The sequence below is a fragment of the Pan paniscus genome, chromosome 3 (assembly GCF_029289425.2).
Source record: "Pan paniscus chromosome 3, NHGRI_mPanPan1-v2.0_pri, whole genome shotgun sequence".
NCBI lineage: Eukaryota > Metazoa > Chordata > Mammalia > Primates > Hominidae > Pan > Pan paniscus.
This window is the reverse complement of record NC_073252.2, coordinates 95375886-96529318: the sequence shown is the minus strand read 5'-3', so window position 1 is coordinate 96529318 and position 1153433 is coordinate 95375886. Positions and strand designations below refer to the sequence as shown.

Genomic DNA, 1153433 nt, shown 5'->3' with positions numbered 1-1153433 from the left:
TTTTAAAAAATTTAAGTTCTGGAGTACATGTGCAGAACGTGCAGGTTTGTTACATAGGTATACACATGCCATGGTGGTTTGCTGCACCCATCAACCTGTCATTTACATTAGGTATTACTCCTAATGCTACCCCTCCCTAACCCCCGACAGGTCCCGGTGTGTGATGTTCCCCTTACTGTGACCCTGTGTTCTCATTGTTCAACTCACACTTATGAGTGAGAACATGCAGTGTTTGGTTTTCTGTTCTTTTGTTAGTTTGCTGAGAATGATGGTTTCCAGCTTCATCCATGTCCCTGCAAAGGACATGAACTCATCCTTTTTTATGGCTGCATAGTATTCCATGGTATATATGTGCCACATTTTCTTAATCCATTCTATCATTGATGGGCATTTGGGTTGGTTCCAAGACTTTGCTGTTGTGTACAGTGCCTCAAACATACATGTGCATGTATCTTTATAGTAGAATGATTTGTAATCCTCTGGGTATATACCTGATAATGGGATTGCTGGGTCAAATGGTATTTCTAGTTCTAGATACTTGAGGAATTGCCACACTGTCTTCCACAGTGGTTGAACTAATTTACAATCCCACCAACAGTGTAAAAGCATTCCTATTTCTCCACATCCTCTCTAGCATCTGTTGTTTCCTGACTTTTAATGATAGTCATTCTAACTGGCGTGAGATGGTATCTCATCGTGGTTTTGATTTGCATTTCTCTAATGACTAGTGAGGATGAGCTTTTTTTCCTATGTTTCTTGGCCACATAAATGTCTTCATTTGAGAAGTGTCTGTTCATATCCTTTGCCCACTTTTTGATTGGGTTGTTTTTTTCTTGTAAATTTAAATTCTTTGTAGATTCTGGATATTAGCCCGTTGTCAGATGGATAGAATGCAAAAATTTTATCCCATTCTGTAGGTTGCCTGTTCACTCTGATGCTAGTTTCTTTTGCTGTGCAGAAGCTCTTTAGTTTAATTAGATCCCATTTGTCAATTTTGGCTTTCATTGCCATTGCTTTTGATGTTTTAGTCATGAAGTCTTTGCCCATGGCTATGTCCTGAACGGTATTGCCTAGGTTTTCTTCTAGGGTTTTTATGGTTTTAGGTCTTACGTTTAAGTCTTTAGTCCATCTTGAGTTAATTTTTGTATAAGGTGTAAGGAAGGGATCCAGTTTCAGCTTTCTGCATATGGCTAGCCAGTTTTCCCAACACCATTTATTAAATAGGAAATCCTTGCAATGACCTTTCTTATGCATTTCCTATACTTTGCACATAACTCTAGTTATTTCCTTAAGATAGACTGTTAATAATGGGATAACTGGATCAAAGGATTAAAAACATTTAATTTGTGATACCTAGAGTTAAGCCTTATTTAAAGCTGTGCAAAATTAATACTTTATCATTGATACTTAGGTTTTAAATTGAAAATTGTTAATTTTGAGTCAAGATTTGCGCCTAGATTAAAAGAGGAAAAAATGTCATTAATGTCTTTTATCTGTTCCAGATTACCATTTCTGTTAACTTAATAAGATATTAAAATGCCAGTTAAAGAAGCCAAAAGTATAGTGATGGAGGTATTTAATCGCCACTGAGACATTTAGAGCAAGGAAGTACCTGTACCCCAAACCTCCCCCAAAATAACTTGATTAGAGGGAATGAAATAAGAAAATGACTCTCAGCTGGGCGCGGTGGCTCAGGCCTGCAATCCCAGCACTTTGGGAGGCCAAGGCAGGTGGATCATGAGGTCAGGAGTTCAAGACCAGCCTGGCCAATATGGTGAATCCCCGTCTGTACTAAAGATACAAAAAATTAGCCAGGCATGGTGGCGTGTACCTGTAGTCCCAGCTACTCAGGAGGCTGAGGCAGGAGAATCACTTGAACCTGGGAGGCAGAGGCTGCAGTGAGCTGAGATCACGCCATTGCACTCCAGCCTGGGCAACAGAGCAAGACTCCATCTCAAAAAAAAAAGAAAATGACTCTAAAGGGTATGTCATGGCTTTTTAGGAAAGATCATCTCAAGACTCTGGCTGCAGGTTCTAATTTAATTTCTACTGATATTTTATTCTGCTTTTTTGAACAATTGCTAGCACTGACTCTCAACACAGGGGTCTCTTGAGCCTCATGTATAGCAAACGTTCTACTAAGTTCTAGGGTGGGAAAGGGAGGTATTAAATAAGAAGAGACAGAGACCACTCATTTATCTGCAGTGCAGAGGATGCTTTGACAGGTGTTGATTCCATTATTGACTCTGTCATGAAAGGAATTAAAGTCAACGGACTGTACATTTGAATGTATGCCTTACTTGGTATCTATGAAGGCTCTAGGAGGTTGTTCACTCACTAAGCCTGAAAAATATTGCACAGACTTTACACAGGGAAAAAGCTCCTTTGGTAGCTTTAAGAAAAAAGGAAACCCATTTGTGGTATATGAGGTGAGTATCCCTAATCCAAAACCCCAAATGCTCCAAAATCCAAACCTTTTTGAGTGCTGATAATGATGCTCAAAGGAAATGCTCATTAGAGATGTCAGATTTTGGATTTTCAGATTATGAATGCTTAACGAAATGGCAAGAATAATGCAAATGTTTTTGATCCTTCCATAATGCAGAAGGTAAAGATGCCAACCTCCTTTTTAGTCAAAATGCCTGTATAACTTTAGACTTCCCCAAAACTTAATTACTGTTGACCAGAAGCCTTACCTATAACAGTCAATTAACACACATTTCATGTGATATATATATTTATATATTTATAACATACTACATCTTACAAGGGAGGGCACCAAGGATGGGAAAGATAAAGTAACTTGTCTAAGGCCATGCAGTAAGCAGCGGCCAAGCTCTAAGTGTCACTCAGGTCTAACTGGCACACAGACTAGTCTGAGACTTTCTTAGGACCAGAACTGTTTTGGATTGTTTTGAATTTTGGAATACAGCTGACCCTTGAGCAACATGGGTTTGAAGTGAATGAGTCCATGTGTACATGGATTTTCTTTCTTCTCTGCCATCCCTGAAACAGCAAGATCACTTCTTCCTCTTTCTCCCCTTCCTCAGCTTCTTCTACATGAAAATGAGGAGGATGAAGACTGAGGAGGGGGAGAAAGAGGAAGAAGTGATCTTGCTGTTTCAGGGATGGCGGAGAAGAAAGGAAATCCATGTACACATGGACTCATTCACTTCAAACCCATGTTGCTCAAGGGTCAGCTGTATTCCAAAATTCAAAACAATCCAAAACAGTTCTGGTCCTAAGAAAGTCTCAGACTAGTCTGTGTGCCAGTTAGACCTGAGTGACACTTAGAGCTTATCCATTGCTTACTTCATGGCCTTAGACAACTTATCTTTCCCATCCTTGATGCCCTCCCTTATAAGATGTAGTGTGTTATAAGCTAGAGATAGTAATATCTATATCATAGGGGTGTTGCTAAGATTAAAAGGGTTGAAATGCTTTTCTCTAAATCTCATTTATTCCTCAGATCTCACCTGAAATGACTTTGAGGGAGGTCCTCTCAGAACTTGGCCCCTCTCCACCCCACTAAGATGTGTTCCTGCAACTTTCTCTTTAGAAGAACTCATCACACCTAAACTAACTTGAATGGCATCTTTTCTGTTAAAATGCAAGCTCCATGGAATTGGCCTGTATTGTTAACCTCTAGGTCTCTAGCACCCAGATGTTTGGTAGCACTATGGACTGAATGTTTGTGTCCTCCCTAAAATCATGTGTTGAAGCCCCAGTCCCTAATGTGATGGTATTTGGAGGTGGAACCTTTGGGATGTAATTAGGATTAGAGGAAGTAATGAGGGTAGAGCCCTCATGATGGGAGCTCTCTCTCTCTCTCTCCTCTCTCTCCTCTCTCTCTCTCCTCTCTCTCCTCTCTCTCTCTCCTCTCTCTCCTCTCTCTCTCTCCTCTCTCTCCTCTCTCTCCTCTCTCTCTCCTCTTGATGTACCCACCAAGGAGGCCATTGAGGTCATAACCAGGAAGAGGGGCCTCATGAAAAACCCAACAATGCTGGCTCCCTAATCTTGGACTTCCCAGCCTCCAGAACCATGAAAAATGTTTCTTTAACCCACCTCATCTACGGTAATTTGTTATAGCAGCCTGAACTAAGACAGCTAGGCTGTTTCTTTGAGCATGTTACAAGATATTGAGAATAACTTTGTTTTAGAGAGCGAACATATGCTCACCTAAAAGACGGACTTCTATTTTGTAAAATATAACTATTTCTGGCCAAACATGGTGGCTCACGCCTGCAATCCCAGCAGTTTGGGAGGCTGAGGCAGGCGGATCACGAGGTCAGGAGATCGAGACCATCCTGGCCAACATGGTGAAACCCTATCTCTGTAAAACATACAAAAATTAGCTGGGCATGGTGGCACATGCCTGTAGTCCCAGCTACTCGGGGGGCTGAGGCAGGAGAATTGCTTGAGCCCGGGAGGCGGAGGTTGTAGTGAGCCAAGATTGCACCACTGCACTCCAGCCTGTTGACAGAGTGAGACTCTGGCTCGAAAAAAAAAAAAAAAAAAGTAACTATTTCTACCTGCCTGTAAGATGTTTTAGATGTGTGTGCATGTGTGTGTGTTTTTGTTGTTGTTGTTGTTGTTGTTGTTTTGTTTGTTTGTTTTTTTGAGATGGAATCTTGCCCTGTCACCCAGGCTGGAGTGCAGTGGCATGATTTCAGCCCACTGCAACCTCTGCCTCCCAGGTTCAAGCAATTCTCATGCCTCAGCCTCCTGAGTAGCTGGGATTACAAGCGTGTGCCACCACACCCAGCTAACTTTTGTATTTTTAGTAGAGAAGGGGTTTCACCATGTTGGCCAGGCTGGTCTCAAACTCCTGATCACCTCGGCCTCCCAAAGTGCTGGGATTACAGGGGTGAGCCACTGTGCCTGGCCGCCAAGATGTATTTTTTAAAGCTGAACTGAGCCTGGCATCTGTCAGTCAACACTGGATGAGCTCAGGCCTACATCCTGAGTACAGCAAATGTTTAACCCTCTGATCTGGTTTGGATTTGTGTCCCCACCCAAACCTCATGTCGAATTGGAGGAGGGACCTGGCAGGGGCTGATTGGATCATGGGGGCAGATTTCCCCCTTGCTGTTCCCGTGATAGTTCTCATGATGGTTTAAAAGTGTGTGGCACTTGCCCCTTACCTCTCTTTCTCTCTCCTGCCACCATGTGAAGAAGGTGCTCACATCCCCTTCACCTTCTGTCATGATTGTAAGTTTCCCGAGGCCTCCCAGTCATTCTTCCTGTGCAGCCTGTAGAACTGCAAGTCAGTTAAACCTCATTTCTTCTTAAATTACCCAGTCTCAGGTAGTTATTTAAAGCAGTGTGAAGACAGACTAATACACCCTCCTAGGGCATCTCCACATTCCTCCACTCCCTAATTATGTTTAAGCATCAAATAGAAAAAACAAATGTGTGTAGAGATTCAACCTTTGAATAAACTATTTTGCTAATAAATTCTGAGTTTCTCCCAGGCTTGAAGGATTCCTTAAATGACCATATTTCGGAATAGCTATGTTACTAGAAGGGGATTCAAGGTTAAGCTGAGAAAACTCTTATGATATTGCCAATAGAGATTCTTATGAATCTCATTAGTTTAGGTTCGAATGGTAGTAAGAATATGTGTGCTGAACTACATGGCTACCCATCAGGGGCCTTGCAAGGGAAAGGGAGAACAAACTTTTCTTTTTAAAACTTTTATTTTAGGTTTTGGGGTACGTGTGAAGGTTTCTTATACAGGTAAACTTGTGTCATGGGGGTTTGTTGTATAGATTATTTTGTCACCCAGGTGTTAAACATAGTACACATAGTTATTTTTCTGCTTCTTTCCCTCCTCCCACCCTCTACTCTCAAGTAGACCCCAATGTCTATTGTTCCATTCTGTATTCATGAGTTCTCATCATTTACCTCCCACTTATAAGTAAGAACATGTGGTATTTGGTTTTTTCAGAGAACAACCTTTTGTTCATTTTTAAAAATTTCAGTAGGTTTTTAAGGAAGAGGTGGTGTTTGGTTACATGAATAAGTTATTTAGTGGTGATTTCTGAGATTTTGGTGCACCCATCACCTGAGCAGTGTACACTGTACCCAATGTGTAGTCTTATCTCTCACCCTGTCCCACCTTTTCCCTCCGAGTCCCCAAAGTCCATTGTATTATTTTTATGCTTTTGCATCCTCATAGCTCAGCTTCCACTTATGAATGAGAATATACAATGTTTGGTTTTCCATTCCTGAGTTACTTCACTTAGAATAATGGTCTCCAATTTTATCCAGTTTGCTGCAAATGCCATCATTTCATTCCTTTTTATGGCTGAGTAGTACTTCATGGTGTGTATGTATACATACATGTGTATATGTGTGTGTGTGTGTATACACCACATTATCTACTAATTGATGCACATTTGAGCTGGTTCCATATTTTTGCAACTGTGAATTGTGCTGCTATAAACATGCATATGCAAGTATCTTTTTCATATAATGACTTCTTTTCTTCTGGGTAGATACCCAGGAATGGGATGGCTAGATCAAAAGGTAGATCTACTTTTAGTTCTTTAAGGAATCTCCATACTGTTTTCCATAGTGGCACTAGTTTACATTCCCATCAACAGTGTAAAAGTGTTCCCTTTTCACCATATCCATGCTGACATCTATTATTTTTTGATTATGGCCATTCTTGCAGGACTAACATGGTATCGCATTGTGGTTTTGATTTGCATTTCCCTGATCATAGGTGATGAGCATTTTTTCATATGCTTGTTGGCTATTTATATATCATCTTTTGAGAATTGTCTACTCATGTCCTTAGCTCACTTTTTATCGGTTTTTTTTCTTGGCTGATTTGTTTGAGTTCCCTGTAGATTCTGGATATTAGTCCTTTGTCAGAAGTATAAATTATAAAGATTTTCTTCCACTCTGTACGTCATCTGTTTACAAATTATTTCTTTTACTGTGCAGAAGCTTTTTAGTTTAATGAAGTCCCATCTATTTGTCTCTGTTTTTGTTGCATTTGCTTTTGGGTTCTTGAAGTCTTTGATACATAAGGACTCAAATAAACTTAAGGTAAAGTGGCAGAAAAAGATGTCCCATGCAAGTAGACACCAAAAATGAGAAGGAATACCTATCCTTATATCACACGAAACAAACTTTAAAGCAACAGCAGTTAAAAAAAGACAAAGAGGGACATTATATAATGATAAAAGGACTAGTCCCACAGGAAAATATCACAATCCTAGATATATATTCACCTAAAACTGGAGCTCCCAGATTTAGAAAACAATTCCTATTAGACCTAAGAAATGAGATAGACAGCAGCACAATAATATTGGGGAGTTTCAATACCCCACTGACAGCACTGGACAGGTCATCAAGGCAGAAAGTCAACAAAGAAACAATGGACTTAAACTACACCCTAGAAGAAACGAACTTAACAGATATTTACAGAACATTCTACCCAACAGCTGCAGAATACACATTCTATTCATCAGCACATGGAACATTCTCTAAGATAGACCATATGACAGGCCACTAAACAAGTCTCAACAAATTTAAGAAAATCAGAATTATAACAAGTACTCTCTCAGACCACAGTAGAATAAAATTGGAAATCAACTCCAAAAGGAACCCTCAAAACCATGCAAATACATGGGAATTAAATAACCTGCTCCTGAATGACCATTGGGTCAACAATGAAATCAAGATAGAAATTTAAAAATTCTTTGAACTCGGCTGGGGGCGGTGGCTCACGCCTGTAATCCCAGCACGTTGGGAGGCTTAGGCGGGTGGATCATGAGGTCAGGAGATCAAGACCATCCTGGCTAACATGGTGAAACCCCGTCTGTACCAAAAATACAAAATATTAGCTGGGTGTGGTGGTGGGTGCCTGTAGTCCCAGCTACTCGGGAGGCTGAGGCAGGAGAATGGTGTGAACCTGGGAGGCAGAGCTTGCAGTGAGCCAAGTTCATGCCACTGCACTCCAGCCTGGGCGACAGAGCGAGACTCTGTCTCAAAAAAAAAAAAAAAAAAAAATTCTTTGAACTCAATGATAATAGTGACACAACCTATCAAAATCTCTGGGATACAGCAAAGGTGGTGGGTGATAAGAGGAAAGTTCATAGCATTAAATGCCTAAGTCAAAAAATCTGAAAGAGCACAAATAGAAAATCTAAGGTCACATGTCAAGGAGCTAGAGAAACAAGAACAAACCAAACCCCAACTCAGCAGAAGAAAGGAAATAACAAAGAGCAGAACTAAATGAAATTGAAACAAACAAAAAAATACAAAAGGTAAATGAAACAAAAAGCTGATTCTTTGAAAAGATGAATAAAGTTGATAGCCCATTAGTGAAATTAACCATGAAGAGAGAAGATCCAAATAAGCTCAATTAGAAATGAAACAGGAGATGTTATAATCCATACCACAGAAACACAAAAGATAATTCAAGACTACTAAGAACACCTTTATGCACATAAACTAGAAAACCTAAAGGAGATGGGTAAATTCCTGGAAATATACAACTCACCTAGATTAAACCAGGAAGAAATAAAAACTCTGAACAGACCAATAGCAAGCAGTGATAAATGGTAATAAAAAGTTACCAAGAAAAAAAAAGTCCAGGACCATACAGGTTCATAGCTGAATTCTATTAGACATTCAAAGATTTTGTACCAATACTATTGACACTATTCCAAAACACAGAGAAAGAGGGAATCCTCCCTAGGTCATTCTATGAAGCCAGTATCACCCCAATACCAAAACCAGGAAAGGACATAACAAAAAAGGAAACTACAGACCAATATCCCTGATAAACGTAGATGTAAAAATCCTCAAGAAAATACTAGCTAACCAAATTCAACAGCATATCAGAAAGATAATCCAACATGATCAAGTGGTTTTCATACCAGGGATGTATTCTGCATCCCTGCATACTTAACATATGCAAGTCAAAAAGTGTGATACACCACATAAACAGAATTAAAAACAAAAATCACATGATCATCTCAATAGATGCAGAAAAAGCATTTGACAAAATCCAGAATCCTTTATGACTAAAACCCTCAGCAAAATTGGCATAGAAGGGAAATACCTTAAGGTAATAAAAGCCATCCATGACAAACCCACAGTCAACATTATACTGAATGGGAAGAAGTTGAAAGCATTCCCCCTGAGAACTGGGACAAGACAAGGATGCCTACTTCCAGTACTTCTATTCAACATAGTGCTAGAAATCCTAGCCAGAGCAATTAGGCAAGAGAAAGAAATAAAGGGCATCCAAATTGGTAAAGAGGAAGCCACACTGTTGCTGTTTGCTGATGACATGATCATATGGAGAGAAAAGCCTTTTCAAGATAAGAGGAAGTCATGCCAGCACATGGAAGGGCTATGAGGTACACATGGGCACTTGGAAAGCTAAGGAGAAAGGCTATGAGCTAACCAAACACACAACCATCCCCTCTGCCTTCTCTAAGAGCTCAAAGTCTCAGACTATCAGCAAAAGACTTTGGATGTCTGAGAGAACATGCTTTTCATAAGGATGACGGGGGTAGGGGATGGTTGTGTCCGGGGCTATGCCCCATATGCTGGGCATGAGGGTATCCTGATGATTAATCCAGAGAATGTGTCAGGCAGGATTCCAGAAAGTTTAGGGGAGCAGAAAAATCTCTGAACCATTCTGGGATATAATGTCTCCTTTACAGCAACATCTGGGAGCTGGGTGGCTCAGGATATCTGATCTCTTTAAGTATGGTGCTTTACTTGGCAAGTGATGATTAGTCTCTGAGTCAGAACTCAGTGGCCTCAAAAAGGATGGACGTTGAACAAAAATCCTGGGGTATCAGTTCAGGAAATGGCTACCTACTTGACCAAACAAGGTGAGGACTCTTGTTGGCCAGGCCACACTCTGAGGACTTTAAGCAAAGTATCATTTCATTGCCCTTGGTTCTAGCTGGCGTTTTTCTACTCTGGCTGCAGATCAGAATCACCTTTGGAGCTTTAAAAAAATTCAGATACCCAGGCCCCAGCTCCAGGGATTTGATTCCCTAAGTGTTGGGAAAAGCACACTTTTTTTTTTTTTTTAGACAGGGTCTTGCTCTGTCACTCAGTCTGGAGTACAGTGGCATGACCACGGCTCACTGCAACCTCTGCCTTTCAGGCTCAAACAATCCTCCCACCTCAACCTTTCATATAGCTGTGACTACAGGCACACACCACCATGTCTGACTAAGCAAACTTTTTTAAAAAATGGATCTATTGTTGGTGTTTCCTGGGGACCCTGAGGCAACACAATGATGTGTGAGTTTAGGAAGTGCCAAAGGGAGCACTGAGGCCTGCGGGGCTCAGTTTGTTTATAGAGCATCCCCTGTACTCATGGCTCAGCTGGAATAAGAACGTGTCCACTTGCCTATCTCCTCCTCAAGATCCTCTAGGCATCTCCAAATGTGTCAAAGCCAGCTCATTTTACAGGAACCCACTTTCCTTTCTGTGTTCCTCCTTTTAGTTAACATCACCACCATCTTCTGCCCAGTCACCCAACTCAGATACTTCAGAATGATCTTCTTTTCCAATCTCTAGCTCCGTAAAAGTATCCCAGACCCTTCCTCTCTAAAAATCCTAGTTTAGGCATCAACAATTGTGAAGTGTTTGAGATTTTACCCTCCTTGCAAGCTAACAAGTTAGCCTGCCACAGGTACATAGATGCTGAGAGAAGGCCTGAGACTCCTGGGTCAGACTGAAAGGACTTTATTATGCATTCACCCCTGGTAAAATGAATCTCATGTTTGCGGTAGTTTCTCTTGCTTCCCAAGTCCGACAGGGAACAGTGGCCCAGATGGATACTTCACACACAGCGGGTTTATGCCCCAGCGAAGGAACTACCAGCGAAGGAACTGAGTTTAGGAAACCCCAGTCTCATAAAGGGGCCTGCAAGTGATCCTGACCAAACTTAGCCCCCGAGGGAGACCTTATCTTGACTTCTGTACAGTAAAAATAAATCTGCCTGTCCCAGGGAGACACTGTCTCTATCTTACAAGGCTATTTGGTATATAAACATTCTTGAAAAGGTAGTTAAAAAGAAAAAGCTGAAGCTGTCTTTCACAGAGGTATAGAAATACAAGACACCCATCGAGAATTGTCTCTCAACATCAGGAATTCATCACAATTACCTATTAATTTCCTTTCTCTAGCCTGCCCCACCCCCATTAGCAATAATTCTGATTCTAGAACAAAACATAAAGCAAATATACCCATCTTTTATGTAGAAACCTTGGTTTTTCCATTATATAATACAAAGTTAAAATAGCTAATGTCTACTCCCTGCTCCTGCCATCTCTTCTGCTCTATTTTCCCAGCCTTTTCTTTTGCTCCCACCCTTCCTTCCTATGTACCCTCTGCCCCAAGATGCCCAGAGCACCCAGAGTCACCTCTACAGAACCCCATAACTCTGTTCATGCCTTGGTTAAAGCCTTACTTGTTTGCTCAATAATCAGGTTCATGTTTATCTTCTTCCAACACAGTGCCTGACATAGTAAGTGTTTAGTAAATCTTTGGGTAGTGAGGAAGGCTGTTGAGTTAGAGAGTCAGGCTTTTTGGTGTATTTTTGAACTTTGAGGGTTAAAACTGGTAGCCCCAGTTGTTTAAATCCTTTGGATTATGTTGTCATGAGTTCTGTGGCCACGGCCTTTAAGCAGAACAAATTGTCCTAGGGGAGATTTTGATACATTAACGACTAGCTTCATGAATCAAGATTTCATTCCATTTGAAATAATGGAAAACCCTGCCTGAGGGATTTCAATGTCAGGTGTGTGTCTCCTGCCATCAGCATGAGGGTTCTCAGCATAGGGCCGCTACTCCAGCTTATTGATGCTCCTGTGGACCCAGGCTGTTTGTACCTCTCTGTTCCACAGTCCTTAAGGTACAGGCCTTCATCCTCAGGTTTCTACCTAATGGTTGCTGAAGGGCTGCGTATTTGAGGCAAGAAGGAGGGGGAAAAAAGGAAAAGGTGAAGGGACAAAACAGCATTTGCCCAGCAGGTCTTTTCCTTTCTATTTACTAAAGGATGCCATATCTGGGGATTTCTATGGAACTGTAGCACTAGCTTGGAAAGCTGGAAAATGGGACTATTTGAAGCTTGGCGTACTAGTCTCTGAACAAAATCGGGGTTCTGTTAATAAGGAGAGCTGGATATTGAAGAAATAATTCATATTTGCCACAAAGACATTTTTTAACACTTATTGATACTATATTCTTTTTTCAAATATGGTAGGGATGTAAGAGTTCTGGCATGTTTTTGGCTATGGGTTGGCCATCCAGAGCGAACGCAAGGTTTGGCAACTATTCCTCTGCCATTGCCATGCTCTAGCTCCCGGTCTATGTAACCCTTGTTAGCTTAAGGCAAGGAGAATTATCTGGTCTTTCTTTGAGCCCACTGGGGCTTACTCACTCTGGGGTATATAGGGAACATGCTGTTCTTCCGTACATGCTGTCATTGAAATATTTAGGAGCAGAATGTTTCTTTTCACTGGAATCTTGGCTGGAATGGAGCAGAACTTTTAATTATATGAGCCCTTTAAAATGAGGAGGCTCATTTCTGTGGGTTTGGCTATAAAGAGGAAATTGTGGTTGATCAGGTTAGCCTGGGAGGTTGGCAGGTAGAGTCTGTGTTAGGAATTCTCCAAAGGGAGGCCTCCAAGAGCAGAGTGCAATAAGCCTGGGTGAGCAGGCTTCCATATTACATAAGATCCCCTGACTCATGGGATAAAGAAGATGATGAAGATGTCTTTGGCCTGAGGAGAAGGGCTATATTCCTGATCCAGCTAAGGGACTTTCTAAATCCCTGCAATCCCACAAGCTGCTGCCAGCCCTGTGAGAGGAGAGGGAACAGGAGGGCCAGCACCAGCTCCCTCCTATCAGCAGGATGTGGTGAGTGCAGGCTTGGGCATGGCTTGCAGCTGTTTTCATGTTCCTGCCACTTGTCAGACTGCAGCTGTCACTGACTCTCAGGATGGCAAGTCTTCTCTGGGGGACTAACGGCAGTGCAAGTTTGCACAGGTCATATAAATGACCTTGGGTCAAATATTTGGATCTTCCTTAAACATGGCCTTTCCCATAGTGCTGTTCTCTGTCCCTAAAAATCCATTTCCCTTTCTCCTGCTCTGGAAGCAGACAGCCTCCATCCACAGGGTCACAGATGCATAGGCTTCCAGGGGCTATGCAGTTTAGGCGAATGGCCAGGTGGGGATCTAATCCAGTAGAGAGACATATCTTGTCCAAAGGGGGCCCCACCCACATGCTCTTCTCCTGAAATGTAGAGTCTCTGGTTTCCAGATCTCCTCATTTTAAAAGAAAAGCCAGAGAAATGGATTTTTATGCAAAATCACTTACATTTTAAATGTTTAAAGCTATTCATTTTTTCTCCTTTTCTTCTTCCTTTTTTTTTTAAAAAAATACCAGACCGGACGCGGTGACTCACGCCTGTAATCCCAGCACTTTGGGAGGCTGAGGCAGGCGGATCACAAGGTCAGGAGATTGAGACCATCCTGGCTAACACGGTAAAACCATGTCTCTACCAAAAATACAAAAAATTAGCTGGGCGTGGTGGCGGGCGCCTGTAGTCCCAGCTACTCAGGAGGCTGAGGCAGGAGAATGGCGTGAACCCGGGAAGCGGAGCTTGCAGCGAGCTGAGATGGCACCACTGCACTCCAGCCTGGGCGACAGAACAAGACTCCATCTCAAAACAAAACAAAACAAAAAACAACAACCATGTGGCCCAAACAACATGTGTGAGGGCCCCTAGTTTGTTTGCCATCCCTAGTCTATAGAGGAAGAAACAGATTGGCCAGATGATAGAATCATGAAGAGCATGAAAAGTGTTTAATGATGACTCTTGTGGAAGAAGAGGCCCTCCACTCCTTCCCTCCCCTCTCCATGTGAGTGGTGCCTGGAGAGTGTTGATCAGCTTGGAAGAAATCAGAGTGGTGGTTCACAGGTTTGTTTAGAGGCACAAATATGTTGCTAGCAGTTGATGGCAGTGCTAAGAGGTGATTAGACTCCAATCAGCTAAACATCAGTTCCATAGGTACTTGTAGGTATGCTCTATACCTCTTCTGATACACTCTGAACCCACTCTGATACATTTGGTAACGGGGTGGTGGTAGATGTTGGGTGGGTGTAAGTGATGTAACGCTTGGATGCCCAGGAGGAGGTGCTGTTGTGGGTTCCCTCGGGAGAGTGGGGAGGGCTTGGTTGGAGCAGAGTGTTCAAGAGGTGATGAAAAGTAAGGGTGCATCAGGAAGGGTTGCACAGAGGCTGGGCAGGGCAGCTCTGCCTCACTGAGAAATTTGATCAGGATCCCTGAGGAAGAAAGGATTGGGGCTTCGATTTAAGAATTAGGGGCAGAAAATAGAGGGACTGGCAAGTCAGATAGTTTTTAATTGAGGAACTACCCTAGCATCTGAAAACACACACAACCTAGCATTTGGGGTTTGTTTTTTAAAACTCAGAATATATCTTGAATGTCTAGATGCAGGAAAAGGTTAAGTAAGATTCTGGTACAGCCATATAATTAAAGAACATGGGGGTATGGTGGCTCATGCCTATAATTCCAGCACTTTGGGAGGATCGCTTGAGTCTGGAAATTCAAGGCTAGCCTGCAACAAAGCAAGACTTCATCTCTGCAACATTAAAAAAAAAAAAAAAAGTAGCCGGGCATAGTAGTGATGCCTGTGGTCCCAGCTACTAGGGAAGCTGAGGTGTATCAGTTGAGCCCAGCAGGTTGCAGCTGTGGTGAGCCAAGATCGCGCCACTGCACTCCAGCCTGTGCAAGACCTCATCTCAAAACCACAAAGAACACAACAAAGAACAAAAAATATGCAGCCATTAAAAAAGAGGTTTATAAAAACTTGAGTTGTTAGTAACGTGAGAAATTCTTAAGTGGGGGGAAAAAGGGATATAGCTACACATGGCACAATGCTTCAACCATGTAAATACACTCTGGGCAACTGCTGTGGGCAAGCATGCCAGAAGGTCATTCTGAAGCTTTGCATCAGACATTAGGCACAGGTATAACAAAGCATGCTTTCTATGAACTAACTGTCAGATCATATTATAACACAAATGCGAGGCCGTTCTCTCATTAACAGGAAATGAATTTTTGTCAGATGGTTTTCTTAGGTCAGTGAACATCTTGTTCTCACTTGTTGTGGCTTAGGGGAAGTCACTGTGTTTCACAATCGTGATAGGGTAACAAGAGGACAAGAAATAGGCGAGTGGGAAGCAAAGGAATTAATAGTTATTACTTTGGGATATGATGAATCTACATGGACACTCTGCTGTGTTACTTCCTCTAACTTCTGCTGGGTACTAGGGGATGAGGCTGTGTGGGTGAAAAGAGCAGAATATGATTCATTAACACCTCTTCTACTTTTCTTACCTACACAAAAAAGGAAGTCATGGTAGGAGAGGCATGGTAGAGAGTGGGTTGCATTCTGGAAACTTGAGAAAAGGCAGGGTGGGGCAACGGAACTGTCTACCTACTGATAGTTGGCTTTAGCCAAAATTAGGAACTATTTTGGGTTCCTCCAAAGATGGGTCTGAAGTCAAAGCTCCTCTGGTTAATATTTCCTCATATCATCTTAGAATTGTAATCAATCATCCCTTCCTTCCTAAGTTCTAAGTGTTTTAGGTATCTGTCTGACATGCCTATGCTAGACATCAAGGAACTAAGCACCAAGATGCTGAGCAGAACCTCCCTGAAGGGAAGTCAAGGTCAGAGGTGCTGACCTTCTCTGGTCCTCCTGCTGGTGGACCAGAGAAAACCACCAGACCAAGAGAGCAAAGGTCAGAAGAACCGCAGGCAGCAGTACCTACCTGGCTTAAGTTTTGTTTGATAATTTGGTTCCAATATATAAAAATGAATTGTCATCATATTAAGTTCCTGTCTAGGGTTATAAATAGGAGACAGATGTGTATTGTCCATTTTCAAAGTGTTAGGGAGAATCTCCGTGGCTACAGCTAAAAAGCTCAATTTCATTAAAAATTTTATTTTTATTTTGGGACAGACTCTCACTCTGTCATCCAGGTTGGAGTGCAGTGGCACGATCTCGGCTCACTGCAACCTCTGCTTTCCAGGTTCAAGGGATTCTCCTGTCCCAGCCTCCCAAGTAGCTGGGATTACAGGTGTGCACCCTGATGCCTGGTTAATTTTTGTATTTTTAGTGGAGACAGGGTTTTACCATGTTGACCAAGCTGGTCTTGAACTCCTGACCTCAAGTGACCTACATGCCTCAGCCTCCCAAAATGTTGGGATTACAGGTGTGAGCCATTTTGTTTCTACATTACAAACTATTAATAGGCATACTGTCTGCTGTTTGGGGGTTGCTTTTTGAATCCTTTTAGTTGGGAATCCTGCAGCAGTGAGAGAGGAGTATATGGGTTAGGCCCTAAGATATCACAATTCCATCTCACCTTGTCTTGAACGTCTAAAAGTTTCAATTGTCATGAAAATCCTAAGGGAAGTAGGGATTATTAAACTTGTCATATTGAGAAATCAGGCCCAAAGAGTTTAAGTAACTTGGCTATGGTCACACAGCTAGTATGTAATAGACCCAGGATATGACTATAGATTAGACAGTATCCAAAGACCACACTCTTCGCACTATATCACCCTTTTAAAGTACATAACTTGAGTCAGACACACCTATAAAACGTACGCCTGTAATCCCAACACTTTGGGAGGCTGAGGCGGGTGGATCACTTGAGGTCAGGAGTTCAAGACCAGCCTGGTCAACATGGTAAAACCCTGTCTCCACTAAAAATACAAAAATTAAACAGGCGTCAGAGCGCATGCCTGTAATCCCAGCTACTTGGGAGGCTGGGACAGGAGAATCATTTGAACCTGGAAAGCGGAGGTTGCAGTGAGCAAGATTGTGCCACTGCACTCCAGCCTGGACGACAGAGTGAAGTTACATGGCATATTATTTATATGTATGTAGGCAAAGTTAGAGATCACACCTGTGAAAAAAGACCTCAGTTTTCCTGGCTACAGCTATAAAGATTCATCCCAAATATTATTACATACTTTTTAATAGACACTTGTGTAATACAAATGTTACAGTGTCCTAATGTTAAGTGGCTTTTAAGCTTACTGATTCCAGTAACAGCTGGATACAAAGGGTAATGCTCACCTAAATGTCTTAATGTCTAGATATCCTCACCCAGTATGTTCAAGAGAATTAGATAATAAGCCTCCTAATTATAACAAAGAGCATTTCTTTTTGAATTCTTCACATGTAGCATTTTTCAGAACACTTCAGACTAATGCTTGCATATGAGAACTGCATTCTATTCCATTCAAGAAATCATTTTAGATGAAAAAGTTTTCTTCTATGTCTCCATTCTTATCAGACAGTATGCTCAAAACATGTTTTTATCATGGAAAACACTGGGTTATGGGCTAGTGTTTGCTTTGAGCACAGTGAGGTTACGGTCTAGGTGGGTGGGCTGGCATGACTCCAAGTTGCTAATGGGGTTGGGGGGAAAGGGGTATATTCTAGTGCATTGCACTCAGGCATCTTCTTTGCTTGTATTCCTGCCCTTTTCATCTATGTTCTAGTACTGGCTCAAGATTGACAGTTAAAGCTTTGTTGTGCTGTTCTTCCCTCCTGTTGTCTCCCTTAGAATGTACTCTTAGTGGGTAGCAAACTAACTTAATAGTGGCCTCTAGGACTAAGATTTAGTAGCAGGAGATAAAGGAGAGTACAGTCTATAGACTCTCCCATCCACTGCAATGGCACATCAGTGTACCATCTAATTTGGTAGCCCCTGTGATAAGGGCACAGCCTTCTGGTCTTTCCATACAATGATGAGTACTTTGAATTGCACTTTATTTTGCTGGAGATAGGAGTTCCTAGCATATTAGCAAATTGATGGCTGGCAGCTGGCCTAGATGGTAACTTCTCTCACATTTACGATTTTAGGATGCTTTTGTTAAAATTTTTTCCTAAAGTCAGACAAACTATCAAATCTCAAACTTTCTATCAGTCAGTCAGTCAATCTTTCGGGAATTAGTTCAGGCAGTCTGGAAACTTCATGGATGCAGGATTCATTCATTCAGTCAACAAATATTTGTTGAACATCAATAGCAAGCCCTATTCTAGGAGCTGGAAATATAGACAAAATATACAAACAAACCAAATGATGCCATTATAGCTTCATATACTATTTATTAAGTTATTAATATGAACAGATATGCAACATTACAGATGTCTTTCAAAGCCTGTAATAAAATATAGTCCACTATCCAGCCCAGGAGAAAGACAACAAACAGTATCATTCTTACAGTAAGTGTAGCATACATACTCACAATAGTCCCTTATTTGGACATCAAAGGGAACAATCAGTCAAGATTCTTTACCTCCATTAGAATTTAACTTTCTTGGATTATAGCTGTTTTAGAGTCAAAAGTCCAACTTAGATTACCCACAGAGATGTGTAGCATCACATGTTGGAGAGGAAGGAGCTACTGTCACCTCCGTGGCAGCCCTTTCTACTGTCTTGCAGTCCTTCTATATCGAAGCCCATCTTGCCTTTTAGGCCAGTAGTGGTCAAATTTGGGTATGGGGAGAAGGCAGGTGGGTCACAGGGAGGTTTTGATTAATTTACAAAGATTGTGTTTCAAAGCTCTAAAAACCCATTTGGTGGTGGCAGTGGCAGTGAAGAGTACACTATATTTCGCCAAGGGGGTCTTCTCATCTCTTGAGTCTTGACTTTCTCATATCCTTTAAAATTCCTGCAGTTCTCAGTGGGAAAGTGGAGGTGGCAAACTCTAACAGCGATTGGTATGGGGCCATCTGCAGAATGAACTGGACTGGCTACTATGGCTTTTATAACCTGCTTTCCTTTCTTTAGTCTAGACAAGCTTATTTCTTCATCTTTCCACCTATGTCCTGCTAGTTCTAACATAAGATTTAAAAGGACTATGGAAGATAAAACTTCTCACTTTCTAGCTGAATGATGAAAAACAGCAAAAAAAAAAAAAAAAAAAGAAAAGAAAAAAATTCCATTCTTCAATGAACTATACTCAATTTCCTCAGTTGAAAACAAACAAGCGCCAAATGAATTTTAAAGACAAGTGCTGGATAATGCTGATTAACTGGTAGAAGTAGTTCCTGAGTGAAACAGCATATGTATCAGAATCTAAAATACAGGCAAAACCCGAAATGCTCTGTAATAGGGATTGTAATAGTGATTCTTCAACCCCTTAGTTTCACACTGAAAACTACAAATGTTTTTCAATATCAGGCTATTGATAATAGTCAATTAAATATGGAATCAGAAACCTCAGAAAGTCTTGCCAAGTTTGTGGCAGTTTCAATAGTCTAAAAAGGAAAAAGGAGAAACCAGAGGTTAAAGAGTAAGAGCATTGGAATTTTATTTAACTCTAGGTACCATGGGTTTGACATTAGTAGGAAAGACTAATGAATAAGCAGCCATACAACTTTTTTGGTCACTGTGCTTCCCAAGCACCAAAAAATGGAGCTATTTTTCCAATTCAGTTTCATCTTTAATAAGCTAGACAGATCCTGCTGCATTCTTTGTTTCTAGTTTACCAGTACATCATTATGTAGTTTACTGCATGTGTGGAGCAAGTCATTATGTAGTACCAAGTTTACGTCATCATAGGACTACAACATGCACATTCTACTTAATGTAGCTCAAGCAACAGGAATACAAGAGAACGGTTATGGGTGGAGACTTGCCTTTGACAAAGTCATGATCACACTAACTATAGGTTTAGAAATCTTATTAGGGAGGTACCTACAGCGGTTCTTCAATTGGTATTAGAACATCACATGCATGCACAAGTGGTATGGTAGAGAATGAAGCGGAAGAAGCCGCTGGATGGAGGACAGAGGGGAAATTAGAGATGGGATGATGCCATGTATTGGGCAGTTCTCAGCTTTCCACAGTAAGTCTCTGCTCTGTGAGAGAGGCCTGCTGGGCAACACTTTTGTTCTCATGACTGCGAAGTTTGGATACGACATCTAGAAAAGCCAAATCCTGTACTTCCTTGTGTAGACATTCTGGAAGACAAAAAAATACAGATATGATTCTGTTAGGTTGTTCTAATATTATTATACAGTCTATCCAAAACATATACCAAAATGTTTATTTTGACAAGACTAAGCTATAAAACTAGAAACAATTCTGGAAAAAGACATAGCAGTAGCCTAGCAATGTCTTTCTTAGAAATGTATTATAATTTAAAAAAATCATAAAAACTTTACTTTTTTTTAAATTAAAGGAAAAAATTTTAAAGATGGGGACTTGCTCTGCTGCCCAGGTTTGAGTACAGTGGCATGGTCACAGCTTACTGCAGCCTCAAACTCCTAGCCCCAAGGGATTCATCCTGCTCAGTCTCCCAAGTAGCTGGGATGACAGTCATGAGCCACTGCACAGCTACTTGCTGCACAGCTACTTGCCCAATTTTTAAAAAGAAAAACGAGACGTCAAGTTCTACAGTGTAAGATTAATTACAATAATGAGTTATAATTAAACACAGCTCACTGTACGATCTCAAGGTTTGGTTACATACAACCCTATCACCAGTTCAAATACGAAGTCCAATGACTTACCAAAAAGCTTAGGATATGTTTCAAATTAATTTTGTGGCAAAAGAAAAGTTTATACTTCATATCCTTCAACAAATTTCTGTGACACTGGACTCCCTTTTAGATTTTTTGTCCTCTTCTTTCTGACTTGCTTTCTCTATTTAACTTCAATTACAAGAAAATATAGGATTCCTGTTAGGACTCTGAGAACTGTTATATGGGATGAGTGAAGTCTAATAAGCTTAATGTAATCAGTACTACTGAAACTGATGTGTTTATTTTGATATGACTGACATAAACCAATGAACCAGTGTTTTTAGTAGTAATAGAAAAATCCATCCTAAAATTCATATGGAATCTCAAGGGACCCTAAATCTCCAAAACAATCTTGAAAATGAACAAAGCTGGAGTTCTCATACTAACTGATATCAAAACTCACTACAAAGCTACAATAATCAAGATAGTGGGGTACTGGTACAAAATCCTACAACTTGGGCCAGGCGTGGTGGCTCACGCCTGTTATCCCAGCACTTTGGGAGGCCAAGGTGGGTGGATCACCTGAGGTTGGGAGTTTGAGACCAGCCTGACCAACATGGAGAAACCCCATCTCTACTAAAAATACAAAATTAGCTGGGCGTGGTGGTGCATGCCTGTAATCCCAGCTACTCAGGAGGCTGAGGCAGGAGAATCGCTTGAACCTGGGAGATGGAGGTTACGGTGAGCCGAGATCGCACCATTGCACTGCAGCCTGGGCAACAAGCGCGAAACTCCGTCTCAAAAAAAACAAAAATCTTACAATTCAACAACAACAACAACAACAACAACAAAACCCTTCAATTCTAAAAATGGGCAAAGACTTGAATAGACATTTCTCCAAAGAAGAATGGCCCACAAACACATAAAAAGATTCCCATCAGTAATCATTAGGGAAACGCAAATAAAAACCACAGTAAGATGCCACCTCACGCTCATTAGTTTGGCCATTACTAAAACACAGCAAATATTGGTGAGGATGTTGAGAAATGATAATCCATGTGTACTGCTGGTAGAAATGTACAATGGTCCAGCCACTGTGAAAAAGAGTATGACAGTATTTAATTAGTAAAAACAGTATTTAATAAAAAAATTAAACATTGAATGACCATATGATCTAGTAATTCCACTTCTGAGTATATATCAAAAATAATTAAAAGCAGAGGCTCAGAGATATTTGCATACCAATGTTCACAGCAGCATTATTCACAAAAGCCAAAAGGTGGAAATGGCCCAAATGTCCACGGATTGATGAATGGATAAACAAAATGTGATATATACATATGATGGAAAATTATTCAGCTTTAAAAGGAAATGAAATTCTGACACGCCTACAATGCAGATAAGCCTTAAAGACCTAAGTAAAATAAGCTAGACAAAAAAGGACAGGAGTTTCTTATTCCACATATATGTGGTGCCTAGAGTTGTCAGATGATGGAGACACAAAATAAATGGTGATTGCCAGAGGCTGTGGGGAGGGGTAAATGGGGAGTTATTGGTTAATGAGTACAGAGTTTCAGTTTGGGAAAATGAAGGTGGTTCTGGAGATGGATGCTGGTGATGATTGCACAGCAATGTGAATGTGCTTAATGCCATTAAACTGTATACTTAAAAATGGTTAAAACAGTAAATTTTATGTTTTGTATGTTTTACCACAATTCTAAAAATGCCTAAACAAATAGAAGAGACTCAAAGTCTCTGCAAGGAAATAAAAGATATAAAGAAGAAGCAAATGGAAATTTTTAACTAAAATATATAACTGAAATAAAAACAGGTTCAACATCAGAATAGAGGGGACAAGGGAAATAATCAGAGAACTTCCAAGATAAAACAATAGAAATTACTCAGTCTGTACAACAGAAAGAAAATAATCTGTGGGTAAAAAAGAACAAAACCTCAGGGACCTACAAGACTATAATTACAGATCTCACATTAGTGTCATCAAAGGTCTGGAAAGAGTGGATAGAATGGGGCTGAAAAGTACCTGAAGAAGTAACAGTCAAAACTTCTCAAATTTAGCAAAAGACATAAACCTATCAATTCAAGAAGCTGAGCAAACTCAAACAGGATAAACCCAAAGAAATCCATGCCAAGACACATCATAGTTAAACTTCTGAATACTAAACGCAAAGAAGTCTTGAGAGACAAAAATGACACCTTACAGGGGAATAAAACACATAAGAACACAATGGATTTCTCATCAGAAACCAGGGAGGCTAGAAAAAAGTGGCACAATAGTTTTCAAGTAAAGAAAGAAAAGAACTGTGAACCCAGAATCCTATACCCATTTTCTGTCATTTGACAATGTCATTTCCCTTTCATTTTGAATGAAAAAAATTTTTTTTTGGCTAAAAATCTGTTGCTAGCAGTATGGCTAAAGGAAGTTCTCTCAACAGAAAGGGAATGATTATAACAAAAATAAGAAATCTAAAAATGTGCGTAAATATGATAGACTTCCCTTCTCTTTCAAAGAGTTTTCTGAAATATGTTTGGTGGTTGAAAGAAAAGTTGTAACACTGTCTAATGTGATTCTAAATATATGTAGAAGAAATATTTAAGAATGATATACGTGAGAGGCTGGGCGTGGTGGCTCACACCTGCAATCCCAGCACTTTGGGAGGCCAAGGCGGGTGGATCACCCTGACGGGTGGTCAGGAGTTCAATACCAGCCTGGGCAACATAGTGAAACCCCGCCTGTACTAAAAATACAAAAATTAGCCAGGTGTGATGTGGCAGGCATCTGTAATCCCAGCTACTCGGGAGGCTGAGGCATGAGAATCACTTGAACCCCGGAGGAAGAAGTTGCAGTGTGCCAAAATCACGCCACTGCACTCCAGCCTGGGTGACAGAGCAAGACTCTGTCTCAAAAAAAAAAATTATATATATATATATATATATATATATATATATGAATAAATGTAAATGATTAAAAAATGTTTAACCCATAGGAAGTCAGAAATAAAGAAGAAGTGTGACAAAGAGAAAACAGAAATAAGATTGCAGACTTAAGCCATATCAGTCATCCATTAAATGTAAATGGTCTAAATACACAAAAGGGACTGGTAGATAGATTAGAAAATGACAACTTTGCGCTGTATACAGGAAACTCACTTCAAATACAGCAGATTGAAACTAAAAGAGTGAGAAAAGATCATGTGAATGTTATTCAAAAGAAAGTAGGATGGCTTCTTGTAGTGGCACATGAAAGAAAATAAAATAGTAATAATAAAAAAACAAGCAGAAGTAGCTATGTTAAAGTCAGATAAAGTTGACGAGAGCAAAGAAAAATACCAGAGAGAGGTACATTATATAATGATAAAAGGGTCAATCCCTCAAGAAAGCACAGCAATCCTAAAGGTGTAGGTACTTAACAACAGAGCTGAAAATTATGTTAAGCAAAAACTGACAGAACTGAAAGGAGAAATAGGTAAATCTACAGTTATGGTGGGAGACTTCAACACCCTTCCTCTCGACAATTGACAGAACAATTAACTGCAAAACCAGCAAGAATAAAGGAAACTTGACACTAGTACCAACAGAATCAAATTCACATTTATACAACAGTACCCAATAACTGCATAATACACACTCTTTTCAGGTGTCCATAGAACATATACCAAGATATGCCAATGTCCATAGAAGATATACCAATGATTTGTTGAAAAAAAATTTTTTTTTTTTTTTTTTTGAGACAGAGTCTTGTTTTGTTGCCTAGTCTGGAAGTACAGTGGCACAATCTCTCAGCTACAACCTCTGCCTTCCAGGTTCAAGCGATTGTCTTGCCTCAGCCTTCTGAGTAGCTGGGACTACAGGCGTGTGCCATCACTCCCGGCTAATTTTTGTGTTTTTAGTAGAGATAGGGTTTCACCATGTTCGCCAGGCTGGTCTTGAACTCCTGGCCTCAACTGATCCACCACCTCAGCCTCCCAAAGTGCTGGGAGTACAGGCATGAGCCACCGTGCCTGGCCTCCTAAACAAATTCCTTAGTTAATATTATGGCATACAAAATCAGAACCTGTGCCTGCTATAAAATAACATTTTAGGGTTCATGAGACTTACTGATTTTGCAATACTGAATGTTGTCTAGATTTGCTATATGATACTTTCTATTGTAGTGAGAATCTTTTGGGAATGTCTTCAGTGAAAAGTAATTCTATCTATTATACAGTTGGATGGCTAGAAAATACCAATGTAGTGTATATTTCAAGACAGCTAGAAGAGAAGATTTTCAATGTTATCACCATGAAGAAATGAGTGTTTACAGTAACAGGGGAAAAAAGTTATAACCTCCATAAACTAATTTCTAATGGCTTTAAAACCCAAAGCCATCATTTACTATTACTCTACATTTAATATTTAATGTGAACCATATGTTTATGGACATCAAATGATAGAAGAATACTTACCAGATCCCATAAGAGCACATATCAGGACCATGGAATTATATTTGATTTCAGGAGCACTTCTCTCATCTGCTAGCAGTCTATGTAAAATCTGTACAAGTTTAGCACTTTCTAGATCTTTCTCAGCAGTGCCTACAAAATAAAACAAAGTATATCTACTGTGTACGAACCCAGTATCCTCAGGATAAACACTGCTTCATTTTGAAGAAATTGACCATACGAAACCTTCTAAATGGAACTGATAAATAATAATGACCTAGAAAAATAATATTAAATTCAGACCACGTGAAAAGAGTAAATAGAATTAGATTTTAGTAGACACTTCAGGTGTTTAAGCTTACTATTTAATACTAACACATTTCTTTTAATATGAGACAATTAAACTTTTTATTATGGAAAATGTTAAACATATGCAAAATCAGAAAAGATGGTATAATAATATACCTTATGCACTTATCACCTTAAAGAATTATGGCCAATCTCTCTCATTCACCTGCTCTCATCCATCTCAAATTATTTTGGAGCAAATCCTATAAATCACATAATTTCCTCCACAAATAAAAGATAAGGACTCAATGGAATTTCAATCAAAATCCTAGCAAGATTTTCTGTAGAAAATAGACAAGCTTATACTAAAACTTATATGGAAAGCCACAGGCCCTAAAATAGCTAAAACCATCTTGATAAAGAAGAATAAAGTGTGAGGAATTCCTCCATCCAGTATTAAGGCTTACTCTATAGCTACAGTAATCAAGATAGCATATTACTGGTGGCAACATAGGCACTTATGTCAAAGGCACTGAATGGAAGACCCAGAAATAGACTCACACATATATGCTCAACTGACTTTTGACAATGGTACAAAATCAGTTCAGTGGAGGAAAGACAGCTTTTCAACAAAAGGTGCTAGTACAATTAGACATCCATGGGACAAAGAAAATGAACCCTAACCTAAACCTCGTACCTTATACCGATATTAACTCAAAATGGATTACAGACTTAAATGTAAAATATAGAACTATAAAATTTTTAGAATATATAAAGAACTCTCAAAACTCAACAGTCAAAAAAAAAATGGTTAAAAGACAAAAATCAGCATTTCACCAAAGAATATACAGTTGACCCTTGAACAATATAAGTTTGAACTGTGTGGGTCCACTTATATCTGGATTTTCTTCTCTTCTGCCATCCCTGAGAGAGCAAGCCTAAGCCCCTTCTGTTCTTCGCCTTCCTCAGCCTACTCAGTGTGAAGACAAGGATTCAAGACCTTCTTGATAATCCACTTCTACTTAATAAATAGTAAATATATTTTCTCTTCCCTACAATTTTCTTAACATTTTCTTTTCTCTGGCTTTATTATAAGAATATAGTATATAATTCATATACAAAATATATGTTCACTGACTGTTATTGGTAAGGCTTCCAGTCAACAATAGACCATTCAAGGAGACAGATATCCTATACACCTTGACTTGATCATTACAAACTATGCACATAAAAAAATACTCACATGAGTGTTTCCTCTTCCTGGAATTGGGGTTGGAGGGTCCATTCGCCCCAGTGTGAGAATTATGGATATAAGTTGTCAGTGGGAATTAAGAGGCTATCAGTTAACAGTATTTACCCAAATGGCTTTGAATTGGATAGGACATCCCTACTAAGTGTAAAGTCCTCTTTTGTGTAAAGCAGCCTTAGGCCTTAACCACAGGCCACGTGACTCTATTACACCATCCCTGGCTGACTGTCTTGGGTTGGCTCCTAAGCCATCCAGCTTATGCTATTCATAAACTAGATGCCTATGGATTAGCTTCTCGTGATGAATTCTGCCCATCAGAAATGCTATATTAGGGCCGGGCATGGTGGATCACACCTGTAATCCCAGCACTTTGGGAGGGCTGAGGTGGGTGGATCACCTGAGGTCAGGAGTTCAAGACCAGCCTGACCAACATGGTGAAACCCTGTCTCTACAAAACATACAAAAATTAGTCAGGCACAGTGGCATGCACCAGTAATCCCAGCTACTCAGGAGGCTGAGGCACGAGAATTGCTTGAACCCAGGACGCGGACGTTGCAGTGAGCTGAGATTGCGCCACTGCACTCCAGCCTCCTGGGTGACAAAGCAAGACTGTTTCAAAAAAAAAAAAAAGCTATGTTAAACTGAAACTAATGAAATTATTTAGTCTCTGCTTTGGGGGAGTTCTGAATGCAAAATACACAGAAGGGTAACACAGAAGACAAGACATTAGAGTAAGGCAATAGAAGTCACGGTGATGGAGAAGGAGAACAGCAAGAAAGAATCAGTAGTAGAGAGAACCAGCAGAGATGGAAGAGAAAGTATGGGTCACTGGGAGAGTAGCAGACTCTTCATATGCTGTCATATTCTAAATATTGTTTGGTTTCTCTGTGAAGCCTGCTGAAAATGTTTTCTCTATTCTCTAAGTGGCTGTAACTTGAGACGTTATTTAAAAGTTAAACTTACCTTAATGCATTGCCCTAAAAATGTTACCAAAAACACAGCCAAAGGGGACAGCTGTAACAATATATATAGAATGATTTTCCATAGATTCAGAGAACGGTACAGACACTAGCAAAATGCTTCCAGTCAAGGTTCTGTCTGACTTCAACTCCACTTCTATACTTCCTTTCATCCAAGACAAAAATAGAAGAAAATAAGTTTGTCACTGGGGTACTTACCCAATTCTAAAGCTGCTATTAATGCCAAAGCAACAAGGGCTTCATTCTGCATTATTACATGTTCACTAGTTGCCATGGTAACTAGATGCTTGATGCCACCACTCTGCACAATGGTTTTAATTACATCCTACAATAAATAATATCAGAGAATTATAAACTTTAATTTTAAACATAAGGAACATGCATTAAAATCAGTCAACTCATTGTTGAGTGGTTTTGCGACAGTGTCCTGTATGAATCATTTGATTTAATCATAGTTTTTTTCTCCACAGAAGAAAAGGAAAAAGCTTTTAGCTTTAAATACATTCATCAAAAGATGACAACTTAAATTGCCTAAGTAGAAAAGACCACTGCAGTTCATATTAAAAAACAGAAGGCTTAGAAGCTACCAAAGCCAAAGAAGTAAAAATGCCACTGCCTTAAATGTTGACCTACCTTAGGATTGACAAACAAGAATAAAACTTGGAATTTAAAAAAGTTCTCAGCTGGGCACGGTGGCTCAGGACGTAATCCCAGTGCTTTGACAGGCCAAAACAGGAGGATCACTTGAGACCAGCCTGGCAACATAGCAAGACCCCATCTCTATGAAAAATAAAAAAATTAGCCAGTCATGGTGGCACACATCTGCAGTCCCAGCTACTCAGGGTGCTGAGGTGGGAGACTGCTTGAGCCAGGGAGCTCAAGGCTGCAGTGAACTATGATCACACCACTGCACTCCAGCCTGGGTGACAGAGTGAGAACCTGCCTCTTAAAAAAAAAAAGTTGCTTTTAAATTTTCATGATAGTGCCAGGTAGTTGTTCTGCAGATGTTCCAGGTAAAGCTTTTATAAAAAAATTTTAAGTACTTTTTACCCCTTGATTTAATCTTACAAATATGAAAACTGAATTACATGCAAAAAGACTGAGCAGAACTTAAAATTCTCCATCTGCCCTCATTTCTCATGGTGCTTAGAGCTCTGTCTTCTCTCCATGGCAGAGGAGACATCAAGCTCTGGATTCAATAAATCCCACTGACTGAGCAAATTACTGAACCTCTCTTACCTCAGTACTATCTCCATGTCACTGGAATGATGTAAGTATATATCTCATAGGTTTTTGTTATTACAAAGTTATTACACAGAAAACACGTAAGACCATCTGGCAAAAGTTAGATGAAAAAAAAAATGTTCACCTTTATTTCTAGTACCCATTTTGGTCTTCATTCCACCAAGGGCTCCGTTGTCTTAGAACTCTTGAACTAAATCTGATTTAGTAGGAGGTCTCAATAATAAAATATTTTAAAAATAATTTTCTCTATTTTCACTATTTTTAATAATTTGAAGGTCTGGACATTTTAAAAAGCCTGAGTCAGCTTCAAAATTAATTGTAGTTGGAAATATTTTCCAAATTTGCTAAAATATTTTTAAAGGGTTTGCTTTATGCTTCCATTTCATAAAAATTTTTTGAGAAAACTATTTTTAGAAAGTATCTTTGCTTTGAGCCCAAACTTGTTTAGTGATCAAACATGCTAAATAGAGTCCAAGAACTAAGTTTTTATGGTAGCTGTGTTCTGGCATCTAATACATTTTTCCCCATCAATCTGTTTTAGAAAGCTTTTTCTAACCTCCCCAATTTACTGTTTACTCAGCAACAGTTTATTTGAAACAGATACAGAATTCTTAGTAAAAAATTTTATAAAAATCACAAAAGAGCTTGAGTAAAGAAGACCATAAGAGATGAACAGATACATATGCAATCATTTAGGGAAGATGCTTGAACTGTCATTTTGTCCTCTATGTTTCTAATCACACTTAAAAGACCAGTGTAGTAGAAGGAAGAGTAGGGAATGAACTAAGGAAATGTGTACATCAGAAATGAACAGTGTCCTCTCTTTGGCCAGGTATACTTTCATCTCACTTTTCCGGAACAGATACCTGAGTCCTTTTTAAAATTTCTGCCCTCCGGGGAACATCACACACTGGGGCCTGTCGTGGGGTGGGGGGAGCGGGGAGGGATAGCATTAGGAGAAATACCTAATGTAAATGACGAGTTAATGGGTGCAGCACACCAACACGGCACATGTATACCTATGTAACAAATCTGCACGTTGTGCACATGTACCCTAGAACTTAAAAGTATGATTAAAAAAAAAAAATTTCTGCCCTCTCACCAACTACTTCAACAAATGTTCATTGAATAGCTATTCTATGAAATCATTTTGCCTTATAGAATATGGGATTAAAAAATAGATAAAACATTGTATTCGTCACATGTGACAGAATAATATTGACGGCAACCCTTTATGGAGCAATAACTACAAGCTGGACATTGTACTGAGTAGCTTATAGATATTAGCAAATTTCTATCCTGCAGAAAATCTCATTAGCTAGATATCATCTCCTGTTCACATAGATGAGGAAATGAAGCTCAGATTAAGTCATTTGCCCAAGTTCAGACAATAAATAAGTGGTAAAACCAAGGCTAAAACCTAGGCAGTTTGGCTGATTAGTGGGTCTTTGTTCTTAAAAATTCTGGAGATGCTTTATGCAGTCTGAAACATGTTTTATTTCATAGTTCTATTCTTATAGAAAGCTAAATTTTGGTATATATAAAACCAAGGCAAATTATCCATGCTAACAATTTCATCTATTTAGCATTTAGTCAATTTGCCCTTGATTAGTGAAATCAACCCAGGTTAAGACTGTTGAAAACTGTATCATGTTGATCACAACGGAATATTTTCAGATAGACTTTGATTTGAGGTAATTTTATAAGATTGCCGGTTGGTATAGCCATTGAGTTGGTGAGCCACTTAACAAAAATTTTCTTTTTCAAGATTGTATCATCAAAGCCTTTTCAGTACGGGATTTAAATAAATGTTTGTTGGATGAATGAGCAAATGACTAAATACATTTGTTTAAACAAGTTTTTAGCCTGGTAACTGATAAAGAATTCTCTACTCTTAAAGGTTAAAGAAAAGTGCTGGCTTTGATAGCAGGGAGTTTTTATATTCCTGGTATAAAGGCAACCTATATTTCTCTTTACATTTTTGATGTCTATAATTGGAAGATCCACTAGTTGGTCAGCAGTCCTAGACTAGGGCGCTCTTTCAAAGAAAGGTGTGACTTTACCTAAGAGCATCAGCACAGGAATACACTGCAAAGTGCTGAGATGACTAAGCAGCATGAAACCTTGTGAGTCAGTGCAAACTTTTGAAGGGTTGAACTCCAAGACGGAATTCAGGGTGGGGTATGATCTTCAAAGTTTAAGAACAACATAAGGAGAGAGCTGTGATTCACACAGCTGGCTAAGGATCTACAGGAATGTAATACATTTGAACCTGGTGTTTAATTATTTTAAAAACTTATTCTAGAACAGCATTTTTCCAAAGTACGTCCAGTGTAATAACAGATGCCACCTGCAGAAAGGATCCATGGTCAAACAGTTTGGGAATCAGTGGATTCAAAATAAAATTAAAGAGGTTTCTTTAGTATTAATGTGTGCTGTGAATCTCAAAGGCAAAGAAAAAAATAATTACTATTTCCATAACTAATCTACCTATGCAACTCTTTCTTTGTAGAAGATTTCTTGGGATTATAATTTGATGAAACAAACTTGAACTGCTGCTCAAAAGCAGTCATGTCTACTGTAACACTGGTTAAGTTAGAAAATAACAGCTCTGACATAGAACTCATGCAATTAACACACTTTATAGTTCTGCTCATTAAAGTGTGAGAATCAGGGCTCCTTGGCTGCTTAGCAGCAGTATACTCTCAATTGTAGGAAAGATATGTAAAGGTATTGAATTGTAATCCTAAAGTTGTAATATGTAACTATAAAGTTACAATCCTATATAATTTCAAGTTGTTTTCTGCTACACACACCCCCATCCACCTTTTCCTAAAAGGGTACCATGCCACAGTTCTCATCATTCAAAGAACCTGCGTGGTGATGGGTATTTGAACTCTTCTTTTCAGGGATGGGCGAGAAGTGGGAGGTTAGATGAGGGAAAGGGGGATCTATGAAAAAAATTCAAAAAGAAAAGCCTCAAAATCTTTAAATTTATTAAATATTATAGCATTTAAGTAGTTCTGGCTCCTAAATTCAGATGTTTCTAAGAAGCTGGGATGTATCTTCCTGTGGACATATTTTTGTGTCCATGAATGGTTTGGTTATGTAATTCTGTTAGTTGATACTGAAGATACTAGATTAATCAAGGTTTCCACGAGCCTTACTACTACATGTAACAGGAATTTATCTGAGAGTTCCAAATTCAGATGCCAGGATCATGTCTGTAAATTAGTTAATACAATTATGGTTTGCCAAAACTCTAAACCAAGCATGTCCAACCTGCAGCCCAAGATGATTTTGAATGTGGCCCAACACAAATTCGTAGCTTTCTTAAAACATTATGAAATTCTTTTGTGATTTAAAAAAAATTATTTCCATAGGTTATTGGGGAACAGGTGGTGTTTGGTTACATAAGTAAGTTCTTTAGTGGTGATTTGTGAGATTTTGGTGGACCCATCACCCGAGCAGTATACACTGCACCATATTTGTAGTCTTTTATCCCTCACCCCCTTCCCACCCTTTACCCCTAAGTCCCCAAAGTCCGTTGTGTCATTCTTATGTCTTTGCATCCTGATAGCTTAGCTCCTACTTATAAGTAAGACATATGATGTTTGGGTTTCCACCCCTGAGTTAGAATAATAGTCTCCAATCTCATCCAGGTTGCTGCGAATGCCATTAATTCATTCCTTTTTATGGCTGAGTAGCATTCCATCATATATATATATACACACATCATAGTTTCTTTTTTGTTTTGTTTTTGAGACACAGTCTCGCACTGTTACCCAGGCTGGAGTGCAGTGGTGCCATCTCGGCTCAATGCAAGCTCCACCTCCCAGGTTCACGCCATCCTCCTGCCTAAGCCTCCAGCGTAGCTGGGACTACAGGCGCCCGCCACCATACCTGGCTAATTTTTTGTATTTTTAGTAGAGACGAGGTTTCACCATGTTAGCCAGGATGGTCTTGATCTCCTGACTTCGTGATCTGCCCGCCTCGTCCTCCCATAGTGTTGGGATTACAGGTGTGAGCCACCATGCCTGGCCCCATAGTTTCTTTATTCACTCGTTGACTGATGGGCATTGGGTTGGTTCCACATTTTTGCAATTGTGAATTGTGCTGCTATAAACATGTGTGCAAGTATATTTTTTGTATAATGACTTCTTTTCTACTGGGCAGATACCCAGTAGTGGGATTGCTGGATCAAATGGTAAGTCTACTTTTAGTTCTTCAAGGAATCTCCACACTGTTTTCCATAGTGGTTGTATTAGTTTACATTCCCACCAGCAGTGTAGAAGTGTTCCCTATTCACTGCATCCATGCCAACATCTATTATTTTTTGATTTGATTATGGACATTCTTGCAGGGGTAAGGTGTTATGGCATTGTGGTTTTGATGTGCATTTCCCTGATCATTAGTGATGCTGAGCATTTTTTCATAAGTTGGCCATTTGTATATCTTCATTTGAGAACTGTCTATTCATGTGCTTAGCCTACTTTCTGATGGGATTATTAGTTTTTTTCTTGCTAATTTGTTTGAGTTTATTGTAGATTCTGGATATTAGTCCTCTGTCAGATGTATAGATTGTGAAGATTTTCTTCCACTCTGTGGGTTGTCTGTTTACTCTGCCGACTGTTCCTTTTGCCATGCAAAAGCTCTTTAGTTTAATTAAGTCCCAGCTATTGACCTTTGTTTTTATTGCATTTGCTTTGGGTTCTTGATCATGAAATCCTTGCCTAAGCAAACATCTAGAAGGAGCTTTTTCTGATATTATCTTCTAGAATTTTTAGTTTCAGGTCTTAGATTTAAGTCCTTGATCCATCTCAAGTTGATTTTTTTTTTTTGTATTAAGTCGGAAATGAGGCAACGGTTTTATTCTTCCATGCCAATAATCGCAGCACCATTTGTTGAATACGGTGCCCTTTCCCCATTTTGTTTTTGTTTGCTTTGTCAAAGATCAGTTGGCTGTAAGTATTTGGGTTTATTACTCGGTTCTCTATTCTGTTCAATTGGTCTATGTGCCTATTTTTGTACCACTACCATGTTGTTTTGATGACTGTGGCCTTATAGTATAGTTTGAAATCAGGTAATGTGATGCCTCCAGATTTGTTTTGTTTAGTCTTGCCTTGGCTATGCAGGCTCTTTCTTGGTTCCATATGAATTTTAGAATTGTTTTTTCTAGTTCTGTGAAGAATGATGGTGGTATTTTAATGGGAACTACATTGAATTTGCAGATTGCTTTTGGCAGTATGGTCATTTTCACAATATTGATTCTACCCATCGGTGAGCATTGGATGTGTTTTCATTTGTGTCATCTATGATTTTCTTTAGCAGTGTTTTGTAGTTTTCCTTGTTAAACTACATCTCCATGGTTAGGAATACTCCTAAGTATTTTATTTTATTTTATTTTATGCAGCTATTGTAAAAGGGTTGAGTTCTTGATTGGATTCTCAGCTTAGTTGCTCTTGGTGATAGGAGAGCTAATTTGTGTACATTAATTTTGTATCTGGAAACTTTGCTGAATTCTTTTATCAGTTCTAGGAGCTTTTTGGAGGAGTCTTTAGGGTTTTCTAGGTATACAGTCATATCATCAGCAAATAGCAACAGTTTAACTTCCTCTTTACTGATGTGGATGACCTTTATTTCTTTCTCCTGTCTGATTGCTCTGGCTAGGACTTCCAGTCCTGTTGAACAGAAGTGGTGAGAGTGGGCATCCTTATCTTGTTCCAGTTCTCAGAGGGAATGCTTTCAACTTCTTCCCATTCAGTATTATGTTGGATATGAGTTTGTCATAGACGGCTTTTATTATATTGAGGTATGTCGCTGGTATGTTAATTTTGCTGAGTTTTAATTATAAAGAGATGCTGGACTTTGTGGAATGCTTTTTCTGCATCTATTGAGATGATCATGTGATTTTTGTTTTAATTCTGTTTATGTGGTGTGTCACATTTATTGACTTGGGTATGTTAAACCATCCCTGCATCCCTGGTATGAAACCCACTTGATCATGGTGAGTTATCTTCTTGATATGTTGTTGGATTTGGTTAGCTAGTATTTTGTTAAGGATTTTTGTATCTATGTTCATCAGGGATTTTGGTCTGTAGTTTTCTTTTTTTGTTATGTCCTTTCCTGGTTGTGGTATTAGGGTGATATTGGCTTCACAGAATGATTTGGGGAGGATTCCCTCTTTCTCTATCTTTTGGAATAGTGTCAATAGGATTGGTACCAATTATTCTTTGAATGTCTGGTGGAATTCAGCTGTGAATCTGTCTGGTCCTGGACTTTTTTTTGTTGGTAATTTTTAAATTACCATTTCAATCTTGTTGCTTGTTATTGGTCTGTTCAGGGTATCTAAATAATTCTTCCTGGTTTAAGCTAGCAAGGTTGTATTTTTCCAGGAATTTATCCATCTCCTCTAGGTTTTCTAGTTTTTGCATGTAAACGTGTTCATAGTAGCTGTGAATGACCTTTTGTATTTCTGTGGTGTCAGTTGTAGTATTTCCCATTTCTTTTCTAAGTGAGCTTATTTGAATTTTCTCTCTTCTTTTCTTGGTTATGGTCTATCAATCTTATTCATCTTCTCAAATAATCAGCTTTTTGTTTCATTTATCTTTTGTATTGTCTTTTTTGTTTCAATTTCATTTAGTTCTGCTCTGATCTTGGTTATTTCCTTTCTTCTGCTGGGTATGGGTTTGGTTTGTTCTTGTTTCTCTAGTTCCTTGAAATGTGACCTTAGATTGTCTCTTTGTGCTCTTTCAGACTTTTTGAAATGCCTATTTCAGGCTATAAACTTTCCTCTTAGCAACGCCTTTGTTGTATCCCAGAGGTATTGATAGGTTGTATCATTTATTGTTCAGTTCAAATAATTTTTAAATTCCCATCTTGATTTCGTTGTTGACCCAGTGATCATTCAGGAGCAGGTTATTTAATTTCCATGTATTTGCATGGCTTTGAAGGTTCCTTTTGGAGTTGATTTCCAGTTTTATTCCACTGTGGTTTGAGAGAGTACTTGCCATAATTTCAATTTTCTTAAAATTTATTGAGGCTTGTTTTGTGGCCTATTATATGGTCTATCTTGGAGAAAAGTTCCATTTGCTAATGAATAGAATGTATATTTTGCAGTTTTGGGTAGAATGTTCTGTAAATATCTGTTAAGTCCATTTGTTCTAGGGTATAGTTTAAATCCATTGTTTCTTTGTTGACTTTCTGTCTTGATAACCTCTTTAATGCTGTCAGTGGAGTACTGAAGTCTCCCACTATTGTGTTACTGTCTATCTCGTTTCTTAGGTCTATTGGCAATTGTTTTATAAATTTGGAAGCTCTAGTGTTTGGTGCATATATATTCAGGATTGTGATATTTTCCTGTTGGACAAGGCCTTTTGTCATTATATAATGTCCCTCTGTCTTTTTGAACTGCTGTTTCTTTAAAGTTTGTTTTGCCTGATACAAGAATAGCTATTCCTGCTGACTTTTGGTATCCATTTGCATGGAATGTCTTTTTCCACCCCTCTACCTTAAGTGAGTCCTTATGTGTTGGGTAAGTCTCTTAAAGGCAGCAGATAGTTAATGAATTCTTATCTATTCTGCAATTCTGTATCTTTTAGTGGAACATTCAGGCCATTTACATTCAATCTTAGTATTGAGATGTGAGGTACTATTCCATTCATCATGCTATCTGTTGCCTGTATACCCCCCACTTTTTTTTTAATTGTATTTTTGTTTTGTAGGTCTTGTGAGATTTATTCTTTAAAGAGGTTCTGTTTTGATGTGTTTCCAGGATTTAAGATTTAGGGCTCCTTTTGGCAGCTCTTGTAGTGCTGGCTTGGTAGTGGTGAATTCTCTCAGTATTTCTTTGTTTGAAACACACTGTATCTTTCCTTCATTTATGAAGCTTAGTTTCACTGGATACAGAATTCTTGGCTGATAATTGCTTTCTTTAAGGAGACTGAAGATAGGGCCCCAATCCTTTCTAGCATGTAGGGGTTCTGCTGAGAAATCCGCTGTTAAGTTGATAGGTTTTCCTTTATAGGTTACCTCGTGCTTTTGCCTCACAGCTCTGAAGATTCTTTCCTTTGTCTTAACTTTAGATAACCTGATGACAATATGCCTAGGCAATGATCTTTTTGCAATGAATTTCCCAGGTATTCTTTGAGCTTCTTGTATTTGGATGTCTAGGTCTCTAGCAAGACTGGAGAAGTCTTCCTTGATTATTCTCCCAAATATGTTTTCCAAAAGTTTTCTTTGTTTTTTTTTTTTTGGAGACAGAGTCTTGGGAGTCTTGCTCTGTCACCCAGGCTGGAGTGCAGTGGCACGATCTTGGCTCACTGCAACCTCCGCTTCCTGGGTTCAAGCAATTCTCCTGCCTCAGCCTCCCCAGTAGCTGGGATTACAGGCACACGCCACCATGCCTGGCTAATTTTTGCATTTTTAGTAGAGATGGGGTTTCACCATGTTGGCCAGGCTGGTCTGGAACTCCTGACCACAATGATCCACCTACTTTGGCCTCCCAAAGTACTGGGATTACAGGCGTGAGCCACCGCACCCAGCTGGTTTTCTAAACTTTTAGATTTCTCTTCTTCTTCAAATGCCACAGGTGTTTGAGTTTTTTTTTTTTTTGTGATTTTTGTTTTTTTAAGCTCATCAGCTATTGTTAGTGTTAGTGCATTTTATGTGTGGCCCAAGACAATTCGTTTTCCAATATGGCCCAGGGAAATCCAAATGATTGTATACCCCTGCAAACCAATGGTGGAGATTCTCTTGGAGTACAGCAAAAAGATTAAGGGTAATGACTCCAAAGAGCATGGGCGAGTGGGCAAGTTTAGGGAGTGTTAGCTGCACCTCTTCCTATCGTGTTTTATTTTGTTGAATGGCATGATAACCCAATCTGGTGGTAAACCCCAAACTTGGAATTAGCTCTAAAACTACCTCCTCCTTTAATTCTACTGTTGAATCTGTCAATTCTACCACCCATATCTTTCTCAAGTCTGTCTCTTCTTTTCCATCCTTGCTGCTTCTAGTTGAATAACCCATATGAAATTTGTTTGTTTCAAAAATGGCTGAATATCAGCAATTTCAAATTGCTCAACTCAAAACCTTAATTCAGTCCTTTATCAACTCTCATATATATTTTTGCAGTAACTGTCCTTTCTACCCCCATTAAACCCTAGAGACATCTTTCTAAATGAAAACTAAATGGCTGGGTGTGGTGGCTCACGCCTGTAATCCCAGCACTTTGGGAGGCCGAGGTGGGTGGATCACCTGAGGTGGGGAGTTTGAGACCAGCCTGACCAAAATGGAGAAACCCCGTCTCTACTAAAAATACAAAATTAACCGGGCATGGTGGTGTATGCCTGTGATCCTAGCTACTCAGGAGGCTGAGGCAGGAGAATCACTTGATCCCGGGAGGCGGAGGTTACAGTGAGTGGAGATCGCACCATTGCATTCCAGCCCGGGCAACAAGAGCGAAACTCTGTCTCAAAAAACCCCGAAAAAACAAAAAAACAAAAAATAAAACAAAAAAACCCTCAAATAATGGCAACTTGCTGCTTAAAACCCTTTAAGTGCTCCCGAATTCTCTACAGAATCAAGTCCATATATCTTAACTTGGTATATAATTCACTTAATTCCCAGTTTTCAACCTCTCTGGCCACTGTCTCTTTCTACACTCTATGTTCTAGCAATACTGCTTTATTTGCAGTTTCTTTAAAAAATTATGCTGTTTTACATCTCTGTGCTTTTGTACATCCTGCTGTCTTTGCCTGAAAAGGCCCTTTCCTTCATTCTCTTTCCCTTTCCTCCTGAGATTCCTAGTTAACCCCTAAAATAGCACTCCTTCTATGGCACCATCCCAGATTACCCAGACAGTGTGTTAGTCTTTCTTTCCTCTGTTACACCCGAATAGCATATGTAGCTTTAAAGCTGTACTTAAGCTAGCTGTTTTTATTTCTGTCCCCTCAACAGATAGTTAATTCCTTTATAGAAACACTGTTTTTTAGTATTTACACTGCAAGAACTCAAATATTAACTGTTAAATGAACAAATGGGCGTAAGAGAGCAGTTATGATGGAGAAGGGGTGAAAGGGGTACCAAGGAAGCCATTTTGCTATTCTCTCCTGATAACTTCCACCTTGCCAACATACTGCTTGGTCCTGTGTCAGGAAAAATGTATGAGCTTTTAGGGTGGTCTGGGTGTGACAGGTAATAGGAAGGTCCTAGTTAACAGCTGCTTTTCCCCAGGGAAAGTTCTCAAGATTTAGCATCTGATGGAGAAGAACACTCCTGAGGCTAACCAGCTGGGACAGCTATTATGGTGAAGCCAATTATTTATATGAAAGAGATTTATACAAGAACAGCTTTAGTTTTACGCTTTTTCTCTTGGCATCTTCTTCTTATCTGTTCTAAAAATAAATGAAAACAGCTGGTGGATTTGAGTTCTAAACTTTCTCCTCATATATAATCACTACTGAAGTTGTACAAGAGAAATGACTGAAAGGGTCACCTTAGAAAACAGTATTAAAGGCTGGGCATGGTGGCTCATGCCTGTAATCCCAGCACTTTGGGAGGCCGAGGTGGGAGGATCATGAGGTCAGGAGTTCGAGGCCAGCCTAGCCAACATGGTGAAACCCCATATCTACTAAAAATACAAAAATTAGCCGAGTGTGGTGGCGCCTGCCTGTAATCCCAGCTACTCTGGAGGCTGAGGCAGGAGAATTGCTTGAACCCAGGAGGTGGAGGTTGCAGTGAGCTGAGATTGCGCCACTGTACTCCAGCCTGAGCGAGAGAGCAAGACTCAGTCTCAAAAAATAAAAAGAAAACAGTATTTTATTTTATTTATTTTTTTTAAGATGGAGTCTTGCTCTGTCACCCAGGCTGGAGTGCAGTGGTGCAATCTCGGCTCACTGCAAGCTCTGCCTCCCGGGTTCACGCCATTCTCCTGCCTCAGCCTCCCGAGTAGCTGGGACTACAGGTGCCTGCCACCATGCCCAGCTAATTTTTTTTTGTATTTTTAGTAGACCCGGGGTTTCACTATGTTATCCAGGATGGTCTTGATCTCCTGACCTCATGATCTGCCCGCCTCAGTCTCCGAAAGTGCTGGGATTACAGGTGTCAGCCACCACTCCCGGCAAGAAAACAGTATTTAAAAAATTTAAAAATCATATAATCTAGATACTAAATCAGCTGCTGAACTGCTGGCCAGGGTACTCACTATTGTGATCTTTAAAATAGCTCATTTGTTCATTTATCGGTTATCTACCATGTGCCAGACAGCGGCACAGCCACAAGAATGGATTTTTTTCTAACTCTGTGAGCTCTGGACATCATATACTATCTAGATACCATTTAATTTCTAAATATCAGTAGCCTGCATGGTCAATGCCTGGCACAAAGAAATGTTTGACACTGATGCTGATAACGGTGGTGGTAAAAGTAATAACAACAATAGCAGCAGCAACAGCAACCCCCATTTACCGAGTGTTTCCTATGTCCCATGTACCAGCTAAGCACATTATATACATGATCTCACTGAATCTTCACAATACTTTCAGGTAAATATTATCCCAGTTGTTAGGACCTACAATGCTGGGTTTCTGAAAAAGACACTCTGAAGTTTTCTAGTGAACAGTTTCCTCTGGAACTTACTTTTGATTTACTGTGTCGTATAAGGGCAGACAGCAGTCTGTTTGACTCCCCCATCACACCAGCATGATCTTTGGCTTCACACCATTCCACCAAACGCTCCACTAACTTAACATTCTTTCCCAATTGTTCAGCAGCTTCTGCTATAGGAAAGAAGGCAAACCAAGGAATGAATCACTAACAGACAATCAGTTGAAATAATTCGTACAGATTTGAGAGTGTGAAGGACGTCTAAAAAAACACAGCACAACAATTTCATTAAAGCTAGAACTGCAAATATTCCTTATGTGATGGGCTATTTGCCTTCTTCTATAACACTGTGAAATTTTATAGAAAATACAAAAACTAATGACTTCATACTCTTTTGGTTAAGCCTGCTAGTCTGTTAGTGCTCTGGCAGACTATAATGCAGGGTTCTTAGAAGGACTCTATGCAATCAATATAGAAAAGGGTTTAGAATTTAGAAATAAGTAAATAAACATAACTCATTCCTAGGAGTGGTTCTGACTGCTGTTTCTGCAAACAGAAAAATGCTCTCCCTGTCTGGAAGACAAATTTAAAAAATTTTTGACTGTCACAATAATGAAATTTGATTTCAAAGCCAAGGTAAAATGGGTATAGAATGCCAAAACACAACACCCCCTCCCGAAACTGATTAATAAAGCAACCTAAAACCAGGACTATAAGTACTAATAAGGAGAGATATGGTATAATTTCTATTTAAAGTCAATTATAGGCTGGACATGGTGGCTCACACCTGTAATCCCAGCACTTTGGGAGGCTGAAGTGGGTGGATCGCTTGAGGCCAGGAGTTCAAGAGCAGCCTGAGCAACAAGCCCCATGTCTAGTGAAATTCCAAAACAATTAGCCAGGAGTTGTGGAGCACGCCTGTAATCCTAGCTACTCAGGAGGCTGAGGCAGGAAAATTGCTTGAACCCAGGAGGCGGAAGTTGCGGTGAGCTGAGGTTGCACCACTGCACTCCAGCCTGGGTGACAGAACAAGACTCTGTCTCAAAAATAAATAAATAAATAAATAATATGTATAAATAAATAATTATAACAAGCACAAAAATTAACAAATGAAGTTCCAAAACCAACTTTTAAATCTTTTATTTGCTATTTTTTATGATTACATAATCCTAAAAGCTAAAAACAAGTCCTTTTTCAACTAGAGGCACATTAAGACTATCATGAAAAATGCAAGTTAGGGAAAACATTTCTTTTACCTTGTGCATCTATTAACATTCTTAATGTTCCCAGAAGTTTGAACTGAACAGGAGGCATTTCAGATTTAAGAAATTTCAAAACTGCCTCTGTGACCCCAGCTGATAACATCTTTGCTTTATTTATAACTGGAGAAAAAGAGAGACTATGGTTAAAATGGTATTAGCATTCCTGTTGATAAACATTCAATTCAATACAGGTTTATTAAGTATCTTTAAGATCCATGTTTTATTTTTCCATTTAGAAACAATCTTGTCACTTTTTTGTCAATTTTAAGAATGGAATTCAGTTGTTTATGTGTGTGTCTGTATCCTATTTGTGTATAAGCGGATAACAGACAATATAATAATTTTTATGACAGTATCATGGCTTTTTAGACCCAATCCAAAACACTTACTTACGTAGTTTGTAAAGGAAATCTGAAAATGTTACCCTCTTACAACAAAAAGCACAATTCCGTTTTTGATCCAACTGTGTTAATATAAATGTTATAGACATTAATAAATGTTACTATCCTATGTAAACCAAATGAATTCAAATGGATTGGATCATCATGTAATTGTACTATTTCATCTAATCAGAAATTTATTTTTAGAAAGTAGAATAAAAGAATAGTTTTAACTATCTTTTGTTGTATTTTCCATAATACTGTGATTTCATGACTTCCAAAGGCACATTAAGGCTATTTTAAAAAAACTGTACATCTGCTTATAGAAAAACAACAACTGAAAGTCATTCTTGAGTGGACTCTGTTAATTGATGTCATTATTCTACCTCAACTAAAGATGCTTAAGGCCTGGTGCAGTAGCTCTCACCTGTAATCCCAGCACTTTAGGAGGCAAAGGTGGGTGGACTGCTTGAGCCCAGGAGTTCAAGACCAGCCTAGGCAACATAGTGAGATCCTGTTTCTACAAAAAAAAAATCAGCTGGGCATGGTGGCACATGCCTGTAGTCCCTGTTCCTCAGGAGGCTGAGGTGGGAGGATAACTTGAGCTCAGAAGGTAGAGGCTGTGGTGAGCGAGGATTGCGTCACGGCACTCTAGCCTGGCTGACAGAGTGAGACCCCTATCTCAAACTTAAAAAAGCTTAACTATAAAACATGATGAAAATCTAAGAGTTCACAAAAGGTAACAGGATATCTGAATGAAGGCAAAGATTATTCTTGTACAGTCTCACAAAACTTATTTAACATATGATCTCCATTTATTAGCATGAAAAAATGTGAACAATGTGAAGACAATTTTTTTTTAAATTTTCTTCATCAGAGCAGGTTCACAAATCACATATAGTAAATAGCTTCCCCAAATGATGGATTTTATTTTGTACACAGCTGCCTTCTATTCTTAAGTCTTACCTGGAATGGCCAGGTTTCTGAGGGCACTTAGTGCTGCATGCTGTACTGTTACATTTCCATCTTCTACATGTCTGTCCAGTAAATCCATAAGTTTTTCTACAATCCCGTTGTCTACCATATGAATACAATTTCCATCTGAAAAAAAAACACACATCTTTTTCTTCCTCTTTAAAATATCTATAAATACTTTATAATACTGATGTCTGGCTATTATCTACATTAGGGAAAATGGAGCTATACAATAAAACGAATTCCAAATCTTTCTCCCATCAGATTTATAGGTTTTTCTGTTTACTGAGTGAGAAGTATTAAAAAAATTCTTAAACTAGATAAAAGTTTTAAAATCAGAAAATTACCAGAAAAATCTTTAGTTTAGAGCCAGATAATATATCAGAAGTAGAAACACATGGTTAGAATGTCCAATATTTTTCATTTATTGTGATGTATGCTTGTGTTCTCCCGATGTTACAGTGATAGTACTCTACCTTTTGCTATCATGGCTGATACCTAAATTATTTTTCAAACACTTACAAAGCAGAGAGAATATTATAATGAACCACTATTTACCCCATACCTAGTTTCAATAATTATCCATATTATGCCACTCTTACCTCCATAATTAGGAAGTCACTCCCAAAAAGAAGGAGTAAAAATGGAGCAAGTAAGCCATTATGATATAATATATACCAACAGTTTGTACTGGAAGATGATTAAACTAAAAAGAAAAATAAACCGTATTTCCTAGACATAGTATATTTCATGAGGAACGTAAGAATGAGTTTCTAGACTGTATTTGAGTGTTTTAGTAGTGCCAGATTTCATAAACATAGAAGTCTGGCGCCCCCTGAAACATTATTAAACTAAATTAAACATTCTACACGAAGCCAGGGGATTATTCATACTTAAGTTTTATGGGCATAAAAGTATATAAGTTGAGGCACAATAATCCTAGAATGAATACTCAGATAATTAGATCCAAAATAAAATCACTAGGCAAAAGAAAGCAGACGTATACTAGAATGGGATTCAAACTTACTAAGCTCTGAAGTGCCAAGTATTCAAAAGAAGCACTTCATGATCTTTAAACTATTAGAATTTAGTTGAATTGCATAAAATATGTAATTTGTTAGGAATGTCACTAAGTATTTCAGATTTCTGAAAAATTAAGTTAGCAGCATATACACATATTACACAACTTCTAAACTGTTCCAGTTTTAGTATATGTGGTGGCAAAGCAAAAATAAACAAATATAGAGTATTTGACTAACAAAGGAGGAATTAATATGCTTACCATTTCTGGCAAAATTTGCAATTGCCAATGCTCCAGCAAGCTGTAGCTGGTGGTTATTTGATGGAATCCAAGAGAGTACCCTTTGAAATACACTACCTTTTCCTCCTTCAAATAACTTCTGCATGGATTCATCTGGAGGTAAATGAAACGAATAGTTATGCAAGAGAAAAATAACTAGGAGTAACAAATTCATATTCTTAGGTGAATATCCAACTGGAAACTCATACCTCACAAACTGTTACATTCATAATGGGAAAAGTAATGATTCTTTTTATAATAAACTTTTAATAGATACTAGACATAGAGTCTAGCATTTTTTCTAGTCCAAGTCCCAGGGAGCCATCTAGCTTTTCTTTAGTCCCTTGGTGCCAAAGCTATCTCTTCTATGTGACAGCTCTTCAAATATTGGAAGATAGTGAAGACACTTCTTTTTCAGGTTCATTATGTCTGGTTCTATCAATGGCATGTTTAAGATGTCAAAATCATCACCTCAATAGCAGGTGAGATAGGAATACGAGAAAATGCCTAGGGTAGTATTTACAGAAGAGACAATAAATTTTAAAAAAATCTGACAACCACATTCTTTGGCTGGCATAAATTACAACTCACCTCCAAGAAGTAATAAAACCATGAGATCTGAACCAGTTTTGAGCTCCGTAATATCATCTTCTTTGTCACTATCCACTTTTTGCTGAACAATCTCTAGTAGACACTCTACTAGGCCTGCTTCAACCAGCTGTAGTTTAATAGCATCTAAAGAACAATGTGAACAAAATAATCAAACTTTGAGATAAAATAGGAGCTCTGGTATAAGCAGTCCATTATAAAGAATTATAAGAAACTAAGAGGGCCGGGCGCGGTGGCTCACGCCTGTAATCCCAGCACTTTGGGAGGCCGAGACGGGCGGATCACAAAGTCAGGAGATCGAGACCATTCTGGCTAACACCATGAAACCCCATCTCTACTAAAAAATACAAAAAAAAATTAGCCAGGTGCAGTGGCAGGCGCCTGTAGTCCCAGCTACTCAGAAGGCTGAGGCAGGAGAATGGTGTGAACCCGGGAGGCGGAACTTGCAGTGAGCCAAGATCGCACCACTGCACTCCAGCCTGGGCAATAGAGCGAGACTCCGTCTCAAAAACAAAAACAAAAACAAAAAAACAACTAAGAAAATGCATGATTTAGATAATACATTTTTGAAACTCAAATCTTCAAAGTAAACTATCTTGACAGTTCATTTAAATATACAAAAAAACTTTATTTCATATTTCCATTTGAAATTGCCAAATTTTTCAGGATGTCTTGCAGCATCTAAACAAATTGATACTCAGCTCTGAAAGCAACTAGTATCACTCCACTATTACTTTAGATATCATGCTCATGTTTAAAGGGCAAGCTATAAAATACTATAAAATAGGGCTGGGCATGGTGGCTTACACTTGTAATCTCAGTGCTTTGGGAGGCCAAGGCAGGAAGATTGCTTGAGGCCAGGAGTACAAGGTTACAGTAAGCTATGACTGTGCCACTGCACTCCAGTCTGGGCAACAGAGTGAGACCCTGTCTATAAAAATAAATTAAATAAATAAATAAAGTCGTGTTTTTAAAAAGGGCTTCAGGTTTTCATTGATTTAAAGCTTTCTTGAGTGATGGGTACATGGTGGTTTACTAAATGCTATTTCTGAATACATTTCAAAATGTTCATAATAAAAGTTAAAAGAAAAAAACAACCTTGAACCTTTCTGATGGCTAAACATAACATAAGGTATTTTAGAGACAGAATTTACATCCCAATTACATTTTTAAAACTGATCTTCATAGGAAACTCCACCCCCACATCAACACTTTTTATTATACTTCTAATATCTTTAAGTATTCTTTCACTATAACACTTATTTCACTGAAGAGCTTATATTTGCCTCCATATCTGTCTCCATCTATCTCCTGAGCAGATATATGTTGTGGGAAGTCAGGGACCCCAAATGGAGGGACTGGCTGGAGCCGTGGCAGAAAAACATAAATTGTGAAGATTTCATGGACATTTATCAGTTCCCAAATAATACTCATAATTTCTTATGCCTGTCTTTACTTTAATCTCATAATCCTGTTATCTTTGTAAGCTGAGAATGTACATCACCTCAGGATCACTATTGTACAAACTGATTGTAGAACATGTGTGCTTGAACAATATGAAATCTGATTGTAAAACATGGGTGTTTGAACAATATGAAATCAGTGCACCTTGAAAACAAACAGAATAACAGTGATTTTACAGAACAAGAGAAGACAACCAAAGGTCTGACTGCCTGCAGGGTCAGGCAGAATAGAGCCATATTCTTCTTCTTGCAGAGAGCCTATTAACGGATGTGCAAGTAGGAGAGATATCACTGAATTCTTTTCTCAGCAAGGAATATTAATAATACCCTGGGGAAGGAATTGCATTCATGGGGGGAGGTCTATAAATGGCTGCTCTGGGAGTATCTGTCTTATGCGGTTCAGATAAGGACTGAAATACGCCCTGGTCTCCTGCAGTACCCTCAGGCTTATTAGGGTGCGGAAAAGATCCCGCCCTGGTAAGTTTGAGGTCAGACCGGTTCTCTGCTCTCAAACGCTGTTTTCTGTTGTTTAAGGTGTTTATCAAGACAATACGTGCACAGCCAAACATAGACCCTCATCAGTAATTCTAATTTTGCCCTTTGCCTTGTGATCTTTGCTTTGCCCTTGCCTTGTGATCTTTATTGCCCTGTAAAGCATGTGATCTTTGTGACCTACTCCCTGTACACTCCCTCCCCTTTTGAAATCCCTAATAAAAACTTCCTGGTTTTGTGGCTCAGGGGACATCACGGACCTACCGATATGTGATGTCACCCCCGGAGGCCCAGCTGTAGAATTCCTCTTTTTCTACTCTTTCTCTATTTCTCAGATGGGCTGACACTTAGGGAAAATAGAACATACGTTGAAATATTGGGGGCTGGTTCCCCCAATAGATACACCTTACTCATCTTTGTATCTTAACCTAAACTGGCCTATCTAAATACTTTGAGTGTAGTTGATACTCCTTAAGATAAATGCTAGTCAACTGACCTGAAAAATACATTTGCAACACAGATTTTTTGTTTAAGAGACAGTGTCTCGCTCCATTGCCCAGGCTGGAGCACAGTGGTATGATCATAGCTCACTGCATCCTTGAACTCCTGCGCTCAAGCAATCCTCCTATCTCAGCCTCCTGAGTAGCTGGGACTAAAAGTGCATGCCACCATGCCTGGCTAATTTTTAAACTTTTTTTGTAGAGACAGGGTCTCACTATGTTGCCTAGGCTGGTCTTGAACTCCTGGCCTCAGGCAATCTTCCTGCCTTGGCCTCCCAAAGTGCTAGGATTACAGGCATGAGCCACTGTACCTGGCCAGAAATTTTTAAATTTAAATTTTATTTTTTCAGTGAATTTTATTTTAGTCATTGGTTTCCCTAAGCTGTATATGCATCCATATATGGCAATGGCAGCTTCAGCTTATCATTTAGGAAAAATAAAGACTTTTAAAAATAAATACTTAAGACTTTCAGGCAATTTTAATGTGTTAAAATTTGGCTTTTTTGAATCACTAGGATCACTGATCTTCTTTTGAATATTATCTCAGAATACACAGAGTATTCAACCTGGAATATTTCTTTAAAAGGTATACTTGTACTGTGCCATGCTAAAAGTAGGGCGTTTCCTTGGTTACAGAATGCTAGGGCTAGAGATGTGTGGTGACTAGAATTAAAAACTATGATGAAAAAGCCTTAAAAATACTAAAATCCTTGAACTATACAAATCTCAACTTCTAATGCTGAAATCACTCTCCTTCGTGTACTGGGAAAATCAAGGATGATACATGCAAAGAATTAGTCCTAAAACAAGCCTTCAATGGTATCATTCTATCCATTGTGCAATTATAAAACAGATGTGAAGGCAGAGGGGAAAACAGTAATAAATATAAACACATTGTTATTTTGAAATACTGCAAGGAAAGTTATAGGTTATTTGATGGCATAAAATTGACTGAAGGTCACAGTAAAATTTTTACTTTGCCAAAACACCAATGAGATAAAAAACAAATTTCTCCCTAAAAAATAGGACCTAAGACATTTAAGAAATTTTAAATGTGTCAATATTGTAGTTTTAAATTTTTAATTAATTTTTTTTTTGAGACAGGGTCTTGCTGTGTTGCCCAGGTTGGTCTTGAACTCCTGGCTCAAGCAATCCTTCTGCCTTGGCCTCTGAAAGTGCTGGAATTACAGGCATAAGCCATCACGCCCAGCCTAAATGTCTCAATGTTATTAAAGTTTACCGATAATCTCTTCTCACAATTTGACTGAAATCAAATACCTGAAAACAAATATATAGGAGGCTTAAACTACCTTAATTAGGATTAGCAAGACATTCTGTCAAAGCAGACAGCCCAGCACATTTACCAAAACCATTCTGTCCAAGGACATGTATCTTTATCACCACTGTTTACACACATATGTATGAATGTACACTTGTATGTATCATGTATGCATCATATATAGGTATTTTAAAACTTTTTTTAAAGAGTGAAAGAAAACCACAAATGCAGAGAAGTGCATAAAATATCCAGGTTAAGTTTAATATATTATTAGAAAGCAAATAACCATGTATCTATCACCTAGATCAAGAAATTCATTGCCAACAACTCAGGAAGCCTATCTCTGCATTTCTGTTTCTGATAACAAACCCCTTCCTTCATTTGTCTCAAATCATCCTGATTATTATGGTAATCACTTCTATACTTTCATCGTTTTACCAAGTAAATAATCATTCCTAAAAACTACAGTTTAGTTTTACTTTTTGTTTTTAACTTTATATAAATTGAATCATACAATAGTATTTTTCAGTGTTGGCTTTTTCCTTTCAACATTATGAGATTTATCCACAGTAATGGTTACAGCTGTCTTCATTCCTTTTCATAACTCTATATTTTTCCATTATATTAATATCCTATGATTTACTCATTCTACTGTTAATGGATTTTGGTTGTTTCCAATTTTTCATTATAAATAATGCTGCTTTGAACATTCCTGTAACAGCTCCTGGTGTACATGTGCCCAAGCTTCTGGGTATATTTCTAAGAGCAGAATTGTTGGATCTATTGCTTCAACTTCAATAGATAGTACTTCCCAATTGTACCAATTTACACTCCCACTGTTCCACACCCTCATCAACAGTTGGTTTATGAGACTTTCCAGTGGGTGTATAGTGGTATTTTATTGTGGTTTTATTTTGTGTTACCTAAGAGTGAACATTTTCATATCTATATTAAGTCTGTTGGACTTAATATAAATTAAATCTTTTGTCAAGTGCTTATTCAAATGTTTTTCACATTTTTAATGATTTTTAAGAGTTTTTATACACTGTATACACAAGCCCTCTGTCAGTTATATGTTATAATTATATTCTCTCATCCAGTTTTGCTTTTCACTCTTAATGGTGTCTTTAAAAAAAGAGTTTTAACTTTTATTTATTTGTTTTTGGTAGAGATGAGGCCTCACTATGTTGCTCAGGCTGGTCTCGAACTCCTGGTCTCAAGTGATCCTCGTCTTGCCCTCCCAAAGCCATTAGGATTGCAGTCATGAGCCACCAGGCTAGCCAGAAGTTTTTACTTTTAAAGTAACCAATGTCTCAATTTTTTCCTTTATGATTACAGCTTTTTGTGATCTAAGAAAAGTATTTCAAGGCCATGATGATATTCTCCTAGCTTACATTTTAAGATAAACCCTCTGAAGTTTTAACTTTCACATTTAGGTCAATCTATCTGGAATTAATTTTTTATATACTTTTTAATAGTCTAGAAGCCTTTTATCTTGAAAACACCTATTATGCCATGAATTCATAGGGAAGAGGTTCCAGCAGCTCAGGCCCCTTCCGTTTGTTCTCACAAAGTGCGCTTCTCTAGGTGGAACAGGCTGTTGCTTCAGTTGAACTCAGGTACATTTCTCTTTGGCTTCCTTCTTTTTCTTTTCCTATCTTTCCTTCATGTGTTTCGGGGAGGTATCTTGGCTCTTGAGTGCTTAATATGCTCATTATACACATTAATTATTTTGGTAGCAATCTTGCCCTTAACTTGTTTGTTTACAACAACACCAATACCATGCCGGGTAACACCGTAGACTCTTGGTTTTCCATGGTAAAATTTGTGGGGCATTCCCTTTTTGAACACGATGCATTCCTCTGATGTCTACAATATCACCTTTCCTGTAGATTTGAATGTATGTGGCTAAAGGAACAACTCCGTATTTTCTAAAAGGCCTAGAGAATACATATCAGATGCTTCTCTTTCCCTTTGTGTTCATTATTTTGTTAAATTACTGGAAGGTGGCAGTTCCAGCTAAAAGGGCTATCCAACATATTTTTCACATTTTATTTTCTGTTTTTTCTTTTTTGGTATATAGAAATTCTTGTTTGCTTTTTTGGCAGTAACCTAACAAAATTCTGATTTAAAAAAAGATCTATAAAACTGATCTATAGATTCTTTTGAATTAAATATGCATAATCACATCATAAATGAATGAGAGTTTTATTGCTTTATCTTAATTTTTTTTCTTTTATTCTCTTTAATGCACTGGATACTTCTTACAATACAATATTAAATGGAAGCGGGGATGATCCTTCTTGTCCCAATCTCAAAGCAAATGCTTTTTTATTTCACCATTGAGTGTGATGTTTTCTTCAGCCTTCTCATAGATATCTTTTTCAGATTGAAGACCTTCCTATCCTGTTTTCCTAAGTTTTTAAAAATAATGAATGAACACTTAATTTTATGAAAAGCTTTTTTTAAAATCTGAGAAGATCATGGTTTCTCCCCTTAAATATTTTAAGGTGATGAATTATACTGGTTGCATTGCAAATATTAAATTGTGTTACACTTTCAGAATAAATGCAATTTGGTGTGATTAATTTTTTAATATATTACTAGAGTAAATTTGCTAAAATTTTAGGAGGAATTTTGGATCTATGTTCATGGTGAGACTAGCCTTTAATTTTCATTCATGTATTGTCTTTGTTGGGATTTGGTGTAAAGGTTTCATTAGACTCATTAAAATAAATTGGTAAGTATATTTCCTTTTCCTATTGTCTGGAAGAATTTTTAAGGTAAGATTACTCAGCTTTTCTATTCTTGTATCAGTCATACTTTAAAATATATTGGCATCAGGCCAGGCACGGTGGCTCATGCCTGTAATCCCAGTATTTTGGGAGGCCAAGGCAGGTGGATCACCTGAGGTCAGGAGTTTGAGATCAGCCTGGGCAACATGGTGAAACCCCGTGTCTACTAAAAATAAAAATAAAAAAATTAGCCAGGCGTGGTGGAAGGCGCCTGTAATCCCACCTACTTGAGAAGCCGAGGCAGGAGAATTGCTTGAACCTTGGAGGTGGAGGCTGCATCCCAGGTGGAGGCTGCAGTGAGCCGAGATGGTGCCACTGCACTCCAGCCTGGGTGACAGAGTGAGACTCCATCTTGTGGGGGGGAAAATATATATATATATATATATATATATATATATATATGCATCAAATTGTTCATAATATCCTCTTAATAGCTGTAAGACCTGCGGTAAGGTCTCCTCCTCTTGCATTCTTAATTTGGTTAATTATGCTTTCTCTCTCTTTTCATTATTAATCTCACTACAGGTTTACCAATTCCACTGTCTTTTCAGACTCAACTGTAGTAATTATATGTTTGTGTTGCACTGTATGTTTTCCATTTTATTTCAGCTCTTTACATTTCCTTCCTTCTGCTTATTATTATTTTTTTAAAATTTCAGTAGCTTTAGTGGTACAAGTGGTTTTTGGTTACATGGATGAATTGTATAGTGGCAAAGTCTAGGATTTTAGGGCATCTGTCATCTGAATAGTGTACACTGTACCTAATAAGTAGTTTTTTACCCCTCACTCCCTCATCTCACTCCCTCCCTCTGTCTCCAAAGTCCATTCTATCCACTCTCTATGCCTTTGTGTACACAGAGCGTAGCTCCCACTTGTGAGAATAGGTGGCATTTGGTTACTTCACTTAGAATTAATGCCCTCTAGTTCCATTTAAGTTGCTGCAAAAGACATTATTTCATTCTTTTTTATAGCTGAGTAGTATTCCATGTTATGTGTGTGTGTGTGTATACACACCCCATTTTCTTTATCCACTCATCCACTGATGGACACTTAGGTTGATACCCTATCTTTTCTTCTGCTTTTTAAAAGAATATATATTACTCATGGATTTTGTTAACATTGTTGTATTTTATTCCAGTTAACTACTTAAAAAATTTTTTTTGTAGATTTAGGGAGTACAAGTGCAGATTAATAAAATTAATAGACTACTAGCTAGATTAACAAAAAAAAGAGAGAAGATTCAAATAAGTACAATCAGAAACAATAAAGGTGACATTATAGCTGCTACCACAGAAATACAAAAGATTATCAGAGACTACTATGAGCATATTCACACAAATTGGAAGGTGAGGGTTGAAAAATTACCTTGTGGTTTTTTGGGTTTATATTTTCTTTCCCCTAAATTCCTGAGATGAATACTGGGCTCATTGATTTTAGTTCTTTTCCTTTTCTAATATAAGCATTTAGAGCAAAAAATTTCCCTCTGAATAGGGCTTTACTTGTAACACGTAAGATCTGAGATATAGCATTTTCATTTTCACTACTAGAAAAATTTCTAATTTCCATTACAATTCTTTTTTGACCTCTGAGGTATTGGAAGTATATTTCTTACCATGTAAACATACAGTGATTTCCTGGTTTTCTTTTTATAATTGGTTACTAGACAACTCACTTAGGTCAAAGAAATACTTTGTATGATAGCAATCTTTTGAAATTTCTTTCTTTCATGACAAGTATACATGTTCTTAAATGTTTCATATGTACTTGAAAGAGCTCTGTAGTTGAAGTGTTCTAAAATAGGTCCATTAAATCAATTGTCTTAATCATTTTCAAATTTTCTATAACCTTATTCTTCTATCTTAAATTATTGAAAGAGGTATTAAAATTTCTCACAATATTTGTGGATTTGTCTGTTTCTCTTCATAGTTCTGAATGTTTTTGCTCCGTATGTTTTGGGATAATGTATAACGGTTATTGTTTTTCTAGGTAAATTGGACCTTTTATTACTAAAGTCACCCTCTTTATCTCTAGCAAGTCTTTTCATCTTAAAATCTATTTTACTTGATATTAACATAACTACCCCAGCCTTCCTTAGGTTTCACTGGTATATTTTTTCTACCCTATTATTCTCAATCTTTTAAATCTCATATTTAATAAGTATTGCTTAAGTAGTATAGTTATTTATTTTAAAACACAAGTGACAAATGGTCTTTTAATTAGAGCATTTAGGCCACATTTAACGTAATTACTGAAATACTGTGTCTTAAAACTGTATTTATGCTTCATTTGTCCTCTATGATTCGTGTTCCTTTTTCTTTCCTCTTTTTTCTTGTTTTGCATTACTAGGGTATTAAAAAACCTTTCCATAAGTCCCTTCCATTTGTTCTGCAGCTATACATCATTTTTAAAAATTACTTTAGTAGTCACCTTAAAAGTTAAAAGTGACTAAATAACCAGAGTCTTCCAGACAACACAAGTGTCTTAGGACTCTAACTCCTTTTACCTTTCTTCTTATTTATATGCTCAGTTTGTGGTATATTTTAAATCATATAAATGTACATTGTAAACTTCACAATAAGTTTTTTTAAAATAATATATTCAATGTTTATAAGATTTACCTACATATCTACCGGTTTTTTTGGTCTTTATTCTCCCCTGCATCTATATCATTTTCCTTCTGACAAACCACATTTATAACATCTGGCTTTCATTGTTGCTGCTGAGAAGGTAGCTGTCAGCCAAACTGTTGTTACTTTGAAGATAATGATTTTGGTCATTGGTTTTCTACATTTTCAGTATGAGGCAACTAGATGTGGACTTTTGTTTATCATATTTTGGGTTCAAAGGGCTTCCTGGATCTTTGCATTTTTCATAATTTCTGATAAATTCTCTGCCAAAATTTCTTCAAATATTGCCTCTGCACACTCCCCTCCCCACCTTCTCTACTCTCCTTTTGGGACTCCAAAAACTGCATATGAGAATGTCTCATTTTTTCCTCTGACCTCTTATTCTCTTTTATGTAAATGGGTTCTTCTTTCCTTTTAGTTCATATTGGATTTCTTTCCAACCCGTTTTCCAGTTCACTGGTTCTTTAATTCAACAGTATCTATTAAATCTGCTATTAAACCACCCACTGAATTCTTAATTTTGGTTGTATTTTTCAATTCAGAAATTTCCATTTATTTCATTCTTAAATCTGCTATGCCACTTTTTAAAAATAGTTTTTAGTTTCCTTCTGAATTATTTAAGCTTGCTTTTACCTCTTTGAACACAATAAGCACACCTGTTTTGAATGAGTGTCTAATAATTCCAGTATCTGAAGATTTGCTGCCTACTCTTGCTTACAGTGTGTTTTGTCTTATGTATTAATATCTGATCCTCTTTGAGTACGTGTTAGACATTATATTTGAAAAATTACTAATATGGAATAGTTTGTTTCTTCTGATTCATTCTTATTTCTATGATGCATCTCTTAAGATTTTTATGCCCAAAGAAGGGAGTGATTAACCAGTATCTTCACTGTTGGCAGGCCTGAGACTCCAACTTTTATCCCCTTTGCCTTACAAGTGTATAGAAGCAGAGCTCAGCCTCTCAGCTGCCTTTTCCAGAATGGCACAAGAATGTGTTAGCTACAGAAGTATCTTTTCTAAGATTTTAAAATCAAAGGAACCTGGAAAGTTGCTTTGGCCAATGTAGATATAGCTATGGAGTAGATAACATAGCTAAAGTTAGAGATATGCAAAATAAAACATATCACTAATAAAGAATGGTTTTGAGTCAAATGGCTGGCAATTAAATAATATTAGGAAAAAAGCTTAAAGCATACATGATCAAAAATCCAAAGGTGCATTTAAGTTTCTCACCATTTTCTGCCAATGGAGCAAGAACTTCAAAAATCATTTCTCTCTTATCATGTTCTATTTGTTTCTTGAAGAGTTTTACTAGCTCTTCAGCAATGTTTGTACTGGCAAACTGTTCTTTACTTGACTCTGTAAAATAAAAAAGAAAAACTTAAACCAAATAAAGTCCAGAAACTGTTTTCTAATACTTTCAATACTTAGTTATTTTGTACCATTACTGATAAATACAAATACTCTTTAAATATGGGAACAATCAAATCCATTTTTAATGTCCCTGAAAAGGAAAAATATCTAAGGCTTTAGAGAAAATGTTCTGACCCAATTATATTTGAGCTATAAAAAAAGGTTCTCTAGTAACCACAGCAACAATAAAATTACTAAGTCATAAATTCATAGTTTTAAGGATTTTAGTCAAAGAAAAATTTCTCATAACATATTCTATATGGATGAATTAAAGGTGACTTATCTTTAGTATCATTAAAGTGGAATGTTTTCTACACTGGTCCTGACATATCTACTATTGAAGACTAATTCTGCATGAGTAATTGGGGTTTCATTCATTCCTGCCTCTCAGCATCTCCAACCTCTCCTACAGCCTCACCATTGATCAGCATTTATATATACTTTGGTATTTCTCACATAAAACAATATTAAAAACAAACATCCTCCCCCTAGTTCACCTCTATCAACTACCATTCAATCTCATTTTTGCTTTTACAAATAAGTTTCTGATAACATTGTTTACATACACTGCCTCTACTCTCTCAACTCACATGCATTACTAAATCTACTAGTTTTGGCCTACCTGCCTCTACACTTAGCAATCTCCTATAATTGTTCCTCCTTTTCCACAAGACCTGTATAAATTCTAGTTCCTTAGGATTCATCCTTTGCTTTACCTTCTCAGTCCTTATTCTCACCTGAGGCTATCCAATGCTCTTCCATAGCACCAAACAGCATCTCTGTGTTGATATTTATACAACATAAATATTCATAACCCTCTTCTGGACATCAGGCTATTTAACTGCCCATTTGACACCTCTACTTGAGTATCTCTCTAGCATTCTAAACTCAATACCAAAAAGGGGCTTTTGACATACTGTGAAATCTTCCTCCTCCAGGGTTCCTCAACTCAGTATATGAACACTCTGTCTATCTGCACAGGCAGAAATCTAGGAGTCATTGCTCATTTATTATCACTCAACTTCCACATCTAATAAATCACCAAGGTCTGTCAATCTACCTCCAAAATCCAACCCAAATCCATTCCATTTCTCTCCAATTCTCCTCTCAATGTCTTTGGTTGCATTAAGTATCCTATTAATTTTTCTACAAGTTTCTTTCAGTGAATTCTGACCTAATCTAATATACACTGGTCTCTCTGGTAGCACAGCTGGCCTCCTGGGTTATCTTTATCATTATCTCTCCTTCCTGTACTAGATACCCTGTTATCTATGCCTTTTCTCTTTCATCTGTTTTGTTTTGATGGCAGCATCCTCCAGCAGTGTCGTGAGAAAGCTACTGTATAATGTGTATGTAGGAGGTAGACATTTTGAAAATACTGATTGTCTGAAAATGCTCTTTCCCACCTAGAGTTGATGCTTCTAATTTAATCCCTTACCTTACTCTATTACTTTCTCATACTAGCAATTATCATAACTTGTAATTATGTTAGTTTATTTGCAAACTATTTTAAAATAAATGTCCATCTTACACACTAAACTATAAGCTCCTTGAGGGCAAGGGCAGTACATACTGCTTCAACCACCAGAAACATAGTGCACAGCATAGTCCCTGGTATAAAGCAGGTGTCCAAAATGAAGTTATTTATGAGTAAATGAACATGTAAATGAATTATCAGGGTTACATTCTGCTCGCTAGTCTCTGGTAAATCTCTTGCGTTACTATCAAGTAAGAAATATTGCAAATTTAACAGGAGAGACACACATTAATATGGTTAAATACAGTTTTGATCAACATTTCATTACACTGCTTTGGTGCACACTGTCAACGGATCTATTCCAAAATGATAAAAATCCACTCCAAGACTTTAAGTATGATTCTTTAATGTAACAAAAAACTACGGCTTTAGCTCTTACTTCACATGCCAAGGGGGAAAAAAAGTAAGGGTAGGGTGTCTTTTCCAATAAGATACTGAAACCCTCTGAGACCACATTCAGCAAATGTCAGCACACTCCAACCAAAGAGGAGGTTTCATTTAGAGATGAGGCCGGGCATGGTGGCTCATCCCTGCAATCCCAACACTTCTGGAGTCTGGGGTGGGCAGATCCCTTGAGCCCAGGAGTTTGAGACCAGCCTGGCCAACATGGCAAAACTCTGTCTCTACTAAAAATACAAAAATTAGCCGGGCGTGATGGCATGCACCTATAGTCCCAGCTACTCAGGAGGCTGAGGCACAACAATCACTTAAACCTGAGAGGCAGAGGTGCAGTGAGCAGAGATCATGCCACTGCACTCCAGTCTGGGTGACACAGTGAGACTCTGTCCCAAAAAGAAAAAAAATAAATAAAAAATAAGTAGAGATGATTTATCCCTGGAACTTTTTTGGTTATCCCTCTGCTTCAGAGAATTGTCCACGTGAGATGGATTTCAAAAACATAAAATCATAGGTAAAGTATATAGACATCATCATTCATCTAGTTACATGTTCTTACTCTTCTTTAAAATAATAGTGTTGGTACTCTATTCCTTCCAATCCACATTCTTTTCCTCCAAACACTTAATAAAAGGAAACCAAATCATTGTTGCTATGTAACTCAGGATCTGTTTGCCAGTACAAGGAAATTATGCACCATTATTAATATAGGAATTATAGAACAAAATCTGTACTTAACCTGCAGGTGAACAGAGTGAAAAGACAGCATGAAGTATAATTTGGACATCATATCTATCAATTAAGTGCCATAGATCCTCAACAGGCCTTTGGCAAGAAGCCTCATTTACTAAGGTTTTATTTTTATTAAAACGCTATGAATGTAAAGAGTTAGCCTAATACTATTATTATCAGCAGACTCCAGTTTCCTCTCCTCCATTTCTTCTTCCTCACAAATACATAAAGCTCTTTTAGCTACTTCATACTGTTTACTTACGTATTATCTAAACTACATATTTGTACTGCTAGTTTATTTAATTGGCATTTCTGATCAAATTTCTACTATGAAAGATGAAACACTAGTTTTCTTTCTTTCCTGTGTTCACCATACTCTCCATCTTTCTAATTATATGTAATTTTGTTTATATCACTAGTTGTCTTTCAGTAATACACTAATTCATTTTTCCTGGAATAATGTTTTCCTCATTTGCTTAGCTATGTGCTTGTTATTAATGCAACTCCAAACACTCCAGCAGTTGTCTAATCTTAATGCATTCACTTTAGATATTAATCAATTTCATTTCCTGTAAGAACTCTCCTAAGCACCATCCCACCAGTTTTTTGACCTAACCCAAACTGGATTGGTTGCTCCTTGAAAGCATGCCACATGGGACGATAACATCACTGTAATACTTGGGATTCTTGTTGGATTTCGTTTTCAGCTCCTATGTAGTTTTTCTTCATTTAAATCCCTTGTTTTGGTGGAACCCAACTTCCAGTGGCTTCCAGAGATAAAGTATTTAGGAAATTTTCTGAGATGTTCATGTGTGACAATATCCTTATTATAATCTCACACTTAACTGATAGTATGACAGAGTATAGGATTCTATGTTGCAAGTCATTTTCCCTCAAAAAATAAAAAAGTTTAATTATTTGACAAATAATAATTGTATATGGGGTACACTGTGATGTTACATATAATGAATAGTAAGCAGATCAGGGTAATTAGCTTATTCATCATCTCAAGTACTTTGTGTTGGAAACATTCAATATCCTCCCCCTACCTATCTGAAACTATGTAATATATTATTGTTAGCGATAGTTATCCTACAGTGGTACAGAACACTAAAGCTTACTCCTCCTATCTAGCTGTAATTTTGTATCTTCTGTATCTAATCTTTCCCTATTATCCCTCTTCCTGCTACCTTTCCCAACCTCTAGTATCCTGTTTTTGTTTTTTTTTTACTTCTATAAAATCAACTTTAAGCTTCCACATGTGTGAGAACATACAGTGTTTAACTTTCTATTCCTGGTTTATTTCACTTAACATAATGTCTTCCAGTTCCATCCATGTTGTTGCAAGAAAACAGGATTTCATTCTTTTTGGTGGCTGAATAGTATTCCATTGTGTGTGTGTGTGTGTGTGTGTGTGTGTGTGTGTATATATATATATATATACACATCACATTTTACCTCTTCATGTATTTAGGGATCTAGGTTGATCCCATATCTATTGTGAACAGTGCTGCAGTAAACATGGGTGTGTAATGTTTCTTCAATACTGACTTCCTTTCCTTTTGATAAATACCCAGTAAGGAGACAGCTGGATCATATAGTAGTTCTATTTGTGTGTTTTTTAAACTGAGATGGAGTCTTGCTCTGTCACCCAAGCTGGAGTGCAGTGGTGTGATCATGGCTCACTGCAACCTGACTCAACATCCTGTGCTGAAGCGATCCTCCCACCCCAGCTTCCCAAGTAGCTGGGACTATACACCTGTGCCACCATGCCGGGCTAATTTTTAAATTTTTTGCAGAGATGGTTTCCCTATGTCACCCAGGCTGGTCTCAAACTCCTGGCATCAAGTGATCCTCCTGCTTCAGCCTCCCAAAGTGTTGGGATTACAGGTGTGAGCCACCACATCTGGCCTATTTATGGTTTTTGAGGAACCTCCCTAGTGGCTGTGCCAGTTGACACTCCCAGTGTGAGTTCTTTTTTCTCCATATCCTCACCATGATTTTTTAACTTTTGTCTTTTTAATAATAGCCATCCTAACTGGGGTGAGATAATATGTCATTGTGGTTTCGATTTGCATTTCCCTGAAGATTAGTGATACTGAACATTTTATCATACATTGGTTAGCCATTTTTGTATCTTCTTTTGAGATGTATCTGTTCAGATAATTTGCCCATTTTAAAAATGGGACTGGGGCAGACACAGTGGTTCACGCCTATAGTCCCAGCATTTTGGGAAGCTAAGGCAGGTGGACTGCTTGAGCCCAGGAGTTCAAGACCAGCCTGGGAAGCATGGTAAAACCCTGTCTCTACAAAAAATACAAAAACAAATGGGGCATGATGGTGCACGCCTGTAGTCCCAGCTACTTGGGAGGCTAAGGTGGCCACTGCACTCTAGCCTGTGTGACAGAGTGAGACCCTGCTGTTGAGATGTTTGAGTTCCTTGGATATTCTGGAATAAATCCCCAGTTGGATGAATAATTTGCAAATATTTTCTCCCATTCTGTAGCCTCTCTTTTCACTGTTGTTTTCTGTGCTTTGCAAAAGCTTTTTCATTTGATATGATCCTGTTTATTTTTGCTTTCGTTGCCTGTGCTCTGACGTCTTATTCATAAACATTTCTTGGACCAATGTCCTGAAGCATTTCTCTTTTGTTTTTGCCTACTAGTTTTATAGTTTGGGTTTTACACGTGGTTCCATGAAAACTTTAAGCTACTTTTTTCTATCTCCACAAAAAAAAAAAGTCATTGGTATTTTGACAGGGATTGCATTGAATCTGCAGATTGCTTTGAATAGTATGACCATTTTAACAATATTAACTCTTCCAATCCATAAGCATGGGATGTCCTTCTAGTTGCTGGTATTCTCTTCAGTTTCCCTCATCAGTGTTTTGTAGTTTTCCTTGTAGGTCTTTCACCTCCTTGGTTAAGTTTATTCCTATATGTTTTATAGCTATTGTAAATAGGATTGCCTTCTTGATCTCTTTTTCAGCTAGTTTACTGTTAGTGTGTAGAAATGCTACTGATTTTTGCATGTTGATTTTGTATCCTGCAACATTACTGAATTCATTTTTTGGTTCTAAGAGGTTTTTGGTGGAGTCTGTAGGTTTTTCTTGATATAAGATCATGTTTGCAGGCACAATTTGACTTCTTCCTTTCCAACTTTGACACCCTTTATTTCTTCCTTGCCTAATTGATCTGGCTTCCCTAAAAATTTTGAAGGCAACATTGCATTTTCTTCTGGCTGCCAAAGTTGTTTTGAGACATATGTCCACGGACTCATGATCTTTTGTATTCAACTTTACTTCCCCCATCCTCTCTAGAAGCTTGTAAGATGTTCTTTGTCCTCAGCATTGTAAAATTTCACATTGATGCGCTATGGTCTGGGTGTATTTTCATTCCTTAGGACATTTATTTGACAGATATTTGCAATGCAGGAAATTTTGTATTTCAGTTCTGTGATACTTATTTGGCAATTTCCTCCTCTCTGTTAACTTTTCTAATACTCTTGGTCTGATCTTCTTATATTTTCTCTTTTATTTTCTATCTCCTTTTTTTTTCCTTTACTCGTACAACTATTTCTCCAATTTTTGTCTTTCATCTTAGCAATTATTCTTAATGCTCAAGCTCTTTTCTGTTCTCCTTAAGAAAAGTGTACTGTTGCTTTTCTCTATTTATCTTCCATGTTAGAGATTGCCCTCACCTCTTGAGCTGTCTGCCATTGATGAAGTTAGGAACTAAAAATAATAATAATAATAAACGGATTAGGAGCTATGAGTACGAGTAGTCTTGTTGACTGCAAGATTCCCTATAGGGTAATCTGCTGGCCTTTTGTAGAGAACCCTCAATATAAATAACTTGAAGTCTACGTTCTGGGAGACAAATGGGGCAATAAAACTGTGGTTCTCGGCATTCAGATTTCACTTAATCTGTTTATGGATTGGTACTGTGGTACCTTTTACTTCAATTTAGTGTGATATCCTCCATCAAGAAACCCTCTTTTTCGTCCATCCTGACAAGAAGCATAGCATTCTCCTTGGATAGGCAACGGGTAGTCATCACAAGGTGTGAAATGGGAAAGAGGGTCTAGAAATCTTGATGCCATCAAATCCCAAGCCTTTTGAAGACTGTGAAATGCAAACTGGTTAGTTCTTGGTTTCTTATCCAGGATTCAGATGTCAAAGGTTTGCTATGTAAGTTATTGCCTTTCTTCCCAGGTCCCAAAATATTCTCGTACAATCCTCTCTCCTGCTTTTCTTTTTTATTCCCTTCCCTTGAGATTGTTCTTATTTGTTTGCTTTTTGTTTTTAGAGAGTGGGTCGGGGGGAGGTCTCACTATGTTACGCAGGCTGGTCTTGAAATTCCTGCTGCAATCAATCTTCCTGCCTTGGGCTCCCAATTCTTGAGGTCTTAAGCCTTTAAGAAGAAATCTCTTTACTGAAGGGTTTTAGTTAGTTTCCAACTAAAATTTTAAAAGAGGCAAAGTCTCATTCTGTTTATGCCATGTTAAATAAGAATGCATACTTTAAAACCATATTCATGCTATGATTTTAAGTATGAAAAATTATGTAAACACATTCATTGGGACTCGAAGAGAACAAAAAAAAATTCCATGGTTATATTAAAGAGTGTTGGGTTAAAGGCCAATTTCTCTTTAATATTATTGTGCCTAAATAACAATCAGGAGGAAAACAATCTTTTTTTCATTATTAGGGAAAAAATGAAAACATCTTTAATCCTGTAAAATTTATGAAACTTATTAAAGCAGAGCTGTATTTTCCTTTCTGTCCCAATTCTGAAATAGATTGCGCTTGTTAAATTATTTCCATTTCATCTTTAAGCTATTACATCTCATCACTAGTCAGCAAAAATACACAAATTTGTTATTTAACACTTTTATTAAAAACATTTTGACAAAAAGTAACTGTAGCATTTAGTAATATGTCATTCAGAAGTATGTGACATGAATTTTAAACACTTGATATTTACACGAGTCAATAAAAATACATTACTTGTTAACAGGCAAGAAAGCTCACTCTGAAAGGAGAAACATTATTCTGGTGCATACATGTTCCACTCCCGTGTTGATGTATACAACCTAGCTATTACATGGGCATAACAGACTCATTATATAAACTCGAGAAGTCTTAGATACACATATTTTTCTCTTATCCTTTCTTCCTCCAAATGGAGTAGGGCAGTAACCACTGAAATTATAGTATGAACCTGGGCTGAACTAAATTAGCTGCATATTTATCTTTTAACATAGACTGGGGGAGACTAGGCTGAATAGAGGTGGTCTACGCAGCCTCTCAAACAAATCTGCTATCTTAGCACAGCAACTTGTATCAAACTGTTTTCAATCGCTTATTTTCCCTGTATACCAGAGAAATCAGCAAGGTAGACAAGGTTGTCTTTGCAACTCTTTACTTACCTCTTTTCTCTCCTACCAGGCCAGGGCTCCCTCAGTATACAGTGCTCTGCTTTTGTCCTCATATTATTTTTCCTTATTTGTCCAATGAAAACTCCCTGATGTGGTTTGGCTGTTTGTCCCTTCCAAATCTCATGTTGAAATGTAATTTCCAATATTGGAGGTGAGGCCAGGTAGGAGGTAATTAGATAATGGGGGCAGGTCCCTCATGAATGGTTAGTACCATCCCCTTGGTGATAAGTGAGTTAGTTCATATGAGATCTGGTTGTTTAAGAGTCTGTGACCTCCCCTTTGTCTCTCTCTCTCGCTCCCTGTCTCACCATGTGACACGCCTGCTCCCTCTTCACCTTCTGCCATGATTGTAAGCTTCCTGAGTCCCTCACCAGAAGCAGATGCAGGCACCACACTTCCTGTACACCCTGCAGAACCATGAGCCAATTAAACCTCTTTTCTTTATAAATTACCCAGTCTTGGGCATTCCTTTATGGTAGTGCAAATGGATTCATACACTCCCATTTCCCAAATGTCACTGATATTACAGTATTGATTGGGTCATTCATATTATTATTCATTTAATAATATGTGGCAAGCACTATCCATTGAGATACTCAAAAGACGCACAGACTGGAAAGTGTAAGAGGTGGATGGTTGATAACTTTGGCTATCCTAAAGAGTATCTATGTTTAAAAAGGGTTGGTTAACAGAGTTGACCGACAGAGCTATAGGGCAAATACTTCTGCTTATTTCTGGGGTTTTAGCTTTTGAAAAACCTTTCACTTTTTTCCCAAATGATAAAATGACTGGATTAAATATTAAACCATTCCCTGCCTTTGACTCTTCCAACAATACTTTTGCAGGTATCTCTGGAGTTCACAGGGCTCAGTAAAAACACTGCTTAGTGAGAAAGCACAGGCTGGCATGGTATACATTATGGAAACTTTAAAACATCAGTTAGCAAGTATATATTTATTATGTAAGAAAAACTTTTATAAATACTCAGCAAAGCAAACATAATCACTGAGAATTTCTGACATATCCATTAAAATTTTTAATTGCCTAATGACTTTTAAAAGTTGAATAAACCAAATGTTTTAATTAAACTTGTGAGACAAGCTATGCCTATTATATACAGAGTAAAAATAACTATAGATACTAAAATCAGAAATTAAACTATTTGAACTATCATCACTTAAAGATGCTTTGTGTGAGAATTCAAGTTCTCTTTTAAAAAGACTGTACATCAAGAATTATTTTTCTCTAATACAAAAGACTGCTTTCCAAACGATTTATGAATAATAGAAATCCTATAATGCTGTATTTTTCAAAAGCCAGACAGAGATCCACTAAGTCATGTGATCAGTTTAGGATCAGAGTACACTGAATATGTTAAGGATAATAAGTATTGTTTAGTTTCAGGTGTGTAATACAATAAGTGGTGATAAGAAGATGTATTTCTTATTATGGGCCATAGTCAAAAAGTTTGAAAACTATTGCCCTAACATGAACAATTTGGAATCTGGGTTTATGCAAGGCACTTTTGGAGAAATGTTAATATATTTATATTATTATAATGTCTTAAACACACAGCAAGAGTTATACCAATATTTACATATTGAAGTATTTGGGTTCAAATATGTAAGTTATTTGTCTTAGAACTCTAAAATACTTCAATATTCATGTGTTCGTAACTTAGATAAATGAATCTTCCTCTCACAGAAGCTCTTGACTGTATGTATGATCCTAAATTAGTATTACTAAATAAATCACAGGGTTGGGTTAACTGTAAGGATTAGGCCCAGTTTACTTCATACGGGTGCTGTAAAGGTGAGTAAGGTTTGATACAGATCCAGGATCTTCTTTTACTGTCAAATATAAGACTCCTTATATGGACATACTACATGGAATAAGTTTCTTAAAGTTTAAAAAAAAAGACTCCTGTAACTCCTGTGACTGAACTCAAAGCCCACCCTCTTCCATTACCACAGTTCTTGTTATGCTCTTTTCATAAGAGGTGGTAATAATGACTAATACTTTTCCTTGACTCTCATTTGAGAAGTGGATGATGACTATTTCTTGGGGTAACAAACAACTCTCCTCTCACGAGGTCAAGCAGGAGTTCTGCACAGTTCCTAATGTTGAAGCATTTACAAGATTTAGACACAAAACCATAAAGGGATGAAATACTCCTCAGCAAACAACTACAATTATATAAGTTCTTATTCAGCACAGCCTATCCAAGGATTATTGTAATTTCCTTACTTTGTACTGACTTTTCCTTAAAGTTAGATGAGATAAATTTCATTAATCTTTGCTTTCTTCTATGTACTCTCCTAAAACTTCAAAAGGGAGGGCCTTAACAGGGTGAAGGATGATTCTGTTGCACTTCATTTTCTAGAGCACCACTGTCCAACAGAAATATAATGAGAGCCAAAAATGGAACCATATATATAATTTTAGATTTTCTAGTAAGATGTGCTAAAAAAGTTAAAAAGTAAACATTTTAATATTTTATTCCACCCAATATATTCAAATTATCATGTCAACATGCAATCAACATATGAAATATTGATGAGATTTTATATTTTTCATATATAGTGTTTGAAATCGATTGTGTATTTTATACTGAACACATCTCAATTGAGACTTCATATTTCAATGCCCATTAAGCCACATGGCTGGTAGCTACTGTATTGGACAGTGCTGTTCTAGAAACTGCTGAACATTAAAATGTAACAGCAAAGTACCTGCACTCTTTGATTTTCATAAAACCGAAGGCAAGTGAAGAAAGATTTGAACCAATCATGTTTCTGTTACACTTTCAGTATCGGATTATAACACAATTTCTGTTTTATTTCTGCCAACCATACTGAACACAAACTCCTACATTCCATTTTAATCACGGAAAAGAATAACTTTGTCAAATACTAAATGAATGTACTTTTATTCTTGGTCTCACTTGAATGACAGAAAAAATGTGTTAATTAGGCTAGTATAAAAAAGAAAAAGCAGATGAAGAGAGAAGATGAGAAACATTCACAAATACTGGGATATGACCCATTGAGTAAGAATGACTTTTACTAAATAACTTTAATAATTTCTATTCCCTTTGCTTGGAAGACAAAATAAAAGTAAAATGTTAAAATCAAGATGAGCTTTCAGTTAGTTAGAAAAACCAAGATTAGTGACTTCGTGCTTTTATTTATAGAATGTGGTACGTAACAGAATTGATATATTTGTTTGTTGTAACTACGGTATTTAGCTATGACAAAACACCATTTCATTTCACTATGCCCATAATAATTTATTATTAACATGATTGTGGGTTGTGAAGGAAGATAAGAAGGTGGGGGCGTGGGGAAGGAGAAAGGGTAATCCATAACAAAGAGAAAAATGAAGAGGTGGAGGTGCTGAGGCCATCCTCCTCCTCTGTGTTATGACTAGGATGTGTTTCCAGCATTGGTCTGGTTTTGTTTGCCTTCTGAATTTCAAGGATTCCACAGATTTTGTTTTCTAATACTATAACACATATATTCATAGAAAAAAGTCCTCTGCCATGTTTTGAGATTTCATGAAAAGAGGATGAAGAACCTTAGTCTAACAGATTCCTCTTTACCTGAGAAAAATGCAATTTATATGAAATGTAATAAATTTCTTTTTTTTTTCTTGAGACAGGGTCTGGCTCTGCCACCCAGGCTGGAGTGCAGTGGCATGATCTCGGATCACTGCAACCTCTGCCTCCTGGGCTCAAGTGATCCTCCTGCCTCGGTCTCCTGAGTAGCTAGGACTACTGGCACCAGCCACCACACCCAGCTAATTTTTGTATTTTTTTGTAAAGATGGGCCCAGACTGGTCTCGAATTCCTGAGCTCAAGCAATCCACCCACCTCGGCCTTCCGAAGTGCTGGAACTACAGGCACAAGCCACTATGCAATACATTTCAATCTTATTTTTACCCGTCGACATACAATTGCCATCCCTCATGTAAAAAGATTAAAGTCAAGTGGAGACAACTGTAAATATTCAACTCTGTTACATAATGTACAATGTGAGCTTTAAACATTAATATGTAAAATTAATTATTAGGGAAATAAAACGCTCTCATTATAAACAATGCAATCGTAAGATCTAATTGGATTTACTTTTTAAAATATTGATGGAAATATCTCAAATGCTTCAAAAAATAAACTAATACAATCTAAATGGATTTCTAGCTTCTTAATATCTCAGAAAAATTTATTGTAAGCACATTAATAAGTTAATTACATTTGTGGTTCATGACTAAGACTTACCAAGTTCTGCTAAATTACCAAATGCAACAAGACACATTTCTGTAAGAGCTGCATTTTGGCAGTGGATGCCCAGTAATTTCACTAAGGTAGGAATAACACCCATATTGATAAGCTGAGCTTGAAGCGAATCTGTAAAAACAAAAAACAACAACAACAGAAAAGAAAGTGTTGACATGTCAAATGAACATTATAAGAAGAAAACACCTCTTATTTTCCCTATTGGAAACTCAAAGTTATTTAAATTACAGTAATAGAAAATGAAGTCCATTCATATGATTGTGTTGAACATTTTAAACATTAGTTCAGAAGAGTTTAGTTTTGAATCCTTTGAATAACCAAAAGGCATTTAGAAATAAAAATAGTTTGAAGACTATATCAAATCATTAGTTTTTTAAATGGGGTCTTACACCATTAAAAAGCAGGCTTTTAGTAAGTATAAACAAACATTACCATTAGTTTTTGAGTGAAAAATTTAGAGTAACATTTGCATTACAGGAAATCACAGAATATGAAAAGCATGAGAAAAGTAGCAAGTTTAATGAAGACCAAGAAAGAAAAAAATCTTAGAATCCTTTAAAAACACTTTTCATAATACAAAATTAAAAATATTTAATAAATACACAAAAATGATTGGTTCTGAATATTTGCAACCAGAGTGTTCTTGATGACTGCTAGGAAGAGATGTACCAGAAAAAAAAGTTACCTAAAATATTTTTCTTTTTAAAGTTTTATTTAATTATAGTGACAGATCATCTCAGTAAGAGAGAGGAAAGTCTGGCTTAGAGAGGTGAAGAGAATGAGGTTAACATGGCCTTGTCATCATTGCTTGCCTTCATTTTCTAAGAAACTAATTGATTTTGAAGTGCTAAACATGCCTTGGATTTCCACAAGGGTTCTTCATGGACAATAATAATAGAATACCTGTAGCAAAGTTGAAGATAAATGAACCAAAAATGAACACCAAAAGTACCACCTCTTAGAATAAGCTAAGAAAGACATACAAAAAATCCTGTGTTTATGCAAAACACTATAACTGTCCATAACTGGTTCATCCAATGATACAGAAATGCTCTTCAAAAATTTTTTTCTCATTAAAATGATATGCCATTTTCAAGCTAATAATTTTCCCCAAATTCTTTTAAGTTATTTCTCTTTGCAATCTAAAGACTAAACAAATTTTTTTCTCTTTAAAATGACATGCCATTTTCAAGCTAATAATTTGCCCCAAATTCTTTTAAGTTATTTCTCTTTGCAATCTAAAGACAAAACTCTTTCTTACAAAAACACGTTCCTCATAGTTCCAATCCCTTGGCAGGGTTGGCCTGCTAATTTTTTTTATTACTCTTTATAGTTCTTAATCTATAGATAAGCAGGTGGGTGATTTTCAGAAAAGAACATACAGAGTTGAGCTATCTCACATGCCAGTTCATTATTGCCTGGTGGTCTTTGTTGTTAATTCTTCCTGCTTTTAGAGTGAAGTATGAGGAGATAGTCAACAGAGGCTTAGTGTCCCTGAAAACTGATGACTGGCTAATTACAGATAATTATCTGGTTTGGTTGTGGGAGCCCATCTATAATAGAAAGGGGCCTATTACCAAAATAAGAATAAAAAATAAACATGGAAAAATGGAAGTTTATGCTTAGAGTTCAAATACTCTAATAAAACAATTTCAAATTTTGTAATGAAGTTATGAAATCTAAAAGGAGATAAGAATTAAAATATACTCAACTAAGTAATCTGTATTTATACTTTTGATGTTAAATTTTTTTCTGAATATGAAATTTAGCAATAATTCACAACACTTAAAGGTAAAATACTTACTTACACAATAGTGTTATATCTATATTATATTGGTAGAATAGTTGCATTATGGTTATAGTATTTGTAATAATCATGCACCAAGGAGCTTTCCAAGTTAGAAATTATTTAGGTTACTTACCAGTAGATAGGGCTCTTTACTAGAGGGTCACCTCTGAAGATCCTTGTTCTTTAGCAGTATTTTTATTTATATATGTATTCATTTTCACTACTTTGTCAAATACTGCAGAGCTGATGAATCATTAAATTTCAGGTATGTAAGCGTGAGCACTAGCGCATGCATTGAATGTGAGTCAAACTCCACTATATGTCTGCATATATGTAAGCATCACACACCCCCTCAGTTCTGTTGGTACAAACTATAAAAAATCCAACAGTCCAGGGACATCAGAGGAATAACACATTTTATGGAGAAGATAACAGAAGAATACCACTTAGAAGATAATGCTCTTCATGTTCTGCTAACTTGGCATATCTATCACTTTTCTGGACTGCTTTTACAATGTTACAAATTTTGGTTCCAGGTAAAAGAGGGGTGAAAAGTAAAGAAATGTTATAGCGCTTAATACAATCTTTGGCATACAAATTGAAGCAGTAATATTTGAAATTATGGCAGATTGGGAGAAAAAGTTAGCATAGCCAAATGGCACATTGTAGGTACTGCCATAATTCATGAAAATCATGTTGCTTCGTGAAAATGTGTCTAACTACCCAGGAGCCAAATTCATTATATACTCACATACAACACACATACCACACAAAAGAGAAAAATATAAAGCCATCCAGTTGGATGAACTCATTGTGGACCAACTGGGTGCTCTCTTTTATATCTATCTACTTCTATGATGCTAACTAAAACAATAATCATACTCAAATAATTCTAAAATTTGTTCACACTGACTGGCAGGCCTGCCATTCTACTTGTATAATGAAGGTCCAGAGGAGGAGAGAGAGAAAAAAAAAACCACACTTTTACAGAAACAGGTTGATATAAATTTCCACTTCATGGACAAAGAAAGAGGCCTCCTAGAATATGGTTCTCAAAAAGTGTCCCTGGAACCCTTTCAGAGGATCACAAAGTCAAAGCTATTTTCATAAAAATCCCAAGATTTTATTTGCTCTTGCCACTGTGTTGACATTTGTACCAATGGTACGAAAGCAATGGTAGGTAAAACTGCTGGCATTTTAGCATGAACACCAGCAATGGCACCAAATTGTATTAGTAGCCATTGTTTTCTTCACCATCACAAATAGTAAAACAAACTGCTATTCTTTGCAGCAATTTTTTTGGGAAAATATTTTTCATAAAAATGTTATTTCTGTTAACATATAATAGGTTTCTTATTTTAAAATGAAACACTAAATAATTTTAAATATTTTCTTCATTTAAATTTCTAATTCAGTAAATATTGACAGACATAACCCAAATACATAAAAAAAGGCTTCTACGTCTTCTATAATTTTTAGACATCTAAAATCATAAGACCAAAATTTAAGAACCAGTGTCAAAGGACTACCTAATTTAAAAAAAAATTTTTTTTGAGACGAAGTCTCACTCTGTTGCTCAGGCTGGAGTGCGGTGGTGTGATCTCAGTTCACTGCAACCTCCGCCTCCCAGGGTCAAGCACTTCTCTTGCCTCAGCCTCCCGAGTAGCTGGGATTATAGGCCCCTGCCACCACACCTAGCTAATTTTTGTATTTTTAGTAGAGACAGGGTTTCACCATGTTGGACAGGTTGGTCTCGAACTCCTGACCTCAGGCGATCCATCCGCCTCGGCCTCCCAAAGTGCTGGGATTACAGGTGTGAGCTACAGCGCCCACCAGGGCTATCTAATTTTTATAAGAGATTGGGAGGTGAGTGGGAAACATGGTAAATATTCTGAAGTTCAATGATGTGCTCAGCAGAAGTGATAACAGGAAAAAAATAAGATAAAAGCTTGGTAGGAATCCTAGATTTTGGCACTCTGATATTTTCAGAGAAATAACACTAATAAAGCTCCTAATATCTCATCATGCTTATTTGAGAAGAAACTCTACTTAAGCCTAAGAGATCATTCCAGATTGAGTCTACCTATTTCAGTTACTATGTAGATGTTACAATTCAGTAGGTGGCGGTGCTGTTTTTTGAAAAGATTAAGTAGGGGTCCTGTTTGTGTAGGATAAGTTGATATTCTTATTGACATAAACAAATGATTCATTTGATCATCTTTTTTGTTTATTGCCCAAAGAAAACTTGCAAATGTTTTTCAAAGGATAATAGCTGACATCCATGGTATCACGAATGTTATCAGGAGTATGACTTTTAAGTGAAAGACAAACAGGAAGAAATTCTGAGAACTAGAAATAGTTCTTGTTCTCTAGATACATTAGGCAGATCAAGTGAAGCAACTGCAAGACTACTACTTCTGCCTCCCTCAGTGAATATCAGCAACTCCAGGAGAATGTTATCAGAGCTCAACAAACACAGCAATTCACAAAAATGTAACCCAGGCCCATACATAGCAAACACTTATGTGTGAAAGACAGTCTTTAGACAGCACAATGTGATAAATGTCCGAAGACTCTGTTTTAACTGCTCCTGACACACATCACAGACAAACACTGACCAAATACAGATTTACGAAATTACATAATATCAAAATGACACAGGCCCTACATGATCTATGGGGAGGAAGAGGAAGAAAGGCACTGAGGGGGTGCAATACAGATGCATATACAAAGAGATATAAGGCAATCAACGCATGCGCTGGTGTGAACACTTACCTACCTACATTTGAATTTCAATGGTTCCAAGTTCTTCAGGTCACACTCATGGAAACTCCAAAGAATGGAGATCTGGAGAGAAGATCTCAAGTTGAGGAACCTTTTCCCCCCTGAGTTTTAAGTTTAATGTTTAAAACATTGGTATAACTAGATTATAGGTCCAGAAAAGTATGCTGAGAATTCCAGTGATTCAACTGAAGTTACTAAAAATAAGTTTGTTAAGAAGATTATAACAGGTTTACCTTATTCCTAAGGCTTTATAGACAATGTTATAAGATTATTAAGCTTTTTGGTAAATAGAACTTAAGAATGAACTTGTAAAAACAAGACAAGACACAATTCAAAATACAGTCTGTACATTAGTACGTAGATATATTATTCACAGTATAATGATATGATATTGCCATTTACAGGCTTGCATTAAAAATCCCATCTACAGTCAAATGAGTTGAGCATAGTTGAAACAGTGAAAGAAGCAAATAAAACTCTTGATGAAAAGTTCTAATACAAATTGGCTAAAAATCATTTGGGCATAATAAAGACTGAAGAAAACTACCTTTGATTTAATGACATATCTGTATTTCCAAAAAAGGATATGAAAATTAAAAATTAGAAACGATACAACTGAAGTAGAGCTTCAAGTTCAAGCAAGTTTTAGCTCTATTATAACACTGCAAAGTAAACTGACTTAAATATGGCTACCAAGAGGATGATTAGTGGTTAAAAACTTTATATACTCAAATGTTTATAAAGTGGAGAACTTTATTCTAAGCCTAGTGTTGAGGATATAAAAACTAGATTACTTACATGTGTTTAAAATTCAATTATTTTAAAGCCTTCTTTATATCAAACATGCATGTGTTTTGCACCCAGATTGTCGCTTTAAGCCCCATTATACATTTCAATGATACACAGAAATTCAAAAAAAAAAAAAAAAGCCAACATTCATTAATATTGACAATATTGGAGGTTTAAAACAATACATTTATACATTTCTTCCTAATCGCTAACAAATAAAAAACTAGAAAAGATAATTCTAAGGTTCTTTCTGGGTTCTGAAAATAAAAATTGTCTCTACATGGCAAAATTTCCCTTTTGTAAAAGTTTTAAATATAAATGGCAAAATTATATGTGTGAAATTGATGTAAAACAGAAGCAACAACAAAAAAATGCCAAAGCAAAAATCAACAGATAGTAAAAATATTTTATTATTCTTAAGAAACTTATTCATTTACTGTTCTCAATATAATGACAACTAGAGTGATTATGCCTTAATCTAGTAGATAATTTTTCCCCATATTTACTACAGGTTAATTATTTGTTACAGATCAACTTTTGTTACAATGAATACTGCTACAAAAAAATTCTATAGATATGTTTATTCTGATTAAAGAAAACTCTACGCTTTCATCTCAGAAAAAAACTGGTCTTTTAAGTTAAATGTGGTCTTTTTTTTTTAAAGAGGACTACTGCCAGCTGTTGCTTAAGCAGCATTTATTAAGAGAAACCAATTCAGTCTCTGCTTTCATACAGCACTGCTGAGATAAAGACCACATCTACAGTAAGTATAAATTTAAGCCTGAATTTTTGTACAGCAAGTTAAGCTAATGCCAAATTAATTTATATCCCAACATGTGTATCTTACAAACATAGGCTTAAAAACATAGAAATCCCTTCTTTTACAAAAGAATATATTAGCTTAAAAAAAACTTTTCTAGTTACCATGGGGCATTATTGTAATTTAGTTTTTACAGTTTAAAATTGCACAGAAGTTATTTGCAAGGCAAAAATTCTGTTAACAAGATACATCTGCATATTCAAAAGCATTTCACTTTCTAGTTTTTCAAGTAGGACTTAAAAATTTTTTAGTAAATAAAACAATATAGGCAGTACAGTGTTAACTGGATTTTACTTATAGTTAAAAAAACAGGATTAATAATCTTTATAAAAGTTAATTTACACATGATGCTTTTCTGGTTTCAGTGCCTCTCTGAATGGACTTTGTAAATGGCCTAAATTAGACATGCAAATACAGATATCTGGCTAAAACCTATTATTTACCTCTGATTTTAGCCTCAGCTTTTCAAAGGCCAAACAGCTCAATGCTTACTTCAACATCATTTCTGGAACCTAAAAATTTGTGCATGATCAATGATTATGTGCCTCATATCATCATATTTCAACTAGTATAGGAACACTTACAGTAAAGACCTGGTCTTTCAGACTTGTTACTATCTGAATATTTATTTTTAAATATAGGTAAGCATTTCATGTAAAGAGAAAATTTGCCTATATGCTTTATATGTTGAAATTCTATCAGTTGAAATGTAAATGCATATTATTATATTAAAATGCACCAATAATTAATGGTGATACACATCTTGTAAGGATGAAATCAAAATCAGAAAACCAATTTTTCCAATTCAAATTTTCACAATGAGAAAAATCTTGAAAATAATATTTGATAACGGCTATGATTAATCTTCAATCCAGACATAAAGCAAATAAAAATGAGAAAACCATACTAGAGAATGAGCAACTCCAAACATATTTTGCCCTTTCACTGCCCTCAGCTAAGTGGGCATCTATGTGGTATTATGATATTAAATGCATTATCATAATCGCAGTAGCAATCTAGAAGCTAACAATGCTGAGAAACTATTATTCCTGTAATAATATAATGCCAAATTTTAAGTATTAGACTGCTAAAATTACTGACAAAAAGACTATAATAATTTTATTTTTCTAAGATAAAATTTCAGCTTCTTACATTCAGAAGTTCATTCTCTAATGGCCAAAGCTGAATATAAATGCCAATACTTGACCATGTGGAATTAGACCAAAATGTGTATTTGATACACCTCTACTGAAAATCAAGCTCTCAGCCTGTTCGTTAAGTAACAGCATTATCATAGAAATAGTCTAGGAAGATTATCACTAAAAGCTAACCTGGTCTAATTGGTCAAATTTAATAGGTTGAATTAGCAAGAGGCACCAGACTAACTAACTGCTCTATTCTTTAGTGAAACAATTTGTTTAAAATAACACTTGTGGTAGAACTTTATGAAAGCAACCTTCTTCAGCAAACTGACTAGAAAGCTGTTGGACAAACAGCAAAAATTCAGGAATTTTTAAAAAAGAGAACAACAGTAAATAAAGAACAACAGTTAGTATAATAAAGAAAGAATAAAAAAGCCTAAGTACTTTTCAGCTGCCCAATAAGTCTTCAACACACTTCATTTAACTCACTGGAGTAAAAAGTGACAAACTGGGCTTCAAAAGATGTGAACTTACATGTACATCTCCCATGTCTTCATAAATAGAGGGAAAAATAAAATACATGTAAGGTAGTATGATGGAAAATTAGTTTCATTAAAAAAGACAGTATCAGAACAAGGATCTCTGAGAAAGAAGAAAAACTTTAAAAAAGATAATAAATTGCAAAGATACAATTTTACCTTTTACATTTTGTTTTGTTCTTTTTCCTTAGAGTAAGGTAAAAATAATTTACTATTTAGGAAATATATAAATTATTAATTAGCTTGTAACCACAGTAAGTAAAGTTTAAAAATAGTTCTTCACTCATGTGAAGCAAATCATTTTTCTAAACATCTAACATCTAGGAAATGCTCTTTTTCACCCGTAATAAAGTATTGTAATACTGAAACATAAGGATAAACATGCAGCTCAGGCCAACATGCTTTTTAGTTTTTAATTACGAACTAAGAAATTGTTGCTATTGACTGAAAGTAGCAGCTAAGATTAATTACACATTAAATAATCTTTAATATGGGGAGAAGTAGTATAGGCCTTTTTTAAACAAGTGAATTTAAACAATGAGCTTAATATTTAAACTCAGTTGTCATGCTTCAATAATATGCCACAGGTGTTACACTTCCCAAATTACATACATGGCCTCCCTTCAACCATAGCTTAATTATCATCAGCCCATGCGACAAATAAATATAAGAATTATCATGTAGGTATCTCAGAGAGATTTCAGGAACTACAAAAAAAGAGAAATTAGTTTTTCAATAATAAGGAGTAATTAAAATATTAGAAAAATCGGCTGTATTTGTAGAAATCATATATACACATATCATACATGTATATATAAAATATAGGTCAGATGAAGAAGCCTAGACTGCATATGTTAATAATTTTAGAAGATACTTTTTCCTTTCCTGATGGCATCTTTCAATTGCCTCTACTTTTCTCTCTTATGGCATAGCTTACGTAAAATAGTAACTTTAGTGTTTAATGCTTATCATTTACCACTTTCTTTAAGAGTTATAATAGAATTTTCCCTCTATTTGTGTCTCTAGCACAACAATACTAAGAGAAAAAGTTAAACCCTCAATTACACCTTCCATGAGATATTTATTGATTAATTACATCTACTTACAACAATGGTGACTACCAATAGATTTGTCAACAAGGTGGTGTTCTGGTCTTTAGTGCTTTGCTTTAGATCACTGGTTTGTTTCTATTCAAACGTGCAATTAATTCAAGTGTACAAATGCAGACTCAACAAGCTTGTGGACCACCTATGGGAAATTTTTAATTACAGATCTGGTACTTGTTACTACCAGTGTGTTTTCAATGCCCCTTACTGCTGCCACCATGTATCATACGTAGATAAGGAACATCAACTAACATAGTGGGAAAGAGTTTGTAATGGTTCTAACTTATTTAATGAAGCAAATGCATTCCAATAACATGTGTCTCTTCCAAGTATTGAATTTGCTAATGAAAATTTTAGACAATAATAAGTATCCAGAAAAAGTCAATCAATGAAAATTTTCCAAACTCCTATGTGCTAAAACAGTGTTATATTTGAAAACAGCTGGATGACTGAACAAAATTTTCAGTCATCACTGCAATGTTTTGGCATTGGGTAACCAAAGCTAGGAAACAGATAACTTAACAAACTAATGAGATTAAAATACCTACAATTAAAGGTTTGAGTTCCTTGGATTATAGAATAACTAAAGTTGTAACAAAATGAAGAAAAAAAAAACAGCAAGTTCAACACATTCCCTCAAACTGAATGTCAAAGTGTCAACAAGCTTTTCTACAGCCATAATTGTCAAATATTCAGGCTATTTTCATGAGCCACAGAATCAAAGAGTGCTTTTTCGCCATGTGAAAAACATGTATATTTTTTCCAAAATGGATAAATTTAAAATGATTTTTACTAAAGTTTTGTGTTATTTAAATATTATTTTATTTATGCATTATTGATACAACTTCTTTGGCTAAGCAATTATAACTTTTGCTATTCAGATTATTCTACACTTACCTGAGTATTAACTGCTTCACCAATAGGGAAACAAAAGTATATATCCAGCTCATAGCTTAGAGGTATAGAGTCTTGAGCTAGTTTAAAACTTTTGAAACTGATAAATTATGAATTATATACAGCTTTAGCAAATGGTACAAAAATGACTTTACTGAATATTTTCATAACATATATGACTTGCATGTGTTTAGGAAACTTGTTTTATTCCTTATTTAATGGGTTTAAAAAGTGGATATGCTCTGAGTTTTACTGTATGAACAGGAAGCTTCTGAATCAAGACATTCTAAGTTTCAATTTTGAGACTAATAAATAATTTGAAAATATTCTCTTCAGGGAAACTATGTTGGTGGATTTTTGTGACCACTCTCAGTACTTTTTTTTTATAAGCACACTTTAAACATTTTATACATACAGCTAAAGAACAATAACTTCCTAACTACAGATAAGGCTTAAGTTATTGGGTCCAAGGCAGTTAACTTTACTACTACAGCAGGAAAAAGCTATTTGTCACTCAATATTTTACTTATAAATTAGCAGAGTCTTGTATACTGATGTTCTACATAGTAAATACATATAAAAAGAAACTTCACTTATTAGTGCTAATAGAAAGTGCCTCCTGAGTTTCAAAAAGCTGTTATTTTTTGTTTCAGGGACTTATCTAGGTACACATGATCAATACCAAACAATCTGAGTCAGTAAAGATGATGTAATATTTAAGTCTTCAAACATAAATTTTAAGGAAAAGAGAAAGCAAATAATGGACAAAACAATAAAGACGCTTTAATAATTATGCCAAACATACATAAAAGGACATAATTTCAGTGAACATTAGAAGAAAAAGAATCACTTCACAAATTAAGACACTCATGACAGACAAAATGTAAAAAGGAAGTAGAGGAAAGATGATGATAGTTACAAGTTTCGCATTTGTTTCTTAAAAATACTCAAGATTATGTCTTTTTTATTCGATAAGTTTTAAAAGCTGCAAACTGCAGCTTTTGAAATAAAGGAAGAAAAAGACCATTTGTCTAATAATATTCAGAGAAAAGTTAATATAGCTTTCTAAAGTCTCTAAGTTATTTCTTGGGAATGCCTGAGCTCTAGAAAAAAGCCTACTCTTCAAAAAATATATATATTATACAGTTAGACTGTACACTCCACATGCTGTTAATTATAATCTTCTTTCTCAGAACACTTCTCTACACACTGGGATACCCTATAATATTATGGGACTCAATCACTGCTTTGGATTGGAAATAGTGATGCTTTTGAAGACCTGCCATCTGATATATTAATACTTCTATACAGATTTTTTTTTAACAGCTTCCTCAAAGAACTAACAGCTAGTTTAGATGCATAACAAGACTAATTCTACTACTTCCAAAACTGGAATAACTTCTTAAAATTTCTTTCATTTATATTTCTAAAACCTTTTCCCATTTAGTGTTCTTCCTACTTTCTCAAATGTCCAAGCCCAAATGCAGTTAAAAGCAAAGAAAACAATATGAAAATCTGACCAATGATTTCTTAATGCAATTCAGATATCTATGTATTGTGGTTAAATTTCAATTATTTAGGAAATATGTATTTATTTTGTGGATTTCTCAGGCTCTGTCCTTTCTGTTTCTCATATTTATATTTAGGGCATTTGTTCTTCAAAATTGATTCCACCAGAAGGAAGGAAAAACAGATGTAACTTATCCTATGAAGACTACCATTTATTATTAGCTCAAGTTTAATATGTAAGCCATTTGATCAATAAAAACTCTATTATCCTAATTCAAAGGCTTAAAACTGGTAGCCCTTGGACAGGATGAGGCCTGAAGATACTTTCTGTTTAGCTTCTATAGTATTAAAAATATGTAATCCAACATTTAAAACTCAGATGTCACATAACAAACTAGACATTTCAGCTTTCTCCCCCACCTCCCATCCCCAAAATATAAAGATTGGGCAGTATTTGGCCAAACCATCATACAGAAACAACTGGCTAGAGAAGAGTAGTGGTTTTCCCCTTTCAATAGGACAAAGGCTCTTCAATTTACCACAGTCCCCACCATTCACTGTTGTCACTAACAACAAGGGCCAAATATCAGTAGCCATTTATTGCCAAGGTTTATCTTCTTTTTTTTTTGAATTATTGAGAATATTTCTTTGGACCCACAACTATCAAATGTGAAAAAAAATAAAAAGTATGCCAAAAGGGCCACGTGTTTCTACAACACATGAAAGTAAAGAATAATACTGCATGTCTAATATGCAAATAAAATGTCTCTGCCAAAATATCACAACTTAAAATGCCATTATGAAACAAACCACAGAAAGACCTTATTTGTGTTACATACCAGGAACATACCAAAATTTGAATGTCTGATCCACACAGTGATTCACATAAGATGATAAAGAAACAAATGGATATTTTGTGACACAAACGTATTGTGAAGCCTTAATATCACAGATTTATATGCATTTAATTAACCATATAGGCTATCTGAAAATTATTCATACATCACTTGTTTCTAGGGTCTAAAAATGTTTTACAGAGAAAAGAAACTGCTGTTTACAATAATTAAATTTCTAAAATGAGATCTCTACAGTTGCTCTGAACTTGTTTCTAAAGCCAGATTTTATTAGAGTTTTAAAAAATTATTCAAAGTAAACCTAGTATCTAGATAAAATAATTTTACTTCTGCAAACAGTGTTCATATTTTAAAGCTACTCCTGGTATATACATAATGAAGATAAAACTATTTTAATATTGTTTATTTTTAAAATGTTCATAGTAAGAATGCTTAAATCATACTATAGGGCTGCGGAGTTTTTGTTTTTGATACTGATCAAAACTGGCAGCCCTTCAAAAATTAGTCCCATTTAGTAAATTAACCATTTTACATTTTTGAAACATTGAAATTTAATGTTGGCTAATTATTAATTTTATATGCCACTTACGAATTCTTTGTTCATCATTTTTCAAATATTTTTGTTTTGCACTATAGTAAAGATAATTTTTAATTTTTCCCCCAGAGATAAAGCAAGTTTTCAGTTTTGTTTACCATTCTCATTGCTATAGTTCATCAGCATGCCACAAAAGACAGTCAAGAGCTTCTCATTGGCGGGATCTGTTATACTGCACAGTGACCTTAAATGGTCAATTACAATCTGTGCACCACCTGCTTGGTCAACTGCACTTCTGCCCTCATCTGTAAAACAAAGAGTTAAATTAAAAATAAAAGAAAAAAGAAATGTACCTTACAATTTCAAATACAAAACATAACAGTGTTATTCTTTATTTTGTGAATAAATAGAAAATAAACCTAGGCAGGACATTAAATATGTCTTTTCAGAAAAAAACAAAAGAAATAAACATGGAAATGGGGGTGGGATGGGGAAAAGAGACAATCACTTTTTAAGCAAACCAAGACTATTCTCATTGGCATCATATAGGAGCTTACAGAACTTCCCTGTGTCCTAGAAGTTTACAATATGAAAACTTTCACTCCCTCTTTCACAAATGACAATGCTGTGTAAGAGAAAAAAACAGAAACTAAGTGATATTCTATTGGTATAAGTTTTTGTCCCTCAGGTTAAAAAAATCACTAAATATAACTTTTTGTCATTGGTTTTCAAAATCAGCTATTATCGAAGAAAACCATATGGGAACGTTATTATGTCTTTGATAATAGCTATTATTAAAGAAAACCATATGGTGTAGCTCTAAATCACAATAGGTAATTCCTGAATATTGGTACTATGGTCTTTGTTAATGGCATTTCCTATAGTCCAGAAGCATGTTCCCTTTTTTCATTCTTGATTTGTTTCTTTTTTCCTTATTCCCTCTCTTCTAGGGCACACCAATATAATTCAACATTACAAAAAGTGGTCAAGTGATGGTCAAACATAACTTCCATTATGTGTCCATCTACATTGCATAAAACAGATGTTACTTAACTGTCAGAACATACAAACAGCTTTAGACTACTTTCTAACTTTTGAACATAAGAATGAAAATAAATTAAAAGAAGAGTATGTGTCATTCTAAATCTGACACCTTAGATAAAATATAACCACCCTCTAGAAGAGGTCCAAGAGAAATGTGTGAGCCATAAATGTGAACCACATGTGTAATTTAAATTTACTAATAGACACATTAAAAAATAACAGGTGAAAATTAATTTTAGTAATATTTTATTCAATTCAATATATCACTCTGATATACAAATCAATAAATTAACAAAATATTTTGTATTATCATCTTCACAATATATCTTCAAAATCCAAGTGTTTTCTACCCTTACAGTTACATCTCAACTCAGACTAGCCACATTTAAATTGCTCAGTAGCTAAATTTGGCTAGTAGCTACCACACTGTACTATTCAGCTACAGAAATATAGCACAAAGATCAGCAAAAGAAATGACTCACAAAGGAATTACAGCTATGAAGTTAGTTACAATTTGAAAGATTTTCATTTTCCAAATATAAGAACTGAAACTAAGGTCACATCTTTATTACTGTTGCTGAATCATATTAGATGATACAACTTAAAATATGTAATTTCTTATGGTATACACACACACACACAATTATATAGTAAGACCTCAGAAATACTATGTTCATAATTTTGAAAATTTTTGAGGAAATCCACACTAAAATGAAACAAAACAGTTTTATCCACTTAGTTTTACTGTATTGTTATAAAGATGGAAAACAGGACTGTATGCTAATCAGCTCATCAGATCACAGAAAATTCTTATACTGCCAGAGTAACTAGCTAGATGAACCAGCCAAGAACAATTGGTCAAATCTCATTTAGAAATCTAATTTCCAAATTTTTGTTTTCCATAACATAGATGTAAATTATCTAAATTACTGGGCAATTTCTATGTGGATGATGTCTCAGAAAACTGAACATTAGGATTACAAATCTAAATGTTCAGACCTTCAATAATATGAAGGTATAGTACATCCCATCCCTAAATTGCAAAGCTCGAATAGTATTTGATTCTAATTCCTGAGTAAACTGGGCTTTTGAAATATAAATCATGTATGCTTAGGACTTACTTAGAAGAAGACATCTTAGAGAATAGCTAAACTAAGCCTTGTATTCATATATTAGGAATTTCATATACTAGGAAACTAGGGCTTAGAAACTATGTGGCACCTATTTGCAATGAACTGTGAATGAAAGCTGGCTTCCTATCCACACTAAGCTAGTAAATGTTCAAAAATTCCATAATTCAATAAATTAAAATACAAACTTATTCAACAAATTTGATGCAATAAAAACACAATACAATTCAAAGCAAATTACCTATTTGTGTTTCAGAGCCACAGTGCTTTTCTTCTCCTCCTCTCCTTCCACCCCCCTCCTCTGAATTGTCTATAACACAGCTTTTTGCTCATGTGTTATTGAGAATTGTTTGCAAGGCATAAACACAATCTGTATACTAGAAATTACGTTATTACCAAATATGAGAAGAAAAGCAAAGCATGTGTTACAATAATAGTGATCTGGGTTCAAAAAATATTAACCACCACTATAGGAATGATTGATTATACAGCTTTTTTCTTTCTTTGGACAAATCAGCCTGAGAAACACACTAAAAGCATTTTTAAAAAAATATTTAATAGAATTTAAGGATTCAAAGGAATAAATGATAATAATGTGTTCCTTTAGCAAAACCAGTGACATAAGTCATCTTTAGAAGTATCTTACAACTGACTTATTTTTCCAGTAGTATTTAGAAAACAAATCATTTTAAATACAACAGCTATCATTGCACAAGTCCATATAAATTGGTTTTCCATAGTTAACTCTATACCTTCATGTTACATTATCATAATGAGTATTATTGTTCACTTAAAAATAATTCTCAAAAGGTTCCCTATCCTAAACTTGTGTATCCCTAAGTGTAAGCTCATCTTTCACTCTTTTCATAAGTAACAGCTAACCTATGAAGCATCCTGAGCTGTCACTTCTAAAAATATAATTTACATCTCAATTTTCCTCATTTAATTATGAAGCATCCAACCACTGGAAAAAGTGCAGCCCACTCTTTAAAGTCCTATTAAATCCTTTAATGATGATCTTTCACACAAAGCAGTTTCCGGCACAAGTATGATCATTCTTCACATTAGCTAAGAGCAGGGCTTTAAATCTAAAGAGTTACTGCACTTCCATTACCCTTCTGTAATCAAAAGCAAGCAGCAATAAAATTTGTGTCATGGTTATCATGTCTCACAAATGAGAAAAAAAAAATGTTACCAAGTTAAACACTATTATCAGGTACAAGTTATACACTAAGGGTGAGGAAAAGACCTAAAATACAGCCACTGAATCTAACTATTGTGACATGTCGTACAGTGCATCCTAACTTTGGATTTTACTACGTTTCCTCCTTGTGTATGGCAAATGCCTAGTATATAGTAGGTACTCAAGAATTTTTTAATGAATGGGGCCTTTTGACAGATATTGATAAATTACTATTCACCTTGAGGATGGATGATTGTGAGAGTGACACACACACATACGTTGGAGTTTGTAAATTTCATATTAAAATGTGATTTTTAAAAACTGTCACTTGCATCTTTAAATTTATCTGAATTGAAAAGGAAGCAAGTATCAAAAATCTTTCTAATATGTTAGTGTATTCTTAGCCTGGCTTCTAATATTCTGTGGTTTAGTATCTTTTTCTATAGGAGATAATGTTACTGATATGAGAGTAATGTTTTTGAGACATAAATGTCATTTCTACTTATCATGGGTTAAGTTGTGTGCCCTCCTTCAATCTATGTTTAAGTTCTAATCCCCAGCACTTCAGAATGTGACCTTATTTGGACACAGGGTCATTGTAGATATAATTAGTTAAGGTGAGGTCCTACTGGAGTAGGGCAGATTTTTAATCCAATATGACTTGTATCCTTATAAGAGGAGGGGGATGCACAGAGGAGAATGCCATGTGAAGACAGAGGCAGGGATTAGAATTATGCTACCATAAGCCAAAGAACACCTGGGACCACCAGAAGCTACAAAGAGGCAAAAATGTCCTCCTCCCCTATAGGTTTCAGAGAGAGGCATGCCCTGGTGAGCACCTTGATTTCAGACTTAAAATCTCTGGAACTGTGAAACAATAAACTTCTCTTATTTTAAGCCACCTAGTTTGTGGTACTTTGTTACAGCAGCCCTAGGAAACTAACACACCACTCCATATAATAGAATATAATACAACACTGTGAAATATTTAAGTTTCTTTTTTGTGTGTGTGAGTATTGTTTAGAAATGGGATTTTGCTCTACAGGCTAACTGTAATAGGAATGTTCCTTGTTAACAACAATTTACCACTGGGAGAGGAGCAAGAGCACAGAAAAAGCCCACAGCTGTGCGGGAACGGGTCCAAGCCTGAAGGCAAAGCAAGAACACTAAGGAAAGTCCTCCAGCACCCATACTCTAAGCATAAAGTAAGAACAGCCGACTACTAAAGGAATTTGAAGAACATACTGCACTCAAGTAAGGTGAGCAACAACAAAACATGAACCTAGTTCGACTCCTGACTAGACTGGCTTGACCTCTACCCTATGCGAACACCCTAAATTAAAAGGAAGTGCGCTCAATTCCAGAGATTAAATACTGTTAATCTGTTTTCCTACAATAATATCCAGCTGCAATAAAAAGTTGAGATGCATTTTAAGAAAAAAATAACTCACTGTCAAAAGATGAAACCAACAAAACTCACAGGTGATCCAGATGTTAAAACTATCATACAGGGACTTTAAAGTAACGATAATGACTATGTTACAGGATCTAGTGGAAAAACTGAATAATATCCATGAATAGATGTGAAATTTTGGAGAAAATGGAGACTGTAAGAAAGAGTTAAATGGAAATGCTAGAAAGGAGCAACACAAAGAATTATTTCAACAGGCTGAATAGCAGACTCAACAAACCAAGAAAAGACTCAGCAAACTCATAGATCAATAGATCAACAGAAATTACACAAACTAAAACATGAACAAACTAAACAAGTGGGAGTGGGATAACCCAGAGCACCCAAGAGCTGAAGGAAAGAAAATAGCAAATGGTCTAACCTAAGTGTACAGTAGTCAGCAGTCCCCCTTCATCCATGGTTTTACTTTCTGCAGTTTGTTACCCATGGTCAATGGTAGCATGAAAATAATAAAAAAAATTCCAGAAATAAAAAAAAATAAAGTTTTAAATTGCATGCTGTTCTGAGTAACATAAAATTTTACACCATCCCATTCAAATCATGAACTCCCCCTTTGCCCGGTGTATTCATGCTAGATACACTACCTGCCCATTAGTCACTTAAGTAACTGTCAGATCAGCTGTCATGGTATCGCAGTGCTTGTGTTCAAGTAATGCTTATTTTACTTAATGGCCTCAAAGTGTAAGAGCAGTGATGCTGACATATGGCTATAACTGTTCTATTAGTTATTGTATTAATCTCTTACCATGCCTAATTCATGGTTTAACTTTATTACAGGTGTGAAAATATATTTAAAAAGACATGATATATACAGGTTTGGTACTACCTTTGGTTTCAAGTGTCCACTGAGGGTCTCAGAATGTATCCCTTGTGGATAAGGGGGCACTACTGTACCTGGAATCTCAGAGAATGAAGTGCTAGAGAACAGGGTAGAAAAATATTTTAAGAGTTAATGACTGAAAAATTTTCCAAAAATGAAAGCCATCATGCTACAAATCTCTTAAAGCTTAGAGAACCCCAAGCAAAGGAAAACAATTAAACATACCTAGACCTATCATAGCCAAGCTGTTGAAAAACAAACAAGAGGGAGGGAGGGAGAGAGAGGGAAAGAGAGAGAATCTCTTAAAGGCAGCCGGAAGGGGGAAAAAAACAGAAAAAATAAGAAATAAAGCAGACTTCTCATCAAAAACTATGCAAGCTAGAAGACAATGAAATAACATCTTTAAAGTCCAACCTAGAATTCTACACCCAGTGAAAATATCTTCCAGTAAGTAAGGTTAAGTAAAATTGTTTCAAGCAAATAAAAGAGATAATTCATTGCAATAAACCTGTTATGCAAAAAATGTTAGTAAAAGTTTTTCAGTTAGAGGTATACTAGACAAAAATTTGGATCTACCCAAAGAATGTAGTGCACTGAAAATGATGAAAGTATGTTAAGACAGTTTTTCTCCTATTTTTAAAAGATAATTGACTGTCTAAAGTAAAAACAGGCCAGGTACAGTGGCTCACGCCTATAATCTCAGCACTTTGGGAGGCCAAGGCAGGAAGATCTCTTGCGGCCAGGAGGTTGAGATCAGCCTGGGCAACACAGTGAGAACCTGTCTCTATTCAAAAGGAAAAAAAGAAATTAGCCAGGCATTGTGGCATGCACTTGTAGTCCTAGCTACTCAGGAGGCTGCGGTAAGAGAATCACTTGAGCCTAGGAGTTCAAGGTTACAGTGAGCCATGATTGCACTACTACACACCAGCCTGGGCAACACAGCAAGACGGTGTCTCAAATTTTTAAGTAAAAATAACATCAATATATTTGGGATTTCTAACATATGTAAACATGAAATAGAAAACAAAAGCATAAAAGATTTAAGGGAGGAAGTGGAACTGTACAGTAAGGTGATTGATTAAATTAATGTGACAAAATATTTGAAGATAAACTGTGATAAGCTAAGAATAAATATTGCAAGCCACAGGGCAACCACTAAAAACTTACAAAGTGGCATCAGAAGCCAATAATGGGCTGGGCACGAGGGCTCATGTCTGTAATCTCAGCACTTTGGCAGGCCAAGGCAGGCAGATCACTTCAGGTCAGGAGTTCCAGGTCAGCCTGGCCAACATGGTGAAACCCCATCTCTATTTAAAAAACATACAAAAATTAGCTGGGCATGGTGGCGTGCACCTATAGTCCCAGCTATTCATGATGCTGAGGCAGAAGAATTGCTTGAACCTAGGAGGCGGAGGTTGCAGTGAGCCGAGATCGCGCCACAGCACGCTAACCTGGGTGGCAGAGCAAGACTCCACCTCAAAAACAAACAATAAAAAAACACAAGAAGCCAGTAATGGAGCTAAATGTGAAGAATCCAAAAAAAGGCGGACAAAGAGGGAAAGAGGAACAAAGAACAGTTCAGACAATTAGAAAACAACTAGGTTCGGAAATAAACCCGCCTTTGTGGGAGAAAAAAAGAAACAACTAGGAAGATGGTAGATTTGAAGCCAACCACAGAAAGATCATATTAAATACATATAATCTAAATGTCACTTAAAAGGGAGAGATGGTCAGATTGGGTAAAAAAGCAAGACCCAACCATGCTGTCTATAATTAACCCACTTTAAGAATATTAAATAATATTAAAAGGTTGGTAAAAGATATACCATGCAAACACTGATCAAAGGAAAACTGGTGTGTCTACACTGTCAGACATAGTAGACATCAGAACAAGCGGTATTGGCTAGGGGTGGAGGCTCGTACCTGTAATCCCAGCACTTTGGGAAGCCAAGGCGGGAGTTTGAGACCAGCCTGGCCAACACAGTGAAATCTCATCTCTACTAAAAATACAAAAATTAGCCAGGCATGGTGGCGTGTGTCTATAATCCCAGCTACTCGGGAGGCTGAGGCATGAGAATCACTTAAACCTGGGAGGTAGAGGTTGCAGTGAGCCAAGATCGCACCACTGCACTCCAGCCTGGGCAACAGAGCAAGACTCCATCTAAAAAAATAAAAAATAAAAAATAAGCAGTATTATCAGGGATAAAGGGGGACATTACATAACAACAAAAGGGTTAATTCAACAAGAAGATACAACAATCCTACACCTGGAATCCCAGGATTTGGGGAGGCTGAGGTGGATCATTTGAAGTCAGGAGTTCAAGACCAGCCTGGCCCGACATGGTGAAATCCTGCCTCTACTAAAAATACAAAAAAAAATTAGCTGGGGATGGTGGTACACGCCTGTAATCCTAGCTACTCAGGAGGCTGAGGCAGGAGAATCACTTGAACCCGGGAGGTGAAGCCTGCAGTAAGCCGAGATCCTGCTACTGCACTCCAGCCTGTGTGACAGAGAGACTCCGTCTCAAAAAAAAAAAAAAAAAAAAAGATATAACAATCCTAAATGATGTATAAATGCCTACAAACAGAGCTTCAGAATATATAAAACAAAAACTGATAAAACTAGGGATAAATCCACACATTCACAATCACAGAACAGATGCTTATTAAGTTTTAACTTAGGCTTTGTGTCAGGTACAGTAGACACAAACAGCAACACAAGACTTTGCTTTCAAAGAGTTTCTATTCCAATGAGGAAGACAGAGTAGTAAACAGAATAAAAGCCTCAATACAGCCGGGCGCGATGGCTCACACCTGCAATCCCAGCACTTTGGGAGGCTGGGGCAGGTGGATTACCTGAGGTCAGGAGTTCGAGACCAGCCTGGCCAACATGGCAAAACCCCATCTCTACTAAAAATACAAAAATTAGCCAGGTGTGTTGGCACGCGCCTGTAGTCCCAGCTACTCGGGAGGCTGAGGCAGGAGAATTGCTTGAACCCAGGAGGTGGAAGTTGCAATGAGCTGGGAGCAGAGATCGCGCCACTGCACTCCAGCCAGGGTGACAGAGCGAGACTCCGTTAAAAAAAAAAAAAAGCTTTAATGCAATTTTTTTATGGTGTGTTACAGAAGCATAGAGAAGAGAATATACCTCTTTTGGAGGAATGACTGGAGAAAAAAGGAGAAAGGAGGTTTATATAAAACTGCACAGGAATAAAAAGGAATAAAATGTTCATAATAAACATGAATACATTCACCTAATATCTATAAATAATGAATCCACAATAGGTAGATTTACATGGTAACATTAACATGTTTTCTCTAGTTCACTTATAATCTAAGTTAAATCCTATTTAATAGGAGTAAAATTTCCTTATTTTAAATACTGATTAATGAAATGTATTACACAGTCAGTTTCATCAATATATCTCAAAATCTGCAACTAAATTAGCATTCTCTCCCTCCTTTATCAATTTTCTGAATGCTCACTATGTTTCATACATTGAACTAGGTCCTGAGAATATAAAGACAGATAATTCACAGTTTTACTTGGGTGAGGGGAAAAAGAGGGAAGTGTGAGGGAAAACATATAATTTAAGCAGCAAACAAAATTAAGTGTTTAGAGTAAAATGGAGGCACAAATAAGGAAATTACTTTTACCTGGAGGAGTCAGAAAGAGATTCATAGCCATGTTTTCCAGAATGTCTTTCAAGCCCTTACTGCAATTTAACATGTATATAAAAAGAAACAAAAATTGTGTACCTTTTTGTTTAGATTCTAATTGGATTTCTTTCCTTATTAGCTCTATTAAGGAAAAATGTAGGTAAAATAAACTACACAGATTTAAAGTGTGTTTAACTGATGAGTGCTGACAGCTCTACATACCTTAGCAACCATCACCACAATCAACATACTGAGCATTTTCATCACAACCAAAAGAATCCTCAAGTCCTTTCGTAAGCCATCTTTCCCTCCACCTCTGGTCCCAGGTAACCACTGTTTTCTGTCAGTATAGATTACTTTGCATTTTATAGAAATGGCTTCATGCAGTAAGTATTCTTTTATGTGTCTATTTTCACTCTAATGATTTTGAGATTCATCCATGTCATCATGTATATAAGTATTTTTTCATTGCTAAATAGTATTCCATTGTTTGGATATACCACTATATCTTTTATCCACTCAAATATACTGATTGACATTGGGTTGTTTCTAGTTTTAGGCTACTGTGAATAATGCTGCATTGAACATTCACGCATAAGTCTTTGGGCAAGTATCTAGGAATAAAACAGCTAGATCATATCATAGGTGTGTATTTGTGAGTATATGGTTATTAAGCATTAAAACAATGATGAGCCACTGAAACATTATATTTAAGAAGTTTTCATATACTGTATGATATGGTCTGGCTGTGTCCCCACCCAAATCTCATCTTGAATTATAGCTCCCACAATCCCCACGTGTCATGGGAGGGACTCAGTTGGAGGTAACTGAATCATGGGGAATTGTTTTTCCTATGCTGTTCTTGTGACAGTGAATGAGTCTCATGAGATCAGATGGTTTTATAAAGGGCAGTTCCCCTGCACAAGCTCTCTTGCCTGCCACCATGTAAGCCTTTACTCCTCCTTCACCTTTCACCATGATTGTGAGACCTTCCCAGTCATGTGAAACTGTGAGTCCATTAAACTTCTTTTTCTTTATAAATTACCCAGACTTGGGTATGTCTTGATTAGCATGTGAAACAGACTAATAAACTGTAAAAATGAAAAATTCTTAAAAGAATGAGTGTATTCCTGAGTGTATAAGAGGACTTCAGTACATGCATATCAAACTGAAGTGGAACTTTAGCTGATTTATATAGGTACATACAGGGCTTCTCCTTCTCCAAAATCAACAGAGCTACAGAAAAGAATAAGCCCTATTCTATGAAACAAATTTTAAATGTATAACTTTTCTAATTAATTTAATAATAACATAATCATACAAATCATAAAATGATGAAAAAAGTTCAAGGCTAAAGGAAATAAGGATTGTTAAATATAGATCTTCATGTAAAAATAATGCAATTGATCTCACTCATAAAAAATTAAAATATTTTACCTGGAGGCTTGGTTGTTAGTCAATCAATTTTAACATAAAGTCACCTTTAAGAAAACTGCTTATCATTCTCATTTATTTATGACTTCCTGAAATATATACCAACTCAAAACAAATAATCTGGCATATCTCCATTCCTTTCTCTTTTTATTATAAAGCAGTGCATAATATGGATCTCAGTTAACCAAGATGAGGTAATACATACAGTATTAGTTTGTTTTCACGCTGCTGATAAAGACATACACAAGACTAGGCAATTTACAAAAGGAAGAGGTTTAATTGGTCTTATAGTTCCGCATGGCAGGGGAAGCCTCACAATCATGGCAGAAGGCAAGGAGGAGCAAGTCACATCTTACATGGATGGCAGCAGGCAAACAGAGCTTGTGCAGGAAAACTCCCCCTTACAGTAACTATCAGATCTCATGAGACTTACTATCATGAGAACAGCACAGGAAAGATCTGCCCCCATGATTCAATTATCTCCCACTGGGTCCCTCCCACAATACATGGGAATTAAAAATGAGATTTGGGTGGGGACACAGCCAAATCATATCATTCCACCCCCGGCCCCTCCCAAATCTCACGTCCTCACATTTCAAAACCAATCATGCCTTCCCAACATTCCCCCAAATTCTTATTTCAGCATTAACTCAAAAGTCCACAGTCCAAAGTCTCATGTGAGACAAAGCAAATCCCTTCTGCCTATGAACCTGTAAAATCAAAAGCAAGTTAGTTACTTCCTAGATACAATGGGGCTATAGGCATTGGATAAACACAACCATTCCAAATGGGAGGCACTGGCCAAAACAAAGGAGCTACAGGCTGCATGCAAGTCTGAAATCCAGCAGGGCAGTCAAATCTTAAAGCTTCAAAATGATCTCTTTTGACTCCATGTCTCACATCCAAGTCACGCTGATGCAAGAGGTAGGTTCCCATGGTCTTGGGCAGCTCTGCCCTCTTGTTTGCAGGGTATAGCCCCCATCCTGGTTACTTTCATGGGCTGGCGTTGAGTGTCTGCAGCTTTTCCAGGTGCATGGTGCAAGCTGTTGATGGATCTACCGTCCTGGGGTCTGGAGGATGGTGGCCCTCTTCTCACAGCTCCAATACGTGATGCCCCAGTAGGGACTCTGTGTGGGGGTCCAACCCCACATTTCCCTTCTGCACTGCCTTAGCAGAGGTTCTCCATGAGGGTCCCACCCCTGAAGCAAACCTCTGCCTGGCCAACCAGGTGTTTCCATACATTTCCTGCAATGTAGGTGGAGGTTCCCAAACTCAATTCTTGACTTCTGTGCACTCGCAGGATCAACACCACATAGAAGCTGCCAAGGCTTGGGGCTTCCACCCTCTGAAGCCACAGCCTGAGCTGTACCTTGGCCCCTGCTCACCATAGCTGGAGTGGCTGGAAGGCAGAGTACTAAGTCCCTAGGCTGCACAGAGTAGGCAGGCCCTAGGCCCGGCCCACAAAACCATCTTTTCTTCCTAGGCCTCCAGGCCTGTGATGGGAGGGGCTGCTGTGAAGACCTCTGACATGCTCTGGAGACGTTTTCCCCACTGTCTTGGGGATTAACATTCGGTTCCTCCTTACTTACGCAGATTTCTGCAGCTGGCTTGAAATTGTCCTCAGAAAAATAGAATTTTCTTTTCTGTCACATAGTCAGGCTGCACATTTCCAAACTTTTATGCTCTGTTTTCCTTTTAAAACTGAATGCTTTTAACAGCACCCAAGTCACCTCTTGAATGCTTTGCTGCTTAGAAATTTCTTCTGCCAGATACCTTAAATCATCTCTCTCAAGTCCAAAGTTCCACAAATCTCTAGGGCAGGGGCAAAATGCTGCCAGTCTCTTTGCTAAAACATAACAAGAATCACCTTTGCTCCAGTTTCCAACAAGTTTTTCATTTCTATCTGAGACCACCTCAGCCTGCACTTTATTGTCCATATCACTATCGCATTTTGGGCAAAGCCATTCAAGCCTGTAGGGGTCTAAACTTGCCTACATTTTCCTGTCTTCTTCTGAGCCCTCCAAACTGCTCCAATCTCTGCCTGCTACCCAGTTCCAAAGTCGCTTCCACATTTTTGGGTATCTTTTCAGCAGTGCCCCACTCCTGGTACCAATTTACTGTATTAGTTTGTTTTCATGCTGCTGATAAAGACATACCCAAGACTGAGCAATTTACAAAAGAAAGAGGTGTAATTGGACTTACAGTTCCACGTGGTTGGGAAAGCCTCACAATCATGGCTTCAAAGGCAAGGAGAAGCAAGTCATGTCTTACATGGATGGCAGCAGGCAAAGAGAGCTTGTGCACGAAAACTCCCCCTTATAATAACCGTCAGATCTCATGAGACTTACTATCACGAGAATAGCATGGGAAAGACCTGCCCCCATGATTCAATTACCTCCCACTGGGTCCCTCCCACAATACATGGGAATTCAAGATGAGATTTGGGTGAGGATGTAGCCAAACCATATCACATATATATTAAATACTTATTAACTGACCCATATTATGTTGAAAAGAGAGTGAGAGAAAGAGAACCACCACTTGTATTTACTTCAAATGACAAACATTCTGAGTAAAGAATCTGTTTGTTTCTGTCCTATTACTTGCTTCTTACTGTTTACGTTACGGTTTCTCTGGTCACTAAAGACTTCTTTTTGGCTGCTCATGGACATGATAATATGGTTTTGCCACTTTCATCCCCATTTTATTTCACTTAAAGCACAGAATTAGAAAATATTTTGTTAGAGAGCTACTAAACTGAAAAGCTTACTTTGCTGTGCCAATAGAGATATTTAAAAGGGTATATTAACAATCAGTAAAAATCAAACAAAAGTGATAAAAAGTAACATTTAAAAAAAGTTAGATGTGTATAAATTCCTTATATCACTATTGCAGGAAAAAGTGAATTTATTCAGAACAATTAGAAGGACAGTATTATTTTATTTTTTTGAGACAGGGTCTTGCTCTGTTGCCCAGGCTGGAATGCAGTGGCACAATCTCCACTCACTGCAGCCTCGATCTCCCAGGCTCAAGCGATCCTCCCACATCAGCCTCCCAAGTAGCAGGGTCTATAGGTGCATGCCACCACAACAGGCCAATTATTGTACTTTTTTGTAGAGAGGGGATAGGGGGTCCCGCCATGTTGCCCAGGCTGGTTTCAAACTCCTGAGCTCAAAGGATCTGCTCACCTCAGCCTCCCAAAGTGCTGGGATTACAGGTGTGAGCCATGGTGCCTGGCCCAATTTTAACTTTTCTTTATACACCTTGTGTGTAAAGAAAACAATACAAAGCAATAGATACTTGTCTGCAAACTTGAAGAACATACCTGTATTTGTCTAGCTGGTTTACTGGGAAGAGTAAAACTCTCAAATTTTTAATTGGGTTTCCTTAGGTATTACTAAGAATCCAATCAAATCTGAACATCCTTTATTCCCAATGAGTTTAAAAGGGAAGTCAGTATTTCACACACTTCTCTACAGAGAAAATGTCAAGAATAAATCAAATATAATAAAGTATGTTTATTCACATACATACTTTTTTTTTCTTTTTTTGAGACAGGGTCTTCTTGCTCTGTCACCCAGGCTGGAATGCAGTGGCCTGATCAGAGTTCACTGCAGCCTTGACTTTCTGGGCTCAAGTCTCAGCCTCTGGAGTAGCTGGGACTACAGGTGTGTGCCACCACGCCAGGCTAATTCTTTTACTTTTTTGTAGAGATGGGATCTCCCTATGTTGCTCTGGTGGGTCTTGAACTCTTGGCCTCCAGTGATCCTCCAGCCTTAGCCTCCCCAAAATGCTGGGATTATAGGTGTGAGCCACCGCACCCAGCCCTCACATCATACTTTTTTTTTTTTAAATAAAGCTTTTATACTTGGAAAAATGTAAAAAGTTTTTCCTCCATCACTTGGTTCTACTCTATGTTCTTTCAATTAGGTAAATTTTATTTTTGTGTTCTTTAAACAAATTAAACAAAATGTTGGCTTAAGAACAGCTTTTAGTAAAATCCTTAAAACATATTCCAAAACCTGCGTGCTCAGAATTATTCACACTGAAGCATAAATGTATTTAATGACAGTGCATTTATGTATTTGACAGTGATAACTTCCTCAGATATATTTACGGAAACAATGAACCTGAGATCTGGTTTTCAGATCAACACTATCACCAATTTAGCTGTTGATTCTGATAAGTCACTTGAATTTTCAGGTCTCAGTTTTTTTATCTGTAAAATTTGGCAGGGGTGGCTGAGATGACTTTTAAATTCTCTCTTACGTAAAAAACTATGATTTCAAGGTAGTTTTATTCACTTAAGCTTTCTAATTTCTCTTGGTTCCCTGAATCTACATATTCCATCTAAGAAACAGTTAACAACATTTTGCTAAATGCAGGAGATTATTTTAACTTTTTGAATATTTATTCCCCAAATGTAAAAGAATATAAAGATATAGAAATCGCCTATGTGCCATTTCTTCTTGTGTCTCTATGAAGAATCTCAGACTTAATAATGCCCGCAGCAAAACAAAATAAAAACAAGCAGCAATGACAGAAAATCCCAGAAACAAAAAACAACCTCTGTTCTTTCCTACATTGGCAAATTGCCCCATCTTCTGTCCAGGTACTCAAGTCCTAGAAATCACTCTTGATTTCTCCCTTTCTCACTTTCCCAATCCAATCCATCACTCCAAATACTTTCTAAGTTCCTCCTCCTTCCACACTACCATAAATTAATCCAAGTTACCATTATGTTGTGACTGGACAATCATAAAAGTCTTTCAATTAGTCTCAATGCTTCCCTTCTTAACTCTTAATTTCCATGCTTCTCAACTCCTTTTCCATGCAGCTCCAAGAGTGATGTTTTTAGAATCCAAATCAGATCATGTCACTTCTTGCCTTCAACAACTTCTCACTACTTTAAGATGATTCATGAGGCTATCATCAACACTTTTGTTTGTTTCTTGAACTTTATCACACAATACTCCCTGTTCACAGTATCTTGCATACCCTGGTTTCCTTTCTGAATTTCTACCAAATCCCTTGCCCTCTCAGGGCTTTACAATTACTACACTTTTTTTTTTTTTTTTTTTTGAGACAGGGTCTCACTGTTATCTAGGCTGGAGTGCAGTGGTGTGATGGCTCACTGCAGCCTAGAACTCCTGGGCTCAAGTGATCCTCCCACCTCAGCCTCCAGAGTAGCTGGGATTACAGACACGTGCCACCATAATGGCTCATTTTTTATTTGGTAGAGACAGAGTCTTGCTGTGTTGCCCAGGCTGGTCTCAAACTCCTGGCCTCAAGCAGCCCTTGAGCCTTGGCATCCCAAAGTTCTGGGATTACAGATGTTAGCCACCACACTTAGCTCAATTACTCTACTTCTATAAGGAATATTCTTCCTCTTCTCTTAGCTGGCTCATTCTCATTTTCCAGACCTCAGCTTAAATAACATCCACAGAGAGAACTTTCTTCACCCTCAAATACACTCCATTATTATACATCATCTTCTTTATTCCCTTGATGTCAGTCATCACAATCTATAAATATCTTTTCTGTAGTATTTACTTGTTTATTATCTACCTCCTCCTGTGAAAGCCTCACAAGGATAGAGACTTCTTGCTCATTCTTTCCCCTATAATCCCCATCACAGGCAGTGCCCCCTAAACATAGTTGGTTCAATCAATATGTGTGGATTTAATTGTAGTATGTATACACCAAAGAATACAAAGACATAGAGTGAGAATTTCCTGGCATTTACTCATTATTTCATATCTTCTCAGTACATACATTTTGTAAGTACAATCATTACTATAAAAATATGTGACCTATATCCTCAAAGGGAGAGAACAATAATTTGTGGTGTTAAAAAGGAAGTTTTCACACTCAAAGAGATTAGAAGTCAGGGATGTAAATCATGAGCAGCAACATATTTTTCTAAGTCTGAAATACTGGCCATTCTGATCTGCATGATTATGAAGGCTTTTTTTTTCCATTTCTATTAAATATACTGCTTTTAATTTTGCCAAGTTCTATTTTAATTTCCTGGAGCAGGGAAATGGTAATAGACATACCTACATTGTGTTAGTTGTTGTCTGTTTTCAGACAAGGTCTTGCTCTGTCACCCAGGCTGGAGTGTGGTAGCACAATCATGTCTCCCTGCAGCCTTGAACTCCCAGGCTTGTGTCATCCTACCTCAGCCTCCTGAGTAGCAGGACTACAGAAGTGCTCCATCATGCACAGCTAAATTTATTTTTTGTAGAGATGCGATCTTGCTATGACGCCCAGGCTAATCTTGCACTCCTGGGCTCAAGTGATCCTCTCACCTTAGCCTCTGAAAATGTTAGGATCACAGCTGTGAGCCACCACATGCAGACCCTACATTGTTTTTCAAGATAAAGTTAAAATGTATTTATGAAGTCTACTAGGAAAGAAAATTAAATTCTAATGCTTACATTTCCCCCTATAATTTTGCCAACAGTGAATTTCTATTATGTACCTTAGACATAATCGAATGTTTTCAGCATTCAAATAAAAAAGCTCATGAATATCGTTTCTAAAACTCAAAACGCAATTTATTCACCTTCCAGATTCAGGCAAAATCCCTGAAAGACTAGATATAAAAGCAAAAGCTATAACATATTACATAAGTAAAATCACAAAAATGAGTCATGAAGAAAAAGCCACCATGACTGTTAAGTGCACACATATCAAAAGAGAAGCATGCAATTTGCAATTTTGTGACATTATATTCAGGTTTAAAAATCTGCATTTAGGTGGGAAAATTTCAAGGTGTATGTACATTTACACTTGTAATGCCAGATCAGGAAAAGTAAATGAATTAAATCTTTCATTTCCCAAAGCACTAGTACCAAGGACACAGCATAAAATAAGGTTATGGCCCAGCATTTGATGGACACAGTTTTTGGTGTGCCTGCTGATACTAGTATTAATTTCTGTAGTCCAACAGATTTCTCACATTAGTTAAAATTGTTCAATAATTCTACTTTTTCAAAAACCCTTTATCTAATAAAGGCTCCATAAATGGCAATACATTTCCTAAAGAAATTACTAAAGCTTTCTTTACTCCCTATATTTTTATATTTCTGTATCATTTTATTAGCAAAAGACTGAATATCTTTAGTTTATACACAAATCATAGTCATTTAACTCAATTATTTCCATAAAAGTTACTTAAAGTGACTTTTACATAGCATTTAGATAATAATGTATGTAATTTATTGTTCCAATTTATTACTCCAATTGTTCAAGATCAAAAGGTTTTATAAATATTTTAAATATAAAAGGTGTTTTTGTACCAAACTATTTCATACTTAAATTATGCTAGACTATATATATATATGTGTGTATATATATATATGTGTGTGTGTGTGAGAGCAAATGTATATATAGTTATTTAGAATTTAATCTGAACTGATGACAGCATAGTTTCTCAAAGGGTAAAAACATTTTACTCAGCAGGAAAAATGTAAATTATTCACTCTTTTTTTTTTTTTTTTTTTTTTTGAGACAGAGTCTCACTCCGTCATCTAGGCTGGAGTACAGTGCTGTGATCTTAAATCACTGCCTCCTGGGTTCAAGCAATTCTCATGCCCCAGCCTCCCAAAGCTGGAATTACAGGTATATGCCACCATGCCTGGCTAGTTTTGTTTTGTTTTGTTTTCTTTTCTTTTTAAAAAGTAGAGATGGGGTTTCACCATGTTGACCAGACTGCTCTTGAACTCCTGACCTCAAGTGATCCACCTGCCTCGCCCTCCCAAAATGATGGGATTACAAGCGTGAGCCACTATGCCTGGCCCTGAATTATTCACTTTTATGTAGCATTTATTTTTCATATTTCCTCACCACCAAGGAAAATGCACCCTACTTGTAGCAAGGAAAAGGCTGATTAAAAGCTGAGAAAGTTCTCAGTACTTCAACTTGGTTACAAATAAGAAAATTTTAAAAATGTAAACAAAACCCTATTAAAAAGAGCAGAGGATAATATGTGTTGATAGGGTTTCAATAAGCAGACTGGAAATCTTATGTTTCACATATCTAAACTTTGACTTTAACAGGTGAAATGAGAGTGGTAAAGGTAAGGGGAAAAAACAGATTTAGACAAAAAATGTTTTTAAACCCCCAACTAGGCCTCTATAATTAGACTTTTCCCACCCTACCTAAGTCCTCTTAATGAGGAAAGGAAAATTCTAAAGCCATTCAGACTTCTGACTCAGAGAATGGGGGTGGGGTTTGGGGGGAAGGCAACCATATATGACTTCTTATTGAACCCAAGAAAAATCATCTAATATTTTTGCCACGTGCAATACTCTCTCACAGGTTGCCTCTACTTTCATATCTATAAAATTAAGAACAATTACTCGAAATTACTATTTCATGTCTTCCCTAAGACATTAGCTTTTTATAACATAGTATTTGGAAAGTAATCAAGCATGGGGAAAAAAGCAGTAATATGTGTTCTTTGTCCTACAATTTTAAGGTAAACTTTATAGAATCTTGGATTTCCAAACACCATTTAATAAAAGAGGGATTTAAATTTAATACCAAGTACAAAAATGGAAAGATCATAGTTTCTCAAAGTGTAAACTATCTGAAGAGATAGAGTACTTTACATTGCTTAAATAAACCTGGTGCAGTGCTACGCAAAAACCAGCCAAACTGATAATAAACTATCTGAGTACTGTCTCTCACTTCACAATATAATTTCGTTCTCTCTGCCACAGTCACTATTTACCACACCACACCCGGCCTCCTGTAATGGCTTCCTGATATCTCTGCCTCACATCTCTGTCCATTCCAATTAGACTATATGATGCTACAAAACTGAAAATATCAATTTCTTCAAGTTACTTTCAGAGGCTCCTTCCTGTCCACATATCAAAGTCAAAATAATTCCTTAGCCTACAGACATTTTAAGCACACTATACATTAATGGATGCACAATCAAGATCTCTACCATAGCATACCTATATTACTATTTGGCTATTTTAAAAAATTGTATCTTCATGATTTACATGTCCTACAGCCCCAATTCTGAACTTTCCTCCAAAACCACAAACTTCCTACCATCATTTTGCTGTTGACTTTTATTAACAGATGAGCCTGACATCTACCTTACTGGGAAGACAGAACTATACCCAGAAATACACTTTTGAGTGCCCTCTTTACTACTTAAAGGTTATTTTATACTTTCATTTATCTTCTGTCTTTTATTCTCTATGGCAGAAATGTCCTTTCTCATTTTAATATCAACCTGTTTACTTGAGTTCATAATTTCACTTTTTTTGGTCTATAATATTTCCCTATCAGTTATTCCCTTTCTACGAAATTTACTCTGCTTTTGTCCCTAGGTCCTAACCCAACAAATACGAATTCCCACTCCGTAAATCTTATTTTAGGGCTGTTAGGTTTTTGTTGATTTTTTTCCATAAAAGTCCAATTTGGAGGGAGAAAAAATTACAGGCAATTTTGTCTTTCACATTAATTGCACAAAGTCATTAAAATTACTGCTGTGAGCTATGCTGTAAAATTTTATGTGTATGCCTGCTGCCCCCACCTCCCACCTCAGGTACTGCTGAAACAACAAGGTCATTTCCCATAGGGAAGAGAATATATATGCTTTCTGGATAGGTGAGGTTTTAAAACTTTTTATTTAGAAGTAATTAGAGGCTCACAAGAAGTTATTTTTTAAAAAAAAAGCACAGAAAGGTCTCGTGTACCCTTTATCCAGCTTCCTCCAATGGTAACATTGCATAACTCTACTACACAATAGCATAACCAGGACACTGACATTGGTACAATGTCAGACCTTATTCATATTTCATCAGTTTTTACATGCATTAGTGTATGTGTATGGGCATGTATGGTTCTAAGCAATTCTAACATATGTACAGATTTGTGTACCACAACTAAAGTGGTATTTTAAAATACTCACTTTCATGCTAGTCAGGTTTCCATCAAACTGATAATGGGCTCAAAAATCAGAGATAAACATGGTTTTTGGTCTCAAGAAATAGAACTTGGATATATCACACAACATAGAGAAAAGGATAAAGTACAATGAATGGAAACCAGAATTGTATTCTGGTTTTAAACTAAACTAGGAAATATATTCAAGTCAAAACTTTTTCAAATTTTTAAACTGAATCCTTTAAGCAAGTTTAACCACCAAAAAACAACACACTCGGGATATACTACCCAAATAAAACTACCTTCTGTAAAGTCCTCAGTATTATTTCCCGGATTCTGTTGAAGATTAGTACAAGAAACAATCACATGGAAAACATCTGGGCAACTTTTGTAGAACCGTCACTAGGTACACTATAATGCCAGTAAATATCCTTACATATTGTAACTAGGTATGTGCACAGAATCATCTAGGGAATTAATGACATCCTGATAAGTCCCTCCTACTATTTTGTCTCAAAAGTTGTTTGATTAAAGAACTAAAATATTCCTTTTTATCATAAAATAAAAATTACAAGGCATATCAAGTTGTTTTTTCACATAGGCTGCCAAGAAGCTCAAGTGAAATCAGTGCTTATACACAGTTAAGCATATTATCCCTGCTTCCCACCAGATTTATCTTTGCCTCTCTTTATATGGCTTGTGGCTTTTATATCTTTATGGAAATACCTTTTGTATGTTACTGTATGTATTACATTGAGTCACACACACTTTTTATATAAATATACTTAATCCACACAAGCTTACTTTACCAAGGAGGAAACTAAAATCAGAAAAATTAAATGACAACTTAGCGAATGGTAGAGCTGGAAATCACATTCATTTGCAATATCCACTTTCTAGGGGTTATATTAAAATTTTATACATTTATAATTCTATTAATTTGTAAACAAATTCTTTTCTAAGCAATGCACTATTTGGTTAATTTCTTAAAAAACAGCTACAGTTAATATTCTTATTAATTTTCATTCTGATAAAAAAACATATTTAGTGTGTGCTCTGTAATTGTCCTCAAGTTGTGTTCCTTTGTTCATTTTATTCTCTCTACCATTTAAAAAGCTCTTTAATGGCATATGCTTGTGTTTAGAGCTTATGATAGTGTTACAAAACAACATCTACTTCAATCTATATTTAGAATGTCTTTATAGTGGAATGCTTTCATGTGATAATAGTCATAACTACTATCTCTAAAAGTAGCAGTAACATATTGTTGTTTATTCTTATACACATGATGTACTTTAATAATAAACTCATAAAACACAACAGATTGATGAAAACTGAAGAATCTTATTTTTACGCTACTTATTGACTGATAATTCTATTTTATTCTAAAACTGAATAACACAGAAAATAGGGTAAATACAAAGACTTGCATGAGACTTTAATAACATATCTAATATAACTCATCAAATAACCTAATTGGTATCACTGAAATAAACATTTATTTTAAATGCTGGATATAAATAGTTCCCTTTTGAATATAACTGTTGCAAATATACTTTGATTACTTTGGCAATTTCAAAGTATGTCTGTATCATATTAATATATACTTTTCTGACCAACTTACATGATAAAATATTGTACAATTATTGGTAACTATTTTTCAGTATTTGCAGTAAGAACTATGATTCCTTCTACACTATTTTTATATAAAGAATTTTTATATTAAAATACTTTATATTAAAATAGTGTAGCACAAGAATCGCCAATATACAAACGGATACATGCATATGTTTCAGCATCCTTCCCATTTATACTTGATGTCAATGAATAAACAATGTTTCACTTCATAAACACTGGCTTTGGCAAGACTGATTACTACCTCATTTTAATATTTACTCATCAGCAAGGAAGAATACAACTTTTTATCTTATGTATGATAGCGTATCATATAAGCTTAAGTGTACATATCTTTCCAATAATAGTACCAGTTATATAATAAGCATTCATTTTATTTCTATAAAGAGGTATATTTGTTTAATTTTAAAACATTTTTATTTGATTTGTACATTATTCTTCCTCGGTGTATAAAAAGGCACAAATATTTAATTTCACGTAATCATTTTCTTCTAGCCTCTACTAATATCTTTTAACCAGTAGATCAAGTAACAATTATTTTCTGACCTCAGGCAGTAATATCCACAAAACAGAACACTAGTCTCAAATCACCAATTTATCCCCAGGAATTATAAATACAGGATGGGAATTTAACATAAAGCTTTTTAAAACTATAAGGCCATTTAAGTATATCAGCAATTTAAAATGTGTACAGTTATATAAACAAATCAATAAAATGAGGAATGCCACAAAGACAGCTATATAAGAACATAATCCTCTTTTTTACAAAACCTTTGAAAAGGAAGTGTAAATAGGCCAAAGGCATGCATTTCTGAAATATAATACTACTGCGCTTTAAAACCACATTCCCTGGTGTATCCCATCAATCGCACATATTTTGATTATTTCTTTCCAAATTGAAATACAACTTTCCTTTCTTCTCTGATCTGAAAGATGTCAAATTTCTCATAAAAAGAGTTATTTTGGCAAAGTAAAAGGGCAGAAGCATTTTAAAATATTGCTTATATCAGAAGTCTGTTCAGATACTTCGAAAGAGAAATCCATAAATGAAGTGCCTTGCAGCTCTCTGGAAGAAAAGAGACCAAGCATTTTAAATGAAAAACGTTCCCAGTCAGTGAGTGATTCTTTCATCTCTATATGCAAGAAGGAGACTGGGATTCAAAAAGTTCATCAGCAACAAAGCTTTACTCCGTCCCATTTAGCAGTGTGCCAGTCTGTTACCTCATGTTAGGATTATATAAGGCCGTTTTCTTCCATTAGGAAAAGTTCCTAAAATGGGCACTGTCAAGGCTGGTAAAACTGAACTCTGACCTAGTTTTTCTCCAAAGATTTCCACGGATTTTATGGTAATTCTTTCTACAGTTGGAGCTCACCTCCTTTCAAATACACTATGCTAACTGAAATACACTAGCAAATGCTTTACTTTTCATGTGTCAAAGTAAAAATCTATAGAACATGTATGAATTTCTCATATTTTTATCTCCAATAGTGAATTCTACACTTGATCTTAGCCAACAGGCCGAGAAGTGATCCAATAGTGAAGTCTTTATACTACTTTCTATTTACATCAACTTTACTATCTACTGTAAGCCTACTATCATCCTGAATAAACCTATGTTAAAAAATTATTCATTTGGAGTACATTAATAAAGTGGAAATCAACTGATTAGCCCCATAGGTAAGTTAGATAAAACACAAATATATGAACTCTTTAGAACATACTTTATTTGAAAGAAAAAGATTCTTTGTATTGATCACAAGGCTATCATGTAGTTTTCTATACTCCTTTTAAAAATGAAGCATTACATTCCCTAGAGTGAAGAAGATTGATGAATTAAAATAGAAGCCACTAAAAACTTGTTTAAAAAGGAAAAATTTCCAGTTGTCACAAAATAAAATGAGAAATGCATTTCAAGTAAATTCCCAAATCAACCACACAACATCACATTTACAAGGCTTTTATATTATTCTTGTAATTCAAGTATAAACACTGTAATTGTCCTGCAATCATTCTAGAAAAATCACAAAGAAATTCATAGAATTTAATTTTGAATAAAAGGGTAAGAAAGCATGCAGTCTATGGAAATTATATGCATATGAAAGCATGGCACAATAAATACATTTTCATCACATGATTTATAGTAAGTAATGAATCACTTCTTACATTTATTCACTTTTAAGACTTCAAACTTCATTTTCCTGAACTAAAGTTTAAAAGTATAAAAATATGGGCTGTATTTACTATGCTTAATCATTTAGCTATGACTTCCATTGAACTAAATGAGGATAAGTTGGTTATAAATATTCATAATAAAATGAAAAAAATTAACTTCATAACTTAAAGGATATCCATAGAACTTTATATTGTATATCCCATAAGATAAAGTAAATAGATATGATAAATACTATAATAATGGACTTCAGTTTCATCAAAAGAATAATCTTGTTAACTAGACATTTATTACCCTAACTTCAAGGTTCTTTAGAATACACAGGAAATAAAATTACTCTATGCCCATAAAAACCAAGGCAATATGAGACAAAATATCACTGTGTGTATTTCTATTTTATTAATAGGAAAAACTCCAGGACAAAAGTTCTCAAAACAGGTAATATTCTCTATGTTCAAACAATGTATAATTCAAGAACAACTAAAATGAACAAGGTTTAAAGAATACTTTTGGTACCCTTAAATTCCAGTAACAAACACAGAAAAGTAAGAATAAAAACAGTAATAATCAGTACTCTCCAAGTACATGCCACTAATCTTTTGACTATTACTCAGCTGAGGTCTAATATATGTTGCTAAAATTAATCATATAAATATATAATAAATGATTCAGTCTTGAAAGTTGATATTATAAACTATGGTGCTTAATAAAAATCCTAAATATGAAAACACAAAATTATAAACATAAAGCAACAGAATTTTGTAAATAAAGCTAATACCCTATGATAAAAAGAACTGGATTGAAGGAGCAGATAAGCAGATTTACAGGCTATATTGGGGACTGAAAACTGAAGTTAAAATTCATATTAAGACATCTATGTCCTCAGATTCATTACTGACATTTCAATACTTATGGCTATTGTAGCTCCTATTTCAGAAAAAGTAAGAAAAGGAGAATAAATGAGGCTAGCTTTACCACTACTGCTATATATGAGTTATAACTATAGTTTCAATCTTTTTTCCTACTTCTTTATCATAAATGAATATATTTATGTCCTTTCTTTCTGGCTTATATGCATAAATCACTTTTTGAAGGACTGCCTATTATAAAAGGGCCATATCTTTTGTGTTATAACAAAATATAACTCATCCGAGTTAAACACTCAATGGGGAAAATAAGCATTAAAAGTTATCCTAGTTATAGAAATAAAACTAAATTCCTAGGAGGCATTACAGGTGAATGATAAAATACATGTTTTGGCTCAGCAAATAAAACTCTAAGGAAAATCAGAATAAGCCTAGTTAAGCTAAATATACTTAAAATTCTTTTCTGTATTTTGTTTATATGTAGAAAGGGGAAGTAGAAATTGTTAACGCTGTTACAATATACCCATACCCCAGTTCTTGCTTTCTTTTTGCCTAGTAGAACAGTATATTATAGAATGTGGTGAGGATGACAATGATATAATGACAAATAGGAATGGAGTCAATGCAAATGTAATGGGCCAATCTAGCTTTTGAGAAGAGAATGGTTTTTATGATTGGTTTTACCGAACTGCAAATAATTAAAAATGTATTTGGACAGACGCAGAAACTTTAAAAAACTGTGTCCATAAGCATTCCCATTCAGAGATAATATTTCAATGAAACCTAATTGAGAAGATGCACATATGTATTTTTTCTAAACTTACAGCCCCAATTTCTTAGAAACTGACTTAATTTCCTCTGAAAATATCATTTGTGATAACAGAGGAAAACATTTCATTTCCTATGATTTCTTTGATAAGAATACAACGACCTGAATCTCCATAAATTCTGCTAAATAAGCAGTGCTGAATCATGCCGGCCCATGTTAGTGTTTTAGCCTAGAAAAGTCACTGCTAACACAAAAGCAGATTAGTCTGAATATCATAATTCTTAAAAATGTATGTGTATTATTGAGATGTCAACACTTACGGCTATCGTAACATATGTTTCCTAGAGCCCTGCCCGTTTGAAGCAGCACTTCCTGGTCTTTGCTATTTAGCAGCTGCACCAGTGGTGAAATCAATCCAGCATCCACACATGGAATTCGCATAAACTCTGAAAATAAGAGACATATTTAATTAAAAATCTAACGATTCACAATTTACATAAATCATCTCCCCTAATAAAATAAATACCTACTTTTAATATGTGGTATTTAAAAGCCACCTTGAAAAGGTGGCTGAATATTTGAAGAGTACATTTCTGTACAAAAGTACCCTGTTACAGCCCTACTAAAAGCTTCATAAAATACACAAAACTGAGTGGGGTCATATTTTTGTTTGCTGACAGTCTCTACCATAAACCAAAGGGATTTTAATTAACTTACATCACAACGAATTTATCACTATCTTCTCATAATAACGATATGCTTTGGAAGCAATATGTGTGATGATGGAAACAATGGCAATGTATTTCTATAACCCTGATAATTAAAGTACTACAGTTATAAACTAAGCCATCATATTGTCTAATTTTTCACTATGTTTTCTAAAAAAGCCTATAAATATAAATATATATATAAATATAAATATATACATATGTATAAAGGTTTCAGTGAACAATTAAAAAATAATATGTCCTTTTTGATTGGTAAGATGTGGTGGAATCATCCTCTTCTTATCTTCACTCCTGTCCTTTATTAAAATCCATTTTATGGCTCACTCATATCTGCTGCTATACCCATACATTTACAGGTCTAAAGAGTCAAATGTTAAGATTTCTTAAATTTCAAACCCATTTTTTCCTTATTTTTATGGTATGCCATTCTTTATGTATTAACTCACCATGATACCACCACAGTCATGATTGGACATAAACTTTTTTTTTTTTTTTCAGTGTCTCATGATGGACCACTACAAAACATAAGGAAGTATGTAACTGATGAAATTTCTCCAATAACCAATAGCTGAATTACCTTTTTGGACATCACAACTCACCATAAGGATGTTCTGGTCAATAAAGTTAGTTAACAAAGAACTAATTTATCCATCTATAACCTGTCCTACTAAAAAAATCACTATCTTTTCACTCTATCAAGATGGTCTACCCCTTGGTTTGTTCCACAGGTACCCTCATAAGCAATCCTCCCTCTCTTTCCCTTCATTTTCAAATTCTTAGAGCATACCATATAGGTTATTCTGTCAGCTGTCACCTCTGAGACAACTTCTTTTCCTCCTAAGATAGCTGTAAATCACAGAGGTATTCCTCTGTCCCGAAATAAATGAATTAATTCCTATCATCTCTTTCTTACTTATTACTCTACCACTAAAAATCCCCTGTAATGTAAACTTCTAAGACTCAGATTATTTCCTATCTCAACAACTAACCTTTGAGCTTATCATTGACGTTATCAAACTCAGTAGTACTAAGTATCCTACTACTCATGTTAAGAAAATGAATTATGCTGTACATGTTCATGAATTCAATGACCATCTATAGGAGATGACACATCAATCTGCTTATCTACCTCTTTAGTTAATGGTTACTTTAGACCCTTCATAGATTTCAAATCTTTTTCTTCTTGAGACAAGGTGTCACCCTATCACCCAGACTGGAATGTAATGGCATGATAATGGCTCACTGTAGCCTCGAACTCCTGAGCTTAAGGGATCCTCCCTGACCTCAGCCTCCTGAATAGCTGGAGCTACAGGTGTGTACCACCAGGCCTAGATAATTTTATTTATGTATTTATTTTTGAGACGGAGCCTTGCTTTGTCACCCAGGCTGGAGGGCAATGGCGCAGTCTCGGCTCACTGCAACCTCTGCCCCCTGGGTTCAAATGATTCTTCTGCCTCAGCCTCCCGAGTAGCTGGGACTACAGGCAAGTGCCACCACAGCCAGCTAATTTTTGTATTTTTAGTAGAGACGGGGATTCACTATGTTGGCCAGGCTGGTCTTGAACTCCTGACCTCGTGATCCACCTGCCTTGGCCTCCCAAAGTGCTGAGATTACAGCCGTGAGCCACCACGCCTGGCCAATTTTTTATTTTTTTATAGACAGAGTTTCACTATGCTGCCCTGGCTGGTGTTGAACTTCTAGGCTCAAGTGATCCTCCCATTGTGGCCTCCCAAAATGCTAGGATTATAGGTGAGAACCACCAGGCCTGGACTAGATTTCAAATCTTAAATTAACATGCTACTAACTCATATTAAACACAGATGTTCATTATCCTTTTCACTGAACTATGCCTGGTTCCCAACAGTAAGATGATTTCATTGACTACTAAAACAATAAATTTAGGAACGGTCTGATTTGTACTCATTCATAAATAAAACTTGTTTATCTTATTATTTTGCTTGTTTTGTTATTGCTATTCAGGCAATGGCAACACTGAAGAATTACTGTGTTTCTTTTATGTTTTGCCTATATGATACCAATCTTTCAAAATTTGGACTCTACAATCAATAGCTTCAAGTATTCTTGGAATAATAGAGGGTAAATAATTATAGAAAAATTGTGGAATCAAAACTCTTTGGAACCATTTTTTAGTCAAAAACATATAAAGATAAAACAAAGCTAATATATTCCTCAGCTTTCAGTCACTGTCAGTCTCTGGATAAAGTAAAAAAGAATTTCTTCTAAAACTCTTTTGCTTTTCAGCTAATTTACTTTTTTAAACAAAGAGTGGTAGTCCTCACTAGCTAATTTTAAAGACATAAAGTTATCATGCTTCAGGCAGATATATTTAAAAAAAAAAACAGGGATGTTTAAGAATCTGTTTAAAATGTGCAAAAATCATAAGCATTCTTATACACCAATAACAGACAAACAGAGAGCCAAATCATGAGTGAACTCCCATTCACAACTGCTTCAAAGAGAATAAAATACCTAGGAATCCAACTTACAAGGGATGTGAATGACCTCTTCAAGGAGAACTACAAACCACTGCTCAAGGAAATAAAAGAGGACACAAACAAATGGAAGAACATTCTATGCTCATGGATAGGACGAATCAGTATCGTGAAAATGGCCATACTGCCCAAAGTAATTTATAGATTCAATGCCATCCCCATCAAGCTACCAATGACTTTCTTCACAGAATTGGAAAAAACTACCTTAAAGTTCATATGGAACCAAAAAAGAGCCCACATTGCCAAGTCAATCCTAAGCCAAAAGAACAAAGCTGGAGGCATCACACTACCTGACTTCAAACTATACTACAAGGCTACAGTAACCAAAACAGCATGGTACTGGTACCAAAACAGAGAGCTAGACCAATGGAACAGAACAGAGGCCTCAGAAATAATACCACACATTTACAACCATCTGATCTTTGACAAACCTGACAAAAACAAGAAATGGGGAAAGGATTCCCTATTTAACAAATGGTGCTGGGAAAACTGGTTAGCCATATGTAGAAAGCTGAAACTGGATCCCTTCCTTACACCTTATACAAAAATAATTCAAGATGGATTAAAGACTTCAATGTTAGACCTAAAACCATAAAAACCCTACAAGAAAACCTAGGCAATACCATTCAGGACATAGGCATGGGCAAGGACTTCATGTCTAAAACACCAAAAGCAATGGTAACAAAAACCAAAATTGACAAATGGGATCTAATTAAACTAAAGAGCTTCAGCACAGCAAAAGAAACTACCATCAGAGTGAACAGGCAACGTACAGAATGGGGGAAAATTTCTGCAATCTACTCATCTGACAAACGGCTAATATCCAGAATCCACAAAGAACTCAAACAAATTTACAAGAAAAAAACAAACAACCCCATCAAAAACTGGGCGAAGGATATGAACAGACACTTCTCAAAAGAAAACATTTATGCAGCCAACAGACACATGAAAAAATGCTCATCATCACTGGCCATCAGATAAATGCAAATCAAAACCACAATGAGATACAATCTCACACCAGTTAGAACGGTGATCATTAAAAAGTCAGGAAACAACAGGTGCTGGATTGGCTGTGGAGAAATAGGAACACTTTTACACTGTTGGTGGGACTGTAAACTGGTTCAACCATTGTGGAAGACAGTGTGGCGATTCCTCAAGGATCTAGAACTAGAAATACCATTTGACCCAGCAATCCCATTACTGGGTATATACCCAAAGGATTATAAATCATGCTGCTATAAAGACACATGCACACGTATGCTTACTGGGGCACTATTCATAATAGCAAAAACTTGGAACCAACCCAAATGCCCATCAATGATAGACTGGATTAAGAAAATGTGGCACATATACACCATGGAATATTATGCAGCCATAAAAAAACGAATGAGTTCATGTCCTTTGTAGGGACATGGATGAAGGTGGAAACCATCATTCTCAGCAAACTAACACAGGGACAAAAAACCAAACACTGCATGTTCTCACTCACAGGTGGGAATTGAATAATGAGAACACTAGGACATAGGAAGGGGAACATCACACACCGGGGCCTGTTGTGGGGTGGGGGTACGGGGGAGGGATAGCATTAGGAGATATACCTAATGTAAATGACGAGTTAATGGGTGCAGCACACCAACATGGCACATGTGTACATATGTAACAAACCTGCACGGTGTGCACATGTGCCCTAGAACTTAAATAATAATAATAATAAAAAAGAATATGTTTAAAATGTTATACATATTATGTTGGAGAGGCTTCAGAATGGCTGACAGTCATCCTTCTTCAAAGGGGTTCCTACTACCTATACCTCTACATTCACACCTGCTATCTTTCACAGCTGGCTGGATTCTGACTCAATAGCCTAAAAGATGGTCTACTTTGAAAGATTTCCTAAAAAGAACAATGGCGATGAACTTAAAAAGAAACAGGCAAAAAATCAGATTCTCTCTCTAGGCAATTTGAACTCGGAGAACTGAAAATTTTGGTTCGGGGAAAGGGGCAGTACTGCAAGGGAAAGAGGCTGAAACCAAGATACATGCAGAATGACAGTGAATAGAAATCAACGTTAGTGGATGCCATTATGCTGTAGAAAGCAGGAGCCATTAAGTGTTTCTGTATATGTGTATTTGCCTACACAACATAGAATTCACTTTTTTTTCTTTGCAAAACACGTATAGGTTAATGTAGAAATTCAATACAGAGGTTTAAGGAATAGGTACTGCTCTATTTCAATATCAATAAAAATAAAAAGTTGATTGCCACCTAAGACTAATGTTTTTCCCTTTGACTGTAGTAATACATTCATTAAATAATTTTCGATTATTTTTTATTCTTTTGTAAATTTAGAGTGTTAACGCTTTACTTTCTTGCTTTTACTTTCTCAAACCTACTTGAATTACATATTCTTTCAGCAGCATCATAAAGTACAGGCTGTGATGAAAATTATTTTCTTTTTATATACACCGAGATTTATATCCCCCTCACATATCCTCGAATATTAAAAAACCTAACGTCTACTTTCTCCACTTTTACCTACCTGAAGAAACTATTTTATTAAAACTCTTTTAAACCAAAATTTTCAAGCCAAATAAAAACACTGAGTAGTAGAGTCCACCTCAGTGTTTATTAGACTAAATCATAACATATTCATGTTTGAATTTTCTCTAATAACTTCCCTGTATTAACTCTTAGCTTTTTATATTTTCTTTTGAAAAACAAGGAAAACTATGAGGCATGAATATAAAAGAATGAGTGACTTTTATATGTGGGTTGTCAAACTGACATTTATATTTTTCACTCACTCTTTGTACTGCCCTTGTTTTTAAAGAAAGTATTGGCCGGGCGCAGTGGCTCATGCCTGTAATCCCAGCACTTTGGGAGACCAAGGTGGGCAGATCACGAGGTCAGGAGTAGACCAGCCTGGCTAACATGGTGAAACCCTGTCTCTACTAAAGATACAAAAAATTAGCCGGGTGTGGTGGCACGTGCCTGTAATTCCACCTACTCAGGGGGCTGAGGCAGGAGAATTGCTTGAACCCGGGAGGTGGAGCTTGCAGTGAGCTGAGATCGCACCATTGCACTCCAGCCTGGGCGACTCCCTCTCAAAAAAAAAAAAAAAAAAAAGAAAGTACTGATAATCATTCTTACAAAATGACGGAGGTTAAGCTTCCAACACTGAGGTCTCGAGGTATACTTTAAGCTACCTGACAATATAGTGCATTTTTCTGGAGTCTCAACTTTATTCAATGATTTTTCTAGGGCACACATGCATTTTATACTAAAATAAACATGTACTACATGTACCTGTTATGGAATAGAGGGCAAAATTAAAATAAATAAAACAGAACAGGAGACTTCTGTATTTCTGGTTAATGCTCTCACCAGGTCCTCTTGGGTGTAAATTTTCACTCTTTTGTTGTTAAGAGCACTCAGGCGGAAGTTTTGATAAACACTTTGCAATATGATAAAGTACACAGAAGAACAAAAAAGCACAATGTTAATCAAAAGTACTGATTCTGTACTGCTTTATACTGAAACGTGGTTCTCAAGCTTTATACTCATCAGCATTACCTAGAGGACTTGTTAAAACAGATGGTTGGGCCCACTCTTGAGTCCCTGATTCAGTAAGTCTGGGTGAGTGGATCCAAGAATTTGCATCTAACAAGTTCCCGGGTGAGTCTGTTGCTGCTACAGGTCAAAGGCAGGGAACTACTTTAGAGGAACAGACATAAAGCAGTTCAACTTTTGCTGGTTTTTATACATTTTCACATCAGTTACCAGCCCAATCTTTCAGGTTACATGCTGCTACCCCTGTACTCAGACCACCTCTACACATTCCACTGCCATCATAAATTCTCATTTACTGAAAAGAAATGAAAGGAGAGAAACAAACTAGTGCATAAAATCCAACTATTATCACTTAAGTGTGATGACAGGTAAGATATTTAGCCTCTATGTTTTCTTATCTGTATAAAATAACTCTATCTCATATGGGATTGAAATAATGTACACAACACTTAAATTATGTGAGCACAAAATCATAGCTGGCATTAAGAAGTATTACTATTATTATTAAATACTTTGAGAGCCCAATTCTGAAATATTCACAGATATGTCATATCTTGCTTATTTGTCCTTTGCCTCATATCAGTCTTAAGTCTATTATATAAGGGAATAATACATTTAAAAGGTCTAAAAAATCTTTTACTATAATTTATGGTCAAAGCTACCCTCCCACATTAAACTCGCCCACGGAACTTCTTACAAATCCTCTAAATTTTGAATGTCAGCACAAAGGTGTGTTAATTTTTAAAGATTCTTTTTGTAAGTACAAAAACCTATTTGGGGTTTATTTGAATGGAAGAAGTATATGCTAATATTTCTCCTCTGTGCACAGCAGAGTAAAGATGAACAAATTAACTTCCAACCTCATATTCTCTGGTTCATACAATCTTTTTCATCGTCAATTTCTAAAAAGAAATACATGCCCAATCAGTGTACTATGTTGTGTCAGGTTGCATTTCTGAAGTTACGTATTTCTTTTGAAAAGAACACTCAAAGGCCAGAATCAGTGGCTCACGCCTATAATCCCAGCCCTTTGTGAGGCCGAGGCGGGAGGATCCCTTGAATCCAGGAGTTCGAGACAAGCCTGGGCAACATAGGGAGACCCTGTCTTTACAAAAAATAATAATAATTTAAAAATTAGCCAGGCATGGTGGCACATGCCTATGGTCCAGCTACTCAGGAGGCTGAGATAGGAGGATTGCTTGACCCTGGGAGGTCAAGGCTGCAGTGAACCGTGATCCTGCCACTACACTTCAGCCTGGGTGACACAGTAAGACCCTGTCTCAAAAACAAACACACAAACAAAAACACTCAACAAGACTCTGGTCCACTTTCTCAGCCAATCACTTAAAAAAGTAATGTGGTCATGGAGTAATAAACACCATACCAATGTATCCTATTTATTTTAACCAGTGGAGGTTAGTGATATGCCCTTTATCAGCCTCTGATTAAAAGTATAAACATTAAAAATTCTATTATGTCTTTAGAACATAGCTGTCATCTACTAGAGTATTACTGTAAGAAACTCTTCAAAGCAGAGTTGTCATGAAATTGTGACAGAGCATTATGAGGAATATTATTAAGTAAGAGAATATAGGAATGGCAATCCGTTTCACAAAAATCTGTTATCCAAAATTTCAGATTTTATACTATAAGAATGCTTAAGAAAAAGGATTTTAAGATAAAAATTGTGGAGTCTCTACCTTGATTTCTGGAAATCTATACTATGACTCTAACAAAGTTAAAAATAAAAGACTTGTTCTTAAAAACCAAGATGCTTGGTATCTAAGAAAATTCAGATAGGGGTTGGTCCAGGTTAACAAGCAATGTCTGGAAAGAATTCATTTTCAAACTAGATCTGCTTCTTAGATGTGACATATAAGAGTGATAAGTGGCCAATTTTCTAACAACCACCAAAAAATGATATACCAATATAGAATCTAACTGGAACTTGAAATGCATTTTGAGAACCTCTACACAAATGACACAGTTTCAAACAATTTTCTTTCTGGCAACACACCTAAAAATACATTGTTTTACCAGCCCAAACCAACATATACTGGTACTTTACAAAGCCACCTGCCATGATGATTACGCAAATTCCTTCACTTTAAAGAATAATATATGAAATATACTACAATAAAAGGCTAAAAAATAATGTAAAACTGACAAACTGAGGCAAACTAAAGGTATTATATATAGTATGGCCTTCTCATATGCTTAAACATTGCTTTAGGAATTCAGTGTTTTTCTCAAACGGACTGAATTAAAACCACATGCAAATATTTATGCTATGATATAATTCATCCAAAGAATCTCTCAGTGTATAAATAGTACACAATCTAAACTTTGTTGTCATTATTGTTTTTCCAGAGTATTCTTACATGGAAACTTAAGAAATATATGTTTTCCACAAAGGTGAGTGTAGAAAATAGAACGATATTCCAACTATACTGTTGAAGTGCCAATGTCGGAACAATAGGCAAAACTAAAAAAGAACAGTGAGTTTATGTGGGTATAACACAAACAAACATAAATATTTAAAAATATATTATCTCTTATGGCAATAAAGATGAATGACTCAGTGGCAAGTTCAAGAATCTTATACCCAAAGTAATAAATAACACAGGTATAGCTGAGGGCAGCAGAGCTTTCCCATAATTCTACTGAGAAGGAATGGGTTATCAGATGGGACAGGTATGAATGACTGTAACTATAGCCATTTAAAACAATTACATGAAGAGTCAAACAAAAGATAAATAGAAATAAAAAATGTCTAATCTACAAAATTAAAACATAAATTAATAAAGCATACTGACAAGTAAGATGTAAAACTGAAGACGTTCCCAGCAGAAAAGTTCTTGAGGTAAACCTCACCATTTTTGGCTACTTCTGCTATGATGTTAGCTACTTTGGCTTTGCAGGAAGACTGTGGAGTCAACAGACTTGCAAACAGCTGAAGTATTCCACTTGCTTGGATTTTTTCACTTGTTTCCGTATCTAAAAGAGATACATACAAAGAGCTTCAATGAAAATCTTTAATGCTAACACTGACAACCATTATCTACAATAAATTCTTCAAGAATTTTTCCCACCCATAATAGAAATTAGTTTTGGTATACATTCAAATATATGTCTTTATACAAAATTACCTTCTGCTCCACAAGCTGCTTTTATTTTGAGTTTTAATCGGCACAAAACACTTGATAATATAATATTTTGTTTATTTACAGTCAGACTATAAAGAAGTTCTTTCTGAATACATCATTTGCATACCAAACTTACTCTCAATGTCAGTTCTAACCCTGTCTATTCAGAATATAAATGCTTTTTTTCTACATCTCTTCTGAATTCTAAGAGCTATCACTTTATATAAACTCTATGGTTCCCTATAATGCCATAGCAACTTTAAAAAATGGCAATTAGATAGGCAAAAAACTCACCTCCTATCATTTTATACGGAATGAAAAGTGATAGTCAAGGGATTACATGGTTCCTATGACTCCTATGTTTTTCATGCAACTCATTCACATCACCATTAATGAAGAAGAGAAATAGTATACTGCAAAAACCCATAGTATTCTGAACTCTATTTGGTGATACAGAAATTCAAGAGGCCCCCACTTCTTTCCTTTCCTTCTTTGTTAAAATACAAATAATGGGCCTATAAAAACAAGCTACTTCATGTATGTTACTGAAAGAATGACCTATTAAAATATAAGTTAAAAATAAAAGCTCAAAGAAATAAAATTATTTGTGAACAATGAAGAGAAATGGCATGTGTTTAAAGCTAGAGGTTATAAAGCTCATTAAAACATTCAATTGAAATTTGTTTCTATATGTAGCTCCTCTATGTCCTTTAGATTCTTGGATATACATACAAATAATAGAGAACCCTAAAAATTTCTTGTTAACTAAATGGCAGCTGATGTGATCAGTAAAGAGGAGGAAAATCATTTTTTATAATTTGAGAAAGTCCACAAAAAAGTACGTAACATATTTCTTTATAATAAGTGCTGATTGTTTAATACAGTTTTTCAAACTGTGGGTCCCAATCCATTATGAGTGCTAAAATCTACTTGGGGAATGAAGACTAGAAACTGGTTAAAATAAAAGAATTAACAACATCTACAACAAAAAAGAAGAGAAAAATATTGCACATGGTAAGGTCAAACATTATGATTGAAATTTTGGTTTGAATTATGTATATGCATATGCATATGTGCCTGTAAGTATATATGTACTGTATGTAAAATGTATTTCCAATCATGGGTTTGAGGAAAGTGAAAAACCACTGTTCCTTGTACCCCCTGACTACCAGGATTTGGAGTTAAGGAATGATAACACTCCAGTTTATTTTACTGGACTAAAAAGTAAGTTTTTAAGGAACTACTTGAAAATGTGACACCTAAGATCTTTTTTTTTTTTAAGCAAAAAGCCATAAAGAACTAAACTTAATTTGCCATGTTAAAATCTTTCCTTTTCTGACCATTGCTACCAGAAGAAATATAACCTTAGAACACTGGGTCATACTGCCCCAGGGGTCTAGCCCCACCATCTGCTGGTACTGGGATGACAGCAAGAGCCTGGCATAAGGCATGAATCATGATTAGATATGAAGCCGAAGCATTTGTTATGTGTGGAGGCGAGCAGTTAACTGCAAATCACCCATGCATGTCTCATTTAACTGTAACTAAAAGAGTGGCTTAATATCATAGTGGAATGTCAGGGGCAAGGGGAAAACAAAACAAAACAATGCTAACTCTTGCACTCCAATGACACTTTCCACAGATTAAATCCAGTGAACTGGGAGAATAGCTGTACTAAACAGGAATCCAGAATTTGAAAATAGTATTTTCACTGCTATTGTCAAGGAAATAAAAGGGAAAAACATAACCTGGTTTTTCACATAAATCTGATTTATGATTTAGAAAAATCTAACAGGAATTATTTTTAGCTGCTAGCATGTAGATTTCTATATAGGTTTAGAATGTAAACGTCTGGGAACTACCATTTTTCTGTGACATAAAAAAGTAAAGAACAAATTTGTACTTTATCACTCAAACACCACTGTCCAATAAATAACTATAAAGTGTATTTTTTTATTTTTTAAACTTTTATTTTAGGTTTAGGGTACATGGGTAGGTTTCTTATATAGGTAAATTGCATGTCATGGGGGTTTGGTGTAAAGATTATTTAGTCACTTAGGTAATAAGCATAGTACCCGATAGGTAGTTTTTCAATACTCATCTTCCTCCCACCCTCCCTCCTCAAGTAGGTCCCAGTGTCTGCTGTTCCCTTCATTGTATCCATATGTACTCAATGTTTAGCTCCCACTTTTTATATATATATTCACATATATACATATATGTGAATATATATTTTTTCTTTTTTGAGATGGAGTCTTGCTCTTTCAACTAGGCTGGAGTGAAGTGGTGTGATCTCAGCTCACTGCAAACTCTGCCTCTTGGGTTCAAGTGATTCTCATGCCTCAGCCTCCCAAGCAGCTGAGATTACAGGTGTGCACCCCAATGCCCAGCTAATTTTTGTATTTTTTAGTAGAGATGGGGTTTTGCTATGTTGGCCAGGCTGGTCTTGAACTACTGGCCTCAAGTGATCTGCCTCAAGTGATCTACCTTAAGTGCTTCCCCAAGTGCTGGGATTACAGGTGTGAGCCACCATGCCTGGCAGCTCCCACTTAAGTGAGAATGTGTGGTCTTTGATTTTTGTTTCTGTGTTAGTTTGCTTAGGATAATGACCTACAGCTTCATCCATGTTGCTGCAAAGGACATAATCTCACTCATTTTTATGACTATGTAGTATTCCATGGTGTATATATACCACATTTTCTTTATCCAGTATACCATCGATGGGCTTAAGTTGATTCCATGTCTTTGTTACTGTGAATAGTGCTGCGATGTGTGTGTCTTTATCGTAGAATGATTTCTATTCCTTTGGGTACATGACCAATAATACAATTGTTGGGTAGAATGGTAGTTCTGTTTTAAGTTCTTTGTAAAATGGCCAAGCTAATTTCCACAATGGTTGAACTATTTACATTCCCACCAGCAGTGTGTAAGCATTCCCCTTTCTCTGCAACCTCACCACCATCTGTTATTTTTTGACTTTTTAACAACAGCTATTCCAACTTGTAGAATGATTTCTATTCCTTTGGGTACATGCCCAATAATACAACTGTTGGGTAGAATGGTAGTTCTATTTTAAGTTCTTTGTAAAATGGCCAAGCTAATTTCCACAATGGCTGAACTATTTACATTCCCACCAGCATTGTATAAGCATTCCCTTTTCTCTGCAACCTCACCACCACCTGTTATTTTTTTACTTTTTAATAATAGCTATTCCAGCTTGTATAAACTACAAAGTTTTAACTTCATTTCATATATACTTTTTGCACTGGCATTACACTGTATCTCAAAATGTATATTGATCTGTGAACTGAGGATGTTCTCAGATATCTGTGAAAACCCTTGAAACAATTTTAAAATGGCACTAAGGAGTAGTCAGGGGTTGATGATTCCATGTCCAAATGAATGGCTACTTGTTAAAAAAAAAATAAAAAACAATGCACTGTGATCAGAAGTCTTGTTTAAAAAAAAAAGGTAGACTCTTCACTATCTGTAGCCAGACTACTATTGACATTTTAACTACACTCCTTTTTAATGTTTGCAGGAATCAATTCAACATCTTTCTCCTCCTTCACATCTAGGTGCAGTGATAAAAATGTTTGAGAATGCCTACAAATTATAGGCAACTGGCAGGTTTTGAATTTTGAGGACCCAGTTAAGACGGACAATTGCTACTTTAAAATAGTATCTGTGTGAGCTGAGGCAGGAGTCATATCCATCACAATAGCCCTTGAAGTTCTTCCAGCACTCATTCTGTCCCTGAAGCCCTGTGTCCTCACTCCACCTGACCTCCTGGTAGCAAGGAGGCAGCTTAGTTATGACACTGCCAGATATAGGAAAGAAAAGGAAAATTGGGCAATCAGGCCAGAGAAACTTGGAAGAAGAGTAAATCAGGAAGCCAGGCTATAATGTCATATGAGCAGAGTTTAAAGCACAACTCACACAAATCCTCAAGGTCAATACAAAGTATTACAAAGGAGGGAGTAAGGAGAACGGGAGGGAACTCATAATTTAAGGTTATAGCTTGAGAAAGGCTCAAGTTCCAAACAAAGCTGCCAAGTAAACATATTAAAATAATTGCCTTTACAGTTAAATACCAAGAGGGAATTTCCAGGTATGCTACTACAATAAACTGTATTTATGATGTTATATTATCATATAGGTTTCATGAGGATAAACTAATGAAAAGCAATTGACCAATTTATAGTAAACTCCAAATTAGAAAAATAAAAATAATGACTACTATTACTAAGACTCTATTAGGTTAAAAGTGTATTTGGATTAGATTGGTAATATAGCTTTAGAGTAATAAAAAACATTTTAAGTTTTACTTAGAGTTATGAGAACAATAAAAAAGTGGTAAAATAGTGGCCTAGGGATCCTTACGGCAGATTGTGAGAAGACAGGTTTTCACTGAAGGCTCAGACTTGGGATTAACTACAAGGACCACAAATATGAATCAAAGGGGGGCCATGGATATCAAGGTTTCTGGAGAATTGTATATTTCTCAAGGGGTAGATTTTAAAAATAGGGTGTAACAAAGAGACTTAGCCCTATGCTGCTTTGGGTGATCTGATCTAAACCCAAGGCTTCATTTACCAAAGAGACAAGTCCCCAATCCTCTCTCCTTTTATGCAACAGAAAACAAAGCATTTGCACTTGGGTATATGCTAAATACCTCAAATTTAACAAAATCAAAATCAAATTTACCCTCTTTCCTTTAAATTCATTTTGGTCTCTAACTCAGTGAATGGTAGGAAACCCATTTAAGCCAGAAGCCCTAGAATAATTGTAAAATTTTCTCTTTTAGTAAATAGCTTCCTACCCCCACATTTAATCAGAACATAGGTCCCATAGATTCCATTTCACTATTGTCTTTTGCATCTATCTTTTTCCTTTCTACATTCATATTACTTCAAGTTCTCAGTTCAGACCCTTGTTAAATGCAATAGCCTCCTCAAGTCTCCCTAACTCCGGTTTGCCTCCCCTGCCCCGTCCGCATCTTTCATCTACAATAGTATAAGAATAAACTTCTGAAAATGCAAAGTTTATGTCATTCCTTTAAATTTTTAAGCAATCCTCCACATCTTTTCATTAAACATTCAAGCACATCCATATTTCCTAATCCTATCTCTTGATACTCCTCCATGGACATCCTATACTCTAGCCATACTAAATTACTTATAGTAATCCATATTAATCATCTTATTTCATAACTCCTTTCTGCACATGATGTTCCCTCTCTGAAATGCCACCCCCCTCACCCTACCATTTTAGCTAATTCCTACTCATTAGACTCACACTGTCCTCATTAAAAGGTACCTGACTGAAAGCTATTCAATCTTTTTAATGTTATCTGACTTCCATAAACACTGTGTCTTAATTTTTTATTAAGAACATTTGTAAAAATTTCAAAGCTTTTTCAAACACATTAATCTCTTCATTTAAAAAGTCATCTGAGATAGGGATGATAGGTCATGTTCTTCATATTACAAATAAGGCCATATAATAAGATTACATTGGAAAAGGAATAAGAAACCAGCTTTTGTGATTTCTTCTCCAAAGCTCTTCCTACTACAACTGGGAAGTTATATGTTGATGACTATATTTTGACCTGATTTGCCAAATCATTATGTGAAAAATATTGTTATTTAACACATTTTACAAGAGTAAGAACTAAAGTAAGACAACTGAGTGAGAAAGAGATGTATAGTATTTTGGGATAGCTAAACTGAGGCAGTGATTAAATGAGAGAAAAGCAACTGCATATACAAAGAATGAAGCAGGCTGAAACAGACTGAAGGACAGGTGCAGTGGCTCACACCTGTAATCTCAGCACTTGGGAGGCCAAGGTGGGCGGATCAGTTGAGACCAGGAGTTCGAGGCAAGCCTGGCCAACGTGGTGAAACCTCATCTCTACTAAAAATACAAAAATTAGCTGGGCATGGTGGTGGATGCCTGTAATCCCAGCTACTCGGGAGGCTGAGGCATAAGAATTGCTTGAACCTGGGAGGCAGAGTTTGCAGTGAGCTGAGATCATGCCACTGCACTCTAGCCTGGGCAACAAAGCGAGACTCTGCCTCAAGAAAAAACAAAAACAAAACAAAACAAAACAAAAAAAAACCCAGAATGAAAACACAGAAGAGAAATATGCTGAATATAAGTAGCTTAAAGTAAGGGCCAGACAAATGAGAAATTAATGTTTCTAAAAGAAAATGAAAGTGTTTGCAGTGGGGGTGGCAGGGATGGGAATAAAAAAAAACGGCAATTCTTTCACTGACGACAAGAAAGTGAATTCTTTCACTTTCTTCCCCCAGTGAAGAAAACTGATTGAGGATCTTAAATAAACAAAAGGAACATGAAATGCAAGAGTTTAAAAAAAGGATACATGAAGTCATGAAAAGAAAGATAGCAGAACAAAAACCCATTTATACCGTGATTCACCATCAGAAACAGATCTCACTAAAAAACTAAGTTGTGAGACTCATTTTATAAAATTACAGTAAATGATTTTGATAGTCTTGTACTCATTTCAATTCCAGGGATCATGTAGGATGTGGGAGTGGGAGAAGTTATGTGTGTGGAAATCATCACTAGAATAAGCAGGGAGATCTGCTAGTTTGACTATTTTCTTTAAAATTACCACTAAGTAGGTCATAAAGCAGTTGCTAAAAAATTTAAGAGTTACATGGTTAAAAAATAAGATATATTTATTGAGAATGTAAACACCATGAGGAAATGTGTTAATGACTGTGGTATAAGCAGAGTATATAACTAGATTGTTCACCAAGAAGTTGAATTACTGAAGATATGAATATTTACCTATAAGAAATACAGATTTCTTACTGCAGACTAAGAGAATGAGGATACAATAAAACATAGTGAAAAAATATTTTCAGCCAAAGATCTATCTCCATTCTATTGTCAGATACCCTGGGGGAAAATATGAAGTAAATAAAGATAAAGAGATTTGGCATCTGCAAGATTTTTTGAAGTCGTCAATTTGCTAATGTTTACTGTGAGCCAACAGGAGTATATACTGTTTATCAAGTAAGTCACTTCTTAATAGGGCATCTAAGAAAATGAGTAATCCAAGGAATCTATTTAAGGAAATACTACTTTATACAAGTATGATATAAAATTTACTCCACTTTCCCAGGAAAACAAAACAACAGAAAGGTACACAGAAAAGTTAAAAAAAAAAAAAAAAAGGTAAGAAGTCACTTAAAATCAACATTAATCTTGGCCAAAGGAAAGAGTGAAGTGGCTCACAGTATCATCTTAAAAGACAACTATCACTACGGTCTAGCATTCTAAAAGAACATTATACAGTCATTAATAATATCATTTTAAAAGAATATTTAATATGATAAACACTCAAAGATAAGTTTTTTTAAAAAGAAGCTACATTTATGTGAAATAATTCAAACTTGTAAAATAAAAAAAAAACTTTTTCATATTTTCCACATTCTATACAATTTGAAAGTTGTCCAAATCAAAATGGAGTCACCTGTGTTTAAAAACAAACAAACAAACAACCCTAATAGAGCCAGAAAAGGTCATGAAGAGAGTGTTCTCATGCATAAATCCCTGATAACAAAAACTGCAGAAGACTGCAAAAACCACAAAGACCATCACAAACTTACAACCTCAGTGAGGACATCTGCCCAGCAACTGCATGACCAACTTGAGACTGGCCTCACTCTTATTATTGATCCTTGTAGCCTGATGGACACAGAATGATTAATTAAAAGCCAGTAGGACAGTCACCAGCACCTAAAACAACAGTCCTGACATACCCTGACAGAATTTATGGGATTTTCCGTACTTTTGAGAGATTAATAAGAAAAGGAATGGAATTCTCAAACATTAAGGCATGTCAGGTTCTAGGGGACTTCAGCAGGCTACATCTTATGGCCTATTCTCATTTTTTAACTGATGGACCAAGTATATCGAGGAAAATCCAGAGCTCAAACGGTCATTATTCAAACTCTCTTTTTAAAAAAACAAAAAACCTGCAAATATGAAGCTGACATGTAAAGCCTTCTACCTTCCCCATCTCTTTTTTTTTTTTTTTTTTTTGCCTACTTTGATTCTGCTGATTTTCCTACTGGTGTTGATATAAAACTCACTGCTTATGGAATTCCAGCCAAGATTTAAAAAAAAAAAGTCTTAAAGGACTTTCAAATTAATAGCTTTACAAAGTATAACAGCTCAATGACAACTAACAACTTAAGTATCTTTTGGAAATGTAAATTTAGGTTTGCCTGACTAACAATTGCTTAGGGTAAAGAAACAGTTAACTGAAGGATTCATAGTCTAAAAGAAAAAGAACTATATAGTGCTCACAAAAGTTAGGATCTCAGATCAAACACTTGAAAGTCTTGAGCTCAAAGAAACAATATAAAGTATCTCTGTCTAGCATAAAAATTCCTTTTTCTGCCATGCGGGGGTGAAAAACAAAAAACCAAAAACACACTAAACGATTTCCCTGCTACGCTGACTAGTCAAGCAAATCAGACTGGCAAACAAAAGACAGACTTGTTACCGAAAATTCAATGCCACTTAGAAATTTTGTTTTTCTCATACAATTCAGCCAGTCCTAGCTAAAAATGTAAACACTGAATATTTAACCCTAAACTCATGTGAAACTGAGTCAAAGGTGGGGGAAGGGTAAAAGAGGTTTTTTTTGTTTTTTTAAACTGCTATAGAAACAGTTTTACCCCAAAATTTTTGTGTGTATGTATATATGCTTAGGTGTGTTTATGCACATGCACATATTTTATGTTGTATGTTATGTCTACATAGTAAAATCTGATGTACTTGGCCAGAAATCCCTTAAGGAATTCTATTCAGATTGGCTTAAATAAATGAGCGCTTACATGAAATATATAGTAATTAAGCCAAATGTCTTTTAGTTCACGTGACTTAAAAAAACTTTGATAAATAAGCTGGTTTTAAAACTTAATAAAAATGTATTCAAAATTATCAGCATACATTTTTGCCTAAGTTTACTGGTCAGACAGGATTATATTTGTCTCTGCTAGATGTTTTAAGGCCATAACACTATAAACCCAACCTAAAACAGAATAATCTTTGTTGGTATAATTCTTTGGTAAGACTAATGTAACACTGTTTAGTTTAATAAAAACAGCTGTGTGTTCTGAGTTATTGGCAAAATACCAATATATTTAAGTTTCTTACTTAGGTGAATGCCTGATATTCACAGTCTATATAAATGGTTAAAAGAAAAATAACTTGAAATGATGACTAGTTTTACCCAGTATCTCAACTTTCATAAGTAATCTAGGTATAATTGTTAAAGATAAACCAGGTAAATGTAGGCAGGATAAATGTTTACCCATGAACTTTTCAGGCAATCTAAATTCCCACTGTTATGTTAAATTAAGTAATAGATATTCATTAAATGTCTGGGTCTTTCCAATTAAGATTCTTAAAAAACATTAAAACATAAATTGCTGAACATAATTGTAAGTTTGCTCTTAGCTTCTTAAATTTTATAAAAAGCCTAAATATGTTTGGGTCTATTTTTAACATAAAAATTATGGGGAAACATTTTCTGAAATTACAAAATGATTCTCATCTATAAAAGTACTGATATACAACAAACAGTTCAAAATTTCTTGCTTCCTATGTTTTCACTAAAAATTAATGTTACTAAGAATTAAAATTCTAATATATATAATTTTGTAAACAAAGTACACAAAAATGTGTTTTTGATGAAAGCATAAAAATGTATTCGCTATTGAGATAATCATTTTGTCTAATTCAGAGGTTAAAGGTTGTTTCAAAATATGATTTAAGAAGGAAATAAGAAAAGGAACCAATAAGTAAAATAAGTAGGAAAGAGAGATATTAAAAAAATTACAGGTATGAAATTATATTTTTGATAAGAAAGGTTAAAAAGAAAAAGAGAATAATTTTGTATGAGAAAGAATCTTGTGGTAAATTTTCATCCTAAAGTAAGATGGTGTGTTATTTAAGAAAGAGGACATATAGGACAAAACAAAAAGTCTAAGCATGTTGTCAAAGGTCTATGCAGCTCATGAAAGGTTTGAGAAAGATGAATTTAGGAAAGAAATGGTGTGTGATCAAGTTGGCTATAATTAGAAGGGAATTATTTACAAGTCTTTCTAAAGATTGAGCTTTGATACTAAAAATACACTGATACAAAACTAAAAATTTGGTCCCCAGTGTTAGAACGAGGTTTTCTTGGAAGTACTGAGATTTTGATTTTTAATTCTAAAATCTCTTAGCCATCTTCTAACAGATTCCATCTAATTTCCCTAGTTTCAAGTTGGAAATGCTGTCTTTTTCATTTAGAATGGTAATTTCATTTCTTGAGGTATAGTTTTCCTCTTAAAGCTTCTCATATTCATAGCTCAGAAGTTTAAATTCTGCTGTGTCTCACTGCACATGATTTGCAGGTCATGCATCATTGCCTTCTGCTCTCCACCTTTCTCCTCTTGAAAAATACAGCTTTTTGTTTAGCTGGGACAATAACTGGGACACTCTCTTTTTAACTTTTTCATCAGTTCCTTTTTTCTCCAGTTCTAACTCTGTTTTTGTGACCTGAAACTGAAATGTTCTGTCTTGAAGGACTAGAAAAGCAATGTTTCCTAGTAAAACTTGATTCTGCACTCTTGTCTTTTCCTGATGTATCTCAATTATTCCATGTAACCAGGAAATTTCTCAAGCTACTGCTAAGATCCATGTGTTCCCCTGCTCAAAGTACTAATTTTATTGTTTACATTCCTCTATAATAAGGTGTAGAGTCATAACCTTAGACACACTTCTCCTTTGTCTGATTAACCTGAAGTACCTTTTTCATCAGGTTCAACTTCCAGGCTATCTAAATGGGTTTACCGTAAGAAGAAGCAATTACACTACAGAAAAATTCTCTTTATCTTTTTGGTAACTGGCCAAAGAAACAAAGACTTTGCATTTTATCAAGATAACTTCATGTGGTCTTTATTAGATTTTTGATTGGTTGGGGAAACTGAGCTTTGTAAGGGTTAAGATTTTTAAAATCCATGTAACTTTCTGTATTGCTTTTGAAGTCTTTTGATTATTACTCTGGTTAAAATAAAATAATAATAATAAAAAATACTGATTTCACAGTGACCTGTGCTACTATTTTGTTCAAGTGTTTTGAACCTTTTGACATCTTTGGCAGGCTTTCCCAAGCTCAAAATTCTAAATTAAGATTTTTTGACCTAGAATTAACTTTGGGATTTCCCCACTGGGCTCCTAGAGAGCATCAAAGAATGTATCTCTCATCTTGTAGAGATATTAAGTGATTAGGGTTATTGGATAAATTGAATAAGAAACATTGTCAAATGGTAGGTGATACTAGATCTTTCAGTTACATGTATGTGTATGTTACAGATAATGAATGTTCCAAAATTATATAAAATGCAGAAATCTAATGTAATCAGTCAGAATTCTAGATAATATGTCATATGCCACAAATATAACTAAATTTTCTTGTCAATTGTTGATAATAAACTTCCATTGGATTTTTAACCATAGCCACTCTTAAGTCTCTGACATCCACAGTTACTGTTTTGAATTTTTCTATAAAAGTATTTACCTTCTCCCTCTCCCTCTCCCTCTCTCTCTCCCTCTCCCTCTCCATGGTCTCCGTCTCCCGCTTTCCACGGTCTCCCCCTCTCCCTCATCTCCGTCTCCCGCTTTCCATGGTCTCCCTCTGTTGGTGAGGCTGGACTGTACTGCCGCGATCTCGGCTCACTGCAACCTCCCTGCCTGATTCTCCTGCCTCAGCCTGCCAAGTGCCTGGGATTGCAGGCGCGCGCCGCCACGCCTGACTGGTTTTTGTATTTTTTGGTGGAGACGGGGTTTTGCCCTGTTGGCGGGGCTGGTCTCCAGCTCCTGACCTCGAGTGATCTGCCCGCCTCGGCCTCCCGAGGTGCTGGGATTGCAGACAGAGTCTCGCTCACTCAGTGCTCAATGTTGCCCAGGCTGGAGTGCAGTGGCGTGATCTCGGCTCACTACAACCTCCACCTCCCAGCCGCCTGCCTTGGCTTCCCAAAGTGCTGAGATTGCAGCCTCTGCCCAGCCGCCAGCCCATCTAGGAAGTGAGGAGCATCTCTGCCTGGCCGCCCATCGTCTGGGATGTGAGGAGCCCCTCTGCCCGGCCGCCCAGTCTGGGAAGTGAGGAGCGCCTCTTCCCGGCCGTCATCCCCTCTAGGAAGTGAGGAGCATCTCTGCCCGGCCGCCCATCGTCTGGGATGTGGGGAGCGCCTCTGCCCGGCCGCCCCGTCTGGGATGTGAGGAGCGCCTCTGCCCGGCCGCCCCGTCTGGGAGGTGAGGAGCGCCTTTACCCGGCCGCCACCCCGTCTGGGAGGTGAGGAGCACCTCTGCCCAGCCGCCACCCCGTCTGGGAAGTGAGGAGCGCCTCTGCCCGGCTGTGACCCCATCTGGGAACTGAGGAGCACCTCTGCCCGGCCGCCCCATCTGAGAAGTGAGGAGCCCCTCTGCCCGGCCGCCACCCCATCTGGGAGGTGTACCCAACAGCTCATTGAGAACGGGTCATGATGACAATGGCGGTTTTGTCGAATAGAAAAGGGGGAAATGTGGGGAAAAGAAAGAGAGATCAGATTGTTACTGTGTCTGTGTAGAAAGAAGTAGACATAGGAGACTCCATTTTGTTCTGTACTAAGAAAAATTCTTCTGCCTTGGGATGCTGTTAATCTATAACCTTACCCCCAACCCTGTGCTTTCTGAAACATGTGCTGTGTCAACTCAGGGTTAAATGGATTAAGGGCAGTGCAAGATGTGCTGCCTAGGAAAACCAGAGACCTTTGTTCACATGTTTATCTGCTGACCTTCTCTCCACTATTGTCCTATGACCCTGCCAAATCCCCCTCTCCGAGAAACACCCAAGAATGATCAATAAATACTAAAAAAATTAAAAAAAAAAAAGAGGAGAACATAAGGAAATATATATGTATCTGGTCACTTGTGCACAATAAATACTGGAATAAAAAAAAAAAGTATTTACAATCAGATTAACAGAAAAGGCCTAATGGGCACTTTGTTTTTTTTTGTTTGTTTTTTTTTTTGAGATGGAGTCTCACACTGTCACCCAGGCTGGAATGCAATGGCATGATCTTGGCTCACTGCAACCTCTTCCTCCTGGGTTCAATTGATTTTCCTGCCTCAGCCTCCCGAGTAGCTGGGATTACAGGTGTCTGCCACCATGCCCAACTAATTTTCTGTATTTTCAGCAGAGATGAGGTTTCACTATGTTGGCCAGGCTGGTCTCGAACTTCTGACCTTGTGATCTGCCTGCCTTGGCCTCCCAAAGTGTTGGGATTACAGGCATGAGCCACCACGACTTGCCCTAATGGGTCCTTTTAAATGCAGATTTCTAATAACTTTAAGATTAATGGACTAAATCTTTTTTTTCTAGAACACTAATAAACTGATGGGTTCAAAAGACTGTTAAGATGAAGCAAAAATAAAACAGATGAGATTAAATAAATGATAAAGATAATGTTTCCATGACTTTTATATGAAACACTATTAGTTCTTTACTTAAATGTTCTGTTTTCCAGATTTAAGGAAACTTTCTCTTTAGGCAATTTAATAAAGTATACTTTTATGAACAAAGGTAGAAATAGTTGCATTTTCTCCTTATTTGACTGCCCCCCAAATTCAAAAATTATTTGTGAGTATTCTTATGGCAATATGGTTAACTGAAAGGTTCAATAAAAATCTATTGTTTTTCTATCAAGATACAATAAAATACACTGGTTGTGTTACCAAGGCTTTAACTGAAATATCATATTTGAGAACGTGCATACGATGCTTGGTTTCAAGGGTTCCCAGCCTCACAGTGAGTGAATAAAAAGTGTCACTTCCCACAAGCTCAGGAACCTTAAGAGTGTAGGTAAAATCTAAAATCTGCCTTGGTTTGGCTTTGCAGCCTTAAGAGTTTTTAAATCTGGGAATACCGTGTGATCAAATCACTTCTTACAGGCAATTATTGATAAAACTTATTTTACAAACAAGTTTGTCTTACTCTGATTATCTTTGATAAAAATCAGGATGACTTGGAGAATCACTTGAACCCGGGACGTGGAGGTTGCAGTGAGCTCAGATCGCACCACTGCACTCCAGCCTGGGCAACAGAGAGAGACTCTGTCTCAAAAAATTAAATAAATAAATCACGATGACTATACAGAGAAAGTTATGTTTATTAAAAAAAACTATAAAACACATCCTTATTATTAGATTGTAGCTCTGTGCATTGTTTTAAAATAGTTCTTATCTACCTGTAGACTAGAACGAATCCTAAATTTTCCTAAAGCTTTATAAACTGAAACTAGATGGATCTGAAGGAACAAGTCCTGGGCCTGATGTACGAGTCACACGGAAAGTTCACCAAACCACCCGATGCCCTAACTAGAGACATTCAAACTGCAAACCAAGACAAGGAGCTGACATTTTTACATGGTAGACGGTTTTTCCCAAGGTGTTGGAACAAGACTTTTATATAATAGTAAGACTCTTACGCACCTCAGTGCTACTTTTTTCACTTGATAGGAGAATGCCATAACTGAAATTTAACAATCAGTGGCTTCTGCTGGTAGTTTGAAAGAATGCAACCTAAGAGATCTTTTTGTATCAACTGGTTAAATAAGAAAATGCCTGTGCTATTGCTAATACCACATGCTGTAACTGGATAAATTCCTATGGGAAAGTTGAGACCCCATATACATAAAATAAGAAAACAGGCCACATGGTTACAATAGGTCTCACCAAATTCTCTATGGCCACTGGAATTATTTAATTAGTTGTCTTTACGCTAGGTTTCATGGCTCAAAACCATTATGCAAACTGGGATTGCCATATTATTATGAATTTTACTTTGTATTTTCCTTTCTTAAACTTTGTATCTGTTACTTGTTAAATTTTTGCAGAAGTACAACTCCTAACAAAATAAAACTAGCTCAGCACTTTGAGATGACAGCAAGCACCTACAAAACAGAGAAAATTAAACTTAATGATGGTCTCCAGATAGGCTTAGACCAAGAACCACTCACCTTCAATCTCCCTTGTTGCTCAAATGTGGCTAGAAGAATTTTAACACTGATTCCTGGTCACCAATCACCCTCTCCAATGTGGGACCAAACCAGTCCATCCCAGCACCAAGGGACAATCAAAACCTAATTACAGGAAGACTGATCATCAATGCCTTCAGAGAAAGATCTTGATCAAAAGGGAGAAAATTAAAGCTGTTGAAATCAAGAGTCACTCGTGTTAAAAACAAAAACAAAAAAATCCTAACAAACAGAGTCAGGAAAGGCCATGAAAATAGGGTTCTCATGAATAAATGCCTGACAAAAACTACCACAAAACATTCTTCAAAAACCACAACCTTACACAAAGGCTGTCACAACCTTACACAAAAAATACTTCTGGAAAGACATCTGCCCAGCAACTGTCTGTCCAACCTCAGACCAGTGTGATCCTTGTAGCCAAGGATAATTATCTCAAAACAATCATGTAATCCTTCTCATTTTTTTCTATTAAAAACCTTTGTTTTCCTGTACTTCTTGAAACATACATAGTTTATCATGGCACATGTATTCCCATGGCAATGCCCTATTCCTAAATATCATTTCTGTTAAGAGAGCCTCTCTCTGTTATTTAGGCTGACCAACAATATGCTTACTGTACTTTAGATTTTTTTAAAAATGTTACAATTTGTATATACCAGTTAGGATATACTGGAAGTAACAGAAACTACTGTACTGTACTCCAGTAGAAGAATTTATCAGCTCAGAGATCACATCATTGTAAAGTCTAGAAGTAGAATGAGCTTCATAAACAGGTTAATCAAGGCTCCTGCTTCATTTCTCTGAGATCTCCTCAACTTTCTCCTCGTCTGTGTGTGGCACTGTCATCAGACTAGCTTGTATCAGAGTAGAAAAACGACTATACTAATTCTAGCTCTTACAGGCACACACCACACAATTCAGAGCAACACAAAAGTCTTTTCTTCCACCTACCCTCCAAAAAAGAAAAAGAGACCAAAATCACCATGGCTCACATGACTAAAACTAATCTGTAGGATTAGTAATGAATCCTGTAACCTAGTGAGTGGAGCTGAGGGTCATCTCACTCTAATCTTATAACTTCCCCAAAGGAGAAGGGTTGTGAAGCAAGAAAAGGAAGGGAAATGGGTGCTGGAGCTGAGGAGGGAAAGAATTTAAGCATTAATAAAGAAAAAATAAATAAATGTAGAAACACAGGGCATAAAAGAAACAGAAGTGATTAAGATCTGTAGTGAAAAAGAAAGCAAATCCAAATAGAATCATGTTGGCTTAAGTAAAGCCAAAAAGTTTTTAAAGTTTAATGGGAATAAATCACAATTTCCTTTCAAGTATAATCCTAGAAAGAAAAGAAATTCAGCAGTTATCGAATGAGGTTCAAGAAAGGGGTTGAGAATGGGGAAGAAAAAAGGGAGATATTACTGACCAAGTAGAAATTTGATATTAATTACCCAAAGGTTAAAAGATGGCCTAATGCTGAAATGACAATGAATAATTTTATGTAACTTTTGGTAGAGGTTTTTGATTTATTGGGAAGATGGCTAAGATACTGGCTGCGTTAACTATGAAATATTTTGAGGAAATTCAATATTTAAAAAGTGTATGTTTGGAAGAGGGAAGAATTAAGTTCTATTCTGAGAAATGAATGAAAGAAATATCAAACCAAAGCACTTTAAAAAAAAGTAATATGCAAGACTGTCGGAGAAAACTGTGATTGTTACTGAACAGATGAGACACTTTGAGAAAAGATAAACAATTATTCATTTTTGTTTAAGACATCAGAAGTACTAATAAAGAACCAAATGGTAAACTGCTGATAATTCCATATAATATATCTAGCACTACAACTGCACTGAATCATTCTGAAAAGAGAATCACGTAACGGGGACATTTTCAAACAGCTCTTCTCCAGATACTCTGGCTACAAAAAACACAAAACCTATCAACACTAATCTAAAAAGAGAAACATACTTTAGGCCACCAAATCAACCAATAAAAATGAGTAAGTATATGTGTTGGATTTAATTATTGCTGATAAAAGAGTAAATAAAGTAAGTCGAAAACCCGCAAGTATCTTTTAACTCCCCCAAAACTTAAGCCTATTGTTGACTAGAAGCCTTACCCATAACAATTAACACATATTCAGTATGTTATATGTATTACATACTATATTCTTGCAGTAAAGTAAGCTAGAGAAAAACAAACGTTATTAAGAAAATCATACAGAAGACAAAATATTTTACTATTCATTAAGTGGAAGTGGATCATCATAAAAGTCTTCATCCTCACGGTCTTTGCACTGAGTAGGCTGTGAAGGAAGATGAAGAGGAGGATTTGGTCTTGCCGCCTCAGAGGTAGCAGGGATGGAAGAGGTGGAGAAGACGGAAGGAGAGGCAGGCACACTTGGTGTAACTTTTATTGAAAAGAATCTGCTTATAAGTGGACCTGTGTAGTTCAAACCCCAATTTCTCTCTCTCTTTTTTTTTTTTTTTTTTTTGAGACATTCTCACTCTGTTGCCCAGGCTGGAGTGCAGTGGCATGATTTTGGCTCACTGAAACCTTCGCCTACCGAGTTCAAGCGATTCCTGTGCCTCAACCTCCCGAGTAGCTGGGATTACAGGTGTGCACCACCATGTTGGGCTGATTTTTGTACTTTTAGTAGAGACAGGGTTTCACCACGTTGGCCAGGCTGGTCTTGAACTCCTGACCTCAAGTGATCTGCTCACCTCGGCCTCCCAAAGTGCTGGGATTACAGGCATGAGCCACCATGCCCAGCCACAAAACCCAATTTTCCAACAGTCAACTATGATGGCTCTTAAAATACACATGAGACTGAAAAAATATCAGTAAACCAATACATATTACATCACAAAAAGTATGAGGAAACCTATACCATATATCTTGAGAAAATTCCTTGCTTTTTCAAAGAAATATATGCTAATAAGGGAGTATGATATTATCACCATTACACATACATTTAAGTTACACTATTAATTTTGAGAGGTTAGCCACTCAAAAGAAAGTTACTAGATTCATGCAATGACTCATCATTAAATACTTAGGTAAGTGCCTAGAACATGCTAAGCAAATGGCTAACAAGACACAGACTCTGCTCTGAAAGAGTTTATAGTTTAGTAAAGGAGACAGATATGTATAGAAGCAGTTTTAATATTTTGACAAAAATTCCACAACATACTTAATGTACAGAGGCACCTAATCCATTCTAGGTTTCTATCAGTCTAACCTTCATGATGATCAGCCATGGTTCCAGAACCTCATTTCCCCCCCAGAGAACTACAGCAGTTGCCCCTTATCTGCAGTTTTACTTTCCATAATTTCATTTCCATGGTTTTGGAAATTTTCACAGTCAACTGTGGTCTGAGAATATTAAATGGAAAGTTCTGGAAATAAACAATTCGTAAGTTTTAAATTGCATGCCGTTCTGAGTTGCATAATGAAATCTCACACTTCCATCTGATTCAGAATGTGACTCATCCCTTTGTCCTTTATTCACGCTGTATATGCTACCTGCCCATTAGTTGTTGACACAGACATCAACATTATCTGCTCCTGAACTCCAACCATCAACATCATCATGGCTCAACAGTCTCAGATCACCTGAAGCAAATGATCTTTGTCCTGACATATCCCCAGAAGGTCAATAGCAGCCTACTGCTACCTCACAATGCCTACATTATTCATCTCACTTCATCTCATCAAGAAGGTATTTTATCATCTCACATCACAAGAAGGTTAAGTACAGTACAATAAAGTATTTTGAGATGGGGAGGAGAGCGAGCACACATTCACGTAACTTTTATTACAGTATATTGTTCTAATAATATTTTATCATTAGTTATTGTTGTTACTCTTTTAACTGTGCCTAATTTAATAATTAAACTTTATCACAAGTATGTATGTACTGGAAAAAACATTGTATACAGAGGGTTCAGAACCACCCACAGTTTCAGGCATCTACTGTGGGTCTAGGAATGCATCCCCTGAGGATCTCTGTACTCTATCCTTTTGTAGGTCCCATGTTAAAATGAAAGGTATTAAGAGACTAAGCTAGACTAAGCAAGATATTTATCCAGAGTGGCTAGATTCAGTGTTCAAGAATATAGTCAGATATCGCTGGGCGTGGTGGCTCACGCCTGTAATCCTAACACTTTAGGAGGCCAAGGCGGGCAAATCACTTGAGATCAGGAGTTCGAGATCAGCCTGACCAACATGGTGAAACCCCGTCTCTACTAAAAATACAAAAATTAGCCGGGCGTGGTGGTGTGCACTTGTAATTCCAGCTACTGAGGAAGCTGAGGCACGAGAATCAGTTGAACCCAGGAGGCAGAGGGTTGCAGTAAGCCAAGATCGCACCACTGCACTCTGGCCTGGGCGACAGAGCAAGATTCTGTCTCAAAAAAATTAAAAAAAAATTATATATATATATATATATATAGTCAAATATCAGGGCTGAGGTAACAGCATAGAGCATCGCATCTGTTAACACCACGAGGATGCTCACCAAAAAACTATCTCCCTCTCCATACCCCACACTAAGGCACGACTCCTGTGGCCACTTAAGGTTCCATGATAGCTTAGGGAATAAAGACACTTAGTGTGGCTTGCAGAATCTTGCAGATGTCAAAAACTCTTCCCACATGCAATATTTCACAATTATCTATCAGTTCAGTCTCATCTTCAAAAACTGCATTTAGTTCCCGTGCTTCACTACACTCCCATACTTCCTCCTCCTCCAACCCTATCACCTTAACATGTGATTACCCCATGACAGTAGAAGCCAGACTGGCAATATGACCTTAGCCCCGAATTTGGAGATGTTTGTGTTCTAAAAACATATAATGTTCTTTGTAGACTGTGGGGATACAGTAATACATAGCAGCCTAACATGAGTGCTGAAAGGTTTTCAGATTGATTCTGGATTTACTAAATATCATGGCACTAGAGTAATTGCTTAGATCTCCCTAATACCTAAGACAAATGCTGAAATTATAAAAATCCTACAATCTGGCATGGGGAAAGGCCAAGGCAAGATGTTCTAAGATAAGAGGGAATGCATGGTATCACAAGCTGGCCTTATTTAAATGATACGAGTAAAAAAGTGTGATGGAGACCCCTTAACAGTACCTAATTCAGGGGAACAAAGAGGGAAATAATATTAGTCAAACCAGAATTCACCCTCTCAAGCAGAGAGGAAAAGAAAAGATTATAATGACAAAATGGATCACAATCTCCCAAACCATACGGACAGAGCAAAGCAACTGGGAAAAGATTAACTGCACGACAGCCAATTAAAGACTTTCCCATCCCATAGCGGCATCCTTACACTGGAATTTCCCCCTCAGACCTAGTTTTGAACACTTTTTACTGTACCCTTTGAATCTCTTAAATCCAGACACTCACAAAACTCTAGCTCCTATCTTTCACTTTTAGCTAGATTATTCTCAGGAGACTTCCCTTGAAGTACTCTCATGCAGAACTTCTCAACTCTCTTTTCTTCATTTTCTACCTCAAGACCCAGGCTTGGAGCTGAAGTTGTATTTTCTTAGCTCAAAAATATCTGAGACATTTTGTCTTCTGCCTTCATTCAAAAACAGCTTCTCTCTTTTCAGCCTCTGCCATCTGGTAACATTGTATTTTCCCCATTCTCATCATTAGTACCACAACAACCCTCCAGTACACTGGAGCTTACTCCCAGTTTGTCTCTCCCCTTCAACTCCTGCCATCATCCTGAACAACTCTGAATCTACATACAGTGGTTAATAACTTGGCCTCACACTCCCTGACTTTAATAATTTCCACTGCTCTTTAACAATCCACCACAATATGACACCCAAGGCCTATCATCATAGGTAGAACTACCCTATGATTGAAAGCTTATATTTGGAAATCACTTTCTGATCAGTCTTCTCTTCTACCATGTCTTTTATATACTTATTAAACATTTTTTAAACCTCATTGAAACCTCTATTCTTTCAACTCCTCCTTCTTTCCCTATCAGCCCTCTTTCCATAATTCATGTCATGCTTACCTACACTGGAAGAAAAAAAGACCAATGATTTCAACAACTCTAGTATTACTGCAGTACCCTAAACCCTATCTATTTATTTCACCTTGCTATTAAATCCTAGCACTGGATGAATCTAGCCATATACTTTGCCTGTTCCCTGATTTTAAAACAGTAAATTATGTTATTAAGTATGTTAGCTGGTATCACTACAAATTCATAATTTATAATCTTAACTGGACCCTTCAACATTGTTCAGTTATCCTTTCACCCTTAGTCATTTCCCTTTCACATTTCCTAAGCCCTGGAACTCTAAAGATTTATTATTCCCTATGTATGCCATATTCCTATACTGTAAACATTTATTACTCTCTCTATATGACATATTCTCCAGCACCGTCAACACACCACCTTTCTTGGTAAATAGGTGTGCCAACATTTTTTTCCTTTCACACTGTCTCCACACGGATCTTTTTAAAACACCAATCTGATTTTTACTTGCTTTTCAAGTAAAAATCATGTTTAGCATGATATAAAAGTCCTTTCATAATATGACCCCTTATGCCCTTTCCACTTTTCACCTCTTGACCCTTCCTTGCATGTACCCTTTTTGCTAGCCATACCAAGCTTTTCAGTTTCTTAATGGACTGGATTCTTTACTCACCACTATGACTTTGTATATACTCTCCCTTTGCTTAGGATGTTCTTCCCATAATCCTCAGGCCCCCACATTTTAGCTGGTTAAAATACATTGTGTTTTCAAAATTCAGCATTCCTTGGTTCTGCTTATCAAACTTACCCCTACTTCAATACTCACACACAGCACTGTAATTGTTTCCAAGTTGTTAGAGCATATTTGGTAGTCAAAGACATGGAGTGGATGAGATCATCCGAGGAAAGTGTATTTTTACTGAGTCGCTACTATCTTGGGAATATAAAATAAAGAGGACACAAATCATATCCTCAGAGAGCTAACTATCCAGTAAGAGACAGAGAGAGGTTAATAAATTATCACAATTCAATGTGATTGATACCACTATGGAGGTTATGTAAAAGCTATAATGAGAAACAATCAAAGATGTATAAATATCATGAAGTTTGCAAATAAGATAACATTTGAGTGGAGTTATTAAGGACAATAAAGCATATTCTAAGCCAAAAAGAAAAATACATTCTACAAGGAAGGAATATGTAAAAGCACTACCAGCTGAAACTACAGACACTACATTTCTAAAAGCAACATTCTCTACCACTGAGTAATTTTCTGACCAACAGCTGAAGGCTACCAGTATTGAGAAGCTGTAAAAAGTAGATGACTGGTATTATCCAAGATTTGAAGAAAAGCTAGATAGAAGGAAAAAACAACAGTATACCTATAAAATGTCTATTTACTCATCAGGACCCAGATAAAATGTCATCCCCTCTGTGACACTTTGAAAGACTTAAAAATGTGAGTTGAATCCGTATCTCTGTTTCTACAACACTTTGTAATCAGCTCCATTATATAATATATTATACTGTATTAAAACTTATATATTACTTATCTATGTAGACCACTAAACTCTCCAGGGCAAGATTACCAACTAATGCATAGTGGTACACAATTAATGCTAGTTGAATAGAACTGCATCCCTCCTCTTACAGAGTTATAACAGAATAAATGAAAGAGGCTTATACAAACAATGAATACACACTGACATAAGTTCAACTGGAGGGATGTATAAACTGCTATGGGAATACTAAAGATGAAGCAAGTTACATGTATTGATGTTGCAGTAGTTATAATTACTCCTAAGAGAAAAGAGGATTGAGTTTACAAAGAGATTGTCTTATATTTTAAGATTCTCTCATCAAGAATCTTGATAAGATTCTCTCACCAAGGAAACTTGATTTCTTTTGAAGTTAAGAACGAAGTTTTTCATATAATTACCAGTCACTAGCTCATGCAGAGACTAAACTTTTCACTTTGCATTAAGCTAATCAGGTCTTGGATTATAGTTTTTTCATAAGCAAATGTATGCAAAAATGTTCTTTAAGCTTTCAGAAATCACTGCAGAAAATTACCTTGCCTTTATATTATCCCTCCCACATGCACACATCAGAATGAAAATATGATCAATCCATAACTAAGTTATTACGAGCCAAATAAAAACATTCTGCTTGCCCCTTTAGTACAATGAAAAGGTGTATAACACTTAACCATGGAAAAGAAAATTACAAGCATCTAAAATGGACTCACCTCACAGAACATTGTGTGCTAAAATCTAGACTATGAATCCTTATGTCTCTTAAGAAACAAAACAACGACCCAATTTCTCTGCCTTTTGGAGCCTCCTTGTGAGGTTTATTTCAATGAATATTAAAAAGTAGGACATGATCGTGATTCTTACTTTTTCTTGAGACACGGTCTTGCTCTGTTGCTCAGGCTGGAGTGCAGTGGCATGATCATGGCTTACTACACCCTCGACCTCCTGGGCCCAAGTGATCCTCTCACCTCAGCCTCCCAAGTAGATGGGACCACAGGCACCTGCCACCATGCCTGGCCAATGTTTTAAATTTTTTTGTGGCGATGAGGTCTCACTATGTTGCCCAGGCTGATCTTGAACTCCTGGACTCAAATGATCCTCCTGGCCTCAGCCTCCCAAAGTGCTGGGATTACAGCTGTGAGCTACCACACCAGGCCCAACTGTAGCTTCTTGTGTGTAAAGTTCTAATGCTAAGGTATTCCTCACTAGCAGTTATCCCAACATATAACTATTGTACAATACAATCCATCCTGATACCTAGAAATGTATATTCCACTTCTGATGGTTAATTTTCTATCAATTAGCTGGGCTACAGTGCCCAGGCATTTGGCCAAACATTATTTTGGATGTCTCTGTCTGTGAAGGTGTTTTTGGATAAGATGAACATTTAAATCAGTAGGTTTTCAGTAAAGCAGATTTGCTCTTTATGTGGGACATTGGGGCAGGCGTTGCCCTATCAGTTGAAGAACTGAACAGAATAAACAACACACCTTGCCCAAATAAGAAGAAATTCTGCTAACAGACAGTCTTCAGACTTGAACTGCAGTATCAGCTCTTCCCTAGGTCTCCAACCTGACAATCCACATTGCAGATTTGGACTTGCAGCCCCCATAATTGCATAAGCCAATTTCTTTTTTTTTTTTTTTTTTGAGACAGAGTCTTGCTCTGTCACCCAGGCTGGAGTGCAGTGCTGTGATCTCGGCTCACTGCAAGTTCCACCTCCCAAGTTCACACCATTCTCCTGCCTCAGTCTCCAGAGTAGCTGGGACTACAGGCGCCTGCCGCCTCTCCCGGCTAATTTTTTGTATTTTTACTAGAGACGGGTTTCCCTATGTTAGCCAGGATGGTCTCGATCTCCTGACCTTGTGATCCACCCGCCTCGGCCTCCCAAAGTGCTGGGATTACAGGCGTGAGCCACCGTGCCCAGCCCTTAAATAAATCTCTCTCCCCCCGCCCATATCTATTTCTCTCTCTCTACGTATATATCTATACGTCTATGTATAGCTACCCAAACATACACATACGCACATGCACACACACATTCCATTGGTTCTATATCTCTGAAGAACCCTAATATACCACTGCTCCTGGAAAAGAGGATCATCTTAGCCCTCCCAACAAATATTTCCAAGTAAGAACACAAACGTACCACACAAATATTAGAAAAAAATAGTATCAACCTCTGCCCTACCATCTACTGTCTCCTTGTCATCATATGAGGGCCAACTCAGGAAATAAGCAATATGACAGTTATCACCAAATACAGAGGATTTGTTAGGGAGAAAGCACATTGTTTGTTTATCCAGGAGCTAGAAATAGGACCAATGAGCAGCAGCTGATGGAAAGATGATTAGGGATCAACATTAAAAAGTGTCTTCCAGTCTTAGGGCTATGAAAAAATGAAACAGATCCCCTCATAAAGAATGATGAAAGATTCCCTCTTCATAAGGGCTATTTGGTAAGGATGAAACAGAATTATTAGCTGGAGACTGGGTTACTAAGGTGTTCATGAATTGCAAAATTAGATGATACTATTATTAAAATGCTTCCCCTGGCCCTGAGAATAGTGAGCTAAACAGGTCTACAAGTATCATAGTAGAAGAAACCATAAGCCTTGTTCCCCAACTTTAGTAAAATCATCTATCTCCTCACTGCTTTCCATTATTTACCATCCTCTATCTTCTTCCTCCTGTCACTCTGATTTCTTGCTGCCTTATCTTACTCCTTATTCCAATTTCATTGTCCCCTGCCTAATTGTTTTTAAGAACATAAAAATGAAGCTAACTGCAGTGGCTCATGCCTGCTAACCCTACGGTTTGGGAGGCTGAAGCAGAAGGACTGCTTGAGGCCAGAAGTTTGAGACCAGCCTGGACAACATAGTGAGACCCCATGTATACAAAAAGTAAAAATAAATTAGTTGGACATGGTGAAGTATGCCTGCAATCCTAGCTATTCAGGAAGCTGAGGTGGGAGGACTGCTTGAGTGCGGGGGTTCAACGCTGCAGTGAGCATGGATCCCACTACTGCACTCCAGCCTGGGTGACAAAGCAAAACCCTGTCTCAAAACACACACATACACGTGCACACACACATAAATATACATATATATTTCTTATCATATGTATCTGTGACAAGAAAATAAGAAAAAGCAAATACTTTAAGTAAAAGATCTCTCTCCAATGTCACACACGATGGGACCTTCATAGGTATGTAAGATTTTTCCTACAGTGTTCTCCCCCTCCTTTGTTTAGAATGTAAGTAAATTCTATTGTCTTGGAAATGACAAACTAGGTCTTACTTTCCCATTTTACAGAGTTATTTTCTTTTCTCTTTACAAGAAATAACAACAAACACATACTTATTTTAAAAAATACTTAGAGTCTTTGACAAAATGCCACATTTTTTCTTCAGAGGCCTAGCAAAATGCTTACATTTATATTCCTCTAGACAGTATGACAGTATCTTATTTACAGATTAGACCCGATAACAAATTGTGTGAAAACTGGTATTGCTTTTGATTCATCCCAGGCAGCATTCTTTTCAACCCACTGAAAAGATACTGTCTACATTAAAACCTTATGGTTTAAAGTGCCATCCATAAATTAGCATATTGGCATCCTCTAGAAAATTATTAGAAATGCAAATTCCTGAGCCCCACCCCAAAACTACTGAATCAGAGTCTCTGGGGATAGGGCCTAAGTATTTACGATTTAACAATCTTTCCAAATAATTTTATGCAGCCTAAAATTTGAGAAGCATTTGTGTGAGCCATGGCTGTCCAAGGGAAATATAATGTGAGCCGCACATATAACTTTATATTTTCTAGCAGCAATATTTAAAAAGGTAAAAAGAAACAGATAAAATTAAGTTTTGATCAATATAAAAATTAAATCATTTTATTTTTTTTTAGCAATAAGTCTTTGAGATTATAGTTTATCTCAATTTCAACTTTGCCGTTCAAGTGCTCAATAACCATATGTGGCTTGGTGGCTACTAGACTGGATGGCATACATCTAGAACTTGTTATTCAAAGACTGGTACATGATCCAAGAACATCAGCATGCATATTATCAGAGTAATTCAGAGTATAATACAATATAAATTAGTTCATTCTGCTTTACATGCAGTACTTCTGGTGTCTTCTAAAACAATTTTTTAAAGAAAGAATTCAATCAAAAATCAAAGATTTGAACTTTTAATAAGCTGAATTAAGTACTGGAATCAGATCATTTCCTTTTGCCCTTCATTATTTTATGATTATTCCCTTTTGATTTGACATTGCAATTTTTACTTTAAGGTCAGTAAATATGTAGTCCCACTAGGTACTGAACATACCTCATTGCTTCTCAGCCGTCTGGCTAAGATCTAGTGTAGACACTGAACATTCCCCTATGATAGCACTTATTATGATAAATTATAATTTAACATTTATCTATCAGTCTCTACCCCACAAAAGAAATAAGCTTCTGTCATTATTGTGAGATAGCACAATGTTTGGCACATACTAAATAAATACTAAGTGTGGAATAAATGAATGAATGAGACCTGAAGATGGAGGGGTGTATAGTCTAAATCTTACCTCATCAAAGCATGATATAACTGTATAAAATGCTCCCAGTCTATGATTAAATGAAGTATTTAACATTTATGTTATACGTTAAACTAAGTATTTAACAGCAGTATGACATAGCACAACAGTATGAGCTCAATTCTGTTTGAATACTCACCAAATATTCTAATGAGTCGACCTACATTTAGTAAGTGAACTTCTTTTTTAAAAAGTTAACTCAAAGACTCTTAATTATATAACCCATTATATATATATGTATATACATATATTACCCTAGAAAATTACACCTGAACTCTACCTTACTAAAAACATGAAATATTCACATTTCTTCAATTATTAGAGATTTAAGAGAGAATAAAATGACCATGAACCACACAAAATTAAGAATATGGCATTTTCAAGATATTCTTGTATAGCAAATAGAAAACAACATAGTATTTTATATTCAATTAAGAAGATATATTTCTGACAACTATATTTCTTCAACTAGAATCTATATATTTTTAATGTGCTTCTACAAATTCTTTTTAAATTTGGGATCATTTCCATTTCTTGGCTATCCTTCCCTTACCTTGACTACTTAGAGCCAAGAGCTAATCTTTTACTCTCTATTTTGTATTTAATATTTCCATTATTCTTCCTATTTCAACAATTTTACATTTGGTCATGCATATTCACATACATTCATAATTCAAAAAGTGAAAATTACAGTACATAAATGAGTAAAAATAAAAAATGAAATAACAGATTTATAAATTTGGTATAAAACAAATTCCCATGGTGTAATATCTCTTCCAATTTAACATAATGGATAAATGACAGATTTGTGTGAATTAATAAGATTCATACAAAATTCTTCCCAAAGGAGAAGAATTTACTTCAATTACCTCTTTTTCCGGTTAAATGTGTTTCTCTTTTCCTTTAGGGCCACAAAAACAGTCTTTAAGGCCAAGTATTTTAAAAATTTTGTTCTAATTTATTAAAAATTTCTATTCATATATTATTAAATCTTGAAACACCAAAATTCATTTGGCATCACGCACTCAATATGTGAATCTGTGTAAAACTACATTTTTTAAAGTAACTGAAATCATAAGCAATTAAGTTCACATTTTCAGGGCTGAATAATATAAACTAACAAATAAATGAATACTTATTAATTTAAAGGCATATAGATATACTTTAAAGGCTGACATAATATGACCTTGTAAGTGTAAACAATTTTCTGGTGGTAAAAGCAATGCTTTACTGAATGTAGCTTTGAAAACTTTTGAAACTATACATTACTAGATTAAGAAATCTCCTATGTTTGTCAGATGTTTTAACAGTCATTTTTTCTAAGATATACACATTCATGTCATTAATTCCAATCATTCTTTACATACTAATTCTCATTAGATAAATATTTGTCTCTGAATACACAAAGAAGGATATAAATTATACTGAACTTCACTAGTATACTACATGACCTTGATTCAAAGATAATAAAACTTTGTTGTATTTTCCTTCTTATGAAAAAGTTCCCTTATTATTGATGCTCTCAACAAATAATTTTATTATAAACAAGCTTTATAGCAATAAAATGGTAGAGACTTACTACTTTCGACACTTATTAATTCGGCAAAAAATTTGTGGTTTAAAATCTTTTTGTTTTTAAAGAAATTGTTCTTTATTTTCCTTTCTCTCTGAGACAGGGTCTTGCTCTGTCACATAGGCTAGAGTGCAGTGGCACAATCATGGCTCACTGCAGCCTCAAACTTCTATGCTTGAGCATCAGCCTTCCACATAGCTGGGAATAGAGCCACACACCACCATGCCTGGCATATATATATATATATATGTGTGTGTGTGTATATATATATATATATATGTGTGTGTGTGTATATATATGTGTGTGTGTATATATATATGTGTGTGTGTGTATATATATAGTGTGTGTGTATATGTGTGTGGGTGTGTGTATATATATACATGTATATACACATATGTATATACCTATATACATGCACACATATACACACACACATACACATACACACACACACACACACATATATATATTCTTTGATAGAGATGCTGTCTTGGTTTACTGCCCAGGCTAGTCTCAAACTCCTCACTTCAAGCAATCCTCCTGCGTGAGCCTCCCAAAATGCAGGGATTACAGGCATGAGCCACTGTGCCCGGCCTTATTATTTTCTTAAAATGAAAAAGAACTTTTACATAAAAGTCAAGAGATGTTATATTTAATGGTGAAACATCAGAAGGGCCATACCATCAGTATCGGAAACTAAAATATGGTGCTAACCATATCACTGTTATTTACTATTTCACTGGAAGCTTAACCCAATACAGTTAAGTCGGCTTTAGTTATAAGGGCAAGAGGAAACAAAAGTATCACTTTGTAGATGTTCTGATTGCAAAACCTAAGAGAATTAGCTAAAAATTCATTTTAATGAAGAACAGAAGGTGGCTGAATACATACAAAAATATAAAAATCAAGACATCTTTCACAATAATCTCTAATAATAATCACTTAGAAGTTATACAGAAAAAATCCATACGCAACAACAAAAATGCAAAATACAAAGGAATATTTTTAAAAAGTAGTGTATGGAAAGCATATGAACCAAACTACCTAATCTTACTGAGACATAAAAAGAAGATTAGAATAAGAGAGATACAATCTATGCCCTTAGGTTGGCAGACAAAATATTGAGAAGTTTTCAATTCTCCCCAAATTAATTTATGACTTATTACAATTCCAATAGGATTTTTCAGAAATATGACAAAGTATTTACAAAATTTCTGATATAACAAACCCATGAAAACAATAACAATTTTTCAAAAATAAATTTATAATAGGAAACTTCCTCCATAAAGCTACCATAATTAAAATAGCATGGTAAGGTAACAGCACAATATTAGACAAACAGATTAATGGGACAGAAAAAAACTCAGACACTGATGCAATTATATTAAACTAAATGGTTATTCCATGATAGAAATATGTATAAGGAACAGATTAAACAACACATTGTATTAGGAAAATTGATTATCTAAAAAATATATATATAATTAAGTCCTCACATGTACCATATGTTAAAATAAATTTTTAAATATAGTACAAATAAATTAATTATAATAAGAAGACATATATTTTACAAAGAAGCTTCCATTCAGAAAAAATGATTCACTAAATTTTATTATTTCCAAAAAATGTCTCATTATAGATTCCAATGTATACCTAATGATGAAACCTAATGATGAAACCTTAATCTTCTCTGTTTTACAATGCCAAGTGGGTATTCAGAAAATCTGAAAAGAGGTAAAAATGAAAGCATTTAGACAATGTAAGAAAGCTTTCTAGAGCGAATAGAACCCACTTGGACTTTCAAGCACTACTGAAGTAAAAAGTAGCATGATACTACCCTTGCCTTTAATTTCAAATTCAAACATCTACAATCACAGTAAAGATAATGAAAACACATTTATCTAATCTATTTATTACTTAAAGCTATTTTCTTTGTATCAAACTAGCTTTCTGTTGAGAATACATAATTCTTATTCAGATACTAATATTAATTCATTTCCAATTCATTGTATCAATTAAAATGCCAATTTACATGTCTTATATTCTTGAACACATTCAGGACATAGTGGGTGCTGTGGTTTAAATGTTGTGTCCCACCCAAAAGTCATGTATTAAAACTTAATCCCCAATATGACAGTAGTATGAGGTGAGGACTTTATAATGGATTAATGCCATTATAAAAGAGGCTTCAGAGAGCTGCCTCGCTCCCTCGCTCTCCTTCCCTTCCACCTTCTGTCATGTGGGAATGCAGTAACAAGGTGCCATCAACAAGGTACCATCAATGAGGTATGGCATGTCACCAGACTCTGAACCTACCAGCACCTTGATCTTGGACTTCTCAGCCTCCATAACAAGGAGAAATATAAATCTCTACTATTTGTAATATAGCCGGTGTGTGGTATTCTGTTATAACAGCACGAATGGACGGACACATTGGGTTACTGCTTATACGATTAGAGAAGACAGTTAACTTCAATCAAGTATATGTCCACAGACTACTCCCACAGCTGGCTATAGGTGCAGTGACATGGAACCCTGATGAAAAATAATGTTAGAAAGACACAGCAGAACAAATTCATCTCTTCTTCCCCAAGTATAATTTAAAGTGTAGTCCTTAGTTATAGTAAATCAGTACTGGTACTATAAATACTGAGACTGGCAAATCTTCTTCAGTATGTATTTGGCATACAGCATCATTTCAAATCACATTTCTCTCTTACACATTTTCTCTGTGTTAGGAACATAAAAAGTTTTTCAAATGTAGCAAACTTAAGAAGCAAAAATGGTAACATTCATTAGCTAATGTTAGCAAACCCAGATCTCCTGCCAAGGCTTCAATCACCAACTACAAATACCAATGGAGATTTATATCCTTCTGGCAACTGCACAACATGAGAGTCCTTTTTTGCCTTTTATAAAGTACAGTGCTTCAGAGCATATCGGAAGGCAAACAGCACCCAGTATCACTGTTATACATCTTGTTTCTGTTACTAATCTCATGGCTTGTGAGAGATTGATTTTAAGATGGTCTTTCTCACTCTCCCAGATTCAAGCCTTTCCATGCTCCCTTTTCTATAAACTCCTAGGTAAGAATATATTTGGATACACACTGTTCTCTCCTTTTAATCTCTGCTTTTAGATTAAGCACATAGGACATATTTTAGACCCTATATACAGCCTTCTCCTTAGAATGTAACCCTAGAATAATGAACCTAAGGTTCCTTTAAAAATGTTCTCTACCAAACTACAAATGACTGCTCAAGGAAATCAGAGAGGACATAAACAAATGGAAAAACATTGCATGCTCATGGATAGGAAGAATCAATTATCATGAAAATGGCCATACTGCCCAAAGTAATTTATAAATTCAGTGCTATTCCCATTAAACTACATTCTTCACAGAATTAGAAAAAAACTATTTTAAAATTCATATGGAATCAAAAAAGAGCCTGTATAGCCAAGACAATCCTAAGCAAAAAGAACAAAGCAAAAAGAACAAAGCTAGAGGCGTCATGCTACCCAAATTCAAACTATACTACAAGGCTACAGTAACCAAAACAGCATGGTACTGGTACAAAAACAGACACACAGACCAATAAGACAGACCAGAGATCTCAGAAATAATACCACACATCTAGAACCATCTGCTCTTCGACAAGGATTCCCTATTTAATAAATCGTGCTGGGAAAACTGGCTAGCTATATGCAAAAAATTGAACCTGGACCCCTTCCTTACACCCTATACAAAAATTAACTCAAGATGGAATAAAGACTTAAAAATGTAAAACCCCAAACTATGAAACCCTAGAAGAAAATCTAGGCAACATCATTCAGAACATAGACAAGGGGAAAGATTTCATAACAAAAACATCAAAAGCAATTGCAACAAAAGCAAAAATTGACAAATGGGATCTAATTAAACTAAAGAGCTTTTGCACAGCAAAAGAAACTACCATCGGAGTGAACTGACCACCTACAGAATGGGAAAACATTTTCAAAATCTATCCATCTGACAAAGGTCTAATATCCAGAATTTACAAGGAACTACAAATGAATTTACAAGAAAAAAAAACCCCATTTAAAAGTGGGCAAAGGACGTGAACATATACTTCTCAAAAGAAGACACTTATGCAGCCAACAAACAGGAAAAAAAAGCTCAACATCACTGATCATTAGAGAAATGCAAATCAAAACCACAATGAGATACCATCTCACGCCAGTCAGAATGGTGATTACTAAAAAGTCAAGGAACAACAGATGCTGGCAAGGCTGTGGAGAAATAGAAACACTTTTACACTGTTGGTGGGAATGTGAATTAGTTCAACCATTGTGGAAGACAGGGTGCTGATTCCTCAAAGATCTGGAACCAGAAATACCATTTGACCCAGCAATCCCATTACTGGGTATATACCCAAAGGAATATAAGTCATTCTATTATAAAGATACATGCACGTGTACATTCACTGCAGCACTGTTCACAATAGCAAAGACATGGAACCAACCCAAATGCCCATCAATGATAGACTGGAAATGTGGTAGATATACACCATGGAATACTATGCAGCCATAAAAAGGAATTAGATCATGTCCTTTGTAGGGACATGGATGGAGCTGGAAGCCATTATCCTCAACAAACTATCACAGGAACAGCAGCCCAAACACTGCATGTTCTTACTTACAAGTGGGAGCTGAACAAAGAAAACACATGGACACAGGGAGGGGAACACCACACAATGGGGTCTGTAGACGGGGTTATGGGGAGGGAGAGCATCAGGATAAACAGCTAATGCATGTGGGGCTTAATACCTAGGTGAAGGGTTGATAGGTGCAGCAAACTACCATGGCACACATTTACCTATGCAACAAACCTGCATGCCCTGCACATGTATTCCAGAACTTAAAATAATTTTTTTAAAAAGTTCTCTTCCTATACTGAATACCCCAATTATATTATATTATATTATATTATATTATATTAATTTACTTATTATTTTCTTCTAACCTGCATTTTCCATCATATCACACTGACTGGCCCAAGTCTTATAAGCACTTTGATCAGCTACTACCCACAATCCAAGAAATGCTGGCCTATAAAGCTTCAGCAGAAACAAAGCATTTGTAAATATTTCACAAAATTTTTAAAATAAGATTTAATATGTAATCAATATTTCTAAAACTATTAATGACTATTTTACATTTTTTAATTTGTACTAAGTCTTTGAAATTTTGTATGTTTTTTAGATGTACAACACATCTCAATTTAGACTAGCTTCATTTCAAATGCTCAACAGCCATGTTGAAGAGTGACTACTGTATTAAACAGCGCAAGTTTAAGAAGATTCTTCTGGAAGGCAAAGAGTACAGTATTCCCTTGATTCTTCTACCTTTAACAGGATTCTTCTACAGCTTTGATTTTTACTGGGCAGCTTGGTTCAATATAAAATTCTTATTCCTTCAGTTACCTGAAAATACTGCACCACTATTGAATTCTGTATTGCTATGTGGACGTCTGATGCTAATCTGACTTTCTTTCCTCTTTTTTTTTTTTTTATTTGAGACCGAGTCTTGCTCTACCGCCCAGGCTACAGTGCAGTCACGCAATCTCTCCTCACTGCAACCTCCGTCTCCCGGGCTCAAGCAATTCTCATGCCTCAGCCTCCCAGGTAGCTAGGATTACAGGCATGCATGACCAGACTCGGCTAATTTTTGTATTTTTAGTAGAGATGAGGTTTTGCCATATTGGCCAGGCTGGTCTCGAACTCCTGACCTCAAGTGATCCGCCCACCTTGGCCTCCCAAAGTGCTGGGATTACAGGTGTGGGTCACCATGCCTGGCCTTTCTTTCCTTTGTAAATAATATTTTTGCATGGAGGCCTTGAGGATTTTTTCCTCTGTATTTGTTTTTATCTTTAAAGTCTAAAAGTTTTCCTACACTATGTCTTTCAGTTGACTGTTTCAGGTCAATTTTCACAAGTATATGGTGGGCCCTTTCAAAAAACAGATTCTGGTCTTCCTTTACTTTTAGAAACTTTGTACTTTTAAATACTATCTCTGTTTCACCATTTTGTTTTCCTTCTTCTGAATTCCAATTGCATGTATGTTGGATCTTTTTGACTATCTTCTGTATTATAATCTTTTCTCTGATCCTTTGTCTTCTCAGTTGCCTGTTTGCATCTCTTTCCTCAATGCCCCTTATTAAATTTTCAATCACCTCTATTCTTCCTTGGGCACCTTGAAATTTAGTCTTAATTTTTAAAACAATTTTGTCATTTTCTTCAATTTCTTCTGGTCAACTCTAATTTCAAGAAACTTGAAGGTTTCTTCTCTTCATATCTGCAAAGGCTTATTTAAGAATATTTAATATAGGTCATGGTGTTCTGTTAATGATAACTGCAACACAGATGGCTTAGACGGAAAATTTTTAATAGCTAAAATGTTTTTATTCTTATTTTCTGCTTTCTTTTTTGTAGCACCTATGTATGTATCTTATCTGAAATTTCCTATTCAGTGTATAATTTTTTATTTTCCTTGACTAGTAATAAAAATTGAATGCAGTAAGGGCAACAATTTGGGATAAATATCCAGGATTTTTAGTTCAAATGTTCCCTCTTCTGAACTGAGACCAAAGTGGGGTAATTAGTATGTCTTCTGATTTTGTGGTTTCCTTATTTCTACAGAACACTTCATTTCTCCCTCTTTCTTCTTTCTTTTCATCACCAAGTATATAAAGGTGAACAACTCCATCCCCAAAGTGGTGCTTTCCTGACCTGTCACCTGGAGTCCCATGTACTTTTAAGTAGACAATGTTAGAATCTAATCTAAGACCAGATCGCACTATTTTCCTACTAGGGTAGGAATTTTTTTCTTTCTAAAGGTAATTTTCATTGTGTGCTATTACCCTTGGGCTCCTGGTTCTCCATTTCCCTCTCCTCTTGTCCATGTGGTCTCTGGAGTCTTAACTCTCCCTGCAGTGGTCTCTGAAGCTGAGTAGGCTAGATTTGGATATTTATTTATCTCTGTAATAATTTGAAGTCTGTCTCCTAGTTATGCTGGAGACAAAGAATATTGTTAGTTGGTTTTATCTCTTTGTGGATCTGTGTGGACTTTTAGAGAATGCATGGAAAGATACAGATTTAGGAGGCCACCACCATCCTATGGCAATCCAGGAGTCTCAACCCATCAGGAATTGTCAATGTCTTTTTAGTTGACACTTTAGTTGAGAATCTCCTATATTCTCCAAATGCTGTCTTTATTTGGTAAAAACTGAATCTTCACTACTTCATAAGGAGCACCAGTGCTAAGCCCTCATGGACAATGAACACAATCACTAAAAGAGGCATACAATATGAAAAAAAGTAAAGAAGGTAAAAAATAATAATAATAATGAATTCAGTTTGCAAAAGAAATACATCACTTCTGTGGAACATTTGATAACACTAGATAAAAAGGTAAAAATCTCTTCAAGATACTACTATGAAAGAATAAAATAATAATTTTTCATCTCTACTAAAACAGCAGGAGTATGTTCAGAGATTGCAAATACAGGAAAAAAAAAAAAAACAGTTGACAATAAGAACTCTCTTACTTAGGAAGTAACTTTGCTACCTGAAAGTAAGTCTGTTCAAAAATAGTAAATGCATAAAGCTGACTAAAGCAAATGACAACAAAAGTTTTTACTGCTAGACAAGACTCATGGAGTAATCTAGATTAACACCTGTACATAAAGGCATACCTCAGAGATATTGTGTTTGGTTCCAAATCACTTCAATAAAGTGACTATAAAGCAAATCACACCAGTTTTTTTTGTGTTTTTTTTTTGTTTTTTGGTTTCCCAATAGATACAAATGTTATGTCTACAGGCTGGGCACGGTGGCTCATGCTTGTAATCCTAGCACTTTGGGAGGCCAAGGAAGGTGGATCACCTGAGGTCAGGAGTTTAAGACCAGCCTGGCCAACATGGGGAAACCCCATCTCTACTAAAAATACAAAAAATTAGCTGGGTGTGGTGGTGGGCATCTGTAATCCCAGCTACTCAGGAGGCTGAGGCAGGAGAATCATTTGAACATGGGAGGAGGAGGTTGCAGTGAGCCAAGATCGTGCCACTGCACTCCAGCCTGCGTGACAGAGCAAGACCCCGCCTCAAAAAAAAAAAAAAAGTTCTGTCTACACTATACTGTAGTCTACTGAGTGTGCAAGAGCATTATGTCTAAAGAAACAATGAACACAGCTTGCTTTAAAAATATTTTATTGCTAAAACATGCTAGCGATCATCTGAGCCTTCAGTAAGTCATATCTTTTTGCTGCTGGATGATCTTTCCTCAATGCTGAATGTTGCTGACTAATCACCACCTCATCAGGGTGCTGGTTGCTGAAGGTTAGGGTGGCTATGTCAACTTCTTAAAATAAGACAAAGTTTATCATCCTGATTGACTCTTCCTTTCACAAAAGATATCCGTAGCATGCAATGCTGTTCGATAGCATTTCACCTATAGAACTTCTTTAAAACCTGGAGTCAATTCTTTCAAACCCTGTCAATGTTTTATCAACTACGTTTATGTAATATTCTAAATTATTTGTGTCATTTCAATGTTCACAGCATCTTCACCAGGAGTAGATTCCATCTCAAAAAACCACTTTCGAGGCCAGGCGCAGTGGCTCATGTCTGTAATCTTAGCACTTTGGGAGGCAGGGGCAGGTGGATCACAAGGTCAGGAGTTCGAGACCAATCTGGCCAATATGGTACTAAAAACACAAAAATTAGCCAGGCATGGTGGCGCGTGCCTGTAGTCCCAGCTGCTCGGGAGGCTGAAGCAGAAGAATCGTTTGAACCCGGGAGGTGGAGGTTGCACTGAGCTGAGAATGTGCCACTGCATTCCAGCCTGGGCGATAGAGTGAGACTCTGTCTCAAAAAAAAACCCAAAGCAAATAAAAAAAAAAACAAACCACTTTCTTTTCTCATCTATAAGAAGTGACTCCTCATCTGCCCAAGTTTTATCGTGAGATTATAGCAATTCGGTCACATCTTGAAGTGCCACTTCTAATTCTAGTTTTCCTGCTATTTCTACCACATCTACAGTTACTTCATCCACTGGTTTTGAACTACTCAAAGTCATCCATAATAGAGGGAATTAACTTGTTCCAAACTCCTGTTAATGTTGATATTTTCATGCTACTATAAAGACACATGCACACGTATGTTTACTGCAGCACTGTTCACAATAGCAAAGACTTGGAACCAATCTGAATGTCCATCAATGATAGACTAGATAAAGAAAATGTGGCACATATACACCATAGAATACTATGCAGACATAAAAAAGGATGAGTTCATCTCCTTTGCAGGGATATAGATGAAGCTAGAAACCATCATTCTGAGCAAACTATCACAAGGACAGAAAACCAAACACTGCATGTTCTCACTCATAGGTGGGAATTGAACAATGAGAACACTTGGACACAGCGGGGGGAACATCACACACCAGGGCCTGTCGTAGGGTAGGGGGCTGGGGGAAGGATAGCATTAGGAGAAATACCTAATGTAAATGACGAGTTAATGGGTGCAGCAAACCAACATGGCACATGTATACCTATGTAACAAACCTGCATGTTGTGCACATGTACCCTAGAACTTAAAGTATAATTTTAAAAAAAAAGTTGATATTTTGACCTTCTCCCATGAATCACGAATATTCTTAATGGCATCTAGAATGGTAAATCCTTTCCAGGTTTTCAATTTAGTTTGCCCAAATCCACCAAAGAAATCATTATCTATGGCAGCTATAGCCTTATGAAATGTATAATAAGGCTTCGAAATTATTCCTTCATCCATGGATGTTGTGTTAACAGGCACAAAAATAACATTTATCTCCATGTACGTCTCTGTCAGAGCTCTTGGGTGACCAGGTGCATTGTCAATGAGCAGTAATATTTTGAAAGGGATCTTTTTTTTCTGAGCAGTATGTCTCAACAGTGGGCTTAAAACATTCAGTAAACCATGCTGTAAACAGATGTGCTGTCATCCAGGCTTTGTTTTCCATTTTCAGAGAACAGGCAGAGAAATTTAGCATCATTCTGAAGGGCCCCAGGATTTTCAGAATGGTAAATGAACGCTGGCTTCAACTTAAAGTCACCAGCTGCATTAGCCCCTAACAAGAGAGTCAGCCTGTCCTTTGAAGCCAGGCATTGACCTCTCCACCCTAGTTATAAAAGTCCTAGGTGGCATCTCTTCCAATATCAAGCTGTTTCATCTATACTGAAAATCTGTTGTTTAGCACAGCCTCCTTCATCAATGATTTTAGCTAGACCTTGTGGGTAACTTGCTTCAGCTTCTCCATCAGCAGCTGCTGCTTCATCTTTCACTTTCAGTGTTGTGAAGACGACTTCTTTCCTTAAACCTCATGAACCAACCTCTGCTAGTGTCCAACTTTTCTTAATGCAGTCTCCTCACCTCTCGGCCTTCTCAGAACTGAAGATAATCAGAGCCCTGCTCTGGATTAGGACATGGGAATGTTGTGGCTAGTATGATCCTCTAACCAGAGCGCTCAAAGTTTCTTCCTATCAGCAATAAGGCTGTTTAGACTTCTTATCATTCATGTTTTCAGTGGAGTAGAACTTTTAATTTCCTTCAAGAACTTTTCCTTTGCATTCACAACTTGGCTAACTGGCTCAAGAAGCCTAGCTTTTGGCCTATCTTTGCTTTCAACCTGCCTCTGCTTTCGACATGCTTTCCTCAATAAGCTTAATCATTTCTAGCTTGTGATATAAAGTGAGAGAGATGTGACTCTTCCTTTCACTGGAACACTTACAGGCCACTGTAGGATTATTAATTGGTCTAAATTAAACATTGTGTCTCATGCAATAGGGAGGCCTGAGGAGAGGAATAGAGATGGGGAGTAGGGGGTACGGCATAGCTAGTTGGTGGGGCAGTCAGACAGACACAATATTTATCAATTAAGTTTACCATCATACATGGGCATGGTTCACGGCACCCCAAAACAATCATGATAGTAACATCAAAGATCACTGACACAGATTACCAAAGTAGATATAATAATAATGTCTGAAATGTTGCAAGAATTACCATAATGTGACACAGATACACAAAGTAAGCACAAGCTGTTGGAAAAATGGCACTGAAAGACTTGCTCAACTTAGGGTTGCCATAAACCTTCAATTTGTTAAAAAAACAGTATTTGTGAAGCTCAATAAAGTAAAGCACAATAAAATGAAGTTTGCCTATAATTACGTATGCTTAGGATTGTAGCCTAGAAGGGAGCCAAAAATCAATACAACAAATGAAATAAAGAACAAGGGCTAGCAAATTACCTTAGGGCTAGAAAATAAACCAAGAATTCAACATGTGAGTGAATATTATCATAGAAGATTAGAGATGTGGAACTAGACATTAAATGCTTTTTTTCTTTAAAGACAAGTAAACACACAGTATCTCACAGAGTTGTTCTATAAAAAATAAACAATTACGTGACTCTCGTATGAAATGGGAATTGCCATCAAGCAAGAAACTAAGTTAAATACAAAAAAAAAAAAAAAAAGAGAACGAGGCAGGGGAAGACAGCTTACTTCTTCAGGGAGAGAGTTTAAAGCTGTATGGCATCACTTTATGGTCCCCCCGGCAACACAAAATGGTCTTCATCCTCAAAATGGAATTAAATGGATAGAATTTTTATTACAAATAGAATGTTAATTTTTCTTGCCTTTGGGACTTTAATTTAAACTAATAGTTTCTCTTGCAAGGTGATTTAGATGCCACATTCTCCAAAGACAATTCCTGTCTTAATGTTTGGGGATGAAAATAGGTGGCCTATTGTTTTACATTTCCAAATAAGCATAAAATAGAGTAACCAACCATACTACAATCAAATAAGCATTTACTGAGAATCTTCTAACTATAATCTGAATCAAAAGAGACCAAAATAAACAGAAGCTGATTTCTTGGCTGGTAGCCTTCACACATTTACTAAAAACATTTTAAAACTGAGATCTGATGTATTTATATGAGTGAATGAATGACTTTATATTAATTTAGATCATAGACTTACACAAAATGCTTGCTTAAACAAAATGTTTTCATAAAATCTAGTAAGTATTCAAATCTTCTTGTCTCTTAAGATAGACACATACAGTATAAACGTTACAGAGAGAAATACTGCCAATGGTAAAAAAAGAAAACCACTCTAAAGCCATACATCAAAGTAAAAATTCTAATTTCAGGTTACAGTCATTTGTAATATGCAATTCAAATGCACTAAATCACACAGTGTAAAAATTTCAAAAGCATTATTTTGTTCCTTTCAGAGATAACCTTTCCAGTAACAGGGTAATAGACTGTAAAATAAAATTTTGTTTATATTTCCATTACATACATTACCATCTTATATTTGTACAGAATGGAGAAATCTTTCTTTCCTCATCAGGTGCGATTATGGTACAGTGTTATTTTTAGATAAAACACCTGACACTAAGGAAGAATTATGAAGCGAGAAGCTCTCTGTGTTTTTGTTGTTGTTGTCGTTGTTGTTGTTTAAAAAGCAAGTACAGATTCTTCTAAGTTAAATGTTTTATAATTTTACATTTAGGAGGACAGAAGTAGCAATGGCTCAATCACCTTATTCAAGGAAGAACTGTAGAAAATTAACATCTCACTAATATATTTTACTTTATCTTGTTAAAAAGGCATATGCTAACTTTATAAAGTGTATCAATAAATGCCTATAAAATACATATATCACTTTATAGTTCAAGAAAAACAGGCTTATCCACGTTAATAAAAATTTAGAACTATTTTTATTATAGAAAAAACAAAAATTTAAAACACAATGTTAAAACCTAGCTTCTTGGAACGATTTCACATTACATGAACTCAGCAAAAAGCTTCACTTTATTCAGATTACAATTTTTTATTTTGCAAATCAAGAGTTCAAATCCAAACTCTGGCTTCTTCCAGAGCAAGGCAAATAAGCTTGTTAATCTGTTACCTCATCCTTTAAATGGTGATAATAATACCTACCTCATGGGACTATAGGAAAGATTAGATAGTGGCTATAATCCCCAGCCCAGTGCTAAACATACAGTAAGTGATCCAATGACAGGTGTCAAAGACTGAACATCTGCATGAACTCCTTTTTCCAATTCTTCTTTGTCAGTAGTCTTAGGCATGAGGGCATTTATAAATTTTGTTTCAGATTGTTAACAAGACATTCCTTTTGTTCCCTTCCTGGGGCATCATTAGTTAAATTGGTGAGAGTTTATTGTTTTAATACCTTGTGGTTACGTGGCCTTAACATTTTGTGATACACAATTTCACAAGACCATTTTCAACAAAAGGTACAGTGAATAAGTCCGCAATGGGCTTATTCTAATGTGAGCTAATTTAATCTAATAATTATGAACTTCTCAGTGTTTCTTAAATCTGTTCTTTTAAAAGCTATACACTTTTTACTCCCTTTTTTCTTGATTTCCCTTCAACTTCATCTCTTTGTCTTCCAGTCTTTCTAGGAGACAAATGGGCAACCTCTACAGATGACCAAGAATATGACCCTTCATGTCCTTCAGTATCTAAAGCAAATGGTCTATTTAAAAGTTTACTGTCTAACAGAGAAAAAAAGTGTTGTTGAAAACAGACGAAGGTTATAATAAAACAACTGTTCAAAAAAATATACTTGAGATACTCAATTTACTTAGGTTAATTATGTTACTGTGTAAAGCTGCCTATACAGGCACATGTAAAAAAAAATCAGGTCATCGTGTGGTTCTTTCTAGTCTCTAGACCAGTGCTATCCATAAGAATTTTCTGTGATCATGGGAATATTTTATATCTGTGATCCCCAAGAGAGTGGTCATCTGCCAAATATAGCTACTGAGAAGTGAGACTAAGGAACTTCCTTTTACATCTTATTTACTTGTATTAAATTTAAATAGCCACATGTGTCCACTAAAATGGATAGCAGGCTTAGACGTTCTCCTTTCCTGTCCTTTTTCTTTACCATTTTGAGCCTTATCTGGATGCTCTTATTGAACTCCTTGTTTCAAATCTCTTCCTGTTATCTCTATGATTAAACAGCATGACAGATGTAATCTCAAAATAATTACTGAAAAATAATTTTAAAAGCTAGCTCTAAAATGTGCTTTTTTGATGAAAACTACTGCAATCAATTATTTTAGATTTTTCTAATAAAGATTTACTAAAAAATAAAAAAAACATATATCAATAAGTGTTGAAACCTTACAATTAAAACCTTAACAATATATACGTTCCCCTCCATTCTTTGTCAGCTACATAATTAGTTTCAGGATAGGACAAGAGCATAATTAAAAACAAGTACAGAAAAAACCACAGCACAACCAAGCAGAATTAAGATAACAAATGAAAATCACTCTATACTGATCTATTAATGGTGATAATACAGAAATTAGTGACTAGAAATAGGATAAATAAAACGCAACACAATGGTCAATGAAGAACTGTGCAGTTTCTATCTCTAGCATTATTTATCACATCAAAGATAAAATCCTACCCCAATTTCAAAAGATTTTTGATGACTTCTAATGGTTCCTTCCAAATTTATCTATGCATACATATTATTTTAACGTACAATTATTTTAAAATATGATAAGATTCCAAAAAAAGTTAAGTGTTTTAAGCTCCCCCTCTGTTTCTCCTCTCTCTCCCTCCCCACTCTCCCCACATATAAAACAATCTATTTTTAAAGCACAGATGTAGGTGCTAAGAAAAACAACTACGATGCTTGACTGTTAGAAATGAAACAATGGCCTCTCTCTGGGACTGGTATTAATGTCATCACCACCCATCAATTCCTCCTTTCTTTGCCTATCAGCTTGGCTTTGAGGATCTTGCGGGGGCGTGGAGGGTAAGTAGGAGGGTAGAACATGTAAAACAATCTCAGTATTCAGGGATATGATTCAAAAGAATTCAAGTTATATGAATACAAAGTTATATGTGCTTAACTACATACCAGTTTCTGAATGACTACTGATTTGATTTTCTTCTTTGGAATTTGAGTAAACATAATGAAACTTACTATTTTGAGCCAGGGCTTGAAGCAGACAATCCAAGCATCCTTCTAAACTATCCTCAGTCTTGTCAACAGCTGTTATCTTCAGCTTCTTCAAGGTATCACTGAGATTATCTGCTTAAAGAAAAAAAAAAAATCAGAAACTCAACCTTATGACCACCATATGTTACATGACAAAAGGATAAACAGTTACCACTAAACTGGAGAGCTTCCTATAATAGCAAATTAACCTCCACGTACATTCCAAAATGGCATTAGACTGTACTATTAAAAAAATTTTAAATGCACTTTGTTCACTTAACTCAGATATGAAATATTCATTCTGCTATGTGTAAGATACCAGGAATATTCCAAATATTATCAAAGAACATCTTTTTTCCATATTCTTATAACTTATTGAGCTTGTTCAGGAAAGCATCTATGGCTTAGAAAAATTAAATGTTCATAAAAAATTATATAGTTTTACAAACATTTTATTTCATTGTTCACTTCCTCTGTTGTACATTAAAGACATAAAAAATGAAGGTTTAGAAAAATTTCAAAATAATATGATTCCAAATAATACAAAGTGTGATAACTACAAAACTTACACTGTCATTTCAAAAATACTTCACATCAAAGTACTGCTTTAAGCCCTAACATGCATATTTTGGATTACAAAGCTATGCTTTCTTCCTAAATTATATGTGAATTCCTCTAGATCACAGATTCTCAAAACCTCTTTACACTATTAAAAGTTATTGAGAATCCCAAAGAGCTTTTGTTTATATTATTGCTATAGACATTTAACATATTACAAAATCAAAACTGAGACTTTTTAAAATTATTTAGTAATTTACTTAAATGTAACAATTATAAACCTACTGCACATTAACATAATTAGCATTTTAATGAAAAAAATTATTTCCTAACAAAAAAATTTAGCAAGAAGAATAGCATTGTTTTTTTTTTTCTTTTATTATACTTTAAGTTCTGGCTTACATCTGCAGAACATGCAGTTTTGTTACATAAACATGTGCCATGGTGGTTTGCTGCACCCATCAACCTATCACTTACATAAGGCATTGTTTTACATTTTTAGAAATTTCATCCAGGCCCGGTGGCTCATGCCTGTAATCCCATCACTTTGGGAGGCCAAGGTGGAAGGATCACTTGAGGCTAGGAGTTTGATACCGGCCCGGGCAACAAAGTGAGTCCTCTTCTCTAAGAAAAATAAAAATAAAAAAATTAACTGCATATGGTGGCACGTGCCTGTATTCCCAGCTACTCAGGAGGCTGCAGTGGGAGGATCACTTAAGCCTAAGGAGTTTGAGTCTACAGGGAGCTAGGATTGCTCCACTGCACTCTAACCTGGGTGGCAGAGCAAGACCCTATCTCTTAAAGAAAAAAAGGAAAAAAAAAATCTCCATAATGTGGTTCAACAGAAGATGACTGGACTCTCGTATCTTCTTCTGTATTCAATCTTGGTTAATATGCTGTTTTGGTTTGAATAGATGAAGAAAATTTAGTCTCAATATATACGTAGTTGGAAAACACGTGAGTATTTTAACAGCCTTTTCAGATAATTGCGGATATTCATTGATATGCTAAAACTGGACACCTGGCAGTTCCTTAAAGGTTAGTTGCCCTGCTAAGCCGAAACAATATGAAAGCTTCCATTCTCCAGAAGAGGAAAGATTTATCTGATTTATCTGATTAAGGCTGGGGACTACTGGACATGTATGGCTCAACCCCTTCTGCATTCCTGTTCTTTTAGAAAGAACAAGAATTTTCTGTTCTACACCTGTGGCTGTCCAGGTGTACCAGTGACAAAATGAGTAAATATGTATAATTCAGCAGTAAATTACTAGTAATCCCATTGTGACTCTACAAATAGAGGCCTTAACTCTAGACTTTATCAATTTTAAAGCAGATATTTTAAATTCTAGCAGACGACTCATATGGTTATATCTCCAGTGGTTCTAAACTTGGGTAAGAAACAGAGGATATTATTTTTGTACTCCTTCAAACCATGACAGTAAATTTCAGTAGTAAATCCTTAGCATCCAAATTACTTTTTGTGTAATTCCAGAGAGCTGTATTTTATATTTCCTTAAAAGCACTGAAATTGTTCTAATGAAAACTTGTCAGCCTCTGGCTGGTAATGAGGCAGTAAGTAGAGATAGAAATGGAGAAGTATTAACAAATAAAATAAAATTTTTTCTTAAAACAACTTCTTTCCTATATATCAACATATGGTCTAGTTCGTCTTGTGAAATATGTGACATCTTCAAAGGGTTAAAGCAAAGTTGACTTGGTCATTAAAATTCTGAGTCTCCCACTTCTTACCCACTCAATCGCTCCTTAAAACCTGATCTAACCAAGTCCTCTAAAAGCCTATCAAAATTACTCTGTCAAAGGTTTTAAATGATATCTTGACAAAGCCAATGAATTTTTCTCAATCCTCTTATTTGATATCTCTGTAGCAATAGACAGTTTTTCCATTTCTGAAACACCTCTTAACTTAGAAACATCAGTCTAAACACTTGTTTTTGGTCTTCTTCAATAGATCTTCCTTCTCTATCTGCCCCTTTAATATTAGTGTGACCCCAGTTGTGCACAGAGCCTCTTCTCTTCCTGAATAATATATGCATGACCTTCAGAATATTAGGATGGTATGCTCTTTCCTTCTGTCCTCCCTTCTTTTATTCAGCTGGACAGACCACTTGCTTTATCTCCCTATCAATATAAAGAATTACCACATTTTAGGCCTTGATACATTTGGATAAAACCTGATGCAACTTCTGGTAACCGTGAACAGCTAACTATCATTCCTCGCATTTCTCAAAAGTCTCTGTTAAAGACAAACAGCTATACTTTCCCACTAAAACCTTCAAACTTTGCCAAGCCTTTTTTTTCTTTTATCTTAGGCACCAGAGGCTCTTTATGCTCCAACCTCTCTTCTATAAACCAGAAACAAATTATTTACTGGTCTGTAAGTACTTGCTGCAATGGAAGAGTTTTCATAAGACCTAAATTTTTAGCTATCAGTTCCTTTCTTAACATCAATCTAAGAAAAACTAATGAGGAAAGTGATGCTGTTTTAATATTTAAATAATTTGACCATAAAAGTACTTAAGATCATCACCAACAACAAAGAATATACTTGACTGTGAAGAAAGGACTGTCCCAAAGAACAAATCTCAAGACAGTGTCATGTTAAACTAGGAAGTCATGAAATTCTTTATGTTATTTGTGGTGGCATTTTTCAGTTTATCTTCCTCACAATATTATTCAGAAATGGTAGCTTTATTTTCAAGGTTATTGGATCTAAAACATCATACTTTTAAATGTTAATCAATTCTATCACTTTACTATATGCCAGTAAGTAGATACATGGGTATATAGATAGATATGTGTTTGTTATCTTTGGACAATTATACCATTGCTGCTGATAAAACCGACAGGAGACAAGTACACAAGAACTGCTAACTGAGCTTGTAAAAGTTCAAGACATTTTTACCTCACTTCAAATGTCACTCAATTTTTTTCTGTATCTATAATTTTCACATAACTAGTAACAAAGCTTTACTTTAAAAGCATCACTATCCACATCAAATCTAAAAAAAAAAATATTTCTGTGCTAATTTCAAGTACCTAGAATACAGCCAATGCATGAATGGAAGAATTTCAAGTTTATCTCAAAATGAATGGCATTAAGTCAATTTGGGGCACCTGGCTTAGCAGCTGGAAATAATAGCAATCTCTCTTGAATATTATGTTTTACTTATCTAAAGGGTTTAGTATCTGACAGAATGAAGCTATTTTTAAAAGCTTCTCTAATGAAGTAGAAATAGTAGTTTCTGTTAGCATGTCAAGTGGAAAGGACTGTGTTTAAAAATTATAATATTTTCAGTTTTACTATATTGTATTTTCAGTTTCCTACTTTTCTTTTTTTTTTGTTTACCAGAGCTGGTCCTAAACCAATCAGAAACTTTTACAACTCACATTATGCCATCTCCCATTACTTTCTCACACAACATCATGTGTGTCAGTCCCACCACATTATTGGCTTTTTCCCAAGCACACTTTCATTTTCACAATTGTGAGAATTAAATTCTTTTCTAAAATTCCTTTCTGTGCATTTTCCACATCTAGCATGGCTACTTACTTGGCGAAGTCAACTAATATGCCAAGTCTTGCATGAAGCTTTCTGTATTCCTGCAGTCAGAGGAACCTTCCTTTTCTAGGCTCCCATATTTTGTTTATACCTTGATAAACATGAAAGTTTCTATTTTCATATAGATTCTTTAATGTTAAATTTATTCCAAAAGATTTTAGAATTTTGTGATTGCTGAGAATTAAATAAGTTGTCCCATTTTCATGGGTAGGTGACATATCTACAGTAAAAAAAGGGCTACCTTGTATAATTATCACATATTCAGTCACCATTCAAATTATCTTACTTCTTAGCAAGCTAAAAAACTTTAAGCACAAAAATCATGCCTCTTGATCTTGGAACATATCCCCGTGGATAAAGGGGGACTACTGTATTATAATCAAATTCTCCAGTTACTCCCCATTTCACTGACTTCTAACGATATGAAAAAAAAAAAATCATGCTTCTCTTCATTGCTGCTGCGGCTACAGATGCTTGCTGTTAAGATATAAACAGACACTTCTCAAAAGAAGACATTTATGCAGCCAACAGACACATGAAAAAATGCTCATCATCACTAGGCCTTAAGAGAAACGCAAATCAAAACCACAATGAGATACCATCTCACACCAGTTAGAATGGCGATCATTAAAAAGTCAGGAAACAACAGGTGCTCGAGAGGATGTGAAGAAATAGGAACACTTTTACACTGTTGGTGGGACTGTAAACTAGTTCAACCATTGTGGAAGACAGTGTGGTGATTCCTCAGGGATCTAGAACTAGAAATACCATTTGACCCAGCAATCCCATTACTGGGTATATACCCAAAGGATTATAAATCATGCTGCTATAAAGACACATGCACACGTATGTTTATTGCGGCACTATTCACAATAGCAAAGACTTGGAACCAACCCAAATGTCTAACAATAGACTGGATTAAGAAAATGTGGCACATATACACCATGGAATACCATGCAGCCATAAAAAACGATGAGTTCATGTCCTTTGTAGGAACATGGATGAAGCTGGAAACCATCATTCTCAGCAAACTATGGCAAGGACAAAAAACCAAACACCGCATGTTCTCACTCATAGGTGGGAATTGAACAATGAGAACACATGGACACAGGAAGGGGAACATCACACACTGGGGCCTGTTGTGGGGTGGGGGTAGCGGGGAGGGATAGCATTAGGAGATATACCTATTGTTAAATGACGAGTTAATGGGTACAGCACACCAACATGGCACATGTATACATATGTAACAAACCTGCACGTTGCGCACATGTACCCTAAAACTTAAAGTATAGTAAAAAAAGAAAAAAAAATAAGAAAACTGAGAGCTTAGAAAAAGTATTTAAAGTTTAATCATTTATCACTACCTTCATAATTATTACTTGGTCCCAATAAAATTGAAAATTAAAAAGAATATGAAACTAATGTGAATGTGCTACTTTGATAAATTAGTTTCCACGATGAAGTTCCACAGATGCAAGATCTAACCGGAATGTACCTAAATACTAAATATGTTTTGTGAACATACATTATGTACACATGATCTGAAAAAAAAATATCTGAGCAAAAAAGTAACTGTTCAGGTGCATGTGTGCAATATTTCAAAGGCAATTCATGCAGTACTTGGATAATTAGAAATATTTCTAATATTTGAAGAGAAACAAAAGAGCTAAAAATTATTCTATTTAATGAAAACTCCAAACTATATTTCATAAATGTTACACACCTAACTTCTACCTTAATCCATGAATTTATTACTTTAACATGTAGTCATACCTATTCATATACATGGTCTTTGCTCCCAGTATGACTCTCCAGGTTGCAATGACATTGTAACTCTGTGCCTATTCACCAGCTACACACACATCTATCCACTAGATACACCTCTTTCATTCCAGGTTAATTATAATTCATTACAAGATTTCATAAAATATAAGGGCTTATATGAATGTAATCAACCTGTCCTATGTGTGAGTCAAGCAGTTTGAACTCTATACCAAGTGGTTAAATCCCAAAACTAAACTTCATCGATAAGTTTGTAATCTATTTATGAGATTATTTTTGTAGAATTTTATACAGTTCTATTTTATCTGTATTTTTCATTTTGTTAGTTTTATAGTTCTAGGTACATAAAACCCTACTTGTATAATTCTACTATTAGATTGAAAATTCCTCTAGGACAGGAAATTATGCTAGGATGCTCACACTACTCACTATAGTGAAAATTTAGTAAATCCTGAAAACCTACATTACTTTTGAGTTACTTGCACTGGCATGTTTTTTTAGAAATTATGACACAAACTGTCTTGATTAAGAAATATTTTTATTAAAATGGGCTATACTAAAAACAATGACTTTATTTCACTCTAAGTCATCTTCTCTATTTTAGAAATGTGATAAAAATTTTCTAAGCAGTAATTTTTCATTCATTCTTTTTTTTTTTTTTTTTTTAAGACAGAGTTTCACTCTCGTTGCCCAGGCTGAAGTGCAATGACGTGATCTTGGCTCACTGCAACCTCCACCTCCTGGTTTCAAGGGATTCTCCTGCCTCAGCTTCCCGAGTAGCTGGGATTACAGGCACCCGCCACCACGCCCAGCTAATTTTTTGTATTTTTAGTAGACACGGGGTTTCACCATGTTGACCAGGCTGGTCTTGAACTCCTGACCTCAGGTGATCTGCCCACCTAGGCCTCCCAAAGTGCTAGGATTATAGGCGTAAGCCACCGCGCCTGGCCTCATTCATTCTTAAATGGAATTAAAAATCTATTTTAGTCTGAAATAGAAACACTCTAGTCTTACTTGTCATGTTTGATTAGAGGGTGAAGAATCTGACAGATGATCTTCACAACTACAATATTAAACTATAATAAATAAGAGCAAAATACAATTTGTAAAATTTTATTTCACACAATGCCTAAAGACCTATTCTCATAAAGTTCAAGAATTATGTCTGTGTATATGTGATTAGGCTCTACACAGAGAGAGCCTAATCACATACATTGTGTCTGGATGCGACAGGCCTACAATACTTTGGCTCCTGGCACTCACGGCAATAATTTCTTTTTTTTTTTTTTTTGAGACAGGGTCTCACTCTGTAACCCAGGCTGGAGTGCAGTGGCACAATAATGGCTCACTGCAACCTTAACTTCCTGGGCTTAAGCAATCCTCCCACCTCAGCAAGCTGAATATATGGGGCCACAGGTGCTGACTACAACGCCCAGCTAATTTTATTTTTCTGGACAGAGTCTTTCTATGTTGCCCAGGCTGGTCACGACCTCCTGAGCTCAAGCCATCCTCCTGCCTCAGCTTTGCAACATGCTAGGATTACAGGCATGAGCCCACCGTGCCCAGCCATGGCAATAATCTTAATAAAATGTGCCCATTATTATAATAAATATTAATATATAAATATATATTAATATATTTATAAATAAATATAAATAATTATATTTATAAATATTATAAATAATTTATAATATTTATAATGTTTATTTACAATTATTTATTATTTATAATTTAAATTTATTATTTATTATTTAAATTATTTATAATTTATTTATAATTATTTATTATAAATATTAATATATTAATAAAACGTGCCCATTATTATAATTATTATATTATTTTAGGAAATCATAATATGTACTACATAACAGAAATCCCTTGATAATTTTATGACAGTTATAATTTTATTCAATGGTGATCAACCTAGAAAATCCACTGTCTTCTAAGAAGTGACAGGAAAGATATTACTCAAACAACTGCCAAATATACTAGTGATGATGCTAATATTTTACATTAACATTAAAATTAGTATCAGGGATAACAATTTTCAGTTGGAGAGATCAGTACAGATATTCCTTTGTTCCTACAAAGTTTTATTAGGCTCCTGTGTTAATAAAAATACTAAACTTTTGTGGAAACTATTCTTAATAATTTAAAAGTACTAATTGACATTTTTCATTAGCCAAACTGGTAAAATTTACCATAAAGCTATGTTGAAACCCACAGCACTCTAAGCATATACATTTCTTTCCTGGCTGCTAGAACAGTCAATTAATATCTCTTCAAGACAATTAATGTCAGAATAAAGAACAATTAAGAAACCAAATTTCTCTAGGCAAACGTCTTTTTAGGCTATCTTCATTTGAAATGAAAGAAAAACTCAGTTAACATTTATTCAGCAGGTAGTTCCTACTTTGATGAATTTCAATAGCAATCTATTGCTCACTGAGGAAATGTATCTTTTCAGTGTTTTATATAAAAACAGTTACTGTTCTTATATAACAAACCACCCCAAATTTACTGGCATAAAACAAAAGCCATTTTATTACGCTCATAGATTCTATGAATCGGGAATCACAAAGGGCACATTCAAGATGGCTGGTCTCTACTTCACAAAATCTACAGCCTTGATGCAGAGTCTCAAAGGCTAGGGGTGACTGGGAGTGACTCAGTGGCTGAAGCTGGCATGATCTAAATCATCTAACAGTTCATTCACTCACATGGCTGGTGACTGGCATGAAAGGACTCAAAGACTAGGATTTCTGACCTGAAATCTGATACCTGAGACTTGGGACCTTTCTACAAGGCTTAGCTTCCTGACATAGCAACCTCCAGGTACTCGGATTTCTCAGGGCTCCAAGCAGGCTGGTATTCCAACAATCAGAGCGGAAGCAGCATTGCCTTTTATGACCTAAGCTAGGAAAGTCACATGGCATCCCTTCTGCTGCATTCTAATGGTTACATAAGTGTGCTCAGATTCAACAGGAGAATTAGACCCCAACTCTTAATGAGTGGTAGGAAGTTTTAAAAAAATATGTGGGGCAAGAGACATTGTTGTGATTATCTTCTAAAAATATAATCAGCTACCATAACTTAATATTCACCACATGGTTTGGTTAAAATAGTACAATAAACAGCATTATAGTCTTTGATTGGTTTTAGCTCTGAATACAAGATAAAGTTTTCTAAAAACGATTATATTTTAAGCTTTGGAAATGGAAATTTAAAATTACTTGGGGTTGAAAAACTACTGTGTACTATTTAATATGTTCAGTACTTGGGTGATGGGATCATTTGTACCCTAAACCTCAGCATCATGCAATTTATCCAGGTAACAAACTGCATAACGTGCCCCCTGAATCTAAAATAAAAGGGGAAAAAACCCTACAGATAACATTATTTTTAAAAATTATATGGATATCACTTTATGTACTATTTCCAACTCCCTTGTGAAATAGATATTATTATCTGACTGTAATAGATGAGAAAGCTAATTCAGAAGCTGAATAACTTGCCCAGAATAAGTGCCAAAGTTGGGTAAATCCAGATATACGTGTGTCTGCAAGTACAGGCTCTTCCTTCTGTATAGGTAGCTGAACTTTGCTCAGTTACATGAAAGTTACACAGATATTGTGCTAATCAGAACTGTGCAAAGGACTGTCTGTACCTTCCTTTATATAGATGGAAGCTCTTCCAAAATGAATTTATAATCCAAACACGTTATCTAGTTGTACTAGGTAACAACTGTCTATGTATCTGAATTAGTGACTAAAAAAAAAAAAAATCACAATGAAATGTACCAGGAAGCAGTCTGCCCCAGTATCTCAAGGGTAGTACAATGCTGAATACACACTTTAGCTTTCGATAAGTGTTTAACTGAATAAATAATAAATTCTAGAAAAAGTTCCAGATCATTTTAAGTAATGAACACTTATATATGTCCAAGAAGCTGTATTAGGGGCTGAAAAAGTAAATATAATCTGTCCTCTTAATTAAATTCTTAGGGGTCTGTGTTTTCTCTTGACAATCTAAATTATGTCCTTTTTTATCGCTCATTTTCTATTATTCTTTATCTACTAGAGTTTAAGCATTTCAAAACTAGAAATATGACTACTTGCACTACTTACTTTGTCACTGTTTATAATGCCTAATATGGTAGTCTTGTGTTGCTGATTTGACTGATGGTGCTTTGTACGCAACATATAAAAGCCAGAAATATGACACACTGGACAGTTTTTATTAGAGCTTACCACCACATCACCATCCGCAGAAATGCATTTCTGCAACTAAAGGAAAATCATCAGCTCATACTATTTTTTCTTTGCTCTAACTGTATTTTGGAGACCAAATGTAGCTTATAATATTAAAAACAAATCAACATTTTTATTTCTCTGAAACACAACTACATCAATGTAAGTTTTGCATTTTGTAATGATCAGTTTCATCTTTCATGAAGTTACTTGAAGAATCTTCAAATGGGAATAATTTTCAGAAAAGTTAAAAAATTGTTTTTAAAATCTGATGAATTTCTTGTCAAAAAAATCTTTGATGGTATGTGTTTCTCACAGTTTTGAAGGCAATTTTTTTTTAACGTTCAATTCCTAGAACAAAAATCACAACAAACTGTCTCTCAGACCACAGTGCAATCAAATTAGAACTCAGGATTAAGAAACTCACTCAAAACCACACAACTACATGGAAACTGAACAACCCGCTCCTGAATGACTACTAGGTAAATAACAAAATGAAGGCAGAAATAAAGATGTTCTTTGAAACCAATGAGAACAAATACACAACATACCAGAATCTCTGGGACACATTTAAAGCAGTGTGTAGAGGGAAATGTATAGCACTAAATGCCCACAAGGGAAAGCAGGAAAGATCTAAAATAGACATTCTAACATCACAATTAAAAGAACTAGAGAAGCAAGAGCAAACAAGTTCAAAAGCTAGCAGAAGGCAAGAAATAACTAAGATCAGAGAAGAACTGAAGGAGATAGAGACACAAAAAACCCTTCAAAAAAAAAAAAATCAATGAATCCAGGAGCTGGTTTTTTGAAAAGATCAACAAAATTGATAGACTGCTAGCAAGACTAATAAAGAAGAAAAGAGAGAAGAATCAAATAGACACATTAAAAAATGATAAAGGGGATATCACCACCAATCCCACAGAAATATAAACTACCATCAGAGAATACTATAAACACCTCTACGCAAATAAACTAGAAAATCTAGAAGAAATGGATAAATTCCTGGACACATACATCCTCCCAAGACTAAACCAGGAAGAAGCAGAATCTCTGAATAGACCAATAACAGGCTCTGAAATTGAGGCAATAATTAATAGCCTACCAACCAAAAAAAGTCCAGGGACAGACGGATTCACAGCCGAATTCTACCAGAGGTACAAAGAGGAGCTGGTACCATTCCTTCTGAAACTATTCCAATCAATAGAAAAAGAGGGAATCCTCCCTAACTCATTTTATGAGGCCAGCATCATCCTGATACCAAAGCCTGGCAGAGACACAACAAAAAAAAGAGAATTTTAGACTAATATCCCTGATGAACATCAATGCAAACATCTTCAATAAAATACTCGCAAACCGAATCCAGTAGCACATCAAAAAGCTTACCTACCATGATCAAGTCGGCTTCATCCCTGGGATGCAAGGCTGGTTCAACATATGCAAATCAATAAATGTAATCCATCACATAAACAGAACCAATGACAAAAACCACATGATTAATTCAATAGATGCAGAAAAGGCCTTTGACAAAATTCAACAGCCCTTCATGCTAAAAACTCTCAATAAACTAGGTATTGATGGAAAGTATCTCAAAATAATAAGAGCTATTTATGACAAACCCACAGCCAATATCATACTGAATGGGCAAAAACTTGAAGCATTCCCTTTCAAAAATGGCACAAGACAGGGGATGCCCTCTCTCACCACTCCCACTCAGCATAGTGTTGGAAGTTCTCGCCAGGGCAGTCAGGCAAGAGAAAGAAATAAAGGGTATTCAATTAGGAAAAGAGGAAGTCAAATTGTCCCTGTTTGCAGATGACATGATTGTATATTTAGAAAACCCCATCGTCTCAGCCCAAAATCTCCTTAAGCTGGTAAGCAACTTCAGCAAAGTCTCAGGATACAAAATCAATGTGCAAAAATCACAAGCATTCCTATACACCAATAACAGACAAACAGCCAAATCATGAGTGAACTCCCATTCACAATTGCTTCAAAGAGAATAAAATACCTAGGAATCCAACTTACAAGGGATGTGAACCACCTCTTCAAGGAGAACTACAAACCGCTGCTCAACAAAATAAAAGAGGACACAAACAAATGGAAGAACATTCTATGCTCATGGATAGGACAAATCAATATCATGAAAATGGCCATACTGCCCAAGGTAATTTATAGATTCAATGCCATCCCCATCAAGCTACCAATGACTTTCTTCACAGAATTGGAAAAAACTACTTTAAAGGTCATATGAAACCAAAAAAGAGCCCACATTGCCAAGACAATCCTATGCAAAAAGAACAAAGCTGGAGGCATCATGCTACCTGACTTCAAACTATACTACAAGCCTACAGTAACCAAAACAGCATGGTACTGGTACCAAAACAGAGATATAGACCAATGGAACAGAACAGAGCCCTCAGAAATAACACCACACATCTACAACCATCTGATCTTTGACAAACCTGAGAAAAACAAGCAATGGGGAAAGGATTCCCTATTTAATAAATGGTGCTGGGAAAACTGGCTAGCCATATGTAGAAAGCTGAAACTGGATCCCTTCCTTACACCTTATACAAAAATTAATTCAAAATGGATTAAACACTTAAATGTTAGACCTAAAACCATAAAAACTCTAGAAGAAAACCTAGACAATACCATTCAGGACATAGACATGGGCAAGGACTTCATGACTAAAACACCAAAAGCAATGGCAACAAAAGCCAAAATTGACAAATGGGATCTAATTAAACTAAAGAGCTTCAGCACAGCAAAAGAAACTACCATCAGAGTGAACAGGCAACCTATAGAATGGGAGAAAATTTTTGCAATCTACCCATCTGACAAAGGGCTAATATCCAGAATCTACAATGAACTCAAACAAATTTACAAGAAAAAAACAAACAACCCCATCAAAAAGTGGGCAAAGGATATGAACAGACACTTCTCAAAAGAAGACATTTATGCAGCCAACAGACACATAAAAAATGCTCATCATCCTAGTCATCAGAGAAATGCAAATCAAAACCACAATGAGATACCATCTCACACCAGTTAGAATGGCGATCATTAAAAAGTCAGGAAATAACAGATGCTGAAGAGGATGTGGAGAAATAAGAACGCTTTTACACTGTTGGTGGGACTGTAAACTAGTTCAACCATTGTGGAAAACAGTGTGGCGATTCCTCAAGGATCTAAAACTAGAAATATCATTTGACCCAGCAATCCCATTACTGGGTATATACCCAAAGGACTATAAATTATGCTACTATAAAGACACATGCACATGTATGTTTATTGCGGCACTATTCACAATAGCAAAGACTGGGAACCAACCCAAATGTCCACCAATGATAGACTAGATTAAGAAAATGTGGCACATATACACCATGGAATACTATGCAGCCATAAAAAAGGATGAGTTCATGCGCTTTGCAGGGATATGGATGAAGCTGGAAACCATCATTCTGAGCAAACTATCACAAGGACAGAAAACCAAACACCGCAAGTTCTCACTCATAGGTGGGAACTGAACAATGAGAACACTTGGACACAGGGCAGGGAACATCACACACGGGGGTCTGTCATGGGGTGGGGACAGGGGAAGGGATAGCATTAGGAGAAATACCTAATGTAAATGATGAGTTGATGGGTGCAGCAAACCAACATGGCACATATATACTTATGTAACAAACCTGCACGTTGTGCACATGTACCCCAGGACTCAAAGTACAGAACTTAAAGTTCAGAAAATATTTTATAATGTCAAAAATATAAATTATGCAATATATGTATACATGTAAGTATATATAAATAATTTACATCTCAAAAAAAATTATTCTGGGTCACAAAAAAAAAGTTCAATTCCTGTTTTTTTCCGTATGAAAAAAAATTTCCAACAATCATTTACTAGTTTTCAGAAACTATATACTTCTTTTTTATATCATTTAAAAATTTTTTAAATGTAATTATTTTAAAATTTTAAAATTATATATCATTTATGTAATTCTTTTGCATATAGTTATTTTAAATAATGTTATAGAACTCATATATTATAAAACACTAAGACATAATAATGTTCCTTAGAAAAAATATAGTGGCCCTATTATTATTGTTTGTTTGTTTGTTTTTGAGACAGAGTCTTGCTCTGTCGCCCAGGCTGGAGTGCAGTGGTGCGATCTCGGCTCACTGCAAGCTCCGCCTCCTGGGTACATGCCATTCTCCTGCCTCAGCCTCCCAAGTAGCTGGGACTACAGGTGCCCACCACCATGCCCAGCTAATTTTTTTTGTATTTTTAGTAGAGACGGGGTTTCACTATGTCAGCCAGGATGATCTCGATCTCCTGACCTCGTGATCCACCTGCCTTGGCCTCCCAAAGTGCTGGGATTACAGGCGTGAGCCACCGTGCCCGGCCTAGTGGCCCTATTATTATACTATGATGACTTTTTAAAATGGAATGCCATCATTTTTCCTAGAAAATTTATTTAATGCTGCAAGGCCAAAAATAAGGAAAGAAAAAATCCAACAGATCTTGGTTTAGGCTAGTGAAGTCCTTATGAGGTAACTGAGCTTGAAAGTTTCCATATTAAAATTTGTATTATTTCCTTATAAAATAGGCCCCCCATTTCCTTCATTTGGAATCTATTCTGTGGTTCTTAATCAATGACAATGATAATATCTTAAGGGTATATATAAAATGAGGATATAAAAGAGCTTAAGCAACTTGCTGAAAGCTATACACAGTTCATGGGAGAGCAGAGAATCTATTCCATATCTCTATGATTTCTTATATCATTCTGATTAATTAAAAATTCAGTTTAACCATGATTAGTGACTATATAGATCATAAGTAGTTAACTGTGCTCTTGACTACTTTTATGATTAAATTTTCACAATTAACTTCTTAATTTTAAAATATTTTCAAAAAGTAATATAAATTCAACTTTACAATAATTTTGAACATAATTAAATCTTTAGCAATTCAGATACCTCCAGGAACCAGATAAACAGGAGTTTTAATGAGTGAAATTTGAAGGATATAAGATAACGAGAAGTAATGAAAACTAGGGGGACCTCATACCCTGCCTAAAAGACAACTACAGATGACTGTTTAATGGGAATGCAGCCTAGGGTACTGTACATTTTTTATTTTTTTGAGATGGAGCCTTGCTCTGTCGCCCAGGTTGGAATGCGGTGGCTCTATCTTGGCTCACTACAATCTCCACCTCCCGGGTTCACGTGGTTCTCATGCCTCAGTCTCCTGAGTAACTTGGTTGGACTAAAGGCTAATTTTTGTACTTTTAGTAGCCGTGTTGGCCACTCTGGTCTTGAACTCCTGGCCTCAAGTGACACATCCGCCTTGGCCTCCCAAAGTGCTGAGATTACAGGCGTAAGCCACCACTTGGCTAGAAAGCGTATTTTCATCAGAAATTTCTTAAGTGTTAACAGTTAATTCCAATTTCTAAAATTTCCTTAACAAAATCCATCTACATGGTATATTTGGCCCACAGGCTGCTGCCTGACAAACACTATTACAAAAATTCCTATTATCACTATAGGATACTGTCGTTAAGAGTAGTAGCATGACCTAAATCTGTAGTGACTTTGTAACATCTACAAACAAGTATTTACCAAATGCCAAAAAGAAATATGAAACACTGAGTGAATAGAACTACATCACTGAATGAGATTTGAAATCTAAGTAGTAGTAGGTACCACAGAAATGAGAGGTCAGTAGAACTCAGAAGCCGTCTTAATGAGTTAGACTACGAAAAATGACTAAGAAGACAGAAGAAAACAGGCTATTCTAGAAGAAATAATATAATAACAGAATCAAAGATGTACTGGTGTTATGACGAAGAATATAGGGGACAGTGAAAGGAAGATGTGTTTCAGAGAGTAATGAGAAATAAGAGGTAGCAAATTTCCGTGGATCTTGAAAGCTCAGCATGGTTTAGACTTGATATGATAGGCAATTGAAGCAATATTAGATTCTTGTATAAGAAAGTAATACAATTGATGTAGTGTCTTTTTAAAAATGTTTATCTGGTCATAGTATATAGAAAGGACTGGGGAGCAGAAAGTCTAGTATCTCAGTACTACAGGAATGAGGTGATTAGTGTCTGGATTCTGTTAGTGGAAATGTCCGAAAGGGTCAACAGTTTTCCATTAACTCACTTACTTGGATGAATCCTTAGTATTAGCTTGTTCATGTTTGTGTGTGTGTATGTATGTGTGCGCTTGCTTTTTTTCAGTAACAAATTGGAGCTAGTCTGGTATAATAAAAAGAACACTAGTAAAGGAGTTGAGAGATCAACATTCTAGGCCTGACACTGCCCCTAACTAAAGGCATGAACTCAGACCTGTCTCTTGACAGGTCTTACTGATCCTCAGTTCCCTAATCTAGCCAAGTAGAGAGAGAACCATAATATCATCATTTGAGGTTCCAGATCTCACAATATTTTTCCATTTCCAAAACCAGCCATCTGCAGATTTCAGACTTAAAAATCTGGTTTCTGACTTCTTTTGAAAAGTCAGAAATGTGACTTCCTTGGGCCCACATTCTTAGGGCAAAACTCATTGAGGTTGCACAGGGAATCCCTTTCCAGGTTGGGCAAATGCTCTAGTTGCCATAGTCCCAGCATTTCCTTCTGTATCCTTAGAATGATGTCCAGTGTTAGATGCCATTCATCATGCTTTTGCTGCTGTCTTTGTTATAGTAGAGAAATGTATTTCTAAGCTGTTCTTTTTTATTCAAAGTAACAAAATGAAAGACAAAAAGAAAGACATACTTTAAGAAAAATAAGAGAAAGCCATCTTCATGGAAATAAAAAATATTCTCTTTTACTCAATATGCAAAAAAAAAGGGTATGTCAAAAAAAAATCACCATTTAATTACCTTTAATCAGTTACATTTGAGTTTGGGAACCCTGCTCTAGGTAATGGAAAACCATTACAAAATATCTCTAAGGAGTAAAACAATCAGATTTACATTTTAGAAAGAGTACTTGTTATAGATGGAATGTTTGTGTCCCCTAAAAATTCGTATGTTGAAATCCTACTCTCAATGTGGATGATATTAGGCGGTAGGGCCTTTGAGAGGTGATTAGGTCATTAGAGTGGAGCCCTTGTGAATGGAATTAGTGCCCTTATAAACTCAACCTCCAGAGAGCTTCCTCACTCCTTCTACCGTGTGAGGTTACATAGAAAAGATGACCTATAAACCAGGAGGCAGGCCTTGACCAGACACTGAATCTGCCAGCACCTTGATCTTGAACTTCCCAGTCACCAGAACTGTGGGAAAAAAAAATCTGTTGTTTATATGCCACCCAATATATAGCATTCTGTTACAGCAGCCCAAATGAACTCAGACAGTACTCTAGCAGCATGTAAAAACTGGTCAAGAAGAGGGATGCCAGGGGAGAGAACATCTGTTAAAAGGGTAGTGTAGTCTCAAGAAGAGGTAATAAGGGCCTAAACTTACATGTTTACAGTAAAGAGGCGGGAGGATTAATTCAAAGTAGTAGAGTTGCTAAAACTTAGGGAACCCAATGATATTAAAAGAATGACTCCAGATTTTAGGAACAGTTGCACGGATGAATGGTGGTATCATTCACTTAGATAGGGAATTCATAGAGAGAAAAAGTCTTGTGGAAAGGTGAAGTAGTGCAGCACTACTCTATAGCAAGAACTGGCAAACTACAGCCCATTGCCCACGTAAAATTTTTGTACAGTCCACAGCCCATACATACTTTTATGTAATGGTGAAAGTAAAAGTAATGCAAAAATAATGGCTTTTACTTCTATAAATGGTTGAATAAAATTAAGGGAAAAACATATTTCATGAAATGCAAATTATATAAAATTTAAATTTCAGTGTCCATAAAATTTTATTGGCACACAACTCATTCCTTTGTGCATTGCCTATAGCTGTGTTTGCATTATGATAGCAGAGTTGAGGGGTTGTAACAGAATGATTCACTTTACAGTTGCTGGATGCACTACAAATTGCAGTGACAGTTATGACTTGTCAAGTGCTTCAAAAACCATAGTATACTGTTATACCACATTTGATCTTCCTGTCAAAGTAAGAGAAGCATGTCACACTTTTAAGGCATTTAAAGTAGTATGTGAATTGTTTTGTTATCGAGTTAGATGGCAAACCATTGTACTATATAATATACATCGATACTACCAGACTAAGCACTCATCACATTCGCAAGACAAAGGAAGTTATCATCAGAGAAATCAGGAAAATATAAAACAAAGTATCTCATCACCGCAGAATTTCCACACAGACACACAGACACACAGACACACACACACACACACACACACACACACACACACACACACACACAGCTGCAAACAAATTAAGCTTCCAGGTATCTCATTTATTATCCAAGCAAGGAAATCCAGTTACCCATGGGGAGTTAATTAAATTCTATTTGGCTGTAGCCACCAATGTTTCCAGAGAAAATAAACTTGTTTAAGAATAACCTTTCAGTGAGAATAACTACTGGAGATGAGGACACTGGGAGCAATACCAACATTCAACTAAAAAACAAGGCAAAAGACTTGTAGAGGTTTTCTTTGGCTCTTGATGAGCTGGCAGATATTAATGATACTGCTTAGTTTTTTCTCAAGAAGTCAATTCCAAGCTTGAAATCACGGAAGAGTTAGACTCTATAAAGAGTCTCCATAAAATAATAATAAACAAGAATATTTCCCAAGTTGAGAAAGCACCAATTCAGTATAACCTGAAGTGGAATCCGTTAAGATGTGTTGCAACTGATGGTGACAAAAATAAATGAAGACCAGAAAAAGGTTTAGTTGAACAAATTTACAAAGTTTGTGAAAGCATAGCTATTTAAAGCTATGGTACTTCACTCTATTATTCATCAATAGGGAAAACAATTTATCATGTATCATTGAACCAGTAGGGAAAACATTAATTTATCATGTATCACTGAATCAGTAATGTCACCAGTGAACTTCATTTATTCTCACAGATTTAACCATCATAAGTTCTGTAAATTTTGATCAGAAATGGAAACAAAATCCGGACTTGCCTTATGACACAGAAGTCTAATGGTTTAGTGGTTACAGAGTTTTATTATGATTTTTTTGAGCTCAAGGTCACAAACGAAATTTTCTGAACAAAAAGAAATGCCTTTAACCACTACTATGGCTTTGGAAATTAAAATTTGCTGCAAATTTGATAGTTTCCTAATGAATCTGACTTAAAAGTCAAGGCAAAGCAGTGCTTACATGAGAAAATACTGCAATAAAGTCATTTTGACAACACTGTTCCAATTACAAGTAATAATGGCTTTATATACTTCCTGTGTTGTCAAATGTTAAAATAAAAAGATCTCCCTCTATACACAAATTTGCAATAGATATATTTTACAAGTTCAAACTATAGTTCCTGCAGTGCTTTTCAGACCTCACTCCAAGTGCAAAGGAAATTTCTATATTTCAAAATCCATTTAACCTTGCAATTGAGGAGCTCCCACCTAACCTTAAATTGGAAGTGGTTAATCTGCAATGTAATTGCATACTAAATAGCAAATATCAAGAAAAGTCTTGGGAACAAAACAAAACAATGTTTTTTGCCAACAATTACAGCTGTACTGAGAGAATTCTATTAGTGCCTTCCATACAATGAATATGCTCATTAAGATCATATACAATTGGCAGTACTTATTTGTGTGGGGAAAAAAATGCCTCAAAGATGAAATTTGTAAAACTGCATTACAGGTCTGCATTAACAGATGAACATCTACAATAAATTCTGATAAGAGGATAACTTTGAATCTTAATAAGTGAAATGTTATCCCAAAAGAACTTTAAAATAAAAAATATAAATTAAAAAAAAGAACTCCAGTCTTTTCATTTTTTAATCACAATAAATTGTGTTCAATTAATGTTATCATATTTCAAATGTAGTAAAAAAAAATGATGGACATTTATGTTCTCTCATATATATTTTTCCCTTTTCTATTAGGCTGGTGCAACATAACTGCAGTTTTTGCATTGTTGAAATTTGCTGTTAGATGCTCGAATACATTCTTAAATAAATGTGGTTATGTTATACATCATTTTAATGCACAGTTCTCTTTACGAGCGATTTTCTTATTTCTGAGTTCAAAATGGGTCGTAAAGCAGCGGAGACAACTAGCAACATCAACAGTGCACTTGGCCCAGGAACTGCTAATGAACATACAGTGCAGTGGTGGCTCAAGAAGTTTTGCAAAGGAGACGAGAGCCTAGATGAGGAGTGTAGTGGAAGATGAGAAGTCGACAATGACCAATTGAGAGCAATCATCGAAGCTGATCCTCTTACAACTACACGAGAAGTTGCCGAAGAACTCAATGTCGACCATTCTATGGTAGTTCAGCATTTGCAGCAAATTGGAAAGGTGAAAAAGCTCGATAGGTGGGTGCCTTATGAGCTGTTTGTTTTAAAGCGTTGTTTTAAAGCGTTGTCTTCTCTCATCCTACGCAACAACAATGAACCATTTCTCGATCAGATTGTGACGTGCAACAAAAAGTGGATTTTATATGGCAACTGAAAAGTGGATTTTATACAACTGGAGATGACCAGTTCAGTGGTTGGACCAAGAAGCTCCAAAGCACTTCCCAAAGCCAAACTTGCACCAAAAAAAGGTCATGGTCACTGTCTGGTGGTCTGCTGCTGATCCACTACAGCTTTCTGAATCCCGGTGAAACCATTACATCTGAGAAGTATGCTCAGCAAATTGATGAGATGCACTGAAAACTGTACTGTCTGCAGCTGGCACTGGTCAACAGAAAGGGCCCAATTCTTCTCCATGACAACGTCCGACCACAGATCACACAACCAACGCTTCAAAAGTTGAACGAACCGAGCTATGAAGTTTTGCCTCATCTGCCATATTCACTTGACCTCTCACCAACTGACTACCACTTCTTCAAGCATCTCGACAACTTTTAGGAGGGAAAATGCTTCCACAACCAGCAGGATGCAGAAAATGCTTTCCAAGTGTTTGTTAAATCCCGAAGCATGGATTTTAATGCTACAGGAATAAACTTACTTCCCATTGGCAAAAATGTGTTGATTTTAATGTTCTTATTTTGATTAATAAAGATGTGTTTGCGCCTAGTAATAATTATTTAAAATGCACAGTCTGAAACCACAATTACTTACACACTAACCCAATATGTAGTATCTTTGATTCCGCCTCATGGCCTACAAAGCCTAAAATATTTATCATCTGATCCTTTATGGAAAAAGCTTGTCAGCCTATGCTTGATGGTGGTGCTGTTCCCAGTGTGGCATCACCTGGGAAGGTCTTGACAATGCAAATTCTCAGCCCACCCCACATCTATTGAACCAGAACTTCTGAAGGTGGGCCCAGTATTTTTTAAAAACAAGCTCTTCAAGTGATTCTATGCAAGCTGAAGTTTGAAAACCATTGCTCTAAATCAGGACGTTGGAGTGTTAGTTGTCCCCTTGGATAAATTATTTAATTCTTTGATTTAGTAAAATGGAGACAGTGTCACCTACTTCATAGAATTGTTGAAAGGATTAAAATTCAGTTTTAAAAATATGTAAAGTGTAGCATAACTGACATCAATAATTCTTAATAAATGGTAATTATGAACTCAATGGTATACAGCCCCCTATACTACCCCATGAGATATAATTATTAAATTTTCAGGATTTTTATGAGGCAGTTATTAAAACAGCCATTATTGAAATTATATAAACATAAATGAGTTATACTAAAACAGAAGAATTAACACTCAAAACCATCACTACTTACTTTACATTTTACTATTATATGTGCTAATGAGATTATGTCTGTATGGTGGATATGGTATATAATGATGTACTACCTCTTATCTCTTCTCAACTCTGCATTCAGTGACACTATTTTAGTAGCTTGAAATGAGCCATGGGGGTAGTATTTACACCACAGGAAATTGACAGCCATCACAAATCAGGGCTATTTTGGAGAAAGGCGTTTAGTTAAACATTTACCAGCACCCCTCTAATTATCATTATTAAAAATTATAAAATGAGTTTTATTTTGAACTCAATGAGTTTTAATTAACTATGCATGTAGAGATGTCTACTAATCTGCTAAATACAAAGATGTAGCCCAGATATTAATAAATATATTTCAGTACCAATAAGTACCTAAAATCATTTTGTGAACAAAAAGGACTTTGGCATTTACAAGTACTGTTGACCCTTGAACAATGCAGGCACTAGGGGTACCAATCCCCCTCTCACTCAGTCAAAAATCCACACATAACTTTTAACTCCCTAAAACCTTAACTAATAGCCTAATGCTGACCAGAAGCCTTACCAATAACATAAACAGTCAATTAACACATATTACGTATGTTATATGCATCATATACCATATGCATCAAATACCATATTGTTACAATAAGGTAAGCTAGAGAAAAGAAAATGGAAGGAAGAGAAAATGTATTTACTGTTCATTACATGGGAAGTGGGTCATCATAAAGGTCTTCATCCTTATTATAGTCACTCTTGAGTAGGCTGAGAAGAGGAGGGGTTCATCTAGCTGTCTCAGGTGCAGCAGAGGTGGAGGAGGTAAAAGGGGAGGCAGGAGAGGCGACTCACTTGGTATAGCTTTTATTGAAAAAAAAATCCACATGGAAGTGGAACTGCGCTGTTCAAATCCATGTTATTCAACGGTCAACTGTACAGCCAATTGTAGCTAAGAGCTCAATTTAACCACTTCCATTTATCACTAACCTAGTCCTTGGTTTTAACTCCTGAAATGCTTCCAGTTACAAAAGCTATATAAATAGAAGCACTGAGAGAATTATTTCACCTGCAATTTGAATCCAGCATCCATATCTTAGCCAGCATGAGAAATGGTTTTTTAGGTCATTTATTCAGACAAAGCTAAAGTTGGTTCAAACCCTTAAGTTGCTACCTCAAGTATACATTACCATTTGAACACTAAAGAAAAACAAGTTATATAGAGATTATATTTAAGATATCAATGATATGGAGTATATTTCAAACTTCAGTTTCAAGGAATCACAGGCTTTTATAACTGAAATAGTCTTTATAACTATATGGTTTGAATGTTTTTGTCCCCTCCAAAACTCATGTTGAAACTTAATCCCCAACACAACAGTACTGGAAGGTGGGGCTTAATGGGAGGTGTTTAGGTCATGATGGCTCTGCCCTCATAAATAGATTAATGGTATTATAAAAAGAGCTTACCAGAGTGGATTTTCTCTTTTGCTTTTCTGTTGTGTGAGGGCACAAGGTTTCTCCTCTTTGGAGGACACAGCAACTAGGCCTCATCTTGAAACCAAAGACCAAACCTGCAGGCACTTGATCTTGTAGTTACCAGACTCCAGAACTCTGATAGAATAAATTTCTGTTCTTTATATATTACCCAGTCTGCAGTATTCTGTCATAGCAGCACAAAATGGACTGAGACAATAACCTATTCTAATATATTCATTTATTATTTACATCTAGGTAAATACAGATTGAGTATCCCTTATGCAAAATGCTTTAGACCAGAAGTGTTTCAGATTTTGAAATTATTCAGATTTTGGAATACATGCATGATACTAACTGGTTTAACATCCCTAATCCAAAAATCTGAAACCAAAACTCCAAATGCTGCAATGTGCATTTCCTTTGAATGTCATGTCAGCATTCAAAAAGTTTCAGATTTTGAAGCATTTCAGATTTTGGATTAGGGATCCTCAACCTGTACTTTTATTTTATTTTAGCTACTGAGTTGTATGAGTTCCTGATTATTTTTACATGTTAACCCCTAATCGGATATATGGCTTGCAAATATTTCCCCTCATTATGTAAGCTGCCTTTTCATTTTGTTGTTTCCTTTGCTATAGAGAAACTTATTAATTTGATGAAGTCCCATTTGTTTATTTTTGCTTTCGTTGCCTGTGCTTTTGGTGCCATAAACAAAAAATCATTGCCAACACCAATCTTATAGAGCTTCTCTCCAGTATTTTCTTGCGCGCATCTTATGCTTTTCAAATTCAAATCTTTTGTTTAAATCTCTGACCCATTTTGAGCTGATTTTTGTATATGGGATGAATAAGGATCCAATGTCATTCTCCAGTATGTGGATATCTAGTTTTAACAACAGTGTTTATTGAAGAGATTGTCCTGTCCCCATTGTGTTTCCTTGGCTTTTTTTTTTTTTTTTTTTTGAAGATCAATTGACTGTAAATTCTTGGGTTTATTTCTGGCCTCTCTATTCTGTTCCATTGATCTATGTGTCTGCTTTTATGCCAGTACCATACTGTTTTGATCACTACAGCTTTGTAACATGACTTGAAGCATGTAGTGTGATGCCCCTGGCCTTGTTCTTCTTGCTCAAGATTATTCTGGCTATTCAGATCTTTTGTGGTTCCATACAAATTTTAGAATTGTTTTGCTATTTCTGTGAAAAGTTTCACTGGAATTTTGATAGGGATTACATTGAATCTGTAGATCACTTTCAGTACTATGAACATTGTAACAATATTAATTCTTCCAATTTATGAATATGGGACATCTGTTAATTTTTCAAATTCTTTCATCAATGTCTTACAGTTTTCAGCATAGAGATCTTTCACCTTCTTGGTTAAATTTATTCCTAAATATTTTATATTTTTGCAGCTACTGTAAATAGGATGGTTTTCTTGATTACATCCTCAGAAAGTTTGCTGTTAGTGTATAGAAATGCTTCTGATTTTTCTATGCTGATTTTGTATCCTGAAACTTTACTGAATTCATTTATTAGGTCTAATAGTTTTTGTCTTTTTTTTCAAGGAGTCTTTAAGGCTTTCTATGTATAAGACCATGCTATCTTTAAACAGATCATTTTACTCTCCAATTTGAATGCTTTTTTATTTCTTTTTCTTGTCTATTTGCTCTGCTAGGACTTCTAGTACTATCTTAAATAGCAGTGACAAGAGTGGGCATCCCTGTTTTTTTTCTCAATCTGAGATAAACCTTTCAGATTTTCACCATTAAGTATGATGTTAGCTATGGGCTTGCCATATAGGACCTTTACTATGTTTAGGCATATTCATTCTACACCAAATCTGTTGAGAGTTTTAAAAATGAAAGTATGTTGAATTTTGTCAAATGCTTTTTCTGCATCAACTGAGATGATCATATGATTTTTGTTCTTCATTCTGTTAATGTGGTGTATCACATTTATTGATTTGTGTATGTTCAACCATTCTTGCATCCCACGGATAAATCCCACTTGATCATGATGTATGATCCTCTTAATGTGATGAGACTGCAAATCAAACCACAATGAGACACCATTTCACACCAGTCAGAATGGCTATTATTAAAAAGTAAAAACAAACAAACAAACAAAAAACAGATGCTGTAAGGCTGTGGAGAAAAGAGAATGTTTTTACACTGTTAGTGGAAATATAAATTAGTTCAGACACTGTGGAACGCAATTTGGAGACTTCTCGACGAACTTAAAACAGAACTACCATTTGACCCAGCCATCCCATTACTGGGTATATTTCCAGAGAAAAATAAATCATGCTACCAAAAAGGCACATGCTCTTGGATCTTCATCGCAGCACTATTCACAATAACAAAGACATGAAATCAACCCAGGTGCCTATCAATAGTGGATTGGATAAAGAAAATGTGACACATATATACCATGGAATACTACGCACCCACAAAAAAGAATGAAATCATGTCCTTTGCAGCAACATGGATGGAGCTGGAGGCCACTATCCTAAGCAAATTAACATAGAAACAAGAAATCCAAATACCACATGTTCTCATTTATAAGCGGAAGCTAAGCACTGGGTGTACACATGGACATAAAGATGGGAACAACAGATACTGGGGACTACTAGAGGGGGACAAATGGAGGGAGGCAAGGGCTGAAAAACTACCCACTGGGTACCATGCACACTACCTGGGTGATGGGATTATTCATACTCCAAACCCCTGGGTGATGGGATTATTCATACTCCAAAGTGTCACATAACATGCCCATGTAAAAAACCTGCACATGTACCCTCTGAACCTAAACTAAAAGTTGAAATTATTTTAAAAAAGGAACTAATACCAAGCCTCCTCAAACTCTTTCCAAACAATGAAGGGAAATACTTCCAAACTCATTTAATGAGGCCAGCATTACCCTGATACCAAAGCCAGACAATGATACTACAAGAAAAGAAACTACAAGCTAATATCCTTAATAAACATAAATAGAAAAATCCTCAACAAAATACTGGTAAACTGAACTCAACATCAACATGTATTTTAAATTAAACTTTTTCCTTATCAGTTATCCAAACATTTGGCTATCTAAAATTACATCAGGTTCCCAAAGGACTGAATCTTCCTCCTTCATTCCTCCTGATGTTCATGACTGGATATTAAAATTTAGGTAATTCTGATGGCTGTTGTTAGTGCCACCAATAACTCCAGAATTGCTATGTTCAATCTCAGGTTCAATCAGGAATTTCTGGAGAGCATCCACACTATTTCCCCAAAGTCACCTAGAAATTCCAAGATTCCACTATGAAAGCAAAATCATTTTGGTTCTTAAAAAGAGTTAAGGCTATTATAATTTTTCAAATAGTAGTAGTACAGACTTCAGAATATGACTACCAAGGATAGTGAATTCAACCCTTCTCCCATATGAAAAAAGATATATACAAAACAGATATAATGCCAACATAAGAAAAATTTTTAAATTTACCAATCTAGCACCTATGCTTTTTTGAAATCATAAATTTTAGTAATTACCAGCTTTCAAAAATATTTTATCACCCTGCCTAGACTTGCAAAGATCAGGCAAAATTAGTAGTTATTATTTAGCTATGAAAACCATTCCTGGACTTGGAAATACAGGCAAAATAAAATGACTATAAGTTTGATACCTATCTACAGAGAAAACTACAACTCCAGGAATTAAAAATATAATTAGAAGCATACCTATAATCTAAAGAAGTCTCAAATTCACAAAGTCTAAGAGTAAAAGTGATAAAACCATTCATCAGTAAAGAGTATTGTTTAGGCAAAATGCCATGCAAAATTATAAAATCATTCTAGACTCACTCTGCATGACAGACATTATAAAAATAAAAATTGTACTATACTAAGTCACAAAGACATTAAAAATGAAATGTCAGAGAAATGTGAGGCACTATGGTGAAATTAAAAATTATTCTTAGACATGAAAACAGCACATGTCCTTCCATGTAAAATGTAACATTAAAATAATTTTTTTAATTTGTAAATTAAAATATATTTAAAATTTTAAAATATTTTCTAAAATGTAATATCTGTCATGCAGAGTGAGTTAAAAATATTTTTAAAAATCTACGTTTTCTCGCAGATCTTTAAACAAGGTGAGAAATACAGCATGACTATACCTAGTGAACTGTTTCCACTTATTATTCACTTAGCCTTTACAACTGACCTCCATATCTACTAAACCTCTTAAAGTGGCTTTTTAGAAAAATACACTGGGTAATATCCTAACCAAAGCACTTAGAGCCTGTTCTCAGTCCTTATCACCCTCCTGACTGTTCTGAAAAAACAGACCTTATTGACTATTCACTCTTTCTTAAAACCAACCATATACCAATTCTAGTCTTTCACTCTGACTTCTGTGTTTTTCAGTGTGAAATCATACCATTCCTTTTTCCCTAACTACAGAAAACTAAGGAACCCCATTCCTCAAGATTCTTACCATGAACAATTTTCCTCTTTTTCTTTGTTGACTCTTGTCCTCTGATCTAACTTCAAATATCACCTCAGGATATTTGTGGATAACTTCCAGATCTCTAATTCAAACTGTACTCTCAAAAGTTAAAATAAATGTTTGTTAACTATTTTTTATCTAGTTTCAGTCAGTCAACACAATTTTTCTATGTAGCTACTATGTGCCAGACACTAGTGTTAGAAATGTATTCAAATCCTAATATGACAACGTCCTTGTTATCAAGGAGCAGAGACTAAAGGACAGACCAAAAAGTCTAATGCAATAGGTCCAAAATTCAGTATCTAAGTTTCCTCTTCCTGTTAACTGAATATGTATCAGGAGATTCTCGTATCCTCATTATCACCCAGGCTAAAACCTGTGTCTCTCAATTCCACACACAAAGGGTTGCCAAGTAAATCCTATTCTTTATTTGCAATATTCTATTCCCATTGCCATAACATGGTTCAAGCCATTAAACATTTTCGTCCAAACTCCAACAATCTTCTGAAGTGTTCTGTAGTTTCTCATCTAATCGATCCTGCACTCAACTGACAAATTTTCCTATACCACAGATGTGATCCATCACTTAACTACATAAAAATGTTTAGTGGTCTCTCAATAGGTAAGTCAGGTTAAAATTCTTCAGCTTGGCATTTTAGATCCTACATTATCTGGTCATTAGCTATTACTGTACTACTTTTTCATGTCTGTTACCCACTATTTCCTTACCTTTTGCTCTAGCCAAACAATGCTGTTTAATCATATCCTGGAAATTCATAAAATGTTTCCTATCTCTCTATCTTCATTTATGTCATTTCTCTTCCAACCCCAGACCAACTCCATTCTGATTAACAGTCTCATTTCTACCTTTAAGAAGTTTAACCCACCTTTGGTTCAAATAACACCATTTCTCTAAAACGTTCTCTCCATTCTCTGAATCTATAATATATGTAAAGGTCTTTTATATAAATTATACTTTTACTTCGATTATAATTTGTGTATGTGTCATACTGTTCCTGCTAAGATTATAAACGTGAAACATGAATATCTTTTTATCTTTGTCCTCCCAGTACGCTGTAATACAGTACACTGCACACTGTTGATATCCAACAAACACTAAATGTATGTTGAATCTGAAATATGACATATACATAAAATAGTAGCTATGGCCATAAAGTTATATAGGAATTTTCTTTCACTCTCTTGTGTAGGAAATTATTGCCATGAGAATATTTTTTTTTTTTTTTTTTTTTTTTTGAGACAGAGTTTCGCTCTTGTTGCCCAGGCTGGAGTGCAATGGCATGATCTCGGCTCACTGCAACCTCCGCCTCCCAGGTTCAAGTGATTCTCCTGCCTCAGCCTCCCAAACAGCTGGGATTACAGGCGCCCACCACCACGCCCGGCTAATTGTTTTTTTGTATTTTTAGTAGAGACAGGGTTTTACCATGTTAGTCAGGCTGGTCTCCAACTCCTGATCTCAGGTGATCCGCCCGCCTCGGCCTCCCAAAGTGCGCGCCCGGCTGAGACTATCTTTAAAAATCAACCTTATTTATTTCTTGAGACAAATTAAAAAGCACTTCTCCCTCCCCTCATCATTAACCAGTATACCTTCTACCTTCTTATGTGTACACGAATTGTTATACTAACTTCCTTGGCTCAGATATAAAACTGTTACCCAAGGTTTCAATTTTAAATTATCATATGTACCTACTGATCATACATGAAACTGCCTTACCATTGAAAAGAGTTTAGAAGGAAATAGATTGCCTGAGGTTGACTCAAAACCTACCTACAGTGTACTGGGAGGCATGGTACAATTATACCTTTCTGTTTCTGCTTATCCCCCAACTAGATAATATGTACCAATCCAAATGTTTGTTCAGATGAAGACTATATCTTCAGGTTCAAAAGTTGAAAATAATAGGTGGCTTTAAGTTCAACAATTTGCCAAAGATCTACTGAATTTCTATTTGAAAAGCACTGTGGGGAACACAAAAAATAATAAGACACTTCATCTTCTGGGACTCATGATTAAATGCACAGCACACACATAAACAACTCTATTATATGGTAGATTATGTAAGTGCTAAAAAGCTTCTAACAAGGTACAAACAGTGCTTATGAAGAGACAGATTAACCAAAGAGTAGCAGAGATGGCTTCAAAATGAGAGATAGGTTTCTATTTGGTCCTTTTTAAAAATCAAGCAATAGCATTCAAGATTTTGAAGATTATTTTTAAGTAGATAATTTCGTTTCTTTTAGGTATTTTTATTCACCAGTGTTGTAACGGAATTGGATTTTTTCCACTGAAAAAGTACAGATTTAACATGTAAGCTAAAATGTTAAATGGATTGTTTAAGGCTCACCTGGAAACATGGGAAAATATATTTTGCAAGCCAAACTTGAACTTACAGTCCAATATCAGATAGGGTTATTGGACATACTGTATATTTCCTTTGAACATACACACATTTATCTGTGTATGTATGTTCAAAGGAATTTTATTTCAAAGTATATTTTATCTGTGTATGTTCAAAGGGAACACACATAAACGTGTGTATGTTCGACGGAAATATACAGCTTGTCCAATAATCTGATATAATACCTATTTAAAAATCTACTTTAAGAGAAAGGGAGACACGCATAAATGGGCCACCCAATTTTTACAGAAATTTGTTCAGCATAACGAGTACTCAAGTTAAAAAGAAAAAACAACTTAACTGAAAATAAAATTCAGAGCCCTAGACCTTTTTTGATTCATACCACCTCCTCCGTCAACCCTGGCCTCTTCCAGATATATGGCCAAAGGTCGGGATCAAAGCCTGAAGCATTTGCTGTTCCAGAAAACTCTATGGACACCATTCCCAGGTTTAGATACTTCTTGAAGATTCTGAGTTGCACCACCTAACTCTGAACGTGTTGAGCACTGTATTAACAGATGAAAGGACCACATTCATCTCAAGCTTTAAATAACTCGCACAGAAGGGGTGGGAAAAGTCCCAGCTGACAGATGCCAAGGGAGCAAATTTTAAAAAGAGGAAATTATGACAGACAGGAGTGGAAGCAAACTGGGGAACTTAGTACAAGTCGCTACTATTAAAAGAAACTTTGAGCTCTTAATTACATGACAGCATTCATCAGACATTTCTGTGATTACTGAATGTAACAGTTAAGCAATAGATGATGTAAAAAAATTAGGTCAAATGTATATATCGTTTTATAAAACATATTTGCTCTTAAATCTCTCATCCAAACCAATCTCTTCAGATTAACTATAAATACAAAGGAACTAAAATCAGATTATGCAGATTAGACAGGGGGAAGCTGGGAAAGAATAACTACCATGTAAGTTCGGTAACAACGTTACAGGGCGCAGTTTCCTGCTACAGAAGACGGACGAAGGAATCCAGAAAATAGGCTGGGCACAGGAATATTGCACACTGTAGTCACCCAGCACTAATTCAACAGCTAGCGGCTCTATCCTGCCTCACGTTCCTCGTGGCCTCTGACAAGTCATCCTTTCAACCTATGAGGCTGTCCGCTCTCCCCCTTGGAAAATAATTTCCGTGCAGGTTGTAAGATCTCCCTCACAAACTACTTGCTTCCACTTCCCCGCCCAGGATAAGGAGTCTCCACGACGGGGAAAGGTCGCACTGACAGAGAAGGAAGTTACACGAAGTGGTCGTGGTCGGACCCGAGCCTCGAGCTCAGTAGACGCGGGGGAAAAGGAAGCGGGCGGCCTCTGGAGAAACGGGGATGGAGCTGCAGATGCGAGCCCGCGAGGCAGGCTCCGTGGTGCCCGGGCACCGGCAGGAAGAATGGAGGAGGGGAGGCGAGGCTGCGAGGTGCCGGGGAGCCGGGCGGCGGTCCGGCCCGCGGCCGACCCCACCCCAGCCCGCGCTCGGGACCCTCCCAGCCCCGGCACCCGGCGTGCGTTCCGCGTGCGCCGACTCTCCCCGGAGGAACAGCCACCGTCTCACACCCGGGGACTGGAGAAATCCGGCAACTTTGCGCGAGAAATGCTTCCCACCCTGCAGCACGCCGAGAAAGAAAAAAATGTCAGGCGATGACGGCGGAGGAAGGATGACTTACCCATGTTGCTCCCCGAGGGTGAGGAACCGGCGGGGCGAGGCGAAGGTCTCCGGTGCGGGCGGCGCGGCTCTGTGTCCTCCCTCTACCTCCGTCTCTCCCGCAGCCAGGGAGGGACCCGCGGGGGGCGGCCGCCGGGGAGGAGCAGCTGGTGCTGCTGCAGGCGGCGCGGCCGCGGCGGGGACGAGCGGCGGGGGGCGGGGCGGGGCGGGGCGGGGCGGGGCTGGCGGGCGCAGCCTGCGGCGGGCGCGGCTCCGAGCGGGCGGGCGGCGGAGGCACGGGAGCCGGCCTGAAGAGCTCCGGCCCCGACTCGCGGCCCACGAGCGCCCCGCCCTCCCCACCGAGCATGCTCAGTGCCTTTTCCACCCCTCCCTCTGTGGCGAGCGAGGCTAAGCGTGCGGGTGGGCGTGTGTTTGCAGACCCGCTGCAGCCGCGGCGGAGGATCTTCATGGCGGCCGTCTGAGAGGCGGAGGGCGGGCCCGGAGAAAGCAGGGAATGGGGATATTGAGCCCGATCTGCTAGCAGAGGACTCACCGCTGCCTTGCTTTCCCACCCTGACCCACCAACCCCTCACCCGGAACCCGGGCCTGCCTTCTTTACGGGACGACCGGGCCGCACAGGCCGGAATTAACCGGAGAAGAGGCTGGGCCGCCGCAGAGCCGGGAGGGGTGGTGGGAAGCCAAAGCTGACGCCCCGACACGAAGTTGGAAAGGACGTGTAGGCGACTAGGCCTGCGCCTCTTGGGGACACCTGCGGACGCCCGCTGGCAGCTGGCTGAGGAGGGGCCGCCGGGAGGGCGCTCGATAGCAGGCGTGTCATTGGGACACTTAAGTCTGCTCTAGCTGTGGCCAGCTTAGAAACAAAGGTCCCGGCAGCGAGGAGAGCGCCCGCCCCAGGATTTCCTCGAAGAGTGTGTCGTTCTCCCTCCCGGAGGAGCGCGGCCTTCCGTTCCCCGGAGGGCGCTGGAAAGGCCCTTTAACCGGGGTGCCGTCGGGCTCCATCCTGCTCTCTGTGAAAGCGGGAGGAACTACGTTCCCCAGGCTTGAAAATAAGCGTCCTGCTGGGTTGGCTGCGGCACTGCCAAAGCTAACCTGGCGGAGGTCCTGTGATCCCGGGGCCGCCGCCCGCTCCCACCACCACCACCTCGGCCTCGGGGAGAACCTGAGCAGGGCTCTCCCACTGAGGGCGTCCTCCCGACTGGGCATGCACGTGAGGCCGGGGCTGGCTTCGGTCCTCTGCCCTGGGGTAGGAGGCTGGAGGAAACCGATTTCTCTGCACCCTAATCTTGCCCTGGCTCCTCCTGAGTGGGGTGAGGAATCTGGTCGCTCTCCAAGGCTACAGCGACCGCAGTCCTTCAGGGGAGACGGTGCAGTCAGCAGTACAACCTGTTGGAGAAAGATAGCTGAATCGAGGTGTCTTTCCCCTGTCAACTTTCACTCGGTCAATCCAATGTTGAGAAAGGGCTTTTTTTGTTTGTTTTTTAAATAGTCGCCTGTTCTCACAGTCATCAGTTTCTGCTTGGTGACTAGTATTTCGAGCACACAAATCAGAAGCGACCCTGTAATTTGTTAAGCAAAGAGCAGATTTTATGTGATTTTTCTACAGCAAGAAACGATAATTAAAAAGGTTTGGTAAAACAGGAAAACACAATTTAACTGCTGAAGTCAAATCTATGGGACTTTTCTGATGCACGAGACTATCAGGCACCTCACTCTTAGGATGTTCTTCTTGTTTGCCTCTTAAAATAATCGCACTACATTAGTTCCCTAGGGCTGCCGTAACATACCACAAATTGGGTATTTAAAACAACAAATTATTATCTCACAATTCTGGAGGCCAGAAGTTTGAAATCAAGGTGTAGGCAGGGCTGTACTCCCTCTGAGGGCACTGGGGAAGGATCTCGTCCATGCCTCTCCTAGCTTCTGATAGTTTCTTGGCATATGGTAGCGTAACTCCAATTTGAACATGGCTGTTCTCCCAGTGTGCTTGTGTGTTCAAATTTCCCTTTTTAATAAGAACAGCAGTCATAACGGATTAGGGGCGAACCATCCTCCAGTATGACCTCATGGACATTAATTATATCTGCAATGACCCTATTTCCAAATCAGGTCACATTCTAAGGTACTAAGGCTTAGGACTTCTACATATGAATCGGGCCAGCCTGGCCAACATGACGAAACCCCATCTCTAACTAAAAATACAAAAAATTAGCCAGGGCCAGGCACAGTGGCTCACGCCTGTAATCCTAACACTTTGGGAGGCTCAGGAGGGCAGATCACTTAAGTCAGGAGCTGGAGATCAGCCTGGCCAACATGGCAAAAACCCATTTCTACTAAAAAATAAATTAAATAAATTAGCTGGGCATGGTGGCACGTGTCTGTAATCCCAGCTACTTGGGAGGCTGAGGCAGGAGAATCGCTTGAACCCGGGAGGCGGAGGTTGCAGTGAGCTGAGATCGCACCACTGCACTCCAGCCTGGGCCACAGAGCAAGACCCTATCTCAAAAAAAATAAAAATAAAAAAAAAGAATCAGGGAGGGGTACACAATTCAACCCATAATACACCAATGCAGACCCCACCCTCAGGGCCCCTCACTGCCCCCACATCTGCCATGTTACACATTCATTTTATTACTCTTCCAGAAGACCAGCCTGGGCCTTTGCATTGCTGCTCATCATTTTTTGTTCATCTCTCCTTAACACTCATTAATCTCTTTCAGATTCTCAAGTTAACTTGCTTTATTTTTCCTACTTCCTTATCTAATTACATATTACAATAATTTCATAGAGTATCTTCTATCATTTATTTGGATGTAAGCGTTGAAATTAGCAAAAGCAGCTGAAGTGGCTTTCTCATCTCCCATCTGACACTAGTTAAAGTGCCTTTTTTGTTCTACTTCAATCTAGAAGCCATCTCCTTAGCCTTCCTGCCAATTAAAACCAAAGGATTGTTCAGGCTTAGTGCATATACTGAGTCCTAATGCACCGGTGTTGTAACCATAGTGAGAACCAATACTGATTGTTATATGCAGAAGTGAATTACTTCCAGACTGGTATATTGCCTACTCCTTGCACACACAATGCCACCTCCCTTCCTCTCTCCTTTCTTGTTCTATTATAAGAATATAATGTTTCTGTCTCATATCTTTACTTTCTTCCTTTATGTCTTTATTCAAAAGTTACCTGCATGATGTCTTCCCTAGTTATCTTTTCTAAAATTTCAACACTGCTTCCCATTTCATATCCCCACTTCTATACTTTATTTTTTTTCCTTAGCAGTTATCAATAAGATAATATATATTTTGCTTTTGGACTGTCTCCCACATTTAAATGTAAGTTCTCCTAGGGAAATAATTTTTGTCTGCTGTATTTACCATTATAACCCCCGTGCCTAAATAGTGCTAGCACATGGCAAGTGCTTAATAAAAATTTGCTAGGTATGGTGGCTCATACCTATAATTCCAGCACTTAGGGAGGCCGAGGAGGGAGGATCACTTGAGGTCAGGATTCTGAGAGCAGCCAGTACAAGATAGCAACACCTTATCTCTTCCAAAATCGATCTACTAATACCCATACTGTATGTTAGGCAATGGTCAGGATTTTATCAGGCCTGCTACAAAACAAAGGAAGTTCTGGCCCAGTGCAAAGGTTTTCAACTTCAATCTAGGAAATGTCATATTTATAAAGTATCACAGATTTATTTGAATAACAGTTTCTGTTGAAAATTGGTTTATGATTACTAAATAGCTGTTATGGGGGAGTATCAAGGAAAATGTCTTTTAGAAAAGATCAGAAGCAGTACATTTTGGCAAGACTTATAACTTACCTCATTGATGCATGTAAGCTTAAAGAGGTTAGAAGGTGATTTAAATTCTTTAGAGGAAATCTATTGGGAGGGGCAACACAACAAGAAGTGGAAAGAGAGGAGAGAATGTTCTTTAAAAGTGTAATAGGGAACTGATTGCCTCCTGTTCACCATAATGTTCTGAATATCATTTAAGGGAATTTCACTGGAGTAGTTAATTGAACTTTGCGGTGATAGAAAATGATTTGGCAGTGAACAGCCTTCTGCCTAAACTGTTTATTTTTCAGAGACTTCATTGGTGAGATCAAGTTAGTCCAGGTTGAACAACTGAAATGTCTTAACCTCAATGTAACCTCTTTCTCCCCTGCTCTCCATTTATTTAATATTTTAGCCATTTTCTAAATGTTGTAAAATCTAAATTGTTTTCATAGGCTGTCACCTCAAACTAATGTCTACATGTTTCAGGCAACAACAGACCTAGATTACATACAGTTTTTAGATGGGATATACCACTTTAAAATCAGTCATGTAGTTATTGAACATTTCTTCTGAGCTCAGCACTGTGCTAGATGCTATAAAAGAACAGCTATAAGGGCCAGGCGCGGTGGCTCATGCCTGTAATCCCAGCACTTTGGGAGGCTGAAGCAGGTGGATTACGAGGTTAGGAGATCGAGACCATCCTGGCTAACATGGTGAAACCCCGTCTCTACTAAAAATACAAAAATAAGCCAGGCATGGTGGCGGGCGCCTGTAGTCCCAGCTACTCGGGAGGCTGAGGCAGGAGAATGGCGTGAACCCGGGAGGCAGAGCTTGCAGTGAGCTGAGATCGTGGCAGTGCATTCCAGCCTGGGCGACAGAGCGTCTCAAAAAAAAAAAAAAAAAAAAAAAAGAAATAGCTATGAGTACATATCATGCAAAACAAGAGAGTAAGAACAATCTCTCTTAAAAGTCTCTTCCTACTAGTCAAAGATAGCTGTATAAGGAGAACATACCTGAAGAATGGATAGAATTTTTCCGAGAAAGGATGAGAAAAAAAGAATTTACTCCAAGACGGGGAAACAGCATGTGGTAAGACACCTATATGCCATATTCATAAGACCATTAAAAAGGGGTACATATTGGCCGGGTGCGGTTGCTCACACCTGTAATCCCAGCACTTTGGGAGGCCGAGGCAGGCGGATCACTTGAAGTCAGGAGTTCAAGACCAGCCTGGCCAACATAGTGAAACCTCATCTCTACTAAAAATACAAAAATTAGCTGGGCGTGGTGGTGCGTGCCTGTGGTCCCAGCTACTTGGGAGACTGAGGCAGGAGAATCACTTTAACCCAGGAGGTGGAGGTTGCAGTGAGCCAAGATCACACCACTGCACTCCAGCCTGGGTGAGGGAGAGAGACTCTGTCTCAAAAAAACAAACAAACAAACAAACAAACAAACAAAAAAAAACACAAAAAAACGATGCAGGGGTACTTATTGTGGCATCTTGGGAAATAAGATTAAAAATTTAGTATGAAGAACAGATTGTGAGGGGCTGAAAAAGCCAGCCAGAGGAATTTAAACTTGTTAAGTTAGGAAATAAACCATTGAAAGTTTCTTGAGAAACGGAATTGCATGGCGAAAACAGTATAGAAGGAGGAGAAATAGTGCATCAAAGAAAGTAATTTTTATTGTTATTTAATATTATAATTTTAGTAATTATTGTAATTTTTTCTTTTTCTTTTTCTTTTTTTCTTTTTTCTTTTTTTTTTTTTTTTTGAGACGGAGTTTCATTCTGTTGCCCAGGCTGGAGTGCAATGGCAATCTTGGCTCACCGCAACCTCCACCTCCTGGGTTCAACCAATTCTTCTGCCTCAGCCTCCTGAGTAGCTGGGGCTACAGGCGCCCGCCACCACACCCAGCTAATTTTTGTATTTTTAGTAGAGATGGAGTTTCACCATATTGGCCAGGCTGGTCTCGAACTACTGACCTTGTGATCCGCCTGCCTCAGCCTCCCAAAGTGTTGGGATTACAGGTGTGAGCCACCGTGCCCAGCCGTAATTATTGTAATTTAAGTAATATTGAGAGATGCATCATTCTGTCTGGGAATTAAGTACACAGGGTGAATTTTTGGTCCTGAAAGAGTATAGTGATAGAGACAGACAGGTAAATAGTTAAAATATAGTGCTACAACTACCACAATGGGGTAGTGTGGAAGAATATGGCTATAACATTTAACTCTTTCATAGAAAGCCTCCTGGAGAAGATGCTATCTGAGCAGAGACCTGAAGAATGAATAGAGTCAACTATGCAGAGGGCTAAATGTACACAGACCTGGAAGCAAGAGTTTGAATCTTTAAGAAACCTGCAAGCAGTGTTTTCTGGCTAGCATGAAGCATGCAAAGATGTAGGGAAAGAGAGAAGGTCATGCGACAAGAATGGAGAAGTTAGAGGGATCAAATCTTGTAGGGCCTTGACATCTGACTTAGGATATTGGACAGCATCCTAAGGGAATCAGGGAGCCATTAGAGGATCTTAAGTTTAAAAGCGACATTGTTAAATTTATATTTTAGTAGTCGCAAAGTAGAAAATGGCTAAGAATGGAGTGTAGACCAGAGACTGAGAGACTATTAAGAGACTCTCATAATATTCCAGGTATGAGCTGAACTAAAATAAAAGCAGTGGGGTTAGACAATAATGGACAATCTTGAGAAATATCAATGAAGTGGTATTGGCTTGATGATTGATTAGAGGTTGTGTGGAATTATTTATGTGTCAGAAATTCTCATATATTACTATTAAATAATATAATAGTGCTATGTATGAGGTATTATTATGTCAGCTTTACAAATAATGAAAAATGCTCAGAGGTTAAATAATTTAACTTAGGATCTATAACTAATAAGTGAAAAAAGCAGAAGTAAAATCTAAGCCTCTTTGGCTCAGATCCTCACAGCAAAAAAAAAATGCAGATAAATGTGTTGAGGGAAAATGCCTTATATTTTGTGTGACCTCCACACATTAAAAAATAATACAATGTTATAAAATACCTTTATTTCAATAAAAATGTTCATGCCTTTAAAATATGATTTATTAATATTTGTTCCTACTTCTCTTAAATTTACAGATATAAGAAGAATCTCTGCATTAATATCATATCATTTTATGAATGGATGTTTAACAAAGATACTTTTAAGACATAGGTTCAGTTATTCTTGAAATAATATTTAGCCTATTTTATAATAATTTCAATTGGCTTTGCCATTCTGCCCACCTCAGTTTTTAAATGGTTCTTAAGAGTGAGATCCACTCAGAGAAGAATGAACTCTCATTTTAAAGAAGCCTGACTGAGTTTTCTCACATCATTGTGTCTTCTACTTTTCATAATAATGAGAAAGTTGTGCCAAAGTAAAATAAGAGGTGGCTTGAGAACATCAAGAAACCTGATAGCTGACAATATTACCATAGAAAGGGAGTCCAAGAAATGAGAATGCTGAGTCTCATTCCACCACTAACTACCTCTGATAGTTAATTTTGTCTCTCTGAGCAGTTGACTTTGTCTCTGTCTCCCATATTTCCTGTTTGTAAAAATTGTGAATTATAGTATCTGCATGTCAAGGGGAGAAGCCATGAATTGTCTTTCAAATGTAAGAAATATATTTCTCATAGAGTTTGGTTCTAGTAGAGGGATTTAGTTCTACCACCTAAAATGATCTCCACTCTCCACCCTCCACCCTACCTACCTACATGTACACATGCTCACAGACTCACTGAAGACATCCTCCACGTCTTAAAGCATTCCATTCTTTCTCTCTGGGACTAGCCTGAGGGAAAACTGGGAAGTAACTAAAATTTGTCCTTGATGCTTTTGGAATTATTTGTGTCAGAAACTTTCATATAATACTAACCACATAAGTTAGTTATGTTACAGATAAGGACATGGAGAATCAAAATATTTTAATTCGTTTGTCTAATGTCACATGACCAATACAATGTAGAATTGGAATTTGAACAAGGTCTGTTTGATTTCAAAGTCCATGGTCTTTCCATTTCATCACCCTGCCTTGGGTGAATTTGTTCCTTAACCCTAAGCTCACCTCCACTGTGACATTCCATGAGAAAGAGAAGTCTATAACTTACCTACTTCTCCACACTGGCATGGTTACCTGTCTGGTTCAGTTTCTATCTAGAAGTGCTTTCCTTTCCAGAGTGATAGGAAGCTAGTCAAGTAATCTATGCCAATAGGCTTATAACCATCTCTTCCAAAGTCTTGTGAAATAGGTATATGTGTTTTAGGAGTGGTCTTTTAGGCAAAAATAAAGTACAATTGACCCTTGAACAACACAAGGTTGAATGTCATGGGTCCACATATACCTGGATGGGTCCACATATACCTGAGATAATTGACTGCTTATGTTATCAGTAATGTCAACAAGTAAGCTATTAGTAGCTAGGTTTTAAGGCAGTCAAATTAAAGTTATATAGAGACTTTTGATGGGGATTTGGGGGACAGTGCTCCTAACTCCTGAATTGTTCAAGGGTCAGCTGTAATTCAAAACGATGTTTCTGATGAGATTATCTTGCTTCCTTCATATACTTCTATGTAGCTCGAGTTGCCAGTAATTACTCATCCTCCCTTCTCTTAGGGTTTTTCTAGATCCTCTTGAAGTCTCTGCCATCTCCTTTTCAAGGATCCTCTTTTATCTCCTTGAAAGTTCACCTGAAGACTCATTTCCTTTAGGAGACATTTTCTAATTTAATCTCAACCAGTCCTGATTAAGCAATTCTTGGTATTTACAAAAGTTCTATAATAAAAGCTGGCTTATTCAGCCTTCTGAATAGGAAAGCCTCATTAACCAGCATGTCTACTTATCTACAGTTCACTAATAATTGATTCTCACATGCCGATCTTGAGGGGCTGCAAGATTCTAAAATATTAAAGGCTGAATAAAGTTTGCTTAATATAGTTGTGTTAGTTTCTTATGGCTGCCATATCAATTACCCCAGATTTAGTGGCTTCAAACCACACAAATTTATTGTCTTACAATTCTGGAGGTCAGAAGTCCAAAATGGATCTCACTGGGCTAAAATCAAGGTGTGGGCAGGGCTGTATTTCTTTCTGGAGGCTTTAGGGGACAGTCTGTTTCCTTGCCCTTTCAAGCTTCTGGATGCTGCCCTCATTCCTTGGTTTGTGGCCCCTGCCAGCCAGCAGTCACATCACTCAACCTTTGCTGCTGTAATCACATCTTTCATCCTCCTGCCTCTTTCTTTCCCTTATGAAAACCCTTGTGATTATATCCAGTCTGCCTGGATAATCCAGGATAATCCCATGCTTCTTAATTTAATCACATCTCCAAAACCCCTTTTGCCACATAAGGTGCCATATTCACAGGGTCTAGGGATTAGGACATGCATGTGGACATCTTAGGAGAGTGGGGCAGGGCATTCTTTTGCTTATCTCAGTAATTACTATCAAGTTTATTTTGTTCCAATTTTTTAAAATTAGTAAGAACCTATATGTATAGATGATACATATGTGATATGTATATGTAAATTTATTTAATAAATGTATTAACTTTCTCTAATCATGCTGGAAAATAGACTTTTCTTACTTTTTATTTTATATGTATGATTTAATCATTTCATTGACATACATTTTTGTCTTTTCAGATGTACCATAAATTTCCTTTTTATGTCCTTTTTTCCCTCCTGAAACTTAATCAAAGTTCCATGATGTAATTTTTTTTTTTTTTTTTTTTTGAGGTGGAGTCTCGCTCTGTCGCCCAGGCTAGAGTGCAATGGTGCTATCTCGGCTCACTGCAAGCTCTGCCTCCCGGGTTCATACCATTCTGCTGCCTCAGCCTCCCGAGTAGCTGGGACTACAGGCGCCCACCACCACACCTGGCTAATTTTTTGTATTTTTAGTAGAGAAGGGGTTTCTCTGTGTTAGCCAGGATGGTCTCCATCTCCTGACCTCGTGATCCACCCGCCTTGTCCTCTCAAAGTGCTGGGATTACAGGTGTGAGCCACCACGCCTGGCTGGTTCCATGATGTAATTTTCAATAAACATCATTAACTTGACCCCTGCATTCTTGAAGTAACATCTCTCTACGGCATTTGCACTTTTGGAACTTGGTTTTTATGGCAAAAAGAGAAACAATTTCTGCTTATGTGGGAACAAAACAATTACTGAAACATGAAAAATTCACATGGAAATGAATTGAAATAAATACTTTGTAATTATCAAGTCAGAAAACCAGGTATTAATTCTAAATTGCTAGTTCCATGTAATCATTCATTTATTCAACAACTACTTATTACTACCTACTGTGATTTAAGTCCTGAAGATACAATAGTGAACAAGAAAGACCTGTTCCCTCATTGAGTACATTTGAGTGAGGAGGACAATCAATAAGCAAATAAACAAACAAACTACAAATAAAGATATGATAAATACTGTGAGGAAAGCAGATAAGGAGCCGTGATTGACAAAAATGGCAGTGGAGAAACACCTTTATGTAACATTTTGTGTGCGAAGGCCACCCTTTGAGCATGATAATTAATGTAAGACCCAAAGATAAGAAACAGCCAATCATGAAAAAGCCAGAGGAGAAACATTTTAGGTAGAGGGAGCTGCAAGCACAAAGCACAACAAGAAAATTGTGGCTATGTTTTAGGAAATCAAAGAAGGCCGGAGTAATTGAAGCCTAGTAAACAGGGGAGAATGGCAAAAAATGAAGTTGCAGTGGCAGAGAAAAGTCAAATTATGTGAAAGTTGGCACTTTAGTGGGTGCCAGTAAATAAAAGTCCTCTGTGTTACTCCAGAATTTGGAACCAAGATGGGAGATGAGACTCAAGAGTTACTAGATGAAGATCAAAATGGCAGCTTTATTACTGAGTCTGCTGATTGGAGAATTGCAGCCAAATGGGCTTCCAAATACTCCTCCCACTGTCATCACCCTGAATACATTTACCTCTCTATTGTCCCAGGCAGAGCGGAACTGCAGGCTTTCCTTCCAGGGGCAGGCTAGTAAGTCACTGGCAGAGAATTAAGCCATTTTCAAGGAAAGAACCCAATAAGACACACATGCTCAATTTCTCTTCCCCTCTCACCAATGAGAGGATTCTCTCTTCCCCTCAGGGAGAGAAAGGAGTACTAAGGGATGAGAGTAGATGAGGCAGTTAATGAGAGGGACCAGGAATGTTTCCATGATCTGCTTCCTGTTGATAGAAAGTTCTCTCCTCTCTATGAAATGTGTGGAGTGGGGGTAAATATTATCCTTACACTCCTATCAGATGGGTCTTTTAGGCCATGATTTGGATTCAGAATTTCATTTTAAATACTAAAAGAAAGCATTGAAAGCGTTTTACCCATAAAGCTACATAGACCGACCGACAATTTGGAAAGATCACTCTGGCAGCTATGGAGATAAGTGGAAATAAGGTGAGCTTCCAGGAGGCTGTTGGAGAGATCAGGGTGAGACATGCAGAGGCTGCACCAGGGCAGTTGTGGTGGAGAAGGAGAAAAACAAGCTTTTCTACAGGTAGAAAAGCTGGGGCTTGCTGATGAATTGGATTTAGAAGAGAATGTAAAGGAGGAGTTTAGGTTAAATATTAAAGTCCTGGTTTAAGTGATTGGATGAATGACCACGTCATGTACTGAAATAAGGAAAACTGGGAGAGAAATAAGATGGCAACAGAATTATACTCTGGATTTGCCAACATGAAAATTGTTGGTGAGTCAGCAAGAATAATTTCTGTGAATACTGGGAAGGGAAGTTAGATTTAGAGTTTGAAGAACTAGTAAATGATTGTGTGTGTACACACACTTTTTAAAAGAAGTTATGCTGTGGAGGTGAGCAGAGAAATGGCATAGTAGGGGAAATATGAGATTTTAAAATATTTTTTGTTGTTGTTTTACACTGAAGGAAATGATCTGTTGGTGACACAGGGTAGACAGAATAACTAGAGGTACAAAACTTTTGGAGAGGCAAGAGTGGGTGAGGATCCTGAGAGAAGGACACCCAACGTGAACCTTTGTAACAGAAATGAAGACCATGCATATACAGGGGGGTTGGTAGATTTGATGTCAAGAAGATGGAAAGTCTCCACTGAATAACTTCGATTATATTTATGAAGCAAGAGAAGGGGTCATTAATGGAAGGTAAGAGAAGGGGCATGGGAGATAGAAGATTTGAGGAGAGAAGAGAGCATGAAGTCGTTGTGTCCAAAATTATGATTGCAAACCTAAGGCAGAAATAAAGTAGTATTTGCTGGGCAGTGTTGAATGGCCATTTAAGGTTTGGAATCATTGATGAAGAGTTTAGTATGTCAGCCTGGTCGTGTTATTTTCCTCAACAATATTTCATTGTTTATTTGAGGTCTTGATGTGGCCAAGTAATGGTTGCAGTGCAAGTAATAGCACATGTGAACTGAAAGGATAAAATGTTTAAAATTTATATTTCAAAGGTGTTTCAGTTTGTAAGTTTTAGGGTGTGACCATGGGAACAGGTGGTTAAGGAGGAGTAGGGAAAAAATTAAGAAGTCTAGAAACTGAGAGAAAGGTTACTAGCTGAGTCATCACATGGGTGTGATGTATTGGGCCTGTAGTAGGTGGGGTGTGAGGGAAAAAGCAGATGTCACTTGAGAGGACTACTGGGTAAAATTTTGTCCTCAAATGGAAAGTTACTTAAAGTCAAAAATTTGAAGGGAAAATTCCCAGAGGATTGAGTATGTAAGAGAGGGTTTTGTTATGTATTGCTGCCCAATAGACCATGTGAAAACTCAGTGTTTTAAAATAAAAATTTTATTATCCCTCAAGATACTGTAGGTTGACTGGGCCCAGCTGGGTGATTCTTCTGATTCACATGATGTTAAATGGAGCTGAAATCACTGGAGGCTTTGATAGGGCTGAAACAGCCAAAATGGCTCATTCACATAACTGGTACCTGCATTAGTGGAGATGGTGGGATAGCTGGGCTCAGGTAGGATGGCTAGTTCTCTCTCTCTCGCTCTCTCTCTCTCATCTCAAGGTCTCTCTTTCTTCACATGAACCTTCCAGCAGTATAGCTGGACTTTTTACATGGCAGCTCAGGGCTTGCAAAAGTGCAAAGGTAGAAGCTGCTAGGCCTCCTTGAGACTTAGACCCAGAATTGGCACAGTATCACTTCTGCCTTTTTCTTTTGATTAAATTGAAGCACAAGGCCAATCCAGATTCAAGAGAAGGGACTCACAATGATATCAGTACCAGGAGATGTGATCCAATGGGAAACATCTCTGGATATTAGCTACAACAGGAAGTTTATTGATCCTAGATCCAGAATTTTTTGAGGGTAGATTGGAAAGGCTGAGGTAGAATTGATGGTTCAGTTTAGAAGATTCCAAAGCAGTATGGGAATGAAAGAGCAAATTGTGGTAGATGACAGAGGGACTTCCACCTTCCAACATAACAGAAGTAAACAGAAATTTGAGGCATGATGGGAGTGGTTCTACTAAAGCAGTGATTTCCAAATTTCTTTATGATCATGCACCACTTACTAAAATTTGTGAACACTCCTCAAATATTATAATTACATAATTATTAATTATATATATTTAATAATATTTTGGCCAGGCTTGGTGGCTCATGCCTGTAATCTCAGCACTTTGGGAGGCCAAGGTGGGTGGATCACTTGAGGCCAGGAGTTCAAGGCCAGCCTGGCCAACGTGGTGAAACCCCGCCTGTATTAAAAACACAAAAGTTAGCTGGGGCATGGTGGTGCATGCCTGTAATCCCAGCCACTCGGGAGGCTGAGGCACGAGAATCACTTGAACCCAGGAGGCAGAGGTTGCAGTGAGCTGCGATAGTGCAACTGCACTACAGCTTGGGCAACAGAGCAAGACTCTGTCTCAAAGAAACAAGCAAACAAATATTTTACTGTAATATATACTTTGTAAAAGAACCAAAAACAAAAATTAAGAATGGTGAGATAAATATTAAATAATATTTTTCAAATTATTTTATATTGCTTATCAATAGTTTAATAACATTTTTGCCTTTTCTGGTGAGAACAATTTGACTAAAAATGCGTCATCAATTAAAAAAATCTTGATTTTATACCTTGTGATACTGTGGCTCAGAAGTCTGGTTCTAAGTTCAGTGTATTCCCATGTTGGTTTTAATAGCTATTTTAGCTGAAAGAGCTATCTCACAAAAATAAGTACAGCCAGATGGAAGAAGTGCACCATTAGTTGTGCTTGCTAAATCATGATATTCATTTTTTCAGTCCCATCCCCAATTATGCAAAGAGTTTTATTGAAATTCAGCTAGCAAATATATATCATCCCCAATATCAGTCACTTTTTCTTGCAAACTAATCAGAAGTTATTGCATTTTTGTATTTGTAAGAAATGGGTTCAAAACATATTGAAACTACTCATTTGGAAGATCTTTTACAAACAGTTCTTAAAACTCTATTATTTCCAAGTTTTTTAATGTGCAGATATTAAGAGTTTCTACATTTAAATTGTTTTCAGCAATAAAATTAGATAATGTTGGAACATTTTCAAGTTTCTATTTTAAAAATTCTCTCTCCATAGCACAAATGTCTTTTGAACAGCAGCCATTTTCTCCTTCATTATTAAAAATGTCACCTTTACCTTGAAAGAACTGATTAAGAATATTATTTTTAAAAAATCTGACAGTCACTTGTATTCACAGAAAAGGTCAGCATACTAGGAACGCTTGTTAAAATGTTTAAAAGATAGGTGTTGCTACTCAGCTTTTAGTTGGATAGTCCTTTCTGCAAGGTAACTGGTGAACTGGTTACTATGTGGTAAAAAAAATGTTCATGATCAGCCCTTGTCTTATTACAAAGTATCACAATGACTGTATTATTATTTCAAAGATCTTACTTTATAGAAAATAACCACATTGACAATGTTCTATGTGGCACATAAATTGTGGTACAGTATAAACATAAACTGTGGCACAGTGTAGTACATAGAAGAGGAATGAATTTATGATGGTCTTGCTGCCAAGCCCTACTGGGGCTACCTTCTGTACTATATTTGACTTCTGGAACATGTGAGAACAACAGTGTTAGTCATTATGTATTAGAAAAACATAAATCCTTCCATATTTTCTAGATACAAAATAAAGTACAAAGTCTGTACTTTATGTGAAATTTATAGAAAATAAAGTTTATACTTATAAAGTATACATTTTCTCCTTGCTTCCCATTGTTTTGTTTTGCACACCCCATGTTAGAAACTACATTCTTTGAGGATGAGGAGAGTGGATATTTTGCTCTAGCAACATGGTCCTATTTAAAACAGTAAAACAGCTCAGTAAAACAGTGACTTGGGTGACTAAAGGTTCCAGGTTCTCAAGACACCTGGTATGATAGAGAATTCATGCCAAAACATCTTACTGCAGTACATTTATTAAGTACCAACTACATACAGACAATCGTTTAAACAATGACTTTTTTTTTTTTTTTTTTGAGACAGAGTCTCACTCTGTCGCCAGGATGGAGTGCAGTGGCACGATCTCGGCTCACTGCAACCTCCGCCTCCAGGTTCAAGCGATTCTCCTGCCTCAGCCTCCTGAGTAGTTGGGAGTACTGGTGCGCATCACCATGCCCAGCTAATTTTTGTATTTTTAGTAGAGATGGGGTTTCACCATGTTGGCCAAGATGGTCTTGATCTCTTGGCCTCGTGATTCACCTGCCTTGGCCTCCCAAAGTGCTGGGATTACAGGCGTGAGCCACCGTGCCCAGCCAATGACTTTTACATTGAAGGAAAGGAACTGGACAGGAGAGAGAAGAATGAAGAAATTGATACTGGTGGTTTATTTTTCTCACACAAAATTTTTAACCACCAAATCAGCGAGAATTAAAGCTCTTAGTATTTGACAAGACCTCTAGATGATAAAGAGATCTGCTCTAACTCCTAGTCTTCGGGTGTATATTACATACATTTATTTATTTGTTCACTCATTTACTTAATGTTTGTCCCAGAACTTCTGGCATACATTTTGTTTTTTGTCTTTGTTTCGTTTTTTATATACAGAATGACATTCAAAACACACATTTTAGAAGTGAGACAAATGTGGTTCAAGGATTCACCAAATTTTACACTAGTAGTGAACAATAAGCTAAGCACCCAGGTTTTCCACCAAAAATGCTTCTTTTAAGAAGTTCTTCAGTTACTGAGATGGAATTTAATCAGGCATAAAATGCTCAAAATAAAACACAGACATCCCCCCAAACAAAAAAGCACAACAGGACTTGTGCCATCAGGGGAAAAGCATGACATCCAGTTGCTGAAGTCAGATAACAGTATGCCGAGTTCAGAAATGACTGGTGGGTGGCTTGCAGCACTAGAAGTATCACTCAAAAGAAGAAAGTTCTTGGAAACGGTTGTCTTCTTAAAACAAATAAGCACATTGGACCAGCGTCTTACAGGCAAATCCTAGAATTTCTACATGCAGTAACATAGGAAAAGAAGATCTTTTTGGTTGTTTGGGAGCAATTATAAAATGGGCATTGGATGTAGGAGTCTGCAGCTTAGTGGAGAAGAGTTCACGCTCTGTTTTTTTCTCATAATTCAGAGGCTCCTTCTCCTCTGCTGTCCTCTAAATACTGGTGGCCTCCCTTCCCTTTTTTTCTCTTCTCTTCTCTCTTCTACACACTTTACCTGAATGTCTCCATTTACTCCCAAGACTATATGTCATCTCTGATCTTGACACTGAGCTCCAGATGTGTATATCCAGTTACCTATAATGATACTTCCTCTTGCATATCATAAACAATTCAATTTTTATGTGATCAAAATAGAAATTTTGATTATCCTCTCACCCTCAGTCTGCTCCTTTCCCATTCCTTACCATCTCATTTTATTTAAACCAAAAACCTAGAAGCCATTGTCAGGTATTTTTTTCTTTTTAGACAAAGTTTTGCTTTTGCTGCCCACGCTGGAGTGCAGTGGCACCATCTTGTCTCACTGCAACCTCTGCCTACTATGTTCAAGTGATTCTCCTGTCTCAGCCTCCTGAGTAGCTGGGATTACAGGCGTGTGCCACCACACCCACCTAATTTTTGTATTTTTAGCAGAGACGGGGTTCACCATGTTGGCCAGGCTGGTCTTGAATTTCTGACCTCAAGTGATCTGCCTGCCTTGACCTCCTAAAGTGCTGGGATTACAGGCATGAGCCACCGCACCTGGCCTTAGAAGTCACTGTTGATTTTCCTTTTTCTTTCTATGTTGCCCTCTCATTCGATCCGTTGAATTTCTCCTTCTTTCAAAACATATTTTGCATCTATCCAATTCTACTGTTATACCACCTTGGTCCAAGCCACCATCTTCTCATGTCTAAACTTTTTGAAGAGCCTCCCAGTTAGTCTTCGTTCCTTTTATCTTGCCCACTTACAATCTAATCTCCATAGAACAGTCAGAACCATCATTATAAAATATAAATCAGGTCCATCACTCCCAAGCTTAAAACCTTCCGAAAACCTCCTACTTCACTGATGTGGTTTGGATTTGTGTCCTTGACAAATCTCATGTTGAAATGTAATCCCTAGCATTGGAGGTGGGAGACGTTTAGATCATTGGAGAATATCACTCATGAATGGCTTAGCACTGTCCTCTTGGTGATGAGTGAGTTCACACTAGATCTGGTTGTTTAAAAGTGTGCAACACTTCCCACTCTCTTTCTCTCTTGTTCCTGCTCTGGCTATGTGATGAGCTTACTCCCACTTCACCTTCAGCCATAACTAAAAACTTGCCGAGGCTTCCCTAGAAACTGAGCAGATACAGGAGCTGTTCTTGTACAGCCTGCAGAATTGTGAGCCAATTAAACCTCTTTTCTTTATAAATTATCCAGTCTCAGGTATTCCTTTGTAGCAACACAAGAACAGACTAATACACTCACTTAAAAGAAAACCCAAATTTTTTACCCTACTAGTAAGACCTCAAGTGATCTATCCTATGCTTGTATTTTTGTCATCATTTTAAATCTTTTCCCCTTACACTTTGTTTCCCGAACATGCCAAGCACATTCCTACCTTAGATATTCTCTCAGTAAGGAATGCTCTTTCCTCAGATATTTCTATAACTGCCTCCTTCTTGTCATTCCCATCACAGATCAGGTATCTTGGAAGAATTCAGTTGCCTCATTTTTATAATGTATACAAACAAACAAATCTAAAATCGTCATTCTATCACATCATCCTATTTTATTGTATTATAGCCTTATTCTTTACTGGTATTTTGTTATTTTGTTTGCTTGTTTGTTTTTTCTCTGTGCTAGAGTGAGACAACAATGAAAACAAGGATTTTGTCTTTCTTGTTAACTGTCACTGTTAGAACAGTGCCTGGCATGATTTTCTTTTAAACATCAATTGCATGCTCTGACTGACTGCAGTGGAAGAGACAGCTTTAAAGATTAAAGAATTATTAAAGAATTAAAGAATATTATAAGCCTCATTAAAAAGTATCTCAAATCTAATGTTACTTAATGTAAGAATGGACCATATTCAACAACATTTGTTTGGTAGTGGGAGAGATGTCTAATGATATACTGTTTTCTAAAATATCTTCATAGCTTTAGACTTCTGATTCAGAGAATGAATGAATAGGCTCAAGGAGCACTTCTGAGCATGTGCCATGCTGGTGACATTGATAGGATTATATAGGAGATACCATTGTGGAATGGAGCCACCTCATTTATCCAGCTTCTTATATTATAAGGGGTTGGGAGAAAAAGACCACAGAAATAGTACTAAAATAGCAATTGCAGTAGTCCCCCCATTATCCAAAGAGGATACATTCCAAGCCCCTCCAGTGAATGCCTGAAACCTCAAATAGTACTGAACTCTATATATACTGCACTACGTTTTTTCCTGTAAATACATGCCTATGATAAAATTTAATTTATAAATTAGGCACAGTAGGAGCTTAACAACTTCTCCTTGGCCTATATTTGGCTTCTCTTTGGCATATCTGAAATGCCAGCAGCATTACTCTTCTACTTTGGGGTCATTATTAAATAAAATAAGGCTTACTTAAACACAAGCATTTCCATACCGATACCAAAACAGTTGATCTGATAACAGAGACAAGCTGACTAAGGGGCAGGTGGGTAACATCTACAGTGTGGGTGCACTGGACAAAGGCATGATTCACATCCCAGATAGGTTGGAGCAGGAAAATGAGAGAGTTCATCCTGCTACTCAAAATGATGGCAATTTAAAACTAATGAATTGTTTGTTTCTGGAATTGTCCATTTCATATTTTCAGACCACAGTTGACCACAGGTAACTGAAGCCGCGGAAAGTGCAACTGTGGATAAGGGGGAACTATGTACAAGAGAAAAACAGGATAGAGCTGGATAGAATTCAAATCAATTGCATAAACAAAGATCAGTTATTATAAATATGATTCATGCCTTTAAGGAAAGTTTCAGTGTAAACATTGAGGCAAACATAGTTAAAAGGAATCACTTCACGTATACCTTCAGGCCAGGCCACTAGGTTTTTAGCTCTTAAATAAACCCAACTGTGAGATACTGCTTAGAAATATAGACTCACTACAAGTTTAATGGGAAAACAGAGGAAGGAATGATATAGCAAACAGCATTAAACTGCTGTTTCTGGGAAGTTTTTCTCATATAATTGCCTTATTTCTTTTGGTTCTGGCTCAGAACCTCCTCAGCAGCCTTTCTAACCACCTTACTGAGGTCCTCCTTTCCCTTTCCCCCTTCTCAAAATCTAGCCACCTTGCATATATGTCTTAGCAAGCAAAATCTAATTGCCAGCCAAACTATGACCACCTATTTTTCCTCAAGTGCATTGTAGGATGGTTAGCACAGGGGTGCGGGTGGGGAGTATGACTCAACTCTTCAGAACATAATATAATAGAAATATATGAACATATTACAGATATGCTCAGAAAATGAAAAATAATCCAGTGCTGTCGGAGTTCAAACTTTATGTTGGAGATTAGTTGGTAATAAACCTGAAAAGGTAGCTTAGAGCATGATCACTCTTGAATGCCACTCCAAGCATTTTGACTTTGTAGGTCAAGGAGAATCTTGAAGATTTTTTAACAGAGATGTTTCATGATCTGATTTGTGTTAATAGGAAGATAATTCTGGGAACAATATGAAAGATAAATTAGAGAAATAGCCCAACCAAAACAGGAATACGGTTGCAGCTATTTTGAAGGTATTCAATGATGACAGTATAAAATAAAGTATTGGAAACGACATGGAGGAGAAAATTTCCAGATACATTTTAAACTCAAGAATCTTTAGAATTTTACGTTTGGTTACATGTAGATGGTGAGAGGTTCTCTTGTTTCTAGTTTTGGCAACTGGTAGGAGAGCGATGCAATTAACCAAGTTAGAGAACGTAGACAATGAACAGCTGTGCTTTTTTTTTTGAGACAGAGTCTCCCTCTGTCGCCCAGGCTGGAGTGCAGTGGCAGGATCTCAGCTTACTGCAACCTCCACCTCCCAGGTTCAAGCGATTCTCCTGCCTCAGCCTCCCGCGTAGCTGGGACTATAGGTGCGTGCCACCACGCCCGGCTAAATTTGTATTTTTAGTAGAGAAGGGGTTTCACCGTGTTAGCCAGGATGGTCTCGATCTCCTGACCTTGTGATTTGCCCAACTTGGCCTCTCAAAGTGCTGGGATTACAGGCGTGTGCCACCGCGCCCGGCAGCTGTGCTATTTTTGTGTATGTTTTATGATTTGTTTCTGTGGGCAGAGATAATGATTTAGATGTCAAACCAGACAAATGTGAGTAGGAACACAACATACCCACATGAAGATTTACAGCATTTGGAAATGCGGGTGTGGGGTTTAAAGTAAAGGTTAAAGTGAACGGAAATTAGCTGTACAGAATGATGGTGAAAGCTGTGGAAAAAGATAAATGTTGCATGAGCAGGTATGGAGCTGGAAGAAAATAGTGCTTAGAACACGTATTGCATTTAAGAAATCTGTGGGAAAGGCTGGGCGCAATGGCTCACAATCCCAGCACTTTGGGAGGCCGAGGCAGGCGGATCACAAGGTCAGGAGTCTGAGACCAGTCTGGCTAACAAGGTGAAACCCCGTCTCTACTAAAAATACAAAAAATTAGCCGGGTATGGTGGCGGGCGCCTGTAGTCCCAGCTACTCGGGAGGCTGAGGCAGGAGAATCGCTTGAACCCAGGAGGCGGAGGAGGTTGCAGTGAGCTGAGATCGCACCACTGCACTCCAGCCTGGCCGACAGAGGAGACTCTGTCTAAAAAAGAAAGGAAAAGAAAAGAAATCTGTGGGAAAATAAGAGCAGAGAAACAGGTTGACAAGGAGTGATCAGGAGAAGGATTGTCAATGAAAAGGAAATTATTACTTTTGAAAAAAGAAAGAACAATGTGAGAACTCAAGGAAAAGAACTGGGATAATTTAGAAGTGGTTAGATTTTTAATCACAAATTTTAATTACCATAAACTGTTTACTTTTGATGTAAATATTCCAAAGTATAGAAAAAAATAAATAAACTATTCACAGTTGTAAGCCTTGATTGTAGTGAAGTGAGGAAGAGGGAGGATAGAGGAAAAGTTTCAGCTCTGAGAGTGAGCTGGATGGAGCAAAAGAATTATCATTTTCAGGGCACTTTTGTGTAGGTCCAGAAATCTAAATTAGACTTCTCTTCTTTCTCCATATCTTTTTTATTAAAGGTCAGTGAACTTTTTCTATAATGGAGCAGGTAGTACATATTTCAGGCTCTTTTGGGGATACACTCTGTCCCCCAGCTACTCAACTGTGTCACTGAAGAACAAACGCAGCCTTAGACAATATATAAACAAGTGGGTATGGCTGTATTCTAGTCAACTTTTGTTTACCAAAACACATGATGGGCTGAATTTGTCCCACTGATGACAATTTGGTGATCCCGGTTATTGATCAGTAACAGCAGAGAGATTGATATCTGGTTAGGTTGGGACATGTTGATCTTGATTTTTCCTATTTAACTCTCAGTCTTCTACAGAGGAGGTTCAGTTTTGCCCAGCTAAAAATCACTTTTATCTTCAGATTTTGATCTCAGTATGGTAAACATCAATCTGGTGATCTCTGAAGATCCAGAAAGTGTGATGATCTTGTTACATGGACAAGATCATTTTGACTTTGTTGAGGTAAAAACCTGTTTGATTAACTAACTATTCACCGGTCTTTGATGTTTCTTGGGATCCTGACAATTACATGCAGTTTTTGTGACTCCTTCATTATCTTTTTAGTCTTCAATTTAATTGATAAATCAATGTATGTTAACAAATAGACCAATCCCATTGATAAATATTAGTTATGTCACAATTACTTGTCTTATTTGTTTGTATTATTAATCAATACATTGCTTATATAATATCTATTGCTGATCACTGCATTAAAATGGGCTCAAAATGCTCAAAATAGGTGACTGTCACTTTTTCACCCTTTGCCAATATTTCCTGTGTGCTTTATTCAATTAGTCTTTCTCTTTTCGTCATAGTTAAAAATACAATATGTATTCATTCATTTATTCATTGAAATCTTGAGTGTGATGTGTCAGGCAAAATGCAATGTGCTGGGAGTACAAAGACAGTCCTGCCAAATTTGTGCCCTCAAGATGTTCCCTGTCAATAGATAATAAAGATTCCAGGAGGAAGGAATGTTCAACAGCATCAAATATGGCAGAAGATTTAAACATGGGAAGTTAACAGAGGCCATTAGATTTAGCAATAAGAAAGTCATAGGTGACCTCAGAGAGAGTTTTAGTAGAATATCAGTGTAAGTGGACATAACTCTTAAATTCTTCATACCCTCACCTATACTACTATGCTCAGATTCCCAACACAGCATGAGAGCAGTCTGTTTTTCAATAGAGCTTGTTTGTTGAACTCTTTCTTTACTTTCCTGGTGGATTGGATCTCAGAGCTGTATCAATAAGAATTCTTAGTTGTAAGCAACAGAAACAAGCTCTGCTAAGAATAAGTAGAAAAGGATTTCGTAAAGGATATTGGTTACCCCCCAGAATCTCTAGAATGGAAGTCAAACCAAGCTTGGAGGTTACACAGGAAACCAACTCTGAAGTCTGAAGCCAAGCTAGTCCCATAAAGGCACCACTGCCCAGATGCTGCATCTCAAATAGCTGCCAACATATAAGAAACACTAACTATGGCTACTATAGAACTGCTACCACTGCAGCTTCTGGATTGGATTCCGCACAGTGCCTGCTTCCTTGCGCCACTAACTCCTGAGTCAAAGTGGAGCCTGGGTACATTTTATTCTACCTGCAAAGGAAAGTAGGAAAGAGAGTATCTAGCTTCTGTGTGGGGCAGGGAGTCTTTGTCTCCCATCAAGATTTATAAGGTAGAGAATTCCCCAAATCCAGAGAAGGACTCCAATGCTGGGCAGTCAAAAGAAATGACAAGTGTCTGCTACAAGAATTCAGAAAGACATATACAGGTATCCTTCACTTCTCTTACTTCAGTCTGAGGCTGAGAGTCAATCTCAAACAATTCGTTCTGTACTTTTTCCATCTCTGTATCTGTAAAACAATAGCATTCCTCAGTCCAAGAGAGAAAACATAGCCCCAGAATTCCAAAGGTCCAAAAGACCCACAAACTTTCTTAGCCCCAAAAGGCAAAATCCTGAAAGCTCACAGGCTAAAAGATTTAAAGCCACAAAAGCCGACAGACCAAAAATCCATGACTCTCTCAGCTTTCTTTAATGCTCCTATAAAAGTTTTAATCCAGTCTTTTTACCCAAAGAGATAAAGGGAGAAGAAAGGAAAATATCTGTTCTTTGCTCTTCTAGGCAAGGTGTTCTCCCCCAGCTTTTCAGGATGTTTTCCTATTCCTCAGGCTCACCTTTACCGTTGTTCCTGGTTTGGGATATTTTATGATGACGCCATACTCCTCTCTCCATACCTTCCTCTACTGAGTGATTTTAATGCCTTCTTCCTTCACCCTTTTCTGAGGTTAATGAAAGGATAGGATGTGGGATGAATAGTGACCACAATATTCATTCAATACAATAGTCAGTGAATACCAATTTTTTAGAAAGGTAGATAGCATTTGTTTTCCCAGATCCTCATCCCCTTATGGTGCAAAGTGAATTATATTGGATTGACAGGATTTTTTTTGTTTTGTATTGTATATAACTTATCCATAGATAGGAGTTTGTCTTTGCTTTGTGTATGAGGTTCCAAACTGGCATCCCTCAAGTCAAATTCTGCCTGCAGATTTGTTTTGTGCAGCACATGTGGTTTTAAAACATTTTAAAATCTGAATACCTTTTGACTGGTGTAGCCTCTTCAATTCTCTACAGGCTGCACCACTCTCTGCTGCTTCACGCATTTATGTTTTCCACTTTGATCTCTGAAAGCCTTTGCATAGAGGCCCCTGCTAATGCTAATCTACAGTGATCAGATCTCACTTCCACATTGCGGCAGTTAGCCTCAATTGCCATTAGATATTAGTCTGTAGCTAACTTGATTTTTTAAATTATCCTTCTCATTCTTGGAGTAATTTGCTAATGAGTATATACAAATGTTATTTTCTTTGTTTCTTTTTATTGCCTTTCCATTGGATTCCAACTGTGGCAACTTTAGATTCCAACTGTGGCAACTTTAGATTTTCTAAAAGTTATTTTTATTTAGCCACATTGTTTACCTCCTTCTGCAAGATAGATACCTTTATCCCTAGATAATTGCAGGTAATGTAGCTGATCGAATGTTATCAACTCCTCCTATGGAGCCAGTAAGAGGTCCAGGCTAAATCTGAACACAGGTCCACCTGTCTTCAGAGCCTGTTCTCCTTCAGCACCTCTTTGCTTCTTGTCATCACTTTGTGAGCACTGTGATCACTTCTTCCAGCACTGACAGCTACTTTTAGATTTCCAACCAATTCCTTCCCATTAGCAAGAATCAGATACATTGTTCACAGAGCCTTCAAAAAAGATGGGTAAACTATGGTTATCTCAGTTGATTTCAGAGGAGATATTTTGGAAGTAAATATATTTTGTTTTTTTGAGACATTAAAAAAATAATTTTCTCCTTCTCGCTCCATCTGCCCTAAAAGAGGAGGAGCTTACATATGGGTCAAGGACATAACTTGCCAGGTGTCAAGTTACTCTAAATGCCCTTGGACTGTGACACTTGTTCCTGCAGCTCTCTTCTGCATTGTCTTCCCTCTTGGCCCTTCCTTTGTGCTTTGCTTTCTTCCTGTCATGTCACTGGAATAATAAAATGGAGACTGAATGCATTTTCAGACCTCCCTGACCTTGAAAGGCAATGTGGAACAGAGTGTTGGCCCACCTTTGATGTGAGCCTTAAGGTAAAGCAGTAAAAGGAGTTTTTGAGGCTTTCACGTGAGTCCAGCATACTCCATCAGAGTGAGAGACGAGATCATACACAATAAAGAGTGCCTTTGCCTGAAATGCACCTCAGGATTTGAGCATGGCAGCTGGCTAGGAAGCGGCCTTCAGGATGCTGGCCATATGTCTGTCTTCAGAGATGGATCTAAAAACACATTCCATTTCCTGGACTCTAAATCATGGTTGATTTGCTTGCTATAAAAAATTCATTTTGTCTTATTGTTTTAGATTTTCTACTCTGCATTTTTAATTTCCATTACCAAATAATAAGGTTACTCCACCATAATTCCAATGTGTCCTAATTGTGTTATTGAGCGTAATTTTCTGATTTGCTATGCTGGCATTGCTATAAATTCTGAGAGACATCGAATGTTTCTTTTATTTCCCCTTAATTGCCTCTTACATATTTTTCTTTTCTTTTTTTAAATTATAGTGGTGAGGCATACTGACTATTTACTTTCATGATAAATTTCTATCTCAAAATTAGACTTCTTTCAATGCAAGTTTTATGTTTTTTATGTTAATCTATATCTAATAAATTTAGGATAAAATTCCCCTCACTATCTTAATTGACTGCCTATAGTGTATGAAACAGTTTGGCTTTGGAAATAATTGTTGTATATATATAAAACTAGATTTTTCTTATTGTAGAAGACTCCTGATTTTAATTTCTGTATCTTTCTACTTTAAATTCATCAAAGATAAGTGTCTCTCTGAAAAAACTGTAACAGCACTGTCCAGTAGAATTTTCTATAGTGATGGAAATGTTCCATAGCTATGATGTTCAATATGGTAACCACCAACCATGTGTGGGTATTAAGCAGTTGGATTGTGGCCCGTGCAACTAAAAAAACCAAATTTTTAACTTAAAATTTTAACTAATTTAAATTTAAATAGCCATATGTAGCATGATTAGACAGCACTGACTAGAACATGCCTTCTAAAGTTGGTTTTGATAGAAGAAATAAGACCTTGTGTTAGATAGATCAGTAGGGTGACTATACAATAATCTATTTGTAATAATCTGTTGTATATGGCAGGATAGCTAGAAGAGAATAATTTGAATGTTTCTGGCATAATATTTAAGGTGATAGATATTCCAATCACACTGATTTGATCATTGGAAATTATATAAGTGTATTCAATTATCACATGTACCTCTAATAACTTTATTATTGGAAATATGTACATCTACTGCATAGCAATGAAAAAAGTAAGTTTTTTAAATGTATGCCTTCTATTTCACTCCTTCACATTTCAAACTTGATACATCAACAAAATATTAACACTTTATTACCCTTGAGCTTGTGTGCACAATGGAAGTAAAAATGTAATATTCCTTGACATTAAAGGCTGCAGTCTAAAAGACCAGTTCAGATCTGAATAGGTTCTTTTGTTTCTCTGTATCCCCAAGAACAACTGAATTTAAAAACATGAATAACTTCGTTTCAAAGTTGAGTGATACAATCATGGTTTCAACTTTCTATCAAACCAGCATTATTTTACTCTTGTGCATGATGTACCAGAAAGAATATTGGCTTAGCGTTGTAAGATTCATGTTCCGTTTACAGCTCTCTCATCTAGTAACTAGGTGACCTTGGCCAGGTCACTTACCTCAGTTTAAGTTTCCTTATCTATAACGTGGAGATAATGAGCCCTATCCTACCAGACTTAGATGCTTGGTGAGCCATTAAATTTTAAATAAATATAAGGTATTATTAATATTGTTTACAATGACTATTATAATTATTAAATCAATCTGTCTGGGAGCTTTAAGGCTCTTAGGTCAAAGCTACTAGATTTTTTTTTTTGGGGGGGCTGGTATTTCTCAAACTATCTGTGGGGACAACCAAATTTTTGAATTTCCAATTAGTTGTGGACCAATACCAACATATTAGAAATGAATTACTTGAAAAATTAAATAAGAAATAATGTTTTTAGATTTAATAGACATAAAATTGTTGTTAAATTGCTATAAAAGTTGCCAAAACTATATTCTGGATTTTTGAGCTTACTACACCGCAACGACTAACAGCTTGTAGATTAGCACCAGTACACAAAACTCACTGTGAGCAGCATCGTTCTAAGCAATCCAGGGCTACATAGTTAATAAAGTATTTAATATAATATATGCATTAACTTACCCATTACATTTAAGCCATCACATTAATTGGTTGGTACAAAAAGTAAGAATTATAGGCGAATTAAGAACTTCTATCCTTAAAAAAAAAGTATTTAGTTCAGAATCTTAATGATTTATTTGTGTGGAATTTGTCATTGAGATGGAGATATATATCCCCATATAATATGAAGAAACGTAAAATCCATAAGATCTGTGGAAGCATGTAGTGATAAATATATAGTCTACTTATTTATCATTTATTTAAAAACACACAATCACACCATATCAAGTAATGTGTTTGTTTACACAGAAATTAATATGCTTTATCATGTACAATTCAAAAGATGAGGCAATTGTTTGTGTAATAGGGCTTAACACAGTTTCTGTTAGTTTATTAAACAGTCTTACCTCCCCTGCATTTTGTAATCCTTCCAAATCTAAATAAGTACTTTCATGATTAAAATTTGTAGCTGGTTTAAAAGCATACATTTTCACTGATTACAATATAGTAAATTAAACATATGTATTTGCCAGCTTCTTGATTTCTTATGAAAAAACTCAGTTCTGATGATAGGACTATACAAATCTTTCTTTTTAATTAAAATTTATGAATTAGACCTCGTTAGAGAAAACTATATATGTGTTTGATTTGAGTAATTGATTTGTCCCCTCTAATTAAGTGATATGGACTGGATACGTTTCTTTTCTTAGATCCTCTTAGTTGTCTACCTCCAAACCTCCTTGCATATAGCCCCTTAAAACAGCTGTCGCTCACCAAAAAGAGATGAAGCCAAGAAACAGACTGGGTGGATGTGCTTAGGGCAGTTCAGCCTTCTCAGATTCACTAAGAAGGCTAGGCTGTAGTTGTGCTTTAAGGACCTCAGGTGAACTTCAGCATTTTAAAAATACTTAAAATGGGGGGCTGAGTGTGGTGGCCCATGCCTGTAATCCCAGCACTCTGGGATTTCAGAGGCAGGCAGATAACTTGAACACAGGGGTTCCAGACTAGCCTGGGCAACATGGTTAAACCAAACCCTGTCTCTACAAAATATACCAAAAATTAGCCAAGTGTGGTGGCGCGTGCCTGTTGTCCAAGCTACTTGGGAGGCTGAGGTGAACTAAGCCCAGGAGGTTGAGGCTGCAGTGAACCAAGATTGCACCACTGCACTCACAGCCTGGGTGACAGAGTGAAATCCTGTCTCAAAAAAGTGAAAATATGTAAAATGTTTTTAGTATGCACAGTTGGTTATTTAGAAAGACTGTAATACTGATTTTGTTGATTTAATTATTACAATATATTCGATAAACACTTAATGTAGATGAAAACTGTATTATATGGCAACTACAACTACTATCTACTTATTTGTTCTTTTGCATATCATTATTCACTTACCAAAGGTACTTAAAGGCTATTTGTTTATTTATAAAATATTTCAAACCTGTGAAAAATAGGATAATGAATACCTTTATCTCCATCACTCAGATTTAAGAAATTCTAACATTTTGTCAGATTTGTATTCATTTTTTAAAAACTTATTTATTTTTCCCTTTAAGCTCTGTTGAACTTGATATTCATTATTTTTTTAAACATCACATTTAAAGCTTTCTATGTAGGCTCCCTCATTTCTTTCCCTTCTCTTCTTTCCTAGAGACAAGAACTCTCATTCCCGTGTCTGCTTTTGTATTTTTACTATTGTGGCTGAGACATCTGGTGGGCTCAGCGCCTTATTTACTCCTTCTGTACATTATTTACTCCTTGGGAATGTGGCCACATGAATAAACTGCATTTCCCAGCCTCCCTTGCAACAAGACATGACTAAATTAGGGACAATTGCACATAAGTGGAAGTGATGATGCAACTTTAGATAACCTCTTTAAAGATGCTTCCTTTTTCTCACCGGCTGGAAAGTGGTAACTCAAACAGCCTTGGAAGCCACATGTGAAGGCAGAGCCACCCTGCCAGTCAACGTCCTTGGGTAACCTCATGGAGCAAAGTGCCTCTATCTGCCCTGAAAAGACAAATAACCTTTGGTTTAATTAAAGAAACTTAGTTTATGTAAAATTTATATATCCATCGTTATATAATTATATGCGTTTTTATTATATATATGCGTCCATAAACAATTTTATGTAAGTATTTTGCATATTTTAAAACTTTACATAAATGGTCTCTGTAGTATCATTCTGCAACTTCTTTTCACTCAACATTAGATTTTTAAAAGTTACCTATGTTAGTTTATGTGGTTCTAGTTTATTCAATTTAATTGATGTGGTATTCTGTTATTTGAATATACGCTTGACTTTTACATTCCTCTGATGAATTATATTGACACTTTTTTCACATTTTTTACTATTACGAAAAATGCCACAATGGACATCCTTGTACCTGTCTCATTTTTTACTATTATGAAGAATGCTGCAACGGACATCCTTGTACATGTCTCCCTGTGCGCATATCTGAGATTTTCTCTACAGGATATAAATAAAAGTGTAATTGATAGGTTTATGCATCTTCAACTTTAGATTTAGCCTGTTCTGCTACCAATCAAGTTTCTGTGATGTGAATTAGATTTATAAATTGGTATATAAAGAAATGATGTCAGTAAGATCGAGTCACATTTTCTCCAATCTTTTAATGTTTTGTGTCATCAAGTAATAGCAGCTGAATGCAAATTACACTGATGCCACTGCACTTACAAACTATGGGAGAATACAGTGTTGTACACTGTGCTCACTCACTCATATTCTTCCCCTTGGCTTACATACTGGCTGTTATTGGTTTTTAGCTTTCTTATTTTATTGGTTTTATTCTTATTGTGTTGTTTTAATTCTTATGTCTTATTCCTTCTAAGATTTTTTTCATTTGAATTACCTACAACTTTTTTCTGCTAAGTTGTTTGTTAAGACATATATGAGTATTTACATACACATATATATGTTTTACATCTATGTATCAAACATTTCCTTCATGGTCTGTAATTTGGCTTTTGATAATCTCTTTCCCTATCCTCTCTCTGTTTTATTCTAAGTTTTGCTTTTCATAGTATTCCTTCTTCAACTTAGAACAGATTTTTCTGTATGTTGTGTGATAATTTTAATTTTCCATATGGATAGCAATTGTACCAACAAACTCACTGACGGGCCCATAACTCCCTCACTAGTTTGCAATGCCATTTCTGTCATAATTAAGTTTCCATTTAGGCATGAAACTGCTTCTGTGATCTTTATGCTATTTCATGATCTATCACTGTGTGTATGGCATGCTATTTAGCATTCATATTCTTAAAAGAAGTTATGCCGGGCGCGGTGGCTCATGCCTGTAATCCCAGCACTTTGGGAGGCCCGAGGCGGGTGGATCACGAGGTCAGGAGATCCAGACCATCCTGGCTAACACAGAGAAACCCTATCTCTACTAAAAATACAAAAAGTTAGCCGGGCGTGGTGGCGGGCGCCTGTAGTCCCAGCTACTCGGGAGGCTGAGGCAGAAGAATGGCGTGAACCCGGGAGGCGGAGCTTGCAGTGAACTGAGATCGCGCCGCTGCACTCCAGCCTGGGCGACAGAGCAGGACTCCGTCTCAAAAAAAAGAAAAAAAGTTATGCTATCTGGGAATGTAAGTTTTCCCAATTTGTCCTTCCTGAAAATTATCTTGCTTAATTATGATCCTTTGCTCTCTGTGTGAAATTTTAGATCAGCTCTCAGGGTCCATGAAAAATCCATTTGGATACTTTCATTAGAATTACATCAAATTTATAGATTAATTGGGCAAGGTTGACATCTTAACAACATTAAATTTCTCTAATATGTGCATGGCATATTTCTCCATTGAATCAGGTCTTCTTTGTCCTCTTTGTTGGTTGTTTTGTGTTGTTGTTCCCTGAACAATAAGATAGTGAAATTCTTTAATAGTTTTTTAATAATCTTCTGCAATTTCCTCCAAAATTATTCTCTATATATACTGATAAATTTATTCTTATATGTTCTTAGGCTAATATGTATTCTTAGGCCCAATATATGTCTTTAGGCTTTTGTGACTACATTTTCAAATTTTTTACAGCTATATGGAATGCTATTGATTTTTATATGTTGCTTTAAAATTTTTTTCTTTTATTAATTCCTGCTGTCATTATTTTATTACTTTTCCTTTTCATTTATTTTTTTGAGACCGAGTTTTGCTCTTGTTGCCCAGGCTGGAGTGCAATGGCGTAATCTTGGCTCACCGCAACCTCTGCCTCCAGGGTTCAAGTGATTCTCCTGCCTCAGCCTCCCAAGTAGCTGGAATTACAGGCGTGTAATTACATTACGCCACTACACCGTCTAATTTTGTATTTTTACTAGAGATGGGGTTTCTCCATGTTGGTCAGGCTGATCTTGAACTCCCGACCTCAGGTGATCTGCCTGCCTTGGCCTCCCAAAGTGCTGGGATTACAGGCGTGAGCCACTGTGCCCGGCCTAGTTTTGCTTTTTAAAAAGTTTACAACACTGTTCTTTCCCTAGCTTCCTGAGTCAACTTAAGGCATTTAAAATCAGGTTTACCTATTTTTAAATAAATGCATTTAAAACTGTACAATTACTGTACAATTATTGTTTTGGTTGTATGTCACAGGGTTTTTTTTTTTAGTATATTAAATTTATTTTCATTTAATTATAAATATTTCATCATTTCCATTTCCATTTAACTTATGAAGAACTTAGGAGTGCATCCTTTAGTTTACAAATGTATATCTATTTTTGCCATTATTGTTGATTTATAATTTAATATACATTATTATTTTGTCACCTAATAGATGCTCAATTTTTGTAAATGTTCTAAGCATGCAAGAAAAGAATATGTAAACCCATAGGGAGCAGGACTCTATACATTACATCATGTTGTTAGCTTTATTGTTCAAATCTTCTATATTCTAAATTTTTTGGCTGTTTGTTGTAGTAGTTTCTGATAAAGAGGCATTGCAATCTTCCATAATGACTATAGATTTTGTTAATTTTTGCAATTCTATTTTACATGTTTCATGGCTGTTTTGTTATTGTAACGTGATTATTTTAACATCCAGGTGGCTGTTTTGTGTTACTATTTTGTTATATCATTTTTTTCTATTAATGTTCTATTTTGTATAGCCCTTTATTTATTTTTTATTTATTATATTGCTAAAATAACCTTCCTCTGGTTAGTATTTGCATAGGGTATCTTTATCTTTTCTTGTTAACTGTGTGTATGGTCTTTATTTTAGTTTAGTGTATTATTAGCAGCCTAGAGTAAGGCTTTGTTGTTTAATCCAATCTAATAATCTTATTTATTATTATTTCTGGTATATTTGTACTGATTTTTACTATCTTATTTTATGTTTTCTCCCTACTTCTTTGTTGTTGCTTTAAAAAATTTTTTCTGTCTTCTCTTGGACCAAAAGTTTTCCATTTTCATACTTTTCCTCTGCTGAGTCATGTATTAGTGATTTTATATATATGTATTACATACAAATTATACTAATTTTATATATGTATTACATACCATACACATATGTATGTTAGTGGTAATCCTTATTCACATAATATTTAACTATAATTTTTTATACGTTTTAAGTTATTTGCCGTTTCTATACTTCTCCAAACATGAAAACATTCTTAGCATGCTTGAGTTATTTACTGACTACACTCTCCCATCCTGTTATGATTGTTATTTTATTTTATTTTATTTTGAGAGTGATTTTTCCTCTTGTTGCCCAGGCTGTAGTGCCATGGTGCGATCTTGGCTCACTGCAACCTCTGCCTCCGGGTTCAAGTGATTCTTCTGCCTCAGTCTCTCGAGTAGCTGGGATCATAGGTGTCCACCACCATGCCCGGCTAATTTTTTGTAATTTTTGGTAGAGATGGGGTTTCAAAAGTAGTGTTTTTTTTTTACAGTCAATACTAATATTAATTAACTTTATTTTTATTAATTTTTGAGCGTATCATTTAAAAAATATATCTTGCATCCCTGCTGGTTTTATTTGTTGCTGAAGGACATTCTTTGTTAGTTCTTTTAGTGAGAATCCATGGATAAAAATCTCAGTCTTTGTATATTTGAAAATGTATTTTAACCCAAATAATAGTTTAACTGGATATTAAATTTTAGGTTCATAATTATATTTCCTCATTGCTATACAGGTATTACTTCATTGCTTTTTGGCACCTATTATCGCAGAGGAGAGGCCCGCAGGAGGACAAAATGTGTTCCTTTTCTCTCTGGTAGCTTTTAATATTTTCTCTTTATTCTTGTTTTTAAAATTTAAGCTTACTGAGGTATAGTTTATATAGAATGAAATTTACTGTTTAATGTGTACAGCTTGATAATGTGATAATATAGAACATTTCCATTGACCCAAAAAATTATTTTATGCTCCCTGTTATTTAATCCCTCTTCTGCCTCCGATCTGTTACAATGCTCTGATTACCATCTCTGTGGATTTACCTTTTTCAGAATGTTATATAAATGGAATCATACAGAACTCAGCGTTTGACTTCTGTCTCTTAGCATGATGCTTTGGAGGTTTATCCATATTCTTACATGTATTGGTACTTTGTGCCATCCTACTGCTGAGTTGTATTTCATTGTATGAATGTACCACAATTTGTTTACCCATTCATTATTCACCAGTTGATGGACATTTGAGTTTTATCCAGTTTGGAGGCTATTATAAATAGACTCGCTACAAACATTCTCCTACAGGAGTTTGTGTAAACATGTTTTTATTTCTCTGGAGCCAGTATTTTGGAATGTGATTGCTGAATCATACAAGAAATGCTTGTTTTACTGTATAAGAAATTGCAAAGATGTTCTCCAAAGTGGTTGTCCAATTTTACATTGCTATCAATGATGTAGGAGGGTTCTAGTTAGGTATGCTAGTAGTGTGCAGTTGTATTTTATTGTATTTATTTATTTATTTATTTTTGAGGCAGAGTCTCACTCTGTCGCCCAGGCTGGAGTGCAGTGGGGCAATCTTGGCTCACTGCAACCTCTGCTTCCCAGGCTCAAGTGATTCTTCTGCTTCAGCCTCCCAAGTAGCTGGTATTACAGGCATGCATCACCATGCCTGGTTAATTTTTGTATTTTTTGTAGAGACAGGGTTTCGCAATGTTGGCCAGGCTATTCTGGAATTCCTAGCCTTAAGTGATCCACCTGCCCCGGCCTACCAAAGTGCTGGGATTATAGGTGTGAGTCACTGTGCCTGGCCTCTATTTTTAATTTTTATAAGTTCTATAATTGTCACATATATCTATTTCTTCTTTTATTTTTGTATCCTTTATTTTTTCTCCTTTTGTTTAAAATTTTTCATTTTTGAAACTTTACCTTCATATCAATTAACTAAGAATTTATTTTAATATCTTTTTTAGACTGTTCTCTAATTTCATCTGAGATCAGTTCATCTGATTTTTTATTTTATTGGGTGTTGCTGTTGGCTACACACACACACACACACACACACACAAATATGTATTTTGAAGTTTCACTTTACATTTCTCTCTTACTCTCTCAACCTCTGTGTTCACATCCGCTTGTCTGGTGGTTGTATGGTTGCCTCTGCTCAGATCCCCTGGCTCCCAGGCCAAAATCAGATATCATATGAGTTTGGAGTCTTTGGTACACAAATATTGACTTGGTAATATTGCAGATTTGTTTATCGAGCCAGCTGGTGGCTTGCTTTGCCTCATATTCAAGGAACTGTGCCTATTTTTCTCCCTGCCTGAGCCGAAAGCTTCAAATGAAGTATGAACAAAGCAGCAGATACAACAATGCTTTGTTATTCCCTTTTAGGAGGTGAGTTCCACCTCAGGATTTAGCTTTGGGCAATGGATGTAGTTTCAGCAATGGATGTAGTTTCAGTCTTCTATCTTGCATGGTATATTTTCTGGCCCTGTTAGCCTTCAAAAACCAAATTCCAGCCACCAGTGCCTATTCTTGGGTTCAGAATCTAGCAGAGGTTGTGGCATTTCTCTTCTGCTTCTTATCCATGGATATTTATCTTGTGTTTGGGTCTGACTAGGTCTTTTTGGTTTTCTTTCTTAATGTTTTTATCTATTACATATACATTTTTGGTGCCGTATGTTGCAATGAACACCTATATTTAGTGTCATCTTAACTATAAATCTCTCAACACTCTTTTAAAGCCTAAAACTTCACGCTTTCTCTGCACCAGAAGGATGAGATGAGAAAGGAAGCACACTTAGAAAGATTCTCTGCATAAACTACACTTTTCACTTGTATAAGAAGTTCTTCTGTCCAACTTTTGTGTGGAAAGGAAATCATAAATTGGGTAGAAATGTAAGGTTCCATAATCTAGAAAGCTTCATTATTTCTTATAAGCAAAAGTTCATTTTATGGCATCCTAATTGTGGCCATTATTGTGTGGCTCTGGAAATTCTAAAAATGTCAAGTACATCCATACAAATTATACTCTACGTCGGGATGCAGTGGCTCACACCTATAATCCCAGCACTTTGGGAGGCCGGGGCGGGAGGATCACTTGAGCTCAGAAGTTTGACATCAGCCTGGGCAACATAGCAAGACCTTGTCTCTACTAAAAATTAAAAAGTTAGCTGGGTGTGGTGATGTGTGCCTGTAGTTCCAGCTACTTAAGAAGCTGAGGTAGTAGAATTACTCGAGTCCTGGAGGTCAAGGCTGTAATAAGCCATGACTGCACCACTGCACTCCAGCCTGGCTGACAGAGTGAGGCCCTGTCCCAAAAAATAAAGTAAATTATATTCTAAAGTTAAAAAACAATATGATTGTCCAGTCCTTAGAGTTATCTGCCATAACTTTCCATAGTACTGTTGAATGGCATGGTAGTTGCCTTCTATCTTTTAATGGTTTTATTTGTAGTTCACTTCAAATATTTGTCCTTTTTAAAAAAGTTTTAGCTTTCTCCTTATTCCTCTATTAATTATAAAAGTAAGTGCTTTAACTGTAAGTACATACGTAAAAGTAAGCAGCCCTCTATATTAACCAAGTTTACTATCAATTAGAAAATTAATGTCACTTTATCTATTTCCTTGTTTGTAAAAGAAGCCATCTTTGTTTTCTATTGCTGCCTCTTCTGCCAGATGCCTATTGACTTCAATATGGATGGCATCGTGTTCGAGAGGCCAAAGAGGAGAGCTGGAACCAGCAAATGAGACATAGGGCTTACTGAGAGGACTTACATACAGGGAAGTGCAGTGGTGGTGGGCTGGATGGGAGAATTGCAACCAATTGTAAAAAGCATGCAGTTCATATTGCACTTTCGCTTAGCACCCTCCCCCTAGCAACCTCCACCAGGAAACCTTCCTTTAACCCAAAACAAAGGGCCTTGATCCTCAGTATGGCCTGTGCTCCATGGAATGGACTGGGGGTTCAGATGTTCTTCATAGAATAAGGAATAAATTTTCAGGTTGGCCACTCCTGGATTCCTTAGCTTGAAACTTGGAACACACCCTCTTCTTAGATTGTAAGGTCATTCTCAGGGTAAGCTTAAGTTAAGCTATTGTTGACAGGTGCATCTGCCATATATTGCCATAACAAACTGCCACAGACTTACTGGCTTAAAACAATACAAATTTATTATCTTACAGTTCTGGAAATTAGAAGTCCAAAGTGGGTCTCTTTGGATTGAAATCAAGGTGTTGGCAGTACTGCATGACTTCAGGAGGCTCTGGGGAGAATCTGTTTCCTTGCCTTTTCCAGCTTCTAGAGACTGCCTTCTTTGCTTCTCTCACGACCCTTGCCCCCATATTCAAAGCCAGCACCATAGCATCTTCAACTCTTTCTCTGGCTCTGACCCATTTGCCTCCCTCTTCCACTTTCAAGCACTCTTGTGATTACATTGGGCCCACTTGGATAATCCAGGGTACGTGCCACATCACAGGTTCATCTGATTAGCAACCTTAATTTTCCTTTGCGACGTGACCTAACATATTTACAGTTTTTGGAGATTAGGATGTGGGCATCTGTGATGTATATCTTCTGTCTACTGCAGAAGATATTATCACTTCAAGTGAGAGGAAAAAAGTGATTATAAATGATATTGAAATAAGTGGCTAGACACTTGGAAAATTAGGGCTATCTACCTTATTCTTAACAACATAATCCAAATAGCTGGATCAAAATCTTAAGTTTTATTAAACAAAATTATAAATGTATAAGAAGAAAATGTGGCTGAATAAGGTAGACTTTTAAAAGAATATCATGAAAATTAGAAGCTACTAAATGAATAATTCTAAAGTTACTACATAAAGATTTGTATGAAAAATAATCTCAAACATAGTAAACAATAATCAGTAAACCACAAACTAGAAAAAAAATTGCCAAACATCTGCTAAACAAAGGACCAGTATCCATAATAAACAAAGAGCTCTTAAAATCAATAGTAAAAAGGCACCAAAACCAGTAGAAGAATAGAAGTGAATGAGGACAGTTGCAGAAGTATAAATGAATATCAAACATACAGTTTTTTAAACTTTTGCTTTGAGCATGTTTGATTTTATAATTCAGAAACAAATTTTTAGTGTAGATTTCAGAGTAGGTAACTTATAATTGTCCTTCCTGGTCTATCAAGGATTCTAAATTTTATAAGTATTCTATGAGATTCCTATTTGTACCAACATAAGAAGATAGTATATACCTACTGAATAATGTATAACAATTTTGACTCCATAAATAATCACAAGTATTTGCATCTTGCTAAATTCATATAACTAAATTTTTATTGAATACATTAAAATACAGAAACAAAGGCCGGGTGCAGTGGCTCACACCTGTAATCCCAGCACTTCAGGAGGCCAAGGCAGGTGGATCACGAGTTCAGGAGATCGAGCCCATGGTGAAATCCCATCTCTACTAAAAATACAAAAAAAAAATTAGCCGGGCGTGGTGGCGGGTGCCTGTAGTCCCAGCTACTCGGGAGGCTGAGGCAAGAGAGTGGCATGAACCCGGGAGGCAGAGCTTGCAATGAGCCGAGATTGCGCCATTGCAATCCAGCCTGGGTGACAGAGCAAGACTCCGTCTCAAAAAAAAAAAAAAAAAAGAAAAGAAAAAATATCACAATGATTACTTTCTAATAGTAATTTAGAAGGTAGCCTAATTACCATATATTAACATTTTAAACTGTAAACTAAGATTAGTGTGAGGATTCCTTATACTTTTAGAAAACTACTTAAAATTAAAAAGCTTTTTTCTATCTTAACTAGTCATTGAGAATATTATCACAATGGTTTGGTAGGCATTCAAGAATTACAATTTAGTAAAGTGTTTTAATTAAATTCTATCTTAATTACAATTTGCTTTATTTTATTGCAATGGCAAAATGCAAATGTTTCTCATAGGAACTTTCATATTCAAATTCAAAAATATTCTCAAATCCAGTGGAATTTATTATAAACATTAATCTTTCCTTATTTTTAGGTGGGTGTGGCCAAAGTAGGAGCTATTTATATACTACTATGCATTTATGGGAGTCTTTTGTTTTATTACTCTTATTAAGCTAAATGCTGTCATGAAAATGATACTGTTTTTACCCAAGGCAGACAAAAGTTTCATTTCAGATAAGGAATATATTTTTGAAAGGAACTACTACAGTTCCCAAACAGAGAGAATGATTTAAAATGATAATGCAAAATAATTTTACTTTCATAATCCAGTATTGCTCTTTTAGCTTTAACATTTTGGTTTAAATTCTTGAACAAAATTCATTTGATACACTTGTTATGTAGATGTTCTTTTCCCTGGAGGATTTTTCAGAATATTACATCAGCTTGTGTTTTCCAAGTTCCCATATCTGGGAATTTGAATAGAGGCTCCCAAATAGATTATAGCTAAGTGAGACCTCATTATCGAAATACATTTGATTTGAATTTATGCCCTAGGATTTGAATCTATTCATCATCATTTCTTTTCTGGCCCCATTTATCAAGGTGGCTCAATATTTTCCACAATTATCATTTTTAATTAACATAAACAATTTTTTAAAAACACACCTATCATCAGAAATGCAATGAATTCTATCTGCATTAGAACTGTCACTTAAAGAGAATAATTGGTGACTTAAACTATCTATTTAATCGTATATATTATACAACTTCATAAAAATACTCAGAATATTTTAATACATAATTTCCCACAACTTCCGAATTAGACATTCACACAAATTAATTACCCTTCTGTAGATGTTCCATAGACCCTGTCTACGCTACAAAGAGATGCATGTGTCTGTAGTTTTCAAATTATCAAGGATGATAGGAAAACAGCATGTCACAGATGCAAAACTGTCTTCATCTTTAGGAGCACCCCTCTTTAATTAAGTTTCCAAAAATTTCTAATCACCTAGGTTTTCTTAACAGAACTACCATGTGTTTGCAGGATGATTGAGAGCTTTATGAATTCGTGGTCTTTTGGTCCTGAGATATTTTTTAAGTGAAGATAGATGTTAAATTTTTATTTCCACTATAGCCTGGATTATAATTTTTTTTTTTTTTTGAGACGGAGTCTTGTTCTGTCACCCAGGCTGGAGTGCAGTCGCGTGATCTCGGCTCACTGCAACCTCTGCCTCTCGGGTTCAAGCGATTCTCCTGCCTCAGCCTCGACTACAGGCACATGCCACCATGCCCGGCTAATTATTATTATTATTATTATTGTATTTTTAGTAGAAACGGGGTTTTACCATGTTAGCCAGGCTGGTCTCGAACTCCTGACCTCGGGTGATCCACCCGCCTCAGCCTCCCATAGTGCTGGGATTACAGGTGTGAGCCACCACACCCGGCCTCTTTTTTTTGAGAGGAAGTCTTGCTCTGTCACCCAGGCTGGCGTGCACTGGTGAGATCTTTGCTCACTGCAACTCCGCCTTCCAGGTTCAAGTGATTCTCCTGCCACAACCTCCTGAGTAGCTGGGATTACAGGCGTGCACCATCACACCCGGCTAATTTTTGTATTTTTAGTAGAGAAAGGGTTTCACCATGTTGGTCAGGCTGGTCTCGAACTCCTGACCTCAGGTGATCCACCCGCCTCGGCCTCCCAAACTGCTGGGATTACAGGCGTGAGCCACCACGCCCAGCCGGATTATAATATTTTAGATTTTTCTATTAAATAAAAGTAGAGTGTATGAGTGTGTGTGTTAACTAGGATTTGCGTCTAGGGGCAAAATGCAGAAGTTCACACAAATTTTGGTTTTTCAAACTGTGAGTTAGAAAAGAGTAGTGATTTATTTATTAAAAGTATATATGAAATACGGTTTTCCAGTGAAAATTGCAAAACATGGAAAATATTTCCCATTTGTCCTGAGTTGATGCTATGACTCCTGGCCAATATTGAGTGATTTGAAGATGCATGTTGTGAACATCATTTGGCCATGTTATAGGAAGAAGAAACTTAATTTATCCATAGATTTTTATAACTCACCAAAGTTCACTTTAGTAATGCCCTCCCTTTTGTTCTGATATTTTTTAAGACTTTATCTTGTTCAAAAAATTGCTCCACCAGCTTTTCTTCACGAGGTACGACTGAGGAGGGAAAGATTCCCTTGGGATATAGTCTCCGTTGGGGTATGAGGAGCATTGGGTAATCTCAGCCTTCCTGTGTACTGGTGTGGGCCCTCAGGATTTGGGCTGAGGACCTGCTAATTTTGCTGGAACTGATCTGCAATTTTGTTAGATTGGGTGTTTGCTTTCCAAGCCTTAGAAAGATTGTTGGTCTCATACAATTTTTGAAAGAACCAACATGAGAGGTTTTTTTTTTTTTTTTTTTTTTGAAATGAGGTCTTGCTCTGTCACCTAGGCTGGAGTGCAGTGGTGCAATCACAGCACACCGCAGCCTCCACCTTCTGGGCTCAGGTGATCCTTCCATCTCAGTCTCCTGAGTAGCTGGGACCACAGGCATGCACCACCACACCCAGCAAATTTTTTCTATTTTTTGTAGAGACAGGGTCTTACTATGTCGCCTAGGCTGGTCTCAAACTACTGGCCTCAAGTGATCCCTCTGCCTTGGCCTCCCAAAGTGTTGGCATTATAGGCATGAACCACCAAGCCCGGCAGTACATAAGACTTTTAAAAGAACAGTTACTCTTATGGCCCTGCTAAGAGTTAGGAGTGTTTGGTAATAAAGAGTCTGAATTTAAACAGGGAAAAAGATTTGTTTTTTTTTTTTCCCCAATGAGTTCAGCTGTGGGCATTTTTTATCTATGGAAGATGTAACAGCTCTGTTCTCCCATGAAAGCCATGATGGATCATAAAGTTTTCAAGCCTTGCTCAAAGATCACAAGACAATGGGTGAGGAAATTGGACAATAGGTCATTTCAATACTTTTTTCAACCAGTGTCGTATCCTACCAATGCAGAGGGACATGAAGAAATATGATTGAGAAACTGGGGAGCATAAAATTTGCTGGTGCCTTCCACTCAAGGATCATCTCTTTACTGCCCAAACATAGATCAGCCTTTCTCTGGATGTCAACTATTGCACTTATCACAACTTCACTAACAACAATTATAACTAGAGAATTATATATATAATTATTGGTAAGTCTTTCTCATTAAATGCTATGTTCCTTGAGGACAGGGAACATGACTGTCTTACTGCCACAGACCCAATACCAGGCAGACAGTCGATAATGCATACTTGTTGAATGAATTAATGATAGTAAATTAGGTGGAAGCAAAATCACCCTGCAGTTCCTTCAAGCTATACGTGCATGAAATTGAATTTAACTTGTCTTCTACCCCCATGTCCTTCAAATCTGGTTTTTTCCTGTATTTATTAACACTATTAATAGCATTATAATTTTTTGGTCTTCTAAGTTAGAAAGCTCAGAGCCATACTACATTCGAAGTCTTCCTGAATCTATGTCTAATTGACCTTTAAATATTTTACATTTTGCTTTAGACTGTCTTTAGATTTGTATTCTTCTCTCCCTTTATGATACCATGATCTTAATCTAGCTTTTATCATCTATTATCTGAAGCACTGCAACAGCCACTGAATGGAACTGTTGGCCATTAATTTCCACGCATTTCAATCTATATGATGCCATTGGTAATATCTTCCAAAACATTTGTGTGTGGACACATTTCTGCTTATCATATTTTCATTGATTCTGTATTAACTAAAACATAGTCTTACATCACTTAAAGAGTAGTCCTCAATGGGAATGATACTGTTCCCTAGGGATATTTGCTAATGTGTAGGGACATTCTTGGTTGTCTCAGAGATTAGAAGTACTACTGGCTTTTATTGGGCAGGGGCTGGGAAATTTAGATCCTGCAGTGTGTGAACAGTCTTTCTCAACAAAATATTGTCCACATCCTGCACAACTTTCAAGTGTCCCCCTAGCAATTAATATAGGTGAAAATCTGCTTCAGCATATAAACAAGAATTTTCTAGAAATGGAAGTATTGTGTAAATTGAGGGAAGCATTTACTTTTCTTTGTTCAGAGTTTTACAAAATTTGTTCACCATTTTGGAGAATCTTGCCACTGGTGGTAGATGCTGCTTGGGATATTTGAGTTGCCAAAAATGTACCTGCATTGTGGCTGTCACATTTATGGTATGTAACTATAAATAGATGCAAGCATCTGACTGCTTCATGTTTTCTAGCATAGCTGTGCCTGAGCATTGACATACTGAAATAAATACTATTTTATTACAAATTACTTTCCTCTCTTTTCTCTTATACAGATATGATGTTAAATGTTATATTGATTATTTTTGAAACTATGCATAGGTTCGTTTTATTATCCATGAATTTCATTTCAGGGGAGTAATAGGAGCAGATATTTGTTAATAGTAAGAATTGTTGCATTTAAAATTATATGTGATAAAAGATCTTAGATTTATTCACATTATATTCAGGGGAGCAAAGAGAATGGAATTTCTTTATTTTCTCTAGGGCTGATCCTATATTTCCCATAAGCCTTCACTTACTGTGTGGTGGGTAAAAAATTTTATTCTAAATCTGTGGACATAATCTAGTAAAACAATTTTAAATATCCCTTTGGATTAATGCATAGTCACTTAAGGTAGCATGCTTAGTCTCTCAGATTTCTTCTTTCTCCACTGTTCCTCTCCAAGAGTCTCTAAGGTGGGAGGAGAAGGTTGTGCACTTCACACAGCCTTTGGTAGTGAGGAAAGAAGTTCCTCACTCCCTGTGTAATTGACCTCATCCTAGGTAATGCTTGGCTTTAAATGCCATTTATATGCTGCAGATGACCTGTAGACTGATCTCCCATCTCCAATTCTAAATTCTTCTTCTCTAGACTTGTATATCTTTCTCCTAACTTGATATCTCCTCCTGGATTAATTAGCATCTCAAACTTAACACAGCCAAGGCAAAACTCTTGATTCCTCTCTGTCTCAAATTCATTTTCTACCAAGCCTTCCATGGCATTAAAGGTCACTGTACCCCATTGCCCACGACAACGCAAACCCACAGTCTCCAGTCCCCTCTTTTTTTTTTATGTGAGACGGAGTCTTGCTCTGTCACCCAGGCTGGAGTGCAGTGTCGCCATCGTGGCTCACTGCAACCTCTGCCTTCTGGGCTCAAGCGATTCCCTGCCTCAACCTCCAGAGTAGCTGAGATTACAGACATGGGCCACCATGCTCAGCTAATTTTTGTATTTTTAGTAGAGAAGGGGTTTTGCCATGTTGGCCAGGCTGTTCTTGAACTCCTGACCTCAGGTGATCTGCCCGCCTTGGCAAAGTGCTGGGATTACAGGCAAGAGCCACCGCACCCAGCCTTGTTTTACTTTTTCTAAGTGCTCTTCCCTCTTATGCCCCACCCTTTACCTCCAATCCCTCTGTGGCCTGAAAGCATGAACTGGAAGGAGAGGGAGACATTACCGATGCCTGCCTTCCTCACTCTGCCTGTTTCTTTACTTTCTGCTGTAATCCACGAAGATGCAAAAGGGCAGCTCTCCCAACTTAACCTTTCTGTCTGGATCAGATCTCCCTCATACAAACTATACAGACTGGCTTTTGAAATATTAAGGGGAGAAACCAAGAAATTTATTAAATCCTTTTCTGTCTCTTACAAAACCTTACAAAACCTTGCTCTCACAATTACTATCCTCTCGTGAAGGTCAAAAAAAGTCTGCTTTGAGACTCAAATCAAATCAAAAGCCACTTTACAGTATTTCCTCTTCATTGGTACGATAAAGCTCATGAGTTGACTTTGAAATGAGAAGAATACAAAGGAGCATGCTTTTACAGAGACATTACAATGCATTAATTTAATATTTGTAAAATATTCTCTCTCCTACATGGATAAAGTACATCATAACTTCATCCCGATCTGCTTTATTATCTTATTCTCATTTCCTAGTATGTTCCATCTGCTCACAAACTCTCTTCTTTTTTTTTTTTTCTTTTGTGACTGAGTTTCCCTCTATTACCCAGCCCGGAGTGCATTGGCGTGATCTCGGCTCACTGCAACCTCTGCCTCCTGGGTTCAAGTGATTCTTGTGTCTCAGCCTCCCGAGTAGCTGCAACTATAGGTGTGCACCACCAAACCAGGCTAATTTTTAAATTTTTAGTAGAGATGAGGTTTCACCATGTTGGCCAGGCTGATCTTGAACTTCAGCCTCAAGTGATCCGCCCACCCCAGCCTCCCAAAGTGCTAGAATTACAGGCATGAGCCACCATGCCTGGCCCAAACCCTATTCTCTAGACACATAAGTTTCTTACCATTTTCTGAACACTACCTACTCCATGAATTAGCACAGCTGTTTATTTTGCCTAGAATATCCTTATTCAACTTACTCTCCTCTTGGCGAAGTCTTATCCTTTCAAATTTAGCTCAAATGTCACCTTCCAGTGAAGCTTTCTCCAACCAACTTGTATTCTATAATGTCATAGCAATATATAAATATCACCACTGTATCACATTACTGATATATTGTAATTTTTTCTCTTTTTTTTTAGAGACAGGGTTTCACTCTGTTGGCCAGGCCAGAGTACAGTGGCACAATCATAACTCACTGCAGCCTCAAACTCCTGAGCTTAAGGGATTCTCTTGCTTCAGCCTCCCAAGTGGCTAGGACTACAGGCATGTGCCATTCCACTTGGCTAATTTTTCTTTTTCTTTTTTTTTAGACTGAGTTTCACTCTTGTCTCCCAGGCTAGAGTGCAATGGCGTGATCTTGGCTCACTGCAACCTCCACCTCCCAGGTTCAAGCGATTCTCCTGCCTCAGCCTCCTGGGTAGCTGGGATTACAGGCATGTGCCACCATGCCTGGCTAATTTGTTGTTGTTGTTGTTGTTTTTGGTTTTTTTTTTGAGACCGAGTTTCGCTCTTGTTGCCCAGGTTGGAGTGCAATGGCAAGATCTCGGCTCACAGCAACCTCTGCCTCCCAGGTTCAAGCGATTTGCCTGCCTCATCCTCCTAAGTAGCTGGGATTACAGGCATGTGCCACCACGCCCGGCTAATTTTGTATTTTTAGTAGAAATGGGGTTTCTCCATGTTGGTCAGGCTGGTCTCAAACTCCCGACCTCAGGTGATACACCCGCCTTGGCCTCCCAAAGTGCTGGGATTACAGGCATGAGCCACTGCACCTGGCCTTGGCTAATTTTCCTAAAAATTTTTTGTAGAGACAGGTGTTGCTATGTTGCCCAGGCTGGTCTCAAATACCTGGCCTCAAGTAATCCTCCCTCCTTGGCCTCCCGAAGTGCTGAGATTACAGGCGTGAGCCACTGTACCCAGCCTATAATTATTTCTTTACCACTAGTTTGTTCAGTCCTTTAATAGCAGGGGCACAGTTTCACCCATCTCTTTGCCAACAGCCCCTAGTATTCTGGTGAAACATATCTCCTCTGTTATTATTTAATATAGGTAGCAGAACAAATTTAAACTTATTTAGGAAAAGGTTACTGAATTCCTGCAATAATGTAATTTTTCCTTTAATTTGCTATGTGAAAATGTGAAAGCAACAAAGAATAATAAGAAAGATAGTTTTATAAAATTACCTCTTTTTTATGCAAACGATAAATAATTCATGTTAGGAAAAAACATCGTGATGAATTTTTAAAAATTCACCATTCTATACAAACTTCAAAAAGAATTATAAACTAATATTTTAAGTCTCACCTATTCTATTCTATATTAATAAACAATCATAATGTTTTAGATAAAATATTCCAATTATGCTTCAATGAATGAATATACAAAACTAGATTAAGAAAGGAAAAATCAAGATAATAACTAACTGTACAATTTAAACATCAATTAACAACAAAATAAAAGGTTTTTGTTTTATGAAAGGAGTCAGATAACATGCCCATGGAATTGTATCCTATCTTCTTTCCTTCATTTTCTTCTTTCATAATGAAATAAAAGCAGGACTTTATCACAAGTAGGAAAAAGTATGTCAAAACAATGAATGTGAAAGTCATTACTCAAGGGAAGGCTATGTTCTCAAGAGGTTAAAGCAGGAGCTTGGAGACATTGACTTTTCTTTGATGTCCTGTGCTGCTTTGTTCAACCAAAGCATTTTTGCTGTAACCCACACCCATTGTGGTCTTGAGGCTGTTATTTTTTTATTTGAGCTTTAGAATCTGAACATATTGCATCTTTACCTTTGTAAAACTCAGCAACTGTAAGAGGTAGCATTTTCTTTAAAAGACTTGAGAGCATGGCCTGCAAAATATTTAGGTTTTTCACATAGATATATGTAGTAGATTGGATAATGTTCCCCCCACATTTGTGTTCACCCAGAACCTCAAAATGTAACTTTATTTGAAAGGGTCTTTACAGATGTAATTAGTGAAGGATCCCAAGACCAGATCATACTGGATTAGGATGGGTCCTAAATCCAATGATAGGTGATTTTATAAGAAAAGGTGAAGATGCATAAAGACACAGAGAAGAAACCTATGTAAAGAGGAAGGCAGAGATTGGAGTGATGCAGCTACAAGCCAAAGAATGCCATGGATTGCTGAAAGTCACCAGAAGCTGGGAGAGGCAAGCAAGGGTTCTTCCCTAGAACCTCCAGAAGAGACATGGCCTGTTGACACCTTGGTTTTGGAATTCTAGCCTCCAAAACTGTAAGAAAATAAATTTATGTTGTTTTAAGCCACCAGGTTTGTGGTAATGTTACAGCAACCCTAGGAAACTAATATAGTAGAGTAGATCATTCTTAGCCCCTACTTTATCTTAGAAAGCAGAGAGGCTCAGGGATTTTGTAGGGAAGAAGAACTCTTCTTTCTGTGAACTTTCCCATCACTGTTCACAGCAATATAGTCCTCTTGTTTTTCCTCCTCTTATTGTTATCTGATATATAGATGACTGTCCCTTGTGAATTATAGAGTCTTTAGAAAACATCCCTGAAGTCATCTTGAACTAGATAATATCTGAGGACTGAATAAGTGGGGTTTCCATAAGTTTTGCTCAACTGTTTTCAGAGATATATAGATGCTACAGTCCATGACTACTGTGTGCAGTAGGGTAGGTTGTACACTGCACAACTCTAGGTTGTGCTATAATTGACATTTATATCAGTGTCAATATGCAGAAGAGTCAAACAGTGCACAGTGTGAACAGACATATAGCGGATGTTATTTATAAATATATATTCAACTAAAAGCATTATTGAGTTAATAGCAATTATTTGTTAAATATTTTTCTCCATCATTGGATTTTTAAATTACGACTATGATCTTGTAGGTGGCTATGAATTTCTTAAAAAGATGTCCTTACATAAAAAATATTTGTTGACTTTGCTACCCTAATAAGCCCAGAATCAGGGAGTCCTTTTTGTCTGTCCCTATCATTTGTTACCCATATCAATCAGTCCAAAAGCTTTGCCCATTCCTTCTTTATAACATTCCTTAAATACTATCTGCCTTCTGCATAATAACCACTTTACTCCAGGTGTTCAGGACCTCTGGCTAGAATAACTATAATCAGATTCCTATATTAATTTTGTTTCCATCTCTTGACTCCTGTTTATTCATGACAGAGTTGCAGATTAATCTTTGCAAAAATAATTTTTTTATTGTGTCAGTTCTCTGGTCAGAAACTCTCACTGACTTCCTTTTACTTGTAGAATTAAATCCAAGTTTCTCAGTCTTTCATTCAAACCTGTTTACTTATTCTGTCTGATCTCTTTTTTTTTTGCCAGTTCCTATCACTGTTCTTTTGAAGTTGGTGAATTGACTTCACAATAAGGTTAAATAGCAGCAGTGAAATTTTGATTTCCCTCTATTGCTTCCCATTTCCATCTTTTGGCCTGTCATCCCTTCAAAGGAAGTTCTAAAAAGAACATACCTGAGTTAAGAAAGAAGACCTGGCTTAAAATTATTTATTCATTTATAGCTTTAGAGAACCCGTTTTATAAAGACATTTGAAAAGAAAACAATGTAATGAAAGTAATTGTTCTTTGTGAGAGCTGATAATATGATATAGTTATTAAAGAAGCAAAAAACTGACAGTTACATATTTATTAGTAGTAATCGATTATTATTATTATTATTTTTAGAGACAAGGTCTGGCTCTGTTGCCCAGGCTGGAGTTCAGTGGCACAATCATAGCTCACTCAGCCTCACTGTAGCTGGGATTACACGTGTGTGTAACTGTGCCTGGCCACATCAATTATTTCATTTGATCACAAAATATAGTGATGACAAAACATTAATTAAAATTAGATTTCAAGGCTGGGTGCGGTGGCTCATGCCTGTAATCCCAGCACTTTGGGAGGCCGAGGCGGGTGTATCACGAGGTCAGGAGATCAAGACCGTCCTGGCTAACACGGAGAAACCCCGTCTCTACTAAAAATACAAAAAATCAGCTGGGTGTGGTGGCAGGCGCCTAGTCCCAGCTACTCAGGAGGCTGAGGCAGAGAATGGCGTGAACCTGGGAGGTGGAGCTTGCAGTGAGCCGAGATTGCACCACTGCACTCTAGCCTGGGCGACAGAGCCAGACTCCATCTCAAAAAAAAAAAAAAAAATTAGATTTCAAGAAACTTCCCATCCAAATTGCATATTGTAGCTTAATTTTAAGAACTTATTTTTAGGCCAGGTGTGATGGCTCATACCTGTAATCCTTGCACTTTGGGAGGGTGAGGTGGGAGGATTGCTTCAATCCAGGAGTTCAAGACCAGGCTAACCAACATGGTAAAACCCCACCTAAAAAAATACAAAAATTGGCTGGGTGCGGTGGCTCACACCTGTAATCCCAGCACTTTGGGAGGCTGAGGCAGGCAGATCACAAGGTCAGGAGTTCGAGACCAGCCTGGCCAACATAGTGAAACCCCGTCTCTACTAAAAATACAAAAAAATTAGCTGGGCGTGGTGATGGACGCCTGTAAACCCAGCTACTTGGGAGGCTGAGGCAAGGAGAATTGCTTGAACCCAGGAGGCAGAGGTTGTAGTGAGCCGAGATCGCACCATTGCACTCCAGCCCAAGTGACAGTGAGAGACTCCATCTCAAAAACAAAACAAAACAAAAAAACCCACAAAAATTAGCCCGGTGTGATGGCACACACCTGTAGCCCCAGCTACTAGGGAGGCTGAGGTGGGATGATCACCTGAGCCCGGAAAGTTGAGGTTGCAGTGAGCCATGATCATGCCACTGCACTTCAGCTTGGGCAACAGAGTGACAGCCCGTCTAAAAAAAAAAACCCTTATTTTAAAAACATTAAAAACATTTTGATTTCTCATCTAATCATAATTTTGAAAGCATTATTGTCACTTTCCAATAATCATTATACTAACCAGTAAAATTTCAGTCTTTTCCTTTTACATCTCAGATGAAAACAGGTCTTCACATGAAAAAATATTTGCAGTCCTTCTAGCTGAAGTTTTTTTTTCTTTTTTTTTTTTTTTTTATCAGGCAGCATCCTGAGCCAGAGTAGGCTCAGAGAGACTCCAGGCTAATTGAGTATTAATTAATATTCTGTTGCTAATAATCCATACTTTCTATATTAATAGTGAGGTTTATTATGTATGAAATGTTACTCATAGTGGATTTCATTCATTACTTAATAAATGAAACTTCACACTTACAAAATTGACAAAATAGGGAGCTAACACATTATCTGAAGTTAAGATATTTGCTGGAGGAATACAACATGTATTAGTCACCTATCTGTTCAGGTCCATTAACATATTTTATTTTATTTATTATTTTTTAACATTTTTAATTTTTAACATTTAAAAAGTATAAAAGGTAGGAGAATTCTATGAAGAACCTGGGCATACTCAGGCAAAACAGGATTCTGCAATAGAAGGAAATAATGAAAGAGCAGATCATGGAGTAGAGAAGGCATTGCTAAGGTCTGCCCAAATGTTCAAAAACCGAAGGCAAAAATTGCTGATCACTAGGTGCCTTGCTCATCTGGAATGCTATTATCTGAGGATAGCCAGCAAACCACAATAATGATCACCATAGCAATCTTTTCCTTCTTGAAAGCTCTGGACTCAGCCAAATGGAGAATTTGTTTTCCATGGTAATACCTCTCCAATTCTGTAATTAAAATAACAAATATCATTTTGCCAAATTAGCTTTTCAGACAGTTATATAGAATCCCATCTGTCCTTAAAGAGTCGGGTGCCTGAATAATCATTTTAATACTGTTTTAATACAATTGCTGGAAAAATAATAATTGTGTTTTGGCTGCAACAATCCACATTTATTAATTGAAGCTGCAATAATACTAGTGACATTGGCAGAGTAGGAAAAAAAAAACCCGTATGTTAGTTAGGCTGGTTCTGAATATCTGTTTTCTTTCCTTGTTAGTGTTTATCCACTTGGAGCTGAATGAAGTATAAAGGCCAAATGAGAATCTGGCAGTTATTCAACCAGAAAATGTCAACAAATCAGGAAGTTTTCATCTAGAAAACTTTGCCCAGAAATAGATGTTAGAAATAATGGCAAAAAATAAAGGTTAGAAAAAGCATGAAATGAGTTTGGACATCAAAAATTGACATGTACACCTATATACATTGTTTTATTCCTTGTGAAAATGTCGGGAATGTCATCATTTATTATTGGCTACATGTTAACAACTCAGGGTAACCTATCACAGTAGCAGAGATGAAAAGTACTCACGCTAGACTTAGGAGGTGGAAGTAATGATCAGGAAAGTAGTGTATAAAAATGGTGAGAGAAAACCAACCATGGGAATGAGGGGTGGGTAAGAGACAGATAAGAAACTCTCCCTTGCAAACTACATATGACCCCAAGTCTATGCGAAACAACATTCCCATATATTCTCTGACCAGGGTTGCACCAAAAATGGGTCCATTGAAGACCAGTAAGAAAAAAATTACCAACTTCAGCTACTATTTTGCAATAATGCATGTTATATGGCGTAAATCTGAACTAAGCGTGCATCTGCTCACACAGCCTTAAAGCATATAAAATCCATAATAATATTACCATTCCACAACAAAAACATGGCCTGGCACAGTGGCTAACACTTGTAATCCTAGCACTTTAGGGCTGAGGTGGGAGGATCTCTTGAGCTCAGGAGTTCAAGACCGGCCTGGGCAACAAAGTGAGACCCTGTCTCTACAAAAAAATTTAAAAAATTAGCCAGACATGGTTGCATGCACCTGTAATCCCAGCTACACAGGAGGCTGAGGCAGGAGGATCACTTGAGCCCAGGACGTCAAGGCTACAATTAGGTATGTTTATACTACTATACTCCAGCCTGGGTGAGAGAAAGAGACCCTGTCTCAAAAACAAAAACAAACACAAAAACAAAAACAAAAACGTGACAACTACCACCAATTCTAAATTGGACGTAATGCAGTTATTGAGCATCTTAATGAAGTCTATTTCCATAAAATATTACAGTAGCATTTTCTGCATGATAGTGTTGCCTGTATTGGGCAGTTTTATGAAAGTTTTTTCTTACTCCCTTTTATGGAAGGCCAGGTTTGGGTGCTAGTTAAGCAGACAGATGGACTACAGGTTAGATTATGCAATGGTTACCTGAAGTAGGAGGAACAGGAGCCAGAGTGAAAGCAAGTGGAGTCTCAGAGAACTGAAAATAAAAACCAAGAAAACCAAATTTGTTATCCTTTTCAAGAGATAATCCTAGGCCAGGAATAGGAGACAGGCCTGGGGACAAAAGTTCAGGGCCACTAGTGTAGGGATCACTTATAAGATGGCACTGGTATTCAGGAAGATTCTCTTGTTTTAATTTAAATTATTAATTTTATAGAAAATATGCACATGATAAAAATTAAACAAGTACATAGAGCTATGAAATAAAATGTGAAGTCCCCCACCCCCGTCTCACTTCTACATCCACTCTGCAAATCATTGTTACTAGTTTCTTACATATCCTCCCAGGAATTTTCTATCCACATGGAAATATGGACTTTTTACTTTAAAAATTATTATATTTATGATGAAGTTATATTAAAGTGTAAATGTAAGTCAGGTAATACCTCAACAAACAAACAAAACAAAAAACAGAACAAAACAAAAAAAAAACCAACGAAAAGTTCCCCAATAAAAATCTACAAAATAAGCATAGTCCTGAGAATCAAAATCCAAACAAAATGGAGCATTCATTACTAATCATTTTTTATTATGGTCAATGAAAATTATAGGGAACAAACCAGTTAATTGAAACCAGATATAAAGACGTTGAATATCCTTAAAGCAAACATCCATGTGCCTTTTAAATTCTTTTAAATAACAATGGAATCATGCTATAAGCTGCTTTTGTACCAAGCTTTATTTTCTTTAACAATATTTTTTTTGGAGAATTCCATATCAGCCTATATAGATTTAAAGTTCTTGATTACTGAACCATTTCTATTATATAGATTTGCTGTAATTTCTACAACCAGTTCAATATTAGTGAACACTGAGCTAATTGCAATTTTTGCTTTCAATGTTGCAATAAATAATTATATATATATTTTGCACATTTGTGTGAGTGTATCTGTATAAGTTCCTTTTAAATGTAATTACTGTATCAATTTTTTTTTTTTTTAAGACAGGGTCCTGCTCTGTCACCTGGGCTGGAATGCAGTGGCTGGATCTTGGCTCACTGCAACCTCCACCTCCTGGGCTCAAATTATCCTCCTACCTTGGCCTCCCAAAGTGCTGGGATTGGGCATGAACCTCTGCGCCCTGCTGGCCTACTGTGTCCATTTTAACACTTAAAATTTTAAATTCTAACAGGCCTGCTGTGGTGGCTCATGCCTGTAATCTCAACACTTGGGAGGCCAAGGTGGGAGGATTTCTTAAACCCAGGAGTTCAAGACCAGCCTAGGCAACATAGTGAGACCCTGTCTCTACAGAAAATAAAAAATTAGCCAGGTATGGTGTTGCATGCCTATAGTCCCAGCTACTCAGGAGGCTAAGGTGGAAGGATTGCTTGAGCCCAGGAGGTTGCAGCTGCAGTGAGCCATGATCACACCACTGCATTCCAGCCTGAGCTGGAGTGAGATCCTGCTTCAGAGAAAAAAAATTGTCTGGGCCTGGGGTGGCTGATGCCATTAATGCCAGCACTTTTGGTGGCCAAGGTCGGGGGGATGGTTTGAGGCCAGGAATTTGAGACTAGCCTGGGCAACATAGTGAAACCCTCTCTCTACAAAAAATACAAAAATTAGCCAGGCATGGTGGCACATGACTATAGTTCCAGCTACTTGGGAGGCTGAGGTAGGAGAACAACCTGAACCCGGAGAAGTTGAGGCTGCAGTGAGCCGTGATCACACTACTGCACTCCAGCATTGGTGACGGAGTGAGACCTCATCAATAACAACAAAAAAACTAGATAGATGATAGATAGATAGATAGATAGATAGATAGATAGATAGATAGATAGATAGATAGAGAGAGAGAGAGATTGACAACTTGTCCTTCAAAGAAATTGTACCAATTTACATCCATTAATGCAGAGGAATGTGCCTATTTCCCGAAAGTTTCCCCATGACTGGGTATTTCAACTTCGAATTCTTTGCTAATGTCCTAAGTGAGAAAGGTGGTATATCAATTTTTAAAAGTCTTTCAAATTAATTGCAACTGGTTGATTATTTTTTAATAAGATTCTCAGCTATTTTTATTCCTTTTTTAAAATAGAGGAATAAGATAGACCACATCCATCTTCTCTCAAAACCCTCCTATGGTTTTCCATTTTATTGAAAGTAATGTTCATAGTTCTTACTGTGTTCTACAAGACCCTAAAAGACTGGCTCCTGACGTCCTCTCTGACCTTATCTTTCAATCCCACTCCTTTTCCCTCTGCTCCAACTTTACTGGTTTTCTTACTATTCATCAAGCATGTCAGACATGTTCATGTCTCAGGTTCTTTGCTTTTGATGTTCCCTCTGCCTGGAATTCTTTTCCCTCTGTAGCAGCGTGGCTCACTCACTTCAGCTCACTGCTCGGTGCCAACTTTTCAGAGAGTTCTTACCTTGCCATCCCACTGAAAGTTGCCTATGCCTCCCTCATTCTGTCTCTTCTCACCCACCTTTATTCTTCTTCATAACACTCTACCTGAAATGTTATCCATATATCAGTGGTTGTCAACAGGGAGAGAGGTATTTGGCAATATCTAAAAATATGTTTGGTTTTCACAAGTGGTGAGGGTGATTGCTACCATGGGCATCTAGTGTGTAGAGACCAGGGATGCTGTTAAACATCCTACAATGCACAGGACAGCCTCTCACACAAAGAATTATCCATTCTTAAATGTCAACACTGCAGAGGTTGAGAAACTCTGCTATACATTCTTATTGGTTTATTGTCTGCCTACACTCTGCCGGCAGTGACGATACCTAAAATATTTAACAACTAAAAGGGGCGTGGGCATTGACCAATAAGAGTAAGCACAAGTCATAAGCAACTAGTATGGCTATACAAGTATTCACCAGCTAACTGTTAGCCTCCCTACTAGAATTAAGACTCATGAAGGAGACTTTTCCTGTGCCTGCATCATTTCTTAGTGAAGTAAGTATTTTAAATTGATCTACAGGTCTATAGACCATGCCATTTATTTTGTCTATTTGATTGCCTTTTTTCTTATTGATTAGCAAGTCTTATTTGTATATTAAAGAAATTAAGATTTTATTGTCATATGTTGCAGATAATGTTTTCTTCAGGTGGTTTGTTGTATTTTGTCTTTGTAGTAAGATTCTCTTTTTCTTACAGGCACTTAGTCTTACAGGAGATCTTAGTTTTCATGCAGTCAAATGTAAACTATTCCTTAGTGACTTCGGATTTTCAGTCTTCCTGTTAAAAGCCTCCTAGTCTAAGGTTGTAAAAAAAAAATTCTCTGTTTTTTCTTTAAGTTCTCTTATTATTTCATTTTTACAATCCATATTTACATATCTGGGATTCATGCCCAGTTTTTCAATATTGGTCTGTTGAACAACTGATTTTCTCTCAGTAATTTAAGGAGATATATTTATTAATGCACTGAATTCCTATTTGTTTTTGGGCTTACTTCTGAATGCTTTAGTTTCACAAATATGTCTGTTCTTTGGCTATTAATAACATTCATTAATATTAAAGCTTTACACATATTAATACCTGATAGAAATATTTTCCCCATATTAATTTTCTTTTTAAGAAATTTTCTGTCTTTATTCACACATTTATTTTTATAGGTGAGCTCTAGTATTATTTTTGCAAATCAAAAAATAAGAGAAGACAACTCTTTGGAATTTTGTTAGGGATTACACTGAATCAACTTATTAAACTTTGGGAGAATTTTCATGTTTATAAGATTGGTCTTTCTATACCAGATCAAAGCATATCTCCATTTATTTAAAGTTTTAAAAATTCCCTAATTTTTTCTCCAAGTAGATTCTCAATTTTTACTCCTAAGTATTTTAATTATGAAATCTGATTTTGTAAATGGGATGCTTTCTTTCATTTTATTTTCCAACACATTTTTGTCCAGAGGGTTTTTTTTTTTTTCTTTTTTTTAAACTGGGTACCAGGCACATATGGAATAGAAGTGTGAAACTGATTTAAAAGCACAGAGTTAAGACATCGGTTTACGTTTCTGGCTATATTTGATTTTTTTTTTTTTTTTGGTCTAGATCTCATCTTACTTCCCAGTTCCCCATTCCAAAACTAAGAATGCCTTATCTTACCATTCAGCCAATCTTGTATCTCAGCATCTTTCCCAGTTAGCCAACTTCCTACTGGCCACCGAAATACTTTCAGACTTGTAAAACAGGCTACATTGTTGTGTTTTGGGTTTTTTTTTGAGACGCAGTTTCGCTCTTGTTGCCCAGGCTGGAGTGCGATGGCGTGATCTTGGATCAACGCAACCTCCACCTCCCAGTTTCAAGCGATTCTCCGGTCTCTGCCTCCTGAGTAGCTGGGATTACAGGAATGCGCCACCATGCCCGGCTAATTTTATATTTTTAGTAGAGATGCAGTTTCTCCGTGTTGGTCAGGCTGGTCTCGAACTCCTGACCTCAGGTGATCCACCCGCCTTGGCTTCCCAAAGTGCTGGGATTACAGGTGTGAGCCACTGCACCTGGCCAAACCAGGCTACATTGTAAATCTACATACTGATTTCTATGTTTTAATTTATTTTGTTTTCTAATACTTCGAGTTATGTGGATTTTTAAAAAATAAATTAACTCTATTTTTCTGCTCAATTTTTATGCTAGCATGGAATCAACAGAACTCTTATCTAAGTTTTGCAATATATGCAGCTTATACTCAGAGACACAAGAATACAGGGAGTCTGCTGAAACTCTAAAACTGAGCAGAGCTGGAAACCACAACTTTTATTTACCAGTTTGGTCTATATCTATTAGCAATCTCATTCTTGTATTTGCAGAAACGTCAATGTCTGCCTACTGTGGCCTCCCCACAAAAAACTATTCATAAAAAGAAGTGAAGAAAAAGAACTGAAAATTATATGAAAGCCTTTAGCATCAGAGGTTTTCTGTTATTGTACTTGGTTTTTCTACCAAGCACTTGTTTTGTAGTCTAAGGAACGCCTATTTATTACTGCTGCAATGATATCCTTTCTTTGTTCAGATCTCTTCAGCACTGTACAGTTATACTATAGCTTGGTTTCAAGTTTATACAGACACACGTTTAGCCTTGGATCTCCAAAACTGACCATGTGCTAGTTTCTTAGGAATTGAAGTAGCTTAGGAACTTCCCACTTCTCACATGTGCTTTAACCAAAACTGCTTATTCTGGATGGCTAGGTTCATGAGTTGGATGGGTCTTAAGCCCAAAGCACTGAGGGAGACTTCTATTTCAAAACCTTTGATGCCATTTCCCAATTAAAAATCTTGAGCAGAACCACCTCAATCTGTCAGAAATTTTCTAACGACGTTAAACCTCAAAAGGGAAGTTAGTTGTTCAGATCTTGACTCATTTTTTTCCCCAAGTGGCTCCTTCATTAGTATGCAAATTTTCCACACCCTACCCTAGAGGCAAGCTCTGCATACCAAGAAATCTTGACAAACATCAGGTTATGAGACTTCCCCCCAAGAGAACAGGTGCCTAACATTACACAACTAAGAGCAAAAGAGAGAAAATCTCCAAGAGGACAGGCTACAGGTACGTAAAGCAGTACATGCTGCCAGTTTGTCACTCAGCATTCTAAATTCAGCCTCACTTGGAACTCTATTACACATGCAGGCCATCAAAAATCAGAGCAGGCCAGACGGAGATGAGAGTTTCGAGAGAGAGAAATGGAAATGTGTGGAGGTAATTGCCTAAAACTTCTCTTGGTGCTTTCACTTTGTCTTTATGGTGTGTGGGAGGATCAGCCAGGTGTAAAAGATAACAGACAGAAGGGACACTATGAAACTGTAATGGGCCTAGTGCACAAGTTTTTAAAACAGTCCACATAAGCTCTGTTATGGTTAGAATACAAATGCCACCTTTTTTTAGCATTAACATATTTATATTCTAACTCCACATGTTGTTTTAGGCATCTCATTTACCAACATACTTGGACATCAGATAGGCATAAATTACAGTATATAATTTGTAGTGCATAAAAATCACAGAAATGCTTATTGATTCCTAAATTAGGATAATATATTTTCACTGGTGCAGTCTTTTTATCAATAAATCGTAATTGAATTTCCAAGTTAGAGCCTGCAGGGCAAATGTGCTCTAGTTTTTTTAGGTTTCCAGAGACACTGAGCCTAAACATGAATATTCCCTCACTAAATGTAACTGGATCACTTTGCAAGAAAGATGCTTCAATTCTCTTAATTTATTCAAATGAATATCATTCACATATTCTAAGTCCAAGATTTTCAACTACTCTGTAAATGTAATTAGCTTTTCTTATAAGCTATATTCTAACCAGTAGAATATTATTGAATATTATTGTTTCTCCTTTAAATGCATTCTCAAATTTCAGTCCTATTTTTAGTACAGTCACACATTAAACCTTTACCTGTGTGTTATAAATAAAGTTTCGGTGCCGCAAAAGAAATAGCACTTGAATATAAAATTTTCTTTTAATTCTCAGCAAGGCAAGGTCCTTCTATAGAAGGGTGCACCCTTACAGATGGAGCAATGGTGAGCGCACACTTGGACAAGGGAGGGAAGGAGTCCTTATGCCTGACGCACGTGGCCCCTGCTGCTGTGTCATTCCCCTATTGGCTCGGGTTAGGCCGCACAGGCTAAACTAATTCCAACTGGCTAATTTAAAGAGAGTGATGGGGTGCATTGTTTGGCGGGAAAAATGGTTATGCAGAGTAGAGAATGAGTTAGGGCAGAGCAGGTAGCAGGTAATCGGAATGAGTCAAGGTGGGGCAGGTGATTGAAATGAGTCAGGGTGGAGCAGGTAATCAAAAAAGGTTGCTTTATGTGGAAGTTAAGTTTAAAAGTAGAAGGCAAAGAACTGAACATACTGATATATTGATTCTTTGAAAAGAAATTTAGAACTCATATTTAACATGTGGGATAAACAAAAATTAAAAAAAAATTTAAATGACTATTCCCTTTAGGGAATTTTGCCAACATTTTTTAGAAAATAAAAAACATATGCCAAATACATTAATGGCATAGAAAGCCATTGGAATAATCCCAACATTTAAAAAGTAATATTCAGTATTTTAATATTTTGACTAGAAGAAAACAATGGTTGATGCAGTCACTTTGGAATTTTAGTTTTAAATGCCTCTTTTTATGGGAAATATTCAAGGTTAATATATAATATTCTTAAAATTGTGCTTCCATTAATATGGTCTATTTTCATTGTATTTCCTCAAAAACAGACCCTGAAACAAGAGCTTAGGTGCAGATGGTATATTCAGGAGATAATTCCTCATGGCAGGGAAATTGAGGAAACCAAACTGAGATAGAGAAGCAGGGAAAGCCAATAAAAGGTGCATGAATGAGCAAAGTACAGTAGTGGGCAACTGGGGCTTAATTTTGTTGGGATCCCCAGAGAAAGTGTGTACGCCATATATGGAAATAAATGAAGACCAAATGAGAACAGACAAAGCATATATTCAGACCTTGATATAGCAAGAGAGTCAGGCATCATCACTTGTGTTTTGGTAGAGACTCATCACTTGTGTTTGGTAGAGGCAGGCATAGGAGTGGAAAGCTTTATAGTGGAAAAAAGAGAAGGTTTCAGGTATGCCCTGATTTGAAGCTGTTGGCTTAAGAAAGCTATAGGTAGGCTAAACAGATTTGGGGCTTTCTGTGTGATTGATTGGGGTGCATATTTGGCTTTCTCTGGCTGGTCCTAATTTGGAAGCAGGGACAAAAATTAGGGAAGCTGTCAGTTATTAATCGAGTCCTGGCCATTTTGGGCCAATTGTTATAGGGATTATTGCTTGACTTACTGGACTGATTTCTGGAGATAGTGGTCTGACTTCCTACAAATCTGACTTACAGATAATATCCTAGCTTTCTGTAGATATGGTATGATTTCCTAGGGTGCTTGCTACAGATTGTAGGTCAGAGTTCTATTTTCATATATGGTCTGGCCATTGTCTATATATATATATAAAGAGAGAGAGAGAGAGAGAGAGTCTCTCAAATGCTTTAAAACTATCCTGTGGGAGGTTAGAAAGCCTGGGGCATTTATCCATCTACTTCAAACTCGTATTGATTGTTGTTGCTTTGAGTGACTTGTGTGGAGCAGACTCCCACAGTCAGTCCCAGAAAAAACCCTAAGGCAGAGAAGAGACACACAACATTTGAGGTGGTAAGCTGTCAGCATGTTGAAACTGTCTCCTACAGGTGACCTATTCATAAGTTGATTACATCTGCACAGACCCTATTTTCTTTTTCTTTTTTTTTTTTTTGAGACAGAGTCTCACTCTGTCACCCAGGCTGGAGTGCAGTGGCACGATCTCAGCTTACTGCACCCTCTGCCTCCCAGGTTCAAGCAATTCTCCTGCCTCAGCCTCCCAAGCAGCTGGGACTACAGGTGCGTGCCACCACGCCCAGCTAATTTTCTTGTAGTTTTAGTAGAGACGGGGTTTCACCACATTGGCCAGGCTGGTCTCGAACTCCTGACCTCATGATCCACCTGCCTTGACCTCCCAAAGTGCTGGGATTACAGGCATGAGCCACCGTGCCTGGCCTGACCCTATTTTCAAATAAGGACACATTCTGAAACTCCAGGTAGACGTGAATTTTGGGGGAACACTATTCAACCCAGTCCAGGAGGTAAGAATTAACTTGCCCAAATATGATTCCCCTGTGGCCTCCAAAAAAAGAAAAGGAATTGGCCTTCTACAAAGCTGTATGAAAACTGGCCACAGCCAAACATCGAGGCAGTGAATCCTGGTCAACCATAAGACCTCCCCTTAGGCTCCTGATTATGCCAGGGGAAGGGCTCATGTTTGCTGCAAATATGAAAGCTGAGTTCACAGACTAGGGCTGGAGCCAAAGTTTTGCAATGTCATCTTGTTATAGTATCCTGGTCCCTGATTGCCTGAGAGTAGGAGCCAATGCTTCCAATCAGGCAAAAGTCCGCACACCGGGGATTAGGGGCCCTAACCCAGAATGTGACATTAGACCATGCTAGCACTCTGTGTTCCACTTTACAATGCAACAGGGGACTGCATGCTTGTTACTGCTCCTGTCTTCATGAATTTTCCCCAGTAAATTTTGCTGTAGCAGATCTGGTATGTGTACTGACTGGCCATTGGTCCTTTTTTGCATAACAATATCTTATTCTGTTTAATTGCAACATCAGTCTCTGAGATAAATATATAGTCATCACTTTTTTTTTTTTTTTTTTTTTTTTTTTTTTTTTGAGATGGAGTCTGGCTCTGTCGCCCAGGCTGGAGTGCAGTGGCGTCACCTCGGCTCACTGCAAGCTCCGCCTTCTGGGTTCACGTCATTCTCCTGCCTCAGCCTCCCAAGTAGCTGGGACTACAGGCGCCTGCCACCACGCCTGGCTAATTTTTTCTATTTTTAGTAGAGATGGGGTTTCACCGTGTTAGCCAGGATGGTCTCGATCTCCTGACCTCGTGATCCACCCACCTCGGCCTCCCAAAGTGCTGGGATTACAGCTGTGAGCCACCACGCCCAGCCTCATCACTCTTAATATTACTTAACTGAAGCTAACTCTCTTTAGCTGATGAAGCAGAAAAGGGAGTTTTGAAAAAAAGACTATTGGTTAGCTCACAGAAGCATTTGGAGGCCTGGAGAGCTAGACTTGAAGTTAAGCTCCTAGGAACAATTCTGAAAATCACATGGCAAAGTTGGCGCGGAGAGGAAACTGCTGCTTCTCTTGCTGTCCCACAGAGCACTAGGGAAGTTGTTGCCAACTCTCAACTCCCTGCCTGGGCCACATCTGTGCCTGGAACTTGACCTTGAAATCACTGAGAAACTAAACTGCATACAGTGTTGTTGCTACCACCACAAGACGGCAGCATTGTTGTCCACCGTACCAGAAAAATGGATTCTGACTGGAGCCTTCTTCTTGTATGCAAGATTTTAAAACAGTCCACATAAACTCCGTTACTTACCTGTCAAATCCTTACATGTGTGAATCTCATAGGAGAAGTCAAAGTCACTGTCATATTCCTAGGCCCAGCAGTAAGAGAGGCTGAGAATTCAGTTTTCTGCATTCTACTTTGTGGAAGCGGGACTCTAAAGACTGAGGATTTTCCAGTATGGTAAAATTGTTTTCAAAATATGCTGGGTAGTCAGAAAACATGACAAATATCCGTGTCCAATATAGTAAGCAACTTTATTTTACCTGTGAGGAATCTGAAAATCAGGAAATTTCAATAACATGTCTAAAATGTTACACAGCTAGAAATGGTAGAGTCAGGCTATAAATCCAGGTCTGTCTGACCTTAAATCTCGCATTCTTATTCATTGCTTTTTTGGTCCAAACCAAAAACATATAGACAGGTGTACATCCTCATACACGGAATTTTCAAATAAGAACAGTTCTGTTATTATTACCAAAGAGTATTGACAGTGTTGTTCAAATGGGAATTCGTAGTGTGCCTCTGCTTTTTGTGTGGGCTTTTTTTTTTTTTTTTTGGTGAGGGGAGAGGGGAGTCTGCTCATAATCCCTTCTTTATTCTTCTGGTAATAGCAACTCTTCCTTTGGAAAGCCATCCCTCTCCAAATACATATAGACCCAGTGGGACCGTTGTCACAGCATTCTCATTACATCCTTCAGGAGTGGTCATGCAAATTAGGCTGTCTGACCATCAACATCACCCCCTTGGCCATAGTGATTGTCTTGGGGATGGGCAGATTACCCAAGCTGGGCCAATAAGAATTCTTCCAGGTACTTTTGCTAAAGTTAGTGTTCTAAGAGACCCTCTGTGTTTGGCTGAATAATCACCTCCGCAAATATGTTGATATCTGAATCCCTAGAACCTGTGAATATGTGACCTTACACCATAAAACAGATTTTTTAGATATGATTAAATTGAGAATCTGGAGATGAACAGATTGTCTTGAAGTATCTGGATATTTCATTTGGGGTGTGCTTGATATAATCATAGGAGTCCTGACAAAAGAGAAATAGGAGATCAGAGTTAGTTGAAGGCAACATGACCATGGAAGCAGAGACAGGAATGATGCTGCCACAAACCAAGAAATGCTGGCAGCCTCTAGACCATGGAGAAGTCAAGAAATAGATTCTCCCCTAGAACCTCCAGAAGAAACCAGCCCTGCCCACATCTCAAGTTTTAGCCCTGTAAAGTTCATTTTGGACTTCTGACTTCTGGAACTTTAAGAGAATAAATTTTTGCTGTTTTAAGTCACTAAGGTTGTGGTCATTTATTATAGCAGCAACAAGAAAACCAATACCTCTTCTTCCCAGAACAGTAAGAGAAAGAGGCACAGAGAGAACAATAAATATGATAATAATGATGGTGATGATACTGTAGTTTGAAACCCTTGATTTAGTTGTGTCTGAGCTAGCACCGTCTCTGCATATTGCAGTTAGTTGGCCTATACATTTCTTTTAAGGGACAAGTAATTTGTATTATATTTCCACTACCTAGAACAAAAAGAGTCTTGACAGCACAAGGTAACTATTTCATTTTCAAAGTTTCCAATTTGTAAAATATAAGGATCATCACCATAAGAGACAGTGAAAAAAAATATATATATATGAGGAAAATGAGAGTATAAAGCAAACAATTTTCTTCTCTCCCTTGCACACAAGTAAAATGGATTAATTGAAAAAAGAATGTTTTCTGAATGCATTAGTACATTCAAACTAAGAACATTCAGATGGAGACAGTATTAGAAATGAAAAATGCTAAAAAGATTTCTAAAGGCAAGAGAAAGTAAAGTCAATGTTTCAGTTAGTACTGAATTGAACTTGCTTATTGTCTTTGGATAAAAGAGCAAGCACTTACCTTGTGAATCATTAAGAATCACTGACTTCAAGAGTGAAGTTGGTATCTTGGCCAAATACAAATTTTGTTCTTGGTTTAGGAGAATTCATTTCCCAGAAATATTTGACTGATGTGGAATTTAAAAAGGAGAGTTATGTAGATCTTTAGGTAGCATGATTGATTGCAGCCCAACACATGGTAAATACAGGATACAGTTTTACATTAATAAGTCACTTTAGATAATACAACTTTTATCTAGTTTGGAAGGCATTTATTACTTTAGTTATATGTGCAAAAGCAATTCAAGCAAAGGAACACAGGTACATATTTACTTTGACAAAAAGACGGTTTATTTCTATGTGGGAAGTTTGCATTTATTTTTATTTTGGGGGGCAACATATAGAGAAAGAAAACATTCCAGGTTGAATCAGTTTTGGTAATCAAAAGAATGAAAAATATTACAACTAGATTTACTCTGCCATTTAAACATAGGTAAAAGGTGTTTAAAACTTGAATTCAATAGTGATTTAAATGTTCATATTAATTTTACTTTAGTGTAATTTAGCTGGTCTGAAGCTATATAACTTTTCATATTTATTGATAGTTTATTATATGCCAGACACTATGCCAAGAACTTTACACACATTATTTCATTTCATTGTCATAGCAACCCAATGGAATAGGTATTGTTTTTATTTTTATTGTATAAATAATAAAATTGGAGCTTTGAGAGATTAAGCATCTTCCCTAGTATCACACAACTAGGAAGTAGAAAAGGTAGGTTACAAATGTGGGCAGTAGGATTCTACAGCTGGTACTTCGGAGCCTACTCCCTAAATCAGTAATACCAGACCAACTCCAGCCTGAATTACGTATATTACCTTTGTTTCATTTATATCCTTCTGGTGTTTCTGCTGTATGTTCCAGATATATACATCTTTGTGGAAATACATGACTAATGACTGTCTTATGGACCTATAAAAATACGAATTTGTTAAACATCATAAAGGACCTAATATGCCCAAGTAATTATTTTTCATGGAATAATTTTTAAAAATTGGACTACTTACCATTTTTCTATATAATTAATTGAGATTGATTCTAAACTGATATTTATATACCTCCTTTCTCTTAAATATTTGAGTTTCTCAGAGGAGTGTCCAAGGCTTGTTCTCATATTCTACTTACAGAATGCTACCTGCATGATTGCATCTGACTTTATAATTTTAACCACCACTTATATTCAGATAACTTACAACTCTGTTTCAGTAGCCCAAATCTCTCCCCCGAATCCAGTTGCTTAATGATCATCTCTGCTTAAAGATCCACAGACACCTTAAGCATGATTAAACCAGAATTCATTATCCCTTCCCCCTTGACCACATCCTTTTTGATTGTGAACCCCTTTTTTTTTTTTTTTTTTTTTGAGACAGGGTCTTACTCTGTTGCCCAGGTTGGAGTGCAGTAGCCCAGTCTCGGCTCACTGCAGCCTCAACCTCCCAGGCTCAGGCGATACTCCCACCTCAGCCTCCCAAATAGCTGGGATTACAGGCGTGTGCCACCACCCCTAACTATTTTTTTGTATTTTTTATAGAGACGGGGTTTCACCATGTTGTCCAGGCTGGTCTCGAACTCCGGGCCCCAGTGGTCCTCTCACCTTGGCCTCTCAAAGTTCTAGGATTACAGGTGTGAGCCACTGCACCTGGCCTTGTGACCCTCTTAATCCCTTTTTATTTTCTGCATGCCTTGTTCAGCTAGTGCGGCCACTATCTATTATCTAAGCATCTTTGATTTCTCTCCTCTCTTTCACATCTTTCTTACATATCCAATCACTAAATTCTAATAATTCTACCTTCCAAATGTGTCTCTTATTTTTCTATTTTTTTAAATCTGAATGGAAGAAAGTTTAGTAGTTCATATTTTCATTATCTCTATAGTAGCTCTTCTTTTCTGGTTTCCTCTTCTTCACAGACATCCTGCACAGAGATAGGTCTGGAAGATTTTTTACTTCTGACCAGGCAGAATCATCTTGTGTTTGTTGTTGTTTTTAATTTTGAAAGGAGAGCTTTATTTCTCATAAAAGATTGTAGCTGGCAGGGTGGCCATTCTAATAGGCTGGGAAACATGCACAGCCTCCAGGCAAAAACCAACACTTGGAGGGAGGGGAAAAGGGAACGGGAATTCATGCCGAACTAGGTGGCTGAATGGAACGGGAATTCATGCCGAACTAGGTGGCTGAATATACATATTCAATAAGTTATTGGACTCATGAATAGTTATAAAAGGAGAAACGCACATGCGCAGTTGAGCTTCATTCATCTTCATGGGTAACATGTTTAAAAGATGGCGATGTTAGCATAACTCAAGGGTGGAGTTTTCCGCCCTGTGATGTCAAAAAGTGAGGCAGAGGACATAAAATCCCTTACTACACATTCTCACATTCTTCAAAGACTGGCCAGAACCACTTCTTAGTCTGTGGTCTCTTAAGCAAAAAAGAAGGGCAATCTCAGGAGGTTGTTTGAGATCAGCGGTGCAGCCTTTTGAAAGGGCTGGTTTTTGTTTACCCCTTAGGGAAGAAAAGGCTAATGGTGGTTAATGAGGGAGACAAGGTATAAGGAGGTGTGTCTGACCTCCAATACTATCATGGCTGAGAACTCAGTTTTCAAGGTTACTCTGGTGTCTTCTTGGCCAAGAGATCGTCTGTTCAGTCTGTTGGGGGATTAGAATTTTATTTTTATTTCTCATTTTCCCCCTTTGTCTGAGATTTGCTAGAGGCAGCATCTACAGCTAAAATTTATTTTTTCCCGTATTGTTGCCAGGGTGGTGTGGCTACCTATCCTGGTTCCAGTCCGTCCCTCAGTGGCCTGGAAGTTCAAGGGACTTAGAGCTAAAAGATTTACAGCAAATTAGACATTCTAGGCTAGAAGGGAATGGAGGTGGACAGGCACTCATGAACCCTTAAAACCTTTTAAGCAACACAGGAGTCAAAAACTAAACCCAAAAGCAGGATTACAAAGTTGACTTATCTATAAACTCTATGCATTGAGCTACTGTAATCTTGGTTTTAGTTAGATTTGTAGCAATTAGCTATATAAAACATATACGTTTTGCTAAAACATTAAAGCTAAGGAATTTAGAGACTTTTGTTGTGCTGCAATGTTTTTTGTGGTCTCTTTAGCAATTTGTCCTAAAGTGGTCAATAAAATATTTTTTGTCATCTCTATTTGCATAAACTGCACAATTGGGAACAATTATACCCAGAAGGCTCTGCCACTGTTGTGAAAAGTAAAAAGTTCCTCTTCAAAGTTTCCTTTTTCGTTAAAGAATAAATAATGTGTTAGAAATAATAGTTTCTTTTAAAAACTAACTTCCTTCAAGCTTCCTTGCTTTTTGCTAATAACTCTTTGCTAAGCCCTGTGTAGCTGTTACATATAGTAAGGGAATAAGTACATTCTATGTCCTTGTACTTTAACCAAGTTATTTACTCTGGCCTATAACCTGCTCAGACATATCTGAACATGCCCAGGCATTTCCTGGCTTACAGCCTACGCCCCTTCCTTATTTGGAAATGTTATTATTCTCCTAGTCTCCCATAAACAACCCCCTTCCTTTCCTTGTTCTCTGTCGCACATTTGCCTATTTAGGAAAGTTTTAAGTTTTTAGCTAATCAGGATCAGTCTAGATTGCGCAGTCCAGCTCCAGCCAATGGAGATAGGACACAGCAGTAAGGACCCAACGCGTCAGGAATAAAAACCTCTGCTTTTCTTTGTTCAGGGTGCTCTCGTGATAATCAGGCTTCCAAAAAGCACCCTTTCTGCAGAAAGTAAAATTGCCTTGCTGAGAAAATTCTTTGAGCGCTAGTTCTTCTTTTTGGCACCAAGGAACAAGCATTTGTTTCTAACACTAGGTATCTTGATATCCTCTTGGTAATTCTCTTTTAAGCAAATAGACTAACTTTTATCAGACCTACCCCCAATGTCAACAACAGCTTTAAAAGAAACTGAATGAAATAAAAAAATTTGGTTTGAAAATATCAGAGAACTAGGCAACTGGGAACTAGGAACCCATCAACCAAGATCTTGGAAAGAAGACACAGAAATTGAGATGATCCTAACAGTCTTTGTTATTTATCCCCTCAAGGAATTTGCTGATTGTGGGTGGTATAGAATGAGGGGATTAGAAATTAAACAGAAAGCCAGGCACAGTGGCTTACGCATGTAATCCTAGCACTTTGGGAGGCTGAGGCAGGCGGATCACCTGAGGTCAGGAGTCAAGACCAGCCTGACCAACATGGAGAAACCCCGTCTCTACTAAAAATACAAAATTAGCTGGGCATGGTGGCACATGCCTGTAATCCCAGCTACTCAGGAAGCTGAGGCAGGAGAATCACTTGAACCCTGGAGGTGGAGGTTGCAGTGAGCCGAGATCACGTCATTGCACTGCAGCCTGGGCAACAAGAGTGAAACTCTGTCTCAAAAAGAAAGAAAGAAAAAAAAGAAATCAAACAGAAAGCATTGACCAAGAGATTCATTAAGCAGAATTTTTATCAGTCTTATGATACTGGGGAGACAAAATTTGGAGTTCAGCATCCATCCAAGGCAAATGACTCTTGTAAACACTCCAGATTTTTTAGTGAAACCTATGGAAGGTTAATCCTAGGAGTGGTGTAAACTGAAAATACAGAGCCATTGCAAAGACTAAAACTCAGCTGTTAGGCTGGGCATGGTGGCTCATGCCTGTAATCCCAGCACTTTGGGATGTAGAGGCGGGAGGATTGCCTGAGGCCAGGAGCTTGAGACCAGCCTGGGCAACATATCAAGACCATATCTCTACAAAAAAATTAAATTAAATTAAGTTTAATTTTTAAAAAAGAAACTTAGCTTTGAATCAGTACAATCACAGAATATATTCAGGTGATCTAGCTCTGTTCGACTGCCTACCAGAAAAATAAAAAGTAATCTCCAGAGAAAGAAAACATCATTGAAAGCTTCAAGTTATTACTATAACTTTTCATACACAATGTCCAATATTTAGTAGAAAATTGTAGGCATACCAGGACACAGAATAAATGACATCACAAGAAAAAAACAAAAACCGGCCAGTTACGATGCCTCATACCTGTAACCCCAGCACTTTGGGGAGCAGAGGCAGGAGGATCATTTGAAGCCAGGAGTTCAAGACCAGCATGGGCAACATAGGAAGACCCCACCTCTGAAAAAAATAAATTAGCTGAGTATGGTGGCACATGCCTGTGGTCTCAAATAAATAAATATATAAAAAGAAACAGGCGGCCGGGCGCAGTGGTTCATGCCTGTAATCCCAACACTTGGGGAGGCCAAGGCGGGCAGATCACAAGGTGAGGAGTTCGAGACCAGCCTGACCAACATGGTGAAACCCCGCCTCTACTAAAAATACAAAATTGGCCGGGCATGGTGGTGTGCACCTGTAATCCCAGCTACTCAGGAGGCTGAGGCAGAAGAATCGCTTGAACCCAGGAGGCAGAGGTTGCAGTGAACTGAGATTGTGCCACTGAGCTCCAGCCTGAGCAACAGAGTGAGATTCTGTATCAAAACAAACAAACAACAAAAGAAACAGGCAAACAAACACATAGAGATCCACATATTGTGTTTATTGCACATGGGCTTCTTTTATTTTTATTTTTTATTTTTGAGACAAGGTCTTGATCTGTCACACAGGCTGGAGTGCAGTGGTGTGATCATGACTCACTGCAACCTCTACCTCCTGGGCTCAGGTAATCCTACTGTCTTAGCTTTCAGAGTAGCTGAGATTACAGACACTCACCACCACTCCCAGCTAATTTTTAAATTTTTTTTATAGAGACAGGGTCCCACTCTGTTACCTAGGCTGGTCTCACACTTCTGGCCTCAAGGGATCCTCTCACCTTGGCCTCTCAAAGTCTTGGGATTACATATGTGAGCAAACGCACCTGGCCCTATGATCTTTAAAATAACTATCAATTAATATGTTCAAGAAAAAAATATGAAAAGATAAGGAATTTCAATAGAAAACTGGAGTCTATTAAAAATTTTGTGGAAATTGTAGAAGCAAAAATTATAGTAACTCAAACAAGAATTTGGTAAACGGGCTTAATAGCAGATTAAACATGGTTTAAAAGAGAATAAATAAACTGGAAGAAAGGACAGAAAAGAATATCCAGATTGAATTATGGTGAGAAAAAGAGGTTAGACATGCGGAAAACAGCATAAGAAAATTGTGGGACATGGTGACACATTCTGAGGTACATGTAATTTGAGTCCCAGAAGAAAAGGAAAGAGAATAAGCAGAAGCAATATTTGGAGAGATGTTGACCCAAATATTCTAAAAGTTATGGAAGATATCAGGTCACAGAATCTAGAAGGGTTATGAACTCCATTCAGGATAAATTAAAAGAAAACCATATATAGGAGCATTACAGTCAAACTGCTGAAAACCAAACACAGAGAAAAATCTTAGAAGCACCCAAAAGATAGAAAAAGTCTTTTTAAGGAAGCAACAATATGACTTCTCAACAGAAATAATGGAAATGACAAACACTAGAATAGCTTCTGTAAACAAATGAAAGCAAATGCCTTAGAATTCCAAACTAGCGAAAATGTCCTTCAAAATTAAAAGAAGATGAATCATAGACCTAAATGTGAAAGTTAAATAAGATTTCTAGATTAAGTTATAAGAAACTGTCTTAATGATCTTGGGATAAGCCATTATTTCTTAAACAAAACATAATAACCAGAACAAACAGACTTTGAAAAATTAGAAAGTCTGTTTTTTAAAATTACATTTAGGAATTTTAAAATTAGACTTTTTAAAAATGAAGTACTTATGTTCAGTGTAAGACATCAAGGAGAAAAAAAAAGCCAAAAATCAGAAGAATATGTTCACAATACATATCCTCCAAAAGACTGTTATACACCAGAAAAGCTAAGAATAAAAAACCTTACTATCCCAAACTGTTAAGTGATGATGTGGAGAAACTGGAACTCTCATCCATTGCTGATGGGAATGTAAATTGGTACAACAACTTTGGAAATTGTTCGGCAGTATCTACTAAGGAGTTTACCATGAGACCCGGCAATTTTATTCGTAGTATATTGAGTGCTTGTGTTCACCAAATACATGTACAAGAAAGTTCATAGCAGCTTTATTTATAATCACATACATCTGGGAACAATGATACAGCAATGTGATACTGGAAAAACCAACTGTGGTGTATTGATACAATGTAATATTATTCAGAAAACTACTGCTACCTGCTACAAAAATGGACAAATTTCATAGACATAGTGTTGTACAGAAGAAACTAGGCACAAAAGGGTACTACAAAAATGGACAAATTTCATAGACATAGTGTTGTACAAAAGAAACTAGGCACAAAAGGCTACTGTATAAGCCTGTTTATATGAATGCCAAAAGAAGGCAAAGCTAATTAATGTTTATAGAAGTCAGGATAGTATTCCTTTTGGGGAAGTATTCATTAGAAGAGGCGTGAGGGAGCCTTTGATAGTGCTGAAACTATTCCATGATCTGGGTTGTGGTTATGTGAATATGTTCATATGTAAAAATTCACTTAGCTGTAATGAAAGACTTTAAGAAAAACAAAAATTGAGAGAATTAATCAATAGTAGGTATGCAGTAAAAAATAATAAAGGGAATTCTTCAATCAGAAAGAAAATGATTCCATATAGAAGCATGAAAATTCAGGAAGCAGTAAAGACAGCAACGTAAAAGGTCAAATGTAGGTGAATATTAGCGATATAGAACAATATTATTAATGTCAAATGGCATGTATAATTATAGAATTAGAATACTTGAGGTCAGGTATGGTGGTTCATGCCTGTAATCCTAATCCAACTGGGAAACCTAGGTGAGAGGATCTCTTGCGGCCAGGAGCTGGAGACCAGCCTGGGCAGCAAAGCAAGACACCCATTTCCACAAAAAAAAAAAAAAAAACAACAAAAAAAACAGAAAGAAAGAAAAAATTAGCCAGACATGGCAGCATGTCTGTAGTTTTAGCTACTCAGGAGGCTTAAGTGGATTGCTTGAGCCCAGGAGTTTGAGGTTGCAGTGAGCTATGATCACACCACTGCACTCCAGCGTGAGTAACAGGGTAAGACTTTGTCTCTGAAAACTAAACCAAACCAAACCAAAAATGCCTTGACAACAATAGCACAAAAAGAGGAAAGGAATAGTTAACAGAGTTAAAGTGAGGTGTTCTAAAGTTCTGTTTTTTTTCAATCATATTAAGTTTTCAAAATCTAGAGCTTTTTACCTTTTATAACATATCTCAATTTATACTAACCACATGTCAAGGTCTCACATGTGACTACTGGCTAACATATTGAACATCCCAGATCTAGAGCAGTGGGTCTCAAGAGAGGACATTTTGTCCCCCAGGGGACATTCATTCATGTCTAATGACATTTTTTATTATTATAATTAGGGGAGGGAGAGTGGTGCTAGTGGTATCTAATGTGTAGAATCCATGAATGCTGCTAAAAATCTTACAATATACACAGAATGGCCCTCCCCAAACCCAAGAAAGAATTATTCAGTCCAAAATGTCACTTGTAACATGGTTGATAAACCCTGCTTTAACATAACCCATGAAATAAGAAAAAGCATATAACCAATAAGCAAATAGTGGGAAGGGGGAAATAAATAGCAACAATCACTTCATTAATTCCAAAGAGTAAAAGAATGGAAAGAAAAAATAAATATAGAACAGGTGGGACAAATAAAAAATAAATCATAATAATACTGGTAAAATTACATTAAATATTAATGGATAAATATTCCAATTACAGACTAAAATTTTTAGATTGAGGCCGGGTGCAATGGCTTATGCCTGTAATCTCAGCACTTTAGGAGGCCAAGGTGGGCGGATCACCTGAGGTCAGGAGTTTGAGACCGGCCTGGCCAACATGTGAAACTCTGTCTCTACTAAAAATAAAAAAATTAACCAGGGATGGTGGTGCGTGCCTGTAATCCTAGCTACTCAGGAGGCTGGGGCAGGAGAATCACTTGAACCCGGAGGCAGAGGTTGCAGTGAGCCGAGATCGCCCCACTGCACTCCAGCCTGTGCGACAGAGCGAGACTCCATCTGAAAAAAACATATATTATTAGATTGAGGAAAAGGTTTCTAACTATTTGCTGCAAAGATGAAGGTAAAATGGTTAAAAATTCTAGAACATGCGGATTCTAACCAAAACAAAACTGGTAAAGCTATACTATATCAAAAATATTTTAATGCTAAATGTACTACTAGAAGCAAAAAAAAAAAAATCATAATGATGCAAGGGTCTTCCATCAGTATGATAAAAATGATTACTTAAATGCCATATGACCACATGACTTCACTGATATATATTTTTCAGTGTCTCTCCCAATGACCTTGGATAAGGCTCAAACTACAATATGGCCAAAAAGATCCTCTGTGAATCACCTGCTTCATCTCTAACAGCTCATGTCATTTTTTCCTCAAAATTTATGTTTAGGAGTGTTGAAGAACATGCAATTCCTCAAAATCACCACATTATTTTATATTCTCTATGCTTTTGCTTATATTGCTCCCTCTGCCTGGACTGCTTTTCTTTGTGGAAATTATCTGAAAAAGTTCTATTTATCTTTCAGAGATGTATTATGCTATATCCTATGTAAAGCTTTTCTGATTGACTCCTGCATATAATCTTTCACTCTTCTGTATACCGCTTTACCTCATAAGCATTTTTTAAAAATCATTTTTTGTAATATATTTGCTCCTGTATTCTGGTTTTCTTCTAGACAGCAGGAAGTATCAGACAGTCATTAACTTTTACAGAACTCAATTTATTTGTGATGGTAAATTGCAGTAACCTTAGAGAGATACTTACTATAAAATTGTCTGAATTGTATTTTGCTGAGAAATATATTTCTTTTAGATTCAGCTAAGATAACTTATAAATCATTTGTCTAATGATTTCAGTTAGTATTTTTAAAACTGAAACCTCATTATTTTTTATTCTTCTCTCATTTTATTAATTTTATACTTATGAATGAAGTCATGAGAGCAGTTAATACAACTAGTTATGCCAGTACAATAACTGAGAAAGAGTATCTATTTATATTGCTCTTTTGTTATGGATTACTTGACTTTTTTCATAGCAGTGTTAGTTTTCTAGACTGATTTAGCCAAATTGTAATTTAGCCAAATTGTAAATGAATTAACTTGAAAATTTTGCATTTGTATGTATTTTTATAAAATGTATGAATCCATACTATTTGAGAATTTATAAAAATTGTTTAAAGCAGAACTATTAACCGGGGTGCCATCATTAATAAAAGCTGCAATGACAAGGTTTGAATTTCTGGATGTGTTTTGGCTGATTCTACAGTTCTTTCTGCTAGACTTGCAAATTAAAATAGCCAAAGTAATTTCTTAGATGAATTGATTTATAAGCAGGCTAATGATTTTTCATGATTTTAAAATAGAGGACTTTCAGATTCATGTTGTAGGAGATTGGTTAAGGATGAAAAATTTGTGTCAAACTGCCTAGCTCTAAATTTAAGCTTTGCCACATTTTGCCTTATATAATCTTGAACAATTTGCTTAACCTCCCTAAGTCATAGTTTTTTTTCCATCTGTGTAATACAGATAATAATTGATCTATTTCATAGATTATTTTGAGGTTTAATTGACAATATAAGTAAGATATTTAGCAGTTTCTGTTACATAGTAAATACTCAAAGATGAGCTAATATAACAGATATAGCTAAGTAAAGTCAATAAAACATATAGTTAATTTAAAGACTATTTTACAACTACCATGTATCTAAGTACTATTTATTTATGTATTTAGGTATTTATACATAAATACCTGCCATCTTGACCTCCTGGGCTTAAGTGATTCTCCCACCTCAGCCTCCTGAGTAGCTAGGACTACAGGTATGTGCCACTACACCTGGCTAATTTTTTTTTTATTTTCAGTGGAGATGAAGTCCCAATATGCTGCCTCGGCTGGTCGAAAACTCCTGAGCTCAAGTGATCCTGCCACCTCGGCTTCTTAAAGTGTGGGTAGTACAGGTGTGAGCCACTACACTCGATCTTAAGTACTATTAATAAAAGCTACCATATAGTGAGCATTTGTGCTAAATATTTTATATACATTATCTCATTTAAACTTTACAATAACTTTGGGAGTAGTTATAATGTCCTTATTTTATTGACAAGTTAACTGAGGCTCTGAGAGTATATGTCCAAAGTTATATATTTGGTAAGAATATTTTGACATGATCATTTGGAGCAGACATTTTAAGGTCAGGAATATTTTGGTGCAGTCTATAGGAAAAAATCTCTAAACTTTCTACTTTCCCCTGCCAAATCAAAATAGCTTTATTATGCTTATTTCCAAATTTTTTTTAAAAAAGAACATATATTTTGAAAACAACTCAGGCAATGCAATAAGATACAAGAATCACTTGTAATTTCACCACTCAATGGTAGTCACAGTTAATATATTTGGTAAACATAAATTGTAGACACTACTCGCCTATCAAATATCCATTCTCTTCTTATTTCTTAATAAGAGATCCAAATTTTTGTTTGGATCTAGCTAAAATACTTACCTCCCCAGACAAGCAATGGCCCCGAGAACCAGTTCTGGCCAAGGAGATGCAAGCAGGAATCACTGAGTACGCACTACTGGGAAGGCGGCTGACTTGCCTAGCAACCACCTCTTGTCTACATAGTGTGCAAATATGCTAGGAGTGCAGTCATTTTTTTTTGGCCCAAAAGACAAAAATTGCATGCAGTCTGGCATAATGAAGCCTGAGTCCCTCATGGCATCATGAAGCCCTTTGATCAGTCCTGAACTGCCTACTGTGGAAATTCTTGTTATAAGGAAAAAAACCTTTCTGATTAAGCATTTAAATTTTAACCTGGTTTCTGTTACATGCGATTAAAAGCAATCTTAACTGATACACTATCATTCCGGAGTGCTTTTTCCTATTTAATTACATTAAACATTAAAAGATAACCTTCAAATAATTCCTATTATAAAAGGTAACCTTATTATATAATTATGATTTTGCAATAAACAATATTCATTTGTATGTCATTCAGGCAGACTCTTGGCTGCCAACCCAACAACCATGTCTCCTACATTTATGTTAACAGAATTCTAATTTTGTTTAGATAGCATTTTGTTCAGCCCCTGGGATAAATCTTGATTGGTGTATATAATAATTATAGCTATCCATTCTCTCTTGCCAGTAATTTGTCTAGAAATGACAGTGTAATGCCACTCTGGTCAATGATACCTAAGAGGAAGTCTACTGGAAGACATCTGGGAAAGATTTACCATCCTGAAAAAAGACATGTAAGAGCACTTTTTTCCCCTCCTTCAATTTCTTGAGGTTGTATTGTATGAAGACGTACTGTTTGCAGCTACAGCAGCCATCTTGCGAAAATAAAGAGAAATATTATTGGCACTGTAGTGATGACCTAATGTAGACAATCTGTGACACTAACCAGGTTTTCCTGTAACATAAACAATAAGTGGGGCAGGCGCAGTGGCTCATGCCTATAATCCCAGAACTTTGGGAGGCCAAGGTGGGCAGATCACCTGAGGTTGGGAGTTCAAGACCACCCTGACCAACATGAAGAAACCCCGTCTCTACTAAAAATACAAAATTAGCCCAGCATGGTGGCCCATGCCTGTAATCCCAGTTACTCGGGAGGCTGAGGCAGGAGAACCGCTTGAACCCGGGAGTCAGAGGTTGTGGTGAGCCAAGATCAAGCCATTGCACTCCAGTCTGGGCAACAAGAGCGAAACTCTGTCTCAAACAAAAACAAAAACAAAAACAAAAAACAATAAGTGTATTTATATGCTTTAAGCTTCTGTTAATTTTTTTTATTTGTAGACAAAAGCATTCCTATTGACATGTTTATTCAAAAAACATTTATTATTCATCTTCCATGTGTCAGGAACTATTTCATGTGCTTGGAATTTATCAGTAAACATAATCAATTATTTTGCCTTCATACAGCTTACTTTTGAAGGGAAAGTAATATTACATAAATAAATTATATCATAAGTAAGTTATAGTATATATTAGAAAGCAATAGGGGCTACAGAGAACAGGAAGACAGGAAAGACACGGAGTGTGCAAGTGTTGGTTGGTCAGGGAAGGTCCACTGAGAAAATAATGTTTGAGGAAAAACTCAGAGTTGGTAAGGGAGTTATCTTTGTGGATTTCTAGACAAAGAGAGTTTCCGGCAGAGAGAACGGCAACTGCAAAGGAGCTGTGATGGGATGGGAGAGTGCCTGGCACCTTCAAAGAGTGCCAAACAGACCCCTATGGCTACAGCGGAATGGGAGAATATGAACAGAAACTGGCCAAACAGACCTGGGAGGACAAGATTGCCTGGGACCTAGTTAAGACCTTGGCTTTTATTCTGAATAAGCTGAACGGTCATTCAAGAATTTTGCATAGAGAAATAACATGATTCAACTAACATGATTCAACTAGAATCATATAAACTACTGTTTTGAGAATAAATACAGGGGAGTGTATTGGGGTCATGGCAGTAGTTATGCTGAAACAAAGAGACCTGCCAAATTACAGAAGCTTGAATAAGGTTTACTTCTTGGGATGTTGGTAGTGTGGTTCTGTTCCATGTGGTCAGTCAGGGACCAGATTACATCTGTTTTGTTGTTCCCTATCCTTTCAATCATGTTTTTATCTTGCTTGTGTTCACAGGATCATGACATCTTGCAGAAAAGAGGAAGAGAGAATTTCTAGGACAAATGGCTTGTTTTTTACGTTAGAGATGAACCAAAAGTTGCACACTTCACCTCTGCTCACATCCCATCCTTCTTAATCATATAGCCACAACTTGCTTCAAGTGAGACTGAAAATACAGTCCCTAATGGGGGAAGAGGTGATGACCATGCGTACAGCCTAAGTTTTTTTTAAGAAAAAAAAAAAAAAAAGGGCCGGGTGTGGTAGCTCACACCTGTAATCCCAGCACTTTGGGAGGCCGAGGCGGGCAGATCACAAGGACAGGAGATCGAGATCATCTTGGCTAACATGGTGAAACCCTGCCTCTACTAAAAATACACAAAATTAGCTGGGCATGGTGGCACGTGCCTGTAGTCCCAGCTACGCGGGAGGCTGAGGTAAGAGAATAGCTTAAACTTGGGAGGAGGAGGTTGTAGTGAGGCGAGATTGCACCACCGCACTCCACCCTGGGTGACAGAGTGAGATTCTGCCTCAAAAAAAAAAAAAAAAAGAAAAAAATTAAAAAAGAAAAAAAGAGAAACAAATTGGTTGGAGGCCTATAAGTTTATGCCACAAGGACTAAAGATAGAACCAGAGGGAGCCTTGGACACCATTGCAATAACATCCTAGTACATGACAGTGTCTTGGACCATAGTGGTAGGAAAGGAGATGAGGAGAAGTGGTAAGATTCTGGATACATTTTGAAGGTATATCCACTAGGATTTGCTGATAAATTGCATGTGATATATGAAAAATATAGAGGAATTAGGAACCTGTCTACTGTTTTTAGTCTGAGCAACAAAAACAATGGACTGACTAAAACTGAGATGGAGCAGAGTATGGGTGAAGCTGGTGGCTTAAGGAGGAAAATTATGGGTTTTAGATATAATAAATATATGGCTAATTCAATATATAAATGAAGATGAGAAGTAGAAAGTTGAATATTATATGTTAATGAATATATATAATTTTTTTTTGAGATGGAGTTTTACTCTTGTTACCCAGGCATGTGTGCAATGGTGTGATCTCAGCTCACTGCAACCTCTGCCACCCGGGTTCAAGCAATTCTCTGCCTCAGCCTCCCAAGTAGCTGGGATTACAGGCACCTGCCGCCACACCTGGCTAATTTTGTATTTTTTTAGTAGAGACGAGGTTTCTCCACGTTGGTCAAGTTGGTCTCGAACTCCTGACCTCAGGTGATCCACCTGCCTTGGCCTGTCAAAGTGCTGGGATTACAGGTGTGAGCCACCATGCCCGGCCATGAATACATGTTTGTATTCATTTGAGAGAGCTATTTTTTTTTATTTTATGGAGACATAATGTGTTATTTAATAAGCACCTATTAATGGAAATATAGTTTTTCCCCAGTTTTTAGAAAAACTAGTATTAAAAGTGCTCTGATTAACATTTTTCAACATTTATTTTTGATATGTGCCTTCCTGAAAATAGTTAATATAACAGGACTGAATTCCTGTCCTTAGAAAGGCCTGTTTATAAATTTGACTTTTGGTTGATGTCTGGTAACAGATTTTGCAAGGGTTCCTATTATTAACTGATAATAGTAGCTCACTATGCCTAACCTTTTTGTATAAACAATATGGTTTTTACTGAACACCTATTTTCCTTGTGTGTCTGGAATTTTGGTACATGCCAAGCAAAGGTTGCCTATGTGATCCACCCCCAGTAAAAACCGTGGGCATTGAGTATCTCAAGAGCTTCTGTGGTTGGTGTTTCACATAAGTTATTGTAACTTGTTGCCGGGGAAATTAAGCATATCCTGTGTGACTCCTCTGGGCGAGGACTTTTGAAAGCTTGTGCCTGGTTTTCCCTGGACATTGCCACATGCACATTTTCCTTTTGCTGATTGTGCTTAGTATTTTTTCACTATAATAAATTATGAGTATGAACATATGCTGAGCCCTGTGAGTCCTCTCAGTGAATTACTGAACCTGAAGGTGGTCTTGGGGATTCTCCAATTATTTCCTTAGGCTACATTCTCGATGCTAAAATTGCCACTCATTTAAAATCTGATATACAATGCTAATCTACTACCAGCAATGTTGGCATTATCAACCTTTTAAATGATCTATCTAATAGGTGAAAAATTATATTTTTGTTGTTTTAATTTTCATTTTAAATTTCTATTTGAAACCTCTTCTTTGTACCTATTAACTAAATTTTTTCTTTAGCAAAGATATATACTTTTCCTGTTTTAAGCTTCATTTAAAACTCCAATTAATGTTTTTAATCCTATTATTTAGCTTATTATTTTTCTTCAAGGATATTTAGGGCTCAGGAAGAAAGTTAGAAGCCATTAAGTTCTTTAAAAAGTGCTTTTTAGGCTAGACATAGTGGCTCATGCCTGTAATCCCTGCACTTTGGGAGGCCGAGGCGGGCGGATCACCTGAGGTCAGGAGTTAGAGAACAGCCTCGCCAACATGGCAAAACCCTGTCTCTACTAAAAATACAAAAAAAATTAGCAGGGCGTGGTGGCATGTGCCAGCTACTAGGGAGGCTGAGGCAGGAGAATCGCTTGAACCCAGAAGGCGGAGGTTGCAGTGAGTCGAGATTGCACCACTGCACTCCAGCCTGGGTGACAGAGCAAGATTTTTTCTCAAAAAAAAAAAAAAGTGTTTTTATTCCTCCTTTCATCTACTGCTATTTATTCAAGACCTAAATATAAAGATGCAAGACAAAGGGAAGTTAAGAATCTTCTGATTCTTAACTTTGTGTTGAGGAAGGATGCCATAGTTAATTTTGTCCTGCTATAAAAGAGTACCTGAAACTGGGTAAATTATAACGAACATAAATTTATTTTCTCACAGCTCTGGAGGCTGGGAAGTCTAAGATCAAGGATCTGGCATATGGCAAGGACTTTGCTGCATCATCAGATGGAGGGAGACAAAAGGACAAAGAAGCAAAAGAGGTTCAAATTTGCCTTATTATAATGGCATTAAGCTGGCTCGTGTAGGCAGAGCCCTCATGGCCTAATCACATCTCAAAAGTCCCACCTCTTAATACTGTTACAATGGCAATTAAATTTCAACATGAATTTTGAACAGAACAAACATCCAAACCACAGTAAAGGAAAAACTATTCTCTATTTCTATTTCTATTGGTATTAGGATGAATTTAAATGATTTTCTGTGCTTCTGGGTAGCTGAGAAGGTAACAGGTATGCTCTTTAGGAATTCCAAGTGAAAGGAGTTAATGAAGGTGCTTTGTCATGGAGCAGTTCTCCCAAAACTTTGCTGCTCCAACAGTTGTGAAGTGGAAAGTACTATATGAAAGTTTGAATTATTGGTCCCAGCTTTTAAACCCTCTGCCCATGATGAGAGTATTAGCCTTCTCATCTGATCTGTTGAGTCTCCTCAATTCTCCAACATGCTGACCCTTTCTCAGTTCTCCAAAACAATGGATAAGAATAGGCTGTATGTTTTTAATGTTTGATTCTGATAACAACACAGATAACTTAACACTGGACAACTGGCAGGTCTCAAAGTAAGTAGGCTGAAGCCCTTTCCTAAGTATATCCTACTGAGCTCCTTTTTCTGATATCCTGGCTTAATTATTGTGGCAGATGTTTGTTTTCTGTCCCACATCTAATTAGCCTGCTCTAATTCTGCAGAAACAGTTTACTTCTCAACAGAAACCTGCTGCCCCTTTCCAAAGCCAAGTCCCCTAATTTCTGACTGCCATAAAAGAAAAACCTTTTCCTTTCACCTCTTCTAAGAACTACTGTTTCAGTCTTTTCCTTTGTCATGATGGCCTGTTCCCAGGAAAATTAACAATGGGAACATGGTGCAGTAAACCCTACCCTCTGATATGTGGTCTTATTCTTTGGCTTTCCCAAAATGAGTACTCTGTGGTGGAGCAGGCAGTACAATTTCCAAATGTGGGTTATTTAGTCTTGAAAAATAACTTGTGTGAGACCACATTACTACATTACATCAGTGTGGGTCAAACCCAATCTAGCTGCTTTACAGTCTTGTTGAAATGGGAAGCAGTCTGCACAAATTTCCAGATCTTGCTTTGTCTTCCTGACTTCTTTTCATTTGAGCAACATAAGCTCTCTCTCTCTCTCCCACAAACACACACACACACAAACACACACACACAAACACACACACACAGAACTAGCAATAATATATTTGGTGCAAGTTTATCTCATTGGAAACAATCTGCTGCAGGCATAGATTTGTCAAAAGATATAGCCATTTACATTACAAACAGAACTCCTAATTTCTCAGGCTGAGGGCTTTTACTTTCCATCTCTTAGTAGGTAGAAACTTATTGCAAACTTTAATGAAGTAATTCTCAAAAGGTACTATCCTAGAAAGTATTTAGAATTTGTGAGAGATGTTTTTTCGTCACAATGATTGGGTGGCACTACTGGCATTTAGTGATTGGGAGCTATGCATCTTAAATACCCTGTACTATGAGAAACAGTCTCATTAAACACAAAACTGCTCTGGGTCTTGCACCACTTTTAGATGTCTCACTGCATATTTATGACTTGGAAAGCCTGTTCATAATTTTCTGAGCCTAGAATCCAATACCATTCTACCTATGAACGAAAGTATGTTCAGAAGATTTTTATATGCTTGAAATTTTTTAGGAATGCAACTATGGGGCAAATCTAGGGAAAATTGTAGTTTTTTCTTGTAAATCTTTTCAAGAGTTGTTCACCATTTTGGAAAATCCTGTCACTGACATCCAACTCTACCCCTGGTATTTGAATTGCTGGTATAACTTACTCTGATCAGTTAGCATTTATTGCCTCTCTCATGGTGATTTCAAATGTCAAACAAATATAAAGAAAAGTATCCACATTTCAGCTGAATATTTTCTTATGTCTTTTAATTGCAAACTTTTCATGGTAATAGGTGCAAGAATCGACCTACTTTATAGGTCTTCTTGTTTAGCTGTGCTTATAAATTTACAACAATAAAATGTATTATTTTATTTTAAACTTAATTCCTTTTTTTGTATTATAGACAGGGTACTAAATTGTCTTTTTATAGTGAAATTGTATGCTTCTTCGTCATGCCAACAATGAGTTGCATTTCAGGATAATAAAATGGTTACTTCGAAGCATTTGTTCTAAACACAGCGTGTTAGGTCTGATAGGCTTAAGAAGCACTGGTTTGAAGGATGTTTTTTCTCGTCTGTATCAGGAATTCTAAATAGTCTTGGTATCCATTCTCAACCTAGAATTATTTCATCACAAATGTAAAACATCTTAAGAAGTTTGCAATCTAGTTGGGAAAGTAAAACAAAGACATGTAACATTAGACAACAATGAGGTACTCATGACATACTAACCTAGGCTTTCTCCAGTTTTGGGTTTTTGTTTTGTTTTGTTTCATTTTACAACTGTGGGCAGATTTAAATCTTGACGAGATTTCAGAACTAAGCATCAGAAGCACATAGAATTTGCAAAAGTAAATTTGACACGTACTTAATCATAATGCATAATTTTTATTGTCCTGAATGATAATTAGGAATCTGTAGTAAGACATTTTTTAATGACTGCAATTATATTATTGTTATAAAATCAAACTGTTTTTCTCTCTTTTAAAAAGTTAGTTTTCCTGATATTTTTGAATATCAATGATAAATATTAAGTTTATCTGACTCTATAGGCAGTTTAAATTTGATCACACTCATACCAACTAACGCATTTAAAAATCCAAAATCTTGGATTTCTACTTTACAGACTTATAAGGATTAAATTGTTCAAGTTTATATCGTTGAAGATGAATTATGTCTCTCAAACCTTTTCTCTTATTTTTGAGCCACAACTCAGGACAAGCAAGACCACACTGCTCCTACCTGTCTCCTCTGCCCTAAGTGACCTCATCACATGAAGAATAAGAGCAGAGTGAACAAAGTGGTTAAGGGGAAGGTCCAGGGTTAGGGAACAATGCATTTGGTACTTTTATTCATGTCTTCATTCACGAATATTTGTGTGTCCTTCTTGGTGCTAGTGGACAACATGCCTGTTCTTTCTTTCCTTAAGGGCCTGTCTGAGAGTACAAGGGAGCACAGATGGGGCTCTGAAGCTATGGATATATGCCCAGACTTGGGATAAAATATTTTTTCAGCTTTTCACATACTGCAAGTGCTAGCTTTTGTTTTTAGTTGTCAAGTACGTTAGTCAGGTTACTGGTCAACTCCCATCACTTCTTCTAGTGGCAAAGGTTATCTCCTTGGGTGTATGGCTCAGACCAGGTCAGTGAGAATACCTCTCCCTATGGTGAGGTAGGTCATGTGACCCAAGTCAGTATTTTACCAGGAATGTTGTAAATGGAACTAACTTTTGAATACCAGAGTTAGAAATTTATGAAAATAGATGCCAATAGTTTTTTTTCTTGATCTTGTGGAGAATGCCTATTTGCAGTAGGAGATAATAAAACACCAGAGAGGGCATAGATCAAAGGAAAGAGAGAGAGAGATAATGGGAGAAAGAGAGAGAGAGAGACAATTGCGGGGGGGGGAGAGAGAGACAATGGGAGAGAGTGAGAGAGAAAGAGAGACAATGAGAGAGAGAAAGGGGGGTAGAGAGAGAGAGGGGGAGAGAATGCATTGAATACCATTTCCAGGTCTGAGGTTCTAAAACCTGACACTCCTTAGTGTTAGTGTATTAAGGATTCTGGACAGAGGAGGCTGCCTCTTCAACTCAGTATCACACTTCACCATCTGGAGCTCAAAGCAGCACTGTTCATGCCCAGGGCACAGAATGTGTCTTACATAAGCAGTTCCTTCAACCTCTGGTCCCCAGGTCCTTATCTGATACCAGCAATGTCCTCAACTCACATCTCCCAAGAAAGGCAACCATTTTCAGGTTTAGAGGAGTCTTAATATCAGGAGAGACATTCCCTCAAGGGAACTAAATCTGTGGAAATGCAATTCTTGTCTACCAAGTAAAAAAGCTTTTGCATAACTAAACAAAATCCTGTCTTCTTCTAATTCTGCCTTTGCTGTACATTTACATAACATTCAAGAGGTTTAATCAGAACAAAGTAGCCAGTTGTCTCTGATCTATTTCCATGTTTTTGTGAAACAAAAAACTGTTGGCGGTTTTGAAATGGCAGTTCTTTCAGCTCTTACTCTTCTAAAGCAAAGTGTCAAGACTCAGTTCAAGCTCGAGCTCAAGGTACCATCATGCCCCTTTCTTCCCCTTAGGAGTTTGTGCAAGGAGTTCTTCATAGCTTATGCTCTACAAATGGGAACTGAGCCCATAGGGATGGTAGTGTAGGTGACTTTCTTTCCCATTTTCCTCCAGATATCACTGTAATGTTCCTGGGAAGATGATGAACATCTGAGTGGGGTTATTCTGTGAATAGTTAGAAATGTAATACTGAAATATCATGAAATGCCAAGGTAAGAAAGAGAAATTTAAGAGCAAATGCAGTGGAGGTAAGAGTTGAATTAATCTGTCATGTGGTGGATTCAGAGTGCTGTGACTTTAAGAATAATTGTGGCACACTTTTGGGGACAGATCCAGAAGCCTTTAAATGAGACCAAGTTAGGGCATAATGTAGTTCATTAGTTCTCCTTGGTTGGACTTCAAGGCCTCCTAATTCCTTGTCTCACCTCTTCATATCATTGCCAAATAATAGCTGCAATCCTGATCAGCCCCTTTCAACTTGAGTTCTCACAATAGCCCTCTCCTCAGTCTTTATGTTTTTGCCACTTGCCTGGGTTCCTGAAATGGCCCTACTGCTCTTTCTGCTTTTGCTATTGACATTAAGAGCATAGAGGAGATTCTGGCATGACATATGACACAACACAGCTTTAATATTAGGTTTTTATTTCCTATGATGAAAAGCAATGGGCATTTAAAAGAAAGATGCATAATAACTACAATTAGGTTTATTTTAGGATGTCACTGGAAGGGAAGCTTAAAATACACTGGATTTCAATTAGAGTGTGAGAATTAATAATGGAATTGACCTCAGTCTTTCCTCATTATCATCTCATTCTTTAGTAAGAGGCTGGGAGCACACACTGAGGTAGATTCAGAGTTGGGTGTGATGCCATAGGTACATTGCATGGTTAGGAGAATCTAGGGTGTAGAACTTCTGCTAGGGATGGCTGTATTAAATATTGCCATTTTGGAGTTGTGGTGTGTCAGATTCTATATGTTGGTTCCTGTGTTAGGGTTCTCTAGAGGGACAGAACTAATAGGATAGATATATATATAAAGGGAAATTTATTAAGTAGCATTAACTCACATGATCACAAGGTCCCACGATAGGCCATCTGCAAGCTGAGGAGCAAGGCAGCCAGTCTGAGTCCCAAAGCTGAAGAACTTGGAGTCTGATATTCAAGGGCAGGAAGCATCCAGCACAGGAGAAAGATGTAGGCTGGGAGGCTAAGCCATTCTAGCCTTTCCACATTCTTCTGCCTGCTTTTAATCTGGCCATGCTGGCAGCTGATTAGATTGTGCCCACCCAGATTAAGGGTGGGTCTGCCTTTCCCAGCCCACTGACTCAAATGTTAATCTCCTTTGGCAACACCCTCACAGACACACCCAGGGTCAATACTTTGCATCTTACAATCCAATCAAGTTGACAGTATTAACCATCACAGCTCCCATAATGCCCACTCCACTCCCTCCATTTCCCACCTGCCTTTTTCTTTACTTTATTAGGGTGTCTGTAAAACCTAAAGACTCAATTGCTCAGCCTTTCTTGAAACTATGGTGGCCATGTGATATGTTTCTAGCCAATGGATTATAAGCAAATGTGATTTGGTGCCATTACTTTCCCTCTCTTCTTTTTGCCTGGTTTGTGGTTTTGAGGCCTAGAGGCACTGATGTCATTTGGTACCATGAGGCAAAGAGTAAAAGAAAAATGACAGTATAGTAAGGATGGCAGACCAAAAAGGTAGAGAGTGCATGGGTGCCCAATGGCATTGTAAGTATCAGCCCAGAACTTTTACCCTGGGATTTGTGTCACCTTGTGGCAGGCCAGGTCTCACTAACACAGGCCTTCATAACAACTGTTTCAGTACTAACTGAGTGGTTAAGTTAAATATTAAAAGCTGATAGAGCCAGTGCCCTTATACAAAGGCTGGAATGTAACAAAAGCCCACTAAGAGTTTTGCCTAGGCCTTTTCTGGGCCTTAAAGCATGGTAAGGTAATGAAGGAATTTCTTAATGGGACCCATTTAGGATTAAACAAGTTTTATTGGGGGTCTGAAGAAACTCCCCAGACTTCCACAAACAAGTTTACTGGGGACTAAAGGAACTCCCCAAACCTCCATGGCTTAGCAGTAGACAAAATAAGGATAATCACCCCAGGATCTAGACCCATTTAGATTAAGTAAATTTACTGAGGCTCCAGAGGAAGGTCTTCAGGATTCACATCTTAGTTATAGATTATAAGAAGTTAATCACTTTTGTCTTTAGATGAATATATATAAGCTCTGGAAAATTTTGTAATTTTGATTTGGTCGGTGACAATTTCCAGGCCTTCTCCCTGTAACCGGTTACAGATATAAACTCTCTTCTCTCCCAGTTCATCTGCATCTTGTTATTGGGCCATGAGAATAAGTAGCCCGACCCTCGGTTTGGTCTGGGAACAAAATGAGCCAGTAAACTCCTATTTCTTTAGGCCAGTGCTTCCGACCCTTTTCCGTGTCTCACCACACATACTCATATGCTACATGTGGGTAGCTAGACAAAGCTGCTTAGCACTGGAGACAATCTGTGCCTCAAGCGACTACCCAAGACTAAATGATAAATATCTCAGCTTACTTTTAACCATTTCCTATTCTCAGAGAATTTTGATTTGAGCCACTTTTTAAAAATTTTTACTTATTTATTTTTTCTTCTTAAAATCCAGTCCAATTTAGCAATGGGGGTTATATACCAACTTTAGTGACAACAGTGTTAATAAATTCTGATAACCCACTACCATCAGACTAGCCTGGTTTAAGCCTCTTTTCGTTATGGTTTCTCTTCTCTGAAGCTGAACACATCACAAATACACTGGAATTTGAAGAGGGTGTTGGGAGGCAAGGAGGTAAAGGTTAGCCTGAGAAAGAGGGAATGGTTCGGTAACTTAAAGTCATGATGAAGGTGACTACCTAGTTAATCTTTGTGAGGTAAAAGCAGGAAATGTGGCATGTACAAAATAAATTATCTTAAAGGATAATTTCTTAAAGGATTTCTGATTTAAAGAATTCAGGGGTCAGTTATTGTGAAGAGAAAAACAAAGTAAAGGCTCTGCAGGAGCTTGGCTAGTGGAATGGGGATGAAGGTCTACAGAGTCAAGGAAGGAAAGAAATATGAACTAAAGAAACTGGAGCTGTGAAATGCCCTCAGTATGTAGAAGATACTGGTGTACAGAAAGAATATGCTGTTGAAGGATGAAGGTATCAAAGGAGAAGGAAGAAGATTTTGCTAGAGGAGAACTATAATGCTTTGAAGTGGGAGAAGAGATTTGGACTGAAGATATATATTTCTTTTTTTCTTTTTCCTTTTTCTTTTTTTTTTTTTTTTGAGACGGAGTGTCACTCTGTCGCCCAGGCTGGAGTGCAGTGGCGAGATCTTGGCTCACTGCAAGCTCCGCCTCCCGGGTTCACGCCATTCTCCTGCCTCAGCCTCCTGAGTAGCTGGGACTACAGGCGCCCGCCATCTCGCCCAGCTAATTTTTTTGTATTTTTAGTAGAGACAGGGTTTCGCCGTGTTAGCCAGGATGGTCTCGATCTCCTGACCTCGTGATCCACCTGCCTCGGCCTCCCAAAGTGCTGGGATTACAGGCTTGAGCCACTGCACCCGGCCAAAGATATACATTTCAAATGATGAGATTGGAAGGGAGGGTGCTGGCTCTATTATCTGGAAGTAGCATTGGGAATATAGGAGAAAACCAACCATATATTTTTCCTTTTCCTACCCTTGTTCTCCCAGTTACTCACTTGACCTTTTCTTGCTCCTCCTGTGGTCAATTTAGTTCAGATTGCAACACTGGAAATAAAATATACGGATGAGTAGATTTCTCTGAACTGTCTTTCCTGATTAGGAGTTAATAACAATTAAAAATAATTATTATAATTATACATAAATAATTAATATATGTATAATATATACCTATGTACCTATAGATAATTTAGGTATTATGGATAATACATTGTTGAACATATAATAGGTGTCTGACACCATTCGAAGTGCTATACGCTCATGTATTAACTCACTTAACCCATCAACTTTGTGTTAAAGTGGCATTGAGCATTATGATTTGGTTTGTGACAAGGAATGCTGGACAATTAAGGGGATGATTTTATTTGGGCAATTGCAATAGGGAAAACACTCATTAATGAAAAACATTAAAGCATCTCAAAGAACAGGGAGAGGCTTGGGGTTTTATAGATGCAGATAAACAAAGGAGCCATATGGGAGTTATGAGGAAGGATGGAGACAGCTTCAAACATGTGAGACCAAGGTTGTATTTTGTAGTTAGCCATTTCCTCAAATACAAAATGGTACAAGGATTTCTTTCTTTTTTTTTTTTTTTGAGTTGGAGTCTTGCTCTGTCACCCAGGCTGGAGTACAGTGGCATGATCTCAGCTCACTGCAACCTCTGCCTCCTGGGTTCAAGGATTCTCCTGCCTCAGCCTCCTTAGTAGCTGGGACTACAGGTGCACACCACCCCACCCAGCTAATTTTTGTATTTTTAGTAGAGACAGGGTTTCACCATGTTGGCTAGGATGGTCTCGATCTCCTGACCTCATGATCCACCTGCCTCAGCCTCCCACGGCCTGGGATTACAGGCGTGAGCCACCGCGCCTGGCCCAGTACAAGGATTTCTTAACAATTGCTGCTTAGAACACAGGGCTCAGAACACTATCAGGCAGTGGAAGAATGCAATGAGTGTATGAATGTAGCATACAATTTAATGAAAACTTTCAAACTCTACACCCCTAACGCAAACATTTTGACTTAAATTAAGGGTTATTATTCTACAAGTTAACTAAAATTATCTACTTAGGGTCATCCTCACTGCTACATTTTTTTAAAAGCCAAATAAAATTGAGAAGTTATTATAATAAAAAATGACTACTTAAAATTTTTAGCTAGCCTCCCAAATGGTCTATTTTTGGTAATAGTGTCAACAGTGAGAGGCACATCAAGAAATTATCAGTAAGAAAAATAAGATTGCCTTCTGAGAAAGCTACTCTTAGTGGCTTAAAAACAAAAAACCAGGAACAGTGTCTGTCTAAGTCATCCCTAGACCTAAGCAATAGTTATCCCCAGTTAGGTTATCCCCATACCTAAGCAATAGTTGAGTACCTACTCTATGCAAAGCACTATTTGCATAAATTTGTGACCTTGTAGGAATCGACTTGGAGACTTTGTAGAATTGCAGAGCTAAAGAATTTGAGAATACTCCAAAACTCCAATCAAAATAACCTGGCCGCAGTCTCAAGAGGCAGGTCTAGAATATGATTAACATTTAATAAGTAAAACCCTAAGCAGTGGTATTATGCCTTATTTGGAGAGACTGTATAAACAAAAAGGTAAATTCTATCTGGAGTAGAGAAAATGGAAACCCAAAATGAAAAGTGGCTAATACCCACTCAAGCATTGTCAGGGCAGAGAATGATCAGGCTGATGAAAGTGTCCTGGTGAGGTGAGAGCGCCGAGCTTCTTTAACCTGATTCCATTAGCCATTTGAATTCTATAACTAATGTTCCTATTCTAATTCCATGCTTATTAAGCAACATTGTAATTCTAATTTGGCTTCCTGTGGCTGTCAGAGCAACAAATCTTGGACTTAGTGAGATTTGTATTGTCTGTACTAACCATGGCAAAATTGAACTGCAACCATGCATTTAGCTATTTCTTTACAGATACATTATTAACTATTCCACCCTGGAAACTGAGAGACTGAGAAACAGAAGCAGTAAAATGGCTAGAATTATATTTCAGGTATACTGTATATCTCAGGCTGCAGTGTGAAGATGGGATTTAAAAAATACAATACTGTAATCAGGCAGACAAGTTAGAAGTGTGTTGCTGAGATTGTCCAGGCAGGGGATAATGAGGGCCTGAACTAGGGGTGTGTAGGATTATAGGAATGTGGAGCCAAAACAGGAAATATTTCTCTGCACCTGATGACCAGTCCTGGATACTATTTTCTAAATCTACTCACTTGATAAGTGAGCAATATTTTCTCATTATTTAGATTTTAATCACTCATTACTTATGAAGATGCAGGTTTATTACTTGATTGATTATTTTGCTTAACTACTATTTAACTTTTTAAAATTTAATTTTTCTTTCATAAAATTCTTTAGATTTTGAATAACAACAGATTCAAACTATTGAGAATAACCAACAATGGCAATAGGGGCGTTTAAACACTGAAAACCAAATAGAACAAATTGAAATACAAAGCAATCCTATTTTACTTTAATGTAATGCATTAATTTTGGTCTGACCTTCAGCTTTGATTTACACAAAGTTGCCTGGGAGACAGAATTTACTGACTCAGCATAGACCAAAGGACTTGTGTTGTAAGAATCTGAAGATTTAATTCTAAGGAATAGAATAAATTCCTCCAGAATTCAATCAGTTCAAAGGCTCAGAAAAATAATTTTTAAAATAAGACTAGAAGAGCAATTCATAAGCAAACTCTATGGAAATATTTTTCTTCCTGGTGTTTATTTATTGTACAGTAAGCAAAGATAATAGCAACAAAGGACTTACAATTTTTTCCATGGACCAAAGATTTTTATAACCCAAACTCAAATTCGAATGATGTACAACTAGCATCTTTTAATTACCTTACAAATCATCTTTTTCTCATTTTCTTTTCTTTTGTTACTCTCAAATACTTCTTAGTATGAAAGTAACATGTAAGCACTATAGCACTGTGAAAAGGATTCTGAAATCAGATCTGGGCTTTTACAGTAGCCCTGTAACTTACACATCGCATGTTCATAGCATTTTTTTGAACTTTAGTTTTCTCTTCCATAAATAAAAAATTACATGATTCTTCTAAGGATTAGATAGGGCCAAATTATACATTAAGCACACAGTGGATGTAATTCTCTCTTATTCCACAAGTTGTTTTAAAATATGATAATCATTTACACTGAATTTTGAATTGATTTTACAGGTGTGCTCCAAAAGATCAATGCAAAAAAATCCATACTTGGGCCAGGCACAGTGACTCATGCCTGTAATCCCAGCACTTTGAGAGGCTAAGGTGGATTGCTTGAGGAGTTCAAGACCAGCTTGGGCAACATAGTGAGACCCCATCTTTACAAAAAATAAAAAAATTACCTGGGCCTGGTGGCACACATGCCTGTAGTCCCAGCTACTTGGGTGGTGAGGTGGGAGGATCACTTGAGCCCAGGAAGTTGAGGCTGCAGTGAGCCATGATCAGAACACTGCACTCCAGCTTGGGCCACAGAACAAAACCCTGTTAAAGATATAAAGAAATAAATAAATAAACAAATCCATGCTTACTTCAGCTTTCCTGAGCACATGTGAGGCTGCCCTTTCATTAAAGTCTATAATCTATACCTGAAATATCTTTACCTTTTTGTTCAGTACTGCCTCCAACTCATAGGAATGCTTAATTAACTGCAGACCAAAACCAAAACAATTTAAACCTTATAATAAGCAAAGGGGAATTTAAGAAATTACAAAAATTCTTGAAAACGACAAGTACTAATTATCCCTAAAATTTCTTACAGTCTTCTTATTTGTGTTATCTGTTTTTTGTTTTCCAGCACCATGCTGTGCCTAACACAGTGGGTATGACTTGAAGGAGCCCTGTAAGTAGGCAATTTGCTGCCCATCTCATGGAGGGAAAAGGTGAAGAACATCCAACACTATTTGCAAAAGTAGATTCTCGCAGCCTGAGATGAATTTTGGGTCCCACTCCTGCTAGAACCAATAGAATCCTTAGTCCCTTGCAGACATCCCCTTTTTCTCTCTGAGCACAAACCACAGATGGGCCGCTTCTCAATCTAGGTCAGAATCATACTGGCCCTAGACCTGTGGTCACCTTGTTTTTCTTTTTTGGTAGATGTTAAGGGTCAGAGCATCTTAAGCTAACACTTGATCTTAGTATGTCTTCTGTTCTCTTTGATTTGCCTCAGGAATATTCTTTAGCCAGAGGCATATGTGAGTTTTTTTTTCAGGTAGAGTTCAGCTATTTGAACAACTGATTTAAACTAGTGTGTGAACCTCTTCTCACTAATGGCCAAATAGCCCATAGTAGCAGCAGGTTCTTCCAAATTTGAAATGTTTGCTTCCTTTAAAATCTCCAGCATAATTCTCATTTTTGGTCTGCAGGGAATGGTTCCTAGAGTTCTCAGCTCAGCTGTCTACCAGAGACAGATGATATACCATGAATTCAAGGAGTCTCTGACTATTGCCTCTTTTAATTATTTCTCTGCAATGGAAAGTAAAAAGTCTATTATTAGGTGACAATTGATTCAGGTAATCAATTGGATGCTAAACTATCCCATACACAACAGGAAACTTACATGGTCTCAACTTATCCAGTCACAAATTACCAATTAATTATAAAAGGAAAACTAGTAACTTTATAGGGGAGCAACCTGGCAGACAGCACCTTAATTGAGTGATCAAAGTTAACATCACCAATAATGGGACTGAGTGGAGAAAACTCAAACGGTTTTCCTCTGCTTTCACACTGCAACAACACAGAATATTTCTGTGACCAGATGTATGGGTTCCCCCTCTCCCCGCCACACCAAGCAGTTCTGTACCGGACACCACCTGGATATCCTCTAATTCAATTCAATTCATTTCTGAGAGTATCTTCCTGGAGATCCCACGATTGAGGGCTCAGTCTCCAAGACTGCCTCCCACTCCCCACTTCAGATGTCAGTCTCAAGTCCTAGGTTGTTTTACCTGTGCTTCTGACAATTGGTTATAAATTGGGGTCTCATGACCGCCTCCTCAGATTTGGTTAATTTGCTAGAGCAGCTCACATAACGCAGGGAAACATTTACATTTACCAGTACACTATAAAAGATATTACAAAGGGTATAGATGAAGAGATGCATATGCTGAGGCATGGGAAGGGGATGTGGATGCCCTCCCCAGGTGAGCCATCCTCCAGGAGCCTCTATGGTTTTGGCTACCTGAAAGCTCTCTGAACCCCGTCCTTTTGGGTTTTTATGGAAGCTTCATAACATAGGCACTATTGGTTAAATCATTAGCCATTAATGATCAACTTAACTTTCCTCTACCCTCCTCAGAGGTGAAAGTCTCAACCTCCTAATCCTGCCTTAGTTTTTGCAGTGACTAGCCCCCATCCTGAAGCTACCTAGAAGCTGCCAACCATCAGTCAATCATTAGCATACAAAAAGACTTTGGGGATTCTAAGGATTTTAGTTGTATGGGTTGGAGATCAAATAAAGCATGTACTTTATAATATCACAGTGACAAATAGTCATCAAGTGCCTCCTGATGAGAAATACTGCTAAGAACAACATGACACTTATATAGTATTTCTGCCAAAAATACATAACCTTATTGAAACCATGAGGAAAGCTCAAACAAATCTAGAGGGAGGGATGAAGCAAAATGGCTGAATAGAATCCTCTACGGATCATTTTCCCAACAGGAACACCAACTTTGACAACTATTGACACAAAAAAACACTTTCATAAAAAACAAAAATCAGGTGAGTAACCAATCAATACCTAGTTTTAACTTCATATCGCTGAAAGAGGCACTGAAGGGGGTAGGAAAAACCGTCTCGAATCACTGATATCACCCCTCCCCAGTCCCCTGGCAGTAGCTTCATGGCAAGGAGAGAGAATCTGTGCTCTTGAGGGAGGGAGAGCACATTGAATTCAGTGTTGCCCTGTTACAGTGGAAGGCAAAACTGGGCTGAACTCAGCTGAAGCCTACCTACAGAGGGGACATTTAGACCAGCCCTAGCCAGAGGGGAATTGCCCATCCCAGCAGTCAGAACCTGAGTTCCAGCAAGCCCTGCCACTGTTGGCAAAAGTGCTCTGGGACTCTAAATAAACGTGAAGGGCAGTCTGGGTCATTGGGACTGCAGTTCCTAAGCAGATCATAGTGCTGAGCTGGGCTTGGAGCTGGCAGACCTGGAGGGCATACAACCTACTGGGACACCAGCCAGGGTGACTAGCGGAGTGCTTGCATCTCTCCTCCCCCAACCCCAGGTAGCACAGTTCTCAGCAAATAAAGTAAGTCCTTTCTTCTGCTTGAGGAGAGGAGAAAGAAAAGTAAAGAGGACTTTGTCTTGCATGTTGGACATCAGCTCAGTCATAGCAAAATAGGGCACTGAGCAGAGTTGTGAGGCCCCCTTTCTAAGCCCTAGCTCCTGGATGACGTTGCTAGATGAGACCCTGGGCCAGAAGGGAACCTTAGGCCTTGAAAAGAAAGACCCAGTCCTGGTGGGATTCATCTCCCGCTGACTAAAGAGCCCTTGCACCCTGAATAACCAGCGGTGATAACTAGGGAGTATGCCATGTGCGTTGGGCTGTGAGACATGCTGACTTTAGTGGTGACCCAGCACATTCCCAGCTGTGGTGGCTGCAGTGAAAGACTCATTCTGTTTGAGAAAAGCAGAAGGAAAAGTAAAGTGGACTTTGTCTTGCACCCTAGATACCAGCTCAACCACAAAGGAGTAGAGTAAAAAGCAGGCTTTTGGGGTTCCCGCATCTAGGCCTAGGCTGCTGGACAGCATTTCTGGACCTTCCCTGGGCCAGAGGGGAGCCCACTGACCTGGAGGGTGAGTCTCAGGCCAGGTAGCATTCATCATAAGTTAACCGAAGCTAACCCTTGGGCTTTAAGGGGACATCGGTGGTAGTCTACTCCAATCAGTTGCAGGCTTTAAGAGAAAAAGACAGAGGTACCTCATAGAAGAGAGAATTCTGGCAGCAGACTGCCTTTGGACTCCAATTCTTCCTTGCCAGTCTTCCCTGAGTCTCTAGCCTGCTTGCCTACCCTGAAGATTTTGGAGGTTATAACCCCCACAACTGTGTAGGCCAATGCCTCACAATAAATCTTTCTCTTTCTCGACACAGACACAGACACACACACACACACACACACACACACACACACCCCTATTGCTTTTGTTTCTGGAGAAACCTGACTTACATAGTTCTCTCAACAGGAATAGCCTTGCCAGCAAGACAAATGTACACACCCAGTGCTTAGATGGGCTTACCTGGGTGATTCCTCTTTTAGTCTACTTCTGTAGCCAATCAATATCTCCCTTTCCTTTTTCTGGATACATTCATTCATCAGCTATATTAATATAGTTAATAAGGAATAGTCAACTGTTGCTTACTTGTCTTGGCAAGAAGTCTGTCTTTCGAGTGACTTGACCTATAAATTGACTATATGTAAACACATAGTTTACCTCTTTAAGGACAATCTTATTTACCCAATATTCAAATTCTTGTGAGATCATCACTGCAGCACTTTGTACTAATGACAGTAGAAAGTAAATTAATGTTTTACTTATAGCTGCATTTGAGGTTGGTATACTAGACATTTCCTAGACATCAATGGCTAGTCCAATTGTGTAAGATGATGTTTGGGAAATCTCTTAAGCATTGTTCTTCCTTGTAATTATTTCACTTGAGCTTAGGTATCCTGCTGTTGTATTATTTCCATGTGCCTGCATTTGCATATTTCCATTGTGATAAACATCTGCACTCATCTTTACTTTCTTTTCTCCTGTCTCAGAAAATGAAGTGTCCCTCCTACTGCTCAACCCACTGCCATTGCCTTTTGCCTTTTCCCCACCTAAAGACTGAAATGATCTTTACTGAAATAATGTATTAAAATTGCCAAATTCATTGGAGTCTTGTCAATCTTTATCTTACCAAATCTCTCTTTATTTCTGATTGTTGAACAAGCACTTTTCAGAACTCTATCCTTTCTGCTCTTGGCTTCCCTGACATTATTTATTCTAATTCTAACCACATATGCCTATAAGCCCTGGACAATTTTATTATTTTCCTTGATAGGCTCCTCCTCTTTTGCTGCCAAATCATTAATCACGATTTGTTTCTGTCTTCAGGCACTGCTTTTCTCTCTTTGTCTCCTCATGTTGGATGACCACTAACATGGTTTTTATTTATTTATTTACTTTTTTGGGGGGAGACCGTATTATTATGGATTTGAGTTTTATTATCACTCAAATCCGTCTCCCTGAGCGTTCGAGGACAGGAGTTTTTAAGGACAACTTGGTGTGTGACAGGAAGCTAGTAAACCGGGAGTGCTGATTGGTCAGGTCAGAAATGAAATAACAGGAAGTCGAAGCTGTCCTCTTGCACGGAGTCAGTTGCTGGTTGGGGGCCACAAGATCACATGAGCCAGTTTATCAATCTGGGTGGTGCCAGCTGATCCATCAAGTGCAGGGTCTGCAAAATACCTCAAGCACTGATCTTAGGAGCAGTTTAGGGAGGGTCAGAGTCTTGTATCCTCCAGTTGTGTGACTCCTAAACAATAACTTCTAATCTTGTGGCTAAATTTGTTAGTTCTACAAAGGTAGTCTAATCCCCAGGCAAGAAGGGGGTTTGTTTTGGGAAAGGGCTGTTACCATCTTTGTTTTAAACTATAAACTAAGTTCCTCCCAAAGTTAGTTCCGCCTATGCCCAGGAATGAACAAGGACAGCTTGGAGATTAGAAGCAAGATGGAGTTGGTTAGGTTAGATCTCATTCGCTAAGTTATAATTTTGCAATGGCCGTTTCAATCCCTCCCTGTGGGTTTTATAACACTTTAATCTCAAGGTGTTGGCTAAAGAAGATGAAAAACAGGCAGAGACCACCCTAACTTCTTCCTGCTGATCAGGGGCATAGTGGTGGTAGGCGTTGACCCCAAGGTAAGAGGAGTGGAATGTCTTTGCCACTGTCTGAGCATACTCACTTAGGCCTGGCTGTGGTTCCAAGGCTTGCATGGCAAAAACGTTAGTATTGTCACCTATAGTTTTAGCACCACATTTAAAGGAAAAGCATACTATAAGATAAACAATGGGTATGAGGGTAAAGAGTGCAATTCCCAGTTTTAAAGTAAAGATTTGAAAACATTAGTTTGGGGACTTGTAGTCCACAAAGAATTTAGGATTTATTCCAAACTGCAGGGAAAAAACAAACAAACAAACAAACAAAAAACAACCCAAGAACAGCTAAGAATGTATATTATAGTTTTTTTAAGCACAATTTTTCTCTCTCCAGTCCCCATTTTTATTAAAAGCAAGTCATGATAGGATTGATTCATTTGCAAACTAAACTTCAGTCTTATACTTGGCCTGATTATTCATATAAAGTGCAGCAAGAATAATTATTTTTCACCTAGGCTCTTTTTAATATTGGCTTTGCTGCAACTTTGTTCTATAAGGAATCTGAGGTTGTACTTTTTTTTTTTGAGATGGAGTCTCGCTTTGTCACCCAGGCTGGAGTGCAGTGGCATGATCTCGGCTCACTGTAACCTCTGCCTCCCAGTTTCAAGTGATTCTCATGTCTCAGCCTCCTGAGTAGCTGGGATTACAGGTGCGTGCCACCAAGCCTGGCTAATTTTTGTATTTTTTTTTAGTAGAGACGGGGTTTCACCATATTGGTCAGGCTGGTCTCGAACTCCTGACCTCAGGTGTTCACCCACCTTGGCCTCTCAAAGTGCTGGGATTACATGCATGAGCCACCATGCCTGACCAAAAAAAAAAAAAAAGTACTTTCTAAAAGCCTTGAAGCCCAGCTACAGATTTATCTATGCCTGCAAATGCCTGTGAACTCCTCACTTTAAGGTCCCAAGATAACCTGGGACTTCTGGGCCTATCAGAAAGTGACATTCCTCACTTATCACAGGTCAGGAACCCTGTACAGGGACTGTGTAGACAAGGCATGAGGCCAGTTTTCCTGAGGGGCTTTTATTGGCTCTATAAGTCCACTTTGATTCCTTAAAGAATGAATGACATTTTAGTGAAAGCCTTGCTAAAATAACCAGTTTCTCCAATTGTGTCCTGTTAGTAAAGAAGACAGATTCTTATTGCACTTATGCAAATAATCATACTGCCATAAGTTGAGAATACTCGCAGAAAGTTTCTAAATCCTGAAGAAATCAGATAGAGAGAAAGCAATATGCTCCAAATTTTGTTCCCAGGAGTACACTTTACTCACTTGTTAAAAGTTGCAAATAGGTCAAAAGAAATAAGTTCTCTTGAGTCTGAAAACAAGAGGATTAGCAATGTTTAACACATCAGCTCTCCATGAGAGTCCTAGAAATTCCATTTATTTCCTCTATTCCAATAGCACAATTTTTAAAGGTATCAGAGATCTGCACTTAGAGTCCTATATCTGATTATAAACCACTTTTTGAAAAGGACCAAAGCAAGACAAAATGTCTGTGGATGACAAAAGTTTTAGGACAGCCACTATTAAAGCTACAATTGACTAGGAATTTTGGTTACTTTTGTGACATACAACAAATTCACATAACTATAGCTGTTAATAATGTACACTAAATCATATCAAAATTATTGAAGTTTCCCATAATTTTGGAACACGTTCTAATAACATATTTATACAAATACAGCCCAAAGAAAGCCAAGCACCATTTCATATTTGACAATGCTTCCTGTATAATTTTTATACCAAATAAGCCAAACATATCATTTTTGAACTTCTGGGGACCTAATGTCTAAAGGATTAATTAGGTCAGAAAATGACACACTATATAATTTGATTTTAGAAAATCTGTCAACTATCAAAGGTTTAAAACACTGAATATCACAAAATAGAATAACAGGTTATTCATTTATCCAAAGTGGTAACTCAAAAAAATTTTTTTAAAAGGCAAAAACCTTTACTCTGATAGAAGAGACTTAGTTTTCCAAACAAGACCCAATGAAGACAGAATGAGGCCAACTGAATGTGTCTCTTCTCTCTCCTCCCCTTTTTTCCTCTGCCATTTACCCAAAGGGGCAAACAAAAACCTTTCATTTTCTTTTAATATTACATAAAAATCTTTTTTGAAAGAAAAAACCAGATTTTTTGTTTGCTTTAGTGCATCTTTAATGCTAAAACGAGTTTCTAAATAAAATTTTGTAACCCTATCCAGTTTTAATTAGTTTGACTGCTGGGCACAGTGGCTCATGCCTGTAATCCCAGCACTTTGGGAAGCCAAGGTGGGTGGATCACCTGAGGTCGGAAGTTCCAGACCAGCCTGACCAACATGGAGAAACCCCGTCTCTACTAAAGATACAAAATTAGCCGGGCATGGTGGTGCATGGCTGTAATCCCAGTTACTCAGGAGGCTGAGGCAGGAAAATTGCTTGAACCCAGGAGGCAGAGGCAGTAGTGAGCTGAGATCACGCCACTGCACTCCAGCCTGGTGACAGAGTGAGACTCTGTCTCAAAAACAAAACAAAACAAAACAAAACAAAACAAAACTAAACTTAGTTTGACCGTAAGGTAAGATTTTCGTAAAGTTTTTGGAACCCTTTACAATTTTTCTGTTAAACAGTAGAACAATTTTCTAAGAAAACCCTGTTATTCAGACACATGGGCCCAGGTTCTGGCCCTGCATTAATGTGCTTGTACTTTAATGTTCAACCTATGGAAAAAAATTAAATAATCCCCTTAAAATCTTAGCCAAATTGCTCATATCCACCAAACTTTCTTTCCAAGACCAATCCTTCACAAACCCTTTTCACCTTGCTTAAACTTTCAGTTTTGTCCCATTACTCTTTTAGGTTAAGACAATCTTTAAAACCCTCCGAACTAGACAAAATTACATTTTAACAAAAGCCACATTCCCATGCCTTCTTACACGCTTTTACCAAAAACACATTCTACTTTCCTTATGCACCTTGTATGTAAAACTGTCTCTTTAGCAGTCTCAATTGCATGTTACAATGTTAACTTTTAACAACTTTTATTTTTGGGGAAAACCTGATAAGTAAGCTACTTTAATTATGTACTAGGTGTGGAGCCTAGGATGTCAGACAGAAATGAAGATAAGGTTTGTCTCTTTCCAGCATAGCCAGGGGGCATGGCTAACTCCACATGTCCTCAGGCCTCATCTAGAATCTAATGCTCTAAAGGAGGTAAATGGAACAATTTTCAAAAGTCAAAGAAGCAGTTTATGACCTTAAAGCATTTAGCAAATCTGATATCTGACCTTAATTTAGACCAAATGTCTACATTTGGAAGACATTTTCATTTTGTCAATAATCTTTAAAACTGTCTTTATTTCCAAAAGATTACTAAAGTCACATGAACAAAAAGGCATTAAAGTTTCCATTTTTCTGACAAAATATTTGACTTAAGTGCTTATTTTTCTAAGCCAATTAATCAGAGCTCTTTTTATATAAACACCACACACATAACACATATTAATACATAGACAGAAAGAGAGAAGATTCAGCACTTGTAAGATTTTTCATTTACCAGTTTCTGTTTCTTTCTTTTTTTTTTTTTTGAGACTGAGTTTTGCTCTTGTTGCCCAGGCTGGAGTGCAATGGCGCAATATTGCCTCACCGCAACCTCCGCCTCCTGGGTTCAAGCGATTCTCCTGCCTCAGCCTCCCGAGTAGCAGGGATTACAGGCATGCACCACCACATCTGGCTAATTTTGTATTTTTAGTAGAGACGGGGTTTCTCCATGTTGGTCAGGCTGGGGGGTCTTGAGCTCCTGACCTCAGGTGATCCACCCACCTCAGCCTCCGAAAGTGCTGGGATTACAGTCATAAGTCACCACACCTAGCCCATTTAGTAGTACCTTAATTGGATTACTGGCTTCAGGGTGGAGCCCTTGGAGGAACAGGGTCAGGAAAGTATGTAGTTTCTAGGGCCCAATAAGCAGGCACAGCTGGAAGGCAAAGACAGATCCCCAAAATTAAGGGTGCCATTTTATACTGGATCCTGGATACCCCAAAAGGAGGGAAATAGTATGGGAGAAAATAGTGCAGTGCTTCTACCATGCATTGCATTGCAAGGCAACCCAAAGCTAAACAGTCCATTTTGTAATCAGCTCATCCTCCATTGGAGTCTCTTTCAGTGGGGATTGGGGATGTTTCCATATATTGTAGGTGGCTAAGAGCATGCTTCTCTAATGGAAACATCAAAGAGCTGAGTATCCCCCCATAAATGCCATTAGCCATCCCCAAAAGTATATTTCCTGCCTAGTTAGTACACACCAAGTTTCCCTTATAATGTGAAGTAATTTCTGATACCCACAAAAGTCAAAAGCATCAGTTAACACAATGCAAAACAGAACAGAGCCTTAGATTTTGAGAGGGATCTATTCTTGTTCAATTTCTGGGCTTCTGTGTGGAAAACAGAGGTTTTTCCCAGAATGGGGTCTGTGGTGCCTCCTCTGCTTTTCCCCAGGAGTCCCAGGCTGTTAGAATTTATCTTAGTTTCTCTGATGTGGGTATCAAGAGTGGCAAGAAGACAAAATGGAGAAGAACAATTTAGTCTTCTGAGTAGAAAAAACTTTTTTTCAGAAAAACATGATTCAAGAAGAAAAGAAAGATAAAGTCCTCTTAAATAGATATAGCTTGGATATTTGTTTTTAATTAAGCTGATATTTACTATAGAGCTCTGTTTCTAAAAAAAAATTTATTTTAAATCTCTTATTACCAGACTCTAACCAGGGCAGCCAATATTTCTGGCTTTTGAATTCTACCACAGGTAACTTCCCACATGAAATTAATAAGTTTTAACTAAGGTTATAACTTAACCATGCACACATAAAGTGTCTCAGAGAGATGGTAAGCAGTTTCTTTTTTTCTACAAGATTTAGAATCTCCCCAAGGGTTGTTTAGAGAAAGGAAAATCCAAGACAGAAAATCAGAAGCTATCCAAGGGGGAAAAACCCTCAACAAATGGCAAAGTTACACAAATAACAAACCAGAAAGGATTCATTCCAGTAGCCAAGAATTGAACCCAGGCCACCATTGTCAAAAGACAAAGGCTTAGCTACTGAGCTACACAGCATGGAGCAGTTTCTATTGCTCTTCCCAGAAAAAGTCTAGAGCGGCCAATTTCAATCTTGCAAAGTCTCTTAACTGCTCAAGACAATTTTTAGGGCTATGACGTGAACCCCCAAATTCTTGTCCTCTGGATGGCAGAAACCAAGAGAAAGTATCCTCATATGGTCACAATGTTAAGCTCTTAAAAACACAAAACTAGACAGAGAAATTTCATTCGGTATTAGTTTCAGGGACCTGGAGAAAAAATTGTAACTGATCACCTTTCTGGGCTGGATGGAAAGCAGGCTTATAGAGGTCCTAAGCACATGTTCTATCCTGTGATATCCCTGTCTCCATTACAGACACATTCTTAGCACAAAGTAAACCAGATTTGCTACAGCCTAAGACTAGTCTCACAAATCCTTTTATTTCTATTAATCAAACCCTTGCAGAGGAGACAAATAATGATGTTTATCATTACACACACACACACACACACACAGACACACACGAGAGAGAGAGAGAGAGAGAGAAAGAGAGAGAGACTAGAAACTTGGCTGGTAAGAATTTCTTACCCTTTTTGCTGGCACACCAGGTTTCTGGGTTTCCTTTCTCTGCAGTTTCCAGAAGAATGGAGCAAGCTTTTGATGGCCCTGCTTGCTGTGCTCAAGCCACCTTACAAAATGAAATTACCCTTTTCTGTTTTATGAAACCATAGGCAAAAGATTCTCAATTTTGCAAGATGCTGCCCAATGGGCTGCATGGGGCATTGAATTAGCATTTTCCATCCCAGTCAAAGCAAAATGCACATAACAAAATGGACACTAGTCACCTTGTTCAGCACCCAATATGGACTTGGCAAGGCTCATACTTTCTCCTGTTGGTCCCTGTTGTCTTTGATCCACTCCAGGTGGGGAGGGATGATCTCTGACTGGTAATTCAATAGGTGGCCTCTGGGCAAGATGAAGAGCAGATACTTGCCCCAACTCAGGCCTGTTGAACTTTCTTCAGGGCTCACCAAATGTGACTAGACAAGTAAGGAGGGTTCTCTGAGTTAGGCCTGGTGGAGTTCTGTCAGTAATTTCTTTTGAAATCCCCTCCACATATGCAAACACACACAAAGACAAAATAGAGAGAAGGACTTCCAAATCAAGATCCTTATCCAAGAATTCCAAGAGTGTCCCTTCCAAACTATACTCCTATTCTCCATTTGAGAAATCTCCCTGAAATCTTCCTGACTGAGAGCTTTCCCAAGACTCTTACTACTAATTAGAGAGAGCCAACCAAGACTCCTGAAGGAGCCAAACCGAGACAGACACTCTACCATGGGGGAGCAGAAAAACTGAGACACCCGAAGGGGCCAAAGTGAGACAGACACCCCTGAATGGGGCCACAGACAGACATCTCACCATGGGGCTACAGAAAAACCAAGATCTCTGAGGGAGCCAAATCAATTGGGAGGAGGAAGGAGGCATTGGCAGCACCTAAAATACTCACCAAACCAGACACCCCATAATGTGGCTACAGCTATAAACACTCCGTGACAGGGCTATAGACACGTACCCTGTGATAGGACTATAGTTACACATACTCCATTGTGGGGCTACAGACAGACACCCCACCATGGGGTACAATTATGGGATGTCTCCCAGGACTATTTCTCTATATCAATGAAGCCCATGCACACTGGGTCAGCAGCACCCTGCCAGAAGAGACATTACCAGAGTCAACCTTAGTCCAAGAGAGCTAGGCCACTTAAGGAATGCACTAGTTGTTCTGAGACTAAAGAGATATCACATCTTAAAAATAACCAGTTATGAAGCACCTGCATGCTTCAAGAACTGAGTTGCCAGCTATCTGTATTAGTTTGCTAGGGTTGCTGTAACAAAGTAACCACAACCTGGGCAGCTTAAGCAACAGAATTTATTGTTTCACAGTTCTGAAGGATAGAAGTTTAAAATCAAGGTGTCAGCAGGGTTGGTTCCTTCTGAGGGCTGTGAGGGAATAAGTTCCAGGCCTCTGTCCTTGACTGGCAGATGATCCTCTTTTCCCTGTGGCTCTTCACATCATCTTCCCTCTATGTACACCCGTGTCTAAATTTCCTCTTTTTATGAATACCCCAGTCATATTGGATTAGGGACCACTCTGAATGCCTTATTTTAACTTCAGTACCTCTGTAAAACCCCTCTCTAATTAAGGTCACATTGTGAGGTACTGGGAGTTAGGACTTCAACATACAAATTTGGGAGGACACAATTCAACACATAACACTATCTGAAACATTCTCTGGAAAGCTCCTCAAGGAGCTTTCAGCCTAATGTGTGATATATACATTTATTCTCTATCTTCTATTCATTCAACTTTGAATTTAAAGAAAAAACACTCAGTTGCTTTCGTAATGATGATAATATGAAGTTTTCTCATTGCACTAATTGTAGTTTCAGGTGTGTCTGAAACTACATTGCACTAATTGTAGTAATTGTAATACATTGCACTAATTGTAGTTTTAGTGTAATTGTAGTGTAGTGTAATACATTGCACTGATTGTAGTAATTGTAATACATTGCACTAATTGTAGTTTCAGGTGTGTCTGTAGTTTCAGGTAGTGTCAGAAGTGTCTGGCAGTTTCAGGTGTGTCTAAGTTGGTACTTTCTAAAAATAATGATCTTAAATACATGTCTCAATCACTTGAGCTGGCCTCTGGATCCATCACTGGAGGGAGGCTACTGAACCATGGGCAGGTAGCCACAAGGGCAATCCTAGACAAGTCACCAAATTTGCAACTACCCAATGGGTTCACCTTGCCTGCTGCCTAGACAGCTGATTTATCAAGATAGGGGAAATGCAATAAAGAAAGAGTAATTCACACAGAGCTGGCTGTGTGGGAGACTGGAGTTTTATTATTACTCAAATCTGTCTCCAAACATGGTTTTTATTTTTATTTTTTTGAGACAGAGTCTCGCTCTGTGGCCCACCCTGGAGTGCAGGAGGGCAGCCACAGCTCACTGCAGTATCGAACTCCTGGACTCAAGTGACCCTCCCACCTCAGCATCCTGAGTAGCAGTGACTACAGCCATGTGCCACCATGGCTGGCTAACGTTTTTTATTTTTTGTAGAGACAGGATCTTGCTATATTGCCCAGGCTGGTCTTGAACTCCTGAGCTCAAATGATCCTCCTGTCTCGGCCTCCCAAAGTGCTGGGCTTACAGGCATGAGCCACTGCACTCAGCTCCTGCTAACATGGTTTTTAATATATTTTGTGAGCTGACTTACAAGTCTATATCTCAACCCTGACCTTTCCTGTATTTATACTTATTTAACTAACTAGATACAAATTCCTGAGTATTGGCAATATTTTGGCATTTCACACTATGAAAATAAAAATTCACCTTTGTTGACCAAACTTTAAATTTTGTAACCATATAAATTGGTATTAGGTAGAATTTTTTCATGTCATTACAGAGATATCTTCCTTATAATCTTTATTGAATTTGTTCAATTTAATTAGATATGCAGATTTAAAAGGGAAGAAAATTAGATACATGTGTGAGAAATTAAATAAATATATAACTACAGCTGGATATATCAGATTTAAATCAATTCCCCAATATAAAGGGAATAATAATTGAATTCAAGCAAATATTCAGACATATATTTAAGATAATTATTTTTAGAAAGTACCAACCTGGTATTATATGAAACACAACTGAAACTACAATTCATGCAATGTGAATACTTCATATTATCATCATTACAAAAGCAACTTAGTGTCTTTTCTTTAAATTCAAAGTTGAATAAATAGAAGATAGAGAATAAATATATATATCACACATTAGGCTGAAAGCTCCTTGAGGGCAGAGAATGTGTTTCAGATAGTGTTTATGTGTTGAATTGTGTCCTCCCAAATTTATATGTTGAAGTCCTAACTCCCAGTACCTCACAATGTGACCTTACTTAGAGAGGGGTTTTACAGAGGTACTGAAGTTAAAATAAGGCATTCAGAGTGGTCCCTAATCCAATATGATTGGGGTACTTATAAGAAGAGGAAATTTAGACACAGGTGTGCATAGAGGGAAGATGATGTGAAGAACCATAGGGAAAAGAGGATCATCTGCCAGTCAAGGACAGAGGCCTGGAACTTATTCCCTCACAGCCCTCAGAAGGAACCAGTCCTGCTGACATCTTAATTTTGGACTTCTATCCTTCAGAACTGTGAAACAATAAATTCTGTTGCTTAAGCTGCCCAGGTTGTGGTTACTTTGTTACAGCAACCCTAGCAAACTAGTATAGACATCTGGTGACTCAGTTCTTAAAGCATACAGGTGCTTCATAACTGGTTATTTTTAATTTGAGATATCTCTTTTAATCTCATAACAACTAGTGAGTACTTTAAAATTTAAATCAATCAGATGACATGATGGAACAAAATAGTCAATGTAAGTTGGTTACATTAATTGCTTTGGTTGCAAACTGTATTTATGACTTTAAGACAATCTTTTATCTTTCCTTTAACATTAGTATTTGGTTTGTAACATAGCAAACATATAATCTTTTAAAATTGTCTCTTTCTGAAAGTTTTGTATACTTCAATAATAAATCATACCAGACAATAAAACAATAAAATTAGATTACTTGGCTCTCATATTTAACATTCTATGCATTTATCCTTTACCATACCTTTAAGAAAAAAACCTTTTAAAAAAACTTGTCATTTTTCTTGATTAACTTTTTTCTTCCTGAACAAATTTTTCTCTTTTGCTTTACATATTATTTTAGGACAAAGACCCCTTATTGAATAATTATGGTATTCCAGATGCTATGCTACATAACTTCATATTTTGTATCATAGATAATTCTCACAATAACCCAGTGAATTGGGTATTGGTACTTCTGCTTTTTACCTGAGGAAATACAGGATCAGTGAGACTAGGTAACCTGCCCACGGTTATACAGGTAATAAGCGACCACACCACCAGACCATGGTGTTATCTTGTGTCTCGTTTCTATGCCCAGTGTTCTTTCACCTAAAACTGTGTTTCTAGATATAATTTGACTAGTTTTATGTCAACAAGCCCATCAGTTAAAATATTTTGTCTGTAAGTAATAGAAACCCTGACTCAAACTCATGTAGACAATAAAGAAATTTATTATCTCACATATTAGTAGCTCCAAGGTTAACCTCTTCAATGGCATGAGGATCTAAAGTTGCCCAATTTCTATTCTGCCTACGTCCTATACATTATTGCCACATAAAGTTTATTCTGTGATTGTAGGGTGATCTAGTTTTCAGAAATTCTGTCAACATAATCCTCTACATCGACAAGTCAGCTCTAGCCATTAGGTCTAGACAATGCAATATCTAGAGAAAGAAGAGACAACATTTTGTTCTGTGGCTCTTTCTTAGAAATAAGTAAAATAAATACTTAGAAATACTTACTTAGAAATAAGTAAAATTTCCCTAGAACTCCTAGAAGGCTCTATTTTACAGCTCTTTGGCTACTGTGTTAGCTTTCTACTGCTGTCATAACAAATTACCACACATTTTGTAGCACCAAACCACACTTATTTATTATCTCACAGTTCTGTAGGTCAGAGTCCTGGGGGGCACAATTGGGTTCTCTATTTAGTGCCTTACAATGCCCAGTCCAAAGTGGAGGCTAGGCTGGGCTGGGAGGATTTGAGGAAGAATCTACTTCCAAGCTCACTAAGTTCATTGACAAAATCCTGTTCTCTGTGGTTGTAGGATTTTGTCCTTGTTTCCTTGTGGGCTATCAGTTGGGGATTCCTCTCAGCCCCTTGTGGCTCTTTGCATCCCTCATCAGGTGGTTCCCTTGAATCCTTCTCATGCTTCAACTCTCTCTGACTTTCCATTCTGCCATCAGCTGAAGAACCTCTCTGCTTTTAGTGCTTATGTAATTAGATGTGGCCCACCTGGATAATCTCCCTATTTCTAGGTAAGCTGTGCCTTATAACTTAATCACGAGAGTGCCATCTCATTATATCTGTAGCTTTTAGGAATTTGAATGGGAAATCTCTGGGGAGCCATTTTAGAGTGATGCCTACCACAGCCACAGTTGGGTCCTATGTCCTTTTCTGAACTAATCAATGACAAAGGGAATGAATTACCATAATTTACTCACATAGTCTTCTGGGATGGAATGGAAATGTTGGGGAATAAACCACAATGTCCATTATGTAACCACATTATAATGCTTCTCTTTAAAGTGTTGAATGGGTTCATATATTCTCTATACCATATATTGATATTTTATTTTTACAAAGAATACTATCATCTGGATAGTACTCTTTTCCTCATTATTTTTCATGATGCTTAATACATGGTGGTTAGAATACTGGTTAAAAATTATTTTAGGAGAGACAAAAAAGAGGCTGTGTAAGTACAGGTTTAGTATTCAAAAACAAAAAATTCTCCCCATCCTATCATGGTAAATTATCTTAAAAAGAGAGAGCTGGCCGTGCACGGTGGCTCATGCCTGTAATCTCAGCACTTTGGGAGGCCGAGGCAGGCGGATCATGAGGTCAGGAGATTGAGACCATCCTGGCTAAAACGGTGAAACCCCGTCTCTACTAAAAATACAAAAAATTAGGCGGGCATGGTGGCGGGTGCCTATAGTCCCAGTTACTCGGGAGGCTGAGGCAGGAGAATCGCTTGAACCAGGGAGGTGGAGGTTGCAGTGAGCAGAGATCATGCCACTGCACTCCAGCCTGGGCGACAAAGCAAGACTCCGTCTCAAAAAAAAAAAAAGAGGGAGAGATTGCTGATTAACTTGTTGAGCTTATAGATAACAGCAGCATTATGGCTATAATTTGGGTTTCTTACAAGTCTTTCTGTAAACCATTTAATAGGATTATGGCAGATATACAGAGAATATTAGTCCAGCTGTCATAGATAAGCTGCCTTAGGTACCTGGCAACAACTTCCTGTAAGAAACCGCTGCCCACTTAGTATTACCATTGAGAAACCGTTTACAGACACAACCTTCAACAGTCTCCGGTACTTCTTTAAGAGTTCCTCTGTAGGAATTGTAACTTCTTTTCATTCCGCCTCCCCTCCACATCCACCACCCTGCTCTTTCTAGTTTGTTGCAATGTAAAAGAAATCTAGCTGTATACCATGTCCCTCCATTAATATGTAGAATAACTTGCGACAGTGTATTTAGCAAGGTAGCTGTCATTTTCTCTACTTCCTCTTTACATGTGAACTTCTAGAAGCTGTTACTTTTGCCCAAGATGATGACTCTCCTCCTAAGAGAAGAGTTTTTCATCAGGCAAGAATATCTAAGTAGGGGCATTTCTCTCTTAGAACCTCTTTCTACCGCTGTTGATTGCACCACCTAGCAGGAGTGTTTGCCATCTAATGGCAAGGCAGGACTACTCCAAGAGCCTAAGCCACAGTTGGAAGATGGTCCAAGTGCAGTGTACATTCTGTTTGTTTGGCTGATGTGCTGTGTCTTAAATGTGAAAATGTAGCTTAAGGACTGATAAGTTTTCTGAACTATAAATAATCTCAGGAAATGAAGTGATAGTAAAAACACTGGACAGATCTGGGACTTTTGTGGTAAATATGGTACTTTAAAGGAATAAGAGGTCGACTGAATGCTAAATCAAGTAGACCTTAATCATTTCTGATTGTTTCTAGATCAACTTTTTCATTTTTAGGCTTGAGGAAACTAAGGTCTAAGGCAAGCAGTTAGTAAAAATAAATCAGACTTGTGAGCGTTTAGTCTTTCTAGTACCTTATTTTAAGCATTTGTAGTCAATGGAACCACCAGTTCACTTTATTGTTGGATAGAGTTTTATTATATTATCAGTAATACTATAAAATGTACATTTGATACAAATTAATGTTCAATATCTGTAAGTTTTTGCTGCATTTTATTATAGAGAGATACCTATTTACTTTGGGTAACTTAAATTATTCATGCAGGGTTGGGATTCTGGTTATTCTGTTAATGAATAAGGATATAAAATGTGGTATATTAGAAATATTATATTTTCAAGAACTTTTACCTTTGTTATATAGGTTTTCTGTCAAATTATTTAAGTGTAACTATAAAGTTAAATTATTTTATATGTGAATAAAAAGATGAGTGACTTTATTAGCATAAATTGGTGGAATTGTGCCATCTAGTGCCCTTTACTAAAAATAAAAAACCTTGTTTTTTTTTAAGATTTATTTTTCAGTTCTAGAATCTCAAAGTTTGAAAATTAAAATAAGTCTAGACATCTATTTGTCTATCCTCTAATATTACAGATAAGAAATATGATTACAAAAATAAAAACAAAATTAGGACACATGTTACTGGAAGAGTGTATTTCAGGCACAGGAAAATATTCTAGCTAATCCCTAGGAATTAGTGTGGTCATTCCAAGCATTTCCTAAGATTTGTTTGCTTCATCTAGCATAACATTCTCTGCGGAGTGTACTAGTGAGGAGGGGACTGAGAAGAGTTGTAAGGAGGCTGAAGACTACTAGATTATGAGATTCTTATTGGAAGGGAGGAAAGATCCACCGGAAGGGACGAAAGATCCCTTGATGGCTGAAGCCTTTTCTTCCCTTCCTTGCCTTTCCCCTGTCTGCTGTATTGTTACCCCAGACCCAACTATGAGAACTAGGAGAATCAGGGTTGTGTGTGTGTTTTGATAAGAGCAGGAAAAGAGAAGTTAAAGGTTGCATTATGATAAATAGGGGGAATGTGAGAGAGAAGGTAGAGAAAAAACATTTTATTTTAGTATATTGGTAGCTGACACTAATTGGTAGAATGCTTTGTACTTACATATTCCAAGGTTTGAGTTTGCGTGAATTTGAAATTACCTGATTACTTTTGAGACCTAACCTTTATATGTTTTAAAAAAAAAAGGTGGGGGTGGGAGCAAATAAGGGTAAATTTGAGTACCATATATAGAAGAGTTGTGCAGAAACCTAATGATGTGTAATGAGTATCAATTCTTTTCAACTACAAATATGTTAGGAAAAATTTCTGCAGCTACCTACCCATATACGTAGGACATATGCACATCACTTATATTAGTTATTACACCTGTTAAATTAGGCTAAAGATTTATCTAGTAACCTTCACTTAACTATTAATCATATACTGTGCTGTGACTTCTATTATGTTCTTGACAGTTTTTGTCTCTTGAATTGTCATTTAATTTATGTTTTTGGGACTTGTGTCAACAACTATATATACATATCTACATTTCTATAGAAATGTTATGCATAACTCTCAATGTCTTGTTCATAGTAGGCAATTAATAAATACTTGTTATTTACTGGGCTTCAATAGAATTTTCCATTACCCTGGAAAAAACATGTTGTCAACAAATCCTTTATATTACAACTGTGAAAATAAAGTATGCTTTATCAAACATCAGAGATTTTACAAGCACTCATGTAACTTAAGGTAATTTTTTAAAATTTTTAATTGTGACAAAAAACACATAACATAAAATTTACCATTTTAAAATGTGCAGGTGACTAAGGTTATGCACATTTACGTTGTTGTGCAATGGATCTCCAGAATTTTTTCATCTCATAAAACTGAAACTCTATACTCCTCAAACAGCTCCTCATTTCCTCCCCCACACACCCTGTCCCCTGGCAACCACAATTCTACTTTATGTTTCTATGAACTTGACTACTTTAGATACTTCATATAAGTGGAATTACACAGTATTTGTCTTTTCGTGACTATCTTATTTCACTTAGTGTAGTGTTCTCAAGGTTTATGCATGCTGTATCATGTGACAGGATTTCCTTCCTTTTTAAGGCTGAATATTTTTCAAGGTAATTATTTTTAAAGTACTTAGCCTGAAGTCAGGCTATCCTTAGCCTCTAAATCAATGAGAACTACAAATCAATTTAATATGGTTTGTATATTTAATAGAAAAATATAGCTACCTATATTTAGTGAAACACTGTACCATGCTGAGACAGAATCCCAACAATTCAGAATCTCCTAAAACTATAATAAACTCCTTTGGGACCATTATGCAAGACAGTAGCTTTTTACAAATGCCATGTAAATATATTCTTAAACTTTGTTGTCAACAATTTATAAGTTGAGCTACATGAGATTTGAACCTCAATATAGAGTTTCCATTTTTAACATACTGAATTAAAAGAACGAGAAGTGCCAAATTCATCCATTTTCAGTTTCTAAAAGCACACACCATACTTTAAAAAGACTTTTTATTTATTATTCATTCGACGTTCTTAGAAAGAAAAGTAAAATGCCTTACCATTCCATTCATATTTTTAAAAAGAAAGTACTGCATTTTTTATTGTTTTCCTTATTCTCATACCATTACAAAAATGCTTTTTACATTCTTCAGTGGTTGAAAAGATTTTTTTAAAGAATAATATTTCATGACATGTGAAATCATATGAAATTCAAATTTCAGTGCCCATAAAGTTTTATTGGAAGATAAACACACACCACACAGACTCACACACGAGCAAATTAACATACATACACTAGAAAACATTTCTGGATTCTTTCTTTAGTTCTCCTGATCTATTTGTCTTTTTCTATGCCAATGCCACATTGATTTGATTATAATGGCTTTATAGCCACTGTATCTTCTGATTCATGGAAATCAGAGTTATTCTTCACTATTCTTTTTTTCATAATCTCTATTCCCCCACATTATTATATCAAAAAATCAGAGGGATTCTAATCGGAATTATATATTAATTTTGGGAGAATTGATATTTTAATATTGTTTTCCTATTTAACTTTGATATCTTTCCATTTGTTCCTATCTTCTTTGTTTAGTTTCTATGCCTTTCCTTTGCATAATTCCGTCATTATTTTTGTCTTTATTGAAAATGAGATTTTTTTCCAATTTCCTTTTTAGGTAATTGTTAGGATAGATAAAAACTACTGTTTTTTATATATTTAATATGGTCACTGCACTTAATTCTTTTATAATCCTAGGGTAATTTATTACATTTTCCTGTACTGTTTTGGCATCCAATTACATCATAGGCAAAAAGAGATATTTTTATATCTTTCTTTCCAACTAATATCAGTTATTTTACTTAATTTTGTTGTATTCAATGGACACACCAGTATTTTAGTATATGTACTGTTGAAGCAAGCATGATACACCATTATTAGATAATAATAATAATGATAGAGGCATTTCTATTTATTTTTTATTTTAATTGAATTAGTTTTAGTATTTGCTGGTTGGGATAATACTTTATTGATTTTAATTTTTAAGGTTTTTTTATTAGATTAAAATAGTATTCCTCAAATTCCATTAAATGTAGAATTATCATTACAAATTGCTCTTTAATTTTATCAAATGCTTTTTCTTTTTTTTTTTCACTTTGGGAGGCCTAGGTAGGAGGATCACTCAACTGTCCTTTCTTCATCTATTGATATGAACATATATTATTTTCTTTGATAATTTCTTAATGTAGAAGATTATGTAGTGGTTTTCTAAAACTGAATTATCCAGGCAATTAGAGAATTTACTTATTTGGTCTTAATATATTATCATACAAAAGCATTGCTAGATTCTGTTTGCTATTGTTTCATTTTATTTATTAGATACATATTTATGGTAGAGATTGATTGTATTATTCTTTTTTGGTGGATTCTTGAACATGTTTTAGTATTAAAGTTATATACATTCATGAATAAAATGGAAGGAATTCTTTATAATATGGAATATTTTAAATAACATTGGAATTATCTCTTTTTTAAGTTATGTAAGACTTAGTTGTAATTTTCATCTGGTATTCATGCCTGTTTTTTAGGTAAAATTTTATTTCAGAAAAGTTTTAGATTTTTAGAAAAATTATAAAGTACAGAGAGAAACCCATTCTAGAACCCATAGAGAGTTTCTGCTATTTGCTCCTATAGCAGGCAGGAGTTTGAGATTACAGTGAACTATAATGGTACCATGGTATTCCAGCCTGAAAGACAAAGCAAGACCCTGTCTTCAAAAAAAATTTTTTTTTGTGTATGTGTAGATGGAATTAGCAAATAGGAAGAAACAATGAAGCAATATTAATACATTGTTATTAACTAAACTCCATACTTTATTTGGATTTCTTTAGTTTTTACCCAATATGCTTTTTCTCTTCTTCATTGCAGCCAACATATTCAGTATTGAATCAGTTTAATTTCTTGGACCTTATTCTTGTTCAAGCTTCATTTTGAAGTTTATTCTGGTATACGCCAGCAGGGAGAAATGGAAAGAACCTAAATTTTGAACTCCAATAAATCTTAGCTCAAACAAAAATTCCATCTATGGAATTACTAATACAGTAAAATGGTTATATAGTGTGGTTAATTAGCATTAAAACTTTTGGAGGAATTGAGAAATGCTGAACCAAATTATTTCATATTTATATGTAATTATAATTCTGTGTTAACATATTTATTTTTTTAGTATACTAATTCCAGACTATTGAAGAAATATTTACAATGAGAGATAATGAAAAAGATTTATTTTTCTCATTAAAAAATATTTTCCAATCTTGAAATACTGTGTACCATTCTCATTACTGAACCATAAGGAGGAAATAATAGCTGGGAAATATAGAGAGTAGCCACAGTCATCAAGGAAATAGAAATTTTCATACTATTTGAATAGTTTGAAAAGGAAATTCAAACAATTTTCTTTTTTTTTTAAGTTATACTTTTAGTTCTAGGGTACATGTGCACAACGTGCAGGTTTGTTACATATGTATACATGTGCCATGTTGGTGTGCTGCACCCATTAACTCGTCATTTACTTTAGGTATATCTCCTAATGCTATCCCTCCCCCCTTCCCCCACCCCACGACAGGTCCCAGTGTGTGATGTTCCCCCTCCTGTGTCCAAGTGTTCTCATAAACAATTTTCTTTTAAGACAGGGTCTTGCTTTGTCTTCCAGGCTGGAGTACGGTGGTACCATCATAGCTTGCTGTAATCTCAAATTCCTACTTGGCTAATTTTTAATTAAAAAAAAATTTTTGTGTGTGTGCAGGTGGAATCTCCCTATGTTGCCCAGGCTGGTCTTGAACTTCTGGCCTCAAGCAATCCTCCTGCCTGGGCCTCCCAAAGTGCTAGGATTAAGGATTACAGGTGTGAACCACTGCACCTGGCCTCATAGAAACTTTTAAAAGAAAGATTTTTTTGTTAAGAATGCAGAATTTTGAGAGACCAATTATTACCAAATTATGAAGAGTATATAGGTTGCACTTCAGTGTGTAATATTTAGGTAGGATCTGGCCATTGATCAGCTGGCCATCAATGGCCAGCCATTGGATTATACGTCTCTTTCCCCATTAGAGAGAGAACACCTGAGGGCAGGGACTTTCTTATGCCTTTGTATCCTCATAACTTAGCAGGGATGGAACCTACAGTATATGCCAATTCGTGTTTTTTAAGTGCATAAATAATTTAGCTAGCTATTGAACAGAAAAAAAGGTATTACAGATACATCCTTGAGAAGCATATAGCCTCGCAAGGAGAGGGTTCCGACATATATGGCACAATGAAGCCACAGTAAATGTTGCACAGGATTGAGTGGCAAATCGTGTATTACAGAGTATGAAAACTATAAAAACTTGTAGTAGGAACAAATTAACGTACTGTAGACCATTTGGAGGTGAGGTATGATCAAGGTAGGATTTGTCTAAGCCTCTGAGGATATTTAGAATCTGGACAGAATTCTTGCTAGAAAAAACAGCCTGCGAGAAGCAGAGGTGGATTCTGACATAGATTCCTTAAGCCCCAAGGACAAGCTAGGTTTCTTTTGCCCAAGGTTCAGACCCATTGGTTTGGTGGGGTGGACTGGGCTTTTTCAGTGCCTTCGCTTTGCTTTATAAATATTGATGAATCAGTATTGTGGTTACCTGGCATCCGACAAAAGAGGCAGCTTTCAGTCACTTCCACGGCTTCAGTTGGTGAGCTTTTTGCCTCCTTGCCTGGTGTCCTCATTTCTTTTTTTTTTTTTTTTCTTTTTTACCCTTATCTTCTTTGTGATTTTTTTTTTCTGGGTTCTCCATTTCTTGTCACTGCCCTGAGCCCTGGGTTTGTCTTAGCAGTTTGGACTATCTACAGGTTAAGATCAGAGGTGCCTTTTCTCTGTGAGTACGAGTGGGGCTGCAGTAGAAGCGGGGGAGAGCTTGCGGAACCCCAAGCTCTCTGCTTCATGCTACTGCATTTTTCTTTACTAGGTTCTGTTGAGTCGGGAAGCAGATCAAGGTCAAGTTAGTCCTCACCCTTCCTAACGCGTTTTCTAAGGTTCTTCTGCACACTTAAAAAAGTTCGGGACCTAAGTAGTTACCGGGACCCCAAGAGCTACGAGGTTTAGGCCTGCCTTCTTCAAGGCGCGCCGGGTTCCGGGTAAAAAGAGCCGGGAAAGGGTGGCGGCTCGGTGCGCATGCTCCGAGGGCTCGGCCCAGGAAGGCACCTCCACTTCGCTCCCTAGAGACTGGGCCCGCCTCCTCCCCAGAGACTGGGCCCGCCTCCTCCCCAGGCTTCCGGGCGGAGAGAAGTGGGCGGAGTCAGGGCCGGAAGCACCGGGGCGAGCGTCTAATCCCTAATGCCCAATTTTGGTGGCGTGCACCTGGCAAACTGATGATTGTGTGGGACGTCTAATCTCTAGTCGCTCACCCCTCTACTTTACCACAGAGCTAGAAATCGATTTGAGGAAATCTGGTATCAATGAGCGGGCGGGGAGACAACCCCACCCCTAATTTCCCTGTTTACGGAAGTTCTGTCCCGGCCTCCTCAGACTGGTGTCGGCTTCCTTTTTCTCCACACCTCTAGCCGCCTTGTTTTTATCGTTTTCGGCACCTGCCCTTCCCCAGCGCCCCCACCACCCCGAGCACTATGTATGATCGGGCTCCCCGCCTGCTCAAATTGGCTGAAGGTGGCAGCACTGAGGCCCATGTGGGTCCTGGATCCTACCAGGTACCTTTCCTGAAGCAGCAGGCGACAGGTAAGATGTAGGAAGAGGCAGAGCTCCTGTGACAGGCATCCTATCTTCAGCCTGCTCCGCTTCTGCGTGCTTGTGAGTTAAACATAGAGCGGAATAGTACCATTTTGTAAACATAACAAAACATGAAGTAGGCAGGGAAAACACTATACTTTTATTTTACAGATGAGACTGATAGTATCACTTGTCCCATTTCAAAAGGCTGGTGAGCATATGGCTAGGACTTTTGATTCCACAATAGTTGTCTACATCCTACTTTTGATTGTGCAGTTTAGGTCTAGGATTTTGATTTCCTGGCTGTGTTGACATAATATATTAGTCTCCAAATCCTGTGCCTTTACCTCCCGCTGTCTCATTGCTTTGTAATCCTGCCTGCCTCACATCTTTCCTCCCATTAACCAGAGACATTTATTTACTAAGATGTAGCTTATATTTCTATTTTGCAGTATTATTTAAAGATAGTTCCGTTTTTTTTTTCAGACAGATTTTTCTGACCGTCCTCATCTCTTTTAACACACTTCAGGGGAGCCCCTTTTCTCCACATTCTGTAAAGAAAAATTATATTTTTGACCAGTGGAGTGGGGATGGATAATTTAAATAATATTTGCTCTCCTCGTTTGTTTGCAGTTAGTGACTTAGTCAAAAATAAATACATCAAGTTTGCTTTCTACTTTTTCTATTCTGATGATTTTCTGGAGCTTAATACCGTCCAAATGATAGTTTTTCTTAACCTACATTTTCCCCATACCTACACTATGTATTTTCAAGCAAATGCCAGGATCCATTATTCTGTTACATAACTGATCAGATAAGGAAAGGTTTAGGTTTCTTGGGGTGGAGTACAAATTTGACTTCTGTCAGTGTTTCACATGTTGAATTGTACTGCTTCACAGCATCTGGTGTCACTATTCTTGCAGCTTATTCTATCTTTATTTTAATGGAGTTGGGCATTATAAGCATTAATTCCCCTAACAATGGCTAACAATGACCCCCTATGACACTTTGCAATCCTTAATTTTGACATAACTGACCACTTTATTCTTGGAAACACTTCTTTCCAAAATGTAACATCATTTTCTCCTGTTTTTTTTTTTCCCAACTACTGTCTTGGAAGAGTGTCTGGAACATGATTGGGACCTAATAAACATTTGTTAAATGCCGAATCAGGGCATCATCTTCTCCCCCTCTCCAAGCAGTCCTTCATGGCCTTCTTTAAATGTTTTTATGTTTCTTGTTGATGAAAAGAGTCAAACTCTGTAAAATATTTTAAGAGATTTATTCCGAGCCAAATATGAGTGACCATGGCCTGTGACACAGCCCTCAGGAGGTCCTGAGAACATGTGCCCAAGGTGGTTGGGGTACAGCTTGGCTTTATGTATTTCAGGGAGGCATGAGTTATTAATCAAGTACACTTAATAAATACATTGGCTTTGTTCAGAAAGGCGGGACAACTCAAAGTGGGGGCTTCCAGGCTATAGGTAAATTTAAACATTTTCTGGTTGACAATTGGTTGAGTCTATCTGAAGACTGGCATCAAAAGAAATGTTCAGGTTAAGATACAGGATTGTGGAGACCAAGTTTTGTTGTGCAGAGGAAACTCTCAGATAGCAGACTTCAGAGAGAGGGAGCAGGTTGTAAAATGCTTCTTATCAGACCTAAAAGAGTGCCTGGCTCTTAGTTGATTATCTCCTGGATCTGGAAAGGAAGGAAAACGAAGGGGAAAGGGTATTCTCTATAGAGTGTTGATTTTTCCCACAAGACACTTTGCAGGGCAATTTCAAGGTATAGCAAGGAAATATATTTTTAGGTAAAACATTTTGATTTTTTTTCCTTGTCTCATAATGTTATGCCAGAGTCAGATTGGAAAGTAAGCCACTATATATAGGATTAAATAAAATCCATCTGATAAGAATGTATAGTTTGTAGGGCGTGACTCCCTAGATCCCTTAGATAGGAATTTGGGCAAAATAAAAAAAAAATCAGAGCTTAGTCCTCATTTGACACATCTTTAAATGTTTATATACTGTACTTCCAATCCTTTGCTTGTTACTTTTCTCATGTGTACTTTCTCTTTTGCTATCCATATTCTGATTCTGATGACTCCCAGAAGGAAATCTTAAGAGATACAGGTGATTTATGTCTCTAAGGTGAGCTTTCTCCTAATCTTTCGGCTTTCAACACTGCCAATCACTTTTGTTTGTTTTTCTCTTCTTTTTAATTCTTTTTTTGTTGCTGTTGATGTCCTTGAGTCATAACCAGTTACTTTTTTGAACATCTCTACCTAGATGGTCTCCGGTATCTGAAGTTTTAAGTGTCTGAGCTCATAATTTTTTCCAGCAATACTGGTCCCTTTTAAAATTTTTTTCCAGCAATACTGGTCCCTTTTTAAAAATTCCCTATTATTCTATAATAAACTTTTTAAGTTTTGGAATTATTCTAGACTCTTTTCTCCTTGACTACTCCTGTTCATCATTAACACCTAATGATTCTATCTTCTCAGTGCCTGTTTGATTAGTTCCTCTTTTCCATTTAGCTGTCCTTGACTTAGTTCAAGCTCTCATTATTTCTATTTTGAATTAAACATATAAAATATTACTTGTTTTTCCTTATTTCAGTCTTCAATCCATCTTCTATCTTGTGGCAAGAGTGATCTTTCTAAGATATATTACATTATTTGTGAAAAAAAATCCTTTGTAATATCAAGGTTAACGTCTAAACTCCTTAATGTTGTTTATAATGTTCTTCATGTTCTGGGCCCTGACCTCATCTCCCACACCTCCACCTCCACCTGACCTACATTTCAGCAATTTCAACTTTACAGTTTTCCTAAGTTCATGCTCACTTACCTCTGTGCCTCTGTATCTGCTGATACATTTGTCCAGTACACTGTTTTCTTTCTTCACTTGGCTAATTTGTATTTATTCTTTGAGATTCAGCTAAAGTGAAGTTGTTCACTGACTACTCTTTCTCAGGTTTTTCTTCTCTGACTCCTTAATGACCTTTATAGCACTTTGATTCTATATTGTAATTAATGTTAACTTATCTGGCAGACCCACTAAAATGTGAGCTGCTTGAGGGCAATAACCACGATCTTTACTCCATTATTCCTAGTTTTTAGCTGAATACCATAACACATAAGTTCAAAAACAAACAGTAATCTTGAAATAAAATTAAAATATAATGAGCCACATATAGCATAATTTAAAACTCTTGTAACTTGTAACTTTGCTTAGAGAGAAGTAAGGAGCGTGTGGTAAAACCCTTTTACTGTTTTATAGGATAGTGTCTTGTTGATCTATGAGATAAAGTAGGAAATTCCATGCTGGGGAAATTTGAGCAGCTGCATCCTATACATTTTGTTTTAGCAATACTAAGAGAGAATATGCTGATAATCAATAGAAGGAACAGGTATCTCTTTAGTGATTTCTCTGCTGGATTCTCTGAAAGATAATTTAAAAGTAGCTACCATCTCTTTCCTAGGTACAAACTACCTCACCTACCTTTAGGACCAGTAACACGTTGGACTATGCAGAAGTGTACAATTATTTCAGCTAAGGGTCAGGTTCATTTTATGGAGTATGACGTGAGAAGAACAGATGTAGGGACTTTATATAACTTACTTGTTATTTTGAATTTCACAAGAGGAAAAGACCTTAGAGCCTTAGATACAGATACTCTTTATTTCCAACCGTTCTCTCCTAACTGCTGTTCTCCCACTGTCCCCTCACTGTAGCCTGCTTGGCCAGGCCAGTCCTTCAGGGTATTGTCTCTACATTTTCCCCAGGAAATTCTTTTTACCTTAATTGAAACTCGATTTCCTTGGCTGTAGGCCATTTGATCAGGGAGAATCTCTTCTACCCAGGAATTTCTACCTGAAGGGACAGGACTAAGCTGCTTTTCTTTCTGCTTTCATGAGGTAGGAGAGAGTGGATACTCAAATTCGAGATTAGTGAGAGCTATGCCTGAATTTCTTAAGATTACCTGAGAAGTAAACATCTCTTATTAAAGTAAATATTCCCCAGAGACAACCAGCCTAGTATAATGTGATAAAAACATACTCCTTTTACTAATGTGACTACTCCTGGCATTATCGTGCCAAGGAGTATTTCATTGCTTTTTGGCTTATTTATGTAATAAATATCAGCTGTATATCAGTTATATCTATTGGTTCTCTATTAGTTAGCTAAGCTGGGTGACATCATCTCCTAAAAATATTCTTTCCCAGATTTCTTTTTTGGTGGGGGAGTGGTTAGCTTTATCTGCCACAGAAGGATAAGCTGGCTATGGTCTCATACCTGTGCCTATGTGCTTATGCCAACAATGATAATTTTTTCTTATTTGCCTATCAGAATATAGCTGCATCAGGGAATGCAATCTATCTTTTTTAAAGTTTAGATAATAATATGTATGTGATTGCTGTATATGTTGTTGTCCTGAAGATGAGTACATATTTCAAAGATCTAATTACTGCTTATATGTGAAAAATGCCGTTTTCTTTGTTTTGTGGCTGTAGTTGTGACTATAGAATTGGTCCTTTAATCACATACTGCCCACCTTCTTTCTCAGCGTAGACTGACTTTTATTGCTTCATACCAGTTTGATTTATCTTCCTCTGTTGGTGCCTCAAACTCAATATATCCCGAACTGAACTCATTTCTTTCTTCTCAAATCTCCTCTTCTATACACTTAATTTCTTCTTTCTGTCAGTTTGATTTATAATTTGTAGTTAGCACTTCACTTGTCAATATATCCATATGTCCCATATCAAACTCTACCATCTCTAATTCCCCAGAACACTCTTCTAAATTTTATATTTTAATTATTGGCAGTGATTTTTGTAGCATAATTGTCTATTTGTCAGGCTTACCCACTACTTGAGGGCAGAGTTTTATCTTATTCATTATTGTACCCTCACTGCCTATCATACATGCATGTCTCCCATACATAATAAAACATTCACTATTACAGAATGGATGACTAGTTTAGAATATCATTTGTTAATTGGTCACCCTCACTGTAAACATTAGGCACACAGCTATGAATAAATAAACAGGTAAGTTCCTTCTCTCATGGAGTGTATCATTATAAACATTTAAATTTTTTGTAGTTTTACTTGTGCTCAATATTTCTCGTATACTTTTATTGACAAAAGATTCTATATAATTAATTTTGGAAAACTTCAATGAAGATTTTATGAGTACCAGCTTTCTTGATTCTCTTTATTGCCCAATTATTTCATATATATGTGTACTCTACCATTAATAATATTAATAATATGTTGAGTACATGGCTAGTGTATTTTTTTAACTTTTATATGAATTTCAGTACTCTGCAACTAATTTTACATTTGTTTAAGTTAGATTCATTTAGGGGCCCTGCTGTGTTCTGATGCCAACTACCTCAGAAGTAGCCTGGGTTTCACTTTCTTAGTTTTCATATTTATCTCAGATTACCTTAGTGTTCATATGAACCTAAACTTAAAACCCTTTTATTGTGAGATAGAATACTTACATAGAAAATCACATAAAATATAAATGTAGACCTTAAAAAGAAGATATTCAGTTAAAAAATAGATCTGCCATCAGTGGGAAGAGGAAAACAAAAACAAAAAGCAAAAGAAAACAGAAATAGAACTTTGCCAAAATTTTCTTTTTGGCCTTTTTTATTTCAATGTTTTCTTTCTGCCCTACAGTTAAACACTATCCTGATTATTATGGTAATAACTTCCTTGCTTTTCTTTATGAATTGTTAAATACCGTTGATGAAATGACCCCTTTGTCATTATGAAGTATATCTTTTATCCCTGTTATTCCTTGTTCTAAAGCCAGCTTTGTCTGATTTTAATATAGGCACTCCAGCTTTTTGGATTCATGGATGCATGTTATAACTTTTTCCATCCTTTTAATTTCTGTTTTTATGTCTTAAGAGAGTTTCTTATAGACAGCATAAAGTTTGGTCTTACTTTTTTATTCAATCTGACAATCTCCGCCTTTTAACTGAGGTGTTTAGAACTTTTATAGTTAATTTCACTATCAGTATCTTCGGGTTTTAATATGCTCTTTTGCTATTTGCTTTCCATTTATCTCATCTGTTCTTTTTCCTTTTTCCCTACTTTTGTTGCAGGAATAAAGGTTTTTAAAAAATAATTCTTTTTTTATGTCCACTATTGGCTTATTTGCTATACCTCTCTTGTTTTATTTTTAAGTGGTTGCCTAGGGTGTACAATATGTATTTCTAATTTATTGCAGTCTACCTTCAAATAACATTGTACCACTTCATATATAGTAAATAAGCCTCACAAAGTATGCTTCCATTTCTCCCAGCTCACCCTTTGTCCTATTGTGGTTGTACATTTTACTTCTACATCTGCTATAATGCCTCAATAAATTGAGACTATTTTTTGCTTTAAGCAATTGCAGACAGTCCTTTACTTATGATGATTCAACTTACATTTTTTTAAAATTTTGCACAATGGTGTGAAAGTAATATGCATTCAGTAGAAACCAAACTTCCAGTACCCACACAACCATTCTATTTTTCACTTTCAGTACAGTATTCAATAAATTACATAAGATATTCAACATTTTATTATAAAATAGTCTTTATGTTAGGTAATTTTCCCCAACGTTAGGCTAATGTAAGTGTTCTGAGCATGTTAAGCTAAACTAATCTATGCTATTATAGGTTACGTATATTACATGCAGTTTCAATTTACGATATTTTCAAATTACAATGATTTTATTGGGAAGTAACTCCATCACAAGTCAAGGAGCACCTTATTTTTTAAAGGGATTAAGAATTGAGAAAAAATGTATTTTATTAATCCACAAACATTTGTTATTAATTCCATCCAGTGTATTTTTCATTTTGTAAGTTTGATTTGGGTCTTTTTTATGTCTTCCCTTTATCTTCTCATCATGTTCATCTTTTCTCTACCTTGTTGAATATGTAAAGGATATTTATAATAGATTATATATAGTATTCTTGTCTGCTAATTCCGCCTTTTCATTTCTCAATCTGTTTCTTTTCATTGACTTTTCTCCTCTTTATGGGTCATATTTTCCTGAGTCTTGAAAGTACACTCTCTGGTAATTTGTATGATTCATTTTATATGTAGTTTGAGTGTGTATGTGTGTGTATTTATATATGTATTTGGAATGAAATCTGGTTCTTGTTCTCTGGCTATTTACCCTGAGTAAGTAGAATGTTTCATTGGTGTCCTGAATTTCTCAGCTCTACCAGACAACTGTTGCCTTTTCAAAATGAACCTTGGCTTACTTTTAAGGATTTCTGGTCTTGTGGTCTTTGTAACTTATTTGAAGGTCAGTCTGCCTTCTTTCCTCCCTTTCCCTTCCTTTTACCTTTCCCTCTCCTCTTCCCTTCTTCTCTGATTTGGGATAACCAGCTAAAACCATCAGTCACTAAATTAACACCTTGAATTTTAACATCATCCATGAAGTTTTTCCTGATCATCTCAATGTGGATGAGAACTTCTCTTCTTTCTGAATTTGCATGTGTCTTCCATTATGGCATTAGAGATGTTTTTCCTTTTTTAAAATTATTTCAATACTTTTCTCAATGCTTCAAGATATTACTTTTTTAGAGGTAAGATCTATATTTTGCTCACCTCTTTTATGTTGCAATACCTAACACAAATAAATAATTCTTGACATTGGTTGCATTTTAATACATGTGGGCCTCAAAAGAAACACATTATTTTATTTTAAATAGAGTATCTTTTATTATTAGTCCAGATTAGCAAGATTTTTTACTATATTGATTATCACCATACATTCTTACAGTAGCACACATTTTCCTTTAGTATACAAGATTTAGTGTAAAAGTTTTGAGTCTTCACTTGCATTCCTTTATTACCTGTTTGAATATAGCTGCTGCTCTATCCCATCTCTTCTTTGATATCCACATTGCTTAAACACTAATAATTTTTCCAATACAGATCTTGAATTTTTTAGTATCAGTTTTTCAGTAGAGTGTTCAAGTTTGTATAATCTTATGATTACTTGTTCCAAAGAAATTTGTGTCTTGTATTTGTAAACCTTTGTTTAGGGTCAGCCAAACAAGAAATATTTACTGATACAAACTATGTGCCTAGGCAAGGAGACATGACCAATTATCTGCTGTAAACCCACTTTAAATTATTTCCATCTAGGGTGTCTTTACAAGTTTATATATGATGTTTTCTGCAAATAATATATGCTATTTAAAAATATAAAACAATGGTCTTCTGAGGATGAAAATGTTTTATCAGCTAAATATAATTGCCATTTTCATCCCCACCAAAAGTGATTAGAAGATAAGAGTGCTTTATTTTCTTTAGTTTTTTTTTTGTTGTTGTTCAATAAGTCAAGTTCTTTAGGTTCTTATATTTAATATATTAATAAAAATTCTGATCTTATATCAGATTTTAAAAAATGTAATAACTTCTCTGACTAGACATTAGTTCTGAAAATAAAGTCTTAACAATTGAGGATACTCATGATTATATATATTTTGAGTGTTTTTCTCTGAAATCCTTGGACTCTTATCTTATCTGCTGGTCATATGATTTTATTTTTATAGGTAGTAATGCACCATTTCTTTCTTTGACTGCCAGAGAAAGTACTTTTACCATTGCCTCTAGCATTGAGAAAGCTGTTCCAGGTCCAGGACACTATAATGTTTCAGAAGCACAGGTAACTTTATAGTTACTATAATTGACTTAATAAAATCATGTTTTCTTCCCTGAATAGACCAAATGTCATTTGTTGTATTTTATTTTCTGCTCATATTGTCTCCTTTCACTTTCAATTTATATTTTATAATTTGAATAATAGAAAATAAATTTATTCAATGTTGGTTGCATGATTGGGTTGGATGTTTTTCATTATTCTACATATTCTATAAGACACAAAACATTGTTACATGCTATATGGTCCTTGAGAATGAGAGAATAGGACTCTTGAATGAATTATGGCCCATGGAAGTTGTGCAGATAGTAAAAATGCGTAGAAGAGGAATGGCATTAGAGTGAAAGAATTGGTTTTTGTGCCATGCTTTAAAGCTATAGCCATTGCCATTGTCTCATCTGTCTCCTGTTTCTGCACAGTCTCAAGAATCTGTGACCAGATTATCTTCAATGGTTCATTCATGTTTAGAAATAGTAGATATAACTCTGATATCTTCATAGTCATGAGTATCACCTTTTGCCATTTTCACATAAATTTTGCATTTATATGTATTGGCTCCTAGCTGATCCCAGCAGACCTTTAACTCACCTGTTGGAGGCTCAGATAAAGTCCTTGTTGAAGTGATCGATATAGATGCAGGTTGCAGTTTGATTTGTATGATCATAGAGCCTATGGTAATGGCTTTTAAATTATCAAAATTTGGAAAGTTCTCTTTTCACAGGATTTTACTTTTTGTTCAACTTGTTAGTGTTTTTGTAAAATAAATCATTAAAGTTATTTTTATACATCTATTCTTTAAACATAGAAATTCTGATCTTTTTAAAATAGTAATCAAGTAGTGAATTGCCTATTTAAAAATAAAATTTGACTCAGTTTTTAAAAGAAGGCCTCCTTGGTATATTTCTTAAAAGCTGAGTGAAGTTGAATAAGGTACCCGCTAGAGATAGGCTCTGTGAACGGTGACTGTGAACAACTGGACATGTGAAAAGGGCTATTTGTAGATCAATGACTTAAAATCTTAGCTGATCAATCAAATGCCAGCCACTGTTATCATAAATCATCTTTTTGAAATGATTGCACTGTAATTGTTTACAGGAATCTTTATGATGTAATTTCACCCAAATTAATTGGATATTAGTCAATTGATAATTTTCAGATTCTGGAGAATCCAAATAGGTAGCATGGAGAGCCCTGGAAGATTCCACTCAAATGTTTGCTCTGTAATAAACAATGTTTAAAATTAATCTGAACATAAAACCAAGCTGTTGCTAATAAGTCTTTATAATTTTTTCTGGAAATGACCAAAATGTTATTCATGAAAATAATTAACACTAAACAACCTTGGAAGGTTTGCTTTTTCCCTGCAATATGAATGCCAACTTTTTTTTTTTTTTTTTTTTTAGTTCATTTCAGGGGTAAAAATTTTTCTAAGGGCCTTTATTCTTGCTCTACAGCTTTAGGAATTCCCATCTCTGATTTCTGTTTTAAAAACAGTTTTCTTGCACTCTCTCAAAGTGCTCCAAGTACAGCAAATTTTAGTTTTGAGTTTCAAGTTAAAACTGACAACTATAATTGCTATCTTCTCTTACTATCCCCTTTTACTAGAACTATATCCTCAGTCAATAGTAAACTTTCTTAGCTTGCATTTTAAAAATATTTTCTGATAATGATTAATATTTATCAAGTAGAAATTAATTGTAAAGTGCTTCTTTTATATATCAGAAGGTTTTTTTCCCTCCATTTTAGTGTAACATAAAAGGAGGCCATAGTCTACAAAACCGGGAGAAACGTTTTAAGAAGTTTATTTCAGATAATCCAGGACCAGCAAGCTATGATCAGTTTTATCCTAGAACACAAGATATCATGAACAGAAAAGTATTAGAGACCAGAGAGCATCTTCAGTCAGTACGTTTATATTTTAAATTATACTTGTTAATGACATTTTTTAGTTAAAATAGTAAAGGTTTAATATTTTATGTGATATGAAGTACATTTAAAAAGCCTTCCTATAAAAATTAATTTATTAGTGTTTACATTTTAGTTATTTTATAAGTAAATAAACTTTAGTTTTTAACTGTATTCATATCTAACTTCATTTTTTGCTCCTAACAAATCTATAGTCACTTTCAATATCTGTGGTGAATAAAAAGTAAGGGAAATTTTACAAACTACCTGAGTGGTTTACCTATGTATAGAGGAAACTCTGTGTTAGTACTGTTAATAATATATTTCCTTCCTGGTGGCAAGGAAGGAAAAAATATAAATAATATAAGTTAAAAATATGATTCCTGAAATAAAAAAGCTTAAAATTTATATGGGAGGCAGACAAATAGGTAGCTGCTAATTCAAGACAAAATGTGACAGTTGCTAAATGAATGATCATGTAATGAAATGCCATAGGAATTTAAAGGTGGACTACTATATTATGTGAAGGCATAATTTATGGAAGATTTATAGAGGAGGTGGGTTTTGACATGGCATTGAAGAATAGAGTTGGAATCTGGATCCCAAACTGGAGTATTACATGAGTGAAAATAGAGAAGTGGGATTTTTATGGAAGGTAGTGAGAAGGTTATTTTAACTGAAATGAAGAATTTGTGCAGAATACTAGTATGTGGTATGTTTAGAAAGGTACATTGGGTGCTATATAATTAATAATTTTTACATCAAAGGCTACCTCTTTGAAATAAATGCTATTATTGAGCAGATTTGGTCACTGTTTGTTTAGAGTGGTTCCTTCTCTTGTCATAACTTTTTCATGTAGCTCATATTACATTTTAATCAGCTTTTTGCTTAGGAAGATATATTTTAAGGCTAAGTACTTTGTTGAATAATATCAGGGCAATGACAATGAGGTTAAATTTTGTAAGTATATTTAAATTGCAGATATTTCGTGTGTGGGGACAAAGTAAATGTTCATTTACTTAGGGAGTTTATCAAATATATTTTGAGTGACTGTGTGGCCATACATAATGCTAGATGTTGGTAATACATAGAAAAAATCATTGCTTCCTGAGATGTATAATTTTAACAGGAAAATAACGAATGAAATTCAGTATAATACTGTTAATGAAATGCTATCTTAGAGCCATAATACAGTGTTCACTAGTAGCTCAAAGTAGAGAGTCTTTGGAGGGAATGGGGGAAACAAATTGGACCTGATCTTGAAGAAGGATTCACCGAGTAGTTAAAAAGAATGGGAAAAAATAGTAGTTAAAAAGAATGGGAAAAAATATTTTTTCCCACTTTATGTGCAGAAAAAACCACATGAATAAAGACACTGAAGTGTTTGATAGTGTGATATATTCCAGGAAAGAACAAAGTTCTTTAGAATGGAGTACAGGAGCGAAGGGAGAGTTGTAGGAATAGAGACTGGAGGTAGGGGCTATATTTTGGAAAGTCGTTTTTTTTGTTTTTTGTTTTTTTTGTTTTGTTTTTTTTTTGAGACGGAGTCTCGCTCTGTCTCCCAGGCTGGAGTGCAGTGGCGCGATCTCGGCTCACTGCAAGCTCCACCTCCCGGGTTCACGCCATTCTCCTGCCTCAGCTTCCTGAGTAGCTGGGACTACAGGCACCCGCCACCATGCCCGGCTAACTTTTTGTATTTTTAGTAGAGACGGGGTTTCACCGTGTTAGCCAGGATGGTCTCGATCTCCTGACCTTGTGATCCACCCGCCTCGGCCTCCCAAACTGCTGGGATTACAGGTGTGAGCCACTGCGCCTGGCCTATTTTGGAAAGTTTTGACATCACACAAATTCTTTTTAAATATATGGAAAGGAGGGAAAGCCGTTCAATGGTTTCTTATTTTAATTTGGTAATTAATCCCATAGGTATTACTGAAACTACTTAATGGTTGTCTTTAATTTGATAAAAAATAAAATTCTGGCTGGGTGTGGTGGCTTATGCCTGTAATCCTAGCACTTTGGGAGGCCAGGGAAGTGGGGGCAGATCACTTGTGGCCAAGAGTTTGAGACTAGCCAGGCCAACATGGTGAAACCCCGTCTCTACTAAAAAAATACAAAAATTAGCTAGGCATGGTGGCACATGCCTGTAATCCCAGCTACTTGGGAGGCTGAGGCACGAGAATCACTTGAATCCGGGAGGCAGAGGTTGCAGTGAGCCAAGATCATGCCACTGTACTCCAGCCTGGGCAACACAGTGAGACTTTGTCCCCCGCCCTCCAAAAATTATATTAAAAAAGAAAAACGACTGGGCACGGTGGCTCGTGCCTGTTATCCCAGCAGTTTGGGAGGCTGAGGTGGGCGGATCACCTGACGTCAGGAGTTCAAGACCAGCTTGGCCAACATGGTGAAACCCCATCTCTACTAAAAATACAAAAAAATTAGCCAGGTGTGGTGGCATGTGCCTGTAATCCCAGCTACTTGGGAGACTGAGGCAGGAGAATCGCTGAACCCAGGAGGCAGAGGTTGCAGTGAGCGGAGATCATGCCACTGCACTCCAGCCTGGGCAACAAGAGCAAAAACTCTGTCTCAGAAAAAAAGAAAAAGAAAATTCTGCCAGTGATAGTACGTCTATAACATAATTCTACATGGGCATGTGAACATGCAACTATAGCATTAATTTATTCATGCAGAAACTTCAGGAATCAATATATTCTTAATAATTTCAGTGTCCCAGTAACTAAATGCTTTAAATGCCAGTACTTTTATTTGATATATTTTATATTAATATTTGTAATATATATTACACCTTCATGTTTTTATTTAAATTATAAAATATTTTCCATTAAACCAAATTTCGATAAAAGGATAATCACCCTAAAACTTCTGACTCTAACATTAATTTTCTGTTAACTTTTGTATAGCTTCTTTTGGTATTAAATTATATATGTATGTGACTTTATACATTTATATATAATTTCACATAACTTAGCTATATTCATAGTTCACTTTTATATTTTGCTATTTCCATTTAGCATTACATCATAGATATTTTCCTGCTATATAGCTTGCATACTTAGGACATTTATACAAGACTCAGGAAATGTGGAAACAAAAAGTCAGGAGCTGGGAAGGAATGAAGCCAGAAAGTATTACTGAAAAATACAAAGTTTGTTTTTGCATAGCAGATAGTATAATAGCATGATTGTTGATGTGAATAGGATTGCCTGTTTTTAGAATTAGTAATGATGGCTTTACTAAGCAAGATAAATAACTGACCCAAACGAGAAAGAATCCTTGCTTCTTATGATGACTTTAATAGTTATCTATTCTATTCTATTCTAAATTTAATAGAAATACATTCTCGGTTTAAAGGTGAAGCAACAGACTTGAATTCACTCCTTTAAATTACTTTTACAAAACATTTTTGGCCAGGCACAGTGGCTCATGCCTGTAATCCCAGCACTTTGGGAGGCCGAGGCTGGCAGATCATTTGAGGTCAGGAGTTCGAGACCAACCTGGCCAACATGGTAAAACCCTGTCTCTACTAAAAATACAAACATTAGCCAAGCATAGTGGTGCATGCCTGTAGTCCCAGCTACTTGGGAGGCTGAGGTCGAGGGGAGAATCACTTGAACCCAGGAGACAGAGGTTGCAGTGAGCCAAGATTGTACCACTGCACTCCAGCCTGGGTGACAGAGTGAGACCCTATCTCAAAAAAAACAATAACAAAACAAACATTTTTGTTTTATATCATGAAACTCATTAAATCAATATTTAATAGTTGCCTTTTAGTAACTTTTAATATTTGGTTCTTCATTCCCCTTCCTCTTGCCTTGGAATAAATAATATAAAATGTTTTCCTTGCAGAAAATTTCAAGATCACCTACACTTACCAGAAGTGTTGATGTTCCTTCAATTCCTTCTTGTGGAAAGTCATATGGTTATCATATTAATGATGATGGCAGTATTATAAAATGTTTTCCACCTGCTTGTGACAGTACACTTGGTCCAGCATACTACAAACCTCAATTTGTAAGTATAATGTATTTCATATTGACAATTGGAAAATTGTTTATGATTTACATATGGGTTTCTTTTTTTCCTGGCTTATTTCTCCAAGAAAAAAATGATTACCTGTTTTAGTTAATGGAACACTAATTGTGGTAACAAATAGACCCCCAAATTTTAGTGGTTTAATACAGTAGAATTATTTTTCCTCATTCACATGGACATTCTCGTTAAGTGACTTTCCTTCATGCTGAGATTCAGGGACACAGGATTATTCCAGTTGTGCTTCTGTCATCCTCTAGGGCCTTGTTGTCAAGTGTATCAAGCTGGCAGAAGAGGATGGGGAATTATGCTTGGAAGTTTTTGTAGGCCAGGCTTGGAGCTATAGCCAGTCACATGGCCATACTTAACTGCCAGGGAGAATGGGAAATATAGTCTGTGTATCTCAGAAGAAGAAGGAATGGGTGTAAATTATTAGGAGTCTCTGCCACAGTGTATAATCATAAATAATACATAGATATTATTTTTCTTAATTTGAAAAGGAAAAACATTTTATTTTTAAAAGAATTTGAATCTGAGAATGTAAACATCATTTATTCCAGAAATGATTATTAAAAAAAAGGAGCTTCTCTCTGACTGAAATATCAGTTACAATATAGCTAATTCATTTCATCCAGAGTTTAAATTTCAAACCTGACCAGAGTTGTCAAGATTTCACTGAGACAGTTGAAATGTATGTGTTATCCATGAATACAGACAATGAAGATAGATGGTATGTCTGATTTTACTCAATTATAAGACAGAAATACATAGTACTTCGAACCTATGGTATTTTTGTGCTTTAATGAGATGTAGAAGAAGTAATTCTAGTGAGGAAAATTCTAAAACTAAACTCTTAAGGAAAGGCTGAAGAGACACCTTGGGCAAAGAAAAGGCATTCTCAGTATTTATCTTGATCTTTATTCCCAGTATTCTATAGTTATTTGTTGGTATGTGACTCCATCTTTGGGCTTAGACATAAGCACCTTCAAAAACCATTTGGTTTGTGGCAGTAGCTACACTGGGAAGTTTTTGGGGTTTTAGATCCTTTGAACCATTAAAATCTTTTTTCTTAAAACATTTTAATTGTAACATATTTCAAACACATAGATACTGTGAAAATAGTAATGGATACCTATGTACCCATCACACAGATAAAACACAGGTTAAAATTTCGTCACATTGGAATGAGCTTTATTTTAAAAGAAATATGTTATTACGATGTTTGCCCCATTCTCCTGTCTTCATTCCTCTCCCTTTGCCACAATAAACATTAAACCTTCATTACATATTCATATATGAATAATAATATATATTGTTTTATGATTTTAAAAATTTAAATAAATATTATCTGGTGTATATGTTGCTTGGTTTTTTGCTTACTGTTATATTTTCCAGATTTAACCGTATGAGCATATTAGATCTAATTCATTCATTGTTCCCAGTTAGATGTTTCTTTTTAAAAAATAATTTAATATTTTGAAATAGTTTCAGACTTATAGAAAAACTTACAATAATAATAATCCTATCCTTCACTCAGATCCTGCAGGTGTTAACATTTTATCACATTTGTTGTATCATTTTTTCTCCCCTTATATTTATATTATTATTTTTATTAAATCATCTGGAAGTACATTTTGGACATGACGCCTCTTTACCCCTAAGTAGTTCAGTGTAAGTGTTCTAATAACAAGACATTAAACACTAGCTGAAGATGGCCAATTAGAATGGTCTGTGGCTCTCACTGAGAAGAATGAAAATGGCAAGTGAATTCACCTTCAACTAAGGTATCCAGGTTCTCTCATTGGGACTGACTAGGCGGTTGGTGCAACCCACAGAGAGTGAGGAAAAGCAGAGTGGGGTGATGATGGCCCACCTGGGAGCTGCATGGGGCAAGGGGAGCTCCCTTCCCTAGCCAAAGGAGGCAGTGAGTGATTGTGTTACCCTGTCCAGGAAACTACACTTTTCTCATGGATCTTTGCAACTCATGGACCAGGAGATCCCCTCGTGAGCCCACACCACCAGGGCCTTGGATCCCCAAGCACAGAGCTGTGCAGGCTGACGGGGGCCACTCAGGTTGGCAGCCACTCAGGCATGTGGCCACTTGGGCAGGCACTGAGATGCAGGAGTTGTTTTTCATACTCTGGCCCAGGGAATACTGGTGAGGCAGGAGATCATCCACTCCTGTAGGAACGGGGCTGAAGCCAGGGAGCCAAGCAGCATCATTCAGTGGGCCCCACTCCCATGGAACCTCACTAGCTAAGACCCACTGGCTTGGAGTCTCTGCTGCCTAGCAGCAGCAGGCTGGAGACTGCCTAAGATGACTGAGTTCCCCAGGGGAGGGGTGGCTGCCATCTCTGCAGCTACAGTTGGCTGTTTTCTTCTGCCAGTGCCAGAGAGACTGGTCTGTACTGGGAAGAATTCCCCACACCACGGCACAGTGGGTGTGGCAGACTGTAGCCAGACTGCTTCAAGTGGGACCCTGATCCATCCCTCATCACTGGTCAGGGCCTCCCCATGGGAATTTCAGCAACTCCAGCCAGGGGTTTATGGACAGGACTCTGATCTCCCTGGGACAGAGCCCCTGGCGGGAGGGGCAGCCACAATCTCTGCAGTACACTGTATTTAGTCTTTCCTGCCAGCTGGCCCTGGAGAGTCTGGACAGTCTAGACAAGGGGGATTCATCCCAGTTCAGCACACCTGCTCTGCCAAGGAGTGGCCAGACTGCTTCTTTAAGCAGGTCCCTGATCTTGTTCCTCCTGTCTGGGTGAGACCTTCCAATAGGGGTTGCCAGACACCTCATACAGGAGTGTTCCAGCTGGCATCAGGTCAGTGCCCCTCTGGGACAGAGCTTCTAGAGGAAAGAGCATGCTGTCATCTTTGCCGTTTTGCGCCCCCACTGGTGATGCCTCCAGGTGGGGGAGGGACCTAGGCGAATAGGGTGTGGACCCCCAGAAAACTGCAGCAGCCCTACAGAGGAGGGCCCTGATGTTAAGAGACAAACAAACAGCAACAACAACAACATCAACAAAAAGACCCCACAAAAAACCCCATCCAAAGGTCCAGCAGTCTCAAAGATCAAAAGAAGATAAGCCCACAAAGATGAGAAAGAATCAATGCAAAAATGCTGAAAACTCAAAAAGCCACCATGCCTTTTCTCCTCCAAATGATTGCAATACCTCTTCAGCAAGGGCACAGAACTGGGCTGAGACTGAGATGGATGAATTGATAGAAGTAGGCTTCAGAAGGTGGGCAATAATGAACTTCACTGAGTGAAAGGAGCATGTTCTACCCAATGCAAAGAAACTAAGAACCGTGATAAAACTATAGGAGCTGCTAACCAGAATAACAAGTTTAAAGAGAAACATAAACACCTTGATGGAGCTGAAAAACACAACATGAAAACTTCACAGTGCGATCACAAGTGTCAATAGCCAAACAAACCAAGTGGAGAAAAGAATCTCAGAGTTGAAGAGTATCTTGTTGCAATAAGACAGGCAGACATGATTAGAGAAAAAGAAATGGAAAGGAATGAACAAAACCTCTGAAAAATGTGGGATTATGTAAAAAGACTGAAGCTATGACTGACTGGCATATGTGAAAGAGATGGGGAGAATGGAACCAAGTTGGAAAACATACCTCAGGATATCATCCTAGAGAACTTCCCCAAACTAGCAAGGCAGGCTAACATTCAAATTCAGGAAATCCAGAGAACCCCAGTAAGATACTACATGAGATCAACCCAAAGACACATAATCATCAGATTATCCAAGGTCAAAATGAAAGAAAACATGTTAAGGGGCAGTCAGAGAGAAAGGCCAAGTCACCTACAAAGGGAAGCCCATCAGAGAGAGAGTGGACCTCTCAGCAGAAACCCTACAAGCTAGAAGAGATTGGGGGCCAATATTCAACATTCTGAAAGAAAAGAATTTCCAACCCAGAATTTCATATTTGGCCAAGCTAAGCTTCATAAGTGAAGGAGAAATAAAATCCTTTACAGACAATCAAATGTTGAGGGAATTTGTCACCACCAGGCCTGCCTTATCAGAGCTCCTGAAGGAAGCACTAAATATGGAAAGAAAAAACCATTACCAGCCACTACACAAACACACTGAAGTTCACAGGCCAATGACACTGTGAAGCAACTACATAAAGGAGTCTGCAAAATGACTGGCTAGCATCATGATGACAGGATCAAATTTATACATAACAATATTAACCTTAAATGTAAATGGACTAAATGCCCCAATAAAAGACACAGAATAGCAGGCCACATAAACAGTCAAGATCCATCGGTGTGCTGTATTCAAGAGACCTATCTCAGGCAAAGACACACACAGGCTCAAAATAAAGGGATGGAGGAACATTTACCAAGCTAATGGAAAACAGAAAAAAGCAGGGGTTGTAATCCTAGTTTCTGACAAAACAGACTTTAAACCAACAAAGATCAAAAAAGATAAGGGCATTATATAATGGCAAAGGATTCAAGTCAACAAGAAGAGCTAAGTATTCTAAAAATATATGGGCCCAATACAGGAGAACCCAGATTCATAAAGCAAGTTCTTAGAGACCTACAAAGAGACTTAGATTCCCACACAATAATAGTGGGAGACTTTGACATCTCACTAGCAATATTAGATCATCAAGACAGAACATTAACAAAGGTATTCAGGACCTGAAGTGAGCTCTAAATCACCTGGACCTGATAGATATCTACAGAACTCTCTACCCCCAAACAACAGAATATACGTTCTTCTCGGCACTACATCTAAAATTGATCACATAATTGGAAGCAAAACACTCCTGAGCAAATGAAAAGAACTGAAATCATAATGAACAGTCTCTCAGACAACAGCGTAATCAAAATAGAACTAAAGATTTAAAAAGTCACTCAAAACCACACGACTATATGGAAATTGAACAACCTGCTTCTGAATGACTCCTGGGTAAATAATGAAATTAAGGCATAAATCAAGAAGTTCTTTGAAACTAAAGAGAACAAAGAGACAATGTACCAGAATCTCTGAGATGCAGCTAAAGCAGTGTTAAGAGCGAATTTATAGAAATAAATGCCCACATTAAAAAGCTAGAAAGAGCTCAAATCTGCACTCTAACATTACAACTAAAAGAACTAGAGAATCGAGAGCAAACAAACCCTAAAGCTAGCAGAAGACAAGAAATATTATCAGAATGGTACTGAAGGAGATAGAGACATGAAAAACCCTTCAAAAAATCAATGAACCCAGAAGCTATTTTTTGAAATTAATAAAATAGATAGACTGATAACTAGAAAAAGAAGAAAAGAGAGAAGAATCAAATAGACACAATCAGAAATGATAAAGGAGATCTCATCACTGACCCCACAGAAATACAAACAACCATCAGAGGATACTATAAACACCTCTGTGCAAATGAACTACAAAAATCTAGAAGAAATGGATAAATTCCTGGATGCATACACCCTCCCAAGACTGAACCAGGAAGAAGTTGAATTGCTGAATAGACCAATAACGAGTTCTGAAATCGAAGCAGTAATAATGAGTTCTGAAATCGAGGCCTACTAACCGAAAAAAGCCCAGGACCAGACAGATTTACAGCTAAATTCTACTAGAGGTACAAAGAGGAGCTGATACTACTTCTTCTGAAACTATTCCAAAAAAATGAAAAGGAGGGACTCCTCCTTAACTCATTTTCTGAGGCCAGCATCATCCTGATACCAAAACCTGGCAGAGAGATAACAAAAAAAGAAAACTGTAGGCCAATATCCCTGATGAGCATTGATGCAAAAAATCCTCAAAAAATACTGGCAAGCCAAATCCAGCAGCCCATCATAAAGCTTATCCACCATGATCAAGTTGCAAGGTTGGTTCAACATATGCAAATTAATAAATGTAATTCATCATGTAAACAGAACTAAATACAAAAATCACATGATTATCTTGATAGACACAGAAAAGGCCTTTGATAAAATTCAACATCCTTTCATGTTAAAAACTCTCAATAAACTACATATTGAAGGAACATACCTCAAAATAATAAGAGCCATATATGACAAACCCACAGCCGATATACTAAATGGGCAAAACCTGGGAGCATTCCTTTTGAAAACTGGCACAAGACAATGATGCCTTCTCTCACCACTCCTATTCAACATAGTATTGGAAGTTTCGGCCAGGGAAATCAGGCAAGAGAGAGACATAAAGTTTATTCAAATAAGAAGAGAGGAAGTCAAATTATCTTTGTTTGCAGGTGACATGATTCTACATCTAGAAAACCCCAATTGTCTCAGCCCAAAAGCCTCTTAAGCTGATAAGCAACTTTAGCAAAATCTCAGGATGCAAAATCAATGTGCAAAAATCACAGGCATTTGGTCGAGTGTGGTGGCTCATGCTTGTAGTCCCAGCACTTTGGGAGGCTGATGTGGGTGGATCACGAGGTCAAGAGATTGAGACCATCCTGGCCAACATGGTGAAACTCCGTCTCTACTAAAAATACAAAAATTAGCTTGGCATGGTGATGCACACCTGTAGTCCCAGCTACTTGGGAGGCTGAGGCAGCAGAATTACTTGAACCCTGGAGGTGGAAGTTGCAGTGAGCCGAGATCATGCCACTGCACTCCAGCCTAGTGACAGAGTGAGACTCTGTCACACACACACACGCACAAAAATCACAGGCATTCCTATACACCAACAAGAGACAGGCAGAGAGCTAAATCATAAATGAACTCCTTTTCACAATTGCTACCAAAATAATAAAACACCTAGGAATACAGCTAACAAGGGAATTGAAGGACCTCTTCAAGTAGAACTACAAACCACTGCTCAAGGAAGCCAGAACGGACACAAACAAATGAAAAAACATTGCATGTTCATGGATAGGAAGAATCCATATCATGAAAAAGGCCATATTGCCTAAAGTAATTTATAGATTCAATGCTATTTTCTTTAAACTACCATTGACATTCTTCACAGAATTAGTAAAAGCTATTTTAAAATTCATATGGAACCAAAAGAGTCTGTATAGCCAAGACAATCCTAAGCAAAAAGAACAAAACTAGAGGCATCATACTAGCTGACTTCAACCTATATTACAAGGCTACATTAACCAAAACAGCTTGGTCCTGGTAGAAAAACAGAAATGTAGACCAATGGAACAGAATATAGAACTCAGAAATAACATTGCATATCTGATCTTCAACAAACCTGACAAAAACAAGCAATGGGGAAAGGATTCCCTATTTAATAAATTGTGCTGGGAGAACTGGCTAGCTATATGCAGAGAACTGAAACTGGACCCCTTCTTTATGCCTTATACAAAAATTAGCTCAAGATATGGATTAAAGAAATGTAAAATCCAAAACTATAAAAATCCTAGAAGAAAATCTGAGCAATACCATTGAGAACATAGGCACAGGCAAAAATTTCATGACAGAAATGCTAAAAGCAATTGACACAGAAGCAAAAATTGACAACTGGGATCTAATTAAAGAGCTGCTGCACAGCAAAAGAAACTTATCATCAGCACAAACAGACAACCTACAGAATGGGAGAAAATTTTTGCAATCTATCCATTTGACAAAGGTCTAATATCCAAAGTCTATAGGGAACTTAACCAAATTTACAATAAAAAACAACCCCAGTAAAAAAGGGACAAAGGACATGAACAGACACTCCTCAAAAGAAGATATTTGTGTAGCCAACAAGCATATACAAAAAAGCTCATCACTGATCATTAGAGGAATGCAAACCAAAACCACAATGAGATACCATCTCACACCAGTCAGAATGGCGATTATTAAAAAGTCAAGAAACAACAGATGCTGGCAAGGTTGCAGAGACATAGGAATGCCTTTACACTGTTGGTGGAAATGTAAATTAGGTCAATCATTGTGGAAGACAGTGTGGTGATTCCTCAGAGATCTAGAAGCAGAAATACCACTTGACCCAGCAATCTTATTACTGGGTATATACCCAGAGGAATATAAATCACTCTATTATAAAGATACATGTGGCCGGGCGTGGTGGCTCATGCCTGTAATCCCGGCACTTTGGAAGGCCGAGGCAGGTGGATCATGAGGTCAGGAGTTCAAGACCAGCCTGATCAATATGGTGAAACCCCGTCTCTACTAAAAATACAAACATTAGCCAGGTGTGGTACCATGCACCTGTAGTCCCAGTTACTCGGGAGGCTGAGGCAGAAGAATCGCTTGAACCTGGGAGGTAGAGGTTGCAGTGAGCTAAGATTGAGCCACTGTACTCCAGCCTGGGTGACAGAGCAAGACTCCATTTCAAACAAAAACAAAAACAAAAACCAAAAAAATGCATGAATATGTTCATTCCAGCACTATTCACAATAGTAAAGCCATGGAATCAACCCAACTGCCATCAATGATAGACTGGATAAAGAAAATGTGACACATATACGCCATGGAATACTATACAGCCATAAAAAGGATTGACCATAAAAAGGAACAATGTCATGTCCTTTGCAGGGACATGGATGGAGCTGGAAGCCATTATCCTCAGCAAATAACACAGGAACAGAAGTCCAAACACAACATGTTCTTATAAGTGGGAGCTAAATGATGAGAGCACATGGGCACAAGGAGGGGAACAACACACACTGGGGCCCGTTGGGGGTAGGTTTGGGGGATGGAGAGCATCAGAAAAAAATAGCTAATGCATGTGGGGCTTAATATGCAGCAAACCACCATGGCACATGTTTACCTATGTAACAAACCTGCACATTCTGCTGATATACCCTGGAACTTAAAAAAAAAAAGGCATTCTTTTTTATAACCATAATGCAGTTATCAAAATCAGGGCATTTCATTCATTATTATGAAAAATATTGCTAATTACCTCAATTGTATCTTTTATAGAAAGGAAGATTTTTGATTCAGAGTTCAGTCTGATATTACATGTTGCATTTAGTTGCATGTCTCTTTAGAATCTCTTAATTTGGAACAGTTCTTCAGTATTTGTCTTCTTTAATCTTTACTTTTTTTTTGAAGAGTACAGGTTATTTATTTTGTAGAATATGCTTCAGTTATGGATTTGTATATATTATGAATATCTGAAGGTTTGTTTAATATTTTGGCAGGAGTACTATAGAAGTGATAGGTTCTTAATATATCATGTTAAGAGTAACAAGGTATTTATCTCATAAATGATTATGTTAACTTGAGATGGTGACTTCTAGTTTTAACTCATGTAAAGTAAATATTTTTTGAGGATTACTTTAAGACTAAATAGATATTTCATTCCTCATCAAACTCTTACCTATTTCTCATCAAACTCTCACTTAATAGTTTTAACATCTATTGATGATTCCTGAACCAGTTTTACCATGATGCTTATCAAATGGTGATTTTCTAACTCTATTTTTTAACCTTTATTTGTTGGCATTTTACTATAAAGAAGAGCTTTATTTTTTCCCCATTTATATATTTATATCAGTATGGATTTATGAATTCCTATTTTACTCAAAGTGCTATAATTTATTTCTTTATTGTTTATTTTGAGGCATTAGTGATTCCAGATTTGACCCTTGGGAGCCTTGTAAGCCACTTCTTGTGTCCTTTTGACATGTTCATATCATTCTTTGAAAATTTCCTTACTTTCTGGCATAAAAAGATATTCCAGGTTCATTTTATTCATTTGCTTGCCTGAGCCTTGCAATCAGCCACTTCTTTAAGGAGCCCTACTTCCATAGCAGCAGAATGTATTTCAAAGTAAGATCTGTATACTAGGTACATGCATTGTTACTGGGTGTTATGGCTTCTAGGTCATCTCAATGGACAGAGTAAGAAATCTATACTTCTTATTTGTCTGTTAAAACCTGTGAGTTTATACATATACCTCCAATTTCAGTCTAACACTACAGGTTTATTCTAGACTTTCTCTTTCCATATTTGACTCGCTGCTTCCACAGTAAGAAACCTAGCTCCCATTATCCAGAATTATGTACCTATTTGCTTAATCCCATAGTACATTGAAAGTAGTTTTAGAATTGGTAAACTATCACTGCAAAAAAAAGAGTTGAGATTCTACAAGCTCTTACCTTTGGGTGACCTTGAGGCTCTACACAAGCAGGAAGTGATGGCTAAACACAGATTTGTAAATTGACCACTTGAGCATTAAAATTATGCCTCAACACATGTACAGAGGGCCTTGGCAAAGGTTGGAGATTTATTGGTTCAAGGCACTTAAGAAAATTTTTGTCCAGACATTACCTGACCACTCAGCTAATTAGGCTGAGATTTCAGTGTACAAAGAATACAGAGTTTAGAGAATTAGTCTTGGAAAATCACTGAACAAACCCTCAGGGTAGGAATTCTGATCTTCATAGTTGTCACATTATATCATACAAAATATCTGGTTTCAGCAAAGAATTTTGAGACATGCAAATAATAAAAAAATGGCCCATATACAGAAAAAGAAATTGTTCTTGAGGAAGCCAAGGCATTAGACTTCTTAGATAAAATTTTTAAATTAGCTATTTTAAATATGTTCAAAGAAATAAAGCAAACTATGTCTGAAGAACTAAATGGAAGTATAAGAATAGTGCCTTACCCAATAGAGAGCATCAATAAAGAGATAGAAATTATAAAAACAAACCGAGTAGAAATCTGGATTTGAAAATTACAATAATGGAAATGAAAAACTTTCTAGAGGAGCCCAAAAGAAAATTTGAATTGGCTGAAGAAAGAATCAGTTAACTTGAAGACATGTCAATTGATATTATGCAGTCTGATGAACAGAAAGAAAATAGGATGAAGAAAAGTATTCAGAGCCTCAGAGATCTAGGGGACACTGTCGAGTATACCAACATACACATAATGGGAATCCCAGAAGCGGAGGAGAAAGAGAAAGGAGAAAAGAGAATATTTGAAGAAATCATGGCTGAAAACATCCCAAATTTGATGAAAAAACATTACAGAAAGAAGAAGCTCAACAAACTCTAAGTAAGATTAATGCAAAGAGATGCACACCTAGACACATCACAGTCAAACTGTTGAAAGCCAAAGACAAAAAGAAAATCTTGAGGGCAGCAAGAAAAAAGTGACATATCATATAGAAGGAATCCTCCAAAAGGTTAATAGAAATCATGAGGTCAGAGGGAGGGGGATGACTTATTCAAAGTGTTGAAAAAACAGACTGCCAATCAAGAATTCTAGAATCAACAAAGCTATTCCTTGAAAATAAAGGAGAAATTAAGACATTTTCAGATAAATGGAAGCTGACAGAATTTGTTGCTTGCACACCCCCTAAAAGAAATACCAAATGGAGTCTTCAGGCTGAAATGAAATGTTATCAGACAATAACTCAAATTCACACAAAGAATTAAAGAACAATGATAAAGGTAAATATATAAGCCAGTATTATTTAATTTTTGATTTTTAAGTTTTTAGAAGAATTCCTATTGATTATGGAACTAACTAGAAATAATACATTTTGTGTTTAAATACAGTAGTAGGCAGATATTTTAAGACTAATGGATTATTTCATGCTATAAAACTTTTGAAGAACCAGATTAATTCTGGTAACATGGAAAGTAAGGATAATATAAGTTACATGTTTCCTGTTCTAACCATAAGAATTCCCATTTCTTTCTGGCCATGGGAGTTTTTGTCTCAAGAATATTTCATTCTCTCTCTCTATGACATACCTGGTCTTCCAGGCCTTGACTGTCCCATCATCCTATTAATAACGATGTGACAATTAATCTTCATTAAGATATTTAAGTATCTTAAATATTTGAGTAAGATATGCTTATGTGAACAATAGGTTCAATTCTGTAAAAACTCCAGTGAAATGGTCTTATGATTTGATATTAGGATATTCTCCCCAAGGTGACGGACAAGTTATGCAAAGAAGTGTAATGGAGCCAGACTTCCTGGTTATGTGTCCTGACTCTACCACTTAATTGTTATTTGTCCTTGGCCAAGTTACTTAATCTTTGTGCTCAGTTTCCTTACCTAAAATATCCTGAGAAAAATAACTATGGTCTAACATATTGGAATAAGTATTCTTCACAATTAGTCATAGATTCTTGGCTTTAGCTTAATAATTCCCTAATCACTCATAACTTACATCTGAAAATGTAATTCTTGCTTTAAGCTATTTTTTTTTGTTTCAGAATAATGTGTCATCTATTAGAAGGCCACAATGATGCCTCCAAGCTTCCCTGCATGTATAAAATCCTTTCCCCACATGAATAAGCATTACTTAGACATATAAAACTTGATCACTTCCTGGCTAAATTATTATTTATAGAAATAAGGAAGAAGAAGAAGACATTTATTTGATGACCTAATTTATTTGATGGCCTAATTTAATAAGTATTGAATCAATATAACTTATTATTTATTTATTGGAATAAAAATCTAGATGTAATTTAAAAACATGTTATATAAAAACATAGTTTTCTATATCAGTTAAAGACATAGTTCATAATATTCAAGAAGATTCAGCAAAGTTTAATACAAACGGAATTGTGATATTTTTTGAAATCCTCATCTTGTATTTGAGAGAACTAGAGATAGCGTGGCAAAGCTCAGTAGCTGAAGGCTTTATTTTCTTCTGTTTCTCCTGCAGAAAAACACAGGTTCTTCACAAACTACTGCCAAATTGATACTGTAATAATGTTAATTCAAATCTTATCCAAATTTTCGATAATTCTGGGTAACTCTTTGCTTGCTTTTTGAAATAATATTTAATACTATATGTGGGTTTAGTTTCCAGAGGTGCATATTGATAGAAAATTAAGAAAATAATCCAATAGATGTGTAATTATTGTGATTCTTTCTTAACTGGTGAATCACATCTGCTGAAGCTGTCTAATAAAGCTTAAATACAGAATTAAGAGTTGTATAAGACTCTAAGTGACAAATGTTAAACTTTAGCTAAATTTAATTTGTGAAGAGAAATTCTACAAAAAAGTTATTTTATATAACATTTTGAATGATAAAATTTAGCTTCTTTCTTCTTTTAGAAGAGCCCAGGTAACTATTAGAAATCTATTTTTCAGAGGTGTATTTCACAAGCAAAGTTTGTGATTGGAATGATGATACTGACATATTTGCTAATGATAACATGCTGGGAACTACCTGTGTGCTGCCACACTGGAAAACAGTTCATTAGTGTTTGAGTTATTGCACTTTGGGCCTTTTAATTCTTCACAAATTCTATTTCCATATTTAATTATGGAAAGACATGGGGGAAAGTTGCATAGCCCCATCTTCATTTATTTAATTGTCAGTGAGAGTGGCAGTTAGTAATTCTTCTTCAAATTATAATATAGCATTTACTTAAAATAATGCAGTTCCATGCTGAGTTTGCTTCAATTAAGTCATATTTTATTTGCTAATGATTTTCAAAATTGACAGTGACCTTGAAGTTGGTATTGCCAACACTTCTTGACATAAAAGAAACTGTAATTTAGAGATAAGAGTGCATCAATTTATCCTTTGTTTTCTGTCTGTATTTTTAAAAGCCTTTTAAATTTCTGATTCAACATCTACCTGAGTACCGCAGAGGTTAATGAGTTAAGTACTTGTCAATTCACGTGGTTTAAATGAAATGGATATTATTGTAGACACACACACACACAAAAAAAATGGATATTATTGTGGGGTCTTAAATTGTGTGTGTGTGTGCGCATGTACACATACATAATCTTTCCTCCTACTGGATTACCATTAGCATTGTGAAACAATTGAATCATAAAATCTCAATAATGTAAATTCACTTAAAGAAAGCTTCTTCAATAGAATCCTGCTCAAGGTCTTGAATCCTTGCATTAAAAGAGTTAATACAAAACCTTAACATGATTTTAGGCTATAAAAATGTGATGTAAAAGATGACATCAAAATGCTGTATTTTAAAATACTGATTTTTTGACGAATGTATAGGCTATAGTAAATCAACATATTAGATATGTTCTTGTATGAAATATATACAATGTCTAAAATATCCAGCATGACTATATTATATTAGAATGTAGTTTCACATTTTGTACTTCACTGTCTGTTATGGTCATAATATAGTAGAAAAAAATATGCACAATTATGATGTTCTGCTTTATTTCTGAGTTAAAAATAAACCCTAACATAAATGGGAAATTTCATTCTTTCTGCCATCAAAACTGCCTATGTACTTTAAAATCCATGGTTGTATTAGGTAATTGCATTTGAAAGGTGATCTGGAGCACTTACTTTAGCAAGAGAAAGTGTTGTTTGGCTAGGTTCTCTCTCTTCCTGAAGTTCTGTTTGGCACAGCAGTCTTTGGAATTGCCACTGACCCTATAAGAAGAGGAGTGTTTTCAGCTACTCTAGTGGATGCTAGGGTTTCTCCGTGCTCTTTTACTGGCATGTACTGCTGTGCTGGACATGTCAGACTCTGCCACTTTTGTAAGTCATTCTGCTAAGTTTTATAGCATTTGTCTCTGCCCCCCTACACCCACCAAACCCAATGCCTTTGGATGGTCTGACTCCCTTATTTCCTTTTGTTTTATACTTAGGAATTCCAAAGTAGTGTATATATACCCTATGTGTTACAGAGATATGTGGGATAGCTCTTTCAGTTTTTATTCATAGCTTTGTTCCTTCAAGGACATGACAAGGGGCTGGGCTTTGGAATTGTGTATCAAACTAGAATCCCTACTTGTAATAATAATAATAATGCTATTAAGAATAATAATATATTACTTTGAGATAGTGCTTTATAAGACTGTCACTCATCACTCAGTGTTAAAGCTGAATGTCCATAGTGAAGAAGGGCAAATGCCTTTCTGCTCTTTGTGTTGCAACAGAAGGGATTTGCAGATCAATAATTCAAGCCCACTGAGACCACGTACAGTGCTGGAAGTATTCCTAGAGGAAATAAGGATTAATCCTTTTTATTTATATAACACATTTTCCCAGGCTTCATTGGATTGGAGTTACTAAAGAGAGTTGCAATAATGTTAATAACTTAAATACCATTTTTTTTTGTCTGTAACTATCAATGTAGAGGACATATAGCCTTTTGCAAAGTTCCTCTACCCATGTATTTCTAGACATCCCTGGGGGCTGTCTCAGCTATGCTCCCGAATAAGTCTCTTTCCATTGAGTACAGCTGCTGTTCCACCAGGCACTTCAGTCTCTTGCCATATGGTGCTCTCTGCTGGGCGTTTCCACCAATGTTCTCTTTCACAGCTAAAGCTGCCGGATTAGCTGGGATAAAGTAGGGGGAGGATGATGATGTCTTTCTTCGTGTTATACTCTATTAGAAAGGTTCAAAAGTAGTGCAGGTTTTTTTTTTTCTTTTAGCCAATATTTTAATGAAACAGTTGTTTTAGTTTTTTTTTTTTTCATAGTTTCTTCACACTCAAAAGGATATGAGGCATAAAGTCATTGAGGATTGTCTGTGTTAGAACGCAAACCCAGTTGACAGAAAATCCCCAGTATTTAGCATTGCCACTCTTTTGACACTAAGATTTTCTTACTAGGTGTGGGGCATCATGATTTTCCCCTTCTTCTCATAGGATTAGTTTTTACATTTGCCTTTTGGTTGTTTTGCTTTGTTCACCAGGTATTCCAAAACATGTCTGAATTCTACTTGGACATAGCAGATGACTTCTTGTTTCTCTCTTCTCAGCTCCAATATTCTCTACCACTAAAGAAAGAAACAATCAAGGGGATTTACTAAAATCAAAGCAGGATAACTCTTTAGAAAAACTATAATTTTCTGTACACGTTTGCATCTATGAAAAAAGAATCAACACAGGTCTCATTTTACTTCATGCAAACATTAAAGTTCTGTCAGAGGTTGTGTTAGTCTTTGTATTAGGATTCTGCAGAGAAACAGAACCAATGCTTACACAGTCATGTGTCAATCAATGATAGGGATACGTCCTAAGAAATGCATTGTTAGGTGATTTTGTCATTGTGTGAACATCATAGAGTATATTTACACAAATCTAGATGGTATAGTCTATGACACACCTAAGCTATATGGTATAGCCCATTGTTTCTGTGGTTCAAGCCTGAATAGCATGTTATTGTACTGTCTGGTACAGATTACAAAGATACAGATACACAATGGTATTTGTGTATCTAAATACATCTCAACATTGAAAGGGAACAATAAATATATGGTGTTATAATCTTACGGGCTCACCATTGTATATCTGGTCCATTGTCATATATGCAGTCCATCATTGAAACATCATTATGTGGTACATAACTATATATGTGAGATGGGGTTTATTCTGGGAATTGGCTCATGTGATTATGGAGGCTGAGAAGTCCCATGATATGCTGTCTGCAAGCTGGAGAAATAAGGGAGCTGGTGGAGTAGCTGAGTTCAAGTCTGAAGGCCTGAGAACCACGGGAGCTGATGGTATAACTCTTAGTCCAAGGATAAAAGCCTGAGAACCTGAGGGGCTGCTGGGGAAAGTCCAAGAATCCAAAGGCTAGAAAACCTGGAGTTCTGATGTCTGAAGGTAGGAGAAGATGGGCATCTCAGATCCAGAAAAGAGAACAAATTTACCTTTCTTCTGTCTTTTTGTTCTATCTGGGCCCTCAGCTGATTGAATGGTGCCCACGACATTGGGTGAGGATGGTTCACTGATTCAAATGCCTATCTATTCTGGAAACAGCCTCAAATACATACCCAGAAATAACACTTTATCAGCTATGTGAGTATTCCTTAACTCAGTCAAATTGACATCTAAAGTTGACCATCACAATCCGCATTTAATTTTTTCAGGCCAGGCAGATGTAGAAGGGAAAGTTAATTCTATTGTGCTTATATATTATAATGTGTGGGGGCTAGGTGTTAGTGGTAAGTTCAAGGAATTTTAGTGTGCGCCAGCTTCTTTTTGGATTTTGTTGTGGCACCTCAAAGCTTTCTGGAGTGGTGCCTCTCTAACTAGAAAGTCACTAGGGGCAGGGGAAAGTGCTTTCAATTTAGTTTCAACTACATCTGCCAATAATAAAGTGGAGGTTAGCATTCTCCTCATCACTTAATGTAATGGCACTGGTGCACATCTCCAAAGGTGCTGGTAGTTTTGAGAATTGCCCCCTACTCGCTACCTAAGAGTTTATCTCCAGTTTCTGTTTTTTTGGGGATGTTAAGAGGGTTCAGCTGAGACTCTTTTCAAATGTAATGAGGTCCTTTTCTGGTTCTGGGGATGTTAAGAGGGTTCAGCTGAGACTCTTTTCAAATGTAATGAGGTCCTTTTCTGGTTCTGGGGATGTTAAGAGGGTTCAGCTGAGAGTCTTTTCGTACGTAATGAGGTCCTTTTCTGGTTCTGGGGATGTTAAGAGGGTTCAGCTGAGACTCTTTTCAAATGTAATGAGGTCCTTTTCTGGTTCTGGGGATGTTAAGAGGGTTCAGCTGAGACTCTTTTCATATGTAATGAGGTCCTTTTCTGGTTCTAGTCTTTGCTGTGCTATATCTTCCAGAAAGTCCTTTAAGTTTCTGGCATGTGAAGTTTCTAGCACTTACTTGTGTCTATTTGATATACTTCTTTTGAAATTTTGGAGTCGGGTGGGGCAGGTATGGATTTGATTCACCATTTTGTACTGAAATTATGCTTTTGTCACTAATGTTGCTACTTACTGCATTATTATTGCTTATAATGGTAACTGAGAGAGGTTGGTTCCACTGCTGTAGAATAGTAATAGCCACCTAGAACAACTTAGCGATTACAAATCCTTATGGGTATGCAGCCAGCTCAATTCTTGCCTCCTCATAAGAGAGAATTCAATCGAGGGGCATAAGGCAGAGTGAGAGACCGAGGCAAGTTTTAGAGTGGGAGTAAAAATTTATTAAAAAGGAAGTAAAGAACACTTGGAAGAGGGCCCAGCAGGTGATTTGAGAGATCAAGTGCATGGATTGACCTTTTAACTTTGGGTTTTGTATGTTGGCATGCTTCCAGGGTCTTGTATTACTTGTCCCCTGAGTCTTTCCTTGGGGTGGGCTGTTCACATGCTCAGTGGCTTTCTAGCACTTGAGAGGGGCCACGTGTGCAGTGTGTTTACTGGAGTTGTACACATGCTCACTTGAGGCATTCTTACCTTTCCAGTTGAATGCGCCTAGAGGGTCATATGCTGGTTAAACATGGCCATTTTGCCTTTTAGTGTGCATGTGTGAGCCCATTCACGCAACTCCTGAGATGTTATCTGGAAGCTGCTGATCACCAGCTTCAGGATTTTTCTCTTGGGAGACTGCCTTTCCCTGGTGCCAGCTGCAATGAATTATTATTTTAGACTGTTAACAACTGCCTGACCATCACCTGATGGTCGCCTGACATTCTTGGTTGGGGGGGCTCTCTCTTACCCTGCTCATGTCAGGCTGTCTACCTGCTGTAACAACTTGACACATTGTTAAACTATATGTTATGGAAATTGTAGTAAATACCATTAGCTTAAAAATATGTTTTGAAATATTCTTAAATGATTTCTCAACTAAGAATGTTTTAGGTCAAGAGGATTCCTGTAAAAAAGAAGCTACTGTTGTGTTATGCTTTATTGTTTTAGTTTCTGGTGAAACAGTGTGCTTAAACTTTTTATGGTTCATGCTTAATTTTAACATTTATTGTAGTGGGTATAAAGGAAAGATGATTATTTCTCATGTCACAAATAATTTCTCTGTCATTAAAAGACTGATCCTGTCTTTAAGCATTAGCAATAAAATGAACTAGGGTAGTGTTTAATTTATTGTTAAGTATTTCTAACTCTGTTTAAAGGTTACATTAATATGAAGTTATGTAATGACCATTGGTGATGTTTGCATTTTTTCAATCTGTTTAGTTAAGGTAATTTTTAATAGGTATTTCTATTTCCCAAATAATGTTATCCCCTCTCTCTTTTTTAAATGATGAGGAGCTAATTTTCATTTTTCTTAAGGTTTTAGATTACTGGGTGTACTGCCAAGAGCAAAGCTGTTCATATTGGTTGAGAATATGCTAATGTTAGAGGTACTTCTCTGGGAACCCTAGCTGACTCAGGAGTGGAATGGGAACCAACAGTGACAACTTAGCCTGGGATCTATCCAAGAGCACTTTAGCATTTACCAGTGGAACCCCCTTACTGAGGCTATCCTTGCTTTAGATTTAGACTTAGGTAAAGCCAAACATTGTTTCATGACTTATTTAAACTATGTTTCATCCTCACTTTTTAAAACTTTTTATTTTTTAGGATGTTTCCAATGCAACTTTGAAATACAAAGGTATACATTTTGGCAACTCTTCAGGAAGACAAGAGTTACCTAAAAAGTCAGGTCCTGGTCCAGGACAGTATGATATAGTCCAGTAAGTAAAAAAATATAGTATACCTTTAATGTAGCTCTTGACTAGAAAAGTATTTTAATAATTCAGACTAGGCTATGCTGTAAAGAAAGGAAAAATTAGTATGAAAAACTCCAAGAAGTATTACATTTTGGTGTAATGTATATGAAAGTTATTGACTTTTTAAATTATACTTTAAGTTTTGGGATACATGTGCAGAACATGCAGGCTTGTTACATGGGTATACATGTGCCATAGTGTTTTGCTGCACCCATCAACCCATCATCTATATTAGGTATTTCTCCTAATGCTATCTCTCCCCTAGCCCCCCATCCCCCCAAGTTAATTGTTTTTTTATAAGCCAAATCTTGTGCTATCTACTATATATGCATTAACTCATTTAATCTTCACAGCAAGCTTTGCATAGTTAATATTGTTACATCTATTTTATCAGTAAAAAATGCAAGGGTTAGAGGGGATAAATAACATGTTCAAGATCATGCAGCTATTAAATGGCAGAGCTAAAGTTAAATTGAAGCCTGTTTGATTATACAGCACATGTAGCCATGTACTAAAATATACTGTCCTTAATTATAAAGTAGATAAAAGATCAGAGAAAATGTAAAAGAAGGTGACCCAGAATTCTCCATTTTATCCCTGGCTCTCATCTTCAGTCCTCTGACTACATGATGGATTTAGAAGGCATTCTCAGTCAGTGTAAGTCCGAGAATATTTATGAAGAAATACATTTCTGGCAAAATAACTCTATTTTCTCCTACTCCCACAGTGAGGTTTTAGACATGAGTTCATGGAAGGCAAAACTGAGTAACAAATACCACGTTGTCCTCAGAATCTACTACCCTTTCTTATAATTAATTTTTTAAGGGTCCAGCTTATCTGCCTGATTCTTTTTCTTTCATAGCATAAATTTTCTCCCAAGAAGCCCCAGAGTGATTACATACTCAATTAATTTGCTAGACAGATCAGATATTTCTGTTTACTAGCAGTGGATATATTTTAGGATCTTGCTTGGACTCCCCTGCTACTGTTCATTCATTGAGTAAACATTGTTTGAATTCTTGCTATGTGCCAGTTCTGAACTTAGTAACTGAGAATAACAAGAATAAAACATGGCCTTTGTTTTTGGGAATTTATACTCTAATCCATTATGCTGTTCACTTTTTCACTCTCTTAATATGGAATATATACCTTTGTATTTTTATTCTTTTAGTAGTTATGCTAGAACCTTAACATGCATATTTAGCTTAATTAAGTCTTTACTTAATATTATTATTATTGTTCCAAGCAAGACAAGGTCTGTAGAATACTCTAACACATATCATAGTCTTCTTGACATATGCTTTTGTTCTTCAGTATTTTAATCCTATCCTTTTCTTCTGCCATATTGGCTGATTTGTGCTCATGCTCTCTCTCTCTCTCTCACCGTCTCTCTTTCCCCTCTTCTCAGTTTTATTGAGGTTTAAATAGCATAAATCAAAATTCATCTTTTAAAATGTATATCATTCTGTGATGATTGTTTTCATTCCATTTCACTATACTTCTGCCTGAGTACCCCAGGCATACCCGGGACTGTAAGCAGTGTTAACTGATTCTGCTTGGTGGTTTTTCCTACCAGTCTGTTTTACTTCCTCAACCTTGTCCCACTCTCATTCCTCCCCCATTTGTTGTGCTGTTGCTTTATTTGATCTTTGTTATTTCTCCTGTTTTTCCTCTTCTTCCATTTGTGTTTTAACTTTTACCTGAAGAAATGTATGAATATGGATTGCATTCCTGACTGCTTCAGTTACTTCACCATTTTTGTAATTTGTTTGCTCTTTGAGTTAGCTGCTTTCACTGTATCTTTGACTTGTAGTTGTCTCAGTTCCTTCTGGCAGTTGATATTTTCTACTTGTTTTTTTCTTTCTTAGACTTTTTGTTTTATTTAGTGAGTCAGAATTATTCTTGGAGGCTTGATTCAGTATAAAAGTGGAGATATTTGGTTACTCTAAATGAAAGATAAGTGTATAGGTCTCTTTTTGGTAAAGATACAGACCTAAATGATATGTGACATTTCTGATATTCCACATATAAATTTCTTATCCATAAACCTTTCTGAGGTTTGAAAGTGGTTTATTTGTTGAGTTTTTAGCAAATAACAATCAGTGAGGAGGTGAGCCTTTAGCAGTGAGCGGGGATGGTAAGTGCATATTAAATCATAGCACTGCTGAACAAAGAAAGTAATAGCAATTACATAACTTTGTATTATATATTTTTTAATCTGCATATGTTTGGTATAGTTTGTTGGAAATGTTGGGTATCAGATTTTTTTTGAAATTATCTTTACAAAATAGAAAAAATAGTAGTGTGGTCTGTATAGCCTGTTTAAATGTGATTCTTGCAATAATAATAGCTAACAGTTACTGTGTGCTTATTATGAGCCATGTATGGCATTAACCACCTTACATATATTGTCTACTTTAATCATTGCAACCTTGAGAATTGGTTATTACTATTTCCAATTACCAGTTTCCAATCACCAGATTCATTGGGCGATGAATCTGAAGCTTAGAGAAGTTAGTTTGCATAAGGTTATATAACCAATAGGTAGCAGTAGGTAGCAATGCTGGGATCTTATTAGGCTGTCTAACTCCAAAGCTGGGGCTCTTGCTCACTGCTTATTTAGTTTCTGATTCTTTCTTGAGGTTGTCTGAATTTCAATGAAAAGAAGCTTCCTTTTTGTTTTCATAGATCTTTATGCCCTTTTCTGATTATTTTATGATATAAATAGCATAGGGCTATTTTCCTCTTATTTTGATAATAGTTGATTTGGAATTTTGGACTTTTAATGGTACATAGACTACACAGGAAACTTTTTTTAGGGTTAGCTTTTTGTTCAATAAATACCAGATCTTATTTTCTTTTTGTAATAATTATTCAGATAGGTTTATAATAATGCTCTGAATTGGAAAAAAATCATAACTAACCAAGAAAACTAATACATTTTACAAAATTTTGAATATATTGGTCTAATATACCTAGATAATCTTATTATTCCATAGTTTAATTGCAGGACATGTTGCTGTAGAAAGAATTTCTTTGCTTACATAAATATTTATAGGTTTAAAATTGAGAACTCTTAATTTCTATTTGAATTTTCTGAAGGAAAAAGACATCATATTATGAAAATGTTAACGTCAAGAGAGATCAACAACAAAATTATTGTTCATTTATCCCACGACTATATGAAATAATAGTATTGCAGGAGAAAAAAAAGGTAAGTTGAAAAGTGGCTAATGCATATATTTTCCCAATTTTAAGATCATTGAATCCTGTTATCACAAGGTTACTGTGCTCTTTGATCTAATGTGCCTGATAGCTAATCGTCATTCAATGAATATTGTAGAAGGAAGTATTTATTATTTCTGTCAAGTGGTTGCTGTCTCTGCTTGAAAACCTTCTTGCAAAGAACTCATGACTCCTAAGTTGGTTTTTTAAATGATTTAAATGCAAGAAAAATGAAACAAAGGGTAGAACACAAAAATCCCTGTGAATTTTCAAAAGCCAAATTTTACAATCCCTACATTATTACCATTTACTGCTGTTTTTTTTCTGACCCAGTCAGATGTAAGAGGCCTCTAACTGGATCCAAGCCTGTTAATTAGGGGATCAAATCCCATCCTGGACCCAGTCCCATTTCTGTTAAAACATCCAAACCCAGTTTGGGAGAGAAATTTGCTCAAAGAAACTCAGAGAGCTCAAAACACAAATCCTTGGAGCTCTGAACTTGGGAGAGAGAACTTACCACAACCCTCAGCCGCTCTGAGGAATCAAGGACACAAGTGGGTCCTTGCAGGGTCCTTGCAGCTACCTTGCTTGTTCACTCAGCATTCCTGGGGTCATTAGAAGCTCTACGTTGGACCCCGCTTCTGACACCATCTGTTAAAAGAAAAACTTTAACCAAATTTAAAGGAGTGTGATTGAGCAATAAATGATTTGTGAATTGGGCAGCCCCCAGAATCACAGTAAATTTAGAGAGACTCCAGGGATGCCTTTTGGTCAGAATAAATTTATAGACAAAAACAGGGAAATGACACACAGGAATTGAAAGTGAGATACAGAAACAACTGGATTGGTTATAGCTTGGCATTTGCCTTATTTGAACACAGTTTGAACACTCAGCAGCGTATGAGTGGTTGAAGTATGGCTGCTGGGATTGGCCAAGACGCAGCTATTGTTACAGGTACATACTACTAAGTTAGGTTTTCAATCTTGTCTGCCTATTAAGTTAGGTTGCAGTTTGTCCACAACAATGGTAATACTAGATATCTTGGGGTGTTGGGGAGTAGATGGGGAAACATGTGAATGTTCTAAAAAGCTGAAGATTTGATTGCTTCTTAGTGTGTTCCTTTCTAGTGAGATCTAATGTACAGTTTAAATTTGACCTTACATAAGGGTAATTTACCTCTAATTACATATATGCTCTGAAATACATAATTTAAAAAATGTGAGCTTACCCAGAGGCTTGTTTATTATTAAATGTAATGTGACTCTTTCTTTTGAAAATCAACTCTGTGAAAACAAGTCTGATAAAATAAGAATTTTGAAGTATCAAAGAGAATTTATAATTAAAGCAGAAATGTGAAAGTATTGTTATTTTTGCATATTTAGTATAATATAAAATAAACGCTTTGCTTAAAATTGAAGATTTGTACAATCACTTTTTCTATCACAGTATCTTAAAACTAGAGAAATAAAAATCAGAAGAATCACTTTTTATTTCTTTACCTTATACATAGTAAAAAGAATAAGGAATTAAACTGAATGAACTGGTTAAAATATAGGGGCTTTATTGTATGTAGCATTTTCTCAGTGCTTTATTGTCATAGCAAATATTTGTTCCTAAGGTGTAAAAAATTTTAATTTAAATTTTCAGGCAATGAGGGAAGATGGAACCTTATTCATTCCCTAAATTCCAAATTTTTTGGCTTATAAAATGCTAAATGGTAGTTTCTCCTGATTATTTTGACATGGAACCATTAAATTTTCCATTGTTTTGTTATATACACAACTAAATGCTGACACTGATTGTGCATGTTTGCATGTGTGTGTATAGGCAAGCGAGTAGGAAAAGGCAGGGATGATTTAAAAGTGAATTTGGATGACTGTGTCACTAGCAGAGGTGGTCATCACAGAAGCTACTCATTATGATGAGCAGATAATGAGTTCAGCTTCAGACAATTGAATTTGGAGAAAAATTACCAATGGACAGTAGAAATTTGAAAATAGAATTTGTAATAGAAATTATGGGTAGAGATACTGATTTGGCAGTCATACTCATGAAGGTGATAATTGAAGTAATGAGGTTGCTGTAGAAGAGAATACAAAGATGAGAAGAAAATTAAGAACAGATCCTGGAGGAACACAGATTTTGAGAGTGAGGCATGATAGAAGAGCTAGAGGAGAGATAATTAGTGAAGTAGGAAGTGAATTAGGGAATTTAGATACCAAGGATAGAGATTCAAAAAGGAAAGATTATAGAAATATTTTTATTTTTATTTATTTTATTTTATTTTATTTTTTTGAGATGGAGTTTTGCTTTTCTTGCCCAGGCTGGAGTGCAATGGTACGATCTCGGCTCACTGCAACCTCCGCCTCCTGGGTTCAAGTGATTCTGCTGCCTCAGCCTCCCAAGTAGCTGGGATTACAGGCATGCACCACCATGCCTGGCTAATTTTGTATTTTTAGTAGAGACAGGGTTTCTCTGTGTTGGTCAGGCTGGTCTCGAACTCCTGACCTCAGGTGATCCACCCACTTCAGCCTCCCAAAGTGCTAGGATTACAGGTGTGAGTCACCACGCCCAGCCCTGAAATATTTTTATAGAAAGATGGTCATGATAGGTTAGTAAATAAAAAAGCAAATGCATAATATGATTTTTATTACTATTAATAAGTGTATGTACATTTAGTCATAGTAAAATATTTATACTGTTTAACTCAAAGTGGTGAAATTATGGGTGACTTTTATCTTTTCTGCTTAGTTGAATTTTCTATTGTTTTATAATGAACATGTTAATTAAAAAGATAATGAAATTGCAATAACTGTAAAAGAAGAGCTCATGGAGAGGAATGCAGGACAAGAACAAGGCTTTATATTTAGTTAATGAAAGGTATTGAGAGAGTATGTATTTTAATTATTGTGAGTATTGAGAGAACAGTTTTTGTAGCAGATAAAAGTTAGATTCCATGGAATAAGGGAAATGGGACCAGGCAATAGAAACATTGAATATATAATATCTATGATTATAATTATTTGTTATATATTATATTACATGTTAATATATTACATGATATATTCCATATTAATATACATTATGTTGTATTGTTATATATTATATTAATATATGTTATATATAATGACAATATTATATATAATATTCAATGCCTCTACCACCTTCTACCACTAGAACTTTGATGGTAAAGGGAAGAAGAAAAATCAGATGGTCGATTGAAAAGATAACAGAATGAGAGACATTTTAATTTTGGGGGCAGCATATTCTTAGAATAGTTGAAGGATCCAGTGGGAATAGAGGAGCTACAGAAATGCATAGAACTGATAATTAATAGAGTAATGTTCAGAAGCAGATGATCAAAGGGACCCAAGGCATAAACAGCTAGTTTATATTAAAGAGGAACAGAAATACCTCTTTTTTTATGAAAAGGAAGAAAGAATGGATGATGAAAGAGATCAGGGATTAGAAAGCTTTTTCTGTAAAGGGGCAGATATTAAATATTTAGAATTCGTGGGTCATATAATCTCTTCCACAGCTACTCAACTGCTGTTGTAGCACAAAAGGAGCCATGGACAATATATGGATGAATAATATTCCAGTAAAACTTTCATTTACAAAAGCAGACAGTAGCTGGATGTGGGTTATAGGCCATAGTTTGCAGATCCCTGAAAGACAAATATAGAGGCATATAGGAGATCCAGTAATTTTATTTGGATAACCTATGTTGTTCTGGTGATGTATTCAATGAAGTCCTCTTCAGAGGTGAGGGAGGTAGGTATTCAGTAATTGAGAAGAATGGAATACATATCATAATGAATCATAAGGAATGTGACAAATAGTTAAGATAAATAAAATAGTTGCAGGTGGAAGAAAAAGGTCCCATTTTATAGTGGTTAGCACAAGCTCATTATTGACAATATGAGGGCAAGAGTAGAAACCTGTATTGTAGGGCTAAGCATTGCCAGAGGTTGGAGCTATAAAGATTGTTAAGTGGCAAGGGTTTCAGAGAATCAGAGTTTCCAAGGCCAGTATGGTTAATCTTGGAATCAAGGCTAAGGTGGTGGGGGGGGAGATAATGAAATCATAAGGGGATTCATGGCTTCTAAGAACAGGGAAGAATTGAGAATTGTGGTCACTGAGGGTAAATGTTAGAGTTCAATGTCATGGAGAAGAAATTGTTTCTAGTGGTCACAAATCTTGAGTGTTTTCTGTCTATAGGTAGCTGAATTGGAGATTAAATTTGTAATCAGGTGATAAGGGAACTGTAAAAATTTTTTTTAGTTCTGTTTACAAAGCTCTCGCAGGAATTGCTACGCTGCTGCTCTTGCATTGTACTGGGCTATATTTAAGGTTGGGTGATTCTCATGACTGGCCAGTTTTCTGGCTGCTACCTAGAAAATGAGGCTCAAGCTCTTTTTCTTTCTGGGAATCACAAGCCTATTTTGGATAGATCACTCCTTCACACCTCTCAACTTAGCACTTAGCCTTGGGATGGGCAAGTAGAAAACTTAGGGCCCATTCTCAAATTATTATGTTTAAATCTTTTGCTTTTCTTCCAACTCCCTTACTCATGGGATCTTTCTCTAGGCAAGGAGAGAAAATGCATGGGAAAAATGTCTCTCCCATGTTGCTTTCTTCTTTTGCTTTCATACTTGATCCCTAACTTTTTATGATTTCTGGAAATTGTCTCTTATTCTGTATATCTTTCATAGTCTTAGCTGCCTAAATGCAGCTGAACAGAAATGAGAATATGGGAAGAGATTTCAGTGGCAAAGTGCTGCAGAATTTTCAATAGCTGCTATGAACAAAGAAAAAATCTGGTAGGCCAACTGGAGAAATGTCTTAATGTGGGGTCCCAGGGGTGGTAAAAGAGGCAAGAAGAAATAACCAGTTTTAAAGGTCCAAGGAAAATAACACTTTGGAGTACCTCTCCTGCACATTAAGAGCAGCTGAAGGAGGCGGGGTGCAGTGAGTGGCTCACGACTGTAATCCCAGCACTTTGGGAGGCCAAGGTGGGCAGATTGCTTGAGGTCAGGAGTTTGAAACCAGCCTGGCCAATATGGTGAAACCTCATCTCTACTAAAAATACAAAAATTAGTTCAGCATGGTGGCACGTGCCTGTAATCCCAGATACTCAGGAGGCTGAGGCACGAGAATCACTTGAACCTGGGAGGCAGAGGTTGCAGTGAGCCGAGATTGCACCACTGCACTCCAGCCTGGGTGACAGAGCAAGACTCTGTCTCAAAAACAAAACAAAACAAAACAAAAAAAAAAAAGAAAGAAAAAGAAGATATGACTTGAGAAGGTTGGTAAATTTGGTGTGTGATAGGCTTAATAGCTTCACTCCATTTCTTGGCTCTTTAAGTTCGGCAGATGCACCCTTACAATAGATGGTACATAAAAATGAGTTATAGGTAGTAAGTCCTTGAAATTGTCTTGGAATGCTCTTTGCTTATATTGAACCCATTCCTCTTTCTCTTGTTTCTCAAGATTTCAGATTTCCAGGTTGTTTTGACCCTTAATGCTTAATGGTGTTTTTGTCTGAACTTATGATTAATTTGAATAATATTATTTCTTGTATATGGAATATTTTTTGATATATTTATCTAACATCCTCAATTAAACCATAGTTCTTAGAGGACAAATATCTTACATTCTCTTTTTAAAACATATAGTGAAGTGAGGTACCTATGTTTAGTAATGCTTTCTGAATGAATTAATTACAGATCTGAAAAATGGGCAGTTTTATTTAAAATTTTGAATGTAGAGAAATAATTCTTGGGTTTTTTTTCTTTCTTTGTATTTATCCTATTGCCTAAGCAGTATAGTTTTAAAGTAGTAAAATAGTTTAAAGAGTAAGTGCTATAGTGTCATCATTTTTTTGCTTATGTTTTTAATTTAAAATTTTTGTGGGTACATTGGTATATATATTTATAGGTACATGAGCTATTTTGATATAGGTATGCAATGTGTAATAATCATATCATGGAAAATTGGGTATCCGTCTCCTTAAGCATTTATCCTTTGTGTTATAAACAATCCAATTATACTCTTGTAGTTATTTTAAAATGTACAGGTCAGTTGTTATTGACTATAGTCCCCCTGTTGTGCTATTAAATACTAGGTATTTAAAAACATTAAAAAAATTTTTTAGAATTTATTTTGATTTTTAAACTTTGCAGGTACATAGCAGGTATATATATTTTTATGGAGTACATGAGATGTTTTGATACAGGCATGCAATGTGAAATAAGCACATCAAAGAGAATGGGTTATCCATCCCCTTAAGTGCATATCCTTTGAGTTACACAATCAAATTATATTCTCTAAGTTATTTTGAAATGTACAATTAAGTTATTATTGACTCTAATCACCCTATTGTGCTATCAAATAGTAGGCCTTATTCATTCTTTCTATTTATTTTTCATACCCAGTAACCATCCCCACCTCCTTGTGAGCCTCATCCCCTGGCCATCCCAGCATCTGGTAATCATCCTTCTGCGATCTATCTATGTGAGTTCAGTTGCTTTGATTTTTAGATCTCACAAATAAGTGAGAACATGTGATGTTTGTCTTTCTGTGCCTGGCTTATTTCAGTTAACATAATGACCTCCAGTTCCATCCATGTTGTTGCAAATGACAGAATCTCATTCTTTTGTATGGCTAAATAATTCTCTGTTGTGAATATGTACCACATTTTCTTTATCCATTCATCTATTGATGGACACTTAAACTGCTCCCAAATCTTAGCTACTGTCAAGAGTGCTGCTGTAAACATGGGAGTGCATATATCTCTTTGATATATTGATTTCATTTATTTTGGCTGTATGCCTAGCAGTGGGGTTGCTGGTTCATATGGCAGCTCTATTTTTAGTTTTTTTTTTGAGGAACCTCTAAACTGTTCTTCATAGTGGTTACACTAATTTACATTCCCACCATCAGTGTACAAGGGTTTCCTTTCCTCCACATTTCCACCAGCATTTGACTTTTAGAAAAGGCATTTTAATTAGGGTGAGATCATATCTCACTGTAGTTTTGATTTGGATTTCTCTGATGATCAATTATGTTCATCACCTTTTCATAGGCTTGTTGCCATTTGTATTTCTTCTTTTGGGAGCTATCTATTGAAATCTTTTGCCCATTTTTAAATTGGATTATTAGATTTTTCCCTATAGGGTTGTTTGAGCTCCTTATATGTTCTCGTTATGAATCCCTTGTCAGATGGGTAGTTTGCAAATATTTTCTCTCATTCTGTGAGCTGTCTCTTCACTTTGTTGATTGTTTCCTTTGCTGTGCAGAAATCTTTTTAACTTGATGTGATACCATTTGTCCATTTTTGCTTTGGTTACCTGTGCTTGTGGGGTATCATTCAGGAAATCTTTGCCCAGTCCAATGTCCTGGAGAGTTTCTCCAATGTTTTCTTTTAGTAATTTCATACTTTGGAGTCATAGATTTAAGTCTTCAATCCATTTTGATTTGATTTTTGTGTAAGGCAAGAGAGAGAGGTCTAGTTTCATCCTTCTGGATATGGATATCCAGTTTTCCTAGCACCACTTATTGAAGAGACTGTTTTTTCCCCAATGTATGTTCTTAGCACCTTAGTCAAAAATGAGTTCACTATAGGTGTGTGGGTTTTTTTTCCGGGTTCTCTATTCTGTTTCGTTAGTCTACATGTCTGTTTTTATGCCAGTACCATGGTGTTTTGGTTACTGTAGCTCTGTAATATTGAGGTTAGGTAATGTGATTCCTCCAGTTTTGCTCTTTTTGCTTAGGATAGCTTTAGTTATTTGGGTCTTTTGTGATTCCACATACATTTTAGGATGTTTTTTTCTTTTTGTTTCTGTGAAAAATGTCATTGGTATCTTGATAGGGATTGCGCTGGCTCTGTAGATTGCTTTGGGTATCATGGGCATTTTAACAGTATTGATTCTTCCAATCGATGAACAAGGAATATCTTTCTATCTTTTGGTGTCTGCTTCAATTTCTTTCATCAGTGTTTTATAGCTTTCATTGCAGAGGTCTTTCACTTCTTTGGTTAAGTTAATTCGTAGGTATTCAATTTTATTTGTGGCTATTGTAAATGGGATTACTTTTTTTGATTTCTTCTTCAGATTGTTCACTGTTGGCATATAGAAACGCTACTGATTTTTATATGTTGATTTTTACCCTGCAACTTTACTGAATTTATCAGTTCAAATAATTTTTTTTGTGGAGTCTTTAGGTTTTCCGGAATATAAGATCATATCGGCAAACAAGGATAATTTGACTTCTTCCTTTCCAATTCGGATGCCTTTTATTTCTTTCTCTTGTCTGATTTCTCTAGCTAGGACTTCTAGTACTATGTTGAGTAACAGTGGTGAAAGTGGACATCCTTGTCATGTTCCATGTCTTAGAGGAAAGGCTCCCAGTTTTTCCCATTCAGTATGATATTGACTGAGGGTCTGTCATATATGGCTTTTACTATGTTGAGGTATGTTCCTTCTATACCTGGTTTTTTGAGGGTTTTTATCAGGCAAGTATGTTGAACTTTATCAAATGTTTTTCCAGCATCAATTGAAATGACCATATAGTTTTTGTCTTTCATTCTGTTGCTATGAGGTATCACATGCATTGATTTGCATATGTTGAACTGTTCTTGCATCCCTAGGATAAATCCCACTTGGTTATGATGAGTGATCTTTTAAGTATATTGCTGAATATGGTTTGCTAGTATTTGTTGAGGATTTTTGCATCTAAGTTCGTCAGGGATATTGACCATCAGGCATAGTTTTGTGTTTTTGATATGTCCTTGTCTGATTTTGGTATTGGGGTAATACTGGCCTCATAGAATGAGTTTGGAAGTAATCTCTTCTTTTCTATTTTTTGGAATAGTTCGAGTAGGATTGATATTAGTTCTTCTTTTAATGTTTGGTAAAATTCAGCAGTGAAGCCATCACGTCCCAGGCTTTTCTTTACTGAGATACTTTTTATTATGGCTTTGATCTTATTACTTGTTCTGTTCAGGTTTTGGATTTCTTTGTGGGTTAACCTTGGTAGGTTGTATGTGTCTAGGAATTTATTCATTTCTTCCGGATTTTCCAATTTAGTGGCATATAGTTGCTCATAGTAGCCACTAATGATCCTTTGAATTTCTGCAAATTCATTCCTTTGAATGATCTTTGAATTTTCTTTTTTACCTCTGATTTTATTTATTTGGATCTTCTCTTTTTCATAGTTAGTCTGGCTAAAGGTTTGTCAATTTGTTTATCTTTTCAAAAAATCATTTTTTGTTTCATTAATCTTTTGTATAGTTTTCTTCATTTCAAATTCATTTATTTCTACTCTGATCTTTATTATTTCTTTTCTTTTACTAATTTTGGGTTTGGTTTGCTCTTGCCATTTTAGTTCTTGAAGATGCATCATTAGGTTCTTTATCTGAAATTTTTCTACTTTTTGGTGTAGGGGCTTATTGCTATAAACTTTCCTCTTCTTAATGCTTTTGCTGTATCTCATAGGTTTTGGTATATTTCCATTATCATTTGTTTCAAGATTTTTTTTTTCTTTTTTTGAGACAGGGTTTCACTCCTGTTACCCAGGCTGGAATGTAGTGGCATAATCATGGCTCACTGCAGCCTTGACTTCCTGGGCTCAGGTGATCCTCCTACCTCAGCTTCCTGAGTAGCTGGGACTACAGGTATATGCTGCCATGCCTGGCTAATTGTTTTTGTGCTTTTGTAGAGACGAAGTCTCCCCATGTTGCCCAGGCTGGTCTTAAACTTCTGGGTTCAAGCAATCCTCCTGCCTTAGCAATCCTCCTGCCTTGGCCTCCCAAAGTGCTGGGATTACAGGTGTGAGCCACCATGCTCAGCCCATTTCAAGATATTTTTAAACTTTCTTCTTAATTTCTTCATTGACTCACTGATCATTAAGGAGCATATTGCTTAATTTCCATGTGTTTGTATAGTTTCAAAAATTTCTCTTGTTATTTATTTCCAGTTTTATTCCATTGTTGTCAGAGAAAATACTTGATATGATTTCATTTTTTTGAATTTTCAAAGACTTTTTGTGGACTAACATATAGTCTATTCTTGAGAATGATCTATATGCTGAGGAGAAGAGTGTGTATTCTGCATTGAGTGAAATGTTCTGTAAATATCTCTAGGTCCACTTGTTCTATAGTGCAGATTAAGTTTGATGTTTCTTTGTTGATTTTCTCTTTGGGAGATCTGTCTGGTGCTGAAAGTGGGGTGTTGAAGTCTCCAGCTGTTGTTGTATTGGTGTATATCTTTTCTTTAGCTCTTATAATATTTGCTTTATATATCTGTGTTCTCCCATGTTGGGTACATATGTATTTATAATCATTTTATCTTCTTGCTAAATTGACCACTTTGTCATTATATAATGACCTTCTTTGTCTCTTCTTACAGTTTTTGTTTTGGAATCCATGTTGACTGATGTAAGTATAGCTACTCTTGCTCTTTTTTGGTTTCCATTGGCATGGTGTGTCTTTTTCCATCCTTTTACTTTCAGTCTCTGTGCATCTTTATAGAAGTGTGTTTCTTGTCGGCAGCATAACACTGGGTCTTTAAAAACATCTGTTCAGCTGCTCTATGTCTTTTAATTGGAGAGTTTAGTCCATTTACATTCAATGTTATTATTGATAAGTAAGGACTGACGTCTGCAATTTTGTTATTTGTTTTCTGGTTGTTTTGTGGTCTTCTGTTCCTTTTTTCATGCCTTCCTGTCTTCCTTTTCGTGGAAGTGATTTTCTTCGGTGGAATGCTTTAATATTTTGCTTATATGTTGTATGTTTTTTGATTTGAGGCTACCATGAGGCTTCCAAATACTATCTTGTAACCCATTATTTTAAACTGTTGTAATTCTAATTATATAAGCAAATAACATGCAGAAAGAAACTAATAAAAACACTACACTTTAACTTAATTCTCTGTTTTTTTAACTTTTTGTTGTTTTTCCTTATGTCCTATTGTACTACCTAGGTCTTGTAGTTGTTATTTTTGATTGGTTCATCATTTGGTCTTTATACTTAGTCAAGTATAAGCTTATTTTAACAAGCATAAACAACTATATACTTTGTTAAGTATAACACTGTAATTTAGTGTTTGGGAATTTACCTGATGTTCTATTATACTGTGGCTAAGCTAGCACTCAAACTATAATATGAAGTCCTTCTTGACCTTCACTCCCCTTTCCACAGGCAGAGGAGCCTCTCCCTGTGTCCACTACCACCACTGGTCCATGGGGGGTTGAGGTGGAGGGGTTGTGCTAGGCCACTGCCAATGTTCACTTAAAGCCCAAGGGCTCTTCTGTCAGTTTGTGATGAATGCTGCCTGGCCTGGGACACACCCTTCAGGTCAGTGGGCTCCCCTCTGACCCAGGGCAGGTCCAGAAATGCTGTCCAAGAGCCTAGGCCTGGACTCGGGGACCCCAAAAGCCTGCTTGTTGCTCTACTCCACTGGTCGAGTTGGTGCGAGACAAAGTCCCCTTTACTCTGCTTTTTAAAAACAGAATGAGTCTTTCACTGTAGCCACCACAGCTGGGAATGTGCTGGGTTATCACTGAAGCCAGCACATTTCAGAACCCAAGGCACAAGGCAAACTCCCTAGTTATCACTGCTGATTATTCAGGGCCCAAGGGCTCTTTAGTCAGCAGGTAATGAATCATGCCTTTGCTTCAAGGCAGCAGGTTTCCTTTTGGCCCAGGGTGTGTCTAGAAATATCATTCAGGAGCTAGGGCCTGGAATGGAGGCTTCACAACTCTGCTCAATACTCTATCCAAAGTCCTCTTTACTCTTCACTCTCTTTAAGCAGAAGGAAGGAGTCACTTTCATTGCTATAAGCTGCACTGCCTGGGATTGTGGGAGGCATGGCACAAGCTCTCCTTTAGCTGCACCAGCTGGTATCTCCCTAGGTCCTGTGCTATCCTAGCTTCCTGGCTCTAAACCCAGTCTACTACTATGAATTGCCTAGAAATTGCAGTCCTTCTGTCCTAGACTGTCTTTCAAGTTTACCTAGGACCCCAGAGCACTTCACTCCGTGTAACAAGACTTCCTGAGAAACTCTAGTTCCAACCACTGGGATGGGTGATTCCCCTCTGGCTAGGGCTAGTCCAAATGCTCCTTCTATGCATAGGTGCTGGCTGAGCTCAGCATGGCTTTATTTTCCACTCTGACAGGGCAGCACCAAGTTCAATGTAAAGTCCCCCAATTGCTGTGCTTTGCCTCTCCAAAATGTACTGATTCTGTCTCTGTGCTGCATGGCTACAGTTGGGGGATGGGGAAGGAGTGACATCAATGATTCAAGACTATATCCCCTGCCTTCCTCAATGCCTCTTTTAGCGTTATGAAGTCAAAACCAGGTACTGTGATTGCCACCTGGGTTTTGGTATTTGTGACGGTGGTTTTCTTCATGTAGATAGTTGTTAAAATTTTGTGTTCCAGCAGGAGAGATGAATGGTGTAGGCTTCTATTCCATCATCTTTCTCCCCCTCCTATAGTATCTTTGGATTTAAGCATTTTCTGATATTGCAACAAAATGTGTAATAATATGAATATAATATTTTAATCAATGTGTGTTTTTTAAATCATAACTGTCCTTGAATTTACTTAATTTGTACATGTAGTGTTGTTTTAATATATCTTTTGAATATTTATGACATTATAATTTACTGAGAATTCCTGTTAAAAAACACAAATATTAACTTTTATGCAACCTGAATAGTTCACTAAGGAATGTCTTGCCTTTGGCAATGAAAAATTTTTTAGTATCTTTCTTAATATTAACAAAGTCTTTAAGATAAATCTTTACTATGCAAAAACATTTGGTAATTGTTTCTATTGAAGTTCTTTAATTTGGTAATACAAAATATATGAAGTTGCTGTATTAGCTTTGTATTAGTTCAAATAACTGAGTACAGTTTCACTAGGTGGCGCCAATACTTTGGCTCTTTATTGACATAACACCTTATTTATTCGTTCATTTCTCAAATTCATTAAAACAAATGCCTAAAAATTATGTGGCAAGATACGAAAATTTGCCTTGAAGTTCATTTGAGCAAATCCTAAACTGGAAATTTTAGTTCTTTTGGCAGTTCTGCCAAATGAAAATACCTTGGAACTATTTAAAAATATTATTTAGATTCTAGCTGCAAACTAAGTTATTTCTATTCATCTATATAAATTTATCAAAATTATTAGACTTTTAAAAGTTATATTAAAAGATGTTATTTATAGACTAGGTTATTCTCTTGATTAGTATAAAATTTTAGGTTACATAAAATAATTTACTAATATAGATCTTAAATAGAAAGTTTTAGTTTCAAATAAGTAAAATTATGCTAAACAGGTTAATAATAAGGACATGAAAGGCAGAAATAATTTAAAACTTTCTGTGTTTTTTTCTTTAATGGGTGGATTGTTCCATTAATTTCGATGTAAACATTTTTACTTTCTTCCTTATCATTGTTAGTCTTTAATATTTATTAAATTATGTGGTTACTTGGCTTTATAACAGGCACTTGGCAATTTATTACTGTTAGTAATATGTGGTAGTGGCCTTGGTTTTGAGGGTGAACAGAGACTTAAGAAGACTTGCACATAATTAAACACGCTTTTCCCCCCAAACCTAAATTAGTTGTTCATGTTACAGTTACTGTATCTCAAATTCTGATTGCTCACTTTTCCCATTTTCTAAGGAAAGTTTTTCAATTTTTAAATTATGGATTTTAAAGAAGTGAAAAAAGTGTCAATAAAGATGGAAGGGTTGAATTATTAAAAGATAAATGGACAAAATTATATGTGAGAGAAGGAGTGAGGAAGAGATTGAAAACATTTAGTTATTGCTTTAACAATAATTCAGTATCTTTTGGGAGAGCACCTTATCTCTTCAAGTCTTATTGTAAAATAGTTTGTACTGCACTGAGTGAGTTTTATATACCAAAGTCATACTCATTCATGGTAAAATTTTAAGATGTGTATAAAATAAATAAAACCTTTTGTATATATTTATGGTTTAGTGGTAAATAATTCAGACTTTGGAATCACACTGCATTCAATTTCTTGCTCCATCACAAAGATGGAGGCTTGCTCTTCAAAGCCTCAATATTCTTCCTTTTAAGTCTCTAAAATATGAATAATAATACTCTACAAAAAGGTTATTGTGAGAATCCAACGATATCTGAATATATGTGTATATACACACAATGCTTAACACAGTGTCTGACATTTGTTAATATTCAGTAAATGATAGTTATTATTATTACTCAATGAACAATTAATTAAACACCTATTATATGCTGTGGATAGAAAGATGATGAATAGGGCAAAGCTTCTTGAATCAAGGCGTTCACATTCCTCAATGGAAGATACAAATATCTAAACAATTATACAATGAGATCCAAATAAAGTCAATGAGGCTTAAAAGGAGAAATGCGTTGATTTTGCTTGGGGAATGATAGAAATCAAGAAAGGATTCTAAAGTGTGTTAGAGTTATATTTTGAAGGACAAGTAGCTATTTGTCAGACGGAGTACAACATTCCAGGCAATGAAGATTTGTAAAGCCATGAAGGTGTGAGAAAGCAACTTGTATTTTTATCTATAGGAGATTTTGGGCCAGTAAACATTTTAAGCAGTTGATTCATGAACAGATTTGTAATCTCAGAAAGTTAGAACAGGTAATTGTTAGGCAAATGGATGGGATCTGAGAGTAGAGAGAGAGAGGGAAATCATGAGGTAATGCATAGTGGTTCACATAGTGAATGCCTGTATTAAAATAGTTAAATGAGACTGATAATGAGGGGAAAGTACAAATACTTAGGTGTTAGCATTGATTTTATCTAGTGATTAATTTGATGTGGGAGGATGAGTGAGAAAGGAGTATTGATGATGACTTTTAGATTTTTTGCTTAGAATACTAGGTAAATGATGATATGGAGATTTGGACAGAGAGGATATAAGAAGCATGTGACATTTTGTGTGTGTGTGTATGTATTTGTGTGTGTGTGTAGCTGTGTGTAGTATTGGAGAATCAGATTATTTTTAGCATCTATTATATAGGCATAAGTGTCTTGAAGGCAGTCAGAAAATTGAGGAGGATCTCAACTAGAGATTTAGGAACCAGCCTTTGCGTTAAATTACACAATCTATAGGGATTAGGGACTTAATCTGGGATATTTAGTGCTAAGTGGAGGAAGGGGGACCTAAGAAAGAAATAAAGAAGAAGGATTGAAAGTGTCACGATTAATAGATGACACAAACAAAAGGAAACATATCCCATGCTGATGGTTGGGGAGAATCAATATTGTGAAAATAACCATGTTGCCCAAAGCAATCTACAGATTCAATGCAATTCCCATCAAAATACCATCATCATTCTTCACAGAATTAAGGTAAACAATTCTGAAATCCATATGGAACACAAAAAGAGCCTGCATAGCCAAAGCAATACTAAGCAAAAAGAACAAATCTGGAAGTATCGCATTACCAGACTTCAAATTATACTACAAGCCTATATGTACCAAAAATAAAACATGGTACCGGTATAAAAATAGGCATGTAGACCAATGAAACAGAATAGAAAACCCAGAAATAAAGCCACATACTTACAGCCAACTAACTAATCTTTGACAAAGCATACAAAAACATAAATTGGTAAAGGACATTCTATTCTATAAATGGTGCTGGGAAAACTGGCAAGCCACATGTAGAAGAATGAAATTGGATCTCCATCTCTCACCTTATACAAAAATCAACTCAAGATGAATCAACGACTTAAATTTAAGACCTGAAACCATAAAAATTCTAGGAAATAACATCAGAAAAACTGCTTTAGACATTGGCTTAGGCAAATAATTCATAACTAAGACCCCAAAAGCAAATGCAACAAAAACAAAGATAAATAAATGGGACCCAATTAAACTAAAAAGTTTCAGCACAGCAAAAGAAATAATCAGCAGAGTAAAGAGAAAACCCACAGGGTGGGAGAAAATATTCACAAACTATGCATCTGACAAAGGACTAGTATTCAGAATTTACAAGGAAGTCAAACAAATAAACAAGAAAAAAATAAATACTCCCATCAAAAGGGGGGCAAAGGACATAAGTAGAAATTTATCAAAAGAAGATAGACAAATAACCAACAAATGTGAAAAAATGTACATCACTAATTATCAGGGAAATACGAATTAAAATCACAATGAGATACCACCTTACTCTAGCAAGAATGACCATAATTAGAAAGTAAAAAAAAAAAAAAAAAGATGTTGGCATGGATCTAGTGAAAAGGGAATACTTTTTCACTGCTGGTGGGAATGTAAATTAGTACAACCATTGTGGAAACAGTGTGGATATTCCTTAAAAAGCTAAAAGTAGAACTACCATTCAATCCAGCAATCCCACTACTGGGTATCTACCCAAAGGAAAAGAAGTCATTACATGAAAAAAAACACATGCACATGCATGTTTTTAGTAGCACAGTTCGCAATTGCAAAGATATGGAACCAACCTAAGTGCCCATCGACCAACGAGAGGACAAAGAAAATCTGATATATATACACCATGGAATACTACATAGCAACAAAAAGGAACAAATAATGTCTTTTACAGCAACCTGGTTAGAGCTGGAGGCCATTATTCCATGTGAAGTAACACAGGAATGGAAAATCGAATATTGTATGTTCTCACTTATAAGTGGGAGCTAAGCTACGAGGATGCAAAGGTATAAGAATAATATAATGGACTTTGGGGACTCAGAGGGTAAGGTTGGGAGGGGGGTCATGGATAAAGACTACCTACTGGGTACAGTATACAATGCCTGGGTGATGGGTGCACCAAAATCTCAGAAATCACCACTAAAGAACTTATTCGTGTACACAAAATCATCTGTACTCCAAAAACTATTGAAATTAAAAAAAAATGGCAGGATTAGAATGAAGAAGGAGTGATCTCACAGGAGCCAGAGGGGGACTGAATTTCAAGAGAGTTGTTACTACCTGTTTTATGTATTAATACCTTGGGTTAGTTAATAAAAGTGGGATCCAAAGGCATCCAATGAACTTTGCAGAAGTTCGATATTATTGGTTACTTTAGCAAAGCACTGGACTAAGTTGAAGACAGCAGATAGCAGTGGATTGAAAAATGGATGGATGGAAGAGAAAAATGGTTGGATGGAAGAATGGATGGATGGTAGAGAAAAGAATTCTATGAATATAAACAGCTCACTCTTTCAGGGAGCTTGCCTGAGATGGAAGGCAGAGAATAAGCTCTTGAATGGCTAGAGTTTTTTTTTTTTTTTTTTTCCCCTAAAGGAGAGATTTTATAGTCCTTACCAGTATAATTTTCTACGTATATTATTTACCGTTTGCTAATTTAGGAATACTGCCAAAATAAAATCTAGGTTTATGATTTTAAATAACTTAATAATAATTGAATTATTATTATTTAAATTCAAGAAGCATTTATTGAAGTGAGTATTTTGTTCAGCATTACACTAGTTTCATTAGGGTTTTAGAAGCTAAAAAGAAACTTTGTTTTTATTTGTCACCTAGTTGGAGACATACATCACATACAGGAAACAATTAGAAAAAATACATAGTGTCTCCTTTAAACATTTGGTGAATGAATGACATAAATCTCTAAGGTTTAAAAAGAGCATATATATGAAATATAGGGCTATATTGAGTGAGAGAGGCTTTAGTCAGAGAATACTTCTTATCATGAAATACTAAACTATTGTAATCGGATCCTAATTACCTCCCCAACTTCTTGTTTCAGTTTTTCTGTATGCATCCTATACTTTAGTCACATTGAACTACCTTCAGTTTCCTGAACTTAGCATTATTTCCCTCATCCCATCCCTCTCCCTCTGCATAAGCCAGTCTTTGACCTTGAATGCTCCCTTTCTTGTCAGGTGGCTGATTCCTGCTCATTCTTTGAGATTCAACTGCTGGTATTCTACATATATTCCAGTCATGGCATTTATGATGTTATATTATTATGGTCTATTCCCATGTCTGTTTCTGCCACCAGATCATTCCATTCTTGGAGTCAGGGATTAGGGCTTATTAATTTTAAATCCCAAACACAAGATGGATTAAAAGAATTATTGAAGGCCGGGCATGGTGGCTCACGCCTGTAATCCCAGCACTTTGGGAGGCCGAGGCGGGCGGATCACAAGGTCAGGAGATTGAGACCATCCTGGCTAACACGGTGAAACCCCGTCTCTACTAAAAATACAAAAAATTAGCCGGGCATAGTGGCGGGCACCTGTAGTCCCAGCTACTCGGGAGGCAGAGGCAGGAGAATGGCGTGAACCCGGGAGGCGGAGCTTGCAGCGAGCCGAGATTGCGCCACTGCACTCCAACCTGAGCGACAGAGCCAGACTCCGTCTCAAAAAAAAAAAAAAAAAAAAAAAAAAAAAAAAAAAAAAAAAAATTACTGAATTAAGGGATACAATTATATTGATCTGAATTTTAAAGGAAATCTTGGATTGATGGAGACAGTGGATGAGGGCATTTTGAGTAGAAGTAGAAAACATAACGTGTAGCTGGCAGACTAATATGGTTGGCTAGTGAGACTGTCTTGGTGAGTACTGAGAACCCTGATTCAATAAATAATGGAGGGCTTCTAATAGAAGCTGGGGATGTACAGATTCTATATAAATTATTTTAGTCATTCTTAAGCAGGAAAACGTGAAGTTTTTAGGTTATTCTAATAGTTGTTCATTTTACAGAACTCTCTTGTTGTTCAAATTTAATGCATTCTTGAAAACATGTTGGATAGCATATTTTTGGGTAGCGGGAACCTGTATTCTATTATCTTAAATGAGACGATAATAATATATCCAGCCCATGCAAGATTCTGGGTTGATTTCTTAAATAAAACGCTCTTATATGTCTGTATAACAATCACCCAAGGATTTCTGAAAGTTATTTAAGACATGTTATTTAATTTTTCAAAAATGTTTATTGAGCTCATTAGTATGTTTGTGTGCTGTTGACAATGATACTATTCTATATCAGATATTATTTTGTAATTTGCAAAAAAATTCTATAATGTAAGTAAACAAAATAGTATGTTATAGATAGTGAAAGTATCTGGATTGTTTGGGTTGGTTGTATCCTTAGTCATTTGGCAGACCAATAAAGTGCTAAGCCTGAGGAGCAGGGAAAGAATGGGAGGAGGAAGAAATATGATAAGATGGTTGCAATAATGCACTATACTTTAAACAAAACCAGTGGCAATATCATCAGGACAATGGTTAAGACTGCAAACTGCTTAGATTTGTGCAGGGCACCTTTTTTTTTTTTTTTTCTGGCATGCATCTGTGGATTCATTATAACAGGTTTCTATTTGTCTATTAAGTTTTGGATGTTTGGCAAATCATTATTTAAATATTTGGATTCAGGTAGTGAGAATTTAGATAGTGATGGAGACCTATATTTAATGATTTTCTTTTAAAAATGAAATGAATTTGTTTTGGTGGAGTTGTAGGTGTTTAAAATTTGCTAAATCTTATTATATGTACATTTATATATATGAAGCAGAGTGCTTTCTTACTATTGTGTATTTTTAAAAAATATTTCTCTTCCTCTTTTTTATTTAAAGTCATCAGCACTGGAAAACTATAGCACGGACTTTATGGAAGTCAGATTTTGGTTTGAGTTCTGCTCTAATTTTACCTAGCTGTGGGCCCTTGGGCAAATTACTTAACTTTTATAAGGCTCTTCTGTGAAATGAGGATTATCTTATAGCTTGTGAGAATTAATTTCAACCAGTGCAAATGTTCATACTTTAGTATATATTATAGTGATAAAGCTTACTACTTTATTCAATAATTTATATTTTCTACAATTCTGCAAATATAGCAAGTTTAAATTAATGGTACATATAATACTTTTCTTTTGGATTGTACTCCACTGATATGCATTCATTTAACTGAGTCAAGGTGATACATTTAAATTGTTTTAAATTTTTTTATGTGTTCATCTGAGCCGTTGCCTACCTTAACACAAAACTGTTTCATCTTTATACTGGAACAAAATATTTATAAAAGGAACATGAGGACTGTGATAACTACTGATTAGGCTTGATCAATATGAATGGATGTGATAATTTTAATACTCTTGAAGAACCCATATTATAGACTCATTTCCTTGGATTCCTTTTTTAATTTAATGAAATAACATATTATGATTGCTTAGAAAAAAGCTACCAGAACTAATAAGTGAGTATAGGAAGGTCACACAATACGAGATTAACATAGAAAAATAAATGGATTTCAATATTCTAGTAATGGAAAAATAAAATAAAAATACCATTTAAAGTAGCACCTCAAAACAAAATACTTAGGAATACATTTATCAAATTATGAACAATGCCTCTGCACAAAAAGTATAAAACATTGCTGAGAGGATTCTGAAAAGATCTAAAAAAGTTGAGATATATGCCATATGTTTATGGATTGAAAGATGCAATACTATAAAGATGTCAGTTATTTCCAAATTAATCTACGGATTCAATGTAATAGTATCAACCCAATCAAATTCCTAGCAGAAGTTTTTGCAGAAATAAACTGATTATAATGTTTAGATGGAAAGTGGCAGATTTATACTACTTGATTTCAAGATTTATAATCAATCAGGTAATCAAGATAGTGTGTTATTAGTATTAGGATAAACATATAGACAGTAAAAATTAGAGAGTACAGAAATAGATGCACACATACAGGTTAACTGATTTTTGACAAAGGTACCAAAATAATTCAAAGAGGATGGAAAGTCTTTGCACAAATAGTGCCAGAACAACTGGATATCCAAAGAAAACAAAACCAAACCAAACCTTAAAACATAATTCATCCCATACAAAAAAATTAATTCAAAATGGGTCATAGATCTATGAAACTTTTGAAAGGAAAAATATTGGAGAAAATCTGTACAATTTTGGGGTAAGAAAATGTTATTTAGATAGGGTACAAAAAGTATGAACCATAAAAGGAAAAAGTTGATAAAGTGGACTTCATCAAAATTAAATACTTATGCTCATTGAGTCATTATTAAGATAATGAAAAGTCTAGCCAAGACTGGGAGACAATATTGCAACATATCTATCTGACAAAATAATTGTATCTAGAATAATAAAGAATTCTTATAACTCAATACGAAGACTAAGAACTCATTAAAAATGGGCAAAATATTTGAACTGGCACTTTATAAAAGAAGACATAAGAATGGCAAATAAGCACAACGAAAGTTGCTCTAAACCATTTGTCATTAGGAACATGCAAACAAAAATGACAGTGACATACCAAGGCACCCCCATTTAAATGGCTAAAGTAAAACAGACTGGAAATATCAAATACTCATAGCAATATGTAGCAACTAGAACTCTTCATACATCCCTCATGGGAATGTAAAATAATAAACTCACTCTGGAAAAATGTGGACAGTTTCTTATAAAGTTAAAATATACATACTGTGTGGTACCACAATTTCACTCCTATTCATATAACAGAAATGAAAATATATGTTCACCGAATACTTATACAAATATTTTCATGGCAGCTTTATTTGTTATTATGACTATTTCCCCAAACTGAAAACAACCCAAATGTTAATCAGTAGGGGAATGGATAAACATAAATTGTGGGATATTCATACAATGTAATACTATTTAGCACTATAAAGAACTACCTATAGAATGACTCATTCATAAAACCACATGGCAAATCTCAAAAATATACTCTTGAGCAAAAGAAATCAGACATTAAAAATACTGTATGATTTCATTCGTATAAAATTCTAAAAAAGACAAATCTATAATAACAGAAAACAGGGCAGGCAGATAGTTCATGCCTGTAATTCAGCACTTTGGGAGGCTGAGGCAGGAGGATTGCTTGAGCCCAGGAGTTCAAGACCTGGCCTCTGCAAACAAACAAACAAACAACAACAACAAAACAGCTGGGTGGGGTGGCTCATGCCTGTAGTCTCAGCTGCTTGGGAGACTGAGATAGGAGGATTGCTCGAGCCACCCAAGAGTTGGAGGCTGCAGTGACCTGTGCTCATGCCACTGTATGCCAGTCTGGGCAACAGAGTAAGACTGTGTTAAAAACAAAAAGGAAAATAGATTAGCTGTGGAAGAATTGTCTGAGAACTGGCACACGGAAACTTTTGAGGTGATATTAACATTCTATATCTTCATTACGGTGATGGTAATAGAAATTATGGATCTGTCAGAACTCATATTGTTTGCAAATTACATTTGTGCTGTATGTAAATTGTATGATATGTATAGAATATAAGTGGTGAGAAGGCATAGATTTTTGTTTTTCATATTTTGTTCACTGTGGTATCCCCTCTTCCTAGAATACTCCAATATTAATAGAATTGTATATTTGAAGAATGAATTGATAAACATGATGGAAATTTGGGTTGGATAACCTATAAACACTTGCTTTTTGGCAGTATTTTTATTTATTTATTTATTTATTTTTTTATTATTATACTTCAAGTTTTAGGGTACATGTGCACATTGTGCAGGTTAGTTACATACGTATACATGGGCCATGCTGGTGTGCTGCACCCACTAACTCGTCATCTAGCATTAGGTATATCTCCCAATGCTATCCCTCCCCTCTCCCCGCACCCGACAACAGTCCCCAGAGTGTGATATTCCCCTTCCTGTGTCCATGTGATCTCATTGTTCAATTCCCACCTATGAGTGAGAATATGCGGTGTTTGGTTTTTTGTTCTTGTGATAGTTTACTGAGAATGATGATTTCCAATTTCATCCATGTCCCTACAAAGGACATGAATTCATCATTTTTTATGGCTGCATAGTATTCCATGGTGTATATGTGCCACATTTTCTTAATCCAGTCTATCATTGTTGGACATTTGGGTTGGTTCCAAGTCTTTGCTATTGTGAATAATGCCGCAATAAACATACGTGTGCATGTGTCTTTATAGCAGCATGATTTATAGTCCTTTGGGTATATACCCAGTAATGGGATGGCTGGGTCAAATGGTATTTCTAGTTCTAGATCCCTGAGGAATTGCCACACCGACTTCCACAATGGTTGAACTAGTTTACAGTCCCACCAACAGTGTAAAAGTGTTCCTATTTCTCCACATCCTCTCCAGCACCTGTTGTTTCCTGACTTTTGAATGATTGCCATTCTAAGTGGTGTGAGATTGTATCTCATTGTGGTTTTGATTTGCATTTCTCTGATGGCCAGTGATGGTGAGCATTTTTTCATGTGTTTTTTGGCTGCATAAATGTCTTCTTTTGAGAAGTGTCTGTTCATGTCCTTCGCCCACTTTTTGATGGGGTTGTTTGTTTTTTTCTTGTAAATTTGTTTGAGTTCTTTGTAGATTCTGGATATTAGCCCTTTGTCAGATGAGTAGGTTGCGAAAATTTTCTCCCATTTTGTAGGTTGCCTGTTCACTCTGATGGTAGTTTCTTTTGCTGTGCAGAAGCTCTTTAGTTTAATTAGATCCCATTTGTCAATTTTGTCTTTTGTTGCCATTGCTTTTGGTGTTTTAGACATGAAGTCCTTGCCCATGCCTGTGTCCTGAATGGTAATGCCTAGGTTTTCTTCTAGGGTTTTTATGGTTTTAGGTCTAACGTTTAAGTCTTTAATCCATCTTGAATTGATTTTTGTATAAGGTGTAAGGAAGGGATCCAGTTTCAGCTTTCTACATATGGCTAGCCAGTTTTCCCAGCACCATTGATTAAATAGGGAATCCTTTCCCCATTGCTTGTTTTTGTCAGGTTTGTCAAAGATCAGATAGTTGTAGATATGCGGCGTTATTTCTGAGGGCTCTGTTCTGTTCCATTGATCTATATCTCTGTTTTGGTACCAGTACCATGCTGTTTTGGTTACTGTAGCCTTGTAGTATAGTTTGAAGTCAGGTAGTATGATGCCTCCAGCTTTGTTCTTTTGTCTTAGGATTGACTTGGCAATGCGGGCTCTTTTTTGGTTCCACATGAACTTTAAAGTAGTTTTTTCCAATTCTGTGAAGAAAGGCATTGGTAGCTTGATGGGGATGGCATTGAATCTGTAAATTACCTTGTGCAGCATGGCCATTTTCATGATATTGATTCTTCCTACCCATGAGCATGGAATGTTCTTCCATTTGTTTGTATCCTCTTTTATTTCCTTGAGCAGCGGTTTGTAGTTCTCCTTGAAGAGGTCCTTCACATCCCTTGTAAGTTGAATTCCTAGGTATTTTATTCTCTTTGAAGCAATTGTGAATGGGAGTTCACTCATGATTTGGCTCTGTTTGTCTGTTGTTGGTGTATAGGAATGCTTGTGATTTTTGCACATTGATTTTGTATCCTGAGACTTTGCTGAAGTTGCTTATCAGCTTAAGGAGATTGTGGGCTGAGACAATGGGGTTTTCTAGATATACAATCATGTCGTCTGCAAACAGGGACAATTTGACTTCCTCTTTTCCTAATTGAATACCCTTTATTTCCTTCTCCTGCCTAACTGCCCTGGCCAGAACTTCCAACACTATGTTGAATAGGAGTGGTGAGAGAGGGCATCCCTGTCTTGTGCCAGTTTTCAAAGGGAATGCTTCCAGTTTTTGCCCATTCAGTATGATATTGGCTGTGGGTTTGTCATAGATAGCTCTTATTATTTTGAAATACGTCCCATCAATACCTAATTTATTGAGAGTTTTTAGCATGAAGGGTTGTTGAATTTTGTCAAAGGCCTTTTCTGCATCTATTGAGATAATCATGTGGTTTTTGTCTTTGGCTCTGTTTATATGCTGGATTACATTTATTGATTTGCGTATATTGAACCAGCCTTGCATCCCAGGGATGAAGCCCACTTGATCATGGTGGATAAGCTTTTGGATGTGCTGCTGGATTCAGTTTGCCAGTATTTTATTGAGGATTTTTGCATCGATGTTCATCAAGGATATTGGTCTAAAATTCTCTTTTTTGGTTGTGTCTCTGCCCAGCTTTGGTATCAGAATGATGCTGGCCTCATAAAATGAGTTAGGGAGGATTCCCTCTTTTTCTATTGATTGGAATAGTTTCAGAAGGAATGGTATTAGTTCGTCCTTGTACCTCTGGTAGAATTCAGCTGTGAATCCATCTGGTCCTGGACTGTTTTTGGTTGTTAAGCTATTGATTATTGCCACAATTTCAGCTCCTGTTATTGGTCTATTCAGAGAGTCAACTTCTTCCTGGTTTAGTCTTGGGAGAGTGTATGTGTCAAGGAATTTATCCATTTCTTCTAGCTTTTCTAGTTTATTTGCATAGAGGTGTTTGTAGTATTCTCTGATGGTAGTTTGTATTTCTCTGGGATCAGTGGTGATATCCCCTTTATCATTTTTTACTGAGTCTGTTTGATTCTTCTCTCTTTTCTTCTTTATTAGTCTTGCTAGCGGTCTATCAATTTTGTTGATCTTTTGAAAATACCAGCTCCTGGATTCATTAATTTTTTGAAGGGTTTTTTCTGTCTCTATTTCCTTCAGTTCTGCTCTGATTTTAGTTATTTCTTGCCTTCTGCTAGCTTTTGAATGTGTTTGCTCTTGCTTTTCTAGTTCTTTTAATAGTGATGTTAGGGTGTCAATTTTGGATCTTTCCTGCTTTCTCTTGTGGGCATTTAGTGCTATAAATTTCCCTCTACACACTGCTTTGAATGCGTCCCAGAGATTCTGGTATGTTGTGTCTTTGTTCTCGTTGGTTTCAAAGAACATCTTTATTTCTGCCTTCATTTCGTTATGTACCCAGTAGTCATTCAGGAGCAGGTTGTTCAGTTTCCATGTAGTTGAGCGGTTTTGAGTGAGATTCTTAATCCTGAGTTCTAGTTTGATTGCACTGTGGTCTGAGAGATAGTTTGTTATAATTTCTGTTCTGTTACATTTGCTGAGGAGAGCTTTACTTCCACGTATGTGGTCATTTTTGGAATAGGTGTGGTGTGGTGGTGAAAAAAATGTATATTCTGTTGATTTTGGGTGGAGAGTTCTGTAGATGCCTATTAGGTCTGCTTGGTGCAGAGATGAGTTCAATTCCTGGGTATCCTGGTTGACTTTCTGTCTCGTTGATCTGTCTAATATTGACAGTAGGGTGTTAAAGTCTCCCATTATTAATGTGTGGGAGTCTAAGTCTCTTTGTAGGTCACTCAGGACTTGCTTTATGAATCTGGGTGCTCCTGTATTGGGTGCATATATATTTAGGATATAGCTTTTCTTGTTGAATTGATCCCTTTATCATTATGTAATGGCCTTCTTTGTCTCTTTTGATCTTTGTTGGTTTAAAGTCTGTTTTATCAGAGACTAGGATTGCAACCCCTGCCTTTTTTTTGTTTTCCATTTGCTTGGTAGATCTTCCTCCATCCTTTTATTTTGAGCCTATTTGTGTCTCTGCATGTGAGATGGGTTTCCTGAATACAGCACACTGATGGGTCTTGACTCTTTATCCAATTTGCCAGTCTGTGTCTTTTAATTGGAGCATTTAGTCCATTTACATTTAAAGTTAATAGTGTTATGTGTGAATTTGATCCTGTCATTATGATGTTAGCTGGTTATTTTGCTCGTTAGTTGATGCAGTTTCTTCCTACTCTCGATGGTCGTTACATTTTGGCATGATTTTGCAGTGGCTGGTACCTGTTGTTCCTTTCCATGTTTAGTGCTTCCTTCAGGAGCTCTTTTAGGGCAGGCAAAATCTCTCAGCATTTGCTTGTCTGTAAAGTATTTTATTTCTCCTTCACTTATGAAGCTTAGTTTGGCTTGATATGAAATTCTGGGTTGAAAATTCTTTTCTTTAAGAATGTTGAATATTGGCCCCCACTCTCTTCTGGCTTGTAGAGTTTCTGCCGAGACATCCACTGTTAGTCTGATGGGCTTCCCTTTGAGGGTAACCCGACCTTTCTCTCTGGCTGCCCTTAACATTTTTTCCTTCATTTCAACTTTGGTGAATCTGACAATTATGTGTCTTGGAGTTGCTCTTCTCGAGGAGTATCTTTGTGGCGTTCTCTGTATTTCCTGAATCTGAACGTTGGCCTGCCTTGCTAGATTGGGGAAGTTCTCCTGGATAACATCCTGCAGAGTGTTTTCCAACTTGGTTCCATTCTCCCCATCACTTTCAGGTACACCAATCAGACGTAGATTTGGTCTTTTCACATAGTCCCATATTTCTTGGAGGCTTTGCTCGTTTCTTTTTATTCTTTTTTCTCTAAACTTCCCTTCTCACTTCTTTTCATTCATTTCATCTTCCATTGCTGATACCCTTTCTTCCAGTTGATCGCATCGGCTCCTGAGGCTTCTGAATTCTTCACATAGTTCTCGAGCCTTGGTTTTCAGCTCCATCAGCTCCTTTAAGCACTTCTCTGTATTGGTTATTCTAGTTATACATTCTTCTAAATTTTTTTCAAAGTTTTCAACTTCTTTGCCTTTGGTTTGAATGTCCTCCTGTAGCTCAGAGTAATTTGATCGTCTGAAGCCTTCTTCTCTCAGCTCGTCAAAGTCATTCTCCATCCAGCTTTGTTCCGTTGCTGGTGAGGAGCTGCGTTCCTTTGGAGGAGGCGAGGCGCTCTGATTTTTAGAGTTTCCAGTTTTTCTGTTCTGTTTTTTCCCCATCTTCGTGGTTTTATCTACTTTTGGTCTTTGATGATGGTGATGTACAGATGGGTTTTTGGTGTGGATGTCCTTGCTGTTTGTTTATCCTTCTAACAGACAGGACCCTCAGCTGCAGGTCTGTTGGAGTACCCTGCAGTGTGAGGTGTCAGTGTGCCCCTGCTGGAGGGTGCCTCCCAGTTAGGCTGCTCGGGGGTCAGGGGTCAGGGACCCACTTGAGGAGGCAGTCTGCCCCTTCTTAGGTCTCCAGCTGCGTACTGGGAGAACCACTGCTCTCTTCAAAGCTCAGATGGAAATGCAGAAATCACCCATCTTCTGCGTCGCTCAGGCTGGGAGCTGTAGACCGGAGCTGTTCCTATTCGGCCATCTTGGCTCCTCCCCTCTTGGCAGTATTTTTATACAGTCTTTTTCTGCTTGTCAATCTTGGGTATTTTCCCCATTATAATAGTGTTTTCATATTTTCCAAGAATTTCTGTGTATGAAAGGGTTAAGCTCCACCAAAGATTTGCTTGGCTTATTTACACTAAAGGAAAATTTATATCAATGTGACATTCTAATTATTTGGAAAAAATTAATTCTGATATACCTAAATTCTTATTTAGTAGTGAATTCCAAAGTTATCTTTCCATCAGAATTTAAATTCACAGAAGATTTACCATTTATTTTTCAGGATTTTAGTGTTTAAGAGCCATTATTACATGTGTTAGTTTTCTGAGATGGGACTGATTAAGGTCTTGAGAGAAGGCTAGTGGAAGTGGGGTGAAAGAGAAGAAGAAGTGAAGGAGAAGAATGGTACAGGATGATATTGGGAGGTAGACAGAGGCCAAAATAGGGCTTTGTAGGTCTTGATAAGAAATTTTGATCTAATTCTTAGGACAATAAAGGGTTTTATGTAGAAGAGAAACATGATATTTATACTATAAGGGCACTAGAATGGAGAGATCCAGAGTAGAAGATTATGGCAATAGTGGCAATACAGATGGAGTAGATTTATTTAGAGTACTATTTGGATTGTGGTAGAAGGGCTTTGTGTGCCAATGTAAGGGCTTTGTGCTTTACTGTATTGGCAAAAGGGAGTCAATGAAGAGTTTATCAAGAGAGTGGCATGATTAGATTTGTTATTTAGGAAATGTTTGACGTATTAAGAGTGGACCAGCCGGGCGTGGTGGCTCACACATGTAATCCCAGCACTTTGGGAGGCCGAGGTGGGCGGATCACGAGGTCAAGAGATGGAGACCATCCAGGCCAACGTGGCGAAACCCCGTCTCTACTAAAAATACAAAAAAATTATCCGGATGTAGTGGCGGGCGCCTGTAGTCCCAGCTACTTGGGGAGCTGAGGCAGGAGAATGGCGTGAACCCGGGAGGCAGAGCTTGCAGTGAGCCGAGATTGAGCCACCGTACTCCAGGCTGGGCGACAGAGTGAGACTCCGTCTCAAAAAAAAAAAAAAAAAAAAAAAAAAGTGGACCTGCACATGGGAAAGATGGGAAGAAAAGCGACCAGGTACACTTTTCTTTAATAGTCCAGATAAGAAATGCTGTAGCTCTGGGTCTCCTGTCTGTGGCAGTTGTTTTCTCATATTTCCTTTAAAATAAACAAGGTCTTGAGGTGCTCCTTCTGTGTAGGGGTTATAAAGTGGGGTAGGACTAAACCGAGATGTATCCTGGCTTGAGCGCTGTCATAAGGTGAGTGTCTCTTAATGTAGGAAGTGGCTTCAAAATAAAGGCCTAGAGAAATTCCCTGAGGCACTAGAGTAGAACATAGTTGCAGGGGGTTTGCATTGGGTTCAAGTGACCACATTGGTGGGTTGGAAGTATATTGGTAAGGACGTCTGACTGTCTTCATAGCTTTCTCATAAACTTGCTTCCTCCTATGAGACAATGCTTCTCAGTTCTTAATACTTAATTATTGTATTTCTTGGTAAGGGCTTTTAGTATTTACTGCACTTAAACTTTTATCATAGCCTCTATTGAACTAAACTATTTGTCATGGCCCTGTTTATCAGTCTTGGGCTGAACTAATTAATAACTTCTTTTTGCTTCGTTTGCTAAGTTTATAAAGCTCAAGCTTTAATCCCTACTCAGTCTCCTTTATCTTAGTGTTATGCATTAGAAGAGTTTGCAGCGTTCTAGCCATCCTCAAGATTGAAATGTTTTCAAGGATTGAAAATACTGACTTTTAAGACAGAGAATCTTGCCCTGCTGGCAAAGATATGGGGAGCCATGACCCATGAACACAAGTCATGCCTCTAAGCAAAATTAAGTGTTTAGCCACGTCTTTAACTTTCAATAAAATCTGATGCCATGTCAGAATAATAGTTCTTGTAAAGCTGAATCAAAGCTATCCAGAAATTCTCATGGTTATTTCCATTGCTTATTCTGGGATTCTCCAAATAATGGTCTCCCATCAGTTTTTTTTAAAATTTGTTTTGAAGAAAAATTGATAATTTTTTCACTAGAGAACCCCATTAGCTTTTATCTCTCATTTTCCCTTGACTCATGCATCTAGAAATGGAAACTCAATGGACAATGACTACCTTGTATTAGGAAAAAATACACCGTATCTTCTGACTTTGAAGGAGTTGTCAGCCAGGGATTACTATCAGGAGGAGGGCTCAGCACACACTGATACTCCAAACTGACCTCACAGATAAATCAATATCGTAGTTCCTTAAAAAAGTTGAAGTATTTGCTTTTAATCTAGAACACTTAATTCTGTGTCAACACCCTTGGTTAGCCTCCAGGAGACTTGACCCTCACAGAATACCTTTCATTTCAGTTGATTCTCTTATCTGGAAGTTTTACAATCATTAATTTTTCCCTGCTCTCAGAGCTGAGGGGACATGGTAGAGGGCAGCAGCTTTGAGAGGCAGGACAAGGACATAAAAGTGGCCAAGGCAGCATCTAAAATGTAGATAAGGATGGAGGGGAAAGCTCAAAGGTAGAAGCTGATTATTGAGTCTGAGGAATAAGGTTAGATTATTAGTAGGAAAGTGAGGAAATAGTTTAGTATCCAGGAAAATCAATAATTGGTTGGTAAACATAATAAGAAGTGGCTTAGGCAAGGAGTCAGAATGGAGATCATGAATCGTGTAAACATGTTGAGTCCCATTTTAAAGCACTGCTGGATGCATGTTTTGAAGATGGGCATTATGGCTTAAAGGCTAGACTATATCACACCACTGAACTTGGCACTTCACCTTTTTCTTTTTTTTGAAAAGTACAAAGACATCAACTTATTTTTTCAATGTTTCCAACTCCATTTATCATTTCGGATGGGCCTCCCTTGTTGATAGCCTGCTACACATACATGTAGTATATATGTGTGTATGTATGTATATTTGGTGCATATGTTCACATGAATTGTGACTGTTAATTATTGGCAGGTAATGAAGTTTAGTCATGGGTACCTACTTCAGTAAACTGATTTGCTATAAGAATAAGTGGTCCATTTGTGACTGAAGCAACAATAGGTTATCTTAAGTCTTTACATAGAAAGTGAAACTGGCCAGATGTGGTGAGGCATGCCTGTAGTCCTAGCTACTTGGGCAACTGAGGCAGGTATATTGCTTGAGCCTCAGGAGTTTGAGTACAGCCTGGGCAATGTAGCGAGACCCTGTCTCTAAAAAAAAAGTTAAATAAAGTAAAATTTATAACAATATAGTTTATAAACTATAAGAACTTTAAACTTAATTGAAAATTATTTTACATTAAACAAGTTTTACATAATTTTCTTTATATGTGAAATGTGCTTTTTATGTTGTGTTTTTACTTTTGGATTTTATATATTTACTTTTTATACATACTAATTTTTCTAAGGACCTATTTTAACATTAGATTTTCTTTAAGAGCTTAGGTATAATGTAATACATACTTTATTCTGAAAAACAACTGCATAAGTTATGATTCTTAAGTATTACCCACAGCATCTTTCAGAAAGTAAAATGACCATCTCTATAAATTTTTAATAGATATATAAATTTTTCATAAATTAGTATCTGTAAGTGAATATTCTTTTTGGAATCTTGAGTAAAATCATTTTATATTGACATTTAAAAATATTTTAAAAGCAACATTTTAGAGAGATTGATATTGATTATAAAATTACATGTAAATGTACTTAAAGAGTTTTATGACATAGAAAATATTACCTTTTTTGTTTCTCATATGGAATATTGCTATATCACATTATGAAGTTGATATCTTGTGGGTCAGTGGAGAAGTTTTGGAGGAATTAATTTCTCGAAAATGCTAGCAAGGTTATTTTTAAAGACAATCTAATAAACAATAGTAATATTGTTTAAGAATTAATAAAGAGAAGTAGTAAAGAGTGAGTATGTAAGTGAAAGTGAAAAGAATGTCTTGGTAGGACAAATGAGTACCTGAAATACTCATCTTTGCTTTTCAAATTAAACCGTTTAGGTTATCAGTCAGTCAAAAGTGGCAGGTAGTGACCATTAGGAGGATTCATTAACACCCTGCAGCCAGCTTATACTGGGTGACCCACATCTGTCTTCATTAGAAGTTTTATCATTGCCAGTAGTGAACAGATGGATCATTATTGCCAACACTGCCATTTGGGCCTACCTGGAGGACATGCAAAGTCATCCTATACAGGATACATATCCACATTTGCCTACTATGGTGTGAGAACAATATTTTTTATAATGGTGATATATTGTTTATTTTAATCAACAGGCTGCCCATGTTGATTAATATTTGTAAACAGTTTATGCAAAAGTATTATTTTGGCAGAGGGAGAAATTATTTAAATGTATATATATAATATAACTATTTTGAGCATCCAAAAAAGCTAGGATATAATTAACTTGTAAATTAGGCATAGGCCAATCATAAATTTTCATTCAGATAATCTGAATTTAGTAGTATATTGAAAGGCTTTAGTAGAAACATAGTATGCAATAATATGGTTATTATTCATGCTTCTACATCATAAATACAGTATATTTCAAGATTTCCTTCCATTATCTAATAGACTTACAATACCTTTTAACATATGATATTAAATTCCAAATTTAAGATATTTAAAATCTTAAAGACCTATGTATATATAATCAGTCTAATTGGTTAATATGAAAGGGAAATCATTCTCTTAGTCTTAAAATATGCAATTTTAGCATTGAATTATATCTTTTGAAAGATTGTCTATTTCTTTCTGTGGTGGCAAGCACTTTTGTAAGAGCAGATTAATTACATTTGTTGTAACATCCTGGGTGTAAATGATGGGAAGATATCAACTGTGCACATTTATCTTTGCACTCTTTGCACACCTGCTTTTCCTTTTTTTTTTTTTTTTTTTAAATCTATTGCAAGGCTTTGTTCATTAACGTTCAGGGTCACCACAAGTGCCAGCCACTTGTATATACTTTAAACACTGAAATCATGAAAACTATTCTATGAGATAGTTACTCTTTACATAATACTGTAGAATATTGTTTTAAATATAGTATGTTTTATTTAGAAACCTGAAGACTAGGGTCCTGGGGAATTGGAATACTTAGCTATTCAAGGAATTTATTTTTTCCTTAAATGTTATCTGCTAACTAGTGGTGGAATTTATGTTTTTTCATATAAGTTTCCAAGAAAAATATATTATGAAAATTCCCAAATTATAATGATAACAAAGGACCAGATTTCCTTTAACAGTATCCATAGGTGAAGATATTTGCCTAAGGAGTTTAATGAGTGTTTAGTAGAAACACAGTTCCCTACTTTTTGCTCAAAAATGTATGTTTTCTTCATGAGCGCTCTCTTTTGCTCTTTTTTTTCTCTCTCTCTCATTTTGTGGTAATCAACTTGCTTTACAGTTGGAGAGAAACAAACATTTTTTAAGGATCATATTTGAAACGACATTCAAATTCTGTGTCTGAGATAACATTTATTTTATTTTGGGGAAACTGTCCTTGTATTGACATTCAATTTATCCAGGAACAAAGAGAATGAAGGAATTAAGAATATGTTGGAGGGCACTTGCACAATATATTTTTTCTACCATAGTGATTCTCTCTGAAATAGCTAAGTGTAATAGGAGATCACATCAAGAATATGAAAATCTTTAGCGCTGTGGGGGTAGGAATTTTAGCATTGGTGAACTTTGCTTTTTAACTTCTATGATATTTGACTGGTATAATTGGACACTTAGGATTTATCAACGCAACATGTAATACATTTTTAGCATTTTTATCTTGTGTGATAGTTTTAAAAATAATTCTACATATGTAGTAACATTTCTTTGTTTATCATTTTTCTGTCTAAATTTATCTTTTAGGTTGTGGGGCACTAATTCTCAAACTTTTTGGCTTCAGGATCTTTTTATACTCTTAAAAATATGGAGGGCTGGGCATGGTGGCTCACGCCTGTAATCCCAGCACTTTGGGAGGCCAAGGCAGGCAGATCACCAGGTCAGGAGATCCAGACCATCCTGGCTAACACGGTGAAACCCCGTGTTAAATATAAAAAATTAGGTGGGCGTGGTGGTACGCGCCTGTAGTCCCAGCTACTCAGGAGGCTGAGGCAGGAAAATTGCTTGAACTGGGAGGCAGAGGTTGCAGTGAGCTGAGATCGTGCCACTGCACTCCAGCTTGGGCGACAGAGGGGGACTCTGTCTCCATCAACAACAACAACAACAACAACAAAACTATTGAGGACTCAAAAGAACTTTATGTGGATTACATCTAGTGTTTCTTATTGTATTAGAAATGGAAAATGAGAAACATTTAAAATACAAAAATACACAAGTGTTTATGAGAGAACAAAAGTCAACTAGGCAAACAAAATCTTAGTATTAATATGAAAATAATTTTGATCTTGAGGATTATCTGAAAGGACATCAGGAATCTCGAGGGGTCACTGAAGATACTTGAGAACCATGATTGTAGGGTGTTTGAAGTTAGAAATAGTATCATTTTGTTTGTTGATTTAATGTCTAGACCAGAAAGTAGTTAATACATATTAGTAATAGTAGCAACAATTCTGTTACTATATTTGTTATAAAGTTGTAGTTTTAATGTATATGTAGGTTTTAATTGAACTGTTTTTTAGTTAAAAATGTAAGATTGTATCCTTTCTTTAAACATATAGTGAAGTTGTAATTTGGAACAAGAATAGCTTTTCTAACTATACCTGTTAAAATTATAGTGACCTTTAGAGATATTGCTGGCATTTGTGACTCTTACATCAAATGTCTTCCAACATTATACTGTCAGCAGGGAACATGAGGATTGACTAGTTTGAAATGGCAGTCTTAGGGAAGGACATAAACTTTGAAATATCTATAACTGCTTTTAATGTCAAAAATCACACATGACCAATCTCAACATTTATTTTAATTCTTCTAAAATCTCTACAAATTTTAAAAATTATCAGTTTAAGGATTATCTTCTTACTTAATTTACATCAAATGTTTATGTGGAAACAAACATGTTGATATTTTCAATTGTGATTAAAAATATGAGTCAGAAAGTAGCAAGCTGTTTATGAGATTAAAGTTACATCAATTTTAATAAAATTTTGAAAGACTTTTCTTTTACAGATTAATCTGGATTTTAAGTTCTTTCAGTTTTTCATATTGGATTACGTGGATGGTTCACTACTCATTTGCTTCTTTTTTTTTTTTTTTTGAGACAGAGTCTCGCTCTGTTGCCCAGGCTGGAGTGCAGTGGCATGATCTTGGCTCATTGCGAGCTCCGCCTCCCAGGTTCATGCCATTCTCCTGCCTCAGCCTCCTGAGTAGCTGGGACTACAGGCGCCTGCCACCACGCCTGGCTAATTTTTTGTATTTTTAGTAGAGATGGAGTTTCACCATGTTAGCCAGGATGGTCTCAATCTCCTGACCTCGTGATCTGCCCGCCTGGGCCTCCCAAAGTGCTGGGATTACAGGCGTGAGCCACCGTGTCCAGCCTCATTTGCTTCTTTAACTCTTTTAAAAATTGTATGGTCTTTTCTTCTCGAAGATTTTAAAGGTGCCCTCAAGGGTTTCAGACTTCATAGTTAAACTCCCTAAAAAATATAACTTTATGTGATATTATGCAGGATAGAGTACTTTTCTTAATCTCCAGAATATATTCCTATTTTTGAAGCTGCATTTTATTATTATGTAACTATTTTTTTCCTTCTCATTTAATACTATTCAGTCACATACTTAAGTATCTTAAAAAGAATGGTGAAGGTTTTTGTTTTTGGTGATGTTGGAGTAGCTTGTATCAGACCAAATATCCCACTGAGAACAACTATAGAAGCTGGATAAATTATATGACTGCAAAATAGCTGAATGCAGCAGAAGCAAATAAAGGAGATAAGACTTAAGGGATAAAGATTCTAGAGAGGAGGGGACATGCATTGATGTTAACCTGACATTCTCTGAAACTTTTTCTATCAAGGCATCTTTTTATTTGTAAGTGGCATTGGACAAATGGTTAAGATACTAAGCATAAAAGGCTAGTAAAATCTTTCAGCAGTTTCACAGGGTTAGGAAAGCAAAACTTGAAATTTAGTCAATGATTCAGGAACCAAGAGTATTAAGTAAAGGGAAGCACAGAAAAGCAATCCTCACATGCTGTGCTGCTTTTCCCCTTGGGACATTTGTTTATTTCTAAGCTAGGCAGGCAGGAAGTTACAAATCCAAGTAGAAAGAAAGTGGGAGCTAAAAATGTAGGCTAGATTTGGTGGTCTCATGGTGCTGCTGGGAAGACAGAAAACGGGATGAGGCACTACCTAGAAAGAGGGACGCTGGTAAACACTTCAGATTTTCAGGAATAAGAACAAATGGGAAATACATCAGCAATCACAAAGATTTAAACTCAGTGTAAAAATTTCTCAATCCGTGATGGACCTAAGATGTTCTGCCCCTATTTAACCTCAAGACAGACATTAAATCCTCTCTGGAGGTAGATAACATAATTCAGAGTTTATATTTTTTTCTGTATATAATATACAGCACTTAATTATAATCCAGGAAGACACCAGAACCCCTAGTTGATCAAGATATTTAACTTCTCAAACTTTAAGATAATTGTGATTAAGCTGCTGAAGAATTAGGAAAGAGATGAAGAATTTAACAGATAACTGAGTTTATAAAAACATCAAACAGATTTTAGTAATTATAATACATAAAACGAAGAATGCCATTGGTGGTTTTAACAAAAGATCAGAACTGGAGACCTCTTTGTCATTTCACTAATCCTAGTGCAAAAGAGAGAATTAGTAAGCTTGGAGACAAGTTCAGTGGAAAATATTTAGACTGAAAAACTGAGTAAAAGAATAGAAGGTATAGAAATGACTGCAAGAGACATTGGAACATATGTGTAATTAGAGTCTCAGAAGGAGAGAAGGGAGAGAATGGGACAGAAGTATGATGTGAAGATACGGGATGGTCATACCCCAAAAGGGATGAAAGACATCAACCTTTAGATTCAAGAAGTTCTACAGACTTTAAGCAGGATAAATACAAAATAAACCCCATGAAGGCACAACATATTAAAATTGCTAAAAACCAAATACAAAAAGGAATTCTTAAAAATGATTGGAGAAAAGAGACAGCTGTCTTCAAAGGAGCAAATATAACCTCTAGATGACTATTCAACTGAAATGATGGGAGACCAGAAGACAATGGAATATTATTAAAGTGATGAAACCAGCTTATCATTTTATACCCAGAGATATCATTCAGAAATGAAGGTGAAGTAAGGATGTTTCTTTATCATGAATTACATTTTAATAAAGTAATCTAAAGAACTATAACAGGCAAAGTAATTTCAGTAGGAAAGTTATTTTTGTGTCAGTTGTTTTCAGCGGGAACTGAAAGAAAAGAACATACCAAATATATACACACAGATCCTCAGCACCTCTAAATAAAAACAAAAATTATCTAGGGGAGCAAAGATCTGAGGGGAGAGGATTTCTATAGTTTGAAAGAGATTTGCCAGTGATTCTGATATTATTCTCCTTTACTCCTATTTTAGAAGTTGATTTTTTCTCTTATAAGCAGTGATATATATTGTCTCCTTCCAAATTTTACTTAAAATATACTTGCAATGTGCCTATAACAAGGCAATAATGCTTTAAAATATGCAGTGCCAAATTTGTGTTGTATTTTATCCTTAATTTTATTATTATTATTACTATATATATTTTTTGAGATGGAGTTTTGCTCTTGTTGCCCAGGCTGGAGTGCAATGGCACGATCTTGGCTCACTGCAGCCTCCGCCTCCCAGATTCAAGCAATTCTCCTGTCTCAGCCTCCTGAGTAGCTGGGACTACAGGTGCCTGCCACCACGCCCAACTAATTTTTTGTATTTTTAGTAGAGATGAGGTTTCATCATGTTGGCTAGGCTGGTCTTGAACTCCTGACCTCAGGTGATCCACCTGCCTCGGCTTCCCAAAGTGCTGGGATTACAGGCATGAGCCACCACACCTGGCCAATTTTATTATTTTTTTCTATCATCAAAATTATTTATTGAATTATCAATGTTATGAACACTGCTGTGATATTTTGAGTATTAGACATACATTGATAATACACAATATGAAAATTCTAGCATAGTGCCTGTCATGTATATATACTATGTTCTAACTCAGCTGAGTTAGAATCTGTGTATTAGACACTATGACTGGATTACAAAGGAGTAGGAGAAATAATTTTTAAATATGTGTTTTATATTAATGTACAAGACAGGACAAGTGGAAAAAATTCTAATACCTCTTTTATCTAGCAGTATTAACTATGTGAAACATAGCAAGACATCTGCAAATAAGTATAAAAAAACTCCTTAAGCAGCATGAATGAATGAATGAATAAATAAATTATAATACCTGTGATAACCACCATGTTTTTCAGGCATTTTAACCACCTGAGTCTTATATATAGCATTCATTCTTCACAGCAGTCTTTTGAGGTATTATTGTACACGTTACAAATGAGATTACTTGAGATAAAGAGATTAAATAGCTTGCTCAACCTCGCACGACTAATAAGTGTGGAACTAAGGTCAAGCAATGAAGCAGGTTCAAAGTAGTAGTGTGTTTAGAGCTGCTAGGTTGGCTTGCTACTCTTCCACAGATTTGGCTGATAAGGAGATAATAAGCCCAAATGGATTTAGACAGTTTAATACAGCAATAGTAACATCTTGGCTCTGGTTTCCTGATCTCCTAGCCTAATGGGACAATGTGAATAGGGTCAAATGTTGTCTGCACACACAGTTGGGGATGCATTATAGGAGAGAATTACTGAAATTAGTGGACTCTTGTTTTGTTTTATTTTATTTTATTTCATTTTATTATTTTCCCTTCAACTTTTATTGTAAGTTCTGGGGTACATGTGCAGGATGTGCAGGTTTGTTACATAGGTAAACAAGTGGTTTGCTGCACAGACCAACCCATCGCCTTGGTATTAAGCCCAGCATCCATTAGCTGTTATTCCTGATGCTGTCCCTCTCTCCACCCCACAGGCCCCAGTGTGTGTTGTTCCCTGCCATGTGTCCATTTGTTCTCATCGTTTAGCTCCCACTTGAAAGTGAGAACATACGATGTTTGGTATTCTGTTCTTGTGTTAGTTTGCTGAGAATAATGGCTTCCAGCTCCATTCATGTCCCGCAAAGGACATAATCTCGTTCCTTTTTATGGCTGTGTAGTATTCTGTGGTATATATGTAACAACGTTTTCTTTATCCAGTCTATCATTGATGGGCATTTGGATTGATTCCATATCTTTGCTATTGTGAATAGTGCTGCAGTGAACATACACGTGCATGTGTCTTTGTAATAGAATGATTTACATTCCTTTGGGTATGTATCCAGTAATGGGATTGCTGGGTCAAATGGTATTTCTGCCTCTAGATCTTTGAGGAATTGCCACTCTGTTTTCTACAATGGTTGAACTAGTTTACACTCCCACCAACAGTGTATAAGTATTCTTTTCTCTCCACAACCTTGCCAGCATCTGTTGTTTTTTTGACTTTTTAATGATTGCCATTCTGACTGGCATGAGATAGTATCTCACTGTGGTTTTGATTTGCATTTCTCTAATGATTAGTGATGTTGAGCTTTTTTTCATATGTTTGTTGACTACGTGAATGTCTTCCTTTGAGAAGTGTCTGTTTAGGTCCTTTGCCCACTTTTTAATGGGGTTGTTTTGTTCCTGTAAATTTAAGTTTCTTGTAGTCACTGAATATCAGACCTTTGTCAGATCGATAAATTGCAAAATTTTTCTCCCATTCTGTAGGTTGTCTATTCACTCTGATGATAGTTTCCTTTGCTGTGCAGAAGCTCTGTAGTTTAATTAGATCCCACTTGTCAATTTTTGATTTTGTCTCAATTGCTTTTGGCATTTTCATCATGAAATCTTTGCCTGTGCCTATGTCCTGAATGGTATTGCCTAGATTTTCTTCTAGGATTTTTATAGTTTTGGGTTTTCATGTAAATCTTTAATCCATCTTGAGTTAATTTTTGTATAAGGTGTAAGGAAGGGGCCCAGTTTCAATTTTCTGCATATGGCTAGCCAGTTCTCCCAGCACCATTTATTAAATAGGGAATCATTTCCGTCATTGCTTGTTTTTGTCAGTTTTGCTGAAGATCAGTTAGTTGTAGGTATGCAGTCTTATTTCTGACTTCTCTGTTACGTTTCATTTGTCTATGAGTCTGTTTTTGTACCAGTACCATGCTGTTTTGGTTATTGTAGTCTTGTAGTATAGTTTGAAGTCGGGTAGCATGATGCCTCCAGCTTTGTTCTTTTTACTTAGAATTTCTTTGGCTATTTGGGCTTTTTTTTGGTTCCATATGAATTTTGAAATAGTTTCTTCTAATTCTCTGAAGAATTAGAAGAACTTCTAGAGTTCATTGTTTGAGTTTGGACCCAGAGAGCCCCTAAACATGTAAATGGTAGTTTAATGGGAATAGCATTGAATCTGTAAATTACTTTGGGCAGTATGGATGTTTTCATGATATTGATTCTTCCTATCCATGAGCATGGAATTTTTTCCATTTGTTTGTGTCATATCTGATTTCCTTAAGCAGTGGTTTGTAGTTCTCCTTGAAGAGGTCCTTTACTTCTCTTAGCTGTATTCCTAGGTATTTTATTCTTTTTTGTAGCAATTGTGATTGGGAGTTCAATCATGATTTGGCTCTCTGCTTGCCTGTTGTTGGTTTCTAGGAATGCTAGTGAATTTTGCACATTGATTTTGTATCCTGAGACTTTGTTGAAGTTGCTTATCAACTTAAGAAGGTTTTGGGCTGAGATGATGGGTTTTTCTAGATATAGGATTATGTCATTTGCAAAGATAATTTGACATCCTCTCTCTGTATTTGAATACCCTTTATTTCTTTCTCTTGCCATATTGCCCTGGCCAGAACTTCTAATACTATGCTGAATAGGAGTGGTGAGAGAGGGCATCATTGTCTTGTGCCAGTTTTCAAGGGGAATGCCTCCAGCTTTTGCCCTTTCAGTATGATATTTGCTATGGGTTTGTCATATATTTCTCTTATTATTTTGAGGTATGTTCCTTCAGTATGTAGTTTATTGAGAGGCTTTAACATGAAGGATGTTGAATTTTATTGAAGGCCCTTTCTGCGTCTGTTGAGATAATCATGTGGTTTTTGCCTTTAATTCTGTTTGTGTGATAAATCACATTTATTGATTTGTGTATGTTGCACTAACCTTGCAACCTGAGGATGAAGCCAACTTGATTGTGGTCGATAAGCTTTTTGATGTGCTGCTGGATTTGATTTGGTAGTATTTTTTCGAGGAATTTTTGCATTGATGTTCATCAAGAATATTGTGTTATATCTCTGCCAGGTTTTCGTTTCAGGATGATGGTAGCCTTATAAAATGAGTCAGGTAGGAGTCCCTCCTTTTCAATTTTTGGAATAGTTTCAGTAGAAATGGTACTAGCTCTTTTTTGTACCTCTGACTCTCGTTTTATATGAGAGCTGCTGGCAAACCTGCCCATCCTTACTTCCAGGGAATGACATACTATCTTTATTAACCTGGAATGTAGCACTTCTACCCTTGGAAGTGGAGGTAGGTATTTTTACTTTCATTACCCTTAAATGCTTTTGGTGGAGGTGGTGTCTCTATATTTACTATCTGAGAACATGAATAAATATGTGCCATAAGTTACTGTCTTCATCTTTCTAGGGCCATCTGCTTATACAAATCTTGAAAAGAAAATCCTGGAGCATGTTGACTGTTAATGTCTAGATGTGTATGGAAATGTGAGAGATTCATGGAGAATTGTCTCTCAACAGTTAGAACTCAAACTCTGTTCTGTAAGCAGCACATGTTTTTGCCTCTATTTTTCATGCTCTTTTTAGCTTAAGAGGGGCCGTTAGGACTTACTGCTCTTTAGGCATCTGTCAACAAACTTTCTGATATCCCAGCACACAGACAATTAAAATTGCTGATTAAGGGCACAATAATTGCAACAAATCATGATGACAGATGGGGAAAAGGCAAAACTTTATAAATAATATATACAAAAATTAAAATATAGTTTCCTACAGTTATTTATTGTGGCGTAAAAGTTTGCATATCAGTCATTTCTAAGATAATTACTACTCGATGTCTAAAAAAACTTAAATAAAAACAATTATTTAAATGATTCTTTTCAATTATGTATAGAATATATGTATGTGGAACACCAAATTCTCCTATGAAGAATAATAAATTAGATAGTACAGTGCAAGTGTTTTACAACTTATGATCAATATATTTATATAGATGATCCATTATACTAAATTGCACAAACATACTCATATCTTTATTTATACATTTTAATACATTTTTAAAAATGTAAAAATGTTTGGTTACTTAAATTCTGAAATTCAGTGGCATAAAGTGGTTGTCACCCTACAGTCTTGTGCTGCATAATGATATTTTGGTCAACAATGGACTGCACATATGATGATGGTCCCATAAGATTATAATACTGTATTTTTACTGTACTTTTTCTATGTTTAGATATGTTCAGATACACAAATACTATTGTGTTACAATTGCCCACAGTATTAAGTACAGTAACCTGCTGTTTGGGATTATAGCCTAGGAGCAATAGGCTATACTGTATAGCCTAGGTGTGTAGTAGGTTATACCATCTTGGTTTGTGTAAGTACACTCTATGATGTTTGCACAATGATGAAATCACCTCACGACACATTTCTCAGTAAGTATTCCCATCGTTAAGTGATTCATGATTGTACTTACATGCCTACACACAACTTCTGGAACACATTGTTTGAGTCTGGACCCAGAGAGCCCCTAAACATGTCTAAGGGAAGAAATGGATAATTTTCTTCTCCTGATTTTGGTTCATTTTAATATTATCATGAAACTCAGGAGCAATTCAGATTAGTGGTCATTTTTAAATACTTGCGTTTCATTCAATAATTTATTCAACAGATATTTAATAAGCTTCTAACAAATCCTAGGTACTCTGTTAACCTCTGGAGATACAATGGTGAACAAATGTACATGTAGTCTCTGTCCTTAGAGGTTTATTGTCAATCTAGCAGAATAGCATCACAGAAACAAATGCTAAGAAGGGATACTCTAGGGTTTTTAGAGTTTAAATAAAGAAATTTGACCTAGTCAAAGAAAAGGAAAAGAAAGCTCTTCTTTAGTAGTGATGTTTGAACTGAGATCTCAAGGAGAACTTGAAATAGAGGAAGAGGTAAGGAAAGTGTGTTCCAGGTAGAGGGAACATCAAAGGCCCTGTGGTGGCAAGGGGGATAGGATAGCCAAGGGAGCACAGCCTGGATGTTACTTGATGTTCATACAAAAAGGAGGTATACAAAAGATTATGAATTACTTTGAAAAACCAACAACTTTTTGTGAAATAAAGATTAGGTTTGGATGCCTGGGTCATCTAGGATACACAATCAGGAAAATTTATCAGAGAAGTAAAAAAAACAACCCTGCTTTTGTTTTCTTCTAACTCAATGATAAGTGACAGATGGGATTTGGGATAATGATAGAAAAATATCTTACTACAGAGACTTAAGAATGAGAGGGTTCTTTTTTACAATAACCAATAAAGCATGATATGAGCAAGACTTCAACCACCAAAACTAAGTTTAAAGATACATGTTTATCAGGAAACTGCTTTTGTTTCAGTGCTTATTGTTGAAACCTTTAAAAAACATATTAGCCCTATCCTTCATCTCTTTTAACTTTATGCCTAATAATTTAGTACAAACAATACATTATCTGGGTGAGAGTTCTTTCAAGATATAAAGTAAGACATTAAACATATTTTTCATATTGATATTGCATTCCTTTCCTGCTCCAAAAACTTTATGAAGCAAATAAATCTTGATATTATCTGAAAGCCTGTTAAGACATTAACTTATTTTAGTATCAGAAGCACAGGCTCTCTGGCTTCTGGCTGTATAATAATCAGCAATACTATTCAAAAGGTTAAATCATTTAAATACTTATCTTTAATAGCTAAATAACCCTGGTTGGCTCATTGGATTGGCATTTTCTTTAAAATTGAATATATAGGAGCTATATCCATATTTCTGCTGTAAGTTTACTTCAAGCTCAAATAATTTTTTTTAGTGTTTACATTGAGGAGTTTCAGAGCTTTATCAATCACTCTTCTAAGGTACAGTTCCAGCATTGCTTTCCATAAAAAGCCTACCTCTCTCTAATAACCACATACACTTTTAATTTTCCATTGTGTAAGTGTTTTCATATAAAGAGAATGATTGACTCTTAGAGAACTACACTAATTGTTTAGATTCCTAAAAAGGAGAGGGGTGAGAAGGAAACATTTTCTGAATGTGTTGTTTTAGTTGATGAGGCCATGTTTAAATGTTAGAAACATTTTCTCAATGTGTTGTTTTAATTGATGAGGCCAAGTTTGAATGTTGAGTCTTTTGACATCCATAAATGCCAACCTCTTAAAAAGAGAATTGGATTTCTCTATGTTTCTGAATACATATTATACATTTAATAAAAAGAACCATAACTGATATTGATTGTCAGAAATAATAAGCTTGTAAATAAATAAAGCAGTCACTTGAACAGTTACAGGTAGAGAAAATGAATTAGGCAATTTGAATACATGCAATACCCTTAATAGTGAAAGTGATTTATGGATATTACATCTTTTTGACTCACGAACAACAGTAGTTGCTCTAGTAGAAAGAAGTATATATTTACTGTCATTTTTGCCATCTTTTTTCAGTGTTCCTACAGATTAAGATATATTTTCTTGTTAGATATGGGTAAGGGAATGTGACATAAGCTCTTTTTTTATTTTATTTTTTTTAAAGATGGAGTCTCTCTCTGTTGCCCAGGCTGGAGTGCAGTGGCACGATCTCAGCTCACTGCAACCTCTGCCTTCCAGGTTCAAGCGATTCTCCTGCCTCAGCCTCCCGAGTAGCTTGGATTACAGGCATGCACCACCATACCCGGCTAATTTTTGTATTTGTATTAGAGATGGAGTTTCACCATGTTGGCCAGGCTGGTATCAAACTCCTGACCTTGGGTGATCCACCCGCCTCAGCCTCCCAAAGTGCTGGGATTACAGTTGTGAGCCACAATATCCAGCCAAGCTCTTTTCCAAATAGAATAAATATTAAAGTGTGACTTTTCTCTTTATGTTTTGACAAATAGCTTATGCATTAATACATACTATATCCCATACTGAATTTTCCTTTTATGAGAGTCAGGTTGGATGACATTTGCTAAATATGTAATTTTGTAAAATTTTTAGCCACTAAAGTACTTTACGTACTTAGATAGGTTATATGTTTAAATATATTATAAACAATATATTTTTGATATATGAAACAAACTTCTCTCAGCCTTGATAGGTATATATAATATACCTATTTGATATACCTACTTGATAGGTATATCATTAAATTATTAAATTTAATGATGTTAAATTATTAAAATATGTATTTACTTTATTAAAATATGTCTTTTCCTACTTAATTTTGAAGCAATTTTCGAAAGTTCTTCCTAGAATATACTTCTCTAGGTAGGTGTATCAAGATATATACTTGGTAGGTGTATCAGGTGACAGTGAAATGAGCTTAGTCCGTCTTAAATATAAAGGAAATTTATTGGTAAATTTTTGGATAAATTTAGCTCAGGCCCTGTTTCAGGACCCGAAGAAGTCATCAGGATCTGGGTTTTTCTCTTTCACTTCTGGGAACCTCTTCTGTACTTGTTTTATTCATAGATTGGATTTTTCCTTATGGTGGCAAGGTGGTTGTTGCAGTGATAGCCTCACAGTCTCTATTGTTCAAGTATAGTTGAAAAGAGTGAGTCTGGCTCCTGGCTAATTCAAACAGAAGTCAATTTTGAATAAGTTAATATCTTATTTGTTTGTGATGTTCATTCACATGTATTAAACTCTCATATACATTAGGATCAGTTTCTGGGCTATTTGAATTGTTCATGCAGTGAATATTGGGCAGGGCTATTGTGGAAGAAATCTATTTTTTATTGTCGTTATAACTTCTAAGTGGCTATAAGTGGTATAGAAAAAAGATTTTATTTTATATAATTATCCAGTTACTGGACCCCTTACAAACTTTTTTCTTAATTTTAAGAAATATTTAAATTATTATCTTAGCTTTTCTAGATAATCCTGTCATTAAAATGGTAATTTGCCTTCCACCCTTGTCAGTATTATGTTTGGTTTCCTATTTTGTTGCCTTGAATAGAAATTATAGCATAGATAATATTAAATAATAATGGTGTTATCTGGTATTTATTCTCTTTTTTATGGGAATGCCTTTAGTTTTTCCCATTAAGCATAAGGTTTGCTTCTTGTTTCAGATGAATATCCTTCCTTTAAAAAATACCTTTTCAAATTAGCTGGTCTTAGTGGCATGCACTTGTAGTTCCAGCTACTGGGGAGGCTGAGGTGGAAGGAAGGCTTGAGCCCAGGAGTTTCAGGCTGCAGTGAGCTATGTTTGCACCACTGCACTCCAGTCTGGGTGACAGAGTGAGACCCTGTATCTAAAATAAATAAATAAATAAACTTTTAGTACTGATTTTATAAAATTTTTTAATTTGGAATGTATGTTTTGTGTTTTTTTGTTATCTAATAAGGTCATCATGTGTTGAATCATGAATCTCACTAAACCTACTGACAAGACAGATACATTGAGAAATTTTCTAACGTTAAGCCACTCTTGAATTACTGAATGATGGTAGACAATATACCGCTGAATTTATTTTGCAAGTATGCAACTTTCTTGAAGAAGGTCTGCCAGGTTATTGTTTTCCCAGTAGAGAATGCCTCATGTTTATGGATACCTGAAAGCCATATAATGTATATCCTCTAAACCCAATATGAAGTTTTAAACAAAATGATGTGCAGGAAAAGGAAATTGTTTGAATATAAGGAATCTGTTTTAACATTTTACATCTTAAATATAGTTTGTTATATATAGGGTCTTAGTTACTACACAAAAATGTAGGTTTCAGGTTGATGTATGATAGATTATAACTGTTTTTAGCACAGAACATTTACTTTTTAGGAAAGAATTAATGATGTTATGCAGCTGAAGCCTGTGTTTTATTTGGATTTTTGCACCTGTGATATTAGTCTGTAGTAGCGATAACAAGAATGTCAAACTATGGTATCAAAGTTGTTTATTTCATAAAATAAATTAGGTAACTTCATGAACATTTCAGAGAGCTTCGTGGCAAACTTTCTTACTGAAATCATTTTTGAATTATTTGTTGACTTTTATAATTTAACTTTTACATCTATTTTTTGTTTAATCAGATTTTCCTAGTTAATTTTGAAGCAATTTTAGAAAGTTGTTCCTAGAATATTCAATTTAATATATTCATTTTTATTAGCATAGCTTTATATAGAATTAGATGTTTAAAAACTTCCATATCTTTTATTATATCACCTTTCTCATTCCTAGAATTGTGTTTATTCGTGGTTTCTGTTTTCTTCTACTTGTCTTTTTTTTGAGGCAGGGTCTCACTCTGTTACCCATGTGCACACCACCACACCCAGCTAATTAAAAATATATATATATTTTTGTAGAAACGTAGTCTCACTGTGTTGCCCAGGCTGGTCTCAAACTCCTGGACTCAAGAGATCCTCCCACCTCGGCCTCCCAAGGTGCTGGGATTACAGGTGTGAACCACTGTTCCTGGGCTTCTTGTCATTTTTTTATTGTTATTTTTGTTATTATTATTTTATTTTGATATAGACTTGTCTATAATTTTTCCCTCAAAGAACAAAGTGGTGAATTTACTTACCAATTGCTTAATTTTAGAGATTTATTCTTATCATTTTCTTTTTCTTGCTTTAAACATCTTAACTTGAATGCTTTTTCATTATTTCCATAAAAGTACAATTCTATGATTTAATGTCTTGGAATAGTTTTGGCTACATTGTATAAAATTTGATAGGTTGTGATTTTATTTTCAGTGTTATTTAAATGTTTTACTTTAGATTGACTTTTTTTTTTGGGACGGTGTCTTGCTCTGTCACCAGGCTGGAATGCAGCGGTGTGATCTCAGCTCACTGCAATCTCCGCCTCCCGTGTTCCAGCAATTTTCCTGCCTCAGACTCCCGAGGAGCTGGGACTACAGGTGTGTGCCACCACGCCCAGCTAATTTTTGTATTTTTAGTAGAGACGGGGTTTCACTGTGGTGGCCAGGATGGTCTTGATCTCTTGATCTTGTGATCTGCCCACCTAGGTCTCCCAAAGTGCTGGGATTACAGGCGTGAGCCACCGTGCCCAGCCTAGATTGATTTTTTTTAAACAATAGATATATATAAGACTTTTTCATTTTCAAAGAGGTTGTATTTTTTGTTATTAAAAAGAAACTTTGTTATTTCTGGTTTTACTGTGTTAGAAGATGAAGCCTGGTGTGCTGGCTCATGCCTGTAATCCTAGCACTTTGGGAGGCTGAGGTGGGAGGATCACTTGAGCTCAGGAGTTTGAGACCAGCCTGGGCAACATGGTAAGACCTAGTCTTTACAACAAATTTTTATAAAATTAAAAAAAGAAGATGATAACTATATAATTACTGCTTTAGGCAGTTTAATGAATTCTTCTTTGTGGCTTGAAATATACTTAATTTAATTAATATCCAATGGATGCTTGAAGTGGTATATTATTAGATTAGTACAAAAGTAATTGCAGTTTTTGCCATTACTTTTAATTATATAGTTACCATCATCTTCTTTTAATTCAAAGTAACGGCAAAAACTGCAATTGCTTTTGCACCAATCTAATAATTTAATCTTATTTTTTATATTATAAAATTTCTAAATTGTATCTGTGAAAGGTTGAAAAAGTTGTGGATATCTCCCAAATAATCTTGTATATGTGAATTTTCTTTTGTATTTCCAACAGTTTTTGTGTTACCTATTTTGAAGTTATGTTTTCCCCTGTGAAGGATTCTTGACTATTATATCTTTATTCCAAATACAAGTTTTTTTGTTTTTTTATACAACTTTTATTTTAGGTTCTGGGGTACATGCGAAAGTTTGTTACATCAGTAAACATGTCATGGGGGTTTGTTGCATAGATTATTTCATCACCTAGGAATTAAGCCCAGTACCCAATAGTTGTCTTTTCTGCTCCTTTCCCTCCTCCCACCCTCCACCTACAACTAGACAAACAGCAGTGTCTGTTGTTTGCTTCTTTGTGTTCATAAATTCTTATTTTGCTCCCACTTATACGTGAGAACACATGGTATTTGGTTTTCTGTTCCTGCATTAGTTTGCTGAGGATAATAGCCTCCAACTCCATCCATGTTCCCACAAAAGACATGATCTTGTCCTTTGTTATGGCTGCATAGTATTCCATGGTGTATATGTACCACATTTTCTTTATCCAATCTGTCATTGATGGGCATTTAGGTTAATTCCATGTCTTTGCTATTGTGAATGGTGCTGCAGTGAACATTCATGTACATGTGTCTTTATGGTCGAATCATTTATATTCCTCGGGTATATACTTAGCAATGGGATTGCTGGGTCAAATGGCTGTTCTGCTTTTAGCTCTTTGAGCAATCACCATACTGCTTTCCACAATGTTTGAACTAATTTATATTCCCACCAACAGTGTATAAGTGTTCCCTTTTTTCCACAACCTCACCAACATCTGTTATTTTTTGACTTTTTAATACTAGCCATTCTGACAGGTGTGAGATTGGAATCTCATTGTGGTTTTGATTTGCATTTCTCTAATGATCAGTGATACTGAGCTTTTTTCATTTGATTGTTGGTTGCATGTATGTCTTCTTTTGAGACTTGTCTGTTCATGTACTTTGCTCACTTTTTAATGCTTTTTTTTTCTTGTAAATTTGTTTAAGTTATGATATGGTTTGGCTCTGAGTACCCACCCAAATATAATGCTAAACTGTAATTCCCAATGTTAGGGGAGAGATCTGGTGGAAGGTGATTGGATCATGGGGGCAGATTTCCCCCTCGCTGTTTTCATGTTAGTTCTCATGAGATCTGGTGGTTTAAAAGTGTGTGGCACTTTCCCCTTCACTCTCTCTCTTCCTCCTGCTCTGCAGTGTGAAGAAGGTGCATTCTTCCTTTTTGTCTTTCACCATGATTGCAAGTTTTCTGAGGTCTTCTGGCTATGCTTCCTGTACAGCCTGTGAAACTGTGAGTCAATTAAACCTCTTTTCTTCATAAATTACCCAGTCTCAGGTAGTTCTTTATAGCAGTGTGAGAACAAACTAATACAGCATCCTTATAGATGCTAGATATTAGACCTTTGTCAGATGTATAGTATGTAAATATTTTCTCCCATCTGTAGGTTGTCTGTTTACCCTTTTCATAGTTTCTTTTGTTGTGCAGAAGCTCTTAAGTTTAATTAGATCCCACTTGTCAATTTTTGCTTTTATTGCAATTGCTTTTGGCATCTTCGTCATGAAATCTTTGCCCATTCCTATGTACTGGATGGTATTGTCTAGGTTGTCTTCCAGGGTTTTTATAGTTTTGGATTTTACATTTAAGTTTTTAATCCATCTTGAGTTAGTTTTTGTATATGGCAAAAGGAAGGGGTCCAGTTGCAGTCTTCTGTATAAGGCTAGCCAGTTATCTCAGTACCATTAATTGAAAAGGGGAGTCTTTTCCCCATTGCTTGTTTTTGTCAGCTTTGCAGAAGATCAGGTGGTTGTAGGTGGTGCAGTCTGATTTCTGGCCTCTCTATTCTGTTCCATTGGTCTATGTGCCTGTTTTTGTACCAGTACCATGCTGTTTTGGTTACTGTAGCCCTGTAGTATAGTTTGAATTTGGGTAGTGTGATGCCTCCAGCTTTGTTCTTTTTGCTTAGGATTGCTTTGGCTATTCAGGCTCTTGTTTGACTCCATACCATTTAAAAATAGTTTTCTCTAGTTCTGTGAATAATGTCTTCGGTAGTTTGATAGGAATAGTGTTGAATCTGTAAATTGCTTTGGGCAGTATGGCCATTTTAACAATATTGATTCTCCATATCTGTGAGCATGGGATGTTTTTCCATTTGTTTGTTTGTGTTTTCTCTGATTTCCTTGAGCAGTGTTTGTAGCTCTCATTGTAGAGATCTTTCACCTTCCTGGTTAGCTGTATTCCTAGGTATTTTATTCTTTTTGTGGCAGTTCTGAATGGGATTGACTTTCTGATTTGGCTGTTGGTTTGGCTGTTGTTGTGTATAGGAATGCTAGTGATTTTTGCACATTGATTTTGTATCCTTAAAGTTTGCTGAAGTTGTTTACCAGCTAAAGGCAGTTTTGGGCTGAGACTGGGGTTTTATAGATATAGAATTATGTCATCTGCAAACAAACATAGTTTGACTTCCTGTCTTCCTATTTGAAGAGAGGATGCCCTCTATTTCTTTCTTTTGCCTGATTGCTCTGGCTAGGACTTCCAGTAATATGTTGAGTAGGAGTGGTGAGGAGAGGTCATCTTTGTCTTGTGCTGGTTTTCAAGGAGAATGCTTCCAGCATTTGCCTATTCAGTATAATATTGGCTGTGAGTTTGTCATAGATGGCTCTTATTATTTTAGGGATGTTTCTTCAATATCTAGTTTATTGAGAGTTTTTAACACAAAGGGGTATGGAATTTTATCAAAAGCCTTTTCTGTATCTATTGAGATAATCATATGGTTTTTGTCTTTCATCCTGTTTATGTGATGAATCATATTTATTGATTTGTGTATGTTGAATCAACCTTGCATCCTGGGGATGCATGGTAGATTTGCCCTTTGATGTGCTTCTGGATCCCATTTGCCAGTATTTTGTTGAGGATTTTTTTTTTTTGCATTGATATTCATCAAGGATATTGGCCTGAAATTTTCTTTCATTGTTGTGTCTCTTCCAGGTTTTGGTATGAGAAACCAAATTGGCCTCATAGAATGATTTGGGGGAGGAGACTTTCCTCAATATTTTGGAATAGTTTCTATAGGAATCGTACCAACTCTTCTTCGTAAATTTGGTAGAATTTGGCTGTGAATCCATCAGGTACTAGGCTTTTTTTTATTGGTAGGCTATTTATTACTGATTCAGTTTTGGAGCTCATTTTCAGTCTGTTCAGGAAATCAGTTTCTTCTTGGAGGAATTTTCTTCTTGGAGAAGAAAACTCCAATTTCTTCTTAGAGAATTTCACCCTCTCTCCAGTCTTGGGAGGGTGTGTATGTCCAGAAATTTATCCGTCTCTTCTAGGTTTTCTAGTTTGTGTGCACAAAGGTGTACATAATAGTTTCTGATGTTTATTTTTAATTCTGTGGCATCAGTGGCAACATTGTCTTCATCATTTTTAATTATGTTTATTTGGATCCTCTCTATTTTTTCTTTATTAGTCTAGCTAGCGGCCTATCTATCTTACTAATTTTTTCAAAAAAAAAACAAGCCCTGGTTTTACTGATCTTTTGAATGGGTTTTCATGTCTTGATTTCCTGCAGTTCAGCTCCGATTTTGTTTTTTTGTCTTCTGCTAGCTTTGTGGTTGATTTGGTCTTGCTTTTTCTAATTCTTTCAGATGCGATTCTTTAGGTTGTTAATTTGAGATCTTAATAAACTTTCTGATGTGGGCATTTAGTGCTATTGGTATGATTTTGGTTTTTCTGAACTTGCTGAGGATTATAAGTTTTATGTCCAATGATATGGTCAATTTTAGAGTATGTGCCATGGAGTGATTAGAAGAATGTATATTCTGTTGTTTTTGGGTGGAGAGTTCTGTAGACATGTACTAGATCCATTTGGTCCAATGTTGAGTTCAGGTCCTGAATGTCTTTGTTAATGTTCTGTCTCAATGAACTGTCTAATACTGTCAATGGAGTGTAGGAAGTCTCCCACTATTTTTATTTGAGAATGTCTCTGTCTCTTTGTAGGTGTCTAAGAACTTGCTTTATGAATCTGGGTGCTCTTGCATTGGGTACCTGTATATATAGGATAGTTAGGTCTTCTTGCTGAATTGAACCCTTTACCATTATGTAATGTCCTTCTTTGTATTTTTTGATATTTATTGGTTTGAAGTCTGTTTTGTCTGAAATTAGGATTGCAACCCCTGCTTTCTTCTGTTTTCCATTTGTTTGGTAGATTTTCCTCCATCCCTGTATTTTGAGCCTATGTGTGTCTCTGTGTGTGAGATGAGTCTCTTGAAGACAGCATACCAATGGATCTTGCTTTTTTATTTAGCTTGCCACTCTGTGCCTTTAAATTGGGCAATTTAGCCTGTTTATATTCAAGGTTAGTTTATGTGTGCAGATTTGATCCTGCCATCATGATGTTAGCCGATTATTTTGAAGACTTGTATATGTGGTTACTTCAGAGTGTCACTGGTCTGTGTACTTCAGCATGTTTTTGTAGTGGCTGGTAATGGTCTTTCCTTTCCATATTTAATACCAGAGGAGCTCCTTTGGGTACTCTTGTAAGGCAGGTCTGGTGGTAACAAATTCCCTCAGCATTTGCTTGTCTGAAAAGAATATTATTTCTTCTTCACTTTGAAACTTTGTTTGGCTAGATATGAAAATCTGGGTTAGAATTACTTTTCTTTAACAATGTTGAATACTGGCCCCTGATTTCTTATGGATTTTAGAGTTTCACCTGAGAGGTCTGCTGTTAGTCTGATGGACTTCCCTTTGTAGATGACCTGACTTTTCTCTCAAGCTGCCTTTAACATTCTTTCTTTTATTTCCACCTTGGAAAATCTGATGATTATGTGTCTTGAGGATCTTCTTATGAATATCTTACTGGGGTTCTCTGCATTTCCTAAATTTGAATATTGGCCTCTCTAGCTAGGTTGGGGAAGTTTTCATGGATGATGTCCTATGTTTTCCAAGTTGGTTCCATTCTTCTTTTCTCTTTTGGGGACACCAATCTGTCATATATTTCATTTCTTTACAATATCCCATATTTCCCAGAGGTTTTGTTCATTCCTTTTCATTCTTTTTTTCTCTATTCTTGTCTGCCTGGCTTATTTAGAAAGCAAGTCTTCAAGCCCTGAGATTCTTTCCTTCACTTGGTCTATTTTCCTATTAATACTTGTGATTGCATTATGACATTTTTGTAGTGTGTTTTTCAGCTCTATCATGTTGGCTATGTTCTTCTCTATACTGGCTATTTTGTCTGTCAGCTCCTGCATTGTTTTATTATGGTTTTTAGCTTCCTTGCATTTGGTTTCAACGTATTCCTGTTGCTCAGTTAACTTCATTCCTATCCATATTCTGAATTCTAGTTCTGTCATTTCAGCCATCTTAGCCTCAGCTTCGTTCTGAATCCTTGCTGGAGAGGTGATCTGGTTATTTGGAGAAAAGAAGGCACTCTGGCTTTTAGAATTTTCAGCATTCTTGAGCTGATTCTTTCTCATCTTTGTGGGCTTACCTACCTTCAATCTTTGAGGTTGCCTACTGTGTTAGTCCATTCTGCACACTGCTATAAAGAACTACCTGAGACTGGTTAATTTATGAAGAAAAGAGGTTTAACTGACTCAAAGTTCCACAGGCTATCCAGGACACATGGTTGGGGGGGCCTCCGGAAACTTACAATCATGATAGAAGTGTGAAGGGGAAGCAAGCACCTTCTTCACATGGTAGAGAGGCGGGAGAGAGAGAGAGTAAAGAGGCAAGTGCTACACACTTTTAAACAACCAAATCTTATGAGAACCTACACACTATCATGAGAACAGCAAGGGGGAGGTCTGCCGCCATGATCCAACCACCTCCTACCAGGCCCCTCCTCCAACACTGAAGATCATAATTCAAGATGAGACTTGGGTGGGCACACAGAGCCAAACTATATCAGTTGCTGACCTTTGGATGTGTTTTTTTGTTTTTTTTTCCTTTTTGATGACCTGGAGGGTTTGATGGTATAAGGTAGATATGGCTTCATTTATGGGAGATATTAGGGGGCCAGCGCACAGCTCCCAACCTCTGGACGGTGTGCTGTAACTCTGGGGAACTTGTATTGGTCCCCGACTTTGTTCTCTGGCTTTGTGAGGCTTAGAGTTCACTGCGCTGGGAGCACCAAGGTGCAGCAAAGTGCTAGCTGATGCAGGAGTTCCTTCTTCCTCGTGGGCATTCACCACAGTGGTTGAGGCCTGGCAGCTGGCGGGGAAGCAGGGGGCCTCTGCTGGAGACTGTGTGCTGTTGCACTGGAGGTGGTGTTGGCTTGGGGATGGGTACTGGCTGGAGAGCTCTGGGTGCCTTCTCTGTCCCCACAAGCAGGAGTGATCACTCAAGGTGTGGGAGTTCTCTGTGCAGTGTTAGCACTAGGGTGTGGTGCTGGTGGTGGTGGGGCTTGTTGGCTCTGTGCCTGCCAAGGCTTCCTCTGCAATAGCTGTTTATTTGGGGGAGGGCAAAGCCGACTTCACTCACATGTGCTGGTATTGCAAGTAAAACAAAACCTGCCTGTGCAGACACATACCAGCGAAGTGACGTGGGGAGTTGCCATGGGCTCTGGGGGAAAGCTGCCGTATGGGGAGGGAGTATGTGGGCTGGTGTATGGCTGTAAGGGCTGCCTCTCTGGAGCTATCCAGTGTTCGGGCACGGTCCACCTGTGCAGAAGCTATGGTGTGGGCTCCCAGAGCATTCAAAACTGCCCTGTTAACAGGCATGGCCAGGCTGGGCCCTGAGAGAGGCCAGCAGACCAAGGGTTGCTCAGGTCAGACCAGGCCCGTCTGATTTCCAAGACTGCCCTGAACAGATCAAGTCTGACAGTTCTCCTAGGGCTAAAGTCTCTTATGGGAGCAAATCAAGCCTAGAGGGATGGCTGTCCCTGGCTGTGTTCTACTACAGATGCTCTGGCATCAAACCCTCTGGGCTCTACTTCAGCTGGCTTGCTGCCCCACCACTTCTCTAAGCAGCTCTCTCTGCCACCTCAAGTGTCCATAGTAGTTCAAGGGTCCCTTCCTGCCATGGTTTCAAAGGCCCATGGTGAGAGTGGGTTGCTCCTTGCCAGTTCAGCTCACCCATTTCCTCAGTGCTGTTGCGGTTCAAAAATGAGTCTGGTGCTCAGTAGCCCATGTGGAGTTCCTAGCTTTCTCCCCGTTCAGCCCAGCTTCTGGGTCTTTCCTCCATACACTTTCAGCACCTTCCCTCTGAAGATCTGTTAAAAACATGCCAGTCATCTCAGTCCCTCCATGGGAGCTGTTTCACTTGTCTGCATCTAGTTGGCCATCTTGCCTTCCCCATGCAAACACTTAATTTAAATCTCCTCCACTGCTGTCTTGAAATTCTTAGTGAGTTTTGAACAAGGAATTCCACATTTTCTTGTTGCACTATGCCCCAAAATTATATTGGCAGTTCTCTTTTGGTTTCTCTGCTATAATCTAGGATTCTCCCATTGGCTGTTTCAGGTCTTCATGATCTAGTCCTCTCCCAGACTTTTTGTGATCCAGCCTAGTCTCAGCTTTCCCTACCTCAGCGTAGCTTCTAGGAACATTCCAGTAGGAGTGCCCTAGCTGTAGACTCTATTTCTGGAGAGTGAAGGGCTAACAGCTATACATTTTTCTGGAGAGTAAAGGGTTAAGTGCTATACACTTAATGTAGGACATTAGTTTTGTCCTAGCTGTAGACTTCAGAGGTTTTTGACTATAAGACATTTTGCTCAAAATTATAATAAAAAATTTTATTAAATATTTAGCATGTTTCAGTCATTTTATGGCTGAACTTATAACTTATTGAAATATTGTGAAAGAAACTCCACCAAAGGAAAATTGCATCAAATCACTGAATAGAATATACACAAGCCTCATTATTTTAATTATTTTCAGAGCTAGTGATTTGTTAATATTTTCAATAACAAACTTTCTGGATGGATGCAAGATGGATCTCAGTTATAAGAATTTTATTTTACAGTAAATGTAGAATTTATTAAGATTAAAATTTTTAATAACAATTTTTGAGTTAAAACATTAGCAGATAAAATAAAGATGATTTACCAAAGAATTTTGAGCTCTAAGTATCTTGAGTGGTCACATTTAATAGTCTGTAACAAAACAAGCTTGTTATATTAGTTATTTTTGCTCACAATTATAATCCGATGCAAAGGTTATTTTTCCTCACATTCATAATAATTTAGGGGTGTTCCTTTTGAAGAACAACTGTCCTCATTTGTATTTTGATTCTTTGGAGTAAATTGTAAAAAATGTAAATTGCAAAATTAAACATTATATGGAGTAACACCTGTGCTTTTTGTACCCTGCTGCATGGGGTTATGCATTGTGATTTGATTATTGCTAAATCCCAGCTGTTTTGCATGAAAGTTATAAAAACATAGTGATCATAAAGTGATGGTGAAAAATAAAAATTGGAGCATGACCTAAGCTGTTTTTCTCTTTAAAAATTTATGTTCTGGAACTATGATATTTTCCCCTGTATCATAAAAATTTATTGTATTTGTAAGGAATATGTCTTAAAGAGACCAGAGAAAGATTTAGCCAGAAGTTAGAGGCTTCAGGATAAACCAGATAAGTAGATAATAAATTTGGTTTGAATTATAATTAAAGCTCAAAATGGAACTGCTACAAAATTCAGGACTAATTTAAAAGTCTTTAGTAGTTTATTTATTAGAAGCATATCATCCAACAAATGAATTTGCGGATTAAAGCCTCTGAAAAAAATCATATATAACTATCTTTGTTTATTTTGTGAAATGAGATATATACACAGGATTTATATATCTTTAGCTTTCAGTGAATGAACATTTACCATAAAATGTTGCCAAAAGAAACCAGTTAATGTTTCCACGATTATGTCTCAAGGCAATTAATGCAATTCTTGTGAAGGACAAAGATAAAATTATTGGTCATCTAAACTGATGTACAGAAGAAAATGGAAGGAGGAAGTACATTTGAAGACAGGCACTAAATAAAAGCCTAAAGTCAGAGAAACTGTGTTTACTTTTACTCCAATTTAGATTTTTTTTTTATTATTTGCTTTTATAAGTATTTAGAGATTGATTCTTAAAGGTTTTATATAGCTATAGTTAATGGCTCTAATAGAGTTTGTCTCTGCTGGAAGTGTCTATAGAATCCAGAATATTAAAGGATATGGAATGACTATGCCTATACTCTAAGCAAGGGATTCTGAACGTATGATTAGCAACAGATGTGTTTACATGAAGGGTTGAGAGTGGATCTCTTGTTGCATGTTTACATTAAGTTCTCATAAAAATCAATTATATTTTTGGGAGACTATTTTGATGTTATTTTGGGGGTTAATGGAGACTAAGTCCTATTAATTATGATATACCTATATTTTTATACCACTTTAATTATTTTTTCAAATTCTTTTTGATCATTTTGTTGTAAGAAATTGGAAAGGTATGGTATAAATGGGCCTCAGGCCTTCTGTCTGGCCTAACAAACTGTCAGGAAAACTAACCAACTAGCTAGCCATTGAGAACTACTGTTGTCTAATGTTTCATCAGTCCTTTTATATTCCCCAAAACTTGAGAGGTAAGGTATATCTTGACGTGCTTTCTTTCTGAGAATAAGACTGTATTTTCCCTTTCTCAGTGAGGTTAGGGAGGGAAAGGACAGGATTCAGTCACCGAATTTACTATCTCTTTGAAAGCCAGTCAAATTTAGCATCGGGTGGTTGTTACTAGCTATCTTTTAATAGGTGGTACTTATTTATGAGTATATAGACATACTATACAGATTCTTCTCCAGAATGGGTCATTGGTTCAATGCCTACTAAGTAAGTGATAGCCACTGTGTTAAGCATTTTAAATATGTGATTTTATTTAATGCTTTCTAGTCACCAAACATTTGCTTCTGTTAATTATCCTAATTACTGCCTAAGGTATATATTTTTAGCCTTTCATATTTTCACATTTATATTGATGTATATTTATTAAAATGGAGTGCTAAATGTGAAGAATGTATTATTGAACTTTAAAAAAGTCACCAACAAAACATAAAAACATATTTAATTTAAAACTCTATCATACCTATGTGTATATCCTTAGACAGAGATCTGAAAGGATGTTGACCAAAATATTAACAGTGGCTAGTTACCACTTGGGGTGGAGCAGGAGGCAGGTGTGAGAACTCAATTAATAGATAATATTTTTAAAATGAAAAAAACTAATGAGCTATTTTTATTGTAATACAAGACTAAAGTTAGTGAATATTAGCTTTGACTTGATAAGTTCAAGTATATTCCTCATCTCAAGAGATAAACAAATAAGAGCCATAAGAAACTTCTCTCCAATAAATGCCTTAAGCAATAAATTACATGGATTGCCAAAAAGAAGGGCTTCTGGGGATAGAGGGTTTCAACCTCTATCATATCCTTTTTCCCCACTTGAGAAATTTTTGGGAGATAATAGGTTTTATAGTTGAATGTGAATTTGTTTCCTTTTTTTTTTTTTTGAGACAGAGTTTTGCTCTCGTGGCCCAGGCTGGAGTGCAATGATGCAATCTCAGCTCACTTCAACCTCCGCCTCCCATGTTCAAATGATTCTCCTGCCTCAGCCTCTTGAGTAGTTGGGATTACAGGCATGCACCACCACACCTGGCTGATTTTGTATTTTTAGTAGCAACAGCGTTTCACCATGTTGGTCAGGCTGGTCTGGAAATTCTGACCTCAGGGAATCCACCTGTCTCCCAAAGTGAGGCTTGAGCCACTGCGCCCAGCGTGTTTCCTATTTATATATATTGGCCAGAGCTTTTGTTCCTCTATGATGCTCTCAAGCAATATGTCCTCTCTTCTTCTGCTTGACAATATGCAGAACCTCCAAAATCTTTGTCTTAGGTTTGTTTCCCATTGCTATAACTGATTATTACAAACTAGGTAACTTATAAAGAAAATAAGTTTATTTGGCTCATGATTCTGGAGACTGGGAAGTCGAAGAGCATAGCACAAGCATCTGGCAAGGTGTTTGTGTTATATCATAATATGGTGGAAAGTATCATGTGATGAGAGCAAGGGAGCATGTCAGCTCAGGTCTGTCTTCCTTCCTATAAAGCCACTAGTCCTATCATGGGGTTCCCACCTTGATGACTTTATCTAATCCTAATTACCTCCCTAAAGCCCCATTTCCCAATGCCATCAACATATGAATGTGGGGATTAAATTTTCAGCAGAAAAAATTGGAAGGACATATTCAAACCATAAAAACCTTCATTTAGTGATAGTTTTTCTTCTGTGCTAGAAAAAAATTTTGCAAATATTGATAAGGTAGCATCAGTATAGATGATCAGGTAGGTACTTCAGTTTTGTTAGAATCATCTTTAACTTTGATAGAATTAATTTTAACTTTGGCAGATTAGGGAACTAACTTCCTTTGGCATTTCTAGCTAGCTACCTAAGGTGGGATCTCTCATTAGTTAGGCAAAGATGTGAACAGGATTCAGCAATTGTTTGGATTTCTGTTGATGGGGAGTGAAGACAGAGAATTCCTATTCTGCCATCTTCCTGACATCACTTTTTCTCCTTTTTTTTTTTTCTTTTTTTTGAGACGGAGTCTCTCTGTGTCACCCAGGCTGGAGTGCAGTGGCGCGATCTCAGCTCACTGCAAGCTCCGCCTCCCAGGTTCATGCCATTCTCCTGCCTCAGCCTCCCGAGTAGCTGGGACTACAGGCGTCCGACACCACGCCCGGCTAATTTTTTGTATTTTTAGTAGGGACGGGGTTTCACCATGTTAGCCAGGATGGTCTTGATCTCCTGACCTCGTGATCCACCCGCCTCAACCTCCCAAAGTGCTGGGATTACAGGCATGAGCCACTGCGCCCGGCCTCCTTTTCGTTAAAAACATTGGTATGATTTTTCTCTTTTATTAGCCTCACTTTTTTGATGATTGTCTTTTAGCAGATCTAGCTCAAGGTGGAAACCTTAGAGATGAGCTTTTGTAGGAATTCAGGCTCTCCCTTGGATTCAATGTTCCTCAACTCCTCTGAGTATGGTCAGAGGCTGTAATGAGCTCTCTGTCAGATGCCTTCTCACTGAAAAGCAGCCTGGCCAGTATAAGCAAGGATTCAGGAAGAGAGAGGGGCAGAACCCTCTTTTTTTAAAAAAATAAAAAACTTAATGTGAATAATGCAAAACAAACACAAAAGTGGAGAGACTATTATCATGAATCCTCATGTGCCCATCACTCAGCTTTAATAATTTTCAATTCATGGTCAACCACGTTTTATTTCTACTTTCCTTCTTCAATTATTTTGATGTAAATACCAGATATATATTTTAATCTGTAAACATTTTAATATGTATACCTCAAACATAATCACAATGCTAATATCATACTTACAAAATGAAAATAGTTTAATATCCTCAACTAGCTTCTTTGTGTTCAAATTTTCCCAATTGCCTCATATTTTTAATAAATTTTGTTTTAATCAGAATCCAAATAAGATCCACACATTGTAATTGGTTGATATAGTTCTTAATTTGTAAAAATACATATGCTTCCTCTCTATCTCTTCATTATATTATATTTATCAAAATAAGTTTATTATTCTCTTGAATTTCCTAGTCTGGCTTTTCTGAGTATTTCCCAATGGTGTCTTTTAGTATGTTTCTTTGTCTTTTGTATTTTCTATAAATTTGTAGACTAGAGGCATAATCAGATTAATGCTCAATCCTTTCAGCAAGACTGCTTTGTAGATGGTATTGTGTACTAAAAAAATCAGGAGGGACATAAATGTTTGTTTTCTCTCTCTTTGTAATATTGGTGGCCATTGATGATCAAAATCTAGACCTAATTATTTATTAGGAGTTGAAGAATGGCCATAGCCTATAAATTTTAGTCTTATTAGTTGAAATAAAACTGTTTACTGTTGTAACTGTGGTATAGTACATATAGAAAAGGCAAGATACATGCTTGATTTTTAAAATTTATTGCTTTTCAAAAGATAAATTGTTGCTTAGCATCCTCCAATGTGATCATTTATTTTTTAAAAACTATCATTATGGATTCATAGAGTTAAATATATGTGTTTCAATAAGTATTCTTACTGCTGCTCAATATGTTCTATTTTTGATAGTTGGGAGCCTTTGGATTTAGCTCCTGGGTTCTTTTTACATAAACCAAGCAATCTTTGATTCCTTCCTTGCTTTCTGGTATAATAAAATGTTTAGTGTTATCCTTAGTGTTTACTTTTATTCTGAAGCTGAGGAAGCTCAAGCTCATGCAGGTTAAGTAATTCAACCAAAGTTTTACGGGTAGTAAACAACGGGCTTGATATTCTGATCCAGCTACATTTTATTCTAAAACTTCAAGTCGAGTGTTCATTAGAGACCCTTCTACCCCACAAATTTAATTCTTATTTAGCATTATTTAACTAATTATAATTTTGACAAATTCTGCTTTAAAGGAAAAAGGAATTAAGTTTTTTTGTTTTTCTTTTTAAGCAAAAACTCTTTACTTTTAAGAAAAAGGTATGGCCGGGCGCGGTGGCTCACGCCTGTAATCCCAGCACTTTGGGAGGCCGAGGCGGGCGGATCACGAGGTCAGGAGATCGAGACCATCCTAGCTAACACGGTGAAACCCCGTCTCTATTAAAAATAGAAAAAATTAGCCGGGCGTGGTGGCGGGCGCCTGTAGTCCCAGCTACTCGGGAGGCTGAGGCAGGAGAATGGCGTGAACCCAGGAGGCGGAGCTTGCAGTGAGCTGAGATCGGGCCACTGCACTCCAGCCTGGGCGAAAGAGCAAGACTCCGTCTCAAAAAAAAAAAAAAAAAAAAAAAAAAAAAAAGAAAAAGGTATAATTTTTTCATTTACTATTCTTGGCATAAATTTTGATTTTTTCCAGTGAAACCAAAATCTCCTGAACCCCCTTCAGTATCATCCAAGTCTTGAATATCTCTTTATGTATAAAAAATTCATTCATAAATGAGCTGTGCAATCCAATCATTGTTTTGACTTCAAACTTTTCTTTGCCAAAATTAAACATTATATCACCAAAATTTCCTCTGTAGTCTTTATATGACACCAGCTCCTACATCTATAAAGTGTTTTGCAGCCAAGCCAGACCATAGAGCAACTATTCCATAACATCCAGATGCAAGACGTATCTGGATGTCTGTTTTCACAAGAACTTTGTCCATAGGTAGTATTGTATAATAATAGGCACTGTATAGGTCATAGTCTGTGGTCCCTATGGATCCCTGAATTGAGTCTGGGTGTGCTCAGGGAGCCAGGCAAAGTGGGGCTGCATGCCACTCTCCTCCGCAGGCTGGCCTGCTTCTTGAGGGAAATGGCAGGTGTCTCTTCAGAGCAGGGCATGGTAGAGCCAGAAAGCAAGCGGAGGAGACAGCCCAGGGAACAAGAGAGCACAGGATGAGCACTGCAGCAGGGAACCCACCAAGATCTCTCAAAATTTTTTATGTGTACTTTCTTTTGTTTTCTACATCAAAAAGCCTACATATAACATTAACTGCGCTTTCTAATTTAAGATAAACTTGGTTCTTCAGATAGGATTAGTTGCTTTGCTACTTTCTCTAATTATATGAACTCTAATCCAGGATAGTGTCTTATTATTCTTGAAAACCTGGAGTTCCTCTGTAAATTCTTTTTCCTATTTTATCTTATTTTATCTTGTAGATTAAAAGAGAAAGCCAAGAGAATCTGGGGCAGATTATAATACATTGCTTCATCCTTTCCAACCTGGAAAGTTATGCCTTCTGCCCCCTTGGTCTGTACATTCCCCAGGATATTTATGTGCACTAGAATTACACTTAAAAAAACCATACTTTTGTCCCTAGCATCTGAGTCAGTAGGGTTGGTAGTCACTTGTATAGTTTTAGAGTTCTTCTGGTGACCTTAATACTACGTTTAGTTGAGAAATACTGTCTCCGGGCTCTATAATCTCTGTGAGAGTTTTCTTTTTATCAGGAAAAATGTCATCTACATTTATGTATCACGTATCCACTTTTTTTTAGCTCGTGTTTAATCCATACTTTATTAACATTTTAAAATCTCAGAATAAATTCTTGAAAAGTTTGCAATGCAGAAAAATATGAAGAATAATATAAAAATTGTTGTATTTAAATACAGAAGTTTCCTTTGGTTATTTTTAAAAATACAAGACCTACCTTTTCCTTGTGGCTGGTTCTAGCAATAAAACCAGGTCTTCAGCTTGTCTTTCAAAGGAGTTTGTTCACATATTGAGTGCTCCAACTTTTATAGCTCCTACATGAGGGATTGGCTTCTAAATCATCTAGCTGTGGGAACTGATAGGCCTCTACACTTGTGAGTCTTCTAGGACCACAGAGAATAAAGATGTGGATTTAAACAGGCGCATGAGCACTTCCAGCAGCTATCCCATGAATTTAATGCAGAGTGAATAGGCAGAAACTCCTAGATCCCCGTTTCTCCCTGGAAGGGATTTGCCTGCACACTTTCCAAGCTGCTGCCTGTGGGTCAGGTTCTAACTTGCCTGCATCTGGGAGCTGATGAAACAGGTAGACCTCTAGGGAAGTTTAAATGAGTGTATGGGCGTTCCTCATGCTTTTTATCCCTGTCCTGCTTCAGTGATAAAATCAGGTCTCCAGCTTCTCCTTGTCAGTTTATCCACACATAAGCATGCAGCTTTTAAAGCTCCTACTTGAGGGGCTGGCTACTTGAATCACCTAGCTCTGGGGCTGAATGGTTCTTGGCATTTGGGAGTTCCCTGAGACCACATAGAACGAAGAGGTGGGTTTAAATGGATGTGTGAACATTTCTAGTGGCTACTCCTTCTGGCTCAGTGCAGAGCAAGAAGGCTACAACAGCTAGCTCCCAATTTCTCCCTGGAAGGGGTTTGACTACACACCTAATGTCCTAGCATTACCAGCTGCTGCCTGTGGGTCAGGCCTTTAATTAGCTCACATCTGGCAGCTGATGAAACAGGCTATTTGTATTTCTCTGGGAGACTAAATGAGTGTGTGGGAAATTTCTGTAGCTCCTCCTTGTGGTTCACTCAAGAGATAGAACCAAGACTCCAGCTATTCCACCTGTTTCTGAGAGCAGATGGAAGCCAGGGGTGACAAAAAGCAAAGCAGTGGGTTGAAAGAGTGTGTGGTCTGAATGAGAGTGGAGATGTTTGCCACTGATCCTCTCTCCATCTTAGAGCAGAGTGAGTGAGATAAAATTAGCTACCAGTTTCTCCCTGAGGAGAAAAGGAACTGGAACACATGTCTAACTCCTCAACTTTTTTGGCCGCATCTTGAAGGACTTAATTCCATACTGACTTTCTAGGGGCACTGAATGGGCTTGGCACACCCTAATCTCCTGGGGGATGGTAAGAGCAAAGATGAGATTTTGGACAAGCTCAGTGGTTTCAGAGGCACCCAGAATCTCTGGCCAGGCTGATTGGTTAGGTTCATCTCCTACACATGGCCAGTCTGACGAGACTGGGAGAGTTATAGTCTAATATGCCAAAAGCAATAAAGAGAGTCAAGGAAGATGAAGAAATAGGGAAATATGTTCCAAATGAAATAACAAAGCTCCAGAAACTGGCCCTCATGAAATTTAGATAAATAATTTATCTAACAAAGAATCCAAAATAATGGCCATAAGGATCCTTACTGAGTTCAGGAGAGCATTGTATGAACAATGTGAGAATTTCAACAGAGATAGAAAAAAGTCAGACAGAAGTGATAGAGCTGAAGAATCCAGCAACTGATCTGAAAAATTCAGTGGAGATGTTCAATAGCAGACTAGAGAGAACAGAAGAAATGATCAGTGAATTTGAAGACAGGTCATTGGAAATTTTCTAATCAAAGGAGCCAAAAAAAAAAAAAAAAGAATGAAAAAACTATGAAGATCGCTTAAGGGACTTATGGATACCACTCAGCAGAACAATGAAAAAACTATGAAGATCACTTAAGGGACTTATGGATACCACTCAGCAGAACAATGTATACATTATTTGAATTAAAGAAGGAGAGAAGAGAAAGAGGAAGGGATAGAAAGCTTATTCAAAGAAATAATGGCTGAAAAATTTCCAAACCTTGGGAAGAAAATAGTAATCCAGCTCCAGGAAGCCCAAAGGACACCAAATAAAATGAATGCAAAGAGGCACAACATATACAAGTGGTCAAATGCTAGAGAATTTTGAAAGCAGCTAGAGAAAAGCAACTTGTGTACATGGGAGCACCATAAGACAATCAGCAGATTTATTAAATTAAATAAATAAATAAATAAATATTTTTAAGCAAAATCTTGCAGGTCAGAAGGGAGTAGGGTAATATAATCAAAGTGCTAAAAGAAAAAAATGGTCACCCCCAAATACTATATGAGCAAACCTATCCTACTAAAATGAAGGGGAGATAAGGACTTTTTCAGGCAAATAAAAGCCAAGGGAGTTTATCACCACTAGACTTGTTTTACAAGAAATGCCAAAGGGATCTCATTGTTCAATTCCCACCTATGAGTGAGAATATGCGGTGTTTGGTTTTTTGTTCTTGCCACAGTTTACTGAGAATGATGTTTTCCAGTTTCATCCATGTCCCTACAAAGGACATGAACTCATCATTTAGATCACACGGACACAGGAAGGGGAATATCACACTCTGGGGACTGTTGTGGGGTGCGGGGACAGGGGAGGGATAGCATTGGTAGGTATATCTAATGCTAGATGATGAGTTAGTGGGTGCAGTGCACCAGCATGGCACATGTATACATATGTAACTAACCTGCACAATGTGCACATGTACCCTAAAACTTAAAGTATAATTAAAAAAAAAAAAAGAAAAGAAAAAAAAAAGAAATGCCAAAGGGAATTGTTTTTTCAAGTTTGGTGTTAAGTTTATTCTATTTTCTGTATAACTTTAAGTACATGAAGTTTATTTCCACAGGCCTCAGGAAATGGATAGAAATCACAGGACAATCTCTCTTCCCACCAAAAAACGTTGGATATTTTGGTGTTTGTCTTAGAGGGAAAAAACTGAAATTTACATTAGCAGTGCTATGCAAGATTCTGACATAAATCAAGACCTAAAACCAGCCTGCAGTGGAGGTTCTAGTCCTCTGTTCAGGTGCTTGGACAGAAGCCATAAGCTGATGAGCATGACAGGGAAAAGGAGGCAGTGAAGACAGGTGACAGGCACCTAGCAGGGAAGGAGGATTCAGGAATGCCAGACTCCTTGGAATGGGGTGTTGTTTTTCCTTTTTTTTTTTCCTTTTAAAGTCATCTCTGTAGGAAGGTGCTGGGCAGGGATCCCAGAGAAAGAAAGGGTCCAAGACTCCTTTAGCTGCCCTGAATGAAGGGCACTGCTACAGCAGCTAGTACCGGAGGCTTTCCTGTCTCATGGTGAGGCAGACCTAGGATAGAATAGAGAATAAAAGGAATGCTTATGGGAAACAATTTTGTGTGGAATGCTAGATGGCCAAGCCTCAGCCTTCTGTTCAGTGCAACCCTTGCCTCACTTGTCAACAGTGAAAAATTAGTTTGATTAGAAGAACCATCTGGAAACATACCAGCTTCTGCTACCTTCATGCTCATTGTTAGAAAAAGATTAACCAGTGTGAACATTCTGATCTGTTAATTCCTGGGACTGTTTTCTTCCCAATAGACTGTTTGTTGGTAGAATAACCCCCAAAAACTCAAAGCTAAAATGCATCATCATCAGTCCTGGTCAGCAGTTCCTTAAGAATGGACTGGCGGCATGGTTGAGCTGATATGGAAAAGCTGCACCTTCCTGCAGAAGATGAACTGACCTGCTCTCCCAACCCAAATCTCTCAGCCCGAGGTATATTTCAGTGAAGGCAGGTAGCTGTGCTTCTCAGAGCAGAAAGGTAAGTGCAGGAAGGTAGAGGAAATCTAGAAAAGAACCATCTTGATACAGATTTATCCCAAGGTGTGAAGGGAGGGCAAAGAACCCAGTGGCACTTCGCTTATCCAGCAATTTCTGTCACTGTCGTGACCAAATTGCTAAAGAGAATTTTAAAAGTTGAGATGAAAGGATGCTAAACAGAAACACAAGAGTGTAGGAAAGTATGAAACTTGTTGGTAAAGGTAAATACATAGGTCAAAAGAAAGTAGTATATTACTATAATAGTGATGAGTAAATCACTTTTAATTCTACTATAAAAGTTAAAAAGTATTAAAGACAATGGTAACTAAATTATGCTAATGTATACATAACAAATATATGTAAAATTTGACATCAATAGCATATATTGTGAGGGGAGGAGAGGTAAATTGTAGCTGGAGGTCATTATCCTTAGCAAACTAATGCAGGAACAGAAAACCATATGTCCTCACATATAAGTGGGAGCTAAGTGATGAGAACTCATGAACACAAAGAAGGGAACAACAGACACTGGGGCCTACTTGAGGGTGGAGGTGGGGAGGAGGGAGAGGAACAGAAAAAATAATCACTGGGTACTAGACTTAGTGCCTGGGTGACAAAAAATAATCTGTACAACATACTCCCATGACATGAGTTTACCTATATCACACACCTGCACATGTACTCCCAAACCTAAAAGTAAAAAATAAAAATAAAATAAATTCATAAAAGAATTTAGACAAATAATCCTAATTGTTTTAAGTAATTTTTATTAAAGAAAAAAGATGAAAATATTAAAGACAATGATAACTAAAGTATGTTAATGCATATGTAATATAAATACATGTAAATTTTACATCAATAGCATATAATATGCGAGAGGAGAGGTAAATTGGAGAGTACTTGGATGCAAGGGAAGTTACATTGTTATCAGCCTAAAATAGACTATTATAAAATATTTTATGTAAGCCCCTTGGTAACCACAAGGAAAATACTTATAAAAGTTACACAACAGATAAAGAGAAAGTAATCAAAACTGTCAATACAAAAAAACACAAAAGACAGCAAGAGAAAAAGAGGGACAAAAGAACTACAAGACAAATAGTTAATAAATAGCTAAGAAAATAGCAATAGTAAATCTTTATTAATAATTATTAAAGATGTATATGAAATAAGCTCTACAATTAAAAAGATAACGGAGTGATGACTAGATTAAAAACAACATCCAACTGCGTGCTGTTTTAAGAAACTCACTTTAGATTCAAGGATACACATATGCTAAAAGTGAAAAGATGGAAAAGGAAATTCCATGCAAATTGTAAATGAAATAAAAGAGGAATGGCTGTAGTTATGTTAGAAGAGTACGCTTTAGTAAAAAAACTATCTTTAGAGACTAAAAGGCTACTTCACAATGATGAAAGGGTCAATTCAGTAGGAAGATATAACCATTGTAATATATGCACCCAACATTTGAGTCCTTAAATATATATAGCAAATATTGACAGATCTGAAATGATAAATTGATAGCAATATAATAATAGTAGGACACTTCAATACCCTTCTTACAATTTGATAATAGTGGGGGACTTCAACACCCCACTGACAACACTAGACAGATCATTGACACAGAAAATCAACAAAGAAACACTGGACTTAAATTGGACTTTAGACCAAATGGACCTAAGAGAATATTCTACTCAATAACTGCAGAATATATACATTTTTTCTCATCAGCACATGGAACACTTCCAAGATAGATTTTATGTCAGGTCAGAGAAGAAGTTTCAATAAATTTTTGAAAATCAAAATTATAATACATATTTTCTTAACCCGTATTGAATTAAAAGAGAAGTCAATAACAATAGGTGCTCTTGAAACTTTACAAATACATGGAGATTAAACAACAGGCTCCTGAAGAATGCAAAATTAAGATAAAAATTGATTTTTTTTGAAATGAATAAAAATGGGGACACAACATACCAGAACATCTGGGACACAGCAAAAACAGTGTTAAGAGGGAAGTTTATAGTGTTAAATGCAAACATAAAAAGAAACACCACAAATTAGTAACCTACTGTTACACCTTATGAGTCTAGAGAAGCCAAAGCAAACCAAACCCAAAGCTAGCAAAAGGAAAGAAGAACAAAGATCAGAGTAGAACTATATAAAATTGAAGTAAAAAAAGTACAAAAAAATCAATGAAATGAAAAGTTGTGTTTTTGAAAAGACAAAGAACATTGATAAACCACTCACTAGACTTACCAAAAAAAAAAAAAACAGAGAAAATCCAAATAAAGAATCAGAAATGAAAAAAGACACACTTATGAATGATCTCATAAAAATACAAAAGATTATCAGAGACTGCTATGAATGACGATATGCCCACACACTTAGAAAACCTAGAGGAAATGGATAAATTCCTGGAAACATATTATTTCCAGATTGAACCACGAAGAAACAGAAATTCTAAACAGAGCAATAACAAGTAGTGAGATTGAATCAGTAATAAAAAATCTCCTAAGAAAAGAAAGCCTAGGACCAGATGGATTCATAGCCAAATTCTACCAAACATACAAAGAAGAACTTGTACCAATTCTGCGGAAATTATTCCCATGTGTTGAAGAGGAGGAAATCCTCCCTAACTCATTTTACAAAGTCAATGTCACCCTGATAGCAAAGCCAGACAAGGATATAACACAAAAAGAAAACTACAGAACAATATCTCTGATGAACACAGATGCAAAAATCTCCCACAAAATACTAGCAAACTGAATCCATGAGCACCTCAAAAATGTAATACACCACGACCAAGTGGGTTTTATTCCAGAAATGCAAGGAGGGTTCAACATATACAAATCAATAAATGTGATTCATTGCATAAACAAAATTAAAAACAAAAAACTATATGATCATCTCAATAGATGCAGAAGCAGCATTTGATAAAATTTAGCATCACTTCATGATAAGAACCCTCAAAAACTAGGCATAGAAGGAACACATACCTCAAAATGATAAAAGCCATAGGCAACAAACCCACAGCCAACATCATACAGAATGGAGAAAAGTTAAAATATCCCCTTCTCCCACAAGAAGTGGAACAAGACAGAATGTTCAATTTTACCACTCCTATTCAACATAGTATGGAAAGTTCTAGCCAGAGCAATCAGGCAAGAGACAGAAAGAATACATCTGAATTGGAAAAGAGGATTTCAAATTATCTCTGGTTGCTGATATGAAATTGTGCATAGAAAACCCTAGAGCCTTCTCCAAAAGACTCTTAACATTTGATAAATGAATTCAGTAAAGTTTCAAGATATGAAATCAGTGTACAAAAATCAGTAGCATTTCTATATACCAAAAATAAGCTGAGAACCAAATCAAGAAATCAATCCCATTTACAATAGCTACAAAAATAATAAAATACCTAGGAATATATTTAACCAAGGAAGTGAAAAATAAGGAAAATGGTGAAACACTGATGAAAGAAATCGTAGATGACACAGACAAATGAGTAAGTATCCCATGCTCGTGAAATGGGAAGAATCAATATTGTTGAAATACTGATTCTTTTGATTCAATGTTGATTCTTAAAGCAGTCTACAGATTCATTGCAATTCCTGTCAAAATACCAATGTCGTTTTTCACAGAAGTAGAAAAAATAATTCTAAAAACTCATATGGAAACAAAAAAGAGCTCGACTATCCAAGGCAATCCTAAGCAAAAGGAACAAAGCAGGAGACATCACATTGTCTGACTTTGAATTATAGTCTTAATACAAGGCTAAGTAACCAAAATAGCATGGTACTGGTATAAAAATAGACACATAGATCAATGGAACAGAATAGAGAACCCAGAAATAAACCCACATACCTACAGCCAACTTATCTTTAATAAAGTCAACAAAAACATATATAGGGAAAAGGTCCTTAGTCAATAAATGGTGCCGGGAAAATTGGCTAGCCATACTAAAAGAGTGAAATTGGACCCATATCTCTCACCATATAAAAAAATCAACCCAAGATGAATTCAAGACTTAAATATAAGACCTGAAGCTATAAAAATCCTAGAAGAAAACCTAGGAAAAATTTTTCCGGACATTGGCCCAGGCAAAGAATTTATGACTAAGACCTTAAAAACACAAGCAACCAAAACAAAATAGGCAAATGGGACTTAATTAAACTAAAAAGCTTCTGCATAGCAAAATAAATAATCAACAGAGTGAACAGACAACTTGCAGAATGAGGGAAGATATTTTCGGACTATGCATCTGACAAGGGACTAATATCCATAATCTACAAGTAACTCAAACAAGAACGACAAGCCCTAAAAGCCCCAATAAAGAGTGGGCAAAGGGCATAAAGAGACATTTTTCAAAAGAAGATATACAAGTGGCCAACAAAGATATGAAAAAATGTTCAATGTCACTAATCATCAGAGAAATGCAAATCAAAACTACAATGAGATATTATCTTACACCAGTCAGAATGGCTATTATTAAAAAGTCAAAGAATAACAGATGTTGGCAAGGATGCAGAAACAAGGGAACAGTTATACACTATTGGTAGAAATGTAAATTAGTACAGCCTTTATGGAAAACAATATGGAATCTTCTTAAAGAAATAAAATTAGAATTAGCATTTCATCCAGCAATCCCACTACTAGATATCTACCCAAAGGAAAATAAATCATATATAAAAAAGATTCCTGACATATATTTATCACAGCACTCTTCACAATAGTGAAGTCATGGAATCAACCTATGTGTCCATCAATGGATGACTGGATAAAGAAAATGTGAGATATATATATATATATCTCACATATGTAATTTTAAGGGGTGCAATGGCAATTTTGTTACATGAATATACTGCACAATGGTAAATATTGGGCTTTTAGTGTAACAGTCACCCAAATAATGTGCATTGCACCCATCCCTCATCCCTCTTCCACCCTCCACTTTTGTGTATACATATATACACAAAAGAAATATGGTATATATATATGTATTTCTTGTATATATATATACACAAAAGAAATATGTATATGTACACAGACATTGGACACTCCCAAAAGTGGGAGGGTGGGAGAGGGGTAAGGAATGAGAAATTACTAATGGGTACAATGTACATTTGGGTGATGGTTACACTAAAAACCCCGTCTTCACCACTGTGCAATATATCCATGTAACAAAACTGCTCTTGTACCCCTTAAAATTATACAAATAAAAAAAATTAGGATATATCTTCCAGTACACCTTGTACATTTTTACTGGATAGATATTTATTCACAAATGATCTATTTGGAAAGTTAAATAAATGGTCATATTTTAAATATTTTTAAAACGTTTTTTTCTCCCACGGGGGATTTATTCACATTCATACAGGTAGGATTGTTTTAATTAGTTTTCCTCCAGTGTAGAATTCTATTGTATGACTAGTACAGTTCATTTATATATATACATACTAATATACATTTAGTTTGATTCTAATTTTTTGCTATTACAAATAATGTTGCACTAACCATCTTTGCCTGTGTCTTTGATACACAAGGGTATATAACCAGTCAGCTATTGCTGGTTTGTAAGGTATGTGCATTTTCAACTTTATTAGCTATTACCAATTTCTTTCCTAATGTGGTTATACTTATTTATTATTTTAACATTGGGCAGAGTTCTTGTCTCAGCAATCCTCATCAACACTTAGTATTTTCTGACTTCAGAGTGATGGGTATGTGTATCTCTTAGGTTCTATTTCTCTTTTTTGTAAGTTGACATTGTTTCCTATGTTTATTTGCTGTTTCTATTTCCTCTTCTATGAATTCCTGTTCGTATTCTCTGCCTGTTGATTTTTAGGCGGTTGTTATGTATTCTGGATACCAGTCCTAATGTCTTTTAGATGTGTTTAATATTTTCTAATCCTTGGCTATTTGTTTTACTTTGTTCATGGACTTTCTCTACAGAATTTTTAAAAAAATGATCAAATTTATTAATTTTTTTATTCACAGGTTTTATTTTTTGGTATCTTTTTTGAGAAATATTTTTCCTACCCTGTTGAAATAAGGCTATTTTATATTTTCTTTTGATCTTCTTGCTGAGATTTGACATTTATGTGGAACACTTTTTTGTGTGTGCATGGGATGTGAGATTCTCTTATTTGTGTTTAAAAGCAGTTACCAAAATATGCCTACGTTACATACTCTTTTCTCCACTGATTTGTAATGGTGCTTCTATAATATACATTGTACTAGTAAATGAAATAAAATAAAAAAAATTTGTTTCCACTTCTGAGATTTCTATTTGGTTCTACTGATCTGTTTCTAATCTCAAACCAATACCACACTATTTTTAACTTTACAGTTTAACAAATCTTGTATCAAATGGACTAAGATCCCCTATACTGCCCTCACCTTTAATTCTTCCATATGATATATTTCTTGGTTTTTCATAGACATATGATCTTCCATTATTAATTTTAGAATCTGTTTGTCTCAGTCAAAAAACCAAAACAAGCCAGGTGCAGTAACATGTGCCTGTAGTCCTAGGTACTTGGGAGGTTGAGGTGGGGAGATAGCTTTAGCCCAGGAGTTCAAGGCTAGCCTGGGCACTATAGCAAGACCCTGTCTTAAAAGAAAAATTAAAAAAATAAAAAGCAAAAGCAAAAAACAAAAGCTTCATTTGGATCATATTTATTATACAATCGTCACATCTAAACCATGCTATATCTCTCTGTTTAGATCTATATTTATCTTCTTTCATGATATTTACAAATTTTTCCTCAAAGGTCTTGTACATATTTGTTAAATTTATTTCTAGACACCATGTAGGCTTTTATTTGCTGTTGCAAATTACATCTTTTTAAATCTGTATTTTCTTATGAATTATTGTTGGTATGTAGGAACAATGTTGATTTATGTATTTTGTTCTTTGATCCAGCAACTCTTTAACTTGCTTATGGTTTTTCTATAGGAAGAGTTCCTTAAAATAATGACTTTGAATATTCTTTTCTAATTCTTTTGTGTTTTCCTTGAATTGTCTTCCTCTTTGCTTCCTCACTCCCTTACTCCTTTCCTCTTTCCCTTTCTTTTTTTCCTTTCATTACATCCACTAAGACATACTATGTTGCGTATCAGTGATAGACATCTTTGTCTTCCTGATAAATAGAAATGCTTATTAAATTTTACTTATAGGTATGATGCTGTGGGTTTTTGGGACATATCTTTTATTATCTTCTAGCCTTAATTTTGCTGGCTTAAAAAATACTCATTAGTGTGTGTTGAAATTTATTAATTTTTTATATACATTAAGATGTTTATAAGATTTGTCTCCCTTAATTTGTTTGGGTCATAAAGTATGTGAATACATTTTTCTTGATATTAAAGCATCTTGCATTTGTTATATATTAGTAGTTTTTAAATTTACTGGTACGTTTGCATCTGTGTTCATAAGTGGGATTGCTACATGCTTTTCTTGGGTTCTCCATTTTTGGTTTTGGTATGAAGATTTTATAAGTGTTCCCTCTTTTTTTCACTCATTGGAAAAGTTAGCACAAATAGGGAAATTTTCTTCCTTGAAGAATTATTAGAAATTGTTTATAAAACTACCTGGGCCTGGGTGTTTCTTCTTGGGAGAGATATTTGTCTATTACTTCAGATTATTTAATTGACATTGATTTATTCAGGTTTACTATTTTTTAAAGTTAATTTTGCTAATTCTAGTTTGCATAAAGTGGTCAATTTTCGCTAACATGAAAAATTTTGTGGCTTAAAGCATACAATTTTTATGACTAAGAAAACTATATTTTTAGTTGTGTTGATTTTTTATTCTTAAAATAATTTTTTATACCTTTAATCTTTGTGTCTCCTTTTTTTTTTTATTATACTTTAAGTTTTAGGGTACATGTGCACATTGTGCAGGTTAGTTACATATGTATACATGTGCCATGCTGGTGCGCTGCACCCACTAACTCGTCATCTAGCATTAGGTATATCTCCCAATGCTATCCCTCCCCTCTCCCCCCTCCCCACCACAGTCCCCAGAGTGTGATATTCCTCTTCCTGTGTCCATGTGATCTCATTGTTCAATTCCCACCTATGAGTGAGAATATGCGGTGTTTGGTTTTTTGTTCTTGCGATAGTTTACTGAGAATGATGGTTTCCAGTTTCATCCATGTCCCTACAAAGGACATGAACTCATCATTTTTTATGGCTGCATAGTATTCCATGGTGTATATGTGCCACATTTTCTTAATCCAGTCTATCATTGTTGGACATTTGGGTTGGTTCCAAGTCTTTGCTATTGTGAATAATGCCGCAATAAACATACGTGTGCATGTGTCTTTATAGCAGCATGATTTATAGTCCTTTGGGTATATACCCAGTAATGGGATGGCTGGGTCAAATGGTATTTCTAGTTCTAGATCCCTGAGGAATCGCCACACTGACTTCCATAATGGTTGAACTAGTTTACAGTCCCACCAACAGTGTAAAAGTGTTCCTATTTCTCCACATCCTCTCCAGCACCTGTTGTTTCCTGACTTTTTAATGATTGCCATTCTAACTGGTGTGAGATGGTATCTCATTGTGGTTTTGATTTGCATTTCTCTGATGGCCAGTGATGGTGAGCATTTTTTCATGTGTTTTTTGGCTGCATAAATGTCTTCTTTTGAGAAGTGTCTGTTCATGTCCTTTGCCCACTTTTTGATGGGGTTGTTTGTTTTTTTCTTGTAAATTTGTTTGAGTTCATTGTAGATTCTGGATATTAGCCCTTTGTCAGATGAGTAGGTTGCGAAAATTTTCTCCCATTTTGTAGGTTGCCTGTTCACTCTGATGGTAGTTTCTTTTGCTGGGCAGAAGCTTTTTAGTTTAATTAGATCCCATTTGTCAATTTTGTCTTTTGTTGCCATTGCTTTTGGTGTTTTGGACATGAAGTCCTTGCCCACGCCTGTATCCTGAATGGTAATGCCTAGGTTTTCTTCTAGGGTTTTTATGGTTTTAGGTCTAATGTTTAAGTCTTTAATCCATCTTGAATTGATTTTTGTATAAGGTGTAAGGAAGGGATCCAGTTTCAGCTTTCTACATATGGCTAGCCAGTTTTCCCAGCACCATTTATTAAGTAGGGAATCCTTTCCCCATTGCTTGTTTTTCTCAGGTTTGTCAAAGATCAGATAGTTGTAGGTAAGTGGCGTTATTTCTGAGGGCTCTGTTCTGTTCCATTGATCTATATCTCTGTTTTGGTACCAGTACCATGCTGTTTTGGTTACTGTAGCCTTGTAGTATAGTTTGAAGACAGGTAGTGTGATGCCTCCAGCTTTGTTCTTTTGGCTTAGGATTGACTTGGCGATGCAGGCTCTTTTTTGATTCCATATGAACTTTAAAGTAGTTTTTTCCAATTCTGTGAAGAAAGTCATTGGTAGCTTGATGGGGATGGCATTGAATCTGTAAATTACCTTGGGCAGTATGGCCATTTTCACGATATTGATTCTTCCTACCCATGAGCATGGATTATTCTTCCATTTGTTTGTATCCTCTTTTATTTCCTTGAGCAGTGGTTTGTAGTTCTCCTTGAAGAGGTCCTTCACATCCCTTGTAAGTTGGATTCCTAGGTATTTTATTCTCTTTGAAGCAATTGTGAATGGGAGTTCACTCATGATTTGGCTCTCTGTCTGTTGTTGGTGTATAGGAATGCTTGTGATTTTTGTACATTGATTTTGTATCCTGAGACTTTGCTGAAGTTGCTTATCAGCTTAAGGAGATTTTGGGCTGAGATGATGGGGTTTTCTAGATAAACAATCATGTCGTCTGCAAACAGGGACAATTTGACTTCCTCTTTTCCTAATTGAATACCCTTTATTTCCTTCTCCTGCCTGATTGCCCTGGCCAGAACTTCCAACACTATGTTGAATAGGAGCGGTGAGAGAGGGCATCCGTGTCTTGTGCCAGTTTTCAAAGGGAATGCTTCCAGTTTTTGCCCATTCAGTATGATATTGGCTGTGGGTTTGTCATAGATAGCTCTTATTATTTTGAAATACGTCCCATGAATACCTAATTTATTGAGAGTTTTTAGCATGAAGGGTTGTTGAATTTTGTCAAAGGCTTTTTCTGCATCTATTGAGATAATCATGTGGTTTTTGTCTTTGGCTCTGTTTATATGCTGGATTACATTTATTGATTTGCGTATATTGAACCAGCCTTGCATCCCAGGGATGAAGCCCACTTGATCATGCTGGATAAGCTTTTTGATGTGCTGCTGGATTCAGTTTGCCAGTATTTTATTGAGGATTTTTGCATCAATGTTCATCAAGGATATTGGTCTAAAATTCTCTTTTTTGGTTGTGTCTCTGCCCGGCTTTGGTATCAGAATGATGCTGGCCTCATAAAATGAGTTAGGGAGGATTCCCTCTTTTTCTATTGATTGGAATAGTTTCAGAAGGAATGGTACCAGTTCCTCCTTGTACCTCTGGTAGAATTCGGCTGTGAATCCATCTGGTCCTGGACTCTTTTTGGTTGGTAAACTATTGATTATTGCCACAATTTCAGCTCCTGTTATTGGTCTATTCAGAGATTCAACTTCTTCCTGGTTTAGTCTTGGGAGAGTGTATGTGTCGAGGAATGTATCCATTTCTTCTAGATTTTCTAGTTTATTTGTGTAGAGGTGTTGGTAGTATTCTCTGATGGTAGTTTGTATTTCTGTGGGATCGGTGGTGATATCCCCTTTATCATTTTTTATTGTGTCTATTTGATTCTTCTCTCTTTTTTTCTTTATTAGTCTTGCTAGTGGTCTATCAATTTTGTTGATCCTTTCAAAAAACCAGCTCCTGTATTCATTGATTTTTTGAAGGGTTTTTTTGTGTCTCTATTTCCTTCAGTTCTGCTCTGATTTTAGTTATTTCTTGCCTTCTGCTAGCTTTTGAATGTGTTTGCTCTTGCTTTTCTAGTTCTTTTCATTATGATGTTAGGGTGTCAATTTTGGATCTTTCCTGCTTTCTCTTGTCGGCATTTAGTGCTATAAATTTCCCTCTACACACTGCTTTGAATGGGTCCCAGAGATTCTGGTATGTTGTGTCTTTGTTCTCGTTGGTTTCAAAGAACATCTTTATTTCTGCCTTCATTTTCTTATGTACCCAGTAGTCATTCAGGAGCAGGTTGTTCAGTTTCCATGTAGTTGAGCGGCTTTGAGTGAGATTCTTAATCCTGAATTCTAGTTTGATTGCACTGTGGTCTGAGAGATAGTTTGTTATAATTTCTGTTCTTTTACATTTGCTGAGGAGAGCTTTACTTCCAAGTATGTGGTCAATTTTGGAATAGGTGTGGTGTGGTGCTGAAAAAAATGTATATTCTGTTGATTTGGGGTGGAGAGTTCTGTAGATGTCTATTAGGTCTGCTTGGTGCAGAGCTGAGTTCAATTCCTGAGTATCCTTGTTGACTTTCTGTCTCGTTGTTCTGTCTAATGTTGACAGTGGGGTGTTAAAGTCTCCCATTATTAATGTGTGGGAGTCTAAGTCTCTTTGTAGGTCACTCAGGACTTGCTTTATGAACCTGGATGCTCCTGTATTGGGTGCATATATATTTAGGATAGTTAGCTCCTCTTGTTGAATTGATCCCTTTACCATTATGTAATGGCCTTCTTTGTCTCTTTTGATCTTTGTTGGTTTAAAGTCTGTTTTATCAGAGACTAGGATTGCAACCCCTGCCTTTTTTTGTTTTCCATTTGCTTGGTAGATCTTCCTCCATTCTTTTATTTTGAGCCTATGTGTGTCTCTGCACGTGAGATGGGTTTCCTGAATACAGCACACTGATGGGTCTTGACTCTTTATCCAACTTGCCAGTCTGTGTCTTTTAATTGGGTGTCTTCTTTTTTAACTTTTATTTTAAGTTCAGTGATACAAGTGCAGGTTTGTTACATAGGTAAACTTGTGTCAAGGGGGTTTGTTGTACAAACTATTTTGTCACCTAGGTATTAAGCCTGGTACCCGTTAGATATTTTTTTCTCATCCTCTCCCTCTTCCCACCCTCCACCCTCTGAAAGACCTCAGTATGTGTTGTTCCCCTCGGTGTCCATGTGTTCTCATCATTTAGCTCCCACCTATAAGACAGAATACGTGGTATTTGGTTTTGTGTTCTTCTGTTAGTTTGCTGAGAATAATGACCTCCTGCTCCATCCATGTCCCTGCAAAGGACAAGATCTTGTTCTTTTTTATTGCTGCATAGTATTTCATGGTATACATGTACCACATTTTCTTTATCTAGTCTATCTTTGATGGTCATTTAGGTTGATTCCACATCCTTGCTATTGTGAATAGTGTTACAGTGAACATATGCATGCATGTATCTTTATAATAGAATAATTTATATTCCTTTGGGTATATACCCAGTAATGGGATTGCTGGGTTGAAAGATATTCTGTCTTGAAGTCTTTGAGGAATCACCATACTTCCTTCCACAATGGCTGAACTAATTTACAGTCGCACCAACAGTGTATAAGTGTTCCTTTATCTCGAAAACTTCACCAGCATCTGTTTTTTTTTGACTTTTTTTCTCTTTTTTTGAGTATTATGTTTTTAAAAATTTATTTATTTTTATTTTACTTTAAGTTCTGGGGTATATGTGCAGAACATGTAGGTTTGTTACAGAGGTATACATCTGCCATGGTGGTTTGCTGCACCCATAAACCCATCATCTACATTAGGTATTTCTCCTAATGCTATCCCTCCCCTAGCCCCCACCCCTCGACAGGCCCTGATGTGTGATGTTCCCCTCCCTGTGTCCATGTGTTCTCATTGTTCATCTCCCACTTCTGAGTGAAAACATGCAGTGTTTGGTTTTCTGTTCTTGTGTTAGTTTGCTGAGAATGATGGCTTCCAGCTTCATCCATGTCCCTGCAAAGGACATAAACTCATCCTTTTTTATGGCTGCATAGTATTCCATGGTGTATATGTGCCACATTTTCTTTATCCAGTTTGTCATTGATGGGCATTTGGGTTGGTTCCAAGTCTTTGTTATTGTGAACAATGCCGCAATAAACATATGTGTGCATGTGTCTTTATAGTAGAATGATTTATAATCCTTTGGGTATATACCCAGTAACTGGATTGCTGGGTCAAATGGTATTTCTAGTTCTAGATCCTTGAGGAATCACCATACTGTCTTCCACAATGGTTGAACTCATTTACATTCCCACCAACAGTGGAAGAGCGTTCCTATTTCTCCACATCCTCTCCAGCATCTGTTTCCTGACTTTTAATGATCGCCTTTCTAACTGGCATGAGATGGTATCTCATTGTGGTTTTGATTTGCATTTCTGTAATGACTAGTGATAATGAGCTTTTTTTTCCTATGTTTGTTGGCTGCATAAATGTCTTCTTTTGAGAAGTATCTGTTCATATCCTTTGCCCACTTTTTGATGGGGTTGTTTGTTTTTTTCTTGTAAATTTGTTTAAGTTCTTTGTAGATTCTGGATATTAGCCCTTTGTCAGATGGAGAGATTGCAGAATTTTTCTCCCATTCTGTAGGTTGCCTGTTCACTCTGATGATCGTTTCTTTTTCTGTGCAGAAGCTCTTTAGTTTAATTAGATCCCATTTGTCTATTTTGGATTTTGTTGCCATTACTTTTGGTGTTTTAATCATGAAGTCTTTGCCCATGCCTATGTCCTGAATGGTATTGCCTAGGTTTTCTTCTAGAGTTTTTATGGTTTTAGATCTTACATTTAAGTCTTTAATCCATCTTGAGTTAATTTTTGTATAAGGTGTAAGGAAGGGATCCAGTTTCAGCTTTCTGCACATGGCTAGCCAGTTTTCTCAACATTATTTATTAAATAGGAAATCCTTTCCCCATTTCTTGTTTTTGTCAGGTTTGTGAAAGATCAGATGGTTGTAGATGTGTGGTGTTATTTCTGAGGCATCTGTTCTGTTCCATTGGTCTATATATCTGTTTTGGTACGGTAATATGCTGTTTTGGTTACTATAGGCTTGTAGTATAGTTTAAAGTCAGGTAGCGTGATGCCTCCAGCTTTGTTCTGTTTGCTTAGGATTGTCTTGTCTATGAGGGCTCTTTTTTGGTTTCATATGAAATTTAAAGTAGTTTTTTCCAATTCTGTGAAGAATGTCAATGGTAGCTTGATGGGGATAGCATTGAATCTATGAATTACTTTGGGCAAGATGGCTGTTTTCACAATATTGATTCTTCCTATCCATGAGCATGGAATGTTCTTCCATTTGTTTGTGTCCTCTCTTATTTCCTTGAGTGATGGTTTGTAGTTCTCCTTGAAGAGGTCCTTCACATATCTTGTAAGTTGTATTCCTAGGTATTTTATTCTCTTAGTAGCAATTGTGAATGGGAGTTCACTCCTGATTTGGCTCTCTGTCTGTTATTGATGTATAGGAATGCTTGTGATTTTTGCACCTTGATTTTGTATCCTGAGACTTTGCTGAAGTTGCTTATCAGCTTGAGGAGATTTTGGGCTGAGACGATGGGGTTGTCTAAATATACAATCATGTCATCTGCAAACAGAGACAATTTGAGTTCCTCTTTTCCTAATTGAATACTGTTTATTTTTTTCTCTTGCCAAATTGCCCTGGCCAGAACTTTCAATACTATGTTGAATAGGAGTGGTGTGAGAGGGCATTTTTATCTTATGCAGGTTTTCAATGGGAATGCTTCCAGCTTTTGCCCATTCTGTTTGATATTGGCTATGGGTTTGTCATAAATAGCTCTTATTATTTTGAGATGCATTCCATCGATACCTACTTTACTGAGAGTTTTTAGCATTAAGGGGTGTTGAATTTTGTCAAAGGCCTTTTCTGCATCTATTGAGATAATCATGTGGTTTTTGTCGTTGGTTCTGTTTATGTGATGGGTTACATTTATTGATTTGCCTATGTTGAATCAGCTTTGCATCCCAGGGATGAAGCTGACTTGATTGTGGTGGATAAGCTTTTTGATGTGCTACTGGATTCGGTTTGCCAGTATTTTATTGAGGATTTTCGCATCGATGTTCATCAGGGATATTGGCCTAAAATTTTCTTTTTTTGTTGTCTCTGCCAGGTTTTGGTATGAGGATTATGCTGGCCTCATAAAATGAGTTAGGAAGGATTCCCTCTTTTTCTATCATTTGGAGTAGTTTTAGAAGGAATGGTACCAGCTCTACTTTGTACCTTTGGTAGAATTCGGCTGTGAATCCATCTGGTCCTGGACTTTTTTTGGTTGGTAGGCTATTAATTACTGCCTCAATTTCAGAACTTGTTATTGGTCTACTTAGGGATTCAACTTCTTCCTGGTTTGGTCTTGGGGGATGTATGCATCCGGAAATTTATCCATTTCTTCTAGATTTTCTAGTTTATTTGCGTAGAGTTGTTTATACTATTATCTGATGTTAGTTTGTATTTCTGTGGGATCGGTGGTGATATCCCCTTTATTATTTTTTATTGCATCTATTTGATTTTTCTCTCTTTTCTTTTTTATTAATCTGGCTAGCAGTCTATCTATTTTGTTGATCTTTCCAAAAAGTAGCTCCTGGATTCATTGATTTTTTTGAAGGGTTTTTTTTTGTGTGTGTGTGTTTCTATCTTCTTCAGTTCTGCTCTAATCTTAATTATTTCTTGTCTTCTGCTAGCTTTTGAATTTGTTTGCTCTTGTTTCTCTAGTTCTTTTAATTGTGATGTTAGGGTGTTGATTTTAGTTCGTTTCTGCTTTCTCTTGTGAGCATTTTAGTGCTATAAATTTCCCTCTACACACTGCTTTAAATGTGTCCCAGAGATCTGGGACATGTGTCTTTGTTCTCATTGGTTTCAAATAACATCTTTATTCTGCCTTCATTTTGTTATTTACCCAGTAGTCATTCAGGAGCAGGTTGTTCAGTTTCCATGTAGTTGTGTGGGTTTGAGTGAGTTTCTTAATCCTGGGTTCTAATTTGATTGCACCGTGATCTGAGAGACAGTTTGTTATGATTTCCGTTCTTTTGCATTTGCTGAGGAGTGTTTTACTTCCAATTATGTGGTCAATTTTAGAAGAAGTACGATGTGGTGCTGAGAAAAATGTATATTCTGTTGATTTGGGGTGGAGAGTTCTGTAGATGTCCATTAGGTCTGCTTGGTCCAGAAGTGAGTTTAAGTCCTGGATATCATTGTTAATTTTCTGTCTCATTGATCTGTCTAATGTTGACAGTCAGGTGTTAAAGTCTCCCACTATTATTGTGTGGGAGTCTCTGTCTCTTCCATTATGACTTGTGTTAGATGGTATCTCGTGATTTTTAAAATTTTTTATTTTTTCATAAGTTATTGGGTTACAGGTGGTGTTTGGTTACATGAGTAAGTTTATATACACCAGAGTTTCTTTTTCCACTCGTTGATTCATAGGCATTTGGGTTGGTTCCATGGTTTGGCAGTTGTGAATTGTACTGCTATAAACATGCATGTGCAAGTATCTTTTTTGTATAGTGACTTCTTTTCCTCTGGGTAGATACCAATAATGGGATTGCTGGATCAAATGGTGGATCTACTTTTAGTTCTTTAAGGAATCTCCACACTGTGTTTCATAGTGGTTGTACCAGTTTACATTCCCACCAGCAGTGTAGAAGTATTCCCTGTTCACCACATCCATGCTAACATCTATTATTTTTTGATTTTTTGATTATGGCCATTATTGCAGGAGTAAAGTGGTACCACATTGTGGTTTTGATTTGCATTTCTCTGATCACTAGTGATGCTGAGCATTTTTTCATGTTTGTTGGCCATTTGTATATCTTCTTTTGATAATTTTCTATTCATGTCCTTAGCCCACTTTTTGATGGGATTGTTTGTTTTTTGCTTACTGACTTGTTTGTTTTCTTTGTAGATTCTGGATATTAGTCCTCTGTCAATTTTATAGAGTATGAAGATTTTCTCCCACTCTCTGGGTTGTCTGTTTACTCTGCTTACTGTTCCTTTTGCCACACAAAAGCTCTTTAGTTCAAGTCCCAGTTATTTACTTTTTTTTATTTTTTATTTTTTTTGAGACAGAGTTTTGTTCTTTTTGCCCAGGCTGGAGTGCGGTGGCATGATCTCGGCTCACTGCAACCTCCGCCTTCCGGTTTCAAGTGATTCTCCTGCCTCAGCCTCCTGAGTAGCTGGGACTATAGGCTGGGACTACAGGCCACCACGCCCAGCTAATTTTTTGTATTTTTAGTAGAGACGGGGTTTCACCATGTTGGCCAGGATGGTCTCCATCTCTTGACCTTGTGATCCGCCCATCTCAGCCTCCCAAAGTGCTGGGATTACAGGTGTGAGCCACCGTGCCTGGCCCATTTACTTTTTTTAAAATTGCATTTGCTTTTGGGTTCTTGGTTATAAAATCCTTGCCTAAGCCAATATCTAGAAGGGTTCCTCCAATGTTATCTTCTAGAATTTTTAGTTTCAGGTCTTAAATTTAAGTCCTTAATCAATCTTGAGTTGATTTTTGTATAAAGTTAGAGATTGGATCCAATTTCATTCTCTACATATGGCTAGGCAATTATCCTAGCACCATTTGTTGAAAAGGGTGTCCTTTCACCACTTTATGTTTTTGTTTGTTGAATATCAGTTGGCTTTAAGTATTTGGGTTTATTTCTGGGTTCTCTATTCTGTTCCATTGGTCTATGTGCCTGTTTTTATACCAGTACCATGCTGTTTTGGTGACTCTGGCCTTAAAGTATAGTTTGAAATCAGGTAGTGTGATGCCTCCACGTTTGTTCTTTTTGCTTAGTCTTGCTTTTTGGCTATGCAGGCTCTTTTTTGGTTCCATATGAATTTTAAATTTTAAGTCTTTAATCTATCTTGAGTTAATTTTTGTACATCGTGTAAAGAAGGGGCCCAGTTTCAGTCTTCTGCATATGACTAGCCAGTTATCTCAGCACCATTTAATGAATAGAAAATCCTTTCCCCATTGCTTGTTTTTGTCAAGATTGTTGAAGATCAGATAGTTGTAGGTGTGTGGTCTTATTTCTGGGTATTCTATTCTGATCGGTTGGTCTATGTGACTATTTTTTTGTACCAGTATCATGCTGTTTTGGTTACTGTAGGCCTGGACTCTAATTTGAAGTTGGGTAGCATACTGCCTCTAGCTTTTTTCTTTTTGCTTAAGATTGCCTTGGCTTTTCAGGCTCTTTTCTGGTTCCATCTGAATTTTAGTTTTCCCTAGTTCTCTGAAGAATGTCAATGGTACTTTAATAGAAATAGCATTGAGTCTATAAATTTATTTGGGCAGTATGGCCATTTTAACAACATTGTGGAAATTTCTCCCTTGATAATGTATAAAGCCAGATACAATACTGAATTTCTGGGGAATTGCATAGATTATTGCCACCACCAGAGACTTGGAAGACTCGGGAGTAGAGATAGTTATCACATCTCTATGTAATTTGCCTATGTGAGCTGTGCAGAAGTCAGATTAATTTTGGGAGGTGACTGTGGATCATTATAGACTTAATCAGATGGTGGTGATAGAGACTGCAGCTGCTATCTCAGATACAGCATTTTTACTGGCGCAAAACAACATAGTCTGGTATATTGATGGCATTATGCCGATTAGATTTGAATAGCTGTAAGTAGGAAGAATCTTGCAAACCGGATAATGGAAGATTAACCCCATGAAATTTCAGGGGCCTCTTACTGCAGTGAAGTTTCTGGGGTCCAGTGGCCTGGATAATGTCAAAATATCCCCTCCAAGGTGAAAGACAAGTTGCCATTCCTTCCACCATCTACCATGAAAAAGAGTTACAACTCTTGGTAGGTCTTTCTGGGTTTTAGAGATAATATATATTGCATTTGGGTGTATTACTTTGGCCTTTCTACTGAGATACTGATAAGTGTGCAGTTTTGAGTGGGAACCAGAAGAAGACAAAGCTCTATAGTAGGTTCAGGCTGCATTGCAAGCTACTTTTTCATTCAGGCCTTATGATTCAGCACATCAAATAATACTTGAAGTGTTCGTTGCAAACTGGGGTGCTTTAGAAAGCCTCTGGAAAGTACCAATATGAGAATAAGAGCACGCAACCCTAGGATTTTGTAATACTTCTATGTCCTCTTCTGCAGATAACTAATATAAAATATAAAAGCATGATACAACTGTGCTATTTCTAATTAATATACTTTGAATATGTAGATACCCATGGGCTAAAAGTAAAAGCATGAAAAGTGATATATTGTGCAAGCATCAATAAAAATGCTGTAGTGTCTATATTAGTATCAGATAAAATACATATAAGAATAAAGAGTATTACTAGAGATAAAGAGGGATATTTCATAATGAAAAAGAAAGAGATCATCGAGAAGACACGGTAATCCTAAAGGTATATGCATGTGTAGAGATTCAGAATGCTTGAGGGAACAACTGACAGAATAGAATGGAGAAATAAAGAATTAACAATTATGGCTAGCTATTTCACTACTCTGGTCTCAATAATTGATAGAGTGAGACCTCAGTGAGGTTATAGAAGATTGAACAGGACTATTAGCCAAGTGTGACCTAATAAGCACTTATAGAACATGCCACCCAATATGTTTAAATATGCATAATACACATATTTCTACATGCACATAGAACATTTACCAAGATAGAACATTTTTATTAATAAAACAAGTTTTAATATATTTAAAGTATTGAAATAATAGCAAATATGCTCTCTGATCACAACAGTGTTTACAAAAAATAAATCACAGAAAAATGTCTGGAAAATTATAATTTGGAAATTGAGCAACATACTTCCAAATAAACCATAGGTGAAAGAGGAAATTATGAGGAAAATCAGAAAATATTTCAAGTTATGTGAAAATGAAAACATAGCATATCGACATTTGTAGGATAAAATCTTGTATTTAGTGGATAATATATAGAATTAATGCTTATATTAGAAAAGAAGAAAGATGTAAAATCAATGTACTCAGCTCTCACACTTAGGAAATAGAAAATAAAAAGGACAAACTAAACTCCAAAGAGGAAGAGAGATAACTGAGTGGAAGTAGGTGAAATAAAATTCTGTAGCTCTGTTCTCCACAACGAAACAAGGAACTATTAAATGAGGTTCAAAACATCTACTATAAGAAAATAAAACTAATTTATTCATATCTCTAAAAAGAAAATTATCCTAAACAGACTGTTGGTAGAAATATGGACGTTAAAGGTACTTACTGCTAGTGAAGGATCAGAAGAAAATGAGGAAGACATTATTTGAAACTATGGGAAAGGGGATTCTTGTTATAGAGTGGTAGAAAGTGTAGCTAAATTGTGTCCTACATGATTATGTGGAAACTAGACTTTGTAAGGAATGTCCTTGGATTTGGATAAGGAGATTGCCAAGTGTTGAAGGTGTGCTGAGGTTTCTTCTTTCTGCTTATCGTAAAATGTGACAGGAAAAGCACAAATTGAAGGAAGAACTGTTAAGCCAAAAGAAACCAGGACTTGATGATGTGGGAAATTTCCAACCTATCCAATTTGAAAAAGACACTCAAATTCGAAGATTCACTTTCAGGAAAGCGAGTTCTGGGGAGAAAACTGAGGTTGTGGTTGAATTATCTTTTGCTAGTGCCTTGGAAGGATCTAGAGCCAGAGTATTCAGTCACACAGAAGCTCTTTGAAGAAATCAGGTGTATGACTCATGGATCCCTTCAGCCATCTCTGAAGAGGCCAAAAATAGACCTGCATTATCTAGGAAAGACCTGTAGAAGAGCTGTTGTGTGGAGTGAATTCCCATGACAGATGTAGGAGACTCAAAATGTTCATGAGATTTTATATCAATAGCAGCACTGCCAGCTTAGACTGAAAGGGACAGAAAGAAGGATACATGAAGGAAGACTATTGAGACTCTGGAATTCTAAAGGCAGGAAGCAGGCTGATAAAACTACTTATGCTGAAATCAATGCTACTCTTCATGAAAAAGGAAGATTGAGTCCAAAGTCAGAGCCATCCTATTCTCTGAGGGTGAAGCTGTGAACCACACAGGTTATTCCTAGGCCTTGAAACTCAGTGGAGTTTTCCTTACAGGGTTTTGAGTTTGCTTGAGATGGCTGATTTCTTTTTTCTTCCCATTTTTCTTTTTTGAATGGAAATGTTTGTCTGGTGTGCTACACTTATTCCATCTTGTATTTTGACAGCTGTTAACTTGTTTTCTAGTTTTGCAAGTCTACAGATGGAGATGAATTTTGCCCTAGATGGATCATATCCAGAATTTCATCCATATCTGATTTTTATTTTTCAGATGATGTGAATTTGGGTTCTTTGAGCTGATGAGATATAGATTAGATTTCAGACTTTGAGCTGCTGTTGTAATGAGTTAAGACTCTTGGGAATATTAGGATGGGATGAATGCATTGAATGTGAGATGAATGAATCTTTGTGGGCTAGACTGCTTACTGTGGTAGAATTACATCCCCCTAACGATGTTCATGTCCTAATCCCTGGAACTTGTGCATATGTTATTTGACATGGTAAAAGAGACTTTCCAATGTGATTAAGTTAATAAATGTATGTTATTTTAAGCTACTAAATTTGTGGTATTTATTAGAAGAGCAATAGAAACAAATACCTCTTGTCTTTGGAATTGCCTTTCCCCTGGGAACACTGGCCATTTTCAAAGGAAGAGCCGTCTGCATCTTACCAGTCTGAGAATCTGCCTGATAAGTTTGACAGACTCATGTGGTCCAGAGGGCACAACCTGGTGAATGTTCCTTGTATATCTGATAAGATTCAGGCAAGAGATAGAAAGCACACCAATAATGTGAATGTTGATAATTTAATATTTAAAAATTAGTTAAAAATGGTCAACTACTTATAATGGAAAACTAGACTCTATACTAAAACAGCTTATGTAGGAAGCCTCTACAAATGTACTGTCTTTAGTGGGATTGGGTAAAGAGAATGAGAAAGAGAGAGAGAGAAGGGCAAGAAATACACTAAGAACTTGGAAGAATCACCTCCCGCTCCTAAGACTGAGATCTCACTGGAGAGGGCATAGCTATGGTTCACTGGGTGGCAAAGAAGTTCACTGGAGTCAGTGGACCGGAGTTTATCTGTATGTAGTTATCAACTGAAGTAATGGCAGATTGGGGCTTGTCTACAGGAAGCTGTCCTTGAGGGTTCCTGAGAAACTCAATGGGCCTCCAGCATGTCACTAGCAGGCACACCACAGAAGGAAGAAAATACACTAGAATTAGGAAGTGAAACCCCTTCCTTTACCATGACATACAATGTCCATCTGGTGCCCTCTCTTGCCAACTAAGATTAGACAAGCTGGCAAAAGAAATTTGTACAGGGTCCAGATCCAGTAAAACCTAGGCCAAGGAGGATAAATGTCGAGGGAGAGGAATAAATCGGTAACTAACACGGTACACTCCATTTTTTTTTCTGTCCATACTTTTATTGTCTTTATCTGAAAATCTTCATAGAAAATTGTTTGGTTTAGCTCTCAGCAGCCTGCTCCTGAGCTCTTGAGGGGGCTTGCCTTCTTTTGAGCTACCCGATCTTTCTTCTGAGCAAGGGACATTTTGGGACGATTCCACCTCTTTTTAACTTCTTTCTTGGGCTTCTTTTCATAGACTGGATTCTCTCGTATAGCAGCATGAGCTTTCCTGTACGTCTCCATCATGTCTGGAGTTACTCTGTTCTTTATGTATTGAGAGAACTGTTTCTTGTAATTATCTTCATCTTACATGTAATCTGCAACATTCTGCAACATTCTGGCCCACAATGTGCTTCACGTGTAGTTCTACATTAAATTCCTTGCTTTCAGAATCATAACCAGGGAATCATTTGGTACTGTGAGGGATAGACAAGCCTCCATCCACAGCTCCCTTCAGGGTGCCAAAAACTTTATTGCCAGTGGTAGTTCTGGCAAGGCCTGCATCCAAATAGCAGGTAAAGGCACCCGGCAGACCATCAATGCTTTCCATATTGTATTCATCGCCAGTTGCCTCCACTTGGCCTTCATAGATCTTGTCCATGCCCAACCTATTGAGTAGCCTGCAGGCCAGCAGGAGGCCAGTACAATACGCTGCAACATAATTTGTCAGGCCAGCGTTCATACCATATTTTGGCAGTTCGTGTGCATATGCTGCACAGACTATTATATCCCTGTCTATACGGGCATAAGCAATCTGACAAATGATATCTCTGTTTGTTACATGAACTATCATCCTGTATTTGGGTGTTTTATATTTATTTTTATCCTGTATCACTAAGTGTTTCCAAGGATGGTATTCAGTTTTACCCTTTCCTCATCTTCTAAATTTCACTTGGTATCTCTTAAAGCAGGCCTTATTCTTAACAACTTTAACAAACTGTGGAACAAAGACCTGCAGGCCCAGCAGCACTAGGGGGTGGAAAGGGCCACAGCCAATACACTCCTTTTATTAGTCAGCTTCTGTTTCCTTTTACACAACAATGAAACAACTCTGTTTCCACCTAACAAAGCAAAGCTATTCTTTATACAAGTAAAAAAGGTTTGACACTTTCCTTACGAGGAGATATACATTTCCAGTAGTTGTTGTATAAATTACTTGCCAGCTGTATTAATTAATCCTTAAATTCACTTGAACTGCAAGTGAATACTCTTAAAGAGTAAACTAAAGTAATCCTTGATAATAAGGAGAGCCTTTTTTGCTATCCTCCCCATTTTTATTCTTATACCTTTTGGAATACAGATGGGGGTAATTACATTTGCAATAGTCATTTTATGACCATGATATAGCAAAAACAAAAGATGTTCAAGAGAATCCTAAAGACCTGAGTTTTGACATTGTTGAGTCTTGAATTAATATTTACATAGCGTATTTCTGGACTTCTTGCTTTATAATACAGATAAAACTTTATTTTTAAAAACAATATTGGGTTTGTTGATATTTGTGGCCAAATGCATTTCTTCTGGATAGTCTTGTAAAACAAACTGAAAAGCCAGTGAAAGTAATTATATTGAGAGAAAGCACATTGAAAGTAAAATTCTGTCATGAAATGATGCTATCAAATGTTATACAATATCAGTGGCATATGTTTACAATAACATTTACAAATATGTCAAATATCTGTACAAAAATGTGTAGATACTTTGGTTTATTCTTGTATTAAAATACTAATTCAGAGTATAAATTAACCCTTGCTTATGTGTGCTACATATATATGTGGAGATGACTTTGGCAACATTTGGTTATATTTATCATTGAAAACACAAGCAATGGGAGAAGTGGTGTTTCGTTGATTTAATTTTATAGGACATATGGATTTGAAAACTTTCACTGAGATCAGCAGTGACCTATTAATGTTATGGAAGGGTGTTATGTAAATAATAGGTATTCCAGTTGGGTAGCTATCCACACTCTGATTTGTTCATGGAAAACATTTGATAATCAGCAGTGAAACTACTAGACAAGAGGAATGATGACAGCATGATGGGAGAATAGGAGTTTCCAATGCACACCCCTCTGTATTAGTCTGTTTTCACAGTGCTATAAAGATACTACATGAAACTAGGTAATTTATAAAGGAAAGAAGTTGGTAAGGAGCCAAGATGGCCGAATAGGAACAGCTCCGGTCTACAGCTCCCAGCGTGAGTGACACAGAAGACGGGTGATTTCTGCATTTCCATCTGAGGTACCAGGTTCATCTCACTAGGGAGTGCCAGACAGTGGGTGCAGGACAGTGGGTGCAGTGCACTGTGCGCAGGCCAAAGCAGGGCGAGGCATTGCCTCACTTGGGAAGCACAAGGGGTCAGGGATTCCCTTTGCTAGTCAAAGAAAGGGGTGACAGACGGCACCTGGAAAATCTGGTCACTCCCACCCTAATACTGTGCTTTTCCAACGGGCTTAAAAAATGGCACACCAGGAGATTATATCCCGCACATGGCTCAGAGGGTCCTACGACCATGGAGTCTCACTGATTGCTAGCACAGCAGTCTGAGATCAAACTGCAAGGTGGCAGCGAGGCTGGGGGAGGGGTGCCCGCCATTGCCCAGGCTTGCTTAGGTAAACAAAGCAGCCAGAAAGCTCGAACTGGGTGGAGCCCACCACAGCTCAAGGAGGCCTGCCTGCCTCTGTAGGCTCCACCTCTGGGGGCAGGGCACAGACAAACAAAAAGACAGCAGTAACCTCTGCAGACTTAAATGTCCCTGTCTGACAGCTTTAAAGAGAATAGTGGTTCCCCCAGCATGCAGCTGGAGATCTGAGAACGGGCAGACTGTCTCCTCAAGTGGTGCCCTGACCCCTGAGCAGCCTAACTGGGAGGCATCCGCAGTAGGGGCAGATTGACACCTCACATGGCCAAGTACTCCTCTGAGACAAAACTTCCAGAGGACTGATCAGGCAGCAACATTTGCGGTTCACGAAAATCCGCTGTTCTACAGCCATCGCTGTTCTGCAGCCACTGCTGCTGATACCCAGGCAAACAGGGTCTGGAGTGGACCTCCAGCAAACTCCAACAGACCTGCAGCTGAGGGTCCTGTCTGTTAGAAGGAAAACTAACAAACAGAAAGGACATCCACACCAAAAACACATCTGTACTTCACCATCATCAAAGACCAAAAGTAGATGAAACCACAAAGATGGCGAAAAAACAGAGCAGAAAAACTGGAAACTCAAAAAAGCAGAGCTCCTCTCCTCCTCCAAAGGAACGCAGTTCCTCACTAGTAACAGAACAAAGCTGGATGGAGAGTGACTTTGATGAATTGAGAGAAGAAGGCTTCAGAAGATCAAACTACTCCAAGCTACAGGAGGAAATTCAAACCAATGGCAAAGAAGTTAAAAACTTTGAAAAAAAATTAGATGAATGTATAACTAGAATAACCAATGCAGAGAAGTGCTTAAAGGAGCTAATGGAGCTGAAAGCCAACGCTCGAGAACTACGTGAAGAATGCAGAAGCCTCAGGAGCCGATGTGATCAACTGGAAGAAAGGGTATCAGTGATGGAAGATGAAATGAATGAAATGAAGCAAGAAGGGAAGTTTAGAGAAAAAAGAATAAAAAGAAACGGACAAAGTCTCCAACAAATATGGGACTATGTGAAAAGACCAAATCTACGTCTGATTGGTGTACCTGAAAGTGATGGGGAGAATGGAACCAAGTTGGAAAACACTCTGCAGGATATTATCCAGGAGAACTTCCCCAATCTAGCAAGGCAGGCCAACATTCAGATTCAGGAAATACAGAGAACGCCACAAAGATACTCCTCGAGAAGAGCAACTCCAAGACACATAATTGTCAGATTCACCAAAGTTGAAATGAAGGAAAAAATGTTAGGGGCAGCCAGAGAGAAAGATCACATTACCCACAAATGGAAGCCCATCAGACTAACAGCGGATCTCTTGGCAGAAACTCCACAAGCCAGAAGAGAGTGGGGGCCGATATTCAACATTCTTAAAGAAAAGAATTTTCAACCCAGAATTTCATATCCAGCCAAACTAAGCTTCATAAGTGAAGGAGAAATAAAATACTTTACAGACAAGCAAATGCTGAGAGATTTTGTCACCACCAGGCCTGTCCTACAAGAGCTCCTGAAGGAAGCACTAAACATGGAAAGGAACAACCAGTACCAGCCACTGCAAAAACATGCCAAATTGTAAAGACCATCAAGGCTAGGAAGAAACTGCATCAACTAACGAGCAAAATAACCAGCTAACATCATCATGACAGGATCAAATTCACACATAACACTAATAACTTTAAATGTAAATGGGCTAAATGCTCCAATTAAAAGACACAGACTGGAAAATTGGATGAAGAGTCAAGACCCATCAGTGTGTTGTATTCAGGAAACCCATCTCACGTGCAGAGACACACATAGGCTCAAAATAAAGGGATGGTGGAAGATCTACCAAGCAAATGGAAAACAAAAAAAGGCAGGGGTTGCAATCCTAGTCTCTGATAAAACAGACTTTAAACCAACAAAGATCGAAAGAGACAAAGAAGGCCATTATATAATGGTAAAGGGATCAATTCAACGAGAAGAGCGAACTATCCTAAATATATATGCACCCAATACAGGAGCACCCAGATTCATAAAGCAAGTCCTTAGAGACCTACAAAGAGACTTAGACTCCCACACAATAATAATGGGAGACTTTAAGACCCCACTGTCAACATTAGACCGATCAATGAGACAGAAAGTTAACAAGGATACCCAGGAATTGAACTCAGCTCTGCACCAAGCAGACCTAATAGACATCTACAGAACTCTCCACCCCAAATCAACAGAATATACATTTTTTTCAGCATCACACCACACCTATCCCAAAATTGACCACATAGTTGGAAGTAAAGCAGTCCTCAACAAATGTAAAAGAAAAGAAATTATAACAAACTATCTCTCAGACCACAGTGCAATCAAACTAGAACTCAGGATTAAGAAACTCACTCAAAACTGCTCAACTACATGGAAACTGAACAACCTCCTCCTGAATGACTACTGGGTACATAACAAAATGAAGGCAGAAATAAAGATGTTCTTTCAAATCAACGAGAACAAAGACACAACATACCAGAATCTCTGGGACCCATTCAAAGCAGTGTGTAGAGGGAAATTTATAGCACTAAATGCCCACAAGAGAAAGCAGCAAAGATCTAAAATTGACACCCTAACATCATAATTAAAAGAACTAGAGAAGCAAGAGCAAACACATTCAAAAGCTAGCAGAAGGCAAGAAATAACTAAAATCAGTGCAGAACTGAAGGAAACAAAGACACAAAAAACCCTTCAAAGAATTAATGAATCCAGGAGCTGGTTTTTTGAAAAGATCAACAAAACTGATAGACCACTAGCAAGACTAATAAAGAAGAAAATAGAGAAGAATCAAATAGATGCAATAAAAAATGATAAAGGGGATATCACCACCAATCCCACAGAAATACAAACTACCATCAGAGAATACTACAAACACCTCTACGCAAATAAACTAGAAAATCTTGAAGAAATGGATAAATTCCTTGACACATACCCTCTCCCAAGACTAAACCAGGAAGAAGTTGAATCTCTGAATAGACCAATAACAGGATCTGAAATTGTGGCAATAATCAATAGCTTACCAACCAAAAAGATTCCAGCACCAGATGGATTCACAGGCGAAATCTACCAGAGGTACAAGGAGGAGCTGGTACCATTCCTTCTGAAACTATTCCAATCAATAGAAAAAGAGGGAATCCTCCCTAACTCATTTTATGAGGCCAGTATCATCCTGATACCAAAGCCAGGCAGAGATACAACCAAAAAAGAGAATTTTAGACCAATATCCTTGATGAACATTGATGCAAAAATCCTCAATAAAATACTGGCAAACTGAATCCAGCAGCACATCAAAAAGCTTATCCACCATGATCAAGTGGGCTTCATCCCTGGGATGCAAGGCTGGTTCAATATACGCAAATCAATAAATGTAATCCAGCATATAAACAGAACCAAAGACAAAAACCACATAATTATCTCAATAGATGCAGAAAAGGCCTTTGACAAAATTCAACAACTCTTCGTGCTAAAAACTCTCAATAAATTAGGTATTGATGGGACATATCTCAAAATAATAAGAGCTATATATGACAAACCCACAGCCAATATCATACTGAATGGACAAAAACTGGAAGCATTCCCTTTGAAAACTGGCACAAGACAGGGATGCCCTCTCTCACCACTCCTATTCAACATAGTGTTGGAAGTTCTGGCCAGGGCAATTAGGCAGGAGAAGGAAATAAAGGGTATTCAATTAGGAAAAGAGGAAGTCAAATTGTCCCTGTTTGCAGACGATATGATTGTATATCTAGAAAACCCCATTGTCTCAGCCCAAAATCTCCTTAAGCTGATAAGCAACTTCAGCAAAGTCTCAGGATACAAAATCAATGTACAAAAATCACAAGCATTCTTATACACCAATAACAGGCAAACAGAGAGCCCAATCATGAGTGAACTCCCATTCACAATTGCTTCAAAGAGAATAAAATACCTAGGAATCCACCTTACAAGGGACGTGAAGGACCTCTTCAAGGAGGACTACAAACCACCGCTCAATGAAATAAAAGAGGATACAAACAAATGGAAGAATATTCCATGCTCGTTGGTTGGAAGAATCAATATTGTGAAAATGGCCATACTGCCCAAGGTAATTTATAGATTCAATGCCATCCCCATCAAGCTACCAATGACTTTCTTCACAGAATTGGAAAAAACTACTTTAAAGTTCATATGGAACCAAAAAAGAGCCCGCATCGCCAAGTCAATCCTAAGCCAAAAGAATAAAGCCGGAGGCATCATGCTACCTGTCTTCAAACTATACTACAAGGCTACAGTAACCAAAACAGCATGGTACTGGTACCAAAACAGAGATATAGATCAATGGAACAGAACAGAGCCCTCAGAAATAATGCTGTGTATCTACAACTACCTGATCTTTGACAAACCTGACAAAAACAAGCAATGGGAAAGGGATTCCCTATTTAATAAATGGTGCTGGAACCTGGCTAGCCATATGTAGAAAGCTGAAACTGGATCCCTTCCTTACACCTTATACAAAAATTCATTCAAGATGGATTAAAGACTTAAATGTTAGACCTAAAATCATAAAAACTCTAGAAGAAAACCTAGGCAATACCATTCAGGACATAGGCATGGGCAAGGACTTCATGTCTAAAACACCAAAAGCAATGGCAACAAAAGCCAAAATTGACAAATGGGATCTCATTGAACTAAAGAGCTTCTGCACAGCAAAAGAAACTACCATCAGAGTGAACAGGCAACCTAGAAATTGGGAGAAAATTTTCGCAACCTACTCATCTGACAAAGGGCTAATATCCAGAATCTACGATGAACTCAAACAAATTTACAAGAAAAAACAAACAACCCCATCAAAAAGTGGGCAAAGGATATGAAAAGACACTTCTCAAAAGAAGACATTTATGCAGCCAAAAAACACATGAAAAAATGCTCATCATCACTGGCCATCAGAGAAGTGCAAATCAAAACCACAATGAGATACCATCTCACACCAGTTAGAATGGCAATCATTAAAAAGTCAGGAAACAACAGGTGCTGGAGAGGATGTGGAGAAATAGGAACACTTTTACACTGTTGGTGGGACTATAAACTAGTTCAACCATTGTGGAAATCAGTGTGGCGATTCCTCAGGGATCTAGATCTAGAAATACCATTTGACCCAGCTGTCCCATTACTGGGTATATACCCAAAGGATTATAAATCGTGCTGCTATAAAGACACATGCACACGTATGTTTATTGCGGCACTACTCACAATCCCAAAGACTTGGAACCAACCCAAATGTCCAACAACGATAGACTGGATTAAGAAAATATGGCACATATACACCATGGAATGCTATGCAGCCATAAAAAATGATGAGTTCATGTCCTTTGTAGGGACATGGATGAACCTGGAAATCATCATTCTCAGCAAACTATCACAAGGACCAAAAACCAAACACCGCATGTTCTCACTCATAGGTGGGAATTGAATAATGAGAACACATGGACACAGGAAGGGGAACATCACGCTCTGGGGACTGTTGTGGGTTGGGGATGGGGGGAGGGATAGCATTAGGAAATATACCTAATGCTAAATGACGAGTTAATGGGTGAGTACACCAACATGGCACATGTATACATATGTAACAAACCTGCACATTGTGCACATGTACCCTAAAACTTAAAGTATAATAATAATAAAATAAAATAAAAAAGAAAAAGGAAAGAAGTTTAACTGACTCACAGTCCCACATGGCTAGGGAGGCCTCAGGAAACTTACAATCATGGCAGAAGGTGGAGGAGAAGCAAGTATTTTCTTCACAAGGTAGCAGGAGAGAGAGAGAGAGAATGAATGAATGCAGGCTAAACTGCCACTTTTAAAACCATCAGATCTCATGAGAACTCCCTGACTATCATGAGAATAGCATGGGGGAAACCACCGCCATGATCCAGTCTCCTCCCACTAGGTCCTCCCTCAACATGTGAGAATTACAATTTGAGATGAGATTTGGGTAGGGACAGAGCCAAACCATATCACCTTCACAGAAACATCAGTTGAAACAACCATCTGTGCATAAAAATATGTTCACAAGTGCTAAGGTTTCCAGATAAGAGATTACAGTATCTACATGGAGCACATAAATAAGAAAAGATGCATTAAAGAGGGTAGGAAGGACAGTTTCACCTTACTGGCATAACCCCTCACCCCAACCTGAGCAGGATAGTGCAGAGAAATGTGTTGGGAAAGGAAGATGAAGTAAGGACCTCACTTTGCCTCAGAGTCATGTCACCAGGCCCAACCCAGTGAACCCCAGTGCCAGGATGTACCCAACAAACCTACACTTCAAGCTTGTCATAGCACCAGGTCACCCTGGCAGATCCAGGCTTCAGGCCAACACCAGTGGGTACAGGCTCCAGTACTGCCCTTACAGGCAAGTAACTTTTGTCTGTAGCACTGTCTGTAGCAGGGATGGCTACAGACTCTAGTATGGCCACTGAAGACCCAGGCAAAAAGCCGGTACTTGCAGATCCACGCTCCAGGCCTGTCCCAACACCAAGCCATCCTCAGTAGACTGAGGTACCAGTCTGGCCCTTGCAGATTCAGGCTCCAGGTCCAACAAAGTGCTAGGCCAGCCCCTGCAGACTCAGGCTTCAGGCCAGCACCTGTGGACACAGGCAACAGGCCCACCTGCCCACTGACTCAGGAACCTGGCCAACCTGACCAAGGATTCAGCAGTAAGCCTACCTGACCTGTGGACCTCACCAGTTTGCCTACCAACTGAATATCTTGGTGGGCTGAGTAATGATGGATGTTCCCTGCTGAAGCTTGTATGTAAAGAGTAGAATAAGAGCCTGTTCCTTCAAATGCACAGACACCAATGAAAGACAGCAATTATGAAAAATCAGGAAAAAGTCACACCACTAAAAGAATAAAATAAAGCATCAAGAACTAACCCTAATGAAATGGAGATCTATGAATAGCCTGACAAAGAACCATTGTCTTAAAGAAGCTTAGTGAGCTACAAGAGAACAGAGATGGGCAAGTAAACAAAATCAGGAAAACAATACATGAAGAAAATGAGAAGTTCAACAAGAAGATAGAATGTATAAAATAAAACCAAACAGAAATTGTGGAGCTGAAGGACACAATGACTGAACTAAAAAATTCCACAGAGAACTCTTAATGGCAGACTTGATCTAGCAGGAGACAAAAATCAGTGAACTCAAAGACAGGTTATTTGAAATTACCCAGTTAGAGAAACAAAAAGAAAAAATGAAAAAGAGTAAAGAAAGCCTGTGGGATACAATCAAACAGAACAATATATGAATAATGAAGTTCCAGAGGAGCATAGAAAAAGAATGGGACAGAAAACTACTTAAAAACATAACTACAGAAGAATTCCTGAATTTGGAAAGGAACACAAACCTCCAGATCCATGAAGCTCAAATAGCCTAAAATAGATTAAACACAAATGGATAGTCACCAAAAACATTATAATCAAATTCTTTCTGTTTTTAATTGTACTTTAAGTTCTGGGATACATGTGCAGAGCGTGCAGGTTTGTTACAGAGGTATACATGAGCCAAGGTGGTTTGCTGCACCCATCAACCCGTCATCTACATTAGGTATTTCTCCTAAAGCTATCCCTCCCCTAGCCTTCCACCCCCACACAGGCCCTGGAGTGTGATGTTCCCCTCCCTGTGTCCATGTGTTCTCATTGTTCATCTCCCACTTCTGAGTGAAAACATGCGGTGTTTGGTTTTCTGTCCTTGTGTTAGTTTGCTGAGAATAATGGTTTCCAGCTTCATCCATGTCCCTGCAAAGGACATGAACTCATCCTTTTTTATGGCTGCGTAGTATTCCATGGTGTGTATGTGCCACATTTTCTTTATCCAGTTTGTCATTGATGGGCATTTGGGTTGGTTCCAAGTCTTTGCTATTGTGAACAATGCTGCAATAAACATATGTGTGCATGTGTCTTTATAGTAGAATGATTTATAATCCTTTGAGTATATACCCAGTAATGGAATTGCTGAGTCATATAGTATTTCTGGTTCTAGATCTTTGAGGAATTGCCACACTGTCTTCCACAATGGTTGAACTAATTTACACTCCCACCAGCAGTGTAAAATGTTCCTATTTCTCCACATCCTCTCCAGCATCTGTTGTTTCCTGACTCTTTAATGATTGCCATTCTAACTGGCATGAGATGGTATCTCATTGTGGTTTTGATTTGCATTTCTGTAATGACCACTGATAATGAACTTTTTTTCCTATGTTTGTTGGCTGCATAAATGTCTTCTTTTGAGAAGTGTCTGTTCATATCATTTGCCCACTTTTTGATGCAGTTGTTTGTTTTTTTCTTGTAAATTTGTTTAAGTTCTTTGTAGATTCTGGATATTAGCCCTTTTTCAGATGGATATATTGCAAAAATTTTCTCCCATTCCGTAGGCTGCCTGTTCACTCTGATGATAATTTCTTTTTCTGTGCAGAAGCTCTTTAGTTTAATTAGATCCCATTTGTCTATTTTGGGTTTTGTTGCCATTACTTTTGGTGTTTTAATCATGAAGTCTTTGCCAATGCCTATGTCCTGAATGGTATTGCTTAGGTTTTCTTCTTGGGTTTTTATGCTTTTAGGTCTTACCTTTAAGTCTTGTATAATCAAATTCCTAAACGTAAACAACAAAGAGAATTTGAAAGTAGTAAGATAAAAACAACTGATTGCGTACTAGGGAACAATCATAACATGGTCAGTGGATTTTTCATCAGAAAGTTTGCAGGCCAGGAGACAGTGGGATGATATATTTTAAATGCTGAAAGAAAAAAAATGTCAACCAAGAATATTATACCTTCCAAAGCTTCCTTCAGAAATAAAGGAAAGGTAAATAATTTCCCAGGTGAGCAAAAATTATGGGAGTTCATCACCACTATACCTGACTTAAAAGAAACACTAGAGGGATTTCATCAAAGAGAAATGAAAGCAATAAGTAAAAATATGACAACACATGAAAGTATAACATTGACTATAAGGAATATAGTCAAAGTTAGAATATTTGAATATTATAATGATAGTGCATACATCACTTGTAACTCTAATAATAAAGAGGTTAAAAGTATTTAACAATAGCTACAACAATTTGTTAATGATATATAATATCAACAGTTATGTGCACAGGGCCAAGATGGCTGACTAGAAGCAGCAGCGGTGATGGGAGGCTCCCATCCAAAAAAACCAAAACAGCAGGTGAATTTTGTACTGGCAACCGAGGTATCCAGGTTCTGTCATCAGGACTGACTAGGCAGCTGGCATGACCCATGAAGAGGAAGGAAGAGCAGTGTGTTGCCACAGCCCACCTGAGAGCCACTGACTCAGGACTGATAATAATAGTCTCTCGGACCACAGTGTAGTCAAATTAGAACTCAGGATTAAGAAACTTACTCAGAACCACACAACTACATGGAAATTGAACAACCTGCTCCTGAATGACTCATGGGTAAATAATGAAGTTAAGGCAGAAATCAAGAAGTTCTTTGAAACTAATGAGAACAAAGAGATAATGTACCAGAATCTCTGGGACACAACTAAAGCAGTATTAAGAGGGAAATTTATAGCACTAAATACCCACAAGGGAAAGATAGAAAGATCTCAAATCGACACCCTCACATCACAATTAAAGCAACTAGAGAAGCAAGAGCAAACAAATCCAAAAGCTAGCAGAAGACAAGACATAACTAAGATCAGAGCAGAACTGAAAGAGATAGAGACATGAAAAACTCTGCAAAAAAATCAATGAATCCAGGAGCTGTTTGTTTTGAAAAAATTAACAAAATAGATAGACCACTAGCTACACTAATAAAGAAGAAAAGAGAGAAGAATGAAATAGACACAATAAAAATAATAAAGGGGATATCACCACTGACCCCACAGAAATACAAACAATCATCAGAGAATACTATAAATACCTCTGTGCAAATAAACTAGAAAATCTAGAAAAAATGGATAAATTCCTGGACACATGTACCCTCCCAAGACTAAACAATGAAGAAATCATATCCCTGAATAGACCAATAACAAGTTCTGAAATTGAGGCGGTAATTAATAGCCTACTAACCAAAAAAAAAAAAAAAAAAAAAAAAGCCCAGGACCAGATGGATTCACAGCCGAATTCTACCAGAGGTACAAAGAGGAGCTGGTACTATTCCTTCTGAAACTATTCCAAACAGTTGAAAAGGAGGGACTCCTCCCTAACTTGTTTTATGAGGCCAGCATCACCCTAATACCAAAACCTGGTGAAGACACAACAAAAAAGAAAACTTCAGGCCAATGTCCTTGATGAACATTCATGCGAAAACCCTCAATAAAATGCTGGCAAACTGAATCCAGCAGCACATCAAAAAGCTTATCCACCACAAGTAGGTTCCATCCCTGGGATGCAAGGCTGCTTTAAGATATGCAAATGAAGAAATGTAATCCATCACATAAACAGAAGCAATGACAAAAACCACACGATTATCTCAATAGATGCAGAAAAGACATTCAATAAAATCCAATATCCCTTCATGTTAAAAACTCTCAATAAACTAGGTATTGATGGAACATATCTCAAAATGATAAGAGCCATTTATAACAAACCAACAGCCAATATCATACTGAATGGGCAAAAGTTGGAAGCATTCCCTTTAAAAACCAGCATGAGACAAAAATGCCCTCTCACATCACTCCTATTCAATGTGGTATTGGAAGTTCTGGCCAGGGCCATCAGGCAAGAGAAAGAATTAAAGGGTATTCAGATAGGAAGAGAGAAAGTCAAATTGTCTCTTTTTGAAGATGACATGCTTGTATATTTAGAAAACCCTATCGTCTCAACCCCAAAACTCCTTAAGCTGATAAGCAACCTCAGCAAAGTCTCAGGATACAAAATCAGTGTGCAAAAATCACAAGCATTTCTATACACCAACAATAGATAGGCAGAGAGCCAAATCATGAGTGAACTCCCATTCACAATTGCTACAAAGAGAATAAAATACCTAGGAATACAGTTAACAAGGGATGTGAGGGACCTCTTCAATGAGAACTACAAACCATCACTCAAGGAAATAAGAGAAGACACAAACAAATGGAAAAACATCCCATCCTCATGGATAGGAAGAATCAATATCATGAAAATGGCCATACTGCCCAAAGTAATTTATAGATTCAGTGCTATCCCCATCAAGCTACCATTGACATTCTTCACAGGTTTAGAAAAAACTACTTTAAACTCCATGCAGATCTAAAAAAGAGCTGGTATAGCCAAGACAATCCTAAGCAAAAAGAACAAAGCTGAGGCATCATGCTACTTGACTTCACACTATACTGCAAGAATACAGAAACCAAAACAGCATGGTACTGGTACCAAAACAGACATATAGACTAATGGAACAGAACAGAGACCTCAGAAATTACACCACACATCTACAACCATCTCATCTTTGACAAACCTGACAAAAACAAGCAATGGGGAAAGGATTCCCTATTTAATAAGTGATGCTGGGAAAACTGGCTAGCCATATGCAGAAAACTGAAACTGGACCCCTTACTTATGCATTATACAAAAATTAACTCAAGATGGATTAGACACTTAAATGTAAAACTTCAAACCATAAAAGCCATAGAAGAAAACCTAGACAATATCATTCAGGACCTTGGCATGGACAAAGATTTCATGACAAAAATGCCAAAAGCAATTGAAACAAAAACCAGACAAATGGGATCTAATTAAACTAAAGAGCTTCTGCACAGCAAAATAAACTATCATCAGAGTGAACAGGTGACCTACAGAATGGGAGAAAAATGTTGTAATCTACCCATCTGACAAAGGTCTAATATCCAGAATCTACAAGGAACTTAAACAAATTTACAAGAAAAACAAACAATCCCATCAAAAAGTGGGCAAAGGATATGAACAGACACTTCTCAAAAGAAGACATTTATGCAGCTAACAAACATATGAAAAAAGCTCAACATCACTGATCATTAGAGAAATGAAAATCAAAACTACAATGAGATACCATCTTATGCCAGTCAGAATGGTGATTATTAAAAAGTCAAGAAACAACAGATGGTGGTGAGGCTGTGGAAAAGTAGGAATGCTTTTACACTGTTGGTGGGAAAGTAAATTAGTTTAACCATTGTGGGAGACAGTGTGGCAATTCCTCAAGGATCTAGAACCAGAAATACTATTTGACCCAACAATCCCATTACTGATTATATATTGAAAGGCATATAAATCATCCTATTATAAAGACATATGCACACATATATTTACTGCAGCAGTATTTACAATAGCAAAGACACGGAACCAACCCAAATGCCAATCAATTATAGACTGGATAAAGAAAATGTGGCACATATACACCATGGAATACTATGCAGCCTTGAAAAGGAATGAGAACATGACCTTTGCCGGGTCTTGGATGAAGCTGGTAGCCATCATCTTCATTAAACTAACACAGGAACAGAAAACAAAACACCTCATGTTCTCACTCATAAACAGGAGTTGAACAATGAGAACTCATGGACATAGGGAGGGGAAAAACACACACTGGGGCCTGTCTGGGGATAGAGCACGGGGGAGGGAGAGAATCAGGACAAATAATTAATGCATGTGGGGCTTTAAAACTAGATGATGGGTTGATCAGTGCAGCAAACCACTAAGGCATGTATCAAACCTGCACGTTCTGCACATGTATTCCAGAATTTAAAGTCAAATAAAAAAATTACAAAGTTATATAACATCAATAATATAAAATGTGGGGGTAGGATAACTTAAAATATTGAATTTTTATATGCAGTTGAGGTTATGTTCTTATTAGCTTAAAATAAACTGTTATAACTTCAGACATTTTATGTAAGCCTCATGATAACTACAAAGGTAAACAGATGTACACAATATAAAGCAAAAGGATTCGAAGCATAGCACTACAAAAAATCATCAAATCAAAAAGAAAGCAAGAGAGAAAGAAACAATGGATTCTACAAAACAACCAGAAAAAAATCAGCAAAATAGCAATAGTATATTCTTACCTATCAATGATTACTTTAAATGTAAGAGTATTAAATTCTTCAACCAAAACACATATAGTGTCTGAATGATTGAAACAAAAAACCACAAACCAAGATCCAAGTATATGCTGCCTACTAGAGGCACACTTTAGGTTTAAGGACACACATACATTGAATGGGAAGGGTTGGAAAGTATAATCCATGCAAATACTAAACAAAGTAGAGCAAGAGTGCTCTCTTTATATCAGGCAAAACAGACATTAAGTAAAAAACTGTCACAAGAGACAAAGAAGGTCATTATATAATGATAAAAGGGCTAGGTCAATGAAGAAATTAAGAAGGCAATTAAAACGTTTCTTGAAACAAATGAAAATGGAAATACAGCATACTAAAATCTATGGGATACAGTGAAAGCAGTGTCAAGAGAGAATTTTATATCAATAAATACCTACATCAAAATAGTAGAACGACTTAAATAACTTAAAAATGAAGCTCTGGGATCTAGAAAATTAAGAAAAAAACCAAAAGTTAGTAGGAAAGAAATTATGGAGATCAGAGGAGAAATAAATGAAATCATGACTAAGAAAATGCAGAAGATCAATGAAATGAAATGAAAAGTTGGATTTTTGAAAAGATAAAATCAACACACATTTAGCCAGACTAAGAAAAAATGATAGGAGACTCAAATAAATATAATCAGAAATGAAAAAGACATAACAACTGAGACCACAGAAATCCGAAGAATCATTAGAGGTTATTATGAATAACTATATGCCAACAAACTGAAAAACCTAGAAGAAATGGATAAATTCCTGCACACATACAACCCTGAGATTGAACTATGAATGATAAAGGGGCCAACTCATCAAAAGGATGTGATAATAGTAAAATTATCTGCACTCAACATTGGAGCACATAATTTGATATTAACAGATATCAAGGGAGAAATAGGCAGCAATACAGTAATAGTAAGGGACTTCAATACCACACTTTCAACAATGGATATATCATTCAGTCACAAATTCAGTAAGGAAACATTGGATTTGAACTGTACTTTAGGCCAAATGGACCTAACAGACATATACAGAACATTCCGTTCAACAGCAACAGACTACATATTTGTCACAAGCACACATGGATAATTTTCCAGAATTGATCATATGTTGGACTACAAAACAAGACTTAAAAAATTAAAGAGTGAAACTATATTAAGTATCTTTTTGAATCATAATGATATGAAAGTAGACATCAATGACTGGAGGAAAACTGGAAAATTCACAGATATATGAAAATTGAATGACACACTTCTGAACAACTAACAGGCCAAAGAAGAAATTAAAAGGGAAATCAAAAGATATCTTGAGATAAAAAAATGAAAAAAACTAACATATCAAAATTTATAAGATGCAGTGAATGCAATTCTAAGAGGAAAGTTTATAGCAATAAATGCCTACATCAAAAAAGAATGATCTGAAATAAACAAGCCCAAAGTTAACAAAGAAAGGGAAAGTAAAGATCAGAACAGGACACTGAAATAGAGACTAGAAAATTAATAGAAAGGATAAATGAAAATAAGAGTTGGGTTTTTAAAAAAAGATAAACAAAATTGACAAACCTGGGCTACACTGAGAAACAGAATGTACTCAAATAAAATTACAAATGAAAGAGGAGACACTATAACTGATACCATAGAAATTCAAAGGATCACAAGACACTATTGTGAACAGTTGTATACCAACAAATTGGATAACCTAGAACAGATTGATAGCTTCCTGGAATATACAACTTACCAAGACTGAATAATGAAGAAATAGGTAATTGAACAGACCAATAATGAGTAAGCAGCACACAGTTGGTTCATGCTTTTTTAATTCAGTCCACCAATTTAAGTGGAGAATTTGGTACATTTATATTCAAGGTTAAAATTGATATGTGAGGCTTTATTCCTGTCATAATGTTGTTACCTAGTTGTTTTGTGGAGTCTTTTTTTTCTTGTTTATCTTTGTGGTTTGGAGGAGTTCTGTCATGTTATAATTTGATTTCTTTATCTTTCTCCTTTGTCTAGTGTTTTATAAAACCTGTGAGTTTTTATACTTCTGTTTGTTTTTATGATGGTGAGTATTGACTTTTTGTTTTCATGTTTAGAACTCCTTTGAGCATTTCTTGTAGGACCAATCTAGTGGGGACCAGTTCCCTCAACAATTGCTTCTCTGGGAAGGACTTTTTTCTACTTCATTTGTGAAGGTTATTCTGACAGGCTATAAATTTATGGTTGATAGCTTTTTTTTAATTTCAGAATTCTGAAAATAAGTTCCCAATCTCTTCTAGCTTGTAAGGTTTCTGCTGAGAAGTCTGCTGTTAGTTTGATGGGCTTTCCTTCATATGTGACTAGATGCTTTTCTCTTGCTGATTTTAGGGATTTTTTCTCCACAGTGACAGCCTGATAACTGTATGGCATGATGAAGTTCATCTTGTAATTTAATTACTGGTGTTCTTTGGGCCTCTTCTATCTGGATGTTTACATATCTTGGAAGTCTAGGGAAGTTTCATCAATTATTTCTTTAAATAGATTTTCCAAACAGTTTGCTTTATTTCTCCCTTGGGAATACCAAGGATTCTTAAGTTTAGACACTTTATTTAGTCCTATACTTCTCAAAGGCTTTGTTTATTGTTTTTATTTTTGTCTGTCTGGATTAATTCAAAAGACCTGTCTTCAAGTTCTGAAATTCGCTTCTGCTTGATTTAGCCTATTATGGAAGTTTTCAACTATATTTTATAATTTTTTAATGCATTTTTTATTTCCAGAAGTTTTATTTTTTTTCCTTAAAGGATATCTATCTGTTTGGTAAATTTCTCATTCATATTCTGAATTGATCTTCTGATTTCTTTGTATTGATTTTAAGATTACTCTTGGATCTCATTGAGTTTCATTAACATCAATACTTTGAATTCTTTATCTTGCATTTCACAAATTTTATTTCAGTTAGGATCCATTGCTAGAGAGTTAGTGTAATCCTTTGGGGTGTGTCATAACACTCTGCTTTTTCATATTCCAGTATTTTTATGCTTATACTTCTCCTCTAGAGAAACAGTCACTTCTTATTTTTGAATTCATTTCCATTGTGACAGGACTTTGTTTCCTTTAGGGTGTGATTATAATGTATGCTGAGTAGGGGTGTTTGGCTTTGCTTCTGGGTATGTTTGGTAGTGAAGAATCTATGAATTTTTTGATTATAGGTAGACTTAGTGTGATGGCTTTCTCAAATATTGGTTGTAGTGGTGGTGTACCAGGCGGGTGAGCAGGCTCACAGCTTCCTGAGAAGCTGGAGTGGCAGAGGTCACTGGATTGTGTAGACTGACCTCCAGGACAGTAGGTCACACTTGCAGGTAAGATCTGGCTGCAGTGGTGCAATAGGTTTTATGTTTGATCTTTGTTTATCAGAAAAAGCGCTCTGGTGTCCCAGGCATAGGCTTGGCTGTGGAACACTCAGTGTTTGGGTTTTACATTCAGCCTTGGAGCAGGGGGTGAAGCTGTACAGAGCTGGACCAGGCAAATCCATCCTCGAGTTCCCCAGTGGCAGCTGAGGGAACTGGCTCTGACAGGGATCTGGGGGGCAGTTGCCAGATGCCTGGAGATAAGCCTAGGTGAGGACTGGAGAAACTGCTTCTGCACCAATTTCTTTGCACAGGAAGGGAAGGATGGCCCAAATGCATGGTCCATGTGAACAGGTGTGGGACCCACCTTTTTCTCACACTTCGGAACTGATTGGGCTCAGTTCCCAGTCCTGACCAAGGGAGTGAGTTGGGAAGCTCAGTAGAGTCATACACAGTCTGGCTTTAGATCACAAAGCTATCCTTGGCCTCAAATCTTGCTACCTAGGTAAAATCAGAGCTTGTCAGCAAATCTCTTCCTGTTCTTGTCCTGTGAAGTGGTAGAGTCCAATTACACTGTCACAGCTGGAATCCATACTCATCTCTCAGTTCTGAGTGTGGAGTCCTCTCCCCTGCTCCAGACCCAGCACTCCAATCTCCAGCCTGAGACTCTAATGCCAGTGGCAGTTGCTGATGCTAGGTTGCTAAATTCTTCCCAGCTTGATATGAGGCTGGATTGAGAATGATTTCCTCCTATCAGTTTCCAGATCTGAGAACATGCATAGGGAACCTCCTAGTGCCTTCACTTCTCACAGTCTCTCACAGCCTTTACTTCTCACAGCCTCTCCTCATGTTAGCTTTAGGTATTGGGAGAGACAATGTGCTTTCCCGTGGCCTGGGTTGCACTGTTCCCCAGTGGAAGGGTGAATCACAGAGGGACACTCTCTTCCTCTTTCCTCTTTGGAACTTTACTCACAGTTCTCAGCCATATCCTGTCATGCGGGCTGTCTGACCAACTTCTCTTCCCCGTGATGTGAAGTGTCCTTTACTTTTTGGTTGAATTCCCATGATCCTTCATGCATAAAGTTTCACAGTGTGAATCACTACACTACCAGGTGGGTGAAGCATGCTGGAGAACCTTCTAATCTGCCATCTTGGAAGAAAAACAATATTGAGTAAGGAAATTGAATAATTGATTAAAAACCTCTTAACAAAGAAAAGCGCAGGACCTGATGGTTTAATTGGTGAATGATAGTAAACATTTAAAGAGTTAACACCAATCCTTCTTAAACTCTTTCAAAAAATGGAAAAGGAGGGAACCATTTTCAACTCATTTTGTTAGCCCAGAATTATCCTGATAGCAAAGCCAGACAAGGACACTATAAAAAAGAATATTACAGGCTAACATTTCTGATGAACAGAGATATAAAACTTCTCAACAATATACTATCAAGTCAAATTAAATAACACACCAAATGAATTATTCACAATGAACAAGTGGGATTTATTTTGGATGCAAGGATGGTTCAACATATTCAAATAAATAAATGGGATATATCACATTACAAGAATAAAGGAAAAAAACCACAGTATCTCAATAGATGCATAAAAAGTGTTTGACAAAATTCAGCAAAAGTCTCAGCAAATTAAGTATAGAAGGAATGTACTTCAACATAAGAAAGGCTATATATGACAAACTCACAGCTAACATTATAGTCAATAGTGAAAAGCTGAAAACGTTTTTTCAAGATCCAGAACTAGACAAGGATATTCATTATCATGACTTCTATTTAATGTAGTGTTGGAAGTCCTATTCAGAGCTGTTTGTTCTTTAGAGCATGTGATGATTAATACTAAGTGTCAACTTGATTGGATTGAAGGATGCAAAGTATTGTTCCTATGTGTGTCTGTGAGGGTGTTGCCAAAGGAGATTAACATTTGAGTCACTGGACTAGGAGAGGCAGACCCACCCCTAATCTGGGTGGGCATCATCTAATCAGCTGCCAGTGTGGCTAGAATAAAGAAGGCAGAAGAAGTTGGAAAAATTTTACTTGCTGAATCTTCTGGCCTTCTTCTTTCTCATGTGCTGGACGCTTCCTGCCCTTGAACGTCAGACTGAAAGTTCTTCAGGTTATTGACCTTGGTCTGGGCAATAATTTTTTTTTTAGCTATTATCCCCTAAACACGAGCAAACAAAACCAAAAATAAGCAAATGGGATTGCAGTAAACTAAAAAGCTTTTTTTTTTTTTTTTAACAGCAAAGAAAATAGTCAACAGAGTGAAGGGACAACCTACAAAATAGGAAAAATATTTTTAAACCATACATCTGATAAGGGCTTAATATCCAAAATATAGAAAGAACTCAAATTGATGGCAACAAAACAAATAACCTGATTTTTAAAATGGGCAAATAACCTGAATAGACTTTTCTCAAAAGAAGAAATACAAATGGCCAACAGTTATATGAAAAAATGCTTAACATCAGTAATCATCAGTGACATGGAAATCAAAAGCAAAATGAGATATCAGCTCCCACCTCTTAGAAAAGCTATTATCAAAAAGTCAAATGACAGCAGGTGTTGGGAAGGATGTTGAAAAAAGAGAATGCTTATATGTTGTTGTTAGGAACATAAATTGGTACAGCCGTTATGGGAAACAGTATGGAAGTTTTTTAAAATATAAAAATCGAACTACCATATGATCTGGAAATCCCACTTCTGAGTATATAGACAAAGGAGATGAAATCAGTATGTTGAAGACATATCTGTACTCCCATGTTCATTGCAATATGATTCACAATAGTCAAGATATGGAATCAACCTAATGTTCATCAATGGATGACTGGATAAAGAAAGTGTGACACACATACACACACAGAGGAATATTATTCAGACTTAAAAAAGAAGGAAGTCCTATTATTTGTGATAAGATGGATGAACATGGAGGACATTATGCTAAGTGAAATAAGACAGACACAGAAAGATGCATGATCTCACTTACGTGAAATATTAAAAAGTTCAAGAAGCAGAGAGTAGAATAGTGGTTGTTAGGGGCTGGGAGGTGGAGAATATGGGTCAAAGGATACAACATTACAGGTATGCAAGATGAATAAGTTCTGAAGATCTAATGTTATAGTATAGTAACTCTATTCAGTTTACACTTGAAAGTTGCTAAAAGAGTAGCTCTTAATTGTTCTCACCACACACACACATACACACACACACGTAGTTATGTGAGGTGATGTACATGTTAATTAGCTTGATTATTATAATCATTTCACAATGTTTTCATACATCAAAACATCACATTGTACATCTTAAATGTATAGAATTTTAAATTTGTCTATTATACTTCAATAAAGATAGAAAAAATAATAAAAACTCCAAACCTATATGCCTTCTGATTTTAAAAATTGAATTTGAAACAAAAAGTGAAAAGTATGAATACATTCAGATTGCATTCAGTATGTTGGGGTTTTAAAGTATGGATAATGAATAAATGAATAATTGATACAACCATTTGACCACATTGAAGTAAGCATGTTGTCCAGAAAACACACGATCATATGAGCTTTTGAAATGAAATATAAATCTAATGCCAGTAAGAAGATTATGATTTCATGTAGTCTTTTTAAGTGGCATATATTATTATCCTGAGTGGCCTGAACTCATTACCTCCAAGCCAAAATATCGTGCTTTTTAATGTTGAGAATAGTTTCTCAGGATTTTTTAAAACAATCAAACTCTAATACAAATAGCTTGAGTCTGGAATTTGGACTTTTTCCCAGCTCAATGTGTTTTTTTCGTCTTTGGAGAAAAAAAAAAAACTGATGATGTATTATTTAGCTAATTTGTAAGCCAATTCCAAATGTTCCAACAGAGCATGAGCAACTAATTTCCAGGACTGAAAACCACTTAAGAGTGGATTAGAAATGTAGTCAGTGTTATCTTCCAAGTTGAAACACCCAACCTTCCAGCTTCTGCCTGTAAAATATTACAACTTTTCATCTGTTAGAGTGCTGATAGTAGTCTTTGAGCCAGCACTCCATAATTTCTGGGCCATTTATGTTTAATATGAATATCCAGACTTATCAGACAGCCATTAAACTGTTGGCACTATTTATAATGATCAATGATTGTGAATTCAAAATTTTCTAATTAAGTAGAAGCTAGCAAGAGAAATGAACTGCAAATATAACCTAAATTATAAATTAAGCTGCCCACCATTGAGTTGCATATAGCTGCCTTCGTGAAAGACTGCAAACAATATTATCCTTCTCATTGAAATAAAACTTATTTTTATGCTAATTTAAAAATGTATGGCTGGTTTTTATTATCAAAATTAAGAAACATTTTTTAAAAAGTACTTAAATTGATGATCTTCGTGTGCACTAATTACCCATTAATGAGTGTGCACTTTAAAAAACTTTTAAAAATGCTGTTATTAAAGACATAAGCAAAGAATTTCCTTCATCTTCAGTGTTAATTGCCTTGTTGTTTGCCTTAATGTTCTTAGGTACTTACAAGTAGTCTCAATTTAGGGAATGAGAATTTCTCCATCATTTTCTTGACCCTACATCCATATGAAATCCATATTGACATTCCACCACACAGAGTCAGAGAAAGTTCTTATTCTGGTACTTTTATTACTTGATGACCTCATCTTCATTTTAATAAGATGAATAAGATGACCTTATTCATCTGCTTGAGGGGTCTATACATCTGGCCAGCTGAGCTACTTTCCTACTCCTTTTTCTGATTGCCATTGCCCATCCTCCGTATACTTCTTTGAGCAGAAGATATGGGAAATTCTAATTTGTTATGTTCACTAACTTGTGAATATAATAGGAAGTTAGGTATTATGTTTTATAACAATGAGAATTGCAAAGACAAAATCAGTCTTTTTACGCTATCAGGTATTATTTGATGTCACTCAGTAGTCTTATTACCACATAATAATTTACTTAAATAAATATGAGTAGTTGGGCCCTTTTCCTATACAGCACTTCAGAGATTTCTTCAGACCAATGCAATCCTAGTTTCAGAGCTATCAGTGTGTGTAAAGATCATGAAACCCTGCTACTACTTATAAACATGGACATTATAATTTCATCATGATAATACTATAACTAGGCTTAGAAAATGCCAACTCATTGATCAAACCTCTTTTAGACTTTGATTTCACTAGATCTGGAGTTATGTATATGGAGTAATATATATTTTTTTGTCAGCCCTTATGTCATCCACGTAGAAGAATATTTTTAAATATATTTATACTCTAAGATATTAAAGAGCTAAGTGGGGAATCTGGTGGCTTATGGGCTGAATTTAATCCACAAGGTGTATTTTTATAGTTATTTCATAGTTGCTAAAAATTGAGTTAGTTGCCAACGTTTGTAACTTGTGAAATTTCACATACAAATCCAGACTTCCAGTTTGACTTAAAAGTGAACAAAAGAATCTAATAATAGCCAGTTGGGGCTGATTAAATGCTGCTCCTGAGGATAAGCATGAGTGATTTCCTGTAGGCCGTTTTCCATTTAGCACTTATTTGCCTGCCTTGCCCTAGCAGGCATTTGAATTCTCTATCTTTGCAAGTGTAATAATAATTAATCTTATATGGGTACTTTAGCTTCATTTGAGATTTATAACCCTTAACATTATTTCATTTGGATGTGTTTAATTGTCTGTGTATTATTCATTAAGTGATAATGTTTCTTTTCCTTTTAAAAAGAGGAATTTGGACTTGTAAAGAGCAGGAAGACTATACTGACATTAAGTAACTCTGTGGAAGTTCACGTTGCATTGCATAGTAATAAATGTTAATGAACTCCGAACATTTACATAGCACCAATTTACCAAAATAGACATTATAAATCTTGACTGCTACTAGATAATGTACCACATAGGGTATAGTAATTACAGGAAACCTATACAAGCTATTTGTATAGATTTCCTCTTGGTGAAAAAATTTTGAGTACAAAAGCCTTATGTAATTCTTGATTATTGTGGTGAGATTTTCAGGATGGCCACATTTACTCATATTTACTTTACTTCAGAACTTGGGAGTGTAGCTTCAGATTTACGATATTAAATTTTTGACTCAGCTGAATTACTAATACCAGTGGTGACACGAATTGTTACTCAGCAGATGTAATATGGAATCAAAGTGGCTTTTCATCAGTTTTACTCAATTTCATGTTTGGTTAAAACTGCATAAGACAACCATCAACTCCAAAGCAATACTAATATACAGTAAAACCTAGCAGCTTACACTTAAATTCTGCCTTTCTTGATTTACTTGCCTAAATTTATATGGAAAAGCTACTTTTGGTTTCCATTTCTGTTACTGAACATATAGTCAGCTAACTAGTATATGATTTATCCTGCAAAACGTGCCCTGTCACCAATTAAATTTTTCTCATTTGAATGGCATATACCCTAAGTGCTGCATCTGAGACCCAGTGACACTTGCAATGGTATGATTAATACAAAGTTAATTTTCAAATTATTTATTTTTACTTAGAGTTTTCCTTAGCATGTTTATGTGATTTTGTTTAAATTTAATCAGTTTAAAAGGAACCACATAGAGCATGTTTGTTTACTGAGAACAGAAACAAAGAATGCATTATACTTTCTAAATTAACCAAAATTTATGTTGCAATTATGCAAACAATTGTAATAGATATATGTTCTTTTCTACAGTTTCAAGTCAAATTTATATATTTCTGTATTCAATCAATCATGAGGATTAGATCACTTAAAGAGTTAACTGTATTTAGCACATACTTTTAAAATATAGTCCATTTAAAATAAAAGAACTATTTTCTTTTGTTAAGAAGATAGTGTCAAGTATAATCATATAGCAAAAGTTAGGTTGATAGAAGTAGCCTGAAAATATTGTAAGTTTCAAACTTTCATTTTAAGTTGCTTATAAGTTTGTTTTTCCTTATTATAAGATGACATAACAGAAAGAGGATGCTGAATATTATCTTGTTTTTAGGAATTAAAATTGATATATTTTCATTAGCTCTGGAAAATGGAATAGTTATCAGTCTGATGAAAATATTCAATCTAGATGTTAGCTGGAAAATATAGTAAATGATATCAAGATTATATTAGAATGAGTCTAAAGATTAGAATGATCCACAGGTTCATATGGGCCATTATAAAGAGATTAGTGATATTAACAATATAGTATTAAAATGGATATAATACTGAGAACCACATAAATATTACATATTATTAGCCGTTTTCACTTTTTCCTCCACAGAAATATCTCTGGACACCACATTTAATTTCATGGCCTCAGATGCCATGTATATACAGTAATCACTTCCAAATATACAGATCACTTCCAATGTGTATTTACATCCCTGACCTCTCCACTGAGCTCCAGACCTCCATGAATTATTGTCTATATGACACCTGCCCCTTGGTTTACAGGAACTACAAAACTAACATTTCAAAATTAAATTAGTTTTTCTCCCAACCTTGCCCTGGTTTCTTTTTTGTTTTTTGAGACAGAGTCTCACTCCGTCACTTAGGCTGGAGAGTAGTGGCATGATCTCAGCTCACTACCACCTCTGCCTCCTGGGTTCAAGCGATTCTCATGCCTCAGCCGCCCGAGTAACTGGAATTACAAGCCCATGCCACCACGGCTAATTTTTGTATTTTTAGTAGAGATGGGGTTTTGCCATGTTGGCTAGGCTGGTCTCCAGTTCCTGACCTCAAATGATCTGCCCACCTCGGCCTCCCAAACTGCTGGGATTACAGGCATGAGCCACCGTGCCTGGCCTTGCCCTGGTTTCTCTTTTCTCTATCTGATAATTGCTTACATTCATTAGCCAGGAGTGTGTCATAGTCACCTCTATGTGAAAGATGGCTAGGAAAAGGGAAGTTGGTAACTAGGATTGTACTAGAAACCAATACTATCTGTCCCAACCACTTGCAAGCTATGTTGTTTTTGAAATAATTTCTTTGTGGCACAGTTTTTAAAAATCTGTGAATTGAAATGTGCCTGGCAAATACTATGTTCTTGGTAAATATTGTTTCAGTTATTTGTTTCTGCATAGCCAGTCACTCCAAAATGTAGTGCCTTAAAACAAATTGTTATTTTCCATGATTGCCCCAATAATGTCAGACAGGGTTCGATTACTAAAGCAAAATGACAATGCTTAAATCTATAGTTTATTACAGAAAAAAATACAAATAGAAAGAGCACTAAAGTTAAGAATATTCTTTATAGTCAAAGACCGTAGGGTTTCAGAGAGGCCAGCGTGAACTTTTTCTCCCCTCTCTAAGGCCATAACAGGACATGCTTTCTGTCTTGGATCAGGAACCACTGACATGTGCATGGAACACCACAGAATCAGGGAGCACAAAATGGAGTCTTGCCAGGGTTTTTTACACTTTGCTGGACATTTAGGTATATTATTACCTAACTAGCACCAACAGTAGAGCCCTCCATGGGTCTCACTGAGACCAGGTACAAATAATCACTGTCACTGTTATTGATTAGCAGTGCTCACAAGCTGATGCAAACCACTCCAAAACTCATAGGACCCATACTTACAAAACAATAATATTAATTAGTAGTTTCATATTTTGACCAGGGATCAGTGCCTTTTAGGTACTTTAGGAAAATGGCTCATGCTGATTCCAAACTTACTGGAGTTAACCTTCTCAGTAGAATGCTTCTCTGGGTTCACTGGGCTTAGGTAGTTTTTCTGATGCATGTAGTATTTCTAGTCCATGTCGTATCAGCTGGGGTGACTCATTTGGCTGCATTCATTTGGTGCTGGGGCTGGAATATCCAAGATATTTACATGTATGACACCTCAGAGGGGTTGGCTGTAACAACTGGGAGTTGGCTGGGCCTCATTTTTTGTCTAGGTAGTTAGACTACTTGTAAGGATGCTCTGGGCTCTGAGAGTGCAAATGTGGAACATATGCATGTTAAGGCCTAGGCTCAGAATTGGTGCTACATAATTTTCACTGTGCCAGTCAGATTCAAGGCGAGGGAAATGGATTCCATCTTCTAATTGGAAGCATGGGATTACAGGGATAAGAGGCATTTTTGGTGACAACCTTTGTAGACCATCTATCATGACTCATTATTATTCTAATTATTATTTTATCATCACCGAACTATTTTCTAGTCAAAGAAGATATTGTCTCTTGACCGCATTTTTGAAATAGCCTTTTTACTGGTGTCTCCGCTTCTTTTCGCACTCCGTTCTTTAATATCTTCTTCATAGGCAGTCGGATTTATCTTTTTAAAAAATTTTTCATTTTAGGTTCAGGGGTACCTGGGCAGGTTTGTTATATAGGTAAATTGCGTTTCACAGGGATCTGATGCAAGTAGACCCCAGTGTCTTTTGTTCCCTTTTTTGTGTCCATATGTATTCAATGTTTACCTCTCACTTACAAGTGAGAACATGTAGTATTTGGTTTTCTGTTCCTGTGTTAGTTCATTTAGGATAATGACCTCCAGCTCCATCTATATTGCTGCAGAGGACATGATCTTATTCTTGTATTGTATGGCTGCATAGTATTCCATGGTGTATATGTACCACATTTTCTTTGTCCAGTGACATAGTTTCGATATGCATTATCACCCAAATCGCATATTGAAATGTAATTTCCAATGTTGGAAAGTGGGACTTGGTGGGAGGTGATTGAATCATAAGGAAGGATTTCTCGTGAATAGTTTAGCACCACCCCCTTGGTACTGTCCTCACGATAGTGGGTGAGTTCTCGTGAGATCTGGCCATTTAAAAGTAACACCTTCTCCATTGCTCTTTTGCCCCTTTCTTTTGCCATGTAAAGTGCCTACTCCCCCTTTGCCTTCTGCCATAATTGTAGGCTTCCAGAGTCCTCCTTAAAAGCAGATGCTGGTGCTATGCTTCCTGTATAGCCTGCAGAACTGTGAGCCAATTAAATCTCTTTTCTTATAAATTACTCAAGAATTTCATTATAGCAATGTGAGAATGGACTAATACATCCAGTCCACTACTGATGGGCATTCAGATTGATTCCATGCCTTTGCTATTGTGTATAGTGCTGCAATGATCATATGCATGCATGTGTCTTCATGGTAGAATGATTTATATTCCTTTGAATAGATACCCAGTAATGGGATTGCTTGGTCAAATGATAATTTTGTTTTAAGTTCTTTGAGAAATTGCCAAACTGCTTTCCAGCAATGGCTGAACTAATTTACATTCCCACCAGCAGTGTATAAGCATTCCTTTTTCTCTGCCACCTTGCCTGCATCTGTTATTTTTTGACTTTTTAGTAATAGCCATCCTGACCAGAGTGAAATGGTACCTGATTGTCATTTTTATTTGCATTTCTCTAATGATTAGTGATGTTGAGCATTTTTTTCACATGCTTGTTGGCTGCATTGTATGTTTTCTTTTGAAAAATGTCTGTTCATGTCTTTTGCCTACTTTTTAAAGTAGGCAAAAGGGGTTGTTTGTTCTTTGCTTGTTAATTTGTTTAGGTAGGTTCCTTATAGATTGTGGATATTAGATCTTTGTCAGATACATAGTTTCCAAATTTTTCTCTCATTCAATAGGTTGTCTGTTTACTCTGTTAATAGTTTCTTTTGCTGCACAGAGCTCTTTAGTTTAATTAGGTCCTATTTATTAATCTTTGTTTTTGTTGCAATTGGTTTTGGTGTCTTTGTCATGAAATCTTTGCCAAGTCCTATGTCCAAAAGGGTATTTCCTGAGTTATCTTTCAGGAATTTTATAGTTTTAGATTTCACAGTTAAGTCTTTAATCCATCTTGAGTTGATTTGGTGCAAGAAAGGGATCCAGTTTAAGGAAGGGATCCAGTTTCAATCCTCTGCGTGTGGCTAGTTATCCTATAATCATCTATTAAACAAGGAGTTCTTTCACCATTGCTTGTTTGTGTTGACTTTGTTGAAGATCAGATGGTTCAGATGGTAGTAGGTGTGTAGCATTCTTTCTGGGCTCTCTATTCTGCTCTATTGGTCTATGTGTCTGCTTCTGTACCAGTACCATGCTGTTTTGGTTACTGTAGCCTTGTAGTATAGTTTGAAGTCAGGTAGTGTGATGTCTCCAGCTTTGTTCTTTTTGCTTAGAATTACTCTGACAATTCAGTCTCTTTTTTGGTTCAATATAAATTTTAAAATAGCTTTCTTTTTTCTAATTCTATGAAGAATGTCATTGGTAGTTTAATAGGAATAGTACTGAATCTATAAATTGCTTTGGGCAGTATGGGTATTTTAACAATATTGATTCTTACTATCTCAGAGCATGGAATTTTTTTTTGTCTGTTTGTGTCATCTCTGATTTGTTTCAGCAGGGTTTTGTAGTTCTCATTGTAGAGAAAGAAATCTGCCTCCATTATCCAGTTACCTCCCACCATGGCTTCCTTCAACATGTGGGGTTTACAGTTCAACATGAGATTTGGGTGGGGACACAGCAAAACCATATCTGGTGGGTTCAGTTGACTGGCCTCATTTCTGTTTCCTAGGAGTCACTGGGGACCAGAAATGAGTCCTGGTGTGTGGTAACCCCATGCAGGGTTCCCAGCTTCCTCCCACTTTAGCTCAACATCTGTATTCTCTATCTGTTCATTTTTAGTGCCTTCCCTTTGAACATCTACTCAGGGTGTGCTAGTCTCTTCCCAATGTCCTGGTTTCTCAGTGGCAGATGTTCCTCTTGGCTGTGTCTAGTCAGCCATCTTAGTTTCCTATCAATTTATCTTTTTAAAATGTAACCTGACTTAAAAAAGACAACCCAAAAGGAAAATGGTGGATAGGAGGCAGGACTAACTTGCAGCTTCCACTTGGACAGACAGAGCCGTGTGGGGAGACCCACATTGTATACTTTTCCTCCAAGAACTATCACAGAAACATACCGTGAAAGCCATGAGAATTCACAGACACATTGAAGGAGGTGATTGCCACTGCAGGCTTTGTGGGACAGCCAAGGAACTGTGAGTCAGCTTGCTTTCTCAGCTGGGAGGCTTGTAGCCTTGGGCAAGTTCTCATCCCTGTTCACTGGCTTCCTGGAAATAAACTCAGTGCTATTGCAGGGGGTGGGGGGGTGAGGGGGCAATGGTGGGAGTGAGACTGGCCTTTCGGGGTGCAGGCAGCATGGGGGAGTAGGGTGAGACCTGTGGATGCCGGCTCTCTGCCACTTTCCTGGTGACCTGTGTGATGCAGCAAAGACAACCATAATCCCTCTGGGAACATAACTCCATTGGCCTGGGAACCACATCCCTATTATCTCACAGCAGCCACAGCAAGTCCTACCCAAGGAGAGGCTGAGCTCAGACACACCTAACTCTGCCCCAACCTGATGATCTTTCTCTACCTGCCCTTATAGCTGAAGACAAAGGACATAATCTCTTGGGAGCTCTATGGCTGCATCCACTGCCTGATCCTCCCTATGCAACTGCAGCTGATGTGCTCTTGAAAGTGCCACCTCATAGCTTGGGGCCAACCAACACAAAACCAGTACACTTAACAAAAATACAATCAAGGACCCTTACAGAGTCCACTTCACTCCCCTGCTACCTCCACCAGAGTAGGTGCTGGTATTCATGGCTGAGAGACCTGAAGATGGGTCACATCGCTTTGCAGATACTCCCCTGTACCAGCCTGGAGTTCAGTATCTCTGCCGGGTGGCTAGATCTGGAAGAGAAACAATAATCACTGCAGCTCAGGTCTCAGGAAGCCACATCCCTAGGGGATAGGGGAGGCAATAGACTTAAACTATACCCTACAACGAATGGACTTAACAGATATTTACGGAGCATTCTACCCAACAACTGCAGAATATACGTTCTATTCATCAACGCATGAAACATTCTCCAAGGTAGGCCATATGATAGGCCACAAAACAAGTCTCAACAAATTAAAACAAAATGAAAATATTGCAAGTATTCTCTCAGACCACAGTGGAATAAAATTGGAAATCAGTTACAAAGGGATCCCTCAAAACCATGCAAATACATGGAAATTAAATAACCTGCTCCTGAGTGAACGTTGGGTTAACAATGAAATAAAGTTGGAAATTAAAAAATTCTTTGAACTGAATGGTAAGAATGATACAACCTCTCAAACCTGTGTAATATAGAAGTAGAAGAAAAGAAGTAACAAAAATCAGGGAAGAACTAAATGAATTGAAACAACAACAACAACAAAACAATACAAAAGATAAATGAAACAAAAAACTGGTTATTTGAAAAGATAAATAAAATTAATAGATCATTAGTGAGATTAATGAAGAAATGAAGAGAGAAGATCCAAATAAGCTTAATTAGAAATGAAACAGGAACTATTAAAACTGATACCACAGAAATACAAAAGATCATTCAAGGCTATTTTGAACACCTTTACGCACATAAACTAGAAGACCTAGAGGAGATGGATAAATTCCTGGAAATAGGTGACCCTTTTAGATTAAACCAGGAAGAAAGAGAAACTCTGAACAGACCAATAACAAGCAGCAAGATTGAAATGGTAATTAAAAAGCTACCAACAATAAAAAGTCCAAGACCAGATAGATTCACAGCTGAGTTCTGTCAGACGTTCAAAGAAGAATTGGTACCAATCCTATTGATACTATCCCACAAGATAGAGAGGGAATCCTCCAACAATTATTCTATGAAGCCAGTATCACCCTAATGCTAAAACCAGGAAAGGACATAACAAAAAATAAAAAAAAGAAAAGAAAAGAAAACTAAAGACCAATATCCCTGATGAACACAGATGCAAAAATCCTCAACAAAATACCAGCTAACAGAATCCAACAGCATATAGAAAAGATAATCCACTATGATCAAGTGGGTTTCATACCAGGGATGCAGGGATGGTTTGACATCTGCAAGTCAATAAATGTGATATACTACATAAATAGAATTAAAAATCACTTGATCATTTCAATAGACACAGAAAAAGCATTTGACAAAATCCAGCATTCCTTTAGGATTAAACCCTCAGCAAAATCGGCATAGAAGGGACACACCTTAAGGTAATAAAAGTCATCTATGATAAACCCACAGGCAACATTATAGTAAACAGAAAAAAGTTGAAAACATTCTTCCTGAGAACTGGAGCAAGACCAGGATGCCCACTTTCATCACTTCTACTCAACATAGTACTGGAAATCCTAGCCAGAGCAATCAGACAAGAGAAAGAAATAAAGGGTATCCAAATTGGTAAAGAGGAAGTTGTCAAACTATTGCTATTTGCTGATGACATTATCATATACCTGAAGACCTGAAAGATTCATCCAAAAAGCTCCTAGAATTGGTAAATGAATTCAGCAAAGTTTCAGGGTACAAAATTACTGTACACAAATCAGTAGGTCTGCTTATACCAACAGTGATTAAGCTGAGAATCAAATCAAGACTCAACCCTTTTACAATAGCTTAAAAAAATACTTAGGTATATACTTAACTAAGGAGGTGAAAGACCTCTCAAAGGAAAACTACACTGCTGAAAGAAATCATAGATGGCACAAATAAATGGAAACACATCCCATGCTCTTGGATGGGTAGAATCAATCTTGTAAAAATGACCATATTGCCAAAGCAATCTACAGATTCAATGCAATTCTCATTAATACCACCATAATTCTTCACAGAACTAGGAAAAACAATCCTAAAATTCATACAGAACCAAAAAAGACCCACATAGCCAAAGAAAGACTAAGCAAAAAGAACAAATCTGAAGGCATTACATTACTCGACTTGAAACTATACTACAAGGCTATAGTCACCAAAACAGCATGGTACTGATACAGAAATAGGCACACAGACCAATGGAACAGAATAGAGAAGCTAGAAATAAACCCAAAAACTTACAGTCAACTGATCTTTGACAAAGCAAACAAAAACATAAAGTGGTGAAAGGACACCCTATTCAACAAATGGTGCTGGGTTAATTGGCCAGCCACATGTGAATGAATGAAACTGGATCCTCATCTCTCACTGTATACAAAAATCAGCTCAAGATTCATCAAAGACTTAAATCTAATTCTTGAAACCCTAAAAATTCTAGAAGATAACATTGGAAAAACCCTTCTAGACGTTAGCCTAGGCAAAGACTTCATGACCAAGAACCCAATAGCAAACGCAACAGAAACAAAGATAAATGGATGGGATTTAATTAAACTAAAAAGCTTCTGCACAGCAAAAGTAATAATCAGCAGGGTAAACAGACAACCCATAGAGTGGGAGAAAATCTTCACAATCTATACATCTGAGAAAGGACTAATATTCAGAATTTATAAGAAACTCTAATCAGCAAGAAAGAAAACAAACAATTTCATAAAAAGTGGGCAAAGGACATGAATAGACAATTCTCAAAAGAAGATATACAAAGGGCCAACAAACATATGAAAAAATGCTGAACATCAATAATTGTTGGGGAAATGCAAATAAAAATCACAATGTGACACCACCTTTCTCCTGCAAGAATGGCCATAATAAAAAAAATTTTTTAAATTAGATGTTGGCATGGATGTGGTGAAAAGGGAACAGTTTTCCACTGTTTGGTGGGAATGTAAACTATTAAAACCACTATGGAAAACAGTGTGGAAATTCCTTAAAAAACTAAAAGTAGATCTACCATTTGATCCAGCAATCCCACTACTGGGTATCTACCCAGAGGAAAATCAGTCACTGTACGAAAAAGATACTTGCACACACATGTTTATAGCAGCACAATTTGCAATTGCAAAAGTATGGAAGGAGCCCAAATGCCCATCAATGAGTGGATAAAGAAAATGTGGTATATATACATATATATATATATACACACACACACATATATATATGTACATATATACACACACACACACACACACACACACACACGCACTGAGTAGTATTCCATGGTGTATATATATACACACACACACACATATACATATATACACACACACACATATATATACACACATATATATGTATATGTGTGTATATATATGTGTGTGTGTGTGTATGTATATATATGTGTGTATATATACACCATGGAATACTACTCAGCCATAAAAAGGAACGAAATAATGGCATTCACAGCAACCTGGGTGGAATTGGAGACCATTAATCTAAGTGAAGTAACCCAGGAATGGAAACCCAGTCTCACTCATAAGTGGGAGCTAAGCTATGAGGACTCAAAGGCATAAGAATGATACAATGGGCTTTGGGGACTCGAGAGAAAGGGTGGGATGGAGGTGAGGGATAAAAGAATACACTTTGGGTAGAGTGTACACTGCCTGGGTGATGGGTGCTCCAAAATCTCAGAAATCACCACTAAAGAATTTACTCATGTAACCAAATAACATCTGTTTCCCAAAAACCTATTGGAAGAAAAAAATGATAGTAATAATCATTACTGATGATGGTATAGGAATGAAGTTTAAACTGTATGTTTTTTCCCCAGTTTTCCAATCCCTGCACATAATGTGATCAAATGGAAGATTATACTTCAGTTTTTAAAGAAAGAAAATCATTTTTTGTTAGGTTACAGATGAAAAGATGCCATAAATAACCTGTTTCAATAAATTCTAAGCTTTGTTTCCACGGCAGTATACTTTCAAGGTCTGGGTCTTTTTCCTTAGAATAGATGTGATTACTAAAAGATGCTATGGTAGTGATGCATTTTGTGCCAGTCTGTGGTTCTTTACTGTGCTTGAGAATCATCTGTGGGGCTTATTAAAAAGTAGATTCCCATACTCAACAAGATTCTGATTCATTAGGTCTAAGATGAGAACTGGGGGGCTATGTATTTAATAGGTTGATATTAATGCAGGTTGTCTTTTGGTCACAATTTGGAAAACAGGATGAACATCACAGCATTTTCAACTTTGAGGGTTGGTCTCCTCAAAGTGTTTTTTCCTTCTTTATAATGTCATAAGTGGAAGCCTGCCCTTTAGTGGTCAGTTGTCACAGACTTATTTTGGAGCTTATTTCTAAGTGGCTTATTAAATCCGAAACCTAGCTTTTTAGAAGCAAGGACCTCATTTGATTGTTCTATGTTATTTTAGTGAAGGAAAGTTCAATAACATTAGGATCTTTACAAAAAAGCAGAAGAAAAGAAAAAGGAAGTATTTCTTGAAGGATTCAAGATTTCATTTGTCCCTTTATGCAAAAAATTCTTCTTAAGTTGAAGTATATTCATTTATAATTCACATGTAATCTTTTCCCTATGACCCCTAGTAGTGACCACTTACACAACTGTTGAAAATAGTAGAAAAGTAATTCTGGTTTGTTAGTAGCTGATTGTTTTGACCATGTTGGCCTATATAGCACTGTCCCTTTATCTGCACCTTCACCTCCTGTGGTTTTAGTTACTTGTGATGAACCACAGTCTGAAAATATTAAATGGAAAATTCCAGAAGTAAACAATTTGGTTTAAAATTGCATGCCATTCTGTGTAGTGTGATGAAATCTCTCAACTTCTTGCTTTGTCCCACCTGGTAGGTGAAGCCCATTAGTCACTTAGTAGCTGTTTTGGTTATCAGATTGACTGTTGGGGTATCCCAGTGCTTGTGTTCAAAGAACCCTTATTTTAACTAATAATGGCTCCAAAGTGCAAGAATAGTGATGCTAGCAAGTTGGATATGCCAAAGAGAAGTTGTAAAGTGCTTCCTTTGGAAAGGTGAAAGTTATTGACAATAAGGAAAGAAAAAAATTACATGTTGAGGTTGCTAAGATCTGCAGTAAGTATGAATCTTCTGTGAAATTGTGAACAACATTTATTATAATTGTTCTATTTTATTATTAATTATTGTTATTAATCTTTCTGTGTCTAAAATATGTTAAACTTTATCATAGATATATATGTATAGAAAAAAACATAGTGTATATAGGGTTTCATACTATCCTCAGTTTCAGGCATTCACTGGGAGACTTGGAACCTATCCCTTCTGGATAAGGAAGGAGTACTGTATAGGGAGAAGAAGAATACGGCATATCTGTATAGCTTCAGAAAATAGGCTAACGCTATGTATTTGAATTTATGCTCCCCATATTTCTATATTTATTGCATATTTTGCAGGTTTATATAGCCACAGAATTGTGTAGAAGTTTCTTTTCTTCTGAACTTAACTTACTACAAGTTGATAGATAAAAAAAATCTTACATATCATTGCTGAAGTGCCTCTTTTCTACCAGCCAGCAAATAATGGCAAGAATCTGCTCATTTAAGCCAAGGTGTCATGCACTTTTGGATAACTTTTTAGAATCTAACCTATTTAAAATAAAAGATACTTCTGTATTAGTTTCTCATAAATTTTTAGTTTCTCCTAATTTTTTTTTTCAAATTATTATCAGTTTAAAAAAATACATAGGATTTACATATTTTATCATAATTAGAAATGGCTGGCCAGGCGCAGTGGCTCACGCCTGTAATCCCAGAACTTTGGGAGGCCAAGGCGGGCAGATTGCTTGAGCTCGGTTCAAGACCAGTCTGGGGAACCCAAGATCAACATGGCAAAAACCCATCTCTACCAAAAAAACAAAAGTTAGCCGGGCCTGGTGGCGCATGCCTGTGGTTCCAGCTACTCAGGAGGCTGGGGTGGAGGACTGCTTGAGCACGGGAGGCGGAGGTTGCAGTGAGATGAGATTGGACCACTGCACTCCAGCCTGGGTAACAGAGTGAGACCCCATATCAAAAAACAAAATATAAGAATTAGAAATGGCTAATGCACTTATTTGGAGCCACATTATTTTCAATAGGAACCCATCATCAAATTCATAATGTAGTCAGTGAAAATGTAGGATTCAATTCATGTACCCATCCATTCTTCTTGCAAATATTAACTGAACCCTACTGTGTTTCAGGTACTCTTCTATACTCTAGAGATATAGTAGTGAGCCAAACAGAAAAAGAAAATGACTTGGTCTTTCTGGAGCTTAGAATATAGCAGAAAATTTTATTTTGGATAGTAATAAATAATAAGGTTAAAAAAAGCAGAGAAGGGGACATAAATTGTTTGGAGGTGGTAATGAAATTTTAGATTAGGTGGCCTGGAAATGACTCATTGAGAAGGTGACATTGTGTAGTGACCTGATTATAATGAAGGCGTAATCTGAAGAGAACATTTGAAGCAGACAGACTGCCAAATGCCAAGGTCCTGAAGCAGATATATGCCTGATCTGTTTGAGGAAGATATGTAGCAAAGTGAATGAGGGGAGACGGTAGTAGGAGATGAGGTTAGAGAGGTAATGTGTGTGTGTGTGTGTGTGTGTGTGTGTGTGTGTGTGACATTCAGACCATATTAAGGATTTGACTTGTGTTCTGAGATTGGCAACCACTGGGTGGGTTTGAGAAGCGGAGTGATACAATCTGACTCGGATTGTGGAACAGCTGCTTCACTGGCTGCTATGTCAGTAGACTGAAGATGGACAAGGATGGGAGCAGGGGACAGTTAGGGGACTTTTATAATAATTCAGGTAAGAGATGGTAGTGGCTTTGATCAGAGTAGTAGTTGTGGAGGTGGAGAGAAGTGGTTGGATTTGGAAATATTATAAAGATAGAAATGACAGGATATAATGATAGAACTTCATTATACATCTAATTTATAAGCCAATTATTCAATTAGTAAATCAAGGAGTAATTCTTTCAGACAAAGAAAAATAGTTTAGGTATGTATGAAGCAGAAGATTTGAATCTAACTTTATTTTTTAGTATAAAAGGTACTTTACAACGTAATTAAAATATTTGATGATGAAAAAATAGTACTTCTTAATATTTATTTATATGACTAAGAAAATAAAAAACTCAACCTCAGAACTTACTGAATTAATTCTTATCTGTTATAAAGTATCTAGTTAAAAGCTTAATTTCTTACAATTAACATATGTAAACTATTTCCTAAAGCCTATTTGTTGGAAAAAACACATTGATTTACATACATTTAAAAAGACGGTACAAAATTTTTTAGACAAGCTAGCTGTATACTTTTAAATGGAAGAACTAGAGAAGTCATTTTTCATTTTTCTTTCTTCATTTTAGTATTTAATCATGTGAAGAGCTGGATAATTTTTTCTGAGCTTTATCAGTAGAGGGCAGCAAAGTTTCAGGTAGTGTGTTTTCAGGTTCAAGGGCCGCTTTGCTAAGGAAATTTTTTTTGCTGCTCTTAAGTTTGTTCCAGCTTGCCTTTTAATGAAGTGCTTTGGTAATATTATATAGGAATTCACTTAAAAACTCTGTGGCTGTGGTTCAGATATTTAGCCAACTCTTCCCTTAGGTGCTATAGATCCTTTCTTAATGAGAACATGTATTTCTTTTTGTGATTTAGGGAGTACCAGGGCCTGGAAAATATGACATTAAAAGTCAATTTCAGAAGATAGACAGTATGACACCAAATGCAAATGATGCATCTCCTGCTTTTCTTTCTCAATCCCAGGTAATGGTCTACAGCCATTTTCATATATAGAGTCTAATAGGCATAGTGTGAGGCCAGCAACACATTCAATGATGTTTAAAGGTTATAAGAAGAAAAGTGATATTTAAGCAAATTGGAAATAGACATGGTCTAGGAAAAATATATTGCCAAAACATATGGGTAAAATGAAGTGAAATAAAATTAGAAATACACAGATGAATATTTGAATAGAACCATCTATTAAACATTTTCTATTAAGCAAATTTGCATATATGAATGTTCAGTTCAGTTTATAAGAAATGTCTTCTTTAGTCTGTTTTAAAATATACTTTGCCAATGAATGTGTGGAGTGTTAACATGTAAGCTATATAGGCTTGCATCTCTTTCTGAAAAGGTTCTGCAGGCATTCTGTGGAGCCTGGCCATAGGTCATTTCTACAGCTGCCACTGGGACCTTCACTAGTGATACAACAGTCATAGAATATATTTTGCAATAACCATTTCACATACTCCCAGGAATATACTAAGAGGAACTGAAGGTATCTAACATATTTGTAAGGCAAGACAATTATAATACTAGCAAACCTTTATTATGTGGCAGCCTCCAGACCAAAGTGATTGTGATATTTATCCACCTGTGTTATGTATGGCTCTGATTATCTTATTTAACTTGGGAAGATTATTAACCTTCAGGTGACTATAGACGACTACTTTGATTTTATTGTACTTAAGAGACACCTCCTTGGAGACAAGTAGATAGATTGCAAGTATATTTGGAGATAAAATTAACATGATTTTTAATGGGCTAGATGATGTTATAAGGGACTGGGAGGAATCAAGAATGAATACTAGATTTCTGCATCAAGCAACTTAATGATGCTTAAGGTACTACAAGAGATGGATGTGGGGAAGACAGGATATTTTCTGTGTATGTGTGTGTGTGTGTGTGTGTTTGTGTGCGCTCACGTGCGCTTGCACATGTGCCTGTGCATGCATGTGTGTGTATGTGTACCCTTGATTTTTTAAAAATACGATTTTTACAAATAAAATCTCAGGTTTCATACTATTTCTGTTAATCTGATATGTAGCCCTAACCTTACATCACTTGACACCAATCATATTTTAAAATATATTTTTAGAAATAGAAAAGAATATGATATCAATTTGGTTTAAGGGGATAATGGGGAAAAGAATAATGGTTCTGCAGTAAAAGATATGGAAGAGTTTAAACAGGATAACCTGCTAGGGGTAATGTTAATGTTTATTTGAATATGAATAGATACATATAAGTGATTATGATAGAAAAAGAAATAACACAATTAACAAAGTAGACTTAGAACACAGAATTTCTGGTTTGTAGGAATAAAGACAGATACATTTCTGAGATGCTTATTTTAGTCATTGATTTAGGAGTTGTCGGGCATTTTATCTAAATGCATTGAATTGCCTTATGTCTTCAATTATTAATTTTAAATACATAATATTTCCTTTATGGCAATGGCTCTTACCGCTGGATGCATATTAAAAACATCTGAGGAATTTAAATACATTCTGATACCCAAGTGCCAACATGCCCTTTGCTCTTCCTTCCAGAAATTGATTCCGTTGGTTCAGAATAGGGCCTAAACAGCAATATATATATTTTAATTCCTCAAGTAATTCTAATAAGCAGCCATGGTTGAAAACTGTCATTTTATAAACATTATACTTAGCATCTAAAATAATAAGATAGTATTTAGGATAATAAATTTCAGAGTCCTTTTAGTACTTCCAATAATAAATTATTATTTTAGTAGTGTTAATATTTACCTACTTTACACAACTCAAAAGAACATATATGTTGTACTATATTTTTGTCTAAAAAAGATAGGAAAATAGGAAAACATACACGTAACTACTTGGCTATATAAACACGATGAAGATAAACCAGAAAACAATGATGTTAGTTATCTACAAGGGATGGTGAGGAGGTAAAGTGCAAGCACTGGTATGCTGCTGTTTATTTGTACTGGCTTGCAAGACCCAATTGTTAAGTTTCCAGGAGTTTTGCAAGCTGGCTGACATTATGTTGGTAGTGTGAAATTAGCCACTGTTGTGGGTGTATTTACACCATGGAAATCAGCAAATGTTGCAAATTGAGACTTTTCTGTCCCAAGTGGCGCAGCATCCCCAACAGGGGGCGTAACACTTCTTTGACTACACTTCAAAAAATACGTATTTATCTTTTGGAAAGATTTCAATGTTTCATATATTAAAAAATAAAAATAAATCAGTAAGAATGGGAAAAGTTAAAAACTAAACTGAAAACAAATGGAAACAAATGAGCAGTTTTATTTCAAATGAATGCCCTTAACTACACTGAAGGGAAAAAAAGAAGTAATAATCCAGGTAACCATAGTATTTGACTATATCAGTCTTCGATGGGGGCTGGAATTGGAGGGTGAGTGGGTAGTGAATGTTAGAATTGGAAACAGGGCGGGTGCGGTGGCTCATGCCTGTAATCCCAAGACTTTGGGAGGCTGAGGCGGGTGGGTTACTTGAGGTCAGCAGTTTGAGACGAGCCTGGCCAACATGGCAAAATCCAGTCTCTACTAAAAATACAAAGATTAGCTGGGCATTGTGGCATGTGCTTGTAATTCCAGCTACTCAGAAGGCTGAGGCACGAGAATCCTCTGAACCCAAGAAGTGGAGGTTCCAGTGAGTCGAGATTGCGCCTGTGTGATGGAATAAGACTCTGTCTCAGAAAAAAAGAAAAAAAAAAGAATTGGAAACAAATTCTTAATTATTTTTAGTAGGTTGGTTTATTGGGATGGTATGGGTAAAGCAATTATAAAACTATCTTAGATATATCACAAGTTTGAGCAAAAAAGTTGATAATCTGAGGTATGGTTTTCATTGTTAAGGAAGGTGCATACAAATATGGATTGGAGGAGGTGAAAGAGGACCTTGTGGGACGGATTTGAATTGAAGGCTTTTATGTGAACTCATGATTTTTAATATATATTTATATGTATGAATATATGCATATATATGTGCATATGTAAATGTATATATGTTCACATGTCTATGTATGAGTGTATATATGTATGTGTGTGTTTCTCCCTCTCATTCTCTGTGAATGTGTGTATGTCCTAGCTCTGTCTGCTAAATGAACTAAGAAGCAAAGATACCCCAGTAGCAAGGGACACATCAAGTGCCCAGATCTTGGTCTCTAATTCTATTCCTACTGAAAGAAAAAGGATTCCTCAGAGAAATAACTGATTCCAGGGTAGGTGGAAGAGGACAGTGTAACATTTTATTTCAGAAAGTAAGTTCTAAACGAGATAATGATGAGAGCATATCACAGGGACATAGGAAACAATATGAAGGGCCCCCCACCTGCTCAGTAATGAATTATAAATTGTTAACATTGGCATTCATGAGTCAATGTGGATAATAAATAGATAACTAAGTACAGTTGACCTCTGAACAATGTAGAGATTAGGGATGCCAACCCTCCAAGCATTTGAAAATCTGCATGTGGCTTTTGACTCCTCCCAAACTTAGCTACAAATTGGCTATTGTTAACTGGAAGCCTTACCAATAACATAGTCAAGTAACACATATTTTGTATGTTATATGTGTTATGTACTGTATACTTACAATAAAGTAAGCTAGAAAAAAGGAAATGTTATTAAAAAATCACAAGGAAGAGAAATATATTTACTATTTATTAAATGGAAGTAAATTACTATAAAGCTCTTGTCATTCCATTCAATAGACTAGGAGGAGGAAGAAGAGGAAGGGTTGGTCTTTCTATCTCAAGGGTGGCAGAGACTGAAGAAAATTTGTGTATAAGTGGAACCACATTGTTCAAACCCCTGTTGTTCAAGGGTCGACTATAGATAGGTAAGTAGATAGCTAATGAAATAAATAATTGAAGGAGAAGGGAGAACACTTGCTTACGGTGGAATGCTAAGTACTTATTATAAATATAGAGGCAGTGTTGAATTTGATCAAAATTAAAATTACCAGTGAAGACCAGCAGACATCATATCTCCAGATATGATATCCTGGGAAAGCCACACATCACCCACCTAGTAGTATGTCCAGAAATGTATAACCTGGATATAATTATGAGGAAATATCAGGTAAACCTCAAGTAAGTAAGGTTCTATTATACAAAAGGGTGATTCTCCCAAAATGTTAAAATCACAAAACACAAAGGAAGGCTGTAGAAATGTTCCTACATTAAAGGACATAAAAGAGACACGATGACTAAAGCAATATGTGACTCTAAACTAGATTATGTACTGAAGGGGAAAAATGCAATAGAGGCCTTATTAGATCAGCCGACGAATTTGGAATACGAATCCTAGATTACATGAAAGCATTAGATCATTGATACATTTACTGAAGTTGATAACTGTACTGTGGATATGTAAGAAAATATCTGCATTTTTTTTTGTAAATACATACTGAAGTATTTGTGGGTGAAGAGCCATGAAATATGTAACTTTCAAAATCTGTGTGTGTGTGTGTGTGTGTAGAGTAAGAGAGACAGAGAGAGGAAGAGAAAGACAGACAAAACAGAGATAGAGTTGGCAAAGAAAAAAAGGCAAATGAGGTAACATGATAATAGAGGAATCTGGGTAAAGGTTATACACATATTTTCTGTATTATTTTTATTCATGCATCTTCTCTGTAAATTTGAAATTCTTTTCAAATGAAAAGTTAAAAAGATTATACAATGCTAGCTCACATCTGTAATCCCAGCACTTTGGGAGGCTGAGACGGGCAGATCACAAGGTCAGGAAATTGAGACCATCCTGGCTAACACGGTGAAACCCCGTTTCTACTAAAAATACAAAAAAATAGCTGGGCATGGTGGCGGGTGCCTGTGGTCCCAGCTGCCTGGGAGACTGAGGCGGGAAAATGGTGTGAACCCGGGAGGTGGAGCTTGCAGTGAGCCGAGATCGCACCACTGCACTCCAGCCTGGGCAACAGAGGGAGACTCCATCTCAAAAAAAAAAAAAAAAATGATTATACAGTGCTATATCTCATGAGTTTATAGTTTTTTATATATATATATATATAAAACGTTTTATATATATATAAAACGTTTTATATATAATGTTAATAAGTTTAAAAGTTAAACTGAATTGATAAACCACTGAATCTAAGATTTTTTTGAGATATCTAATGATACTGTTGAGTTAATTGAATATACATGTTGAGGAACTTTTTCAATAAATGTAATTTGATCACAGAAAATAAAGTGTTAGATCATACAGTTTTTTATTTATATTAACTGGCAGAATATTTTAAGTATGATCATTATCCCTACACTATCATCTAGAGTCTCATGTTGAGATTATTTTCTTCTAAAAGTCTGTCTGCCTTAGTAAGGCACATAATACATTACTATATTAGTATACAGGTGATTTTACTAAAAGCTATATATTTTATGTTTTGATGGGTACAAGATCTTAGTTCATCTACATTTTCTTCACTCCATTAAGAAATAAATTAACTCCAGATGTTATATTACTCAAAAGGCAGCTTTTAACTCATGAAGTATCAAAATGTACTATACTTTCTTATTGGCATATTTTCCTGTTCTTCACTAGAGATTTTTACCTATGAAATCAATCACCCCGGCTCCTGGCACATATAATGAACCTCGAACTGCTCTCAAGTCTTTGAAGAAAACATCAGGACTGAAAAATATTCCATTTGGTCAAAGTGCTGTTCGATTCACACAGGACATCAGGACAGAGGAAATGCCAGGTTAGCAATTTATCTATATATGTCTACTCTTCGGCTTTATAAAGAAACTTAATGTTCTTAACAAGATGGATACACCAGAGAGTATGTTTTCTTTTTTGTCCTATGGTTGGTGTCATTTTAAGTCAACATTTTTTAAAGCATTCACTATACATTAAACACAGATAAATCAAAATAATATACAGTTTTAGTAAGATTTCAGTTTAACATTCTGCACATCCTAATTATAATTTTCTGTTGTTTTTCTTTATTTGGCAAATTTTCTGATTTTTTTCTTGGCAGATGAACAACATAATATATCAACTATGTGGTCACCATTAGTAATATAATTTATGATGTTCAGTTTTGTTAAACTTTTTTATTTCAGAGGTTTTCAATCATGTATTCTGGTATTCTCAGTGGATATTTTAGTGTTCAGAGCTAAGAATATAGAACCAAAATAAATTATAAAATTGCTGACATACAGTTCTGGGCATCTATTGCTGTTCAACAATCTTAGTCGCTTAAAACAACAGGCTTTTCTATTATATCTCATTATTTTGTGGGATGGCTAGAAGGCAAGGCTCAGATGGGTCTGTTATTCAAAGGAGGTACTTAGCTCCAGCATGGCTGCCTGAGGGCAGCCTAACATTTAACATGGTGGCCCAGGGTTCCATGAGACCTGACCAGATGCTGCAAGATTTTTTATGACCCAGCCACAGAACTCCCAGGATATCATGTCTTCTGCATTCTATTAGTTAATTAAGTCACTCAGGGTAGCACATATTGATTGGAAGGACATGAAACTTTATCTCTGAGTGAGAAGAGTAGCGAAGAATTGATGGCCAACTTTAATCTACTGTATGATCAATTCCCTGGCTACAAAAATATTTACATTGTTCCTACATGCACCTACTCCTTCTCAAGGACCCAAAAGTTTCATGTAATTATGTCATAATTTCAAAGTCCAGGATCATTTTAAAAAAAAATTTTTGAGGCATGATCTCTCTCTCTCTGTCATCCAGGCTGGAGTTCAGTGGCATGATCATAGTTCACTGCAGCCTCCAACTCCTGGCTCAAAGGATCCTCCTGCTTCAGCCTTCTGAGTAGCTGGGACTACAGGTGTGTGCTACAATGCCTGGCTATTTAAAAAAAATTTTGGCCTGGCACGGTGGCTCACACCTTTAATCCCATAACTTGGGGAGGCTGAGGCGGGTGGATCATGAGGTCAGGGGATCGAGACCATCCTGGCCAACATGGTGAAACTCCATCTATACTAAAATACAAAAAATTAGTCGGGTGTGGTGGCGCGCATCTGTAGTCCCAGCTATTGGGGAGGCTGAGGCAGGGGAATTGCTTGAACCTGGGAGGCGGAGGTTGCAGTGAGCCGAGATCGTGCCACTGCACTCCAGCCTGGAAACAGAGCAAGACTCCGTCTCAAAAAAAAAAAAAAAATTGTGGAAATGAGGCCTCATTTCGTTGCCCAGGCTGGTCTTTAACTCCTAACCTTAAATGATCTTTCCACCTCGGCTGTCAAAGTATTGGGATTACAAGCATAAGCCACAACTCCCAGCCCGGGGTCTTGTCATCTAAGTCAGGTATAAGTGCAGATGAGGATTCTTGTGTGTGGTTCTTAAGATACAGCTCCTTCTCTATAAGCAGAGCTGTGAACCAAAGAGAGGGTTGTTTCATCCACCATACAGTGGTGGGAGAGATATAGGATAATCAGATCAGACACTCCTGTTCAGGAAGAGGGAAAACTGGAGGCCCACAACAGTCACAGTACCATAGCAATTCTGAAAATCAGCTGGGCACATGTTAGCATTTCCTTGATGAGGATCCAGTAAGGCTCTCTGGGGGGAATGATTTTCTGTGGTTGTTTGTTCTGCCTTTTAGGCTCTTGGTTCTGCTCTCAGTCATCCTTTTTCTCTATGAAATAGGCTGTGTTTGCTGCTGTAGCTTTCTCAGCCTGCTTCTATCAGCTTCTTTTCCTTTTTACTCTCATTGTCCCTTTTATCCCAAGATGATACGATTCTTATAAAACCTTTGAGTTTCTTATTGTTTTAATTTATAATCAAATCCACTAGACAAAAGCCACAGTTACATTTTCTTAGAAAAACTTTTTTAAATCACCTGTGAGGCTGTTACATGTTTTGTGTCACCTTTGTCTATTTTGTATCACCTTTGAGGCTACTATGTTTTTAACACCCTTAAGTTGTTAGGGCACCATTGTCTAAGTGAAAAGGGCCCAGGATAAAGACCGTAAGATTCTTAAGGCCCTTTTTTGAGAGGTTCTATGAGGGATTACCATAAATATTTCTAAAGGTCTTACAGCCAAATCCTGCTTTACATCTTTTCCTTTAAGCCACTTCTTACTTTGAGAGATTTTTGTTATCTGGATAGACTGGGGATGAAAAACAGTTTATTTTCAAATCTAGGAAATTCTAGTTCCTTTTTATTTCCTATACATTCTCCTTGAAAAGTTAACACTGTATTACTTTTTATTTATTTTTAACTTTTATTTTAAGTTCAGGGGCACATGTGTGGGATTGTCATATAGGTAAATTTGTGTTGTGGGGGTTTCTTGTACAGACTATTTCATCACCAGATATTAATCCTAGTACCCATTAGTTATTTTTCCTGACTCTCTCCCTCCTCCCACCCTCCACCACTGGTAGGCCCCATTGTCTGTGGTTCCTCTCTATGTGTCCATTTGTTCTCATTATTTTGCTCCCACTTATAAGTGCAAACATGTGGTATTTGGTTTTATGTTTCTGTGTTAGTTTGCTAAGGATAATGGCCTGTAGCTCCACTCATGTTTCTGCAAAGGACTTGATCTCATTCTTTTTTATTGCTGCATAGTATTTCATGGTGTATATGTATCATATTTTCTTTATCCAATCTACTATTGATAGGCATTTAGGCTGATTCCATGTCTTTGCTGTTGTGAATAGTGTCTCAATGAACATACACATGCTTGTGTCTTTGTAACAGAACAGTTTATATTCCTTTGGGTATATACCCAGTAATGGAATTGCTGGGTCAAATGGTAGTTCCAGAAAACTGAACACTTTATACACTCTTTTCCTTCTATCTATCTATACCTTCTCACACATGGATGAAAGGAACTATTGGCACTTTGAAATTCAGCCTGGAAATTTCCTTAGTTAGAATCCAGCAGTTCATTAGGTATTTTCTTCATTACCTCAAGTATTAGTGTTGCTAAAATTTCTGCCATTGCATAATACCAGTTATCATTTCTCCATGCTCTAATAACGTTTTCCCCACTGTCTTTCAAGTCATCACCAGCAGTCTCCTCAAGGCCTTTATTCTAACTCATCAGGTTGCTCTAGTTTCTGACCGATTGCCTGATTCCAAAGTCGCTGCCACAGATTTTAGAGTTTGGTTATAGTAATACACTTTGTATAATTGTTTGCTACTCATTCCATGGAGAGATTGAGTCTCACTCTTCTCCCCTTCAGTCTTGACTAGCCGTGGTGCTTTATTGACCAATGCATGGAGTGGAAGTGATATTCTAGCACTTCTCAGATAAAACCATTTTCTTTCCAGATCGATCTGGGCCTCTTGAAACAGTTGGTCTTGGAGCCCTGAGCCCCTATATTGAAGTATGACTACTTTAAGAATGCCATTTGAGGCTAGCACAGTAGTATTTTTCATTGTAAACTTGAAATAATCAAAAGGGTCAGAATCCAGTTTAAGAGAGTTTATTCAGGTGCAAAGGCTAGAATAGCTATTCAAATAACACAGACTCCAAAGGAATGGGGTCAGTGCTCCAAAGGTGAAAAGGTCTTGCTCTTATAGTCAGAAAATAAAGAAATTTAATAGGATTATAACATTTTTTTAAAAAGCTGGTTTATGAGTTATAGCAATTTGATTAGTTATAGCAGTTTAGCTATAGCTGTTTTCCTTTTCCAATTTAAAAGAGTGCATTTAATATTCCATCTTAGACAATGTGATAGTCATGAGATCTTTGTGTCAGAGAAGTAAAAGGGAAGTTAAGCTATAATGAAGATCCATAGTGGAGAGGCAAGGGGTCTTCTCTGGCACTTTTTAGTCTTTTACAGTATTTTAGAAAACAATGTGGATAAAGAAAAGGTCAATCTATAATCAGAGGAACAAAAGTTACAGCTGCCTGTCATGTGATTCAGGTTGCATAAGCACAATCCTTTAAGGCTCAAAATAATTTAAAGTTCCAACAGCTTTGATTTTGAGTTGCTTATTTATATATCATGAATCTGAAATCCAAATTATTTCTAAGTATTAACTTATTGAGTGGCCCAGTTACTCTAAGATTGGGTCTTACTGTCAGTTTGATGGTCTAGTATATTACAAATAAAATATTATACATCCTTCAAAGTTAGTTTATTTATAAAGGGCAAGTTAAATTAAGAATGACCTCTAAAATGTAATCTAGAATCTTACATATTTTAAGGATTAGTAAGAATGGCCGTCATGGAAATTTGATTTCTTTTCATGTAATTATTAGATTAGAGTAAAGAATTGGACTTGTAAAGCAGTCACAGAGCAGATTTGACCACCTAATGTGGAGCTCCAAAATGTCTGCAAGTTACTATTATAAGGCACCCCTAAACCTTTTAACTCTCCCATAGCAGATCTGATCTGGGGTTCCTGGGCATTTCTATACTTAATGACTCTAAGATAAATATAAGAAAGTTCTAATGTGAGTGAACCATATGATCAGAATGGCTTTGCAAGTCAGATTAAGGTAGTACCTGAGATGTGTATGTCTGAGGTCCCTAGCCCTGAGGATGCTATATTAAGTACTTAAGCTCACCTGCAAAGTGCTATGTTATGCTCTTGAGCCAGAAGGGAGATAGATTTGACATAGTTACTTGTTATTTATATATCTTAAGTGGTGGCTCAAATAGTTTTCATTATACTTTGTGTTTATCTTTTTCCTAAACATTACCACTGGAAGAATGTTGAACAGCAGCAGGAATAATATATATTAGCACTTAGGTTTTCTGAGAGTTGGCACAACAGAATTTTCATGGATATTTTTAGGGAATAGACTAGAACTGGAATATTTGAAAAATTGGGAAGAGTTTGTTTACACTTAGAGAGAAATCTTATATGTGTCAGAAGTATGAAGTATATTTCTATGCAGAAAGATTTAATCACTTTTAGATCTGGAGTGAGCCAAAGTAACATCTAACCTAGTACTACCCAGTGACACTCTTTTGTCAACTGTTTCTTGCCTATGATGAGAAAAGAGATTCTACCAGAACATAAATCAACACAACCCTCTCTTCATTCAGAAGGACTAGTTACAAAATGCTTAGTGAAATAGTCAATTTACATTTAGTTGTAAACCCCTTATCTTGTAGATTGTTCTTGGACAAACACTGATCTAATCGATTCCTATTATTTTTAGATGAGGAACTTGAAGCCCAGAAAAACAAATGAGATTTAAGTGAAGTTTCATATCTATTTAGTGGCAGGACTAATTTAGTAGAATGCAGATAACATGAGTACAACCAAGTTAAGTGTTCTTTAAGTATATCATATTGAGTCTGATGGATATTGCTGCTCACTAGAATTGATTTTTTAAACAACATACTCAAATGTTTAAGTATTTGACTGTCTTGATAAAAACTTTTCAACAGCATAGAAAGTTGTATTATTTTAAATGAAAAATATATGAACCTAAATTCACTCAGAACTACCATTGTGGAAAATATTCCAGGTTATGAATATGCACAGAAAAATAAAAGACAAAAATTAAAATAACTTTTGTGACAAGGAGGTCAAATGATAGGATATATTAATTTTTTTGTGAAATGTATTTTATTGCTGCTGTATTATTTGAAAACTTTTTAGTGTTGAGATTTGTTTATTTATTTCTGCTCTATTGAGGTATACCTTATACATAATAAATATTATTCATTTAAATGTACAATCTGATGAGTTTTGGTAGATGTATGTAGTCAGGCAATCACAATTACAGTAATGTTTTGGAGCACTTTAATCATTCCTAAAAAGTTTCTTCATGTTCCTTTTCAGTTAATCTCTATTCCCACTTCTGGCCCTAGGAACTGTTTCTGCTGCTATGATTTTATCTTTTCTAAATTTATATATAAATGGAATTATACATTATTCAAGCTTTTGAGTCTGCCTTTTTTTACTTATGATATTCTAGAGAAACATTTATATTGTTGCGTTTGTCTTTCTTTTTTATTGCTGAGTAGTATGCCATGGTTTGGGTGTAGCACATTTTGTTTACTTATTCATCAGCTGATGGACACTTGAGTTCTTTTCATTTCTTTTGGGAAAATACCTAGAAATAGAATTTCTGGTCATATGGCAAGTGTATTAGCCCATGTTCATGCTGCTGATAAAGATGTACCCGAGACTGGGCAATTTACAAAAGAAAGAGGTTTAATGGACTTACAGTTCCACGTGGCTGGGGATGCCTCACAATCATGGTGGAAGATAAAAGGCACATCTCACATGGCAGCAGACAAGAGAAGGGAGCTTGTGCAGGGAAACTCCAGTTTTTAAAACCATCTGATCTTGTGAGACTTACTCACTATCATGAGAACAACACGGGAAAGACCCACCCCCATGATTCAATTACCTCCCACCAGGTTCCTCCCAAGACACATAAGAATTGTGGGAGCTACAGTTCAAGATGAAATTTGGGTGGGGACAGAGCCAAACCATATCATTCTACCCTGGGCCCCTCCCAAATCTCACATCCTCACATTTCTAAACAAATCATGCCTTCCCAACAGTCCCCAAAAGTCTTAACTCATTCAGCATTAATTCAGAAGTCCACAGTCCAAAGTATCATTTAAGACAAGGCAAGTCCTTTCCACCTATGAGCCAGTAAAATCAAAAGCAAGTTAGTTACTTCCTAGATACAAAGGGGGTACAGGCCTTGGGTAAACACGCCCATTCCAAGTGGGAGAAATTGACTGAAACAAAGGGGCTACAGGCCCCATGCAAGTCTGAAATCCAGCGGGGCAGTCAAATCTTAAAGCTCCAAAATAATCTCCTTTGACTCCGTGTCTCACATCCAGGTCATGCTGATGCAAGAGGTAGGTTCCCACAGTCTTGGGCATCTCCATCCCTGAGGCTTTGCAGGATACAGCCTCCCTCCCGGATGCTTTCATGGGCTGGTGTTTTGTCTGTAGCTTTTCCAGGCACATGGTGCAAGCTGTCAGTGGATCTGCAATTCTGGGGTTTGGAATATGGTGGCCCTCTTCTCATAGCTCCACTAAGTGGTGCCCCAAAAGGGACTCTGTGTGGTGGCTCTAACTGCACATTTTCCTTCTGCAACCCCTTAGCAGAGGTTCTCCATAAAGGCCCCACCCCTGCAGCAAACTTCTGCCTGAACATCCAGGAATTTCCATATGTAGCTGCCAAGGCTTGGGGCTTGCACCCTCTGAAGCCACGGCCTGAGCTCTACATTGGCTCCTTTCAGCAATGGCTGGAGTGGCTGGGATGCAAGGCACCAAGTCCTTAGGATGCACATAGCACCAGGAGCCTGGGCCTGGCCCACAAAATCACTTTTTCCTCCTAGGCCTCCAGGCCTGTGATGGGAGGGGCTGCCATGAAGACCTCTGACATACCTGGAGACATTTTTCCCATTGTCTTGGGGATTAACATTCAACTCCTCATTACTTATGCAAATTTCTGCAGCCAGCTTGAATTTCTCCTCAGAAAATGGGTTTTTGTTTTTCTATCATTGTCAAATTTTGCGAACTTTTATGCTCTGCTTTCCTTATAAAACTGAATGCCTTTAACAGCACCCAAGTCACCTCTTGAATGCTTTGCTGCTTAGAAATTTCTTCTGCCAGTTACCCTAAATCATGTCTCTCCAGTTCAAAGTTCCAAAAATCTCTAAGACAGGGGCAAAATGCCACCGGTCTGTTTGCCAAAACATAACAAAAGTCACCTTTGCTCCAGTTCCCAACAAGTTCCTCATCTCCATCTGAGGCCACCTCAGCCTGGACTTTATTGTGCATATCACTATCAGCATTTTGGTCAAAGCCATTCAACAAGTCTCTAAGAAGTTCCAAACTTTCCCACATTTTTCTGTCTTCTTCTGAGCCCTCTAAACTGTTCCAACCCATGCCTGTTACCCAGTTCCAAAGTTGCTTCAACATTTTCAGTTATCTACAGCAGTGCCCAACTTTACTGGTACCAATTTACTGTATTAGTCTGTTTTCATTCTGCTAAAAAAGACATACCCAAGAGTGGGCAATTTGCAAAAGAGAGGTTTAATGGACTTATGGTTCCGCATGGTTGGGAAGGCCTCACAATCATGGCAGAAGGTGAAAGGCATGTCTCACATGGCAGCAGACAAGAGAAGAGAGGTTGTACAGGGAAACTCCTATTTTTAAAACCATCAGATCTCATGATACTTATTCACTATCAAAAGAACAGCATGGGAAAGATCCACCCCCATGATTCAATTACCTCCCACTGGGTTCCTCCCATGACAGTTCCTCCCATGGAATTGTGGGAATTACAATTCAAGCTGAGATTTGGGTGGGGACACAGCAAAACCATATCAGCAAGTATATGTTAACTGTATAAAAATTTGACCAAATTTTAAAATGCGACTATGCCATTTTACATTTATGCCAGAAATATGTGAGGGTTTTTTATTTAGAAAAAAACCCTTAATTAAAAATTACTCAGTTCAAAAGGTGCATATAAAAGCATGCTTATTCTTATATATGATACTTTTAATAATTTTAGGTCCTGGATTTTATAATGTCTTGAACAATACTATAATTGCCAGTGTTAGAAATATCTGCTCAAAGAAACAGAAGAAAAGTGCATTTGGTTCTTCTGTTCCTCGGACTTTCTTCTGGGTTCAGAAAGAAGCTTGTGCTACCCCTGGACCTGCTGATTATCAGGTAATACATTCATACCAAAATAATATTCTTTATGTTGAATATCAAGCTCTTAGGGTTCTCTTGAAATTACATGTTATAATTAATAGAAAAGGATGTAAAATATTTATTATAACCATGTTCCATATGTTAAGGAAAGTAGGAGAAATATTGAACATATTACATAATAGAGAAATGGCAGAAATAAAAAACACAAATTGAATTTCTAGAGATGAAAAATATAGCGTTTGAAAAAATATGCTCTGGGGATTTGTTCATGGGAAGGTGATCAGAATGGTGAAGGCACATAAGTTTAAACCATGTAGCACAAAGAACATTTGAAAAAAATGAAGATGCTTAATATAGAGAAGTAAAGACTTAGGGAGAATAAACCAGACAATTGGTTTTGAAATGGAAAGCTTTCTAATATGGAGAAAGTTCTGTGTGACATACGGGATTCTATTTTTTTAAATTATGATTTTATTTTATTTTGTTTATTTTTTTTTCATTATACTTTAAGTTCTGGGGTACATGTGCAGAACGTGCAGGTTTGTTACATAGGTATACATGTTCCATGTTGGTTTCCTGCACCCATCAACTCATCAGTTACATTAGGTATTTCTCCTAATGTTATCCCTCCTCCAGCCCGCCACCCCATGACAGGCTACAGTGTGTGATGTTCCCTGCCCTGTGTCCAAGTGTTCTCATTGTTTAATTCCCACCTATGAGTGAGAACGTGCGGTGTTTGGTCTTCTGTCCTTGTGTTAGTTTGCTGAGAATGATGGTTTTCAGCTTCATATCCCTATAAAGGACATGAACTCATCCTTTTTTATGGCTGCATAGTATTTCATGGTGTATATGTGCCCTTAATCCAGTCTATCATTGATGGACATTTGGATTGGTTCCAAGTCTTTGCTATTGTGAATAGTGCTGCAATAAACATATGTGTGCATGTGTCTTTATAGTAGCATGATTTATAATCCCTTGGGTATATACCCAATAATGGGATTGCTGGGTCAAATGGTATTTCTAGTTCTAGATCCTTGAGGAATCGCCACACTGTCTTCCACAATGATTAACTAATTTACACTCCCACCAACAGTGTAAAAGCATTCCTATTTCTCCACATCCTCTCCAGCATCTGCTGTTTTCTGACTTTTTAATGATCGCCATTCTAACTGGTGTGAGATGGTATCTCATTGTGTTTTGATTTGCATTTCTCTGATGACCAGTGATCATGAGCAATTTTTGTGTCTGTTGGCTGCATTACTGTCTTCTTTTGAGAAGTGTCTGTTCATATCCTTTGCCCACTTTTTGCTGGGGTTGTTTTTTTCTTGTAAATTCGTTTAGGTTCTTTATAGATTCTGGATATTAGCCCTTTGTCAGATGGGTAGATTGCAAAAATTTTCTCCCATTCTGTAGGTTGCCTGTTCACTCTGATGATAGTTTCTTTTGCCATGCAGAAGCTCTTTAGTTTAATTAGATCCCATTTGTCAATTTTGACTTTTGTTGCCATTGCTTTTGGTGTTTTAGACATGAAGTCCTTGCCCATGCCTATGTCCTGAATGGTAATGCCTAGGTTTTCTTCTAGGGTTTTTATGGTTTTAGGTCTAACATTTAAGCTTTTAATCCATCTTGAATTAATTTTTGTATAAGGTGTAAGGAAGGGATCCAGTTTCAGCTTTCTACATATGGCTAGCCAGTTTTCCCAACATCATTTATTAAATAGGGAATCCTTTCCCCATTTCTTGTTTTTGTCAGGTTTGTCAAAGATCAGATGGTTGTAGATGTGTGGTGTTATTTCTGAGGGCTCTGTTCTGTTCCATTGGTCTGTATTTCTGTTTTGGTACCAGTACCACGCTGTTTTGGTTACTGTAGCCTTGTAGTATAGTTTGAAGTCAGGTAGCATGATGCCTCCAGCTTTATTCTTTTTGCTTAGGATTGTCTTGGCAATGCAGGCTCTTTTTTGGTTCCATATGAGCTTTAAAGTAGTTTTCTTCCAATTCTGTGAAGAATGTCATTATTAGCTTGATGGGGATGGCATTGAATCTATAAATTACCTTGGTCAGTATGGCCATTTTCACAATATTGATTCTTCCTACCCATGAGCATGGAATATTCTTCCATTTGTTTGTGTTCTCTTTTATTTCATTGAGCAGTGGTTTGTAGTTCTCCTTGAAGAGGTCCTTCACATCCCTGTAAGTTGGATTCCTAGGTATTTTATTCTCTTTGAAGCAATTGTGAATGAGAGTTCACTCATGATTGGCTCTCTGTTTGTCTGTTATTGGTGTCTAAGAATGCTTGTGATTTTTGCACATTGATTTTGTATCCTGAGACTTTGCTGAAGTTGCTTATCAGCTTAAGATTTTGGCTGAGACGATGGAGTTTTCTAAATATACAATCATGTCATCTGCAAACAGGGACAATTTGACTTCCTCCTTTCCTAATTGAATACCCTTTATTGATTTCTCTTGCCTGATTGCCCTGGCCAGAACTTCCAACACTATGTTGAATAGGAATGGTGAGAGAGGGCATCCCTGTCTTGTGCCAATTTTCAAAGGGAATGCTTCCAGTTTTTTCCCATTCAGTATGATACTGGCTGTGGGTTTGTCATAGATAGCTTTTATTATTTTGAGATACGTGCCATCAATACCTAGTTTATTGAGAGTTTTTAACGTGAATATTGCGGGATCTGGCCAGCAGCCCGCAATGCAACGGGGCTGTCTCTTTGTTCCCAGGTGGATTGGCAGGTCAAGAAATAAAAGAAACACACAAAATAGTGAAAGCTTGGTCCAGGGGGGTCACTGCCTTTTGGTCCTGTGATGCTGCCAATGCACTGGATATGCCAGCATTTGTTATTAAGTTTAGTGAGGGCAGGGGTAGGTTAGTGAGAGATTTAGGGTCGTTTGATTATGAGGTGAGATGTTCACATGGGGATGAAGTAATTCTTTAATATAACATCTGTGCAGAAGTACAGCATACAGAAATAAGAATTTACAACATAATGTGTGCATCAGCAATTCCTAACAGCCTTAAAACAGAAACACAGTCTTTCCATAACCTATGATTAGCACGATATCAATCAGCAGTAACAGTTGCAGCAAAAGCTGGTTACAAACAATCCGTAGATACAGGACCTGAAACTAGACAAGTGGTTAGACCAGAAATTCTCAGAAGGGAGTATGTCTTAACCCTAAAAAGACCTAGAAGAGCCGTGGCAGATGAGGGCGTTTATAGCCCTATCTTATCCATATGAACAGGCGCCCTTCATGCGTCTGTTTATAGGCTCTCCACAAGGGTTGCATTCCATTCCCAGAGCTATGAACCTCTGCTTTTTTGGGATAGGAATCTTGGTGATGTGAAACCTCCCTGACTGCACATCCGTTCATAGGCTCTCTGCAGGGGGAAGCACATCACGCGCTGTTGGCTCATTCTGGCAGCCCAGCCTGGCATTGTCTTTACACAATCCTGCATGCAATTTTGTATTTACAATAATCAGTTGCATTTCATCTTTTATTCCATAGCAATAGTTTCAGGGGGTCTCCCTACACATGAAGGCTGTTGAATTTTGTCGAAGGCCTTTTCTTCATCTGTTGAGATAATCATGTGGTTTTTGTCATTGGTTCTGTTTATGTGATGGATTATGTTTACTGATTTGCATACGTTGAACCAGCCTTGCATCTCAGGGATGAAGCCAACTTGATCTTGGTGGATAAGCTTTTTGATGTGCGGCTGGATTTGGTTTGCCAGTATTTTACTGAGGATTTTTACATTGATGTTCATCAGGGATATTGGTCTAAAATTCTCTTTTTTTGTTGTGTCTCTGCCAGGCTTTGGTATCAGGATGATACTGGCCTCATAAAATGAGTTAGGAAGGAGTCCCTCTTTTTCTATTGATTGGAAGTTTCAGAAGGAATGGTACCATCTCCTCTTTTTACCTCTGGTAGAATTTGGCTGTGAATCCATCTTGTCCTGGAAATTTTTTGGTTGGTAGGCCATTAATTATTGCCTCAATTTCAGAACCTGTTATTGGTTGATTCAGTGATTCAAAATTCGTGTAGAGGTGTTTATAGTATTCTCTGATGGTAGTTTGTATTTCTGTGGGGTTGGTGGTGATATCCCTTTTGTCATTTTTTATTGCGTCTATTTGAGTCTTCTCTCTTTTCTTCTTTATTAATCTTGCTAGTGGTGTATCAATTTTGTTGATCTTTTCAAAAAACCAGCTCCTGGATTCATTGATTTTTTGAATGTTTTTTTGTTTCTCTCTCTCCTTCAGTTCTGCTCTGATCTTAGTTATTTCTTGCCTTCTGCTAGCTTTTGAATGTGTTTGCTCTTGCTTCTCTAGTTCTTCTAATTGTGATGTTAGGGTGTTGATTTTAGATCTTTTCTGCTTTCTCTTGTGGGCATTTAGTGCTATAAATTTCCCTCTACACCCTGCTTTAAATGTGTCCCAGAGATTCTGGTATGTTGTGTCTTTTTTATCATTGGTTTCAAAGAACATCTTTATTTCTGCCTTCATTTTGTTATGTACCCAGTAGTCATTCAGGAGCAGGTTGTTCAGTTTCCATGTAGTTGTGCGGTTTTGAGTGAGTTTCTTAATCCTCAGTTCTAATTTGATTGCACTGTGATCTGAGAGACAGTTTTTTTGTGATTTCTCTTCTTTTGCATTTGCTGAGGAGTGTTTTACTTCCAACTATGTGGTCAATTTTGGAATAGGTGCAGTGTGGTGCTGAGAAGAATGTATATTCTGTTGATTTGGGGTGGAGAGTTCTGTAGATGTCTATTAGGTCTGCTTGGTGCAGAGCTGAGTTCAAGTCCTGGATATCCTTGTTAACCTTCTGTCTCATTGATCTGTCTACTATTGACAGTGGGGTGTTCAAGTCTCCCATTATTATTGTGTGGGAGTCTAATGTAGGTGTCTAAGGACTTGCTTTATGGATCTGGGTGCCCCTGTATTGGGTGCATATATATTTAGGGTAGTTAGCTCTTTTTGTTGAATTGATCCCTTTACCATTATGTAATGGCCTTGTCTCTTTTGATCTTTGTTCATTTAAAGTCTGTTTTATCACAGGCTAGGATTGCAATCACTGCTTTTTTTTTTTTTTTTTTTTTTTTTTTTTGCTTTCCATTTGCTTCTAAATCTTCCTCCATCCCTTTATTTTGAGCCTATGTGTGTCTCTGCATGTGAGATGGATCTCCTGAATACAGCACACGGGTAGTCTTGACCCTTTATCCAATTTGCCCATCTGTGTCTTTTAATTGGGGCATTCAGCCTGTTTACATTTAAGGTTACTATTGTTATGTGTGAATTTGATCCTGTCATTATGATGTTAGCTGGTTATTTTGCCCATTAGTTGATGCTGTTTCTTCCTAGCATTGATGGTCTTTACAATTTGGCACGTTATTGCAGTGTCTGGTAGTGGTTATTTGTTTCCATGGTTAGTGCTTCCTTCAGGAGCTCTTATAAGGCTCTTGTAATCTCTCAGCCTTTGCGTGTCTGTTAAGAATTTTATTTCTTTTTCACTTATGAAGCTTAGTTTGGCTGGATATGAAATTGTGGGTTAAAAATTCTTTTTCAGAATATTGAATATTGTCCCCCAGTCTCTTCTGGCTTGTAGGGTTTCTGCTGACAGATCCGCTGTTAGTCTGATGGGCTTCCCTTTGTGGGTAACCCGACCTTTCTCTCTGGCTGCCCTTAACATTTTTTCTTCATTTCAACCTTGGTGAATCTGACAATTATGTGTCTTGGGGTTGCTATTCTCAAGAAATATCTTTTTTGTGTTCTCTGTATTTCCTGAATTTGAATGTTGGCCTGCCTTGCTAAGTTCAGGAAGTTCTCCTGGATAATATCCTGAAGAGTGTTTTCCAGCTTGGTTCCATTCTCCTCATCACTTTCTGGTACAGCAATCAAAAGTAGATTTATTCTTTTCACATAGTCCCATATTTCTGAGAGGTTTTGTTTGTTTCTTTTTACTCTTTTTTCTCTAAACTTGTCTTCTCACTTTATTTCATTAATTTGTTCTTCAATCACTGATACCCTTTTGATTGAATCAGCTATTGAAGCTTGTGCATGCATCATGAAGTTTTTGTGCCATGGTTTTCAGCTCTGTCAGGTCACGTAAGGTCTTCTCTACACTGTTTATTCTAGTTAGCCATTCGTCTAACTTTTTTTCAAGGTTTTTAGCTAGCTTGCTTGTGATGGGCTCAAACATGCTCCTTTAGCTCAGAGAAGCTTATTACTGATTCTTATTACTGATCTTCTGAAGCCTACTTCTGTCAACTGGTGAAAGTCATTCTCCACCCAGCTTTGTTTTGTTGCTGTTGAGGATCTGCAATCCTTTGGAGGAGAAGAGGCACTCTGGTTTTTAGAATTTTCAGCTTTTCTGCTCTGGTTTCTCCCCATCTTTGTGGTTTTATCTACCTTTGGTCTTTGATGTTGGTGACCTACAGATAGGGTTTTGGCATAGATGTCCTCTTTGTTGATGTTGATGCTATTCCTTTTTGTTTGTTAGTTTTCCTTTTAACAATCAGGTCCCTCAGCTGCAGGTCTGTTGGAGTTTGCTGGAGGTCTACTCCAGACCCCGTTTGCCGGGGTATCACCAGCGGAGACTGCAGAACAGCAAATACTGCAGAATAGCAAATATTGCTGCCTTATCCTTTTTCTGGAAGCTTCGTCCCAGAGGGGCACCAGCCTGTATGAGGTGTCTGTTAGCCCCTTCTGGGAAGTTTCTCCTAGTTCGTCTACATGGGGGTCAGGGCCCCATTTGTGGAGGCAGTCTGTCTGTTCTCAGAGTTCAAATGCCATGCTGGGAGAACCACTGCTGTCTTCAGAGTTGTCAGACAGGGACATTTAAGTCTGCAGAAGCTGTCTGCTGCCTTTTGTTTCACTATGCCCTGCCCACCAAGGTGGAGTCTATAGAGGCAGTAGGCCTTGCTGAGCTGCAGTGGGCTCTGCCCAGTTTGAGCTACGTGGCCGCTTTGTTTACCTACTCAAGCCTCAGCAATGGCAGACACCCCTCCCCCTGGCTGGCTGCAGCCTGGCAGGTAGATCTCAGATTTCTGCACTAGCAGTGAGCAAGGCTCTGTGGGCATGGGACCCACCGAGCCAGGCACGGGAGATAATCTCCTGGTCTGTCGGTTGCTAAGACTATGGGAAAAGTACAGTATTTGGGCTGGAGTGAAACAATTTTCCAGGTACAGTCTGTCACGGCTTCCCTTGGCTAGGAAAGGGAAATCCCTCAACCTCTTGCACTTCCTGGGTGAGGTGATGCCCTGTCCTGCTTCGGCTTGCCCTCTGTGGGCTGCACCCACTGTCCAACAAGTCCCAGTGAGATGAACCAGGTACCTCAGTTGGAAATGCAGAAGTCACCTGCCTTCTGCCTCAATCACACTGGGAGCTGCAGACCAGAGCTGTTCCTATTCGGCCATCTTGGAATGGCACTACATATGGGATTCTGTCAAGACCAATAGGTGAAAACTGTAGAGATTCATATTTCAATTCAGTACAAGTAATAACTGAATTTTGTGTAGTACAGTTTTAAGATGTACAGTGTGATTTTAAGAGAACAACAACAGAAGGAACAATGAAAAGCAAACCAGAAAAAATATGTGTAACAATTTAAAGGTAAGAATTGTTATATAACTACTTTGAAATCTGTTGCCCTTAATTGCTGATACATGAATTATTTATTTTATTATACATAAAATTTATATTTGTGGGATTAATTCTTATAATTTAGATATTAGTTTTTTCAGGCTTTTAATGTTTATTAAAACTTATTTTTCTGAGGGTTTTCTATGTAAGTGTGCTCAAATAAGTTTATATTCTGTGCAAACATCTATTTTTATTCTTTTTTTATCATTAAGAGACAATTCTCTGTGTGTTTTGTGTTTCTACACACCTTTGCTTGCACCTCCTTTTTAAGGATGATTGTACATCCTTTTTAAGGATGATTGCCTTCAAAGATACAATGTCTCCCTCCTCAGCAAAGGGTGTGCTTACTGCTCATTATAAAAGATCCACGTTCCCAGAACTCACAGTTTTTCTCCCATTTTGTTTGCTAGTATTTATTTTGCCCCATCTGCCTTGTCCCCAGTAAGACTTTAGGGCAAGGAGGACTGATGCAAGTGTGCTGTTCTCATGCTGTTTGTTATGCCATGAGGAATAAAGTCCTTTGTCTCTGACTCAGGAGTTTTGCATTTTTCTGTGAAACTGTGGCAGGTCACCTTTGTAACTTGAAGTAGGGCAAAATTTCAGACCCATCATAGTCCTTCCTATTCACATATCATTAACTTACAGACATTTTTCTTTTATTATATTTTGCTCCCACAGGTCCCAGTAGTGCATCTGATAGCCTCCTCAAAATAGCTCTCTAGTTTCTGTCAATTTAATTTATTTTTCATTAAATTTAAGAACATTAAATATAAGAACAAGTTTAACATACCTACATGTACTCTAAATTAATTTTTTTAGATTGCTAGATTTCTAGACTTTCAGTTTGAGTTTCTATCTGTTATCAACCTTTGATATTTGTCTTTAATTTCTATTGTTCATTTAGTCCGATATAAGTATAAATAAATATATATGTGTGTATATATATTTCAAATACATATATATGTGTGTATATATATTTCAAATACATATATATGTATTTATATATATAATATATAATATATATTATATATAAATATATATAATATATAAATAAATAAATATATTTAATAAATAAATATATATAATTATATAATAAATAAATAAATATATATAATAAATAAATAAATATATATAATAAATAAATAAATATATATAATAAATAAATAAATATATATAAATATAAATATATATAAATATATTAAAAAATATATATATATATGTATTTGAAATAGGGTCTCACTCTTTTGCCCAGGCTGGAGTGCAATGGTGCAGGTATGGCTCACTGCACCCTTGCCCTCCTGGGTTGAAGTGATCCTCCTGCTTCAGTCTTCTGTGTAGCTGGGATCACAGGCATGGGCCGTTACACCTGGCTATTTTAAAAAAATTTTTCATAGAGACAAGGTCTCACTTTGTTGCCCAGGATGATCTTGAACTCCTGGCACAAGTCCCCCTGCCTCTGCCTCCCAAAGCATTGGGGTTACAGGGGTGAGCCACCACGCCCAGTATATATTTTTAATTGTGGTAAAAAAATAATATTAAATTTATTATCTTAACTATTTTAAGTGCTGATATAAGTATATTTTAAATCCATCATGAATGTTAATAATTTTTGGAACATTTCTGCTATATTTTGTTTAAAATGTACTAACAGTTCATTATTCTTAGTAACCTGACGTTTAGATAAAAATAATTAGTTTTTTTTTGTTTGTTTGTTCGTTTGTTTTTTATTGAGATGGAGTGTTGCTCTGTCGCCCAGGCTGGAGTACAATGGTGCGATCTCTGCTCACTGCAATCCCTGCCTCCTGGGTTCAAGCAATTCTCCTTCCTCAGCCTCCTGAGTAGCTGGGATTACAGGTGTGCACCACCATGCCTGGCTAATTTTTGTATTTTTAGTAGAGATGGGGTTTCACCATGTTGGTCAGGCTGATCTCGAACTCCTGACCTCATGATCCACCTGCCTCAGCTTCCCAAAGTGCTGGGATTACAGGCGTGAGCCACCACACCCAGCCAGAATTATAGTATTTATTCTTTACTGTAGATATTGAGAAGCCTAGCACAGTGATTATTAGCATGATCTCTGGACTTAGAGTGTTTGAATATACTTTTTTGCTCTGCCACTGATCTCGTGCAAGTTATTTAAACTCTTTGTACTTAGTAAAATGAAGATCATAGTAGTACATACCTAAAAGTATTGTTGCAATACTAAGTGAATCAAAAAACACTTTGAATATCTTCTGGCACGCAGTAAGGACTCAGTAAATTTGCTATTCTTGTTGACAATTTAAAACTACCTACAGGTATAACTAAGACTCAGTTTATAGAATATTTGACAAAATCTAAAATCAAGAGTGAAATATAAACCCTAAACATGTCTGATTTTTAAAAATTCAGTCTGGTAAACCTTGTGTTTAATCGTAGTATCGATTGACTTATGTTTAATTTGATTATCAACATGTTTGTGTGTATATGTATTAGACTATTTTATGTATTGTATTGGTCCATTTGTTTTGCCACTTAATTTTTTTTTAAATTTCCATAGGCTATTGGGGACCAGGTAGTGTTTGGTCACATGAATAAATTCTTTAGTGGCGATTTGTGAGATTTGGTGCATCCATCATCCCAGCAATATACACTGCACCCAATTTGTAGTCCTTTATTCCTCTTTCCCTTCCACCCATTCCCCCCTGAGTCTTCAAAGTTCATTGTGTCATTCTTATGCCTTTGCTTCCTCATAGCTTAGGTCCCACATATGAATGAGAACATAAGATGTTTGGTTTTCCATTCCTGAGTTACTTCGCTAAGAATAATAGTCTCCAGTCTCAACCAGGTTTCTGTGAATGCCATTAATTCATTCCTTTTTATTGCTGAGTAGTATTTCATTGTAGACATGTATCACAGTTTCTTTATCCACTCATTGATTGATGGGCATTTGGGTTGGTTCCACATTTTTACAATTGTGAATTATGCTGCTATAAATATGCGTATGCAAGTATCTTTTTCGTATAATGACTGCTTTTCCTATGGGTAGATAACCAGTAGTGGGATTGCTGGATCAAATGGTAGTTCTACTTTAAGTTTTTAATGAAATCTCGATAATGTTTTCCATAGTGGTTGTACTAGTTTACGTTCTGACCATCAGTATAAAAGTGTTCCCTGTTCACTGCATCCACACCAACATCTATTATTTTTTGATTTTTTGATTATGGCCATTCTTGCAGGAGTAAGGTGGTATCACATTGTAGTTTTGATTTGCATTTACCTGATCATTAATGATGCTGAGCATCATTTTCATATGTTTGTTGGCTATTTGTATATCTTCATTTGAGAATTGTCTATTCATGTCCTTAGCCCACTTTTGGATGGGATTGTTTGTTTTCTTGCTAATTTGGTTGAGTTTGTTGTAGATTCTGGATATTAGTCCTTTGTCAGATGTATAGATTATGATGATTTTCTCCCACTCTATGGGTTGTCTGTTTACTCTGCTGACTGTTCCTTTTGCCATACAAAAGCTCTTCAGTTTAATTAAGTCCCAGCTATTTATCTTTGCTTTTATTGCATTTGCACTTGTTTTTGGGTTCTCCTTGGTCATGAAATCCTTGTCTAAGCCAATGTCTAGAAGGTTTTTGCTGGTTGTATCTTCTAGAATTTTTATAGTTTCAGATCTTAGATTTAAGTTCTTGACCCATCTTGAGTTGATTTCTGTATAAGGTGAGAAATGAGGATTGAGTTTCATTCTCCTACATTTGGCTCGCCAATTTTCCCAGCACGTTTGTTGAATAGGGTGTTTTTTTTTTTCCCCATTTTATGTTTTTGTTTGCTTTGTTGAAGATCAGTTGACTGTAAGTATTTAGGTTTATTTCCGAGTTCTCTATTCTGTTCCATTGATCTATGCACCTATGTTTATACCAGTACCATGCTGTTTTAGTGACTATGGCCTTGTAGTGTAGTTTGAATTCAGGTAATGTGATGCCTCCACATTTGTTCTTTTTGCTTGGTCTTGCCTTGGCTATGTGGGCTTTTCTTTGATTCTATATCAATTTTAGGATTTTTTTTTCTAGTTCTGTGAGGGTGATGATGGTATTTTGATGGGAATTGCATTGAATTTGTAGATTGCTTTTGGCAATATGGTCATTTTCACAATATTGATTCTACCCATCCATGAGTATGGGATGTGTTTCTATTTGTTTTTTGTGGTCTATGATTTCTTTCAGCAGTGTTTTGTAGTTTTCCTTGTAGAGGTCTTTCACCTCCTTGGTTAGGTATATTCCTAAGTATTTTATTTTTCTTGAAGCGATTGTAAAAAGTTTGAGTTCTTGATTTGATTCTTAGCTTGTCACTGTTGGTATATAGAAGAGCTACTGATTTGCGTACATTAATTTTGTATCTGGAAACTTTGCTGAATTCTTTTATCAGTTCTAGGAGCTTTTTGGAGGAGTCTTTAGGGTTTTCTAGATATACAATCATATCATCAGCAAACAGTGACAGTTTTATTTTCTCTTTACCAATTTGCATGCCCTTTATTTCTTTCTGTTGTCTGATTGCTCTGGCTAGTACTTCCAGTACTATGTTGAATAGAAGTGGTGAGAGTAGGCATCTTTGTCTTGTTCCAGTTCTCAGAGGGGGAATGCTTTCAACTTTTCCCCATTCAGTATTATGTTGGTTGTGGTTTGTCATAGATGGCTTTTATTACATTGAGATATGTCCCTTCTATGCTGATTTTGATGAGAATTTTAATCATAAAGTGATGCTGGATTTTGTCAAATGCTTTTTCTGCATCTATTGAGATGATCATGTGATTTTTCTTTTTAATTCTGTTTATGTGATGTATCACAATTATTGACTTGCATATATTAAACCTTCCCTGCATCCCTGGTGTGAAACCTACTTGATCATGGTAGATTATCTTTTTGATGTGTCTTTGGATTCAGTGAGCTAGTATTTTGTTAAGGATTTTTACATCTATGTTCATCAGGGATATCCGTTTGTAGTTTTCTTTTTTTGTTATGTCCTTTCCATGTTTTGGTATTAGGGTGATACTGGCTTTATAGAATGATTTAGAGAGGTTTCCCTCTTTCTCTATCATTTGGAATAGTGTCAAAAGGATTGGTACCAATTCTTCTTTGAATGTCTGGTAGCTTTGAATCCTTCTGGTCCTGGACTTTTTTTTTTCTTGGTAAGTTTTTATTACCATTTCAATATCACTATTGGTTTGTTCAGGGTATCTGCTTCTTCCTGATTTAAGCTAGGTTGGTTGTATCTTTCCAGGAATTTATCCATCTCCTCTAGGTTTTCTAGTTTTTATGTATAAAGATGTTCATAATAGCCTTGAATGATCTTTTATATTTCTTTGGTGTCAGTTGTAATATCTCCCATTTTGTTTCTAATTGAGCTTATTTGGATTTTCTCTCTTCTTTTCTTGGTTAATCTTGCTAATGGCCTATCAATTTTATTTATCTTTTTGCTTTTTGTTTCATTTATCTTTTGTATAGTTTCAATTTCATTTATTCTACTCTGATCTTGGTTATTTCCTTTCTTTTACTGGGGTTAAGTTTGTTTTTTTCTTGTTTCTCTAGTTCTTTGAGGTGTGACCTTAGATTGTCTGTTTGTGCTCTTTTAGACTTTTTGGTGTAGGCATTTAGGGCTATGAACTTTCCTCTTAGCACTACCTTTGCTGTATCCCAAAGGTTTTGTTAGGTTGTGTTACTATTGTTCTGTTTGAGTAATCTTTTGATTTCCATCTTGATTTCATTGTTGACCCAGTGATCATTCAGGAGCATGTTATTTAATTTCCCTCTATTTGCATGATTTTGAAGGTTCCTTTTAGAGTTGATTTCCTGTTTTATTCTACTGTGGTCTGAAAGAGTGCTTGTAATAATTTCAGTTTTCTTAAATTTATTGAGGCTTGTTTCATGGCCTATCATATGGTCTATCTTGGAGAACGTTGCATGTGCTGATGAATAGAATGTATAGTCTGCAATTGTTGGGTAAAATGTTCCGTAAAGATCTGTTAAGTCCATTTGTCCTAGGGCATAGTTTAAATCCATTGTTTCTTTGTTGACTTTCTGTCTTGATGACCTGTCTAGTGCTGTCCGTGAAGTACTGAAGTCCCCCACTGTTATTGTGTTGCTGTCTATCTCATTTCTTACGTCTAGTAGTAATTGTTTTATAAATTTGTGAGCTCCAGTATTAGATGCATATATATTTAGGATTGTGATATTTTCCTGTTGGACAAGGCCTTCTTTGTCTTTTTTAAACTGCTGTTGCTTTAAAGTTTGTTTTGTCTGATGTAAGAAGAGCTACTTCTCCTGGCTTTTGGTGTTCATTTGCATGGAGTGTGTTTTTCCACCCCTTTACCTTAAGTTTATATGAGTTCTTATGTGTCAGGTGAGTCTCCTGAAGGGAGCAGAGACTGCTAGTTGGTAAATTCTTATTCCTTCTGCAATTCTGTATTTTTTAAATGGAGCATTTAGGCAATGTACATTCAACGTTAGTATTGAGATATGAGGTACTATTCCATTTATCATGCTATTTGTTGCCTGTATACCTTGGTTTTCTTCTTTACTTTTCTTTTTTTTTGAGACACATCCTCACTCTCTCACTCAGGCTGGAGTGCAGTGGCTCAATCTTGGCTCACTGCAATGTCCGCCTCCCAGGTTCAAGCAATTCTTGTGCCTCAGCCTTTCAAGTAGCTGGGATTAGAGGCACTCACCATCACACCCGGCTAATTTTTGTATTTTTAGTAGAGACAGGGTTTTACCATGTTGGCCAGGCTAGGCTCAAACTCCTGACCTCAAGTGATCTGTCCCCCTCTGCCTCCCAAAGTACTGGGATTACCAGTGTGAGCTACTGCACTGGGCCATTGTTTTTTGTTTTTAATTGTATTTTTGTTTTGTAGGTCCTGTGAGATTTATGGTTTGAAGAGGTTCTGTTTTGATGTGCTTCTGGGATTTGTTTTAAAATTTAGGGCTCCTTTTAGCAGTTCTTGTAGTACTGGCCTGGTAGTGGCAAGTTCTCTCAGCATTTGTTTGTCTGAAAAGGTTGTATGTTTCCTTCATTTCTGAAGCTCAGTTTCACTGGATACAAAAGTTTTGGCTTATAGTTGTTTTGTTTAAGGAGGCTGAAGATAGGGCCCCAATCTCTTCTAGCTTGTAGGGTTTCTGCTGAGAAATCTGCTCTTAATCTGATAGGTTTTCCTTTATAGGTTACCTGGTGCTTCTGCCTCACAGCTCTTAAGATTGTTTTTTTCCTCTTAACTTTAGATAACCTGATAACATTGTCCCTAGGCAGTGATCTTTTGTGATGAATTTCCCAGGTGTTTTTTGAGCTTCTTGTATTTGGATGTCTAGGTCTCTAGCAAGGCTGGGAACGTTTTCCTCACTTACTTCCCCGAGTATGTTTTCCAAACTTCTAGATTTCTCTTCTTTCTCAATTATTCTTAGGTTTGGTCATTTAACATAATCCTAGACTTCTTGGAAGCTTTGTTCATATTTTCTTATTTTTTTTCTTTGTCTTTGATTGGGTGAATTAAAAAACATTGTCTTCAAGCTTCAAGTTCCTTCTTCTGCTTGTTACATTCTATTGCTGAGACTTTCCAGAGCATTTTGTATTTCTATTAGTGTGTCCATTGTTTACTGAAGTTTTGATTGTTTTTTATTTATACTGTTTATTTCATTGAATATTTCTTCCTTCATTTCATATATATATTTCATATATATTTCACATATATATTTCATATATATTTCACATATATATTTCACATGTATATTTCACATGTATATTTCACATATGTATATTTCACATATGTATATTTCACATATATATTTCATATATATATTTAACATATATTTCACATATATATTTCATATATATATTTAACATATATATATTTTTTATATATATATATATATTTATTTCCTTAAATTGGGCTCTGACTTTCTCTGACGTCTTTTTGATTAGCTTAATAACTTTCCTCTGAATTCTTTTTCAGGCAAATCAGGGATTTCTTCTTGGTTTGGATCCATTGCTGGTGAGCTATTGTGATTTTTTGAGGATGTTAATGAACCTTATTTTGTCTTATTACCAGAGTTAGGATTTTGGTTCCTTCTCATTTGGGTAGGCTTTGTCAGAGGAAGGGTGTAGGACTCAAGGCTGTTTTCAAGGGAAACAAGATTAATTTGTCCCATGGGGTGTCCCCTTGCTGTATTATTCTCCCCCTTTTCCTAGGGGTGTGGCTTTCTGTGAGCCAAGCTGTAGTAATTGTTATGTCTCTTCTGGATCCAGCCACCCAGCAGGTCTATTAGGCTCTGGGCTGCTACTGGGGGTTGTCTGCACAGAGTTCTGTGATGCGAACCATATGTGGATCTCTCAGCCATGGATACCAGCACAATATTTGGGGTGTCTCTTGGCTCCTGCAGGAGCAATCTGCTTTTTTCAGTAGTTCTGTGTGTTCTCTCAGCTTTCTTGATTTATTTCTGTGGTAGGTCTGGAGCAAAAGTTCATGGTCTGAGACTCCACACACTGCTCTGTCCTTCCAAGTGGGATGCCATCTAGTTCTGCCTCCTGTCTGCCATGATTCCCATTATCCACTTTTTCTTATCTCTTTCTGTGTGGATTAATCAAATATTATAATCAAATAAAATATTAATCAAATATTTTATTTCATTTCATCAATATTACTTTTTTAGTTTTTTTACTATTCTTTGAGTTTTTGCCATGAAAATTACAATAAGCATTCATGTATTGCAATCCAATAAGAAGGATGACCTTTATCACTTTCTCAATAAGACTGACTCAGAACATTTTAACTCCATTTTGTTATCTTGTATTTTGTTTAATTATTGTCAAACATTTTAAATCTACATATTTTAAGTTTTTTGAATATTATTATTTTGTTGTGTGGATTACTTTTTTATTTATTTTTCTATTGTGCTTCATTCCTTTTTGCATTTGCATTTTTATGAAAAATGGAATCGTTTTTCTTCTGTCTGAAAAACTTCCTTTAGCATTTCTTCTGGTCCAGGTCTGCTGCTGAATTATTACTATTTTTGTTTGTCTGAAATGTATTTTGTTATTTTTGAATGATTTATTTTTGATTATAGATTTTTAGGCTGGTGATTATTTTCAGCACTTTAATAATATTTTGTTTTTTTAGACTTTCCATCTTTTCCATTGAGAAGTAAGCTGTCCAACTTATTGTTTCTCCTTCCAGAGATATTGTCTTTGGTTTTTAACCTCTGATGTGTCTGAAGTGTTGTTTCCTTTTTAATACATTAGCCTGAGGTTTGCGGAACCTTTGAATCTGTGGGTTTATGTCCTTTATCGGTTTTAAATAATTCTTGGCTATTATCTTTTATGTATTTTGTCATATTTTTTCTTGCTATCTTTCTGAGACTCTCATAAATATATGTGTTAGAACTATTCACCATGCCTCGAACACTCTTAGAATTCTTCTGTATTAGGCCGGGTGTGGTGGCTCACGCCTGTAGTCCCAGCCCTTTGGGAGGCCGAGGTGGGTGGATCACGAGGTCAGGAGATCGAGACCATTCTGGCTAACACGGTGAAACCCCGTCTCTACTAAAAATACAAGAAAATTAGCCGGGCGTGGTGGCAGGCACCTGTAGTTCCTGCTGCTCAGGAGGCTGAGGCAGGAGAATGGCGTGAACCCAGAAGGCAGAGCAAGCCGTGAGCCGAGATCGCGCCACTGCACTCCAGCCTGGGCGACAGAGTGAGATGCTGTCTCAAAAAAAAAAAAAAAAAAATTCTTCTGTATTACAACTTTTTTTGCTTTCATGCTACAGTTTAGATATTTTCTACTGAGTTATAATTTAATTCACTACTTTTTTTCAACTATTTCAACTACCATTAAATCAATCTATTGAGTTCTTAATTTCAGATATTGTGTTTTTTAGTTCTAGAATGCCTGTTTAATTCGTTCTTAAAGAATTCATTTCTCAGGACAAATTATTTATGATTTCAACTATTTCTTTTCTATTTTTCATCTGTTTTATTGAACACATTAATCATAGTTTTAAAAAAGTTCTTGTCTGCTAACTCTAATATCTGGATCATCCATTAGTCTGTTATTTTATGTTTTTTTCCTCTTGATTTTTGATCATGCCTTCTGTTTTTTGGCATGCCCTATAATTTTTAATAGCTTGCCAGATAGTGCATATAAAACATTGTAAAGATTCTAAATGATGTTATTTTCTACTAGTGAAATTTCACACTTTCCTCTGCAAGGTAGATACAGGTGGAGATAAAATTACATTAACCCAATTATGAACTGTGCTGATTACATTTTTGCTATTACTTAATTTACCTCTTGGTTGTTTCATTTTCTTAAGTGTAGTACTATGGGGATATCAAACATGAGCCTGATGTTTTTGAGGGTCCTTCTATCAGGTTCTTAACTTTACTCTTTGATGCCTCTGTATTTCAGTTTTTTGGCTTAGATTTTTAGCTTCACACTGCCTTTACTCCTTACAAATACCTTGATCAAGAAATAGGCCATGTGCTTTGAGGCTCCTCAAATGTGCAATTTTGTCATTCTGGCCCAAGAAGACACAGTTGCTTAGCAGCATTTCTCTGCCAGGCTAATCTCAAATTTTTACTCTGTTGCCTTTATCAGAAAATGCCCTGAGGGAGAGTGCACCTGCACACCAGTAGCTCACCTCTCAGAGGTCTACCCTCATCAGAATCGTAGGCTTCTGGTCTATGGTACTTCTACAACTCAATGAGGTCTTTAAAAATAGGATCTTGTTACATTTTGCCTGAATTTCTTTTTAATTATTCATGTAGAAATGTGGTCTTTTGTAAACTACTCATTTCCTCTAGAGCCAAAGCCATCCAATGAGTAATTAATTTCTTGGTAATTTCATTCAAAGTTGGTAACTTTTACCTCCTAAGCACTAAAAACTGCAAAATGTTTTGGAACTTTTTAATGTAATAATTTCTAGTACCATATATATGACAGTAATAAAATTATTGTAGTTTCTTTTTTCCAAGATGGCAGATTGGAGGCAAGTGTTACAATGCCTATTCTATTTGGAAAGACAAAATAGTGTATAGCAATTCTCACTGTGAACTTTTTTTCTGAGAAGCAATGCAGGAACTTAACAGGAAAACTGAAATAAATCACAGACCCTTTGAAAGAAGTGGCAGGCTGGCAGCCCACATTGTGAGCCATGTGAAAAACTTCGTCCTCAGAGTGTGAAAGGCAGAGAGAATGCCTCCAGGATACACACCCCAGCTGGGGAACCTGGCAATCTGCCCATGGGGGAACACCTTAACTCTACCCAGTGCTAGAACTGATTTAAGGAGCAATGGGGAATATGAAGGCAGGAGCAGTGTGGGAAGAGCCTTGCAGGCATTTTTGGTCTCCAGTGTGAACCGAGGGAAGCCATTCCTGATTCTGTGTCATGGGGGATCTCACAAAAATCTGCTAGCTAACTCAGGCAGGGAGCAGGTGGGAAGTGTGCTGCAGCCACAAGTGCAGGAGCTGCACACCCTACCTTTACAGGCAGACTGGGAGAAGCATGGCCTGAAAGCTGTGGTTGCAGTCTCTGTGAGGAAGGCTTATGGCCTGGGGCATTTTGAGTTCTGAGCATTAAGTGCCTAGAACTTAGACAGCTGCTGCTAGCAGGTGTGAGTTTTGCTTTGCCAAGTGCATGGGAGCTGGACGGGGTTTACTGCCACCTGCTACTCCTGACTCCCTGTACAAACTCATTTGTACATCAGAGGCAGATATGCTCCTCCATAGAACATTACTCTAGTGGCCAACGAATTCCTCTGATGCTCACTGGGGCCACTGCTGCCCTGCATGGGTAGAGTCAGAGCGTGGAGCTACCTGATGGAGCCCCCACCTGGCTTTGCCCCTCCGCTTGCCCTAATAGCTTAACACAAAGGACAGAAATGTTTGGGAGCTCTATAGCTCTGCCCGTCACCTGAGAAACCACAGTATCTCCCCTGGGTAACATAAGGCAAGTACAAATCCCACCACTACTACCACAACTGGGACTCTTTTGCAAGCACCACCTCCTGGCTGGAGGCCGACTGACACAATGCATTACAGTATCTCCAAGTAGAACAACAATGTGCCCAGAAAGGAGAAAACTTGTGCATGACCTCTGCTATCACTATTGTCTGTATCATTCTGGCTACCAACCTGGCTAACCAGAGGTCCTGAGTCTGTCCATGTGACCAGTTCATTACTACTACCACCAGCATTTGAGAAAACCAACACACTAAGGCTATTTATAACGAAGGAATCTCATAGAGTCTATGACCCTCCCCTGCCATCCCCATCAGAGATGGTGCTGGTACCTGATGCTGGGAGACTTGAGGAACTGTTACATCAGTGGATCCCTTGCAGACTTTCCCAGCACCAACCTGGAGTGTGGCAACTCCACTGGGTTACTAGACCCAGAGGAACAGCAGCATTCATAGTGGCCTGGCTCTCAGGGACTCCTGGTCCTAGGGGAAAGGAAAGTATGCCACATTAAGGGGACACTCCATGGGACAAAAGAATCCAGCTGGCAGGCCTCGAGTCCCAGATCTTTTTGCTGTTGGGAAGTTTCTTTCTTCAGAGGCACAGTTGCAGTACTGGGTTCAGCAGGGAAAGTCTGCAGCTGTACCCCAACAGTCAGGCAGCTCTGGTGCTCATGAAGGGTCTTGGAGAAGGGGAATTCTTTTTCCTCCCATCCACCACTGCAAGACACAACTGGGTCTTCTCTTACAGGTGTTCAGCATGGGTGCACCTAAAGACAACCTTTTTCAAACATTTCAGGGTGACTGCATCCTGGAGGATGCACCTTTCAGGTTCAGGTGTGGTTGAGAGGTAGAGTCACAACTCCTCTATACTTGGAGCATCAACATTCCTGAAGGTGAAAATGGGTGCCTCTCTGATGGAATAGCAGGAATACTGGAACACTGGGTCATGAGTGTGTCTGGAATGTGGATTGCTTTCCTGCTGCCCTGACACAGGGGCGGAGGTAGCTCCCACCCTTTCCCCTGATAAGACCTCAGTGTACTTCTCTGAGAGCTTCTCCCAACCTCCAGCCAGCTCTGTCAAGGCTGGGACCTCTGCCTACCATTACATATTGCATTTACCCACCTGCTTTAATCACAACCAGTTTCTTCCCCGGGACACCTATCCTACTAGCCTGAAGCCTGAGTTGTTCAACCCAGTAAATAAAATACTGGGGAATAAATAAATTAATTAAAAGCACACATCATGGGGGAATGAAGTAGGCTTCAAGAGACCTCTGCTATTCCAACTCCGTAGGATACAGTGAACTTGCTCACACACTGAGCATGTTGCTGCCGAGAAGCATCTGAGAAGGTTATCATGCAAAGAGTCTCTATAACTAAAGCTCTCACACAGGGTCTTCACTCCTGAATGCACCAATAACTGAATTAGGCTACATTAAACTATAAGCTTTAAAGTCACAGCCATAAGGGGGGAAAAAGAAATAAAAAAAAACGCAATCAAATAAAACATAATTTCAAGAATAATTAGAAGAAATAGTATACCCAAATGAGAAGGAACCAGAAAAATAATTCTGATAATATGACAAAACAAGGTTCTGCAATACACCCAAAGGTCACACTAGTGTAACCACCCAATGGGTTCTCCTTGCCTGCTGCCTGGAGAGAGCCAATTTATCAAGACAGGGGAACTGCAATAGAGAAAATGTTATTAATGCATAGCTGTCTGTATGAGAGACCAGAGTTTTATTATTACTCAAATGAGTCTCCCCCAAAACTTGGAAATTGGGGATTTTAAGGACAATTTGGTGGGTAGGAGACAGTGAGTCAGGAGTGTTGATTGGTTGGGTCAGAGATGAAATCATAGGGAGTCAAAGCTGTCTTCTAGTGCTGAGTCAGTCCCTGGGTGGGGGCCACAAGACCAGATAAACCAGTTAGTTGATATGGATGGTGCCAGCTGATTCATCAAGTGCAGGGTCTGAAAATATCTCAAACACTGACCTTAGGTTTTACAATAGTGATATTGTCCCCAGGAGCAATTTGGGGAGGGTCAGAATTGTGTAGAGGTAGCATGAGAGGAGTCCAGCTGCATGACTCCTAAACCATAATTTCTAATCTTGTGGCTAATTTGTTAGTCCTACAAAGGCAATCTAGTCTCCAAACAGGAAGGGGGTTTGTTTTGGAAAAGGGCTGTTATTGTCTTTGTTTCAAAGTTAAACTATAAACTAAGTTTTCCCAAAGTTAGTTCAGCTTATGCCCAGGAATGAACATGGACAGCATGGAGGTCAGAAGAAAGATGAAGTTGGTCTTTCACTGAAATAATTTTCTCAGTTATAATTTTGCAATGGCAGTTTCACTAGCTCTCTAGCAATAGATCCAAACCAAGATGAAATTTTGGAAATACCAGAAAATGAATTCAAAAGATTAATTACTAAGGTATTCAAGGAGATACCAGAAAAAGGTGAAAACCAACATAAAGAAATTTTGAAAAAATCCGCATATGAATGAAGAGATACATATTTTAAAGAGAAAAAAATCAGAACTTCTGGAAATGAAAGACACATTTAGGGAATTACAAAATGCAGTGGAGGTTTTAACAATAGATTAAAATAAGTAGAATAATATTTTGAGGAAATTGAGGAAAACTTCCCTGGCCTTGCTAGTGATTTAGATATCCAAATACAAGAAACTCAAAGAACTCGTGAGATTCATTGCAAAAACAGAAAACAAAACAAAAAACAAAAAACAAAACACAAAGGCATATAGTCATCTAGCTATCTAAAGTCAATGTGAATGAAATAATTCTAAGAGCCATGAGGCAAAAGCAACAGGTAACCTGTAAGGAAAAACCTTTCAGACTAACAGCAGACTTCTCAGCAGAACCCTTACAAACCAGAAGGGACTGGGGTCCTATCTTTAGCCTCCTTAAATAGGATAACCATCGGCCAAAAATTTTGTATCCAGCAAAACTACGTCATTTTCAGACAAATAAGTGCTGAGAAAACTTTTTACTACCAGACCAGCCCTACAAGAAATGCTAAAAGGAGTTCTAAATCTTGAAACAAAAGCCCATTATGCACCAGAATAGAACCTCTTGCAAGCATAAAACTCACACGGCCTATAAAGCAATAATACAATGAAGAAAAAAATGTAGGTAACAATTCACATGTTGATTGGAACAGTATCTTGACATTATGTTGAACGTAAATGGCGTAATGGTCCACTTAAAATATACAGATTGGCAGATTAGATAAAAAAATCACAAACTAGATATCTTCGGTCTTCAAGAGACTCACCTAACATTGAGGGATTTATATAAACTCAAGGTAAAAGAGTGGTAAAAGTTAATCCATGCAAATGGAAACCCAAAGTGACCAGGAGTAGCTATTCTTATATTAGATAAAACAACAACAAACTTTAAAGCAACAGCAGTAAAAAATGACAAAGAAGATCATTATATGATGATAAAAGGATCAATTCAACGAGAAGATATTATAATTTTAAATGTATAAGCACTTATCCCTGGAGCTCTCAGATTTTTAAAACAATTACTACTTGACTTAAGAGAGGAGATAGAAAGCAACACAATTATAGTGGGGGACTTCAACACCCCATTGACAGCAGTAGACAGATGACTGAGACAGAAAGTCAACAAAGAAACAATGGTCTTAAACTCTCTAGAACACATGGACTTAACAGATACTTACAGAACATTCTACCTAAGAATTTCAGAATATATATTCTTCTCATCAGCACATGGAACATTTTCCATGATAGACCTATATGACACACCACAAAACAAGTCTCAATAAATGTGAAAAAATAAAAATTATAGAAAGTATCTTCTCAGATCACAGCAGAATACAACTAGAAATCAACTCCAGAAGAAACCCTCAAAACTATACCTATACATAGAAATTAAACAATCTGTTCCTGAATGATTTTTGTGTTAAAAATGAAATCAAGTTGGAAATTAAACAGTTCTTTGAAATGAATAATAGTGACATGAGTCATCAGAACTTCTGGGATACAGCAAATGCAGTGCTAAGAGGAATGTTTGTAGCACTAAATGCCTACATCAGAGCCTGAAAGACCACAAACTGACAACCTAATGTAACACCTCAAAGAATTATAGAAACAAGAACAAACTAAGCCCAAATCTAGAAGAAAAGAAGTAACAAAGATTAGAGTAGAACTACATGCATTTGAACAAAAAATCAATACAAAATATCAATGAAACAAAAAGTTGGTTCCTTGAAAAGGCAAATAAAATTGATATAACTTTAGCTAGATTAACCAAGAAAAGAAGAGAGGAGATTCAAATAAGGTCAATTAGAAATAAAATTGGAGACATTACAACCTACACCACAGAAACACAAAAGATCATTTGAGATAGCCATGAACACAAACTAGAAACACAAACTATGCACACAACCTAGGAAATCTAGAGGAAATGGATAAATTCCTGGAAACCTACAACTTTTTCAGATTAAATCAGGAAGAAATAGCAACCCAGACCAGACCAATAACAAGCAGCAATATTAAATCAGTAATTAAAAATTGACAACAAAGAAAAAAAGCCCAGGATCAGATGGGTTCACAGCTGAATTCTACCAGGCATTCAAAGAATTGGTACCAATCCTACTGGTGAAACTATTACAAAAGATTGAGAAAGAGGGAATCCTCCCTAACTCATTCTGTTAAGCCAGTGTTACCCTGATACCAGAACCAGGAAAGAACATAACAAAAAAAGAAAACTACAGACCAATATCCCTGATGAATGTAGATGCAAAAATTCTCAACAAAATACTAGATAGCTGAATCTATCAGCACATCAGAAAGATAATACATCATGAACAAATGGGCTTCATTCAAGGGATGCAGGGATGGTTTAACATAAGCATGTCAGTAAATATGATTCATCACATAAACAGAATTAAAAACAAAAACCATATGGTTATCTCAATAGCTGCAGAAAAGCATTTGATAAAATCTAGCATCTTTTTATGATTAAAAACCCTCAACAAACTAGGTATAAAAGGGACTTAGTTCAAATTAATAGACACCATCTATGACAAACCCACAGCCAACATTATATTGAATGAGGAAAAGTTGAAATCATTCCCACTGAGAACTGGAACAAGACGAAGATCCCCACTTTCACCACTTTCCATTCAGCAAAATACCAGAAGTCCTAGCCAGACCAGTCAGGCAACAGAAGGAAATACAGTGCACTTAGATTGCAAAAAAGGAAGTAAAACTATTGCTGTTCACCAATGATATGATTATATATCATAGAAAACCCTAGAGATTTCTCAAAAGTGTTGACTGGATAAGCCTAGAGATAAGATTAGATTTGATAATCAAATTCAGTAATGTCTCAGGTTACAAAATCAATGTATGCAAATCAGTAACACTGATATACACCAACAGTGACCAAACTGAGAATGAAATAAACTCAATCACCTTTAGCTGCAAAAAAGATAAAATATCCTGGAATATACTAACCAAGGTGAAAGATCTCTACAAGGGGAACTACAAAACACTGCCGAAAGAAATCATAGATGACACAAACAAATGGAAACACATCCCATTCTCACGGATTGCGAGAATCAATATTGTGAAAATGACCATACTGCCCAATGCAATCGACAGATTCAATGCAATTCCTATCAAAATACCAACATCATTTTTCACAGAATTAAAAGAAACAATCCTACAATTCATATGGAATCAAAAAAGAGCCTGCTTAGCCAAAGCAATACAAAGCTAAAAGAACAAATCTGGAGGCAGCACATTACTGGACTTCAAATTGTACTACAAGGCTGTAGTTATCAAAATACACAGTACTTATATAAAAGTAGACATATAGATCAATGGATCAGAATAGAGAATGCAGAAATAAAGCCAAATATTTACAACCAACTGATCTTTGACAAAGCATAGAACAGCATAAATTGGGGAATGGACACCCTATTCAATAAATGGTCCTGGGAAAACTGAATAGCTACATTTAGAAGAGTGAAACTGGATCCCTACATCTCATTTTATATAAAAAGCAACTCAAGATGGATTAAAGACAAATCTAATACCTGAAACCATAAAAATTCTAGAAGATAACGTAAGAAAAACTCTTCTGGACATTGGCTTAGGCAAAGAATTCATGACTAAGTCTCCCAAAGCAAATGGAACTAAAACAAAAATAAACAAATTAGACCTAATTAAACTACAGAGCTTCTGTATAGCAAAAGAAATAACCACCAGAGTAAACAGACAACCCACAGAATGGGAGAAAATATTGCAAACTATGCATTGGGCAAAGGACTAATATGCAGAATCTACAAGGAACTCAAACAAACCAGCAAGAAAATAAAACAATTTCATGAAAAAGTGGGCAACTGACATGAATAGATATTTATTAAAAGAAGATATACAAATGGCCAGCAAATATATGAAAAAATATTCAACATCACTAGTCATCAGGGAAATGCAAATTAAAACCACAATGAGATACCACCTTACTCCTGCAAGAATGGCCTTTATTTCTATTATTATTTTTTTGAGACAAGGTCTCACTGCCTCACCCAGGCTGGAGTGCAGTAGTGTGATTATGGCTCACTGCAGCCTTGATCTCCGAGGCTCAAGGGATCCTCCTACCTCAGCCTATCCAATAGCAGGGACCACAGGTATATGCCACCACACTCAGCTAATTTTTGTGTTTTTTGTAGAGATAGGGTTTCACCATGTTGCTCAGGCTGATCATGAACTCTTGGGCTCAAGTGATTTGCCTAATTTGGCCTCCCAAAGTGGTGGGATTACAGGTGTGAGCCACTGTACCCATCCAAGAATGGCCAGTGTTAAAAAGTAACGAACAAAAACCAAAAAACAACCCCAAAAAAACAATAGATGTTGGGATCTTGAAAAGAGAATGCTTATACATTAATGGTAGGAGTGTAAGTTAGTACAATCTCTATGGAAAACAGTATGGAGATTTCTTAGATAACTAAAAATAGATCTATGATTTGATCTAGTAATCCCACTACTGGGTATTTACCCAATGGAAAATAAGTCAATACATTAAAAAGACACCTGCATGTGTATGTTTATTGTAGCCAAATTCACAATTGCAAAGATATGGAACCAATCTTAGTGCCCATTGACCAATGAATGGATAGAGAAAATGTGGTATATATACACCATGGAATACTACTCAGCCATAAAAAAGAATAACATAATATCTTCTGCAGCAACTTGGATGGAGCTGGAGGCCATTATTCTAAGTGAACTAACTCAGGAATGAAAAACCAAATACTGTATGGTTTCACTGATAAGTGAGAGCTAAGCCATAGGTACGCAAAGACACACAGAGTGATATAATGGACTTTGGAGACTCAGAAAGGAGAGGGTGGGAGGAGAATGGGGGATAAAAAACTACTTATTGGGTACAATGTACACTACTTGTGTGATGGGTGCACTAAAATCTAAGAATTCACCACTGTACTATACATCCATGTAAGGAAAAACCACTTGTACCCCAAAAGCTATCGAAATAAAAATTATTATAAAAATTAGTTATTTTTCAGCTTCAAACAATTTAAAAACTATACAAAAATAATAATGCTGGCTTAGATGTTCTATATTCAAAGGCTTTCACATTTTTAAAAGATGTGACTGTGATTGTTCTATTTTTGAAAGTGATAGAAGCTACCTATATTATCTGGAGTGGATAGGTTGGAATAATATCATGTGGAAAAAAGTGGAGAAGTGCCATCTTCAGCATTTTGGGTAGAGGCAGATCATGTCACAGATACATTAAGTGGGTAATGGATGTTTTAGTAAATTAATGTTATCAAAAAACGGGCCAAGAAAGAAATATGTCTATTAGCTACTATGTGTCAAAGTCTGAAATATTAACTGTGAATATCAAATTCTCAAACAAAAACAGTAAAATGTGTAAAAAAATGGGAAAATAGATTCTTACCCCTTTTGCATATACAAAGGATGTTGCTGCTGTTTATTCTATTTAATTAAATTAATACAAATAAATTGTATGACAAAATAGAAAGTATCACAAAGATTAATTGCTCATTGAAATATTACATTACTAGATTCCTCTAGGCTATTAATTTAAATCTTCAATGCATATAAAGAATTATGATATTTAAGAGAGTGAGTGGATCATTTTGCTTAGAAAATATATTAACCCAGAATTCCCACATAATTAAATGGTTAAATGTAAATATCTTTTTATTAATAATAAATTGTTAAATAATACTATATAATTGGCTAAATATCTTATACTAATATACTATTGAGACAGAACTTGCTGGTTATGAAATAGAACATAGCTAATATGTTTAAGTAATGTGTGCAGATCCATTATACTTACCTAGAGGTTCATATAATCAATTCTTTTTCCATTTTAATATTTCATTGACTTACAGCTTTTTCTTTCTGTGTCATATTTTGAAAATTTTATTTGTTTATGAATATGTGTCTTTATTTAATGCCAGATAATATTGATGAACTTCATTACAAACTTATTATTTATAGTGCCTCTTGTATTGGTAAAAATAAATGATGTACTCTTTTTAACCCCTTCTTTCAACAGGAATTTTGGCATTCACAGGGTGGTGGAATTTCTGATGAATTACCTAACTTGACTAACAAATATGCTGCTTTCTTGTCAAGCGCCAAAAGAACTATGAAAGTACCAGATATGGTAAGAATACTCCTACAATCAAATATTTTCATTATCTAGAAATCATGGAGGAGGCTGCATAACATAAACATTATATTAGGACCTGAGTGAGGTAACTGGTAGCGTGCTGTAACCTCCTTGGCTAGACCGATACTTTTATATTTTTAAAGTTCAACAAAATTCTTCAAGCTATGCCAAAGTCCAGAATTGCTATATGAGAGATTATTACATGCAACATCCCTTGTAGGGTCAGAGAACATTCATTCTTAGGACATATATGAAAGCTGAACTTGCTGTGTTGTATATGGAGCAAAAGATTTACTAGGTTCAACTCATTTTATTCATAGTGCAAATGTTTTCTCTTTTCAATGTGAATTCGTCTTGAAATCTAAGACTCCTGAGTGATTTATTTTTACTCCTGTTGACCTGTATGTTAAGTGGTATGGCTATAAATTTTTCTGAATTTCCATTTTTAAAAATAAATACCTAGTAGTGAGTAAATTGAAAAGAGTAAAGCAGATTAAATTAAAAAATTAGTAGTTGAGTAATTCAGATTGAATTTACAAATATATCAAAGTAAAATTTAGAGTTAAAAAGTTGGACCCAGTGATAATGTTGCTAGAGTCTAAATGTTTGTATCCTCTTAAAATTCATATGTTGAAATCCTAACTCCCAAGGTGATGGTATTAGGAGGTGACACTTTCTGGGAGGTGATTATGTCATGAGGGTGGAGACCTCATAAATGGGATCAGCACTCTTATAAAATAGGCCCAGGCAGGCTCGTTTGCCCCTTTTACCATGAGGACTTAGAGAAGGTACTGTCTATGAGGAAGCGGGGCCTCTCCAGATACTGAGTCTGCTTGTGCCTTGGTGTTGGACTTTCCAGCCTGCAGACCTGTGAGAAATAAATTTCATTTACAAGCTACCCAGTTTATGGTATTTTGTTATAGCACTCCAAACAGAGAAAGACAAATGTTACAGTGTAGCCTTTTGTGAACAAGGTGTTATTAAAATACATTTTTGTAGAAATTGGACTATCTTGAGAAGATATTGTTAATAACAAATTTCAAAACAGGATTATTAAACAAGGTTTAAAATGTAGCTAATCAATGAAAACAGAGTATAACTTGCTGAAATAAAATTCTGCTACGTGAGATAATGCCAATAGTTGATTTGTAATATTTTTGATTGTAAAATAACTGGTACAAGATCATGATGAACTAATTTAAGGGAATGACAAATGGAATGCTAGTTAATATAACTCTGAATGTCTTGGAAATCATAGGAATTAGATTAATTTGGTGAAAGCTATTCAGGAGTGGACTTATTATTTTTTTTTCTGAGGCATTATTGGAATCTGAGATGTAGTCAAAATTAGCATCAGGTTCTATAATTATAATTTAGAACCTGATGCTAATTCAAATTATAAATTTGAATTATAAATTCAAAAGACAGTTTAAAATCATCTAGCAATATTCTTTACATGTAGTAGATTCTGAGTAATTTTTAACTCATAGTGCTGTTTTAATGGATTATTTCTTCATCTTGAGGAATTTTAGAGTTCAACTGTATTTTTCAAGTGAGTCATTGTTGTACACACCTCAGGATCCATTGTGAAGTATGCCATGACTAATTTATTACTAATATAATGCTTTTATGCTTAGGAGTCATTGAATGGATTCAAAGTTATTTCTATCATAATATCACAGGTAGTAGGAAAAAACAATGGAAATTTCTGAAAGCATCCATAGGAAGCATCCATAGGAAGGCAGTATGTGTATATATATGTATAGATACATTATATATATATATATACACATACTGTATATATATATATACACATATGTTATATATATAACGTATCTATACATATATATGTTAAACTTTATGTTTGTAGTAAAAAAAGATGGTGCACATCTGCTCTAAAGGAAGACAAGTTGCTTCACCAATATTTTTGACTTAATTTACATATTTTTCTTTTAACTTTGTCCCTCTTTAGATCTGAAAACTTCTTTTTAGTGTTCTCTTTTCTGACATGAAACATTTGCAATTAAAATTATTCAGTGGGACTCTGGTTACCCAAGAAGCAGAATAGTTTAGTCACATAGAAAGCTTGGTTTTTAAATCTCTTTTGCAAATGACAATACACTTCAAACAGGCAGGTGTATAATGTGTATGTAATGAAAAATCCAAATTATTGATCTCAAAATAAAATTGAAATAATATCTCAAATGTATAAAGTAATGGAATTAATTTTATTATTTACTTTAAATAAAAATAAAATTTACCTCCCAGGTATTTTACTTATGGATATGCTGCAGTCTTAAAGGATGATTTGATAGCTTAATTTTCCAAGTTGTATCTTTGCATAAAAAATATAGCTCCCTTCCAGACTTCTGGTTTCATATGAAAGACTTATTTCTTTTACAACATCCCAGGGAAATATTTTTTATTCTTTTAAAAAAACCATGACATAAGCATTAGATGATTATAAATAGAAAATGTGACAAATGGAGGATGAACATAAACCAAACATCTGTTTACTGAGCATTCTAGAAGCAGAATGTTGAGACAATAATTATTTGATATAGAAAACAGAACGTTGTTTCAAGCTGAATAAAAACATAAGTTACTGATTTGAGGAGCTTAACAGAATGCCAAGGAGGATAAATATAAAAATACCTATGTCCTTTTCACTTTTTTTTTCATTTTCAGAAGATCCTAACTAAAGCAAATATCCTTGAAGCTTCCACAGAGTAAAGTCACTGGGTAACCCACAAAGGGATGAGAAATATAACTTATGTCAGGTACTAGCTTAGCAACATTAGCCGCATATCAAGGCTAGGAGATGATGAAGTAATATTTTCTTAAATTTCTCAGGGGAAATGATTTTGGATATAGAGTTCTCCCTCTACCTAACGTTTCAATTAAATGAATCAAGAAAATAATTTTCTGACATGCAATAGTTCAGAAAGTTTAGTAACTCTATGTCTTCATATGTGGAGTTGCTCCAGTGAAATAAAAAAAGGAAACAAAAGAAGGGTGACATAAAGACAAAGATGAATATGAACCGAGCATTTCCTAGACAGAGTAAAGTGAAAACTAATTAATGAAGAAGTCATTTTAGCTCATGTATGACATATTCTTCAAGAGGCAGGAGTTTGATGACATAAAATTTGTTACTTGTGTATGGCCACACTACTTGGCTCTGTAGGGAATAATAATGATAATATAAATCCTGCTTTAAAGTTGGTTTATTTTAAAATCACAATAAAGTGATACAGGAGCTGAAGGATGAAATAGCTGGTATAAAAAAGAACCTAACAGGTCTAACAGAGCTGAATAACACAATACAAGAATTTCACAATGGAATTGCAAGTATTAATAGCAGAATAAACCAAGCTGTGTAAAGAATCTTAGAATTTGAAGACTGGTTCTCTGAAATAAGACAGTCAGACAAAACCAGAGAAAAAAGAACAAAAAGGAATGAACAAAACCTCCAAGAAGTGTGGGATTATTTTAAGAGGCCAAGTCTGTGAATCACTGGCATCCCTGAAAGGGAAGGGAAAAAAGCAAACAACTTGGAAAACATATTTAAGGATATCATCCATGACTACTTTCCCAATTTTGCTAGAGAGGCCAACAGTCAAATTCAGGAAATACAGGTAACTTCTGCAAGATGCTACACAAGAAGATCATCCCTGAGACACAGAATCCTCAGATTTTCCAAGGTTGTAATGAAAGAAAGAATGTTAAAGTCACCTAAAGAGAAAGAGCAGGTTACCTACAAAGGGATCTCCATGAGGCTAACAGCTGACCTCTCACCTGAAACCCTATAAACCAAGAGACTGGGGGCCTATATTCAACTTTCTTAAAAAAAAAAATCTTCAACCAAGAATTTTATATCCAGCTAAGTTAAGATTCCTAAGTGAAGGAGAAATAAGGTCCTTTTCAGATAGGTAGATGTTGAGGGAGTTCATTACCACCAGACCTGCCTTACAAGAGATCTTGAAAGAAGCTCCATGTATAGAAAGGAAACACCACTACCAGCTAATATGAAACACATTTAAACACACAGGACCAGTGTGACTGTAAAATAACCACATGAACAAGCCAACATAATAACCAGCTAACAGCACAATGCCAGGATCAAATCCATTCATATCAATACTAACTTTGAATGTAAATGGGCTAAATGTCCCAGTTAAAAGGCACCGAAAGACAAGCTGGATAAAAAAGCAAGACCCAATTGTATGCTGTTTTCAAGTGACCCATCTCACATGTAATGACTCTCATAGGCTCAAAATAAAGGGATGGAGGAAAATCTACCAAGCAAATGGAAAACAGAAAAAAAGCAGGGGTTGCAATCTTAATTTCAGACAAAACAGATTTCAAACCAACAAAGATCAGAAATGACAAAGAAGGGCATTACATAATGGTAAAGGTTTCAATTCAACAAGAAGACCTAGCTATTCTAAATATGTATGCACCCAACAAAGAGAACTCAGATTTATAAAGCACATTCTTAGAGACCTACAAAGAGACACAGACTCCCACACAATAAGACTTCAACACCCCACTGACAGTATTAGGCAGATCATTGAGTCAGAAAATTAACAAAGATATTCAGGAGTTAAATGCAACATTGGACCAAATGGATCTGATAGACCTTTTCAGAACTCTCCACCCCCAAAGAAGAGAATATATACTCCTCTTATTGCCACATGGCACATACTCTGAAATTGACCACATCATTGGACATAAAACAATCTTCAACAAATGTAAGAGAACTGAAATCATACCAAACACATCCTTGGACCACAGTGTGATAAAAATAGATGTCAAGACTATAAAAAAAATCACTCAAAATCATGCAATTATATGGAAATTAAACAACATGCTTCTGAATGACTTTTGGATAAATAATGAAATTAAGGCAGAAATCAAGAAGTTATTTGAACATAATGAGAACAAAGATAACACATACCAGAACTCTGAGATACAGCTAAGGCAGTGTTAAGAGGAAAATTCGTAGTACTGAATTTCCACATCAAAAAGTTGAAAAGGAGGGGCAGACCCAAGATGGCCTACTAGAAGCAGTGGTGGTCAGAGGCTCCCACTGAGAAGAACCAAAACAGCATGTGAATCCTATACTGGCAACCAAGGTATCCAGGTTCTCTCATCAGGACTGACCAGGTGGTTCGCATGACCAATGGAGAGCAACAAAAAGCAGGGTGGTGTGTCGGCCTACCTGAGAGCCACATGGGGTAAGGGGCACCTCCAGCACCAGCCAAGGGAGGCAGTGAGTGAGCGTGCCATCCAGCCTGGGAAGCTCTGCTTTTTCCACAGATCTGTGCAACCCACAGATCAGAAGTTCCCACTTGTGAGCCCACACCACCAGGGCCTTAGGTCACAACCACAGAGCTGTTCAGATTCTCAACAGTCAATTGGCTGGAATCTGGCTAAGAGTTCCTGCGGGGGTGGGTGGCCATCGTCACTATGGCTGCCTGCTGTCTAAGCCTTCTGAGCTCCCTGGGGGAAAGGCAGTAGCCATCACTGCGGCTGCTGACTGCCTAAGACAACTGAGCTCCCCGAGGGAGGGATAGCCATTATCACTGCAGCTGCCGGCTGCCTAAGACAGCTCAGCTTCCCAGGGGAGGGATGACAGCCATCACTGTGGCTGCTGGCAGCTTAAGACACTGGACTCTTGGGGGTGCTGGGCAGCAGCCATCGCTATAGCTCCAGGCAGCTGTTTTTTTCCTGCTGGTGCCAGGGAGACTGGACTACTTGGTTCCAGGAGATATTCCCCACAGCGCAGCATACCAGCTGTGGCAGATCATGGCCAGGCTGCCTTCGTAGGCCAGATCCTGACCCATCCCTGCTCTCTGGGTGGGGCCTCCCTGCAGGAACTCCAGCAACTCCAGCCGGGGGCTTAGGGACAGAACTCTGATTTCCTTCAGTCTGAACCCCTAGGGGAAGGGGTGGCCATGGTCTCTGTGGACCTGCATACTACGTCTTCCTTCCTGCTAGCTCTGAGGAATCTAGGAGCCCAGATGAGTGGGTTTGCCCCAAGTGCAGTACACCCCCTCAACCAAGCGACAGCCAAAGTGCTTCGTTAAATGGGTCTTGGTTCCTGCACCCACCCCAGTTGGGCGAGAGCCCCCAACAGGGGTCAGCAGACACCCTATACAGGAGTGTTCCTACTGACATTAGGTTGGTGCCCCTCGAGGTCAGAGATCCCAGAGGAAAGAGCAGGCACCCATCTTTGCTGTTCTCCAGCCTCCTCAGGTGACATCTCCCTGTGCAGGAGGGACCCAGATGAATAGAGCCTTAAGTGAACCCTCAGCAAACCACAGCAGCCCTACAGAAGAGTGACCTGACTATTCAAAGGAAAACAAACAAACAAACAGAAAGCAACAATAACAGCATCAACACAAAAGTTCCTACAAAAACCTCATCCAAAGGTCAGCAGCCTGAAAGATTGACACTAGACAAACTCACGAAGATGAGAAAGAATTAACAAAAAACCGCAAAAATTCAAAAGGACAGAGTGCTGCTTCTCCTCGAAATGATCACAACACCTCTTCAGCAAGGGCACAGAACTGGACAGAGGATGAGATAGATGAATTACAGAAGTAGCCTTTAGAAAGGTGGATAATAACATACTTTGCTGAAGTAAAGGAGCATGTTTTAACCCAATGCAAAGAAGCTGAGAACCATGATAAAAGGTAACAGGAGCTTCTAGCTAGAATAACCAGTTTAGAGAGGAACATAAATGGCCTGATGGAGCTGAGAAACACACCACAAGAACTTTATAATGCAAACACAAGTATCAATAGCTGAATCGATCAAGCGGAAGAAAGAATATCAGAACTTGAAGACTGTCTTGCTGAAATAAGGCAGGCAGACAAGTTTAGAGAAAAAAGAATTAAAAGGAACAAACAAAACCCCCAAGAACCTTGGGACTATGAAAAAAGACTGAACCTATGACTGATTAGAGTACTTGAAAGAGAAAGGGAGAATGAACCAAGTTGAAAAACACACTTTCAGGATATCATCCAGGAGAAATTCCCCAACTTAGCAAGACAGGCCAACTTTTAAATTCAGGAATCCAGAGAACCCCAATAACGTACTCCATGAGAAGATCAACCCCCAAGACACATAATCATCAGATTCTCTAAGGTTGAAATGAAAAACAAAATGTTAAGGGCAGCCAGATAGAAAGGCCAGGTCACCTACAAAGGGAAACCCATTAGACTAACAGTGAAGCTCTCAGCAGAAACACTGCAAGCCAGAAGAGAGTGGGGGCCAATGTTCAACATTCTTAAAGAAAAGAATTTTCAGCCCAGAATTTCATATCTGGCCAAACTAAGCTTTATAAGTGAAGGAGAAATAAAATCACTTTCAGACAAGCAAATGCTGAGGGAATTCATCACCACCAGGCCTGCCTTGCAAGATCTCCTGAAGGAAGCACTGAATAGGGAGAGGTAAAACTGGTACCAGCCACTGTAAAAACACATTAAAGCACAAAGACCAATGAAACGATGAAGAAACCGCATTAATTTGTGGGCCAAATAACCAGCTAGCATCATGATGACAGGATCGAATTTAATAACATAACAATGTTAACCTCAAATGTAAATGGGCTAAATGCCCCAGTTAAAAAGCACAGACCCGCAAATTGGATAGTGTCCCCAATCATCAGTGTGCTGTATTCAAGAGACACATCTCATGCAGAAAGACACACTTAGGCTAAAAATAAAGGGATGGAGGAAAATTTACCAAGCAAATGGTAAACAGAAAAAAGCAGGGGTTGCAATCCTAGTCTCTGATGAAACAAACTTTAAAGCCAAAAAAGGTAAAAAGACAAAGAGGGGCATTACATAACGGTAAAGGGATGAATTTTATAAGAAGAATTAACTATCCTAAATATATATGCACCCAATACAGGAGCACCCAGATTCATAAAGCAAGTTCTTAGAGACCTACGAAGAGACTTAGAGTCCCATACAATAATAGTGGGAGATTTTAACACCTCACTGTAAACATTAGACAGATCATCAAGACAGAAAATTAACAAGGATAGTCAGGACTTATGCTCAGCTCTGGATCTAGTGTAACTGATACGTATCTACAGAACTCTCCACCCCAAAACAACAGAATAGACATTCTTCTCAGTGCCACACAGAATTTACTCTAAAATCGATCACATAATTGGAAGTAAAACACTCCTCAGCAAATGCAAAAAACAGAAATCATACAAAACAGTCTCTCAGACCACAGAGCAATCAAATTAGAACTCAGGATTAGGAAACTCATTAAAAACCGCACGACTACATGGAAATTGAACATCCTGCTCCTGTATGATTCCTGGGTAAATAATGAAATTAAGGCAGAAATCAAGAAGTTCTTTGAAACCAATGAAAACAAAGAGACAGTGTACAAGAAGCTCTGGAAAGCAGCTAAAGCAGTGTTAAAAGGGAAACTTCTAGCACTAAGTGCCCACATCAGAAAGCTAGAAAGATCTCAAATCAACACCCTAACATTACAAATAAAGCAACTAGAGAAGCAAGAGCAAACAAATCCAAAAGCTAGCAGAAGACAAGAAATAACTAAGATCAGAGTGGAACTGAAGGAGATGGAGATGCGAAAAATTCTTCCAAAATCAATGAATCCAGGAGCTGGGTTTTTGAAAACATTATTGAAACTATGAAGAAACTGCATTAACTTCTGGGCAAAGTTAATGTAGCTAGCATAATAAAGAGGAAAAAAGAGAAGAATCAAGTGGACACAATAAAAAGTGATAAAAAGGATATCACCATTGAACCCACAGAAATATAACAACGATTAGAGAATACTATAAACACCTCTATGCAAATAAACTAGAAAATCTAGAAGAAATGGATGAATTCCTGGACACATACACCACACCATACTACAGTAGGAAGAAGTCGAATCCTTGAATAGACCAATAACAAATTCTGATATTGAGGCAGTAATAAATAGCCTATCAACCAAAAAAAGCCCAGTATCAGATGAATTCACAGACAAATTCTACTAGAGGTACAAAGAGGAGCTGGTACTATTTCTTCTAAAACGATTCCAAACAACTTAAAAGGTGGGGCTTCTCCTTAACTAATTTTATGAGGCCAGCATCATCCTGATACCAAAACCTGTCAGAGACAAAACAAAAAAAGAAAACTTCAGGCCAATATCCCTGATGAACATAGATGCAAAAATCCTCAATAAAATATTGGCAAACCAAAACCAGCACATCAAAAAGCTTATCCACCACGATCATGTCGGCTTCATCCCTGGGATTCAGGGCTGGTTCAACATACGCAAAACATTAAGTGTAATTCATCACATAATCAGAACTAATGAAAAAACTGTATTATTATTTCAATAAACACAGAAAAGGTCTTCGATAAAATTCAACATCCCTCATGTTAAAAACCCTTAATAAACTAGGTATTGATGGAACATATCTCAAAATAATAAGAGCCATTTATGGCATACCTGCAGCTAATATCATACTTAATGGGCAAAAGCTGGAAGCATTCTCCTTGAAAACTGGCATAAGATGAGGATGCCCTCTCTCACCACTCCTGTTCAACATAGTATTTGAAGTTCTGGCCAAGGCAATCAGGTAAGAGAAGGAAATAAATGGTATTCAACTAGGAAGAGAGGAAGTCAGATTGTCTCTGTTTGCAGACAATATGATCCTATATCTAGAAAACCACATTGTCTCAGCCCGAATCTCCTTAAGCTGAAAGGAACTTCAGCAAAGTCTCAGGATACAAAATCAATGTGCAAAAATCACAAGTATTCCTATACACCAACAATAGACAAGCACAGAGCCAAATCATGAGTAATTCTCATTCACACTTGCTACAAAAAGAATAAAATACCTGGGAATACAGCTAACAGGGAATGTGAAGGACCTCTTTTAGGAGAACTACAAACCACTGCTCAAGAAAATAAGAGAGGACACAAACAAACAGAAATACATTCCATCCTCATGGTTGGGAAGAATCAATGTCATGAAAACAGCCATACTGCCCAAAGTAATTTATAGATTCAATGCTATTCCCATCAAACTACCATTGACATTCTTCACAGAATTAGAAAAAACTACTTTAAACTTCATATTGAACAAAAAAAAGAGCCCGTACAGCCAAGACAATTCTAAGCAAGAAGAGCAAAGCTGGAGGCATCACACTGCCTGCCTTCAAACCACACTACAAGGCTACAGTAACCAAAACAGCATAGTACTGGGACTAAAGGAGACACATAGATCAACGGAACAGAATAGAGATCTCAGAAATAAGACCACATATCTACAACCATCTGATCTTTGACAAACCTGACAAAAACAGGCAAGGGGGAAAGAATTCCCTATTTATAAATGGTGCTGGGAAAACTGGCCAGCCATATACAGAAAATTGAAACTGGATCCCTTCCTTACACCTTATACAAAAATTAACTCAAGATGGATTAAAGACTTAAATGTAAAACCCAAAACCATAAAAACCCTGGGGGAAAATCTAGGCAATAACATTCTGGACATAGGCTTGGGCAAAGATTTTATGATGAAATCACCAAAAGCAATTTCAACAAAAGAAAAAATTGACAAATGGGATCTAATTAAACTAAAGAGCTCCTGCACACCAAAAGAAATTTTCATCAGAGTGAACAGGCATCCTAGAGAATGGGAGAAAATTGTTTTGATCTATCCGCCTGACAAAGGTCTAATATCCAGAATTTATAAGGAACTTAAACAAATTTACAAGAAAAAACAACCCCATCAAAAAGTGGGCAAAGAACATGAACCAAGAATTCTCAAAAGAAGACATTTATGTGGCCAATAAACAAATGAAAAAAAGCTCAACATCACTGATCATTAGAAAAATGCAAATCAAAACCACAATAAGATACCATCTTATGCCAGTCAGAATAGTGATTATTAAAAAGTCAAGAAACAACAGATGCTGGCAAGACTGTGGAGAAATAGGAACACTTTTATGCTGTTGGTGGGAATGTAAATTAGTTCAACCATTGTGGAAGACAGTGTGGCGATTTCTTAATGATCTAGAACCAGAAATACCAATTGATCCAGCAATCCCATTACTGGGATATATATCCAAAGGAATATAAATAATTCTATTATAAAGATACATCCACACATATCTTTATTGCAGCACTATTCACAATAGCAAAGACATGGAATCAACCCAAATGCCCATCAATGATAGACTGGATAAAGAAAGTGTATTATTTATACACTATGGAATACTATGCAGTCATAAAAAGGAATGAGATTATGTCCTTTGCGGGGACATGGATGGAGCTGGAAGCCATCATTCTCAGCAAACTAACACAGGAACAGAAAACCAAACACTGCATGTTCTCACTCATAAGTGGGAGCTGAAAAATGAGAACACATGGACACAGGGAGGGGAACAACACACACTGGGGCCTGTTTGGGGCCCAGGGGGAAGGAGAGCATCAGGAAAAATAGCTAATGCATGTGAGGCTTAATACCTAGGTGATGGGTAGATAGGTGCAGCAAGCCAACATGGCACACTTTTATCTATGTGACAAACTAGCATGTTCTGCAAATGTATCCCAGAACTTAAAATAAAATTCAAAAAAAAATTTGGAAAAATCTCAAATTAACAACCTAACTTCACAACTGGAAAAATTAGAGAAGCAAGGATAAATCAACCCCAAAACTAGTAGAAGATGAAAAATAGCAAAAATCAGAGCTAAACTGCAGGAAATCAAGACACGAACAAACATTCAAAAGATCAAAGAATCCAGGAGTTGGTTTTTGAAAAAATTAATAAAATACATAGGCCACTAGCTAGACTTACGAAGCAAAGAGAGAATATTCAAACTAACACAGTTAGAAATGACAAAGGGAATGTTACTACAGATCCCACAGAAATAAAATCAGCCATCAGAAACTACTGCAAACATCTCTACACACAAAGTACAAAACCGAGAAGAGATGGGTAAATTCCTGGGCAAATACATCCTCCCAAGACTTGAGCCAGGAAGAAATTGATTCCCTGCACAGACCAATAACGAGTTCTGAAATTGAATCAGTAATAAATAGCCTACCAACTAAAAAAAAGGACCAAGACCTGATGGATTCATAGCTGAATTCTACCAGATGTACAAAGAAGAGCTGGTTACAGTTTCTACAGAAACTATTAAAAAAATTTGAGGAGAAGGGACTACTTCCCAACTCAGTCTATGAGACCAGGATTATCTTGATGCCAAAACTTGGCAGAAACACACACACACACACACAAAAATAAAAAAACAAAAAACAAACAACAACAACAACAACAAAAAATCAAAAACCAAAAACAAAAAAACTTCAAGCCAACATCTTTATTGAATGTTGATGCAAAAATCCTCAACAAAATACTTGCAAACTGAATCCAGCAGCATATCTAAAAGGTAATCCACCCTGATGAAGTAGGATTTATTTCCAGGATTCAAGGTTGTTTCAACATATGCAAATTGATAATGTGATTTATCACATAAGCCGAACTAGAGACAAAAACCACATGATTATCTCAATAGCTTCAGAAAGGCTTCTGATAAAATTCAACATGCCTGCATGTTAAAAACTCTCAATAAACTAGGTATTGAATGAATATTTCCCAAAATAATAACAGCCATTTAGGACAAATCCACAGCCTACCTTATACTGAATGCACCAAAGCTGGAAGTATTCCTTTTGAAAACTGTCACAAGACAAGGAAGCTTTCTCTCACCACTTTTATTTAACATAGTATTCGAAGTCCTAGCCAGAGCCATCAGGCAGGAGAAAAAAATAAAAGGCATCCAAATAGGAAGAGAGAAAGCCAAACTATATCTGTTTGCAGATGACATGATCCTATATTTAGAAAATCCCATAGTATTGGCCCAAAAGCTCCTTCAGCTAATAGAAAACTTCAGATAAATTTAAGGATATAACATCAATCTACAAATGTCATTAATATTTTCATACACCAACAGTAGTCAAGCTGAGAGCCAAATCACAAATGAACTCATTCACAAAGGCCACAAAAAGAATAAAATACCTAGAAATACAGCTAATCATGGAGGTGAAAGGTCTCTAAAATGAGAATTACAAAACACTGCTCAAAGAAATGAGAGAAGACAGAAGACACAAATAGAAAAACATACCATGCTCATGGATAGGAAGAATCAATATTGTTAAAATGGCCATACTGCCCAAAGCAATTTGTGGATTCAATGCTATTTCTATGAAACTACCAGTGACATTCTTCCCTGAACTAGAAAAAAACCTTTAAAAAGTCATATGGAACCAAAAAAGAGCCTTAATAGTCAAGGCAATCCTAAGCAAAAAGAACAAAGGTGGAGGCATCATGTTACCTGATTTCAAATTATACTACCAGGTTGCAGTAACCAAAACAGCATGGCACTGGTACAAAAACAGGCACATAGACCAATGGAACAAAAGAGAGAGACCAGACATGAGGCTGTACATCTACAACCATCTGATCTTCAACAAATCTGACAAGAACAAGCAATGGGGAAAATATTCCCAATCCAATAAATGACACTAGCATAACTGGTTAACCATATGCAGAAGAATGAAGCTGGACCCCTTTTTTATACCATATACAGAAAACAACTCAAGATGATTAAAGACTTACATGTGCAACCCAAAATTCTAAAAACCCTTGAGAACAACCTAGCCAATACTATCTTGGACATAAGAACGGGTAAAGATTTCATGACAAAGACACCAAAAGTAATTGCAACAAAAGTAAAAATTGGGTTGGGCATGGTGGCTCATACCTGTAATCCCAGCACTTTAGGAGGCTGAGTTGGGTAGATTACGAGGTCAAGAGATTGAGACCATCCTGGCCAACATGGTGAAACTTCGTCTCTACTAAAAATACAAAAATTAGCTGGGCGTGGTGGTGCTTGCCTGTAGTCCCAGGTGTCGGGAGGCTGAGGCAGGAGAATTGCTTGAACCTGGGAGGCAGAGGTTGCAGTGAGCTGAGATCATGCCACTGCACTCCAGCCTGGTGATAGGGTAAAACTCCGTCTCAAAAAAAAAAAAAAAAAAAAAAAACTGAAAAATGGGATTTGATTAAACTTAAGAGCTCCACAGTAAAGGAAACTATCAACAGAGTGAGCAGACAGCCTACAGAATGGGAGGGAATTTTTGCATCTACCCGTCTGACAAAGGTCTAATATGCAGCATCTATAAGGAGCTTAAACAAATTTACAAGAGTAAAACAAAACCCCATTAAAAAGTGGGCAAAGGACATGAACAGACACTTATCAAAGGAAGACATACATGTGGCCAACAATCAACTGAGAAAAAGTTCAACATCACTGATAATTAGAGAAATTCAAATCAAAACTATACTGAGATACCATCTGACACCAGTGAGAAAGGCTATTATTAAGAAGTCAAAAAATAAAAGATTCTAGTGAGGTTGCAGAGAAAAAAGAATGCTTGTAGAGTGTTGGTGGGAGTGTAAACTAGTTCACCCATTGTAGAAGACAGTGTGGCAATTCCCCAAAGATCTAAAAACAGAAATCCCATTCAACCCAGCAATCTTATTACTGGGTATATTCCCAAAGGAATATAAATTATTCTACCATAAAGACACATGCATGCAAATGTTTATTGCAGTACTATTGACAATAGCAAAGACATGGAATCAACCCAAATGCTCATCAAAGACAGACTGGAGAAAGAAAATGTAGTACATATACACCATAGAATACTATGCACCCATAAAAAATGAGATCCTGTCTTTGTGCGAACATGGATGGAGCTGGATGCTATTATCCTTAGTAAACTAATGCAGGAACAGAAAACCAACTACTACATGTTCTCACAAGTGGGAGCTAAATGATAATTACTTATAAACACAAAGGAGGAAACAGTACACACTGGGTCTACTTGAGGGTGGAGGGTGGGAGAAGGGATAGGAGTAGAAAAGATAAACAGTGGGTACTGGGCTTAATACCTGGGTTGTGAAATATCTGTACAGCAGATCTCTGTGGTACGAGTTTACCTATGTAACAAACCTTCACATGGACCCCCAAACCTAAAATAACAGTTAAAAAAAATAAAATTGGTTTATTTTAAATCAACTACACAAATAAAAGAAGACTTAATTATAAGACAGAATATAAACTTTAGAAACCTTAATATAAAATAATAAAAAGATTAGGAGATAGTATATGTTCCATATTTCTCATTTCATAATGCAGAGTTAACAGATGTTAAAAATTCACAAATCAGTATTAGGCCTTATATTAAACTTGTAATGGTACATGCAACAAAACTAACCCAAACAAAATAAAAACAAAAACAACCCCACAACAAAAATCCCTTAAAGACCTAATTACGTAAAGGAATTATTTCTTAGAATGGACCCAGGGAGAAGTCAAAGGAGGACATTTTTACTGTTTATTTTAGACTCTTGTATTCGATTATATTTTTGTTTATGAAGTGAAGGTATTTTAAAATAAAAGTAGAAGTAGTACTCAAATGATTTAATATGCATTTGGAATGGCACTATGATGTACTGGTATCTGTATTGACCCACTCTCTGAAAATAACAAAATTTCTACACAAAAGAAACAAAACATATTAATGAATTTTTCCAAGAGTTAGAAAGTAAGGAGTACACAATACACAGGCTAAATTAAGGAGGAACCCAGAGTGGCAAGTAAAGTTCTAAAGCTAACTTTCACCGTAAGGGCATTTGCCCTACCAGATGAGTTTAGGTTTTAATTTTTATGGCCAAGGAGGGCCTCTCAGATGGAAACCAAGTTTAAGACTCTTGTAGTGGGTAGTCTCAAAGAAAATTCATTAATACACTAAAACTCTAGTGGTCAACCTATGCAGGTTAAAAGTGAAATGCAAATAAATTTACCCTTTCTACTTACCAGAGGATTGAAAGGAAGATTGCCCGTGTTGAATGTTTTGGTTTTGAGTATGTGTTAGGGGAATCACCCTGAGAATATGTTATATTTCACTTTCATTTAATGAATTAAATTATTAAAAACCACAAAACACTGTGTATCACAGTCATTGGTGACATTAATTTTATTAATGAAAATAAGAGCTAATGCTTATATAGTACTTATTCCATGCCAGGCACCATTCCAAATGCATATTAACTCATTGAGTACTATAGTTATGGTAATCTTTAAAAATGAAGAAATGGAGGCACAGAGTTTAAAGTTTAAGTTGCAGAGCCAGAATTCAAACTGAGGCAGTCCAATAGAAGTCACTCTCTTTAGGGTGATTTCATGGCATTTTCCTCTGGCTTGAAAAATTAGGGTTGACTAAAATGAATATGATAGTATTATAAACTTTTTTTGTGATTTTTAAAAAATCTATATAAGCATAAAGATCTCAGATGTTATTATAAGGTATATAACTTTTTAAAAAAAATGTAATCACTATTGTTTAGCATAAACTAAGAGAGGATTCAGCATCATAAACAATACTGTTGAAGTTAAAACTTTAGTTATTGAGAAACTAAAAGTTGACTATCAGGTTAGTGGGAAAGGCAGTAGAAGAGTTTGATATACTTTCTTAGGTCAATTTATGGCTCAGAAAGGGCAATCATTGGCTAGTGACAACTCATAATAAAATATATCACAAAAATTATACCAACATTTTCTAAAAGTTAACAAATGACTTGAAATTTGTTAGAATTATTTAGTGAACAATTTGTGCTACATTTGTTTCACTTATCAGTTATAGTACATAGAGTTGAGAATGAAAAGTAATTTAAAAATAAATTTTGATTTATATATTAATTTGTTAATTTGAGTTGTTAAATATTTTGTGTATCATCTCAAACTAGGTTAAAGTTTAACAGCAAAAGCTTTGGAATTAGAAAAATACTTTTAAAATCTCAGCTCCACTGCCTAGTTGCATGAATTTAGGCAACTTCTGTAAATTTCAGTTTCCTTAACTATTAAGTAAGGATAACAAGACGTACCTGATAGGGCCATGGTAAGAATTAAGTGTGTTATTACAACATTTATTTCACTGTGTTGCCTATAGTAGGCTATAAGTAAGTTAGCTATAAAAATTGTAAAAATGGTAGAGTTATGTTTCAAAGCTAAGTTAATCTCATGCCTGTGGTCTCTTTTCATCCTTCTATTAATATAATATTAATGAAGAACATGTCTCTTTTCATCATTCTATTAATATAATGTTAATGAAGAACATGTTAAAATTTAGCGATGTCTTTTTGTTTTTCACACTTCTTGAAAGTGAAACTCATCTTTTTAAACCAGAAGCTCCTTTGTCTTGCAGAGGATTAGGATTTCTATGTCAGAAGTGCAAAGGCATGGAAAGAATAAATGTTTTACTTCGGAAACATTTCTTAAAGCTCATTTCAGAGACAATAGTTGTGGGGAGCCATGACTTTATAATGGCTCTTGGGACCAGCAGGATAGGTGGAGCATGTTCTTCTAATGGTGATGGCAGAGATATAAGAGCATTTCTATGAGAAAGAGAATAGGAAAAGTACAAGATAGGGGAAGTCTCCTGGTAAAATGAAAGAGAGAGCCCTTCCTGGATGGGAAGGACATGGAAGGATCAAAAAGAGTAGAAAAGCAACGGAACTGAGATCTGAATTTGAGGTCTGTTTTATGCTCTCTCACACTGTGGGTGAACCCTGGTAAGACTGGAGTTTGGGAAGTAGTGGTAGGATAATCACAGACTTGGGTCTAGAAATCCCAGGGATGATGAAGTATGAACTTCATTTTCTATCTCAAAGTCTGGAAAGGTGTTAGAGTAACACCCTCCTTGTCTCATGCAGTAGGTGGCTACTGCAGATCAAAATGCATAAAGATACATTTAGGTAGAGAGGGCCTATGATCAGTCAGGATCTAGTCAGAAGACAGAACCATACTAGTAGTTTTGAGATAAAATTGTATAAGGAATTATGGATATTGGAAAGCTGAAAAGGTGAAGGAACACTAAGGTATCATGGAGGTAGTGATACAGGAAATGCCACCATCATTAAGCCTTGAGGAATAAAAGGTATAGGTTAGAATTACTAAAATTTGAAAGCTTGCAGAGATCTTATGGAGCTGGGATTCAGAATTCAGACTTCTGAAGAGGTGTCACAGGTCAGCTGGTAAAAGTGTCTCAGGAGCTCAAAATAAAGATCCCCTGGGCCTGGGACACAGATCCTTGGGATCCTGAAGATAGTAAAAACACATTAGAAATGAATTTCAGCTGAATAAGAATCAAAGTTATTCTGACTAAAAACTGTATTTTGTTACTCTCACTTCTTTCTTTTGTTATACTTTCTCACTGAATATGGAAAATTCTTAGATTCTTGGACAGTTTTTAGGGTTTGCTTTGTTGGTTGGTCTGTTGTTATCTTATTATACAACTAACCACTGATGGGAGAGAGCACATTATAATAAATTTTCTTACTGCAGGCCCATCAGTACAAGTAAAGGATTTTAGATAAATGATTTCTGACACACTGAAGAGTGAATTGGTCATAGTGCACTTATATACTTCCTGTACTTCCATTACATTTTAAACTTTTTATAAATTTTTTATTTAATTGTCTAACTTCATTAGTTCAGAAAATGGGTTTGATAAGCAAACAGCAGGAATAAGTGCTGATAGTTGCCATCTTCATCAAGGCCGAGAAGGAACAGTGAAGGAAACTGCTGAACATGATGCACTGTGGTAAACCAGATTCTAACAACTTAATTCCTGATTGAGTGCTATTGCCTGTCTGGTTATATAGATTGTGAAGAGAATGCAGTTCAGAACTTCTAGGTTAGAACTTTTAGTTCTGGTTATTTTTATTTGCAGTACATAAATCTCAGAAGTAATAGATTTGCAAAAAAATAATTTTATCTTTACTCTTTGGTTGATAAAAACATTTTCTCATGTGTTTTGAGAATGCAATCTGTTCTAATTTTGAAGGTGCCATATTCATTTAGAATGAACAACAACAAACGATTCATATTCTACATAATCTTTGAGAAATAAATTCTGCTGCTGCATCTATGGCATCCATCCAACATTTTGTATCAACAAGTCATTGTTTGGTAGAAAATGTGGGAGTGAAAAGAGGGACAATATATTAAAAATGATACAGAGATGATTAGCCAGGACTTTTAACTCCATAATTTAAGGTCCCTGATGCAAACATGACTTATCTAGTACCTCTACATATGTTATAATATGGTATTATTATCATTAAAACCTCTTTATATCAAATTTATGATGAATAAAACATGACATTTAAAAATTGACTTCAAATGTCTAATCATCTTAAGATGAACATATTCATGGAGAGTAAACCTTGTATTAGTATATTTAAACATTTAAGAACTCATATCCCTTTTCAAAATTACCTCCACTAATGAAGAAGGCTGTCATCTTTAATGCTGGATTTACATGTAGAAATATGAGTCACTGATATGCTTAACATAGTTATACTTTGACCAATTCAGAATATTAAAATTTTGAGCATCTGCTCCTACTTATATACAAAAGTATGTACTAATGACCTTCCCATTGGGAGTTTTTAGGGGCAGACAAAAGTCCTATTGTATTACTACAGCATGTGTAGAGGAAAAGGCATTTTCCATCACATATGTTTAAAATGTTTTTATTAAGTAACATCCTATTGTGTCTGGAATTGGTGGGTTCTTGGTCTGACTTCAAGAATGAAGCCGCAGACCCTCGCGGTGAGTGTTACAGTTCTTAAAGGCGGTGTGTCCGGAGTTTGTTCCTTCTGATGTTCGGATGTGTTCAGAGTTTCCTCCTTCTGGTGGGTTCGTGGTCTCGCTGACCTCAGGAGTGAAGCTGCAGACCTTCGCGGTGAGTGTTACAGCTCATAAACGCAGTGTGGACCCAAAGAGTGAGCAGTAGCAAGATTTATTGCAAAGAGTGAAAGAACAAAGCTTCCACACTGTGGAAGGGGACCCAAGTGGGTTGCCACCGCTGGCTCAGGCAGCCTGCTTTTATTCTCTTATCTGGCCCCACCCACATCCTGCTGATTGGCCCATTTTACAGAGAGCCGATTGGTCTGTTTTACAGAGAGCTGATTGGTCCATTTTGACAGGGTGCTGATTGGTGCATTTACAATCCCTGAGCTAGACACAAAAGTTCTCCACTAGATTAGCTAGATACAGAGTGTTGATTGGTTTACAAACCCTGAGCTAGACACAGAGTGCTGTTTGGTGCATTTACAAACCTTGAGCTAGATACAGAGTGCCGAATGGTGCATTCACAATCCCTTAGCTAGATAAAAAGATTCTCCAAGTCCCCAACAGATTAGCTAGACACAGAGCACTGATTGGTGCATTTACAAACCTTGAGCTAGACACAGAGTGCTGATTGATGCATTTACAAACCTTGAACTAGATACAGAGTGCCAATTGGTGCATTCACAATCCCTTAGCTAGACATAAAGATTCTCCAAGTCCCCACTAGACTCAGGAGCCCACCTGGCTTCATCCAGTGGATCCAGCACTGGGGCCGCAGGTGGAGCTGCCTGCCAGTCCTGCGCTGTGCGCCTGCACTCCTCAGCCCTTGGGCAGTCGATGGGACGGGGCGCCCTGGAGCAGGGGTTGGCGCTTGTTGGGGAGGTGGGCCACGCAGGAGCCCATGGCGGGGGGATGGGAGGGGGAGCGCTGCACACAGCCCCTGTTCCCACCTATGCCTCTCCCTCCACACCCCCCAGCAGGCTGAGGGAGCTGGCTCCGGCCTGGGCCATCCCAGAAAGGGGCTCCCACAGTGCAGCGGCAGGCTGAAGGGCTCCTCAAGCGCGGCCAGAGTGGGCGCCCAGGCCGAGGAGGTGCCAAGAGTGAGCGAGGGCTGCGAGGGCTGCCAGCATGCTGTCACCTCTCAATATTATTATTATCAACACAAGTACATAGGAAACCAGTGTGGAAAACTAACAGTTTAATATAGTTGAAATGACTTTGGTAGAAAAATAAAATGACATTTGTAGAGAAAAGAGGGGAAAGGAAAAGGCCAGAGATGCAAGGAGGAGTATAAAGAAGGAAAATAATGAGAGAAAGAAATACTCATGTTATAAAGTTTCATAGGGTACATAATGACACCGGGAAAAAAGCAGAAGCATGTTGGAAAAATTGCAAGTGGATTTGGAAAATTGCAATTATGGGAAGGAACTGCTGCTTCCGGAATGTAGAAGCCTATTGAAAAGGGGAAATCCCTTCTTCCCCTAACCTTGCATATGCTGTCTAGCATCTCCTGTTTGCAGGACCTAACAGAGAGCCATCTGGCAAAGCATAAATATGGTTTGCAGATTCCTAGGTTTGGAGCTGAGAGACAGTAGTTTAAAATTTCATACATTTCACCCCTTTGGCTATTCAGCATACCTGTGCATTTTTATACATATTTGAACTTCCACACAGCACTACAAACAACTGTTTTTCTTAGTAATAAGATACAACCATTTTTTGTACAACAAAGGCATTCTCAGTTTCTTCAAAATGAGGAGACACAAGTTTTTAACAGTCATTTTTTTCATCTCTGGCCAAATTTAGTCAGGCCATCTAAATATTCTGTTACTTAAATGCTGAATTATACATTTTAAATTTATGGTTGTTGTTAACTGTTACATTATTTTTTCCTTTTTTTCTCCAGCTTTTTTAAGGAATAATTAGGAAATAAAAATTACATATATATATATATGACATACAATGTGATGTTTTGATGTATGTATTCCCTGTGAAATGATGTAATAAAACTAATTAACATATTCATCACCACAAATACATTTTTGTGGTTAGAACATTTAAGATCTTAACAATTTTTAAGTATATGACCTATTATTATTAACTTCAGTCATCATGCAGCTTATTCATCAGAACTTACTCTTCCTATCAGAAACTTTGTAACCATTGGCCTAAATCTCTCCATTTCTTCACCTGCCCTCCAGCTCCTGGAAACCACCATTCTACTCTCTGCTTTTAAGAGTTCAATTTCCTTACATTCAACATATAAGTGAAATCATGCAGAATTTGTCTTTCTGTATCTGCTAATTTCCCTTATCATAATGTCCTCTAGGTTCATTCATATTGTTGCAAATGACAGGATTTCCTTCTTTTTAAAGGTTGAATAATATTACATTGTATATATGTGCCACTTTTCTTTATCCATTTATCTGTTGATGAACACTTAGCCTTGTCGATCTGGATGTTCATTTTCTACTCCAGATTTGGGAAGTTTTCTGTCATATTTTTCAGTAACTTTTCTATCCTTTTTTTTCTCTGCTCCTTCTGGGAAGTGCATAATGCATATATTGATTCAGTTGATGATGTCCCATATATGTCTTGTAGGTTTTTTGCTTTCTTTTTGTTCCTCTGGGTAATTTCAAATAACTTGTCTTCATGCTCACTAATTCTTTCTTCTGCTTGATTTAGTGTACTATTGGAGCTCTCTGTGGAATTTTTCAGTTTTGTCATTGTGTTTAGTTCCAGAATTTCTTTTTGGGTTCTTTTCCATGGCTTCTATCTCTTTATCGAACTTCTAATTTTGTTTCCATATTGTTTTACTGATATTTGCTTAGTTGTCTGTGTTCTCTTGTAGATCACTGAATTTTCTTAAGACAATTATTTTGACTTGTCAGGCCACTTTGGAAACTGGGGTAGGTCTGGACTATGAGTCTGCAGGAATTGAGCTGGATCCTGGGGCTGCCGGAGCAGGATTGGTAGTGGAGTGGGCCTGGAGCCTGAGGCCATTAGTGCCTGCTTGGTCTGGGGTGCATGGCAAAGTTAGGTGATCACTTCACTCTCCTTCCCCCCATGAGGAGACTATCTCTGCCCACAGTATGCTGCCTGGGCTTGGGGATGGGAGTGACACAAATAATGTAAACCCGTACTTTCTAACCTCAATGCATCTTTTCTTATTTCTGTGTTACACCCAGGTGCTGTAATGTCTCGCCTGAATTCTTTAGCTCTTGTTAAGGTTATCCACAACATTTTGCTTGTGGACAGTTGTTCAAGTTGATGTTTCTGTAATGAGATGAGTGTTGGAAAGTCCTATTCTCCCATCTTGCAGGTATCACTCTTCGTTGTTAATTTCTTGTAAGACTTTTAGAAAATAAAAAAAGGAGGGATAAGAGGAAAGATGAAAAAAGTTAACACACACACTAGGTAAAAAAGTTAATATGCATAGTTGCCACAGTCCTTATGTGTTAACTGGTCAAAGACCATAGGTGATATTTCTTACTTCTCATGTCTATGGTCCTGTCTATGTTTCCTTTACTCTCAGCCAGGTTGTCAGCTGTTCAGGGTTCTTTATTTGTTGGAATAATCTACACCCTTCATTTTTGAAGGATATAAATCTTCTGTGGCACTGCTTTTTTTTTGGTTGATTTACATTTTCATTAACTCTTAATAAGGAGATAAAATTATTAACAGGAACCTCAGAGAATCCACTGACACCTGCCCTCACTATGTAACATCAACCCAATTTCCACTTGTTAATTGTGATAAGTCACCCCAGTCAGTAGAGTAACTTTTACTTTGGTCCAGTGGCATGAGTAGCATAAAATACTAGTTGGCAGTCTCAACTTTTAGTTTTGTAGAATCGGAGTGTGGAAACATTCCTTCCTTGAGAACCAAGACTTCTAAACAAGTACAGCTCAAAGTTGTAGAGACAAGAGGCAAAAATTTTGTGAGTGTGTGATAAGGCGAAATAGTGAGAAGAGCTATTTGAACTTCTACTCCTTGGTTGCTGGACTTCTGAGTTCTGGATATGGGGAAAGACAGCACTAGATTGATGTCTGATACAAAGCCTGTTTTAAATTCTGTAAGCCAGAATCCTGTCCTCTCAGTGTTTTGTCTGTCAATTGGCACCATAATCGAGTTTTTGGAAGTCCTTTCCGTTCTTTTAGGCCAGCTACTTTTAGCTGATGAAGATGTGTTAGACCTAGTAAATTCTATGGACATGAGTCCATTGTTACATTTCTTTTCCTCTGAAATTGTTCCTTGATGGGAAATAATGTACTGCCTAACATGGCAGTACATAGGCTATTCAATAAATTCAAGGAGGGCAGTGTTGGCAAAAGTAAAAAAAAGTTATAGACAGGGAATGCAAATGTCCTTTCTTATAATGACTTTTTATAGGTTTGGGGGTCAAGGTTATTCTGGGTTCTTAAAAAAGAGTATCCCCCTGAATTCACTGGAAGAGTTTTTACTAGTTTTTTTCCAAGATTGAGTTATTCTTTCTTAAATATTTATAAGAATTCACTGTTAAAGTTTCTGGACCTTAGATTTTTCTCTGTGAGAAGGTTTTTGAAAAAAATATTCAGTTCCTTTAATAAATATTGAACTATTTCTTCTTTTGTCTACTTTTATTCATTCAATTTTTGAGAAATATATCCATTTTTCAAATTGTCAAATATATTTGCTTAAAGTTAATCATAACATTCTCTTCTTTTTTTTGTATTTATGAAAACTATAGTTAAGTTCCCTCTTTTCCCTTTGATGTTGGTGATTCGTATTTTCTTTTTTTTCTTTAATTTTTCTGTAATAAGTCTTACTAGGAGTTTATCAATATTTATACTCTTTTTAAAGAAAAACTTTTGACTGTTGATATTCTCTATTATATATTTAATTTCTATTTCTTCATATTTTTTCTTTTGCATTTCTTGTGATTTTCATTTGTTTTTTTTCTAGTTTCTTAAAATGAACCCTAAATTGATAATTTTCAGCTTCCTTTCTTTTTGATTATGTATATATTTGAAGCAGAAATTTCCTTAATGTGCTACATTAGCTGAATTCTACAAATTCTGTTATGTTGGTTATTTTCATTTAGTGTAAGATGTTTTTTAATTCATATTTGTTTTTCTATTTTGACATATTTAGAAGTGTGTTTAATCCCTATGTAGTTTTATTTTTCATTATTTGTTATTGATTTCAAGCAAACTTCCATGATTGAAGTAGAGCATACTCAATTATTTCAATCTATTAAACCTTGCTTTTAATTTTTAAAAATTATTTCAATAGTTTTTGGGGAACAGGTGGTGTTTGGTTACATAAATAAGCTATTTAATGGTGATTTCTGAGATTTTGGTGTACCCATCACCCGAGCAGTGTACACTGCACCCAGTGTGTAGTCTTTTTTCCCTCACCTTTCTCCCACCCTTCCCCCGAGTTTCCAGAGTTCATTATATCATTCGTATGCCTTTGTGTTCTCATAGCTTAACTCCTACTTATAAGTGAGAACATAGGATGTTTGGTTTTCCATTCCTGAGTTACTTTATTTTGAATAATGGTCTCTAACTCCATCCAGGCTGCTGTGAATGCCATTATTTCATTCCTTTTTTATGGCTTAGTAGTATTCCATGGTGTGTGTGTGTGTGTGTATATATATGTGTATATATATACACATACACATATATTTATTTCCTGGTGAAAATTAAAAAACTAGTTTTTTATTACACATACACAGCATGGACCTATGGATCAGCATGTGACCAATGTGTGTGTGTGTTTGTGTGTGTGTATGTGTGTGTGAAAGTAATGACCCATCATCACTTTGTGATATATAGAGCATTCTCCTTAATGCATAAAAAATTCTTAACAGTATACACAATTTCCTATGCTGGCTTTCTCTGTATTGTTACAATATCAATTCAGAATCCTGAATTTATCTGGAACATCTTGGTTATCTCTGACAATTGTTTTCATCTATTTTGAAGTCTATTTTTATGAACTAGTTTTTTATTTTCACCAGGAAAGTTACCTTTTGATGGAAAAGATAGGTATAATATAGGAGTTTAGTAATTTTTCTCTCTCAGTCTAATAAGTCTTTTATGAATATAATTACTCAAGAATTTTCACAAATTTACTGAGGAACATTTGCCATGAGATTTAGTTTTTTTTTAATCTTCCTTATATACGCATGCCTTAATTTTAGAAAGATTGTTTATTTGTTAAATGCAGAGTTCTCCATTGTAGTTTTGATATCATGCTAGGTACACAGTAGGTTCTCAGTACATACTTTTATATTTAAGGAAGAATGCAAGTCAACAGCCACTCTTTTTTTTCCTATGAGTAGTGTCCTACCTCAACAGTGGAATGGATATAGTTATGAAATATTTAATAAGCCTAAAAAGATGAAATTTAGAGGATGTAGTCTAAGAGAAATCCTTTATCTTGTCTAAAAAAAAGTGTCCAGAGAGTGGGTTTTCTTTGACATTGTATTCTGCACCTATTTTAGTGTGCTTTTGTCCCCAGAGTTTATGAGATTAACAGCTCTTTGAGGTTATTTCTATCCTCTATATCAAGGTAGCTTTTAAGATATATTTTTACCTGAATATATTTTTAAAAGCTTAAGTTTATTGTATCTATTTGAAATTGCTACTATATTATTTCAAGTTTTAACCATTATGTTTTGAATTTTTTTTTAGCCAGGGGTAAATTATGTTCTTACATAAAAATGAAAAAATATGAAAGTCATTTATTGTTTGCTGGTGTTGAACCCGTATTGAGACCTTCTCAATTTGTTCTCATATTTTAAAAATCTTTTGCTTGCCCCTCGCTCGGCCTGGCTATGGCGGTAGTGCTCTGCAGGCAGTGCCTCCCTCAGTTGTTGCTCTGCAGGAGAGAGAGGCAGGACTGCGGCCGGCACTACCGTGCTGTGATTTGCACAGAGCTGAAGAAGCTCCTGACCGTTGAAGAGGTGGCCCCCTGCCCCGTCAGGCCTCACGAGGTCACAGTTGATGTCCATTTCTGTGGAGTTAACTTTGCTGATATTTTGGTCTGCCGTGGTGAATATTAGGAAAGGCCCCATCTTCCCTTCATACCTGGAATGGAGTTTTCTGGGACAGGATTGGAGACAGACACAGATGTCAGCACAGTTAAAGAGGGAGATAGAGTTATTGGCATAAGAAACTTTAAATGTATGGCTGAAGAATGTGTCACTGATCAGAAGAACCTGTGGCAGATTCCAGAAAAGTTCTCCCTACAAGAAGCTGCTGTCCTCCATTTATCTTATGGCACTGCTATTTTTGCTCTTGAGCATCGGCCCATACCCAACCTGGAGAAATTGTTTTAGTGACGGCAGCAGCTGGAGCCACAGGCCTTGCAGTGATAGATGTGGCAACAAATGCTTTTCAGGCCAAGGTAATAGCTGCTGCTGGAAGTGGAGAGAAGTGCAACCTGGTGATGCAGAGGGGCACACAGTTCAGCGTGAACTATAGTCAGAGCAGCCTGAAGGATGCAGTGAGGAAGCTGGTGGGCGAGGGTGGGATGAATGTGGCCATCAACGTGGTGGGAGGAGACGTCTTCCTGGAGGCTCTCCACAGCCTGGCATGGGAGGGCAGGATTGCAGTGGTGGGATTTGCTGGAGGGAGCATTGTTTTGGTGCCAGCCAACCTTCTGCTCCTGAAGAAGGTCTCTGCGATGGGCCTGTACTATGGTCAATACAAAGAAATGAACTTTCCCGTCTTCTCCAGGAGCCTGTCTTCAGTGCTTCAGTACTGCCAACAAGGGCGCATCCAACCATATGTTGGAATGGTTTTCAAGCTGGAGGAGGTCAGTGATGCCTTCCTTCATGTGATACAGGGGAAATCCATGGGCAAGGTGCTTCTTGCTGTTAAATAAATCCTCACCTCAGCAGCAAAGTTAACATGTCCAGATCAAAACTCAACATATTTCCCCAAAACCTGATTTCCCTTCTGTGTTTCCAAAGGCGTTACCACTTTCCTTACTAATCCAGGTTTAAAATCTTGGAGTCACCTTTGATTCCTTTTACTCATTGCTCCTAATTAATATGATAATATAGCTTATTGTCCAAACGTGGACCTTTTGGAGAGTAAAAGGGTGCCATTTGTAATTACACTAGGAAAACATATCCCAGGCAAATCAGGATATATTGTCAGCCTACTTGATGCATTATGAAATGCAATGATTGCCGAGTTCTGTCATTCACACCTCTAAGATATCTCTCACGTCCATATCCTCTTTTCCATTCTGACTAATTATGCCCCATCTGCTATCACCAGTGACCTTCTAACTGCTTTTCCTACCTTTAAATTACTCTCACCCCCTCCATCCTTGCAATGCATTATTGCCATGGTGATCTTCCCGAAGCATAGCTCTGACTATGTCCCATCTCGAAAACCTACAGTGGCTCACCATTGCCTGATGGTGGAGTTCAGACTCCTTGAGCTAGCATTTCATTATGACCATGATTTTTCCCTGCATCACTTTCCAGCCTTATGGTCCACAATTCCACTGGGCCCTAAGTATGTACTGAACTTTCCTGCCTCCCTCATTTTGCTCTGCTTGTGCAATTTTTTTCCACCCTCTATCTCTGTCAAACATAAGCCTTCCTGACCTCTAAGACCTACCTTTGTCATGTGCCTTTACCCTCAGGCAAGGGGCAGTCTCTTCTCTTCCTCTTCTACCGTCCTGGAGCTTCCCCAGGATTTGTCACATTCTGCCTTGAATCATAGGGAACAACATGTATAGTGGAATGAACACAGGCCTCTGAATCCAAGATGTGTGTTTAAATCCCAGCTTTGGAGGTGGTTACTTAAGGTCTCAGTGCCTTCATTTTTCTCCCTATATAAAATGCATGTTACAGTATCTACCTCACAGAGTCATTGGGAGCTATATATGCAGTGATTGGGTAAAACACTTGGCACATAGCAAGCAATTAGTAAATGCTGGTTACTTCTACTTCCTTTTCTTCTCTTTTCCCAGTGTATCATAAATTCCTTAAGAGCAGGCACCATGTCTGATTTACCCTTGTACTTCCCACAGTACTTCCCATAGTGAGTTACCCTTAGTAACTACTCAGTAAGTTGAATTTAATTTAAATTACCTGTAAGTCTTAAACTGTGGGATTAAATTAAGAATATGTTGTCCTGGAAACACCCAAATATCTATCACTAGATGAATGGATAAACAAATTGTGGTATACACATAATGGAATATTATTCAGCCTTAAAAAGGAATGAAATTCTGACGTGCTATAATATGATGAACCTTGAGGACATTATATGTGAAATAAGCCAGACAGAAAAGGACAAATACTATATGATTCCACTTATATGAAGTACCTAGAGTAGTGAAATTCATAGAAACAGAAAGTACACGTTGACATCCCAAATCTGAAATGGGAAATGCTCCAAAATCTGAAACTTTTTGAATGCCGACATGATGCTCAAAGAAAATGCTCATTGGAGCATTTCAGATTTTGGATTTTTGGATTTGGGATGCTCAATTGGCATAATGCGAGTATTCCAAACTCCAAAAAAATCTGAAGTCCAAAACACTTCTGGTCTCAAGAATTTTGGATAAAGGATACTCAGTGTGCAACTTGTAGAATGGTGGTTGCAAGTAGGGAGGAGAGAACGGAGAGTTATTGTTTAATGGTACAATGTTTCTGTTTGGGAAGATGGAAAGTTTTGGAGGTGTTTGGTGGTTATGGTTGTGCAACAATGGTAAGGTACTTAGTACTGCTTAACTGTACACTTAAAAATTATAAAAATGATACATTTTATGTGTCTTACAACAATAAAAAAGTTAAAAAAAATATTTTCATGGCCTAGTATTTTATTTTCCTGGTGAGCTATTTGATGCCTGTTTTCTTACGTTTAGTTCAGTATGCTGATTCTTTTTTTTACAGTGATGGTGGACCACTATTACAATGTTTTCAATTGGGCTTCAGAGAATCCTCAGATTAGTTGTGTTTACCTTAAAAGAAATTTCTTGGAATATATGATGAGCAATCAGTTTAACTTGGGGTAATAATTTACTATCAGACAAAGAGTACTCTGAAAACAGCTCTATAGAGGGAGATTTTCGTGCTTGTTGGTGTCAAGCACTGTGTGTATCCAGTTCAGATAAATCATTTCAAAGGTTTGATTGTATTGCATGTGTAGGTCTATGTTTCATAGCTGTTACGTATCGTAGAAATTTTACTTTTAGTACCTTATTCTGAATGTACAGCTTTGATTTGAGCTTGAATATTCTCAGGGTTTGCAATTATAATTTTATGTTATTTCTGATTGAAATAAACACTCAAAATCAGGAAGTATCTAAAAATTATATTATTGTAAATGTTAAAATTTTTCTTCAACTTGCTCATTTAAATTTGCTTATTAAATTTAATATATTCACAGTTAAATTTCAAATTTAGCATCAGATTATGTAGAACATTTTGGGGTTTATGTATGCACTAGAAAGTTTTAAAATTTGAAACCTATTGATTCTGATATTTGTTTTATTTATCAACATGATGAAGCCCTTATAAGGAATGAGGATTTTTACTCTTTATTCCATAATGTGGAGGTGTGTGTTCCACTACTAATGACCCTTGGGAATATTGCCAAACTTGGAATTACCTATCACTGTGCACTGTAATCTTAATTGATAATTTAAAGCTATACTATCATTATTATATGCGCAAGGAGTAGGAGCTGTTCTATAGGTTAGGAACCCAATAAATTATTTATGTCTATAGCCTATCGTCTTTCTTGACTTCAGACATATTCATACTTGTCTCTCTGATGTCTCAACTTGGATTTCTAATTGGTATTTCTAATTTTAATGCATCCAAAACCAATCAGTTTTTGTAACTTCTTTATTTGCTCTAATTCCAAACAAACAGCATGTAAGTATTGGAAAATACAGCTCAAGTGATGGATTAGGCAGATACCGGTTTTGAGGGAAGTAAAATTTGAGCTTGTTCTTAAAGTTAATAAAGTGATTGATAAAGATGAAGAAAAATAGAATCATTTGTTAACTTCCCAGGACAGCTTATTTATTCTCCTTCATTGCCTGTTTCTGTCTCTGTCACAACTCTCTGAATTTTCCTTGAAGCTTATATTATACAAACTATTTTCAGAATAAAGCTGAATTTTAGCACAATTATAAAATACCTATTATGTTGTTAGCATTCTTGGAAGATAGACATCAGTGTAAATTTGTTCTGCTAAAAGAACTTTTTGTTAGAAGCTATCAGGTCCTTCTAAGCTTTATCATAAAGGTATCTCTTTCCTCTTTAGAATTGTATTATTGGGTCATTAGTACAATTAGATGTCTCCATTTTATGGTAGGTCAAAATTATTTGTCACTTATTTAGGCCAGCGTTTCTCAACTCTTAAAAAGCTTCTTAGAATCACCTAGAGAGCTTTACAAAATGCCAATGCATGGCATCTCCTAGATGATATCCTGCAGTATGCTTTCCAACTTGATTCTGTTCTTTCTGTCTCTTTCAGGCACCTCAATCATTCATACATTTGGTCTTTTTAAATTATCCCAAATTTCTTGGAGGCTTTGTTCATTCCTTTTCATTCTTTTTTGTTCATTCCTTCTCACTCTTTTCTCTCTATTCTTGTTTGCCTGTCTCATTTCAGAAAGGTCGTCTTCAAGCTCTGAGATTCTTTCCTCCACTTGGTCTATTCTGGTATTGATACTTGTGAGTGCATCGTTAAGTTTTTGTGTTGTATTTCAGCTCCATCAGGTTGGTTATGTTTCTCTCTAAACTGGCTATTGTGGCTGTCAGCTCCTGTATTGTTTTATCTTGATTGTTAGCTTCTTTGCGTTGGGTTACAACATGTTCTTTTAGCTCAGCCAAGTTAATTATTATCCACCTTCTGAAGTCTACTTCTTTCAATTCAGCGGTCTCAGCCTCAGCCCAGTTCTGTGCCCTTGCTGGAGAGGCATTGTGATCATTTGAAGAAGAGGCGCTGTAGTTTTTTGAGTTTTCAGTGTTTTTGTGTTGATTTTTTCCCCTCATCTTTGTGGGCTTATCTACCTTCGATTTTTGAGGTTGCTGATCTTTGAATGTTTTTTTTGTAGGGTGTTTTTTTTTCTTTCTGTTTTTCTTCTAACAGGCCCCTCTTCTGCAGGGCTGCCGCGTGTTTTGGGGGGTCCACTCCGGACCCTAATCGCCTGGGTCCCTCCCACACCTGACGGTATCACCAGTGGAGATTACAACACAATAAAGATGGCAGCCTGCTCCTTCCTCAGGGAGCTTTGTCCCAGAAGGGTACGAACCTGATGCCAGCTCAAATATTCCTGTAGGAGGTGTCTGGAGACTCTTGTTGGAGGTCACCCAGTCGGGAAGAACGGGATTAGGGACCTGCTTAAAGAAGCAGTCTGGCTGCCTCTTGGTGGGGTGACTCCGCTGTGCTGGAGAACCCTTCTCCTGCAGACCACCCAGACTCTCCACAGCCGGCAGGCAGGAAATGCTATGTCTGCTGAACCGCGAAGACCTTTGTCGCTTCTCCCCACCAGGGGCTCCCTCCCAGGGAGATCAGAGTTCTGTCTGGTAAAACCCTTGCTAGAATTGCTGAAATTCCTCCAGGAAGGACTTGCCTGGTGAGGAGGGATGGATTAGGGTCCCACTTAAAAAAGCAGTCTGGCCACGATTTGCCACAGCAGCTGTGCTGTGTTGTGGGGAATTCCTCCCAATCTGGACCACCCAGACTTCCAGGAGCTGCAGGCCAGGATGGCTGACTCCAGCTGCACAGATGGCAGCTGCCCCTGCCCCCCGGGAACTTGGTAGTCGCAGGCAGTCTCCAATCTATTGCCACTGGGCGTCTGGAGTTCCAAGCTAGTGGGTCTTAACTTGTGAGGAGCTCTGGGAGTGGGGCCTGCTGAACGACCCTGCTTGGCTCCCTGGCTTCAGCCGCTTTTCTACAGGAATGGACGGGTGTCCTGCCTCATTGGAATTCCCAGGCACGGAGTATGCAAAAACTCCTGTGTCTCTGTGTGTGCCAGATCAGCCGCTGACAGTCTGCACAGCTCTGTGCTTTTCACCCAAGGCCCTGGTGGCCTGGGCTTGAAGGGATCTTATTCGTGGGTTGCAAAGATCTGTGGGAAAAGCCTGGTTTCCCAGGCAGGGTCGCACAATCACTCACCCCCTTTCTTGGCTGGAGCTGGGAGCTCCCCTTGCACCATGCGGCTTGTGCTTCCAGGTGAGCTATTGCCCCACTCTGCTTTTCCTCTCTCTACATGGGTCACGCCGATTGCGTAGTCAGTACCAAGCGAGAACCTGGATACCTCAGTTGAAGGTGTAGAATTCACTTTCCATTTTTGTTCTTCTCTGTGAGAGCCGCAGTTCGCAGTTGCTTCTAATTGGTCATCTTGGCCTGCCCCCTAATTTTTATTTTTTTCCAAGAATTTGTAATTGCTTGTTGATAGTTTCGTATGATACCTGCTTTAAATGTCTTGTCAGATACTTCTAGCATTTGTTCCATCTTGGTGTTGTCATCTGTTGACTGTCTTTTCTCATTTTAGTTGAAATTTTTTCTTTTTGTTGTTATGATGAGTACTTTTGAAATGAGTTCTATACATTTTCAGTATCGTGTTATGAAATTACAGTTTCTACTTACATCTTCTGTTTTAGTAGAAAGTCAGATTATTTGGGTTTAAAGCATATATTCTGGACCACTTTTGTGGGCTGTGGTTCAGATGTCAATTTGGTGCTTAAAAACGCCACAGTACTTTTCTGTTCTGTTTATATGGTACCCAGTGGACTTTTTGAAACATGGACAGTATTCCACATGATAATTTAATTTTCAGAGCTTTTGCTATATTGATTTTAGTTTCACCTATGAGTCTTTTGGGAGTATATGCAGGATTTCATACACAGATTTGAACATTTCCTTTATTTTCCCCGACCTTTCCATAATCTACCACTTCTCAACTATTATCTAGCTGGAAAGAGGCAAGGTGCTGCCTTTTGCTGTTATTTACTTAGTACAGGATGAGTTCGATGACATGGCTCTGCCCAAGAGTTTCTGCAGCACCCAGTGGTGAGTGGGAGGAATGTCACCTTGTTAGTACAGTACCTAGGGAGTCAACAGGACTCTGCATAACAATCTCTACAAAACTTGGTGGGGAAGGGGCAGGATGAAGTTCCTTTTGTGGTATTTCTGTGGAGCAGAGAGGGTATAGTCACAAGTTTTTCTGCAGGGACTTACTTCAGAATATTTACATACAAAGTCATATAATCTATGGAAAGTGACTTTACAAATCCTATGAATATTATTATTATTATCATGTTTTAGTGTAGTGGCATTGGCATCATCAGTAGGATGCTGGATAAAACTGGTGCAAGTGAGTATCCTTAGCTTGTTTCTGGGGGAAAGTTTTAATAATTCACTATACTGTATAATATGCTTAGTAATTTAAAAATATTATTTACCATTTAAAGAAGTCTGCTTCTATTTCTAGTTTATCAAGTGTTATATTAGGAATATATTCTAAATTTTATTAAGCATTTTTTCACATCTATTGGGTTACTTATGATTTTTTAATTCTCTTATCTAGTAAATTATATTGATTACTTTTTAAATGCAAATTTATTTTTGCATGTGTTGAATAAAACGTAGGTGTTTTTGATGTATCCTTTTAATATGTCACAGCACTATTTATTAATATTTTATTTAGGACTTTTGTTTCTATGTTTGTGGGATGCATTGGTCTGTAATTTCCTTTTTAGTAATTTCATTGTTAGGGTTTGATGTCATGGTTATGGTCACCACATAAAGTTGGTAAGTGTTGCCTGTTTTTCCATTTTCTGAAAGAATTTGTGTGAGATTGTTGTCGAATTTACTAGTGTAACCATTTGAGGGTAGATTCTTTATGTAAGATAGCTTTTAATAACAGATTAAATTTGGTAGATTTGGTAGATTTAGAAATTATTTTTCATTTTTTCTTCTGCCAATTTCTTTTCATTTTATTTAAATTTTCAAATGTATTTGCATAAAGTTGTTCGTAATGTGCTTTTATTATTTTTAATATTTCTAGGATATATAATTAACAATTGCTTCTTAAAATTCCTGATTAGCTTATGCTTTTTCACTCTTTTTTTTGTTTGTTTTTGTTTTGTTTTTTTTGTTTGCCTTTTGATTGTTTATTGGGGCTTGATGGGTTGTTTATTATAGCAGCTGCCACAACTTATTTTTATTATTATTATTATTATTATACTTTAAGTTTTAGGGTACATGTGCACAATGTGCAGGTTAGTTACATATGTATACATGTGCCATGCTGGTGCGCTGCACCCACTAACTTGTCATCTAGCATTAGGTATATCTCCCAATGCTATCCCTCCCCCCTCCCCCAACCCCACAACAGTCCCCAGAGTGTGATGTTCCCCTTCCTGTGTCCATGTGATCTCATTGTTCAATTCCCACCTATGAGTGAGAATATGTGGTGTTTGGTTTTTTGTTCTTGCGATAGTTTACTGAGAATGATGATTTCCAATTTCATCCATGTCCCTACAAAGGACATGAACTCATCATTTTTTATGGCTGCATAGTATTCCATGGTGTATATGTGCCACATTTTCTTAATCCAATCTATCATTATTGAACATTTGGGTTGGTTCCAAGTCTTTGCTATTGTGAATAGTGCCGCAATAAACATACGTGTGCATGTGTCTTTATAGCAGCATGATTTATAATCCTTTGGGTATATATCCAGTAATGGGATGGCTGGGTCAAATGGTATTTCTAGTTCTAGATCCCTGAGGAATTGCCACACTGACTTCCACCCACACTGACTTCCACAATGGTTGAACTAGTTTACAGTCCCACCAACAGTGTAAAAGTGTTCCTATTTCTCCACATCCTCTCCAGCACCTGTTGTTTCCTGACTTTTGAATGATTGCCATTCTAAGTGGTGTGAGATGGTATCTCATTGTGGTTTTGATTTGCATTTCTCTGATGGCCAGTGATGGTGAGCATTTTTTCATGTGTTTTTTGGCTGCATAAATGTCTTATTTTGAGAAGTGTGTGTTCATGTCCTTTGCCCACTTTTTGATGGGGTTGTTTTTTTCTTGTAAATTTGTTTAAGTTCATTGTAGATTCTGGATATTAGCCCTTTGTCAGATGAGTAGGTTCCGAAAATTTTCTCCCATTCTGTAGGTTGCCTGTTCACTCTGATGGTAGTTTCTTTTGCTGTGCAGAAGCTCTTTAGTTTATTAAGATGCCATTTGTCAATTTTGTCTTTTGTTGCCATTGCTTTTGGTGTTTTAGACATGAAGTCCTTGCCCATGCCTATGACCTGAATGGTCAGGCCTAGGTTTTCTTCTAGGGTTTTTATGGTTTTAGGTCTAACGTTTAAGTATTTAATCCATCTTGAATTGATTTTTGTATAAGGTGTAAGGAAGGGATCCAGTTTCAGCTTTCTACATATGGCTAGCCAGTTTTCCCAGCACCATTGATTAAATAGGGAATCCTTTCCCCATTGCTTGTTTTTCTGAGGTTTGTCAAAGATCAGATAGTTGTAGATATGCAGTGTTATTTCTGAGGGCTCTGTTCTGTTCCATTGATCTATCTCTCTGTTTTGGTACCAGTACCATGCTGTTTTGGTTACTGTAGCCTTGTAGTAAAGTTTGAAGTCAGGTAGTGTGATGCCTCCAGCTTTGTTCTTTTGGCTTAGGATTGACTTGGCGATGCAGGCTCTTTTTTGATTCCATATGAACTTTAAAGTAGTTTTTTCCAATTCTGTGAAGAAAGTCATTGGTAGCTTGATGGGGATGGCATTGAATCTGTAAATTACCTTGGGCAGTATGGCCATTTTCACGATATTGATTCTTCCTACCCATGAGCATGGATTATTCTTCCATTTGTTTGTATCTTCTTTTATTTCCTTGAGCAGTGGTTTGTAGTTCTCCTTGAAGAGGTCCTTCACATCCCTTGTAAGTTGGATTCCTAGGGATTTTATTCTCTTTGAAGCAATTGTGAATGGGAGTTCACTCATGATTTGGCTCTCTGTTTGTCTGTTGTTGGTGTATAAGAATGCTTGTGATTTTTGTACATTGATTTTGTATCCTGAGACTTTGCTGAAGTTGCTTATCAGCTTAAGGAGATTTTGGGCTGAGACGATGGGGTTCCCTAGATGTACAATCATGTCGTCTGCAAACAGGGACAATTTGACTTCCTCTTTTCCTAATTGAATACCCTTTATTTCCTTCTCCTGCCTAATTGTCCTGGCCAGAACTTCCAACACTATGTTGAATAGGAGTGGTGAGAGAGGGCATCCCTGTCTTGTGCCAGTTTTCAAAGGGAATGCTTCCAGTTTTTGCCCATTCAGTATGAGATTGGCTGTGGGTTTCTCATAGATAGCTCTTATTATTTTGAGATACGTCCCATCAGTACCTAATTTATTGAGAATTTTTAGCATGACGGGGTGTTGAATTTTGTTGAAGGCCTTTTCTGCATCTATTGAGATAATCATGTGGTTTTTGTCTTTGGTTCTGTTTATATGCTGGATTACATTTATTGATTTGCATATATTGAACCAGCCTTGCATCCCAGGGATGAAGCCCACTTGATCATGGTGGATAAGCTTTTTGATGTGCTGCTGGATTCGGTTTGCCAGTATTTTATTGAGGATTTTTGCATCGATGTTCATCAAGGATATTTGTCTAAAATTCTCTTTTTTGGTTGTGTCTCTGCCCGGCTTTGGTATCAGGATGATACTGGCCTCATAAAATGAGTTAGGGAGGATTCCCTCTTTTTCTATTGATTGGAATAGTTTCAGAAGGAATGTTACCAGCTCCTCCTTGTAACTCTGGTAGAATTCGGCTGTGAATCCATCTGGTCCTGGACTCTTTTTGGTTGGTAAGCTATTGATTATTGCCACAATTTCAGATCCTTTTATTGGTCTATTCAGAGATTCAACTTCTTCCTGGTTTAGTCTTGGGAGGGTGTATGTGTCGAGGAATTTATCCGTTTCTTCTAGATTTTCTAGTTTATTTGCGTAGAGGTGTTTGTAGTATTCTCTGATGGTAGTTTGTATTTCTGTGGGATCGGTGGTGATATCCCCTTTATCATTTTTTATTGCATCTATTTGATTCTTCTCTCTTTTTTTCTTTATTAGTCTTGCTAGCGGTCTATCAATTTTGTTGATCCTTTCAAAAAACCAGCTCCTGGATTCATTAATTTTTTGAAGGGTTTTTTCTGTCTCTATTTCCTTCAGTTCTGCTCTTATCTTAGTTATTTCTTGCCTTCTGCTAGCTTTTGAATGTGTTTGCTCTTGCTTTTCTAGTTCTTTTAATTGTGATGTTAGGGTGTCAATTTTGGATCTTTCCTGCTTTCTCTTGTGGGCATTTAGTTCTATAAATTTCCCTCTACACACTGCTTTGAATGCATCCCAGAGATTCTGGTATGTTGTGTCTTTGTTCTCGTTGGTTTCAAAGAACATCTTTATTTCTGCCTTCATTTCGTTATGTGTCCAGTAGTCATTCAGGAGCAGGTTGTTCAGTTTCCTTGTAGTTGAGCGGTTTTTAGTCAGATTCTTAATCCTGAGTTCTAGTTTGATTGCACTGTGGTCTGAGAGATAGTTTGTTATAATTTCTGTTCTTTTACATTTGCTGAGGAGACCTTTACTTCCAAGTATGTAGTCAATTTTGGAATAGGTGTGGTGTGGTGCTGAAAAAAATGTATATTCTGTTCATTTGGGGTGGAGAGTTCTGTAGATGTCTATTAGGTCCACTTGATGCAGAGCTGAGTTCAATTCCTGGGTATCCTTGTTGACTTTCTGTCTCGTTGGTCTGTGTAATGTTGACAGTGGGGTGTTAAAGTCTCCCATTATTAATGTGTGGGAGTCTAAGTCTCTTTGTAGGTCACTCAGGACTTGCTTTATGAATCTGGGTGCTCCTGTATTGGGTGCATATATATTTAGGATAGTTAGTTCTTCTTGTTGAATTGATCCCTTTACCATTATGTAATGGCCTTGTTTGTCTCTTTTGATCTTTGTTGGTTTAAAGTCTGTTTTATGAGAGACTAGGATTGCAACCCCTGCCTTTTTTTATTTTCCATTTGCTTGGTAAATCTTCCTCCATCCTTTTATTTTGAGCCTATGTGTGTCTCTGCACGTCAGATGGGTTTCCTGAATACAGCACACTGATGGATCTTGACTCTTTATCGAATTTGCCAGTCTGTGTCTTTTAATGGAGGATTTAGTCCATTTACATTTAAAGTTAATATTGTTATGTGTGAATTTGATCCTGTCATTATGATGTTAACTGGTTATTTTGCTTGTTAGTTGATGCAGTTTCTTCCTAGTCTCGATGGTCTTTACATTTTTGCATGATTTTGCAGCGGCTGGTACCGGTTGTTCCTTTCCATGTTTAGCACTTCCTTCAGGAGCTCTTTTAGGGCAGGCCTGGTGGTGGCAAAATCTCTCAGCATTTGCTTGTCTTTAAAGTATTTTATTTCTCCTTCACTTATGAAGCTTAGTTTGGCTGGATATGAAATTCTGGGTTGAAAATTCTTTTCTTTAAGAATGTTGAATATTGGCCCCCACTCTCTTCTGGCTTGTAGAATTTCTGCCGAGACATCCGCTGTTAGTCTGATGGGCTTCCCTTTGAGGGTAACCCGACCTTCCTCTCTGGCTGCCCTTAGCGTTTTTTCCTTCATTTCAACTTTGGTGAATCTGACAATTATGTGTCTTGGAGTTGCTCTTCTCGAGGAGTATCTTTGTGGCGTTCTCTGTACTTCCTGAATCTGAATGTTGGCCTGCCTTGCTAGATTGGGGAAATTCTCCTGGATAATATCCTGCAGAGTGTTTTCCAACTTGGTTCCATTCTCCCCGTCACTTTCAGGTACACCAATGAGACGTAGATTTGGTCTTTTCACATAGTCCCATATTTCTTGGAGGCTTTGTTCATTTCTTTTTATTCTTTTTCTCTAAAGTTCCCTTCTCACTTCATTTCATTCATTTCATCTTCCATTGCTGTTACCCTTTCTTCCAGTTGATTGCATCGGCTCCTGAGCCTTCTGCATTCTTCATGTAGTTCTCAAGCCTTGGTTTTCAGCTCCATCAGCTCCTTTAAGCACTTCTCTCTATTGGTTATTCTAGTTGTACATTCTTCTAAATTTTTTTCAAAGTTTTCAACTTCTTTGCCTTTGGTTTGAATGTCCTCCTGTAGCTCGGAGTAATTTGATCATCTGAATCCTTCTTCTCTCAGCTTGTCAAAGTCATTCTCTGTCCAGCTTTGTTTTGTTGCTGGTGAGGAACTGCATTCCTTTGGAGGAGGAGAGGCACTCTGCTTTTTAGAGTTTCCAGTTTTTCTGCTCTGGTTTTTCCCCATCTTTGTGGTTTTATCTACTTTTGGTCTTTGATGATGGTGATGTACAGATGGGTTTTTGGTGTGGATGTCCTTTCTGTTTGTTAGTTTTCCTTCTAACAGACAGGACCCTCAGCTGCAGGTCTGTTGGAGTACCTGGCCGGCCGTGTGAGGTGTCAGTCTGCCCCTGCTGGGGCATGCCTCCCAGTTAGGGTGCTCGGGGGTCAGGGGTCAGGGACCCACTTGAGGAGGCAGTCTGCCTGTTCTCAGATCTCCAGCTGCATGCTGGGAGAACCACTGCTCTCTTCAAAGCTGTCAGACAGGGACATTTAAGTCTGCAGAGGTTACTGCTGTCTTTTTGTTTGTGCTCTGCCTCAAGAGGTGGAGCCTACAGAGGCAGGCAGGCCTCCTTGAGCTGTGGTGGGCTCCACCCAGTTTGAGCTTCCCGGCTGCTTTTTTACCTAAGTAAGCCAGGGCAATTGTGGGCGCCCCTCCCCCAGCCTGGCTGCCGCCTTGCAGTTTGATCTCAGACTGCTGTGCTAGCAATCAGCGAGACTCTGTGGGCGTAGGACCCTCTGAGCCATGTGCAGTATATAATCTCCTGGTGTGCCATTTTTTAAGCCCGTCAGAAAAGCGCAGTATTCGGGTGGGAGTGACCCGATTTTCCAGGTGCCGTCTGTCACCCCTTTTTTTGACTAGGAAAGGGAACTCCCTGACCCCTTGCGCTTCCCGAGTGAGGCAATGCCTCGCCCTGCTTTGGCTCCCGCACGGTGCACGCACCCACTGACCTGCGCCCACTGTCTGGCACTCCCTAGTGAGATGAACCCGGTACCTCAGATGGAAATGCAGAAATCACCAGTCTTCTGCCTGGCTCACGCTGGGAGCTGTTCCTATTCGGCCATCTTGGCTCCTTCCCCTCTTTTTTTGTTAATCAGTCTTACTACATGAGTTTTATTGGTCTTTTAAAATAGCCTTTTGTGGCTTTGTTTTTGATTCTATATTTATTGTACTCACTGTCTATTATTTTTCTCCTTTGTTTATTTACTTTATTTAATTTGCTGTTTTTTTTTAGATTTTTAATTGTATGCTTAGATACTTGATTTTTGGCCATTTTTTAATTTTAATTTTTTCCAGCTATACTGAAGTGTAATTGACAAATAAAAATTGTGTATATTCAAAGTGTACAATGTGATGTTTTGAGATACACACATATATGCACGTACATTGTAGAATAATTGCCACAACTAATCAAATTAACATATCCATTATCTCATATAGTTTCCTTTTTGTGTGTATGTAATTAGAATAATTGAGATCTATTCTCTTGGCAAATTTCAAGTATACAATACACTGTTATTATTACAGTCACTATGCTGTGCGGTAGGTGTCCAGAATATATTCATTTTATAACTTCGAGTTTGAACCCTTTGACCACCATCTCATTTTTCTGATATTCTGACTCCTAGTAACCATCCTTCTACTCTGTTTCTATGAGTTTGACTTTTTAAGACTATATATAAGTGAGATCATGCAAACTTTTTCTTTTTAAAGGCTGAATAATATTCATTCATATAAATATATATATCACATTTTCTCTATCTGTTCATCCATTAGTGGCCACTTAGGTTGATTTCGTATCTTGGCTCTTGTGAATAATGCTGCAATGAAAATGGAAGTACTGATAGCTCTTCAACATACTGATTTTATTTCTTTTGGATATACAGCCAAAAGTGAAGTTGCAGGATCATACAGTAGTTCTATTTTTAATATTTTGAGGAGCCTCTATACTGTTTTCCATAATGACTGTACCAAGTTACATACCCACCAAAATATGTAAGAGCTTTCTTTTCTACACAACCTCAGCTACACCGGTTACCTTTGAGTTTTTTGTTGATAATCCTTCTTAAAGATGTGAAGTGGTATCTCCTTGTGGTTTTGATTTTCATTTCCCTGATGATTAGTGATGTTGAGCATTAGTTCATATATCTATTGGCCATACAAATGTCTTCTTTAGAAAAATATCTTATTCAAGTATTTTGCCAACTGTTAGTTATTTGTTTCTTTTTATTGAGTTTATGAGTTCTTTGTATGTTTTGAAGATTAACCCTTATCGGGTATGTAGATTGCAAATATTTTCTTTTATTCTGTAGGTTGCCTTTTTGTTTTGTTGATTGTCTCCTTTGCAGTGCAGAAGCTTTTAAGTTTTATATAGTCCCACTTGTTTAATTTTGCTTTTGTTGCCTGTGCTTATGGTCTCAGATCCATGAAATTATTTCCAAGACCAGTGTCATAGAGCTTTCCCCCTCTGTTTCCTTCTAGATATCCTGTGGTTTCAGGTCTGACATTTAAGTCTTTAATTGATTTTGAATTGATCTTTTTGTATGGTGTTAAGGATCTGATTTTATTCTTTTGCTCATGGATACTCAGGTTTCTCAAGACTATTTATTGAAGAGAATATCCTTTTTATATCATTCATTTTTGTTGATTTTGCCAAAGATTTGTTGATAGTATATGTGTGGGTTTATTTCCAGCCTTTCAATTTTGTTCCATTTTTCTATGTATCTGCTATGTCAGTACTATACTGTTTGATTATTATAGCTTTGTAATATATTTGAAATAAAGATCTGTATGCCTGCAACTTTGTCCTTCTTACTCAAGTGTGCTTTAGTTATTTGGAGTCTTTGCGGCTCCATATGAATTTTAGGATTTTTTTTATTTCTGTGAAAAATGTCGTGAAATTTTGATAGGGATTGCATTGAATCTGTATATTACTTTCAGTAATGTTTTGACAGTATTAATTCTTTAGATTCATGAATATAGGGTATCTTTTCATTTATTCGTATCTTGTATTTCTTTTATCAATATTTTATAGTTTTCAGCATACAGATCTTTCACCTTCTGTTAAATTTATTCCTAAATAAAATTTTGATACTATAAGAAATGAGATGGTTTTCTTAATGTCTTTAACAAATAGTTTGTTGTTAGTGCAAGCATGTGATTTTGGTATGTTAATTTTGTATTCTGCAACATTACTGTATTATTAGTTCTAACTTTTTTTGGGGGGTTAGTAGTCTTTAGAGCTTTCTATATGTAAGAGCATGTCATCCTCAAACAGAAACAATTTTGCTTCTTCTTTTCTGAGTTGGATGCCTTTTATTATTTTTTTTCTTGCCCAATTGTTCTGGCTAGAACTTCTAGTACTAGATTGAAGTGGCAAAGTGGGCATCTTTGTCTTGTTCCTGATCTTAAAGGAAAAGCTTTGAACTTTTCCCCATTGAGTATGATGTTAGCTGTGGGCTTGACATACATGGCCTTTATTTTCATTTTGAGGTACATTCTGTAGTTATGGGACACAATGATATAAATATGTCAATCATCCTAAATTTGTTAATTCTGTTTTTCAAGTCTTCCATATACTTATGTAGGTTTTATTTGTTTATTCAATATGTTACAAGGACAATTGCATTAAGATCTTGAACTTGCAATGTGGATTTGTTTTTTTCTTTGAGTGTTGCCTGATTTGCAAAATCAAAACAAAATAAGAAAGTTTAAAGGTTATTTTCACCTCTAATGTTTTAAAAAAACTTTTATTTTCAGTTTGAGGATACATATGAAGGTTTGTTACATAGGTAAACTTGTGTCACAGAGGTTTGTTGTAAAGATTATTTTGTTACCCAGGCATTAAGCCCAATACCCAACAGTTATCTTTCTGCTCCTTTCCTTCCTTCCACCCTCCACCCACAAGTAGACGCCAGTGTCTGCTGTTATCTTCTTTGTGTTCATAAGTTCTCATCATTATCTCCCACTTAAAAGTGAGAACATGTGGTATTTGATTTTCTGTTTCTGTGTTAGTTTGGTAAGAATAATGGCCTCCAGATCTATCCATGTTTCTGCAAAAGACATGATCTCGTTCTTTCTTATGGCGGCATGGTATTTCATTGTGTATATACACCACATTTTCTTTATCCAATCTGTCATTAATGGTCACTGAGGTTGATTCCATGTCTTTGGTATTGTGAATAGGGCTGCAGTGATTCATTCATGTGCATCTGTTTTTATGGTAGAATGATTTCTATTCCTCTGGGAATATACCCGGTAATGGGATTGCTGGGTTGAATGGTAATTCTGCTTTTAGCTCTTTGAGGAATTGCCATACTGCTTTCCACAATGGTTGAACTAATTTACACTCCCACTGACAGTATATTAGCATTTCTTTTTCTGCAACCTTGTCAGCATCTGTTATTTTTTGACTTTTTAACAATAGCCATTCTGACTGGTGTGAAACACTATCTCATTGTGGTTTTGATTTGCATTTGTATAATTATTAGTGATATTCAGCATTTTTTCCCCAAATGCTTGTTGGCTGCATGTATGTCTTCTTTTGAAAAGTATCTGTTCATGTCCTTTGCTAACTTTTTAATGGGGTTGTTTTTCTGTTGTAAATTTTTTTAAGTTCCTTATAGATACTGGATATTAGACCTTTGTCAGATGCATAGTTTGCAAAAATTTCCTTCCATTCTGTAGGTTGTCTGTTCACTCTGTTGATAGTTTCCTTTGCTTTTGTTGCGATTGCTTTCAGTATCTTTGTCATGAAATCTTTGCCCATTCCTGTGTCCAGAATGATATTGCCTAGGTTGTCTTCAAGGGTTTTTATAGTTTGAATTTTTACATTTAAGTCTTTAATCCATCTTAAGCTGATTTTTGTATATGGTATAAGGAAGGGGTCCAGCTTCAATATTCTGCATATAGCTGCCAGTTATCCCGGCACCATTTATTGAATAGGGATTATTTTCCCCATTGCATGTTTTTGTCAGGTTTGTTAAAGATCAGATGGTTGTAGATGTGCAGCCTTATTTCTGGGTGCTCTATTCTGTTCTGTTGGTTTATGTGCCTGTTTTTGTACTAGTACCATGCTGTTTTGGTTACTGTAGCCCTGTAATATAATTTGAATTTGGGTAGTGTAATGCCTCCAGCTTTGTTCTTTTTGCTTAGAATTACCTTGGCTATTTGGATTCTTTTTTAGTTTCATGTGAATTTGAAAATTTTTTTTCTAGTTCAGTGAAGAAAGTCATTGGTAGTTTGACAGGAAAAGCATTAAATCTGTAAATTGCTTTGGGTAGTATGGCCATTTTAATGATATTGATTCTTCCTATCCATGAGCATGGGATGCTTTTTCATTTGTTTGTGTCTTCTCTGATTTCTGTGAGCACTGTTTTGTAACTCTCATTGTAGAGATATTTCACCTCTCTGGTTAGTTGTATTCCTTGTTATTTTATTCTTTTTGTGGCAATTGTAAATAAGATTACCTTTTTGATTTGGCTCTCAGTTTGCCTGTTGTTGGTGTATAGGAAAGGTAGTGATTTTTGTATATTGATTTCATATCCTGAAAGTTTGGTGTAGTTGTTTATTAGCTGAAGGAGCTTTTGGGCTGAGATTATGGGATTTTCTAGATCCAGAATCATGTAATTTGCAAACAGAGATAGTTTGACTTCCTCTCTGTTCCTTTTGGATGCCCTTTATTTTTTTCTCTTGCCTGATTGCTCTGACTAGGACTTTCAATGCTATGTTGAATAGGAGTTCACCTCTTAAAGTTATCCTTTTCAAAATCATTCTCCCATTTCCTTTCATTTTCATTATACAAATAATAATTGAATTTTTATATGTGTAAAGTGTAATTTAATTATAAAAGATATGAATTTTGCTCATCATTTTTCTCTCTTCCCCATATCCTTTCAGAATTTTAAAATTTTAATTTATCAGCATTTTGATTCTAAATATATGATTCTTTCATTGCACTTAAGTTGTTTGTAATCTATTAATTAAAGATTTTAAATTATATGGTAGGCAGTGTCATGTAAAACTAAATGCCTCCTCATGGAGATTATGTTAGACAAGGGCTAGATGATGGTTACTGAGGGTACTGTGAAGTGTTTTCTTGTATAGAAACATTCGAGATATTGATATTTTCATTTGTTTTAAGCATTGAAATAACATACCTTTGACATTTATACAAAGAACATTCACACAGATTTTATGATTAAATATTCAATTACTGGAAAAAAAATCTAGAAGTTCAAGTATTAAAATGAAGTGAAGGATTTTTAAGAGTTTCTTATTTTCCTCATTTCCAACAATTCTGTAATTGGACAACTTATTGGTAATTAAGATTTTTTAAAATTTATAAGAGTAACACATGATCATTGAAGAAATTTTTGAAGATAGAAAAACGCAAAGGATACAAAAGCAGACACATATTCCAATGGAACAACTAGAGAGTCCAGAAAGAAGTCTGGATACCTACAACCATCTGATCTTTGACAAAGCTGACAAAATCAAGCAATGGAGACAGGACTCACTATTCAATAAATGCTGCTGAGATAACTGGCTAGCCATATGCCGAAGATTGAATCTGGACTTCTTCCTTACGCCATAATCAAAATTTAACTCCGGATGGATTAAAGACTTAAATGTAAAACCCAAGACTATAAAAAACCTTGAAGACAACCTGGACAATACTATTCTGGAATAGGAGTGGGCAAAGATTTCATGACAAAGATACTGAAAGCAATTACACAAAAGCAAAAATTGACAAGAGGGATCTAATTATACTTAAGAGCTTCTGCATGGCAAAGGAGGCTATCAACAGAGTGAACAGTCAACCTACAGAATGGGAGGAAATTTTTGTAAACTATGCATCTGACAAAGGTCTAATATCCAGCATCTATAAGGAACTTAAACAAATTTACAGGAGAAAAACAAAACCCCATTAAAAAATAGACAAAGGATGTGAACAGACACTTTTCAAAAGAAGACATACATGCAGCTAGCAATCACATGAAACAGAGCTCAACATCAGTGATCGTTAGAGAAATGTAACTTGAAACCACAGTGAGATACCATATCACACCAGTCAGAATGGCTGTTATTAAAAAGTCAAAAAATAACAGATGCTGACAAGGTTGCAGAGAAAAAAGAATGCTAACACACTGTTAGTGGGAGTGTAAATTAGTTCAACTATTGTGGAAGACAGGGTGGTGATTTTTCAAAGACCTAAAAACAGAAATACCATTGAACTCAGCGATCCCATTACTGGGTATATATCCAAAGGAATATAAATCATTCTATTATAAAGACACATGTATGCATATGTTCATTGCAGCACTATTCACAATAACAAAGACATGGAATCATCCTAAATGTCCATCAGTGATAGACTGGATAAAAAATGGGGTACGCATATACCATGGAATACTATGCAATTATAAAAAAGAATGAGATCATGTCCTTTGTAGGAACATGGATGGAGCTGGAGGCCATTATTCTTAGCAAACTATTGCAGGAACAGAAAATCAAATACTGCATATTTTCACTCGTAAGTGGGAGCTAAATGATGAGAACACATGGACACATAGAGGTGAACAACACACACTGGGGCTTATTGAAAGGTGGAGGGTGGGAGGAGGGAGAGGATCAGGAATAATAACTAATAGGTACTAGGCTTAATACCTGGGTGATGAAATAATTTGTGCAACAAACCCTCATGACACAGCTTTACCTATATAACAATCCTGCACATGTACCCAGAACTTAAAATAAAAGTTAAATAAAGAAAAGCAGAAGGAAAAAGATAAGTTTATATAGTCTTCCCAACTAATTGTAGCAACTGTTAATGTTTTAGTGAATTTTTCTTTCATTGTAATACTGTGAAAATATCTTTTTTTGTAGTTTTTCTTTAATAAGACTATATCATACACATTTTATGCTATAAACCATTTTCATTAACATTTAATTTTTACAAAATATAAAAATATTTATTTGATGTGAAATTTGCATTCATAAAGATGTCCCATAATTCAACTCTCAATTAAATTAATCATTACTTTTATGTAGGAATAAATAGATAGTGATGGGTGTATTTAAATTCGGCAACCATCCATTATAACTTAAGAATAGATTAGTAACATAGATTTTTTTAGCCATATCTCTCACAGGTTTAATTTTTTAAATTTTCTGTCATCCTTACCTACTTATGTAGTGCTTTTTGCAAATTAAACATCTGCAGCAACTGCACTTGTTTACTTTTGACACTGTTTACTTGGGGTTTTTCTCTTATTTTCCATTTGTGTTCTAAATTATATAGGCATCCTTAAGGGGTAGTTGACATGTTTGCTTCCGTTTGTATGTAATAGGTTTCATTCCTTCTAGACACAAAATTTTATATTAATTCTATGTTTCTTCATTTGGGTTAGTTATGATGATTACCATAATTCTGTCTCTCTTGCCACAGTGATTAGTTCAGGTGGAATAGGAGCTATGTTGGCCCAGAGAATAACCCCAGATCGTGTTCTATGTTTGGAGAAAAAGCTTGATCTTTTTCTGAATTGTGTAACATATGGATTTAAGGCTGCAGCCATTATACTATCATGAAGAAAGCCTTCCTGCAGGAGATGACACTTGGAAGGAAATTGGGCTTACAGACTCAGAGAAAAATGGAATTGAAAAACTTTTAAAGTCACACCTGAAGCCTCTTTACTTTCTTCTAAAGCAGGGATGTTTAGCCTTGTGTTCACACTTGATGTTATCTGGGAACTTGTGAAATTATATTTTAAAGTACCCAAGACCACTTAACTAATTTCTGGGAAGGATGCCTTGGGATATGGGCAAGGGAATTATTTTATAAACCTCTCCAAGTGATTCCAGCAGACAGGATTGAGAACCATTGCTCTAGGTTTTTCAGTAACATGAGCCCGTAACTTACTGTATTATTTAAGTCCATTTGTTTCTTTGTCTGTTTTATGCAACCAGAAGAAATCTCACTGATAGACAAGGGAAGGGGATTTTATTAGAAGAACTTAGGAAAGAAAGCATCACTACAGAATTCTTATACCAGCGTGTAAAATCTAGGTCTAGGATTTATTAAAAATTCTGGTAGCTATTAAGTTCAATTTGTTAGCAAAATTGGGAAAAAAAGGGAATCATGCAAACCATTGCTATGAGATAAGTACATGTCAAGCCATATTTCAGAAGGAATAATTATGACTTTATAAAAGGACTTATTTTATATTGGCTAATTAATGGAGTGTATACAGAATCGACATACATGCTCCATGCTTTTTTCAGTTGCATAGGAGATACTTTGCAATAAATTAGACTATATCTCTTGAAAGTTTATGTGATATCAGTGTTGATTTATAATTTCTTACTCTTTACGTTATAGACAGAGATTGCCTTTTTGTTTCCTTTGTCATGTTTTAGGTGTAGATTAGGCAGTTCAAAGGTAATATCTTAGCAACAAGCCCTGTTTTTACATTTTACTGGCACAATGGTAGATTTCTTCTATTATTATTATTATTACTGTGTCATCACTATCATACTTTATTGCAATTGCTTGGCCCTATATCTAGATTTAATTTTCTTTCTGGGTTATACCTTGAGCCCACAATTATTGTGATTCTTGAAATAAACACAGTATTCTTATGTTCTGTTTGAGCTGTGTGATTTTATTTAACATTTGGTCGTATTTATTTAAAAACTTTAGAGAGTGGTTGAAAATCATCAAATTGAGACTGCAAGTGATAGATCAAATATTCTTGCTAATTTTTAAATATTTTTCTTTGCACTGTCACTTGAATAATTTTTAAAACAAATTTAGAAATCCATTTCTTACTCTTTCTCTCAGCTGCTTTTGCTCGCTAGCCTCAGGCTGACAGCTATTGTTGAGACCCCAGTCTCTGAATTAGGATACCAGCATTTGGAAATTTGTGCAAGCTTCCTGAACTGACATAAATTTAGATCAAGGAAGATTTCAATTTAGACACGTAAACTAGTAGGGACAGTGACAACTGAAGATCATATTGAGCATTTGAATATGCTCAATATTAAAATAAGCTGACAGCTGAAGAGCATGGTTAAGATTGAGTAGAGCAGTTAATTGGGAATCCTGAGATAAATGAACTGAGGAGAGAAAAGTTGAACCCGTCAGAAATGATCATAAGAAATGGGAGTTGCTAGAAGACAAAGTTACAGCCAAAGTAGACAGAAGGAATTTCTTATCTTAGAAAGGAAATTTTCTTCTATTTTTGAAACTAGGAGGCAGAAGCAGTTGCTTTTGTTTGAATAACCTATATTCAGAGTAGTTACAATGGGAAATTGTACTACATTGTATTTTTTCGTAGATGAATGTTGTGAGGAAAATTGTAATATTTTAATGTAGGAATTTAACACCTTAAATTTCATTTGATATAAGGTGATGTATAAATAAATATTAAAGTTACTCATGAGTCACCTATATTACAAAAAAGGCATGTGAAAAATGGATTTCAAAAATGAATTCATATTTAGAACTGGATTCATTCCTACCACAAATCTAGAATATGGTTCATCTTTCATAGTTACATAAGGCCAAACTTTTATACATCTAGATTTCTGCAAAGTACCTTATACTTTTGTTTCTAAACGCATAGACCTTTATACTCTATATAATTGAATAGCTACTTTGTTGTTATTGGCACAGGAAGAAAACATATTTTAATTTTCCTCTCTTACATTCTGTTTTATACCCCATCGACTTTTACCCTTTCTGTTCCTGATACTAGGGTCCATTATCTTTGCTTTCCAAATTTATAAATAATAGATTTTAGGGGACTCAGACAAATGTAACACAGGTGTCTAGAGATTGCCACCTGTCTCCCTCAACATCCATTCTTTCCTTTCTTCTTATTGGCAGAACCTCTGAATCTTCTGTTATAATAATGTACCATTTGTAACTACATGTAGTTGTAGACTAAGTTTTGGCCGATGAAAGGTAATTTAATTTACTTCCTAACTCTGAATCTGATTTTCTCTTTAGTAAAATAGTCTCCTTCCTTACATTTTCCTGACAGCAGTAAGTTTTTTTACTCTGAGAAATTTCTTGAAAATTGAGGGGATGATTTTTCTTTTCCATTGTTTAGACAATGAGGACAAGGGCCTCATCTAGGGACTGCAAAGCAGTGAGTTGGAAGAGCTTAAATCCCTTACAACTTCTAGGAGTGTTATATCAGCCCTGAATTTCCTACCCCTGGAATTATTTTAAACGAAAGAGAAATAAACTTCTATTTTACTTAAGCCACTGTATTTTGTATTTCTATATTTAATGAAATCTATATTTGATTACCAAATGTTTCAGTGTGAGTCATGTTTTAGTCAAAGTGCTTCAGTCCAAAAATATCATTTTGATCCTTTTTTTGGATCTTTTTTTATGGTTCCAAATGAATAGTCCATTATAATTCTTTATATAATCCCACTCATCCTCCTACTCCCAGAAGAATTCTCTCTTTCACCAACACCCTCCGTATAGCACTTAGGATATAGGCCATGCAGTACCCCTGCTATGAGGAACCTAATGAGGAATGTAGTTAGTTTCCCTCCCTAACTGGAAGAAGCTAAGCAGGTGGTATCTGAATGTTATGGTCAAAGGAAAAGGGTAAGGTTGTGGACTTTCAGACATGAATAATTTGATCTTTCCACCAGTTATCTTTTTAATTTAATTCTCTGTTGAATACTCATCTCTTTCTGTTGTTTTTGGATTGGTTCTGGTTCTTGATTTTGCTGTACAAAAGAATTTGAGAGTGAGTCCAAAGTAGAAGTAGGCAAAGAAGTTTATTGGAGAGTGAAAGTACACTCTGAGAGGCAGAGTGGGCTATGCAAAGCAGGTGACAGCCGCTAGTGCCTTAGGGGGATTCTCTTTATGGGAGCTGTACATACATATGCATAAAATACTGGTGAGACCAAATATGCAAAGGCAGCCCTGTGGTTGGTGCATGTGCTCAGCATCTACATGCCCTAACACACATCACAGGTATCATTAGCATATGAAATTTCCACCTAGGTTGTTTTTTAAACTATTAAATGAGGAAAAGGTCACTATAAGCTAAACCTTAAGCTTAGCTGTGCATGTGGGACCTAGGAGAAGTCCCTAGCTCCCCCAAGACAGGAATTTGTAACTGATAGCTTATGCGGTCTTTGGTACTGATTGACTGGAGATTAGGGAAGTGATAACATAAATAAGGCATTTTGTTCTCTTTCCTGGGCCATATAGGGTATTAGGAACTTGTAACTATCTGGCAATAGACTGTTATTCTGTAGGACTGCTTATCTTGCAAAATAATTAGGTGCTGATGCATGAGAGTGCAAGTGATGTGAAAGGAGCTCACAGGGCTTCACACAAGGGGACAAGTCAGTATGGACTCCTGACCTTACTTATCTGGCCTCATTTTTTCATCTTCTTAAAAATGGACTTATTGTTCTAAGGGTAACTTGCCCACATTTTTACACTGAGTAAATGACCAAGTCAGAGCTTGAACCTGCATTTGTCTGATTCTAAAACCCATGATTATATCTCTATATTTTATTGCACAAAGATTATAATAGGGTGTGATAAGTACGTTGGTAGAGAAAATTTTAGAGAAAAGTAGATACCTGAGTGGAAGTTATGCAGATGACTTCTGGCAGTGAGGAGCACTGGAGTGGGGTACCATGGGAATAGAAAGGTAGTTCAGGATGAGGAAACCTCTACTACATACCAGATAGCCAGCAATGGGGGATTGGCTGATTTACTGAAAAAGATAGACATAATGGTTTCTGACTTCATGGAGTTTAAGCATTTTTTCTGCTTTTGTAATTAAATTTATTGTTCTTTCCATTCAAATGAAATATTGCTGTATTATAGTTAAATTTATTCTTCCTTTAGAGATTTAGGTAATTCCAATCCAGAAAATTCATCCTCTTCTTCAAAAAACAAGACTAGAAATGCAGTGCATGCAAAGTTTTACATTATTTTTCTATATTTTCTTTAAGATTTTTTTTCTATTTGTAGGAAAATGAATAAGAGCAAGATATATTTTTGGCTTTCAGATAGGACTGAAAGAAATACCTAAGCAAATTTAAAAAGACCCCAAAAAGCAATACGTTTATAATTTTCATAAAATAACAACGTACTATTTATTTATCAATTGTTCTTGCTATTTAGATATATCATTTTTTTTAGTTACCTGCTTTGGTAAATAAAGCTTTATTTCTTAAACATGCACTCAGGAGAATATATGAAAAGTGAGAGATATTACTGTTCTCAAAATGTCTGTTACACAAAGTTCTCTCATAACCTTTATAGCAGTGAGAATTTGGCATGTGTTTTTAGCTTCCAGCTGATTGAGTTTCTCACATTTTTCTTTTATAAAAGTCAATTTATTTATTTACTTATTTTTAAGAACTTATGTTCTTATACAGATAAACTTTTAATGATCACAAAGTGAGATTAAGTAATAACTTTTTTGACATTTAAGTAGGTTTTGCTTATTAAAAGTTACTCTAGCAAAGTAATGCGTGCACAGAATTTAGTATGTCTAATAGTTGTACAATGCTTTTTATAAAATCAGGCAACCCCTGTTCTGTTCTCCCTTGACTTTCAATTTTTAGAGACAATTATTTCTAGCACTTTTTGGTTTCAGTTCTCCTACCAATATATTTCTAAATTATATGCCTATAATACTAATTCTTAATTTTTTTCAAGAGTCAGTATTGTGTACTGACTTATTTCTATGAAAAACGTGAGTTTTGATTATTTTGTTTTTATATATTAATTTGTTTATATAGTTTGTACATATGCTGATGTATATTTCATATCTTGTCATAAGTTTTTTCACTCTCAAAAATTGATATGTAGTAGTTGTACATATTTTGGGGGCATATGTGCTATTTTGATACCTGTATATAGTGTATAATGATAAAATTAGGGTAACTGGGATAGCTATCACTTCAGACATTTACCTTTCTTTGTTTGTGGAACAATCCAACTCTTCTTTTAGCTGTTTTTTGAAATATATAATAAATTATTAACTATAATTCCTTACTGTAGTATTGAATATTAGACTTTATTCCTTCTGTCTAGCTGCATTTTTGTACCCCATCACCAACTTCTCTTCAGTTTTATTAACTTTGTATTAAATGTGGGTTGCCTTTTAAGCTAATTTTATCATTTCTATTTGGATTTTTAAATAATAATTAAATAATTTTTTAAAATTTATGCAACATTTAGAAGTTCTGTCCTCCAAAATAATCATAAGGACTTGTTCTTTTGCTAGCATGCTTTTCACTCTTTTACAAAATAATTTAAAAAATTTTTTTTTAAATTTGGTGTTGGCAAGTCTTGTGAGTGGTAATGCTCTATTTTGTTTTTTAGTTTTTAGATATGATAACATTTTTACAGGCCCTTTTAAGATACCTTCACCCATCAATCTCTCTCCTAGTGATCTTGTTATGGTAATCCTGGTAGACCTGATTTTTGCCACATTTCTTTATTTTGTGGGAAACATTCAGGATTATCATGGTAACTCACAGGAACTCTGTGACTAGTTCTTGGTTTGAGAAGCTTAGAAGAAAAGTTAGCTAGAAACAGATTACTCTTTTGAGAATTATGCCACCAATCTGGAAAAACTGATTGCCTTTAATAGCTCCTTATGTCTTTAATTTTCCTTTTATCTTCTAATGTATTTCAAATTAATTAGATTTCTGAAAATTTTGTCTTCCAGCTCTTTTTGAGGGAGGGCAAGCATTGCTTGAACTACTTTTAAGAATAAAACAACAAAACTCCTATCCTGTAGCTAACTAATGTGTAGTACCTCACATCATTATCATTTTCGTACTGAGAAAATATTGTATGTCACTCTCTTAGGATTTTTCAAGAATAATATATTAACTATAGTCACCATGTTATACAATAGATCTTTTGAACTTTTCCTACTGTCTGAATGAAATTTTGCAGCATTTGACCAGCACCTCCCCAAAACTCTCTTTCCCCCAAACTTTTTCCCTTACTACCAGCCATTAGTAATCACAGTTCTACTCTCTATTTCTATGAAATCAATTTTTTCAATTCCACATATTAGTGAGATCATGCAGTATTTGTATTTCTGTGCCTGGCTTATTTTGTGTAACATAATGTCTTTGAGATTCATCCATGTTTCTGTGAATAGAAGGGTTTACTTTTTATGGCTGAATAGTTTTCCATTATGTATATATACCACACTTTCTTTATCTGTTCATCTGCCGATAGATACTTAGGTTTATTCCATTTCTTGACTACTGTGAATAATGTGGCAATAAACATGGGAATATAGTTATCTCATCAACATACTGATTTACTTCCCTTTGGGTATATACACAGCAGTAGGACTGATAAGTCATATGTTAGGTTTAATTTTTTGAGAAACCTCTTTACTGTTTTCCATAATTGCTATACTAATTTACATCCCCACCAACAGTGTGCTAGGTTTCCCTTTTCTCTGTATGCTTGCAAACACTTAGTGTCTTTTGCCTTTTTGATAATAGATGTGTATTAGTTTGTTCTGGCATTGCTATAAAGAAATACCTGACACTGGATAATTTATAAAGAAAACAGTATTAATGGGCTCACAGTTCTGCAGGCTGTACAGGAAGCATGATGCTAGCTTCTGTGGAGGCCTCAGGAAACTTATAATGGCTGAAGGTGAAGGGGAAGCAGGCTCATCTTACATGGCTGAAGAAGGAGGAAGGAGTGGAGGGAGGTGCCATACACTTTTAAATAACTGTAACTTGTGAGAACTTTATCATCAGAATAGTACCAAAATGGGAAATGTGTCCCAATGATCCAGTCACCTCCTACCAGGCCCCACCTTCAACACTGGGGGTTGCAATTTGACATGATATTTGGGCAGGGACAAAAATCCAAAGCATTTTATTCCACCTCTGTCCCCTCCCAAGTCTCATGTTCTTCTCACATTGCAAAGTACAATAATCTCTTCTTAACAGTTTCCCAAAGTCTTAAATCATTTCAGCATTGACTCAAAAGTACACAGTCCAAAGTCTTATATGAGACAAGGCAGTGTCTTCTGCCTGTGAGCCTGTAAAATCAAAAACTAGTTACTTCCAATATACAATTTTGTTCTAAATCTCCTTTTGTTCTAAAAGGGAGAAATCAGCCAAAAGAAAGGTGCTACAGGCCCTGTACAAATCTGAAACCCAGCAGGACAGTCATTGAATCTTAAAGCTCCAGTATAATCTCTCTTGACTCTATGTCTCACCTCCAGAGCACACTGGTGCAAGGGGTCTGCTCCCAAGGTCTTGGGCAGCTCCACCCCTTTGGCTCTGAAGGGCTCAGCCCGCATGGCTGCTCTCAAGGGCTGGCATTGAGTACCTATAGCTTTTCCAGGCTGAGGGTACAAGCTGTCGGTGGATCTACCATTCTGGGGTCTGGAGGATGGTGGCCCTCTTATCACAGCTCGCCTAAGCAGTGCCCCAGTGGAACCTGTGTTTGGGGTCTCCAACCCCACTTTTTCCCTCTGCACTGCCCTAGTAGGGGTTCCCTTTGAGGCTCTGCCCCTGCAGCAGGCTTCTGACTGGACACCAGGGCTTTTCCATATATTCTCTGAAATCTAGGTGGAGGTGCCCATGACTCAACTCTTGCACTCTGTGCACCCACAGGCTTAATACCATATGGAACCTGCTAAGGCTTATGACTTAAATCCTCTGAAGCAGTGGCCTGAGCTGTACCTGAACACTTTTGAGCCATGACTGAGGCTGGAGTGGCTGGGATGCAGGGAGCAGTTTCCCAAGGCTGCACAGGGCAGTGGGCCCTTGGGCCTGGCTCACAAAACCATTCTCTTCTCCTAGGCTTCTGGTCCTATGATGGGATGGGCTGCCCCAAATGTCTCTGAAATTCCTTAGAAGTCTTATTTTCATTGTCTTTACTATTAGTACTTGGATCCTTTTTGGTTATGCAAATTCTGCAGCCTGCTTAATTTTTTCCCCAGAAAATAAACTTTTTTTTTCTTACCACATGATCAGGCTACGAATTTTTCTAACTTTTAAGCTCTGCTTTTCCTTTAAATATAAGTTCCAACTTTAGGTCATTGATTTGCTCATGTATATGAGTATAGGTTTTTAGAAGCAGACAGGCCACATCTTGAATACTTTGTTGCTTAGAAATTTCTTCTGTTAGATACCCTAAATCATCACTGTTGTGTTCAAACTTCTATAGATCCCTAGGGAAGAGGCACAATGAAACCAAGTTCTTTTCTAAGGCATAACAAAACTGATTGTTACTCCAGTTCCCAATAAGTTCCTCTGCTCCATCTGAGATCTTGTCAACCTGACCTTCACTGTTCATTTCACTACCAGCGTTTTGGTCATAACCATTGAACCAGTCTCTAGTAATTTCTAAAATTTCCCTCATCTTCCTGTCTCCTTCTGAGCCCTTCACACTCTTCCAACCTCTGCTCATTACCCAGTTCCAAAGTTGCTTCCACATTTTCAGGTATCTTTATATTAATACCCCACTTCTGGTTCCAATTTTCTGTATTGGTCTGTTCTTGCATTGCTATGAAGAAATACCTGAAACTGAGTAGTTTATAAAGAAAAGAGGCTTAATTGGCTCACAGTTCCACAGGCTGTACAGGAATCCTAGTGACTTCTGCTCCTGCGGAGGCCTCAGGAAACTTACGATCCTGGTGGAAGGCAAAGGGGGAGCAGCTGGCTTACCTTATGTGGTGTAGCAGGAGCAAGGGAGAGAACAGAAAGGTGCTGCACACTTTTAAACAATCGTATCTCATTATAACTCACTATCACCAGAACAGCACTGAGGGGATGGCGCTAAAGCGTTCATGAGCAACCACTGACATGATTCAATCACCTTCCACCAGACCCTACCTCCAATACTGGGGACTATAATTTGACATGACATTTGGGCAGTGACACAGATCCAAACCATATCAATAACCAAATTAGTTGATATGAAAGAGAAGGAAAGTAATTACCTAAAAAGCAGATTGATAGTACTTGTTTAATAGTTTGACGTGAAGAGTAGAAAAAAGAAGGCATAGTCTTTTCCTTAAAATTATTCTTTAGTTTGAGTTCTTCCAGAAACATATATTTACAGGTTTCCATTTAGTCATATGTGGATATATCTCCATTCATTTTGGCTTTTGGAAGCTTGTTCTTCAGTAGATTTCTTTGAAAGTGCTCACAGGAATTTTGTTCCCTTAGATTTTGCATGTTGACAACACATTTTATTGCCTTTTTACTTTAAAATAATATTGGCTGCATTTAAAATCTTTGGTTCCTGTTTTCTTTTCTTGACTATCTTAAATATGTTAGTCTGTTTTCTACTGGCATAAAGCATTACTGTTGAAAAGTCAAATAAATGTTTTATTTTTTCCGTTTTAATTGATTTAGTCTTTTTTGCCTCGATGCCTAAATTATTTTTTTTCTATAAAGTTCAGTAATTCTACTAGAATACACTTCGATTTTGCCACTCTAGGAAGATTTTCCCAGATGAGTACTATGCTCTTTACATATGTAGCTATAAATTTTTTTCCTCAAGAAGATTTTCTTGAATTATAAGTATTAGTATGTATTCTATTCCACTGCTTTGATTATTTATTTTATACATACACTTTGATCTTTGCCTATTGCATATTTTTGTCATTTCACCTTGAACACTTGGTCATTTCTTTTTAATTGTGAAAAATTGACCTCATTTTAATCTTAGAACATTTTATGACTTTTATTTATCTTTGTGTTTCTTTAAGTTTATTCTTCTCTTCTTAAATAGTTTTTATCTTTGTATTTTTCTTGAGTTTTCTCAAGTTGTTTGTGAGTTTTGCTAATTTTGATTTACAGTTGTACCACAATATGCATGGGGGATTGGTTCCAGGGCCTCCTGCGTATACCAACGTCCATGGATACACAATTCCCACAACTGACCTTCCAGAAACTATGTTTACAAATGCTGGCCCATTGTATTTGTGGAATTCACATCCATGAATAGTATTTTCAATTTGTGTTTGGTTGAAAAAAGTCTGTGTATATGTGAACCTGTGCAGTTCAAACGCATGTTATTCAGTGGCCAATGGTATATTGTTCATTTATATATTATGCCATTTTCTTCATCTTTAGCTTGCTTTGAAACACTAGGTATCCTGGATTTAATGTGGTCAACTGAATATCACCAATATTTTCTACTAGGTTGGAAAATACATTTTTCACAATTCTATTTTCTCTTTGTCTTTAGGTAAGAGTTTGACTATGGTAACACATGATATTTAGAAAGTGGAAGTAAAATAGAATTTGTTATTCTGGGGATGTCATGATGCCCAGTTGCAGTGGCATTAGAGATCTTTTCACATACTATTTTATAGTTGTGGCAGCTGGACCCAGCAGTCTCTCACTTTTAAATTCTTGTTCTCACTGTTCTGAGTTCTGGTATCTTCACCAACTCCAGGGTTTCAGGCTGAAGTTGTTAGTTACTATTTCTCCAGTTCACTGACTGGAGTCTTCTAAATGTACACTGTCTAGACTTTCCCACATTGATATAAGCTCTAATTTCTATGTTAAGCGTTACGTTTCTGTAGTACCTTTAGTAGCTATTTTTTTTAATCAAACCCAGACATATACTGAGGTACAGTTTTAAATTGTTTTTATAATTATGTCTTTCCTAGAAGGCTATCTTTGTCTGTAGGGATGCTTTTCTGCATCTTGTTTTCTTTTGTTTCATAATATCTTTGTGTAGGTTTCTGTAACAGGCTGGTTTTTTTTGGTCATTATGATACCAAATTTGAACCGTGAGAAGGAAAAGGTAGGTCAGAAGAGCTTTTCTAATTTATAACACTAAGGTTCCTCCTCTGGTTGTTTTTTAGAAGTGTTTAAAACTCTTCCTTTGTCTTTTCTATAATTTCTTAGCTCTATAACCCTTCTTTTTTCTAGACCCCTCTTTTTTTGGCCCTTACTTTTTCTTTGCTTCTTTTTTTCTTTACCCAATGTAGAGCTATGTCCCAAAATGAAGCTTTGTTTGTGTATTAGTTTGCTAGTGCTGCTTGAACAAATACCACAGAGTAGATGGTATAAACAAAATAAATTTATTTTCTCACAATTCTGGAGGCTAGAAGTGCAAGAGCGAAGTGTGGTCATGATTGGTTTCTTCTAAGACCTCTCTTCTTGGCTTTCAATGGTCATCTTTTTCTGGTGTCTTCACATGGTTTTTCTGTAAATTGTTATCTGTGTCCTTTTTCTCTTTTTATAAAAAGAATCTCAATTTGAACTTATATTGGATTAGGGCCTTCCTTTACAACGCCATTTTAACTTAATTACCATTTTAAATGCCTGATCTGCAAATATAGTCACATTTTGAGGTACTGAGGGTTAGGGTTAAGTTCATCATAAAAATTTTGGGAAGACACGTTTCAGCTCATAATAGTTTGTTTGTTTTGAAGAGTTTATTGGACCCAGTCTGATTCAGTTGCTTATAACTTATTGTGTACTCCTTGCAATTACCTGTGAATGTGCAAAGCAATTCTCCCTTCCTTTTCCCCCCTCTCTTCCCATAATAGTTTGGTTTGTTTTGAACGAGTTTATTGGGCCTGGACTGATTCAGTCTCCAGAACGTATTGTGGACTCCTTGCAGTTGCCCATGAGTGTGCAGAGCACTTCTCCCCACCCCCGCAAAAACTTCTTCCCCATCTTTGCCTCTCAGCCACCACATCCTCTGTTCCTATCTGCCTTCCTTTCTTCCTTCCTTTTCCTATTTATCCTGCATGGTGTTCTCTGAGGTTCTTTGATCATTACTTTTTGAAAATTCTTGATTATTCTCTCTTAACTATTTCTTCTGAAATATGACGAGAAGGCTTCTTTCTCTCTCTTCCCCTTTCTAAGAGGATTTCAATTACATGAGTATTAGAACATTGACTATTGTCCAGCTCTTGGATTCTGTCTAAAACTTTTTTTCTTCTTCTTGTAATTGACTTGGAATAATTTTTATTGATCCATCTTTAATGCAGTGATTCTTTCCTTGGCTCTGTCGAGTCTAATGATGAATTAATAGGGTGCATTCTTTATCTCTGTTTCTGTTTTTTTTCATTTCTAACACTTGTTTTGTTTATAATTTCATGTTGCTGCTAAAATTCTTCATCTGTCCATTCATGTTAGTCACCTTTTCCACTAAAGGCTTTATCATTGGTTATAGTTATTTTAAATTCCCTGTCTGAAAGTTTCAACATCTGGGTCATAACTGTATCTGAATGCTTTCTCTCTGTCTCTATTTTTTTTTTCTTAAAAATTTTAGACAAGGTCTTGCTCTGTCACTTAGGCTGGAGTGTACTGCCACAATCACTGCTCATTGCAGCCTTGATCTCTCAGGCTCAAGCAATCCTCCCACTTCAGCTTCTCGAGTAGCTGGGACTACAGGAGCACACCAACAAGGCCAGTTAATTAAAAAAATATATACATATATGTATGTGTGTATATGTATATTTATATACATATATGTATATATGTGTGTATATATATATATTTTTGTAGAGACAAGGTCTCCCTATGTTGCCCATGCTAGTCTCAAACTCCTGGGCTCAAGCGATCCTCACACCTTAGCCTCCCAAAGTGTGGGGATTACAGTGTGAGCCACCATGACTGGCTTGCTTTCTCTCTTGATAATTTTGTGTGTACTTGTGTGTGTGTGTGTGTGTGTGTGTGTGTATGTGGTATGTATGTGTAGATTCTTTACAAAATTTATGTTTTGTAAATTTTGGTTGAAAACTAGACATGGTGTGTAGCAGAGTAGAGAATAAAGTACACAATAATTATGCTTTGATTTGCATACCTTTGCCTTACCTTTTCTTCTGATAGGGCTTAACATGGAGGGTTGTGTCAGTCTTGTTCAGGATTTGAGTTGATTTGGAGGCTTGGCTTGTTGCTGGAATTTACCTCAGTGCATTGCTAGTTTCGTGTTTTTTCATCATTACCTTATGTTTTGGGTGGCTGTTCATTGCCAGAAGGTCTTTCTTCAGTATTTCTTTTCCACCCTCAGTTTATGCCTCATATTACTTCTTGCTTAGGTCTTGCTAGTGGTGTGAGGGGCATTGGGTAGGTAGTCTACATTGTCCTAGCTTAGCCATAGCTTTAGTCAGATCCATGACCTTGGGTATCTGGCTGGATCTTTCACAGTTGTTTTGAACTTCTGCAAAAATGCTATCATTTCCCAGTCCTCCCTCAGAGGAAAGTTTTCTTTCTCCAAAAGTTACCTTCCCCCAGCCATAAGGGATCTGCACCTGTGCCCTTGAGGCAACATGGTTTACTGCCTTTCTTCCTGTAGGTTGAGTCTTTTATATCACATGGGAGAATGACCTGGGTGGAGTTTTTGCTTGTTTCACAGTGGCAGCTGTTTCCCTCCCCAAGGTCTACACAGTAAGAAATGCTTTCTCTAGTTTTCTACCCTGTCCCTTAATATTCCTTGTGAACATATAGTCCATAGTGTAGTGCTAATTCTCTTTGTATCTTCAGGTCCCCGGCATTCCATATTCTTACACTAGCTAGCCCACACTTAATCTTAAGGAACCCACTGAAAATTTCTCATACCAGCTTATGTGGTGTTTCTCATCATCCTCCTGTACTGCACTCCAGATAAACAGGTGCTTGTGACATGGTATTTTTTGTGTGTGTGTGGGGAGGGGGGCACCTGCCTTTCATTAAATTTCAGGCTAATTTATTGCTCTTTTATAGGTTTGAGAAACAGAAAAGTCAATTAGATTTTGTTGTTAGGATGGTAGTGACACTCATTCCAGCTTTCAATACCCTAAATAGATGCTGAAAATCAGTTTTGACATTAAAAACATTAAGTCTGACTAACCAAGGGTGAACAGATTTGGAGATTATGATGGAGTACTATTAGGATATTGTTTCAATAATCTTTATGTTGGACAATGATGGCTGAAACCAGAGAAATGGGAAAAGTATGAAAGTCTGAGGAGTTTTTATGATGTAGCATTTTAAAGTGCACTTAAGTAGGAAATATTTTAGTCTAAATCTTCTCTGATAAAGCCAGTCTTTTAAACCATACAATTTGTTTCTGAATGTTATTTTATCATGGTAAATGAGGCAGAATATTATTTATGTCATTTCCCAAAGAATCATCTAAGTCATTTTATTTATGACTATAGGAATGTTTTAAACCCTGAGATATTTTCTTACTTGCCCATTTATGAGTTTGGTTACTTCCTTAAAGAATATTAGCCAAAAGTATAGAAAATGCTTTTGCAAGATCATATTAATGAGTATTTAAGGGAAGAATAACTACTAAAATAACAGCATTTTAGAGATAGAATAGACCTTAGGGAACTTTTAAAGTAACATTTTTACCTTTTAGAGATGAGAAAATTAAGGGGTGAAAAGGTTAAGTGACTTATGGAAAATATTGGAAAAGGATTTCTTGTAAAAAATGAGAGGGTTGGCTTAGATGAGCTCTGTTAGAGAAGGAGCTTTTTGTTTTGTCTTTTAATTTTTAAGACTTAGTGGCTTCTTCTCAGATTTATTTTATTCACTTTGCACTCTTTACTAGTTTTTACCAGATCCAGGGGACTAGATCCCATTTTTTTTTCTTTACATGTATGCCCATTTCCTTTATTTCCTGGGCCTTCTTTGTGACTGAGATCACCTGTTATCTTCTCAGTTTTGCTCTTTTTATTTCTTCAAAATTGGTAAATAAATCCTTTCCTCATTAAGAGTAATTTTTATAGGAGAACAGTTTGAGAATAGCAGCAATAACAAAGAATATTTGAAGCTCTCAAATATTAAAATTATGTTAACAAAAATGCCAGCATCCTTCTGAACTGGTATTGGAAGTCTTGGTGGATGTATAGCTCAGTTACTCCTAAGTGTGTGATATATTCAATCCTGCTCTTCATTTTGAGTATATTCCCTTTCTCCTTGGAGGCTCCTCTTACCAGCATGCAAAAATGCAAAAATCCTCAGGAAAAAAAATGTTCTTTAGCTGAAGTGGGTAATTTGTATTTCTTAGAAATGACTTCTAGTAATGTCAAGTCTTTATCTACCTCATATATGATCAATTCTTAAAAGACATATTTTCTTAACCACCAAGATCATTTTTAATGTAGGATTATCTAATTTGCGGACTTCCCTAGTGTTCCAGTTATATTGTAAGGGACTCTGAACTAGAAATCAGGAATTCTGATACCCTTCTCAAGGGTTTATTTTCTATACTCTGCTGCTTCTAAATGAAATAGATCTTGCCATTTTTTGTGATGTGTGAAGACAATCTTCTTTCATTCTGTACGACTTTCTATTTGGGCATACTTGCTCTGTCTTTGCCAGTTGCTATTTTGCTTGCTCTGCTTTATTATTATTATTATTTAAATATCTATGCATGCAAAATGAGAAGCTTCAAATGAACCTGATCCCATTGAAACAAAATGTAAAGGATCTTTTTTATATTTCACATGTAAGTGAGATCATACATTATTTGTCTTTCTGTTTCTGGCTTATCTCACTTAGCATAATATCTTCCAGTTCCATCTGTGTTATAATGAATGACAGAATTTCCTTCTTTTAGAAGGCTGTACGGTATTGTATTCTGCATATGTATCCCATTTTCCTTATCCATTTGTTCACTGATGGAGACATAGGTTGGGTCCATAATTTAGCTATTGTGAATAATGCTGCAAAAAGCATGGGCATGCAGATATTTCTTCAACATAACCATTTCAGTTCCTTTAGATATATACCCAGAAATGGGATTGCTGGATAATATGGTAACTCTATTTTTAGTTTTTTGAGGAACCTCAACATTATTTTTTCATAATGGCTGTACTAATTTATATTCCTACCAACAGTATACAGGGGTTCCCTTTTCCTCACCTTGATATCATTTGTCTTTCATTTGATTACCATTCTAACAGGTGTGAGATGATACCCTATTGTGTTTTAATATGCATTTTCCTGGTGATTAGAGATGTTGAGAATGTTTATATGTATCTATTGGCTGTGATGTGTATGGCTGTGTCCACAACCAAATCTTATCTTGAATTGTAGCTCCCATAATTCCCATGTGTTGCAGGGGGGACCTGGTAAGAGACAATTGAACCATGGGGGCAGTTTCCCCCATACTGTTCTCATGGTATAAGAATAAGTCTCATGAGATCTGATGGCTTTATAAGGGGAAACCACTTTTGCTTCATTCTCATTCTCTCTTGTCTGCTGCCATGTAAGACATGCCTTTTGCCTTCCAGCATGATTGTGAGGCCTCCCCCAGCCATGTGGAACTATGAGTCCATTAAGCCTCTTTTTCTTTATAAATTACCCAGTCTCAGGTATGTCTTTATCAGCAGCAAAAATGGACTAATACAGTAAATTGTTACCAGTAGAGTGGGGCACTGCTATAAAGATACCTGAAAATGTGGAAGCAACTTTGGAACTGGGTAACAGGCAGAGGTTGGAAGAGTTTGAAAGCCTCAGAAGTAGACAGGAAAATTTGGGAAAGTTTGGAACTTCCTAGAGACTTGTTGAATGGCTTTGGCCAAAATTCTGATAATGATATGCACAATGAAATGCAGGCTGAAAAGGTCTCAGATGGAGATGAGGAACTTGTTGGGAACTGGAGTAAAGGTGACTCTTGCTATGTTTTAGCAAGGAGACTGGCAGCATTTTGCCCATGCCTAGAGATTTATGGAACTTTGAACTTGAGGGAGATGATTTACGGTATCTGGCAGAAGAAATTTCTAAGCAGCAAAGCATTCAAGGGGTGACTTTGGTACTTTTAAAAGGATTCAGTTTTAAAAGGGAAACAGAGCATAAAAGCTTAGAAAATTTGCAGCCTGAGGAAGCAATAGAAAAGAAAAACCCATTTTCTGAGGAGAAATTTGAGTTGGCTGTAGAAATTTGCATAAGTAATAAGGAACCAAATGTTAATCCCCCAGACAATGCAGGAAAATGGGGAAAATGTCTTCAGGGCATGTCAGAGGTCTTCAGAGCAGCCCCTCCCATCACAGACCCAGAGGCCAGGAGGAAATAATGGTTTCATGGGCCTGACCCAGGGACCTCCTGCTCTGTGTGCCTAGGGACTTGGTGCCCTGTGTCCCAGCTGCTGTAGCCATGGCTAAAATGGAGCAAGGTACAGCTTGGGCTGTGTCTTCACAGGGTGCATGCTCCAAGCCTTGGCAGCTTCCATGTGATGTTGAGCCTATGGGTGCACAAAAGTCAAGAATTGAGGTTTAGGAACCTCTGCCTAGATTTAAGAGGATGTATAGAAATTCCTGAATGTCCAGGCAAGAGTTTGCTGCAGGGGTGGGGCCCTCATGGAGAACCTCTGCTAGGGCAGTGCAGAAGGGAAATGTGGGGTGTGAGTCCCCGCACACAGTCCCTATTGGGACACTGTCTTGTGGAGCTGTGAAAAGAGATCCATTGTACTCCAAACCTCAGAATGGTAGATCCTCCTACAGCTTGCACTGTGCACCTGGAAAAGCTGGAGACAATGCCAGCAGTGAAAGCACCTGGGAGGGAGGCTGTACCCTGCAAAGCCACAGGGTTGGAGTTGCACAAGACCATGGGGACCCACCTCTTGCATCAGTGTGACCTGGATGTGAAACATGGAGTCAAAGGAGATCATTTTGGAGCTTTAATATTTAACTGCCCTGCTGGATTTCAGACTGCATGGGGCCTGCAGCCCCTTTGTTTCGGCCAATTTTTCCCATTTGGAATGGCTGTATTTACCCAATGCCTGTATCTCTATTTTATCTAGGAAGTAACTAACTTGCTTTTAATTTTACAGGCTCGTAGGTGGAAGGGATTGCCTTGTCTCAGATGAGACTTTGGACTGTGGACTTTTGAGTTAATGCTGAAATGAGTTAAGACTTTTGGGGACCGTTGGGAAGGCATGATTGGTTTTGAAATGTGAAGACATGAGATTGGGAGGGGCCAGGAGTGGAATGATATAGTTTGGCTGTGTCCCCACACAAATCCCATCTTGAATTGTAGCTCCCGTAATTCCCCCATGTTGTGGGAGGGACCCAATGGAAGACAGTTGAATCATGGGGGCAGTTTCCCCACACTGTTCTCATGGTAGTGAATAAGTCTCTTGAGATCTGATGGTTTTATAATGGGAAGCCCCTTTCACTTCATTCTCATTTTCTCTTGTCTGCCACCATGTAAGACATGCCTTTGCCTTTCACCATAATGATAAGGCATCCCCAGCCACGTGGAACTGTGAGTCCATTAAACTTCTTTTTCTTTATAAATTACCCAGTCTCAGGTATGTCTTTATCAGCAGTGTGAAAGTGAACTAATAACATTATTTATGTGTCTTCTTTTGAGAAATGTGTGTTCATGTCCTTTGCCCATATTTTACCAGGTGATTTGTTTTCTTGCTATTGAGTTGTTTGAGTTCCTTGTAATGAATTTCATAGAAATGAGTAAAGAGGTGGTTACCAGAAGCTAGGGGAAAAGGGAGAGGGTTGAGAAAAGGGAAGATGTTGATTAAAGGGTACAAAGTTTCAGTTAGACTGGAGGAACTGCATGGTGACCATAATTGTAAATGTATATTTCAAAATTGCTAAAATAATAGATTTTAAATGTTATTACCACAAAAACATGATAAATTGTTAAGGTGAGGGATTTGTTAATTAGTTTTATCAATGTTTCTACAATGTATACATAGATCAAAACATCACATTGTACCCCATAAATATACACAATTATTATTTGTCAACTAAAATAAATAAAAATAAATTGAAAATGCACAATATCTTTTATGGAAGATCTTACCTATATTTTAAAATTCTGCTATGACATGGTCCAAATTTTTTCTATTCTCTCTTGCTTATTTCCAGGCTAAGAAAACATAGAGTCTCTTTGCAGAAAATAAATATATTCAAAATTCTCATCGATATAAAATGCAACCTTTAATGAAATACTGTTTATGTAGAAATACTAAGAAAAAATGATATTTATGCATTCTATTGTTTCATCTTCTTTTAAATAATTAAAAAAAACTTTTTAAAAAATGTTTTAAAACTTACATAGAGTAGAATATCCTTAGCTTTTTATGTATGTGATGATTAGTATGGAAAAGATATTCAAAGAAAATAAAGCAGTTCCCTAAACTCTAGAAAACAAAGGAAGCAGCATGTAATTTAATGATAAATATCTCTGAGGACTTTATAATTACCTTCTAATATGGCATTTATATTTAGAAAATTAATTTACTCCTTTTTATGGTCCCACATCCAATTCTATAAATATGCTTTTAAGACATCATTGCTTAATTATAAAAGAAGCATTAACAAAGTAGACTTTTAAAATCTGAATTTGCACATTTGAGCATTTCCACTAGGGTTTAAGACCTTTTCTAGACCTTTGATTTGCTATATAAAAAATCGTATATTAAACATTTGCCAACAATTTTCTAATGTGAATTGTAAATACATGATTACATCTGTTTCTTCATATGAGTCTCATAGTGCATACTTAAGGGGATTTTCTTCTACTGATATTCAATTGATTTAATTAGGCAAGTTCCACTAATGTCCTAATTGGAAGACAGACTTTTTAGCATTCGCTTGAGATTAGATTGCATTCATGGGATCATAATTATTCTGATGTCTTGCCACAGTTCATACAGTAGACGAACTGGGTACTGGCTGAATTTTTAATGAAGTCAACTTTTTACTTTCATTTTCCTGAAATTTTTCTCTTTATTTTGCATGTAAGGTTGTTTCTCAAAGTGCCTGTTGTTGGTTTTATATTTTTTTCAGTGGTAACTCTCTTTCTAATATGTCCCATCACAAACACTTTAATAACATTTTGTTGTATATTTATGATTGTGAAATGAAAAAAAGAGAAATCAATCTTGATCTGAAGATAATGTTGGAAAATAGCAATAAGAAAAATTATATATTAGAGCCCAACTGTGGCATAAAACATTTTGTTTTATAAGTTCTTAATATTTTGCATACTAATTATAATTTTTGTCCAATTGTGTCTTATACTAGCTCATCTAAATTTATAATTCTAAAAAACACTGTTATGACCTTGCTATGTTCTAATCACTGTGTTAACACTGGGGATATAAGGATAACTATAATTTTTCCTCTGGAAGAATTTCATCCAAAAGTGGAATTAATGTCTTAAAAAATTCTGTGGAAAATAACTTGTTTTTTAAAATTATTATTTGAAATAATTTCCTTTTTCATTTATATGTATATTCTACCTATAATTTAATGTCATGATGAATTCCCAGTGTGTTTTTTTTCCTTACAAGTCATTAGGCTCTGATCTTTTTTTTTCTTAGCCCAGCATTTCAGAGGTCTTTGGCCTTTAAAAAATATATAAAATGATGTATGTAGTTGCAATATACATAAGTATATAAAGAGACAATTATGTACAGCCGCTATGGAAAAACAGGCAGTTTTATTCAAAAGTCCAACAGTTAAAATTTCGCCTACCAAAGACCCAGATATTCTACTCCTAAATGTTTATTCAAGGGAAATGAAAGCAAATATCCACAAAACATCTAGGTGAACGTTTATGGCAGTCTTATTAACCAAAGCCATTATTATTAACCAAAAACTGGAAACAATCTAAATGTTCATTAACTAGTGAATGATCAACAGACTAGCATATCCATATGATGGAATACTAATCAGCAAATAAAATAAATGAAATATAATGTCTTATTTTAGGCTGCTATAACAAATTACCTTCAATTGGGTAGCTTAAATGACAGGCATTTATTTCTCACATTGCTGGAGGCTGGGAAGCTCAAGGTCAAGGAGTTTTCTTGCTGTATCCTCACATGGCAGAGAGAGTCATAACTTTTCTCATGTCTCTTTTTTTTAAATGATCACTAGTCACAACATAAGGGCTCCACCCTCATGACATAATTACCTTTTAAAGGCCCCATTTCGAAATACTGTGACATTTGGGATTAGGGCTTTAATGTACGAATTTTGGGGGGGCACATTGAGTCCATAGGATATACATATATACAAGAACATCAAGAACATGAGTGAATTTCAGCATCATAATGCTGAGTGAAGGAAACCAGAAACAAAATACTATGAAATATTTGAATCTGTTTTTATAAAACTCTAGAAAATGCAAACTTATATATAGCCCTAGAAAGCAGATCACTGTTTCCACGTGGATGTCTATGGAAGGTGGGATGGATTACAAAGGAACATAAGGAAACTTTTATTAAAAGGGGTGAAAATTTTTATTGTTTGATTGTTGTGATTGTTTCATGCATGTGACATATGTCAAAACTTAATTGTATACTGTAAATATATGAAGTTTACTGTATGTCAATTATACATGAGCAAAGTTGCAAAAAAAATTACTTGGGAGGTAAGAGAAATTGATGTATGTTATAAAAACACAGAGAAAACCACAGCAATGACAAGCAAAAATAAGTTATTGAAATGATAATGAACATGAATAGTCAACCCCAGGAAATAATGGATTCCCTAAGTTTCCAGTGGAGTTTTAAATAACTAATTTTCATTTCAGTTGATCAAAGCTTTAAAATTAACCCTTTATTTTGATTGATAAAATTTACTTTTGATATCTGCCTTTACTATTTTGTTTCTGATGGAAAATTCTTCACTGCAAAAGAGGCTATATTAATGTTTTAAGCTTCTCTTTCATTATGTCCATTCTACTTATCCATTGTTTTATTTTAATTACATAATTAGAGAAAAAATATAAAGAAAATACTTCGACTTTTTTTTCAAAAATACAATTTTCTTGGCCAGCTTCAGTAATAGAAACTTTCAAAAAATAAAAAATAAAAAGGTGCTGTGAATTTATTAAAGCCCAAGGCTATTTATTGACTGAATAGCTCCATGTATTTAATATAATTAATGTGTTAAGTTACTAATTGGAATTTTAATTTTGCAAGAGATGAAAATATCTTCAGTTCAAACATGGTAAGGGCACTGGAGTAGAATGATTTTGTTTTTGTTTCTGTTTCTGTCTCTGGGAAAATCAATTGGATCTAAGGATATGAGGATCTTAGTACTAGGATACTTTTGAGTAGTTTGAAATGAAAGAAAAGGCATGACACATTGACATGTTGTTTCTTCTATATGATATGATATTTTTTAGGATTGTACAACATTACTTATTAAAAGAGAAGATACATATGAGAGAAAGCTTTCATGTTCAATAGTGCTTTTTGTTGTTGTAGTGTAATTTTTCTACAGTTAAAATGTTATTAGTAATAATCTAAAACTTTTGAACACTGTGTTTTCAGACTAAAATAAAAAAGAACTATAAACAAATGTTGAACTGTATTTAGGAGGTCTGGTTTTCACAGTGGTTTAGGTTAGCAATTTTAAGCTACTTTCTCTGTGATCTAGGAATAAATGAAAGAGTAAATATTTTGAAAATAATGGAAACTGTTTCTTCTTATTAGAGAAAGGAGTTATAAATGTGGAAAGGAGAAAGAAGGGAAGGAAAGGAGGAAGGAAAAAAGGAAAGAAGGAAGGAAGGGAGGGAGAGAGAAAGAAAGAAAACTAGAATTAAATTGAAATTGGAGATATAATTTGGTTGTATGTGTGGGTACGTGGGGATATAGATATAGGTAATAGGTGTGTACATATGTATATGTGTATTATTTTTTCCTAGCTCTGTGTGCTGAAAGGGTCCCAGTAGCAATGAACATACCTAGTTCTTAGACTTGGAGTTCTGAAATCTATTCATAACTTAAAAGTTTCCAGAGATCCTTAGAGAAATTACTGCTTTCATCGCAGGGACAGGAATATCTGGCTATGTTAAAAATTAGCACACATGAGAAAATAATTAGAATATGACAAAAGGACACAAGAATTAGCTTGAAGGTGCCCCCAACTGACTATATCTGGGGTAATTTGAGCATCAAAATTAAGTAATAATTGTAATAAGTTATAATATAGAAAAAAACAGGAATCTGTGAGTCAAAATGTGTAGATTCATAAAAATGATTGTTTTTATTAAATTTATTAATTAACCTATGATCTGTCATGTTTATGATGCCCATTTTATACAGATTAAAGATATCTTTCCATATTTTGAAATCTAATTTTGCATATTTCAGAAATATTTTAATTTTTGTGTGTGTTTTCCAGATATTTTTGAATACTTATTCTTACGTGTTTTTTCATCTTCTTTGTTGTTATTATACATAGGGGTTTTCTACTTAGAGTGTCTTCTAATTAATAATTGTTTGTGTATGTGAAGGATATTTGTTTCTGTGTGTTAATTTTGTATCCTTCTACCTTACTAAATTATTTTATTATCACTGAGTCTTTAGGATTTTCCAGATGTGCTATTATATAATTTGCAAATAGATACAGTGTTACTTCTTTAAAAATGTTTAAGCCTTTAGTGATGTCTTTTGTTTTCCTGCACAGGCTAATACTTTCAGTACAATATTAAATATTATTGGAGGTAACACTTACCTTTTTTCTTCCTGATGTTAGTGAAATACCCCTAGCATTTCCTGATTGAGTGAAATCAGTAACTTTGTAACTAAGCATATATATTTTTATCAATAAAGTATTTTATTATTCTCATTTGATTGAATGCTTTGTTAAAATTGTGAGTAGGTGTTAACCTTTGTTAAAGGTCTTTCTAACATTTATGAGATGATCATATGACTGTTCTTTTTAGAGATATTAACATGGTGTATTATGATAAATTTCATAATCTTAAATAAGCATTACATTCTTAGAATAAGCCCCATTTGTTCATGGTTTATTATTTTCTTAATGTTGTATTGAATTCTGTTCACAATTATTTTATTTAGTATTTTTGCATCATTTTCATAAGTGTGATTGGTCTCTAATTTTCTTTTTCATATCACATTTATAAGATTTAAGAATCAATATTATATTTCCTTTATGAAAATAATTTGGAAGTTTGTTCTTCATTTTCTATGCCTTAGAACAATTTATGTAGCTTTGAAACTAAGTTTAACAGTAATAACAACTTCGTAGTTAGAATTCCCCAGTGAAATCTGGGTCTGATGCTTTCTTTGTAACTGTTTTTTCTTTTTCTACAAAATTTGACATTTTTTAGCCTTGTGTTTCTAACAAAACTGATGTTAGTAAACTGTATTTTCTAAAGAAATTATTCATGTTATCTAAGTTTTCAAATTTATTTAAATCAAGGTCTGAAAAGTAGACTAGTATGACTTTTTTCATTTCTTCTGATTCAATAATTATTTCCCTGTTTTCAACTGTCAATCCTTACTTTTAAAAAATTATGATTCCCCCCCTTTTTAAAAAAAATTAGATTAGCTACTGGTGTGATTATTTTGTTAATTCTTTCAAAGAACCAGGATTTTGATCTTTTAAAATTAGATTTATTATTTAAAAAATTCTCTACCTTCAAAATTCCTGCCCTTTTTCTTTATTTCCTTTCTTTGCTTTCTTTTGCTTTATGTGATTGTTATTTTCCTACATCTTTTATATGAGAATTTAATTTATTTTTATTATTTCCTTTAATTGAGTTTTTAAGACTTTAATCACCACTTTTTATATTCCATACATTATGATAAGGTAGTGTTTTCATTATCATTACTGTTTTCAGAAATTCTATAATTTGAATTTGTATTTTCATTTTCACTCGAGCTATTTAGTATTACGTTCTTTAAATTTTGGATGGAAAGGTCTTTATGGCTATTTTTTTCTATTTTAAAATTTCTTGTTTTATTTCATTATGATCAGGAAGTGTCATTAATATTTCTATTTTATGTACCTTACTGTAGGCACATTCTTTGTGACATAAAATGTATGATTTTGGGGGGTGAATTTTTTATATGTGTTTGAGAAGTTGTATTTTAGAGTATCAGGCTGTAAAGTTCAACATATATCCTTAAGATTTACGTTATTGGTGTATTGTTTATTTCTACATCTCTGTTTATTTTGGGACCATTTGAACTGTCTTGAACTGAATATTTGAGTTTAATGACTCCTACTAGTATGCTTCTACCTATTATTCTCAAGTCTCCTGCAATTTTTGTCAATGATACATTATTTAATACATGAAGTCATACTTTTATATCTTCATAGTAGATTGCCTTTTAGCCCAGAAAATGTTCTTCATTACAATTAATACTTTTTGGATTGAATTGTAATTTTTATAATATTATGATCACAGACTTTTTATTATAATGTTGATTACATTTGCCTGGTATACATGCTTCATCTTTACTTACCCTTTTATTTTTCCCAGACTTTTGAAATCCCTTTGTTTCATATATGTAGTTTTGTTCATATAATTGTATGTATTTTACTATTTTGTTACCTATATGAAAATTATTTTATTTTAACAAGTGAGTTAAGTTTATTCACATTTATTTCTGTGAGTAATATATGTAGTTTCTATTCTGTCATAATATTTTGTTATATCATATTTTCATGAAAATGTGTAGGCAGGAGCTTTCTTTTTCCTGTCCATACCTTTTGGCTTAGATATTCCTTTAGCTATGAATGTATTATCAAGAACATACATATTGTGTTTTCTGGGAGAAATAATTTTAATCCCTTAGGATATGACATGATTTTAAGAGAGGACAGGGCAGAAGTTATCATATTTGAATAGGACACATCAGATTATTTTGATGATGTTAAATATAAATTAGCACATAAGGAGAAATAATTGTGTGCTGGTTGAAAGAAATACCTGAGCAGAATTTTAAATGAAGGAAGATGTAATTTACAGAGCACTGAATTGCAAGTGGAAGACCCGGGTTCTTGTCCTGACTCTGCCAAACAGTGATGTAAGCAAGTCATATTATTGGTGAGAAGATGACCTACAACTTGTAGACAAATATTTGAGGCTCAAACCATGACTAGATATGAAAAGAAATTAAAAATTATATTATCTGAAATACTCTCAGGAAATTACTGAATACTACTTCATTAGCTTCTTTTTGGAGGGCAGGGCAATACTTCTAAAGGTTATGTTTGACTAGTAGTAGATAATGACAGAACTGCTTTCTAAAGTGGCAGGGTCTGGTTGACTATAGTAGCTTGGCTGCTGAGTAGACTTATATAAGTTTAAGGTTACAGATGCATCATTCTAGATGAAAAACAAAGGCTGAACCCTGCTAATCAAGGGTTGTCTTTTCCATTTATCTCCTATAACTGCATTCAACTCCTAATCTAAATAAATATTTTTTTAAAAATCTAAATGTATCAAAATACCTAAATGCTGAAAATGTCAAAAGCTTATCTGTTTAAAAATGCACCAAAATATTTACCTTCTTGTATTGCTAAATAGTTAGTCTACCTGGGCTCTGTAGAACTCTGTAACTTACCTAGGCTCTGACCTAGGTAAGTTAACAGAGCCTTTAACTTTTAGTTTTTTCATTAATAAATAAAGATGACATTTTAGAGGGCATTTTAGAGCTAATTTTAGTTTTAAAATTATAAACTAATTGAATATAGATTATTCTATTCTAATTTACTACTTATTAAATTTTTGAAAATAATATTAAGGTGTTTTGTGTATCAACTGAGAGTATTGAGGACTTAGTAACACTTTTGACGTTAAACTCATCAACAAACAATTTAGCAAAATAACTTATGAGCTCTTCAAACTTTCTTTGTTTCTGGTCCTAACATCTGTTGACCATAGCCATATTTTTCAGAAAAGTCACATGCTCAAGATACAAAACTAATTAACATTGAAAACTATATCAAAAGACTTCTGGTTCTGGCATAATGTGAGATAAGATAACTCGAAATTTCTCTTACTGCAAAAGCTTTGAAATACTTGATAAATTATAACAAAAAATGTAAGGATGACCTTTTAAAAGAAATTGAGAATATTTATCAGGCAACAAAAAAGGCAATTAAAAATTGGTTTGGTAAACACATGGTTTGACACTGTGTTTATCTTTGTGTTTGGAGGGAGTAGGAGATTTACAGATCTCAGATATACATTCTAACAGCTGTGCAGAAAAAAAGATGTAGACTTGGAGCTGTCTGAGATGGGGAGTTGTAAATGAGACGGCACAAACCCAGAAAATGTAAAGGAGTACACTCTATGTGAGAAAGCAGACCGGCAAAATTTACTAGCCAAAACAGAAATTTGACAGGAGAGCCTTTGGTTGCAATCTGAGCTCCAAGAATTAAAAAATAACTTCCCTGAGAATTATAACCGTGGGCCTATGCCTCACACAGGCTTATGATCTTAACTTATGCTACCTCTAATGTCTGGGAATCCGTATGCTAAGAAATTAATATAAGAATTGTCCCTGAAAGGAAGTTCCTGTGATAAAAATATGCAAGTCTCCTGAAAAGACATGACCTCAGGCCTGGATGCCTAAGATTTCCACAGATGAACCTCCGCCAAAGATGAACTCACCATCAAAATTACAATATCAATGAGGAAATAATCCACCATGAATTTGATTCAGATGGTACAGTAAATAGCAGAGATAGATAGAAGAATCAGATAAAAACTATGCAAATATTTTTAAATGGCTAAAGGCATAAATAAAAGAACTGAAATATAAGGCAAGCAAGACACTATGAAAAATGAACAGGGAAATTGAAGACAAATCAAGTAGACCTTAAGAATTAAAATATATGGAAATTATAGTAATAATGTTTTTAAAAAAGTTCAATGAATATGTGTGGCAGATACTTCAAGTTGCTTTTACAATACCCATTTTCTCTTTCTTTTAAAAAATAAAACCCCTAATTTTGTTTGGGTTGGCAATATAATTATTAAACAAACAGACACTGCATTGCTTGGCATCCTTCCAGCAGTGTATCCATGTGATAATGTTTTGGTCAAATTGCTATCCATGATTCCTTCCTCTTTGTTACTTTATTCTTATTTCCTGAAAGGCAACAGAAGGAGTAAAATGAAGTATCCATTTTGCTATCATAAGGCAATCATGAGAATCACCACATGTTAAGGTTGGCAGAGTAGAAAACAGAAGAGCTTGGGAACTGATATTACTATGGGACTGCTCCATCAGTCCTGGACTGCCAACTTTCCGTTGTCATGTTGTGTGATAAAAATAAATTCCTGTTTGGTCAATACTGTAATAAGGCTTCTGTTATGTGTAGCTTTATAACATCTAAAATGGGTAAAACAAAAAGACAAGGAGAAAGTTAATATACTGGAAGATAGATTTGAAGTAAGTTCCTAAAATATACTAGAGATAATCAGTTGGAAAATGTAATGGAGACATTAGGAGAAAAAAATGAGAATTTACAGAATGCATCTGATAAGAATCTCACAAGGAGTTAATTGAAAATTTGGCAGAGATTATATCTGAAGAGGTCATGGCTGACATTTTTCCAATATAAATGAAAATGTGACTTCTCAGATTCAGTGGTGCTGAATCTAGTTCCAACAAAGATAAGTAAAAAATACACATCTAGATGCAGCATAATGAGACAGCAAAATACCAAAGGAAAAGGAGATTATCTATAAAAAAGCAGCCAAAGATAAAAGATTATCAACAGTTGAGGAGAAAATAATATAATCTAAAAGGCTTAAACAGAAAGTTTATTACAGCATATTACAGGCTTGTGTCAGTACTAAATGGATCAATAAACAGATTCTAGGCTGCACTTTCAGGAATGCACCCAAAGCTACTCCTCAGATCTGGGCTAGCATGGGAACTGCTTGCTGCTCCTGCACAATTAATTAGTTACTTGTTTAACTGAGAGGTTGCCAGTATAGCTGCTGGCCCCCAGACCTAGCTACTGCTGCTTGATCAGGAAGCCAAATGCCCAAGTTTTTTTTACCTTGCTGCAACTGTCAGTTTGGGCCACACTGCCTTTAATCTATTCTCCCCAGCAAAGAAATTCTGATACCCTGCCTCCTCTTTCACATAACTCAGTTCCAAATTCAAGCTTACACAAATGCATTTGAATACCAAAAAATCTTATTTAGATCACTAGCTGTGAAAGTTTCCAGGAAATACAGTTTTCAGCTTTATAGTCTCCAAAATACAGCAGGACAGAGCAGAAGAAAGTTGAAAAAAAAGTTTATGATCCCATCTATATGCTGTATCACACATACCAAAAAGGGATAATTAGCTCAACATCACAATTTGCAGTACCAAAAACAAGCCAGAAGACAATGAGATAATACCCTCAGAGTGCCAAGAAAACAGATTTTTTTTCAAAAAGAATTTACCCTAATAGACCCTTTCTGAAAGAACTACTAAATAATATACTTCATTAAGAAGGATATCAAACCTAGAGAGGAAGAGAAACATGTAAGGATAAATGATTTTCTTTTAAAACATTTTTTAGTTTTTGTGGGTACGTAGTATGTGTGTGTATTTATGGGGTATATGAGATACTTTGATACAGGCATATAGTGCATAACAATCAAATCCTAGTAAGTGAGGTATTTATCACATCAAGCGTTTATCCTTTTTTGTTATGGACAATTCAATTATACTCTTTTAGTTATATTAAAATGTACAATACATTATTGTTGACTGTAGTTACCCTGTTGTACTATCAAATACTATTATAGATCTTATTCATTCTATCTAACCATATTTTTACCACTAACCATTCCCCCTTCCCTCCACTCAGAACTACCCTTCTTGGGCTCTGGTAACCATTGTTTTACTCGAAATCTCCATGAGTTCAACTGTTTTAATTTTTAGCTCCCACAAATAAGGGAGAACATGCAATATTTGTCTTTCTGTGCCTGGCTTCTATCATTTAACAATGACCTCCAGTTCCATCCATGTTGTTTCAAATGACAGAATCACACTTTTTTATGGCTACCTAGTATTCCATTCTATATATGTACCACATTTTCTTTTTTAAATATATATATATTTTTATTATACTTTAAGGTCTAGGGTACATGTGCACAATGTGCAGGTTTGTTACATATGTATACATCTGCCGTGTTGGTGTGCTGCACCCATTAACTCCTCATTTACATTAGGTATATCTCTTAATACTATCCCTTCCCCCTCACCCTACCCCACAACAGGCCCCGATGTGTCATGTTCCCCTTCCTGAGTCCAAGTGTTCTCATTGTTCAATTCCCACCTATGAGTGAGAACATGTGGTGTTTGGTTTTTTGTCCTTGTGATAGTTTGATGAGAATGATGGTTTCCAGCTTCATCCATGTCCCTACAAAGGACATGAACTCATCATTTTTTATGGCTGCATAGTATTCCATGGTGTATATGTCCCACATTTTCTTAATCCAGTCTATCATTGTTGGACATCTGAGTTGGTTCCAAGTCTTTGCTATTGTGAGTAGTGCCACAATAAACATACGTGTGCATGTGTCTTTATAGCAGCATGATTTATATTCCTTTGGGTATACACCCAGTAATGGGATGGCTGGGTCAAATGGTATTTCTAGTTCTAGATACCTAAGGAATTGCCACACTGTCTTCCACAATGGTTGAACTAGTTTACAGTCCCACCAACAGTGTAAAAGTGTTCCTATTTTTCCACATCCTCTCCAGCACCTGTTGTTTGCTGACTTTTTAATGCTCACCATTCTAACTGGTGTGAGATGATATTGTGGTATTGATTTGCATTTCTCTGATGGCCAGTGATGATGAGCATTTTTTCATGTGTCTTTTGGCTGCATAAATGTCTTCTTTTGAGAAGTGTCTGCTCATATCCTTCACCCACTTTTTGATGGGGTTGTTTGTTTTTTTCTTGTAAATTTGTTTGAGTTCTTTGTAGATTCTGGATATTAGCCCTTTGTCAGATGAGTAGATTGCAAAAATTTTCTCCCATTCTGTAGGTTGCCTGTTCACTCTGATGATAGTTTCTTTTGCTGTGCAGAAGCTCTTTAGTTTAATGAGATCCCATTTGTCAATTTTGGCTTTTGTTGCCATTGCTTTTGGTGTTTTAGACATGAAGTCCTTGCCCATGTCTATGTCCTGAATGGTATCGCCTAGGTTTTCTTCTAGGGTTTTTATGGTTTTAGGTATAATATTTAAGTCTTTAATCCATCTTGAATGAATTTTTGTATAAGGTGTAAGGAAGGGATCCAGTTTCAGCTTTCTACATATGGCTAGCCAGTTTTCCCAGCACCATTTGTTAAATAGGGAATCCTTTCCCCATTTCTTGTTTGTGTCAGGTTTGTCAAAGATCAGATAGTTGTAGATGTGTGGTATTACTTCTGAGGGCTCTGTTCTGTTCCATTGGTCTATATCTATGTTTTGGTACCAGTAGCATGCTGTTTTGGTTACTGTAGCCTTGTAGTATAGTTTGAAGTCAGGTAGTGTGATGCCTTCAGCTTTGTTCTTTTGGCTTAGGATTGACTTGGCAATGCGGGCTCTTTTTTGATTCTATATAAACTTTAAAGTTGTTTTTTTCCAATTCTGTGAAGAAAGTCATTGGTAGCTTGATGGGGATGGCATTGAATCTATAAATTACCTTGGGCAGTATGGCCATTTTCACGATATTGATTCTTCCTATCCATGAGCATGTAATGTTCTTCCATTTGTTTGTGTCCTCTTTTATTTCACTGAGCAGTGGTTTGTAGTTCTCCTTGAAGAGGTCCTTCACATCCCTTGTAAGTTGGATTCCTAGGTATTTTATTCTCTTTGAAGTAATTGTGAATGGGAGTTCACTCATGATTTGGCTCTCTGTCTGTTATTGGTGTCTAAGAATGCTTGTGATTTTTGCACATTGATTTTGTATCCTGAGACTTTGCTGAAGTTGCTTATCAGCTTAAGTAGATTTTGGGCTGAGTCAATGGGGTTTTCTAGATATACAATCATGTCATCTGCAAACAGGGACAATTTGACTTCCTCTTTTCCTAATTGCGTACCCTTTATTTCTTTCTCCTGCCTGATTGCCCTGGCCAGAACTTCCAACACTATGTTGAATAGGAGTGGTGAGAGAGGGCATCCCTGTCTTGTGCCAGTTTTCAAAGGGAATGCTTCCAGTTTTTGTCCATGGAGTATAATATGGGCTGTGGGTTTGTCATAAATAGCTCTTATTATTTTTAGATACATCCCATCAATACCTAATTTATTGAGAGTTTTTAGCATGAAGGGCTGAATTTTGTTGAAGGCCTTTTCTGCATCTATTGAGATAATCATGTGTTTTTTGTCTTTGGTTCTGTTTATATATGCTGGATCACGTTTATTGATTTGTGTATGTTGAACCAGCGTTGCATCCCAGGGATGAAGCCCACTTGACCATGGTGGATAAGCTTTTTGATGTGCTGCTGGATTTGGTTTACCAGTATTTTATTGAGGATTTTTGTGTCAATGTTTATCAGGGATATTGGTCTAAAATTCTCTTTTTTTGTTGTGTCTCTGCCAGGCTTTGGTGTCGGGATGATGCTGGCCTCATCAAATGAGTTAGGGAGGATTCCCTCTTATTCTATTGACTGGAATAATTTCAGAAGGAATGGTACCAGCTCCTCCTGTACTACCTCTGGTAGAATTCGGCTGTGAATCCATCTGGTCCTGGACTTTTTTTTGGTTGGTAAGCTATTAATTATTGCATCAATTTCAGAGCCTGTTATTGGTCTATTCAGAGATTCAACTTCTTCCTGGCTTAGTCTTGGGAGGGTGTATGTGTCAAGGAATTTATCCATTTCTTCTAGATTTTCTAGCTTATTTGCGTAGAGGTGTTTATAGTATTCTCTGATGGTAGTTTGTATTTCTGTGGGATCGGTGGTGATATCCCCTTCATCATGTTTTATTACATGTGTTTGATTCTTCTCTCTTTTCTTCTTTATTAGTCTTGCTAGCGGTCTATCAATTTCATTGATCTTTTCAAAAAACTGGCTCCTGGATTCATTGATTTTTTGAAGGGTTTTTGTGTCTCTATCTCCTTCAGTTCTGCTCTGATCTTAGTTATTTCTTGCCTTCTGCTAGGTTTTGAATGTGTTTGCTCTTGCTTCTCTAGTTCTTTTAATTGTGATGTTAGGGTGTCAATTTTAGATCTTTCCTGCTTTCTCTTGTGGGCATTTAGTGCTATAAATTTCCCTGTACACACTGCTTTGAATGTGTCCCAGAGATTCTGGTATGTTGTGTCTTTGTTCTTGTTAGTTTCAAAGAATGTCTTTATTTCTGCCTCCATTTCGTTACGTATGCGGTAGTCTTTCAGGAGCAGGTTGTTCAGTTTCCATGTAGTTGAGTGGTTTTGAGTGAGTTTCTTAATCCTGAGTTCTAGTTTGATTGCACTGTGGTTGGAGAGACAGTTTGTTATAATTTCTGTTCTTTTACATTTGCTGAGCAGTGCTTTACTTCCAACTCCGTGGTGAATTTTGGAATAGGTGTGGTGTGGTGCTGAGAAGAATGTATATTCTTTTGATTTGGGGTGGACCGTTCTGCAGATGTCTATTAGGTCTGCTTGGTGCAGAGCTGAATTCAATTCGTGGATATCCTTATTAACTTTCTGTCTCATCGATCTGTCTAATGTTGACAGTGGGGTGTTAAAGTCTCCTATTATTATTGTGTGGGAGTCTAAGTCTCTTTGCAGGTCTCTAAGGACTTGCTTTATGAATCTGGGTGCTCTTGTATTGGGTGCATATATATTTAAGATAGTTAGTTCTTCTTGTTGAATTGATCCGTTTACCATTATGTAATGGCCTTCTTTGTCTCTTTTGATCTTTGTTGGTTTAAAGTCTGTTTTATCATAGACTAGGATTGCAACCTCTGCCTTTTTTTGTTTTTCATTTGCTTGGTAGATCTTCCTCCATCCCTTTAATTTGAGCCTATGTGTGTCTCTGCACACACACATAGGCTCAAAATAAAGGTGAGGTGGATTTCCTGAATACAGCACACTGATGGGTCTTGACTCTTTATCCAATTTGCCAGTCTGTGTCTTTTAATTGGGTAATTTAGCCCATTTACATTTAAGGTTAATATTGTTATGTGTGAATTTGATTCTGTCATTATGATGTTAGCTGGTTATTTTGCTCATTAGTTGATGCAGTTTCTTCCTAGCATCGATGGTCTTTACAATTTGGCATGTTTTTGCAGTGGCTGGTACCAGTTGTTCCTTTCCAGGTTTAGTGCTTCCTTCAGGAGCTCTTTTAGGGCAGGCCTGGTGGTGGCAAAATCTCTCAGCATTTGCTTGTCTGTAAAGGATTTTATTTCTCCTTCACTTATGAAACTTAGTTTGGCTGGATATGAAATTCTGGGTTGAAAATTCTTTTCTTTAAGAACGTTGAATATTGGGCCCCACTCTCTTCTGGCTTGTAGAGTTTCTGCCGAGAGAGCAGCTGTTAGTCTGATGGGCTTCTCTTTGTGGGTAACCCGACCTTTCTCTCTGGCTGCCCTTAACATTTTTTCCTTCATTTCATTTTCTTTATCCATTTGTCTCCTGATGGACGCGTAAGTTGCTTCCAGATTTTGGCCATTGTGACTAGTGCTGCCATAAACATAGGAGTGCAGATATCTCTTTGATATACTGATTTCTTTTCTTTTGGTTACATGGGTATACACCTAGCAGTGGGATTGCTGGATCATGTGGTAGCTGTATTTTTAGTACTTTTTAAGAACCTCCAAGCTGTTCTCCAAAGTGGTTGTACTAATTTACATTCCCACCAACAGTGGCCAAAGGCTCCCTTTTCTCTGCATCATTGCCAGCATTCGTTATTGGCTATCTTTAGGATAAAACCCATTTTAACTGGGTTGAGATGATATCTCATTATAGTTTTTTATTTTCATTTCTTTGATGATCAGTGATATTGAGCATTTTTTCATATGTCTATTTGTCATTTGTTTGTCTTCTTCTGAGAAATGTCCTATTCAAATTTTTGCCCATTTTTAAATCAGATTATTGTATCTTTCCTATAGAGTTGTTTGAGGTCCTGTATCTGGTTATTAATCCCCTAACAGATGGATAGTTTGTAAATATTTTCTGCCATTCTGAGGGTTGTCTCTTCACTTTGTTGATTGTATCCTTTGCTGTGGAGAAGCTTTTTAACTTGATGTGATCCTATTTGTCTATTTTTCCTTTAGTTGTCTGTGCTTGTAGGGTATTACTCAAGAAATCTCTGCCCATTCCAATATCCTGGAGAGTTTCCCCAAGGAAACATCATGTTGAATGGGGAAAATCTGAAAGCATTTTCCCTGAGAACTGGAATAAGACAAGGACCCACACTTTTACCACTTCTATTCCACATAGTAGTTGAAATTTTAGCCAGAGAAATCAGAGAAGAGAAACTAATAAAATGCATCTAAATTGATAAAAAGGAGGTTAAACTATCTGTTTGCTGATGATATGGTCATGTATCTAGAAAACCCCAATGACTCATCCAAAAAGCATGTGGATCTGATAAATGAATTCAGTAACATTTCAGTATACAAAATCAGTGTACACAAATCAGTAGCATGGCTCTACATCAACAATGACCAAGCTGAGAAGCAAATCAAGAACTCAATCCCTTTTACAACAGTTGCAATAAAATAAAATAATAAAATAAAATAAAATAAAACTTAGGAATATACCTGACCAAGGAGGTGAAAGACCTCTACAAGGTAAACTACAAAACACTGCTGAATAAAATCATAGATGACACAAAGAAAAGGAAACATATTCCATGCTCATGGATGAGTGGAATCAATATTCCGAAAATGACCATACTTCTCAAAGCAATCTACAGATTTAATGCAATTCCCATAAAAGTACCATCATGATTCTTCATAGAACTAGAAAATACAATTCTAAAATTCATATGGAACAAAAAAAGAGCCTGCATAGCCAAAACAAGGCTAAGAAAAAGGAACTAATTTGGAGGCATCACATTACCGAACTTTAAATTATACTACAAGGCTATGGTTAACAAGACAGCATGCTACTGGTGTACAAATTGGCACGTAGACCAATGGAACAGAATAGAGAACTCAGAAATAAAGCCAAATTCTTTCAGGCAACTGATCTTTGACAATGCAAACAAGAATGTAGAATGGAGAAAGAAGGAACCCTGCTCAACAAATGATGCCAGAATAATTGGCAAGTCATATGTAGAAGAGTGAAACTGGATCTTCATCTCTTACCTTATACAAAAATAAAGTCAAGATGGAGCAAATACTTAAATCTGAGGCCTGAAACCATAAAAATTCTAGAAGATAACATCAAAGAAACACTTCTCAGCATTGGCTTAGGCCAAGAGTTAATGACCAAGGACTCAAAAGCTAATGCAGGCCGGGCATATAATCACACATATAATCCCAGCACTTTGGGAGGCCAAGTTGGCGGATCACGAGGTCAGGATTTCGAGACCAGCCTGGCCAACATGGTGAATCCCCATCTCTACTAAAAATACAAAAATTAGCCAGGCATGGTGGCACGTGCCTGTAGTCCCAGCTACTTGGGAGCCTGAGGCAGGAGAATCACTTGAACCTGGGAGGCAGAGGTTGTAGTGAGGGCAGATCGCCCCACTGCACTCCCTGCCTGGGCGACAGAGTGAGACTCCATCTCAAAAAAAAAAAAAAAAAAAAAAAAAAAGAAAAGAAAAGAAAGAAAGAAAAAGTAAATGCAACAAAACAAAATAAATAGATGAACCCAATTAAACTAAAAATTTATACACAGCAGAAGAAATAATCAGCAGAGTAAATGTACATCCCACAGAGTGGGAGAAAAGAGAAAATATTTGAAAACTATGCATTCAACAAAGGACCAATATCAAGAATCTACAGGTAACTCAAACAAATCAGTAAGAAAACAACCCCATGTAATCCCATCAAAAAGTGACCAAAGGACATGAATAGACAACTCTCAAAAGAAGATCTACAAATAGCCAACAAACGTATGAAAAAAAAGATCAACATTGCTAATTGTCAGGGAAATGTAGATTAAAATTACAATGAGATTCCACCTTACTCCTGCAAGAATGGCCATAATTTAAAAATTTAAAAGTAGATGTTAGCATGGATGTGGTGAAAAGGAAACACTTTTACACTGCTGTTGGGAATGTAAACTAGTACAAACACTATGGAAAGTAGTATGGAGATTCCTTAGAGAACTAAAAGTAGAACTACCATTTTATACAGTAATCCCACTACTGGGTATCTACCCAGAGGAAATAAGCATGTGAAAAAGACATTTGCACACACATGTTATAGCAGCGTAATTCACAATTCCAAAAATATGGTATCAGCTTTAATGTCCATCAACCAATGAGTGGATAATCAAAATGTGGTGTACGTACACCATGGAATACTACTCAGCAATGAAAAGAAATGAAATAATGGCATTCACAGCAACCTGGATGGAGTTGGTGATCATTATTCTAGGTGAAGTAACTGAGGAATGGAAACCAAATGTCTATGTTCTCACTTATAAGTGGAAGCTAAGCTATGAGGACACAAAGGGATAGGAATCATGTAGTGGACTCTTGGGACTCGGAGAGATGGTAGGAGAGGAGAGAAGGATAAAAGACTATTGGGTACAGTGTATACTGCTCAGGTGATGGGTACACCAAAATCTCAGAAATTACTGCTAAATAACTTCTTTGTGTAACTGAAAACCACCTGTTTCTCCAAAACTATTGAAATAAAATAAAATAAAATAATAATATGTCATGCTACTCTTTCATGGCCTGTAAGGTTTGCACTGAAAATTCTGCTGTCAGACATACTTGAGCTCCATTCTATGTTATTTGTTTTTTTTCTCTTGCTGCTTTTAGGGTTCTTTCTTGATCCTTGACATTTGGGAATTTGATTATTAAATGACTTGAGGTAGTCTTGTTTGTAGTAAATCTGCCTGGATTTCTGTATCCTTCTTGTAATTGAATGTTGTTATCTCCTCTAGATTTGGAAAGTTCTCTGATATTATCACTTTTATTAAACTGTCTACCCTTGTCTCTTACTCTACCTCCTCTGTATGGCCAATAACTCTTAGATTTGCCCGTTTGAGACTATTTTGTAGATCTTGGAGGTATGCTTTATTGTTTTTTATTAATTTTTTTATATCATCCAACTGCATATTTTCACATAGCTTTTCTTCAAGCTCACTAATTTTTCCTTCTGCTTGATCAATTCTGATATTAGGAGAGTGTGATGCAATCCTCAGCATTTCAATTGCATGTTTCAATTCTAGAAAGTCTACTTGATTTTTTAAATTATTATAATCTCTTTGTTAAATTTATCTGATAGAATTCTGATTTCCTTTCCTGTGTTCTCTTGAATTTCTTTGAGTTTCCTCAACTCAGCTATTTTGAATTTTCTGTCTGAAAGGTCATATATCTCTGTTTTTCCAGGATTGGTCTCTTGTGCCTTGTTTTGTTTATTTGGTGATTTTCTTTTATCAGAGCATAATTGAAGGAGATAGAGACATGAATAACTCTTGAAAAAAATGAATGAATCCAGGAGATATTGTTTTGAAAAAATTAATAAAATAGACTGCTAGTTAGACTAATAAAGAAGAAAATAGACAAGAATCAAATACACACAATCAGAAATAAGGGGATATCACCACTGACCCCACAAAATATAAACAATCATTAGAGAATACTATAAACACCTTTATGACCATAAACTAGAAATTCTAGAAGAAATAATTAGATTCCTGGAAACATACACCCTCCCAAGACTGAAACAGGAAGAAATGGAATCCCTGAATAGACCAATAGTGAGTTCTGAAATTGAGGCAGTGATAAATAGCCTACCAACCAAAAAAAGCCCAACACCAGATGGATTCACAGCTGAATTCTTCCAGAGCTACAAAGAAGAGCTGGTAACATTTCTATGGAAACCATTACAAAAAGTTGAAAAGAAGAGACTCCTGTCTAACTCATTCTTTGAGGCCAGAACCATCCTGATACCAAAACATAGCAGAGATACAAGAGAAAAAGAAAACTTCAAGTCAGTAACTTTGGTGAACATCAATAACAAAAATCCTTAATAAAATACTGGCAAACTGGATCCAGCAGCACATCAAAATCTCATCCACCACTATCAAGTTGGCTTCATTTCTGGGATGCAGGATTTGTTCAACATACACAAATCAATAAATGTGATTCATCACATAAAGAGAATAAAGACAAAAACCACATGATTATCTTAATAGATGCAGAAAAGGCCTTTGATAAAACTCAACCTCTCTTCATGTTAAAAACACTGCATAAACTAGGTATTGAAATAACATACTTCAAAATAATGAGAGCCATGTATGACAAACCCACAGCCAATATTGTACTGAATGAACAAAACCTGGAAGCATTCCCCTTGAAAACCAATCAAGACAAGGATGCCCTCTCTCACCACTTCTATTCAACATAGTATTGGAAATTCTGGCCAGGGCAATCAAGCAAGAAAAAGAAATAAAGCATATTCAGATAGGAAGAGAGGAAGTCAAATTACCATGTTTGCAGATGACATGATCCTATATCTAGAAAATCTCACTGTCTCAGACCAAAAGCTTCTTAAGCTTATAAACAACTTCAGCAAACTCTGGGGATACAAAATCAATGTGCAAAAATCGCCAGCATTCCTATACACCAACAACAGGTAAGCTGAGAGCCAAATCATGTGTAAGCTCCTATTCACAATTGTTACAAAGAGAATAAAATACCTAGGAATACGGCTAACATGGGAAGTGAAGGATCTTTTTAAGGAGAACTACAAATCACTGCTCAAATAAGAGAGGACACAAACAAATGGAAAAACATTCCATGCTCATTGATAAGAATCAATATCATGAAAATAGCCATTCTGCCCAAAGTAATTTATAGATTCAATGCTATTTCCATTAAACCACCATTGACATTCTCCACAGAATTAGAGAAAACTATTTTAGAATTCATATGGAACCAAAAAAGAGGTCAAATAGCCAAGAAAATCCTAAGCAGAAAGAACATAGCTGGAGGCATCATGCTACCTGACTTCACACTATAGTCCGGGGCTACAGTAACCAAAATATCATGGTACTGATACAAAAAATGGACACACAGATGAATAGAACAGAATAGAGAACTCAGAAGTAAGACCACACACCTACAGCCATCTGATATTTGACAAACCTGACAAAAACAAGCAATGGAGAAAGGATTTCCTATTTAATAAATGGTGCTAAAAGAACTGGCTAGCCATATGCAGCAAATTGAAACAGGACCTTTTTCTTACATCATATTCAAAAATTAATGGAAGATGGATTAAAGACTTAAATGTAAAACCCAAAACTATAAAAACCCTAGAAGAAAATTTAGGCAATACCATTTAGGACACAGGCATGGACAAAGATTTCATGATAAAAACACTGAAAGCAATTGCAACAAAAGCCAAAACTGACAAATGAGATCGAATTGAACTAAAGAGCTTCTGCACAGCAAAAGAAACTTTCATCAGAGTGAACAGGCAACCTACAGAATGGGAGAAAATTTTTGCAATCTATCCATCTGACAAAGGACTAATCCAGAGTCTACAGGAACTTAAATTTACAAGAAAAAAAAAACAACCTTATTAAAAAGTAGGCGAAGGACATGAACGGACACTTCTCAAAATAAGACATAAATGCAGAAGACAAACACAAGAAAAAAAGCTGAACCTCACTGATCATTAGAGAAGTGGAAATCAAAACCACAATGAGATAACGTCTGTTGGGGGCAGTATAAATTAGTTCAACTATTGTGGAAGACTGCGGCGATTCTTCAAAGACTTAGAGGCAGAAATACCATTTGACTCAGCAATCTCATTACTGGGAATATACCTAAATGAATATAAATCATTCTGTTATTAAGCAGGGAAATACATGCATGCGTATATTTGTTGCAGCATTATTTACAATAGCAAAGACGTGGAATCAGCCCAAATGCCCCTCAATGATAGACTAGATAAAGAAAATGTGGTACATATACACCATGGAGTACAATGCAGCCATAAAAAGGAATAAGATTATGTCCTTTGCAGGGACATGAATAGAGTTGGAAGCCATTATATTCAGCAATCTACCCCTGGAACAGAAAACTAAATATCGCATGTTCTCACTTGTAAGTGGGAGCTGAACGATGAGAACATGTGGACACATGGTGGAGAACAACACACACTGGGGCCTTGTTGGAGGCAAGAGGTTGGGGGAGGGAGAGCATCAGGAAGAATAGCTAATGGATACTGGGCTTAATACGTAGGTGATGGGATGATCTGTTCAGCAAACCAAAATTGCACTTGTTTACCTATGTAACAAACCTGCACATGCTGCACATGTACCACTTAACTTAAAAGTTGGTGAAAAGAAAAAAAAATCTAATAAAATTGGTACCTGCCTTTTGTTTGGATTGAATGGACATACATTCACATGTAATGTCATTATTGATATGGTAGAATTGATACCTTGATACCTGCCATTTTGTATTTTGCTATGTTTCTCATGTCTGTTTTATTCCCGATCCCCATGTTTTTAAAAATACTTTTTATTGAATGAATATTTGCTAGTGTAAAAAAAGAATTAAATAAATGAGGTATAATAATTATAAATAATATATAAATTATATATATTATATATGATACATTATATTATATTGTTATTATTTAATAATAACTAAAGTTTAAGTAGTGCTTATCTATGTGCCTTGTGTTATACATATTTTAACTCATTTAATCTTTACAACCCAAGAAGGTAGGAACTATTATTATTATTAGACTCATTTTACAGATGAGAAAATTGAGAAATATAATTTGACCATGGTTATATGGTTATATAGCCAGCAAAAAAGCTGACTCGGGGCTTGACCCCAGCAACACAGCTTCAGAGGCCATAACCTTTACTACTGGTAGACATTAACTCCAGTGCATAGGAAAGACTATAAATGTTTGTTGTTAGGCTGATAGACGGATGCTAAAATAGAGTATCATTTAAGAATAGTGGCTCATGCCTATAATCCCAGCACTTTGGCAAACTAAGGCAGGAGGATCACTTGAGCCCAGGAGTTCAAGACCAGCCTGGGGAAGATGACGAGACGTTATCTTTAAAAAACAAACAAACAACAACAACAACAAAAAACACACAAAACTCCCCACAAAAAGCCCCAAATTAGTTAGGCATGGTGGCCTGTGCTTGTAGTTCCAGCTACTCAGGAGGCTGAGGCGGGAGGAGCTCTCGAGCCGAGGAGTCTGAGGATGCAGTGAACTGTGATCATGTCACTGCACTCCAGCCTGGGTGAGAGAATGAGACCCAGTTTCTAAATAAAAAAATAAAAACAGTATCGCTTCCATAGCATTTTGTTTATACAACAGGGGAAACAGCCTACCAAATTCTTCAAGAGAAGGGAAGGAAGAAGTAAGGATATTCACAATTTTTTTAGATGATCTCTTTTTGATTCGTATGAAGTTAAAAGTATTTTGGATGTTTTTAGATAATTATAGCTTTTAAATGTGTGATGCTGGGAAATAGTAATAGTGCCCTTGGAGCCTTTTTATTGAATGTTTTATTCTTTTTTTGTTTATTTAATCAAGAAACATTTAGTGTCACTAAAAAATGTGCTATTGAATTTGACATGAAATGTAAGCTAACTTGCACAATTCTGTTTTTTCAGTATTCTTTTAAAATTTTTTTATTTTACTTTCAGTTCTGGGATACATGTGCAGAATGTGCATGTTTGTTACATACGTATACATGAACTATCACAATTTTTTGGTGTCACATAAGCACTATAAATCTGGCAACAGATGGGAGTATTGAAAATATATTTCATTCATTAGAAAATATATTTATTTGGCGGGGCGCGGTGACTCACGCCTGTAATCCCAGCACTTTGGGAGGCCAAGGTGGGCGGATCACGAGGCCAGGAGATCTAGACCACGGTGAAACCCCGTCTGTACTAAAAAAATACAAAAAATTAGCTGGGCGTGGTGGCGGGCGCCTGTGGTCCCAGCTACTCAGGAGGATGAGGCAGGGGAATGGCGTGAACCCGGGAGGCAGAGCTTGCAGTGAGCCGAGATCGCGCCACTGCACACTAGCCTGGGTGACAGAGTGAGACTCTGTCTCAAAAAAAAAAAAAAAAAAGAAAATATGTTAATTTATAGGAACATTAGTGTAGAATAATTAGATTTCCTACAATTCAAATGTGCAATTTGCCTTTTTCTATTGAGATCTACAATCTATGTGTCATAACATGGAAAACATAGTTACCTTGGGAGTGTGGTAAATATTATTGGGGATCTATATGTCTCTGTCTAGACAATGTTGCTTTCTTGTTGTTCCATACCTTGTCTTACTCATCTTGATTTTTCTCCTTTCTCTTTACCTTTTGCATAGTGTATTTTTCTCTGTTATCACCATTATTATTCTCAGTCTCAATATAACTACATAATTGTTTTTGAAGTAGGTAATGGGATGCTGAGATATTTATAACTTAGAAAAGCAAGGCTGGATCATCCTGCCCACCATTACCCTTACTAGTTTGGAGGCAGCTTCCAAATATGAATAGTTCTACAATTCATCTCACTGACAATCTCACAGGATAAAGAATACAGAGAAATGCCTTGTGCACAGTGTCCTTCCACATACTTCATGGTGAGGGGTGTAAATGAGCAGGTGAGGTTCTTGAGGGCCTCTTAAAATTTAATAATAAGGCTATAAATATAACCCAGCAATTCTGACTTCAAGTTCTGTGGTATTTTAGTAGCACTACCTTAAAATGGTCCCTATTTATATACAAGGGATAGTTCTTGCCATACTGAACCAAAGTAGATGACGTTAAGATTCATTTGATTTTAAAAAGTATGAACATAAATTGATTGGAATCCTACTTGTAGACATTTCTCTAGGGTTAATGAATAATTTTCCTAACTCTGCTATTTAAATTCACACATCTCTCACAACTCATGTTCAAAATTTACTTCAAGTTTATCAAGGTGATTTTTAATGCCATATCCAAATCTGTTCAACTGGTACTAGGAGCAATTATGTCCTTTTTAAAGAATTTCTCTGTCTTTACATTCAACATTGCAAAAGAATTAACTTTTAGACTAAAAGTAGAACTCTGAAGAATGGATATTATGTCAATTAGAGCTATTATAATTGGAGATAATCTGCTTATTCTCTGCCTCAGTAGCATTAGCATTTGCTGGAAGAGAAAGGTTATATAGGCCATTTCTGTTCTTGTATTTTACTTTAATATGCTGAGATACACATTTTTTTCTATGAAACTAATGTCAAAAGTGGTCATGAAAACTTAAGCATTAAAAGTCAAAGTCTACTTTTTGATAGCAAAGAGAAGAAAATGCATCTCACATTAAATATTAATCAAATTTAACTACCTGGAGACACTCTGTAATGATTTTGTGAAAGTTAGTACTTGATCACGGTTTTAATGGACATATTTCTACTTCTATATCGTTTCTGAGATTATAAATTATATCCACCTTTATTAGAAACAGGAACATCTTTAGCAAAAGCAATATTTGAAAAATATTTATACAACACAGAAAGGTGAACAAAAGTAAAAGCCAGCTTTGTATTTTTAGGCTTTGCTAAATAAAGAATATAGAACTGATTACATGTGACGTAAATTTAAGCACTGTATGGGTTGAAAATACTTTCAAGGCATAGTGTCAGCCCTACTGTCATGGAAGAACTTAACAACAAGGCTAAACAAAAAGAAAGCCTCAAGGTAGACAGATACTGTTAGACTCATTCATGCACTTATAACTGACATATTCATTCATTGATTAAAAATATGTGTCAATCACTTACTGTTTGCAAAGACATTTACCATTCTGGGAGATACAATGGTGTGCAAAATAGAGGCTTTCTGAACACTCAAGGAGCTCTCTCATTCCTATGGTGATGGGTGATATTAAACAAGTCATTAGAGACTTGTTTAATTGCAAATGTAATAACTGCTACAAACTTAAGAGCTGTGTATTCTGAGAACATATCAGAGCTGAAAGAGCTAATGAATTCAGGGAAGATTTGAGACCCAAAGGATTAACAAGAGTTAGAGACTAAAGTGAATGAATAAACCCTGGTCAGAAAGCTTTTGACAAAGATAGTTCAATATTACACATAGTTTCTGAAGTGAGTTAATTTTTTACAGTTGTAATGACCTCAAAAACAGAGAGCTATTATGACTGAGATTATTAGTTTCTTACCCAGTATTCATTCATTCTTTCTTTCTTGCTAACAGAACCCAATTTTATTTAGAATATCAATGTGCCCAAGTAAAGCAACTACTTTTTTGGGATTCCCTTGCAGCTTGAGGGTAGTTATTTGGCACAGTTTTAACCAATGCAAAGAAAATAGAAGTTACTAGATTAGGCTTTCAGAAAAGACTTCAGAAAAGGCTTTTATAGTTGTTAAACAATTTTTGATTTTTACCCTTTCTCTTCTTTATTTTTGAAATAAAAACATTATGACAGAAGCTACAGTCTTGAGAGAATATAAGGATGAGGGTCACAACCTAAATACGATGCAGCAAAAAACATGAAGGGACCTATAAATACTTGATGATATTATGGAGCTTGTATACCCCTAGATTCCTACTGTCATTTTTCACTAATTTGAGAGAATAATGGAAAAATTACTCCATAAATTTGAAGGGTAGATTGAATCTTATCTGAGGAAATTTTGTCTTCCTTCTCATCAGACAGCTTTATCTTTTTCTTGCCCTTATGTAAGCAAACTAGTAAATTTCAAATATATATGGTATATTTGTTCAGTGTGCTATTTATGTTTATGTATTTATGCAAATAATGAATAATAAAATAATTCAGAAGAGTAAGATATCACTTCTAGCTAGGGTTCTCAAGAATGCTTAATGAAAGAGATACTACTTGAACTGGCTTTTACAGTTGTAAATTTGCCTTCAAATTGAAAAGAGGCTTTGGATGCCAAGGAGAGTTTCCTGAAAGTTTTTCCCATAGGCACTGGGGATCCAATGAGGGTTTTTAGCAGTTTATGTCATTTTTAGTACAACAGTTTATTGGCTACTAGCATGCAAATGGTTGGGGACTAGAAGACCTAAAGCTAAAATAAGCAGTTAGTACAACTGCCACGTAATAAGTATTTTGGAGCTCATGCCAGGATCTTTTTGGTAGTAAAGGACAGAAAAGTCTAAGGTGAGAGAGGTTACAATAGATATAACCTTGGTCATTTTTAGATATGCGAGAGAAAGGTGAACAAAAGTAAAAGCCAGCTTTGTATTTTTAGGCTTGGCTAAATAAAGAATTTTTGTAAGTCAATGAGGAAAGAACACATCGTTTGGTAGTTGCAGGTAAGGGAAGATAATAAGTTTTATTTTAAGGCTATCTGAGGATAATGATGTGCAAATGTCCAGAACACAATTGAAACTTTGTGATTCATATATGACTGGTATAATGTTATGCTGCGGGAATTAGGTTAAGTCTGTTGTGTTATTCCCTATGTGATTTTGACTATCAGCACTTTTTGTTATTATTTTACTGAGCTTTGAAGTATCATGTTTTCCAGTCAATTCTAATTCCTTTCATAAAACAGCATTGGCCTAAATGGTCTTTTCCAGTGTGCCAGGAGAAGATGGAAATAAAGTCAATATTTTCCATTTTTACGTACTACTTACAATTAATACTATAATTTTATATCTATATTAAAATACTTTTTCCTATCAAAATAACACATTCCTTTCTAAGTCATGTATTTTACGAGGCATATGTTTACAATGATGAATATTAGAGATGCTTAAAATGGCAAGGATGACCTTAGTAATTATAATTTGCAACATGTAAAACAAAGATAATTTGATTATCATCTGAAATGCCTTTCTTCTTTATAGAACCAAATTTAAGTAATTTGGATAAGCAGATTGGCAAATTGCTTAAACAAAGTTTTCTGAATATTTAGGCAAACATAACTATATTTATAGCCTATAAATTTTTTCACCATATATATTTGGTTAAAGATTTTGCTTGAAAGTTTTGATTGAAAGTTTGAAGTCTTCTTAAGACACTTCAATGATAATGACAAGTTTCATTATAAAAGAAGTTCTATATGACTTAAAATTATGTATTTAAGAATTTGAAATAAAATTTTAGACTAGAATATACTTAACTATGAAATAACAGCTAGAACAAGTTATAAGATATATATGCACAGAAATGGAAGAACATTTATTTCATAACTTGAAAGAGGAAGTAGTTCTGGTTTAATTGCTCAGAATTTTAACTCTAGTGTATTGCAAGAATTTCTTTCATATACCTCTTGCTATTAGACCTAGACCTACTGCATATTGTCGCAGGCCCTTCTCTCCAGTAAGAGTTTGTCTCCTAAGCAAAGACTGAGATTTCACTCTGCCTTTGTGGTCCTGTGCCCTCCATGTTGCCTTCCTGTTTTTTTTTTTTTTTTTTTTTTTTTGAGGTGGAGTCTCACACTGTTGCCAGTCTGGAGTGCAGTGGCACCGTCTCGGCTCACTGCAACCTCTGCCTCCTGGGTTCAAGCGATTCTCCTGCCTCAGCCTCCTGAGTAGCTGGGATTACAGGCACATGCCACCACGCCTGGCTAATTTTTGTATTTTTAGTAGAGATGGGGTTTCACCATGTTGGTCAGGCTGGTCTCGAACTCCTGATCTCGTGATCCAACCGCCTCGGCCTCCCAAAGTGCTGGGATTACAGGCATGAGCCACCGCACCCGGTGGCCTTCCTGGTTTTTTGATTGAGAGTCTAAAGTTCCCTTTCCCTTCTTTCCCGTATATTCCACCCTTCAGTGTTTTCTACTTTAGCTTTGTATCCCATTTAGATTCAAAATATGGCAACTATCTTGAGTAAGAAGCTTGTATTTGTTGTCAGTCATTGCTCTGGTGTGACTTTGTCTCCTAGGCATCACTAGATTACAGGAGATTTTACTCTGTCTTTCCAGTCCAGACCTCTATCCTTTTGCCTGCTTCAGTATTCAATAAATACTTCATAGTAAAGAATCAGTGATGATGAGTTCAGGCTCCTCTGAGTTTAGGCTGAGGTTCAGGTTCAGAAGTTCAGGCTGCCTTCTCTCAGCCTTTATTCTCTCATAGTCATGCTATACTATGTGACTTTCAAAAGCCCCACAAATTCTTTCTTTTTCTTTTAGAATAATCTGTGACAATACCAGTCTTTAGTCCTTGCCCAGACTTAGTAAATGGCTATGCAAATGGAACACAGCTTGTAATCTCAATTTACATAGGAAGGTCTCTTCTACTTTTTGGAATTTAGCATAAAAATCCTCCTATTATTACCAATCTCTGTTATCTTTCAAACAATAATTTTAAAATTTTACTATTTCTGAAATTTAATGCAGAGGTTTATCAAAATGTACTGTTTATCAGTAATAGTTTATCAAGACTTACTCATTGGTGTAGCTATTTTGATTCCAGATAAAATATGTTAAAACAAAAAGCAATTTAGAAGTAAATAGTCATGGTCGGTCAATAGTTTTAAAATGTTTAATTAACCAGAATAATATGATAATTTAAATTTGTATGCACAGCTCCACATATATGCAAAGCAAATATTGACATAAATAACTTTAAGGAGAAAAAGACAAATTCAAATGTAAAGATAAACCTATTCTATTTATTTAGATAGATCTATTCTATCTTAAGAGATCGAATAGAATAAACCACCTTATAATGTTACTTACTAAGAAAAAATGAGAAATGGCTTAAATGAAAAATTTCAGAAATGAAAATAGACATCTCTACAGATTCTGAAAGCAAAAGGCAAACAGTTTGCATTATTAACAAATTTGAAATTTGAAAACTTAGGTGAAATGGACAACAAATCTCATTAAAGAAAAAAATCCAGAGTTGCTATCTTATCTTAAAATGTCCACTTTTCAAAAAAACTTATTAGATATGTAAATATCAGCTATTAATTTTTTTCAAAGAATTAATGGAACTTATGATTAAATAATTAAAGAAAAACATGCTAGCAGTGAGCCAATAGAGAATCTTAATAGATAATAGAAGCAAGCAAAGAAACAAAAGAACAAAAATAATTCTAGAGTTGTAAAGTACAAAAACATAAATAAAATTTTACTAACTTGACTCAGGAGATTTGAGAGGGCAGAAGACATAATTAATTAACTGAAAGATAGATCAATAGAAATCATTGAATATGAGAAACACAGAACAGGATTGAACAATACGAGTAGTTTGAGACCTGTGGGTCAATGTCAAGTATTTTAGCATATGGACAATAAAAGACCCAGAAGGAGAGGTGAGAAAGAAAGGAGCAGAAAAAATATTTGAAGATATAATTGCTGAAAACTCTCCAAATGTAATAAAAAAACACTATATCTATGAATCCATGAAGTTCAGTGAACTCCAAGGTGAATACATTTAAGGAGAATTCACACTTAGATACATTATAGTCAAACTAGTGAAAGAGAACAAAGGTGACATCTTGAAAGCAACAAGAAAAAGGAAACTTATATAGTGGAAACAGTATCACTAATTGTAGGCTTCTCATCAGAATCAGTGGAGGTCAGAAATTAGTGAAAAGACATGCAAAAGGCTGAGAGTAAAAAATTTCAAGCAAAAAAATCTATATTTAGTAAAACTATTATTCAAAAATGAATATGAAATAAAAATATTTCCAGATCTTTTACCATTGCATGGTAAAGGAAAATTTTTTTCTGAGACTAAAACTTGAGGTCAATCTTTATTTGCAATATGCTACAACATGGGAGACAATTTAGGGATTGAATGCTCCATTCCTTTCTGTGGCTGAGGGGTTTACTTGTTGCCGTTTTGTAACCAAAGTTTTTGAAGATCAGAACCTACATGCAGTTTCACATGTCTGAGATCAGAGAGTATACGAAATTTCATATGTCAAAATAGCAGGGAGCCTTGAATGAAATTGAAAAATTCTGAATTTGTATGAAATTAGGAGGTTTCATGCCTCCTGAAACCTCTTGATTCTGGAAAAATTCTGAATTTGTATGAAATCAGGAGGTTTCATACCTCCTGAAACCTCGCGATTTCATACAAATTCACAGTTTTTCCAATTTCATTCAGTTGGAAATTCTGAATCCTTTTCATACAAATTCTGAATTTTGTATGAAATCAGACCAAGAAATGTTAATCTCTTGGTCTCTGGGGTTACAGGTCAGTCAGGCTTGAGTTTTAAGTGAGTTATTGCATGGGTATTGAGCAAGTAGAATTTTATAGAGACTTTGACTTGACAGAAATGAATAAAATCACAAAGTATGTGAAATGGTTTTGCCAAAATACAAACAGGCTGACCCACCTTCCTTTGAAGTAGGTTGAAACCAGTGAATTCTTTTTAAACTTCCTGGAACACTGTCTTTATGTGATTCTCAACAACTTAACTACTTTTGATTTGTTTGTAGCTTAAAATACTAGGGAATTCCCTTTTGATATCCCATTAGCATCTCTCTTCAGGCAAGGGAGATATCACTGAGGGGTTCATAAGTCCTATACCTAATAAAGATATTAATGCCAATGGCAATGATGATAGCAATGAAAGCCAACACTGCTACTCCTTATGTGTCAGAAAACATTTTAAGAATTTTATGCACATTAATCATACGAATTCTATGCTTCTTTATGTTATTTTAGGGTAGGGCTTTGGTTTTCCAGATGAGGAAGTCAGGACACTAAGCCTATGACCAGGATTCATGTTCTAGCTAAAAAATGAGACCAGGAAGATGAGAGCCAGACATTTTTAGCTTTTGTGTTGGGACCCAGATTCTCTGCTGTATAATGTGGAATTTCCCAAATGCAAGAACAGGATTTAAATATTGGTATGAGAAAAAAGTCATGCAATAAGCCAAAAAGAGAAAAAAAAAACCACCAAAAAACCATGAGAAATGTCTATTATATCCACTCTTCATGTCCCTTCTTTATTTTCTATGATGTATAAAGAATCGCCAACAAATTTGATGATCTCATCTACAAATACTGTTTTTCCCTGACAATGGTATTCAGCTCATTTAGGGTACTATACGGTATATAGGTGTTGTTTAAATTATTGTTATTAGACAGAGTTTCAGATTTGTCCTATTAATCATCAGCTTAGGATATTTACTTGAAATGTTAATCTCTTGGTCAGATAAAATTAGAATTTAAGATGAGTAGGAAGAGGAGGGAACATCAGTAAAGTAGACAAGAAGGGAATAAGTTTCGGAGAAGAATAAATATACATAGCAACAGGTGGTCATGAACAAGGGTAGTATACATTGGATTGGTAAGAGAGGCAGTGAATCTACTGGAATTTAAGGAACTAGTTTGACAAACTTTTCCAGGTGTGAACAAACTATTGTTGAAGAACACTGATCACTGATGCAGTTTCTTGTCTTTGCTTCAAGTTATTAAAAAAAATAGTTTCTGTGTGGCAGTAGCCAAACTTATCAATTATATCCAGTCTAGGCACTGGAAGAAGAAATAGATGGTGACACCATGTAGGGTGTTACAGGAAATGGGAACAATAATGTCTTCTGATAAGAAAACTAAAGTGTATAGTAGGCACAATCAAGATCTTCGCAAAGCTTTCCTATTTACACTAGGCATATTGTATGCACAGGATCTCTTTGTGTTTTTATAATCTCTTCCAGTTTCTTTTCACATACCATAGAGGCAGCCCCAAAAGATACACAAATAATCCATGGAAATATTGCCTCTGTTGCTTATTTTCAGCCTAGTTTTACTGTATATACTCTTGATGCAGACAAAAAGAAAATGGCGTCCAGCATTTCTTAGATGACTTACCTATCATGACATTTCATGTTTAACATGGGACTCAAACCAGAAGTGGGGTTTTCATGTAAGAATCCCCTCCCCTAGTCATGATCTTACCATATTTTGTGATTCTTTGGAAGTGGAAGATAATGTTGTTAGCATATGCTTGAGGGTGATAATATGGATGTAAGGAACAAGAAAAAATGTATTTTCTAAAATATGGCTCCTAGAGGGACTTCAAAAGTATGCTTTCTCAGTATCCAAATTTGTTTGACTTATTTGAAACTTTAAAATACTTCCCTGTTAGCTCAAACCCTGATTGGTCAGGCTTTGTTTTTGCATTGAAATTAGCTTTTCTAGAATAGTAAGATTCACTTAACCCTTTTGTAGAAACAGGTACCAAGCTAAGTACTTTACTCATTTTAACTAATTTAATCCTCAGAATAATATTATAAAATAAGTACTATCATTTTTCTCACTTTTCACATGCAAAAACTCAGGAACACAGAGGGTAAGTGGCTTGCTTAAGGTCACATAGCTAGTAAGCAGCAGATATTTGGAACCTAGGAAGTCTAGTGCCAGAGTCCACATGCTTAGCCATAACACTTTCCTGCCTACTGGGAAATCATTAACGCTTAAAAAGTTTTTGTCTTTATACATAATCTAGGTGAATAGATTTCAAAGGAATATGTTATAATTTGAGGAAAATGAGTTTAAAAAAGTTTTCACTGAGATAGTTAGCTAATTGTTTAAGGCATTACTTGTCCAACAAATATATGGCACTTATATTTCATTTAGTTTAGAATTAATTATTATTATATTTATTAATATCCATGTGGGTTCATGTTGATTAAAAATGTTACTATGACTGCAGTTCATATAAAGAACCATAAATGATGAAAGAGGAAGCCTTCTAACTTAATTGTAATCTATTAAAGATGAAATAAGCAGTCTCATTTTGTAGAATAAGTAAAACAATGTTCACTTACAACAATAAAGCAGGAATAGTTCTGCTGCTTAGGAAAACAGGTAATCATTGCTCTCATTCTTGTAAGCAATTTGATTTTCAGGATTAAATTGAATATATTTGATCTATATCATGAAAGCTATTTTTTAAAGAATATGATCCTAAAGTTCATACTTGTGTTTATTTTACTTTAATTTTGGCAAGTAAATTTACATTTTTATTAGGCTGGCTAGATTTAAGAATTCCTTTTTAAGTTTCTATTTTTAATGTTTAATTAATAAAAGTATTAGGATTTTTCTATTCATTGCTTACTGTAACCATCCATCTGGTATCTTCTTGGATATTTTCTGTATAAGATATATTTATGCTCATCTATTAAATTTTTTTTCAGGTTATTCCAGCGCCAGGCAGCTATGATGTTCACAGATCATATGAGATGTCCCAAGTTAAGCATAAATATATGCCACCTCGTAGTTTAATGGCTAAAAGAAAACATGCCTCTTTTCTTAGTGCAACTCCTCGGTGCCTAGAAAAAGTGACTGATGGGCCAGGTAAGTCTAGAAGTCCTTATAAAGCTATGAGGAAAAAAATTCTAAGGTTTCCATATTAAAATATCTAGAATCATTGATAGGTTCTTGGAGACTGAAAAGTTAAGCAAAATAATGTATAACAAAACCATTTTTCTCATCAGTGCTGTAACAAAATAACATTGAACTAAACAACATTATTTGCGGACCTGCTGTGTTGTACATCATTTCGCTTAAAGTTGCAGTTTCCGAGAAACCATCCATGATGTTATGTGAGGACTTACTGTGATTGTAAACAACATTTGCATTTACCCTGACTCTCTTAAGTGTGTAGGTCAAAAACGAAACAGGAAAATACTTATTCAGTAAAAGATTTAAGTTATTTTTTTCAAACGTAAGAAGATTTTGGGGGAGGGTGGGTTATGTCTCTTAATTTTACCAAATACAATTTTACCAGTTTTACTAAAGCTAATAAAGTCATTCAGCATTCTATTAGGGAAAAAAACAGAACTCATAACATGCTAAAGTTGTTAGAGGAGAAAGGCACTTTACCCTGATTTGGAAAATCAGTCATATAGAAGATATACATCAAGGCAGTTGTACAGAATTATTTTTATTTTTTTCAAATATAAAGAAAGAAGCTATATTAAAAAGATAAACATTTATTTGAGCATTTACAATTCCAAAAATAATTTTAATTTTTAAAATTTGGATGGTCTTAGCTATCAGTAACAGCATTCTTGTTCTAAAGCAGTAACACTTGCTGGAAATGAAGATAAGTCAGTTATTATGCTATTTTACACAGGAAAACTAGATAGAGAACAGGAACAATCATTTTCAACAATAAATTACAGGTGTATTCCCACTAAACAACCATACCATTGTAATGAATTTTTATGAGAATATGGAGAAGAAAATGAAACAGAATGAAGAAACTCTTTTTTCCAAAGTTTTTAATGAAAAACTAAAACAGGAGAATATAACTTATCCAGCAAATAATACTTGGACAGCCCGAGATCCAGAGGTTTGCTTTGTTTCTCATTGCCTTTTAAGAATCAGGCATATTGCCAGCTTATAGATCCATTTTAAGTTGAAATTTCACTTTTTATTTTCTTTTTCTTCTCTTGAGTTATTACACCATGTTGATTTTGTGAGGTTTTAGCTTTGCTGTGAAGTAGGATTCAAACTCCTGTAGTGTGTCCCTGATTACACTCAACTGTGATCACCCAGGGATATAAGTTCTTTGAAGTTTCAGCACCATCACCATCATCAAGCACAATCAATTAAATAAGAAATAATATTAATCTCAGGGTCTTATGAAGTAAATTATGTTGAGTATCGTATTTCCTGATATTTTTTGTCTGTCTTCCTTTACTCTCCTCTGCATAAAAATTCTTACCGATGGAATGCAAAATAAGAGTTTCAGTTAAGTGCTAGGATTGACACTATGACTTTTCATTGCTTCAGTATTTAGCATAGGGCAAGTAAATTAGCTAACTGTTTCATTAGTTTCTGTTTTTCACAGTTGAGATATTTGCCACCTACTTGCCTCATGAGAATACAAAAGATTAATGAGAAATATATTTCAGAGTCATTTTCAGAACCTTTGAAGCTCCTTTGAAGTATAAGATCTTATCATAATATGAAACATGTTTCTTCCTAATGTTAAGCCAACACTAACTTCTAAAATAATTTGAGAGGTAAGGGAAATGTATTCATTTGGAAGACAGTTATTATTTGGAAGTCAAAGACATAGTGACTGTCAAAGTCACTGTACAATTGCAGAGTAGACAGCTTGTGAAATGAAAAGAGTTTATCATGTTGGTTAATACCAGTAATTCATGAAGTTTGCTATCGTGCATCTTAAAGTGGCCCATACTTCAAAGGGATAATAACAGAAACCCCACGTGCCTCTATTATCAACACATTAGAAAAAGCCATATGGACCTCTGAAGCTATTATCTGATACCATGATATATGAAATTTTGTATCTTCTGACATGTAGATATTGTAGTAATTATGGAATTATCCTTTTAAATTTAATCTGCTACCTTAAGGTATACCATCCAAAATATTGCTCTAAAATAGATTTAGTAGATGCCCAGGGCCAATTCAATTAATATCATGCCGTATTCTGGTAATTGAAGATTAACTTTCCTTTGTCTAGACTCTGTTACATTGATCTAATCAAGGACAAGATGTAAGTGCGATATTATCAAGTCTCTAAATAGATTCCTAATTTTTAAATAGAGTTTTACTTTTTTTTGATCAATATAACCAAAAAATTGTCTATTCTTTTTAATATTAATATATACATATTAATATTGTTTTTGCTTTAAAATGAAAATAGCCCGTTTCTGTTTGTAATTTACACCCTAACTTTTGCTAGGGACAACTAATACATGACATCATTTGATTTTTAAAACGTCATTGTATAATCAAAAGATTCAGTGATAATAATTCTATTTGCTATATGGTGTGGGGAATGTTTATCTTATGAATGATGGCCTTTCATATCATAATGTTCTTAGTAACAAAATAAGAAAAGAAGTTTCTTTACCCTATTATTTCTCTTTTAAAATTGGTAATTTTGTTTTGCTTTAATAGCAATGGAAAGACCTTTTATGGTTGGATGCAAAATTTCTTATACATCAGATAAAATTATTTAGTATTGTCATATGTATATATGTGTGTACACATAAATAAAACTATAACATTGTCTGACTTAATTTGGAGAACATGATATGCATATTTGTTACTTGGGTCATGACATTACTAGAAAGAATGCTGTGCCTCATTGAACTTAAAAAACGCACATTGTTTTCTTTCTATCTATATAGAGAATTATTGGAAAATTAAAATTGATTACTGGATATCTTACATTTGTAGGTAAAAGTGTTAAGAACTGAAGTTGATGCATACGTGAATAATTGTAATCTCATGGGATTTATGGAACTTATAAGACATTCAATAACTCATGTTATAGCCATGTATTTATTTCAGATTATTTTACATCTTTATTTAGAAATATGAAAATGGTTTTATTTATAAGTAAAGTTTTTTGGAATATACTTAAGAGGGATAAAACTCATTTTCATTAGTCTAAATTAAAGAAGGAAATAGTACATCTAGACTCAGTATATTGTATACCCTTTAGTGTTGTGTGACTAATAAAACATGTTAGAATTGTCTAATGAAGAAATAATTAAATGAGGCATATCACAGTATAAAGCAGTCTTTTCTTATTACACCAAGTTTTAATTCATGGATATGTAATTGATTTTGTGATTGATCCAACTCCGGTAAGTGAAATTGTTAAGTGGAAAAGTATTTAAGCATCACTTTATCTCTCACATTGACCTGTTTTTAGTCATGGGTTGGGGGCAGGGGTATGCTCAACAAATTTAAAAAGAAAATAGATATAAACATTGTTGAGAGTGTGGAAAATTGAGGACCCTCATACATTGTGTTGAAAGTATAAATTTATATCAGTGTTTCTTAAGGGCAGGTTGGCAAAATGTTTCAAGCATTCATGCCATTTGACCCTAGAATTCTGCTTCTAAGATCATCCTAAGGCTATTATTTATACCAAAACTTAAACATCAAGGACTTCATTAAAAAAGTAATAAAAAGTCCAAAATGTCCTAAATGGAAAGAAAAGTGGAGTTTAGTTAATTTTGATATATCAGCTGACTAGAGTCCTATGAAAATATTAGAAATGTTATATGGTTTTTTTAAACATGGGAAGATCTTGGTAACAAGATAGGATTAATCTTTTCAATCAATTAACAAATATGTATTGAGACTATCTTATGTATTAAGCACTCTTCCAGGGACTTGTGATACAGTAAATATTCTTGTTTCATAGAGCTTAATATTAATTTTAATTAATAATATAATTTATTAACTAAATATTAATTTATTGTTATTAATTATCATTTATTAATTAAATATTGTTAACATTAATTATTAATTAATGAATAATATATGCTGTGATACAGTAAATATTCTTGTTTATAGGGCTTCATTTCAAGTATAAGACATTTAATAAATGAAGAGGTAGATTGACAGATTAATAGAGGAAGAAGGAAAATCAAGCATTTTTAAATTCCATGGGGACAAACAAGAGGTAAAAGGATTGAGAGTTTAGAGTGGATAGTGAATCAATTCCAAATAATGTTAATGGGGAAGGCTTCACTGAGAAATTAATAAAGGCATACCTTGGCAATATGGCTTGGTTTGGTTACATACCACTGCAGTAAAACTAAGATTGCTATAAAGCGAGTCACATGAGTTTTTTTGATTTCCCAGTACATAAAAAATATGTTTAGACTATACTATAGTCTATTAAGTGTGCGATAGCATTATGTCTGAATAAAACAACGTAAATGGCTTAATTAAAAATACTGAATTGCTAAAAAAAACTGCTAACAATCATTTGAGCTTTCAGCGAGTCTTCTTTTTCTCCTGGAGGGCCTTGTTTTGATGTTGGTGGCTGCTGAGTAGTCAGAATTTTGGTTACTAAAGGTTGGGGTGGCTCTGGAAATTTCTTAAAATAAGACAACAATGAAATTAACCACATTGATTGACCCTTCCTATCATGAGATTTCTCTGTGGCATCTGATGTGGCTTGATAGCACTTGACCCACAATAGAACTTCTTTAAAAATGGGATTAATCCTCCCTAACCCTACAACTGTTTTATCCTCTAAGTTTAGCTAATATTTGAAATCCCTTGTTGTTATTTCAGCAGTGTTCACAGCATCTTCACCAGGAGTAAATCCCATTTCAAGAAACCACTTTCTTTGCTCATCCACAAGAATCAACTCCTCATCCTTTCAAGTTTAATCATGAAATTTTAGCAATTCAGACATCTTCAGGCCCCACTTCTAATTCTAGTTATTTTGCTGTTTCCACCATACATGCAGTTATTTCCTCTTCTGAAATCTTGAACCCCTCAATTCATGAGGAATGGAATCAACCTTTTTCAAACTTCTGTTTGTGTTCATCTTTTGACATCTTCCCATGAATCATGAATGTTCTAATGATATCTATAATGGTATAGCCTTTCCAGAAGGTTTTAAATTTACTTTGCCCAGATCCCAGAGGAGTCACTCTGTATGGTGGCCATAGCCTTACAAAATGTATTTTTAAACTAAGACTTGAAAGTTGAAATTAGTCTTTGAACCATGGGCTTCAGAATGGGTGTTGTATTAGCAGGCATGAAAATAACACTAATTTCCTTGTGCATCTCCATCAGAGCTCTTGGGTGACAGGTGCCTTATCAACAAGTAGTAACATTTTTATTTTGTAAGTGAAAGCAAGTTTATTAAGAAAATAAAGGAATAAAGAATGGCTACTCCATAGACAGAGCAGCCCTAGGGGCTGTTGGTTGTCCATTTTTACAGTTATTTCTTGATTATATACTAAACAAGGGGTGGATTATTCATGCGTTTTCTGGCATTTCTTAGAACTGAGAATTCCTTCCATTTTTAGACCATATAGGATAACTTTATGACATTGCCATGGCATTTGTAAGCTGTCGTGGCACTGGTGGGAGTGTATCAGTGAGGATGACCAAAGGTCACTCTTGTCACCATCTTGGTTTTGGTGGGATTTAGCTGGCTTCTTTACTGCATGCTGTTTTATCAGCAAGGTCTTTATGACCTGTATCTTGTGTCGACCTCCTATCTAATCCTGTGAATTAGAATGAGCAACTTAACTGGGAATGCAGCCCAGCATGTCTCAGCCTTATTTTACCCAACCACTACTTAAGATGGAGGCACTCTGATTCAAATGCCTCTGACATTATCCCCCTCCCTTTTATAAGAGAACCCTTAATCCTAAGGGTTTGAGAGGAATGAAGATCCATCTTCTGTAACTTCAGGCTGAACAGGGGCAATAATATTGCTGCCTAACTATTGGGTCTCTTGCATTCAGGGTAGAGAGGAGCTCAGTCAGAAAGTGTAGGTATGGTCAGGGCAATACATAACTCTTCAGTACCAACAAAAGGTGAGATCCATCCCTCTTGTTTCTTCTGAGCAGCAGCCAGAGATCACTGGTTGAACACAGGAATAAGCAGGGTTAGTCTAAATTGTACAAAAAACTCGAAAACAACTGATGAGACTAGCATCTAATAACATGTGTACCATATTTCTTGAAACATATTTTTTTCTCTCTCCAGTCTCCCATTTTTAATAAAGACAAATCATAGTACGACCAATTTGCTTTATTATATTTGGCCTGATTATCTGTATAAAGTGCAGCAAGAATAATAATAATTTTTTATGATACTTTAAGTTCTGGGGTACATGTGCAGAGTGTGCAGGTTTGTTACATAGGTATACATGTGCCCTGTTGGTTTGCAGCATCAATCACCCCTTCATCTACATTAGGTATTTCTCCTAGTGCTATCCCTCCCCTAGCGCCCCACCCCATGACAGGCCCTGGTGTGTGATGTTCTCCTGCCTGTGTCCATGTGTTCTCATTGTTCACCTCCTACTTATGAGTGAGAACATGTGGTGTTTGGTTTTCAGTTCGTGTGTTAGTTTGCTGAGAATGATGGTTTCCAGCTTCATCCATGTCCCTGCAAAGGACATTAACTCATTCTTTTTTATGGCTGCATAGTATCCCATGGTGTATATGTGCCACATTTTCTTTACTGAGTCTGTCATTGATGGGCATTTGGGCTGGTTCCATCTTTGCTATTGTGAAGAGTGCCGCAATACACATACGTGTGCATGTGTCTTTATAGTAGAATGATTTATAATCCTTTGGGTATATACCCAGTAATGGGATTGCTGGGTCAAATGGTATTTCTGGTTCTAGATACTTGAGTAATCGCCACACTGTCTTCCACAGTGGTTGAACTAATTTACACTCCCAACAGTGTAAAAGCATTCCTATTTCTCCACATCCTCTCCAACATCTGTTTTTTTCCTGACTTTTTAATCATCACCATTCTAACTGGCGTGAGATGGTATCTCATTGTGGTTTTGATTTGCATTTCTCTAATGACCAGTGATGATGAGCTTTTTTGTTTTACATATGTTTGTTGGCTGCATAAATGTCTTCTTTTGAGAAGTGTCTGTTTATATCCTTCACCCACTTTTTGATGGGGTTATTTTTTTTCTTGTAAATTTGTTTAAGTTATTTGTAGATTCTGGATATTAGCCTTTTGTCAGATGGATATATTGCAAAATTATTCTCCCATTCTGTAGGTTGCCTGTTCACTCTGATGATAGTTTCTTTTGCTGTGCAGAAGCTCTTTAGTTTAATTAGATCCCATTTGTCAATTCTGGCTTTTGTTGCCATTGCTTTTGGTGTTTTAATCATAAAGTCTTTCCCCATGCCTATGTCCTGAATGATACTGCCTAGGTTTTCTTCCGGGGTTTTTATGGTTTTAAGTCTTATGTTTAAGTGTTTAATTCATCTTGAGTTAATTTTTGTTTAAGGTATAAGGAAGATATCCAGTTTCAGTTTTCTCCATATGGCTAGCCAGTTTTCCCAAAACCATTTATTAAATAGGGAATCTTTCCCCATTGCTTTTGTCAGGTTTATCAAAGATCTGATGGTTGTAGATGTGTGGTGTTATTTCTGAGGCCTCTGTTCTGTTCCATTGGTCTATACATCTGTTTTGGTACCAGTACCACGCTGTTTTTGTTACTGTAGCCTTGTAGTATAATTTGAAGTCAGGTAGCCTGATGCCTCCAGCTTTTTTTCTTTTTGCTTAGGATTGTCTTGGCAATGCGGGCTCCTTTTGGTTCCATACGAAATTTAAAGTAGTTTTTTCCAATACTGAGAAGAAAGTCAATGGTAGCTTAATGGGGGTAGCGTGGAATCTATAAATTACTTTGGGCAGTATGGTCATTTTCACGATACTGATTCTTCCTATCCATGAGCATGGAATGTATTTCCATTTATTTGTGTCCTCTCTTATTTCCTTGAGCAGTGGTTTGTAGTACTCCTTGAAGAAGTCCTTCACATTTCTTGTCAGTTGTATTCCTAGGTATTTTATTCTCTTTCTGGCAATTATGAATAGGAGTTCACTCATGATTTGGCTCTGTTTGTCTGTTATTGGTGTATAGGAATGCTTATGATTTTTGCACATTGATTTTGTATCCTGAGACTTTGCTGAAGTTGCTTATCAGCTTAAGGAGATTTTGGGCTGAGACGATGGGGTTTTCTAAATAATCATGCCATCTGCAAACAGAGACAATTTGACTTTCTCTTTTCCTATTTGAATACCCTTTATATCTTTCTCTTGCCTGATTGCCCTGGCCAGAACTTCCAATACTATGTTGAATAGGAGTGGTAAGAGAGGGCATCCTTGCCTTATGCCAGTTTTCAAAGGGAATGCTTCCAGTTTTTGCCCATTCAGCATGATACTGGCTGTGGGTTGGTCATAAAGAGCTCTTATAATTTTGAGATGCGTTCCATCAATACCTAGTTTATGGAGAGTGTTTAGCATGAAGGGTGTTGTCAAAGGCCTTTTCTGCATCTATTGAGCTAATTATGTGCTTTTTTTTGGTCATTGGCTCTGTTTATGTGATGGATTACATTTATTGATTTGCATATGTTGAACCAGCCTTGCATCCCAGGGATGAAGCCAACTTGATCATGGTGGATAAGCTTTTTGATGTGCTTCTGGATTCAGTTTACCAGTATTTTATTGAGGATTTTTGCATCAATGTTTATCAGGGATATTGGCCTGAAATTTTCTGTTTTTGTTGTGTCTCTGCCATGTTTTGGTATCAGGATGATTCTGGCCTCAATAAATGAGTTAGGGAGGATTCCCTCTTTTCTATTGTTTGCAATAGTTTCAGAAGGAATGGTACCAGCTCCTCTTTGTACCTCTGGTAGAATTTGGCTGTGAATCCATCTGGTCCTGGATGTTTTTTGGTTGGTAGGCTATTAATTGCTGCCTCAATTTCAGAACTTGTTATTGGTCTATTCAGGGATTCAACTTCTTCCTGGTTTAGACTTGGAAAGGTGTATGTGGCCAGGAATTTATCCATTTCTTCTAGATTTTCTAGTTTATTTCTGTAGAGGCATTTATAGTATTCTCTGATGGTAGTTTGTATTTCTGTGGGATCAGTGGTGATATCCCCTTTATCATTTTTTATTGCATGTATTTGATCCTTCTCTCTTTTCTTCTTTATTAGTCTGGTTAGTGGTCTATTTTGTTGATCTTTTCAAAAAAGCAGCTCCTGGATTCATTGATTTTTTGAAAGGTTTTTTTGTGTCTCTATCTCCTTCATTTCTGCTCTGATCTTAGTTATTTCTTGTCTTCTGCTAGCTCTTGAATTTGTTTGCTGTTGCTTCTCTAGTTCTTTTAATTTTTATGTTAGGGTGTCAATTTTAGATCTTTCCTACTTTCTCTTGTGGCCATTTAGTACTATAAATTTTTCTCTACACACTGCTTTAAATATGTCCCAGAGATTCTGCTACATTGTGTTTTTGTTCTCATTGGTTTCAAAGAACATCTTTATTTCTGCCTTCATTTCGTTATTTACCCAGTATTCATTCAGGAGCAGATTGTTCAGTTTCCATGTAGTTGTGCGGTTTTGAGTTAGTTTTTAATCCTGAGTTCTAGTTTGATTGCACTGTGGTCTGAGAGACTGTTTGCTATGATTTCCATTGTTTTGCATTTGCTGAAGAGTGTTTTACTTCCAATTATGTGGTCAATTTTAGAATAAGTCAGATGAGGTGCTGAGAAGAATGTATATTCTGTTGATTTGGGGTGGACAGTTCTGTAAATGTCTTTTAGGTTCACTTGGTCCAGAGCTGAATTCAAGTCCTGAATATCCTTGTTAATTTTCTGTGTCATTGATCTGTGTAATATTGACAGTGGGGTGTTAAAGTCTCCCGCTATTATTGTGTGGGAGTCTAAGTCTCTTTGTAGGTCTCTAAGAATTTGCTTTAGGAATCTGGGTGCTCCTGTATTGGGTGCATATATATTTAGGATAATTAGCTCTTCTTGTTGCATTGATCCCTTTACCATTATGTAATACCCTCTTTGTCTCTTTTGACCTTTGTTGTTTAAAGTCTGTTTTATCGGAGACTAGGATTGCAACCTCTGCTTGTTTTTGCTTTCAATTTGCTTGGTAAATCTTCCTCCATCCCTTTATTTTGAGCCTACGTGTGTCTTTGCACGTGAGATGGGTCTCCTGAATACAACACACCAATGGGTCTTGACTCTTTATCCATTTTGCCAGTCTGTATCTTTTAATTGGGGCATTTAGCCTGTTTAAATTTAAGGTTAATATTGTTATGTGTGAACTTGATCCTGTCGTTATGATGCTAGGTGCTTATTTTGCCCCTTAGTTGGTGCAGTTTCTTCATAGAGTTGATGGACTTTACAATTTGGTTTGTTTTTGCAGTGGTTGATACTGATTTTTCCTTTCCATGTTTAGTGTTTCCTTCAGGAGCTCTTATAAGGCAGGCTTGGTGGTAACAAAATCTCTCAGCATTTGATTGTCTTTAATGGATTTTATTTCTCTTTTGCTTATGAAACTTAGTTTGGCTGGATATGAAATTCTGTGTTGAAAATACTTTTATTTAAGAATGTTGAATATTGGTCCTCACTCTCTTCTTGCTTGTAGGGTTTCTGCAGAGAGATCTGCTGTTAGTCTGATGGGCTTCCCTTTGTGGATAATGCGACTTTTCCCTCTGGCTGCCCTTAACATTTTTTCCTTCATGTCAACCTTGGTGAATCTGAGGATTATGTGTCTTGGGGTTTCTCTTCTCGAGGAGTATCTTTGTGGTGTTCTCTGTATTTCCTGAATTTGAGTGTTGGCCTGTCTTGCTATGTTGGGGAAGTTATCCTGGATAATATCCTGAAGAGTGTTTTCCAACTTGGTTCTATTCTCCCCATCACTTTCAGGTACACCTAACAAACGTAGATTTGTTCTTTTTACACAGTTCCATATTTCTTGGAGGCTTTATTCATTCATTTTCATTTTTTTTTCTCATTTTCTCTTCTCGCTTAATTTCATTAAGTTGATCTTCAATCTCTGATATTCCTTTCTTCCACTTGATCGATTTGGCTATTGATACTTGTATATGCTTCATGAAATTCTTGTGCTGTGTTTTTCAGCTCCATCAGGTCATTTATGTTCTTTTCTAAACTGGTTATTCTAGTTAGCAATTTGTCTCACCTTCTTGCAAGGTTTTTAGCTTCCTCGCATTGGGTTAGAACATGCTCCTTTAGCTCAGAGGAGTTTGTTATTACCCACCTTCTGAAGTGTACTTCCGTCAATTCATCAAACTCATTCTCCATCCAGTTTTGTTGCCTTTCTGATGAGGAGTTGTGATCCTTTGGAGTAGAAGAGATGTTCTGGTTTTTGGAATTTTCAGCCTTTTTACGCTGGTTTCTCCCCATCTTTGTGAATTTGTCTACCTTTGCTCTTTGATGTTGGTGACTTTTGGATGGTGTCTCTGAGTAGATGTCCTTTTTGTTGATGTTGATGCTATCCCTTTCTGTTTGTTAGTTTTCTTTGTAACAGGCCACTCTGCTGCAGGTCTGCTGGAGTTTTCTGGAGTTCTACTCCAGACCCTGTTTGCCTGGGTATCACCAATGGAGATGGCAGAACAGCAAAGATATTGCTGCCTGTTCCTTCCTCTGGAAGCTTCGTCCCAGAGGGGCACCCACCGGATGCCAGCCACAGCTCTCCTGTATGAGGTGTCTGTCGACCCCTACTCGGAGATGTCTCCCAGTCAGGATACACAGGGGTCAGGCACCCAGTTGAGGAGGCAGTCTGACCCTTAGCAGAGACTCAAACGCTGTGCTTTGAGATCTGCTGCTCTCAGAGCCATCAGGCAGGGATGTTTAAGTCTGCTGAAGCTGTGCCCATAGCCACCCCTTCCTCCCAGCTGCTCTGTCCCAGGGAGATGAGGGTTTTATCTATAATCCCCTAACCAGGGCAGCTGCCTTTTTTTCTGTTCAGAGAGGAGGAATCTAGAGAGGCAGTCTGGCCACAGCAGCCTTGCTTAGCTGTGGTGGGCTCCGTCCAGTTCGAACTTCGTTTACACTGTGAGGATAAAACTGCCTACTTAAGCCTCAGCAGTGGTGGATGCCCCTCCCACGATCAAGCTCGAGCATCCCAGGTCAACCTCAGACTGCTGTGCTGGCAGCAAAAATTTCAGGCTAGTGGATCTTGGCTTGCTGGGCTCTGTGGAGGTGAGACCCACTGAGGCAGACCACTTGGCTCCCTGGCTTCAGCCCCCTTTCCAGCGGAGTGAATGGTTTTGTCTTGCTGGAATTCCAGTTGCCATTGGGATATGGAAAAAAAAAAAAAAATCTCCCGCAGCTAGCTTGGTGTCTGCCCAACCAGCTGCCCAGTTTTGTGCTTGAAACCCTGGGCCCTGATGGCATAGGCACTGGAGGGAATCTCCTGGTCTGCGGGTTGCGAAGGTCTTAGAAAAAGTGCAGTGTCTGGGCCAGAGTGCACCATTCCTCACAGCACAGTCCCTCATGGCTTCCCTTGAGTTCAGGAGAGAATTCCTCAACCCCTTGCACTTCCTGGGTGAGGCGATGCCCCAGCCTGCTTTGGCTTGCAATCCGTGGGCTGCACCCACTGTCCACCCAGTCCCAATGAGATGAACTGGGTACTCAGTTGGAAATGCAGAAATCACCCACCTTCTGCATCGGTCTCACTGGGAGCTGCAGACCAGGGCTGTTCCTATTTGGCCATCTTGCCATCAAATCCAAGAATGATAATTTTATAGAGGCTTTTTAAATTGGCTTTGATGGAACTTTGTTCCATAAAAGGAATATCAGATAAAATTTTTCTTTTTTTTAAAGCCAAGTCTGGTCACGGGTTTGTACCCTTAAATACCTATAAGTTAGGTAAATTCCTCTCCTCTTGAGGTCCCAGGATAACTTGGGGCTCCCGGGCCTGTCAGAAAGTGACATTCTTTACTTACCACAGGTTAGCAACTCTGGATAGAGATTGTGTGGGCAAGGTATGAGGCCATTTTTCTTAAGGGTCTTTTATTGGCTTTATAAGTCAAGTTTGATTCCGTAAAGGAAAGTGTGCCATTCCAGTCACAACCTTGGTAAAATAACCAGTTTCTCCAATTGTGTCCTGTTACAAAAGAGAAAATATTCTTATTGCACTTATGCAAATAACTATATTGCCATAAGTTAAGAATACCCATGGCTTGTTTTCCAATTTTGGAGAAATCAGGTGGAGAGAAACAAATATGCCTCAAATTTGGTTCACAGGAGTATACTTTACTTGATTGTTAAAAGCTGTCTAGGCCGGGTGCAGTGGCTCATGCCTGTAATCCCAGCACTTTAGCAGGCCCAGGTGAGTGGATCACGAGGTCAGGAGATTGAGACCATCCTGGCTAACACGGTGAAGCCCCGTCTCTACTAAAAATACAAAAAAAATCCGGGCATGGTGGTGGGCGCCTGTAGTCCCAGCTACTCAGGAGGCTGAGGCAGGAGAATGGCATGAACCCGGGATGAGGAGCTTGCAGTGAGCCGAGATCATGCCACTGCACTCCAGCCTGGGTGACAGAGCAAGACTCCATCTCAAAAAAAAAAAAAAAAAAAAAGCTGTCTATAGCTCAAAAGTTTCCTTAACTCTGAAAAACAAAACAAAGGATCAGCAACATTTTAAGCAAAGAGTCAAAAAGATTACTTTAGACTTCTATCTTAATTTAGTCCATGCAGTTTAACCCCTGTTTGATGTTCAGGAACATTTCAGCTGTGCCTAAGATTCCTCTAAGTTTTTTCCTCTATTTTACTGTTATAATCTCCAATGTTATCAGAAACCTGCATTCAGGATCACCTGTCAAATTCCTATAGCTGATTTTAAAACCTCCTTTTGAAGGGGACCAAAACAAGACAACAATTGTCTGTGAATGACAAAATGTCTTAGGGCAACCATAGTCAAAAACATGATTGACAAAGAAATTTGGTTACATCTGTGGCATACAATGATTTTATGTAACAATTACAATTATTACTGATAATATACACTGTGTCTTATCAGAATTATAGGAGTTTCCCATTATTTTGGAATACATACCAATAACATATTTATACAAATACAGCCCAAAGAAAGCCAAACACCATTTAATATTTGACAATAGTTCCTGTATCATTTTTATACCAAATAATACAAATTTCACTTTTGTGTTAGTGCATTATTGATGTCAAATTCAATTCTTAATAAAACCTTGTCGACAAATACATTCAATCTTAATCAGTTTGACCATAAGGTAAGGTTCTTATAAACCTTTTATAACCTTTTACAATTTTTTTAAAGAGCAGATCAGTGCTGTAAGTAACACTTGTTGTGCTTTTATTTCTATGTTCAATTTATGGAAGAACTGAGTAATACCCCTTTAACTTTAGCCAATATGTTTGCACACAGAATCTCTTTTACAATTAATTTTTTATAAACCTTCCACAACTTGTTCAAACCTTTATATATATTTTTCTATCTCACATAAAACAATCCTTTAACCCTCTAAACGTAGACAAGAAATTCACATTCTCATGTCTTCTTATAATCTTTTACCAAAAGTACATTCTACTTTCCTGATAGGCCTTGCATGTAGAACTGTTTGCTTAGTAGTCTCAACTACATGTTACACTGTTAACTCTTAGCAACTTTTTCTTTTGGTGAAAAACCTGGTTAATAAGTGATTGTAATTATGTACCAGGTGTGGAGCCTATGACATCAGACAGAAGTGTAGATAAAAGCTGACTCTTCCCTGCATAGCTAGGGGGCAAGGCTCTCCACATGACCCCAGGCCTTATCTATTATAGAATCTGATGCTCCAAACTAAGTAAACTGAATAATTTAGAAAAGTCAAAGAATCAGTTTATGACCCTAAAGCATTTAGCAAACGAATACATCACCTGCCTAATTTAGACCAAATGTCTACATTTTGAAGACTTTTATTTTACCAATAATCTTTAAAACTTTATTTATTTACCAAAGATAAGTTACATGAAGTAAAAGGCATTACACTTTTTATTTTTCGGATAACATACTTGATTTAAGCTCTTATTAATTTTAAACCAATGAATCAAAGCTCTTTTATATTTCACATACACAATATATATAAATAGCCAGCCAGACAAAAGATTCAGTAGTTGTAAGATTTTTCATTTACCAGTTTCTTAATTGGATTACTGGCTTTAGAGTGGAGCCCTTGGAGGAACAGGGCCAGGAGAGCATACAGTTTCTAGGGCCTAATAAGCAGGCACAGTTGGGAGGTAAAACAGATTTCTAGAAATTAAGGGTCCCATTTTTATACCAGATCTTGGATCTCCTAAAACAGGGAATCAACCCATCTCCCACAGGAGTCTTATCTCTCAGTAGGGGTGGGGTGGGGACATTTCCATAACTTCTAGGTGTCGAAGAGCATGCTTCTCTGATCAAATGTGCAGAGCTTAGTATTTCCCCATAACTGCCATTAGCTATCCCCAAAAGTAAATTTCCTATCTAGTTATTACACACCAAAGCTCTCTTATAATGTGAAGTAATTTGTGAACTAATTTCTGACACCCGCAAAAGTTAAAGTTGTCAGATAATGCAATGCAAATCAGAACAGAGCCTTAGATTTTGAGTGGGCTCTTATCCACTTCTAATTTCTTGGATTTCATGAGGAAAAGAGAAGTTTTTCCTAAAATGGGGTCTGTAGTGCCTCTTCTGTTTTTTTTTTACCAAAGAGTCTCAGGCTGTTAGAGCTTGAATATCCACTTTCAATTAAGCTGACTTTTAAACATAGCACTCTTAAAAAAAAAAAACTTTTAAATTTCTTATTACCTGATTTTAGCCAGGCCAAACAGCCAATATTTCTGGCGTTTGAACCTTACTAAAGGTAACCTCCGATATGCTCAGAGAAAGGACAATTCAACATGGTTTTTGGAGGGGAAGAAAATTAACAAATGGTAAATGTCATGCAGGTATCAACCCAGAAAGGACTCATTCCCTAAGCCAGAAATTGAACCTAGGCTGCCCCCGTAAAATGGCAAAACTTTAGCTGCTGAGCTACAGCATTGGGCAGTTTCCAATGCTCTTCCCAGAAGGAGTCAAGAGCAGCCAATTTTGAGCTTGTAAAGTCTTTTAGCAAGATAATTTTTAGGGCTAACTATTTCATGAACCCCCAAATTTCTGTCCTCCAGATGGCAGAGACCAAGAGAAAGTAGTGCCACGTGGTTACAAGGTCAAGCTCCCAAGGACATAACTGACCAGTTTGCTGGGCTGTCTTGAACAGAGGGCTTATGGGGCCCTAAGCCCCTGTTCTATCCTAAGGTACCCCTCTTTCTGACAGAAAGATACAGAAAGACAAATTCATAGCACAAAATACAACAGATTTGCTACAGTTTAAGGCTAGCCTCACAAATCCTTTTTCCAATTAATCAGAACTTTACAGAGGAGATAAACCATGATTTTTACCATTCATTCAATTTTGAATGATTTTCAAAGTTCATTCATTCAACTTTGAATGAATGGTAAAAATAACTGTTTATGAGAGAGAGAGAAAGGAAGGGAAAGGGAGAAAAGCATTGCCTGCAATGGGATGGGGAAGTCTAGAAGCTCAGGGAGGCCAGAGAAAGACCCATTCACTGCAGCCACACTGAAAAGTTTAGGCAGCTGCTTGTCAGTCACACAGGGATTTTTCCCAGCAGCCCCGTCAACTCTCAAATTTCCCCTTTTAGGGAGAAAAACTCCCCATGTCCCATGATCCTGTACATGCCTAATTCTGCCACCCATAGCCATCAGCAAAGAGTGAAAGACAGATTAATCCAAAGAGAATAGCAATTAATATCCCATAGTACCAAACCTGTTGTTAGCCAAGAGGGACTTTACTGAATGGGGCCTCTCATCCCCTAAATCTTAGGAAGGACTCTCACCTCCCTAAGTTGGGTCTCAAACCCAGGTTCAGTCAAGTGTCCTTGCCTTTTAGTAAGAGGGGCCTTTAACTCTCTCTGTCTTAGGAGAGACTCTAACTTTCCTAGGTTGGGCCTCGGATCCAGTCCCATCTTTTACCTGGGTAAATTCATCCCACTTACCCGGAGTTAGCCAATTGGTGTTTCACACAGATGATTTTCCTTTGGGTTGGGTGTCTCTTCAGTATCATCCCTTCTGTGGTTCGCCAGAAAGATATTACCAGAAAGGGGTCCAAATCCAGACCCCAAGAGAGGGTTCTTGGATCTCACACAAAAAAGAATTCAAGGTGAATCCACAGAGTAAAATGAAAGCAAGTTTATTAAGAAACTAAAGGAATAAAGAATGGCTACTCCATAGGCAGAACAGCTGTCAATGAGTAGTAATACTTTGAAAAGGAATCTTTTTCTAAGTACTAGGTCTCAACAGCAGGCTTAAAATATTTAGTAAACCATGCTGTAATCAGATGTGCATTCACCCAGGGTTTGTTTTTCTATATCTACAGCACAAGCACAATATATTTAGCATAATTTTTAAGGATCCTAGGATTTTCAGAATGGTAAATGAGCATTGGCTTCAACCTAAAGTCACCAGCTGCTGTATGAGCTCTAGAGTCAGCCTATCCTTTGAAGCTTTGAAGCCAGGCGTTGACTTCTTTCTAGCTCTGAATGTCCTAGATAGCATCTTTTTCTATTATAAGACTGTTTTGTCTACATTGAAAATCTTTTGCATAGTGTAGCCACTTTCATAAATGATGTTAGCTTGATCTTCTGAATAACTTGTTGCAGTTTCTGCATCAGCACTTGCTTCACCTTGTATTTTGTGTTATGAAGACAGCTTCTTTCCTTAATCTTTGTGAACCAACCTCTGCTAGCATTCAGCTTTTCTTCTACAGCTTCCCCACCTCTCTTGGCCTTCAAAGAATCAAAGATAATTAGGATCTTTCTCTGGGTTATGCTTTGGTTTAAGGAAATATTGTGGTTGGTTTGTTATTTAATTTAGACCACTCAAACTTTCTCCAGAGATGTAATACCCAGTTTTGGAGATGGTGCCTGGTGGGAAGAGTTTGGGTCATGGGGGTAGAGCCGTCATGGCTTGGTGCCATCCTTGTGATAGTGAGTGATTTATGAGATCTGGTCATTTAAAAGTGTGTGGCACCCTTACCCCCTACTTGCTCCTGTACTCGCCACATAATGTGCTTGCTCCTGCTTTGTCTTCTGCCATAAGTAAAAGCTCCTTGAGACCTCCCCAGAAGCCAAGCAGGTATCAGCACTATGCTTGTACAGTCTTCAGAACACTGAACCAATTAAGCCTTTTTATGTATTACCCAGTCTTAAGTATTTCTTTATAGCAAGAATAGCCTAACACAGAAAACTGATACTAAGAAGTTGGGCATTGCTATAAAGATAACCTTTAAATGAGGAAGGAACTTTGGAACTGAGTAACAGACAGATGCTGGGAGAGTTTGGAGGGCTTAGAAGAAGACAGAAAGATGAGGAAAAGTTTGGAACTTCTTAGAGACTGCTTAAATGGTTGTAACCAAATGCTGATAGTGATATGGATGGTGAATTCTGGGCTGACAAGGTCTCAGATGAAAATGAGAAACTTATTAAGAACTGGAGCAAATGTAACTCATGTTATGCCTTAGCAAATAACTTGTCTGTATTTTAGGGTATCTGGCAGAAAAAATTTCTAAGCAGCAAAGCATTTAAGAAATGGCCTGTTTGCTTCTAACAGCCTATGCTCAGATGCAGGAGCAAAAAAATAACTAAAAATTAATTTGAATTTACATTTAAAGGGGAAGCTGAGCATAAAAGTTTGGAAAATTTGCAGCCTGGCCATGTAGCAGAGAAAGAAAAAGCATTATTAGGAGATGAATTCAGAGGGGCTATGGAGCAACCACTTGCTGGAGATATTAGCACGGCTAAAAAGAGTCAAGTGCTAATAGCCAAGACATGGGAAAAAGGCCTCCAAGGCATTTCAGAGATCTTTTTGGCAGCTCTTCTTAGAATGACTTGGGGGACCAGGCCTGGGGCTTGGCTGCCTTGTGCAGCCTTGGGACACTACTCTGGCATTCAGGCCACTCAGACTAAGCCTCAGCTCATAGGGCCTCAGGTATAGCTCAGGCTGTAGTTCCAGAGGGTTCAAGCTGTTAAGTCTGGAAGCTTCCACGTGATGTTAAGTCTGTAGGCACACAGAGTGCAAGAGTGAGGGAGGCTTGGCAGCCTGTGCCTAGATTTCAGAGGATATATGAGAAAACCTGGGTGCCCAGGCAGAAGCCTGCTATAAGGGTGGAGCCCTCACAGAGAAACTCTACTAGTGCAATGTGGAGGGGAAATGTGGGGTTGGAGGCCCCACACAGATTCCCCACTGGGGCACTGCCTACTGGAAATGTGGGAAGGGGGCCATTGTCCTCCAGATGCCAGAATGATAGATCCACTTGCAGCTTGTACCCTGCACCTGGAAAAGCTGCAGGCACTGAACTCCAACCTGTGAGAGTAGTTGCAGGGGCTGTATCCTGCAGAGACACAGCGGCAGAGTTGCCCAAGGTCTAGAAAGCCCACTCCTTACTGCAGTTTGCCCTGGATTTAGGATATGGGGTAATAAGGGATTATTTTGGAGCCTTAAGATTTTATGACTGTCCTGCTGGGCTTCAGACTTGTGTAGAGGCTGGAGCCCTTTTCTTCTGGCCAGTTTCTCCCTTTTGGAACAGGCATGTTTTCTCAATTCCTGAACCTCCATTGTACCTTTAAAGTAACTACCTGTTTTTGATTTTATAGGCCCATAGGTGGAAGGAATGCATCTCCAGATGAGACTTTGGACTTGGGGCTTGGGACTTTTGAGTGATGCTAAAATGAGTTAAGAGTTTGGGAACCTATTGGAAAGCATGATTGTAATTTGCAATGTGAGAAGAACATGAGATTTGGGGGGCAGAGGGCAAAATGCCATAGTTTGGATGTACCCTCCAAATCTTATTTTGGAGGTGGGGCCTGGTGGGAAGTGTTTGAGTCATGAAGGAGGATCCATTCTGGCTTGGGGCTTTCCTTACAATAGAGAATGAGTTCTCATGAGATCTGGTTTTTAAAAGTGTGTGGTAACCTCTCTGTGCCACCTTGTGCTGCTCCCACCATGTGATATGCCTGCTCTTGCTTACCTTCTGCCATGAGTAAAACTACCTGAGACCTCCCCAAATTGAAGGAGATGTCAGTGCCATGCTTCTGCAGCTTGCAGAACTGTTAAGCAATTAAGCTTCTTTTCTTTATAAATTACACAGTCTCAGGTATATTTTTATAGCAATGGAAGAATGGCTTAACAACTTTCTTTTGATTTGTGTATTTACTGCAGTAGCATTTTTAATTTTCTTCAAGAACTTTTCTATTGCATTTACACTTGGATAACTGTTTGGTGCAAGAGGTCTAGCTACTGTCGTTTTTGCTTTCAACATGCTTTCCTCACTGAACTTAATCACTTATAGCTTTTAATTTAAAGTGAGAGACCCCTGACTCTTCCTTTCACTTGAACACTTACAGGTCATTGTTGGGTTATTAGACTAATTTCAGCACTGTTATGTCTTATGGAATAGAGAGGCTGGAGGAGAGGGAGAGAAATGGGAGAGTGTCTGGTCAGTGGAGCCATAGGAACACACACCACATTTATAGATTAAGTTTGCCATTTTATATGTGCATGGTTTGTGTTGCCCTCAAAGAATTACAATAGTAACAAAAGATTGCTGATCACAGTTCATCATAACAGATATAATAATAATAATGGAAAAGTCTGAAATATTGAGAAAATTACCAAAATGTGACGTTGAGACATGAAGGGAGCACATACTGTTAGAAAAATGGCACTGAGAGCTGATAGACTTGCTAATGCAGGGTTGCCACAAACCTTCAATTTAAAAAAAAACAAAAAACAAAAAACCAATCCCAACAGTATCTGTAAAGCACAATAAAGCAAGACACAATAAAATGAGGTATGCCTGTATTTGAGTAACAGCCTTAGGCTTACTAAAAAGTTATGTTTTGGTTTTTCAATTTTTTCATTGTGTTCTCTATGTGAACAAATACTGCTTTATAGTAAGCCAAAAATATATTAAAAATTTAAATGTTTTAACAATAAAATTAAATAATTTAATTTAAATAGTTTAAGTGGTTTAAATTTTACAGCAAAATATTTAAATGTTAAAATATTAAATTATTTTTAGATTTTAAATAAATGAAGAAAAACAGTTGATGTTGACAGCATAATTTTTATTAGAAACCAAATATTTAAATGAATGATAGACTCAGCAATGCATAGCATATAAGACAACATTTGTAGGCTTAACCTATCAGGTACTGAGACTTACTTTACTCAGTAATGAGTAGATCATTACTCATGAAAATAACATTGTGATTTCCGTATCACATTCCCACAGGAAATTATTTTAGGAAACAGGTATAATTTATCTTAGAAGTTAATTGAACATATCTCATGAAGGTAGTTTTGTTCACTTTTTCAATAAACATAAATAATACCTTTGATGTAAAAATCACTGTTGTGTAAAAATTATTTATTCTGTTTTCTCAGTGACTTATAACATTCTAGCTTCAGAAGTACTAGAAAGTGTTTCAAAATGCAGTTCATCACTCTTGCTGAGTGCTGTTAACCTATTGCAAAAATGTGTAACTTTTTTGGTCATTTTTCTATAGCTGCCAGAAATGCTTCTGAGGTGATAAAATGCAGGATAATTCTGAGTGTGGGCAACAGCTGGTCAGATCAGTTTTGGGGATTTGTGGATTCTATATCTTTATTCAAAATGATAGAAATTTTATTATTAAACGTGAACTAACTTTATGAATTTTCAACCTCAAATTATTTTTGTTTCTTTGGACACTTTTTATATATAATATATATTTATTTATATTATATATAAATATGTATATTTATATAAGAGATACATAAATATATATACAGAGAGTAAATTCTCTACACATAATTTGAGAATGATTATATTTGGGAAGAAGCATATATTATAGATAAAATTATTCCATGTATAGTATACAGATTATTAGTTTTCTGATTTAGAATAAAGTAATTCACTTTTTGAGTACTACTAAAGAACTGAAGACTGGGAAAAGCTTCATTTGAGGAGAGATTGAATATGCAAGGTGGAGTGGGGAGGAGAAAACTGATGAAGTGGTATTTTAGAACATAAATTAGGATAATAGAATTAAAGTCTAAAATAGAGTGGTAAGCCTCAAAGCAGAAAGTGGACTTTGTTTATTTACTGAGATGGGAAGTTAAGTGCCAAGAAAAATTGAAAATACAGCAGTCTTCTTTTTTTTTAATGGTTTCACTTTCCATGGCCTCAGTTACCTGCATCAAGTGCAGTCTGAAAATAGGCGAGTACAGTAAAATAAAATATTTTGAGAGAGAGAGAGAGAGACCATATTCACACAACTTTTATAACAATATGTTGTTGTAATTGTTCTATTTTATGATTAGTTACTATTGTCATTCTTACTATGCCTAATTTAGAAATTAAACTTTATTATGAATATGTATATATAGGAAAAAACATAGTATTTATAGGGTTCGATACTATCCTTGATTTCAGGCATACACTGGAGTTCTTGGAACGTATCCCTGTGGATAAGAAGAGACTACTATAAATAGGTTTTATATCTCTCTATATAGATAATACATAGAAGAGAGCTTTTCTCAAACATCTTGTGGTGTGGCTTTGCATAATGGAGTGATTTATAAATCAATAAAAGCTCACATAGTTTTAAAAATAATAGGGTCAGCTTGGCCTAAGAGATACAAACAGTATATAAAATGAAAAGAGGCCTTTGGACTCTCAGATTTCTACAGGAAGGAAATGGCCAAAAAAACTCTTTAGCTGTAAACATGGGCTACTTTTTACGGAAAAGGAAGGATGACTCCGAGGACAGAGTATATATATATAATTCTGAGTAGATCTGATGCATATAAAAGACAGCTCTTCTACTGACCTTCAAATCTGAATGAAGCTAGTCAAGTTAAGTCCTAAGAAAAATGTGGGGAAATTAGGAAAATAAAATTTTAAGAAAATATAGAAAATTTTAAATAGGCTTGCCTTTTAATGGAAGAGTTGCCTCTAGAGTTAAAAGGCTTCTTATCACTAAAATTATCCAAGTATAAGCTATGTAATTTAATTTTCAGGAATCCTCTGGGATAGATTTTCTGCAGAGAGTGAGAAGCTGAACTTCAGAAACTTTAAGCACATTTCACCATGTCTAAAGTCTAATAATCCTCTAGATAATGGGGAAGCAGCCAGTGTAAAATGCAACAGTAAAAACTGTGATAGACTATAATGAAATAATTTATTCTATTTATAAGGAAAATTTGGATTTATAGAGAACAGTTCAAGGGGAAATGGCACCATGTCTAACCAAGTATTCTAAAGTTAAGAAATGTTTTTGCTAATTCTTACAATTTTATCATGACATTTAAAATAATTCAATACCATTTTTATTACTAATGTAGTTTATAGTAATAGATTGTGAAGAGTAATCATTATTAGTAAAAACAATAATTTATCAGATAGTTCATAGTGCCAGTAGGATCTTTAAAATAAATTTATATTTATTATATGTATATATCATATATATACACACTAATTGAATCTTCATAACAACTGTATAATTACCATGCTTTACAGAAAAGATAACTGAATCATAGGGAAGTTACGTAACTTGCTAAAGTCACACATTTCCAAGGTGGAATGTAGCTGGGATTCAAATATAGGCAGTTTGGCTGTGGGCCTGTTCTTTTAACTTCTGTTCTTTGTTAAGTACACCCTGTATTTGTCAGAATTCTCCAGAAAAACAGAACCAATAGGAAATATATATATATATAATAATATATAATATATAAAATATATAATATATATTTTCTACACACATGTGTATAAATGTATATTTATATTTATGTATGTGCATATATGAGAGAAATAAAAAAGAAAAAGAAAGAGTGAAAGAGAAAGAGAAAGAAAGAAAGGAAGGAGGAAGGAAGGAAGGGAAGGAAGGAAGGAAGAGGGTCAGAAAGAGAGAGAGACAGAAAGAGAGTGAAAGAAAAAGAAAAGAAATGAAAAAGAAAGGGAGAGAAAGAGAAGGAGGGAGGAAGGAAGGAAGGAAGGAAGGAAGGAAGGAAGGAAGGAAGGAAAGGAAGATAGATTGATTCTCCCTTTCTCTGCCTTTTTGTTCTATTTAGGCCCTGAAAGGATGCATGATGCTCATCAGTGGTGAGGAGGGCAATCTGCTTTACTCAGTCTACCAATTCAAATACTAATTTCTTCAGAAACACTCTCACAGACACATCCAGAAATGATCTTTAAACAGGTCTCTGAAATAGGAATGCTTTTACACTGTTGGTGGGAGTGTAAATTTGCTCAACCATTGTGGAAGACAGTGTGGTGATTCCTTAAGGATATAGATCCAGAAATACCATTTGACCCAGCAATCCCATTATTGGGTATATACCCAAAGGATTATAAATCATTCTACTATAAAGACACATGCACATGTATGTTTATTGCAGCACTGTTCACAATAGCAAAGACTTGGAACCAACCCAAATGACTATCAATGATAGATTGGATAAAGAAAATGTGGCACATATATACCATGGAGTACTATGCAGCCATTAAAAAGGATAAGTTCATGTCCTTTGCAGGGACATGGATGAAGCTGGAAACCATCATTCTCAGCAAACTAACACAGGAACAGAAAACCAAACACTGCATGTTGTCACTCATAATTGGGAGTTGAACAATGAGAACACATGGACACAGGGAGGGGAGCACCACACACTGGGGCCTGTTGGGGGTTGGGAGGCTAGGGGAGGGATAGCATTAGGAGAAATAACTAATGTAGTTGATGGGTTGATGGGTGCAACAAACCACCATGGCACATGTATACTTATGTAACAAACCTGCACATTCTGCACATGTATCCCAGAACTTAAAGTATAATAATAATAATAATAAAAAACAGGTATTTGGGAATCCTGTGAACCAGTCAAGTTGACACATGAAATTAGCTATCACAATTCTACCTCTTGTCAGCTTGGCATTCATATGAATCTACTTAAACCATACTTAATCTCCAAAGAAAGATAACAAGATCATACTTCTGCCTAACATAGTGCAGCTATCCTGTGTGCAACCAAAAATGCACTAACCTTTTCCCAGAAGAGAAGGTAAAGTCCCTGAGTGATATTTACCCTTCTTCCCAACATCTTGTTACTTAAATGGTATTATGTAAAATTAACAATACTTAAATACCATAATATAAAGTCATTACATCTTATGTTACATGACAAGAGAGTAAGCGAGGAAAGAAAACAAAAGATTTTATATATACAGGTTGAATATCCTTAATCTAAAAATCCAAAATCCAAAATGAAAAATATTCGGAAAGCTGAAACTTTTTGAGCACTGAATGACGCTCAAAGGAAATGCTCATTAGAGAATTTCAGATTTTGAATTTTCTAATTAGGGATGCTAAACCACTAAGTATAATGCAAATATTCCCAAATCTGAAAAATTCTGAAATCCAAAACATTTTCAGTCCCAAGCCTTTTGGATAAGGGATACTCAACCTGTATATACAAACGTGTGCACACGCATGCACACACATACACACACACACCAGTAAATGTTTCTGTAACTGGTCACATAGTCATAGCTGGTATTTGTAATTTCTTCCTTTCGCTACCATTATGTTTTCTCTTTGCCTTTAGCAAAGCTGACTTCAGCTAGTCATGGTTCTTTACCTGGTGATATGACCCATACCTTCGTTTCTGAAAGGTGCAGGATGTTGGTAGTCCTGCTTGAATTGGGTGGTTGTGCTTTTGCGTTGACCTTGATAACAAGGCACAGTAACACCAAAAAATACCGTTAGGGATCTCTTATACTCCAGAGATGCTCTTCCTTACCTCCACTGTGGAGTAGTACCTTTGGTAGCCAGCAGAGTAACTTCCTACTTAGCCTGTTGATTCAGAGGGATGAGGAGCCCAAAGTGGTTGGGTGGCAGTTTTACCTTCCAGTTCAATGGAATTGTTATTGTGCCTCCTGGTGGAAGCATTTCTCCTTCCAGAACTAAGACCTCTCAGCCAGCAGAGCATATGGTCTCAGGAACGGAAAAAAAATTGCTAGGGGTCACTAGGGGTAACAGTGAGTGGTGCCACTTCCATTTCTACCCCTTGATTCCTGGACTTGTGAATCCTGGCTATGGGAGAAACAGCACCATATATTTGACACTGATTCAAAGTATATACAGCCTCGTGGAGTACCTTACCTTAGACTTGCAAGGTGTTGCCACCTACTGGCACTGTAACTGAGGCTTCAAAAGGTCATTTCACCATTCTGTCAAACCAACTGTTTTAGGATGGTAAGAGGCATGGTAAGACCAGAGAATATCATGTGAGTGGGCCTATTGCCACACTTCAGTGCTGTGAATTGAGTTCCTTAATCAGAAGCAATGCTGTGTGGAATGTCACAGCAGTGGATAAGACATTTTGTAAGTCCATGGGTGATAGTTTTGGCAGAAGCATTGCATAAGAAAAGGTAAATCTGTATCCAAAGTCAGTGACTATTTCATTAAGAACAAAACACTGCCCTTTCTATGATGGAAGCAGTCCAATGTAATTAACCTGTCATGACTTACATGGCTAATCATCTCAGGGATTGGTGTCGGTCTCAGTGTTGGTCTGTGGTTTTGGTCCCAGGGACTTAATGTTAGTCTCTGCTGCCCACCGACTGGGCATTCAGCAGTGGCCATAATCAGATTGGTCTTGGTGAGTAAAATGTATTTTGCTGAGCCCCTATGTAACGTTCATTCCTGCTACCATGGCTGTTTTGATCATGAGCTCATTGGGTGGCTAGGAGAAAAGTGTGGCTGCTGTCTACAGAACAGGTCATCCTATCAACTTAATTACTAAAATCCTTGTTTAATGAGGTGACCCTTCGGTGAGCATTCACATGGGCCAAAAATATCTTCACTTTTTTGCACATTCAGAGAGGTCTATTCATGTATTTCTTCCCCAACTTTCCCTGTCACAAATTTTTAAATTATGTTCCTTCCATGTTGCTGACTGTATTAGTCAGGGTTCTCTAGAGGGATAGAAGTAATAGGATATATATATATATAACTATTAGGATATATATATATATATATATATATACATATATATATATATATATATATATATATATCTCCTATTGGTTGTACTTTTGCATTGACCTTAATAACGGGGCACAGTAATGCTAAGAAATACTGTATTAGTCAGGGTTCTCTAGAGGGACAGAACTAATGGGGTGGGTTTATTAAGTAGTATTAACTCACATGATCACAAGGTCCCACAATAGGCTCTCTGCAAGCCGAAGAGCAAGGAAGTCAGTCCGAATCCCAAAGCTGAAGAACTTGGAGTCCAATGTTCAAGGGCAGGAAGCATCCAGCACAGGAGAAAGATGTAGGCTGGGAGGCTAAGCCAGTGTAGTCTTTTCACGTTTTTCTGCCTGTTTTATATCCTGTCCATGCTGGCAGCTGATTAGGTAGTGCCCACCCAGATTAAGGCTGGGTCTGCCTTTCCCAGCCCACTGACTCAAATGTTAATCTCCTTTGGCAACACCCTCACAGACACACCCAGGATCAATACTTTGCATCCTTCAATCCAATCAAGTTGACATTCAGTATTAACCATCACACTGACCATTTAGCCTACTATTGTCCACAGCCCATAATAAAAATTAAAAAATTACCCAGGTGTGGTGGCATGTACCTTTAATCTCAGCTACTTGGATGGCTGAGGCAGGAGAATCACTTGAACCTGGGAAGCAGAGGTTGTAGTGAGCCGAGATTGCACTACTGCACTCCAGCCTGGGTGACAGAGTGAGACTCTGTCTCAAAACAAAAAACAAAACAAAACAAAATGTATCTTAGAAAGTCCTAAATTAATAGCCTAAGCATAATGGCTACCAGAATAACCAATTATTTGACATTTTGACATTTAAGGAAGGTATTGTTTTGGTCATTTCATCTTTCATAATAATGTAAGTCACTAAAGTGAAATTAATAAAATATATCTCAACAATACAAACAAAATACATTTGTTATAAATATATCAATAATGTTATGTCTGTTTGGAGGAACTATCAGATCCCGTTACTGTTTTTGATTTTTCATGATCTCATTAGGTATATTATCATTGTAATAATTTAATGGTGTGAGTATATGCAATTCTTTTTAGAGTACATTCTACTGAAAGCAACTTGATATACTGGAATAAAGATGGACTCTGGATTCTAACAGAATGCATTCTAATTGTGACTTTCTGATTACTTGAATGACCTAACCTTAGCTGAATTTTGCTTATTAGCAGGATTCTCAATTTTCAGAGCTGTAGTTTCTCAACCCATAAAAGGAAATCATTAATATTTGTTTCATAAAGTTGTTGTAATGCTTTAATTAAAAATATATTAAATATATTTTAAAAATTTAAATGAAATAAAATCGTGTACATTTTTTATTTATAAAACATGCTTTTTTTTTTTTTTAAGAGACAGGATCTTGCTATGCTGCCCAAGCTGGACTTGAACTCCTGGGCTCAAGCAATTCTCCTGTTTCAGACTCCTGAGTAGCTGGGAGTATAGGCATGCACCACTGCATCTGACCTAAACAAATTTGAAATCCGTATACTTCATGGAATAGTTGAGTCAAGCTAATTAACATCTGTATGACCTCACATACTTATTTTTTAGGTAACAATAAAAATGGATTTAAATCTCCTAGCATAGTACCCATGGCATAGTAAGTGCTCAGTAAATGTTACTTTCTTTTTTTAAAAAAATATCAGATTTGGGAGTACATGTGCAGCTTTGTTACACAGGTTAATTGCATATTGTTGAAGCTTGTTGCACGAATGATCCTATCACTAAGGTAGTGAGCATAGTACCTGATAGGTAGCCTTCCATTTTATTTTATTTCATTTTTTTTACTGTTTTTACTTTGACCCTGCACAGTTATACCTAGCGTTATTCAAGGAAAGATTCTTATAATAAGAGGTAGGAGGCTTAAGTGGAAGCAGGGAGACAGATGAGAGACTAGTGCAGAAAAGATAGGATGATAGTTTGCAAAAAAGCAGTAGTGGTGAAAGAGTTAAGATTGGGATATTTTTGAAAGTAGAGGTAACAGAACTTGATAGCAGATTGTATGTGTATGGAAATGAGGGAAAGATGACTCCAAGATTTTTGACTTCAGCAACTGGTATTGCCATTTAAGATAGCGACAACTGGTGGGGAGGATGTTTTAAGATGAGATGTAAAAAGAGAAAGATTTTCTGTTTTGGACCTGTTACATGTGAAATTCTATTTGAATTGTAAGTAGTTATTTGGACATACAAATACAAAGCTCAGGGAGAATGTCTGGCCTGAAAATAAAAAGTAGGGAATCATTAAATACAGATGCTATTCTATCCATGAGATTGTAGGTGATCTTCTGTGGGGAGAATATTGATTAGGAGGAAAACGGGGCGTAGAACTAAGCTACTGGGGCATTACAATTTTCAGATGTTCAGATAGGGAGGAGGAACTAATATAGACTAGATGTATATTTTGTTCTATAGTTTTTCTTTTAAAACTCTTTTTTAACTTTCAAAATCAAATCAATTAACATTTTAGTGATTTGGAAAACATATAACTCAACATGTTCAAATTATTTCAATTCATTATACAAAATAAGTATGAAAAACCTCTTAGATATACTGAATTAAAATTACTTTATGATATCCAATTTTAGAAGTAAATGTGGAACAGGTTATAAATGTGACTTACTTTTCAAAAACATTTCTGTGAGTTTGAAGGAAATGCTTAGAGAATAGTCCTAATCTGTCTGAACACTAGTATAAAATATTCAAGTAGAGATAAAAGACTTGAAAATTATGACTCATAATCTAACAGATCATCCATAATTTTTTGAATCTTAGGCCATTGTAAGTAAGATCTGGTAATATGTAAGAAAGTAAAAAAGTACAGAAAAGATAATTTGATTCAAATTTGCATTCTTAATTATCACTATGTTATGGTTAGAAAGATAAATTCGTATTTATTTTTATCTTTTCACACTGCATTTAACTATTTAGCACTGTGACATTTGTTGGTATTGTATTTCTTCAATCTTTGATTAATTTTCTAATTTACTAACTTATATTTACATTTGTCAGTCTCTAAAAAGGCCTGTACTTTTTTTTCTAAAAATATATTAATGAAAAAGTTATCTTTCTGTAAACATTTCATTATACTACAAATGAAACATCTGAATCCATTGCAGAACACTTCTGAATTCTGAAAAATCAGAAAACATACTGAAGTTTTAAAGTAATTTTGAATATTTAGATAGGCTAACAATCCTTCCATTACCCTTGCACACTGGCATGCTTATTCACTAATTTGTGATTTTACTGGAACTCCAAGAGATACTGTCAATTAGGTTTCAATTTGTGACTATTATATACTGGAACTCTTAAAACCAAGCCTATTTCAGTTAGTTACTTAACAAATATACTTTATTACCACATATTCTCCTTTAGGACGTGAGTATAAATTCAGCTTTTTTAGAAGTGTAATATTAGAAGCAGTAACCTACAAATTGGTTTAACAAAATCAGTTAAATCTGCCCCAACCACTTATATAACATTTTTTTTTTACTGCTGCTACAACTTATGAGAATACTGTATTTTTTAGAAGTGACAATGGAACTATGTTTAAATAAAATAATTTTATTTCATAAAAAGAAATGAACTAGAAAGAACAATGCCCTTAAAAAATAAAAATGTTTGCTTCACTAAAACCATGTTATAAAGGAAATTCATCAAAGGCTGTTACTTTATTCACCACATGTGTAGATATTGGGTTCTGATATAGATACAGAGCCAACCAGTCATTTTCTGAGACTAAACACTGGCAGACTGCTTTTTCTTGTAGGGAACTGATAATTTAGAAACTAGTTTGCATTTTCAGTATTTGTCTCCAACGGATTTTTTTTTTAAGTAAACTAACTGCCTAAATTGTTAAGCCTTTTTGGGGCAGCAAAAACAGCCCTTATTACCCATCAACAACCTGTTTGAACAGTAATTCGTATTCTTTGGGAAGATGTCTTTTTACAAAGGAGCACTAATTGGGCCCCCACTGCTTAACAGATGAACCGAAACAAAAAAGGAACTAAAGGCCTGTACTTTTAAGAAGTGAACAAAATATATAATCTGATCCTTGCCATCATAATTCCTGATGAAAAATTCTTAGGAAAAATGTGTGTTTTATGCCACCATTTACTAATGTTTGTAAAATTTGTTGGTGATTTGTAATGCTTTATAATGGTTTTAAGTACCTGGTTTCTTAAAGCAATAAAATTGCTTGCTTATCCTGTGATAATTTTTGTAAAGAATAGCTTTCTGTAACATTTTATATAAATGTGGAAATAGCATAATATTCAAATTATGGCCTTTATCACAGTGTATTGTCATTATGAGATGCATGTTTGCTTTCCTATTACACTTTATTTAGAATTCATTAATTTAACATAGGCTTATTGAGTAACCTGTGCTGTGCCAGGCACTGTGAGTTCCTGGAAGGCAGGATCTCTATGTCTGTTCATCTTTGTGTCCCAGAGCCTGACTCATGGGAAGGCTTTAGGAAATATTAGAGGAGTAATAAGTACATATTCAGATAATTTTTTCCCAATTTTTAAAATGTGAGCATTGCTTTCTTTCTTTTTTTTTTTTTTTTTTTGAGACAGAGTCTCACTCTGTTGCCAGGCTGAAGTGCAGTGGTGCAATCTTGGCTCACTGCAACCTCTGCCCCCTGGGTTCAAGCGATTCTCCTGCCTCAGCCTCCTGAGTAGCTGGGACTACAGGCGCACACCACCACTCTCAGGTAATTTTTGTATTTTTAGTAGAGATGGGGTTTCACCATGTTGGCCAGGATGGTCTCGATCTCTTGACCTTGTGATCCACCTGCCTTGGCCTCCCAGAGTGTTGGGATTATAGGCCTGAGCCACCCTGCCCGGCTTGCTTTCTTTCTTTAGGTATTAGGATTTAGTCCATATGTAAATATGGGCAGCAAAAAGAACATTTTTTGTTAATTCACCAACTATGATATTTAATTTATGTGTTATTTCTGTTTTTGAGTTTTGAAAATTAGTTTTGTTTGATCTTTAATTATGCTATATGTACAAATAGTCATCTTAAGATATATTATTATTCATGACATCTGTGGGTCAAAATATAGCATCATACATTACTATTGTATTAGTTTTTTTATTTTTTTAAATACTAGTGCATTTTTTTTATTGCTGTGTAACAAATTGCCACAAATACAGTGGCTTAAACCAACACCCATTTATCAGCTCACAGTTCTATAGATCAGAGGTCTGGGCAGCTCTGTAAGGTTCCCTTCTTTGTCTCTCAAAATGTTGAAATCAAGATGTTGATCAAACTGGGTTCTTATCTGTAGGTTCTAGGGAAAAGTCAGCTTCCAAGTTCAACTAGATTGTTGGCCGAATTAAGTTCTTTAGGACAGAAGTCCATGTTTTCTTTCTGATTGTCAGCCAGTGGGTCTCTCTGAGCTCATAAATGCTGTTTACATTCCTTGAAATATGGCCACCTCCATCCTCAAGCTAGCCAAGGCACATCAAATTGTTCTCATGCTTCAAATTCTGACTTCCTTGTCAAAGAAAAATTCTCTGCTTTTAAAGGGTTCACCTAATTGCGTCCAGCTCATTCAGCTGATCTACATATTTTAAAGTCAAATGGACTGATAGTTTAATTATGTCTACAAAAATCATTTCAAAGTAGTAGGTAGATTAGTGGTGATTAAAAAAATCAGTGATGGGAATCTTGGGGGGGTTTCTTTAGAATTCTGCCTGTCACAACTAGTTTACTCAGTTTTAGTTAAAACGTACTGCTCTCTCTGTCACCATTATCCATTCCTATAGTCCTTCCTTTTTACAATGTGTTTTCAATTTCTAGTTTCTGTGTTTATAGGACTTGAGATATTTCTATCTTAGTGCTAGTTAGAGCATTTTTATTATTTAATTTTTGTTTATTTCCTTCTTCCATATGTCACTCAACAAGTTTTAAATTTAAATTATCAGTTGTAGATGTTTCTTATTTTCCAATCATGTTGTCTAATCTGCATTTTAAAAACATTCATTGTCTTGTCTTTTCTGTTACTGAGAGAAGTATTTTGAAAACTACTACTTTTTTTGCCCACTTGCCTATTTCCTAGTAATTCAGTCCATTTTTCTTTATATATTTTGAGACTGTTATTAATTATTTTAATTTCCTGGCAAAGGAAGTTTGAAGTATCACTTTTTAGTTTTAGCTTTTTTGCTTGAGAGTCTGTGTATTCATGTGTGTTTACGTATGTATTCTGGTATCAATGAAGCTATATAAACTTTCTTTGGTTTAGTGTCTTTTTTGACATTTTTATCTTCCTTTTACTTTCAACCTTTCTGTATCCTTGTGCTTTTGTTGTTTCTGTGGGTTTTTTTTTGTTTTTGTTCTTGTCTTTTTATATCTAATTTAAAAATTTTTATCTTTTAATTAGAACTTTTTAGTAAATTTAATAATTTAAGTGTTATAGTTGGGTTTAAATCTTCCACTGATGAAGTGTTTCCTATTTCATCTCGCCTGCCTATCTTCTATTTCTGCGTTTTTATTGCCTTTATGATTTGAGTATTTTTAGGATTTTGAAAAATTATTTTAAAATATTTTTATATTAGCTTGGAAATTATACTGTTTTATTTTTATCATAGTGGATAGTTAGCGATTACCTCTTTCACTTATCAAAGTCAGGTATTAGTTGATGACTTTTATCTTATTCCTCAGTAATGCCAGAACACTATAACATTTTAATTTCGTTTATTGTTTTCCTCAATTTCTGCTATTATTTTCATATATTTTGATTTATTTATACCTTAAAACCAAGAACATTAGTATTGGTTTGTATAGGCAGTCAATTGTCATATAGATTTGCCCATTTATACATTTGTTATTTCATTGCTCTGTTTTCTTTTCATCTAAGATACTACCTGTGTTAATTTACCCTCTGTCTGAGGTATACTCTTTAGTCTTTTAGTATGGTTCTGCTGGTGAAGAATTATCTTTTTCTTTTTATTGTGTCTAAAATATTTAAAAATGCATTTTTGGATTTAGAATTATATGTTGGCAGCCATTATTCAGCACTTTAAAATATTCAATTATATTTGGCTTCCGTTGTTTCTGTGGAGAATTCAAAAACATCTAAATACTGTCTATTTAAATATTGCTTGTTTGATGATAGTATATATTTGTTTTCATGATGCTTCTAAAATTTTCTCATTGTCTTTGGTTTTCAAAAATTTTACTATGATGTACCTAGCTATTTTTTTTTTGTATCCTGATCCTGCTTGATTTACATACTGCTTCTTGAGTCTGTGTCTTGATGTGTTCTTTATTTTTCCAGTTTTAGAAAGTTCTTAGTCAGTATATCTCTTCTTTTGCCTCATACTCCTGCCCACTTTTCAATTCCAAATAAATACTTCCTTTTTTTTCCTCTTACAACTTTTTCATTTTCTATCCTTTTGTTCCCCCATGTTTCATTTTGGTATTTTATTGAACTACTCTTCTAGTTCAGCAATTCTGTCTTCTGTGTATAATCTGCTGTTTGAATAATGCATTAAGTTTTTCATTTTAATTATTTTATTTTTATTTCCACGATAGGCAGTATATCACAAAATGATCAACATTTTGGGGCAGTCTGTTCAACTGGGAATCTGTTGTCTATTCATAATGCTTAGTATAACCACAAGGATTTAAGGATTGTTTTTAGATAGAGTTGTAGTATGTAAAGGAAGTAAAATAAGCATATTCTTTCTTCTTCAGGAGCTTAAAGGCAAAAAACAGAAAATAGGCAGAAGTAAATATTAAAAATGCATAAACAAATTTACATATTTTTTAAATGAGTAAATAAATGTATTAAAGGAATTAAGTCATTTTGAGAATGAAAGTAAAATTGGTGAAAATCTGAATTATATTATTAATATAATATAATTAATATTGACTTAATATTATTCCAATATTACATCAATGGAAGAAAATAAAGTACAATATCATTTATATTATAGAAAAACATTGGAAATAAATTAACTAATAATAATGGAATATGTAATATAACACAGAAAATCAAGCAACTGGAATATTATTTGATGATAAAAATTGAACAGTTTATTCTACTGCCATGCTTGCTTCTTTAATGTGAATTAGCTCACCTGTTATTTGAGAAAAGGAGAAAGAAGTCAGTAAGGCTCAGAAGTTGTCTTGGTTCATATGCACTTATGTTTTGAGGCAGCAATCTTTGTGATAAACAAGGTTTCTTATGATTAAAGATAAAGGCTTAGCAATTTATGAAGGTCTTAAGAAGAGCACAAAGAAGTGCAAAGATATTTCTTTTTGTATTAAACAAAACAAAACAAAGCAAAACAATGCCTCTCCTCCACAACTACCCATTGATTGATAAAATCTACCTCAAATGATATTTTTATCATTGATGAACCTAGTTTATATTAGGGGTGAATGCGCTCAGGACCTAGTTCCTGTGAAAGGAGGCATAATTTCCCAGCAGAGGATGGCATGGTTGTGATGTCTGTGGAGACTGACTTTTTAAGAGAGCTTTTTAATTTATTATTTATTTTCAACTTTCATTTTAGATTCAGGGGGTACATGTGTAGATTTGTTTTATGGGTATATTGTGTGATGCTGAGGTTTGGGGTATGAATGATCCTGTCACCCAGGTAGTGAGCATGGTACCCAAGAGATTGTTTTTCAATCCTTGTGCCTTTCCTTCCCTCCTTCTAGTAGTCCCCAGTGTCTATTGTTCCCATCTCGATGTCCATGTATACCCAATGTTTAGCTTCCATTTATAGGCAAGAACATGTGGTATTTGGTTTTCTGCTTCTGAATTAATTAACTTAGGATAATGGCCTCCAGCTGCATTCAAGTTGCTACCAAGGACACGATTTCATTCTTTTTTATGGCTGCATAGTATTCCATTGTGTTTATGTACCACATTTTCTTTATCTAATCCACTGTTTTATCTAATCCACTGTTGGGCATCTAGGTTAATTTCATGTTTTTTTTATTGTGAATAGCACTGCGTTGAACATACCAGTGCATGTATCTTTTCGGTAGAACAATTTATTTTCCTTTGGTTACATACCCAGTAATGGTATTGCTGTGTCAAATGGTAGTGCTAATTTTAGTTCTTTGAGAAATCTCCAAACTGCTTTCCACAGTGGCTGAAACAATTTACATTCCTACTAACAATGTATGAGTGTTCCCTTTTCTCTGCAGCTTTGCCAGCATCCATTTTTTTTTTTTTTTTTACTTTTTAATAATAGGAATTCTAACTGGTGTGTGATGGTATCTCATTATGGTTTTGATTTGCATTTCTCTGATGATTAGTAAGCTGCTGTAAAGTGAAAAAAAAAATTAACAGAGTAAACAGCCTACAGAATGGGAGAAAAGTTTCACAAACTATTCATTCAACAAAGACCTAATATCCAGAATCTATAAGGAACTTAACAAATCAACCAGCAAGAAAGGAATAACCCCATTCTTAAGTGGGGAAAGGACATGAGCAGACACTTCTCTAAAGAAGACATACAATTGGCCAACAAACATATGAGGCATCTTTTAAATAGATTAGAACAGGCTGGGTGCGGTGGCTCACGCCTGTAATCCCAGCACTTTAGGAGGCTGAGGTGGGCAGATCACTTGGAGTCAGAAGTTTGAGACTAGACTGGCCAACATGGTGAAACCCCATCTCCACTAAAAGAAATAGAAAAATTAGCAGGGTGTGGTGGTGCACGCCTGTAATCCCAGCTACTCAGAGGCTGAGGCATGAGAATTGCTTCAACCTGGAAGACGGGGAGGTTGCAGTGAGGGGAGATCGCGCCACTGCACTCCAGCCTGAGCAACATAGTGAGACTCCATCTCAAAAAAGGTAAATAAATAAATTAGAAGAGTATTTATTAGTGTACTGGTTATGAAGTTCTTTTGGTTTTGAGGAGTTCTGTTTCAACCCAATATTTCCCACAAACACTGTTATATTTACTGGAAGAATTTTTAAAATACAGAGATTTTCAGGAACACATATAGTCATGTGTTGGTTGGTGATGGAAATATGCTCTGAGAAATACGTTTTTAGGTAATATTGTCCTTGTATGAACATCATAGAGTGTAATTACACAAACCTAGATGGTATATAGCTTACTACACAGCTAAGCCATATGGTATAGCCTATAGCTCCTACATTACAAACCTGCATAGCATATCACTGCACTGAATACTATAGGCAACTGTGACACAATGGCAAGTATTACCCCCATAGTGTATCTAAACACAGAAAAGATACTGTAAAAATACAGTATAAAAGATGAAAAAATGGTACACCTGTATAGGGCACTTACTGTGAATGGAGCTTTTAAGACTGGAAGTAGCTTTGGATGAGTGAGTGAGTACATGTTGAGTGAATGCTGTATCCTTAGGCTACACTATATTTATTAAAATTATTTTCTTCAATAATAAATTAACCTTAGCCTACTCTAACTTTTCTACTCCATAAATTTTCAAATTTTTAAAAACTTTTTTGATTATTTTGTAATAACGCTTAGTTTAAAGTACAAACACATTGTACTGTGTACAAAAATATTTTCTTTATATCCTTATTCTGTAAGCTCTTTTTCTATTTTTAAACTTTAAAATAGAAAAAAAGTTTCAACTTTTTTTTGTTGTTGTTGTTAAAAACTAAGACACAAACACACACGTTAGCCAGGGCCTACACAGGGTCAGGATAATCAGTATGTCACTAGGCAACAGGAATTTTTCAGCTCCATTATCATTTTATGGGGCCACTGTTGGATGTGTGGTTCATCATTGACCAAGACATTGTTTTGCAGCTCACGATTGTGTATGTTACTCTAGCAGAAACATCTAACTTAATAAAATTATTAAAAGCATGCAGATTACATTAGATTAAAAGAAGGTATAACATTATTTTATGATGAGAATTAATTGGAAACTATGTTTTATGCATATGACAAAGACTGGAAAATAAAGGCAGAAATAAAAACATTTGGATTTTCATGTTTAACAGCATCAGTATTGTTATTGTGTCAGAGATAACTGCTACAGATAGGAACCTCTCCCTCTGTGGCGCATAGTTGTCTCTGGAAAGCAGCCTCCCAACCAGTGACTGCCTTTTTAAATGTCTTGTTTAGGTGGGGTACTGTGATTTGCTCTTGCCCACAGAATTGAAATAACGTGACATCGGAGATGAATTGATTAAGAAGTCAGTATTCCCAAGAAGTCAGTGTTCTGGCCAGGCGTGGTGGCTCACGCCTGTAATCGCAGCACTTTGGGAGGCCTAGGCGGGCAGATCATTTGAGGTCAGGAGTTCGAGACCAGCCTGGTCAACATGGTGAAACCCTGTCTCTACTAAAAATACAAAAATTAGCCAGGCATGGTGGCACGCACTTGTAGTCCCAGCTACTCGGGAGGCTGAGGCAGGAGAATCGCTTGAACCCAGGAGGCAGAGGTTGCAGTGAGCTGAGATTGCGCTATTACACTTCAACCTGGGTGACAGGGTTAGACTCTGTCTCACCCCAGGAGAACTTGGGAAGTCTCCTGTAGAAGATGGCAAAGCCATTGACAGCCTGGGTCCTAAATACCTGCTTGGAATAGATCCTCCCCCACCTCCACCTCCACCCTCACTGACCTGAATCATGTGGTAAAAAGTTAATATTTTATTGGGATTTTAAAATTTTTTGGTCAAGAACCTAGTATTTTTCCTTACAGATACAATCACATTGTTTCTAAAACTATTTAACATCTATTTCTCATTTTGAAATACATGGAGTAACTTGTATCAGTGGAATATCTTTGGTGAACATGTTTTAAAGAGAATTTGAAACAAACTTCTTATCAAGTGACTGAAAGAACCCCTCTTCCCCCTCCATATATATTTTGGAGGATGGTGGCCATGGTTACATTAATAGAGCTTTAAATAATAATGGATTTCAAATATTGGGTCTCAGTATTGAGTAGGCCTGGAAGCCAAACTGAAGGTATATTTTTCAATAATAGGCTTATTTCTTATTCCTGGCACAATCCGAAAACAAAAACAAGAGCATTATATTTTATGGGGTGGTGAGGGCAGGTGAGTCAGATTGTTAGTTGAAAGGAAGTGACACTGTTATATATAACTAAGTTCATTGTAATAGAGGTGGCTTTGCAAATTATAAAGGAAGTTCATAATATTTGAGTTGATCTTTTTTTACTTCAAATATATTACTGTCACCTAGAATTTATGTTGGTGATGAAAGTGTGTATGTGGTCGTGTGCATGTGTGTGTCAATATGTATACGTGGTTTAATATTTACTTGATAGGGCCGGGCGCGGTGGCTCACGCTTGTAATCCCAGCAATTTGGGAGGCTGAGGCGCGTGGATAAACTGAGGTCAGGAGTTTGAGACCAGCCTGGCCAACATGGTGAAACCCCATCTCTACTAAAAATACAAAAACTAGCCAGGTGTGGTGGTGGGTGCCAGTAATCCCCGCTATTTGGGAGGCTTAGGCAGGAGAATCGCTTGAACCTGGGAGATGGAGGTTGCAGTGAGCCCAGATCCCACCATTGCACTCCAACCCAGGCAACCAGAGTGAAACTCTGCCAAAAATATATATATTTAACTTCATATATATATATGTATATTTACTTGATAGAAAACTAGAAGGAAAATGAGGAATGTTTATAACTCCTTGTCAGTGTGGAGAAAACACTGAAGGAGACCAGAATGGAGTACTTCTGACATCCTTAGTGTGTGCTTTGAGACTGATGGGAGAATGCCATATACAGTTGTCAAATGTTCTCTAGAATATGTTTTGAAAGTAATTTAGATATGCAGAGATGAATCTGAGGTGAAACCACATCATTCAAAATGTCTCCTAAAGGATAGTGGTTTTGAAGAAGAATGTGCTCTTATGGAGAGATGTGGGCCTGAGGATAGGGCACAAAATTAGACTAAAACAGTGTTTCTCAAAGTGTGGTTCCTGGAGTAACAGCATCAAAATCACCTGGAGCTTTATTAGAGATTCAAATTCTTAGATGCTTACCTGACCTAAAGATTCAGACACTCTAGAGGTGGAGTCCAACCAACCTCTGTTGTAACAAGTCCTCCTGATGATTCTAATGCATGCTAGTTTGAGAAACACTGAACTAAAGCTTAGTCTGATTTGATGTAAAGTTAACGTTACATTGTAATTCCTGTTATGCCAATCCTTTATTAAAGTTTGAAACATCTGTTCAGTTGTAATTGATGGCATTGCAGAGAATAAAGGGATAGGATAGGAAAGGTGAAGCAAGTGAATAAGGGACTAGTGCAAAACTGAGAGTGGGTCATGGGCTGCTATGCTGTGAAGAAGGTAAAAAAAGGACTGTGAGACAATCCCCATACTGCCTTCCCCAGTGTATATTATGGGGAAGAAGAAAGAAAAAAAGAGACTTTTTTAAAGGGTTTTAATATGAGCTACTTTCTGCTGTAATTTTATTTCTGAACAGCACCCAGCCATGTCATTGGCCAAAATACTGCCCTAGATTTGTGCCTGGTTTGCATACTCACCATAGCTTCTATATTACTGGCAAAAGAAATCGTTGTGCAAGTTCTTTAAATACCACTTCAAACAGAAAGGTTTTTGTTTTTGAGAATGATGTGATAGTAGTATTAGGGTTGATGAAGGGATGTAGAAAGGATGAAAGGGGAAGTAGGAAGGGAAGGAGATAGATTTTCTTAAGCTGGGTGGATGATAAAAAAGTGTAGAAATGGGGAGGTTCCAAGATGGCTGAATAGGAACAGCTCCAGTCTACAGCTCCCAGCATGAGCGACGCAGAAGACGGGTGATTTCTGCATTTCCAACTGAGGTACTGGATTCATCTCACTGGGGCTTGCTGGACGGTGGGTGCAGGACAGTGGGTGCAGCCCACTGAGCATGAGCTGAGGCAGGGCGAGGCATTGCCTCACCTGGGAAGCACAAGAGGTCAGAGAATTCCCTTTCCTAGCCAAGGGAAGCTGTGACAGATGGCACCTGGAAAATTGGGTCAGTCCGACCCTAATACTGCACTTTTACAATGGTCTTAGCAAACGGCACACCAGGAGATTTTCTCCTGCACCTGGCTAGGAGGGTCCCATGCCCACGGAGCCTTGCTCATTGCTAGCACAGCAGTCTGAGATCCAACTGCAAGGTGGCAGCGAGGCTGGGGGAGGGGTGCCCGCCATTGCTGAGGCTTGAGTAGGTAAACAAAGTGGCCAGGAAGCCCAAACTGGGTGGAGTCCACCACAGCTCAAGGAGGCCTGCCAGCCTCTGTAGACTCCAACTCTGGGGGCAGGGCATAGCCAAACAAAAGGCGGCAGAAACCTCTGCAGACTTGAATGTCCCTGTCTGACAGCTTTGAAGAGAGTAGTGGTTCTCCCAGCATGGAGTTTGAGATCGGAGAACGGACAGACTGCCTCCTCAAGTGGGTCCCTGACCCCTGAGTAGCCTAACTGGGAGGCACCCCCCATTAGGGGCAGACTGACACCTCACACGGCCAGGTACCACTCTGAGACAAAGCTTCCAGAGGAACGATCAAGCAGCAACATTTGCTGTTCAGCAATATTCGCTATTCTGCAGCCTCCGCTGCTGATACCCAGATAAAAAGGGTCTGGAGTGGATCTCCAGCAAACTCTATCAGGCCTGCAGCCAAGGGCCCTGACCGTTAGAAGGAAAACTAACAAACAGAAAGGATGTCCACACCAAAACCCCATTTGTACGCCACCATCATCAAAGACCAAAGTAGATAAAACCACAAAGCTGGGGAAAAAAACAGAGCAGAGAAACTGAAAATTCTAAAAATCAGAGCACCTCTCCTCCTCCAAAGGAATGCAGCTCCTTGCCAGTAATGGAACAAAGCTGGACAGAGAATGACTTTGACGAGTTGAGAGAAGAAGGCCTCAGACGATCAAACTACTCCGAGCTAAAGGAGGAAGTTCAAATCCATCACAAAGAAGCTAAAAACCTTGAAAAAAGATTAGACGAATGGCTAACTAGAATAATCAGTGTAGAGAAGTCCTTAAATGACCTGATGGAACTGAAAACCATGGCACGAGAACTATGTGACAAATTCACAAACTTCAGTAGCCGATTTGATCAACTGGAAGGAAGGGTATCAGTGATTGAAGATCAAATGAATGAAATGAAGCAAGAAGAGAAGTTTAGAGAAAAAAGTGTAAAAATAAACGAACAAAGCCTCCAAGAAATATGGGACTATGTGAAAAGACCAAATCTATGTCTGACTGGTATACCTGAAAGTGACGGGGAGAATGGAACCAAGCTGGAAAACACTCTGCAGAATATTATCCAGGAAAACTTCCCCAACCTAGCAAGGCAGGCCAACATTCAAATTCAGGAAATACAGAGAATGCCACAAATATATTTCTCGAGAAGAGAAACTCCAAGACACATAATTGTCAGTTTCACCAAAGTTGAAATGAAGGAAAAAATGTTAAGGGCAGCCAGAGAGAAAGGTCGGGTTACCCACAAAGGGAAGCCCATCAGACTAACAGCTGATCTCTCGGCAGAAACTCTACAAGCCAGAAGAGAGTGGGGGCCAATATTCGACATCCTTTAAGAAAAGAATTTTCAACCCAAAATTTCATATCCAGCCAAACTAAGTTTCATAAGTGAAGGAGAAATAAAATCCTTTACAGACAAGCAAATGCTGAGAGATTTTGTCACCACCAGGCCTGTCTACAAGAGCTCCTGAAGGAAGCACTAAACATGGAAAGGAACAACCGGTACCAGCCACTGCAAAAACATGCCAAAATGTAAAGACCATCGATGCTAGGAAGAAACTGCATCAATAACGAGCAAAATAACCAGCTAACATCATAATGACAAGATCAAATTCACACATAACAATATTAACGTTAAATGTAAAGGGGCTAAATGCTCCAATTAAAAGACACAGACTGGCAAATTGGATAAAGAGTCAAGACCCATCAGTGTGCTGCATTCAGGACACCCATCTCACATGCAGAGACACACATAGGCTCAAAATAAAGGGATGGAGGAAGATCTGTGAAGAAAATGGAAAACAAAAAAAGGCAGGGGTTGCAATCCTAGTTTCTGATAAAATGGACTTTAAACCAACAGAGATTAAAAGAGACAAAGAAGACCATTATATAATGGTAAAGGGATCAATTCAACAAGTAGAGCTAACTATCTTAAATATATATGCACCCAATACAGGAGCACCCAGGTTCATAAAGCAAGTCCTTAGAGACCTACAAAGAAACTTAGACTCCCACACAATAATAATGGAAGACTTTAACACCCCACTGTCAACATTAGACAGATCAACGAGACAGAAAGTTAACAAGGATATCCAGGAATTGAACTCAGCTCTGCAACAAGTGGACCTAATAGACATCTGCAGAATGCTCCACCCCAAATCAACAGAATATACTTTTTTCTCAGCACCACATCACATTATTCCAAAATTGACCACAGGGTTGGAAGTAAAGCACTTCTCAGCAAATGTAAAAGAACAGACATTATAACAAACTGTCTTTCAGACCACAGTGCAATCAAACTAGAACTCAGGATTAAGAAACTCACTCAAAACCACTCAACTGCATGGAATCTGAACAACCTGCTCCTGAATGACTACGGGGTTCATAACGAAATGAAGGCAGAAATAAAGATGTTCTTTGAAACCAACGAGAACAAAGACGCAACATACCAGAATCTCTGGGACACATTTAAAGCAGTGGGTAGAGGGAAATTTATAGCACTAAATGCCCACACGAGAAAGTAGGAAAGATCTAAAATTGACACCCTAACATCACAATTAAAAGAACTAGAGAAGCAAGAGCAAACACATTCAAAAGCTAGCAGAAGGCAAGAAATAACTAAGATCAGAGCAGAACTGAAGGAGATAGAGACACAAAAATCCCTTCAAAAAATCGATGAATCCAGGAGCTAGTTTTTTGAAAAGATCAACAAAATTGATAGACTGCTAGCAAGACTAATAAAGAAGAAAAGAGAGAAGAATCAAATAGACGCAATAAAAAATGATAAAGGGGATATCACGACCAAACTCACAGAAATACAAACTACCATCAGAGAATACTATAAACACCTCTATGCAAATAAACTAGAAAATCTAGAAGAAATGGATAAATTCCTGGACACTTACACCCTCCCAAGACTAAACCAGGAAGAAGTTGAATCCCTTAATAGACCAATAACAGGCTCTGAAATTGAGGCAATAATTAATAGCCTACCAAGCAAAAAAAGTCCAGGACCAGATGGATTCACAGCTGAATTCTACCAAAGGTACAAGCATATAAACAGAACCAAAGACAAAAACCACAGGATTATCTCAATAGATGCAGAAAAGGCCTTTGACAAAATTCAACAGCCCTTCATGCTAAAAACTCTCAAGAAATTAGGTATTGATGGGGCGTGTCTCAAAATAATAAGAGCTATTTATGACAAACCCACAGCCAATATCATACTGAATGGGCAAAAACTGGAAGCATTCCCTTTGAAAACTGGCACAAGACAGGGATGCCCTCTCTCGCCACTCCTATTCAACATAGTGTTGGAAGTTCTGGCCAGGGCAATCAGGCAGGAGAAGAAAATAAAGGGTATTCAATTAGGAAAAGAGGAAATCAAATTGTCTCTGTTTGCAGATGACGTGATTGTATATGTAGAAAACCCCATTGTCTCAGCCAAAAATCTCCTTAAGCTGATAAGCAACTTCAGCAAAGTCTCAGGATACAAAATCAATATGCAAAAATCACAAGCATTCTTATACACCAATAACAGAGAGCCAAATCATGAGTGAACTCCCATTCACAATTGCTTCAAAGAGAATAAAATACCTAGGAATCCAACTTACAAGGGATGTGAAGGACCTCTTCAAGGAGAACTAAAAACCACTGCTCAATGAAATAAAAGAGGACATAAACAAATGGAAGAACATTCCAGGCTCATGGATAGGAAGAATCATGAAAATGACCATACTGCCCAAAGTAATTTAATGCCATCCCCATCAAGCTACCAATGACTTTCTTCACAGAATTGGAAAAAACTTCTTTAAAGTTTATATGGAACTAAGAAAAAGCCAGCATTGCCAAGACAATCCTAAGCCAAAAGAATAAAGCTGGAGGCATCATGTTACCTGACTTCAAACTATACTACAAGGCTACAGTAACCAAAACAGCATGGTACTAGTACCAAAACAGAGAGCTAGACCAGTGGAACAGAACAGAGCCCTCAGAAATAATACCACACATCTACAACCATCTGATCTTTGACAAACCTGACAAAAACAAGAAATGGGGAAAGGATTCCCTATTTAATAAATGATGCTGGGAAAACTGGCTAGCCATATGTAGAAAGCTGAAACTGGATCCCTTCCTTACACCTTATACAAAAATTAATTCAAGATGGGTTAAAGACTTCAATGTTAGACCTAAAACCATAAAAACCCTAGAAGAAAACCTAGGCGATACCATTTAGGTCATAGGCATGCGCAAGGACTTCATGTCTAAAACATCAAAAGCAATGGCAACAAAAGCCAAAATTGACAAATGGGATCTAATTAAACTAAAGAGCTTCTGCACAGTGAAAGAAACTACCATCAGAGTGAACAGGCAACCTACGGAATGGGAGAAAATTTTTGCAATCTACTCATCTGACAAAGGGCTAATATCCAGAATCTACAAAGAACTCAAACAAATTTACAAGAAAAAAAACAAACAACCCCATCTAAAAGTGGATGAAGGATATGAGCAGACACTATTCAAAGGAAGACATTTATGCCGCCAACAGACACATGAAAAAATGCTCATCATCACTGGCCATCAGAGAAATGCAAATCAAAACCACAATGAGATACCATCTCACACCAGTTAGAATGGTGGTCATTAAAAAGTCAGGAAACAACAGGTGCTGGAAAGGATGTGGAGAAATAGGAACACTTTTACACTGTTGGTGGCACTGTAAACTAGTTCAACCATTGTGGAAGACAGTGTGGCGATTCCTCAGGGATCTAGAACTAGAAATACCATTTGACCCAGCAATCCCATTACTGGGTATATACCCAAAGGATTATAAATCATGCTGCTTTAAAGACACATGCACACTTATGTTTATTGTGGCACTATTCACAATAGCAAAGACTTGGAACCCATCCAAATGTCCATCAATGAATGATAGACTGGATTAAGAAAATGTGGCACAGATACACCATGGAATACTATGCAGCCATAAAAAAGATGAGTTCATGTCCTTTTTAAGGACATGGATGAAGCTGGAAACCATCATTCTCAGCAAACTATCACAAGGACAAAAAAACCAAACACTGCATGTTCTCATTCGTAGGTGGGAATTGAACAATGAGAACACTTGGACACCGGAAGGGTAACATCACATACTGGGGCCTGTCGTAGGATGAGGGGAGGTGGGAGGCATAGCATTAGGAGATATACCTAATGTAAATGACGAGTTATTGGGTGCAGCACACCAACATGGCACATGTATACATATGTAACAAACCTGCATGTTGTGCACATGTACCATAGAACTTAAAGTATAATAAATAAAAAAAGAAAAATTAATTTAAAAAGTAGAAACACATGTGTTTTGGAGCAAGGAAGTGCTCTTTTCAAACCTAGGAAATATAATCATAGAAATTCAGAGAATCAAGGAATGAAATGTCATTAACTAAATGACAAAAAGTCATGGTTAAAGAAATAGGGTGAGATACAAAAACTGAAGATTGTCATTATTATAGTGGCTGTATTTTTTTTCTGTGTATTATTACAAGCTTTGTGGCCAGAAATTATCATTTTTGCAACCATTAATTTAGTCAAGGAATTACAAAACCTGGTTTCTAATTTAAGTTTAATCATTTCCATGTAGTGCACTGTTGTAGTTGAATTAAACAAAAATATGTTCCAGTTAGATATAATATTCTTTTCAAGCAAGCCATGTCTAATTTTGTAGAGCCAATCTTTGGAAATACTGCACTATTGTTCTAAAGTGAAATTAAAAATCAAACACTTGGAACACAGAAAGAACTTCTTTTATAGTAGAAGCTATAATAAAGGTTTTAAAATAGTTAAATATAGGATAATTGTTATATAAAGTGCAGCTAGACAATGCTGCACATTTATTAAAACTCAACACTGTATGGTATGGTAGTTTCATATGGTAGCTTTAGAGAAGGCTCATATTATCCAATTTGTTATACTTATTGGAGCTGCATTTCAATTAAAACACTTTGCAATTTTCTTATTCTTTTTGAAATATTTTAAAACCCATTAGTGTGTCAGTGACTTGGCATTGCACTCTAATTGCAATAGATTTCAAGTGATAAAAATTGATTTTGGTAGCATACTTTGTAGAGTCAGCATTGGTTACCTGAATACATTACAGTTCTCTATAACTTAAAACATCATTCTGTTTTGTTAGAAGCTTTCATTGTCTGAACTTGAGATTATGTGGGCAGTTTATTCTTCACTAAGAGAGGGATTTGCATTTAGAGGAAATGTAATAAAATGTGAAATTCTAAGAAATGCAAAGATATTGAAAATATATTTTAAAAGTCTTTTTTTTACACATAAAGAAAAATTATATTAACTTAGATTCAATATAGCCATCCCTTAAAGTATAGCATTTGGGGAATGTTATTTTATATGTAACTTTTAATGATAAATATATTACAAAGCAATAACAGAGAAGAGCTCAAATTTTATATTGCTATGAAGCTTTGTGGCTTTACCTATTAGTTACAGTCAACAACCTCCAAGCTATGCATTTTTTTAAAATAAAAAATTATTGCATTAAAATATATATGGAAAAGTATATGAATTATTAGTGTATATCTCTTTCTTTTTATAGAAATGATTCAGGTCTTTGCCACAATTCTACATCTCCACCCCTATTTCACCTGTTTGCTTTACTGATTTGGGACATATAAACTCTACTTTTGCTTTTTTAGTAAATACTATTGGTGTTGCTACATGCACACATAATGAAGTTTGTATTTCATCAATATCCATGTTCTTTGACTGAACAGTGCTTTAGCTTTACTTTTACTTGATCTTATAAATTATTTTATATAATATATTGCTGTTTGGATTCATGTATATTTATTATTTTCTTCATTTATTGTTTCTTTTTGCATTAAGACCTTTCTAGGGTCATTTTCATTCTTGAAGTATATCTTTTAGAAACCCTTTGGTAAAAGATTTTAGTAATAAGCACTCTTATTCACTCATTCATTCAAAGCAGTACATATTGTGTACTGGGCATGAAGTTTTATATGTATGTAAGTGCATGTAAATATACACATAGATATATACATATGTAACTTTAATAATTTATATGTATGCTATTTCTCTGTGTGTGTGTGTGTATATATATATAAATATATAACTCTAATTTTATATGTATAAATCCCTGCTTTCATGGAGCTAAAATTCTGAGAGATAGGCAAAAAACACAATAAAATATAAAATACATAGTATGTAGTATGTTACATAGTTGTTAGCAGAAAAAATAAAGCAGAAAAATGTGAAAACGAAACAGATAAAATGACAATTTTAGGTAAGGTAGGCAAGGAAGGTCTTACTGCGAAAGTGACTTTTTTTTTGAGACGGTGTCGCCCAGGCTGGAGTGCAGTGGCATGATCTTGGCTTACTGCAACCTCTGTCTCCCAGGTTCCAGTGATTCTCCGGCCTCAGCCTCCCAAGTAGCTGCGATTACAGGTGACTCCCCACCAAGCCTGGCTAATTTTTGTATTATTAGTAGAGATGGGGTCTCACCATGTTGGCCAGGCTGGTCTCGAACTCCTGACCTCATGCAATCTGCCAGCCTGGGCCTACCAAAGTGCTGGGATTACAGACGTGAGCCACTGTGCCCAGCCAGGAAAGTGACTTTTGAATGAAGACCAAAAGAATTGAGGGGATATGCAGGTATATAATGAAAAAGCACTGCAAAGAGAACACGTATTGCAAGAAGGTCTGGCAAGTTCAAGATAATATAGCAAGGAAGCTAGTAAAGTTACAACAGAAAGGAGATTTGGAGATTAGATGTGCCTAGACATGTAATGTATATCTAGATATTGTATGACTTGGTAGGCCTTGCTTCACAGTGGGATGGAAGGCTTTTAGAGGGTTTTGAGTAGACCATTGATAAGATCTGATTTATGTTTTGGCCAAGTCACTCTGGTTACTATAGATTATAGACTGAGGTGATCAACAGTAGAAGCAATTAATATAGGCTAATGTCATAACAGTGAGAGATGATGGTGGCTTCAAGTAGAGTGCTGGCAGTGAGGGTGGTGAGAAGCGTTACTGTCTAAGTATTTTTTGAAAGGTAAAGCACGGAGTATATGCCAATGGTTCTGATTAGACTGAGAAAAGGGAGAAGTCAAGGATTAATTAAAGTTTTAGTGTCTCCCTAGCAGGGGAGATTTGCCATTATCTGAGATAGAGAAAAACATTAAGAGGTGCTGATTTTTGAGGGATTATCAGGAGCTTATTTTTGGACAATTTAAATTTGAGATAGCTAGAACTATATAGTATATACTATAGCTTTTTAAACATAAAAAATCTTAATTTCATCCTTATACTTGCAATATGGTTTTGCTGGCTTTATCACTCTATTTAACATTTAAGTTTTCTTAGCACTTTAAAGAGTCATTCCACTGATTTCAGACTTCCATTGTCACTTCCATTGTTACACTTTAATTGTCATCTCTTTACAGGTGATTTGTCTTTTCTCTGCCTGTTTTCAAGATCTCTTTGTCTTTCATATTATTTATTTGTCATCTTGCAGCTTAGGCTGGTATTGAGCATTCTTCTACCAATGTAATTTTTTTTCCTTTTGCTATAATCATTTGGGAAATGTTCTTTCTCCTCAATTTTCATTAGCTTGAATAGCTATGGTGGTTTCATCAACGTACTTTTTTTTTATTTGTTATGCTTGGTTCTAGATGCATCATATGTATATTTGCAGAAAAAATAGGCTCCTGTATATTGAGATCATCATAAAATAGTTTTTATATGATTACTGTGTCATTAACTTCAAAACAGTTCTATATATGTAATAATAATCCTGATAATAGTAGAGGTATTGAAGTTTGCCTAATCTTTGTTAATCAAAATTGAATACAATGAGAAAAAAATAACACTGCTATATTTGTAAAAAATTTGTAAGGAAAACATCAGCTTGAGACTTCAATGCTTTAATATATAAACTATATTTCACAGGGATTATTTGTATTCTAAAGTATTTCTGACTTTGACAACTTTAAAATTTCATTTAGTGCTAGGCAGAAAAATGATGTTACAAAAAATTGTAACATCAGTGTCGTATATGAAGTAGAGATTATAGTCATACTCGTAGCAATTTTATTTCACTATAAATGAAATTCATTGTTCAGCATGGCCTCCTGAACTGTGTTTTCCAGTCAAGTTGTTTTGTAGAGATTAAATTAAATTCATTGCAGGGTACGTGCTTTCAGAGATTGTAACAATTCCTATATGTTTGAACTATACAATATTTTTTTTTAGTGTGGGAAAAAGTTCAAAAAGACAGTTTTCCATCTCATTGCACCTTTTCCAAAAAGCTCTCATACCTTACCCACAAGGTTTTATTAAATACAAATTGAAATGAACCTATGTCAGTAAGAAATAATGAAAACACACCTTCAGAAGTCTGCTTTGCTTTTTCAGAGTAGGGACATAAACTGAACTCCCAGGATTACTTAGAGAGTATGCAAAAGTTTGGTAGAATTTGAGTAACTGATGGAATATTAGGAATGCTGAAAAACTGAATGCTGTAAGCTTTTGGTTTTGTAGAAAGAATGGTCCCCCTCAACCTCCATGTTCATATCCCTGGAACCTGTGAATATGTTAATGTTATGTGGCAAAGGGTTTTATAGATGTAATAAAAAGTTGCTCACCAGCTATGCTTAAAATAGGGCGATTAACCTGGACTATTCAGGTGGGCCCAATCTAATCACATGGACACTGAAAATTAGAAGAGGAAGGTAGAAGAGCAGTGAGAGAGATGCAACAGAAGAGGGAAGTAGAGGAAAGATTGAAAACACGAGAGAAGCTTGACCTTTCCTTGATGGCCTCGAGGAGGGAGGAGGGGAGTCAAGATCAAAGCAATGAGGGCAGCCTCCAGAAGCTGAGAATGACTGCTGGCCAACAGCTACCAGGGAAATTAGGGCTCCTATGTCTTCATGGAACTCAATCCTGGCAAAAATTTGAATGTCACTTCAAACGCATTCTCTTCTAGAATCCAGAAAAGGAACAAAGACCTGCAGACACTCTCATTTTGGCCTTGTGAGACACAGGCAGAGAAACAAGCTGAGATCACCGGATTCTGACTTAAACAACTTTGAGATAATAAATTTGTGTTATTTTAAGCCAGCAAATTTGTGGTAATTTCTTACAGCATCAATAGAACACTCATACAATTGGCAATATTTTATTTTTCAAAGATAAGGGATCTCTGGAAAAGGCAAAAATCTCATCATGCAAAGTAAATAGAAATGATAGGGAAATAATGCACTGAGCACTTTGCTCCAGATGTGCCCTGTTGTTCCAGATGTAATCGTGAGCAAAATCAGAAAAGATCCCCGTCTACATGGGTTTACAACTAGTGGGAGTTACAGACACTAAGCAAATAGAGGCATAAATGCAAAGTCACAAGTTACTGTAAAGGCTGATAATTATTTAAATTTTTTTTGTTGTTTAAACTTTTCATGTAAGGCCTCCTTTCATGGATTAAGTGCCATCATTTAAGTGGAATATCAGTTATTTCTTTAATGATCTGAAATGTTTACATTTTTAGAGGCAAAAGGAGAGAAGACTAAAAAGAAAGAAAATTTGCGAGGAGATCAGAAAAGATTGCTTGCTGTCTTTGCAAAGTTCAGTATCTTAGTGTAATGGGTACAGTCCTAGCCTGCTTTGTACAGTAAGTTGGCTGATGTTTTCCACGATGGTCTTTATTAGTAGTTTAGGAGAGAAACACGTTAGAGAATTATGACATCTAACAAGCCTTATAAAATGTTTGTAAAAGTTTTCATTCAGTCAGTCTTAAAACTGAGACTTAATTTTAGTTTTTATATAAATAGTTCTTATATAATCATTTGTATTTTCAAAATTTGAGAATTAATAAAATTTGAATATAGTAAGTGTATGGCACTTACAGTTTATCACTGATAGATGTGATGATGTAAAATGTAGATTGAAGAAAAGACTATAACAATTGTAAATTGATTTTCCCTAGTTAATGGAAACTAAGAGGCAAAAGGAGAGAAGTCTTGAAATAGACTGAAATTACTCTTAACTTTTTTATGTTTGGCTTTAGAAAATGTTATGTTCTAGGTGATGAAACACCTGCATATTGTGAATGCTATATTAGTTGTGATTTCTCCTTCATTATATTTTTATTAGTATAAAAATTAAGAAAATTGATATATGAGTATTTTAGTTTTTGATGTGGCACATTTTATTTGAATACCATAATCAAAATAACTAAGAAGCTAGGTATACCTCTTTTTTTCTCTTAATTTCCCCAACTATCCTATGAGAAAGGTAACATTTTCACCATTTTATGATGAAGAAAGCAAGAAATAGTAACATAGCTATAAACTAGTAATATCAAGCTTGGAACCTGGGTCTGTCTTAACTTCAAAATCAGTGATTTTCCCATGCACCATTCTGCATATCATCAGTTTTTAACATTTGTATTAGAAAAGAAAAAAAAAGTTTGAAACCCAATGGAACAAAAAGTGATACTGAAAAATAAAATGAAAGACTAATTATTTTTAAGAGTTAGTAAAATTGTTAAATCTTTATTTAGGTTCATCAAGATAACAAGAAGACACACACTAAAAAGATACAAAGGATATATAGAACAAAACATGTCTGTATTTCCATATAACAATAAATATTTTAAAATTGAATTAACAAAAACTATATAATATCAGGAATTAAAAAGTGGGCATCTTATATGTTCTGCACACATTAAAAAAGCAAGAATGCTAGCAAGGATATAGAGAAAAGGGAACCCTTGTACACTGTTGGTGGGACTATAAATTAGTATAGCTACTATGGAGAACGGTTTGGAGGTTCCTCAAAAAACTGAAAATAGAACTGCTATATGATCTAGCAATCCCACTGCTGGATATATACCCAAAAGAAAGGAAATCATTATATCAAAGAGATATCTGTACTGCGATGTTTATGGCAGCACTGTTCACAATAGCCAAGATTTGGAAGGAACCTATGTGTCCATCAACAGATGAATGGATAAAGAAAATGTGGTACATGTACCTGATGGAGTACTACTCAGCCATGAAAAAGAATGAGATCTTGTCATTAGCAACAACATGAATGGAGCTAGAGATCATTATGTTAAGTGAAATAAGCCAGGCAAAGAAAGACAGACTGCATGTTGTCACTTATTTGTGGGAGCTAAACATTAAAACAATTGAATTCATAGAAATAGAGAGTAGAATGATGGTTACCAGAGGCTGGGAAGGGTAGTGGGTCATAGGGGAAGCGGGGATGGTTAATGGGTACAGAAATACAGTTAGATAGAAAAGATCTAGTTTTTGATAGCACAACGAGGTGATCACAGTCAACAATAATGTATTGTACACTTTTAAAATAACTAAGAGTCTAATTGGATTGTTTGTAACAAAAAGGAAGGATAAATGCTTGAGGTGATGGATATTCCACTTACTCTGATGTGATTATTACACATTGTCTGTTTGCATCAAACTGTGTTATGTACCCCGTAAATCTATACACCTACTATGTACCCAGAAAAATTAAAAATATAATTAAAAAGATAAGAATGAATATTAGGAATAGCTATATGTCAATATCTAGTTGCCAAAGAATTTGACAGCTTATATAAAATAGCTAAATTCGTCAAGATACATAAGTTACTGAACTATCTCAAAAAAATTAGAAAATCTGAGTAGTTCAGTTCTATATTTACCAAATAAATTGAATTCTTCATTAAAAGTTATCTGACAAGAACATATCAAGCATAAACATTTAAGAAGCAAAAAATAGAGATTCTACTAATTTTTTATAAATGACAAAGAAGAAAATATTACTTAACCTTTTAATGAGGCCAGCATTTCCTGAATAATAAAGCCATACAGATAGATTACAATATAAGAAAACTACAAATTAGTATCTCTCACGAACAGACACAAAATCTTTAACAAAATATCAAGTTGAATTTAGCTAAATATAAAAAGGTTAAACATATTCACATCAAGTCATGGATCCCTGAAATGTGAGGTTGTTTAACAATTGAAAATAAATCAATGCAATTTAACATACTAATGGAGTAAAAGAAAATAAAAACCGATGAGCCTAGGGGCGAAAAAGGCATTTAACAGAATTCAACTCTGATTAATGTTAAAAATTCTCAGCAAATTAGGAATAGAAGTAGTTTTCCTCAATATGATAAATTGGGAATATGGCAGGAATGCCCACTGTCACCATTGTTATCCATCATTTTATGTGAGGGTCTAGCCCAGGCACAAAAGAAAAAAAAAAGCACGAAATATTCACAGGATGATTAAACTGTCTTTATTTGCACATGATACAATTTTGTATGTAGTAAATCTCAAGAGATCTAAAAAGAAGCTGCTAGAACTAATTAGTAAATTCCACAAGTTCACAGGATGAAAGGTCAAATAAAACATCGGAATACAGTAGTCTCCTCTAATCCAGGAAGATACGTTCCAAAACCTCCAGTGGATGCCTGAAACCATGGGCAGTACTGGAATGTACCTATACTATACTATGTTTTTTCCTATAGATACATACCTATATATAGTTTAATTTATAAATTTCCACAGTAAGAGATTAACAACAATAGCTAATAATAAAGTAGAGCAATGCTGCCATAGTCAATTTGATAACTGAGATGGTTACTAAGTGACCAACAGGTGAGTGGCATATTAGCCTGTGTAGCATGAATGCATTGGACAAAGAGATGGTTACTAAGTGACCAACAGGTGAGTGGCATATTAGCCTGTATAGCATGAATGCATTGGACAAAGAGATGATTCACCTACCCTGGAATGGAGCAGGATGGTATGAGATTTCATGCAAGAGTTCTTTAAACTCTTTCACCCTACTCCGAACAGTGTATGATTTAGAATGGATGCATTGTTTATTTCTGAAAATTTTCATGTAATATTTTCAGACTACACTTGACTGCAAGTGACTGCAACCACAGAAAGTGAAACTGCACTAAGGGAGAGGTACTGCATTTGAACTTGCTAGCAATGCAAAGACTGAAAACTGAAATTTAAAATGTGACTTATGACAACACCAAAAATGTCGACTCTTTAGAGTAGAACTTAATGAAAAATATACAAAATCTGAACAATAAAAACTAAAGAAGATCACTGAAAAAAATTAAGAAAGTAAATTAGTTGAGAGATATACCATGTTATACATTGGAAAGCATAATATTATTAAAATGAAAATTCTATTCTAAATTCAAAGCAATTTGAATCCAAATCCTGGTAAGATTTTTTTTTTAATTGGCAAACTCATGTCTATGGCAGGGAAAGGGTGATTGGCTAGAAAGTGACACAAGGAAACTTTTTTTGGGTGGTAGAAATATTCTGTATCTTGATTGTTATATATAAGCTTGTCAAAACTTATTAAAGTGGCAAATGTTTTATTGTGTGTAAATCATAGCTCAGAGTTGATTTCTAAAAACTGAATATTAGACACCTGTGTTCTTAAATGTTATTTGATTCTTTAGCCACAGCTATGGTAGCAACTCTCACCGACACTAAATTGAGTAGCTCCTTTCTTGGACCTTCACTCCTTGCTCTTCCTGCTAATTCTCATGCTCCACACATCCCTCTTAAACTCACATAGTTTTTTTTTTTGCCATGTCTTCTTTTTATGGTCTTCATAAAGATTATGCCTATTGAGTTTTCTCTTTCCAACTCTAAGCAGCTAATCAAAGTATTTCTATAACCTAAAGCAGTTATCGGAGGTCTGGAGCCAGGTGGGAACGAAGATATTTTTGTTGTTGTTTTTGTTTTGTTCTTGTGTTTTATTTTTTATATCCTGATACATGTTTTACTTTTATCTTCTTCCATTTACTTCTTCACATTTATCTTTCTGTCATAACCACTATAACATTTGAACAAAACTTTTAAAGAGATCCATTCTCCTAGTCATCACCTTCTTCATTGTATGAACACAAACGTATATACAATTATATTTTACTACAAATTATTGTATAATTTGAAATAGAAGATGCTTGGGGAAACTTATATCAATGACATGAAATCATTCTTTTAATGGTGGTAAAAGTAAGTGGTACGACACTGTAAAGGGAAACCCTCTAATAAAAATAGACTGTAATTACTTTCTGGTGTTTTGACTTAGTACATCTTTATAATATATTAAAATGACTTGGAATTATTATTGCATTTCACAATACCTACTGTCTAGGGTATATATACTTCTAGGTGAACAGTTTTAAAATATATGCCAAATTTGGTTTTCATTTAATTTCTATTATCAAAAATTTCTTACTGGAAAAATATTATATGACAGTATAATTATAACATACTTGAAAGACTAGTAAAATTATGCTGCTTTTATTTTAAAAGATATATATTTTTGTTATCTAGGCAAGGTACAGAAAAGTATAAGAAAATTGTAGCACCTCTATCTTTTCACATGTAAAACATTTTATCTTTAATTAGAAAGCTCAAAAGCATCTCAGGCAGAATTCTTTAAAAACACTTTTATAGTTGGTGGTTCTTTGAAGAGACACAGAAAGATTAAATTTTGTCAGAAATTATAGATGTAATTCTCATAAGACTTCTCAGTCTCAGGTATGTCTTTATTAGCAGTATGAGAACAGACTAAAACAGCTAACAAGAATTCATGCATAGATTAACTCATTATATAGTTCTCTTTAATCATTTCCAATTGATTATAAGACCAAACTTATATAAATATTATTTTCTATGTTAATTTTTAGTGTTTTTTTCTTTGTAATACTATAGTAATATTAAGCAACATGTATCATTGAATAATAGGGCAAAATATCCCAGAGTCAAGTTTCTGCTGTATTCCTGCTGATTCAATATAGAACTATACTTTTCTACTTTTTTTTCTTTTTTACTACTACCATTTATACTTGTTTCATTTGGGACAAAAAATATTCAGAAATGATGAAGGAAAGTTTTTTTGGCACTGTATCTTGGTGTCTTAATTCCCTTAGTGATTTTTTCCCATATTCAATATCACAGCATTACTATAGCAAGATAAACACCATATTCAGATCTCTAATAGTGAAATATTATAAATAATTGGCTAGGGCAATTTGAAAGTGAATCAAGAAACTTTGGTTTAGAAAAAGTAACAAATAGTCTTTTAGTAAAAAGTAGAATTTTTTACACTTAGAAAATATTCCAAACTATGGAGCTGTTCTATTATTTTAGACCTAATTTAATGCAATTAAATTTTAATTTTACAAATGAGGAATAGGCCACAGATATAGCATATAATCTTCATTTTTGGCTGATTGATAGATTCTTTTTTGTTGTTGTTGTTGCCTAGGCTGAGTGTTTTTATTTTTATTTGGTTCCAGATACTTTCTGATTTCCTTTTTCTTTTTCTTTTTTTTATTATACTTTAAGTTCTAGGGTACATGTGTACAACCTGCAGGTTTGTTACATATGTATACATGTGCCATGTTGGTGTGCTGCACCCATTAACTCGTCATTTACATTAGGTATGTCTCCTAATGCTTTCCCTCCCCTCTCCCCCAACCCCATGACTGGCCGCAGTGTGTGATGTTCCGCTTCCTGTGTCCAAGTGTTCTCATTGTTCAATTCCCACCTATGAGTGAGAACATGCGGTGTTTGGTTTTTTGTCCTTGTGATAGTTTGCTGAGAATGATGGTATCCAGCTTCATCCATGTCTCTACAAAGGATGTGAACTCATCCTTTTTTATAGCTGCATAGTATTCCATGGGGTATGTGCCACATTTTCTTAATCCAGTCTGTCACTGATGGACATTTGGATTGATTCCAAGTCTTTGCTATTGTGAATAGTGCCGCAGTAAACATATATGTGAATGTGCCTTGATAGCAGCATGATTTATAATCCTTTGGGTATATACCCACTAATGGGATTGCTGGGTCAAATGGTATTTCTAGTTCTAGATCCTTGAGGAATCGCCACACTGTCTTCCACAATGGTTGAACTAGTTTACAGTGCCACCAACAGTGTAAAAGTGTTCCTATTTCTCCAAATCCTCTCCAGCACCTATTGTTTCCTGACTTTTTAATGATCGCCATTCTAACTGGTGTGAGATGGTATCTCATTGAGGTTTTGATTTGCATTTCTCTGATGGCCAGTGATGATGAGCATTTTTTCATGTGTCTTTTGGCTGCATAAATGTCTTCTTTTGAGAAGTGTCTGTTCATATCCTTTGCCCACTTTTTGATGCGGTTGTTTTTTCTTGTAAATTTGTTTGAGTTCTTTGTAGATTCTGGATATTAGCCCTTTGTCAGATGAGTAGATTGCAAAAATTTTCTCCCATTCTGTAGGTTGCCTGTTCACTCTGATGGTAGTTTCTTTCACTGTGCAGAAGCTCTTTAATTTAATTAGATCGAATTTGTGAATTTTGTCTTTTGTTGCCATTGCTTTTGGTGTTTTAGACATGAAGTCCTTGCCCATGCCTATGTCCTGAATGGTATTGCCTAGGTTTTCTTGTAGGGTTTTTATGGTTTTAGGTCTAATATTGAAGTCTTTAATCCATCTTGAATTAATTTTTGTATAAGGTGTAAGGAAGGGATCCAGTTTCAGCTTTCTACATATGGCTAGCCAGTTTTCCCAGCACCATTTATTAAATAGGGAATCCTTTCCCCATTTCTTGTTTGTGTCAGGTTTGTCAAAGATCAGATGGTTGTAGATGTGTGATATTATTTCTGACGGCTCTGTTCTGTTCCATTGGTCTATATCTGTGTTTTGGTCCCAGTACCATGTGGTTTTGGTTACTGGAGGCTTGTAGTAAAGTTTGAAGTCAGGTAGCATGATGCCTCTAGCTTTCTTCTTTTGGCTTAGGATGGTCTTGGCAATGCAGGCACTTTTTTCGTTTCACATGAACTTTAAAGTAGTTTTTTTTTGAATTCTGTGAAGAAAGTCATTGGTAGCTTGATGGGGATGGCATTGAATGTATAAATTACCTTGGTCAGTATGGCCATTTTCACAATATTGATTCTTCCTATCCATGAGCATGGAATGTTCTTCCATTTGTTTGTATCCTCTTTTATTTCGTTGAGCAGTGGTTTGTAGTTCTCCTTGAAGAGGTCCTTCACATCCCTTGTAAGTTGGATTCCTAGGGATTTTATTCTCTTTGAAGCAATTGTGAATGGGAGTTCACTCATGATATTGCTCTCTGTCTGTTATTGGTGTATAAGAATGCTTGTGATTTTTGCACATTGATTTTGTATCCTGAGACTTTGCTGAATTTGCGTATCAGCTTACGGAGATTTTGGGCTGAGATGATGGGGTTTTCTAAATATACAGTCTTGTCATCTGCAAACAGGGACAATTTGACTTCCTCTTTTCCTAATTGAATACCCATTATTGATTTCTCCTGCCTGATTGCCCTGGCCAGAACTTCCAACACTATGTTGAATAGGAGTGGTGAGAGAGGGCAACCTGTCTTGTGCCAGTTTTCAAAGGGAATGCTTCCAGTTTTTTCCCATTCAGTATGATATTGGCTGTGGGTTTGTCATAAATAGCTCTTATTATTTTAAGATATGGCCCATCAATACCTAATTTCTTGAGAGTTTTTAGCATGAAGGGCTGTTGAATTTTGTCAAAGGCCTCTTCTGCATCTATTGAGATAATCCTGTGGTTTTTGTCTTTGGTTCTGTTTATATGCTGGATTACGTTTATTGATTTGCCTATGTTGAACCAGACTTGCATCCCAGGGATGAAGCCCACTTGACCATGGTGGATAAGCTTTTTGATGTGCTGATGGATTTGGTTTGCCAGTATTTTATTCAGGATTTTTGCATTGGTTTTCATCAGGGATATTGGTCTAAAATTCTCTTTTTTGTGTGTGTCTTTTCCAGGCTTTAGTATCAGGATGATGATGGCCTCATAAAATGAGTTAGGGAGGATTCCTTCTTTTTCTATTCATTGGAATAGTTTCAGAAGGATTGGTTATGAGCTCCTTCTTGTACCTTTGGTAGAATTCGGCTGTGAATCCATCTGGTCCTGGACTTTTTTTTGCTTGGTAGGCTATTAATTATTGCCTCAATTTCAGAGCCTGTTATTGGTCTATTAAGGGATTCAACTTCTTCCTGGTTTAGTCTTGGGAGGGTGTATGTGTCCAGGAGTTTATCCGCTTCTTCTAGATTTTCTAGTTTATTTGCATAGAGGTGTTTATAGTATTCTCTGATGGTAGTTTGTATTTCTGTGGGACCAGTGGTGATATTCCCTTTATCATTTTTTATTGCATCTATTTGATTCTTCTCTCTTTTCTTCTTTATTAGTCTTGCTAGCAGTCTATAAATTTTCTTGATCTTTTCAAAAGACCAGCTCCTGGATTCATTGATTTTTTTGAAGGGTTTTTTGTGTCTCTATCTCATTCAGTTCTGCTCTGATCTTAGTTATTTCTTGCCTTCTGCTAGCTTTTGAATGTGTTTGTTCTTGCTTCTCTAGTTCTTTTAATTGTGATGTTAGGGTGTCAATTTTAGATCTTTGCTGCTTTCTCTTGTGGGCATTTAGTGCTATAAATTTCCCTCTACCCACTGCTTTAAATGTGTCCCAGAGATTCTGGTATGTTGTGTCTTTGTTCTCGTTGGTTTCAAAGAACATCTTTATTTCTGGCTTCATTTTCTTACATACCCAGTAGTCATTCAGGAGCAGGTTGTTCAGTTTCCATGTAGTTGAGCAGTTTTGAGTGAGATTCTTAATCCTGAGTTCTAGTTTGATTGCACTGTGGTCTGAGAGACAGTTTGTTATAATTTCTGTTCTTTTACATTTGCTGAGAAGTGCTTTACTTCCAACTCTGTGGTCAATTTTGGAATAAGTGTGATGTGGTGCTGAGAAGAATGTATATTCTGTTGATTTGGGGTGGAGCATTCTGCAGATGTCTATTAGGTCCACTTGTTGCAGAGCTGAGTTCAATTCCTGGATATCCTTGTTAACTTTCTGTCTCGTTGATCTGTCTAATGTTGACAGTGGGGTGTTAAAGTCTTACATTATTATTGTGTGGGAGTCTAAGTCTCTTTGTAGGTCTCTAAGGACTTGCTTTATGAACCTGGGTGCTCCTGTATTGGGTGCATATAGATTTAAGATAGTTAGCTCTTCTTGTTGAATTGATCCCTTTACCGTTATGTAATGGCCTTCTTTGTGTCTTTTGATCTTTGTTGGTTTAAAGTCTGTTTTATCAGAAACTAGGATTGCAACCCCTGCCTTTTTTTGTTTTCCATTTGCTTGGTAGATCTTCCTCCATCCCTTTATTTCGAGCCTATGTGTGTCTCTGCATGTGAGATGGGTCTCCTGAATACAGCACACTGATGGGTCTTGACTCTGTATCCAGTTTGTCAGTCTGTGTCTTTTAATTGGAGCATTTAGCCCATTTACATTTAAGGTTAATATTGTTATGTGTGAATTTGATCCTGTCATTATGATGTTAGCTGGTTATTTTGCTCGTTAGTTGATGCAGTTTCTTCCTAGCATCGATGGTCTTTACATTTTGGCATGTTTTTGCAGTGGCTGGTACCGGTTGTTCCTTTCCATGTTTAGTGCTTCTTTCAGGAGCTCTTTTAGGGCAGGCCTGGTGGTGACAGAATCTCTCAGCATTTGCTTGTCTGTAAAGGATTTTATTTCTCCTTCACTTATGAAGCTTAGTTTGGCTGGATATGAATTTCTGGGTTGAAAATTCTTTTCTTTAAGAACGTTGTATATTGGCCCCCACTCTCTTCTGGCTTGTAGAGTTTCTGCTGAGTGATCCACTGTTAGTCTGATGGGCCTCCATTTGTGGGTAACTCGATCTTTCTCTCTGGCTGCCCTTAACATTTTTTCTTTCATTTCAACTTTGGTGAATCTGACAATTATGCGTCTTGGAGTTGCTCTTGTTGAGGAGTATCTTTGTGGTGGTCTCTGTATGTTCTGAAGTTTAATGTTGGCCTGCCTTGCTAGGTTGGGGAAGTTCTCCTGGATAATATCCTGCAGAGTGTTTTCCAACTTGGTTCCATTCTCCCCGTCACTTTCAGGTATACCAGTCAGATATAGATTTGGTCTTTTCACATAGTCCCGTATTTCTTGGAGGCTTTGTTCATTTCTTTTTACCCTTTTTTTCTCTAAACTTCTCTTCTCGCTTCATTTCATTCATTTGATCTTCAATCACTGATACCCTTTCTTCCAGTTGATCGAATCGGTTACTGAAGCTTGTACATTTGTCATGTAGTTCTCATGCCAGGGTTTTCAGTTCCATCAGGTCATTTAAGGACTTATCTACACTGGTTATTCTAGTTAGCCATTTGTCTAATCTTGTTTCAAGGTTTTCAGCTTCTTTGTGTTGGGTTTGACTTTCTTCCTTTACCTCGGAGAAGTTTGATCATCTGAAGCCTTCTTCTCTCAATTCATCAAAGCCATTCTCCATCCAGCTTTGTTCCATTGCTGGTGAGGAGCTGTGTTCCTTTGCAGGGGAGGAGGTGCTCTGATTTTTAGAATTTTCGGCTTTTCTACTCTGTTTTTTCCCCATCTTTGTGGTTTTATCTACCTTTGGTCTTTGATGATGGTGACATACAGATGGGGTTTTGGTGTGGATGTCCTTTCTGTTTGTTAGTTTTCCTTCTAACAGTCAGGACCCTCAGTGGCAGGTCTGTTGGAGTTTGCTGGAGGTCCACTCCAGGCTCTGTTTGCCTGGGTATCAGTAGTGGAGGCTGCAGAACAGCAAATATTGCTGAATAGCAAATGTTGCTGCCTGATTGTTCCTCTGGAAGCTTCGTCTCAGAGTAGTACCCGGCTGTGTGAGGAGTCAGTCTGCCCCTACTGGGGGTGCCTCCCAGATAGGCTACTTGGGGGTCAGGGACCCACTTTGGGAGACAGTCTGTCCATTCTGTGATCTCAAACTCCATGCTGGGAGAACCACTAGTCTCTTCAAAGCTGTCAGACAGGGACAGTTAAGTCTGCAGAGGTTTCTGCTGCCTTTTGTTCAGCTATGCCCTGCCCGTAGAGGTGGAGTCTACAGAGGCAGGCAGTCCTCCTTGAGCTGAGGTGGGCTCCACCCAGTTCGAGCTTCCTGGCTGCTGTTTACCTACTCAAGCCTCAGCAATGTTGGACGCCCCTCCCCCAGCCTCGCTGTCACCTTGCCATTCGATCTCAGACTGCTGTGCCAGGAATGAGCGAGGCTCCGTGGGCATGGGACCCTCCGAGCCAGGCATGGGATATAATCTCCTGGTGTGCCGTTTGCTACGACCATTGGAAAAGCACAGTATTAGGGTGGGAGTGACCTGATTTTCCAGGTGCTGTCTGTCACCCCTTCCTTTGGCTGGGAAAGGGAATTCCCTGACCCCTTGTGCTTCCCAGATGAGTCGATGCCTCGCCCTGCTTTGGCTTCTGTTCGGTGGCCTGCACCCACTGTCCTGTCCCCACTGTCTGATGAACCCCAGCGAGATGAACCCAGTACCTCATTTGGAAATGCAGAAATCACCTGTCTTTTGTGTCGCTCATGCTGGGAGCTGTAGACTGGAGTTGTTCCTATTTGGCCATCTTGGAACCACCCCCCTGATTGATAGATTCTAAAAGCAGAACACTGATAGATAGTAATTTGATATCTCAGTTTGATACTTTATCAGAGATATAATATGAGAAATAAAGTAGAATGGTTAATCCACTATGAATGAAACAACTGAAGAGCAATGATTTTTATCCTAGTTAAAGCAAGTATTAGGGCTCAAAGTATCTAATCTAAAATAATGAAATCTAGAATAGAGAAGTTAACTGAATATATTTTTTATGCAACAGAACGGTAGGGGTTTATAATACTTCATACATTTGACTGTAAAACCAACCAAGGAGTAGCTTTTATATGAAATAAGAAGGTAAGAAACTGAAAGTTTTTCACTGATTTTGCAATCCTTTTGCCCATTCCCTAGAGCTAATAGAACCAGGTATAGCAACATGGCTGGGAAAATCTTGTGGTGGTCCAGAAAACTGCATTGCTTTACTTATAGCATAGAGTCTGTATGAGAGATTCCTGATAGGAATTGGAATTTTTGGCTCAATTTTATGCTGCCTGGGAGGCATGCTTAAATTTCCCCTTGGATCAGTTTTTAAAGTCGCATCAGAATAGGACCTTTCTGTCTGATTTAAAGAAAGAGCTGATTTTATGGTATAATGTTGGCTAAAAATTGACAGAGAAAAAACTGACAAACCTAAACAAGCTGTTGTTGTTACAATTTAAGTATAAGCTATAAGCTGAAGGCCTAACAGTATTCTCTCCTTTAACTAAATAGGAACATCTGTTATTGCATTTTTGTGAAGTTTTTCTTGGATGGATTTTTCAGTATGAAGTGCATTTTAACCATCCTGTAACTATTATTTACTGAGCTCCTGTATAATAGTGATTAATCATCACAACCTAATATATTTGTATAGTACTTAATAGTTTTCAAAGTACTTAAAATCTCTTTTAATTCTTAAAAGAAACTTGTGAGGTAGGCAGCATACATTGACATTATTATTCTCCTATTACTCCTAAAATTAGTAAACGGAAGGAAACCAGCCAAAAATTGTAGATTTTTGGCATGCACTGCAGTGCTCTTTTAGTTTCACAGTGTTGCTTCTTCAAATCCCACTATACTGAAAAACAGAAGGCAATAGTAATAAAGAACATTTTCTAGTTTTGGAGATTTTTCAGAGATTTTCTGTGATTTATCCAATTTTATTAAAGTATATAGTAGATATTAATGGCTTTAGTGCTTTTTAAGAATATTTGTCTTTCCTATAGGCAATGTCCTTCTGTCCACATTTCCTATTAAAATTTCACCTATCATTCCAATACCATATTAAATGCCACTTCTTCCGAACACTAGACAGATCTCACCAAATGGAACTTTGTTCTCTTTACTGTTCTCCCTAATCCATTCATCTTGCTGTAATATTTTGTTTAGAGAATAGCCTCTTTATAGCTCCTGAGGTTAAAGAATATTTATTTCTAATAAAATTAAAGTAATGGGAGTGGCAAATAAGTTAAAGGAGACAATGAATAGGCAATGGAGGGGAAGCATAATGAGTTGGTTACAAGTACAAACTTTGGAACCAGACTTCCAGAATTGAATCTCAGCTTTGTTACTTATTGGTTGTGTGACCATGGGCAAAGTTATTACCCAATAAATTGTTATTCAATATTGTCATCTGTAAAATTTCATGATACTATTAGTGCCTGCCTTATAGGTTTAACTTATAATAATGTTCATAGTACATTTAAATATATATGTGTAAAAGTACAATTTATGTGTATATACATACATGTAAAATGAACATAGTTAATTCCTTTTTAAAATTTTTACTGAAATACAAACAGCATTCAAAAATTAAAACCATCAATAATATTTTGCATATTTTAAAACAGTAATAATTAGCTGGATGCAGTGGCTCATGCATGTAATCCCAGCACTTTGGGAGGCCAAGGTGGGGAGATCATGTGAGGTCAGGAGTTCGAGACTAGTCTTGTCAATATGGTGAAACCCCATCTCTACTAAAAATACAAAAATTAGCTAGGCATGGTGGTGCATACCTGTAATCCCAGGTACCCAGGAGGCTGAGGCAGGAGGATCACTGGAACCTGGGAGGCAGAGGTTGCCATGAGCCAAGACTGTGCCACTGAACTGTAGCCTTGGAGTAAGACTCTGTTTTAAAAAAAATAATAATAATCAATACTGATTTCTTTACCATATTGCTTCCACTAGCAATTTTAAAGTCTCTTCCTCTGCTAAAGTTTTAGTGACAGTTTGAGGATTTGTTTTGCTTTGTTGTGAATATTTTAAAATATTGAGGCCAATTTATTCTGTGACTGGTCCTCCAACTAACAATTTAGACACATTGTGCTTTTATTGCTCTCAAAGTACTAGAATATGAATTTCATAGAGGCAGAGATTGTATCTCACTTGTTTGCCATTGTACATTCAGTAACCAAGTGTAGTATTTGGTAAATAGAAGGTGAATAAATAATTGCCTCTGTTTTTATTTTATTTTTATTTATTTATTTATTTTTGCATTTTTAAATTATACTTTAATTTCTAGGGATAGCATTAGGAGATTTACCTAATGTAAATGACAAGTTAACGGGTGCAGCACACCAACATGGCACATGTATACATATGTAACAAACCTGCATGTTGTGCATGTGTAGCCTCTGTTTTTATCCTATTCTCTTCACCTTCATCCCTCAGTTAATTTCTCTTTACATTGCAATGCTACTCTCCAAGGGCCATATTTACTTTCCTTCATCTCTTTTTATTATTCCCAGTAATCTACCCTTTCTCTCTCATATGCTTTACATTCCTTTCTATTTATGAGCCCTTTTTATCATAACAGGATGGTAAATAGGATAGACTGACTACATTTCAATTTCCAATAATCAGAATTTAATTCTATCCAAAAGACTATTCATCCAGCTAAAAGACTACAAACGTAGTGGTTAATCATAGCCAGGTGTAACCATTGCCTGTGTTTGGACATCACTGAGCCGGTCGTACGGGAAGACTCCTCAAAGTGGAGACAGACAGCTGGCAGAGGATGCACTTTGCACCTTCCACCTCTTTTTTCTTCTCCCTGGAACCTCAGTAGCCATTTTTACAGTCTTATGTGGTTTTGAGGTTAGAAGATAAGTACTGTGTATTGTGGGAAAGGAGGATGGAAAGGAGATGGGTTCTTCACTAGTGTGGAGCCAACACTATGATCCTATACTGCTGATTTTGTGTGTGTGTGAAAATGAGCTAAAATTCACTTTTCTTCTGGGTTTTCAGATATATTCACCCAAACCTAATCCTAACTGTTAGAGTGAACAAAGTACCACCAAGAGAAAGCAAAAGACAGCAGTGAAGTTGTGGACAACAGCAGGCACCCTGATTTGCATCCTACTCCTTACTGTAAACCTCACCTAACCATTTTAGCAAGAATATAACCATGATATGCTTGGTGTGAGTGAATTTCTTAGGCAAGCCACAGAATGGTACAACCGAGTTGTGGTCAAACTGTTTACTTGTTGGTTTTGACTTGAGGAGGAGGAGTGATGAGGCTGAAGAAAATAAAATGGTTCACTGGGCCATAAAAACAGAATTATAAGGAATTAAGTCCTAAAATTTCCAGAGATGGTAAGAAGGTCCTGTACCCCAGACATTGTGAAATATGGTTTTATGCCAAATTTACTTAAAACTCAAAAGGGTAGGTAATCCACAAAGTAATATAAAGAGAACTGTAGTTACTCCAAGAATAAGTTACAATTACTATATCATATGTAATAGAATACAAATCTTGAGGACTGCTAAAAAGTGCTTAATAAGCAAAAGCTTATCTTTAAAGAAATTTTTGTAAATAAAAGACCAGTTTGCTTAAAATGGGAGGAATATAATTACTGAAGGTCCACTGTGGCATTTATTGCAGTCTTTCTGACACACACACACACACACACACCCCCTATATTTTAGAGGCAGAGTCTTGCCATGTTACCCAGGTTGGACTTGAACCCCTGGGCTCCATAAATCCTCCCTCCTCAGCCTCACAAGTAGCTGGGACAACAGGCATGTATCATCATGCCAAGCTTTCTGATGTTTTTAATAGTTTATTTGTGCCTATCTTTCCTCAATGGGTTGTGAGAAATTTAGGGGTGGGGCATTGTGCTATATTATTCTTCCTTGCATTTCCTACATCACCTTGCAATGCTTAATATTATATAAATGTTTATAAAATTGATGTTTTGGCTCTTTAGTTGAACTTTTCAAAGTATAAATACAGTATAGTAATTTTAGGATAAAATGTGACTATTTTTGCCAACATATTTTCTATTTATTTAAAAGCAGGCTGGGTGTGGTGGCTCATGCCTGTAATCTCAGCACTTTGGAAGGCTGAGGCGGGGAGATTACTTGAGCTCATGAGTCTGTGACCTGTCTAGACAATATAGTGAGATTCCAGCTGTTAAAAAGAAAAAACATTTAGCCAGGCATGGGGGCATGCACTTAGCTACTTAAGAGGCTAAGGCAGAAGAATTGCTTGAGCTTAGGAGTTTGAGTCTGCAGCGAACTATGATTCCACCACTGCACTCCAATCTGGGCAACAGAACAAGACCCTGTCTGTAAAAATAATAATAATAATAATAATAAATTATACAGTAATTTCAATGTACATATTAGAAATAGCACCAATAATGTAATTTGGTTTTGAATCCAATAAATTCATGATTAAAGGTACAGTCAATTTCTCTCTATCATGGAGTTCACTACTGTGTTTTATAAAAAAGAAAATAGGAAAGAATTATTTCTGAAAGGAAATTAAAAGTGAGCTTGAAACTAAGAAAGCATAAAATAGAAAAGGCATATAAAAATGTTTGTTGACCTAATATAAAAGGAGTGATGATACAATTTCATTAATGTAAAATACATAGCTCTTTTTGAATATTGTTGTGTAGGCAACAATTTAAAATTTAAAAGTGTTGCCTACACCTGCTACTTCAAAATATCAGTTGAGAATAAATTATCTTTAACCTTTCCACCCTTGGATCTAAAAATACAGCAATGGTACAGGCTTCCAAAATGACAAGTTATCTCTGAATTTCCACCTGTCTCTCTAACATTTTATTTATGTTTATATCCTGTGTTATGTTTAGTAGAATACAATTGAAAATAGATTAATTTACTTTTGGATGTTTTCTTTTTGATTAAATTTTGAGGTAGCAAAGTTGATAATTCTGTTTTTATTTTATTGTTATAATTTTGAGAAGAATTACCAGATAGAACTTTTTCTTGTAGGACTCATGGTCTAAATAAAATTAAATGACTACAAAATAAATATATACTGAGAGGTTATTTGATTAATGTTTTGAAGCTAAGACAGCAAACATTTTACAAAAATTACAATGTAAGCTTATATACAAATACTGTTTTTTGATTTATTGTTTAAATTTTGATAAGCCTTTATTGTTAAAAAAGGATTTATTCTTCCTAAAGTTATCTGCCTAACAAACTCTCTGGTAAAAGGGGTATTGACTGTAAGTATATTCACTATTTACATTAAAAACTGACAGTTCTTAATAATTGTTTTGTATAAACCATTACAAATTGTACAATCATTTCTTACTCTTTCAACAATAAACATACAATTAAATTTTGATTGATACGATTTCAACATATGTTACACATAGTGAATTTTACTAAAAGTTATTTCTAGAATGCTTACCTGAGAGTAGCCATTCAGATATTAATTATAAATCTTAATGGCATATATCCCAGCTCTCAATTTTTTGCCTCTTAGCTCCAAAATGTACCTTTTAGTACATGCTCTTCAAATGGACCAAATTCCTTTTAAGAATTTCTCCTTGACAATGAGCATGATGTTGTGTTTTCTCAGCAGAGGGTGCTGAAGGACATTTCAGGAGGAAGGGGCTCTTCAGTTTCTGGCTGCTGCATGGTGGGTCAGTGGTATGGCTAGTGTGCATCTGCAGCCATCCATTCAGAATGTACAGGCCCTCAGCAATCTCACAGCCCTTTATGGTTCTGGTGATTAGTTTCCTGCTGCCCTTTCAATATAGACCACCACAAGATCAAGCCTACTTTTCCACACTGACACTCTTATTTCTCCCTTTGCACATCCATATCCCAGATCTGTTTCCCATGGTACTCCTGACATAGGCACTTTGTGCTCCAGGGCCTTCTGCCATGCCATGGCTTCTTTCCCTCTGCATGCCCATTTGTCTAGCCCCACTATCTGTCATTAGTCTGTGCCCCAGCTCCCCATTCTCTCTGCATGTCTGCATACCTTGCTCTGGGCAGTGGCTCACCTCATGGGCAATGTGGGCTCCAAGCCCTCTCCTGCATCGGAAACCCCATTCCTTCTACATGCTCACATGCCTAGCTATGCTCACCTATGTCCCACCTGTGTCTCCTCTGTGCCCTTCCTGTACTCCAAAAGGATGCTTCCTGCTTGCCCACCAACTACAGACCAGCTCTGGTCTGGGCAAACTGACAAACTTCTTTGTCATCCAGTAGACTGAACTTCACTTTCTCCACAAAGGTCTGAATCCCAACCTTAGGAAGGAGAGTCCCCCTTCCAAGTTTGTCCTTCGTTAGGTACTCTATCTTAGTCCTAGAGCATGGCACAGAGTTTTCTTATATCCTAGAGTTACTCTTTTATCATAGTTTAATAATTCTTCATATTAAACTTTTTCTGTTTAAACCCCTGTGTGCTTCCTATCCCTCTGGATTGACCTGATATTGACACAGTGTGCCTTATTTTATTACCTTGTTATGCCAATAGGATTTGATGGCAAATTCCTTGTTCACAAGTACAAGAAATAATGGCAGCATTCAGTATATTCACTTTTCCAAAGTTGAATAATAGAATTTTCCTCAAAACCAAAGCTTAAGCTGAACTTTAGGGCACTACTACTATTAGCTTTCCATTCCAAATGTATATATACAGCATGCACTTCTTTCCTGAACTTCAGACTTGTATATCTAAGTGCCTATTAAACATTTTTGTTTGGGTGGTTAATAGGTCTCTCAAAAACACAAATCAAAACACAGACAAAAAGAAAAAAGAGCTTCTAAAAAATCAACTGCCTGACTCATCCCATCCCTGCCTCTTACATCCTGATCTCTGCCTTCCATGTCTCAATAGTGACAATTCCATTCTTCATGTTTCTTAGAACCTTCAGTTTTAGTTCCTCTGGTACTCTCAATCACAAATCCCAGTTCATCAGCAAGTGCTGTGGAATCTGTCTTCAAAATACATCCAGATTCCAAGAACTTTTTAGCACTTCTAATGTTAACATTTGGTCTAAAGATCTTAGCTGGATTTCTGCAAGCTAACCAGTATACTTGCTTCTTCCCTTGCTTCTACAGTTCATTCTCATGTTAATTTTTTCTCAAAACCTCTAATAGCATGCAATCTTGTTTAGATTAAAAAAACAAAATCCTTATCCTAGCCTGCAGCTGCCTCTCTGAACTCATTTCCTTCTTTTCTCTCCGCTGCTCATTGCACTCTAGGCACATGGCAGTTCTTTGTGCTTGCCAAATGAGCTTCACCCTGTAATGTTCTTCCTCCAAACATCCACCTGACTCAGTTCTTGATTTCCTTCAGGTCTCTGTTCAGATCTCAGCTTACAGTGAAGCCTTTCCTGATAACTCCACATTTAGAACTCACAGTCCCCTTTACCCTACTTTATTTTATCTGTGGTACTTTTTTCATGTATTTTATTTTATTTTTTGAGACAGATTATCACTCTGTCGCCTAGGCTGGAGTCCAGTGGTGTGATCTCAGCTCACTGCAACCTCTGCCTCCCAGGTTCAAGCGACTTTCCTGCCTCAGCCTCCTGCGTAGCTGGGATTACAGGCACCTACAACTATGCCCGTGTAATTTTTGTATTTTTAGTAGAGATGGGGTTTTGCCATGTTGACCAGGCTGGGCTCAAACTCCTGACCTAAAGTGATCTGCCTGCCTCAGCCTCCCAAAGTGCTGGGATTATAGGCCTGAGTCACCATGCCTGGACTCTTATTTCATATTTTATGTTAATTAATTTATTATTAGTATGCCACCCCCAGAATTTCAACTTTATAATGGCAAGATGTTGTCTGGTTAGTTCATTTCCATATCCTAAAATGGTGCATGGGATGTGGTAGATGCTGTCTATACATATAAATATGTACGTATTCATAAATTTGACATATCTATGTATTCACATATATATACAGACATATATATGTTTTCATAAATTTGACATGTTCATATATGCATGAGAAACTCTTGTGTTTTCTATATATATATATAATAATTGAAACTAAGATGATTTTTTTAATAACTTTTTTTGTGAGGGTAGGCTCTTTAGTGCTTAAGTATTAGGTCTATTTTATTGTAATAAGGGTACCAGTTGTACTTCAGAATATCCAAAAATTATATCTGATAATCACAAATTATCTGCTATTTTTTTTTACTTTTACTACATAACAAACTACCCTAGAATTTAGAGGCATGTGTTTATTGCCCTTTTGTCTGGGAAAAGCTGGGGGTTGATGAGGAAGTTCAACTGATCTTGACTGGGCTTGCTCACATGTCTGGGAATCAGCTGGCTGTTGGCTGATTGAAGCTGCCCACTGCTGCAGCAACTGGAACACTTATATGTACTCCATGTGGCTCTCATTCTGTACTAGGTTAACCTGAGTGTGTTCTGTCATTGGCAAAAGTGGAAGAGTGCAAGCTACCTTGTGCATACTGTAAACTAAGTATAAAACTCTAAGTCCCCCAACTGACTGAACAAACCATCTCTTGGCCATAGAGACCCCAGAGTAACCTTGGAAACTGAGTTCTCTGCCATGTCAGGATAGGAGGTTGGACACACCTCATTATTCCCTCTCTGCAGCTTTGCTGACTGCTGTTAGGCTTTCTTCTCTAAAGGCTAAACAGAAACTAGCCCTTTCAAATAATGCCACCACTGTTATCAACCAACTGCCTGACACTGCCCCTCCTTTTTTGCCTGATAAGAGACCACCATCGAGACCAGCCTGGCTAACGTGGTGAAACCCCATCTCTACTTAAAATACAAAAATTAGCTGGGCATGGTGGCGCATGCCTGTAGTCCTAGCTACTCTGGAGGCTGAGGCAGGGGAATTGCCCGAACTCTGGAGGTGGAGATTGCAGTGAGCCGAGATCGTGCCACTACATTCCAGCCTGGGTGGCAGAGCAAGACTCCTTCTTGGAAAAAAAAAAAAAAAAAAGAGAGACCACCAAATTATGGAGTGGTTCTGGCCAGTCTATGAGAATGTGCAGTAAAGGTTTAATGTCCTTTACTTTACCTTTTGACATCAGAGGGCCAAAAACTACACCTTCCTATTACTGCCAGTTTTGAACATGGAGAAGCATGAAGCACAATTGCACATGTGCACGTTTCTCCTTTCATAAATATTCATGACTCCTCCTATACCTTATTAAATAAGTATATGTGGCCACCCCACTCAGCATAAATTCCTGTTCCCTTTGCCCACCACTGTCTCCCAATAAAATATTTGTTTCTGGCTTCTGGCCAGAGGCTATGCTTCTCAGCCTGTCAGAATGGCCACCTTGCAGGCTGTAACACTATAAAAAATAAAGTCTCCTTTTCTCTTTTTTCTAAATTTATAAATTGGATTTTATTTAAGTTAACAATATCCACCCATTTTAAGTCTTTGCGTTGTGTCTTTAAATTCTCATTGGCCTGGCAAGTCATTTGCATGAACCTAGTATCAAGAGGTTAACTCTTTTTTTTTTTTTTTTTTATTATACTTTAAGTTTTAGGGTACATGTGCACATTGTGCAGGTTAGTTACATATGTATACATGTGCCATGCTGGTGCGCTGCACCCACTAACTCGTCATCTAGCATTAGGTATATCTCCCAATGCTATCCCTCCCCCCTCCCCCCTCCCCACCACAGTCCCCAGAGTATGATATTCCCCTTCCTGTGTCCATGTGATCTCATTGTTCAATTCCCACCTATGAGTGAGAATATGCGGTGTTTGGTTTTTTGTTCTTGCGATAGTTTACTGAGAATGATGGTTTCCAATTTCATCCATGTCCCTACAAAGGATATGAACTCATCATTTTCTATGGCTGCATAGTATTCCATGGTGTATATGTGCCACATTTTCTTAATCCAGTCTATCATTGTTGGACATTTGGGTTGGTTCCAAGTCTTTGCTATTGTGAATAATGCCGCAATAAACGTACGTGTGCATGTGTCTTTATAGCAGCATGATTTATAGTCATTTGGGTATATACCCAGTAATGGGATGGCTGGGTCAAATGGTATTTCTAGTTCTAGATCCCTGAGGAATCGCCACACTGACTTCCACAATGGTTGAACTAGTTTACAGTCCCACCAACAGTGTAAAAGTGTTCCTATTTCTCCACATCCTCTCCAGCACCTGTTGTTTCCTGACTTTTTAATGATTGCCATTCTAACTGGTGTGAGATGATATCTCATAGTGGTTTTGATTTGCATTTCTCTGATGGCCAGTGATGATGAGCATTTTTTCATGTGTTTTTTGGCTGCATAAATGTCTTCTTTTGAGAAGTGCCTGTTCATGTCCTTTGCCCACTTTTTGATGGAGTTGTTTGTTTTTTTCTTGTAAATTTGTTTGAGTTCACTGTAGATTCTGGATATTAGCCCTTTGTCAGATGAGTAGGTTGCAAAAATTTTCTCCCATGTTGTAGGTTGCCTATTCACTCTGATGGTAGTTTCTTTTGCTGTGCAGAAGCTCTTCAGTTTATATAGATCCCATTTGTCAATTTTGGCTTCTGTTGCCATTGCTTTTGGTGTTTTGGACATGAAGTCCTTGCCCACGCCTATGTCCTGAATGGTAATGCCCAGGTTTTCTTCTAGGGTTTTTATGGTTTTAGGTCTAACGTTTAAATCTTTAATCCATCTTGAATTGATTTTTGTATAAGGTGTAAGGAAGGGATCCAGTTTCAGCTTTCTACATATGGCTAGCCAGTTTTCCCAGCACCATTTATTAAATAGGGAATCCTTTCCCCATTGCTTGTTTTTCTCAGGTTTGTCAAAGATCAGATAGTTGTAGGTAAGCGGCGTTATTTCTGAGGGCTCTGTTCTGTTCCATTGATCTATATTTCTGTTTTGGTACCAGTACCATGCTGCTTTGGTTACTGTAGCCTTGTAGTATAGTTTGAAGTCAGGTAGTGTGATGCCTCCAGCTTTGTTCTTTTGGCTTAGGATTGACTTGGCGATGTGGGCTCTCTTTTGGTTCCATATGAACTTTAAAGTAGTTTTTTCCAATTCTGTGAAGAAAGTCATTGGAAGCTTGATGGGGATGGCATTGAATCTGTAAATTACCTTGGGCAGTATGGCCATTTTCACGATATTGATTCTTCCTACCCATGAGCAAGGAATGTTCTTCCATTTGTTTGTGTCCTCTTTTATTTCACTGAGCAGTGGTTTGTAGTTCTCCTTGAAGAGGTGCTTCACATCCCTTGTAAGTTGGATTCCTAGGTATTTTATTCTCTTTGAAGCAATTGTGAATGGGAGTTCACTCATGATTTGGCTCTCTGTTTGTCTGTTGTTGGTGTATAAGAATGCTTGTGATTTTTGTACATTGATTTTGCATCCTGAGACTTTGCTGAAGTTGCTTATCAGCTTAAGGAGATTTTGGGCTGAGACGATGGGGTTTTCTAGATAAACAATCATGTCGTCTGCAAACAGGGACAATTTGACTTCCTCTTTTCCTAATTGAATACCCTTTATTTCCTTCTCCTGCCTGATTGCCCTGGCCAGAACTTCCAACACTATGTTGAATAGGAGCGGTGAGAGAGGGCATCCCTGTCTTGTGCCAGTTTTCAAGGGGAATGCTTCCAGTTTTTGCCCATTCAGTATGATATTGGCTGTGGGTTTGTCATAGATAGCTCTTATTATTTTGAAATATGTCCCATCAATACCTAATTTATTGAGAGTTTTTAGCATGAAGGGTTGTTGAATTTTGTCAAAGGCTTTTTCTGTATCTATTGAGATAATCATGTGGTTTTTGTCTTTGGCTCTGTTTATATGCTGGATTACATTTATTGATTTGCGTATGTTGAACCAGCCTTGCATCCCAGGGATGAAGCCCACTTGATCATGGTGGATAAGCTTTTTGATGTGCTGCTGGATTCGGTTTGCCAGTATTTTATTGAGGATTTTTGCATCAATGTTCATCAAGGATATTGGTCTAAAATTCTCTTTTTTGGTTGTGTCTCTGCCAGGCTTTGGTATCAGAATGATGCTGGCCTCATAAAATGAGTTAGGGAGGATTCCCTCTTTTTCTATTGATTGGAATAGTTTCAGAAGGAATGGTACCAGTTCCTCCTTGTACCTCTGGTAGAATTCGGCTGTGAATCCATCTGGTCCTGGACTCTTTTTGGTTGGTAAACTATTGATTATTGCCACAATTTCAGCTCCTGTTATTTGTCTATTCAGAGATTCAACTTCTTCCTGGTTTAGTCTTGGGAGAGTGTATGTGTCGAGGAATGTATCCATTTCTTCTAGATTTTCTAGTTTATTTGCGTAGAGGTGTTTGTAGTATTCTCTGATGGTAGTTTGTATTTCTGTGGGATCGGTGGTGATATCCCCTTTATCATTTTTTATTGCGTCTATTTGATTCTTCTCTCTTTTTTTCTTTATTAGTCTTGCTAGCAGTCTATCAATTTTGTTGATCCTTTCAAAAAACCAGCTCCTGGATTCATTAATTTTTAGAAGGGTTTTTTGTGTCTCTATTTCCTTCAGTTCTGCTCTGATTTTAGTTAGTTCTTGCCTTCTGCTAACTTTTGAATGTGTTTGCTCTTGCTTTTCTAGTTCTTTTAATTGTGATGTTAGGGTGTCAATTTTAGATCTTTCCTGCTTTCTCTTGTGGGCATTTAGTGCTATAAATTTCCCTCTGCACACTGCTTTGAATGCGTCCCAGAGATTCTGGTATGTTGTGTCTTTGTTCTCGTTGGTTTCAAAGAACATCTTTATTCCTGCCTTCATTTCGTTATGTACCCAGCAGTCATTCAGGAGCAGGTTGTTCAGTTTCCATGTAGTTGAGCGGCTTTGAGTGAGATTCTTAATCCTGAGTTCTAGTTTGATTGCACTGTGGTCTGAGAGATAGTTTGTTACAATTTCTGTTCTTTTACATTTGCTGAGGAGAGCTTTACTTCCAAGTATGTGGTCAATTTTGGAATAGGTGTGGTGTGGTGCTGAAAAAAATGTATATTCTGTTGATTTGGGGTGGAGAGTTCTGTAGATGTCTATTAGGTCCGCTTGGTGCAGAGCTGAGTTCAATTCCTGAGTATCCTTGTTGACTTTCTGTCTCGTTGATCTGTCTAATGTTGACAGTGGGGTGTTAAAGTCTCCCATTATTAATGTGTGGGAGTCTAAGTCTCTTTGTAGGTCACTCAGGACTTGCTTTATGAATCTGGGTGCTCCTGTATTGGGTGCATAAATATTTAGGATAGTTAGCTCCTCTTGTTGAATTGATCCCTTTACCATTATGTAATGGCCTTCTTTGTGTCTTTTGATCTTTGTTGGTTTAAAGTCTGTTTTATCAGAGACTAGGATTGCAACCCCTGCCTTTTTTTGTTTTCCATTTGCTTGGTAGATCTTCCTCCATCCTTTTATTTTGAGCCTATGTGTGTCTCTGCACGTGAGATGGGTTTCCTGAATACAGCACACTGATGGGTCTTGACTCTTTATCCAACTTGCCAGTCTGTGTCTTTTAATTGGAGAATTTAGTCCATTTACATTTAAAGTTAATATTGTTATGTGTGAATTTGATCCTGTCATTATGATGTTAGCTGGTGATTTTGCTCGTTAGTTGATGCAGTTTCTTCCTAGTCTTGATGGTCTTTACATTTTGGCATGATTTTGCAGCGGCTGGTACCGGTTGTTCCTTTCCATATTTAGCACTTCCTTCAGGAGCTCTTTTAGGGCTGGCCTGGTGGTGACAAAATCGGTCAGCATTTGCTTGTCTGTAAAGTATTTTATTTCTCCTTCACTTATGAAGCTTAGTTTGGCTGGATATGAAATTCTGGGTTGAAAATTCTTTTCTTTAAGAATGTTGAATATTGGCCCCCACTCTCTTCTGGCTTGTAGGGTTTCTGCCGAGAGATCCGCTGTTAGTCTGATGGGCTTCCCTTTGAGGGTAACCCGACCTTTCTCTCTGGCTGCCCTTAACATTTTTTCCTTCATTTCAACTTTGGTGAATCTGACAATTATGTGTCTTGGAGTTGCTCTTCTCGAGGAGTATCTTTGTGGCGTTCTCTGTATTTCCTGAATCTGAACGTTGGCCTGCCTTGCTAGATTGGGGAAGTTCTCCTGGATAATATCCTGCAGAGTGTTTTCCAACTTGGTTTCATTCTCTGCGTCACTTTCAGGTACACCAATCAGACGTAGATTTGGTCTTTTCACATAGTCCCATATTTCTTGGAGGCTTTGCTCATTTCTTTTTATTCTTTTTTCTCTAGACTTCCCTTCTCGCTTCGTTTCATTCATTTCATCTTCCATTGCTGATACCCTTTCTTCCAGTTGATCGCATCGGCTCCTGAGGCTTCTGCATTCTTCACGTAGTTCTCGAGCCTTGGTTTTCAGCTCCATCAGCTCCTTTAAGCACTTCTCTGTATTGGTTATTCTAGTTATACATTCTTCTAAATTTTTTTCAAAGTTTTCAACTTCTTTGCCTTTGGTTTGAATGTCCTCCCGTAGCTCAGAGTAATTTGATCGTCTGAAGCCTTCTTCTCTCAGCTCGTCAAAATCATTCTCCATCCAGCTTTGTTCCGTTGCTGGTGAGGAACTGCGTTCCTTTGGAGGAGGAGAGGCGCTCTGCATTTTAGAGTTTCCTGTTTTTCTGTTCTGTTTTCTCCCCATCTTTGTGGTTTTATCTACTTTTGGTCTTTGATGATGGTGATGTACAGATGGGTTTTCGGTGTGGATGTCCTTTCTGTTTGTTAGTTTTCCTTCTAACAGACAGGACCCTCAGCTGCAGGTCTGTTGGAATACCCTGCCCTGTGAGGTGTCAGTGTGCCCCTGCTGGGGGTTGCCTCCCAGTTAGGCTGCTCGGGGTTCAGGGGTTAGGGACCCACTTGAGGAGGCAGTCTGCCCATTCTCAGATCTCCAGCTGCGTGCTGGGAGAACCACTGCTCTCTTCAAAGCTGTCAGACAGGGACATTTAAGTCTGCAGAGGTTACTGCTGTCTTTTTGTTTGTCTGTGCCCTGCCCCCAAAGGTGGAGCCTACAGAGGCAGGCAGGCCTCCTTGAGCTGTGGTGGGCTCCACCCAGTTTGAGCTTCCTGGCTGCTTTGTTTACCTAAGCAAGCCTGGGCAATGGCGGGCGCCCCTCCCCCAGCCTCGCTGCCGCCTTGCAGTTTGATCTCAGACTGCTGTGCTAGGAATCAGCGAGATTCCAAGGGCGTAGGACCCTCCGAGCCAGGTGTGGGATATAGTCTCGTGGTGCGCCGTTTTTTAAGCCGGTCTGAAACGCGCAATATTCGGGTGGGAGTGACCCGAGTTTTCCAGGTGCGTCCGTCACCCCTTTCTTTGACTCAGAAAGGGAACTCCCTGACCCCTTGCGCTTCCCAGGTGAGGCAATGCCTCGCCGTGCTTCGGCTCGCGCACGGTGCACGCACCCACTGGCCTGCGCCCACTGTCTGGCACTCCCTAGTGAGATGAACCCGGTACCTCAGATGGAAATGCAGAAATCACCCGTCTTCTGCGTCGCTCACGCTGGGAGCTGTAGACCAGAGCTGTTCCTATTCGGCCATCTTGGCTCCTCCCCCAAGAGGTTAACTCTTATGTTTTGTTTTTTTTTTTGAGACGGAGTCTCGCTCTGTTGCCCAGGCTGGAGTGTAGTGGCGTGATCTTGGCTCACTGCAAGATCCGCCTCCCGGGTTCACGACATTCTCCTGCCTCAGCTTCCCAAGTAACTGGGACTACAGACGCCCGCCACCACGCCCGCTAATTTTTTTGTGTTTTTAGTAGAGACAGGGTTTCACCATGTTGGCCAGGATGACCTCAATTTCCTGACCTCGTGATCTGCCCGCCTTGGCCTCCCAAAGTGCTGGGATTACAGGCGTGAGCCATCGTGCCTGGCCAACTCTATGTTTTATCTTCATTATTTCAGATTTTCTCTTCTCATCTCTTGACTCTTAACCTCTGTTGAGTTTCAATCAATTTTTGTTTTCTCAAAAATGCCAGATTGTTAGGAAAAAGCCAAATCAAACACTAATTTTTGTGTGGGCTTGTTATATATATAATATGGATAAACTGATTAAAATAACATATTCAAATACTCATTAAGTAATGCAGTCTTCTAATTTAGAAGACAAAACGAATCATTATTTTTATTAAAAATTGCTTCCAAAATTGCAATTTTATAAATGCCAAATATGAATAACAAACTGCACAGAAACATAAATTATGTAATATTTATTTCCTCCCTTCCCTTTGTAATTAAGTACAGCAAATTGTATTTATATTGTAAAATTTAAACTCTAATAGAAGCCAGTTTATTATTAAAACATGCCACCATGTTTAATTGTCAGAGAGATTCAGACTCTCTGTATTATTGTTTCCTATCAAGTGAAATCTATTTTGTTGAGGATAAATGGTAAAAATCTTTAAAAAATTAGCAAGGATGGGACAAAATGAAATCAAATCTTCCCTGTTTCAGTGACTGCACTTGTTCATGGGGTTGTTATAAATATAAAATGAAGGAGCTGATTAAACAAACACATTGTATTTGGCATTTAATCAACATTTTGGTAGAAGAGAAAAATAAACATAATTGGTAATGGGATAGACACTATAAAGCTTCTTTCTCAAATTATCAACAACTGAGTTTCATTTGCCTTTTAAGTCATAAAATAACTGTGACTTCTAAATTTGATGCCAAAAAGTTTTCTTATGACTCATCAAAAATTGCTTGTGTTGCTTATGTTGAATATTTTGAAATTTCAGACATATGGAAAATCTTGTTCAGATTTTTAAAATACTGATTCTTTTAGTTATTTTAAATTCATTATTGGGATTTAATAAATGTTTACTTATTTATTGGTTGTACACTACCTGCTTGAAAAAATAAATTACAGTGGGTGATACAATTAAGCATATGTTATAATAACTAAAAATTAAATATAATAAAATTAATTAGAAGAGATAGAGGAAACAGATGCTGGCAGCCACAGTTTGTATGTTAATTTTTAAAATGACATTGAATTTATTTATTTGACAAAAACAAAAGCAAAATAAAACTTACTAAAGAGTTATTTTTCTCATAAAAGCAAGCATGAAAATTCTTCTGAAGATGTGATTCATTGATTTTTAATTAAAAATTGGCTTATCTTGCTATTAAAACTCTTTAGTTTTACAAATCCTATATTGGGTGGAAAAATTAATATTACTCAAATGTCCCATTAGTTGTTATGATAAGGCCTACAAATACACATAGACTCTAGATAGATAAGTAGAAATTATGTTGGGCTCACATGCAATAGACGATCATTTCATAAATCTTTGTGTACTCGTTAGTATTTTTATTTTTGAATAATGTTTGGGATAAAAGGAATTTTATATTTATTATACCCTATTTTATTTTAAATGTTTAAATCTTTGGGAATAACATGTTTCTCAATATTTGATTGCCACATCCAGTCTGAGACTTAATTTTTGAAGCCTCTGACTTAAAAAGAAATCCTTTCCTCCGTTTGCCAATTACTATTCACAATGGTTGAACAAGAACAGAATGAAAGAAGAAAACCAAGACATAAAGGACAGTTGGTCTACAGGACATGGGGAAAGTCTTTGGTACTTTGTTATAAATTTTGTGCTTTGTTTTAAATAGAGATCATATTAGTTTATTGACCCAACCAATATTTGAATCCTCTTAAACCATCCCTGACTAAATATATTGAGCTATCAGTACCTCCCAATATCAGTAAACCCTTTAAAGCATCCTACAACTTCCAATTTCATCTTTGACCACCTCTGCAAGTTAGAAAGTTCCCTCTAATATTGAGCTCACATAGGTTTCCCTAAAGCTTCCAGTAATTGGGTCTAATTTGACATGATAAGAATACTCAGAACAGTTCTACTACTCTTATATTTGTCCACTCATTAAATATTTAAAGGGTATTAGTGTCTCCACATCTGTTATTTGACAAATAGAACATCCCAGTTCCTTCAACTATTCCTAATATGAAGTTCAAAGTCTTTAATTGTTCAGGTTGTCTGACTCTGAATTAGTTTGTTTGTATGCATTAGTCAGTTTTCTCTAAGCATTGCTGTAGTAGTAAAAACCCCATAATCTTAGTGGTTACAACAATATTTATTCTCGTTCACATAAAACATCAGCTATTGGTTTGTTGAAGTTCTTCTCCATATATCTTCATTTTAGGACTCAGTTGGAAGGAGTACCCCCTAAGTTATGCCAATCTAACAGAAGGAAAAAGTGCAAAATTTGTTGAGGAAGGGCATAAATCACTTTTACATATTTTTTAAGCTAAAGCAAATCACATGTCCAAATCTATCATTGATGGGGTGGGAAAATATAAACCTCCCACTGGGATTTACTGTCACATATTAAGTTAAGACATCTACAAGCCTCTTAGAGGGAGGACAGCACATAATTAGGAATAATAATGCAATTTTGAACAGCCTCAAAACATGCCCTATCTTTCTCAGTATATCACTTAAAGTGGAGTTTCCTGGATTGAACAGTACACCAAGAGTGTTCTGAGCAGTTCTGAGTAGAATGTGCTTATTATTGTTTTTGTTCTACACTCTGCATTATTCAGTCCAAGATTTTAACATCTCTTCAGCAATTGTATTGAATATATCTGTTACTGATCATGGCTAATCCTCATGACCATTCCAAAAAATATTCCTGTATTATACATCAGGTAATTTTATGTTAGCTACATCCTCCATGCTAAGTCAATTGAACACAAACACAGTACCCACTGAGAATTATAATAGAGTATCAGCACTTATAATATTGATATTAAAACTAACTTCAAAACTATGATGGGGCCCTGCATAGTCATTCTGTATGGAGGAGGTTCTAGCACCCCTTTTTCTGGATTCAGCTATGTCTAGGATGCAAAGAAAAAGAAAGTGATGCTTTTCCAATGCCATGTCCTTGGTTGCTGGCTGAGTCTCCATGGAATTTAGATTCTGTCCATCATATGAATTAAATAACATACTTTTTCTCTTGTGGGGAGGAATAAGGGAAAGGGTAGAAAGAAAAAAACAGAAATATTTCTTACTATTTTGGTAAAAAAATCCTGTCACCAACTTTTAAACATATATATACTTTTAATTACTCCACCCTCTTCTTGTATAATTGTTTCTTTGGTTTAAACTGGGGGATCTAAAATTTATCTCTGCTGTATTTCATTTGTTGTAGGTTACCTCTCTAATCTGTGAAGATTATTTTGATTACTAATTCTCTCATCTAGTATATTCTCATCTTTCCAGCCTTGTGTCCTTTAACCTTCAGAAAAACAATTTTTATGCTGCATTTCCTTAGTAATAGACACTATGCTGAGTGTATCAAATACAATAGTGCATGAAATTCATATAGCCCCAACCTAATGTATCTTATAGCTTAAAGGGGAACATCAGCTATTATACAAATATTTTCTAATTGCAAACTGAAGTAAGTGCTATAAATAAAAAACAAGGTGTGCTGTGAGAGTGTATAAGATGGAATCTGTTCTAGTCTTGAGGTTAAGGTGGTCCACCCTAGGCAAGTTCCATTTGAGTTGAGGACTCTAAAAGTAAGTTCACTCTGCATGTGCATGTGCCTGTGTGTGTGTCTGTCTGTCTGTGTCTCTGTGTGTTTGCGCGTGTGGTGTTGTGGAGGTTGGATTTGAAGAGGGATCCAAGCAGAAGCCTACCATGTTCTGTGATTCTGAGCATGGAATTCAAATAACTAAAAAAGGTACATGTGGCTAAAATAGGGAGGGGTTAGGAAGGTGGTGCAAGATAAGGATAGAGAAATGAACTTGGGCCGAATTTTGTAGGCCTTGAAGACCATATTAAGGATGTTTGATGATAATCATTATGCAATAAAAATGTGGCTGATATTATCATCTTAGAGTTAAGAAATGTTGAACCCAGCAATGTCAAGAAAAATCAATAGAAATATCCATACTGGTTGCTATTGATAAGTAATCAGCAACATTTGCATAATATCACATGGAATGAATTCCCCTTGCTGGTAGGGCTGGTCATAGTTTCCCTCCATGGGGCTGGAGTCTCAGGAGGGAATGCCTCTCTCTAGAATGCCAGAAATGTCTTCATTAGGGGAACAAGACCCCAAAATAAATTGTGAAGCTGTGTTCTGTTAATGATGCCCAGACAATAGACATAAAATAAGACTATCCTGACCAAACTGGAATATTTGGTCCCTACTTGTAGGTTCTCTATTTGCCTTAGTTACATGTCACCTATCATAGAAATTTGTGCTGAAATCCAGTAAACTAAATACTAGAAACATGTTGGATGAATTGATATTTAAATATGCTCACAAACTTTAAAATCCTTCCTGCTAGATTTAAATTGTTTCTTGTTTTGTAGACTTCTAGCTTATTTTTTTATATAAAATCATTAGTCTCTTCTGTTTTAGAATCCAAGGTGCCAAGATTAGGGCAGCATGCTTAAATTGACTACTTACCACCTTTATGCTACACAAGTAACTAACGCTATATAGACAACTGTATGCTGGGCTTTATTTCATACTGATCATGGCTAATCCTCATGACCATTCCAAAAAATATTCCTGTATTATGCACCAGGTAATTATATGTTAGCTACATCCTCCATGCTAAGTCAATTGAACACAAACATAGCACCCACTGAGAATTATAGTAGAGTATCAGCACTTACAATACAAAACAAATTTGTCTTCTTTTAAGCCACTATATTTGTGGTAGTTTGTTACGGCAACAATGGGAAACAGAGGTATGTTAAGATTTGTATCCAAAATATAACGTAGATTATTTTATATTCTGAAGGTCAAATTGAAAGAACATTAGGGAAGATTTAATCAGGAAGCTTTAAATATCAGAGAAAGGAGATATAGTGACATTTATGCAAACACTATAACTGATTATTCCTCTTTTTCAGCCATATAATTTTAGGAATAATATCTTTTCATAATCTGATAGTAACATCTCAGGAAATGAAAATATTTCACAAGAAATCAAAGCATTCTTGAATGACTTATTTTATTGTTTTGAAGCTTTTTTTGCTTCTAATTTGGAATACTTGAAGTTAGTGTGGAATACTTTCCAAATAGCAGAGAGGCAATAGCTTTGATTTTCTTTTCCATTGCTGTTGTAAAATAAGATTTTCTCCCTATATGTTTTCCCCTGGGGCATTTTTAGCTACATGTGTCCCATAATTGAAGTAAGTGTGCATATTTGTTAATGGTGCGCACATCTCTAAGGCAAATCGGATTCTTTTCATAGGGAGGAAGCATCCTGTTAGGCCAAAAACTCTCATTCTTTTAACCGTCCCCATGAACATTCTCCTGTCCCTTGTTTTATCAGCTACTAGTTGTGTGGGCAGAACAGGTCTGAGTCTAATGTTCCCGTAAAGATTGGTCACTAGGGAACAGCACAGAGTGTGCCTTATCTCAAAAGACAAATGTGTTAATCCTGCTCTATTAAGAAAGGAAAAAGATAAATCTGACAGAACAAAAAGATGGAAAATGAGTCATTTTGCTTCTGTGAGGTTAAAAGATCTTTGGAAATATATATTTCTTTCAAAATAAGGAAAAGGAAAGAACTCCTGCCACTTTTAAAAGTATTGTTTGACATTAGCTTCACTGAATACAAATTTAGAGATGACTTTAAAACCTCCAAAAATAGAAAGCAGAATCTTTTCTTTTCCTTTCTGAAAACTCAAGGACACTGAGCTAGCATAGATTTTTTTTTCCCAGTTCACTTAGGCTCTGCCATAGTGACTAGTCTATGCTTCAGCTATGCATTTTCCATTTAAATCCCATGTTTGCCTAAACTGAACTTAAAATATCCACACATATGAGGTAAGCACTTAACATAATAGTAAATCAGCAAAAAAAGCTGTGGTTGAAAATTGTTGCTAAGTGATCTGGAATACTTAATAGAAGTTCCAGGAAGATAAAAGCCTCAGGACAGTATGTAAATTAAAAGGAAAAAAGATCATCATTTCCATTTCTTCAGAAAGAGATTTATCTTGTTCTTTCTTAATTAGAGGGCAAAAGTCCTCTATTTTTATCACTTCTCCCACTGACTATGGCAGGCAGAATAGCTTCCCAAGATATCCATGTTCTAATCCTCAGAACCTGTGAATATGTCATGTTATATGGTGTATTGGTTTGCCAGGGCTGCCATAACTAAGTACCATAAGCTGGGTGGCTTAAATCAACAGAAAGTTATTGTCTCACAATTCAGGAGGCAAGAAGTCTTCAATCAAGATATTGGCAAAGCTTTGGTCACTCCGAAACCTATAGGAGAGAATCCTTCCTTTCTTCTTCTAGCTTCTGTTGTTTGTTGGTTATCCTTGGTGTTTCTAGATGCGTCAATCTCATCTCTGCCTCCATCATCACATGGCCATCTTCCCTCTGTACGTTTGTGTCTTCCTTTCTCTGTGTCTTCTTTTATTGTAAGAACACCAGTCATATTGGATTAAGGGCCTGTCTCACCCCACTGTAAGCTCATCTTAACTAATAACATCTGCAATAAATCTATTTCCAAATAAGGTACATTCTGAAGTACTGTGAGTTGGAATTTCAAGGTATTTTTTTGGGGGGCACAATTCAACCTGTAATATAAGGCAAGGGATAATTAAAGTTGCAGGTTGCTAATTGGTTGACTATGAGATGGGGAGATTATCTTCAACTATTGGAGTGAGTTTGATGTAGTCTCATGGGTTTTTATAAGTGAAAGAGGAAAGAAGCAGGGTCAGAGCCAGAGTGATGCATTGTGAGAAAGACTCAACCTGCCACTGCTGGCTTTGAAGACTGATGGGGGCCGGTAGCCCAGGAATGTGGGTGATTTCTAGAAGCTGGAAAAGGCATGGCATGGATGCTGTCCTAGAGCCTCCTGAAAGAAATGCAGCCTTGCAGCCATCCAGATTTTAGCCCATTAAGACCCATTTCCATTTCTGACCTCCAAAGCTGTAAGATAACAAATTTGTCTTGTTTTAAGCCACTATATTTGTGGTAGTTTATTACAGCAGCAATGGGAAACTAGCATGCTGACCCTTGCTAAGAGGTACGCACATAGACAGTAAGGATTTGAGTTACAGTATCTTCTCTTCCAAGGTGACCTTCTTTAGATGCTTAGTATTATATTTCCTTTCTGATTCTCATCTGTTTCCATTTCTAACTTATTAACCACAGAATTATTGACTTGTAGGGTTGGATGGAATTTTAAAGACTATATATTTCAACCTACTGTTTTAAGCTTGTGGCCTCTCTGTATAATCCTTGAGAGATTATCATATTTCAACTTGTATATTGTATAAACTGAAATTTACCTTTTCATGAGAATTATATATATCCAGATATGATCTTTCCTTGGCTCATTTACTTACCAGAATAAAGGTACTTATAGCACAGTGGTTCATTTATTTAAAAACATTTACTGAACATATACCTAGAGCTAGATTCTGGGAAGGGTATGGAAGGTAGGCTGGATATGTAAAATCTAAACCACAGTTCTTGTCCTTGATCTTTTAGTCCAGTGGGGAAATCTGAACTTCAGCAGCTGGAGCTATTGTGATAAATTTGCTGATAAAATAAATTGGAAACCATCATTCTCAGTAAACTATCGCAAGAACAAAAAACCAAACACCGCATATTCTCACTCATAGGTGGGAATTGAACAATGAGATCATATGGACACAGGAAGGGGAATATCACACTCTGGGGACTGTGGTGGGGTGGGGGGAGGGGGGAGGGGTAGCATTGGGAGATATACCTAATGCTAGATGACGAGTTAGTGGGTGCAGCGCACCAGCATGGCACATGTATACATATGTAATTAACCTGCACAATGTGCACATGTACCCTAAAACTTAAAGTATTAAAAAAAAAAAAAAAAGAATTGCATAGGGCAAAAAAAAAAAAAAAAAAAGCTTTAGGAGTAGTACATTCTATTTAGATGTGCGAAAATCAATAGATTAACATGAAAGAATTTTCCCGTTTGAGCGATAGCCCATAATATAATATGTTAAGTGGTGGTGAGAGTGGCAGAAGATTATACTATAACTATATTGGCTTAAATCATGAATGATCTTGGTGTGCCATGAGAGGCTGTAAATAAGGAAGTGACACAATCTGATTCATACTTGAGGAAACTTATGTTAATTTTAAGAATAGATTGGAAAGAGGAACAGTGGAAGCAGATTAATAGTTAGGAAGCTCTTGCAGTAGTTCAGTTGCCTATAATTCCTAGAGTCTCCAAAACTGGCATCTCTAAAACTCTCTGGCTTATTATAGGTAGAAAAAGGAATGCCGCCTCCTTCCTTAGGATGCACTTTTAGACTGCACCTGAAACTCCAGCAAACAAGTATTTTGCTGGCCACCTTAAATATTTTTTATATTTCCTATGAGTACCTAATTTTTTCAGTTTTATATGAATTCCCCAAATATTACCACCTGGGAATTGCTAAATCCTCCAACCTTCTTTTTACATACATTGAAACATCCAACCCCTTACTTCCTGACCTTGCAATATTGCTAAAGGTTCTTGATGGCTTACATTCTTTCTGACCACCTCTTGTTTTAATTTCCTCTTTCTGTTCAATTCTTAATATCTCACCACCTGGATTATTTTTTCTTCCCTCTATTAAATTGGTTAAAACATAGAATTTAACTCTCTTTTCCTTCAGTTCTCTCAAAGTACCTTATACAGCAGAATTTACTAAAGGTGGATGGTAAAAAGAAGGGGGATTATTTCAGAGACAAGTGACAATGATATTTTTTTTCCTGAGCCCTGCGTTGTGGGAAAGCAGTGAAAGTTAAGATGTCCTCCCAATTTTTGTGTTCAGAATAAAGGCTAGTGGCAAAGTACCACCACACTGCCCTTACATACTCTAACACCAGTCTCCATTCTTTCTCATGACTCCCATAAGACTTGTGGATGACTTTGTTTGCCTGCCTCTATAAAACTTCTGGCACCCTTCCTTTTCTTTGAGACTTCCCTCACTAATGACATCATCTCTGTAATAACTTGAATAAAACATCTCATTATTTGTTCAGTGCATTTTGTCTTTCTCATCAGCAAGAATTTAATATAAATATTACATGTTCATTTTTTTCTGTCTTTTGCAGGGCTTCCCTGGCATCTTCATTATCCCCAGCTTCCTGCCATCTTGCTAAATTCTTTTTTTCCTGTTTTTCCATCTAAAATTTCCTTGTCTCTTTAATTATTGGGTTCTTTACCCTTTTCATATCTGAAATGCCAGAGCAAAATAAAACCAAATGTCTGTCATTTTTTAAAAATTTTACTTTAAGTTCTGGGATACATGTGCAGAATGTGCTGGTTTGTTACATAGGTTTACGTGTGCCATGGTGGTTTGCTGCACCTGTCAACCCATCATCTAGGTTTTAAGCCCTGCATGGATTAGGTATTTGTCCTAATGCTCTCCGTCCCCTCTCCCCCCACCCCCCCGACAGGCCCTGATGTGTGATATTCCCCTCCCTGTGTCCATTGGTTTTCATTGTTCAGCTCCCACTTATGAGTGAGAACATGTGGTGCTTGGTTTTCTGTTCCTGTGTTAGTTTGCTGAGGATAATGTTTTCCAGCTTCATCCATGTCCCTGCAAAGAACATGAACTGATTCTTTTTTATGACTGCTTAGTATTCCATGGTGTATATGTGCCACATTTTCCTTATCCAGCCTATCATTGATGGGCATTTGGGTTGGTTCCAAGTCTTTGCTGTTGTAAATAGTGCTGCAATAAACATACATGTTCATGTGTCTTTATAGTAGAATGATTTTTATAAATGTCTGTTATTTTATAAGAGTCCTTTTGCTCCTCCCACTTTCCCTTTCCCTTTTCTTTTACACATTCCTTGCAGAATGCCCTCTAGGGCCTTTCTATTCTTACATAAATGACCCCTTAAGGTACTTTAATAAACAAAAATTGTTTTTCCTGAAATACCTGTCACTACCTCTTAATATACCATTTTTATTCCAATTAAAAGACTGTAGGCCAGTAATTCAGAAACCCCTAGAACCTAGACTAACCCCTTCAAATTATGTAGGAAAATAATAACCATAATAATTTTAATTAAAATTGTTTAGTATTCTACAATTTATCTCATTTAGCCACATTTACAAGCAACTTTGTAAAGCAGAAATTTCATTCATTGTAGGTGGCTAAGTTTCAGAAAGCTTAAGTGTCTTTCTCTAATTTTGTGTGGTAAATTGGGGCTAGTATAGGACCAATGATATAGTCACACATTTTAACCTCACAACTTATTCAAGCTATTGTCTTCTATCTACAACTCTATTAAATATGTACAAGAAAATGACAAAGAAAACATACACCATACAGAAACAGGATGAACTTACTGACCGTTAATAATGCATGAATACATTTGTTTGGAAGCTTGATGTTTTTGAGCTAGTGGAGGTTTTAGTGTATTTGTATATCAGAGGTGGTTAATATTAATCAGAAGAAGATCTATTGTTTTGTGTTAGGGATATATGTTCAGATTAGGAGTAAAAATAGAAAGTGTTAATTCATTGAATTCTGGAATGCATTGAGTGACCTAAAGAAGATTTCAAGGACTTTGCAAAGTGTTTATACTTTCTTGTGACCAGAAACCTGAGTTAAGACCATATTGCACTTGAGACTCAATCTCATGGAACAGAGCGTTCACCTAATTGTTAATCACAGTATCTCATCTTGGTGTTAGTGATAATAAAATGAGAAAATGCATTTGTGGTTGAAGTAAGCTTAATTAGAAGAGCTGCTCGTGATCTAATTAACTTTATATGGGGGGAAGGTCTGGGAGGCATTTGCAAAGGGTTTTGGTTATAAAGAAAAGATGAAAAGGATGAGATAATGAGGAGATGGACTTGAATTGTAAATAAGAGGGACCATACCAAGTTTTCAACTTCATGGGCAATACGTGTAATATGGCTGTCATCAGTGTAAATACAGAAAATATCTATGAATTCATATTTCTCATATCTTTCATCTGGTGTTTTTACTGCTTGGAGGGAAGTTCAGGGGGCTTTAAATGATAGAGTGCCTTCTTACAGTGGCTCTTACACATGACTGGTGTAGGGTACAATCTACAGTTGTAGCTTGCTGCCTTGATTATTTTTCTGCAACTTGCTGATAGCAAAGAGGGGTGCATCTACCAAAAGAGAATGAGATAACAAAAGAGGGAGTCAAAGTGATGAGCACATAGAAATTTAAGCAGATGTATATGAAACATTCTTAAATATGTTTTACCTTTTTACCACCGAAAATCAGTGGCCTGCAATCAGTTTTTTTTTCCATTGAAATAAAAAGGAAGAAAATAGAAATAATAGAAATGCTCCTATGCTTCTTGGAGTGATAGGAGGGGACAAGTAATTGAGGGAGTTCTTGCTAAAAGACACTAATTTCCCCCTTGAAGTAGCAGGCAAAATCATTTGTTGAAACTACAGGGAGGCCGGGCACGGTGGCTCACGCCTGTAATAGCACTTTGGGAGGCCGAGGCAGGTGGATCACCTGAGGTCAGGAGTTGGAGACCAGCCTGGCCAACATGGTCCAACCCCATCTCTACTAAAAAAATACAAAAAAATTAGCCAGGCATGGTGGCGGGCACCAGTAATCCCAGCTACTCGGGTGGCTTAGGCAGGAGAATCGCTTGAACCCAGGAGGTGGAGGTTTCAGTGAGCCAAGATTGTGCCATTGCACTCCAGCTTGGGCAACAAGAGCAAGACTCCATCTCAAAAAACAAAACAAAACAAAATAAAACAAAAACAAAACAAAACTACAGGGAATTGGGATAATTTATTAAGAAACGCAATCTCATTTTTTCTCTTTCAATAATTTTGTTTATCTAATGGTTTCTCAACAACAAAACATCATAATGTACCAAAGTAGAAGATGTCATTGAATGACTCATTGATGTCCTTCAACAAGTAGAAAGATTTGGAATAATTCTAGTTGGGGGGAGGAACAAGAGAAAGAGAGGAAAACAACAGAGAGAGAGAGAGAGAGAGTGAGAGAGAGAGAAGAAGGGAGGGGGAGAGTTAGAAACAATCAGAAAGATAGGCAATTTTGATTGGTCCAATCGGAAGCATAAAACCTGAATTTGAAGGGCTTATCTATGTCATGGTGACGGCTTTTTGTCACTCCTGTGACCCATGCTAGTGCCATGAATATTTATTCTAACTCTTTAGAGAATTTTTCATCAGGCTGTCTTTCCTAAGACTTCTATCCAAGGACTTTTTAAAATTCAAAACCAAAGAGCATGGAATAGATACAGGAACCCATAAAATAACATGAATTTTGCACATCTTTCATAGAGGGTCATTTTCTAAGAAAATAAACTTAGAGAGAGCTTTTGATCAGTCTGTAGCCTATTCAGGGAGCCCAATAAATACAACTTAATATAAAGGTTTAGCTCATTTCTTTAAGAAAGTATTGGTCAAATTTGGGTATGCACACAATTGACAGTCTATTCTTGAGAGCCAGATAGTTTATAAACATATCAAATAAAGTTGAAGAGAAATGAAGGCAGTATGAAGTACATCTTTGCTTTTTTTCTTAAAGAAATTGGCAATTTATAGTCCTAGAGATAAGAAAATGAAGGATGTCTGTGGAAAATAAGCATATGTCAGTGTAATTAAAGGTAACTCAGTTGCAGAACATGGATGAATTCTTACAATAGAAAATAATACTAGAGCTTGCAAAAGAGCCCAGTTTTCCCTCTTTGAACCAGGGTTGCTTTCTATGAATGAGTAATTCAGGTTGAATGTTTTTCAGAGTTTTACATGTTAGACTCTGCTTGCAGTTACAAGTATATTGTTAGTGGGCATGCTTGAATTTCTGATAGACATGGCTAACCATTCTCTGCTAGATTTTGAAATACTTTGTATCTGACAAAATATAATTGAAGATGCCTGTTTATTAGTTATTTATTAGAGAAATGAAGTCGATAAATGCGAGAAAGTATGCTCTTTCCTCCTCCAAACTTACCACAAAAGGATTTTGTTGAAGTTTGAAGATAAGCAGAAAACTTGATTTAAGTTTATTTTCTGTTTTTGTTTTTTGCTTTATTTGACCTCGTTAACCTTAGTCATCCATTCACCAGAGTGGTGTTTTGAAAACTGTGGTCAGCAAAATTAGTCAGAATTTATTTCTGTGTCATGGTTGTGGTTCGTAGGTTTCTAGGATGGCCTCAATGATTTCCACCTCCTGATATTTAAGGCCTTGTATAATCCCTTATTCTTAACTGTGAATATGAAGTATGTGCAGATGCTGGTAGTTGGGAAGATGGCAGTGGAGGTCTGTAGAAATCTCCTCAGATTGCCTCAATTTTTTTGACAAGATAGGAAGTACTGTAATTGGCTGAGAGTGGTGATTTATGGGGTGAGAAGAGAGAAATTGTGAAATAGTCATTTAGGAGAGTGGGCATGTACATAGACCAGACAGATATGTATAATTGACTAACAACATTTGGAGTTCATAGAAGTGGGAGTTAGCTACCTGAGTATGGGGATTCAGACTCTCATGCAAAATTTAACTCCAAGACTGCTAAAACACATAATTATAACAAATTTAGTTCAAATACCTTAATAGACTTTTATTTGCAATTCTAGAATCCAGCAACATCTCATTCTATAACATAGAATGAGTGTTCTGATGAGCTGAGCATAGGAGCTTGGCTTTATAGACAGAAAAAGGCTGAGGAAAGCAGCAACAAAAAACAAAAGTGGATTGGGCATTACAGAGTTTTCCTTGGAAAGATTATAGTAGAGTAGACTTTCTTAGCATTCCAGCTAAAACAGGGACTGTTTGAGGATTTGGCTGTTATCTCTTTCAATTTCTTGGAAGGTCAGATAAACCACTCAGTTTTAGCTTGGTGGTGTGGAACTTCTGCATGAGAAACTCCATTTTGGTTTGGTTTATTGAACCTAGTGCAAGAGCTCAGTCCAAACCAATGGCCTCCTATAAAGTTTATTCAAGACCTAAACTTAGTTAAAAAATATAAAATTATTAGAAGAAAACACTATAGGAAATCTTGATTGCGTTGGCAGTGATTGCATGGATATGACATCAAAAGTGCAAACAAGGAAAAAATTGATAAATGACCTTCATTAAAAGGCAATCTACTCAATGGGAGAAAATATTTGCAAATCATATATCTGATAAAGAATTAATATCCAAAAGATATAAAGAACTCTTTAAACTCAAAAACAACAACAACAACAAAAACAACCCAATTTAAGAAAATGGGCAGGAGACATAAATAAATATTTCTTCGAAGTAGATATACAAATGGTTAACAAACACATGAAAAGATCCTGACCATCATTAGTTTAGGGAAACACACAATGAGAGAACCACTTCACACCTACCAGGTTGGCTATAATACAAAAAATGGAAAATAGGTGCTGGCTAGGAGGTAAAGAAGTTGAAACCCTCGTGCATTACTGGTGGGAATATAAGATGGTTAAACATAGAACTACCACATGTCTCAGCAATTCCATTCCTAGGCTTATATCCAATAAAATTGAAAGCAGGAACTCAAATAGATATTTGTATACCAATGTTCATAGCCAAAAGATGAAAACAATTTAAGCGTCCATCAATAGATGAGTGGATAAGCAAAATAAATTATACACATTCAGTGAAATGCAATTCAGCTGTAAAAGGGAGATAAATTTTGATATATGCTACAACATGGATAGAGCTTGAAAATATGATGCTTAATGAAATAAGCCAGACACAGAAGGACAAGTATTTTACAGTTCCACTTGTGTGAGGTACCTAGAATAGGCAAATTCATAGAGTCAGAAAGCAAAATGCAGGTTACCAGGGTCTAGGGGGGAGAAAAGGTAGGTTATTATTTAATGGGTGTATAATTTTTATTGGGCATAATGAAAAAGTTTTGGGAGGTGGTGGTGGTGATGGTGATAACACAACATTTTGAATGAATTTGATGCCCTTGAATTGTGCATTTACAAATGGTTAAAATTATTAATATTATGCTATGTATATTTTACCACAATGAAAAATAAGAACCCATCTGAGGTTTTTATTTATGAATTTGAAGTGAGTCTAGTCAGTATAGTTGAATATTTTCTTTGCATCACATTTGCAGAGGAGATTGACATGGCAATGAATAATTGAGATAGTTTACATCTGATGGGAAGACACTCTACTATTCATATGGAAAAGGCTTTATGAATTTAGAGAACTAAGAGTTTAGAGTGAGTTATGGTGGTTGGAAAAGGCTTTATGAAGGATGTAGAATCTGAATAGAGCCCTGAAGGGTTTTAGTATTTGGGCATATGAGAGAAGAGGAAATTAAATCTTGGCGAGGGAAACAAGATATGTAAGTCTTGGATTCTGTAATTAGCATACTATATTCCAGGGTAATGGTATGGGCTAAGTATAAGCAAATAATTAATGTAAAGTGGTATGGGATTAGGACATGGAAAGTGATGTAAAGCTGATTTGTAAAAGACCTTGAATACTAGGGTGAAGAGTTTGGACATTTTCTTCTATGCAGTTGGGTGCCTGTGTTCTAAAGCACAGAGGTGATATGATACGTTCAATATTTTAGGACAGTTATATGAGTGGCACTATACAGGGTAGATTAAAGTGAAGTAATAAAATATTAAATAAGAACTTTAGAGAAATTGTTTCTCTTCCTAAATCTAACAAAACTAGCTCTGTGACTTTGGAGAAGTCACTTAACCTCTTTAAGCTTCAGATTTCTCATCTGTAAAATTAAGGGATTGAATGCTTCATTATGACAGAATATTATAAAGTCATTTAAAGGTTATACCTTTAAAGCATATTTAGCATTCACTGGTAATATGCTTATAGTAAATATTAATTGAAGGAAACTGTACACTAAAATTTCTGTAGAGGAGTCCCATTAAAAATTAAAACTGTAAGTGTATTTGTAATTTAAAATTTGTATTTTAAAAGGGATGTAAATAAATGCAGCAAAATCATAAGGGTTTTGTATAAGAAGTGATTTCTTCATTATATTTAATGTTTTTAGTTTTTCTAAATATAATGAGTATGCACTATTTTTTAATTAGAAAAAGTAGTGTTTTTATTGCAGATTAGAGCTTGGGAGTCCAGAACATTATCATATTATTGTCAAGGTGTGGTAGGGACCCAATGTGGGAAGATGGTTATATGTATGCCTAGAAAGAGACCTGAAGAAACATCTGAGGGCTATCGGCAGTAATTAGAAGTCCTAATTAGTAATTAGGTGAGAATTAAAAGTCCTCTCACAATCTGCTTTCCTTTCCTTTCCTTTCCTTTCCTTTAGTTCCTTTACTGAAGAGGACCTCTGGAGAAATTTCCATTTACTGAGCATATCTGACTCATTCCAAATTGATTCTCATAAATCCAACTGGGCTCTGACCACTCTTTGGCAATTCAGTTATGTTTGTCTATTTGACACAGTGAATACTCTTCACACTGTCTATTCCAAAGTTTTGGCTCTCTCCTTAAGATACCTAATTATCTACTAAATTCTTTTGTCTTTATTTTCACTTATGATAAAAATTTCCTCGTAAAAATATGTTCAATTTGAACCTTAATCTCCCCCTTATATTGCATGTAACTATTAATAGTGCCTCATTTCACTCTGAAGAGTACATGCAGTTTGGAAAATGAGTTGCATGTCACCATAACTTTAGGAAACATATAAAACTATTTTGTAGTTGTATTGGGGGTTCCCAAGAGCAATTTCAATACTGGTGATTCACTAGAAGGACTCCTATGCCTCAGAAAAACTGTTACACTCAGTTACAAAATTATTTATTTATTACAACAACAGGATATCGACTGAAATCAGCAAAAAGGAAGAGGGAAATGGGGCAAAATCCAGGAGGAACTAGGCACAATGTTCCAGGTGCTCTCTCCTAGTGGAGTTTCCTAGATGTACTAATTTCCCAGTAATCATGTGTGACAAGGAAGAAGTGTTGTTAAACAAGGAAGCTTACTTGAACCTCGATATTCAGAGTTTTTATTTGGGGTCAATCACATTAGATAGGTCTTTCTTGGGAATGTGCAGGGTTTGAGCAACTCAGACCTGCTGTGTGAACACTTTTCTGCATGACACTTTCTGTGAGAATTCAGTTTTCTAAAGTTCTCACCTTGTAGCATCTTAAAGCATTTGTATTATTTTTCTCATGGAGGAAGGAAAGACATGGTGAAAGTAACTGTGATTATTAAGTGTCCGCAAAGCACCATGCTTAGGGTTTGCATGAGTTATTTTATTTAATTTTTACAATAATTCCATTGATGAAGTGTTGCCTGCTTCAAGAGATTATCCTAAGTCTCTCTTCTTTTCTTTTCTCTCTGCTTCTTTTCTGCTAATTTCTTCAAATTAATACATTATATATTTTTCAGGGATCACCACCTAAAATATTGTTCTGAAGTTACTTTCCTAAGTTCCTAGCAGTCATTTACATGAAGCTAATGCTCTTTTTCTCACTTTTTATCTTTCTTGTTACTGCTGCAACAGGTGGTTGATCAGGTCCTTCTTGGAAATCTCTCTTCCCTTAACATCAGTTACATTCACTATTTAGGCTTTCTTCTTACCTCTCCAACTTGTCCCTTGCTAGTTTTATGCTTTTGTTTCCCATTTTTATTCCGTTTGATTCCTGGAAATACAGGATATTAGATCATTTGAAACTCCTCACACTATAAAAATGCTAGATAATATATGGCAAGCATCCTTTGAAATGAAGAGATGAGTTTTCTAGAAAGCAAGAACTTTCTAGAGGTGTCCTCTCTTGAGGGCTAAGTAGTTGTTAATGCTTTGTCTTGTGGAATGTAGACTGTTTGGGTTTTGATAACCATGTCAGCTAGATGCTGGTGAGTAGAAACTGATGCCTATATATAAAGCAAAGATTTTCTAAGGGCTCTATCAGTGAAAGCACAGGTTGGCAGAAAAAATCCCATGCACCAGCAAAGAAAAACTGCAAGAAAGCATTCTATTTTGGCCTGGATTTAAAATATAATTCTTTTCTGATAACTCATAATAATAAATCTGCACTTATGCAAATAGCATTTGTATTATATTCATGGTTTTGGAAGACTTTAGCCTGAGAAAATAACATATAAAGTAGTTTTATGGTGGTACCATCCCTAGGATGCTTGGCAGAAGCAAAACCTGTCTGGATGGGAACTGTCCTCAACCAAGGCCTCACAAGATTCTCAGAAATAAATCCTACTGAACGTGAGTTCATATTCCATAATTCAAAATTTCACAAGTAAATAGCATTTCTGCAGAAAGAACAAACATCAGAATTAGGCTCTTCTAAAAACTTTAGAAAATATAATGATCAGATAGACACTACAAAATAGTCTCTTATGTTTCCTAAAATTACAACCACCATACAGTTTGTTATCCATGTGCATGTGCTTTTCAAAATGAAATGGGGCACTTATTAATAACTGTACACAGGACAAGTGTTCTAATTTGGCATTGTTCCGGGCCAAATGAGATCTATGGTTACTCTAAAATAAATCACTCAAATATTTTTTTACTTTGGCCTACTTATACATTGATAAAATAATAAAGTATATTCACTTAAATTATTCTATTTCATTTATAATTTTCATTAATTCAGATTGAGATGTTTCTTAAGTTGGTAAGTTCTTACTATCTTGCTATTGCTTCTTTGGCATACATATTTTTCTTAAGATGACTAGATAGCCAAATATACAGAATAAAACAGTGAATAATGGGTGAGTGAAGCCACTCTCATGGTGATATCAAATAATAAAAAGTAGTGGCAACTTATACTCTATGGTGTTAGTATGACAAAGATATAAAGGGTGAAGGCGCTTGCCTCTTTTGCTTTATTTTGGCTAAAAGTTTCCAAATTTTTAGGTTTAAGTAAAGCAAGATACAATTAGTAGTGGGAAGAAGAATGGAGGATTCTTGAGTTTTTTCCATGTAACCATGAATCACTTTATTTATTTTGTCCATAGACATTGTTTTATGCACACACTAATTTGAAGTCCCTTGTCATGAATCCTCTAGCAACTGATTGGGAACATCTGCTTTATATAAGAGCTTTCCCTAGAGAACAGACACCCAAAACAGATTTCTCCAAAGCCCAGGGTGTATATGAAATTTGATTTATTTTCATGGTAGTGGGGAAATAGGTGAAAACAAATTGGACTACAAGAATTATTTTTCTTTCTCCAGGAGTTGGCAAACTCTAAAGGCTGCAAAACAAACCCATTTTTGTACAAATCTATTTTTGTACAACTCAGGAACTTAACATGGTTTTGAAGTTTTAGATGTTTGAGAAAGAACAAATCAAAATTAGAATACTATTTTGTGTCAAATTATATGAAATTCAAATCTTAGTGTCTATAGATAAAAATTCTATTGAAATATAGCCATGCTCATTCATTTATAATTGTCTATGGTGGCTTTTGTGTTACAATATCAGAGTTGAATACTTGCAACAGAGACCATATAGTCTGCAAAACCTAAAATCCTTACTATCTGACCCTTTGTAGCAAAAGCTTGTTGGTCCTTGATACATTTAGTCAGGAAAATGATATGTTCCCTTTCTCTTTTTGTTCTATGACTTTTATAATCAGAAATTTTTACAAATCTGAAGTGAAGTTAGTCTTGTGAGAAAGCTTTGGGTTAGTGTTATAAGTCAGTGAGCTATTCAATTTTCTTTCAATGCACTAACCTTTCTGTTCTTTCTAACTTATAGTTCTAATATCTGGCATCTGAAGTACATTTTAATAAGATTTCCTTTTCACTAAATTGTTTAAATAATGACAAAATAGTAACATTCACGTGAAAACTATGAGACACATCTTAACATTTGTATTTTTGAAGAGTTTATCTTACTCATAGCAGTAATACTGTAAGTTTGTGCTTCCAGTTTCACATGATTCTGCAGTAAGAATAAAGGAGGCAGGTGCTTTCCCTCTTTCTGATCTGTCAACCTCAGAGGATTGAATTATGTCCTGAGGCCTTTAACTTCACGGTAACAAGGAACAGAAGCAGCTCATTTTCAGTTCTCACATGAAAATGAACAAATGTAGAAATGGGGAGGACTTAATTCGTGTAACTCTTTTATGAAGGATAAGACTTGCTCAAATCATCCTAGAAGATTTCCTCTTATGTCTTACTAGCCATGGTTTTAAAAATGACTATATCTAAATGATCCACTGGGAAATACTAAACAGAACACATCAAAGGTCATCCACTTGGATATTCAAACGTCTGAATAAAACCAAGAATTTCTAAGCAAAGATGAAAAACTAGCAATGATTGTTGAACAAGAAATCAAGAGTATCTGCCCTAACTTTTAAATTTATATTCCTATTTCAGTAAATTTCCATGTAAAAATGCACTCTGTGTCTTGAAGTAAAAGTAGAAATCATGCACATTAATAAAATATGAGCTTTATGAAATCCTAAAAGAGGTAAAATCTCATGAGTAAAAAGATACTCCCAAGTATGTACAAATATGAAACTGATCCCAACAAAAAAGAAAAGGAAAAGGAATGTTAACATATTTGTATGGCCAGAGAACTGGCAAAGAAAGGTCCTTAAATTTGTAAAAAGTTCAAGTAAAAGGATGTAAAGGAAGGCACACAACCAAAAAAATTGGGACAGAAATTAAATTGTATGTCTTGTGCTGACCTCTTTGATTCTCTTAAAAAATGAGTGTAGTCGTTGAGAGTAGATAGGAGTTTGACAACATGGATTAAGCTCCATTGCCACTATTCATAATTGTGAGACCTGAGAGAAGTTGCTTAATAATCTTAATTTTTGAGTTACGCATTCAATAAATGGGTGTAATAAAAATAACTAATATGAAGTTTTGAAACTTAGCTGAAATAATAGATTGCAGTGCATGGAAGTTTCTGTTGGTTGGTTGACATGATACTTATTTCCAATGTCTCTTATCCCTTGCTGTCTCCACTATAGAGATTAGACAAGCTAAATACTCTCTTTTCCATCCTTTCTTACAGCTAAGGTTGGTTCTATAACTCTACTTTAACTACGAAAGCTAAAGAGAAGACTTTTGGGGATATTACTGTAAAAGATTTTTTTTTTTTTGTATAAAAACAGATTGCACATGCTATCCTTCCCACACTTTTCCTGACTTCAAAATAGATTCATTTATGCATTTAGCATATATTTACCGAGTGCCTACTATTAGAAAGGCACTGTTCTACATACCTGGAACATGGTATATAGCAATAGACACTGTAATCAGAAGATGCAGAGGGATATTTTAGCTTATGAGTTTCTCATTGCTGTGATTATTTCTGGGATACTTTAGAGGTGCACAGAGAGCTGAATCTGCTGTTCCCTTTGCCATATTTAGGTAAAGAAAAGTTATTTAACAGCAACAGTGCTGTCAGTATAATTAGTTTAAACCTCTTAAACCCCTCCTTTCTTTTATCCCACTGCTAGTTATTAATACCTTTGTGATTTAGCTGACTAGATTTTGGATATGTGCTTATCTCATGATTATATGCACTCTCTACTAAATCCTGACACAACTGTGACCCAGGACTTTGTCTTTTGTATGTACTCCATGACTGAATTAAAGCTACATCTCAGTATTATTCTTTAATGAAAAAGTTTTGTCCCTTCTGTTTCTGTCAATTGGAGAAATTATTGGAGACGTTCAACTGTTAAGTCAGATAATCACATTGTGAGTATGTTGCAGAGGCAGTCTCAGTGGATAAAACAGGGGAACAAATAATTTTTCAGTACTTTTAGCTTTAAAATTCATGGACTTAAATATGAATATCATTCCAGCAAAGTTATATATAGCTGTGTTTTTAATTTTTTTAATGGTGTCTTTTAATTTAGTGAGTTAAAGATACACATTTATATGTTTTATGTGTATACAAGGTAATAGAATATATAGAAGGCTTAGCAATAAAGTAATTATACTGTCTGTAATTCTTATGAATCTGTGTGTTTCATAACTTTTTATTCAGACATGCTTCATCTATCATTATCAAATGACCATCTGTGGAGAGAAAAATAAACCTGATGTAAAGGTTATAACGTTACACAGAAATCAGCTATTGAAACATCTAAAAACCTTCAGAGAAAAAGATGAGATACTTAAGCCTGAAAGATAAATTAGCTCAAACAACTCTCATCTTCCATTACTACATCTTATGTAGAAAACTAGAAATCCAGATGTTAAGATTAACTCTTTATTTTTCTACAAGTATTGAAATGCAATGACATTTGAGAACTTTTATTTTGTTAGTCTTCTAGCTGCTTTTTAATTGACTCAGAGAAATGTTTCATGAAGATAAAATCATAAGCACATATGGTATGAGCTTTCCTCAGGTTTTCTCAACTGAATTTTAATCTAGATTCATTGAAAAATATAGTCCTATGTAAATCAGCATAGCACTGTTTTATTCACCCAAGGTTTTACTAAACTCTAATGGAACACAGAATGTTTTCTTATAAGTTAAGAGAACAGTTTTTTAGACATTTTATTTATGACTATTAATTTTACTAAAGCTCTTTCATGGTAAAAATGTTTATCTTAATGGAATATATGAAGCTGTGATATTTCATAATTATAGCATAGTTTAAAGTCCATGTGAATGAATATAAAAAATGATTTTCTAAAATCAATAGACTAAGGGGGAAATGAAGAGGAAAAAGTATCTTTAGTTTTTAAGGCTATCTTCTGTAGAGAGATTAACACAGAATTTTATAGATTGATTTAAAATGGAATAAAATTAAATATGTCATAATTGCTTTTTACTGATTCGAATTTGATTTATTGGACCAATTTAGAGCACTTTTCTGCAATTGTTTTTTTTTTGTTTTTTTGTTTTTTTTTTTAGTTTTGTGCCATGGTTTCTGAAAGAAAGGTAATAATGACTTAAATTTGACTGAAAGTAGTTCTGGCTTAGACTCATGTTTTGAAGTATCAATACAAGTTCATAATTTATACCATATTATAGGCAAATTTTTCAAGCCCTTCTTACAACATTGGTGGCCTATTTTTAGATTGACCAAATAGGCAATTTTATAAGAAACTACTTTTGGAAGTACCACTCAGTATAACCAAGAAAAATGAACATCTCATTAGTAACTGGAGTAACACTTTTTAAAGCATTGCAGTGTTGTTTTATGTGAAGAGCAGATGATAAAGAAGAGAAAGAAATTTACTGGAGCCTTCCATTTGAGCCTTGTAATTTGATTTAATTTTCTGAATACAGTAGTCCTTCCTTAACCACTCTTTCACTTTCTGCGGGTTTCCGTTACTTGTGGCCAACAGCAATCTGAAAATATTACAGTATATTTATAGAGAGAGACAGACAACATTCACATAGCTTTTATACAGCATAGTGTTATCATTGTTGTATTTTATTGTTAGTTATTGTTGTTAATTTCCTGCTGTGCCAATTTATAAATTAAACATTATCGCAGCTATGTATTTGTAGGAAAAATCATGGTATGTACAGGGTTCTGTAGCATCCACAGTTTCAGACATCCACTGGGGGTCTTAGGAAGTATCCCCTGAAGATAATGGGGGGACTAATGTATAGTAATAAGAATCTAATAGTAAGGAAAACCAATTAAAACTATTATTAAAATTAAAAAATTATATTGCCGAATGTTTAATAGAATTAAACACCTTTATTTAAATATTTATTGGAATTGAATACACATGAGTAATAGGATACTTCTATTCCTCAACTCCTCCCTACTTCCTCCCAACAATTAAAAAGCCATTTGACATCAAGATAAGACCACACAATAATTACCTAGGGGCTTATTTTCATCACAGCTTATTCTACATTACTCAAAATACTACATATTATATATTATGAGTAATATAAATGAAATTATTTTTATAGGAAATAATGTTACAGAAGAAGAAAAGAATATTGTCATCTGAGAAACCATTGTTTCATTATTCTCATATATATGTGGAAAGATGTGATTTAAGAGTCTTCTATAACACAGCTCTGATCATGCCATTCCCTAGCTCACCAGCATTTCAAGGCTCACTATTGACTATTATATAAATGCAAAGGCTTCGACCTATGTATTATAGTATCTGACTTTCCTTTTCAGTCCTATTATTTTTTATTCTTCATTCCCTCTGTATTCTAATCCTCTACTGTATCCTCTACATGCCTTATGCTTTGCTATGTAAGAACTTCACTTATGCTCTTTCTTTCACCTATGCTCTTTCTTTCACCTATGAATACTTGCACCTATTTAGCAAAATCCTACTAGCTTTTCTACTCCTATCTAAAATGTCCTCTTTTGGGAAGATTTTTCCCATTCTTCCAAGCAAATGAACTTTCTCACTATTTAGAGCCCCATGGAATTAATGGTACTAATCTTCTATCTTGCATTGCAGGCATATATGTGCATTTGTCTCATTTCTACTTTCCATTCCATTGAAATTTCTTTGAGGTAGAACTTGAATATTTTTCCTCTTTGTATCCCCTCTAGCACAAAGATGCTAAATAAACTATGCTTTATTGAACAGATGATATGAGATATGGCATCTTCTTTAACTTGTTTCCTCAGATTAGTCCTCCAGAATGTAAAATGAAAGATCAACTATTGACAGGTGATTCAATTTGGACCAAAATGATTACATTTTTTGTTTATCATACTCTTCCAGAAGAAAAGTGACTTAAAATTCAGATGTCTTTGGTTGTGTAAATAACAGTAAATCTATGTAAGAGAAAGAACGGTCAAAATGTAAACATTTCCCTAAAACCTGGAGCTGAGTGTATTTAATGTAATATATCATCCCTTTGCTTACTCTGATAATATTAAAAAGCAACTACTCTGAACAAAGGCACAGTGCTAGGTGTGGAGAATAATAAACTAACCTATTGGGCAACATCACTCTCAAAAATGACTTGTTCACAGTACAACCAAAATCTTCCAGATCTTTGCTCTTGACACTCTGTGATGCATACCTTAAGAGGAAACAAAATAAAAGAAAAATAGAATTGCTTTTCTTACTGTCTCACTGTATACCTGAAACAAAAGGCACTTTATGTTTTTATGACATAATAGCTTTTTTACTTTTAATATATTTCTATTATATATATTTAAGGTATACAACATGATGTTTTATATGCATATACATAGTGAAATGATTATTACAGTGAAGCCAATTAACATCTCCCTCATTTTACATATTATTTTTGTGTGTTATAAGAACCACTAAAATCTACCCTCAGCAAATTTATAGTATACAATGCAATATTATTAACTATCATCCTCATGCTGTACTTGAGATCTCAAGAAGTCTTCATCCTATATCACTGAAACTTTGTACCTTTTTGCCTACATGTCTCCATCTGTACCCATATCTCAGGTAACCAACTGTTTTACTCTGTTTTTTTTTTTTTTAATATTCCACACATAAGCAAAATCATGCAGTATTTGCTTTTCTGTGACCAGATAATATTATTTGGAATAATGTCCTTCAGTTTCATCCATGTTGTTGCAAAAGGTAAGATCTTTTTAAAGACCTGATAGTATTCCATCTATCTATCTATCTATCTATCTATCTATCTATCTATCTATCTATCTATCTATCTATCTATCTATACACACACACACACACACACACACACCCCCCACAGTTTATTCATTCATCCATTGATGGACAATTAGGTTGTTCCCATATGTTGGCTATTGTGAACAATGCCAAAATGAACATGGCAGTGCAGCTATCTCTTTAAGAGGTACTTATTTTATTTTCTTTTTATTATTATTATTATTATTTTATTTTATTTTATTTTATTTTATAATTATTATACTTTAAATTTAGGGTACATGTGCACAACGTCCAGGTTACTTACATATGTATACATGTGCCATGCTGGTGTGCTGCACCCATTAACTCGTCATTTAGCATTAGGTATATCTCCTAATGCTATCCCTCCCCCTCACCCCACCCCACAACAGTCCCCAGAGTGTGATGTTCTCCTTCCTGTGTCCATGTGTTCTCATTGTTCAATTCCCACCTATGAGTGAGAATATGCGGTGTTTGGTTTTTTGTTCTTGCGATAGTTTACTGAGAATGATGATTTCCAATTTCATCCATGTCCCTACAAAGGACATGAACTCATCATTTTTTATGGCTGCATAGTATTCCATGGTGTATATGTGCCACATTTTCTTAATCCAGTCTATCATTGTTGGACATTTGGGTTGGTTCCAAGTCTTTGCTATTGGGAATAGTGCTGCAATAAACATACGTGTGCATGTGTCTTTATAGCAGCATGATTTATAGTCCTTTGGGTATATACCCAGTAATGGGATGGCCAGGTCAAATGGTATTTCTAGTTCTAGATCCCTGAGGAATCGCCACACTGACTTCCACAATGGTTGAACTAGTTTACAGTTCCACCAACAGTGTAAAAGTGTTCCTATTTCTCCACATCCTCTCCAGCACCTGTTGTTTCCTGACTTTTTAATGATTGCCATTCTAACTGGTGTGAGATGGTATCTCATTGTGGTTTTGATTTGCATTTCTCTGATGGCCAGTGATGGTGAGCATTTTTTCATGTGTTTTTTGGCTGCATAAATGTCTTCTTTTGAGAAGTGTCTGTTCATGTCCTTCGCCCACTTTTTGATGGGGTTGTTTGTTTTTTTCTTGTAAATTTGTTTGAGTTCATTGTAGATTCTGGATATTAGCCCTTTGTCAGATGAGTAGGTTGCAAAAATTTTCTCCCATTTTGTAGGCTGCCTGTTCACTCTGATGGTAGTTTCTTTTGCTGTGCAGAAGCTCTTTAGTTTAATGAGATCCCATTTGTCAATTTTGGCTTTTGTTGCCATTGCTTTTGGTGTTTTAGACATGAAGTACTTGCCCATGCCTATATCCTGAGTGATAATGCCTAGGTTTTCTTCTAGGGTTTTTATGGTTTTAGGTCTAATGTTTAAGTCTTTAACCCATCTTGAATGAATTTTTGTATAAGGTGTAAGGAAGGGATCCAGTTTCAGCTTTCTACATATGGCTAGCCAGTTTTTCCAGCAGCATTTATTAAATAGGGAATCCTTTCCCTATTGCATATTTTTGTCAGGTTTGTCAAAGATCAGATAGTTGTAGATATGCGGTGTTTTTTCTGAGGGCTCTGTTCTGTTCCATTGATCTATATCTCTGTTTTGGTACCAGTACCATGCTGTTTTGGTTACTGTAGTCTTGTAGTATAGTTTGAAGTCAGGTAGCATGATGCCTCCAGCTTTGTTCTTTTGGCTTAGGATTGACTTGGCGATGCAGGCTCTTTTTTGGTTCCATACGAACTTTAAAGTAGTTTTTTTCCAATTCTGTGAAGAAAGTCATTGGTAGCTTGATGGGGATGGCATTGAATGTATAAATTACCTTGGGCAGTATTGTCATTTTCACGATATTGATTCTTCCTACTGATGAGCATGGAATGTTCTTCCATTTGTTTGTATCCTCTTTTATTTCATTGAACAGTGGTTTGTAGTTCTCCTTGAAGAGGTCCTTCACATCCCTTGTAAGTTGGATTCCTAGGTATTTTATTCTCTTTGAAGCAATTGTGAATGGGAGTTCACTCATGATTTGGCTCTCTGTTTGTCTGTTATTGGTGTATAAGAATGCTTGTGATTTTTGTACATTGATTTTGTACCCTGAGACTTTGCTGAAGTTGCTTATCAGCTTAAGTAGATTTTGGGCAGAGACAATGGGGTTTTCTAGATATACAATCGTGTCATCTGCAAACAGGGACAATTTGACTTCCTCTTTTCCTAATTGAATACCCTTTATTTCCTTCTCCCGCCTAATTGCCCTGGCCAGAACTTCCAACACTATGTTGAATAGGAGTGGTGAGAGAGGGCATCCCTGTCTTGTGCCAGTTTTCAAAAGGAATGCTTCCAGTTTTTGCCCATTCAGTATGATATTGGCTGTGGGGTTGTCATAGATAGCTGTTATTATTTTGAGATATGTCCCATCAATACCTAATTTATTGAGAGTTTTTAGCATGAAGGGTTATTGAATTTTGTCAAAGGCCTTTTCTGCATCTATTGAGATAATCCTGTGGTTTTTTTCTTTGGTTCTGTTTATATGCTGGATTACATTTATTGATTTTCACATATTGAACCAGCCTTGCATCCCAGGGATGAAGCCCACTTGATCATGGTGGATAAGCTTTTTGTTGTGCTGCTGGATTTGGTTTGCCAGTATTTTATTGAGGATTTTTGCATCAATGTTCATCAAAGATATTGGTCTAAAATTCTCTTTTTTGGTTGTGTCTCTGCCCGGCTTTGGTATCAGGATGATGCTGGCCTCATAAAATGAGTTAGGGAAGATTCCCTCTTTTTCTATTGATTGGAATAGTTTCAGTAGGAATGGTACCAATTCCTCCTTGTACCTCTGGTAGAATTTGGCTGTGAATCCATCTGGTCCTGGAGTTTATTTGCATAGAGGTGTTTGTAGTATTCTCTGATGGTAGTTTGTATTTCTGTGGGATCGGTGGTGATATCGCCTTTATCGTTTTTTATTGCATCTATTTGATTCTTCTCTCTTTTCTTCTTTATTAGTCTTGCTAGCAATCTATCAATTTTGTTGATCTTTTCAAAAAACCAGCTCCTGGATTCATTAATTCTTTGAAGGGTTTTTTGTGTCTTTGTTTCCTTCAGTTCTGCTCTGATTTTAGTTATTTCTTGCCTTCTGCTAGCTTTTGAATGTGTTTGCTCCTGCTTTTCTAGTTCTTTTAATTGTGATGTTAGGGTGTCAATTTTGGATCTTTCCTGCTTTCTCCTGTGGGCATTTAGTACTATAAACTTCTCTCTACACACTGCTTTGAATGTGTCCCAGAGATTCTGGTATGTTGTGTCTTTGTTCTTGTTGGTTTCAAAGAACATCTTTATTTCTGCCTTCATTCAGGAGCAGTTGTTCAGTTTCCATGTAGTTGAGCGGTTTTGAATGAGTTTCTTAATCCTGAGTTCTAGTTTGATTGCACTGTGGTCTGAGAGACAGTTTGTTACAATTTCTGTTCTTTTACATTTGCTGAGGAGAGCTTTACTTCCAACTATGTGGTCAATTTTGGAATAGGTGTGGTGCGGTGCTGAAAAAAATGTATATTCTGTTGATTTGGGGTGGAGAGTTCTGTAGATGTCTATTAGGTCCACTTCGTGCAGAGCCGAGTTCAATTCCTGGGTATCCTTGTTGACGTTCTGTCTTGTTGATCTGTCTAATGTTGACAGTGGGGTGTTAAAGTCTCCTATTATTATTGTGTGGGAGTCTAAGTCTCTTTGTAGGTCACTCAGGACTTGCTTTATGAACCTGGGTGCTCCTGTATTGGGTACATATATATTTAGGATAGTTAGCTCTTCTTGTTGAATTGATCCCTTTACCATTATGTAATGGCCTTCTTTGTCTCTTTTGATCTTTGTTGGTTTAAAGTCTGCTTTATCAGAGACTAGGATTGCAACCCCTGCCTTTTTTTGTTTTCCATTTGCTTGGTAGATCTTCCTCCATCCTTTTATTTTGAGCCTATGTGTGTCTCTGCACGGGAGATGGGTTTCCTGAATACAGCACTCTGATGGGTCTTGACTCTTTATCCAATTTGCCAGTCTGTGTCTTTTAATGGAGCATTTAGTCCATTTACATTTAATGTTAATATTGTTATATGTGAATTTTATCCTGTCATTTTAATGTTAGCTGGTTATTTTGCTCGTTAGTTGATGCAGTTTCTTCCTAGCCTCGATGGTCTTTACAATTTGGCATGATTTTGCAGTAGCTGGTACCTGTTGTTCCTTTCCATGTTTAGTGCTTCCTTCAGGAGCTCTTATAGGGCAGGCCTGGTGGTGACAAAATCTCTCAGCATTTCCTTGTCTGTAAAGTATTTTATTTCTCCTTCACTTATGAAGTTTAGTTTGGCTGGATATGAAATTCTGGGTTGAACATTCTTTTCTTTAAGAATGTTGAATATTGGCCCCCACTCTCTTCTGGCTTGTAGAGTTTCTGCCAAGAGATCTGCTGTTAGTCTGATGGACTTCCCTTTGTGGGTAACCCGACCTTTCTCTCTGGCTGTCCTTAACATTTTTTCCTTCATTTCAACTTTGGTGAATATGACAATTTTGTGTCTTGGAGTTGCATTTCTCAAGGAGTATCTTTGTGGCGTTCTCTGTATTTCCTGAATCTGAATGTTAGCCTGCCTTGCTAGATTGGGGAAGTTCTCCTGCGTAATATCCTGAAGAGTGTTTTCCAGCTTGGTTCCATTCTCCCCGTCACTTTCAGGTACACCAATGAGACGTAGATATGGTCTTTTCACATAGTCCCATATTTCTTGGATGCTTTGTTTGTTTCTTTTTATTCTTTTTTCTCTAAGCCTCCCTTCTCAATTCATTTTATTCGTTTCATCTTCCATCACTGATACCCTTTCTTCCAGTTGATCACATCAGCTCCTGAGGCTTCTGCATTCTTCACATAGTTCTCGAGCCTTGGCTTTCAGCTCCATCAGCTCCTTTAAGCATTTCTCTGTATTGGTTATTCTAGTTACACATTCATCTAAATTTTTTTCAAAGTTTTTAACTTCTTTGCCTTTGATTTGAATTTCCTCCTGTAGCTCAGAGTAGTTTGATCGGCTGAAGCCTTCTTCTCTCAATTCGTCAAAGTCATTCTCTGTCCAGCTTTGTTCCGTTGCTGGTGAGGAACTGCGTTCCTTTGGAGGAGGATAGGCGCTCTGCTTTTTAGAGTTTCCAGTTTTTCTGCTCTGTTTTTCCCCATCTTTGTGGTTTTATCTACCTTTGGTCTTTGATGATGGTGACATACAGATGGGGTTTTTGGTGTGGATGTCCTTTCTGTTCGTTAGTTTTCCTTCTAACAGACAGGACCCTCAGCTGCAGGTCTGTTGGAGTTTGCTAGAGGTCCACTCCAGACCCTGGTTGCCTGGGTACCAGCAGCGGTGGCTGCAGAACAGCGTATTTTTGTGAACCGCGAATGCTGCTGTCTGATCGTTCCTCTGGAAGTTTTGTCTCAGAGGAGTACACAGCCGTGTGAGGTGTCAATCTGCCCCTACTGGGGGGTGCCTCCCCGTTAGGCTCCTCAGAGGTCAGGGGTCAGGGACCCACTTGAGGAGGCAGTCTGCCCATTCTCAGATCTCCAGCTGCGTGCTGGGAGAACCACTGCTCTCTTCAAAGCTGTCAGACAGGGACATTTAAGTCTGCAGAGGTTACTGCTGTCTTTTTGTTTGTTTGTGCCCTGCCCCCAGAGGTGGAGCCTACAGAGGCAGGCAGGCCTCCTTGAGCTGTGGTGGGCTCCACCCAGTTTGAACTTCCCGGCTCCTTTGTTTACCTAAGCAAGCCTGGGCAATGGCAGGCCCCCCTCCCCCAGACTCTGCTGCCATCTTGTGGTTTGATCTCAGACTGCTGTGCTAGCAATCAGCGAGACTCCGTGGGCGTAGGACCCTCTGAGCCAGGTGCTGGATATAATCTCCTGATGCACCGTTTTTTAAGCCCATTGGAAAAGCGCAGTATTGGGGTGGGAGTGACCCGATTTTCCAGGTGCCATCTGTCACCCCTTTCTTTACGAAAGGGAACTCCCTGACCCCTTGCGCTTCCCGAGTGAGGCAATGCCTCACCCTGCTTCGGGTCGCGCACGGTGTGCTGCACCCACTGTCCTGCGTGCACTGTCTGGCACTCCCTATTGAGATGAACCCGGTACCTCAGATGGAAATGCAGAAGTCACCCATCCTCTGCGTCGCTCACGCTGGAAGCTGTAGACCAGAGCTGTTCCTATTCGGCCATCTTGGCTGCTGTCACCTTCCTGAATTTATTTTCTTTGGGTATATATTCAGAATAGGAATTGCTGGGTCATATGATAGTTCTATTTTTAATTTCTGAGGAATTGACATTTTACTTTTCATAAGGGCTGTACCAATCTACATTTCCACCAACAGTGTATAAGGGTTCTCCTTTCTGCACACCCTCACTAACACATACCTTTTATCTTTTTGGTATTTGCCATCCTAACAAGTGTGAAGTGATATTTCATTGTGGTTTTGATTTACATTTCCCTGATGATTTGTGATGTTGAGCATTTCTTATATATCCGTTGGCCATTTGCATGTCTTCTTTTGAGAAATATCTACTTAGGTCCTTTGCCCATTTTTAAATTGAGTTATGTGTGTTTTTGCTATTGAGTTGTATGTGTTCCTTATATATTTAGGACATTAACCCTGTGTCTATATATAAGGTTAACATACATACACACACACACACACACACACATATATTTAAGGATATACACGTATCCTTATATATTGTAATGATATACACGTATCCTTATATATTGTAAAGATATACACGTTTCCTCATATATTGTAAGAATATACACATCTGTAGATATGTGTGTGTATATATATGCATATAAATGTATAAATATAAATATATACATATATAAATATAAATATATATATATAAATATTTTCACCTAATCCATATTCTGCCTTTTTGTTACAGGGGTGAATTATATAGCAGTGAATTCTGAGATTTTACTGCATCTGTCACCTGAATAGTGTACATTGTACCTAATGCGTAGTTTTTGATCCTATTTCCCTCCCAACCTCTCCCTTCTGAGTCTCTAAAGTACATTGTATCACTCTATTTGACTTTGCATACTCATAGCTTAGCTCCCACTTATAAGTGAGAACATATGGTTTTTGGTTTTCCACTTCTGTGTTATTTCACTTTGTGTATGTATATATATATAGATACACACCTATTAAATCTGTATATATACACATTTTTATATCTATATATATAACCCTGCATATATGTATATGTATATAGAAGTATATATATGAACTATATATAAATATGTAGTTCAGAAATATTTTCACCCACTCCATATTCTGCGTTTTCTTTTTATTGATTGTTTCCTTTGTTGTGCAGAAACTTTTTTTTTTTTTTTTGAGATGATGTCTCACTCTCTTGCCCAGGCTGTAGTGCAGTGATGCCATCCCAACTCACTGCAATCTCCGCCTCCTGGGTTCATGCCATTCTCCTGCCTCAGCCTCCTGAGTAACTGGGACTACAGGCGCCTGCCACCATGCCCAGCTAATTTTTTTGTATTTTTAGTAGAGACGGGGTTTCACCATGTTAGCCAGGATGGTCTCGATCTCCTGACCTTGTGATCCACCTGCCTCGGCCTCCCAAAGTGCTAGGATTACAGGCATGAGCCACCGCACCCAGCCGTGCAGAAACTTTTTAGTTTGATGTTGTCCTACTTGTTTATGTTTGCTTTTACTGCCTCTTCTTTTGGTGTCCTATCCAAAAAAATCATTGCCAAGGCCATTTTCTTAACTTTTTTTTCCTGCACCACATTTGATCCTTTTAGATTTATCCTTGGGATACATGGATGGTTCAATAAACACAAATTTATCAATGTGATATACCATATTAACAGAATAAAGTATCAGAAATATATGATCATCTCAACAGAATCATATGGTCATCTCAATAGAAAAAGTATGTTCTCACTTAATAAGTGGGAGCTAAATGATGAGAACACATGGACACATAGAGGGGAACACCACACTCTGGGGCCCATTGGAGAGTGGAGGTTGGGAGGAGGGAGAGAATCAGGAAAATTACTAATGGGTACCTGGCTTAATACCTGAGTGACAAAATAGTCTGTGTAACAAGCACTCATAACACAAGTTTACCTATGTAGCAAACCTGCAACTGTACTCCTGAATTTGAAATAAAAGTTAAAAAATAATTAGCTAATTGATAAAAAATAAAGCCTATGAGAAAATTCAATATCCTTTTATAATTAAAAATTCTCAACAAATTAGGTATAGGAGGAATATTCCTTAATACAGTAAAGGCCATATAACTCAAGTACACAGGTAACATTATACTCAATGGTGAAATGCTGAAAGCTTTTCATTTAAGATCAGGAACAAGACAAGGATGCCCACTTTTGGCACTTTTAATCAATATAGTGCTGGAAATTTTGCCCAGAGCAATTAGGCAAGAAAAATAAATAAAATGCACCCAAATCAGAAGGGAAGAAGGGAAAATATCTGCTTTCAGATGGCATGATTTTGTTTATAGAAAACTCTAGAAGATGATCAACTAGACATAGCCAGGAACTGCCTCTCCCACTGAGAGAAACCAAAATATCGAGTAAACCGTCACACTTCAAACAGATCCTTTGAGAGCAAATATTGAAAGTGGATAGAGCAGTGATGCTGACCCTGGGGTAGAGGAGGGAGGGAGCTGGGAACCCTGCATGGAGTTGCTGAGCAACCGGACCAGCACCTGGCCCTGAATAAGTTCTAGGGAAGGGGTGAGTGAAGGAACTGCAGGACAACATACTCTCACCATGGGCCTCTGGGATCCTAGCTACAAGAGCTTCCATGACCTCCATAGACATTTTGTTAAATTAATTTTTGTTTTAATAGCTTTTGGGGTACAAGTGTTTTTTATTTTTTGTTACATGAATGAATTATATAGTAGTGAATTTGTGATTTTATCTGTCACCTGAGTAATGTACATTGTACCTTACTGTACAATGTAGAGTAGTTTTTGATCCCTAGTCCTCTCCCACCCTCCCCCTTCTACATTCTAAAGTGCATTATATCACTCTGTATGACTTTGCATACTCGTAGCTTAGCTCATACTTGTAAGTGAGAATATATGATTTTTGATTTTCCACTCCTGTGTTATTTCACTTAGAGTAATTGCCTCCAGCTCCATCCAAGTTTTTGCAAAAGACATTATTTCATTCCTTTTAATGGCTGAATAGTTTTCCATGGTGTATATACACCACATTTTCTTTAGCTGCTCATTAGTTGATGCGCATTTAACATTGGTTCCACATCTTTGCAACTGTGAATTATGTGGCTATAAATATACATGTGCAAGTGTCTTTTAATATAATTATTATTTTTTTTCCTTTGGATAGATACCCAGTAGTGGGATTGCTGGGTTGAATGGTAGATCTACTTTTAACTCTTTAAGGAATCTCAATACTGTTTTCCTTAGAGGTTGTACTAATTTTCATTCCCAAGAAGCAGTGTATAAGCATTTCCTTTTCCTCACATCCAGGTCAACATCTATGGTTTTTGTTACTTTTTAATAATGACCATTCTTACAGGAGTAAAGTAGTATCTCATTGTGGTTTTAAATTGCATTTCCCTGATGATTAGTGATTTTAGCATTTTTTCGTATTTTTGTTGGCCATTTTTATATCTTCTTTGGTGAAATGTCTATTCATGTCCTTCACTCACTTTTTAATGTGATTATTTTTTTTTCTTGCTGATTTGTTTGAATTCTTTGTAGATTCTGGATATCACTGCTTTGTCAGATGCATAGCTTGCAAATATTTTCTCCCATCCATAGTTTCCAAATATTTTCTTGTGGGTTGTCTGTTTACTCTGCTAATTATTTCTTTTTCTGTGCAGAAGCTTTTAACGAGGTCCTGCTTATTTATCTTTTTTTTTTTTGCATTTGTTTTTGGGGTCTTATTCTTGAATTCTTTATGTAAGCCAAATATATATAGCCAACTGATCTTTGATAAAGCATACAAAAACATAAATTGGGGAATGGACACCCTATTTAATAAATGGTGTGCTGGGAAAACTGGCAAGCCATATGAAGACGAATGAAACTGGATCGCTATCTCTCACCTTATAAAAATATCAATTGAAGATGGATCAATGACTTAAATATAAGACCTGAAACTATAAACATTCTGGAAGTCAACACTGGAAAAAACCCATAGAAATTTGAATGGGCAGTGGGAGCTTCCCAGAGAGGAGATGGAGGGAGAGCTCCAGCCTGTGCCAAGCCCAGATTTTGTGAATGGGGCAGCTGTGGCAAAATGCGACCATAGGTGCCTGTCCCTGGAGGCTCTCCATCTTGCTCTGAGCAGCTCTGGCCCCTACTAACTGCAGGGCTGAGAGAGAGCAGGGCTGTCTTTCCTATGGGACTGGGGCCCATCTAATCTTCATGCTTACCTGTCTGTGGGCCCCTCCCAAGGACCCTGCCTGGCTGCTCCTGTAAGAGCATGCACAACCTCCACTGCCCTGCCTTAGTGCTATGCTGAGGCATGGGAGCATTTTGGCCCCATGGGGGCCAAAGGACAAAGGGACCAGAGGACAAAAGGGCCAAAGGACAAAGCCACAGGCCTGGTCCCAAACCCCCAGGTTTGTGCACACAGATCAGGAATATCTAGCTGAGATCTGTAGATGCAGCTTAAGTGGGGAAGGAGCCCCCATCCTCAGAACACTGAGAAGAGTGAGTCCCAGGTTTCATGGACTGGTGTGGGAGCTGGACGTGCCCCTCTTCTCAAGAGCAGTCTATGAAAGGTGAACCCTCTTTGCCAACTGCAGCCTCTGCCTGAGGGAACCCAGCAGAACACCTAACAGCCCAGGCATCTGGGCACAGAAGGCTTGGGACAAAACTAGATGTTCAGGCCAGCCTTTGGGGCAGACACCGGAAGGAGACCTGGTTGGGGAAGCGTGAGCTTCCTAGGCTTCATCTCTAGGCTTCCCAACCTTCCTCTCTAGGCTTCCCAACCCTCACCCAGGAGCATGCTGAGAACGCACTGAAATACAGAAGAGGCACGTGGCTAAAAATCTGTCTGTTGGCCCTTACTCTTAAGTGTAATATACTGGAGGTAGCCTAAATGACACCACCAAACAAAAATTCTTTGAGGATACATCACCTGTGAAACCCAATGCAGGAATCTAGCCACAAGTGAAGATCCTATAGAGAGGTTTGGCCCTCTGAAGCACCCAGAAACAAAGCCAATTGACTATACTCAACGTACACCACAGTCAAACCCTCAAGGGAATTAAAGAATATAAAAACAAAAAGCTCCATCTCAATGACAGCAACTTGAAAATGATAGAGGAACACTAGCCCTCTCAGATGAGAAAGAATCAGTGAAAGAACTGTGGCAACTGATAAAGTCAGAGTGCCTCCTTGCCTCCAAATAATCACACTGGCTCCCAGCAATGGTTCCTAACCATATTGAAGTGGCTGAAATGACAAATACAGAATTCAAATCTGGATGGCACAAAAGCTCAAGATTCAGGAAAAAGTTGAAATCCAATCCAAGGAAGCTAATAAAATGATCCAAGAGTTGAAAGATAACACAGCCATTTTAAGAAAGAAGCAAACTGAACTTCTGGAGTTGAAAAATTCACTACAGGGATTTCATAATGAAGTTGGAAGTATTAATAACAGATTAGAACAAGCTGAGGAAAGAATCTAAGAGTTTGAAGACTGATCCTTTGAATCAATCCAGTCAGAAAAAAATGTTCATTTAAAAAAAATGAACAAAACCTTTCAGAACTATGTGATTTTGTAAAGAGACCAAACCAATGACTTATTGGCATTTCTGAGAGAGGAGACAGGGTAAGCAATTTGCAAAACATATGTAAGGATATATGGCCACTGTGGAGAGCAGTTTGGAGATTCCTCAAGGAACTAAGAGTTGAACTACCATTTAACCCAGCAATCCCATTACTGGGTATTTACTCAAAGGAAAACAAATCATTCCACCAAAAAGACACATGCATCCATATGTTCATCACAGTGCTATTCACAACAGCAAAAACATGGAATCAATCTAGGCATCCATCAGTGGTGTATTGGATAAAGAAAATGTCATACTTATATACCATGGCATACTACACAGCCATAAAAAGAATGAAATCATGTCCTTTGCAGCAACATGGATGCAACTGAAGGCCATTGTCCTAACCTAAGTAATGCAGAACAGAAAACCAAATTCCTCATGTTCTCACTTATATGTGAGATTTAAACACTGGGTACAGGTGGACATAAAGATGGGTCAGTAGACACTGGGGAATACAAGACGAGGCAGTGAGGGAGGGAGGCAAGAGTTTAAAAAACTGCCTACTGCTCACTATGCACTCTACCTGAGTTATGGGTTCAGTCACACTCCAAACCTCAGCATCACACAACATATCCATGTAACATCTGCATATGTACCCCTGAATCTAAAATAAAAGTTGAAAAAGAAAAGCCCTAAAGACTTCACCAAGGAACTCTGAGAACTAATAAATGAATTCAGTATAGTTGCAAGATACAAAATATACATACAAAAATCAGTAGTTTTTCTAAGCAATAACAGCAAACTATCTGAAAAAGAAATCAAGCAAAAAATCCCATTTACAATAGCAGGAAAAAAAGGCACTTTAAAATAAATTGGCTTTATGAAGTCTATGCTTCTAAACACTTGTGACAAATTGTATTGCTCTTGTCTGGGTCCTTTAGTATTTTTCCTATGGTCTTTTACCTTAATTCCTTGTTACTCTTGTTAGGAGGGTTTATGATGTTGGATGCAGCCTGGGTTTGAATCTTTTATCTGTGGGCTAGTTCCAGTCCCCTTTACTCACCTTGTACAGTTTCAAATTCCTGATTGTGTAATAGGGGAAAGAACTCCTCCCTCAAAATTCAGAGTCTGCAGAGACAGCATTATCAAAGAGACATGCCAAATTCAGTTTCTAACATATTTCTATTTTGATAACCATTGACAAAATTAATCTGATTCCAAAGTTCTGACTAAATCACTCATATAGGTGGCTTCACCAAAATAAAAGAAACTGTGCCATGAGTTATTAGACTGATGCAAAAGTAATTGTGGTTTTTGCTCTTGCTTTTATTCATGGGAATTAAAGAATGGCAAAAAACATGATTACTTTTCCACCAACCAAATACATTCTATTCTCCAAATCTGAAAGATAGCAAAAGTCATATATTCTTCCCTAAAGTCTACCAGTGTCACTCAAAGCTCCTCCAAAAGTTGATAATAGATGCTTTTTTTTTTCAACAGAAATTAGATGAGGGCATGAGTTTTAGAAATTGGATGAGGATTTTAAGATCTAGAGTTATGACTCTTTTCTCTTTCCTCAGTGAGCCCTGAGAGAGAGAGAGAGAGAATGTGTGTGAGAGAGAGAGAGAGAGAGAGAGAGAGAGAGAGAGAAATTCTTGGGGCCTTGTCATCAGTGGAATGAAAAGCCATTTTTTTCCTCTGTCTTTGTCTCTGTCTCTTTCTTTCTCCCACTCTGCTTCTTTCTCTGTCTCTCTTTCTTTGTCTCTCTGTATCTTTCTTTCTCTCTCTCTCTTTCTCTCACACACACACATACATGCACATACACACAAACACACAGATTTCTTTGATAAAAAGATTTCTGGAGATATTTGTAGGGATAAGTTAGTTTTTCTTTGCTTGTTTGTACTTTAAATAATATTTTCTGTAGCCTGATGTGGATGTAGTATTTCTATAGGATCTTCTGAGTGGTTTGATCAGGTTAGGTAGGTTGTATGACTCCAGCTGAGCAATCTTCTTATGAAACTTTTTTTTTCCTCAGCTCTGGGTCAGACACTTCAACAGGTATGCTCAGATTTGAAAGTGACTCTCTTTCTGGGCCAAATAAGGCTTTCACCAAGGTTGGATCCTAAATTTTCTTCTGTTTGTGATGATCAGGAATAAATTACTCTGGTCATACAAGAGAGGAAGTAAATACATCGTCAAGAAAACAACAACTTGAAAATAATTCTGCATATAGATTTCTTCAATCTAAAGGAAATAATTTCTACCGAGTTACGTAATATTTTTTGCTTCATAGGAAATTTTAAAAATACTATTAAAGGTAAATACTGTCATCAGTAAAATGGAAGGTCTTTTTACTAATACTTAGAAATAAATGAACTCCTTGACATCAAAATTATCTCATTTCTTTGGTTATCAATATTTGCTTTTATTGTGTAATTCTATCATACATGTTTCAGATTTACCTCAGCCACTATGCTGCTGAGATTTTTTTTTTGATTAGAGGAGAAAGAGGTTGAAGATAACATAAATGAATAAGTTTCTTGCAGCTGTGGCCAAGTATAGACAATACCATTCCTATTAACAGAATTCTTTGGTTCATACTTTATGGCCATCTGAAGTTATTACATGCTGAACTGATGAAGCTATTGTCTGATTAGATAATATGCATTTGCTAAAGATGACAGATTATGCAAACTAGGAGAGCACAGTTCCATAATATCCAAAACCAAAGATGATATAAATGGCTTTTTGATGTGAACTATTTAACTATAATTTACTCGGAAATTTTTTAATAACAGTAGAAAAAAGTATAATGATTCTATCTCTGCTTTCATTTGTGCTTCTTAACTAGAATCATAGCTAAAATTTAAATTATAATTTTAGAATTAGTATGTTGAAAACACTAATGTGGCTATCCTGGAAATCAAAGAATTTTTAAATTAATTTACACAAACACTAGTTTTATAAGAAAATTGTGAAAAAAAAAAGGAATCCATGATCATACGTGTTGGAAATGCACAAGCTGTATTTTTTCTTTATGTGTGAATTAGCATATCACAGGCTCTGATATGACCTGTAATAAACCTGTTTGAACCTTGTTTAATCTAACCTTCCCCAAATTTGACCACAGAATGCTTTATAGTGTGTTATATCAGCTAACATTCTGTGAAAACTTTCATTCTGCATAAAAAACCTGGGGGTATATTGTTTCAGTGCTTAGAAAAGCTAGTTTCTGTTTTTTGTGTATGGCTGATAAAATAAACGTTGTCATCTTTACCTGTTTTATCCTATTCATATAGTAAACATATCAACTTTTCACTGATATACAACAAGACCCATGATGGAAAATTAGGTATAGATAATCATACTCATAAAAAAGGTGATTTATTTTAATTTCTAGATGGTTTTATTAAGGAAAATAAATATTAGGAAGATAAATATAATAATATGGAATCATGAGATAGACACATTATTAATTTATAAATATATTTACATATACACATTATATGCCTAATATATTTATTTACATAATTCTACATTTTCAATGACGTTTTACTGTAGAAGCCAAACTATAAGTAATTATGTATCTAATTTTCACCTATTCCTTCTGATGACTTTGTGAATTTCAGAATACACTTAAAGACTCAGATATTTCAGAATGAAGTATAATTCCCTTCTTATCAAAACCTTGTTTCTATCTCTACAGAACATATAGTTTTAGAAACAGAGGCTATAGAGATAGAATAATGCTTAACAATAATTTCATTTTCAATGAAACATCACAGCAGATGGAATGAAAGGAATCAGTTGGAGGAGGCCTCTTGCCAACATAGGTATATTCTGTGTGTGTGTGTGTGTGTGTGTGTGTGTGTATGTTTGTATTATGTGTGTGTGTATGATATATGCACATAGTACCAAACCAACTTGTATAGAAGAGCTTAGAGAAAAGCAATAAACTTTTCCTTATTCCTTCAAAGTCCCAGAAACAAAATTTAAAAATTACTCAATGATGAGTGAAGTAGAATGCAAGGATTAATTTTCTTTCTGTGGCACCAAAGCCATCATCTTTAATATTCTCAAAGTAGAATATTTTGGCATAAGAATCACTTGGATTTCCACTTCTGCATGTCATTAGTTGCTTAAATTTTGTCACTTTTTAATTTAGTTTCAGATCTAGATCATTACTTTCTTACACAGTTATCTGGAATTTTATCTTTTTAAAAATTGTAGCAAAATACACGTAAGAGAAAATTTACCATCTTAATCATTTTAAAGTGTACACAGTGGCATTAAGTACATTCACATTGTGTGCTGTCATCACCACCATCTATCCACAGAACTCTTTTCATTTTGCAAAACTTGAAACTCTTGTCATTAAACAATAACTTCCTCTCTAGCCCCTGACGACTACCATTCTATTTTCTGTCTCTATGAATTTGACTACTTTAGCCACCTCATATGAGTAGAATATCATACAAATTGTCTACTTTTTTCTTGAGTTGATTCTCATTTTATCCAAAGTTTCAACCCCTCTGGAGACCTCTTTTCTGGAGCCCATTGATCTGTTTTTGTTTGGATTGATTTTTCTCTAGGCCTGATTTGTATTAAACCTGGGCTTTCATTTTATAGAGGTGGTGGCAGGACTTTATATTTCAAGATATCTTCATTTTGATCTTACTTTTTTTTCTTTTGCTTCATTGTCTTCTAGAATCTGGTTTTGCTGATGCCAATACGATCAGAAGGCATTTTGATTTTTTTTTTCCTTTGTGGGGGACTTAAGACCTTCCTTTTTTTGGAAACATTTAGAATTTTAAAAAATTCTTAATATTCTACAGTTTCACAGTAATATATCTATGGCTGAATATCTTTCAATGCCTGGACTCAGGTCATTTATGTTTTATAGTGTCCTTTTACATTTGAAGAATTCTATCTTTTTTAAGCAATCTGTATTTTGTAATTTGTTTTCAGCATTTTAATTTTGTCTTTCTGGAAACATGGATTTTGGTTCCAATAGAATTTATTTTTTAAAATATCTTTTCATCTTTCATATTTTTTTCTCTCTCTCTGCCTTTTTACTCTAAATTCTGTAAGGGTTTTTGTAAGCTATTTTTCTTATAATTTTCTATACCAACAGTTATGTGCTCCTGGAGTACATTGTTCTCAGAATGCTCTTTGTTTTATAGATGCAATATTATTGTGAATGTATTTTATCATACTATTCAATTTTGAAAGTTACATATTTTCTATATTTTCCTAAACTATTTTTTTTTCCTTCAGGGTCAGTTTTTCTATTTATTTTGGTCTTTGTCTTTCATGTGGCTATTTCTTATCATACTTAAGAAAACAAAGACTAAATATTTATCTTGTTTGGGTGCTCTTTGGGTGCACTAAAAAAAAAGTGGTACTATTCTCTTCTTGGTCTCCCTTTTAGCAACAGTTCTGACTTGCAACTCTGTGTAGGTTAGCAGAGGAACGGATGTATGTATTATTGGAATTTAAGATGAATTTATTAGTGGACTTTAGGATGAATAAGTAGAACACCCGACTGCCTTCCCACTATCATACCTCATCCTCATTTGCACATGCTCTTTTCTTGTAATAGCAAGTATTAAGCATAGTAGGGGGAGATAGGCAAAAATATATTGCATTCTAAACTGCCTAGTCACCTAAAAGCAAAGATAAATCAACAGGATTTGAGTCAAGAAGAGTTCTGGGAGCAGTGTTTTCTAGGGTATTCTCATATTTCTGTACTGTACTCTTTCAAGAAGTACTTGAATAAAGACCTGCATAAGCAATTTTTAAATTAAATATACCTATTGTGATTTAAAAATCTCAGAAAGTTATGAATATAAGTAACTTTCTTAACTTCATAAAGGCTATAATACTAAGACATTATTCTTAAAGAAAGGAAGACAAGGATACCTACTATTACCACACCTTCTTAACAAAGTATGTGGTTCACATCAATACCTAAGGATAGAATACCTAATAACACAAAAAGAAGGAAGTATTGGAAGAAAAGATATAAACCTACTTTAAATTGCAGATTATAGCATCATATAGCAAATTTAAAAAATATCCAGAAACTACTAGAACTGATAAGAAAATTCACCACACTTGCTGGATAGAGAATGACTTACACAGCCAGTAACAGTTCTCAATACCAGCAGTGATCATTTTCAAAAGAGTAATGAAATAATGTACAACTCACTGTAAAAATAACGTTCCTAGGATTAAATAAGAAAAAACAATTTCATAAAGAGAATTTTTAAACTAATAATAGACATAGATAGTGGTCTGAATAAATGAAGAGCTATTCTAGGCACTTGAATGTGATGACTTTATATAATCAAGATATCAGTTTTACTTTTCTTAATCTATAAATGTAACCCCACTTAAGATTCCAGTTGGATATTTTGAAGAAATTAATGATCTCATATAAATGTGTGTAAAAATAAAGGTATATGAAGAGCTTAAAAAAAGGAATCGAGAAGGGGCGAAATTCCAATACCATTTATTAAGACACACTGCAAATCTATATTAATAAAAACTTCGCGGTTTTGTCACAAAAGCAAGACAAATGGATAAGGAAACAGAAAATTCAGAGACAGATTAATGTATATGTGAAGACAATTTATTGTAAAGATGTCACTGCAACTCAATAGGTAAACAAAAATTATTTAGTTGACATACTGGGAAAACTGACAAACTTACTGATATGGTTTGGCTCTGTGTCCCCACCCAAATCTCATCTCAAATTGTAATCACCACGTGTTGAGGGAGTGACCTGGTTGGAGATGATTGGATCATGGGAACAGTTTCCCTTATGCTGTTCTCATGATAGTGTTATCACAAGATCTGATGGTTTAAAAGTGGCACTTCCCTCTTCATGCTCTCTCTCCTACTGCCTCGTGAAGAAGCGCTTGCTTCCCCTTCACCTTCCACCATGCCTGTACATTTCCTGAGGCCTCCCTAGCCACGTGGAAATGTGAGTCAATTAAACCTTTTCTGCTTATAAATTACCCAGTCTCAGGCAGTTCTTTATAGCAGTGTGAAAATGGACCAATACATTTAACAGAGAAAATAAGATTAGATCCTTACAAAATACCATGCACAAAAATGGAATCTATATGGATTAAAGACCTAAATGGAAAGTTAAAACTACAAAGTTATTTGAAGAAAATATCAGTGAATACTGATTTTTTAATTAAAAAGAAATCAGATTCAGTGGGTACACTTGCATGTTTGCTGCATGAATATATTGCATAATGGTGGGGTTTGGTCTTCCATTGAATCCGTCATCCCAATAGTGAACACAGTATCCAATAAGTAGATTTTTAACCCTTAACTCCTCCCTCCCTCCCGCTTTTTGGAGTCCTCAGTGTCTAAGAGAATACTGTTACAACCTAGAAAGTGGGGAAATACTTCTTACTAAAAACTCCAAAAGTAACGACTATAAAAATAATAATCTGAGCTTAACTGTTTTAAAACGAAGCATTTCTCTTCAACATTTGACATCCTAGGAAAAGCTCAGTAGATGACAGAAAGAAGAAATATCTGCGATATTTAAAATTGGCAGGGACTCCGCTGGGCGCGGTGGCTCACGCCTATAATCCCAGCACTTTAGGAGGCCGAGGCAGGCGGATCAAGAGGTCAGGAGATGGAGACCATCCTGGCTAACATGGTGAAACCCCGTCTCCACTAAAAATACAAAAAAAAAAAAAATTAGCCGGGTGTGGTGGTGGGCACCTGTAGTCCCAGCTACCCAGGAGGCTGAGGCAGGAGAATGGCGTGAACCCGGGAGGCTAAACTTTCAGTGAGCTGAGATCGCACCACTGCACTCCAGCCTGGGCGACAGAGGAAGGCTCCGTCTCAAAAAAAAAAAAAAAAAATTGGCAGAGACTCAAATATGGACTAAAGAAATTTATGATGTAAAGGAGAACAAAACAAGATATCTCAAAAGAAAATGAAAAAAGTATACAAAAGTATTTTATAGGTCTATTAATTATTGCTTATTTTATTATTTTCAATAGAAATTCAACTTATTCCGGAAAGACTCACATTCCCTCTTAAGACTCATCTATTTGTTCATTTTTATATTCAGAATATAAAAATGAATATATGTAGAATATAAAAATGAATGTTAACATTTTAAACCCTAAAGAATGACAATTATTCTAACAGACACAAAATAAAACCCCTCAAAAAGTGTGGCAATTATGTGACAAACACATAAGGCTCTAATTTTAATGATGAAGTTCTCTAAAAAGACTCACTGGAGTTACAATTATCAAGTCATTTTTAAGGAAAGGATAAATTCATTTTATAAAACAAATTGGCATGGGAAATAATGTAGTATCAGATTTCATCTAAGTGTAGAACTCACCATTTCCCCTCGAGGCTTAAGCAAATATTACATGAGTGAGGGCTCTTGTAAAATGTTATGTTTTGAAATAGATTTCATTAATGGCTTCTAGTGATAATTTATGTCTCATTTATACACAAGTCTTTTCTCATACTAATCATGGATAGCTTATTTGTATATAAATAGATTTCAGTATTTGCTGAAGCAAAGACCAAATATGCTTCTTTTTTTTTTCCCTTCCTGGACATTGTTAAAAAGAAAAAAAAAGGAGGGGAGGGGGACATTGTAATAATTAGCAATCAGGATATATAATAATTTTCTTAATAAAAAATTTTTGTAGGCAACATTCTTTGGTGTTTTTATTGATATATTTCATGTCAAAGGTTGTGACCTCTATTAAAATTATAAAGAAAAACAATCTGCAGAGTTTTTGCAGTGATGTATGTTTTAAAAAGAGTATTTTGATATTGGTTGTTTAAATGTTTACTCTGAGTCTCTGGATACCTTCTCCTAATTAGGTTTTACAGTTTCTGATGTGTACCATGTTCTGTTTTAGAGAAGGTAAATGTAATTTTTGTAACTGTATTACTTAGCTAAATAAATTCTTTACTTCTGAGCTATAACAAGTCATATGTTTATTGTATAAATATGTTTTGTTTATTTCAGTTAATAGTGTACAAATGCTAAGCTTTCGGTCATCATATAGTTAAAAATACCAAAATCTTAATTTTTTTATTATAGAGTATACTTCCTTTCAAAATAAGTCTTATAATAAGAAGACCTTTTGAGTCTACTTTTATTTCAACTAACAATGGACATTAGTGAAGAAATAACAATTAACTCAATGTTTGTAAAAGATATCCATTTGATATTTGCTTCTTGACTTTCAGTATTTGAAATAGGATATGTTCCTGTATTGTTGCACTGTAAGTGAATAACCAACTTCCTCTTATGACACACAATATATCTGAGTAATTACTTGGGGAAATTAAGATAACAGCTGCTTTCTGGTAGGTATGATGTCCATTAATATGTGTCTTTCTGACCAGCAGAGGTCACTCAGTGTAAAGTGAATAATGACTTCAGCTTTCAAAAAAGACAGCAAACATGACTGTTCTTTTTGAGTAATTCGTTTTTACTTGATTTCTGTTACTAGCAAAAAATGCTGTTTTCATCTCTTGCTATACGTGCTTGCCTAAATGAGTGAGGCTGTTCCTTGCAGTTCAAAGATTTTTCTAAACATGAAGGCAAAAGTATAATCCTGAAAGAAATGGTTAAGGCACTGTATTTAAATCTGTATGTTTTTGAATATTATACAGATGATTTCTAGTTAAAAATATGAAGGAGAAGATTGTCTCTTAGGGAAGACATCACATTGCATTCTACCACAGAGAGGCAGCCTTCACCCAAAGATAGGATGTAGTGCTATTGGATTCTAGAAAAATAGCATTTAACTCTAGAATTTGTTTTATTGTTGTTTATAACAGGCTTTGAAAGTAGCAGTGTGTGGTAGCCTTGACAACTAGCAGTGTGGTAATATGGAGATTTGAAGACAACTTGATTTTTAGAATTGTGATATCTGTGCTTTCCTTAAATGTGTTTATACTTACAACTTTTAAAATATATGGGTAAAACAAAAATTACCTCTATTTTTGGTATGCTAGTGAATTAATTAGTAATTAATTCAAGAAAAAAATTCCCTAAATTTATCAACTATGCTTATTTATTCCATCTCCTAGACCCAGTTCACCTTTTAGAGAATTGTCATGCTGTGGTAAAAGCATAACATTGTCATTTGATTAATATGATATTTGTTTGGCAAATTTGATGGTTTTGGAGGTGCTGAGACATCTAATGGAGATTAAGAAGGCAGCATGAAGTAGTAAAAAGAGCTGTTAAAACCATAAAGTGAAGCCACAGCTCTGCTATTTAACTCTGTTTCCTGTGAAGTTTAAATAATAATTTTCCCCTTTCTACCCTCTCAGGGATATTCCAAGGATGAAAAGCAGGTACTTTGATCCTTACTCATTTTATAACTTATGAAAGTTGTTTAACTTCTCTGAGCTGTTTTTTTTTATTTCTGTTACAAAAGGGAAGACTAAAGGTGAGCATGATTTAGAGAATTAATCAAGGTCACATGGCTATAGAAAGCTTGAATTTCAATTTAGGTTTAAGATTTATTCTAGAAATAATAGGCTAAAATAACATAGAGATGAAAATATACTTGCAAGCATTGCCTCTTCAGTTATCATGAAATAAGTTTGCCAATTTGGTCCAAGATTAAAATAGTATGACATCCACATAACAGAATTCATACTGTAGTGAAGAATGTATACTGAAAAGAAAGTCTTTTTCCTAGCTTAATACTGCCAGTCTCATGTTAATCTCTTTCCTCCCAGGTAACAATTGCTCTAACATATTTACAAATATTTATGTGATGTATCATCTAAATGCTATTTGCATATTATAAATAGAAATGCGACTTCAATCCATCTATTTCTTTTCATGGACAATTACTAAAAAGAAAGTAAAATGACAAGAAAATGGTTAAAATGCTTAAAGTCACAGAAGTAGATTCTAGGTAGCTCATAAATTGATTCTTCCTTTCTTGATTCAGTTCAGTTCAGCTCAATAAGCATTTATAGAGGCTCTACTGTAGGCAGGCACATAAGATTCAGATATATTTCAGAGAAAATTATAGTCTCATCCAGAATTTCGGAAGGTTTATTCTTTGTCTGGATCACTGGTTACCAAGATTATTTGAGAGAAAACTGATTTAAAGTATAAATATTTTTAAGAACAACAACACACTAAATTGTAGTTTAGAGGTCAAAACCAATGGGTTTTGTTGAAATTGTTTTCTTGGTCCCACTTTCAGAGAATATGGTTTATTATTTTGGGATGAATCCAAGGAATCTTCATTTTTACATTAATTGGGATGATTCTGATGTCTGTGGTCCATGAACAACATAAAATATATGATGCTGCATATGATTGTTTTTGTTTTTTAGTCTGATATGTCATGCCCTACAACAAGTTCAGCCAGAGACCAGTGGAGTAACATCTCTAAAGCTATAGAAGGGTAGTGAATAAACCCTGTGAGCTGTAGGTACTAAAGCCAGATGAGGAATCCCTTAATTATTTGGAAGTAGACATTATTAATGTAAAAAATTCCACTGTTAGTAGTCTTGATTGTAATTAACCAGTGGTAGTCTTTTCCAAAATGATTGGGACCAGAAGTGTTTCAGATTTCAAAGTTTTTGGATCTTAGATTTGCATTACTTATACTCAACAGTTCAACATCCCTAATCTGAAAATCCAAAATCTGAAATGTATCAATGAGTATTTTCTTTGAGCATCATGTTGATGCTTGAAAAGTTTCAGATTTTGGAGTACTTTGGATTTCAGATTTTTGGATTAGGAATATTCAGCCTTAGTTGATGAGAAGCTTTGAAAGGGAAGAATGCTGCTGAAATCTCACAGTAGTCTGCTGTCTCTTATTCTAGTAGGACATAGGAACAAGGTTAAGAATATTTACATTACACGATTACAGGATCATAGTGACCAGAGAATACTGTAAGGGTGAAGAAAAGCATTCTTATTTAGATTTAAATCTATATATAGATTTTGCTTCACTCAAAAGGAGGACAAAGGTTACTGAAATATTCAATGGTTAATCTAATAGTTCTTGTTTAATATCCAATGAATGTAAAAAAATTTTGATGACATCAAAGCATGAAAAGTATTGTATCATTCATTTCATCTATAACATATATTTGCTTTAGGCTAGAGAATTTGTTCATTTAAGTTGTAAATGAAATATTAATCTTTGCTTAATTGGCTTCTCACTAAATAAATAATGTAGGCTCCTCTTTCTGGAAACTCTAAACTCTTTGACTCTAGCTTTTTCCTAGCAGACCTATACAGGTAAAGATGTTAGCAGCAGATTCAAATCCAAACATATTTAGAAACCTTACAATTTTTAACAAGTTGAGAAAATGGAAAATAGTCACAATTTAAATGGTATAAATTAGTGATTTTCTTTAATGTTTGTGAAGAATTTAGTTTATTTAAATCAAGTGTTTTAATTATTTTTAAAATAAAGTTGGTATTTTATTTAAAGGACTTTATGTGACTTCATCTGTGATGTGACATGTTTTAGCATTATCCTGATTTGTACATGTAATATTCCCAGAGATAAGTATCAGTCTTGACAGAGGGAATGCCTTGCTAAATAGAGTGGTGCTAATTTAGCCCTGATAATGGTGATCTAAGGGAACTTCAAATATATGTTGAGACTTATTCTCCTTTTTTGCCTTGATAATTTTCTTGGCAGTATGGCTCCAAACCTTTATGTAAGAACTGTGAAGTATAAAACCAAAATTTAATTATGAGAATTTGCCACTAATATTTCAGGACAATTGTGAAGTATTCTGTTTACCTCGAAGACAACTTCATATTTTATTATTTGGTAATTCTGTTCATTCTTAAAAATAATTCATGTGTTACATATTTATGTACTGCCTACTCAAAGTGGTTTTAGGTGAAGGGTGATTATCCTTCCTTCCAGTTGGTTCCTGTAATTCACACAGAAACTGTATTACACCAACATTTATGACTGGTGAAAGTCATTCAAATTTACCTACAATGTACTTATGTTATCACAGAGTGGAAATATCTTTTTTATAGCAGCAGTTGAAAGACTTCACTTGACAGGGCTTATGGATGTACATTTTGATAAGTATGTATTAGAGGTACACAGATAAACAGACATTGCTGTCTGAAGAGATATTTCAGTCAAGCCAAATCCATATGACTTTGTATTTATATGTCATAACAGTGACAGCCCTATAGCTTAATCAGTGCTAGGAACACATGTTTTAACAGGTGCATGCTTTAGGTAGATGCCAGGAGATGAATTTCTCAGTCTACTTAGTTTGGAGTACATTAAAATAGTTCATTTCTTAGGGGCTTTGTACACAATAACTTCCAGATACTCTATAATAACTTTAAGATATCCTTGAACATGTAAAATCTTATTTCTTAAAATATGTAATACCCTTTTGGTTTTTGAACGGATAATTTAAAGGGATGGCAAAAATAAACATGGACATTTTGTTTAAAATTCGTGTAGTATTGGGACTCTTTTTTCTCTTGTTACCTATAGCTCAATTTAATAGACTGTGCAGTTCTATGGTCATCTGAAGTGCCATTTAATCAAATCTAGTCTTAGAGGTAGTGGAAGAGCATTAAACCTAAATGTGTCTCTGGCATTGATGATGATACTTCTTTGTGTACTAGTCTTTTCTCTTTGCTATTACTTCATTTGTAAAGCTGAAGAATAAAATCAGTATGAGAAAATGTGTTCCATAAATGTATAAACTTTCTAAATGACATTTTAAAACCATGAAATTTCAATGAACAATTTCCTAACTGATTTTTAACCCCTTTTTAAAAATTGTACTTTAAGATCTGGGATACATGTGCAGAACGTGCAGATTTGTTTCATAGGCACCACCATGGCACGTGGCCATAGGCACCACGTGCCATGGTGGTTTGCTGCACCCATCAACCCGTCACCTACATTAGGTATTTCTCCTAATGTTATTATCCCTCCCCTAGCCTTCCACCCCCCACCCCCACAGCCTCCAGTTTGTGATGTTCCCCTCCCTGTGTCCATGTGTTCTCATTGTTCATCTCCCACTTCTGAGTGAAAACATGTGGTGTTTGGTTTTCTGTTCCTGTGTTAGTTTGCTGAGAATAATGGTTTCCAGCTTCATCCATGTCCCTGCAAAGGACATGAACTCATCCTTTTTTTATACCTGCATAGTATTCCATGGTGTATATGTGCCACATTTTCTTTATCTTGTCTATCATTGATGGGCATTTGGGTTGGCTCCAAGTCTTTGCTATTGTGAACAGTGCTGCAATAAACATACGTGTGCATGTGTCTTTATAGCAGAATGATTAATAGTCCTTTGAGTATATACTCAGTAATGGGATTCCTGGGTCAAATGGTATTTCTGGTTCTAGATCCTTGAGGAATTGCCACACTGTCTTCCACAATGGTTGAACTAATTGACACTCACACCAACAACGTAAAAGCATTCCTGTTTCTCCACATCCTCTCCAGCATCTGTTGTTTCCTGATTTTTTAAATGATCACCATTCTAACTGGCATGAGATGGAGATGGTACCTCATTGTGGTTTTGATTTACATTTCTCTAATGACCAGTGATGATGAGCTTTTTTTCATGTTTGTTGGCCACATAAATGTCTTCTTTTGAGAAGTGTCTGTTCACATCCTTCACCAACCTTTTGACAGGGTTATTTTTTTCTTGTAAATTTGTTTGAATTCTTTGTAGATTCTGGATATTAGCCCTTTGTCAGATGGGTAGATTGCAAAAATTTTCTCCCATTCTGTAGGTTGCCTGTTCACTCTGATGATAGTTACTTTTGCTGTGCAGAAGCTCTTTAGTTTAATTAGATCCTATTTGTCAGTTTTGGATTTTGTTGCCATTGCTTTTGGTGTTTTAGTCATGAAGTCTTTGCCCATGCCTATGTCCTGAATGGTATTGCCTAGGTTTTCTTCTAGGGTTTTAGTATGCTCATATATGGGATATTTAATTTTTAGTAGATTTGTGTCACCTTCACATGAAAAAAAGTATTCATAGTAAGAATGATTACATTATTTATAATTTTAGCTCATTATAAAGCAAACAACTTATGAAATCTGAGATTTTGTAGCTTTATTTATAGAAGTTGTTTTTTTCTGAGGCCACTCTAATGTACCAAGATGTTCATATTGAAGGGACAGAAACATAGGTTTTTATTTTAAATTATTCACTGTTCCTGTTATGTTCCATTTTTGCCCTGTAGCATTGGTTGACATTTCATAGAGACTGAGTTGTCACAGGGCTGGAAAATATGCAATTATAAGAATCACCTACTCTTGAATTTCCCATTATACACTAGCCATGATTCAGGCAGACTTTTCATAGGTGTTTGATTTGGAATGAGAAGTTTTCTTCCTTATTACCTGTGATTAAAATGTGACATTTTGGTATCTAAAAAGAAGATAGTTTCTGCATAATCTAGCTATGAATGAGAGCTGATGAAGCAATGTAAGTCTTTGACCTGTATCATATAAGCAATAGCATATGTAATTGAAAATGTATTTTAAGACTAAGTATGATAAGGCTTTGTTTTATTTAAAAAATATTCTGTAGCTTAAAGCAGGCTAAGTGCTAAAATGGAGCAAGATGCATATTGAGAAGTTTTGCCTCACTCAATGTTCCTCAAAGGAATTCCAATAAAAAGAAATCTACAATTACATTTGAATAATTTCTTTTCTTTTAACGAGTTATAGCTGTGAATGTAAATATTTATCAGTTGCTGTAACCTGATGGTAAGGATAGAGAATAGACTATATTTCTTCATAATTGAAAATGAAAGTTACAGTTACAATAGTGTTTGGATAATAGCCTTACCTGTTGCATTAAGCTTTATATATCTTTATGGTTAAAACTACAATTTTCAATTAACTGACTATGGAATTATGATGTACCCAGCTTATGATAATAGTTTGTGTTTTTTTAATTCTGAATACTATGGTCGATGATATATTTTCCCTTACATAGTTTGTGTTTGAATGTCTGTCAGTAAAGATGTTATGTATGTATATGTGCATTATTCCTCTGCACTATAAATATAAATTATATTATTCCAAAGTTGTGCATGCTATTGTTTTATAGTAAGATGGCATTTGCAAAAACACTTTCCTTATCACTTGGTATATCAAAACACATTAGCTTCCCACAAGGAACTTTAGATAGCTATATCTTAATTGAACTAATATTAAAAATGACTGGGCTAGAGCCTGGATGTCCTCCCTTATTTTAAATACCAACTTTTCACTTGATATATCAAAACACATTAGCTTCCCACAAGGAACTTCAGATACTATGTCTTAATTGAGCTGATATTAGAATGATTGGGCTAGAGCCTAGATGTCCTTCTTTGTCTTAAATTTTGAAATGTCCTATATTAATGAAGCTAAAAACATTAAAAATGTTCCATACTAACCTATTAATTTAAAAATATTTTAGATTTTAAAGCATCAACAAGAATGTATTTGCCAAAGTAGGTAGATTGAATTGCATGCTTATTAGGGAAATACAGATAAATTAGTTTTGTATTTTATTAATATCATTATATCTACTCTTCTATTTCACTGTTTATATTTATTGTCAATATTCTGTGGCCAAAGGTTTTATTTTCTCTCCCCATACATTGCCTCTCTGATGCCACCAATCTAATTTCATTCACTACCATTCTTCTGAAATTATATTCCACATATTCTACAGTGTCCTTCCTAAGTCTTCTCTCCTCTTGAAACATTTGATATAGTAGACCTCTAACATTCTCTTGAAACACAAGGTTTGGCATGTGATAGACACTCAATAGTATTGTTTAAAATATGAATGAAGAAAAAAAATTACCTCTCCCTATCTTCTCTCTGTGAAGTCGTACTAGCTAGGTTCCATTCACTAGACCACAGGTCCCGTACCCTGGGCCAAGGACCTATACCTGTCAATGGCCTGTTAGAAATCAGACTGCCCCGCAGGAGGTGAGCAGAGGGCAAGTGAGTATTACCGCCTGAGCTCCACCTCCTGTCAGATTAACCTGACATTAGACTCTCATAGGAGCTCGAACGCTACCTGAACTGCACATGCAAGGGATCTTGGTTGTACACTCTTCATGAGAATCAAGAATCTGCCAGAATTTACTTTCTAAACTACCACTTTTCATGACTATTTAATCTAAAACTTTTAAGAGCTACCCATTGTCTATGAAAGTGGTTCTCAAAAGTTTTTAGAGATATTGTGAATAAAAATAATTCAAACCTTTTCAACTTGGGCTTTACCTACAAATTATCCTGTGGTCACTTCTGTAAGAATTTGGGGGCATTGAAGAATACAAGTTGGAACCCACTGGCTTAAGTACAAAAATCCTTATTTAGGGTTAGGCCTTGTTCCATGCAAACCATCTGTTTACTACATTTGATTGCTCCATGTGCATTCCATCTTTGCGTCTTGATTTCCGTAATGTTTACTGCCCAGAATGCTATTAAAGCACCTCTCTGCTTCTTTAAATCCCATTTGTATTTCCAAATGCAGCTCAAGCCCTAACTCCTCACTGAACATGTGAATGAATATTTAGGATATAAGAATTAAGCATCTTCATTCATGATGTAAAAGTATATTGAGGGAGTACTGTTTTCTCTTTTTTGGAAATTATTGCTGTAATATATTTAATTATTAGGTAAACAGATGCCACTATCTTATGCTTATCATATTTCAAAGACATAAACCAAATGATTTTAAGCATTCAAAAACAATGGGTTCAAGATTGTTTCATGCTAATTTTATACATTAAGAGCACAAACCTAATATTCATATGACCAAAATCAACAATTTTAAAATATACTTTATCATAATTTTTCATTTGTTGTCTCTCAGGTCCTGCAGCATACAATCCTGTTTTAAGGAAATCTTGCCCCATACCCTTATTTGTGAAAGCATCAAAGCGCTTTGAAGAGTCCAAAGAGATTACTCCAGGCCCAGCAACATATGAGGTTTGTCAATATTTCCTTCTTATCAGTGACACAAGAATAGAATTAATTTCCAGAAAGTACTACAAATGTATATATTAAAGTCCTTTCCATATATTTTATTCACATTGCTGATTAATGAAAATATTTTGACTAAGGAGATTTTTGAAGATGTGGTCTGACATTTAAAAAGAATTATTTAAGAATTTAAGAATTATTTAAACAACTTTTCTATCTCTAAATATGCTTTGCAGTATTCATATATATAATTTATTTATATTCCTACAAATATTAAAGTTCACTTGTTTACATACTTGTTTGTATTCATACATTGAAATCTCTTAGTATTTATTGAAATAATTATTTATCAGAGAGCTCACAAGAAAGCCCTGTGGATCAAATAAAATTGTGTGTTGCTCTTTTATTTTCTTTTAATGAACATGGATGCTGTATTTAAGTTCATAATAAATAAAGGTGTCTTTTAAGCTATGGACCTTCTGATGATAACCTGAAAGATTTTAGAAACTGTGTTCACAATAGCCCTTTATTGCCCTTTAGAGAATTAGAATGAAATAGGTTCCCCATTCCTACCCTACTAACTATTGAAAGTAAAATATTTTATAGTGATTTGTAACAATTAATTTAAGAGTTAATTCTGAGTGCAAACCAAAATGAATGTTCTTTTTGGGGCTAATGACAAGTTTATTTATATTGAATACATGTTTTTCTCCTTACTTAAAATGTCACAATCTAAGGCCAGGCACAGTGTCTCATGCCTGTAATCCCAGCACTTTGGGAAGCTGAGGCGGGCAGATACTTGAGGTCAGGAGTTTGAGACCAGCCTGGCCAACATGATGAAACCCTGTCTCTACTAAAAATATAAAAATAATCCAGGCATGGTGGCATGCACCTGTAGTCCCAGCTACTCGGGAGGCTGGGGCAGGAGAATCGCTTGGATCTGGGAGGCAGAGTTTGCAGTGAGCCAAAATTCCACCACTGCACTCCAGCCTGGGTGACAGAGCGAGACTCCTTCTCAAAAAAAAAAAAAAGTAAGTAAATAAAAATAAAATGTCACAATCTAAATACTTTTCAGCATTCCATCAAAGGAGAAAATAAAACAAATGAAAATGAGTAATCGAAGAATTGTTATCTTGTTGGCTGTTGATTCCTCCAAAAGACAAAGACTAATGCCTGCTGGTTAAGCAAAGCTAATTTTATTAGACTTACTTCAGAAAGGGAGAATCTCTTGAGAGTATTAGTACTATTTTCGAAGGTGGAAGTCAAGGGAGGGTATTTATATGGTTTTAGGATCTGTGCTAGGTGACTTCAGGCAAGTCTTTTAAGTGGGGAACTGATTAGGACTGGGCAAAGTTTATGATGTTTGTTTACTTTAGATTGATGAGCATAGTGAGGGAAGGTCTTTAAGTATTGAGTAGTAAGGTATTGGTCTTGATAAGTTGGGTACTTTAGTTGTTCATAGTTTGATGGTATTAAATCATATTACATCTTTAGTTGAGGAATTTCTCTCCTTTAAAAAACTCATTTTAATGGCATCCACAAATAATAAATGTCAGCCAATCTAATGGTATCCTGTTTCATTTTGTGATGCATTCTTCATAAAGGATGTTCCCACTAGTCTTTCTAGTATTTAAGATATTCTTGCTTTTTCTTTCTTAAGATTTTATAAATTTAATATTATATATTTATACTTTATGATAGACATTTATTATGCAAAATTATTTCCCATGTCAGAGAAAACATTTATGGGTTTTATATTGTTGTTTGTTAAGGTATTCTTGAAATTTCAAACTATTACATCCTATATTTACTGAACTTCAAGGTAACTTTTCTGTTGAGAACTGAGTCTGTAATTTTTTTTTGTCTTCTCAACACCAATTTATTTCCTTGAATAATTAAAAACCTTTTTCACTAAATACTTGTATCATAATTTTCCTTCTTTAAAGAAGTTACTTTTAAGTTGATGGGTTGATAAATTACTAGGTCTCTTTATTATTAACTTGTTCTTTTATTTTAATTTGACACTCTCTCATGACTTTAAGAAGTTTAAGTTGGTGACTCTTGAGAACATATTTGCCGTAAACTTTTTACTTTTTTTAACAGAAAAAGATAATTCTAGAAATGCATGATATTGATTTAGAATTGCAATTCAGTTATACTTGAAAATTATTTAACTGTATGATCTGCCATTGAGATAGTTATACATTTTTAATGTCTTATGTCCACAAAGGATCCCCAACTGTCCAATGCTGGTGGTCCATACAATTATATTTGCAAAAATCTGGAGGCTTCTTAAATTGTACACCTATATTTGTAATGTGTGCTTGCTATTTTCATTTTTTTGTAAATTCTCTCTGGAGTTCCCCAGGTAGATTTAGTTCTCTCTCCATTTCTGATGGGTGCAGGAAGGTCAGAGTTGCTTTTGGAATATATCTTACTTTGCCCATCTTATTTCAATTACTAGCTAAGCTGTTTGTCTTTGCTCCTTTTAGTTATTGATATTTATTGGATTACTATCATTGACCTTTTTGAAGATCTAATAAAAGCTTGGGAGAAAATGTGTGTATACTCATAAAAAATGTGCATACAATTTTAGAAGGTTTATTAATCTATAAAAGTTCCCCCCACACTTATAATTTCAACTGAGAACTCTCAATATTACATTATGAGCTTCATGAAGGCAATGATTTATTTAATTGTATATGATTCAGGTTCCACCCACAGAATCTGGCACCTAATACTATATTAATAAATGTTTATTGAATAAATTAGCAAAATGGAAAATCAGGATTTTCTTTTCATAAATCACTAATTTTTATCTAGACATAAATTTTTCCTCATTGACTTAGTTCTCAGTGAAAAGAATATGTGTATATTCATTTAAAATAACAGTAAATTTTATTGATTCATTCACATTCTCTTGTTGAATCAGTCTCTTGACCAAAAAAATGTTTTTTTAAGGTTTAGATAAGGCTTCAAATACAATGATCGAGTCAAATATACTGATTTTTTATTTGCTTCAAATATATTGATTTTCTGAAATTTAAATTATACAGTGACTATGTGAGAATATTTTAAAAAGCTAAATAGAAGAAACTTCAATGAATTTAACATTATAAAATCCTTTAAATATTAGAAAAGATTTAAATATATCTCTTAAAAAAGCAAACATTCTGCTGAAATTAATTGAAGTTCAATAACAGAATTCATTTTATGAGTATAATTTTTAATTTTTGCAGGTTACATAATTGCTTGAAAAATCTCAATTAGAGATTAGTTTCAGAGTGAATTTTTAATAGCAGAATTGGGTAGGACAATATAAGTGAGATAAAATATTAACATGTATAAATCCAGAACATGTTGAGAATTGGAATCACACTGTAGGTTTAGTTTATTGCTCATTTTCAGTTCTAAATTTAAAAATTGAGATTCTTATTGTTTATTACTATAGATTAACACCTTTTTGTTAAAGTCAACTGTATTTTTAAAAAAAGACTTATTTGGCTGTGATTTTATAAACTAGAAATTGATGCATGTGTGTGATAGTACTAATTAATTCAATTGAGTCATTTACTTTCTATTACTTTGAAATTCTTTTGATGAAAATTGTGCACTTAGAAGTTTGAATTCAGACTTCACATCACATTTTAGATTGATAAACATCCCATGAATATGAAAATTTAGAAAAGGCACAAGAGAACAATCTGTAGTGCAATTAGTTTCATTTAAATATCTATTCAAGTAGTACAGAAATTAACAAAGATATATTTTTATGAAAAGAAAATTTTACTCAAATGAAAAAATTATAAAGGAATTTATTTAGAAAATCCTTCTGTTAGCAGATTACCCACTTGTCTAAAACCCTCATTCTGGGTAATTTTAAAGAAGGAATTAGTAGGTTTTTTTTAAATTATGGGATAGAATAATTTTATACTATAGAAATGAGAAAATGCATTAACATATATGTAATTTAATTATATTTTCACCAAAAATAGAAAAAAGTATTTTCTCTGTTGCATATTCTCAGAAAAATAATGTTAAATGGCAGAAAGATATTTTATTGGGAGTATAGCAAGAGATCTTTAAAAAGTTTTCAATTTTTCTATTATTATAAATAGCCCTATAAAGATAGTTTTATACCTGATCTTTGTTCCTACCTTTGATTATTTCTTAAGGAAAAATTCTTAGAATCACTGGCAAACAAGGCTTGCTTCCTATTTAAGCCTAATACCTCTAATTACATGCTAGAACTCATTTACTTCATCTGCTCAAAGAGTGGTGCCAGCCATATTTCCCTTTACTTCATTGGTTTGGATATTATAAGGCATTTAATACATATCTGTAATTTTTTTAGAAATTATTTTTAGTGTGGTAATACTTTAATATCTTTTCATATTTCTTAAATAATTATTGGTCTATTTATGTTGTTTCCTTTGCCAAGTGAATTTTTATAGATTTTATTTTTCAAAAAAACCATTTGATTATGAAAAGAGGTAATATTTTAAAAAAAATTCCCACATTGCTTTAGTTGTGTTTTTGTCCCTTTCACATCATTAGCTTTAGATGAGTTGCACTTTCATGTTTGTTTTTGCCGTGTATCAAAGACATCAATCTTGGAATACCCTTTATGTCATTAGCTTAGAGTATACATTTAAGAGAGTAGAAAGTCAGACCAAAGTACTTGTATTTGAATTTCAACATAACCACTCATTTGCTGTATAGTAATGGTTACCAACTTATCTAAGAAATTTTACCATGTTTTGCATGCTTGTTTGGTAAAATCTATTAAAAATTGTCTTTACTTTTAAAAATCATTTTCTTAGGCTTAGTGTTTCTTCATACCTAAGTTAATTTATTTAATGCCTTTATATTTTCTTTTGATTTGGATATGGTTTTTATTTTTGTCTTCGATTCTATGCTACCTTATATTTTTACTTTGGTATGAGGTTTAACACATCAATCTTTCTTTCCTTCCTTTCACTTATAATTTGGACTATCATCTTTATTATTCATCCAATTACTATTCAGAAGGCCCTTATTGATGCCCACCAGTCAATATTTCTTTCTAGTGCAGTTATTCTTATACTCTCATAGGTAACTCTTTCATACCTTCTCTGTTCTAAAATCTCTAGTACTTCCCCCCACCCTCCATCCTCTTTTATTTATTGAAATTATTTTCATTTTTTTGAGACAGTGTCTCACTCTGTTGCCCAGGTTGGAGTGCAGTGGTACAATCACAGTTCACTGCAGCCTTGACCTCCTAGGCTCAAGTAATTCTCCCACCTCAGCCTCCCAGGTAGCTGGAACTACAAGCACGCACCACCATACCTGGCTAATTTTTTGTATTTTTTGTAGAGATGGGGTTTTGCCCTGTTGCCCAGGCTGGTCTTGGACTTCTGGAAGCAATCCAGCTGCTTTTGCCTCCCAAAGTGCTGAGATTATAGGCGTTAAGCCACTGCGCCCAGCTCTCTCATTCTCTTTTAGTTAATACTTTCAGACATTTTACTTAACATTTCCACATGGTCCTATCAGCACATCACTTTCCCCAACAGCATTTCTACATATTTACTCCACTTCTCCTCCTGATGTTGAACTGTCTTGCCTCCTACTTAAGCCTAATACCTTTAATTACCTGCTAGATCTCATTTGCTTCATCTGCTCAATGATGTTGTACCAGCAATTTCTCCCTTTACTTCATTTTTTCCTCTCTGCCAAATCATTCAGGTAAACATACAACCATTTTGCCTATCGTCCCATCTAAATATATCTCTCAGCCTCATTTTTCCTTCAATTAAACCCCTGTTTCTATATTTTCTTCTTTAAAAAGCTACTCAAAGTACTAGCATACATTCATTGTTTCCATTTTCTCTTTTCTTATTCTCTTTTAATTTGACACTTGTAAGGCTTTCTCCCCAACTACTCCACAGAAATGGCTCATCAATGACTCTCATAAATCTTTTGCCCAATCCTGTGGTAGATCCTGTGTCGAATCTCCTTATTTTACTTAACCTAGCAGCAGCATTTAATATAGTGGATTATTCTTCTTGGAAATGTTCATCCTGCCCCAAGTTGGGTTTTCAGACTACCATTCTCTCTATGTCTGAGTTGGTTTTGGCTGCTTTAACAAACTAACAGAGACTGGGGGGTTTATAAACAACAAAAATTTATTTCTCGTAGCTCTGAACACTGGAAAATCCTAGATAAAATTTAGTGTTTTGTGAGGGTCTTCTTCCTGATTCACAGACAGCTGTCTTCTTGCTGTGTCCTCACATGGCAGAAGGGCAAAGGAGCTCTCTTTTATAAGGGCCTAATTCCATTCACGAGGGCTCTACCTCAGGACCTACAAATGCCAACTTTCTAATACTATCACACTAGGGGTTACTATTTCAACATATGGATTGACAGTAAGTAGAGATGGAAACAAATTTTTTAGGGCATTAGTCTCTATATTGGTCCCTACAAGCTATTCGCAGAGGATAAGGGGGTGCTGAGTATATGTGTCTAGTCCTCCGTTATCTGCTTTTTTCAGAAGGGCTACATTTCCTATGTTTTATATATTATATATGTTAGAAAAAGAGTTCCACTACTTAGGAATAAAAAGAAAAATTCAAAGCTACAGTTATAAGGAAAAGGTAGATTCATTGGATCAAGAGAAAATAGTATAAATTGCACTTTGATCACTTGATAGCTCAGATACAAGGATAAAAACTGCTATAAATGTAGTACAAATCTATACTGAAAAAAGCATGTATTACAGTACTTGATATACAGTGGGACCATATGTTATAGTTATTATATATTAGATATGTTATATATGTTATTGTTACTGTTACCTTTGTTTCATGGCTATATTCATTTATTTCTAGTTTATAAATATGATCCTAGTATGGTATAGGCTCTGAGTCCAAAATGAAAAATCTCTATTCTCAACTATATAGCAATCTAGTAAGGAGAAACTATATATAAACATTTTAATTATAATAAAATAATTATTGTTTGTTAATAGGTGAAAGGTACCAATATGATAAAGAATTTCTGGGCTGGGCGCAGTGGCTCATACCTATAATCCCAGCACTTTAAGAATTTCTGGGCTTGGCACAGTGGCTCACACCTGTAATCCTAGAACTTTGGGAGGCCGAGGTGGGCAACTCATCTGAGGTCCAGAGTTCAAGACCAGCCTGGTCAACATGGTGAAACCCTGTCTCGACTAAAGATACAAAAATTAGCCAGGTGTGGTGGTGTGCACCTGTTGTCCCAGCTGCTTAGGAGGCAGAGACATGAGGATCGCTTGAACTTGGGAGGTGGAGGTTGCAGTGAGCCGAGATCATGCCACTGCACTCCAGCCTGGGTGACAGAGTGAGACTCCATCTCAGAAAAAAAAAAGAATTTCTAAGTTAGACAAAGGGAGTAAGACTTCAGAAAGTATTTTATATGAAATATAAAAGAGTAATGGGAGTTTTTTACTTAGACAAGCCAATGGGGCTTATTCTAGGCAAAGGAAACAGTATATGCAAAGTCAAAGAGGCACTGGAGAATAGAATATCCTTGTCAAGCTTATTGTTAGTATTACTAAAATATAAAATGAATAGAATGATATTAGATATGTAGATAGTATTAGATCACAAAGAGTATCAAAATATGCAGTTTTAATTTTCTCCTCTGAGCTATAGACACCAAAGATTTCTGAGTAGAATTATAGTGTTATATATTAATACAAATCAAGCAACACCCAGTGTTTTATTTTTTAATATTTTAAGATATTTTTTCCATATTTTTTCTTGATAAATTGCTTATAAGGAATGATAAAGCATGATTTAAATTATATATGCTTTTTAATATTGAATGACAGTTTCTAAGTTTATTTCTAATGTTCATATTATCTTTGTGGAAAATTTTCAATTGTAGCTATGAAATATATTTTAGAATGTGACTTAAACTTCTCCTTTTACAAACTCAGTTTTATACTGTAGTTTTAATATTTGTGGGACAGTATTTTATGTTATTTGAAAATGTGATTTAAACTTTTGGTTTTAGAAATTGGTTTTGCACTTCAATTGTAAAGGTCATGGCGCATTACTTAATACCCCAAAGTGAATGTTTAAAAGCTACCTGTCATTTGCCATTCTAAAAAGGTCTTTGACTCTCCATGGACTACAACCTTGCTTTAATTCTTTTCCTTCATTTCTTCTGACAGAACTCTTGATATTCCTTTGAACTTCCTAGGTCATTAAATTTTAGGAGACATATTATGTTCTGTCTGGGAAAATCTATTTTCAGCCTATGGTATTAGGCCTTGGGATATCTGTCAGAGGTATGATCTTCTCTGGGTTGTGTTGAGAGGAATCCAGACATATTATGGAAGTATGTCTTGTATCGGAATAGAGAAAGATCTTTGTATCTTAAGGATGGCTTTCAGCCCAGAAAGATCATTTGGATAATTATATGTTATGGATCATTTACATGGAGTTCATAAACTCTTTCATGGTGTGATGGTTAATACTGAGTGTCAACTTAATTGGACTGAAGGATACAGAGTATTCAAAATACTGATCCTGGGTGTGTCTGTTAGGGTGTTGCCAAAGGAGATTAACGTTTGAGTCAGTGGGCTGGAAAAGGCAGACTCACCCTTAATCTTGGTGGGTACCATCTAATCAGCTGCCAGCACAGCTAGAATATAAAGCAGGCAGAAAAATGTGAAAGGATAAGACCAGCCTAGCCTCACAGCCTATATCTTTCTCTCATGCTGGATGCTTTCTGCCCTCAAACTTCAGACCCCAAGTTCTTCAGTTTTGGGACTCAGACTGGCTCTCCTTGCTCCTCAGTTTGCAGACAGCCTGTTGTGGGACCTTGTGATCATGTAAGTTAATACTTAATAAATCCCCCTGTGTATATATGTATATATACACACACACACACACACACATATATATACACACACACACACAAATATACTATGCTAATATAATATATATACTATAATATACTATATATACTAAATATATATACTATATATTATATATATGTTTTATTTATATATTTTTTATTTATATATTTATATATAATATATGGTATATATACTATATACTACTTATAGTATATATATACTATATATACTAAATATTATAGTATATATATACTATATATACTAAATATAATAGTATATATATACTATATATACTAAATATAATAGTATATATATACTATATATACTAAATATAATAGTATATATACTATATATACTAAATATAATAGTATATATATACTATATATACTAAATATAATAGTATATATAGTATATTATAGTATATAGACTTATATGTAGTATATAGTCTATATACTATATACTGTATATACTATATATATATACTATATACTACTATATATAGTGTGTGTATATATATAGTATATATCATAATATATATAGTTTATATATGTAATAGGATATATATATATATATATATATATATATATATATATATATCCTATTAGTTCTGACCCTCTAGAGAACCCTGATTAATACAGATATTGGTAACACAAGTGGTTCTAGAAGAACAGAATATTAAGGATCGAGTTCTTTTGCTGGTTTTGGGGTTCTAGAGTTGGCTGCTTAATATGATTAGATCCCAAAATGCTAAGACTCTACTTCTAATAATATGGAGAACACTGATAGTCTTTGGCATGAACTGTTTAGAGAGCTGTGCAAAATAAATGCATTTGACACTCCTGATTCACTGCTCGTGAGAAGCAAGGAGTCTAGTCACTCTATACCTAATACTTTTGACTATGTGTGGAGAACCAAGGAACATAATGAAGCTGGTTGGTTGCTCCAAACTTCAGTGAACAAAGTAATGAAAGAAAATGATGAATCTACGGATTCTAACTCCCAGCTTCAGAAGCAGATACTGAGCCTCAAATCTGCTAAGATTGCCCTGAGTCAGAGTCTTACCTCCTGTAGAGAAAGACCTGAAATTGTGGAAAAATAGACACAAGCTCTTATCATGCAAGTGGCTGACGTGCAACGAAAGGTGCAGGCACAGCCTCACCAGGTGTCTACTATTAATGTGAGGGCATTGATTGGAAAAGAATGGGACCCTACAACTTTGAATGGAGATGTGTGGGAGGACCCTGATGAAGCTGAGGACACTGAGCTTGTAAACTCTGATGAAGCTTTTTTGCCAGAACAAACAGCTTCACCATCCCCAGTAGTGGCAATATCTCCTTCTTGACCCATGCTGCCATCAGCCATTCCACCTTTGTCTGAGGAGATAAACCCTGCACTACCTGAGGCAACAGTGATGGCCTCCAGTGAGGCAGTTGCCAGGCAAGATAATGTTGATTCTCTTCAGGAGCCACCCCTAATGCCCCCATTTGCTTCTAGACCTATAACTAGATTAAAGTACCAGTGGGTCCCTAGAGGTGAGGTTGAGGGTTTGACCCATGAGAAGGTGTGTTACACTTGAAAAAACTGCTTGAATTTTTAACTTATATAAACAGAAATCTGGAGAACAGGCATGGGAATGGATATTAAGGATGTGGGATAATGTTGGAAGGAACATAGAGTTGGATCAAGCTGAATTTATTTATTTGGGCCCACTAAGTGGGGACTCTGCATTTAATGTTGCAGCTCAGGGAGTTAAAAAAGGTTCTAATAGCTTATTTGCATGGTTAGCTGAAATATGGATTAAAAGATGGCCCACTGTAAGTGAGCTGGAAATGCATGGTATCCCTTGGTTTGATGTAGAGGAAGGGATCCAAATGCTTAGAGAGATTGGGAAGGTGGAATGGATTAGTCTTTAGACCTACTCATCCCAGCTGGGAGGATCCAGAAGACATCCCCTGAACAATGCGTTGTGAAACAGATTTGTGAGGGTAGCACCTGCATCTTTGAAGAGCTCTGTAATTGCTCTTCTCTGTATGTCACATCTAACAATGGGAACCACCGTCACTCAACTACAAAATTTAAATATAATGGGAGTAATTGGATCCCAAGGTGGCAGGGGCCAAGTGGTGGCACTCAACTGTCAAAGGCAAAGTGGTCGTAGCTACTGTGATGGACAGCAGAGACAAAGCAGCAGTCAGAATAGTCTGACTTATGTAGAGCTATGGGATTGGCTAATTAATCATGGTTTTCCTAGAAGTGAAATTGACAGGAAGCCTACTGCATTCCTACTTAATTTATATAAGCAGAAACCTTCTAGGTTGAATGGACAAAAGACTAATTTGAATTATAAAAACAGAATCACGGCCCCTCAATCAATTTCCAGACCTGAGCAGGTTTACAGACCCAGAACCCCTTGAATGATGGGGAGGCTGGGTCCCCTTGAAGGAGGACCCCACTACACTACCAACAATTTATGCTGTTAATCTTTTTTCCATCCTTCCCCATAGAGACCTCTGGTTAACTGTGCATTGGGGAAAGGGAAATTATCAGACATTTTGGGGACTACTGAACACTCGCTCTGAGCTGACATTGATTCCAGGGGATCCAATATGTCTCCACTGATGCCACACTGCCTCGTCTCCTCCAGCCTGCACTGATGGCCTCATGGGGAGTTCCTTATGATTAGTTGACAGAGAAAGAGAAGACTAGGGCCTGGTTCATAGATGGTTGTGCATCATAAGCAGGCACCACCCAAAAGTGGACAGCTGCAGCACTACAGCCTCTTTTAGGACATCCTTGAAGGACAACAGTGAAGGGAACTCTCCTTAGTGGGCAGAACTTTGAGCAGTGCACCTGGTTATGCACTTTGCATGGAAGGAGAAATGGCCAGATGTGCGATTATATACTCATTCTTGGACTGTAACCAATGGTTTGGCTGGATGGTCAGGGACTTGGAAGAAGCATAAGAAAATTGGTGATAAAGAAATTTAGGGAAGAGGTATGTGGATGGACCTCTCTGAGTGGTCAAAAATTGTGAAGATATTTGTATCCCATGTGAGTGCTCACCAATGGGTGACCTCGACAGAGGAGCATTTTAGTAATCTATTGGATAGTATGACCCATTCTGTGGATACCACTCAGCCTCTTTCCCCAGCCACCTCAGTTATTGCCCAATGGGCCCATGAACAAAGTGGCCATGGTGGCAGTGATGGAGGTTATGCATGGGCTCAACGACATGGATTTCCACTCACCAAGGCAGACCTGGCTGCGGCCACTGTCGAGTGCCCAATTTGCCAGCAGCAGAGACTGACACTGAGCCCTCAGTATAGCCACATTCCTCAGGGTGATCAGCCAACTACCTGGTGGCAGGTTGATTGTATTGGACCTCTTCTGAAAGGGCAGAGGTTTGTCCTCACTGGAATATACACTTACTCTGGATATGTGTTTGCCTATCCTATATGCAATGCTTCTGCCAAGACTATCATCAGTGGACTCACAGAATGCCTTATCCACTGTCATGGTATTCCACACAGCATTGCCTCTGACCAAGGCACTCACTTTATGGCTAAAGAAGTGTGGCAGTGGGCTCATGCTCATGGAATTCACTAGTCTTACCATGTTCCCCATCATCCTGAAGCAGCTGGATTGATAGAATAGTGGAATGGCCTTTTGAAGTCACAATTACAACGCTGACTAGGTGGCAATACTTTGCCGGGCTCTGGCAAAGTATTCCAGAAGGCCATGAATGCTCTGAATCAGCCTCCAATATATGGCATTGTTTCTCCCATAGCCAGGATTCACAGGGCCAGGAATCAAGGGGTGGAAGTGGAAGTGGCATCACTCATCATCAACCTTAGTGATCCACTAGCAACATTGTTGCTTCCTGTTCTCACGACATTACATTTTGCTAGCCTAGAGGTCTTAGTTCCAGACGGAGGAATGCTGCCACCAGGAGACACAACAATGAATCCATTAAATTGGAAGTTAAGATTGCCACCTGGACACTTTGTGCTCCTCCTACCTTTAAGTCAACAGGCTAAGAATGGAGTTACAGTGTTCGCTGGGGTTACTGATGCAGATTATCAAGATGAAATCAGTCTACTACTCCACAATGGTGGTAAGGAAGAGTATGGATGGAATACAGGAGATCCATTAGGGCGTCTCTTAGTATTGCCATGCCGTGTGATTAAGCTTAATGGGAAACTCCAACAGTTCTGCCAATCCAGGCAGAAATACAAATGGCCCAGACCCTTCAGGAATGAAGGTTTGAGTCACTCCACCAAGAAAATAACCACGACCTGCTGAGGTTCTTGCTGAAGGCAAAGGGATGCTGCTGAGACCAGATCGGTCATGGAGACCCTAACCCAGTGGTGCTAGAGGAATTAAAGACACACACAAAGAAATACAGAGTGTGGAGTGGGAAATCAGGGGGCTGACAGCCTTCAGAGCTGACAGCCATGAACAGAGTTTTACCCACATATTTATTGACAGTAAGGCAGTGATAAGCATTGTTTCTATAGATTATAGATTAACTAAAAGCATTCCTCACGAGAAAAAAACGGATGGACTGAAACAAAGGGATGGGTTCTGGCTAGTTATCTGCAGCAGGAACATGTCCTTAAGGCACAGATCACTCATGCAATTGCTTGTGGTTTAGGAATGCCTTAAGCAGTTTTCCACCTTGGGTGGGCCAGGTGTTACTTGCCCTCATTTCGGTAAACTAACAACCTTCAGCGTGGGTGTCATAGCCATCACTAGCATATCACAGTGCTGCAGGGATTTTGTTTATGGCCAGTTTTGTGGCCAGTTTATAGCCAGATTTGGGGGCCTGTTCCCAACAAGTTCCCCCTTTTTGTTTTTGCAAGACAATGAAAGCAAAGGTGGCTTTATCACAGTGAGCTACTTCTCGCAGGAATCAGGATTTGCATCTGCAGACTATACAAAGACAAACAACAGAGATTAAAAACACAATCATCATTGAAATCACAGAGCCTCCAAGTGTTTTTATCCATTGTAATGGGTTACTAGCTGCTAATTCATCTGCAGCTCCTTCAAGCACTCCAGTTCCTGGCATTAAGGTCAGGGGTGCCTGGGATGCTTTTAATATTTGTTCTTTTAATTTTGCAACATCCAAAGACAAGTTTGTAGAGTGTCCTTTTAGATGCTTTTTAATTCTTTCCCAAATTTTGATCTTATTAAGAGCCATTAATAGTTATCACAAATCTTATATTTAGCTCCCAGAGTGGGCCATATTATTTGAGGTTGAGGTGCCACTATACCACCATGTTTCCAGATAATAAGGTCTTGCTGTACTTCTCACCATTTCTACCATCTGACCATTTTGTTTAGACCAGCTGAACATAGTGTGGCTGTGGCATGCAGACTGAGAGGTGCAATTCAAGCTAAACATTCCCTTAGGGGACCAATCAATAATGATTCCACAGGAATCCTTGCACAGCACCTCTGCCTGTTCTGCAATGCAATCTTCCCAAACAAGTATGTTCATTTTTTCTGGCCAGGTCCAATCTTGTTTACAAATAGTTTTTTGAGGGTGGTATGCCTCAATTATAGGAGCAGAAAATTAATTTTTTTGATTATGGGCATTCTTGCAGGAGAAGGTGGTATTACATTGTGGGTTTGATTTGGATTTCCCTGATAATTAGTGATGTTGAGCATTATTTAATATCTGTTGGCTATTTGTATTTGTATATCTTCTCTTGAGAATTGTCTACTCTTGTCCTTTCCCCACTTTTTGATGGGATTGTTTTCTTTTGTCTTGCTGACTTGTTTTAAGTTCCTTGTAGATTCTGAATACTAGTCCATTGTCAGATGTATAGATTGGGAAGATTTTCTCCCATTCTGTGGGTTTTGTGTTTACTCTGCTGATTATTTCTTTTGCTGTGTAGAAACTTTTTAGTTTAATTAAGTCCCATCTATTTATCTTTATTTTTATTGTGTTTGCTTTTCTGTTCTTAGTCGTGAAGTCTTGGCCTAAGCCAGTGTCTAAAAGGGTTTTTCCAATGCTATCTTCTGGAACTTGTATGGTTTCAGGTCTTAGATTCAAGACTTTGATCCATCTTGAGTTTATTTTTCTATAAGGTAAGAGATGAAGATTCAGTTTTCTTCTGTGTGTGACTTGCCAATTTATTACAGGACCATTTGTTGAATAGGGTGACCTCTCCACACTTTATGTTTTTGCTTGCTTTGTCAAAGATCAATTGACTGTAAGTATTTGGCTTTATTTCTGGGTTCTCAATTATGTTTCATTTGTCTATGTGCCTATTTTTATGCCAGTAATATGCTGTTTTGGTGACTATGGCCTTATAGTATAGTTTGAAGTTGGGTAATGTAATGCCTCCAGATTTGTTCTTTTTGCTTAGTCTTGCTTTGGCTATGTGGGCTCTTTTTTTGGTTTCATATGAAATTTAGGATTTTTTTTCTAGTTCTATAAAGAATGATGGAGTCTCCACACACAATGCAGTTTGATGGGAACTGCATTGAATTTGTAGATTGCTTTGGCAGTGTGGTCATTTTCACAATGTTGGTTCTATGTATCTATGGGCATGGAATGTGTTTCCATTTGTGATGTCTTTCATTACTTTCAGCAGTGTTTCATAGTTTTCCTTGCAGAAGTCTTTCACTTCCTTGGTTTGGTTAGATATATTCCTAAGTAGTTTCTTTTTTTTTTTTTTCCATCTATTTTAAAAGGGGTTGTGTTCCTGATTTGATTCTCAGCTTGATCAGTGTTGGTGTATAGCAGACTACTGATTTGTGTACATTGATGTAGTATCCTGAAACTTTGCTTAATTCATTTTTCAGTTCTAGGAGCTTTTTGGATGAATCTTTAGGGTTTTCTAGGTATACTGTCATATCATCAGCGAACAGCAACAATTTGACTTCCTCTTTACCAATTTGGATGAAGAAATAAATTTTCTACTCTTATCTAATTACTCTGACTAGGACTTCCAGCACTATGTTGAATAGAAGTGGTGAAAGTGTGCATCCTTGTCTTGTTCCAGTTCTCAGGAAGAATGCTTTCAACTTTTCCCCATTCAGTATAATGTTGGCTGTGGGTTTGTCATAAATGGCTTTTATTACCTTAAGGTATGTTCCTTCTATGCTGATTTTGCTGAGGGTTTTAATCATAAAGGGATGCTGGATTTTGTCAAATGATTTTCTGTATCTATTGAGATGATCATCTGATTTTTGTTTTTAATTCTGTTTATGTGGTATATCACACATATTGACTTGCAGATATTAAACCATTCCTGCATCCCTGATATGAAACCCACTTGATCATGGTGGATTATCTTTTTTATATGCTTTTGGGTTTGGCTAGCTACTATTTTTTTTTTTGAGGATTTTTGCATCTATTTTCATCAGGGACATTGGTCTATAGTTCTCTTTTTTTGTTATGTCCTTTCATGGTTTTTCTATTAGGGTGACATTGGCTTCATGGAATGATTTAGGAAGGATTCCCTCTTTCTCTGTCTTTTGCAATAGTGTCAATAAGATTGGTACTAATTCTTCTTTGAATGTCTCGTAGAATTCAGCTGTGAATCTGTCTGCCTCTGGAATTTATTTGTTGCTAACTTTTTTTTTTTTTTTTTTTTGTGACAGAGTCTTACTCTGTAACCCAGGCTGGAGTACAGTGGCATGATCTCGGCTCACTGCAAGCTCTGCCTCCTGGGTTCACGCCATTCTCCTGCCTCAGCCTCCCGAGTAGCTGGGACTACAGGCACCCGCCACCACACTCAGCTAACTTTTTGTATTTTTTTAAAATAGAGACGGGGTTTCACCGTGTTAGCTAGGATGATATCGATCTCCTGACCTCGTGATCCACCCGCCTTGGCCTCCCAAAGTGCTGGGATTACAGGTGTGAGCCACTGCACCTGGCCTGTTGGTAACTTTTCAAGTACCATTTAATCTCACTGCTTGTTACTGATCTGTTCAACATTTCTATTTTTTTTTTCTGTTTTAATCTAGGAGGGTCTTATATTTCCAGGAATTTATCCATCTCCTCTTTATGCATGTAAAGTTGTTCATAGCAGCCTTGAATGATTTTTTTTGTATTTCTGTAGTATTGGCTGTAATATCTCCCATTTCATTTCTAATTGAGCTTATTTGGATCCTCTATCTTCTTGATTAATCTCACCAATGGTCTATCAATTATATTTATCTTTTCAAAGAACTGGCCTTTTGTTTGATTTATCTTTTGTTTTCTGTTTGTTTGTTTGTTTCAGTTTCATTCCATTCTGCTCTAATTTTGTTCTTTCGTTTCTTCTGCTGGCTTTGGGTTTTGTTTGTTCTTACTTCTCTAGTTCCTTGAGGTGTGACCTTAGATTGTCTATTTGTGCTCTTTAAGACTTTTTGATGTAGGCGTTTGATGCTATGAACTTTCTTTTCAGCACCACTTTTGCTGTATCCCAGATGTTTTGATAGGTTGTGTCACTATTATCATTCAGTTCAGAGTCTTTTAATTTCCATCTTGATTTCATTGTTGACTCAATGATCATTCAGGAGCAGGTTATTTAATTTCCATGTATTTGCATGGTTTTGAGGGTTCCTTTTGGAATGTATTTCCAATTTTGTTCCACTGTTGTCTGAGAGAGTGCTTGCTATAATTTGATTTTCTTGAATTTTTTTGAAACTTGTTTTGTGTTCTATCATATGGTCTGTCTTTGAGAATGTTCCATGTGCTAATGAATAGAATGTATATTTTGCAATTGTTGGGTAGAATGTTGTATAAATATCTGTTAAGTTCATTTGATGTATGGTACAGTTTAAGTCCATCTGTCTTGATGACCTGTCTAGTTCTGTCAGTGGAGTATTGAAGTCCCCCAGTATTATTGTATTGCCAGCTATCTCATTTCTTGGTCTAGTAGTAATTGTTTTATAAATTTGGGAGCTCCAGTGTTAGTGCATATATATTTAGGATTGTGATATTTTCCTTTTAGAGTAGTCCTTTTATCATTATATTTAACTGTGTTTCTTTAAGGTTTGTTTTGTCTGATATAAGAATAGCTATTCCTGCTTGTTTTGGTGTTGATTTGCATGGGATACCTTTTTCTACCCTTTTACCTTAAGTTTATGTGAGTCCTTATACTCACAAGCAGATACTTGGTTGGTGAATTCTTATTCATTCTGCCATTCTGTAACTTTTAAGTGGAGCATTTAGGCCATTTACATTCAATGTTAGTATTGACATGTGAGGTACTATTCTATTCATCATGCTATTTGTTGCCTGAATACCTTTCTTTTTTTTTTTATCATTGTTATTGTTTTACTGGTCATGTGAGATTTATGCTTTAAGGAAATTCTATTTTGGTGCATTTTAAGTTGTTTCAAGGTTTAGAGCTCCTTGTGTCAGTTCTTGTAGTGATGGCTTAGTAGTGGCAAATTCTCTCAGCATCTGTTTGTCTGAAAAATATTGTATCTTTCCTTCATTTATGAAGCTTAGTTTCACTGGATACAAAATTCTTGGCTGATAATTGTTTTGTTTAAGGAGGCTACAGATAGGACACCAATCCTTCCTCGCTTGTAGGATTTCTGCTTAGAAATCTCCTGTTAATATGACAGGTTTTCTTTTTTAGGTTACCTGATGCTTTTGCCTCACAGCTCTTTAAATTTTTACTTTTGTCGTGACTTTAGATAACCTGATGAACTATGTGCCTAGGCAATGATCATTTTGCAATAAATTTCCTAGATGTTCTTTTAACGTCTTGTAGTTGAGTGTCTAGATCTCTAGCAAGGCTGGGGAAGATTTCCTTGATTATTCCCTCAAATATCTTTTCTAAACTTTTAGATTTCTCTTCTTCCTCGGGAATACCAATTATCGTTAGGTTTGGTTGTTTAACATAATCCCAGACTTCTTGGAGGCTTTGTACATTTTTTTAAAATTATTTTTTCTTTGTCGTTTTCAGATTGGGTTAATTTGAAAGCCTTGTCTTTGAATGTCTGAATTTCTTTCTTTTTCTTGTTCGATTCTATTGCTGAGACTTTCCAGTGCATTTTGCAATTCTCTATGTGTGTCCTTCATTTCCAGAAGTTGTGATTGGGTTTTATTTATGCTATCTATTTCACTTGAGGTTTTTTTTTTTTCATATCCTGTATCATGTTTTTGATTTCTTTAAGCTGGGCTTCACCTTTCTCTGATGCCTTCTTGATTAGCTTAATGGTCAACTTTCTGAATTCTTTTTCTGGCAATTCAGAAATTTCATCTTGGTTTTGATCCACTGCTGGTGAGCTCGTGTGATCTTTTGGGAGTGTTAAGGAACCTTGTTTTGTCATATTACTGGATTTGTTTTTCTGGTTCCTTCTCATTTTGGTAGACTATATCAGAGGGAAAATCTGGGACTTGAGGGCTGCTGTTCAGATTGTCTTTTTGTCCCATAGGATGCTCCTTTCATGCAGTGCTCTTTCCTTTCCCCAGGGAGGGGGCTTTCTGAGAGCATGTTATTTCTCTTCTGGATCTAGCCACACAGTCAAGCTACCAGGCTCTGGGCTGGTAATGGGGATGTCTGCAAAGAGTCTTGTGATATGATTCGTCTTCATGTCTGTCAGCCATGGATAGCAATACCTACTCCCGGTGGAGGTAGCCAGGAAGTGAAGTGGACACAGGGAGGGTCCTTAAACCTTGTTACGTGGACTGGTTTTGTATCGTTTTGCCTCCAGCCAGGAGTTGGTGATTTCAAGAGCATATCAGCTTTGGTTGTATAGGGAGGATTCAAGCTTGCCCTAGGGTTAGGTGGTGGGTAGGGCCATAGAACTTTCAAGGGATTAAGTCTTTTTTCTTGTGCTACCAAGACAGGTAGAGAAAGATCATCAGGTGGGGGCAGGGTTAGGTGTGTCTGAGCTTAGACTCTCCTTGGGCGGGGCTTGCCCGGTCAGCTGTGAGAAGTGGAGTTGTGGTTCCCAGTGCAATACAGTTATGTTCCCAGGGGGATTATGGCTGCCTCTGCTACATCATACAGGTCACCAAGGAAGTGGGGGAAAGCTGACAGCCACAGGCCTCACCCAGCTCCCACACAGCCTGTACCCTGAAAGGCTGGTATTACTTTCATCATGCCCCCACAACAGCACAGTTTATTTTGAGGCAGCTGGTGAACAGGGCTTAAAACTTGCCCCAGGCCATAAGACTCCCAGCTGAGAAAGCAAACTGACTTACTGTCCCATGGGACAGTTCCTCAGCTGTCCCATGGAGCCTGCAGTGGCAATCCACCTCCTTCAAAGGGTCTGTGGATTCTCTCAGTTTTCCTGATAGCTTCCTGTGGTAGTTCTTGGAGAAAAAGTTCATAATGTAGGTTTCCATATACTGCTCTGTCCATCCAAGTGGGAGCTGCAAGTTAGTCCTGCCTCCTAACTGCCATTTCAAAAGTCACACTAATTACGTTCTTACAGGATATTGACACTCGGGTGCAATAATGTTTCATCTTCATGGATTCTGTCATTGATATTGACCTAGTCATTTCTGAGAGGATTGATTCAACCTGTTTAAGTGCATGGTTAACAATTCTACTCTTGAAGAACAGTGGGTATGGCAACAAAATAATATGTTCTTCTACTCACAGTTTTTCAGAGTCCCAAGTTTTGCTATTTGCCTTTCTGTTTCTTTCCTTTTTTAATGCAGCTTTCTTTCTTAGCTTTAGAGGGAGTTGAAAGAAAGAAATATTAATGGAATCATGTAAATTAACAGCCACAGATCTAAATGAATAGCACCTATATTCAACCAGGGTTGCTTAAACAAGCTTGAACACCTAAACTCTCTTTCTCCCGAGTGAGTTGTTTGCTAGATATGTTATGGAGAGAGATGTTAGGTGATTGCTTTTCTCAGTACTGGTTAAGAATATTGGACCTTGGAGCAGATTGTCCCTATCAGTTTGTATAATCATTATACATCAGGAATGGTCCTCAGTTTATATACATAGGACCTATTGCCTACTCTTGGTGGTACTATATTAGTACTGATTTGCCCATATAGATTTCTGGTTTTGCCCTGAGGACTAAAAGTGGCTACCTTCTGGCTACCTCCTGTTGTCAGTGGCCTACAGTTTTGTAACATAGTCCATTTTGTGTCCTGGAAAACATTAATTTCTTGATAATTGACTCGGAAATGATAGCTTGAACTTAATTATAATGAGTCTGAAATATATAAGTCATTTTGAGTAGCTGTTGTCAGTAAAATGTAAAAAAAATCAATTACTCTAATTTACTGAGAAAAAAGGTGATGACAGTTTTCACCTTGTAAAAGTAAAGTGCTACTTTTGTATCTTTAATTATTGGAAGCTGTATTTAGAAAGTGCTGGTCTAGATAAAGTGATATTGCTTCAGTAACTGCTTTATTGATTTAAATATGCTTAAAGTGTAAAATTAGTTTTCAGTCCCCTGAACTCTGAAATATTAGTGAGGAGTTTAGAGAAATTATTTCCAATTATAATACAAAAGAAAAATGGAAAATTTCTTTTGAGTATGATTTTATGCAACATAAAATTATGCAGAGAGAAGATATATATTGTTTTAGAGATCTCTATGCTTGTAAAATTTTAAGGTAAAAAAATTAAGACAATCTTAATTATCTTTCTAATTTGTTTTTATGAAAACTGAAGAATTTTCAAGTTAAGACTTCCTTTTGAGAGACTTTTGTCTTAAATAGTATTAAATGATTAAAAACTAAATATGGTTCTTAAAGATTGTTTATTATGAACAGTTTATTTAGAACATTTCTACAATTAGAATTATGATATCATTCATTCTCTTTATTGTGCCTTGTGTTATTATTAAATTTTCATTAACATTTGTTTTCTTCCAAAGAGGAGAAAAAACTTTTCTAGCAAATGCACCATTTAATAGTCATATAAAATGTCAATCGACTTCCCTATTTGAAAGTTATTAGTAATTGTTTTTGTATACAAAATTGCAAGTATCACAACCCTGATCAATTGTTGCAACATTTTCCCCTTGTAATTAAAATAAACTGTTAAGAGAGAGTAAGAGAGAGAGAAGTAAATCTCCTAAATATACTTCCTGTATATATGACAGTTTTAAATATCACTTTTATCTACATGTGACACATGCTGCTTTATATTTAGTCAAAATATTTATTGTGTTTATTATAAAAAATAAACAGCAAAATATTTACTATGTTTATTAGTTTCTTGATGAGAAGGAAGATAAGGATAAATAGATTTTTATAAATACAAAAAGTTTTACATCATTTCTTTTAAAACCTTAAGTGCTTTGCTCTCAGTTTTGTATTATTTTCTTTTTTGTGACCAAAAAGTTGACTAGACAAGTAAAACCACCTCAGACAGCACATTCAGTTGTATGTAAAGGTTATTTAGCCTCTTTTGTGAGAAAGTATAGCGCTCAGTACTGAAGTAACAAATAGGGTTTAAAATTATTTTATTTCTATAGCAGAAAATAGGTTAGTTGCAAAGATTAGTGTTTTAGTTTATTTTTAAATTAATTTCTAAAAATGCTATGTATATATCTTTCTGATCTCTTTCCAGAGTGAAGGAAAGACCTTAAATTGGTAAATTTATTATACCAGAAAATAATTTTTAATTATTATTTGGTGAATGAATACATTTGCTGTCAGTTTATCCTGTAATAGTAAATCTTTATTTTCTTCATTATTCTATAAGATTCTTACTATATTCATTTCTGTACATCCACTAATTTCATTTGACTGCTGAAAGATCAGAGAAACATGTGACCTGAACTTTTGACATAATCTGATACCTATTGGACATAAGTAAGACCTAAGATCTTATTAAAAACTTTGGCATGTGGATCACAAGATCAGGAGATTGAGACCATCCTGGCTAACATGGTGAAACCCCATCTCTACTAAAAATACAAAAAAATTAGCTGGGCATGGTGGCGGGTGCCTGTAGTCCCAGCTATTCGGGAGGCTGAGGCAGGAGAATGGTGTGAACCCGGGAGGCAGAGCGTCCAGTGAACCGAGATTGCACCACTGTACTCCAGCCTGGGTGACAGAGCCAGACTCTGTCTCAAAACAAAACAAAACAAAAAAACCTTGGCATCATTATGATTTTCAAAAAACTCTGAATTGTTTTCTTAAGAATCTAATGTTTTTGTATTTATACATTTATTTTCTTTAATGTGAACTTGCCCTAATTGAACTTTATTATATTTAAGATATTTGATGAATATTAATAATTCCACCTATATATAAGCTACTCAATAACTTGGTAGAAGTAGTACATTTTAAAAAGCAGATTTTCAGATTTCTTAATTTTCTAGCTAAACTCACTTTTAGAAATTTACTAAAGATTTTCATCATTTGGGTTTTAAATAAATATTTGTTCAAACTCTATCCTAGTGTTTGAATAAATGTTATAAGTTAAACTCAGAAGTACTAGATATTAAGATTGAACAACTTCTCGGTTATATACATTTATGAAGATTGCGTTTAAGTCATAAAATTTGGGAGTTTAAGAATACTTAATTTTATCCTTTAATATACTCTCTAATTTTATTCTTTTATTGAACATCCATGGCATGCAGAAGACTAAACTAGCACTGTAAAGGAAGTGCTTCCAAAAAATTAATTTAGAACATATACAGGTTCTTTTCCTTTTATGTTATATATAAATTATAATATATTCTAAAGTTCCCTTTTTAGTTCTAATTTTGTCCAGCTAATTTTTTAAGAAGTAAATTCGTCCTCAAATCTCTCTCATTTCACACAGTCAGGTGGAATAAAAAGGCTGAGAATCTTAAGATTCAATGCATGGAGCTGGGTGTGGTGGCTCATGCCTGTAATCCCAGCACTTTGGGAGGCCAAGGCTGGTGGATCACCTGGGGTCAGGAGTTTGAGACCAGCTTGGCCAATGTGGTGAAACCCTGTCTCTACTAAAAATACAAAAATTAGCTGGGCGTGGTGGCATGCGCCTGTAATCCCAGCTACTCTGGAAGCTGAGACAGGAGACTCACTTGAACCCAGGAAGCAGAGGGTGCAGTGAGTCGAGGTTGCAGTGAGGTGAGATTGCACTACTGCACTCCAGTCTAGGTGACAGAGTAAGACTCTGTCTCAAAAAAAAGAAAAAAAAAAAAAAGATTCAGTGCATACACTTTTACTTATTCTGTTGGTTCTGAACTTAAATCAGAGAGCTTATTAAAATGTTAGGGCCGGGCACGGTGGCTCATGCCTGTAATCCCAGCACTTTGGGAGGCCGAGGCGGGTGGATCACGAGGTTGGGATATCGAGACCATCCTGGCTAACACAGTGAAACCCCGTTTCTACTAAAAATAAAAAATAAATTTAGCCAGGCGTGGTGGCCAGCGCCTGTAGTCCCAGCTACTCGGGAGGCTGAGGCAGGAGAATGGCGTGAACCCGGGAGGCGGAGCTTGCAGTGAGCCCAGATCGCGCCACTGCACTCCAGCCTGGGCGGCAGAGCGAGACTCTCTCTCTCAAAAAAAAAAAAAAACCAATAATAATAATAATAATTAGTAAAATAAAATAAAATGTTAGCTATGTCATTTGAGAGAAAATGAAAATTTACGCTTGGGAAATTAGTTATAAAAAAAAATAATTTTAGAGCAAAAGTAAATATTAGTTCATAACACTAAGTGCAGTGGATTTACTACCCTGATATGTTTTATCAAATGGGGTTTCAGAATCCTTAGCTAATGAAAAAATGATTTTAAATTATGATTTTAAAATCATCCAGGAAATAAAAGTATTATTTGTGAACAAATAAGTTTAACATTGTCAAAATTTAAAGGGGAGGAGTCACGTTTCAAAGATTGGGGAGTATGTGAACGAATACTCATTACAACTTGAGAATACCAGCCTTCTCCCAGTTTGCCTCTGGAAGGCTGGCATTCCAGGATTCTAACCTCCAGCAGAAGAACGGAAAATTCTTCTCTGAGGAAGTGAACAGCCCTAATTAAAACAAGAAGCAAAAACAAACTGAAAGGTGTTAACATTGAGGTTTTTGCTAATGAAATGGCTAAGCCACAACATCCAAGATCAGGCTGAGAAGCCTTAGCCATGCCCAGAGAGTTTCTAATCAACTTTTAGTTTCCTAAGTGTGTGGGGCAAAAAATCAAATGAGCCCTCCAGGATCAATAGACAATTGAGTCCAATATGAAAGACAGAGAAAGAGAGAGAGAGAGAAAGAGGAAAAGAAAAAGGAAAGGAGCATCTTGGAAGACATACATCTTGAAAGGAGAAGAAAACTTTAATCCAACATTAATAATTTTCAGACAGGACACTGTGTTCATGACATGAGAACATTTAGTGGATTTCCATTTTATAAGGAGTGCATGTGAAAACTGAGTGATGTTATCTGAAATAAGTAACATGCTTTTTCTTGCCCCTAAAGAATCCACATTCTCTGACCTCATCTACAATTCAATTATACAAATCGTATGACATTATGAATTTTAAGGGTCAACCATGTTAAATATTGACAATTTAATATAGTCTGACCTAATACTATTCTCTATTCTTTGTGTTACACACTGTATTAGTCAGACTGTTCTCCTTGCCTTTTTACAAAAATGGACATTATTTTTAGAGCAGTTTTAGGTTTACAGAAAAATTTTGCTGAAAGCACAGTCTTCATATTACAACCCCAGGTTCTGCTGTTATTAAATTCTTGCAGTAGTGTGATAGTTTTGTTACAACTGATTAACAATATTAAAACATTATTATTAAATAAATTCTATAATTTACATTAGTGTTTACTCTGTGTTGTAGAGTTCTATGGGTTTCTACAAATACATAATGTCCTGTATCTCCCATACAGTATCATACCTACTAGTTTTACTGCCTTAAAAAAGCTCTATGCTCTATCTATTCATGCCTGCATCCCTTCCTCTGACCACTCGGCAATCATGATCTTTTTACTATCTCTGTAATTTTGCTTTTTCAAGAATATCATACAGTCACACAGTATATAGCTTTTTCAGACTGGCTTTTTTCACTTCATATGCATGTTCCCCCATGTCTTCCCATAGCTTGATAACGCATTTATTTTATCACTGAATAACACTCCATTGTGTGTATGTTCCATAGTTTATCCATTCACCTATTGAAGGACATCTTGGTTGTTTCCAATTTTGACAATTATGAATAAAGTTCTTATAAACATTCATGTTCAGGTTTTTTGTCTATATAAATTTTCAAGTTATTTGGGTAAATACAAGTGTGATTTTTGCATCATATGATAACACTATATTAGCTTCGTAAGACGCTACCAGATTGTCTTCTAAAGTGGCTGTACCTTTTGCATTTCCATCAGCAATGAAAGGATCCCTGTTGATTCACATCCTCATCAATAATCTTTATTATCAGTGTCTTGGATTTTGGCCATTCTGATAGGTATGTAGTGGTATTTTATTATTGTTTTAAAATTGCAATACCCTGATGCCATATAATTTTGGGCATCTTTTCATATGCTTACTTGCCATCTGTATATCTTCTTTAGTGAGGTGTCTGTTCATATCTTTTTCCTATTTTATAATTTTTAAAAAATTGTATATTTTGGATAAAAGTCCTTTGTTTATGTATGTTTTGAAAATGTATTCTTCCAATTTTTGGCTTGTCTCTTCATTCTCCTAATAGTGTTTCTCTCAGAGCAGAAGTTTTTAATTTTAATGAAGAGCAACTTATCAAATTTTTGCTCATATGTGTTGTTTTTAGTGTTGTATCTAATATTCATTGCAAACGCAAAAATTTGCTCCTAGACTTTCTCCTATATTATTATCTAAACGTTGTATGGTTTTGTATTTTATATTTAGGTCTACGACCCATTTTGAGTTACTTTTTGTAAAAGATGTAAGGTCTCTGTCTAGGTTCTTACTTATTATTTTTTGCGTGTGATTGTCCACTTTTTCTGGAACCATTTTTCTTTGTTGAAAAGATTATCCTGTCTGCACTGAAATGTTTTCTCCCTTGCCAAAGATCAGTTGGCTGTACTTGTGTTGGTCTATTTCTGGGCTCCCTATTCTGTTCCATTAATCTATTTAGCTGATACCACACTGCCTTGATCACTGTAGCTTTATACTTTATAGTTAGACTTGAAGTAAGGTAGTATTAGTCCTCTGACTACTTCTTTAGTATTATGTTGACTATTCTGGATCTTTTTCCTTTCTATACAAACTTTAGAATGTTTATTGATATCCACCAGGTAACTTTCTGAGATTTTGACTGGGAATGCATTGTATCTATAGATCAAATTGGGAAGAATTGGCATCTTAATAAAGCGTTTTTACTCATGAACTTGAAATATTTCTTTGTTTATATCTTTGATTTATTTCATAATGTGTCATAGTTTCCCTCATATATCTCTTGTACCTATTTTGTCAAGTTTAAATGTAAATGTTTCTATTTTTGCAAGCTAATATAAATGGCATTGTGTTTTAATTTATAAATTCAATTGTTTATTGCTGTTATATAGGAAAGCAACTGACTTTTGTGTATGTTTTGTATCCTGCAACTCTGCTATAGATGCTTATTAGTTCCAGAAAGATTTTGTTTCTTTGAAATTTTCTACATAGACAATATATAATTTTCCAACAAAGAAAATTGTATTTCTTCCTTCCCAATTTATATACTTTTATTTAGTTTTCTTTTTTATTGTATTAACTAGGACTTATACTATTATATAGAATACTAGTGGTGAGAAGAGACATTCATTTCTTGTTCCTGATCTTACGAGAAAAGCATCTCGTGTCTCAACATCAAGTATGAGGCTATCTATAGATTTTTTGTAGATGTTACTTTTCAAGTTGAGGAGCTTCCCATTTATTCCTAGTTTTCAGAAAGATTTGTTATAAATGGATATGGGTTTTGTCAAATGTTTTTCTGAATATATTGAAATGATCATATGATTTTTTTCCTGATCCAAACTCTTTATAAATATGTTAATGATAGACATCATTGCAATCACACTAGTGGTATTTACTAGGGACAAAGTCCTTATCTACGTAATGCTTTTATAGTAGAATGTACTGTAGCTGTTTGTCATTGTTGCTAATTGTAAATAAATCTGAAATTATTGATTCATGAAGCATGACTCTCTGGAAATGTCACTTAATTGATGCAATTAGAGGAGTATAAAATACAAAGCTTTAATGACTGAATAGCTTCCTTTTGTGTATGTAATTCTATGTATGCATCATTTAGAAACCACTTACTTTAAATCTGGGTAAGGGCTCATTGTAATGTGACAAGAAAAGAGAACTGATACAAATATACTTTTGACCATACTGCTTGCTGTGCTTTCAGTAACAAAGTTAATTTGTATCTGACCCAGGAATCTCTTTTTCTTTTTGCCAGTATCATGAAATAGTAACCAGTTAACTTACTAGCTTATAGATAGGGTAAAATGAAATCCTGACCCAATACATTTCTACATGACAATGCTTGGCAGGAACTGCTTAGCAGCTGCTTCTTTCAGTGAATCATATAGTCTCCAGTTTCCCGTGGTCCTACTACTCTGGACCACTGTCAGTTACTTTTCTTTTCTAATTGAGTTTTTATTTTCTTATTGTAAAATTAAGAGGGATGATAGAGTAATGGCTAGCACCAAGGACTTAAACTATGATGCCCATGTTCAAATCTGAATTTCACTACATAAACCTGTATGACTTTAGACAAGTTACTTAAGGTTTATATGGCTCTGTTTCCCCATCTGATAATGGTGATGGATATAATAATAGTGCTTTCTTTATAATTACTGTTAAAATTTACCAAGTCAATTTGCATAAGTACTAAGGATAGTGCTGGACATATATTACAGTAAATGTTAGCTGTTACTATTATGAATTATGTCCCTATTAAAAATGAGAAAGTAAAAGAGAAATATTTGGGTCAAAAACTTCAAATAGGATATTATTCATGGCATAGTTCTGTGTGCTTATGCAAAGTGTATCTGTATTGGAGAATTAGGTTAGTAATATTCCAGATGGTTACAGGAAGCTAGAAACATAACATTACATGGTTGTCTTTGTGATGTAATTTTTGTAATTATTTTTAGGTTTCATGGAAGTTGGCAATAGAAACCTTAATTTTGAAGAAACTTAAAGTAACAGAAACTTAGGTGTAATCTCAGCAATGAGAAAGGACCATCTTATAGAATATTCTAAGCTATCACAGTATGTTATCTTGACTCTCTTGGCTGTGTTCTTTTTTAAATGACATATTTTTTGAGGTTAATAGATCTTTTGTATGCCTAGTAGAGAGTTTACTGTGACCTATATAATTCATTAGATTTGGTAGCATATAACTTTCTGCTTTTAACACTAACCTGTGGGAAAAAATACACAGAATAGACAAATATCAAGCAGACACATGTCTATATTACAGAGATACTGGGGATTTGATCCTAAACATTTTCAATAATATTGCTTATTATTAATAATCATTTAGAACAATTGTAATTGATATAAATGTTTCTTCCTCAATGATTGCTTGATTCAGATTGGATAGTTGATTATATCAGCAGAACTAACACCACAAATGCTAAACTGGTAACAGTGCTGTGTGCAGATCATTATGTGATTGTATTGTTACATCACAGAAGAAAAAGACAGACATCAACAGGACATAAAAATACATTAAATAAACAATAATGAATAATATTAGAGCAACTCTGCCACACCTAGAAAATTTATTTTAAATAATCTTCACATAATGCTATTTTAACACATAGGTTGGGTTTCTAAAATGAATATGATAACTGCCAATTTGATTAAAAACAAAAGTCATGTCTTTTGTAAAATGTTGAGTTGCTTATACAATTAGTTCCAATTGACAGGAAGGAGTTTCCCCTGTCGTGCTATCATTTACCATAAAAATATTTTAGTAAATTTCTTCTTCTTGTTCTATATCGAACATAAAATGAACCTCTTCACCTCTAAGGTCAGAGTTACTACTCATTTCAACACTCAATATCATTCAAAATTTGTATTTTATAGTTAAGAATAATTATTTTCTTAGACCTTTCACTTTTAAAAAAATTTTCATCATCACTAATAGGTTTCTTTGTACATCTGTATTTCACCAGGATATTCAGTTTTAATAATTACTGTGTTAATACATATGCAGTTTGAATTGAAATGCAGATGCCAACAGCTTAAAAATAAGTAATATGCTGGAATAAAATCACAAATAACATAAATAAAAACTCATAGATTTTTATAAATTTTCAAAGTAATTAGAACTTTATATGGTAAATTCATTAAAGTCATATTCCTATTTTAGTTGTTTCTTCCTTTCTATTATTAGCTGAGTAGGATATGATCTTGGAGGGGAAGAAGGCATAAATAAATGCAACACATTTTATATATTGTTATTATTCAGGTCTTCATGGGTAACATAGTGTAATGGTTAAAAATTTACCTTTCCTGATAAGACAGACAAAGGGGGTCCACCTGGCTATTCCATTTCTTCTTACTTTACTCATATCCAGAGAATATGAGAACTGAGCTCCAGATTCCTCACCTTTAAAATGGGCATGATATAGTGTTGGAAGTTCTGGTCAGGGCAATTAGGCAGGAGAAGGAAATAAAGGGTATTCAATTAGGAAAAGAGGAAGTCTAATTGTCCCTGTTTGCAGATGACATGATTGTATATCTAGAAAACCCCATTGTCTCAGCCCAAAATCTCCTTAAGCTGATAAGCAACTTCAGCAAAGTCTCAGGATACAAAATCAATGTACAAAAATCACAAGCATTCTTATAAACCAATAACAGACAAACAGAGAGCCAAATCATGAGTGAACTCCCATTCACAATTGCTTCAAAGAGAATAAAATACCTAGGAATCCAACTTACGAGGGACATGAAGGACCTCTTCAAGGAGAACTACAAACCAGTGCTCAATGAAATAAAAGAGGATACAAACAAATGGAAGAACATTCCATGCTCATGGGTAGGAAGAATCAATATCGTAAAAATGGCCATACTGCCCAAGGTAATTTATAGATTCAATGCCAACCCCATCAAGCTACCAATGACTTTCTTCACAGAATTGGAAAAAACTACTTTAAAGTTCATATGGAACCAAAAAAGAGCCCACATTGCCAAGTCAATCCTAAGCCAAAAGAACAAAGCTGGAGGCATCACACTACCTGACTTCAAACTATACTACAAGGCTACAGTAACCAAAACAGCATGGTACTAGTACCAAAACAGAGATATAGATCAATGGAACAGAACAGAGCCCTCAGAAATAACACTGCATATCTACAACTATCTGATCTTTGACAAACCTGAGAAAAACAAGCAATGGGGAAAGGATTCCCTATTTAATAAATGGTGCTGGGAAAACTGGCTAGCCATATGTAGAAAGCTGAAACTGGATCCCTTCCTTACACCTTATACAAAAATTCATTCAAGATGGATTAAAGACTTAAACGTTAGACCTAAAACCATAAAAACCCTAGAAGAAAACCTAGGCATTACCAATCAGGACATAGGCATGGGCAAGGACTTCATGTCTAAAACACCAAAAGCAATGGCAACAAAAGCCAAAATTGACAAATGGGATCTAATTAAACTAAAGAGCTTCTGCACAGCAAAAGAAACTACCATCAGAGTGAACAGGCAACCTACAAAATGGGAGAAAATTTTCACAACCTACTCATCTGACAAAGGGCTAATATCCAGAATCTACAATGAACTCAAACAAATTTACAAGAAAAAAACAAACAACCCCATCAAAAAGTGGGCAAAGGATATGAACAGACACTTCTCAAACGAAGACATTTGTACAGCCAAAAAACACATGAAAAAATGCTCACTATCACTGGCCATCAGAGAAATGCAAATCAAAACCACAATGAGATACCATCTCACACCAGTTAGAATGGCAATCATTAAAAAGTCAGGAAACAACAGGTGCTGGAGAGGATGTGGAGAAATAGGAATACTTTTACACTGTTGGTGGGACTGTAAACTAGTTCAACCATTGTGGAATTCAGTGTGGCGATTCCTTAGGGATCTAGAACTAGAAATACCATTTGACCCAGCCATCCCATTACTGGGTATATACCCAAAGGACTATAAATCATGCTATTATAAAGACACATGCACACGTATGTTTATTACAGCACTATTCACAATAGCAAAGACTTGGAACCAACCCAAATGTCCAACAATGATAGACTGGATTAAGAAAATGTGGCACATATACACCATGGAATACTATGCAGCCATAAAAAAGGATGAGTTCATGTCCTTTGTAGGGACATGGATGAAATTGGAAACCATCATTCTCAGTAAACTATCGCAAGAACAAAAAACCAAACACCGCATATTCTCACTCATAGGTGGGAATTGAACAATGAGAACACATGGACACAGGAAGGAGAACATCACACTCTGGGGACTGTTGTGGGGTGGGGGGAGGGGGAGGGATAGCATTAGGAGATATACCTAATGCTAAATGATGAGTTAATGGGTGCAGCGCACCAGCATGGCACATGTATACATATGTGAGTAACCTGCACATTGTGCACATGTACCCTAAAATTTAAAGTATAATAATAATAAAATAAAATAAAAGAAGTCAAAAAATAAAAAATAAATAAAATGGGCATGATAGTAGTGTCTATTCCTGTGATACTATGGGTTACGAAAAAAGTATCTAGGCTGTATGGTGCATGGTAAGTGCTGATTACATTGTTTAATACTTTTCTTTTTATAATCAGTAGGTACCTTTTTAAAAAAGAAGACATTTGAATATGTCTACCCTAAACTATTAATAAATAATTTTAATTTGATTGTACTTACATATGAATAGTTTTTAAATGTTTTGTTTGTGTGCTAATTTTATTCTTACTAAGTGGATCCTTCTTTAGTTTCTCTTCTGTGTTAGTAGAGAAATCTGTAATTTAATGTACATCTATTAATTAGCTGTGTGTGCTCATTACTGGCCTGATTTCATAGTGATCCCAAATAGAAAACTGAAAAAAACCCTCTAAGTGTAAATTCTAAATCATGTGTTGAAATACATATGATTAAAATGAACTTGGATATTTTTGTTGAAGCATGTATTTCCTTTTAGCAATTTCATTTATTTTTTTTCTACTGATATTTTCACACATATAATTACTAACATCTACAAAACATTTAAAGAAACAATTATATAGCTTTTTTCCCCAAAGAACAGTATTTAATGATGTATATATAGGTTTTTCATAATTTTTTAAAACAATTTATACATGCAATTTGAATGAGAACTACAACAATCTCCTAATCTTGAAAATACCTATGCTGAATAAGAGTAGGCTCAGTTGCATATAAAATCAAGATAAAAGTAACTATAGAAATGTCTTCTTTGTAACAAGAGGTAGGGAGCTTAAAGCTCATATGGAGGCTCCATGAAGTCACCAGCATCATGGGCTTCAGCCAGCTCACCATTTAGGAAGCCTGGCCATGTGTCTTCACCCTTCCGGTTCAAGATGGTTATTCTCGACATAACATCTAAGTTCTATATGCCAGGAGGGAGAGAAAGGAAAGGGTTGCCCTTGTCCTTTTGAAGGAAATAATCCCAAATTTGCCATAAAAATTATTTTTGTAATTGGATAATAATTTTCTTTACTTGCTAATGGCCAGTACTTAGAGATCCATAGCCACCATCCAGCTGTAAAGGGGCCAGTTAAAAGCTGGAATATTAAAATTAGCAGTCTCTGCCATATATGTTTTGGAGAATACAGGTACACATTCAAAAGTGTTGCAGACATCTATTAAATCTGGCTTTATAAACTATCAGAAATTGGTCAGACTATTACAACCCAGTCATCATTTTTTTCATGATTAAATTGTTATAATAGCTATAATTGGTTCTGCATCATCTGCTAAGAAAATGGTAGAGCTATTAAAAAACAGTAAATGCCGTGTCATACTACTCAATTGTTCAATACATCAAACCATTTTAGAGTTCTTTTAAAGTGTTTTTACTGAATAGGTAACAATCTTCAGTTTCAAAGAACATTTTATGGTTTATGAGCAGATAGTGCCTGACTGTCCATTAGGAGCATTGCTTTAGAACAATATTTATACTGAGTAAAATGCTTCAGTAACTGACTTTAATTTTTTTTTACCTCATACTTTTAATTTTGAAAAAACAAAAAGTAAAAACTACTACTATAAATTTGTTAAGGCTTTAAATTGACATAGCTATCTAATTCAGAAAGTTGTTCATATGAGTACCTGTCTGCCTCTTCTTACTCTCTGATAAAAGTACTAAGATATGGGAGAAGCCATCAGAGAGTTTAAAAATGCAGGTTTTTGTCTGTTCTGGTTATAAGCGAAACAGGTCATTTGCCTTGGGATTCAAGAACCTCGTGGCAGTGCAGCTAATGATTTAAATTTAATTAATTTATCAAGGCATAGAATTTTAGAATTCACAGAAACCATTGAGAATACATCCTCCAATATTGTCATTTTATAGTTGAGGCACTGAGGTCTGGAAAGTTTAAGTGACTTGGTAAGGTCATATTAATGAGTTAGTGGCAGTACTGAAACCAGGGCAAGGGTTTTACTGCCTTTTAATCTAATACAGTCTTGCCCATCCCCCCCCCTCCTTTCCTTCCTTCCTTCCTTCCTTTCTTCCAACTCTATTTTCTGCATTTTAGTAGTATAAGCATAAAAATAGTTGTGTATCACACAGGTTTCAGATGTGGAAAAAGAAAATCAATTTGTTTGGGCAAAAATTAATTTAATACAGGGAATAAGGTGCTTATTATCTTGTTGGAAAAATTGATGTAGGGGACTCCAGGATGGATTTTCAGAAATAACTTGCAAAACACCATGATATAGTCCAGCAGAGGAGCTGAGGCTGCTGCCACACATTTTCACATTTTTAAAACTAGTGACTGGAATCTGAAATAGCTGGTAGGTAAGCTACTGTCACTAACTTCATAGCTGTCGTTTGACATGCATAAAGCTTCTGAATAGTCTCGAATCATACAGCAGAAAACTCCATGTATCAACTATGTGTGCCAGTAGAGCTAAGCAAAAAAATATATCTATATACTGCATATATATAGTATATATTTAGTATATACTATATACTATAGTATATCTTTAGTATATATATTTTAGTAATTATATATACTAAATTTATAATAAATTTAGTAATATATATAGTATATATATGTTTTTTATATATAGTATATTGTCTATATATAGTATACAATATATATACTATATATATAGCATATACATATATGTATATATATACTATATATATAGCATATACATATATGTATATATATACACACACTATATATATATATATATACCTATACTGTATATACAATAGTGGCCTGTATTTCAATGTTACTACTCTCCCACATGTGTACATTTAATTGTTGGGACCCTATTCCAGAACTCCAACTATAAGAAAGTCTGATAAATGCTGTCTTTAAGTTTGTGACCACTATAGTGCAAAGTCAACCCAGGAGGGAAGGTGGCTTCATATATAAAGCACACACGCGCGCACACACACACACACACACACACACACACAAATGCACCCACACATGGAAACAAAACAGAACAAAGAAGAAAATAGAGCTGCAATTTCAGCTGGAGAGCCTTCTCTTATTCTTGGCACACTCAAGGAGTACCATTTTAAAAGCAGTGCAGGGCACCGCATTCAAATTTGGAATATGTTGCTTCAAAGTTCAAAGAGGCCTGTCAAGCTGTGTATGATAGGGAATACAGAGTGTTTTTCTTTTCTTTTCCTTTTGGACTTTGCCCCAGGTCGGTGGATTTTCAGGGCTTTCATAAATGTAGCAGGCCTTGAATTTTTATGAAGTTTCAGGCTTGCAAATATAATTAATTCATATAATCATAGAAACTTATACTTCATAGAAATCTTGGAGAATGTATACTTCAGGCCAGGCGCGGTGGCTCATGCCTGTAATCCCAGCACTTTGGGAGGCCGAGGCGGGTGGATCACCTGAGGTCAGGAGTTCGAGACCAGCTTGACTGACATGGAGAAACCCCATCTCTACTAAAAATACACAATTAGCTGGGCATGGTGGTGCATGCCTGTAATCCCAGCTACTCGGGAGGCTGAGGCAGGAGAATCGCTTGAACCCAGGAGGTAGAGGATGCGGTCAGCCGAGGTTGCACCATTGCACTCCAGCCTGGGCAACAAGAGCAAAACTTCGTCTCAAAAAAAAAGAGAATGTATACTTCAATATTATCAATATATACTTGGTACATTTGAGGTCAAAAGGGATTGCATGGCTTTACCTTAGGTAATAACAGTTAGTAAGAGGCACTGTAGAGGGTAGAACTAAAGATTTCTTCCCTCAAATGCTTTTTTATAGTACCGTTTCCCCTACATGTATTATTATTATTAATATGGTAAGAATTTTATGCAACATTTTAATTTCAGGACTTAGATCAAAGTTATTTGAAAATACATATTTTGAATATGAATAATGAATACTTGCTTTGGTTAATCTCTTTAAAACTGGCAATAATGTCATCAATAGCAATGCAGTGCTTTGTGGTTTTAGGCAACTAGTGTTGAAAGGATTGATTGTTTGAATCTAGGGAAATTTGAGAGTTCATGCATTCTAGAACTCTGAAAATATTTTAAGGGTTTGATTGTAGAGGATTCAGCACCATCTTTTTTTATCATGCTGTTCTGTTTAACAGTGAGGAAAAATTCAGTTTGGGCTCCAGAAAATTATACATGGAATAAACATACCCACATGACCATTGCTTTAGCACTTTGGATTATTTTGACCAATTTACTGCTCTTTTGTATCAGGTTTCCAAATACCACCTAGATTTCTACTTCCTCTTATTCTGAATATTATGAATCACATTTAAAATTTACAATATCCCTGAAATAATACGTTGAAAAATTTTCTGCTTTTGTTTCTTCTCTTTTTCTTCTCTTTTTTCAGTATCATCAATGACTCAAAAAATGTGTGAACCTCTGTTATGTGAAAGACCTATTACTCTCACTCTTGCCCTCAAAAGAGCTTTTGATCTGATTAGAGGGACCACACATACACTTGCACAGAGTAGTTAAGAGGAAAAAAGAAGGCTTGAATGGTAAGTAGTAGAGAAGATCAGAGAAGGGAGAGATCACTAGTGAGTGCTTAAGGCAGGTAACACATTTCAGAGAATATTTCAGTCTAGACTTGAAGGATACATTATAATATGCATAATTTGTGTTAAACCCTTTAGGTCAATGTTAGATTCCCAAGGACATTTTAAGTAAATTTGTGATAAACTGCTTGACATTTTTAATTTATGGTGATATAAATCATCTTTTAAAGAAAAATTAAATTTAAAACATAAAATGAGAAATTTCATTGCAATGATATAAACCACTTACAAAAAGATACACTTAGAATACATACATATATATAGCAAAATGCCAGAAATATTTTATACACCAGAGTAAAGAAGTAAGATGTGATAGAAAAATCACATATGTTTCTGAATTTTTATTCTTTTCATATTTAATTATGGGACATTGCCAATGCAGGAAAAAAAAACAATGTAAAGCCTCATATTCTTTAATTTAATCCTGGTAGAAAATATAACTGAAGCCAGAGGCTACAAGCCTCAGTTGACAATTTAATGAAGACTTTTGAAAGAAGGGGAGATTCTGGGTGCTTTGGGAAGACAAGCCCTGAGTGAATAATTACATCAGTTTAGACAAAGAAAAGGTCAACAAATACTTATACATTGGTTACTAAAATATTTGTTAAATATATGTTTATTTTTTATCTAATTATGATGAATTTGAATTTTTCCTTACATCCATTTGCTGTGAAGGCAAAAGATCTTTTCAGTAATAATTGAAACATTTATTTTTTAAAGTTCTAATGGCTGTTAACTTGTTACCATGAACCCATAAATATTCTCTATAGATGACAAAAATGTTTGTTGTGGAATACCTACTTTTTGTTTAAAATTGTTAAGTGCTGTTGTTCATTGGATGCAAGTTTTACCCACCACACTTGTAACATCAACTGACATTGTAAAATCACTGACATTGTTTCCTGTAATTTTCTTAGCACATGTGTGGCTTGAGTTGGCTTGTTAGCAGTTTGCATCAGGGTTTTCTCCCTACAGGCTTATTTATAAAAATGTAATGCTTCTAATGCATTCACTTCTGGAAAAGCAACACAGATGTACCTTTCTCTCAGACATTAGGATGTGTTGTACACAATGTAGGTCATTACTCAGGTTCAGGACAAGAATCTGCTGCTAACGTAAAGGGAACTGGGGAAGTTCTAAAAGCCAGTGATTTCCTGATTTTAAAAACAGCACATAGAAGGAAGTAACAAGAAGCCTCCAACTGCCTTTTCTTTTGGATTTTAATGTGAATTTTACATTCTGTTGTCATCTTACAGTCAACATTATCATGTGCCTTCGTGTGACAAGAGAAAATAATGCTCTCCTTCCCCCTGGCAGTTAAATGCATACTGATCTCCTTAGAATAAACTCAGTCATGTTCTCCCGAGATGCACCCCTAAAAGTCCTTTCCTTTGACCCTATGTATCTTAATACCTCTGGAAAGTTTCATTGTATTCCTATCTTATGTCATAGCTATTTGTGGATATATACCCACATAACTCTCCTTACTGTATTGGAAGGTTTTTGTTAATAAATAGCTTGCATTAATTTTTACATCCCCTGGAGTTCTTAATACTGATGTAAAGAAAATACTTTAGAATTACTAGTTTGTGACCAGGCGTGGTGGCTCATGCCTGTAATCCCAGTACTTTGGGAGGCTGAGGTGGGCAGATCACCTGAGTTTGGGAGTTCGAGACCAGCCTGACTAACTTGGAGAAACCCTGTCTCTACTAAAAAAATTACAAAAATTAGCTGGGTGTGGTGGTGCATGCTTGTAATCCTAGCTACTCAGGAGACCGAGGCAGGAGAATCGCTTGAACCCGGGAGGCAGAGGTTGCAGTTAGCCAAGATGGTGCCATTGCACTCCAGCTGGGGCAACAAGAGTGAAACTCCATCTCAAAAAAAAAAAAAAAAAAAGAATTACCAGTTTATGTGAAAAATTTAACTTTTTTGAGACAGTTTTTTACCATGTAAAATGGGAATGAAAACCTTCTGTTTAATTTTTTTTGTGACAATCAAAATAATTGAAAATACCTTATAGTGCCTGGCATGTAGTATAGCAGGAGAAGCAGCAGCAACAGAAATAATAGTAATGACAATAATAGTAGTAGTACCAGCAGCAGCAACAGCAATAGCTACTGGATAGAGTTTTTATTTTTTAATGTTTTAAAGAATATATTTTCACACTTTAGTTTTTAGGAATATAGCAATAATAAAAAAAATTCTTCAGGGTTTTCTTTTTGTGAGGCCACTGGTCTAGGTTCTCCTCATAACAATCCTAAGAGATGGATGTTGTTACCATGCCCACTTACAGAGTTGAACTTGAAGCACAGAGAATTTTAGTAATTTTTTCAAGTACATGTAGGTGACAAAGTAACAAAGCAAGGATTCAGCCTCCTTTAGCCCAACTCCTCCAGAGGCCATCTGACACTAAAAGGGTACTCAATAAGTATTCATTGAATGATTGATGTCTGCATGTTTTCAAATTATGTATTTGACTTTACTCTTCTAATTTCTTTGTATATGGGTGCATTTACAGTCTTACACTATACATTTAGTTGTTTTGTGGAGAATAACTAGTGCAACACAAAAACAAGATGCATAATTTGTTGCTAAAAGGCATTATTGTTTTATTGCTGGGAAGCACTGTTATTACACAGTGCAAAATTTAAAAAATGTTATTGGTAAATACGAGGCCTACATATGTAAGTTTATAAGCATGTAGCCATATATTGCTGTTGCTTGTATAATCCACCCAAGAATAACAGTCTCATTGCTTTTCAGTCACATTGCCTATCTAAATATTGGTAGATATATATGACATGAACTAGGAGAGCAAAATATGTGAGATGTTACAAAAATATTAGTTGCTTTTCTAGTGGAATCCTTTGATCCTCTTTTAAAATCTCAATTGAGTCCATTTTTAGAAAAGCTGAAAATAAGAGGTTGGGGTATTGTATCTATTGTTTGGTCTTATTACAGTCATTAACTGTAGTCAAGGTGCCTTTCAGGATGAGAGGATGATAGATAGGCCACATTCTCACGATCACATTCACTGTCATGGAGAACAAAAGTCAGGGAGGTGGGAGGTAGCAGAAGACAGAGTGCAGTGGGATACAGGTGCACCTTTTCCAGAGAAGAACAAGATGAATGTTCCCATTGTCACAGCTCCCTGCATTTCCTTAGTCATTAGTGTGACAGGTCTGTTATTGATGACATGACATGGGACCTGTTGTGAAGCTTCATTCCCCTTCTTTGAAGCTACTCCTGTGTCCTTTAAACAGTATATGGTTATCTAATGTGTCAGTACATCTGCCTTCATATCCCAATCTAAGCTATCTTGGTAATGACAGAAAATCACACCACTTGTAAAAAGGGAAGATGATATTAAAGTTTCATAGCTGTGTTAACTGCAATTCTTAGCAGTGGTTTCTTATGTAATAATAGGCAAGGTCAAGAATAAATTTATCTGAGTAAGAGAAAATAGCATAATTTGAGCTCTCAATCTGCTGCAAAAGAATGCTTTGTAGTCTAAAGCTCATCATTTTACTTATATGCTTTCTCCAGTTGCACTATTGAGATTAAGAAACAGTTTCAAAGTTCTGTTTCAAGACATACTGCATGATATAGATCATTTGAATGGATTATTTAAATTAACTACTTGAGAAAAATAACTGAATGTCCAAATCATGACCAACCACTATTGATTCCATTTTAATAATTATTTGAAAATTATGGAATCTTTTTGGAACTGCTAGGAAATATATTTGATTTTAATTATACATTTAGGCTTATTTTATAATCACTTATTAGATAATCAATATTGTCCCACTGAGAATGTATGGGGAAAATCACTCTGAGAAACCACAGAGGTGAAGCATATATACCATTACAGGAAATACATGTTAATAATTTCTAATTTGAATCCTTAAGATTGAAACTTTATTGCTCATCAAAAAATGTTATCAACAATTTAATGAAGTTTATTTTTCTTGGATAGGGTTTTTTAAAAATTATACTTACAGTTTTTTTAAAAAAGGATACCTTTTTACCTTTGTTAGGAATATAGCAATAATAAAAAAATGTGCTTTTCAGAGCAATTATCTATAATGAGAAGCCCTTCACATTGGGAATAAATCCAATTTGTTATATATTAAATTTGGCTACTGTACATGCAGAGTTGCTTTACTGTAACTCTTTTAATATGTATAACCTCATTAGCATTATAATGACTTCATGCTGAAACTTGATGCAATAAACTTTCAAAGAAAAAGTTAAAATAAAAATAGAACAGAACATCAGTGGTGATGCAAGTCAAAGCTACATTTTGTCAGTACATTACTGGTTTTCTTATTATTCTCCAAACTAAACCTCCATGTTTGATTCTGCAAGATTGTGTCTTCAATAGAAGCATTATTAGTCAATTCCTTCATACATATGCCTAACTTTTAATATACTGGGTATGAGACTATAACATATAACATCCATGCGACATCCAGGTGGCCTTTAGGAGTCCCAAAATATACATGAGTATGTATATTTTTGCAGACTAATTAGGTCAGAGTTTGTAAAGTATTACCTTAATAAAAATAAACTCAGCCATCAGAATGTTTGAAAAGATCCTTAAAATACATTTGGCTAGTCTCTTCTCTATTTGCCAAGTATACATTTTCTTCCCTTGTTTCTGAAACACGACTTCTTCCTGATTTTTTTTTTAACCTCTCTGGATCATTGTTCATGTCCTCTGTAATATATCTTTCTTCTTTACCTGCTGCTTAAATGCCAGCCTATAGCAGTTCCTCAGAATTCTGCCCTGTCCTATTTTCTTCTCAAGTGCTATACCTTTATTATCAGTTTTATACCACTTAATCCAAACAAATTTTTATATAATTTCATTTTTCTTATGAGGATTGGATGTTTCTAGTCTACTAAGATCAGCTTCGGAATGACCCGCTGATAATGTAAACTCTGCTTCCCCCATTAAATCTACTCTGTCTTCCTATACATTATTTCAAATTAGAAATCCTGATATCAACTTTAATTTCTTTCTTTTCTTTTGTTTTTCTTTTCTTCTTTCTTCCTCCCTCCCTCCCTCCCTTCTTTCCTTCCTCCTTCCTTCCTTCCTTCCTTCCTTTATTCTTTGACCATGTTCTCATTTCTGTTGACCACTAAGCCCTGTGAATTCAGTCTTTACAGCTATTCTTGAATTCATGCTATTCTTTCTATTCTCACAGTCATTTTTAATCTTTTACCTGAGTTACTGCACAGGCTTCTCATTCTGTAACAGATTTCTCCATCTGACAGTCACAGTTATCTTCCTAAGCCATAGATCTGATCATTTCACTGTTCATTGAAATGACATTTGTATTTCTTTAGTTCAAATATGGTTAATCCCAAATTCCTTAGCCTAGCCATCAGGATGTTTCACAGTCTGGCCACTTGTCTATCTTTCCAGTCTCATTTCCTAGCAATTTCCTATGGAGGACTGCTGGCTAATTCCAGAATATGGTATCTGTCTCTGTGCCTATCTTCCTTTATTTTGGCTTTGCCTGTTGCCTTGAATACCTTACCCACTTTTTCACCTGACACTCTTCTTATTCTTAAGTGCAGTCCTTAAATACTCATTATATATTGCTTTTTAATATATTTAATTAGTTACGTGAATTGACTCATACTATAAATAAACTTTTGCAGTTGGCTCTTTTGAGGCAATATTTTTGAGATATAGTCATGTAAAACATGTAGATTTTATTAATTTAAATTACTGATAATATCCTGTTATATAAATAAATCACTGTTTTCCACTCTACTGAGGGACAAATAGATTATTTTAACTTTTTTCTTTTGTGTAAAAAAGGCTGCAATGAGCAATCTTGCCATTGTATCTTTGAGCATATGTGCACAATTCATTAAGTAATTAATGAATTAGTTTCAAATGACTAACCTGGGAACTTTTGAAGAGTAATGAGAGAATGGCAAAATGTAGACACCTGCCATCATTTTCCAAATTTTCTTACTTGAAATGTCCTTGTGTGAAGTATGATAGTATCAAAATACCCAGGTTATACTTGGTTTGACATGTAGTTATATGATGCAAATAAATGTAAGGAAGGAAGAGTTTGAAAAAAATCTCAATATAAGTTTTTTTGTGCCATATTAAAGTGTGAGATACCATCTTACCCAACTCTCGTTAACATGCCTTACCTGCAGGTAAAAATACAAAATTTGGAAAGTAAATCCATAGCTTTCTTTGTTCTAAGTTATGGAGATAAATTAGTACTTTGGGAATCATTCCTTCCTTACAAATCAAATTGTTTTAACCTCAAGTCTTACTATATACTTGCTTGAAAACTGCACTAGGTTCTACTGTTCCAACTGTCACAAAATACAAAAAAGTTAGCAATTGCATCTGTACTTAAAGTAGTAAGTTTATTCTTCTTTGTTTATGTTTTTATAGCCTTAAAAATGTTTGTTGAAGTATTTTAGTTATTGAAATACACTGAATTAAATTGAAGCCCTATTACATATTGTCGTGGTCCTTTCACTTTACTTTGTATAAGAATTGCCTGAGGAATGTGTTAAAGTTTATATTTCTAGTTTCCACTGTGGATGATTCTGATTCAGTAGTTTGGGGATATTTATTTTCAATTTTTAACTTCCTTTATTTACCACAACTACCACCACCAAAGTGTGCACTGGAAACTGACTGCTTTAGAAACATAGGTTGAGGGCAAGAAGTGGGATGGTGGTAGTGATGATGGTGGTGGTGGTGGTGATAGTGGAGGTGGTCACAATGATGTCAGTGATAGTGATAATGGTGGTGGTAGTGGTAACTATAAAGGTGGTTGGAGTAATGGTGATTTAGGAGGTGGTGGTTCTGGTGGTGGACAAAATGAGCTGACATAGTTCAGGTCTTTGGAATCAAATAGTCTTGAGTTAGAATCCCAGCTCTAATAATATCTTTATGATCTTGGTCAGATTAGTTAACCTCTTTAAACTTTAGCCTTCTTGCTTGTATAACAGATATAATAATTTACCAAGTTCACCAGGCTTAGCACGATACCTGCCCTCTAGTAAGTACACAATAAATGTCAATTGTTATATATCCTAAAGTGGCTTTGTTCTTTTCTCTGATTTTGTAAACAACAGTTTGAGGATGGATTATCTATGGAAGAATGGAAATATGTTTGAAACTCAGGGTCTCTGAAACTCATAAACAAAAGCCAAGAAATATGTGGGCATCTTCTTATCCTAATTTCTGTATATATTACTTATTGATCCTTTAACATCAGAAAATCTAAAAGGCATTTCTTAAAGAAGTATTATTTATTAGGTGTCTGTTTTTTGTCCTGAATCTTAAATCAATGAGAGAGTTGCATGATAGCATTGCATGTTCTAGGAAATGAATTTCATCTTCTCTTGCCACTCTATAACTGATGGCAGTGGTGGGCATCCCATCTAGAGAGGCCACTGCCATGATGCTGGCTGTAGTGTGGGAGGAGTAGCAGGGGCTGCATGGTTCATGGAGCCAATGGGAGCCAGGAACAGGTGGAAGCTCTGACCCCTTCTGAATTTGCAGGGTTGGAATCTTATGCTCCCTGGGTGCAACTGCAGCCACCTAAGCTATGGCTGTGGATCTGGGCATTCCTGTGCTCTTGGGGGCTGGGAGCAAGCAGAGGCCCTGCCCTCTGGGTACAACTGCAGCCACCCATGCCATTGCTGCAGACACAGACATCTCTGCACTCTTGGGAGCCCAGGAAGGCCTCCCCTACCCCCATAGGCTTGTAAGTGCCTGCTTCTGCTGCTTGGCCTCTCCCTACTCCCGGTATGTACCTGCTTCAATCTTGGAGCAAAGTTGAGGCTGAGCCTGGGCACTGTCTCACTCCAGCTGGGTGTGTGTGTGCTCAGGGCAGTGATAACAGGCCAAACCCCTGCCACCTCAGCCCCTTCAGGACTTTGGGCACTAATGAGCATGGGAGGGAAGCTGACGGAGTGCTGAGGGCAGCTTGGTGCTGGTCTGCAGGTACCCCTCCGCATGAACAGCCTGGGCACCATGAACAGTGCCAGGAGGCAGATAGGCCCTGGCTGGAAAAGGGTGGGTCCCAGGTGGTCTAGCCTGAAGCCTAGGGGCCAGGATTCCAGCCCTGTGGACTGGAGTAGGAACTTATAGTACTTTTTCTGGGCCTGCCCATGGCTGTCCATGGACCGATAGCATGTAATTCCTCTCCTCTGATGCCCATAAAAACCTTGGACTCAGCCAGACTCAAAAAGATGACAGGACGACCAGCTGCAGAGGGGAGCTACCCACCCCAGGGTCTCCTCTCTGCTGAGAGCTGAACACTTGTTGGGACATCCTCACCGCAGAAAGGAGCTATGCACTGTTGGTCTCCTCTGAGCTGTTCTGTTGCTCAATAAAGCTTCTCTTCACCTTGCCTACCCTCCACTTGTACCTGTACCTCATTCTTCCTGGGTGTGAGACAAGAACTCAGGAACTGCCGAATGGTGAGGCTGAAAGAGCTGTAACACAAACAGAGCTGAAATACTCCTGTTGCTTGCCATGTTGCAGGCAACAAGAAGAGAAGAGCTACAGACCTTTGGGGAGCCCAGACCTAGAAGCTTCCCAAGCCAGCACTGTGACACCCTCTTTGGGGCTCTGCAGTTCCTGGCATCTCCGAGCTTCTGGGCACCGCTGCATTCTCTGATGCCAGCTGTGGAAGCTGCTTACAGTACACCTGGTCCAGCCACAGCCTCACAGGGAGCCAGCACTCATGCAGGCACCTGGTGCTATCCACCCTGCCGCAGCCAGCCTCCCTGCCTGTGTGCAGTGGCTGGACCCCACACTTGCTCACTCACACACCCCTCACCACTCTGCTTGCCCTTGGCAGGCATGGGATCCAGGCCAGTAGCACAAGCCAAATACAGCCTGCCCAGCCGAGTGGGCCCAGCAGACCTGAGCAAAACTTGGGCAAAGGTGCCACTGGCCACAGAGGTTTCTGGCTGGTGAAGCATCACCCCAAGGATCCCGTGACATAACTATCCTGCTTTATCATAGGAGATACTGAGGTAAAAAAATAGCTTCTTATCAGAAACACACACATACACAATTGAAAACTGTGGAGTACCTCACAAGGAAACTTCTTAAAAATGCCTTGCCTAAGATGGATCAAACCTGTAATCTGGAACTAAAGCTGAAAATCTGACCCTTTAAATAGTGTCTGGTGACTGAGATGGGTAGTCCATTGGCTATACTGTAATAAACACTGAGGAAATAGAGAAATAACTCTGGAGCTTTAGCACTTACAAGTAACTTAACCTCTGTGAATTTCTTCATCTTTGAAAATGAGAAAGTATGTGAAGTGCCTGGCTTATATTAGACTGTCATTAATTGTATTCTCCTTGTGAAAGGCAATATGCTTAGTGGTTAAGAGCATGAGCTTTGGAATCAGACAGAATCAATCTTAAATTGTATTGCTGCCACTGCTGATGTCAGTGAGTTTAAGCAATACTTAAGCTCTATATGTGTAGGTTTCTTATTTGTGAAATGCAAGTAATAATTGCATCTACATTTTTGGGGTTTTGTGAAGATTAAATGAGATAAAGGATAGAAAACACTTGGAAAACAAGGACTGCTATATAGTAATGCTTAATAAGTTATACATATCTAAGAATCATAAAAATTACTATCATTTTCTATTTTACCATATGAATATCTATGCCATGTGTATATATACCTACTGTCACATCAAGCATACCCATGCATATAAATAACTTTAATTCATGGTATACTATTTTAATAATAACTTCAGGAAATTTTGCATGTAGGGTGCATTATATCATCAGTAATTTAAACTAAGTATTAACATAATGCTTTTGATTATTAACTATAGAATTTGTGTCAAATTTTAAGATTACAAATTCATCATTTGGCAAGGAATTTCTTATTGTTTTAGTTTCATCGCCTTTGCTGGCCGTTTGAAATAGCACAGCAGGCCTACAGATAAAAGGCTAACTTCAGATGAAACAGCTCTCAGATATAGTGAAAAGCTTCCAGAAAAAGTCCAATGACACAGAACTGCCTTTGGGATTGGCAATGATTTGTATCTGTTTTTGATGATTATTATTTTCAATATTAGAGTTAAATATGTCTTAAGCTTTTCTATGTGTTATTTTCAGAAGTTTTTAATTCAGCTATAAAAGATTGGTTTGATAATGGTTAGAGAAGAAATAAATTTCAGAAGCCCTTATAAGCAAGAAAAATTTACTTTTTTGTTATAAAAATGCAATATTTAAAATTGTAACAATTGGCTATTTTCTCTTATAAACAAATTTTAGGATATTTGCTGAATTGAACTAATGATTGCAATATTTTGAATTAGTTTTTGATATCTGTAATTATTTGTTTTTTAAATTTTATTTTACTTTTGAAAAATTCCTTTTTCTTTTTCTGTTGTACCAACTCAGATTTTAAAACATGGGTTTATATTTCCAGCCCAAGCTCATATTAACAATAGCAGTTGTGATAATAGTGACCTACATATAGTGAGTATTAAATACGCTTGGGCATTAAGCTGGGACTTCACCAACTTTTTCAGTTTATCATCTCAATAATACTATGAGATAGATACAATTATGATCCCATTTGGTATGATTTACAGTGACAGAACACTTATATGATTGCATTATTTAAAATGACAACATGAAATGTTAGTAGTTGGTAAATCATAAAAGATAAATTTTTCTTCAAGATTTGCATATTAGTTCTAGTATTTTATTTATTTTTAAAATAATTTCAACTTTTATATTCGGGGTACATGTGCAGGTTTGTTACATGGATATATTGTGTGATGTTGAGGTTTGGGGTACAGATCCTGTCACCCAGGTAGTAAGCATAATACCCAATAGATAGTTTTTCAACCCACAGTCCCCACTTCCTCCCCACTCTAGTAGTCCACAGTGTCTCTTGTTCCAATCTTTATGTCTGTATGTAGTCAATGTTTAGCTCCCACTGATAAATGACAACATGCAATATTTAGTTTGCTGTTCCTGCATTAATTTGTAGTATTCCATGATGTATATTACCACATTTTAAAAATCCAATCCACTATTAATGGGGACCTAGGTTGATTCCATGTCTTTGCTATTGTGAATAGCATCGCAGTGAACATACGTGTACATGTGTCTTTTTGGTAGAATGATTTATTTTTCTTTGGGTGTATACCAATAATCAGATTGCTGGGTTGAATGGTAATTCTCTTTTAATTTCTTTGAGAAATCTCCAAACTGCTTTCCAGAGTGGCTGAAATAACCCACATTATATAAGCATTCCTTTTTGCAACCTCACCAGCATTTTTTATGTTTGACTTTTTAGTAATGGCCATTTTGACTCATGTGAGATGGTATCTTATTGTAGTTTTGATTTGCATTTATCTGATGGTTAGTGATGTCGAGCATTTTTTTTCATGTTTGTTGGCTGCTTGTGTGTCTTCTTTTGAGAGGTGTTTATTCATGTCCTTTGCCCAATTTTTAGTGGCGTTATTTGCTCTTTGTTTATTGATTTGTTTAATTTCTTACAGAGTCTGGATATTAGACCTTTGACAGATGCATAGTTTGAAAATATTGCATTCTGTAGGTTGTCTGTTTACTCTATTGATAATTTATTTTGCCATGAAAATGCTTTTTAGTTTAATTAAGTCCTATGTGTCAAGGTTCATAGAACTGATAAATAACTGCAGTAAAGTTTCAGGATACAAAATCACTATACAAAAATCAGTAGAACTTCTGTACTCCAATAATGTTCAAGCTGAGTGAGCCCTCCTTATTCAGTTTTAATTCAAGGTCTTATAATCCACCATTCTTGGCAATGCTTGCCAAAGCTCTGTGGAGACAACTAATACTCGTTCTTGATAGATCAGGCCTAGGAAAAGTAGCATTGGATTGGGAAAAGTAAAGTGTGGAACGTAAGTCTAGAGTGGAGAAGTTCTTTTTTTTTTTCTTTTCTCTATCCATGGCCTTTTCTCCCCTATTAATATGACTTTTCTTTTCACTTAAAGTACTTATTATGGAGAGCATTCCCCTTTTAGGAATTAAGATTATAAGGAGTATAGAGAATTTCAGCTATACCCTTTTTATCTCCATTTGTAGAGATATTGATGGCCAATATCCTGTATCTTCTAATTCAGTGTTCGCAAATTGTTTGAAATCCTAGGTTGTTCTTCAAACTTTCAGCCCCAGACAGTATAGCATTGTTTTGATAAAATTTATTTTAGGAAATGATATGATGGATATGGATTGTGGAGGACTGGCCATGTCACAAAGGCCTTAGGACACAACTATGAATCCTGAAACAATCATGCAGTTCAAATACTGGGATCCTCATTTTATTGATAATGTAATGGGCTCAGAAAGGTTAATTAACTTGCCCAAATGTATTCATCTCAAAAACAGCAAAGCCAGGTATCTCTAGTTCAAAGCCCATTTTTGTGTTTCTTTTGTTTTGCTTTTTTACTATATGTAACTTTTTCTCTTGTTATAAATTGTTTTCCTAAACTATCAAGGATGATTCTATATTACCCAGGGAATCATTACTGTATTTGTGCTGGCTATAAGTGCATTTTATCTGGGATTTCTTTCATCATTTACTATTAGTTGGCATTTAAGTCATTTGTGTCTTGATGGAAACTTTTTTTTTTTATATCGATTTTAGAGAATAATCTTTCTATCCCAAAGCATGTTTTTGTTTATTATTAGTGACTTAGCCAAGTGTGCTCATTCATGCTAGGACTGTGAACCCCAAATCTGAACAAACCTTACTAGCTAGAATATAGCTAATAAAATAATATATATATGGATTATGAAATTATTGTGATTGAAAACTTCATCAATCTAAGCTCTGTAATTTACTAATTTTGTGACTGAAGGCAATTTATTTAACCTTTTGGAGCCTGCATTTCCTTGTCTATAAAACTGGGATAATGACAGTAACGCATTTCTAAAGTTTTTTGGGGATCACATGAGATAATACATATAAACCACTTTGTACCATCCTTGACCCAGACTAAGTGCTTAATAAATCTTATAACCAGATTATACTTGCCTTGCGTGTGAATTGAATGATTATAGCAAAAATCCTAGATCTGGAAATATTGCCATTTTTTAGTAGTCATATTTCAGTAAAGAGTTATCAAGAAAGAACTCATCCTTTCCCATTCATTCTAGAAAGTGTTTAAGAAGTTTCTAATAAAATGTGTCACATTTCCTCTTTAATTCTGATAGGATTGTTACAGTATTCTGGTTCTAGTCATTGTATGTGATGAAGCATACAATAATTCTTGTCAAGGCAAGAGGGGTATCTTAGTAGTTCAGTTGCTCAATAGCTGCAAGGCAAAACCTAATTTAACAGATCCGTCAATATAATATAAAGATTCATCTACAGGCCGGGCGCGGTGGCTCACGCCTGTAATCCCAGCACTTTGGGAAGCCGAGGCGGGCGGATCGCGAGGTGAGGAGATTGAGACCATCTGGCTAATACGGTGAAACCCCATCTCTACTAAAAATACAAAAAATTAGCTGGGCTTGGTGGTGGGCGCCTGTAGTCCCAGCTACTCAGGAGGCTGAGGCAGGAGAATGGTGTGAACCCGGGAGGCGGAGCTTGCAGTGAGCTGAGATCGCGCCACTGCACTCCAGCCTGGGCGACAGAGCGAGACTCCGTCTCAAAAAAAAAAAAAAAAAAAGAAAGAAAGAAAGAAAGATTCTTCTACAAATGTCTCTCTCTTTTAGGAGGATCATGTCCAAACTACTGACCAAAGGCTGGAAGGAACTGTATTGTGATGAATTGTTGTTGAAGTGATGGATGTACTCTGTCCCAAGTTCACAGAACATACACTAGTGGGCTGTAGCTTATTTTTCCAGTTATTTTAAAATATGTGTCCACCAGGTCAGCTAAGCTTTAGCAACTCAACGTTTTCTTGGCCACTTACTATTTATTATGTAACAAAAAGGGAGTTATGTCCAATCTCACAGGCAAACTGTTCAGAAGCCCAAAATAGTCATTATTATATCACTGAACTGGTACTGAAACCTACAAGGATTATGTAGTGTGCCAAAGCACTTTGCTTTTTCTCTCCTTATTGCACAGGTAAAGCTTTATCTAAAATAACTACTTCAAAAGTAAAAAGGTCATTTGTTCCCTAGCTTTCCAGCAAGGTTCATGAGCTGACATAAAGTGTGAGAGTGTAAGAACACACTACCATCTGAGAGTCATCTTATAAAAGACTACTTTGCTTCTTTTTATGAAGTAGATCCCTTTCCAGTTCTGTAGGGATCTAAAGTCTATTTTTGTAAATGAAATGATACAACTCCTGAATTAAGCTGTAATTCTATCTTCAGTGCTTTGTAGAAGTTGGTCTAGAGCCTGAATATGCTCAATCCAAGCCAAATAAGATGAAAATGTTACACATACACTGAAGTTATTTTGTTTTTTTACATATATAAATGGCTAATGGATTTATATTTCTGAGGTACAGTCTCTACAAATCATCTTTAGTTTCACCCAAATAAAGATATGGAGTCATCTTGATTCCTGGAGAAGTGATTCCAACAAAACAAATTTTGTTTTCATGGTCACTTTATACTCTTAAAAGCTATTGAGGACCTCTAAGAGCTTTTCTTTATATGGATTATACCTATTAATATTTACTGTAGGAATCAAAACAGAGAATTTTTTAGTATTAATTAATTGTTTTCTCCCCAAAGGAACATGAGATGCCTAACCAAATAAGTAGGAGAGAGGCACCTGGGGTAGAAGAGGATAATAGGGACAGAGAACTGTAGGATTTATATTCTTAAATGATATTTCTATAGCATATGCATTTATTTTTCAATGTTTGTGTATATTTCTTTAATACTCTCACTGGCTACAATAGGCCCTGCTATGTTAGATTTTAAATTTAGTACGTATGCCCCATATACATGTGTATGTAACTTTTTAAAGAAAATTTAATTTCTTAGAAAAAGCAGTTTTCTACACAAATCAAGTACTCCTTGCAACACAAAGTGTCCCACTCATGTCCACATCCTCTTAGTCTGGCCTGGTACCCAGTCTCTCTTGGCCTCTTTCTTTATGCAGGAAATGTGACTACTGCTGAGATATCCTTTGCTACTTCCAGCTTTTTGAAGAGTCTAAACTCTTTCAACAAAACAGCTGGGATAGTCACTCTACAACTTACCCTGCCCTGAGAGTTGAGGGATCTATTTCTAGGTATTGGTCCTTCACCTATGTCACACTTTCCTGCAGCCTACTAGGCCACGCCTGTCTCTTTACCAAAGTATGACATATTTTCTGCATATTGTCAAAAGCATAAATTATCCTGCTTTATCTTTAAAATGTTTTCAATTGAACTTAATATATTTGGAGCTAGTGTTGTAAAGTTACTAATGATTCATCTACTAGAGGACAATGGCTGAAATTTATTGTACATTTTTCTTTAAGAACACAATTTCAAATTTAAAGATTGCAGGCATATATCATATTTAATCCTGACACAAGAAACAAAGCACATTATAGCAGCTATCTTCAGTTTCTTTATCACTTGAAATATTGACACTCTAATTGTTAGAAAACATACCTGTGAAATGGGAGGAAGGAACTGATAAAATCTGGACATTTTAGAAAAATCCATCATCATAGAATTCTCCATATTGGAATGGAAAAAATTAAACAAATCACATATATTCTTCTTGTAAAATCTCATCATTTTATGCAAGTCACATTTTCTGAAGAAGGAGCAGTTTTGACCACGTTTCTCACACAGTCTTCAGCAGTTTACATGGTACCTCTACAAAGTGAAAACTAATAGATGTTCATAGACGTGTTCATGGATGAGGTTTTCATTATTTTAGCAAGTTCATTTTGAAATCATGTCTTTGCATAACATTCTATTTACAAGTGATCTAGTTCACAAGTTTTAGATTTAAATCAGACTCATGGAATACCATAAAAATAAATGACTTGAACTGGATTGGCTGGAGTAATACTTTGAGTTCACATCAAACAATGTTCTAAACCTAAAATCTGTAGGTAAACCACTGCAGTGACCTATTAGTTGAGGAGTAGATATCGGTCGATTCTTGAGCAAGGCAGACTGAGGCAAAGTACCCTAAGGGAGTTCACCACCTGAGACTAGGATCTTCAGGCCCACCCCTGTGTGGGGATTACAAGTGGAGGCCAATATTCCTTCTTTCTAAATATTTTAAAGTTATACATCAAGCTAGTAAACTTCTAAATAAAATATTTTATGTCATCCTGCCTTAATAGATATTCCCTTATACTCACCAAAATAAAGAAGAAATATGTGTAAAGCTATAGTTTTATGTTTTAGAGTTGGCATCATAGCAAAGATGATGGAATTTAATTACTCTGCCTATCTGAGTGATGATTGGCCAGTAGTATTTGCATGAGTAATAAAATAAAGATATACATAATTCATAGTTACTAGAATTGGCAACTCAACTTTTTTTTGGCCACTTACTATTTATTATGTAACAAAAAGGGAGTTATTTTATTTTTTTATTCCATTAAATTTATTCCACTTATTTTATTCCATTATTGCATTAAATTTATTCCATTAAATTTATTTTTCTTCTTATCATTTTGGCAAATCACTAATTATGTTGTTATAATCAACATCTTTCACATTATTTTGTTCCTTTGACAGTAACAGTTTAAACTATGATTGAAAAATAAACTGCAATTGCATTAAAAATATACCAAATATGGCTATGTTTTCAAAATTTTAAATCATGTGTAACAACTCATTAAAATTATTTTTCATATATATTTTCAAAAAAGTTTCCTTCTAAACTCATTTAAATTATTTATTAAAATTACAGGGCAAATACAACTTGTAGCTAATTAATATTTACAAATTTAATGAAATCTATAGAGCTGAATTTTCATTTAGTAATCTTAAAATTTAATTAAATCTCATTAAATATTTCCATAAAACTAAAACTATGCACAATACTAGTATTCGATGTCCATCTAGTTGCCAATCTAAAGAAATAATTTCATGCCACATGCATGTTATGTCATATATTTATATTTAAGAGTAACATGAGCTGTTAATACTCTAAAATGTTCCTGAGCCACCATGTGATGTGAAACTTTTGTGAAGACCATGCTAATTTGTGGTACACAAAGAGAAGCAAGAAGGGGAATGCTCAGTGATATTGAGCAACAATGACTTGTTATATAAGACTCTATTGCATTTGTCCTAATGGAGAGAAAAGATTTGAAAGGGAATTAATATGTCTTTTCTCTTACTTAAGTAATTACATTACTCAAATCCTTCCCACACTCTGAAGCACATCTCTGTTCAATGTTGTCAACAGTACATGCCACAAACCTTCTTGGCATTTGAATGGAATCACCTTTTATTTTGAAGACACAGGGAAAGAAATGTGAATGTTTTCCCTTGGGCAAATGGTGTTAGTCATGAGTTGGTTTGTGTTGTGTCATGAGTCAGGATGTGGCAATACTGCGACACTGCAACCCAAGTTACTGAGATACCCATGTGTTCTTTAACACATGTATTTGTAGACTTGAGAAATTCAAGGCCTCTAAGCATAGGGCTTCAGGCAGAGACCCTTCTTGTTTGTGTTTCTACGGGTAGTCCTAAAGATTTGTGTTAATATTACATGGTTGCTGTGACCACTACTTACAGATCCCTGATCTCATAATATGTTTTAAGATATACATTTATGTAGCTCTTGTGATTACTATCAAATGTGGCATCTTAAAAATATGAAATAACAGTATTACTTAATAATTTAGAACAAAAGGTGTGTCCTAAATTATGTTCTAGCTTTGTATCACTACTTGGTCTTAAAAGTGTCTATATTTGTATATATTTATGTATTTTGTTAAAATATGACAAGGCATTAAGAAGCTACATTAATTTGAAGAATTGTATAATTCCCAAATTTAAGAAAAACTAGCTTGTAATAGTGCAGCAAGATGAGTCATGGATATGCTATTAAAACTGAAATAGGAAATAAATAATTCTGCCAGCTCTTTCAAGTGAATACTTCAAATCTCTTGTTTGGTGCTGTAGGCATTATTAAAATATAGTTATAGTGGTTTTATACATTTTTGATCTCAATAAACAGTGGAAATGTTTTCTTGGGCTTTTATTTCATCTCTTCATCCAAAATAGTAATGAAAAAAATTGACATTAATATGAATCAAGACACTAACCAAAGTGAAAAGTTCTACTTTTGTTTAATAGTTCTATCATATCCCTGAAAAGATAAAACACAACAACTTAATTTTAGTGTTATCTACAAAATATACATAAGTAGATCCCACTAGAGAGCTTTATTTGGTAAAACTACTTTAGTCCCTTTCCCACCATTTCTGCACCTCTAATATAGAAAGTCTAGGTCACCTAAGAATTCACGAGGTAGTACTATCAGATAATATATACAAACGTTTGGTCATTTTCAAATGTTTTCACTTTGGCCAATTCACTATGTTCTAAAAGTTTAAGATTCAGCCCTTTAACCACAATAGATTTTCTGTATTAGACTAACCATGTTTTATCAGTGAAAATAGCTTCATAATTCATTATGAGTGTAAAACACATACTATATAAAATGCATAGTAGAAAGTAGTGAAAATCATTTATAATTCTATCAGCCGGAGATAACCAGGGTTAATATTTCTCTGTATATTATTCCAGGTTTAGATTTATACTAAAAATGTATTTTTTAGCCAAAATTGAGTCATACTGAATATGCTGTTTGTTAAACTGTTCTGGTGACAATGATAAATCATGTATAGTTTTTCATGCCCAATATATAGATTATATCATTTTTAACCTGTACAGTATTTATGTATATTATATATACCACATCATTTGATTATTACGTTATTTATGATTTTTTTTACTATTGTAAACAACATTAAGATGAACTTTATTTGACCATTTTTTCTGTTGTTGTCTAATGATACATTCAAGAGATTTTATTGACTGTCTGTTGTGTTCTGGCCGCTCTTCTCAGTTCTAGGTGGCAGTGAATAAAGTAGACAGAAGTCATTGCTCTTATGTGGCATATGTTCTAGTGAAGATAACTAATAATAAACAAAATAAATGAGTGAACAAACATGTGGTTAGTACATAGTGATGTGTAATGTGGAGAAAAGGATGCATGGAAGGGTAACAGAAGTGTCAAAGGGTAGAGTTGCAATTGTAAATTGTAATCAGGATGGTCAGGAAGTGGAATTGTCGGATTGATGCATATCAAACCTTGTGAAACACCTTGGCTTATTATTTCTCGGAAGTCTTTTACCAATTATATTTCCACTAATAATGTATGAGAGTGTATTTTTCTCACATCATAAAAAATCACTTTAAAAATATAATTTTAATATGCAAAGTCCAAATATTTTAAAATGTGTATTGCTTGGTGATTTATGATGTTCTTTATTTTTTCGTGACTATTGAACATTTGTGCATTTTTAATGTATATTACCAGTTCATGTCATCTGCTCCATGTAGCCGATGCTGTAGATACCTTCCGTTTGTCTGGAGGTGTACCATTTTAGTGAGTTCCAGCCAACTTTCAGCATCTCTTTCCTTAAAGATATTCTCCAAAGCTACTCTGCCTTCTCACATAGTAAAACACAAGCACCCTGGAATGAACATTCCATAGGGGCTGCTTTGCAGCAATGGCAGGCAGGACTTGGTGATAAAAACCTGTCTTCCTTAACCCTTGCATTTATATCTCTGAGGCCAGAGTTCTACACCATTTCCCCAAGTTTCCCTGTGGGATCAAACTGTTACCACCTGCAGTGGTAGCCGATATGATAAAGCTCCCTTTATTAGCGGTCTTTCTTCCCTTCACTATCTCACTTTCCCTCCCCTGCCATTGCTTACAGCACCTCCCACATAAATTACTCACATGTGAATTCTTTTCTTAGGGTCATCTTCTGGACACTAAACACCATTCTCAGTCAACAGTCATTCTACTTGTCCTTAACTGCTACAAACTTTTTCCATTATCAATAACATAATTTTGTCAGTTTCATAGCTTAAAGATATTTTTCTAGTTTGTCCTTTTTTAAAAGTAGTGTTTTCTTGGAGGGAATTTTTGCATTTTTGTTAGATCCAATGTATGTAATTGTTTTCTTTATGTTTTCTGGCTTTAGAGTCATTTTTTGAAAGCTCCCATTTAAAACATAAAAAATAAATTCTTTTGATGCCTTTTAGCACTTTATTGTTTTGTTTTATTTTATTTTACTTTCCATGTGGAATTTTGGTAGAAGAAGAGAGACGTAGAGTTTCAAGGTTTTTTTTTTCTTCCATATTGATAGCTATGTGTTCCACTACTGTTCATTGAGATGTTACATTATATAAAGTCAAAACTAGTCTTTGGATATGTTGTTAAATAACAAAATTAGACAAATAAGGAAAACTAATTTATCTTTCTTTTCTCATTCTGTGCTGCTACGTGGTTCCCTAATACCTGAGTCTACAATGCCTTTAATACTTGCAATACCTCAGTCCCTAATACATAATACCTGCCTATAGAAGTGAATCTGATAGTATCTGTCTGTCTATCTATCTATCTATCTATCTATCAATCATCTATCTACCTAATCACTTTGCTAATTTAGGTTACCTTATTACTAAGGTCTCTACTTTTGTTTACATATTTAAATTTAACTCCTACTGTTGAAAAAATTTCTATCTCCTACTAAGGGTATATGAGGAATCACTGCATTATATTTGGACAAAAACTCCTCTCTTAGTACCCAGTAACTCATACCAAATGATGATGATTTTAGTCTATCTAAGTTTAAGGGCAACCTTAGTAACATTAGTAAACTGAGTTGTTGTGTAATCTACTTAGCTATGGCTAATCTCATCTTTGAAAATTTTCTTGTCTTTAAAACTTTTCATGTTCTTATGAAACTTCACTTATTGTCTGTACCATTCATTAAGGTGTTAATGATAGAAGAATTTCTGCTACTTTTTATGTATATGTGTATTACTTCTCCCATGATCTACTGGTATCCTTTAGGGCATAATTTCATTTTATTTCTGATTATATCCCCAGTGTACAGTGCTAAGAATGAGGTAGGAAAATTATAATTTTTAGGTAAAAGATGTAAATTTAAAAGATTTAAAATCATGTTTTATAAAATATCATACATCATAATCTAATTAATTTATGGGTATCAAATTGTAGTACTTTTTTTTGTAAGAACATATACTAGCAAGTTTCTCTTTATTTTTTAAATCTTGAGGAGAGCACTCAGTGGTCAGAGACAAAAAGGACTGATTTTAAAGGTGAAATCTCTTAATATAAGGAAAACAAGGTGCTTGATATTGTCCATAGTTTCATTGAATTTTCATTTTTCCCTTAAAGTTGTAAAATAGCTCTAAAATAAAGTGTATTTGTAGGACATGTTAGAGGACATGCTAGCACTTTTAACTGTCTTTTCTATGCTTTGCTTTCTTCGTTACAATGTGTAAATAGAAATATTTTTTATAAACTCCATAAAACTTTTATCATAAGTGATGTTTCAAGGCCTTTAGATAAAAGCTTTCCTTTAGGCTTATGCAAATTTTTGATACTAGTATTACTATCAGAGTATCTGTTTAAGATTCTACAGCTGTTTTTATTATATGTCAGGCAGTGCAATTACATTAATAAGCATTACCAAAAATTTCACTCAAGATATTTTTAGCATAACTATATTCACAATATGTGAGTATTTTCATATGGCAAGAATAATTTTCCATGAATTTACTAGGAATCATTAAAGACACTTCAAATGTATTTTATATTATGCAACATCCAATGTTTTCAAAAGTGTGGAAAAATCTTTTAAATAATGTGAACTTGTTTTTCATTTCTTGTTCATTTACTTTTCATATTCAAACTTCTCTTTTTTAGTTCATACAACCTTCATCAGTTTGCTCTTAACTATGTCTCATCTTTTACTATCCTGTCAACCATCTCCTATCTTCTTTGCTTTTATCATGTTATCTGTAAAGTGATAAAAGAGGGGAAAATGTGCTTTTGTTAGTTGGAAAATAAAGAACTTGTAACAAAGTCTGAAATGTAAGTTTATTTGATCAAAGTGTGTTATTCTGATGTTTAAATTTTTATTTTCAAACATCTGCATCATTTAGGTATTTAAGTTCAATTCAAATTCTACCTTGATGATATTAATTTTTAATGTTCCAGATAGCTTAATTAACAATGTAAGTTGTAGCAAAATAATTTATTTTGAAATCTCATGATTTTAAGTTTGGAGCTATTTTACACTCAAGATTGATTTTTATAATAACAGTTTAACCTGTTGATACTCTGAGGCTGAGCATTTGTCATAATCTTTTTCAACTGTAAGTTTTCTTCATATTTTTAGATTTAGAATTTTTTTTTTTCAAATAAAGACATACAAACAATAATGTCTGCTTTGTATTGGGAAATTATACTGGTCTAACAGGAAAACTGGTCTAACACAGGTAGTCAAGAAACTTATTGATATGCAGGGTTTAAAAATTGAAATGATTTTAAGGCCTCTGTATCTCTACATTTTTAGGAAAAAGTGATGGGAGTGTCTTGTGCCTTTTGTATAGTCTTTTGCGTATATTCAGCAAGAATGGTTTACTATACTCACTGAAGGCTAAGCTCTGATTTTTTTTTTTAATCTTGCCCAAATTCCTATCTAAGGGGCCTGGGGAGCCATGCCCTACAAACCATAAATTCTCATCAGATGGGCTTTATTTAACCCTATATATCGTGACTTGCTTTCCAATTTGACTCTGACATAACATTACTTGACAAAGAAGAAAATCAAAATATTTTACCTGAAAACATGTTTCTTCTCCATATTTTGAAATGGCCCTACAAAGCCATCTTTCGTGGGAGAAAATACGCACCTGTAAAGAATCTCTATTAACATAGCTGGATCTTATTCTTCTAGGCCCTCCCAATCCTGAAGAGATTAACTGAGAGTCTAGTACCTTTTAAAGGTCTGAATAGGAAACATGTGTCATCTATTGTCTCTAAGGGCAGCCACTATGAGACTTCAAAAAACTTTGGTCTCCACAATCTTTTATCTCAGCCTGAACATTTCCTTTTTATTGATCCCAGGTCTTTAGACAAACTCGACCAATTGTCAACTAGAGAATGTTTAAATTTACCTATACCCTGGAAGCTCCTGCTTCAAGTTGTCTCGCCTTTCTAGACCAAACCAATGTATTTCTTAAATGTATTTGATTGATGTCTCATGCCTCCCCAAAATGTATAAAACCAAGCCTCACCCTGACCACCTTGGGCAGGTCCATGGTCACTCATATTTGGCTCAGAATAAATCTCTTCAAATATTTTACAGAGTTTGACTCTTTTCATCGACATCTGTTTGGTCTTCTAGGATAGAGATCCCCAACTCCTGGGCCACGGACTGGTACTGGTCTCCCTGTTAGGAGACAGGCTGCATAGCAGGAGGTATGTGGCAAGCAAGTGAGCAAAGCTTCATCTGTATTTACAGCCACTCCCCACTGCTTGCATTACTGCCTGAGTTCTGCCTCCTGTCAGATCAGCGGTTGTGTTAGATTCTTGTGGGAGCGTGAACCCTATTGTGAACTGTGCATGTGAGGGATCTGGGTTGCGTGCTCCTTATGAGAATCTAATGCCTAATGATCTGTCACTGTCTCCCATCACTCCAACATGGGACTGTCTAGTTGTGGGAAAACAAGCTCAGGGCTCCCACTGATTCTACATTATGGTGAGTTGTATAATTATTTCATTATATATCACAATTTAATAATAATAGAATTAAAGTGGATAATAAATGTAATGTCCTCGAATCATCCTGAAACCATGCCGTCCCCCCTGGTCTGTGGAAAACTTGTCTTCCATGAAACCGGTCCCTGGTGCCAAGAAGGTTGGGGATCGTTGCTCTAGGAGTAGCACACAAATTTAGATACAATTGAACTGGTCTGTTACAACCATTTTCAATTTCAAATGGTTACCTTGGTTAACTTCCTATCTCAAGACAGTGATCTGAATGTCTGCTCCAAACTACATACTGAAACATCTTTTAAGCTTCTTCACTCCCCATTGGTGGCCCATCCTCATCTGCAGGCAAAGCCCAGCAAATCCCTCTGCTGTTTTCAGCTTCTACTGGCTAGAGATTAATCTTCCAACTTTGATAATATGTCTCTTTTACATACCTCTAAGGCCATCAATAAGTTAAAAAATCTTCAAGACTATTTTTTTGCCCTAAAAACAGCCTGTGACAGCTAAGACTATTTCAAATTAAAGCCAAAACAAGAACTAAAGAGAAAGAAATGTTTCAGAAAGCAGAGTGTTAAAGAATACCTGTTTTTCCCATTAAATGTTAATATTATTATAGAAACAAAATAACTTTTTCTTGAAGCATTTAACCTGGACTCTGGGTCCACAGGTCTACAAGGTGAAATAATTACCTGACTTATAGAAAAATACTACACATAATTAAGATAATAAATGTTATTGCTCTGTAGTAACAAGAATGGTCGGGATGCCTGGCAGATCAGCAGGATATACATCAGAAAGCATGTTTTTCCTGCTCCTATTCTTTCCTCAAAGCATTTTCTGACAATTAGTGAGGAGTTCTGTAATTACATCTAGCTTTTAGTGAAAAAAGAAGTCAAGTACCATGTTCTGAATTATCATCAGACAATTAGGGTTTGGTTCTATGTATGCAGCAAGTTTATAACCTGGATGTGTAGGACGGAAAGGAAAACCAGAATTTAGCTAATTAAAGTAATGGGAGCTTGACCTGAGTATTAAGACTTGTCTTTTCCAGAGAAGGAGATGCTGACAGTATAATACATTGTATTAATAACATCAACAATAATAATAAAACAACAATAACAAGGACTACTTATTTTTTATTTCTAGTTATGAGTTTACTAAGTTTGTATACATTTCCTTGATCTGTCAACAGCATATAAGGAAGACATTATTACCCTTAATTTTGAGAAAATGAGTCCCATTGTCTCATAACCTCAGAAAACATAAATTATGTGTCCATGATCACTAAAAATGGTAAGAACAAAAACTGGAATTTGATGTATGATGTATCTGACTTCAAAGCCTATGTTCATTTTAGTAGTAATAAATTTCATTGTTGCTGAGAGAGTGTTCAGCATACCTTAAGCATAAGATCGATTCAAGTAAACACAAACACTGATAGTAAGTGGTCCAAACCTTTCAGGAAGTTAAGACAGGAAAAGATTTCTTTCTATAGGTACATTTATTCATTCACTTATTCGGCAAATATCTGTTGAGCACCTTCTATTTACCAAGCTATTTTAAAGCCAGGTAGATACCAGCATTACAATTCTTTGAGATCTGCATATTGCAGCAGATTACTAGCCCACGACTGAGGGATGGGAGAGTAGTGGAAAGCACATGCTTCATCTAGCTAGGACTGATGTTTAGCCACCACACACTGGGATGGCTTTACCTGTTGTTGAAATATGTCTATATCTGTTGAAAAGTGCCATTGTTGCAAGCTCACTTTACTCCAGGGCCTTTGCCACCCAGCCTTCCCCTAGGACTACTTCAGACCACGCCAGCAACTAAAGGGTTAATGCCTATCTTAAGTGGGGAGACTTTAGGACCCTGCTTTTTGCCTAAGCTATTATAAGTGGTCAGTCAGTGCCATTGCTGACCAAACTCTCAGATTAGCTCTTAGGTAACAACATGGGATCTCCCTCCTGGTAATGCCCAAGGGTCTTGCCTATCCCATGTTCCAGGGACCTCAGAGTGAACACCATTTAGACCCACACTGGCCCCTGCCAGCCTGCTGGACTCCCAGATGGCTCACTGTAGCTCTTTGACTGGCCCATTCACACCTGTTTCCCTCTGCCCAGAACAGACCTAAATACCAAAAGGAAAGGTGGTATTCCTACAGACAGTGCTAGCATCTTGGCGGACAAATGCTTAGTGTCATTTTGGCCCCATGAGGTTGTGGCCACCCACCACTGCTTGGCCCTTCCCTTACCATCCTCAAATTGTGCTTGAGTAGACTGTAGCCCCTTTTGGGACCTTGACTCCAAGAAAGCAGATAGAGAATGGAGCAAACTAGAAGATAGGGGATAATGGGACAGCCTCAGGCAAAGACCAGGGACTGCTGAATCTCCTGGCAGGGTGGGGATTCTAGCAAAGGAGGAGGAAGCAGAGGATGGAGGTAGGCTGCAGTAGTAATATCAGGCCAGGAGGTGTTAGAAGTGCAAATTCTTGCTTTCAGCCTTCTCAGTTAAATATCATCTCTATTTAATTCACTACATGAAAGCAAGTCACAGGCATTAATAGCAGTGATATTAACAATAAATCCAGGATCAGACACAATTCTAAGACATTTGAGTCTTGCTCATTCAACAGGAAAGGAAACTGAAGCATTTGAGTGCTTATTTATAACTTAAATGGCAGAGCCAGAACTTTAACTCAAGCAGCCTGGCAACATGCCCATGCTCCCAACAAGCATTTATGCCACTTCTCATCTGACCAGAATGATTCATTTAATCCAATTAAATGTGAGATTCAGATTTATTATTGTTATGTTTTAGTGGGTGATAGAAAATTGAATATATAAGGAACTCAGACTTGGACTAGAAAATATTTACGTGCCATTGCTATTTAGTTGAAGCTGAAAGAAGAGTCAGCACTATGAACAATGTTATTGATCTGAAGAGAAATTCTCTGCTTATCGAGACACCTAATGACTATCCAGATGGCACCTAATAACTGTCAATTTAATGATAGAAATTTAATGTCAGAAAAGTTTGGTGCAGTTCTCTATGTCAAATCATAGACTAGACAGAGGCATTACTCAGTGATGGTCACATCAAACAAAATATTACACCAAATGTTTATAAAAATTAACAAATGATTTTGAAATTATTATAACTTACACTATAATGTATATCACTAAGCAGTTGAAAACATTTTCTGTTAATTTACAGAATATAAATCAATAAACTTTATTAATAAACAGTATATGTATATATTGGTTCACATAAAGCATCAAAGCTTTTGGAATCTGTGAGTGCTTAGGGTGGGGAGTTAGAAAATGCTGATATGAATTATATGTATTGATGCATATGGGAATTTCCCAAAGGTCCTAATGTTCCTGGTTTCCATTATAGATCTATGTTCAGTTAACATCAATGTATAATTCACACTTTATATAAAAGACTAATTTTTCAAAGTAATAGGATATATTACATTATTGATTTCCTTCATGAAATGAAAGAAGATATACTAAAAAAGAAAAATATTAAGTGGCTGCTTTGCAACCGTAATAAGACTGATAACAAGAAGATAACATGCAACTACATTGATATACAAATGGTGGATAGAGGGCTAGATTTTCTTATAATAAATCCTACTTTCCTGCATATAGCCTTGCACTGTGTGCAAATAAAATTTGTTCCTAAGCAAAACTAAAAATTGCTATTTGTCATAGAACTTCAAGGACTCTCACAAATCTTCAAAACCACATATTTTAATTTTTGAAAGCCAAGTTAGGGTCTACTTAAAGCAGCATAGAGCTTGTGATGGATTACACATGGGAAGACTTAGAGCCCATGGGCTTCTCTAGTTGGAAAGAATCAGATCATTGAGCCCAATATTTATTTATAAAGATGAAGCAACTGAGTGAGAGTGATCTCTGGGCTCAAGGAGTGTGTTTGTGTCAGAGTTTGGACTGGAATTTATGTATAATGGAGATAACTTTTTGTAGTATACTGTGTTGTCTTTTCACTAAGTTAAATATAGGTGAGAAAACTAAACTATTTACAGTACTAATTTTTATCTCAGTGAAGTTTTAGAGGGAATCTATAAACAACCTATGCAGTTAGAACTAATTAAGTAAAACTGTAACTAATTTAACTACTGCAGAAGCCATGAAGTTGGCCAAAAAGGATTTGAAAGTGTCCTGAAAAGGATGTCTTCCACATTGCAGTTTGGTGGTAGGACATACCATCTGGCTAATTTCTCAGAGTCTGGAATGAAAGCAACAAAGGGTTGCCAACCCCCCATGATCATAAATGAGAATCTCTGACAATGCCTATTAATTATGTCATAAAATTCACTAAACAAGCCACATTCATATGCCACGTGGCAAAGGTTAAAAGGCAGCTAGTGAAGTCTAAGATTCTGGATAGAGTATTTGCAACTCTGATAGCCGCAGTCTCTTAGAATATCAATGGCAAAATAAAAAGCCTTCTTGATACTATTTTATGAACTCTATCTTTAAAATTCCAGCTTCACGTCCTTTATCTGAGGAACACCATAGAGCTTAACTAATCACATTGCTGTACTGCTGAATTCTTTTTTTTTTTTTCAGCAAGATACTTTCTGCTCACCCTAGTCAGCAGCTGCCATGTAGCAGAGGCTTTTTGCCTTGTGAGTGGGGATTTTTTTTTTTTAAACCGTAGCTATAAAAAACAATTGGCCATGCTCAGTTCTCCATCTGTCTTTTATGTCCCTCTGCATTACATAAAAAGGCAACAGTTTATTTATAACCTCCAAGTTATACTCTAAATAATATTTGATTAAGGCTAGTTTTTAAAGTTATCAGAGAAATTTCATAATTGTATGTTTAGAATATGAGAAAAAGCACATCGCAGCTTCCTTTAGCTTTCCCAGTACTGCTGAGCCATGCAATTTGCTTGTGCACTTTATCCAATTTTGAGCATGACATTGTGAAGGAAAAAATAACAGCATCCAAAATCTAGTGTTGTCACTGACAAAAGCTTTAATATCTCTTAAATCTGTGTTTGAGAAGAGGGAAGCAAGGTAACTTTACCTATCTTGACCAAAAGTTTAAAGTAAGGAGGCTTTAGAAAATTAGAATACTAAAGGATATGTTACTGGTCTGTTAATTATGCTCTGGTAAGTCACTTTGGTTGTTCTTAAAATGAAAGAATATTGAACATCATTGCACCTTTCCCAAGTGAGATCTGCCTAATTGAAAAATAGATCATGTTATGTTTCGGGTTCCCAAACTCCTGAAAATCAAATGTCCCCTAGTAGTTCCCATGAGTGGTTAGAGCCATGCGATGTTTGCTTGCCTTCTGATTCTTTCTTTCCATTTGGTATTAAAAGGTAGGACACGTCAAGTCATTGATCAGATAATAAAACATTCCTCCAGCACAACTTCCAGACAGTTTGTCACAAAAAATGATCCATTTGTTGAGTGTTCATCTGTTGCTTTTAAGGTGCTTATTTGTTTGGCTGGGGACTAACAAAAGGTAATTCATTTGTCAAAAGCAGTGACATGGGAGAGACAGAAGACTTATTTTCTCCATGAGTTCTTGTAACAATTTGTGTTTGGTTTTCTTTGAAAGGGAAAGAAACTAATGTATCCTGATGCTGTATGTGTTTGAGATGCTTTACAAACATTTTTTTTCATTTTATTGTCAAAAGAAATATGTCACTCAGGTACTTCTCTTAAATAATATATAAGCATGCCCATTTTAAAAGGAAAGGTTTTCCTAAAGCTCTATTTGTTTTTCATAGGTTTGTCAAAAGATCAAAGGTTACATCAAATAAGCATCAGCCCCTCTTTAAATTTCACTGGACAGGTGGCAGGTGAACTTTGCCATATCAATTCAAGTCTAGACTTTCAGAATTTAAAATACTTGAGATTAGAAAGATTGACAATCATGTTTAAAAGACATTCATCTCCTTCCTTGAGGTAAATTTACTATAACTTATTTCCTGGTGATTCCTAGTTTGTAAGGCCCAGTTTGTAGGCTATAGGTATTGTTGGAAAAGTAACTATGCCCGAAAATAAGGTGAATTTTACCAAAATTCTCTTTATAATAATCTCAAATTCTCTTATAATATCAGACACTTGTAATATAAAGTCCCTTTTGGAAAAGACACAATAAGACAACTTCAATCACTGCTAGATATGTATGCTTATAGAAGTAAACTGAAAGAGTTCTTTCAACAAAGAAGGAAATTAGTTTAAAGTCAATTTAATATTAATAAGTATGTCTGGATATATAGCCTCACAACTGTATATTTAATGTTGTTGCAAATAAGCCCTTTAAAGTAACTTACAGAGCTAAAGAGTTAAATGGTTGTATTTTGGAGATTACTTATATATGCAGAATAAATGAAATAAAACTATTGTACTATGATGCCATAAGAGTATCAAAATCTGTTTCAAAAAATGCTGTGCTTAAACTACTTAGGTGGGAATTAAGATGATATGCTTCAGGAAACTGCTATATGACTAAAATGTGACTGTACAAAGAGGAAGTTATTAATGCCTAAATGCATGTATAGAGTTTGTTTCATCGAATGTGAGAGCAGCACCAAAGAATTTCTCCATAATAATTTAAATAGCCTGTTAGAAAATGGAGATAATTTTGGCAATATCTTTAAAAGGTTATTCACTGAAATTGAACAACCTCTTTTTAAAAATTTTTCCATTAAAATTTCTACTAGATTAAAAGCTCCATGAGGTTACATTCTAGTATTTCTGGCATATAATATGCATTCAGTAAATGTCTGTTATATAATGAATAAGGAGTTATTTTTAGCAGTTCCATGAAAAAATATATAATTATTCCAAGGAAAAATACATAATCACATGATTGATTGATTCATTCATTCATCAGATATTTATTAGTATTCTGGTCTAGGCATTTTTCAAGGTCGTGGTTAATATTGCTTTACTACTGAAAAGTTCCAGAGCTCTTCAGCTCTTTTGAATTTATTTGGCAATTGTTCTCTAAGGCTTTTCTTTTTTTGTTTTGATTATTTTTTTCTAAAATTTCAGTTTACATATTCCATTGCAGTCTAACATATAAACGTGTAAGAAAAGTTAATATATAACATGAATTTTCTTATATTTTATTGGTTGTGTGATATTTTCAATAAGTTCAGCAATTCAAAAATGGAGAATTAACACTGTGCCTACATTAATTGTTTATAACTAAAATCAGTAAAATAATTTTGTTACATTCAGTAAAACAACTTAAAATTTTACCATGATCTTTATGAAAACAAGTTATATGCTGCTTTGATTTTTCTAGAAAATGATTTAACATTAGATAGAATGCGCATTAAATATTTTCACTTCCTTAGTCCTGAGAAGTTGATATAATATGTAAATATTTCTATCAGATTTGTTATAAATAATATTTATAGATCAAAATTTATGGCAAAGTACATTTTATATTTTTTACCAAATGTTATTTATCATACATGCTATCAATAGTACTTCCTAAACCTTAAATATATCAATGTTTATCACAGAATATGTGATACTAAAAATATTAGTATATTTTCAGTTTATAAAGCATATTCATTTCATAAAGCATGTTTAATGGCATATACTACATATAAAATGTATGAATTATGAGATTTATTGATGTTAATGTAGACAAAATAATATATTATATGGGAGCATTTTATTTTTATTTTTATATTTATCTGCAGTTTCCATCTTCCTATAAAACACTCCACAAATAGGTCTAATGTATTTTCTTCGGATCTGTTTATGTTGCATAGTAAAAGTCACAAGCAAGTCACTTTCATTTGTCATTATTGCCAATACAATAATTTGGAGAGAAAACAACTTTATGATTTATTGGTTAGAGCATAATAAGTTAAATGCCAAATAAACCATGGAGAATAAAGAATAGGTGTTATTATTTTATGCATGTAATCATGCTTTGATCAAAAACAACTATGCTTACAACTTTCTTATGTCATATTTGCTCCAGGTATTGATGACAGTGAACTATCAAATAAAGAGATAAGGGAAGAGATATTTAGTAGGCATTATTTCATCTTTTAGCAAACACTTCTTAGGAGAAAAATAAGAAATAAAGCAATATAAAATATTGTTTAAAAGACATCAATGAATTTCCTTTTTTATTATAGTACTATATATTTGTATGTATGTTCAATTTTTTTTTTCATTTTTTCCATTTGGACATACAAAAGTTGAAAGAAGTGAGTTTTAGGTTTTAAAAAAATCTGTGTATAACTGCTGTGCTGTCATGGTCTTTGATAAAGTGAGATAATAAAAGTTATAATGAATTCAAAAATTAGCTAAAATTATATTCTATATCTTTCTTTGATATTGGTTACAACATGTTCTGCTTCAGACACAATAGAAATAACTAAAATAGAACTGATAGATATGAATGTTCATATATGTCTGTGTGGGTATGTTTATATATATGCATATGAGTATACATAAGTGCTATGATGTATCATTAATGTTGAAGGATTGATTCATATGATTAATGCATATTATAAGTAGAATTATTTTATTTTTAATTATTTTCTGATAATATAAATATGGCCTATTTGTGTATGTTGATTTTAAATTTTACAGTCTAACTAAATTAACTTATTAGTTCTAGCAGTTACATTGTATATTCCTTAGGTTTTTTACATTGATAATAATGTGTGCTAAAAGAGAAGCTTTGCCTCTTGCTTTAAATATTGTGTGGCTTTTATTTCTTTTATCTTTCTTTGTTGTCCTGGCTATCATGTTTAGCACAATATCAAATAGAAAGGGTGAGAGCTTTGCCCTTCCTCCAATTTTAGAGAGAAAGATGCTAATATTTTACTTTATTTATTGAAAGTAGGTTTCACATAGACATTATATATTCATTATAAGATTACTTCTTTTATAAAACTGTATTCTTTTGTTCCTCATAATTCTTTATCTTGCAGGATATGTAGTCTATGTTTATGCCTAACCTTGTTTTTAACCTATTTTCTTGACTGTGTCTCTTTTTTTCCCACCCATCCTTTGACTATATCTGTATCTAAATTTTACTATTTATTCTCTCTGTTTTTTTGACTTAAACATGTGTTTTGAAACGTATCTAAATCTTTAATTTTCAATACGAAAGTTTAACAATTTTATATGTGTTGTATTTAATATATTATAAATTTTTTGTTTATATTTACTTCTTCATGTTCTTTTACCTTTTGAATATTTTTGTGTTTGTTTGGCTCTTTTATCGTCTAAGTTAGAGTTTTGAATGCCGTATATCCTGTTTTTCAATCTACTAGTTTTAACATTAACTATTTGAACATGAAAACACTTGAATCCATATTTGTCAAATTATCAATATCAATATGAAATCATATGATTTATCTCCCTTATTAAAGGTTAAAAATTATTGACTCATTTTAAATATTTATTAAGTAATTCCTTATTGTAGAGAATGTTCACTTTTCTGTACCAATTTTTGGCTTGTAAATTAATTAGTCCTTTAAAGTTAGGTTATTTTCAAACTTAAAAAAATATATATGTAATATAGCATCACTTCTTTCAACAATGCATTTTGACTTTGGCATTCAGTTTTGCAATTACAGACTTATTTATGATTTCACTTTAAGTAATTCAAATGCTGATCATTGTTCCTTTGAAACCACAGTTTCAACTCTAGTTCTTCTCTTGGAAGAGTGTTCATTTACTCAGTGAAGTTATTTGGCCAATAAACTTTCTGGGCACATTCTATATAAACATGCCTTTCTACTGGTGTCACATGTCAATGGCAAGCTCATCTTTAGATTTCCTACTAAGCCCATAGTAAACCCTAAATAACCATTTTTTATTTTTACATTATATTTATGTCTTGTACTATATAATTAACGTTAACAAAAAATGAACCTATCTCATACGGTTGCTACAAAATGTTAAATAAGTTACTATATGTGAATATTAGAGCTCCTGGCGTAGAATAAAGGCTAAATAGTTATTAACTTCCATTATTATTGTTATCATTAGTATTATTTATTGTTATTGTTAGTTTTATTTTTATTATTATCATCATCATATTCCCAAATGGTTCCTTTTGGGAACCAATAATTGATAGGGATTTAAAAAATATAGATTATATGTATAATCACTAAACGCATGTTTTCCCAAATTCGCTGTCACGGAAGAAACCCTTAAAAATTCTGGAAAAACTTTGGAATAATTTGCAATGTTAAATATTATATATTTATAAATGTTTGTATTCCTTTCAACCGTAATATGTAGCTATGCTTTGTTTAAACCATTTTAATTCATTAAATATCAAAGAATTCTACAATTTTGTCTTAAGACTTTTGAAGTTCTTACGTGAATCAGTTTTTTTTTTAATTTATTTTTTTTAATTATACTTTAAGTTTTAGGGTACATGTGCACATTGTGCAGGTTACATACGTATACATGTGCCATGCTGGTGTGCTGCACCCACTAACTCGTCACCTAGCATTAGGTATATCTCCCAATGCCATCCCTCCCCCCTCCACCCACCCCACAACAGTCCCCAGAGTGTGATGTTCCCCTTCCTGTGTCCATGTGATCTCATTGTTCAATTCCCACCTATGAGTGAGAATATGCGGTGTTCGGTTTTTTGTTCTTGCGATAGTTTACTGAGAATGATGATTTCCAATTTCATCCATGTCCCTACAAAGGACATGAACTCATCATTTTTCATGGCTGCATAGTATTCCATGTGTATATGTGCAACATTTTCTTAAGCCAGTCTATCATTGTTGGACATTTAGGTTGGTTCCAAGTCTTTGCTATTGTGAATAGTGCCTCAATAAACATACGTGTGCATGTGTCTTTATAGCAGCATGATTTATAGTCCTTTGGGTATATACCCAGTAATGGGATGGCTGGGTCAAATGGTATTTCTAGTTCTAGATCCCTGAGGAATCGCCACACTGACTTCCACAATGGTTGAACTAGTTTACAGTCCCACCAACAGTGTAAAAGTGTTCCTATTTCTCCACATCCTCTCCAGCACCTGTTGTTTCCTGACTTTTTAATGATTGCCATTCTAACTGGTGTGAGATGGTATCTCATTGTGGTTTTGATTTGCATTTCTCTGATGGCCAGTGATGGTGAGCATTTTTTCATGTGTTTTTTGGCTGCATAAATGTCTTCTTTTGAGAAGTGTCTGTTCATGTCCTTCGCCCACGTTTTGATGGTGTTGTTTGTTTTTTTCTTGTAAATTTGTTTGAGTTCATTGTAGATTCTGGATATTAGCCCTTTGTCAGATGAGTAGGTTGTGAAAATTTTCTCCCATTTTGTAGGTTGCCTGTTCACTCTGATGGTAGTTTCTTTTGCTGTGCAGAAGCTCTTTAGTTTAATTAGATCCCATTTGTCAATTTTGTCTTTTGTTGCCATAGCTTTTGGTGTTTTAGACATGAAGTCCTTGCCCATGCCTATGTCCTGAATGGTAATGCCTAGGTTTTCTTCTAGGGTTTTTATGGTTTTAGGTCTAATGTTTAAGTCTTTAATCCATCTTGAATTGATTTTTGTATAAGGTGTAAGGAAGGGATCCAGTTTCAGCTTTCTACATATGGCTAGCCAGTTTTCCCAGCACCATTTATTAAACAGGGAATCCTTTCCCCATTGCTTGTTTTTGTCAGGTTTGTCAAAGATCAGATAGTTGTAGATATGCGGTGTTATTTCTGAGGGCTCTGTTCTGTTCCATTGATCTATATCTCTGTTTTGGTACCAGTACCGTGCTGTTTTGGTTACTGTAGCCTTGTAGTATAGTTTGAAGTCAGGTAGTGTGATGCCTCCAGCTTTGTTCTTTTGGCTTAGGATTGACTTGGCGATGCGGGCTCTTTTTGGTTCCATATGAACTTTAAAGTAGTTTTTTTCCAATTCTGTGAAGAAAGTCATTGGTAGCTTGATGGGGATGGCATTGAATGTATAAATTACCTTGGGCAGTATGGCCATTTTCACGATATTGATTCTTCCTACCCATGAGCATGGAATATTCTTCCATTTGTTTGTATCCTCTTCTATTTCCTTGAGCAGCGGTTTGTAGTTCTCCTTGAAGAGGTCCTTCACATCCCTTGTAAGTTGGATTCCTAGGTATTTTACTCTTTGAAGCAATTGTGAATGGGAGTTCACTCATGATTTGGCTCTCTGTTTGTCTGTTGTTGGTGTATAGGCATGCTTGTGATTTTTGCACATTGATTTTGTATCCTGAGACTTTGCTGAAGTTGCTTATCAGCTTAAGGAGATTTTGGGCTGAGACAATGGAGTTTTCTAGATATACAATCATGTCATCAGCAAACAGGGACAATTTGACTTCCTCTTTTCCTAATTGAATACCCTTTATTTCCTTCTCCTGCCTAATTGCCCTGGCCAGAACTTCCAACACTATGTTGAATAGGAGTTGTGAGAGAGGGCATCCCTGTCTTGTGCCAGTTTTCAAAGGGAATGCTTCCAGTTTTTGCCCATTCAGTATGATATTGGCTGTGGGTTTGTCATAGATAGCTCTTATTATTTTGAAATATGTCCCATCAATACCTAATTTACTGAGAGTTTTTAGCATGAAGGGTTGTTGAATTTTGTCAAAGGCCTTTTCTGCATCTATTGAGATAATCATGTGGTTTTTGTCTTTGGTTCTGTTTATATGCTCGATTACATTTATTGATTTGCATATATTGAACCAGCCTTGCATCCCAGGGATGAAGCCCACTCGATCATGGTGGATAAGCTTTTTGATATGCTGCTGGATTCAGTTTGCCAGTATTTTATTGAGGATTTTTGCATCAATGTTCATCAAGGATATTGGTCTAAAATTCTCTTTTTTGATTTTGTCTCTGCCTGGCTTTGGTATCAGGATGATGCTGGCCTCATAAAATGAGTTAGGGAGGATTCCCTCTTTTTCTATTGATTGGAATAGTTTCAGAAGGAATGGTACCAGTTCCTCCTTATACCTCTGGTGGAATTCGGCTGTGAATCCATCTGGTCCTGGACTCTTTTTGGTTGGTAAGCTATTGATTATTGCCACAATTTCATATCCTGTTATTGGTCTATTCAGAGATTAAACTTCTTCCTGGTTTAGTCTTGGGAGAGTGTATGTATCAAGGAATTTATACATTTCTTCTAGATTTTCTATTTTATTTGCGTAGAGGTGTTTGTAGTATTCTCTGATGGTAGTTTGTATTTCTGTGGGATTGGTGGTGATATCCCCTTTATCATTTTTTATTGAGTCTGTTTGATTCTTCTCTCTCTTTTTCTTTATTAGTCTTGCTAGCGGTCTATCAATTTTGTTGATCTTTTCAAAAAACCAGCTCCTGGATTCATTAATTTTTTGAAGGGTTTTCTGTGTCTGTATTTCCTTCAGTTCTGCTCAGATTTTAGTTATTTCTTGCCTTCTGCTGTCTTTTGAATGTGTTTGCTCTTGCTTTTCTAGTTGTTTTAATTCTGATGTTAGGGTGTCAATTTTGGATCTTTCCTGCTTTCTCTTGTGGGCATTTAGTGCTATAAATTTCCCTCTACACACTGCTTTGAATGTGTCCCAGAGATTCTGGTATGTTGTATCTTTGTTCTCGTTGGTTTCAAAGAACATCTTTATTTCTGCCTTCATTTCGTTATGTACCCAGTAGTCATTCAGGAGCAGGTTGTTGAGTTTCCATGTAGTTGACCAGTTTTGAGTGAGATTCTTAATCCTGAGTTCTAGTTTGATTGCACTGTGGTCTGAGAGATAGTTTGTTATAATGTCTGTTCTTTTACATTTGCTAAGGAGAGCTTTACTTCCAAGTATGTGGTCAATTTTGGAATAGGTGTGGTGTGGTGCTGAAAAAAATGTATATTCTGTTGATTTGGGGTGTAGAGTTCTGTAGATGTCTATTAGGTCCACTTGGTGCAGAGCTGAGTTCAATTCCTGGGTATCCTTGTTGACTTTCTGTCTCGTTGATCTGTCTAATGTTGACAGTGGGGTGTTAAAATCTCCCATTGTTAATGTGTGGGAGTCTAAGTCTCTTTGTAGGTCACTCAGGACTTGCTGTATGAATCTGGGTGTTCCTGTATTGGGTACATATATATGTAGGATAGTTAGCTCTTCTTGTTGAACTGATCCCTTTACCATTATGTAATGGCCTTCTTTGTCTCTTTTGATCTTTGTTGGTTTAAAGTCTGTTTTATCAGAGACTAGGATTGCAACCCCTGCCTTTTTTTGTTTTCCATTTGCTTCGTAGATCTTCCTCCATCCCTTTATTTTGAGCCTATGTGTGTCTCTGCACGTGAGACGGGTTTCCTGAATACAGCACACTGATGGGTCTTGACTCTTTATCCAATTTGCCAGTCTGTGTCTTTTAATTGGAGCATTTAGTCCATTTACATTTAAAGTTAATAGGGGTATGTGTGAATTTGAGCCTGTCATTAGGATGTTAGCTGGTTATTTTGCTCGTTAGTTGATGCAGTTTCTTCCTAGTCTCGATGGTCTTTACATTTCGGCATGATTTTGCAGCAGCTAGTACTGGTTGTTCCTTTCTATGTTTAGCGCTTCCTTCAGGAGCTCTTTTAGGGCAGGCCTGGTGGTGACAAAATCTCTCAGCATTTGCTTGTCTGTAAAGTATTTTATTTCTCCTTCACTTGTGAAGCTTAGTTTGGCTTCATATGAAATTCTGGTTTGAAAATTCTTTTATTTAAGAATGTTGAATATTGGTCCCCACTCTCTTCTGGCTTGTAGGGTTTCTGCCGAGAGATCCGCTGTTAGTCTGATGGGCTTCCCTTTGATGGTAACCCGACCTTTCTCTCTGGCTGCCCTTAACATTTTTTCCTTCATTTGAACTTTGGTGAATCTGACAATTATGTGTCTTGGAGTTGCTCTTCTGGAGGAGTATCTTTGTGGCGTTCTCTGTATTTCCTGAATCTGAACATTGGCCTGCCTTGGTAGATTGGGGAAATTCTCCTGGATAATATCCTGCAGAGTGTTTTCCAACTTCGTTCCATTCTCCCCATCACTTTCAGGTACACCAATCAGACGTAGATTTGGTCTTTTCACATAGTCCCATATTTCTTGGAGGCTTTGCTCATTTCTTTTTATTCTTTTTTCTCTAAACTTTCCTTCTCGCTTCATTTCATTCATTTCATTTTCCATTGCTGATACCCTTTCTTCCAGTTGATTGCATCCGCTCCTGAGGCTTCTGCATTCTTCACGTAGTTCTCGAGCCTTGGTTTTCAGCTCCATCAGCTCCTTTAAGCACTTCTCTGTATTGGTTATTCTAGTTATACATTCTTCTAAATTTTTTTCAAAGTTTTCAACTTCTTTGCCTTTGGTTTGAATGTCCTCCCGTAGCTCAGAGTAATTTGATCGTCTGAAGCCTTCTTCTCTCAGCTCGTCAAAGTCATTCTCTGTCCAGCTTTGTTCTGTTGCTGGTGAGGAACTGCCTTCCTTTGGAGGAGGAGAGGAGCTCTGATTTTTAGAGTTTCCAGTGTTTCTGTTCTGTTTTTTCCCCATCTTTGTGGTTTTATCTACTTTTGGTCTTTGATGATGGTGATGTACAGATGGGTTTTTGGTGTGGATGTCCTTTCTGTTTGTTAGTTTTCCTTCTAACAGACAGGACCCTCAGCTGCAGGTCTGTTGGAGTACCCTGAAGTGTGAGGTGTCAGTGTGCCCCTGCTGGAGGGTGCCTCCCAGTTAGGGTGCTCGGGGGTCAGGGGTCAGGGACCCACTTGAGGAGGCAGTCTGCCCGTTCTCAGATCTCCAGCTGCGTACTGGGAGAACTCCTGCTCTCTTCAAAGCTGTCAGACAGGGACATTTAAGTCTGCAGAGGTTACTGCTGTCTTTTTGTTTGTCTGTGCCCTGCCCACAGAGGTGGAGCCTAGAGAGGCAGGCAGGCCTCCTTGAGCTGTGGTGGGCTCCACCCAGTTCGAGCTTCCTGGCTGCTTTGTTTATGTAAGCAAGCCTGGGCAATGGTGGGCGCCCCTCCCCCAGCCTGGCTGCCGCCTTGCAGTTTGATCTCAGACTGCTGTGCTAGCAATCAGCGAGACTCCGTGGGGTAGGACCCTCCGAGCCAGGTGCGGGGTATAATCTCGTGGTGCGCCGTGTTTTAAGCCCGTCAGAAAAGCGCAGTATTCGGGTGGGAGTGACCCGATTTTCCAGGTGCCGTCCGTCTCCCCTTTCTTTGATTAGGATAGGGAACTCCCTGACCCCTTGCGCTTCCCGAGTGAGGCAATGCCTCGCCCTGCTTCGGCTCGCGCACGGTGCGCGCACCCACTGACCTGCGCCCACTGTCTGGCACTCCCTAGTGAGATGAACCCGGTACCTCAGATGGAAATGCAGAAATCACCCGTCTTCTGCATCGCTCAGGCTGGGAGCTGTAGACCGGAGCTGTTCCTATTCGGCCATCTTGGCTCCTCCCTCAGGTGAATCAGTTTTATTTTAAATATCTTTTTATGTTTCATTTATAAACAAATGAAATTTGAATTAAATTTCATTACTTTATTGAGTGTTTTTTCATTTTTCCCTTGAATTGCCACATTAATATAGGGACATATAATTTTCTCTTGGGAGCTTGTTTGTAGCAAACAATATTCCAACTTTTTAATTTGTATATTTAATTAAGTCAATAAAAATTAAAAAGTTAATAAAACGTTAAAGTTTTGTATTTGACACTTAGAAGCATCAAAGACTGTCATCCAATGGTAAGTCCTTCTATAAGTTTTAGATCAATTCAATTATTATATTATTTTAAGAATGTAAATGGCAGAGAAACTAAAAAAGCTGATGTGTGTATACATATATACACATGTACATATACACATGCATGCATATTGTAACATGGTTGATAATATTTTCTTAAATATTTGGGAGAAATATCTATCTCTGTCTATCTATTGATCTACCTACCTACCTACCTACCTGTCATCTATCTACCATCTTTCCATCCCCCTTCTAAATATAATTAGAACAGTGCATGGCATATAATAAGCATCCAATTGAATTGTTGTTGAATGAATAATTGATAATTTCTGAGGTCATGTTTAATAACCTTCTAATTATAGGATATATGGTTACTTACCTTATTCTGATCACTTCAACATTTTAGCACCATATTATTGATGGAGAAATTAGTTCTATTTCCACTTCCCTTCCTGGTCTCGGTCACATTGAAATTACATTCTGTATCTCACTGCAGTCTCATATTGTCATTCTTTAGCATGGTGGCTGGTACAGTATTTTTTGTTGGCTCATATTAATTATGAATGTATAAAGCATATTGATATCTGTGAGTCAATAAATGTGTTACATTCTTTTTGAAAACTGCATTTGGTGTATATGTACATTACATTTCAGAGCAAGAACTCAGGATTATAAAAAAAGGTATTTTATTGAAACATGTAAGGCATAAAGTCATTATTAGGTATTAGAATTTCTTCTCACATTATGAGTAAATAGTGATACTAATTGATGATTTTATTAGATTTTTTATTATTATGAACATTAACAGATATTTAGTCTTTATTGCAGCTTGATAGTTTTTCCTTGTAAAACATAGCTGTGATCTATTTTACTTTTCCCATGCCAGTGGGAAGCTCAGAAAAAAAAAAAAAAAACCCAATAAGCATGTTAAAATTTGTGTGAAATTTTAGTAAACCTAAAAACAAAAAAATCTATTATTACTTGTATATTTTAAGTTTGATAGTGATTTTAAGGATGAAATGGAGTTTATTGTCATAAAAAGGATAACTTACTTTTAACTTTAACCTTTTTTGAAGGTATCAATAAGGAAAGAGAGATTTTATTCTTCCTAAATGCCTAGATTAAGGAGTATTTTAATGTTTATCTCTTTTGAATATAGACTAAATCTATGTGATATACTTTATTAATGTATTCTGATTTGGGAATGTGTTTTTGCATGTGATGGACAAGCATCTACTATTCAAGATAAGCTTTTTCTGACTGTTTCTGTCTTTCATTAAAACATTTAATCTATCTTTTCTTATTTCTATTATAAATTGAGAGATAGAAAAGAAAAAAGTAGTCTACTTTTTGCACAGCACCTACCCTTGCATTGTCAAAAATGTCACAGGTTAATGGTACTGCTCAGCTCCATTTATCTTATTCTGACAACTCAACAACCTAGCACAATCTAACAAAAACATTCTTGCTAGACCAGGTGACATTCTCGGCCTTTGTTCCTTTAATATGGTGGCTGTGAGAGCATTTAGTGTGTAATAACTTTGTACAGAAACTTTTTGCTTTAGGTGTCTTCAATATTTTCCATTAAGGGCAAGGGCTTTTAGAATTTCAAATCACTCATCAAATACAAATTCACAGAGTTCTGTTTTACTTTCAACTAACCTGATGATTATCTAAAACTACAGAGATCTTGAAAATTTGTATCAGTTGAGAGCTATAAAAATTACAGATTATATTCTTAATTCTCAAGCTTTTTGTTTGCATGAACCTAATATTTTTTAATGTTGAAAAAGCTAATTTTAACTTCAGAATTGTTACGAAGTCTTGTAAGCATTGTCCAAGTCATTTGGTAAATGATTCTAAGTGTCTGAGGAATATTTTTGCACTGTGTTGATGGAAATTTAAACAAGTTATGACACTTGAATATTTCTAAACTAATTTCTTTCTTCTGAATTTAATATTGAATAATGTCTTGCCTTCTTTGTCAAGGAAATAATAACATTAAGATAGTGGTTCTGTAATACTTTTCTTCTCTATTTGTAATTGCTTAGCCTTGATAGAATCTTTTTCCCAATGTAATAGAAAATCAATTCTTTAAAAAGGAAAGCAGTGTCTCGTTTCAGAAACAATATGTACATAAATGTGTGTGTGTGTCTTGTTATCATTTTCAGAGTAGTTTTTAAAATACTTTAAGACTATAGTTCAAAAAGTCTTTGCTTCTTATCTGATCACAGAACCACAAACATTTTATCACTTTCTGCATTCATTGCTTTATATAGTCCATTTTATAAATGTTTTCATGTTTTATTTTTCATATGAATCATGTAGTCTATTAACTGGAGAAATTGCATTTCTGAATCAGTTATTACATAATATTATTCTTTGTTGTATTTTAAATGATTTTTTAGATTAAAAAAACAAACATGAGAAGTCACCTTGAGATTGACTACCTCCTTTAATAGAGCACTCTGTCATATCTATAATATTTTTACAATACACTTAATTTAATTGTTTTGATATTTCTTCTTTCAATCCATTTGTTTTATGTAGAAAGCTAATATTTATTTTTGCTAAAGGAAGAATGTGTTTTTCAAAATCTGAATTTCAGATTAATCTTCTGATAAGATGTGTGAGATGCAATGTGTTTTAAATGTATACATAAATAACAGATGCTAAAATTATTTTCTACGATTAACAATAAATATCAGAAGAATATAACATTAAGCTAAGAAGTGGAGTCAGTTTTCAGAATACTTTATAGTAATTTATGTTGTTTAAAAAAATTGATCTGATTTCATCTTTGCTACATTGTATGTAATAGTGCTTTTTAATATAATGGAAGTTGGAAGACAGTAGCTAAAATTGCTTCAAGTATACTTTTAAAACAAAAAGTATATTAAAAATAACCACAATTGTTTTGTTTCAAAATTAATAATAACTCTAGGAAATTAATAAAACAAAGCAAATAGAGCCCTTGGACTTTCATCTTTTTGGTAAATCTAAGCATTATTTTGTAGTTCCACAGCAAAATTTGCATATCCTACTGCATCATCATTTTGTGTTTTTAAAATTAGGCAATGAGTCCCATTATTATTTTGCACTGATAAACTTAATTAGTTTTGTCTGAAAACTGCTCACATATTTATATGGATTATAAACCTAACAGCTGGTGCTTAATACATGGATAATTGTTAATTTATTTAATAACAACTCAGTGTCAGGAAAGATTGGTTTCTTGTCTGATTAACAGTTTGATATTGTCTATGGAATAATGGGCATATCAGTTTCACATGGAGCTTTCCAAGGTTTCTGTGCCTTTGCAAATTCTATTTCACTTACAAAATTTCCATTATCTTGGCCATGTTAGTGATTATTCCCACCTTGTCAATTTTGCAATCCTAATTTCTAATCCTACTTTCATTCCTTCTATTACCCTAACATATTTCAAGATGCTACTGCTACTCCCAGATTTTACACATGAAATTAGATTGTTGTCAAGTATTTTCCTTCTTTTCAAGGTTAGTGTTGTAACTTTTACTGTTTCAGACATTCATTCAACCAATAATTATTGAATACCTACTTTGTGAAAGTTAATGTGTTCATGAATTCACTGTATTGGCTCAAATCATTCTTATATTTTTTTTTGTTATGTAATATGAGCCCTGTCATTCTTAAAGTGCATGTTCAAGATTCACAACTGAGTAAATGTTGGAACAAAGCCATTCCTTCCTGTTATCTTCATCTTGTTCTGTTTCTAAAGGAATCCACACTTGTCTATCAAAAGTCCTATAGTGCGTGCACGCACATATGTGTCTGTTTAATCCAGTTTTTTATCTTAAGTAGCAAAAGTGATACTTTTTTCTGCATTATTAAAAGTCATTGATTGTAAATGCTTTTTTTCTCAGCAGTTTTTACTAATACTACCTTCATAAAGTAGTTTGCTTTCTTATATAAAATTTGCATGTTAAAATAATTATTTGGCTCTTTCAACAACATATGATATTGGTGGCTTTTCAAGGTCTATTACTATTGCTCTTATTATTATTATTGGAAAATTCTGTCTCCAATTTTTTTTATATCTTTGCAACCTATGCTACAGAAAACTTATTTAAGGTAGTTAACCTACTGAATTAAAGTTTATGCATATACAAATAAATATGGGAAATCAAAGTCAGATAGCAGTGTGATATTTAAAGATTTAAATATCAAGCTGGAGACAAAATATACTCAAAGTCTTTGCTTTGGAAAGCTTAAATAAGACATTTCCTTTAAAAAATGATGAGCAATTGGGATTGCTACCCCTCAGGTTGTGTATAGATTCCACTTACCAGCACGAAGTTAATCAAGAGTCAAATTGACCATGAGTGACAATATTGTAAAAATCAATATTATTTTATCTATCAGTAAGAACAAAAATATGCTACCAGTTTAACTCTGGTACTTAGACTGTTGGTTGACTGAGGGGTTTTATTTTTGCAGTCATGCCATTAAAAATAGCGATGTTTGTGTGTACACAGGCTGTAATAACTGAATTCTGCTATCTGTAATTGTAAGGTAAATACATATTTAGAAGCATTAAAATATAAACATAAGCTTCTTGCAATTGATGAAATATAGTAACATTAATTGCTAAGCACAGTGATAAAATAAACATTTAATAAATATTAGAGTATTATGATTTTAAAATACAAATCACAAATTATAGGAGTGTATTTAGTTTCCATTTCTTCAGACTTTCAAACTTTCAGTTTAGTTTTGGTAATATTTATTGAGAATGTTTGCAAAAATCTAGGCTTGTCAATCAGAACTATGTAGTTTAAATTATTCACTCTGGCACAGCTTTATTTTTTGAGCGAGGTAACATGGTTGGTGAAAAATAGACTCATGCAATCAATTTATTATCCACCTTTAAAAGGAGATGTTACGATGTCTTACTCAGTCTCACAGGATTCTTATTGATAATCCTGCTAATATCAGGAGCAATACCTCTTTACACACAGTTCTCCAAGAATACTGTTTGCCTGACTATACTACACACTGAATAGAATGCAAAATTATAATGGCTAATTTTATGTGTCAACTTGACTGGGACATGAGGTGCCCAGATTAAACATTATTTCTGATGTGTCTATAATAGCGTTTCTGGCTGAGATTAGCATTCGAACCTGTGGTCTGAGTAAAGCAGTTTACCCTCCCCAATGTGGGTGGGTCTCATTCAATCCTTTGAATGTCTGAATAGGACAAAAAGACAGAGGAATAGGGAATTCACTGTCTGCCTGAATGCTTGAGCTCAGACATCAGTCTTCTCATACTCCCAACTAAAACTTATCCATCAGCCCCCTGTTTCTCAGAATTACATCAACCAGTTTCCTGGGTTTCCATGTTGCAGACAGCAGATCATGGTACTTCTTAGCTACCAGTGTTATGTGAGCTAATTCCTTATAATGAATCATTTTCTATTGGTTTTGTTTCTCTGTGGAACTCAGATTAATGCCAAAATTCTCTATGTATCTGTAGATAATTCTATCCTTTAAACATTTTACTATAGAAAATGAAAAGAGAAAGGAAACCCACTTTTGGAAATGTTTGGCTAATCACAGACTGTCTCTCAATATGTATGTATAGGAAAACTATTCAAGATACTCTACATTTTGTACTATCTTACATGAGAGCTTCAGAAATGCAAAACTCTCCTCACATCAATACTTTTCTTTCAAATATAGCTTAAGTATGTTAAGTATCCTAGTTTAACTTAATGTGTTAGCATGGAAAAATTACTTTGCAATTTCATTTTTTAAAAACAGTTTTGTAACACCCAATGCTTTACTAAAATAAATATTTTTTATATTTTTAGAATTCCATATTGAGCAGCACTAGGCAATGAATCTCAAGGTGATGCAAATATTAACTCTTAGAAGATCAGTGATCTTTTATATGTTTTGACTGAGTAGGGAATGCCTTTAAATGTTCTTAAATTCTCCAAATACAGACTCTTCAATTTACCAGACATCTGTTTTTTAAACCTTTCTTTATAACTTAATAAAGATTGGAAGAGAAGGACAGGTGGCATTTTAAAGAACAAAAACTGTGGCTAACAAGGTTATCAGATGCATTTTAGTATTTGAAAAACAATGTTGGTAGATGTTGGATTTGGTAGAGCATGTGAGAAACATTAGTGATAGAACATAGAAAATTAATAAAATGAAAGAATAAGTCAACAACTGGTATTATTTGAAGATGATGTCGACAACATAGAAAAAAGGAACTTATAGACAATAAAATGTGTAAGAAATTTTGCCAACCTGTAGTCATAAGATCTTTATATAAAAAGCAATTGTATTTCTGTATCCCAGTAGTGATTAGGCAATGTAAAATTACTTAAAAGCTACTATGTAAATAGCAAAAAATATGCGGTACATAGAAATAAATCTAACACAAGAATTATAAGTAAAAGTATATGGTAAGACATTAAAATTATCTAAAAATGAAAATGGAAGAGGAGGATAAGGAAAAGAAGAAAAGGAGGAAGAGAAGGAGGAGGAAAAATCCAATATATTTGGTTAAAATATCTACATATATTTGAAAATATTGAGACTCCCAATAAATACTAGAATATTTTGGAATATTTCAAATTCCAAAATGAGTGAGACAGACTTTGCCCTGGGGAGAAGTGTACTTAAAAAGAAGACTAATTACCAACTTATGATATAGCAGAGGTGTGTACAAAGGGGTGAAGTGTACCAAGAGGTTGAAGACGCTAATTATGTTTAGGTGGAAACAGGAGTTAGTTAAGGAAGACTCCATAAAGGAGATGATAATTTGAGCCTTGAAGAATAAGTAGGTGTTTACCAATAGAGAAGAAGAATATATTTCAGGAAAGGAAAGAAAGTGTAAAGTCTGAAAGAGCATTGTGTATACTGGGGACTGCAAGTAAATCAATATTACAGCTACATATGGCCAGGGTCATTATGGTATATCTGGGTCAATGTACTCAAGGATTTCTGGAAAAAGAGAGTTTATGATATTTTTCTTGACAATAAATAAAAATATTATTTTATATTAAGACACATGTAAATATGTTATAGAGTGAATAACATTTATGGGATTTCATGTAAATTGTGTACTTGAAGATGACTACTTTGCCCATATGATAACTTCAGACTGTGTAAGTAAATGTTAACTTTTCACAGCAGTTATGGATAATTTGCCATCCAACTTTAAGAAGCTCAACTGTAGGTGATAAGTCACTTTCCAAGTATTATAAAATCATCATTTGACCTGGGATCAGTAATATCTGTGGACCAGAATTTGGATAACAGTATCTAATGGATGTCCACAAATGGCTTAAAAGCTAATGTTTCAGGCTGGTGGGAGGCTTGGTTCATGGAATCACAGTGGTTATCACTCTAGTCATCTCCACTCCAGCTATAGGAAAGAAGAGAAGAAATCCTTAGTTAGAGATTCTTTCTTGCACCCATTTGTGTCATTCATATTTCACTGGAGAGAGCATAGACACATGGACCATATTTATTTATCAGATAGACTGAGAAATACAGTCACAGCCTTGTGCCCAATAAGAAAGGAAGAGGCGGCCAAGCATGGTGGCTCACACCTGTAATCTCAACACTTCAAGAGGCTGAGGCAGGCGGATCCTGAGGTCAGGAGTTCAAGACTAGCCTGGCCAATATGGTGAAACCCTGTCTCTACTAAAAAGAAAAATACAAAAATTAGCTGGGTGTGGTGGTGCACACCTGTAGTCCCAGCTACTCAGGAGGCTGAGGCAGAAGAATTGCTTGAACCCGGGAAGCAGAGGTTGCATGGGCCGAGATTGTGCCACTGCACTCCAGCCTGGGCAACAGAGAGAGATTGGAAGAGGCCAGTTTGCATCTATATACCTCCAAAATGCATTTACTTTAATTATTATAAAGCCCTGTTTATTGCAGCCAAATTCATTCAAGTATATCTGCCAGCATTATAAATGTTTTTCCATATTGAAAAACATAAAGCTGAATTTTCTAAGATGTCTATTACATTAGTCTGTTTGGGCTACCATTACAAAATATCTCAGACTACATGGTTTAAACAATAGAAATTTGTTTTCTCACAGTACTGAAGGCTAGAAGTCCAAGATCCACGTTCTTTCCAGTTCAGATTCTGTTGAAGGCTCTATTTCTGCTTTCCATATGGCCACCTACATTCAAACATGGCCTTTTCTTTCCTTTTCTTATAAAGGCACTAGTCCTGTTGGATTAGGATCATGACCTCATTCAACCTTAATTATCTGATCTTTGACAAATCTGACAAAAACAAACAATGGGGAAAGGATTCCCTATTTAATAAACGGTGCTGGGAGAACTGGCTAGCCATATACAGAAAATTGAAACTGGATCTTTTCCTTACACTTTATACAAAAATTAACTCAAGATGGATTAAAGACTTAAATGGAACATCCAAAACTATAAAAGCCCTAGAAGACAATTTCAGCAATACCATTCAGGACATTGACACGTGCAAAGATTTCAGGATGAATATGTCAAAAGCAATTGCAACAAAAACAAAAATTGACAAATGGGATATAATTAAACTAAAGAGATTCTGCACAGCAAAAGAAACTATGAAGTGAACAGACAACCTACAGAATGGGAGAAATTTTTTGCAACCTATCCACCTGACAGAGGTCTAATATCCAGAATTTACAAGGAACTTAAACAAATTTACAAGAACAAAACGAACAACCCCATTAAATAGTGGGCAAAAGACATGAACAGATACTTCTCAAAAGAAGACATTTATGCGGCCAACACACATATGAAAAAAATCTCAACATCAGTGATCATTAGAGAAATGCAAATAAAAACCACAATGAGATCAGAATGGCAATTATTAAAAAGTCAGGAAACAATAGATACTGCCAAAGCTATGGCGAAATAGGAATGCTTTCACATTGTGGGTGTGAATGTAAATTAGTTCAACCATTGTAGAAGACAGTGTGGTGACTCCTCAAAGACCTAGAACCAGAAATACCATTTGGCCAAGCAATCCTATTACTGGGTATATACCCAAAGGAATATAAATCATTCTATTACAAAGATTCTTCCACATATACGTTCACTGCGCCACTATTCACAGTATCAAAGACATGGAATCAACCCAAATGCCCATCAATGATAGACTGGATAAAGAAAATGTGGTACATATCTACCATGGAATACTATGCAGCCATAAAAAGGAATGAGATTATGTCCTTTGCAAGGACATGGATGGAGCTGGAAGCCATTATCCTCAGCAAACTAATGCAGAAACAGAAAACCAAACACTTCAAGTTCTTACTTATAAGGGGGAGCCAAACAATGAGGACAAATGGATACAGGGAGGGGAAAAACACACACTGGGGACTGTCAGTGGGGGTGTGAGGGGAGGAAGAGCATCAGGAAAATAGCCTATGCATGCTGGGCTTAATACCTAGGCGATAGGTTGATAAGCACAGCAAACCACTATGGCACATTTTTACGTATGTAACAAACCTGCACATCATGCACATGTATCCTGCAACTTAAAATAAAATGAAATTTTAAAAAAATGAGTACCTTTTTCTCCACTACCTCTCCAGCGCTGGTTATTTTTTGACTTTTTAATAATAGCCACTCTGACTGGTGTGAGATGTGTTTATGATTTTCATTTCTTTAATGATTAGTGATATTAAGCATTTTTTTCATATGCTTGTTTGCCACATGTATGTCTTCCTTTGAAAAGTGTATGTTCATGACCTTTGCCCACTTTTTAATTTTTTTTCTGTTGTAAATTTATGGTTCTTATAGAGTCTGAACATTAGAACTTTGTCAGATGCATAGTTTGCAGATATATTCTTCCATTCTGTAGGTTGTTTTTTTCATGTTGTCCATAGATTATTTTGCTGTGCAGAAGCTCTTTAGTTTAATTAGGTCCCATTTATCTGTTTTTATTTTTGTCACAATTGTTTTTGGTGTCTTCATCATGAAATCTTTGCCAGGTCCTATGTCCAAAGCATATTTCCTAGGTTATTTTCCAGAGTTTTTATAGTTTTAGGCTTTACTTTTAAGTCTTCAATCTATCTTGAGTTGAGTTTTGTATATGCTGTATGAAAGGGTCCAGTTTTAACCTGCATATGGCTAGCCAGTTATTCCAGCACCATTTGTTGAATACAGAGTACTTTCTCTATTGCTTGCTTTTGTCAACTTTGTTGAAGATTAGATGGTTGTAGGTGTGTGGCATTATTTCTGAGCTCTCTAATCTGTTCCATTTGTCTATGTGTCTGGTTTTGTACCAGTATTGTGCTGTTTTGATTACTATAGGCTTGTATTGTAGTTTGAAGTCAGGTAATGTGATGCCACCAGGTTTATTCTTTTGGCTTAGGATTACTTTGGCTTTTGGGGCTCTTTTATGGTCCCATACAAATTTTAAAATAGTTTTTTTTTTTTAAATTCTGTAAACAATCTCATTGGTAGTTTGGTAGGAATAGCATTGAGTCTGTAAATTCCTTTGGGTGGTATGGCCATTTGAACATTATTGATGCTTCCTATCTGAGCATGGAATGTTTTTCCATTTATTTGTGCCATTTCTGATTTCTTTGTGCAGTGTTTTGTAATTCTTGTTGTACTGATCTTTCAACTCCCTTGTTAGCTGTATTCCTAGATATTTTATTCTTTTGTGACTATTGTGAATGGGATTACATTCTTGATTTGGCTGTCAGCTTATATGTTGTGTATAGGAATGCTGTTTTTTGTACACTGATTTTGTATCCTGAAACTCTGCTGAATTTGTTTATCTAATCAAGAAACTTTTGGGCAGATACTATGGGGTTTTCTAGGTATAGAGTCATATCATTGGTAAACAAGGGTGGTTTGACTTCCTCTCTTCCTATTTGGATGCCTTTTATTTCTTTCTCTTGCTTGATTGCTCTTGCTAGGACTTAGAGTACTATGTTGAATAGGAATGGTGAGAAATAACATCCTTGTCTTGTTCCAGTATTCAAAGGGAATGCTTCTAGCTTTTGCCCACTTAGTATGATGTTGGCTGTGAGTTTGTCGTAGGTGGCTCTTATTATTTTGAAATATGTTCCTTCAGTGCCTAATTTGTTGAGATGTTCAATATGAAGGGATATTGAATTCTATTGAAAGTGTTTTCTGCCTCTATTGAGATAAATAATCATGTGGTCTTTTAAAGTTCTATTTATGTAATGAATTACATTTCTTGATTTGCATGTGCTGAACCAAATTTGCATCCCAAGGATAAAGCCTACTTGATATGGTGGATTAGTTTTTTGATGCACTGGTGGGTTTAGTTTGCTAGTATTTTGTTGAAGGTTTTTGCATGTATGTTCATCAAAGATATTGGCCTGAAGCTTTCGTTTTTTGTTGTGTGGCTACCAGGCCTGGGTATAAGGATAATGCTGTCCTCATAGAATGAGTTAGAGAGGAGTCCCTCCTTCTTAAATTTTTGGCATTGTTTTAGCAGGAATGATACCAGCTCTTCTTTATACATTAGTAGAATTTGGCTGTGAATCTGTTTGGCCCTGAGCTTCTTTTCACTGGTAGGCTTTTTATTACTGATTTAAATTTGGAACTCATTGTTGGTCTGTTCAAGGATTCAGTTTCTTTTTTGTTTAGTCTTGGTAGGTTGTATGTGTCCAGGAATTTATCAATTTTCTCTAGTTTTCTAATTTGTGTACGTAGAAAGTATTAATAATAATGTCTCAGCGTTCTTGTATGTCTGTGGGGTCAGTGATAACATCTCCTTTGTCATTTCTGATTGCATTTATTTGAATCTTCTCTTTATTAGTCTAGCTAGTGGTCTGTCAATCTTAGTAATGTTTTCAAACTACCAACTCTGGATTCATTAATCTTTTTATGTTTTATTACATCTCAATTTCTTTCAGTTCAGTTCTGATTTTAGTTATTTCTTGTCCTCTGCTAGTTTTGGGGTTTATTTGCTCTTGTGTCTCTAGTTCCTCTAGTTGTGATGTTAGATTGTTAATTTTAGATCTTTGTATCTTTTTGATGTGGGAATTCAGTACTATAATAAATTGTGCTCTTAACATTGCCTTAGCGTGTCCCAGAGATTCTGGTATGTTGTATCTTTGTTCTCATTAATTTCAAAGAGTTTCTGGATTTCTGTCTTGATTTTATTACTCTCCCCACCCTCGGTCATTCAGGAGCAGGTTGTGTAAAGTCCATGTAATTATATAGTTTTGAGCAATTTTCTTACTATTGATTTCCATTTTTATTACACTGTGGTCTATGAGTATGCTCATTATGATTTTAGGTTTTTTTAAAAATTTGTTGAGGATTGTTTTATGTCCAATTGTGTGGTCAATTTTTGATTATGTGCCATGTGGTGATGAGAGAATGTATATTCTGTTATTGTTGGGTGAAGAGTTCTGTATGTCAATTATGTCTATCGTTGAGTTCAAGTCCTGAATATCCTTGGTAATTTTCTGCCTTGATGATCTGTCTAATATTGTCAGGAGGGTGTTGAAGTCTCCCACTGTTACTGTTTGAAAATCTAAGTCTCTTCATAAGTGCCTAAGACCTTGCTTTATGAATCTTGGTACCCTATGTTGGGTGCATATACATTTAGGATACTTAGGTCCTCTTATTGAATTGAACTCTTTACCAATATGTGTTGCCCTTCTTTCTCTTGTGATCTTTGTTTAAAGTCCCCTTTATCTGAAATTAGACCAGCAACCCTTGATTTGAAAAAAACATTCTTCAAGTCTCAAACTGAGCCAACTAAATAGGGAGAATCTTTGTGGAAATATAATGTGAAATCAAAATATTGAGGCCTTGTGTTTTCTCACTCATTAAGTTTTTAAAGCACTACATAATTATAGATTAGTGCTCAAAAATAATTTCTTTGAAAAACCAACCAAAATATCACAAAGAAGGGACTTTTCCTGCAACTTTTATAACTCTTTCAAAAATATTTATTAAGACTTTGTTATATGCCAGTTATTATCCTAAGCATTGATAATATTATTTCGGAACCTACCTTTAAGAAGCTTGAAGTCTAGTGGGTGAAATGGTATGTGAATAAGAAATTATAATAATGTGGCTGGGTGCGGTGGCTCACGCCTGTAATCCCAGCACTTTGGGAGGCCGAGGCAGGCGGATCACAAGGTCAGGAGATCGAGACCATCCTGGCTTACACGGTGAAACCCCGTCTCTACTAAAAAATACAAAAAATTAGCCAGGCATGGTGGTGGGCGCCTGTAGTCCCAGCTACTCGGGAAGCTGAGGCAGGAGAATGGCGTGAACCCAGGAGGTGGAGCTTGCAGTGAGCCGAGATTGCGCCACTGCACTCCAAACTGAGAGAGAGAGCGAGACTCTGTCTCAAAAAAAAAAAAAAATAGAAAAAGAAATTATAATAATGTGATGAAGACTCTGATGTGAAAAGCACAAGGCACTTTAGTAGTACTTAGGAAGGGCAAGAGAGAAGAACTTCAAGGGGTATTCGAAGCTTCTTGGAATGACTAACAGACAGCTTCTGAAAGAGAAATGTTTAATCTGGAAATTATATGTGTTGAGTGGAGGGCATGGGGTGCATTTTGTGTGTTAGGAAAAAGATAACAGGGTACAATTGTTTTTATCAGAGAAACAGCATATGGGAAGGCCCTAGAGGTGCCCAGAGGTGAGAAAAAAAAAAAAACACTGGAATCATGTCAAAATATTATCTTCCTATCAGCCCTCAAATCAAAACATATAATAGTTCTCTAGTTAATGTTTCAAAAATTTAAAACCCATATTTAGGTTTGCATAAGCTTATGAAGTTGAGTAGGTTACCATGATAAAGCTTCCAGATAGAACATGAAAGTAGTGTCCAGGTACTGCTTTTTTATATTTTCTCTTGGACAAAATGAGGTTTTCATTTGAATTTTGAGATAATCAGATAATAGGCATTAAATACACATATAGATACACACACACACACACACACACATACACACATACACAACCTTTAAATTTTTTCTTTTATTCCAACCATTGACCACTATTTGAATAGGGATACTTTGACATTTATGCAAAAACAGCTTTTCAGATGATCTTCAGCACTTACTGTTTTATCCTTAATAGAAGGGGTATATGTAGTTTTAGGGGAAATGAGAAGGAGCATCTGTAATCAGCCTAGGAAATAAGAAAACAAGAACAAATAACTCCCTAGTTAGGTCCTGTGCCAAATTATATGTCACTTTTGAACTGATGTTTGTAAGTTACTTAGTAATAAATCATTGAGCTATGTTATGTATCTCTCATATGTATGAAGATAGAAATTTACACCCCACTTATATCTAACACCACTCTGTTGATGAATGTCAAGTAACAACTCATAACAATAAAAGGCTTACTAGTAATGGGTGCTATTGCTGCTGTTCTACTTACCTAACAACAAAAGAGAATATAAAATACACAGCAAAACAGACACCACAGCATGAGTCCTCAAATTGAACCTAGCAAGTAAACTCCTTGTAGTGAATGAGAAGTCTTGATTAACAAGAAAACAGCATTATATTGAGAAACACAGTGCATCATGTATTTATACACAGGTCACTCTTCTGATGATATTAAAATGTTATGGATGAGCTATTTTCTGAACGAGCTAGAACCATAAAAGGACTCATTTATTCAAGGTTTGTCATTTTCTGATCTATTTTATATTTATGATGTGTTAAAAGCACTATGTTTCCATATCTATTACCTACTGCTATATATTTAACAACTCAAATGTTTTGTGGCTTAAAACATTTTTTTTTTAATTTCCCATGATTCTGGGAGTTGACTGGGTTCAGTTGGGAAGTTGGAATTTCCTACTGTGTTGCAATAAGATGTGAGCTGCAGCTGATGTAATCTAAAGACTTGACAGAGTCAAGAAGGATCACTTTCATGACTGGAAGTTGATGCTGGCTTCTCACAACATAGCAACTGGGTTACCAGAGGAAGCTTCCCAAAAAGGCGCATTCTAAGAGACCCAGGCAGAAGCTGTAGATTTTTTACAGCTTAGCTCTGGAAGTCCCAAAATATCTTGTCTGCGACATTCTATCAGTAAGACAGGCCAAGAAAGCCACCCTAGATTCAATGGCAGGGGAGTTAAACTCCAACTCAGTGGAGGATTGACAAGTTCATATTGCAGAAGAGCATGTTGGATGCTCTTTGGAAAATATATTCTGCTGAAGTTCCTTAGGGTTACTTACTTTGGTTGATAAGTCTAGACTTTTACAATAAAGATTAACTGCCATCAATGCTGATTCAACAAAACTGAATAATAATAGAGACCTATCTAACCACTATTCTTAAAGACTATGATGTATATCATCATAATGTAGTATAGGGTTTCCCAGTTTCTAGCATATGTATCTCCCTCTATTATTCTGGCACTCTTTCTTAACACTATCTGGACTATATCCGGTGCTGGTATCTAACTCACATTTCTTTCCTGGGCCAACTTGCTAGTGTATCACTTTCTTTTTCACTTAAAGAAAGTTCCATTGCTCAGAAAAGGGAAAGGAACAGTCTGTGTATCTTACTAGCATATCCTTATTCTGTCTGGTTCTTCACTTAGTGAGAAAAAAGAGAGGGAGTGCAAAAAATATTTTGGTTCTGGGAGTTGTCTCTGCTTAACCCTTGAATCTCTGTCAAACCTACTAACGCCACCAAAGCATAAAATCTTAAAAAGTGTTTGCAATGCAAGTGGATCTTCCAGAAAAGTGGGAAAGTTCCTGTGTACTTCCCGGCAAATATAGTTCCTTTTAAATATTAGGGAAATGTAATTGATTGTAATTCTGAACCTTAAACTTGGCCACAGAATAAAACATTTCCAATCTGAGAGCTAGTATTTTTCTTACAAGAATTCAGAAAATTGAATCCAACAATAAAATATGTACCTTTTTTTTAGGCTTGTAATGGGGTTGATGACACTTTTTTCTGCTTGTTATTTATTAATGTGTGCACTTAATTAATGCCAGATATTGGGTATACAGCTTTAAACAAAACAGACAGAAGTCCTTGCCTTCATGAACAACAGTTTAGATTTACATACACACACACACACACTTTAAATTATATAGTTAAGTGTCCACATTTTACCTAATTCTTTCTAGCCTTCATTTTCTGCTACAAGAGAAACAAATATAGACTAATTTGGTTAGTTAGCTTTATAAACTAACATACGGGGACAATATACAGTGGCATGCATTTTTAGAATTTGAGAAAATTTGATAGGATAGATTAATTGTATTTATGTTTTTAAACTTCATGAATTTAAAATAATATGCCCCCTTTCTTCCTGAAAACAAAATCATTTTTACCTCTTGCTTATTTTATAACCTGGTAAGGGTCTTTAGAGGGCACATATACATTGGCATACATTGGTTAAATTTTGTTAAGAAATAATTCACTAAAATGTAACCTCCATTATTGTACAAATTTCAAGTCTTTTTGGGGAGAGGAAATTTAGATGTAACATATAGTTGAGCCAAAGTTAACCAAGCCATACTGACATCATCACTAGTGATGTTTTTGACAAACAACAAATTAAATAATCAGTTATCATGCAATTCTGTGTTCCAGCATAAATGGAGTAGAAACAAACCAATAATGCCAAATAGAAAAAGATAAAAGCAATACTAAAATAAAAGTGATATCCTAGTCTCCAAGAGAATGTTACAATGAAAATGAAACTCTAAAGCCTTCTGTTTCTAGATAGATACAAAATCATGTTATTTTTCAAAATCTGTTGTGAATAGTTACAGTTCTAGTGCTACTTTGCCTATGAAAATTGAAGTATAAAAGTTGAAACCTTGGTAGGAAAGAAATGAAAAGTTAGACAGGAAGTATTGATCCCATTCTTTCCTTGCTAATTAAGGTGACATTGCTTAATATTTTTTCTTCTTGATCTCACTAAAAGCATATAGGAAATAATATGGAATATTTCCAAAAACAAAACATTGGATACTTTAATCATCATGACTTCTTTAGGAACCTTCATATTTCTCTATGGTTTTCCAAATTATCTCATCTTTATATCACCTTCCATGAAAACTGCACTTAACATGGCTTTATTTTGTCTTACTATTAAATATACATATATATATATATATATATATTTTTTTTTTTTTTCTTTTTGAGACAGAGTCTTGCTCTGTCACCCAGGCTGGAGTACAGTGGCGTGATCTCAGCTCACTGCAACCTTTACTTCCCAGGTTCAAGTGATTCTTCTACCTCAGCCTCCTGAGTAACTGGGATTACAGGTGTGTGCCACCACACCTGGCTAATTTTTTGTATTTTCAGTAGAGATTGGGTTTCGCCATGTTAGCCAGGCTGGTCTTGAACTCCTGACCTTAAGTGATCACCTGTCTCGGCCTCCCAGTATTGGGATTAGAGAAGTGAGCCACTATCTTTTATTTTTGCTCTGCTCAATGGTACACAGCTTTTCATTGTATAATGAAATTCATGAACCATTCCAACATTTCTGCAATATCTGGCCACAAACAATTGATATATCGGTAAAAATATACATTATATATTGTATCTATCATATCATGTACCATGGTAAGTTTTGGGATTTTAAAAATACTATGATTAAGCCAGATGCAGTAGTCATCCTCGCTACTTAGGAGGCCAATATGGGAGGATCTCATGAGGCTAGGAGTTCAAGGCCAGCCTGAGCAATACAGCAAGATTTTGTCTCTAAAAAATTTTTTAAATTACTATCATTAAAACAGTGAATGGGAAAGATTAGTAAATGAAAAATTTTATTATATCAAAAATGCCAATATATTGTCAAATCAAAGATTAATTCTCTACATATGAGGGATTTTCAAAAAGTTTATGAAAAATGTGTATTTTGAAAAAACTATGCATGGATCTTTAAAAAAATACATTCAAATAAATTCATGCTAACTTGTTTTAATATGTCTGAACAAGATCTAGTTTGAGGCATTAAAAAAGATAAGTCATCAGTTTAAAAAGAGACCCTTTCAAAGCAACATGCATTCTGCTAAAATTGAAGCAAGAACAAACATCACATTCATGGCGATGCTTGAGTGGAAGAATGGTGAAACCATTAATGCTTCACAAAAGGTTAATGGGGACAGTGCCCCCAAAGAAATCCGCAGTTTACAAATGGAGAACTCCTTTTAAGAAGGAACAAGATTATGTTGAAGTTGAAAACTGTAGTGGCAGAGTATTCACATCAATTTGCAAGGAAAAAAGTTCACCTTGTTTGTACCCTAACTGAAAAGGACTGACAACAGCAGGAACAATAGCCAACACCATAGACATTTCAATTCGTTTAGCTTACACAAGTCTGACTGAAACATTAAAGTTGAGCAAAAACTTTCCATGTTATGGGTATCAAAACCGTTGGACCCTAATCAGCTGCAGACAAAAGCAGAGCTTTCAGTGAAAATTTTCAACAAGTAGGATTCTGAAGCATTTCTTTGAATAATTGTAACAGGAGATGAAACATGACTTTACAAGTATGATCTTGAAGGTAAAGCACAAAGTGATGACTATGGAGAGGTAGAAGTGGTCCAGTCAAAGCAAAAGTGGATGACTGGTCAAGAGTGAAGAGCATGGCAACAGTTTTTTGGGATGCTCAAGGCATTTTGCTTGTTGACTTTCTGCAGGGCCAAAGACTGATAACATCTGTGTAATATGAGAGTGTTTCGAGAAAGTTAGCCAAAGCTCTAGCAGAAAAATTACTGGGAAAGCTTCACCAGAGAGTCTTCTCTACCATGACAATGCTCCTGCTCATTCCTTCTGCAAGAATTTCTATGGAAAATCCTTAGCCATTCACTTTATAGTCCTGATTTGGCTCCTTTGACTTCTTTTTGTTTCCTAATCTTAAAAAAAAAAAATCTCTTTAGAGGGCACATATTTTTCTTCAGCTAATAATGTAGAGAATACTGCAATGACATGGTTAAATTCACAGGACCCTCAGTTCTTTAGGGATGGACTAAATGGCTGGTATTATCACTTTAAAAAGTGAGTTTAACTTTATGGAACTCATATTAATAAATGAATTTTATATTTTTTATTTTTATCTTTTGATTCCCTTTTTCCATGAACTTTTTGAAATCCCCTGGTATACAAGTATATACACATAATACACATTCATTTGAACTAATTATCATTGATGTTATATTTTATTTCACCATAATGAACAATAAGCCATTATTAGTTGTAGCTGTAGATGAAGCTAGGCTTGACCCAGATCTTATTTTCTAAATACCATTTTTTAATAAAATAAGCCAGAGCTCATTGGGAAAATTATTGATTCTAGGACTTGGGCAATACAACATGAATCTAGAGCATCTTACATAGTGCCAGAAAATAAGAAAGTGGTAGAAAAAAACCTCAAAAGGATAGAAGCATCTAAATGGTCAAAACTGGAGAAACTTGAGCAATAAATAATAATATAGATTATATTTTTGTATTGTACTGGAGTATAATCCATAATATGAAATAAATATACATCAGTTCAGACTGACACAAATTAATGATTTAACAAAAGAAGCAGAAGAGATAAATTGTCAATAGAGAAAAATTTAAATATTCTATATAGAAACTTCCACCTCCAGGAGGTGGAATGTAAACCATGCCCCCCATTCCCTAATACACACACACGCACGTGCATACACACACACACACACACACGGGTGATGACTAGACTTAGTGGCTCACTTCCAAAGAATAAAGTTATCATGTACTTTCTTATACAGTGTGATAATAAGGGCATTTCACCTTTTTATTATTCTTCCTCAAAACCCATAACCCCAGTTTAATTGTAAGAACATCACACAATCACGCAATCACACACTGAAGGACATTCTGCAAAACACCTGACCAGTACTCTTCAATACTGCCAAGGTCATGATAAGGAAAGACTGAGGAACTATGACAGACCAGATGAAACTAAAGAAACTTGACTAACTGCACTGTTATATTCTGGATTAGATCCTTAAAAAGGAAGAGGACATTAGTGGAAAAACTGTTGAAAAAGAAAATTCTGGAGTTTAATCCATAGTGATATACCAATGTTAACTTTTTAGTTTTGGTAAATGGTATGTAAGATGTTAACATTAGGAGAAGTAATAGATCAAACACAGGAACTGTGTACTATTTTTGCAATTTTTATGTGAATTTAAAGTTATTAAAAATAAATGTTTATTAAAATTGGCTTGGTAAACTTTTCTCAGTATGGATTATTATTATAAAATATATTTTTAATTATCATTATATAAATAGTTGAAATAACTCATTGTCCTAAGGCTCATGACATCATTTATTATTACTTTGGAGTACTGCTCCCTCATTATTTTTTGTTTTATTTATGCTGTAGTGTAGTTAAGTATATTTGCATTTACACTATCTACACTTGACTACTTATAATTGAGATCCATGGTGTGGCAGATTTTCCTCTGTCTTAACTAAAATCTGTTTGATCCTTTTTCTGGGCACACGCCTGGGCCATATTCCCCAGCCTCCTTTGTAAGTGAGACTACATGACTGCCTTCTGGCCACAGTATGGTCAGAGGTAATAAAATGCCAGTTTTACACAAAGGCCATTGAAACTTCCCATATATGTTCATCGTTCTGTCCCCCTCTACAAGCTGAAGAGAGAGGACACCAAAGATTTAGAACTGTTTACTTTGGTACACCTATTTGCAAGAGGATTATAGGGTCAGTCGTCTGAGTATTTATAGTGTAATTTACATACATTGCCAATTTGTTTTCTTTTTTTTGCCGAATTATTTTCTAGAATGGTTATACTGATTCCTTCTGGCCAGCAGTAAATGAATCCTTCTGTTTCACAAAATCCACAATGTTGACAATTCTGTTTTCCTTTGTGTGCATGTTGTGTTTTTTTTTTTTTTTTTGCCATTTTACACATTTTACAACAAGAAAATGTATCTTGTTTAAGTGTGTGGTATTATGGGATAAATAATGATGCCATTCTTAAATATTTATTAACCAATTTTATTTTTTTTGTATGTGAAATGTCTAGTCATGTATTAGTGCCATTTTTCAATTATTATATTCTTTTCTTGATTTTTAAAGACCTTCAGATATATTAAGCAGATTAAACCATTTGTAATCTTATGTTTTGCAAATATTTTATAACTTACTTGAATTTTATATTGATTTGTAATATATGATTTACATAATTTCAGAGATTCACTCTTTCTCTTTGTGAGTGCTTCTTCTACTTTTGTTCTTACAAAGACCTTTCATAACCTGAAATTCAATACATATTCATTTACATTTTCTCCTCTTTTTAATATTATACTTTTTTTGCATGTAACTATAATCCATATGAAATTTATTTTATTTTGTACTGTGAGGTAATTAATTTTCTTTTTGGTAATAAATAATTAATAGTCTCATAACTGATTATTTACTCATATTTTCCCCCACTGATTCATGTCACCTTTATTGTAGGCTATGTTAGATCTATTTATTCTATATTTTTAAATGCTCAGTTCTTACATTATTACTTTTGACACCTTATTTTCTGCAAATTCTAGCTAATTCTAGTCATTGCTTTTGCATATTTAGCTTTCCTAAATCTATTTTACTTCTTAGCTAAACACATGGTTAGCCTAAATGTAATATATTTTTTAATATTATACCACGACTTTAATATTGGAATAAACCAAACTTGCTTTTGGTATAGTCTTTTATTATAAAAGCCTAGATATTGTTTACTGGAATTTTTATTTCCCAAATTAGCATCTCTGTTCATAGGTGAGTTTTATCTGTTTTTTTTGTGTGTGTGTTACCATCATCTGGCTTCCTTTTTTTGTTTTCTGTGCTCTGAATCTGTGATCTCTCCACATACTAGATTTGCAATTTCCATGAGGTTAGGGATCATGGTTTTCTTGACCACCACTTTATTATTAGTGCCTAGCAGCCTATCAGCACCTAGTAGGTAACACAGAATGAATGAATTTGTTGTTTGTACTTTATCTGTTATTTGAAAGATTAAAAACACACATGTTTGAAATTCTTATGTGATAAAAGCCTTGTGAAGGCAGAAATTCTATGACATTAAAAAAATTCTTCATAAATGTTTACATTTTATCTGAGAATTGATTTTTTCCCAGAAAATATTTTAATTCAAATTTTAAAATATCTTAGTGGATACTTATAAATAGTATTATATTATGAATGGAAAAATATTTCACCTATGTGTTTTCTAAAATTTACTTTTATTTTACTGTAGTTCCAGTTACTCAATAAGAATATTTTTATTCTCACAACGCAGTTGCACTATTTTCCTTCATTTATATTATAACAACTGGCATGTTATTGTTTTTGTTCCTACTGTTTAATGGAAATAGTCGTATTTGCCAGTCATCAAGTATATTGATCTTACTTGCTCTGCCTCACTAATATCCGGTTGTCATTACAATCTTCCTGCCTGATCTGAAACTAAAAGACTCTGCTACTTAGTCATTACTTTAGTGAGATGTGCTGGACTGGTGCTGGATCTCCTGCTTTCACTTCCTGATCAGCTATGTGACTGTGTAGATTGGAATTAATTTTGGATAATTTGAAGTAATCATGAAAACTATAGCCTAGAAAGTGTGCACTCTTCCCATGGCTACTCTTGCCTTTATTTCCCTCTGCTACTGGCTTCTTTCTAGTAATTTGTTATGTCCAGTACAATTCTGTTTTGAGCCCTGCTAATTATTGGTTTTGTAGTCTCAATTGTAGTAATGGTGGTCAACAGAGAATGGCTTTGAGTTGCACAGAACACTGTTGTTACTCATTAAAGCAATGAATTGTTTACTTTACTTAGTGATAGTTCCATGTCTCTGAGGTAAGAATATGCATTAAGATTTGATTGACATAATTTATTTCCTTCTTTCTAAAGGATTCCACTTAGTGGCTACATGTAAGCTTTAATTATCAGACACTCCCTTTGAAATCAGACAGATGCCTGGCCACTCATCCTAATTTTCACTGCTTTGTTGGTTTTGTTTTCTTTCTTAATTTTTAATATCTTTCTATGGAAAAATTGAGGAAGCAAAATTAGGACTTCCTAGCTAGCCAGCATTTAAGCCTGAACCTCCTCAGGAAAATTATCTTTTTTCAATGGAAGATTTGCTTAGTGAACTGTAAATGGTCCTATTATATGATGTTATAGGTGTATACACATGTATAACATCAAAAATACATATATAATATATATATACATATACATTTTTGCTCAGTTTTTACTGATGATAAATCAAGATAAAAATGTATATATGATCTTTAATATAAACCCACTTAGGGACAGACGTTTGAATTTGAAATGAATTCAACATGTACGTAACATTAATTCAAATATAAATTCTTACATGATTTAATCTGAATTATATTTGTGATCCTCTAAATTTTTAGAGATCCCTTGAAGAGAAAAATTTAATTTTAATTTCGAAATACATGGAAATTATAAGTAATTTTATTAGAAGCACTTTTTATAGGGCATTACAAACATCCCCATTAGACAGATTCCATGGACAAGAGAGATCATAAAGCTGCATACAATAAAGTTCTTCCTTTCATCTGTGAACTGTGGTTCTTTTGAGCCTCTAGTTACTCACTGATATGCTCAGGATGTTATGATGATACTTACCTTAATGGACATTTGCTATTTCTGTCTTCTACCTCTTCCTCCTTTCTTATGACAGCAGAGTCTCTTCTCCTGAATAGGGAAATGATCTATGCTTGGTCAGAGAACTACAATCCCTTGGCCAGAATGATTAAAGTAGGGATGACCAAATGACTTGGGAAGGTTCTGTGAGACACCACACTGGGAACTTTCTATTTCAGATAGTGGGAATACTATCTACTTCCACTACCGGAGTAGATAAACTAAGAAGATATACATATAGCTAACATGCTAAGAAAGCACAATGTGTGGATTTTTGTCTTTTACTGTCAGTTTAAACTTAATCAGCAACAATATTCCCTTGCCTCTAGATTAAAAACTCAAAAAGTTCTATAAGTTTTTTAGGTATTAAAACTTTGTTTTGAAATTTAGTTAAAATATATTTGTAAACATATAGAATTAAGGATAAAAAAATGCTTATTTTAAAATGTAATCATTTCATATTTGCAAACCTAAACAGATGGTATAAAATCCATACCATTAAAAATGTTCATGATGCAGTGTTGTGCTCATGGAATATACCTTGCTGTAATTCTAGAGTTTGTTGTCTCCATATTTCAGGGAGCTGAGAATCTGGTACACTGAAATTCATGAGAGCGACATGCCAAAGCAGTAATGCAGCATAAAAAACCTTTTAGAACACATATTTAAAAAATACATTTCTGCAGGAATGCCTAGATAAAAGGGCAATACAATTTTTCTTTTTCCTGGCTCAAAATGAATGATATTGCAGCTTAGCATTTTAAATGAAGATTTTAAATACAAAACTGAGAGTGAAACATCACATATATCTCTCCTGCTTAATTTTCTGAAAAACAGACTCCTTAAAGTCCCAGCCCACTCTGGTCAGTGTTCTCAATTACAGCTTTTGTAAAGCCGAGGGAAAGTTGCTTTACCCTGTTTACATTTCAACATTTTAGGCACTTTAAAATACAGGACACTGTTGACTCCAGAAGATACTTTGAACACAACCGAAGAAAACCAAAGGTAGGCAAGAAAGACACGTGCACAGCAGCAAATGTACAGCAAGGATGCAGTGATTCCTCCCTTCTCCTCACCCGGGCTCAGCTCACTTATACCTGTGCCACTGTTCATTCCTCTGAGCATTACAATGTGATGGCCAAATTTTTTTTTAATCAGTTAGGCACCTTCAATTTTATGCTACATTATTAGTAATACAATGGCAAGTACTAGCCCATGAATTTTCTGCCCACCTTTAGAAAACAGGCCATGTTACAATGTAGTCAGTTTATCCTGAAACAAGCCTCCAAAGAGAGATTAAAATGTTCCAGTCCCATTTATAATCCCAAAACTGTGAAACTGACTCGACTGCACTTGTTTTTCCTTCCTTTCTCCAGCAGTGTGAAGAGGATATTGTGTAGTTGCTCTCTCTTTTCCTTTAACTTGAGCTTCTCCTTGCCTCCTTTCCCCCCACCTTTTAACTGTGGTTTGGACTTTATAGGGATGGGAAGTATGGACAGGGAAAAGAGAATAGTTCCCATGTGTATTGAATAATTAGTTGGCTTTAAGCCCTCTGGGCTGACAGATGTATAAAACTGAACCTCATGTGTACTTGTGTGGGGTCTAGGGGCTCTTTCCTAAACCTCTATTTTCATGACCCAGGCAGATACCTATTTATTCTCCTCTGCAGCAACTGGGTAACATCTAGCCTCTTTCTGCTGATGTCCACTTGCCACTCTAGATGGCTGTATTAGACAACAGTCAACACAATTCTATTACGGTTTTCCATCTCTTCTGACACATATTTGATTTATGAGAAAAACTTGTGCATTTCTAGTCTTCAAGGTCTGGCAGTACATGCCAATCCCAATATCCTATCTAGGCATCTAGTTAGTTCTGGCAATGTATTTCCAAAACCTCTAAGTCATTTTCCTAAGGCTCCTTTCTAGACTTGTTAAAAGGATAGACCCCTAACCTTTCTCTAAATGGATGGAGTGAGGGATTTATAGAACAGTGATAGTTCTTTTAACCAATATTTTCTTCCACCCTCTGTGATGCCTTTTACTATCTTTGATTTGGGTGGTGAATCCAAGAGTTATGGAACAAGTTCTTCAACAATGTTCTTGTAAATTCCTTACATCTACAAGATGGTCCCAGGAAGATCCGCTCCTTATATAAGTCTGGGATCCTAATGAAAGAGAGAGAAATTGAGAGAAACAGTTGCAGAGAAAAAGAGAGGAAGAGAGAGAGAGAGGAAACACAGCTGAGATAAAATATTCTGAGGCATTGGATTCTGTAGCAGCAGCAGCAGCAGCTGATTTTACCATTTTTATTGTGGCTGCTGCTGCTATTATTGCAGTAATACAAAATTTTAAAATAATGTATAGCAAATTCTGGGCAAAATCAATACCTTTTTAAAAGGAAAATCTCAATGAAGTTATTTATTGAAGGCTTCTTTCTGTTTGAAGGAAAACCAGAAGTATTTCCAAAATTTTTAAGTTATAATTATATCTTAGTTTTATTCCTATTCTTTTATCATGTAGAATGGAGATAACTGTAGTTCCATGTCAGTACATCTGATATGAATTTTAGCCTATAAGTGCCAGTACATTTGAAATTTAATTTAAAATATGTCCAACTGTTTTTCATTTCTCTTAGCACTATCTTTGTAAATTGTATTTATAGAATTATAGGCATTTTTTACATAACAAGAAAGATGGTAAAATGGAAGTACTTAAAAACACATATGTTTAGAGGTAAAAGACAAAATAGCATAAAGAGTCTTAAAGCTAAATAATCACCATCATTAACAATTCATTTGGACTCAATAAAAATAATTACAGTATATACAAAATAACACATTGTGATTTTTAAAGAATATCTTTCACAAAAATTGCTATGCTAGAAATAAAAACAGCCAGTGAATGACTCAAACTTGTATTACATTTAATTAGTTTTCTTGTTGAAGCACATCTCAGAGAAAATATACACAGAATTTTTATGTATCTCTGAACTTGATCTATCTCTCTCTCTCTATATATTTTTTTCCAATAAAATATTTTTACACTTTCTGTATTTTTGGTACAATGCAGCTCACTGATAGAGAGTACCACTTATAGGATTTGCAGAAAATATGTATTCACAGGACAGCAGGCCTCTTAAAGTCTCATGGTTATATTCATATTCAGTAAGGAAACCAGTTAAAGTCTAAAATAAAATAAACAAAACTTACTTAAAAATAGGAATATTTAACAGAGTCTTTATTTAGAAAATAGTGTTCATTTTAAAGAGCATTGCTATGCTTAAGAACACATACAATGATGCAGCCAAAGGTCATGCAATAAAATCACAAAATGCCCCACGTGATGGGAAAAGCACACATTTAAAAATAGGCATCATCAGCATCCTGTATTTTGAAAGGTCCTAAATCATTTCAAATCATTCTAAAGAAGGTGAATAGAGCTCAGCTGCTGCTTTGAAGTAGTTTGTTTTTCAGTTCTTATCTAGGAATAAAAATTAGATCTAAAAATTCCGTAGCAGGAGGCTTTATGACACCTATAAAACTCACAGCAATTAAATTGCCATGGCTTTGAACTAGTTTTTTAAATAATTTTTTTGTGGAACGTTTTGAGATGAGACTGAGGAACTTGTAGTGGGTTTGTTCTTTGTTTCTAAACACAGATTTTTTTTTTCTTTTTTTTGTATTAATGCAAATATTATTGAAATCCCTGATTTGGCTTTGAAAAATGTCTAAATTGTCTGATAGGTATTGAAACTCTCTAAGTTTATAAATACAACCTGATTACAGTATAGGAATCATAATGATTCTAGTATATTTACATATATTGTTATTAATTTCCTATTAGCATCAACAATTTACTGTTAAAACACAATACCTCTATGCAAAACTTCCAAATCACAGTCATTTCCCAATTATTAATTTAATTGTTAAAATGATATTAATAATAAGTGGCAACATATTTTATTCAATATTCAAAGTGCAGGTCTTAAAACCATGAACTGGATCTTAGTCCCAAATCTATCTATTCATATTTTTGCAATTTTAGACAACTAGCACAAACTTTTTAGGCTTCTGATATTTCCTTCTTAAATGTTTCATAGAGATAGTGTGTGTTTCAAATGCATGAAAGCATATTTTAAACTCTAAATGCTTTCAGCACTACTAGGTATATTGTATATTGAAGTACTTTATGTAAATTTTTCACTAGTTTGGGAAGTTTCCTATGATTTTGGAAATTCTTTACTTTAGAAAAGTATATTTGATATAGAAGTTCACATCCCTATGCTTGTAAAAGCTAAAACGGTAATGAAATACAGTGTAGAGCTGAATGTCGTTTCTTTTTATGAAGAAAGAAAAGAAGCAAATGGGTATAACTGTCAAACTAAGTAAATGCATACATGATAGAATTAAGCATGGTTCTTTAATGGGTTATTTTCCGTTACTGAAGGCAGTTTAAAGGTTAATACAGCATCTTAGGCCAATGGGAGAAGCTTTGGTTTATTTTTTAGAGAGTGTAAGGATATATTCTAAAGTTCTATTTTATTTACTTTTCCTTAAGAAGACGAGGGAAAAGGAGAAGATATTTGCTGTCTGTAGTATTTCTTAAAGAATACTAGACAGATTATCTTGCCTTTGAAATGGAGAAGGGAAAGGCATATTAAATATGATTATGCTCAGATACTTAGTATGTTTGGTTTAGAATGTAAGATAAATCAGAAGCAGCCTTTTTGGCAGCCAGACCTGGCCATTAAAATATTTCATTTCTCAAGTATTATTAACAAATTTATCTCTCTTCACATTCTAAAGCCTTATTTCTTTGAATTTTCTAGAAAAAAATGAGTCAACGAAATATGAGCTTTTACACTAGAGAGAACCGGTAAAGATTGGGCTCTTTTCTTATGGGTAGCAGAAGGGTAGAGGAGAACTCTAAGAGGATTAAACTCATTCAGATGATATTTTGACTCTCAGTCAAATAATTGCTCAAGAGGGCATCCTGTCATTCAACATCACATCTGTTTTGAGACAGAATGCTCAGACTGTGCCTTGGAACTAGGTATTGGAAACTAGAAACCTAAATTGTTGGTGCCACTACATCTCTTTTCTCCTTTTTCTTTCAAGGAGCACTCTTCAATTGTCTGTTTAGACATATGCTTCTTTTTTAAATGCCAATTATTAAAGCGTTCCCAGTTCAATTCAATGTGGATATACTATAAAATATTTTTGAAATGTCATCTTCCCTTTTCCAAATTTCTCCCTAAAACTCAGATGACTTGAAAGATATGAGGCTATCCTTCTAGAATATGGATTACTAGATTACTATTTCAAATAAAGGGCTGCCCTAGAGTAAAACTGAGTCCAAAAATTAATATAAAAGCATACCCAGATTCCGAGTTTCATGACTAAGTCTTTTCAACTATGGAAAAGATTTTCCCATATAAAGTTTTCAGAAATGGAGAGTATATTTTAAGATTAATTTTCACTTTTATTTTCAATTGCGGTGCAATATATACAACATAAAATTTACCCTTTTAACCATTTATAGTGGTTTAGTAATGTTAAGTACATTGACATTTTTTGTGCAACCAATCTCCAGAACTCTTTTCATCTTGCAAAACTGAAACTTTATATCCATTAAGCAACTCACCATCTCTCCCTTCAGCCAGCTTGTGGCAATCACCATTCTACTATCTGTCTCTATTAATTTTACTATTCTAAGTACTTCACATAAGTGAAATCATACAGTATTTGCCTTTTTGTGACTGACTTATTTTACTTACCATGAGACCCTCAAGGTTCATCCATGATTTAGCATGTATCAGAATTTCCTTCCTGAATAATATTGCATTATATATATATAACGATATATATATGTGTGTGTATATATATAGATATATCACATTGTGTTTACCCATTCATGTGTTGATGAGCACTTGGGTTGCTTCCACATTTTAGCTATCTTGAATAATGCTACTGTGGAGGTACAGCTATCTTTTTGAGACCCTGCTTTCAATTCTTTTGGATATATACCCAGAAGTATAATTGCTTGATCTTATGGTAATTCTATTTTTAATTTTTTAAGTAACAGCCATACTGTTTACCATAGTAGCTACACTATTCTACATTCCCAACAGCCATGTACAACTGTTCCAATTTGTACACATTCTTGCCAAAATTTGTTGTTTTCTATTTTTTTGATAGTAGCCATCCTGTTGAATGTGAGGTGGTATCTCATTTTGGTTTTGATGTGTATTTCCCTGATATGTAATATTGAGCATCTTTTTGTGTGTTTGTTGGATATTTGTATATCTTCTTTGGAGAAATATCTATTTAAGTTTTTTGCCTGTTTTTTAAATTGGTTTGTTTGTTTTTTGTTGTTGAGTTTTAAAAGTTTTTATATATTCTGGACACAAACTCCTTATCAGATATATTATTTGCAAATATTTGTTTCTATTTCATAGGCCATCTTTTCTGTTCATTGTGTTCTTTGAAGCATGCTTTAAAACTAATTTAATGTAAACTGTTGAAATTGATAAACCAGCCAGAAATGTAACAGAACTACATTGGTTATGTCTAGATGATGTTATGTATTTCTATTTTGTTTTTTCTATCCTTATGATTTACATTTTCTGGTTAAAAATGGCCAATTGATTATGTGCACTTTAACTTCTCTCAATTCCAAAATTTTACTATGCAATAAAGGCGTAAAATAATGAATCCCTGTACAGACTAAGATAATGGAGGATTAGAAAATACATTTGTGCATTAATATGTTAGAAGAAATAAGAGAAAATAATGCAATAATCTCAGTAGACGCCAAAAAACCATGACAAAAAGTGTCCCATAAAACTCAACATACATTTTTAATAAAAATTCCTAGGAAATCAGTGTTAGAAGGAATTTTTGTTAATGTAATTAAGAGTATCTATCCAAAAACATAGAGTAAACATTGTATTCAATGTTATAATGTTAGAAGCATTTTATTTAAATTCAGGAAAGAGAAAAAGATGCGTGATATTTTTACTTCTACTTAACAAAGTAATAGAGGCACTATCTTGAGCAGTAAGAAAAAGGGAAAATAAGTGTGTGTGGAGATTGGTATGGAATAGGTCTATACAGATTGGAGCAGGAGGATGGATGGAGTTTTAAAGAACAAAGACTGTCCTTTGACTGACAAGGTCATCAGATGCATTTTAGATTTTGAAAAATAAAATTGATAGCTATTAGATTTGGTGAAATATGGGAAACATTAGTGATAGATACATAGTACATGGATAAAATGAAAAAATAAGTTCAACAACTGACATTATTTGAAGATGATGTTGACAACATAGAAAAAAAGTAAAATAATCTATGGGCAAATAATAAAATTTATAAGAGATTTTGGCAATCTTCAGTCATAAGATCATTATATTAAAAGCAATTGCATGTCTATATCCTGGTAGTAATTAGAATATGTAAAATTATTTAAAACCTACTATGTAAATAGCAACAAAATATGGGGTACATAGAAATAAATCAAACAAAAGAAGTATAAACATATATTTAAATGACCAAAATAAATGGAGAAATGTGCCATGTTCATGAGTAGGAAGATTCTCAAGTTTCAATTCTCCCAACTTGATCTATAAATTTAGTAACTAAGGATTTCTCGAGGAACTTGACAAGTTTGTTTAAAATTTATTTGCAATTATAAAGAATATATAACACACTCCTAAGGAAGAACATTCTGGAGAAATTTCCATACCACATAACAAGATTTTATAGTGCAATAGTAATTCAATCAGTGAGATATCAGACCTATGGAATAGAATTCCTCAAAACAGATGTATGCATATATGGATCCTTGATATGAAACAGGGACATGGAGCCCTTCCTTACACCATATAGAAAAATCAGCTCAAGATGGATTAAAGACTTAAATATAAGTCCCACTTACAGATCAGTGGGAAAAAGATGGACTTTGAGAGTTATACCACAAAAAATTCAATCACCCATACGGAAAAAAAAGAAATTGGATTTTTACAACATGCCATATGCAAAAATCAATTCTGGTTAGATGAAATAACTTGAAAAGCACAATTTAAAAACTTTGATAAGAATATGTAGAATCTATACTTATATAAGATTCTTTTTTTGCTTAACATATTAGAAGAAGTCTGGGATACTAAATATCTAATATAAGCTTTAGAATGAGCAAATAAAATAAGGAATTTAACAAAGAGACAATATGAAAAATTCTCCCTTGACTTAAAGGCATTCATCTCTGGAGTGAAAGAACCTACCAATGTCCTGGTACACTTAATGGAAAAGCAAGCAAAAACAAAAGCACAAATAAATACGAAGGCACATTATTTTGAAGTTCCTGCAACAATTGGAATAATGAAACCATGAAAAAATCTTAAGGTCAATTTTGTCTTCATCTCATCCATCCCACTCCTATCCCAATCACTTTCATCACATTTTTTCACATCATCTTTTCCCTTCTATTTCTTCTTCTGATATGTGATAGTTATCCTCACTTTGCTAGGTTATTTCAATAACCTCCAAAATAACCCCTTTGGCTAAAATTTCTCTGCATTCCAATTTATGAATCCTATGTGTAGACAAATCCTAGGATTTGTCAGTCCTGGAAATTCAGATTAGCTGTGCCCCAAAGTACTGACTGACTTTCTGTTACTCTTTAAACTAAGTCTAAATTTCTCATTTTAGGCTTTAACGGTCTATATAAAACTATTGCGCTATTTTTGAACTTTCCCCCACTATGCATATGCATAGCCTGTGCTACAGCTATTTTGTATGTGTGTATGTGTGTGTCTGTGTGTGACTATATCTTCTAGACACTGCCTCATTAGTTTGCTCACACAGTGTCATCCACAGAGAAATATTATCTGCATAGATCTGTAAAAATCCAATCTAAGCTTCAAAGCCCAATTTAAATGCTGTTTCTTTTATGAAATCCATTATGAGCCCTCGCCAATGTAAAATAGGCATTAATGTCATTGGAGATCAATATTTATTTGAACTCTTTCAAAACATTTCCTTTTTTCTGGTTTTTGCTTTGTAACTATATGTATGCTTATTTTATACATAGTATTTTATTTTAAGCCCTTTGAAGAAAGGACTTTATTTTAGACATGTTTATATTCTAGCACCTAGCATGTTCTGGTACAAGGGAAAAATGATTTGATAAATACTTGTTGCATTGAATTAAATTCTTTTTATGTGTGCTATTATTATTTTTTAATTTTTATTTTAGGGTTGGGGCACATGTACAGATTTTTGCATAGATAAATTGTGTGTCATGGGGGTTTGGTGTACAGATTCTTTCATCACCCAGGTAATAAAGCATATTATCTGATAGACAGTTTTTTGATCCTCACGCTCCACCAACCTTCCACCCTCAAGTAGGTCCTAATATTTGTTGTTTTTCCCTTTGTGTCCATATGTACTCAATGTTTAGCTTCCATTTATAAGTGAGGACATGCACTATTTGGTTTTCTGTGTCTGTGTTAGTTCATTTAGGATAATGGCCTCCAGCTCCATCCACGTTGCAGCAAAGAACGTGATCTCCTTCTTCCTATGACTAAGCAGTATTTCATGGAGTATATGTGCCACATTTTCTTTTCTTTTTTTTTCTTTTCTTTTCTTTTTTTTTTTGAGACAGAATCTCGCACTGTCACCCAGGCTGGAGTGCAGTGGCACGATCTGCACTCACTGCAAGCTCCACCTCCGAGGTTCACGCCATTCTCCTGCCTCAGCCTCCCGAGTAGCTGGGACTATGGGTGCCCGCCACCACGCCCTGGTAATTTTTTGTATTCTTTAGTAGAGACGGGGTTTCACCGTGTTACCCAGGATGGTCTTGATCTCCTGACCTGATGATCTGCCCGCCTCGGCCTCCCAAAGTGCTGGGATTACAGGCATGAGCCACCGCACCCGGCCTACATGTACCACATTTTCTTTATCCAATCTACCATTGATAGGCATTTAGGTTGATTCCATTCTTGCTACTGTGAATAGTGCTGTGATGAACATACGTATGCATATGTCTTTATGGTAGAATGATTTATATTCATTTGGGAACATACCCAATAATGGGATTGCTGAGTCAAATGGTAGTTCTGTTTTAAATTCTTTGAGGAATCACAAAACACTGCTTTCCACAAGGGCTTAACTAATTTCCATTCCCACCAGAGGTGTATAAGCATTGCCTTTTCTCTGCAACCTTGCCAGCATCTCTTATTTTTTGACTTTTTAATAATAGTCACTCTGACTTGCATTTCTCTAACGATCAGTGCTGTTGAGTGTTTTTTTCAAATGCTTGCTGGCCACAAATATGTCTTCTTTTGATAAGGGTCCTCTGCCCACTTTCAATGGGGTTACTTGGTTTTTGCTTGTAGAATTGTTTAAGTTACTTATAGATGCTGGATATTAGACCTTTGTAGAATGCATAGCTTGCAAATATTTTCTCCCATTCTGCAGGTTGTCTGTTGAAATCTTTTGCTGGCAGAAGCTCTTTAGTTTAATCAGGTCCCATTTGTCATTTTGTTGTTGTTGTTGTTGCAATTGCTTTTGGTGTCTTTGTCATGAAATCTTTGCCAGGTTCCATGTCCAGAATGGTATTTATTAGGTTATCTCTCAGGGTTTTTATAGATTTGGGTTTTATATTTAAGGCTTTAATCCATCTTGAGTTGACTTTTCTATATGGTGTAAGGAAGGGCTCCAATTTCAATCTTCTGTATATGGCTAGTCAGTTATCCCAGCACCATTTATTGAATAGGGAATTATTTTCCCGTTGCTTGTTTTTGTCAACTTCTTCAAAGATCAGAGGGTTGTAGGTGTGCAGCTTGATATTGGGCTCTCCACCCTGTTCCATTGTTCTATATGTCTGTGTTTTTTTTTTTACCAGTACCATGCTGTTTGGGCTACTGTAGTCTTGTAGTGTAGTTTGAAGTTGGGTAGTGTGAAGCCTGCAGCTTTGGTTTTTGCTGTTGTTGTTGTGTGTTTGCTTGTTTTTGCTTAGGATTGCTTTGGCTATTTAGTTTCTTTTTTGGTTCCATATGAATTAAAAAAAATTTTTTTTTCTAATTCCATGAAGAATGTCATTGGTAGTTTGGAATAGTGTTGAATCTATAAACTGCTTTGGGCAGTACTGTCGTTTTAACAATATTGATTCTTCCTATCACTAAGCATGGGCTGTTTTTCCATTTGTATGTTTCATCTCTGATTTCTTTTAGCAGTCTTTTGTAATTTTTCTGTAGAGATATTTCACCTTCCCTGTTAGCTGTATTCCTACGTATTTGTTTCTTTTTGTGGCTATTGTGAATGGGATTGCATTATTGATTTGACTCTCAGCTTGGATGTTGTTGGTGTATGAGAATGCTACTGATTTTGTACATTATTTTTGTATCTTGAAATTCTGCTGAAGTTTTTTTTTTTTAAATCAGATCAAGGGGCTTTCAGACAGAGATGATTGATTTTCTAGGTATAGAATCATATCATCTGCAACCAGAGATAGTTTGATTTCCTCTCTTCTCTTTGGATGCCTTTTATTTCTTTCTCTTACCTGGTTTCTTTGGCTAGGGTTCCAATACTATTTTGGACAGGAGTGGTGAGAGTGGGCATCATTGTCTTCTTCTGATTCTCAGGGGAAATGCTACCACCTTTTGCCCATTCAGTATGATGTAGGTTGTGGGTTTGTCATAGATGGCTCTTATACTTCCGATGTATGTTGTTTCAATGCCTCATTTGTTGAGAGTTTTTAACATGAAGGGATGTTGAATTTTATCAAAAGCCTTTTCTGCATCTAGTGAGATGATCATGTGGTTTTTTATTTTATTTCTGTTTATGTAATGAATCACATTTATTGATTTGCATATATTGAAACAACCTTGCATCCCAGGGAAAAAGTCTACTTAATCATGGTGGATTAGCTTTTTGATCACTGCTGGATTTTCTTTGCTAGAGTTTCGTTGAAGGATACTGGGTAAAAGTTTTCTTTCTTAGTTGAATCTCTGCCAGGTTTTGGTATCAGGATGATGCTGGCTTCGTAGAATGAGTTAGTGAGGAGTCCATTCTCCTCAATTTTTTGGAATAGTTTCGGTAGGAATGGTATCAGCTCTTTCTTATACGTCTGGTAGGATTTGGCTGTGAATCCATCTGGTTGTGGGCTTTTTTTCATTGGTAGGATTTTTATAACTGATTCAATTTTGCAACTCATTATTGGTCTGTTCCGGAATTCAGTTTCTTCCTAGCGCATTCTCAGGAGGTTGAATGTGTACAGGAATTTATCTGTTATTTTAAGTTTTCTAATTTTTGTGCATAGAGGTGTTTGTAGTAATCTCAGAATTCTTGTATTTCTGTGCAGATGGTGGTAATGACTCCTTTGTCATTTTTTCTTGTGTTTATTTGGACCTTCTCTGTTTTTCTCTTAGTCTAGCTGGGCATCTGTCCATTTTATTTATTCTTTCATGAAAACAAACTCTTGGATGTATTGATCTTTGTGTGGTTTCTTGTCCCATTTTTTTTTCAGTTCAGCTCTGATTTTGGTTATTTCTTGTTTTCTGCTAGCTTGGGGATTTGTTTGCTCTTGTTTCTCTAGCTCCTTTAAATTTAATGTTAGGTTGTTAATTTTAGATTTTTCTAACTTTTTGGTGAGGGCAGTTAGTGCTATTAAACTTCTCTCTTAACTCTGCTTTAGCTATGTCCCAGAGGTTCTGTTATGTTTTATCTTTTTTTCTCATTAGTTTCAAACAATATTTTGATTACTGCCTTAATTTCATTGTTTATTCAAAAGTCATTCTGGAGCAGGTTGTTTCATTTTCCTGCAATTGTATAGTTTTGAGCAATTTTCTTACTATCTATTTCAGTTTTTATTGTGTTATGATCTGAGAGTGTGGGTGGTATGATTTTGGCTTTTTTGAATCTACTGAGGATTGTTTTATGGCCAATTATGTGGTCCATTTTAGAATATGTGTTATGTGCAAATGAGAGGAAAGTATATTCTGTTGTTTTGGGTAGAGAGTTCAGTAGATGTCTGTTAGGTAGCTTTGGTCAAGTGTCAAGTTCAGGTTCCAAATGTCTGTATATTTTTAATTTATTTTTTTCTGTCTCAGTGATCTGTCTAATGGTGTCAGTGTAATACTACTATTATTGGGTGGAAATCTAGTCTCTTCTTACATCTCAAAGAACTTACTTTTTAATCTGGTGCTCCTGTATTGGATGCAAATATATTTAGGACAGTTAGGTCTTCTTGTTAAATTGAAGCCTTTACCATTGTGTAATGCCCTTCTTTTTTTCTCTTTGTTAGTTTGAAGTCTGTTTCATCTGAAATTAGAATAGCAACCCCTGATTTTTTTCTGTTTTCTGTGTGCTTGGTAGATTTTTCTTCATATATTTACTTTGAGCATTTGTGTGTTATTGCATGTGAGGTGGATCTCTTGAAGAAAGCATATTGTTGGTTTTTGCTTCTTTATTGAACTTGCCAGTCTGTGCCTTTTACTTGGGGCATTTAGCCCATTTACATTCAAGGTTAATATTGATGTATGTGAATTTGATTCGGTGATCATGTTGTTAGCTAGTTATTATGCAGACTTTATTGTGTAGTTGCTTTATAGTGTCAATAGTCTATGTACGTAAGTGTGTTTTTGTGGTGGCAAGTAATTGTCTTTCATTTTTATACTGAGCACCTCCTTCAGGACCACTTGTAAGATAGGTCTGGTGGTAACAAATTCCCTTAGCATTTGCTTACTTGAAAAGGATCTTTTTTGTCCTTTGCTTATGAGGCTTACTTTGTCTGGATATTAAATTCTTGGTTGGAATTTTTCTTTTTTTTTTCTTTTTTTATTTTTATTATACTTTAAGTTCTAGGGTACATGTGCACAACATGCAGGTTTGTTACATATGTATACATGTGACATGTTGGTGTGCTGTACCCATTAACTCATCATTTACATTAGGTATATCTCCTAATGCTAACCCTCCCCTCTCCCCCTACCCCATGACAGGCCCCGGTGTGTGATGTTCCCCTTCCTGTGTCCAAGTGTTCTCATTGTTCAATTCCCACCTATGAGTGAGAACATGTGGTGTTTGTTTTTTGTCCTTGCGATAGTTCGCTGAGAATGATGGTTTCCAGCTTCATCCATGTCCCTACAAAGGACATGAACTCATCCTTTTTTATGGCTGCATAGTATTCCATGGTGTATATGTGCCACATTTTCTTAATCCAGTCTATCACTGATGGACTTTTGGGTTGGTTCCAAGTCTTTGCTATTGTGAATAGTGCTGCAGTAAACATACGTGTGCATGTGTCTTTATAGCAGCATGATTTATAATCCTTTGGGTGTATACTCAGTAATGAGATTGCTGGGTCAAATGGTATTTCTAGGTCTAGATCCTTGAGGAATTGCCACACTGACTTCCACAATGGTTGAACTAGTTGACAGTCCCACCAACAGTGTAAAAGTGTTCCTATTTCTCCACATCCTCTCCAGCACCTGTTGTTTCCTGACTTTTTAATGATCGCCATTCTAACTGGTGTGAGATGGTATCTCCTTGTGGTTTTGATTTGCATTTCTCTGATGGCCAGTGATGACGAGCATTTTAAGAATACTGAATATATGCTCCCAATCTTTTCTGGCTTGTAGAATTTCTGCTGAAGGGTCCTCTGTTAACCTGATGGGGTTCCCTTTGATGGTGACCTGCCCCTTCTCTTTATCTGCCTTTAATGATTTTTCTTTAATTTCATTCGTGGAGAATCTGTGTGTTGGGGATGGTCATTTTGTATAGTTTCTCAGAAGTCTTATCTGGATTTCCTGAATGTGAATGTTGGCTTTTCCGGTGAGGTTGGAGAAATTTTCATGAACAATATTCTGAAGTAGGTTTTTCAACTTGCTTGATTTCTCTCCCTCTCTTCCAGGGATGCCAGGGAGATGTAGATTTGGTCTCTTTACCTAGTCCTATATTTGCCAGAGGTTTCATTCTTTCTTCTTTAATCTTTTTTTATTTTTGTTTGGCTATTGTGGAGAACCAGTCTTCGAGCTCTGAGATTCTTTCCTCAGCTTTGCTGATTCTGCTGTTAATACTTAGGATTATATTTTGAAATTCTTGACATGAGTTTTTCAGCTCTATCAGATCAGTTAGGTTCTTTCTTAAAATGGTTATTTTGTGTTTTATCTCCTGCATCATTTTATTGTATTCCTTAGAATCCTTGAATTGGGTTTTCACTTTCTTCTGAATCTTGATGATGTTCATTCCTATCCTTATTCTGAATTCTATTTCTGTCATTTCAGCCATTTCAGCCTTGTTAAAAACCATTGCTGGGGAACGAGTACAGTTTTGGAGGTTAGAAGCCACTGGCTTTTTGAATTTCCAGAGTTATTGTGCTGCTTCTTTCTCATCTGTATGGGCTGACGTTCATTCAGTCTTTGAAGTTGCTGGCCTTTGGATGGGGCTTTATGCTTTTATCTTCTTTGCTGTCCTTGGGAGTTTTGATTTTGGGTTCAGTTGACTGGCTTCATTTCTGGAAGAACTTAAGGCATCATGGCTCGGCTCAGCATTTCTGGGCTACATGCTCCAAATCTTGGGGGGCGGTTACCTAGCCCCTGGTTTTGTTCTCTGGCCCCTCAAGGTTGTGAACCTTCTGCATTTGAGGGGCTGAGGTGTTCTTGTACCACTGGCCACAGCACTCTGATGTGTAGTGCTCGCTAAAGTGCTTCCTTAGAGCAGTGTCAGTGGGATCCATGCTCCTTCATGCATTCCAGCATCAGTGACAGTGTGGTGGGGTACAGGGGCATTGGCTGGGGTGGTGTAGCAGTGGGTCTGGGGCTGCAGCATTTCTGCATGTGCTCATGCCCACAGTGGCAGCAGGGTGCTGACAGGCGTTGGGCTGCTGAACTCCATGCTCACCTATGCAGTGATGGTGGTGTTGGCATGGGGAGGTGGGGTTGTTGGCATCCGTGTACAAATTCTCACGTGCAATGGTGGCATATCTAGGCAAGAACTGCGGTTGGGTGTGCGGGACCCAGGATGCGCTGACACCAGGATGCTAGCATCAGTGTCATGCAGGATGTGCACACACACACACCATTGTCGGAGGGGAGGTGACGTCTGCCCATGTACACTGGCAAAGCAGTGGAGGGGGTGGCTGTGGACAAGTGCTTGCTGGCAAAGTAGCATGAGGAGGCTACTGTGGGAGAAGAGTGGGGGTGGGCTGGTGCCTGTCGGCAGGGGCTGCTCTGCTGGAATTCCCTGATGGTCAGACATAATCTCCCAGTGAAGGAGCTATGATGAGGACTCCTGGGAAGCACCCTAGTTGGGCATCTGAGGCTGCACTGCAATAGGTGTGGCCAGGCTGGGACCCTGGGGAAGGCCAGCAAACAAGGGAGTGCTCAGATCAAACTGGCCTTGTTTCAAAGGCAAGACTGTTCTGTTCTGTCCAGGTAGTCCCTTGTGGTTAAAGTCTCTTAGAGGAGCATGATGAGCCTTGGGCATCCCTGGTAATGCTCTACTGAAGACGCTCCCACCACAAACACTCTGGGCTCTACAGAGGCTGGAGTCCTGTCCCTACCACCTCTCTAAGCAGCTCTCTCTGCCACCTCAAGTGCCCTTGGGGGTTGTGGGGTCTCCAGCTGCCAGGATTCCAGTGGTCTATGGTGAGAGGGGATCATCCTGCCTATTTAACTCACCCATTCCCCAGGAGTCACTGGTGGCCAAGAACGAGTTCTGGTGCACAGTAGCCCCATGGTGTGTTCCCAGCTTCCTTGCCCTTCAGCCCAGCACCTGTGTCTTCCCTCTGTTGACTGTTAATGCCTTTCTTCCAAATATCTGCTTGGAGTGTACCAGTCTTCCTGATGTTCAGGTCTCTTAGTGGGAGATGTTCTTCCTGGCTACAGCTAGTTGGCTGTTTTGAATCTGCCTTAGTTAAACTCATAACTTTGTTTAATTAGAATATACTTTTAATATAAGAAAGAGATTTGATTAAAATTTTCATAATAAAAGTAGGCTTTATATGTGTGAATTAATTACTTGAGCTTGATGTATTGAGATCTCAAAAAACATATTGGCATGGGCCTAGGTATAAAAAAATGTGTATAATCATTTCATTATCATAATACATAAACAACTGTAATGAAGCAGACCTTTTAAGTGATAATTCTAATATTTTTTGGCTTTCATTTATTAGATTTTAGGAGTGGATTGATATATTCTTTTATATAATAAATAAAAAATGAGTATTAGTTTGGGTTCTCCAGTCCCAGTATGGTAATTAAAAAATTTTACCAATTTTTATGTTATTATTTAAGTGTTAATTATATTTATTAAGATGGTGATTTTTCTATTGCCCTTTCCAATTACTGTTTCTTCTCAACTTTTGTTAAATGCAACTTACTTATTAGAAGACTACATGTTAATATATTTCCTTTTTATACAATTCACATGTTTTTAGTTTTAGGCATATCATTTAATCACAAAAATGATTTTCAGGTACTGGGATATTTTTCTAAATTTTTCAAAGATATACTATGTGCAGGGAATTCATAAAAAGAACATCTAGTTAAGAGCATATTTTTTAGCATTTCTTATGAATCGCAACAAATTCTACTCTGGAAATCTTAATGTACCTCCTCTGAGAAGGCATTTTGGGTTAGCTACCAACATCCTGACTGATGACATTCACAGGATTAATGAGAAGGTTAGTGTATGCCTTCTGAGGAAACCATGATTTGGATATTGATGCAAGAAGAGAAAACCAATTTGGTTGCAGTGAACCATGGCAGACTGGGGTACAACATTGCTTGAAAGAAATAAAAAAGTACACTGGTCAGAATTTTATCCCTCTATCTCTTATTTCACATCATTTTTCACCTTCAAGTGTGGTGATCTGTGGAAGAATCAGGTTATCCAAAAAGGGCACCATTTATTTATAACTACAAAAATTCTCCAAACTGCTAAAACTTCCTTTCCTTTTGCTTCAGAAATCAAGCAAGTCTGCTTATGGAATGATTCACATGGAAATAATATATAACTTAGCCTTTATTATTATGTAAACTGATTAATGTTAAAGAAAATTGAGCTACATATATTCATCCATTGCTACCAGAGTAAACCCTTATGTTATATATTCAACTATTTTTTTCTGGCTTAATTTCAAATCCAGGGTTTACTAATGGAAATTGATTTATAAAATAAAAATGTTAAGTTTTTATTTAAATTCATTTTAAGTAATCTGATAAATGGATCCTTTCTCTTTAGTTTTAAATTTCTTTATCATCATACAGTTATTTGTTAGTTACATGCTTATCATTTCATCAACTAATATTAATATCTTCTGTCTTTTAACTATTTTTACTGTTGGTCTGTGAAGAACTTGCAGGGTTATTCTGCATGCTTTTGATATTGAAGTATGCAACTAAAATAAATATTCCAGAAGCAACTTCAATATAATTGTTTAGTGAAGAATTCACTTCTTGGTTTTGATATGAGATGTCTTGTACTTATCAGAAAATAGCAATGGCCTATTTTCCTGATGCATTTTAACGTCAATCCAGAAAGCAATTAATTTGCTTTACATTTCCATCCCCTCTTTATGCAAAATCTGAGAATAAAACTGCATCATGTTTTCTTCTCTAATTTCTTGTGTTGTAGTAACTTATTTGTGCAATATATAGGCATTAATATTATTAATTTCTTTATCATTCTAATTTTTACACCTGCATTTTTGTTAATACTTGAGTCAGGTATACTTCTTTGTTGGTCCTTTAATGTTTCTCTGTGTGTGTGTGTGTGTGTGTGTGTGTGTCTGTGTGTATGTAGGCCAAAGCAACTCCATCTTGGATACTAATTCACCATATTGACTTCTGAATAACCCTAGTTCAAGAAAGACCTCTAAGATTTCCAGTTTGTCTATCATTTCTTGTGTAAGAATAGGCACTGACTGTAAATCCTGCCCTTAGGGCAAACAACCTCGATGTTATCATGCTTCAGTTGTCCTACACATACCTTCTAATTTACCTTTTCCCTATAGTATATAATCCCTGGATCCAAGGAATAATGATACAGGCATCCCCCATCTTGTCTTGCTGCTGACCGAGACACAGATGATTGCTTCTGTTCGTAAGTCTTTATTAAATGTTTCCAAGAAACTGAATTTGTCAGCTTCTTTCTTCAGCCTTTCAGCTTCTTTGGACTCTTGGGGGTAGGTTGCATAGACCTGCCCTCCATGGAACAGTGTCCCCTATGCATATATAAATTATATGAGAATGTTTTCTATATAAGTATATGTATTTATTGTATTTTTAGGCTAAAGACACCTAGACAGACCAAATTTAAGCACCTATAACAGGAGTTAGCTGACTATGACTCATGGGCTAAATATGATCTGATGCTAAGTTTTGTAAATAAAGTTTCACCACTTAATGATGAGCAAACATTCTAAGAAATGCATCCCTCTTTAGTCAATTTCACCACTATACAAACACCATAGAGGGTTTAATAAACTTAGATGGTATAGCCTAGTGCTCCTAAGCTACAAACTTGGATAACATCTTACTGTACTGCATACTACAGGCAATTGTAACACAGTGGTAAGTGTTTGTGTGTCTAAATAGAATTAAACAAATGGAAAAATAGAACTACAGTATAAAAGATTAAAAAATGATACACTTGTATGTGCACTTAATATAAATGAAGCTTGAAGGATCACAGTCACATTTGCGAACCGTCATTGCCGGGAACATTCATGACGTGGCACATTACTGTATATTGCCTATCGTGCATTTGCACTACAAAGGCTGAGTTGAATAGTTATGACCAAGACAATAGGATTTACAGAGCCTAAAATATTTGCTATTTAGCCTTTTACAGGAAAAGCTTGCCAACTCCTGACCTAGAAAATTGTCGTATGGTTAAGTATTTAATAAATATTTGTTAAGGGAATGAATTATTAAATTAATATATGAATCAATGAATTTAACAATTGTTAGGTTAAAAATTACTGATCATGGATTATTAACATTGCTTTTATTACTTTAAAATATAATATTTATATATTTTTTAATTCAAAAAACTACAAAGATGTTAATAAAAGTAGGCTATTCCCTACTATATAATGGCTTTCCCATATAATGGCTATTGATGTTGCTAAATAAAAACAACACACATATATAATGCAAAAACTGGGTAATTGGTTTTTTTTTTTTTGGTGATTTTATTCAGCAAATAAACTTCATGTATAATTATATGCACATACAAAAACATACAAGAGAACATACCTTTCACTACATTTTATCCCTTATTTTTCCTCTTGGAGATTTTTCCATATTAACACATAGATATCTATCTTCTACCTGTTTTTAACTGCATCGTATTTACTTAAGAGTAGGCACTCTGGAATCAGACTGCAGTGGTTTACATCCCATTTCTACCAATTCAGAGTTGTAGAACACTGGGCAAGAACTTCCCATGTTTGCATTTTTCATCTGCAAAGTAGAGGTATAATTCCAAAATTTTGTGTGGGTTATGTAAAACTATACAAATTAAATGCTAAGAAGAGTAGGTAGCATAGAAAATGCTAAGTGCTAGCTGCTGTTTTTGTTTTTGATAGTATTTTTGGACACTTTAATTGTTCCCAGTATTTTTGTTATTTTTGTTTTGCAAAAGATATCTTTTAAAATATATCTTGGAAAACTTTGATAATCATATCGGTAAAACAAATCCAAGTTGTGGGTTTTCTGAGTCAAAAGGGATATCCCTGTCAATTTTTAAAAAATATTGCCAAATTATTTTTCAGAAATCGTGTTCCAACTTACATTCTCTCTGATGATATGAGCTTCTTTTTATTGCACTCTTGCCTGCAGTGGATATCATCAGACTTTTTAAATTTGCCAATTGGATTGGTGAAAATGATTCCTTTTTAATTTCCTTTTTGTAATAAAGGTAGAATATCTTTTCAGGTATTTATTATTGATTTGTACATTTTGGTCTGTAAATACCTGTTCATATCTCATATTCAATACACACTAAGATAGTTTATCTCCTTCCAATTGGATGTATAAGCTCTTCATAAATTAAGCAAAATACATCTGCCTTGTGTAATATAAATAAGCTTTCCTTGGATAATGTATTTTTTTCAGTTGCATTTATGGTATTTTTTTCCTGTACAGAGTAGTTAATTTTTTTAATCAAATTTATCAGTCTTTCGGGGAAGCTGGTTCTGATTTATTTCTCTAGAGATGGGGTTCGTCATATTGGCCAGGCTGATGTTGAACTCCTAACCTCAAGTGATCTACCCGCCTTGGCATCCCAAAGTGCTGGGATTATAGGCGTGAGTCACCATGATTGGTTCTGATTCACTTCTAACACACATACTTTCTGTGTCATATTACTATTTGTAATATCATACATTTGATTACCTAAGTTGAGAAAGCAAATTTCAACCTAATTTCAGAAAGCAAATCTCAGGGTCATCTCTTCCTCCTATCACAGCCATGATGAAAACTACCTGAAGATGAATGGGATTCTGAAATTAATTTTTATTTAGGGATCCCTGTAAATACACTGATGCCCACAGCTATCAGGAATTCATTCAGACTTAAGGAGGGTCAGGATTACCCCTAATGTTTAATTCCTAGTTTCTAATTCCTTTAGAAAATAAACACTAATCCATTTTAATATTCTGTAACATGTTGGGGCCAGAGTTATAATAGGGGTGGGGCCTTGAACTGGATGTGAGAAGTATGAAACAGAAATTTAAGACATTTTAGGACTACAAAGACTATTCTGTAAAATACTTCCAAACTTCTACAGCTCTCAGACAAAGGAATGGAATTGGGCCACTATTAAAAACACCGTAAGTTAAAAATAAGGCCACAGGACTTGTATGCTAAGTCCTGTGACCCACCTCAACTGTTAATGTTACCTATATTATTAAACTTGAAGGTTCTTATTGTTTTTAAAATTCTGGATATTTTTCTCATTTCTGAAATATCCTCATTGTACTTCTTCAGTTACCAAGAAGCTATAAAGCCACATATCCATGGAATATTATTGAATGTTATCTTTAGAATAGTATAACACAAAGAAACCTGTTGGTCCAAAGTAATGTGGGCTACAATGGTACCTAATTATAAACAATATAATTTCTTAGGAAATCACAGCTTTAAAAAATGCTTTGCATAATAATTACTTTAATATTTGAAATATTTAACTAGTTATTTAGAGGAAGAGGGAAAATAATGGTAAATAAAAATTTACCCATTTCATTCATCCATTTACTAAATATTTATTAAACACTAATATGTGTTAATCATTCTGAAAAATACAATGGACATATTAAGATGAGTGAATTATGAACTTAATTCTCTAGATACTTGTTGTGTTTTACTAGCAAAGACAAACATTACCTATATAGCCACTTTGATAATTGCCATACGTAAGAGTGGCATAAAATCTGAATGATATTTGTTATAATTTTTGTTTTAATCATCAAGTGTGATTTATAAAACTCATGAGAAAAAGGAAAGTCTATTGAGTGTATCCATATTTCTGCTCTGTGGTTTCTTCTTCCTTGCTGATGCTCCAAGATTCTTTTATTATTTCCTTTCTCTCTACAGAACTTCTGTTACATGATGTTTAATGGTAAGTTGATTAGCAACAAATTCTTTTAGTTTGCCTTCACCTGAGAATATCTTTAGTTCCCCTTGATTCCTGAAGGATAATTTTTCCAATATAGAATTCATGTTGATGGTGTTTTCCTTTCAATACTTTAAAAAGATTATTCTATTTCTTTCTGGCATCCTTTGTTTTATAAGACAAATCTGCTGGCCTTCAAATTGGTGTTTCCCCATAAATAAGATGCCTTTCTCTCTAGGTGCTTTAAAGATTTTTATTTTGTCTTTCATTTTCAAAAGTTTGATTAAGATTTGACTTGCAGTAATTTCTTTGAGTTTATCCTGTTTGGAGTTTACTCAGCTCTTTGAATATGTAATTATGTGTCTTCCATCAAATTTTGGAAGTTTTAAGCCATTAATTATTTGAATATACTTTTAACCTTATTGTCTTTCTCTTTTCCTTCCAGGACTTAGATGATATAAATATCGGTTATTATTATATAGTCTCTTGGGTCCCTTAGACTTTGTTCTTTTTTCAGTATATTTTTCTTATTGCTTAGTGTTAGATGAATTGTATTGGTCTGTCCTCAGTTTCACTGATTGTATTGTCTGTTATCTCACTCTATTATTGTGTCCATCCAGGGAGTTTTCTATTACTGAATTTTTGGGTTCTATAATTTCCATTTGTTTCTTTTAAATAATTTATTTGCTGAAATTTTATATTTTTTATTTGTTGTAAGAGAATTTACAATTGATTGTTGAATCATTTTATGATGGGTCTCTTAAAATCCTTACAGATAATTGTGACATCTAATTCTTCTCAGTTTGGCATCAGTCTTTTCTCTTTATGGTTTTGAACATCTTGGTTTTTGGTATGATGGGCGATTTTTAATTATATCTTAGACATTTCATCTATTTTTTTCTATTTTGTCTGGGTTTTATTTAATTTTTTTTTTTATTTTAGCAGACAGTCACTCTGTTTAGGTTCAGCGCACAGTACCTGATCTGTTTTTGAGGGTTAAGGCTCTAATAACAGTTTAATTTTTAGATGCTTTGCAGTGTTACATTAAGCTTTTTGGTTTATCTGGTATCACTGGATATTCTACTTGTGCCTTCTGTTTCTAAATGAGAAGATAGGAGCTGATTCCTGGACTAGGCCATGAGCATTCTCCCAGAGTGATAGGGGAACCTCAAACATATGAAAACAGTGAGGCTCCCTTGCTGTGGCACAGTTAGCTGTCTGAAAGATCTAGAAAACTTTCCAGTCTGGGTTCTTGCTGTGACAAGATTCTCTCTACCAATACACTTTGGCCACATTAGTTTTTTTTAGATGGGCAAGGGAGGGGAGTGTTAGACCCACAGGATCAAAGAGGCTTCTGTGTTGGGCTTCTTGTTGTGGCTAGATTTTTCTTGCTAATGCTACCTCAGCCACCTTGGTGTTTCTCACTGGATGAGGGAAGTTTTGGATCTGGCAGTGAAGGAGAACATTTTCCTGGTTGCTTAATGTTGATAAGGTTCTTGATTGATCCCATTGATGGTGTTCACTGGATATCCTGCATTTATGATTTTTGTTTTTAATTCTGTTCATGTGATGTATCACATTTATTGACTTGCATATGTTAAACCATCCCTGCATCCCTGGTAGAAATCTACTGGATCATGGTGGATTATCTTTTTGATAATGCTGTTGGATGTTAACTTGTAGTTTTTTTTGTTTTTTTGTTTTTTGTTTTTTTTTGAGAATATTTTATGTCCTTTCCTGGTTTTAGTATTAGGGGGACTTTTATGTCCTTTCCTGGTTTTAGTATTAGGGGAATAGTGGCTTCATGGAATCATTTTCAGAGGATTCCTCCTTTCTTTATATTTTGGAATAGTTTCAGTAAGATTGGTACCAATTATTCTCTGAGTGCCTGAAAGAATTCAGCTGTGAATCCATCTGGTTCTGGACTTTTTTTGTTGGCAATTTTTGTTATTACTATTTTAATCTTGCTACCTGTTATTGGTCTGTTCAGAGTTTCTATTTTTTTCCTGATTTAATCTAGGAGGGTTGTATATTTGGAGGATTTTTTCCATCTCCTCTAGATTTACTTGAGGTCTTCATAGTAGCCTTGAATGATCTTTCGTATTTCTGCTGTATTGGTGTAATATCTCCTGTTTCATTTCTAATTGAGCTTATTTGGATCTTCTCTGTTTTCTTGAGTAATCCTGCTAATGGTCTATCATTTTTGTTTATCTTTTCAAAGAATCAGCTTTTTGTTTCATTTATCTTTTGTATTATTTTGCTTCAATTTCATTTAGTTCTGCTCTGATCTTTGTTATTTCTTTTCTTTTGCTGGGTTTGGATTTGGTGTGTTATTGTTTCTCTATTTCCTTGAGGTGTGACCTTAGATTGTCTGTTTCTGCTCTCTCAGACTTTTTGATGTAGGTATTTAATGCTATGAACTTTCCTCTTTACACCACTTTTGCTGTATCCCAGAGGTTTTGATAAGTTTTGTCACTATTATCATTCAGTTCTAAGAATTTTTAGATTTCCATCTTGATTTCATTGTTGACCCAAAGATCCTTCAGGAGGAGATTATTTAATTTCCATGTATTTGTATAATTTTGAGGGTTTCTTTTGGAGTTAATGACCAGTTTTATTACACTGCGTTCTGAGAGGGTAGTCAATATAATTTTGATTTTCTTAAATTTATTGAGACTTGTTTTGTGGTCTATCATGTGGTGTATCTTGGGGAATGTTCCATATGCTAATGAAAATAATGAGCATTCTGCAGTTGTTGGGTAGAATGTTCTGTAAATACCAGTTGAGTCCATTTGTTCTAGGGTATAGTTTAAGTCCATTGTTTCTTTGTTGACACTCTATCTTGATAACCTGTATATCTAGTGCTGTCAGTGGAGTGCTGAAGCCCCCCACTACTATTGTCTTGCTGTGTATCTCATTTCTAATGTCTAGTAATAATTGTTTTATAAATTTGGGAGCTCCCATGTTAGGTGCATATATATTTAGGATTATGATATTTTCCTGTTGGACTGATTCTTTTATCATTGTATGATGTTTCTCTGTGTCTTTTTTAACATTGTTGCTTTACTGTTTAATCTGATATAAAAATAGCTATACCTGCTCACTCTTGGTTTCCATTGCATGGAATATCTTTTTACATCTCTTTACCTTAAGTTTATGTGAGTTTGTATGCATTAGTTGAGTCCCTGGGCAGTGTTTCCTGTCTTTTTCTCCAACCAAATAGTCCTAAATGGCCCATTGCACTGGGAATAATTTTTCCTACACTCTAAGTTGACTATGAGAAGCAGTGATTACACTAGGATGTTTTTCTGTCAGTTCATGTGAAAATAGCAGGAACTCTTGGTTAAGCAAATATATTTTCCAAATTTGTAAAGTGAAGGCTCAATGCTGCTAATTTTTAAAGGTTCTGTTAATTCAATTTCTGTTAATGGCTGCATCATGATGAGACTAGTTCTCTACTTTAGTGTAGCATTGTAAAGGGCCTGCTAGTTAACTGATAGTGTACAGTTGCTATTCTTTTAATTTGTTCTGAGGGATCCTAAAAACACCTCTTCCATTGCTACTTTAGAAATTTTTGTAGTTGATAATGGGGTGGAGCTGGTAGCTGGCTATTGTGAAAATTAGTGTTCTGGACACTTATCTCTTCTTCTAGTGGTTAGAAATTTCCTATAAGTCTGTTTGCAGTCTTGGCAAGAAACCATGACAGCTGAAATCATCAAATCTACATTTGCTTACAAGATGACAAATGATGAGACTTAACAAGTAGAATCACAGTAATAATGTAAAGGCATTTTCATCAGTAATGTCAAGAATTTTATGTTTCTGCAAAAAAATACATTTCCCAGAATGTTTTACCGATAAGCAAACTACAGTGTTCAAAAAGATCAGGAAATTGTCACATTCTTGGTAATATTTGGCAGTTTGCAGACCTTTTTTCCTCCCAGCTTATGATAGCATTTCACATAGCACTGACCTCATTTATCTCCACTCTGCAGTGTAAATAATATAGAGCTTGCTAGTGAGTCAGTTAACCTAAAATTTATATTTTGATAGCTTTTAGGATTACTACTGGCATTTGTTTGCATTCAGTAAATACAGCAGTTGAACTTATAATTGTGCCACAAATTTACTTATCATTCTAGCCTATATCTTTTGCTCAGTTATGTGGACTGTGTTCTGATTTAGGCTTTTTCTTTCCCATATCTCAAAAATACTCTTTCTGAGAAATCATATTTCATATTTGTCAGAGAAATAGATTTATTGATGGTTGACAAAAACATAATCAGAAAGATAAAATTATGAGTATGATTAGCAGATGAAAGAGAAACATTAGAATATATAGGCAAACAAATTTTTATTATAATAAAGATAATATCTTCTACTTATTACTGAATTGACTCACTTTTGTCTTCATTCACTATTGCTTGCCATGACATTTTTACCAAAAAAGTGTTGTTTATATTGCATCATGATGTTTACTATTTTTTCAAGCTTATCACTGAATTGATTTTCTAATCCACTAACTGATTCAACCAACAACGCGTATTTGACAAATACACTGATTAGGTGTATGCACATTATATAGATATTGGCAGTTTGTTGTTTAGAAAACATTTGCAGAAAGTATTGGTTCTAAAGTCAATGTCTGACTTCTTGCATAATGAGAGGGAACCATAGGGCAGAAGTAGGAGATGGGGTTGGGGCAGAGGGGGTGGTTCTAGGAGCCAGTGTTGAATGTAGCTGCAGATGCTTGGCAAAAAGAAAATTATTTTAAGGTTAAATTTCTATTTAAAATAGTTATAAAATAATAAGACCAAATAAGAAATAATTATAAACTCGGAACAGAATAAGTGGAATAATTTTTTTCCCATTGTGGACACTGGAAATATTCTTAGAGCTACTAGATGTAGGAAACAGGAATTTATGGCCAGGCTGGAAGGATAATGTGAAGCTTTCAGATCAGATCAGCCAAAATACAATTATAATTCTTTGGAACTTTAGATCCTTTGACAGATGTTTTATAAAATAATCTCATTTTCTGAATATTTTCTAAGCACGTTATAGCTATTTTGAAAAGAATTTCAAGGATCTGGTTTCAGAGCATACAGTTCTCCTGTCCCATTTGTGTTTGACCATAATATTACAATAATCATTTTTCTCCTGGCTGAACGGCAAGGTGAAATTTAAAAACAATTGATGAGTTAAATGATAAATGTTCTAATAAGATGCTAGATATTTAGACTTTATAGTGTAATTAATAGTTCCAAATTATTTTTGAAAGTAGGCTGAGTCCAGACTTACATGTAACTATCATCATTAGTTAAGTATAAATTAATCTAAACTTACACTGCCTAATCTGCTTTTAAATGATTTCTGCATTGTTCTCCGTAGCTACAGAGTTAGGCCAAATATAATTTTTAGTAAGTGTTATAAATTTTCCTAAAACTAGTTGGCTAATGGGTAAAAGCAGAGACTCCAGAGATATGCCTGGGTTTGAATCTTGGTTATGTTACTTAAAAGTGCTAACTGCCCAAGCTTGTAATCCTTTCACTCTTTGTGGTGCTTCTGGAGTGGCATTGCTCAAGAAAACTTTCTGAGAGAATGGAAATATTTCTTATTACCTGTCAGTTGAGCAACTAAAGTGTGTTTAGTGTGACCAAAGAAATGAATTTGTAATTTATTTTAATATTAATTCATTGAAATGGAAATAGCCACAAATGGCTAGTGGCTACTCTATTAGACACCACAGCTCTAGAGTGTAAAAGTGAAAAATTAACCATCATTACAATCACATCCAAATAAATATAAGTAAATAAATGAAAAACCTTAACTTTTAATCAAAATTTATAATTGTATTTTTTCTGATTAGAAAACCCTGAATTTACTCATAGGAAAATGCAAAGGAACGCATATTTTTTACAAAGCAGGCTTTAAAATGAGCCTTGATGTTTATTTGAAATACCTGTATCTCCATGAAAATTTAATTATATTTCACATAATGAATCAGACTCTTCATCAACATACCTGAAAAATTAGTGAGAATAAAGTATTTTGTTAACTGACCCAACTCACATCAAATGGTGGTTGTCTTGCACTTAAATATTTAGCTAGGATAGAGTAGGATTATAGTCATAAACTTTCCTTTTTCTTTAAAGCAGTTTGTTGTTATTTGGAGGCTGGAAGTTTTCTTGATTAGTAATTAAAATAGTATTTATTTCAGGAATTTAAATAATTCTCTTTGTGTGTGTGTGTGAGAGAGGGAGAGAGACAGAGACAGAGAGACAGAGACAGAGAGACAGAGAGGGTGAAATGTTTACCATGGCTTCTAATAATCTATGTAGGAAACCATTCATGATTGATCCTTCTTAAACAGTCAAGTAAATAAGTAGGAGAATCTTTAAATTTCCTTTAGAGATACGTGTACAAAATTTATTCTAAGTAATAGTCTGTCAGATAATCTTTATGTCTTGTTCTATAGCAGTGATAATATTATTATATCATATAATCATTATAACTTGTATTATATAAATTATATGTGTATGTCACCTGGTGATTCTGATAAGGTATCTTCTAAAATGAGTGAGTTAACGCTGTCTTATGACTTTATTGCAGAATAAATACGGACAATGAGTGTCTTCATTTTGACTGCTGCTGAAGAGCTACCTAATTCTTATAGTGTAATAATTGGCTATTTGGAATGGTATTATTTTGACTTCGGTTAATTAGTATAGTTTATTACACACCAGTGCATTAAATACCCACTGAAAAAGTTAATATATTTACCAGAGTGATGAAGATCATGAGTAAGCTGTCAATCCAAGCTTTCTTTCATTATTTCTATTTTCTGTCAGTTAGATTGGGCATTTATAATTAGTGATAGATAAATAAAGTGTTGATATATAACACTTAATTTTGATGGTTATATGTATAAGTCTACAACTTATGGGATTAGTGGTTTCAATAAAAGATTTGGTCAATTGTAAAATATAATTGGTTTTTTAATTGCACAGTTTACCTCAATTAGTGTGCAAAATTTTATAAATCTGATTAAATGAGAGAAAATCAAGCTCCATTATTGGAGACCAGAGCATGAACTTAATGAATGTAGATCACCTTAGTGTGGTACACTTTAAAACACAGCCAAAGAGAGATCTATGCAAGTAAATAGATGAATTAAAAGTTTGTTTCTTTTGTAAAGGTGGCAGAAGTTCCAATTTAGAAGATGAAGGGCCAGAATTTTGAAGTTTCACCAGCAATATTTAATTTTAATCCATTCTTAACTTTGTGATTATTTTAAAATGGAGTTTAAATATAAATGGACCTTGTAAAATTATGTAATAAATTTAGCAGAAAATTTTTCAAACAAGATAAGTATTTTATTCACTCCAAAACTCCTATTTAGATATATTTCAAATTTTGAGATTAAATTTTTTCTAAGATGCTTAGAAAATTTTTTAAGATGCTTTCCTGAATAGGATAATTAGTCAAAATAGTTAACATTTTAACTCCCATAGACAATGTTTTGTATATTCAGGGTGTGTATGTATGTGTATTCACATATATACTATAAAGCTCCTGTGTATCTCAATATGTACTTTTCTACTAATAGGAAAGCAACATTGAACACACTTAGATATCATTTAATAGCCATAACTAATGATTATTATTATCAACTTACTAAAAATTCATGCAAGTTCTTTGCAGAAGTAGGTGTTTTGTCTAAAAGTCACTTGCAATTTAAAGATTGATTATTGTAGATATTTTCTTCTTTTCTCACTTAAACTTGAGTTCTTAGCTGAAAACAGATGAATGATTTATTTTTTAGATGGCACTGATATTGTTCGTTTGATGCTAAATGAGTAGGAAAATTTAAAATTCTTAAATCTTAATTAATTCTGCTCCCAGACATTTTTAAATTTTCAGTTCCTAGCCAGTGGAGGCCTGACTATGCCATAGCTTTGAACCCAATACCTAAGTAACGAGGTACTTAATATAGGTAAGATCAATTTTAGATTTCTATAAGAAGAAGAACTACTCTCACAATTAGAACTTCTGATTTAGTTAATATTTACTGGAACCCTTTCTTTTTGGTTTAAACCATTGTTGAAAATTGCAGGGAAATTGGCTATTATGTGGATAAAGGGGAAAAAACTCAACAAACCAAAACTCTTGGTTTTTCTCTCTGCTATGTTCATGCCAATAATTCTGGCAAAAAAAAAAAAAAAGTGTGGGTTTGTTTTCACACCAGGTAAGTCTCCAATTCTGTGCAGACATCAACTGGGTGTCCTACAACTCAGTTCAATTCTGACGTTATCTACCTGGAGTTAGCTTTAGATTCCATGGATTAAGGGCTCAGTTCCATAAGACTGCTCCCTTCTTTAGATGCAATTGAAGTATTGGATCCTCAGGCTACCCACTACTTCTGTCTCAGTTGGCTACATATTGAAACTTCCCATGACCTCCTCTTTAGGCCAGATAATTTGGTCATAGAAAACAGTAAAACTCTAGTTTCACTCACTAGAAACCCCATATTTACCAAAAATACACAAATTTAGCTGGGAGTGGTGGCACACATCTGTGGTCCCAGCTACTCGGGAGGTTGAGGTGGGACAATCGCTTGAGCCTGGGAGGTGGATGTTGCAGTGAGCCTTGATCACAGCACTGCACTCCAGTCTGGGTGACAGCATAAGAGACTCCATCTCAAAAAAAAAAAAAAAAAAGAAAGAAAGAAAGGATAAATTATTTTCCTTTGGTAAACTGAGAGGTTAATTAAATCTAACAGGAGGTGTGCTTTATTCGTAATATCTTCTTGCCAGTGTGTAATTCTATAAATTTCTGAAAATGGATATATGTCTGCAAAGATAATAACTTTATTTTTTGAGGACCTTTAGTATATTTTGGATTATAATTTTTGAACATCCATGATCATTATTAACTGTATTGTATACATTACTGACAGTTATTGTTGAAATTAACAATTAACAATTAAAATAGTTTAGTTAAGTACTTTATAATTAGTGTTAAGAGAAATCTGTCCTGGTTAATAGATGTGAAAAGAAAGAAAAAGATGAACTATTCATTTTTATATGTTTGTTTTAGATTCAGGAATACATGTGCAGGTTTGTTATATGACATATGGTATGAGGCTGAGGTTTGGGGTATGATTGATCCTGTCACCCATGTACTGAGCATAATACCCAATAGGTAGTTTTTCAGTCCTTACCACCTCCCTCACTCCCCTCTCTAATAGTCCCAGTGTCTGTTGTTCTCATGTTTAAGTCCATGTATACCCAATGTTTAGCTCCCACAACTGAGAACAGGCGGTATTTGGTTTTCTGTTTCTAGGTTAATTCATTTAGGATAATGGCCTCCAGCTGCATCCATGTTGCTGCAAAAAGTGTGATTTTTTTTTATGGCTGTTAGTGTTCCATAGTGTATATGTAACACATTTTATTTGTCCAGTCCTCCACGTATGGATACCTAGGTTGATTCCATGACATTGCTATTGTGAATAGTATTGCAATGAACATAAAAGAGCATATGTCCTTTTCATAGAATTATTTCTTTTCCTTTGGCTGTATACCCAGTAATGGGACTGCTAGGTTGAATGGCAGTTCTAATATTAGTTCTTTGAGAAATTGCCAAACCACTTTCCACAGTGGCTGAACAAATTTACATTACCATCAACAGTGTATGAGTGTTCCCTTTTCTCCTCAGAGTTACTAACATCTGTTTTTTTTTACTTTTTAGTAATAGCCATTCTGACTGGTGTAAGATGGTATATCATTGTGGTTTCAATCTGCATTTCTCTGATGATTAGTGATGATGAGCATTTTTCATATGTTTATTGGTAGATCTTCTTTTGAGAAGTTTCTGTTCATGCCCTTTGCCCAGTTTTTAATGAGGCTATTTGCTTTTTACTTGTTCAATTGTTTAAGTTTTTTATAGATTTTGGACACTAGACCTCTGTGAGATGCCTTATTTGTGAATGTTTTCTCTTGTTCTGTAGGTTATATATTTTCTATGTTGATAATCTGTTTTACTGTGCAGAATCTCTTTAATTTAATGAGGTACCACTTGCCAATTATCATTTTTGTTGCAGTTGTTTTGGAGGACTTAGTGATAAATTCTTTGTCAAAGCCAGTGTCCAGAAGGGTATTTTCTAAGTTTTCTTCTAGGATTTTTTATAGTTTTAGGTCTTTAATTTAAGTCTTTAATCTATCTTGAGTTAATTTCTTTAGATGATATGTAGGGGTCGATTTCATTCTTCTGCATATGGCTAGCAAGTTATCCTAGCACCATGTATTGAAAAGGGAGTCCTTTCCCCATTGCTTATTTTTGTCAACTTTGTCTAAGTGTGTGGCTTTATTTCTGGGTTCTCTATTCTGTTCCATAAGTCTGTGTGCCTGTTTTGGTGCCAGTTGCATGCTGTTTTGGTTACCATAGCCTTGTAGTATGGCTTATAGTCAGGTAATGTGATGCCTCCAACTTTGTTCTGTTTTGTTAGGACTGCTCTGGCTATTGGGGCTTTTTTTTTTTTCATTCCATATATATTAGTATAATTTTTTTCTAATTCCATGAAAAATGACCTTGGTAGTTTGATAGAAATATCATTGAATCTGTAAATTGTTTTGGGCAGCATGGCCATTTTACCAATATTGATTCTGCCTATTCATGAGCATGGATTGTTTTTCCATTTGTTTATATCATCTATGATTACTTTCAGCAGTGTTTTGTAGTTCTCCTTATAGAGATCTTTCACCTCCTTGGTTAGATATATTTCTAGATTTTTTTATGCATGTGGCTATGGTAAATGGGATTGCATTCTCTATTTGACTCTCAGCTTAAACATTGTTGCTATACAAAAATGCTAGATTTTTATATATTGATTTTGTGTGCTAGTACTTTACTGAAGTTATTCATCAGTTCTAGGGGCTCTTTGGCAGAGCCATTAGGCTATTTGAGGTATAGAATCATATTGTCAGTGAAAAGAGATAATTTGACATGTTCTTTTCCTGTTTAAATGCCTTTTATTTATTTGTCTTGCCTGATTGCTCTGGCTAGGACTTCTAGTACTATGGCAAATAAGAGTGGTGAGAGTGGGTATCCTTTTCTTGTTTTAGTTCTTAAGGGCAATGCTTTCAGCTTTTGCATGTTTACTATGTTGTTGGCTGTGAGTTTGTCATAGATGGCTCTTATTATGTGTCCCTTTGATGTCCCATTTGTTGTGGGTTTTTATCATGAAAGTATGTTAGATTTTTATCAAAAGCTTTTTCTGCATCTATTGAGATGATCATGTGGTTTTTGTTTTTAATTTTGTTTGTGTGGTGAATCACATTTATTGACTTGTATATGTCGGACCAACCTTAAATTTTAGGAATAAAGCCTACTCGACTTTGGTGAATTAACTTTTTGATGTGCTGCTGGATTTGGTTTGCTAGTATTTTGTTGAGGATTTAGATATTGGCCTGTTGTTTTCTTTTTTCATTGTGTCTCTACCAGGTTTTGGGATCAGAATGATGCTGACTTTGTAGAATGAGTTGGGGAGGAATCATTCCTCCTTGATTTTTTCAGAATGGTTTCAGAAGAATTGGTACCAGTTCTTCTTTGTATGCCTGGGAGAATTGGGTTCTGAGTCTATCTGGTCCAGGGCTTTTATTCATTGTTAGGTTTTTTTTTTATCACTGATTCAATTTTGGAACTCATTAGCAGTCTGTTCAGCGTTTTGATTTCTTCGTGATTCAATCTGGGGAGCTTGTGTGTTTCCAAAAATTAATTTTTTTTCTGAATTGTCTAGTTTGTATTCATAGAAACATTCATAGTAGTCTCTAAGGATCTTTTGTATTTCCGTGTGATTTTTTTGTAATTTCACCTTAGTCATTTCTGATTGTTCTTATTTGGACCTTCTTTTTTCTTTGAAGATTAACTATTAAATAAAATTTTTTACATATACATTGGAAACTTTTTAGAGTTCTTAAAATAGTGATGAAGTGGGATGCAAAAAACACTATCCCAAAATATGACATCTTAGCATACTTAATCATTTAACCCGAAAGAAAGTTAAAAATCCACAGAAGCAGAAAGGTCTTTCTGACCTCCTCCCACCACTTTTTTGCTGAAAAGGATCATGAAAACCAGAATTCTACCAGCCCCTTTCACCCTGAAACAAACCATAAAACCTGGGAAGGTTACTCTCTGATGTAATCCCTCTCTTCTCCTAAAGGCCTTCATGTGACAAGTGTCTGTCCTAAACCCAGAGAGATGGAGTTTGACACAGAGATGCCAAAAAGAATCTGAACAAGCAAGCCTTGCTGAGTTCCCCTCAGTTTATTATCATTAAGTCATACTCTTTTGTCTGCCAATCATACTTTTTTTTTTACAACTGTCTATAAAGATAAATTGTTTTCTCTGGGTCTTTTCTATCTTCATTTCTGAAGGTTCCTATGTCACATAAAACTTATATAAATTTGTATGTTTTCCTCTTGTCAATCTGTCTTTTATTTTAGGGATGTCAGCCATGAACCTTGCAATGAGTGAAGGAAGAAATATTTTCCCTTCTACAATAGTTGTATACTTCAGCTCTCTAGAAGTGACATTTTTTTTAACAGAGGGTTTCACGAGTTTATTTAAACACATAATTATTATTTCTTAGAGATTAATAATTATGTTCCTCAACTGCAGTCACATGAAGTACTCTGTGATAGGTAGAATAAAGTCCCCTCAAAACTATCCATGCCCTAATCCCTGGAATTAGTAAATGTGTTACCTTCCATGGCAAATGAAGATTCTTCAGATCCATAAGAAAACTTGTTGAATCCTAGAGGGGTCCTGTTAACAATTCCTTCATTATCTTGTCATGCTTCAAGGCCCAGGAAAAGCCTAGGCAAAACTCTTGGTGGGCTTTTGTTACATTCCAGCCTTTGTATAAGGGCACTGGCTCTATCAGCTTTTAATATTTAACTTAACTACTCAGTCAGTGCTGACATATTTGTCACAGAGGCCTGCCATTTCAGCTGTTAGTGAGACCTGGCCTGCCACATTAGCTCATAATGCTTTATAATTTCCACTAAGCCATGCTTCCTATAGATGAAGAAAATGATAATTAATATATGTGGATACGTAGATACTGAGGACATTTTAAAATTTATTTATTCATTTATGTTTCAAATATCATTGTTTTAAATTGTCTTTTTCTCCCCATAGAAGAGTGCAGACAATTTCAATTAAAGTTCAAAACTTTAAAATTTGTTTATATTTCCATTTTTTATATTATAATTTAAAATGATTACTATGTTAATAATAAATATATAATAAATCCTTGTTTCTACCATGCAGCCTTTATAGCTAACACTGAATGTTTCCTTCTTTTCTCTTCAGATTTCACACATGGTGATTTAAAGCTATCTCTTGTTTTATTTGACTTTAGGCATCTGACAGAATTGCCAGAATTTGTCTGTTACTTGTGCGGTTTGGGTGAATAAATATGCTATTGAGTTGTAGAGCTTATTTAAAACCTTATATTAGCTATAGTTTTTATTTTATAATACATATAACAATTTTCATTTTATCAAAGTAAGTTTTATATAACGTGTATAGTTATTTTCCAATTATAAAAAGTTTGCTATAGAAATTAGGAAGAATTACAGAAAAATAATAAATTCAGAAACTTGAAGTAAAGAAGAAAATTAAAAATTACCCATATAGAAGAATGAAAATGCATATTGTATTTAGGCTTAGAAAATGTCTGAGGCATTTTTATTAAGCCACTGCAGAGGGACGATAACAAACTAGGCTTCTGTCTTAACAACTACAAATTACCCTGAGGATTTTTCTAGTGTTAAAGATAAAATACCTAACTCTAAATGGGATAAAACTAGTTAAAAGCCTATTGAATTCATTTTGCATTCATTTACATATGAATTTGAATAATAGTAGGTAAAATTTATTAAAAAATTATCATCTCTAATACTAACCATGTTTTCTTATTTCTCCTATTTAAAGTATGTTTCACAAAACCTTGACATCCATATAAACCAGAAATGAATGGAAATTGGGATTCTGTTTTAGTGTTCAGTGCTAAATGTACTATTCACCTTCAACTTCAGGTCTCACAGTTTGGAGGATAGAATGGGAAAATGCTGATTGCAAGTTATTTCTGACATCCTTGAACTTACCTGTGAGTAGCAGTCATGGGATCATGTGGGTTTACAAAAGCACACTATCATTTGCATAAATAAGGCATGATATTTCCCTTATGTTAATAACCGAAGATTCATTTTCAAATATAAATAAACATACAAGATGTCATTTCGAATGTGCATTATATTTTGAAATTTTGTCATGACTTTAGAATTTCAAAAACTGTTCTTATATGAGATGTTCAACTTATACAAGATCTTCAACCAAGATATAATAGCTACTGCATGTAAAAAGGTTACTTGAAAGAAAGAGAAAATCTTAACAAATCTATGATGACAGGAATGAGTAATAAGCAGTGGTTACTAACAGAGAAAATAGTTTGTTGGAAACTGCTGAAGTAACTGAATGGCTGTACCTTAAGAGTACAGGTATTTCTTACATGATACACAGTCCACAGATCCTCCTGCCATTTCACTCCATGGTCGTACTGAAAAAATGAATCAAATGAAAACTGAAATGCAGACAAGTGATTGTGTAAACAAGCAAGTGCATGCAAAAGTATTAGAAATAAAATATATAGTTAAGACCAATAGTCTGATGAGAACCTTAAAATTGTTCAGAAAGCATTTTATTCAAGCAGTGTACAAAACTTCATTTTGAGCGATTATTTCACTTAATTTGCCACACCATTGTGTAGCAAATGGTGAAGTCCAGGAGTTAAGAAGAACATAGATATATACCTTGGATAGTTACTAATCAAGTAATAAGCTTGGTGACAATGTCATACATATACTTGCAGAAAAAGCCAAAAGATATGTCAACGAAAAGAGTCAAACTAAAATATTTGAAGAGATTTATTGTGAGCCAAATATGAATGACCATGGCCCATAACACAACCCTCAGGAGGTCCTGAGAACTTGTACCCAAGGTGGTCGGGGCGCAGCTTGGTTTGATACATTTTAGGGAGGCATGATACATCTATCAAATACATTTAAGAAATACATTGGTTTGGTCCAGAAAGGTGGGACAACTCAAGACAAGGACTTCCAGGCTACAGGTAAATTTAAATGTTTTCTGGTTGACAATTGGTTGAGTTTATCCAAAGACCTGGGATCAATAGAAGGGAATGTCTGGGTTGCTATAAGAGGTGGTGGAGACCAAAGCTTTACCAGGTAGATGAAACTTTTAGCTGGCAGGCTTCAGAGAGAATGGGTTGTAAAATGTTCCTTATCAGATTTAAAGTCTGTGTTGATGTTAGTGCCGTAGAGGTATAATGAGGCACGTTCGACCTCCACTTCCCTTCATGGCCTGAAACAGTCTCTTGGGTTAAATTTTAAGAGCCCTGGCTGTCAGGTGCTGCATTCAGATGGTTGGGGAGCCTTAGAACTTTATTTTTGGTTTATGGATACTAGTCCTTCCACCAGCTTCAATCGAAGGCTATCATCTATTGAATTTCACATATTTACAGTAACAAGACTAATTATTTTACCTGTGCTATAATGTCAAACTTTTAATAATTAATACTTATATTTGGGGAAATAAAAATTTAAAAATAATTAAAATTATTTTAATTACATTTAAATACTATACCATCCAAGAAGTTCAACTTTAGCATTATATTAAATGTTTTAACAATGTATTTTTAAATATTTTACAGAAAGATGGCAACAAAAGTAGAAAGTTTTTGGAACCAGTTGAGATTAAGTTCTACAGGGGAAAAATAAACCCCATAGGATTGAAATGAACCCCTGTAATGAAAGACTGATTAACACAAGAAAGACAAACAGAAGTTTATGAATGTGTATATTTCACAGATATGTGGAAGACACCCAAGGAATGAGTAGTTCTCAGATGGCTTTGGATTCCAGTTTACATAGCATCTTCAATAAAAAATAACAAATTTTTAGAGAAGTGAGAAATCAAAGGAAAAAAACCTTTGAGTCTGTTGAGGCAGCAACTTGGGGGAAGGCTAATAAGTGGTAGATAAAGGTTAGTGAGTAAACCTTGTTAATGTAGATTCCTCTGTACCATCTCCATTTCCATAAGACTCCAAAATTGTCTTCAGTGGTTAACCTTTGTTCCCCCTGGTAGCAGTGGGAGTGGGGGCAGGAAAAAAAAAAAAAACTTTTGTTTTTGCAAATCTAGAATACCTAGAGTGGGCCAGGATAGCTAGAGTAGAGAGTGGTATCTTTTATCTTTGGCCTGCTTTTAGGCAAATTGAGGACGGGCAAGGAGATTTCCTGTGTCTTCTTGTTAGTTGTCTTCAGCTCAACAATCATTTATATTTTGGGGAAGTAAATCCTGACTTCCCATAGTTGTATACATCATGCCACCCCAATGCCTTGAAATTTTAGTGTGCATTTCCAAAGAATAACAATATATGTATTATAAAACCGAGTTTAGCTATCAAATTTAGAAAATGTAACACTGATAGAATAGCTTTAGGTAATTAATAATTCACACTTTAATTTTGTCCATTATCACAATAATGTTCTCTGAAGCATTTTTGGGAAATACAATATTCAATCCAGGATCTCATACTGCATTTAATTTTCATGTATCTTTAGTTTTCTTTAATCTGAAAGAGGCTTTGTCTTTCATGACAGTGACAATCCTTAAAAAATTGAGAAATGTTTCTCAATTTGGGTTTTTCTGATATTTCCTTATGATTAGCATCAGATTATGTACTTTTTGTTGGAGTAATATATAAGTAATGTATGTACTTTTCAGGATATATTACATATGGAGGCACATAATTACTATTTGTCTCTTTTTGATGAGATTAATTTTCATCATTTGGTTAAAATTTTGCTCATTTTCTCCACTGTATAGATATCATTTCCTTTTATAATTAATAATTTATAGGGAGATACTTTGAGACTGTGTAAATATTCTGTTCCTCATTAACCTTTCCTTACCTATATTTAGCATCAAGTAATGATTTTTATCCACTCCAATCCTTAATATAATGGTTGTCAAATAAAATCTTTTCCAACCCTGCCACTAATTTCAATTATATTATTAGCTATTTACTATAAAGAAGAGCCCTCCCTTCTACTTTACTTGTTAATCTACTATCAATTTATTATCAGTATGAACTAATGGATTTCTGTTATATTCAGTTGATTCTAATCCATCACTGTGTCAGAGGCCTTTGAATCGAGGCGATTCCATCTTGAATAGGGGCTGGGTTAAGGCTGACACCTGCGCTGCATTTCCAGGAGGTTAGGCATTCTTAGTCACAGGTTAAGATAGGATGTCAGCACAAAGTACAGGTCATAAAGATGTTGCTGATCAAATTGATTGCAGCAAAGAAGCTGGCCAAAACCAAGATGGTGACAAAAGTGACGTCTTATTGTCCTCACTGCTCATAGTACACTAATTATAATGCATTGGTATGCTAAAACACACTCCCAGGAGCACCATGACAGTTTACAAATGCCGTGGCAATGTCCAGAAGTTACCTATGTGGTCTTAAAAGGGGAGAAAACTTCAGTTCCAGGAATTGCCCACTCCTTTCCCAGAAAACTCATGAGTAATCCACCAATTGTTTAGCATATAATCAAGAAATAACTACAAGTATACTCAGTTGAGCAGCCCATGTCTCTGCTCTGCCTATGGAATAGCCATTCTTTTATTCGTTTACTTAATAAACTTGCTTTCACTTTATGGATTTGCCTCAAAGTCTTTCTTGCACGATGCCCAAGAACCCTTTTTTGGGGTCTGGATTGCTACCCCTTTCCAGTAACAACTGCAAAAACAACAACAACAACAAAAAAACAAAACAAAAAACAAAAGAAAGAAAAGAAAAGAAATTAATGTTCATTCACATTTGGCCAGGGCTAACCCCTTCAAACAACTGCTAGGATATTTTGACATGCCTCTACCCATCATTTGTTGTTGTTGTTTGTTTGTTATTAGCACTTTTTGGGAATGTAATTTCTGGTACAAGAGAATGTTTGGGATCATTTTGTATCTTCCTTGCTCAAGTTCTGGACTCAGTCATTTGTTTGGGGAGCCTGTTTTTTTTAATTATTATTATTTATTGTTGCTCTTTGCTCCTTTGTTTTTTAGTGGGTAATAGTATTTAGAAATTAAGATCTGGGTGCTAAATACGCTCATTGCTACTGCAGTATGTATGGTTGTTTCCAGCCCTCTCAGCAGAGTGCATGTGTGTGTGAGAGAGAGACACACACACACACATATATATGTCAATACTTGTCTCCATTCACATGATCACCCACTACAGGGCTCTTGTCTTTCTCCCTTCCACTATTACATACTCATAACTTGATTCTTCCAATGTGAGATGTAACATCAACACATTTACTCATTTGCTTAACCATGTCCTGAAATCAACACATTTATTCACCTTATCAACAGTACCATGCACAAAAAAAGTTTCAGAATGGTAATACCCAATATGTCTGTGGAAAAGAAAAAGAAAAAACAACCTACTAAGACGAGTTCAAAATTTGTTTATGTTTTCTTTTCCTTTGGACTAATTTTTTTTAAAGTATGTTCAAACGCTGGGCATTAGTTTTGTTTATGTTTTTGTTTTTCCCTCTCAGTGTGGCTATGTTATTCATTTGAAATGAAAGTTGGTTCATTTGTCACTGTTTGCATCCACTGTGTTTCTAATATGAAAAACACTGATGTGCTTCTAAAAGTCAAAACTATGCAACAGTGTATACTTAGAGAAACTGTATTCACTCCAACCTTTTCCACCTGGTTCAATAGGGCTCCTACTCTTTGTAGGTAAATAATTTCTTGATTTCTGGTTTATCATTCTTCAGTTTCTTTTGTTAAATGCACATATACATCTATATATTCTCTTGCTCCTATTTCCTTACACAAAGGTCATATAATGTACATATGCTATACACATATACAACATGCGGTATATCTTTTATTCTTTATTTTATCTATATGTAATACACAATATATCTTTTGTCCTTTGATGTTTTACACATGTTAATGAAGAACCCTCCATATCAATTAATAGAAATCTTCCTTAGTCTTCTTACAGCTACATGGAACTTCAATGTGTAAATCCAGCATAGTTTATTTAACCAATTTCCTATATTTGGACATCCCAGTATTTTGCAATTGTAAATATTGCTGAAATTAATAGCCTTGTGCAAATCTCTTTTCTTATTGTTGGCCTAATATGTTCAGGATAAACTCCTGAAAGTCAGATTATGGGGAGAGGGGAGAAAGGGAATATATATATACATATATATATAAAATTATATATATAGTATTGTTAGATATTGCTAAATTCCTCTATTTCAGGATTGCACCAATTTGCATTCTCACCAGCAATATATGGGAGTGCATATTTCCACACAGCCTCACCAACAGTATGTACTGTTCAGGTTTTAAAATTTCCCAGTCTGGTAGTTGAGAAATAGTTTCTCAGTACAGTTTTAATTTAACAGATATGTAATTTAAAGGGTGTGTGTGTGTGTGTGTGTGTGTGTGTGTGTGTTACAGCTATGACTACCTTAAAGTAAGCTATTGTTTTGGGATATGGGGCAATAAAAATAGTGTAAAATCCAGCCTGATAAACTATGTAAGGATTAGATTAATGTTATGAAATTTTAGGGGCCATTTCTTTCTTTTATTTATTTATTTATTTTATTATTATTATACTTTAAGTTTTAGGGTACATGTGCACAATGTGCATGTTAGTTACATATGTATACATGTACCATGCTGGTGTGATGCACCCATTAACTCATCATTTAGCATTAGGTATATCTCCTAAAGCTATCCCTCCCCCCTCCCCCCACCCCACAACAGTCCCCAGAGTGTGATGTTCCCCTTCCTGTGTCCATGTGTTCTCATTGTTCAGTTCCTACCTATGAGTGAGAATATGCAGTGTTTGGTTTCTTGTTCTTGCGATAGTTTACTGAGAATGATGATTTCCATTTTCATCCATGTCCCTACAAAGGACATGAACTCATCATTTTTTATGGCTGCATAGTATTCCATGGTGTATATGTGCCACATTTTCTTAATCCAGTCTATCATTGTTGGACATTTGGGTTGGTTCCAAGTCTTTGCTGTTGTGAATAGTGCCGCAATAAACATACAAGCCAAGATGGCCAAATAGGAACAGCACCAGTCTACAGCTCCCAGCGTGAGCGACGCAGAAGACGGGTGATTTCTGCATTTCCATCTGAGGTACCGGGTTCGTCTCACTAGGGAGTGCCAGACAGTGGGTGCAGGACAGTGGGTGCAGCGCGCCATGTGCTAGCCGAAGCAGGGTGAGGCATTGCCTCACTCGGGAAGCACAAGGGGACAGGGAGTTCCCTTTCCTAGTCAAAGAAAGGGGTAACTGACGGCACCTGGAAAATTGGGTCACTCCCACCCCAATACTGTGCTTTTCCAACGGGCTTAAAAAATGGTGCACCAGGAGATTATATCCCGCACCTGGCTTGGAGGGTCCTATGCCCATGGAGTCTCACTGATTGCTAGCACAGCAGTCTGAGATCAAACTGCAAGGCGGCAGCGAGGCTGGGGGAGAGGCACCTGCCATTGCCCAGGCTTGCTTAGGTAAACAAAGGAGCCGGGAAGCTCAAACTGGGTGGAGCCCACCACAGCTCAAGGAGGCCTGCCTGCCTCTGTAGGCTCCACCTCTGGGGGCAGGGCACAAACAAACAAAAAGACAGCAGTAACATCTGCAGACTTAAATGTCCCTGTCTGACAGCTTTGAAGAGAGCAGTGGTTCTCCCAGCATGCAGCTGGAGATCTGAGAATGGGCAGACTGCCTCCTCAAGTGGGTCCCTGACCCCTGACCTCTGAGGAGCCTAACTGGGAGGCACCCCCGAGTAGCGGCAGAATGACACCTCACACGGCCAGGTACTCCTCTGAGACAAAACTTCCAGAGGAACGATCAGACAGCAGCATTCACAGTTCACGAAAATCCGCTGTTCTGCAGCCACCGCTGCTGGTACCCAGGCAACCAGGGTCTGGAGTGGACCTCTAGCAAACTCCAACAGATCTGCAGCTGAGGGTCCTGTCTGTTAGAAGGAAAACTAACAAACAGAAAGGATATCCACACCAAAAACCCATCTGTACATCACCATCATCAAAGACCAAAAGTAGATAAAACCACAAAGATGGGGAAAAAACAGAGCAGAAAAACTGGAAACTCTAAAAAGCAGAGTGCCTTTCCTCCTACAAAGGAACGCAGCTCCTCACCAGCAATGGAACAAAGCTGGACGGAGAATGACTTTGACGAGTTGAGAGAAGAAGGCTTCAGATGAACAAACTACTCGGAGCTACAGGAGGAAATTCAAACCAAGGGAAAAGAAGTTGAAAACTTTGAAAAAAATTTTGATGAATGTATAACTATAATAACCAATACAGAGAAGTGCTTAAAGGAGCTGATGGAGCTGAAAGCTAAGGCTCGAGAACTGCGTGAAGAATGCAGAAGCCTCAGGAGCTGATGTGATCAACTGGAAGAAAGGGTATCAGTGATGGAAGATGAAATGAATGAAATGAAGCGAGAAGGGAAGTTTAGAGAAAAAAGAATAAAAAGAAATGAACAAAGCCTCCAAGAAATATGGGACTATGTGAAAAGACCAAATCTACGTCTGATTGGTGTACCTGAAAGTGAAGGGGAGAATGGAACCAAGTTGGAAAACACTCTGCAGGATATTATCCAGGAGAACTTCCCCAGTCTAGCAAGGCAGGCTAACATTCAGATTCAGGAAATACAGAGAACGCCACAAAGATACTCCTCGAGAAGAGCAACTCCAAGACACATAATTATCAGATTCACCAAAGTTCAAATGAAGGAAAAAATGTTAACGGCAGCCAGAGAGAAAGGTCAGGTTACTCACAAAGGGAAGCCCATCAGACTATCCATGGATCTCTTGGCAGAAACTCTACAAGCCAGTAGAGAGTGGGGGCCAATATTCAACATTCTTAAAGAAAAGAATTTTCAACCCAGAATTTCATATCAAGCCAAACTAAGCTTCATAAGTGAAGGAGAAATAAAATACTTTACAGACAAGCAAACGCTGAGAGATTTTGTCACCACCAGGCCTGCCCTAAAAGAGCTCCTGAAGGAAGCACTAAACATGGAAAGGAACAACCAGTACCAGCCACTGCAAAATCATGCCAAATTGTAAAGACCATCAAGGCTAGGAAGAAACTGCATCAACTAACGAGCAAAATAACCAGCTAACATCATAATGACAGGCTCAAATTCACACATAACAATATTAATTTTAAATGTAAATGGACTAAATGCTCCAATTAAAAGACACAGACTGGCAAATTGGATAAAGAGTCAAGACCCATCAGTGTGCTGTGTTCAGGAAACCCATCTCACATGCAGAGACACACATAGGCTCAAAATGAAAGGATGGAGGAAGATCTACCAAGCAAATGGAAAACAAAAAAAGGCAGGGGTTGCAATCCTAGTCTCTGATAAAACAGACTTTAAACCAACAAAGATCAAAAGAGACAAAGAAGGCCATCACATAATGGTAAAGAGATCAATTCAACAAGAAGACCTAACTATCCTAAATATATATGCACCCAATACAGGAGCACCCAGATTCATAAAGCAAGTCCTGAGTGACCTACAATGAGACTTAGACTCTCACACAATAATAATGGGAGACTTTAACACCCCACTGTCAACATTAGACAGATCAACAGACAGAAAGTTAAAAAGGATATCCAGGAATTGAACTCAGCTCTGCACCAAGCAGACCTAGTAGACATCTAGAGAACTCTCCACCACGAATCAACAGAATATATATTTTTTTCAGCACCACACCTATTCCAAAATTGACCACATCGTTAGAGGTAAAGCTCTCCTCAGCAAATGTAAAAGATCAGAAATTATATCAAACTGTCTCTCAGACCAGAGTGCAATCAAACTAGAACTCAGGATTAAGAAACTCACTCAAAAGCACTCAACTACGTGGAAACTGAGCAACCTGCTCCTGAATGACTACTGGGTACATAACAAAATGAAGGCAGAAATAAAGATGTTCTTTGAAACCAATGAAAACAAAGACACAACATACAAGAATCTCTGGGACTCATTCAAAGTAGTGTGTAGAGGGAAATTTATAGCACTAAATGCCCACAAGAGAAAGCAGGAAAGATCCAAAATTGACACCCTAACATCACAATTAAAAGAACTAGAAAAGCAAAAGCAAACACATTCAAAAGCTAGCAGAAGGCAAGAAATAACTAAAATCAGAGCAGAACTGAAGGAAATAGAGACACAAAAAACACTTCAAAAAATTAATGAATCCAGGAGCTGGTTTTTTGAAAGGATCAACAAAATTGATAGACCGCTAGCAAGACTGATAAGAAAAGACAGAAGAATCAAATAGACGCAATAAAAAATGACAAAGGGGATATCACCACCGATCCCACAGAAATACAAACTACCATCAGGGAATACTACAAACACCTCTATGCAAATAAACTAGAAAATGTAGAAGAAATGGATAAATTCCTTGACACATACACCCTCCCAAGACTAAACCAGGAAGAAGTTGCCTCTCTGAATAGACCAATAACAGGATATGAAGTTGTGGCAATAATCAATAGCTTACCAACCAAAAAGAGTCCAGGACCAGATGGATTCACAGCCGAATTCTACCAGAGGTACAAGGAGGAACTGGTACCATTCCTTCTGAAACTATTCCTATCAATAGAAAAAGAGGGAATCCTCCCTAACTCATTTTATGATGCCAGCATCATCCTGATACCAAATCCAGGCAGAGACACAACCAAAAAAGAGAATATTAGACCAATATCCTTGATGAACATTGATGCAAAAATCCTCGATAAAATACTGGCAAACCGAATCCCACAGCACATCAAAAAGCTTATCCACCGTGATCAAGTGGGCTTCATCCCTGGGATGCAAGGCTGGTTCAATATACGCAAATCAATAAATGTAATCCAGCATATAAACAGAAGCAAAGACAAAAAACACAGGATTATCTTAATAGATGCAGAAAAGGCCTTTGACAAAATTCAACAACGCTTCATGCTAAAAACTCTCAAGAAATTAGGTATTGATGGGAAGTATCTCAAAATAATAACAGCTATCTATGACAAACCCACAGCCAATATCATACTGAATGGGCAAAAACTGGAAGCATTCCCTTTGAAAACTGGCACAAGACAGGGATGCCCTCCCTCACCACTCCTATTCAACATAGTGTTGGAAGTTCTGGCCAGGGCAATTAGACAGGAGAAGGAAATAAATTGTATTCAATTAGGAAAAGAGGAAGTCTAATTGTCCCTGTTTGCAGATGACATGATTGTATATCTAGAAAACCCCATTTTCTCAGCCCAAAATCTCCTTGAGCTGATAAGCAACTTCAGCAAAGTCTCAGGATACAAAATCAATGTGCAAAAATCACAGGCATTCTTATACACCAATAACAGACAAACAGAGAGCCAAATCATGAGTGAACTCCCATTCACAATTGCTTCAAAGAGAATAAAATACCTAGGAATCCACCTTACGAGGGACGTGAAGGACCTCTTCAAGGAGAACTACAAACCACTGCTCAATGAAATAAAAGAGGATACAAAGAAATGGAAGAACATTCCATGCTCATGAGTAGGAAGAATCAATATCATGAAAATGGCCATGCTGCCCAATGTAATTTATAGATTTAATGCCATCCCCATCAAGCTACCAATGACTTTCTTCACAGAATTGGAAAAAACTACTTTAAAGTTCATATGGAACCAAAAAAGAGCCCGCGTAGCCAAGTCAATCCTAAGCCAAAAGAACAAAGCTGGAGGCATCACGCTACCTGACTTCAAAGTATACTACAAGGCTACAATAACCAAAACAGCATGGTACTGGTACCAAAACAGAGATATAGATCAATGGAACAGAACTTAGCCCTCAGAAATAACGCCGCATATCTACAACTATCTGATCTTTGACAAACCTGAGAAAAACAAGCAATGGGGAAAGGATTCCCTATTTAATAAATGGTGCTGGGAAAACTGGCTAGCCACATGCTGAAACTGAATCCCTTCCTTACCCCTTACCCAAAAATTAATTCAAGATGGATTAAAGACTTAAATGTTAGACCTTAAACCATAGAAATCCTAGAAGAAAACCTAGGCATTACCATTCAGGACATAGGCATGGGCAAGGACTTCATGTCTAAAACACCAAAAGCAGTGGCAACAAAAGCCAAAATTGTCATATGAGATCTAATTAAACTAAAGAGCTCTTGCACAGCAAAAGAAACTACCATCAGAGTGAACAGGCAGCCTACAAAATGAGAGAAAATTTTCGCAACCTACTCATCTGACAAAGGGCTAATATCCAGAATCTACAATGAACTCAAACAAATTTACAAGAAAAAAACAACCCCATCAAAAAGTGGGCAAAGGACATGAACACACACTTCTCAAAAGAAGACATTTATGCAACCAAAAAACACATGAAAAAATGCTCACCATCACTGGCCATCAGAGAATTGCAAATCAAAACCACAATGAGATACCATCTCACACCAGTTAGAATGGCAGTCATTAAAAAGTCAGGAAACAACAGGTGCTGGAGAGGATGTGGAGAAATAGGAACACTTTTACGCTGTTGTTGGGACTGTAAACTAGTTCAACCATTGTGGAAGTCAGTGTGGCGATTCCTCAGGGATCTAGAACTAGAAATACCATTTGACCCAGCCATCCCATTACTGGGTATATACCCAAAGGACTATAAATCATGCTGCTATAAAGACACATGCACATGTATGTTTATTGGGGTCATTTCTTTCTAATGACAAGAATGAGTCAAACACATTTCCTTATAGATTTGCTTTTCTGAGTCGTTCCCCCCTCCCCTCAATTTTACTCATTCATGTTGTCACCTTCTGAGAATACATCTTGGGTAGAGGTCTCTGATCTTCTTTACTATGTTGTACTGACTCTTTTGAAACAAATGTTCCATGCTACCAGATGTTGAATCTCTGGATTCATGCTTTCTCATTGTTTTGTTTTGTTTTACTTTGATTTTTGCCTATGGGTACTTCTCTCTTCTCTGGTAAATGGAGAAAAGGAGAATTTAGATCTATGGCTTTAACAGTGGACACTCATCTCCTTCAATCCAGTGTTAAAGAGGAACATATTTTCATTGCTCGTGTCTGATAAGCCCTCTCTTTTTAAATATTCCCTTACATTTACAAAGAGTACCTAGTTCTTTCCCTCTCTTAAAGGGCATGGAGTCTCATTAAACAGTCATGTTCTTCAAATGAGGTTTATTTGCCCTTGTATAGACACTTCTAGTACTCCAGGAAGGAAAGGAGAGAGTCTTGTGGCTGTACCCAAAGTTTTACAGTATGATTGATGACAGAGCACATTAGATTTTCTATTTAGCCAATATTCCTAGTTATATTTCAGCAGAGAAGGGTACTATTTCATAGTTAGGAAACAGAGTAATTTTCCGATGATGTCATAACTCCAAAATGTTGCAATAAGAATTTTGACTCAGACTCATCTGCCTCCAAGACCAATTTCCACTGTACTACACTGCTTTGGAATAAAAATTATCCTAAGGGTCAGCATGGGAATCTGTAGCCTGGGAGGATATCAGATATTAAGGCCTGATCAATGAGAGCAGACACTGTTTAAATATGATCACCCTACCGTTCAGATTTGTCTGTTAAGTAGAAAAGATTGAGACTTGTGGAGGACAAATGACTTGTATCAGTTGAGGAAGGCTGGAGAAGGAAAAGGCAAGGAAATTAAAGAATTGAAAATGCTTTGCATACAGTAGGCTCTTACTATATATTTATTAAATATTTGTTATTGAGTAATGAAGTGTTGGTTAAAATATTTTGATCTTTTTGTCAAAAGCACATTAGGAATTGGAAATAGCATAGAATACTTACAGGTAAGATAACTTAGGCAGGAGCTGAAACTGAATTGGTCAAAACTCCAGAGTAGAAAAGAGAGAATTGAAGGTTAAATATACTGTAGTAATCAGTGCAAAATAACTAATGTTCTGGAAATCAGAAAGTTAGGACAAAGGTCAGTGAAGTCATACTTTAGAGTAGTCAAAAAAGCCTGGAAATTAATTGAAGCTGAACAGCTTTTGCAAATTTCAGAGGAAAAATAAAGAACAAAAAGAATTGTAGAAAGGTTTGACTTGAATTGAAACAGTTTCATCTATAAATAGAAACACCAAGTAAGCCATATCCTATTAGGATAGGAATGCCTGACCTTCACTCACTTGATGCTGTTTGCTACATGTGTGGGCCTAGACAACAGACTGTTACAAGTAAATAAGTGCACAACAGACCTACTTGAAGTAAAAAATAAAAGTACTAGACTTAGATGTAAAATTAATATTGATTATATTCACAACACAATTAATTTTTGAACGAAGTAATAAAACAAGCTCTATCGATGTAAGTAGATTATATCATTTTATATATTTAACTTCTAATTTTGTAAGAATCGTTATTCTTTGGTAATGTTTAAATAATGAATATTATTTTTCTTTTTGTAAGTAGATGTTTTCCTCTTTTTTTTCTCATTCTTATTAAATAGATATCCCAGGAGAAAAAGAAAGGAAATCTCATTGTTGAAATGGCTGCTGATATAATGTGACATAAATTTATGGCAAAAACTTAAAAAACAACTTCATGAAAGTCAGTTTATTTCTTTGTCATTTTAACAAAATTTATTCCAAATATAGGAGTAATAAAAGCATAATTTTCACTTGTTCAGGCATTCGCTCAGGCTTTAGTGACTATATGACACAACCACGGAGAAATAAACCTTGTTAAGACAAAATTCTTTAAAAAGTCATATTGTATTATTTATCTGTTATTGCTTAACAGTTAACCCCAACATTTTTTGGCTTAAAGTAACATTTATTATCTCATAGTTTCTTTGGTCTGGGAATTTAGGTGCAGCTTAGCTGTGTCATCAGGCTCAGTCTTTTGCAAGTCTGCAATCTAGGTGTCTCCTAGGCTCAGTCACATGGAGGTTTGGCGGGGAAAGGATGCCACTTCCAGTGGGAAGGATTCACCTCCACACGGGCTGTCAGACTGAAGCTTTAGTTTCTCCTTGGCTGTTGGCTGGAGGTTGTCCTCAGTTCCTTGCCATGTGGATCTCTCTATAGCGTAGCATACAATAAGGCAGCTGGCTTCCTTCAGGGGAAGTGAGCAAGAAGAGCCAGAAAGAATTTGAATAAGTGAAGTCAGGCTTTTTTGTAATGTATTCTCAGAAGTGAGATCCTATTCACCTTTTTCCTTAAGGGCGAGTCACCAGGTCCAGCCCACACTCAAGGAGGGGAAGGTTGTAAATACAGATGGGAGGAAACTGTCTTAGAAGGCTGCCTACCACCTATGTTTCACTGTTTCCTCCCCATTCTGAGATTTTTACTAATTATCAAGTAGGATTTATATAGTCCACAAATCAGTAAGTAACATTTCCCAGACTGGCACATTCATTCTCAACTTTATTAATTAAATATTTGTTGGAAAAACCTGAATCCATACAATGTCACTGTATATGCTACTGTGTGTATTTTATCATAAGGGTATGTATGAGAGTATATGGATGTATTAGGCACAGATATATGCAGCCACTCCGAAAGATATACCAGAGGGTTCTTATGTAAAGTGACAACTATTCCTTGTTAAGAAAATGCAGGAAAGGCTCGTTTGGCTTAGGAAGTAGTCTGTGTTCTGCTTTAATCTGGATTTCTCATTTGTGTATGTCACTTTGCTCTTGTTTCTATGCCTTTCTTCGTTGGTGTTGATATCTCTTATTTCAGGATCCTTATTCTGTTTGCAAGAAACTCTTAGTATCTGCTAATGCAATTGCTGAAAGGTCATTTTAAGTATAGTCTTTATAAATTGATTTCTGCAGTCTTTGCTTCCTTTGCTCCAATATGCCCTGCAAAATCCTTTCTGCCTGCATTAGTTGTTAACCTCAAGAATAACTTTTGTCTATTTGCTTGGCCCTGTAGCTGTTTCTCTTGCCTGAGAAATCTGTGCCTACCCTTATGTCTTTTCTGCCACCTTATTTCTTTTTGTGATGCTAAGATTAAGGGTATGTTTTACATCCCATTCATTTTGGCCAGATGAGTCAGTTTTTCAGTGGCTGAGTTGAAATGTGACCCTGCCATGTTTGCAGTACCATGATATCAACAAAAATTTAGGAATAATTTTCTTCACAGTGTTTTATTTTCACTATTTTGTATGCTACATGATGATGATAAGATAGAAATGATAGATACTATACATCTTATTTGAAAAAATTCTGAAAAACTTTTATTGTTTATCATTATGGCAATATCAAGGACTGTTTTGACTCCCTTTCTTTCTCTCTCTGATCGCTAACTAGGGAATTACAAATCAAGAGGCCTCCTTTATAACTTTAATTTTCTAAATGAGTAACTGTATCCAGTTTATTCAATTTCGTTTTATGCTGGCACAAACTTCCTAAGAAGGTATGACAGTATTTTGTTTTTTTTTTTGATGGAGTCTCGCTGTATCGCCAGGCTGGAGTGCAATGGCATGATCTCAGCTCACTGCAACCTCCGCCTCACAGGTTCAAGTGATTCTCCTGCCTCAGCCTCCTGAGTAGCTGGGACTACAGGCGTGTGCCACCACGCCCTGCTAATTTTTGTATTTGTAGTAGAGACAGGGTTTCACCTTGTTGACCAGGATGGTCTCGAGCTCTTGACCTCTTGATCTGCCTGCCTTGGCTCCCAAAGTGCTGGGATTATAGGCATGAGCCACCACGACTGGCCAGGATTATTTTTTAAGGAAAATTAATGTACTCTATTGGTATATAGGTCTTTTCTCTTTGGTCCTCTTATTTAGTAACTTTAATCCTTTTATTCTTTCAATCTTATAAAAAATAACTATAAAGACAAGGAGAGACTTTTAATTTTATTCCAAATATAGGAGAGAAATTATTATAGTTTTTTATAGTTATTTTTTGTTTCTCAAATAGAGCTAGATGTTTTATCATTCTATTTTAGTTTAATGAAGTAAAATCTTCAAGTTAGTGTTCTGGCTTATTAAATACTTGGGTTTTTTTTGTTGAGAGAACAGAATAAAAATATGCAGATTGTGTGAATTCAGGTGTGTGATGTTTTCAACAGCCTACAAATCATAAAATGCAATTTTCTCCTTTTAGTGCCTGGTTCATGATACTAAATGGCTTAGAAAATTGTATTAGGTAATTTTCTCTAGTGCATTTGATGCACATTGCACTAATATTGTGAAGTGCCTTTGTTTTAACACATTTTCTTATAAGTTAGATAAATTAAAATTTCTGAAGGATGGAATTGGATCAAGATGATTATGATTAGGAAGATGGCTCATTCCTCTCCAATAACATTAAATATGGTTAATTCCATGCATTACTGATGTAAACCTAAGTAACTTCACCATTTACTCTAATGACCACTTTCTTGCTTATATATTAGTAGATGAAGAGTGCTTTGTCTAATATTTATGCAACAAAAGCTCTTTATTCCTGCGAATGTATGTAGGAGATGTTACCTATATCTTCCATAAAAATATTTTTATTACTCAAAGCAGCTATTTTCAGAGACACCTAATAATGACTCCATTCATTTCAGGGGTTTTAAAAATTGTACTCAAATCTTAAGCAAGATAAGATTCTTTTATGCCTTCTAATGCTCAGGTAAATGATATGTGTTATGGTAAAACATTTATGGAGTGATAAAGACCTTTGTGGAATGATAAAGACCTTTGTGGAATGATAAATATATGTAGCTGATGGAATGATACAGGCAGATAAGAATGACTTACTCAGAGCAAGAGCTTATCTTTGTGTCTTCTATTTATAAAGATGAGATTTCTATTGTATTTACCCATTTCTAGTAGATTATTTTCTTCATGCTACTCCCAATCTGTTCTGTACTACCTATTTTGGGTTTCTGTTTAGGTGGGACTTGGCATATGTTGAGTGCTCACTCAATACATGTTGATTTTACAAATTAATCTATGGAATTATTATGTCCCCTTACTCTTATGGTAGCACAACCATAAATAATTGTTCTGAGTTACCTTTTAGGTTAAAAAATTAGCATTAAGTTATTAATGACAGATAATGTGATGTCTCACCATCATTCTTTCTACAGTAATCTTATTTTACAGGGAAGAAAACTTAACATGGTAATTAATCTTATAGAAATTTCATCCCCTTAGGCAGATTGAGGTTTAAGGAGATCCTACTGGTATCTTCAGTAGGATCACATTACCCAGTATAGGAGAGGAAAAATAATTTTCTCCTCCCAGTTCTTTGCTGGGACTCCCTGTAACATAAGATGGACTAACAAGGCAAAAACAAATGGTTGAATTACATGTATACTTCCTGTATACATGGGAAATAACCCAAAGAAATGAGTAAATATGTAGAGTACATTTCAAAGAGTTTACTTATACTTCAGGCTTAATTACCATAGTTCTCTGAAACAAAGAAAGAAGGGTATGGGGGAAGATCTGGTTAAGACAAGCATGCCAGAAAAGCACCATAGAACAAGGGAGAAGTATGTTTTAAAAATTTAAGTGGATGCTTTCTCCTTTGATTAAGAGGCTCTAGTGATTTATTGCTTTAGAGAGACACCATCACAAATGGATATTTACTTTATAGATGTAAATTTTACTTGTAAAAGGGTGACTTTTCAGAGCTTCTTTTGTGTCTGCAGCTTCTCAAAATAACCAGCTCAAAATAATTCTTATTCCATAAAGGCCTATTTCAAGTGACATATTCTGGCCTCTTACAGTCATACTTTAGGATGGCATATTCTGAGCCCCATCACTAGCCAGTGTCTTCTGTTGAGATGAAATGAAGTTCAAGACAGTTTGCAACCACACCTATTCAAAGCAAAAGTGACAAAATCATTAAAAACAGATGTTGGGTAGCATAACTATTTATAGTATTAATAGTATTATCATTGGAGTTTTATACTCTTCCTTTTCCATTCCTGAAGTTTAGAAAACATAGGCTTAGATATGAATGTTGTTTATAGCTCAAAAAATTCTATATTGTATCACTTCATTGAAAGAGAATTAGAAAATAAGACAGACAAGAAGCTTAGATTTAACAGTAGAGAAATGAGAGAGTAACCTAATGGAAAGGCTCCTGCAACTGCGGCGATGGCAAACCAGACTCACCAAAGCCAGAAAGAAGGTTCAGGACACACTTCTGCCAGAATGCCTACCCTGGCACAACAGTGTACAATCAGAAAAAGATATCCTACTTTCCAGCCTCTCTCAGAGAAGGGAAGAATTTGGTTCAGGACTCCCCTGAAGACCGGATTCTTTCTTGTCAGGTTTGGGCCTCTGACATGATTGGCACAGTCTAGCTGTCAAGGGGAGAGTAGAGATGATGATTTGTACTGGTAGATGCCATAAGTCATACTCACTGCTCAGCATAGAGTGAGCTGATGAGAAACCCCAGCTCTCACCTTTCTTTTGAGGAGGAAGAAGTTGCTCTGTTGTCCAACACTCCAACTTCTCTGGGACTGCTCAAAGGATAGAAAAATGAAACTAAAGCAATTGGAAACATAGGTTTGGAAATGGAAACATAGGTCAGAAGTTATTTATAATGACACTTTAGAAGAGTTAAAGATAACGGTAAGAAATTAAATACAGACCTTAGAACTGTTAGAAAATAAAGAGTTGAAGTTTGAACTTGAATATATTAAAGTGTCTGTCTGTATGGCAGGACTCAATAAATCAAGTCTTAAAATTGAGATAATGAGATTGAGCCAATACTGAGAAAAACAGCTTATCATTGTCACTCTCATGAGGTTCGGTTTGCAAATACTGTTGAATAGACTAATCCAAAGATTGAATAGTCCAAACCAAAGAGAGGGCTATACCCATAGTTAATCAGAGCTGCCTGCTGTTGTTAGACAGACTTGGGCTAAGACAAAATAGTCTTACCAAGTTGAGAATGTGTCAAGAGAGGTAGAAGGATTTTCCTAAGATATTGCAGATCTTGAGAAGCAGAGTAAATTTGACCCCAGTTAGGTGGCACCCAGTCCTCTGTTCTTTTCAATATGTCTAGAATACTTTTTTTTTACCTAAAACATAAGCAGATACTGAGAATCTGAAATAGAAAAGGAGACTCATAAATGATGTGTTTAAGTGAAAGCAGTCCTAGGAGACACTGACAGTTGTCACAATTTAGAGCCTACATTCATAAAACTGCTTGCATAACTTATATCTCAGTTTCACAGGAAGAAATGTAGTAATATTTAACAGTGATGAAAAAGGGATGACTTGTCCTCATAGCATCTACAACAGTCTGATGACTGTTTTCCTGAGCTTTGCAGCAACATATTATTATGTAACAAAAATAAAATGGCCATGATATACCAATGTGAAAGCAAGTAGAAAAAAACAAAAACAATTTCATTTTCTGCCATAATAGGAATGTGTTCAACAAAACCACTCATTGCAGTTTAGCCACTTATCTCCCAGATCCTTGCTATTAACATTCATGTCATAAAGAAATAGAATGTAAGCCATTAACTGCTACCATAGTAGAGAAAATTAGAGATGTACTTGAGAACTATAAAGAGGAACATTGCCATCTCCTTCTATAATGGGTGTAGATTATTCAGAAAAAAGGATCCATGGAAAAGAGTCTTGTGATTGCAAGTTATTACTCTAATAGAAAGTGATTAAGTGTTAAGACTACCAGTCTGGTTTGATTTGCTTTAAAACAAATAACATGGCTTGATCTTTCTCAGGACTCAGGGCCTAGTATTAGTAATGTCAAATAAAATGATTTCACTGAACTACTAGTATCGTGGAAAATAACTGCTCGTATGCATTGAGAACTTGAAAAAAGTGTTCTTGTATTTGCTCCACAGTTAGTATTTGTATCTGTAAACTCAATATCTTTCATTTTCTTCTTTACATTAGAGTTTGCCATCAAAAGTATTACACTTCAGTGTATAGTTTTCTTGAATTTTAAAAATTAAAATTATAAAAATATTTCAAATTTCAACATATATGTTTTGTGTGTCCTCTAGCATATATATTCAATTCATTTTTTAGGCTTACCTTTTCTGAAAAGAATTCAGCAGCAGAAGAATCACATTTTGGTAATTGAAAATTATCAAATATGATATGATATCTAGTTCCAAAAAGTATTACTTAGAAATTAGAATTAAACCTGATGAAAACATGGCAAAGAAGGGACAGAAGTGAGCACCAATTAGCTAGAAAAATTACTTACTGTCCCATAAATTTCTAGACCCATCATGATTCTAATTGCTAATATAATTTTTTATTTTATAAACACTTTTTTGGCACTTATCCTATGTAAGAACTATTATGTTTTTCATATATTTACTCACTTCTCACAACAACTTTATGTTGTAAGTTCCTTTATTATACATATTTTATAAATAAAAAACTGAGACAAAAGGAGGTGAAATAGTTTGCCCATGTTCTCCCTGATATGGTCAGAGTTATACCGAATAGAATGAAATACAAATCTGTCTTGATTTGAATATTGGCTATACAATATGTTTTTTTCTATTTATGTAGGTAAGATTAGATTATCTTTTTGGTCACTTCCAGTATTTTCTTGGCCCTAATAGGACTTGTAGACAATCCAATCTCCAACCCTTTTTGAAGTGAACTGAACTAATTTTGATATGTATTAGGTTTTATTTGTGTTTTTTAAAAAGCATGTGTCTTTACATTTATCCTCATTGAATTTTGCATTATGTGTATCATCTCATTACCTAAGGACCCATAAGCACATAACTAGGATGTGAGACACTCCCCAGTCCTAGGTACCAGCTTGAGTGCTTCCCTGAATCTCTGTCTGTATACTTAACAATTGTCAAAGAGATCTAGAAAAATATTTTTGTAGCAATAATAAGTGTTATTTTTTCTATGTACATGAGCGAGAGCTCCTCATCTTGATATTATAATTTGCAAAATAATAACTACAGTCATATAGTTATCAATTAGAAAGCGGAGACTAGAATTTAGGTTTCCCTTGATATTCAATAGAGATGAAAATTTCTTTTGTTCTAATTCAATCCGATCAACAGAAGATGATGTTGATGAGAAGTAATTATGAAGCCACATTCTCAGAAGAAATTTTAAGTAAAATCTATCAGAAATGGCATAATGTTGTATTTAGTTGTGTGAATGATCTGAGTAAACTGAAAGCCCTATTTCATATAGATAGAGCTTTTTACACATTACTCAGTTTCAAAATATCTTTAGTTACTACTTTTATTTGACAATTACAGAAGTATTTGGATGCTTATTAATTTTCTTTTTTTCTTGGAGGCTTATTAATTTTTAATTATACTGACTTCTCTTTTAGAAATCATGAGATACTCTATTTTTGTCTGTAGTCTTTATGAGAGGTGAAGCCAGCTGGGCTTCCTGGGTCAGGTGGGGACTTGGAGAACTTTTCTGTCTAGCTGAAGGATTGTATATGCACCAATCAGTGCTCTATGTGTAGCTAAAGGTTTGTAAACGCACCAATCAGCACTCTGTAAAAACGGACCAATCAGCACTCTGTAAAATGGACCAATCAGCAGGATGTGGGCAGAGCCAAATAAGGGAATAAAAGCTGGCCACCTGAGCCCACAGCAGCAACCCAGTGGGGTCCCCTTCCACGTGTGGAAGGTTTGTTCTTTCCCTCTTCGCAATACATCTTGCTGCTGCTCACTCTTTGGGTCTGCACTACCTTTATGAGCTGTAACACTAACTGTGAAGGTCTACAGCTTCACTCCTGAAGTCAGCAAGACCACAAACCCACCGGGAGGAACAAACAACTCCGGAAGCACCACCTTTAAGAGCTGTAACACTCACTGCGAAGGTCTGTGGCTTCACTCCTGAAGTCAAGCGAGACCACGAACCCACCAGAAGGAAGAAACTCTGAACACATCTGAACATCTGAAGGAACAAACTCTGGACACACCATCTTTAAGAACTGTAATACTCACCACAAGGGTCCGTAGCTTCATTCTTGAAGTTAGCGAGACCAAGAACCCACCGGAAGGAACCAATTCTGGACACAGTTATAGTAAATAATCTTAATAACATAGGTAATTAAAACTAAAAGTGTTATAATATTCCATACAAGGTAGTAAATATATGTAGAACTAGCATAAGATTTTTCTAAACTAGGCTATTCCGTATTATAAGCCCAAACCACTCTTCCCCGTATCCTTTTTCACTCCACACATGCCACTGAATTTACTTACAAGATTATAATGTATTACTCTAAATATTTTTTTGTGTTTCTTGATTCTTTTCTTCACTTATTTGTTAGGTACATTATATGTTTGCCCTACTAGATTACAAACATTAAGACACTATTTTTCTTCATTTATACATATCCTTCTATACAAAATACTTTTAAGACCTCATACCACAGATCAGACAACATAATAAATCTTTAGTAGTGAGGAGCACTTCATAGTTAAAAATACTTTTGTACACATCTTTTCATTTAAAAGTATCATTTAGAAGGGAGATAAACCAAGATAAAAGTATTTTTATATACATCTTTTAACTTTTGAACTATGAAGTGCTAGTTTATAGTTAAAAATACTTTAATATACATCTTTTTATTTAATTGATATTAAATGTGACAAGATATAATTTTATTATTTTATTCAGAATAAAACTGAAGCTCATATAGCTTAGATGGCTTATTCAAAGTCATAAATATACTGTATTAGTTTCCTAGGGATTCTTTAATAAATTATACCTGAAACTTGATAGCTTCAAACAACAGAAATATTTTCTTTAACAGTTCTGGAGGCCAAAAGTACAAGATCAAGGTGTCAGCAGGGTCACACTGTCTCTCAGTGCTCTAGAGGAGCTCTGTCTTTTTCCAATTTCTGGTGGCTTCCAGAATTCCTTGATTTATGGAAACATAACTCCAGTCTCTGCTTCCATCTTTACATGACCTTCTTCTCTGTAGTTGCCCTTCTTCTCTTAACAAGGAACTTATTGTTAGATTCAGGGGCCACCCTAATCAAGTGTCATTTCTTCTTGAAATGCTCACCTTAATTATACCTGCAAAGACCCTTTTTCCAAATAAGGCCGATTTCACAGGTTCCGGGGGAATGTATCTTTTGGGAAGCCATAGTTCAACTCATCACCCCTACATATACTAATAAGAGACATCTCAGGACTTGAATCTAGGCATTTGCACTCCAAATCTATTTACAGGCCTCAAAAGCTAATTATGGCAAGGGAAAACATAATATTTTAGAGTGACTATGAAAGTGAAAGACTTAGATATAGTGAAACTAATTTTGAGCAAGTCAGAGAAAATTTACATTTTCTTTAAACACTCATTTAGTTTTAACTAGGTCTAAGCAACAGGCTAGAGAATTAAATATATATAAGAAATATTATTTTATTTAATTTTCACAACAATGGTGTAATGTATACCTTATCCTAACTGCAGATGGAGACATTGAGATTAAGCTGGGCTAAATAACATTTGAAGGCCACAAGTTGGTAAATAGCACTGATGAAACTGGTACTCTGACCTGTTCACCACAAAAGTCATTCAATACCATGTCTGAACTCATTTTATTCCATCTCGTAGGCTGAGTACAATGATATGTTAGATATCTCAGAAGTTCTCAAAGTCAATTTGTCCACAGAGGCAACTGACTGTGGACAAACGTAATGTCTTCTAGTGGTTCCTAGCTCACTTTCCCTTCATCTATCCTCCTGTTTTCTGTACTCTAAAGTCTCTTTCAGTTCCTTTGAGCACATCATGCACCTCTTGCCACAGGCTCATTTCACATGCTTATTCATCTACCTGACTCTCTTTATTGAATTCTGTTTTTAATAGAGACAGAGGTTTCTCAGAATCTGATAATAGAAGTTGTGTACCATACTAGTATCTCATTCAACATTATTGTGGTGGATATAGTTTAAACCATAATAAAATATCACAATAAAAATGAGTTTTCAGGTATTAAAAAATACTTTTTATAATCTGGTATAGTAGGGCAATTTTAATACATGGATATTTTAAAATAAAATTGTCAATAGTTAAGTATAGCGCAATGTCAGAAATTGTAAATAAAAATATGAAATTTTTTCTAACATATCTTGTGTATCTTTTAGTAGTATCATCAGAATTTGCAAAGTGACTTTTTTCTGTTTAGAAACAAAGTATTTTCAAATTCTAAACAACTACATAAATCAGTTTCCTTTGCAAAAATTGTACTACTATTATAGCAAGAATTCAAGAATAAAAAGAAAAGAATTCAAGAACTAAATCAATTTAAAATATAGACTCCAAATAAATGATTAATTAAATAATGATGTTTTATTATTTCATACTATTATTATTTCATACTAAGTTTATTATTTCATACTAAGTAAATGCTTACTCTCTTTGGCTTGGTCCCAAGCACTGGGAATGTAGTTGTGAACAAGGCAGACTAAATAACTGACTGATGGAGCTGACATTCTGGTGGAGAGACAATGACTTACTTCACTACCTGACTCTATAATTGGCAATGCTGATGCTCCATTTTTTGTTTTGTTTCGTTTTTTGTTTCAGCTTTCATGACATCAGTAGCACACTCAGCTGATTTTTCTTCTATCTATCTGCCTGTTTTTTCTTAGTTTTCTTCTCCACTTCATACTAAAAAAGTTGATATCTCCCAGAGAGCTCTTTTCTAGGCTCCCTACTCTTTTCACGAGGAGTCTGTGCAGACTACTCATGTATTTTGTTTTGTTTTGTTTTGTTTTGTTTTGTTTTGAGACAGAGTTTCACTCTTGTTGCCCAGGCTGGAGTGCAATGGCGTGATCTTGGCTCACCACAATCTCCGCCTCGAGAGTTCAAGTGACTCTCCTGCCTCAGCCTCCCGAGTAGCTGGGATTACAGGCATGTGCCACCAAGCCCGGCTAATTTTATATTTTTAGTAGAGAGAGGGTTTCTCCACGTTGGTCAGGCTGGTCGTGAACTCCCGACCTCAGGTGTTCCGCCTGCCTCAGCCTCCCGAAGTGCTGGGATTACAGGCATGAGCGACCGTGCCCGGCTCATGTTTCTCTTTATACAGCTAAATCTTTGTGTTCAATAGAGCTCCCTTCCTCGAATTAGAGTACGACAAATTTAACTGCCTGGACACATCACTTGGAATGCTTTATCCTCACTACCAACTCTCCTATTCAATCAATTGTTAAGCCACCTAGTAAACGTTTCTCTAGTTTGTCTGCTTCTATCTATCCTCAACGTCAACACCTTACCCATAATCACCTACCTGATCTTTATAAACTCCCAGCCTTCAGTCTTTCTCCGCATCACCCACCTTCAGTCTATGTTTCACGTTGCAGGCAGAGTACTTTCTAAAATTAAAGTTTAAAAATATGCATCTACTGATTTAAAGCCATTTAAAAGGCCGGGCGCGGTGGCTCACGCCTGTAATCCCAGCACTTTGGGAGGCCGAGGCGGGTGAATCACAAGGTCAGGAGATTGAGACCATCCTGGCTAACACGGTGAAACCCTGTCTCTACTAAAAATACAAGAAATTAGCCAGATGTGGTGGCGGGCTTCTGTAGTCTCAGCTATTCAGGGGGCTGAGGCAGGAGAATGGTGTGAACCCAGGAGGCGGAGCTTGCAGTGAGCCGAGATCGTGCCATGGCACTCCAGCCTGGGCGACAGAGCGAGACTCTGTCTCGAAAAAAAAAAAAAAGTTTCTCGTCTTTCTCACAATAACGTCCAACTCCTTATTATGGCATGATGACTGGGCCTTGGTTTATCTCTCTAGCTCTTTTACCCTTTTCATTTTTAGTTCGTACGTATTGAACTTCTTTCATTTGTAAGAATCTACACATGCAACTGCTTCTAGCTCTTCTAACTCTTGCCCTTCACTTGAAAAATATTTTTTTTAAAAAAACCTATATTAGGAATCAGGTATTCCAGAAAGCTTTACATAATGCCCTAAATTTGGATTATATGTCTCTTCTATATTTATTGCATCATATACTCATATGCTTCCTCTGTTGTTTCACTTCTCACATTGTAGTATGACTGCCAGTGAAGTTGGCTTGATGAAGTCAAGAACAAGAGCTTTTCTGTTCATCAGTTTAGTTTCAGTATCTAGCAGTTATTGGCATACAGTATGTATTACTTAATTAGTGATTATCATATCTTGATTTCAGCTTTTCAATGATATCTATTTAATTTTAAATCTATTTCCTTTATAAGATTTGGTTCATGAATTTTTAAAAGTGTTTTTTAGCAACATTAGATGCAAATAATTAGATCCATTCTGCTTGTCAGGTTGAATACAGCAAGGTTTTTCTTTCTCCATTTTCTTTTTCTACTCTATTCTGTGAAGTATAGTAACAAAGAAAAATTTATCTTCCTACTTCTAACTTATCAGATTACTGAATATACTCTATAGCATCTTCAGCTATCACTATAGGTCATTATTTTTAAACAATGTCTGCCAATCTTATTCTGTCATTTTATTTACCTTGATAGTATAATACCCTTTACAATGGATTTTTCATGGAAAAGCATTGTTAAGAACCAATATACTCTTTATCTGTAATATTTGTCTACTTTCTAATATAATTGGATTATTTTTTTCTATTATTAGAAAATGGCCTTTAGAAATGTAGGTAAATTAAAGTGCTCAATTGGTTTTGTCATTAGTATTCATTATTTTATATATAATTACATTTTCTTTTTAATTTTCCCTTTTTCAACTAAATGTGCCCTTCAGTCTTTTTATCATAAAGTATGCCTCATTTTCCTTATGAGTGTAGTACTTCTCATTGCTTTTCTGGTTCTCTATTTTTTTCTATATAGCCTCCTAAAGATGAGATGACTAAGTTGACTACCTTAGTATTATATTTAAGATAAGAAGATATTATTGATTCAAAATTGAGGTATTAAACTATGTGTGTCCTACTTCTGGCCTCTTTTAATATGGCTTAATACCTCATTCCATTTTTATTGCCTCTAGGTAGTGAACAAATGTCTTCATGGAATTGCACAAAGAGATACATAAATCTTATTCCTGAGAAAATTACATTTAGTGCAGAGCTCATCAATGTGTATGAGTAATTTAAATTTATTTTTCAAATGTGCTTTGCCTTTACATATTTTAAATGGATTTTATCAACCTTTGTGTTTCTTAATTACCTCATATTGTTAGTTTTTTTTGGAATTCAACCAATTTCCCTAATCTCAAGAAAATTAAAATAATTATTTTTTATAAATTTTGAAACTTCACCTTCTTTCCAGATCATTAACGAAAGTATTGAATAGGAGATACACAGTTCTGGGTCCTAGACTAACCCTGGTAATTAACCTCTTTGCTTTCTGAGGATTTGAAACTTATTTCCACTCCATTCCTACCACTTAACTTATTTTTAATGGCTTAGGGCCATCACCAGGGGGGTTGAGGGACCTGAGCTAATCTTTTTGCAATCTCATTGCTTAACATTTTTATTCATATGAAATCCTTTGAAAATTAACATCAAGGGTATTTCTTAAAGTGAAAAGCTCCTGGGACTCCGTGTGAAGAAGCTTGTTTATAGTTTGCAAACCCATTTCCAAAGCTTCCTCCCAGCCCTTTTTTATGAGCCAATGCTTCTCTAGTTTTAGAATTCATAGAAAATCACTTTATGTTTAAAATGTAGGTTTTTATGCCCCTCCTTGGATGCACTAAATCAGAATATATCATGATTTGGTTGACTCACTTTACCTTTTTAAGAAAAAAGCCTAGCTGAATCCTAGTTGTCCAAGCTTTACTTCTCAGAACGTAGTCCAAGGATCAGAATAATCAGCATCACTTGGGTGTTTTTTAGATATACAGACTTTCAAGCCTTTGAATCAGAATCTGAATTTTTGACAATAATCTTATTGATTACTTGCCCGTTAAAATTGGAGAAGCACTCTCTAGAGCACACGTTGGGAAGCTACAGTGTAAGAAAACAATCACTTATGTCATTCGTAGTACCAGATTTTAATTCTTCCTTAACTCCTTTCTCTCCCTTAGCATTTACCAGTTTACCTAGATTTAGACTTTGAAATATCTATGATGTGTCTGCTTTCTGCTGGGTAGTAAGCTATATACTGGAAATAAATAATTCTTGCCTGAAAGAACGTAATATCTGGGACAGCATGTTTAACTTTCTGTTTTAATTTCTAAAAGGTTTAAGTAGAGATTAGGCACTATGTCACCTTTATCCTGGTGTTTTATATGTATTTTACAGCCTTTAATATGTTGGGAAATTTTTTAAGCCATGTTAATTTCCTGCTTTCATAATATTCTGGCTACTTAAAAATCACCTTGTCTTCATTTTTGTAAATATTTTTATATGATTTTCTTTACTGGATTGCTCTAATTGCTGAAGGCTATTTATATTACACAATTCCCTTCCTTATAACTTTCTTTAATTTTTCTATTCCTCTGGAACATTTTATATGGTTTCTGTGTTTCCCTCATGAATGTTTTTGAGTGTTTGAAGACACCTGTACTATTCCTATGGTCCATTTTTTAAATCACTTAATCCATTTATCCTAAATTTCTTTTAACACATAAATCCCACAATAAACACTATAGCATATACAACATAAATATAATCTGCAAAGCCCACATACTCAGTGGCACCGCTATCTGAATCTGGTCTGTATACTTTTACGGATATCTCCATGGATTGCATTAACTTTGAGATCATGCATTCTGAGATACTTGTAATGTAATTAACTGGAATTGTATCTTTATAATTTTGTATGCATACAGTTTTCTTTCTTAATTTACTTCCTAATGAAGTGTTTTTGCTTAGTTAAATTTGTTAGGAAGCTATTTTACAAATATGTTTAATTTTAAATTAAACTTCCCATGACCTCTCTGTACAGTTTTCTTTTTGTTGAACCACATTCTATTATGATTAAAGTTTTTCAATATTCGTACCTTTTGGAGGTGTTTCTCACTGAAGTATACTAATGTGTGGTAAGTAGATTACATGTGTCAAGAGTCTGCTAATCATGCAAATATTTGAGCTCTACCAGGATCTACTGAAGCTAACCATCTATGAGTTTAATAAGTTCCCCAGGTGATTCTTACCAAGATTAATGACCTTAAAAGCCTTTATTTATGCTCTCAAAAAGACTGGATCAAAATTAAGGGTCATATAATCAATTTATTGTGCTGTAGAATAAAATTATGTAAATCTTAATGTATCTGAAAGCATGAAAAGAATGATGGTTTTAGTAAATCATACATAATTTTGATTATCACATAAATCTAGGCAGGATATATTTTCTTATCAGAATTTTGCTATCCAGTATAGTGACCTAAATAAAAAATATCCAAATATCTGGCAAAATAGAAGCTTGTTTAATTGTTTGGCGTGTTTCTTCATTTATTAATATTTAGGATTATATAATTTTTAAAGTTTCTTTAAGCTTAGCATTTTATTTTTTTTCCCGTAAGGAAAAAATTAGCATGTTATTATTACATTAAAACTATATTCTCAGAGCTAAAGCAGAAGCTACTTAGGTAGGAAAATTGACTCCATAGACTTATGTGCCTTTCTCTTTTCATAAGCGTATTTCTAAACTACAAGTAATCAGTTATTCTCTTTAATAATAAGTCAGAAAAATTTATTTTTTCCCCATGTTTCTGCCATAGGGAGCTTTTTCTTTATAAACGAAATTTCTTTTCCAGGCAACTATGTCTCAAGTGGGTATAATAAAGCCCCAGACCATTGATGTAGGATTTATTGGTCTTTATTTTTTTATTATTATTTATATATATATTTTTTATTACACCTTAAGTTCTAGGGTACATGTGCACAACGTGCAGGTTTGTTACATATGTATACATGTGCCATGTTGGTGTGCTGCACCCATTAACTCGTCATTTACATTAGGTATATCTCCTAATGCTATCCCTCCCCCCTCTCCCCACCCCACAACAGGCCCTGGTGTGTGATGTTTCCCTTCCTGTGTCCAAGTGTTCTCATTGTTCAATTCCCGCCTATGAGTGAGAACATGCGGTGTTAGGTTTTTTGTTCTTGCTTCCTTTAGTTTGCTGAGAATGATGGTTTCCAGCTACATCTATGTCCCTACAAAGGACATGAACTCATCATTTGTTATGGCTGCATAGTATTCTACAGTGTATATTTGCCACATTTTCTTAATCCAGTCTATCATTGTTGGACATTTCGGTTGGTTCCAAGTATTTGCTATTGTGAGTAGTGCCACAATAAACATACGTGTGCGTGTGTCTTTATAGCAGCATGATTTATATTGCTTTGGATATATACCCAGTAATGGGATGGCTGAGTCAAATGGTATTTCTAGTTCTAGATCCCTGAGGAATCGCCACACTGTCTTCCATATTGGTTGAACTAGTTTACAGTCCCACCAACAGTGTAAAAGTGTTCCTATTTCTCCACATCCTCTCCAGCACCTGTTGTTTCCTGACTTTTTAATGATCGCAGTTCTAACTGGTGTGAGATGATTATCTCATTGTGGTTTTGATATCCATTTCTCTGATGGCCAGTGATGATGAGCATTTTTTCATGTGTCTGTTGGCTGCATAAATGTCTTCTTTTGAGAAATCTCTGTACATATCCTTTGCCACTTTTTGATGGGGTTGTTTGTTGCTTTCTTATGAATTTGTTTGAGTTCTTTGTAGATTCTGGATATTAGCCCTTTGTCAGATGAGTAGATTGCAAAAATTTTCTCCCATTCTGTAAGTTGCCTGTTCACTCTCATGGTAGTTTCTTTTGAGTGCAGAAGCTCTTTAGTTTAATTAGATCCCATTTGTCAATTTTGGCTTTTGTTGCCATTGCTTTTGGTGTTTTAGACATGAAGTCCTTGCCTATGGCTATGTCCTGAATGGTATTCCCTAGGTTTTCTTCCAGGGTTTTTATGGTTTTAGGTCTAACGTTTAAGTCTTTAATCCATCTTGAATTAATTTTTGTATAAGGTGTAAGGAAGGGATCCAGTTTCAGCTTTCTACATATGGCTAGCCAGTTTTCCCAGCACCATTTATTAAATAGGGAATCATTTCCCCGTTTCTTGTTTTTGTCAGATTTGTCAAAGATCAGATGGTTGTAGATGTGTGGTATTATTTCTGAGGGCTCTTTTCTGTTCCATTGGTCTATATCTCTGTTTTGGTACCAGTACCATGCTGTTTTGGTTACTGTAGCCTTGTAGTATAGTTTGAAGTCAGGTAGTGTGATGCCTCCAGCTTTGTTCTTTTGGCTTAGGGTTGACTTGGCAATGCAGGCTCTTTTTTGGTTCCATATAAACTCTAAAGTAGGTTTTTCCAATTCTGTGAAGAAAATCATTCGTAGCTTGATGGGGATGGCATTGAATCTATAAATTACCTTGGGCAGTATGGCCATTTTCACGATACTGATTCTTCCTATCCATGAGCATGGAATGTTCTTCCATTTGTTTGTGTCCTCTTTCATTTCGTTGAGCAGTGGTTTGTAGTTCTCCTTAAAGAGATCCTACACATCCCTTGTAACTTGGATTCCTAGGTATTTTATTCTCTTTGAAGCAATTGTGAATGGGAGTTCACTCATGATTTGGCTCTCTGTTTGTCTATTATTGGTGTATAAGAATGCTTGTGATTTTTGCACATAGATTTTGTATCCTGAGACTTTGCTGAAGTTGCTTATCAGCTTAAGGAGATTTTGGGCTGAGACAATGGGGTTTTCTAGATATACAGTCATGTCATCTGCAAACAGGGACAATTTGACTTCCTCTTTTCCTAATTGAATACCCTTTATTTCCTTCTCCTGCCTGATTGCCCTGGCCGGAACTTCCAACACTATTTTGAATAGGAGTGGTGAGAGAAGTCATCCCTGTCTTGTGCCATTTTTCAAAGGGAATGCTTCCAGTTTTTGCCCATTCAGTATGATATTGGCTGTGGGTTTGTCATAAATACCTCTTATTATTTTGAAATAAGCCCCATCCATACCTAATTTATTGAGAGTTTTTAGCATGAATGGCTGTTGAAAACTGTCAAAGGCCTTTTCTGCATCTATTGAGATAATCATGTGGTTTTTCTCTTTGGTTCTTTTTATATGCTGGATTATGTTTATTGATTTGCATATGTTGAACCAGCCTTCCATCCCAGGAATGAAGCCCACTTTGTCATGGTGGATAAGCTTTTTGATGTGCTGCTGGATTCAGTTTGCCAGAATTTAGTGAGGATTTTTGCATCAATGTTCATCAAGGATATTGGTCTAAAATTCTCTGTTTTTGTTGTGTCTCTGCCAGGCTTTGGTATCAGGATGATGCTGGCCTCATAAAATGAGTTAGGGAGGATTCCCTCTTTTTCTATTGATTGGAATAGTTTCAGAAGGAATGGTACCAGCTCCTCCTTGTAACTCTGGTAGAATTCGGCTGTGAATCCGTCTGCTCCTGGACTTTTTTTGGTTGGTAAGCTATTAATTATTACCTCAATTTCAGAGCCTGTTATTGGTCTATTCAGAGATTCAACTTCTTCCTTGTTTAGTCTTGGGAGGGTGTATGTGTCGAGGAATTTATCCATTTCTTCTACATTTTCTAGTTTATTTGCATAGAGGTGTTTATAGTATTCTCTGATGGTAGTTTGTATGTCTGTGGGATTGGTGGTGATATCCCCTTTATCATTATTTATTGCATCTATTTGATTCTTCTCTCTTTTCTTCTTTATTAGTCTTGCTAACAATCTATCAATTTTGTTGATCTTTTCAAAAAACCACCTCCTGGATTCATTGATTTTTTGAAGGGTTTTTTGTCTCTGTCTCCTTCAGTTCTGCTCTGATCTTAGTTATTTCTTGCCTTCTGCTAGCTTTTGAATGTGTTTGCTCTTGCTTCTGTAGTTCTTTTAATTGTGATGTTAGGGTGTCAATTTTAGTTCTTTGCCACTTTCTCTTGTGGGCATTTAGTGCTATAAATTTCCCTCTACACACTGCTTTAAATGTGTCTCAGAGATTCTGGTATGTTGTGTCTTTATTCTCATTGGTTTCAAAGAAATCTTTATTTCTGCCTTCATTTCGTTATGTACCCAGTAGTCATCCAGGAGCAGGTTGTTCAGATTCCATGTAGTTGAGTGGTTTTGAGTGAGTTTCTTAATCCTGAGTTCTAGTTTGATTGCACCTTGGTCTGAGAATAGGTGCGGTGTGGTGCTGAGAAGAATGTATATTCTGTTGATTTGTGGTGGAGAGTTCTGTAGATGTCTGTTAGGTCCACTTAGGTCTATTAGGTGCAGAGCTGAGTTCAATTCCTGGATATCCTTGTTAACTTTCTGTCTCATTGATCTGTCTAATGTTGACAGTGGGGTGTTAAAGTCTCCCATTATTATTGTGTGTGAGTCTAAGTCTCTTTGTAGGTTTCTAAGGACTTGCTTTATGAATCTGGGTGCTCCTGTATTGGGTGCATAAATATTTACGATAGTTAGGTCTTCTTGTTGAATTGATCCCTTTACCATTATGTAATGGCCTTTTTTGTCTCTTTTGATCTTTATTGGTTTAAAGTCTATTTTATCGGAGACTGGGATTCCAACCCCTGCCTTTTTTTGTTTTCCATTTGCTTGGTAGATCTTCCTCCATCCCTTTCTTTTGAGCCTATCTGTGTCTCTGCATGTGAGATGGGTTTCCTGAATACAGCACACTGATGGGTCTTGACTCTTTATCCAATTTACCAGTCTGTGTCTTTTAATTGGAGCATTTAGTCCATTTACATTTAAAGTTAATATTGCTATATGTGAATTTGATCCTGTCATTATGATGTTAGCTGGTTAATTTGCTCGTTAGTTGATGCAGTTTCTTCCTAGCATCGATGGTCTTTACAATTTGGTATGTTTTTGCAGTGGCTGGTACCAGTTTTTCCTTTCCATGTTTAGTGCTTCCTTCAGGAGCTCTTGTAGGACAGGCCTGGTGGTGACAAAATCTCTCAGCATTTGCTTATCTTTAAAGGATTTTATTTCTCCTCCACTTATGAAGGTTAGTTTGGCTGGATATGAAATTCTGGGTTGAAAATTCTTTTCTTTAAGAATGTTGACTATTGGCCCCCACTCTCTTCTGGCTTGTAAAGTTTCTGCTGAGAGATCAGCTGTTAGTCTGATGTGCTTCCCTTTGTGGGTAACCTAACCTTTCTCTTTGGCTGCCCTTAACATTTTTTCCTTCATTTCAACTTTGGTGAATCTGACAATTATGTGTCTTGGAGTTGCTCTTCTCGAGGAGTATCTTTGTGGCATTCTCTGTATTTCCTGAATTTGAATTTTGGCCTGCCTTGCTAGGTTGGGGAAGTTTTCCTGGATAATATGCTGTAGAGTGTTTTCCAACTTGGCTCCATTCTCCCCATCACTTTCAGTTACACCAATCAGACGTAGATTTGGTCTTTTCACATAGTCCCATATTTCTTGGAGGCTTTGTTCATTTCTTCATATTCTTTTTTCTCTAAACTTCTCTTCTTGCTTCATTTCATTCATTTGATCTTCGATCCCTGATATCCTTTCTTCCAGTTGTTCGAATTGGCTACTGAAGCTTGTGCATTTGTCACGTAGTTGTTGTGCCATGGGTTTTCAGCTCCATTAGGTTATTTAAGGAGTTCTCTGCATTGGTTGTTCTCATTAGCCATTCGTCTAATCTTTTTTCAAGGTTTTTAACTTTGCGATGGGTTCGAACTTCCTCCTTTAGCTCGGAGAAGTTTGATTGTCTGAAGCCTTCTTCTCTCAACTCGTCAAAGTCGTTCTCCGTCCAGCTTTGTTCCATTGCTGGTGAGGAGCTGCATTCCTTTGGAGGAGGAGAGGCAATCTGATTTTTAGAGTTTTCAGTTTTTGTATTTTGTTTTTTCCCCATCTTTGTGGTTTTTTCTACCTTTGGTCTTTGATGATGGTGACGTACAGATGGGGTTTTGGTGTGGATGTCCTTTCTGTTTCTTAGTTTTCCTTTTAACAGTCAGGATCCTCAGCTGCAGGTCTGTTGGAGTTTGCTGGAGGTCCATTCCAGACCCTGTTTGCCTGGGTATCAGCAGCGGAGGCTGCAGAACAGCGAATATTGTTGAACAGCAAATGTTGCTGTCTGATCATTCCTCTGGAGGCTTCATCTCAGAAGGGTACCTGGCCATGTGAGGTGTCAGTCTGCCCCTACTGGGGGGTGCCTCCCAGATAATCTACTCAGGGGTCAGGGACCCACTTGAGGAGGCAGTCTCTCCATTGTTAGATCTCAAGCTGCATGCTGGGAGAACCACTACGCTCTTCAAAGCTGTCAGACAGGGACAGTTAAGTTTGCAGAGGTTTCTGCTGCCTTTTGTTCAGCTATGCCCTGCCCCCAGAGGTGGAGTCTACAGAGGCAGGCAGGCCTCCTTGAGCTGAGGTGGGCTCCACCCAGTTTGAGCTTCCCAGCTGCTTTGTTTACCTACTGAAGCCTCAGCAATGGTGGACACTCCTCCCCCAGCCTTGCTGCTGCCTTGCAGTTTGATCTCAGACTGCTGTGCTAGCAACAAGCGAGGCTCTGTGGGTGTGGCACCCTCCAAGCCTGGCACAGGATATAATCCCATGGTGTGACATTTGCTAAGACTGTTGGAAATGTGCAATATTAGGGTGGGAGTGATCTGATTTTCCAGGTGCCATCTGTCACAGCTTTGCTTGGCTATGAAAGGGAATTCCCTGACCCCTTGTGCTTCCCAGGTGAGGTGATGCCTCGTCCTGTTTTGGCTCACACTCGGTTCACTGCACCCACTGTCCTGCACCCACTGTCCGACAGGTCCCAGTGAGATGAACACGGTACCTCAGTTGGAAATACAGAAATCACCCGTCTTCTGCATCGCTCACACTGGGAGCTGTAGACTGGAGCTATTCCTATTTGGCCATCTTGGAACTGCCCTAATGGTCTTTATTAATAGAGAATTCTAAACCTGGAAACAGTTTTCCATAGTGAACTTCTAGTAAATATATTTACACAAGCTCTTAATGTGACTTCTAGGAAAATAGAGGCTAGAAACCGATGATTATGTATGAAACACTTGAGCTAATGTCCTCAGAAGAGAAGTTGAATAAGGACACCCTTCATTGTTTATAGCAGTGTTACAGGTGGGCAGATAATTCATTCTCCATTGTGAGATATTTACGATGTATGAGTTCCATGATGGAGCACCCTTAAGATTATCAGCAGAGAGACTGGCTGTGAAGGGCCAAGCCAGGTCCTTTGATTCAGCCACAGGCCTCTTCCAGCCCATGTTCTTCCTAAGAGGAAGCTACAGATTAGAATAAAATGCAACCTTTCTAACATGTCTCTGAAGCCTTTACATCATCTGACACCCACCTAGTTTGGGACCATTCTCTTCCTTGCTTGGTATGCACTAGCCAGTGATGTTTGAATGTCTTTGTCCTTTAATTCATAAAGGAAATAGGCTTAATTGACTCAGTTCTGCATGGCTGGGGAGGCCTTAGGAAACTTACAATCATGGTAGAAGATGAAGGAGAAGCAAGTACCTTCTTCACAAGGCATCAGGAGAGAGACAGAGCTCAAGGGGAATTTGTCACTTTTAATCCATCAGATCTTTTGAGAACTCCCTCACTATAATGAGAACAGCATAGGGAAAACTGCCCCAATGGTCCAGTCACTTCCCACCAGCTCCCTCCCTTGACATGGTATTACAAATTCTGATGAAGTCTGGGTAGGGACCCAGAGCCAAACCATGTCACCCATAGATCAATGAACTCAAGAAATCATGTTAAGTGCAATGACACTGCAGAAGGAAAGATCAGTGACATTGAAGATGAAGCAATAAAAATTATTTCATTTTGCAGGCATGGTGGCATGCACCTATAATCTCAGTTGCTGGGCAGTCAGAGGCAGGAAGATCATTTGAAGTTAGGAGTTCAAAGCTGCAGGGTGCTATGATTACACTGATGAAAACCACTGCACTCTGGCCTGAGAAACATAGCCAGGCCCTGTCTCTAAAGCTAAAAAATTCAAAATTCAAAATAAACTATTCAACTTAAACCTAGAGAGAAAAACACAGATGGTGAAAAATCACAGACTTCCAGTGACTTGCAGAGCAATATCCAGCAGTCTAACACATATGGAACTATAGCCTCAGATGGAAAAGCAGTGGGGGAGTATAAAAATATTAAAATAAATAAACTGAGAATTTCTGATTTTCATGAAATATAAGTGCATAGACCCAAGAAGGTCAACAAATCTGAAGCAGCATTGGCATAAAACACCACCAAGTGCATGATAATTATTTTAATCAATGTAAAAGAGAATATCTGAAATCAGTCAGAGAAAAAGGGTCACACTTTATACATCAGAACAAGAAAGAGGTAACTATCAACTTCTGAACAGAGACAATACAAAATAGAGAAAATGGAACTGTGTTTTTACCATGCTAAAAGGAAAAGTCACTCCAATATTCTATATAGGGGGATAATACTCTTCAAAAATGGAAATGAAATAAAAGACATTGAAGACAAACAAAAGTTCAGAGAATTCACTGCCAGCAGACTCAAAGATAGGCTAAATTAAGTTCTTTAAACTGAAGTTCTTTATAATGATTGTGGATGGAAATTTAGATTTACACAAAGGAAGAAAGACAGCACTACATATCACATGGACTTGCTTTAATACACAAACAACAAACTTGGTGGTGGTACTGGTGAGAGCTGCAGAGCAACTGGAATATTCATAAATTTTTAGTGGGAATTTATCATAATACAGCCACTTAACAAAAACAGTCGGCAGTATTTTATAAAATTAAATATCTACTTACCATACAAACTAGCAATCCATCCTAAGTATTTGCCCAAATGAAATGAAAAGCTATGTTCATAAGAAAACCTTTACATAAATGTTTATGAGCCTTACATAAATGTTGTTCATAATTTCTCAAACTTGTAAACAACTCAGATTTTCTTCAACCAGTGAATGGATATACAAATTGCATTACATTCATCAAATAGAAAAGTATTCAATAACAAAAATGGATCAATGTTTGAAACATGCAACATCATGGATGGATTTCCAATGAACTATGGTAAATGAAATAAGCCAACTTAAAAGGGCTACATACCTTATGATTCTATTTATAAAACATCTGGCAAAGGCAAAATTATGAGCACAGGAAGCAGAGTAGTGGTTGTCAGGGCTGCATGTGTACAGAAGGGTTGTTTGTAAAAGGACACAGGATTTTTTTGGCCAATAAAACCACTCAATATCTTCATTCTGGTAGTGGTTACATGACTGCATACATTTGTCAAAATTCGTAGAATTATGTATAAAGGGTAAAGTTTAATGTATGTAACTTATACTTCAATAAAATGAAAATTTTAAAAAGAGAACAGAATACAGTAATAGTCCTATAGTTGATTTGTGCAAATAGTACAAAGGAAATTCCATGGGAAAAAAAAAAAGTCTTTTCAAAAAATGTTGCTGGAGATACTGAATATATATCCATATGGAAGGATATGAACCCAGATCCTTGATTCACACTATATACTTAATTTAACTTGAAGTGGATTATAAACTTAAATGTAAAAGTTAACAGTATATAACTTCTAGAAGACATAGGAGAAGATGTGTAAGTCTGCATAGGGTAAGATTTCTCCAGACTTGAAAAACCGCATATAATGGAAATACATAGAGAATTCCTGTAATTCAATAACACAGAATGTAATAAAAATTACACATAATATTTGAACAGATACCTCATGACCATGTATGACCAATAAACAGTATAAAATGAATATAAACAATATGAAATATGAAATGATGCTCAATATACTTAATTGCAGAAACATGCAAATAAAAACCACAATAATATACCATTATACACCCACTTATATGCCTAAAATTTTAAAAAGTAACAAATGAAGTGTTGGTTACAATGTGGAAGAATTGGAACTCTCATATGTTCCTTGTAGGAATGTAAAATAGTTCAACCTCTTTGGAAAATGATTTTTGCAGTTTCTACTTAATAAAAAATACTTATTATATAACCTAACAATTGCATTTCAAGTCATTTATCAAAAGACAGGAAAGTATGTATTCAAAATATTTATTCATTCATCTTATTTACAAAAAGACTTGTATACAGATTTTCACACTGTTTTGTTAAGATACCACCAAATTCAAAGTAACCCAAAGGTATGTCAACAAAAATAGGTATCTTAATAAAATTATAGTAAGTTCACACAATGGAGGGTTACTCAGCAATAAAAAGAACTTATTGATACATGCTATAATATGGAAAAATCTCAAAAATTTGACATAATAGTACATATTTTGTGATTTCATGACACTAATCTATAATGCTAATAATCATGATATCAGAAATTTCCTATACCTGGAGGCAGGCAAGAGGAACAGACTGCAAAGGAGTATGAGAGAATATTTTGGTATGAAGGAAATGTTATATATGATTCAAATGATGGTGATACGGATGTTTATATTTGTCAAAACATCAAACTATATTTTAAATGTATTTTATTATATATAAACTACACTTTAATAAAATGAATTAAGAAACAATAACGACAACACACAGAAAAAATGTAATTTGATAAATTTTAAAAAAATTCATTCCATAAGGAGTTTGATATTTCAGGATAATAGAAATACTAAGTCAAAAATGAGAGTTTATTCTTTCACTAATTATTATTTTTATTTTTTCTCTGAATAGTATTATGAGTCCCTAACATGTGCTTTTCTGACTCTTGATGTAATTATATTTCTAAATTCTATAAGAAAATATGCTAAGTAGGCCGGGGGCAGTGGCTTATGCCTGTAATCCCAGCACTTTGGGAGGCCAAGGCGGGGGGATCATGAGGTCAGAAGATCGAAACCATCCTGGCTAACACAGTGAAACCCCGTCTCTACCAAAAATAAAAAAATTAGCCAGGTGTGGTGGCGGGCACCTGTAGTTCCAGCTGCTTGGGAGGCTGAGGCAGGAGAATGGCATGAACCCGGGAGGCAGAGCTTGCAGTGAGCTGGGATTGCACCACTGCGCTCCAGCCTGGGTGACAGAGTGAAACTCCATCTCAAAAGAAAAAAGAAAAGAAAATATGCTAAGTAAAATGGGCTTTTCTAAACCATTGTTGAACTGTGTCAAGCATTCATTTTTAACGTTATGAGTGTTTAAATGTGTATCTTCTCTTTAAAAATTGAATCTGCTTTCTTATCCATTGTTTTAGTAGGATAAGCACATCTATGCCTATCTATATCAATCATATCTAACCAGTATAAGCACATTTTAGTGAAACAAATCATTTCTGTCACCCCATTAAGGCACTTTCCATTTTCCTCCTGAACCGCCATGAATACAGTTAATTTATATTATAACTCAGGATGTCTTTCAAGAAGCTATCTTTCCACTTGGTTTTCTTAATTTGAGGAAAGCAAATTCTTATTTGGGTTATGTGTCTGATGACATTGCAATTCATTTCATTTTCTTGTGTATGCCACTTTATATCATCAAGTAGAAGAAAACTTTTCTGATTTTTTTTGAAAATATACAGTCAAAAAATCCAAGAAAAGAATTTATTTAAAATTAAAAGGAATACAATGCTGATTTAGTTGGGAGCAGAATAAATCAAATGAAATAATATATTTCAAATTCTTTTATAGGTTGTGTGAACATTTTAACTGCAAATATAGATATAGTAAAATTTAAGAAATCTGAAGTATATAAAACATATATTGAACTATGAAAAAATCACTAAATATATTTCTATATGATAAGGTAATTGCATTATTACTACTGGATTAAAATAACATAAAATTCTATTTAACCGCAGGGCTAGAATTTTCTTATGTCACACATTACATACAAAATTATTAGAAAACACCTAGATAAATATTTCCTAATGAATTCAAATTGTTAAAATTATTGTTGGGCTTTTTCTTCTTTTTTAACTTTTAATTTGTATTTTTTTGTGGGTACATAGTAGGTGTTTATATTTATGGAGTACATTAGATATTTTGATACAGGCATTTTATGTGTAATAACCACATCATGGAAAATGGGGTATCCATCACCTCAAGCATCTATCCTTCTGTTACAAATAATCCAATTATATTCTTTTAGTAATACAATGTATAGCTTTAATGCACAATGAAATTATTCTGACTACAGTCACACTGTTGTGCTTTCAAATAGCACATATTACTCCTTTCTATTTTTGTACCCATTGACCATTCCCACATATCCTCCAATCCCCCCATTACCCTTCCCAGCCTCTGGTAACTATACCTCTACTCTCTTTCTCCATGTGTTCAAGTGATTTAATCTTTAGCTCCCACAAATAAGTGAGAACATGTGATGTTTGTTTTTCTTTGCCTGGCTTATCTCACATAACATAATGACCTCCATTTCCATCAATGTTGTTGCAAATGACAGGATCTCATTCATTTTTATGACTGAATTGTACTCCATTGTGTCTAAGTACCACATTTGCTTTATTATTTCATCTGCTGATGGACACTTAGGTTGCATCCAAATCTTGGCTATTGTGAACAGTGCTGCAACAAGTATAGGAGAGCAGATATATCTCTTCAGTGTACTAATTTCCTTTCTTTTAGGGATATACACAGCAGTGAGATTATTGGATTGTATAGTAGCTCTATTTTTAGTTTTTTAAGGAAACTCCAAACTGTTCTCCATAGTGGTTGTGCTAATTTACATTCCCACTAACAATGTCCAAGGGTTCCCTTTTCTCCACATCCTCACCAACATTTATTACTGCCTATCTTTTGGATAAAAGCCATTTTAACTGGGATGAGATGATATATCATTGTAGTTTTAATTTGCATTTTTCTGATAATTTCAATGCTGTTGAACATCTTTTCATATACCTGCTTGCCATTTGCTTGTCTTCTTTTGAGAAATGTCTATTCAGATCTTTTGTCCATTTTAAAATCAGATTATAAAATTTTCCTAGATTTGTTTGAGCTCCTTATATATTCTGGTTATTAATCCAGTCAATGGAATGGGTGATTCCCCTCTGGCTACTTCTAGCCCAGATGCATCCTTCATGTATGAGCACTGGCTAAGTCCAGCATAGCTTTGCTGTGAGTTCACTGTGAAATCTCCAGTCCCCCGCTCTCCCTCCCCAAAGTGCACAAACTCTGCACAGCTCACCGCTGCTGGGAAATGGGGGAGGGGTGCCATTGACAATTCAGCACTGTCTCTCTGACCCTTCTCAATACCTGTTTCAAAAACATGAAGTTAAAACCAGGTATTGTGATTGCTCACCTGATTTTGGTTCTTGTAACAGTGCTTTTCTTTTCAGTGCAGATAGTTGTGAAAATTTGGTGTGAGCTTCTACTCCACCATCTTACTTTGCCATGCCTTTGATTTTTAAAAAATATTGATCAGTGAATGATATTCACTTTTTTAATCCATCCATTTGAAATACAAACACACACACACACACACACACACACATTTTGGTTTTCAAACAAAATTTCCCTAAAAGATTTAAAATGTTTAGAATGTTTAAGATTACCTAAGCATTGGCTTTCATGTCAGTGTATAGACTCAGTGATATAAAACATATTCATTCCTTCGCACAGTTATTTACGCAGTACAGCATAACCTTTGCTTTCTCAGACTATCACAGATAAAAAAGTAAAAGAATGTGACAAACAATAACAATGTCACAAAATAATCACTTATTTCTGAAACTATCTGTATTATCACTAGGAGAATTCAACAGAGGATTCCAAGTTCCTAGGGAATGGCAGAGCCACAAGTTGCAAGCAGTCTAGGTCCCTAAATCATCACATGGAAGACCCTCCTACTGACCAGAAATATCACATTGGAATATTGTAAAATCAAGGATTAAATTTTTATTTTGTACAATACGTTATACTATTTGTTTGATTTGGAGGTTTATTTCACAGAAGTTAACTAATAAACTTGCTCTCACAAATCTTAAGTACTAGTGAAGGGGGAAGAAAAAAGAAAATAATAGAAGTAAACAAATAAAAAATAAGTATAAATAAATATTACAGAATGACATAATAGCAGCTACTTCAGATTGAGTTAAATGAAAAGTCTCTTTGAGGAATTGATAGTTGAGACACTAACACTTTAAGGAAACAGCCTGGAAACATCCTGGGACGAACCTATGAGAGACCAGCTATTGCCGGAACAAAGACACCTCTACTCAAATAAACTAGAAAATCTAGAAGAAATGGATAAATTCTTGGATACATACATGCTCCCAAGACTAAACCAGGAAGAAGTTGAATCCCTGGATAGAACAATAACAAGTTTGGAAATTGAGGCAGTAATTAATAGCCTACCAACCAGAAAAGCCCAGTAGCAGATGGATTCATAGCCGAATTCTACCAGACATGCAAAGAGGAGATGCTACCGTTCCTGCTGAAACAATTCCAAACAATAGAAAAAGAGGGACTCCTCCCTAACTCACTTTATGATGCCAGCATCATCCTGATACCAAAATCTGGCAGAGACACAACAAAAAAAGAAAATTTCAGGCCAATATTCCTGATGAATGTCAATGCAAAAATCCTCAATAAAATACTGGCAAAACGAATCCAGCAGAACATCAAAAAGCTTATCCACCATTATTAAATCAGCTTCATCCCTGGGATGCAAGGCTGGTTCAACATATGCAAATCAATAAATGTAATCCAACACATGAACAGAACCAATGACAAAAATCACATGATTATCTCCATAGATGCAGAAAAGGCATTCGATAAAATTCAACAGCCTTCATGCTAAAATTTCTCAATAAACTAGGTATTGATGGAATGTATCTCAAAATAATAAGAGCTATTTATGACAAACCCATAGCCAACATCATACTGAATGGGCAAAAGCTGGAAGCATTCCCTTTGAAAACTGGCACAAGACAAGGATGCCGTCTCTCACCACTCTTATTCAACATAGTGTTGGAAGTTCTGGCCAGGGCAGTCAGGCAATAGAAAGAAATAAAGGGTATTCAAATAGGAAGAGAGGAAGTCAGATTGTCTCTCTTTGCAGATGACATGATTGTATATTTAGAAAACTCCATCATCTCAGCCCCAAATCTCCTTAAGCTGGTAAGCAGCTTCAGCAATTAATGTGCAAAAATCACAAGCATTCCTATACACCAATAATAGATAAACAGAGAGCCAAATCATGAGTGAACTGCTATTCACAATTGCTACAAAGTGAATAAAATACTTAGGAATACAACTTACAAGGGATGTGAAGGACCTCTTTAAGGAGAACTACAAACCACTGCTCAAGGAAATAAGAGAGGACACAAACAAATGGCAAAACATTCCATGCTCATGGATAGGAAGAATCAATATCACAAAAATGGCCATACTGCCCAAGGTAATTTATAGATTTAATGCTATCCCCATCAAGGTACCATTGACTTTCTTAACAGAGTTGGAAAAAATTACTTTAAATTTCATATTGAACCAAAAACAGCCCTTATAGCCAAGACAATCCTAAGCAAAAAGAACAAAATTGGAGGCATCATGCTACCGGACTTCAAACTATACTCCAAAGCTACAATAACCAAAACAGCATGATACTGGTACCAAAACAGATATATAGACCAATGGAACAGAACAGAGGCCTCAGAAATAGTGCCACACATCTACAACCAACTGATCTTTGACAAACCTGACAAAAACAAGCAATGGGGAAAAGATTCCCTATTTAATAAATGGTGTTGGGAAAACAGGCTAGCCATATGCAGAAAACTGAAACTGGATCCGTTTCTTACACCTTATACAAAAATTAACTCAAGATGGGATTAAAGATTGAAACGTAAGGCCAAAAAACATAAAATCCCTAGAAGAAAATGTAGGGAATATGATTCAGGATGTAGACATATGCAAAGACTTCATGACTAAAACGCCAAAAGCAACAGAAGCCAAAATTGACAAATGGGACTAATTAAACTAAAGAGCTTCTGCACAACAAAAGAAACTAGCATCAGAGTGAATAGGCAACCTAAAGAATGGGAGAAAAATTTTGAAATCTCTCCATCTGACAAAGAGCTAATATCCAGAATCTACAAGAAATGTAAATAAATTTACAAGAAAAAAACAAACAACCCCATCAAAAAGTGGGCAAAGGATATGAACAGACACTTTTCAAAAGAAGACATTTATGCAGCCAACAAACATATGAAGAAAAGCTCATCATCACTGGTCATTAGAGAAATGCATATCAAAACAACAATGAAATACCATCTCATACCAGTCAGAATGGTAATCATTAAAAAGTCAGGAAACAACAGATGCTGGAGAGGATGTGAATAAATAGGAACAATTTTACCCTGTTCATGGGAATGTAAATTAGTTCAACCATTGTGGAAGACAGTGTGGCAGATTCCTCAAGAATCTAGAACCAGAAATACCATTTGACCCAGCAATCCCATTACTGGGTATATAACCAAAGGATATATCATTCTACTATGAAGATACATGCACATGTATGTTTATTTCAGCACTGTTTGCAATAGTGAAGACTTGGAATGAACCCAAATGCCCATCAATGATAGAGTGGATAAAGAAAATGTGGCACATATACACCATGGAATACTATGCAGGTATAAGAAAAGGATGAGTTCATGTCCTTTGCAGGGACATGGATGAAGCTGGAAGCTATGATCCTCAGCAAACTAACCCAGGAACAGAAAACCAAACCCCACATGTTCTCACTCGTAAGTGGGAGTTGAACAATGAGAACACATGGACACAGGGAAGGGAACATCACACACCAGGGTCTGTCAGTTGGTGGGGGGCTAGGGGAGCGATAGCACTAGGAGAAATACCTAATGTTGATGACGGGTTGATGGGTGCAGCAAACCGCCATGGCATGTGTATACCTATGTAACAAAGCTGCACGTTCTGCACATGTATCCCAGAACTTAAAGTATTAAAAAAAAAAAAGCTTTGGCAGCATCTATTATTTCTGAACTTTTTAATAATCAGCACTCTGACAAGCAATGGGGAATGGATTCCCTAGTTAATAAATGGTGCTGGGAAACCTGGCTAGGCATATGCAGAAAACTGAAACTCCATTCCTTCCTTACACCTTATATAAAAATTAACTCAAGATGGATTAAAGGCTTAAATGTAAGACCTAAAACCATAAAAACCCTGGAAGAAAACCTAGGCAATACCATTCAGGACATAGGCATGGGCAAAGACTTCATGACTAAAACACCAAAAGCAATGGCAACAAAAGCCAAAATTGACAAATGGGATCTAATTAAACTAAAGAGCTTCTGCACAGCAAAATAAACTAGTATCAGAGTGAACAGGCAACCTAGTAGAATGGGAGAAAATTTTTGCATTCTACCCATCTGACAAAGGGCTGATATCCAGAATCTCGAGGAACTTAAACAAATTTACAAGAAAAAAACAGCGCCATCAAAAAGTGGACATAGGATATAAATGGACACTTCTCAAAAACAAACAAACAAAAAGAAACAAAACTCATTTGCTTTATTTTTCTACTTTATAGTAGGCCTGACAGAAACATACTGAAGCAATCTGGGAGACAACCTGTGGTAGATTTTATGCTAAATGTTAATGTTACCTCTGTTGATTAAAAAAAAATGTGTTTATATATCATAGTTGAAATACAAACTTTAACACAGGCTGGAATAAGGAATTTTACAAATTCTCTTTAGAGAAACTAACTCTAAAGTTTTAGAGTTGAATTGTGCTCTGTTTCAACTCCCTTACCTCTCTAGTTTTCAGTTTCTATTAGTTAACTTTTAATAACTTTGAAGGACCCTGCAAATTAATAATCTACATGAAGTATATTATTAGAGGGAAACTAATCTTACTGCTAAGCAGTGTGTTGAACTACATAGTGAATATTTGTGTTTTGGAATTTAAAAATTATTTAAGGTAATGGTGTTATGAATGATTTAAGAATGTCTGGTGACTTGCTTATTTTAAGTTAGAAAAAATGTATTTGTAAGTGTTTCTTAAATTGCCTTTTGAACATTTTTAAACAGTGGATTTAAATAATGCATAAAATAAATTGCCATGTTCCAAAAAAAGAAGACATTTATGCGGCCAACAAACATGAAAAAAAGCTCATCATCACTGATCATTAGAGAAATGCAAATCAAAACCACAATGAGATCTATTTACTTTTTTCTTTCTTTTTTTGAATATACTTAGAATTGCTCCTTTAATGTCCTTGTGGGCCAAATTTATCAGCTTAGACATTCTGGGTTCATTTCTATGAACTGATTTTCCTGAGTTATGGATCAGAATTTCCTGCTTATTCACATGTACAATAGTTTTTGTTTGGCTCCTGAGCAGTATGAATATTACGTTGTTTAATACCTTGATATTGTTATTTTTCTTCGAACAGTGTAGATGTTTATTCTGGCAAGCAACTAATTTGCTTATAAGTCAGCTTCTTTTGGGGTTTTTTTGAAGAGTTTTGAAGCCCTTTTTAGATTACAATAGCCTTTGGTTTACAGTTATTGTTCCTGCTGCTGAGTCACAACCCTTCTGCATTGTACCAAATATCCTAGTTGTTCAACGAAGTATGTAGGCTCTGGCTTGTCTAAATGTAAACTTCTCTTAGTCCTGTATAAACTCTGGGTACTATTGAGATTATAGCTGCCCCATAAATTTTATTTTGTGATGGTTCTTTGCAATCATAATTTTTAAAATAGCAGCAAAACCTGGATATTTTCAAGTGAAAGTTAAATATATTAAATTAAAAATATTTAGATAAAAATGAATTTAATATTTATGGTTGTGCTTTTGAAAGCATATCACAATACAATTAGAGCAAAATGCTAGAGTGGTCCAAATGTTCATTCTTTTATAAATAACATCTTCAAATAATCACTCTGGTAAATTAGAGAAAAGTGGATCATTTCAATAATGTGAAATATAAGAAGGTCTCTATGAAATATAGTATGTTTTGACTGTTAAATGTTGAATCTTTAAATAATGTTCAGGTCCTATATTAAAACAATTTTATACTTTAAAAGTCAACTTGATGTTTCAATCAGTTTGAGGCACTGAAGTTGAATTCTTGAAGAGAAAAGACAGAAACACAGGCCACTATTTAAGAAGAAAAATTCTCAAGTGTGAAGAATCATTCTCAGAATATTAGCTTGCTTTTGCTCAGAAGACCAGTTATTGGTTGTACAAAACTTTTCCAAGAGAAACTCAGGACTGGAGACCAGATGACCCACACTAGGAAGAAATTCAGAAAAATTATTCTCCAAAAAAGAGGATTGCTGTAGGATGAAAGATATGTTAGTCCTTCCGTGAAAAATAAAATGAACTGGCTGGTTCAAATGCCATAAAAATAAGATGGCTGGGATAAGAACCTTGATGATCCTTTGGGTTTCAATGAAACTACAAGAAGCAAGGTATCATTAATGTGAATAGAAGGCAATAAGACATTAAGGAAATGAAACAAGCAGCTGTCTGTTTGTTGAGAAAAAGAATCACAATAATAAAACAGCAAATGAATCCGCTCATCAAGATATTTTAAATTTGCTTTCAAGAAATTTAGCACTATAAATATTTGTACTTTTTGTTTATTTACTCTGCATTACAAAGTTCAGACCACCAACTAAAACGAAACAAGTCTGGCATAACTGTAGTGATAAGTTGAGGAATTTATTGAAATAATTTTACTATAGGGAGATCATATCAGTAAAAATTATAAGTTGGACACATTAAACAGTAGGTAGCCAAGTTTATCTTAATTTCCTTTGCTCCCTATTTTGCTGGCTTTTATATTGTAAGATAGACAGACCTCTTACATATTTTGCTATAGTTCAACTTTCCAGTATTTTGGGATGTGTATCTGGGGTTTCCATTGTCTACTCCTGTCACGAAACTTTATAACTTTGTTGGATGCCTGATCAGCAAAAGTCTCTTCATTCAGAAATCTTCCATGTCCCTTGAACCCAGGTCTGAGTCCTCCTTCAGAGATTCAGTTATCTGAGGTTTTAATTCTGTACTCATCACTGTGATTATTTTAATCCTGTTTGTGTCTCTCACTTTACTGAAAGTCCTATGCCCTCAGGATCTGTAATAATAGATATTTATTTGGCATTGTTTTGCCAGCATTAAGTGCTGCAGTGACTGCCACATAATAGGTGCTAAATAAATAAATTGTGAATTACCATAATTTGTTGTTGGATGAAATAAGATAGTTATTTCAGCTTACAGGGGACACATTCACTGCCCAGTGTTTTTTGCTTCTGATGCTAAGGAATATTTTTCTAACCTTTCCAGTTTTACAGTGGAATCTGGTGGAAAATCAAGTAGTTGCATAGAAAACCATGTTGTTACCTTATAAACATTTTTTTCTAATAAACACTCATTCCTTGAAGACTGTCAAATCTAATAAACAATTTTTAACTGTTTAATCACCCTTCACTGCTACTAATTTGCTGATAATCACAAATTACATTTTACATAGCCTTGCCTTGAAAGGGTTTTGAAAAAATAGTAAAGTAAGAGAACTCATATTTATTGAGGATCTATTATGTGCTTGCTAGGCCTTTATATAATAATTATACTTAATCATTATAACTACCCTAGAATGTGCAGATATGACCTCTCTTTTTATAGATGATAAAAATGAGACTACGTATTTAAAATATTTATCCGGCTTGGGGGTAGAATAGACTCTATTACAATCCAAATCTATCTGATATCAAAGCTCCTAAATGCTCGGTCCACTCTTATAGCATAGTGCACTAAATTTTTGTTCAAATTATGCTTCCAAGCTATAAAATAGTAGAAAAATGTCAAATACCATGTGCTATTTATACAGTGGATGAAAATGCTTTGCAATATACTAAAGGTGTAACTTTAAAAATCATGACATTTTAAATTGTTTGACTAGCTGGCTCCTTTCAGGAACTACTTCAGGATAGTGGAAGAAACTCTCCCATTCACATGTGACAAATGTCTTAGGTGGTACAGAAGTACATGACATTTCAAAAAATTAAAATTGTAATATCATAGCTGCGAAGACTTATGAATGATTATTCTCTCCAAGCCTCTACCTTGAAACATGAATTTGTTTAAGTTATTCAATATAGATGGTGAACCATTGTGCTTAAGTTTAAAACCCCTCCAGGACATGCCAGTATTTCATTTATTCTTCATCTGCCCAACCAAAACATTTGCCAGTATAATTGAAACCTTTTCCTTGTCCATATGTAAGACAACTTCCTAACATCTCTGTGTGTCTGCTTAAATCAGTAAGACTATTACTTAAGATTAGACAAAGATGCACATACTCTGCAGGTTGGTTTGTCAGATTAACCTAGTAAAATTTGTGTTATTATAAATGACTCAAGTCCCACTAATGACCCTAAAAGTAAGTATATATTAACATATTGAGTTCAGATAGCTAAGTGAGTATTACTTGCATAGTGAAAAAAATAATTAAGTTTACTAAAATTATTTCATTTCTACCATATTCCATTGTAAAACACTGGGAAAGGTGTCTTAACTAGTTGAAATTTTGAGTTTAAAAACCTACAAAATAAACCTTCTAAACTCTACACTACAAGAAAAGTAGTAATGATTATAACAAAATAGCAACATTTTCTTCTTACTCCTCAATGGAAGAAAAACACATGTAAACTCTAATGATAATGCCAGCAATGCTAAGATGTGTTTTAATGCTGACATTCTTTCCCTATTTTAGTAGTAGCATCAAATTATTAAATGAGACTCTAATGTATTGAACTAATTATTTGTATAAATATTCAATTAATTTAATATTTGTAATTATCAAGTTTTACTATCTTTTCCGCACTCCCACGAATGTAGGTAGAGTCAGGTTTAAGAAAAAATTGTATATTTGGATTATAGGAAATAGCAAAATTCAGGCTTTATTTTTAAAGCATATTTACTTTGGCATTTTTGTAGTACTGGTAGCTATCTCATTACCACTAATATTTTTAATAAGATATACTTGGATTTTTTTTAAGAGATAGTATCTTGCTATGTTGCCCAGACTAGATATGAACTCCTGGGCCTGGGTTATTCTCCTGCCTCAGCCTTCCCAGTAGCTGATACTACAAGCATGCATCACAGGGCCCAGCTTGGGTATCTTGTTTTTAACCTCCCTATTTTTAATGATAATTAAGTTGGGACATGGAAGATATTTTTCTTTAAAGTGAATTTCAATTCATCCTGTTTTTAACTTCAGGATTCTATTTTACATATTTTAAGTTGTATATGAACAAATTACTTCATAGGTGTATTTCTGTTGAAGATGAGATTCTTAATCATTTTTCAAAAGTTCTTCCAAAGAGAGCAAAATAATGTAAAATAAGTAATGGGTCTTCATTATCATTGTTGTTAGTACCAGTTTCACTGTCATATTTGCGTCATCTTGTCTAAAGTACATTTCTGAGTATCAGTTTACGCATTTGTCAGTTCTGGGTAATGATCCCGAATGATCTACAGTGGTGCGCTGCTCTGGGCATTGGGAACCTTCTAATACTTGTTTCTTATCCTAGCTCTGTCTCTAACTGTATCAAACTGGATAACTGGCTCAACAGAATATGAGTAGTTTCCAATCAATTAAATTAGAGATTGACCCGGCAAATTTCTTAAGTTTCCTTGATTCTTAAAATTCTTTGATCTTCTGCTGTTGATTTGTTGGTCCTGTGTTAAGTCATTCATTATTTTTTTAAGCAAGCATTAAAGATCAGCTCAAGGTAAAAAGGACTATTTCACATGACACACTGATCATGGAATGATCATGGAATATATGAGGAAATGATATGTTTTATTCTTTGCAATATACGGTTTAATAATGTACAATAGTAACAAACAGTGGAGTATTTTTTATCAGAATGTACATATTATAACATCACATGTGGAATATTTAAAAAATTTAATAACATAAATATCAAAAGTCTGAACTTAATTTTCAGACTCCTTTGTTTTAAAGAAAAATTTGACCCCACATTTATCTAATCAAACCAAGAGTAATTTTAATATTTTTCTTTTATATTTTCACATACTCTATAACCAAAAAAACCCCCAAACTCTGTTATTTGCAAATACATTTACCCTTTACACTTAAATACAGCTGAATTATCATTAGCTTTGTATTCTCCATGTAAGATCATTTTTTAAAGAGAAACAATATTTGTGTTTCTCGTGAGTGCCTATAAAGATTAATTTAATTTTATAACAGATCTGTGAAGTGGAAATATTTTGATCACTTTTTCTGAAATAGCATCTTCTCTAGAGCACAAAACTAAAACTGTCTTGGCAGGGTGGGTAGCATTCTTTAATATTCTAGACCAGGAACTTAAAAAGATTCTATAACCAGTATATACACAGAGGAAATTTACAAGAGCCTGACTTAATTACTTGTGACTAAATGTTATGGTAAAATCTGAACCTTTTTTTATTCTCGTAAGAGGATCCAAAGGTGGTTATTATTTGAGTTTTTCTGACTTGTTCACTTAATCATACAGAGTTCACAAGTAGAGACTGGTAAAAGCTATCATACTGTTGACTTGGTGATTGGTCAAGGCTAGTTTATAGTGTACAATTAATAGCCATCATTGACATCATTTGTTCATGCATTGAATGCATACCTCCTTGTACTAGACTTTCTGCATGTAGACTACTGAGGACGTAATGCCAAGTCCTTGTCCTGCCCCTTTAAACTCAGACTCTAAATACTCCATACTTAGGTCATTTTCTCCTCTATACAATTATTTCCTTTCCACCAACTGTCTTTCACTGTGGCTGGAAATACCATAACCATTCCATTGTCCTTGGCCAGAATGTCCTCTCCACTTACACAAAAGCTTTACTCTTCTTATGGTTTTTCCCCCACTTTGTATGTATTGATTCATTTAATTTTCTAGCATCCTGATAGAGTAGGTACTATTTTTATCCCTATTTTACAGATAAGGACACTGAGGTACAGAAAGACTAGGTAACTTACTCAAGGTTACACAACAAATAAGATAAAACTGGGAATTGAAATTGACATTTTGACTCAAGAGCCTGATCCTTCAACTAGTTTATTTCAGGAATTACCTATCCCTTGTCCTTTCTCCTTTTTCTTCATCTCTCCACCTCTTGTTCCCTCTTCCTTCTCTCCTCTTCTCCCCTTTTAATCTTCCCTCATTTTTTTTTCTGAAATAATCTAGTTCCCACCAGTGTTGTGTCCTGGCTAGAGATGTAACATGATATTTGCTTAAATGCCATCCTCTATTCAGAGCTATCATTTACTGAGTTAGTACATTCTTGACCAGGATCATCCCTCTATGCTAGAGTTTGCAGAGGTGTCTGCATCTGTATTTGATCCCACTTTCCTCTACAGTGTCCTTCATTATGATAACAAGGGTGCTTCAATATCTGCTGGATCTATGTTTCATTTTTTTAAAATTTTTCTCACAATAGGGGAAATTTGGCAGTCCTTCCATACCTTGCTGGAGTTCTGGGTATCTCAGTGGGCTTGCCTATACTGATCTCTCCACATAGCTATCTCAATTCTGTTTTCCTGTGACATGAAATTCTGGGGAACTTTCTAGACCTTGACGCCTTCTGGGGCAAGCAGATGGGAAGACAGTACTGATGTCCTCCACTCTGGATCCTCACACTTATCAGAGATGATAAGCACCCTTCCCACCATCTTTGAAGATTTCCCTGTGGTGGATAGTGAAAAGCAGGGTACAGGATCTTTATTGATTTCTGTTTCACTTTTCTATCTCTTCTATGCTCAACTTTTTAATTACTTCTCCCATCTGTATTGGCAGCTCTGTAATTATTATTATTTTAAATTATTCGGTCTTAAATCTAAACCACTGTTTTTATTAATTTATTGGCTTTACATTTTTTAAACTTGAGAAAATATCTCGATTTTTGGTTCTACTGTCCCTTAGAATCTAAAGTTCTACAAATAGTTGGGTCATTCATAGAATAAGAAGAAAGTGAAGGTGAAAAGCACTTCTATGAATAGTTTTGATAAGGTAACATCAAAACTTGTTAATGTTCCCTGGCATTAGCATCAGATTGGAAGTAAAAAAGGATGGTGTTGAGCCTGAGCTGGTAGGGAGCCAGGATGGTGAAAATGTTGTTTTAATGTGACAAAATAGATAGTGGGAAGGCATTTATTATTTTTGACAGAAGTAACGTAACAGGCAGTTCATTTGGAGGACTTTTGTTCATTTAACCTGGTATGAAATGGAGAAGGGAGAATAGAGAAAGCAAACTAAGTACTTTATTGTCAATAGCCAATTTTTGTCGCCCTGAATGGATCGTATTTACCAATTTACATTAATACAGTATTTTTATTTTTCATAAAAAATTAATGTCTATCTTCCCACCAAAGGTGAAATTATTTTTGAAGGCAATTTGATTTTTCCCATATTATATACTTCTTAAATGTATACTCATTGCATTTAAAACTGCCAGTAAGTCATAGGGTTTTAGTGGGTGATTTGTGTTATCATGTCATAACTTTTAACCTTGTTTTATAAAAAGAAAATGAATACTTGAATGTACCTGCCCTCATTTCTAAGTGACTGTCTCTTTTATTCACGGTTTGTTTCCTCTGATGAGGTTCTCAGCAGATAGTTTTTATCTTGGTGTTTTTATAGTTTCTTAATTATTCACTGTCATTTTTAAATGAATGCTTCAGGAATACTTGAGTATTTACATACTCTTTGTCACCTTGCTTAACTTTGCATGTCTCATAGAAGGGTCTTGATAATTATTGTAATAGAACTAGAGAGAAGTTATGTCAGCCTGCACATACCATTAGTGCATTAATGTGTCAAAATAGCAGTGAATGACACAGCTCTAGGCAGTCTTAAAAGCTACTAATGGCAGACCAACTCTAAGGAATTGATTTGTAAGCAATACTAAAGCTATAAAACTTTCTCCTTGATATATAGTTTTAGAAAGCCTTTATTATTCGCCTTATTTTTAGTAGATGAGTAATAGCTATTTGAATAAGTGAGCAATCCATAAAGACAACATGGTTGATATTCTTTTTGTTAAAGTCGCAATAGAAAATTTCAAATAGGAAAATGAACAAGGTAGCAGCATATTGAAATTAATTCAGTTGTTAACATTTAAACTGCAATTTAATCATGGGTTGAGTCTTTTAAGTTATTGTTTTGTGGTTAATAGGAATGGATTTAGTAATGTGGTTTGTCAAATCAATAGCTTTTTGACACCTAGAATAATTAAAGAGAAAAATATTTGAAAAGTGAAGGAAACTTTATAAATAGAAATTTATGATAAATAATGTAATAAATAAAATTTGTTGGTTTTAAAAACTGAAAAAAAATTGAAACTAAGAACATACAAAGTTTAAAAGCTAACTGACCTGATATTTTGTATGTGGAATTATAAATAAAAACATACTGGTATTATTCTCCAAATAGCAGTCAGAGATTCTTATGGCACTTTATTGTCCTTAATTGAGCCAAGTTGTCTCACTCCCAGGCAGCTCTGTTAGATCAGGAGCCATTTCCTTCATGTTTGTCATTGTAGCTTCCTGAATTAATGTCAATGTCCAGAACAAATTAGAAGCCCAGTAATTTTTTTGATACAGGGTCTTGCTTTGTTGCCCAGGCTGGTTTTGAACTCCTGGCTCAAGCAATTTTCCTGCCTCAGACTCTCTAGTAGCTGGGATAAGCACGAGACACTGCAATAAAAACAGCCCAATAAATATTTTTAAATGGGCTGGGTGCAGTGGCTCACTCCTGTAATCCCAGCACTTTGGGAGGCCGAGGCGGGCGAATCACTTGAGGTCAGGAGTTCAAGACCATCCTGGCCAACATGGTGAAACGTTGTCTTTACTAAAAATACAAAAATTAGCCAGGCATAGTGGCACAGGCCTATAATCCCAGCTACTCAGGAGGCTGAGGCAGGAAAATCACTTGAGACCGGGAGGTGGAGGTTGCAGTGAGCAGAGATCGCCCCACTGCATTCCAGCCCTGGCAACAGAGTAAGACTCAGTCTTAAAAAATAATAATAATAATTAAATGAATGTATGAATATATGCTCTCTCCAGGGCCAGACCATATATATATATATATATATATATATATATATATTGTTGTTGTTGTTGAGATGGAGTCTTGCTCTGTCTCCCAGGCTGGAGTGCAGTGACACCAGTGGCACAATCTTGGCTCACTGCAGCCTCCACCTCCCGTGTTCAAGTGATTCTCCTACCTCAGCCTCCAGAGTAACTGAGATTACAGGTGTGTGCCACTATGCCTGGTTAAATTTTTTTTGTATTTTTACTAAAGACAGGGTTTTCCCCATGTTGGCCAGACTGGTTTCAAACTCCTGACCTCAGGGGATCCACCAGCCTCGGTCTCCCAAAGTGCCGGGATTACACGTGTCAGCCACAGCACATGGCCTAAAATTTTAATAAAAATAATTTCTTATAAGTGTCGCAAGAAGGGCACAAAGGATAATGCAAGTAAGAACATATGTTTTGTGTCTCATATTTCCTAAAGCTTGCTCCAAGTTTACAGCTATTGAAAGAGCAAGCGACAATGTAGTATGGTACACTGTGCATTACAATTGACATTCAAATTTGCACTTAAAATGAATGGGTTAGACGAGTCTGTTTCCTAGGTTACTTTTAACCTTAAAATTTATGACTCTGATTTAGTTCATGGCCAAAGTTACTGCAAATATATAAAATGAAAATTGCTACAAAAATTGATATTTTGAATGAACCTGGAAATAGTTCTTTCACTGAAAAATGAACTGACCTCAGAATCAGGTAGCTCCATAGCTCAAGGATTTTATTCCACTGTGAATGACAAGCGAGGGAAAACAAAAGGGAGACCCTAAGGAACTTTGAAATTTCCCTGTGTGCACTTAGGGACAATGCTGGACAAAAAAATTATGGGTTGCTTCATTTAATTTTATTTCTTTCCTTCACTACCACTTGCATCTTCTGTTTTCATTAAGTGTTAAAAATATGGTGACTTTTTGAAACAATCTCTTTAATCGGGCTGAAAATATAGTATTACAATGTAAAAACAAAATGTAGAAAATATTCGACATAACATTTAGGTGTCAAGTGTGCTGTGTGTGTGTACATATATACATACCTCTCTCTATATATACACACACACACATACACACATAAATATATGTGCATAAAAGTTTGTCTGTATAAAGGAAACATAGTTTCTAATATGTTCTAGCTGATGGAATTCATAAGGAACTTTATACTCAGTAGTACAAGTACCTTTTTTAAAAGTTAAAAAAAACAATATGGCATAGTTCTAAATTTTTTCACACCTTAAGATTACTTTAAATTTCTTATTCTAACTTTACAATATTTTAACTTTACAAACTGCATTATATCCTAACTTCCTGTTTTAAATTGCTCCCTCAACTTATAATTTACTACTCTGGAGACAGTGGTTGACTTTTTATGGTGTGATTATTTTCTAGTTGTTTCTTATTTCAATTCCCTTTTCTGCTTTCCCACTCTAAGCACCCACAAACACATGTATATATCTTTTCTCATTTACTTGATATGTGGTCTTTACAATGAGGCTGTCTTTCTGTGAAAATGAAATTTTATATCTTGTTAAAAATTCCAGAATATTGTTTCCCAAATGGGTATACATTTCTGAATACAAGACCCTAAATCTGAAAAGCCAGAAGGAAAAATGACTTACTTGTAATATCCATAACTACTTATTATAATGCAACCTTATAGATTTACTGAGGTCATGATTTACAAGCGTGCAAATTCTTATAAGTAAGGTTTTCATCTCTGAAAGTGTTTTACACCACAACAAAATAGATTTGTAGTTCACTTAATTATAACTGTATATCTTTATAGCACTTATTAGTCACGTCTCACGTTCATCTTAGGGAGATCATATTCCAGATAAATTTTTGATTTTGTCAGAAGTTCTGATTATTTTGCATTTAGCTTGATTTCACTAACATCTTGGGCTTAAAGACCCATGCATGTTTCAAACAATTCATCCTCAGTGTTGTATTTTAATGTTTCTATTCATCATATTTTATGAACTTTTAGATAAGATATACCAATTGGTACCCCCAGGACTTTGTGAGGTAATGTTAAGTTCAGGAGAAGCCAACTGCAACTAAAGAAATTCAGACTTGACTGTGTATATGAGTTCTGGTGGTAATAAAAAAGATAAAAGTACAAAGTAATTGAAGGCTGAAAAAAAAAATTGAGCCAACTGGCACAAAGAACTGTGATTTTAACTTTTATTTAAACATCTACAGCTAGCATTTTCAAGTATGTAAAAGCCTATACCCTTGAAGCTAATAAAATATAAGGATATATGTAAATGATTCAGTTGTGTTTACTCTTCATTTAAGTCATACTAAATCATATGCTTTATGAAAAATACTTTTATTACTAATAAAATGCAATTTACTTTTTCTTCTTCATGAGGAATTAGAAGTCTTAGGAAGAACTTCAATTCCTCCTTTTATAAACATTCTTTGGGCATCTACTTCCTTAGCGAGAAGAAAATCACTCCTTGGGTTTGAGGACAATACTCAACTCAGTCCTCTAGACATGATCCCCCTCCAGGTTCTCACACTTTATCAATTTCCTCTAAATTCTGTTTCTTCAGACTCCTTTCTCATTCATCTCCTTTCTCTTATTTCTGTAATCTCTCCAGCTGCTTACTCTCTCTCTTCAGTAATGCAATATATTCATTACTCTGGGACGTTTAGAACAAAAACAAAACCTCCTTTCATAGCATATTAGGAACTCTCAACCTCTCTTTCCTCAAGGCCAGGCCTTAGAGAATAGGCCAAATTTACCGTCATTATCTGTTTACCTTCCAAGCTTGCTTAAACCTGTTGTGGTCTGTCTTCTACCACTCAGTGGCAACTGATTTTGTCAAAGCCAGCAGTGATTCCTAAATGCAAAATCCAAAGACCATGTTTTTGAAGCATTGTTTCTGACTTTATATATTTTGTTTGTTTTATTTTGTTTTTACAGCACTAGGCACTGTTAATAATTTCCTCAATTCTTTTTTGGGGACTCATTTTGGCCTAGATTTGTGACATTGGCTAGGTAGGCACTACTGCATAGTTTCTTATCATGAAACCTGTCAGAAATATCTGGATTTAGTGCCCTTGTTTTGCTGCTTATGGTCTAGATTACTTTGGTCACATTAATTTCTCTAAACTCAGTTTCCTTTTCTTTGAAGTGAAGATGATAATCATATCCACTTCATAGGATTGTTAGAATTAAATTTTTGAAATATTAAAAGGCTTTGAGATATGATCTATAATAAGATATATATGTATATGTGCATATGTATATATTTGGACTTCATCTGGTTCCCTGGCACACAGTAGAACCCTTGGGATCTCTGGAGTGATAGGAGAGTCTTCTGTATGTGAATGAGATGACTGGTGGCTGGGGACCCTAGATCGCTTCAGGATGGGAGCTGGTCACTTGAAAGACCAATGCATGATTAGAGGGTTGGGAATTTCAGTCCCATTTCCCAACTTCTGGGAAGCATGGGGAGGATGAAAGTTGAGTTGATCACCAATGACCAATGAAATCAATCAATCATGCCTATGTAATGAAGTCTCCATAAAAACCCCAAAAGACAGGATTTAGAGGGGATTCTGGATAACTGAACGAGTGGCAGTTCCTGGAGGGTGCCATGCCTAGAGAAGCCATGAAAGCTGTCTGCCCCTTCTCCCCTTCTTTACCTTGCCCTGTGCAGTTCTTCCCTCTGGCAATTTATCCTTCGTAATATTCTTTATAATAAATGGTTAAATGTAAGTAAATTGTTTCCCTTAGTTCTGTGAGCTGTTCTTGGAAATTAATCAAATCCAAGAAAGGAGTCATGGAAACCCTAATTGATAGCTAGTCAATAAGAAGCACAGGCCACAATCTGTTCTTGCAACCAGCATCTGAAGTAGGGGCAGTCTTGTGGGACTAAGCCCTTAACCTGTGGAATCTGACATGCTCTCCAGGTAGATAGTGTCAGAATTGAATTGAACTAGAAGACATCTAGCTGGTGTCTGCTGCAGAATCATCTGCAGAATTGTACGAGGTGTGTGTGTTGTGGGGAAGCTCCACACATCTGTAGTCACAGAATTATTCTGTATTGTGAGAGTATAGTATGAAAAAAAGATTTTAGATTTTCCTGTATCACAGGATTATTTTAATGTCTGGTGTACGCTAAGCCCTCAATGTGATAGCTATTACTAATATTTTTAAACCATGAAGATACTCTTTCATCCCCCTTCCTTCTTCTTCCTCCCACCCGTCTTTTCTTTATTTTTGCTTTCCCTTCTCTTCCATTCATTTTCCTCTTTTCCCTCCCTTTCCTCTTCTCTCCTCTGTTCTCCCTTCTTCTCAGTTTCTTTTCATTAACACTCACATACTTCAAACACAATCCTAGCTTTAGCTACTATGATATCCCAAATCTGTTGATCCAGACCACATCTTTCCCAAGTGCTTCCAAGCTACATATGCATTCCATGCTAAACATTTACAGCCAGGGATTTCATAGGCACCTTAAAGACAGCATGCTCCAAACTGAAGTGAACGCTTCTCACAATTACCCTCTCATTTGCTCATTGCCTACCTTTCCTATGTTAGTTATTGATGCCAATCATGTAGTCCTGGTAGTTCTTTAATTTTACTATGTGTCATCTTTTATATGACCATTCTTATATCCTCTAGTTTATCATCTCCTTATTTTTCACCTAGATTTTTATAATGGCCTGTTATATGGGCTCACTACCTGTGGTTTTACACACTTCTAATTCAATGTTCAAACGGTTGCCATTTTGAAACTTTCAAAGTGCAAGTCCAATTTTCTTATATGACTTGTTAACTTCTTACATTTTCCTTATACAATTTCAAGATTATAAGAAAAAAAAGTTGAAAAAACAGCAAAGCATACAGGTCCTTTCGTAGTAAAGTCACTACCTATCCCTCCAGCCTCATCTGTCACCACCTTCCACATGTAACAGCTGCTCTTTAAGGAACTTGCAGCTCTCCAAATATGGCATGCTTTTCACAGGTATCTCTCTACACTAGGAATTTTTTTTCTTCCTTTTTTTTCTTGCAAAATCGTACCAGCTCACAAACATTTTTTTTTTATGTAGGAAATTAATTATGTTAATTACATAATTGCTCTGTTTTCTATATATTTTTATTTTGTTTGTTATTATCTATGTATGGTAAGCGATCCTCAAGTAATACATTTTGATAAATGCTTGACATGCTTGAAAATAATTTTTATTCTGCAGGTATTGTGCATAATGATGTTTTATATATACCAATTAAATCAAGTCGGTTAATCATGTTTAAATCTTCAAAAGTGTTACTGTTTTTTTGTTGTTGTTTATTTCTGTTTATTCTACCAGTTACTGAGAGAGGTATACTAAAATCTCCTACTATGACTGCAAATATATGGATTTCTTCTTACTCCTCTGTTAAAATTTTCTTTATATATTTTGGAACTTATTATAAGTTACAAAGAAACTCAGGATTGTTTTACTTTCTTATTGAAATTATTATTGTATCCTTATGAATTATCTTGCTTTTTATCTTTAGTTTTTTTCACCATAAATTCTTCTTAATCAGATATTAACATAACCATTCCTCTTGATTTTAATTAGTATTTTGTAGTACAGTTTTTTCTATTCTTTTACTTTCACTTTTCTGTGTCTTCATAATTTAAGCATGTTTCTTGTAAATAGCATGTACTTTGGGTCTTACTTTTTAAACCTATTCTGATAGTCTCTCTGTTTTGATTATAGTTTTTAGTACTTTTTGAATTTACATAATTACTAAAATAGTTGTGTTTAAATCTTACTATACATTTTCTATTTCTTCCATGTACTTTGGCATTTTCACTCCTCCCTTTTCTCTTTCTTTTGGATTAATTGAATATTTTTATTCCAGTTTTTCTCCTTTGTTAGCTATTATTATTATTAGAGATGGGAGTTTGCTCTGTTGCCCAAGCTAGAGTGCAGTGGCATTATCACAGCGATGTACAGCCTCAAACTCCTGGGCTCAAGCTATCCTCCCGCCCCAGCCTCCTGAGTAACTGGGATTACCGGCGTGAGCCACTGTGCCCAGCAGCTTTAATTATATATTGCTATATATTATCGATTCTTCCCTGTATTCCTTTTTAGTGTTTATACTTAAGATTTCAACATACAGGGGCACAAGCCCTATTGTGAACTGCACATGTGAGGGATCTAGGTTGTGTGCTCCTTGTGAGAATCTAACTAATACCTGATGATCGAGGTGGAACAGTTTCATCCTGAAACCATCTCTCCCACCCCCAGTCCATGGAAAAATTGTCTTCCATGAAACTGGTCCCTGGTGCCAAAAAGATAGGGGGCTGCTGCTCAAGACTATAGAGTTTCTAGGTTCAGTAACCCCAGCATTATATCTGTGATGTATAGAAGGTAAAGTGTACATGTGAATGAATCAATGATTTGCAGTTATCTACACACTACCACACAGATTATTAGATAATTTAGAATCTTATGTTCCACACTTTTACTTCCTTTTCCTTCTATTGTCCTAATGCAAGCCCTTATCAGTTGTTGCTAGAACAAATTAAAATGGTTTGTTGTAATGATTTGCTATAAACACTTTCTCCATATCAATGTAAAATTTAGGGCCAAAGATGCAATATTGAGCCTGACAAGAATGTATCAACTTACCCTGGTAATGTTAACCCTTCTTCATATCATATCAAAGGAGTAAAACTGTGGAACACAGATTCTAAATTCTCTAATAATCTGTGTGCTAGTGTGTAGATAATTTCAAATCATTGATTCATTCACATGTACACTTCGCCTTCTACATATCACAGACATAATCCTGGGGATACTGGCTCTAGAAACTCTATAGTCTAGAGCAGTGGTCCCCAATCTTTTGGCACCAGGGGTCAGTTTCATGGAAGACAATTTTTCCACGGATTGGGGGTGGGAGTGTTGGTGGGGGTGCTTAGTAGAGTGTTCTGTTCTTACTAGGCACTTAATGGTATATGTAAAGTCATTGCTAAGGTTTCAATGTTCTTAAATTTTTGAAAATTAATTCTAATAATCAATTGAATAACATTTGTTACCCGGATTACCTTATTATGAGATGTTATCTGTAATTCTGAAGAACAAACCACTATTTTTTCCCCTTCAAAGTGGCTGCCTCTTTTCATCTCTTTGAAGTGTGACAAAAATAGAGAAAGCCTTGTCAGTATTTTTTGTTTTCCCTTATATTCCATAATGTTAAAAGTGCATATTTGTCTTTATTTAAAATCAATTTCCATGAGTAACTTTCTAGTGTTAACACCTAAAAAAAGGCTTTGTTTTTAGATTTTTGTATATTGTATACCACAAATCCTCATTAAGCTATGCTTTATCACACTTTTCTTTCTCATTTGTAACTTCTCTATGATTCTCTGAACAATGTGCTAATGAAACTTCACTGTTCTTTGTGGTTTATGTTAAGGCAACACATTATTACAATTTCTTGTAAGATTTTTGTGAACCTAATTGAAATTTAGAACATCAGTTGTCATTTTTATAAATTGGGTGTCTAAAGCTCATAACAATGAATAAAGTTTTATCTTGAAACCTTGAATGGAAACTTGCTGTATTATATAAATTTCCATCTGAAGTTTCCACACTGACCTCTTAAGAATTCTGGGGAAAAAAAAAAGTCAAATTCTTTTCCACCTTTGGGAAGGAGCCACAGACTGTCAGGAGTGCAAAGACAGAAACGGACCAGGTTCAAAATCGAAACCCAGGAGAGACATAAGCCCACAGGAATATGTAGGGGCCAGATTGGGCCTAACAGTGAGGGCGATGCTGTAGAGCAGGAATTTAGCTCTAAGTACATTGGTAACACATTAAAGAACTCAAATACACAACAATAGGAAAATAGGAAAATGGTTAATTAATTACAGTTAATTCACTCAGAAGAACATTATGCAGATTTTAAAAAGACAATGAAAACAGTGTAGCAAAGGGAAGAATTTTTATGATGCAAGAGATGGGTAGTTAGAGTGTTTGCTTCTCTACAGATAATCAGAATACTTTGGCCCTCCAGTATAAAGCACTATTAAAGTATATTTTCTGTGCTGATTATTTTTAATAGGTAAATTTTAGTTCATAATCGTGGATTTATATTTTGTATTTTCATGCTATAATTAATAAAAATTATTTTTTGTTCAAACAAATTCTACTGATTTTGATAACATCATTATGTCGTTATAATTCTAAACATACTTTTTATTAAGTTAATGAAATGGTGAACAATAAACTATTTTGAATAACACAGTAATACTGAATTAATAATTAATATTTGTTGATATGGTATGTTGCATTTTTATTCTCAATCCAAAATGTTATCTAATTTGCATTCTGATTTTTTTACCTGTACATATATTGAAATGTGTTGCTTAATTTCAAAACATTTGAGGAAAAGAGTCTAGTTATTTTTTATTGATTGATTTCTATATTCAAAGGTAGTGAATAACCATATTTTGAATAATTTTTGTAGTATGAAATGTGCCATAGATGTGTCATGTGTCCATTATCTGTCATGAACCAATATATGGTAAACTCTGGTGAATGTTCCATGTACACCTGAAAATAGTGTGTGTCTTTTTTTAAATAGACCAATTCAGTATTCTCAATATTTCAGTCATGCCTATTTCATAAATTATTTTGTTTGGATTTCCTATACCCTTATGGGTGTATTTGCTGTATTGGTTACTATGGCATAATAAAGAATTTGCCTGGTCTTTGTTCCAGGTTCCTTCACAAACCTCTGGAACTTTCTGAATGATAGAAATAAGGTGACTCATAGTGGGCTCCTATATAGCTTCAACATGGGGACAGGTCATGACACAGACCAACCACATGGTTAGAAGATAGGGACTTTTGGTCACAGGACCTCTGGGGCTGGGGAGTAGCGGGCGGCTAAAGTTTGAGCTTAATCATGTGACTGATGATTTAATCAATTGTGCCTATGTAATACAACCCCAATAAAATCTTTGGATGTTGAAGCCCAGTGGAGCTTCCTGATTGGCAAACACTTTGATGTGTGGCAATGGTAACATGCCCTGACTCTTTGTGGGGAAGGCATGGAAGTTCTGCATTCAGGACTTTCCTAGACCTTACCCTATGTGTATCTTTCATAATATTAATAAAACCGTCATCATATGTATAGCACTTTTCTGAGTACTATGAGTCTTTCTAGCCCCTTATCAACCCTGAGTGAATCATGGAAACCCCTGAATTCATAGCCAATTGGTAAGAGTGCAAGTGGCATGGGGACCCACTAGGGCTTGCAGCTGGCATCTGAAATGAGGGCAGTCTTATGGAGGATTTTGCCCTTTAACCTGTGGGATTTGCACCAACTTTGGCTAGTTAGTGCTGGAATTGTATTGCAGTTGAAATTGGATTGTAACACAACTGAAGTGGAGTAGTTACTGAGAAAGATGTGTTAAGAGCTGCAATCAGTTTTGGATTCATTATTTTCGTTTTGTCAATTTGTTCTGCCTATATTTTGAAGCTATGTTAGATATATACCAATTTAGAATTGTTGTATCTTCCTGGGGGGGAGTGATTCTTTTATAATTATGAAATATTCCTAGTTATCTCTAGTCATAATTCTGGTGTTAAAGTTACTGGCATATTTTGGTTTGTGTCCTCGTGGTTTAACTTGTTCTAACTTTTTTCTTTCAATTTTTGATGTCCTGTTTGTTTTGTTCTGTTTTTGTTTTTTTAGAGAAGGGATCTCACTATGTTTGACTACTTCAAACTCTTGTGCTCAAGTCATCCTCCTGCCTCAGCCTCCCAAGTAGCTGGGATGATAGGCACATGCTACCACACCCAGTCCTATGTCCTTATCTTTAAAATTTGTCTCTTATTAGCAGGATATAGTTGGATTGTAAAAAAATTCAAGTCTTATGATTTTCAAGTTTGGATTATATATTATATTATGACAATATATTTACTGATATATTTGCATTTACATTCTCCTTTGTATTGTTTTTAATGTATTGCTCCATCTGTTTTGTCTTTGCTTTCCTTTTTTCTTGCTGCATTTGAAATGGTCAAGTTTTTTTTTAATTCATTCTCTCTCTCTATTAGCTTATTAGTTATACATTTTATACTACTTTGTTAGTGATTTACAGATCATAACATGCATCTTAACTTACTGGAGTCTAATATAACTTAGTCCATTTGCCATTTTCTAGGCAATTCTAAGAGTTTAGAATACTATGGTTCCTTTTATGATTGGTATTACTTTTGTCATGCATTTTAATTCTCCATGTACATCATTATTTATTATAGTCATTATTTATTTAGATTTAACTATATAAAACACTTTCCATTTGTGTTTTCAACTTGGATAGTTTTTTTTTAATTTCTGCCTAAAGAATGCCTTTTAATTTTTCACTTAGTTTATTGACATCAATTTTTTCGGTTTTTATTTGTCTGGAATTGCCTTTATTCTGCCATCGTTTTTGAAAGCTATTTTCTTTGCATGTGTAGAAGTTCAGGTTGGCGCCTCCAATCTAAACCTCCATGTCCCAGCTGTAAGCCTTGTCTCTAATGTATCTTTGTACTGTTGATCCTATTTCTTGATCAGCCTATTAACTTTTTGTTCATCCAGAGATTGCCCACAAAAATTGTAGAGTCTCTAGATAACAATTTTCTTTCTTCAGAGAAAATTTACACTATTCTATTGTAGGCAGCTAAAGTAGGACAGATTACCTCAATCCAGTCAGTGTCTAAGCTGTCTTGAAGTGAGTTTGCAGTTTTTGTAAACATAGGCTATGTTTGGTTCACACTCACTCCTACATTTCCACAGATCTAACACAGAGTCTGAAGCCTTTTTTTTTTTTTTTTTTTTGGTCTCCTATTTTCTGGTCCTGAATTCTTGCTGGTCCTCAGACCATGAGACTGCTGAAACTATGTAACAATAGTAGCTAGTCAATTTTATATAAAAACCTCTTCGAAATGAAAATACATAGGATAGCCATTGTACAACTAAATATCCATAATAAATAATAATTAATTAGTTGATAAGCCACTAATACATCCACTAATAAATTAATATACATGGCACAATGTCAGGACCACCACTTAGGATACCACATGCCTCCTGGAGTTGCACAATATAGTAGTACTGACCTGTAGTTAGGTTAATTTTACATTTTGAGAAAAGGAATAAAAAATATAAAGTACTTTATTCAAAATACATGCAACTGTTACACACTACGTGTCAAAATTACATATTCAAAGTAGATAACTCATTATAAGGACAATATCAGTGCACAATTTCAATGCATAGCAGTCCAAACAATGCCATTGAGAACTTAGGACCTCTGCATTCTCCAGCATGCATCCAATTAAATCTGCCTTTGTCATCCTATACTCCTGTTTGTATCTGAGTCCCTCTTTCCTTTTTCTTCTCTTTTCTCTCTATTAATTTTTCAATAATCAATATCCCCAGAAATCTTCAGCCAAGGACTATCAACTTCTATTTTCATATTCTGGGTTAGATAAACTAAGTTTCTTAAAAAGTACATATTTGCTGAAGTTGTTCATTATTGGGACAATAGTAAGCAAACATCACCTGAGGGTACTCATGATAAAAATGGTAGGAATGCCATTTGCGGTGATTTGAGTCATTTTAAACACAAGGATTTTCCAAACTATGAAAAGACAAAGGAAAAAAATGAAAGCATTAGCTCCTTCACATATCTTAGAGGTCATCTTCAGTAAATGCTTTGACCGCAAGTTGGATTGGTATTTGAGTTCAGTCTTATTTTATTAGCTATTTCTAGGCTAAAGATCCTACTTAGATTATCTAAATGAAAAAAAAAAATACCACCGTAACAGACAACCATTTGTGACTGTCCTTTTGTGCCTGGTCTTCAGATTTCTACTTTTTGGTTCTTTCAATTTGGGCAAGCCTAATTCCAACAAATGTTGAGCTTGCCTTGTCTGTACCATGGTGACAACAATAACTTTTTTTCAGAATTGTAAAAACAAACCGTTTACATCACAGTTGCCATTGAATAGTCCCTGGGACATAGTAGGTTTCTCTTTTGACATTCTGGTAAAACAAAAGGATTTCTAAGTACCATGTCAAGCCCATTTCTTTTTGCTTTGTGTGCATTTTAACAATCCCATAGGAAGTTCCTTATAAGCACTTTCATTACTTATCTGCTGCATTGTGTGTGATTTGGGTTGTTGTTTTCCTATGTTTCAGATGTTATAGATGGAGAAAATAGAACATTCAGACTTCAGGATTTTAAAGAGTGGAAAGTTTTATAAGAAAATATATTTTTCAACTGAATATAATAATTGGTTATATGGAACATAGCTTAGAATTTAAAAACTACAAGAGATGTTATTTTTCTCACATTATTTCCCATAGGTACTATTTAAATTTTTCTCATTTTCCAATGCTGTTCCTTTCCCCCACATTTTCTCCCTACCACAAGTTCTATAAAGTTTATTTAATTGCAGAAATGTAATTTTGATGTCAAGATTAGAATCAGTTGAGTAGACTATAAACTATAGATGAGTTTTAGTTATATATAACAAAAACTTTAAAAGAATTACTATTCCTTTCCCATGTAATCCAAATTCTATGATACATTTTAAGGAAATAACCAGAAAAGAGGGGGTAACAGGTAATAATTATTGAAAATATTTAAATATATTTAAAAAATATATTTATATGAATATGAAAATATATTTTAAAAATATTTAAATATTCTATAAACTCAGGACAATTTGCACACACTGTTATTTCCATGTAGTGGATTAGCTTATTAAAATGCTACTTAATGTATATTTAAACATAAGGAGATATTTGCATTATAATTTATAGTATAAAAATCGGAATTACAAATTCCATTTTAACTTTTAAAAACATACATACTAGCCAGGCACGGTGGCTCATGCCTGTAATCCCAGCACTTTGGGAGGCTGAGGTGGGCGGATCACTTGAGGTCAGAAGTTTGAGACCAGCCTGGCCAACATGGTGAAACCCTATCTCAACAAAAAATACAAAAAAATTAGCTGGCCATGGTGGCGCATACCTATAAACCCAGCTACCTGGGAGGCTTAGGCAGGAGAATCGCTTGAACCCAGGAAGGGAGGCAGAGGTTGCAGCGAGCCAAGATGGTGCCACTGCACTCCAGCCTGGGTGACAGTGTGAGACTCTGTGTCAAGAAAAAAAAAAATACTAAACACATATAAGGAAATACACTAGAATATTGGCTGCAATAAGAATTAGTTGGTACATTTTGAAATATTAAATATATTTTCTTTTTTCTGATATTTTGTTTTCAAATGAGTACTTTTTAAAAAGTAAGCATTATTTTAAACTATGCGGTCTTCTCACCGGAAACAAATTTAACTTACTATTAAATATATTATCCATAAATTCTGTTCATAGCATTTGACTATTTCCATGGTGTAAATACTTCCACAATGGCTGATTTTAAGCTACCAATGTTTGAATAACTAGCTTATAGAGATTCTGAAAATTTAATAATTGGTCCGTGAGCCAGTATGAGCCATTCTAACACACTATTTCAGGGATCCCATTAATCATCCTGAAAACTAGGTAAATAAAAGGAAATAATCAAATATTTATAATCCTAGTATAATTGAACTATCCCTTGGGTAACCAAATAGTATATAGGAAGTATCTCTTTATAAATGATTACTTTATAAATAAAAACAAGATAATAAAATTAAATATCACAAATTTATATCCTCAATGTATTAATGGATCTAGGCTTCGAGCTTCAATGGGAGGAAATAAGAGAGTGAATGAGAGAGAGAGGAGATTGCTATTCACAGCATAAGGGGCAAGAAAACAGTGATTAATTAAATGTTTTAAACTGTGTGTTTCAATTTAATCTGCATGCAATTATTCCCTGCTCTATAAATTGTATATTTAACTATTCCTCCCACTTTCCAGTCTGTTCCTATTGTTTTGTTTGTCAGGGTTTATATTAAAGACTGCCTTGCAACTCTATTTTTTTTTCTAGGTGGATTGCTCTAGTTTCCTAAATGAATTCAATATTTACCACCATTTCTTTACTAAGTGTGGCTATTTCATTTTTCAAAATTTTTGAATTCTTGATTTTTGAATCATCTTTTGTTTGTCTGGATTTCAATACTAGTTTGCTTTTTAGCCATCCAAGCACCCATGCATACTCTTTTAAGTTGTCTCCTGTGAATGATTGCCATTTGCCTTTATAGTCGGAAGTCAACATTTTGGATAACAATTTTCACTCACACATTGTTTTCCCCATCAGAAAATTGAAGACAGTGTTTCACTGTATTTTGGAATTGAATGTTGCTGTGATGAAATTTAAGGCCATCTTGAATAATTTCTTTTTGAAGTTGACTTGTTTTTTCTGCCTGTTTGCCTAAGGTATTTTTTTTATCAGGGACACACAATAATTTAATTATGATTTGTATTATTTCTGAATATTCTGTTAAAGTTTTTTCCTGATATATAATATAACCTCTTCATATTCAGATCCTCATGTCTTAGAAATATTACTTTATTATATTCCTTAAACTTTTTATTTCACTCCTGTTTCTAATAAGTAGTTTTTCATATATTCAATTATCTTTGTGTGTCTATTTATCATCTCTCAGATGATAAATTCAGAGAAAAGAGAATCTATTTCCCTTTTCTCTGAATTTCCTATATTTGCTTTGAATCTTTTCTTTATGTCACTTATTTGACTTTTTATTTTGTTTATCTTGTTTCTTGCTATTTCTAATCTATCCAATCAATTTGACTATTTTGGTCCTCAATTAATTTTCTTAGTTGTGAAATCTTATATTTCAACTCATTTTTGTTCTCTTTCATCTCATCTCTGTGATCCACTTTATTGACTTCTACTTACTCTTATCAAATTATTTTGTATTTCAAAATGATCTCTAGAGTATGCTTTTAGTTTTTGGATTATGTTTCATGCAGGTAGTTCTTTGTCCTTATTTTGTATATAATGTTATTGTTTACTCTTTCCTTTTTTTTTTTTTTGAGACAGGGTCTCACTTTGTCACCCAGGCTGGAATGGAGTGGCATGATCTCGAACTCACTGAAGCCTTGACCTCCTGGGCTCAAGCAATCCTCCTGCCTCAGTCTCAATGTAGCTAGGACTACAGGCATGCGCCACCATGCCCAGCTAATTTCTTTTGTGTATTTTTTTTTCCATAAAGTTGTGGTCTCACCATGTTAAGCTCAGGCAATCGGCCTACCTGGACCTCCCAAAGTGCTAGAATTACAGGCATGTGCCACTGTGCCCTGCCATATATAATGCTTTATTTTTTTTTCTTCCACCTCTAACCTTATCCTTCTTTTCCTTTTTTTTCTTCCTATTGCAATATGTTTACATAGTTCATGTATGCTATTTCTTTGAATTTTTTAAATGAGCAACTTGGCTCAGATCTTGTATCTGCACTGACTTTATGTGACTGAATTATCCTAGACACATTTTCCACCTTTTAAGACGATTTTCTCTACACTACTATATTTAAAGGCTAGATATTTTGATCTACATATTTTCTCTAACTTGTGTATTTGGTAGTATTCATGAACCTTTCCTGTACGTATCCAAGGTCTCTCTAGTTGTGAACTGGATCAGGTCCCAAAGACATCTCTTCAGCATTTCCCACTCTCCCTCCATCATCAACATTTTCTATCTCTTCTAGATGATCCCAGCAGTAGAAAAACAGGTTCTTACATGCCATAGTTTTGAAAGTGCTTGATTGATCACCTTTCTCTCCAGTCATTGCTGCATACCCTTGTCTCCATTTACTGCAAACTTCCTTAAAATATTTTCTATATTTAGTTGCCCCAACTCTTTCCCTCTTATTCTCCCTGCAACTCAGTAGGCCTTCACTCTTTACATTACATAGAAACCACTCTTGTCATGGCCAACAGTAATCACCGTGTGGCTAAATTCAGTGGTCAATTCTCAGTCCTCATCTTATCTGATTATTAATTAGCAATATTTAACATAGCACGCGACACTCATTCTTACTTGAGTCATCTGCTCTTGACATCCAGGACACCATCCTATCTCACTGACCAGCCATTTTCAGTTTCCTTTTCTGGTTCCTTCTGATCTTCTTAACTTATTAAAGCTGTAATGCTCTTAGGCCCTGCCTTTTAACTTCCTCTTTTCTATTTCTCACAACCTTGGTGAGAGCTTTAAATGCTATCCATATGTTGAGAAGACCTTATATTTTATCTCCAGTCAGGCTCTCTTCACTAAACTCCACACATCAAATCTCCATTTGGATGTCTAATGGGCATTTCAAAATTTACATATCCAGAGCCAAACACCTGATCTTTTTCACAGTTTCTGCTTCTTTAATATTCTTCCCCATCTCAATTAATGGCTACATTTTTATTTTCCGGGTATAATTTTGCAGACATACTTGACTCACTTCTTTTACACCCTCATCTAATCAGTCAGAAAATCCTATTAGCTCTACTTTCCAAATACATCCACATTTCAGCCTCTTTTTATAACCTCTTTTGCTACCACTATCATCATCTTTTCTCTGAATTATTGATATATCTTCCTAATTGGTCCCCTTGCTTCTGTTCTTGCCCCTCCTATTGCCTATTTTTGAGACCATAGTCAGAATGGCCCAATTAAAATATGTTAGATCAAGAGTATTCTGTGTTTGAAACTCTCCATGGCTTCACTTCTCACTGCATGTAAAACTTAAAATACTCTACAATGATATGAGGCCTATGCAATAGACCTGCCTCCAGGCCCAGCCCAATTACTCTTTTATCCCATCTTCTATTTAATACTAACCTCTACCTAGCTTATCCCATCTAAGTGGCCCTGTCTAGCTGGCTGTTTCTCACGCCTGCCCTTGCACCAGCTGTTTCTGCTGCCTGGAATCTCCACCTCCACCTATCTACATGGTTCATTCTCTCACTTCCTTCCAGCCTTTGTTCATTTGCCACCTTCTCCCAGAGGCCTTCCCTGACCATCCTATTAAAAATTGGAACCCCTTTCCCCTCAGGACTTTTCTATCTCTTTTTTCTCCTTTAATTTTCTTCATACCATTTAAAATATTCTAATAAGAATATGATATCCTATAAGAATATTGAATATAAAATTTGTATTAGAACATGATCAATGCCATGAAGAAAATTAAAGGAAATTTACTTGGTTTGTTTTTAATATCTGTCTCTATTTTAGTGTAAATTCCATAAAACTAGAGATTTTTGTCTGATTTGTTCACTCGTATTTCTTCAGTGCTTAGAACAGTGCCAGATACATAATAGTTTTCCAATTAAGAATGGTTGAGTAAACAAATAAATCAATGAAAAAATAAATTGCGGACGGGTGATGCCTTAGCTGCAGCTGAATGTAATTCATGCTATGAGACGTGGGCTTTTTCATATTGTTTCATAAATTGCCATGTCAGGGCACTCTCATCCCATCTAAAAGTCTGACAATCCCTTGATTTTTTGCTCTTTCATTCAGGCACACTTATTACAGTGTGCCTGAAGATAGAAACTCTTGATGATACTTTCTCACTGATATTTCCCTGTATTACCTAAGTTGTTTGTAGTTAGACTTATCCTGATTTTCCTAGGGCTCATGAATCACTCCCTCAGTTAGGTTCACTCAAAACTACAGAGTATTGATGAGAATTTACAGGATTTTTGTGACTCATCATTCCTTAAGTACTGGCTTCTTGAGAGATGGGGCAAGGCGTGATGGTGCTGAGATCATCTGTTTTCTTGCTTTGGCATTCTACTTTTTCTGGCTGCGTATTCTGTTGTACTCCTTTCATAATTTGGGTTGTGCTTGTGAGTTTTGTTGTTATTTTTACTTTTTTTTATTTTGTTAAATATTGTGGGAGAGAGATTTTTCACTTCTGTTTTTATCCTATCTTTGCAAGAAATCCAGATATTATTTTTTTAATGAAACAATAGTTAAAAATAAATCAACAATCCGTGCTATTGTTGTATTTTTGTTTCTTTTTTTTATTTTAGTTAAAATGTGCAACTATTTGTTGCAGATTTCAAGATCATTATTTTTTTTTTTTCAGGTTGCTTTTTACCTTTCCAGCTATAGATTTTACTGTGGAAATTTCTAAGTAACATTTGCCTAAACTGTATAATCATGCACTTTTCTTTAGTTTCAATGTGAACATCCTTGTTTTGTGATATATAAAAGCTTTTATAATTAAATAACAGCAAAATTCAATAGTATTACATATAATCAAGAAAAAAGTAAGTTTTCTCAAATGCTAAAGCAGATCTTTATGAGGAGATTTTTCTAAATCTTAAATTTAATATGAAATTTGAGGAACATGGACTTTGTATTAAAATTCTTTTAACATCTTACATAAAAATGACACATACCTTTAAATATTTCAGCCACTCTAGGAACATGATGCCTCATTAACAAGTTCTCTCTTTAAAGGTGGTCAGCATGGTTTGCATCCGAAATAAAAACTGAGTCATTATATGAGAGCCTACCTGACCCACAGTGGACTCATGGGGACTAGACTATGTTTTTCTTTCTTGAAATTCTTCAATTTACGAAACAAATGCCCTAATCACACACCCTTGTTTTCAGGAAAGAGAAAAGTTCTTATTGAATTTTCATCTTTCACTAGAGCTCACTTAGTAAGGGCTGTCTATAGCTGCTTGTTCCTGTTCCACTTCCTGCACACAGTCAGGGGAACTGGTTCTCAGGCTGTCATCATTAAAATTTGTTAAGCCTCAGCCTTAGTAAGTTATATTGAGGCAATAACATAAGAATGGAATAAATAATAGAAAACCTAGGGATAATGAAAAATGTAGGCATCAGAAGAATGTGTATGTAGATACGAAAAGGATGAAAAATGTTAGTGATAACTTGCTAATTTATGTTTTCCTTATTAATATTTTGAAATCATATGCATTTCTCCAATAGATTCTCTAAAAGTGTTGCAAACAGAAGGCAAATAATGGAATGAACACTTACAGTATTACCACCCTTTCTAAAAATTCTAACTCAACATAACAATTTTTAAATCATAGTTTCCAAGTAATTATCTGATATTGAGTGTAGGATAATTGAAAGTAATTTTAGCTAACAAAATGAAATTGGCAGAAATGTATGCTTATTTTAACTAAAGATTTTAAATAACAGAAGTATAACTTCCTCTACTAATTGGGAGATTTCTGTTGGTAGATGATTTCTCAAAATTTGAAAAATAAGTTAGAAAACACAATGGGGAGAAAAGTATTGCCTTTTTCTGTCATACTAGAACTTAACTGAAGCATTTGTATTGAGGTCACATATTTTGTTTATGTAACATAATCAATAATGTTAAATAATTGACATTTGTTAAGTTACTAATTCCCTTACACATTATAGTGAAATGATTATAATTGGGCATGTAGCAAAGGATGTATTTAATCAAGAGTTTTGCTAATTATTTTTTAGCTTTCTTAGATTGAGATGGCAAGTAGTCGTTAGTGTATATGCTGCCTGCTTGTGTTATTTTCTGTTTTGATTTTCTTTAATGCTTGAGAAGTAAAAGGAATAAATAAATTTTAAAACTATTTCCTCATTTGTATTTTAAAGAAGGCTTATTTTTCTTATACAACTCAGCTTTAATAATACTTCTTTTTTTCCTGTGTAAAATGCTCACAGGAACTCTGCTTTTTAAAAAAAAAAAAAGGAAAAGATGGAACTAACCAGGAAAATTGATTATTTTTAATAGCATTTTAATATGGATATTATTTTCTCTTTTTTACTGGAGTCATGAACTTCTGTCTAAAGTATAACAGCAGAAAAACAAACAACTCCTGAAGAAATACTTGGCACACAAAATGAATGCCCCATGGTGAGTCTCACCTTTCAGCAAAGTCAAAGCATAACCAAAGGTACATTTGTAGGAGATTATTAGATAAGAGAAATGATTCACACACTGCCGGGATACACATATTGCTCTGTGGGAACTTCCTTCAGAGTTAGGATGCTTCTGAGAGAATGGGCTAAGCTGTACAGATGCCTACACAAACATAGGGGGTACGCGTTATGATTTTCCAACAGAAAGATCATTTTATTTTCCAAACCTAATGTTTTCTTGCTACCTTCTAAGTTATGCAATCTATTTTGCTGGGTAACCATGGCAGTGCAGTAATTCTCAGGTTAAAGCTTTTCATGAAACAAAGCTTACATTTTTTCTAGCAGCGGGAAACATTTGACTGAAAAGCAAATCACAATCTTTTGAGACTAGATGCATGCTGTGTAATTTTGAGTTCAGCATGTGTCTTGGGGAGTGTGTTTAATAAATTCTTTTCCCTGAGGCAGCTCTATTTTGTCTGCCTAGGGATACAAAGGACATTCTGTTCAACTGTTAGAACTCCATATTGACCTAGGCAAGTACTTATAATTGCTAAAAAGCAAATGAAAAATTGCAAGTTATTTTTGCTATTCTCTTTACGGTATATTCTTATTGAAAATACTTTTGGGGGGGCATATAAATAGGTTATTTTAAGATGTTTTTAGGTTTAAGGCAATACAATAAAATTGCTGAAAATGATATTACTAAATATTTTGCCTTTATTAAAGTGTTAGTCATCTAATTTTTAGGACACATTGGTTGTCATTGATTTTCAACATATTTATGCATGTTTGTGTGTGTAAATCATTTTGGAGTATTTGTTTAATGTACTCATGAAACTTGGAAGCACAAAAAACAATTCTTTCTTCTCACAATAGTAAAATTTAAGGAAAAAACAGCAAATATTTAGATTCATGTGGATAATAGCTACTTACTGATATATACAGATGTTAATAAGCTCAATAAATTAATTCAGCCATTTATTTACTTATTTTATTTTATTATATTTTACCAAACTTCTTATGTAGAATTTATGTAGAATTTCAATGGAAAATTTAAATTTTAGAATTTGGCTTACTTTGTAGTTCTGTTTTTTTTTTTGTCTTGACCATCCCTTTCCCAAACATTTAAAATTATAATATTTGGCAAAATAAGTTGCTTGACTACCAAGAAATTGAGTTTCCTTTGAACACTGTAAATACAGATAATTAATATAGAGTTTACCTGCATTTACTTAGTTTTTGAGATCAATTTTTTTCAAACTGAACTGCATAATATATTACTCCCTTATATTGCCTTATAGAATCTGAACACTAAATGCGATACTAGAAAGCAAATTCAGAAAGAGTAGCTTGTCACATAAAAACGAATACTATACAAAAACTTTGTGTGGGTGGTTTTAAGGCTAATATTTCATTTCTAATATTTAATTTGATATTTGAGCATTACAAACTGATGTCTTGTGTTTTTAGATATTAGGTTTTATGCTGTACTTTAGCTTAGGCAGAAATAGAATTGCATAAATAAAATTTGGTGACTTAAAAAAGAAAATAGGAATAAACTACTAGGAATAACAGGATAACGGAAAGGAAAAATAAAAGCAGAATAAGAAATATTCTATGTACAAAACGAAAAGGACTCAACCAGAAGAACTATATGTTCTGTCACAATTAATTTGCCTTTTAAAATGTTTATTATATATCTATATTCAATGTAGATATTCAATTGTTCTCTGAAACACTAAAATATGAGTTCTGAAGATTTATATTATAGAGATTAATGGAAACACTGTCATTTTTTAGCTACATCAGAAACATTTGTTAATTATTTTACATTATCATTTTTTCTTTTTTATTTTATCAGCAATAGGTGTGGTTTAATTTAGGATTTAGGAAGACAGTGTAAGTGTGTGGCGTATATATTTTCTTAATGTTGCATCATTCCATACATTTAATTATTATGATGGCAAAATGCTAATGTCACATTGTGTAAAAGCTTGTGGAATAAAAGATATTGTTGTAGCCATCTTTGACCACTGTTTGCTTCCTGGTCATAAATATTCAAATATGTCCCACAAAAAAAAATCCTTACTCCTTCCTCAAAACTCTCATCCCATTACAGCATTTGCTTGAAGTCTATCATCTCATAATTTAAGTCATATCAATTTCTGAATGATGCTTCCCAGGGCTGGTACCTCAGGATCAGCTACTTGGACGTAGCTTCTCTTAGTCCAAAGGCAAACCAGGAAGTTAATTTATTTGCCCTCCATTTATCAAACATATAATGTGGAGACAAAGACAAGATGACTTCTAGACACATATAAGTAAAAGAGAGCAGAGCTGTAGGCACATAAACATCACAGGTCCACAGCAATTCTAAAATTCAGCCAGGCAAATGAATTTGTGAGTTCAGTTCTTTGATTAGGGCAATTCTTTTCCCCTGGATTGCTTCTTTGTTGTGCTTCGCTCTTCCCACTAAGTAAATGTTCAATTTCTGTGAGGAAGGCATTTATGAGCAACTGAAAAGCTTCTCAGCATGTTACCTGCCTGAAGGAATTTGGAGGCAAAAAGGCAACTTTTTAATTTTAAAATGTCTGTATCTCTCCAGCTCATGGATATATAAGTTATTTTAAAACCTCATAGGTTTTCTAGATACCAAATTATAAATTTACTCCATTTGACATAATTCATACCCCCAAATCTCTTTGAGATAAGCTTGTCTCTGCTATACTTCAGAGTTCTGTGGGACAATTTTCTTAAAAGTTTTTTTTGTGTTGAATCAAAGATGAGTCATTAAGAAATTCCTTAGGACTGATAGAAGCCCATTTGTCTAGCTAAAATGTAGGGCACCTTGTTAAATTTGTTTAACAACTTATCAAAGGATTTCACAGTAGACCTTTGGTTTGATATTTATTCCTGAAACATTATGGATTCCATCTTTGCAAAGAGTCCTTTTTCACTAAGGTAGTTGTTTATTAGGGGGTGACCAAGGAGGAAAAACAATTTCATCTTTGATCTCAGCAAATACTGGCTTTTTAATATTTTCACCAAATTCTGCTTGAAAATGGAACAGTATCTCCTTTAGTACATCTCGTTTCTTATGTACTTTGTCATAGGAATCTAAAATAAGACAGTTGGCACTTACAGCATTTTGTATGAAAATCTTAGCCAGAACTAAGTACATTGGGTACACTTTTAATATTCCATGTTATTCCTGGCCACATTTTTGCTAATTTTGCTGTGCTAGCAGCATATGATAACTTGTATATCCCTTTTTTTCTATAATTTTATCTGTTGCAGGCAATAGCAGTTTTCTCACTTCCCTTAAAACTCCACTAATATTCTCCTTGAGTAACTTTAGACCTGTTCCCACTAACAATTCCCAAAGTCAATGCTACATGTTTTAGGTTTCTATTACAGCAGGATCCTGCTTCCAGATATTAATTATGTTTTAGTTATCCATTGCTGCACTACAAACTACATCAAAAGTTAGTAACTTCAAACAATAACAATAACCAGTTTATTTGTATACACTTCCTCAGTAAGGGCTCGGCTGGGTTCTGTTTTGTTTTGCTTTTTCCTCAGGGTCTTACCGGTGTTATTCTTGTGGCTGCGTTTCACTCTTCAGTTTGGAGGCTGTAATAATCGACGTTTTACTCTTTCTATACAGACTAAATGTCTCTTGGTCTCTAGGTGGCCTATCCTGCAAAGTAGCTAGACATATTATAGGATGAGTCAGTACTACTGAGAACTGAAAAATGGATGTTTTCAGGCCTTCTTAAGGCCTGGGATCAGAAATCTCAGGACATTACTTTTGCCATGTTCTTTGTCAAAACAGTCCCTGAGGGCATTCTAGATTCAAAGGGAAAAACAGACTCTACCTCTTGACTGGAGAGTGCTAAGGTCACATTTCAGGAGAAGATTAGGAATGGGAGATTTTGGTGTGGCCATTTTAGAAATACAATCTTCCAAAATATATAGTATAATACATTAGTATAGATATTTGAACTTCTAACCTCATTGGGTGTTATAATGATATAGTCTCATAAGTTATTCAATTTAGTATCCTATACCTTGCAAGAATCTCTTCTTCTGGTGGAAATATAATAAAATATAAAATCTGCCAACCCCCAAATTTCTCCTCACAAATATAGAGAAAAAAAAACTGTTTTTATCATTGAATGAGCATTCAACTGACTACAATTCACATTCTAGGCAATCCCTAAAGAGATGGCAAAGAACAAAGGAATCTAACTATTTTCTATAGCCAAGCTGATGCATTCCATTACATACATGTTGGATTCTATGTTTAAATGTTTCCATTCAAAGGAAAAATTAAACTTGCATGTTTTCAACAAATAGGAAGTTACATCTTGGAGTCAAATATCTAGGCTTAAACTTCTGAGGAGTCAGGGAGAAAGAATGCCCCTCTCCTTGATGTTTATATTTCAAAAAAGATGTTTTCAGAGGTCCCCATGAAAGACATTCCTGGGATCAAAACTGGCAAGAGGCTCATTGAATTTTAGAAAGATTTGCATATATCTCAAAGAGACAGAAAAAAACATTTACAATTTCCGGTGTTCTAATGGAAGACAAGTAGTTCTTCGATGGGTGGGAAAGGAGTTCTCTTCCCTTTGGCACCAGGGAAAATTTTTAATGTAAATATTTTTTAGATTTGTATCTACCCTATATTCAGCACCATTCTTACGAGATGACCATCTAGGTGTGCACTGAGTGCTTTAAAGAGAAAATTGCTATAGCATTGTAAATCGTACTTTATTGGCTACTAGTCATCATGAAAGTATTCTTTACATGTAATGATAAAGTTGGTACAAATTTTACCCATTTATCCTAGGGCACCATTTATTCTCTTCACTATCCCCTTGCCTTTTAATTGCTTGCTTTCATTATCATTGCCCCATTGAGTTCATCTTTATCACTGCCACTCAAGAGTTCTTTGCAAATCTGATCATGTTACTTTTCTTCTCAAATTGTCCATTAGGGTTTCTGTGCTTTCAGAATAAATTTCACATTTGTTTTCACATTATACAGAGAGTATTGTAAGCTTTCTTTTGCCTACCTATCTGACTTGCTTCCTTACACTTGCACCACTCTTTAGCTGTAAGTTAAAATCTTTAGTTAAGGGCATCATGCCTTCTTAAGTCTCTGTGCCTTTGCATGTACTCTTGCTTTCATGCTAAGCATCCTCCTATCCCTTCTTCATATAAACTAATATAATGCCTGTTTATTATTCAGAGATTCAGCTGATGCTTTATCTCCTCTAAGAGGCCATTTCTTTCTATGTATAGCTTCTGCCAAGTGACCCTTTTTGATACTCTCTACCATGTCTTCTGCATTTCTGTAAGTCTGGCACCAAGTACAAAGCATTTGGTGCCCAAATTTTACCAAATAAATATTTGATAACTTTAAAAAGGAATAAGTTCTTTGAGGTAGGTAATCTAATGCTGTTGGGGGGGGGGTGAGGTAAGAAGAAGCTGGAAATTTATTTAACATCTTTTGGATTTTAAAGAGGAAAATTAAGAAGCTGAGGGCAAGTTGTTTTCTCCTTGGGTAAAAAAGCCCAAGATTGCCAATATGTGGGCTTTCTGTGGAGTAACTTTCTTTTAAAGTTACTCCATCTCAGGGAGTATGGATTTGGAGTAACTTTAAACGAAAATTTTCTGCCAGAATTTGAAATGGTGGACTTAGGTCTCAGTCAAGATGAGGTTAACACCTCACCAGAGTTAGAATATGTTAAGAAAGACAGTAATCCTAAGTATCAAAATTAGGAAAAAATAATCCAAAAAATTGCAAGTTAGTGAATCAGAAAGAGAATAAAATAATGCATTTGCTGAGTAAACTGAGGTCATATTAACTAAATTCCTTATGCTGTAAATGGGTTTAGCTACATATTTACTTGCCTTTTAATAGGTTTAATTGTGTGCTTTTTGCCAATGACTGGTGTTTAGGAAATGGGAACTTCAACATCAGAAAAGAGAAAGGATATGGGAAGTCCTAAATCTAAGCTCTTTGAAGGAGAGATGTTTAGAGGTGTTAAAGGTTAGGAACACAGAAAAGGGGCAGTGGAAATTGGCATGTTAGTTTTCATATTTCATGCTGCATATGTTGCCTATTTGGTACCAACCTGTACACGCAGACAGTACTTTAACTGTGAACTGTTTTGTGTTGTTACTTCAGTTATAACAGTGAAACCAGGAGGTACACGGAAGCGAGTACTCCTTCACTGAGTTTTTAAAAACTGTTATCCTAGTGTCTCTATAATGTAACCAATTACTTAGTGGGAATGTAGAGATAGAGGCTGAGAATGGCTATCATTTTTGGGAGGGATGGAGGAAGAGAATCTAATAAAGTGGCAAACAGAGTAGTAGAATATAAGTAATGGCATGGAAATTAGGAAGAGAGAGAGGGAATAATTAATATTGCCAATGGCTGAAGAGAGGTTAAGTAGAAAGAAGACTGAAAGAACTCATTGGCTTTGCCAAGTAGGGAACTATTGGTGATCTTAGCAAGAACAGGTTATGTAGAATGATGAGGGTGGAAAATGTGGAAATCAGCCTGTCATAAATTAGAATAAATGGGGGGAGGGGTGGGACTATCAATATCAACACTATCATATTTATGTATCCATAACCAATGTGTAATATTGGATTGTATTTTTAAAAAATTTACAAATTATATTTCTAGATAATACTATACTAGCTGCCATTGAAATCTATTCTTTTCTTCTTGAGCCAACACAGAGGTGGGAAAATAAATCTTCCCTGGATTTCTTGGTGTTGTTATGAGATCTTGACCATCTAAAAGACAGACATTGATACACTATGAAGATAACGTTTGCTTTATTTCCCCCAGAAAAAAAAATTGTTCTCTTCATATAGTATGGATACTAGATCTGCAATCTTTTGTCTCCTTAATTGTAGTCAGTTGATCCCATCTGGAGATTAAGATTTCTCCTAATTTACCCAGAGCGAAACACTTACATTTCAGGGTAGGGACCTTCACCCTCTTCAGAAGGAGACCTTTGAAGGAAATAAGAGAATTATTTCCCTGTATGTTTACATTTCAAATGAAGAGAAAACCCTGAGTGGTAAACTTAGAGATGCTAGTATTTTTTCCATCTAGAAGCATATTTACATTCAAAGTATAAGAACTCAAAATTCTTTCCCTTTTCTTCCCAAGGTGAATATGCTTACATTAGGAATAAAAGGTTGTCCTCCCTTCATTTAAGAGGGAAGGAGAGACAACTGTCGCTCTACTATATAAGCCCCTAGATCCATATTTTCAGAGTCTCCCTTCCACAGTACAATCTTGGCATATGTGTGGAACTATCTCTTTTGACTATATGTAGCCTCTCATCTGGTCACCTAGGTGGTACTAGCCTTGGGGGACCAGTGCTATGTTACTCTGGCTGCTGTTATTGTAAGAAAATAAACCTCTGATTTCTGACCCAGATGCCTGATATTTCTACTAGTATCGATTTATCTGTCTCTCTGTCTATCTAATCCATCTGTATTAGTCTGTTTTCACAATGCCAATAAAGACATGCCTGAAACTGGGCAATTTATAAAAGAGGTCTAATGGACTTATAGTTCCAAATGGGTGTGGAGGCCTCACAATCATGCTGGAAGGCAAGGAGGTTCAAGTCACGTTTTACATGGATGACCCCAGGCAAAGAGAGAGAGCTCGTGCAGGGAAATTCTTGTTTTTAAAACCATCAGCTCTCATGAGACTTATTCACTATCATGAGAACAGCATGGGAAAGACCCGCCCCCATGATTCAATGACCTCCCACTGGGTTCTTCCCATGAACTGTGGGAATTGTGGGAGTTACAATTCAAGATGAGATTTGGGTGGGGACACAGGCAAACAATGTCACCATCTATCTGTCTATTTGTCAATATATAAATGTGAAAGTAGGGTGACATCTCAGACCCATCACAGTTTCTGACTTACCATCAGCTAGACCATGTTATCTTGACCATCATGTAGTTACCAGAGATGAACAACTGAATTCTAGTTATTGTAATGTGAGTGGAAATGATGTCTGTCACTTCCAGGCCTGATTCTTAAACATTATTTGTTTTGTCCTCTATGTGTTGTCTCTTTCTGTTCAACTGGGATTGCCAGAGATCTTGGAAGCCAGTTTTTGAAAATGGCTGATTTGCTATGAGTCTGGGTTTCTGAAAGACTGCCTACTTACCCACTCCTCTCACCTACTTTACCTTGCTGGCCAGAAACATTGATTCTTCACTACTATTTGAGTGAGACATAAATTTCTATTTTGTCTATTTGTTAGAGTAGTTAAGAACAATACTATATTTACACATAATAGAGTGGGTAAGAGTTTATTTTAGGGACAGATTGCATGTAAATAAATTACTAACTGTTTGATCTTCAGCAAAATACTTAATCTTTCTGTTCCTCAGTTTTCTCATCTGTAAACTGGGATAACTCTTAGGACTTTTCTTGAGTTTAAATTAATGTATTTAAAGTGCTTAGAACAATGTCTAGCACATGGAAAATAGCCTGAAGTACTTTGTTATTGTTATTATTATACATTCATTACTTGATTTTTCTCTTAAGGTAAGTTTTCAAGAATAATCTCTGTAGATAAATGCAGATATGGTTCATTTATTTTGATGATTAGATTGTATTCCATTATATTAAGGCCCATACTTAGTTATTTCTTGAATACAAACTATAAGAACATAAGTGTGAAGAACATGTAACAACTTCAGAATTATAGTTATTTCTGTGGGAAAAGGAAAGAGGGGAGGGGATGGAATTGTATATCTTTTTCTAGATGGCAATTTTGATAATTATGGGTGATAAATACATAGGTTTCTTTTATATTACACATGTATTTTCTCTAATTTTGAAATATTATATAATTAAAATGAATTGCAAATTATTTTTTATGACCTTTTACTAATAAACAAAACACTTTCCTATAAATTGGTGCATCTTACTCATTTATAGCTTTTTTTCTAAGTCATTTATAAGATTTGTGTTTTTATGTACCATTAATGGAATAGTGCAGTTTTGAATATAGCCCAAAGTATTCAATTCTTAAACACGGATGGTATAAACATGACATAGTAAACTTAATCCAACCATTAGTATTGCTATAATTTATTGAATCTAATATACCATCAAGTGTAAAAAGCCTCATTTTACATAGCATTCAGAAAGAAAAATATTCTGATTTTAAGAAACCATGAAGTGTAACATGCATTCTAATTTTAGAGATGTTAAGATGTAAAAAAAATGGTGTGTTGGAAATAATAAAATATATTTTTTTCTAATAGCAGTTTTCATTTCTTCAATAGACATAAATATCATCGAAGAATTTAGTTTGTTTCTTAGCTTTATTGAAGTATGTTTTATATAAAATTTTTAAAACTAAATTTAAAGGTTCAATTTGATTGAATTTTGATAGTTACATTGTGTAATAGATCATTTTCATCTCCTCTTTACTATAAGTTTCCTTTCTGTGACTCCTTACCTGTAACAGCCACTTCTGGTTTCTATAGTTATATTTTTCCTTTTCTAGAAGTTCATTTAAATGAAATAATACCATATGTAGTCTTCCTGGTCTGGGTTTTTTTTTTTTTCCATAGGTTATTGGGGTATAGACAGGTGGTATTTGGTTATATGAGTTAAGTATACACTGCACCCTATTTGTAGTCTTTTATCCCTCCCCCCACTCCCACCCTTCCTCCCAAGTCCCCAAAGTCCACTGTGTCATTCTTATGACTGCATCCTCATAGCTTAGCTCCCACATGTCAGTGAGAACATACAGTGTTTGATTTTCCATTCCTGAATTGCTTCACTTAGAATAATAGTCTTCAATCTCGTCCAGGTCACAGAAAATGTGTTAATTCATTCTTTTTTTATGGCTGAGTAGTATTCCATTGTGTGTGTGTGTGTGTGTATGTGTGTGTATACATACATACATATATATATGTGTGTGTATATATATATATATATACACACACACACACACACCACAGTTTCTTTATCCACTCATTGATTGATGGGCATTCCATGATTTTGCAATTGCGAATTGTGCTGCTATAAACATGCATGTGCAAGTATCTTTTTCATATAATGACTTCTTTTCTTCAGGGTAGATACTCAGTCATGGGATTGCTGGATCAAATGGTAGTTCTACTTTTAGTTCTTTAAGGAATCTCCACACTGTTTTCCATAGTGGCTGTACTAATTTACATTCCCACCAGCAGTGTAGAAGTGTTCCCTGTTCACTGCATCCACGCCAACATCTACTGTTTTTTGATTTTTTGATTATGGTCATTCTTGCAGGAGTAGGTGGTATTGCACTGTGGTTTTGATATGCATTTCCCTGATCATTAGTGATGTTGAACATTTTTTCATTTTTGTTGGTCATTTGTATATCTTGTTTTGGGAATTGTCTATTCATGTTCTTAGCCCACTTTTTGATGGGATTGTTTTTTTCTTGCTGATTTGTTTGAGTTAATTGTGGACTCTGGATATTAGTCCTTTGTCAGATGTATAGATTGTGACAATTTTCTCCCATTCTGTGGGTTGCCTGTTTACTCTGGTGACTGTTCCTTTTGCCATGCAAAAGCTCTTTAGTTTAATTAAGTCCCAGTTATTTACTCTTTTTTTATTGCATTTGCTTTTGGGTTCTTGGTCATAAAATCCTTGCCTAAGCCAATGTCTATTATCTTCTAGAATTTTTTGTTTCAGGTCTTAAATTTAAGTCCTTAATCAATCTTGAGTTGATTTTTGTGTAAGGTTAGAGATGAAGATCCATTTTCATTCTCCTACATATGGCTGGGCAATTATCCCAACACAATTTGTTGAAAAGGGTGTCTTTTCACTACTTTATGTTTTTGTTTGCTTTGTTGAAGACAAGTTGGCTGTAAGTATTTGGGTTTATTTCTGGGTTCTCTATTCTGTTCCATTGGTCTATGTGCCCATTTTTATACCAGCACCATGCTGTTTTGGTGACTATGGCTTTAAAGTATAGTTTGAAATCAGGTAGTGTGATGCCTCCAGGTTTGTTCTTTTTGCTTAGTCTTGCATTGGCTATGCAGGCTTCATATGAATTTTAATTTTTTAAATAATTCTGTGAAGAATGATGGTGGTATTTTGATGGGGATTGCATTGAATTTGTAGATTGCTTTTGTCAGTATGGTCATTTTCACAATATTGATTCTATCCATCCATGAGCATGGGATATGTTTGTTTGGGTTGTTTATGATTCATTTCATCAGTGTTCTGCAGTTTTCATTGTAGAGGTCTTTTGCCTCCTTAGTTAAGTATATTCCTAAGTTTTTTGTTTTTTGCAGCTATTGTGAAAGGGGTTGAGTTCTTCATTTGATTCTCCACTTGGCCGCTGTTGGTGTATAGAAGAGCTACTGATTTGTGTACATTAATCTTGTATCCAGAAATGTTGTTGAATTCTTATACGAGTTCTAGGAGCTCTCTTGAGGAGTATTTAGAGTTTTTGAGGTAAACAATCATATCGTCAGCAAACAGTGACAGTTTGACTTCCTCTTCGCTGATTTGGATGCCCTTTATTTCTTTATCTTGTCTGATTGCTCTGGCTAGGACTTTCCAGTACTACATTGAAGTGGAGTGGTGAGAGTGGACATCCTTCTCTTGCTCCAGTTCTCAGAGGGAAGGCTTTCAACTTTTCCCCATTCAATATTATGTTGGCTGTGGCTTTGTAAGAGATGGTTTTTATTAAATTGAGGTATGTCCCTTGTATGCTGATTTTGCTGAGAGTTTTAATCAAGGGATGCTGGATGTTGTCAAATGCTTTTTCTGCATCTAGTGAAATGATCATGTGATTTTTGTTTTTAATTCTGTTTATGTGGTGTATCACATTTATTGACTTGTGTATATCAAACCATCCCTGCATCCCTGGTGTGAAACCCACTTGATCATGGTGGATTATCTTTTTGATGTGTTGTTGGATTTTGTTAGCTAGTATTTTGTTAAGGATTTTAGCATCTATGTTCATCAGGGATATTGGTCTGTAATTTTCTTTTTTTGTTATATCCTTTCCTCGTTGGTATTAAGGTGATGCTGGCCTCATAGAATGAATTAGGTAGGGTTCCCTCTTTCTCTATCTTGTGGAATAGTGTCAAAAGGATTGATACCAATTCTTCTTTGGATGTCTAGTAGAATTCTGCTGTGAATTCGTCTGGTCCTGGACTTTTTTTGTTGGTAATTTTTAAATCAGCATTTCAATGCCACTGCTTGTTATTGGTGTGTTCAGAGTATCTAATTCTTCCTGATTTAAGCTAGGAGAATTGTATTTTTCCAGTAATTCATTTATCTTTTCTAGGTTTTCTATTTGATGTGCATAAAAGTTTTCATAGTAGCCTTGAATGATCTTTTGTATTTCAGTGGCGTCAGTTGTAATATCTCCTGTTTCATTTCTTAATGAGGTTGTTTGGATTTTCTCTCTTCTTCATTAATCTTACTAATGATCTTTCAATTTTATTTATCTTTTCAAAGAACTGGCTTTTTGCTTCATTTATATTTTGTATTTTTTTGTTTCAATTTAATTTATTTCTGCTCTGATTTTCATGTTTCCTTTCTTCTTGTAGGTTTGGATTTGACTTGTTCTTGTTTCTCTAGTTCTTTGATGTATGACCTTAGAATGTCTGTGCTCTTTCAGTCTTTTTAATGGAGGCATTTGGGGCTATGAACTTTCCTCCTAGCACCACCTTTGCTGTATCCCAGAGGTTTTGATAGGTTGTGTCATTATTGTCGTTCAGTTTGAAGAATGTTTTAATTTCCAACTTGATTTAGTTTTTGACCCAATGCTCATTCAGGAGCAGGTTATTTAATTGCCATGTATTTGCATGGTTTTGAAGGTTCCTTTTGGAGCTGATTTCCAATTTTATTCCACTGCGGTCTGAGAGAGTGCTTGATATAATTTCAAATTTCTTAAATTTAATGAGGCTTGTTTTATGACCTATCATATGATCTATCTTGGAGAAAGTTCCATGTGCTCTTGAATATAAATGTGTATTCTGCAGTTATTGGATGGAAAGTTCTGTATATATCTGTTAAGCCCATTTGTTTCATGGTATAGTTCAAATCCATTGTTTCTTTGTTGACTGTATGTCTTCGTGACCTGTCTAGTGCTGTCAGTGGAATATTGAAGTCCCCCACTACTGTTGTGTTGCTGTCTATCTCATTCTTAGGTCTAGTAGTATTTGTTTTATAAATTTGGGAGCTCCAGTTTATGTGCATATATGTTTAGGATTATGATATTTTCCTGTTAGACAAGGCCTTTTTACCATTATATAATGTCCCTCTTTATCTTTTTAACTGCTGTTGCTTTAAAGTTTGTTTTGTCTTACATAAGAATAGCTACCCCTGCTGGCTTTCAGTGTCCATTTGCAGGAAATGTCTTTTTCTACCCCTTTACTTTAAGTTTATGTGAGTTCTTATGTGTAGTCTCCTGAAGGCAGCAGATAGTTGGTTGGTGAGTTCTTATCGATTCTGCAGTTCTGTACCTTTTAAATGGAGCATTTATGCCATGTGTATTCAATGTTAGTATTGAGATGTGAGGTACCATTCCATTCATCATGGTATTTGTTGCCTGTGTACCTTGGTTTTTGGTTTCTGTTTTTGCTTTTCAAATTGTGTTTTTGTTTTATAGGTCCTGTCTGATTTATGCTTTAAAGAGGTCCTGTTTTGATGTGTTTCCAGAATTTGTTTCAAGATTTAGAGTTTCTTTTAGCAGTTCTTGTAGTGGTGGCTTGGTGGTGGCAAATTCCTCAGCATTTGTTTGTCTGAAAAAGACTGTATCTTTTCTTCATATATGATGCTTAGTTTTGCTGGATACAAAATTCTTGGCTAATAATTGTTTTGTTTGAGGAGGCTGAAGATAGGACCCCAATCCCTTCTAGCTTGTAGGGTTTCTGCTGATAAATCTGCTGTTAATCTGATAGGTTTTCTTTCATAGGTTACCTGGTGTTTCTGTCTCATAGCTCTTAAGGTACTTTCCTTTATCTTAACTTTAGATAACCTGATGACAGTGTACCTAGGTGATGATCTTTTTGCAATGAATTCCCCAGAAGTCCTTTGTACTTCTTGCATTTTGTCATCTAGGTCTCTAGCAAGGCCAGGGAAGTTTTCTTTGATTATTCCCCCAAATATGTTTGCCAAACTTTTAGATTTCTCTCCTTCCTCTGGAAAACCAATTATTCTTAGTTTGGTTGTTTAACATATCCCAGACTTCTTGGAGGCTTTGTACATATTTTCTTATTCTTTTTTCTTTGTCTATGTTGGATTGGGTTAATTAGAAGATTTTGTCTTTGAGCTCTGAATTTCTTTATTCTACTCATTCAATTCTATTTCTTAGACATCCCAGAGCATTTTGCATTTCTATAAGTGTGTCCAATGTTTCCTGAAGTTTTTGTTTTTTCTTTATGCTATCTATTTCTTTGACTATTTCTCCCTTCACTTTTTGTATCATTTTTTGCTATTAATTAAAGAAAACAAGAGACCAATATCTTTTTTAACGTAGATCCAAAACTTTTTTTTCAAAAACTGTTTAAATCATATTCAATAACATACAAAAGAATAATACATTATGACTAAATGGGATTTGTCCAAGAATGCAAGAATTGTTTAACATTTGAAAAATCACTCAGTGTAATTTACCATAGTCATAGATTAAAAAAGAAAAAAATGATTATCTTAAAAGATACCAAAAAAAACTGACAAATTTAAATACATTTATGATAAAAATTAGCAGCCAACTAGAAATAGACTCATTTTCAAGCTGATAAATGATTTATACAAAAAGATTACAGATCAATGTATTTGTTGATGAAAGACTGTTTTTGCCCTCAAATGAGAAGTAAGACAAGGATGGCTGTGTTCACATCTCCTATTCAACATAGCACTGGAGTTCCTAGCCACTTTAATAAGGCAAGAAAAATATAAGCATACTGATTGGAAAAGAAGTAGTAAAACTGTCTTTTTTTCACAGACAAAAATAAAAGTCTATGTGGAAAAATAAAACAAGCTTACAAAAAGGACACTAGAATTAATAAGTGAATTTTTCAATGTCACAGTTATAAGGTCAATGTTCAAAAATTAATAGTGTTTCTAAATACTCATCAAGAATTGTTGAAATTTGAAGTTGAAATTGTGCCACCGATAATAGCATCAGAATGTATAAAAAACTTAGGGATACATTTAACAACACATGTTAGACCTGTATGCTGCAAAATATAAAACATTGGTGAGAAAATCTTTAACATTCCTAATAAATCTTTATACTTTATTAATAGATTAGAAGATGCAATGTGAATTCTCTCCAAATTGATCTACAGATGAAACACAATAGAAAGACCAGCAAGCTTCTTTTTCAGAAATTGCCAAGCTGATTCTAAAATTTGTGTGGAAATACAAATTACTCAAAATAGCCAAAACAATTGTGAATAAAATTCCAAAGATTTAGGACTTAATTTCAAGAATATACACTATAATTACAGATATCAAAATAGTTTGAATACATGTAGATAAGGGAAGCAGAATTCAGGGTTCAAAAATTGACTATTGTAGATGGTCTGTTAATTTTTTACATAGATGCTAAAGTTATTCAATAGAAAATAGAAACATTTTCAACAAATATTGCTGTAATAACTTTATATTGGTATGCCAAAAAATGTGTTTTTTCTCTATGTCATGCCATATAAAACAATTAAACTTGAAATAACTCTGAGATGTAAATGTAAGTACTAAAACTATAAAACTTACTGAAAATAAAATTCTAGTAGGAAATCTTTGTGTCCTTAGGCAAAGCCAAAATTTTGAACCACACAATAAAAACTTGATAATTTTGACCACATTGAATTTTTAGAAATTCTCTTCAAAAGAAATCTTAGAGAAAATAATAAAACAAGCCTTATCCTGGGAAAAAATGTTTTAAAAACATATAGCTTATTCAGATTGTAACCAGAGTATGTTAAAAATACCTATAGCTCAATAATAAGAAGGCAAAAACTAATTAAAGTAAGCAAAATATTTGAATAGGCATTTCACAGAAGGCTATAAGCAACAAATAGGTATATAGAAATGTATTTAACATTATTAGTCACAGGGAAATGCAAAATTAAAACCACATTACACACCTACTACAACAGCTAAAATTAAAAAGAATATATCCAGTGTTAATGATTAGTAGCAACTGATACTCTCATACATTTCTAGTGGGAATTATAATGTTTTTATAATTAAAGAAAACTAGAGACCAATATGTTTTTTATAATGTTTTTATCTGGTTTTGGTATTGAGATATTACAGGCCTCTTAAAATGAGATAAGGAGGTCTGTCTCCTTCACTTTTCTAAAGAGTTTCAGTAGAATTGGCATTATTTTCTATTACACGTCTGATAAAATTCATCACTGAAGCAATCTGTGCCTCCCATTTCATTTTTTGTTTTCTTTTTTTAAATGGGTAAACCGGAAAGACTTTTAAGTGATATTCAATTTCTTTAGTAAACTGGGGTATTCATGTTAACTCAGTCATATTGAGTGAACATTGGTGGTTTGTATTTTTCGTGGAATTTGTCTATCTTTTATATATTGTCAAATGTATTAACTTTGCATAATTTTCCCTTATTTGTCTAATACCTATAGATCTGTACTGAGGTTCTCTTGCTTTATATTATTTTTGTCTTTCCTATATTTTTGATCATTTTGAAGTTTGTCAGTTATACTGATCTTTTCAAATAACCAGTTTCATTTAACTTGCTAAGTATATTTTATTACAAGTGTGCAAAATAGTTTTTCAGCTCTATGCTTATTTGTGCAGCTTCCTGGATCTACAGAATTATAGTTTCAGCAAATATGGAAACAAATTATCCATTACTGCTACAAAAGAATAAGCTAGTTCAATTGTAGGAATCACTTTGTTTCCCTTTTCTTGAGTATCATAGTCCTGTGCCTTCTGTTGTTCAATAGCTGAAGACAATTGTTTCATATATTTTGCCTAGTTTTCTAGGAGTTGAATAAAAGAGAGTAAATTTTGTCTTTGTTATTCTGTCTTGATCTATAATGGAAACCTTAATCTATTTACATTAGTCACAGATATTCAATTCTAAAATCTTCCTAAAGACTCTAAAATCTGGTTAGTGTAAAATCTGTGGAATGTCTTAATGACTCCATTTGAGAAATCTAGATGCTAATCAATTCTACAGCAATTTCTATTGTGCAATCCAGTATTTAATATAGAATGTCAGATTCGAAAGGACATTTATAGTCCACTAAATTATTTATCTTTATGTAGTATTCTTTGAAGACTATTTTAATCAGGGATTTTGGATAGATTTTGAAAGCTTCTTATCTTTTTTGCAGAAGAGTTTGTACTTTATACCATTTATAGTCTGGTGCATTTTGGTGAGAATAAGGTTGTCATGCTAAGTGTAATCTGAAGGATATTCAGAACAATCTTTCTCCCATAACCTTAGAGTTGATAAAAATTAACTATTTGTATGCATATATAGACACACATACATATATATGATCAGTGATTTGGCAAATTGGCAATCTCCTTATTCATTGTAAGTATTTTGATTCCTGTTTGAGTAATCATTATCTATGCCTAAGTGTGTGTGTGTGTGTGTGTATACACATGCATAAACACACACACATTCTGCTATATGTATCCTTCTAATAGTTTCAAATTTTTTGTTTTTGTATTTAAATATTTAATCAATCTAATATTTGTTTGAGTGTGTTTGTATGCTGTTGTTGTAGGGATCCAATTATTATTAATGTGGATGAACAATTGTCTTTGCATCCATTATCCAATTACTTATATTGCCTGGTCTTTCATATATAACGTACACACACACACACACACACACACACATATATATTTGGCTTGGTTTCTAGGGTTCATTTTGTGTTTATCATTGGGATACTTGTACATCAATTTAACAAATTAGTAATGGATGGTAAGTCTAGCGATACAGTTGACAAGCCCTTCCTCATTTTTTTTAGTCGTGTTGAATTATTAGGCAATCGTGATAGCATAATGAAATTAAAACTTTAGCAAAAGAGAAAACCTAACAAACTTATCATAGAGTTAATTTCATTAGAACTAAACTATAACTAAATGAGTACAAAAATAATTAAAAAGTAGCATTTAAAAAACAATCTACATAATTTAGAGACTATGTTGAAATAATTTAAGATTCAGGAAAAAATAGTATACAAGATAAAAACAAATACTGCCCTACTAATTGGCAGTCATCAAGGTTATCATAAGAAAATTACAGGGATCGTCTATTATTAATTTTTCCAGTTCATATTTCAAGTTGCTGTCCTTTTACTCTATCAGAAATAAAATGATCAGGTCACTGTAAAAAGTAAAAAGTCTTAATTTACTCTTAAGCCCTCCATTTTTCTGATTCCAATGTGCTTTTTAAATATGACTTTCTATTAGTTCGTTTTATATTTATAATTTTAGCTTAATAAAAGTACTTGTGATTCTCCATACTACTTGACTCAGTATTTCCGCTTTATTTACTTTGTGTATTCTGTTTACTCTGCTTTGTGTATCACTTACCTATCATTTCCAAAATCAATCCATGTTTCAAAACCCAGTGTAAATGTTAGCTTGCCTGTCACTCCATGCAGAAATACCAGCAACCTCATTTGAATCTGTTTAACGTTTTCATCCTTTATATCATAAATGTGTTAGTTGCTACCTTGTATTATTACTTATGCGATAGCTTAATCTCTTTAATTAGACTTCCTGTTCTTCACAAGCCTTACCTGTGCATGATGCATTTTTATTTAGTTAACATGCTAGTTTTTATCACGTAGTAGCTGATTTACAAATATGTGTTGAATTAATGTAAACTAGGGATAAGATTTGTCAAAGGATATAGAGCAGCAATAGTAGATAATGACAAAAACAAGGAAATGAGGAGGTTTTAATCATTTAAAAAGCGAGGCCAGGCGCGGTTCCTCACGTCTGTAATCCCAGCACTTTGGGAGGCCAAGGCAGGCAGATCACGAAGTCAGGAGATTGAGACCATCCTGGCTAACATGGTGAAACCCCATCTCTACTAAAAAAAAAAAAAAAAAATTAGCCGGGCATGGTGGCAGGTGCCTGTAGTCCCAGCTACTTGGGAGGCTGAGGCAGGAGAATGGCGTGAACCTGGGAGGCGGAGCTTGCAGTGAGCCGAGATCATGCCACTGCACTCCTGCCTGAGCAACAGAGCGAGAGTCAGTCTCAAAAAAAACAAAAAACAAAAAAAGAAGGTAAACTATCATAAAGAACACCTGATGATTGGGGATAGATTACAATGATATAAAATTTTTCTTTGCATACTTTTCTAGGAGGATAAGGACAAATAAATCCCTAGAACTAATGGCATCCACTCAGGTGATTAGGAGTTCAGAGCTGAAAATTGGAAACTGTTATGCAAAATGATAAATTGTCATTATAAATGACCCCTGTGTCAGAGAACAAATGTGACTGGTATAAATTAATAGAAATAATGACAGTTACTTTATAAGCTACTGTAAAATAAAATAGTAACACCAAAAAAAAAAAAAGTTAATATTTACTGAGGGGTTACATACCAATATGTGCATGCATGTGCACACACATATACACACACACTCAGAGGACTCTAATAGAGTAACTGTTCACAACTCAATGACAGGACCTTTAAATTGTTATAGGTTGGTCTACTCCATGCTGGTGATTCCCAAATACTATCTCCAATCTGGCTGTGGTTTTGTCCCCAAACTCCGAAATTAATTATCCAACTGTCTTTTTGATATATCCATTTGAAGATGTCATTTGGAAAAGTGTCAGGTGTCTACTCATGATCAGTAAATATTTACTGATTCAGAAAGAGAATAATATTTGCAACCACTTAGAGTTTATTGTTGGGATGAAAGAAAATATTCCAGTGTAACTAATTCCAATAGTAACTTAAGTGATAACAACAATGTAATTATTTTAAAGGATGCTGAAAAACTGCTTCCAAAATTCAGGGACCTGTCCTAATAATAAGCTCAACTAAAATATAATTTGATAGCACACTAAAACAATTTAAAGATTGTATGGAAAATGTTCATAGCAAGCATAATATTAAATGTTAAAACACTAATCTTATTTCCATTAAAATCTGGATGGATACAATGATATCCTCCAGAATCACTATCATTCAATTTTGTTTTAGAGATTCTAAACAATGCAATATGGAAAAATAATCAAATAAGCAGAGAAAATGTTACAATGTGAGATATGAATAACATGTATATGGCAAAAAGAAAAAAGAAATGGTATTAAAACTATTAGCATTAGTAGGAGAATATTGCAGAGTCAGTTGAACAAGCTACACATAGAAAAATTTTTTTAAGTTAAAATAACAAATTAGGAAATTTTGATTATGAAAGTATAACTAGGCATTATAATGTCCCAAATAAAACTAGATATATTAGGAAGTAAATTTACTAAGTTACTGGATACATATGAAGAAAACTATAGAAGTTTGTTTTAGGATACCAAATAAAACCTGAACATATATGGAAAGCATGCCACAATGCTGTATAGGAAAACTGAATATTATTCAATTATTTACCACATTAAAAATTAAATACAATATATTAATTCATACATTCATTGATTTAACAAATTTACTAAATGCCCACATGTCTTTAGCACTAGGTATACAGGCATGAGAGAGATGGACAATATTTCTTCCTCCAAGAGCTTACATTCTAATGGTACAGAGAAAAAATAAACATATAAACAAGTTAACTTTTTTTTTAGATAGTAGTAAGTGGCGTAAAGAAAAAAGAAACCAAAATCACACAGGAATGAGCCTGATGGTGGTGGTTGGCTGGCCTTTTAGATAAGCGGCCAGGGAAAGTCTCTGTGAAGAGGACCTTTCAGAAGAGGCATCTAAGCAGTCAGCGGTCATTCCAGGCAACAATCTGAAGAAAAAGCCTCTGTTCAACAAGATCAACAAGTGCAAAGCTCTAAGGTCAAAGTATTCATGGTATGTTAGGGGAGAGCAGAGCAATTAACAGTGAAGCAGTGTGAACAAGGGTGATAGTATGACAGAAGATGAATTTTATGGAATATTGAAAAGAAAACCCATGTAGGACCTGTACACACATACCAACCATACATATGTAATACACAGTACACAATATTATATGGAGTGTAACATACGTTGAATATGGTACATATATATTATATACATATTTTACATATATGCATATATTATATATGTATTATATATAACATATATACATATATGTTAGATTAAGTGAAAACTTTTTGATAAACATTGTATACAATATACATTGTAGTTAAAGAGTGAAGATTTCTAAGAAAAAGTCATAACACACCTAATATACAAATATGCAATTCATTTGGAGGAAGGGTAAATGACCTATAAACATAAGAAATTCAAATTATTTGGCAAAGAAATATTAATCAAAACAATTATATACTGTTTTCAACAAAAGTTTGGCAAAATAAAGAATGAAAACATTCAGTGCTAAAGTATTTTTGGAAAAACTATTTGCCCCCAGCAAAATCTATGTTTTAGAAACTATCCCTAATAATTAAATTATATATGAGGCTCTATTTTCAAAGATGTTTATTCAATATTTTTATAAGCAACACCCTCTTATCCATAGGCAAGATTTGAATAAATTACAGTAGTATATTTTTAACAAAAAATATGCTAATAGAGTGAATGAATAAGAAAATGAATTAATGCTATATGAATTAACTTGTAGAGAACCATATATATCACTAAACAAGCATGTTAAAGAATTATATATACTACATAATGCCATATATTTATATAAGTTAAATCTTTATGTGTATATTTGTTTTAGTAAGAGAAAAGTATGGGTCAACCCACACAAAAAGTTATTTGCTACCTGCTAGGTAAGAATTTTGTATTTGAGGAGAGTTAGTGGTTTATTAACTTTTAAAAATACAGCTCTGTGGGGTTTTTTTTCTACTGGCTTCAGTGAGCATTCTTCTTTATAATTTTATAAAAATTCAATAAAATAAATTAAAAAGAAAGTAATGACATTAATGTAGGCTTTTCTCTCTAAAAGTCATAAAGGATTCTGGCTAAACTTCCTCCTTCCCTGTAACCATCTTCCTTGTCCCTGATATATACCAAGGGGTAGTATGGAAAATTTGCCTTACATGCAAGCAATAAGTGAGTATATTGTAGAAAAATTTAAAATCATGTTCAAAGCCACTAAAAGTTAGTTGGATTATTATCACCATGAGCTGGCAATTCTAAGTAATACTAGTGATAAAATGACCATCCCACAGGAATCCTTACTATCCGCCCCCCAACCTCCACCATTATCACTTTTTTGTGTTCTCATTTCAGCCTTGACCATTGCTTTTAAGAATGAAATGGAAAATGCAAGAAAGCCAACATTTTTAATGTCTTCTTGTCTTTTTTTTTCCATTAATACATTTTATTTTCTAGAGCAATTTTACATTCACAGAAAAATTGAACAAAATGTATGGAGAGTTCCCATAAACTCCAGTTCCCACAAACAGACAACCCTTCAATCAACATCCTAGACCATAGTAGTACATTTGTTATAATCAATAAACCTACATTGAGACAACAACATTATCATCTAAAGTCCATAGTTTACATTAGGGTTCACTCTTAGTATACATTCCATGGGTTTTGACAAATGTATAATGACATGTATCCAACATTGTTATATAGAATAGTTTCAGTGATCAAAAAAAACCCTCTGTTCTCCACCTCCTTCCTCCCTAACCTCTGGGACCAATTATCAGGGGAAACTCAGCCAGATATCAGGCAAAATTCACCCCCGATATTTCATGTAGGTTCTTTTCTATTTTCCCTAAGCATCAGCTGGTTTGAGAAATAAAGGGACAGAGTACAAAAGAGAGAAATTTTAAAGCTGGGCATCCGGGGGAGACATCACATGTCAGTAGGTTCCGTGATGCCCCCTGAGCCGTGAAACCAGCAAGTTTTTATTAGTGATTTTCAAAAGGGGAGGGAGTGTTTGAATAGGGTGTGGGTCACAGAGATCACGTGCTTCACAAGGTAATAGAATATCACAAGGCAAATGGAGGCAGGGCGAGATCACAGGACCACAGGACCACAGGACTGGGGCAAAATTAAAATTGTTAATGAAGTTTCAGGCACGCATTGTCATTGATAACATCTTATCAGGAGACAGGGTTTGAGAGCAACCGGTCTGACCAAAATTTATTAGGCAGGAATTTCCTCGTCCTAATAAGCCTGGGAGTGCTATGGGAGACTGGGGCTGATTTCATCCCTACGGTTTCGACCATAGAAGATGGCCACACCCAAGGGGGCCATTTTAGAGGCCTACCCTCAGGGGCACATTCTCTTTCTCAGGGATGTTCCTTGCTGAGAAAAAGAATTCAGCGATATTTCTCCCATTTCCTTTTGAAAGAAGAGAAATATGGCTCTGTTCCACCCAGCTCACCAGCGGTCAGAGTTCAAGGTTATCTCTCTGTTCCCTGAACATTGCTGTTATCCTGTTCTTTTTTCAAGGTGCCCAGATTTCATATTGTTCAAACACACATGCTCTACAATTTGTGCAGTTAACGCAATTATCACAGGGTCCTGAGGCGACATACATCCTCCTCAGCTTACGAGATGACAGGATTAAGAGATTAAAGTAAAGACAGGCATAGGAAATCACAAAGGTATTGATTGGGGAAGTGATAAGTGTCCATGAAATCTTCACAATTTATGTTTAGAGATTGCAGTAAAGACAGGCATAAGAAATTATAAAAGCATTAATTTGGAGAACTAATAAATGTCCATGAAATCTTTCACAATCTATGTTCTTCTGCCATGGCTTCAGCCTGTCCCTCCATTCAGGGTTCCTGACTTCCCGCAACAACCAATGATCCTTTTATTGTCTCCATAGTTTTATCTTTTCCAGAATGACATATAGGATGAATCACATGTAGCCTTTCCGTTTGACTTCTTTCACTTAGTAACATGCATTTAGGGCTCCTCCTTGTCTTTTCATGGCTTGGTAGCTCATTTAATTTTCTTGCTGAATAGTATTCCATTATCTAGATGTACCACAGTTAATAATTAGGTAATAAAATAATTAATAGTTAGTTTATCTACTGAAAGACATCTTGGTTGCTTTCAAGTTTTGGCAATTATGAACAAAGCTGCTATAAACATCTGTGTGCAGGTTTTGTATGGACATATTTTCTTCCTGAGAGCAGGCCTTGCTAAGAACAGAATACTCTCACATGTTGCAAAATGGTTCCTTTTCCCCTTTCCCTGCTGAAAGCACTAGATGTTTCTTCAATATTCACTGTGAGAACCAAGGCAAGCTCCTGGAGGTGAAACTTACCAAAGTTCGGGGATGCCCACTGACTGCGTCTCCCTGGAGTTTTTATCTCTTAAACTTGTCCACACTGAGCTTCCAGCAATTCATCAATTACAGTTCAGATTTTCCTACCATAACACTGGTTCCCACAGAAATTTCAGAATGAATTTCTGCCCCACTAAGTTGTGGTTCTCTGTTTCTATTTATCCCTTCAGTTTTCTGGGCAATGGTTTGTCTTGTAACTTCAGTTCTCTGAAGAAACTAAGAAGAGTTGTTGATTTTTTTATTTTTCTAGTTGTTGTTATGATGGAGGAATGATTTATAAGCTTCTTACAAAGTACTGTTCACACTCAATGTGCACATAAATGTTCTCAAATAAATCAGCTTTCATGTGATTTTGTGTGATGTATATTTAAAACTAATTTGTGAATTTGAAAGAAAGAAAAAATTTTATTTACCATTGGGATGTACCTGCTGTATAAAAACTTGTTTTTGAGTCATATGAAACTGAAGGAATAGCATTACTCAGATAAATCTATAAACACTCAGAAAATGTTTTTTTCAAATTCCATTCATATTGTATTTATAATATTAATCCTTAACTGATATAAACTTCTTCTTGGAATATTAAGTTTTATTTTTCCCAACATTAAAACGATGTCTTAAAATGAATTTTAAAATAAGAAGTCAATAGGATGAACACACAATTGCAGCTGTTCTGGGAGAAAGTTGGGTGCTGATCTTTTTTCCCACTTCTATTTAGTTCCTCCCCTAAGATGGTCCCTCAGGCACCTTCTCAGAATATCTATGGATCTCCAGAGAAGTATTTCAGTATTTTGCTGCAGATAAAATGTATACCATGTACAAGAATCACTTCAATTACTTAAAGTATTCTAAGATTATTTGCAAAACATTGAATTATTAGCAATAGCATTATTATTCTAATAATATGAATATGACTATTTTTATTGTTTCAACTAGAGATTGTGGCCAGGAAACATTTACTCAGATAACTGACACAGTTTAAACTCTGTGATAATCAATATATTGTACATGACATAGTAATATGTAACAATTCTATAAAGATGCACATTTCACCATAAATCAAGTACAGTAGCTCCCCACCCCTTGTCTGTGGTTTCGTTTTCTGCAGTTTTAGTTACTTATCCAAAGTAAACTGTAATCCAAATATACTAAGTGGTAAATTCCAAAAATAAATAATTAGTAAGTTTTAAATTGCCATTCTGAGTAATGTGATGAAATCTCAGGCTGCCCTGCTCCATTCTGCCCAGGATGTCAGTCATCCCTTTGTCCAGTGTATCTAGCTGTATACACTACCTTCTCATTAGTCATAAACTATACACTACCTTCTCATTAGTCATAAACATTGACATCGACACTGTCTGCTCCTAATACCCAACCATCGATATTGTAATGGCTTGATGATCCAGGATCACCCAAAGTAGATGATCCTCAATCTGACATATCATCAGAAAGTCAATAGTAGCCTAATGCTACAGCGCAATGCCTATGTCATTCACCTCACTTCATCTCATCACAATGCCTATGTCATTCAGCTCACTTCATCTCATCACAATGCCTATATCAGTCATTCACCTCATCTCATCTCATCTCATTGCATTTTATCATCTCACATTGTCACAAGAATTGTGCATACAGTACAATAAGATATATTGAGAGAAAGAGAAAGACCACATTCATATAACTTTTATTACAGTATTTCATTATAATTGTTTTATTATTATTGTTGTTAATTTCTTATTGTCCCTAATTTATAAGTTAAACTTTATCATAAGAATGTGTATAAAAACAACAACAACATAGTATATACAGTGTTTGGTATCATCCATGATTTCAGACATCCACTAGGGGTCTTGAAACATATTCCCCACAGATGAAGGGGGACTACTATATATTAAAGATTACATGTTGTATAATGTATTTTGAAAGCTAGTATAATATATTTTAGGAAAAATGTATAATGTGCCAAATTCTTCCTTGCAAAATAATTTTTCCCCCACACTATAAAACTCAGAAAATGTTTAGTGAAAATCTTTGAAAATGTAGTACAAACCAGAAAGGCAAATGTGCCTCCAGTCTCAGTCAGCTGTGTTTTAAAATCACCCAACTCTCATTAAGAGGATTCATCTATCATATTTCTCTAATCTCAATGCCTTCTTACTTTATTTTATTGTTAATTCTCTCTCTCCTGAGGGAGAAGGCTGGAATTAAAAATCAGAAAATAATTGTCCTGAATCTGACTTTCATTTTATTTTATAAGATGGAAATAAGCATAAACCATCTACAATCATAGCTCATCATATACAGTGGTTTCAATAGGATTCACTGTTACATAAGGATATTTTTTACTCATGTAAATTTCTATTTCTTTATTTACACATAGCTCCTAGAAATAAGACATGCTCAAATTAAAATCTCTTTAATTGTCTGTTCATTTGGTTACTGGTCCTTTATACTCTCTCCAGTCATTCTCTCACTACGTCCTGACCTGCACATAAAACACAACCTTTTTTTGGCACACATGTTCCCACTTGCCTTTTTGACTTCTTGACGTGGAGATTTCTGCCTCTATGTTTTAGTTTCTGTGTCTGTGTCTTTCTGTGGTATTTCTTCAGCCTCCCTTTTTGGCTCTATGAGCTTGGTCTTTCTACTTGGTTTTGCTTGGGTCTCTGGTTTTTGTCTTCCTTGAGGTCTTGGGTCAGAAACAACTAATTTTATATCTCATGAATCTTAGATGCAAATGTACGACTGCCGCTCTCTTCCTTATCCTAGCATCCCTCAGACATATTATACTCAGAATGTCCAGAACTGAACCTAGTATCTTCCTCTCTGATTCTGCTCTCTCACTGTACTTTCTCTGTTGGCAACATCCTACCAGTTATATTTGGTTCCTTCTTCTACATTACTACCATTAATAATGGGGCAACCCAATGTTTCTGTCAAGCCTATCATCAACATTTTCTTCCAGCTGTTACAGATTAGCTTTATCGATATTCCTTCATTTCTGGTTTTGGTTCATTTTATTCCAAAAATATTAGAGAATGACTACAGTTATTTCAAATCCAAATTATTTAGCATGAACTCAGTTCTTTAATGTATTAACATGCATTTTAAAAAATTATAAATGTCATTGGGTTGTTATTTTAGAAAACTGAGCATTCCCTTTAGCCAATAAACAGGTGGATTTTAATAGCACTACCTGAATACCATGGTGGTGCATGTTTGCCTGAGTTTAAAACAAAATACTTCCAGATATGTGAGAGTATTACCAACCTTTGTTTTTCTCATCCATATTTCATAGAAAAGTGGCAGCTAATTCAATTGTATAGACCAACATACTATAATATTTTGAAGGCAGTAAACTTTGGTTGTATGTGGTTTTTATTTTGGTTCTGTTGTAGTTTTTATATCTGTGTGGAAAGAGAAGCCAGATAGTCAAGGGGGGAGAGCTTGTGTTTCTTAGTTATCTGTGGGAAACCTTAAAGTAGCCTGACTAAATAAAACTGCTTTTCTTAGGTATCTTTTTCTTCATTCTCCCATTCCACTGCATAGGCCAAATCACTATGAGGCTATTTGACACATGGAAGAATTTTCTCTGCCTAAGGGGAAGGAAATAGGATTCATCTGAACTGGGAGGGAGTAGATTTGCTGTTCTATAGTGTTTATAGGGCATAGGAAAAAATTTAATAGTCTAGGGATTCTATTTACAATGACCACCTCCAGAAAATCTGCTTGGACTGGTTATTACCACGTTTAACTATCTTTTCTTCTGAAAAGCGAAGGTGCCAGATACAGAGCTTTATAAAGTACTGCATGCAATACATTTAGGAATGTGAGAAAGAGAAATGGAATAAAGCACAAAAGGAGATGACTGCTGCTTGTACGGAGCTCCCATTTAGGTGACGTCAGTTATAGCAACCTGTGCAATTAAGCTCATTTTCGGATAGCACAGAAGGCACTAGAGTTTTCCTTTCTTCTTGATAATCAATCAGAAAAGAAAAGAATGTGCTTATTTTTGATTAATTAAAAAATAAACAAACTTGGGTAGGTATAGATATGGATTTTTAAAACCCAAAGAAATAACTTTCAATCATTGCTTTCAAAGATTAATAAAATGTAATGCACGAGTTTGTCACTGTCACAAATTTTTGAAGAAACCATTACATTGGAAAAAAAGTTTGACAAATATTTTGTGTACTAACTAATCTCTTAGAGTCTTATAAACTTTAATCTAGATATAGAAGCTTTTCTTTTAGTTTTTGTTGTTTAAACAAGAAATTAATGACGGACTGTTAAAGTATAATTTAATCACTGGATTAATGTTTATGAGGATATGTAGCAAAATCTTTAAACATGCTAATGCCTCTCTTTTTCCTATCAACTTACTCTCTTAGAGATAATATAATGTTTATTCTCTACAGTCTATGTAGTATGCCACATAAGAACCTCACCTAGGAACAAATCCATTCTTAATGCAGTAGGTAGAGTCCTATCCCATCTTAAAAAAAAAAAAAAAAGGCAAAAGCAGCTTTAATAACTAACAGCCATATTCTTACTCAAACTATGAGATGACTTATAGAGTACCTGGTAGTGTTCCTTGCTCTCTATCTGATTATTTTGCATTAGCCTACTCTGTGTTTGTGTTTATCTCCTGATCCAGTCAACAAAACAATCTAAACTTTTTAGCCTATTTGCCTACTTTCTCATAATGGTTTTTTCTCCATTTCCATTTTGAGTATAGTCAGTTAACAGACTGGTTTCTTTTTAATAGGCTTTATGAATCACTTTATTATTAATATGCCTTGTGGTTCATATAACATGAATACTGTATGAATGTAAAATGAATTCTTGAACTCATTATATATGTAATTTATTTTAAAGTTGGAAACTTCGTTTGGTGAATCATCATCTGGTTATTCTGTTTTACTCTTGCCATTAGTATTGAATGATGATGCTTGGGATTTTTTTTTCTATATGAATAAAGGAAGAAGAGTATTTGATTATGGTAATATATGATTAAGAATTTATGTGCTTTTTACCCAATTTAAAATATTAAAATCATCAAATTAAAATCATATACTTTTAACATTTTAATTTATCAAATGATAAACCTCTTTTATGATTGCCATGAAAATGAAAAATACTCATTTTGTAAGGTTTTAAATATACTCAGATTTTGATTGTAATAAAGTCAAAGTAATGTCTGGTTAAGGCTTCCCCAAAAGATAGGGTTAAATTCAGTGGCTATGCGATTCTTGTGACCTTTTTCAGATACTGGAGATAACTTAGTCATTTTCCATTTCTCAGCTATAGTATTTCTTTTGAATGTTGTGAACTTTTTAAAAATGTCACTAAAATGTTAACTATTTTTTTTCTTCACACATTTGTCAGTTTTGACTGTAGTAGCTTGGGTGCTAAAAAGTCTATTGCAAATATCTTGAACAAACTCTGTAACTATTTCTCAACTTATAGGTAATCCTGTTTCACAGTTGAATGCATGATATATGACATCAAATAATCTATGATCTAGTTTTCTGAAATGACATGGAGAAAGATCACTAGTTTCTTTTTCTAATATTCATTAATTTACCAACTTATTCAAGCAGCTGATATTTTGTTCTTATATTTCTGCTATGTTTATGTAAGTTTTGGATGATTTTGCTAAACTCTGGGAAGGTATGAATAATATAACCATAAACGATGGAAGAAACTCACAAAAGAAAAATGTAATAGACTTATTCATCTAAAAAGTTAAAACTTTTATATGAAAAATAAATACTTAAAATCCACAGAAAGAAGTAGAAACAGAATATTAGTAAATACCACAGATAACTAACAAATGTTGATCAGTTGCTACGTCCCAAGCCCTCTTCTAAGAACTGCTCATTCCCATTAATGGAAAAGGAAGCTGAGCACCTAGCCCCATTCACAAAACTATTAAGAGGCAGTGCTTGACTCTAAATGTAGACAGTATAGTTCAAGAAACCATACTCATCTTAACCATTATCACTAAGAGTTAACTGATTAGGGCATATCTAGATAGTTGGAAACAAAAGTGATGCAGATGTATCCTAACTTCTATTAATTACACACTCAGAAAGGCTGTATAAACACAAAAATTTCTATCTCAGACAAATAGACTCTACGGCCTTGGTGCTACAAGTTGGATATGGCTGGATATTTTGAACAGGAAAAATTCAAATGGAGGGCTTGCATAAATCATAGGTATGGATATGCTTTTTTATTACCTTTTGGTATTATAATACATAGATATAAAGGATTTATTTAAAACCGTGGAATCTTGTAGAAACAAACACAAAACTTCTCCATAGGGCTATTTTTGGTTTTGAACAAATTTTTCTTTCCTAAACTCTGAAAATGAGTTAACAACAACAACGACAACCAAAAAGTTACAAACCACTGTGAGGAAGAATAAACACATGTAAACAACAGGAGAATTAATATACTCAAGAACATTACAGTTCACCCTCTGTCTCTGTGGGTTCCTTATCCACAGATTTCACCAACCATGGATCAAAAATATTGGAGAAAAACATCAAAAAGTACAATTCAACAGAAAAAATGATACAAATAAAAATATACAGTATAATGACTATTTATATAACATTCACATTGTATTAGGTATTATAAGTAATCTAGAGATGATTTAAAAATATATGAGAGGATGCGCGTAGGTTATATGCTCATATGATGCCATTTTATATCAGGAACCTGAACATCTAAGGATTTTGGTATCCACTGGGGTTCCTGGAACCAATCCCCTATGGATACAAGAGAATACTGTATAAGATAAAATAATCTGATAAGATATTATGAAATATTTGATTAATATGATTAAACAAATGATATAATAGAACACAGAAGGAAAAACCTGGAAAGCATATATACACAAAGAACAGATATCTTTTTCAAATATCCAAATAGACTTCTGGATTCAGCTCTAATATATAAAGAGCTTGAAAGTCATCACTCTTGTCTTTACAATAAGAAAAATCTGGACAAAATGAAAAATAATGACTTCATTTGGACCCATCTAAAAACAAGTTGCAGTAACATCCACGACTTTGAAATCTGGATAGAGACAAATACAGAGTGATACAGCGAATGAGATCAGGAGATGAAGCCATTGGATCCATCAACTGAGAGGAATAAGTACAATGGTAATTTTGACAAATTGCTGGAGGCTGATCCAGAACTAGCCTGGTAATTAGAAAGCGCCAGGCTTTCTAACCCACATATTCACGTGCTTTCTCTCTAGTAGCTCACCAACAAGTTCTCCTAGCCTGAATCCTGGAAAGTTTCCTTCAAGGGAGAGAAGAGTAACCATTATGAAGTAAGACTGTAACCTTTTCCAAAAAAAGTTATACTCTCCAGGGGAAGAACTTAACCTAATACAATTCTGAAACCATTCCAGCTGAAGAAAACAGAGGAGCAGAAAAAAATCATGACTTTTTTTAAGGGTGTATATGTTGAGTACTATAATTGAGTGGACATAAATATGATCTTTTATGACTGTTGATATATACCTATGCAAGAATACATTTAGATTTCTTGCAAATATTCTGTTAAAGAATAATTCAATTCACCCACTATTTATCCCTACTATTATATGGTGACATGTACCAGGCAAGTACCAGTGACAGGGTAAATAAGCATGTAAAAATATGAGGAACATTTGGGAGGCCAAGGCAGGCAGATCGCCTGAGGTCAGGAGTTGGAGACCTGTCTGGGAAACCTTGTGTCTACTAAAAATACAAAAATTAGCTGGGCATGGTGGTGTGCACCTGTAATTCCAGCTACTTGGGAGGCTGAGGCAGGAGAATTGCTTAAACCCAGGAGGAAGAGGTTTTAGTGAGCCAAGATCACACCACTGCACTCCAACCTGGGTGACAGAGCTGGGTGAACTGCTGGTGAGGATGAAGAACAACACTGACTGGAATAGAATTAATTCCAGAATGAACAGTGGCACCACTACTAGTTTGGAAGATAGTTTGGCATCTTCCAAAGTATTAAGTAATCTCTAGATTACTTATAATACCTAATGCAATGTAAATGCTATATAAGTAGTTGTTATACTGTGTACTTTGATTTGTGTCATTTTTTACTGTTGTATTGCATTTTTATGTTTTTCCCCCAAATATTTCACAAACTTTTTATAAAATTTTTTACAGAGCTAAATGTAGCTTTACTGTACAATCCAATGATTGTGTTCTTAGGTGTTTACCCAACTGATTAGAAAACTCATGTCCATATAAAAACCTTCATGCAAATATTTACAACAGCTTCATGCAAAATTGCCAAAGACTTGAAGAAACCAAGATGTTGTTCAGTAGGTGAATGGAAAATCAAATTTTGGTACATCTATGTAATGGAATACTATACAGCAATAGAAAGGAGTGCGGTATAAAGCCACACAAAGACCTGATCTACTAAATGTAATATGGTATCAAGATGGGATCTCAGAATAGAAAAAGAACATTCGATGAATGCTAAGGAAATCTGAAAAAACATATGGTGTTACTAAACAGTAACGTATCAATATTGATCCATTAGTGATGACAAATATACTAATGTAAGATAATAACAATAGGAGAGGCCGAGTATAGTGGCTCACGCCTGAAATCCTGGCACTTTGGGAGGTCAAGGCAGGCAGATCACCTGAGGTCAGGAGTTCAAGACCAGCTTGGCCAACATGGTGAAACTCCATCTTTACTGAAAATACGAAAATTAGCCAGGCATGGTGGCACATACCTGTAATCCCAGCTAGTTGGGAGGCTGACACAGGAGAATCGCTTGGACCTGAGAGGAAGACGTTACAGTGAGTCGAGATCACACCATTGCACTCCAGCCTAAGTGACAAGAGTGAAACTCCTTCTCAAAAACAATAAACAAAAAACAAACAACAAGAACACAATACAAGAAAGTGGTATAGTATATACAGAAGCTCTCTAATATCCTTTCTACTACTTTTCTATAAACCTAAAGCTATACCTAAATAAAATGTTTATTAAAAGCTAATAAAGCGTCTGAAATTTATATATAAACATGTACATAAATTCATTTAAATAAAAAAATTGTAGTGGCTAGGCACAACTGAGCAAAGAAGTAAAGGTAAATGTGAGGTATCGGTTACAATACAATTCAAAAAGATAAAGAGATGAAAAATGTAAAATACTGCTTGAAAGCTGGATAATATTTCAGAAGAGCAAGGGTAACAAAAATAAAACATGAAAAAATTATAATTTACCACATTTGCATACAGAAAAATGGTGAAAAATTATGTGATCATCTTAATAGATTCAGAAATAAAAGGATAAAATTTATGCTCATTTATTGTAAATGACTTAACAAATGAATAGAAGGAAATATATAATCAGATAAAGAAATTTTTAAAAATCATAATGGTGAATTATTTTCTGTGTGTGACTGGGAAGTCATCAGGAATGCCAGTTATAACCACTGCTATTCAATTCTATACTGGAGTTCTCAGTCCATACAATAAGGAAGAAATAAAATTGCAAACATCTGCTGATAAACACATTTTGAAATTTAAGAGTCCAAAATAATCTGTAGGTAAGGTACATGAAAATAAATGAGTTTAGCACAGTCAGTGAACAAAAATAAATTAAAATTTATAGCTATTAGCAACAAATTGTTGGAAAATAAAATTTTAAAATGTCATGCCAATGATATAAAAAAAAATACCAAAATGAACTAACAAAAGATGCACAAGACCTCCAAACTGACAACTACAAAAAATTATTGAAAAAAACTAGGAATTATATAAACAAATAGAAGAAGGTATTATGACTATACATTCAATATTTTATGGATGCTAGTTTTCCAAAAATTGACCTTTAAATAAATTCAATGTAATCCCAATTAAAAATCTCAGCGGATTGTATGTGTGTGTGAAAATTGACATGCTGATTTAAAAATTTATATGAAAATTTATATAGAATTTGATAATGAGAGCAATTATGAATAAGAAAATAGCTTAGAGGATTTACATACCAAATATTAAGATTTATATAAAACTACTATAAGTAAGACAATATGACATTGACATAAAAATAAAGAGACAAATGGGAGAAAAGAGCACAAGTAACAAATAGAGCCATAAATATGTAGGACAATGGAAAGTTGGTCTTATCAATAACCAGTGCTCATTCAACTGGGTTTCCATATGGAATGAAAAGAATTTTGAGTGCTATCTTACACTACATACAAAATTGATTCCAGATGTATTGTTGATCTAAGAATGAAAAAAAAATCAAGATTCTAGAAAAGAAGAAGTAGGAGACTATCTACATGAGGTTAAGTTAATGAAATACTTCTTTGAGAAGACACAAAAAATGCTAACTAATAATAAAAAGATGATATATTGAATGACATTCAGTAAAGAGTATCTATTGATTAAAATATGCCATTAAAATGAATGGAAGGGCATGACACAGAGAAGAGTGAAGATATCTAATTATAGATATCTAGAAATGAATCTAGAAATGAAGTTCTAAAAATAGATTTAAAAGAGGCAGACAGCCAATAAAAATGAACAAAGACTTGAACAGGCACATTAAAAAGAAAAAAGGATATGCAAATGGAAAGTTAACATGTGAAAATGTTCTCAACTTCATTATAAGTGATAAACAAATTAAAACTACAGTGTTTTTGTTAGTCAGTTTGGGCTGCTGTAACAGAATACCATAGACTGGGTGGGTTATAAACAACAGAATTCTTTTTCTCACAGTTTGCTAGAAATCTGAGATCCATGCCAGCATGGTTGGGTTCTGGTAAGGGCCCTCTTCTGGGTTGCAGACTGCTGACTTCTTGTTTTCTCACATGATGAAAAGAAAGCTAGCTAGCTCTCTGGCCTCTTCATAGAAGGGCACTTATTTCATTCATGCAGGCTCGACCATCGTGATCTAATTACCTCCCAAAGTCACCACCTCCTAATAACATCACATTGCAAGAGGTAGGATTTCAACATATGATTTTTGGGTGAAGCACAAACATTCTGACCATAGCAGTGTTATACTACTTTATTCCCGTTAGCATGGCTAAAATGCAGAGAGAGAGAGAGAGAGAGATAAAGAGAGAGAGAGAGACAACCAAATGTTGGAAAAGATGTGGAGAAAAATGAAACTCTCATATGCTTTACTTGGTAGATTCTGTAAAACTAAATATATAAATAGTTTATGACCCAACAGTTACTCTTTTGGGTATATAATGAAATGGAATGTGTATATATGTGCACCAAAAGGCATGTGCAATGATGGATAGAAACACTATTTTTAATAGCTAGAATTGGAAACAACCCAGAAATGGTCATCAGAAATAGAGTGGATAAAATACATTGTGGTGTATTTATAAAATGGAATGAAGAGGAGAACTGAGCATGAATGTTATATGCAACCACACAGATCCATATTACAAGCATAATGTTGAATGAATGAAACCAGACTCAAGAGGAAATTTTCTATGTGATTCCATTTATCTAAAGTTCAATATTAGGCAATGGTGATCTAATAATATTGTTAGAAGTCAAGTTTCTTGTGGCTATTGCAGGCTCAGGAGTGCATATGGGAGTTGTGACTGGGTGTGGGAACATAAGAGTGTTTTGGAGGACTGGTGATACTTTGTTTTTGATTGGGTGCTGCTTACACAGCAGTGTTCATTTTTTGAAAATTCATTAAATTATACTTGTGCAATTTTCTATATGTATGTTATGCTTTTAATAAATGTTTCCTTGAAGAAATACATGAAGAATAGTTTAAGAAGGTTAAACATGCCTAATAGCAGTTCCAAGAAAAAAGGAAAGAAAATGGAGAAGAGATGCACAAAATAATCTTAGTTGAGATTGTCCCGAAATAAGTGAAGATCTAAAGTCTCCAGAATTACAAAAAATAAAAATAAAAAAAAGAAAAATAATTCAAATGTCTATGTCAAGAATAGATCTAAGTACTATAGAACCAATAGACAAAAACAGCTTCCAGGAAGCTAGATAAGAACCAAAGCAAAATACAAAATAAAATATATAATATGCCTATTGTAATAAATAGAAAAAAATAAAGCAGAGAAGGAAGCTATCACATGTTAGGTCTGAGGAACAATATTGAAATTTTAAATGGGGCTTCCAGGGAAAACCCTACTGAGTATAAAGGGATATAATATAGGGGTGCAGATGCAGGAAAGTGGGTGGTTGTAGTAGTGGGGGTTGATGGAAGAGGAGAAAGTGGAACTTTCTTCTATAACCACTGTAGCTAATTCTCTATAGTTAAACTATAATTCAATTACTAATTACCTGATTGTGATGTGAATGGCCTAGTGTTATAACTCTGTAGAGCTTTAGTAAGTGAAGCATAATGTTGCTTCTACTATCATTCTCTAATTATTTGAAAGAGTGAAATATCCAAGAAACATAGCAAGACTGACAGAGAGGAAACAGAAAATGCTTCTCTGTAGTACATGTGGATAGAGTTTATGCAAATAAACTCGGTGATTAGAAGGACCCAATCAACACACTAATATAGATTTTACAAAACTCGAAGTGAAAAATAAATCTGAAGCCATCTAAAGTAGAAACTGACATTGTTAAAAAGAGGCATCCTGGCCAGGCACGGGGGCTCATGCCTGTAATCCCAGCACTTTGGGAGGCCAAGGCGGGCGGATCACGAGGTCAGGAGATCGAGACCATCCTGGCTAACATGGTGAAACCCTGTCTCTACTAAAAATACAACAAAAATTAGCCGGCCATGGTGGTGGGCAGCTGTAGTCCCAGCTACTGGGGAGGCTGAGGCAGGAGAATGGCGTGAACCCGGGAGGCGGAGCTTGTAGTGAGCCGAGATCAAGCCACTGCACTCCAGCCTGGGCGACAGAGCAAGACTCTGTCTCAAAAAAAAAAAAAAAAAAAAAAAAAAAAAACAGGCATCCTTTGAATTGCATGATACTGGATTGAGTAGAGGACTTCTGTTTCTAGGGAAGATGAATTGTAACCAGAATATTAGCGAAAGAGAAGTTGACCACTTGAATGTCTAGAAAAGTGACTTCATGTTTACAGTTTAAATTTTGTTTCAACACTTATTTTGAAAAATCCAAATGTTGAAACACTAATTGTTAATATATTGTATCATTTGCACTCTTCATTTCTGCCTCTTTGTGTGGGCGTCTCTCTCTCACACAGTGATACACATATATTTATAAATTATTATTATTATTGGAGAATATATTCGTAGGAAATTATATGTTGTGTAACCGTTTGAATCTACCAGATATAATAATTTTTACCTTCAAATACTTTCGCATGTATCTCCTAACAATGAAGATAATCTTCCTCTGTAACCATAAAACATGATCAAATTCAGGAAGTTTTTTATTGTTACATATTATTATCTATAATATAGTCTTTATTTTACTTTTGCTAATTGCCCTGATAATATTCTACACCCAGAATCATCCATTGAATTTAGTTATCATGTTCCTTTAATATCCTTTAATCTAGAACACTTCCTCAGTCTTTCTTTGTCTTTCAGGGACATCAACCTTTTTGAAGCTATTTGGTATGATTAATTTCAGTATTTGTTGATTTTCTGTCCTAACATGTCTGTATCTAATCAGAACTACAAAAGTTAACAGGTCATTATCCTCTCATCCTTCTTTGACAGGGAACTATGTAATGATTTTTTTAAAAATTTCCATTGTGCTTTGAAAAGGCATTAATCACTCCAGGGGAAAAATATATTTAGTTACTATTCAATCAAACGTATGAATTAAATCACTTTAATAACCTCTTGTGACTGAAAAGTTTTAAGCAATGTGTTTTTCTTCACATAATGAATATATACTATATATTTATAATCTCAGTGAGAATTATAAACCACGGAAAATTAGAATATATTCATTTTGCCTTTCATTTCATTATGAGTTTGAGAAAGAAAACATAGCTTTTTAACATTGTATTGATTTTACCTCAATTATAATTCATATTTCAAACTCATTCATCATAATTTCAATGAAATGACAAATGAATTGTTCTTCAGTTCATATTAATTTTAAACCAGTTTTGCATCCATAGAACACAGAATATAAAAATTCTAAGTGGACATTAGGCTACTCTTTGCTGCAGACAAGTACTTTCAGATACTTTTGTATTCTGAAAGCTACAATTTGAACATGGTTTCAATGCAGATCAAATACACTTAGGACCCATCTCGTATTCATTCCTATTTTCAGGTGAAAAATGCTTTGAATACCAAATATCTGTTTTCATCTCTCTAGTAAGAACGCTAGTCTTTTTACTTCTCCCACTTGCACATGATTTACGAGAAAGTACGTTGTTAATTGGAAAATGTTTTTGCATAGTTATGAACCTCTGATTATGTGCTGTCATCCATATCACTTTATTTTTTTCACCTAACAGTGCAACGAGTGTTAAAGTTTAGTTCTTTCATCACTGCCACCTCTTCATCATGGTTATTTAAGCCATTAAATTTTTCTCTAGGTTTCTTTTAACATCACCCCATTCCTCAAATGCTCTGCAGTTTAAAATTTCATGCTTAAGTTCCAGATTTTTAGTCTTTTCCAAACCCAAGCTGTCTCTTCATATACTTATTCTACTTTCACGTATTATTTGCAGCAATGGTGATTTTAACCCTTTATTTTTTGTTGCAAACTGTTAAAAGACAAACTTAGGCACATTGAAATGTTAGAGGTTTTTTTTGTTGTTTGTTTTTTGTTTGTTTTGAGCAAACAGTGATTTGGGAATTGGGCAGCACAACACCGGAAGTGGTTCAGAACTCCACCTAGGGGGTGTGAGGTGAAAACTTATATAAGGTGTTCATGGAAGCATGACAATGAAAATATTTGCTTGGCTAAAGGGGAATGTTCCTAGTTAAATGTTAATTGGTGGCCTATGCCTAGTTAAGCTTCAGTCTTGTTTCACTGTTTACACTGAGTTGGGTTTGGTTTGATTACATAGGCACTGGAGTTGCCTCAGCCTAATGGCCTCCTAATTAAGTTTTGGCAATTATGAACAAGATACCTGTAAGCATTCATGTGCAGGTTTTTGAGTAGACATAAGTGTTCATTTCATCTGGTTAAACAACAAAGAGTATGATCACTGGGTCATATGGGAAGAATATGTTTAGTTTCGTTAAAATACTGCCAAAATACTTTCCAAAGTGGCTATGTCATTTTGTATTGCCACCAGCAAGGAGTAAGAGTACTTTTGCTTTACATCCTCACCACTATTTGGTATTGTCAATGTTTTGCTTTTTGATCATTCTGATCAGTAGGTAGTGGTATCTCACTGTTGTTTTCATTTGCAATTCCCTAATGACATATGATGTGGAACATCTTTTAATATGCTTATTTGCCATTATATAATCTTCTTTGGCAAAGTATCTATCTATTCAGGTATTTTACCCATCTTTTTTTTTTTTTAATTTTCTTTTTTTTTTTTTTTGAGACGGAGCACTCTGTTACCCAGGCTGGAGTGCGGTGGCGCGATCTCAGCTCACTGTACCTCCAACTCCTGGGTTCACGCCATTCTCCTGCCTCAGCCTCCTGAGTAGCTCTGACTACAGGCGCCTGCCACCACACCTGGCTAATTTTTTGTATTTTTTAGTAGAGATGGGGTTTCACCATGTTAGCCAGGATGGTCTTGATCTCCTGACCTCGTGATCCACCCGCCTTAGCCTCCCAAAGTGCTGGGATTACAGGCATAAGCCACCGCTCCCGGCCCCATCTTTTATTTTCTTATTGTTGAGTTTTAAGACTTCTTTGTATATTTTGTATAACATTCCTTTGTCAGTAATATGGTTTGGCTCTGTGTTCCTACCCAAATCTCATGATGAATTATGATCTTCTGCATTGGAGGAGGGGTTTGGTGCTTGGTGCTTGGTGGGAGGTAACTGGATCATGGGGAGAGGTTTCCTCCTTGCTGTTCTCATGATATTGAGTGAATTCTCCCAAGATCTGGTTTTTCAAAAGTGCGTGGCACTTTCCCCCTTGGCTCTCTCTCTCTCCCCTCTTTCTGCTGGCCATGTGAAAATGTACTTGCTTCCCCTTTGCTTTCCGCCATGATTGTAAGTTTCCTGAGGCCTCCCAGCCACGCTTCCTGTACAGCTGTGGAACTCTATGCCAATTAAAGCTCTTCATAAATTACCCAGTTTCGGGTAGTTCTTTATAGCAATGTGAGAACAGACTAATATAATCAAATATGTCTTTTACAAATGTTTTCTTGGAGTCTGTAGCTAGTCTTCTTATTTTCTTGACAGTGTCTTTTGCAGAACAAAAGTTTTTAATTTTAGTGAAATTCAGTTTGTTTTTTCATGGACTATGCCTTTGATATTGTTGTATGTAAAATATTGACATGGGAAACATTCCCTTGTTCCCCTCGCGGGGTGTGCAACAGCGGGAGTGGCTCACTTCTTCAGTACCCCACTGCTCAAACCTCTGGGAGGAGAATGTAGATGGGCAGGTTGTGGGGCTCCAACTGCATGGCAGTGTCTAGGGGTGAATGCTTAAAGGTCCTGAAGCCTCAGTTGGACATGTGTTACAGTGTGCTCTTTCAGTTTAACCATCCATAAGTGGCTTGTGGTTATAAGCTCAATTAGACCCTCTGCCTCATTGCAAGGACAGAGGGCTTTCTGTATCCCGGGCTTCTTGCCTTGGTGTACTGGAAGAATTATATCACATGTGAGCTTGGAGAATGAACGTAAGGTTTTATTCCGTGGAAGTAGTTCTCAGCAGATGGGAGAGCCAGAAGGGGATGTAGTGGGAAGGTGGTTTTCCCCTGGAGTCAGGCCGCTCAGCAGCCAGGCTCTCCTCTGACCACCCTGGCAAAACTCCATGTTCTTCCATTGGTCGATGGCCTGCCAACATCTGCTGGTGTCTGCTGGTGTGTTCTTCCACTGTTGTGTTCCTCTTGACATCCAGCCGCTTGTGTCTCCTCCCACTAGGGTCTCGGGGTCTTTATAGGCACAGGTTGGATGCATGGTGGGCCAGGGTGGTCTTGGGAAATGCAACATTTGGACACAAAAACAAATGCCTATCTTTACCTAGGTCTGTGGACACAGGGCTGGGAGTGGAACCCTAACCATAGGCCCTGCCATTCTCTTCCCAGCACTTCCCTGGCCCACTCCTGTATCAATGTCATTGCCAAACACAAGGTCATCTAGATTTTCTTTTGTGTTATCTCCTAGGAGTTTTCTAGTTTTGCATTTTACACTGAGGTCTGTGATCTCTTTTGAGCTATTTTTTTGTGAAGGTTATAAGATCTGTGTCTAGATTTTTTTTTCTATCAATCTGTTTGTTTCTTTTTTTCACCAATAACATACTGTCTTGATAACTGTAGCTGTATAATAAGACTTGAAGTGCTGTAGTAGGAATATTTTTGCTAGTAAACAGTAGGCATGTTTTAGAACCAAATATACCAGCTTTATATAATGTTTGTTGCAGCATTCTATTTTTTCTATATTAGGAATAATTTCTAAAACATTGTCAGGAATTCTTTCTAGACAGTTTGAAAGACTTTACTGGCTTTCTTATTATATAAAACAACAACACAAATATCATCTCAGATACTTCTTTGTACATAGTCATGATATATTCCTAAAACAAAATTCTAGGCATGATATTCATTTGTATTTTCTTTTAGTTATTCTAATATTCCAGATTTTTTTTAACATTTAAACATTTAACTTTGCATGGGCACATAACATGAAGATATGCTATATATTTATTTTTACAAATACAAAACTGATTATTCCAGTACTGGCAACTTTTGAATCCCTTTTCTGTTGATTGAAATGCCAGCTTATACACTAAACGCCTATTTTAAGCCTGGCAAGCTTCTTTTTCATTAAATTTACCACCTGTTTTTAAGCTTAAGCCATGTTGTTTTAAATATTATATATTTATATTGTTTTATAGTGTGTGGTACTATCTCAGTTTTATAAATCTTTCTAAGAACAATCTTGAGTTTTAGTCTCCTTCAGATCTAGGAGCCTTTGGGGAAGAGTATAGGGAGAATGGCTGCAAGGAATAACTTAGGAAGAGTTTCATTTCTCTCCTCTGCTCTACATAAAGCCTTATACCTCCACCTCTCTTCTACTTCTCTAGTGCCCAAATTCAGACATCCTAGTGTCTCCTTTTGGTCTGATTCCTATGTCTGAAACAAAGTTGACTATGCATACTTCTAAGTTTGTGCTGAGCATGGTGCCAGGACTGAAACCTGGGACCTCTCAATGCTAGTCGGACTCCAGTATATTGTTCTCAATGATACCACACTAATTCCTCATTTTTAGAGAATGGCAAACTTTCAACTTCCTGAAGTCAATATTTTTTCTTGGAAGTCATTTGGGGATGGGAAACAGAAGGCCTGAATTGACTCTCTTACCCTCCCTTCAGTCTATTGCTGTCCCTGTTATGTCAAGGAGTAATTCTTTGAAAATTTCAGCAGATCAGTATCCCATTGTCACAGGATCTTTGAGGTCTTGCTTTTCTGACCTGAAACCTCTGGCCGGTGGTGCCTTTGCCCGAGTTTTGCTCAGGCCCACTGGGCTGGTTCTGCCCACTCAGCCTGGCAGGCTGTGCCCAGCTCACTCTACTGGCCTGGATCCCATGCCTGCCAAGGAAGAGTCAGGCGTGGAGCAGCAAAGAGTGTGTGAGCAAGTGTGGGGTCCAGATACTGCACAGTCAGACATACTGGCTGCTGTAGCAGGGTGGGCAGCTCCAGTGCCGACATGGATGTCAGCTCTCTGCGAGGCTGCAGCTGGACCAGGTGCACCACAAGCAGCTTCGCCTGCTGGCTCCAGAACATGCAGTGGTACCCAGAAGCTTGGAGATGCCAGGCACTGCAGGACCCCAAAGAAGGAGTCACAGCCCTGGCTCAGGGAGCTCCCAAGTCTGGGATCCCTGAAGGGCTGCAGCTCTTCTCTCCTTCTCTTTGCCCACAAGGTGGTGAACAAGTTCATGTTTCAACCCTGTTTGTGTTCTAGCTCTTTTAACTCCACCATTCGGTGGGTTCTGAGTTCTTGCCCTGTGACCAGGAAGAATGAGGTACACAGACAAGTGGAAGATGAACAAGATGAAGAGAAGTTATATTGAGCAATAGAACGCTTGCAGGAGACCCACAGGGGATAGCTCCTTTCCACAGTCAGGGTGTTCTGATGAGTGTTCAGCTCCTAGCAGAGAGAAGACCCTGGAGTGGGAAGTTCCTCTCTGCAGGCAGGTCATCCCATTGTTTTCCCAACTCTCAGCAGAGAGGAGACCCTGGAGTGGGTTGCTCCTCTCTGCAGCTGGTAGTCCTGATGTCTCTGCAGGTCTCTGAAGCTCTCAGCAGATAGGCAGTCCTAGAGTGGGTAGCTCCTCTCTACTGTTGGTCATCTTGACGTCTCCTGCTATCAACAATAAGGGTTGCTCCTCTATGTAGTTGGTTGTCCAGTTATCTGCTCAGCTCTGGCTGAGCCTGGGGCTTTTATGGGCCTCAGAGGGGAGGAAGTACATGCCAACTGGTCCATGGGCAGCCATGGGCAAGCCCAGAAGAGGCACCACAAGTTCCCACTCTAGTTTGTAGGACTGGCAGCCTGGCCCAGCCTTCAGGCCATTCCTGGCCTAAAAAAGGTGGGTCCTCTCTGGAGACCTGCCCCATTCCACCCAGGAATCTGTCTGTCTCCACCTGTCCTTCATGGTGCCCAGGCTCCACCTGACTTTGCTCCAAAATTGGAGAAGGTGTGGAGAGCCGGGAGAAGCCAGGAAGCAGGAGCAGGCGTTTCCAAGCCTGTGAGGGCATGAGGGCCTTCCTGGGCCCCCAGGTGTATAGGGATGCCTGAGTCTGCAGCCAGGGTTTGGATAGCTACAGCTGCAGCTGTGCTGGGCGGGGGGGGGGGGGGGGGTGGGGGGGCGCAGGCTCCTGCCTGCTCTATGGAGCAGGAGGACTGGCTCTGCAGCTGCAGTTTGGGTAGCTGCAGTGGCACCCAGGGAGCTCCTGCCTCAACTTAGCAGGGGTAGAGCTCCTGCTTGTCCCCAGCTCCTGCAGGCTCCATGGAGTATGCAGTCCTGGCTGCACCTCCCTGGTGCAGCATACCTGATGGCAGCCACAGGCTGTCTGGAGCAGCTGCTGCCATCACTATCTCTGTTCTTCAACATTAACACATGATTTTCTCTAATTGCATATTTTATTAGTAATTTCTATGGGAATTTGAGTAGGAAGAATTATTGATGGCAGTAATAGAGAAAAACAATAAGATATCAGATGGAGAGTCTCTCAATTCCACTACGTTTTATTCATAATTTATATACATCTGGATTTGTCTTATAATCCTTTGCAACTCTTGGAATAGATCACTCCTTTTCACTAATTCTGATACCTCCAAATATACTTTAGATCTTATTTCCTTCTGTATTTTCTGGCACATTTCACTATAAGTTATTTATCTCTCTTTCTCAAGTACAAGGTGATCCCTGTTGTCTTTAAATAGTTTTGAATCTTTTCTGTTAACAAAAGAAAAATAAAATTATAAAAAAGATCTCTATTTCCTATTTTTGAAACTAAACTTCTTAAAAAGAAGTTCATTGCTGTTCTACCTCCTCTTCTTTCCTCTCCTCTCCTCTCCTCTCCTCTCCTCTCCTCTCCTCTCTTCTCCCCTCCTTTTCCCTTCCTTTCTCAATATTCTGCAGTCTGGATTATATGCACTTTAATTTACCTCAACTAAATTAATTAATATCCATTTCTCTTAATATAATGGGCATATTTCTGTCCACTTCGCCACTTTTCAGTAGTACTGAAATCTTAAAACCAGACAGATACATTCACTTCTCTTGGCTTTCCTAACATACCACTCTCTGACATTCTAATCTGTTTTATAGGCTTCTACCCCATATCTGGCTGTGAATTTGAGAGTTCATAAAGTCTTGACCCTGGGTCTTTCTCCTATTCTATAATCTCTCAGTAGTCTATTTGTAGATAACCTGCACATTTTCATTTTTAACCCATACTTCCCCCTCTGAACATTGGTCTATAGTGTCTTCCCTGCCTCCAGAAGGTAATTCTAACCTGAAAAACATCTTGATGAGTAATTCTTATTTAAAAATATATGTAAATAAATATTAATAATTCCCTTTGAAATTAGTAGTACACAATTATTTTAGTAGTTAAATAAGTGCATGTAGGATATTTAATATTTATACAAGAAAAACATTAATGTAAAATACAATAATGTGATTTTCCAAAAAGCAATAATATCTTACCAACTTTGTAATAAACTTTAATGGCCTCTCATTACTTTTGTCATCACCAAAATCCTTAACTTGGCCTACTTAGGTCTATGGCACCATCCCTCATGAGGCCTACCTTGCTCTGTGCCATTCCAGGCTTATTAGCCTACTTTCAGTTACTAAAACATGCTACAGGATCTTTGTCTGTGTTGATCTTTGAGTCTGGAGTGCCTCCCCTGACCCTATTCCCCACCATTGCCTGATTAAGTCCTATCTTTACTTCATATTTCCTTTCAATTGTCACATCCTTAATGAACCCTCTGATCTCCTTTACTTGGTCCATTCTTCTTATATTGTCTCCATGTACCTCTTCTTGGGAGTTCTTATCAATGTTTGATTTTATATGTATTTTATGATTATCTCATTATTGGTAATAGATTTTGTGAGACCTGGGATTATGTATTTTCGGCTGACAATTTTATTATTAGATCTTTGTAGAGCACCTGATATATAGTAGGCACCTGATGTTCACTCACAGAATAAATAAAAGAAGGAGGGAATAAGTGGAAGTTTCCCAGTTTTTCTTCTATAAATCATGAAATATTTTGGATTATGACTAAAGCTTGGGGGTAATTCTATGAATGTTGATTTTTTATTTTTTATTATTTTTCTAAGCAATTGGACTTACATGTATAATTCTCTTTAGTTCAATAGTTATTCGAAAGGCTCTCTTTAGACTTTTTAATAATTGAAGGATTACCTCACAAACTTTATTCAGTTCCAATTTTATATTTTTTCTGAAACTTATTTTTGTTCATATTATAAATAAGTATTGGTGACTTTTTACAATATATCTTCAAATTAATGTTACTTTCCTTTAGGCTACATTGTTTGCATTGGAATTGTGTTTCTGTTTGTTTATGCTGTTAAAAGAAGACATCTATGCAAAATCAAAACAATAGGATATGTGGATTGCCCTGGCTGTGTGCTCTCACCCTGATCATGGAAATACTGTTCCTTTTAATTTTATTCTAATGATATGCTGAGATAATCTACCTCAATGAACTTTTACTGTCTTTACAGACTGCTGGACTGAGGGCGAATTCTAACTGCCCTGTTTACCACTTCCCTAATTATAATAATGAAAGTTTATTTTTAACTAATTTGATGCAAATATTTACTCATTGGGAGACATTACACAAGACGATGATGAGGAGGAGGATGATAATAGTAATAGACACATATGGTTTTTGTAGGACATGCTTGATATGCTTTATACATTATTAACAAATTTAATCCTCATAAAAATATCATATTATTTTAGCATCTTCACTTTCCAAGTGTAAAGACCAAAGGACGTAGCAGGTTATGGTGGTGCATACCTGTAGTCCCAGCTACTTGGGTGGCAGAGGTGGGAGGATTCCGGGCTTGAGCCCGGGAGGCTGAGGCTGCAGTGAGCTGAGATTGAGCCCCTGCACTCCAGCCCGGGCAACAGGGTGAGACCCTGTCTCAAGGAAAACAACAACACTACAAAACCAAAGCACAGAGATATTAAGTGAGTTGCTTAAGAACACACAGAAAGCAGATGGCAGGAGCAGGGTTTCAACCAATGAAAGGTTCATGCTTTTAACCACCAAGCTATATTGCCTTTCAAGATAAAGGACTGCTTTCCATACTTTAACTCAATTATTATAACCCCTAAACCTATATAAAGTAGATTGCTTTGACTCCATTTGAAAAGTGAGGAAACCTAAGTTCAGAAAGGGGAGGTAACATTTCGAAGTCCACAGACATTGAAAATGTCCGAGTCCAAATTTCTACTGAGATATATGAATTATCTTTCTACATGAAGCTGACTTTAAACCTGTAACTCTCATTCTATTACATGAAGACAGTCAATGAAAAACTATAAATCTAAGAATGCAGTATTCTCAACTTGTACTTACTAACTATGCATCTCAATTTCTAACTTTTTAATCTATCCTATTATATGGCATTCTTGTGGAGGGGAAGATAAAAAAAGAGGATCATTGATATAGCTATGTTAGGACTAATACATATCACATAGGAGGCACTCAAATGAATATTGATTGAGTGACTTCCATTAATTTCATTCTTTAATCAGCTCCTTTTTGCAAAAAATTTGTTGGACATTCCTCACAGCAATGGAAATCAGAGTTTGTTTTACTTTTAAAAATTCCTTTGAATTTTTGTCTTTCTTGATGTTTTCATTGGTATGTTGAATGGTGAATGGAAATTGACTTTATCTTGTTACTGCCTGTTAATAGTAGGAAAATAGGCAGATAATATGCATTTAACAAACATTTGTTGAAAGGATAAATGCTGAGAGAAGGCACATCTGGAAAGTCAATATCTGCTTTCATTGGAAGCAAAATTTATTTTGGGAACAAAAATTATTTGATATTAATACATGCAAAAATGTACATATTGCTTTTTTTAAAAGAAATTTTAGATTTCATCAAAGGTTTTTGCCTCTACCAAATATATATGACTTTTAGAAGAATATTTAATATGCATTAAGTTCATGACTTGTAACTTTTATATATTTTATTTTATTTTTTACTTTTGTATAGTTTAAATTATATTTATATATGTTAGCCCCAGGAATCCAAACATGTAAGATATCAATAAATGGCATTGGTAAGTTAGTTTATGTTAATGAGTTCATTATTAATTAATGTAAAATAATATTTCAAAGTTTATAAATGATACAATTAAAATATGCTATTCTTTTTTTTAATATCCACAGCTCAGTCCATTTTTAAGGCATACTGTTCTGAAGAGAACATTTAATGTAACTCTGCCAAATTCTTTCTTGATTGATAGAGAAATCACTCCTACTCTAGAACAAAAAGCCAAACAAAAACACCAAGGAGGCAAAATATAATCTACTAAATGGTGAGTGTATCAGTTTGTTCTCACATGGATATAAAGAAATACACAAGACTGGGTGATTTATAAAGGAAAGAGGTTTAATTGACTCAGTTTCACATGACTGGGGAGGTCTCAGGAAACTTCCAATCATGGTGGAAGGCATATGAGAAGCAAGTACATTCTTCACAAGGTGGGAGAAAAGAGAGAGGGAAGAGGAACTGCCAAACACTTATAAAATCATCAGATGTCATGAGAACTCAGTCACTATCATGAGAACAGCATGGGGGAAAACACCTCCATGATCCAATTACCTCCCATCAGGTCCCTCCTTTGACATGTGGGGATTACAATTTCAGATGAGATTTCGGTGGGGACACAGAGCCAAACCATATCATTCTGTCCCTGGACCCTCCCAAATCTTATGTCCTTTTTACATTTCAGAACAAATTGTGCCTTCCCAACAGTCCCCCAAACACTTACTTCAGCATTAGCTCAAAAGCCCATAGTCCAAAGTCTCATTTGAGACACGGTAAGTCCCTTCCACCTATGAGCTTGTGAAATCAAAAGCAAGTTAGTTACTTCCAAGATACAATATGGGGACAGGCACTGGATAAATGCTTCCATTTCAAATGGGAGAAATTGGCCAAAACCAAGGGGCTATAAGCCCCATGCAAGTCTGAAAGCCAACAGGGCAGAGATTAAATCCTAAAGTTCCAAAATAATCTCCTTTGACTCCATGTCTCACATCCAGGGCATGCTGATGAAATGGGGAGGGGGCTCCCACAGCCTTGGGCAGTTCTTTCACTGGCTGGTGTTGAGTGCCTGCAGCTTTCCCAGCTGCAGGGTGCAAGCTGTCAGTAGACCTACTATTCTTGGGTCTGGATAAGGGTGGCTTTTTTCTCACAGCTCCACTAGGAGATGCACCAGTGGGGACTCTGTGAGGGGGCTCCAACCCCACATTTCCCTTCCACACTGCTCTAGCAGAGATTCTCTAAAAGGGCTCTGACCCTGTGAAAGACTTCTGCCTGGACATCCAGGCATTTCCGTACATCCTCTGAAATCTAGGCAGAGGTTCCCAAACTGCAATTCCTGACTTGTATGCACCCTCAGGCCCAACACTACATGTAAACCACCAAATCTTGGAGCTTGCACCCTCTGAAGCAACAGTTTGAACCATACCTTGCCCGTTTTAGCCAAGGCTGGAGCTGAAGCATCTGGGTCACAGGACACTATATACTGAGGCTGCACAGAGCAGTGGAAGACCTGCCCACAGAACCATTTTTCCCTCCTAGGCCTCTAGGCCTGTGATGGGAGGGTCTGCCACTAAGGTCTCTGACATGCCATGGAGACATTTTGCCAATTTTCTTGGCAATTAACATTTGGCTCCTTATTACTTATGCAAATTTCTGCAGATGGCTTGAATTTCTCCCCAGAAAATAAATTTTTCTTTTCTACTACATGGTAAGGCTGCAAATTTTTCAAACATTTATGCTCCACGTCCCTTTTAAATGTAAGTTCCAATTTCAGATCATCTCTCTCAAGTTCAATGCTCCACAGATTTCCAGGGCAGGAGCAAAATTCTGCCAGTCACTTTGCTAAAGCATAGCAAGAGTAATCTTTACTCCAGTTCCCAATAAGTTCCTCGTCTCCATATGAGACCACTTTAGCCTAAACTTCATTGTCCACATCACTATCAGCATTTTGGTCAAAACCATTTAACAAGTCTCTAGGAAGTTCCAAACTTTTCCTCATCTTCCTGTCTTCTTCTGAGATCTCCAAACTGCTCCAACTTCTGCCTGTTACCCAGTTCCAAAGTTGCTTCCACATTTTCATGTTATCTTTATAGCAGTACCCCACTTCTTGTACCAATTTCCTGCCCAGTCTCATGCTGCTATGAAGAAATACCCGAGACTGGGTAATTTATAAACGAAAGAGGTTTAACTGATTCACAGTTCAGCATGGCTGGGGAGGCCTTGGGAAACTTACAATCATGGTGGAAGGCAAAGGAGAAGCCAGTACCTTCTTCACAATGTGGCAGAAAAGACAGAGGGAAGAGGTACTGCCAACACTTATAAAACCATCAGATCTCATAAGAACTTAGTCACTGTCATGAGAACAGCACAGGGGAAACCGTACCCATCATCCAATCACCTCCCACCAGGTCCCTCCCTTGATACATGGGAATTGCAATATGAGATGAGATTTGGGTGAGAACACAGAGCCAAACCATATCAGTGAGTATACCTGTCCTCCCTAAGTTATATGGTTACTACATTTTTATAATCCATAAATTAACTGCCATACACAATCCGTTGGTCAGAATATATTTTTCTGTCCTCAAAGCAATATATTTGTATCGCTCTTCTAGAAACTGGTTGTGTTTATGGCTCCAAGGTGTAATTAACAGATTATAATAGAAGACTATCTGTGTTCCTCTAGAGATAAGTTCTAATCTGGTCAAGAATAGCCAGTACATGATCCTTACATTTTTATAAAGTCTGTTTTTCATTTGCCTTTAATAACAAGATAAAATAGTTACCTTAATCAGGTGAGTTGCTTTTTAATTAACCTATCTTTTTAATACAAATAAATTTCTGTAATGTTATGCTTTAGTCAGTTGTTGTAGGATTATATCTTATTTTAGCATGTAGACTTTTTTAGTTAAATTGCATTATCAAGCAGTTTTGAATTAAAAGTTGGCATGTTTATATGAAAAGTTAATATATATTGAACTATGGGTTATACACTGAATATATAATAAGGACTGTAACAGTGGCTTAGACTTCGAGGTTTTTGTAAGATAAGACTGGATTTGAAAAATTGGATGTTATTATTTCCCAGAAAAAGATTCCTTTTCTTTTCAGTATCCACACCAGTAATTGGCTTTGTATTTCAGGAGGAAACTACTGAGATTATATCAATTCCTAGGGAACTAGATTCTAAACAGAAAATTATTTGCTAAAGTAATAAAATATAAAGTTTAATATCTGATATATCATTAACCTGCTTATTAGAGTAATAGATCAAATTCATATAGATGCCATCAGTTTATTCATGCCATAGACTATTGCTGTCCATGATGGTAGCCACTAGCCACATGTGACTATTTGGCACTTGGAATATGGATATTGCAAACTGCAATGTGCTGTAAGTCTAAAATGAATACCAGATTTTGAAGACAGTTTTACAAAAAAGTGTAAAATATCTCATTAATAATATTGTGTATTTATTACATGCCAAAATGATAATATTTAAGGTTTACTGGATAAAATAAAATATACTATTAAGATTATTTTTGTCTGTTTATTTTTACTTCTTATGTGGTCGTTAGAAAAATAAAATTACTTTTGTGGCTCAAATTATAGTTCTATTAGACAGTGCTGGTCTAGAACATTCATAATTTAGAATAGTTAATTCATCAGTAGATTGTATAGAAAAACAATGTGTACACTAATGTCAATTTTAATTTCATCTCACAAATTATACTTTTGCTTCTATTATATATCTTGTTATGGCAAAGAGAAATAGTCCATTGAGTTTACTTATAATCTTTATTAGTTATCAATATGTAGTATATTCTTTACAAGGCAAAGATTTTTAAATGATTTTATTTAATTTAAAACCACAGCCTCAACTTATTATTTTTATCATTTTCAATTTTATACCTATTGACTCCACAATAGATTATTATCATCATTACTTAAGTTATTATTATTATTTGAGACGGAGTCTTGCTCTGTCACCCAGGCTGGAGTGCAGTGGCGCGATCTCCACTCACTGCAAGCTCTGCCTCCTGGGTTCACGCCATTCTCTTGCCTCAGCCTCCTGAGTAGCTGGGACTACAGGCGCCCGCTACCATCCCCGGCTAATTTTGCTAATTTTTGTATTTTTAGGAGAGACAGGATTTCACCATGTTAGCCAGGATGGTCTCGATCTCCTGACCTCGTGATCCTCCCGCCTCGGCCTCCCAAAGTGCTGGGATTACAGGTGTGAGCCACTGCACCCGGCCTACTTAAGTTATTTTTATTTTGATTTACCCACATATTTAACTCTTTCATTGTTCTTCTTTCCTTCTTTCATTTCTGTGCTTCTCCTTAGATTATTAGTCTTCTATCTAATGAACTCCTTTGAATATGTATGTTTGCACAGGTTTGCTGTTGATGAGTTTTCTCAGTTGTTTGTCTGAAAACATCTTTATTTCATTTCCCTTTTTGTAGGATATTTTTGCTGAATAAAGAAGTTCAGGCTGGCATATTTTCTTTGAGCATTTACAAAATGTCATTCTATTGTTTTCTGCCCTCCATAGTTTCTAATGAAGTGTCTTTCCTTTGAAGATAATGTCTTTTATTTATCTGACTGCTTTTACAACTTTTTTATGCATTTTAAAAAGGTCAGTTTTACTCTAATGCTCTTAGATTTTCCTACCTTCTGCCCCAATTCTCCTTGGTGTTTGTTAATACTCTGGATTGTGTGGATTGATGTCTTTGTATTGGCTCTGAAAGTTTCTCACCTATTATCTTTTCAAATATTGCTTCTTTAACATTTCTCTCTTCTCTTATACAAATGCAATTACAGATATTAAATTGTGTCTCATGTGTCTTGTATGCTCTTTTGTATATTATAGATTCTCTTTTCTTTTTGAACTTCAGTCTGTATATTTTATAATAATCTCTCCTTAGTTCAAAAATCCTCTCTTTAGCTGTTTAAACACATCTATTGCATTCTTAATTTAAATGTTAACATTTTCAGTTCTGTAATTTCCATTGGGTTATTATTTGTAAATTCCAGTTACATAGTGAGATTCTTGATCTTGCCAACAATTTTGTTAAGCATTTTATTCTTTATTATTTTAAAATCTATGATAGATATCTCCAACTCTAATTCACCTTTGGTTCGCTTATGTTTTAGTTTTCTGTTTTTTGATTATATCTCCTGACATGCCTAGTAAGTTTGATCAAATGTAGAATATTGCTCATGAAAAATTATAGATATAATTTGATGTTTTGTCTCATATTTTCTTCCTTCAGGGAGGATTTCCTTTAGATTTTTCTCAGGTACCTTAAATATGGGGCAGACCTACTTTTCCAGTGTGGGATTGTGCCTGTCCAGAACTGAGTTTCACATTTTTGTTAAGAGTTGATGTAATTCTTATTACCCATATTTTTAGAGTATAACCTTCTCTTATTCTAATAATAGGAAGTCAGGGATATTAACTAGAGGCCCTTCTCTAATCTTTTCTTCTTCCATCCTGGGAAACTGCCAAATACCCCGTTTTGCTGCCTATGTCTTTAGCTGCTACTCTTGATTCCATTTGATATCTTGTTAACCCTATACCAGATAAAATTTAGCAAATGTCTTAAGGAGGAACATGACACGATGCCAGAATTCCCTTATTCTTCTTCCTTTTTCTTTGTAATTTAGTTTCTTGACATCCTGCCTTATTAAACTACAAGTTTTATCTTTAGAGATCCCGATAAGGCCAAAGTCTCAGCTTAGGTTTTTATCCGCCTTGTGGCTGTCTTCTTGGTCTTTTGGCCTTGTGCTATTTAGAAACTAAAAGATTCCTCAAGGGAAATGTAAGGCTCACTTCAGTATTACACCTGCCTCACTATTCTCACCAAATTTCTGGCCCTTCAAAACCTGGTTGTCTGTATAGTTTTCCATTCAGTTAAATAGGTTTAAGCCGAAATAAATTCTATAGATTTTATTTGTTGCATGGCCTGCAACAAGTTATTCTTTGCCATGTCTGAATTTCTTTACCAGTTTGTCAAGCTCCTTTCCTTTCATCTCTCAATTTATGAAATCCTATATCTTCAATGAATAGTTACAATTAAGAAAGAATATCTCCTAGACATGAGGTATCCTGCCATGTAACTATTTACTCATAATTCTATAAAAAGCACACACCCTTTTTAAGGAAATATATTTATTAAACTTACTTACAGATTTATTTTTTGAGAATTACCATTGTCACATTAGAAACTAAGAATATGTTATGGTTGTATGTTTCATTATTTAACTATTTTTACATGGTGTCACACAAAAATAAGCCCTTAGAAATGCTTTAGTATCCAGGCATGCTCACTTCCATTCGAAGCCCTCTGTTAAATAAGCCTTCAGCAGGCAAAGCCAGACTAGCCCCCTGTCTAACTTTATCATTACAGATGGACAAAAAGACCCAATTCTATCTTTTCTGTTTCTACACTCTCGTATTATTACCACTGAAGACCCTCAAAAAGCTACCAGAGTTGCATTCAGAATTATTCTGCATTTCAGTAAATATAATATCATTTGGAGTCTCCCTACTTTAATTAACTTTAATTAAAAACAATTTTTTTTCTACAATTAGAGATAAGTTTAATGCTTGGCTGAGCTACTACACCAACTCTAAAGAAAATGAGTGAGTTAACATGTTCAAATAGCTGTTATCAGCTCTAATTATGTTTGCATGAAGAAAGAACAAGCTAGATAATAGAAGAGTATTGGATGATTGAAAATGGGGAAAGAGTAACCATCTGAATAAAAAAAAACAAAAAAAAATGTCATGTAGTAAAAGTGATATAGCCAGAAAAAATTCTGTGCAATTCACAGGTTTGCCCTTGGGTCAAGCCACATTTTCTTCAACTTTTCCTAGTCATAATGGACATCAACATAAAATATTTTCATATAGGTAGTCTCACGTACCTGAAGCTTAGTGAAAAAAAAAGGTATTTCTGCTAAGATAGTATCTAGTAGAGCCTCTAATGTGTTACAAGTTTATTTTATAACTAAATTTGTTATAAAAGATTTTTATTCTCAAAATACTTGTCAGTGGAGAAAATAGTGTATTAAATTATATTGTGAAAGTTTTAACAGCTTATTTGATTTCTATTTCTTTTTGCTCTGTCAGTAACATTTTATCTTATTAGACTCACTATTATCATGATGTAATGTCTAAACAATTGCAGAATATATACTTCTATATATGCCTTTAAGTACTCAAATCTTCAGCAGAGTCAAAAGGACAATAAATACAGAAGCCAGAATTATGACATAATATGAACTACTTGATATCAATGAGATTTAGTTAATTTGGTTAGAAAAAAAGAGTATTTTGTGAAATTTTATATCTTTTTTATTAGAAGTAATTTAACTAGAGAAGACATCTGAAAGAATATTTTGACTTAGGTGGAGAAGTAAAATAGAGATACCACTTACTGAAATAGCTTTTCTTTTCCCACAGATATAGTCCAAAGGTAATATATATTAATATAAACGTAAGCTGACAGTTCTCTCACAAAGAAGTACTTCCATGTTGATAATGTCCTCCATCAGCTGCTCACAGGAACATAATTGCTCTTCTAACATCTAGAGATAGAAAAATACGTTCTTATGTGATATTTGTTTTTTTCAGAAAATGTTTCCTATTACAAAAGCAGTATGTATATATTCATTGCATTCTTTCTAAGCGTATACTACTGATGCATCCATATAAAATATAATGCTGAATAAAAACATCTGATGAAAAGCCTTTCTTTTTTACTTTAGAGTCTCATTCTCTAACCAGAGAATGCAATTACTTTCCAAATACTAGGCATGCTGAAACAAAGTGAATGATGTTATTATGCATATGTGTTATTCCCTTGACTTTTTTCTTACTCTTCATTTCTCTGAAATGCTAAAAGTAGAAAATAAAAATCGTAAAAGGAATATTCAATATGTTTTACTTTGTATAACTTTTATGTGCAAATAGGAAAGAAAAGAAAAAATGATTAAATTGTGGCAATATACTGAATTATCTTCAATATCCTACATATTTGAGGAAGACGGGTAAATTTAAATATCACGTCCCAAAACTTTTGGCATTAATGCTCTACTTCTAACATGGTCTTGTAAAACAAATTAGTTGGAGATAAGGATTTACCAATAGTATTTAATATTTCTAGAGGAGCATATCCTCTTTAAAATTTTAACAAAAGCTATGGAAACTTCAATGATGAAAGTGGATTTATGCAAGCAATCTAAAACTAACATAATTCTAAAAGATTCAAGTACTCCTGAAATTTTCAATGTGTTCTGATTTAAGAAAAGTGTATCTAAAATATCTCCATTAATGTGCCTAAAATTAATCATTCAAGATTGGAGCAATAAAACCCCCCAAAATGGCAAATAAATACTTGCTCTTCCATTGAATTGGATGATTTGAATTGAATTGAATTGAATTGGGAATACAGCACAGAACTGGTGGTTGATGGAGAGGAGACTTTGAGCTCATCTCCTAGTTACATAACCCTAAACTAACTAGTTAATCACCTAGTTCTTTGTTCTATGGCTCCAAAATGAAGCAGTTGACGTACTAGATCTGTAGATGTCAAACATAGAGGACGCTTTGCAATCACCAAGTGAGGTGGTAGAATAACACAATTTTCCAACATCTAACAACTCTCCACCTAGTACTGCCTGTATTCTGAAATAGGTCCTGAAACCTGTATTTTTCTATAGGTATTTATGTGATGTAGTTAAGCTTTAGCTACATGATCCCCAGGGTTTCTATCATCCCTATAGTATTTCTTTTGGAAATTACCTTTTTATACGTCATACAAACCATGCAAAATATAGTTCTGGTTGCAGAAAACTCAGACAACCAGGAGTATTTGAAGTGCATTACATATGTTGCAACACCCTTGCATGTATTCTTTTTTTAAAAAAAGAAAAAAAATAAAACCGTATGGGATGATTTTTACTTTCGTATTTTTAATTCTTTTCCTCTATAATATATTACGTAATGTGCAAAACTTGTTCATGAATAAAGAATAGAAAAATGAAAATTCAGAATGTGGGAGAGAATTGCCAGTCAACTTTTAAGACAATGTTTTAATTATTCAGTAGAATAATTCTTATGTCTATAATCTTCTTATGTATTAACATATTCTAAACCAGAACTAGTAAAAATGCATAAATTTTCATTCTACTATTATAACAAAATAATATAAACTTCTTGTCACCTAAAAACAAAGTTGAGAATTCAATATGTGAAAACTGCATGGGAAGCATAATTATTTTGATATTTTTGGAAGAGTAAATGATCTTGTTTTTAAAATGACAGCCTTTCTGTAATATTAAATTAATAATTTTAAGAGAACTACAGAAGAGATAAGCAAAAAAAAATAGTAAAATAGAAAAGGCATTTTATATATATGTATATATACATAAAGATATATCTCTTTGGAAAGATGAGTAAAAATATAAATAGAATCAAACAATACAAAAGACTATGAAAAATTATATATTATTAAAAATATGAATAGGATAGAGGGTCTTAGAATATTCATGTTCTCTGAAACAAACTTACCACAAGAAGCAAGAAATTGTTGGAAGAAATCTGCTTGGAGTCAGTGACGCTTTCAAAAGACATTTCCTCTGTGAAAAAAGAGCAAATAATTCTGAAGCTGGAACATGTTGAGGCAAAGAAAACTCAGCTAATGGAACTAAAAATGAAATTATCGATAATAGGGAAATTTAACAATTTATAAAATAAAAGCGATGATGTAGCAGTTCAGCTTTAGTAACACAGAATTCACAGGGAAACAAGTAATAAAAATAATGATTAAGTTGGGATGGTTAGGAGATCCCAGGTATGCCCCATTTTGCATTCCTAACCATGTCAGTGTAGACCAGTCACTGGCAATTAACTTTTGTAAAACTGGAAGATTTCTCCTTTTTCAAAGGCTTGGAACCAGAGATCCCAAGGAAGATAATGATTTAACCATTCTCTGAGAATGTATTCTGCAGAACACAGTGATTGCTTCAAATTAGAAAGATTGAAAGGGATGGCTAATTTCCATAACTTTGACAAAAATGTGTGTAAAAATACTGAACAGCTGCCTTCTTCAGCTCAAAATTCAACACAACTAAAATAGTATTATACTGATCCATTAATATTTTTTATGCCCAGTATGTTAGTCTGTTTTGCATCATTATAAAGGACTATCTGGACTGGATAATTTATAAAGAAAAGGTTTATTTGGCTCATGGTTCTGCAGGCTGTTTAACAAGTGTTGTGCTAGCATCACCTTCTGGTGAGTCCTCAGGAAGCTTACAATCATGGCAGAAGGCAAAGGGGTGAGAGGTGACAGCGTGCTGGCAGCCCTTGCTCACTCTCAGCACCTCCTCAGCCTTGGTGCCCACTCTGGCCACGCTTAAGGAGCCCTTCAGACTGCCGCTGCACTGTGGGAGCCCCTTTCTGGGCTGGCCAAGTCTGGAACCAGCTCCCTCAGCTTGCGGGGAGGTGTTCAGGGAGAGGCACAGATGGGAACCAGGGCTGCTCATGGCGCTTGAGGGCCAGCGTGAGTTCCGGGTGGGCGTGGGATCAGCAGGCCCGCACTCGGAGCAGCTGGTGGGCCCCACCGGCCCCAGCCAGTGAGGGGCTTAGCACCCAGGCCAGCATCTGCGGAGGGTCTGCCGGGTCCCCCAGCAGTGCTGGCCCACCAGCACCATGCTCGATTTCTTGCCAGGCCTTAGCTGCCTCCCCATGGGGCAGGGCTCGGGACCTGCAGCCCACCATGCCTGAGCCTCCCCAATCCCCCGCCATGGGCTCCTTCATGGCCCGAGCCTCCCTGACGAGCGCTGCCCCCTGCTCCACAGTGCCCGGTCCCATCAACCGCCCAAGGGCTGAGGAGTGTGGGCGCACAGCGCGGGACTGGCAGGCAGCTCCACCTGTGGCCCCAGTGCAGGATCCACTGGGTGAAGCCAGCTGGGCTTCTGAGTCGGGTGGGGACATGGAAAATCTTTATGTCTAGCTAAGGGATTGTAAATGCACCAATCAGCACTCTGTCTAGCTCAGGGTTTGTGAATACACCAATCAGCACTCTGTATCTAGCTGATCTGGTGGGGACTTGGAGAACCTTTATGTCAACCTAAGGGATTGTGAATGCACCAATCAGCACCCTGTGTCTAGCTCAGGGTTTGTGAATGCACCAATCAGCACTCTGTATCTAGCTCGAGGTTTGTAAATGCACCAATCAGCACTCTGTGTCTAGCTCAGAGTTTGTAAATATACCAATCGACACTCTGTATCTAGCTAATCTAGTGGGGACATGGAGAACTTTTGCGTCTAGCTCAGGGATTGTAAATGCACCAATCAGCTCCCTGTCAAAACGGACCAATCAGCTCTCTGTAAAACAGACCAATTGGCTCTCTGTAAAATGGACCAATCAGCAGGATGTGGGTGGGGCCAGATAAGAGAATAAAAGCAGGCTGCCACAGCCAGCAGTGGCAAGACACTTGGGTCCCCTTCCACACTGTGGAAGCTTTGTTCTTTTGCTCTTTGCTATAAATCTTGCTGCTGCTCACTCTTTGGGTCCACACTGCCTTTATGAGCTGTAACACTCACCGCAAAGGTCTGCAGCTTCACTCCTGAAGCCAGCGAGACCACGAACCCACCGGGAGGAACGAACAACTCCAGACGTGCCGTCTTAAGAGCTATAACACCCACCGCGGAGGTGTGTAGCTTCACTCCTGAGCCAGTGAGGACACGAACCCACCAGAAGGAAGAAACTCCGAACACATCCGAACATCAGAAGAAACAAACTCTGGACATGCCGCATTTAAGAACTGTGACACTCACCACAAGTGTCTGCGGCTTCATACTTGAAGTCAGTGAGACCAAGAAGCCACTAATTCCGGACACATGGGGAGCCAAAAATAACCAGGTCTCCTGTGAACTCTTTACTGAGGGGAAAGCATTAAACTATCCACGAGGCATCCACCCTCATAACCCAACACCTCTCTCTCAGCCCCATCTCCAACACTGGGGGTCACATTTTATCATGAGATTTGGAGGGAACAAATATCCAAATGGTATCACCCAGCTTTTTCAATTATGTCTAGGTACTCACTTTCTCTTTTATACCTATAATAAAATGACCTGTTGGGTTACTTAACGTGCAAGTAGTTACACGAATGAAGTTTGTGTGTTCTTTGTTTTCAAAGGGAAGGTTATAGCAATTTGATTATATAGTAAAGTTGTATGACTATGGAAAGTTTTGGTGTCTCCTCATTCAGCAGACTTGCTTTTGTTTTTTTTTTATGGTACCTAAAGCTTTATTGTGGTATAATTTACATATCATAAAATGGGGCCGTTGTAACTGTATACATTACTTTTTTAGTAAATTTATGGTTTTAGAGCATTTTTTTTTAAATTATACTTTAAGTTTTAGGATACATGTGCACAATGTGCAGGTTAGATACATATGTATACATGTGCCATGCTGGTGCGCTGCACCCACTAACTCGTCATCTAGCATTAGGTATATCTCCCAATGCTATCCCTCTCCCCTCCCCCCACCCCCCAACAGTCCCCAGAGTGTGATATTCCCCTTCCTGTGTCCATGTGATCTCATTGTTCAATTCCCACCTATGAGTGAGAATATGTGGTGTTTGGTTTTTTGTTCTTGCGATAGTTTACTGAGAATGATGATTTCCAATTTCATCCATGTCCCTACAAAGGACATGAACTCATCATTTTTTATGGCTGCATAGTATTCCATGGTGTATATGTGCCACATTTTCTTAATCCAGTCTATCGTTGTTGGACATTTGGGTTGGTTCCAAGTCTTTGCTATTGTGAATAATGCCACAATAAACATATGTGTGCATGTGTCTTTATAGCAGCATGATTTATAGTCCTTTGGGTATATACCCAGTAATGGGATGGCTGGGTCAAATGGTATTTCCAGTTCTAGATCCCTGAGGAAACCCCATTGTCTCAGCCCAAAATCTCCTTAAGCTGATAAGCAACTTCAGCAAAGTCTCAGGATACAAAATCAATGTACAAAAATCACAAGCATTCTTATACACCAACAACAGACAAACAGAGAGCCAAATCATGAGTGAACTCCCATTCACAATTGCTTCAAAGAGAATAAAATACCTAGGAATCCAACTTACAAGGGATGTGAAGGACCTCTTCAAGGAGAACTACAAACCACTGCTCAAGGAAATAAAAGAGGATACAAACAAATGGAAGAACATTCCATGCTCATGGGTAGGAAGAATCAATATCGTGAAAATGGCCATACTGCCCAAGGTAATTTACAGATTCAATGCCATCCCCATCAAGCTACCAATGACTTTCTTCACAGAACTGGAAAAAACTACTTTAAAGTTCATATGGAACCAAAAAAGAGCCCGCATCACCAAGTCAATCCTAAGCCAAAAGAATAAAGCTGAAGGCATCACGCTACCTGACTTCAAACTATACTACAAGGCTACAGTAACCAAAATGGCATGGTACTGGTACCAAAAGAGAAATATAGACCAATGGAACAGAACAGAGTCCTCAGATATAATACCAAACATCTACAACCATCTGATCTTTGACAAACCTGACAAAAACAAGCAATGAGGAAAGAATTCCCTATTTAATAAATGGTGCTGGGAAAACTGGCTAGCCATATGTAGAAAGCTGAAACCGGATCCCTTCCTTACACCTTATACAAATTTAATTCAAGGTGGATTAAAGACTTAAGTGTTAGACCTAAAACCATAAAAAGCCTGGAAGAAAACCTAGGCAGTACCATTCAGGACATAGGCAAGGGCAAAGACTTCATGACTAAAACACCAAAAGCAATGGCAACAGAAGCCAAAATTGACAAATGGGATCTAATTAAACTAAAAAGCTTCTGCACAGCAAAAGAAACTACCATCAGAGTGAATAGGCAACCTACAGAATGGGAGAAAATTTTTGCAATTTACCCATCTGACAAAGGGCTAATATCCAGAATCTACAAAGAACTCAAACAAATTTGCAAGAAAAAATCAAACAACCCCATCAAAAAGTGGGTGAAAGATATGAACAGACACTTCTCAAAAGAAGACATTTATGCAGCCAACAGACACATGAAAAAATGCTCATCATCACTGGCCATCAGAGAAATTCAAATCAAAACCACAATGAGATACCATCTCACACAAGTTAGAATGGCGATTATCAAAAAGTCAGGAAACAACAGGTGCTGGAGAGAACGTGGAGAAATAGGAACACTTTTACACTGTTGGTGGGACTGTAAACTAGTTCAACCATTGTGGAAGTCAGTGTGGCGATTCCTCAACGATCTAGAACTAGAAATACCATTTGACCCAGCCATCCCATTACTGGGTATATACCCAAAGGATTATAAATCATGCTGCTATAAAGACACATGCACACGTATGTTTATTGTGGCACTATTCACAATAGCAAGACTTGGAACCAACCCAAATGTCCATCAATGATAGACTGGATTAAGAAAATGTGGCACATACACACCATGGAATACTATGCAGCCATAAAAATGATGAGTTCATGTCCTTTGTAGGGACATGCATGAAGCTGGAAACCATCATTCTGGGCAAACTATTGCAAGGACAGAAAACCAAACACCGCATGTTCTCACTCACAGGTGGGAATTGAGCAATGAGAACACCTGGATACAGGGTGGGGAACATCACACAATGGGGCCTGTCATGGGATGGGAGGAGGGGGGAGGGATAGCTTTAGGAGATATACCTAATGTAAATGACGAGTTAATGGGTGCAGCACACCAACATGTCCCATGTATACATATGTAACAAACCTGCAAGTTGTGCATATGTACCCTAGAACTAAAAGTATAATAAATAAATTAAAGAAATACAAGCAGAGACACTTAGTAAACCTAAAAAAAAAAAGTTCAATGCTGAAATCTATCTTCTCAGGGTTTAAATATGTCTTAAATCTGATAGCAAAATGATTTTTAAAAAATACACTATTCCAAAAATAAAAATTATCTTATTTTAAAATTAATCTTGTAGATTGCTTTAGAAGTCAATAGGATCTGTGTAATCTATAGGATTACGTGGAACATGACACAAGCCCGTCTTCTTAGAGAGTGGTTCTTACTTCCCTAAATTATTATTCTTTTTTAAGCAATCGCGAGACAACAAATTGAGCATAGCATTAATCATGCTGTGTTTTATGTAAGAATAATAATGTATTGCATGTTTTTTGGTAAGGGGTCACAGAGCAAATTTTTAGCAGAAAATTACTTATCCAGATTCTACGCCTAAAACTTCACTCTCAGCTAAAGCCATGACGTTGATACCTTGGAATAATTTTTCTTGAGTGTCAAATAAATGCAACTGCTGATCTTAGAGCAACAAAGAAGTTTAACAATTTAAAACTTTGTGCAAATAGATCATTATTTTATTTTATTTAAACCGCAATAAAAAAGTTTTTATTTAGCAGAAAGTTACTTACCCAGATTCTATGCCTAAAACTTCACTCTCAGCTAAAGTCATGAAGTTGATACCTCGGGATAATTTTTCCTGAGTGTCAAATAAATGTAACTGTTGATCTTAGAACAACACAGTAGTTTACCAATTTAAAACTTTGTGCAAATAGATTATTATTTTATTTAAACCACAATAAAAGTTTTTAAATTTAACAGTTGATAAGTGCTTTTTCTATTACTGTCCTTCTCAATGTAATTAATGGTATAAATTCATAGAATTTCAAGATTCAAGGAATTTTTACAACTTTAAGCCATCAGGGTACAAATAAATTTTGCAATGATGAGATGTGGGCCAAACTGAAGAACTATGTAACATTTTTCTGAAACGGCAGACAGTGAACATAAATGCCTTTCGTATCTTCGGTGTTTTTTGTTTTTTAAAAAATACTTTTCTTTAGGTTCAGGGGTACATGTGCGGGTTTGTTATATAGGTAAACTCGTGTTATGGAGGACTGTTGTACAGATTATTTCATCACTCAGATACTAAGCCGAGTACCCACTAGTTATGTTTTCTGATCCTGTCTCTCCTCCCCTCCTCCACCCTCAAGTAGGCCCTAGTGTCTGTTGTTCCTCTTTTTGTGTTCATGAGTTCTCATTATTTAGCTCCCACTTATAAGTGAGAACATGTGGTATTTGGTTTTCTTTTTCTGCATTGGTTTGCTAAGGATAATGGCCTCCAGCTTCATCTATGTTCCTGCGAAGACATGATTCAATTCTTTTTTATGGCTGCATAGTATCCCATGGTGTATATGTACTATATTTTCTTTATCCAATCTGTCACTGATGGGCATTTAGGTTGATTCCATGTCTTTGCTATTGTGAATAATGCTGCAATGAACATTCACATGCATGTGTCTTTATGGTGGAATGATTTATATTCCTTTGGTTATATACTCAGTAATGGGATTGCTGGGTTGAATGGTAGTTCTGTTCTTGCTCTCTGAGGAATCACCACACCACTTTCCACATAGTCAAACTAATTTACAGTCCCACCAACAGTATATAAGCATTCCTCTTTCTCTGCAGCTTTGCCAGCATTTGTTATTTTTTGACTTTTAATAATAGCCATTCTGACTGGTATGAGATGGTATCTTATTGTGGTTTGGTTTACATTTCTCTAATGATCATTGATGTTGAGCTTTTCTTCATATGCTTGTTGGCCATATATATGTTTTCTTTTGAAAAGTGTCTGTTTGTGTCCTTTGGCTATTTTTAAATGAAGTTTACTTTTTTCTTGTAAATTAGTTTAAGTTCCTTATTGATGCTGGATATTAGACTTTTGTCACATGCATAGTTTGCAAATTTTTTTTTCATTCTATGGGTTGTCTGTTTACTTTGTTGATAGTTTCTTTGCTGTGCAGAAGCTCCTAAGTATCATTAGATCCCATTTGTCAATTTTTGCTTTTGTTGCTTTTTGGTGTCTTCATCATGAAATGTTTGCCCTTTCCTATGTCCAGAATATTGCCAATGTTATCTTCCAGAATTTTTATAGTTTTGAGTTTTACATTTAAGTCTTTAATCCATCTTGAGTTGATTTTTGTATATGGCGTAAGAAAGGAATCCAGTTTCAATCTTCTGCGTATGGCTAGCCAGTTGTCCCAGCATAATTTATTGAATAGGGTGTTCTTTCCCCATCACTTGTTTCTTTCAACTTTGTCAAAGATCAGATAGTTGTAGGTGTGGCATTATTTCTGGGCTCTCTATTCTGTTCCATTGGTCTGTGTGTCTGTTTTTTTTTTTTATCCTTGGTGTTTATATAAACACAATATTATAAAGTCTTCAAAAGGAAAGTCTTCCATTTATATATCTTCATATTACCCAAAATACATAGCAGAATATTTTGCATGTTACAGTCAATCAGTCAATGTATGTTGATTTGTTGAGTTAAATTTTCTCATGCCAGGTTATTGGCAACATAAGAAATGCTGCACAACAAAGTAAGATGTTTTCCCTTTTCTTTTGCTGAGGCTAAATATTACAGCAATTTGGATGAAGCCCATCAGAAAAAAAAATATATATATATACAAATATTATAGCCATGGTATTGGAAATATTAGGCTATTCTCAATGTATATATGTTAGTAGAACTTCTTGCAACTTGTACAGATGAAAAAATATTTTCATATATGTTTGCAGATGATTAAGTTAATATGTGGTCATTAGAGTAGGTCCTAATCCAATATGACTGCATCCTTATAAAAGGGGAAATTTGGATACAGAAACATACGCACATGGACAACACCAAGTGAAGATGAAGGCAGAGATCAGGGTGTCTTAGTGTTCCTGAAGACAAGAAACACTGAAGATTGCCAGAAAATGCCAGAAGCTAGGAGAGAGGATGGAACAGATTCTCCTTAACAGCCCTCAAAAGTAACCAACCCTGTCTATATCTTGATCAACTCCTAACCACCAGAACTACTAAACAGTAAATTTCTGTCATTTAAGACACCACCCAGTTTGTGGTACTTTGTTATGGCAGTCCTGGAAAACTACTACAATATGTATGAATCATAAACAGCTTAAAACTTAGATATAGCTACTTAGTCTGTATAAGAATGGATTCCATGTTTAAACTTTACAATGTGCTTCTGAGGCAAGAATACATGTTTGTGATTCAATGTCAACAATAATCTGTAGGCAATGTCTGATTTGGTAAAAGTAGAAGAAAAAAAGAGTCTCTATATAGAACAGGATCAGAAGTGAATATTGAAAAGAACCATGGATGAACTGGTACAGCAAAATGATCATAGAATTTTGCCCTTTCCTTGTTTCATTTTTCCACTTTTTTCCCTTTTTTCAATTTTATTAGTATTTCTTATTTTATTTGTCAACAATAAAGTGTATATAAATTATATTTTCTTATAGATGGGAGGAGGTAAAAGGAATACCTTTTTTTACTTCCAGTAATATAATTTAAAAAATTGAAAGGAATATCATTTAGATTATACATATACATTTTTTAAACTACTGTATTTAATTAGCTTGAACCTTAATTCTATACTCCATAATATCTAAGTCCTTCATTTTTTTTTTCATTTTTCTTCAATCTTCTAGTATCTCTGATGCATTTTCTATAATGTTATGTTGGGCTCTTTGGAAAATAGCCTCTGGTATGCAGTGTAACATGAAGAATGTTTTTAAGAATCTTTGAGATCAACACTCAGAACTGAAGGGGAGGAAGAAGGATTGAGCAGAAGTTGAGTAGTAATCCAAACTCAACAGCAGGCTCAGTCAATCCTAGGAGGCACTCTGGAGACAGACTGGACCTTCAGAGTCTGTCTCTGAATTGGGCTAAGATAGGTGGCCTTTATACCTTTGCATAGATCAGTCACTGGATGTGGGCCATCCCCAAATGTGTGTGACATAGTGCAAGGTGGCTCTCTGCAGTTGAGTCAATCTTTTGAAAGCACTGACTGTTCAAAGCTGTCAGTCAACATCACTCTCCACCAGCTGAGGCTGTAAGTCCTTCATTGAAAGGAACCTCAGGATTGCATTACAATGTCCACTAGATGGAAGAATGAATATCCTCCTGAGTTTATCTCACCTTACTGTAAAAGATGTTCTAATAATCTATGAAAAATTTTTTAACATTGGGATCATTTCAATTACTAGAAGAAGGATGTCATATTTAAAAATTTTGTAAATGAAAAACCATTTCATGAAAGAAATAATCATCCACTAATTTAAATTTTTAGTTTTAAGATACCCAATCTATTCCCATGTTGACTGTGCTGGAGGCAGAGTTCACCTCTATGTATAAATGTCCTCTGAAATTTTGAGTGCTAAATGATTTTCTACATTGGTGGATGTTGACCTGAACTTTCTTTTTTTTTATACTTTACTTTCTGGGATACATGTGCAGAATGTGCAGGTTTGTTACATAGGTATACACGTGGCATGGTAGTTTGCTGCACTCATCAACCCATCATCTACATTAGGTATTTCTTCTAATGCTATCCCTCCCCTAGGCCCCCACCTCCCAACAGGCCCCGGTGTGTAATGTTCCCCTCCCTGTGTCCTTGTGTTCTCATTGTTCGACTCCCACTTCTGAGTGAGAACTTGTGGTGTTTGGTTTTCTGTTCCTGTGATAGTTTGCTGAGAATGATGGTTTCCAGCTTCAGCTACGTCCCTGCAAAGGACATGAACTTATCCTTTTTTATGGTGACATATTCTTTATCCAGTATATCATTGATGAGCATTTGGATTGGTTCCAAGTCTTTGCTATTGTGAATAGTGCTGTAGTAAACATACATGTGCATGTGTCTTTATTGTAGTATGATTTATAATATTTGGGTATATACCCAGTAATGGGATTGCTGGGTCAAATGGTATTTCTAGTTCTAGATCCTTGAGGAATTGCCACACTGTCTTCCACAATGGTTGAAATAATTTATATTCCCACCAACAGGGTAAAAGTTTTCCTATTTTCCCACATCCTCTCCAGCATCTGTTGTTTCCTGACTTTTTAATGATCACCATTCTAACTGGTGTGAGATGGTACCTCATTGTAGTTTTGATTTGCATTTCTGTAATGACCTGTGATGGTGAGCTTTTTTTCATGTTTGTTGGCCACATAAATGTCTTCTTTTGAGAAGTGTCTGTTCATATCCTTCATCCACTTTTTGATGGGGTGGTTTGTTTTTTTCTTGTAAAATTGTTTAAGTTCCTTGTAGATTCTGGATATTAGCCCTTTGTCAGATGGATAGATTGCAAATTTTTTTTCCCATTCTGTAGGTTGCCTGTTCACTCTGATGACAGTTTCTTCTGCTGTGCAGAAGATCTTTAGTTTAATTAGATCCCATTTGTCAATTTTGGCTTTTGTTGCCATTGCTTTTGGTGTTTTGGTCATGAAGTCCTTGCCCATGCCTATGTCCTGAATGGTATTGCCTAGGTTTTCTTCTAGGGATTTTATGGTTTTAGGTCCTACATTTAAGTCTTTAACCATCCTGAGTTAATTTTTGTATAAGGTGTAAAAAAGGGGACCAGTTTCAATTTTCTGCAAATGGCTAGCTAGTTTTCCTGACACCATTTATTAAATAGGGAATCCTTTCCCCATTTCTTGTTTTTGTCAGGTTTGTCAAAGCTCAGATGGTTGTAGATGTGTGGCATTATTTCTGAGGCCTCTGTTCTGTTCCACTGGTATGTATATATGTTTTGGTTCTAGTATCATGCTGTTTTTATTACTGTAGCTTTGTAGTATAGTTTGGAGTCAGGTAACTTGATGTCTTCAGCTTTGTTCTTTTTGCTTGGGATTGTCTTGGCTATTCAGGCTCATTTTTGGTTCCATATGACATTTAAAGTAGTTTTTTCCAATTCTGTGAAGAACGTCAAGGGTTGCTTGATGGGGATATCATTGAATCTATAAATTACTTTGGGCAGTATGGCCATTTTCATGATATTGATTCTTCTTATCCATGAGCATGGAATGTTCTTCCATTTGTTTGTGTCCTGCCTTACTTCCTTGAGCAGTGATTTGTAGTTCTCCTTGAAGAGGTCCTTCACATCCCTTGTAAGTTGTATTCCTAGGTATTTTATTCTCTTTGCAGCAATTGTGAATGGGAGTTCACTAATGATTTGGCTCTCTGTTTGTCTGTTGTTGGTGTATAGGAATGCTTGTGATTTTTGCACATTAATTTTGTATCCTGAGACTTTGCTGAAATTGCTTATCAGCTTAAGGAGATTTTGGGCTGAGACAATGGGGTTTTCTAAAAATACAATCATGTCATATGCAAACAGAGACAATCTGACTTCCTCTCCTCCAATTTGAATACCATTTATTTCTCTCTCTTTCCTGATTTCCCTGGCCAGAACTTCCAATACTATGTTGAATAGGAGTGGCAGAAGAGGGCATCCTTTTCTTGTGCCAGTTTTCAAAGGGAATGTTCCCACCTTTTGCCCATTCAGTATGATATTGGCTGTGGATCTGTCATAAATAGCTCTAATTATTTTGAGATAGGTTCCATCAATAACTAGTTTATTGGGAATTTTTAGCATGAAGGGTTGTTGAATTTTATCAAAGGTCTTTTCTGCATCTATTGAGATAATCATGTGGTTTTTGTCATTGGTTCTGTTTATGTGATGGATTACTCTTATTGATTTGCATATGTTGAACTAGGCTTGCATCCCAGGGATGAAGCTGACTTGATCCTGGTGGATAAGCTTTTTGATGTGCTGCTGGATTCAGTTTGCCAGTATTTTATTGAGGATTTTGCTGTTCATCAGGGATATAGGCCTGAAATTTTCTTTTATTGTTGTGTCTCTGCCAGGTTTTGGTATCAGGATGATGCTGGCCTCATAAAATGAGTTAGGAAGGAGTCCCTCTTTTTCTATTGTTTGGATAGTTTCAGAAGGAATGGTAGCAGCTCCTCTTTGTACCTCTGGTAGAATTTGGCTGTAAATTCATCTGCTCCTGGGCTTTTCTTTGTTGGTAGGCTATTAATTACTGCCTCAATTTCAGAACTTGTTATTGGTCTATTCAGGGATTTGACTTCTTCCTGGTTTAGTCTTGGGAGGGTGTAAGTGTCCAGGAGTTTATCCATTTCTTCTAGATTTTCTAGTTTATTCACATAGAGGTGTTTATACCGTACTTTTATGGTACTTTCAAGCACTAGTAGATCGGCATGATAAAAGAGCTTATAGCAACACCAAAAAAACAAAACAAAACAAAACAAAAAACAAACAAACAAAAAAACTAACCTGTCACCTCTTACTACTACTATTAAAGGGAACTTAGGCTTAACAAAAAGTTATTTTAAACAGCATGCCATTTTTGCCGTAAACTTCATCTTTTTTACTTTCGTTTCTCTACTAAAGTGCTTTATGTAGTTACTTCACACTACTGTGTAGGGACATCAGGTACTACCAGTATCATAATTAGGTATGTTATATGTTCACAATTATGTGGTTTAAGCTCCCTATACATTGCTTACTGTGTTTATGAAGCTCTTAATTTCAAAACTGGTTCTACTCAGGTTTTTGTCTCCTGTATTTGGCCATTAACCGTCTAGCTCCTTCAGTTTTTCTTTGTGATCAGTCTTATCCCTGAAGCAATCTATTTCTGGCTTCATTCTTTTTCTTTATTGCTAGAGAATTAAATTCTCATTTCCACCCTTTCTAAATCATAAAATTAGCTCCAAGCTAGATTCTTTCTGTGACTTGGCCATTTCTCTCTTATCGCTAAGATTTTAAATGTTTTATAAATAATCTTTGCTTATTGATCAAATTTTCTTAACCCTTTAGGACCTAAATTTCATGTATTTGTTTTCTTTGTAGTGGTAGATTTTCTGGTGCTCTGGTTTTAGCTTGCGTGTAAATACTATAAAGTTTCTACTAGTAGATCAGCAGAGAAGGCATACAGCCTGACATGCACCAAAGTGCTTTTTTTTGCACAAGAAATATCTGCAAGTTTTAGAGTGTTAAAATAGGCCTTTACATATTTTTAAAACTGTTCCTTTTAATTCAAATATATTTTGCTTAACTCCTAGTTTTTTAAAAAAAAAAATTCTTCAATGATTCGTAAGTTTGGTCTGGTAGCTTTATTATTTATCCACCAGACAAACAATGCTTTGTTGACATAAAAAATAGTCATTCTGAAAGCCAGTGTACATTATGATTATTTTGGTCACAGCCAGAGAGTTTGTCTTAAATACAGTTTTATTTTGTGAAAGAGATATATGGTGACAGATATAATATTAATTTAAATGAAAATATAAGAAAATATTTCTTTTTTTAAATATAGTAGTTTTTTTTTCTACTAGCCTACTGAACCCAAATTATTAAGCCATTCTCTACTGTGTGTTTGATTAGTTACTATAATATAAAAAATTGATTCATGAAATTAATTCAGCAAAGTTGCAAGACATTAGTTCAACATACAAAAAAAAAAGTTGTAATTCTATATACTAGCAATGAACAATCCAAAAAGGAAATTAAGAAAACAATTCCATTTATAATAGCCCAAAAGAATGAAATAGAAGGAATATATTTAACCACAAAGTTACAAGACTTGTGCATTGGCAACTAAAAAACACTGCTTAAAGATATTAAAGAGGACTAAATAAATGGAAAAATATATTGTGTTCATTGATTTGCAGACTTAATATAGTTAAAATAGTAATATTTTCTAAAATGACATACAGATTTACATAATCCATTTCAGACTTTCAATGACCTATTTTTTGCAGAAATAGAAGAGCTTATTCTAAAATTCATATGGAATTGCAAGGGACTTCAAATAGCCAAAACAATCTTGAGAAGGAAGAATAAACTTACAGAACTTCATTTGTTAATTTCAAAACTTACTACAAAGCTACAGTAATCAAAAGAGTATGGTATTGACATAAGGACAGACATATACATCATTGGAATAGAATTGAGAATCTTTGAACAAACCAATACCTGCTCAATTGATTTTTGACCAGGGTGCCAAGATAATTCAATGGGAAAAAGTAGTCTCTTTAAGAAGAGGCTATTTGGTGTTGGGACAATTTGATACTCTCAAGCAAAAGAATGAAATTGAAGCATTTTTCATACAACATACAAAAGTTAAGCAAAAATGAAACAAAGACCTAAGTGTAAGAGCTAAACCTATAAACTCTTAGAGAAAACAGAAATAAACATTCATGACCTTGGATTTGAAAGTCTTAGATATGACACCACAAACACAAGCAACCAAAGAAAAAATAGGTAAATTGGACTTATTCAAAAATTGAAACATTTGTACATTAAAGGACAGTATCAAGAAAGTGAAAAGACAACCTACATAATATGAGAAAATATTTGCAACTCATATATTTATATAGGGTCTAATATCCAAAATATATAAAGAACCCTCACAACTCAACAACAGAAAGACAAATAATCCTATTAAAAATTAGGTGAAGTACTATGGGGGCTCCAGAGTAGGACCAGTACTGCTCTGATAGTGTACTCGCCCTAAAATAGCATGTGGTTTATCTCCCAGGGGACTGGTGGAGAGGGAGCTATATTGTTGAAGGTATGCATGACACTTTTGTAAAGTGGAGACCTGGTCAATAGCTGAGGCAGACCTGGCAAACAACCCTTCTATCCACCGCTTGATAGGCAGGCCTGTTTTTACTGTTACCAGTAAAGCAGCAGTTATGGGTTTAACTTGCTGCAAGGCTTGTGTACTCCTAGGATCTGTTGCTCAGTTGGGGAATAGTGGATTTTAGCCTCCTTCCATAGTTGTGATCAAAATCCTAGGGGAACTTCTTTCCCAATGATGGACTTGTCAGACGGCCCATCTGGTTCATTCAAGGATAGTGATCCCATTTGAAGACATTGATATTCCAGGAAGAGAGGAAAATAAGACTTTTCCCTGAGTCACTAGTAAATTAGCCTTCTCAAATGCTTCCTCATGTTTTTTATTCCAGCACCCACTAGATCCCTGTTCTACTAGTTGGTATAGAGCTAAATGTAGAAGGAAAGCCCACCAGTATCCCAAAAAACCTAGGAAACTTTGTTACTATTTAACTATTTTAAGTATGACAAATTGTTGTATTTTTTCAGTTACTATGCTTGAGATAAGGCATGTCTTACCTGACTAAGTGACCCCTAGGAAATTCACAGCTCGTCCTGGGCCATATATCTTTTGTGGTTCAATGGCCCCTCCTCTGGATTAGAGAAGAGTACACAAGGCATCAAGGTGTTGCTGTAGCAATGACAAGTCTTTGGAAGTTAGCATAATATCAGCAATATAATGAAACTATTTAACAGCATGTGACAGTGGACTGCAAGTTAAATCTCTAGCAATTATTCCACGACAAATAGTGGGCAAATATTCCACGATAACCCTGGGGCAACACTTGGAATGGCCATTGATGGCCACTCCAAGGAGAAGCAAATTGGTTCTGTGAGTCAGTGTATAAAGGGTTGGTAAAGAAGGCATTAGCTAAATCTACCACAGCACAAGTTAATGTGCATTATGCACCTGTGTCCACTAAAGCTAAGCTTTTCTGCTTGTTTTTGGACTCCAGTAGATTTTGGATGCCACGTGGGGCCTCCGGTTGCCTCCTACTGCTCACACATGAAGGCAACCTTGGCCCCAACCCTAATCTGTAATCTGAGGAGGAGTACACCCCTGTAACACAGAGATTGAGGTTCTTTTAGGTATAGTTTCTTTTGCTCCTTCTACCTCTTTTTTTTTGATGGGGCACTAGTAAGGAGGTTAAACTGTTCATCAGGAGTTGGATCTTTCCAAAGGCAACTAATACTGCATTTGGTTGGTCTATCATTTCTTTGTCTATCCAGGAAGAAATCAGATGATACCATATTTGTTTACTAGTAATTCTAACTGCACATTTTTGACCTCCCTTTTTTGGTCCAGCAGACTCTATTTCTCTCCTTTTCCTTTTCTCTTTAATGACCAGTTGGACCTTATCTCTTCCTTTTCCCATCTTTCCAAGATCAGCTATGGCTTCTCCCATATTATATTCATCTTGTCCCACAAGAGGCCTCAAGACGGATATGAGAGGGTCATGCCACTCCCAGGGAGAATTTTGTAACAATTTGATTTTCTACATGAATGTTAGCAGCAGTATTCATATTCATATTCATATTCAGGCAAAAGATGGAAACAACACAGATGTCAATGAACTGATGAATGGATAAACAAAATGTGGTATATCCATACAATAGAATATTTTCCAACCATAAAGTGGAATGAAGCACTGGTGCATGCTATAACACGGATGAACCCTGAAAACATTATGCTAAGGAAAAGTTTAAGACAGACACAAAAGGTCACATCTTGTATGATTCAATTTATATGAAACAGCTAGATTAGGCAAATCCATTGAGATAGAAAACAGATGAATGATTTCCAGGATTTGGGGATAAGGAGGAAAGAGAAGTGATTACATAATGGATACAGGATTTATTTTGGGGTGACGAAAGTGTTCTGGAACTGGATAGTGAAAATGGTTGTTCAACATGGTGAATATACAAAACGCCACTGAGTTGTACACTTTAAAAAAGTTAAAATAGTGAATTTAATGTTATTAGTCAACCTTTGAGTCTCAACTGAAATTTTGGGCCTTAGGTTGTAAGGTCAAGGTGGCTGGCCAAACAGAAAAAAAAAAAGAAAAAAGAAAAAAATTCAAAAAAAAATGCAAAATTGATCATTTACATTGTTTTAAAGTTTAGTTTCTCCTTAAAGTAGAAACTTCTTGCCAAACATTTGCAATGGGTGTGATTTTATCTTAAAATCCAAGTAAAAGAACATTTGAGGACTCTTCCCCTTTTATTACATATAATAGCATATGATGGTAATCAATTTGCTTGTTCTTTCAGAAAGTTATTTAGCTCAGTAGATACTAAGAGCTGCCACCAAATAAAAAAAAATTCTATAATTGATTTAAAAGCAGTGATTTGGATCAAACAATTAGGTCTAATTATTGCATTTATTTTATTAAATTGTAAACTTACTAAAATAACGTTGGCGTATTCTCTGTCATAGATTTGTGGCAGCTGTTTCCACACTTGTTACTCCCCAAAAAATAATTTCTATTGGTCTTTTTGCCAGTAGAATCCTAGACCTGAATGACATCAATTTAAATAGGTTATCACACTGATTCTAAACTCTTCTACCTCACTGTAGTAAAAACTGGTCCAACTCAAAGAGGCCACATCTACCCAGCAGCTTGCCTTGAAAGTGCAATCATGCTCTCTAAGCACTGGCAGCACAATCATTGATTTTAGAATCAATGGGACACCAGGGTCACACTGGATGTCTGCTTGGCAGCCGGAAAATGGGTTAGAACATTTTAAACTTTATAAAATCAAAGGAGGTAAACATTAAATTACATAAAGTCATATCTATTTTGGCTGCTTGTATCTTAGAAGTCAGCTGAAAGCAGACATGAAATATCCAACATTCAGCTTCGGGAATTTGAGAACTAGCCAGCCATCCCTGACCTTGTAGTCTAATGCCCGATTCCAGTTGAGAGCCAAATGTTGATTTCTGCTAAATAACTCTTTTTTAGATATTTCATTTTGAAATTTTTATCAGTTTTCAAAAACTGGAATCCTGGGTTGCAGGCTGAAATATGAGCGTATTCCCTCAAAACACTCACAGCAAAAAGCCCAGCATTGTTTTATAAGCAACAACTTGACAAATGCTGAGTTTATAGCTGTGATAGTAGGTAAAATATGCTTGGTGGAATAAATGCCAAGTGGCAGTTTGATCTCATAATTAAGTGACAAGGTAGATATATTAATTTTTTTCAAATTCATATGGATTTAGGTGAGATTATATTAAGTAACAGAAAATTTGTCCTTTAAATTTTTTCTGAGCAACTCCTGGCCCCTCCATTGATGCTTTTAACTGGATTAACTTGTGAAAATAGTGGCAAAGAGTAAAGAATATTTGCCCTTAGACTTTGTGACATAGTTTAGGAGAGTCAATGTTAAGTTACAATGTATTTTATTTTACTTTTGTAGACATCTCTAACCCTGAATAGCTAAAATTCTAACACACTGTACGCAATTTGTACTTAACTTTCTTTGTGGCTTTAGTTTTTTTTTGACAGATGGCTGCTGCCAAGAATCAGCTTGAGTGGGGAGCTAAAGTTCCAAGAAATGTAAGAATGTGCGCGAATAGCTGATATCCCTTAGGTTTTTTTCCTGCACTCCAAATGATAAACAGAGACCTGAGCCAGAGCTCCTGCCTTCTGGGATGGCCCTTACCAATGATGGCTTTGTCTCTTGACTGAGTCCCAGGTCCCCAGTCTGTAAATCAGAAATAATTTTGTTTGTCATCTCCTTTACTTCACCAAGGGATTTTAAGGATTGCAAAACCACATAGCATTTGACAATACAAAATGCTATGGTAATGGTTAAAATGAAGAATTACTGAGTCCTGCCAGTGAGTAATCTACTCTCAGGGAGTAAGTTAAGCATCTGGGATGTGAATTAACTCTCTCCTCCTGTCAGGGCACCATTTTTAGCTGAAGGCTGGAGGGTATAAAAACGTATATTATTCCTACATGAGGCCAAAATACTTCTGCCCTTCCCACTATACTAACATTTTATAACTAAAAATTTACAAGGAGATACTAGACAGTCTTGGCAAATTCTAAAAATTAAGTCTAGAAAATTATTATAGCTTAATATGTAATTATTGAAGCAATCTCCAATGTTTATTCGTTTAAAATAAAATAAAATAAAATATTTTCATTCTTTCAGGTTTTCCTCCCTGAAATTTTCTTCAAAGACTGAAAGCATGAACAATAATATTGCAGTTGTCCTTTGCAGCTCATTATAGCTTTATGATTTATGAATTTATACAAACTTATTTTTATTCTATTAAGTTATTATCACTACAAAGTGATATGTGTTCTTTACATTTACAATATATTTTCTAAGTTAATGATCCATTTATATTTGTTAGCTAAGGCTGCTGTAACAAAATACCACAAACTAAGTGTCTTAAACAACAGAAAGTGTTGTCTCATGATCTAGAGACTAGAAAACCCAGATCAAGTTGCTGACAGAGTTGGTTCCTTCAGAGGCCTGTGAAGGAGGCTTCCTCCAGGCCTCTCTCCTAGCTGCTAGTGGTTTGTCTGCAATCTTTGAAGTTTCTGAGTTTCTTCTCCATCACCCTGATCTCTGTCTTCATCTTCACATGGTGTTCTCCCTGTGTGCCTGCCTGTGTCCAGATTTCTCCTATGTATAAAAACACCCAACATAATGGATTAGGGACCCCCCTTACTCCAATACGACCTCATCTTAAATTAACTAATTACATCTGCAACAACCCTATTTCTAAATAAGGTCACATTCTGAGGTAGTAGAAATTAAGACTTCAGCTATGAATTTGGGGAGGGGAGACATAATTCTAATCATAACATAATTTCATTAACTCTAAATTAAATGTATTGCTATAATGGGAGACCATAACTGATTACAGTTAAATTTATATTTGAGACTTTTATTTTTTTACAGTCCACATGACTTTTTAGATTTTAATCGTATCTCCTTTCAGATTTCACTTCTCATGTCTATAGTGTTCTCATTGATTTCACTCAGGTGTCTTAGGAAAGATGCTCTTTTCTATGCCTTTTAGAGTAATTTCTGCATTTTTAGAGTCCATAGTTCCATTACCATTTTGAGGGTTACCACTTAGTACATATGTTATGCATTATCTATTCACTCCAAAATTCATAAATTCTTGAAAGCCAGGCACTTGAAGGCAAGATTTTAATCTGTCTGGCAGTAGATATAATTCTGGGTAAGTGAGTTTCTGTATCTATAAAGAAATTAATAATGTTTTAATGGAATTTTGGAGAGGATTAAATAAGATACTGAAAATAAAGTAGGAAACACTCTTAGCATAATGCTTGAGACTTGGCTCAGGTAATTTTCTTGTTTTTATTTCATTATTCAAAATGGCCTAGTGTTATCTGCAAATTGAATGGAAAACTATGCAGCCCTTTTTCCAGGTCATTTAACAAAATTTACATAACATCGTGTCAGTTTTTTTTTTTCTTCATTAGGTTGCTATACCAAATGAGCTCTTCTCAAAATTTCAAATAGCTTTAAAGAAAAAAGACTTTTTTTTGTTGTTTTATCGTTTTTTGTTTTCCTTTTGTATTAGCTGTATTTCAGCAGCTCCTGCCACACATTTTTTCCTTATTCCAAAATCCAGACTGAAAATGGAGCCTAAAGGCCTTATTGAGAATGTGCTATCTTTGTGACAGAGGAAAGGAGACCAATCCAAAACCAACAGTGTACCTTGCAGCTTCTGCACACAACTGACATACTATTTCTTCTACTCACATTCCTTTGGTTAGAGCAATCATTTGAACAAGTATGGTGTAAGAGATTGGGAAGTATATTCCTTCCATAGAAAGGCACTGAAAGTCACATGATAAATGTAGAAATGTTTAATCTTCCAACAGGGGAGGAGGCAGAAAATAATTTGGAACATAACACAGCCTAACACAAAAACCAATAACAATTCTGATACCTGAAAAACATCAATATTAGCAATTTTCTCTTCATAGGTGTGCCCTTTTATTTCTACTTAGGCTTTTTTTTTGTTGTTTTTAATCTCTTAGAAAAGCATAATCATTGTAGCCTTGAAATGACTACAGTTCATTGCCCTCATGGAAGCCTCTTCAAAAAACATCTGATCAGCATACTTTCATCCACATGCATGATTACTTTCTTCAAACTCCTAAACCAACGTAATGTTTCCTTATATGGAGATTCATATTGACTTTCCTGTAATTTATATCCAAATAATTAGTGGTCTGTTAGACATCTTTTGCTATTGCCTACTTTGGAAAACTTCTTGACTTTTGGTAATAGTGCCCCATTTAAAAAATTACCCATTAACAAATCCAAACCAAAAATAAAATTCTTAGGCTCCCCCAACCATCTGAATGGACTTTCTCCTGGGCCAGGGCACTCTAAAATTTAACCTGAAAGCTGGTTCAGGCCATGATGGGAAATGAGGGGGGTTAGACATGCCTCATTTACCCTCTAGCATTAACATCAACACAGACCTTAAATCTGATAAAAAATGTATATATATTTACAATCTATTTCTCTGAAGTGTGCTACCTGGAGACTTCATTTGAGTAATAAAACTTTGGTCTCCACAACCTTTTATCATAACCCAGACATTCCTTTCCATTCCTTTCTGTTGACAATAACTCTTTCAACCAATTGCCTATGAGGAAAATTTTGAATCTACCTCTAAGTATAACCTGGAACCCTCCCTCACCCTATCCTCCCACTTCAAATTGTCCCACCTTTCTAGACTGGATGAATGCACTCAGGATCTCCTGAGCTGTGTCATGGGTCATGGTCACTCATGTTTGGCTCAGAATAAATCTCTTCAAATATTTTACAAAGTTTGACTCTTACCATCAACATCATTTTCAGTCTTCATGTCTCATTTGGGTATTCTGCACTCTAAAGTGTCACAATAATTGGTTCTTAGGCAGATATATGACTCAAATTGAGCTGATCAGAGCAAATAGAGGTGAGCCTGACAACTTTTACAGGAACTTTGAGGAAAGACTATCTCTCTCAGGGGGTTTATTAACTACTAAGATTCATCCCTGGAGCTACTGGTGACCCTCTGGCCACCATGAGAATATAGCTTATGTGAGAATAGTTCATATCAGAGAAATAAATTACTGACAGTGGAAGAAAAAATGAAAAGATTAACAGGATTGTTTAAGCACCTAGATACAACCTAAATGAAGCTCAACCTCCTTAACTTCATTTTTTGCTTAAACTGATTAGATTTCTGTCATATGCAACCAAAATGGTCTTGACTCATGTATTCAACTTTCTAGTTTTTTCTGGATTATCAGGGAGATGTGAATATATGCTTCCTGTTTCATTCCACCCTCCCTTTTCTTCTGTAAGATTTTTGATTTGATCAAAGTTGTATAGAACTGTTTTTTATTCTTCACTCATTTGATATCAAATTAGTATAACCAAAAATTATTAAATAAATCTACTTTATGATAAGAAAATTTTATTTTTGATCTTCATGATGGAAATAAATCAAACTAATTTTAACAATGAATTATGTGCTATATATTATATTCAAGCTCTAAGAGAGTGCAGTGGCAGTATGGAATCAAGGAAAAGAATAGAGTTTGGAATTGTAAATCAAAGAAAATGACTGAGGTGAGTCTCCATCATTTTAGAGGTTTATTTTGTCAAGATTGAGGATGTGCCCAGGATAAAAGGAACACAAAACCACAAGAAACATCTCTGATTCGTGCTTCTTCCAAAGAGGGTTTTGGGATGTATGTATTAAAAGGGAAAGGACAAGCAGTAGGAGAAAGAAGAAGGAAAAAAAAAGGAAGGGTAGATAAGGTAGATAAAAAGGGCAAACAGTTTAATTTCTTTTAGTCTTTGATCATTTACTGAATCCACATTTTACATGTATGAGAAGGAAATGGGAAAATAGTTATGCATTTCTCTTGTACTCAGTGAATTTTTACATAAGTCAGCATAGAGCAGAAGAAGCCGTCAAATATGCATTTGTCTCAGGTGAATTGTGTGCAGGGGAGGGTTGATTTCTAAGTCCTGTCCTTTGTCCAGTACTCATGAAAATAAGCTGTTAACTTACATTGTCAGGGTGAAATTCAACAGAACTGTTTTAGGGAAAAGACCTTGGGGCCCACAAGGAATTGTGAGCAAATTGTGAGACAGGTATGTAGTCTTTTATCTTTGTAGCTATCTATTTTGGAAGAAAATGAGAGACAGTTTTGCATGATGCAGCTCCCAGATTGACTTTTCCCTTTGGCTTAGTGAGTATGGGGTCCCAAGATTTTATTTTCCTCTCACAGAATTAATGGACATGAATTAGAAAACTGGCTCTCCTACTTATTAGCAGTGTGACCAGAGAGAATGATTTATACTTCATACATAAAATCTTAATTTTTTTATTGGGGATAATACTAGAAATTTAACAGCTATTGTAGTGAGCGAATGAAATGGTTTTTGTGACAAACATTATCAAGTTTTATAAAAATAACCACTATTCTTACCACTGGACCAAAGTGTAGTCCTAGGATTAGGAGCATTTACTTCACCCAGGAGCTCATTAAAAATGCAGATTCTCAGATCCCTGTCTTACTGAGTAAGACTTTTAGAGTGGTGCTCCGGAATCTATGTTTTAAGCTTTCCATGGAACACTTGTGAGAGTTACAACTGAAAACCATAATGTTAAACTTTCTATATGAATAAAAGAAGCCAGTCACCTGGATTTGCTATGATCTATGTTGGTAAGCAACATTTGGTGAACTTAAGTCCATGTACCAATAATGTTCTTTCTAGCCACAAAGATAAAATGGACACAGATCTTAAAAATTCAATGCATAAGATAATGGTAAACGCATGGGAACAATGCACAAAGTGACACCTGCAACCTGGGCTGGAATAGTCTGGGTAATGTGGCATTTAGCTTGCCTACCTCAGCCCAGGAAGGCACATTGGGAAAAAGTTAGAATAAACTTTGAAGGAACCAATCTACATTATCATCTTCTAATTCCCAGAATTACTGTGAGGATTAGATTCAGTTCTCTGTATCAAGCTTTCAGGATGACAGAATATGCAGGATATAGTAGATGCTCAGGAAGTGGTAGCTTATACAAGATTTTAGGATCACAGTTTTGAATAAAAAGAAAAAAAAGGAATGGAGCCATTTAGAAGACAATTTCTGCAGTTCAGAGTAGAAGAAATAATGACACAGAATGAAAATGAAGGTTGTACATATGAACAAATCAATAGATACTCATGTTATTTCAAAGGCATCATGGACCGGACTCCATGACAGAATGTAACTGGTAGTTGCAAAGTTGATTGTTCAGATTGCTAGTGATTTTCAGTATGAGGCTACTTGTTTTATTTCAAGATAGATGCTGGAAAGGGAACCAAATCAGTTTCAAATGCCACAATTGATTGTCCATAGCCATTTTGTGTTCTTAGAACTAAAAATTGTTAGGACAGACATCTGAAGAGTTGGTATCAATTTGGCATTCTCTCCAAAACAGTAAATCTCAATAAATATGTCCTAGATGGGTCTTTTGTAACCTAAATGGGTCCTAGATGGGTTGTTTGAACACCTAAATAGTGATTACCTGTAATAAGAAATGAAATCAATACACTTTTTAAATTGTATAAGCTCAAAATATCTCCATTTTAAGGTAGAAGAAGTTATTAGTAGAAGCGCTTTAGACCTATTTTCTGCAAGGGATTTATTTCCCTGAAACATGACTACTAGCAAGACCAAAAAATGTGTTAAGTCCAAATGCTCAGTAGGACATCCAAATTAACCATGTCATAAAATCTTTCAGGGAGCCAGTAATAGAGTTCTCAGTGTTTTCTTACAGTTTACAAGGGAGAAACAATCATTCACTTAGCACCTTGTTCATGTACTTAGTACATGAATAATGGTCCTTTTCTCTGATCGCTAGTCAGAGTCTTTGGCTCTCAATCTTCTGCTGACTTCTATTTAGAGCTTTTTCTTTTTTCCTTTCTTCCATTCACATACAAGCAATGCAGGCTAGTTAGCTTAACTAATGTCTTTTACTGATCACTGATTTCTGTCTGCCTCAAGGATTGTTTAGTTAGTGCAAAGTACACTTAGTGCATCTGGTTACCCTGACTCATCCTCTGAAGAATGCTGATTCCTCAGGCATGTCTTCAAGACTTTTATTTGAGATGGTTCTAACCTCTGAACCCCCAAGTATCTGGGCCAGGTTAGAGGAGCATTACATCTTTTCTCTTAAGAGCGTTCATTTTAGAAGGAATGAGAAGTGAATTCTCCATTTCTATACATGTTTTCCTCTTCTACATAGAAAAAAATATAGTCAGAATTAGTTTAATGATGAAAATTTTAGATGTTATGTGAAAGATAAGAAAATGGTTATATTGCATCAATAAGTTATTTAATATAGTTATAGAAAAACATAAAATATAATACAAATAAGAAAATGAACACATATTGAACACTTCCTATATACCAGGTATGATGTGGACCACTTTAGATATATTCTCTCAATTATTCCTTTTAACAATCATGTATGTGAGAGACTATTATCTTAATTTTATAAACAAGCCAACTGCAGATCAGAGATTAAGAAACTAGTCCAGTGTTTCACACATGCAGCTAGGAAGAGCAGTTCAGGTATTCAAATCAGGCAGCCTGATTCCAGTTTCAGGGGAAATGTGTGTTTGTGTGTGTGTGTGTGTGTGTGTGTGTGTAATGTGAACTAAGATCTTAATTTCTTAATGCTAATATGAAATTGATTCACTAAGCAGTTTCTCAGAAAAAGCAAATACTAAATGTCACAACAGATGGAGTGCTAGTTTGTTGTCTTATTCTGCCCTTTGGATGTTTCTAACTGCTGTTTCCTGCTTCAAAATATCAGTTAGGAAAGTCAAAGTTACAAAAAGTGAAAACAAAAGAATAGAACCAATAAAGGGCAAGTCTATCAGAAGAACACATTTAGGAGACTCTTCAATAAGGGAATTAAAAAGGAATATTGTTTTTCTCTAAACTACTTTTTTTTTTTTTGAGACAGAATCTTGCTCTGTCGGCCAGGCTGGAGTGCAATGGCACAATCTCGGCTCACTGCAACCTCCACTTCCCAGGCTCACGCAATTCTCCTGCCTCAGACAACTGAGTAGCTGGGATTACAGGCGTGTGCCACCACGCCGAGCTAATTTTTGTATTTTTAGTAGAGAAGGGGTTTCACCATGTTGGCCAGGCTGGTCTCGAACTCCTGACCTCAGGTAATCTGCCTGCCTTGGCCTCCCAAAGTGCTGGGATTACAGGTGTGAGTCACCATGCCCAGCCTCTCTAAACTACTTTTTAAAGACCAAGAGTTTTTGGTCATTGCTGGCAAGATGGCCAAATAGGAACAGCTGTGGCCTGCAGCTCCAAGTGAGATCGATGCAGAAGGCAGGTGATTTCTGCATTTCCAACTGAGGTACCCAGTTCATCTCACTAGGACTGGGTAGACAGTGGATGTAGCCCAAGGAGAGTGAGCTCAAGCAGGGTGCAGCATTGCCTCACCCGGGAAGTGCAAGGGGTCTGGGAATTCTCTCTATTAGCCAAGAGAAGCCATTAGGGACTGTACCGTGCACTCCAGAACAGATACTGCACTTTTCCCATGGTCTTCTCAACCCACAGACCAGGAGATTCCCTCCGGTGCCTATGCCACCAGGGCCCTGGGTTTCCAGCACAAAACTGGGCAGCCATTTGGGCAGACACTGAGTTAGCTGCAGTTTTTTTTTCATACCTCAGTGGCACCAGGAATGCCAGAGAGACAGAACCGCTTACTCCCCTGGAAAGGGGGCTGAAGCCTGGGAGCCAAGTGGTCTGGCTCAGCGCGTCCCACCCCCACAGAGCCCAGCAAGCTAAGATCCACTGGCTTGAAATTCTCGCTGCGAGTACAGCAGTCTGAGCTCGACCTGGGATGCTCAAGCTTGGTTGGGGGAGGGGCATCTGCCATTGTTGAGGCTTGGGTAGGTGGTTTTACCCTCACAGTGTAAACAAAGCCCCCAGGAAGTTCTAACTGGGCAGAGCCCACTGCAACTCAGCAAGGCCACGGTGGCCAGACTGCCTCTCTAGATAGGTTCCCTCCTGTCTGGGCAGGACATCTCTGAAAGAAAGGCAGCAGCCCCAGTTAGGGACTTAGAGATAAAACCTGCACCTCCCTGGGATAGAGCAACTGGGGGAAGGGGTGGTTGTGGGCACAGCTTCAGCAAACTTCAATGTCCCTGCCTGGAAGCTCTGAAGAGAGCAGTAGATCTCCCAGCAAGCGTTCAAGTTCTGATAATGGACAGACTGCCTCCTCAAGTGGGTCCCTGACCCTCTTGTATCCTGACGGGGAGACACCTCCCAGTAGGGGCCGACAGACACCTCATACAGGAGAACTCTGGCTGGCATCTGGCAGGTGCCCCTCTGGGACAAAACTTCCAGAGGAAGTAATAGGCAGCAATCTTTGCTGTTCTGCAGCCTCCACCAGTGATACCCAGGCAAACAGGGTCTGGAGTGGACCTCCAGCAAACTCCAGCAGACCTGCAGCAGAGGGGCCTGATGGTTAGAAGGAAAACTAACAAACAGAAAGGAATAGTATCAACATCAAGAAAAAGGATGGCCACTGAGAGAACCCCTCTGAAGGTCAGCGACTTCAAAGACCAAAGTTAGATAAATCCACGAAGGTGGGAGAAACCAGCACAAAAAGGCTGAAAAGTCCAAAAACCAGAATGCCTCCTCTCCAAAGGATCACAACTTCTCGCCAGAAAGGGAACAAAACTAGATAGAGAATGAGTTTGACAAATAGACAGAAGTAGGCTTCAGAAGGTGGGTAATAACAAACTACTCTGAGGTAAAGGAGCATGTTCTAACCCAATGCAAGAAAGCTAAGAACCTTGAAAAAAGGTTAGAGGAATTGCTAACTAGAATAACCAGTTTAGCGAAGAACATAAATGACCTGCTGGAGCTGAAAAACCCAGCACAAGAACTTCATGAAGCATACACAAGTATCAATAGCTGAATTGATCAGGCAGAAGAAAGGATATCAGAGATTGAAGATCATCTCAATGAAACAAAGTGAGAAGACAAGATTAGAGAAAAAAGAGTGAAACGAAATGAACAAAGCCTCCAAGAAATATGGGACTACGTGAAAAGACCAAATCTACGTTTCATTGGTGTACCTGAAAGTGACGGGGAGAATGGAACCCAGTTGGAAAACACTCTTCAGGATGTTATCAAGGAGAACTTCTCCAACCTAGCAAGGCAGGCCAACATTCAAATTCAGGAAATACAGAGACCACCACAAAGATACTCCTCCAGAAGAGCAACCCCAAGATACATAATCATCAGATTCACTAAGGTTGAAATGAAGGAAAACAATGTTAAGGGCAGCCAGAGAGAAAGGTTGGGTTACACACAAAGGGAAGCCCATCAGACTAACAGCAGATCTATCTGCAGAAACCCTACAAGCCAGAAGAGAATGGGGGCCAATATTAAACATTCTTAAAGAAAAGAATTTTCAACCCAGAATTTCATATCCAGCCAAACCAAGCATCATAAGTGAAGGAGAAATAAAATCCTTTACAGACAAGCAAATGCTGAGAGATTTTGTCACCACCAGGCCTGCCTTACAAGAGCTCCTGAAGGAAGCACTGTACATAGAAAGGAACAACTGGTACCAGCCACTGCAAAAACATGCCAAATTGCAAAGACCATCAATGCTAGGAAGAAACTGCATCAACTAATGGGCAAAATAACCAGCTAACATCATAACGACAGGATCAAATTCACACATAACAATGTTAACCTTAAATGTAAATGGATGGAGTGCCCCAATTAAAAGACACAGACTGGCAAATTGGGTAAAGAGTCAAGACCCACTGGTATGCTGTATTCGGGAGACCCATCTCATGTGCAGAGACACATAGGCTCAAAATAAAGGGATGGAGGAATATTTACCAAGCAAATGGAAAGCAAAAACAACAACAACAACAAAACAAAACAAAACAAAACAAAACAAAAAAACAAAAGCAGTGGTTGCATTCCTAGTCTCTGATAAAACGGACTTTAAACCAACAAAGATCAAAAGAGACAAGGGCATTACATAATGGTAAAGGGATCAATGTAACAAGAAGAGCCAACTATCCTAAATATATATGCACCCAATATAGGAGCACCCAGATTCATAAAGCAAGTTCTTAGAGACCTACAAAGAGACTTAGACTCCCACACAATAATAGTGGGAAAATTTAACACCCCACTGTCAATATTAGACAGATCAATGAGACAGAAAATTAGCAAGGACATCCAGGGCTTGAACTCAGCTCTGGACCAAGTGGAACTAATAGACATCTACAGAACTCCCCACCACAGATCAACAGAATATATGTTCTTCTCAGCACCACATCACACTTATTCTAAAATTGACCACATAATTGGAAGTAAAACACTCTTTAGCAAATGCAAAAGAATGGAAATAATAACAAACAGCCTGTCAGACCACAGTGCAATCAAATTAGAAATCAGGATTAAGAAACTCACTCAAAACCACACAACTACATGGAAACTGAACAACCTGCTCCTGAATGACTACTGGGTAAATAATGAAATGAAGGCAGAAATAAAGATATCCTTTGAAACCAATGAAAACAAAGACACAACGTGCCAGAATCTCTGGGACACATTTAAAGCAGTGTGTAGAGGGAAATTTATAGCACTAAATGCCCACAAGAGAAAGCAGGAAAGATCTAAAATCGACACCCTACCATCACAATTAAAAGAACTAGAGAAGTAAGAGCAAACAAATTCAAAAGCTGTCAGAAGATAAGAAATAACTAAGATCAGAGCAGAACTGAAGGAGATAGAGGCACAAAAAACCCTTCAAAAAATCAATGAATCCAGGAACTGATTTTTTGAAAGATCAACAAAATAGATAAACCACTAGCCAGACTAATAAAGAAGAAAAGAGAGAAGATTCAAATTGATGCAATAAAGAATGATAAAGGGGATGTCACCACCGATCCCTCAGAAATACAAACTATTATTAGAGAATACTATAAACATCTCTATGCAAATAAACTAGAAAATCTAGAAGAAATGCATAAATTCCTGGGCACATACATCCTCCCAAGACTAAATTAGGAAGAAGACAAATCCCTGAATAGACCAATAACAAGTTCCGAAATTGAGGTAGCAATTAATAGCTTACCAATCAAAAAAAGTCCAGGACCAGATGGATTCACCGCTGAATTCTGCCAGATGTACAAAGAGGAGCTGGTACCATTCCTTCTGAAACTATTCCAAACAATAGAAAAACAGGGAATCCTCCCTAACTCATTTTATGAAGCCAACATCATCCTGATACCAAAACCTGGCAGAGACACAACAAAAAAAGAAAATTTCAGGCCAGTATCCCTGCTAAACATCCATGAGAATATCCTGAATAAAATACTGACAAACCAAATCCAGCAGCACCTCAAAAAGCTTATCCACCAGGATCAAGTCAGCTTCATCCCTGGGATATAAGGCTGGTTCAACATAAGCAAATCAATAAACGTATCCATCACATAAACAGAACCAATGACAAAAACCACATGATTATCTCAATAGATGCAGAAAAGGCCTTTGATAAAATTCAACAGCCCTTCATGCTAAATGCTCTCAATAAACTAGGTATTGATGGAGCACATCTCAAAATTATAAGAGCTCTTTGTGACCAACCCACAGCCAATATCATGCTGAATGGGCAAAAACTGGAAGCATTCCCTTTGAAAACCGGCACAAAGCAAGGATGCCCTCTCTCACCACTCCTGTTCAACATAGTATTGGAAGTTCTGGCCAGGGCAATCAGGCAAGAGGAAGAAAGATAGGATATTCAGTTAGGAAAAGAGGAAGTCAAATTGTCTCTGTTTGCAGATGATGTGATTGCATATTTAGAAAACCCCATCATCAGAGCCCAAAATCTCCTTAAGCTGATGAGCAACTTCAACAAAGCCTCAGGATACAAAATCAATGTGCAAAAATCACCAGCATTCCTATACACCAGTAACTGAAAACGGAGAGCCAAATCATGAGTGAACTCCCATTCACAATTGCTACAAAGAGAATAAAATAGCTAGCAATACAACTTACAAGGGATGTGTAGGACCTCTTCAAGAGAACTACAAACCACTGCTCAAGGAAATAAGAGAGGCCACAAACAAATCGAAGACATTCTATGCTCATGGATAGGAAGAATCAATATCCTGAAAATGGCCATACTGCCCAAAGTAATTTATAGATTCAATGCTATCCCATCAAACTACCCTTGACTTTCTTCACCGAATTGGAAAAAAAAACTACTTTAAAATTTGTATGGAACCAAAAAAGAGCACGCATAGCCAAGACAATCCTAAGCAAAAAGAACAAAACTGGAGGCATCATGCTACCTGACTTCAAACTATATTACAAGGCTACAGTAACAAAAACAGCATTGTACTGGTACCAAAACAGATATATAGACCAGAAATAATGCCACACATCTACAACCATCTGAACTTTGACAAACATGACAAAAACAAGCAATGGTGAAAGAATTCCCTATTTAATAAATGGTGTTGGGAACACTGGCTAGCCATATGCAGAAAGCTGAAACTGGATCCCTTCCATACACCTTATGGAAAAATTAACCCAAGATGGATTAAAGACTTAAATGTAAGTCCTAAAACCATAAAAACCCTAGAAGAAGACCTAGGCAATACCATTCAGGACATAGGCATGGGCAAAGACTTCATGACTAAAACACAAAAAGCAATGGCAACAAAAGCTAAAACTGATAGAGTGAACAGGCAACCTACAGAATGGGAGAAAAAGTTTGCAATCTGTCCATCTGACAAAGGGCTAATATCCAGAATCTACAAAGAACTTAAACAAATTTATAAGAATAAAACAACCCCCTCAAAAAGTGGGCAAAGGGTATAAAGAGACACTTCTCAAAGGAAGACATTTATGTGCTCAACAAACATATGAATAAAAGCTCATCATCACTGGTCATTAGATAAATGCAAATGAAAACCGCAATCAGATACCATTTCACACCAGTTAGAATGGCGATCATTAAAATGTCAGGAAACAACACATGCTGGAGAGGATGTGAAGAAATTGGAACACTTTTACACTGTTGGGAATGTAAATTAGTTCAACCTTTGTGGAAGACAGTGTGGTGATTCCTCAAAGATCTAGAACGAGAAATACCATTTGACCCAGCAATCCCATTACTGATTATATACCCGAAGGATTATAAATCATTTTACAATAAGGGCACATGCACATGTATGTTTATTGCAGCACTGTTCACAATAGCAAAGACTTGGAACCAACCCAAATGCCCATCAATGATAGACTGGATATACACCATGAAATACTATGCAGCTGTAAAAAAGGATGAGTCCCTTTGCAGGGACTTGGATATAGCTGGAAGCCATTATTCTCAGCAAACGAACACAAGAACAGAAAACTAGATACTGCATGTTCTCACTCATAATTGGGAGTTGAACAATGAGAACACATGGACACAGGGAGGGGAACATCACACACCGGGACCTTTCAGGGGTTGGGGGAGCTAGGGCAGGGATAGCATTAGCAGAAATACCTAATGTAGATGATGGTTTGATGGGTGCAGCAAATCACCATGGCACGTATATACCTGTGTAACAAACCTGCACGTTCTGCACATGTACCCCAGAATTTAAAGTATAATAATAATAATAAAAAGAGTTTTAAGGGTAAAAAATTTGTTTATCCCATTCTTTATGCAGAATTTTGTAATATGTGTTGCAATATAATGTAGCATACATTAGCAGCTCCTGCATTTGAAGAATTCAGATACTTAACTATCAGTTCTTTGCTTTTCTTTCCTTATTTCATATTTAATCACAGGTAGTGAGAAAGCAGTAAATTGAGGCCAATGAAATGCTTACTCCAAATGCCTACTCCAGTGCCTACTCTGGCCAAGCAAAGCAATTTCCAGCATATTCAGCACTCCTAGAATTCATATGGACACTTTCAAACAAAGAGACACATGAGCTACCAGCTAGCATCTTAGGCTTCATTCCACCAAACTATTCTTGTAACTTCTAGTGTTCACTACCAGAGAAGGCATCTGTGCAACTTCCCTTTGATTTCTTGCCGTTTCCAGGTTTTGCAATAGTTCATGGCAGCTTAGCAAGCTAAAGGCTTTGTCTTATTAAATCCTAGGCTTCTTTTTGTTTCTCTTTGGCCCAACTTATGACAGTGAAGCCAGCTTGAAGGGCCCAGCCTGGCAGGGTACATCCCCAGTGATTTATGCAGTGTCACTTTCTTGAAGATTAACCTGAATAAATCATGCTGGTCTTTTCAGCAGTGATATAGCTGCCCTTTATATGCTTATCAATTTTCAGGGCAAGGAGAAATTAGCCCAGTTCTCCCATTGATCTTGTGAAGAAAATTGTACCTCACAGCAAGGATTCTACTGATAAGCAATGAACACTACAAATAACTTACTGGTTTACTTTTTAATCAATAAAGTTTCTCACAATGCATTATTCTAGCAATCGGCCTAAATCACTGTGCCTATAACTTTTGTTTTCAAAACCTTTTAATCTAATTGGAAAATCTTCCTTTGTACTAGTAATAAACAGTCACTAAACTGTCTGCACCTAATTGAGCTATAGTAATTTATGGGTGCTCCCTACTGTTTTTCCCCTCTTTAATCAGAGAGACCACTTTACGTCTTTAACTAATGAATTCTAAGAATCCACCCAGTAGATCTGATCAAATGTCACTGGTGAATAAATCTTCATTAACACTGGCAGGTTCTGAACCTGGTCTCCATCTTGACTTAATTATTGTCTCACAACTGTACTCTCATCAGGTTTTCTCCATTTCTTCAAATAATGCCTTCATCACCAGATCTACTTGTAAAGCACAACCCCCTGCCGTCAAGAGTCTGTGCCAGTCCTAGGAATGAAAGCAGGCCCGACTCACTAGTGTAATCAAGACCACGTCACCCGGTTGTGGACATTGTAATTGCTATTTCAGCTTCCTCTGCATTCTTCTCTGCATCCTTTCACTTTTGCCTGTATAAAAACATGCATGCTTCTATCAATTAATCCAGTAAATTAATTTATGCTACCCCCAATCAGAAAAGTACATACACCAATAAACTGTTAAGAGGAAAACATATATTCACAATAGGTCATTATCTCCATAGGAAAGTGTTCTTGGGAAATCAGTTTGATGTCATAAATTTGTTTAAGGTCAGAGCAAATGGAGTTAGATGATACTGAGTGTGGTGGGGTGTCACAAAGCTGCACCTACCAATGACCAGCCAGATCCACTGAAAGGACTCCATCAACTATGTTCATGTTAAACTGACAGATCTCTTATTTTCCTGAACTGTTTTCAGGAACACTGACTGATAAAGTTTGTTTTGAATGCTCCTTGTTATCCCACCTGCTTTATTTGAAATCATGTCCTCATGCTGTCATTTATATAGTCCTCATGCTATCATTTATATTGTCCTCATGCTATCATTTGTATAGTTCTAAAAAAGTATGCCGTCCACAAATGACTCATGTACATTAAATTGAAAAAACAGAAATAGATGCTGACGTGCAGGAGAGAGCAACAATATTAGCCATGATAGTTAGTTTAATTGCTAGTTAACAAATATTTATGTAGAATTTACTGTGGGCCAGATACTCTTCTAAACACTTTGCAGTTTTTAATCATCAACACAACCCTAAAAATCTGCTCTTATTTTAAAATCTTATTTCCCAGATGAGAGAACTGAGGCAAAGAGAGTTTGAGTGTCTTGCTATAGTCACACAATTAACAAATGGCAGAACTGGGATTTGAGTCCAGGTAGACATGTTTTGGAAGTAATTAGTTTTTCTCTAAACTATGCTGTTTGCACAACTGAACATTTGACTTGATTCTGAGTTCTAGACTATAGGACAAAAATGGAGCATACTGATAGCTCAGGAAATCTTGATATTTAGTCATAAAAATATGTTCTAGCACTTAACCCATGAACCCTGGTCTTTCACAGTGATCCTCCAAAAAGAGATTCCATAGTTCAAAAAATTTAGGAAACTTTATCCATGTTATGACTCCCTTGGACATTCACAAACACATTAGCATGCTAAAGGTTCTGAGAGGATGTTCAACGGAGACACAAACATAACTAGGTGCAGTCTAGTACTTGCACACCTACTGGACAGCAAAACAATGTTTTCTGGAAGATTCACTAAAATCTTGCCAATCTAATGACTCATCATGAATCACCATTATGGAAAAGTAACACTAAAGTCTTGTTTAATGTGGGTCCTTAGAGGAACATTGAATAATCTTTTCAACATTTTCTTGACACAAATACATAAAAGAAATGCCAAAGTGATTTTTACATGGCATGGCCATCATTCACTCTTTTTTTTTTAACTGAATGTTTAGCACAGAAATAAAATGTTTAAAGATGGTCCTGAGGGAAGCTAGACTACATATAACCTTCATATGGTCATTAGATGGAATGAAGACAGAATGCCCGAGCTAGCGGCCACAATTTCCAAGATGTTAGCTGATAAAATGTGTTTTAGATTAGTTGCTTCTTAACTGAGATTTTGGAAAACACTTATTACATTATATTTTTAAATGGTACAGCTATTTTATTTCATAGTATAGAAGCTTTTATTTCTTTAAGAGTGGTCATTTTTCTAAGCATTGGGTCAATTGCTGACTTCCAGAAAAATTTTATGTTGCCTTCTTTGTGTTGGGCCTTCAGCTGACTTTTCTATAGTCCCTACAGTATATCTATGCACAAAATTAGGGAAGTTCTTTTCTTGTCCTTTTCTGGTTAGGTATTCTTCAGAAGCTAAAAGTATGAGCATTAGACTAATCAGAATGTAGTTAGAAACTCTAGTTTCGATGTGTTAGCTTTGAGACTGTAGCCAAGTTACTTTTCATTGATAAGCCTCTGATTCTTTACCTCTGCAATGGGGTAATGAAAGAATATATTTTGCGTGGTTATCATGACGTTTAACTGACATAATGCTTATAAAGCACTTAGTATAGTGCTTGGCATTATCCAGTAACTGGCGTCTATTCCTAATATCATAGCTTAAATCATTAGTTTGCATCAGATATACTAGACAGCTTAGGCCAGGTGTGGTGGCTCACACCTGAATCCCAGCTCTTTGGGAGGCCAAGGTGGGCAGATCACTTGAGGTCAAGAGTTTGACACCACCCTGGCAAACATGGTGAAACCTCGGTTTCTACTGAAAATACAAAATTAGCCAGGTATGATGGCAGGAGCCTATAATCCCAGCTACTCAGGAGGCTGAGGCAGGAGAATCACTTGAACCCAGGAGGCGGAGTTTGCAGTGAGCCGAGATCGAGCCACTGCACTCCAGCCTAGGCGACAGAGAGAGACTCCATCTCAAAAACAAAACAAAACAAAAAGAAATACTGGAGGGCTTGTTAAAACATGGATTTCTGAGACCCACCCCTAACGTTTCTGATTCACTGGATCTGTGGTGGGGCTAGAATCTGAATTTCTAATAACTTCCCAGGTGATGCTGATGCTGCTTGTTTGTGGACCACATTTTGAGAATCACTGCCATAGAGTAAGTGACAAATGTTCTATATAAACAGAAGTTGTCAAAAGTGATCAAGTTCTGTGAGGTCACTTTTTTCTGGACACATTTATCAGATGCACATATCAGACATATTTAATCGCTTTTGGCAGAGCAATAATTGTCTTGCGTAGATCCTGCTGAGTATGTGAGTTCTGAAGAGATATACAAAATCTTCAACTGTTCTACACTGCTCTTGCATTTGCCTCGGATGATTTCCTTCTTCCAAAGAGTAGTGCATTCATGCTGAACGCTAAGTAGCAATGTTTTGTGTCATTGTTGTTTTGTATCAAATTCCCTTGCTATGACATAATGGCCATCTGACATATTGGAACCCATTTTCATTCTCACAGGTCTGTTTTAATGGTACAGTTAGGATAGTTCTCCCCTAAAAGTTATCCAATGAGAAGTAACACTTATGAGTCACTGAGGGCCTCTGAGTATGCAGCCTGGAATAGAATCATTGAAAAGTTCATCTTTTCACCTTAGAACAGATGGAAATAGTAAGAGTAAATGATAGACAGAAGGAAAACAGATTTCATTAAACTTTCCAAGTTAATATCGACCTGGGAACATACAATAATTTCAAAGTTTGTCTTGATAGCTGAGAAAGACTTCTTAATTGGAGATAATGTCAAAAAGGTAGTTATTTCCCAAATTTCCTGCTCACCTACCATCTGCTACTGATAAAGTTTTGGCAATTAAGGAATGTTAAGAATAAGTTCTAATTATCTTCCTTCTCCTGTATCTTGTTCCCTTGATGCTCTTTGATGGCCTTAACTGAAGCCTACATGTGAATCACAGCTTCTGCTGCATGCCCACTCCTTTTGCCTAAATATGCAGTTATCATCATACATCCAGAATTGCCCTCTGGTAAGTGTCTGATGTTTAAAAACATAATCTTATACTTCTCTCCATTTTGGTGGCCACTCATCTTATTTTACCTTAATAACTCTGAGTGTGGCATTGATAGCAGTTGTAAATCTAATTTCCCAGTAATGGCTGGGAATGATTGGCTTAGTCCACTTTGATAAACATGATGATGTAGAAGTGGCAACCTTTCTCACCAACTGTGTGTATTGAGATTTGTGAGGTCATATCCTATTGGTAGCAACTCTTCTCTCAAAACTCATAGGAACGAATTTTAGAATCTCTATTTTCAGTAGGGAAATTTTGCTTCCTGTGCGTTGGGTACTGCCAGTAGAGAACAGAAAAGAATCACAGCATTATTTTAGAAGTAATTTTTGACTGGAGCCTCTGCTTGTACAGGAATAAGAGTTTCTTTTCCCTCCTACAGCCAGATAAAAATGATGACATTCAGACTCTATGTTGCTATGGTGTTTTCGAGGTGAGAGATTCACCTCACTGCAGTGACCTGGAAAAGTAAAAACTAATTGTTTCACTGCGGCCATCATAAATATATCACCACAAGTGTGCCCAGAGTGCACAGAAAACCCCAAAATATCTGAGTTTATAAAATTTATTTATACCCAGCATCTGTTCAATTTCTTCAGTAATTATTTTAGTCAAAACTGGAGAGCCAGATCCTGATAATTTTCCACTATATTACACAATCCAAAAATGCACGAGAATACAAGCAGTTATTCTTTGTGAAGCACTTATAGGAGCAAAACCATATGTTGTTCTTGTTTGGGATAATTATAAATCTTTAAACATCTAAATGTAGCTGTCTCTAAAACTGATATTAACTCCAAAACAAACAACTTAATGTGAACAGCTCAACACCTAGAATGTCAATGTGCAAAGCAGTTCATTAGGTTTATGCATGTATCCATGCAAATAATTACAAATGTCTTTCATTCACTTGCATGAATAATCAAGGTAGGCTTATAAATTAACACACTTAAAAATATTTTACTAGGACTTGAAGCCATTGACTTTTAGATTTAGGACTACAAAATCATCTAGTTCAGAGGTTCTCAAGCTTGACTATGTATCATAAGCTTTAGAGTTAAAAATGCATATACCTGAGCCCCACGTTTGAGTTTGTTATTCATAGTGTCTCCAAGATAATCTTGGCGTGTACATTTTTAGATCTTTTACAGGTCATTCTGATGGGCACCTGTATTCATTTCCTAGAGTCACCATGACAAATTGCCACAAACTGAATGGGTTAATAAAACAGAAATGTATTCTCTCACAGTTTTGGAGATGAGAAGTCCAAAATCAAGATGTTGACAGAGCCATTGTTCCTCTCAAGCCTCTTTCTTTCTTTTCCTCTTTCTGCCTTCTGGTGATTGCTGGCCATCCTTTGTATTCTTTGGCTTTCAGCTGCAACACTTTATTCTTAGCCTTGTTGTCACATGGGATTCTTTCCTGTGTGTCTATGTCTCTGTGTCTCCTTATAAGGACAACAGTTATTGAATTTAGGGCCCACCATTTGAGGGGCTAGGGGAGGGAAGTAACACAATTCAACCCTATATAGCATCCAACTGAAAAGCAGTGATCTACTTGTTCTAAAACCTACAGACATTGTTGAGTTTAACATAGAGAAGTTAAGCAACCTGCACTGGTTGTTACCTATTTCTTCATAAGAAACTATCCAACCAAATTAAAACAATAAAGCTTTATTATTGGTTATTATTATTATTATGAGTTTCTGAGGATCAGGAATCTAGAATTTTAGTAGCTTAGAATCTAGAATTCTAGCTCTGAATCTTTCACGAGGTTGTAGCAAGTTACCATCTGGGGATACATTCAGCTGATGGTTTGAAAAGGGCTGGAAGATCCACTTCTGATCTCATTTAGTTTCTCACTGTCTGTTGGCTTTGGGCCTCAGTTCCTTGTCATGTAAGACTTTCCATAGGAATGTTCCTAATGTGGCAGTTAGTGCCACCAGAGTGAGTGATAGAGTAGAAAATAGAGATCAACCAAGACAGAAGCCAAAGTGTCTTAGGTAACCTAATCTTGGAATTGACATACCATCACTTCTGCCATATCTAATTGATCACACGGACCAATCCAGATACAGTATTGGTCTGTGTACAATGCCGTCAGGTATGAATCAAAGGGACCATCTTGTAAGCTAGCTACCATAGTAGGGAGTCAGGAATTATGATATTAGGGCCAGGAGACTAACCCATTGCACATCGAGGTGTAATCCAAGGGTTGGCATCACTTAGGAGCTTAGTAGAAATGCTAAATTTCAGGCCTTACCTCAGACAAACTGAATTAGAAACTATAGTTTAATAAAATTCCCAGGTGATTTGTATGCACATTAACTTTTGAGAAGCACTAGATGAGAAAAAATTACTAATTCAGACACGTTGCCCTTTCAAAGTAATTGCCTTGGGTAGTAACCTAGTCCAAAGAGATTGCCATTGCTTGAAATCTGCTATGAACTTTGCTTTGGGCCAAAGCAGAAAACAATCTAAGAAATCAATATCTTCCCACTGCCGTCACACCACCTTACTGTAATCATAACATTTTATCCTTTAGTCATACTAATTTTATTTAACAGAGTTGACTGAAAGGTTTTTTACTTATTTTTTAGAACACCAAAAATACATTTAAAGAGTAAAAATATATTCTACAGTAAGGATATTAAAATTGTATTGCATCTTCCAAAGACCATCCCCAAATCATATTGCTGTTTTCAGAAACAGTGTCATGCGTTTCTAGCCTCTTCTTGGAGAAAGGCCATCATGTTGCCCTGAAATTGAAGCCAGTAGTGACCTAAATCTAATTACAAGTATAACTAAGCTCAGACAAAATGAAATACAGATTACATTAACTTAGGCCCCCATACTGGCAGTCTGACAGAACAGAGATGTGATATGGTTTGGCTGTGTCCCCACCCAAATCTCAGGTTGAATTGTAATCCCCATGTGTAGAAGGAGGGGCCTAATGGGAGGGGATTGAATCATGGGGTCGGACTTCCCCCTTCTTGTTCTCATGATAGGATTATCATGAGATCTGCTTGTTTGAAACTGTATAGCTTTTCCCCTTTGCTCTCTCTTTCCTGCCACCATGTGAAGAAGGTGCTTGCCTCCCCTTTTCCTTCCACCATGATTGTGAGTTTTCTGAGGCTTCCCAGACATGTTTCCTGTACAACCTGTGGAACTGTGAATCAATTAAACTTCTTTTCTCCATAATTTGCCCAATCTCAGGTAGTTCTTTATAGCAGTGTGAGGACAGAATAACACAAGATGTAAACTTTTCTGGGTGCTATATAATACTTATTTAGCATTATACTATTTTGTATTTTTAACACACAATAACTATCATGTGATCCAAACTTCTAAGACAAATAAAACATCAAAAAATTAATACATCCTCAGAAAGGAAACAGTTATAAAGTCCGATGCAGAGATGGCTTAGATGTTGGAATTTTCAGACAAGAGCTTTAAAATAACTATGAGAAATATGTTAAATGCTTTAAAGAAGAGGTTAGCAACATTGGGGTACAACAGGAGAGAGATGAAAACTATAGAAAAGAAACAAATAGGATTATTAGAAATAAAAATATACGATAAAAAACCTGAAGAATTTATTTGATCAGTTGATGCAGTCTGAGCACAGACAAGGAAAGAGTCAGTGAACCTGAAATGATGTTAACAGAACTTATAAAATCTGAAACCTATGAACATACACACAAAATTCTTAACAAAACGTTAGCAAATCAAATCACATGACAAAGGAGAATAATAATGCATCATGATAAGAGTTTATCTCAGAAATGCTCTTTGTTGAACACTAAAATTTTGACTGATTTAATTCACCATATTAAGAAGAAAATATCATAAAATAACTTCAATAGAACCAGAACATGCATTTGGTAATATTCAGCACTCATTTTAATAAGAACTTTCAGAAAATGAGAAATAGAAAGAAACTTTCTCAGTCTAACTTAGGGCATCTATGAAAAACCTACAGACAAATCTGAAACCTATGAACATACACACAAAATTCTTAACAAAACGTTAGCAAATCAAATCATATGACAAAGGAGAAGAATAATGCATCATGATAAGAGTTTATCTCAGAAATGCTCTTTGTTGAACGCTAAAATTTTGACTGATTTAATTCACCATATTAAGAAGAAAATATCATAAAATAACCTCAATAGAACCAGAACATGCATTTGGTAATATTCAGCACTCATTTTAATAAGAACTTTCAGAAAATGAGAAATAGAAAGAAACTTTCTCAGTCTAACTTAGGGCATCTATGAAAAACCTACAGCCAACATCACACATGATGAAACATTCATCACTCTCCTTTGAGATCGGAAATAATGCAAGGGTGTCAACTCTGATCACTATATTTTAACTTACAGCTGTTTTACATATATATTGGACCAAGGTTCTTACTAAGTAAGCTGAGACATTCTTATCCAGCAGTGTCTTGTCCTCTACTTGCCCCTGCAGCCCTGGGATTTGAAGATAACACTATACTGTAGTGATAGTCTCAATCCTTGATGTTATTCAACATCTCAATAATTCATTCATTTTATTAATTCAGAGTCCACTATGTGTCAGGAACTGTGCTAGGTGAAGTCCTTACAGTTGTTCTTAAGTAACATACAGACAGGTGGAGGAGGAACATAATAAACCAGAATTTAGAATAAAGGTTGACACATGCTGTTACAGAAATAATCACAGACTCCCACTGGCACAAAGAAGAACACATCACCTAGTCTTGGAAAGAGGAGGAAGTAAGGAAAGTCTTCCAGGAGCCCGTGAGTATTAATCCTCAGATTTGACTACTAGCCATTGTTTCTTGCTATTAGGTCCCAAACCACAAACACTAAATCCAGTGCAACCAGAGGAACTTGCCAGAGACCCCATGTGTCTTTGGCCTTCTTTACTGTTAATAAGGCAGAGACAGCATAACAGGAGGTACACTCATTTATCCCAACTTGAGAGAAAGGGAGTGTGTCTTCACCCCAATAGTACAGTAAAGACAAGAATCAGTGGTGCAGTAAACTTGCTGTTGGCCCTTTCTTTCAATCTGGCTGTTTGTGTGACCATTTACGGTGATCAGTCCTTCCTGGTCTTGGTACTGCAGCTACTTTTTCTGGAATTATCTGACTTATTCATAATTTTCTGTATACACAATCCCCAATGAATGCATGTAGAGAAACTAACTAGATAATGAGCAGATACTGCACCACACTTATATTTTCCTCAAGCCAATGGAGAGCTACTGAAGGAGTTTAAGAAGGGAAAGGTGTCACTGTATGATTCACATTTATTTTAAGAAATATTACTCCAGTGACAATGTGAAAAGTGAACTTAAGGGGGCAAGACAGGAGTCTTGGAAACCATTTAGGAAATTGTTACCATAGTGGACTGCAAAATGATGATGGCATAATTCAAGGTGCTGGTGCTAAGGTGGAGAGAAAAGGACAGATACAAGAGAATGAATAAATAGCACTTAGTGGTTAATTGGACTTGAGGAGTGACATAGGATAATTATGTTTTAGCCCTTCCTCCTTCATCATTCATCAAAGGACATTTTTGTAACATTATATATTACCCTCCTGTATTTTATACTTCTTCATGAAAGCATGCATTTCTCAATTACCTTGTTAAAAGCCTGAAAATGTTCATCCATTTATAATATTTTGTGTCAGCTCCTACGATAGCAAAAATAAAATGTATCTTTGAACAAACTATTATATCATGTTACAGCACAAAACTTTGAACATTTTATTCAAGTATGCATAAGATAAATACAAGATGCAATTTCCACCTATCGTAAAATAGCTTTACATGTTTATTTCAGTGGAAACTTGAACTAAAAGAAATCAAAGAGGTATTTCAAGTTGTTTTCTGGTTAACCCTAAATTAACCAAGATTCTGTGTTTATATCAGTATCTATTATTGAAAATCTTGTTAGAAATAAACTGTTCGTCTCCTACCTCACTAACTACACCATACCAAACATAATTCAATTTCTTTCATGAGTTAAAGATGTTTTCATACCCATAAGTCATTATAAACATCAATGTGTCCTCACTCTTGAACTCACTTTATATTTAGTGATGACTTGATCCATTAAGCGAAACAAGGAAAGAATAAGATCAAGTTTCCTTATAAAACTAATAACCTAGTAGAAAAAATAGCATAGTTTCAGGGGGGAATTTTAGATTTAACTTTCAGGAACGCTATTGAATGCAGACAATGTGCATGTTGCGGGAGGGAGCGTTTTCATGTATCGGCCTAGAGGGAACAGTAGTGTTCTGAAAGAAGAAGCATGTCTGGTCTTTTCAAAGAATAACAAGGAGGTAAGTATGGCTGCAAATGAGTGAGCAAGAAGTGGGAAATGAGGTCTGAGAAGTGATCAGCTACAGTGGTTTTAAAACATAACTCTCAAGTTATTTGGCACTCCTCCCATTGAGGAAGAAGGCTTAGACCCCATCCCTTGAATCTAGGCCTAGCGACTGCTTGACGAGTATCATAAGGTTGACTTGAGGCTGTGCCAGTTTCCAGGTCAGACTTTAAGAAAATGGCATCTTCTACTTCCTGTTTCTTGGGATGCTTACTCTTGGAGCACAGCCACCAAGCTGTGAGAAGTGCAATCCATACGGAGAGGCTACATATGGGGGTATGGCCAACAGCCCACTGGCAGCAAGCATCAATTGCCAGACTTGTAATTGAGAAGGACTGTCAGATGATTCGAGTCCCTTCCAGCCACCATCAGACTCTGAATGCATGAGAGGACCTGAGAGAGAACTGCCAAGCTGAGCCAAATTAACCCCAGAAACATAAGGTATAATAATAAAATGATCACTGTTTTCATTCATTAACTATTGGGGGTGATTTGTTACACAGCCATAAATAAATAATCAAAACAGAAATGTCTACATCCAGCAAGGATGTTTAGGCCATTACAAGGCTTTCACACTGAGTGAGAGATTGCCAAATTTGAGCTGAAGTTTGCTTTGGTTTGATTTATATTTTAAAAGGATATAAGTGCTGATTTGATAGAACAGTGTGAGGGTCAAGAATGAAAGGAAAGGACACTGATGTAACCTAGGTGTGAATTCGTGGGTTTGAACCAAAGTGGTGAGCACTGATCATAATCAGGGTATATTTAAATGTAGGCTTAACAGGATTTCCCAGAAACATTGATGTGAGTGTAGTCCATTTGTATATGTGCATTCTCTCAACAATGATCTTTATTTATAAGCATTTCCTCTTAGCACAGACAGAGTAGGTACACATGTTTCTGGCTTCTGTCAGTCTGTTAACACATTTAAAGGGAACATTGTTCAGGCACTTGCTGTTTCTTGTACATTCAGTTTCATCCTATGGAAAATATTTCATTGGTCACTAGTGGCCACTTTTATAGTTTTCTTTAAACTTCCAAAAGTAAGTACTCCTTCTTCCCTCTTTAGTTAAAGTAAGATAAATGAAAAGTAAAACATACAAACAAAGAAAAACCCACAGCAGACTGGATACTACCTGGAGCCCATCTAGATGTATTTACCTGGTCTCTCATTTAAGGGAGCGATTTAGTTGGATGAGTACTGTATTAGGGTTCTCTAGAAGGACAGAACTAATGAAAAAAAAATATATATATATATACACACACACATATATATAATATATATATAAAAATATATATAAAAATCATATAATCCAATATATATAGTCCATTATCATCATATATATATGGAAGTTTATTGAGTATTATTAACTCACATGATCACGAGGTCCCACAGTAGACTGTCTGCAGGCTGAGGAGTAAAGAGAGCCAGTCCAAGTTCCAAAACTGAATAACTTTGAGTCCAATGTTCGAGGGCAAGAAGCGTCCAGCACGGGAGAATGGCATTGTAATTTTGACTTCAAAAGGCCATTCCACCCTTCCATCAGTCCGGCTCCTTCAGGATGATGAGGAACATGGTAAGACCAGAGAATTCCATGAGCATGAGCCCACTGCTGCACTTCTTTAGCCATATAGTGAGTGCCTCGGTCAGAGGCAATGCTGTGTGGAATACCATGACGGTGGATAAGGCATTCTGTGTGTCCATGGATGGTAGTTTTGGCAGAAACATTGTGTGCAGGATAGGCAGACCCATATCCAGGGTAAGTGTCTATTGCCAGTGAGGACAAACCTCTGCCCTTTCCATGATGGAAGAGATCCAATATAATCAACCTGCCACCAGGTAGCTCGCTGATCACCCTGAGGAATGGTGTCATATCGAGGGCTCAGTGTTGGTCTCTGCTGCTGGCAAATTGGGCACTCAGCAGTGGCTGGAGCCAGATCAGCTTTGGTGAGTGGAAGTCCATGTTGCTGAGCCCATGTGTAATCTCCATCCCTGCCACCATGGCCACTTTGTTCATGGGCCCATTGGCCAATGACAGGGGTGGCTGGGGAAAGAGGATGAGTGATGTCCACAGAATGGGTCATCCTATCCACTTGATTATTACAATTCTCCTCTGCTGAGGTCACCCATTGGTGAACACTCACATGGGATACAAATATCTTCACAGATTTTGACCATTCAGAGAGGTCCAACCACAAACCTCTTCCCCAAATTTCTTTACCACCAATTTTCCAATCATGCTTCTTCCAAGCCCCTGACCATCCAGCCAAACCATTGACTACAGTCCATGAATGAGTATATAATTGCATATCTGGCCATTTCTCCTTTCATGCAAAGTGCACAACCAGGTGCATTGCTTCTAGTTCTTCCCACTGGGAAGATTTCCCTTCACCACCTTCCTTCATGGATGTCCTAGACAAGGGCTGTAGTGCTGCAGCTGTCCACTTTTGGATGGTGCCTGCTTATCATGTGGAACCATCTGTGAACCAGGCCGTAGTCTTCTCTTCCTCTGTCAACTGATCATAGGGAACTCCCCATGAAGCCCTTGGTGCAGGCTGGAGGAAAGAAGGCAGGGTGGTAGGAGTGGAGACCATGGGTATTTGAACCACTTCCTCATGTAACCTACTTGTGCCTTCAGGACCTGCTTGAGCCCGATCATGTATATACCACTTCCATTTGATGATGAAATGCTGCTGTGCATGACCCACTTAATGTCTAGATGGGTCAGAAAGCACCCAGTTCATGATAGACAGTTCAGATCACATGGTGACTTGATGACCCATGGTCAAATGTTCAGTTTCCACCAAAGCCCAGTAACAGACCAAGAGTTGTCTCTCAAAAGGACAGTAGTTATCTGCAGAAGACGGCAGGGCCTTGTCCCAAGACCCTAGAGCCCTCCATTGTGTTTCACCTATGGGGGCCTGTCAAAGGCTCCAATCCGCATCCCCATCTGCCACTGATACCTCAAGCACCATTGGATCTGCTGGATCATATGGCCCAAGTGGCAAAGCAGCTTACACAGCAGCCTGGACCTGTTGCAGAGCTTTCTCCTATTCTGGATCCCACTCAAAATTGGCAGCCTTTTAAGCCACTTGATAAATGGGATGGAGTAACACACCCAAACGAGGAATGTGGTGCCTCCAAAATCCATGTTGTGCCTTTTTCTTGATTGTGGGGGGGGGCAAATGCAGCAACTTATCCTTCACCTTAGAAGGAATATCTCGATGGGCCTCACACCACTGGATCCCTAGAAATTTTACTGAGGTAGAGGTCCCTGAATTTCAGCTGGATGTATTGCCCATCCACTGGCACACAAATGTCTCACCAGTAAGTACAGTGTGTTTATTACTGCTTGCTCCCTGGATCCAATCAGCATAAGGTCATCAAGGTAATGGACCAGTGCGATATCTTGTGGAAGTGAAAAGTGATCAAGATCTCTTCTAATAAGATCATGACAAAAGCCGGACTGTTGATATATCCCTGAGGTAGAACTGTAAAGGCATGTTGCTGGCCTTGCTAGCTGAAGCCCAGTTGCTTCTTATGGAACTTATGGACAGGAATGGAGCAAATACCAAGTCATTGGCTGCATACCAGGTACTAGGAGATGTGTTAATTTGCTCAAATCAATGAAACCACATATGGTAAAGCAGCTGCAATTGGAGTCACCACTTGGTTAAGCTTACGATAATCCACTGTCATTCTCCAAGATCCATCTGTCTTCTGCACAGGCCATATGGGAGACTTGAATGAGGATGTGATGGGAATCACCACCCCTGCGTCTTTCAAGTCTTTGATGCTGGCACTAATCTCTGCAATCCCTCCAGGGATGTAATATTATTTTTGATTTACTATTTTTCTAGGTAGAGGCAGCTCTAATGGCTTCCATTTGGCCTTTTCCACCATAATAGACCTCACCCTACCAGTCAGGGAGCCAGTGTGGGGGTTCTGCCAGCTGCTAAGTATGTCTATGGCAATTATGCATTCTGGCACTGGGGAAATGACAGCAGGATGAGTCCGGGGACCCACTGGACCCACTGTAAGTCAAACCCGAGCTAAAACTCCATTAATTACACAACTACCATAAGCCCCTACTTTAACTGGAGGCCCACAATGACTTTTTGGGTCCCCTAGAATTAGCATCAGCTCAGAACCAGTGTCCAGTAGTCCCTGAAATGTCTGATCATTTCCCTTTCCCCAAGCCACAATTACCCTGGCAAAAGGACATAGGTCTCCTTGGGAAAGAATGGGAGAATGATTCACTGCCTAAATTGTTGGTAATATAATGGGGTCTGGCCTCCCCTTTATTCAAGTGTTTCTTGGTCTGTAAACTGGCTCAAGTCTGGAAATTGATTGAGGCTATGGTTCTGTTTTTATAATTCAAAGTAGTCTTTTGTCCAATCGATCTAGAAATCTTCTGCTTATATAAATTAAGTAGGAATGCAGTAGGCTTCCTATCAATTTCACCTTTACGAACAGTGTGATTAATTAACCAATGCCAGAGCTCTACACGAGTCAGACTGTTCTGATTGCCACTTTGCCTTTGCTGTCCATTATGGTAGCTATGCCCAGCTTGCCTTTGACAGTTGAGTGACACCACTTGTCCCCTGCCACCTTGGGATCTAATTATTCCCATTGTGTTTAAATTTTGTAGTTGAGTGCCTGTGGTTCCCACTGTTAGATCTGACATACAGAAAACAGCAATCACAGAGCTCTTCAAAGATGCAGGTGCTGCCCTCACAAATCTATTTTGCAAGGCATCGGTCAAGGGTGTATCTTCTGGAGCCTCCCAGCTGGGATGAGTAGGACTAAAGTGACTAATCCACTCCACCATCCCAATCTCCCTAAGCCTTTGGATCCCTTCCTCTGCATTAAGCCAAGGGAGATCAGGCATTTCCAGCTCGCTCACAGTGGGCCATCTTTTAATCCATATTTCAACTAACCAAGCAAATAAACTGTTAGAACCTTTTTAAATTCCCTGAGCTGCATTAAATGCAGAGTCCCTACTTAGTGGGCTCAAATCAATAAATTCAGCCTGATCCAACTTTATGTTCCTTCCACCATTATCCCATACCTTTAATATCCATTCCCATGCCTATTCTCCAGATTCTGTTTATATAAATTAGGAAACTCAAGAAGTTCTTTCTGAGTGTAGCACAGCTCCTCATGGGTCACACTCTCAACCTCACCTCTGTGGGCCCGCTGGGAATTTAGTCTAGTTATAGGTCTAGAAGCAAACAGGGGTGTTGGAGGTGGCTCCTGAGGAGAATCAACATTATCTTGCCTGGCAACTGCTTCAAGGGAAGCCATCACTGTTGCCTCAGGCAGTGCAGGGTTTATCTCCTCAGACAAATGTGGAAAGCTGATGGCAGCATGGGTCATGGAGGGGATATTGCCACTACTGGGGATGGGGAAGCTGTTTCTTCTGACAAAAAAGGTTCATCAGAGTTTACGGTGCCCCCAGCTTCATCAGGCCCCCCCACACACATCCCCATTCCAAGTGGCAGAGTCTCCATTCTTTTCCAATCAATGCCCTCACATTAACAGTAGACACCTAGTGAGGCTGTGCCTGCACCTTTCGTTGCATGTCAGCCACTCACATGATAAGAGCTTGTGTCTGTTTTTCCACAATTTCAGCTCTTTCTCTACAGGAGATGAGACTCTCACTCAGGTCAATCTTAGCAGATTTGCTCAGTATCTGCTACTGCTTCTGAAGCTGGGAGATAGAATCCCTGAGTTCATCATTTTCTGTCATCACTTTGTCCACTGAACTTAGGTGCAACCAACCAACTTCATTATGTTCCCTGGTTCTCTACATATGGTCAAAGGTATTATGTATGGAGTCACTAAACTTGCCTCTCGCGAGCGATGAATCAGGATTGTCAGTGCACTTATTTTGCATAACTCTAAACAGTTCATGACAAGGACTATCAGTGTTCTCCATACTATTAGAAGTAGGGTTCTTAGCATTTTGGGGTGTAATCATATAAGCAGCTAACTCCAGAAACCCCCAAACCAATGAAAGAACTCAATCCTTAATATTCTGTTCCTCTAGAACCACTCCTGGTAAAAATATCTGTATTAGTCAGAGTTCTATAGAGGGACAGAACTAATGTAATATACATATGTGTGTGTGTGTATATATGGAAGTTTATTAAGTATTAACTCACACCAGTCACAAGGTCCCACAATAGGCTGTCTGCATGCTGAGGAGCAAGGAGAGCCAGTCTGAGTTCCAAAATTGAAGAACTTGGAGTCTGATGTTTGACGGCAGGAAGCATCCAGCACAGGAGAAAGATGTAGGCTGGGAGGTTAGGCCAGCCTCTCTTTTTACATTTTTCTGCATGCTTATATTCTAGCTACACTGGCAGCTGATTAGATTGTGCCCACCAAGATTGAGGGTGGGTCTGCCTTTCCCAGTCCACTGACTGAAATGTTAATCTCCGTTGGCTACACCCTCACAGACACACCCAGGATCAATACTTTGTATCCTTCAATCCAATCAAATTGACACTCAGTATTAACCATCTCAGGTACTGTTTTCACAGTAACACTGTGACAAAGTTTATTGCAGCAGATCACTTTCTTCAATTAAAATAAATATATAATTAAGGCCTATGGAAAACCATGTGTACTTGGTAGGGGAGTCTGCATTTGTTACATTCTTGTGAAATGACAGGGTGCCAATGCCACTATGCATTAAAATATAGTTTTCCTTTTGTGGATTCTTTGTTCAAAAACTGAGAAAAGAATGAGTAAGAATGAGGGTCCAGGAAATAAAAAATGACAATAGAAAGAATGCAAAAGTAACACAAAAGCATATCCCAGAAAAAGGAAGGAACCTGTGATTCTGGATAAGAGTGTGTTTAGGAAAGAAAAGCTAATAATACCTTGAGTTGTCATAAAAAAGATAAATAAGTCCTTTGAGATCAACAGCTCACAAACTGTCCACTAAGGCTGAAGGGTAAGCATGAGGTTTGGCATATTGTGTCATATCAAATCAGAGTTTGGCTTGTCTCACCCGGGTTGAGGGCCTGAGTCATTTCAACAATCCTCCTCAGAACTTTCAAGTGCAGCTTCTCAAGCAGGAGACTCACCAGTCTACCAGGTCATGCTTAATTTTGCTGGATGGGATCTCAAAATTCAACCCATAAGATGCCAAATGGAGAGGGTCCTTTGTAGCTTGGATCTAAAAACATTAATCCTGGAAATGGGAAAGTAGTATTTTTATTTTGACTTTGCATTTAAAGATAAGATTGACTAAATCAGAATTTCAGTGAAATCCTAAATAAAGGTGAAAGTTGATGCCTGGTTACAACAGCTGCTGGACCATGTGTAACATCATTTCAGGTGGGGGCAAAAGATGTGATGTGTGAAAATATAGTAAAGGCACCATCAGAGAATCACTTGAAGAACCCTTTGAAATTATAACTTAACTAGGCCTCTTGGAAGAGAATGCCTTGCCAAATGCAAGTATTCATTCATCATAATCTGAAATATCATTTTCTTCTCTTTATTATTCTAATGTATTTATTGAGAAGAAGCTGTGTAATTCTTGTTGTCAGTTAAGAAAAAAGGTGAAACACCATATGGTGGAAAGAATTAGTAGAGTGCTAGACCTTTCTCTGCCATTAAAGTGTAAACCTGGGCAATTCATGATCTGTCCAGTAACAGTTCCCCCATGAATAAAATTTTTCTTTAAATACCCTCTTCTCATATTCCTCCCCAATCTCCTGTTTATTCATTTGAGGGTGGCTTAGCCTAGACTGTGATCAGGAAATTCAGGTACTAGTTCTTGGTAGCCTTTGGTTTGCACATGTGCCCAACATCACTGGGTTTCCACTCCTGACAACACTGATTACCTTCTAGAAACTCCCTCTTTCTGTAGGTTGCAGCATGTTGTCCAGAGAGCTACTGGAGAAATGGAGGCAGATGAAATCCTTCCTCCTTTTTGTCATCTAGGTCCTTCAAATAAAACCAACACCAAAATATACAGGTCAAAGGAACTGTTTTATTGAAGGACTGGGATGCATTAAAAGGATAATTATTATATAGGAGGGCAAGAGTCAACATTATACATTGAATAATATATATTTTTTAAGTAAGTACTGCTCAGGGAGAAAGTACCATTCATGAGTGCATCCTCCTGCTTTATCCTGGCTTCCCAGCCCTCTGGCTCTGTAGAAGAGTGGAAGTGGGAGCCAGAGAAGTGGATTTGTGACTTAGGCACTTTCAGCAAGAGTAGAGATGAGTCTTTGAGGTCCTTTCACATTTGTAGTGGTGTAAACTGTAGTCATGTTCATCTCTAGAGATTTTAATTCTAAATTTCGAATGGTTACGTATGTTGAATTATCATACTCACACCTCCCCAAAACAAGTCTCATTTATTCAATTATTCATGCATTCATTCATGCATGTATTCATTCATTCAAGTATTACACAAGCACCTACTGTCTGCCATGTTAATAGTGAAACTGTAAACAAGTCATTTAAGCAAGGTAATCTTTGATTGTGATTAGTATTCAAGATATTAAACAGGGAGGGAATTCGAGTTCCACTGAGGGAGTGCTACTTTAGGTAAGATGATCAAGAATAATCTCTCTGAGGAAACAATATTTGAGATAAGATTTTGTGTCATAAAATCAGGATAATAATTTTATCTACCTTGAAGATGTTTGGTGAGGAGTAAATGACATCATGTATGCAAAGTGATTACTATGTGGCTTATAGTTAACACCTAATAACTATTAGCAGTCATTATGTGTATTATTTTTATTATTAATCTTTATAACATCCTGACAAGATAGGTAGAGAATATACTATTGATCTATTTTACAGATGATGAAACTAACTTAGAGACATTAAAAGATTTTTCTGGGCCCACACAGCTAGTAAATGGTAGAACCAGGATTTAAACCCTAATCTTTTGACTACTCTTCCAGTGTGCTTTCAGCATACAATTTCAAACCACTTGGAAGGAACATTTCTTTATCCATGTATCCATCTCTTCATTCACATCCATCCATACATTTATGCATCCATCCATCTATCTACTTACCCATTTACCTGTATTAGTCAGGATTCTCCAGAGAAAAAGATCCAGTAGGATCTTGATCACTCTCTCTCGGGGAGAGATTTATATTTAAGCATTGGCTCTCACAATTGTGGGGGCTAAAAAGTCTGAAATTTATAAGGCAGTATGGCAGGTGGAAATTTCAGCAAGAATTGATGCTGCAGTCTTAAGTCCAAAGGCAATCTGGAGACAAAATGCCCTTTTTGTTAGAGAACCTCTCAGTCTTTTCTCTTAAGGCCTGCTGTGGTCTGAATGTTTGTGCCCCTCCAAATTTATACATTGAAATCTAACTCTCAGTTTGATAGTGTTAGAAAGTGAAGACTTTGGGGAGGGAGTAGGTCACCAGGGCTCTGCCTAATTAGTCCCCTTGTAAAAGAAGCTCCAGAGAGCTAGCTAGTCTTTTTCTCATGTAAGGACATAGCTAGAAGGCACCATCTATGGAAAAGAGGGCCTTCATAAGACACAGAACCTGCCAATATCTTGATTTTGAACTTCCCAGCCTCCAGAACTATAAGAAATACATTTTTGTTGTTTATAAGCGACCTAGTCTCAGGTGTTTTGTTATAGCATTTCAAAGGAACTCAGACAGGGCCTTTAACTATTGAATAAAGCCCAACAACATTATATGTGCTTTACTCAGTCTATTGATTTAAATGTTAATCACATCTAAAAAATACCTTCACAGCAACATGTAGACTGATATTTGACCAAACAATTGGGCACCTTAGCCTACTCAATTTGATGCATAAAATTATCATGCTTTCTTTCTCTCCTTTTCTTTCTTTCGTTCTCTTTTTCTTTCTTTCTTTCTTTTCTTTCTTTCTTTCTCTTTCTTTCTTTCTTCTTTTCTTTGCTTTTTCTCCTTCTCTCGCTCTTTTTCTTTATTTCTTTCTTCCTCTATCTAGGAGTGAATGCTACCATTTGTCATGAAATTTACATTAAGCTATTGAATAAATAGAAGTTCCCTATTAATTTTCACTTTCAGTTTGGGAGGCACAGGCAGACTCAGGTTCCAAGCAAGCGTTCTTCTACATACACTCTTTGATAGAATGTGCTTCTGTTCTAAATGCCATTATAAATCATATTTTATTTTAGTTGCCATGCATCACAGTGGATTTGCACCACTGTTTCAGGTATTTACTGTAACTATTTTACTTCTGTTCCTCAGTTCAACTGAATAAACCAAGTACTTTCACAAAATAATTTCCCACAAATTTCATGTAACATCACAATATTAAAGAGCCCCAACAAGAAAAAAATAGCCTTCAAAAAGAAGTTGGAAGCATATATGGGAATGATGATTCCTTGGTCATTCATTAAAAAATATAAAACAAATATTTTACAATTTTGATAAAGAAGTTGATGGTCAAGATATGTCAGTTCCATTCATTGATTCTATAATGTAATACCTGTAAATTTATTGTAAGGTAACGATATCCAATGTAGACAATAATTTATGCACATAAGTATTACTTGGAATTATGGAAATGAACACAACTGAATTGTTAATAATAGACAAATGTCTAAATATAGTAGAGTATGTTTTGCAGTCCTTCAAAAGGTTTTATGGGACTTTTTAAAACACATGAAAAACTGGTTATAAATGTATGTAATTAAAGCAGAATTCTCTCTCTATATGTCTCTATCTGTAGCATCTCAGTTATGTAAAAAGTGCAGACTAGAAGGTTTTTTACTGAAAAAAATATGGTTATTATCTATAGTAGTTTCTATCTTTGGATGGAAGTAGTATGAGTGATTTTTTTCTATACATTATCTTTATTAAAAATAAGTGTTATATAGCCAGGAGTGATGGCACAAGCCTGTAGGTCCAGCTACTCAAGAGGCTGAGGCAGGAATATCACTTGAGCCCAGGAGTTCCAGAATAGAACTGGGCAAAGCAAAACTCTATCTCTAAAAAATTTAAAACATAGAGGAAAAAATAAAAAAAAAATAATGTTTATATTATATGAGTACACTTTTATGATAATTAAAAATAAACACAATTACCCTACAATTTAAAAATAAAAGGAAAGGAAATAAATGTAAGTATCCTAGTTCCATGTAATGAGTTTAAGTACTATATTTTGTGGCATATAATCTTCCCTTGTTTATACAATAATAAAATAAAGATACAATAGTAAATTAAGGAAAACATGGCAATATCTTTCAGTCCATTCGATTAGCTACAAAACTCTTGTAGTTTAATTTATGGGATACATTCTGGAAAAAAAAAATTCTCAAGTTTCAGATTTTACTTTTAGATCCTCACACCATGAAGCTTCTCTGAAATTGATGAGTAATTTGTGTGACCATCCTTGCATTGTTTGCCTGGAATGCTCTTGCACCTTTTTTCTCATTAACTTTGGTCTGCATTTAAGCTCCTGCACAAGCCTCAAGACCTCCAGGAATTTCTCTCAGATTCCTCCAGCCCAGAGTAATCTTTCTTTCACATATTCAGCACATCATGTATTCACATTAACTGTGAGGCTTCACCCTCCCCCGAAACTCTTGAATCCATCTCAACTCTTTTCCATTAGTGGTTTTCTGTATCCATTACTCTGTCCTTCACATATGCAAGAGTGCCTTTTTCTGTAATCTGCACACAGGTTCAAGCCTCTCACTGTATGCTTTTCAACAACTTCTGGTCTTTTCAGCCAAGCTGGACTGTGCTGTCTCCATTTACTTCTTCTTCAAGTCATAGGGGTCAAGCTTTAACCCTATGACACAAGCTACCCATAACCTTTAATTCTTAAATGCAATTTACAGTTTTCAGTGTTTTTTATGTGACTTTCATGTGGTAATTGACATTGTTAGCTGCCACTTTGGGAAAAGCTTTTCCTTTGCCTGACACCCCACTTTCTCCTTATTTTCCTTCTACTTTTTAGCTTGTTCTTTATGTCAATCTTCTTTGCAGGATTGTCTGTCTTTTCCTTCTCATTTGGAGTTACTGTTTTTCAGGATTATGGATTGATTTTCTTCTTCATCTTCCATTTATCTAATCTATTTTCTCAGGGTGATTTCATCTACTCCTAGGCTTCAACTAGAATCAACATAATATTGACCCTCAACTATTAATAAATAAGTCACAATGTAGTTTTTCTTGTTTCTGAGTTTTATGCTTATCTCTCTATCTACTTTATGAAGATGCACACTTGAATTTTCCAGATACCTAAAATACCACATGATAAAACTGAACTAATTATAAGACCACTTTTACATGTCCATTTGGACTGCTGTAGCAAAATATAAGCTATGATGCTTTTAAACAACAGACTTTTATTTCTCACACTTCTTGAGGCTGGGCTGTCCAAGAACAAGGCACTGTCAGATCTACTGTCTGGTGAGGGCCCATTTCCTGGTTCATAGATGGAGACTTCTTACTGTGTCCTTGCGGAAGGAAGGGAGCTTTCTCAGGCACTTTTTATGATGGCACTAATGCCATTCATGAGGACTCCACTGTCATGACCCAATCACCTTCTAAAAGTCCCACCACCTAATACCATCACCTTGAGGGCTAGGATTCCAACACATACATTTTTAGGGAAAAAAAACTTTCAATCTGTAGCCACCACCTCCAACAACAACTTAGTCACCTTTTGGTGTGTGTGTGGGTGTACATGTTTTATGGTTGATACCATCACCTTATCACTGAGAAATAAAATCCTTGTATTATTTTCAATTTCTACCCTTTTCTTCACTGCCATTGGCCTGCTTCCATAAAATCAATTATGGACTCATCATTTAGCAAATTATTGCAATAAACTTCTAACTTGTTTCCTTGCCTCTATTCCACTCCCATCTAATTGTCTTCCACATTAAAGCCAGTCTTTTTCTATTTTTAACAATTATTGTTCCTGCTAACCCTTTACTTGGCTTCCTTTATTGAACTTTTCTATAGCTTTATAAAGGTCAATGGGTTTAACTCTTGACTCATGGCCAGATACTGCCTGATATGATTTGGCTATGTCCCCACCCAAATCTCACCTTGAATTGTAATAATCTCCATGTCTCAAGAGCAGGACCAGGTGGAGATAATTGAATCATGGGAGTAGTTTCTCCCATACTGTTCTCATGGTAGTGAATAAGTCTTATAAGATCTGATGGTTTTATAAATGAGAGTTTCCTTGCCACGATGTAAGATGTCCCTTTGCTCTTCCTTCATCTTTCACCATGATTGTGAGGCCTCCCCCACCATGTGGAACTGTGAGTCCGTTAAACCTCTTTTCTTTATAAATTACCCAGTCTCAGGTACATCTTTATTAGCAGCATGAGAAAAGACTAATACACTGCCCTGCTATTTTCTATAGTTGTCCTACTTTGTCTTTTAATCTGTGCATCTACTACTTCTTTTCTTCAAATATACCATACTTTATTCTGTCTCTCCAAAATATGCATCCTGTCATGATATTCCTATAACATTGCTACGTTTCTTTCTCAGAAATAACCTTATGTAAAAAGCTTTCCTGAAACACCTATCCAGAAAGAACTAGTGATTTTAAGATGTTTCTGTACTTGTTCATCTTTTTTCACCATCTTTATTAGAATTAATTATAAATTATAAATGTAATTATATGTAATTCTAACATAATTATAAGATTCCTGAAAATAGTGTGATCCTAATTTTTCCTTTGAATACCCTATAAAATATAGTACAAGGGTGAAATATGGGTACTGCTCAATGAATATTTAATTCATGAGTTTCACAACTCAGAACTCCCTTTAGTGGACCACATGAGTCTGCTTCATAGTTACTCGGTTCATTTGTCTATAATTCAGCAAGTATCTATAGCAACAAATAAAGGTCATTGTGTTTTACTGTTGGTTTATGGCTTGGGACTGCCATGCTATTTTCATGTTATCTGTTTTAAGGAGAATAAACATAAGAGGGCTTTTTTACAAAAACAAACAAACAAACAAATATGCATTTCATCTTATGGGAATTTTGAGACTGGAGATTTTTCTTTCAAAATGTATAGCTAGCCCGAAGAAAAATGATAAAGCTGGTGATTTGCTTTGGGGAAACTACCACTCTACTCTTACAGCATTTCCCCCCACTCTTTACAATCTCATTCTTCCACCTACATCTCCAGAGTACATAATGCCCACCAGGGCTCCTCATGAAACCCTAACTTGGAAAATTGTCTCAGGTTACTATCTTTCCTTGAAACTCCTATTCTTTCACAATGTGATTGTGGGTTGCTTTTACTAATCTAATAGAATAAATAGCATTAGGTATGGGTGATTAAAAACATTTGATACATTACCAATCACAGGTGCATTTGAATTTTAAAAGACTTCTCCGGAGGTATGTGGTTTTTCATTGTATTATTCTAATGGTAGAATTTAAGTTGCTTGTGGTGGGAGAGTGGAGTACTAGGGCAATTCTAGCATGTAGATAACCAGTTATCTCCTTTGTCACACAGTATTTGAATAGGCACTGGAATTTGTCAAAACTGGAGGGTAAAAGCTCTGTATTAGTCTGTTCTCACACTGCTGATGAAGACATACCTGAGACTGGGCACTTTACAAGAGAAAGTGGTTTAAGGGACTTATAGCTCCACATGGCTGGAGAGGCCTCACAATCATGCTGGAAGGCAAGGAGGAGAAAGTCACATCTTACATGGGTGGCAGCAGGTAAAGAGAGAGAGAGAGAGCTTGTGCAGGGAATCTCCCATTTTTAAAACCATCAGATCTCATGAGACATATTCACTATCACCAGAACAGCATGGGAAAGACCTGCCTACATGATTCAATTACCTCCCACCAGATTCCTCCAATGACACATGGGCATTGTGGGAATTACAATTCAAAATGAGATTTGGGTGGGGACACAGCCAAACTATATCAGGCACAGTTCTCTACAAGACTGCCCTCACTTCAATTATCAGCTCCAAGTTTGGGGTTTCTAGAGCCACTCTCAGTTCTGACCAGCTACCTCAGGGTTTCCCATGACCACCCTTAAGTTCAACAATTTATGGAAAAGACTTACAGAACTTACTGAAAATGCTTCTTATATCATTACAATTTTATTATAGCAACAGGATACAAATGATAACAAGAAAAAAGAAGAGATGCATAGAACAGAGTTTGCAAGAGTTCCATTTACAAAGTCTCCATTGTCCAAAGGAAAGTCTTACTCTCTCAGTATCAAAGTACAACAATGCTCAAAGAATACTGACAACCAAGGTAGTTCACACAAGCTTCAGTGTCCAGAAGTTTTGTTGACATTTCATTGGGTACACATGATTGTTGAAACATTGGCCATGTGGATAAACTCAATCTCAAAGCCTTCTCCAGAGGAGGCATTGATGTCATTTGGCTCAAAGCCCAAAATCCTCTAATTACGTGGGTGGTTTTTCTGACATAACTAGTCTCCATCCTGAGTAATCTCATTAGCATAAGCGATCTGAGGGCCTGCCCTGAGTCACCTCATTAGCATACACATCAATTGTGACTGGGGTCCATCATGGATAACAAAGATACCCATATCACTCAAGAAATTCCAAGAGTTAAAATGTTACCTCCCAGGAAATGGGGATGCCCGACTAATTCTTCATTACACAGTGATAAATACACAAATTTAACAACTTTCTTACAGAGCAGAAAAACATTTAGCTCTTTGGATTTCTGTGTGTGAATTTTGAAATGAAATGAGAAAATGTTGGATGGCCATAGTTTATAAAATATCTATAACCTTCATTCTCCACTACCTTTATTAAAATAGATAAAACCCAATACCATACTATTCATTTATTAGACTTCCACTTTTTTAAAAAAGGAGGAATTCCTTTCTGCTGCCAAACCATTAACATAATAATAATAATGTGAGCAATATATTTTTTGTCTGAATCAAAAGCTTGAAAAATGAAAGCATAAACTATAAGCTTAAGAATCAATGAGAACTCAAAATTGATCAAAGACTTGAATTTAATAGCTAAAACCATAAACTTTTCAGACAAAAACTTAGAGGGATAATCTTCATGTCCCTGGATTTGGTAATGAGTTTTCAGATATAATACCAAAAGTACAGGCAACAACAACAAAAGTAGATTAATTAAACTTATTTAAAAATTTTTGTGCATCAAAGATTATTATCAAGAGAGTAAAAAGACAACCCATAGAATGATAGAAAAATTTTGCAAATCATATATCTAATATTGGTTTAATATTGAGAATAAATGACTCATACCCTTCCAAAACAAAAACAAATCAACCCAATTAAAATGAGGAAAGGATGTGAATAGACATTTCTTTAAAGAAGACATGCAAATGACCAACAAACCATTAAAAAGATATTCAAAATCATTCATTGTCTCAGTCCATTCAGGCTGCTATAACAAAATACCTTAGACTGGGTAATTTATAAACAACAGAAATTTATGGCTCACAGTTCTAGAGGCTGCAAAGTCCAAGATCAACACACCACCATATTCAGCATATAATGAGGTCTCTCAGCTTCATAGATGATCTTTTCTATGTGTCCTCATATGACAGAAGGGGTGAACAAGCTTCCTCAGGCCTCTGTTATAAGAGGACTAATCCCATTCATGACAGTAGATGCCTCATGACCTAATCACCTCCCAAAGGCCCACCTCTCAATAATGCTACATTGGTGATTAAGTTTAAACATATGAATTTGGGGGCTGGGAGGACACAGACATTGAGACCACAGAACTAATCATCCTAATCATTAGGTAAATGCAAATCAAAACTATGATGAGCTACCACTTCACACCCAGTAGGATACCTACTATTAAAAAAAAAAAAAAACTAAAACAAAAAAACTCAGCAGAAAATAAGTATTTAAGTATTGGGAAGAATGTGGAGAAATTGGAAGCCTTGTGTATTGTTGGTAAGAATGTTGAATAATGTAACCATGATGGAAAACAGTTCCTCAAAGTATTAAAAATATAATTTGCCACATGACCCAGCAATTCTACTTTCGAGTATATACCTGAAAGACTTGAAAGCAGGATCTCAAAGAGTTATTTGTGTGCCCATGTTTATAACAACATTATTCACAATAGCCAAAAGTGGGAGCAATCCCAGTGTCCATCTACAGATGAATGAATAAACAAAATTTGATATACACATAATGGAATGTTATTCAACAATCAAAAGGAATGAGGTTCGGATACATTCTACAACATGGATGGACTTTGAAACATCATGCTAACTGAAATAATCCAGACCTAAAAGGAAAACTATTACATATTTCAACTTACATGAGGTATGTAGAACACGAAAATTTTTAGGGACAGAAAGTAGAATAGAAGTTACTAAGGGTGGGGTTGGGGAGGGGAAATGGGAGTTTTTGCTCAATGGGTATAGTTTCTATTTCAGATAACAAAAAATGTTATAGAAATAGATAGTGGTGATGGTCAAACAACATTGTGCATATATTTTATACCTCTGAATGGTACACTTAAAATGATTAAAAATTTAAATTTTGTATTACTATGATTTTTTAAATGTCAGTGAACTAAACATTCAGGGTAAAGGGAGAAAAATACAAGAATGTGTCATTGTTAGACAACTAGCTATTAAAAGCATAAGGTCAAAGCTTTATAAATTTTTGTAACTATAGAGAAACTTTCAGATGGGTCTTTGTACAGGAAAGAGAGAACGTGCTATAAGAAATTATTTGCTTTTCTGCTTTGTACTTTTTACATTATGTGTAATCAAGATTGTGTGCCCTATTCTAGGCTGATCCAATTAATTGCCCCTAACTTAAAAATGTTTGTGGCTCTATACAACTGTCTGTTACTAAATTATAACTTTATCTAAAGAGTAATATGGTAGACAGAATGCTGACTCCCTAAAATGCCTACTTCCTGATTCCCAGAACCTGTGAATGTATTATGGTTATATGGCAAAAGGGATTTTGCAGACATAATTAAGGTTATAGTACTTGAGATGGGGAGGTTATCCTGGGTTATCCAGGTTTGCTCAATCTAACCACATGAACCCTTAAAAACAGAGAAATTTCTCTGCCTACGGTCAGAGATCGAGCAGAAGAGAAAGGGAGGAGATAGATGAGGCAGAGAAATTTGAAATGTGAGAAGGGCTTGAGTCATTGTTGCTTGCTTTGAAGATGGAGGAAGGTGGCAATGAGCCAAGGAATGTAGTCAGCCTCTAGAAACAGAATGACCTTCATTCAACATCCAGCAAAGTAACAGGAGAGAGCCTCAGTACCTCAGTAGCACAACTCCATGGAACTGAACTCTGTCAAAAGATTGGATTCTAAGTGATCAGGGAAATGGATTCTCCCCAAGAACCTCCAGAACAAATAAAGCCCTGATGGCACGTTGATTTTGGCCTTGTGGGACCCAGCCAAACCTACTGATTTTTAACCTTTAGAACTGGGCAATAATTTTATGTTGTTATAAGGTACTAAGTTTGTGATATTTGTTATGGCAGTGATAAAAACTATACAGACAATATCTGGAAACACTGCAGTGCTTGTCAATGCATCTGGCTAAATTTCTCCCAAACTTTATTCAAAATGCAATAGCAACCAAAAGAATTCCATTACCAAACATATTCACCTTCCTTTCAGGTGGCTCTCTGACATTTAATAGTTTCTGAAATTAAGCAACATGACCCCAAAGTCTCTGAAATTCAGTACCTTTTCCCTGAGTATATCTTGACTTTTTATAAAGGGCACTCAAAAAAATCAAGGGACAACAAGAAAAATAAAAGAACATTGTTATTTTTTTTTCCTGGCAAGTTAGCAAAATCTCAATTCAAATATTGCATATTTGATGTTGAATAATAATGACTCAGGAGATGATTTCTCACTTGCAGAATAAAAAATACTTTAACTTGAAGAAAGGAAAACTTCTATCTGTACACTTTACAAGATGACACTCTGAACACTATTCGTTTCGGGATTTGCTCCAAGTCTCAAGGTCAAGACAGCTAAGGTAATCCCAGAGGTCTAGAGTATACATTTCAAGAGAGGAGAATTCACACAGATATGATTCAGATGCAAGTGAAATGAAATAAAGATTTTTTTTTACTTTCTGAAATATTGCTGACAATCCGGTTTCACATCCAGAATATTAGTTTTATTCTACTCCATAACAAGTTTCTATAAACTTAGTGGATAAAACAACACACATTTCTTACCTCTTATTGTCCATAAGTCAGGAGTCTCCAGTCACAACTTGGCTGGGTTCTCTGCTCATTTTTGCAGGGCTACAGCCAGGGTTTCAACCGAGCTGCATTTTCATCTGGAGGCTTAGCTGGGAAAGCATCAGATTTCAAGCTCAATCAGGTGGTTGCAGAATTCATTTCACTGTAGCTGTGAGACTGAAGACCCTGACTTTTTTCTGCCTGTCAGTTTTCAGCTGGAGGCTGCCCTCAGGTCTTACAGGCCACCAGCAGTTCTTTGCCATGTGGACTTTTTCAACATAGTTGCTTACTTCGTTGAACCAGCAAGGAGAAGCTCTAAAGCAGTCGACTAGCGAGATTTATATAATGTGATGTAATCATAGGAGTGGCATCCTATCACTTTTTCATATACTATTAGGCACAAGTCACACAGGTGCCACCTACACTCAAGGGGAGGGATTAGGCAGGAGTGTGAATATCAGCAGGCGGGTATTTTACTGTGAGGCCGGAGTCACATTAGAGTCTGTCTGCTAGTCAAATTTCATGATTGTCTATGCTTAGAAAATTAAAAAAAACAGACCTTTGTTGCTTTTTAAAAGTTTCCTATACTCATTGAGAGACAAATATGGTAAATATTGGTTAAGAGCACTTATATTGGAATATTTGCATATACCTGGGATCAAATACCAATTCTAATGTGTGATTTTGGGCTAGTTGTTCAACTGCTGTAAACCTGAACTTACTTTTATGGAAAATGCAGACAAAAATGCCTATTTACTAGTTTTTCTGTGAGAACTAAATGATAGAATACATGTTAACATATTTAGTAAAGTGAGACAAAATTTGAGAAAAAAATATTATTTATACTTTTTTTGTTTTTATAAAAACTTCCTTCTGATTCTCAGGCAAGAGTCAAAATGTGTATACTAGGAAAAAACAGTATCTATTTGAAACAATGTCTGTAGCATAACCCAGTCTGCCTAACAGATGAAATATATGCTCTATGGAGAGATTTTTCTGACTATGCATTTCATTTTAAGTCATTATTATTCCATTAACACTAGTTTTTGAACATTTGAATTTTACAAATTTTTATTTTAAAAAATACCAAATTTAGACTCAAATTTAAAATAATTCTCTCAATTTGAGTTGAACTGGATTGACTGTTTAGTAGATATACAAAAATAACCGAACATCTCAATAATTTTGAGGGGTTTATTTATTGGCCCCCGTTTAAGTAATGAGTCTGCCTGCAAGAGGCATAAAACCATCCAAGTACTTAGGATACAAACAAAGTGGCAATGGAGAGTGTTATGTTATGCCATGTGGGCTGCATTCAGTTTCACATAAATTGTTGAAATATAAAATATGGTTCATGGTATGAGTTCATGTACCAGCTGAATTTATTTTTGTCAATTAACAGCTGCATATGCTGCTGAGATCCTTTGGCTAATATACTGCATTACTTTCATATTGCAGCATCCAATACAGATCACACCAGGCCACTGCTGTCTTGCAGAGAATAATTTTATTGTAGTCATTATTGTGATCATGGAATATTTCCTTTAGCTTTTGATTCTTGCACTTCACCCATGGTAGCCAAATAAATAGCTAGATAGGTAGGTAGGTAGATGATAGATAGATAGGTAGATAGATAGATAGATAGATAGATAGTACCTGTGAGTGATTCATGCCAGATACTTTTGGCAATTGAGCTATATTGAAAGTTCCCTAGTGATAAAATTTATTAAAATGAATGTATATAAACCAGAAAAAGTATATATTAGAATTGGAGAAGAACATGGATTCCTGATTTAATGATTTAAGTCCATTCTTGTCTATGACTTAACTACTTTTCCTTTCTGATTCTTTGTCCATCACAACTATTATTAAGACAAATAAAATTCAGAAAGGAGATTTAGACTTATTAAAAGATGTGGGACAGGGTCTACCACTTAACATTTTATTATTTTATGGCAATAATTTAATTCTTTTTAGCTTCAGATTCCTCCCCTGTAAAAATGAGATTGCTAAATTTCTGCCCTGACTACCATACACAGTTGTTAGAACGTTTAGAATAATAAAAACAACATGAGGTATTCTGTGTGTCTCAATTTCTACCTAAGTATGTCTTGAGGCCTTATGGATGTAAATATATAATACCGAGAGTCTGTGGCTAAATCTGAGTCAGCCACACAAACCACAAAATTTATTTAGTTTATTAATTTTTCTATGAAAAATGCATATAACTTTAAAAATTCTACTCCTTAATACATTGCACTACCTTTAATAAAATTTTGTTTTATCCTGATACCAAAACCTGGCAGAGACACAATAAAAAAAGAAAATTTCTGGCCAATATCCCTAATGAACATTGATGCGAAAATCCTCAATAAAATACTGGCAAACCAAATCCAGCAGCACATCAAAAAGCTTATGCACCATGATCAAGTTGGCTTCATCCCTGGGATGCAAGGCTGGTTCAACATATGCAAATCAATAAACATAATCCATCACATAAACAGAACTAAAGACAAAAACCACATGATTATCTCAATAGATGCAGAAAAGGCCTTCAACAAAATTCAACAGCCCTTCATGCTAAAAACTTTCAATAAATAGGCATTGATGGACCATATCTCAAAATTGTAAGAGCTATTTATGACAAACCCACAGCCAATATCATACTGAAAGGGCAAAAGCTGGAAACATTCCCTTTGAAAACTGGCACAAGACAAGGATGCCCTCTCTCACCACTCCTATTCAACATAGTATTGGAAATTCAGGTGAGGGCAATCAGGCAAGAGAAAGAAATAAAGTTTATTGAAATAGGAAGAGAGAAAGTCCAATTGTCTCTGTTTACAGATAACATGATTGTATATTTAGAAAACCATATCATCTCAGCCCAAAACCTCCTTAAGCTGATAAGCAACTTCAGCAAAGTCTCAGGATACAAAATCAATATGCAAAAATCACAAGCATTCCTATACACCAATAACAGACGAACAGAGAGCCAAATCATTAGTGAACTCCCATTCACAATTGCTACTAAGAGAATAAAATAGCTAGCAATACAACTTACAAGAGATGTGAAGGACCTCTTCAAGGAGAACTACAAACCACTGCTGAAGGAAATAAGAGAGGACACAAACAAATGCAAAAACATTCCATGCTCATGGATAGGAAAAATCAGTATTGTGAAAATGGCTATACTCCCCAAGGTAATCTATAGATTCAATGCTATCTCCATCAAGCTACCATTGACTTTCTTCACAGAATTGGAAACAACTACTTTAAAGTTCATATGGACCAAAAAAAAAACCCCTTATGGCCAAGATAATTCTAAGCAAAAAGAACAAACCTGGAGGCATCACGCTACCTGACTTCAAACTATACTACAAGGCTACAGTAACCAAAACAGCATGATACTGGTACCAAAACATATATAGAGAGCACTGGAACAGAACAGAGGCCTCAGAAATAATGCCATACATCTACAACCATCTGATCTTTGACAAACCTGACAAAAACAAGCAATGGGGAAAGGATTCCCTATTTAATAAATGGTGTTGGGAAAACTGGATAGCCATATGTAGAAAGCTGAAATTGGATCCCTTCCTCACACCTTATAAAAAATTAACTCAAGATGGATTAAAGACTTAAACATAAGACCTAAAACCATAGAAGCCCTAGAAGACAACCTAGGCAATACCATTCAGGACATAGGCATGGGCAAAGATTTCATGACTAAAACACCAAAAGCAATGACAACAAAAGCCAAAATAGACAAATGAGATATAATTAAATGAAAGAACTTCTGTACAACAAAATAATCTTTTGTCAGATGCTGGGGTTTGTCCTGCAGACCCTGGCCCAATGATGGATGAATAATGTACAATGACAGGTAGATATTCTGCTTTGCCAGTCCAGCTGAGTGATCCGGCCAATTAGTAGCAGCCATGGCCATGGCAAGTCTCTCAGTCAGTGAGACTTGCATTTATTTAGTAAAGATTAATTGACAAAAGTCATGAGTAAACATCACTAGAGTGTAATTGACATTGCGGACCTCCTGAGTAGAAAGCAATTAAACACCCGCAGTAGATCAAAGGTTAGTCTTAGGACCACATGAGTAAACAAGCTAGTAAGGTAAACTATTCTGCCTTCCTTTGTACTAACTTTAAGCTATTTACTTAAGTTAAGGATCAGGTTGCCTTCAGCCATAACCCTTACTAAAGCTATGCAAACTTCTTGGCCTTCCAAGGTTTGTGGCTATTACTATAACTATCTTTTATATTTTTCCCATCAGCCTGATTGAACACCCACAATCGGAGTGACCAGGCATCCTACAGAATGAGAGAAAATTTTTGCAATCTATCCATCTGACAAAGGGCTAATATCCAGAATCTACAAAAGCTTAAATTTACAAGAAAATTAAAAAACAAGCCCACCAAAAACTGTGTGAAGGATTTGAACAGACACTTCTCAAAAGACATTTATGAAGCCAGCAAATATATGAAAAAAAGCTCATCATCATTGGTCTTTAGAGAAATGCAAATCAAAACCACAATGAGATATCACTCACGCCAGTTAGAATGGTGATCAATAGAAAGTCAGGAAACAACAGATTCTGGAAAGGATGTGGAGAAATAGGAATGCTTTTACACTGTTGGTGGGAGTGTAAATTAGTTCAACCATTGTGGAAGACAGTGTGGTGATTCCTCAAGGATCTAGAACCATAAATACCATTTGACCCAGCAATCCAATTACTGGGTATATACCCAAAGGATTATAAATCATTCTACTATAAAGACACATATGTTTTATTGTGGCACTGTTCACAATAGCAAAGACTTGGAACCAACCAAATGCCCATCAGTGATAGACTGGATAAAGAAAATGTGGTACATATACACCATGGAGTACTATGCATCCATAAAAAAGGATGAGTTCATGTCCTTTGTGGGGACATGGATGAAGCTGGAAACCATCACTCTCAGCAGACTAACACAAGAACAGAAAACCAAACACTGCATGTTCTCACTCAGAAGTGGGAGATGAACAATGAGAACACATGGACACAGGGAGGGGAACATCACACACCAGGGTCTGTCAGGGGGTGGGGGGCTAGGCGAGGGATAGCATTAGGAGAAATACCTAATGTAGATGATGGGTTGATGGGTGCAGCAATCCACCATGGCACATGTATATCTATGTTACAACCCTGTACATTCTGCACATGTACCCCAGAACTTAAAGTATAATAATAAAAAATTGTTTTATATTCACTTTTGAGTAAAATTGATGTCCTGAAAAGATTTGGTTTGACTTTAAGAATTTTATGTCATATAACTGCTATGTAAGTACAACTGCTTTATAAATTGTAAATATTTTACGTATCTGTATTCTTATAAATAATAAGGAAGGATAGCATTGAATGTTTCTGTGAAATATGCTAATGATATTTTTATTTTTTAATAAAATAATATGCATGGATGAGATTCAGGAAAGCTAAAAATATGTGATAGAGAGATAAATAGGAACATTCTGTGATGCTACTCCAAGTAGACAAAGTAGTTATTAGCAACAAACAGAGGAATATCTTAAAAATTATAAATCAGAACCTTATGAAATAAATGTCGTCTTAGCAAGGTAATGGCAAATGCTTCATGTATCACATTGTGTAATAGCTTAGACATCACCTTATGAAATGCAGTCAGCTTTTTCTCTGATCATGACAAAGTAATTGTCAGGGGCAATTCAGTGGCAATTTAAATAATCTAGTTTTATCAACAGTAATCATGGATATTTCTAAGACCCATGGATATATTAGCCACCTTAATTTGACACTCAGAATGAGGGATTTGTCCAAGGTACAACATGATTTATTTTATTTGGTAACTCATCGGATTAGCCATGACTTCTATAAGCAGCCCTATGAAATAACTAAGACTCCATTGCTTTCCAAATGTACATATTTGTCCAGACTTCTTCACCCAAGAAAATCTTAGGTTAGTGAATATTTAAATGTCACCATTTGAATGAGCTACATAGGGCTTATTTGCATTTCAGAAAGATTGAAGAAATCATACAAGGCCATCTGGAACATATATGAGGTCATGTATCCTTAACTTCCTACTCCACATTTACCATAGCTGTAACATAGTGCTAGTTTTATAAAAATGGGTTTCTGAGGAAGCAGAATCATTTGATATATGACACAATAAATAGAGGAGAGAACATAAATATGAAATGGAGAAAATTTACAAGGTGACTATACTCTTTCAATTTTTATGATTCTACATTATATCATTACAATTCAATTCAGCTGTTCATTCTTTTAAAGTTGGTTAAACTGCTCCATTTAAGGATTTATGTACTAGATTCCTTACAAATATGGAACATAATTATCTATGAATTATATTCTGAATATGGCACTTCTGAATCATTGTCACTTGGACCTCAGAGATAGAAATGGAAGGTTACATTTATGTTTGCTTGAGCTTACTGCATCTAACAGATGATTTTTATAAAACATGGTCAAAAAATTCTATCCAGTAATCTTGTTGAAATAAAAACTAAGTGTAACACGTGTTTTCTCATTTTCTAATTATTTGTCCCTGTCCTTAGCCAATTACTGAAACTGGTAGATACATCAACACTAAATATACAATCTCTTTTCCAAACATATTTCCAACTCAATTAAAGTAATGCAAATGTAAATGGCTCCAATGATTGTATTTATTCTCTTCAGCAATTTAAATCTCTATTACATAAATCTGGACATTGAAAAATGTAGCCTGCATGTCCAGATACTGTTAAAGTATTCCCTTTCTAATTCATATATTAGCTGGGAGAAGGGGGCTGTCAAAGCAGTTTGGTTGTGACAAGATTGCCAGAAACTCACCAATACAAAACAAGGAGGTTTCTGAAGATATTTTTACAGTAAGACTGGTAGGTAGAGAAAGTGAAACAACAAAAATTGACCGATAGTGGTTTATTTTCACTATCCATTAATCCATTTGATGGGCAAATTGTAGCTATACTCCCCAGATGTTCTTAAATAAGTATTTTTTTCTTCCTTTCTTTATTTCCTTTTTGACTCAGATATCTTCCCAGGTTACTACCATCATTCTATGGGTAATGCGTTCATTAATTTAAGAAATATTTGTTGTGTATCAACTATGTGCTGCCCACCTGTATTAGCTAGGCACTATGTGCAGGCCATCTCTATTAGAATAAAACAGACAAAAATACCTGCCTTCATGAAGCATATATGGGTGGAAGTGGGATGCTGGATAATAAAATAACTAAATAAGTGCTAGGGAGGAAATTAAAGCAGAGAGGGGGATTAGGAAATTTCAGTATGGAATGGGGGTTGCAATTTTGGTTAGGGTATCCAGGGAGGTCTCAATGAGAAGGGGACACTTGAGGGGGGATCAAGAGGAGGAATAGGGGGAGCCAGGTGGCCGTGAGGAGAAAGAACCCCAAGGCACAGTATAAATGCCCTCAAGCTAGATCATGCTGCTTCAGTAATGGCAATGAGAGTGATGCATTAGAGCAGAGTGAGCTAGAATGAGGTGAATAGGAGATGAAGCCCTAGAGGTGATGGGAGAGGGCAAATCACAAAGAGACTTGGGGGCCTTGTGAGGGCTTTGGCTTTTAATCTGAGTGAGGTGGGAAATCAGTGCAGAGTTTTGAACAGTGATGAGGTACTTGATTTAGGTTTGAACAAGATCATTCCTGTGTCTTTTGGGGGAAGAGAATAAGAAGAGAGTAAGGACAGAAACTGGGAGACCATGTTTCAGGTAAAAGGTAGGTGATAACAATGGAGGGAGAGGCAAGAGGTCAGATTCTGGACATATTTTAAGAGTAAAGCCAACAGGATTTAGTAACAGATGAGATATGAATATGAAAGAAACAAAAAGAAAAAAAAAAGGTGACTCTCAGGATTTTGGCTGAGCCCTTGGGGAAAATAGAACTAATAAACTGTGAGAGGAACAGATCTAGGAGAAACTCTCTCAGGAGCCCAGTTTTGGACATGAAAGGTTTGAGATGTTTACTAGATATCTGAATGAAGAGAATAAAGAGCTGGTTAGATATATGTCTGGAATTCAAGGGAATGATCTAGACTAGATATAGAAGGCTGGAAGACATGAACTTAAAAATGGTATTTAATCCACTGAACTGTATTGGACTACCTCAAGAGTGAGTATATAGTGACAAGAAGTCCATGGATGGATTATACTCCCTGTTTGACTTTGGTGTGCTGTCTTTTGTTTCTTGAATGTTTTGCATCTTTTAGTTTGATTATTTTGGGGATGGGAGGGGATGGTAATATGAGCATGCTTTTTATTACTTATTTTTAGGCTGACAGTGCTAAAATATCATTTGGAACCTGATTGTAACATATATTACATTGATATTTAATTGGGAGTTATATATATCTATATAAAACTCCCAATTAAATATTTACTCCCAATTAAATATTTCTCTTTACTCTCTAATGTATAGAAAGAGACTGTACACATTTTAATAACCTAGTAAAAATTCCCATAATACATATTACTATCATAACTCATAATACATATGATTGTCATGTGTATTCAAGACCTTATATCTTTCCCTGGGGGAAAGGAGAAGAGGAAGGTAGGCAAGGAGGCAGAAACATTTATGTGATAATAAATCTAGTCCCTATCACATATTTCCCTAATCATTTTTTGAAAATGTATGCAGAGAGGCTGATATGGTTTGGTTCTGTGTTCCCACCCAAATCTCATTTTGATTTATACTCCCATAATTCCCACATGTTGTGGAGGGATGTGGTGGGACATAATTTGAATCATGGGGGTTTTTTCCCCTATACTGTTCTGGTGGTAGTGAATAAGTCTCACAAGTTCTGATGGGTTTCTCAGGTGTTTCTGCTTTCGCTTCTTCCTTATTTTCTCTTGCTGCCACCATGTAAGACATGCCTTTTGCCTCCCACTGTGGTTCTGAGGCCTCCCCAGCTATAAGGAACTGTAAGTCCAATTACACCTCTTTTTTTCCCCCTGAGTCTCAGGTATGCCTTTATCAGCAATGTGAAAACAGACTAATACAGTAAATTGGTACCAGTAGAGTAGGGTGTTGCTGAAAAGATACCTGAAAATGTGGAAGCAACTTTGGAACTGGTAACAAGCAGAGGTTGGAAGAATTTGGAGGGCTCAAAAGAAGACAGGAAAATGTGGGAAGGTTTGGAACTTTCTAGAGACTTGTTAAATGTCTTTGACAAAATTGCTGATAGTGATATGAACAATAAGGTCTAGGCTGAGGTGGTCTGGGATGGAAATGAGAAGCTTGTTGGGAAATGGAGCAAAGGTGACTCTTGTTAGGCTTTAGCAAAAAGACTGGTGGCATTTTGCCCCTGCCCTAGAGATTCATGGAACTTTGGACTTGAGAGAGATGATTTAGGGTATCTGGCAGAAGAAATTTCTAAGCAGCAAAGCATTCAAGAGGTGACTTGGGTGCTGTTAAAAGCATTCAGTTGTAAAAGGGAAACAGAGCATAAAAGCTTGGAAAATTTGCAGCCTGACAATGTGATAGAAAAGAAAAGCCTATTTTCTGAGGAGAAATTCAAGACAGCTGCAGTAATTTGCAAAAGTAACAATAGCTGCAGAAATTTGCATAAGTAACAAGGAGCAGAATGTTAATCCCCAAGACAATGGGGAAAATATCTCCAGGGCATGTCAGAGGGCTTCACGACAGCCCCTCCTATCATGGCCCAGAGGCCCAAGAGAAAATGGTTTCATGGGCAGGGCCCAGGGTCCCTGTGCTGTGTGCAGTCTAGGGACTTGGTGCCCTGTGTCCCAGCTGCTCCAGCTGTGGCTGAAAGAGGCCAACATAGAGCACAGGTTGTGTCTTCAGAGGGTGCAAGCCCCAAACTTTGGGAGTTCCATGTGGTGTTGAGCCTGCGAGTACATGGAAGTCAAGAATTGAGGTTTGGGAACCTCCATCTAGATTTCAGAAGATCTGTGGAAATGTCTGAATGCCCAGGCAGAAGTTTGCTGCAGGGGCAGAGCTCTCATGGAGAACCTCAAAGGGAAATATAGGGTTGGAGCCCCCACACAGAGTCCCTACTGGGGCACCACCTAGTGGAGCTGTGAGAAGAGGGCCACTGTCCTCTGTCCTCCAGACCCCAGAATGGTAGATTCACTGACAGCTTGCACTGTGTACCTAGAAAAGCCACAGACATTCAATGCCAGCCTATGAAAGCAGCTAGGAGGGAGGCTGTACCCTGCAAAGCCACAAGAGTGGAGCTGTCCAGGACCATTGGAACCCACCTCTTGCATTGGCATAACCCAGATGTCATACATGGCATCAAAAAAGAACATTTTGGAGCCTTAATATATGACTGCCCTGCTGGATCTTAGACTTGCATGGGGCCAGTAGCCCCTTAGTTTTGGCCAACTTCTCCCATTTGGAATGGCTGTATTTATACAATGCCTGTATCCAGTGTATCTAGGAAGTAACTAACTTGCTTTTGATTTTATGGGCTTATAGGTGGAAGGGACTTGCCTTGTCTCAGATGAGACTTTGGACTGTGGACTTTTGAGTTAATGCTGAAATGAGTTAAGACTTTGGGGGACTGTTGTGAAGGCATGATTGGTTTTGAAATGTGAGGACATGGGATTCAGAGGGGCCAGGGGTGGAATGATATGGTTTGGCTGTGTCCCCACCCAAATCTCATCTTGAATTATACTCCCATAATTCCCACGTGTTGTGGGAGGCACCTGGTGGGAGATAATTTGAATCATGGGAGTGGTTTCCCCCATACTATTCTCATGGTAGTGAATAAGTCTCATGAGATCTGATGGTTTTATTAGGGGTTTCTGCTTTTGCATCTTCCTCATTTTCTCTTGCTGCCACCACATAAAGAAGTGCCTTTCACCTCCTACCATGATTCTGAGATGTCCCCAGCCATGTGGAACTGTAAGTCCAATTAAACCTTTTTTTCTTCCTAGTCTTAGGTATGTCTTTATCAGCAATGTGAAAATGGATTAATACAGAGGCCCAATATTTAATTGTGAATTGTCCCCCTAAAATGCACACATCCTTTTCTTCTGGAGTAAATGTAATTTCATGTGGTCACTTCTGGAAGTGCAGCCAAGCTCAGCCTGCTTGAGGCAAATTCCTTTCTCTGGGACTTTGGAAGTGAGTGTCAGGTGGGAAGGAAGAGGGACTTTTAGTTATCAGGGTTTGAGTACTAGAGTACTGGAGGGCAATGTATCATCAAAAGTTCCTAATGGCCAAACACACAGACACGCACAACTTTTGGGGTGTGGATTTGTATCTGCCACATTCCCATTCCTGAGAGTAGACCTGTTTTCTAAGCCACATTGCCATGCAGAAAGCAAATGACCAAGTGGAACTATTCAGGGCTGACTCTGAAAACTCCCTACTGAGGTTCCTTTTCTAGCTTTTTTTTTTTTTTTATGGTGTCTCACTCTGTCACCAGGCTGGAGTGCAGTGGTGCAATCTCGGCTCACTGCAGCCTCCAACTCCATGGTTCAAGTGATTCTCCTGCCTCAGTCTTCCGAGTAGCTGGGACTAAAGGTGCATGCCACCACACTCAGCTAATTTTTGCATTTTTAGTAGGGATGGGGTTTCACCATGTTTGCCAGGGTGATTTCGATCTCTTGTGATCCGCCCACCTCGGCCTCCCAAAGTGCTGGGATTACAGGCGTGAGCTACCGTGCCCAGTCTCCTTTTCTACTTTTTTACCACCCATGGGTACCTCACTTAACAGAAGTACAATTTCTTGTCCCAAGCCTGAACCATCGAGCATCCTGTGTAAGTAGTTTTCTTCACCAATAACTAGAGTTCAGATAAACCACCGGTGGCAAGAAAAACTGGATATAAAATAAAAATCTTGAATTTTTGTTTTTTGTGCTTTATCTACCATAAAAGTTTATCCACTAAGGTTATACTCTGGTTAAATTATAGGTGTTTAGACATTGTACATATTAAAATAACTATGTGAGAATTTTTACAGTAGATTTAAGATAATACTAAAAAGAGGCCTGGGGGTGTGTAATATTTTAGAATAATCTGAGAAGTTAAAAGAAAATTCAGTATTAAAAAAATGAAAATTTTCAGCTAAATGGTAATCTCAATAGGTTTTGTCCATATTAAGTGACATTAAATGGGTTTCCATGGAATTCAATAAATATCACTTTTGTGAACAAATTAATCTCCTATCACAATTTTAAAAATTTCTTTTGGAGATTTACATGAATAAAATAGCCATTTTGGGTCAGACATGGTGGCTTATCCCTGCACTTTGGGAGGCAGAGATGGGAGGATCACTTGAGCAGAGGAACTCAAGACCAGTTTGGGCAACACAATGAGACCTTGTCTCTATTTGGAAAAAAAAAAAAAATCAATTTTTTGGGATGAAGAATTTGGTACTCTTTTTCCTGAGAAGCCAAAAAAAAAAAAAAAAAGACACTTATCTTGAAATCTCATTTAGCCTTATGATTTTATGTATAAATTCATTTTTCTTTATTTTTTTAGCATGTCTGAGTAACTTTCTGGGAACAGACGTTGATTTGTCAGGATTTTTGTAAAGTCTCAAAATAATTTGCAAACTTGATTTCTATTTGCATTTGTTATCAGCTATGAATTTTTCATTTGTTTTTAATGCACAATTTTCTAACAAATAGGTTATTACAGAAGAAGTGATAGTCATGAGTACAGAGAAATAATATTTATTTAACTTTCTATATCATTCCTCTAAGAATTAATAGTATTTAATATGTCAAGTATCTCAGAACCCTGCCCAATACACATACAGCAATGAAAACATTGCAAGTACTATTAATTGATAACCATCCAGGCCCCTCATGAATGAATTACTCCAGTGCCAAGATTTGACACTCAGTGGGTGTTCAATAAACATTTGTTGAAATTAAGTGAATTGATTCAATGAACTTGAATTGAGTCTCTAGTGGGTTGTTCATTTCTCTTCATAATCTGCATTTTATAAAGAAAGCAACAAATTAGCTAAGAAAATTCACAGTGTTTCTGAATTCACACATTGTAGCTCAGACGGTCATAATTAAATAGGATGGTATTCTCTTGTATTACATGTTGAGTGTACCTTATCTGAAATGCTTGGGACCAGAGTGTTTCAGATTTTGGATTTTTTCAGATTTTGGATATTTACATTACCAGTTGAGCATCTCTGTTCTGAAAACCCTAAATCTGAAATGCTCCAATGAGCATTTTCTTAGAGCATCTTGTAAGAACTCATACAATTTTGGATTTGGGGACATTTCAGATTTCACATCTTTGGATTAGGGATACTCAACCTATATTAAAGTTACACATAACATCTTTTGAAATAAATTCTGATATATGTAAAATATTTTATCTAGGATTCAACAAGTAAATACAGTCATGTATTGCTTAATGACTGGAATAAGTTCTGAGAAATGTGTTGTTGGGTGATTTCATGTTTGTGTGGGTGTACTAACACAAACCTAGATGATATAGCCTGCTATACTCCTCAACTATGTGGTATAGCCTACTGCTCCTAGGCTACAAACCTGGATAGCATGTTACTGTACTGAATATTGTAGGCAATTACAATTACAATTGCCTACAACAAGTATTTGTGTTCCTAAAATATTTAAACATAGAAAAGGCACAGTAAAAATACAGTATAAAATGTTCAAAAATGGTATCCTTTTATTGGGTACTTAGCATGAATGGATCTTGCAGGTCTGAAAGTTGTTCAGGGTGACTCAGTGAGTAAGTGGTTAGTGAAAGTGAAAGGCTAGGACATTACTGTACACTACTGTAGACTTTATGAACACTGTACACTTAGGATACACTAGGTTTATTTAAAAATAAGTAATTGAGCTACAATATTATGACAGCTATGATGACTCCATGTGATAAGAATTTTTTAGGTCCATTATAATTTTATGGGCCCAGCCTCATATATATGGTTTGTCATTGACCAAAACATCTTTACGAGGCACATGGCTGTATTAGGATAGTTCCATCTTACTTTTCCTATTTCTCTCTACTGTATATGAGTAACGGGAATGCTGTCATTGTAATCTTTTAAAGTAATATTCAAATAAAATCTGATAGCCCAAATTTTATCAGTTGAAAATAAAGGAGAAAATAAAAGAAAAAAATACCCTTACATGAGTTCAGAGATATATAGTCCTTTGATTACAATATTTTTATTATTATTTTTCAGTTGTTTATTGCATGTTATTCTCCTGTAGTGATTGAGGAGAAAAGTAATGCAATTAGCATTTCTTTCATTATCAGATTCTTTCAATCATTAATAACACTTAGTTTTAGATAGCAGTTGACATATTTAGCCATATTTACATTTAGGCTTCAATTCCAGATGTATGCTTAGCACACAGTTGACATTACATAAATATTTCTTGGATCAATAAAGGGAATAGTGACCTAGCATTGATTGCTGTGCTTCTTGAGTAAAAAATGAGATAGGAAACCTTAGCAAAATAAGCAAGATAAATGTTACTCTTTGGAGCTGGATGATGTGTTTTGCAACAGTTTTTCAAAAAACAAGGAATATTCAGAATAATTTTTCTCAAAGGAGAAGGTAGACCTAGGAGAGGACCTCAGATTTCAAAACATTTTTCTCCGTCTTTACAGTAGCTCACCTTACCAACAATGAAGAGAATAGAATATAGGATAAAGAAATAAGTAATTAGGTAAGATTTAATTTACCTGGTAATTTACCTATTATTGTCAAGGGAGTGTATGATCCAGGTAGACAGGCATTAACATGTATTAAATGGTAAAGTGTGTCATTATTATAATTAAGAAATATATACTTGTCTTCAATTTGGAGTACTTATATAGTGTTCAAAAAGTAAATAAAATACATTTATTATTGAACAATTAAAGGAAGTAATAAAATAATAAACCAACTAAAATTTCGCTATCTAGAAGTAACAACTGATAAAATTCTTTACATATATTTTTCTATACTTTAAATAATGCATATGTTTTAAAACTTCTTATAAAATGGTGTCATTGTGTAAGGATCACTTTAAATCTTTTTAAAAATTTAACAACGTATGAAGTCTTTTCATGTAATTAAATCAATCTACCCTATTATTGGCAATGAGTGTGTTATAGTCCATTATATGCATGTACAATGAATTATAGCACTGAATTTTATATGCTTAGGATTAATTTTTGCTAATATTAGAACATTTAAATTTTTTGCTAATAATAGAAAATTTTTAGCTAATGATAGAAACAAATTAGCTAATAACCTTGTGTATATGCTTTTCATCTTTAAAAATTTGTTTATTATGGAGACTACATGTGTAATTACTTGCGTGGTTGATTCATATTTTCAAGTGTGGGAGTTGATTTTATGTGCCAACTTGACTAGGTTAAGGGATGCCCAGATAGCTGGTAAAACATGATTTCTGGATGGGTCTGTGAGAGTGTTTTCAGAAGAAATTAGGTTTTAAATAAGTAGACAAAATGAAGATCACCATTAATCACATGGGTAGGCATTATTCAATCTGTTGAGGGCTCAAATACAACAGAAAGATGGAGAAAGGGCAAATTTACTTTCTCTTCTAGAGCTGGAACATCAGTTTTCTCCTGCCTTCTGACATCAGAGCTCTTGGTTCTCAAGCCTTTGGACTTTACTAGGAGTTACATTATTGACTTCCTTGGTTCTCAGGCCTCCAGACTTGTAGTGAATTACACCATTGGCTTTCCTGTTTCCCTAGCTAGCAGATGAGATATTGTGGGACTTCCTGGCTTCCATAACTGCATAAACCAATTCTCATAATAAATCTCCCTATATATATATCTATATCTATATGTATCATATTGTTTCTGCTTCTCTGGAGAACCTAACACACCAAGTTTCCTTCCAGTTTGGCAATATGATTCAAGTTGGAGTTCCACATATCATGAGGTATGTTTATTGCTCAAAATCATGCAAACAGTAAATCATATCATTTAAATCTTTACATCATAAATAAAGCTATCTCATTGTTATTTTAATGTTCATTTCTATACTAGCTAGCATTTTTTGAAATCTTGCCATATGCCAGCCACCAATGCATTCATTTTGTAATTTTCACGGAACACTGTAAGGTAAGAACTATTATTGTTTTTCTTTTATGAAAAAAGACACTGAGATTTAGAATGCCTTAAGTACTTTGCTGTAGGTCTTTTCCCCTCCTGACCTGGCGTTCTCAACCCTATGCCGTTTGGTCTCCCCACAGAAAATAAACATTTAAAAATTTTATGTCCTGCCTGCAGGTATTTTACAAAACCTCATCCCTATTTTTAGTTGTTGCCCACTATTTTTTACTTTGATTATCGTTTTATTTTTTTCTTTCTGATTTGGAAGAATTCTTAAAATGTAAGAAAATGACTCTGTCATACCACACTTTGCTTTGCATTTGGATCTTATTTAACTTTGTGCAAAAACTCAGTACATCTAAATAATTCTGCAAGATTCCCGTTGGAAATTACTGCTTTAGATTGTTCAAAATTTGTGACTTCCAAATGAGTAAAATGCTGCTTGAGTTGACATGGTTTAATGCATGAAATCCTTTTGAAGCATCTCTTTCAACTAGGTCCTGGTTTTCAGGACATTCCAAATTACAACCCATACATTAAACAACTCTATTAATTTGTCTTTCACAATTTTTCTTCTATGAATAGTAAAAGTTCTTAGTGGCCTCTTAAATCTTTCCAGATAAAATGCATGCTATTCTTTTTCTAAAGTGCTTTAAAAAAAGCACTGGTTAAGAGTTAACACTTCATTTTGAAAAAGTCATTTCAAGCATTCATTTTTAGATCAAGGAATAATCATCATCTTTAAATTCTTTTCCATGAGACTAAAAACATGGATTATTGATATATATTTTAAGCTAGTAAAGAGATCTGCATCATTACCAGATTAGAAGTTGCATTGATGAAATGGCCCAAATGAAGGGAAAATGAGTGACAGTAAGGGTCATAAAAACTGCTTAGCCTTTGCATGAGCTCTTGAAAGCAATTTTTACATTGAATTAAGTTTTTCCTTTATTGAGTGCCACCTTAAATTTATTGGAAAGCTTCCTGAAGTTTTTCAGCAGGAGCTTTATAAAATGTATCTTTAACCCCATTTCTCCTTCTTTTCTCTAATTTAAAAACAGCTTGAGGATACTTGCCCAGTTGGTTGTCATTTTGAGAGGGCCTTTAGTGAACATTTTCTGAGCAGGAACACCCTGGCTCTGTAAGAGACAGCTGGCTCTTATTAACAAACTTTGCATTACAAAACAGGCAGACACAGCACTCGTGGGGGCTTATGAGTCTATTTTCCTCTCATTCCAGGCAGGTGTTCCTCTCACAAAGGCCAGCTCCCAAGCACTTTTATTTTAACTATAAATGAATTATAGGGAACATGTGCTCTCCTTTAGAGAGTACTGACTAACCTAGAAGCATGGTTACCCAACTTTAACCACAACATGGAATGATAGACCCCTGGAGCAGAGATAAAATCAGAATCAAATACTCCTGTGAAAAGCGAAAACAAATAACAAATAAACTGTGTGAAAAAATCCATAATAACACTATAAATACAAGAAACAGTTTATGTGTGTGTGTATGTGTGTGTGTCTTTGCAAAGACTGTTGGTAAGGGTATGTAATAGAGAAATTGTCTCCATTTGTATGGCAGAATTTTAATTTAGGGAGGTGACTGAGTGACAACAAAAAGAGAGGCTAATATCATTTTTAAAAAAAGAATTTATCACTCATATTTCCTGAAAAAATGGGGGACACCAGGCATATTACATAGGGCCATCTGATGGACATCAGGATGGGGAGGAGGCAGAAGATGAGTGAGGAGAAGGCATAGGACAGAGCCTTTACTGGGATTTCTGTGGAAAGATAAGGCAGGTTTGAATAAGATTAGCTAGTTTGAATGATTCTGTCAGGCTTTGAGTGATAGTCCTGCTCCCTAGTTGCCTGATACCTGGCACTAAAAGGATATAGTGCGGAGGAAATATGGGCTTGGTGTGTGAGAGTTAGATAAGGAGATGGATGAGGCTGTAGACTCCCCATTGGTTGGTTTGTATATGAAAGACATGCTCGTGAATAAGTTTAAGAAGTAGCTAGCCCTGAGAGGAGCAGTCTTTCCCGGGTCTATAAGGCTCCCAAATACCAGAGAATCAAGAATGTTTATTGCAGCATTGATTATAATAGAAGTAGTTTAAATGTTCATCCATATGGGACTCATGAAATCAGCCAATGCACATCTATACTAGGGCTACGAAGTGCCTAATAAAGAGGAGGAGGTCCTTTGTTATTCTACTTCTTAGTGAGGTAACCTTCTCAGAGGGGTCAGAAAACAATACCCTAAAGTAAAGGCCTCAGAAGCAAAGTTTCTCTATGACCTTCTCCTGTCCTCCTGTCTCTCACCCCTCAGTCTCCTCTGAGGATAGCCACAGAGATGAGAATCACTCTTCCCCAAGGTGCATCATAGAAACTGGAACCTCTTTTCCCCCAAGCCAGCCATAAAGCCTAAATATATTACTCTAACCTTCCCCCACCTTTCTGGGTAACTGGCAATAAAGAATTTAAGATCCTCATTCCAGAGGGATCATATCCTATAACCAGGATAGAGGAATGTTGAACAGAGAGGAATCTGAACAGGCCTTGCTGAGTTTCCACATTCAGTCTATTAGCATTAGATCATACCCTTTTTGTCCACTTATATTTCTACATGGCTGTCCATGCATTATAAAACCTAACCATAAAAATGGATCAATCACCGTGTATCTTTAGGTCTTCATTCTGAAGCCTGCCATATCTCATAATAGTATGATCAAATAAATTTGCTTTTACTTGTTAACCTGTCTTTTGTTAGATAGGGCTATCATCTATGACCCTTAAGATAAGGAGAAAAGGGGTCATCACTTTCTGCCTCTACACCTTGGACAATTTACCTCTTTACACTTGATTTTTCTCACATGTGCATGAGAATAATGATTGTATCTAACACACTAGTTATTGTAAAGATAAAATGAGTTAATTAATGTCAAATGTTGAAAAAGATGGCCAACATACAGCTATTATAAGCACCAGAGTTTATTATCTATAATATATTATAAAATATAACTTCACTGTATTAATGATGTGAATAAATCAGATTACGCACAATCTGTATATTTCTCTGTATAGTCACTTATAATTATATGCACACATAATAAATGTTTTATACACAAACATCCACACGTACATATATCTCCAATTTTGTCTGTGTATATAAACAAATCTGAGGGGATACTACTGACTGTTAAACAGTGATGGTCTGTAGGGTGACTTAAGGAGGAACTTCAGTTTCTCCTCCATATATTTCTTCTGTTTAGACATTTCTATATATGATATTTTGAGTAATTTCCACGAATTATTTTTTAAAAATGGAACAATAAGGTTATTTTGATTATAGAAACAATCTGAAGAACAATCTTCTAAATAAGGGAGAAAATTAAATCACGTATGCAAACATAAGCCCAATACTTACTAGTAATTTAAGAGAAAATATTGTGATCTGATATTATTCAGTAGATATAAAGTATTACAATCAGATGTTAACTCTTGATTTTTGTGTGCTTTACCAGTTTCCATCGAATATTCTTAAGGAGGTCAAATAAAATAGTTTTATGCACATGAGTTTCATGGAGCTGCACTTATTTATTGAACAATGCATCATAGGCTTTTATACTGTATTATTTGCATAACATCCCAATCTTTGCATTTGTTTGTCTTGCTTGATTATAAGATGTTTGGTTAATACTAGAGAACTTATTTTTTTTTAACTACGCCAACACTCCATTACCTAAATTATGACTGTGAGCATGATTTGACTACATTAATAACATTAATTCCCAGAGTCTAACATTTCCTATAACTTTTCTGTAATTAGAATGATAACATTTGCATTCTTGATTCCTGGGGAAACTAAATATATTTGCCCCCTCTGACTCCTGCATTAGTATAGTACACTGTTTTACTAAGGATAAAAAATAAGATGGGGAATTGCAGAGAAATTATAAAAGGATTCTCCAGATATAGCACAGAAATGAGTAGCAGAGTTGATCAAGGCTCCAAGAAGTATTCAATGAACTATCAGTGATCATGAAACCTAAAAGAACACTTTTACATCACATTAGAAAGACCAATCATTTCCTTGTGCTATTAAATGAAAGGTTATCAAATATATAGCTGTAGACTGACAACCTTGTTTCCTAGCAGCATCTGAAAGTTTGCCAGATTGATCCAGTTCTGCATTTTGACCATGGGCTATTTAAAAAGGTGTTTTTATTTTCACATATTTTGTGATGTTCTTGATATCTTATTGTTTGTAATTTTTAATTAATATTATTGTGGTCAGAAACCCTATTTTGTATTATTTTGGTCCTTTGGAATTTATTGAGACATTCTCCCAGCATACTGTCCTTCTTGGTGAATATTCTATGTATGCTTGTAAAAAAAAGGTGTGTATCTATAGCTGTTGGGTAAAATGTTCTACAAATATCAATCAGGCTAACTTAGTTGATAGTGTTGTTCAAGTCTTCTATAATGAAACTGATAATTTTATCTACTTTTCATTTTAAAGAAAAGGTTCTTAAAATATCCACTACGTGTAGATTTTGTCTATTTCTTCCTTTAGTATTCAAGTTTCAAGTTTTGCTTCATGTACTTGAAAGCTTTTTTTTTTTTTCTAGCTCTATCGCCCAGGCTGGAGTGCAGTGGCGCGATCTTAGCTCACTTCAAGCTCAGCCTCCTGGGTTCATGCCATTCTCCTGCCTCAGCCTCCTGAGTAGCTGGGACTACAGGCACCTGCCACCGTGCCCAGATAATTTTTTTGTATTTTTAGTAGAGACAGCGTTTCACCGTGTGAGCCAGATGGTCTCGATCTCCTGACCTGGTGATCTGCCCGCCTTGGCCTCTCAAAGTGCTGGGATTACAGGCGTGAGCCACTGCTCCCAGCCCAAAAGCTTTGTTTTTATACATTGTTAAGTCTTTTCGATGAATTCACATTTGTCATTTTGAAATGTCTTTAGTTCTAATGATAATCATTATCTAGAAATATATTCTGATATAATGAAGCCACAACATCTTCCCTGTGCTTAGTGTCTGCATAGTATATTTTTCCAAGTTTTTATTTTTACCATTTTTGTTAATATTTAAACTGTTTATTGTAAACAACATATAATTGATTTTTTCTGTCTTACCCAGTTTAACAATCTCTGCCTTTTATGTAGAGTGATTATGCTTTTTTTTTTTTTTTTTTTTTTTTGATGGAGTCTTGCTCTGTCTCCAGGCTGGAGTGCAATGGTGCGATCTTGGTTCACTGCAACCTCTGCCTCCTGGGTTCAAGCGATTCTCCTGCCTCAGCCTCCCAAGTAGCTGGGACTACAGGCACACACCACCGCGCCTAGCTAATTTTTGTATTTTTGCTCACGTCTGTAATCCCAGCACTTTGGGAGGCCGAGGCAGGCAGATCACGAGATCAAGAGAGCCAGATCATCCTGGCCAACATGGTGAAACCCCGCCTCTACTAAAAATATGTATTTTAAGTAAATATATTTATCAATATGTTTGAGTTTGTCTATCATCTTCATTTGTATTCTTTATTTGTCCTTTGTTTTTTGTATCCTTCTAATTTTTCTCTGTCTTCTCTTGGGTAAACCAAGTATTTTTCAGTAGGCCATTTTATCACATTCACTGGTATTATAACCATATCTCCGTATGTTGCAATATGCATCTTTAATTTACTGCAGCATACCTTCAAATATCATATTACTTCATTAACAAGGTAAAAAAGTACAACAGCATAACTCTCTCTTCTTAGTGTCATATATTTTACTTCTATATGCTAGATGTATATTGCTTTAATAAGTCAACATTCTTTTTAAAACATTTAAAAATAAATTTATATATCTATTTGTAAAAGAAAAACAATCAGGAATTGGTAACATTTGGCAGAAACCAAAAAGGGGACCAGATAGGGTAAAAATACATGTAAATATAAAATATATTTTTACTCATATTTCTTAGCATTACATATAATGAATAAATATTCTGAAGAATATTTCATAGCATTAAATATAATGCAGGCCTGCTAAGGATGAATTTGCTCACCATGTAATGGTCTGAAAATGTCTTTCTTTTGCCTTGATTTTTGAAGAATATTTTCACTTGATACAGAACTTCAGTTTGACAGTTCTTGTTTCCTTTCTTTCAGCACTTTAAAGATGTCAACCAATCATACGTGGTACTCACTGTTTCCGGTGAGAGGTCAGCTACAATATTAATTCTGTGTAATCATAGAATTTTTTTTTAGTTCCAAGATTGTTTTCTTTTATATTTGATTTTCAGCAGTTTGATTATTATGAAACCAGTTATACTTTACCTTGCATTTATGCTGCTTGGAGTTTGTTGAGTCTTCTCAGACTATGAGTTGATATGGTTTATCAGTTTGGAGAAAAACCTCAATCATAATCTTGTCAAAATAATTCTTCAGGTTCATATTCTATTTTCTCTCCTTCTGGGACAGCAGTTATACATGTATTATACCATTTGCTATTGTTCAACAGATTTCAGGTGTTCCATTCTTTTTCTTCTTCTCCTTGTCCCTTTGGTTTACACTTTGGATAATTTCTATTGACAATGATCTTCAATTTTACTTATTCTTCTGTTGCATCTGTCTGCTGTTAATTTCATAGAAAAATCCTGACATTGTATTTTCATTTCTAGATTTTCCATTTTTATAGTGTCTTCCTCTTTGTTAAGATTCCTCATTTGTGCGTGTAAGTTGTTTACCTTTTCTTCTGGGCATACTCTCCCTAGTTATTTTGAAGTTCCTGTCTGATAGTTCCAGCATCAGAGCAAATTCTAGTTCTATTTCCATTGATTATTTCCTCTCTTCACCAAAGGTAACACTGCTTATTTGTTTCTTTGTGCCTTTATTTGTTTTTTCATGACACTGTATGTAATACATTAATGTAAATAATGTTTATCTCCAGAAAAAGGTGACTCTTCTTTTGTCAGTGATGTAGGTTAAATCAGCCTAATCCTTATTTGACTTCCATCTAGGCATTTGTGCAGTTTTAATTAAATTCAGATCATTGCTGACTTAAAACACTTTGAAGAACTGACTTAATATGCTTCCTTTTACCAAGGCTTGGCATCCAATCACTGGCAAGAGTCTGCTGATGTCCTTTATATTTACATCCAGCTTCCAGCTTTCTGGGTCATTAGGGAGTTCTAGTCCTATTATTTGGGAGATCTCTTTCTGTCCTGCCACCTGCCCTTAGACTTCAGAGGCCTGGTGCTATGTACTTGGTGAAGGGTCAGAATTTCTCAGTGGGATTTCTCTCTGTTCTCCAGCCCAGTCCCCAGCCTTTGGTATTCTACAGTGCAGTTGACAAAAGTCAAGTATCATCTTTATGAATTTATCTCATTGCTCTCTCCCCACACCCACCTTTCAGGGCATAGCTTCTTTGTCCTTGGAAAAGGTCCCAGGCACCTCAGAGAGGATGTCTCTCAGCTATCTTTTCCTGGCCTCAGGCTTAAGTATACCCCATCATGGGGAATAACTAGGGAAGGACTTGGCAAGTGGCTATGGACTGACTGTAGCTAAAGCTCCAAGTGATTCTCATCAATTATAGCAGTCTACATACTGCTGAGAACATTCATTAAAGATTAGTCAATGTTCTATATGCCTTGATCTTATCTCTGGAAAATTCCTCCTCTCATTTCTCTGTCAGGGGTGAAAGTGGCTGTCCAAGCACACATAACTTTCTGGATCCTTGGTTCATTTTGGTTTATTTGTGTACTCCATTCTCAAATTTAAATTTTTTTAAATGTTTTAATTTGTTTACTTTAACTTCCAGGATACATGTGCAGATTGTGCAGGTTTGCTACATAGCTATATGTATGCCATGGTGGTTTGCTGCACCTATCAACCCATCACCTAGGTTTCAAGCCCTGCGTGCTTTAGCTATTTTCCTTGATGCTCTCCCTCCCCACCCTAACCCCGCCACCAACAGGCCCTGGTGTGTGTTGTTCCCCTCCCTGTGTCTGTGTGTTCTCATTGTTCCACTCCCACTTATGAGAGAGAACATGCAATGTTTGGTTTTCTGTTCCGGTGTTAGTGTGCTAAGGATAATGGCTTCCAGCTTCATCCATGTCCTTGCAAAGAACATGATGTCATTCCTTTTTATGGCTGCATAGTATTCCATGGTGTGTATGTACCAGATTTTCTTTATCTAGTCTATTATTGGTGAACATTTGGGTTGGTTCCATGTCTTTGCTATTGTGAATAGTGCTGCAATAAACATACATGTGCACGTATCTTTATAGTAGAATGATTAATATTCCTTTGGCTATGTACCCAGTAATGGAATTGCTGGGTCAAATGGTGTTTCTGGTTCTAGATCCTTGAGGAATCGCCACACTGCCTTCCACAATGGTTGGACTAATTTACATTCCCACAATGTAAAAGGGTTCCAATTTCTTCACAGCCTTACCAGTATCTGTTGTTTCTTGACTTTTTAATAATCAGCATTCTGACTGGTGTGAGATGGTATCTCATTGTGGTTTTGATTTGCATTTCTCTACTGTTCAGTGATGTTGAGCTTTTTTTCATATGTTTGTTCGCTGCATAAGTGTCTTCTTTTGAGAAGTGTCTGTTCATATTCTTTGCCCACTTTTAGATGGGGTTGTTTTTTTTCTTGTGAATTTGTTTAGGTTCCTTGTAAGTTCTGGATATTAGACCTTTGTCAGATATGTAGACTGCAAAAATTTTCTCCCATTCTGTAGGTTGCCTGTTCACTCTGATGATAGTTTCTTTTGCTGTGCAGAAGCTCTTTAGTTAGACTCCATTTGTCAATTTTAGCTTTTGTTGCAATTTCTTTTGGTGAATTCATCACAAAATATTTGCCCATGCCTATGTCCTGAATGGTATTGCCTAGGTTTTCTTCTAGAGTTTTTATGGTTTTGGGTTTTACTTTTAAAGTCTTTAATCCATCCTGAGTTAATTTTTGTATATGGTGTAAGGAAGGGGTCCAGTTTCAGTTTTCTGCATATGGCTGGCCAGTTTTCCCAGCACCATTTATTAAATAGGGAATTATTTCCCCATTGCTTGTTTTTGTCAGGTTTGTTGATAATCAGATGGTTGTAGATGTTTGGTCTTATTTCTGATGTCTCTATCCTGTTCCATTTGTCTATTTTGGTACCAGTCTGTCTGTTCTGGTACTAGTGCCATGCTGTTTTGTTTACTGTAGCCTTGTAGTATAGTTTAAAGTCAGATAGCCTGATACCTCCAGGCTTGTTCTTTCTGCTTAGGATTGTCTTGGCTATGTAGGCTTTTTTTGGGTTCCATATGAATTTTAAAGTAGTTTTTTTTCTAATTCTCTGAAGAATATCAATGGTAGATTGATGGGAATAGCATTGAATCTATACATTACTTTGGGCAGTATGGCCGTTTTCACAATATTGATTCTTCCTATCCACGAGGATGGAATGTCTTTCCATTTGTTTTTGTCACCTTTTATTTCATTGAGCAGTGGTTTGTAGTTCTCCTTGAAGAGGTCCTTCATGTCCCTTGTTATTGTATTTTTAGATATTTTATTCACTTTTTAGCAATTGTGAATGGGAGTTCATTCATGATTTGGCTCTCTGCTTGCCTATTGTTGGTGTAAAGGAATGTTTGTGATTTTTTCACATTAATTTTGTATCCTGAGACTTTGCTGAAGTTGCTTATCAGCTTAAGGAGTTTTTGGGCTGAGATGATGGGGTTTTCTAAATGTAGGATCATGTCATCTGCAAACAGAGACAACTTGACTTCCTCTCTTCCTATTGGAATATGCTTGATTTCTTTCTCTTACCTGATTGCCTTGGCCAGGACTTCCAATACTATGTTGAATAGAAATGGTGAGAGAGGGCATCTTTTCTTGTGCCAGTTTTCAAAGGAATGCTTTCAGCTTTTGCTCATTAAGTATGATATTGGCTGTGCATTTGTGATAAATAGCTCTTATTATTTTGAGATATATTCCATCAATACCTAGTTTATTGAGAGTTTTTAACATGAAGGGTGTTGAATTTTATCAAAGGCCTTTTCTGCATCTTTTGAGATAATCATGTGGTTTTTGTCATTTGTTCTGTGATGGATTACATTTACTGATTTCCGTATGTTGAACCATCCTTGCATCCCAGGGATGAAGCCAACTTGATCATGGTGGATTTGTTTTTTGATGTGCTGCTGAATTCAGTTTGCTGGTATTTTGTTGAGTTTTTTTACGTCAATGTTCATCAGGGACATTAGCCTGAAATTTTCTTTTTTTGTTGTCTCTCTGTTAGGTTTTGGTATCAGGATGATGCTGGCCTCATAAAATGAGTTAGGGAGGAGTCCCTCATTTTCAATTGTTTGGAACAGTTTCAGAAGGAATGGTATCAGCTTCTCTTTGTACCTCTGGTAGAATTAGGCTGTCAATCTGTCTGGTCCTGGGCTTTTTGTTTGTTAGGTTATTTATTACTGCCTAAATTTTAGAACTTGTTATTGGTCTATTCAGGGATTTGACCTCTTCCTTGTTTAGTCTTCAGTGGGTGTATGTGTCCAGGAACTTATCCATTTCTTCCAGATTTTCTGGTTTATTTGCATAGAGGTGTTTATTGTGTTCTCTGATGGTAGTTTGTGTTTCTGTGGGGTCAGTGGAGATATCCATTTTATAATTTTTTATGGTGTCTATTTGATTCTTCTCTCTTTTCATCTCTATTAGTCTATCTAGTGGTCTATCTATTTTATTAATTTTTTCCAAAATACCAGTTCCTGGATTTATTGATTTGTTTGAAGGAATTTTTGGTCTGTATCTCCTTCAGTTTTGCCCTGATCTTAGTTATTTCTTACCTTCTGCTAGCTTTTTGATTTGTTTGCTCTTGCTTCTCCTGTTCTTTTAATTGTGATATTGGGGTGTCAATTTGAGATATTTCTAACTTTCTGATGTAGGCATTTAGTGCTATAAATTTCCCTCTAATACCTCTTTAGCTGTGTCCCAGAGATTCTGGTATGTTGTCTCTTTGTTCTCATTGGTTTTGAAGAACTTCTTGATTTCTGCCTTAATTTCATTATTCACCCAGGAGTCATTCAGGAGCAGGTTGCTCAATTTCCATGTAGTTGTGTCGTTTTGAGTGAGTTTCTTAATCCTGAGTTCTAATTTGATGGCACTGTGGTCTAAGAGAGTGTTTGTTTTGATTTCAGTTCTTTTGCATTTGCTAAGGAGTGTTTTACTTCCAATTATGTGGCCGATTTTAGAGTGAGTGCCATGTGGCACTGAGAACAATGTATATTCCATTGTTTGGGGGTGGAGAGTTCTATAGATATTTATTATGTCCACTTGATCCAGAGCAGAGTTCAAGTCCTGAATATCCTTGTTAATTTTCTGTCTCATGGATATGTCTAATACTGACAGTGGGGTGTTAAATTGTCCCACTATTTTTGTTTGGGAGACTAAGTCTCTTTGTAAGCCTCTAAGAACTTGTTTTTAGAGACTTACTGGTCTGGGTGCTCCTGTATTTGGTGTATATATATTTTGGGTAATTAGCTTTTCTTCTTGAATTGATCCCTTTACCATTATGTAAGGCCCTTCTTTGTCACTTTTGATCTTTGTTGGTTTAAAGTCTGTTTTGTCAGAGACTAGGATTGCAACCCCTGCTTTTTTCTGTTTTCCATTTGCTTGGTAAATTTTCCTCCATCCCTTTATTTTAAGCCTATGTGTACCTTTGCACAAGAGATAGGTCTCTTGAATACAGCACACTGATAGGTCTTGACTCTTTATCCAGTTTTCCAGTCTGTCTTTTAGTTGGGGTATTTAGCCCATTTACATTTAAGGTTAATTTTGTTATGTGTAAATTTTATCCTATCATTATGATGCTATGTGGTTTTTTTGTACAGTGGGATACCTCTTCTTCATAGCATCATTGGTATTTATATTTTCATTTCTTTTGCAGTAGCTGGTATAGTTTTTCCTTTCCATATTTAGTGTTTCCTTCAGGAGCTCTTGCAAGGCAGGCCTGGTGGTGAAGAATTCCCTCAGCATTTGCTTGTCTGGAGAGGATTTTATTTTTCCTTCACTTATGAAGCTTGTCTGGGTATGAAATTCTGCATTGAAAATTCTTTTCTTTGAGAATGTTGAATATTGACTCCCATTCTCTTCTGGCTCATAGGTTTTCTCCTGGGAGATCTGCTGTTAGTCTTTGTAGGTACCTGTCCTTTCTTTGTAGGTGACCTGGCCCTTTGTAGGTGACCTGGCCTTTCTCTCTGGCTGCCCTTAACATTTTTTCCTTCATTTCAACCATGGATAATCTGATGATTATGTGTCTTGGGGTTGATCTTCTCGTGGAGTATCTGAGTGGGGCTCTCTGTATTTCCTGAATTTGAATGTTGGCCTGTCTTGCTAGGTTGGGGAAGTTCTCCTGGATAATATCCTGAAGTGTATTTTCCAACTTGGTTCCATTCTCCCTGTCTCTTTCAGGTACTCCAGTCAGTTGTAAGTTCTGTCTTTTTACATAGTCCCACGTTTCTCAGAGGTTTTGTTTGTTCTTTTTTCTCTAATCTTGTCTCCCTTGCTGATTTCAGCAAGATAGTCTTCCATCTCTGATACTTTCTTCTGCTTGATCAATTTGGATATTGATACTTGTGTATGCTTCACGAAGTTCTCATGCTGTTTTTCAGCTCCATCAGGTCATTTATGTTTCTCTCTTAACTGGTTATTCTCTTTAGCAGTTCCTCTGACCTTTTATCAAGGTTCTTAGCTTCTTTACAGTGGGTTAGAACATGCTCCTTTACCTCACTGAAGTTTGTTATTTCTCACCTTCTGAAACCTACTTCTGTCCATTCATCCATCTCATCCTCTGTCCAGTTCTATGCCCTTGCTGGAGAGGTGTTGTAATCATTTGGAGGAGTAGAGACACTCTGGCTTTATGGGTTTTCAGCATTTTTTCATTGATTCTTATTAGTCTTCATGAGTTTGTCTAGTTTTGTTCTCTGAGACTGCTGACTCTTGGATGAGGTTTTTGTGGGGACTTTTGTTGATGCCGTTGTTGCTTTCTGTTTGTTTTTCTTTCAATAATGAAGTCCCTTTTCTGTAGGGCTGCTGCGGTTTGCTGTGCGTTCTCTTCAGGCCCTTTTCATCTAGTTTGTTCCTATGCCTGGAGATGTCACTCAAGGAGGCTAGAGAGCCACAAACATGGGTGCCTACTCCTTCCTCTGGGATCTCTGGCCTCAAGGGGCAACAACCTGATGCCAGTAAGAGTGCTCCTGTATAAGATGTCTGACAACCCCTTTTGGGGAGGGTCTCACCCAGTTGGGTGGCACAAGAAGCAGGATCCATTTAACAAGGCACTTTGGCTGTCCCTTGGTGGAGGTGGTGTGCTGTGCTGGGGGAAAACTCACTCATCTGGGCTGCCTGGGTTCCTGAGAGCAAGCAAGAGGAAAGACTAAGTCTACTGGTCTGTGGAGACTAAAGCCACCCCTACCTCTAGGGGTTCAGGCCTAGGGAGATCACAGTTCTGTCCCTGAGCCCCTGGCTAGAGTTGGAGTTCCTGCTGCGAGGCCCTGCAGCCAGAATGATGGTTCCTGTCCCTCCTCCATGAAGCTCAGGTGGCTTAGACCACAGGTAGCCATAGCATTGGTGATGGCCACACCTCCCCCAGGGAACTCAGCAGGCTTAGGCTGATTCCAGCTGATTAGGTGTTGAGAAACTGCATGGCTCCATGGTTGGGACCCAAGGCCTCAGTGGTTTTGGCTCCCAAGTGGGATCTTCCAATCCATGGGTTGCACAGTTCTGTGGAAAAAGCATGGTTTCCCAGGTTGGGTAGCACACTCACTCACTGCCTCCCTTGGCTGGGGGTGGGGGCTCCCCTGCCCTGTGTGGCCCTCAGGTGGTCCGCTGCACCACACTGCTCTTCCTTCCTCTCCGTGGGTCATGTCAGCTGCCTAGTCAGTCCTAAGGACAGAACCTGGATACCTCACTTGCTGGTGCAGGATTTGCATGCTGTTTTAGATCTTTTCAGTGGGACCCTCTGTTTGCCACTGCTTCTAGTTGACCATCTTGGCCCTGCCTCCATTCTCTATTTCTTTTAGGCTGTAGTTTTGTAGCTTGCCCAGGTTGTTTTAATTGTTTCTATGAAATGACACTCACTTGTAAGTCTCTCTGTCCTAACTCTAGTTAGTGAACTTCTGTGGGCAACCTTTAAAAATTAGTAGTACTAATTTGAACTCTGGTGCTCTGGAACACTGAAATTCACAGTCAAACTCAGGAAATTGTAAGGAAAATATTAAGCATGCAAATTTATCTATTTCCAGTCTCTCTGTTTCATACCATGTTTCTTTTCCATACTCAGTGTTTGCCTTTAAAAATTCCAGTTTGTTTCTTCAGTATTTTTCTTTGTGCTGACTTCCTCAATTAATTTGAATTTACAGTTTCTTTCTTTGGGCTAGCTTTTCTTTATATAAAGACGTGACTTTTCCTGATCTTAAATCTGGGTCTTACAGTAATTCTCTTCTGTTTTAAACCCTTTTCTTGGCATTTCCATGCTATTAGATACTCAGTGCAGTTTCTACTAAGAATGTTTAATAAGATATGTTTCAAATAATACATGGATCTCTCTTCCCTGTGGATCTCATATAAGTATGTTGCTATGTTTAATCAACATATATTTTCTCAGATGTCTTTAATTGAATTCCATCAAATCTATTCATCAAGAATAACATAAAAACGTAATCTGCTCTAGGGAGTTTCTACATATCTTATTTTTATATTTTTCTAAATTTTATTACTATGAGATTGAATGCTGATTATTTGATTTACAGATTTAAAATTTTTATTTTCAGTTTTATTGAGGTGATTAAATATCTGATTCAACACTACAAACATAGATGCTCATTTTAATCATTATACATAGTTTAAGTGTGGAATTGTTCAAATGAATGTGAGAAAATGAAGGCTTCTTTTCATCCAAGTTGAAATGTGGTTATGCTGGAGAGTTCACCCCACTGTATGGATAGCCCAGATTCTAAACTATTAGAATTAAAAGGATTTAGAGATTACACTGTGCATCACCTAAATATGTGATGCACTTACACAATTTGAAATGAAAAAAATGGGTTTGAATAAGAAAAATGTCATATAACTTTATTCAATAAAATATCACTTAGCTAATTCTTAATCTAATTAAAGATCAAAATTCAAGTATTCGGTTCTCCCATTTATCCCATTATTACCCATTTTCAGGAAGCATATAATCCAAAAATACTTAAGATTTAAAAAGAATTTAATAAAAATTGGCAATTGTTCTAAATTTTAGATGTTTCAGCCTCACTGATTACTATTCAAATAGGTGTTTGAAAGTGTGTGTGTGTGTATGTGTATGTATTTTCTTCACTTCATAGTTCTGACCTAATCAAAGAATAAGATGTCTACTTGTGATAGCATTTTTAAATTTCTTAGTTTTCAGAAGAGAGGAGACAAATCCTAATCCTCTATATCAAATAAAATATTTTGAAATGAGCAGCTCTTAGTGAAGAATGAAATTAGAGTTCCCATAGATTATTATCTGGAGAAATGTCCTAGCAAGAAAAATAGAAGTTGTTGAAACATCTGGGTTTGATTTTTGGCATAAGCAACCAAACATTGTACTCATGAGAACCAAACCTTCTCCCCAAAAAACACAACTGAAGCTGTCTGCCTTTATTAATGTGCCTCACTGGTGAATCTCCAGTGGTGATGTATCACCCTCATTTAAGGAATGATGTGCTGGAAAAATGCATTATTTTCAAGAGTAAGAGAGTGGATTAATGCAAGGGTGTGCTAGATAAAAAATTCAAAACTGTCTCATGATATATGCCGATTTTTGGGTGTTCCCTATTTGCATGGCTATTTAAGCAAGCACTCTAAATGGAAATGCACTTGACATTTTTGCTACTGGATGTGATCAAACAACATTAGAATTTAGCTGATTTCTCAGAAAATGATTAAACCAATTTATTTCTCATTTTCAATCCTTGCATGAGGAAAAAGATGAATAAAAACACACATTTATAAAATAGACCTTCTAAATGAAAAACTGCCAGGGAACAATGTAAGGAGGTATATATATATATTTCTTTTTTCTTTCTTTCCCTTCTGACACAATAGTCCCGGGCTGCATACATCATCAGAGGAGAATGTTGATCACCTGTTTCCAAGCCTTGGCAAGGCAATTCAGGATAAATGTTCCATAAGGTATCTTGAGACTGAATTATGCTTTCCATTAGTGTTTATGTCACAAGGACTTGTTAACACAGAAATATTCTTAAATGCTCTACAATAAATGATTCTGGCCTTGCAGTGCCTGCCTGTAGACAAGTGAGCATTGAATTCTGCCAGGGAGATAAGGGAGAACACTGTAAAAAGACGGTGTCTGCTGCACAAATCACAAGTGCTTATTACATGGCCCAGTACAAGTTAAGGCAGCATATGAAATAAGATGATGAGAGTGAATATAACTGTTAGGCCTGGTGATAGCTTTTACCTGTAAGAGAATTCCTGTTATTTTATTTAAAGGAAAATGGATCAATTACTGTTTTAGTTATCTAGTGCTGCACAATAAATTGTCACAAACTTAGTGGCTTAAAAAACCCACACATTTATTACCTGACCGTTTCTGTGGTCAGGAATCAGGGCATAGGCTACCCTAAAGTATCTACCTTTATGGGGATGGGGTTACATCCAAAGTTTGACTGAGGCAGGATCCTCTTCTAGGCTTACATGGTTGTTGGCAGAATTCAGTGCTTTGCTGGCTGTTAGCTGGAGGTTTCCTTTAGTTTCTTAACATGTGCCCTTTTATATGGCAGTTTGTTTCATCAAAGCCAGCAAGAGAGAGAGAGCCAATAATACAAGTCTACTGTAGTATGGAAACCTCAATCTCATGTAATGTAATAATGGAAGTAACATCCATCACCTTTGCTGAATTTTCCTGGCTAAAAGGAAGTCACAGATCCTGCCCAAACTCAAAGGAAGGGGCTTACAAAAGAGTATGAATACCAGGTGGCAGGAAACATTGGAAACCATCTTAGGAGCCTGCCCATCACAATTATTAAGCCCTGAAGTATTTCTATGTTTTTGAATCTAGTTATGTCTAAATAAGGCCATATTCCTGCAAAATTCTGTATAAATATTATAAATATTTCTCTAAAGGAGAATTTGTAGGCTTAAGGAACTCTAAATTATTCTAGACTTAACAGTCTAGAAATTAGGGAACGTATCTTTTTAATCCTTCCCCAGTTTTTGCCAGCTATATAACATGGAGATAATTCTAGCCTTCTATGCTTCAGTTTTCTACATGTAAAATAGAAAATTATGGTTATCTTGCTTACTTCACAGATATGGTCTTATAATTAAATGTCATAAACCCCTCCCAAATGCTTTGCACAAATACGTTGTTTATAATATATATGCACAGGTAACCTAAACTTCTCAGGTTTCACTAGGCTGAGACCTCATATAGAATAACCTGAAGTGTTTTGATCCACAGCTTGCAAGTTCACCTCTGAGTTTTTCCTGAAATATCCCCTCTGAGTTTTTCTGTGAGTTTCCAAAGACTATCTCTCATATTCTCATAAGTATTATCAGTCAACTGCCAAATGCCATGCACAATTTCTGACTTTTTCTTCTGCTTTGGCCTCTCTCTGTGGGGTCCTGGGAACCAGCCACTTCCGGTATCTTCTCTGGGAACAATGCCCTGGAGCTTTAAAGGTGGTGGACCTGTGAGTTGAGAGTTGAAATGGGACCAAGGTAGTGCACAATCCTCCTTTTCCCTCAAGCTTAGAGCTCATTAAAAAATGACACAGAAGCTCAATAAATATACACTAAAATATCATCTTTATTTTCAGTGGAAGTGGATTAGCAAACACAGCTTGGGTTTGTGACTGTACATGGAATTTCTAGTAGCCGTTGCCTAAGTTCTGATTTTGGGAAAGTCCTTTTAGGAATAGAGTATGCAGGTTGTTTACACAGATAGGCTGCAAGGGAAAATCAGCCTCATACCCACAGAGCCCTGATAGTAGGGGCAAAGAATGAGGTCCCAGGGCATGTGCCTCACTAATCAATTGAGCAACGTGGACAACTGGGTGACAGATCCTCCTCAGCTCACCCATCCAATCAATCAATCCCTTTTCTGTGGAAAGGAGGAACTAAAGGAAGGACAGACAGGCTGGAGGAAGAAACTCATATAAACATGGAATAGTATATTTCCTAATACTTTGTAGTGCTCTGAGGCAAATTTGAGGACTAATTAGTGTGTCCCCTTAAAAGGTTGGTCTAAAATTGAATGTACCAATCAGTGCTACTTTTGTCCTAGTGAAGCATTTGAGAAAAGAGTGTGTCAACTAGGGCCTAGCTCTGCCGGCCATATGTAGTAGCAACAAAACATTACTGGTATCAATGATGATGTTTACTCCCTGTGAAATGGACTGGGCCCTAGGCTAAAATGAAACCAAATAGAACCAAGATACAGCAACAGCAACAACAACTCCTTGTAAACGCAGATTTATTTCTGTTGATTTTGTAAGGTCACACACCTTAGTTGAAAGCTAGTGGTCACAGTTAACTGAAAACCTGAAAATAATAATGCATGGTATGGGGCTGTTTACGAAAACTAATTTTCATTTTTTATTATGTCTATTGTAAGTGGCTTAACATGGCTCTCAAGAAGTTTTGGAAAATCACAACAGTACTGAAGAACAAGAACTATCGAAAAAGGAGATGGTTTGCAAACTATTTTCAAAAGACCAGGTCTGACTTAGGCAATGAAAAGAAATAACATGTGAACCTGTTTATTAAACAACATATAGAAGAAAATCTACTTCTCCTTGTTCCTGTTAAATAGGCACTGAATGGAAAAATATTTTAAATCTATTTGAAGAGGCAACAAATAAAACCAATCCAGGGAACTCTTATGTCCCATTCTGGTCTGCCTGTGTCTTGTCAAGATCTTAGTAAAGCAGACTATTTGGTTTTAATTTATGAGACATTCCACTTAGCTACATATCCAGTGGGACAATTTCAATGAGTGGCTTTCTTTGCTCTGGCCCTCCAAATAATAATAAGCATTGGTTAGTGTCTCTAAGTCTGAATTATTTCTAAGGAAATTTTTAGTTTCTCATAAAACTAGGTTTTTCTGCTCTGTTGTTTCCCAATTTTGACCAAGAGTACTACCAGCTTACATTCAAGCCAGGACTTCTTTGTACCCCCATTATTTTTCTCCACTTCTCTTAAAAAAAACTTGGAAAGATAATAGTAGAAATGAGACTGAAATAAGCAGTTAGAAATAAAATGTTTTCATTCAACAGTTTTTTTTTTTTTTAATGGATGGGATTGAGGAAGAACTGATGTTCTGTCTGCTGTTTTGATTAGATCATTTTGCCAAACTTTCTCCCAATATGTAAACAAGTTGGGATTATCAGATGTTAAGAATTTGTCATAATTTGGCTTATTTTCTTCCTATGATGTCTAGCCCATGTGTTTTGTTAGATGGTTACACAGTCACAAAGGCTCCAAAAAGCTGAAAGTGGAATCTGATACAGCATTTTTCTCTTATGTGGGGTGATCTTGCATTTGAAATTTAAAATGCATTATATTGCAGGTGTTGACCCCACTCCTTGCAATGCAGAGGAAACTATACCCCATGACAGGAAAGGGAGCTAAGAATGTTCCCTGCTGTGCTTATAGCTCTGTCATCACTATCCATTAGTCGTTGTAGATGGTTTTATTGGCTGCTGTGCTCCATAACTCTTCCACTAAGCAGTGCTTATCGCAAAAACAACTCAATCATCCACCTGTCCATCACCCATCATGAGTCACATTATGTCAGGGCTAGAAGAAAAATTGCTGAGTAAAATATTTCACTTTTAATATAGAACCAAAGCAAGACAACAAAGACTGTGTTTTGATCTTTCCCCAAAACCAATAGTGCTGATTGCTGATTCTAACCAGTCTCTACAACAGATGCTGTAGCAGCTAAGAATATTTATACTAATATTGGATTGTAGTCCTATTTTGTACTTCTTCCCCAAAAGTTGGCAAGGCAATTATGCCAAGAGGAAGGTCATACATGGAGTGAATAGGTTGCTTTGTCTTGGGGTTTCAGAGTTTTCCCTTATTTCTTGTCACCTAAAATCATGCATTCAAATCACTGATGTGGGCTAGGATGGCGTAAGTGACTGGGTTTAAGATTATTTCTTATAAAGTCACTCTGTTTATTTGATGGATAAATGTAAATTGGACATTTAAATGAGATTGATGCAAAATAAATAAATGTACAAAAATACCCAAAAGTTTTACTTACAAGAAACCAAAAAATCATTCTTATTTCTAATATAGATCAGAACTCAAATAATTATATTTATGTGTTATATACCCTCACTTGCAAAGCCTTGTTTTCTGAAAAGGACTCAGATGAAGACAGCAGTCATCAGAGTTGCATAACTTGTAACAGCCCTACCCTCGATTAATTCTGTTAACTTTTAGTCACTGCTGTTCTATTTCATTGGTAATGCATAGAAAGTTTTTGGATATGTTGGATAATGCATTCATGGCATAATTTTGAGTAGTTATAGGTTCTGTGAGGTTATTTCTTTATTCAAAATAGAGATAATGCTTAAAATAGGCTTATAAATCCTGGACCACTGTAAATCTTACAATAGATCATATTTATTTTGTTGCCACTGGGTACCTGACACCCAACATTTAGCACCTGAAAAAGCATACGCATTTTGTAGACTCACCTTAATGTGGTTTTAGTGTGTGTGTGTTTATGTGTGCTTGTGTACTTATATACATGTACATACATGTATATACAAACACATGTATTTTACATGTGCATTTACTAATATTATAATTAGTAATAATAACTAATTAAGTAAAGACTGTGAGGCATACGGACAGTTTAACTCAAATTGCCTTCATATTTGGATTAATTTTGTGCTACTGCCACTGTTCAGAATCTCCTGATAGAAGGTACTGATGCTTATTCAGCATGCTAAAAATAGGTCAGCTATTTCTTTGTTTTTTCTTTTTTTCCTCCCCAGATATCATGGGTTTGGTTTTGTTTAATAGATTCTTTCACAAAGGTGGGATCTTGCCCTTGGTTTTTAACAAAGTCTTTTGTTAAAGTCAAGCCCAGTAATCACAGACAGTGTAGAAAGTAATGGTGTGTGATAGACATAGTTGGCTCTGCTAAGGATTTCAGTGACACTTCAGTTTTTATATTCAGCAAAAGAGAATGCTTTTAAAACCTCTCATCTGTATATCAAAGTGAGTAAAAAATAGAAAATAGTAGAGCTACAATCACAGAATTTGTAGTAGAAATATAGAGAACAAGAAAACAATGGTCCATGATATAAAGATAAATGTGTTTTTAATATTTTTATAGAAAAAAACCTCAAGTTTCAATTTGCATCATGTATGTTTAGTACAGATAATTTCAAAGCATGTTTGATGGTAGTGTTATCAAAATTAGCCTGTGAGAAAGGGAAGGTAATGATCTGATTGTGCAGACACCGTTTCCTTTCTCATCCTTTTCACTTCCCCACAGCAGGATTGCCAGGCACTATGTTTGAAGGTTCCTTCATCCACAGTGCCCAGAAGGACAGGCAGCTCTCTTCAGGTGAGCACCTGGTATTCAGTCACTCTTCCTGACCTAATATTCCTGGGCTCACTGCTGTCACCCTGGATGCTCCCTGAGTCTGTAATCACACACAAGAATATATTATTGTGCTTAGATTTCAAAGTCTTAATTAAAGTTCCTTAACTTTTTTGTTAATCAGTTGCAGATTTTCTTTCTAAGCCAAAAAGCTCATTAGAAAATAAGTCACACAAAGAGGATTTTGCTAACTTAACCTGTTTTTATTCATCCTCTGAAAAACTAAAGAGAAATAAGGGAGGTGAGGGACAGGACAGATAGCACATTGGCCCCAAAGTTAAAACTTGGAGGTGAAACCTGTTTATCCTTAAATGCTCCACCAGAGGTGGTAGCCACCCAGTTAAAAAGTGAGATCACAAAACAATTAGATTATTCTCTTAGATGCAGAGTGCTCAGCACCCAATGAGGGTCCTGTTGTCTCTATTTTTCTGTTAAACTATATACCCATCTTTCTGTTCTCCAGATTAAAGGAATCCAGAATATTTTACTATGGCATAAAAGTTATTTTGAATTGAAGGCATTAGAGTTCCTCAAAATCCCTTATCTGTTTAAAAGCAGAAACTCCCCAAGGAACTCAAAAGATTCAACTGTCATAAATCCCTTCCCAAACAGCAACCAGGGAAGATTGACTCTTATCACCAAAGACAAAAGATGTTGGCACCACACCTAAACAGAAATTACCACAGAACTGTCATATCTCCTCTCCGTTCTCCTAAGGGCCCATTTATCCTTCCAAAGTCATTTGTTTTCCCATAAGTCTGCCCTTTCTTTCCTTTCCTCACTTCTATGAAGTCATTTTCTCCTCATATGTGACCTTCTCCCTGTCCCCTTCACCTATTAAGTTTATAAGCCCCGAATTCTAACCAGTCTTTTTGAGTCATATTTCTTTGTGAACTACCTTAGGTACATACACAATTAAAATTTGTCTTTTATCTTGCTAATCTGTCTTTCGTACATTTAATTCACAGACCCTCAATTAAAGAACCTATTTGGGCAGAGGAAAAGATTTTCTCCCTGAGAGAATTTTATGTTTAACAAATTTTAGCAAATTATTCTCTGTCAATTTTTTAGTTGGCTTCCAGTGGTCAATGTATTATATAATTTTATGTGTATATATAGCTAATATGTAAAAGCATATATAGATAAAGTCATAACATGTACAGGCATATGTATGCACATATTTAATTTTTATAATTTTTATATGTATTCATTCATATAAAACTTTTATTTTACATGTATTCGTTCATATAAAACTATTTCTAAGGCACCCTTGAAACAAAAAGATAATCACGAAAAAAATGTGTTTGTTAAAAACAGAGGTCTCTGGTAAGAAGGAAGATTTTCTCCAAATTTTATCAAACTACAGAACCCAGTGATTCAAAAGAAGATTATATTATTATGAATGCACAGAAATACTTTAAATTCATGTTCATATTATCAAAAAATTTTTCATTTGTTGCTTTCCTTCCCTTTGTGTTTTTCATTAGTTTGATACAGAAGGGAAAGATAGAAACTTGACTTGTCTTATTTACTTGTTACTTATCATCTGTTTGCTTTAGAACCTGGGTAGCTAATTTATGGATGAAGATAAAGAATATTAGGATAAAAGGAATCAGTGTCATTCTGATGCCAAAATCGGGAAGAGACAAACAAAAAATCGGGAAGAGACACAACAAAAAAAGAAAACTTCAGGCCAACATCCATGATGAAAATCGATGTGAAAACCCTCAGTAAAATACTGGCACACTGAATCCAGCAGCACATCAAAAAACGTATCCACCGTGATCAAGTCAGCCTCATCCCTGGGATACAAGGCTGGTTCAACATATGCAAATCAATACATGTAACCCATCACATGAATAGAACCAATGACAAAAACCACATGATTATCTCAATAGATGCAGAAAAGGCCTTCAACAAAATTCAACAGTCCTTCATGTTAAAAACTTTCAATAAACTAGGTATTGAAGGAACATATCTCAAAATAATAAGAACTATTTATGACAAACCCACAGCCAATATCATATTGAATGGGCAAAAGCTGGAAGCATTCCCTTTGAAAACCAGCACAAGACAAGGATGCGCTCTCTCGCCACTCCTATTCAACATACTATTGGAAGTTCTGGCCAGGGCAACCAGGTAAGAGAAAGAAATAAAGGGTATTCAAATAGGAAGAGAGAAATTCAAATTGTCTCTGTTTGCAGATGACATGATTTTATATTTAGAAAACCTGATCATCTCAGCCCCAAAACTTCTTGAACTGATAAGCAACTTCAGCAAAGTATCAGGATAAAAAATCAATGTGCAAAAATCACAAGCATTCCTTTACACCAACAATACACAAGCAGAGAGCCAAATCATGAATTAACTGCCATTCACGATTACTACAAAGAGAATAAAATACCTAGGAATACAGCTAACAAGGGAGGTGAAAGACCTATTCAAGGAGAACTACAAACCACTGCTCAAGGAAATCAGAGAGAACACAAACAGCTGGAAAAACATTCCATCCTTGTTGATAGGAAGAATCAATATCATGAAAATGGCTCTACTGCCTAAAGTAATGTATAGATTCAATGCTATTTCCATCAATCTACCACTGACATTCTTCACAGAATTAGAAAAAGCTACTTTAAAATTCATGTGGAACCAAAAAAGAGCCTACATAGCCAAGACAATCCTAAGCAAAAAGAACAAAGCTGGAGGCATCATGCTACCTGACTTGAAACTATACTGCAAAGGTACAGTAACCAAAACAGCATGGTATTAGTACCAAAACAGACATATAGAACAATGGAGCAGAAAAGAGCCCTCAGAAATAACAACGCACATCTACAACCATCTGATCTTTGACAAATCTCACAAAAACAAGCAATGGGGAAAGGATCTCCTATTCAGTAAATGGTGCTGGGAAAACTGGCTAGCCATATGCAGAAAACTAAAACTGGACCCCTTCCTTTCACCTCATATGAAAATTAACTCAAGATGAATTAAAGACTTATATGTAAAACCCAAAACCATAAAAACTCTAGAAGATAACCTAGGCAATACCCTTCAGAAAATAGGCATGGGCAAAGACTTCATGACAAAAAGTCAAAGACTTCATGACAAATGGGATCTAATTAAACTAAAGTGCTTCTGTATGGCAAAAGAAATTATCATCAGAGTGAACAGGCAATCTACAGAATGGGAGAAAATTTTTGCAATCTACCCATTTTATAAAGATCTAAAATTCAGAATTTACAAGGAAATTAAGGATATTTACAAGAAAAAGACCAACAACCCCATCAAAAAGTGGACGAAGGATATGAACAGACACTTCTCAAAGAAGACATTTATGCAGTCAACAAATGTGAAAAAAGCTCAACATCACTGATGATCAGAGAAATGCAAATCAAAACCACAATGAGATATCATCTCACGCCAGTCAGAATGGTGATTATTAAAAAGTCAGGAAACAATAGATGCTGGCGAGGCTGTGGAGAAATAGGAACACTTTTACACTGTTGGTGGGAATGTAAATTAGTTCAGCCATTGTAGAAGAAAACAGTGTGGTGATTCCTCAAGGGTCTGGAACCAGAAATCCCATTTGGCCCAGCAATCGCATTACGGGGTATATACCCAAAGGAATATAAATCATTCTATTCTAAGGACACATGCACATGTACATTTATTGCAGCACTATTTACAATAGCAAAGACATGGAACCAACCCCAATGCCCATCAGTGATAGACTGGATAAAGAAAATGTTGTACATATACACCATGGAATATTATGCAGCTATAAAAATGAATGAAATCATGTTCATACACACAATCTGATATTGTGTGTATCAGTAGGGACATGGATGAAACTGGAAGCCATCATCCTCAGCAGACTAACACAGAAACAGAAAACCAAACACCACATGTTGTCACTCATAAGTGGTAGTTGAACATTGAGAACACATGTATACAGAGAGGGGAACAACATATACCAGGGCCTGTTGTGGGGTAAGGGTGAGGGGAGGGAACTTAGAGGACAGGTCAATAGGTGCAGCAAACTGCCATGGCACATGTATACCTATGTAACAAGCCTGCACATTCTGTACATGTATGCCATTTTATTTTATTTTTTTAGAAGATATAAAGAAAAAAAGTATAATATCCAAGTAACACCTAGCAAAGGGCATGTAGATATGAATGCATGAAAATCTGAACTTAAAATGAAAAAATGATTGATATTGTACTATATGAAGTGTTCCTTATTCTGCAATAGTATGCTCTATAGGTGTCTTTTAAAAAAATTTAGCAAAATGTATAATTTCACTCTCTTACAGAATAGTCTTCATAATATTGTCATGTCAGTTAATGTGGTATTCAAGCCTAATTATTTCTTTCCTTCACTCTGTTACAGCTTCATCATAGTTCTATCATTATCTGTTTACTGTTTTTCTCACTAAATTAATATCCCATCAAGACAAGTGCACTTAATGCCTGTATTCCCAGAAACTAACACAAATTTTATCTGTATGCCAGCACCTAACTCTTATGTTTAGCATACAGCAGATACCCAACATATGTGTATTTAATGGACTTGTATCTGGAAGGTCCCCTCTGATCTTTGCACCTGCCTGGGTCTCAGACTTCCATTACTATTAAGTTTAAAATTATCTTTGTAATGCCTTGCCTGGTCTCATAGGCTGAATTAATCAGATGTAAACTATGCTCCCAGGGCACTCTGATGATACCACTCGTATCACATTTAAATGTAGTGTTTTAAGTATTAAATATTTGTTTCCATATCTGTATACAGATAAGAACTAGATTTAATTCATTTTTATTGTTCAGAATCTGATATTGTGTGTATCACAAAAGAGTTGCTGAATAAATGAATGTGCAAGGAATAAAAGTATAACCTCCATGGCAGAACATAGAGGTTTTATTTTCCTAGTGTATAGGTTGAATTGTGTCCCTCAAAATAATGTGTTGATATCCTGACTCCTAGGACCTCAGAATATGACCTTATTTCAAAATATGGCTGTTGCAGCTATATTTAATTAATATGAGTTTATACTGGTGTAGGGTGGGCCCTTTAATCCTATATGTCTGATGTTCTTATAAAGAAAGGAGAGACAGATACAGAGAAATGAAGGCAGAGGCAGGAATTGGGATTATGCTGCTACAAGCCAAGGGATACCTGAGGCTACCAGAAACTGGAAGGGATAAGAAATAGGACTCTAGGGGCTTTGGAGGAGCCTGGCTCTTCCAATACCTAGATTTTGGACTTCTAGCCTCCAGACTGTGACAGGACATATTTCTGTTGTCTAAAGCCACACAATTTGTGGTGCTTTGTTATGATAGTGCTATAAAACTAATACATGTAGAATATTTAAACCATCTTATTTTTAATTACTCTGGGTTAGCTCTCAAATGGAGTTAATTTAAGCAAGAGAATAAAAGTGAATGTAACATTTAAGAATTGCCTCTGTTGTGTAGCTCTCTGGTGCTAAGCATCTCCCAACATGGCATTTGACTGGAATGTTAGAGCTCCTTGAGGTGAACAAATGAAGGGAGATTATATATATATATATACACACACACACACACACACACATATATGTATATATATAATGCTATGTTATTTATAACATATATAATGCTATGTTATTTATAACATATATAATGCTATGTTATTTATAACATATATAATGCTATGTTATTTATAACATATATAATGCTATGTTATTTATAACATATATAATGCTATGTTATTTATAACATATATAATGCTATGTTATTTATAACATATATAATGCTATGTTATTTATAACATATATAATGCTATGTTATTTATAACATATATAATGCTATGTTATTTATAACATATATAATGCTATGTTATTTATAACATATATAATGTTATGTTATTTATAACATATATAATGTTATGTTATTTATAACATATATAATGTTATGTTATTTATAACATATATAATGTTATGTTATTTATAACATATATAATGTTATGTTATTTATAACATATATGTTATAAATTGTAATGACCTTTGTTTCCAAATGTCTCAAAATGAGAAACAAACTGTCTTTAGAATTATAAAATTAGTGAAAATATTTTGGTGCATATTTATTTGGATTCTATAGTGGAGAGGAAAACAAAGTGGGAGATAATTGATTAATCTCTCCATTTATTCATTTATCTGTTCATTCATTTATTCATTATCCTGTTTCAGGGATACACCAATGAATACAACAGTCAAGATCTATTTTTATGGAGATTAAATTCTATTGTAATCAAACAGAAACAGTAAAATAAAGAACAGACTGTGTGATGCTCTGAGAAAAAAACAAAGTAGGCTAAGAAGATGGAGAATATTGATGAGACATTGCTCTTTTAGTTGGGGTTGTCAGGTGAGATATCTTTCATATAGTGGCATTTGACTGGAATGAGACAATTACCCATATCAGTATATCTGTGTGTCTATATCTTTGTGTACATGTGGTTGTATAGTTATATATATTGTAAGGGGTTGAAAGCAGGCCACCCCAAAATATGACATCTTGGCATATTGATTATTTTGAGTTAAAGGCACTTGAAAAACAGCAGATGCAAGAAGGGCACCTTGACCTGCTTTTTATTCCTAAAAGCAGGAGATTAAACTTCCGTGTAAAGGATGCTCTTCACATGGGAAGGAAGGAAGGCATTCTTGTCACCAGAGATGAGGAGGCAAGGCTGAGAGAAATCTGTACAAACTAACCTTGTCAAACTAACTCTTATCTTCCTAGTCATTTTTCCACAGTTAACTGGCCGAGCCCAAGCCCCTTGTCTTGCCATATTTTCACAATTTACTGCTCTTTGTCCAATCTAGTATACAAGCTTTCAGCTCTAAATGCTTCTTTAGGTCTTCATTTTCCTTCTGAAGGCTCCCATGCACATAGAAAACTTACTAAATAAGATGTGTATGCTTTTCTCCTGATAATCTGTCATATGTTAGTTTAATTCTTAGGCCCAGCTAGAGATGCTAATAGGCTACAGAAGAAATTTTATGTCCATGACAGTATTCTAGGAATGTATATATACATATCTATACATCAGATATGTACATATGTGTGTATGTAATCTTGAGGTGGGGTTATGGACAGAGGGAATACATCCTAAGATAGAAATGTGTTGCTGGAATAGCAGGTGCCAGTGTTGCTTAAATAATGTGAGAGAGCAGGTGAAACATGTGACAATGAGACCAGAGAGGTAATTGGGGACCAGATAATATGTGCTGTGTAGGTCATTATAAGAATTTGGCTTTGCCTCTGAGTCCATTGATGGGTTATAAACAGGGAAGTAATATGATCTGACATAGGATTTCAAGACTTTTTCTGGCTACTATGGGAGGAAAAATACCATGGGGTAAGCAAGGGTAAAAGTCAACAGACTAATTTGATGAATATTGTAGTAATCTATTTGAAAAGTCATGGTGACTTGAACTCAGGTGATAGGAGAAGAGGTGGTAAAGAAATGATTGGAGTCTGAATGTGCTCTGAAAATGGCAGTTATAAGATTTGCAGGGAGAGTATGTGGGTAGACCTGAATAGAGTTTTGGCAGACTAGTAAATATCATAAACATCATGGAGAAGATAGGAAGACAGCATTCTACACATTTTAGAAGGCATGGGAGCTTAAGGACGTAATGCATGCTTGAGGAATTAGAAATATTCTGAAGAAGGAGAAGAAATGGTAAATGAGATATCAAAACTTAGTAGGCCCCAGCTTATGTTGGATAAACTTGGAGTTTATCCTGAAGGTGCTGAGGAGTCATTAAATAATTTTTGAAAGGGAGTGAGGCAGCATCATATTTATGTTTTAGGACGTTCCTGCTGACAGTAGAATGCAGAATGAACTGGAGAGAGCACAGAGTTTGAGGTTAGAGGCCACACTGGAGACTTTTGCAATATTTCATCTGAGAGATGATAGTGGAAATAACACTGGAAACAGAGAGGAGTGGGTAAGTAAAAGGTATTTAATGGGAAGAAGTGGTGGAAGGTAATAATTTGTTCGGTATAGGAGGTGGAAGAGAGTATAAAAGCAAGGACTATTTCAAATTTTCTGACTTGGGTAACTGCTGTATTGTGGTGGGACATCATTAGGATTGCCCACAAATAGCTCCTAAAAGGACATGAATAGAAAACTCACAGGGCTTGGTAGCAGAAGTATAGATCAAGAAGGATTGCTCAAGTGCTGGCACAGTAAGAATGTCAAGGCCTCGGCCGGAAGCGGTGGCTCAAGCCTGTAATCCCAGCACTTTGGGAGGCCGAGGCGGGCGGATCACGAGGTCAGGAGATCGAGACCATCCTGGCTAACACAGTGAAACCCCGTCTCTACTAAAAATACAAAAAAAAAATTAGCCGGGCGTGGTGGCGGGCACCTGTAGTCCCAGCTACTCAGGAGGCTGAGGCAGGAGAATGGTATGAACCCGGGAGGCAGAGCTTGCAGTGAGCCGAGATCATGCCACTGCACTCCAGTCTGGGCGACAGAGTGAGACTCTGTCTCAAAAAAACAAACAAACAAACAAAAAAGAATGTCAAGGCCTCGAGGCCCAGGTAACACAGTAGCCTTATATGGTCTATTGTTTCAGAGTGATAAGGTAGCAATAGATAAAGAGCTAGTGATTCCATAGTTTGAGCCAGGCATGGTGTGTTCTTCCTATAATCCCAGTTACTCAGGAGGTTGAGGCAAGAGGATCACTTGAGGCCAGGAGTTTGGGCCCATAGTCCTGTTATTCTCTGACTTGGCATACTTGTTCCTCTCTATGGGTGGTCAAGAACACCAAATTTTCAGCACTCCTTCTCATGAGAGAAGGGAAGAAATAGACCGTCATGTTCACCACTTTTATCCTTTGTACTTCCTATTGTCTCTTCATGAATAGACCAGAGAAAAGTACACTTGTGCCAAGGTCAAATCGTTACCACCTCTAATCTTTCAGCTATTACTAGACTTTATAATCTGGCCTAGCTCGTCTATGGATAATAATGTGTGTGCGTGAATAATAAAGAATGAACATATTCGTGTGTAGAGGGGAGAGTAAAGGGGGACTATGTGTTATCTACAAAGAGATTTCCTGGGCCTGTAATTCAAGTTTAAAACCTATGTCTGGAGCTCAAAAAAGAGGCCACACTTCCATCATAAATATGGATGCCATTAGGTGAAATAGGAGATCTCAAGAAGTGGTTAGCATAAGGAGAGAAAAAAGTCGAGGATTGATTTGAGGAAACATCAGAATTCAAGCTATGAGTGCAGAAAGAACATCCTAGAAGAGGAAACTAAGATAGATGGGAAAGCAAGGAGAGAGTGAATCTTGGAAGCCAAAGGAGAAGAGATATTTTTACAGTTATAGGGAAGCCAATCGAGGTAAGGAATAAAAACTCTCCTTTGGATTTAGCAACTGGGAAATAATAGATGATGTTAGCTATAGTAACTTTGAATGTGAAGTACAGAAATCAGATTTCAGTGGGCTAATTAAATGGCTCTGGAGACAGAGTGTATAGCACTCTTTCTGAAATATAGGCTTTTAAGGAAAGAAGAGACTGGATGATGGCTAGAGGAGATCAAAGAAGATTCATTAAAAATGGCAGAGACTGTAGAATGTTTTATTTTATTTTTATTTCTTTATTATTATTATTATTTTGAGATGGCATTTCACTCGCGTTCCCCAGGGTGGAGTGCAATGGCATGATCTCGGCTCACTGCAACCTCCGCCTCCTGGGTTCAAGTGATTCTCCTGCCTCAGCCTCCTGAGTAGCTGGGATTACAGGCATGCACAACCAAGCCCAGCTAATCTTGTATTTTTAGTAGAGACAGGGTTTCTCCATGTTGGTCAGGCTGGTCTCGAACTCCTGACCTCAGGTGATCTGCCTTCCTCGGCCTCCCAAAGTGCTGGGATTATAGGTGTGAGCCACTGCGCCCAGCCTAGAATGTTTGTATGTTGAAGAGAGAAGCATATATTTGGCAAATTTGAAGAGGCATTGTTTGAACAGACTATATGTGGGATTTATTAGCCTGTTTTCTGTTGCTTTTAAAAGAATAACTGAAACTGGGTAATTTATAAAGAAAAGGAATTTATTTCTTACAGTTATGGAGGTTGAGAAATCCAAGGTCAAAGCCCACATTTGGTGAGGGCCTTCTTGCTGGTGGGGCTCCTTGTAGGGTCCCAAGGCAGCACAGGGCATCGCATGGTGAGGGGGCTGAGCTTGCTAGTTCATGTTTCTTGTCCTCTTCTTAGAAAGCCACCAGTTCCACCCTCATGGCAACCCATTAATCTTTTAATCCTTTATCCATTAATCTATAAAAAAGATGAATCTATTTATGAGGGCAGAGCCCTCATGACCCTATCACTTCTTAAAGGTCCTTCGTCTCAATACTGCCACAATGGGGATTAAATTTCAACATGAGTTTTGTAGGGGACAAGTATTCAAATCATAGCATGGGATAAGCTATGGAGTGAAATAATAGATAAAGCAGATGATTACATTATTCTGAAGTTTGGATTTCACCTAGATATTTTTGTCAAAGAATATTTGCACAGGGGTGTCAAAGTGATGGTTGGGAGAGTAGTTTAAGTGATAGAATACCAAGTCTAGACTAGTAGGAGTTGAAGCCAGGAAAGGATTAACTAATTAAAAGTATCTCTCTATCTCACAAGTACTGGAAGGTTAAAGTGAGAAAATGATGTTACTACACATAGTGTGTTTTCCATTAATACTAGCTCTCTTTATTCTGAATGTTCAGAAAAAGATATAAGAATACAGAAGAATATGAGACCCCAAAATGTATCAACATTAGAGAGCTCATTATGAGCCCTAAGCAAACTAGTCTCAAATAGGACCCTGTAGAAACTGGACAGAGGAGACACAACAAAGGCAAGTCAGGAATTCACAGTCTGTTCATGAACCTTAATAAAGAAAAGGGCTTGAGGAAATCCGTGGCACAATGGTCATGATTCAGACAGCTTATCAAGAGCTCATGAAATGCTGTACTTGTGAGTTCTCTTTGAATAGATACTATAAATGCTACACTCTTAGGAGAAAAAGAAGTGCTAGAAATATATCTAGTGATCTCCGAGACAAATGGAGCAGACCAACTCTGTGACTGATTTTGGCCTTTTTCCTAGTTAAAGGCAGATGCCACAAATATGGACCCATTCACAGTCCACAATGAACTCCTATGATCACGTATGTATTTCAAAATATGCTTTTAAATTTTTTTACTTATCCTTATACTTCATACTTTTATTTTTTTTGCATTACATTTTTTTTCCAAAAAGCTTTGAAGAAGGAGCCTTTGCTGAAAGAATCTGTATTTCAAATAATTCCTCTCTATCCTCCTTCAGTTGGGTATTACTTTCCTTTCTTTGGCTGTCTTCTCCCATCCTGCTTGATGACTTGCCTCAATTCAGTGTGTGAGCTTTGCCCTTTGCACCTTTCAGGACGTCATTAGTTATTTCAAAGATTTTACACAGAATGATAGAGAAGAAGGTTATTTGAAGGGTTTGGGGCTCTGTATATTTTTTTTGGCATTGACAAATACCCATTGGTAATGAAGACTTCAAAAGCCCTTCATTAACAACTAAGAAAAGAATAGCAGGGGACGAGTGGGGGGAAGTTAATTACCTGCAACCAAAAATCCTATTTTCACTTTAACAACCCAGGATTGCACTTTAAAGGCAATCAAATGGAGTGCTGTTTGGCAAATAGTCAGTCTTTCTGGAAATGCTGAGTGTAATTACATGCTCTCCTGTCTGTCATTAGAGACAAATTGTTTATAAATGGTTAACATATAAGTACTGTACTGTGTCTTCAACCTTTATCATAATTATATTTCCAGTATTGAACAAAATATGCCAAACTAAGAAATGGGAGCTTATTACAACACTAATTGCTTGATAATGACTTACTGCTGCTCTTAAGAAAACTTGCACAATTTCTTTTTTTTTTGCCTTCACTTTCTTTAGGGGTTTTGATATTTGCAATTCAAATATACTCAGAAGAAGTCTTCTGTGAAAATAATCATCCATCCCATGATAGTGGCTAATTTTGTTCCTAACTGGGGCTGTGAACCATTCAAACAAAAAACTTTCAACCCTGTCCAAAATCCACTGGCTGGAAAAAAACCTAGATGTCGTTAAGGTTGTCAATGCTCCCTGGTGACAGAAAACAATGAATAAAGCATTTTTGACTTTTGGGGATGTTTTGAGACGATGATGTCATCAGCTTCTCTTGCACTTCATAGCAATTTACTTCATTATATTCTAATTTAATTATTTTAATGCACATTCAGTCACTAGTTACCCTACATAAAACTAGGAAGCCCAGACAAAAGGACACTAGATTCAGACTCCTGATCGTATTATGATAATACCAATGCAGAATCTTCTGCATCTTTCAAATTGCTACTTCTGCCTATTTCATCTGAATTACTGGAGAATTATGAACAAAATAATAAGGGCATATTTTTGGTTATAGAGCATATTTTTAAGTGTAATTATCATCATTAAAATGGGATGTTCCAAGGTGCAGGTATAAAATCTATTGTAGGGATATTAATAGAACCCAAATGCACATTTCTTCATTGACTGCCCAATAAAATTTCTATTTATTAATAAATAATAAACCACACACAATAATTTAGCCAATAGTTATTTAGTGGTTACTACATGCCAAGGAATGTGCTAACTCCTTTTATGTATTTTCCATTTAGTTTTCCTAATAACCATATGAAATAGATATTAATCTTTTTATTTTATAAATAAAGAAACTGAGCCTTGAAGACAGTATTTTCTCCAGACCTACAGCTAGTATGTGGTCCTCAGCTATGAGAACCCACATAAATCTTTCTTGTCTTAAAGGAATTTCTTGTATTATTGTTGTAAAAGAAATTATATCAAATGAGTCTAATTTAAATTTTGATCTGATATATAGTGTGTATGTGACAAAATAAATATTTAGTGGCTTATGTCTGAATAATCATTGTCCTAAATTCTATTTTTAACATTTTAATAGTTTGATCATTTAATGATTAGGTATGCATCCTTCCTCTTTTGTGAATTGTCTCTTCAAATCTTACTGATCTCATAATTAATTATATGCCATATATATATATACATATATACATAGGTGTGCATTTGCTTTTAATTCTGTGTGCTCTTTTTGTAGCAAGCAGATATTTTGAACACTAGTAACATTTATCTGTATTTCTCTTTATGATTTTTTCAATCACTTGTACTTCTAGTCCTTAATCTTTACTGTAATTTACTGTTAGCTCACATTTTCTTATGATATGATATGATTTTTTTTTCCCAATTCATTCTTTATTAATACATATGAAATTTCTGTAGGAATATATTAAGCTAACACACCTAAACACACATTTTACCTCCTCCCTACCCCAACCACCACCACTCTCTCTACCACCAGGTAGCTCACTAAATGCCATTGATAAAAATGTTTGAAGGAGAATTGGGGAATTAGTGGGAATTCCAAGGAGATGATGAGAGGCAATAGAGGATTCAGGAAAGTTGGGAGAAAAGTAGTAGATCAATCTAATGCTATTTTCTTCACCTTTTGCAGAGTGTAACACAGACCTTGAAAGACTGATGTGATGATTTCACAAATGTTTCTCATTCCTTAATCAATGTCAGTACTCATAATATGACAGTAATATATTAAAAAATAGTGAAAATCGGCAACAGCGGTGGATAAAACAAAGCCTCACTTTCACTTCTGAGAAGTTGGAGTAGAAAAAGGCAGACAAGCTAGGGACCTCAGGACTGAGGAACAACACAGTGGTGAGTGCCCTTGGTTTTCTTTTTGCCTCTTATATCTAAGACTTGGAGCAGAAGATGCTGGCAACTGAGAAATATGTGGCCCATAAAAGACCTTAAGAAATTTAAGAGAATTGAAATCATACAGAGCATGTTCTCTGACCGCAATGGAATCAAACTGGAAATCAATAACAGAAAAACAAATGAAAAAAATCCAAACGTGTAAACTACGCCTCTAAGTAATCAATGGGTCAAAGAAGTCTAGGCAAGATAACACATGGAACTGAATAAAAATTTAAAGCAACTTATTAAAATTTGTGTGACACAGCTAAAGCAGTATAGCCCTATTGTTATATATATATATATATATATATATATATATATATATGTATGTGTATGTATACACACACACACACACACACACACACACACACGGGTTTTTTGTCCACAATTCCTGGCTCACACTTCCATTGCCCTTATTACAGTCTTTGTTATAATGTTGGGGCATGTTAGGCCTTAGAAGCAAGCTTTAGGAAACAGAATCTTTCTTTCTGACTGTCTTCTGCCCTCCTTTCACCAGCCCAAGGCAAGACTCTAAGTGCATTGTGGGTCATAAGACCCTCATTTGAGAAGAGGTTCTATCCTATACCCTAGAGGAAGGAATGCTGCAGAGAGAGGCCAAGAAGAATCTGAACAGACAGGCCTTGCTAGGCTACCTCACTTGGTCTATTAGTATAACTTTTTTGTCCAGTCAAATTTCTACATAGTGGTCAGTCATGCCAATCCAATGAAGTCTCCGTAGCAGGCCCAAGAGGACAGAATTCAGAGAGCTTCTGGATAGCTGAACACATAGAGTTCCTGGAGGGTGCCGTGCCTGAGGAGGGCATGGAAGCTCCATGCTTCTTCCCATACCTCACCCTATGCATCTCTATCTCTATCCTTTGTAATATCCTTCATAATAAACTAGTAAATGTAAGTTTCCCTGAGTTACGTGAGCCACTCTGGCAAAATAATCAGATACAAGGAGAATGTCATGGGATCCTTAATTTATAGCTGGTAAATGAGGAGCACAGGTAAAACAACCTAGGGCTTGTGATTGGCATTGGAAGTGTGGGAGGGGCAGTCTTGGGGACTGAGCCCTCAACCTGTGAGAGCCGATGCTATCCTCAGGTAGAAGGTGTCAGAATTGAATTAAAGGACACCCAGCTGGTATCTGCTGCAGAATTAATTGTTTGTTTGGTGTGTGGAGAACCCCACCCACCTGCAATGCACACATACACATTTGGTCCCAGAAGTCTTCTGTGTTGATTGTTGTTGTGGTATGAGAGTGAAAGAAAAACTGTTTGAGATCTCTCTCCTCTCAGAGACCTATGACCAACAAAGAAACATAATTCAACATTTTAAAATTCCCCCCAAAGAAATCTCCATGCTTAGATGTTTAACTGAAGAATTTGATCAAAGTTTAAAGAAGAATTAGCACTACTTCTACACAATTTCTTCCAGAAAATAGAAAAGGTGAAAATACTTCCCAATTCATTTTATAAAGCTGGTATTACCCTGATACCAAAACCAAATAATGACAGTATTAGAAAAGAAAAGGAAAAAAAAAGAAAAAGAAAGTAAACTACAGACCAATGTTCCTCATGAAAATGGATCCAGTCTTTATAAGTATTTACAAATAAAATCTAGCAATATATAGAAAGAATTATATATCATTATCAAGTGATATTTGCTTTAGTGATTCAATAATTGTTCAATATGCAAAAACGTTATCTATGAAATTAACATGCTTTGATATAGATAGATAATTAGACAAAATTGAACACTCATTCATGATAAAAAAAATCTCAAAATCTAAATAGAAAAACTTTACACCGGGGACTGTTGTGGGGTGGGGGGAGGGGGGAGGGATAGCATTAGGAGATATACCTAATACTAAATGACGAGTTAATGGGTGCAGCAGACCAACATGGCACATGTATACATATGTAACTAACCTGCACATTGTGCACATGTACCCTAAAACTGAAAGTATAATAATAATAATAAAAAAAAGAAAAACTTTCTCAACTTGATAATGACCACCTAAAAAACAAACAAAAAAACTCACTACAGCTAACCTTATACTTAACGGTGAAAGACTGAATACTTTTCTTTTAAGATCAGGAGCAAGGTAAGGATGTTTGCTCTTACTACTCTTATTTAACACAGTGTTGGAAGTTTTAGTCAGTATAATAAAGCAAAGCAAAGCAATATAGATTGGAAAAATAAATATTATAACTGTCCTAATTTTCAGATGACATGTCTACATAGAAAACTCTTAGGAATCTACAAAAAACTTGTAGGACTAATAAATGAGTTGAGCAAGGTCACAAGATGCAGGAGAAACAGATTAATTGTGCCTTCATGTACTAGCAATGAGCACATGGACACCAAAATTAATAACATAATACCACTAATGATCACTCAATTAAATGTTTAGGTATAACTCTAACATAACTTGCATAGGACTTGTATCCTGAAAACTACACAAGGATGATAAAAGAAATAAAACTAAATCCAAATAAATATGTGGAGAGACACGTTCATAGACTGGAAGACTGACTGTAGTAAATATGTCAGTTCTCCCCAGATTGATATGTAGGTTTCACACTATTCCTATCAAAATCCCATTAAGGTTGTTTTGGCAAGATTATTCTAAAATTTTTATGTAAAGGCAAAGGAACTAGAATAAAACAGTTTTGAAAGAAAATAAAGTGAATGAAATTGATCTACCTAGTTTCAACTTGGTATATAGCTACAGGAGTAAAGACTGCATGGTATTGTCAGAGGGTTAGACACATAGATTAACAGAGAATCTATGAACAGAGAATTCATAAATGTCCTCACACAAATATATCTGCGATATTATGATATAACAATAATTATATATTTGGTCTCTACCCCTGCTTCCTGGCACACAGCTTCTAAATTTCTTGGAATTTCCTGGATGATAGGAATATCTTTTATTTTCATGAGGCAACTCTTGGTGGAATTCTGGATAGTCTCAAGATGCGGACTTGTGGCCAGGGGAACAAACCATGTGATTAGAGAACTGGAACTTTTAGCCTCACACCCCAACCTTTGGGGACAGGAGAAAGGTTAAAGTCCTGAGAGTTGACCACCTTCGCCTATGATATAATCAAATCAACCATGACTGTGTAATAAAGCCTCCATAAACCCCTAAAAGAACAAGATTTGGAGAGCTTCTAGATTGTTGGCCACATGAGGTAGTGTTCCCAGAGAGGGCATGGAAGCTCCACACCCTTTCCATCTTACCTTGCCCTATGTACTTCTTCTATCTGACTGTTCATCTATATCCTTCATAATATACTTTATAATAAATTTGCAAACCCAAGTAAAGTGTTTTCCTAAATTCTGTGAGCCAGTTTAACAAATGAATGCAACTCAAAGAGGCAGTTGTATGAATCCTGATCTATAGCCAGTTGGACAGAGCACAGATCACAACCAGGGGCTTGAGACTGGCATTGAAGTGGGAGACATTCTTGTGGGACTGAGCCCTTAACCTGTGGGATCTGATGCTATCTCCAGATAGTCAGAACTGAATTGAATTATAGTACATTCATCTGGTATCTGATGGAGAACTGCTTGTTGCAGGGAGAGTCCACAACACCCCCCACCGACACCTTGTATCAGAAATGTGTTGAGTAGTGTGTGAGAATAGAAGAAAAAAAGGGTTCAATTTTTTTTCTTCTGAAATGCCCAATTGACATTTGACAATGGTGCAAAAATAATTCATGGAAGAAAATACTGCATTTCAAAAAATGGTGCTGGAGCAATTGGACATCCATAGACTTATGCCAAAACAAATAAGCAAGCAAACAAACAAACAAACACCTCAACCTAAGTCTCACATTTTATGCAAAAAATTAACTCAAGATAGTTCATGGACTTAAATATAAAACCTAAAACTATAAAACAAAAAAAGTAGAAGAAAACCTAGGGCTAGGTTAAGTTTTTAAACTCGATGCCAAAGCACAATCCCTAACAGAAAAAATGACAAATTGAACTTCATCACAATTTAAAACACTTGCTCTGAGAAATACCTGTTCAGAGGATGAAATGAAAAATTGCCTATTGAGATAGAATATTTTCAAACCATATATTTGACAAAAGACTAGTATCTAGAATACAATAAAAATTCTCAAATCTCAAAAGCAAAAAATAAATAAATAAAACCAAATCATCACCTCAATTAAAAAATTGACAAAAGACATGAGACATTTTAATTAAGAGGATTTGCAAATGGCAAATAAGGACATGAAACATTATTAGTCACTAGGGAAATTCAAACTAAAACCACAATGAGATATCACTAATGCCTATAAGAATGGCTAAAGTAATGATTCTAAAAATTACGTCAATAAATATCAACAAGGATGTGGAGAAACTGGATCACTCAGACTTGCTGATGGGAATGTAAAAAGGTGAAGCCTCTCTGTAAAACGATTTGGCAGTTTCTTTTTAAACTAAGCATACAGCAACCATATGAGACAACAATTGTATCCATGGGCACTTATCCCAGGGAAATAAAGATGTGTGCACATTACAAACCTGTACACAAATATTTGTAACAGTTTACAATATTCCCAAACTGGAAATAACTCAAATGCCTTCAGTAAGTTAAAGAAACTGTGGTAAATCCATGCCACAGAATACTATTCAGCAAAAAAGAACCAACTATCAAAATAGGACAACCTGGATGAATCTTGAGAGAAATATGCTGAGTGAAAAAAGCCAGTCTCAAACCAAATACCTCATTTTCTCACTTATTAGTGGGAGATAAACATTGAGTACACACGGACATAAACATGGGAAAAATAGACACTGTGGACTACTGGAGGTGTGAGGGAGAGATGGGAAGAAAGAGGGATGTGGGCTGATAAACTACCTACTTGGTATTATGCTCATGATATGGTTAGGCTTTATGTCCCCACCCAAGTCTCATCTTGAATTGTAATCCTCAGGTGTTTAGGGAGAGACCTGGTGGAAAGTGATTGGATTATGGGGACCGTTTCCTCCATGCTGTTCTTTTGATAGTGAGTGGATTTTCATGAGATCTGATGGTTTTATGAATGGTAGCTTTTTCTGTATTGACACACACTTGCTCTCTTACCTGCTGCCATGTAAGACATGCCTGCTTCCCATTCTGTCATGATTGTAAGTATCCTGAGGCCTCCCCAGCCATGTGGAATTGTGAGTCAATTAAACCTCTTTTCTTTGTAAATTACCCAGTCTTAGGAAGTTCCTTATAGCAGTGTGAGAATGGACTAATACAGCTCACTACCTGGGTGATGGGATCCATACCCCTAACCTCAGCATCACGCAATATTTCCATACAGTAACCTGCACATGAAACCCTTGTATCTAAAATAAAAGTTGAAATTCATTTTAAAAGGTTATGGTCTATAAAACTCCATTTATGTAACTTTTTAGAAATGAAAAACTTATAGAAATTATAATAAACTACTGTCGGGGATTTGTCAGGGGATAAAGAGGTAGTCGGAGGGTAACGGGTGTGGTTATAAAAGAGCAACAGGAAAAAGAATCCCTGTGGGGTTGGAACTTGTTCTGTATCAGTATTAAGATCCTGGTTGAGATGCTGTGCTACAGTTTTGCAACTGATACCATTGGGGGAAACTGCATGAAGTGTCCATGGGCTATCTCTGTTTTATTTCTTATAACTATATGTGAATCTACAATTATATTATAATAAAAAAAATTTTTAAAGGCCTTAACTTTAATTTTCCACCAGAAAATGACTCCTGGACAGGGTTTACTTTTGAAGCTGTACAGTGATTAATTCCTCTTACAACTTCCAAAATAACATCAATATTTTGGCTTAACAAATATTTTTGAATGCTTATTATAATCAAAACATAGTGATAATTACAACAGTTAAGTGGAATGATGAATTCAAAGTTGTATTCTAGGAGCTTGGAAACTATGGAGAGAGATAGAGATGTGCGTAGTAACTACATTCTATGGCAAGTAATGGCAAACATATGGTTGAAATGTGAGGAAAATATAATAAAATAGCATAGAAAGGATAGATTATCTACACCTATGGGTTATAAATGTCATAGGAATTGGGTGTGGAGAATAGATGGTATGACCTGAACCAGACTTAAAAAGATAGGAAAGATTTCCTTAATTAATTACACAATATTTGCATTTCATTAGGCTAATTGGCTAATGAATGCTTCTAAGAAGATCTGGATTGTGCTGAAATTCTTGTAGGATGTTTAATATTTGCCAATTTCTATTCATAGTGATAAGTAACATAAGTAAATTCTTGTAGGATGTTTAACATTTGCCATATGGTGGCAAATCCCTTTCTAATTCTTGGAGAAGGAATGTTAGCAACCTCCTTTCATGTACACTTTTCAGGGTAAATTTAGTACAAAAACCATTTTAGTCACTGTCATGCAATTACATATCCAGGTGGTCAATTAGGACAATGAGTTATAGTAACACTCAAGTCTTTCTTTGCTTACTGCTACGGTGCAAACAAAGGGCAAGAAGAGAAGCCCCAGCTCCCTCCAGTTTCATTTTCCCCATGGAATGGACACAGGGTGAGGGGTAGGTGGACGCAGCACAGATGAGGGGAATCATCTCACTGCTGAGGAGACCCAAACAAAAGTTTCATTCCTTCTGATGGACCTGTTTGGGGCAGGGGAGAGAGAAGGGGAAGGGTTAGGTATAGAAAAGTACCAAGTCAAATTGGATAAAAGTGCCTCAGGCAAGACCCCCAACAAGGAGACCTCCAAGTGGGAAGCTGGGCTAGGAATGCAGATAGTGTATGAGAGTATGAACATGGTCAGCTGTGGCAGGGCAGAAGTTGGGGGCATGAGGGGAATGTTTTTGACTGTAACTCTCTCCAGAGAACTATGATGTACTGGCTGTGGTATAGGGAGGGTAGTTTCCCCTTCTGAGATGTGCCAGACAAGGCCTTGTGATTGCGTGTGGTTGTGCCTGAAAGATCACCATAGGATTTTGGCCAGGAGCTAGATTCCTCATTGACCCAGTAACATTTTGACTTCAGGAAAATCTCTTGAGGTCCCACATCTACATATACAATTTTTTGTGTGAATCTTTCAGGTAGTAGAAAAATACTCTCATTGATTATTTCTAGTGTCAAGCAATATACTAGGTCTGGGCATGATTAAGAATTTCCCAATACTGTATTTAAGCATGGATAGCGCATTGATTTTATTTTTCTATCAATGTATTAAGTAATTTAGAAGTTAATTTGGATAAATAAGTAAACATTGAATCTAATTTAGATGTTAATTTGGATAAATAGGTAAACATTCGATCATATCAGAAGTTACAATCTACCAAACCATCTTGGCAGAATAACAATAGCCATTAGAATTTATCACATACAGAATACATGTTTCATTTTTCGTGTACCATTGACAGTTCTAATATGGACACTTCAGTGTGGACAACACAATAACTGTAGGTGATGTGCATTACTTTAGTGCTTTTGCTTTTAAGAAGGTAAGTTTATAGCAGGAAGCGTATATAAAACTGGTCATAAAAATACTTCTGTGCTACCTACAGCCTAATAACCATAACTAGTAGCATATGTTTATCAGTGGGAACCAAAAACTTAATTTTAGAAATATAAGAATTAAATAATATGTGAATGTGAGAATATTAATGCTTTTCCTGGTATATTCCAAAGGTCCTTATATATGAGCCTAACAAATGTATGTTGTGATGGAGCGCAGGAAATGCTACTTAAAAATGTGGCACCTTGGTGTACTATTTTAAGCTGAAGGAAATTGAGAAAACTGCAGAAGCAGGAAGGTCTCTCTGACCTTCTTCCGCCCTCTCTCCTGAAGTGAGGAGAATTCCCCTTACCTCTTCTTCCCCAAAGCAAACCATAAAACCTAGGAAAGTGACTCTGACCTTCTTCCTCTCCTCTCCCCTGAAGACTCTCATGTGACAGTTGTCCTGCCCTATACGTTGAGGGAAGGCATGTTACACAAAAAGGCCCAGAAGAAACTGAACAAACAGACCTTGCTAACTTTCCCCAACTTTAATATCATTGGATCATTCCTTTTGTCTTCGAATCATACATCTGTGTGACTGTTCACAAAAATACAGTGTTCTCTGGGTCTTTGGGTCTTAATTTCTGAAGGCTACTATGGCATACAAAACTTAAATAAATGTGTATGCTTTTCTCTTGTTAGTCTTTTTGTTATAGGGGTCTCAGCCATGAACGTTGTGATGACTCAGGAAAATATATTAATTTTTCTCCCTTAGAGTTGAAGAAAAGCAGAAATGGTAGTATTTTCGATAGTATTTGATATTGAAGGTGGCTTCTCCTCTCGGCCCCTCCTTCCAGTTTTGGCCCAGGTCTCATCTTTCTTGTACTCCCTTCTAAGACAATACATAATAAATAATCCCTCTTGCACATGTAGTCTTTCATTTAATTTAAAATGGCTTTAATTTCCCATGAAATACATCTCCAATTTCTTAATATTTAAGCTTTGTGAGAATAGTATTCTTTCCTTTTACTAAATATTATAGCTAGCCAAAATTCCTGGAATATGCTGAATACTTCGGAGGATGAATTTTAGATATATACTGTTTTTCCAGTACACAATATTATATTTTTAATGTTTTGGATACTATATTTTCAAATCTCCTTCAAGTAATTTTTCCCCATATGTTCAAGTTAATCTTAAAGTACAATATGTAGAATTAAAGGAATATTTATTTTGGTGAATGTATAGTAATTGATGCAGTCCAAGACCAATTACTCCTTTAACAAACATATTATATTGTTAGGTTAATTATGCCTCCCTATTCACAGCTGGCTTCTAAATATTTAGCCTATTGCCAAATACATACTCACAAATCGAATGTTAAAAGGAGATAAAACTATGTGACTTTACCATATTTATCCCCCAGGGCTCTTGGAGGCAAGCGCACATTTGAATGTCTTTAAATTATCTGAATTTTCTTTTTTAAAAAAAGAAAAAAAATTAAATGTGAGTGATGTTTTGGCTGGTGATATAAATCAAACCTTAAAATACCACAAGAAACACTTTTGTACACATCCCTATTGACCTTTGTTGTCTAACATTTACGCATTTTAGTTTCTCAGGATTGTTGAGGTTTTAAACATAAAAACAATTAGTGTGATTTACTGGGGGTCCGATAGAAACCATATATATTTTCTATCATCTATCTATCTATCTATCTATCTATCTATCTATCTATCTATCTATCTATCTATCTATCATCTATCTATCTATCTATCTATCTAGTCTATCTGTCTATCTATCATCTATCCATCTATCTATCATCTAATCTATTATCTATTATTTATCTATCATCTATCTATCTATCATCTATCTCTATCTAACCTTTCTCTCTCTTTCCATGTAAAAATATGTGTATTTCACAGTGCTTTC

The 1153433-nt window shown here is 36.2% G+C and overlaps 2 protein-coding genes, 2 long non-coding RNA genes and 3 pseudogenes across 15 annotated transcripts; 1 reads left to right on the top strand and 6 right to left on the bottom strand.

Moving 5' to 3' along the window:
* Nucleotides 1–19395: 19395 nt before the first annotated feature.
* RAP1GDS1 (Rap1 GTPase-GDP dissociation stimulator 1) lies at nt 19396–192868 on the bottom strand. Of its 8 annotated transcripts, none has more exons than XM_055111644.2 (15): nt 192601–192868; nt 160565–160672; nt 116422–116544; nt 107057–107182; nt 80797–80943; nt 67860–67988; nt 55300–55425; nt 44890–45033; nt 44281–44412; nt 42990–43124; nt 41638–41763; nt 40415–40551; nt 27731–27857; nt 25040–25168; nt 19396–20072 (listed from the first exon to the last, which is right to left on the bottom strand). In XM_055111644.2, the coding sequence occupies exons 1-15, from the start codon at nt 192602–192604 to the stop codon at nt 19945–19947; spliced, it is 1821 nt and encodes a 606-aa protein (XP_054967619.1). In that variant the 5' UTR covers nt 192605–192868; the 3' UTR covers nt 19396–19944. The 8 variants fall into 8 exon arrangements, with proteins under 8 accessions (XP_054967619.1, XP_003829963.1, XP_008953563.1 ...); XM_003829915.5 differs by having other exon boundaries at nt 40415–40554; nt 192601–192816; XM_008955315.4 differs by having other exon boundaries at nt 40415–40554; nt 160565–160675; nt 192601–192801.
* Nucleotides 104304–104461, bottom strand: LOC112439775 (U2 spliceosomal RNA; annotated as a pseudogene).
* An 87537-nt stretch (nt 192869–280405) lies between the features above and the next one.
* Nucleotides 280406–309338, bottom strand: LOC129397616 (uncharacterized). Its single transcript, XR_008625188.2, has 3 exons — nt 309213–309338; nt 284674–284812; nt 280406–281352 (listed from the first exon to the last, which is right to left on the bottom strand). It is a non-coding gene; the product is annotated as an uncharacterized LOC129397616 (long non-coding RNA).
* A 498-nt stretch (nt 309339–309836) lies between these two features.
* On the top strand, nt 309837–1028392 carry STPG2 (sperm tail PG-rich repeat containing 2). 4 transcript variants are annotated; one of them, XM_055111639.1, is made up of 16 exons: nt 309852–310303; nt 318881–318993; nt 320734–320892; nt 324757–324921; nt 344126–344238; nt 347377–347488; nt 476909–477016; nt 482604–482763; nt 491491–491651; nt 519878–519988; nt 621830–621989; nt 757319–757434; nt 881194–881218; nt 895318–895388; nt 1019754–1019902; nt 1027101–1027559. In XM_055111639.1, exons 1-15 carry the CDS (start codon nt 310195–310197, stop codon nt 1019889–1019891), a joined length of 1821 nt encoding a protein of 606 aa, XP_054967614.1. In that variant the 5' UTR covers nt 309852–310194; the 3' UTR covers nt 1019892–1019902; nt 1027101–1027559. The 4 variants fall into 4 exon arrangements, with proteins under 4 accessions (XP_054967615.1, XP_054967614.1, XP_054967616.1 ...); XM_055111640.1 differs by lacking the exons at nt 881194–881218; nt 895318–895388 and having other exon boundaries at nt 309837–310303; nt 1027101–1028392; XM_055111641.1 differs by lacking the exons at nt 476909–477016; nt 881194–881218; nt 895318–895388.
* LOC103783535 (deoxyuridine 5'-triphosphate nucleotidohydrolase, mitochondrial-like) lies at nt 409642–410869 on the bottom strand (annotated as a pseudogene).
* LOC103783521 (large ribosomal subunit protein uL18-like) lies at nt 437015–438400 on the bottom strand (annotated as a pseudogene).
* LOC130541445 (uncharacterized) lies at nt 1004186–1068113 on the bottom strand. Of its 2 annotated transcripts, XR_010111984.1 has the most exons (4): nt 1068012–1068113; nt 1029210–1029277; nt 1027076–1027225; nt 1004186–1004563 (listed from the first exon to the last, which is right to left on the bottom strand). It is a non-coding gene; the product is annotated as an uncharacterized LOC130541445 (long non-coding RNA). The 2 variants fall into 2 exon arrangements; XR_010111985.1 differs by lacking the exon at nt 1004186–1004563 and having other exon boundaries at nt 1027011–1027225.
* Nucleotides 1068114–1153433: the final 85320 nt, after the last annotated feature.

Bases quoted from the DNA above. Each gene is read 5' to 3' on its own strand.
- RAP1GDS1 (XM_008955315.4), bottom strand. The intron at 44,413-44,889 runs GTGAGTTGTAAT...ATTTACCTCCAG, and splicing joins GGTTTTATTACTTCTTGGAG to ATGAATCCATGCAGAAGTTA. The intron at 27,858-40,414 runs GTAAGTTCCAGA...TATTTATTGTAG, and splicing joins TACGACACAGTAAATCAAAA to GATGTAATTAAAACCATTGT.
- STPG2 (XM_055111639.1), top strand. From the start codon at position 310,195: ATGTATGATCGGGCTCCCCGCCTGCTCAAATTGGCTGAAGGTGGCAGC. The intron at 310,304-318,880 runs GTAAGATGTAGG...TTATTTTTATAG, and splicing joins CCTGAAGCAGCAGGCGACAG to GTAGTAATGCACCATTTCTT. The intron at 519,989-621,829 runs GTAAGAATACTC...ATTTTTTTTCAG, and splicing joins CTATGAAAGTACCAGATATG to GTTATTCCAGCGCCAGGCAG.